We start from the raw sequence: 1,153,433 nt of genomic DNA on the forward strand, positions 1-1,153,433 counted from the left end.
TCCCCCGCACCCTGACTCCCATCCCAAACCACGTGGAGGCAGCCAGGATCAACTACCAAAAAGTAGACTCTTACTGGAGCTATCAGACAAGCCTGGGAGCCCCAATAGAGCTGGAACAGTAAGATTTGCAAACAAGTTACAAACGATATAAAGATCAATATTAGTTGTTGTAAATCGTGCTTGTAGGACAGTATCAACTGCCGCATTGCACGTATTAGCTGGAACTATGCCAGTAGACTTCTGTTATTTTTCTAGGATTATGCTACAGAAATGAAAGAAAGATACCAACTTCCTAACTAAATATACAGCTTCATTTACAGGATAATCCAAAGATAGAGGAGAAAAAAAAATGTTGGAATGAACTTTTTAATTTATGGCAGACTAGCCAGGACAGTTCCTCAACTAATAAGAAGTTTTATTAGCTAGGACAGTTCCTAATAAGAAGCTTTATACCACAAGTTACATATTAAGTCTACAACAACATGGTTTTCAATCGGAGTAGAATCGTCATGCGTTATAGCAGGACATGAGTCCCTCAATGAAAAATTATTCCAACCGGGATTACATGATGCACATTTATGTGAATATGGAACTATAAAAATATATTTTTCTAATAATTTCTATCCTAGGGGAGAAGAGAACCTTCTCTCCACCCGAGAAACTTTTCAGAAATTACAATAATTTACTATGGTAGTGTTCAAAAGAACAAGACAGATGGTTGGCTAAGATTCTTAGAGTAACGATTGGTACGGAAGTCAGTGTTGCCAATGTTTTTTTTTTTTTTTTTTCAATTTTTAACAATTTTTCGGGCTGCACCTAAACACCAGTAATTTTGAGGTGGTGATATTCTCTTTAAAACATCATCGGACAAAATTCTGTTCTCTATCCACGGAGCACAGATCCCTCTCCCAATAGTGAAAAGCCACAAAGACCTTCTGGTTATTTTCGACCCAAAACAGATTCCATAAGCATATTGAGGCGCTAGTAACAAGAATGCATAGCCTTGGTGTGCTAAACAAAACCTTCTTTATGCAAATTACTTGAGAATAACATAGAGATATATCCAGACTGCTTACCCCAAGGTGATCTAGGCAGCAGAAATTTGGGTGTCAGCAACTCCGACAGTAGAGGGAAAAAAAATCTACGCTGAAGAGTACTGGCAACTTCAGTGGGCCCTTCATAAATATCACATTCCTCCACAGGTAAGGACAATCCAAATGACGAGACAGATAGAGCTGCCAAGGCTTCAACCACAGTAAACAGAAGAAGGATCACAACTTCTAACAAGACCGCTAACAGATGTCATTTCATCCTCAAACTTCTGGAATCACTGTACCCGACACACCCTGCACAGACCCACCAACACTGCTGCCCAAGTTACGGACTCAAATTACGCGACAGATTCACACTTCCGCAGTCACTGCTAGCCATTCAAACATTGGAACCAGATGAAGTGGATGTAAATAAATTTGCAATCAAATCAAGTCCCCACTTTACTCAGTGTAAACGGCTCGTATGTATTTGATGATACTACCTGTCTGTGTGTATTGCCTTTGGATCCTAGTGCTAAAAGCTGTTGCCCGCCAAAATCAGTGCTCGTGTTTCTTCAGTCTACTTGGTGAACCGTCTAACTGGGATTTTGTATAAGCTGTGACGTAAAAAACTAATAGTGACCGCAAGATTTAAGATGGAAAATCTTGGCTATGTTGTGGAATGTGCAACTGGAAAAGGAGGTGATTGTCCCTTTATATAAGGCAATGATCAGGCCACGCTTTGAGTAATGCGTACAGGTCTGGAGGCCTCATTTATGAAGAATGTAGATTTGCTTGAGCGTGTACAGAGAAGGGCAACAACATTGGTGAGGGGAATGAAGGAATCCTCTTACCAAGAAAGACTTAAATTCTGCAAATTGTAGTTGCTGAAGACTAGGCACCTGCGAGGTGATCTGATTCGGGTGTATAAGGCCTTAAATGGATTGAGCAGGCTCAATTCTCATGGGATTCTTTCGCTTTCTCAGATTACGAACCTAAGGGGGCATAAATTCATATTAAGGAAAGGCAGCTGTAGAATAGATGTGCGGAAATTTGCCTTTAGCCAGCGGGTGGTCAATTGCTGGAACAAACTTCCATCTGTCGTTGCGCAAGTTGATAGGTTGAATAAATTTAAGGAGGAACTGAACAAACATTTAGAGGGGATTGTTTTGTAATTTTTTTTTTTTTTTTTTTTTTTTTGGCTGATGCTGCATAAGCTCATACACTTGCTTTCTTGCATCACATGCCACTACTACTTACTGTGTATTATAATTGCACGTTTTAGCAGTTGTGTCAACTAGAATTCGATTTCGTGCACATTTTTATAATTATGTATAATTTCATTTAAATATCATTGAATTTGCTTTTTAACTATAATTAACCTTCAACTCTTTTTTTTTTTGGAAATTGTTAATCTATTTTATATTTCACCTAACTTTCCATTACCGCAACTTAACATAACCTATTAATTTTCTTTATTGCTAATCTCTAATTGTATATTGACCTGTACTCAACTATTGTTAAATCCCTAGCCTTGTAGGCTGTGATGAGTATTTATTGCCCATTGTATCTAGTTATGTACAATAAAAGATTTGTTTATAATGAATTATTATTATCTGCTAATGCTCCAGAAAAGAAAAAACACTCCATACTTGTTATTGTGACTTACTTGTTATTTGACTATTAGCCTTAATTGATTGACAGCGATACGACAGGTGAGCTCGTGGGAGAGAGGGAGGGAGGGAAGGTCTGTTGGAAAGGGCCGAAACCGATTTGATTTTCGATCGTTTTCTGCTCGTATATCGACTGGGTTCTTCCATAATATCTGTGGGTGCAGAAGTAAAATGGGAGGTATGTTTAAAGGGAACCCAAAGGACAAGCAAGCACGGACAACCAACAATAGGTAAGCCAGCGGCACTGCGTGCCTTAGGTGACATGAGGGCCCCAGGTTTCCCACCCATGCTTTCTACACTGGGTTACTTACAACCGATTTGGAAAAATCGGAAATGAGGACACGGAGATGGTTATAGACATGATGAACATAACGTACAGGTTACTCCTCTGAAAAGACTTTGAGGCTGGTTCCACCTGCTGTGTATTCTGGCATATAAGACAGCTTCCATTCTGCTCCTTGAAACAGGTTTAAAAGCGAATACGCCATTAAACCCGAATTTTGCATCTTATGCATCTTGCATCGTCTCGTATTATAAAACTTGTAATAAGAACCATTGTCTATTTTTTAATTCAAATATTTCTACTCTTTCTTTTATTGTGGTATTATATTATACTGCACATTGAACCGTAAAGAAAGTTAAGCATATACAGTACTCCCTTATGTAGGTCACAAAACCTTTAGCTTTTCTTTTCACAGAGAAGTGGTAACGAAATTCCGAATTGGCCATAATATGTGGCACATTGCTGGAAAACAGAGTGGCAGCCAGTGGCATAAAGGGTCCTGAGCGCAGTCGGAACTACAAATGTCTATTTCTATCCCATAAACCTGAGCTGGGTAGATTATGGATCTGAATATGCTTCGTCGTAACAACCCGATAGTTTACATCATTGGCACGCAAACTGTGGTTCACAGACCCCAGTGCCTTCGTGGGTAGCAGAGTTGGTATGATAACCATTCTGCCCTCACCGGGTGTAAAAGACCTCAGTTCGAATCCCGTCGATAACGGGTGGAATTTTTATGGGTCTTTTTCACAACGTGGCTGAATTAGTCGGTCTCAGGCAAGGGTAGCATGGTTTTTTCTCCCGGAAACTCTGGTTTTTTATCCAGCAAACAGAAAATCGACCGCAGAACACACGCAGTCTGAACTTTCGCGTTACCCCCCCCCCCTCTGGAGGGATGAAAAAAGATGGACTCTTTATTATGTGTGCCACGAATGAGTTACATGGTAAACACATACCAGCTCCCCATCACACTTCTGAAAGAAAAGTTGTTAGAAACTTTCTTTTTTATGTAGCATTTCTGGAAGATGAGATATAAGCGATTGTGTATGAAGCAACTGCGGACAGACACAGTTTAATACTTATTTTTAAATCTATATTTGTTTGTCGATTGTAATGTTTTATTATTCTCAATAATAAAACAAAATGATATTTTGAAGGCCCACCAGTTAAGCTAAGAATCATGTTGGGTCCGGCACAGTAAAAGTCTTAGTGACACTGTTTAAGCCTGATACCGATCTAAGATTTGTTTTAAGTTAAAGGGCATCCTTATGATTATGAAATCTGGGCGTGAGATAGAAGACAACCCTAAGATTAGTAAGCTTAACAAGGAAGAGATGGTAGAAATGATAGATGGCACTGGCTTCAATGAGAAAAGCATTTGGAATGACTTAGCTTAATGCCAAATCCGAATTGTACTAGATAGATATGTGATTAAGTTTGCCGTTCATATTGAAGTTTTTTCAGATGGGCTGATGCAGTTATCAAGTTTGATATTATCTACCTAGATAATATGAGCTCTCTGAAAGACCAAAGGTGTAAAGTAGAGAAGTGAAAAAAAATCAGAAAGCACTGCACCTTATATAACCATAGTATTAACCCGACGTTTTTGCACTTGTTTACCATTTCTTAACAATACCACTCTTCTGGTCAGCGGAAACCTGGCAAGATATAGAAAGTTGTGGTCCGTCCTGATATAGCTATAGATGTGCCGAAATGCTCGCACCATCAAACTCAGATTGAAGATCTAAGCAGGAAATAATCTCAGGGCTATCCTCAAAGTTACTTAAAATACTACGTGATGACAGAGGGCGGGGTTAAGAGTGTCCTAAATCCTAAGATGGACATATTAGGCAAGATGTTTTAACTTAACCATGTATCTTTCCAATGAAGCCAGAGACAGATTTCGACCTCAGGCGGTCCTCAAGCTTGTGAACAGATGGCCACTCTACCACCACAATTGACGTATCCCAATAAGACATTCAAAAATATCGGTGGCCACCCACAGACACATCTATTCTGACTACTGATAAATTCGCTCGTGAATACAGCCTGAATTTACCATTTTACTCTTGCACGCGCATAATTCCGAATCAGTAAACCACTTCCCCTACTGCTCTAATTGGTTGTATCAACGTAATTTAACGCGCCACTTACTGAATCGGAATTATGTGCATTTATTATCCTTCTTCCTTCAAGTTATTGTTATTCGTTGTGGTATACATTTACTAGTCTTTTAGGAGCTACTCTGGGTTGACCAAAGCTAGAACAAAGCCTCGATATAGTCCAATTTTTGGTAATCTCCAGAAGCCTAGCTATGGGAAAGTCATATTGGTCAGTTAAGAAATCAAAAAGGCCTAATATCACAAATATGGAATGTACAAAGTGTAACCAAATTTTCAAACTGTGAAATTGAGACACGTGGATAAATGCTCCAACAGGTGCGATCACAAATTACGTGTAGTCATTTAGAATTTATCAAAGCCGTTGAAAACAGGAGTAAGTCATCTTGCAATATATAATTCAATTGAATTCCTTGAAAATTTGACAAACAAGCTGAAAATCGTACATGGATTAACTTATATCATTCACCTTATTTAGGATCATATTCATTATAGAATCCTAAATAAGTTAACGATAATTCACGCTTAAAAAAAAGTAGCTATAGTATAGAGAAAATACTGCTAGGTTTAGTTCTGAACACAGCTTTTAAATCTTAAATTCCGAAAACGGACGTTGCCTTCTGTGGATATGGAACCAAGGATATCCAAAATCCAAAGATTTCAGACAAACGAGGATTACAGAAATTTAAATTTATAATTAAAAATGTCTTTTTCAATAATTTGTAATTAAAATGCCTCTCTCTATTGAGTTATTCTATCAAAGAATTAAACTTTACGCTAAAATTTCTCAACATAACGAGTAAAAGAATAAGCCATCAAAAAAAACGAAGCCTATGCCTTCTCTGAGAAAAGACTTTCCAGGTTACAAAAAAAATTAAGGCATATTCGAAAATCTAGGGGACATACGTGTACCACACGCACCTTCATATGGACGCCCCTGATGCTAAATATTACTCCGAGTAACCCATCTGAATTGATCGCCTTAATTTGGTTTGTTTCCTCATGGTCTGCGTGGTTTGCATTTTCGCTACCCATTCTTTCCTTCCTTCTTGTCGTGTTCCCCCTCCCCCCACCTCCGTCTGCCACCGACACCTGCTACTTGTCTTCGCTCACCAGAAGTCGTCGGACTGCAGTTGAGCCTAGTAATGGCTTTCGTTCTTCCACGCGCGGAATGTGGTCATGCGTTTCTATTGATAATGCTGTGTGTAACCTGTCGAGACACCACCACAGTCTTTCTCTCTACCTTCCAGGTGTGGCAGCCTTAATTAGAAGCTTCGGCGGGGTCGACGTTATTCGTAGTCACTCGAGCAGTGCGAACAGACGGGAGTAAGGAACTGCAAACCCAAAGGATGTCTTGGAAACTGTTCAGGTGTACCTCTTGTGGATTATTTATATTGCCAGAGATATGTTGTGGAGGGGGTAGGGATTTCACTGCTAGAGAGACACAGAGAGAGAGAGAGGAATTAATCTTATGTCGCCAACTCTTCTCGTCAAGTGGTCATTAGATGCCATCGCTACCACAGTGAAAGTCCCGGCCACATTCCGGTTTGTACAGTGTCAAGACTCTCGCTCTCCATAAACAGCTACGACCCTGTCAGTGCCGGTTTTCGTACTTAGGTTAGGCGGAGGAAGCACAAGATTGCGCTGCCAAACCTGTTGCCTGTCGACCGTCGCAGGGATCTGCCAGGTTATCAGGTTTACATAACAAGAGCACAAATAAAAAAAAAAGTGTATCTCAGAACTTTCACCTCTTACAAGCCCCACCTCTTTTACCGTCAGGTGGCAGTGCTGTCTGGGCCTGGTTAAGGGCGGGCCTTTCCTGATGGCGAGGAAGTAGAGGGAGGCTGGGGGCGCGGTCCTAACTTTTTCGTAGTGTTATGTAAGTAAAGGTTTTTAGTGCTAAACTGAGAGCTAAAACCGCTTTCCTTGGGATCATTAGCGGGAGAAATTTTTAGTGTAGGAATGGAATCTTCCCAGTTTTAACTTTGACTGATGTGCGTAAGTGTGGCAATGGCATTGTGTCGTGCTCTGTCCGGCCATGGAATGTGAACTGCGATAAACTGCCTCGCAAAGTTTTCTTATAAAGGGCATCAGCCTAGATAACAACATCAACTTCCAGAAAACCCCTCCCAAAATGTTGGAAGATATAGCCAGAAGATAGGGACGCTGCGCCTGGGTCTTAGCGGAACAGTCGGATTCATGCTCCATAACACCTACTGGCCTGCTAAGTCCCAAGCGTTGCGTATCCGTAGGATATCGTAGAATTGATGCGAAGATATCCAAATAGTTTTGTTTTTCAGTGTAATGTGTGCCGTTTAATTGCATGGAATGGTTCGGATAGACAAATGTTTTTCTACCTCAACATCAACGACGCTCAAACTGGTAAGATTCACTTTGGTTTTATTCAAGGCCAATTAAGGGCTAAGTTACAATGAACTTTCTTTAAAAGATTATAACGGAAAGAATCTGAGGGAATTTAGTTTTCTTTTTCCTCCCTCTTACGACAGGCTTATTAAATTTTGAAATATACAGCTACATTCAGTATTACAGCTACATAAATAGCTCTAATACCGAACTATATAAAATAGCACATCAAACTGTAATTGTACACATGTTAGGAAAAATGTAGATGGTACGTTTCTGAAAAATTATGATTATTGAATGTAACATTACACAGTTCATTATTTCAATGTTACCCAGCCACATTTTTCAAAAATCCTCATTTTCGAATTAAACGAGTTCTATGACCCATGACTTATGTATCTTCAATCCAACGATCACAGTATTCTTGCTTCTCTTTTCCAATTTAATAACCACTGTTTTGTGTAGTTAGTTAAGTCTCTATCAGACGAAACCAATTATTGTAATTTGTTTAGATGTTTTCAGTATTAATCACAGTGTAATGAATAACAACGCGCATTATAAGGTATTTGATTTCAATTATGAATGCCAGCTTTTACTTATCAGCTGTTGCACACTTGGGGTTTCTATTCGGCATTTACCATGACAATTTACAATGCAATGCCCTTGGAAATCCCAAATATGCACAGCCGCATCGGCCAATGAATGGAAATTGATACTACACACCAATGAAAGTTTATTTCTACTACTATGGGTAAGTAAAGCTGTAATTCCTTTACAAAACAAAACAAAAATCCTTCCAAAATAAAATACAGTATACTCTCGTCTAACTGTGTGGTAACAAATGTTTTTCTTTCTTTTTTTTTTTGGACAACATTTTATTTTCAGACAATCAGTGCGCGAGAACCATAGCGTTAACAACAACTTAAACTCTGATTTTAATGTGCGCGTACCATTAGAGCAGCATTATATTACACAAAGAAAAAAAAAAAACGTTTCAGATATTAAAATAGTCTACCACGCAGGTTTAGAATAACAGTATACACAATTCATGAGTCTGTGCATGCTTGCATCCCCTAAACAGTGGTTTCGGTCCCCAATACTAGATACACTCTCTGGTATATCAATAAAAATGCATTGCTAAATTTCCACCCGAATTAATATCAATTTATTTCCGAAGAACTGTCCTTTTACAGCTATGCAGCTAGAGGACATGAGTTATATACAGAGAAAAAAACATAAAATACAGACATATGCATTGCATACAGAGCCAGATACAATATACGGCCTTAAACAGCCACTGGTGAAGATACAAAAACATAAAGTTATAAGAAATACAAAAACATAAAGTTACAACAAATAAAAGTGCATCCGGATACATCGAAGCGTGGATATTGCGGTATCACAGAGAGTCCACCTAGAGCTTGACTAAGGCATACATGTCTGCAAGAATGGAAGATCTGTAGGTTCTGTCCTTGCAAAGTTTCTCAGCGTCTATGGCTAATCTGTTAAATATTTGGAAGGAGTTGTGTGGAAACATGTTGTCCAAGGAGGACATGCTACGCAGCTTCGACCTGTATGGGGAGGTGTTGGACTGGCATCTTCTACTGTCGGACGGTCTGGCGATGATATCCCAAATATCGGGTGACTTCAGTTTTCCGGATAGAAGCTGAGAGAGGGTAAGAAGGTTCCTAGAGATGATGTGATACCTCCAAGGAAGCGTATTAAGATTGGTGACCAGAACAGATTTTGAGATTGTAGGCGTTAGCCCAGCAACCCTATTTAGCCATTTCAAGATCCAGAATTCCAGGGAGAGGAACCTGGCTTGGTATGATGAGGGTGCTGAGGACCATATAGTCGAGGCATATAATGGAATTGGGAAAATACAACGAAGAATGTATTTGATGATAAGGTCCGGGTTATGGAAGTTGGAGATCTCTTGTTTTACTGCCCATAAAGCCGAATATGTTTTCGTTTGAGTGGCATTAAAGTGAGGCAAGAAGGTGAGGTCTTTGTCCCAGATGATACCCAAATCTTTATGTTGGGTGACTTTTTTAACTGGAGAATTCGCAATAATGATGTCCACCTCGTTGGTATTTTTCTTCTTAGTGATAGAGAGTTGTGCAGTTTTCTCTTTATTAATGGAGAGCCCAATCGCATGAAGGTAGTTTTCCAGTTCATGTAGCTGTCGGTTGGAGCTCACAGTAATAGACTGGAGAGACTGGGGGCATTTTGTGATGACGAAGAACTTGATATCAGTCTATTGACGGTTTTAAAACAACTTACAATACAAAATGAATAATAACTAGAAAAATTAACTACTCTTGATTAGACTTTATGCAACATATTAGGTGAACAGTAGAATTAATTAAAATAAAATGAATTATTTTTAACGTGAAGAGTCAGCTTCCTAAAAGAATCTTTAGGTACAAAAATATCGACCATATATATGGTCACTTTAATATCAAAATAATAATACATAAATACAAAAATGTTATCCGGGTAAACAAAGAATTAGTTGCGAACTTTAATTAGTTTCATACCATAAAATACTGGACCAGTTTAAGAATAGTTCTTTCTAAGTAGAACGTGTATTGCAAGAGAATTTGTACCAGGAATGTTCTACCAAATAAGAGTTAGAAGAATAAATTATCAAGACTGAAAATTAAAGTATTAAACGAAACCGATTGTATTCTTTGCGATGGAACTGAATGTGTTTCTTGAAACAAAGCAAGCGAATAAATATAATTTGAATGTGTTCCATATATTGCCAGGACAGAGCCAAATAACGACGAAATATTCAACAAGTAAAATTAGTTGCCCAAAAGGAATCGAAATAACAGCCTAGCTACTGAAAGTCGAGGTAATGTGTTAATGAGACCAGAACTCGAGAAGGTTTAGAAACAGTGGCATTTAAATGACCAGACTGGTGAAAATCATATCGCATACTAAGACTTTGAACTGATTAACACTCCGATCTGTTTTTGAGCGACGTAATGATTCAACCACGTCATAATTTCAGCCTCTTTTTATTTAAAGACAATTGTAAAAGATGAGAATCGAGATAAAATTAAAAACTCTTGGACTTTACGGTCATCGGCAACCAGTTTCAATTTAAAATCGATGGGTTAAAACGCTGTTAAAAGATCACTGAAGTAGATGACGAACAGTAGAGCGCCCAGAAGATTGTTTGTTTGTTTGTTTTAGGAGCATTAGCAACTAAGGCCATATTGCTCCGGGATATGCGGTGGTCATTCCCTGACCTTTCCGCATCCTCCGTATTTGGTGGTGACGGGCTCGAACCCCGGTCTAATCAAGAAGCGTGTGCTATGCACTGCTGCTCCTTCCCACCTGGCCACGGAGGTGCCGCGCCCAGAAGAGAACCCTGAGATACTCCGAGAGGAAAAGGAAGGATGATACCCTGTGGAGGACATTTGCTGAACTGTTGAAGTAAAGGTGGAGACATTCCATAAGAAAATAACTTAGAGTGAAGCGCTGTGATGTGAAATTATAAGTAAAATATACTGATGCCTCATAGCCTTTCTGTTGCTTTGGTATCTTGCAACTTAACTGCAGGTTGAAGAGAAGGATCAGAATCAAAAGCTTTGGCGTTTTCATTATTCAGAAAACATCTACGAATAGAGAATCAATTATGTCTAAGAATATGAAATCAATCTAATGATCCTTTTTTATTAACACACATGAAGTGATAAACCAAAGCCAAACTGGAGCAGGTTGATCTATGGAGTATAAACCGAAATTGAAATTCTCAGACAAAATAATGGAAGCGTGTACTGAAATTCTTGAAGATGACAGTTTCAGAGATCCTGACTAAAACTAATAATCGAAATGGGTGGTAATTTATGGATCAGTGTCTTCATGATTTTGGAAAATGGAAACTAAATGTTAGCTTTTGAAATCACTGACATTAACATAAAAGAAATGCAAATTGAAAAATTAATAAGAATCGGCGCTAACATAATCAAGCATTTTTAAAACATTGCAACTGGTAGATCATCAGGACCTCATCGGGTAATAAGACAAAAACAAAAAGCTAAAATGCTGCTTGTCAAAGAGGTATGTAATATGTTTCGATTTAGTCAAACGCTTGATGAAATCCCAGAAATAGTTTGATGTTGGAATCATGAAAGTAGATTCCATGGATCGGAGAAATTGACTCAAATAAGAATTAGTTAATTTTTTAATCTCTCGTCTGAGATCAAAGAAAGCAGCATACGACTTCTGAGCATGATTCTTAATAAAATGTTTATGCAAGATATTCTGGAATGGGTCATATTAATGAGACTATCAGACATTCAATGGGAAAAGCCCTCCCACTTTGCATTAGATCCTCTTAATGGAACAAACAACCGATCATACAGCTTGTCATAAAAATAATCAAGGTAACAAATCAACTTAAGTGAAATCAAATCTCCCAGTTAGAACAGGAGAAAATTCGGTTACGTGATGTCTAATCTACCGATATGAATCAATGCAAGGATTTTTCTAAAACTGTATGGAACGTAACAAAAATGAAATAAAGTAAAGTACAATTAATTCTAATTGGTGAAAGAGAATAATTATATTTCTCTTTGAATCAATAAAAATGATTCCTGATGGTTCACGGACAAATCTAAGTAAAACTAATTGCTGAGCCAAATATTACTAAACTGAGTTGCAATCGATGCAGTTGGCGTGCAGGATCAAAAGCGCCGAAAACATTAAAATCACCAATAATAATGAGGATAGCATTGCTGGACTTGATTCATTAATTACCTTCTTCAAATTGACAGACTCAACTGGAGGCAGGTAGAATACCATCAAAAATTTATGTCTGGTAAGACATTAGCAGGGGAAAACTTTATAAGATTAACAAACGCTTGAAACAAATAAACTTTTCTTTATGAGGAAATTCTGTAGTTCCTCCACTCCAATATTTCTTCATAGTTTACAGATAAACGATGCAAGCAAGAGGTTGGAGACAGTTAGATTCAAAGTCCGGTAGAGCAAAGTGTGACCATGTTTCTATGAGTAAGATAATAGCAAAAGACTGCCATTCCAAAAATGAGTAAAAAGAAAGAATATCTTTGATTTAAAAAAAAAACCTCTTAAAATTAGGGTGATAAACTGATGCCTTTATGAATATGCCACTATGTGTTGCTTTGGCATATTGCAACTTAACTGCAGATAGAAGAGAGGGAATAGAATAAAAAGCTTTGGCGTTTTTATTATTCAGAAAATATCTTCGCATAGAGAATCAGTTATGTCTAAATAATAAAAGTGAATTTGAATTAGATACTCTCAAGAGCTGGATTGCATTAAGAAGCCCTCTTCTTCAAGACGAAGCAAACGGAGGACTTGATGACAATTCCCACAAGCCAAATAGATATGTCCAAAACAGAGCTGTGCTTCTGGATGCTGGTGAAATTCAAAAATGAGCCTTAAGATAGATATCATGATGTGAATTTACTAACACTGATCTCGAGCAACATCTCGCCATTCAGATACTCCTGAATGTATTTTGAAGTGGCTGAAGTCTTGACTCTAATGAACAGAAACGAATATGATTCGAAAGAATGAATGGAAACAGCATGCAACATTACGTACAACTTAATTCCATACTATCCAGAACATAATCTCGATATGGTACGGAATTCTCCCACGAAAGCAATTTCTTATTGGCGATAATCTTAGAACATAAAATGTTACAAAATATGATGTCCAGTAGACATCACGCTATCCAATAAACCACTTATTTCAACCAAAATTCTAAACTCAAATGCCAACAATCCAAAATTGAATCAATACAATTGTTTGTAGAGAACTGGAAGTATTTATTTTAGGCTAAAAATACCCTCTTTTGTACATTAGGCATAGCTAGTGTCGAAGCAACTGCTGAATGACAGACTCGACCTGTGCCTCTACAATACAAACTGGAGGAACATTCGCTCGCCAAAACATTAGATTTTTTTTACAATTGGCGAAACAGACAATTTAACGTACCGTATGCAAATATGAGTTGTCACATTGTATGCTCAGAAATTCCAAATTCGCTTCTCTGGGGCTTCTTAGTCGATCCGGTAGTGGGGAAGACAGGTGATCGTTCCGATTTTCACAAAAGTATTACTGTGGGAGTACGTTTAGCAGGAGCCAAAATTGAGAAAACAGAGAAGATCAATGATGTGTCGAAAGCAACCATCTCAAAAGTTAATGCGTGAACGACGAAAGGATAATACCATTTTAAGAGGAAGAAATGCGGCAGAAAGTCAGTACTCTAAGAACAACACTGTTCTTAGAGTACTGAGAACAACACTCCAAGAATTTAAAGTGAATTGTGTACCACAAAACAAGGTGCAGTTACAGCGAATGACTGAAAAATCCAGGAAAAAAACCGAACTGTGCGGCGGGAGTTGAATAATCTGAAATTTCATAGTGTATACCTATGTAAGAAACAATTCTTTCTGTAAAAAATCGAAAGATTCGATAGGAGTTAATGCCATCAACGCCAACACTGGACTGTGAAACAGCGGAAAAGGGCGATACTCGATTTAAATTTTTTTGTACCAAATGTGGGATGAATGCGTGGCATGAACCTCACGAAGCCATGGAACCTAACGAAAACCTTGAATACCGTCTTACAAAAACAAATACCTTAAATACAAAATCCCATTCACTCCGAACAAACACTGAGCTCGTCAAAACCGGCGCCATGGGCATGTGACTTGGAGCCCTAACAAATAAGGTACAGTTCAGTTCTCTGATGAGTCCCGCTTTAGCCTACAAACAGATTCTAGACGTTATTTCATCTAGAGACAACGCGGAATGCGATACCATCCCTCCAGCATAAGAGAAAGGGACACGAAGGGTGGAGTTGTGTGGGGCGGAAAAATGATCAACGGCCGCATCCCTCCATGTTTTTGATAGAAGTACTGTAACAGCGCAGAGGTACCGAGAACAGACCCTGGATCGCTAGGTACGACCTTTTAAGGGTGCGGTTGGCCCAGATTTTCTTCTCACGCACGAAAACGCCACTACACATAAAGCTCAAGTGGTGGAGGAATATCTTGAAACTTATGATATCCAACGACTGCCGTGGCCAGCACGATCAACAGACTTAAATCCGATCGAACATGTGTGAAACGCCCGTGGGGTCGCACTGCGCGCCGACAGCCAACTTCTCGATCACTTGGTGAGCTAAAGTCTGCGCTGACGGAAGAATGGGATTTGTTGCCTCAAAATCTTATAGACACCCTTATGTTGAGCATATATCACAACTGTCATTTAGCCATATAGGAGATCATATGCCGTATTGATGTCATGCGACTATATTTTCCAGCATCTTGTATCGACTTTTGTAATGTGATCTTTTTGGTAATTCTTATACAACCCCTATAAAATGTTCCTTATACATACCTGTCTGAAGTTTCTCACTCTCCTCATTTCATCATTATTCTATGGTACACCGCCGTACCAAAATGGAATAATGAATAATACTATTCCATTTTGGTACGGCGGTGTACCAAAATGGAATAATACTATTCTTTATCTGCAGTTCAGTGTCAATGTGTAGAACAAGTCTTTTGCAGGAATGGCAGTGGATATTTGGTCCAAAATTCGATAACTATTTCGTAGGATTCAACCTTCCAACTTATTTACCGCTAGTGCAGTTGGCCCTCTATAGTATTCATGTTCTGCGTACATATGTATGCCTCCACCATATTTGAGATGTCCTCTACCGTGGTATTTATTTTACGGGCAAATAAAGTCGCACTAAGAATGGACCCTTGCGGTATACCCTTCTCCTGAACGCGCAGAAAGGAAACCGAGCGCTGGTAACGAACCTGGAATATTCTACAATGGAAGACGTTTTGGATCAGTTGTGGATAGTATCCTCGTAAACCTATATTGTGCAAGTCTTGAAGTATGCCATATCTTTTGATACCATGTGGTATCAAAAGCTTTCTCAAATACTAGAGATACCATTACCAAATGTTTTTTTACAAAAGCATTCCGAATGTTAGTTTAGTTTCAGCTCTGATGTGGATATCTAAAGCGGATCTGTTCTCTCTGAAACCGTACTGATGATCAGTCATGATGTTTTGTGATTCTAATTTTTTCTGGTCTTGATAAGCAGAGATTGGCCTATAGTTATTTGGTTAAGAGGGATCTTTTCCTGGCTTGGAATGGATAACACAAGCGAATGACGCCAAGATAATAGATAGTCGGTTTTCCTAAACATCCGGTTATAGAAATGAAGTAGGGATTTCAACGCTTTTTCAATTAGGTGTTGCACATGGTGTAACGTATGCCATCAGGTCCTGCAGCTCTGCTAGAAGAATTACATAAGGATTCCTTTAGTTCTTCTTCTGTAAAAGCTTATTATATATGGATAGGAAGTGGTGGCAGCAAAATTGATCTTGCGCAGTTCAGCATGAGTTTTAACATTCTGAAAATATGAGAGTCATATGTAGTATAAGCTGATATTTGAGAGAAAGAATAGGTTAAGGCTTCTATTTCAGCATGGGGAGAGATAGATCACTATTGCTCCAGCGAAGGATCTACAAGAGATTACTTCGATATTTGCCAATCAAAGCCTGTATTCGTCTCCAGAATATCCGTGGATATATATCCTTGGTAACAGTGGAAGCAAATTTTTTCCAAGAATCTTGTTTAGATTTCCTTGTAACTCGTCGGGCTTCAGCTTTGAGTCTCTTGTAACTGATGAGACTGTCTATAGTGGGGCATTTAGGGAACTCATCTCAAGCTTTAACCTTCCACGATTTAGCAAGGAATCAATCTCTATACCGTCAAGGGTAGTAGTCTCGTAATATGTTAATTCGCGATTTTGGTATCAATGCAGTAGCAGCTGCTAATATCCGGTCGGCTCCTTATCATCTTCAATGGATTTGGAACAGAATTAACTATCATCAAATTTGACAAGTTCTTTGTAATTATTACAAATTGCTATAGAAAAGTTCCTGGTAATGCGACTGGATTTAGCATATGATGCAAGAAAGCAAGCTTATGCAGCATCAGCCAAAAAAAAAAAAAAAAACCGCTCCCATTTCACCCCTAGTTCCAAATACCATCCAGCTCAGCCTTAAATTTATTTAGGCTATCCACTTCCACAACAAATGATGGAAGTCTGTTCCACAAATCATCTACCCGCTGGCTAAAGGCAAACTTCCGCACATCCATCCTACATCTGTCTTTATGCCCTCTCAGGTGATTATTCTGGACAAGAGGAAGAATTCCCATCAGCATTGAGTATGTTCAAACCATTCAAGGCTTTATACACCTCTATCAGATCATCTCGCTGGTGCCTAGTCTCCAGACACTGTAATTTGCAAACTTTAAGCCTTTCTTCTTAAGAGCAACCGTTTGTTCCATTCACTAATCGTGTTGCCCTTCTCTGTACTCGTTCCTACAGCTCTACATCCTTCTTAAAATGAGGCCTCCAGACCTGTATACTACTCAAGGTGTGACCTGACCATTGCCTTATACAAGGGAATAATCACCTCCTTATACCTGCTAGAAAAATTCATGTATATCATTGACAAGACACAGAGCTACTCTTGCAGACCGTCTGCACTGCTCAGAAAACTTCATATCTGCCTGCACAATTACCCCCCATGTCCTTTTCGTTCTCTACCACTGTCAGTGTAGTACCACAGAGTTGATACGTCACTCTGGAGTTACTGCTTCCCATATGTAGTACTTTACATTTGTCAATGTTAAACTTCATTTGTCACCTCTCAACCCATCTGCTCAACTTTTCTAGATCCTATTGAAGCAGCGTACTGTCACTAGTGTCCTTAACAACCCTGCCAACCTTCGTAATGTCTGAAAACTTGGACATTAAGCTTAATATATCATCATCAATGTCATTTATAAATACAGAAAACAACAATGGACCCAACACTGAACCCTGCTTGGACTCCACTAATAACATTAGTCCACGATCAGCATTGTCCATTGATTACCACTCTGTCTTCTCCCACTCAACCATACCTTTTTCCATAGTAGCAATTTGCCTCCAATGCCACATTGCTCCAATTTGTTCCGCAGTCTTCCAAATGCAACAGTATCAAAAGCCTTTCTAAGACCCAAGTATATGATATTAAAGTTATTCCCTGCATCCAGTTCCTTTGTGACCACATCATAGTATCCAATCAAATTGGTTTGGTCAGACAAGACTTTCCCTTAACAAAATCATGCTTTGTCCGAGCTATAACTGAAGTCTTGTTTAGATGATCCTGCAGTGCTTCTTTAACCAGTGCCTCCATTAATTTACCTGGAACAGACGTTAAACTCACAAGTCTATAATTACTTGTGTCAGCCTTTGTCCTCCTTTGTGAATTGGGGTCACATTTGCAAATCTCCAGCCCATGGGTACCTCCCCTGAGTCCAAAGAAGCTATCATAATTATGGCTAAGGGTTTGTTTACTTCCTTTGCTGCCTCCTTTCATATAACTGGATAGATCCCATCCACTCCAGATGCCTTTCTTGTGTTTATCTTCAACAATTTCTCCCCCACTTTACTCTCAGTTATTACAAGATTCTCTAGCTTACTGCCAGAGTTGAATACACCTTTGGCATTCCCCTCGCTGAATATCTCCTCATGTGTAAATGTAGATGGAAAATACTCATTCAGTTTGTTAGCTACCTGAGCAGGATCATCAACAGTTGAACCATCGATATCTAGTGGACCAATCTGATTCGTCCCCTTCCTTCTAGAGTTTACATAAGTAAAGAACTCTTTGCTGTTTTTCTTTGCATCCCTTGCCAAAGATTTCTCGTAATCTGCCTTCGCCTGCCTAACCTCCTTTGTAACTTGGTTACAGATCAACTTGTATCTATCATAGGCTTCTGTGTCACGTGTTAATTTGTATGTATCCCATGCATTTTTCTTCTCTGCCATATGTCTCATTAGTTCATCTGACATCCATTTTGGCCTAAACCTTGAACAATATTTCTTAGTTGGTATGTAAAGCCTAGTAGCTTCCAAGATAAGTTCTTTGAATGCTTCCCATTTTGAATTCGCTGTTGGTAACATCATCAGTTGGTCCCACTGTATAGAATTTAAATACTGTCTCAGACAATCGTAGTCGCCTTTACGAAAGCAAAAACCCTTCCTTTTACCCCTCATGGCAGTTACCTCTCTGAATAAATCCCACTTCAGCACACTGATCACTGCCACCTAGTGGTTCCTTCATCTGCAGATTCTTAATGCATGAAGAATCACTACTGATAATCAGATCAAGAGTATTACTCCCTCTAGTTGCCTCCCGAAGATGCTGCTGCAGAAAACAATCATCCAATAAATCCACAAAAGCCTTGCTAGTGTGTGAGTGACCAAATCACAAATGTCAGTCAATATCTGGGAAATTAAAATCCCCCATTATAAGACTCTCTGATTTACTGGCCCATTCTATTTCCCAGTATAGTTCCTTATTATACTTATCAGAGTCATTAGGCCTATAGCACACTTCTACTCTCAATTTTGATCTCCCAATGCTTATGTCACACCAAACTGACTCGACACTGCACTGTCCAGCAATGTCGACTGGCTTCACTTCCTTGGATTTGATGTGCTTAACTAATAGCATAACCCCTCCTCCCTTCCTGTCCTGTCTATCCTTTCTGTACACATTGTACTCCCCAAATTCCAGTTCTGCATTCCTTATATCTGTGTGACACCACGTGTCTGATATCCCAACAATATCTGCCTTTGATGTTTTGAGCAATACCTCAAATTCATCAAATTTATTTACTAAACTCCTAGCATTGGTGTACACGCAAGTATACATGCACCTGTTCTTTTTCTTAGCCACCCTAACACAACCCATGTGTTTACTTGTACCCCAATGATTCCCAGCAGTCGCTGAAATATCCTGCATCTTGTTTTCCAGGCTTCTGCTCATTCTAATAGAAGCAGTGCAAGAATCACTTTCACCTCTGCCAGTGGCTATTGTTAATCTATTAGTCCTTGTACCCCCCCCCCAAGCTAGCAGTTTTCCGACCCACCTAACACTGCCTGGATAGCATCAGCAAATAGTCTTGCACCCTTTCTATTTAAGTGTATCCCATCCCTGTAGAAGCAGTCTCTCCTATGAACAAGTACAGCTGAAAAAAATTCTACCCCTTGAGCCTTGCACAATCCTTCCAGCGCCGAATTGATCAACAAGGCTCTCATATACTCCCTCCTATCGTGTCTGGGCAGAATTGCAGACACTTTCAAATTCAACTCTAATTCACGGCTTTTTTTCAACAGTGACCTGTACTTGCTAAGTAATTTCGCCGGTCTCCTACTCTTAATATCATTAGTGCCAACGTGTACAACTATATCACCTTTTGTACCCTTAAAAGACGATATCCGCTCTACAACGTCATCAACCTTTGCCCCTGGCAGACATACCCTGGTCCTGTTCCACCTATCCTTTTTACAAAGCATGTTTTCCGTTTCCCTGACAATAGAGTCACCAACAATTACTAGTTCCTGTGGGACCATTGCATTCTGCCTTGGTGATTGCTGCGGTGTTGCGTGAAGATCAAGTGCAAGCTCTGAGAGCTTGATGGGACCTCAATTTAGATCCTTCGAGGGCATCCACCCTGTCCTTCAAGCTCTCATAAGGCCCATAACAACGCTGAGTTGTCGCCTTGAGCCTTTTGCTTTGCAGCTCTGGTCTGAGTCATGATTTCGATTTAATTTCAATACAAAATTATAACCCTAAACTTCGATCCCGATGCAGTTGTAACACTATATATATTTTTTCAGTATCGAGTACTATCTTCGAGTTTCTTTATATAAGTTCCGTATCAAGTTATGTATTAATTAATTGTGTTACGTTTGTAAAATCTAAGTCGTTATATGTATTTAGTTTAAAAGTACAATTGAATTGACAATGAAGTTCAACAAGATTAATAAATTTTACTGATTAATTGGTAATATTATATACTATACTAGCTAACGCTATCTAGTTCGGGATATGATACTTAGAACACTTCCGTATGACACTCTCCAGAAATTAAGATGAATATAAAATTAATGCAAAATGATTACAGTAATAAAAACAAAATTAATATATTTTTTAAAAACCTGAAGCTGACGGGAATTTTCGACTACAAGACTTCATCACAGGAATAGAAATAACGCGGGTATGTGCGAGTCAGAACCTTAAATAGAGAAATTATTTGTCTTCGCGCATGTGTGTAAAAGACCACGAATCAGGTATGGATGGCAAACTTTAATGGAATTCCATTGTAATTTAATTTCGATAGTTACTGCAATTATTAATCTAGTATAACCACGTTGGACAGTTAGTATTTCGGCCTCGTTGAATAAAAATGTATACTTTTCGTTAACGGCATGAAAGGCCAATTCTGAAGCTGCTGAACAAAAAGAACGGACTAAAGATGCATGCTGCTTTACTCTCTATTCCAGCGTGCACTTGGTCGCGCCCTGGTAAGACAAGTCGTAATCACTGCAAGAAATGTATACCAGGTCATTTACTTGTGTAGCGAAAGAGGAAAGGACTGAGCGATTGTTCAGTATAGCGTTTAATTTCCGTATTGGTCTGGCCACAATCTTAAAAAAAAAAGAATCTGTTAAGCTGTTTGTGCCATTGTTCAACGTATAGGACAGAAATAAAGTATTTTTTTAATGTTACTATTGCTGGTTGGTGTAATTTTTTTATGTCTTAATCTATGCCAAAGAGTACTAGTTACTTAAATGGACCTTTCATAAACATGAGGTAAGGGACAACCCAAATGGCGAGACAGATAGAGCTGCCAAGGCTACAACCGCAAACAGCAAAAGCCTCAACTTCTACAAAACTGGTAACCGATGTCATTCCACCCATCGCCAAATTTCTGGGATCTCCGTACCGGACGCTCTCTGCACAATCCATAAGGTCAACAACGCCAATGCTGCTGTCAAAATTACGTAGATTCAAACTGAGCGATAGATTCATACTTGCGCAATCATTACCAACCATTCAAATATTAGAATCAGGTGGAGTGGATAAATTTACACATAGACGCCGGATTGCGCAGAATGTCTCCGATTTATTCAGTGTAAACGACTCGCGTGCTTTTGATGACACTCACTGTCTCACTGAGTGAGATATATTACAATGTGTGTGCTGCAACTAAAGAAATTTTCAGAAATAATTTCCACACTCTATATAACAAAGTCACACTCATTTAATTTCGAAATTTGTCTATTACGAAATCTGAGAAAGGATTGTAAGTAAACAGAAAATTACGCACACATTTGTGTAGCGTCATAAGAAGGAAATGTCCTTGAATTTGCATGTTCAACTTTTTAATGACCTGTTATCTCCTATCGTTGTATTTATATATTTCTATGTTGTTTACGGTCACCTCTCTAATACCGAGAGATCTTTGTTAGCCAATGCAGTTTGTTACTTTTTCCATCATGCTGAGTTTACTGGAGTGTTTCTGACCCTCTGATTGCTGGGCGTTCTACAATCTTAATATTAAATCGGTGAATCTTATGTGAATGTGAAAAAGATGAGTAATTTATGAATTTAAATCATCATTCCATTTAGAGCAAAACAAATCACTAATTTTATTCTGCCTAGTTACCACTGTCAGCAACTCACTGTGTTCGAATGCTGTTCTAAAATGAAAAACATCATGAAGCTCGTGGACTGAAGAGTAATCACTCAGCCAGTAAGAAGAGTACTCGGTGAGCATCTCTGTGATGCTGGAGGACGGTAAAATGTTATTCACGAATTACGCCTGCATCACTCTCATTTCATAATTGGTTAAGGAGAGCTCCTTCAATTTATTTAAAGATTTCTTCAAGAATTCTTCATGGATGTTATCAGCATCATCAGCATTTTCGTCCAGTCAAGAGAGACCATATCCTTCTGAATCTTCATTGGAAGGGAACAAATCGCTTCAGTTAGACCCGTATCCTCCCTGTTTAACGTAATTTTCCATTGCTCTTGTTCTCCTGTCCTGTCTTCTACTTCGTACTGGAAACGTGCAAGTTCAAGCACTTAAAAACGGTTTCTTGTAATGTGCTCTCAAGCATGGCTTAACCATCGAACTGAAAGTAGTGATAATGATTTGTTAAATTCTGATTATTTTATTTAAGTTTTCCACAACTGTTAACAAGGTACTGTAACATCTTTCAGTTATGCACTTTATCCTTAAATCGAACGGTTGAACTTACAATTACTTTTCTGCCGCAAATGGTCATAGCGCTGGATAATGGCTTTTGCACTTTTACGAAATGACTCGATGGGACCCCTGAAAGCCTCTGATCTATATCGCCCCATTAGGGCTAAAAATTTATAAAATTAATTTACAATTTTTTGTATAATACCTTCAACTGGTCTGTAAATACTGTAAATTTTTAATCACGGTATTTTGCAAATTTTAAAAATTGGCGTGCATGAAATGCACATGAGCTGAGGAAATGTGGATGGCGTTTGTGCATCCAATTTTATCATCGCACAAAATATCAACATTATCGAGAAAAAAAAGCCAGATTAAAAGTTCCATTGCTACATGCCAAGGAGTCTATTATGTGGACATGTGTTGTGTCTTATGTAAGGCGGCACCTAAACGTTAATTCAACTCCACTATGGTACACTGTGATGAATACAGAGCTCTGTGAAATGGCCAGATAGGAGTATGATGTTATGTCTGCTAAGTGTTCGTCTTCCTCTGTTGTTTTGTTGTATCTGGCCACTTAGGTACTAGGGAGCAGCGATCACCAGGATGGCTGCTCTCTGGTACCCATCCACGCCACGAGGAGGCGGGCTACAATATGCGTACTGTTAAACGAAAGTGAGGAAAAATCAATTCCAGTGGATGCCAGAAAATCCCGTACCACTGGGAGCCCAAACCGTTTGAAAACTATGCAAATATCGACTTGACTTGAAAACTCATGAGTTTTTGAAACTCATAAGTTTCAAAAACAACTTTGGAACCTATCGTGCTGACAACAGAGGTTTTTGCTATGAAAAAGATATGTGGTACACAGATTAAGATAAGATGCCCAAGACGCTGGCAATGTACCCAACTGTCACTCGTCGATCACGCCTCACCATATCATGCACACTGTCAACAATTTCTGGAGTACAGATGCTGCAAATCTTCTCCAGCATATGTCGTCTTCCAGGCTCTCCCTACCTCGTTTAAATTCTTCTGCCCACTTCTTAACCATGTAATTGGAAGGAACAACCTCCCCAACGTTGTAACCATATCCTCTTGAATTGCCTTTGGAGTTAGTCCCTATTTTTCCCCCAAAATATTGGATGACTGCAAGGTAACTTCGTCCATCTTTCCTCATTCACACAACTTTGCTGACATCAGGATTTGTAATATAAAAAAGACGTTATTTAAACTACTTGAAACTTGGTAGGTGACTATTTCAAGTTTTATACATTTATTTAGTTACAATTAGGTGGAACAGGACCAGGGTATGTCTGCCAGGGGCAAAGGTTGATGACGTTCTAGAGCGAATATCATCTTTTAAGGGCACAAAAGGTGATATAGTTGTACACGTTGGCACTAATAATATTAAGAGTAGGAGACCGGCAGAATTACTTAACAAGTACAGGTCACTGTTGAACAAAAGCCGAGAATTAGGGTTGAATTTGAAAGTGTCTGCAATTCTGCCCAGACACGATGGGAGGGAATATATGATGAGAGCCTTGTCGATCAATTCGGCCCTGGAAAGATTGTGCAAGGCTCAAGGGGTAGAATTTTCAGCCTGGACTGTACTTGTTAACAGGAGAGATTGCTTCTACAGGGATGGGATACACTTAAATAGAAAGGGTGCAAGAATATTTGCTGATGCTATCGAGGCAGTGTTAGGTGGGTCGGAAAACTGCTAGCTTGGGGGGAGACAAAGACCAATAGATTGACAGTAGCCACTGGCAGAGGTGAAAGAGATTCTTGCACTGCTTCTATTAGAATGAGTAGAAGCCTGAAAAACAAGATGCAGGATATTTCAGAGACTGCTGGGAGCCATTGCGGTACAAGTAAACACATGGGTTGTGTTAGGGTAGCTAAGAATAGAAACAGGTGCAGGTATAATTGCGTGTACACCAATGCTAGGAGTTTAGTAAATAAATTTGATGAATTTGAGGTATTGCTCAAAACATCGAAGGCAGATATTGTTGGGATATCAGAGACGTGGTGTGACACAGATATAAGGGATGCGGAACTGCAATTTGGGGAGTACAACGTCTACAGAAAGGATAGACAGGATAGGAAGTGGGGAGGTGTTATGCTATTAGTTAAGAAACACATAAAAACCAAGGAAGTGAAGCCAGTCGACATCGCTGGACAGTGCAGTGTGGAGTCAGTTTGGTGTGACATAAACATTGGGAGATCAAAATTGAGAGTAGGAGTGTGCTATAGGCCTAATGACTCTGATGAGTATAATAAGGAACTGTACAGGGAAATAGAGTGGGCCAGTAAATCAGAGTGTCTTATAATGGGAGATTTTAATTTCCCAGATATTGACTGGATTTTGGGGGCTGGTTACTCACACACTAGCAGGGCTTTTGTGGATTTACTGGATGATTGTTTTCTACATCAGCATGTTCGGGAGGCAACTAGAGGGAGTAATACTCTTGATTTGATTATCAGCAGTGATTCTTCATGCATTAAGAATCTGCAGATAAATGAACCACTAGGTGGCAGTGATCACAGTGTGCTGAAGTGGGATTTACTCAAAGAGGTAACTACAATTAGGGGTAAAGGGAAGGGTTATTGCTTCCGTAAAGGCGACTACGATGGACTGAGACAGTATTAAAATTCTATACAGTGGGACCAACTGATGATGTTACCAACAGCAAATTCAAAATGGGAAGCATTCAAAGAACTTATCTTGGAAGCTACTAGGCTTTACATACCAACTAAGAAATATTGTTCAAGGTTTAGGCCAAAATGGATGTCAGATGAACTAATGAGGCATATGGCAGAGAAGAAAAATGCATGGGATACTTACAAATGAACACATGACACAGAAGCCTATGATAGATACAAGTTGATATGCAACCAAGTTACAAAGGAGGTTAGGCAGGCGAAGGCAGATTACGAGAAATCCTTGGCAAGGGATGCAAAGAAAAACAGCAAAGAGTTCTTTACTTATGTAAACTCTAGAAGGAAGGGGATGAATCAGATTGGTCCACTTGATATTGATGGGTCAAGTGTTGATGATCCTGCTCAGGTGGCTAACAAACTAAATGAATATTTTGCATCGACATTCACACATGAGGAGGTATTCAGCGAGGGGAATGCCAGAGGTGTATTCAACTCTAGCAGTAAGCTACAGAATCTTGAAATAACTGGGAGTAAAGTGGAGGAGAAACTGTTGAAGATAAACACAAGAAAGGCACCCGGGGTGGATGGGATCTATCCAGTTATATTAAAGGAGGCAGCAAAGGAAGTAAGCAAACCCTTAGCCATAATTATGAGAGCTTCCTTGGACTCAGGGGAGGTACCCATAGACTTGAAATGTGCAAATGTGACCCCAATTCACAAAGGAGGATCAAAGGCTGACAAGTAATTATAGACCTGTGAGCTTAACTTCTGTTCCAGGAAAATTAATGGAGGCACTGGTTAAAGAAGCACTGCAGGATCATTTAGACAAGACTTCAGTTATAGCTCAGACACAGCATAGTTTTGTTAAGGGGAAGTCTTGCCTGACCAACTTGATTGGATACTATGATGCAGTCACAAAAGAACTGGATGCAGGGAATAACTTTGATATTATATACTTGGATCTTAGAAAGGCTTTTGATACTGTTGCACATGGAAGACTGCTACACAAATTGGAGCAGTGTGACATTGGAGGCAAATTGCTGCTATGGATAAAGGGGTGGTTGAGGGGGAGAAGACAGAGAGTGGTAATCAATGGACACTGCTCATCGTGGACTGATGTTATTAGTGGAGTCCCTCAGGGCTCAGTGTTGGATCCATTAGTTTTCTGTATTTATAAATGATATTGATGATGGTATATCGGGCTTAATGTCCAAGTTTGCAGACGATACAAAGGTTGGCAGGGTTGTCAAGGACACTACTGACACTATGCTGCTGCAACAGGATCTGGAAAGGTTGAGCAGATGGGCTGAGAGGCGGCAAGTGAAGTTTAACATTGACAAATGTAAAGTACTACACATGGGAAATAGCAACCCCAGAGCAACGTATCAACTCTGTGGTACAACACTGACAGTGGTAGAGAATGAAAGGGACTTGGGGGTGGTTGTGCAGGCAGATATGAAGTTCTCTGAGCAGTGCAGACAGGCTGCAAGAGTAGCTCATGGAGTATTGTCAATGATATACAGGAATTTTTCCAGCAGGGATAAGGAGGTGATTATTCCATTGTATAAGACGATGGTCAGGCCACACCTAGAGTACTGTATACAGGTCTGGAGGCCTCATTTCAAGAAGGATGTAGAGCTGCTGGAACGAGTACAGAGAAGGGCAACAAGATTAGTGAATGGAACAAAGGGGTGCTCTTACGAAGAAAGGCTTAAATTTTGCAAATTACAGTGTCTGGAGACTAGGCACCAGCGAGGTGATCTGATAGAGGTGTATAAAGCCTTGAATGGTTTAAGCATGCTCAATGCTGATGGGATTCTTCCTCTAGCTCAGAAAAATCACCTGAGAGGGCATAAATTCAAATTGAGGAAAGACAGATGTAGGATAGACGTGCGGAAATTTGCCTTTAGCCAGCGGGTGGTTGGTTGGTGGAACAGACTTCCATCCCTTGTGGTGGAGGTTGATAGCCTAAATAAGTTTAAGGCTCAGCTGGACAGGTATTTTGAACGAACAGAGGGGTGAAGTGGCAGTGGTTTTTTTTTTTGGCTGATGCTACATAAGCTTGCTTTCTTGCATCAAATGCCTCTACTAATGCTAATGCTAATTTGAAGTTTTATAGATATAATTAACAATGGTCCTTGAGGCTGTCACAGACATACTCTAAGCTGAGCTTGCTACCTGGGAACTGATATTCGGGTGACACACAAGTGAAGTGGACCTATTTCGGCAAATTCCGGACAGCCAAATCCTCTGCTTGCACCTTCACGATAGTGGGACTATTAGTAACTCTTATGTAACTCCCACGGGCAAGTCTTGAAATACAGGACCTAATATAACGGAGATGACCATCCAGATCCGAACCAACGTAAGCAAGGGTCGAGATGTGGCACTCATACCACACAGAGGAATGCTGCCCCTCTTTACCAGGCAATACTAGGCGGTAGATGGCGCTCATCAATAGGTGCAATACCAACACCTTGTTTATTACAAGCTTGAAGTTGTTGAACCCATGTTTAGTCTCCAGAGAAAAGCTCCGGCAAGCCCCCACTTCTTCCATCATTCTCTATGATTGATGTCTTTTGACATTATGATGGACATCCTAGCGGGCTCCAATCTTCCTTACATTATCAGGGTACACGGCATTCGCAAGCCGACCGCTAGATTGCCCACCAGACCGAACCTATTTATTTACAACTCTCTCTAGGAGACTTCCGGATCAACTAGAGTATAATCTGGCTGCCTCTACTCTGCCAGATAGTGATTAGATGAAGTCTGATTAGTGTGTAATTGCAGGTGTTCTGAGGTAGATTTTCTGTCTGTTAATTGCGAGCGTTCTGAGGTAGATTCTGTTTTTTGAGGGAAAAAAAAAGCCAAGTTTCCAGGAGAAAATCCATGTTACCCTCGCCTGAGACCTAACTCAGTCACGTTGTGAAAAAAGTACATAAAAATTCCTTCAGTCATCGGCGGGACTCTAACTCAGGTCTTTTCCACCCTAGGGGAGAACGGCGATCCTACCCACTGCGCCACGAGGGCGAAGAGGCATTATTGAGGTCACGTTATGTTAAGGAGCTGGGTACATTCTTGCCATGTGTACGCTATGTCCAAGAATTTCATTACTGCATACATGATGTGCCCACCACCACCTTTTCTTCCTACTGAATACATCATGAATTGCAAAAACTAATAGAACAAATTGGTCTGTGAAAAGACCTAAACCTCACAAATATTTCCTCCATCATTTCACAAATACACGTGGTCTCAGTTCCAGTATCAAATGGTATCGATTCCCACTTACAGTCTGCCGAACTCTATGTACTCTTTCTAACAGAAACCCAATTATCAAATGATTCAACCAATGCCCATCTCAGTTGCCCAAATTATTCGCTGTTTGATTCTTTCGCCTCAAAAGATGGTACTTGTGCTTATGTCCGCTCTGATATTTCCTATCATATACTTAGTAATTTGCAATCTCCACTTTTCGATCTTCTTCGGCTTAAAATCTCTCTCTCTCGACCCCATTCTGTCAAATTCATCTGTTGCCTCTATCGTTCTCCCAACTCCACTAATCACTTGGAACTCTGAGTTCTTCTCTTTGAAACTACTTTCTCCAGCCCAACTTTCTTAACAGTGAGGTCATTTTCCTTGGTGATTTTAATGTTCAAAACTCCAGTTGGCTTCTGTTTTCTACTCAGACGGACCCAGCTAGTCGAGATGCAGAGGCTTTTGCAATTACTAATGACCTCGCACAGATTGTTAATTTACCTACCAGAATACCAGACAATCCTAACCACACAGCGAACACTCTTGATCTTTTTCTCACAGACAATCCTTCAAAGCACACAGTCGAGGTGTATGGTCCTTTAGGCACCTCTGATCACAAGTTGGTGGCAGTGTCTCTTCTTTAATGGAGCCTTTCTCTTGTGGCTATTCTCGAGATCGAGATCTTGTTGGTAGTACAAGAATGCAAAATGGGATGATCTACGAAATTTCTTCTCTGATTACCGTTTTAAATCTTCGGATGTCAATGTTGGCTAAGATCGTGTCAGCGAAATTATTCCTGTAGGGATGAAATTCTTTATTCCACACTCCACTTTAAAATCTCGTCCTTTAGCTAAACCTTGGTTTTACAATAAATGTGCTAAGGCTGTTCAAGATAAGAATTGTTGCATATCGCAATTGACTTGTTGTTATTTGGTTTATAGGAGCATTAGCAACTAAGGCCATATTGCAATTGACTTGTGTCCAAATCTCCGGCTTCATTTTCTGCATACACCAAAACTCGCAACAATTGTAAAGCAGTTATTAATCAATCCAAACTAGATTTCAACAGACTAAGAGTAGAAAACTTGCCTCTTGTCCAAATGACAGTCGACCATTATGGTCTCTTGCCAAAGCAAGATTTGCCCATCTCTATTCCCACCTCTGTCAAAACGAGATGGTTCTATTGCCATTTTAGCCAAAGATAAAGCTGACCTGCTAGCATTCTACTTTTCTTCTAACTCATGTAATGATGATCTTGGTAAACCATCTCCTATCATTCCCAGTACACTCCATGCAATGTCTCCTGCGGTCTTCCTCAAAAGGATGTCAGAAGGATTTTGAAAAATCCTTATGCTAAGAAAGCTCCAGGTCCTGATGGTATTTCTCCACTTGTACGCCTTGTGTTCCTGGGTGTACTCCTGTTCTGTGTCGCCTCTCTCTCTCTCTCTCTCTCTCTCTCTCTCTCTCTAAACCAGTTGTAACACGTGCGGCAACCAGTCAGCATCCTTTTACTGTCCAACTTCAAACTCACAGAACCAACTTTTCTTTTCCTCATTTAATTTCCGTTTTCTGGAACAACTTCCCTTTATACGTATTTCCTGAAAATTACAATCTACAGAAATTCAAGTCTAATGTCAACAAGTACCTTCTTTCCACATTCTCAACCCATGCACGGTACTAAGTATTATAGGTTTTAATACTTCTTGTGCTTCTCATTAAAAAAAAAAAAAAGTACAGACATTTTTAACACTGTACACTGCCTTTCATACTCAGGCCACGAAATTTTCAAACGCCCCTCGTACTATATGTACTTAACACGTAAGCAATGATCATTACAATCAAGAAGTAACTCAATGTAAGAATAACATTTATTTTTTTCAATTTATTTTTCACAACTTCCATGGATGTTGTTGCTGATATAAATTCATTCATTTATAAACTTGAAGCGCAATCTCAGATTCGGAATTAATTATTCGTAATGATACCAAAATGGCGAAAGCTTGATCTAAGTAGACAAAACAAAGGTGGGCAAAAAAATGTCTTCGTATTACGCAGAGATATAATAAAGTATCATAAATGAAACTATATTTTTCATAAAGGTGATGTCGCAGTTGGATAAACAGTTGTTGACACTAAAAGTCAAGGAACGAGGGAGACGGGTCAGACATATGGAACAAGCAAACCTAGCGAATTTTATTACCTCGGAATTTCTTCCATGAATACTCCATCTCCATTTGGTGCGTAATTTAGAAACATGACAATGATTGATTGCATAGCAGTGTAGCAAGTTCGTACAGAAGCGATAAAAGGAGGAATGCAATCCGGCAGGAGGAAAGGAAGGAGGGGAAGAGACATAAGTGGCGAGTAAAAAAAAATAAATTTTCTGTTTACACTCCGGGACGACCACACGGTCAGAGGAGTTCACAGGATAGAGAGAATACAAGAAACAGCACCGTATTTTGCAGTCAAGGGCTTCAAATCCCTGTCACTCAAAGCAGATAGGCTCATGACCACTCAGCTATTGCGGTAGATTATAGCAATCCATAAAGATGCAGAATGCAACGATTCCAATTAAAGCAAAGAAAAAGCCTGATAACAGGGAAGTGATATCACAAGCAATTAATCACAAACAATTTAAACATAAAACTGAAGAGAGAATATTACTTTTCCACGTGAAAGTTTATGGGTTTTTTTTTTTTATACATTTGTTGTAATTTTGTTCTTATTATAAGGATAAAAATCTGGTGTTTAATTCTAATTAGATACAAAATATAAACTAAAATATATGCATAATAACAAAAGTACCTAGAAATTTTCACGCATTTGAAAAACTACATTAACTTTTTAAACTCAGTCCAAGTAAATTAGCATTATATATTACTTTAGCGGCATAGTATATAGGTAATATATTAAAAGAGAAAACTTGGGATCGAAATAACCTGATTCAGATGTTTCGTGGTATGTACCAATTGATCAGTGACGCAAAAACATAGAAAGATGGAATTTAATTGTTTTTTACTACAATAAATTGTTAAGTTTTACGTTGGGCTTACATAAGGCTAAAATTAGTTCAAGTTAGATTTGAATTAAATACATTTTAAGGTTAGATTTAAGATTAAATTTACATTTAAGATTTTTAATCTTTATCGTGTTGTTGTACTTCATCGTTACAAAGAACAGGACGGCCAAAGGTTTGACATCGATATTGTTCTACATAATTAGCCATTTCTACAATCTCATTACCACATGTTTGTCTAATAACCTTTTGCAGATAAAGTTGCTCTAAATCTATCGATCTCTATATAACTTTCCAACTTGATATGCATATTTATAATTGTATATCTTATGTTGGGCTCTTCTTTGTACTTGCGGCTTTTCTCAGTTAACAACATAGAAATGCTGTTAATTTAATGCATAGGAGTAGGAGTTTAAGACGTCAACTGGGGTTACGGCCCATACGAACACTACGTAAGGAGCTCCATAGCTTCAGTTTTCATGGAAGATTGGAGCATGAGACAGACGTCACCAACCGCAGTCAATGGTCTATGAAATGAGTAATCTCGCTGCACTCTATTCCAATCGTATGGGTGGGTATGAGTGTGGATGATGGAGAATGTCTGAAGTTTGGAGGGAATAGCGTTATGGTGTTGGGCTGTTTCTCAGGGTATGGCCTAGGATCTTGGGTACTTGTGCGAGGAACCATGAACGCCGACATCTATCTTAACATTTTTGGATAATTCCATGCCCTACGATGTGGCAGGTCTTTAGTGCAGATGATTGTTTCAACAGGGCAATGCTCCATGCCAAACCGCTGGTGGTTGTTGGGGAATGGTTCGTGCGCATGAATGTACAAAAGTTGGAATGACCGACACAGAGTTGCAATCTGAACACGATAGAAATAGGATGAAGTGGAATGGGTAGTGAGGGCCAGACCAACACATCCGACATCGATAGCTCAACTGGTCACTCTTTTGAAGAAGAAGAAATAAAGGGCTAAACCACAGAAAGTAAGCACAATTTATGTTTTCCCCACTATTCAAGATCTTTCCCTGTTGCAGGTTAGGCAGAGCAGTCCTTGATTCCCTTATCTTCTCTACTGCTGTGTACAATTTGCTATTATTATTTTTTTAGGCTCACTGTGCACGCTCCTAATAAAATTAATTTCATTTTATCTCTAGTTAAAAAACTTACTCGGAAGAAAAATACCCTTGTTTTTAGGAGCGTTTGTCTTGATGTCCGTCCGCCTGTAATAACTGTACTTCTAGTCGATGAATGTTCATAAAATTTTATATTTGGCTCCTTTAGAAATATTGGTTGTCATCCCAAATTTCATTAAAATCAGATAAATAGTAAATCCGGCAATTATTTATTTTTCCATATAATGTATATTTCTTTTCACTTCTATTAATAACAGAAAAAAGAAACTATATATTCATTTAATTTAAGAAAAAAAAATTGAATGCGCCTGAAGTGTAACGTACCGCGCATTACTTAACGTGTATTTCAGTTGTCATTAAAATTCGCGGGCTGATGAAAACGTACTATAAAATGGGGAGCGAATTTTTTTTTTTTTTTTTTTTTTTTAATGTAAACCACAAACACGAGAGGTATTAGAACCTATAGTACTTAGTACCGTGCTTGGGTTGGAGGTTGAGAAGACGAAAGAAGATATTTGTTGACATTGGACTTGAACTTCTGAGACTGTAATTTTCAGGAAATACGTATGAAGGAAGGTTGTTCCAGAAAACGGCAGTTGAATGAATAAATGAGGAAGATGAAAAGTTGGTTCTGTGGGTTTGAAGTTGGACAGTAAATGGATGTTGGCTGGTGGCGGCACGTGTTCGGACTGTTTTGAAAGAGAGAGCGGGAATTATAGAAGCCAATTCAGAAGAACAGTGCCCATGGAAGTATCTGTAGAAGAGGCATGCAGCAGAAACAGTGCGTCTATGAGAAAGCGAGATGAATCATTAATTAACCTAACTGCCCTCTTCTGAATGGAATCAAGAAGCCTGAGAGAGGTTTTGGGGGCACCACCCCAAATGTGGGAACAATATTCCATGGCAGGGCAGATTTGCGATTTATACAGAGTGAGCAGCTGTTTGGAAGAAAAGTAACGCCGAGAGCGAAAGAGAAAACAAAGTTTTTTAGATGCAGAGGAAGCAATATTTGTGATGTGCTTGTGCCAAGAGAGATTAGAAGTCAGAGTAATCCCCAAAAGAGATATATCATTTTGCCTAGAAATCGGAGTGTCACCAAAGATAAGCATAGGAGCAGAAAAATCCTTTTTGCGAGATATAAGACAAGACTGAGTTTTAGAAGGGTTGAAATCAACTAAGTTGTCTTTGCCCCACTGGATAATTACCTGAAGATCGGCATTTAAGGAATTGGTAGCAGATTTTCGAGAAGTTGAAGCTGATTGAACAGGGCAAGGTTTCTCAAAATGGAAAGTGGAATGCAATGTGCTATCATCGGAAAAACTATGGATAGGATTTCCGGTCAATGGAAGATGGTCATTAATATACAAGAGGAAAAGAGTGGGGGAAAGAACTGAACATTGGGGGACACCGGCATTAGGGGAGAAGTTAGAAGACAGAGAGCCATCAGAGAGAAAACTGGATAACCAATTACTAAAAGCAGTTGCTAAACCATAAGATGGAAGCTTGTTTAGAAGACCTTTATGCCAAACACGATCAAAAGCCTTTGCGATGTCAAGAGCAACTACTTGTGTTTCCCCGAAACTTTCCATTGAATTAGTCCATAAATGAATAACATAAGCCAGAATATCACCAGTGGATCGACACTGACGGAATCCATAGTGGCGATCGTTGATCAGACGGAAGGTTTCTAGGTAGTTTAAGAGTTGGCGGTTAATTGATTTCTCCATTACTTTAGAAAGAGTAGAAGTAATTGCAATGGGAAGATAATTGGATGGGAGGAATTTGTCTCCCTTTTTAGGAATTGGCTGGATATGAGCAAATTTCCAAGCAGAAGGAAAAACGCCTTTGGAATGTTGTGAGTTGTGCAGTGAGGAACAATTACGTGTATATATTTATATATTATTAGTTAATCAATCAATAATTAATTGTTAACAGGAAAATTAGTTAACTTTTCACCTCCATTAATCAGAAAAAGAAAAAAAATCAATATAAGAAACAAAACTAACGCGCTAGGCACATTAACTTTCTTTCTTCTTTTCTTAAACATATCTGTACATGTTAGAAAGGACTTTATTGAAGCTTTTCACTTCTCTAAAAGCATAAATCATATTTTTGTGTTGCATTTTTTCAATGGCTATAATTTTTCGTCTGGAGTAATATTATTGAATAGTACAGCGAGAATAAACAGCAGTCTTCGTTATGGAGAACTTCTCATCTTTACCCAAGTGGTAACAACGCGTGCTTCTGAGCAGCCAGGCGGACCGGTAATAGCCTCCAGGTACGGAAATCAAGGTTAATGACATCAGAAAAATAATTGACGAAAGAGAGAAAGAGATAAGGTAAACAGAGTCCATAGAAAAATGTATTAAATCCTCATCAATCTCTCTACTGTTGTTTATCGAATATAAAATAGTCATGAATGAGCCAAAGTGTTAATGAACGTTTATAACTACATGCAGGAAGTGATACTTGTGAATAATCCATGAGATTAACTGATGGGAAACCTTGAAATACCTGAAAATTCTAGGATACTATATATAAGACACGGTGAATTATTTAACACCAAAAGCTGCTCTAGGAATGTCGTGGTAACGTAAGTCCTCACTAATTACAATGAAGAGAACTTCACAAAATTGGTTATCAATAAAGTAGCAGCAATAAGGAAAACGGACAAGGAAGAGTCGCGTCATTAGAATGACATGCGTAATCCGATTCACAAAAAAGGTGAACATGGCTTGCAATAAAAAACATTAAATGAAATATTACATCTAACATTAATAATAGCTTACATTTGTCTATATTTATCTTCAATCTCAAAATGGGAAACTTTTCGTATACTGAAAGAAAATATTCAATCGTATTATCTGCAGATATAATTACACATACTGGTTAATACATTAAAACCACTGCCATCATCACGTTAAAAAGAGAAATACTACAGGATGTCATGTTGCAGATATGCGTACAGCACACGCACTTACTTGATAAAAGGAATGCACGAACTACAGATGAATGCAACTTTCAGCTGGCATGAAAAAAAGAGGGTTGTGGGAGAGAAAGATAAATGAATTCCTGTCTGCACAATTTCGTAAGTGTATCTTATGCCATTATCTCAGCAATGGAAAACGACTAATATATCATTCGGCTTTTGGTTTTTGTTTGGATTCGACAGACTATTGGGTAGTGGTCGCTTCTGTAAAGGTCATCAATCAATGGTTGGAAATGATACTGGAGAACAGATGGAAAGTTCTATGGTAAAGGTTCATTCTGTAGGAAGGTGAACAGGAGCCAGCGTTAAGTACAGTAAGATTGTGCTTATCAACTATTGCTTCGAGTAGTTTTCCTCGCTTATCCATTGATGTAATCCCCAAAGTGCGTGGTGTTCATTGATGTCACCTAGCAAACAGATTGGAGTTGGTAACTGCATAATGAAGTTATCTAAATCTGTTTCTGTGTATATATGATTTGGTGGGAGGTATACGAAGACAAGAGTGTGAGTAATACGTATTGCAACAGCCTCCAAGCGAGTATGTAGTACGTGTTTGGATGGAATTCTTGATTCTACCAAAATAGCAATACCTCCGTGAGCTGTGTTTATTCAATATGGCTCTTAAGTAGAGATTATAGTTATTAATAGAAGGAGACATTCAGAAGTTAAGTTGGTTACCTGGAAACATATCCTGCTGGGTTATAACGAGTGATAAGTTCGTATATATCACCAATATTGCTACGTAATCCTCTATAATTCCATTGTAAAATGTGGTCCATTATTTAATTTAATTTTAGAGTGTGGAAGGCAGACCTGTTTGGTTGTCTTTTTGCTGGCTATTTGCTTATATTGATCACTTTTTCATTTATTTTTTTTTTTTTAGAAAAGAAGAGGCGTCCTGTGTCCATGTCATTTTCGGTATATTTCTTGAAAATTTTCTTTTTCATTCGCTGTATTATCGCAATCCATCATTGTTGGGGAAGAATTTTTGTATTTCAACAGAATTCACTTCTTTTTGTTTCTATTTTGAAAAAAATAAAAATTCACTGATGTTTACTCAGAAAAGGGTGTTTCTGAATCGTTTTCTTAGGCTGATTTCGAAATTGACGTGTTTCCACCACGTCAGGTTTCATCAAAAATCACAAAAGAAAATTTGATTTTTCACAAATATTTATTAATTTTGCTAAAATTTGTGCACTAAAATTATAACAAAATGCTACTTTTACCAGAGTTTTATATTTAAATACATGTTAACACTATTAAAAAAACGGCAATATGGTAAAATTTCCTCTAAAACTAGGCCCACTTCAGGTCCACTAAGACCTGAAGCTAATCCATGCTTGTTTTTTTCTTTTATTCATAGTTCACTCAAAATCTCAGTCCCTTGTCAGTTTGCGAATTTAAGGTCCAACAAAGCTACCTTGTTTTAGCTTCTCTTGGATCATTGATGGAAATTTAGGGACCTTCCTAAAATAAAGCTTTCAAAAACTGTTTCGTGAAACAATTTGATGTGCAAGAGAGGAAGGTAGGCCGTTTTGAGGTCTACCAGTGGTTTATGAACTATGTTCTTTGATCCAAGCAACGAACTGCCCCTCTTTGACCAGACCTTGACATTCCAATCTTATTGCCCTACTGTCCACTCACACAAAAAAGCAAGGCATTTTTTGTAGCCAGATTGCTGTACAAGTAACATGCCTAACATTCACTTTTAAGTGAGCACAGACCAACCATGTTCTTCGTACTTAATATTTGTAAACAACTTCTTCGAGTTCTCATATGTTTCTTTCAAATGCGAAGTGAGTTACTGGAATTGACCCAAATTTATTTCCGTTGTGGAGCAACACACCTTTGAGACTCCTCTGATGAGTCAATAAAAAAAAAAAAAAAAAAAAAAGTCCACTGTGTAGGATTGTAGCCAATTCCTAAATACTTCATTAAGTCATTTATATTACTGCAAAAAACTATAGAATCGCAATAAAAAAGGGGGGGGGGGACTAGTTCTTGTTTTCTGTATCTTTACCATAAAAAACGTCCTATTTGCTAGAGGATTTGTGACATTAATCTAGAACCAAAAGGTGTTCTGCAGAATACTTTGGTAAATTTAAATCTCTTACCAGATCATTGCGTTCATGCTGTGATAACAGTTCAGTGCTGGACTCAATGACTCCAGGCGTGCACACTTCAGTTTCAACTTTCATCTTCAGAAGATTCACTTTCAGCACTCTGCTACATTCTCCGATATAAGTGGCGTGCATGGAATCTGCAGGTTATCTCCAGGTAGAACTGGTCTAATGGCAGATGGAATATTAGGTTACAAAATGCCCTTCTTACTCTTTGCATTGCATCCCTTTACAAACCCTTTCTTGGATGTGAATCGTCATGATCAGTGCCGGACTCATGATATGCTGAGCCCGTGGGCTCCATTAGTAGAAACGATTGGGCGTCCATTTGGCTCCTTTTAACCTGAGGATTGCTCTAACGCCCAGGTTTCTGTCTCCACCACGGAAAGGCAGGAGCAGTGCCTGGTGATTAAACGCAGGCTAGTAAGTGTTCGTGGTTAAAGTAGAAAATATAAAGAATGGTTGCTTTCGTTTTTCCCGTTTTCTTCGTGTACTTTTTGAAATGATCCTCGTGTGTAGCACAGTTGGTAGGATCGTACTAATAACATTAGTCCACGAAGAGCAGCGCCCATTGATTACCACCCTCTGTCTTCTCCCACTCAACCACCCTTTTATCCATTGCAGCAACTTACCCTTAATACCAGTCTGCTCCAATTTGTATAGTAGTCTTCCATGCGAAACAGTGTCAAAAGCTTTCCTGAAATCGAAATATATGATATCAAATTTTTTTGCATCCATTTCCTTTGTAATCACATCATAGTATCCAATGAAATTGGTCAGAAAAACACTTCCCTTTAACAAACCCATGCTCTGTCTGAATTATAGCTGCAGTCTTGTTCAGATTATCCTGCAATGCATCTTTAACCAGTGACTCAATTATTTTATCCGGAACAGAAGTTAAACTAGTCTGTAATTACTCGTATCACTCTTCGATCTGCATATAACACCCACAAAGTCTTCATCAATCCTCTTAAAGGGCTCACTCAATGTGCGGAGACCCCCCGAGATAAAAATACAAGGGATCATCGTAAAACTAACAATAGAATTCTTATACCTCGGACTTGTTTTAGACAGGAACCGTTCATTCTCCCCACACGTCGACTATTTATTAACCAAAATCAGGAAATACTCCTCCATGATCGCTAGAGTAACACGATAGGACTGGGGGTTAAAGAAGAGGACATTGGCCCTCTTCTACAGGGCGGCTTTCATCTCTGCTGCCTCACATGCTGCAGGCATCTAGTTCAATAGGGCAACCAATGCCGTAAACAGAAGAAAACTGGACACTTCAACGAACCTTCCTTCTCACAACCTCGAGAGCGTGCTGTACGGTGAGCACGCATGCGCTCCAGGTTCTGGCGGGGCTCCTCCCCATAGACCTGGAAATCATTCGCTGTGGTTTACTGTATCACTTATCAAATGAACATCTAAAACCTGCATAGTATTCACGACAGAGCCTAAAAATAGCAAAAGCATGGAGAAACAACGGCTCACAGCCCACTTACAAGCATGGCAGGCAAGATGGACAGACTCCATCAAAGGAGCTATAATGAGAAATTCCATACCCGACATTAGATTAGTATACCCGAGGCAACCATAATGGCCCACCCTGGTGGCTCACCCCACGACCCAATTTCAACTCCTACCCTCTGGACCAAGACGGGCGTCTTGTATCAGGGTCCCCTTACTGTCTCCCCTTTTAAAATCAGGCGAGTCCCTCTGTTCTCTATCTGGCTTGTTCACCACCTTCCTACTCGCAGGGCATGGCTCCTTCAATGCGAAGCTGTCCTCTTTTCGCATCGTGGACTCCCCAGCGTGCAACTGTGGGGAGGATGAGACATGGAGTCATGTTATGTACGACTGTCCGTTATATGAGGACCTCCGCTGCATCCTCATCACAAATAATCACTTCTCGCTCAAAAATGTCCGAAGACCACTACAAAGCTTTTACCCGCTTTGCACAGGAGCTCTTCGTGAGGCACAGGACTCTTCCGGTACCTCCTCTGCTGCAACCACCAGAAAAAAAAAAAAAACTCTCTCCATACAACAACGGCCTACCTATCAACCATCTTTAACTGCTACGCAGACCTCCGACCACACTGCCAGAGGAGGAAAAAAAAAAAAAAAAAAAAAAAACTACCTCTTCACCAACTCAGAGATCCAGAAACAAACTGGCACTCACCAATGACCTCCCACCGACTGCGCTCCTGCAAAACTCGCACTTAAAAGAACGTAAGTTCACACAATGGAGGACTAAGACAAAAACTCCAATACATCGGACGGACAGCAACCTTGGACGGAACCTGAAATCAACCAGACAGCTTCCCTTCCGGAGTGTCTAACTGTCCTGAGAACTGTGATATCACTAGACCTAACTCAATTATGACTCTCGCAGCTCTGCTGCAAACGCCTTTCAACCCCTGCGCATAGGATGAACGGATGAACAGCAATCTCGGACGGGATTCATTTCCATGTGTGAACCACAAATCATTCTGACTCCCTATCTTCTTGGATGTTACCTGTTCCGGGAACTGCGACGCTACTGGACTAGACATAAATACGACCTCTGCAGCCACGCTACCAACGCCACTCGGCGATCTGAATAGGGTGCTCTTACCCAATTCACCTTCAATTCCCTATCCCTGGCAGGGAGGAGGAAACTTTTTTTCTCTCCCCTCCTCCTCTCCCTGCCGCTCCTCTTTTCGCCTGGTGAGCATGGGCCTGCCTCACTGACTACCTGGAGTCGCCTTCTCTATCGTCCCCATACTTCTGCCTTTCACCCCCCAGTCTTCAGTCTTCCCCACTCTACCTATACGCCAACGTACGCCCCAAACTGCAAAATCTGACTACATCCAAATTAAATCGTTTTCTCAAATTTTTAAATATTTTTTTTTTTTTTATTTTATAATTCTAGCGTTCACCCTCATGATTTTTTTTTTTTTTCGCCCTAGCCACTGAAATCTCAGGAAACTAGGTGGCAGGACCCGCCAGAGTGAAATATAGAGCTACTGGGTACCTGGTCTGCCTCCAGGGGGCTTAGTGTGGGCAACGGTGGGTCCCATTAGGGGCCCAACGGCTAAATGGCCAGATGAACAATGGTATACAACACTACACCTCCCAAAGCCTACATACTTTTAAATCTCTGGCCTGAACAGTACTGTTTCACATGACAACGTATAATACGCAGAGATGGGGGAAACCCCTGGTGCCGTCAGACACGAACACACTATAAGTGTATAGCTGTGGCCCGCCTCCTGACGAAGTGTAAGGATACGGAAAGCAGACTTCCCTGTAGCAAAGTGGCCAGAAATAACTAAACAATACTGCACAAGCAGAGCATTACACTCACTTCCGGCCACTTCTGGCATTACTTCTCACTTATGTAGCACGGCTCCTGAACTAATGTTCAGGAGCCGTGCTACATAAAACACAACGCACGTAAGGATCTCTCTCTCTCTCTCTCTTTCTGTGATAGTATATCTCTTCACAAGCGACATCACTTCAGGAGTTTTACATATCAATACAACGCGAAGCGTGCACAGACTGTCTAAAGCTAAGAATACTGCACAGAAACCTTAATCTAGCAATCTTTCTTTACCATACAAATTGTAAGTAAAATAATAATAATTATTATTATTAGCACGCAATCGCAGTATAAGTGCAAACACACTCCTTCGGGATCATAGGTTGGACTAGCACCGAGCTGCAGGATATCATGAGAAAGACAAGGACAATGAAGACCAAGAGCCGCCAACACCACCCGAAGTCAGCCGTGGAGAGATTGGCAATAGCTCAAAAAGAGGGAAGGAGGGGGCCTAATAGACCTCATCGAACAACAGAAAACAGCGATTTCTAACTGAATGAATACTTCTAGAAAAACACAGCAGCAGCATTCTACCAGGCCATGAGAGAGAGAGACAAGCGGTATACCCCACTCAACCTAAACGAGGAGTCCCCTCCCGCCTAGACGGCACAAACGAAGCTAGAAAGATGGGCAAAGAAGACATTGCATGGTAGACACTACCGTGACCTCTATCAAAATCGCATAGATAAAATGGCTTCCAATGACTCACGAGCGGGACACCCTTCCCCGAGATTAAAAGGATTCATGCTAGCCATCTAAGAACAGGCAATCAACACCAGAAACTACATCGCCAAAGAGCCAGAAGTGTCGGATGACACGTTACAACGATGCCACCTGGCCCTAGAAACGATCCAACACATCACCGAGGGGTGCAAGGTGACCCAGACTGAGTACATTCGTAGACACGACTGGTAGCCAGGATAATACATCAGATGCTAGCAAGGAAATATCAGTTGGTCAAAGAAAGTGTACTGTGTTAAAAGTACGAACCCCAGACAGTACTAGAGAACCCCCAACCCACAAGCTGTACTGGAATTGCGCCATAATAACGGATAGGACAATCCGCACAACCGACCGGACATAACCCTTGTGGACAAGAAGGAAAAGGTTACCTGTGAGATTGATAGTGGTGCCCAACACTGGCAACCTCCAGAAATCTCATGAGGAAAAAAAAAATCAGGAAGTACACGAACCCAAGATAGGAGATCAAAGAGATGTGGCATATGCAACAAGTAACGACCATCCTGATCATCGTGTCAAGGACCATTATGGTGCCAAAGACCCTTCATAACAGCCTAGTAGCAATAGGTCTCCAAGCGAACACCTACAAGGAACTCCATAAAGTCGCATTCCTGAAAACCTGTGGGATAGTCAGAGTTCCTCTACTAACAGTAACACCAGACATAACAACTACACTGTGTACTTGGTAACAATTCCGGTCACGAGAAAGAACCCCCCCCACCCAAGTATTGAAAAGGGTAAAGTAAAATGGTAACTGTCTTGTCACTCCTTAAGCAGCAACGTTATTAGGGAAAGTTTAACTTATGTCTTCAGGCATGTTCCTGAGATAGAAGTTGATTCGGAATCTCAGTAAGGCCATTCAGATTGTTCCTCTGGCTTCTACTACTGCTGTGGTAATTCCCTTCAGTATTCTGAGAGAACTATTCCTGAAATAAGACAGTAGTGGAGGAGCTGTAAGGTAGACTTCAACTAAGAAGAGAGACTTCACCACATTCCGTGGAGGGAATCCGCAAAAAGAAACCCCACCGTGAAAGAGAAGAAACGCAAGTCTATGAACTGTTGCCTATTCTATTGTATTGAAAAGGGTGCTTATATAAAATTAGAGTATTTTAGAGTATGGTTGAAGTTGAAGAAATTAAAAGAAATATAAGCAGAATGTTGAATATTATTGGCTAAAGTCTTAAAGAAAACTGATATGGCTGATTAAGAGAAATTTAATGAGTATTAAATTGGCTTTCAATGCTGTTGTGAGAAGATACTGCTGATTAAGAGAAATATAAGGAAATGATTATGATTGAATTAGTTTAGTGATTGCAGTTGTAGAGAATCGATATTATTAATTAAGAGAATTTATGGAAATGTCAGAAAAACTGCCACCAGCAAGCGGGGAGAGTAAAACGGTAAAAATTGATTTCAAAACAAACCGTCCAGTAAAGCTTGATGACACAAACTTTATGCTGATAAGTTTACGTTCTAATTCTATGCAATTTTATTGTAAAATTTACAGAAGAAACAAAATTCCTCCCGACATCGACGGGAATCGATGAGGGGAGGAATTTTTATGGGTCTTTTTCACAACGTGGCAGAGTTAGTCTGTCTCAACCGAGGATGTCACGGTTTTTTCTCCCGGAAACTCGGGTTTTTCGTCCAGTAAACAGAAAATCGACTTCAGAACACCGGCAATTTGAAGACAATACACACGGAGCAACATGGCCTTAGTCGCCGATGCTCCTAAAATCCAACAACAACGAACCTGAGGCGACGGTATATTATGCCTCTAAACTGCATGCATTCTTTAGTCGATTTGCCCGTTTTCTGGACGAAAAACCAGAGTTTCTTAAAGAAAAACCACGCAACCCTCGCCCAAAACCGGCTATTTCAACCACCTTGCGGGAAAAAAAAAAAAAAAAAAAAAAATTCTTTGCTTCACTGACGGGATTCGAACTCGGGCCTTTTCCACGCGATGTAGCGAGAACAGTGTTATATCCACTCTGTTACCCACGAGAGCCATACATACAACGTACACAATGTCAGCTATACATCTTTTGGATATTTTCCATTGAGAAATGTTGCTCATTTGACCAGAGTGATATTCTCTTCAAGTATCGGTAACCTTAGACCAGTTTTTGGAGAATTCATTCATCAGAAGGAAGGTGTAATTAAAGAGGAAAGTGGATATACAAGTGTTACCTCTTTCGTGCTGAATATTCGATTTCTGAGAGAAGCTGTATCATTTCTCTTGAGCTGACAACATAATAATGGGACAAAGTAATTTGTATCTGCCGTACATCGACAAGGGACTTGATGCACAGCGGTAGGAATGTCATCGTTGTCACGACAACAGACAATTATCAATCCAGCGCAGTAACAACCAAGAGGCCTTATTTTGAGACATTAAAAAGGATACAGAAACAGAATAACGCTAACTTTCAATTGCCTGAAAGAAAGTAGCGGTCAGCAACTCTTTACAACAGTTTTATTTTCCAATTTCATTTAATAAAATAAGAGAACGAAAATTTACGATTTATTTTCAGTTATAAAAATTGAGTTCTTTTACTTTTCGGTTACTTTCTTATTTCTGATTAGATACTTTTAGATATTTAAAGTTTGTGGGACTCAATTAATTATATACATATACCGCAGAAATCCGGGTGCTCTTCTCGGAAGGTTATCAGACTGCGAAATAGATATGTATGAGAGTTCATTTATTTAATCACTGTCCTTCAATTTTTTTGTTGTTGTGAAAATAAGAAAAAAAAAATGGGAAAAAAAAAACTGCTGAACGTTCACAGTTCGATTTGATCGCATATACCAGTATGATAGCGTTTGAGGAGCATCAGCGACTAAGGCATGTTGTTCTGTATATACTGTCTGTAAATTGCGATGTGTTCTATAGTTCTATGATTTTCTGTTTGCTGGATGAAAAACCAGAGTTCCCGAGAGAAAAAACCATGCTCCTTCACCGGAGACCCACTACTCAGTCGTGTTGGAAAAAAGTCCATAAAAATTCTTCACGTCATCGACGGGACTCGAACTCAGGTCTTTTCAGGCGTTGTGGGAGGACAGTGATCCTACCAACTGTGCCACCCAGGAGGGAATATACCAATAAACAGCAATCGTAACTGGTAGTCCTCACGGCTAGCAGAGTGGTTAAGATTGCTGGCTTTTCACGCTCCAAAAAAAAAAAAAAAAAAAAAAAAGTCTTGTCTAGAAGAGAAACTTTATGGACTCTTTTCATACAGTGGCCAAGTTGGTTGTTCTGAGTTGAGGATTGAAAATTTTCCTTCTCCTGTAACTGAGGTTCTTCATCCGGAAAACCAACCACAGAATATATGCAATTTACAGACAGTACACTGACGCTTGGTGGCCTTAATTGCCTTCGTTCAAAAAGGAGCCAAGTCACAAATAAACAATGCCGACAAAAGGAACTCATTTTCCCACGAAAGCATGGACTACTTGTAAAATTGTCCACTTTCCCTTTTGAGTATTATAAGATCTTAGCTGTGGTCCTATGCACAAAAATCGGTAGGCAATATCATAAGAGCGAGCTCACATGATGCCAGAAAAGATAGACTGCCCTTTCTTTACAGTTGCGCTGAGATATCTGCTGCAATAAAAGCAATTCCGAAAGAGAGAAATTCAAGGACCTGCAAAAGTTCAATAAGAGTCTTACCAGATTCAAAGAAATCTGGCAGCATGATTCAGAACGGCCCACCCTTCATTTCATAAAATTGATTGCCAAAGATTCCTCACATCTCAACAATGAGGAAACAATTTCCATTCACAAGTAAAGTAACCCAAACAGTAACATTTAGTTCAATAAGCATTAAATCGTGTTTGCTGTGATAAGCAAGTTTTATTTTCTACGTAATACTTAAATTTCATGAATGTAATCTTCATGAGAAGATTATTTTAAAAATGCGATAAATAAATGATTGTTTACTTAATTATTTAATAATGAAATTGTAAACTTCTGACCGCTGTAACTGTATCATATCAAAAGGTAATTGATTTCGTCCAGATCAGGAGTGGGAAACTTTTTTTCCATGTGAAGGCCTAGTATTAATCCAAGGAATTCCCTACCAGGCCGCAAATTATATATCTCTTCTCGTATACAGAATTAATTTCTTGATATCTTCAGCTGATCTTCCTGGAGAGTGTTTGTCATCTGCGATCGCAAGTATGTCTTGATTATAGTCATATGTGAAGAAGTTCATTCACAAAAATAAGTTGTAAATAAAGAAAGAGTAAATGACGAGCATTTTGACTCAGTCATGGATATTTGAAACATTCTTCCATATTTCAATGAGATCCTTCATAATATCAAACAGAAGCACGAGAATGTTGTCTTCTGAGATGTCAATCAACTCCGCCTTCAAATATTCAGGTGTATTAGAGACGAGCTGTAGCCCAGATGTAGCTGAAAAGCTAATCTCGATATGACACATTTTTCAAAATCTTTACACTTGTCATTGCAGCCATCAATCAAGGACACCTATTTATTTCTTTACCATCACTTCATTGAAGTAGAGGTTACATTATGCCCCAGAAAGTCCGTACAGTTGTGCTCAACTGTCCTTTTTAACCATGTTATTAAAATCAAATCACAGTGTGATGTTTAAGCAACTATCGCAAAAGGCCCCATGCGGCCTTTTTTGTGATACTCGGTGCCGCTATTTTCAAACCATGAAGGTTTATATTACGATTGAATTACAATATTCTGAATAAACATTCATTATATTTTGTTTACCACTATTTTTAAACAGTTCCCATTCTGAAAAACACTTTCAGATTTCGATGTTGACAATGGACCTAACACGGAAACTGTTTTTCGCCCAGCAAATCGATCACAGAACACAAGCAATTTATACACATACACTAAGTGATCACTGAATTCCCATCCTGTGGTCTCATCCCATCACCCCGTTGATGGAATGTGACCACCTCATCCCATCACTCGAATATGCCGCATCGCTCGCAGTACAAAAAGCCGAACAGCTTCATATGGTAGAGCAGTGGTAATGGGCGTCAGGTTGTGCAAGTCAAAATGATAAAGTAGCATTTAATGAACATAGTAAAGATATCATGAATTTCAAAAGGGCATGACTGTGGGAGCTTTTGCGTCTGATGCTCCCATACTGGAAACAGCACGTCTTGGTGGTTGCTCAGGGCCAACTGTTATGTACAAAGAATGGTGTCAAACCACCTCTCGCCGACAGAACTGTGATGGATTACACAAGGTTGGCTACGTATCTTGAGGCATGGGCATCCTCAGAAATTTTTCCGGGGGGGGGGGGGGGCAAAATGTACTGGCAATATTTGCGGTGAGCGAAGGACGCAGAGCTTTGTACGGGCTCAACAGCAGGTCACTGTGCGACCGCAGACATCGCAATACAATATGGGTAATGCAAGAATAATATCCCAACAAATGAAGATGCGCCGCACTCTGAGACGCTCGTAAAATTGAAAAATCCGGGGAGGAAACACTTGACCCTTACTGAGGGCGCCCATGCCTGTAGCAACACGAGTCCATAGATCCATCGTGCATGGCGCCCACTATCCAGGCAGGTGGCGGCGGTTCCTTAATATGGGACATGTTTTTCTAGCAAGAACTGTTTGTTTGTTATTTGGTTTTTAGGAGCATTAGTAACTAAGGCCATATTGCTCCGGGATATCCGGTGCTCATTCCCTGACCTTTCCGCATCCTCCGTATTTTGTGGTGACGGGCTCGAACCCCGGTCTAATCAAGAAGCGTGTGCTACGCACTGCAGCTCCTTCCCACCTGGCTACAGAGGCGCCCAAGCAAGAACTAGGATCACTGGCATGTATAGACTAACGTTTTACTAGTGAGGTATAAGGTATGTTAGTGTCTAACGGCTCCTGGGATTTCTCCCATCTCCGCGGTTGTACATTGTATCGGGGCCAGAGATTTGAAGTGTGTGGGGGTCATGTGCTGTATATTGTGTTGTGCCCTTTGTTCCTCCGGTCTATTAGCCGCCGAGCCCCTAGTGGGACCCGACGTTACCACACCATGCCACAGGGAGGCTGACCGGGTGTACCACTGTAGCTAGAGTACTCTGGCGGGTCCTGCCACCTACTTTCCTGGGATTTCAGTGGCTAGGACCAGATTTGAGAATGAGATGATCGCTGTTTCTTGAGCAACGGTTGTAATTTTAACAGAGCGTAGGGTTGTTCGCTGATAACTTGTTCTAGGGCCAAATAGGTCGGGCAGTAATTTTGATGTTTTTAGATTTAGACCTGTGGGGAATGCGTGTGTGTGTATATATAAATATATGTATATATACACACACACGCACACACATATATATATATATATATATATAAACTAAATAAAAAAAAAAAAAAAAAAAAAAAAAACGTTGTGCAAGAGAAAAGTAAGGGAGGAAGGCAGAAGACTGGAGGGTAGGAAACAGAAGAAAGGGGCCAAAAGGGAAGATGGCCCCTGATGACAGTGTGGCATGCCCAGTGCCTCACCAGAGAGAGGAGTGGGGTGGCGGGTGGACGAAAACCACCACCCCACAAAAAAAAAAAAAAAAAATCATTCTGTAAGAGAAAAATAGGGGGGGGGGAGTAAAAGAACGGATGGCAGGAAACAGAAGAAAGAAGCCGAAAAAAAAAAAAAATAAATAAATAAATAAATAAAAAAAATAAATAAATAAATAAAAAAATAAAAAAAATAAAATAAAAAATAAAAAAAATAAAATAAAAAATGAGAGAGAGATATACTCCGCAAGTTCAGGGTAGGTACAGCTAGCACGGCCAGTCAGTTGGAGCCGACAACTTGCTGGAAATCCAGCAGTGTGAGTGCTGCTATGGTGGATGGGTCATGTTCAGTAAGGTCTAGTTCAGGTGCCGTCATTGGGGCTCCATTTGGTGAGTCTGTGTCGCATCCAGACTGAAGGCTGGTCCAGTAGTCCATCAGAACGAACAGTGGGGGTGGTCAAAACCGGGAGTCCAAGATTGATGGTCAAGTCCAGGGATCGATGCTAGGCCTCTTCTTGATGAAATGTGTCACATCTGGTCGAGAGAAGTTTGTCCAGAAATCAATGATGAGGAATTTGTCAAGGTATGTGCGGACCCTGTCTTTTATTGCACTGCTGGTCAAGTCTTGTGCAAGTTGGTCCAAGGCGTTAGCATCCATGGCTCAATGATGCGTAGCAACAATTGGCAGTCATGGTTGTTATGACCTATTGATTCGGATACTAAGGTGGTGGTAGCGCTTTCTGCCTGGTAAATAAGTCCATTGCAAATTGAGTCAGAGCTCGGTAAGTTTCTTCATTCTGTAGGGTGAGGTGTTCTTGATTTTGGTAGTTGAAGCGTAGTTTTGTTATTAGGATCCTCCTGAAGTCCTCGTAGATTTCACAGCTGTGGGCAAGGTGCTCCCACGTCTGATCCTCTCCACAGTGGCAGCGGGGTGAGTCTGAAATTCAGAAGTCATGTAGTTTTTTCTGGAAGGAGCCATGTCCAGTGAGGAGGTAGGTAGCATAGAGTCCTGGTGAAAACCAGACAGGTGTGAGGGGGTAGGAGGCCCTGACATCAGGGAGGAATCTTTTGGTGACAGCGCCTTTAGTTGATGCCTGCCATCTTTCTTGCCAGGTGTCTGTTAGATGTTCATTAAGTCTCTTCTTTTCAGCGTTTCTATTATTTGCTGGGTCAGTGGTGAAACCTGCACAAGTAACTGCTCTTCCTTTGGCTATTTGGTAGAGCAACCCATGACGAACAATCTCCAGGTCCAGTGGAAGAGATCCAGTGAGGACCTGGAGTGCATGGGTGCTGACAGTGCGACAGGCACGCGAGGACAGAAGGAGAAGAGAGCGCTGGATAGTTCCTAGGCGCGATCTGTTTACTACGGTATTGGCCTTCTTGTACCAGACTCCAGAAGCATAGGTGATAACCGGGATGAAAACTGCCTTATAGAAGAGTGACAGCGTTCTCTTCTTTAAGCCCCAGTCCTTCCGGGCAACTCTTGAGACTTGGGCAGCATACTTCCTGATCTTAATCCTGAGTTGGTCTAGATGAGGAGTGAAAGAAAGGTTTTTGTCTAAGATCAAACCTAGATATTTAAGCTCTGTTTTTAGTTTTACTGTAACACCATTGACCTTGATTTGGGGTGGTCTTCTCAAATCAAGGGTGCCTTTTAGTAGGATCGAATTGGTTTTCTCTGGGGAGATCTTTAGGTTGTTATGCTCTGCCCAAGCTTGAAGGGTAGAGATGGCCTGGTTGGCAGTTGCTTCTAGTTGGGTTCTGTTATTGGCAGAAAAGAGCATGACCAGGTCATCTGCATAGGCCTGGGTTTGTACATTGTTGAGTTTGGTGTTCAGGAAATCATCCAGCACCAGATTCCAGAGGAGAGGCCCCAGGACAGATCCCTGAGGGCATCCCCTGAAGACTGGTCTGGAGACACTGCAGTGGGGAGCAGACACGACAACTCGCCGGTCCTGGAGATAGGTCTTGATGCATCTATATAAGTTTTCTGGGACATGCGCTCTTCGGAGCCTGCCCAGGACGCTGGGCCACCAGAGGGAATCGAAGGCACCAGCAAAGTCAAAGGAGATTAGTAGAAAGTATTTGGAGTTGCAGTTGGTAGCAGCTTCAATGATTGTTTCCAGCGCATCAATCGTGGAGCGTCCTTTCCGGAAACCGTACTGCTTAGGTGAGGAGAGACCAGCGTCATTGTAGTGGGCTTCTATTCTATGGGAGATCATCCGTTCGAGAAGTTTGCTGAAGACTGGCAGCAGTGCAATGGGCCGGTAAGATTGTGGCAGATCATGTGGTTTGGTTGCATTCTTCAATATAAGTCTAAGGATTGCAGTCCTCCATTGTGTGGGGAAGAATCCATGGCGGAGACAGTGGTTTAACAGGTTGAGTATTGTAGTGGGAATAAGTTCAATGGCCTTCTGGACGATTTCTGGATCGAGCATGTCTCTGCCCGGAGCCTTCTTGTTTCTGATTCTAGATGCAGCTAAGTTGAGCTCGGTTGTGGTGAAGGGTTCTTCAATTGCAGTTGTGTGATATGTTTCATTTTCCGTGCAGAGCTGTAGCTGTTCCGGTGTGTGTGGGTCAGCAGGCTGCTGGAATGTAGCGTCTAGAATATTATTGATGGTATCTTGCCACGATCTGGTGTACAGTCCGTTCGGTAATTTTGTGGTTGATACGACCTCACCTCTGGGGAGCTTGTTAGTGGTCACTTTGTACACAATCCCCCAGGGATCGGCGTTCCCTTCAGTGCTTACCAGGGCTTCCCATGAGCGCCTTTTCCGCTGTTTTATTGTTGTGGTATACTGGTTCCTGGTCACTCGATATTGCTGCAGTAAAGCCTCTGTTTTTGTTACTAGTGAGGTCTACCGGCAGCTCTTAGGAGATCGTGTTCACTCTGCCATATTGGATTTTTTTCGAGAGAAACGGGATCTTCCAAGACGATTATGCGCCGTGCTATAAGACGGGGATCCGTGCCGTGCGCGAGTGGTTGTAGGAACACGGTAAAGATATCACTAGTCTTGATTGGTTTCCAAATTCGCCTGACCTCAATCTAATTTTTTTATAAGCTGGAACAGGTTGGAATCACTGGGAAAATCCTTAGATGGATAGCAGGATGGCTTCAGGGCAGGAGGCAGAGGGTTGTGATAAATGGCTATTCCTCAGATTGAATTGATGTAGAAAGTGGGGTTTCTCAAGGATCAGTATTACGACCACTGTTTTTATTTTCATAAACGACATCGATGAAGGGATAGAGGGCGTGATGTCTAAATTTGCAGATGATGTTAAAATTGGTAGAGTAGTTAATGATCACTGTCAAGCTGAGCTTCTTCAGAGAGACCTAGATAGACTTCAAGAATGGTCAGAAAAATGGCAGCTGTGCTTTAATCCAGCAAAGTGTAAGGTATTAACACCTGGGAAACAGTAATCCCAAAAAAACTTATTCACTTGGTGGAGTTCAACTAAACCCAGTACTGGAGGAAAGGGACTTGGGTGTTACGATACGGTCAGACATGAAATTCTCTGAGCATTGTAAACAGGTTGCAAGGAAGGCCCATGGTGTCCTATCGATGATCTATCGAACTTTTGCAAGTAGAGATAGGGACGTGATAATCCCATTATATAAGGCTTATGTTAGACCACACTTGGAATACTGCGTTCAAGTATGGAGACCGCACCTAAAGAAAGACATCGAGCTTCTTGAAAGGGTGCAAAGAAGGGTAACTCGCCTGGTGAGATCAGCAATATGTGGGTTGCAGAGTTTGGAAACTAGACACCTTAGAGGAGATTTGATTAAGGTGTTTAAGGCTCTGAGAGGCATCAGTAAAATGAATGAGGACGAAATTTTCAAGATTATAAATGATGCTAGAACTAGGGGACATAAATTCAAGTTACGGGGGGGAAATGTTTAGATTGGACTGCAGGAAGTTTTATTTTAGCCAGCGAGTTATAAATTACTGGAATAAGTTGCCTTCATGGGTGGTAGAGGCCGACAGTTTGGGGAAATTCAAAGGACCTTTGGGTCAGGGAAGCGCATAGGATGGTAGGCTTAATTTCCTTTTCTTTTACTAATCATTGTTTTATTCGTTTTTTTTTTTTTTTTTTTTTGGCCGGTGCAGCATAAGCCATAGGCTTTCTTGCACCATTCGGCCATTACTAATACTAATTGAACGCCTGAGGGATATTTGAGAACGGGAAGCGAGGCTTATGAACGCGGAACAGTCATCTATTCCAACACTGGAAAACCTTGCAGATTACTACGAACGTCTTAAGACATCTAGTGGAATCAATACCTAGGCGAATAGAGGCTGTTATCCGTGCATTCGGTGGCCCAACACGGTATTAGGCAGGTGTTCGTAAATCAGTGATTACTGAGTTATTACGATTATATACAGCACAATATGGCCTAAGTTGCTGATTCTCCTAAGAACTCCTCACAACAACCAACCAGCCACACTAAGTTTTCTGAGGCTAAAGCATGGTGCAATTCTGACATTGTGAAGAGGAGATTGTATGCAACACTAGATGTCAATTCAAAATTTATCAAATGTTTCTCAGCTTGTGCTTTGTGTGCCTGAAAATAGGGCGAGTAATATGTCGTAACTGAAATTTCCACGAACGATTTTCCCAAAGTATTTGTAATCTCATCTGGTTTTGTGACATTACAACATTTAATGCGAGCATGGTAAGGTGATACGCAGGTGTTATGAGTACATTCGTTGTATTTTGACCCATGTCGTTTGCGTTTTTGTGGTTCTTGTAATTGAGTAAGCGAAACGCCTCCATGCTTCACTTTCGCTGGTCTGCCCAGGGCCGGATTTACATATAAGCTGAACAAGCTATAGCTTAAGGCCTCATATTACAAGGGGCCTAGGTCCATCTTAAAAATTTTCTTTTAATATTGGCCAGCAATTTTTCGATAGTTCGTGCAGGATTTGATTTCCCATAGCGGATGACGATTGACTAAGGTCTCCTAGGATGCGGTAGGGTTGTGGAAGTTTTAACACTAATTCTTCCAAGTCGGCACAGTTTATGTTTTGGTTAGGGAGCAAATACAATGACACTATAGTTAAAGCAAAGTTAACGTTGGCTCGCCCTGCAATTTGATCAACTTTTGTTTTTAGTGGGATTGGTTTCGAGGGTATCAAAGTTCAGATCAATCCTACCTTTCCATTACTAGATTATTCGGAATGCGTGCAAAGAGATCTTTCTGATGAATTATGTAATTCAGGAGGGAAACAGTTATAGAAGGAGTTAAGATTGATTTCCTGTAGGTAGAAGTCAATAGGGTTATATTGTAAGATGAGATCTCGGATGTCAGTCAAATTACTAAGATAGCCTTTACAGTTCCACTTCAAAAAGGTAAGCATTGTTCTGGTTTAGGGGAACTAATTCTTTTCGAGGAGCTTAAGGTTTATATCGCTCAAATTTACCTTTCCCCGTATCAATTCGATGATGTCTGCGCGGTAGCACAGGGGAATAGTCACCGTCCTCCCCACACCGCGTGGAAAAGGTCTGGGTTCGAATCCCGTCGATGAAGCGAGGAACTTTAATGGGCTTTTTTCACTTCGTGGCTGAGTTAGTCCGTCTCAGGCGTAAATAGCAAGATTTTTCCACCAGAAACTGGAGTTTTCTCGTCCATCAAAACAGGCAACTCGACCAGAGAAGCAATTTATAAGACATAGCACATTAACAGGTATATGTATCATTTACGGGAAACGCTAATATAATAATTTTTTGTATTAATCTGCTTGTCAGGGAGTAGTTTTAGAATCTGCTCATCTTGGTGTGAGCAATCGTCTAAATCTAAATAGGCTGTTTGGTTTTCATCAGGAATAGTAGATACTGTAGTATTCTGCTTCGTGGAATGACATCTGGTTGTACATTAATCGACATATTTACAGCTTTACTTTGTACGTCGTTTGGTTATTGGTACGGCTGCCAATATACCTTGTCCAAACAGCTAGTGAATCGCTTGGTAGTATGGTCACCTCCGTTTCGCTAATAATTGATATTTGTCTTGTGGTTTCTTGTGCATAAATTGGCTTATTAGTATTTAGGGTGCCGGTAAGGTTTTTTGGCCTCTTGATAAATTACATTGTATTCAGTTTTGTATCTCTATATCTTTTTTTTTTTTTTTTTTTAACATTTCCAGAGGGAGCACTCCATGGCAGATGCCAGATGTGCTTCTTTGAAATTAAGACAACCAGGTGTTATGGCTGTGCAGTCAGCATTAGTGTGCACAGTGAATCCACATGTGGCACAGGCAGCTGCTCCTCTGCAGACTGTCTGTGACTGCCTAAACCTCTGACACTTGTAGCAGAGTAAAGGAATTGCAATGTAGGCTTTAAGGGCAGTTAGAGTAAACTTTGATTATTTTTGGTGGTTTGGAATTGTCAAAAGTAAAGATTATGTTCGAAATGGGAACTAACATACCGTCCTTCGTTGTCATAATTCGTCTACACTGATGACTCCTTGAACTCGCAGTTCTATTTTTAGTGGTTCACTGGCAGACTGATGAAGTCCCATTCAGCGATGACACCTCTTGATATATTCAAGGAAACGTGTGATATAACGGTAACCCAAAAATCAGTTTTTACAAGCGGTGACAACTTCATACCAGTACGTCTCCTGATCTTGGGGTACCTCTTGTGCTTTCTACTATAAATGGTGAGAGTTTTCCATCCGGTTCTTCTCGAGTCGAGTGGATAATTAGGAATGTTGGAGTTCGGATTTCGCCTACGTAAGACCTCTGACGTTTTGATGCGACAGAACCAGGCCCCTCTTCTTTTTGCCCTGTCAGGATTTGATCTGTGAACCCAGTGGATTTCTGGAAACTATTTGCTCCATTTCGCTATGGAAGGAGAAGAATTCTAATATGGTTAGGGAAGTATGTTACGTGGTTTATCCATTTAAAGTATAATATATCTAAATTACCACTCTTATACCACGTGGGGCTCATTTAGGTCTGAGCTTCCGGCAAGAGAAATCGGTCAGCAGCAAGGTACGATGATGGGTTTCGACAAGATACCCGAAACGTTATTCAATGTATATTAGTTTAGGTAACGCCTAAATAAAATATATTAAAACTCCACGTGGTATAAAAGGGGTAATTTAGATAAATTATAATTTAAAAGGAGAGCTTTCCTCCTCCAGGTTAACGGGCCGCCTAGTAGCGGCAGGAGCAGTTGAGGGTCTAAACGGAAGAGGATTAATAATAACATAAAAACAAAAAGAAAGAACGGTTACTTTCCCTCTTGATCTAGCAAAATTATTTCTTTACTGAAATTTATTTAACTGAGTACAAGTGTAACGCTGTAAACAAGAAAACAATTCCATTTCTTCAAGTGAGAGCGCAAATCCTCTCGCAAAGAAACTTGGTCACAATTCGCTGAGCACCTGGGACCAGAGCATACTCTGGTCCCAGATGCCAAATGGACTTCAAAATCATCACTAAAGTCCAAATATTTTCGTTCACAGAAGTCCAGGATCAAGATGAGAGAGTCAATGCTGCGTTTTATGTACAGGTGCTTTAAAGACTGCTGAAGCGCATTTCCTGGTGGGGGCCACAATTTTGGAAGAAAGGTAACTGGTTCTTGTTGCATAACAATACCCACGCCAATTTTGCATTTGTGAAGACCTTTCCGCAGAAACTTTGCATTGCACAGATCAACCGTCTACCCTACTGTCCCTATCTAGCAACAGTGGACTTCATTATCTTTCTTCTTTCTCAAAACTGCCCTCAGAGGAAAAATATTTCAAGATATTGAGGACATAAAAGAAACACTTAATGGTAATAGAGGAATGTGATGCAAGAAAGTAAGCGTATGAGCTTATGTAGCATCAGCCAAAAATAAAATAAAAATAAGCAATTTCACATATACATTCTCTCTAAACGTTTGTCCAGTTCCTTCTTGAATTTATTCAGGCTATCAACTTCCACAACGTCAAATGGAAGTTTGTTCCAGCAAATAATCACCCGCTAGTTAAAAGCAAATTTCCACACATCAATTTTCCAACTGCCTTTCCTCAATTTCAATTTATGCCTCCTCAGGTTCGCAATCTAGGCAAGCGGAAGAATCCCATCCCATCAGAATTCAGCGTGCTCAACCCATTCAAACCTTATGCACCTCCACCAGATCACCTCGCAGGTCCTTAGTCTCCAGACACGGCAATTTACAGAACGTAGGCCTTTCTTGGTAAGCGAACCCTTTGTTCCCCTCACCAATCTTATTGCCCATCTCTGTACTCTCTCTCAAGCAACCTCACATCCTTCCTAAAATGAGACCTCCAGACCTGTACGCAGTACCCTAGGTGTGGAGTGACCATTGCCTTATACAAAGGTATAATCGCTTCCTTTTCCCTACTAGAAAAATTCCTGAATATCATTGACAATACCCCATGACCTGCTCTGGCAGAATGTCTGCACTACACTGAAAACTTTATATCTGATTGCACAATTTCTCCCAGGTCCTTTTCATTTTCTACCGCCCTAAGTGTAGTACCTCACATTTGGTACGTTTCTCTGGGTTATTTCTACCCATATGCAGTACTTTGCATTTCTCAATGTTAAACCTCCATTGCCACTTCTCAGCCCATCTGCCCAAATTTTCTAGATCCTGCTGCAGTAGCACATTGCCATTACCAACCCTACCTACCTTTATATCATCTGCAAACTTCGACATTATTTCTGATATACCTTCATCAATATCATTAATAAATATACCAAACAACAGTGGGCAAACACCGAACGCTGTTGGAGTCCACTAAGAACATTAATCCACGAAGAGCAGCGTCCATTGATTACCGCTGTCTGTCTTCTCCTACTCAACCACCCTTTTATCCATTGTAGCAACTTATCCTGAATACCATACTGCTCCAATTTGTACAGTAGTCTTCCATGCGGAACAGTATCAGACGCTTACCTGAAATCCAATTATATGATATCAAAATTATTTTTGGATCCAGTTCCTTTGTAACCACATAGTATCCAATCAAATTTGTCAGACAAGACTTTCCCTTAACAAAACCATGCTCTGTCTGAATTATCACTGCAGTCTTGTCTAGATGATCTTGCAATGCTTCTTTTACCAGTGACTCCATTATTTTTCCCAGAACAGAAGTTAGACTAACAGTTCTGTAATTACTCATGTCATCCTTTGATCTCTTTATGAATTGGGGAAACATTTGCACATCTCTAGTCCATGGGGACCTCCCTTGAATCTAATGATGCTCTCATAATTATGGCTAAGGTTTGCTTACTTCCTTTGCTGTCTCTTTTAATATAAATGGATAGATCCCATCAAACCAGGGTGCCTTTCTTATTTGAACTTCAATAAATTTCTCTTCCACTTTGCTCTCAATTATTACAAAATCATTTAGCAACCTGTTATAGTCTGCTACACTTCTGGCCTCCACTTCACCACAGAATTCATTATGATGATCATCATCTATATTTGTGAATGTAGATGCAAAATACCCATTCGGTTTGTCAACTACCTGAGTAGGATCATCAACAGTCAAACCACTGATATCCAGTGGACCAATTGGATTCATCCTCTTCCTTCTAGAATTTATATTTTTTACATCCTTTTCCAAAGATTTCTCGTAATCTGCCTTTGCCTGCCTAACCTCCTTTGTGACTTGGTTACAGACCAGTTTATATCTATCATAGGCTTTTGTGTCACCTGTTAATTTATACGCATCCCATGCATTTTTCTCCTTTGCCACATGTCTTATTAGTTCATCTGACACTCATTTAGGCCTAAACCTTGAACAGTATTTCTTAGTGGGTGTGAAAACCTAGTAGCTCTCACGATTAGTTCCTTGAATGCTTCCCACTTAGAATTTGCTGTTTTTAACAAATCAGTTGATCCCACTGCATTGAATTCAAAAACTTCCTGAAACCACTGTAGTCACCTTTACGAAAACATTCCCCTTTACCCTTGATGGTAGTTACATCTTTATGTAAATCCCGCATCAGTACACTGTGATCACTGTCACCTAGTAGTTCCTTTATCGGCATATTCTTAATGTATGAATAATCATAGCTGATAACCAGATAAAGAGTATTACCCTCTCTGGTTGCCTCTCGAACATGCTGCTGTAAAAAACAGTCATCTATTTATTTGCCCATTCTATTTCTCTGTATAATTGTTCGTTGTACTCATTCGAGACATTAGGCCTATAACACACTCCTACTCTCATTTTTGCTTTCCCAATGCTTGTCATAATAAACTCATATTTGCTTTTCCAATGCTTGTCACAATAAACTGACTCAACATTGCACTGTCCATCTATGTCAACTAGATGCACTTCCTTAGATTTTACTTGTTTCTTAATTAACAGCATAACTCCTCCCTTCCTATACTGTCTGTGCACATTGTACTCCCCAAATTCCAATTCTGCAATCCTTATATCCGTATGACACCACGTCTCTAATATACCAACAATATCCATCTTTGATGTCTTGACCAGCACTTCAAATTCATTTTCTACTAGTATTGATATATATTCAGGTATACATACCCCTCTTCTTACACTTATTTACCCTAACACGGCCCATGTATTTATTTGTTTCATGACGACTCCCACCAGTCCCTGAAACCCGAGCACCCCACCCTGCTGCTCATTCTAATAGCAGTGCAAGAATCACTTTCACATTTGCCTGCGGCTACCTTTAACCTTTTAGTCTGAAAATCTCCCCCTCCAAGCTAGCAGTTTTCCGATCCACCTAACGCTGCCTCGATAGCATCAGCAAACACTCTTGCACCCCTTCAGCATTGACCTGCACTTGTTAAGTAAATCTGCAGATCTCCTACACTTAATGTCGTAATGCCAACGTGTACAACAATATCACCATTTGTGCCTTAAAAGATGATATCTGATAATAGCAGAACTGAATATAATCTCTTTGGACGCCTTTGCTGACTCTTCTGTCAGAAACTTTTATAACGGTGTAAAAAGTGTATTAAATTAAGCGGTGATTACTTTGAATAAAAGTAAAACCATTTTTGACCTTCACTTTGAGTTCTTTTTTATCGTGCTAGTCCGGGATCTTTTTCCCACACCTCGTATTTATTTTTTTAAATATTTAATGATATATATTTTTATACTAGCAATAAAAAGCAAACTGTGATGAGCTGTGGATGGATGCCGGACTTAATTAATTATGCCATTTGATTAGTGAAGAGCCCACGTTACGTAACTTTTTCGGTGGTATCAACCTAGACTGAAACAGTGTATAGTTACGCTTCAGAACTCTACTTTTAACTTTACTGATTAATCCATGTGGCCAACAACGATCATATCGAACAAGTTTACACGCTGGTTCAATTCTAATTGATTATTGGGAGTAAAGGTGGTGTCTGCACTTGTGGCAAACCTAAGCTTAAGTCTACTTCAGTTCCCATGCTTTTTCTTTTATAATATGGAAACTTCTGAAATCATTCAAAAGAGTCGAGGGCAATGGTAACTATAACTGATTCCAGTGATAGTTGTAATGATTAGTGTACGTATGTGCTCGCGGTTTGGCTTCCACTGAAATAGGAAAAACTCGTCACGTATCAAGGGAGGCGCAATCACTTCACGTCCTTCAGTTCGTGGACACTGGCTAGCAATCACGTCGCTCACTTCGACTGAACCAATCATATCATCCTCTTCGACTGTTCGTTTGCCATGCTCAGGAGTGCCAAATACTGAATTTCAGCCAAATTATCTTTAATTTATAATCTCAATTAATAATATCTGACCCGATAGCGGAATCCAGAAAAGTCATCATTTTAATTTAGTTCCGATAATAACGCTTAATAAGTTAAAATTTCGTGAAAAAACCTTAATCCTGGCTTACCAATAAATCTAGTTTAAAACTTACCACGTGGAAAACGTTTATTTAATATTTCGGTTTTAAATTGTTGTTGGGTTTAACGACACATAGGCTACTTGGGCCATACTGTGTCTTTCTAATGGTGAATATGAAATAATAACTATATTTTATGATATATTCCTATCCGGTTTAGGAAAGTAAATAGTTTTTTATTAGGATCATCTCCCAGAATCTGCATTAAATTTATTGATGACTGCGTATTAGTAATTGATTTAAAAGTGTCTAAGTGGATGTTTTGAAAGTGGGGACAGTCCACTAACAAATGGCGAATGGTCAGTTGTACTTGACATGATGTACATTGGGGAGCGCTATTATTAGAGAGAGAAAAAAAAAAATCTTTATTGTACACTAAAGATACAATAATGTGCCCGCCACAGCCAGGGGCTTGACAATGGTATAGGGTAATATAAAAATATGTACAGTATAAAGATAACATAACATTAAATTAACTTAAAAAATGTAGCATTAACCATTCAATAGATGAGTATAAAGCAGACATACACCAAGGTATGTACACGTTCATATTTACAAAGCACATATTTCAGAATATTCACACAAATCAGAATATTTCACAGTGCCAAATTGATGTTCGGTATAGCATTTTCTTGTGAAACAGTTCGTCGATTTGCCTGCGATGTGCCGTTATGCGCCTCATAGGAGATAGCAAGTGGAGATATCAGTAACAGTCGACATCAGGGGCCAAACAAAAGGGGAACAAGTTCGGCCAACGAGCGCCTGTAATTGCGATCCAAAGAGAATTTCTGGAGATTGACTCCGATCGTTAGCAGGGCTTGTATTGTAGGAAGTACTTGGCCAGGTAGGAAACTGTCACTGATCTTCAGCCTGTTCCGTTGTAGCTGAAGAAGAGGGGCAGCTGGCAAGGAAGGAAGTGGAACATGCCACTGGCATATATCCCAGAGGTCAGGGGAGTTGATGTTGCCAACCAGCATTTTGACTGCGGTCACAGTTCTCCTCATGCGGATTATTTGAGGCAGCCGTGGGATTTGAAGTTGGTCGGTCATGCTGGTGGTTCTCTGCTGGGGGGGGGGGGAGTCGATGTTTGTGGGTTGTCCACTTCAGTATCCAGTATTCACTAGCGAGGATGGGCTTCATGAGAGAAGGTACTGCGGATGCCCATATTTCAGAGGCATACAGAAAGGGAAGATACACAACGGTTTGCAGATATCTGATAGTGGTTCTTGCGTCTGTGTTATGAAAAAGATGTTGATGGGCAATCCAGCGCATTCGGCTGATCTTACGTAGAACACATTCGATGTGACAGTTGAACCTAAGGTTTGGGTCGAAGGTTACACCGAGATCTTTGTGTTTAGTTACACTTGGAATAACTGTACCCTCCAGTGAGGGTTATATAAATGTGGGACACTTCTTGAGAGAAAAAACCATAATAACGGATTTTTGGGGATTCAGTTTAAGACCGAAATAGTTGAGATGGTGGTCTGTAATAAGATCACATCCAGAAAGCTGTGATCTTATTACAGATTTCCGATGTGATCACTCCTCTGTCGGCTGATGGTGGTATTTCCGTTAGGAACTTTATATAGTCGGCGTAGGTAATAACATCATCTCTGTTACACACGCGGAGCAATATGCCCTTAGTTGCTAATGCTCCTAAAAACCACATAACAACAACTGTTACACACAAACGGAATAAGGAGGGCGGTAAAAAGTAACCCCGATAAAACGCCACCTTGCGGCACACCTGCATTGATGGATCGGGTATAGGAAATGTTGTTGTTATTTGGTTTTTAGGAGCATTAACAACTAAGGCCATATTGCTCCGGGAATATGCGGTTGTCATTCCCTGACCTTTCCACATCCTCCGTATTTGGTGGGGTATAGGAGAGGTTGCGATGAGTGAGGTACACTGTTCTATTCCAGAGGAGCAAGTGCAGAAAAGCGAAAACGTCACCTTTGATCCGAAAGAAATTGGATAGGAGATTCAGAAGGGCTGAGATGTTCAGGCTATCAAAGGCAGCTTCAATGTCGGCATAAACAACAGCCATTTCTGATCTGGCCTCAAAAGCATTTAGCATTTCCGTTTGGACTGCCAGAAGGTTGGAGACAGTTGATCTATTAGGGAGAACATAATGGAGTTGCTTTGATGGTTGTGGAAGAAGATGGCGTGTTATATGCGGAAGAAGGACTTTTTCCAATAGCTTTAGGAGCGTGGATGCAGTGGATATCGGTCTATAGTGCTTCGGCTGGCTTGGTAGTTGAACTTTAGGTAGTGGGGCGAGAGTGTATTTGCTCCAGGATGCATGAAACACTCTATAAGAGAGGATGGAGTTGAACAAGTAGAGCAGAGGATCAAGGATATATGGACTTAGGCACTTTACGATGAAATACGGAACTTTATCGACGCCAGCGGTGCATGACGGACGCAGCGAGTTGATGGCTTGAAGGAGCTGCTGTCGATTGATTTGAATGGAAAACAGCTCAACATGTGAACCAGAAATGGGGTCTGGTTGGTAATCATATGGTTGTGTGACGTTGTCTTGGAATCTGGCTACACAGTTGATCCATTCAACTGGATTGAAGTTGGAACCTGGTTCAGAGTTACGGGTATATGGCACTTTGCCTTTGGATAAGGTCTTGTCAGTATATTTTTTAATGGCATGAGATTTCAGTCTGTTAAACATTGCTCTAGCTCTAACAGTGAATGGTTACTTATATCCATGTAGGCTCCTTTTGGCCCCGGGGGTTTGTCTTTACGACCCAGGTTACCGACCCCGCCACGGGGATGCAGGAGCAGTGCCACGAGGTGACCAAGCGGCTATTAGTTGTATTAGTAGTAAAGAAAACGAAACAAAGGTTTCTTTCCTTTCTGGGCCTTTGCCTGCTTCTTGTAGAACGAAAGAACTACTTAAATATAAAATGAGGAAAACGGTATTCAGAAATAAACAGAATATATACAACGGCAAAAGCTCTTTAGATAGCTGGCTTTGAGAAACGCACTGAGATCGGTTGGCCACGGAACGCTTGGCACCCGGGGCCTCGGTTTGAAATGCGATTCATCCAAAAGAGTGAATAGTAGCTACAACAAAACCAACAAACAGAATGCTTGGGGGCAAGGAGCGAAATCTAGTACAAAAAAATTTGCTGCGTGGGAGGGAGGACAAAATTTACACCTATGTTGCTGGTTTCGAAATATAATTTTTAATTATTTTATTTTAACTTCGTCCTTTACTCTAATGTAGAGTTACTCCTGTACTCTTAAACGCCATTTGTTAAAAATATTTAAATATTTTTAACAAATGGCGTTTTTAACTCTATACAATTAAAATTTACGTAATCAAATCATTCGAGAGAGTAAACACAGCTTCGCTGGTGAACGCAACAGTGCAGCCATTTTTACACGAGATTCGTGTAAAATAATAATCAAATAATAGTAGTAGTAGTAGTAGTGGCACATGATGCAAGAAAGCAAGTGTAGGAGCTTATGCAGCATCAGCCAAAAAAAAAAAAAAAAAATCACACCATTCCCTCCAAATGCCTGTCCAGTTCCTCCTTAAATTTATTTAACCTATCAACTTCCACAACGACAGATGGAAGTTTGTTCCAGCAATTAACCACCCGCTGGCTAAAGGCAAATTTCCGCACATCTATTCTACATCTGTCCTTTCTTAATTTGAACTTATGTCCCCGTAGGTTGGTAATCTGAACAAGTGGAAGGATCCCATCAGAATTCAGCGTGCTCAACCCATTCAAGGCCTTATACACCTCAATCAGATCACCGCGCAGGTGCCTAGTCTCCAGCCACTGCAATTTGCAGAACTTAAGCCTCTCTTGGTAAGAGAATCCCTTCATTCCCCTCAACAATCGTGTTGCTCTTCTCTGTACACGCTCAAGCAAATCTACATCCTTCCTAAAATGAGGCCTCCAGACCTGTACGCAGTACTCAAGGCGTGGCCTGACCATTGCCTTATACAGAGGGACAATCACCTCCTTTTCCCTGCTAGCAAAATTCCTATATATCATTGACAAAACCCCATGACCCGCCCTAGCAGCCTGTCTGCATTGCTCAGAAAACTTCATATCTGACTGCACAATTACTCCCAGGTCTTTTTCATTTTCTACCACCTTAAGTGTAGTACCACACAGTTGGTACGTTTCTCTGGGGTTACTTCTACCCATATGCAGTACTTTGCATTTGTCAAGGTTGAACTTCAGTTGCCACTTCTTAGCCCATCTGCCCAAATTATCTAGATCCTGTTGCAGTAGCACACTGCCATTACTGTCATTAACAACCCTGCCAACCTTTGTGTCATCTGCAAACTTCGACATTAAGCCTGATATACCTTCATCACTATCATTGATAAATACACAAAACAACAGTGGACCCAACACCGAACCCTGTGGGACTCCACTAATAACATTAGTCCACGAAGAGCAGCACCCATTGATTACCACCCTCTGTCTTCTCCCACTTAACCATCCTTTTATCCATTGTAGCAACTTACCCTTAATGGCAGTTATTTGAGCAGAGACAGCTGCTAACCCCGTTTCTCGACACCACATTTCCAATTCAAGACGGTGCCGATATCAATCAAAATTACGTTGTGATATTATTCGATGGTTATTTGATAAAACTCTGCGATGCATGTTTTCTCATTTGTGTCTCCTAATAAGGACAGATATCAAACTGCAATCCGTATAGTCGTTTAAGTCAATGTAGCCCAACTCGAGAGCGGTCGGTCCTCGGCTATATACGCACTTTTGAAGTGTTATGCGCCCCCCCCCCTCCCACGCAGAGTTTAAAACTAGCGTGTCACAAAATATAGTTTCACCTTGACATTTGAAAATATCTTCTTTTAATAATATTCGATTTTTCTATTATTGCTTTCTCATGTGCTATGAGCCTTGCTCAGAATTGTGTTGGATAAAATGTTTTGACAAACGATACACTTAACAACCGAGAGGCATTGAGATTAAATTTTAAAAGTACGCTTAAAAAGAAGACAATTGCCCCCACAGGAATAAAAAAAAGCTTTACAAGGTGAATGCTAAAGTTCTATTCTTCATCTAAGTCTAAACGCGTTACTTTAAATGTGTAAGGCTTAAAAATATTTATTATTATTTTTTTTTAATTAGGCACTTACCTGAACATAACTGTATCCAAGATGGCAAATTTTAAATTCATTGGTAATAACTATCAGTGACTTATAATTTATTTGTTTTCGATGAAAACGCCACATTCAAGACAACATGCCGCGTTTCACTTATTCAGCAAATACTCTGTTTAGCGAGGTCGATTAATGTTTTAAAACTTTTTTGCGAATGGTTTTCACCACTATAATGTCCATGGCGCTAAAGAAGTTTTCAACAAAATACAGCAGGGTGGTTGTTGATTTGATGACAATGAATTAAAATAAAATCCCGTTGAAACTTACTGATGGGGGAGATGGTATGAATTATTTCGATGTGCTGACGTTTCGTCCTAATGAATATTGGTGAAATTTATTTTTGAATAACCAAATGTTTGACAAAGTTGCGCTGCACTTTTCCAAAATACAGAAATACCAATTTCCGCCTATTCTTAAATAACCGCTAAAATCAGTATTACACAAATAAAATTACAAAGTATGTGTGTTTGTAGGGGTTATTGTTTGAAAGCTTATTTTATTTTAACTACAGTATAAGAAATATAATGTCGTACAAAATTTTAATGAACCATGTATTCAGAAATAGAGTATATGAAATGAAAGTTGTCACTATTTTTATTTTTCATGCATTTAATTACTTTGATTTGTGTTTAACCTTCATCTGCTAACATGGCTTCTGACACACGCCATTCTTTTAATTTTTTTTTTCTGTTGAACGGAAATAAAATAGAATCCTGCCCTGTACCTTTGCTCCCCAATATTCTCTAACTGGTTATACAGCATTTTCTGTTTTAATTTCGATATACTGTACTGTGAATTAAATTAAATAAACCGAGATATTAAATTTTTATTTGGCATTTAGCAGACGCCAGATGAGCAAAAGCGTCTATGTCAACACGAACAGTTGACAAAATTCCAGACATTTATTGCATCTGCCAGGCACCACACGAGCGTATGAGTTTCCTACTGGAAGATCAGTGACCTTAAATTCTAAAAACATGCGATAAAAACTTTATTATGATTGGTTTATCGCAATTGTTTTCTTTTGATATTTTTTAATCGGGTTTAACAAATCATAATTAATCAATTTTCACCATATTCAATTCGGTAAAAAAGCAAAAAAATAATTCTTTATAATTAGAACAAACGGGGGGGGGGGGAGGTAACAGACTCCAAGCGAGTGTTCGTATTACAAATGAGGGTGAGAGTGAATGAAGGTTAACTTAATTTTTCGCGTATTGATACAATACGATAATTTAACCTTAACGTAAAACCAAAATGTATTTCAGAATGCGCAGAAGTTCAGTAAGATTATTAGTTCTAACACTTTTCTGTCGGACCATTCCTCCTCCCCCCCACACACACATCTGGGGTTTTTTTTATGAAAAGGTATCGGCTCGACACATCACACAATTTTAGAATCATTGGACCTGGGCATGTTCATTCAAGAATATGAAAATTGTAAACATTGATTCTTCTCGTTTATTAATATTCCTTATTAGGGTTACCGGAAAGAACTGAGTTTGTTCTATGGTCGATTCACCTATTCTGATGGACGGAAAAACCAGGAATTTAAAAAAAAAAACCTACTGTCCACGCTTGGGACCTACTAACTTAGCCACGGTGTGATAAAGGTCGAAAAACAGATCTCGCGTCATTGACTGGATTCGAATCCAGACCTTTTTCACGATACGGGAAGATGGTGATTATAACCACTGTGCTACCTGCGAGTATTCATTTTCACACATAATTAAACACTTGTATGCTTTTTAAAGCAAACTGGCGTTTCTTTGTTTCCCCTTTAGTGCATTTATAATTGGGGTACACTAACCAGAGGCAGTCTCAAGTAGGGTTTAACTTCCCCTTATAATAAAAATAATGTGGATTTTTTTTACTGTTATATGATGATTAAAGCTTAATGATTCCACGGAACACTGATTTAGCCCCGCCCTTTAGAAATTCCTAGTACTGCCTTTGCTTGACACAGTGTTCCAAGAATGAGTTTCAGACTCATAATTCAAGTCTGATGTCACCAAGTATCTTTTGTTTTCACAACCTTAACCCACGTACCGTACTATAGGTACTATCACCTTTTGAGTTTGGAATTTTATGTAAATCACAAACGTGATCTTCATTTTTAAAAAATAAAAAAAAAGCCTGTCGAAACTAAATGCAATTTTCCTTTCTTTAGCCATATACATTTTATGCATTTTCGCACACTTTGAAAAGAATTCATTGTACTGAATTTTTCGTCAGAACTTTTTCTTTCGAATGAGATTTACGAAGCACGTAAATTAAGGGAAGTTGTCCGGGAACTGGATATAATTTCAATACAGTGAAATTTTCGTTTAAACAGCATTCATTGTAACGGTATTTTTCTGTTTAAATGTAAATGCATTATACAGCAGACGAACAATGTAATGGAGAAATACATTTTTCAAAATAATTGAGGATATTTCGAGATCTACCTCATTCTGCAACAAAACTTTATTTAAAGTTTTTAAATGAAACACTCTTATGAATAATTCAAAGTTAGTTTATTATGTGTCACCTTTTATCAAATTTATCCCCAAATTTGATAAAGGGTGACATTTAAAGACCTTGTTGAATTTTTTAGATCCTGACAGTACATGAGGTGATACCACCTCTTTACGCCATGGCTGTCAAACTAAAACTGCTGCAAGTTTGACAGCCGAGGAATTGGTAGCTGGTATTAGCTCATGTATTTGTCTGATGATAGGATTCGGCAAAGGTCCTGAAAAGTCGCCTTTATATTAAATTTAAGTAATTAGATCAAGCACTCAATAAATTAACTTTGAATTATTCAGGTGGTATAGAAGTGTTTCATTACATTTTGTAACCTTGTGGATAATCGCCATATATCGTCATTCTCAAATTACATTAAGGATTTTCTTCAGATTTTAAAATAATGTCAAAGGGTATTGAAAAGTGACAAATTCAAAGCATATTCAAGAGTGACAAACCTAACGAAGATAGAATTGGTTGCCGTATCAAAGTCCTAGCAGTCCAGAATAGCCGATCTGGAAATGTCAGATAAAACAGAACTTACAATAGTACTATATCATTTGCATTTACAGTAGACATGATGGGTTATACAACGTAGACTGTCCATGGGGATTGATTGATATTTATTACTTAAAGCGGCCCCAGCCAACCAATGGCAACCCCGCTGTCAGTTACACATAATTTAGCAGTACTCTTATATACTCCCTCTCCTGTTTGCCCAAATACAGGGAGGGAAAAAACCTGCCATGACCAAAAAAGATTGATATGAACAAATTGAAAAATAATCAAATTACATAAAAAATAAAATATACATATAATTAAATTTCAGACAAAGTCCAAACTTCATTGGAAAGATCTGCATCTGTTCACAGTCTGTTGGAAAGCCAGCAGCGCTAGAAGCTGCCAAGAAGAGAAATACCAGCGCCAGGAGCTGCCAGGAGCAGAAATTCCAGCAAGGAGCCGCCGAGAACAGAAATGCCAGCACAAGGAGCTGGAGTTGCAGTGGATATAGCAGACTCAACCCTCCACGATTTCACAGAATTCTAGGTAATTCGGCATACACCATACCGTATTACAAATCCAAGGTTTCCAGATGCAGAAGAGTCTTCTGCCTAAGAAATATTGCAGTTGCAAAGGCTTGGAAAGCCAAGTAGTTCTCCTGTTTATCAACTAGAATTGTCTCGCAGCCTTCTGCTACAAGATTGAGATTACTAACCTGAGATACCAATTCAATTCGTACACCTCACAGTTGTACATAATATGTTCCCATGATTCTCTTTCGCCACAATGGCAACTAGATCTTTCATTAATTCCTAAATCATGCAACTTTGCATTAATCGAACCATGGCCACTTAATAAGAACATAGCTTGTAAGTGTGGGGCAAACCATTTGAATTTTATCGAGGCTGCATTTCTTAAATCTGGGAAAAAAATTTGTGTAATCTGTCCTTTATCACAAACACTCCAACGCTCTTGCCAAACTTTTACCAAAGCATCCCAGATTCTTGTCCTTTCCTTCCTGGAATCTGCCAAAATGCCCACCTGTATATTCAGAAAAGAACAGGGAATGCCACGGCGGATGAAGTAAGCCAATGCACAATACAATAAATGCAGATCAATAGGCAATTTTCCAGTCACAATCTGCAAAGCTGGGGTCAACACAGTTCTGCATGCCATGCACATCCTAAGTAGCATTACTCTTTGAATGGAATTGAGCTTTCTAGTAAATACTTTTCCACTTACACGTTCAAACCAAATTGGTGTACCATACGTTACCATGGGGATAAATACACATTCATATAGCAAGTTCAGCGCCTTACCTTTTATTCCCCAGCCAACTCTAGTGATTTGAGTAATCATTCCAATAAATTTCCTCACCTTTTCTGATAGATAAGTAACATGTGAGTTGAAAGTCAAAGATCCATCAAACATAATGCCTAGATATTTTAATTGCTTTGCCGATTTTAGGCTCGACCCATTCATTCTAACAATCGGGGGTTTTCTACTCGAAAATTGATCCTTAAAGACCATTGTCCTTGTTTTGGTTCCTGATGCAGTCAGTTCATGTAACCTACACCAGTTATTAAGTTCAAACAAAACTGTGACCTGGTTTCTAGTTGCATCCGTGTATTTGCCTCTGTAGCCGAGTTGTCAGGAGCGGGAGTGCAGCGGCACACGCTCTTTGAGTAGACCGGGGTTCAAGCCCCTGACTGCTAAATACGGTCGATCTGCCAACCCGTACTGGACCAGCGTGGCAGATTATGGTCCATTTCCCTCAGCATGAATTGTTGAGGAGGCTTCCATCCTGCAGTGGGTTGATAATGGCTGCAATTTACTTTTTTTTTTATTTCCTTCAATAAGCAACACAAGATCATCGGCATATGCCACCATCTCTGTATGCTCGAAGTCCCTACGCAACCAGTCCTCCCAAACTAGGGTCCACATTAGTGGTCAAAAAACCGATCCTTGTGGGCATCCCCTGGTCACCTCGCGTACAATAGAATCAACCGATGACTTAACAGTCACTGTATGGTGCGTGAAGTAGTTCTTTACCACCCTAAAGATCTTAGTTGAACAGCCTGCAAGTCTCAACATCATAAGAACGCTGCTCCATTGAATGGAGTCAAAAGCTTCCTCAAAGTCAATAAAGATTCCAAGGACATACTTGACTGTTCGAGCCTAATATATAGTTTCGCAATGCCCGAAGCGCATCTTCTGTTCTACGACCTGGAGTAAAACCATATTGTCTGCCAGACCAGCCAAAGTTTTTTTCAGTATAGTCAGTAATCCGTCTAACCAGCATCCTTTCAAACATCTTTCCTAATCCAGGCAGGAGGGCAATAGGTCGATAAGATCGTGGATCATTCTTTGGCCTAGATAGTCCCTTCAGTATCAGCTTTAATAGGGCATCCTTCCATGGTGATGGAAAGGCCCCGTCACGCAGGCAGCTATTAAAAGCTTCAAGAAGGATCCCTGGTATCAATCGATGAGCCCGTTTAATGACCTCTCCTTCAATGAGGTCCATCCCTGGGCATTTATTGTTCCTTATGCGTTGTACTGCATCACAGAGTTTAATCAGGCTAAAGGGATCCTCGTCATGTACCCCAGAGTAAGCATGATTAAGCCTTTTCGTCAACATCTGTTCCTCATCGTCTTGCTCAGAGATAGTATCTCCAATCAGATGATCCAAAATCGCAGACATACTTTCTCGCCAACTCGTACTTTCCTGGTCAACACCTCCAATAGAGTATGCTGTTCTCCATTATATATTTAGTCTTGCCAGTACATAGCTTATATACAATTCCCCATGGGTTCTAATTGCCCACTGTTCTAACCAATGTTCTCCAGGCAATTAATTTTGATTTAGATATCATACGCACGTATGCACTCCATATCCTCTGATACTCTACTTTAAGTTCATTAACTTCCTCCTCTCCATTGTTACTTCTTTGGTACCTTTTCCACGCTTTATGAACCTGCTTCCGAAGTTGGCTTAACCCACCAGACCACCATTTAACTGGAATCCTATTACAGTTCTTTTGCTTCGTAGATGTGCTGGAAGCCTCAAAGAGAGAGCGCTGAAGTAACTCCACTGCATTCTCTCCAGACATCTGACTGAATGCCCCAATACCCAGATTCCCAAGTCGGACATGAATATATTCGTCAAACCTATTCCACTTTGCATTTTCGATAGCAAATCGTCGTAATTGTTCCTGAGACGGAGCTAGTTTTGTTATGTCCCTGACCGAAAATACAATGGCCCGATGATCAGAGAAGACCCAGTCTGCTCTTAATCGCCAATCGTCCACGATACCAGCTGCCCTTACGTTACAGATTGTCGTCAATATTTTATTCTCCATTAACAGTGAGTACTATCTGAACTTGGTAGATTTTGTATAAGCAATCCACAACAAGCCAATAATTCATCTAGTTGACGACCACGATCATTTGTAATTATATCAAACCACGATGCTGATCTTGTGTTAGAATCCATCGCAAATATTACTGAATTACTACCCAAGCGATTTTGAACCAGTTCCATGTACCTGATATAGAAATTAATGTCTGTTGAGTGATGACAATAGATACGACATAGATAGAATGACGCAAGATCTGACTCCACCCCTATGCACACCATCTGTGAGGAGCACAACGAATTTATAACAGTAATAACTATGTCCTTATTAAACACTACAATTGCGGCTCTTAAGTCTGGTTCATCTGCACAGGGTACACGTGCTGAAAGTGGATATCCTGTATACCGACCTGTCACTAAATATGGTTCCGGTATGCTGGCTATATCAATATTCTCTCTGCTGCACACTAGTCTAATTTCATCAGCCACCGATTTTGATCTCTGAGCATTAATCTGTAGTATACGTAGGTTACCATTCGCTTTTGCATTGTACTGATTAAGAATTAAGTGATTATCAATATCTGCCATTAACGTTATCAAATTGCCCTGCTCTTTCTTTGACCAACTTAAGTGCATTCAAGTATTTTGGACACTGTTTACTCCTTACAGAATGATTTGCAGCTCGATTTTTTGCCTTACAATTGGAACAGATCGGTTGTTCTCGCTGATGAGTACATAATGTGTAGGAGTATCCTATACCTGCACAGTGACTGCAGACAGGTTGTGTGCGATAACATGTTCTGGCTGTATGACCAAATCCCTGACAATTGTAGCACAAAGTAACTAAATGAAAATCATTGAACTTATACGACCTGAAGTCAATGAAAATCCTACCATGCAGTAATAAATGACTTCTAATACGCCTTGACACCTGGAGGACCCAATTATTTCCTGTTTTTGCTTTATTAATACTACAAAAACGGACAAATATCTCCATCTTCACTTCCTCCCTAGAGATGTTCATTATTAGTAAATTTTTGTTGTATAAGTCTTCTAACAGGTCTTCCTTGTTGATCGTCGTTTTTTCCACATCATACAATATTATTTTTCGCCCTGGGTCTTTTGGAGTCGAGAGAATCACGCCTAATCGTTTAATGCTCTCGCATTCCTGTACCTCTTGTAGCTCCTTTTCTGTTTGCATCTCCAATACCACACCATTATCCCTAATCTTCCGAAGCCTCCTTATCCTAATTTTCTTTAAGCTGCTTTTAAGCTCTTTAGTTACTGCTAAACGCACCACATCACTATTTTTCGATCTTGATCCCTCAGCTGCTTTCACTATCAGAACATGTCCTCCTGTCCCATCCAATGACGAGGAAGACAAGCACACCTGACTTTCATTTCTGCCCTTAGTTTGCCCTCGTCCCTCGATGTTCACCTGATTCTGAAGTGTTCTATGCTGGATTACCTTAATATATAGTTCTTTTACTATATCACTATCTTTATTTTTCACTCCTTCAATTTTTTGTTTGTATTCCTCCAATTTCACCTCCATGGATGTAATGTTATCCTTTAAGCATTTATTTTCTGCTCCCAAAAAGGGAGCATTAACAGTTCCTTAGTAAGCCAGTCTTCCTTGATCTGGATCTGTCTCAGTTGTTTCTCATTCACATCTAGTACCCTCTCTAAGCCAGTGACCTTCTCCTTTAGACGATCATTTTCAATGCCAACATCATGTAGAGCACTTTCAAGTGTGTGCCATCTTGAAAGTACCCCATTTACAATCCTCATACCAACACCTTTTTTCTCCTGAAAAAGAAATTCCTCCAGGTCCTTGCGCAGGCAGAGAGAAAGCTCACTAAATGTTTTAAAAGATATTTTCTCAGCTAAACCTACAGGTTCCCTCGCACGATCCAGGTAAAAATCCCCTTGATCTAGCATACTCTGTGTTCCATCGCATGGAGACAAACCAAGGGAAACAGTTGGTGTGCATTTCATCAACTTCTCCAAATTCCTATTTGCCTTGGCTAAGTCAAGATCCTTCTGAACATTGTGCATAGTATTTTTCATTTACTTTTATAAACGAAAAATACATATTATTTGTCGTTTACTTTTGGAACTTTTCCTAGGCTCAGGGGATCTCCTGCATGACGACGTAGCCGTGCCCCGCGAGGTAGGGGTGGCCCTTAAACTGTCATCCATTCTATTAGATCTATTTCGAAGCCTAACTGCTCTAAAACAGCCGCGAGACGACTTCTGGAAGATAATGAAGTAACCATTCCCAAGTCACCAGTCATCTGCAAACCTTCACTTCTGCTTTCCTCTTCAGTATCTAGTTTAGTTAATGTTCCATCGGTTTTATTCTTAACGTTGTTTGGCCTACCCTTTCCAGAACTTCTTTGCATTGTTCCAGTGGATATTGCATCTGTTATTTTCTCATGAGTCGCCATAGATTTCACTATATTCATCCTCTCCATTATCAACTTCTTCATCCCCAAATCCAGTCATATTTCTTTCACTATTTATAACTCCACTAATTTCTTCAAGATTATTCAATTTGCCTGAATAGATTGCATCTAGAACAACCTTCATTTGAAGATCATAAGCAATCGTTACTTCCCTTCACTATGTCTTGATTATTCCCTGCTGTGAGAGAGCAAAACTCATTCATCAATGTCCCCTTGACGTCAAAATCACACTCTTTTCCACCCAACAATATTTTATTGTCCTTTGTTTCCATAACTACTGTATTTTCTCGTGTTTCCATATCTTCAACTAAACCCACATCTGTACCTTAATTTATCATCCAAATGTCTTTCTCTAATCTTACCTTTGTCCTTTGCGCCTTCTGAACCCTTAGCCATTATCCTTTGGTGAGAATCCGCAAATGTAAACTTTGAGCAAAGTAAACGGTAGTACAACGACATAAGGTCAGAGTAATTTGCGGAATAGAGATAGGTAAAGAAGACATTTAATAAGAAGGTATGTAGGGTGGAATTACACACTAATTTTTACGTCAATTAATTTACTTCAATTCTCATTTAAAGATGGAGTGATGTTATTTAAAAAAGATATCTAGTTTGGCAAGTAATTACGTCACATGTACACTTTGTCTCATAAATAATCTTATGCATAATAGTTTATTGTGTCATAGCCGCAGCAGCGAGTGGTCGCATAAGTACGCGTGCTTTGAGTGATCGTGGTTTAAGCTCATGTGACTACTAAATACGGCGCTGTTTCTTATATTCTCTCTCTCTCTCTCTCTCTCTCTCTCTGTTTTGTGAACTCCTCAACCGTGTGGTCGTCCTGGGTATAAACATAATTTTAATACAAAATGTCATTAAGCAATGCGTGAGAGCTCAGAGGATATCAAGCAGAAATTGTCATTTCAGCAACTATAGCTGAAAATCGCAGGAGCTTCCACAGGTCAGCTATCTGAGATTTATTCAAGACCCTGAAATAAAGAGTTCAAATATATTACAAGAAAAATATATAATAGTCTAACGTTTGCATGTAATCACTCAAACACCATGATGTGCCAACTGCGCTGCATTTTTGCGGTATCGATCCGTTTTACTGGGACATCACAATTAGTTGCTCGTGTTTAGCCATTATATATCTGAAAACTATACCGGATCTGGGGGTTCAGGCAGAAAGCAAAGTGGGGCATGCAGCAATGTTTGTCAGTATGGTGAAGCCACATTGACAAACATTGCTGATTGCCACCTGTGCAGGAAAGACAACTTTTGAGGGCACGCAACTTTCAGTAACTCGCCTTTTTTTTTTTTTTTTTAACATACGACTTCAATTCTGATGTCGTTATTTTTCAATAATAAGAGAAACTAGTTTTCTTATTAAAGCCCGGTGTGTTGTCCCAGAAAAATGTTTGACCAAAATAGCAAAAGAAGCTAGGAAATTTGGTATCTCCACTTTTTTCAAGAGTTCGGCTTCCATCAATAAGATCTTAAAACAACAGCCTAATAATCCCTACAACCCTAGAGGTTCTATCTATAAAATAGACTGTAGGTGTGGGGGGTTCTTACATAGGAGAATCATATAGAAGATTACACTGCAGAATCAAAGAACATAAAAAAAAATATATGGATGAGTCCAAAAGTCCGACACAGCCCTACATGCATTCCAATGTGGTGACAAATCGAATTTCGACAACACTAGAATCCTTTCTACAGACAACCAATACAGCAGAAAATTAAATTTAAAGAAGCCTTCTTCATAAAATTATTCAGCACCTCAGAAATCAACAGAAAACAGGAAGTCGAATTCAAACCGCAATATTTCCGCCTTTTCGATAAGAAAATAGAAGAGGAAATAAAAAAACCAGGAAAAGAAAATAATCCAGACATCTAGAACAACAAATACAACTCTCACCAGACCCCCAGAACCAGCCTGCACCCTGATATCCACAGTATGAAAGCAAAGGTTACCCCACGTTTCCACCATCCAAGAACTACCGGATCCAAGAGAGAAAACGACACCATTCTATTGGCTAATGGACTTAATCCCTCACCTACAAATTAACTGCCTGGATGCACATCAGGTTTCTGTCAGCATTGGCAAGTAGGAGTCTGTCAGCAGGTAAGAATTTTAATCTTTATGTATTTGTATTTACTTAAATTAATATCTGTTTTCTATTATAACGATAATTCAAACTTAATACTTTAGACTTAAAATTCACAATTAATAACTTTGTAATTGTAATTGTTATTGTAATATAGTCAAATTTGTAACTCTTTCTATTGTTCTGTTCCCCAACAGCATGGTCTGATGATGGGTATCGACAAGATGCCTGAAACGTCACCTTAATATACAGGGTGTTTCAGTTAAACGTTTCAGAACTTCTAAGAGGGGTAGGGTACATCCTGACAACTCGAAATCATATAGCAATGTGGGGTCGGAAATGCTTTCCTGAAGCGGTGTTGTACACAGAAACACCATAAAGAAAAGAGACCGTAAGTGAGAAATCGTTTTAATAATACATGAAAAGAAGCAAAAGATACATGGATTAAAGTAAGTGTTCGAAGTTTCTTCAACCTCGTATTGCTTTCGCACAGTGGTACCTTGGAAAATGTGCTACAAATCCCCTTTTTCCCGCTGAAGTGTTGTTTTCCGATGAGGCATCCTTCACAAGGGAAGGAATTTTCAACACGCATAACGACCATATCTGGGCGGTCGAGAACCCGCATGCAATACGACGTCGTGCAGCACAGATTCGATTTTCGGTCAATGTATGGGCCGGTATTATGGGAGATCACCTCATCGGACCTTACCTGTTACCGTGTCGTCTAACCGGACCTATCTACTTGATCTTTCTGCAGCAAGTATTGCCACAACTTTTGAGAGATGAACAGATTTCTGCATCGACGCAACAGACAATGTGGTTCCAACACGATGGAGCCCCTGCCCATTATAGCGGAGATGTTCGTAACTACCTGGATGTCACATTTGGTCAACAGTGGATCGGACGTGGTGGTCCCGTGCGTTGGCCTGCTCGGTCACCCGACCTATCATGTCTTGATTTTTATTTCTGGGGTCATATGAAATCGCTAGTTTATGACACCCCTGTTGACAATGCTGAGGAGCTGGTTGCAAGAATCGCAGTAGCTGCCGAAGAAATTCGAAATTCGCCTGGAGTATTCCAGAATGTTCGGATGTCCATGCGTCGGAGATGTGAGGCGCGCATTGTAGCCCGTGGAAGAAACTTCGAACACTTACTTTAATCCATGTACCTTTTGCTTCTTTTCATGTATTATTAAAACGATTTCTCACTTACGGTCTCTTTTCTTTATGGTGCTTCTGTGTACAACACCGCTTCAGGAAAGCATTTCCGACCCCACATTGCTATATGATTTTGAGTTGTCAGAATGTACCCTACCCCTCTTAGAAGTTCTGAAACGTTTAACTGAAACACCCTGTATAGTGGTTTAGGCTATTGCTTAATAAACTATATTATTAATTTCACGTGGTTGATGAGTGGTATTAAATATAATAATAATCTTATATATGATAGTTATATCAGTCGGTGGGGTGGGAATTCTCTGGAAAGCTTAAGTATAAGACAATTTCACGCAATTTCACCCGTAGTTATGCTCAATATAATCAGATTATACATTGATGATTCAAAATCACACAAAAGAGTAGGTGTTGAGGCAGTTTTACCTGCTTTCACTGTTTCTGCTTCTCTACCAACAGAGTTCAGCAATTTCTCTGCAAAACGTTTTGTCATCTACCTAACTCTTAAGCACTTATATTCTCAAATCAGCACATAGTACTTCATCTATACCGATTCTTTAAGCTCTATCACATCAATGCAGAATGAAACACACACAACTGCTATTCGCTGCTGGAACAAATCAGATCCAAACTGATCCAGCTACAAGATAAACAACGTTGTGGAATACTGGGAAACGAAAAAGCAGATCAGACAGCAAAACAACCAGTATATTCATATGTAACTGATATGAAGATCCCTTGAAGACTACAAAACCATTATATGAAAAAGCCTACTACTTAAAATGGAAAAATATATGGCAAGAACATAGCAACAATAAACTAATGAAAAGTAAGACCTGGCCATCCTTCTGGGCTTCCAGCAGCACGAAAAGAAGAAGCGTTCCTTACGAGAGCACGCATTGGACATCCTTTTATAACTCATCTTTACCTTCTCAGAAGCGAATGTCCTCCACTGTGTATTCACTAACATAATGTCCTCACAGGGAAACATATTTTACTTGACAGCTCCTATTATCAGCAGGAAAGGCTGGAAACATTCTTATCTCACATAAGTTTACAGGAGCCTATAGCAATGAAGCACATCTCGGGAAATGAAGCAAACCTAGATGATATAGTTAGGGAAGGAAGTTACGTGGTTGTTTTCCATTAAGATTACTACTATATTTAATACTACTCTTATGTATATACAGGGTGTTTCAAAAGTTATGGTCAATAATTTAAAGATGAACTGTGCAGACTACAATATACAAAAAAAAGCCTAGTAAACATGGGTCCTTAAGTGAATCGTTTTTGAGATATTGCACATTTCCAGTTGGAATCCACCACTGACAAGGTGAACTGCAGAGGGTTGGGATCCACCACTGACTTTGTTTAGGTTAGGTTATGCTCATTCTCTCCATTTCCCCTCTCTCAATGCTCTGAGACGTAGCAGGAATACTAGTACTTGTCAAAGGATAGTCAACATGGAAAGAGGTTACAGCAACGAAGAGGATGCGGACATGCATTTCATATATGGTAAAGCCAACGGCAGGGCACTTGAGGCTGCACGTTTGTACCAAGAAGCATTTCCCCGCCGTAGGCAGCCCAACAGGCGCACATTCATCTGGGTACATCAACGCCTTAGAGAACATACTTGGAGTACGAGCAGGTAGGCCCAGAAGTGTAACACCTGATGTTGAGGAAAGGTTGTTAGAAAGAATAAAAAAAAAAAAAAAAAAAAAAAACTATTATTTTTAGACCACCCGAATAATTGAATTCATCTGTCGTGCTATGTGTTTGATGTCTGTTAATTGCGTGTGTTCTATGGTCGATTTGTCTGTTTTGCTGGACGAAAAACCCCAGTTTCTGGGGAAAAGACCTTGCTATCTACGCCCGAGACCGACTAACTCAGCCACGGAGTGAAAAAAGCCCACTAAAGTTCCTCGCGTCATCGACGGGATTCGAACCCGGGCCTTTTTCACCCGGTGTGGGGAGGACGGTGACGATCGCTGTGCTACCGCGATGTTAGTAAGAACAAAACAAAATCCAGGAATTTCGACAAGAAGGGTTGCTCTGCAAGAGCGTGTACTGAGTCATAGCAGTGTGTGGCGAATTTTACATCGCCAATTACTGTACCCTACCATATCCAGAGTGTACAAGGTCTCAGTAATACAGAATATCCTCCCAGAGTGAACTTCTGCCAGTGGTTACAACAACAGTGTGTCCTGAACCCCCAATTTTTAAACAACATTTTGTTCACTGACGAAGCTGGGTTTACTCGTGATGGTATTTTTAATTTTCATAACTGTCACGTTTGGTCCGACGAAAATCCTAATGCAATTCACGAGTCACAGCAACGTTTCTTGTTGAATGTCTGGGCAGGACTACTAGGAGACCGTCTAATTGGATGACACTTTCTGCCAAACAGGCTAAACAGGAGAGCTGTACCTTCAGTTCCTGCAGAATGTTCTTCCAAACCTCCTTGATGATGATGATGATAATGTTCCACTTCAGCAACGCCAGACCATGTAGTTTATGCATGATGGTGCACGGCGGTGTGGGCAACAGGGTGTCCCACTAGGGGCCCAACGGCTAAATGGTCAGAAGAACAACATAACACGACACGACACTACACAACGCTAACACACACATTGCACTTTTTAAACCTCTGGCGTTCACAGAGTTCTGCGATACACAAACAGAGTATACGACGAGATGGGAGGAACCCCTGGGCCCGTTAGCCATCGAACAGTATACACTTTACCCACTGTAGGTAGAGCAATAGCAGTGGGTGCCAGCAATCCCGCTCGCAGGTAGCCCACTCCTGGAAGCGAGCAAAAAAAAAAAAAAAAAAAAAAAAAAAAACTTACTACTGGACAACCACTGCAAAAAAAAACCCAAAAAACTCAGGAGTCCTGAGAAAGATTTTACTTAAAGCTACTTTACTTAAATTAACTTTAGATAAAGTTAATTTAAGTAAAGCGGAAACCCAAAAAGTAAGTAGTAAATCCCCTGGAGACTGGTAACAGCAGGACTAGTAGTTAGAACCTGGTAGCATAATAAGGCTTCTTATAATTAAAATTTGTTTAGCGACAGTAAAATTTGAATAGCAAGCGGGATATATATTAAATCTATTAATGTTTACAGTCACAAAAAAAAAAAAAGAAATCGATCGTTCCTTTACAAATATGTAATTAAAAATAAATTGAACAAAGATATTACTTTATTCTATATGAAAAGGAAAGTAATGTTAAAACAATATAATCATTAAAGGACTATATTATTGGATATGCCCAGCCCAGATCAGCGAAATAACAATAAACAAAAAAATAAAAAATAAAAACATGCATTGAAGAATATGTACCCCCCCCATAACCTAAAAATTGTAATTTTATAAGGAATAATTAAATGACTTATCTCAGGAAATAACTAGTGAAAATAAATGTCCCTCCTGCAGTTATTCTATTATGCATGAAAATCGTACCCTCTTAGAAATGAACTGGTTCATGATGAGATTTTCTACAACTGTCTTTCCTCAATTTAAATTTATGCCCCTCGAGTGCGTAATTTCAGCAAGAGAAAGAATCCCATCAGCATTGAGTTTGTTCAAACAATTCAAGGCCTTATACAGCTCGATCAGATCACCTCGCAGGTGAACTGATTAAGATGTCTGCAGACACTGCAATTTGCAGCAATTAAGCCTTTCTTGGTAAGAGCAACAGTTTGTTCACCTCACCAATTTAGTTTGCCCTTCTCTGTACTCTCTCAAGCAACTCCACATCCTTTCTAAAATGAGGCCTCCAGACCTGTACGCCATACTCTAGGTGTGGGCCGACCATTGCCTTATACAAACAGAAAATCACCTCCTTATCCTTGCTAGCAAAGTTCAGGTATACCATTGATAACACCCCCATGAGATGCTCTGGCAACTTGTCAGCACTGCTCTGAAAACTGCATATCTGACTACACAATTACCCCGAGGTCTTTTTCATTCTCCACTGCCCTGAGGTGTAGCACCACACACGGTTGGTACGTTGCTATGGGGTTACTGCTACCTATATGCAGACCTTTGCATTTGTCAATGTTAAAATTCAGTTGCCACTTCTCAGTCCATTTGCCAAACTTTTCTAGATCATGTTGCCGCAGTGTACTGTCATTAAGAACTCTGCCAGCCTTTGTATCATCTGCAAACTTGGACATTAAGCCTGATATACCTTCATCAATATCGTTCATAAATATAGAAAAAAAAAATGTGCCCAGCACCGAACCCTGGGGGAACTCCACTAATAACATTGGTCCACAAAGAGCATGTCCATTTATTACCGCTTTCTGTCCTCTCCCATTCAACCATCACTTTGTCCACAGCAGCAACTTGTCCTTAATGCCATACTACTCTAATTTGTACAGCAGTCTTTTATGTGTAACAGTATCAAAAGCTTTCCTAAAATCCAAGTATATGATATCAAAATTATTGTTTTGTATCCAGTTCTTTTGCGACCACATTGCAATATCCAATCAAATTGGTCAGATTGGATTTTCCCTTAACAAACCCATTTTGTGACTAAATTTTTCTAGTATACGTGCTGCTAACTATCCTAATTTCGAACTAATTGTAGACACAGTTTATAATAGATAACACTAAAATAGCTGTGAAATTTGAAGAGAAGATTCCACTTGCCAGCTTGCTTAAAACAAAATTGTGGAATTTCTGTCGAATTCAGATTTAAAATTTGACGAAACCAAATAAAGTAAGTAATAAATAGAAGTAGAGGATATTTTTGCATCAAAAAAGTAACGTTGGAATTTATTTACAATTTTTGAAGAATTTTTAAAATTTTTCTTTCTTTTTTGACAATAATTTTACTCTAGCGTTGAGGGTGTGTGTTTTAAGTGTCAAAGCAACTAAGGCTATGAGGCGTCGGTATATTGTCTTTGTAAATTGCGTGAATTCTGTGGTCGATTTGCCTGTTTTATACGAAACACTCGAGTTTCCGGGAGAAAACATGCAGCTCTCGTGCCGAAAAAGCCAATAAAAATTCCTCGTGTCACTGACGGCATTCGAGCTAATGCCTTTTCCACTCGATGTGGGGCTTAAAGGGGAACAGGTATCCTGTGTGTTATCAGACACTCAGCCTAAAACACTGACGGATCCAATATCTCTCTATTACAGAAGATTTAGGAGAAGTCCGGTTGGCCTGCCTCCCTAAAATCCACTCATGCACACCTTCTCGATGGTAAGCCCTGTTACGTCACTTAGGTGGCAACGAACGTGTAGAGTGGTTCTCTTCAAGACGCCTGGTCAGCGTGAAGAGGAAAAGACCAAACCCTCCAGCACATGAAAGCACAACGAAACAAATGGCCCTCAGTCCCCAGCAGCTTTCACTCTCCCTCTTACGGCAGCGAGAGGATCAGAGTGGAAGCAGAGGGTGCTAAGAATCTCTGGGTACGACCAGGCTGCCATGCACGGAAACTGAACCTGGCCTGTTATAACGTAAGAACACTCATTGGTGAAGACAGGATATTAGAACTGGAAAAGGAATTAGAAAATGTGAATTGGAATATCATCGGTTTGGCTGAAACAAGAAGAAGAAATGAATCACTTATAAGTTTATCAAGTGGAAATCTGCTGTACACCAATGGAAACAGTGAAAGGAGTGAAGGTGGAGTTGGGTTTCTGGTCCATAAAGATTTTAAAAACAACATTTTGGAATTCAAAAGTACATCACCAAGGGTGTCAAGACTAATACTCAAGATTTCTAAGAGATACAAGCTAAAGATTATAATGATTTATGCACCAACATCGAGCCATGATAAAGAAGAGGTTGAAGAAATGTATACCGAAATTGAGTCTTCTAGATGAGCATAAAACCCACTACACTATTATTATGGGAGACTTCAATGCTAAGGTTGGAAAAAGACAAAACAGCTCAGAAAGGGGAACAATAGGAAATTTTGGAATTGGTGAAAGAAATGAAAGAGGCGAAAGACTTGTGGAATTTGCAGAATCTCAAGGATTGTCAGTAATGAACACTTTTTTCAAGAAAAGGGTGAACAGAAAGTGGACATGGAAGAGTCCAAATGGATTAACTACTAATGAAATCGACTTCATCTTCACTAACAGAAGATATATTGTGAATGATGTTACTGTCCTGAATAAGGTAAATGTTGGAAGTGATCACAGAATGGTAAGATGTACACTTGATATAGATGTAGGAAAAGAAAGGAAAAAACTGACTCGAGTAAATAATGCAAAGGTCTTTGAGATAACAGAAGAGGAGAAAAAGCAGTACGTACTGGAACTTAAGAACAAGTATGAGCTTCTGCAGACTGCTGAGGACCAAGATATCGACGAGGAATATTACAACTTTTTGAAAGTGATAAAGCCCAAGAAACCTATAGGGAAAAAGAAATCCAAAGAAGAAAAAATTAGTCAAGAAACACTTGTCATGATGAACCGAAGACGACAAATGAAAAGCAAGAAAAACACTGACAGGGAGAAAATTGAGTATACTGAGTTATGCAAAGCCATTAGAAAGAGACTCAGAGAGGACATAAGAAGATTTAACACAAGAAAAGTAGAACAAGCATTAAGGGAAAACAAAGGAATTAAATCAGCAGCCATGAGCAGTAATACAGAAAGACAAATGATACTGAAACTGAAGAATAACGATGGTGTACTTATAAACAGCAGAGAAGGCATAATTCAAATAGCAGAAGACTACTATAGAGAATTATACAAGGAGGAGGGGAATGATGCCAGCAGTGGGGAAGATGGATTGCAAAGTAGCAACACATACGACATACCCAATATTCTTCCTGATGAGGTAGAACATGCATTGAAGAAAATGAAGAATCGGAAAGCCCCGGGGGAAGATGAAGTTACTGTAGAGTTGTTAAAATTGGGAGGAAGAGACATAACACAAAAACTGGCAAGGCTCTTCACAAAGTGCATTAGAAAAGGTGTGACACCTAAGCAGTGGAATAATGCAATCATAGTTTTGCTGCATAAGAAAGGAGATAAATCAGAAATTGGAAATTATAGACCAATTAGCTTGCTATCCCACATCTACAAGTTGTTCACAAGGGTCATTACTAACAGATTAGAAAGAATACTTGATGAGAATCAACCGAAAGAGCAAGCTGGCTTTAGGACAGGATTCTCAACTATGGATCACCTTCATGTAATATCACAGCTAATGGAGAAAGCAAATGAATATAAAACACCATTATGCCTGGCATTTGTGGATTATGAAAAGGCATTTGACTCAATACAGCACAAGGCAATGTTTCGGGCACTGGAAAGACAAGGCATTGATACCCCATATATTATGATTTTGAAGAAAATATATAAGAGTGCTACCTCCTTTATTAGACTAGACAAAGACAGTAGGAAATTTAAAATTGAGAAAGGAGTTCGACAAGGAGACACAATATCTCCGAAGCTGTTTACTGCTGCCCTTGAGGAAGCTTTCAGAAGATTAGACTGGTCGCAGAAAGGAGTCAATGTGAACGGAGAGTACCTAAACCATTTACGATTTGCAGATGACATTGTGGTCATTAGCCACGATCCCAACGAATTACAGGAAAATCTTAATCAGTTATGCACAGCTAGTAAGGATTTTGGACTAAAGATGAATATGGCTAAAACAAAAGTAATGATGAACAAGTATGCCACAGAAAGGGAAATAATGATTGAAGGAGCAGTAATTGAAAAGGTGGAGTCATATACTTATCTGGGACAAGTTATTAGCTGTAATAATGATAAATGGCTGGAAGTAAAGAGAAGAATAAATTTTGGATGGATAGCATTCAGGAAATATAGTCACATACTGAAGAGCAATATCCCAGTTTGTCTGAAACGTAAAATAATGAATCAATGTATACTCCCCACCATGACTTATGGAAGTGAAACTTGGGCACTCACCAAAAGAATGGAAGAGAAGCTGAGAACTACACAGCGAAGAATGGAACGAATCATATTGGGAATCAGACTGTTAGATAAGAAGAGAAACACATGGATTAGGCAGCAAACTCAAGTAAAGGACATTCTTATCAAAACTGAAGAACTAAAATGGTCTTGGGCAGGACACATAGCTCGAAGACATGATGACAGATGGACTAAGAAAATAACAGAATGGTATCCAAGAGGAGCTAGAAGAAAACCTGGAAGACAAAGGCGGAGATGGATAAATGAAATTCATGAGTTTGTGGGTAGTAAATGGATGGCCAGTGCTCAAAACAGAAGGAACTGGAAAGTTGCTGGAGAGGCCTTCATCCTGCAGTGGATTGAAAATGGCTGATGATGATGATGATGATGATGATCACTGGGACACCTGCGAGGACTCAAGTTTTTTGGCAATAATAACATATTAATATTTTAAAGGATTATAAAGCCTCGGTAAGCATGAAGATGATTTCGCATGTGATGTAATGGACAGCAGCTATAATGTTGTTCTAAGCACTTGAGTTGATAGAAGAGGTAGAGTATAAAATACGTTTAATCAGAAGTGACTTTATCTTTAAGCGACATTTAGAAACGAAATTCACTGGACGTTGTTACTTAATTTGGGTTGCAGCTTTTGTTTTATTTGTTTATTTTTATTTTGAACGAAGAATAAGATGGTGACGAGGAAAAGCTCGAATTTTCTGATTCTAGGGATCAGAGAAGAGCTGCCAAAGTACCAAAATAAGGTGATCATCATTACCGAAACGGCCGTCTGAGGAATGGCACTACATTACAAAGATGTAGAATTATAGTTCTTTTTTAGGGAAGTGCTGCTTTTGTAGTGTAGCGCTGATGCGACTCCTGATGGTAATCTCACACTGCCAGAGATCAGTGCAGTAAGAAAAGTTTCGCATACGCAAACTTGTTTGCTGTCCAATGCATAAAAAAAGGAGCTGCAAGTTCATTATTGAATTCATAACGGAAGGCAAAGAGCTTGCTCAACGATACCAGCATTTGAGTATAGTATTATTATTATTATTAAATTTACTACAGTTACTATATGAGCTGTTCAGAGGTAAAGTGGTATAAGTCACTTTCTCTTAATTTCACAGGAGAAAGAGTTTTGCATTTCAGCTTATGAAAAATGAAACTTGTATTAAAAAACTCAAATAAGGATGGTTTTATATTCAAAATATAATAAATTTTTAGTCTACATAAATGTTTTATTAATTTTTTAGCCAGAAACAGGTATAAATACATAAAAACTTGGCTTTCAGTCTTTTTAAACCATGCTAAAAAAAAGTTAAACCATGAAGAATGTTTAATTCCTCTCACCCTCTTGCTCTTCTGCTTCATCATTATCATCATCTGGTATTGCTTCATCTTATCTTGAAACCAGCAGTAGCGTCATTAGGAGTAACCAAATTGCGGAAAAACACTGTGGTGGATTTGGTGGGATGTACCGAAGTAGACTCAGCATATCCTGTTTCTTTGCAACTGATACAGGAATTGGTTCCATGTACAATATTGGCTGTTCCACTTCTCCCAAGCTTCTTTCACCTTTTGGGGGTCTACCTCTACGATATGAAAGACGTGGTTCAATGTTGATAGTTTTGAATCCTTCAATTTCATTTAAAGTTTCTTTATACTGGGTAACATAAGGGGTGTTTTTTGTAAGCCTGATCCATTGAAATTTTAACCAGTCGACATTGTCGTTTTGGGTGCTAATTTTCTTTTTTGACTTCATGGTTTAATAATGGCTCAGTGGATAGAAAATCTATACTATCCATTTTATGTGCGTGAAATGGATGTTACTTCTTACCTTTTATTGTTTAATACCAATCTGCTGCAGTGAAAATCATCTTGGGCTTTGATGAGGATTCAATAATAGCAAAATCTCGATGATTCGGCAAAAAAGAATGGCCACTCACCATAAATAGGTGGTCTAGAGTCTTGATGGAGTTATCTGTACTGTGTAGTAGCTTCAGAAGGCTAAGTGTCAGTTTCCAGTTCCGATTTTGTCCTGTACACGAGTCACTAAACATAATGCAGTGATCTTTTCCATTGCCAAATTGTTTGATGTGCTTCACAAGACAGGCTGCAATTTCTTGGCTTCCTTTTTTGCCTTCGGTCTCATCCCATACATACATGTGGCCCTCTCCATTATGTAAATTGTGACAATCAAGATTATATGCGTACATATTTCTCTTGTAATAGGCAACTGAAGTGGATAACTTAGGAAAGGCCAGTGCCTTTTCAAGATCAAATGTAAAAGCTAAGATATTGTTATCGTTCTTACAATCATCGGTGGCCTTCTTCAACATTTCATGTGCTTTGTCTACTTTGCGTAAATACAATTCATTATGTGCTTGAAGTTGCCTTTTTTCTTCATCATTTTCAGATGCATCAATCTTTATTTTCATGGCATCACACGTATCCTTCTTAGGAGCAATTAAAAATAAAGTAAACTCATAGTTGAATATATGCCTATAAACATGTGCTTTTATTGCTACTTGTTGCCTGTCTTTTTACACTCTAAAACAAACAGTTCGTACACTTTTTTTTTATGTTTAAGTCTGCACTCCAATATTTTCTATTTGGGTTGTTGTATCTAGTGTAGTGGCTAACATAAGTTGAAAATTTTCGGATGTACTCTCTAACTGGTTCTTTCAACGCTTCTGAAATTTTATTAGAAGGTGGTCCTTTGCCCCTTAAATCTTCACCAGATTCGTTACCCTCTTCCTCTTGTTTTTTAACAAACGGGCCAAACGTCCATAGGATATTTGAAATGTGTCTAAGAAGAATGACTTACAAACTTGTATGGTCTTGTTTTTAATATTCAAATTCTATTTGTAAGAAAAGCGTTCTGTCTAGAACAATTGCCAGTCCTCCAAAAGTTATTAAAACTTATTTGCCTATCATCAAACGTTATTTTTTGGAGGAATTTTTGTTGACAACCACAGCCTTTGTTGGTAAAAACCTTACCTTTCACAGTTCTGTTATTTCTGGTTACATACTCTTCATCCATATTTCTCTTCTTTTTTTCTTTCTGTAGATTTATGACTCTCATGATCTCTTCTACGTTTCTTTGTTTTTTTTCAATTGTGGAGTACCACTGTCAAGGCTTTCTTTATCATTGTCTACATGTGAAAACAAACAAAAACTTTAAATTTCACGTAATGTCAACTTAATGTAGTTAATATAGTTTTCAGGATACTAATTCCGAACAGCAAACGTTTTTATAGGTTATGAAATCAAAACATAGTCGTAAGCTTATAATGTACTTACCTTGCACAGGTAATATTTCTTCTTCTTCTTCTTCACCAGCCATAATTCTTCAAGAAATATCAATAAAAGACATTCAAACAAAGTTAGTTCACGAAACACAATTGTAATCACACACGTGTCTTGACAGCTAACACTGACTTGTACCTCTGACGACGCTCTGTGATTCTGATCAGGTTCTTTGACAAGTGCTGCTGCCACACGGTCAATGTAAAAGTTAGACTTATACCACTTTGCCTGTGAACACATTTCACCTAGTAGTATCAAAGTTAAAAATCGATTTTTCTTGACTTATACCACTTTACCTCTAAATAGCTCATATATTCACAACTGCGAGCTGACAAAAGCTCGTTGTCTTTCTTTTATGAATTATTTATGAATATTTATTACCACAGGACTTGCATCTCTCTCTCTTTCTCTTTGTTGACAAGGCAGCGAACCTCAGATCAACAAAGTTCCAATATACATCTACATTAACAGAATCACGATTCCAAGCAGGCACAGCCAATTCACCTCTAAATACATCCCAGTTCTTGAAAAATATTTTTAATTTAGGAAACATCAATTAAAATGTTGTTTTCACCTTGCTCTCCACAAAATCGAGTGAATCATGTTTAATTATGCTGAAATATCAAAGGTTTAATATTTTACGCAATATCAAGGTTCCTCAATAACAGCTACAACTGGAACATTTTATTCAACCGTTTCCACTTATTAGACAAGGTAATCCTGTAAATTTCCGAATAAGAAAACGTTTTGCTGAATCACAGACACAAAAAATTTGGTCAACTGGATTCCTGCTGTTTCAATGACCCGTTCGGTGGGATAGCATCGTTATAAGTTATGCTATTATCTGACGGTCAATTGTGTCACTCTGTAAATACCAAAAGTACTCCTATGCACGTCGTAAGACGAACCCCCTCAGCATTACAGACGACAGTGCAAGTCGTCAGAAAGTTCATTTAAATTCTCAGAATTTGTAGGAAGCATGAATATTAACAGAGACTAACCACACCCTATATTTAGAGGCAATCAGTCAAGTAATTATTTACGGGCGATTTTTTAAAAAAAATCTCATTATATTATTCAAATTTCATGAGCTGGAGAGCATTATATCTCAATCTCTCCCTGTAGATAATCCTGTTTGCACTTATTTATGCATACTAGTTAAAATCGTGCAATAGGCATGATATTAATAATAATTTATTTAATCGGCGAAAAATTAATAGTAGGAATCTTTAACATAAAAGAAATACCAGTATATGCACACAGCCCATTGTAGCTGCAATCAGAATATTAATTAAAATAAAATAATATAGATTAAAGAACACGTTATTGTAATGAGGCATACAGGTCCGGCGCTCCTCATTCAACTATATTTAAAATATATATATATGTATTTCTTCTTTTTTTTTTAATGGTTCTAAGAAGAGGAAATAAACATACAGGGACACAGTTAATGCCGCATAATCGTCAGAGGAAATGATTCTTTAGCCAAAGATAAACCGAAAACGTTCTGAAAATTTTTTCGAACTGACGCTTATTCAATGAGATATTCCCTTATTGATGACTGGTTACATCTCTTTCGGGTTATTAGCATAGTGTTTAGGTTCAGGCGCCACCGGTGGTTTCCCACATCTACGCCATATGTACTCTGTGATGCAATGCAGAACTACTGCACAGCTAGAAAAAGTGTAATGTCCGGTTTATGTAGTATTGTTCTTTGTTCTGTTGTTGTTGTGTATCTGGCTGCTTGGCCGGGGGCCGTAGTGGGACCCTACATTTCCCGCTACAACCACTGGGAGGTGAGCCAGGCTGCCCATTATACTCTGGCTGGCTTCTGCCAGGATTGCCTGAGCTTCCTGACAGAGGCCATAAAAAATAATAATAATAAAATAAAATAAAAAGTTGACGCTATAAAATTTTTTTTTTTTTTTTTTTTTGAAGAGAGCATATGGGGGAGTAAGAGAGAGAGAAGAAGAAGAGGTCAGAGTGTGGGGAACAGTAGTTGGAGTGGACCAATAGGGAAGGCAGTCCACTCTAAAGAGAAGGGAGTTGAAAGTCACAGGAGCAGGTGCTCCTGTGTGAGCGCTTTGCTCTCTCTGCATATCCTGCACTCTGAGGAGTGCTAACATGAATCCTACCCTTATCGGGTTAGCAGGGCAACTTGCCTTTGAAATCCTGCACCCAGGGTGCTTGCATTATCATATCCCAGTCGGGGATCGCAGGGGTTACACGTTATTCTGTTCTGCTCTGAGTTCCACAAGTCTTGCTCTTCTAGAATTGAAAACATCCTGGGCGTAGCGTGTTAAGGCCTATTCTTGAAGTAAAGTTGACTCCTGATTGCAGGGTTTCCTTGAATCTCTGTGAGGAATTGAAGTCTGGCATTCTAGTAAGCTAGACACTCGTACATAAGGTGTTCCCAGGACTCCTCTTCACCACAGTGGCAATATGGGTTATTTTCTATTCCCGTGGCTGTTAATTTTTGCTGGAACGGTCCATGGCCTGTAAGCAGAAAGGTGACTTGCAATCCAGGCAAACCAGGGAGGAGGCTTTGGGGAAGTCCGACTTATTGAGGGAATAAACCTTTTGGTGATTGCTCCTTTCGGCGTCGTATCCCATGTTTCTTATCAGAGGTTTTGTAGGTGGTCTGCAATTTTTCTTCTTTCCTTTTTACGGTCATTTGCCTGGTCCAACTGCAGATTCAACAATTGTGTTGGGATTCCCTTCTTCAGGCGCTGAAAGAGACCCCTCTTGACAACTTCCAGATAGAAAGGGAGGTAGATATCCTGCAATGACTTGTAATGCACGGGTGCTGAGGGATTTGCCTTGCAAAGACAGTTCGAAAGCGCGTGTTAACGTAAATCGCACATGCTCAACGTGTCACAGTATTCTCGACAGCGCTAAGGTATGTTTAGAATTTAACAGGGAGCTATTTCAGTTTGTGAAAAAAACGTATACAAACTACGGAAGGTTTACCCTGACGAGGTGGAATACGCTAACGAGTATAGAGCCATGTACCTCATGTTGACAGGTATCGAGGTAAATGCACACAACTCCACTATGTACACATCCTCACGCTATAATACCCAAACCGACGGTTTCCTGATGTCATCAGGCGGCTTGGCTTGACGATCGCTCTTCAGTGATGAATCCTGCTTCTGCTTTTTGATATTTGCTTTGATACCTTTTTTTGATACCTGCTCCTGATATTTGCCACATGCACGTGTGATGTGGGGGGGGCGCAGATCCTAGAGCCACTGTTGAGTGCCATACTTGTGTTATGGTGTGAGGAGTGATCAGTTTTAATGGCTGTCATTCGTATTTATCAATGGCAATCTGATGCTCGCCGCTATGCTGCTGAGATTCTGGAAACTCTCACTCTCCCCTTTCATACTTAGGTGCGTGATGCAATTTTTCAGGACGTCTGAACACATACTTACTGCAGGGTTTTGTTGTCTTCCTTGTGCTATTGTAGTCTTGAATAACAACATCCTGGATTTCTCCCCCATTGAGCATGTGTAGGCGATAATTGGAAGCTATCTATACCAGTAGCCAGGAATGACTGCGCCTGTTTTGCAGGGCCAGGTACAAAAGGTACTGTGAGAAATACTGCAGGAGGCTATTCGACACTTATTCACTCAATGTGAAGCTGGTTAGCTCGATATATCTGAAGCGGCGGTGGATTTAAATTATATTGATCTATCAATTATAAGCATCATTTTGTATCATTAAATGTGTTCACACAGCATCCGTAACTTTTGTGTTCCTTTCACACAAAAGATCTAAATTTATGAAACACACAAGATCACCCTCCTACATTTGTTAGTCCTACTGGGCAGTCATTTATTGACCTAACACTTTCTAATCGTTCATTTGGAAAATACATTCAAAATTGGAAAGTTCATACATCACAGTCAAGTAGTGACCATAATGTAATAACTTTTGATGTAATGTATAAAACTGATTCTTGTCGTCGAAGAACGACTTATGACCTTCCACGCTTTAAGACAAGCAATGTTGATTGGAGCCAATTTGGCCAAAAAAATTTGTGCTTCTGTGTCTGATGAATTCATTATAAGTCTTGAACATTTACCTGCTTTACAGCAGGTTGAGAAAACAACAAATATAATAATTGCTATTTGTAATAAGAGTTTTACCAAAAAGAAAAGAACAGACAATGCAGTGCCTTGGTGGACGCAGCAACTGACCAATTTAAGAAATGACTCGAAATCTGCCAGGCGTGACTATCAGCATGCTAGAAGAAGCAACAGGGATGCACAGGAAATTGCACGTTTGGTAGAGTTGTATAAGGCTGCGAAAAGAGTATATTTTAACAACATCCACAAAGAAAAGCGCTTAGCTTGGGACCGTTTGGTTCAGAAAATCCACCAAACGGTCTCAAGAGCCTTAGGGAAAATGAGCTTTGAAGGTTAGCCTACAAGGTCGTCGCGGAAAAATTTCACCCTTCTGAAACCTTCTCAACAATTATTAAACCAAATCGTACGGAGACATTATCTTGGCAAGAAACTATGAATGCTATCCTCGACAAGATCACTCATCAGGATTATTCATTCCCTGAATATACAGAGCAAATGATATGTATATGCAACATTTAATGTATGCAGGTCCCGCAAATGAGGATCCATTTACTGCTTATGAAGTCTCTGATACAATATGTTCCAAGCGGGATGGAAAATGTCCGAGGTTAGATCTGGTTGAGGTTTCAGTCCTCAAAAGGATTTGGGGGTTGAGGCCACAGCTTATCACTAATATCATGAACTCCCGTCTGAACGCTGGCTGTTTCCCAGAGCCACGGAAGCTGGAAAACTTAAAAGTTTTGCTAAAATCTCCGAACAAACCTGCCGAAGCACCAACATCATATCGCCCCATCGCACTTCTCCCTGTTTTAAGGGAAGTACTAGAGAAGCTAATTGTATCAAGATTTAAAAATTATTATAAGCAGACTCTCGATTAACCGGAATCGGATTAACTGGGACACTTCAAGACTCGAAATTTAAAAAAAAAAACAAAAAAAACCAGAAATCAAAAAATTCAAGTAATAACTGGAATAGGTATAAACAGATATTTTGCAAATCGTAAATAAACAACAAGCGGCATTATAAGTCGTCATTGGGAGATTAGTGTACCTATTATCTTACAATCCCCGCTGTCTTCACACCCACCGCTCATAAAAAAAGAAAAAAAAGAGAGAGAGAGAGAGAGCAAATGTTTAGTTTGTTTTATTGCGTCGCGTCGATTTGTTGTGTTCCGTTAGAGCTCAAAAGGACAAATTTTGTTTCGTTATTTATGTCAGGGATGTCGGAATTTTTTTATAGTAATTTTTTTTTTTTTTTGCTTAGAAATCGCGAAAATTACGGGTAAACGCAAAAGAGTTGCGTTTTCAGTTAAACAAAAACTTGAAATTATTCAAAAGTTTGAAAACGGTGCATTTGTTAAATCTCTAAGGAACCATTATAATAAGGATGTATCAAAATGGCCAAACATTAACAAGTATCGCGCGGAATTCAGATTTGTCAATAATAATATGGAATAGTAGCAATATCTTATTAGTCGTTCCCGAGTTAAAAACTCGACGAAGTAAGAAGTCCTGGAACGTATCCTTACGTATGTCGGGGAGTTTTGTATTTTTGGATTAACCAGGAAATTGATTATTCGGGATTTGTTTTTTACCATCTATACCGGAAAATCGAGAGTCTACTGTACTTCCAGAAATCTATCGGTTCCTTTTCAATTTGGTTTCACTAAGGGCAGGTGTTCTACGGACGCAATCAGTGCGGCAATAAATACTGCTTCTGCTTCTATTTCCAAATACGTCCTCGATATTTTCGTGGACTTCAAAGGAGCCTTTGACACCCTATGGTGACAAAGTGTGCTGGCGAGGTTCCACCAGGCCACGGACTCAACTCCTTTATACTGGTTGGCTACAGATTATTTCAACAACAGAAACCTTGTCGTCTCCTCGGGCACGAGATCGGTTACTCGTGGCTGCCCTCAAGGATCCGTACTTGGTCCAGCACAGGGGTAACGTCACCGTCCTCCCCACACCGAGTGGAAAAGGCCCGGGTTCGAATCCAGTCGATGAAGCGAGGAACTTTAATGGGCTTTTTTCACTCCGTGGCTGAGTTAGTCGGTCTCAGGCGTAGACAGCAAGGTTTTCCCCAAGAAATGGGAGTTTTTCGTCCAGCAAAACAGAGAAATCGACCATAGAACACACGCAATTAACAGACATAAGACACAGCACGGCAGATGAATTTAATTATTCGGGTATTAAATATAATAGTTTGGTTTTTTTTTTTTTTTTGGTCCAATATGTTGGAACGTGGTCCTTGATGGGTGGCTAGTTTCTGATCATGGCAATGTCCGTAAGATTGTCTATGCCGATGACCTGGCCCTTTTGATTATGGGAACTCAAGATTAGAGCCAGAGGAATAATCAACATCTTGGATGACCTTAACTCATGGTGTATTTACAAGTTATTTACATTCCCAAAACAAAACAGTTCTTCTTAAGGGCAACTTAAATCTAAACAGACCACTTGTTGTTAAACTTAATAATCAAACTAAAAAGGATATACAAATAGCTTGGAGTAATGTTCGATCATAAACTCTCTTTCATTCAACATGTAAAGTGTTAGTGCATATAATTTCCAGGTGCATCTGCCAGCCATTCCTTCCAAGACAGTGGAAAACTTTCAGGATTACGCTGATTCCTAAGAAAGCTTGCAGAAATAACCATCCCGGCCATCGACCAATTGCTGTTTCGTCAATAATTACTAAAATTATTGAAAAAATCATGCTCCCATATCTTCAACATGCAATCTTCGCTAATGCGCCTGTCAATATGCATTTTGGTCCTAGAGGGCGCTCCATAACAACAAGCCTAGCTGACACCATTGTACGCATCCAAACTGCGTTTCAAGATAAGGCACAATGCGATGTATTTTATTTTGACATCAAAGGTGCTTTCGACAACATAGATCTCAAAAAAACTTTTAAAATACTAAAAAATCATTTTCTCGTTGACACAATGATTATTTCCTATCTTCAATACAGCCTAAATCGCAGACTTCTCCTCTTCCCCACTAGTACTGACAATATTCTCGTCACAACCTCAACAGGCATTCCCCAAGGAACCGTTCTCTCCAGTACTATATTTTCAGCATCTCTTCAACCACTTCTACAAGAAAATACAAATCTACTGGCATATGCCAATGATTTAAAGTTATTTATAATCTCCAAAGCCAGTGATGATATTCGCAAAGTTATCAATGATGCGAATTCACAGATTTGTGAAATCATCGAGTACCTGAAAGATCTCAATCTGAATATAAATGCAAGCAAATCTGCTCAAATTACTTATTCCCTTCCGAAACAACCCAACCACATAGAAATAAAAATTGCAGATGTCCCAATCCCAAATGTTTACGCTCACAAAGACCTTGGAGTTGTTTTTGATAAAAATCTCTCCTTTAATGACCACGATTTACATGTTGTTCAAAAAATTCAAAAAGCAAAATGGTTAATCAAACAAGAAACAGCAGCGATTCAAGACAGAAAAACAGTCATTAAGCATGTTCAAAGATGCATCTTTCCCATTCTTTCCTATGCTTCCGAAATCTGGTCTGGTGCTCCTCAAGTAACCGTCAAGAAATTCCTTGCTCTAGAATATTGGGTTCTTAGATGGCTCAATAGTAAGCTTCGTTTTCCCCATACTATATCCAGGCAACAGCTTTATAAAAACCTAAAAACAAAGCCTCTGCAACAGATGATCAACGAGTCTGGAGTCATGCTTCTTGCAAAGTTAATCACCTCTGCATGCGATTCACCAAACTTAGCCAATATAATAGCTATCCCCAACAGGGAAAATTCAAGAAACCAGCAATTCAAATCCAACCTCTCCAGGTTCAAACAAATGGACAGAAAGTTCCCCAATGCATCTCTTCACCTCATAATTCATCACAACATTGATTGCAACAGGTTAATCAACTCTGAAGCCTACAGGAGTCAGATCTCCGATAAAATGAAGAAAAATAATCCAACCCAGTAATTCAACTGAAAGCCAAATGTCCCGTTCTGCAATTTTTTTAAATTCATAACTGTTCTGCAATTTTTAAATTCATAACTAAAATTCCTAGGCATTGTTAACATCTATATAAAATCTGCTATGTACATATACTCGATTATTTTATGTCATTCCCGTTGTATTTTTACCTGCCCCTAGCCATGTGCTGTGATGGGCTTGCTGTATTTGCAATAAATGAATATTTATTTATTTATATTTTGAACAAGATTAAGGCTTTAACAGGAAAAATACTTAAAATGAGTAAAAACGTTTGGGGTATAAAACCAAGTACATTAAAGAGAGAGAGAGAGAGAGAGAGAGAGAGAGAGAGAGAGAGAGAGAGAGAGAGAGAGACTCTTTATTGCAACATTTGATTGTAACTGGTTACAAGGTTAAGTATTGCAACTTTCCCTTTACGACCAAAAGGCCAGGGGTTTACAAATAAATACTATAAGACATTAAAGAAACAAAAACAAGATGACATTAAATTATATAGGGATAAAACAAAATGAAAAATACATATACAGTTTAGAGTAGACTATTGTCCTCACAGTTCGTGGGAGAGAGCAGCAAGAGCACTGTCAGGCTCGTTTCCCGTTATGCTCACTAATTAATTCACAGGGATCTCCAACCGGGGCAGTTTCACTTCCGTCGATGAGTTGCAATGCCCTGTCAAGGGATGGTGACACTACGTCCAGAAGCGGATTAAGGTCGGTTGAGGCCCCGGGCGCAGAAGAAAATATTGGGCCCCTTAAAAAAAAGAGAGAGACAGGGAAAATAAAAATACATGTTAACCATTTTTTTAAATAAATAAAAAATATTATGTGCTATTAATGTTTTATTTCCAATAAAATTTGAACATAATATATGTATTATATTATATTCGCGTCTTTTTTTAATTTGTCTTTTTTCAGCCCCTGATAGATGTCGTTTCATTTTTCTAGCTACCATTGGTAGTCTACCAATGAAAAGAAAAATATAAAATTTAATAGTCTGAATGATTAGAATACTAGAGAAGAGATTTTTCGTTATAGCGCAATAAATTAACGATTAATTAAAATTCAAAAATTATTCATAAACTACGAAAATCCAGGCGCTGATGTAACAACAGGAATTAATTTTATCTTAATATAATTTCAACAACACGATATACGCGTATTTGTTAAGTCTGTACTGCAGGAGAACCTTTGTAAGTACAAAGGAGCAAATACGATTCTATTGCTCAGATGAGCCTATGCAGGGGGGGGCCTATGCAGCGTTGTATGTGTATAGTATGTAGCGTAGTAATGAAATAATGAAAATAAGCGAATATAAACATACTATCAGGTTTTACCGCCGATTGTAAACTTGTACGTAATTAAAATTGCACGTATGAAACCAAACTTGGTGTCATTAGAAAAAAGTGTAAAGTGTGGGGTTTTGTGGGGCCCTTCAGAAGTGGCGGTCCAGGGCGCCCGGCGTTAAATCCGCCTCTCCCACGTGGACTGATAGAGGACTTTTTATGTGCGGGGCTGAAGGAGGGAGATAGAGACGCTTGTCAGGTAAGAAAACTAACTAAGAATGATAAAAGTAGATTTTCAGTGAAGCATCAAAATTCGGAATTGGTGGAGGGAAGTTTCCTTGGAGTTGACACACTTCGAGGGCTGTTGAGAGTCCCCGATTCAGTAAAAAGATTTTTTTTTTCGTAAATTGTATTCTAAACTAATTTTATTTTAACTAACTTTTAAATTATTAAAAATAATTAAATTAAAATTTCATTTGATAATTAGTAAAATATTTAAAAAGTTGTTTCGTATTGGAACTTATTTTAATTATAATTAAAAATAATTAATTTAATTTAAATTACTTTTTAATTATAATAAATAAAAATGTTTACATATTTCTTTACGCCGGGCGCCCTGGACCGCCACTTCTGAAGGGCCCCACAAAACCCCACACTTTACACTTTTTTCTAATGACACCAAGTTTGGTGTTCTGTTCACAGGGAGATTCCAGTGGACCGCTGTTCATTAATCGCCGTGGCTCTGGATGGACTTTGGTCGGAATCGTGTCCTTTGGTTACAGATGTGGAGGGCCCACGTTTCCCGGAGTGTATACTAGAGTCACCTGCTACCTGAAGTGGGTAAGCGATAACACCGGCATGGAAAATGCGCTGTAAATAGGCGATGGGAAGCGAAGATCCTTCTTTTGGACCCTGCTGCACTATGAATGAGTTCAGGTTGCTCAACCAAGTCTCCAATGTCTATGCCAATTCCTTACTATCACAAGATTGGCTTTGAATTGCGAAACAGAATAATGTTAGAGGTAACGTTTCTATAAAAGTGTGCCTATAATCGGAAAAATACGGTATTTCATCTAATTGTGCAAGAACATATGGTTTGTCGAATGCAGTTTTACACCATCTTACCTTATATATGTACGTTTAATTTTATTTTGAGATTATCATACTAATTTCATGTTTATGTGTTCTGTTTATGAAGAATGTTACGTTTTTACTGTTTTTATGAACGTGATTTTTAAGTTTATGTAAATGTTTTCCATTTACTTTGCTCGTCTTCATGTATATTTACGAGTCTTTCCAAAATACTGTACACAAGTTTTGTTAAAGAGTATTCTTAAATAAAAGTGTTACTTTTTAAAATAAAAGTGTTAAATGAAATTTTCGTGTTTGTCTTACTTCAAAATACCTGCATGTTGTATAAACTAATGGCAGCCCTTTCAAGGAGCATGTGACAATGCTAAAGATGCTTTTGCTTCTTGCTTCGCGCACGCATATCATTTAAATAATCTTTCATACGACGAAAAGATAAATATGTTTCAGTTTAAAAAAGACAAACTCCTTTACAAAACTAAACCGTTATTCCGCGAATAAGATACACGATATGAATCTTAACACACTTCCAGGTGATAGAGGGTATCATCTTAATGTCCTAATTGAAGGGGAGTTGATGATTTTCCAAAAAAGACTGAGCTTCACCATCTTACTACAGCGAAGATCTTACTAGAAGAGCAGGACCAACTGTGCGGTCAACAGGACCCATTGATATGGCTCTTTTAGATTTTACTATCTGATGATTCGTGAAACTGGGATTTGTGAGGCATTTAGACTCGTTGACAGGGATATGTTTTGCTGAATATGGGAGGATTGGATTACAGGTGGGACCTTTATCACACGGGTGTGGTTGCAAGTTTGTACCGTGTGTCCCATTCGCAGAATAACGCTTTAGTTTTTGAAAGGAGGAACTGTACCAAATGGCGAAGAGATATCCTTTTAATATTAAAGTATTATTATTAGTATGTTAGTAATAATAATTATTAGCTAGTAACTAACAGGAACGAGGAATGTTTTCTCTAATGAAAAAAGCAATTACCTTCTTTGAACTGCAGGTCTCAGCATGAAGAGGAGTCAGATCTAATGTACGAATAATGAACTGGACATCGCAACAGATTCACAATAAACGCAATAATGCTTAACTGTTGCAAACTTATTTCCGGTACCCTAATATTACGAATTGAACAATTTGGATTGTTGAACTGCTATATAAAGGACTAACGAACTAAAAAGCTTGTTCCAAATTGAAACGACTTGTTCCAGTTTGGTACCAGCTGTGGAGTATTCTAGCTTGAAGGACCATTCGAATGGAAGAAAGACTGTCTGAGCGGATGGTTGATCTGGAAAGAGGTAGTAGACTGTCCTTTTTTTTTCAACCAGAACTCAGCTTAGTCGAAATCCTTTTTAATGGCCGAGTTTAGGAAGCTTTACAGAAATGGCCAACGACTGTTTGCAACTTCTTAAGTAGTCCGCAGCTGGAGGAGCATGGGGTAGGAGGCGGGCAAGGCTTATCGGTTAGGGATCTTGATAGAAACAATTGGTTTCTCCGAAGGGGACTGCTAATTTTGAAGCAGTCCTCAGATGGAGGGACATGGGGTCAATAAGGTTAGGGAACTTGATAGAAGTAAACGGCCCCATGGTTAAGGAACTTGACAGAAGTAAATGGCTGTTCTAAGAGGATTATCCGGAAGTTGGAAGCTGTCGGCAGCTGGAGGAGCATGGGGACGGTTGGAGGGAACCCCTATGGTTTGGTAATTTGATAGAATTACTGTTTTAAGAGGATTGTGTCTAATTTTATGGCTGGTAACCAACCCAGCTGAAATAATAACTACTCAAAAGTCTCAAGAAAAAACAAACTGGTCAACACGGATTATGACTTTGCCTGTAAAATGGAACTGAACGGAGAACGAAATTAAAATTTAATTATTGGAATATCGGAACAGGCCATCTGGTCTAAATCCTTGAAAGGATGGTGTCTAATTTTAAGTAAGAGATTGGAGGAGAACACATATGATTATGGAGTTACTATGAAGTTATTCCTAACCTCGTACTTTTGCACAAAATCCTTATTATGGGGTGTTTGTGCTGATAAAATTTATATCGAATTGTCCTACAAATAATTGCTCGGATAGACCTTTAGATGGTGGAAGAACCATACGGACGAGTGTGCCTTCATCTCGAGCTCGTGAAACTTATTTTTAAAAGTAGAATACATTGATTAATAACTGACTCGAAATTGACTGTTCCCGGATTTAGTATTTTTAAATAATTTCTATCCAGCAAAGCAGAGAAATCCACCATTCATTGAATCGCTTAATTGAGAGGCACAATATGGTGACGCCTCATAACCTTAGCTGTTCAAAGTATTTTTCACAATTTATTATTCAATTTATTTTTAATTTTACCCGAGGTGGTCTCGATCCTCGGTTGGTGAAACCCAAAAACAACTGCTTCTGTGATCAGGTTACTGGAAAATGTCTTTGTAGATGAATGCCCTTCCATCTGACACACTCGAAGTGATAAGTTTATATGATACATTTGAAGAAAAGGGGATGGAGAGGTGATTGTGGTTAATAGTAATCCACTTAACTAAAATGGAGGTTTTTAAAAATGGCCACGGGTAGGCTTTGTTTGCTTACAGGTGTGGGGCGTGTGACCAAAGCGGCAGCACCTGTAGCATTTGTGTGTGTAGTATGTGTATAGAGCGTAGTATGAAGCGTAGTAATGAAATAATGAAAATAAGCGAATATAAAAATACTATCAGGTTTTACCACCGATTGTAAACTTGTACGTAATTAAAATTGCACATATGAAACCAAACTTGGTGTCATTAGAAAAAAAGTGTAAAGTTGGGGTTTTGAGGGGCCCTTCAGAAGTCGGGGCCCAGGGCGCGCGCCCGGTGCGCTCGCCGTTAAATCCGCCTCTGACTACGTCCCCTGTGGTCGCCATTCCCTATTAAGGGGATTGGCAGATGCATTTGACAGTTCGCGGTCTATGGAGTGTGTTGGGCCGACTATACCACGTCTATATCGTCGGTTGACGGCAAATTTCTTAAGGTTGGCGTCGATGTCCTGGATTCGTCCGAGCATCTGGTATTGTCGGAAAGGATCTGATAGGTGGAGGCGTGTATGAAGAGGGAAAATAGTTGTGGGGGCTCTGAGCTGGGCAGGTGGAATCCTCCAGCCACAGAGATCCCAGAATGAAGGAGATGTTATCAAAGTGGTCAACATTTTTACTGTGATTATCAGTCTTTTTTCGTCAATGAGAGAGGGCAGCCTGGGGATTCCTAGGGCCTGGGCCATTTCAGTTGCATGAACACGGGGTGGTAACCTGTGCTTCTATGTTATCCATTTGAGGAGCCAACATTCCGCTACCCAGATGGGTTTTCTGATTGTGGGTGCTGCTGACGACTAGATATTTGTAAACATAAAGTTGTGGAGAGTATATAATGGTCCTGACATATTTTGTTGCTGTAACCTTGTCTGAGACGTAAGGAGGTGTTGTTTCGCTCTCCATTTCAGGTGTGCAGCACGACTGATGACTTTGTCGATGTGCTTGTTGAATCAGAGTTTTGTGTCAAAGACAACCCCCAAATCTAAATGATAAGAAACAGTTGGGATGGAAACTCCACTGATGTTGGGCGAGATGATTGTTGTTTCTTTCTTCAGGGAGTAGAGCATGCACTTAGACTTCGCTGGATTAATGTTAAGGCGAAATTGTTTAAGGTAGCCGGCTAGGGCAAGGACACTGTTAATTTCCTCTATGATGCTAGAGGGGTCGGTGTTTGCTTGGATGGTGGTCAATATTTTTAAGTCATCCGCATAAGACAATACATCTAGTCTCTGACTTATGAAAGGGGATATAATGGGAGTAAAGAGAAGACCAGAGAGGACTCCCCCCTTGTGGTACTCCTGTAGATATTTGCTTGATATAGGTTTTTTTTGAATGATGGAGTATGATAGTATGGTTGAGATGGAGTGATGAGAGGAATTGCAATGCATCCCCGCCTATAGAGTAACGGTCGTCAAGCAGTTGTAGGAGGGAAGGTACCTGAACAGCATCAGAAGTTGCTTCGATGTGGAGGTATGTTATGAGTTCTTCTTTTCTCTCAAATGCTGTAAGGATGCTGTGGGTGGTGGGAAGGATATTGGTAATGGTGGATCTATTTGGTAATGAAGAATGCATTTGTGGTGGGGCATCTGGAAGTATGTGAGTTATTAGAGTTGGAAGGAGGGCTCTTTCTAGTAGCTTCAGGAGACATGAGGAACTGGAAGTGGGTCTGAAGTGATTTTCCAATGACGGTATTCTTATTTTCGGGTGTGGCCTTACCAGCTTTACATTCCATTGATGAGGGAAGATGTGGCTAGTTAGCATTGCCTTAAAGACGCTTACAAGGGACACGATGATGTACGGTCTCAGTCATCTCAACATGAACTGCGGTATTACATCAGCACCACAGCTGTAGAGGATAATGTTGAATTTTTTCAATGCTCAAAGAATTTCATGTATGACCCTATTGTAACACCCAAGTCCCTTTCCTCCAGTACTGGGTTTAGTTGAACTCCACCAAGTGAAATCTTTCCCTGTGTCATTACTAGTTCCACTGACAATTGCAGGAATGTTGATGGTATGTGAATATGGATTTGTGCTTTTCCTCTCTGTAGGCCGAATCTCTAGACCACATATCCAAATCAATGTTGGCAGAGTTCAGTGCATCGATGATGCTGTTTGGAAAGTGCCACTTGAAGGTTGAGAGCTTCTGCAGGTCAGAACAGAGCACTGGAGAGTTTATGGGGGCTCAACCTGGGATTTTCCAGTGTACGAGTCCCCAGATGTTAATGAAGTCGAGAACTGTGGAGCACAGATTAAGCACATTGTGAGCTTTCTCGCATATTCCAAGTGCTGTGCTGGGATGTATCTGAGATTTATGCAGAGTTGCGATTTTGATGTACAGGGTAGTGGAGCCCATTGTTGGCCCACTTTAGGACCCAGAATTCTCAACCCCAGATTTCTTCAGACTGAACATAGCAGCAGCGGAGCACACTTCAATATCATAACCGATGATAGAACTAAAGTAGTAAAGGAAAAATTTTGTTTCCTTCTTGTTTGCTCTACAGATCGAGTTTCATACCCCAGAAAGCCCATAATGCTCTAGAACGCAGTTGCTGGATTTGTTCCTTACACGTTAGGTTTTTGTCCATTACCATCCCTAAGATTTTACAGAATGAGTGGCAAAGGGAACATGCCCTGCATGTTCATCTAGGTGAGATGATATATTTAGATTTTTCAGGGTTTGGTTTAAGCCCAAAATAGGCGGCATACTCACAGAAAGAAGTGATATCTGTTTAGGATAACAGAGTTCGATAATTCCTTTGCCTGGTCTGGTGAGGTATTAGCAGGGCTTCAGAGGAAACATACAATATCATCAGCGTAGGCCATAAACGCAGGTATCTCATTCATTAGTTCTTTGATATGGTGATAGTTGTCAGAGAGTTCTGTTTGTCATGATTGAATATGTGGTCGAGGTTACTGCTGAATCCCTCGACATATTCAAATCTGGTTATGAAGTCAATCCACCTCTGGGGGTCGAGTTGCTCTGGGAAACTGGTGGTTTGTTCTGTGTATGGTCCCTTACCTATTGCTAGCAAACGATCAAAATAGCTCTTGATGGCCTGGGATTTTTGCCGGTTGAAAATGGCTCTTGCTCTTGAAAAGGCTATTCTGTCATTAATTTCACCAGACTGCTTCCATTGCTTATGGAGTTGTTGCTTTAGTTGAAAGCAGTCTGCGCAGGTAGCACAGTGGTATCATCACCGTCCTCCCCACACCGGGTGGAAAAGGCCTGGGTTCGAATCCCGTCGATGACGCGAGGAACTTTAATGGGCTTTTTTCACTCAGTGGCTGAGTTAGTCGGTCTCAGGCGTAGATAGCAAGGTTTTTCTCCCAAGTAACTGGGGTTTTTTAGTACAGCAAAACAGGCATATCGACCATAGAACATACGCAATTTAGAGACACAAATACGGGTTAAGGTTTTTAATTTCAGGCAACCCTAAAATAATATATATATATATTTTTTTTTTAGTTGAAAGCTGAAATTTAGATGTGGGGATCAGCATACTCTAGAGTAGGGAATGATAGTGACTGTCTTTGAGGCAGTGTATTGAGCTACCATAATAATCCGTTGAGTTATCAGGTCGACTGCTAGTAGGGTATTGCAGGACTCAAGGACATACCGTGGGATGAGAGATGCGGCTGTAATAAATCTGGAAACATCCGTATATTTTGGACTATAGATGATGGATATATATGATTGTCCTTCATATCACTTGTCATTTTGGGTTGTAACTTAGGGTTGGTGGTTCTAGTTGTATTAGGATTGGATCATGGTGAGAGTTAAAGTAACCATCTTGAGGAGTCTCAAGCGTACAGGCAAAAGAAGCGAAAATCAGATCCAGTTGGTTTATACCCCTTGTGGGACCTTCGTGTTTTATAGTAAAGCCAGCCACTCCAAGCTGTGAGAGGGGCAATTTTTTCATGTATTCCAGACATGGAGGAGGTTGAAACCACCACAAACAATTTTCGTTGATGAGGTGTGGAGGTGGTGAAGGATCCAGTTGGTCACCTGTTACATTGTTTCTGTTTTAGGATTGGGAGGTATGTAAATAACGACTTCAATGGAAAAGTATATCATTTTCAGCAATGTATAGAGTGCCTTGTAATCATCTGAGTTACTGGAGATGCTGTTGTCAAGGGTGAGTATGGCTTGATTGTAAAATAGTGACGTTCCTCCTCCCTCCTTTTATTTCTGGATGTGAGTACAGAGCCATAGCCAGTTGGAGTCGTAGCTGCAATGAAATGCTCCCTGGGTTCTAGCCAGATCTCGGTAAGGCAAAGCATATCAAACGCTTTCGATAACAGAATTTGTCTATGGTTTCAATTTTATTTCTTAAACTGCGGATGTTCTGATACAGCAGTGTGACCATGGGGGTCAAAGGAATTGTTTTGTCTGTACTCTCGTCGATTGGTTCTTTCGAGGACTTTCCGTTTCCCTTAATGTGATCCTGTTAGCGATAAGCATCTGTTTGGTGGGTTATGTTTTGAGGTTGTCTTTCCAGAGGCCATATCGGTAGAGAACTCTGGTTAGAAGGTAGCAGGCGAGCGTGTACTGAAGCATCTAACTTTTGGATGGATTGATCGCTACTGCGGTTATGGTCGAGTCAGCTGTATGTTTCTGGGGGCCTTTGCATTTCCCAGCCTGTCATTATGGCGTGTTGCTCTCCTGTAAAAGGGGCGTATGATAGTTCCTACTGGCCACATAGATGGAATTTTGACGCTGTGATACCGTTTGGAGTCGCATTCGAGCTTGAAGGAGGCATAGCTCTGGTGCTTGGCTGGGAGTTTTTCCACTGCAACATCAAGTTGGCACTCATCTCTCAAGGCTGTTGCGATTTGATCAGTTGTGGTCTGAGGGGAGAGTCACGAGACATATATGCTGCTTTTCGCTTTTTCTGTAGTACTTACTGCTTGGACCTGAGGTGGTGGATGTTCCTATAGCATAAGATCGGCTTGCTCTACGCCTAGGCAGGGAGCTGTTTTGGCTGCTTCTTTTCTGTCGAATGCATTCCAGTTTTCGACTGTCTGAGCTCTAGTCGTAGGCTGATATTGCAAGGGTGATCTGTTGATTGGCATATTGAGAGCGTTCACATTTCTGAGACTGAAGCCCTGGTGTGGGTTGGGCAGGTGGTATGTTCCATTTGGGCTGATCAATGGATGAGTTGTGGGGAGGCTGCAATGGATGAGTTGTGTGGCATCTCTCTCTCTGAGCTGCACAAATATGCTGCATGCTTGGTGTTTTGGTTAGATGCAACTCACTAGACGTAGGCAGAGTTTCAGTGGGGATTTCTTTTCCTTCTAACTGGCGATCTGTATGACCAGAAAGGTTTGAAGAGGAACCTTGAATGCTAGTCCAGTGCACAGGTTTATATAGTGACCATTCACTAGGTATGTCCGTTGAGGAACAAAGTGTAAGCCATTCGGGGCAGCTGTTGCTGCTCTGAGAGGGACGGGAGGCGATTATCAGACAGCAGAATTCCTTCATTTTCTTTCAATAGTGTGCATTACAGATGCTTTAAAGATGTTGAGTATCGCATGTAATTGGGCTGGCTGCTCGGCATCTTGTACTTCCGGCGTTTGTGGCAGGAAGTGGGTTCATAGCCATATCGGTTTGGGACTCAGCTGTGTGTGCAGACGTTTGTGTTGCTGCATCCTTGATATCTCGTAATCTTGTCAACACTATTTTAACCCTATACTATGAAAGTTTATTCTTGCCTATCATATGCTATGCGGCAGGTGCATGGGGCTTTAAGGTGGTTAATAGCATGCTGAAAAAAAATCTTATCCAACTCAGCGTTTTTTCCTTCTTGACACCTCCAGAATGTATAACTGTTTCTCTGCAGGTTCTGAATGACCGAATACCTATTTACTGCAGTATCTATCTATTATTATTATATCACCAAAGAAGAGATCCCCCAGTAACTATACATTGAACATGGATTTATCTGAAAGGGAGGATGTTGCTAGATTAAGATCTGAGTTTGAGAAACTGGCAATTGGAATGGAATGTTCTTTGGGGCAGGGTTACATATAGTTTTATTCCTAACGTATGCTTACGCCAAGCAATTAAAATGGTTTTGTCTCGGCTTATCACATTTATGATTACAGGTCATGGGAGTGTAAACTACCAATTAAATGCAATTGGACTGTCCGCATCACCACTGTGCCCTTGTGGTGCTGTTGAGACAGTCGCTCATTTAATCCTAGAATAACCCCAGGGACTCACATCTGGTGAGTATGGGCTTGGCACACTCAGTGTCCTGGGCTGGATAGCATCATTCTTCTCTTTCTTGGTGATTCCTTTCTACTTCTGACACACACACTCACTCTCTCTCAGAGTAATTCAGGATTTTTTTTTTTTTTTTTTTTTGGCAGGTGGAGCATAAGCCTCAGGCTTCCTTGCACCATTTATGGCTAATAATAATAATGTAATCACTATTTAGATGTTAGAAATCAGCTTCAGATTTTGACAAATGTATATAGCCCTGCGATTTTCCACGGTTGGTGGAAACAAGGGAGAATTTCTTGTTTTTTTTCTGATTTTGCTGATTGTGTGTTTAGGAGACGAAAATGCATTGAAAATGTTAATCCTTAATGATTAACATTTTACACCAAAAAGTTTATCAAAGTTTACATATCTCTGAATTTCACTGTGTCTTATTGTAAGTTGTTCATGAGAACTGTTGTTGAAAATTAAATCTTGTACTTATGAGAGGTTAATGGCTATATCTTGCAGGAAAATAAGTCCTGTTAATGATATACATTATATGTATCGAATTTTAATGACTATGTACAAGACCAAAGGTATTAACTTTCAGGAAACTTCTTTCTAGAAGATAGTGTTGAAAACACTGTTTTCTTGCTGTTGACATTTATTGTAAATATATGGCTGTTAATGTTACTTCCTGTCTATAAGCTGTAGACTTGTATATAATTTTCATTGATACTGTTTGGTTGCTAGCTTTGCAGTTGTATTCAAATATGTTTAAATATCTTTAAATTAGTTTAAATGTAATAGAATACAGTTCACTATATACTATTTCTTTTTACTATTGTAAACTTTTCTCTTCTATTTCAGGGGTTGTCTATTCTTCTTCCCCTTATCTTCTATCCAACTTTCCTTTCCCTTTCCTTCCATCCCCATACTTATTCTTATCTCCACTTCCTTTCCCTAAACACATTGTGGCTCCCAGGCTTGCCTAATAGCCCAAGTAAGTGTCTCTGGTAATAAAGTTGTCCCTGGCTGCGAGGTCGCCAGGTGCCAACACTCAACACACATACTTGCACCCAATTGCTGGCCTTGGCTTTTTGCCTTTTCAGATGATAGAGCGGTATACAGGGGAAACCCCTGCAGACCGCAATAAAAACAAGCACCTTCACCTTGTGTTCCTTAACTCCTTGGCCACATGACTAGTAAATACAATCTAACTTAACTCTGACCTGGTGGTCAGAGTTAGGTTAGGTGATACTGGTGTATAAACAATAACACTGAGGTCTGATGTAGCCAAATGGTCAGGTGTACACACTCTTGGGGGAGCTTCAGTTCAAACCTGTGTGACTACTAATTACAATCAACAATTACACTGGCGTTCAAAGAAAGAGTGCATGACCCCTTAAAATTGCAATTGTCTTCTGAATAACATAAGTATATGGCAATATTTCTTACAGATTGCATCAGAAAAGATTGACACATGATGATGTAATATTGCATCAGCTGTTACTTTCAGCTATATAAGCCCGCTCTGCAAGAGTTGCAGTCATTCCTTGCTTGTCAGAATGGGGAGTTAAGTGCAGTTGACGGCATGAAGAAAGAGGGCTATTGTTGCTTTACGTGAGGAAGGATGTTCTTCCCATCATATTGCTTATAGAATGTCATGTAATCAGTTGACATGAGGAATATGGAATATTTTGAGAGCACTTGTCAAATATTACTTAGCTTTGCCTTAACTATTAATATGTTTTGCTTATATTTCTGATCGTGATGATAGTCATTAATGTGACATACCATCACGAAAAAGGGTTAGAAATGTGAAATTCCTAGGTGATGCATTTTCTTTGAACTCCAGTGTATATTAATGCTTCACTGTAAATTCCACTGACCTGGTAGCCATGCCTGAGTATAAACAAGAACATAATTTTGATAGCCCATAAGGATTTTCTGCATCCACAAATACAGTGTCCAAAACCTCCTTTACAAAACTAAAACACTGCGGCAACAGGGTACATAATACAAATCTGAAACTACTTCCAAGATCTTCAAGTATTTATTTACCATCCAGAAAAGTGTGTGATCCACAGCAGATGGCAGTGTAAATTTCAAAATTGTATTAATGGTGGATTTTACAAAGCACAAGAAAGTGCAGTGTGTACTTTGGTCCAGTGAGCTGCAGTCTTAACCCATTTTTATGTGTGAATTTCATATATAGTTTAAAGGAAGCTACCAAGTAGTTCTGCAATGGTATGGAAAATTCATAAAGAACTTGTTCGTGCAATCATCCTGGCAGAGGTGGTGGTCAAACAAGTCAATGAGGGCAGAGTAGAAACTGTTCAAGGAAGTTTTATCCAAAGCACTGGGAAATCCATATGAATGTCAGTTGTGAGCTTAACATGTTGAACATCACACTGCCACCCGAGGTTGAAACTATACAAGTTACAGTTCATACAGTATCAATGGCAAAACCAAGAGGATGGAATTTTGTTGAATTTCTTATCCACAATTGCAGTTTTGCAACTATGCTCCCATCTACTGCAACACACTGACACGTGAATAAAAACTTGAAGATATCCCCAATCACTTGGAAGTGGTTTCTGATTTGTATCATGTGCCCTATTCATTAAATTTTGATTTAGTTTTGTAAAGGAGGTGAGTGGAGACCCTGTGCATTTAATATTCCTCTATATTTGATAAAAACACTATGGGATGCTTAAAATTACTTTCATAATTGCTCTAGCAACAGCCATATCCAGCTTTTTGACTAAGAGGTGATGAAAATTTTCCTGTACTGTCACCTCTCACTTTCACTTGGCAGTGAAAAACTGTGTTTGGTTAGTTACAAAGTTTGTGTAGCAGATTTTCCCTTGGAATGTTGGATGAAATTTTCTTGGATATTAGCTTGGGCATATGATGTAAGAAAGCAAGCTTAGCGTATCAGCAAAAAAAAAAAAAAAACCTTCCCATTTCACCTATCTGGTCACTCCAAATGTTTGTCTAGGTCAGATTTAAATTTATTTAAGCTATCAACTACCACAACAACAACAGATGGAAGTCTGTTCTGGCAATCAACTACCAGCTGGCTAACGGTAACCTTCCGAACATCTATTCTACAACTGTCTTTCCTCGATTTGAATCTATGCCCCCTCAGGTTCTTAATCTCAGCAAGTGGAAGTATCCCATCGCATTAAGCCGAACCATTCAAGGCCTTGTACACCCCAATCAGATCACCTCGCAGGTGCCTAGTCTCCAGATGCTGCAACTTACAGAATTTCAGCCTCCTGGTAAGAGAACCCCGTTGTTCCTCTCACCAATCTTATTGTCTCCTCTGTACTCATTCTAGCACTCTACATCCTTCCTAAAATGAGGCATCCAGACCTGTACACAGTACTCAAGGCGTGGCCTGTCCACTGCCTTATACAAATGTATAATCACCTCCTTGTCTTTGCTAGCAAAATTCCTATATATCACTGACAAAACTCCAAAACCTGCTCTGCACTGCTCAGAGAACTTCACATTCGACTGCACAATTACCCCCTGGGTTTTTTTTTTGTTTTTTTTATGTAAACCCCAAACACGAGCGGTATTAGAAAAAGGATAGAAATAAATTAGACCTAAAGATGGCGAAGGAGAACTGCTGGTGAAAACCAATCACAATATGTCATGCAAAGAATTTTATGCATATGTACTAAAAAATGAGAAACTGTTAATGAAAATTCCCTCAAATGAAAAGTATTACTAGGTAAATATTTTCTTTTTGATAAAATAAATCAAGTTTATTGAATATGTATTGTAAACAATTATGTAAAACATTTGATGTTAATATTTATAAAAGTTTCCTTTAGTGTTTATAACTCTTGCAATAAAATTTTCTGAATTAAACAAATTAAAGCACAGGCTATAATTCGGTTAATTTTATTAAAATTTGACTAATTTTGCAATCCATGAACTTGTAAAAATCAAAAAAATATAGAAATAAAATATTTGTTATTAAAATTGTTAGTTTTTTTTTTTTTTTTTTTTAAAGATATAATGAGAGTACCCCAAACATAAGCATGAGTACCCCGAGATCAAATTTTTCATCTGGTCACCCTACATTCTAGCGTAACCAGATTCTTCTACGACTGGCTTCACAGTGACATGATGAGAGTCCCATGACGTGATAATAAAGTGTTTCCGCCTTAAAAGTATTACCCCCTCTGGTTGCCCCTCGAACATGTTGCTGTAGAAAACAATCCTCCAATAAATCCACAAAAGTCTTGCTAGCATGTGAGTAATCAACCCACAAGATCCAGTCTATATATAGAAAGTTAAAATCTCCCATTACAAGACATTCTGATTTACTGGCCCACTATTTCTCTGCACAATTTTTCGTTGTGCTCATTACGTCAAACCAAACTGACTCAACATTGCACTGTCCACCCATATCAACTAGATGTATTTCCTTAGATTTTAACTTAACAGCATAACTCCTCCTCCCTTCCTACCCTGGTTATCCTTTCTGTACACATTGTACTACCCAAATTCCAATTCTGCACTGCTTATATCTGTGTGACACCGTGTCTCTGATATCCCAACAATATCTGCCTTTATTGCCTTGATCAGCACTTCCAAATTCATCAAATTTATTTACTATACTTCTAGCATTGGTGTACATGCAAGTATACATGCACCTGTTCTTACTCTTAGCCCATGTATTTAAATGTTCCACGATGACTCCCAGCATCTCTTGAAATCCCCAGCAACTTGCTCTCTAGGCTGCTGCTCATTACAATAGAAGCAGTGCAAGAATCACTTGACACTGACTATGTGCTTATTTTTTTAATTTTTAGCTGTTTGTTCAAAGCTATATGAAGAATGGAGAAGGTATATTCTATAACATTAAAAAAAAATTCTTTAAGCCAAAACAATGAATATGGACTAAAACTTAAGTGATCTAATCATCCATAATGAAAATGAAATTGCTAAATTGAAACTAATGAATATAAATGACTCTAGACATAGCCATTTATATTCAGTTTTACTTTTGATTATGTGTTTACTAAAAGTTCTCATTTATTTAAAGTTAATTAAATGAAAAACGTATGTACCATGATAATTAATAAAAATAAAAACAAACAAAAAACTGTGAGAGACCAGTTACAGTGAATTTCATATTTCTGAAACTGACTACATGAACCTCTGCAAAGCGGACACCTCCCTATAATGGACTCTTTCTTCTGACCCCAACAGTGTCCACTTTAGAGAGGTTTCACTGTACCAACTTTTTTGTACAGTTCTTACCAACCAATCAGGTTTAAGTACATGAACTTCAGTTGCTATCAGGGCCCTCAAAGCCTGATAGCAACTGAAGACAATGTAATAGTATTGAAAAGTAAGGCAGCTTTCTATCTGTCTCTGTTTACTGCGTTTTCATATTATTTTAACCTTTATTTCAAAGTTAATGTTAGACAGTGTTCGTTTTTTTGTGATTTTCTTTAGATGTGCCCTTTATTTTATCTACAGCTGACAAGCTCTCTTTGGTGCCATCATGTAGATGTAGATCTTTAACAAAATATGTAAATCTATCCCTAAAATGAAATCAAAATAGGCTAACCAGGAAACACCTCAGCTGCACCAACACACAGTACAGTAACATTGATCTTTACACAACAGCAACTACTGAAACAGTTTGTTCTAAACAAGAAGAATTACTGCAGAAATAAATACATTTCTTGCAAGTAATGACCAAAACCACAGTGATTTACTGGGATGAAGGGATGGTGAGAGAGAAAGAGCACATGAACATATCTTGAATTGATGTATTGAATGTGATGGTGGTATGTTCCCTGCAGTGGTTTACTGAATGGAGCATTTGCCACCAGGCACTGGTTCATGGCAGTGCTGTGGGGGCACTAAATGGCACTATTTATTTATTTAGGAATGCAAATACATTGCATTTCCCCTAGATGCTATATATAACCTCACTATGCCTCTGGCTCCCTGCCCAATTCTGCTTGGATTTAGCTTGCACAGAAACAGTGTTGACTTAGTTTTATGGAAGAGGATCAAGAACAGCATTAAATCCACTTTCAGTTAACAATTTTAAAGCATTATTTCTAAGGGAACTTTTGAGGGAGACTGTTTGGAGCTTGAGTTAAAGAATTTGATTTATCAATGTTCAAGTGATGAAGTATCTATTGTATAAAATTTCATAATTATAGCTAAAGTTTGGTTGTTTTTTTTTTTTTAAAGAATTTTTCTGTGCTTTATTTTTTATTGAATTTTTCTCCATTGTGACAGGAGGTAAAAATATTGTACTACAGTCCATTCTGGTTATTTGGGACACATCAGAACTAGTGCATTTTGGCCCGATTAAGCGGCTGCCCCAATTATCCGAAGTTTCACGTAAATAGTTAAAAATACAAGGTACCCCCCCCCTTACAATTAGGTCACTTTACAATCAAATCACGTTACGACAAACTCACCATAGTAAAGTACCATTCACTATACGATGTGTAGTAAGCGCCGGTCATTGTGATCACTTTTACGAATTGAATTTTAATTTTATTAAACAGATTCTAATTAGTTTAATAGAATTAAACTAATTAGAGAAAATAGGAGGAATATTATCCACAGGCTATAAAAGTAAAGATATTAAGCACAAATTTACCCTTTAATACCTTACCAATTAAAAAAATTAAATGATACGTGAAAATCGGAATAATTAATACATAGTATTATTATTATTAGCCAAATGGTGCAAGGAAGCCTGAGGCTTATGCTGCACCTGCCAAAAAAAAAAAAACCTGAATTACTCTGTGAGAGAAAGAGAGAGAGAGAGAGAGAGAGAGAGAGAGAGAGAGAGAGAGAGAGAGAGAGAGAGAGAGAGAGAGAGAGAGAGAGAGAGAGAGAGAGTAAGTGTGTGTGTGTGTGTGTGTGTGTGTGTGTGTGTGTGTGTGTGTGTGTCAGAAGTAGAAAGGAATCACCAAGAAAGAGAAGAATGATGATATCCAGCTAAGGACCCTGGGTGTGCCAATCCCATACTCACTAGATGTGAGCCCCTGGGGTTCACTGTAATATGTACATATGAACTAGTTGACATTTCTGTTCACTGACATTTTTGGATGGGGGTTAAAATTTAAAACAGTAAAAAAGATAAGCAATCAATAATAAAGAACACAGCACACACAAATTGCAAGTAACACAATATGCGCAAGTGAGAACAGAGTAAGTAACAAGTTACAAAGCTTTAAAAATAGGAATGAAGATCTGAAAATTAATTTTTTTATATGATTGAAGATTTCATATAAGTGTAAACACATTTCACCATAATAATCCACAGAATTCCAGCTGTCGGTATTATCGCAAATTCAGTAAGATTGAGTTTACTGTCCATTTATGATAGATTTCACTAACAGAAAAGCCCAATAAACAGGTGACTGCTAATTGTTTTTATTGTTTTATGGTTGCTCCAGAATTTCGACCGAACCATGTGGTACCGTTGGAGACAATCGTAGGGTAATCTCCAGTGCTGCAGTCTCCTGGCCCAATTAAACGGCGTGCTGTCCCAATTAAGCGAAATAAACCCGGGCTATTTTCTCAATTGGTTTCTGTTTTTTAAGATTTTCCCCAAATAAACAGCTGCCCCGATTAACCGGTGGCCCAAATAACTGGAATCCACTGTATTACCAAAACAGATATGAAAATTTTTCTTACTGGTACATGGACCTCTTTGTCTGCTAGGAATGTGTTATTTCTACAAGAAATAGGATTTTGTTTTCCACATCACAGCTATTCAGGGATTAAAATAAGTAGTCTGAAAGGGTGCATTACATTAATTTACTATCATGTTGAGACTGATATCTTCTGCTCTGATGCCACTATACTAAGTCTACATGCATACAGTCCTTATAATTGATATAAAATCAAAAATTCATTATGAGCTACAGCATATTTAAAAAATTGTGATGATTTTTTTAATGTATAAACAAGTCATCATGCCTACATTTACAAGTGCATATCATGACCACAAGGCTGGTACAAATTAAAAGGACAATTCCATCTGTACATAGAAAGGAAACTTTCCAAATAATTCACAGATGAAACATGTTTGTTCAATCAGCATGTACACCAAAAAAATACAATACCCATTAAAAAAAATGCCACTGGTTTATGGCCAGTTTTCTGCCTCTTCAAATAACTGCTGTCTATTAGTTACTTTGTCATTTTCAAGTTTACTCCTCTTCTGTTTCTTAGTTTCAGGTTTATCTGAAAACAAAATAATTCCAATTATTAAGGTTTTATTATTTATTAGTAAGACAAGTTTCATAATTTCACAATAGAAATAATTAACTAGCTAAAAGACTTTCTTATTTAGTGACATATTTTTGAATATGGAAAATGTGCCATTGAAAATATAACACAATCTAGAAAACCATTCATAAAAGAAATTGCCTATAGAATGCAACTTATCCACCATCTTTTTTCATTAATTATATATTCCCTTGGAAACTGATCCTAGAGGTCAATTCTGAACCTAAAATGCCTAATGCAAGGGTCATACAATGCACTACTTTGTGTTAAATGTATGAAAAGCACACAACCCATGAACTTGGGAGGTATAAATGAAGGGAAAAGACAAAACATAGGGTCTATTGCAGTGTTCTTATTCATTTGATTTTGTCTATTACATAAAGTGTTATAAGACCTAGTTGCTCAAAGTGACCAGCAACACTATAGACAGACTGACTTATACGAGGTATATTCAAAAAGTTTCCAGAATTTTACTATAAATTTTGAGTAAATAGATGGGCTTACTAACCTAATCACCCTCAAAGAACCTTCCTTCCTTCTGCATGTGCATGCACACACGCATGCACCATTTTTCCCAAGCTTTGAAACTTTCTTTAAATTCTTGTTTTTTTTTAGCACACATAGGGCTGCTTTGGTATTTTTTTTTATGTCATCCATTATAGGAAAATAATGACTTTGACACCCCATTTTCAGTTTAAGGAACATCCAGAAGTAAGCCTACCCACTCCCCCAAGGTTGGGGGAGTGGGGAGGCTGCTGCATGACTGTGATTGGTGCAATGTCATGGTGCAGAATCCAGTCATCCATTTTTGAGTGTCTTTGCCTCACATTCTCCACAAAAACATGTCAAAACCTCAATGCCATTGGTAGCAGTAATACTTCTCCCCTAGTCACAAATTTGTGGTGCACTATGCCCTCATTATTGAAAAAACCAATCAGCACAACTTTGACATTGGATTTTGTTGCATGAAACTTCTTGGGCCTTTTCAGATTTGGGACATTTTTGAGTGCCGTTGAGAAGATTCCACCTTGGTCTCAGCGTCGTAGGAGAACACCAAACTCTCATCCCCAGTGACCACTTTTCTCAGAATTCTCAAATCCTGCATAGATATTTTGAACAAATCACCTGTGATGGCTTTTCCTGCAGGATTTCTTGCACCAGGATCGTGTACTAAGCCCAAGACAGTCCAACTCCATAAGCAATCTTGACAACAGTCATTAGCCTCTCGTTTCACTTGAGTTCCTTCACTTACGTGACATTTTCATTGTTTCATGATGTCAAAGGGTGTACTCTGCACGGTTCATTTTCCGGTGTTTCCCATCCATTTTTAAACTGATTAAAATGCTCAAAGTGCTGTTCTCTCTCTCTCTCTCTCCAAAGCATTATCTCCATAAACTTTCTGTAATGCTTTCATTGTCACTGAAAGCACGTTTTCAAAGTTTAAAGAAGAACTTCATGTTAGCAAGTTATTCAAACTGAGCCATTCCAATCAACCGGTGAAATACCACCACTTTGCTTATTGGAAGCTTGAAGTGGTGAAACCCATATTTAGTCTCTAGTACAAAGTTTCCGGCATCCCCCTTCCCCCCCCATACTTCTCCTTCAACCCATGCACGGTACTAAGTACTATAGGTCTTGATACCTTTCGTGTTTGGGGTTTTCATAAAAAAAATATATATATATATCAATCAGCTGTGACACATGAGTGAAGTAGTCGAGCCAGTTTCCACTTGGCACGCAAGTGCACGCTGAGGTCAATGCTCCATGAAACCTTATGGCCATGGTGCAAACCATTTAAATACCAGTGTGCAATTCTCGGAAAATTTTGAATATATTACATATATTTCTGAAATCATTTACTACTTTGTAGTCTGAATAAAGTAAAGGTGGGTGGGGAGGGACCAGTAAGAATTAATGAAATTTTTGAATATGGCACACACACAGCAAGAATATACCCAGCCCCTTGACATAACATAGTATCTCCTGTATACACACTATACAGACTCCCTCCAGTCACTAGCTGGCAGAGAAGAGGCAGTAAGATTATACACTAGCTCTGTGGTTCTCAACTGGGGGTACCTCAAGCAGTATCAAGGGGTACCTGGGCATTGCATTCAATAGGGTGAATTTTAAAATGCTTAGTTTTCAGTAAAGTATTTATCAGCTAACTGCAAATATTTTCTGATGCCTTAGAATTCATTATGTTTTGAGAAAACTAAATCAAAATCAAACTGTCTAGCCTATCATAGTGGAAGTGAAGTAGTGTGATTTCTCCATAAATCACTTGTCACTTCATATATTTTTGTCTAGTTAGCCCTTAGCTGTTTCTGCTTTTCGCAAGTGTAACTTTTGGTTGACAAAAGGATGTCATATATTGCTGTTTACAAAAATTTACTTTGTAACTAATGTACTGCATTTGACGAAAGAGTAGCCGTATTCCCCTGGGTGTACTACAGAGGTAAACTGGGTGTTTACAGTAAGTATTCATGGACAAGTCCTGTTTACAAAAATTACTAGACAACTTAATACTTAATATATTTAAGCGAATATACAATCAATTTTTAGCTATTTTCCCCTCTTAGAAATACAGATGTATAGTAGATACACATCCCAGAAATGCTTTGTGCTGTGAGTTTGTGCTGGAGCGATATGGTTGTTTTCTGTGCAACTATTTTTAATTTTATTTTGCACAATCCAATCGTGGATAAATTTTTAGTAAGAGGAACAAAGAGAAAGCTAGATTCTATGGAGAGAACATAAAATTCTACAAAGAGATGTAAAGTTGAATTGGGGAAACCTCAATATGCTAGACCAAGTGGTGAGTGTAATCATGACCATTCACCAAGTTTGTTGGATGCAAATCAGCTCCTAAGAACAAAAAAAAAACCCCATTATCACAATGAATATTTGAAATATGGTTTCTATTATTGTCTTGATTAGCAGAATCAAATCCCCCTTGTGTTTAATATGTGAACAAAAACTCAGCAATAACTCTATGAAATATGAAACCACCTATCTCTGTTGATGAGACATTTTGAAAGAAATCATCAAGGCTTAACGGTAAGTCCATTGCTTATTTTGAAAAGAAAAAGTATTACATAAAAAAGACTTCGTTGGTGAGATCTATATTTGTGAGTCATAAATGGTGTGGGCCTCTCCTTGTCAAGGAGAGGCCCACACCATTGGTGAAATTTTGATAATGCCAATGTGCTACTGACCTGTAACACAACATGTGCCGCTCGCTATTAGCCCTGTAAAAAGAAGAATTTTACTTTGCTTAGCCGATCTTCTCAATGAACTTAATTGTAGACTTAAGTTGTCACCTTATTTTATCTTGCAACTTGACGGGAGCACTGATGTCAGTAGCCTAACTGTGTTAGTAAAGCGTTAGTTGTCTGACGGCACCAGGGGTTTCCTCCAGTGTTGTATTCTTTGTGAGTGACACAGAACTCTGTGGAGGCCAGACATTTAAAAGTGTGTGGAGAGTGGTCTGTTGTGTAGCGTTATGTTCTGTTGTTTCTCTGACCATTTAGCCGTTGGGCCCACCGTTGCCCACACTTTGCTATAAGGAGGCAGGTCAGGCACCCAGTAGATTATTTAAGTACTCTGGCAGGCTCTACCACCTAATTTTCAAGGATTTCAGTGGCAAGCCTTAAAAAAAAAAAAAAAAAAAAAAAAAAAAGGTGGTGTACACTAGAATTTGGCCAAAAGAGATTTACAAGAAAACAGTAGAATTTAGACGTTGATTAGAATTTGGTGGCATTGTTAAGGGGTGTCTTGGTCGATTTAGTGAGAGAGACTGAAGACTGGGGGGAAAACAGTCTTCAGTCTCTCTCACTAAATCGACCAAAGAGGTCAGTGGAGATGAGCCCCACCAGGCAAAGTATTGGTATTTCTGGCGCAAGGGCTAATAGGGCCATATTGCGCCTATCAAGGGTATGGAGTTCAGACATTGTGATTATAAAATCATGTCAGATGCGATCATACAGCTGTATATCTTTGAGGAAGCAGAAAAATTCTTGAAGATTTGCATCATTGCCTGTAATATGACGAAGTGTTAAAGGTTCTTGAAGATTTCGTAGAATACTAAATGAGGCATTTCGGGCATCAGTGTATAGTGTACAATCAATGAGAATGTGCTTGATTGTGAGAAAAGAGTTGCAGTGAGTACACTTCGGAGGATCGTCTCCTGTGAGTAGATAAAGATGGGCGAGGTGACTGTGACCGATTCGCGCTCTGGACAGGAGGACTTCTTCCCTTCTGTTTACACGGAAACTGGAAGCCCATAACTGCAGTCCAGATTTTATTTGCAGGAGCTTGTTCTGCAGTTGAGCTTGCCATAGAAGTGTCCACTGTTCCTTACATACATGTCTTATATAGGATCTATAGTCAATATATGGAACGTAGTAATTTGTCGATGCTATGTTGGTTGATTGTTTTGCTGCATAATCCGCTTTTTCATTCCCTGATATCCCCATGTGGCCTGGGATCCAACAAAAGATGACTACTTGCTGGTGTTCTTGGATATGCATCAGCCGAGATTTTATTGTTGCTATTACAGGATGTGTTCCAGGCAAAGTATGGGGGTAGGCAGGGAGGAGAGGAGACAGAGGCCTGTCTCCTCCCTCCCCTGCCCGGGGATGGGGTTTTTAAAGAGAACCGGGTTAGAGTACCCGGTTCAGATCGCCAATGGCGTGTTGGCAGCAACGCCACAGAATGTCTTCATCGGTGTCATGTCCAAGTAGTGTCAAATCCAGTAGGAAGGTCAAGCTGCCCATCCCGCTCTGGGGTGGGATATTTTTTGTTGGCAGTGGTTAACCCACCAGGCGAAGCCTAACTGTATCATCAGTATTTGTATGGTACCTGTATAATGGTGAGCTGTGCAAAGGCATTCTTTTCTGTGACAATTTGAAAACCACTACAAGAGGAGGTGATATTTTTGAAAAAAATTACAGCGTTTTGTGCTCATGAACTCAAATGGAAGAAGTGTAATGACGTCTGTACTGATGGTGCCAAGGCTATGCAAGGTCCCATTTCAGGTGTTGTTACGAGAATCAAGGCAGTACCAAACTCTTCCTGTTTAAGTAGCCAGGTCATTTCTGGCAGATTTGTGACAAAATGGGCAGCGACTATGACAGCTTACTTTCTTACACCAAAGCACATTGGAGGAGTTGAGGTAAAGTGTGGATGAGATTTTCTGAATTATGTTCTGAAATTGTGATATTTCTTACTGATCGTAAAGCTGAAGACACAAGAAAAACAACTCAAGATAAACTGCAGAGATTCATCCACTTTGTCTAGCAATTTTGATTCACAACCTTGCCAAACCGAACACAAAGAATCTATTACTTCAAGGTAAAAACACAATACTTTTCATGGCTAATGATAAAATCTCTGCATTCAGAGATAAAATTATTCTTTGGAGAAAGAAGCAGGACAATATGATACCCTCAATACTTTCACAATGTTTTGTTGAAAAAAATATCTCCACAGAGTGAGACTTACAGAAAGCAATAATTGACCACCTCACACACACCTGTCAATCTCTTTTGAACAATATTTTCCTGTTATTATAGACATTGAAAATTACAGGTGGATAGCAGCCTCTTACTTGAAAAACCGAAACTCCTCTCTTATCCACAAAAGAACTGATTGATATCTCGTGACAGATCAACTCCAAGAAAATTTTTTTTATTGTTCCACTGTCTTTATTCTGGGCTAGTTTGTCGGACTCTTTCCCTAATATAGCAGGGAAAGCAGTTTGTTGACTTTACCATTTGTAATAAGAATGTAGTTTAGCCAAATATTGTGATACCAAATAAAAAAAAAAGACTGACACCTAATTTCAGCAAAATTGCTGAAAATCTGTCACAGCAGGTCTCTCATTAGATTCACCAAGTCTATTTTTTATTTCTTAATTTGGAGTATTAATGATACCTAATTTTTTTTTTTTTTAGTTTAAAATTTTAAGATTGGCGATTATTTTTTGGTTCCACTGTAATATAGTACACACAAGCAAAAAACTGAAAAACACCTTTTCTTAGTGTTCTATGCCTATGGTAATCTTAGGTAAGGGTATCTGAGGATCTTGCTGAAATTTAAACATTTAAATTTCTAAAAAATTTAAATGTTTAAATTAAACTTTGTACTAAATTAACTAATTTAACTTCATACTAAACTTTGCTTAAACATACATTTTTTAAAATGTGTTTTTTAAATTCGTTTTTATTTTGACTTGGTTTCCCATAATTAGAGTGAAATTATTTTCAAAAATTGTAAACATTCTTTAAAAAAAAAAAAAGTTGTAGACCTTTTTTTTTTGAGGCAATATTTAATACATCTATTTATAATCATTTAATTCAATTTCATCAACTTCTGAATCTAAATTCCAGAGAATTTTTGGCTTTAGTAAGCTGAAATTGGACAACAATAACTGACAGGCATGAACACTTCCTCCTCCAATTTTAAAAGCTATTTTACACTGCCATGTATTATAAACTGAGTACAATTACTGAAAAAAAAAAAAAAAAACATTGAGAAATGCAGCACTTATGGAAGATTTAAAGACAAACTCCATACAAAAATGGAAATGTTATTTGAAACATATTTGAATGTGTGTGTGCATATAAGATTATATTTACACATACATACATACGTTTACCTTCAACCTCAATATAACCAGAACTCATTATGTCCCCCCCCCCGATTTAATCATGTCTTGTTATAGTCAACTTGACCGTATTTAGACAAAAATAAATGAAACAGAAAATTTTTTTAGTAATTTAATGACAATTTTTAAAATAACACTACATAAGAAAGGATGGAAAAATACTAAAAATGAATAAAAACTAATTTTTAATAAAGTTTAAAATTTCACTAATATGACACTAAACAATGTAATAATCTGTATGCTAAAAATTTCTTTTCGGCAGAAAACAAATAAGGTACAACCTAAGGAACAATCAAAATGGTATATCAAATGACACTTAGCTACAGAACATATGTTAATTTTAAACACTAAGTGAAATATCAAAAATAGTATTTAGATTAAGCCAACCATTTAGATTAATGCCAAGCATTTAGATTAAGTCAACCATTTAGATAGCATTTAGATTAAGTCAACCATTTAGATAGCATTTAGATTAAGCCAAACATTTAGATAGCATTTAGATTTAGCCATAAAATTTTCTGAAAGTTTATTTAAAAAATGGCTTACAAAAAATGGGATAACAATAAACCATGGTAAGTAACAAAAAATATATTACATTTATTTACATAAACCACTTGAAAAGTATACTGCATTAATGGTAGAAAACAATGGATCAAACTGTAATTAATAAAGTGATTGGAAAAAATGCATCTAATTGGGAATGCAATTTATTATTATAATAAATATTTACAGGTATAATAATAGATACAGAAATAATAATTATTATTATTATTTCTGTATCTACATCTATTTTAAAAACAGCTAACCTTGGTCTCTATACTCGTCCTCCTCTGGGATAGTTTCAATACATCTGTTAACAGCAGACAACCTGAGGGAGATAAAAAAGAAAAAAAAAAAAAGTTTGTGTTCAGGTTCATTATTTATAAATAGAAGAGAAGAGTGAATATCAATCATCCTTGCATACAGCTGAGCCATCCCAATCTTAAATCCCATGATCTGGTATATTTCTGGTCTGCTCTAACCTCATAACTAATTATAATGTGTATACTGCCCAATAAAAATTAAAATTGTTTCCTCCAAAATAAAATACATTATCAGCATTACTTTGTAGTGCTGAACAGATATGTGATCCTATATGATACCATGAAGTCTGGTGTTTGAGAAAGTTAACATTCTGCTTTTACTAGTTTAGGTAACTCATTTAACAAGCATTAAGGAAATGATTTGACCCTGATTTGCACTTGTAGAAAGATTTGCAATTTTATGTCATTAAGAAAATAAGTGCAACCATCAGGAAACTTCTCCCTATTTTGAAAGAAGAGTTAAATACACTGGTGTGCAAAATTAAAGGACCAGTCAGGTTTTCACCTGTAGCTTCTCACAGCAGTGGCCTGAATATGGGAAAAGCATACCAAAGGAACCTCGTGAGGTACAGAAATGATGAAGGAAACAATGCTGACACAAGAATGGAAACAAAAATGGTACAGAGGGACTTTATTCAAAAATGGCAACATAGCACTGGCTGCCACGATACAGATGCATCACTGCCCAAGATGGAACAAAGGGAAGAAGTGGTCCTCAGTAGGAGATGCAGGCTTTGCACCACCTGTCCATACTTAGAACAATGTTGTTGATAAGTTCTTGCAGTAACATCATCCTTTCATCTGTCAGCACCATCTTCAGCTGGTGAACATTTTCTGATGGGTGTGTACGTGCTGCTAGGCATCTCCCCAGAGCGTCCCATATGTGTTCGATGGGATTTAGATCGGCAGAACGGGCAGGCCATACGAACAATGTCCTCACTTTCCAAATGCATATCAATAGCTGCAGTGCAATGGGGTGTGGCATTATCATCCATAAACACGAACTCGGAGCCAATGGCACCTCGGAAAAGATGCACATGGGGAAGGATTACCTCAGTACAGTGGCGTGCACCAGTTACAGTACCACCTTCCAGTATCTGGAGTTGTGTACATCCATCCAAGATAACACCTACCCAGACGAGAACACCTCAACCGCCATATCAAACCCTTTCAGTGACGTTTGCGGGGTGATACCGTGTGCCAACCTCTCGCCAGATTAGCTGACATCCAGAATCTCTGCTGAGACAATCTACTCTCATCAGTAAAGATTACCTTAAGTAAAGATTTTGTGGTTGTAACCTTTAGAAATAGTGTTGGTCCTTAAGTTTTGCACATCAGTGTACAAATTTGCAGCATGAATATCTTATGATGGTTTCTCATATAAATGGGCTTTTCATGGGAGAAAAGTACCAATCTAAATTGTGAATTTTGATGCACAATAGAGGGTTATTCATGAATAGATGAGCATGAACAGAAATGCCTACTGGAAAAGGCTCTTGACTCATAATAGTACATTCTGGCAGATGGCATTGGCCACATGTTTTTAATGTTTAAATCGAATACAAAGGCTGGGGATTATCATAATATAAATTTTGAAATATTCAGATGGGTAGAGCAACAACCCTTGCTGAATTTACCATCCAGTAATTAATAGACAACACATACTATCACACAGCGTGCAAGTCAATGAAAAACCTGCCAGTTTTTCATTGACTTGCATTTTGACAAGGGTAGAATCTTAGAAAACCAGTCTTTAGATATCATATAATTTCAGCTATTCAAGTGTTTAGCCTAAATATAAAATACACAAGATAATTTCAACCCATTGCCCTTATATTTTATGGATTCCACTATATCATGCTGACTTAAAACCTACTGAGCTAGTTATAGGGGTTATATTAAAGAACAGATACCTGAAAATAATGCCAATAACTGTCTCAATAACGTGCAAAATGCAATTTTCACAATAAATACCGACACACAATGGGGAGGGATAGGAAATACTGCAATAATGTAATGAAAATTGAGGATACATACTGGAACACTGATGGTTTTCTTGATGAAGCTACTAATGTTATTATTGCCCTAAATTGTCATTCAACTGACTAATACTATTATCAAAAGGGAGGAATTAGAAAATGAACTGCAATCAGAATAAAAGGATGTGTAAGGGATGTATATCCTTTACACATCCAGAGTCTATCCCACTTAATTTTAGGTTTAAGCCATGTGTTATCTGAACCTTTTTTGTTTGTCATAGTTTGACTGAAATTTCTGAATTTGATATTAACATTATACTAATTATTACAACGTAGATTTTAATATTTTAAAATTTAAATTTTGTCTACTCAACTACTTTTTTCCCCACTGAGAAAATTGCTCCCTTCCCTTGGTTTGGCCTAAAAATGTTATTGGCATACATCTCACCTCAAGAATTCTTCAGATGAGATATAATGCCAATGAATTCTTGTTTGTTGCTACAACAGCCAATGTTGGCAAGATGTTCTGAGGGTAGCAACATTTCAAATGAGCAGGATGAGAAAGATATAGGGAAACAAGCCTAAATAACTTCAAGGGGCATGTCAGGGTAGTAAACTATAAGACTATACTTAGTCTTAACTGTGTCCACAGTAATGTCAAGAGTTTTATCAATAAAATGGCTGAATCTGACCTCTTGGTTAGGACAACAAATTCTGACATAATAGGACTAACAGAAACATGGTGCCTCCCGGAAACTGGGAATGACAAGTTCCACTATGGTATGTATAATGCATTTAGGAAAGGCAGAGAAGAGAGAATTGGGGGTCGGGTTGGGGGTCATGCTTCTTATCAAAAGCAGCCTGAGTGCAAAAAGAGTTTTTGCTGAGTCTGAAATTATGTTCGCCAGCATAGAATCTGTGTGGTGTGAGTTAGCTGGAAGCATGGTATAATGAGAGCCACAACATGCAGATGGAATGGGCAAGCATTATTCTGTTGAAATATGGAGGTCATAGTCCCAGAGTATACGGCAATTGTAAGACATCGCACTTCTTGAAAGGGTCCAAAGAGGGGCAACTCTTTGGACCCTGCAAAAAGGGCGACTGTATGAGGAAAGACTGATTATGTGGGCTACAGAGCTTGGCAACGAGGCACCTCAGTGGTGACCTGATTGAGGTTTATAAAATGAATGAAGGCAGAATTTTTTCTGTTATAGAGAATTCCAGAACTGGGTGGCATAAATTCAAATTACAGGAGAAGAGGTTTACACTAGATTGTAGAATGTTTTCTTTTAGCCAGCGAGTTACTGATTGCTGGAACAGGTTACCTTCGCAGGTAGTTGAGGCTAACAGTTTGAATAAATTCAAAAGGTCAACTGGATAGTTCCCTATGTGATGAGGGAGGCAAATAATTTGTATTTTCTTGTCTACTTTTTTTTTTTTTTTTTTTTTGCCATTGCAGCAAAAGCCTGTGATTTTCTTGTACTACATGGCTATTACTATCTAAAAAGAATGTAAACCAATTTGAGGGGGGGGGGATTTAACTAACACACACACACACACACACACACACACACACACACACACACACACACACACACACACACACAGTTGTACATTATGCTCATTCTGTAGTATATGCTATGCTTGCAGATTTGGGGGAGATTCCCGGAGTTGCTTGACAAGAAACACTATCCACTATAAGCTATGCTGTGTAGAATTATTATGGTTGGGGTCAGCATTGTCCCATAGTACAACAGTTGTGGCTGTTTTGTTTTTTTTCCCTTTAAGTATCATTAAGCACCATTGTACTTTTGAATCAATTTACCGATTCAAAAGTACAATGGTGATGTTTTAAAATAAAAGGAAGGCATGGACCAACCTTCCCTTTGAGAAAAAAGCAGTCGATTATACAAAATTTAAATTTAGAAATAGTAAAATCTAAATGGCAACACTTAAATTTATAAACTAACTATAAAATATTAATTTTTGGTAGAAAGGTTTTGCTGCTTCTCCTGGCACAGCTACAGAACATCCATAAAATTTCAATGTAGCTCTGCCTCTTGTACATCTAATAGCATTAAGCAATTTATTGATGGCAACCATAGCACTGCTGATCTCCTGTTACTGATAAAAATTGCATATAATTCTTTTGGCAGATGTATATTCATATACAGTTATCACTGCATATCACTGCATGGCATGTATGTGGAGCCAGCCTCAAGGTTGACCTCGATCTCCTATTTTTCAGCCAAATTATAGATTCGAAGGCTTTTCTGATCACAGGAATGAATTACAGGAATGAAATGAATTTCATTCCTGTAATTGGGAATAAGGAGTTCAGTTAGGCTCTTACAAACATTGTTGGTCTCAAATTAGATAATTTAGTTCCACTTTAGTAATCACTTCAACAATTAAATAAGGTTGAATCTCTCTCTCTTGGCTTGGTACATATTCCTTCTCCCTGCCAGACACTTCCATTTGTTTGTCCCCTTCACAAGATGACATATCTTCAACTGAAGTTCATGTTTGAAAATGCTTAACAACTGGAATGTCACCAGAATGTGCTATTGGCCACATCTGCCTTCAGTGGCAGACTGAGATAATGAATCTTCTTACTTCCAGATGAAGTACCAAGTCTTGGTTATGCAAACGTAGCATAACCAAGCAGTCCTGAAAATGGTACCTTTTTGTTCCTGCCATATCACTGCCACAGCAAATGACACATTTAATTTTTCTATCTATCCTCAAAATATCACTGCATGGTATGTATGTGGAGCCAGCCTCAAGGTTGACCTCGATCTCCTATTTTTCAGCCAAATTATAGATTCGAAGGCTTTTCTGATCACACATAGCAGAGATTTTTTGGTGTTATTAATATATCAAAGTGACAATTCAGTTCTCACAAATTTTTTATTTGCACACAATGAATTATAGAAACATACAGAAAAACTTTTTTCAATAGAATAAAACTTTTTTCAATAAAATAAAAATTATTAACTTCACATGTAGGATCAAACACATTACTGTGCCACTTTTGATACATTACTACGTTAAATTGTACAGTCATTTCCCTATTACACATTTCACAAACTGGATGTAAACTGATTGATGAATACATGAACACTGTTTGTAGAATGCCAACTTTCACATGTGCGAGTTTGCTTTTACGTGATTTCATCCAGACACTGTGTGGAGGAACACAAATTTATGAGAACAGTTTGGGTCTCTGTGTTGAAACCACATGCTCAGTTGACTCACATACTTTGTTAATTGGTCATCTGAATTCGTGCAGAGTATACATTTTCAACTAATTTTTTTTTTTTAATAAAAAATGTTTTTATAAAAATCGAGGGTGACATCATAGAGTTTTAAGCATGAACACATCATTGTGAACTGCCAGGGGTTTCACAAAACACCAAATGGGAACTGCTGATCCAGACCAGCAAGTCCATGAAGTTGGCCCATCTTCACAAAATTTCTGGGAAACCTTGCAGATTGCTTGCAATAATGTTAACGAAGACCCTATTATAAAAATTAATTGCCAGAATGCCACGTTTGTGTAATACAGTTATAAAATCTCGCAGGTGATATATTGATGAAAAATCAGTATAGTTGTTAATATTAATCATTTCAATATTTTTTGCTGTAAATTTTTCAATGTGTTGTGTAATAAAAAATCTTAAAATACTTTGTAGTGTGTTGTTCTTTTGTATTAGGAAAATTCCTCAAAAAAAATAAAGGAAAACTGTAAGCATATGCTGTTGGATAGTCCTCAAAATATTTAAGGAAAACTGCTGGCATATGCTGTGCTTCCAACTTGAAGTGAGAGTATATATATTCAATACTATTAGTTACTTCCATTTTCAGTTTATTTCAAAATTGATTTCATATTTGGCATGCTTCACAGGGCACAAAATTTTAAATTATATATTTTGCTTCCCAGAGTAGCATTCGTCTACAGAATATCAAGTTTAATGCTATGCTATGTGAAAACAATAATAAATCTTTCAAAAACAACTAGGGTAAGACTGTAGATGTTCAATAACCTAGTGGGAGGATAAACACAAGTAATCTGACTTTAAAAACAAACACAGCATTGGCACTTGTTAGTACCACACCAGTACTGTAAAAAAAAATCACTTCGAAAAATAACGCAATTGCTTGACTATATTTAGAAAAGTAGAAAAAATTTCATTCTTTAATAGTTAACGTGGGAATGTTATTTGTGAGGGTTGCTGTCAAGGTGACCAGTGACTACTGCCAGGTTAAAGAAAGTTTTTTGATTTTTTCATAAATAAAAAAAAACTTTACTGGGTTATTTCTTTTTCATATTGTCATTCAGATGTCAATCCCCCCCACATACATTTCAAATAGCTTACTTATTATACCATTTATAACTTTGAAAAAAATTGAATGTAATTATAAAAATATATAAAAAAAATATAATTTGTATAATGTACACAAAGTAAAAATTAATAAAATAAATAAATAAAAATAACTACTTGTATACCAGAAAATGAGAGAGAGATATCCATTCTTTTGTTTCTTAGAGAAACCTGCCCTTTAGCAATATTAAATGTTGCAAGAAACAATAAAACATTAAGACTGAAATATCAGATTAACAACCAGATAAAATTATGTTCTTACTCAAGACTGCCACTATTTCGGCGTCTCTTTGCAGGTAAATTAACATCAGCTTGTGGTACTGGTGAAATTTTCCTTTCCCATGCTGGTGGAATTGAAAGTATCTTCTGCTTTTCCAGATATTCGTTGTAGGTTCTTACAGAAAATGAACTATTTGTGGTATTCACCAAACTTTTTATAGCTGAAAAATATTAGAGGATACAAGGTAAAAATCAGCCTAAAAATTATAAAATACAAATTTATAAGTTTAAATTATAAAAATGAATTTATTAAAAGAATTTATCTTATGTTTCGATAATTTTATTGTTTAAGTATAACATTTTATCTAATATTTGTGTTACAATAAAAGATGTGACCAAATTCTGCTGTTTTATAAAACAGATCCTTCAAATTCTAACTGGTAGTTCTATGAAGGTTATTTTGCATCTGAACTGCAAGGTTTTTTGGACCCAGCCTGACAGACCATAGAGGTGGCTTTGCGATTGTTAACAGTGGTTTAGCTAATGATAAACCACTTAATTATTTTAACACATTCACTGCTGGAATGCAAATTTGCATCCATTCAATTGTGGCCAATAAATGAGCACTATAAAAGGAAAACAAAGAACTGATCGATATCAGCACACTGATTGAACCATGGGGTATTTGTATTATGGCTAGGATTTTGCTTAGCACCAATCACACTGTTTAGAGAGCACTATAAAAGCTGTACACTTGGTTCACAGGGTCATATGTTCTTTGTTTATATTACAGTTATTTTACCTAGTTTAGTATTTTTCACAAAAACAAAAAGTGAAATTTTCTGAAGATTGTTTGCTGAATTTTAATCCTTTACTTTGCAAGAATCGTCCAAAGAAGCCAGTGCTTTGTTTCAACTGTTAGTGGATTATCATAATCCACTAACAGTTGAACTACAGCGAAATGATGTTGTGTGAAGTTTAGTATAATATAACTGATATAAACTAGAAATATTTTCTTTTAAAAACTGATGATTTTATCCAAAATGTTTGTGTGCTTGTTTTTTGCCCCAAAGCAATTAGGCTACAATGCATCAGAATATTGTGTCTGTAAATTTGCAAGTATTCTGTGGTCTCTTTACCTATTTTGCCAAATGAAAAAAAAGTGTTCAGCATGGGTTGCAGGGTAAAAACCACCATGCAACCCACGCCAATGGCTAAGGGTTGCATAGATTTTGCCATGCATAATTCAGACATGGTGTGAAAAAAACATAAGTCCACAAAATGTAAACCATCTTCCCAGAATTTGTGTCCAGGCCTTGATCATATGGAGTGGAAATACAAAAATTATAACTAATTGTTACTTTGTTGAATGCATATTACTGAACTTGCATTCAGCAAATTTAATTTCACAAGCCAGCAATGCAAATACGTCACACTTTCTTTTGTAGAAAAAGACACTTGATTCCTAAAAATACTTACTGAAGAATGATATCAAAATTTAGACAAAGTATTATAATTTTATTATAAAGTATCATATTTCGATGTGCCTCTACACTGAAGGCACATAGAAAGAACCCCCGCAAATATAAGTGGCAGAAAATGCATTCACTATATTTTATATACCTAAATAAATTCAATAATGACTGATAATAATTAGGATGTGGATATTCAGATATTTTGCTCAATAAAATTAACAGAACAATTTTTTTCATGAATATTTTTCATCAAAATTTTCATCAACTGGTCTGTTCAATTTGCAGTATCGACAAAAGCAAATATTTGATATAATAAACATCCTGGGATGCTAATTCCGAGTATCCAATAGAAATTGAGTTATCACATTACAGAGCTGCACATTATGCAAATTATTCATGCCTATAAAATTACTAGTTGTGACCACATCACTTCATTCATGTGTTTTGGCTTGCTCAGTGAGATAGCCACATGTCCAGTACTCAGAATGACAAGTCATTGTCATTTAGATGATTCTTTGAGATGGAAGGGCATTGGACAACTTGAAGCAGGGTAGTTACAGGTGGAGGTGGAAGGGCATTGGACAACTTGAAGCAGGGTAGTTACAGGTGGAGGTGGCACAGTAGCTTAATGTGTCATGAAGCGTCATCTCGGACTATGGAAATTGTTTTAGGAGACAGGAACCATTAAAAGAATAGCTGGCCAGGGTCACACGAGGGCTACATCAACCACTAAAACAGACCGCTATCTGTCTCTAACAGCAAGATGGAACCCTATGTCTTCTCATCAACTGTCTCTTGAGGTTGCTGCAGCCACAGGTGAAAACATTTCCAACAGGTCTATGTTAAGAAGACTCAACTGAAGTGGACTCTATGCAAAGAAGCCAGCAGTTTATATCCCATTAACCCCGAACCATGATAGAGGTGATGGAAACTGGTGCTATGAACATGTGACTTGAAGCCCCTGATAAATGAGATGCAGTTCTATTCTCTGCTGAGTCCTGTTTTAGCATACAAACAGATTCTGCATGTTATTTCTTCTGGAGACAACAAGGAATGGGGTACCATCCCTCCAACATCAGAGAAAGGATACTTATGGTGGAGGCGGTGTTCTCACGTGGGATGGAATAATTATCAATGGCTGCATCCATTTTCATGTTTTTGATAGGGGTACCGTAACTGTGCAGAGGTACTGAAAACAGATTCTGAAACCTGATGTGCAACTTTTTAGGGGTGTGGTTGACCCAGATATTACTTTCATGCACGAAAACACCAGTGCACAGAGCTGAAGTGGTGGAGGAATACCTTCAAACTGAAGATATCCAACAATTGCCATAACCAGCATGACCACCAGCCTTAAATCCAATCAAGCATGTGTGGGATGCCCTAGAGCATTGCGCTGCATGCTGAAAGCCAACTCCTCGGTCCTGAGCTAAGGTATGTGCTGGTGGAAGAATGGGATTTGCTGCATAGAATCTTATAAACACCCTTATATCGAGCATGATTCACCACTGTAAGGCCTATTTAGCCATTGAAGGGGATCATACGCTGTACTAATGTCATGTTACCATATTTTTGAGCAGCTTGTATCGACTACAACCCTTATAAATGTTCCTTATATCTGTCCGAAGTTCCTTGCTGTCTCTTCATTTCATCATTATTCTACAGTATCCGACCATACCAAATTTTGTCCCACTTCAGCAGAAGCTGCATAAGTTACATATTTTCTACCTGTTCTGTTAATTTTGTCAAGCAGTGTAGTAAAAAAAACCTTTAACTTCCAATTATGTCAATTTAATCTTGTTCAAAGACATTTTTTGAATTTTTAATATAAAAATTGGCTAGATAGAAGGTTAATATATTGTTTAGTAGAAAAATACTTGTGCCACTAAACAATTAAGCAGAATCTGCTACTAGTTTCAAGGCCAGGATTCTGGTTCAGAGGAGGAGAGGACTCCGAAGGAATTCCTTTCCCAGTGAAGATCAAGGTGGGGAGTGCTACTGGAATTGCAGGTGATTGAGAAGAGGGGCTGAAAACATGATCCATAGGCAATTTTGAATGGAGGCACTGTCTAAACAAGAATAAAAGAGACCTTTGCTCCTGTACAGATTACATAAAGACCACAGCTGAAGGCTTCTGGAAGCCCTATACAATTAGATGGTGCTGCCTGATGAACAAATAACTGAGGCCAGTGACTTTCAGATATTTAAGGCAATATCCAAGAATGATACCCATGCATGAGGAGGCTGCTGACAAGGTTGATCTCCTGGTGATAGGAGATCTTTAAGATAACAGATGATGTGCATGAGGAAATTCAGGGAAGCATGCACACAGTATGCAGATAAATCTTGTAATGATCAAAAACACCACTCTAAGGGCTACAACTGGTCTGTTCGATTTGCAGATTTTCTCCTGGATGACCTCACAAAACTGCAGCAGGTGCTCTTAAGATCTAAAGGTGAGTGCAGTAAAGGCCCATTACTATTGGATCTTTGCTCTTGTGATTGTTTTGCAAAATTCTTGGGGCGCCTCCATAGCCAGGTGGGCAGGAGCAGCAGTGCGTAGCACACGCTTCTTGATTAGACCGGGGTTCGAGCCAGTGACCACCAAATACGGAGGATGCGGAAAGGTCAGGAAATGGCCACAGGATATCCCCAGAGCAATATGGCCTTAGTTGCTAATGCTCCTAAAAACCAAATAACAAACAAACAAAATTCTTGCAACTTGACAAGGTCCTGACACTTTCAACAAGATAGAAATATTTCAAGAGGGTTAATGGCTGCAGGGAGAATACAAAGATCCTCCAGTAAGTGATCTCCTGGATTGAGCAACCCACAATGAATATAATCTTTTAAGATGTCACCAAGGCATTGTACAGTGTTGTACATGTCTGCATCATTGCCCCACATTGATATTCAAGGTGACTCCTGTATGTCAGTGTGTGCCAGTGCTTATTCTCAACTTGCATACCAACATTCTTAGGGAAGCAATTAAAGAGAATGGGACTATTCACACTACATGGGCCACTATGGCTTCATTTTCCATGGAAGTAGTTTGACACCCATTTTTCAGGTTAGTTAGTTAGTTACCAGTTAGTTACAAGGTTCACAAGGTGTTGTTGCACCAGATGAGTCATCTATCATGTAATATTACCTAGTCACACAGAGGGGGTGGCATTCCTCTTTGATGTGGATACCACACCTCCAGTATAGCAGGTACAGTGCTTCATGCCTTGCATGGGAAGTATACACAGAGTGAATAACAGTTCCACTAATGTGAAGGTGCATGCAAAAGATATGGTTGTCACAGAATGAGTGGACTTCATTGCAATACAGTCCACTTGACCTGCAAATTGAAACAAAATATCTGTTCCTTCAGCCTTTTAGACTCATTTAAATCCACAGCCAATCTTATCTGGAAGAATGGATGTAAGGAGCCACAGGGATCAACCATTCATCCTCTAATGGAGAACCTATCCTGCTAAAGGATAGGGTGGAAGGGCAAGATCTACAATGGTTGTATGCAAGTGCTTTATCTCAGAACTATGTAATACTAACATAGCTTTGACAAATTGCCAAATATGCATGAAATGATTAATAAGATCCCTCTGCTGCCATCTAAGTGGTGGGTGTTATGTGAGTGGTGGCTGGATAGCACTGACAGTGTTAATCACTGGTACACCAGCCTGCCTCTCACAAGGTTCTAAGTGGTGGGTGTTATGTGAGTGGTAGCTGGAGGCCACATTTTATGCTTATGCCACCTGGCATAAGCATAAAATGTTATGCCAGGTAGTCCTTACATAAGTTGGGTCATTCCATCTATGCTTAAATTCTTGCTGGAACTTCCAACCAGCATCACATGCAGGAAGGATTGAATAAAGGTGTTTTAAATATGTGGTAATTAAGTGAACACATTGTCCCCTGAGGGGTATTCATCCTAGAAATAACAGCATATGGCATACTTGCTTAAGCTGCCTCCAAGTGTCCCACTTAGTTTGGTTGAGCACTGTAAGCCAGTAGCCTGAAATGAAGATTCAAGGAACAAAACCTGTCTAAACCAAATATCCGTATGGAGAGAGAGAGAGAGAGAGAGAGGGGGAGAGAGGGAGAGAGAGAGAGAGAGAGAGAGAGAGAGAGAGAGAGAGAGAGAGAGAGAGAGAGAGAGCAGAATCATCCCAGTGTGATCCATACTGACAACTCTAAAACAGATAGATTTGGAAGACTTCCCCATGACATGCCCAACAATTTAATATTGAGAAGGAATTTAATAATGTTCCCTTTAACAAATAGCCTTAGCCAGAAACAAGAGTGTTCTTCCCAAAGCTCCTATTTCTGGCTAAGGTAGTTTTGTTATCTCTCCCACACTACTTGATGGGGGGGGGGTACAAAATGAAGTTATAGGGCATTCCTGAGCTTTTGCAAGTTGTATGGGAAAATTCCTTTCCCTTACAATACATATAATCTATTAAGCCATTGGGACTGCCTCCTTTTAGCACCAGCAATCTGCACGAGGAGGCTGTGCTATCCACCAATGTGATGATTACTATAAAAACACTGGAACAGCTAAGATCAAGAAGCTTGTTTGCTTTTGTTACAATAAATAAGTGCAACAATGTGATGATGATGGAGTCACATCAGACGTTTGGGTAAAGGACTGGTCCACTTAGAAGGCTAAGAACACAAGGCTGATCTGCTGTCTCCAGTTCAGGGAGGCTTCTCCATGGTCCTGCAGGCTGCTGATAGGTTGTCTCTCTGGGCTCTCTTGAGTCCCAGTTTGTTGTTCTTAGGCAGCTGCTGAAATCCATTATTAACTCTGTTGATACACAACTTGTACTGTATTCCTACTGTTATTTTTATAAGTGACTGTTTAGTTTGGTTTGGTTGGATTTCAGTGGTATAGTGACAACTTGGGCCATAATACAACAGATCTACAATTTTTATATAGAACAAAAGAATGAGGGATCATTTACTCTCGCATATATACTTGATCTAATAAATGCAATGTATGTTTTAGTAATTTGGAATTGTGCTTCATTTGATCAACTTTATTAAAACTATTTAAAAGGGGGCGATAAAGGTTATTTACTTTTAAACACATCCAACACTAATATCTTTCAAAGCTTGTCTGAGTACAATTAGTTTGGTTTAGTTTCTAAAAGCCATTATATACATTCTGTATTCAGTCTCCCACAAACTCTAGGGCTTGTTCTGAGATGTACAATCCTAAATCAACCTGTTACAAACATTCTAAGAAATTTCTTCAAGTATTTTTCTAGCAGGGATAAGGAGGTGATTATTCCCTTGTATAAGGCAATGGTCAGGCCACACCTAGAGTACTGTATACAGGTCTGGAGGCCTCATTTCAAGAAGGATGTAGAGCTGCTGGAACGAGTACAGTCGGTCCTCGTATAACACGTGTTTACATTACACGAATTCGATCATACACGATTTATAAATAGGGGAACGCTATCTTATATAGCACGAACCGAATTCGCTTATACACGATTCGCCTTTGTGTTTACAAGAAATGGCAGTCGAACGCGGAATCACCCCAACTGAACGCAACACGATAGGAATGAAGAAGATTCTAAAAATGTATTTTTTTTTTTTATTTTTTTTTTAATCAGTGAAGGGGAAACACATTTCACCATAATAACGTAAAAACCAACACAATTCCAGCTATCGATATAATCGCAAATGCAATTAGATCGAGTTTACTACCAGTTTATAACAGATTCCACTAGCAGAAACGCAACAGGAAATTGTTTTTATTGTTTTATGGTAGTAATCCCCAGAAATGTGATTTAGTAAAATGTGAGGTGTTAATAGCGTATCACGGCCTTTACGGTGTTGTTTATTCAGTTGCTACACACGCGCAGCTTTGTTTATGTGTATCAAGCGTGCCTCCTCGTTTTGTAATTGTGCTTTATTCCCTAAAAATGAGTAAAATGCTTAAAAGGTGTGAAAAGGAAGCGTCCTGGTGAAGACACTACAGATTCAGAGAGAAAAAGAAAAGCAATATCGATAAACAGAGGCGGACTGGTCAAAAATTCTTACCCGGGAAAATTTATAGTGGCCTCATACTACGGTTTATGGCCAAAATCACACCGGCCTCCGGCCCACCGGGATTTCCCGGGTAAGGCTTATGGCCAGTCCGCCTCTGTCGATAGAGGAAAAAAATATGAAATTGTGAAACGCTTTGAGCGAAATGAAAGACCGTGTGATATTGCACGTGCTACAGGCCTAAATGAGGCAACGCCGAGAATTACAAAGAATGCAGAGAAAATAAAAACAACTTTTATAGCAGGAACAACTCAAAGTGTAATTAAAATCCATTAGATTAAGACACAAGAATTGGGAGAGATGGAACGGCTGTCATCTGTTTGGATAGAAAATCAAACAAAAAACAAGTTTGCTTACGATAGAAGCAAAAGCAATATTTTATTATGTAATAAAATACGTAAGAATTTTATTATGACTATTTTATTTAATATAATAAATTTTTTACGAATAAAATACGTATTTTATTTGTAAAAATACTTTTTTATAATATAATAAAAATAAATATTTTTTATTATTTATTATATTATAATAAAAAATATATATTATAATATTTTTTATTATGTATTTTAATCATTATAAAATACGTAAGTATTTTATAACGATTAAAGTTACCCGATTATTTATTGTGTTTGGTAATGTTTTGGTTCCAAATGTGTGTTCAATCTTGGGGTCAGCACCTAACCCCACTTTTCCCATAGGGCCTGTTGTTTATATTGCACGAGGGTTTCTAGGAACACAACTATCGTGCTATACAAGGACAGACTGTACAGAGAAGGGCAACAAGATTAGTGAATGGAACAAAGGGGTGCTCTTACGAAGAAAGGCTTAAGTTTTGCAAATTACAGTGTCTGGAGACTAGGCACCAGCGAGGTGATCTGATAGAGGTGTATAAGGCCTTGAATGGTTTGAGCATGCTCAATGCTGATGGGATTCTTCCTCTCGCTCAGAATAATCACCTGAGAGGGCATAAATTCAAATTGAGGAAAGACAGATGTAGGATAGACGTGCGGAAATTTGCCTTTAGCCAGCGGGTGGTTGGTTGGTGGAACAGACTTCCATCCCTTGTCGTGGAAGTTGATAGCCTAAATAAGTTTAAGGCTCAGCTGGACAGGTATTTTGAACGAACAGAGGGGTGAAGTGGAATTGGTTTTTTTTTTTTTTTTTGGCTGATGCTGCATAAGCTTGCTTTCTTGCATCAAATGCCTCTACTAATGCTAATGCTATTAACTTACACTGGCATTTACAGAGAAAATATTGATGCAGCCCAGTGGTCAGGAGCGAGAGTGCATAGCACGTGTTCCTTGAGTGGACCGGGGTTCAAGCCCGTGACCACTAAATACGATGAATATTTGTATTGACGATTTATTGTAAACTCTACTAACTTGGTTGTCGTGCCGGAGTATAAACAGAAAATTTATTTATTTTATTTATTTACTGTTCCTTGATTTCTCAAAAATTCAAGAATTTTAAAATTTTATTCTAGCTTGCATACAATGTTTTATTGCATTTGACAGAACAAATTATGAATGGGTCCTATCTCAAGAGCTTATTCATAAATGCATTACAGAATAATCTGTAATGCATTTATGAGCACCCCTTTGTTCTGCTCAATCTTATTGCACGTTGCTGTACTCATTCCAGCAGGTCCACATCCTTCCTAAAATGAGGCCTCCAGACCTGTATGCAGTACCCAAGATGTGGCCTGATCATTGCCTTATACAATGGGATAACCTCTTTATCCCTGCTAACAAAATTATTGTATATCACCGACAAAACACCATGAGCTGTCTGCACTGTTCAGAGAACTTCATAATGAGACCTAGATAGATTTCAGGAATGGTCAGAAAAATGGCAGCTGTGCTTTAATCCAACAGTGTAAGGTATTACACCTAGGAAACAGTAATCCCAAAATAACTTATTCACTTGGTGGAGTTCAACTAAACCCAGTACTGGAGGAAAGGGACTTGGGTGTTACGATATACGGTCAGACATGAAATTCTCTGAGCATTGTAAACAGGTTGCAAGGAAGGCCCATGGTGTCCTATCGATATTTTGCAAGTAGAGATAGGGAAGTGATAATCCCATTATATAAGGCTTATGTTAGACCAAGTATGGAGACCGCACCTAAAGAAAGACATCGAGCTTCTTGAAAGGGTGCAAAGACGAGTAACTCGCCTGGTGAGATCGGCAAAAGGGCATCCTTATGAAGAAAGACTTCGGATATGTGGGTTGCAGAGTTTGGAAACTAGACACCTTAGAGGAGATTTGATTGAGGTGTTTAAGGCTCTGAGAGGCATCAGTAAAATGAATGAGGAGGAAATTTTCAAGATTATAAATGATGCTAGAACTAGGGGACATAAATTCAAGTTACGGGGGGAAATGGAAGATTGGACTGCAGGGAGTTTTATTTTAGCCAGCGAGTTATAAATTACTGGAATAAGTTGCCTTCATGGGTGGTAGAGGCCGACAGTTTGGGGAAATTCAAAGGTCATCTGGATAGTACTTTCAGGTAAGGGAAGCGCATAGGATGATAGGTTTAATTTTTTTTTTTTTTTTATTAATTATTATTATTTAGTTATTTATTTTATTTTATTTTTTGTTTTATCATTGTTTTGTTCGGGATTTTTTTTTTTTTTTTTTTTTTTGCTGGTGCAGCATAAGCCATAGGCTTTCTTGCACCATGCGGCCGTTACTAATACTAATAAATGCACAATTACCACCAGGTCTTTTTCATTTTCCACTACCCTGAGTGTAGTACCACACAGTTGGTATGTTACTCTGGGTTTACTGCTACCCATATGCAGTACTTTGCATTTATCAATGTTAAACTTCAATTGCCACTTTCAGCCCATCTGCCTAACTTTTCTAGGTCCTGTTACTTATGTTACTCATATCACTACAACTAACTTTAAGACATGTCAGTCCCATTTTGGCCACTGTCTCACATACACCACTCTCCTCAGTGGGCTTTCCACCAACAAATGATAGACTGCAGCATGTATAATATTATTTGTGGCAAATAATACAAGAAGTTAAGCTAATACAGCATCAGAGAAAAAAAAAAAAAAAAAAAATCATCTGAGGTGTTTTTCTTGGTAAGAGCATCTTTTTGTTCTCCCCTCACCAATCCTTGCTGTCCTTCACTACACCTGTTCCAGCAGATTCACATTCTTCCCAAAATTGAGCCTTCAGACTTGTATGTTTTGGCCATTCTAGCAAATTTCCTGTAAAACCACAAGAGCTGTCATTACTGATGTTCCACCAGTAAGCCCTCCCAGAAGTCAAACTTCTCCAACTTCTTATTCTCATGATCTTTAAATCGATGTGAGTACGTAGCCTTCTTTATTTCCATCACAGCGTGTTGGTAAGTACAATAAGTAATGTTTTTTACCCTCTGCTCCAACTCCTTATGTCAGCCTTTACGGTAACCTTTTACTACTTATCATTTCTCTGCCTCTGCCGGGTCAGCCACGAAATATACATCAGCATTCCATATATTAACCGCCACGCTTAACCTGGCTTCCATACATGTTCATATTATAATTTAGTTTCTTTATATCTTCCACATGCTACATATATTTCATGTTAGAAACAGAGACCTTACTTCTTGCTGCATTTTCTTTGGTTTTGACAGCTGACCATTGAGAAAGACGTTAAAATCATTGAATTTGCAGCATTACTTACTTTTAATATATTGCTATTTTATAGGTACAATTGGTCTATTATACAACTTTGATTTCCGGTTTTATTCCATGATTTCAACTTCTGGTTTTATTATACTATGCACCACTAGCCACATTCATTACCTACTCTTCTACCCCAGGTCTACAATCCTTCAAATATTCTTCTTATAAAAATGCTTGTATCAATTACAGTTATACTAGAGGCCTTACTTCTTGCTGCATTTTCTTTGGTTTTGACGGCTGACCCTTGAAAAAGATGTTAAAATCATCGAATTTGCAGAATTAGGTACTTTTAATATATTGTTTTAAATATATTGCTTTTACGTTTATTTTACAGATATAACTGGTCTATTATACAAGTTTAATTTCATTCCATGAGTTAAACTTCAAGTTTTATTATACTACTCACCACTAGCCACATTCATTACCTACTCTTACACATATATATATTTGAATAATGTTTGAAATGGTTGAAAACTGAATCTTTCATAATAAATAAAAAGGTAAAGCAAACATCAGAGGCAGCAAAAAGCATATTCCTCTACATGATGCCTGAAATATAAAAATAAATTAGAATGAAGATTAAAAAATAAAAATAATGTCAGCAGCATGGCAAGACAGAAGAGCGAAAATTGTCAAAATTAAACATAACGATCAAACCAACAGGAAAGGAAGAGAAGGGACAAGAGTAAAAATATTGCAGCAGAAACTCTCCAAGATAATTTAGAACATCTAAATGCAAAGATAATAAAATAATAATCAATTAAATTTTGAATTCCAATTAAATAGAAATTTAACGGTGCCCCCTCTGACGGGCACAAAGTCCAAATTTATATGAAAAGTCACCAACAGAGATGTAAACCAACTACAATAAAATAAAACAAAAAAATAAACCAAAATATATTGACCATTATGCCCCATCTTAACAGAGGACCACAAGGCCAATAATGGTCAGGGAATTGCTGCATTTCGATCGCTAGACAAATCGCAGAATTAAGTACTTTTAATATATTGTTTTAAATATATTGCTTTTACGTTTATTTTACAGATATAACTGGTCTATTATACAAGTTTTTTTCGCCGCAATTTTTACTCTTGTTACCCTTCTCTTCCCTCCCTTTTGGTTTGATTGTTAAGTTTAATTTTGACTATTTTTGCTCTTCTGTCTTGCCATGCTGCTGGCATTATTTTTATTTTTTAATCCTCATTCTAATTTATTTTCACACACACACACACACACACACACACACACACACACACACACACACACACACTGGTGTTCAAAGAAAGTGGATCACCTAGGAATTTCACATTTCTAACCCTTTTTGGTGATGGTATGTTACATTAATGACTGGCATCACAAATAGAAATATAAACAAAAAGATATTTATTAATAGTTGTGGCAAAGCTAAGTAATATTTGACAGGTTTTCTCAAAATATTCCAAAATGAGCATTTGCAATCTTTATACAACAGTTCTGGTAAACACGACAATTATGGCTGAAATGTTATCAGAAGCCCTCAATTTGCTTCAGTTTATCATTTTAAATGGAAAACAAAGTGAAAAGTTCACCATGTGCAAACTAATATTTAGTTGAACTGCCTCTGGCCCTGATGACAGCAGAACACCGTCAAGGCATTGATGGTGACAAGATCAATTTCTGAAAATAATCACCTGATAGTTCGTGGTTCCAAACAGGAATTATGGCTTCCTGAAGTTCACGAAGGGTCTTTGGTTTCTTTCTGGCAACTACAGATTCCACACAATGCCAACAGTTCTTTATAGGATTCGTGTCCAGGCTATTTCCTGGCCAGCTAGCAGTTGTAATGGACCATTCTTCCAACTATTTTTTCATCTGTAACAAATATAAACACATTACTGATGAACCTCTATGCAGAAATGAAGCTAAGGTAAATACAGAAGTGCCTACTTACACTTTTCACCCATTGACATGGAGCAGAGTCATCCTGAAAGATGCAGTTACTTGGCAGGTTGAAATGGTCTCTAATGGTTGGCAGCAATTTGCCTTCCAATACAGCCAGATACACATTGGCATTTACGGAACCTTTCATAAACTGCAGGTGACCTACTCCGTGATACAAAATGCATCCCCATATCATTTGGCTGGTAGGGAATTTCACTGTAGCCATCATACAGTCTGGATGGTATTCTCCACCACATCTACAGTGAATCGTTTGTCTCCCATCAGAGCCATGCAGGTTGAATTTCTTCTCATCCGAGAAAATAACTGACTTCCACTGCTTGGGAGTCCATTTGACATGCTCCTTACACCAAATTAATTGCACCTTTTTCATTTTTTTGTGTGAGGAAGGGCTTCTTCTTAGAATGATGGGCTACAAGTCCATTTTTGAAGAGGCATCTTCTGACTGTTACTGCACTTGCTACCACTTCATTCTCTTTCAGCTCAGATGAAGAAGTTTTACGGTTTTTAAGGCATAAGCGCTTCAAAATGCCGTCCTGTTTTGGCATAGAGACTCGTTTGCATCCAGTTCCTTTTTTTTCTAACAGCAGAACCAGTATTCTTCAGTTTGAAAAGAAATCCACTCACTAATTAAAAGACATTCTATAAGCAATATGACTGGAAGAACATCCTTCCTCACATAAAGCAATAGTAGCACCTTTCTTCATGCCATCAACTGCACATAACTCACCATCCTGACACAAGCAAGGAATGACTGTAACTCTTGCAGAGTGTGCTTATAAGGCGGAAAGTAAAAGCTGATGCAACAGTACATCACCTATGTGTGCTGGTGCAATCTGTAAGAAACATTGCCATATACTTACATTATTCAGACAAAAATTGCAATTTTTTATTTGCACTTTCTTTGAACACCAGTGTAATTGTTGATTGTATACAGTAGTCACACAGACTTGAACTGAAGCCCGTGTGACTACTAAATGCACTTTCTTTGAACACCTGTGTGTGTGTGTGTGTGTGTGTGTGTGTGTGTGTGTGTGTGTGTGTGTGTGTGTGTGTGTGTGTGTGTGTGTGTGTGTGTGTGTGTGTGTGAAATGTTATTTAAAGTCAAAGTAACAGTTGACGAGGGGGGAAATGAATAAACAAGATATGACACATGCACCAAAATGCGCAATGCAGCAGTAAAGGATGCAAAAGTATATAAGCATGCAAGTGTAAATAAATTTGAAAAAAGTTTGTATAGATGGAAGTGAGAATTACACAAAGTGACAGGGACTAGTAGGGTAAGGATAGTAGAAAAAAGAAATAATGGAGATATGAAAGAGGCAAAACAACGTTAATATCCTAAAATTATGATGAATTAAGAAAATTATCGGCTGAATTTGTAAAGCCAATTTGGAGTTGAAGGAACTGTAAAGTAAAATTATTAATACAATGTTTAAACAACAAAGAAAAATCAAATAAAATAAATAGTGGTGGAGTTGTCATCAGATATGGGTGGGAAATTTAGTTATAGGTTTCAATAGAGGGAAGGCAAAAATGCAAAGTCTAATGTCAGCAACAGTAAATATTGATACACGGTTAGGTAATTCATCAGGGGGACTACACCCAACCATGTATCAGGAACTGCATTTCTATACTTCTCCATAACAGTAGAAGAAATGTGAAATAAAGCCAAAAAGCAAAAAAAAAAAAAAAAAAAATCAGCACATTCTTTTACAGTATGGGCAAGGTAGTCCCAATGCAGTGTCAAAATAACAGCAGCTTTTGGGGCGAGGTGTCCCTTCTTCCGCTGGATAGTGAATGGTGGCCTATATATGTTACATGGAATAATAATATAAGCTTCGACTGGGCGTGATCATGAATTATATGTCTTGTGCTTGTAAAGCAAGGCCATGTACATGAAACAAATGGTGCATGTATATACGTTACATGGAATAAAAATAAGTCACTGGGCAAGATCAGATGTCTGTTGTCAATAATGCAAACCACGTACGTGAGACAAATGTGAGCGCTCACTACATTGGAAAATGGAAGAGTCCATAATTGGGTGCATATGTACTCCCTTATTAGGGTTCAAGACACTATTACAATTGGATATGTGTAGTGCCTCAAACCATAAGCACTAGCGCTGGCTGTAATCGCACAATTAATCGATGATTTCAACATCATGTCGGGGATCAAGGTGGTTTTGTTCAACCCAATAATGCTCAGCAAACATGGGAGCATTCGAAATTAGTGGAACGGAGAGCCCTTTCGTGTTCTGAAACACGATCGATGATTACTTTTCATTGAAAGAAAAATTAATTTTATGGTTAAACTTTTAATTTTTCTCATGTCCTTTTTTAAGATTGTTTCAATATTGATAAGTCACTGAACTTTGAACCTGGCAATTAAAGGAACTACCCACAGACATTCAAACAATATGTGATACAGGGAAGTGGATATAATACCTTTACATATTTCAGGTTAATCACTAGCAAAGAGAAAGGTACAGAGAATGAACATGAATAACATGACTTCTAGTCTATCTTGGCACAAGCAATGTGTAATGTGCTTGTGCCAAGATAGACTAGAAGTCAGGGTAATCCCCGAAAGAGATAATATTATTTTGCCTAGAAATCATAGTTTGATTTCATAGCTGAAATATGAAACTATGAAATTTTTTCATAGTTGAAAAAAAGTCATGAGTTAGCGTTGAATGTGAAAGTGTGTGTATAGGAGGGAGTATATGATGAGAGCCTTGTCAATCAATTCAGCACTGAAGAGATTGTGAAAGGCTCAAGGGGTAGAATTTATTTCAGCCTGGTCTGTGCTTGTTGACAGGAGAGACTGCTTCTACAGGCATGGGATACACTTAAATAGAAAGGTGCAAGAATATTTACTGATGCCATCGAGGCAGAGTGTTAGTTGGGTCGGAAAACTGCTAGCGTGGGGGGAATACACAGACTAACAGGCTAACAGTGGCCGCAGGCAGAGGCAAAAGTGATCCTTGTACTGCTGCTATTAGAATGGGCAGCAGGCTGGAAAGCAAGGTAATGGAGATATCCAGGACTACTGGGAGTCATAGAGGAACAAGTAAATACATGGGCTGTGTTATGGTGGGTAGGAGCAGGAACGGGTGCATGTATACTTGCATGTACACCAATGCTAGGAGTATAGTTAATAAATTTAATGAGCTTGAAGTGCTAGTCAAGACATCAAAGGCAGATATTGTTGGGATATCAGAGACGTGGTGTTACAATGATATAGGCAGTGCAGAGTTGGAATTTGGGGAGTACAATGTGTATAGGAAGGATAGACAGAATAGGAAGGGAGGAGGGGTTATGCTGTTAGTTATGAAACAGAAAATCTAAGGAAGTGCATCCAATTGATGTTGGTGGACAATGCAGTGTTGAGTCTGTTTGGTGTGAAATAAGCATTGGGAAAGGAAAAATGAGAATAGGTGTGTTATAGGCCTAATGAATCTGATGAGTATAATGAGCAATTGTGCAGAGAAATAGAGTGGGCCAGTAAATAAGAATGTCTTATAATGGGAAATTTTAACTTTCCAGATATTGACTGGAACTTTTGGGTTGGTCATTCACACACTATCAAGGATTTTCTGGATTTATTGGATGACTGTTTTCTACAGCAACATGTTCGAGAGGCAACCAGAGGAAGTAATAGTCTTGATCTGATTATCAGTAGTGATTCGTCATGCATTAAAAATCTACATATAAAGAAACCACTGGGCAACAGTGATCACAATGTATTGATGTGGGAATTATTCAAAGATGTAACTACCATCAAGGCTAAAGGGAAGGGCTTTTGCTTTCGTAAACGTGACTACAGAGGTCTCAGACAGATTTTAAATTCTGTACAGTGGGATCAAATTATGATGTTACCAACAGTGAATTCTAAATGGGAAGCCTTCAGGGACTTAATTTTGGAGGCTACTAGGCTTTTCATTCCAACTAAGGAATACTGTTCAAAGTTTAGGCCTAAATGGATGTCAGATGAATTAATGAGGCTAGTGGCAGAGACGAAGAATGTACGGGATGCATATAAAGTATCAGGTGACTATGGCAAGTATAAACTAGTCTGTAATCAAGTCACAAAGGAGGTTAGGCAGATTACGAGAAATCTTTGGCAAAGGATGCAAAGAAAAACAGCAGGGAGTTCTTTACTTATGAAAACTCTAGAAGGAAAGGGATGAATCAGATTGGACCACTTAACATAGATGGGTTGACTATTGATGATCATGCTCAGGTAGCGGATAAACTGAATGAGTATTCTGCATCTACATTCACACATGAGGAGTTATCCAACGAGAGAAGAGTGCCAGAAGTTTATCGAGTGCTGAAGGGACCTAAGTGTTTTTGTAATAACTGAGAGCAAAGTGGAGGAGAAATTGTTGAAGTTAAACATAAGGAAGGCACCTGGAGTGGACGGGATCTATCCAGTTATATTAAAGCAGGCAGCAAAGGAAGCAAGCAAACCCTTAGCCATAATTATGAGAGCTTCCTTGGACTCAGGGGAGGTCCCCATGGACTGGAGGTGTGCAAATGTATAACCAATTCACAAAGGAGGTTCAAAAGGTGACATAAGTAACTACGGACCTGTTAGTTTAACTTGTGTTCCGGGGAAAATAATGGAACCACTGGTTAAAGAAGCATTGCAGGATCATCTAGACAAGACTGCAGTAATAGTTAAGACACAGTATGGGTTTGTCAAAGGGAGGTCTTGTCTAACCAATTTGATTGCTTACTATGATGTGGTCACAAAGGAACTGAATGCCAAAAATAATTTTGATATCGTATACTTAGATTTCAGGAAAGCTTTTGATACTGTTGCACATGGAAGACTGCTGTACAAATTGAAGAGGTATAGCATCAAAGGTAAGCTGCTACAATGGATAAAGGGATAGTTGAGTGGGAGACAACAGAGAGTGGTAATCAATGGACACTGCTCTTCATGGACAAATGTTATTAGTGGAGTTCCCCAGGGTTCAGTGTTAGGCCCATTGTTGTTTTGAATATTTGTCAATGATATTGATGGAGGTATATCTGTTTTAATGTCCAAATTTGCAGATGATACAAAGTTTGGCAGGGTTGTTAACGACAGTAGTGACAGTATGCTGCTCTAACTGGATCTAGATAAGTTGGGAAAATGGGCTGAGAAGTGGCAACTGGAGTTTAACATTGACAAAGGCAAAGTACTGCACATGGGTAGCAATAACCAAAGAGAAACATACCAACTGGGTGGTACTACACTCAGGGAAGTGGAAAGTTAAAGACCTGTGGGTAATTGTGCAGCCAAATATGAAGTTCTCTGAGCAGTGCAGATGGGCTGCCAGGGCAGGTCATGGAGTCTTGTCAATGATATATAGGAATTTTGCTAGCAGGGAGGGGAGGTGATAATCCCGTTATACAAGGCAATATCCGGCTAACAGGCCGGACAAACAATGGGCACAACAAATTACATAGTACATATCCTACACACTTTTAAATCTCTGGCTTGTCCGATACAGAAAACATACGTGAAGATGGGAGAAATCCCAGATGCCGTCAGACCCCGAACATACCTAATACCTAATATACAAGGCAATGGTCAGGCCACACCTAGAGTACCATGTACAGGTCTGGAGGCCTCATTTTAGGAAGGATGTAGACTTGCTAGAACGAGTATGAATAAGGGCAACAAGATTGATGAGGGAACAAAGGGGGGTGCTCTCATCAAGAAAGGCTTAAGTTCTGCAAGTTGCAGAACTTAAGTTCTGCAAGTTGCAGCATTGGAGACTAGGCACCTGTGAGGTGTATAAGGCCTTGAATGGGTTGAGCAAGCTGAATGCCGATGGGATTCTTCGTCTTGCTCAGACTAAGAACCTGAGGGGGCACAGTTTCAAATTGAGGAAAGATAGTTGTAGAATAGTTGTGCGAAATTTTTCTTTAGCCAGTGGGTAGTTGATTGGTGGAACAGGCTTCCATCTTTTGTTGTGGAAGCTGATAGCCTAAATAAATTTAAGGCTGAGCTGGACAGGCATTTGGAACCAATGGAGGGATGAAATGGGGATTTTTTTTTTTTTTTTTGGCTGATGCTGCATAAGCTTGCTTTGTTGCATCGTATGCCTCTACTAATGCTAATAGTGTCACCAAAGATAAGCATAGGAGCAGAAGAATCCTTTTTGTGAGATATAAGACAAGACTGAGTTTTAGAAGGATTGAAATCAAGTAAGTTGTCTTTGCCCCACTGGAGAATTACCTGGAGATTGGCATTTAAGGAATTGGTAGCAGATCTTTGAGAAGTTGAAGCTGTTTGAGCAGGGCAAGGTTTCTCAAAATGGAAAGTGGAATGCAATATATTTTTTTTTTTTTTTTTTTTTGGTAGTTCTTGGCGCTTCAGCTTCTGTGGCCATAATGCACCTCCCAAGGTTTTTGCAGTACTCTGATCCAAGCCCGAGGCGGGATTCGAACCCGCAACCTTTGGGTTGCCAGGCAAGCACTTTACCCACCCGGCTAGCCCGGTCGGCGAATGCAATATGCTATCATCGACAAAACTATGAATAGGATTTCCAGTCAAGAGAAGAAGGTCAATTATATACAAGAAGAAAAGAGTAGGGGAAAGAACTGAACCTTGGGGGACGCCAGCATTAGTGGAGAAGTTAGAAGACAAAGAACTATCTACCATCGCCCTCAATAAGCGTTCAGAGAGAAAACTGGATAACCAATTACAAAAAAACAGTGGGCAAACCATAAGATGGAAGCTTGTTTAGAAGACCTTTATGCCAAACACAATCAAAAGCCTTTGAGATGTCAAGAGCAACTGCTTGTGTTTCACAGAAATTTTCCACTGAATTTATCCATAAATGGGTAACATAAGCCAGAATATCACCAATGGATTGACACTGATGGAATCCATACAGGCAATCATTGATCAGATGAAGGTTTCTAGGTAGTTTAAGAGGTGGCAGTTAATTGATTTCTTCATTACTTCACAAAGAGTAGAAGTGATTGCAATGGGATGATAATTGGATGGGAGGGATTTGTCACCCTTTTTGGTAACTCGCTGGATATGAGAAAATTTCCAAGCAGAAGGAAAAACACCTTTGGAATAAGAAAGTGAAAAACGAGGCAAAGAACAGGAGTAAGTTCAGGAGCACAGGTTTCGAGAACAAGTGGAGAAATACCATAAGGCCCTGGAGCTTTCTTAGCATCAAGATTCGTCAAAATCCTTCTAACATCCTTCTGACAGAAGACCACAGGAGGCACTGAATGGAGCGTGTTGGGAATGGTAGAGGTTTTACCAAGATCATTAATACATGAGTTGGAAGAAAAATGGGATGCTAGCAGGAAAGCTTTATCCTTGGCTGAAGTGACAACAGAACCATCTGGTTTTGACAGAGGTGGGAGCAGATATGGGCAAAAGTTGCGGCCAATAGCTCTGGCAAGAGACCAGAATGCTCAGCTACCATTAGGTTTGTGCGTCACACCTCGACCCCTGCTTACATTGGTTCACATCTGGGTGGTCATCCACAGTGTGCTTGTGCGTGGGGATTATATACCCAGGATTACTAACAGTCCCACCATCTTGAAGGTGCAAGCAGAGGATTTTGCTGTCACAGACCATCCGGACTTCGCCGAAATTGAGTCCACTTGACTTGAGTGTCACCCAAATATCAGTTCCATCAACGTTTTAGAATCCCAAGTAGCAAGTACATCTTATCTGGTATATCTGAGAATATGTCTGTGACAACCTCAAGGATCAAATTTTCCCAAAAGTGAAAATGTTTACATTATTGATTCTTGGTGAAAAAGAGACTACTGATGCAACTCGAAAGGGATTCTGCACTGTCCAGCCAGAACTATTCCAGAAATGCTACCAGTAATTGTATCAATCGTAGCAAAGGTGCATTACTGCTCAAGGAGAGTACCTTGACAGCAGCTGTCTCTCTAGATTTAGGTTTATTATGTGACAGCAACTAAACGTAGACACATAAAAGAAGAATATTTTAAACAGGGTTTATTATCTCTGATGGAGTGGAGGATTAAAGTGAAGATGTTCTGCAGTTTGGTACTTTTTTTTTTTTTTTTTTGATTGAGCACCTTTGGATAGCATCTGCCAATTGTATAGGTCTTAGAAGACCCTGAGGGCAGAGGTGGTTTAGGATTGCTCGTCTAACCTTGGAAGGGTTATTTTTCCATGTAACAGGCACTACCTTGTGGAAGAAAAAGTTGTGCTATTAGTGACAACTTAAGGTTAAAGTTCCTGGAGAGACCAAAATGGAAACAGACAAAAAAAGAAAACCCCACCTTGGTTATTATTTAAATTCCTTCTGAAGTTCTATATTTTTTTCCTTACTATGAACTAAAATAAAAAAATGTAAGCAGGGGTATTAAAATATCACTCAAAGCCACTGTTATCATTAATAAACTTGTTTTGCATATTTTGCCAATTATGCAAGGGTTAGAATTACAGCATTTTTAACATCCCGAATGTGACCACTATAGTAAGATTATGTATAAATTCATTATTGTACAGATTTGTGTTGCGACTGAACTCTATACAACTACTCATGAGTAATTACTAATACAGCCCAATATAGGAATGGTTGTCATTGAAGGTATAGTCAATAATTCATGAACACTGACGATGGTAAGTAGGGAAAAAAATTTTTTTTTTATAAAAACTCTGTTCACTTCTGCATTTAAATTTACTAAAATGGGGAGTACAACAATCACCAGAAATGAATAGTTAGGCTTCGGGAGAAGAAGAGAAAAAAAAAAAAAAAAAAAACCCCTAATAATTGAAGCACTTAAGGCAGAAAGTGCTACACTAATATAGAGAGATAATATTTTGCATTCAGTTTGGGATTCATAACGGCCTGATAAAACTGATTAAAACCAAAAATAAGGTTTCAAACAGTGCAGCCTCACATGAAGATGCTTCTAGAACCTACAACATGGCAATACATGAGTTCATATGATATGGGCAATCAAATGAATAAGGAAATCTGTCACCTAGTTGAATGTCTGTTTTATTAATTATTCAAAAAAAAACGAGAGAAGCTTCTAGAACCTACAACATGGCAATACATGAGTTCATATGATATGGGCAATCAAATGAATAAGGAAATCTGTCACCTAGTTGAATGTCTGTTTTATTAATTATTCAAAAAAAAACGAGAGAGAGAGAGAGAGAGAGAGAGAGAGAGAGAGAGAGAGAGAGAGAGAGAGAGAGAGAGAGAGATAATTAGACAAGTTTGTTAAGGCAAGGATTTTAAATAAATACTTACCACTAGGTATCTGATCTGGAATCTTTAAGGCAACTAGTGCTGATGTATCATCAAGCCATGACACAAAAACACTTCCTGAAAACAAAAAGTAAAAATTATTATATTAGTGCTGTAAACTGATAATCAAATTCAATCATTCACTTGATAACTGGTTAAATTAAACAAAGAAAAATCTTGGTATAGACAGCAAAATACAAGGAAGGCCAAATGTGAGAATACTAAGAAGAAATGCAATTTACCAATAAGTAAATTACCCCTAATGATTTTAACAATTCATTTAAATACAATAAATAAACACCATGTAAATATAATATTAACAGATTATTACAAAGTAGCTTAACAACTTTTAAACATTTGTAAGATAATAATACAGTAAACCCTCAATTTAATGGACTCCGATATAATGGATTTCGGATTTAACAGACTGGACAAATAATAATACAGTAATGTACATATTAATCTCGACCATATTATTTTTTTTAGGTTATACAAAACTTCAGTGTTATTATTAATTAAAAATTAATAATAATTACCTATTTCCATTATTGTTTTGATAACTACTTACTTTTATTTTTATAATCAAATTCAGGAAATTGTTTTTTATTCTTTCTGAAAACGTGTTTAAATAGCTGTTTTCCCAGATTGCAGATCAGGGAAGAGTTCAGCTTGCAAGCTGAACGTGACTAAATTGCAGGTCTACTGACACACTTTGTTTCAGTCTCAGTCTGCCTCATGCTATCGTGTGGTCAGGTTGTATACAGAGTGTTTCTGTGATTTCTGAATTGTGACTTAATTTATTAAATAATTTTGCAATCCATATAATTTAAAAGGGCATCAAGTGATAGAGGAGTTAAAAGAAAGCATGCAAACTTATATGTGGCACAGAAATTAGAGCTAATTGAGAAATTAGAACAAGGCGTCTCAGTAGCACGTTTGTGAAATTTACGGCGTAAAAAAACACTTTCTGATATTCATAAATCAAAGGCCAAATTGCAACATAATTTTATATTGTACAGTACTGTATATTGTATTAAAACTTTTTTTCTTACATTAAGAACAATAAAAAATGCCCCCCCCCTGCCTCCAGGTTACATTCGATTTAATGGACTTTCAGCATTAACGGACACCCCTTCTCCCCTATTAGTCCATTAAATCGTGGGTTTACCATATTAGAAACTGAGGGAAGAGAAGAGAAATACATAAAATTAAAAAAAAGTACATCTATATCTTTGATGAGCAACAGCTACATATTTTTAATATGGACACTAGCAATTATTTGAGAAACTTTCCACTGAAAATCAAGCTCTTCCCATACGTTATGCAATGTTTTGGGGATTACTTTTGCTGCGGCAGCAGAAATACTGGCTTTCAGTTCAACCACATTCCTTGGTAACAGTGATTATACAGTAAAATTTAATTAATACAAATTCATTTTATACAAACTACTCATTTATATGAAGCACATACCATTCCCCTGCAAAAGGATAGGCTTTTCTATGTAAATTTTCTTTTCTTTTATTACAAAATTCGGTTAATATGTATTACAAAGTTATTTTTCACCCCGTGGGAAATAAATATTGTCATTTTGTATGTTTAATACAAATATTGGCAGAGCTGTCCGATTATTGCCCCTATTATCGCCTCTGGCCACCAGGCTCCTTACTTCCGGAAGGATGGCACTCACTTGTTAAAAATTACTTTTGTGTACACAAAACAAAGTGCATTCTGAAAAACATCTTTCTGAAGGATGAGTTGTTAAATTAACAAAAGAATAAAAAGTTTTTCTAAGTTGTTTACATGCACTCCCTTACTCTCCACAGGAATAAGGTCAGTTGCAATTATTACCCCAGTTCAAAGAGTCTTTTGCTACCATATACAGCAATCGATTTTTTGTGCCATTTTATCTGAGCTGATGTCTTTTTTGGAACTTGTGTCTTTAAATCAATTTAAAATTTGTTTATATTAAATCTTATCTAGCAGTTGGTTGGTTGGTTGGTTCTTGGGTTTTATTGGCGCATTAGCAACTAAGGCTATAATGGGCCAAAACCAGGTGATATATAAAAATTTTAATTTTACTGACCTAATTACTTAGGTCACCATGTAAAGATATAAAATAATAAAGATATAAAATGTAAAAAAGATAAATCAATAAAGAAATAACAATAACATGTAAATTTTAAATACAAGTAAAAATCTTTATTGATTTAAAATAGCTAAAAACAGCAGACACATGGTCATTGTCGGATAAAATCTGACTGAGTGTATACGGCTCAGTCAGATGATTAAAAGCGGTAAAACGGATATTGCTAAAATCTGGACAGTCAATTAAAATGTGTCTGATTGATAAACTTGTGCCACAGGACTCACACATAGGAGGGTCATCAGCCCTCAGCAAAAACGAATGAGTCAAATGACTATATCCTATGCGGGTCTGGGCAAGAACAACTTCCTCCTTACGATTCCTGTGCAGACTAGACTGCCACGGTTCAATTACAGGCTTTATTCGATATGATTTATTAGTAGTCTGTCTATTCCATGAATCCTGCCATTGGGAGTGTATCTTTTGGTGTATTATTTGCCTGTAGTCTGTATAGGGGACTGACAGGCAGCGATTATTATTGGGAATTGCTGATTTGGCTGCAGTGTCAGCCAAATCATTTCCCCTAATCCCAATGTGGCTGGGAATCCAGCAGAAGCGGATATCATATACACGTTCATGGAGAAAGTGAATCTTCTGCTGAATGCAAGACAGAACCGGATGAGGATTATATCTCACAGCTATTAAAGCCTGTAACACGCTGAGAGAGTCAGAATATAAAATGAACCGTTGGTATTGGCATTTACTAATGTGATCCAAGGCTAACTCTATAACGTGCAGCTCTGCAGTAAATATGCTGCATTCAGAGGGAATCTGCTCTGATGTAGTGGTGTCTATAAAGACAGCAGCAGATCCTAAATATGATTCCGACTTCGAACCATCTGTGTAAACTGGAGCGAAGTCAGAATGTTTAGCTCGGTGTGCTGAATAAACCTGCAGGTACAGAGATTATGGAGTGTCCGACTTTCCCCAATTTCTAAGAGACAAGTCACATGCTGGAATATGAGCATGCCAGGGTGGAAGGGGTTGCTTTGGTGTTTGGGCAACCTTGTCTACCTTGATATTAAGTTCTTTGAGTAGCTCTTGGAGATGAATACCAAAAGGATGATTGGCAGTCTTACGGGTGTTGTACAAATTTTCCCATCGTGGCTCAAAAACGAATGGCCACGTAGGATGGTGTGGCAGGGATTTCAGTTTTAAAGCGTACATTAGAGACAACTGCTTACATCGAAGCGATAACGGCGGTTCGTTTGCTTCGACGTATAAGCTCTGGACAGGAGATGTTCGATATGCACAATGATATATAGGAATTTTTCTAGCAGGGATAAGGAGGTGATTATTCCCTTGTATAAGGCAATGGTCAGGCCACACCTAGAGTACTGTATACAGGCCTGGAGGCCTCATTTCAGGAAGGATGTAGAGCTGCTGGAACGAGTACAGAGAAGGGCAACTAGATTGGTGAATGGGACAAAGGGGTTCTCTTACGAAGAAAGGCTTAAGTTTTGCAAATTACAGTGTCTGGAAACTAGGCACCAGCGGGGTGATCTGATAGAGGTGTACAAAGCCTTGAATGGTTTGAGCATGCTCAATGCTGATGGGATTCTTCCTCTAGCTCAGAAAAATCACCTGAGAGGGCATAAATTCAAATTGAGGAAAGACAGATGTAGGATAGATGTGCGGAAATTTGCCTTTAGCCAGCGGGTGGTTGGTGGGTGGAACAGACTTCCATCCCTTGTCGTGGAAGTTGATAGCCTAAATAAGTTTAAGGCTCAGCTGGACAGGTATTTCGAACGAACAGAGGGGTGAAGTGGAAGTGGTTATTTTTATTTATTTATGTTACTTTTTTTTTTTTTTGGCTAATGCTGCATAAGCTTGCTTTCTTGCATCAAATGCCTCTACTAATGCTAATGCTAATGCTCCAATAGCAATACGGAGAGCCTGAGGATGGACAGGATCCAGCCATCAAAGTACACCGTCTCTGGCTGAACTGTATACCAGGGACCCGTAATCTAGTCTGGATTGTACAAGTGCACAGTAGATGCATAATAGGCTGCATCGATCCGCGCCCCAAGATGTAGAGGAAAGAGAGCGCAGCATATTCAGCCCTCTTGTGCACTTTGTGCGGAGTTAACGGATGTGATCCAGAAAGGTCAGCTTTTTATCAAATACGAGTCCCAAGAATTTTGTGTCCGCCGCTACTGGAATAGCATTTTGTCCGAGCCTTAATTCAGGTTCAGGATGAAGATTACACTTACGACAAAAATGTATGCAAACGGTCTTCTCCGGCGAGAACCTGAAGCCATTAGCAAGTGCCCAGGAATTAAGGCGATCAATGGCTTTTTGCAGTTGTCTTTCAATAACCCTCATGTTGCATGACTGACAAAATATGCCAAAGTCATCAACATAGAGGGCACTGTTTACAGTTGGAGGAAGTTGTTCTGTGATGGAATTTACTTTGAGGACGAAAAGCATGACACTTAAAACTGATCCTTGTGGTACTCCCTCCTCTTGGCTGAAGGAACGAGAGAGTAAGGATCCAACATGAACTTGGAAAGATCGATTGGCTAAAAAGTTTTTAATAAAATTGGGGAGATGCCCTCTAAGACCAAGGCTATGCAAATCTTTTAAGATGCCAAATCTCCAAGTTGTGTTATATGCTTTCTCCATGTCAAAGAATACAGACACTAAATGTTCACGTTTTAGGAAAGTATCCCTGATGGATGTTTCCAATCTAATAAGATGGTCCAAAGTGGACCGGTTGCTTCGAAAGCCGCACTGGATGTTGGAGAGGTCATTTGATTCTAAATACCAGATTAAATGAAAATTAACCATTCTCTCCAGGATTTTGCATAGACAGCTAGCAGCAATAGGACGATAATTAGTAGTGACTTTTGGATCCTTTCCTGGCTTAGCAAAGACAAGAACAATTGTCTTGCGACAGGAATCCGGAAACTGCCCTTCAATAAAGATTCTGTTATATAGAAAGAGCAGATAATCCATAGATTTTGGTGAAAGATGTTTAATCATTTCATAATGGATGTCATCTGGTCCAACAGCACTTGCTTTGGAAAGAGTGAGGGCTCTTTTCAGTTCCTGAATAGTGAATGCCCCATTGTAGGGATAGACGCTCTTAGACTTAAAATTAAGTGCCTGTTTTTCGAGTTTATTTTTTTTTAGGACCAGGAACTTTGGGGAATACAAAAAGATGTTGCAGAGATGTCAGAGAATGTTTCCCCAAGAGAATTAGCTATTGCAGTTGGATCTGCAATAGTGCATCCATTATAATCTAGGATTGAAGAAGGGTGGGATGTATATTTTCCCTTCATTTTCCGGATTTTATCCCAGACCAACTTAGTAATTGATGAAGTAAAATGGATCCACAATTCCATTTGACTCTGACGGTGGATGTAGCATGCTTTGGCTCGTGCGCATTTGAAGGCTATAAGGTTGGTCGTTGTAGGATATCGGCGGAATATCTTTTTTGCTGCTGTGCATTGTGAATTCCACCAAGGTTTGGGAAATGGTGGAAACCGGGCAGATGTTTTTGGAACAGCATTCGCAGCTGCTTGGACGATAATTTCTGTGGTGTATGTTACTGCATCATTGATAGGCTCCTGACTGACGGTACTGAGGTCAAAATTTGCCTGATGTTGGTAGGCATTCCAGTCAGCCTGATCAATCTTCCACCATGGTAACCTGAAAGGAAGACATGGTCTCCCACTGTATAACGAGGTTATCACAGGGAAGTGATCCTGTGATAACCTCGATATAAGTTCTCCTCCACTTCCCAAGTGAGTGAAGGGAGCAGATAGAGAGATCAATGGCATGTAGAAGAAGGTATTTGTTCCAGTATTTAGAAGGGAAAGGTCATTGTCATTTAGCATAACCTCAATGACTCGTCCCCTTTCATTGATGTTAGCACTACCCCACAGGGTGCTATGTCCATTAAAATCCCCGAGAAGTAAGAAAGGGGAAGGCAACTGCATTACAAGATCATCAAGGTCTTCCTGTGAGATATCAGTCCCAGGTGGCAAATAAATAGAGCACACAGTTAATAAAAATCCCACTGTAGGGCGAATTGCAACAGCCTCTATACTAGTTGTAATTAGCAAGGGCTGAACTGGGGTCTGGTTGCCAACAAGGATAGCCATTCCTCCATGAGCAGGACCATCTGCAATTCTGTCCTTACGAAAAAAATGTTATGTTATGCATGGTGGGGTTATCATTTGCCTTTAGATAAGTCTCCTGCAAGCAAAAGCAAACTGGCTCGTGCTTCTGCAGGAGGGCCTTGATGTCATCTGTATTTTGCCGGAATCCACGACAATTCCATTGCAGGAATTTAGCCATTATTTTGGCTTGGTGGGTCCATCAGGTGGCTTCCGAGGTGCTGAGGGCTTACTTTTGTCAGTCTTGGATTTATCTTTTTTGGGGAAGAATGGACGCTGTCCTGTGTCCATTTCTTCCTCCGCAAAGAGTTCCAAGACTAATTCGTCCGGTACCTCCTTATTCTCTACATCCATTGTTTCTGTTATTACTGGAGGCTCTTTACCACTTGGTTTTGGTAGTGGTGGAGCACTAGGAGGTACGGATATAGGAGTGGCAGCTGACTGTGTTTTTTTGGTGGGCTTTTGTGAACTCAATAAATAGCGTGCAATCAGAGTGAATGACTCTCTTGGTGGTATAGTCATCTCAGTTTGTGTCCCGATAGTGCACTTAGCAGAAACCTTCTGGGTATATGAAGGTTTCCCGCTATTTATTGGTTGGATACGTTTTCTGGCCTCTGGGTAGGAGATATTCAGCTCTGTTTTTAACTTTTGGATCTCTCTTTCATTCTTCCACCGCTGGCATGCTCTAGAGTAGGCGGGGTGCTCTTCTTGGCAATTGACACTTGCTTTGGAAAGAGTGAGGGCTCTTTTCAGTTCCTGTATAGTGAATGTCCCATTGTAGGGATAAAAGCTCTTAGACTTAAAATTAAGAGCCTGTTTTTCAATTTTATGTTTCAGGACCAGGAACTCTGGGGAATACGAAGATGTTGCAGAGATGTTAGAGAATGTTTCCCCAAGAGAATTAGCTATTGCAGCTGGATCTGCAATAGTGCATCCATTATAATCTAGGATTGAAGAAGGATGGATGTATATTTTCCCTTCACTTTCCGGATTTTATCGGATGAACATTCCTTGCTCTCGTGGTCTTTAACACCACATCGAGCACAGGCAGGGTTACCACGACAAGATGTTTGTGAGTGGCCATATTTTTGGCATCTAAAACACCGCAGTGGGTTTGGGATATAAATCCTCACTGAGCAGTTTAGACAGCCTGCCTTGATTCCCATCCTTTCTCATTGATATTCTTTTGACAGCTGTCACTCCTTGTTCTTTCAATTCAGAGCACATCTCTTCTTCAGAAACATGAAGAAGGTCCCACTCTGAAATGACACCTCGTGAAGAGTTCAAAGTTTTGTGGGGGGGTTACGATAATAGGTATTCCCCCTATTGATGTGGCTTTCAGGATTTTTTCTGCCTGTTTTATATTTATAGCTTTGACCAAAAGGTCGCCAGAACGCAGTCGTTTTACAGATTTGGGTGATCCTGCCAACCCTTCTAATCCTTTCTGGATAAAGAAGGGTGACATCTTCCCAATTGACTGCTCTCCGGTCAAATGGAGAATGAGGAAAAGTGGTGTTACAGATGGTGTTTTATCCTCAGTTCTGGCTCTTTTGACAGAGGTGTTTTCAGTGTTATCGTCACGGTTAGGTAGGGGCCTTGTTAAGGCCCCTACCTAACCACTCTTGAACTAGCAGGTACTGCGTACACAAATGGGACACCAAGTTAGCTTAGAGGCACCATACCCACGTTTCCAATAAGCCTTGATCCTGTCCCAGGACCAAAGGGAGGGAGACTTATTGGAACAGTTGACCTTAGCAGTAAGAACCACCCGCCAATTGATCCCAGTCAGGCCGATCCGGGACCACCCGTCTTGTTGAAGCAGAGGCCAAAGTGGTGTATTAAGGCTGGGCCCCTCAACCACCAGGATCCCCCTTTCCGAATTCCACGGGTCACGGTGCACGGCTGCACACGCCGGATTCAAACGATGTAACCCTGGAACCAAGGCATGGGCGTTAGATCCCAGTGATGCTAATCTGGAAGCCCAGCAGCATCACTGGGAGGTCCCCTCACCACGCACAGGTGTCCACGTCGAGGGGTATCTAGCAGTGTTTTGGCAAACATAAACAGACAGAATTAAGCCTGGAAATTAAACTAAATATTATACAAGAGGCTGATAGGATGGAAAGAAGCAAAACGGATATTGCAAAGGAATACAACATCCCTTTATCTACAATATTGAAAAACAGAAAAAGACTTGAAAAAGCGTGCGACACTTGAGCAGCGATGAAAAATAGGAAACGAATTTGTGGTGTAAAACACGAGGAGCTTGAAACAAAACTTTTCGAGTGGTACCAACAAATGCTTGCATCTAATTTGCCAATATCAGGTCCGATTTTACAAGAAAAGGCAAATTATCTAATTCAGCAACATGGAATTAGTGACTTCAAATGTAGCAGTGGCTGGTTCCAAAGATTTAAAGCCAGGAATAACTAGATTTCACGAAATGTTTGCAGCGAGTCAGGATTGTGCATTCTGATTGTGTTCTGTATAGTCCATTCTAGAAAAATATGAGGCAAAGGATATTTTTAATCTCGACGAGACAGGTTTATTTTATAATTTGCCCCTCTCACTTCTTGCCCAGTCTGAACATGTGCAGCAACCAGTCAACACCACTTACTGTCTAATCACAACCAAACTTTTCTTCTTTCTTATTTATTGCTTCAATTCTGTTTTCTGGCATCTCCCTTCACATATATTTCCTGAAAATAACAATCTTCAGAAATTCAAGTTTAAAGTCAACAACTACTTTTCACCTTCTCAACCTTCAACCCATGCAAGGCAGTTTTCATGTTTGGGATTTCCATTAAAAAAAAATAGCTCATCATCATCATCATCATCAGCCATTTTCAATCCACTGCAGGATGAAGGCCTCTCCAGCAACTTTCCAGTTCCTTCAGTTTTGTGCAATGGCCATCCATTTACTACCCACAAACTCGAATTTCATCTATCCATCTCCGTTGTTGTCTTCCAGCTTTTCTTCTAGCTCCTCTTGGGTACCATTCTGTTATTTTCTTAGTCCATCTGTCATCATGTCTTCAAGCTATGTGTTCTGCCCAAGATCATTTTAGTTCTTTAGTTTTGATAAAAATGTCCTTTACTTGAGTTTGCTGCCTAATCCATGTGTTTCTCTTCTTATCTAACAGTCTGATTCCAAATATAATTTGTTCCATTCTTCACTGTGTCGTTCTCAGCTTCTCTTCCATTCTTTTGTTGAGTGCCCAAGTTTCATGGTAGTTTCCCCTACCATAAGTCATGGTAGGGAGTACACATTGGTTCACTATTTTATGTTTCAGACAAATTGGGATATTGCTCCTCAGTATGTGACTATATTTCCTGAATGCCATACATCCAAAATTTATTCTTCTCTTGACTTCCAGCCATTTATCATTATCACAGCCAATGGCTTGTCCCAGATAAGTATATAATCCACCTTTTCAATTACTGGTCCTTCAATCATTATATCCCTTTCTGTGGCATACTTGTTCATCATTACTTTTGTTTTAGTCATATTCATCTTTAGTCCAAAATCCTTAAGATTTTTCTCTAATTCTTTGGGATCTTGGCTTATGACCACAATGTCATCTGCAAATCGTAAATGGTGTAGGTACTCTCCATTCACATTGACTCCTTTCTGCGACCAGTCTAATCTTCTAAATGCTTCCTCAAGGGCAGCTGTAAACAATTTCAGATATATTGTGTCTCCTTGTCGAACTCCTTTCTCAATTTTAAATTTACTACTATCTTTGTCTAGTCTAATAAAGGAGGTAGCATTCTCATATATTTTCTTCAAAATCAATAATATATGGGGTATCTGTGCCTTATCTTTCCAGTGCCCGAAACATTACCTTACGCTGTATGGAGTCAAATGCCTTTTCATAATCCACAAATGCCAGGCATAATGGTATTTTATATTCATTTGCTTTCTCCATTAGCTGTGATATTATGTGAAGGTGATCCATAGTTGAGAATCCTGTCCTAAAGCCAGCTTGCTCTTTCATTGATTCTCATCAAGGATTCTTTCTAATCTGTTAGTAATGACCCTTGTGAACAACTTGTAAATGTGCGATAACAAGCTAATTGGTCTATAATTTTCAATTTCTGATTTATCTCCTTTCTTATGCAGCAAAACTATGATTGCATTATTCCACTCCTTAGGCATCACACCTTTTCTAATGCATTTTGTGAAGAGTCTTGCCAGTTTTTGTGTCATGTCTCTTCCTCCCAATTTTAACAACTCTACAGTAACTTCATCTTCCCCCGGGGCTTTCTGATTCTTCATTTTCTTCAACGCATGCTCTACCTCATTGGGAAGGATATCGGGTATGTCGTATGTGTTACTAATTTGTGATCCATCTTCCCCACTGCTGGCATCATTCCCTCGCTCCTTGTATAATTCTCTATAGTAGTCTTCTGCTATTTGAATTATGCCTTCTCTGCTATTTATAAGTACACCATCGCTATTCTTCATTTTCAATATCACTTGTCTTTCTGTATGCTGATGGCTGCTGATTTAAGTCCTTTGTTTTCCCTTAATGCTTGTTCTACTTTTCTTGTTATGTCCTCTCTGAGTTTCTTTGTAATGGCTTTGCATAACTCAGTACAGCAGGCCCCCGTTATAACGCGGTTCGCTTTACGCTGATTTGCTATAATGCTGTTCTTATATTATAACCCGTATCTGACTATAACGCTGTCAGAGATCACTATAACGCTCTTTTACAGATTGCATTTTTTGCATATTTAATGAAATCATTTGATGGAGTCGATAGCTTGAAAATGAATAGCAAAACAGCATTAAAACGTTTCCCACGCCGACTTGAAAAATTTTCCCACGCTCAGTGAAATTTTCTCACACGCTAATTTAACTGCAGTACAGTGACTTGTTACGTAGTTCTGAGATCAACATTTTAAAAAATGATCAAATACAGGCATACCTCGGTTAACGTTACCTCTGATAACGAAGCCTCGATATAACGAAGTCCGCAATTTCAAGCCCCATTTAACATAAAAAAATATTCCAATTTAACGCCAACGCCTGACAATCATCCGATTGGTGACTGACGGCGATTCGTTACGTATTCCCGAGTGCTCCCGAGCTGCGGGCGTGTCATAACAGTTTTGCACGTCAATAGCTTAATTTAGTTGTTGTTTACATGATTGACGTTGTTTCAGTGTGGCGCATTGCAATAATTGACGTAGGTTCTTTGTAGCATTACATAACGTAGATTTTGTAAATTTTATTGGAAATATTTTTGTTTTAGTTAATTAAAATGTCAGAATCAAAGAAAAGAAAAGCAATTTCTTTGGAAACTAAACTAAATATCGTACGACGTGTTGAAAGCGGCGAAAGAAAATCCGATGTGGCACATTCTTTAGGATTAGCGCAATCAACTTTAACAACCATACTAAGTCAATCAGAAAAAATAAAACAGTCTGCTCAGAATTGTACAGATGTTACAGCGGCAAAATTAACTCGCTTAAGGAATCCAATTTTAGAAAAAATGGAGAAAATGTTAAGTTTGTGGATAGATGATATGTCACAACGTCATATGCCTTTAAGTCAAATGGTGATTCAAGAAAAAGCATTATTTTTGTTTAATCACCTGAAATCTAAACAAACTGAAGAAATTACGGAAACCTTTGGGGCTTCTCGTGGTTGGTTCGAGAAATTTAAAAAACGGGCCAGGATTCATAGTGTAAAATTAACAGGAGAAGCTGCAAGTGCAGATGTTGAAGCTGCAAATAAGTTTCCAGAAAAACTAAAGGAAATAATTGAACGTGAAAATTTTCCACCAAATTTGGTGTTCAATGTTGACGAAAGTGGTTTGTTCTGGAAACGGCTACCAACAAAAAGCTTCATTTCTATTGAAGAAAAATCAGCTGCTGGGTTCAAAGCAGCAAAAGACCGTTTAACGTTACTCTTTGGATCAAATGCCTCTGGCGATTATAAATTAAAATTGCTATTAGTTTACCATTCAGAAAATCCGAGGGCGTTAAAAGGTAACATAAAAATGAATTTACCTGTAATATGGAAAGCAAATAGAAAAGCGTGGGTTACCAAGGAGTTATTTACTGATTGGTTTGTTAACCACTTTTGTCCTGGAGTAAAACGGTATTGTCAAAAAAACAACTTTGAAGAAAAAGCTCTTTTGTTGTTAGACAATGCTCCGGGACATCCTACTGATCTTAACACGTTGGACACATGCATTCCTGTCAAAGTTGTGTTTCTTCCAGCAAACACAACTTCCCTGATTCAACCATTGGATCAGGGAGTAATAGCATCATTTAAAGCTTATTATCTGCGTCGAACTTTAAGCAATTTAACTGAACTAGAGGATAAAGAGGAAATGACTTTTTGGAAAAACTACACCATTAAAAACGCAATTGAAAACATTGATAGTTTTTGGAAAGAAGTCACTAAGAAATGCTTAAATGGAGTTTGGCGCAAAATATGGCCAGAAGTTGTACTAGAAGAAGAAAATAACATCCAAGAAATTAGAAATGAAGTTATCCAGATGGCTCAATCAATAGGTTTCGAAAATGTTGATGAAGAGGATGTTAGAAATTTATTGAATGCAGAAGATGATTGTTTTTCAGCGGAAGATTTAGAAAACCTTGTTAGCAACGAAGACAAAGATAATGAAGGCGAAGTTAAAGAAGTTCCTGCCGAAAAAGTGTTAACAACCAAAGATTTAAAAAGGTGCTTAAATGACATTGAAAACGTTTTAAATTTTTTTAATGAAAATGATCCTGATTTAGGAAGAAGTGTTATAGTTAAGCGATCAGTGTTAAATGCAATAACTCCGTATAGGCAATTGTTAAATGAAAGAGAAAAAAAGCATAAACAATCAACTTTAACCTCATATTTTAAAATGTGATTTCACTTTGTATGTAAGTTGACTGTTTATTTAATAAAACTTTTCTTTGTTGGAAAAAACGCTTTTCATTTTCTTTACGTAGGAACGTATCCCTATTCTGGCCATAGTATTTTTACCTCTGAAAACGAAGTTTCGCTTAACGAAGTAATTTCGTGGAACGCATCCTATTCGTTAATCGAGGTATGCCTGTATATTGCTTGTAATATTTGCGTTATACGCATTAATCCGAAGTCTGGTCATCACTCAGTACTGTATTAGACGTTCGTAATGGACAGTTTACTTGAACATTGTATCATAATTAATGCAACCAACGCAGTTACATTTTCGAAGAGTTAATAATGGCCGATAGGAATGAAAAAGCAACAATGCCTGGGCGCAGTACGAAGACTATAAATGTAAGAAAATGACTGAATTTGAAAATTAAGTTAGACGTTTCGAAGCGAATTGATTCCGGTCAATGACAAGCAGACGTATGCCATAATTTAGGACTCGCAAGTTTAACTGTAAGAACAATCATAAAAAAAAAAGAATTAATTTTAGCAGTGGGAAAGATATCTGTTCCACTGCAAGCAACTGGGGCTAGGCCAGCTATTAGGATTGAAATGGAAAGACTAACTAATTTTATTGAAGATAATATCTAATGCAGAATTCAGTTAAGTTAAATATTTAAAAAAAAAAAAAAAAAAAAAAAAAGAGAGAGAGAGAGAGAGAGTAGCCAATATGATGATCTGAAGAAAACTCACCTAAAAAAAAAAAAAAAAATGTGGAACCATTTAAAACTAGTAAAGGCTGATTGAATAGATTTAAAATCCAGGAAGAAGCCGCAAGTGCAGATCAAGGAGCCGAAACTTTCAAAAAAGAACTTGTTAAAATTATTGAAGAGGGGTATTATGTGTTATACTTCTCAACAAGTTTTTAACATAGATGAAGCAGGACTTTTGTGGAAACGAATGCCTAAAAGAAGTTTCATATTGAAAGAAGAAAAAAACGTGCCAGGTTTCAAAGCGGCGAAGGATCGGTTGACTTTATTGTTGGGTAGTAACGCTGCGAGGATTTAAAATTAATACCCTGTTTAGTTTATTTGGAAGAGGGCCAAAGTTCAATCCACAAACGACACATTTTTCATGATTAAATTCATCAATTAAATTAAATCAATTTAGATCAATTAAATTCATGATTTTAAGTTTAATTTTGATACGTAAATTGGAAGAGGGCCAAAGTTCAATTAATTATTACATAATTATATACGTATGCATTGCAGAATATTTTATATGTACAAATATTTGAATGTTAAATATTTTGACCAACATTTGTGCATCTTTTCACTACCGTTTATTATTGATTAGGAAATATCCTATGGCACCGACCACAACTCACAAATACATATGTTACCTTATGGGAATGCGGCGTTCGCTTAGCGTGGATTCACTTAGCGCTCTGTTTTTCCGGAACAAATTATCAGCATTAAGCGGAGGTCACCTGTATACTCAATTTTCTCCTTGTCAGTGTTTATCTTGCTCTTCATTTGTCATCTTCGGTTCATCATGACAAGTGTTACTTGACTAAAAAAATTAGTCAAGTAACACTTTTTTTTTTTAACCTATAGGTTTCTTGGGCTTTAAGACTTTCAGAAAGTTGTAATATTCCTCGCTGCCGACCAGGCTAGTCAGGTGGGTAAAGTGCCTGCCTGGCAACCCAAAGGTCGCGGGTTCAAATCCCACCTCAGGCTTGGATCAGAGTACAAAATGCAAAAACTTTGGGAGGTGCATTATGGCCACAGAAGCCGATGCGCCAACAACTAACAAACAAACAAAAACAAAAAAAAATTCCTCATCAATATCTTGGTCCTGAGCAGTCTGCAGAAGCTCAAACTTGTTCGTAAGTTCCAGTACATACTGCTTTTTCTCCTCTTCTGTTATCTCGAAGACCTTCATATTATTTACTTGAATCAGTTTTTTTCCTTTCTTTTCTTACATCTATATCAAGTGTGCATCTTACCATTCTGTGATTTCCAACATTCACCTTGTTTAGGACAGTAACACCATTCACGATATATCTTCTGTTAGTGAGGATGAAGTCAATTTCATTAGTTGTTAAACCATTTGGGCTCTTCCATGTCCACTTTCTGTTCACCCATTTCTTGAAAAAAAGTGTTCATTACTGACAATTCTCGAGATTCTGCAAATTCCACAAGTCTTTCACCACTTCCAAAATTTCCTATAGTTCCCCTTTCTGCACTGTTTTGTCTCTTTCCAACCTTAGCATTGAAGTCCCCCATAATAATAGTGTAGTGGGTTTTCTGCTCATCAGAAGACTCTCAATTTCCGTGTACATTTCTTCAACCTCTTCATCATCATGGCTCGATGCTGGTGCATAAATCATTATAATCTTTAGCTTGTACCTCTTAGAAATCCTGAGTAGTAGTCTTGACACCCTTGGTGGTGTACTTTTGAATTCCAAAATGTTGGTTTTTGTACCTTTATGGACCAGAAAGCCAACTCCACCTCGCTCCTTTCACCATTTCCATTGGTGTACAGCAGATTTCCATTTGATAAACTTATAAGTGAGTCATTTCTTCTTCTTGTTTCAGCCAAACCGATGACATTCCAATTCACATTTTCTAATTCCTTTTCCAGCTCTAATATCCTGTCTTCACGATGAGTGATCTTATTTTGTAACAACTGTACCAAGTTCAGTTTCCGTGCATGCAGCCTGGTCGTACCCAAAGATTCTTAGCACCCTCTGCTTCCACTCTGATCCTCTCGCTGCCATAAGATGAGGAGTGAAAGCTGCTGTGGACTGAGGGCCATTTGTTTTGTCGTGCTGTAGGGTTTGGTCTTTTCCTCTTCATGCTGACCAGGTGTCTTGAAGAGAACCACTCTACACGTTCGTTGCTACATAATTGATGTAACAAGGCTTACCATTGAGAAGGTGTGCATGATTGGATTTTAGGGATGCAGGCCAACCGGACTTCTCCTAAATCTTCTGAAATAGAAAGATATTGGCTCCGTCAGTGTTTTAGACTGAATGTCTGATAACACACACAGAATGCCTGTTCCTCTCTATGCTACTTTGTAATAACTCTGTATTATAACATAATATGGCCATGAAACTGACTTCATGTTTTAAATTATACCAATTATTTCTTGGTAAACTATGACTCATCTGTATATGCTAGATATAACGAAAAACCAGTTTAGAAAGCTGTTTCAAACATGAAGTAGTTTAAACTGTTTCAAGTGTTTCAAACATTTAAAGGCACTTTAGAAAAAGCCTTTTAAATGGACTCTATTTCACTGTTTATCTCACAAAATTCACATCATTAGAGCAGGAAAATACTTTACCTTCACAATGAGTTGCACTGGCACTGCACTACTTTTCCCGTCACCATAGTGGTTCTCAATAACGCAATAACTCAGAAAACCATAAAAATTATTTAAAAAGATATACCAAATAAAGATTTCTTTATACACTGGATTCCGGTTATTTGGGCCACCGGTTAATCGGGGCAGCCGTTTATTTGGAGCAAATCTTAAAGAACAAAACCCAATCGAGAAAATAGCCAGGGTTTACTTCGCTTAATTGGGACAACATGCTGTTTAATCAGGGCAGGAGACCGCATCACTGCAGATTACCCTACGATTGTCTCCGACCATACACGTGGTTCGGTTACATTTCTGGAAGTCACATCCATAAAACAATTAGCAGTCACCTGTTTATTGGGCTTTTCTGTTAGTGCAATCTATCATAAACGGATAGTCAAGTCGACCTTATTGAATTTGTGATAATACCGACAGCTGGAATTTTGTGGGTTATTATGGTGAAATGTGTTCGCACTTCCATGGAATCTTCAATCATATAAAAAAATTATTAATTTTCAGAATCTTCTCTTCATTCCTATTTTTATAGCTTCGTAACTCGTTACTCCGTTCTCACTTGCTCGCGTATCGTGTTACTTGCAATTTGTGTGTGCCGTGTTCTTTGTTATTGACCGCTTATCTTTTTACTGTTTTAAATTTTAAGCCCCTTCCACAAATATCAGTGAACAGAAATATCAATTAGTTAGTATGTACATATTACAGTACGTATTAATTATTCCAATTATCACATATATTCTTCCAATTTACATGAATCATTTAATTTTTTAATTGGCAAGGTGATAAAAGGTAAATTTGTGCTTAATATATCTTTACTTTTATACCCTGTGGATAAATTTCCTCTTATTTTTGCTAATTAGAATCACCATTTGAGAGAATTAAAATCCAATTCACAAACGTGATCACAATGATGGCGCTTACTACACATCGTATAGTGAACGGTACTTTGTTATAGTCAGTCCGTCGTAACGTGATTTGATTGTACAGTGAATCAAATGTAAAGCAGGGATCCATTGTATTTTTAACTATTTAAGTGAAACTTTGGATAATTGGGGCAGCGCTTAATCGGGCCAAAATGCACTAGTCTCGATGTTTCCCAAATAACCGGAATCGACCGTATTTAGTAAGGCATAGACAATTATAGATTTTTTCTTCAACCAGTTACCATGTTTGTTGTTGTTATTATTATTATTATTATTTATACTGCAGAACTTTATAAAAATGGAAGTAAATGCTATGATTTTGACATCATATTGAAGATCATCTTGCTGAGTTGGACTGCTTGGACCCACAACCATATATGTACAACAGCAAAAGTATAAATTTCTTAATTGTTCACATACTTCTGTTAACGCACAGTGTTTTTTTGTGAAGACTATAGCGAATAGAAATTAAAAGATAGTGCTTTAAACCAGGGTAGGGAAAGATTATAAACATTATTTGGCATTAGTTGGTGCAAATTATGCAAGAAAGCAACCTTACAGAGCATAAGCAAAAAAAAAAAAAAAAAAGAAAATAAATAAAAATAATAAAAAAGACACCTCCCATTTCACTTATTCATTCCTTCCAATAGTTTGTCCAATTCTTCCTTCAATTTATTTAAACTATCAATTTACACAACAATAGATAAAAGTTTGCTCCAGAAATCAACCAACCGCTGGCTAAAGGGAAAAACCTCCACACATCTGTTCTGCAATCGTCATTCCTCGATTTGAATTTGAGCCCATCTCATGTTTGTAGTTTGAGCAAGAGGAAGAACCCATCAGCATTCAGCTTGATCAATAAATTCAAAGCCTTAAGAACCCAGTCAGATCACCCCACAGATACCTAGTCTCCAAATGCTACAATTTGCAGAACTGAAACCTTTCTTGGTTAGCGCAACACTTTGTTCCCCTCACCAATCTCGTTGCTGTTCTCTGTACTTATTCCAGCAGCTCTACAACCTTCCTAAAATAAGATCTCCAGATGTTGCTTGGCTATTGCCTTATACAGTGGGATAATCACCTCCTTATCCCTGCTAGTAAAATTCCTGTTTATCATTGAGAAAACCCCCATGAGCTGTCTTGGCAACCTGACAGCATTGCTCGGAGAACTTCATATCCAACAGCACAATTACCTGCCAACCTTTCCACTAACCTGAGTGTAGTTAGTGGAAAATGGGATGTAGTAGGTACATTACTCTGGGGTTACTGCTACCCATATGCAGTACTTCGGATTTGTCAATGTTAAACTTCATTTGCCATTTCTAAGCGAATCTGCCTAACTTTTCTAGATCTTGCAGTCGCATACCATCATTCCTGTCATTGACCACCCTACCAACCTTTCTATCATCTGCAAACTTAAACAAAAAGTCTGACATGCCTTCACCAATATCATTGATAAATATAGAAAACAACAATGGGCACCACACTGCTCCAATCTGTACAGCAGTCTTTTACATGCAACAGTCTCAAAAACTTTCCTGAAATCCAAGTACATGATATCAGAAGAATCATTTTTTTGCATCCAGTTCCTTTGTGATCATGGTACCCAATCAAACTGGTCAGACAAGATTACCCCTTAATAAAACCATGCCTTGTCAGAAGTATAATTACAGCCTTGTCTAGTTGATCCTGCATTACTTCTTTTACAAGTGACTACATTATTTTCCCTGAAACAGAAGTAAAACTAACAAGTCTGTAATTACTTGTCTCCCCCTTTGTGGATTGGGATACATTCGCACTTCTCCAGTCCACGGAGATCTACCCTGAATCCACGGATGCTTTTATAATTATGGCTAGGGGTTTGCACACTTCCTTCGCTGCCTCACTCAATAAAATTGGATAGATCCCATCCACCACAGGTGCTTTATGCTTAATATTGACAATTTCTCTTCCACTTTTCCCTCACTTATTAAAAAATCATTTAGCTTTCTGTCAGAATCTGATAAAATTCTGACATCCACTTCTCTTAAGTATTCCTAATGTGTGAACAACCTGAGCAGAATCATCAACAGTCGAAACGTCAATATCAAGTGGACCGATCTAATTCATCCCTCTCCTTCTAGTGTTTACATAACTAAAGAATTCTTTGCTGTGTTTCTTTGCATCCTTTGCCAAAGATTTCTCATAATCTGCCTTCTCTTGCCTAATTTACTTTCTGACTTGATTACAGATTAGTTTATATCTACCATTTGTATGCATCCCATGCAATTTATTTTTTCTATGCCACAAGTCTCATCCATTTAGGCCTATACCTTGAAAAGTACTTTTAATTGGTATGTAAAGCCTAGTAGCTATGATTAATTCTTATTCATTAAAGCCTAGTTTTCTAGGATTAATTCCTTGATTGCTTCCCATTTATAATTTGCTGCTGGGTAACATTATCAGTTGGCCCAACTGTACAGAATTTAAAAACTGTCATAGACCACTGTAGTTGCCTTTATGAAAGCAAAAACCTTCCCTTTATCCTTGGCAGTTACATGTTTTAAGTAAATCCCAAATCAATATACTGCACTACTGCCACCCATTGTATCTTTTATCTGCAGATTCTTAATGCATAATTAATCACTGCTGATAATCAGATCAAGAGTATTACTCCCTCTTGTTGTCTCTATAACATGCTGCTGTAGAACATCATTTAACAAATCCACAAAGTATTGCTAGTCTGAGTGACAAACCCACAAGTTCCAATCAATATCTGAAAAGTTAAAACCCCCATTATAAGACATTCTTTTTTTGTTTTCCTGACAATAGTCAACGACAAGTAGATCCTGTGGGACCAGTGCATTCTGCCTTGTTGGTTGCCACTGTGCTGCCTGATGATCAAGGGTTGACAGCTTGATGGGGACACCAATTAAGTTCCTTTGATGGCACGCATCCTGTTATTCAAGCTGTGAACAAGCCTCGTAACAATGCTGTGTTGGTGCTTAATATTCTCCCATTCCTTACATTGAGCATACAGACATTACCCTGGGGATGTCATCAAACAAGCTGTACATTTCAAAAGGCTGCAATCTGGAGGATAACTGCCTCCTCTCAGTTCTCCCCAGAGCCACAGCACTCCCACTAGCTTAAGCCCTTTGTTTCTCTGGTGTGAGGCATGATTTTTGTTCAATTTCAATATAATTAAAAATACTACACTGAACAAATATACCTAATGCTGTAATAACACTATACATCAGTTATACTATGAAGTTTACATTATTAATTATATGCAATTAAAATTGAATGTTCTTAAAGATACAAAGAAAATGGCAGCAGAAGCCGGGTGTGGTTCCTTAAGCAATTATAAAAGAAAAATAACAAATAAATTCACCAAAGTAATCAGAGAATCACAAATTATAACTACACTTCTAATTCTAAATGAAAAGTTGAATGCAATAAACTACTCCAATTCACCAGTTACATAGCTGTAATACTACCAAGTTTGCATTTTATGTATTAGGCTATACTCTTATGCTTCAAAGTAATCTATAATTAATTATAATATATAACAAATTTATCTAACCAACAATAATCTAAGTAATTCAAACTTTAGAGCTACCCATTTACCACAATTAAAAAATTAGAATTCCCCTACCACTCATGTTATAATTATAACAATGGTGGCAAGATTCGAATCGTACCAAGGTTCTATGTATATTACGTAGTAACTTACAAAATCTCCAGCTAAATTAAAAAATAAACTAATGAACATGACTAGGACTACAAAGCTATTTATAGAATATGATTTACTATGACATTAGGAGAGTAAAACTAAAATTTTTCCAAAACTTTTCCGTTTCCTGGAGATAAATTCTTTGACTAGCTGTTGTTGTTATTTGGTTTTTTAGGAGCATTAGCAACTAAGGCCATATTGCTCCGTGAATATGCGGTGGTCATTACCTGACCTTTCCACATCCTCCATATTTGGTGGTGACAGGCTCGAACCCCGGTCTAATCAAGAAGCGTGTGCTACGCATTGCTGCTCCTTCCCAGCTGGCTACGGAGGCGCCTCTTTGACTAGCATGTGGAATTTGGTATGGTCAGGGCTACAATAACAACAGTCTGCATTTTAGGAAAAATTCCTTGATATTTTACTGCTGATAAGAAATCTGAACTACATTTTTAATGGAAATTTTAAAAGTTACTTGAAATTGCTCTATCACATCAGATTTTTTTAAAAATAAAAAATATTGGTGCAGGTGCTTCTTGGTTATTTTGTATTTTTAGATTTTACAATTAGGTTATTTTTATATAAAAATAACGAGTCTTAAATTTCTGGAAACATCCATCTGAACTTTTAAATTTTTCAATATCCACTCAATGTGCAAACGATTCAACCTTAGCTTTTAAAAGATTACCATCTACGGGAACATTTTCTGCATGCATCATTATTAGCCATTCCTCTTCAAGATCAGGAAACTTTGCCTCTCATGCTCGAATCCTACCCATGCAGCAGATTGCTCTAACCTTTCAATCTTTTTCTGATCTTTCAGAATAGTGAAAACAGAGTACTCTTAGGAACTGAACTGTTTGGCAATGCCAATCTTAGAATGCACACCATTATCTACAGCTTGCAAAATCCTAATTTTATCTATGAGTGACAAAACTATCCACTTCTTGGAGCTATACACTCTAATGAAATGAACTTCCAGCCAATGTTCATTTCATGTGCACTATGAGAAAAGAGCCTGGGAAATCTTAACAAATGATTTCTCATGGTCAGGTAGCAGTTACTTCAACATAATTGAAGCATTCTATCATTTTTGAATGAAAATATTGTAATAAAAAAATAAAAATTCAAATGAAGAGGTAGAAATTAATGGTTGTTATGGAAAAATCCTTTTATTTTCAAGATCGTTATACTGAATGTAAAATAGCATTAGGTTAATGGAAAATTGGCTGGGACCAATCACTTAGGATGTTATAACATATTGGGATATTAAAAGGAGGGTCACTATAGAGAGCTTCGACTGTATAGTGTATGGGCTATAGATTTCAGCTATAAAAATAGGGGAGTCATCTGATCCGACAGTAGTTTGCTTTTTTAGGTTATTTATTAGTATTAGTAATGGCCATATGGTGCAAGGAAACCTAGCCAAGCCAAAAAAAAAAAAATAATAATAATAATAATAACAAAAAAAATAAAAAATATAAAAAATAATAAATAAAACATTAAGAATAAAAACAAAAAAAAAAAGAAATTTAAATAAATAATAATAATTAATAAGAGAAAAGGAAATGGACAACCTATGCATTTCCCTCCTGTCTTAGGTAATTATCCAGCTTACATTTGAATTTCCCCAAACAGTCAGCTTTTCTACCACCCATGTAGGTAGCTTATTCCAGTAACTTATAACTCGTTGGCTAAAATAAAACTTCCTGCAATCCAGTCTAAACAACTCCCTCCGTAACTTGAAATTATGGCCCCTTGTTCTGGAATAATTTATAACCATAAAAATTCAGTCCTTATTCATTTTGCTTATAACTCTCAGACCCATAAACACCTCAATCAAGTCTCATCTAAGGTGCCTAATTTCCAAGCTCTGCAACCCACATATTCAAAGCCGTTCCTCCTATGGATGCTATTTTGCCAATCTCACCAGGCGAGTTACCCATCTTCGGACCCTTTCAAGAAGAACAATGTCTTTCTTTAGATGCGGTCTCCACACTTTTTTTTTTTTTTATGAAAACCTCAAACACGAGAGGTATTAGAAACTATAGTACTTAGTATCGTGCTTGGCTTAGAGGCTGAGAAGACGAAAGAAGATATTTGTTTACATTAGACTTGAACATCTGTAGACTGTAATTTTCGGGAAATATGTATGAAGGAAAGTTGGTTCTGTGAGTTTGAAGTTGTTCAGTTAATGGATGTTGGCTGGTGGCGGCACCTGTTCGGACTGTCTGGAAAGAGAGAGAGAGAGAGTGGGAATTATAGAAGCCAATTCAGAAGAACAGTGCCCATGGAAGTATCTGTAGAAAAGACATGCAGCAGAAGCAGTACGTCTATGAGACTGCGAGTGGAGAGACTCTGTTAGAGATGAATCATTAATTAACCTAACTGCCCTCTTCTGAATGGAATCAAAAAGCCTGAGAGAGGTTTTGGGGGCACCACCCCAGATGTGGGAACAATATTCCGTGGCAGGGTGGATTTGCGATTTATACAGAGTGAGCAGCTGTTTGTAAGAAACGTAAAGGAGAGAGCGAAAGAGAAAACCAAGTTTTTTAGATGCGGAGGAGGCAATATTTGTAAAGTGCTTGTGCCAAGAGAGATTAGAAGTCGAGGTAATCCCCAAAAGAGATATATCATTTTTCCTAGAAATCGGAATGTCACTAAAGATAAGCTTTTGTTTTTGTTTTTTGTTTTGTTTTGGTTTTATTGGCGCATTAGCTACTGAGGCTATAATGCGCCAAGACCATGTCATTTATAAAAAAATTTAAACTTTCAGTGACCTAATTTGTTAGGTCACTATGTCAAGAAGTATAAGAAAAATGTAAATTTTATAAACAAGTAAAAATATTTATCGATTTTAAATATCTAAAAATAGCAGACACATTGTCATTGTCGATAAAATCTGACTGAGTGTATAGGGCTCAGTCAGATGATTAAAAGCAGTACAACGGATATTACTAAAATCTGGACAATCAATTAAAATGCATCTCATAGTTAAAATTGTGCCACAGGACACACACATAGGAGGGTCATCAGCCCTCAGCAAAAACGAATGAGTTAAATGACTGTGTCCTATGCGGGTCCGGGCAAGAACAACTTCCTCCTTACGATTCCTGCGGAGACTAGACTGCCACGGTTCAATTACAGGCTTTATACAATATAGTTTATTTCCAGTCTGTCTATTCCACAAGTTCTGCCATTGGGAGTGTATGTTTTGGTGTATTATTTGCCTGTAGTCTGTATAGGGGACTGACAGGCAGCGGATATTATTGGGGATTGCTGATTTGGCTGCGGTGTCAGCCAAATCATTTCCCCTAATCCCAATGTGGCTGGGAATCCAGCAGAAGCGGATATCATATTCACGTCCAAGGAGGAAGTGAATCTTCTGCTGAATACTAGACAGAACTGGATGAGGATTATATCTCACAGATATTAAAGCCTGTAACATGCTGAGAGAATCGGAATATAAAATGAACCGTTGGTATTGGCATTCACTAATGTGATCCAAGGCTAACTCTATGGCATGCAGCTCTGCAGTAAATATACTGCATTCAGAGGGAATCTGCTCCGATGTAGTGCTGTCTGTAAAGACAGCAGCAGATTCCACATGATTCCGACTTCGAACCGTCTGTGTAGACTGGCGCGAAGTCGGAATGTTCAGCTAGGTGTGCTGAATAAAGCTGCAGGTAGACCAATGATGGAGTGTCCGACTTTCCCCAATTTCTGAGGGACAAGTCACATGCCGGGACATGAGAATGCCAGGGTGGAAAGGGTTGCTTTGGTGTTTGGGCAACCTTGTCTACCTTGATATTAAGTTCTTTGAGTAGCTGTTGGAGACGAATACCAAAAGGACGATTGGCAGTCTTACGTGTGTTGTACAAATTTTCCCATCGTGGCTCAAAGACGAATGGCCACGTAGGATGGTCTGGCAGGGATTTCAGTTTTAAGGCGTACTTTAGAGACAACTGCTTACGACGAAGCGATAACGGTGGTTCGTTTGCTTCGACGTATAAGCTCTGGGCAGGAGATGTTCGAAATGCTCCAGTAGCAATACGTAGGGCCTGATGATGGGCAGGGTCCAACCATCGAAGGGCACTGTCTCTGGCTGAGGAATATACCTGGGACCCATAATCTAGTTTGGATCGCACAAGTGCATGGTAAAGCCGTAGAAGGGTGCATCGGTCTGCACCCCAAGATAAGGAGGAGAGCGAGGGGTGCATATTAAGGGCTCTTGTGCACTTTGTGTGGAGTTGGCGAATATGATCCAAAAAGGTCAGTTTTTTATCGAATATGAGTCCCAAGAATTTTGTGTTCGCTGCTACTGGAATAGCATTTTGTCCGAGCCTTAATTCAGGTTCAGGATGAAGATTACGCTTGCGACAAAAGTGTATGCAAACGGTCTTCTCCGGCGAGAACTGAAGCCATTAGCAAGTGCCCAGGAATTCAGACTATCAATGGCTTTCTGCAGTTGTCTTTCAATAACCCTCATGTTGCACGACTGACAAAAAATGCTAAAGTCATCAACATAGAGGGCACTGTTTACAGTTGGAGGAAGTTGTTCTGTGATGGAATTTATTTTGATGGCAAAAAGCGTGACACTTAATACTGATCCTTGTGGTACACCCTCCTCTTGGCTAAAGGAGCGAGAGAGAGTGAGGATCCCACATGAACTTGGAACGATCGTTTGGCTAAAAAGGTTTGAATAAAAAAAGGGAGATGCCCTCTAAGGCCTAGGCTATGTAAATCTTTTAAAATGCCAAATCTCCAAGTTGTGTCGTACGCTTTTTCCGGGCGCCTCCGTAGCCAGGTGGGAAGGAGCAGCAGTGCATAGCACACGCTTCTTGATTAGACCGGGGTTCGAGCCTGTCACCACCAAATACGGAGAATGCGGAAAGGTCAGGGAATGACCACCGCATATCCCGGAGCAATATGGCCTTAGTTGCTAATGCTCCTAAAAACCAAATAACAATAACAAACAAACGCTTTTTCCATGTCAAAGAACACCGACACCAAGTGTTCGCGTTTTAGGAAAGCATCCCGGATGGATGCTTCCAATCTAATAAGATGGTCCAAAGTGGACCGGTTCCTTCGGAAGCCGCACTGGATGTTGGAGAGAAAGTCATTTGATTCTAGATACCATATTAAACGAGAATTAACCATTCTCTCCAGGATTTTGCACAGACAGCTAGTCAGAGCAATAGGACGATAGTTGGTGGTGACTTTTGGATCCTTTCCTGGCTTAGGGAAGGCAAGAACGATTGCCTTTCGCCAGGAGTCCGGAAACTGCCCTTCAGTAAAGATTCTGTTATACAGAAGGAGCAGACAATCCATAGATTTTGGTGAAAGATTTTTAATCATTTCATAATGGATGCCATCTGGTCCAACGGCACTTGCTTTGGAAAGAGCGAGGGCTCTTTCCAGTTCTGGAATAGTGAAATCCCCATTGTAGGGATAAATGCTTTAAAGATAAGTGCCTGTTTTTCGATTTTATATTTCAGGACCAGGAACTCTGGGGAGTACGAGGATGTTGCGGAGATGTTAGAGAATGTTTCCCCAAGAGCATTGGCTATTGCAGTTGGATCTGCAATAGCGCATCCATTATAATCTAGGATTGAAGAAGGGTGGGATGTATATTTTCCCTTTATTTTCCGGATTTTATCCCAGACTACCTTAGAGTTAGTAGACTGGTTAATAGATGATGTAAAACGGATCCACGATTCCTTCTGACTCTGAAGGCGGATATATCGTGCATTGGTTCGTGCACGTTTAAAGGCTATAAGGTTGGTCGTGGTAGGATATCGGCGGAATATCCCCCACGCTTTGTTTTGAGCCTTTTTTGCTGCTGTGCATTGTGAATTCCACCAAGGTTTAGGAAATGGTGGAAACCGGGCAGATGTTTTTGGAACAGCATTCGCAGCTGCTTGGACAATATTTTCTGTGATGTACTTAACTGCATCATTGATAGACTCTTGACTGACTGTGCCAAGATCAAAATTTGCCTGATGTTGGAAGGCAGTCCAGTCAGCCTGATCAATCTTCCACCGTGGTAACCTAAAAGGAAGACATGTTCTCCCACTGTGTAACAAGGTTATCACGGGGAAGTGATCGCTTCCGTATGGATTCTCCTCCACCTCCCAAGTGAGTGAAGGGAGTAGAGAAGGGGAGCAGATAGAGAGAGAGAGAGAGAGAGAGAGAGAGAGAGAGAGATCAATGGCAGAAAAAGTACGGGTAGGCATGTGGAAGAAGGTGTTTGTTCCAGTATTTAGAAGGGAAAGATCATTGTCATTGAGCATACGCTCTATGACTCGTCCCCTTCCGTTGATGTTAGCACTACCCCACAGGGTGTTATGTCCATTCATATCCCCGAGAAGTAAGAAAGAGGGAGGCAACTGCGTTAGAAGATCATCAAGGTATGCCTGGGAGATGTCAGTCCCAGGTGGCAAATAGATAGAGCACACAGTTAATAAAAATCCCACCGTAAGGCGAATTGCAACAGCCTCTATGCTAGTTGTAATTACTAAGGGCTGCACTGGGGTCTGGTTACCCACAAGGATAGCCACTCCCCCATGTACAGAGCCATCCGCAATTCTATCCTTACGAAAAATTGTGGTGTTATGCATCGTGGGATCGTCATTTGCCTTTAGGTATGTCTCCTGCAAGCAAAAGCAAACTGGCTCGTGTTTTTGCAGGAGGGCCTTGATGTCATCAATATTTCGTCGGAATCCACGACAATTCCACTGTAGGAATTTAGCCATTATTTTGGCTTGGTGGGTCCATCAGGCGGCTTCCGAGGTGCTGAGGGCTTACTTTTATCAGTCTTGGATTTATCTTTTTTGGGGAAAAATGGACGCTGTCCCATGTCCATTTCTTCCTCCGCAAAGAGTTCCAAGACTGAATCTTCGGGTACCTCCTGCTCGACATCCATCTTTTCTTGGATACTAGGGGGGACTTCCCCTTTTTTAATCTTTTCTTTCATAATTATCTTTGTTGCTTGTGGAGCATTAGGAGGTACTGATATAGGAGTGGCAGCTGATTGGTCCTTCTGTGCAGGTTTTTGTGAACTTAAGAGAGAACGCGCGATAGGAGTGAAAGACTCCTTTGGAGGAATGGTCATGTCCGTCTGAGTTCCGACGGAACATCTCCCTGCTACCTTCTGGGCGTAGGTAGGTTTGTTGATATTCAGGGGTTTCACCGATTTCCTTGCCTCCTGGTATGATATATTTAGCTCTGCCTTCAGCCGTTGAATTTCTTTTTCTTCTTTCCACCTCTGGCATGCTCATGAATAGGCCAGGTGTTCGCCTTCACAGTTAATACAGGTGGGTTTTACGGCTGAACATGCTGTTGTTTCGTGGTCCTTTTCACCGCATCGAGCGCATGCTAGGACTCCACGGCAGGCCATTTGAGAATGTCCATACTTCTGGCATTTAAAACACCGTAAAGGGTTCGGAACGTATGGACGCACTGAACAGTTGATGTATCCAGCTTTAATCTCATCAGGAGGTTTAGGAGAGTTAAAAGTCAGGATAACGCTCCTGGTTTTAACAATTTTTCCATCACTTCGTGCAGTGATTCTCTTGACAGCAATGACTCCCTGTGGTTTTAATTCGGAGCAGATTTCCTCCTCGGTTACGTCGAGAAGGTCCCACTCCGAAATGACACCTCTCGATGAATTGAGTGTTCTGTGTGGTGTCACTGTTATAGGGATTCCTCCAATTGATGTTGTTCGGAGATGTTCAGATTGCCTGTCATTTTTAGTTTCAATTAAAAAGTCTCCAGAACGGAGCCTCTTAACTGATTTGGGAGAACCTGCTAACCCATTAACCCTTTTTGAATAAAAAAGGGCGACATTTTACCAATCGGTGTCTCATTGGTAGAATGCATGATTAAGAACCTTGGGACTGGCCCTGATGGTAATTCGGTTCGCTGCCTCTTTTTAGCAATAATGCTATCTGCTTCACTGTCTAAATTTTCAGATAGGGACCGGGTTGGGGGCCCCTGAAGGAGTAAGTTTATCAGGATTCATAGAGACTTTATTTGTTCAGTGCACCGCTCCCCACTCACCACGGAGCCCAAAAGGGACGCCCACTACCCGGCATGCAATAAATGCGCTCGGGAGTGGGATGCCAGGGCTACCCAGACACTATACCCGCACCGCTGCCAGCCTGAATCCTGTCCCTCGGACCATGAGGGTAGGGGCGTGGCATTGACACGGTTGACCCTCGCAGGCGAGCGTACTAGCCGATTGATCCTAGCCGGGCCTTCCAGGACCACCCGTCTTGTCGAAGCAGGGGCCAAAGTGGTGTATTGAAGCTGGGCCCCTCAACCACCAGGATCCCCCTTTCCAAATTTCCACGGGTCGCAGCGCACGGCAAACACGCCGGATTCCATTTATGTAAGCCTGGAACCTGGGCTGTGGGTGTTGGATCCCAGTGATGCTAGTCTGGAAGTCCAGCAGCGTCACTAGGAGGTCCCCTCACCACGTACAGGTGCCCACGTCGAGGGGCACTAAAGATAAGCATAGGAGCAGAAGAATCCTTTTTGCGAGATATAAGACAAGACTGAGTTTAGAAGGGTTGAAATCAACTAAGTTGTCTTTGCCCCACTGGAGAATTACCTGAAGATCGGCATTTAAGGAATTGGTAGCAGATTTTCGAGAAATTGAAGCTGATTGAGCTGGACAAGGTTTCTCAAAATGGAAAGTGGAATGCAATGTGCTATCATCGGTAAAATTATGGATAGGATTTCCAGTCAATGGAAGAAGATCATTAATATACAAGAGGAAAAGAGTGGGGGAAAAAACTGAACCTTGGGGGACACCAGCATTAGTGGAGAAGTTAGAAGACAGAGAGCCATCTACCATCACCTTCAGTAAGCAATGAGAGAAAACTGGATAACCAATTACAAAAAACAGTTGGCATAAGATGAAAGCTTGTTCAGAAGACCTTTATGCCAAACACGAGTGAAAATCTTTGAGATGTCAACAGCAACTGCTTGCTTGTGTTTCACCGAACTTTTCCATTGAATTGGTCCATAAATGGGTAACATAAGCCAGAATATCACCAGTGGATCGACACTGACAGAATCCATACGGGCAATCGTTGATCAGACAGAAGGTTTCTAGGTAGTTTAAGAGTTGGCGGTTAATTGATTTCTCCATTACTTTAGAAAGAGTAGAAGTAATTTCAATGGGACGATAATTGGATGGGAGGGATTTGTCACCCATTTTAGGAATTGGCTGGATATGAGCAAATTTCCAAGCAGAAGGAAAAACACACCTTTAGAATAAGAAAGTGAAAAAAGGCAGCAAAGAACAGGAGTAAGTTCAGAAGCACAGGTTTTGAGAACAAGTGGAGAAATACCATCAGGACCTTGAGCTTTCTTAGCATCAAGATTCGTCAAAATCCTTCTGACAGAAGACCACAGCAGGCATTAAGTGGAGCGTGTTGGAAATGGTGGGAGGTGTTTTACTAAAATCATTAATACACGAGTTGGAAGCAGGTCAGCTTTATCCTTGGCTGACATGACAACAGAACCATCTGGTTTTGAGAGAGGTGGGAGCAGAGATGAGCAAAAGTTGTGGCCAATAGCTTTGGCAAGAGACCAGAATGCTCGGCTACCATTAGGACAAGTAGCAAGTTTTCTACTCTTAGCCTGTTCAAAATCTAGTTTGGACTGATTAATAACTGGTTTAAAATTGTTGTTGGTTTAGACAGAAAATGAAACTGAGAATTGGAAACAGGCCAATTACAATGCGCAACGTTCTTCTCTTGAACAGCCTTAGCACATTTATTGAAAAACAAAGGTTTAGATAAAGGACAAGATTTTAAAGTGGAGTGTGGGATAAAGGATTCCATTCCTACAAGAATAATTTCACTGACACAATCTGAAGAAACATTGACAACAGAAGTTTTGAAACAGTAATCCAACCAAGGAAAATAAGAAATCTCGCAGGTCATCCCATTCTGCATTCTTGTAATGCCAAAAAATACAAGGTTGGGAATAACCGTGAGATAAAGACTCCATTAGAGATGACACTCACCAAGTTGTGATCTGAGGTGCCTAAAGGACCACTCACTTCAACCATGTACTTGGGTAGTTTGTGAGAAAAAGATCAAGCATGTTGGCTGTATGGTTAGGATTGTCCTGAATTCTTGTAGGTAAATGAACAATCCGTGCAAGGTCATTAGTAATTGCAAAAGCCTTATCATCTCAACCAGCTGGGTCAGTGTGACTAGAAAACGGAAGTCAGCTGGAGGCGAGAAATTTAAATCACCAAGGAAAATTACCTCAGTGTTAGGAAAGTTGGACTGGAGAAAGTAAAGTTGCAAAGAGTTCCAAGTGATTAGTGGAGTTGAGAATGGTAGAGACAACAGATGAGTTTGACACAATGAGGTAGAGAGATTTAAGCCAGAGATGATCGAAAAGAGGAGATTCCAAATTACCAAGTCTCTGACAGGGAATATCGGAAAGGACATATGCACAAGTACCACCTTTGAGGCGAAAAGAATCATACAGCAAATAATCTGGCAACTGAGATGAGCAGTAGTTGAATCAACAGATAACTGATATTTTGTCAGAAAAAGTACATGGGGTTTGGCAGACTGCAAGTGGAAATGGACATAGTTGAGATTAGAAATGAGACCACTTATTATATTTGTGAAATGAACTAGGAAGTGTTTGGGCGGTTTAGATCTTTTTGCAGATAAGCTCAGTCTATTAGTCTGACAATTCATGGTGTATTCAATAGTAGGAAAAGTGGGGGGGGGGGGACTTGCTGTATGAAGTAACGAAATTTTTGGATATGGCGTACACATTGTAAGAATATACCCAAATCCTTGACATACCTTGGCCTCGACAATGCCCCCCGCATACACACTACTCAGACTCCCTCCAGTCACTATATGGCAGAGTAGAGGTAGCAAGATTATACACTTGTTGATCTGGAAGCCTCCTAAAGAGTTACGAATAGGTTCAGTCCACTGTACTAACTAACGGCCACCCTGTGAACACTGTTTTAGAGCTGTACCCTCGAGATGTAAGGAAGACTGGATCTTGCCATGATGTTCATTATAGCCTCAGAAGTCATCAGTCATACTGCATGATGGAAGAGATGGGGAAAGGTTGACCTGAACTTAACTCTGGAGACTAAACACAGGTTCCACCACTTCAAGCCTCCAATAAGCAAAGTTGTGGTATTGCACCGGTTGATGAGTCTTCTACCACCTATTATTGCCTAGTAACACAGAGGGGAGGTATTCCTCCATGTGGTGTGGGCATGGAGGAATGCCCCTGCTTATGCTGGTTCACACCTGGGTGGTCACCCACAGTGTGCTTGTGCATGGAGGTTATACCCAGGATTACTAACAGTTCCACCACCTTGAAGGTGCAAGCAGAGGATTTTGGCTGTCACAGACCATCCGGACTTCGCCGAAATTGGGTCCACCTGACTTGAATGTCACCCGAATATTAGTTCCATCAACGTTTTAGACTCCCATGTAACAAGTACAGCTTGTCTGGAATATCTGAGAGAATGTCTGTGACAACTTCAAGGACTTCGACACAGTATTCCAAGTGTGGTCTTATGATTCATATTAAATAATCACTATTGTTACCTTAGTAAATGGTGAAAATGGGGAAGGGGATGACATTGATTGATGAGCCAGGCACTTTATCCTTGTACTGTATTACACCCTTGTACTGTATTACACATTATGGTGAGTACACATTGTATTCACCATAATGAAAATTTTCACTCCTTATTTCTGGATGAACCATGTTTAAGTCAACCTTAGAATATCGTGGTAGTTGACCTGACTATAACTTAAATTTCTTCATTTCACTTATAACGCTCTGGTAATACAATACAATATACAAATTTCAATTAGAAAGGCAGAAACACAGCAACTTATAAGCTTTTTTTATAAGACAGAGAATGAAAATCAGATTGCTGAACTACTTAGGAGGTTACACCTACTGCTATTTCAAATATGAAATTAAATAGTAACAGCACATACAGCAATAATGACTATTTAAAAATAAATTTCATAAAACAGAAACATAAAACCTCATGAAAATTCATTCACTGGGAGTTGAGTTATTACAAGCAGATGGATGGATATGCAAAGAAATAATAATTGACAGATTTCTACTGGTCTAATTTTAGTGAAATTTGGAGGGGTGCAACAAATCTTTCTAAAAAAGCCTAAATATAAAATTTCATGAACTCCATCCATTACGATCCAAGTTATTACACACAGACAAATGGTGAAAAGAACAGATGCATTACATATATATGCTAACACACGTAAAAAATAATTGTAAAAATAAATATTTTATTAATGGTTAATTGGGATTTCTATACATGGATACTTAAGTGAAAACAATGCACCTGTTTTATGATATAAACCAGTCCAAATTTATATTTCCTTGTAAGTAGGTGAATTATGTGATTTATTTTTAAAACAGGTATTGTAAAATTTCATTTTTTACTTTAGGTAATAAAAGAAACATGGTGTGTAAAATATACCCTGCATGATGCAACTTAAATAATAAAAAGTGAATAATGCTAGAAAAGGAGAAATTTTGCCAATGGAAGGGCAGATGGAATTTGGAGAGAAAAAAAAATGAGGAAATAAATTGCCGATAAATTATGCAGATAACAAATTACTGAGATTATACTGTTATATTACAAAACCCATTATGATTATGTTATAATTTTGTCATCTGTAAATGCCCACAATAGGTCCCAATCTTAGTTTCCAGTGAAATGAGGAATGTGTGTTTACTTTATATATAGTTTTGTGATTAATCACTGCATTTTAATAAATTTAAATACTGCAATAATAAAATACATGTCAAAAAAATTTTTTTAAAAACTTACCAAAGGGTGAAAACAGCTGGTTAATGTCCGATGTTTGCCATTCTTTGGGAAAAGACACATGGAATACATTCTCTCTATTAGGCTTCACTGTGGAAAGAATTATAATTTTCACACATTTACCAATACAAATGAACTATCAGAACAACTTAAATTAATCTCAGAGCAACTTACAAGCTAAAAGACTCAGAACTAGCAAAAGGACATTCATTCACTTTTAATTTATAACAGAATTTAATAACATAGTATAACTTATAAAATGAAATTAAATAAAGTTAAAACTTCAATTAAACTCAAAAGAGATGCAGAATTTCATAACATTCTAACAATTCAAAAGTTATTAGAATGTTATGAAAACGTGCTGTAATATGAAATAAAAGAAACATTTTGTTGTTTTATGGCACATTAACATTAAGACCATAAAAAAAAAAAAAAAACATGAACCAACTGGACATTGTGTGGAGTTCAAGCACTTGAAATTTTTCCATGTCTTTCAGTGGCAGTGGAAATTCCAATTAAAACTTATTCAGAGTCTCTCAAGAACTCTTAAATACCCTTTCTGAGGATTCAGATGACTTCATAGTGATGTCTTATGCACTTGGTAGGCACATGAAAGATGATAGTGAGGAAAATTCTTATCCTTAGATATTTTCATATGTTTTCTACAACACCTGATAAAAACTATAGAAGAATATTTTAATGGTACAATTTTACACTAAACTTCTTGCTGGCAATACTGAATGAATTCCAACATTGTAAGCCAAGTTCACACTAGAGTAAAATGTCTCATAAATGAGTTTCATTCTGAATGGACATATCCTATGGTATATGAATTTAGGCTTGCCTATAGTTTCTTTATAATAGAGTTAATACAAATTAAAGTTATTTCAACAAGTTACTTCGATGGTCATAAAAAAAGAATAAAGATGCTTCAAATAGTATTCAGATTTAACTGATTACTGGGTACTGTATTAAATAAACAAAAACAAGGCCAGACATCTCATCTGCTGCAAGTTAAATTTCCTTTATTGTGAAAATATTTTAAATGATAGTAATCATAATCTGACTGAGGTAGTTATGCCACTGGGTCCCAAAGCTTACCAAATACCAAAGATTACTTAGAGAGAGAGGGAGGAAAGACTTTTCTAGTCTTTCCTGTACACATTAAAAGATTGGTTCAGTGGATAATGTCCATTATATCCAAACTCTCTTAAATTGAGGGTTTTATCACATCTGGAAATAATGAAAAACAAGAATTATGGCAGGAATTGTTGGAGCCTGATTTAGTAAGTAGATGATTATTGCACGTTTCTCTCTCTGTGGATGATGGGTGGCATTCATATGCATTCTAATGCACAGATGACGTTTGGGGGTTGACTCAGTAAGTACATAATATTAGTGATTTTTGTAATGAACTGGAACAGCCCAAGCTCCTATATATACTTGCTATACTGATGGATCATTAAAAAAATTCTTCATATAAATGTCATTTTACCAATTTTGAGAAATTAAATTAAAATCTGGAACTTCACGGAGGAGGTGGGTGTGGAGGCAAAATTAAAGGTGTGAAAAACTAATTTCCCCAACTAAAAAAGCCAAGCCTTCCGAGTTGAGAAAGATGCTACTTTAGACAGGGAGGAATTTTAAGAATCTCTACAATCCTGACCATAAAGAAACATGGTGCAACAAGGGGCAACTTCAGGGAAAAGGAACCCAATACCTCTGAACACAATTATTCAGAATTTATAGAGATTTGCGATCAGTCTATTTCTAATGATTTTAACATCATATTATTTGTGCTTTATTTTTTACTGTCATAGTATTTTTTTATTAAAATCTTATATTTTCTTATGCATTTTAATTTAGCAGACAACCAAGTTTATCGTGTGGTTATAGAATATAAGGAATTAAATTCACTATTCTCATCTATATAGATCTAAGGAAAAAATCTAAGTACATGATATTAGTGTTCAACTGCGACATTTCCAGCATCATATTTCAATTGGTTTTCAGCAACAGAATAATTTTGAAAGTGGGTCGCAACCTCAACAGGATATGACCCACTTTTAAAATTATTCTGTTGCTGAAAACCAATTTCCGCACACCCACTCTGGTCAATATGTGCACCACTGCATCCCTCACATGAAACTCGAGGCTGAAAGCTGGAGTGCAGAAAAGCAAACTGTGAAATACTTCTGAGAGTACTGTGGTTTTTCCACTTTACACTAATTTTTCGAGAGGTCTGTATTTGAGTCCTGTCAGTGACTCTAGGAATTTCTACAGGTCTCTTTAACTGGAGATGCAATTAGCCTATTTCAAAAGGAGGAGGTGGTAGGTTCCCCCTTGGCAAGTTTTTATATACAGTCGATTCTGGTTATTTGGGACACATTGGGACTAGTGCATTTTGGCCCAATTAAGCGGCTGCCCCAATTATCCAAAGTTTCACGTAAATAGTTAAAAGAATCACTACTGATAATCAAATCAACAGTATTACTCCCTCTAGTTGCCTCCCGAACATGCTGATGTAGAAAACAATCATCCAATAAATCCACAAAAGCCTTGCTAGTGTGTGAGTGACCAACCCACAAATTCCAGTCAATATCTGAGAAATTAAAATACCCATTATAAGACTCTCTGATTTACTGGCCCACTCTATTTCCCTGTACAGTTTCTTATTATACTCATCAGAGTCATTACGCCTATAGCACACTCCTACTCTCAATTTTGATCTCCCAATGCTTATGTCACACCAAACTGACTCAACACTGCACTGTCCAGCGATGTCGACTGGCTTCACTTCCTTGGATTTTGTGTGTTTCTTAACTAATAGCATAACCCCCTCCTCCCTTCCTATCTATCCTTTCTGTACACATTGTACTCCCCAAATTCCAGTTCTGCATTCCTTATATCTGTGTGACACCATGTCTCTGATATCCGTGATATCCATATCTCTGAGTATCCTTGGACTCAGGGGAGGTCCCCACGGACAGGAGATGTGAAAATGTGTCCCCACTTCACAAAGGGGGATCGAAGGGTGACATGAGCAATTATAGACCAGTTAGTTTAACTTCTGTTTCGGGTAAAATAATAGAGTCACTGGTTAAAGATGCATTGCAGGATCATTTAGCATTAGCATTACCATTAGTAGAGGCATATGATGCAAGAAAGCAAGCTTATTCAGCATCAGCCAAAAAAAAAAAAAAAAAACACACACACACACACCACTCCCATTTCACCCCTCCGTTCGTTCGAAATACCTGTCCAGTTGAGCTTTAAATTTGTTTAGGCTATCAACTTCAACAACAAGTGATGGAAGTCGGTTCCACCAACCAACCACCCGCTGGCCAAGGGCAAACTTCTGCACATCTATCCGACATCCGTCCTTCCCCAATTTGAATTTATGCCCTCTGAGGTGATTATTCTGAGCAAGATGAAGAATCCCATTGGCATTGAGCATGCTCAAACCATTCAAAGCCTTATACACCTCTATCAGATCACCTCGCCGGTGCCTAGTCTACAGACTCTGTAATTTGCAAAACATAAGCCTTTCTTCGTAAGAGCAACCCTTTGTTCCATTCACTAATCTTGTTGCCCTTCTCTGTACCCGTTCCAGCAGCTCTACATCCTTCTTGAAATGAGGTCTCCAGACCTGTATACAGTACTCAAGATGTGGCCTAACCATTGCCTTATACAAGGGAATAATCACCTCCTTATCCCTGCTAGAAAAATTCCTGTATATTATTGACAAGACACCATGAGCTACTCTTGCAGCTCATCTGCACTGCTCAGAGAACTTCATATCTGCCTGCACAATTACCCCCATGTCCTTTTCATTCTCCACCACTTTCAGTGTAGTACCACAGAGTTGATACGCTGTTCTGGGGTTACTGTTTCCCATATGTAGTACTTTACATTTGTCAATGTTAAACTTCATTTGCCACCTCTCAGCCCATCTATTCAACCTTTCCAGATCCTGTTGCAGCAGCATAGCGTCAGTAGTGTCCTTAACAACCCTGCCAACCTTTGTATCATCTGCAACCTTGGACATTAAACTTGATATCCCATCATCAAAATCATTCATAAACACCGAAAACAACAACGGACCCAATACTGAACCCTGAGGAACTCCACTAATAACATTAGTCCACGTTGAGCAGTGTCCATTGATTACCACTCTCTGTCTTCTGCCAGTCAACCATCTCCTTATCCATAGCAGCAATTTGCCTCCAATGCCACACTGCTCCAATTTGTGCAGCAGTCTTCCATGTGCAACAGTATCAAAAGCTTTTCTAAGATCCAAATATATAATATCAAAGTTATTCCCTACATCCAGTTCTTTTGTGACTAAATCATAGTATCCAATCAAATTGGTCAGGCAAGACCTGCCCTTAACAAAACCATGCTGCGTCTGAGCTATAACTGAATTCTTGTCTAGATGATCCTGCAGTGCTTCTTTAACCAGTGCCTCCATTAATTTACCTGAAACAGAAGTTAAACTAACAGGTCTATAATTACTTGTGTCAGCCTTTGATCCTCCTTTGTGTATTGGGGTTACATTTGCACATATCCAGTCTATGGGTACCTCCCCTGAGTCCAAAGAAGCTCTCATAATTATGGCTAGGGGTTTGCTTACTTCCTTTGCTGCCTCCTTTAATATAACTGGATAGATCCCATCCACCCCAGGTGCCTTTTTTATGTTTATCCTCAACAATCTCTCCTCCACTTTCCTCTCAGTCATTACAAAATCATCCAGCTCACTGCCAATGTTTACTTTACCTACATCATTCTCCTTCCTGAATAACTCCTCATGCGTGAATGTAGATGCAAAATACTCGTTTAGATTGTTAGCCACCTGAGCAGGATCCTCAACTGTTGAACCATCAATATCCAGTGGACCAATCTGATTCATCCCTTTCCTTCTTTAGTTTAAATATGTAAAGAACTCTTTTCTGTTTTTCTTTGCATCCTTTGCCAAGGATTTTTCGTAGTCTGCCTTTGCCTGCCTAATCTCCTTTGTGACCTGGTTACAGACCAACTTATATCTATCATAGGCTTCCATGTCACCCATTAATTTGTATGTATCCCATGCATTTTTCTTCTCTGCCACATGTCTCATTAGTTCATCTGACAACCATTTAGGCCTAAATCTTGAATAATATTTCTTAGTTGGTATGTAAAGCCTGGTAGCCTCCAAGATTAGTTCCTTGAATGCTTCCCATTTTGAGTTTGCTGTTGGTAACATCATCAGTTGGTCCCACTGTATAGAATTTAAATACTGTCTCAGACGCCTTTACGAAAACAAGAACCCTTCCCTTTACCTCTGATGGTAGTTACCTCCTTGAGTAAATCCCACTTCAACACACTGTGATCACTGCCACCTAGTGGTTCATTTATCTGCAGATTCTTAATGCATGAAGAATCACTACTGATAATCAGATCAAGAGTATTGCTCCCTCTTGTTGCCTCACGAACATGCTGATGTAGAAAACAATCATCCAATAAATCCACAAAAGCCTTGCTAGTGTGCGAGTGACCAACCCACAAATTCCAGTCAATATCTGGGAAATTAAAATCCCCCATTATAAGACTCTCTGATTTACTGGCCCACTCTATTTCCCTGTACAATATCTTATTATACTCATCAGAGTCATTAGGCCTATAGCACACTCCTACTCTCAATTTTGATTTCCCTATGCTTATGTCACACCAAACTGACTCGACACTGCCCTGTCCATCGATGTCGACTGGCTTCACTTCCTTGGACTTTATGTGTTTCTTAACTAATAGCATAACCCCTCCTCCCCTCCTGTCCTGTCTATCCTTTCTGTACACATTGTATTCCCCAAATTCCAGTTCCGCATTACTTATATCTGTGTGACACCACGTCTCTGATATCCCAACAATATCTGCCTTTGATGTTTTGAGCAATACCTCAAATTCATCAAATTTATTTACCAAACTCCTAGCATTGGTGTACACGCAGGTATACATGCACCTGTTTCTATTCTTAGCTACCCTAACACAACCCATGTGTTTACTTGTACCGCAATGACTCCCAGCAGTCTCTGAAATATCCTGCATCTTGTTTTTCAGGCTTCTGCTCATTTCAATAGAAGCAGTGCAAGAATCACTTCCACCTCTGCCAGTGGCTACTGTTAATCTATTAGTCCTTGTATCCCCCCCAACTAGCAGTTTTCCTACCCACCTAACACTGCCTCGACAGCATCAGCAAAAATTCTTGCACCCTTTCTATTTAAGTGTATCCCATCCCTGTAGAAGCAATCTCTCCTGTTAACAAGTACAGTCCAGGCTGAAAAAAATTCTACCCCTTAAGCCTTGCACAATCCCTCCAGGGCCGAATTGATCGACAAGGCTCTCATCATATACTCCCTCCTTTCGTGTCTGGGCAGAATTGCAGACATTTTCAAATTCAACCCTAATTCTCAGCTTTTTTTCAACAGTGACCTGTACTTGCTAAGTAATTCCGCCGGTCTGCTACTCTTAATATCATTAGTGCCAACTATATCACCTTTTGTGCCCTTAAAAGATGATATTCGCTCTACAACGTCATCAACCTTTGCCCCTGGCAGACATAGACAAGACATAGACATTTAGACAAGACTGCAGCAATAATTCAGACACAGCATGGTTAAGGGAAAGTCTTGTCTGACACATTTGATTGGTTATTATGATGTGGTTACAAAGGAACTGGATGCAAAAAATAATTTTGATATCATATATTTGGATTTCAGGAAAGCTTTTGACACTGTTGCACGCGAAACACTTTTGTACAAATTGGAGCAGAATGGTATTAAAGGTAAGTTGCTACAATGGATAAAAGGATGGTTGAGTGGGAGAAGACAGAGGGTGGTAATTAATGGGTGCTGCTCTTCTTGGAGTAATGTTATTAGTGGAGTCCGACTGTTGTTTTGTATATTTATCAATGATATTAATGAAGGTATATCAGGCTTTGTGTCGAAGTTTGCAGTTGATACAAAGGTTGGCAGGTTTGTTAATGACAGTAATGGCAGTGTGCTACTGCAACAGGATCTAGATAATTTGGGCAGATGGGCTAAGAAGTGGCAACTGAAGTTTAACCTTGACAAATGCAGAGTACTGCATATGGGTAGAAGTAACCCCAGAGAAACGTACCAACTGTGTGGTACTACACGTAAGGTGGTAGAAAATGAAAAAGACCTGGGAGTAATTGTGCAGTCAGATATGAAGTTTTCTGAGCAATGCAGACAGGCTACCTGGGCAGGTCATGGGGTTTTGTCAATGATATATAGGGATTTTGCTAGCAGGGAAAAGGAGGTGATTGTCCCTCTGTATAAGGCAATGGTCAGGCCATGCCTTGAGTACTGCGTACAGGTCTGGAGGCCTCATGTTAGGAAGGATGTAGATTTGCTTGAGTGTGTACAGAGAAGGGCAACAAGATTGGTGAGGGGAATGAAGGGATCCTCTTAACAAGAGAGGCTTAAGTTCTGCAAATTGCAGTGGCTGGAGACTAGGCACCTGCGTAGTGATCTGATTGAGGTGTATAAGGCCTTGAATGGGTTGAGCACGCTGAATTCTGATGGGATCCTTCCACTTGTTCAGATTACGAACCTAAGGGGGCATAAATTCAAATTATGAAAAGACAGATGTAGAATAGATGTGCGGAAATTTGCCTTTAACCAGCGGGTGGTTAATTGCTGGAACAAACTTCCACCTGTCATGGAAGTTGATAGGTTAAATAAATGTAAGGAGGAACTGGACAGGCATTTGGAGGGAATAGTGTGATTTATTTATTTATTTTTTTTTTTGGCTGATGCTGCATAAGCTCATACACTTGCTTTCTTGCATCACATGCCACTACTACTACTACTATCCCAACAATATCCGCCTTTGATGCTTTGAGCAATACCTCAAATTCATCAAATTTATTTCCCAAACTTCTAGCATTGTTGTACACACAAGTATACATGCACCAATTCCTATTCTTAGCTACCTTAACACAACCCATGTGTTTACTTGTACCGCAATGACTCCCAGCAGTCTCTGAAATATCTTGAATCTCGTTTTCCAGGCTTCTGCTCATTCCACTAGAAGCAGTGCAAGAATCACTTTCGCCTCTGCCTACTGTTAATCTATTAGTCCTTGTGGCTACTTTTAATCTATTAGTCCTTGTATCCCCCCAAGCTAGCAGCTTTCTTGCATCACATGTCACTACTACTACTACTACTATCCCAACAATATCCGCCTTTGATGCTTTGAGCAATACCTGAAATTCATCAAATTTATTTACCAAACTCCTAGCATTGGTGTACACGCAAGTATACATGCACCTGTTCTTTTTCTTAGCTACCCTAACACAACCCATGTGTTTACTTGTACCGCAATGACTCCCAGCAGTCTCTGAAATATCCTGAATCTCGTTTTCCAGGCTTCTACTCATTCCAATAGAAACAGTGCAAGAATCACTTTCGCCTCTGCCTACTGTTAATCTATTAGTCCTTGTGGCTACTGTTAATCTATTAGTCCTTGTATCCCCCCAAGCTAGCAGTTTTCCGACCCACCTAACACTGCCTCGATAGCATATATTCACACAAAAACACAAATAGCACAATATGGCCTAAGATGCTAATGCAATATATAAATAACAACAACAGTCAGAACTCAATGGCATATTCAAAATACAGGAACTGAAAAACTATTTAAAGAATTCTACTGGCATTCTTAACTGAACTACATTAGAAATGAATTTTATTTCTATTATCATATATGTCCAAAGAATTTTTCTATAAATGTACTATAAAAAAAACACACTAACAGTCATCAAATGTTCCATAAGAAACACTCACTCTTATCTCATTGGCTAAATATATTTTAAAGAAAGTTAGCACAAAATTAAACTAAAAACTGCAAGGAAGAAGCTAGCAAAAAAAGACAAACTCCAAGGGAGATCGCATGATACAGGGGTTGGAGGTTTACTCAGTAACTACATGATATTAGTGATTTTTGTAATGAACTGGAACAGTCCAAGCATTTGTTCAAAAGCCTGGAAGGGTGGGGGGGGATTCCTTGAATGAATTTCCACTTTGTTATGTGTCTTGCTGATCCTTACAGTTATTTGTAAGCTAGAGAGATGTCTTTGTTGCTGAGGGATCAAGTCAGGCCTTTACATTTGATGAGGCATATGTAAATGTTTGGAAACAATAAGCCTCTATATTAATTAGTATATTAGAAAGAATACTTGATGAGAATCAACCAAAAGAGCAAGTTGGCTTTAGGACAGGATTCTCAACTATGGATCACCTTCATGTAATATCACAGCTAATAGGAAAGCAAATGAATATAAAACACCATTATGAAAAGGCATTTGACTCCATACAACATAAGGCAATGGAATAACAAGGCACAGACATCCCATACATTTTGATTTTTAAGAAAATATATGAGAATGCTACCTCCTTTATTAGACTAGACAAAGACAGTAGCAAATTTAAAACTGAGAAAGAAGTTTGACAAGGAGGCACAATAGCACCGAAGTTGTTTACTGCTGCCCTTGAAGAAGCTTTCAGAAGATTGGACTGGTCATAGAAAGGAGTGAATGTGAATCGAGAGTACCTTAACAATTTATAATTTGCAGATGATATTGTGATCATAAGCAATGATCCCAAAGAATCAGAGGAAAATTTTAATCAGTTATGCAGAGTTGGTAACGATTTTGGACTAAAGATGAACATGGTTAAAACAAAAATAATGATGAACAAATATGCCACTACCTTAAGCTTGGTAGTACTCCAGTGGTATGCACTATTCTCCAAATGCAGCACATTACATTCATCAATGTTAATCTCAATTGCCATTTTTCAACCTATCTGATAAAGATCTAATGAGAAACCTTTATATGAAATAAAATTTACCTGGTTTTTCTCTAATTTATAATATGAATATGCAATAACCTAAATTTTTATTGTGAACAATTTCACTTTGGCAGGTGGGTGTGTTTTAATTTTTAAATTTCAAGATGTGCTCTCTCTCTCTCTCTCTCTCTGTGTAGAATTGCTAAGTGAGAGCAATGAGGGCATGTCATTTTATTGCCAGCAAATGTATGTAAACTCTCCATGTTAGCTATGGACTGAATATATTTGTACTTATCTCATGTTTTCACCATCAAAAAGCAATATATTTTTTGATTATTATCTATATTTGTGGCACGGGTCACTTTTTTGCTATGTCATGCCTACCATCCTCATATCTTACAATAGCCGTCAAATGTCCCAACCCAACAGGGGGATCTTACTGTAAAACAGTTAATTTGCCCTAAATTTCAATTTCAGCCATTTGAAACAAAATATCTGTTTACACGTCTTGATGCAGCTGTTCCAAGCACTGTCAACACTGTAATTGTTGACAGTGCTTGTTCTGTGGTAGTAGCACTTGTTCCTTTACTCATCTTCAAGTTTATTGGGTGGAGTAGCGATGACTAATAGACATACTGGACTCTTTTATAAAGAATGATATTCTTACTTAGCTATACTGTAGCGAGTTATTTTTGTTTAAATAGCAAACACAAATGAAACCTATCTCCCTTTTCGATATCCATTTCATACAAGTAAAAAAACTTAAACAAAGAATAAAATAAAACAACATTCAATATTGAAATTCTTTTCAGAAAGATGCAATTACTATAATTTTCTTTCAATAAACAAATTGTATGACATTAATACTAAGCAGAGTTGGATAGTAGTGCCTTCTGAATTCAGACCAATTGTGATATGAAGTTTTAGTTTTAAAAGAAAGCTGTACATGTTTCCGTTACATTTTTGCCATTCTACATATGATTTCATAGCTTTTAAAAGGATGTTGCAAGCTGCAGAAAATTTTATAACTGAATATATCGCAACAGGTGGCCCATCTCCCATTCAGGGGACAAATGTTTAATTTGTCTGAGTTTCTCATTTGCAATTACCATGTCAGTGATGTACTGTTATTTTTATTATTTATTATTATTTTTTTTCTGTATCTCTAATTGAGGTGAAATGAGTGACAAACTGAATGTTTACTATTTACTCTGGGATAAATCTTTACATAATTACTCTGGGATTATGTCTTGTTTTTTTATAAAAAGTTCATTTCCAATTAACAAATAGTTAAAATAATTTTTAACCCTTCATCAAGGAATAAAAATACATGGATTATTCAATAAATCTATATATACAGAACATCTCGTGCAATTTAAATAATCACGAAAAAATGCAATAGTAGGCCTATGAGAGTAACTTGCGCATCTAGCTAGGTTACCCCTACTGGTACATACCATTTGTTTTCTTTGTTTAAAGAATGGGACTCTAATGAATATGATGAGCAACCAAAGAGTTTCATTAATCTTTATTTATTTACTTTTTTTTTGTACAGTAAGAAAAGGTACGTTCACTATAACCAATATATACAGTACAACACAAACAATGAGAGAGAGAGAGAGAGAGAGAGAGAGAGAGATTGGGGTGGAGATGGGCTTAGGCAGACTGATGAGATGGATCGGCACGGTCAGATTCCGTTCCCTCAGATTCAGACCAGATAGGTGGGAGTGGGGGTGTTAAGCTAACCAGGGAGGTGGATGGTTCACTTGACTGCTCCCTTCGGCTCTTGAAAAAGGATTCCAGAGTTAGTTGCTTTGAACGTTGTCTCTTCTCACGCAACAACCAAGTTTTAGCGTAACTTTATATGTTGCACTTAAGAGCTTCATTCAAGATTAGGGTCTTTATCAACTAACATACTTAAGCCTTCACATATAAGATTTAATGCTTTCGATATTCTTGAATGTGATGCTGCTCCAGTGCAAACAGATCTTCATTTGACAATTCTTGATGATGCGAATCAATTAAATCATTGACATCAGTTGCCTCTACTTTAGTGAACCCTACCTTATAACGAGTTCCATGCATTTGTCTTTAGTTTGTGCATAATCTTCATCAGTATCAGAGCCTTTTGAAGGAGTTGCTAAGATCTAGTCATAACTTATGCCGTGATCTTTGAATACAGGTATGTGGAACCATGCAGCATCAATGAATTTTAAAGCATCTTTTATATTGAAGGCTCACCAATAATGCTGCACACTCATCTGTTCGAAGTTAGTCTTGCCAATTAGATTGGCCAGAATGTGCTTTAAATACTGAGCCCTAAAAGATTTAATCACATGTTTGTCCACAGGCTGGAGTATTGAGGTTGTATTTGCCAGAAGGAAAAAAAAAAAATCTTCATATTGGAACAGATGTCAACAATACTGGGTAGGTGGCTTGTGGCATCAAGAATAAGTAAGATGTTGAAAGGAATTCCTTCTGCCTTGCAATACACTTCCAATTCTGGTCATAATTGAGATCTAAGATAACTTCTGAAAATAACAGCAGTCATCCACCTTTTAGGGTTTGAGTGCCAATACACTGGCATGTGTGACCTGTCATAACCTTTAAGTGCACAAGGGTTTTGACAGTGGTAAATGCACGCAGGTTTCAGTTTAAGACCCTCCATATTAGTGCCAAACAGAAGTGTTAGCCGATATTTCAGTCTTAAAGGCAGGCACAGTCTTTTCAGCAATGGAAATAAGTGCAATTAGGAATTTTCCAATATAAACAAAACATCCCAAACAAAACAGGAGTTTTGTTTGGGATGTCAGCATTGATTGTGGAATTTCCTGTTTTGTTTGGGTATATACTCCCTCTCTCATGGTGATTACCACAAATATGGTTGCCACACGTTATTTTAAATTTACACAATTTAAACACGTGTAAAATAAGAAGTCACTGTGTATATATTTTTTTTGCTTGCTTTTCACTCTCTCTTTATTTTTTTTTTATTTATTATTATTATTTTTTAACAGCTGAATATCCACTTAGGTTGTTAGCAGAATATATTGCACAAGTAAATACAGCAGCTCAATGGCCCACATTTGGAAACCGCTGAATTAAACTGGTTTTCCCTCCATGAGGTATGGAATTTGTTGTTATCAGCATTGATTGTGAAATTTGTGTTTGCCATAAACTGCATTATTTTTTATATTCCTCTTCCAGGACATGATAACACTGGCATTATATCTAAAACTGTGATATAATGAGGTGCAGTATATCAGGGTTACACTGTATTTAATAGGGATGTTATTTGTCATAAAATTTCTCTTTCACATTTTCTGGATATCAACAGAAAAGAATTTTAAAAAATTATTTTTAACCATTTATCAAAGAATAAAAATACATGGATTATTCAATAATTTTTTTTTGCTTGCTTGCTTGCTTTTCACTTTAATTTTGTTTATTTATTATTATTTTTTTAATAGCTGGATATCCACTTGGGTTGTTAGTCAAATTTCGTCAATGTAGTGTCAGTTAAGGGAAGGTGCAGACGACTTTTTCTGTGTAAATACCCCCTTATTGAAATTAAGTGAAAAGTCACATACCAGTTTGGAAATTTTTTAAAAAGCCCAATGGGATGCTATGCTGCAGAGAGATAAATAACAATAAATGAATAGGTATCCATGTGAAAAAAATGTATTCATTCGCACATTTAGGAAATGATTGTTTAGTATTTGGACTCTATTATACACTCCCCTTGCATTAGTGTCTGCACTACCCCACTGGTATTATGTTCACTGAGATCTGATAAAAGAATAGAAAAGAGCAGTTTCTGAATGAGATCATCAAGGTCCTGGAAGATGTAAATCCCCCTGGCAAATACACAGAACAGATTGTAAAGAGAAATCTTACAGAAAGGCAAATGGCAACCATCTCTACAGTAGTAAGAAGAATTATTTAGAAAGAGTTGTCCACTAGGAGGCTGGTCCCTCATGAGCAGGACCATCCTTTGCTCTGCTTGCATATCACACTGACATGCAAAGGATACTCAGGATGATTCTCAAAATAGGGTTCTCATTTGCCTTTAGAGGCCAATTTGTCTCCTACAAGAAGAGGCAAACTGGCCTGTGCCTATGGAGCAGGGCCTTGATGTCATCAACTTGTTAGAATCCACTGTATGAATCTGGCCATTATTTAGGCTTGGTGGAGCTATCGATCAGACTTCCAAAGTGCTGTTGATTATTCTTCTAAGTCCTGGATTTATCTTTTCGATGGAAATATTGATGGTGTCCTGTGTTTATTTCTTTCTCCACAAAGAGTTCCAAGACTGAGTCCTCTGTCCTAGCTATCCCTTTTTTTTCTTGTGTTACAATAGGGAGTACTTCCATTTTTGGACATTTCCTCCCTACCTACTGGGTTTTAGTAGAGAGCTGCAGTAAGAGGTACTGATATGAGTGGCAGCTGATTGGTCTTTCTCTACAGATTTTTGCTGGCTTAACAAATAATGTGTGATGGGAGTAAATGATTCTAAATGTAATCATTTCAGTATGCATCCTGATGGAAAATCTTCCTGCAACGTTCTATGAAGATTTGTTGCTATTTACAGGTTTCACCACTTTTCTTGCCTCCTGGTATAATATACTGAGCTCTGCCTTTAAACCTTTTATCTCTTTTCATCATGCTCTTGAGTAAGTAGGGTGCTATCCTTGTCAGTTAATATACTTAGGTTTTATAGCTGAACACCTGTAATTTTGTGGTCCCTTGTAACTATTTACAGCACATGCAAGGGCACCAAGGCAGGCCATTTGCAACTGTCTGTATCTTCAGTCCTTAAAACACCTTAGTGAGTTAGGTACATATAATAGGCATTATTGGGCAGTTCAAGTACCGAATAGTAATTGAATTGGAGATATTGGCAAATGAAGAAGTAAAGATAAGGCTTCTAACAGGGACTAGGCTTCCATTCCTACATATAAATATTAGTTTTGCCACTGTCACTCCTTGTGACTTCAGCTCAGAACATATTTCCTCTTTAGACACTTCAAGAAGGTGCCATTCCAAAATGGTGTACTGGAATGAATTCAGTCCTATTCGGTTGATGGCATTCCCCCAATCTGGGGAATGCTGTGTTCTGGAGACATCTCCCCAGAACACAGCAGTTTGACAGATTTAGGAGAACATGCCAACCCTTTCAAATCCTTCTGAATAATAATAATAGTTTTAAAAAGTGACATTTTTCCTATGGGTTTTTTTGCTCATGTAATGCACTATCAGGAAAGCATGGTGTAGATCCTGATATTTCTTCCAATCTGGGCCATTTTGCTGCAGTGGTACTATGAGTATCTGAACCAATACGCTCTCAGGGAGATGCTGGGGTCCCAGAAGAAGAAATTAGACTATCAGGATTCATTAGGCTTTTATGTTGTTTCAGTGCTCCACTCACTACAGAGCTCAAAAGGATGCCCAACACCCAGGCACCATGCCCACACTGCCACCAGCCTGAATCCTGTCCTTCAGATGAGGATAGGGATATGGCATCGACATGATTGGCTCTTGCAGTCAAACCTACTAGCTGAATGATCTTAGATAAGCCATTCCAGGACCTCTCATCCTGTTGGGGAAGGAAGGCATGGTATTCTAAAACAGGTCTTCTCGACCACTAAGATCCCCTATTCCAAGCTTTTGAGAGTCATAATCATGGTAAACATGACAGATTCCTAGCTGTTAGCCTGGAACTAAGCTGTGGGCATTGGATCACACTAATCCAATGCCCAATGTGGGCACTGGATTAGTATGGTACTAATATGAATTACCTGCAGTGTTATCTGGAGGTTCCCGTCATTATGTACAGTTGTCTACAATGAAGGGTATAAAGTTGTCAGCACACATATTTATATATTTATTTCATCTAACAAAGTAAAGTTGTTTTTGCTTCAAAAACATAAAACAACTGAAAAATTTATGGAACAGCACATGAACCTAACATTTCTAGATAAAAGTGCAAAAACTGTCCTGAAAGTTATGGATTGTTTAAGAAGTTCATGAAAGGAATCTGTAGTGTTGAAGGGACAAGTTTTTGAATGTCACAAATGATTTTGTAATGAATAAGAAAATGTCCACGATGGTTCTCAATTCAGCTATCCAACAACAGTGGCAATTGATTAAAATGCTGGAGTGTGGAACTTGTTCCCACTGACTGAAAAATGACTATTGGAAGCATAGCAGAATAATTCCAATGGTTTCATTGAGTTTTTAATCATCACTCTTAAGGATGCCTTTGAAAATGGTTCCCAAAAATCTAGCTTATAACAAATGACTGAGAAAAGTTGATATTCAGGGCAAAACTTGAGCAAAAAGTAAACTTTCAGAATAATATCATCAAAGTGCACAAAACCTGGATATTTCAATATGAAGCCAAAATGAAAAGGGCAATGCAAATAGCAAACTTCATTTCTCAAAAAACTCAAGACAAAGCTCATTGGTTTTTTTTTTTTTTTTGTTTTTTTTGATAAAGATAGTAATGTCTACTCAGAATTCAAGAATTCATTCTCCAAACTTGCATTTATAGGAGGGAGTATATAATGGAAGGAGTATATGATGAGAGCCTTGTTCATCAATTCGGCCCTGGAAAGATTGTGCAAGGCTCAAGGGGTAGAGTTTTTTTCAGCCTGGTCTGTACTTGTTAACAGGAGAGACTACTTCTACAGGGATGGGATACACTTAAATAGAAAGGGTGCAAGAATATTTGCTGATGCTATCGAGGCAGTGTTAGGTGGGTCGGAAAACTGCTAGCTTGGGGGGGGGGATACAAGGACGAATAGATTAACAGTAGCCACTGGCAGAGGTGAAAGTGATTCTTGCACTGCTTCTATTGGAATGAGCAGAAGCCTGGAAAACAAGATGTAGGATATTTCAGAGACTGCTGGGAGTCATTGCGGTACAAGTAAACACATGGGTTGTGTTAGGGTAGCTAAGAAAAAGAACAGGTGCATGTACACTTGCGTGTACACCAATACTAGGAGTTTGGTAAATAAATTTGATGAATTTCAGGTATTGCTCAAAGCATCAAAGGCGGATATTGTTGGGATATCAGAGACGTCGTGTCACACAGATATAAGGAATGCAGAACTGGAATTTGGGGAGTACAACATCTACAGAAACGGAAGGAAGGGAGGAGGGGTTATGGTATTAGTTAAGAAACACAAAATCCAAGGAAGTGAAGCCAGTCGACATCGATGGACAGTGCAGTGTCGAGTCAGTTTGGTGTGACATAAGCATGGGGAGATCAAAAATTGAGAGTAGGAGTGTGCTATAGGCCTAATGACTCTGATGAGTATAATAAAAAACTGTACAGGGAAATAGAGTGGGCCAGTAAATCAGAGTCTTATAATGGGGGATTTTAATTTCCCAGATATTGACTGGAATTTGTAGGTTGGTCACTCATACACTGGCAAGGCTTTTGTGGATTTATTGGATGATTGTTTTCTACATCAGCATGTTCGGGAGGCAACTAGAAGGAGTAATACTCTTCATTTGATTATCAGTAGTGATTCTTCATGCATTAAGAATCTGCAGATAAAGGAACCACTAGGTGGCAGTGATCAGTGTGCTGAAGTGAGATTTCCTCAAAGACTGGAGATGTGCAAATGTGACCCCAATTTACAAAGGAGGATCAAAGGCTGACACAAGTAATTATAGACCTGTGAATTTAACTTCTGTTCCAGGAAAATTAATGGAGGCACTGGTTAAAGAAGCACTACAAGACCATCTAGACAAGACTTCAGTTATAGCTCAGACACAGCATGGTTTTGTTAAGGAGAAGTCTTGCCTGACCAATTTGTTTGGATACTATGATGCAGTCACAAAAGAACTGGATGCAGGGAATAACTTTGATATTATATACTTGGATCTTAGAAAGGCTTCTGATACTGTTGCACATGGAAGACTGCTGCACAAATTGAAGCAGTGTGGTACTGGAGGCAAATTGCTGCTATGATTAAAGGGGTGGTTGAGGGGGAGAAGACAGAGTGGTAATCAATGGACACTGCTCATCGTGGACTAATGTTATTAGTGGAGTTCCCCAGGATTCAGTGTTGGGTCCATTATCATTCTCTGTATTTATAAATAACACTGATGATGGTATATCAAGCTTAACGTCCAAGTTTGCAGATGATACAAACGCAGGGCTGTTAAGGACACTACTGACGGTATGCCGCTGCAACAGGATTGGAAAGGTTGAGCAGATGGGCTGAGAGGTGGCAAATGAAGTTTAACATTGACAAATGTAAAGTACTACATATGGGAAACAGCAACCCCAGAGCAGCGTATCAACTCTGTGGTCCAACACTGACAGTGGTAGAGAATGAAAAGGACCTGGGGATAATTGTGCAGGGAGATATGAAGTTCTCTGAGCAGTGCAGACGAGCTGCAAGAGTAGCTCATGGTGCCTTGTCAATGATATACAGGAATTTTTCTAGCAGGGATAAGGAGGTGATTATTCCCTTGTATAAGGCAATGGTTAGTCCACACCTTGAGTACTGTATACAGGTCTGGAGGCCTAATTTCAAGAAGGATGTAGAGCTGCTGGAACGAGTACAGAGAAGGACAACAAGATTAGTGAATGGAACAAAGGTTTTCTCTTACGAAGGAAGGCTTAAGTTTTGCAAATTACAGTGTCTGGAGACTAGGCGCCGGCGAGGTCATCTGATAGAGGTGTATAAAGCCTTGAATGGTTTGAGCTTGCTCAATGCTGATGGGATTCTTCCTCTTGCTCAGAATAATCACCTGAGAGGGCATAAATTCAAATTGAGCAAACAGATGTGCGGAAATTTGCCTTTGGCCTGCAAGTAGTTGGTTGTGGAACAGACTTTGATCCCTTGTTGTGGAAGTTGATAGCCTAAGTAAATTTAAGGCTCAGCTGGACAGGTATTTTGACCGAACGGAGGGGTGAAGTTTTTTTTTTTTTTTTTGGCTGATGCTGCATAAGCTTGCTTTCTTGCATCATATGCCTCTACTAATGCTAATGCTAAGGCTATGTTATGTCAAGGATCTGGGTATATTCTTACCCAGAATATACCCAGATGTGTATTCTGTATGTGTGCCATACCCAAAAATTTCATTACTTCATACAACACGCCGCCCCCACCACTTTCTCTCACTATTTAACGCATGATGAATTGTCAAACTAAGGGAGTAAGCTGCGAAAAGATCTAAACTTCCCAAATACTTCCTAGTTCATTTCACAAATGTAAGTGGTCTCAGTTCTAATCTCAACGACGCCCATTACAACTTGTAGTCTGCCAAACCCATGTACTTTTTCTGACAGAATCTCAATTATCAGTTGATTCAACTACTGCTCATCTCCATTGCCCAATTTTATTGACTGTATGATTCCATTCGCCTCAAAGGTGGTACTTGTGCATATGTCCATTCCAATATTCCCTGTCAGAGACTTGGTAATTTGGAATCTCCTCTTTTCGATCTTCTCTGGCTTAAAATCTCTCTACCTCATTCTGTGAAATTTATCTGTTGTCTCTACCATTCTCCCAACTCCACTAATCACTTGAAGCTCTTTGACTTCCTCTCTTTGCAACTTGACTTTCTCCAGTCCAACTTTCCTAACAGTAAGGTAATTTTTTCTTGGTAATTTTAATGTTCTCAACTCCAGCCGGCTTCCCTTTTTCTAGTCACACTGACCCAGCTGGTCAAGATGCTGAGGCTTTTGCAATCACTAATGATCTCGCTCACATTGTCCATTTACCTACCAGAATACTGGACAATCTTAACCACACAGCTTGATCTTTTTCTCACAAACAACCCTTCTAAGTACACGGTCAAAGTAAGTGACCCTTTAGGCACCTCAGATCATAACTTGGTGATTGTCTCTTCTCCAATGTAGCCTTTATCTCATGGCTATTCCCAACCTTGTATTGTTTGGCATTACAAGAATGCAAAATGGGATGACCTGTGAGATTTCGTTTCTTCTTTTCCATGGTCGGATTACTGTTTCAAAACTTCTAATGTCAATGTTTGCTCAGATAGTGTCAGTGAAATTATTCTTGTAGGAATGGAATCCTTTATCCCACACTCCACTTCAAAATCACGTCATGTATCTAAACCATAGTTTTCCAATATATGTGCCAAGGCTGTTCAAGAGAAGAACATTGCATATTGTAATTGGCTTGTTTCCAATTCTTCAATTTTATTTTCTGCCTACACCAACGCTCGCAACAATTTTAAAGCAATTATTAATCAGCCCAAACCAGATTTTGAACAGGCTAAGAGTAGAAAACTTGCTACTTGTCCTAATGGTAGCCGAGCATTCTGGTCTCTTGCCAAAGCTATTGGCCACAACTTTTACCCATCTCTGCTCCCACCTCTCTCAAAACCAGATGGTTCTGTTGTCACTTCAGCCAAGGATAAAGCTGACCTGCTAGCATCCCATTTTTCTTCCAACTCATGTATTAATGATCTTGGTAAAACACCTCCTACCATTCCCAACAAGCTCCATTCAATGCCTCCTGTGGTCTTCCGTCAGAAGGATGTTAGAAGGATTTTGGCGAATCTTGATGCTAAGAAAGCTCTAGGTCCTGATGGTATTTCTCCACTTGTTCTCGAAACCTGTGCTCCTGAACTTACTCCTGTTCTTTGCCGCTTTTTTCACTTTCTTATTCCAAAGGTGTTTTTCCTTCTGCTTGGAAATTTGCTCATATCCAGCTAGTTACCAAAAAGGTGACAAATCCCTCCCTCCAATTACCATCCCATTGCAATCTCTTCTACTCTTTGTGAAGTAATGAAGAAATCAATTAACTGCCAACTCTTAAACTACCTAGAAACCTTCCATCTGATCAAAGATTGCCAGTATGGATTCCATCAGTGTCGATCCATAGGTGATATTTTGGTGATATTACCTATTTATGGACAAATTCAATGGAAAAGTTCAGTGAAACACAAGCAGTTGCTCTTGACAACTCAAAGGCTTTCGATCGTGTTTGGCATAAAGGTCTTCTAAACAAGTTTCTGCCTTATATTTTGCCAACTGTTTTTTGTAATTAGTTTTCTCTCTGATCACTCACTGAGGGTGATAGTAGATGGTTCTCTGTCTTCTAACTTCTCCACTAATGCTGGTGTCCCCCAAAGTTCAGTACTTTTCCTCTAGTATATTAATGACCTTCTCCCATTGACTGGAAATCCTATCCATAGTTTTTGCCGATGATAGCTTATTGCATTCCACTTTCCAGTTCAAGAAACCTTGCCCTGCTCAAATAGTTTCAACTTCTTGAATTTCTGCTACTAATTCCTTAAATGCCAATGTCCAGATAATTCTTCAGTAGGGCAAAGACAACTTAGTTGATTTCAATCCTTCTAAAACTCAGTCTTGTCTTATATCACTCAAAAAGGATCCTTCTGCTCCTATGCTTATCTTTGGTGACACTCCGATCTCTAGGCAAGACAATATATCTCATTTCTGGATTACCTTAACTTCCAATCTCTCTCTCTTTTCTGGATTACCTTAACTTCCAATCTCTCTCTCTTGGCTCAAGCACATTACAAATATTGATTCCTCTGCATCTAAAAAGCTTGGTTTTCTCTTTTGCTCTCGGCGTTACTTTTCTTCCAAACAGCTGTTCAACTCTGTACAAATTGCAAATCCGCCGTATCATGGAATATCGTTCCCACATTTGGGGCGGTGCCCTCAAAACTTCTCTCAGGCTTCTAGATTACATTATTCAGAAGAGGGCAGTTAGGTTAATTAATAACTCATCTTTAACAGAGTCTCTCCACTCGCTGTCTGATAGATGTACTGTTTCTCCTGCATGCCTTTTCTACAGATACTTCCATGGGCACTGTTCTTCTGAATTGGCTTCTATAATTCCTGCTCTCTCTTTCAAAACAGTCCGAACACGTGCTGCCACCAGCCAACATCCATTTACTATCAAACTTCAAACTCACAGAACCAACTTTTCATCTTCTGGAACAGCCTTCCTTCATACGTATTTACTGGAAATTACGGTCTACAGAAGTTCAAGTCCAATGTTAACAAACATCTTCTTTCATCTTCTCAACCTCCAACTGAAGCACGGTATTAAGTACTATTGGTTCTAATGCCGACCGGGCTAGCCGGGTGGGTAAAGTGCCTGCCTGGCAACCCAAAGGTCACGGGTTCGAATCCCGCCTCGGGCTTGGATCAAAGTACTGCAAAAAAAAAAAAAAAAAAAACCTTGGGAGGTGCATTATGGCCACAGAAGCCAATGCGCCAACAGCTACCAAAAAAAAAAAAAAAAAAAAAAAGGTTCTAATACTTCTCGTGTTTGGGGTTCTCATAAAAAAAATAAATAAATAAAAAAAATATCAAATGTGCATCTCACTATTCTCTGATCACTTCCAACATTTGCCTCGTTCAGGACAATAACATCATTCACGATATATCTTCTGTTAGTGAGGATGAAGTTGATTTCATTAGTTGTTAATCCACTCTTGAAGGAGTCTTGAAGAGAACCACTCTACACCTTTGTTGCCACCTAAGTGATGTAACAGGGCTTATCATCAAGAATGGATGAGTGGATTTTAGGCAGGCAGGCCAACAGGACTTCTCCTAAATCTTCTGATTATTTTATTGTTTAATTATTATTACATTATTTTTCCTAAATTGCTTCAATTTCAGCCAAACAGATATGGACTTCATGGGCCACACAAGAAATTTCTGTGCTCATTTTGTTAATGTTTCTTAACTTGAAAATAGATGCATCAATGCAAGTAGCTACTCTCCACTGTACTAAAACAGAGGGAGCCTATTCAATAGCTTTCATGACAATTTCTCAGATGTTACTCCATGATTAATTACTTGCAGCTACGAACTGGATAAGAGGAATACATTACAGGATTCATTTATTCAAGAACTGCATGTTGCACCTCAGCGTTCAACACAGGTGTCCACAGTATTATTTTTCCCTCTCTTTTGTGCTGCTCTAATTGATTAATCTTACGTGCATTTATGTATTAATTGGTAATAATGCTGTGGAATGTGCAAGATTCAGGATTCATTGATAATTTGTGATATAAAATTTAAAAGTTTGGATCCCGCATCATTCACTTAACACTGATAAATATATGCAAAAAAAAAAAAAAAAAAAACACCCTGCTATTTTTAGATATCCTTTTTTGTAAAAAATTCCGGTACAGCAACTTTCATCAACATGTAAATAACTAAATGTTCCCGTAGCAATACTGGGAACTTCTTGTTTAGTGCCGTGTAGTTTCTACAGGGATGGGATACACTTAAATGGTATTTGGAATTTCAAGGACTGCTGGGAGTCATCTTGGAACAAGTAAATACATGGGCTGTGCTAGGGTAACTAAGAGTAAGAACAGGTGCCTGTATACATGAATGTACACCAATGGCGGGAGTATAGTAAATAAATTTGACGCATTTGAGGTGTGGGTCAAGACATCAAAGGCAGATATAAGAGATGTGGAATTGGAATTTGGGGATGTGTAGAGAAAGGAAAGACAGGAAGGAAGGATTATGATGTTAGTTAGGAAATGCATAAAATCTAAGGAAGTGTATTCTGTTGATATAGATGGACAATACAATGCCGAGTCAATTTGGTGTGACATAAGCACAAGGAAAGAAAAATTGAGTGTTGAAGTGTGTAATATGCCAAATGGCTCTGATTAGTACAATGTACAACTGTACAGAGAAGTACTGGGCCAGTAAATCAGATTGTGTTATAATGGGGGATTTTAACTTCCCAGATATAGACTGGAACTTGTGGAATGGTCACACACACACACACGCACACAAGACTTTTGTGGATTTACTGGATGATTGTTTTCTACAGCAACATGTTCAAGAGGCAACCAGAGGGAATTCTTGATCTGATTATCAGCAGTGATTATTCATGCATTAAGGATCTGCATATAAAGGAACCACTAGGTAGCAGTGATCACAGTTTACTGATGTGGGATTTACTAATATAAGTATCTACCATCAGGGGTAAAGGGAAGGGTGTTTGCTGACAGTTTTTAAATTCTATACAGTGGGACTAGCAGATGATGTTACCAACTGCAAATTCTAAATGGGAAACATTCAAGGAAGCTATCTAGGAAGCTTCTAGGCTTTTTGTTCCAAATAAGAAATACTGTTCAAGGTTTAGGCCTAAATGAATGTCAGATGAACTAATGAGACTCGTGTCAGAGAAGAAAACTGCATGGGATGCATATAAATTATCAGGAGACACAGATGCATATGGTAGATATAAGCTAGTCTGTAATCAAGTCACAAAGGAGGTTAGGTAAATGAAGGCAGATTATGAGAAATCTTTTACAAAGGATAGAAAGAAAAACAGCAAAGACTTTACTTATGAAAACTCTAGAAGGAAAGGAATGAATCACATTGATCCACTTGATATCAATGGTTCAATTGTTGATGATTCTGCTCAGGTAGCTGAAAAACTGAGTGAGTATTTTGCATCGACATTCACATGAGTTCTGTAGGGAAGTGGATGCCAGAAGCTTATCAAACTAACAGGAAGCTAAATGATTTTGTAATAACTGAAAGCAAAGTGGAGGAGAAATCATTGAAGATAAATATAAGGCTGGATGGGATCTATCCAGCTATATTAAAGGAGGTAGCAAAAGAAGTAAGCAAACCCTTAACCATGAACTGGAGATGTGCAAATGAATCCCAAATTCACAAATGGGGATCAAAAGGTGACATGAGTAATTACAGACCTGTTAGTTTAACTTCTGTTCCAGGAAAAATAATGAAGTCACTAGTTAAAGCACAGCAGAATCATCTAGACAAGACTGCAATTATAGTTCAGACACAGCAGGGGTTGGTTAGGGGGAAAGTCTTGTTTGACCAAATTTGACTGGACACTATGATGTGGACGCAAAGGAACTGTATGCAAAAAATAATTTTGATATCATATACTTGGATTTTAGGGAAGCTTTAGATACTGTTGCACATGGAAGACTACTGTACAAATTGGAGCAGTATGGTATTAAGGAACAGTAGCTGCTATGGATAAAGGGATGGTTGAGTGTGAAAAGACAGGGAGTGGTATTCAACACTGCACTGCTCTTTGTGGAACTAATGTTATTAGTGAAGTCCCCCATGTTGAGCCCATTGTTGTTTTCTGTATTAACCAATGATATTCATGAAGGTATAACAGGCTTAATGTCCAATTTTGCATATGATACAAAGGTTGGTATGGTTGTTAATGACAGTAATCACCATAAGCTACTGCAACAGGATCTAGAAAAGTTGAGCAGGTGGGCTGAGATGTGTCAACTGAAGTTTAACATTGACAAATGCAAAGTACTGCATATGGTTAGCAGTAACTTCCACGTAATGTACCAAGTGTGCAATACTACACTCAGGATAGTGTAGAATGAAAAAGACCTGGGGTAATTGTGCAGTCAGATATGAAGTTTTCTGAGCAGTGCAGTTGCGCTGCAAGAGTAGCTCATGGGGTCTTGTCAATGATATACAGCAATTTTGCTAGCAGAAATAAAAATGTGATTATCCCCTTTTATAAGGCAATGGTCAGACCAAACCTTGAGTACTGCATATAGGTCTGGAGGTCTCATTTTAGGAAAAATGTAGAGCTGCTGGAATGAATACAGAGAAGGGCAATGAGATTGGTGAGTAGAACAAAGGGTTGCTCTTACCAAGAAAGGCTTAAGTAAATTGCAGCGCCTGGAGACTAGGCACCTGCGAAATGATCTAATTGAGGTGTATAAGGTTTAGAATGGTTTTAGCAAGCTCAATGCTGATGGGATTCTTGCTCAGATTACATACCTGGGGGGGGGGGCATAAATTCAAACTGAGGAAAGACAGTTGTAGAACAAATGTGCGGAAATTTGCTTTAGCCATCCATTGGTTGATTGCTGGAACAAACTTCTATCTATAGTGGAAGTTGGAGCTTAAATAAATTCAAGGTAGAGCTAGACAAACTTTTGGAGTGAATGGCTGGGTGAAATGGGAAGGTTTTTTTTTTTTTGCCTGATGCTGTATAAACTTGCTTTCTTGCATCGTTTGCCTCTACTAATGCTAATGCCCTAGTACCTTAGCAGCTAATCCAGGTCAGATGACAGGCATTCACATAACAGTATCTAATATGGTTAAAAGGCTATTTTTATACAGTACCCAAAACAGAAACCTTCAAAGAACTAAGCAGAACGTAGACTGGCATAACCATTTACTGTAAATTCTTTCTATCTTCTTAAAATCAATGAACAAGATAGACATAGATTATACTTACAGTCCATGCCACCTATATTCATATAAGGTATATCATAGTTCCTCATCATAAATAATCTGTAAAAAATTTAAAAAAAATTGTAGGGAAATTGTCTTAAATAATTTTGAAAGTTAAAATGTTTATGAATGTCTATACTAGATGAACTTCATAAAAAACTGTTATTGGTTAATAGAATTCTATACTCAATTCTTCAGATTGTCAGTTAAATTTCTTTTATTTACAGTGATTTTCTACTGTTTTCTCACAATATCAATATATACATATACATGTCAACTAAAACAAGTTTCAGCTTAAGGCAGAAAAACAAAAAAGATGTAGAAATGAAAATGCCACATAAAAATGAAATAATTAATTCAATCATTTAAGAATTTCATATTGTTCCTCTAAGCTTGCACATAGATAACAGTACTTTTCCCCCTTTGAATCTGAGGAAATTTACTTTGACAATATGAATTGTGGATGATTAGTGGCACAACTTGGGGCAATTTGTGTTCTTATATTATTCAACAGATCTAAGAAGTTGGTCTTATTTGATATCAGAAAAGTTCATATAGTTGTACTTCTTTTAGGATAAGAAAAAAGCTTATCCAGGTTTGCAATATTTCCTATAATGCAGAAAAGCAAGGGTCTTTGCAGCTGTGATCTCATTCAGTGGAATACCTGCATGTCCAGGGATCCAGTAAAACTTGGCATGGTTATTATGATTTATAATTTTCAGAGAGGACTGAATTTCTTATATTACTTAATGTAAAGATGAGAATGTATTCTCTAATACTGAGATTGATTTGACTTTGGGGAATCTATGTGTTGAACGTTAATATTGTCCAGGGCTAACTTGATTGCATACAATTCTGCTGTACAACTACTGCAGGTTCACTTTTTTGCACCATCAGTGAATAACAGACAATTCTGATTGTCGTTATTAACATGTCTCACATGAAGGTGTTGAATGTTATGATTTTCCACCATTCATTTTCTTTACTGCCATTAAGTATCACACCACAGCAAGAATTACAACTAGGGTGAATAAGATGTATCTCAATGGCAATTCCATTGAGACTGGCACTGTTGGTTATGCAAGTTTTGAGTCAATAGCACTTTTTGCATTCCATCTACATGGACATGGATAATCCAGCTACACATCAATTCTTGGAGTCTAAAACCAATGGTCTATTTTCCAAAGGGTTTACTGTCACAGATAGTCCAGTGGGGATTAAGAGTAGAGACTGCATTGGATGGGTCTCAATAGCTATTCCACTGAGACTAACACAAAGCACACAAAACTCCTGGTTACACAAATTTTGAAACAATAAGCATTTTTTGCATTCCATCTATGGTGTACTGGTCTCTTGAAGTATATGGTCAACACGGATAATACAACTACACATTAATTCTTGCAGTCTGAAACTAATGAGTATTTTCAGAAGGGGGGATACTATCACAGAAAGTCCAGTGGGAGATTAAGAGCAGAAATTGCATCAGATGGGTTGCAACACTGTGGATTTTGCATGCATATTGAAGGAGCAGTATTCTTCCTTCTGAGATGGAGTGGAGATTATCCAAATTATATTTGGAGCATCTCCTACTCAAAGCCTTTGTATAGATTTGTTAGGATAGTGCACAGAATGCTGTGTTGCATAATGTTTATCCTTGAAATTTCACTCTTACTAGTTAGAATCATAAATGATAGTACCATAATCTGATGTCATGATAGATATGGTTCTGAGTACATTGAGTTTGGAGTCCAGTATTATACCTAAGAAATAAATATTACTGGCAAGCAGAATCAAATGACTCTAATTCAAATCAAAGAGATGTTTTACTGATGTTTTTCACAGTAATGAAAGTATTTATGTTCATGTCCACATTTCTAACACTGCCTCTCAATGGTATGAATGTGTCTATGAGTGATATGTTAGTGTAAGGTCATCAGCATGCAAATATAATTGAATAATATCTGGTATATCCTTGCTATTGTGTTCAATTTTATTGCAAGACAGAGTGGCATTAGCTATTGACCTTGTGGAGCACCTTGTGTGAAGTATCAGGAAAGTACATTTCATATAAAAATTGAAACGTTCATTTCTGAAGAAAGTTCTGGATCAATTGTAATAGAAAACCATGTAACTCCAACAAGTAAAGTTCTTGAATAAGACTAAACATCCAGGAGGAATCAAAAGCCTTTTGGTATCAAAAGGCCTTTGATTCCTCAAGGCTTATACCATTAAAGGAGCCCATTTTTGATGGAACATTAGAAATATTAGTCTCTGCTTCTATCATATTTGGCTTCTATCATCCAATGAAGATCTGTTCTTTCAGAATCCAACTATGCCAGCTGAGTATCTTGTTCTAGTGTTTACTGAACAGAACCAGTGAATATTCGTTGACAATTTTGTCAAAATGACTCCTATCTTGGTTGAGCTTGCACATTGTAATTTTAACTAGGAAAGGATGAATTAAAATAACAGAGTGATGCCATAAGGTTGGATAATATTACATTCAAGAAAGATCCAAAACCTGCTGTAAATTCAGACATTCTGCCATTTAGGTGTTGTATCATTACACAGTATATTCCAGGTGGTTCAGATGCACTGCTGATTGATCTGTTTAGAACTTCTTGGAGCTCAGTTAGATTGAAAGGCTGATTACAATAAAGGGAACAGAAATATTGAAATTTACCTTATATCTTTCTGCTAAGTTTTTGATTTGAATAGTTGCCAACTTTTGAATTTCAAAAAGCTGGAGATCAGAAAAATGTAAGCAGGAGGGAAAAAACAGGTGAAAAACAGAAGTTTTTCTGTAAAAAAAGGATTTGCTTGCAAAAAAACAGGAGGGATTCCTAAAAACAGGAGATTTTTGGAAAAAGCAGATTTTGTAACATCCACACTAAACTAAAAAAAATTTCACCAAAAAAAACCAGTTTTATATTAAGATATATACATAGGAGTGTGTGATTGCATTTTTTGAAATGCATACTAGTACAGTATGCTGTCAAACTTTAACCTACCTAGGAATTTTCAGTCTGTGGATTTCTGTTTGGATTGTTTATCTGTTAAACATCAACTGATTATGATTACTTTTGAGAAAGATACTGTTGCTGACTTCATGCCTCTTCAAATATGCCGTCAAAGTTTTGTTTATAACAATTACACTGTTATTAAGACTTGGATGCCACTAGTAGTTCAAAAGAATCACCAGAAAGAGAACACGAGAATTCAGTTTTTTTTTTTCACCTGGTTAAATATTCTTTGAAACTCAGTGCTGCTAAGAGTATTTATTAATAAGATGCCAAAAATAATTTGAGATAATTGGTTATATTTCAAGCTTCCCTGTGCAGTTGTCAGTTCCCCAACCAAGGACAAGTTTAAAACAATTCATTCTTTCTTCTCTCTTAATAGCATATAATAGGTCAGGGCTGTCCAAACCACGGCCCGCGGAACGATTTTGTGCAGCCCTCCTGTAGGTTAGGCCTTTTAATTTTCACATGCGAAAAAATAAAACTCTCATCACAAAACACTACTTGCATTTCGTTGCATCCATGCTGAATGTCTCATTTCAACATGCATGTTCCGGGGCAGGTCACCTGTTGTTAGTGTCGTTCGTCTGTTTACCAACGTTGTGTCACCAGGACTCACCAAATTACTAGATATGCATTGCAATTGATTTCCGTGTTATCTTCAATACACTTCACTTCTACTTAATAAATTACTACTTATCGTTGAACAACCATGTCTCACAAGAAAAGAAAAATTGAAGAAGAAAAATTTGAAATCAACTATTTGATTACAAACAACAAGAATAAAATTCAATGCCTTGTTTGCATGCAAGTTTTGTCAGTGCCTTAAGAGTATAAATGTGAAACAACAATACACTACATTACACAGTAAAAGAAACGATATATACTGGGAATCAAGAATCACCATTATTGCAGAATATAAGAAAAATTGATGCATCAAAACAAGGTTTTTTTTTTTGCTAAACTTAGCACTGCACAAAGTTCTAGCCTTGCTGCTTCATACAAAGTACCATTGGAGTTAACGAAAGCAAAAAAGCCTTTTAGTGACGTTGTGATTATGAAGAAATGTGCAATTGAAATGGCAAAACAATTTAATGAGCCGAAAGTAGCCGAGAAGTTCGAAACAGTGGCATTATTGTGTCTGGATGAAAGCACTCATCAAGCAGACGTAAGTCAACTTTTAATTTTTGTTCAAACTATTCAGGAGGACTTTACTATTAATGAAGAACTGCTCAGTCTTATATCTTTGCATGGGACTACTAAAGGTGCTGATATTTTCGAAGCAGTTCAAAACTCTGTTATAAACTATGGAGGATTCAATAAATGTTCCTGCATTGTCACTGATGGGGCCAAAGCTATGATGGGGACTGGAATCGGGTTTGGTGGACTATTGAAACAAAATAATATTAACTGCCCTACCATTCATTGCATCATTCATCAAGAAGCACTCTGTGGAAAATCCCTACGTCAAGTCAATACCATGAAAGTAGCAGTAAAAGTAACCAATATTATACAAAGAGGTTATAGATCTCTGGCCCATTGTAAGTTGGAGCGAAATGGATGCTGCATATGGTGATTTGCTCCTCCATTCTGATATTCGCTGGTTAAGTGCAGGAAAATGTCTAGAGCACTTTTCTGCCATTCAGAAAGAAATACCCATATTTCTTAAAAACGAAGTGAAGTCTGACAAAACAGAACTTTAAAATCAAACGCAAAATCCCGCCTTTTTTAACAGATATAACCCAACCAATTGAATGAGTTGAATTTAAAGCTGCAGGGAAAACAACAGAATATAGCCAACTTATATGGTCATTTGAATGGTTTTAAAAGTAAACTGAAGCATTTTAAATCAACGTTGGACAATAATATTTTTACTTTTTTTCCTAATTGCAAAAAACAATTTGAATAAATGAAGAATTTTGAGAGAACATCATTTTAAGCTCATGTAAAGTGCATTCAAACAATCATGGAGGACTCTGAAAATCGATTTGGCGATATTAAGGAAATTGAAGAAGATATTTCAGTTTTCATTCAACCATTGACTGTCAGCATTGAAAATGTAAGATCTGACCTCCAACTGGATTTGTGCGATTTGCAATCTGACCCTTTTTATACTGGCAGAATCGAAAAAGGAGAAGATTTTTTAAAATTATTACCAAGAGAGCACTATCCAAAACTGAGTAACTTTGGACTCACAATGTGCTCAATGCTCGTGAGCACATATCTTTGCGAAACCACTTTTTCAAAGATGGAATTCATAAAATCCAAATACAGATGTTCATTGACTGATAAATCACTTTCACATTTAATGTGATTGGCATTGATATTGATATAGCTATGTTAGTAAATGAAAACGAACAACCACAGAGCTCTCATTAAAATGAAATAATAATTATAAACAATTGTATCTTGTCTACTGTTTCAATAAAAACTTTTATAGGCAACATGACTTTCCTTTATTACGAAATTTTAGAAGTGCTCATTAAACCTAACGGTACGACTAAACCTTGCTAAACCTAATGGTAGGCCTCTCCAAATATTTTAATATCTGTACTGTATTTATTATTCTAAAAGCGGTCCTCGGATTGATCTTTTTTTTTTTTTTTTAATGTGGCCCTCGGATTACCTAAGATTGGACAGGCCTGTAATAGGTTATCGCCTGAGACTAACAGAACTGATGCTGCAAAACATTAATAACAATTAAAGCAATTTTATTGTTTCTTTTCAATGGGAACTTGTGCACCATGTAAGTCATATACAGTAATAAAGTTTTGTCACTAAACAAAAGATGAAAATCTTGTTTTAGACAATCCACGGCTTTGTAGAGTGTGTTTAGTGTCAAACGGCACCAGGGATTCCCCCCATATCCGTGTAGTATACATTGTGGGGTTGAAACAGAACACTGTCAATGCCAGAGGTTTAAAAGTGTATGAATCTTGTATATGTGTAGTGTCATATAGTAGTAGTGGCATGTGATGCAAGAAAGCATGTGTATGAGCTTATGCAGCATCAGCCAAAAAAAAAAAAAAAAAAAAAATCACACCATTCCCTCCAAATGCCTGTCCAGTTCCGTTGTTCCTCTGGTCATTTGGCAGCTGGGCCCCCTGATGGGACCCAACGTTGCCTACACTCCGCCCCGTGGAAGCAGACCAGGTATACAAGTATTATAGTTATTTACTCTGGCAGGTCCTGCCACCTAATTTCCTGAGATTTCAGTGGCTAGGACCTAAATAAAAAAAAAAAAAAAAAACCACTAGCTAGGGGTCAGCCAAAAGGAGTACTAGTTATGCGATTTGATGTCATTAAGTTTTTGGCGTAGGCTCAAGCAATTTAACAATGATTCGAATGCTAGTAGTTGTAAGTTAGAGGGAGAGGGGAGACTGAAGGCTGGGGGAAAAGACAAAGATGTGGGGTCCATAGAGAAGATGACCCCCAAATCAGTGGAGAAGGCCTGCCCCACCAGAGCGGAAAGAGGGGGGGGGACCAAAGATAACCTGCCCCTCCCGCCCTGGGAGTGCAGGTAAAGGACCACACAAGGGAGTGTGACTAGGAATACCTAAAGGCAGCAGCTGAGCTGTGCTGGTGGTTGTATCCCACCTAGGACGGCATTCCACAGCATGCTGCTGGCTAGGAACAGCCAACAGTATGGATGACCTTGTGGTCCATAAGGTTCCCATGGCCATCCGTCCATCTCGTTGAGAGGCTGGAATAAAACATGCAATTTATATCATTCGCTCACACCTTTTTTTTTTTTTTTTTTTTTGGGTGACTTATTAAACAAGCAAAGCTGACAACAAGCTGTCAATCCCGCCTGTTCTTTTAAATAATTTAATGCTTGTTTAACTATTGCTTTAAAGACAATGAAACAATTTAAACAAACAAATAATTTAAAGAAAGCTCTCACAATTTAAATGACATACAAATAATAATTAAAAAAAAACACATTTATATAACAATTATACTAATGCTAATTTTTTTTTTTTTTTTTTTCTTTTAAACAAACTTCCTGTCATACTTTTACATTCTGCTTTTGACATTTATACATTCAACACACTATTTCTCGCATTCAGTCACTCATCCAGGCACACACTTTTACACCCTTATACACCCATTTAGACTCCACAGTCATTTGCTAATTTTACCCAATTTCCACATTTACTCTTTCAGCACTCATCCCTTCTCACACGTTCATCCCTCACATACCCAGAGGTATAAATTTTCATTTACTCACATCCTTCCTAGCATTTCGTTTCATACTCTCACCTCTACATTCACTCCAGTTCTCACTCATACTAGCATACTTCAGAAACCTGCAGTTTACTAGTTTTTTCCAGCTGACGTTTAACCCTGGCTACATATCTATACCAGTCTCTTTAAAGTCCTTTCTGTGAGTGTTGTCATATTTGGGAACTCAGTCTGTTTTGGTTGGACGTATGCTATGATGAGGGCAGTACCAGCCTGCCTTTATTCCCATCAGTCACATTTGGTTAATTTCCTACCTCTATGTTCCACTGGCAATGAGCCAAAGGAGTCCCCAGGGGCAGGGCATCAACTCTGGTAAAGTCCTGAGTCAATTCAGGTATGTTCAGTCATGTAGAGATTTTGTCATTCACTGGGCATGGGGAGGGAAATGGGCTGGTTATATATTTGATCTATTGATTTGCTACAGGGACTGGTTGAAGAGCCTGTCCCTGCAAGGTTCGGCAGATTTCAAAAATGGTTTGAGCATACTTGGTGAAGGCTTTGTAAAAGACCTCCATGATAAATTGGTGTTCTTGGTCACTAGGAAGGGGTCCAATTTCTGTGATTAATTATCTACGTTGATTTTCATAGATTATATAGTCATACAGAACATGTGCCCAACCCTAACTTTCGCCACAGGTACAGTTGGAGGTCATCGGCCAGTCCCAAAGAGTGCAATCTAGTTTTAAGGGATCCACGACCTGTCAATAGAAATGTGATATAAAGTCCTGGAGCATACCACTTATGCAGTTTTGGGCTAACCATAGCCACCTGTGGAAAAAACTTTTTGGTAGTAGCACCTTTGGTCTCTTGCTCCCATTCAGTTTGTCATATCTGATGTAGTCATGTGGCAATTTGTTGTTTCTCTGCCTTGATGTCATTGGCAAGGTTTGGGATTATGCCTAGGAAACCCATGGGGATTCCTTTTTTAAGTCTATAATATAGCCCTTTTCTTACAATTTCAAGGTACAGAGGTAGGGTACCAGCCAAAACTTGCAGGGCCTGGATACTGTACAGCATCCTCTAGTTATTGTTAATAAGATTGTTCTTTGAATGCTATTTAATTTTGCTCTGTTTCTGACTATGGCTGTGCAATGGAACCATACGCCAGCACCATAGGAGATTACAGGTAAAAACACTACTCTGTAAATGAGAGCGAGGGTTCTGCACTTCAGACCCCAATCAGCTCGGCTGATTCTGGCAATCATTCCAGCATAATTTTGTACTTTTTTGGCCAAGTATGACAGGTATAGATAGAATGCTAATTTGGAGTCTAGAATTATGCCTAAGTATTTCAATTCTTGGACCATGTGAATTGAGGTATTACCTATTTTTATCACTGGTGGATGTCTTATATTTAGATTTTCTTTCAGTAAGATACACTTAGTTTTTTCTGCCGAGATTTTGAGCATGTGGGTTAGCGCCCATTCCTGCAGTTGTTTGAGTGCCACGTTTTCACTTTCTTCCACCACCCTTCTGATGTTACCTTTTACCAATAACACAAGGTCATCAGCAAAGGCGACTCCTGTCTGTAGGGCCTAAATCAGGAATTCATCAAGCATACAGGTCCAAAAGAATGGACCTAGTACTGAACCCTGTGGGCAACCTTTTGTAACTGGGCGTTTTATTTCTTGGAACTGTGTGCGAACTACTACACGTCTGTTACCAAGATACGTGTTTATACATATATATATATATATATATATATATATATAGAGTTTTTGGTATATTTGTCTGGCGGAGTCTTCTGAGGATACTTGGCCACCAGAGGGTGTCAAATGCACCAGCTAAGTCAATAGATATTGCCAGCATGTACTTTTGAACACTATTATTTACTGTTGTTAGGATATAGTGCATGGCATCCTCAGTTGAGGATCATTGCTTGAAACCAAATTGCTGTTCAGAATTTAGGTTGGCTTCAGTTGTTAGGATATAGTGCATGGCATCCTCAGTTGAGAATCCTTGCTTGAAACCAAATTGCTGTTCAGAATTTAGGTTGGCTTCAGTATAATATAAATTAAGTCTATAGAGCAGTAGGTGTTCCATTATTTTTCCTAAACAGGCAATAAAGCTATAGGTCTGTATGATTTAGGTTCAGTAGGATTTTTTTCCCGGATTATTTGAGATTAATCTAATTATAGCCAGAGTCCATGCTTGTGGGAACAAACCCTCACCCAAGCAGTGATTAAATAAGTTCAGTAGAGTATAAGGAGAAATTTCTGCTAACTTTTTAATGGTTTCTATTTCAATTAAGTCAGGTCCAGGGCACTTATTGTTTTTGGTTTTTAAGAGTACTGCTTGAAGTTTTTCCATGGTGAAGGGTAGTTCTATTGACATATTGCTATAATTTTTGTTGCTGGCCATTACATCACTCTGAGTCTGGGTTAACCCCTGGTTCTCAGACTGGAATAAATGATCTAATATGTTATTTATGGAGTCCGCCCAAGTGTGAGTTGTTCCATCTGCCTTAATTGTAGAGTTCACCACATCACCTCTTGGCAGTTTGTTGGTGACAATCCTGTAGACCACAGCCCAAGAGTTGGCATTACCAGATGTCCCCACCAAGGCCCACCAACGTTCCTTCTTTTTTGTCCTTAATAGAGCAGTATATGAGTTTCTGAGATTCCTATAGGAATCTCTCAGACAATCAACCTCATTCTGGGTCCAAGTTGCCCTTACTCTCTGGAAGTGTTTTCTGGCTTGGTGCACCCTTTGCCAAAGTATATCAAGTTCAGGGCACCACCAGGGAATAGCATTTTTCTTCAGTTTTCTTTTGGGTATTGTTAGATTGGATGCTTTTTGAAGCATAATTGTAACATTTAGGTTGTGTGTTCATCTGGGCTATAGATGTTATGGATCTGCGTCTGCTGCTGTTCTATTTGGTTTTGTATTTCATCTGAAGGTCTGCTAGTTGGTTTTCTTTAAGTTATATCTGATTATATCTTGAGGTGGCTGTATCTGGCTGTCTATTTGTCTCTTTAAGGTAAAAGTTATAGCCCTATGGTTTGAAGTGGTCCAAGCTTCTTGGACCATCCAATCTGTAATTTTGGTAGATATGGAAGCAGTGGCCAAAGTTATCCACAGCTTTGTAGGAGAAATGCCTTGTGAAAATCTTCCTCTTGGTTTAGTCTGCTATATCAATTAATCTGCTTTTCTTTGTTGACTAATCCAGACTCGCTGCAAACATTTCGCAAAACCAAGTCATTCCCATCTTTAAATCTTTGGAGCTGGCTACTGCTGCATTTGAAGACACTAATTCCATGTAGCTAATTTGCTTTTTCTCGCAAAATCAGACCTGATATTGGCAAATTAGATGCTGTTGTTGTTGTTGTTATTTGGTTTTTAGGAGCATTAGCAACTAAGGCCATATTGCTCCGGGAATATGCGGTGGTCATTCCCTGACCTTTCCGCATCCTCCGTATTTGGTGGTGACGGGCTCGAACCCCAGTCTAATCAAGAAGCATGTGCTATGCGCTGGTGCTCCTTCCCACCTGGCTATGGAGGTGCCGCAAATTAGATGCACACATTTGTTAGTATCACTCAAAAAGCTTTGTTTCAAACTCCGTGTTTTGCAAAATGAATTTTTCCTGTTTTTTATTGATGCGCCAGTGTCACACACTTCAAGTTTTTTTCAGCTTTTCAGTATTGTAAATAAAGTTGCAACTGACCTAAATCCTGTGGAGAGCAAGGGAGTATATGTGCAGTTGAGCAGCCATTACACTATCAGAGTTGCAGCCACTACACTGCTCGCATCCGACAAATGCCAGATACCATATAGTTTAGCATAATAGATGTGCAGAAATTTGCCTTTAGCCAGCGGGTGGTTAATTGCTGGAACAAACTTCCATCTGTCATTGTGGAAGTTGATATGTTAAATAAATTTAGGAAAGGAACTGGGCAAACATTTAGAGGGAATAGTTGTGTGAATTTTTTTTTTTTTTTTTTTTTGGCTGATGTTGGATAAATTTAAGGAGGAACTGGACAAACATTTAGAGGGAATGGTTGTGTGAATGTTTTTTTTTTTTTTTTTTTTTTGGCTGACGCTGCATAAGCTCATACACTTGCTTTCTTGCATCACATGCCGCCATCACTACTACAAGGCCCACCATTCTTGGCCCATAGACCAATGGCAAGCTGTACTTTGGAATGATCATTCATGGCACATGGTCTACCAGCCTGATGTTTGTGTCTGAGTGTGGTGGATGCCTGGAGAAAACTATCTGCCAGACTGTATTGCCCTGACAATGAAGTTTGTCATGATGGTATGGGGCTGTTTTCCATGGTTTGGTCTGAGACCATTCTTTGTTTCAGACAAAATCACAAATGCTGATGACTATCTAGACACCTACATTCTGACAGCATACTAGGGAAGGCTTGTACCTATATCATGGCAATGCCCCAAGTTATATTTCTTGCATTGTAATGGACTTATTTCAGGAAAAGAGTTGAAAAGCTGCACCACCAACTCAGAGCACTGATCTCAATCCTACAGGAAACTTCTGGGATGAACTGGACTGTCAGGTGCATGTGAGGAGAGACTGAACGAAAAACAGAACTGAACTAGCTGCCACTCTGAAGGCAGAATGGCAGAAAATACTGGAGGACCAGAGAGCAGTCCATGGAAAGTAGAGGCTGTCATGAAGTCATAGATATGTAGATGTCTGGATATTAATGGTAGGGAAGTGTTATTCATTACAAATGCTACATCTAGTTTTGCAATTATTTTTTTTATTTTTTTTTTTATGCATCACAGACTGCTGTTGAGCTTATTTAATTGCATATGTCTGGTTAAATCGCATTCCCACTGCTTGAAATACATAATATTAATTTGATCAAAAGAAATGCATAGCGAGTATTTTTCTCAGTCAGCTTTGAATAACTTAAATTCTATACTTCTGTGGGGAGAAGTTCCAGCTTTGATGTGGAATTTGTTTTTGTTTGAATATTATATAAAATAGAAAATGGTCATTATTAAATGGATCGTCTAAAACTGTCTGCTTTACACTTGTGTGGTCATTTTATTGGTACACCAACCTAATAGTGAGTAATTCTGACTTTAGCCCTTAGAACAGTTCAAAAGTGTGCCACAGGGATGTTGATTCATTTCGACTCACCTCCATCCCACTGTTGGAAATTTTTGAAGCTGCTAAGTATAATTTTTTGTCAGTTAAAAATAACTGATATTTGTTCTTTTTTTTTTTTTTTTTTTTGTTTTAAATTAGTAGTGCAGCTATTTGTGTTTATATGATAAAATAGGTAAAACTGTTTCTTATTTGGTGTGGAAATTTCTCAAAAATGAGTCAAAGCGAAATAGAATTCTGTGGTTATAGTTCATTCTACTAATATAAGAACAATATAAGCACTATTTAATATTCTTTTATGTAATCTCATAGGAGTATAATTAATATTATAAGTTTTTATTAAATTCATAAATTTATAACAATATGAAAGTGATTTCATAACATAAGTGTTTAACATAACACACAACATAATTTTGTAGTATGATATATTATTAGCATTAGTTGAAGCATATGATGCAAGAAAGCAAGCTTATACAGCATCAGCCAAAAAAAAAAAAAAAAAAATTCCCATTTCACCCATGTGGTCACTTAAAAATTTTGTCTAGTTCAGCCTTAAATTTATTTAAGCTATCAACTTCCACAACAAAAGATGGAAGTCTGTTCCAGCAATCAACTACCCGCTGGCTAAAGACAAACTTCCGCACAACTATTCTACAACTGTCTTTCCTCAATTTGAATCTATGCCCTTTCAGGTTCTTAATCTGAGCAAGCGGAAGCATCCCGTCAACATTCAGCTTGCTCAAACCATTCAAGGCCTTATAAACCTCGATCAGATCACCTCGCAGGTGCCTAGTCTCCAATGCTGCAACTTGCAGAACTTAAGCCTTTCTTCATAAGCACACCCCTTTGTTCCTCTCACCAATCTTGTTGTCCTTCCCTGTACTCACTCTAGCAACTCTACATCCTTCCTAAAATGAGACCTGCATACAGTACTCAAGGTGTAGCCTGACCACTGCCTTATACAAAGGGATAATCACCTTGTCTCTGCTAGCAAAATTCCCATATATCATTGACAAAACTCCATGACCTGCTCTGGCAGTCAGTCTGCACTGCTCAGAGAATTTCATATCGGACCGCATGATGACCCCCAGGTCTTTCTCATTCTTCACCTCCCTGAGTGTAGTACCACACAGTTGGTATGTTTCTCTTGGGTTACTGCTACCCATATGGAGTACTTTGCATTTGTCAATGTTAAACTTCAGTTACCACTTCTCAGCCCATCGGCCTAACTTTTCTAGATCCTGTTGCAGGCTATACTGTCATTAACAATCCTGTCAACCTGTGTAACAAACCCTGGGGGACTCCACTAATAACATTAGTCCATGTTTCTAGGTGGTAGATGACTTTCATCAACCGGTGAAATACCACCACTTTGCTTATTGGAGGCTTGAAGTGGTGAAACCCGTGTTTAGTCTCTAGAGCAAAGTTTCCGGCACCCCCCCCCCCCCATACTTCTCCTTCAACCCATGCACGGTACTAAGTACTATAGGTTTTGATACCTTTCATGTTTGAGGTTTTCATTAAAAAAAAAAAAAAGCGCAGTGTCCATTTATTACCACTCTCTGCCATTTCTCATTCAACAATACCTTTATTCATTGCATTAACTTGCTCTTAATGCCATCCCACTCCAATTTGTACAGCAGTCTTAATATATATGTTGTATATCAGACTTAATTTGCAACAGTATCAAAAGCCTTCATGAAATCCAAGTATATGATATCAAAATTATTTTTTCCATCCAGTTTCTTTGTGACAACGTAGTATGGTATCAAATTGGTCAGACAAGACTTCCTCTTAACAAACCCATGCTGTGTCTGAGCTATTACTGCTGTCTTGTCTAGGTGATCCTGTATCACCTCTTTAACCAGTGACTTCATTATTTTCCCAAGAACAGAAGTTAAACTAACAGGTCTATAATTATTTGTGTCACCCTTTGAACCCACTTTGAGTTGGGGATACATTTGCACATCTCCAATCCATGGGGACCTCCCCTGACTCTAAGGATGCTCTCATAATTATGGCTAAAGGTTTGCCTACTTACCTTGCTGCCTCCTTCATTATAACTGGATAAGATTTCATCTGCCCCAGGTGCCTTTTTTATGTTTAACTTCAACAATTTCTGCTCCACTTTGCTCTCAGTTATTACAAAATCACTTAGCTCCCTGTTAGAGCTTGATAAACTTCTGGCACTCCCCTCCTTGAATAACTCCTCGTGTGAATGTAGATGAAAAATACTCGTTCGGTTTATCAGCTACTTGAGCAGGATCATCAATAGTCAAACCATCTATGTTAAGTGGACCAATCTGATTCATCCCCTTCCTTCTAGAGTTTATATAAGGAAAGAACTCTTTGCTGTTTTTCTTTGTATCCCTTGCCAGAGAATTCTCGTAATCTGACTTCGCTTGCCTAACTTCCTTTGTGACTTGATTACAGACTAGCTTATATCTGACATGGGCTTCTGTGTCACATGATAATTTATGTGCATCCCATGCATTTTTCTTCTCTGCTATGAGCCTCATTAATTCATCTGACATCAATTTAGGCCTGAGCCTTGAACAGTATTTCTTAGTTGGTATGAAAAGCCTAGTATCCAGATCACAAAACAGGAACTCACACATGCCATCAATTCCCTTCCCACAACAGCCACTGTTACGGAGGATGGAATTCCACAATTTATGATCAAATGCTTCAGCACATTCATCATAGACCCTCTTCTCTCGATCTACAACAGATGCCTCACAGCATTATTTCCCACCCCAATGGAATAAGTACAGAGTGTACCCCATCCCTAAAAACCAATTTGCCTCAAACGTCAGCCAGGTCAGACCCATATCAGTTGTCTCTTGTCTGTTAAAAACTCTCAAAAAGGCTTTGCTACCCACAATTACTCACCAAATCCTCCAGACGAAACCACCTGAAATTCACTATGCCATTGCAAGAAAATCATCAATCACTAACTTGGCAGCCACCACAGAATGTATCCTCTCGGCATTTGAACAAAGAGCTGAGCCAGCAACCACATATCTCGACATAAGCACAGCCTTTGATGCTGTGTCGATCCCAGCCTTGCTCCTCCTACTTAAGGAGATCACATTTGAGGTGATATGCTGTGCTTTTTGGAATCTCTTCTCTGTCACAGAATACTTATTCTCCATCGGCAACAACACACCCTATCCTGCTACATTATTGCTAGAGTATCGCAGGGGGGTGTCCTATCTGGTGTCCTGTTCACGGCTATCATCGTGCCCATTATTGTCTCAATGAATGGTCTCCTATGCTACGCCGATGACCTCAAACTGCTGACTCAAATTAACCCTGGTGACAACCCCATTCAGCTCAGCAACAGGATCAATTCCCAACTCAAGGATCTTGAATTGTACCTGGCAAACTTCAATCTAAAAATCAACCCAATGAAGTCTGCTCAGGTTATATTCTCCCTTAAATCCATGCCAACAGTACTCAACGTGTCACTCACAGGGGTATGAATACCAAACGTACCCTCGCACACAGACCTTGATGTTCTGTTTAACAAAAAAATGTTCTTTGTCAACCAGATCGACAAAATCAGTACCAAATTTTCTCATTTACGGTGGATCTCAGAGCATCAGCTGCTACACATCCAACATCCTCTCACTGTTAAAAAGTTCATCACCTCTACGATCTACCCTGTCATTCTCTATGGTGTAGAAATATGGGCCTCTGCTGCACCTACAAACCTCAAGTGGGTGTACACCGCTGAATACTGGTTACTGAAATGGGCCGATAACAAGCTTCATCTACCTCCCGCTATCAAGAGCTACCTCACAAACAGATCCATCAGGATTGTTGCTCCCTATGGGACCCTCTCCAAGAATACATTTCGCGGCTGTCCACAGGGTTCGGTCCTTGGACCACTACTGTGGAACATAGTAATGGACTCCTTCCTAGCTATAGACCTTGACGAGGTAAAATCGCAGGCCTTTGCTGATGACCTCTTACTGACAGTGACAGCGGACTCAAGGACACAACTGGAGACACTGGCAAACCGGGCTCTGTCCACCCTTCAGGAATGGGCAAAGAAAAATCAACTTAGAATATCCCCTGCAAAGACAAACTCCATACTGCTCAAGGGGTGCCTCAACCTCAGGCGGCCTCCACAAATCAAGATCGACCAGAAAACAATTAAATTCTCAAAGCAGCTAAAGTACTTAGGCATGATTCTAGATCCGAATCTATCATTTCAGGACCACCTGAAATATTTGCATACAAAAATCAGACGATACACTGCATTGGTTGCCAGAGTCACTCGCAGAGACTGGGGCCTAGACAGACGGGTGCTAAGTCTTTTCTATAAAACCATCTTCACCCCAATTGTCACGTATGCATCTGGCGCATGGTATCAAAAAGCCACAACTGCTGTCAATAAACGAATCATTGACTCGATTCACCGATCAATCCTTCTGACCATTACTCGAGCTTGCAGCACAGTGAGCACGCATGCCCTGCAAGTCCTTGCTGGTATCCTTCCACTGGACTTAGAGATCATTCGACGGGGCCTCACGCACCACCTGGACAAGGGTATCCCACAGACATGTTTAGGATTCACCACCGACATCATCAATAGCAAGACTATGGAAAAGAAAAAGCTGCATGCTCACCTGCTGCAGGTGTGGCAGGATAGATGGGCCACCTCTCAAAAAGGCGAAATCACCAGAAAGTTTCTGCCCAACATTGGCCGGGTTTTTCCGAACTTCCCACCCTGGTTTTCCCCAGGGCTACAAGTCACATACCTACTGACAGGACATGGAGCTCTGAATACAAAGCTATCCCTACTCGGAATACAAGAAGATCCCACCTGCACCTGCGGGGGGGCTGGAGAGCTGGCAGCACCTCATGCATGATTGCCAGCTGTATGACGACCTCCGCAGTGCATTCATCACCAAAATACAGTATCTACCATACGGACAGGAGCACCACATCTTGGACACCAGGGAAGAATATCAGGCTTTCTCCAGCTATGCACTGGCCCTGTTCACAAGACGGAGAGCTCTTATCGCAGCGAACCGCAATCAACCACTGACACAATAAGAAAAGTACAAACCTCGAAGGAAATCATCCCGCGGAAGACGCCTGAACCCAATGGCCTCCGATCATCAGGGCACTAAACCCTGAAGTGGACCTAAAGTTGAATAAATGAGAAATGACTCTATAAACAACATTGACGCAAACACCACATGGATGAGAAATGTCACAAGAAAGACTCCACAAACGCCAACAAGCAAACCCGGACCTTTTGACGGTAAAGACTGCAGAACGGACGGGAACCACCCCATGAACGATCATGCTTCGGTCCGATCGCTCCTGGAAACGGACTAGAATCACCAGCAGCTCCGCTGCCAAATGCTATATGGCGAGCTGAATGGGGTACCCTTATCCTATTCATCTTAAATTCCCTATCCCCGGCAGAAGGGAGAGGAGACATGCTCTGTTTCCTCCCTCCCCTGCCAACCCATCTCTTCAGCTGGTGAGGCATGGGCCTGCCTCACTGACCACCTGAGGTCGCCTTCTCTATCGTCCCCATGCTTCTGCCTTTCCCCCCAGTCTTCAGTCTCTTCCCCCACTCTAACTGTATACCTTATCCATGGCAGGGGGAGTTAACTCTTCTTCGTCTCCCCCACCCGCCATCCAAACTCCCCTCTGGTGTGGCATGGGCATGCCATACTGTCTAGCAGGGGTCATCTCCTCTATCAACCCCTTACTTCTACTTCTACCCCCCCAGTCTTCAGCCTCCCCTCCCTCCCACTTTTATCTTTCATCTAGCGTATAGCCCACACGTCTAAATTTAATAACAACAAAATTCTGCCCGACCTATTAGGCCTTTCAACACATCTTTCTAGCGTTCAACCCCAACCAGCGATTTCCTAACAGCAATCTCCTTAAGAATTAAGGTCAAACGCGTGTATATATATATATATATATATATATTTTTTTTTTTTATTTTTTTTTTTTTTATTTATTTATTTTTTTTTTAACTACTATTTTATTTTATTTTTTTACTTTTATTATTATTATTTTTTTTTATTTATTTATTTATTTATTTTTTTTTTTAATAGGCCCTAGCCACTGAAATCCCAGGAAACTAGGTGGCAGGACCTGCCAGAGCAAATTGTTGTGATACTGGATACACCCGGCTAGCCTCCACGTGGCAGGGTATGGGCAACGTCGGGCCCCACTAGGGGCCTGGTGGCCAATAAGCCGGACAAACAATGGGCACAACAGATCACACTGCACAGACATGGCCCATACACTTTCAAGTCTCTGGCTTGACAGTGTACTGTCCTCGATACAGCGAACATACGCGGAGATGGGAGAAATCCCAGGCGCCGTCTGACACGAACATACCTTATACCACAACCACCATGATGGCACAAGCACTCAACATCCCGAGGATGAAGTTCCTGATCTTGGAAAAGAGGCTGGTCTTCACAGGCCAGATATCATCTCCAAATATTTGGAATGCTTGTTCTTGGAGGATTCCACAGCCAAGCCTAAGGTCAGTACCAGCAATTGTGGCTCACCACAACAGGCTTGTACTCATTGAGAGATTTCTTCCCAAGCAGCTGCTCGCTGCCCTCAACAGTGTGGACGCCAACATCGACAGCATAATAAATAACAAGGACAGACACAACTTTATCAAAGCCCTTGAACCCTGATATATTGCCAAGCAGTATTTGTGTTTAGCTCTATGTTTTTATGCTGTATTTGTATTTCTTTTGCATTTGTAATCTGTATTTTGTAGCCTTTTGTATGTGTTCACTGTATTTTGTAGCCTTCTGTATGTGTTCGCCGTATTTTGTATTTGTGCTGTACTTATTCTGCTTTTCTCTAACAACTATATGTGACCCCTAGCGCTCATCAGCATGATGGGATATTGTGCTCTAACTTTACTTCACAATAAACATTTATTTATTTATTTATTTATTTATTTAGTAGCCTCCAATATTAAGTCCCTGAAGGCTTCCCATTTAGAATTCATCATTGGTAACATTATCAGTTGATCCCACTGTACAGAATTTAAAAGCTGTCTGAGACCACTGTAGTCAACTTTAATAAAACAAAAACCCTTTCCTTTACCCTTGATGGTAGTTACATCATTAAGTAAATCTCACATCAGTACACTGTGATCACTGTCACCTAATGGTTCCTTTATCTGCAAATTCTTAAGGCATGAATAATCACAAAAGCCTTGCTAGTGTGCAAGTGACCAACCCACAAGTTCCAGTCAATTTCTGGAAAGTTAAAATCCCCCATCATAAGACATTCTGATTTACTGGCCCATTCTATTTTTCTGCGCAACTGTTCATTGTACTCATCAGGGTCATTAGGCTTATAACATACTCCTACTCTCAATTTCCCTTTCCCAGTGTTTGTCACACCAAACAGACTCAACATTGTCCTGTCCACCCATGTCAACCGGACGCACTTCCTTAGAGTTTGTGTTTCTTAACAAAGAGCATAACCCCTCCTCCCTTCCCACTCTGTCTGTCCTTTCTGTACACATTGTACTCCCCTAATTCCAATTCTGCACTGCTTATATCTGTGTGACACCATGTCTCTGATATCCCAACAATATCTTCCTTTGATGCCTTGATCAGCACTTTCAAATTCATCAAATTTATTTACTATACTTCTAGCATTGGTGTACATGCAAGTATGCATGCACCTGTTCTTACTCTTACTTACCCTAACACAGCCCATGTATTGACTTGTTCCGTAATGACTCCCAGCAGCTCTTGAACTCCCCAGCAACTTGCTCTCTAGGCTGCTGCTCATTTCAATAGAAGCAGTGCAAGAATCACTTTTGCCTCTGCCTGCAGCTACTGTTAATCTTTTAGTCAAAATATTCTTGCACCCTTTCTATTTAAGTGTATTATACTTAAGTATTGCCTAGTTTAGATTGCATTTTAAATTTAAGTTAATGTCATGTTTCAGACAAAGCAAAGACCTCAAAGTTGTGGTAATACTTTAGTTCGGGGGACAATTTCCAAGAGAATCACTGTTCCATGAATCATGATTGCATAATGTGTGCTGCTACTTGCTGCATGTTTCCAAATCCATCTGTATTGGGACGTGATACAGCCAAACAGGGGATGCCTTTGTGTGCAAGATGAGATTAAGCGCAAATACAGCATTTTGACAGATGAGCATGAGAGCTTGAAAAAGAGTTGTTTCCCTTAAAGGAATTAAAATGAGGGACACAATAAGCACTCAGTTGCCCAAAGAGTCTACATTTGTGCATCAGACAACACAGTGAATTCCCGATAGCAGGAAATAATGATCCCACAGGCAATAATTATTAACGGTGACTCCAATGTCATGGAAATGAAAAATACATTGAGCAATAAGGGTCGGTGGAAAAAGGCAAGAATGTCTGCCAGAAACCACTGTAAAAAATCATCATAAAACAGTCATATTTTAAAGGTACATAAGGTGACACTCATTAGACATCAGTATTAACGATATTAAGAATAGGAAATATGAGAAAATTACTTAACAGTATAGTTTAACGCTGAGAAACATTGAGAAAAACCTGTAAGCTAGAATTAAATCTGAAAATGTCTGGAATTTTGCCCAAACATAATAGAAGGCAGTACATCATAACAGCTCTGTCAATCAATGCAGCCCTGGAGAGAATGCAAGTTCGTGGTGATAGAATTTTTCTCAATGTAGTCTGTGCCTGTTAACAGGAGAGACTCCACTTACAGGAATGAGATAGGGCTAAATAGAAGGACTGCAATATTTGCTAATGTTATCAAATCAGATTAGGCAGGTTGGAGAATTGCCGGTTTGGGGAAAACACAGGCTAGTAGTTTAACGGCAGCTGCAAAGAGAGGTGAAATTGATTTTTGTGTTACTTCTGTTGAGTCAAAAAGCAAGGGGTAAGGATTACAAGGCTTGCTATTAGTTCTCGTGGAAAATAAAATATATGGGCTGTGTTGGAGTTGCTAAAGGAAAAAACAGGCACACATATATTTGCTTGGATATGATTCGATTTTTTATGGAGTACTGGCAACCTCGTAATGCACCACGTCAAAAATTAAATACATTCAAAGTTGTAGGCAGCCTGAAAATTGTTTACCATGTCAATGCATATAAAACAAAAAGGTATAAACAAGTGAAGAATAAAAGCATATGCTTTTATTCTTCTTTTATTTATGCTATTATGAATAATTTTTTATTTATGCTATTATGAATAAAAAGTATTAAAAATGAATTTATAACTAATGGTAGAGTTTACGGCTTGTAAAAACTGAATTTCTGACACACCATCTTTGTCAGATAAAAAAAAAAAAAAAGATAGGTGAAATGAGACTGTATAACAGCAATCTTTAAAAGGCGAAAAAGGTAATATAAATTATATATTAGAATAAGAGATCTGAGTTTTTACTGAACAGGTATAGGGCAATGGTGAAAAAATGCAGCAAGTTAGAATAAGTAAAATAAACAGTTATGTTTATACTGCAGCATGACTGCAAGGTCAGAAGCATTTACAATTAATTATTTCAACAATTAATAGAATATTAAACATACTTAACAATCATGCAGGCTTGAGCCACAGTTCACTCATATACGAAGTGTTGCTGCACTCTAGTACTTGACAAATAAGGCACAGTCACATAATTAAAAGCATTAAAACATAAACAGCATGCACACATAAAACTTGGACATTCAGTGAAAATGCCTTTAATTGTTAAAACAGTGTCACACTGATTGCACATTGGAGGGTGTTCAGCCCTCAATAGAAAAGAATGTCTGTTAACTATACCCTATGCAGAGCAAAGCTAGACAACACCCACTTTACAATTCCTGTGCAAACTAGACTGCCATAGTTGGATAATGGACATAATCTCATATTTGTTTGAAGCCTGCCCATGCCATGAATGTTTCCAATGGGAAAGCAGTTCCCAATGGAACTGGGACAGGTAACACTACAATGGGCTTAGAGAATTGGTATAAATAATGCAGTTTTGGTGGTAGCAGTGGTGAATTTGTATATGATCCTGCACTAAGCTCTACACCATGCAACTTTGATGTGCATATTCATAGGGAATCTGCAAGCCTATTTGTAATGTCTGGAGAAACGGCAATACATTCCACAGACAGTTCTGACTATGAAGAACCTCTGTTAGACTGGAAAGAAGTCAAAATGTTCAGCTCTGTGCACTGAGTAAAATTGCAGGTAGACAGAAGATGGAGTGTCAGCCTGTTCTCAGAAGTTAATTGAGAAGTTGCAAACTGATACATTAAAATCTTAGCATGAAAGGAAGGATGCTTTTGTGACAGGGCAACAAAGTCTAATTTCATATGTAAATCTGAGCATCTGTTGGATATGAATACAATGGACAGCTGTCCATAAGTCTGATGAGTGTTACAAAGGCTTTTCCGATGTGACTCAAATGTAGCTGTTCATGTGGGTTGGTCTGAAGGGATTTCAATTTTAGACCATAGTGTGGAGACAATGGCTCATTTTTCATAGCAGCAGAATAAGGTGCACTGATAGTGCACTCCAGCAGGAAAAAACTGTCATATTAGGGTCATCCAAGGGAAGAAGAAAGAGCATGGAGATTGTTCATATCTCATGTGCAGTTAGTATTGGACATTTGGTGCAAGGAAGCCTGAGGCTTTCTCTACATCAGCCAAAAAAATAAATAAGTAAAATAATAATAATAATAATAATAATAATAAATAAAGAATAAAATAAAAACTTATTTGACTCACTCTTCATCTAAGTATCTGTCCAGCTCATCTTCAAATTACCAAAAGATGTCAATCACACCAACTCATTCCAGTAATTAAGTTTGCTGGCAAAAAGAAAACTTCCTGCAGCCCAGTCTAAACCTCTTCCCCATAATTTGGATGTATAAAACCTAGCTCTGTAATCATTTATAACAGTGGAAATTTCATCCTCATTCATTTTACTTTCCCTTATATCAGTCTGCATTATACAACTCAATTAGGTTTCTTCTAAAGTGTCTCATTAACCTTGCCCTTCTGATAATCTCACCAGACACATTGCCTGGTGTCTAGTGAGATCATCAATTACAATGGCTCAGTTAAAGGAATTGAAGGCCAGAACATACAATATTCCTGCACTTTTCGGTCAGGTAAAATTACACAAGACTGGATTTCCTATTCGACCTATTGTTTCCTACAGGAACTCGGCATTTTCATCCTTAGCCACACATGTATATAGCATTATAAAACCATTTAGACAGGTAATATAATTTGGGATTAAGAACTATGATACATTATTTAATAATCTTAAAGGCTGTAGACTTGGCAACAATGACAATTTATTCTCACTAGATGTTACCTTGTTATATACGAATAAACGTTGAATACACATTAGATATTATTTGGGATATGTTAAATAAAAACTCGACACCGATTAATTATACAAAGCTACCTATTAAGGAAAATTTTCACTTAAACTGTTATTGAGGCCAACTATATCACCTTTCGAGACAAGGTGTACAAACAAATTTTTGGATTATCAATGGGTTTGAGCCTGAACAGCTTAATGTCAGCGATCTATCTCTCAACGATTGAGCATATACATTTGACACCTTTTTGACCCCGTATCACATACTATGGGAGGTATTTAGATGATGTTTTCTGGTTATTACTGATAGTAGTAGTACTGTCCAAGACATTTTACATTCGTTTAATAATATTCATTCTAGACTCAAATTTACGTTGGAAAGGGAGGATACTGATACAAAGTCATTAAACTTTCTAAATTCCACGCTTACTTGGGACTCGAATAAAATACAATTTAGCATCTATCGAAAACCTATAAACACCGATATGCTTCTACATTATAATAGCTATCACCCGTTCACCTACAAAAGATTGATTATTTTTAATCAATTACTAAATGCCTATAAATATTCAACAACGGAATGTGCTTTGGGCTCAGAAATACAAATATTAACTAGCAGGTTCTTAAACAGGGGTTATCCCTTGCCACAATAAACTGAATTAGGGTACAGGCTAAGGATAGGATACAAAATACTACACCAACCAACAATAGTAATATCAAAAAATACTTTATTTCTGTCCTGTATGTTGAACAGTGGCACAAACAGCTTAATAGGTTCTTTAAAGATACCGATTTTAAAATTGTGGCCAGGCCAATACAGAAATTACACACTATACCGAACAATCACTTGGTTCTTTCCGCGTTCGCAACACAAATTAATGACCTGGTATACAACATTTCTTGCGGTGATTGCGACTCGTCTTACCAAGGTTCGAAGCGTTTTTCTCTGAATATTCGTGTAAATCAACATGAAGCCTCAGTTCGTGCTTCTCGTTCAGCAGCATCAGAATTAGCCTTTCATACCATTAACGAAAAACATACTTTTTCATTTAACGAGGCCAAAATACTTAATTCCAACGTAATTATACGCGACTGTTAATTGCAGAAACCGTAGAAATTAAATTACACAAGAATTCTGTTAATGTTCGTCGGCCATATTTGATCTCCGATGCATGAACCTTTACGCGATTGCGCGAAGACAAATAATCACTATTTAAGTTTCATGTTCAACCCTATTTGGTAATTTTCATTCCTGTGATCACGACATACGGTCGAAAAGCATTGTAAGCTTCAGGAAGGAAAATCGTTTTGAATATTTCGTTTCAGATTCTTTTTAATAGTGTTAAATTTGTTTTTAATTATTTTTTACTCTAATGTAAATTTTTCGATTTTTTCGTTTTAATTTCTGGAGAGTATCATACAGTGTTTTTTTTTGTTTTTTTTAGTTAGTTGCTGGCACATCGGCTTCTATGGCCATAATGCACCTCCCAAGATTTTTGCAGTACTCTGATCCAAGCCCAAGGCGAGATTCAAACCCGCGACCTTTGGGTTGCCAGGCAGGCACTTTATCCACCCAGCTAGCCCGGTCGGCCAGTATCATACGGAAGTGTTCTACGTACTATATTGAGGTAAACTCCTCTTATAATTTTACAAATATTAATATCAACGTAGAACGTATTGAGCATTACAGCTCTGATTCATACTCTGATTCATACTCTAATTTGCTAAAATTAGTACATGATGTCAAAGAGTATTTCCTACAACCAGATGAGTGACTGTCAAAATAGCTAACCAGGTTGGTAAAACATAATTTTCCATTTATAAAACCTTGTTGTGTTTCCTTCCGAATTCCATTTCCATCTTAATTATCCTTGCTACACTCTTGATTGTGTTTTTCACGATAATTTCTACCACTATTGTCAGACTGCAATCAGCAGTTACCCACTTCAATCTTAGAACCATTTTTATATAGCTCACTTTGTACATAGTTAACTAATGTCTTGAAGAGGTCAACTTTTTTATTAAGTCTGGTCTCAGATATTACTTGGAAATTTATCTAAGCCTCAAATTCAGGTTCAGGATGACGATTATGCTTGTGACAAAAAATGTACTTAAATGGCTTTTGTGCTGTGAACCAATCCAAAGCCATTAACCAGTGCTCAAAAGATGAGGTGATTAAGAGCTTGTTATGAGTATGAGGAAATATGCTAAAGTCTTCCAACATAGATGGTGCTGTTTACAGTTGGAAGTTGAACTCTTTGTAATCACTTTGATTGCAAAGAGTGCAATAGTTAAGAAACTAATCCTTGGGACACAAGGTGTAGCTATTAAATAATGAGAGTATTAAATATTGGTGTAGATACACCATAGTTAGCTCTTAAACAAAAACTACAACAGTAGTGTAAAGGCATCATTTCAACTGTATCTCATATTGTGATCATCCCTCACAGTGAGTTACCATGTATTGCAATCATGACAACCCAGTTGTGAAGTTAATCCCACAATATGAGAGATGCAAAAAGGTGTAAGTGATAATACTAGAATAAATCCAAATGTAAATACACCATAGATAGATCTTAAATGTAAAGGCATCATTTCCATTGTATCTCATATTGTGATCATTCTTCACAATGAGTTACCATGTATTGCACTACCTCGAATAAGTAATACTTCACTAATAGAGAAGACTACTGTTACTTATTTTCAGTGGGCATCAACCACACAGACGGCACCATCTCAAGGCTTGTTGGCCTTTCATTGGTGGGTGGGGAGGTACCCTGCCCACCCACCAATTGTGAAGGATGATCACAATATGAGATACAGTTTAAATGATGCCTTTACACTACTATTGTAGTTTTCATTTAAGTGCTATCTATGGTGTATCTTCACCAATAGTTAATAGATAATTTTAAGATCTTATAATATTATGCCTTGTTGCATTTGGATTTATTATAGTATTAACACATACACCTTTTGGCATCTCTCATATTGTGGGATTACACTCACAATTGGATTGTCATGATTGCGATACCAGGGTATCTGCCCACCCACCGATGAAAGACCAAAAGGCCTTGAAACAGTGCCATGTGGGTGTTGGCGCCCACCGAAAATAAGTAACAACAGCTTTCTCTATTAGTGAAGTGTTACTTACTTGAGGTAGTGCAAGAGATGGTAACTCGTTGTGAAGGATGATCACAATATGAGATACAGTTGAAACGATGCCTTTACACTACTATTGTAGTTTTGTTTAATAGGTATCTATGGTGTATCTACACCAATATTTAATAGATAATTTTAAGCTCTTATAATATCGTTGTTGCATTTGGATTTATTATTGTTGTTGTATTTATCATAAATAATGAGACAGCATAAGCAGTTACTTCACACCAAGCACAACCTGTGAAACAAAGGCACAGCAGTTGACCTTTAACCTTACTCTAGTTGTCTGCTAAGTACATATTCAAACATGTTCATTCTTTTTGCAGTGAGACAGGTTTTCATTACTTCGTACTTTTGCAGTTTGCCAGAAAAATTACAAACAAAAGAATCAAACGACTCAACTTCCAAATTTTTAATAAACTAAAGAAAACACCAACTGAAAGTTATGAGTTGTTATGGAAAGGTCAAGGGAAGAAAATATGTCAAGAGTTTGCATGTTTGAATGGCATAAAAGATTTTTAGACGGCAGAGAGAATGTGGGAGACAATGAATGACCAGGCTGTCCAATATCCATGAAAACTAATGAAAATGTGGACCGAGTAAGTAAGTTGATTAGAAGTGATCGTCTTTTAAAGCATTAGAATGAAGAGTAACAATACAGCGTATCCAGTGGCAAAATTTTAATAACTAAGCATGGAGCTTTCAGGGTAAAGCTCCATAGTTAGTTTTTAAAATTTTGTCACTGGATATGCTGTATTGTTACTCTTTAATCATGGAATCAAGTACTACAGACCCATTTGCCAGCATTAGAATGGTTACATCAGATCTCAATATGGACAAAGAAACAGACAAATTTTAACAGAAGATTTGTAAAAAAAAAAGTGTGTGTGTGCCAAGATGGTACCAAAGATTTTGAACAAAGATCAAAGAATGAGGTGATTCCAAGTTTATGAAGATGTTTTTAAAAAAATTGATGATCTGCACTTTGAGTACTGTAATTACTTGGGATGAAAGTTGGCTGTTCCAGAATGACCAAGAAAGTAAAAGACAGTCAATGCAATCGAAGACAAAACAATCACACACACACATGCACACACAGAAAAGAATGTCAAATTCAAAAATTAAAACCATGCTACTTGTTTTCTTCAGTATTAAAGGAATTATTATAGCTGAATATGCCCCTCCTAATCAGACATATTATACTGAAGTCCTGACAAGGCTGTGTGAAAAAATTCAAAGGACCAGAATTATGGAAGGATGGTTGGATGCTCCAGCACACAATGCACTCTTTTTTAATAAAAAAAATAAAAAAAAAGAAGCAAATTCTTGCATGGTGAACATACACCCTACTCATCAGATCTCACCCCTGGACTTTTTTCCTCTTCCTTAAACTGAAAAGTGTACTCAAAGGAACCCATTTTCAGTCCACTGAAGACATTCAGAAAATGGTACCTCAAGAAAGATTATATTATATACAAAGAGCAAGTAACCCATTTTAATGAGAGGTTATTAATCATTTAAACACCTTTCACCAAAACACACCAATAGAACTTGCCTTCGTAAGAGTTACAGATGTTTGTAGCTCTTATACGGTAAATGGCTCATTGTAAGGGTGAAATCCTTGATTTGAAGTTGTGTTATTTTTCTGATGCATTAGCATTAGTTGAGGCATACGATGCCAGAAAGAAAACTTATACAGCATTAGTCAAAAAAAAAAAAAAAAAAAAACCTTCCCACTTCACCCATCCAGTCACTCCAAATGTTTGTCTAGTTCAGCCTTAAATTTATTTAAGTTATCAACTTCCAAAACAGATGGAAGTCTGTTCCAGCAATCAACTACCCACTGACTAAAGGCAAACTTCTGCACATCTATTCTACAACTGTCTTTCCTCAATCTGAATCTATGTCCCCTCAGGTTCTGAATCTGAGCAAGCAGAAGTATCCCGTCAGCATTGAGCTTGCTCAAACCATTCAAGGCCTTACACACCTTGATCAGATCACCTCGCAGGTGCCTAGTCTCCAGATGCTGCAACTTCCATAACTTACGTCTTTCTTCGTAAGTGTATCCCTTTGTTCCTCTCACCTTGTTGCCCTTCTCTGTACTCATTCTAGCAACTCTGCATCCTTCCTAAAATGAAGCCTCCAGAATTGTATACAGTACTCAAGGTGTGGCCTGACTTGTCTTATACAAAGGGATAATCACCTCCTTGTCTCTGCTAGCAAAATTCCTATATATCATTAACAAAACTCCATGACCTGCTCTGGCAGCCCATCTGCACTGCTCAGAGAACTTCATTCTCTGACTGCACAATTATCCCCAGGTCTTTTTCATTCTCAACATCCCTGAGTGTAGTACCACACAGCTGGTACTTCTCAACCCATCTGCCTAACTTTTCTAGATCCTGTTGCAATAGCATACTGTCTTTACTGTCATTAACAACCCTGCTAACCTTTGTATCATCTGAAAATTTGGACATTAAGCCTGATATACCTTCATTGATATCATTGATAAATACACAAAACGACAATGGGCCTGACACCAAACCCTGGGGGACTCTGCTAATAACTTTAGTCCACGTAGAGCAGTGTTCATTTGCAATAACTTGCCCTTAATGCCATACCACTCCAATTTGTACAGCAGTCTTTCATGTGCAACAGAATCAAAAGCTTTCCTGAAATCCAAGTACATGATATCAAAATTATTTTTTGCATCCAGTTCCTTTGTGACCACATCGTAATATCCAATCAAATTGGTCAGACAAGACTTCCCCTTAAGAAACCCATGCTGTGTCTGAGCTATTACTTATGTAAACTCTAGAAGGTAAGGGATGAATCAGATTGGTCCACTTAACATAGATGGTTCGACTATTGATACATGGATATAAAAATAATATATACAGTGGATTCCGGTTATTTGGGGCAGCCGTTTATTTGGGGCAAATCTTAAAAAAAACAAAAACAGAACCCATTCAAGAAAATAGCCGGTGTTTACTTCGCTTAATTTGGACAACATGCCATTTAATTGGGGCAGGAGACAAGAGCACTGGAGATTACCCTACGATTGTCTCCGACCATACCACGTGGTTCGGACGAATTTCTGGAGGTCGCAACCATAAAACAATAAAAACAGTTAGCAGTTACCTGTTTATTGGGCTTTTCTGTTTGTGCAATCTATCATAAACGGATAGTAAACTCGATCTTATTGAATTTGTGATAATACCAACAGCTGGAATTCCGTGGGTTATTATGGCAAAATGTATTTACACTTCCATGAAATCTTCAATCATATAAAAAAATTAATTTTCAGATCTTCTCTTCATTCCTATTTTTAAAGCTTTGTAACTCGTTACTCCATTCTCACTTGCACGCATTGTTTACTTGCAATTCGTGTGTGCCGTGTTCTTTGTTATTGATTGCTTATCATTTTACAGTTTTAAATTTTAACCCTCACCCACAAATGTCAGTGAACAGAAATGTCAACTAGTTCGTATGTACATATTACAGTACGTATTAATTATTCAGATTATCACGTATATTCTTCCGATTATCACATATATTCTTCCGATTTTCACGTATCATTTAATTTTTTAATTGGTAAGGTAATAAAGGGTAAATATGTTTAATATATCTTTGCTTTTATAGCCTGTGGATAATATTCCTCCTATTTTCGCTAATTAGAATCGCTGTTTAATAGAATTAAAATTCAATTCACAAATGTGATCACAATGACCGGCACTTACTGCACATCATATAGTGAATGGTACTTTACTATGTTGAGTTCGTTGTAACGTGATTTGATTGTACAGTGAACCAATTGTAAAAGGGGGGATACATTGTATTTTTAACTATTTACATGAAACTTCAGATAATTGGGGCAGCCGCTTAATTGGGCCAAAATGCACTAGTCTCGATATGTCCCAAATAACCGGAATGGACTGTGTGTATATATATATATATATTTTTTTTTTTTTTTTTTTTTTTCACTTCCTTAATATCCTGCACTATTTTATATGAATGTACAGTAGAACAAGATTGAATGGAAGTCTCTACCCTGAAAGCAATTTTGCAAGTTGCAACTAATTATAATTTGCTTTGAATATTATAACTTAGTTTTAAAATAGAATTCCATTATAACAAATACTATTTTAATAAAAATTTCACTATAATAAAAATATTTCTAAGTCTAGACTGACTTTTCCTTATTATTAGTTAATTATAAGTCTGACAAAATGGTTTGATAAAAGCTTCAGTATAATTAATTATTGCAAATCCACCTATGCCTAAAATGTACTGATTTACAATGACAGGAAAAATTTACTTAAATTATAAATGGCACTGTTTTACTCATACTGTAAATACTACTATAGAAGCATTCTATTGATAGGAGGGATTCATTACTACACAATTTGTACTATTCTAAATGATATGCTTTTTTTTTAACCACTGCAGTAAACATTAAAAAGAAAATTTATATATTACAGTAGGGCCTGGATAACAGTACTAGTAACAGTAATAGTGACAAATGATGCAAGAAAGAAAGCTTGCATTGCACCAGCCCAAGGGGGAAAAAAAAAAAAAAAAAACTTCACCCATCCATACCAATCAAGAATTTGTCTAGTTCTTCCTCAAATTTATTCAAACCAATCATTTGTACAACATGGAAGCCTATCCAAACAACCACAGGCACCTGGCTGAATGCAAACTTTCACACATTTAATCAACAATCATCCTTCCTCGACCTTATATTCACGTCCCCTCATGTGTAGTCTCAGCAAGAAGAAGAATACCATTATCATTCAGCTTACATGAGTAATTACAGACCTGTTAGTTTAATTTATGATCAGAAGAAAATAACAGTCTCGATGATCCTGCAACACTTCTTTAAAGAAATTTAAAGTATCATCTAGACAAGACTTCAGTAATAATTCAGACACAGCATGGGTTTCTTAAGGGAAAGTCATGTGTGACAAATTTGGGTGGTTACAAAGGAACTGGATGCAAAAAATAATTTTCATATCATATACTTGGATTTCAGAAAAGCTTTTGATACTGTTGTGCATGGAAGACTACTGTGCAAATTGGAGTAGTACGGTATTAAGGGCAAGTTGCCACAATGGATAAAAGGGTTTTTGAATTTGGAATTTGTGAGAAGATAGAGTAGTAATCAATGGATGCTGCTTTTCATGGACTAATGTTATTAGTGGAGTACCCCAGGGTTTGGTGTTGAGCCCACTATTGTTTTGTTTATTTATCAATGATATTGATGAAGGTATATCAGACTTAATGTCCAAGTATGCAGATGATACAAAGGTTGGCAGGGTTGTTAATGACAGTAATCATATTACGCTACTGCAACAGGATCTAGAAAAGTTGAGCAGATAGGCTGAGAGGTGGCAACTGAAGTTTATCATTGACAAATGCAAAGTGCTGCATAAGGGTAGAGGTAATCCCAAAGAAACATACCAACTGTGTGGTACTGCACTTAAGGTGGTAGGAAATGAAAAAGACCAGGGAGTAATTATGTAGTCAGATATGAAATTTTCGGAGCAGACCAAGGGGTACTGTCAATGATATTCAGGAATTTTGCTAGTAGGAAAAAAGGAGGTGATAATCCCTTTGTATAATGCAATTGTCGGTCCACACCTAGGGTACTGCATACAGGTCTGGAGGCCTCGTTTTAGGAAGGATGTGGAGTTGCTTGAGAGAATACAGAGAAGGGCAACAAGATTGGTGAGGGGAACAGATTGGTCCTCCTCCTAGGAAAGGCTTAAGTTCTGCAAATTGCAGTGTCTGGAGACAAAAGACCTGTGAGGTGTATAAGGCTTGAATGGGTTGAGCAAGCTCAATTCTGATGGGAACCTTCCTCTTGCTCAGATTACGAACCTTAGGGTGCATAAATTCAAATTGTGAAAAGACAGTTCTAGAATAGATGTGTGGAAATTTGTCTTTAGCAGGTAACTGATAACAAGTAGCCAGCAGGTAATTGATAACAAGTAGCCAGCAGGTAGTTGATTGCTGGAACAAACTTCCATCTGTCATTGTGGAACTTGATAGCTTAAATAAATTTGAGGCGGATCTGGACAAACTTATAGATGGAATGGATGTGTGAAATGGATTATTATTATATGCTACATCACATGCTTCTACTACTACTACTCAATCCATTCAAGGCTTTAAACATGTCAATCAGATCACCATGCAGGCGACTAGTCTACATCCTTCCCAAAAAGAGGCTAAGGGCAACTGCATACAATATTCAAGATGTAGCCGAACCCTGGTCTTGTACAAAGGGATAATCACATCCTTATTCTTGCCAGGAATGTTTCTGTATTCAGTGACAAAATCCCATTAGCTTTCCTGCAGCATGTCTGCACTGCTCAGAGAATTTCATATCAGACTGTTCACTTATCACAAGGCCTTTTTCATTTTCCACTACCCTGAGTGTAGTACCACAGTTGGTATGTTACTGCTACACATATTCAATACTTTGCACCTGTAAATGTTAAACTTCAATTTCCATTTCTCAGCCCAACTTTTCTAGATCCTGTTGCAGTAGTATATCATTATTACTCATTAATCACTCTGCCAACCTTAGTAACATCTGCAAACTTGGACAATAAGCCTGATATGTCTTCATCAATACCATTGATAAATGTAGAAAACAACAATTGGCACAACACTGAACCCTGAGGGACTCCACTAATAACATTAGTCCAAGAAGAGTTATGTCCATTGATTACCACTCTCTGTCTTCTCCCACTCAACCACCCTTTATCCATAGCAGCAACTTGCTTTAATGTCCCATTGTTCCACTTTTTATAGCAACCTTTTGTGTGCAATAGCATCAAAAGCATTCCTGAATCCAAGTATATGACATCAAAATTATTAACTATTTTTTGCATCCAGTTGCTCAGTCACTGCATATAGCAACCTATCATTGGAGGCAAATTGTTGCTATGGATAAAGAGATGGTTGAGTGAGAGAAGACAGAGTGGTAATCAATGGACACTGCTCTTCGTGGACTAATGTTATTAGTGGAGTCCCCCAGGGTTCAGTATTGGGTCCATTGTTGTTTTCTGTATTCATTAATGATATTAATGATAATATATCAAGCTTAATGTCCAAGTTTGCAGATGATACAAAGGTCGGCAGGGTTGTTAATATCAGTACACTGCTGCAACAAGATCTAGAAAAGTTGAGAGGTGGCAACTGCAGTTTAACATTGACAAATGTAAAGTACTGCATATGGGAAGCAGTCGTTGTTATTTGGTTTTTAGGGATCTTTTTTAATCTTTTTTTTTAGGAGCATTAGCAACTAAGGCCATATTGCTCCGAGAATATGCGGTGGTCATTCCCTGACCTTTCCGCATCCTCCGTATTTGGTGGTGACGGGCTCGAACCCCGGTCTAATCAAGAAGCGTGTGTGCTACGCACTGCTGCTCCTTCCCACCTGGCTGCGGAGGCGCCTGGGTTTTTTAGGAGCATTAGCAACTAAAGCCATATTGCTCCGGGATATGCGGTGGTCATTCCCTGACCTTTCCGCATCCTCCGTATTTGGTGGTGACAGGCTCGAACCCCGGTCTAATCAAGAAGCGTGTGCTACGCACTGCTGCTCCTTCCCACCTGGCTACGGAGGCGCCCTATGGGAAGCAGTAACCCCAGAGTAATGTATCAACTGTGTGGTACTACACTGACAGTGGTAGAGAGTGAAAAGGACCTGGGGGTAATTGTGCAGGCAGATATGAAGTTTTCTGAGCAGTGCAGGCAGTTTGCAAGAGTATCTCATTGTGTCTTGTCAATGATATACAGGAATTTTTCTAGCAGTGATAAGGAAGTAATTATCCCCCTGTATAAGACAATGGTCAGGCCACATCTTGAGTACTGTATACAGGTCTGGAGGCCACATTTTAAGAAGGATGTTGAGCTGTTGGAATGAGTACAGATAAGGGCAACAAGATTAGTAAATGGACAAAGGGTTGCTCTTATGAAGAAAGGCTTAAGTTTTGCAAATTACAGTGTCTGGAGACTAGACACCTGCGAGGTGATCTGATTGAGGTGTATAAAGCGTTGAATGGTTTGAGCATGCTCAATGCTGATGGGATTCTTCCTCTTGCTCAGAATAATCGCCTGAGCGGGCATAAATTCAAATTGAGGAAAGAAAGTTGTAGGCTAGATGTGCGGACATTTGCCTTAAGCCAGCAGGTGGTTGATTGCTGGAAAAAACTTCCATCTGTCATTGTAGAAGTTGATAGCTTAAATAGACAAACAGAACTAGACAAACATTTGGAGCAAGTGGATGAGTGAAATAAGGTGTTTTTTTTGTTTTTTTTTTTTTTTGGCTGATGCTATATAAGCTTGCTTTCTTGCATCATGTGCCTTTGCTAATGGTATCTCATCTCAGATTTTTTAGACAAGACCACCTCTTAACAAATTATGTTGTGACTGCAGTATAATTGCATTCCTGTCCAGATGGTCCTGCATTACTTCTTTAAAAAGTGACTGCATTATTTTTACTGGAACTTCTGTTAAACTAACAGTTCTGTTATTACTCGTGTCACCTTTTGATTCCCCTTTATAAAATGGAGATACATTCACACATCTCCAATCCACTGGCAGTAGCTTCAGATATCAGATCTGCCTGAAGCTACTGCCAATGAGATCCAGGTGAAAACGGTGTGTTCTAGGCTGGGTACATAGGATATCGCCTAATCTAACATCGGCGCAGAGGAGGGCACTGCAGGAGTTACAACGGGATGAGAGTATCACGGTGTTGCCAGCGGACAAAGGTAGATCAACAGTGGTATTAGACATGAATGGCTGTCGAGGAAGGTCCTTGATTTATTGAATGATATGTCCACGTACAAAGTGGTGAATAGGAATCCTTTGGTGGGGCTGGAGCAACAGACCAATAAGCTGGTACAAAAGTGGCACAAGGCGGGCAAGATATCGGAGGAAATTTCTTGGAGGTTATGTGCATCGGGTTATAAGTTACCCAGACTCTATGGTTTACCTAAAGTGCATAAAGTAGGTGGGCCGTTGAGGCCAATTGTACTGTTTGTGGGCAGCCCAACGCAAGCCCTTTCTAGATTTTTGGCAGGTTTGGTTTCTCCTGTTTTGGGCCAGACTAGCTGGACAGTGAAGAATAGCCAGCAATTTATACGGTTTGCCCAGGATCAGAACATTGAAGAAGAAGAAATTTTAATATCATTTGATGTGGTGTCATTATTTATGTGCATTCTGGTGGACCATGCTTTGGAGGGTGATAATACCTTGAGAGATAGGACCAATTTGAGTGTACAAGATATATATATGAAGGTGTTAGCTTGTGTTTGTCCGGCACCACTGTGGTATTTGCAGGTGTGATGTATCAACAGATGCAAGGCGCGGCAGTGGGTTCACCTATTAGCGCAGTCATTGCTAATTTAGCAATGGAAGCACTTGAGAAGAGGATGTTAAGCTCCTCTGGTCCGCTGCCCCTGTGGGCGTGGAAGAGGTATGTGGACAATACATTCGCTATACTACATAGGAGACGTGGGCCAGAGGTTCTTAATTGGCTTAATAGTGTTCCCCCTTTATAAAATTTACCTCAGAGGTCGAGGGGACTCTGCCATTTTTGGATGTCTGGATTTACAGGGTGGGCCAACAATTAAAAACAAGACTGTTTAGGAATGAGATGTGTTGGGCCCAGTATACTCATTTTGGTTCTGCCCAGACTGGAGGTCATAAGAAGAGTGTAGTCAGAGCTTTAATGAGCAGGGCTTGGTCACACTGCTCTACCTCGGAGGATAGAGAGGAAGAAATTAAATGGGTTACGGCCGACCTTGTGAGATGTGGATACCCCTGGAACGTGATTGAAGGTTGTTGTGGACATGATACTCAGAAGGAGGAGGTGGGTACTTGGCTCCACCGCGTACATTCCCTACTATCCGGGCGTTTCGCAACCAACAGTCCGCATCTTACGGTCGTAACAAATACGTTGTGTGCAGTTTCCAAGTCGGAAGCTGCACACGGTGATGGCGGCAGTTAAAGACCCTGTTGTGGGAGTTGACAACAGTGGGGTTGTCTACAAAATACAGTGTCCGGATTGTGGGGGATGTTATGTAGGTGAGACTAAGCACAGATTACACGATAGATTGGAGGAACATAGCAAGGGCACTTAGATTGGCTAATGTCTCGGGGTCGGCCGTGGCAGAACATGCCTGGGAAAACAGTCGAAGGAGCTGTAATTACAGATAAGGTAGAGGGTTTCTGGAACCGGAAGTGGCTGGAGAGCTTAAGGATTTGTTCCTTGGGTGATCATAGCCTGAATAGGGATAAGGGTTGTAGGATTAATGTAATGTTTGAGACCGTTATCCTGGATAGGGATAAGCGTTTTAAAGCTATACAGCCCCGAGCCACTTCCAGTGCTGATATACAGGAAACGGAGCATGCGCAGGTACCATAGTACGCCCCGGGTCTGCTGGGAAGGCTTAGTACTTTATAATGAATTGTTGAGGCAGCACTACTTATGTTGAGAAAGGCAGCAGATGCTGCCAAAAGCTTCACTTTTAGAGAGTACAGGTTTAACGCTTTTAATGTATAATATTTTTATTATTTTTTATTATTTTAATATATTCATATGATTTATTTTATTTTAAATTATATTATATTTTACAGTTCATTTTTATGTATTTTATTTGTAATTTAATTTTATCTATGTTTAAAGTTATAATTGGTCAGAGTTGGCAGCATCAATTATGGATAGATTTCCTGACCACAGAGGCCTTTTTAGTGTAGATCAAATATACATCCAAAAAACGTGCTGTACCGATATCGTTCCCGAAAAACAATTCCAATAAAGCAAATTTTTTTTTTTTATCAAATGCGCATTGTAGTGGTATCAGTTTTACACCAGTTTTTTCCATTTCCAGTGTGGCTTCCAATACGTGAATTTCCTTGATTTTGTGTTAGTAGATGCAATACACACTGAAAATGGAAGTACGGCTTTTTTTGTTTTTCAAAAACAATTGTTGCCTTCTTTCGTTATTATTGTTTCTTATGCCAAGAAACAGTTGTGTGAGTTTTTTTTTTTTTTTTTTTTTGCCTTCTCGATAACGCTTCACGAAGAACTGTGCCAGTGTGAAGTTTGGAAATCAAAGAAAACACTTCTGTTTATGTATATTGAAAGTTTCAATTTTGTACATAGAGTAGAAATTATAAAAAAAAATTAGTTAATTTCACAATGGCTATTTTCTCCTTTTGCCAAAAAAGGCTTAAAAAGGACTGGACCAAAGCATGGTTAAACATGCCAAAAATTCAACTGTATGCTAGTAAAAGAGCATTATAGTGAGATACGGGTTATAATATAAGAACAGCGTTATAGCAAATCAGCATAAAGCAAACCGCATCATGAGGGCATGCTGTATTTTGATTTACTGGTTCACTACATATATCTGTATAGTTGTTTATTACTCTCGTCATCATTAGAATTATAACACACTCCTAACATCACTTTTGTTTCTCCAGTGCTTATGTCACACCAAACTGACTCAACATCACTAGCAACTCATGTCCACAAGGAGCACTGCCTTAGATTTTATGCACTTCTTAACTAAAGCATAACTCCTCTCCTCAGCACTTCATATTCATGAAATTTATTTACTATGCTGCTAACATTAGTGTACATACAAGTACCTGCAACTATTTTTACTATTAGTAACCCTAACACATCCCGCATATTTGCATGTTCCACGAGAACCACTGCTCCCAGCAGGTCTTGAAATCGCTGATACCTTGCTTTTCACGCTGTTGAACAGGCTGCTGCTTGTTCCAATAGAACAGTGCCATATTCACTTTTGCTTCTGCATACAATTATCATTAATCTGTTAGTCTGTGTATCCCACCAAGCTAACAAGCACAGAACAATGCTGGGAAAAATTCTACTCCATTGAGCCTTTCACAGTCTCTCTAAGACCGAATTGATTGGCAAGGCCCTCATAACATGCTGCTTCCTATCGTGTCTGGGGAAGAAGTGAAGACACTTTTAATTTCAACTAGTAACTTTTTCTCAACATTGCTTTGTACTTCTTAATTAAATCTTGAGATCTCCTACCCTTAATATCAGTAATACTAATTTGTACAACAAATTAGTATAGTAGTAACTTTTCCTTAAAAGATGATAGCTGCTCTACAATATCACCTACTTTAGCCCCTGGCAGACATACCCTGGTTCTATTCCAATATATTGTGCTTTTTGCACAATATATTTCTAGTTTCCCAACAATCAAATCAACTACATAGCAGAAATTACCAACAAGGATTTCTGCTGCAGAGTATGCCTTTCTGTTGTCTTATGCTGCAACACGGGCTCAAGAGTTGGACTGGGCGGCTGAGTGCACATGGGGTCTTGCTTTTTTAATCCTTGAAGGGAATCAAGCACTCATATAATCTCATCAAAATGCTGAGTCTGCATTTTAACCTCCTCGTGCTCTTCACAACAAATGCTCATAAAGGCCTTGCCCTATGGCTGTATCATATCCTGATAGAGGTACAAAAAGAGAACAAGTAGCACACATGACATAATCCTGATTCATCAGAGAACTTCCAATGGCAGCTCTCGGATGAACCAGAGGAACTGTCATTTCTGCTACTTTGAGCCCTTGATTTTGCCCTTTAGTCTGAGGCATGATTTTAGTCTAAATGTATTTTAAAATTAACATATTGAACTAAGAGATCAAACAAACTATATGCTTTTAGATTACATTATGTACTACCTGATAAAGCCACATAATTAAGACATGTTTGTATTACAATAAATGTATAGTTATTAGGCCTCTTCTGATACTGATTACACTGCTATAAAACTACACAGACAAACCTCCAAGTATTGTCTATATCAAAGGTAGCAGAATTTGAATGTTATTATTGATACAGCATAATGGCAGCAAAATTCAACGTTCTGATCGATACAATGATCGCAGTAGTCAGCTGTGGCTTCTTAAAATCAAAAAATCCCAATAATTTTAAAGTAATAAAGTTGCACTTAGTAGTAACTGAAAAAAGCAGTGCAAATGAGTAAAACAGTGAGTTAAATCAAATTGGTGTACAAGATATTAATGAATTAACTGAATACTGTGTGTCAGCAATGACAAACTGAATGGGTATTTACATCTATATTCACACATGAGGAATAATTTAAGGATGGGGATGCTGTAAATCAAATTCTGGCAGGGAGCTGAATGATTATGTGATGACTGAGAGAAAGTGGAGGAGACACTGTTGAAGTTAAAGGTAAAAAAGACAACAACATGTACACATCAGGTAAATGGATCAAGAAGCGACCGCTGAAGTTTAATACTAACCAATGAAAGGTACTTCATATGGACAGCAGTAAACACAGATTAATGTACTGGCTGTGTGGTACCATACTTAGGCAGCAAAGAATAACAAAGACATATATTAACTGGGCAGTCAGATATGAAGTTCTCACAGCAGTGCAGGCCGGCTGCCAGGGCAGCGCATGAGATTTTGTCAATGATATACAAGAATTTTGACGGCAGAGATTAAGGAAGATTATCACTTATAGAGTAATGGTTAGGATACACCTCGAATACTGTATACGTTTTTCCCCCAATTTAGGAAAGATGCGGGATCTGTTAGAACAGGTGCAGAAGAGCAACAAAATTGATGGGAGAGCAAAAGGGTACTCTTACCAGGAAATGCTCTAATTTTGCAAATTGCAACACCTGGAGGCACCTATGAAGAGATCTGATTGAGGTCTTTAAGGCCTTGAATGGATTGAATAAGCCAATGCTGATGGAATCCTTCCTCTTTCTCAGACTACACAAATTCAAATTGAGGAAGGATGGTTGCATGTATGGAAAGTTGCCTTCAGCCAGAGGTTAGTTGTTGACGGAACAAACTCACCATAAAAAAAAGAGGACATTTGTTGTCAGAACAAACTCACCATTTGTGAAGGCGAGTTTTTTGAGAAATATTGGTTTTTTTCTGATGCTGTATAAGCTTGCTATCTTGCATCATTTCCCACTACTACTACTAATAATAATAATAATGGTACTGGAATTAATAGTCACACAGAGCATTGGGTGCACCAAACAACTCCAGCTTTTCTACGTATCTCAAGTCTCCATAATAACAATGCTGGTAAATGCACTCATTGTTTCATACAGTAGCATGAAATAATAAGCACTGAAATTAGCAGTAACAATCTAAATGTAATAAGTTTGCAAAACAGTATTTGTCCTTATTAGATGAACGGAATCCATTTGAATAGCCTTGTTTTAGAATGATCACAGAGGTAGGGATAGCTAAGAAAGAAGCATCTGTACAACATTTATATATGTAAAGAGCATGTGTTCATTGGTAAATTTTTATCTGACTATCCTGGAAACCATGCATCTATTGTCCAAGGCTGGCTAAATAAAATATGCCTTGGTTAAAGAACAAAGCAAAATCAGTTTGGGATAAAAATATGTAGCTATATAAATGTGAAGCCAGATCGAATTTTCAAGGATCCTCCTTCTTAAACCAGTTTTTTGTGGCAAGTTACAATCTCTTAAAATATTAGGAAAGATGTTATATATATGTGTGTGTGTGTGTGTGTGTGTGTGTGTGTGTTTTTTCTTTTTAATGGTACTTTGACATAAGTATTATTGTGCATACAAATCTGGTAATCAAGTTAGCCCAACTAGGTTATCTTAATTCAGCATGGCCTATACATATTAATTTTAAAAATATATTGCTATATGATAATGAATTTTTCATTACACTTTACTGATGAATTTTCATTATCTTCAGCTAAAATTATGTTTAAGTCAATACTAATTTTAAATAACAATACATTTACATATATTATAATATAGTACATTCCATCATGTGGCCGTCATTCCCCTACTTCTTCGGGGGCTTTGAGTGGATTGACAGCCCATCTGATGTAATGTCTCATACCTACCTGTTTCTGTTGTCCCTATACCAGTTTTGCCTTTTTGCTATATTAATTTAACTTTAAAATTTACATTTAAAATTTTAAATATTTCATTTACTTATTTTTATTTTAGTTTAAATTTTTATAATCATTCTCTACAGCAAACTGGGATAGGGGACACAAAGCCCAACGGGTAAGTATCCGATATTGTGAAGGCTCTTACCTACTGTTACTGTCCTGGGGAAGTTGTAGTTTAGAAAGGGGTTATTTTCCCGCCTTCTAATTGTTATATAGGTAGCGAAGCTTTTTACTGTGCAGTCGCACTTACTTTATACTGTGTCGTGTTGGTGCATTAGCCACAGGCCCCAACATCCTATGCTAATGTATGCTGTGGGGGGGATTTATTTGGTTGTTGGGTGGTTGGTTTTCTGTTAATTCCTTATGAAATATACCAATAATGGGATTTAAGTTTGTCTTATCAAATTGTATTTACATGAGTATTTACATTTACCTTTGTATTTACATATGTTTTTACTGTTATTTGTACGTTTGTTTTTGCCTTACCTCGGACTGCGCCGGTAACACTTTTCTAAGGCATAACAGCGCGTATATGTCCTAAGGTATGGCTATATACATATATACAGCCTCTTACTAGGTGATATTTTCTAATACCTTTATAATATTTTTATCTTATTTTTATCTGGGTGGAGGGGGGATTTTTGCTGAGGGTTGTAATGCGGTAAGACGACGAGCCTCGTCTGAGCACAAAAAACAGTATAAACATGGGGAATTTTATTAAATACTATGGTATTTTTAGATTATTTTCAATGAATATATGTGGGTTGACATTAGGGTGGTAGGTTCTAAGATTTGTGTTTATGGCTGCTTTTATATGATACCTACTATATTGGGTGGGTATTTTATTTATGTTGAGAGTTTTAATGAGTTTTTGAATGGCTATCTTTACGCTATTTATATTGTTGCATTTTTTAACAACCTGTTTGTTTGATTTCTGATTGTATTTCCATGTATGTGTTTTGCTATATTGCTCTCCCAGTGGGTGAATTTTATTGTATTGAAGTTAAAGTGGTCCCTCTTATTGTAATGATGTGTATATATTTTGTTATGGTTGATGGTGATTTCGCTGTCTAAGTAGACTGCTTGCTGGTTGTTATCCGGGTTTGTCCGTTCCGTGGTTAGGTCTGTTGGGTAAATATACTGTGCTACTGTTCCAAAATTGCCATGGTTGATCACAAGTACGTCATCAATAAATCTGTAAAATGTAATATTGTCTGTGGTGCTGCTTTCATAGTGGTGCAGGTAAAGGTTAACTATGGAGCATGAACTGCTAGAACCCATAGCTATCCTCCTGCACTGCATGTATATATTATCTCCCATTAGTACATAGTTGCCTTTGACACAGAGTTTGACGAGGTCATTCCAATATTGTTTGCTGCATTTTATGATATTGTGATATTTTTGGTAGTATAGCAGGAGTACTTCTATTAAATTGCCGTGTGCTATACTTATAAAGAGGTTTTTGAAGTCATATGCATATATACTTTTTATGTTATTGCTTTGTTTTGTGATATAGTCCAAATATTTTTTGTTGTCGTTGATAATTCTGGTGTTTTTTATTTCATTAGTAATGTCTTTTAATTTATCTTCCATTATCTTACTGGAGTACTTTATATAACTATTTTTGCCTGATGTAATAAATCTTTTTCCTGTTGGCACTTTGTGTTATTTTGGTATCCAATATATGTAAGGGTATTGCATCCTGTCTATTTTTATTTTAAGTTTTTTATGCACAGCAAAGATTTTTTTGCTGATGCTGTTTGGTTTGGTGTCTACATGTTTATATGTGTCATCGTGATTTAATTCTTTTTTGATAGCTTCTACGTAGTATTTTTTAAATATAATGCTCAAGTTATTATTTGCCTTGTCTGTGATCACGAATTTGTTTTGCATTTCTTTTATTTTGCTGTTGAAGTTTCTTAGTTTAATTTGTTTATCTTGTTTATCATTTTTTTGTAGTGCTATGTTTTCTTTGAAACTGTTCAATATGCTTTTGTGGTGGTGTTTATCCAGTTTTGGAATGATTCTATTGGTTCGTTGTGTTTGTATGTGGCTTTTAATGCAAATTGTAATAGATCTGTGTATACTGATTTTCGTATGTTTTTCAAATTGACTGGGGTGTTTGGTCTGAATTTTGTAGCCTTTTTCATGGGTCTCTCTCTCTAAGTGCATTATCTTCGATAATGTTGAGGTCGCCTGTAATTATATGGTTGTAATGTGTATTAATGAAGTCTTTATATTTACTTTCTTGGCAGTAACACGTTTGGTCTTCTTCATTCATTTTATCTATCATGTTTTTGTAGTTGCAGATTGTTAATCCTATAGGTTTGGTGTAGCTGTATCTAACTTTAATTTGGGTGTTTTTAATGGGTAGGTAATTCTTATTATTATTTATGATGTTACTTAAGCTTACCTTGTCATATGATCGGTTTAGGAATTTGATTAAGCGGTATTCTATTTTGGTGTGGTCGGCATAATTTATGCCTATTCTGAATTTAAATGTGTCTTCGAGGGTATTGTTGAGGTGTTTGTTCTGTGTTTATTGCTTTTGGTATACTTTATTTAGGGCTTTTAGCTTGCTTATTTTAATTGAGAATAGAGTATTGTGTATGTTTTTATTATTTATGGGATCAGTGTCCCATTCTATTAGGAGTTTTTCAAAGTTTTTGATATTTAGTGGCTTTTTATAGTTGTCTTTATTATACTCTTGTAGTATTTTACTGTTTTTATTCCCGTTGTTTTGCCAGTTTTTGCTGAGCTGAAAAATGGTGTAAGTACATTTATCAGGGCTAGTGTTTGTGAAGTTCCTACCGTTGAACCGATTGTCTAATCCATAAGGGTATAGGGATTTATATAGGAGTATGTACATGTATTCCATGATTTCTCTCGGTATTATTTGCGATAATACCAGGCTAATGCAGGCCAGGTTTGCGATAATACAGGCTAATGCACCAACGCGACACAGTATAAAGTAAGTGCGACTGTGCAGTAAAAAGCTTCGCTACCTATATAACAATTAGAAGGCGGGAAATCCCCCTTTCTAAACTAAAACTTCCCCAGGACAGTAACAGTAGGTAAGAGCCTTCACAATATCAGATACTTACCCGTTGGGCTTTGTGTCCCCTATCACAGTTTGCTGTAGAGAAAGATTATAAAATTTAAACTAAAATAAAAATAAGTAAATGAAATATTTTAAATTTAAAATGTAAATTTGAAAGTTAAATTAATATAGCAAAAAGGCAAAACTGGTATAGGGACAACAGAAACAGGTAGGTATGAGACATTACATCAGATGGGCTGTCAATTCACTCAAAGCCCCCGAAGAAGTAGGGGAACGACAGCCACGTGATGGAATGTACTATATTATAATATTATAATATATGTAAATGTATTGTTATTTAAAATTAGTATTGACTTAAACATAATTTTAGCTGAAGATAATGAAAATTCATCAGTAAAGTGTAATGAAAAATTCATTATCATATAGCAATATACTTCTTAAAATTAATATGTATAGGCCATGCTGAATTAAGATAACCTAGTTGGGCTAACTTGATTACCAGATTTGTATGCACAATAATACTTGACTAATGTCAAAGTGCCATTAAAAAGAAAAAAAACACATATACTCACATATATATACAGGCACGTATAATGTTCAATTGGCATAATTACAATGGCATTAACGTTGCACATAAGTATTCATTAAACTATAAGCTAAAATTTAACCTATTATGCATACTAATATATATATATATATATTTTTTTATTTTTTTTTATTTTTTTTTTAATTTGATTGCTTAGATTACTTAAATTTTTTTGGTATCTATTTTCTATAGGGTATTAAGGTGTATAATGAACAGGAGATTTAGTTAGCGTTTTTAGTCTAACCTATTCCTGGGGGTCTGTAATGGTATTCAAATTATATAATATATTATGAATTTAGTTTTAATTATAATTATTTTAACATTAATTAATCATCATACAATACTAACTAACTAACATTCCCTCACCGGGTCATCTACCCGCTACTTCATCGGGGGCTTTGAGCGGTCGATAGCCAGTTTTAAAGGAATGTCTCATAATTACCTGTTTCTATTATCTCCTTACCAGTTTTGCCTTAGCAGTGAGATTATTTTGCTATTTAAGTCTATTTAATTAATTGAATATGTATAGTTTTATTTCAATTTGTCTTTTAGTTTAATTTTAATTTTTGAAAGTATTTTTATCTTAACATCGGATTCGGCAAACTGGTAGAGGGGAAACAAAGCCCAATGGGTAATTATCGGAATAAGCGAGTGGAGTTATACTTATCTGTCCGGTGGTGTTCTTTCGGTAGATGAGGGGTTAGCCCTACTCATTGTTTGTTTTATCAGTGCGCAGCCGCACCTATTGTTGCTTGATATTGTTGTAGGGTGATGTTTTTGCAAGTCATCCGATGAGTGGGCTGATTCCGACGTCAGCCAGGGTGGGGCTGAGTCCGGGTTTTTTTTTTATTTCCGGTTTTTAATTGACTCCGTGGTGAAAATTAAATTCTTACATGTTTTGGTTGTTTGTTATTTACAAGCGTTGTTTTTTGTTATTTACACGAGTTGGTTTGTTATTTACATGAGTTGGTTTGTTATTTACATTAATTGTTATTTACATGAGTTGGTATTGCTATCCCTTTGGACTGGGCCGGTATAGCTTTTCTAAGGCATAACAGCCCGTATTGTCTTAGGGGATTGCTATTTACATATTTACAGCCTCCTGTAAAGTGAATGTTACCTTGCGTCTCATTGCACGCAAATTTTTATAAAAAATTGGGTGGGTTAATATAGGAAGCTGTATTATAGTGCGGTCAGAGGACGAGCCTCCTCTGAGCGTAAGAAATACGGACCTTAATTTAGGTAATTTTGATATTGCATTATGATTTAGACATTTGATTTTTGATATTCATAATTGTGGCCGCTTTTATGTGGTGTTTGCTATAATTGTAGGGTATATAGTTTATTGTGAGTGTTTTTATAAGTTTGTTAATTGCTTCTGTTGTGTTCTCTGCATTCCTGAAAACGGTTATTTAGCATGTAATGCCGCCACACCAAAAGTGAATAACATAAAACCGAGTGTATCCGATTACCATAAAAACCCACATAAAGAAAGCTACGGAGAGATCCATCAACACCAGAATAAACTAGAATTTAGTAAATGCAAAAGTAAACTATGCAAAACATGACTACAAATGCATACAGAACACCAACATAACGACGATAACGGACCGAAATTTTGCCACACCAAAAATGTAATCTACTTAATTACTTGTAAAACATGCGGAATACAATACTTTGGACAAACCAGCACAGAACTACACATAAGAATAAACCTGCACCGGTCACAAATAAAGAAATAGGGAGAAAACCCCACAAAAGCCAACACCACAGACAAATACACCAATGAAATAGAATACAAACACTTTCAAAAGCACAAATTTACCAATATAACTATTGCAATCCTAACCATAATAGAAAATACAGCCGAAAGAGAAAACATGGAGGACATGTTAATAATAATGTACAAAACCCTATACCCATACGGGCTTAATAACAGATTTAATGGAAGAAACTTCACATACACCAACCCCGGACAATGTACATATACTATCTTTCAGCTCAACAAAGACTGGCACAAAAATGGACTAAAACTTAACAAAATCAAACAAGAAATTAACGAAGATAATGAAAGCAAAACACAAAGCCTAAACGACTTCGAAAAGCTCATCACAGAATGGGATACAGAACCCATTAATGTTAAAAACATCCACAACACCCTATTTACACTTAAAATCAGCAAACTTAAAGCACTAAACAGAATTCACCAAAAACTGAAGATTAAGAACATACACCTCAACCATACCCTAGAAGATGTCTTCAAATTCAGAATCGACAATAATTACAAAGACACTACAATTAAAGAATACTGAATCATCAAATTCCTGAACCGAACGTTCGACCACGTCAACTTCCATGACATTATGGAAAACACTAAAATGTTCCTACCTATCCAAAACATTAATATTAAAAGTCAGATATAGTTTCACAAAACCGATAGGCATAACCATGAGTAACTATAAAAACACAATCAAAAATATGAATAATACGGAACAACTATGCCACTGCCATGATAACAAATATAGAAAATACATAGATCCACATCACAAACACATCATCACAGGCGACCTCAGCATTATAGAGGATCACACACTTAAAGAAATAATGGAAAAAGGAACAAAATTCAGACCCAATAGCCCAACCAATTTATTTAGCACACGTAAATCAATATACAAGGATCTACTGCAATTTGCTTTCAAAACTGCACACAAATTCAACACACCTATAGAAGCATTCCAAATATGGATAAACAATACCACAGAAAAAATCATGAATAAAATCCAAGGGGTCCTAACAATAAAGAATCCCATCAAACAATACAATCTGAAAAGCATTAACCACAAGAAGAAAGAACTACAAAAGAAATTCGTTATAACGAACACAGACAAAGCTAGCAACAATTTTAGCATAATATGCAAAAAGTTTTACATAGACACTATTAAAGAAGAAATGAACCACAGTGAAACGTACAAACAAATAGTATCCACACCTAACAGCATCAATAAGAAGATTATAGCACTACACAAAAAACTAAAACTGAAATTAGAAATTGCAAAATACCCATTCATTTACTGGATCCCAAAATTCCACAAAATACTCACCGGCAAAAGGTTCATAACAGCAAGTAAAACCAGTTATACAAAAGTTTCCAGTAATCTATTGAAAGACAAACTCAAAATTATATTCAATGAATTAACTAGCACCAGAATAATCACCAGCAACAAAACATACCTAGAATACATCCAAAACAAAAACAATAAGATAAGCATATACACCTATGACTTCCAAAACCTATTTACTAGCATATCACATGAAAATCTGATTAAAGTCCTATTAGTCTACTTTCAAAACCACCAAAATAGTTTAAAATGTAACAAACAATACTGGTACGATCTAATTAATCAAAAATTCAACGTCAAAAATAACTACGTAAAGATGGGAAACAGCATCTACCAACAGACCAGAGGGATAGCCATGGGATCGTGCTGCTCCAGCACGATTGCCAACCTATACTTACACCACTTTGAAAATAACATCACAGAAGAAATCAACATATTTAGATATATCGATGACGTCCTAGTCATCAACCACGACAGTTTTGAAACAATAGCCCAAGTAATCTACCCCACCGACCTCAGCATAGAACGGACCAACCAAAACAGCAACCTACAAGCATATTACCTCGAGAGTCAGATCACCATCAACAATAACAATATCGAAACTAAACATTATGATAAAAGAGACCACTTCAACTTCCCAGTTATAAAGCTCGTCCGCTGGGACAGCAACATTGCAAAACACATATATGGAAACGCAATTAGAAACCAAACAACCAAATAATGAAAATATGCAGTAATGCAGAGAACACAACAGAAGCAATTAACAAACTTATAAAAACACTCACAATAAACAATATACCCTACAATTATAGCAAACACCATAAAAGCGGCCACAATTATGAATATCAAAAATCAAATGTCTAAATCATAATGCAATATCAAAATTACCTAAATTAAGGTCCGTATTTCTTACGCTCAGAGGAGGCTCATCCTCTGACCGCACTATAATACAGCTTCCTATATTAACCCACCCAATTTTTTATAAAAATTTGCGCGCAATGAGACGCAAGGTAACATTCACTTTACAGGAGGCTGTAAATATGTAAATAGCAATCCCCTAAGACAATACGGGCTGTTATGCCTTAGAAAAGCTATACCGGCCCAGTCCAAAGGGATAGCAATACCAACTCATGTAAATAACAATTAATGTAAATAACAAACCAACTCATGTAAATAACAAAAAACAACACTTGTAAATAACAAACAACCAAAACATGTAAGAATTTAATTTTCACCACGGAGTCAATTAAAAACCGGAAATAAAAAAAAAACCCCGGACTCAGCCCCACTCCGGCTGACATAGGAATCAGCTCACTCATCGGATGACTTGCAAAAACATCACCCTACAACAATATCAAGCAACAATAGGCACGGCTGCGCACTCAAAAACCAAACCAGTGATAAAACAAACAATGAGTAGGGCTAACCCCTCATTTACCGAAAGACCACCACCGGACAGATAAGTATAACTCCACTCGTTTATTCCAATAATTACCCGTTGGGCTTTGTTTCCCCTCTACCAGTTTGCCGAATCCGATGTTAAGATAAAAATACTTTCAAAAATTAAAATTAAACTAAAAGACAATTTGAAATAAAACTATCCATATTCAATTAATTAAATAGACTTAAAGAGCAAAATAATCTCACTGCTAAGGCAAAACTGGTAAGAAGATAACAGAAACGGGTAATTATGAGACATTCCTTTAAAACTGGCTATCGATCCGCTCAAAGCCCCCGATGAAGTAGCGGGTAGATGACCAGGTGAGGGAATTTTAGTTAGTTAGTATTGTATGATGATTAATTAATGTTAAAATAATTATAATTAAAACTAAATTCATAATATATTATATAATTTGAATACCATTACAGACCCCCAGGAATAGGTTAGACTAAAAACGCTAACTAAATCTCTTGTTCATTATACACCTTAATACCCTATAGAAAATAGATACCAGAAAAATTTAAGTAATCTAAGCAATCAAATTAAAAACTAAATATCAAGCATGTATAATAGTCCAATTGCCACAGGGCAATGGCATTAACGTAGCAAGTGATAAATTAAAAATAATCAATTAGACATTAACAATAATAATAATAACACAAAATATATATATATATATTAGAACCCGGATAAGAAGTTTTCCAAGGAAGTGGAGGTTTAGAACTTCTTATAGGGGAAAAACTTCGTAGAAGGGAAAATGACCTAAGGGTATGAAATATAAACTACACAAATAAAAATGAAAAGATACACATACAAGATCATTTTTAAGTAATATTTCAGAACTTTAAATATTTTACTCTGCCTATGGGAAACATTTTTAAACTGAGAATTTCTAATTCCCCACTGATGGTACCTTTACCATGTCGTGGTGGTGGGTCTTGCATGTCGCAATGATCTACAGAGCTAAGCTAGTGGTAGCTTGCTACCAGTAGGGCCTCCCAAGCCAGAAAGGTTTGTAGCTAGAGACCAGACAAAAAAAAAGATACCTTGTTCCTCCAGGTTGTGGGTTGATGCAATGGGCCAGATTCCCATTCATCATAAAACATCCTTTCAATGCTAAAAGCCCTAACAGAGAAAAAAATAAGATGGACAAATGAGAATCGAACTGACAAATGGAAAACGTTTATGAATTTTGGCTGCTGGAATATACAAGGAGTTAGTACAAAACAAGATGAAATTTTACTGGAATTGGGAAAATAAAAATTGGATGTGGTGGTCTTAACTAAAACAAAGAAGAAAGGGGAGGTGACGAAATGACTGGAGAATATATTTTCCTTTGTTCTGGTGTCAAACAACAGAGCTAAGGCTGGAGTGGCTATTCTTATTCACAAGAATTTCAGAAAGTTTACTGAAAAATGGAGCTTTGTTGATAAACGAATCATGACACTTGAAACTAAAATATATGGAAGAGAAATTACTATTATTTGGGTAAAAAAAAAAAAAAAAGGCGAAGTGCAGCCATTATCAACCCACTGCAGGATGGAAGACTCCTCAACAATTCATGCTGAGGGAAATGGACCATAATCTGCCATACTGGTCCATTGCAGGTTGGCAGATCGACTGTATTCGGCAGTCAGGGGCTTGAACCCCAGTCTATTCAAAGAGCGTGTGCTACTGCACTCCCGCCCACTCGGCTATGGAGGCATATGCTCCTAATAATGAGTCTCCTACAGATATTAAAGAAAATTTCTGGGAAACCTGACAGAAGTAATAGAAACAATTCCACGTTGCAGAGAGATAGTCATAATGGGGAATTTGAACTCCAGAGTGGGAAGCATGGAGAAACTGTAAAGAATGATAATGGTGAGAGACTGATTAAACTTTGACTGATAGTAACACCTTCTTCCAACATAGAGATATTCATAAATTCACATGGTTCCAAGAAACAAAGGGACTAAAATCAATAATTGAATATGTGATCACTAAACAACAAAGCATAATTTCTGTCTGTGATGTTAGGACCCAGAGAGGAGCAAATTGTGATTCTGATCACTTTTTCGTGAAGACTATGTTTTCGTTCCCATGGGTGTGCCAAAAAAGAAAGGATAAAACAAAGAAAGATTTTGAGATGAATGAACAACTTGACACTGAAAGATTCAATGTGGACTCACTAAAAGATGAGAACACCACGTGTTTGTATCAACGAAGATTAGACCAAGAATTAGATGAAACCTATGGAGAGAGTGCAAAAAACATATATGAATACCTAAAGGAAACAGTATGTTGGAGTTTCAACATACCTCAAAAGGTAAAAATTACAATAAGACAGAGCAACAATCCACTAAGTAATTCAGAACCATCAATATTTAACCTTCACTGTGCTTTACGTGGTCGACACTATCCAATTATGGATATCAATGAAGGCTATTGCAATACAGGTGACCCCCGCTTAACGCTGATAATGCGTTCCGGAAAAACAGAGCCCTAAGTGAATCCGCAATAAGCGAGCGCCGCATTCCCACAAGGTAACATATGTATTTGTGAGTTGCGGTCGGTGTCATAGGATATTTCCTAATCAATAATAAACGGTAGTGAAAAGATGCACAAATATTGGTCAAAATATTTAATATTCAAATATTTGTACATATAAAATATTCTGCATTACATACGTATATAATTATATGGTAACTACTTATGTATCAAAATTAAACTTAAAATTCCAATTAAAATCATAAATTTAATTGATCTAAATTGATTTAATTTAATTGATGAATTTAATTATGAAAAATGTGTCGATTTTGGGTTGAACTTTGGCCCTCTTCCAAATAAACTAAAAGGGGTATTAATTTTAAATCCCCCGCAGCGTTACCACCAACAATAAAGTCAACCGATCTTTCCCCGCTTTCAAACCTGGCATGTTTTTTTTTTCTTCTTTCAATATGAAACTTCTTTTAGGCATTCGTTTCCACAAAAGTCCTGCTTCATCTATGTTAAAAACTTGTTGAGAAGTATAACACATAATACCCCTCTTCAATAATTTTAACAAGTTCTTTTTTGAAACTCTCAGCTCCTTGATCTGCACTTGCGGCTTCTCCCTGGATTTCCAATCTATTCAACCAGCCCTTACTAGTTTTAAATGGTTTCGATTTTTTTTTTTTTTTTTTAGGTGAGTTTTCTTCAGATCATCATATAGGCTAATCTCTCTCTTTTATTATTTATAATATTTAATTTAACTGAATTCTGCATTGGATATTATCTTCAATAAAATTAGTTAGTCTTTCCATTTCAATCCTAATAGCCGGCCTAGCCCCTGTTGCTTGCAGTGGAACAGCTATCTTTCCCACTGCTAAAATTAATTCTTTTATTTTTTTTTTTATAATTGTTCTTACAGTTAAACTTGCAAGTCCTAAATCTTTGACCGGAATCGATTCGTTTCAAAATGTCTAATTTAATTTTCAAATTCAGTAGTATTTTTCTTACATTTATAGTCTTCGTACTGCGCCCAAACATTGTTGCTTTTTCATTCTTATCGGCCATTATTAACTCTTCGAAAATGTAACTGCGTTGGTTGCATTAATTACGATACAATGTTCAAGTAAACTGTCCGTTATGCATGATGTCTAATACTGTACTGAGTGATGACTAGACTTCGGATAAATGCATATAACGCAAATATTACACACTTGATCATTTTTTAAAATGTTGATCTCGGAACTACATAACAAGTCACTGTACTTCAATTAAATTAGCGCGCGAGAGAATTTCACTGAGTGTGGGAATATTTCTCAAGTCTGCGTGGGAAACGTTTTAACCGTATTTTTTATATTCATTTTCAAGCTATCGACTCCATCAAATGAAACAATTTCGTTAAATATGCCAAAAATGTAATCTGTAAAAGAGCGTTATAGTGATCTGTGACAGCATTATAGTCAGATAGTGGTTATAATATAAGAACAGCGTTATAGCGAATCAGCGTAAAGCGAACCGCTTTATAACGGGGGCCTGTTGTAGGTCACTTCCGTTATATAAAAATGTTTATACTAAAAAAGGTTTAGTGCTGAAAGCCTCAGACTACAGAAGATTCACTAATCGAACAAGTTAGTGTGCAGTATCATTTTAGCACACAGTAAATCACTGAAGTAGGTGAAATGGCAAAATTTTTGTTATATCTCATATTGTGAATGCTTTCACAACAAGTTGCCCTGACATTGAACTACTTTGAATAAGCAATGCTTTGACTGTGGATTCTCGAATAGGCAACACTTCACCAGTGGATACCACAAACCCTGGCTGGTGGTATCCACCAAGAATAAGTAAAAGTCTTTTCCACTGGCGAGGAAAAGACAGTTGCTTATTCGAGGTAGTGCAACATCAGGGCAACTCGTTATGAAGGCATTCACAATATGAGACATAACAAAAATGATGCCAGGCACTAAACTGTTCAATTACCAAAATGTTTATATTGTTTAATATTATTTTAATATAAAAATAAAGAATTTCTATATTTAAAAAACGTATTAAGTGAGAAAATGTCATTATAAAAATCTGCTGTGTATTCGTTATCACATACTTTTTTTTTTTTTTTTTTATGTGGGAAAGCTTTTTACCAGGGGGAATTTCTTACCTGGGAAAATAATACATTACAATACATAGAGTTGAAATTGGGAATTAAGAAACCAAAACTAGTATGGGGGGGGGGGGACTTTCTATGTGGGAGTTTCTTATCCAGGTTCTATTGCATGTATCATAAACATTTAACTAATATTAATAATTGTAAAAATTAACCCTCTGTTAATTTTTACAATTAACAAGAGCACTCCCGGATATTGCCAGAGTAGTTTTTTTTCCTAATTTAAAGAAATTCTATACAAGTGACATCAATGTCAATTTATGAATTCCTCCGATCTGCATCATTAACTGTTGTTATTAAAAAAGTCTGGCCTTAAAAAAAGTAAAAACCAAGCATCTTAAACCGCTTAATGCATATGAATTAAATTGCATTGAAAAACAAAAATTTTAAATTAGCTCCATCATTCCAATCCAATTACTTAAGCATGCTACTATCACCTTTGATCTATGCATCTCCCAACAGAAGTGCTCACTGATTTAAGCTGCTGTTTGTCTTGGAGTGACAGACCACTAACCACACAGACATGGGTTATTCTATTTTAGTTTCTTTCAAGTTTTGCTTGCTGACAGTAAAAATAATGTTCAAATGGAAGCATTAAAAAAAAAAAATCATGTCTAAAGCATGGAAATGAGGGTTTTATTTAAAAATACATGCTTTTAATATAAAAAAAATGGATTATACACAGTTTTGTTCATAACGGATTAAAAATAAAGGGTGGCATCAAAAATTATACAATTTTCAATTTTTTCATTGCAATTTAAGGTTATAAATGGCACATCTGATCCCAGGGGCATCTGCCAGATAAAACAAATTTGCAGACCCATTAGGGAGTTAAAAATGAGGAGGCCTGTTCCAAATTTATAAAATACTTAAACTTTCATATACTATACATTGCTTCTCAATTTTGTAGCCCCAAGAAATTTGAAACTCTTCTTCATTCAGCTGTCAAATATATTTTAATCACATTGGCATTCATCACTTTTACTAGATAATTTCAAAAAAAAAAAAAAAACACAACAGAGAGAGAGAGAGAGAACATTCTGAATGTGCATATAAAAAACATGAAATTTTTACTTATTAATATATGGTTCAAGCAGAGCAGACCCAGGTAATACTCTCTTTTGGGGAGGGCCTTGAAGGAAACCTAAAAATATTTAGTAAAGAATCAATTAAAATACTACAAAATATTTTAAAAACAAACTTTAAAATTACAAAAACCCCTGCATTATCTAATTTATTAAGCCAGTGAAATAAATAATTCACACTAAAATAGTTAATCATCTAAAAAAAAATAGAGCATTTTGAAATTGTATAAAATACTTTAAAATTTTTTTATAAAACTTTTTAATGTGCCATTATTTACCACTACTGGAATAAATGATGAAACACTAGCAGGTATTTACAAACATTAAATTTATGAAGCTGATTAACCAAACTTCAATCAATCAAAATTTTCCCTCTAAATTTGATTAATTCAAAGTTATTTCAAGAAACACTTTTTTTTTTTTTTAATGTAAATTGAAGGTAATTTTTAACAATTTTATTAATTGAATTCAAATTTCACTTATGGTTTGTTTGTTTGTTGGTTTTTAGGAGCATTAGCAACTAAGGCCATATTGCTCTAAGAATATGCGCGGGGGGGCTCATTTCCTGACCTTTTCACATCCTCCGTATTTGGTGGTGACTGGCTCTAACGCCGGTCTAATCAAGAAGCGTGTGCTACGCACTGCTGCTCCTTCCCACCTGGCTACGGAGGCACCTCACTTATGGAATTCATTATCTAGATGAGTAAAACCCTAATGAAATTTTCAATATTTATTAATAATGAGCTACATCTTGGCTGCTGACTGCTGCACAAAGATTTCCTTAGCTTCAAAAGAAGGAATTTTTCATATTAACTTTTGATTGTACAGGCAGCTCCCGCTTTATGAGTTCCCGGGTTTACAAGGTTTTTTTTTTTTTTTCAAGAATCAAGATCGAAAATATGAACATTAATTGCAAAAACTGAATGATAAACATTCATAATGACCGCATTTCAAACCGCGTGTTTAGCTATAAAATACAGTGTACCCAGCTTTATGATATTAATCCATTCCATACACTATCGTATTGTGAAAATATCATAATGTGAGCCCAATAACACATTGTTTTTGGTAATTTGTTCCACAATCTCGGAAGTTGAAATTTTCGCTATATAACTCTCTAAAATAGTGCAAATTGTATTAGTTACCAATTCAAATCATTAAAATGCACTACACTTTCATTGTTATCGTATGTTCTGTTATAAGAATCAATTTTGAACGGCTTTGTGATATTTTTCTAAAACACATTTCTGGAGGTTGCGACCATAAAACAATAAAAACAATTTGCACTTTCCAGTTTTACTGGGCTTTTCTGTTACTGCAAGCAATTATTAATGGGTAGTAAACTCCATGTTATTGCATTTGCAAAAATACTGATAGCTGGAATTGTGTAGTTTTTTACATTATTATGGTGAAATGTGGTTCCCCTTTACTGAAATGTTCAATCGTTTAAAAAACAAATAAATTTTCAGAAACTTTTCTTCATTCCTTTTTTTAAAGCTTCGTAAACTTGTTACTCCACGCAAATCATATTAGTTGCAATTTGTGCGTTCTATTAAAAATGCTTTTGCATGCTACTGAAATTTATAAAGAAAAGAGAAGATTATCTTGGAAACAAAAGCCTTTTGAAGCATTTCTGAAAAAGACGACTCCTTGTGCAACAAGTGCTGAGCGAATAATGAGTGATCAACGAGTGTACATTTAGTTGATGATAATGAAGAATAACATTTGTAAGTCATAAATAATTTCTTTATTTTTATAATTTGCTTGGTTTTACAGTCTATGTTATAATTTCTTTGGATAAATCATTGTTTAAACAAACTAATTAGCTAACTAATTTCATTGTTGAGAACGTAACTCCTATTTTGAACATTATGTCTATAGGTAATAAATTCTGGCTTTACAAGCGCATGCCAGGAACAAATTAACTCATAACATCGGGAACTACCTATATTTTAATTTGGAGCATGATGCAATTCTGTGGTGATGGTCATTAGTTAGATCAAAATTCAGGACATTTTTTTGGTGATAATTTGAAGGTTTTGGCTTAATAAACATAGTGAAGGAATAGTTTTAACTGACTGAGTTATGGAGATTTGTTTAATTTTATATTTATCTAAATTCAGGAAGTTAAACAAAGTCAACTGCTGCCATCACTAAAACAGCAATATTGCTGTATTGGGAAAGTTTATAAACAGAATCGGAGGATAAGTTTGCTAAAACACATGGCTAAAACACGTGATACTTGGAGCCCACCTCCCAATGTGAAAAAATTATACATTATATTTAAGCATCAGATTAGCATCATTTTCACTCTGATTTCCTTTTCCTGCACATATTAATATAATCACCAGATTAAAATATAATTATTGATTAATAGATAAAAAATTTGACATATCTTTACGTGCTTTGTGCTTGAAGGTCAGTGAGTTCCAGACATTCTTTCTCTTTGAAATCTAATAAATGGCCTAGATAATTTCATATAGTCTAGGCCAGTGATGTGCAAACTATGGGGTGCGACCCCTAGAGGGGTTGGGCCCCATAGGATATTTTAAAGGGGTCGCGGCAATTTTTAAATAAAATTAGTCGTGTACATAAAGGCTAAAAAAACCTGTTGTTAAAATTATTTTTTCAATATGTAGGTGCAGAGACCTTACTGCTCAAACGATGTCTGAGATACGAATGACCCCTATTGCCATTCTTTATTTTTAGGGTGGTTTCATGTGCAGTTCAGGTGGCTTTCCTACTTATTGTCCTTGTAGTAATACGCCTTAATTTGCTCTCTGGCTATAGACGCACAGAAAGCAACTAACTAGTGTGATTTCTGAGCATGTATTAATACTTCTCAGTACTACTCAATTGCTGAACCATAATCTCTTTAGCTCTTAATTCGTGCTTCCTACAGGAATTTCCTAAAGGCCAGATATGCAAATATTCAGTGGCAATAGCAAGTCTGTTGCATGCACGCTTTATTGTCTCTTAATTTGGTGCTTTCACGTCAACTTGGATGTTTTTTCATTCTTCTGCTACTTTTTATATTATTGTTGTTTTTAAGAATGAAAAAATATATATTTTTATATATTTTACCATGGATAATTGGGTAATCAGAACAAAACAGTTGAGGAGTGACAACAATAATGTTGCTATAGATACTTCAGAAGCTGAAAGGGTAAGAAATGTATCATGTGAAAATTTGGACACTAATGTTTATTTCAAGTGTAGTGCAATCACCAATTTCTAGTAGAGAGCCATCATATTCCAAATCAAAAAGAATAGAAAATATCAATAAGAATTTATGAAGTACTTAGCAGTGTTGTTGATGATGAGAAATGTCCCGCGTGTCTAATATGTTACGAAAAATTGGCTAACAAAAGCATGAAACTTATTAAATGAAAAAGACACTTACATATGAAACATCCAGATATAATGAAAAATACTGAATCCTTTTTCAAAAGAGATGCTGATGCCATAAAAGGTCTGAAATCTTTCATGAAGAAACGTACTGCAGTTCCTTATAAAGCTTTAATAGAATCGTTGCAAGTTTCATATTTAACAGGAAAAAATTTGAAATCGCATACTATTGCTGAATCTCTTGTTCTCCCTGCTGCTATAAAAATGATTTCAATTATGCATGGAGAAAAGTGCAGCAACAATTTAAATACCATTTTTCTATCCAGAGCCACCACAGTCTCGCAGTGTATTACAGTTATCACGGACAACATAAAATTCAGTTTATTAAATCAATTGAGAGAAAGTCCAATTTTTGCAAGACAGTAGATGAATTCACAGATATTTAAAACCTTGTTCAACTTATTGTATATGTCAGATGAGGGAGATACTTTGGAGGATTTTCTATTTTGCAAAGCTTTGGAAGGAAGAATGATGGGCAAGAAGATTTCTGATGTTATAAATATCTTCTTTCAAACCAAAATTCTAATGTGGAACAACTGCTTTGCGATTTGTACAGATGGTGTGGCTGCATTAACAGGATAAAAATAAAGGTTTAAAAGGCAAAGTAAAGGAAATTGCTGCAAATATAGTTTTGAATCATTGCATTATACAGTAAATAGGGAAGCATTAGTAGAAAAGGAAATGCAAACTGATTTGCGCAAAGTTTTGAAAGATGTGATAAGCTTTATTCAAAAGTAGAAGCTTAAATAGCAGACTTTTCACAATGCTTTTTAATGAAATGGGATGAAGCACTTCTTTTATAAACGAAAGTGAGGTGGTTTCCAGTGGTAAAGTGTTGCTTCGCCTTTTTGATCTCAAATGTGAAGTTTTACTGTTTTTATCAGATAAAAATAAGAACCTTGTTCAACTGTTTACAAATCAAAAATGGCTTGGAAAACCTAGTTCCCTTGTTGATATATTTGAAAAACTTAATTTAAATTTAAGTCTTCAAGGACAGGGAACAAATATATTAATACTCAGTGACAAAACAGAAACTTTCAAAGGGAAGCTTAATCTTTAGAAAATTGAATTTAAGCGTTATAATACTGAAATGTTCCCATGCTTTTCTGATTTTGTTATCTATCTATGTTCGATTTAATATGGCAGATCGCCGCCTTGTCATTCCCATTTTCCAAAGTCACCAGACGTGGGCATCTTCAGCTTTCAAATTTCTCTTTCTCATGCCTGATAGTGCAACTTCCTTCCATATTTTTCTAGGACATTCTTGCCTTCTCTTCCCTTGTGGTATCCACTCATATATTATTTTAGGCCATCTCAACTTCATTCATGTGCAGCAGATGTCCAAACCATCTCAACCTCCTATTTTCTTATTCGTTCTATAATATCTGATTTTGTTATAATATTGACATTTTACAATTTAAGGATATCATTTCCACCCACCTAACAATGCTAATTAAGAATTTTTCCAAATGATTTAATGTATCTCCAGAAAAAAAAAAGTAGTATTGGATTCATGATCCCTTTGCTTTTGAAATTTCTTCATGTCCCGAAATTACATTGAGCAAAAGGAAGATCTTATCGACCTGTCATCTGATGAAGCAATAAGTGCTTGTTTCAAGACTACAACTTGTGAAAATTTTTGGCTTTCTCTTTAAGATGAATATCCAGAATTATCGAAAATGGCGATACAAACATTGCTACCTTTTGGGTCTGTATATTTATGTGAGGTTGGCTTCTCAAAATTAACAGCTATATAAACAAAAAAGTGTTCCAGACTTGATCCAGAAGGTGACATGAGATTTGTAATTTCAAACACTGCGCCAAAATATGAACCAAATATTATCGGTTATCCAGGCTCATCCTTCTCATTAATTGTTTTGTTATTGTTCATTTTTTATTGTTTTGTAATCTTAATTGAAGAATAAGAATTTGATTTGATGTTTTTGCTGTATTGAATTAAAATATTAAACAAATTTTTTTATTCCTCTCTCAGTACTCGAATAAAATTTTCTACTATATAATTTATAAAATGCCATTTTTCTTCTCTAAAAATCCTCGGGGTTAACATTGAGGGGTCGTGTCAATTTTATATTTAATAAAGGAGGCTGCAAGTTAAATAAGTTTGTGTGCCAGTGGTTCCCAAACTACTGAGATCTATGGACCCCTTCAAAAATGAAAAAAAGTTTGCGGACCTCCTAAATATATATATATACACACAGGCACTCCCCGACTTACATAATACTCGACTTACGGAAATTTGACTTTATGTAAGTTTTTGCCAGCCAGTGCAAACTTAAAAAAATCATGGAAACATATTTTGCATCCGTAAGAATAAATGTAGGTATCGTGAAAATATCGTAATGTGAATCCATTGGCACATTAGGGGTTTTTTTTTTTTGGTAATTCATTCCAAGATCTCGGAAGTTAAAATTTTCGCTATAATAACTAAACTATTTATCTCTCTAAAACAGTGGTTCTCAAACTTTCTGAGCCCATGCCTCCCTTGACCTGTAAAATTTTCCCGGTGCCTCCCTTAAAGTAAAGCATCTATAATTGCGCAATTTCTTATTTTTAATACGTTAATACAATAATTATTAATATTCATGAAATAATAAGCATCTGTTGTTCTAAATTACATTAGTAATTTAGAACTACAACTTCTAAATTACTAACAATTATTATCAGTAAGTAATCAAGCCAAAACACAATCGCACAATATAATTGCACAATTTCTTATTTTTAATATGTTAATACAATAATTATTAATACTACATGAAATAATAAGCATCTGTAGTTCTAAATTACGTTAGTAATTTAGAACTACAGATGCTAAATTAGTAATTTAGAACTACAACTTCTAAATTACTAACAATTATTATCAGTAAGTAATCACGCCAAAAACACATTCGCACACCGTTGAAACCATATTTTCAACCATGCAGCTAATGCTGTACTATGCAATCTACCTATATATGGCATACATAGTACGCACTAAATTATATATGTATATATATATATATATATATATATATATTACATTACATCATATCAATCATAATTCATTAATCCATTTCAGCAAAATATAATATTTTTTTCCAAATGTTTATCTCATGTTTATATCGAAGTAAGAGTGAGATAGGTGGTGGTAAATGCTTTAAAAAATAGGTTATAAAATTTAATGTTATGTTATAAAAGTTTATTTATATGTATATATTTTTTTATTTATATATGTTATGAAAATTACATTTCTGTTAAACTTTTTGCGCCTCCTTTTGCACTAGTCCGCGCCTCCCCAGGGAGATGCAGACTAGTGCAAAACTGAGATTGAAGATTTCAGTGAAGGGGAAGAACATTTTTGGAGGTCACTACCATAAAACAATAAAAACAATTTGCATTTTCAGGTTCATCGAGATTTTCTGTTAGTGCATCTAATTATAAACAGAAAATAAAATGCAATCTTATTGCATTTGCGATAATCCCAATAACTGGAATTGTTTGGGTTTTTATGTTATTATGGTGAAATGTGTTTCCCCCTTCACTGAAATCTTCAATCTTATAAAAAACAAATTTTCAGAAACTTCTCTTCATTCCTATTTACATATTATAATGATGAAGGGAAAGTGACCAAGAGAAGTGCAAGTGGTGGTAGTGCCAGGAAACCAAACAAAATTAATTTAGAAATGAAGATGAAATGATTAAGAAGTAAGAAACAGGACAAAGTTTGTCATGTATTGCATGGGAATTAGGTCTCACTGCTTCAACAGTGAATGCTATTTCAAAGGACAGTGCACGTATAAAAGAACATGGATCAATGCATTTAAGATCAACAGTGATCAAAGCAGCATTCAGGTGCTATATTGAAGATGGAAAAGCTAATATGGATAGAAAATCAGATTCAGAAGTGAGTGCCCCTGAATCTAATAACTATTCAAGCAAAAGCAAGAAGTATTTATGAAGATATTAAGAATAAGTAAGGCGAACCCAAAGTCAAGTTCATGGCAAGCAAAGGATGGTTTAATAGGTTCAAAGAGGCATTTCATGCTTCCAAGTATTTGTTGTTTGGTTTTTAGGAGCATTAGCAACGTGAATATGCTACGGGAATATGCGGTGGTCATTCCCTGACCTTTCTGCATCCTCCGTATTTGGTGGTGATGGGCTCGAACCCCGGTCTAATCAAGAAGCGTGTGCTACGCACTGCTGCTTGGCTACGGAGGTGCCATGCTTCCCAGTAAAAGAAGCATTTCATGCTTCCAAGTAAACTAAAATGCCACTTAGAGACCAATCATCCTAACATGGCTAGTAAATCCTGTTATTTTACCAGAAAATTAAAAGAATTGAAAGCACAAAAAGGTACATTTTTTAAACAAGCATCAATACAAAGAAATGCTTTGCTAGTATCCTAAAAGGTGGCATATAGAGTCGCAAAGTGTAAAACACCTCACACCATCACAGAACTGCCGACCGGGCTAACCGAGTGGGTAAATTACCTGCCCGGCAACCCAAAGGTCGCGGGTTCGATTCCCGCCTCGGGCTTGGATCAAAGTACTGCAAAAACCTTGGGAGGTGCACTATGGCCACAGAAGCCGATGCGCCAACAACTACCAAATCAAAAAAAAAAAAAAAAAAAAAAATCACAGAACTGATTTTACTGGCTGCAGTGGATAGGGTAAACATTATGGTTGGTGAAGCTGCAGGAAGACTGCTTTCAAAGGCACTGTCATCCAACAAAACTATCAGTCACAGAATCCAACACATGACCGAAGACCTCAACGATCAGCTAATTTAAAAAATGAAAGGGAAGGAATTCGGGTTACAGATAGCTGAGGTGGTGGTCAGCAACAAGGATGGTAGTTTGATTTGCTACACAGGGTTTGTAGATGGCAACAAAATTGTAGAAGACCTTCTCTTTTGTAACAGTATCACTGAAGGTATAAAGGCACAAGACTTGTGTGAAAACAACTTAGACTGGACTAAGTGCAATTGTGTCTATACTTATAGTGGCCACTCTATATCTGGCTGTTATGGAGGATTGCAGGCACTCATACGAAGCAAAGCTGTTAATGCACTGTAGACCCACTGCATAATCCACAGAGAAGTATCCTTGCATCAAAGCAACTGAGTCCTCCACTGAACCTAGTCATGGAAAGTGTGTTGCAAGTGAACTTTATAAAAACTCTGCCACAGAAGGCAAGGTTTTTTTAAAAAAACTGTGTGGGGATATGGATCTGATATCTTTGCACATATCTTTGTTGTACTACTGTAACTCACGATGGCTCTCCTATGTGTCTAAATTACACAGGAACTCTACTCTTGTCGAAGAAGAACAAGTGGGTCAAAATTAGCACACCTGTGCGATTTCTTCTAAAAATTTAATGTGCTGAATCTCTCGCTGCAGGGAAGTAACACGTACATTCTGAAACTCACAGAGGTTTCAGAAAAAAGTTACTACTATGGAGAAGAAAATTAAATGATGATGATTGCAAAGACTGTTGACCCCGTTGCAGCAGTTTATTACACCCAATGATCTTTATTTGACCCATATAATTATATCTGTTTTTGAGGAGCACCTAACACAGCTCAGTGACTGGTTTCAAAAATACTTTTCAGAAGATATGGAGACATTTGCATGGATCAAAGACCCAATCAAGGATAAGGCCCCATCTGAATTTACCTCTGCAGAAGAAGAAGAAAATCTTATTGAGATGTCTTGTGACAAGACTTTAAAAACAAAATTTGGCAGCATGGAACTAACTGAGTTTTGGATATCAACAAAAGATGAATATCCACTGTTAAGTGCTAAAGCTCAGAAATCCTAATTCCATTTGTGATGTCATATTTTTGCGAAGCTGGGTTTTTGGCAGTTGCTATGATAAAAAGCAAGTATCATGTGAAAATCAATGTGGAACAAGAAATGAGGGTGGCAGTGTCCAATTTGATTCCAATGTTTGAGAAGTTGTGCAGTGCCCAACAGGTGCACACATCTCATTAGAAACTAATTGTGGTTATTTAAGAATGAAATAAAAATATAATTTTTTCTTTCAATTTATGTGTATTATTTTTTTCAAATGACTACTAAGTTGTTAGGACATAAATACTCAATAAATGGAACTGTTAGGTATTTCTTTTGAGGGTTGCAGAAAAATTACTGAGACACTAAGGGTGCCGTGAACTGAAAAAGTTTGGGAACCTCTGCTATAAGAAAATGTTAGCCACTGCTGTTTTATGCAGGCATGTGAAATATGGCCGGTGTATGTCTGCCAGGGTAATAATAGGAACAATTATCACCTTTTAAGGCACAAAAGTAATATAATTATACATGTGGTACTAATGGTGCATAAGTATGATGATGCATATATGATGCATAATGCATATATGATGCATAAGCATTCTAAGGTTTTACTTAAGTAAAGTGATGTTGAAAAAAAAGTTCACAATTCAAAGCTGAATTTGAAAGTGTCTGGAATCTTGTCATGCTTGCCTCCTATTGTATTAATAATGAGAGCCATGAAATCAGTTTGACCCCAGACAGTATGAGGCTCACGCATGGAGCAGAATTTTTCTCATCATGGCTGGTGCTCACTAACAGATGGGACTGTTTTACATGGATGGAATACACTTAGACAGAGTGCAACATGTTTTCTAAGACAATGTTAGGTGGGTCAAAAAATTGCCAGTTTGGATAATTTCTTATAGCATTGTTATAAGAAATTATTAAAATGCCACAAAGGAATTAGGATAATTTTTTAAATATTCATGCTTTCTTGTGCTTGTTTGTTATTTGGTTTTTAGGAGCATTAGCAACTAAGGCCATACTGCTCCCGAGGGTATGCGGTGGTCATTCACTGACCTTTCCGCATCCTCCGTATTTGGTGGTCACAGGCTCAAATCCCTGTCTAATCAAGAAGCGTGTGCTCCGCACTGCTGCTCCTGTGCACTTGCAGTCCCCTGACCAAGGACTGCTGTACCTCAATTCTTTCTTTCTTCTTTCATAATAGCATCTCATCAGTTCTCTCAGTTTCAGTGTGAGAACCTATTTTCAGTGTGGAAATTTAACCACAAATAATTTCCAATGAGAAAATAATGCTCTGCCAGTTCATGAAATTTGTGCTACCTTGACATTTATAAGAACATTTTCAATAGGAAGTTGTGCAACATGCAGTCACATGCAACAGTAAAGTATTTCCTCTTTAAACAAAAGAACAGAATCCTTCCTTCCTTCTTGTTTTAGACTCTACAAAACCTTGGCAGTGGAAATGGTTATGACTAAGCCAGAATCATCCTTCGGGTTTAGGCTATTGTGGTAACCTAAACCCATTGGTTAAAGCCCAGGAACTAAGGTGATTGACTGCTTGTTGCAACTGTCGTTCAATAACTCTCATGCTACAGGAGTGACAAAAAAATACTAAAATCATCAACGTACAAGGCACTATTTACTGAAGGAGGAAGCTGTTTTGTAATGGAGTTAACTTTGATTGCAAACAGCATAACACTGAGGACAGAACCTTGGGGAACTTCTTCCTCTTGACAAAAAAGGCGGGATACACTGGATTTCAAACAAACCTGGAAGAGTTGTTTAGATAAAAAATTTCTGATAAAAACAGGAAGGTGGCCTCTCAGACCAAAAGAATAGAGGTCTTTTAAAACACCATACCTCCAGGTTGTGTCATAAGCTTTTTCCATGTCAAATAAGACTGATACCAAGTGCTCACACTTTATAAATGCATTGCGAATCGCTGTTTCCAGTCGGATTAAATGGTCCAAAGTGGACCAATTCCTTCGTAAGTCGCACTGAATCTTGTTCAAATGGTCGTTTGCCTCAAGGTAAGTATAGTTATGTAAGACGGCACCCGAATGTCAGTTCAATTCCGCCTTTGTACACTGTGATAATTACAGAAAGCACTGTAAAAGGCCAGAAATGTGTGTAATATTATGTTCATGCAGTGTGTGTGTGTGTGTGTTGTTTAGTTGTTTCTGGCTGTTTTGTCACAAGGCAGGCGATTAGCTGGAAAGCCTACCCAGTGTACGTCTACACCACAGGGAAGTAGGCCACAACTATGCATGTATCGCAGCGGCCCTCCAAACCCTCTGGTTTACCAGCTCTTACTGCCTTAATATCAGAGCAAAAAAAAAAAAAAAAAAAAAATTTAAAAAAAATATGTAAGTAAATAATAATAAAATCCGGTCCCTCAGGCAGCCCAAACCCAGGGTACCAGCAAAAATAAATAAGTAAATAAATAAAAAGTGAAATAAAAAAATGAAAATAAAAAAATTAATAAAAAAGATTTTTTTTAAATAAATAAAAATAAAAAAAATCTAAAAAAAGAAGAGAAAACAGAAAGAGAGAGAAAAAAAAAAAAAAAAAAAATATATATATATATATCTGATCCCACACTGGCCAAAGGCCAGTGCCAGCAGGAGTCTCCACTAGGAAGGGTATGGGTATGGTATGGGTGTTTTTTGGCGCATCAGCTGCTATGGCTATAGTGCGCCTATTCGTAGTTATATCAGAAAATAATAAAGAACGTAACAATTCAAATTCATTTCAGTACTGAGAGCTATTCATAAAAGATTATATACTCTAATTTGTTTCAGAAAGCAGAAAAGTTCCTTAATATTTGCCTCCTCTCCTATGATATGATGTAGTGTCAGCGGTTCATGAAGATTAGCCAGATTTTGAAGTGTTGAGGTACGATGTGGTTGATAGTGTGGACAGTCAATCAAAATATGTTTGACTGTTAGATGTTCAGAGCAGTGTGAACACTGTGGAGGATCATTGCCGGTGAGTAAATGGAGGTGAGTCAGATGGGTGTGCCCTATTCTTATCCGTGTGAGTACCACTTCTTCTCGTCGAACTTTCTGAGTGCATGAGTGCCATAATTTTGGGTCCCGTTTCAATTGAAAAAGTTTGTTATTTGTTTCTTTATGCCACAGCGCTGTCCACTGTGCATGGTATGCTGTTTGAATTATGATATTATAATCCGATGCTGGAATGAAGGCAGAGGTTAAGTCTAAGGTTGATGGATTTTTAGCAGATATATCAGCTATTTCATTTCCTTTTATGCCTGAATGTGCCGGAATCCAGCAAAACTTCACTAGTTGTTGACGGTGGTCAATTTGCGATAGCAAACTCCTGATTTTAACTAAAATATGGTGATTCTTTTGAAAGGGATTCTGCATTGCTCTAATTGAGCTGAGAGAGTCAGTGTAAACTATATATTTTGCAGATGGGTGTAGAGTCAAATTTTCTAGAGCTAATTGTATTGCATACAGTTCTGCTGAAAAGTTGGTATACTCAGGTGGAAGAGAAGCTGATATGATAGCAGAGGGAAACACTGCTGCTGCTCCAACAGTTGAAAGAGATTTGGAACCATCCGTATATACCGGCAAGAAGTCAGCACAGCTTTGAAGATGGCTAGCATGGAGTTGTTGCACATTCAGTGTCGGTAGGCGATTCTTTCCCCATTGTAGAAAATAAGTATCACAGGTTAGTTGAGGAAACGAGGTCCATGGAGGATGAGAGTAATTCTCTATCTGTTGCCTATTGTGGAGAGGAACATTCCAGTTCTGTGATATTTCAAGAAGCCGTAGGCCAGCTGGTCGGATTTTACTTGGTTTATTTCTATAGAGATTAATTAGTGGTTGATTAAAAAGGTAGGGCTGAATAGGATGCAAAGAGCAAGTCTGTATTTTGGCTGCATATTTAAGTAACAGCATTTTTCTGCGGAGATGCAGAGGGGGCTCATGAGCTTCAATGTATAGACTATGAGTTGGAGATGTCCTATACGCACCAATTGCAATCCGCAGTGCATTATGTTGAATAGGATCCAGCCAGCGTAGTACACTCTTTCGGGCAGAATCATAAACTGGAGCACCATAATCTAAACGGGATCTGATCAATGCTCTATATAAGAGCAGCAGAGTTGTACGGTCTGCTCCCCAAGAATGGGCAGATAAAGCTCTTAGCATGTTGATCTTTTTGAGACAGGTAGTACGTAACAATTTAACATGCTCAAAGAAATTCAGCTTACTGTCCAGGATTAGTCCCAAGAATCTGATATTGCTGGCGATCGGAATGGTGGTATTTGATATCCGAAGTTCAGGATCCGTATGCAGTTTGCGTTGATTGCAAAAGTGGATCGCAACTGTTTTTTGTTGGGAAAGACGATATCCATTGCGCTCAGCCCACTTTTGTACTTTATTGAGAGATATCTGCAATTGCCTTTCAATAGATCTCATATTCTGTGAATGGCAAGAAAGAGAGAGATCGTCAGCGTAAAGGTACGCCTCTACAGTATTTGGAAGTTCTTTTGTGATAGAATCAATTCTGAGGGCAAACAGGGTTGCACTCAAAACTGACCCTTGTGGAACTCCTTCTTCTTGCAAGAATGTAGTAGAAAGGGAATTTTGATATCGCACCTGGAAGGATCTGCTCTTGAGGAAGTTCTTAATAAATATAGGCAGGTTGCCACGGAGACCATGATTATGGAGGTCACGAAGAATTCCATAACGCCAGGTAGTATCGAATGCCTTCTCTATATCTATGGAGACCATAACTAGGTGTTCGTTTTTAACAAAGGCATTGCGAATTTCGGATTCAGCCTTGATCATCAGATCAAAGGAGGACCTGTTTTGGCGAAAGCCATGCTGACTATTACTTAGTAGATGTTCGCTTTCAATGATCCAAGCGAGTCGACTGTGGATCATTTTTTCAAGAATTTTACCGAGGCAACTGGACAGAGATATTGGTCTGTAACTATTAGGATTGGAGGGGTCTTTTCCAGGTTTCAAAAAGGCCAGAACTGTAGCATGGTGCCAAGAAGTGGGATAAACATTTCCCAGGAAGATTCGGTTAAAAAAGGCTAGCAGCATTTGTAAGTTTTCTTCATCAAGGTGCTGTAACATAACATAATATATCCCATCTGGCCCAGCGGCACTGTTGCGTGTTGTTCTGATGGCTTGCATAAGTTCACATTTTTGGAGTGGCTGGTTATATGGAAGTAGCAGTGAAGTTCGAAAGTTGATGTGTCTCTGTTCTGCGGTGCTCTTAGTTTTCTGAAATTCCGGAGAGTAGGTGGAAGCAGCTGAGACGTCAGCAAACGTTTTGCCTAAGGCATTTGCTATATCCAGAGGAGCAGAAACGTTTAGACCATTGCAGGAGAGAATTGGGGAAGGAACAGTTGGAAACTTCCCGGAAAGCTGCCTAATTTTCTTCCATATTAATCGTGGGTTCGTGTTTCTATTGATAGTGGATGCAAACCGAGTCCAAGAATCTTTCTTGGCTTGTCTTTGAATGAGACGAGCTTTTGCCTTTAGTTTCTTGTATTGAATAAGATTAACTGTAGTTGGAGTTCGCCGAAATAAATTCCATGCTTTATTTTGTTCTTTCTTCGCTTTTGTGCATTCCTCATTCCACCAACAGTTGAAATGGCGTCGAGTCTTTGAATTTGATATTGGAATTGAGCTTTTAGCTGCAAATAAAAGGCAAGAAGTGATATAGTCGGTAACTTCATCTATGGGATGTAGTTGTATAATTTTTTTGTCCAATGTGATTGCTGACTGAAATTTGTCCCAATTAGCTTTAGAAAATTTCCATTTCCTGCAGGGTTCGTCTAATGGTGGTTGTGTAGTCATCAGATTACAAACAATTGGAAAATGGTCGCTGCCCATGGGATTATCCAGAGCGGACCATTGCATGACTGAAAACAGTATTGGGGAGCAAATCGATAGGTCAATGGCAGAAGTCTGTCCATTAGGTAACTGTATATGGGTGTGCGAACCACTGTTAAGAAGAGTGAGGTTTTCTTTATCCAGCAAAGTTTCGATCAGTCGGCCGCGTGGGTCTAATTTAGTTGATCCCCATAAAGGGTGGTGGCCATTGAAATCCCCTAGCAGGCAGATAGGGGAGGGGAGCTGTAATAAAAGTTCTTTAAGATCAGTATAAGAGTAAGTATGATTTGGTGGGAGATAAACTGAGACTAGAGTTAAAGCAGTCTGACTAATCAGACGCACAGCGACAGCTTCGATTTGGGTTTGGAGAGTGATTTGCCTAGCTGGAATCCTTGTGTTAATTAAGATAGCTACACCACCTCGAGCAGAATTGGATGTGTTCCGATCTAGTCGATAGATTGAGTAGTTTTTTATGGAAATGGAAATTTGAGGAGTTAAATAGGTTTCTTGCAGGCAGAAACCAACTGGAGAGTAGCGGTTAATTAAGTAATGAATGTCGTCAATGTTGCCACGAAAGCCTCTGCAATTCCATTGTAAGATGTTAGGCATTACTTGAATTTAGAAGAAGAAGCTGTACCTGACGTGGCTGTCTTATGGCGTTCTGGCTTTGGTTTGTCTCTTTTTGGAAATGTAGGGCGACCTGTGTCCATATCTTCTTCTTCTACAAATATTTCCAGAACTGGATCTTCCTGTTTGGGTGAATACTCTGAATGCATTGATGTGTCCTGAATAATCTTTTTTGTGGATGAATTAAGATTATTTGAAGTAGTAGCAATCACTGGTGGAGGAGGAGATTTTGCTGGAATTTTAAGAGGCGTATTACTGGCTTGGTCTGAGTGCTTCAGGGTATTGGACTCTTGCTGAGAGAGGACAGCTCGAGCCCAGTCGGAGATTGATATGTTATGTGGAATGGTAACATCAGTTTGCGTGGCTATTGTCTGATATTTTTTTGCGATACTGGCATAGGTACGGTTATGTATAATGGGTGCAACTAATTTTCTTGCTTCCTGATAACTAACTTTATTTTCGACTTTATATTGCATAATTTTTTTCTCTGTTTTCCATCTCTCACATGTCTTAGAGTAGGCCGGATGGTTGCCTTTGCAGTTGGGACAGATCATTTCTTTCACTGAACAATCACTTTGAATGTGATCAGAGGATCCACAGTTGGGACAAACTGGGTTGCTTCTGCATGTCGTTTGAGAGTGGCCATACTTTTGGCATTTATAACATCTCAACGGATTTGGTATAAAAGGACGAGTGCGGCAAAGAAGATATCCTGCTTTTATTGATGAGGGCAGATTTGGGCTGTTAAAGGTGAGAATTATATTTCTGGTAGGTATCAGTATATTGTCTCTTTTGACCATAATTCTTTTTACAGCGATGACATTTTGTTCCTTAAGTTCTTCTTTAATTTCTTCCTCCGTCACATTCATCAGGTCCCAGCTAGATATTACACCCTTTGATGTATTTAGGGTTGCATGTGGAGTTACGTTAACTGGAATACCAGCAAATGTTGTCATTTTTAGTAGGTTTTCAGAATGCCTGTGGTTTTGAGTTTCAACAAGTAAGTCCCCTGATTGCAGTCTCTTAACCGTCTTGGGAGACCCTGCAATACTTTCCAGATGTTTTTGGATTAGAAAAGGGGATAGCTTACTGAGAGGCTGTTCTGATAGTGAGTGCATTATTAAAAATGCTGGTAAGTCTGTCACCGAGGGATTTGTTTTCAACCTCTTTGCTTGTGACGAGTCATGTTTATTTTCGGTATCTGGTCGACAGCTTGTCGACTCTATAGTTGGAAACATATTTTTTTCCATGTTGGCTCCTCTTAGCCCCTGGCAGATGGACTTTTCTGCCAAGGTTACCGGCCCCGCCACGGGGAGGCAGGAGCAGTGCCTGGTGTGACCAAGCGAAGTTAGTAGTGATTAGTCTATTAAATATGAAAAAAGAAAGGTTACTTTCCTTTCTTGCTCTCGATCAGTACTTTTGAAAAAAGAGCTGCTATTAAATAAAAGGATTTATTAAGGAGAAGAACGTAAAAGAGAACTAGAATTCACCTTTTGAGAATCGCAGTGAAAGCACAGAGAAATCGCTTAGTCACAATCGCTTGGCACCCGGGGCCCCACTAGGAAGGCTAGGAAGTATTTTATAGTTGAATGAGAAGGCATCTCCGGCAATCAAAAGCATGCCAAGCAAATTCTTGCAGGGACTGGAAATTTTCTCTGGTGCTCAGGAAGTCCAGCTCATTTTCGGGGACAGTGATACTAGTGGAGGGAAGAAGGTTCTGTCGAAGATCTAGGTATTGATGGCACTGGTATAAAATATGTTCCCAGCCTTCTGGTGCCACAAGAACAGAGAAGCGATTCAGTAAGGTTGAAAGTTGCTAGTTTGGCATTAAGGGAACCATGAACAGAGAGTAAGTAGAGAATGTAAAGACCAGGGTGAACCCATTTCTGAGTGGACTCTAACATGGCAAAGGTGACGTTAGGGATGAACTTTAAAGTAACAAGACCCTTAGAGGTGGCGGACCATCTGTCTTGCCAACTCTGCATCAAAATATTCCAACAACATCTTTTCTCTGCCTTGGGATCCACAGTGAGATCGATAGTAACACCAAGGCAAGTAACAGGGACAGAGTGCCTAATGTAGAAGCACAGGCCTCGGTACAGGAGAAAGAGATCGATGGGCAGACAGCCATTAAGGACCTGCAAAGCAGGTGTAGACACAGTCCTACAGGCCCTGCACATTGCTAAAAGCATTTTACATTAAATGCTATGAAGTTTAGTCTGGACCGAAACCTTCTTAACATGCCAGAACCAGGTGGCTGCACCATAGGAACAAATTGTTAGAAACACAGCTTTGTAATATAACCATAGAGAGTGAGAATTAAGACCCCAAGGTTATTTAGACAGACGCAGAAGTGAGAAGGTAAGGTGTTTGACTTTCCGTGAGAGATCTTCCAAGTGTTTAGTAAACTTAAGTTTACTATCAATGATCAGACTAAAAAATTTTAGAGAAGAAACCATGGAAAGTGATTTGTTTTGAAGTTTTACAACAGGTGGCCGTGAAATATTAAGCGAACCCTTAACCAGCATCATTTTGGTTTTCATGGAGGATATGGATAATTTACGGTGGACCATTGAGAGAGATCTGACATGACTAAATTGGTAGTACTTTAAAGAGAGGCATGGGAATTGCCCTGGATCAGCAGAGTGAGATCATCTGCATAAGCCAATTTGGAAGTATAAGGAATGGTTTTAAGAAGCCATTCATCAAGAACCATGTTCCAGACGAGTGGTCCAAGAACAGAGCCCTGGGGGCAGCCCCTAGTGACAGAGCGGAAGACTGAGTTAGATCCAGAAATAACAGAAATTGTACAATTTTCAAAATAACTTCTTAGAAAGTTATAAAGAGGACAATCAGCAGCACGTAAGCGAGCAAACAAACTAGACCACCATAACAGATCAAACTCTGCAGAGATATCAACAAAAATAGCAAGAACGTATTTAGAGCTTGCAGAGTTGACTCGAGAAAGGAATTCAATGACTACTTCTTCAGTTCCTTGTCCAATTCGGGAACCATATTGATCATCTGATACAAGAGAGGTGTTAGTGAAAAGAGAAGCAAATCTTATAGCAATCAATCTTTCAAGTGTTTTGGCCAAATGCAATAACAGAGCAATAGAATGGAAGGACTTGCCACTCAGGGTGTTTGAAGGTTTAGGAATTAGTTTAAGAAGAGCTGTCTTCCAGACAACAGGGAAAGTGCTTTCATTCAGATATTTGTTGAACAGAGTTGGAAGAACTGTTGGACATAGCTTATGGAATTGTTTGATAAAGATGTCCTCATGAAGGTCGAGGCCTGGACAACTAGAGTTGTTAATTTTTAGGACAGCTGTATCCACCTCCAGCTGCGTAAATGGCTGAGATTCATAAGTATTACTGTAGGAGTAATTGAGCTGTCTTATTTGTTGATGAGTAGTCAAGTCATCCTCTGGGCGATCAGAAGGAAGTAGATTGTCCAAGATAGTGTTGATGGTGTCCTTTCAGGTGAGAGTTTCGGTGCTGTTTGCAGGTACCAACCAATAAACAGCAGGGGAATAGGATTTGTTCCTGGTAAGGTGATAAACAAGGCCCCGTGGGTCCCGATTGCCAGTAGAAGTAACCAAGTTCTGCCAAGATTTTATTTTACAGGTGGTGATGGTTTTGATGTATTGTCTTTTGAGAACCTGATATTCTGTTTTAAGACTTTCAACGTCAGGAGGTGGCCAGCTCCTGCGATGTCATTGGTAAGTACGCCTAGCCCAATACACTTGCTGACGAAGCAAAGTAAGTTCTCGGTTCCACCATGGAGTGGGATGGGAAAGACTGAATTTTTCTTTTTGGATGCTTTATAAGCTAATTCAGAAGCTATAAAGTGATTGAATGATGTTTATGGTTTCAATTGGGAAATTAGTGTAGATTGAGTCATTGAACACGTTCCACATGTGTCGAAGAAAATCTTTTAAGGTCCTGTAGTGGAGGATTATACGATTGTGCAGAGCAAGTCATAGAGAAGGTGATTGCACAATGGTCACTTGAGCAAATGTTAGTATTCTATCCAGTCATTAATGTTTGAAGAAACGGTGTAAGAAGTAACAGTGATGTCTATATTTAATCTGACATTTAGAGAGCTGAAGGTATAAGGTGAGCCGGGTTTATTTAGAACCGTCAGCTCATGTGAACGGTCACATGAGCTGCCAGTTCATGTCAGCTCATAGGTGTTCTATGAGTGAACCCTTGTTATCAGTATGGAGTGCCACTGACTGGATTTGGCATTAACATCTGAAATTATGAGTTTGGCGGTACCTACCAAAGAAATAACTTGATTGAGGTAGGAAAGTAGGTGGGCAGTATAGCGAAACTAAAAAGTAAGAGCCATGAGGAGTAGACACACTTATGCAGACAGCGTGTTGATCAGTAAAACTAATTATCTTTACATCCAATTTAGGATTGACTATGACGAAGGCTGTACGTGGTTCAGCATGTTCCGGCTGAATAACCCTAAAAAAGATATGGTATCCAGTCATTTTACCGTGAAAATGGTATGGTTCTTGTAAGGCTATAATATCATATTTAATTTCGTTGGTTACCTTTCGGACTTCATCAGCCACCAATCGGGACCGCTGAGCATTCAGTTGAAGCAGGCTAAGTTCAGAGACTGATTCATCTGCAGATGAAGAACTGGTAAAAGACAATGTATCCATAGTTGGTCCGTTGTCTTATGAGATCCATGGTACACAAAAGTTCTGGGCATTTGGAGTCACAATTTGCCTCATTCATCAGTGGTCCTTAATTGTGCAATCTCTAGAGCTTTTTTATATTCGTGGCAATTAGGATTACGGATGGAGTGCTGAAAGTCTCTTTTACACCTCTTGCAATTTATGCAGCAGGCAGGCTCGTCCTTATGAGGGCATTCTGCATGCATATAACTACTACAGGTTGTTGTTGTTGTTCGGTTTAACGACACAAGGGCTACTACGGCCAAATTGTGTCTCTTCATCGTTAAATCACAAAAGCGTATTGTTAGAGAGATTAAATTATATGCTTCTGTACAAACCAATATGTTTTAGATATAATAAAAGTTCTTCAATATTTGCTTCATTTCCTAAGATGCGAGATAAATCAGGTGATATATTCAATGTAGAGAGTGACTGAAAAGTGTTTGACCGGATGGTTGAATGTAAGGGACAATCAACCAGGAAATGACGGACTGTAAGTTGCGTCTGACAGGATGAGCACTGCGGTGGACTTTCCCCCAATAATAGGAAGAGATGAGTATAGTGAGTGTGTCCAATTCTGAGTCTTGCCAGTACCACTTCCTCTCGTCTATTTCTTCGGAAGCCAGACAGCCACAGCTTTGGATCTTCTTTTATCTGATAAAGTTTATTGTTATGGTCACTTTTCCAGGTCTGTGACCATTTATCATAGCAGGCTTTGCGTATGACTGACTTAAAATCAGAGAAAGGAACCTGAGGATGTTGTGAGAGAGCGGGTTGGGGATGTTTAGCGGCAAAGTCAGCACTTTCATTTCCCGGAATGCCTGAATGGCCAGGGATCCAGCAAAAACTGATTGACTGATTGGACACACTGCAAGCGAATAGCTGGGAATGAATCTGTTTCAATGTAGGGTGAGAAATGGAGGAATTCTTCCTTATGGCAGAGACAGCACTAAGAGAATCTGTGTAAATTATGGCAGATGAGATGGAAAGCTCAATTATCTTACTAAGCGCTAACTTAATGGCATATAATTCAGCTGTGAAGACGCTGCAAGCAAGCGGTAGTGTGGCTGAACTTGTAAATAAAGGAAAAACTGCCGCAGCACCTACCATACTCTCAGTTTTTGAACCATCCGTATAAATTTTACAGGCATGGTTGTCCGTAGCATGAGCTGAATGTAACTGTCTGATATTGCAGGAAGGTATATTTTTCCCCCACTGGAGAAAGTATGTATCTTGAAAGACAGACACATATGTCCAAGGAGCAACAGGTGTAGTTGTGTCTTGGAAAATGTCATTTAAATTGATATTCCAAGTCTGAACAAGTTCTTTGATCCTGAGAGAGGCGGGTCTATTTTCATTTGGTTTGCTCTCGTAGAAGGCATCCCAACGAGTATTATAGAGATACAACCAACTTGGGTGCGATGGTAGACTCTGGATCTTAGCAGCGTAGTGAAGCAGTAGTGTTTTTCTACGCAGGTGTAATGGGGGATCATGCGCTTCAATATATAGACTTTGGATCGGAGAAGTCCTGAAAGCTCCCAGCGCAGTTCTCAGAGCACTGTGGTGGATCATATTTAGCTGTTTTAAAGTAGTGCTCCTGGCAGAGTCATACACTGGACAACCATAATCTAGTCGTGAACGGATTAAACTTCTATAGAGATGCAGCAAAGTACACCGATCAGCTCCCCATGACATAGATGAGACAGAACGAAGTATATTCAAATGCCTTAAACAAGTAGTTCTCAAATAAGTGATGTGAGCTTGTAAATTTAGTTTGCTGTCTAATAGTAGTCCAAGAAATTTAACGGTATTAACAAGCGGGATTGGAGTATTGTTTATTTGCAGTTCAGGTTCGGGATGGAGAGTTCGCTTCTTGCAAAAGTGACAGTGCATTTCTTTTCTGACAGTCTGTAACCGTTCAGTGAAGTCCAGGTTTCTATTTTGGTTATGGCAAGTTGTAGCTGCCGTTCAATGGTATTCATACTTTGAGATTGACAGGAAATGGTAAGGTCATCTGCATACATATACGTTTGTACAGTTTTTGGGATATCTCGTGTCATGCTGCTAACTCTGATTGAAAACAGTGTTGGACTGAGTATTGATCCCTGTGGGACTCCCTCTTCCTGAATGTGAGATGTAGAGAGGATGTTTTTGTACCGGACTTGAAAAGAGCGCAATTGCAGGAAATTTTGAATTATTTCCGGCAAATGGCCCCGAAGCCCCAGATGGTAAAGGTCCCTAATAATACCATGGCGCCATGTTGTATCAAATGCCTTTTCAAGATCTAAATTGACCATGACTAGATGTTGTTTCATGACAAAGGCATTGCGGATATGAGATTCGGCTTTGATAAGCACGTCCAGTGTTGATCTGTTTTTCCGAAAGCCATATTGTTGTTCTGGAAGAAGATTCTGACTCCAGGATGTAGGCGAGTCTAGTATGAACCATCCTTTCGAAAATTTTTCCCATGCAGCTCGTAAGAGATATTGGCCTGTAATTTTCAACACAGGAAGGATCTTTTCCTGGTTTTGGTAAGGCAATAACGAACGAATGGCGCCATGAAGAAGGATAGGCATTTTCAGTGAAGATCCGATTATAAAAAATTAATAGAGTTCTCAAGTCTTCATCAAGTAAATGCTTTAGCATAACGTAGTGAACTCCATCTGGTCCTGCAGCGCTATTGGAAGATCTGTTTAATGATTCTTGCAGTTCTATTAATGTAAATGGTTGGTTGTACGACAGTGAGCGGCGCGTGAAGAAGTTGATTTTATACCGTTCTGCACCTGCTTTGATGTTCTGAAAGGCGGACGCATAGGTGGCAGAAGCTGAGATTTTTGCAAATGATTCTGCTAATGCATTTCCAACTTCTTCAGGAGTAGAAATGTCTTTCCCTCTCCAATGAAGTATCGGAGAGGGCAGCCGAGAAAATTTGCCATTTAATGCCTGTATTCTTTTCCAGATGACCCGTGTATCCGTGTCTTTGGTAATGGTTGAGGCAAAAGCAATCCAAGAATCCCGTTTCGCTTTCCGCCTAACTTGTCTAGCTTTTGCTTTGAGTCTTTTATAAGAAATTAGGTTACTAGTGGTGGGATACTTGCGGAAATTATTCCAAGCACGGTTTTTTTCCTGTTTGGCAATTAAACAATCTGTATTCCACCAGTTATTTCTGTGTTTGTGATAAGGCGTGGATTTTGGAATGGAAGCATTAGCTGCAGTGAGAATCTGATTGGTTATATAAGTATTTACTTCATCAATATGTTGTCTTTGAACATAACATCTGTCTAACAGTATTTGGGCAGAATATCCTTCCCAATTTGCCTTTTTAAACTGCCAGTTGGATCGTTGAACAGGATTCGGAGTTACTCTTGTTTGTAGTGAGCAAATAATTGGAAAGTGATCACTGTTAAAGGGATCAGTTAATACTGACCATGTCATGATTGGAAAGACAGAGGGTGAACAAATTGATAAGTCTATTGCAGAAACAGATCCTGTTGCTAGGTGTATGTAAGTAGGAGATCCAGAATTTAATAAATTAAGACCATTATTGTTCATGAATTCCTCCACCAATTTGCCTCTTCTATCCATTGTAGCAGACCCCCACAATGGATGATGTCCATTAAAGTCACCAAAGAGACAAATTGGAGTTGGGAGTTGTGAAATCAGGCTGTCAAGTTCTGAATGAGGAAGTGGTAGAGAGGGTGAAATGTAGATGGAAACAATGGTAACTGAAATACCAACTGCAATACGAGCTGCGACAACTTCTAGAGTGGTTCTCAATTGGATCGGCCTGGATGGAATGCCAGAGTTAACAAGAATAGCTACTCCGCCACGAGCAGCAGAGTTTGAACTCCTGTCTCGTCTATATATCACATAATTTGAGAATTTTGGTGAAATTTGGGGTGACAAGAAAGTTTCCTGTAGGCATACACCTATGGGATTGAATTGAGCTAGTAAATCCCTTAAGTCATCAGAATGACTACTTAGTCCTCTGCAGTTCCATTGTATGATGTTATACATTATTTAGATTTAGCTGAGGATGATTTGTCTGACTGTTTTTTGTTCGTGGGACATTTTTTCCGGTCTTTTTTTGGGAATGTGGGGCGTCCAATATCCATGGTGTCATCTGCATGGAGTTCTAGAATGGGCTCCTCATTACGTAGCAGCTCATCTACATCCATATTATTGGTAGGCGCTTCCATTTTTTTTGAGACTGAGTGAGATTTTAATTGTTCTTTTTCAATCGAGACCAATGGGGTATGAGTAGGGATACTGATTGGAGTATTTGTGGCTTCGCTAGTTTTTTTTGGAGGATTATGAGAATTATCTTTTTTAGAGGTTGAAAGTGTAACTTTAAGCCAATTCGCTAGAGAGGTGTTAGGCGGAACTGATACATCCGTTTGAGCTGCAGAAAAAACAAAGTTTCTAGTTCGAGCTGCATAAGAACGACCACTAGGCATGGTCGACATAACTTGTCTACGTGCCTCAGGAAACGTGACTTTATTTTCAATTTTGTATTTTTGTATTTTCTTTCCTGTTATCCATAGCTCACAAGTTTTGGAAAAGGCTGGATGGCTTCCTTTGCAGTTTGGACAAACAGGAGTTTTGACTGAACAATCCGCTTGGGTGTGATCTTTAGAGCCACAGATGGGACATGTGGCTTCCCCGCGACAAGCCTGCTGGGAATGGCCGTATTTCTGACATTTAAAGCAACGAACAGGATTTGGGATGTATGGTCGAATCCGGCAGTTTAAATAACCAGCTTTAATACAGGATGGTAAGTCTGGAGTGCTAAATGTCAGAATGATGGATCTTGTTGGAGTAAGATTTCCATCTTTGTCATGATCCGTTTTACATTTACTACTTTCTGACTGCTGAGTTCTTGGAGTAGTTCTTCTTCGGAGACTGTAATTAGGTCCCACTTGCTGATGACACCTTTTGATGAATTTAGAGTTTTGTGGGGAGTAATTTCTACTGTCAACCCACCAAATGTTGTTGTTTTTAACAGCCGCTCAGAATGTTTAGAGGTGGCTGTTTCTATCAGAAGGTCTCCGGATTGCAGTCTTTTAACCATTTTTGGTGATCCTGCAATTGACTCCAAGATTTTCTGAATTAAGAATGGTGACAACTTACCCACAGGTTGGGCGGCCAGGGAATGAATCACCAGGAAGTTTGGGCAATCGTCATGACATTCTGCTTCTCTTCGCAGTCTTTTAGGTTGACTTGAGTCATGGTCAGGGTTGGAATCTTCCGCTCTTGAGCTCAAAGGCTCTAAGTTTGGATAATGATTTTTATCCATGCTTGCTCCTTTTTGCCCTGGGGGTTTGCCTTTACCACCCAGGTTACCGGCCCCGCCACGGGGAGGCAGGAGCAGTGCCGCTTGGTGGCCAAGCGTAGAGTTAGTAAGTTAGTACGGCTAGCTAAATTAAAGAAAAAGGTACTTGCCTTCTTCTGGGCTCTCTTCTTAGTGTTTTTAAGTAAGTAGAGCTACTTAACAGAAAATTTTAATTCTAAGAGAAAAACAAGGAAAACTCTGTCACTTGGAGGAAAAACGCTTCATACACATGCAAGAATCGCTTGGCCACGGAAACGCTTGGCACCCGGGGCCAACTACTACAGGCACAATGTCACAGGATGAGGAGTTATGGGTACATCATTGTATTGTGTGCCCATATCCCAAGCACAAAAAGCACTTAGTAACTATTGTAAATGGCCCATGTGAGCTACAAGCAAGAAATATTCTGTCTATTGACAAAATACACCTATAAATTTTTGGGGGAAAACTGATTACCCAGTGTACCAATGACAAGGACCTTGACTTAGTTGTGAATCTGAATGAAGTTTCTTTCTTAATCTCCTCCATTGTAAAGTTGTAGTCAGCTAGATTTTTATTATACAGTTCTTCTATTATGCCCTCCTTACGTAGATCCTTGGGCACGTCGTAGATAATTATGGAAGGGTTACTTTTTTTTTAGGAACTCCCGTAGAGATTCCTGCAGAAGACAAGGAATCAGATGTTAGATACTAATTAAGTCCGACTTAGAGGCCGTTTCCAAAATTACACTTTTGTTGCGTGCTAATTTGATTGATTTTATTTTGACTGTTTGAAATTCTGTCTTCAGAGTATTGGTTACCAAGGTTTTTACATCAGCGCTGGTTTTAACATTGATGTTCTCTAAGGCTCTAAGTACCATTACATTCCCACTAGGTTTAGCTATTTGTTCCTTCAGCGTGGGTCTATTTTGGGCTACATCAGCATAAGATCTAACAGAAGGGGCTCCCTGTAACAGGAGGTCCTCATGTTGCACTTTCCTATCAGCAGGGGCCTGAACTTCTGGCTCTTTTACATAATCTGTTTTATTTGGAGTCATTGTGGAAAAGGTTTGTATTATTTTGTCTAAAAGATTAGCTCGCATATTTATTTCATGATTAGTGGCCTTCAATTTTTCATTTTCTATCAGGAGGGCTGTTGTTACTTTCTCAAGTTTGGACCATTTGTCCATAATAGCATCTCCTGCCTTTTTAGTTAAGTTGGTCTCTCCCAAAACAAAGCTCCTCATATCTTTACACATTTTTGAAATCACCTCATAGACCGAAGATGCGTCCTGAGTAATATCTAATTCTTCAATTGTTTTGTTATCTTCAGAATTTGTGGTTGTCCCAGCTTTTTGATCAGTAGATAAACCACCAGCAATATCTTTCTCAGGAGACGATTGTAGCATTTTGGGAAGCAATAAAGGGGAGCTGTCGTTTCCTCCCTTAGACATATCTGTAGGTTTTCTGACACCAGTATTCTTTCCATCGAATATTGATTGATTCCCTATCCCATGCTATCCAACACAAATTCAATATTAAAGTAGGATATGCTGTCCTGAGAAAAGAAACTATGTAACTAGACACAAGTTACAGTAAAGGTGACAATTTGGTGTAGTGATCACCAGTAAGGGATTAGACAAGGAAATCTGTCAACCTCATTTGTTTATTTTCATAGCGTGTATGTCAGACAAAAGGCTAGCTCAAGTTTCACTTGCTATTATCCTACGATGTGCGGGGGTGAGGATAAATGGGATGCTTTAGCAGACTATGGACGTCCTGTCCAGGTCACACAGCCTGTTCTGGGACATGCGTGTGGAGAACTGTTGGGACAATGGCCGAACACGCTGGTAAAGCAATTATAGCGAAGAGCATGCAGAAATTTAAACAGTACTTATCTTTTGTCCATGCTTAAAACTAAATGGTCGCATCTGGCATTTGCACAAGTCCTTCTTGAAGTAGTAGCACTGAAAAGTAACTAAATACTGCTTCCTTAATAAACAAAACTAAAAACACATAGTGCTGTTAGGAAACTACGGATGCAGAATATTATTATTAACCATGTGGTGCAAGGAAGCCTGAGGCTTGTGCTGCACCAGCCAAAAAAAAAAAATTCCCGAGTTACCCTGAGAGAGAGAGTCATAAGAAGAAAGGAATCACCAAAAAAGATGATGATGATATCCAGCTGAGGACCCTGAGTTTGCCAAGCCCATACTCACCAGATGTGAGACCCTGAGGTTAATGAATATGGTGATTATAATGCAAACAGAGAGGAAAGACACGAGAAGAGGTGATGGGGAAGGGGGTTGGAGACATGCTTTTAAGAAAAAATATTCAAACAGTACAACTACTACACACAAGTTGCAAGTGTAATATTGATACAGCCTGGTTTGACATATATACTGAGAAAACAAAAGTGAGAGTCTTTTACAGGCCAAATTATTCTGATAAGTATAATGAAAATTATACAGAAAAGAGTAGGCAAGCAAAATCAGAATGTTTTATCAAGCGTCACGTTACTTTCTGGATATCAGTGGAAGCTTGTGGGTTGTCAGCTCATTCAGTAGCAAAAAATTTCTCGATTTGTTGAATTGGTTTGGGTTTTATTGACACACCAGCAATTAAGGCTATAAGTGCCAAAACCAGGTAATGGAAAAGATAACCATTAAAAGATTTCAGTAACCTAACAAATTAGATCACTATGTCAAAAAGGTATAATGATAAAAGTATGTCTGTAAGGTATAAAAGGTACACTTTTAAATAAGATGTAAAAAAAGATTTATAGCTTTTAAATAATTAAAAATGGCTGACGTGTTCATTTCTAGATAAAAGCTCATTCAGATGGCTAAAAGCAGTAAAATATAAAACATGTATTTTAAACATCTGACATATTTTAACTACGAATATCCATGTCTATGACATGGATATTCGTGGTTAAAATATATCAGATGGTTAAAAGATTGTTACAATTCTCACACAGAGGGGAGTTATCAGCCCTCAGCAGGAATGAATGCATAAGATGATAATGTCTTATGTGGAGGCATGCAAGAACTTCCTCTTTCTGGTTCCTGCAGATACAACTTAATCTGATACAACTTGTTTGTGACCTGTACATGCCATGATTGTTGCCATTGGGAGTGTAGTGCATTTCTTACCACTTGCCTATAGTCTGTATAGGGGACCAGCAGGTTTGATTGCTTTTGGATTGTGCTGATTTGGTTGCAGCATCTGCCAGATCTCTACCCCTGATCCCATTATGGCTTGTTTGGGATCCAGCGGAAGCAGTTATCAACTGTAGCTTTCATATCAAATATCAAATGTAGTTTCCGTCTTTGACAAAGCCCGTAATGCACCCAGAGAATCTGTGTAAACCACAAACTGTTGAAATTATTAGTTTTAATCTGGTCCAAAGCAATCTCTGTAGCATGCCACTCTGCAGTGTATATACTGCACTTGTGGGGAATCTCCTCAGATACCATGTTATCTGGGAAAACTGCAATGGATCCCATAGATAACTGATTTTGAGCCATTAGTGAAGAAAGGCTAGAAATCAGAGTAAGCAGATCAATGGGAAGCATAGAGTTGTAAGTAGACATAGTGAAGTGCTAGTCTTCTCCACCATCCATCATTAATGGAGAAGTTGCATGGCAGAAAGTAAGCATGCCAGGATGGAAAGGGTTGTCTTGGTGACTGGGTAACATTGTCCACCATGATGCTAAGCTCTCTGAACAGCACACCAGAAAAAAAGTTTTCAAATAACATCACCAGGGGGAGTGGTGACACCATTGCACTGTATGAACTATAGCTGAGTTCATACAGTTAAGCAGCATCTTGTATGCAAAGGAATTTAACAAAGTGGGCAGAAAGCAAGAATGCACTGATACACAACTTATATGTGAACCTCAAACTGTATGCAAAGGAAAAGCACATGAAAGAAGGAATTTGTGAATGCAGTCAGTGTGCTGAGGAGTGGCACTTCATCTTTGAAAGATAAAGCAATACTTGTAAACTGTTTCACTAGAACAATAGAACTACACCATCAGTACTAAGGGAATTTCCTGATGAAAGTGAGAAGCCGCTGTACAAAATGCTTCATGCACAACAGCTCTTCACTAATGATGAAAGTGTATGGATGACATCCGCTCTGCAGATCCCTGCACACATTGAACTCTATGATGGAATATCTTATGAATGGATGCACCACATTTTTATTTACAATGATGTGAATACACCCAACCGAAAATGTGGGCAAAGGAAAATCCTCCCACAGTACATGAAGCAACATTTATGCAACATCATGGCATACATATGCCATGATGTTGATATAAGTGTTGAAAATGCTATCTGTTGCTATCATCATATTACTGAAAATAACTTCAATGACTTGTATAATGCTGGAACCACATTTTCTCATGTTGGTGTCATTAGGGAGTTACTTTTGCATTTTGTTTGCATTTTGCATTTTCCATTTTTATGTAATTTCAGTTCCATATTTAAATAGTGCATTTTAAAGGTAAGTCAGTGCTCTATTTGAATATAATTATTTTAATATAATCAAATGTTACATTTTCATAACTTAAAGAAGTAATGCAGGGCATATAATGTGATTTTTTTTTACTTTCACAATGATTAACCCAAAGTTGGGCATACAGGGGGCTTGAAAATCTTGTGTAACTTTCAGCAACATACTGCAGTTGCCATGATTGCAACACTGGGGTACCTACAAGCCCACCGATGATAGGCCAACTAGTCTTGAAATGGTGCCGTCTGGGTAGTGGTATCCCCCTGAGAATAAGTAACAATAGTCTTCTCTATTGATGAAGTGTTACTTATTCGAAGTAGTGCAATACGTAGTAAATTGTTGTGAAGAAATAGTCACAATATGAGATACAATAAAATCAATGTCATTCATACTACTTTTGCAGTTTTTATTATGGATAAATTATGCTGATTTCACTGCTATTTTTAGTGTATTACTAATCTGTAACATATTATGCCTTGTAGCATTTAGTTTATTAGTATAGCAATGGTATGGAGTGCTGAAAGTAGATTTTGCCCAGGGGCTTCACTTTAACCTTGAGCCAATGCAGTAAGAAACCATAATGTTCTGAAAATTGTAACATATACTTATTAATTACTTAAAGTGTCTAAATTATGCTTTCACAATGCAGCATTGTGAAATTAGTTGTCCCTGCATGTCCTTCAGCTCTCTGATTTTGAATGTCTACGAACTGTGTATTCTATGATTGGGCTGCTAGTTTTTGGAATAAAAAAAAATTATTTGCTTTTGTGGGGAAGGAAAGCAATCATTTGAGATCAGCATGGCCAGTGTTAAAAAAGAAGCCAACAACAGTTCTTCCCATCCCACTGGGAATTAAATTTAAGCCTTTTCCACACAATGTGGGAGAGGGGCAAATCTATCCACCTGCAAGAGTGCTGCTGCTGGCTGGTTGCTTGCTGGGTAACAATTTCTTCTTAGCCAGCAAGCAAGTTACAGGAGAGTTGTAGCACAAGATGTAATGCATAAACATTCCACAACTTCAGACAGTTTGCAACTATTATGATAATTAAGGTACACACTATGGCAATCAAAATGAGCATGCTGTATTTTTGAATGGTAGCATATTAAAATCCTTTATAAGGTGATCCAAAAGCAAACTGGATAAAGAAATTACGTATTGACATCACTCCACTCACTCAGAGAGTAGAGTGATGCCAATATGTAACTTTAAACTACTATTCACACAAATACTTAAAGTTATTATTTGTATTTTTTTATTTATTTTTTTTTATTTTTTTGAAATTTATATATTTATTTCATTATAAAAAAGTGTACGGTATCCATTGTACCATATCTTTTTAATTTTGTGGTGATCTATAATTTATCTTTATTTAGTACTTCTAAATAAAGAATAAAATTATTATATAGGTATACATTAAAAGGTCAAAAACCGCTGTGTTAGGTATTTCTTTTGGCCTAGGGGCAGCGTGAAAAAATTACAGGGACACTAAGGGCGCCGTGAACCGAGAAAGTTTGGGAACCTCTGAGCTAAGCTAACAAGAATGACAATTATTGTTGCTAACCTAGTCTTGTTAATAGCATAAGACTACTCAAATCAACAGTCCTTTCCTGGTTCAACTATATGAAAATTGGCTAATTCTCTGACTGGAAAAATGTCTACTCTCATTTTTATAAAATTATAAATAAATGTCATAGAATTAAAATTCTCACCTAGACGATTAGCCAAGCCAACAAAACAAACTCCTGTAATAAAAGCATCATATCCTGCTTCATGCAGCTGTTCACTATCTACACAATAGCCTTTGAATCCATCACTTGGTTCTGTAAAGAGTTACAAAAACACAAACACATTAAAAACTTTTGAAAACACATGTATACAGTATGTTAATCTTTAACTGGTGGGCTATAAAGGTCATTCCATTTTTTTCTTTTCATGCCTTCCCTCCATTGCCTCTACACTTTCAAATCAGATGGTCCCTTGTTTACCATCAACTTGGGAAACATGAATATTGAGGATATGTTTTTGTATCCTAAATGTGCATTGTTACATTCAGATGAATTCTGAAAACATGACACTGAGTAAAAAACCCATGGCAATCAAACACTCTTCGACACTCTTGTACCATGCTTATGGTACAAGAGTGTTGAAACAGCTAGTGTTTGAAGTAGTTACAGATTATTTGCTCACATTCTTCATGTGGTATTTTCTGTCTATGATTATGTGGTGTTGAGGTTGACTTGACTGCACTATCACTTTGCTACGAATTTTAATATGACCTGGTACTCAACAGAAACATATTTCCTTTCTGCAGTGAATATAAATATGGAACCAATGATTTGCAAGAAGTCAGGGTGAGGAGGCACTAAAGGGTTTCTTAGTGAATGAAATGATCTTTGGAAATCTGTGCATATTATTCATTTCTTATGTTCTACAGCTAAATATATTGCTGTTAATTCTAACAGTTTTCTGCTGTGTTCAGTAGGTAATTAATTTTGATAAAATTATATCAGCAAAGACTGTACCTATTCCTACTTGGGATTTTCTCTTAGATCCATCTGTATACATAGTAATGAAGTAGAAGTAATGGTCATTAAAGGTGGCATGCAGATGTAAAATACACTTTGGGTAGAATACACTTTTGGCAGTGTATTTTTGCTCTACTTCTGAAATATAGAGTGCAATATGGTGGAGTCGAGTCCAAGGTGGATGCTGGAACTTAGGAGGGGGGTTGCAATGCTGCCTACTAGTGCTTGCTGACGTGATATTCTTTAAAGGTCTATCGAAGAAAGACTAGTTTTGATATGAAGTTTCCCAGTGTGGCATGAATAATATTGCCCAATTTGAGTGCTGAGGTAAGATCATATTTTAGATACATACCGCAACTTTAGTTGTCTCCTAATCAAGAGTGAAGGTTTGTATGCTTCAGTGTCTATACAGACTATGAATTGGTGAAGTATGAAAAGCTCCAATGAGATATGTAAAGCACTGCGATAGACCAGATCAAGCCAGCAAAGAACACCGTGTCTAGCGAACTAGTGCCAGACATATGCAAAGCATAACATTTATTGGAGGCAATAAGATGATACTGAGCTCAGTAATCATTTATGACAAACAAACAAATAAACAACATATGATGGGATGGGGAAAATTCGAAATGAATGCAGTTTGCGCAATATAGTCTTGGGCTTTTACATCGATATAATGAAGCCTAATGGTATTGCTAAGCCCATTCCTCAAGGTCTTGTAGATGTAGTGATGGTGTAGCATATGTCCTGGTTTTCACACAGTTACAAAGAAAAAGGTCAAAAGGCATAGAGACTAGTGCTACAGCTGGTTATGGTATGGGACTGACAGGTGAAATCCACTATTGTTTAAAGTTTATGTTATGAATGGTCATACTGAATGCATAGTAATTTCAGATTTCTTCTAAATTCTGATGTTCTTCCAAGTGTCATTTTTAATACAGTGCATTCCGGTTAATTGGGCCACCGGTTAATCGGGGCAGCCGCTTATTTGGGGCAAATTATGAAGAACAGAAACAAAACAAACATTTAGCCTGAATTTGTTCCGCTTATTTGGGCCAACTCGCCACTTAATTGGGGCAATGAAGGTCTTGATTGAACAATAAACTATATTTAGATGGCGCGCACAAACATCTAAATATAGTTTATTAGGCCTGACGTAGCCCAGTGGTCAGGAGCGAGAGTGCATCACACGCGTTCTTTGAGTGGACCGGGGTTCAAGCCCGTGACTACTAAATACGATAATTGGCGATTTATTGTAAACTCTACTGACTTGGTTGTCGTGCCGGAGTATAAACAGAAAATTTTTTTATTGAACAATAAACTAATTTAGATGGTTCATAACAAAGAGATCATTTGGGCAGCAGCGGAATAAGTTATTGCGAAGTCGTGCTGTGCAGTGGTTGTTTTATGTTTGTTCTGTGTTGTGGTAATCGGATTCTGAAGAAAGTTTGCTTGCAGTTGTTTACGATCACACTCGGTACATATGTATACATCTTGTGGGTTAGAATAGATTAAAAACTGTACCAAACAGTGCACTGATTTTGGTTTCCCCCCTCCCCTTTTTTTCAGTACATTTAAGACCGCTATCAAGATGCCACGTAAAGATTTGTCACTTTCAGAAAAAAACGCTATTCTTGACAAGATAAAAAGTCAACCTCCTAACATCAGTCATCGTCAGCTAGCGGAGATAATAAAGGTCCCAAAATCTACAATTTCACGACTGCTACAGCAACAAGAAAAACTTAGAGAGAAGTGGACATTGCGCGTGGATTTAAAGAAAACATCTCATAAGCGAAAGAGGGAAGGCAAAGATCCAGACGTCAAAGATGCTTTGAATCAATGGTTTTCCACTGTATCTAAACGAGAGGTGCGTGTAAGCGGCCCTATGCTAAAAAAAAAAATCAGAAGAGTTGGCCAAAAAGCTAGGTCACGTAAATTTCAAAGCGACGGATGGTTGGTTGACTCAATGGAAGTGTAGACATGACATTAGTTACAAAAAAGCACATGGCGAGAAGGACAGTGCTGATGCTACGAGTGCTGAGCAATGGAAATGTGAAAAACTGCCAGAGTTGCTTAAAAAATTTAGTGGGGATGACATTTACATTTACAATGTCGATGAAACAGGTCTATATTATCGTGCTACGCCGGATGGTTCCCTCAGCTATCAACACATAACATTGTCTGGTTCAAAGAAAGCAATGGATCGTGTAACAGTGTTGTGCTGCTCAAACATGTCAGGAAATAATAAACTCAAACTTTTGATTATTGGTAAAAGTGCCAAACCTCGTTGTTTCAAGGGGCTTACAATAGGCAGTTTGCCAGTTTCGTATTATGCCAATAAGAAGGCGTGGATGACCACATATATTTTTGCGCAATGGCTAATGAACTGGGACACGGAACTGCAACGGAAGTCCAGAAAAATTCTGTTGGTATTGGACAACTGCACCGCACACTCTAATGTAGCTGGTTTAAAAAATATTGAACTGGAATTTTTACCCCCTAACACCACATCCCGATACAGCCTATGGACGCGGGAATTATAAAAAATTTGAAGACCTATTATCGCAGAAAGCTGGTTAATCACATCCTTGAAGCAATTGAGGAAAATCTGCTGACATCATCTTCGAAATCAATAGAGGTTATTGCAAAAGTTTCAATGTTAAAAGCTGTACAATTTATTGCCGATAATTGGCGAGTAATAACCAGTAAAACAATTCCGAATTGTTTTGCTAAATGTGGTTTCACGACTAATTGTGATTCAGACACGATAAGCTGTACAGAAAATGAAATGGCTTTGGAACTGCAACAGGTCCAAAATTGTGAAGAATTTTTAACGATTGACGATAACCTTCAATGCCACGATGAAAATGAAGATTATGAGGAAACGATTATTGAACAAATTGCGGCAAAACACTCAGAGACACCAAAAGACCAAGAAAATGATGACGATGATATACCTAAGCGAGTGACTAACCAGAATGCCAGGAAATGTATCGCTAAATTGAGATGTTATTTCATGCAGGAAGGCAATGAAGGCAGTCCTTTATCAGCATTAGATACCTGCGCCGACTTTGTTCAATTGCAGTCCATAAAGAGGACACGTCAGGGTACACTTCATAATTTTTCAAAGTAAGAACCCTTAAGTAATGTGTAACCTCTGCCTGACACAGACATTATTCTGTACTGTATCTTCATTTTACACATGTACATACGTACACATTTTGTTTGCTTTTAGCTTTAGTTATTTTTAAATAAATGTTTGTACCAATATAACTTAAATACAGTGTGCTTTCTTTAAATACCACATTCCCTTTATTTTATTCATACCTTTTTTGCCTCCGTTAAAATGTGCTTTTCAGCTCATTAAAATTTCGCTTAATTGGGCCAAAGTGATCTCTCCTGATGAGTCCCAATTAACCGGAATCGACTGTACCATAATAAATTTCCTTTTATACATATACTCTGTAAGGACACTAGCCTGAGGAGTTTGACTTTGCCATAACTGTTTTATTAAAGCTGACATTACAGTGCAACAGTTCAAAACAGACAGAGTATATTTTAGGTCAGAATACAGGCTCTGTAGAAGCTTAGTTGCCACAAGCATCTAATTGGTCCACTTGACATCGATGGTTCAACTGTTGATGATCCTGCTCAGATAGCAAACAAACTGAATGAGTATTTTGCATCTACATTCACACGTGAGGAATTATTAAGGTTTGAAAATGGCAGAAGGTTATCAAATTGTAGCAAGATACTTATTGATTTTGTAATAACTGAGCAAAGTGGAAGAGAAATTGTTGAAGTTAAACGTAAGAAAAGCACCTGGGGTGGATGGGATTTATCCAGTTATATTAAAGGAGGCGGCAAAGCAACTAAGCAAACCCTTAGCCATAATTATGAGAGCATCCTTGGACTCAGGGGAGCTTCCCACGGACTGGAGATGTGCAAATGTATCCCCAATTCACAAAGGGGGATACGAGTAATTACAGACTAGTTAGTTTAACTTCTGTTCCGGGTAAAATAATGGAGTCGCTGGTTAAAGATGCATTGCAGGATCATCTAGACAATTTTTTTTTTTTCATTTGGTAGTTGTTGGCGCATCGGCTTCTGTGGCCATATTGCACTTCACAAGGTTTTTGCAGTACATTGATCCAAGCCCGAGGCGGGAATCGAACCCGCGACCTTTGGGTTGCCGGGCAGGTACTTTACCCACTCGGCTAGCCTGGTCGGCACATCATCATCTAGACAAGACTGCAGCAATAATTCAGACACAGCATGGGTTTGTTAAGTTAAAGTCTTGTCTGACAAATTTGATAGGATATTATGATGTGGTTACAAAGGAACTGGATGCAAAAAATAATTTTGATATCATATATTTGGATTTCAGGAAAGCTTTTGACACTGTTGCGCATGGAAGACTATTGTACAAACTGGAGCAGAATGGTATTACGGGTAAGTTGCTACAATGGATAAAAGGATGGTTAAGTGCCAGAAGACAGAGGGTGGTAATCAATGGGTGCTGCTCTTCTTGGACTAATGTTATTAGCGGAGTCCCACAGGGTTCGGTGTTAGGTCCACTGTTGTTTTGTATATTTATCAATGATATTGATGAAGGTATATCAGGATTAATGTCAAAGTTTGCAGATGATACAAAGGTTGGCAGGGTTGTTAATGACAGTAATGGCAGTGTGCTACTGCAACAGGATCTAGATAATTTGGGCAGATGGGCAAGTGGCAACTGAACTTTAAACCTTGACAAATGCAAAGTACTGCATATGGGTAGAAGTAACCCCAGAGAAACGTACCAACTGTGTGGTACTACACTTAAGGTGGTAGAAAATGAAAAAGACCTTGGAGTAATTGTGCAGGCAGATATGAAGTTTTCTGAGCAATGCAGACAGGCTGCCAGTGCAGATCATGGAGTTTTATCAATGATATATAGGAATTTTGCTAGCAGGGAAAAGGAGGTGATTATCCCTCTGTATAAGGCAATGGTCAGGCCACGCCTTGAGTACTGCGTACAGGTCTGGAGGCCTCATTTTAGGAAGGATGTAGATTTACTTGAGCGTGTACAGAGAAGGGCAACAAGATTGGTGACGGGAATGAAGGGATCCTCTTACCAAGAGAGGCTTAAGTTCTGCAAATTGCAGTGGCTGGAGACTAGGCACCTGTGCGGCAATCTGATTGAGGTATATAAGGCATTGAATGGGTTGAGCACGCTGAATTCTGATGGGATCCTTCCACTTGTTCAGATTACGAACCTAAGGGGGCATAAATTCAAATTAAGAAAAGACAGATGTAGAACAGATGTGCGGAAATTTGCCTTTAGCCAGCGGGTGGTTAATTGCTGGAACAAACTTCCATCTGTCGTTGTGGAAGTTGATAGGTTGAATAAATTTAAGGAGTAACAGGACAGGCATTTGGAGGGAATAGTGTGATTTTTTTTTTTTTTTTTTTTTTGTTGGCTGATGCTGCATAAGCTCATACATTTGCTTTCTTGCATCACATGCCACTACTACTACTACAGTACATTGCTACCTGTCACTCCTTTGGTGAGGTCTGGATTTAATTACTGTCAATGACTGTAGGAATTTCTAAAGTTCTTTTCAATCAAGGTTCTAGTTAGTTGATTTCAGGCAGAGGGGAACAGGTTCCCCTACGAGTTATTCTAGGTTTCTTCAGTCCACACAATATGGAAAATGCCTGCACCCACACACGAATATAAACTATGTGGATATGAGCAACAAGCTCCAGTGTCATAAAAATAATAATCTGAATTTCTTTCAGCACACAGGCTCAATCTTGCATGTATGTTACTACAAGATGGAGTTATTTTTGCTAAGTTTCAAGATACACTATCACATGTGCTGCAATCTAGCTTATTAGTAACTTCACATGCCCTCTTATATAAACATCTAAGTATTGTGCATACCTCCCATAAAATCATTAGTATCGCTATATAAATGTTTGTAACTCAGAAGAAAATACAATGAACATACTTGAGCCTATGTGAAAAGATCCAATTCACAACATAAGGTAAAAATATTTTGGCAAAATTGTACATAACTGGATATAAAGATCCAAATCTGGGTAAACATGCTGCATGAACTCTAAACTATTATGACCAACAAGAGTGCCAGACTTAATTCCTTCAGATGTCATGTGAAGATACTGAAGGATAAAGTATTCAGAAATATGCCTTATGATCACAACAATACAGGATACAGAAACCTCGGAGCTAATCCAAATGAGTATGCCTCTGAATAAAAATACTGGTTGAAAAAAAAAAAAACAGCATTTGAAGTTTTTAAATGGCTTTGTAAATAAATTATTTTTATTGAGCAGCTTTTATCTCAATTATGTTGAATTAAAATGGTTGATTAGTTGGTTTGAATTTTTATGGTGCAAAAACAACTATGGTTATAATGTGCCACGTCACAAATTGAAATGATGCCACAGACTAATTCAGCAAAGCAACAGGCTCAAAGCAGAAGGAGTGCTGTGGCTTGGACAGCACTCCTTCTGCTTTGCCGAACCAAACACACATCCAGTGCTCTTGGACAGCACTGGATGTGTGTTCGGTGGAGAGCATGAAGAAATTAGACACAAACTCACTTTTCTGATGGATGTTTATGAGAGCTGAAGAGTAGAGTGGATGCCCAACTCAATGCCAGAGCCCACACTTGTGCATCAGGCAACACAGCAACAATTGCAAAGGCAGAAGGTGCTGGTCCCATATAGTTACTGTCAGTGACTAGCATCTATTGTCAGCTAATTGAAAATATATTATACAAGAAGAATAAGTGGAATAAAACCAGAGTACGTCAGACAGTAGCAAAGACAAATGTGAAGAGCAAATATCCTTTAAGAACATTGAGAGATATCATTGTACATGTTGACACTAATGACAAAGAGTAGGAGATCTGTGGACTTACTTACAGGCAAATGATGAGAAAATGCTATGAGATAGGGTTAAATTTAAGTGTCTGCAATTCTGCCCAGACACAATAGAAGGGAATAAATGACGAGAGCTTGTCAATCGATCTGGCCCTGGAGAGACTGTACACAGCTCATGGGTTAGAATTTTTCTCAGTGTAGTCTCTGCTTGTTAACAGGAGAGACTGCTTCTACAGGGATGAGATATACTTAAACAGAAATGGTGCAAGAATATTTGTTGATGCTATCGATGCAGGGTTAGTTGGTTCAGGAAATTGCTAGCTTAGGGGATACACAGACTAATAGATTAACAATAGCTGCAGGCAGAAGTGAAAGTGATTCTTGCACTGTACTGGAACATGCAGCAGCCTGGTTGGTAGGATTTTGAATCTATTGGCACAAAAGTGAATAAGGCTATGGTGCACCACTACTTACAGCAGCCTGGAAAGCGCTGCAGGTGACGAATCTGCATGACTGGGAGCCTCAGAGATACGAGATGTTCCATTACCAAATATAGTTTCAGCAAGTTTGTTGTTGTTTGTTATTTTGTTTTTAGGAGCATTAGCAACTAAGGCCATATTGTCCGGGGATATGCGGTGGTCATTCCCTGACCTTTCCGCATTCTCCGTATTTGGTGGGCACGGGCTTGAACCCTGGTCTAATCAAGAAGCATGTGCTACGACACTGCTGCTCCTTTTGATTTTGATTTGGTAGTTGTTGGCGCATCGGCTTCTGTGGCCATATTGCACCTCCCAAGGTTTTTGCAGTACTTTGATCCAAGCCCGAGGCGGGAATCGAACCCGCGACCTTTTGGGTTGCCGGGCAGGTACTTTACCCACTCGGCTAGCCCGGTCGGCACTGCTGCTCCTGCCCACCTGGCTACGGAGGCACCATACTAAGAAATACTGTTCAAGATTTAGGCATAAATGGATGTCAGATGAACTAATGAGGGCTCGTGGCAGAGAAGAAAAATGTATGGGATGCATATAAATTATCAGGAGACAGAGAAGCCTATGGCAGATATAAACTAGTCTGTAATCAAGTCACAAAGGAGGTTAGGCAGGCGAAGGCAGAGAACGAGAAATCTTTGGCAAAGGATGCAAATAGTTCATTACATATGTAAACTCTAGAAGGAAAGGGATGAATCAAATTGGACCACTTAACATAGATGGGTTGACTATTGATGATCATGCTCAGGTAGCTGATAAGCTGAATGAGTATTATTCATCAACATTCACACATGAGGAGTTATTCAATGAGGAGAGTGCCAGATGTTTATCAAACTCTAACAGGGAGCCAAATGATTTTGTAATAACTGAGAGCAAAGTAGAGAAGAAATTGTTGAAGTTTAACACAAAAAAGGCACATGAGGTGGATGGGCTCTATCCAGTTATATTAAAGGTGGCAGCAAAGGAAGTAAGCAAAACCTTAGCCATAATTATGAGAGCTTCCTCTGACTGGGGGAGGGGGGGAACTGGAAGTGTGCAAATGTTTCACCGATTCACAAAGGAGGTTCAAAAGGTGACACAAGTAACTATGGACCTGTTAGTTTAACTTGTGTTCCAGGGAAAATGATGGAATCACTGGTTAAAGAAGCATTGCAGGATCATCTAGACAAGACTGGAGTAATAGTTAAGACACAGCATGGGTTTGTCAAAGGGAGGTCTTGTCTGACCAATTTGATTGCTTACTATGATGTGGTCACAAAGGAACTGAATGCCAAAAATAATTTTGATATCATAAAAGATTTCAGGAAAGCTTTTGATACTGTTGCACATGGAAGACTGCTATGCAAATTGGAGAGGCATTACATCAAGGGTAAGCTGCTACAATGGATAAAGGGATGGTTGAGTGGTAATCAATGGACACTGCTCTTCATGGACTAATCTTATTAGTAGAGTTCTCGGGGTTCAGTGTTGGGCATATTGTCGTTTTGTATATTTATAAATGATATTGATGAAGGTATATCAGGTTTAATGTCCAAGTTTGCAGATGATACAAAGGTTGGCAGGGTTGTTAAAGACAGTATGCTACTCCAATTGGATCTAGATAAGTTGGGCAAATGGCTGAAAAGTGGCAACGGAAGTTTAACATTGACAAATGCAAAGTACTGCATATGGGTAACAATAACCAAAGAGAAACGTACAAACTGTGTGGCCCTACACTCAGGGAAGTGGAAAGTGAAAAGTACCTGGTAGTAATTGTGCAGTCAAATATGAAGTTTGCTGAGCAGTGCAGAGGGGCTGCCAGGGCAGGTCATGGAGTCTTGTCAATGATATATAGGAATTTTGCTAGCAAGTACAGGGAGGTGATTATTCCATTATACAAGGCAATGGTCAGGCCACACCTAGAGTACTGTGTACAGGTCTGGAGGCCTCATTTTAGGAAAGGTGTACAGTTGCTAGAACGAGTACAAAGAAGGGCAACAAGATTGGTGAGGGGAACGAAGTTGCTCTTACCAAGAAAGGCTTAAGTTCTGCAAATTGCAGCACCTGGAGAGTAGGCACCGCGAAGTGATTTGATTGAGGGGTATAAAGCCTTGAATGGGTTGAGCAAACTGAATGCTGATGGGATTCTTCTTCTCGCTCAGATTAAGAACCTGAGGGGGCACAGATTCAAATTCAGGAAAGACAGTTGTAGAATAGATGTGCGGAAATTTGCCTTTAGCCAGCGGATAATTGATGGGTGGAATAGACTTCCATCTCTTGTTGTGGAAGTTGATAGCCTAAATAAATTTAAGGTTAAGCTGGGCAGGCATTTGGAACAAATGGAAGGGGTTTTTTTTTTTTTTTTTCGCTGCATAAAGCTTGCTTTCTTATATCATATGCCTTTACTAATTCTGATGCTTACAACACTCACTATTAGTCTTCGACTTGTTGAATTATAAGTTTTTTCCGTCAAAATTTTTTATTAAATACGGTGGAGAACAACGAAAGAAATAGCATGATGCATATCAGTAGGGGTACTCATTGTGTTATGCGTCACTTGTGACTGGTACGGAGTGGTACAATGGGTGTGAGTGGGGGGATGATTCATTTTGTATCGCATTACCTTGGCGATTTTTGTCAAACCATGGATGCATTGCACGTATACGTGCTCTATACGTCTTACAATGCTCGCTACAGTGGACCCCTGCTTTACGATTGGGTCACTGTACAATCTAATCACTTTACAATGGACACTCCATAGCAAAATACAATTCGCTATACAATATGTAGTAAGCGCCAGACACTGTGATCACGTTTACGAATTTAATTTTAATTCTATTAATGACGATTCTAATAAGCGAAAATAGGAGGAATATTATCCACAGGCCATAAAAGTAAAGATAAAGTGCAGATTTACACTTTATTACCTTACCAATTAACAAGAAAGGAAGGCAAAAAGTCAACTACATTATTCCCAGGTGGTCACCCTCCCAATTACTAACTGAGCCAATACTGCTTAACTTCGGTAATTGAACGAGAACAGTGCATTCAACCTATTATGATAGTTGGCTGTTCAGAGCGCCTCGAATGCATTTACTTATGGCTTAGTTTGTTCTGTCACACTTTCGTTGCATTTTTTGTCGATCCACGAAAGCAAGTCACTCCCACTGGAGAATGCCTAAAGAAGTTTCACTTCAAAACAGGTGCATGCATGCTTGCATTTATGCTAGGAGCATAATAAATAAATATGATGAATTTGAAGTGGGGATATCTTAGACATGTATCAGTCAGATACCATGTCTAAGATATACAGAATGTGAATACAGGGAAGAAAGGATAGTTTATATGTTGCAGGTCTTGCAGCCTGGGGGTTCCCAACTCCATGATGATCTTTTGTGAGGCAATACAGACTCTGTAAAGGCCAGAAAAGTGTAGGTAATAGTGTGGTCTGTGTAGCATAGTGTTGTGGTGTGTTGGTCTGTTGTTCATCTGGTCTCTTTGTCATTGGGCTTTGGAAGGCCAAGATCTCATTGTTGCTCATCCTTCATGACATAGAGGTCGGCCATGCAGTAGGGTCGTGTATGTTTCTGGCAGGGCAAACACTAGCAATTCCCAGGCTTGCCAGGCTGGACCCCTGGGGGGGTGACAATTTGAGGGGAAAGCGGGAAGAAAAGTGGTGGATGATAGGGAGGCTTCCACCAGAAAACAAGAATAGAGGATAGAGGCATCCCTGCAGAGGCAGCTCACCTTCCACTGGGTTGGAGGAAGATTGGGTGAGAGAATGGGGGAATGAAAATCATAGAGCAATTGTGCCTTATATGGAGTGGTTACTGTCTAACTATCAGTAAATCTGTGTACGCTGGCCAGAGGGCTTCCATGGTAGGTTGCCTCTGCTTTAGTCAGTATGGGGGGGATGCATCTGTCCATCAAAAGGTCGCAACACACTCATGCCAACCTATCATACACCTAACATATCAACATGCAGAAAGTTATTTTATTTATTTATTTATTTTTTTTTTTTTTTTTGCACCAATTCAGGTGCACAAACATGAAACAGTACATTTAGCATCTGCCCATCATTTGCACATCGGACCCTCAACTTTGCAACAGTGTAAAGGCAACTATGTAAAGGCCAACGCTTTTTTTTTTTTTAAACATTGCACACAGCATTCGTTTGCCATCACAAGGTTTGCACACATGGCACCTCATTTACCCTATAGATACACATCTTAGCCTATCATATACTATTTGTACATTTATTTATTTTATTTTTTTACAATTGAACCGTGTATTGAGAAGGAACATTATGCACATGAGACATTCACATTTGCCCACATTCATTCAATTCTCACTTATGACAGCCCTCTAAATAATAATGGGGAGAGGACACTTTTACCCCCTCTCCCAGGGTAATGATACAATTATGGGTGCCCTTGACTGGGGTGAGGGTCTCTCCAACCACATATACCGACACAAACAGGAGTGGAGAGGAGAATCATGTTTAAAAATTTGTTCAGTCTACTGGAGGTCCAGAATTGACCAGAATCAATTCGCTTGAAAACATCAAATTTAATTTTCAAATTCAATCTTTTTCTTACCTTTGTAGTATTCATATAGTGTGGCCAGATGTTGCTTTTTCATTCTTATTCGCCATTAACTCTTCAAAAATTTTACTGTATTGCATTAATTATGACAATGTTCGGGAAAACTGTCCTGAGTGATGTCTAACACTGTACTGAGTGATGAATAGACTTCAGATAAATACATATAATGCAAATATTACAAGCAGCAATTCATATTCCTTAACTTGATCATTTTTTTAAAAACGATTTCAGAATTACGTAACAAGTCACTGAACTGCAATTAAATTAGCGTGGGAGAAAATTGCACTGAGCATAGGAAAATTTCTCGAGGCTGTGTGGGAAACATTTTAATGCAACAGCATATTCGAGAAGCAACCAGACAGAGTAAAACTCTTGATCTGGTTATCAGCAGTCATTATTTGTGCATTAAAAATTTGCAGATAAAGGAAACACTAGGTGGCAGTGCTCACAGTATACTGATTACTGATGTGGCATTTACTTAAACATATAGTTACCATCAGGGGTAAAGAGAAGAGATTTTGTTTTCATAAAGGTGACTAGATTTGTCTCAGACAGTTTTTGAATTCTATACAGTGGGACCAACTGAAGATGTCTTCAACAGCAAATTCTAAATGGGAAGCATTCAAGGAATCAGTTGCAGAAGCTCTAGGCTTCTCATACCAATTAAGAAATACTGTTCAGGGTTTAAACCTAAAAAGAAAAATGCATGGGATGCATATAAATTATCAGGAAACACAGACGCCTACAGTAGACTTAAGCTAGTCTGTAATCAAGTCACAAAGGAGGTTAGGCAAGCGAAGGCAAATGAGAAATCTTTGGCAAAGGTTGCTAAAAAAAAACAGAAAGGATTCTTTACTTATATAAACTCTAGAAGGAAGGGGATGAATCAGATTGGTCCACTTGATATCGATGGTTTGACTGTTGATAATCCTGCTCATATAGCTGACAAACTGAATGAGCATTTTGCATCTATATTCACACATGAGGAATTCTTGAGAGAAGTGGAGGACAGAAACATATTACACTCTAACAGGGAGCTTAATGATTTTGTAATAACCTGAAGACTAGGCACCTTGCAGGTTCCTAGAAAAAGGGCACCAATCTTGTTTCCCTTCTCTGTACTCATTCTAGCAACTCAGCATCCCTCCTAAAATGAAGCCTCTGGACCTGTATGCAGTACTCAAGGTGTGGCCTGACCATTGCCTTATACAAAGGGTTATATTTGTTATTTGTTATTTGGTTTTTTTTAGGAGCATTAGCAACTAAGGCCATATTACTCCGGGATATGCGGTGGCCATTCCCCGACCTTTCCGCATCCTCCGTATTTGGTGGTGACAGGCTCGAACCCTGGTCTAATCAAGAAGCGTGTGCTACGCACTGCTGCTCCTTCCCACCTGGCTACGGAGGCGCCTCCTTATACAAAGGGATAATTCACCTCCTTATTATCCCTTCAAGGATAATAAGCAAAATTCTGTATATCATTGACAAGACCCCGTGATCTGCTCTGTCAGCCTGTCTGCACTGTCAGAAAAATTCATATCTGACTGCACAATTACCACCAAGTCTTTTTCATTCTCCACCACCCTGAGTGGAGTACCGCACTGTTGGTATGTTACTCTGGGATTACTGCTACCCATATGCAGTACTTTGCATTTGTCAATGTTAAAGTTCAACTGCCACCTCTCAGTCCATCTGCTCAACTTTTCTAGATCCTGTTCCAGTAGCGTACTGTCATTAATAACCCTGATAACCTTCATATTGTCTGCAAACTTGGACATTATGCCTGATATACCTCCATCAATATAATTCGTAAATACAGAAAACAACAATGGGCCCAATATGGAACCCTGGGGGACTCCACTAATAATACAAGTCCATGAAGAGCAGTGTCCATTGATTACCACCCACTGTCTTCTTCCACTCAACCATCCCTTTATCGATAACAGCAACTTTTCCTTAATGCCATAAGGTAAGGTAAGCAGCAGCCATTATCAATCCACCGCAGGAATGGAAGCCTCAACAATTCATGTTGAAAGAAAAGGACCATAATCTGCCGTGCCAGTCCAGTGCGGGTTGGCAGATTGACCGTATTTAGCAGTCAGGAGCTTGAACCTGGTCTACTCAAAGAGCATATACTACTGCACTCTTTCTCCTGACCACTCGGCTATGGAAGCTACTGCTCCAATTTGTACAATAGTCTTCCATGTGCAACAGTATCACACGCTCTCCTGAAATCCAAGTATATGATATCAAAATAATTTTTTGCATCCAGTTCCTTTGTGATCAGATCACATAGTAACAAATCAAATTGGTCAGACAAGAATTCCCCTTAACAAACCCATGCTGTGTGTGAACTACAATTGCAGATTTGACTAGGTGATGCTGCAATGCTTCTTTTACCATGACTCCATTATTTTCCCCAGAACAGAAGTTGGACTAAGGACGGAAACACACTATTATCACGTTACGTGAATTTCATCCTAAAAGTAGTACTCTATGCTCCCTGTTTAATGTAAATTGCGAAGTCAGTCAGAGAAAAAACTGTAACGTAGGGTGGCCAGATTAAAAATTTGATCTTCAGGTACTTGTGCTTATGTTTGGAGTATTCATTCCTCGTTTAGGGGTACTTGCATTATATCTTAAGAAAACCGAACAATTTTAATAACAACCATTTTATTTCTATATTTTGTTTATTTTTACAAGTTCGTGGAATACAAAATTAGTCAAATTTAAATAAAATTAACCGAATTATAGTCGGTGCTTTAATTTGAAAAATTTTATTGCAAAAGTAATAAACACTAAAGGAAACTTTTCTAAATATTAACATCAAATGTTTTACATAATTGTTTACAATACACATTCAATAAACCTGATTTATTTTATCAAAAAGAAAATATTTACCTAGCAATACTTTTCATTTGAGCAAATTTTCTTTAACAATTTTTCATTTTTTAGTACATAATGCGTAAAATTCTTTGCATGACATTGTGATTGGTTTTCTGCAACAGTTCTCCTTCAGCATTCTTTAGGTCTAATTTATTTCTATCCTTTTTCCATGTATTAAACATTGAGCTAAACACTCGTTCACTCACTGCATTTGAGTGAGACAAAGCAAAAACAAAATTAATATTTTTTTCTGTATTACATACTTCATACACATTTAAAATTTTTATCGAAACATCTGCGGTATTTTTGAGGTCTTTTGTCTCAATATTTCTATGGAATGATTTCAACAGAACACATTCTTCATACAGCAAATCGATATTGATATTGGGAATTTTAAATTAAAAAAAAGTTTGTTGCCTGAGCCTTAAACCATTACAACAAAATAAAAAAGAAGTCAAGTAGAATGTAAAAGGTTACAAAGTTAGCATAATATAAATATTCTGTAACCCCCTTTTGTAAATAGGATAAAATGTTGTTTTTCGAGTCTTTAAGGGTGCATTTCAACAACAACTTTATCGTCAGTTAATTCTTTCTTCCTAAATAATCATTTCAACAGGTTGTTTTATAATTTCTGCTTTTTTCAAATTCCCATTTCAAATGTTAAAAAAGGGGGTATCTTGGAAATTTTATTATAATTCTAAAAGGGGTATGTCTGGCAACCTGTAACGTTGTATATGTGCCATTCACTCTGAGGAAAGCTGAAGCGAAATGAATTGCCACAGTTCATCCTCTTCAGATTTTGAAAATGCATGCCCTTTTCCTATAGCCAAGAAAACAAAAGAGAGTAAGCAATGGATACACAACATAAACTGGAAGAGAACAGAAAAGAGCAATTTCCATTGTTTACTGCAAGACTTAGAAGAAGATGAAAATCATTTCAAGATGTACTTACGGATGGATAAATAAGAATTTAATTTCCTATATAATCCAATTAAGGATGACATTCAAGGGCAAAATACGCAATTTCAAAATTCAATCAGCGCTAAGGAAAAATTAGTTGTGTGTTTAAGGAAAGTTGAAATACTGCAAGTTTAATTTTGAATAAGGATTTATTCTGTCAAAATACGAAACAAAAAATTTTAATGAAATTTAATTACAACGAAAAACTTCTTCTCAACCCTCAAAATTGAACTTGTAAGAAATTATGTATGGATTGTTCAAATTGAAATGATCGACTTGTTCATCCTCTCAATTTGTTAATTGGAATTCTGTTGATCTATTTTCCTCCTTTGGCCAATTTTGAGTATCCCTGTGACTGGACATTTGCTGTAAGTATGCCGAGTAGCTGGTCAAAGTGGAGGTTCTTCGGAATAGGCACAGGTGCAACGTCCTTGTCCTTGATGTCGTTGTTATTTGATTTTGGATATTCTTACTTGTGCGCTCAAAACAGATTATTTACTTCAAATTTAATTTTATATTAGCATTTCCTCCATTTTACTCTTGTCACGTGGTCGCACCTAACGAAATTTCTGTTCGAACAGAAAAATCTGACTTCCTGACAATGTCATTCGGCCCTGAAGCCTGACGTGTTATCTTGTGAATACAGCCAATGACAAAGGTGCTCTCCACCATTGTGATTAGCAATACACTAATTGTTAAATATAGCTACCCCACATTTGACGCTAGACATGTATACAATTGAAGTCTCGTGAAGTAATAATAGTGTGTTTCCACCCTAACAGTTCTGTAATTACTCATGTCACCCTTTGATCTCTCTTTGTGAATTGGGGAAACATTTGCACATCTCCAGTCTGTGGGGACCTCCCCTGAATCTAAGGATGCTCTGATAATTATGGCTAAGGGTTTGCTTACTTCCTTTGCTGTCTTCTTTAATATAACTGGATAGATCCCATCAAACTAGGGTGCCTTTCTTATTTTAACTTCAATAATTTCTCTTCCACTTTGCTCTTGGTTATTACAAAATCATTTGCCTCCCTGTTATAGTTTGATAAACTTCTGGCCTCCACTTCCCCACAGAATTCATCATGATCATCATCTATATTTGTGAATGTAGATGCAAAATACACATTCAGTTTGTCTTCTACCTGAGTAGGATCATCAAAAGTCAAACCACTGATATTCAGTGGACCAATTGGTCCACTGAATATCAGTGGATTTTACATAAATAAAGAAGTCTTTGTTGTTTTTCTTTGCATCCTTTGCCAAAGATTTCTCATAATCTGCCTTCGCTTGCCCATCTTGATTTTTGACTAGCTTATATCTACCATAGGCTTCTGTTTTGCCTGATAATTTATATGCATCCCGTGCATTTTTCTTCTGACATCGATTTAGGCCTAACAAAATTTCTGTTCAAACAGAAAAATCTGACTTCCTGACAATGTCATTGTCACCTTGAAGAGTATTTCTTAGTTGGTAGGAAAAGGCTGGTCACACTTTATTGAATTTAAAAACTGTGAGACCACTACGGTCACCATTACAAAAGCAAAAACCCTTCCCTTTACCCTGATGGTAGTTACATTATTAAGAAAATCCCACATTGGTACACTGTGATCACTGCCAACAAGTGGTTCCTTTATCTACAGGTTCTTAATGCAAGAATAATCACTGCTGATAATCAGGTCAAGGGTATTTGCTCCCTCTGATTGCCTCTCGAACATGCTGCTGTAGAAAACAATCATTCAATAAATCCACAAAAGTCTTGCTAGTGTGCAAGTGACCAACCCACAAGTTCCAGTCCAATATCTGGGAAGTTAAAATCCCACGATTTAAGACACATTGATTTACTTGCCCACACTATTTCTCTGTACAATTATTCACTGTACTCATCAGAGTCATTAAGCCTATAACACACTCTTACTCTCATTTTTGTTTTCCCAGTGCTTATGTCACACAAAACTGACTCAACAACCCATGTGAACTGGATGCATTGCCTTAGATTTTGTTTCTTAACTAAGAGCATACCCCCCCCCCCACTACTATCCAGTCTGTCCTTTCTGTACACATTGTATTTATCATATTCAAATTCTGCAACCCCCTATATCTGGTGACACCATGTCTTCAATATCCCAATGACACCCACATTTGATGTCTTGACCAGCATTTCAAATTCAACCAATTTACCCACTATGCTCCTAGGATTGGTGTTATAAGTGAGCTTACACAGTTTGTGTATAATATGGATTTCAAGCAGTCGAGGACTGCTTGAAATCCATGAAATCCCCAACACCTTGCTTTCCAGGCTGCTGCTTATTCCAATAGTAGCAATGCAAGAATCACTTTCACTTCTGTCTGCGGCAATTGTTATGTTAATCTATTTGTCTGTTTATCCCTCCCCCCCCCCCCCCAAGCTAGCAGTTTTTCAACCCATCTAACACTTCGATAGTATCATTTAACAGTTTTTTACCCTTTCTATTTTATGAGTGTATTCCATCCCTGCAGATGCAGTCTCTCCTGTAGTACATGCAGTGGCTGCTTATGCTGTACTTCCAGTGGTGTGTTGGTAAATTTTTAACAACCAGCTTATTAAAAATAAATAAAATAAAATAAGACCAAGAATATGTTTGCATATATATATTGTAAGTTTTGCTGATTTACAATTTGAAGAAAAAAAATTTCAAACAATAATAAAATAAAACAATTTTTGTACTCAAGTACAGTTTATCTGGATGAATCGACCAACTGTTCAAATATCTCATCGAAAAATGCAATGTCACTTTTGACGTTCAATACTTTCCCACCTACAGTAGGACTCTCGATTTTCCGGGATAGATGGTAAAAAAAAAAAATTCTTGGATACTTGATTTCCCAGTTAATCCAAAAATACAGCAAGTTCCCGACATACGTTCACGGACTTCTTACGTAAGTTGAGTTTTATGTAACTCAGTAATGACAAAAAAAATATATTGCTACTACATATATCCCTGATATGCCAAAATTACAAAAACTACATAATATCCTCAGAAGAATGAAGAAAATAGTTATATATTTTTAATTAGTTCAATTAAAAACTTTATCTGGGGACAGCGGTAAAGTATCTAACCGGAGTGGCACATAAGAAAAAACATAAAAGTATACTGTAAAAAGTGATTTGTATTTCGTAGCCTTGGTTATTATATTTGACTTCATTGGCGCCGATCGCTTCACCGCTTCTCGTATTCGTTCTCCATTATTGTGTTCACCGTTGCCACTGACAAATCTGAATTCCGCACAATACTTGTTAATGTTTGGCCATTTTCATATATCATTATTTTAATTTTCTGATCCAACTCAACCGCTTTACTTTTCTTGATAGATTTACTAGTAATGCTGTCACTCATTCTCTTGGTCAGCACCATGATAACAGTCAAAATTAAATTTCTGTAAAGAACTTCACAGGGTTAAGACGAAAACTCACTATTATCACCCCACCAGCTCACATTTTACTAAAACACATTTCTGGAGGTCACTGCCATAAAACAATAAAAATAATTTGCACTTTCCGGCTTACTGCACCTTTCTGTTAGTTAGTTAGTTATTTTGGTTTTTAGGAGCATTAGCAACTAAGGCCATATTGCTCCAGGAATATGCGGCGGTCATTCCCTGACCTTTCCGCATTTTCCGTATTTGGTGGTGACGGGCTCGAACCCCGATTTCTGTTAGTGCATCTGATTATAAACGGGTAGTAAACTCGATCTTATTGCATTTTCGATAATACCAATAGCTGGAATTCTGTGGATTTTTAAGTTATTATAGTGAAATGTGTGTCCCCTTCACTGAAATCTTCAGTCATAAAAAAATATAAATAACGTAACATAAGTACGAACTCCATAGGGGGGATTTGCTGTATTGAAAAATGTTCAGCAACCTACGTTAAAAAGTATGGCAATAGATAAAAAAACAAAAACTTACCACATACTACTCGCGAGTAGTATGTGGTAAGTTTTCGTTTTTCCCTTTATTTTTTATGATGTTACTTTTCGTAAGTTTTCGTTTTTCCCTTTATTTTTTATGATGTCGATTTTAAATCTAATAGCTTCCCTTTATTTTTTAAAATGACGTGTATGGTTTGGTCACCAACATTATAATGATTTTTTCAGAGATTTAACGGATGCACAGTTTTCAAACGTTTGAATAATTTCAAGTTTTTGTTTAATTCTCTTGCATTTGCCAATTTTCGCAATTTCTAAACAAAAAAAAAAATATATATATATAGTTATTGTAAAAAAAATTCTGACATTCCTGACAAAAATAATGAAACAAAATTTGTCCTTTTGCAGTGCAATGGAACACAACACACTAAAACAAACTAAACATTTGGTCTCTTTTTTTTTTTTTTTTTTTTGAGGGACGCATGTGAAGACAGCAGGGGTTGCAAGTTAATAGGTAATAATAAATAATAATATTTACAATGCTGCTTCTTGTCGATTATTTACGACAGGCAAAACATACTTATTCTAGTTATTACTTGAATTTTATGATTTCTGTTTTTTTTTTGTTTTTTTTTTAATTTGGAGTCTTCAAGTGTTCTGGTTAATCTGATCCCAGTAAATCAAGAGTCTGCTGTATCTACAATTTCAATGTGACAGTCCTAACATCATAGTCTTGATAATGTTCAGAAGCTCACAACTCAATCATATGTGAACTCCTACCATATTACATCCTACCGCTTATCTCCATTCAAACTCATAGGCTCGCTGGCATATCTGTACATGTATGGGCTCTGGGGAGTATGTATGTCAATTTACATTTTCTAAGGCAGTTTGATAAAAGATTCAAATAAATTGTCTGTTAATGGCTATTTTGAAATCTTCTGAAGCCATTTGTTTCCAACTAAGAGTAAAAAAAAGTTTTAATACTCTCTTTTCATTTTCAAAAATGGCTTTGAAAATGAAAGTAGGATATTACACCTGTCAGCCATTGTAGTCTGATTTGGGTTTAAAAAAGTTAAAAATCTCTAGAATTCAAATGTCAAAACAAATTAAATAAAATAATAAGCAACTACTTATAAATTATGTCACTACATTAAAAATAATAACTGATTTTTTTTAGTGTTTTTTTTTTACAAATTTATTTCACAACATTCTCAGAATTTTTAAAAAATTTGTTTGATTTTTGGCTGTAATATCATTTTTAAATAGGCAATCAGATTTTTCATTTTGACATTTTTTTTTTAAATTCCAAGAAAAAAATTAATTCTACAGATCTGGCTGTCGTGAAAACTGTGACCTCATGTGTGGGATCTGGGGAGTAAGTATGTCAATTTACATTTTTCAAGGCAGTTTGATGTATGATTCAAATAAATTGTCTGTTAACACATTGACTGCCAAGGATTATTTGAGTAAACTGGTCTCCGACACAAATTTGAGTTAGGCATGTTAAATTATTCAAAACCCAAATTATAATATATATTCACCACCAAAACTCATAAAAAAATCTTATTGTTGTAAAAAACGCCTCGTGAATTATCTCATAGTTGGCGTATGTAATAGAAAATTCTTCGCAGCAGCCAACTACGAGTTAACTCAATTAAATCAGATGTGTTGTAACTTGCAGAATTCTCTATATATTAATCTGTGCTGTGCGTAAATCTGCTGTAGTGAAACAGACTTTGCCATGTACGTTGTATTTAGTACTTTGTTACGTACTAAAAAGAACCTAAAACATGGATAAGAAGAGGCCACTGACCGAAGAAGAGCTTGAACTCTATGCTAATATGAGTGACTAGGAATTTGAAGAGCTTTTTGATGAGTCATGCGGTCCTAGTTCATAGATCGATCGGATCAAATGCTCTCGTATTATTCAACGCTAAGAAAAACCATCAGATGTCCGAAAAAACTGCATTACATATTATAGAAATACATACGCATAACACATACAGTCTTTTCCATCAAGTTACAGGTTTCTCTGAATTTCAGAGAAACCTGGAACCCGTAACTTGACGGAAAAGTTACATTGAATCTTTGATTGGAGAAAAAATTCTAAACTTTCCAAACAAGATTAGGTCTGAACGTAAAATTCGTTATTTAGGATTTCAGTTGGCCATACCACCAACCGTAAAAAAACCACGCCTGACTAAGCCATGTCGAGTATTGAGGTTGTCACAGACATTTTCTCAGATATGCCAGACAAGCTGTACTTGCTACCTGGGAGTCTAAAACGCTGATGAAACTGATATTCGGGTGACACTCAAGTCAAGTGGACCCAATTTCGGCGAAGTCCGGACGGTCTGTGACAGCCAAATCCTCTGCTTGCACCTTCACGATGGTGGGACTGTTAGTAATCCTGGGTATAACCCCCATGCACAAGTACATGGTGGGTGACCACCCAGGTGTGAACCAACGTAAGCAGGGGTCGAGGTTTGGCGCCCACACCACATGGAGGAACGCCGCCCCTCTATGTTACCAGGCAGTACTAAGTGGAAGATGACTCTCATCAACCGGTGAAATACCACCACTTTGCTTATTGGAGGCTTGAAGTGGTGGAACCCATGTTTAGTCTCTAGAGCTAAGTTCCGGTCAGCCCTTCCCTATCTCTTCCATCATGCAGTATGATTGATGACTTTTGAGGTTATGATGAACATCGTGGCGAAATCCAATATTCCTTACATTTCGAGGGTACAGCTCTAAAACGGTTTTCGCAGGCCGGCCGCTAGTTAGTACACCGGACCGGACCTATTGGTAACTCTCTAGGAGGCTTCCGGATCAGCTAGTGTATAATCTTGCTACCTCTACTCTGCCAGATAGTGACTGGAGGGAGTCCGAGTAGTGTGTATGCGGGGAGCATTGTCGAGGCCACGTTATGTCAAGGATCTGGGTATATTCTTACCACATGCACGCCATATCCAAAAATTTCATTACTTCATACAGCATGTCCCACCCACTTTTTCTTACTATTGAATACACCATGAATTGTCAAACTAATAGAGCAAGCTTATCTGCAAAAAGATCTAAACCTCCCAAGGACTTCCTAATTCATTTCACAAATATACGTGGTCTCAATTCTAATCTCAACGATGTCCATTTCCACATGCAGTCTGCCAAACCTCATGTACTTTTTCTGACAGAATCTCAGTTATCGGTTGATTCAACTACTGCTCATCTCAGATGCCCAAATTATTCGCTGTATGATTCCTTTCGCCTCAAAGGTGATACTTGTGCGTATGTCCGTTCTGATATTCCCTGTCAGAGACTTGGCAATTTGGAATCTCCTCTCTTTGATCTTCTCTGGCTTAAAATCTCTCTACCTCATTGTGTCAAATTCATCTGTTGTCTCTACCATTCTCCCAACTACACTAATCACTTGGAGCTCTTTGACTTCCTCTCTTTGCAACTTGACTTTCTCCAGTCCAACTTTCCTAAAAGTGAGGTAATTTTCCTTGGTGATTTTAATGTTCACAACCCCAGCTGGCCTCCGTTTTCTAGTCACACCGACCCAGCAGGTCGAGATGCTGAGGCTTTTGCAATTACTAATGACCTAGCACAGATTGTTCATTTACCTACAAGAATACCGGACAATCCTAATCACACAGCCAATACGCTTGATCTTTTTCTCACAAACAGCCCTTCTAAGTACACGGTTGAAGTGAAAGCTCCTTTAGGCACTTCAGATCACAACTTGGTGATTGTCTCTTCTCCAATGGAACCTTTATCTCATGGCTATTCCCAACCTCGTGTTGTTTGGCATTAGAAGAATGCAAAATGGGATGCCCTGCGAGACTTCTTTTCTTCTTTTCCTTGGTCAGATTACTGTTCCAAAAGTTCTGATGTCGATGTTTGCTCAGATCGTGTCAGCGAAATTATTCTTGCAAGAATGGAATCCTTTATCCCACACTCCACTTTAAAATCTCGTCCTTTATCTAAACCTTGGTTTTCCAATAAATGTGCTAAGGCTCTCCAAGAGAAGAATGTTGCATATCGTAATTGGCTTGTCTCTAATTCTTCAGTTTCATTTTCTGCCTACACCAAAGCTCGCAACAATTGTAAAGCAGTTATTAATTAGTCCAAACTAGAGTTTGAACAGGCTAAGAGTAGAAAACTTGCTTCTTGCCCTAATGGTAGCCAAGCATTCTGGTCTCTTGCCAAAGCTATTGGCCGCAACTTTTGCCCATCTCTGCTCCCACCTCTGTCCAAACCAGATGGTTCTGTTGTCACTTCAGCCAAGGATAAAGCTGACCTGCTAGCATCCCATTTTTCTTTGAGCTCATGTATTAATGATCTTGGTAAAACACCTTCCCCCATTCCTAACACGCTCCATTCAATGCCTCCTGTGGTCTTCCGTCAAAAGGATATCAGAAGGATTTTGATGAATCTTGATGCTAAGAAAGCTCCAGGTCCTGATGGTATTTCTCCACTTGTTCTCAAAACCTGTGCTCCTGAACTTACTCCTATTCTTTGCCGCCTTTTTTCACTTTCTTATTCTAAAGGTGTTTTTCCTTCTGTTTGGAAATTTGCTCATATCCAGCCAGTTCCTAAAAAGGGTGACAAATCCCTCCCTTCCAATTATCGTCCCATTGCAATTACTTCTATTCTTTCTAAAGTAATGGAGAAATCAATTAACCGCCAACTCTTAAACTACCTAGAAACCTTCCATCTGATCAACGATCACAAGTATGGATTCCGTCAGTGTCGATCCACTGGTGATATTCTGGCTTATGTTACCAATTTGTGGACTAATTCAATGGAAAGGTTCGGTGAAACACAAGTAGTTGCTCTTGACATCTCAAAGGCTTTTGATCGTGTTTGGCATAAATGTCTTCTAAACAAGCTTCCATCTTATGGTTTGCCAACTGTTTTTAGTAATTGGTTATCCAGTTTTCTCTCTGATCGCTCACTGAGGGTGATGGTTGATGGCTCTCTGTCTTCTAACTTCTCCACTAATGCCGGTGTTCCCCAAGGTTCAGTTCTTTCCCCCACTCTTTTCCTCTTGTATATCAATGACGTTCTTCCATTGACTGGAAATCCTATCCATAGTTCTGCCGATGATAGCACATTGCATTCAACTTTCCATTTTGAGAAACCTTGTCCTGCTCAATCAGCTTCAACTTCTCGAAAATCTGCTCCCAATTCCTTAAATGCCGATCTTCAGGTAATTCTCCAGTGGGGCAAAGACAACTTAGTTGATTTCAACCCTTCTAAAACTCAGTCTTGTCTTATATCTCGCAAAAAGGATTCTTCTGCTCCTATGCTTATCTTAAGTGACACTCCAATTTCTAGGCAAAATGATATATCTCTTTTGGGGATTACCCTGACTTCTAATCTCTCTTGGCACAAGCACATTACAAATATTGCTTCCTCTGCATCTAAAAAACTTGGTTTTCTCTTTCGCTCTCGGCATTACTTTTCTTCCAAACAGCTGCTCACTCTGTATAAATCGCAAATCCGCCCTGCCATGGAATATTGTTCCCACATCTGGGGTTGTGCCCCCAAAACCTCTCTCAGGCTTCTTGATTCCATTCAGAAGAGGGCAGTTAGGTTAATCAATGATTCATCTCTAACAGAGTCTCTCCACTCGCTGTTTCATAGACGCACTGTTTCTGCTGCATGCCTCTTCTACAGATACTTCCATGGGCACTGTTCTTCTGAATTAGCTTCTATAATTCCCGCTCTCTCTTTCAAAACAGTCCGAACACGTGCCGCCACCAGCGAACATTCATTTAGTGTCCAACTTCAAACCCACAGAACCAACTTTTCATCTTCCTCATTTATTCATTCAACTGCCGTTTTCTGGAACAACCTTCCTTCATACATATTTCCTGAAAATTACAATCTACAGAAGTTCAAGTCCAATGTCAACAAATATCTTCTTTCGTCTTCTCAATCTCCAACCCAAGCACAGTACTAAGTACTATAGGTTCTAATACCTCTCGTGTTTGGGGTTCACATAAAAAAATAAATAAATAAAAAACTACAGAACATGTTATTATTGTCTAGTGCGGCAAGAGAAGCTAGCTCTTTGAAGAAGAAAATATTTCTTTTTGTGAATCAACTCTGTTTTCTGATGCCGTGGTTGATTTTTCATTCTTATCCCAGAAGCCAACTATCCATCAGTTGCACACATTTGCACGAATATACACATAGCTGTGCCTGAAAAGCAAGTCATACCAGTCTGAGTTAACTCTAAGTCTGCATCCTGGGCCAGATTGTCCAGTATGAATTAACTCGTAGTCAGCATTCAACATGTTAATTACTATTCTAAAATCTTCTGTTACTGTTATCTCTTATTTGTTTCCAACTAAGAGTAAAACAAATTTTAATATTCTTTTCATTTTCAAAGCCATTTTTGAAAATAAAAGGAGGATATTTCACCTGTCAGCCGTTGTAGTCTAATTTGGGTTTAAAAAAGTTAAAATTCTCGGGAATTCAAATGTCAAAACAAATGAAATTAAATTAAATAAACAACTACTTATAAATGATGTCACTTCATTAAAAATAAAAACTGATTTTTCTGCGTGTTTTTTTACAAAATTATTTCACAATATTCTCAGAATTTTTAAAAAATTAGTTTGATTTTTGGCTGTAATAGGCATTTTTAAATAGGCAATCAGATTTTTCATTTTGACATTTTTTTTTAAAAATTCCAAGAAAAAATTTATTCTGCAGAGCTGACTGTAATGAAAATTGTGACCTCACACTCAATTAACAAACTCACTAATGAAAGAATGAAATGGTGCTCCTAACTTAACCAGTTCAATTTATATTTCTGTGTTGTTACACTAGCCTCTACAATATTTTCATACCAACGATTTATATATAAAATATAATTATTTGTTTACATTGTAGGCTTTGTTTTGATTTTTTTGGCGCATTAGCTACTAAGGCTATAATGCACCCACACATTGTAGGCTTATGCACGCACGCACGCACGCACGCACAGAGAGGACTTTCTGTTGTCTCATTACTGTTGCAAACAACTGCAGTATCATAAAATAGTCTACTTACTGATGTAAATGAAAAATGTATGCCATTTGTTCTTGTAGGTGGTAAAACATTCAGTCTCTCAAAGTACATTTTATGGCCATTTGCTAAGAAAAATTTGACATCTCCAAAAAGAATATTCAACTAAAGGCACACAAAAAGCATGTCAGATGATGAAATATACATTTGGATTTTGGCCAGCAAATGGAGAATTTTTCATAGACCTCGACATAAATATTGAATTTTATGATGGCATTGTTAGGGCCTGCCATGTTCTCTATAACTATATTCGAATGAAGGATGGAAATTATGGATGGAATTATAGTTGTGGATACACTGTATGAACACCCATTGGAAGATGTAACTCTATCCAGTACATGAGGATGGATATTAGAAATTATTTCACCTCGAGGACCTGCTCCTTGGCAGTATGATAAAGCGTGAATACTATGCATTGTGTAAATACGAATATACATTTGTAATAAAACAAATGTCTAATAAAATAAATATAATACCTGCTTTGTTTTTTTCCTCAGGTATTATTTCAGACCATTTTTCCTACCAGAACTGCACAAACCTCTTCCCACTACTTCTTTTTAACATTGCCTGAATATTGTTGTAATGTTTTTGAAAATAATGCCAGTCTCTTCTCCACTTTATCAATCAACTTTTCAATACTTTCTTATCATTCATGTAGGCTGAACACTGAAAATGTTGAAGAGTTAATTTTATAATTTTCAACAGCGCAGCACGTTGAGGGGAATAAAAAACGATGATGGGAAGCAGAGTGGGAGCTCTGTTTAGGGAAATTTGAGAGGGAATAAAGAAAACGCAGAGTGTGTGTGTGTGTGTGTGTGTGTGTGTGTGTGTGTGTGTGTGTGTGTGTGTGTGTGTGTGTGTGTGTGTGCGTGCGTGCGTGCGTGCGTGCGTGCGTGCGCGCGTGTGTGTGTGTGTGCGCGTGTGTGGATTCAATAGTTTTGTTGTCTGTCGACACACCTGCATTAGAAGCTCTCTACCTAGATGTTGTATGACTCTTTAGTTGTCAAGAATTTGGAACTTGGTGGCAACACTTTTGTCCTGTTACAGGCCTGTCAAATATGTGAGTGCAGCCCTATATAATGTAATGGATTTCACCCATACGACTAAACAACTGTGTGACAAAATGTCCTATGTGTGTGGGTAGCCTTAATGTTTTTATAACTACCAAATGCAGTCGCCACTTATTGTGATCATAGATAATGTTATAGTTTTTATCAAGTTCCGGTCGGATGTATACTAATACATAAAAAAAACAATGTTTATTGTAATCAGGCCTTAATGCAGTTTATGCAAATGCATAAACACATGAAGTAGGCATACACTGTATTAAAAAATTTCAAATAATCTAACAAACTTTCACCAAATTATATAACACAATTAAAATAAAATAAATATAATTAAAAATAAGAGACAAATAAGCAGATGGTATACTGACCTATTTTGGGAAGGTGAAAAACATTTTCTTTTATTTGCTTTAAGAGCTCATTTAAAACTGTGCTTGTAAAATATTCCTATAAATATGAACACCATAAATTATTTGCTCAAATATAACAAGGTTTTAGAAGGCATTTAAATATTTAAGAACATAGATGAAACAACATTGCAACTTGTAAATTCATTGATTAGATCATAAATATAAAAAAATAAAAAACAATCAACATTTATATAAGTGTTGCCAGAAAAGGGTCAAACAGTGACAAGTATTAACCATTTCATCCTAAACTGGAGAAATGAAGTATACCCACCAATTATTTCTTTGATTTTGTCCATTCTTTAAATTTTGAAATAAAAATAACCTGAATGAAAGCTAATAGTGTTTAGGGAATAAGTACAGGATATCAGTTATCTCATATATGAGATAGAATATGAAACTGAATTACCTTAGGGTCATTAAAAAAAAAAAAAAAAAAAAAACTGGCTTTTACTGCATTACATGTAATGGCCTTTGTGAGCGACAGTTGATTAAAAAAAAAAAAAAAAGTCAAAATTTTATTGTAAAATAACTTTAATGACAGAGCTATATCAGAATAAGTTCTACGTTATATATCATTAACTATGAATTGAGGAATTACCACCATGATATTCTGCAGAACACTTCAATACTTATTCTCTCCATAGTTAAAATGAATATAAAATATATTAAATGAATTCTAACCACTCAAAGACAAAACTAATGAACCAATGCACCAAGAATCACTGCCCAAGAATCTCAAACATGTGAAACCATTAACCAAAATTATCAAATGAAAAGCCTGTACATTTAGTCCGTACTTAAAAAAAAAAAACGAGTGCTAAATTAATTTTTTAAAAATTTTAAAATTTTTCTTAATTTTTTAAATTATTTTAGCACTCGTTTTTTAAGTACGGCTTAAGTCTTCTTTCACTCGATTATTTTGGTTGATGGTCTGATGTATCTGGGGTCAGGTCGGGAATTCTTAAGCGGTGATTCCTGGTGCATTGGATCATTAGTTTTGCCTTCAAGTGATTAGAAATCATTTAATAATAAGTATTGAAGTGTTCTATATTGAAGTGTATAATAATAAGTATTGAAGAGAAAACAAAGGAATTAAATCAGCAGCCATGAGCAGTAATACAGGAAGACAAATGATACTGAAGACTAGCGATGGTGTACTTATAAATAGCAAGGAAGGCATAATTCAAATAGCAGAAGACTACTACAGAGAATTATACAAAGAGCGAGGGAATGATGCCAGCAGTGGGAAAGATGGATCGCAAATTAGCAATACATACGACATACCCGATATTCTTCCTGATGAGGTAGAACATGCATTGAAGAATCAGAAAGCCCCGGGAGAAGATGAAGTTACTATACAGTTGTTAAAATTGGGAGGAAGAGACATAACACAAAAACTGGCAAGGCTCTTCACAAAGTGCATTAGAAAAGGTGTGACGCCTAAGCAGTGGAATAATGCAATCATAGTTTTGCTGCATAAGAAAGGAGATAAATCAGAAATTGGAAATTATAGACCAATTAGCTTATTATCCCACATCTACAAGTTGTTCACAAGGGTCATTACTAACAGATTAGAAAGAATACTGGATGAGAATCAAGTATTCTTTCTAACAGTGCAGCACTTTGAAGGGAATAAAAAACGATGATGGGAAGCGAAAGAGCAAGCTGGCTTTAGGACAGGATTCTAAACTATGGATCACCTTCACGTAATATCACAGCTAATGGAAAAAGCAAATGAATATAAAACACCATTATGCCTGGCATTTGTGGATTATGAAAAGGCATTTGACTCCATACAGCATAAGGCAATGTTTCGGGCACTGGAAAGACAAGGCATAGATACCTCATATATTATGATTTTTGAAGAAAATATATGAGCATGCTACCTCCTTTATTAGACTAGACAAAGACAGTAGCAATTTAAAATCGAGAAAGGAGTTCAACAAGGAGACACAATATCTCCGAAGCTGTTTACTGCTGCTCTTGAAGAAGCTTTCAGTATATTAGACTGGTCGCAGAAAGGAATCAATGTGAATGGAGAGTACCTAAACCATTTATGATTTGCAGATGACACTGTGATCATAAGCCACGATCCCAAAGAATTAGAGGAAAATCTTAATCAGTTATGCACAGTTAGTAAGGATTTTGGATTAAAGATGAATATGGCTAAAACAAAAGTAATGATGAACAAGTATGCCACAGAAAGGAACATAATGATTGAAGGAGCAGTAATTGAAAAAGTGAAGTCATATACTTATCTGGGACAAGTTATTAGCTGTAATAATGATAAATGGCTGGAAGTCAAGAAAAGAATAAATTTTGGATGGACAGCATTCAGGAAATATAGTCACATACTGAAGAGCAATATCTCAGTTTGTCTGAAACGTAAAATAATGAACCAATGTATACTCCCCACCATGACTTATGGAAGTGAAACTTGGGCACTCACAAAAAAAAATGGAAGAGAAGCTGAGAACTACACAGTGAAAAATGGAACGAATTATACTGGGAATCAGACTGTTAGATAAGTAGAGAAACACATGGATTAGGCAGCAAACTCAAGTAAAGGACATTCTTATCAAAACTAAAGAACTAAAATGGTCTTGGGCAGGAGGACACAGCTCGAAGACATGATGACAGATGGACTAAGAAAATAACAGAATGGTACCAAGAGGAGCTAGAAGAAAACCTGGAAGACAACAGCGGAGATGGATAGATGAATTTCACAAGTTTGTGGGTAGCAAATGGATGGCCACTGCACAAAACAGAAGGAACTGGAAAGTTGCTGGAGAGGCCTTCATCCTGCAGTGGACTGAAAATGGCTCATGACGACGATGATGATTGAAGTGTTCTGCAGAATATCAGAGAGGTAATTCCTCATTTCATAGTTAATTGTAAAATAAAGTAGCATTAAAGCAGGATGTGTTAAAATACCAAGATCGTTCAACAGGTTTTACAAATTATTTATATGTATGGGTCACTGCATGCAGATGTGCAGGCTGTGCGCAGCACAAAGGTGCCAAATCATGGAGCCATATGGAGTTCAGTAGTCTACAAATTTTAAAAATTAAAATTGGGAAATGATTACTCTCGCTTTTGTTTGTAGGTAGTGTAATATTACATTGCATTATCTTGTAAAATTTGTTAATTTAAAGTGAAACAAACAGCCATAACTTATAAGAATACAACAGTGAATAGCTAATAGCCAGGCGTGCATACACCAGCTCAATCTACCGCTTCGTGTTACTCTTTGTTGTGTGTCTAGCTATCTTGGTGACCTGCAACTTATAGTTCCTCAACATGAAAAATACAGCAGATATTCATTGTGAGCTGAAATACAGAGTGATCATTGAATTATGACCATCTACCTAATACCAAACTAATACCTACCTAATAATTGTAGTATTAGGTAGGAGCAAGCAAAGCATAACTGCTATGTTTACCTTTAACTTCATGAATTGGGCTGCATTTGACCTACTACACTATAATACTATAAGACTGCAGGCGCAGTAGACACAGTAGTTAGTTAAATTTTTAATTGGATGTTAAAATATCCAATTAAAAACTTGTCATGATTAATTAATACCAGCACATTCTGATCCTGTACTGATATTTAGAACCCATTTAAATTGAAGCAGACATACTTCGGAGCCTTGAACTTCTAATTAACAAGGTTTTATTGTACCAAGGATTCTCAAAGTACCAATAATAAAAATAATAATAAAATAAATAATTAGAGAACTGGTAATAAAATCTGACAACAAATGTGAAAAATCAAAGAGTGAACTTTTCTGCCCTGGTGTCTATAAATAAGTCAGTTCCTGCCTTCCAACCCTCAGCTCATCCTTTAGTAGTGTAGGCTTTGACAGTGTCCTATTTAAAAAAAAATTGGCAGCCATTTAAGTTCTTAACTGCTGTTCTACTTGTCAATGTCTGCTGGTAATATTAGCATTGGCATTAAAAGCATATGATGCAAGATTCCATTCAAAAAAAAAAAAAAATTATTTACTTTCTCTGCCTTTAGGGACTGCATTTTGTTGAATGCACATGCACACAGGGCAGAATAATATCCCACCTGGCTACGGAGGCGCCTCTTAGTTACTTGATCAATCCTGATAAAGAGTGTAACTTAAAGTAGAACCCTGGGGAACTACTTCTTGCATATACAGGGTGATTCACTACCAGTGCGACAAACTTGCAGGAGGTATAGGGGGCACAAAGACAAATCGGAATCACATAGCATTGCAGGGTCGGAAATGCCTTCGTCATGCAGTAGAGGACGTTGAACGGGAGGTCGCGTGAACAGCGATCCCGCTGGAAGTCAGCATTTGCGAACCGGTTCCCAAGGCAGTAGGATGGACGAGTATTCAAACGTTGAACTGGCCGACATGCACCTCGCGTATGGAGCTGCAGACTGTAATGGGCGCGCCGCTCTGCACTTGTACCAGGAACGATTCCCGCACAGGCGTGCTCCTCTTCATACGATTTTCGCATGTGTGCACAGAAGGTTACGTGAGACTGGTTGTTTCACAAGAGGTACCATGAATCGAGAGCGAACGACGAGGATGCCAGACAATGAGGAGAATGTCCTACGTCTTGCAGAAGGCAATCCGAGTACTCGAGCGATAGGCCAACGATTGGGTATTTCCCAATCCACTGTATGGAGGATACTGTCAACAAACCAAATGAGTTCATACCATCTGCAATGTGTCCAATCATTGGAGCCTGCGGATTATCCACTCCGGAGGACGTTTGCTACTTGGTTTCTTCAACAGAAACAGTTCGCAAATGCTGACTTCCAGTGGGATCGCTGTTCATGCGACCTCCCATTCAACGTCCTCTACCACATGACGAAGGCATTTCGGACCCTGCAATGCTATGTGATTCCAATTCGTCTTTGTGCCCCCTACACCTCCTGCAAGTTTGTCGCACTGGTAGTGAATCACCCTGTATATTTGGGCGAAAACAAAATAAAATCATATTTGAAAAGAACTGTTACTCAGAAATTTATGAATACATTTTTGAAAGTGGAGTTGAAATTGGCATTCATATAGATGACGAAGAATCCCACATCACCATGCTGAATCAGTCATTTTCAATGATCATGCCAGTGACAAGACACACAAGGAGACAAATTTAAATTGAAAATGGATTGTTGCAGAATAGATGAGAGGAAATTTGCATTCAGCTAGAGAGTAATCAATTGTCAAAATAATCTTCCATCTGGTGTTGTTGGAAGTGAGAGTCTAAATCAATTAAAGGACTGGAAAAATTATTAGAAGGAATGGAAAAATGAAGTGAGCAGTTTTTGGGTGGTGCTGTACAAGCTCTGCTTACTTGTATCACATGTTTGCTAATGACTAAATGTTGCTGTTGTTGTTGTTTTGGGTTTTTTGGCACAAGGGCCTCCTGGGCCATATTGTGCCTTTTCTTTATTAACTTATGACTGAGTTATTAATATAATTGTTGTCAGAGGCCATTATATACATTTATGCTCTTCAAGTATCTAAACAGTGCTTCAAAATGTGCATTATTTCCCAGTATGTGTAGTAAATTTAAAGGTTCCAGCAGATTGGATGCAGAATAAAAAGTGGATTTCCGGTTACTTCAATAATTAGGGCATTCTATTAGAATATGTTTGATTGTTAGCTGAGTCTGACAGAATGAACATTGAGGTGGGTTTTCTCCCATAAGCAAGAACAAATGAGTTGTATATGAGTGTCCAATACGGAGTCTTGCCAAAATCACTTCTTCACGTCTGCTTTTCCTGAAACTAGAAGTCCAGAACTGAGGTTCTTTTTTAATCTGAAACAGTTTATTATTTACTTGTGTTTGCCACAGATTAGTCCATTGAAGCCTACATGCTGTTTTAATAGTGTATTTATAATCAATGTGTGGGACTTTCAGATGATAGAGTGATCTATTTGTAGGATGTTTAGCTGCATGATCTGCACTTTCATTACCTGGGATGCCGACATGCCCAGGTATCCAGCAGAAGGTAACCAACTGTTTGGATGTTTGATATTGGTATAATTGAGACCGTATCTGTTTAAGAATGGGATGTTGGGAAGAAGTAGTAGATTGAATTGCAGTGACGGCACTTAAGGAGTCGGTGTATATAAGAGCTTTTTTGATTTGCTGTTTGGTTATATTATCTAGAGCTAGTTTTATTGCATACAGTTCTGCGGTATAGATACTGCATTCTACAGGAAGAGACACAGCTATTGAAAAAGCAGAAGAGATTGCTGCAGCACCTACAGCTTCATCTGTTTTGGAGCCGTCTGTATATATGTGAAATTTCTCTGCGTTTTCTAAGGCGTGGGCTTTATGCAGCTGCTGGAAGTTGTTGTTTGGCAGGGAGCCTTTTCTCCATCTCAGAAAGTAATTATCACAGAGCAGTGAGTAATGAGACCAGGGATGTTCAGGAGGAGCTACGTCTTCAAGGATATGCTGGAAGTTAATATTCCAACTGAGCATCAGTTCTTGCAATCTAATACACGCAGGGCGGTTTTCATTAGGTTTATTACGATATAGCATTTCATACTGAGGGTTAAACAGGTATTCCCAGCAAGGATGAGATGGAATACTTTTTATTTTTGCAGCATAGCTACATAGTAAGAATTTTCGTCTAAGGTGTAATGGCGGTTCATTTGCGTCAATATACAGGCTATGGACTGGAGATGTCCTGAAGGCACCTGTGGCTATCCTTAGGGCACTATGTTGAACAGTATTTAGACTGTAGCAAGGAATTGTTTCTTGCCGAGTCATAGACAGGTGACCCTTAATCTAAGCGGGACCGGATAAAACTTTTATAAAGATGTGTGAGGGAGTGTCTGTCAGCACCCCAGGAGTTAGATGACACAGCTCTTAAGATGTTTAATTTCTTTTGACAGGCCGTTCTAAGGTAGGCTACGTGATTAGAAAAATTAAGTTTACTGTCTAGATATAAACCCAATAAACGAAAATTGTTGGTAAGAGGAATCCGATTGTTTTTTAAATATATTTCAGGATCTGGATGTAATTTTCGTATTTTACAGAAATGAATTGCAGTCGATTTATTTTCTGCTAATGAATAGCCATTCCGTTGCGCCCACAATTCTATTCTGGCTATGGACATTTGAAGTTGCCTTTCAATGGAAATCATGGTTTGTGACTGGCAAGAGATAATCAGGTCATCGGCAAACATGTATGATTCAACTGTTTTTGGTATGTCTTGTGTTATATTTGTAATTCTTATTGTGAATAGTGTTGCACTCAGGATGGAACCCTGCGGTACACCCTCCTCTTGTTCAAATGATTCGGATATAGCGTTCCTATATCTGACCTGAAAAGATCTGTAGTGTAGGAAATTTTGTATAAACTGTGGTAACTGCCCCCTCAGACCGAATGATCGAAGATCCTGAAGGATACCATATCGCCAAGTGGTATCAAACGCTTTCTCAATATCGAGATTGACCATAACCAGATGTTGTCTCTTAATGAAAGCATTGCGGATATTTGTTTCTGCTTTAATCATCACATCTAAGGTTGAGTGATTTTTCCGAAAACCATACTGATTTCGGTTTAGCAGATTGTTTGTTTCCAGAAGCCACGTTAACCGCCTGTGCACCATTTTTTCTAAGACTTTGCCTAAACAGCTAGTCAGCGATATCGGCCTGTAATTATTCGGTATGGTATGATCCTTACCTGGCTTAGGAAAGGCTAGTACAATTGAGTGACGCCATGAGTGTGGATAAGTATTTTCTAAATAAATTCGATTGTAGAATTTCAATAGGGAACTTATTGCTTTATTATTTAACTTTTTTAACATTATATAGCATACTCCGTCCGGGCCGGCAGCAGTACTTGACGTTTTGTTTAGAGACTCAAAAAGTTCCTTTAACGTGAATGGCTGATTGTACGGCTGAGGTGCCTTAGTATAAAAATTTATTTTATGTTGTTCTGCAGATGCCTTAATTTTTTGGAAGGTTTGACTGTATGTGGACACTGCTGATATACTGGCGAAAGACTCAGCTAATGCGTTTGCTATTTCTTTTGGATCAGACAATTCTTGCCATTTCCAGTTCAGGATTGAGGCTGGAGACTGCACAAATTTACCGTTAAGTGCTTGAATTTTCTTCCAGACAAGTCTGCTGTCCGTATCCTTGTTTATGGTGGAAGCAAAATCTATCCAGGCATCTTTCTTTGCTTTTCTTCTTTTTTGGCGGAAATTGGCCTTGAGTTTTTTAAAGTTAAGAAAATTAGCAGTTGTAGGAAATTTTCTAAAGAGATTCCAAGCTCGATTTTTTGTCTGTTTAGCATTTGTGCATTCCTGATTTCACCAGTAATGTCTCTGTCTGCGTTTCCCAGGTAAAGATTTTGGTATTGCAGAATTCGCAGCTTGTAATATTTGATTTGTTATATGATCGTTGACACTATCTATGGGCTGAGACTGGACTATCTCATCATCAAACTGGATTAGGGAGGAAAATTTATGCCAGTTTGCCCTATAGAATTTCCACGTGGATCGCTGCAATGGAGATAAGTTTACTTTTGTTTGAATACTGCAAAGAATCGGTAAGTGATCACTGTTTAGCGGGTTATCGAGAACTGACCACCCCATATTGGCATAAATGGAGGGAGAGCAGATTGAAAGGTCTATTGCAGTCATGGATCCTGTAGTAAAATGGACATATGTGGGTTCACCAGTGTTTAACAGAGTAAGGTTGTGAGTATCAAGCAGCAATTCTATTATTTTACCCCTTTTGTCAATTTTTGGCGATCCCCATAGAGGATGATGAGCATTAAAGTCACCCAGTAAGCAGAAAGGAGATGGCAGCTGATCTACTAGCTTTTCTAAATCATCTGAGGAGAAAGCAAAATTAGGAGGGAGATATATAGAGGCTATTGTAATGGTGATACCAATTTCAATGCGCACTGCCACTACTTCAAAAGGAGTCTGGAGGGATACATGCTTGGATGGAATGTTATTTCTGACAATGATAGCCACCCCTCCATGAGCTGGCGTGTCAATGCTCCTATCTCGTCTAAAAATGGTATAATTTTTTAAGGAAGGGCACACTCGTGAATTTAGAAGGGTTTCCTGTAAGGCTATGCCAGCTGGTTCATACCGATCGATTAGATCCTGCAAATCATCTTTTGAATTTCGAAATCCTCTGCAATTCCACTGAAGGATTTTTTCCATTATGTGGTTTTTTGTGTTGTTTTCGATTCTGACTGTTTTTTAGTTGCAGCTTGCTTGTATCGATCAATTTTTGCTTTGTCTTTCCTGGGAAAAACGGGTCGGGTCACATCCATCTCTTCACTTGCATGTAGTTCTAAAAATGTATCTTCTGCTTCGTGATGTTCATCAATGTCCATTCCGGTGGTGGATGTTTGCGGTTTTTTGGTTTCTATTACTTTTGGTTTTATTGTTGAGGAGGCCTCCGTTGGTATGGTGATTGGGGTATTATTGGACTGTTCACTTGTTTTTTGTGTAGGACATTGTTTTGAAACAGAAAGCAACGAACGTGCCCAGTTCGCGATTGATATATTTGGAGGAATCGATACTTCAGTTTGGATCCCTACAGACTGTGAAGATTGAGTTGCTGCGGCATATGTTTGCTTTGTCTCTGTTTTGATTATCTGTCTTCTTGCCTCTGAGTATGTCACTTTGTTCTCTACTTTATATTTTTGAATTTTTTTTCCTTGCTTCCATAATTCACATGTTTTTGAGAAAGCTGGGTGGTTACCCTTACAATTTGGACAATGCGGAGTGGTAGTGGCACAATCAGCTTGGTTATGATCTTTTGACCCGCAGATGGGACATACTGCCTCACCTCGACATGCAGTCTGGGAGTGTCCATATTTTTGGCATTTGTAGCACCTGATGGGATTCGGAATGTATGGTCGGACACGGCAATGCAGGTAGCCTGCTTTCACAGATGTTGGCAAGTTAGGAGTGCTAAAGGTAAGAATTATGCTTCTTGTTGGAACGAGTGTACCGTCTTTTCGGGTCATTATTCTCCTTGCTTGGATGACTTTTTGATCGTGTAATTCTTGGACAATTTCCTCCTCTGGTACAAGTAATAAGTCCCATTCTGTTATTACTCCCTTTGAGGAGTTTAAGGTGGCATGGGGAGTAACTTTTATTTGGTGTGCTCCAAAAGTTGTGAGCTTTAATAGCTTTACAGAATGTTGAGCTTGAGTTGTTTCTATTAGAAGATCACCTGATTGAAGTCGCCGTACTGATTTAGGTGAACCAGCAGCAGACTCAATGCATTTCTGCACTAGAAAAGGTGATAATTTGCTCAGGGGCTGATCTGATAGAGAGTGCAAGATGAGGAAGGCTGGTATCTCCTCTTTAGGTGTTGTTTTCAACCTCTTTGCTTGAGAATAGTCATTTTCATTGTCACTTTTATTTGCTAGTCTTGAGCTCGATGGCTCTAAAGGTGGAAATGAACTGTTTTCCATCTTTGCTCCTTTCAGCCCTGGGAGAGTGGATTTCTTCTCCCAGGTTACCGGCCCCGCCACGGGGAGGCAGGAGCAGTGCCGCTAGAGTGACCAAGCGGTATAAGGGTTAGTACGTTAGTTTAAAAAGAAAAAAGAAAGGTGGATTTCCTTTCTTAAAACTTGCTTACAATTTGTAAGACTAAGTTATTAATTAAAGACAATGTAAAAAACTTTTTAAACTAAATAAGAACTTTGGCTCTGAGTAAACGCTTTATGAATCACTCTGAAATTCGCTTGATCACTATAACGCTTGGCACCCGAGGCCACTAAATGTTGCTAAGAAATATATTTTGAATTTTTGCATCAACTTTCACCATGATATTCAACACTAACTTAGCTCTTTGAAAGATGTTTAGAGTATCTAGTAACTGTCATGTAATTATTAATAATTAATAGTTAATTATAATTCATTGTTTTAATGGAATTAATTTTTAATTACTTAAAATTAAAATAATTAAAAATTAATTATTTTTTCCAATGTTTTTCCTAAACAACTAGTCAGTGCAACAGTTCAGTAATTTGTTAGATTAGCGTGGAACTTCCCTCACTTTGAAAAAGCTAACACAATAAAACAACTCTGGCCAGCAGAGTGGTGGTGGTCTTTAGCAAAAATTCTACTAAATAACTGTAAAAGATTAGGAATCTTTACTCAAATAATCAACCAGCAAATAATAAATTCCATCAGGGCCTGCAGCACTATTGTGCACTGCAATTCAGTCATGGTGAAAAGTATGTTGGTATGTAACACTGAAATTCAAATTACAGAAACTCCCCGACTTACGCAAATTCAACTTTACCTAAGTTTTTGCCAGCCGGTGCAAACTGAAAAAAAATATGGAACCGTATTTTTCATCTGTACGGATAAATGGAGGCATTGTGAAAATATTGTAATGTGAACCCAATAACATTGGTTTTTTTTTTTTTTTTTTTTTTGTAATTTGTTCCCAATCCTTGGGAATTGAAAATTTCACTATATTACTAAGCTATTTATCTTAATAAATATGACTTAAAATGTGACCTTTTAGGTCATATTTATAAAGGAATTTGCACTACACTTTCATCATTATCATATGTTCCCATTATAAGAATCGATTTTGAATGCCTTTGTGATATTTTTCTAAAGCATGCTTCTGGAGATCACGACCAAAAAACAATTTGCGCTTTCCGGTTTATTGGGTAGCACAATCTATTAATAAACAGATAGTAAACTCAATCTTATTGCATTTGCAATAATCCCAATAACTGAAGTGAGCAGCTTTTGGGTGTGAGTTTCTGTTAGCGCAATCTATTATAAATGGGTAGTAAACTCGATCTCATTGCATTTGCGATGATCCCGATAAATGGAATTCTGAGGGTTTTTACGTTACGGTGAAATCTTTAATCATACAAAAAAACAAATTTTCAGAAACTTCTATTCATTCCTATTTATGTATTACAATGATGAAGGGAAAGGGACAACGGAGAGTACAAATGCCGGCAGTGCCAGGAAACAAAACAAAATTGATTTAGAAATGAAGATGATTAAGAAAGACAAAGCAGGACAAAGTTTGTCATCTATTGCAAGGGAATTAGGTCTCGCTGCTTCAACAGTAAATACTATTTAAAAGTAACATGCCAAAGGATCAACGCACTTAAGATCAACAGTGATTACAAAAGAGTGTTCAGGTGCTATATTGAAGATGGAACAGCTATTAATAATATGGATGGAAAATCTGATTCAGAAGCAAGTGCCCCTGAGTCCAATGGCCATTCAAACAAAAGCAAGAAGTATTTATGAAGATATTAAGGATAAGTACGGCAAACCCCAATCCAAGTTCATGGCAAGCAACGGGTGGTTTAATAGGTTCAAGCATCGCACTGGTTTCCAAGCCATTAAAGTATGCAGTGAAGTCGCCAGTGCCAATTCTGCAGGTGCAGAGAAATTGTGATGCATTGTTAGAAAAAGAAGAGTAAGATTCTTAGTTGAGCTTTTCAGTCTCTTTGCATCAGATGCATTTCATAATTTCAGCTTCTCTGTTTGATCGACCTGAACTGAAAGATCCATAAGAGGGATCTTTCAGTTCAGGTCGAAGAGGGATTACCTCTTCGACCTGAACCTCAGGGAGAAGAGGGATTACCTTCCCAGTTTGGTACAGTTGTTGGTATAGTTGTTAGTAAAGTTAATAATAATAAATGCACTAAAAATAGATCAATTTCCTTTCTGTGTTTCTATACAGGCAACTCGCGGTTTATGAACGAGTTCCGTTCCAAGACGTTCATTATGCATTTTGTTCGTTATGTGTACCTTGCATTCCTGAGCTTTTAGAAAACATATTGTATACACTAGCAACCACTTTAGAGCATTAAAACCATGTACTAAATATCAAATGGTCTAAAAAATACATTTTATTACAATGTAAGTATGCATTATGGTTTATGGTATATGATACGTAACGTAAAATAAAATGTGAAGAATTTAAAAAAAAACGAGATATCGTACTTGTTAATTTTATTTAAATAAAAACAAAGAGTTACAAAACAGAAATAAAAAAAATGAGTACTAACATAATATATATACTGTACATACAACTTTTCAACTTTTACTCGTCAAAATTTTCATCAGAGTTCAACATTTTCCACATAAGTGACACTAGGTGCGGATGTGGTAGATCGAAGGGCACCTGATAATGAAGAAACAGCTGGGTTTTCCACTTTTTTAAAATGTTTTTATAGAAGGCTGCATGATTAGTTTCTTTTTTTCCTTCAAAAATCTCACTATAGCATACGAGACAGTCATAAACGCCTCTTTTCACTTTTGAAATTCTTTCCATATCTGCATCATCTTCTTCAAAGATTGCCAACCCTTCAGAAAATGATTTAAAAGCTGCAGCCATTTTCTCCCATCACAAAACATTTCACATGCCATAGCAAGTAAACCAACATTTTTTTTTTACTAGCTAGATTAGTTTTATTAACCAAGAACAGTTCAGTATAATTATCATACAATAATTTGTTGTTAATTATTGTAATAAATATATTTTTTTAAATGTTTATTTATTTAAATCTTACATTTGGCATTTTGTTTTATAAGAAACTATCTATTGGCAAATATAAGAAATTTTGAATGAATTATAACATTCATTATAGCAAATGTTCATAAATCGAACATTCGTAAACTGAGAGTTGCCTGTATAACTTTAAGTACAGAAGTATTTAAAATAAGCTAAAGAGAGAAAAACAAGGAAAGTTTCATATCTAAAAGTTTCATACCTATTAAGAAATATTGTTCAAGGTTTAGGCCTAAATGGTTATGAAATGAACTAATAAGACTTGAGACAGAGAAGAAAAATGCAAGGGATGCACATAAATTATCAAGCAACTCAGAAGCCTATGGCAGATATAGGCTAGTCTGTAATCAGGTCCCAAACAAGGTAAGGCAGGCGAAGGCAGATTACGAGAAATCTTTGGCAAAAGATGCAAAGAAAAACAGCAAGGATTTCTTTACTTATATAAACTCTAAAGGGAAGGGGATGAATCTGATTGGTCCACTTGATATCGATGATTCGACAGTTGATGATCTTGCTCAGATAGCAAACAAACTGAATGAGTATTTTGAATCTACATTCGCACATGAGTTATTAAGGTTTGAAAACGGCAGAAGGTTATCAAATTGTAGCAGGGTGCTTAATGATTTCATAACAACTGAGAGCAAAGTGGAGGTGAAATTGTTGAAGTTAAATATAAGCAAGGCACCTGGGGTGGATGGGATATATCCAGTTATATTAAAAGAGGTGGCAAAGCAACTAAGCAAACCCTTAGCCATAATTATGAGAGGATCCTTGGATTCAGGGGAGCTCCCCACGGACTGGAGATGAGCAAATGTATCCCCAATTCACAAAGGGGGATCGAAGGGGGCCACAAGTAATAACAGGCCAGTTAGTTTAACTTCTGTTCTGGGTAAAATAATGGAGTCACTGGTTAAAGATGCATTGCAGGATCATCTAGACAAGACTGCAGCAATAGTTCAGACAGCATGGGTTTTTAAGGGAAAATCTTGTCTGACAAATTTGATAGAATATAATGATGTTGTTACAAAGGAACTGGATTCCAAAATAATTTTGATATCATATATTTAGATTTCAGGAAAGCTTTTGACACTGTTGTGCATGGAAGAATATTGTACAAATTGAAGCAGAATGGTATTAAGGGTAAGTGCTACAATGAATAATAGGATGGTTGAGTGGGAGAAGACAGAGGGTGGTAATCAATAGGTGCTGCTCTTCGTGGACTAATGTTATTAGTGGAGTCCCACAGGGTTCGGTGTTGGGTCCACAGTTGTTTTGTATATTTAGCATTAGCATTAGTAGAGGCATATGATGCAAGAAAGCAACTTATGCAGCATCAGCAAAAAAAAAAAAAAAACTTCCACTTCACCCCCTCCGTTCATTCGAAATACCTGTCCAGCTGAGTCTTAAATTTATTTTGGCTATCAACTTCCACAACAAGGGATGGAAGTCTGTTCCACCAACCATCCGCTGGCTAAAGGCAAATTTCCGCACATCTATCCTGCATCCATCTTTTCTCAATTTGAATTTATGCCTTCTCAGGTAATTATTCTGAGCAAGAGGAAGAATCCCATCAGCATTGAGCATGCTCAAACCATTCACTTTATTCACCTCTATCAGATCACCTCACCGGTGTCTAGTCTCCAGACACTGCAATTTGCAAAACTTAAGCCTTTCTTCGTAAGAGCAACCCTTTGTTCCATTCACTAATTTTGTTGCCCTTCTCTGTACTCATTCCAGCACCTCTACATCCTTCTTGAAAAGAGGCCTCAAGACCTGTATACAGTACTCAAGGTGTGGCCTGACCATTGCCTTATACAAGGGAATAATCACCTCCTTATCCCTGCTAGAAAAATTCCAGTATATCATTGACAAGACACCATGAGCTACTCTTGCAGCCCATCTGCACTGCTCAGAGAACTTCATATTTGCCTGCACAACCACCCCCAGGTCCCTTTCATTCTCTACCACTGTCAGTGTAGTACCACAGAGTTGATACGTTGCTCTAGGGTTGCTGTTTCCCATATGTAGTACTTTCATTTGTCAATGTTAAACTTCATTTGCCACCTCTCAGCCCATCTGCTCAACCCTTCCAGATTCTGTTGCAGCAACATAGCATCAGTAGTGCCCTTAACAACCCTGCCAACCTTTGTATCGTCTGCAAACTTGGAAATTAAGCTTGATATACCATCATCAATATTATTTATAAATACAGAAAACAATAATGGACCCAACACTGAACCCTGAGGGACTCCACTAATAACATTAGTCCACGATGAGCACTGTCTATTGATTACCACTCTGTCTTCTTCCCCTTAACCACCCCTTTATCCCTAACAGAAATTTGCCTCCAATGCCACACTGCTCCAATTTGTGCAGCAGTCTTCCATGTGCAACAGTATCAAAAGCCTTTCTAAGATCCAGGTATATAATAACAAAATTATTTCCTGCACCCAGTTCTTTTGTGACTGCATCATAGTATCCAATCAAATTGGTCAGGCATGACTTCCTCTTAACAAAACCATGCTGTGTCCGAGCTATAACTGAAGTCTTATCTAAATGTTCCTGCAGTGCTTCTTTAACCAGTGTCTCCATTAATTTTCCTGGAACAGAAGTTAAACTCACAGGTCTATAATTACTTGTGTCAGCCTTGGATCCTCCTTTGTGAATTGGGGTCACATTTGCACATCTCCAGTCTATGGGTACCTCCCCTGAGTCCAAGGAAGCACTCATAATTATGGCTAAGGGTTTGCTTATTTCCTTTGCTGCCTCCTTTAATATAACTGGATAGATCCCATCCACCCCGGGTGCCTTTCTTGTGTTTATCTTCAACAGTTTCTCCTCCACTTTACTCCCAGTTATTTCAAGATTCTGTAGCTTACTGCTAGAGTTGAATACACCTCTGGCATTCCCCTTGCTGAATAACTCCTCATGTGTGAATGTCGATGCAAAATATTCATTTAGTTTGTTAGCTACCTGAGCAGGATCATCAACAGTTGACCCATCAATATCAAGTGGACCAATCTGATTCATCCCCTTCCTTCTAGAGTTTACATAAGTAAAGAACTCTTTGCTGTTTTTCTTTGCATGCCTTGCCAAAGATTTCTCGTAATCGGCCTTCGCCTGCCTAACCTCTTTTGTAACTTGGTTACAGATCAACTTGTATCTATCATAGGCTTCTGTGTCACGTGTTAATTTGTATGTATCCCATGCATTTTTCTTCTCTACCATATGTCTCATTAGTTCATCTGACATCCATTTAGGATTAAACCTTGAACAATATTTCTTAGTTAGTATGTAAAGCCTAGTAGGTTACAAGATAAGTTCTTTGAATGCTTCCCATTTTGAATTTGCTGTTGGTAACATCATCAGTTGGTCCCACTGTATAGAATTTAAATATTGTCTCAGACCATCATAGTCACCTTTACGAAAGCAATAACCCTTCCTTTACCCCTGATGGTAGTTACCTCTTTGAGTAAATCCCATTTCAGCACACTGTGATCACTGCCACCTAGTGGTTCCTTTATCTGCAGATTCTTAATGCATGAAGAATCACTACTGATCATGAGTATTAAACCCTCTATTTGCCTCCCAAACATGCTGATGTAGAAAACAATCATCCAATAAATCTACAAAAGCCTAGCTAGTGTGTGAGTGACTAATCCACAAATTCCAGTCAATATCTGGGAAATTAAAATCCCCCATTATAAGACTCTCTGATTTACTGGCCCACTCTATTTCCCTATACAGTTTCTTATTATACTCATCAGAGTCATTAGACCTATAGCACACTCCTACTCTCAATTTTGATCTCCCAATGCTTATGTCACACCAAACTGACTCGACACCGTACTGTCCAGCAATGTCGACTGGCTTCACTTCATTGGATTTTATGTGTTTCTTAACTAATAGCATAACCGCTCATTACTTTCTATCTTGTCTATCATTTCTGTACACATTGTACTCCCTAAATTCCAGCTTTGCATTTCTTATAGCTGTGTGATACCACGTCTCTGATATCCCAACAATATCCACCTTTGATGCTTTGAGCAATACCCCAAATTCATCAAATTTATTTACCAAACTCCTAGCATTGGTGAACACGCAAGTATACACGCACCTGTTCCTATTCTTAGCTACCCTAACACAACCCATGTGTTTACTTGTACCGTAATGGCTCCCAACGGTCTCTGAAATATCCTGCATCTCCTTTTCCAGGCTTCTGCTCATTCCAATAGAAGCATTGCAAGAATCACTTTCACCTCTGCCAGTGGCTACTGTTAATCTATTAGTCCTTGTATCCCCCCCAAGCTAGCAGTTTTCCGACCCACCTAACACTGCCTCGATAGCATCAGCAAATATTCTTGCACCCTTTCTATTTAAGTGTATCCCATCCGTGTAGAAGCAGTCTCTCCTGTTAACAAGTACAGACCAGGCTGAAAAAAACTCTACCCCTTGAGCCTTGCACAATCTTCCCAGGGCCGAATTGATCGACAAGGCTCTAATCATATACTCCCTCCTATCGTGTCTGGGCAGAATTGCAGACACTTTCAAATTCAACCCTAATTCACGGTTTTTTTTTAAACAGTGACCTGTACTTGTTAAGTAATTCTGATGGTCTCCTACTATTAATATCATTAGTGCCAACATGTACAACTATATCACCTTTTGTGCCCTTAAAAGATGATATCCGCTCTACAACGTCATCAACCTTTGCCCCTGGCAGACATGCCTTGTACCTATTCCACCTATCCTTTTATGTTTTATGTGGAACAGGACCTATCCTGGTCCTGTCCCACCTATCATTTATCAGTGATATTGATGAAGGTATATCAGGCTTAGTGTCGAAGTTTGCAGATGATACAAAGGTTGGCAGGGTTCTTAATGACAGTAATGGCAGTGTGCTACTGCAACAGAATCTAGAAAATTTGTGCAGATGAGCTGAGAAGTGGCAACTGAAGTTTAACCTTGACAAATGCAAAGTACTGCATATGGGTAGAAGTAACCCCAGAGAAACATACCAACTGTGTGGTACTACACTTTAGGTGGTAGAAAATGAAAAAGACCTGGGAGTAATTGTGCAGTCAGATATGAAGTTTTCTGAGCAATGCAGACAGGCTGCAAGGGCAGGTCATGGGGTTTTGTCAATGATATGTAGGAATTTTGCTAGCAGGGAAAAGGATGTGATTGTCCCTCTGTATAAGGCAATTGTCAAGCCATGTCTTGAGTACAGGTCTGGAGGCCTCATTTTCGGAAGGATGTAGACTTGCTTGAGCATGTACAGAGAAGGGCAACAAGATTGGTGAGGGGAATGAAGGGATACTCTTACCAAGAGAGGCTTAAGTTCTGCAAATTGCAGTGGCTGAAGACTAGGCACCTGCATGGTGATCTGATTGAGGTGTATAAGGCCTTGAATTGGTTGAGCACGCTGAATTCTGATGGGATCCTTCCACTTGTTCAGATTACGAATCTAAGGGGGCATAAATTCAAATTAAGAAAAGACAGATGTAGAATAGATGTGCGGAAATATGCCTTTAGCCAGTGGGTGGTTAATTGCTGGAACAAACTTCCATCTGTTGTTGTGGAAGTTGATAGGTTAAATAAATTTAAGGAGGAATTGGACAGGCATTTGGAGGGAATGGTGTGATTTTTTTTTTTTTTTTTTTTTGGCTGATGCTGCACAAGCTCATACACTTGCTTTCTTGCATCACATGCCACTACTACTACGACAGGCTACAAGTCTATTTTTGAAGAGCAGTCTTCTGATTGTTACTGCACTTGCTACCTCTCTTGTATGTTCCTCCCATTTTCTTTTCACTCAGACGAAGAAGCTTTACGGTGTTTAAGACATAAATGCTTCAAAACACGGTCCTGTTTTGGTGTAGAGACTTATGTGTCCGGTTCCGTTTTCCTATCGGCAGAACCAGTATTCTTGAGGTTGTAAAGACATCTTCTCGCTGTCGACTGATTTCACGACACTCTATAAGCAATGTGGCGGGAAGAACATCCTTCCTCACGTAAAGCAACAATAGCACTCTTTCTTCGTGGCATCAACTACACATAACTCGCCATCCTGACACAAGCAAAGAATGGCTGCAACTCTTACAGAGCATACTTATATAGCTGGAAGTGACAGCTGATGCAATATTACATCATTGCATACACGTGTCAATCTTATCTGATGCAATCTGTAAGAAATATTGCCATATACTTATGTTATTTGGACAACAATTACAATTTTAAGGGGTGATGCACTTCCTTTGAACACCCGTGTATATTCTAAGTCTTTTCACATAAGGACCTCCTTTTGCCAATCTCACCAGTCGAGTTACCTGTCTCTGGGACCTTTCAAGAAGCTGTCTTTTTTTAGGCACAGTCTCAACACTTGAACATAGTATTCCAAGTGTGGTCTAATAATAGCCTTATATAATGGGATTATGACATCCTTGTCGCTACTAGCAGTAGTTCGATACATCATCGATAGGACATCATGGACCTTCCTTGCAACCTGTCTACAATGCTCAGAGAACTTAAGTCTGACCATACTGTAACATCCAAGTCTCTTTCCTCCACTACCGGCTTTAGTTCAACTCCGCCAAGTGTACGAGTTATTTTGGGTTATGTTCCCCAGGTACAATACCTTACAATTTTGCAGGATTAAAGCATAGCTGCCATTTTTCTGACCATCCCTGAAATCTATCTAGGTCATTCTGAAGAAACTCTGCTTGGTGGTGATCATTAACTACTCTACCAATCTTTACATCATCTGCAAATTTAGACATCACACCCTCTATCCCTTCATCGATGTCATTTATAAAAATCAAAATCAACAGTGGTCCTAATACTGATCCTTGAGGAACCCCACTTCTTACAACAACCCAATCTGACAAATAACCATTTATCACAACCCTCTACCTCCTGCCCTGAAACTATACAGCTATTCATCTATGGATTTTCTCTGTGATTCCAACCTGTTCCAGCTTATAAAGTAATCGCTCATGTGGCATATTACAGATCAATTTGTAGCTGTTATAGGCTTCAGTACTTTTTCTTGCTCTAACTTTTCCACACCGTCTTTTTCTGCTCAAATAATCTGGCAATTTCAGTATTCATCCAACTTGGAATCCTTCCTCCTCATGGAGTATTTTTTAATGGTATTAATTAATGTTTTAAAGGTATACCATAATTCAATTGTATTCACTCTCTGTGAGATATCTATCCAATTAATAGACCATGTAGCATGTTAAGCTGTCAATTTCCTTTCTTGAAATTTTAACCAATTCCTTTGCCTTTAACTACTGCTACCTCTCTATTCATCATCCACTGTGATTCATAAACTCTGTGATCACTTCCTTCTACTGGGTCCTGGACTGTCAGCCCTATTAGGTCATCTGGTTCATGGATGATGATCAGGTCTAGAATATTCTTTTCCCTAGTACTTCCCCTGACATGTTGATACAAATAACAATCATCTAGTTGATTTAAAAATTTTGTCCCCCATGTGGAATTTCCTTCCCATTTGTTCCAATCAATTAGAGGCAAATTAAAATCACCCATAACAAGACATCCATGCTTACTTGCCCATTCCATTTGCATGTAGAGGCTCTCATCATAATCTTCACAATCACCTAGCCTGTAGATTACTCCCACTTTCATTACACCTTTGCTTCCAACTATCTCACACCATACAGATTCTGTACTAGAATGCAAAATGTCTGAATCCGGGAAAGCTTTCGTGGCTGCTTTTGATAAGAAACATGACCCTCATCACCCCTTCTATCTGCCCTATCCTTCCTAAATACATTATACATATCGTACTGAAACTCATCATCCTTTATCTCTGGGTGGCACCACGTTTCCTTAAGCCCTGCTTTGTCAGCGTTACTTGTTACCAGCAGTTCAAATTCACTCATTTTATTGAAAACAATTAAGACTTAGTGTTCTTGTATAGTTAACTACCCTGACAATTCCTTGAAGTTCTTTGGTTACCCTCTCATTTGAAATGTTTCAGAACATCTTGCTAATTTGATCTGTTGCGGTAACAAACACGAACTCTTGAGATATGTGTAATACCTACTTTTGCCACTGATGATCTCTTGGCCTTGGGGAATGCAAACATGGTAGCAGTGATGTCACTGCTGGTGGGAAAATGGATGCCAGTCAGGTATTTTTTTCAAATTAGGATACAGATAAAAGTCCAATGGCGCTAGATCTGATGAATAAAGGGATGGCCCAAGATTTCAAAGCTTCACTCATGCATTTCAGCATAGCAATGACAGACTTGAAGGTGAGCACGTTGTCCTGGTGGAATAAGACTCCTTTGCTAAGTTTTCCTCAGTGTTTGTCTTTGATGTTTTCACACAAATACCTCAAGGTCTGCAAAATATTCCCTTGTAACTATCTGGCCTTTTTGAAGGCAATCCATTAGCCACACTCCCTCACTATCCCAAAAAACAATGCCATCACCTTTCCAGCAGAATAATCAAACTTGGCTTAGAAGTGGACAAATAGCTGCGTTTTCACTGTTTGGACTACTCCATTGTCTCTGGCTGATAGTGATGAACCCATATCTCATCCACAGTAACAAATCTTGCAAGGAAATTTGCTGTATCTGCTTGAAAATGATGCGAATGTTGACTCTACTTGACAATTCTTGTGTTTTTGATCTGCTGTAAACTTTGAAACCCACTGTGCTGACAACTCTTTTCACAGCAAGAACCACTGTTATTATGTGGTACACACACATTCAGATGAGATGTCCAAGAAGCTGGCAATGTAGCAAACTGTCACTCATCCCCAGATCATGAACAGCATCAACTAACTTTTGGAGTGAATGGACATTTCAGATCTTCCATAGCATGGGTATCTCCCACTTCCAGGTTTAAATTCTGCTTCCCACTTGCAGGTTTAAATTCTGCTTCCCACTTCTTAACCATGGAATAGGAAGGAACATCGTTTCCCAACATTGTAGCCATATCCTTACCAACTGCCTTTTGCATGTCTCATTTTTCTCAAATATTGGATGACTGCATGGTAACTGATTTTGTCCATCTTTCCTTATTCACACAAATTTGTTACTTCGAGACCCATAATTGAAAAAAAAAAAAAGACTAATGAAACTGCATGAAACTTGGAAGATTACTATTTGAAGTGTTATATATTGAGTACAGAAATTTTTAACACTGTACCTACCCTTTCATACTTAGGCCACAAATTTTTCAAATATTCCTCATAAATCACACAGGAACTGTTTGACAATGAGAACTCTTGATAGATGGGGCCACTTATCTTCACCATGCAACCGGTATTCCTCTGAAGAAACTGCTATTCTGACAATGTTTAACACTTTAAACCTCATTTAAGTGACCCTATTCATAAACAAATGTTTAATAACAAATGAAAATGGAAGAAAATAAAAACTAATGTGTATATAGTAGCCTCTTTTTAAAATAATCTAGAGGTGTATTAAAAGTTTCACGAATGATTAGGTTATGGAAAATCACAGACGTAGCAGAGATTAATTTCTACAAATTATAAATTAACATTGCTGTGCAATATAAGGAATTGCTTTTGGTGGAGGAGGGGGCATTTATAATGAAATTATTAGTCCCACATTGAATAAAACTGATTTAATTAAATTATATTTAAATGATATACCAGCATAATCAGAACTTATTTGAACCATGTGCTATGTGTTTTGTGGTACATGGCTTGGAGGTGGTAACTTGCCCCACAGTGGAGCCAGGTGGATCAATAAATAGTTTAAAACTGATTATACTGTAGCTTTAGCATACAGCAAACTTCTTGTTTAGGAATTCCTGATTTAAAAACCCATATCTTACAAACTTCTTAACTTCATGACCATCACCATTTGAAAGTAAAATGGTAAAAATGGAATTTTAAGTACCACATTAACAAACTGATCAATTTAACATATACGTACTATATATATATGCAAATAAATAATGTGCATTATTTAAAGGGGTGTTTTTTCTTTTTTTTTTTTTTTTTTTTTGCTAGGCCAGCCATTTGCATGAGCATGTATGGTCAGCTTTACATATAAAAAAAAAAAAAAAAAGTACCAATTTCTGTTCAGATAGCTTATAATTTATTGACTGGCAACAATTTGCTATTCTTTCCAAAGTAACATTATCTTACCAGTGAATAAATGAGCAGTTCTGATAATTTCATGCAGTTCTGTGAGGTACAGAGTTCCCATTAGGCTAGACACAGTGAAATTTGACTTACAGAAAGAGCTGGGATTAGTCAATTGTAAGCATCAGCTATAAAAGCTACCCCACACACCATAAGGAATTATTACTTTTGCAGTTATTTATTTCTATTTAAATTAAACAGTAATAAACATTCTCCACATACAATTCTGGTGTGCTAAACTGCAATGCTGTATTCAAGGCTGGATTTACTAGAGTGGTGCTTTTGCTCCAGGTTTCCAAAGTCATGCTGGGGAAGAGGAGGCTCCAATGCAATTGCTGTTGGTTCAGTCCCCTTAATTTGGACTGCCTAAATCTGTCCTTGGCTACAGTGGCTTTTTATAATCAAAAATATTCTTATGGATTTGTATACTTCATAACTACTGCTCATCATATGCAACAGTTGTTATACCTCTACTATACATTTCAATAAAAAATATTTCAGTAAACCTCATTAATTCAAAGTTCACTAGACAAAAATATGCTGATTTCAGTTGAAACTGGTTTTGAAGTATCTGGACAAGAAAAGGACTTCAGTTTTAAGAGACATGTTTAATGAGTTTAAGAGATATGTTTTATGCTTATTAACACTGTACCAAATTTTCCAAATTCTCTTTTAAAATGTTAAGAATCTTTTAGTGGTAGAGATCTGTGAATATATAATTAAAGCACTAATTTAATCAATATGATAGAGAGAGAGTTGTACCATGGAGAAATTAAATCAATTTCAATCAATGTATATTTATTTATTTATATACATGTTTCTCACACACACACACACACAGTGCACAGACCCTAAATAAAGGTGAGAATGCTAGGAGTTACAGAAAATACAAAACAGAAATAATCAATACAGAACTAGAATTAAAATATATACAAAATTTACATTAAGAAACCAGAGTAAGGAATAAATTCTTATAGATAGATGGATTAAGAGTAAAATCAATATTGTCGTTATTCATTACCTGAAGGAAACGAAACAGAGGACTACCAAGTAAGTGATATTCACAGAGTACGAGGAACAGGCAATGAGAAATTAATTTTATAACAAGAATTCGAACGGGGTATAGCGAAAGGTATTTGTTCAAGAAGAGACAGAGATTCGATAACAGAGTTTATGATATTGTAGACAAAAAGAGACTCATGGAGTTGTCGTCTAGAGTGAAGGGGAATGATTCTGAAGCAACCACAAAGAGCTCCATAATTTCAATGGTGAAAGGTAATGTGATTTCAATAGCACAAGAATTTAATAAATTTAATTTGAATTCTCTCAAGTCTGTGAGAAAGATATTCCTGTTGTGGGGGACCAGATAATATCACAATAATCAAAAATGGGAAGTATAAGCTGCTTGTAGAGAAGAATAAAAACTTTGTCACTCTTGAAAACAGAGGAAGCACACTTGATTAATCCAAGAAGTTTAGAAAAGTGAGATATTACGTGATCGACGTGGGAAGAGGGATGAAGGTCAGATATGGGCTTATGTTAAAATAAATGCCATGTTGTTTATCATGTATGATCATCCATGCCTTTAAAGGGAGAGTGTTCACAATTTTGGATGTTTGTGTAATTTGCTTGTAATCCATGCAAAAAGGTGGCATGAATAATTTTTTTGGAATGTCACTCATTCAGTGAAATATGTAACATCAGGCAGACTGCTCTTGCACATTACAGTTACACGTGTTGGCTATATAGCATTTGTGTGAGCCAGTGACCAATTTGATGTAACTTTATAACAGTTAGAAAAAAGTGAGTAGTTTAACCTTCACTATACGAAATCAAATCTGCTTTTTGTGCATAATAAGTCAGACTGTTAACTTTCCAGATACTGACTGGAACTTCTATGCTGGTCACTTAGCATAAAAGCTCAAGTAGCAATACCTTTCTGTATTTACTAGATGGCTGCTTTCTACACCAGCACATTAGAGAGGTAACATGGGGAAAGCAATACTACTGATTTCATTATTGCTCTTCAGGCATTAAGATCTGTAGATAAATTAATTGCTAGATAGCAGCAATCGCAATGTGTTGATGTGGAACTACTGTTGATGGTGACAAATAATATCTTGATTCATGCATGAAGAAATGTTTAGGGATAGACATATCAAATTATAACCACAAGAGAAGGATTTTGTGGTAACTAAGAAGAAAGTATGAGAGAAACTTTGAGGATAAAAGTAAATATGGCACCTGCAGCTAATGGTATCTTTCAAATTATATTTAGGTGACCTCAACATACTTATAAATGCTCCTGCAATTAATACTGGTTACGTAGTGTGGCATCTTTGTACTGTTACCAGAGATAGAGTAATTCATATTGTACTAGCTTTAATTCAATACTTTAGTGTGTTAATTATTATGTTTGATTGTAATAGGTATGTATGAGTGTAATTTTATTTCATAATTCCCAGTAAGACTATTAGATTTTCCTGGTTTTCCTGTAATGGGAATTGGGTCCTGTACAATTTTTTTGTGAATAAATAATGTTATTATTATTATTAATGCAGGATCATCTTGATAGGAATGCTGTTATACAGCAATCATTGTGGTTGGGGTGATTCCACTGCCAGGATCATTTCCACCACCAAGTTGTTACACCACCACGATTAAACTCACAGCCAATAAACAAAACTGAGTGACATCACCTGTGCAGTTTCTGCGAAGAACCTCTTTATTACTAACAGAGATGAAAAATCATAAGTTTTGTGGATGTTTTCTCATGATTTTATTCTTTAATCTAAACAAAAGTAATTAGACATAAATTAAATTAAAAGTAAAGAGTTTCCCCTGGTGCTGTTTTTAAATTGGAAAACAATTTCAAACCAGCAGGGGAGGGGGAATTCATTTCACAATTTTAAACCAGTACTGAGGGTGGAAGAAACTCATTTTCAAATTTTAAATCTGTGCCAAGATGGCATTCACTCTCTCTGCATTCATTTGAACCTTCAGAAAAGGGTACCCAGTGTTTCTGCACACTAATGCAAACCTGCCGGCTTTAGTCAGCAGAAAGACAGCATTCACTCTAATGTACCAACCACTAATTAGCAGCCTGTCAGAGCAATAAGTTGAAGAGGCTACACTTGTCTATCATTGCTTGTCACAAAGATCCATAGAAGGGTACCTGCTTGCAAAGATTAACCAATCTTATGTTCAGCTGTGTTATAAAGAATTGCTGAGGCATCTTAAATTTAATTAAAATCAGACTAATACAGAGTTTGCAATTACAATTTTTTTGCCCATCCATCTGTATGTAATAACTCAACTTTCACTGGATGGATTTACATGACCTTTAATATTTGGCTCTTTTAGAATGATTTGTCAAGCCTTCCCAAAAATTTCATTAAAATTTACTAATCACTTCTTTTTTCAAAAAAAAAAATCACATGGGCTATTCACATGCTGTTTTATTGCAGCTTCTCTCATTATTGTTCACATGTGCTTTACATGTGCTAATTTTGAGTAATGAATGGGCAATTTGGCATAAAACAAATCCTCTCAGTTCATGCATAAAATTCATTGTGTTTTTCTTTACTTTTAGTTTATTTTTTTATTAATTATGTATTATTTACTTTGAATTTTAATTAATTCAAAGGTAATTTTATTTATTGTGAAAGGAAAGAGATGGAGGAAAACTGAGATTTTGCAAAAAGATAGAGATAATTTCTCTATCACCAACTATTAATAAAACACTTAATCCCAACTTACATAAGCCTGAGTTACCTAACTTCGGACATGCGTAAAATTTTTTTGTTAAAATTTTCTTCCTGTTCATCACTGCTAACCACAATCAAAGAGAACGTTGTCTCTGTTGCAGAATATATTCATCTTCTGAACTTTCTCCTGCAGCATCTAGATTTCATGTATCTTCTGCTCTATTTAAAAAACAGTAATCTGGGTTTATTTGCTTTTGGTTGATAGATCTTTGTAAATTTCGTGGTATGGAGCTAAGCATGTTTGAAGCTCCCTGTTGAACTTTGTGTCCTTTTAGTCAAAGGATCTGCATTAAAAAAATAAGATTATAATTGCTTCGCTGAGTTTTTTCACTTCTTTTTTCAAAAAAATCACAGCCTTTTCATATGCTTTTTAGTGTAAAATTTGGAACTTCAGAATTTTAATCTGCTCTATCATCCTGCGAATTAATTGCACGAGGATTAGAGGATCTCTAAATTAGCATAGGTTTTATCATGTAATCTCCTGATGCATTACTGCACATAAGTAATGTTACATGATCTTTTGATGCCTTATAACCTGGTGCAGCTTTCTCTTTTTTTGAAATAAATGATGTTCTGTTGGGCATTTTTTTTCCACCAAATACCTGTCTCATCAGCATTGAAAACTTGATGTGGTGGGTATCTGTGCTCTTCAATAATTTTTTGAAATTCCTCTGCATATTTCTTGGCAGCTTCATTATCAGCCAATGCACTTTCCCCTTGAATTCTTATGTTATGTAATGAGAAGGGGGTTTTTAAATCACTCAAACCAACCATTATTGGCAACAAACTCCAGGTTAACGAAGATTCTCCATTTTCTTTTAAATGGTTATAAATTTTTAGCACCCTTTATTTAATTACATTGCTGTCTAATGGGATCCATTTTTTGCTGCTATCATCAAACCAAATACTGAGTGCTTTTTCCATCTTCTCAATTATTGGTGCTCAGCAACAAGCTGTCGTGAAGTTGAAAAAATGTAATTAATGATGTTGAAATTTCATATGTTTATTTAATGAAAAAACTTTTGAGCCTACAATCCAGTAAGGCTCCTGGGGTCGATGGCATTTACCCATTAACCTTAAGGGAGGAGGCAAGTGAGTGCACTGAACCATCGAGGCTAATTATGAGTGCATCACTGGACTCAGGAGTGATTCCATTGGATTGGAAAAGTGCAAATATATCTCCAATACATAAGGGCAGTTCTAAGAGTAAAATGGGAAATTACTGGCCGGTTAGTCTAACTTCATTAGTAGGGAAAATCATGGAGACTATGATCAAGGGTGGAATTCAAGATCACTTAGATAGAAATAGAATTCTGAAAGATACTCAGCATGGTTTTGTAAAGGAAAAATCATATTTAACTAATCTGGTTAGCCATTTTGACAGGGTCACTCGAGAACTGGACCTAGGGAATAATTTCAATGTTGTTTATTTGGATTTCAGTAACGCATTTGACACAGTCCCACATGAGCGGTTACTTTATAAGCTGGAACAGGTTGGAATCACAGGGAAAATCCTTAGATGGATAGCTGGATGGCTTCAGGGCAGGAGGCAGAGGATTGTGATAAATGGTTATTTCTCAGATTGGATTGATGTAACAAGTGGGGTCCCCCAAGGATCAGTATTAGGACCACTATTGTTTTTGATTTTAATAAATGACATCAATGAAGGGATATAGGGTGTAATGTCTAAATTTGCAGATGATGTAACGATTGGTAGAGTAATTAATGATTGCCACCAAGTAGAGCTTCTTCAGAATGACCTAGATAGACTTCAGGGATGGTCAAAAAATGGCAGCTATGCTTTAATCCACCAAAGTGTAAGGAATGGCAACCGGGGAACAGTAACCCCAAAATAACTTATACACTTGGCAGAGTTGAACTAAAGCTGGTAGTGGAGGAAAAGGACTTGGGTATTATGATATTGTCAGATATGAATGTTCTCTGAGCATTGTAGTCTGGTTGCAAGGAGGGCTCACGGTGTCCTATCGATGATTTATCGAACAATTGCTAGTAGAGATAAGGACGTCATAATTCCATTATACAGGGTGTCTCAAAAATATTGGTACAAACATTTAGGGGAGGTAGGTAACATCTAAAGGAGTGTGAATCGCATAGGAACCCATAACCAGAAATTCATGTGAAAGTAGTAGCAGAGGCACAAGAAGCAGAAATGACACAAGACAGTAATTAGTGGCAAACATTTATTTGACATAATATTAACAATGGAGTATGAGATGGATGCATTTCATGATGTTACAACAGATGCTCGAAGGTTCCACCATGAGACGTGATGCATGTGTGACACTGACACAGCATGGATTGATGGACACGCCTGGAGTTTCGTTGACAGTAGCAGCAGTGCAGACGTCTCACCACGAGATCCATTTCCATCTCCACAGGCGATTCATACACAACAGATTTGAGGGCCCCACAGAAAGAAATCAAGGCTCGATAAATCAGGTGAGCCTGGGGGCCAGGCAACGGGTCCACCACAGCCAATCCATCGACGCCCAAAACGCCTGTTCAAATGGTCACGAACACACCTTCCATAATGAGCAGGCACCCCATCATGTTTAAACCAAATGTTGCGTCTCATATTTGCTGGAACATCATCAAGTAACCCTGGTAGAACTTGTTCAAGAAAGATCTGATATTTAGCAGAGTTCATGCAGGATGGTAACAGGTATGGGCCAACTAAGCAGTCACCGACCATACCTGCCCACACATTTATTGAGAAGCGATGTTGTGCCGCATGGAGGCGCACACCGTATGGGTTGTCAAGAGCCCACACATGAGCATTGTGCTGATTGAATAAGCCTTCCCGAGTGAAATAAGCCTCATCCGTGACCAAAACATAGGCTGGAAAATTTAAGTCTTGAACACTTTCTTGGAGAAACCGCTGCGCAAAAGCCACACGTGCAGGTTGATCTTGGGGGAGCAGTAACTGAACCCTTTGGAGATGAAAGGGGCGTAAGGAATCGTCGTGGCAGACACGCTGTACACTGCAACGAGATGCTCCTAAGGCAGAGACAATGGCATGTGTGCTGGCAGTAGGATTATTCTGGACGGCATTCAACACACTTTCTTTCATGGCAGGAGTTCGCGTCGAACGTGGTCTGCCCGCACTACTCCTGTTACCTCTAAATGATCCATAATCGCACAAATTTTGATGCACATGCGTTGAACTAAAGTCGGTAATGGAGGAAAGGGACTTGGGTGGTCTGGTACATGTCTGTCTGGGAAGCGTTCACCATAAATTCGTTGAGCGGCTCGTCCATTGCTCTCTGCTAATCCATACACTAGGTGCATGTCTGCCAGCTCACAGTTCGTATATCGATGCATGCTCTTCATGCAGCGACCACTGCTTGAATGAATAAACCAGAAATTTTCCCTCTCGCGAAAAGATGAACAGCACCGTGTACCGGCTTACGGTGACTTTCCGGTTATGGGTTCCTATGCGATTCACGTTCCTTTAGATGTTACCTACCTCCTCTAAACGTTTGTACCAATATTTTTGAGACACCCTGTATAAGGCTATTGTTAAACCACACTTGGAATACTATGTGTTCAAGTATGGAGACTGCACTTAAATTCTTCTTCTTGAAAGGATCCAAAGATGGGTAACTCACCTGGTGCATTATTCTTGCATTATTCTTCTTGAAAGGATCCAAAGATGGGTAACTCACCTGGTGAGATCGGCAAAAGGGCGTCTATATGAGAAAAGAATGTGGGTTGCAGAGCTTGGAAAATAGGAAGAGACTTAGAAGAGACTTGATTGAGGTGTTTAAGGCTCTGAGAGGCATAAGCAAAATGAATAAGGACGAAATTTTCACAGTTATAAATGATTCTAGAACAAGGGGCCAAAAATTCAAGTTATGGGGAGAGATGTTTAGACTGGATTGCAGGAAGTTTTATTTTAGCCAGCGAGTTATAAATTACTGGAATAAGTTACCTACATGGGTGGTAGAGGCTGACAGTTTGGGGAAATTCAAAGGTCAGCTGGATATGAGAGGAGGGAAATGCATAGGTTGTCCATTTCCTTTTCTCTTATTAATTATTATTATTATTATTTAAATTTTATTCTTATTTGGTTTTAATTTTCTTCTTATTTTTTTATTATTATTAATGTTTTTATTCTATTATTCGATTTTATTTATTTTTTTGTTATCTTTTGGCTGGTGCAGCATAAGCCATAAGCTTCCTTGCATCATCTGGCCATTATTAATACTAATTTTCTGTCCATTTCTCTTTATGATCTGCATTGTTGCTTCATTTAAATTTAAACTTTTTGCAACATATATGTAGATATGTTGCAAAAAGATGTGATACCTTTTTTCTCCCTTTTTAAGATGATCCAAAATTTTTATCTTTGATTTCAGAGAAATTAAGTTTCTTTTGAGTAGTGTTTTTTTACTTTCCTTAGACATAATTTAGGGCTGGAATTTAATTCACAACAAAGAAATTATTCCAATACAATTCTTAAGAACAAAGTTTAGTAATACATACCTGAAAAAAAATATATAAATGATCAAAGAGAAACCAATATAAATGCTTCGAATGCACAATTTTTTATGATCTCAAACAAGCACAAGTTCAATAGCACAGAACCTATCACAGGGATTTTCCAACAAAATAAAATACAGGGATTTCCCCCTTTTTTTTTTTTTTTTTTTTGCATAATGACTAGCAAGCCAACAGCGAGGATTCACAAAAAATAATGGAAATGTTGAAAAATTACATCCAACATAATAGCAGGGTTTTCCCCACACAAAAGCTCAAAAATACCATGTCATGTCATGTTCCCCACAATTCTCTAACCGTGTTGAAGTGAAACTGAGTACAGTGTTGTGCGAGGATTGCTGCAATTTATCAATCATGTTCGAGTAAGTGTTATAGAATTATTGTATTATATGATACTTCTATAACACCTGTACTTTGGTTTCAGTAGTGTGAACAAAATGGATTACATGTGCACTTATGGAATTGTGTGTGGGGGGGGGGTGCACTTGGAATGAAAGTATCCAAGTATGGAGACCAATACCTAAAAAAGACAACTTGAAAGAGTCCAAAGATGGGCAACCTCACTTCAGAAATATTTTGAATATGTAGGCTACAGAGATTGGCAAGCTAGGCACCTCATAGGGGACCCGATTAAGGTTTATAATGTTCAGAGAGGAGTTAGTAAAGTGAATGAAGGTAAAAGTTACACTGTTATGATTACAGGGATAAAAATGCAAAATTTAAAGGTGACCATTCATAATACACATTAGTGAATTTTTATTATAGTTCCATTCAATTTCATTACAAATGATCTTTGACTATTGATTTTGGTAAAATCTTTTAAATTAGACAAACTATTCACAAGTTGCAGAACAAATTTAGTCTTCAAATTTCATCCTAGACCATTTTAAATTATCGCTACTAAAATGCATATAAAACTATCTCGTTTTATAAAACTATTAATTTTATATCAGATTATCTGAAATGCAACATACATTGTATTTCAGATAATCTGATATAAAATTAATGAGGATATACGGTATTTTAAAATATTATTGCTAAAAGTTTCAAATATCATTGTTAGGACCCTATATAAATCTTGTGGTTATCCCACTTATGTATTTTTTGGAACACATCTTCTCATTATACCACTATATATCTTTGGATAATCACTCCTGATTATGAATGTTACAAATTAGTTTTCAGGTACACAAAGTGTTCATAAATTGGGAAGTTATTATATACAATAGCTGCATGCTTCCCTGATTTTCATCAAGTGTAAATGAACACTGGCACAACCATTCTTCATGTGTATGACACGACACTATAATTTGAAATTAATGTAATTAATAAGTAATACAATGGATGGGAAAAAGTGAGTATAGAAGGGATTGTTTCAATGTTTTGCATTTTTTTTCTGGCATTTACATACTTTTAAACTAAACTGGATATAACAAGAATATATCATAATGAATACAGTTTTAATTTATTTATGAATGTAGCTTTTGGGAATTGAACTTAAAAATGAAAAACACTACCACTTACTTTAAAAATTCCTGTACTAGCCAACAGCTTTGTATCTATCAAGTGAGGAAATAAACAACTTGCCATTTCTTTGAATTCTTCATAACTCTGAAAGGTTTTGAATTAAAAAAAAAAAAAAAACCCTTTTCATTTAGAGCATTATTAATAAAACAGTTGCCTGCTGAAAATAAATTCCAACATTAGTATAAGTCAAGTACTTTTATTAACTGCCTGGAAAATTCATAAACAAAAAATGAAAATAATAATAAGATTGCCTACTTGAAATGAGATGTTTTACAGAAAAACAATTTAAGATCTTAAGCATTATCACTTTCAAAATACTCATCATCTATAAAAATAGGAAAAAATAAGTTTTTCTCTACTTCAGCTTCTGTTACTTTATTTAATATAATTACAGTAAGCAAACAATTACTACCTTTCCACCATTCAGCAGTACATATGCAAATATACATTTTGAAGGTCATTTCAAATAATTTGTTTTTTAATGTATTAAAATTGTTCCAAAACTTCTAGTGTATACTGCTATATCTTATCTGTGTTTCCAATAGCAGAACCAATTTTAACAGATGGCAGTGGAAAAACAGCTTTGAAATTCAGAGGAGAAGGAGTTCACAAATGCTAGCCTCTGTAGTATGATTTCGGCCAAGGTTGAAGCTCTGGAATTCAGATCCAGCAGTTGGCAAAAAGTGACATATATTTATTTATCATATGATAAATAAATAGATGTGAATATTAAACTTTTTTTTTTTTTACAATGTTTTTCAAAAAATTTTTTTTAAAAATCCAATTTGGCTTTTGACAATAATTTCAATCTAATGTTGAACAAAATAAGAACTTAATACTGCAATCATACTGTATAAAGTTTACAATTCTGAAAGGCTTCGAAACTCCACAAAGTTAGCCACTAGCAAAAAACCCACTGCTGAAACAGTTAACACAAACACATTTGACTTTCAGAAATAATATCATAGCATATAACCCAGTTCTGCTTAAAGACTTCAGAGATGAGGACAGTTATTCATATGGCTTGATAATATAATACACAAGCTGCATAGCAACTCTAAGGCAGCACTAATCCATACAAACTTCAACTTGGAACCATGGTAGAACATCACCCAAAAAATGCAACCAAATATGCTTGATGAAACTATACACCAATGTTGAATTCTGTAAAAAACAGCAGACTTCATATCAATATCAGAGCTAGAAATTCCTGCAAAAAACAGTAAGTAAAATTTAAAAAAAAAAAAAGTAAAATTAAAAAAAAAAAAAAAGGAGAATAAGTGTTGCCTCATAAATAATTGAAACAAGACCACATTCGCTTCATTATATGATGCAAGGTTGAGAATTTTTGTCCATGAAATCAGTATCACGAATTTTTGTCCATTAAATTAGTATATGTCGATATGGTTCCTGATGTTCTGTAGTATAACAGCTACGATGGGGGTGATAATTTAATTTGCAGACTGGTGCATGATTTTGTTTGAGCACGAACTTTCTATAACTGCTACCAGAGGCACTCTCCCTGATCACTACTGAGCAGCAGACTGTGTGTGCGCATGCCAGTACTTGTCGAGCTAGTGTTGCGTGAAGTTTTTTTAGCTTTGTGTCACTGACAATTGTTTTGCAACAAGTATCGCATTGGACATAGAGACTGAACAGTGATATGTGATTTGTTATTGGTTATTGTGTTAGATGGGGCTTAAATGCATCGAAAACAGTTAGAATGAAGCATACGATAATAAGTGTCTTGGTAGGGCGGCCATATTCCAGTGTGACCAAACTTTCCGGTGTGAAGTTAATGTTATTTTGGTTTTTAGGAGCGTTAGCAACTAAGGCCATATTGTTCCGGGGATATGCAATGGTCATTCCCTGACCTTTCTGCATCCTCTGTATTTGGTGGTCATGAGCTCGACCCGTGTGAAGTGGTTTCTCCATCAAGACAATGCCAGACCCTATACAGTTAATATTGTGAGCCAGTGATCACTGCCATATGTGCAGGTTGTGCCACATCCCCCCCCCCAATCATCAAACTTATAGCTCCATGTGATTTCTTCCTGTTTCCATATCTGAAGAAAGCTCTGAAAGACAAGCATTTCGTGTCCGACACAACGATGCTCACAGAGCCACAACAGAAACACTTCGCAGTCTTTCGAAAAATGGTTTGCAAGAAGCATTTAATGCATGGTACAATGGTGGCAAAAGTGTATAAAGTTCAAGGGAGAGTATTTCAAGAAGAAGAAATCCACAGAAGATTCAAATGATAACAATTAAGATAAGACCTAGCAGCAGTCCATAGATTAAATGCCACCCCTTCCCCCGTATATTCAACTGAAAGAGATACATAAATAGCATTTTATTATTATTATTATATCAGTACAAAAGGTATAAATATCTATAGCACTAAACAGAAAGTTGTTCCAAACCAGTCATGCTGACTGGTTGCTGCACATGTTTTCAATGGTTTAGGAAGAGAGTTGAGTGGATTAAAGATGACAAATACAGATATGGAAGTATCATCTATAGAAAAGCAAGCAGCAAAAAAGTGAATGTCCATGAGATAAAGAGTGGAGCAATGGCACAAAGAGATTAGTCATTAATTGATTTGACTACCCTTTTCTGGCTATAGACTATAGACTTTCAAGCCCTTTTCTATAGGCTTGAAAGACCTCAGTGAAAAAGAAAATCCAGTTCTTTTCAATGCAAAGGAGCAGTATTTGTGACATTTATGCCAAGAGAACTGTATTAATAAAGCAAAACAATGCAAGGAAGTGAACTGCATGAGCTGAAAATGAGTAGATAAAACAGAATCTTCATATCAATCCCACAAAGTAACCATCCAACTGTGCTTTAAACTTAGCTAAACACTGCCTCTACTATGCTGGGAGGCAACTTATTCCAATGTTGATAACCCACTGCCCATATGAAATATAAATTAGAGATTAGAAGTCAGGACAAACTCTAATAAAGATATGTAATCTTAATGTTATGTATATAACAATGATGATTATGATTACATCATTATTATTATGTGAATACTACATTTTTCACATCTATAGAGTATTACTCAATAAATATATATTTAGTTTAATAAAATCTTTTTAAACATTTTCACTCTTTACGCAAGGAAAAAAAAAAGGTTGAAGGTGCTGAAAAAGCAAGGAAAGTACATTAAGTGTGCAGGTTACCAACTTAATATCAACATATTAAGAAAAATATGTTTTACCTAATATATTTACATTAAAATATCTATAAACATATGTTTACATCAGGTAAAACAATCTAGTAAAATTTTAATAAGTGATACTGTTAAATGCATAAGCAAGTTAGCTTCCCATTAATTGCTCATTAGAAAGTCACCTGTCAATAAAATCATAATTAACTGACAAAAAAAAATTTTGTATAATTTTACATGTTAGTATACTAGATTCCATAAATGAAATTTCTTTTTATTTACTAAAGGCATACCTACTACAATCAATCAGCAAATGTGCAAATTTCTGAATGGAACTGAATTTCATTTGCTGTCAGAAATCTTTCTCCTATTGCATCTATTATGGTCGTGTTTCATGACAGCCCACATCGGCAATGACAAAATTATATCAATTTTCTATCAACAGCATAAGATATGTAGTTTTTAACACTTGTTTCTGTATGTGGTGTCACTGTTAAATGATTTCCAAAAAGTACATGACTTTTTAATTTTCCATTGGAGCTGTTTTATGTGTGAATGTTAGTTACAGTTCATTCTTGTTAGCAGAGCCAATTTCTCCCTCCTTGTGTTTATACTGAGCTTCCCTGTATTTACTTGATTTGTACATTTTTTACCAATAGCACAGGTGCATACCTAGCTTTTAGCATTTGTTTCTCTATACTGTTCGTCATTGTTACAAAATTTCAAAACAGTAAAATTTCAGAGCTGCTTTGCTAAAGTCGAGCATGCTTCATTCTTGCTATTGGAGCTGGCTTTCCTTCACATGGGTTACATCCTTGTTTCACAGTAAAATTTTGAAGCCCACTGTGCACAATAGTAACACCAAATCAAAGTGTGAAAATTTTTATCACATATATGACTTATGAGGGTAACTAACTTTTAACCTTTGTTCCTCTGTGGGGTATCCCCTTTGGCTGTTATCAAAAATTAACAAGTAATAAGCAACTTTTTTTTTTTTTTTATCAGAGCTGTATTATTTTATATAAGAGAAAGTCAGGTTGGTTTAGATTCTGCACATATTACTGCTGCATCTCGTGGAAAATTTTTGCAGCCCACTACACTTGTCAGCTTTGGTAAAGTGATTACAATTAACAGTGTTGAATATATACCAGTCACTTAGAGGAAACCTAACATTCAATTTTTGTTCCTCTGTGTGGGATATCTTCCTGGGCCATTGTAAAAACACACACAAGTTATCCTATAATGTTACAGTAAAAATTTGACACAGTCTGCCATTAAAGTTGAGCACAATGGGATGGCATGTGCTAGAAAACATGGCCATAACACATGCAGAGGGAAAGCCAGCTCCAATATGAAACATGAAGCATGCCTTTCACATGTGAAAGGCTGCTTCAGGCAAAACAAAAAAATTAAAATAAAATAAAATAAAACAAACCAAAAAGTTGTGTATCATTTGCAAAATTTTTAACGACAACCCCTACATACAGAAACAAATGCTAAACGTTAAGTATCCTCTTGAAAATTGCTCAAATTAAGTAAACAGTGAAAACAAAACCTCAAATGATAAAACGGAATGAAAGCTGGGCCACAACAATGAAAGCCATAGTGACAGATAGCAATGCTAACTAACTTGCCGACACATTTAGTGGCATCACTTAATCAGATTTTAACAACTTTCCTTCATTTTGCATACCTGGAAAAAAAAAAAAAAAAAAAAAGGAGAGCTAAAGAAATCAATATCATCTACCAAAATATTGATGAAAATGAAAAACAGTGTCCAAAATGGCAAGTCCTGCTTGTAGTCCTCTTTGGGGCTAGTCCAATCAAAAGCTCTAAACAAGAGTTCACTATAATAAGAATGTTTTTAAGGTCATGTGTTTACTTTTACCAGATATATTAAAAAAATTTATAAAATACAGTTTATATATATATATATATATATATATATATATATATATATATATATCTGTTTGGTGGGGGGAAGGAGGTATCATATTCAAGACATACAAAACTGTATATTGAGTTTTCACTGTATTAACAAAGTGGTGTTTTAAGTATTTATAACAGAGATCTAATTATAAGTCAATTATTTTCATTCAAGTTGTCTTTATTGCTAAATGAAAATATATTTTACATTATTTAAACAATAAAGAACTGAACAATTTTAACTTACTTCAGGTAAAGGTGAAGAGAATATACTTAATGCATGAAGCAAATCTAAAATCATGTTATGGCCAACTATACACTTATTTGATTGGGATATTAATTCCAAAATTCTTCTAAATCCAACTGCTTCTTCTAACTCAATCTAATGGAAACAATGTAAAAAGTTCTTAATATTAGAGTGAACAGATATCTAAGTAATGTGAAAAATTACATGAAATTTTTATTATTAAAAATGAAATAGCAATAGAGAAAAAAAAAAAAAAAACTGTGAAAACTGATACAAGTAGAATGCCCAAAATGTGGCTGCTTAAAAGCAAGACAATGTTAAGGTTCAAGGTTCTCTTCTCCCCAAGTATGAAATTTGTTCTCTAAGTATCACTTGGATGGAAAATGGGTTCAAGTAGCACTGTTGGATGGCAAATAGGTTCAATAAGATTGTCAAGTTAAACAATACACAACTTAATGCTTTTGAAAATTCATCTGGCAGCTGACCACATTCCATGTTTAGCAGACTTTCAACTGCTAAGTAAACACAATGAACTTAGGAATTCACAATGAAGTCTACTGATCACCAAACCTAAAATGTTTCCATTCGTGCACTGAGCATAACTGTTACTCCTGTGATTATGTTACAAACACACTAATTCACCCTAAGAAACATAAATGCACTTTACATTTAAAAGCATTAAAACTTCAGTTGCCATTCAGAAGCAAAATGTACTGGTTCTAGTTGTTAACTACTACTGTTCTTACTTTTAAATAATCAGAAAATCTTGACAACTTCCCTCAACTCCCTTCGTCAAAGTATAAACGAATCACAAACAGGAGGAGTTCACAGCACTCTATGCGTGTTCATATGGGGATCCTATATGCAGAGATCAGAAATGCATACACACATTGATCCACCCTGATTGATGTCCATTTATGACTACTCTGTCTCCTAGCCTATTCTCTATCTCCCAATTAGGATTTGGCTAACAGCTAAATCCTAATTCAATAAAGTAGCTTGCTAATAATAGACTTTTATATTATAGCTTAATACATAATAGCCTTTCATCTTTCTGTCTCCTATAAAATAATCCCACCTACTTTGGATTGGCTTTTTGAGTCCTACACCATTCCTTTCTACCCTGGGTGAAGATCCTTCTTTCCTATTCCGTGTCCCCTTTCCATGACCTCCACCATGTCCTCTTAGGTCAACACTCACCCCCACAACTCCTCCTTACTGGTTTATCTCTACAATTCTCTTGCTATGTCTAAACCACCTCAGTCTCTCTTGTTTTATTGTATCCACACCTGCCTTCCTCTAACTTCTCACTTTATCCCTTCTAGTAATTGCCCTCGTTAATTTTAACATGGCAGTGGTGGCACCACATCTGTAGCAAAAACAATGAGAGTTAAGATTTTGGAACTTTTTAAAAAAGAGGAGCATTCTTAATTTATATAAATTATAAGTTCTAAGAAATATTAAAATTTTTAAAACACTATGTTTTTCACATTTTATTTTAAAAAAAATCTTCAAAGTTTATTAGAAACTATCAAAACAAATTGCCAAAAATTTAAAAAAAAATCTCTTAATTTATTAATTATAAGAAAAAAAAAAATCAGATAAAAACAAACATCAGTTTCTTAGTTTTATTTTATCCAATTTTCTATTTTATATTTGTTAAAAATAGAAATGTAATACACAGTATCGATATTGGAGCATTTTACAAGAAATTACCAAGGTTAATTTCTTGTAAAATGCCCTAATTACTTATTAATTTTCTATTTGTAGATGCCAGAATGGATGTGATTGTGTGTAAAGTTGTGTTTAGGTTATGTTTTTCTTCTGGCCACTTAGCAAAGTCCCACCCACTGCCCATTGAACCACAAGGAGGTGGATCAGGTAGTAGGTGTATGAGCTCTGGTTGGGCCCCACCAGAGTCACCTCAGCTTCCTGAATAGTGCATGCAAAAAAAATTAAAATATTTAAAATTTTTTTTTTTTGTTTAGACGGGGAGTGCAAGGGGATAGTCAAATAGGCAGAAAAGAGGGTGAGAAAGGGGTAGTTGTAGTGAAGGCAGCCACTGGAAAGAATAGGCCAGGGCCAAGTGAAAAAGGAAAGTAGGTTACTGAGGGGAAGGAGGCCCAAAGTACAACAGGAGCAGAATGCCCCACGAGATTGCCAAATGGCCATCCTGTATTAGACAAGGCACTAATTGGTTCTCACTGACAGAGTCGATTCGGAAGAAGTCAAGGTGATAAGTCATGTCTGGATGAAGCCAAGATAACTGTTGAAGATACCCTTAATAGCTGTTCTAGCAAATCCAGGTACAAGTTGTGACAATGAGTGTAAAAGTTGAGTGACGTCACGTCCACAGAGCAATCAAGGAGACAGTTGTAGGCAGCTTGAGTAGGCGCCTCCGTAGCCAGGTGGGAAGGAGCAGCAGTGCGTAGCACACGCTTCTTGATTAGACCGGGGTTCGAGCCCGTCACCACCAAATACGGAGGATGTGGAAAGGTCAGGGAATGACCACCGCATATCCCGGAGCAATATGGCCTTAGTTGCTAATGCTCCTAAAAACCAAATAACAAAACAAACAAAACAACTTGAGTTTAAGTTGAAATGGGGGGGGGAGATGACAGCTGCTTTGGAATAGAATGATAGATAGATTCTGTAGTTGACAGCTGAGTTTTAGTAAAGTCCCATGAAAGAGAGAAAGATTAGCAATGTGGTTTAAAATGTGTGTAAATCAGGTTTCATTCACTAGAGGCTAGGAGTTACCAGGTACATCAGAAATAGTCCAAAGATAGTTTGTGGTGAGTGAAGGTTCTTAGGCAAATATCAATAAAGTACTTTTACTATCCTGTACTTTTTACTATACTTTTACTTTACTAACATTTCAATAATAAAGAAATGTTCCATTCTGGAAGTAAAAGCACAGATGGAGGTAATGAACCTTGCTCTAACGTCCTCATAGAGCAGAGAGTGGTACAGGATGTGGTCCCAGCCCTCTAGGGACCCACAGTAGTACTGGAGATTGTCACACTAGCCGGTTTAGAAATAAGAGATCTATGGCCAATGAAGGAGACCAACAGTCCTGGTGCATATGAGGAAAGAAGCTTTGGGCTTGTGATAGACTTGAGTAATAAATTTTTTGGTACAATTCCCAATGTAATAGTAATCGCCATATAATGCAAGGAAACCATAGGCTTTTGCTAGACTGGGGGGGAAAAAACAGCACACAGGTAAGTATCCGGTTGAACTTTGAATTTATTTAAACTGTCAGCCTCAACTACCTGTGAGAGAAACTTGTTCCAGCTATCAAAAAGTGGCAGCTAAAAGAAAACTTTGTACAATCTAATCTAAACCTCAAGCCCTGTAATTTGAATTTATAATCCCTAGTTCTGAAATTCTTTAGAAAGTAAGGATTTCACCTTCATTCATTTTACCAATCTCTCTCAGAGACTTATAAATCTCGATCAGGTCACCTCGGAGATGCTTGGTTGCCAAGCTCTATAGCACACATAATCAGTCTTTCCTCATATAGCCATCCTTCTGCCAATCTCAACCATTTGAGTCGCCCATCCTTGGACCCTTTCAAGAAGCTCTATGTATTTTTTTCAGATGAGGTCACCATACTTGAATACAGTATTCAAAATGTGGTCTTACAATTGCCTTAGTGGGATTATGACCTCCTTATCTCTACAGGATAAGGTTCGATATCATCAATAGGACACTATGGGCTTTCCTGGCTGCCTGTTTACAGTTAAGAACACTTCATATCTGCCCATACTGTAACTCTCAGACCCCTTTTCTTCTTCGCTGTTTTTAATTCAGCCCCACCAAGTGTATAATTTATTTGTGAGCTGCTATTAACCAAGAGTAAAACTGCATTTAGCAGCATTAACACATAGCTGCCACTTCTGTGACCATCTCTGAACTCTGTTCAAGTCATCCTGAAGGAACGCTGCTTGGCACTGATCATTAACAACTCTGCCAATCTTTACGTCATCTGCAAATTTTCACATCATGCCTTCTATCTGTTGATGTCATTTATGAAAATGAGAAACAATAGTAGTCTAAGAACCAATTCCTCAAGGATCAGTTCTTGGTCCCTCAAGGATCTGACACTACATAAACTGAAGAATATCCATTAATCACAACCCTCTACCTTCTGCCTTGCAGCCACCCGGTATCTTAGAATCTTACAAGTAATCCCAAGCTGTTCAAGCTTATACAGCAACCTCTCATGAGGAACAGAGTCAAATGTTTTGCTAAAATCCAAATAAACTATATCAAAATTATTCCCTAAATCCAGCTCATGAGTAAATGTGTCAAAATAGCCTACTAAGTTAGTTAAGCTTCATTTACCCTTAACAAAGCCATGCTATGTGTATCCTTCAGAATGCCATATCTATCTAAATGTCCCCTGGACTGCACTCTTAATCACTGCCTCTGAGATTTTTCTATCCCCTGAAGTCAGACTAAATGATCTATAGTCACCAAATTCATTCCTAGAATGGTTTTTATGTATTGGCGATACATTGGCACATCTCCAATCCAAAGGAATCTCCCGAGTCATAAGATGCCCTCATAATTAACTTATAATGGTTCAATACATTCCCTCATGCTCTCCCTCAAAACTACAGGGTATATGCCATCAACTCCAGGAGCCTTACTTGCCTTTATGCTCAAAAGTTTTTCTAATAAACAGTCATCTGTAATTCACTAATCACAGATGGTTCAGTGATTTCATATGGTTCAGCCTTACTTGCACAGCCTCTTCTCAGCATGAAGGGTCTGTGAGATCTGTCGGTAAAGCGATATGCAAAGTACCTGTTCATTTCAGATGATGCTGGTTGATCTTCCTCTTCTCTTGATTGAAGTCATTTGCTAGATCAAAGGCATAGTCGAGAACAGTTGTAGGAATGGTTTTCTGGTGTCTGTAGTTGAGGTCAATATGGATGACTTCCAAGTTCAGGGGAGGGGTGTCTGTCAGGACCTGGAGGGCTTAGATGCTAATCATGCGGCACACACACATGACCATAAGCAGTGTGATACGCTGAATGGAGTGAACCTTCTGGATGTTCTTAGCAAGTCAGGGCCTGACTTGCTAAGAACATTCATATTGTTTCATATGGTGCTGGTGCCTGGTGCACCTGCACCATATGAAACAATGGCCACAAAAACTGCCTTGTAGAGTATCACGAGAGTTCTGCCTCAGAGGGGCCAATCAGCCCTAGTGATGTGTCTGATAAGAGCAGTGAACTTCCTGAATTTTGTACTTTATTATTGGAGGTGTGGTTGCATTATTGGAGGTGTGGTTGCAGTCCATTATTATTCCAAGATAGAACTTTAGGCACCAGCCCAACAGATGTTGAGTCAATTTTAATGATGGAAAGTCTCCGTATATTAAACTTGGCCTTGAGCAGGATGGCCTTCATCTTGTCTGTGGAGATCTTGAGCATGCATTAGCATTAGCAGAGACATATGATGCAAGAAAGCAAGCTTATGCAGCATCAGCCAAAAAATAAAAAATACACTTCACCCCTCCGTTCGTTCGAAATACCTGTCCAGTTGAGCCTTAATTCCATTTAGGTTCAGCTGGACAGGTATTTCGAACATTATACATTTCTGACCCAACAAGTTAGCAGGGTAATGGCAGTGTTTGCCCTATCCTCTAGGAGGGCTTGCATGCTAGCAGGAAACATCAAGACAAAATCATCAGCAAAGCCAACAGAACCTCTCCACCTAGCCCAAATCCATGTAGAGGAACTCAAAGAGGACAACAGCCCACAGGAACAGTCCAAGGACAGATCATGTGGGCATCTCATGGAGATAGTTCATGACTTTCTGGAAGGCTGTTACTACCCTGATGTTTCTATTGCAGAGGTAGCTATTATGGCATGAGAAAGATTTCCAGGTAGCTCTGCATGATGTAAATGTTTGTCTGAGGATAGAAGGCCACCAGAGATTGTCAATGCCCCACAGAAGTCAATAGTAATGGCAAGAAGATACTTCTCTGGTCTTGTGGCAGCAGTTTGAAGTAGCCGATGAACAACATCAGTTGTAGTGTATCATCCTATTGCTCTTCTCTCTGTCTTGGAGCAGCTCTTCAAACAACTTCTTCAAAAGAAAAGATGTTTGAAAAATTTCCCCAAGACAGAGAGAGAGAAGAGCAATGGGACAATAGGATCTGGGCTGGTGGGGAAGCTTCTGTGGATTATTCAAAAGTAATTTAATATCATCTAATCTAATAGCAGTCTACCAGGCATTAGAGGAATCCTTCCTGAAGCCATTATTGTAGAGGGCCAGCACTAAGTTAGGGCAAATGGTTATTAGTTTTTGAAAGACCTCAGCCTCTACAAGATCAGGTCTGGGGCATTTGTCTCTCATTTTATCCAATGCAGTGTTGAGTTCCTCAATGGTGAAGGGAAGTTCAATGTTAAAATTATGATATTGCTCATTCAGAAGGCAGTTTTGGATTTGTGCATTGAGTTAGGTTAAGTGTCTCCCCAGGAACGAGGAGTCCAGTATAATAGAGACTAAGTCAGAGTAGGTAGGGGTCACTGTGTCATTGGAAGTGAGAGTAACGTCAAGTATTTCACCTCTGGGGAGCTTGTCAGTCACAATGTATTAAACAAGTCCCCAAGAATCAGAATTTCGAGTGGTGGAGACCAGGAGCACCAGGATTCCTTTTTCCTATTTCTGATTAGTCTGGTGTATCTATTGTGGAAATATATATAGGTTTCCCAGTAGGTATCTATAGCAGGCTGTGAAAGGGCTAAATGTTCACCCTGCATAGTACGATAATCAGAGTCCTGATTATCCTCAGGGAGGTGAAAAGTAATGGCAGTGGTAAATAGTTCCCAACTGGCAGTTTTAATACTGTAGTGAAAAATGTTATGGTATGCTGGTGGCTCTGGGCCACCAGCATACCATAATTTCCAGTGAGGTGAGGTGATTCCCTGTAGTATAAGGTAGTTCCAGGCTTTGCATACATGTCAATGCTGGAAGAAACATGAGATGGCAGAAGGCACCAAAGTTATGCCTACTGAGCTTTCCCAGAGCATGCTACTGCAAATAGGGAGGTTTTGAGCTGTCAGGGGTGGTGCTGTGTCACAGGGCAGAATGGCAAATGGTGCATCCATGCCAACGAGCAGTTTTGCCATGGAGATAAAAGTTAAGACAGTTTCTATGCATTGTATTGAGGTATCAATGTCCTCATGTGGTAGTGTGTAGAGCGACATGAAGTGGAATGAACAAAGCTCTGAGGACATGTGTGTGTGCATACACCAAGTGAAGAGCATAGGGAGTTTAACTTGGTGACTATAAGATGGATGTTGCAGACAATGATGACAGCCTAGGGAGTATTCACAGAGCATTCAATCACTCTACAGCTCCTGCTGGAACCCTACACCCACTTTGCAAAAGTACAGGGGTAACCATATACATTAGCAGAGTGGACATAGGGTTCTTGGATTAAGATGATATCTATGTCTTGCTCCTCAGCAATTAGCTTGATTTGATCTGCTACAGCTATCTCTGGGCACTTATTTGTAGGAATTTAAGTGTTGGATAATTCTTCTATTTATGGTATACTGCTATAGTTGGTTTTCTGTTAGCGAAGATGCTTTGCTTTCAGATATACTGAGAATATGAAATCCCTGATGAATTCCTGCGCAATAGGTTCTTGGATGCGATTTGAGCACTTTATATTCATGCCCCTCTGAGCACAGTGACCACAGGTGGAGACAGTCCGAGCATGGGTGTATATGTGTGTGTGCTGTGCAAAAACTTTAAGCACTAAAAGCTGTTGTTGTTATTTGGTTTTTAGGCGCATTAGCAACTAAGGCCATATTGATCCAGGGATATGCGGTAGTCATTCCCTGACCTTTCTGCACCCTCCGTATTTGGTGGTCACAGGCTCGAACCCCAGTCTAATCAAGAAGCTTGGGTTTTTTTTTTTTTTTTTTGTTTTTAGGAGCATTAGCAACTAAGGCCATATTGCTCCAGGATATGCGGTGGTCATTCCCTGACCTTTCCGCATCCTCCGTATTTGGTGGTGACGGGCTTGAACCCTGGTCTAATCAAGAAGCATGTGCTATGTACTGCTACTCCTTCCCACCTGGCTATGGAGGCGCCAACAGCACTAAAAGCACTGTAGGACTGGGAAGTGGTTCCTAGTTTATACTTCAGTGATTACATTGTTGATAGGTTGATTACTTTAGTGATACATTCTGGGGCAGGCCCTCAGGGGTTGATATGGTCTTGAAGGTTATGCTGGTGAAACTCTTCTGGGAGCTCATCAGGAGTAAGCATCTTGTTGTGTCAAAAATGATGGAGAGGACTTTGAGTTTAGGGTCCTCCTCTCTGAGTCTGATCTTTGCGACTTCAGGTTTGCTGAGGATATCTTGAGCCTCCTTCCTGGCAGATGTTTCTATAATAATTTCTGGATTCCTCATTTTGTGGATGCGTTGATCCATGGTGTTTTCATTTGGGCTTTAAGTTTGGTGGTAATGGCCTCTTTATTTATTTATATTTTTTTTGATTTGGTAGTTGTTGGCGCATCGGCTTCTGTGGCCATATTGCACCTCCCAAGGTTTTTGCAGTACTTTGATCCAAGCCCGAGGCGGGAATCGAACCCGCGACCTTTGGGTTGCCGGGCAGGTACTTTACCCACTCGGCTAGCCCGGTCGGCTTGGCCTCTTTAACCACCTCGCTAGTTTCAATGGGTGAAACCAGATGATAACCATTTGATGCAATGTGTGGCTTTGCCATTAGCAGGGTATATGGTTTTGCTGTTGAGGTCCTCATCACCTCAGTGAATGAGTGCGATGCTGTGGCATTTGATTTGTTTTCTGCTCATCCATTAGAACATCAATTTGGGCCCTGTATCACTCATTATCAATGTGCAGATTGAGCACCACCACCACCACCTCCACTTTGGTCCATACATTAATAAACTTGCTTCACATAGCAGAGATGATTCGTTGGTCTGTTGGGCTATGAACTTTGGTTCTTATCTGCATCATTTGAGAGACAGTGGTACCTTCAGGGATGGCAAGGTCATAGAGCTTGTCATTATTGGGGTCATTGTTATTCAAGCAGATCCCTTCTGTAATGGTAGTCAAAGTTGGAAGTGTTTCAGTTGGCTGCAGCCTTGTGTGCAGTTTGGTGGAATGTCCAGGTATGGAGGAACAATGCATGATTGATAGCATGAAATAGTTTGGTATCCATGGTTTCTATATTATTTTCAGACACTACAAAGTTATTTCAGCAGAAATCCAGATAATTGGGATTTTCAGAATTAGCAGAAATTTTTAGGCTGTGTAGACGTTTTGTCTACACAGCCTGAAAGGAGCACATAAGAAAAGGAATAATGGTAAGAATGCCACTGTCTGAACGATTAGCTGCTGAAAAGCAAGCAGGCAAAAGTGTGGGCGATATTCTGCATGGGGGAAAGTTGGCTGGCAAAAATGGTCCTACAAGTCCTGGGACACTTTTGCCTGCAGATTTTCAGGGACATAGAAGACAACAGTGTTGCCCATTTTTCTGTCGAAGGCACAGTTTCCAAGATGGTACTTTACCACTCTACTCTATATAGTATGGGGGGGGGGGGTCTTGTGTTTTGGCATGCAGTGCTAAAAACACAAGAATGAGGCACAGTTTTTGAATCTAATGGTTGGAAACATGCCCATCCAGTCCCACACACACATCCAGTCAGTGGGGTGAGAGGATCCCAACTCCAATCAAATTAGCAACAATCAAACCATGGTGGTTGACCCAAGTTTTTGACCAGGTCTCCAATGCTATGTCTGTGGCACCTATGCAGTGTAATAACAGACAATAGTGACGAACAGAAAATGGTAAGATTCTCATTGGAGAGGCCTAAAAAGAAAACAACTTTTCTTACCAACAGATAATCCACCTGGAGAATATTCTGTTGATATATATATATATCCTATACATTTATCACAATCAGATCTTAAGATATAAATGAAAAATATACAAAGTTTAATCACACACATACTGGTGAAGAAGGACAAAATAGTGATCATTATCCACATGAACAGTGCACTGGACATTAATTTGTACAGACTATGGCAACTGACAACCATCACGAGTACCTTGCTCACTGTGAGAGAAGAAACTGCACCCTGCATGGGCATGTCAGCACCAACACTGGACCAAATAACATGTGATCTGTTATTTGGTCTGACGAATCCTGTGGGCATATCTATATTCGTCATCATCATCAGCCATTTTAAATCCACTGCAGGATGAAGGCTTCTCCAGCAACTTTCCACTTCCTTCTGTTTTGTGCAATGGCCATCCATTTACTTCCCACAAACTCGTGAATTTCATCTGTCCATCTATGTTGTCTTCCAGGTTTTCGTTTAGCTCCTCTTGGGTAATATTCTGCATTTTCTTAGTCCATCTGTTATCATATCTTCGAGCGATGTGTCCTGCCCAAGTCCATTTTAGTTCTTTAGTTTTGATAAGAATGTCCTTTATTTGTGTTTGCTGCCCAATCCATGTGTTTATTTTCTTATCTAACAGTCTGATTCCTAATATAATTTTTCGTTTCTTTGCAGTGTAGTTTTAAGTTTCTCTTCCATCCACTCTTTTGGTGAGGGTTTCACTTCCATAAGTCATGGTAGGGAGTATATATTGGTTCATTATTTTATGTTTCAAACAAATTTGGATATTGCTCCTCAAGTATGTGACTATATTTCTTGAATGCTATCCCTCCAAAATTTATTCTTCTCTTGACTTCCAACCATTTATTTATTATTACAGCTAATGATTGTCCCAAATAACTATCCGAATTCACCTTTTCAATTACTGCTCATTCAATGATTAAATCCCTTTCTGTGGTATAATTGTTCATTACTTTTGTTTTAGCCATATTCTCTTTAGTCCGAAATCCTTACTAACTCTGCATAACTGATTAAGATTATCCTCTAATTCTTTGGAATCATGGCTTATGATCACAATGTCATCTGCAAATTTTAAATGGTTTAGTTATGCCCCATTGACATTGACTGCTTTCTGCAACAGTCCAATCTTCTGAAAGCTTCCTAAATTGCAGCTGTAAACAACTTCGGAGATATGTCTCCTTGTCGAACTCCTCAATTATATATTTGCTACTGTCTTTGACTAGTCTAATAAAGGAGGTAGTGTTCTCATATATTTTCTTCAAAATCATAATACATGGGGTATCTATGCCTTGTCTTTCCAGTGCCCGAAACATTGCCTTATGCTGTATGGAGTCAAATGCCCTTTCATAATCCGCAAATGCCAGGCATAATGGTGTTTTATATTCATTTGCTTTCTCCATTAGCTGTGATATTACATAAAGGTGATCCATAGTTGAGAATCCCGTCCTAGAGCCAACTTGCTCTTTCGGCTGATTCCCAAAGTATTCTTTCTAATCTGTTGGTAATAACCCTTGTGAACAACTTGTAGATGTGGGATAATAAGCTAAATGGAATAAATTTTGAAGCTTAAGGCAGTTTAAAATAAGTTAAAATTGTGATGTTTGTATGAACACGGAATTAAAATATGCTCAAGGAAGTAGAAGTGCACAACTTCGTCCCTGGTTGTCATTGAAGAATTAATTTAAACTTTAAAAATATGAGACCGGTGAAGCCAAAAGTCACGAATGACCAACTTTCGTATAAATGTCATCAGTTGGCAATACTAAAGTAAGAAGAAAACGCGTGTTTTATACTTCTAAGTTCCCATAATGCACTTTGTAACATGTGGGAATCTCAAGTGCGGGAGATTCCAGACCGGGGAGAGGTTGGTGGGTAGTTTCGTATTTATGACATCAAGCTTGGTATTACGGTGGCACCATTCTATAATAAGAGCTTCGTATTGAAAGATTTTGTAACTGGATTTTAATTTTACAATTGTAATGGCCAAATCTACTAAAGGGTTTTGGTTGTGAGAATGTACGTGTTGTGTGAGTTCGGTACTGGATTGACTAGTCCTGAAGCTATTATAATGGTAGTAAGCCCGTGTGTTGGAAGTTTTTGTGGAACCATACTTTGTGGTAGTGCTCCCAATGTAGCATGCGTTGCAACCTTGCTGACAATTAAATATACAATATTGTTCATGTCATTTATTGGGTATTTGTGTGTTTCTTTATAGATATTAAAAAGTGACCCTAACTTATTGTATGAAGAAAAAATAAGTGTGATATCAGTGCCTGCAAACACTTGACGGGACTGTCTGGCGAGACTGCTATGATAGGGAAGAATAATGCACGTGTTCCCTTTTGTGTTGTGTTTGGATAAGCTAGTGACATTATTCTCTGCAATGGAAATTATGTGTTGGATTAATTGAAATGGATATTTCCTGGTTGTGAACTTTTTTGTGAGATATTGTAATTCGGTAGATAAATCATCTTGTGAAGAACTGTATTTTATAGCGTTGTGAATTTGATTATAAAGGATGGCTTTTTTTGTACTAAGTGGGTGATGTGATTCGAAATGTAAATATTTCCCTGTGTGTGTATTTTTCCTGTAGATCCTGGTTCCTAGTTTGGTGCCTGTTTTGTATATTATAAGGTTAAGGAAATTGATTTTGTTGTCGACTTCTGTTTAGAGTGTGTATTTTAATCTGTCATGTATTGTGTTGAATTTAATAAAGAGATTATCAATTGTAGTTCTGTTTCCTATTAGAAGTATGTCATCTGCATGATGCATATAAAGTTTAATCCCTGAAGAGTAAGGTTGTAGTACTTGGTTTTTGATAGTTGCTAAATAAAAATGGAACATCCTCTCCGACCAAGACACTTATAAAATCGATAACACATATAACGTCTCCAAACTAAAAAATAAACTTGACGTTATCTTAAGGAGATTAAGATCCAATAAAGAAATTAACTTACACACGATACAAAAAATCGGTATACACAATAACATCCTCTCACATATGTTCAGCATTACCAAATTACATAAACCTGGCCACCCTCTAAGACCAATAGCTTCTTTTAAGAAGTCTGCTTTAGCAACCTATCTACCTTTTTAGTAAAAATCATATCACCCCTCACAAGATTTTCAAAATTTAAAGTTAGCAATACAAATCAAGCATTTGAACAAATAAATTCTGCTATAATTTCCAGCAGATACATCTTAGCCTCCTTCAATGTTGTTTTTTTATATACAAACGTACATTTACCTTTCACACTACAAGCTTTACACAAATTCCTAATGATTTACAACATTTTAGCCAACCGCACCTCCCTTTCCATTAATAATATCTTAGAACTTACTTCATTTTTACTTGAAGCTAGACACTTTTGGTTTCAAAACAAAATATTTGAACATATATTTGGCCTCCCCATGGGTCTAGGAATTTCAGTCCCCTTAGAGATTTATTTAGCAACTATCGAAAACCAAGTACTACAACCTTACCCTTCAGGGATTAAACTTTATATGCGTTATGCAGATGACATACTTCTAATAGGAAACAGAACTACAATTGATAATCTCTTTATTAAATTCAACACAATACATGACAGATTAAAATACACATTCGAAACAGAAGTCGATAACAAAATCAATTTCCTTAACCTTACAAAATACACAACAGGCACCAAACTAGGAACACGGATCTACAGGAAAAATACACACACAGGGAAATATTCACATTTCAAATCATCCTTTATAATCAAATTCACAACGCTATAAAATACAGTTCTTCACAAGATGATTTATCTACCAAATTACAATATCTCACAAAAAAGTTCACAACCAGGAAATATCCATTTCAATTAATCCAACACATAATTTCCATTGCAAAGAATAATGTCACTAGCTTATCCAAACACAACACAAAAGGGAACACGTGCATTATTCTTCCTATCACAGCAGTCTCGCCAGACAGTCCCTCAAGTGTTCGCAGGCACTGATATCACACTTATTTTTATTTCATACAATAAGTTAGGGTCACTTTTTAATACCTATAAAGAAACACACAAATACCCAATAAATGACATGAACAATATTGTATATTTAATTAAGTGTCAGAAAGGTTGCAATGCATGCTACATTGGGAGCACTACCACAAAGTATGGTTCCACAAAAACTTCCAACACACGGGCTTACTACCATTATAATAGCTTCAGGACTAGTCAATCCAGTACCGAACTCACACAACACGTACATTCTCACAACCACAACTCTTTAGTAGATTCGACCATTACAATCGTAAAATTAAAATCTAGTTACAAAATCTTTCAATACGAAGCTCTCTTTATAGAATGGTGCCGCCGTAATACCAAGCTTGATGTCATAAATACGAAACTACCCACCAACCTCTCCCCGGTCTGGAATCTCCCGCACTTGAGATTCCCACATGTTACAAAGTGCATTATGGGAACTTAGAAGTCTTTAAAACACGCGTTTTCTTCTTACTTTAGTATTGCCAACTGATGACATTTATACAAAAGTTGGTCGTTCGTGACTTTTGGCTTCACCGGTCTCATATTTTTAAAGTTTAAATTAATTCTTCATTGACAACCAGGGACGAAGTTATGCACTTCTACTTCCTTGAGCATGTTTTAATTCCGTATTTTAATTCTGCGTTCATACAAACATCACAAATTTAACTTATTTTAAACTGCCTTAAGCCTCAAAATTTATTCTTATACCCTACTCCATGTAATGTAGCAGATTATCTAAGGTGAGTACTGCTCATTAAGCTTGATAAACCTTCATCAATATCAATGATAAATATGCAAAACAACAATGGGTCCAATGCCGAACCCGGAGGGACCACTAATAACATTAGTCCACGTAGAGCAGTACCCATTGATCACCACTCTGTCTTCTCCCACTCAACCATCCTTTTATCCATTGTAGCAACTTGCCCTTAGTGCCATACTGCTCCAATTTATACAGTTGTCTTCCATGTGCAACAGTATCAAAAGCTTTCCTGAAATCCAAGTAAAAAAAAAAAAAAAAAAAAAGTCCAGTATATGACATTATCTTTTAAAGGAACTAGATGCAAAAAATGCATCCAGTTCCTTTGTGACTACATCATAGTAGTCCAATCAAATTGTTCAGACAAGACTTCCCCTTGACAAACACATGCTGTGTCAGAATTATTACTGCTGTCTTGTCTAGATGATCCTGCAATGCTTCTTTAACAAGTGACTCCATTATTTTCCCTGGAACAGAAGTCAAACTATCAGGTCTGTAATTACTTGTGCCACCCTTTGTGAATTGGAGATACACTTGCACATCTCCAGTCCTTTGTTGTTGTTTAAGAGTTTTAAATCACAAGGGCATCAAAGGCCAAGATGTGTCTTTCCAGGTTTTTTTTTTTTTTTTTTTATAAATCAATTTTTTTCAGATTTGTCTGTCAAATTGGATTTGCTGAATAAAATTAAACAGTTCATTTAGATTTGCAGAGTTGTCTAATATCTGTTGAAGGATAAGTGGATTCTGATTATTGCATATAAACTCTGGAAGCAGAGGAATCTGGATTTTCTGAAGCGTGGGCATACCAATAAGGATGTGTTTTACTGTAAAGGTGAACTTGGCATTGAAAACAGAGGGGGATTTTTATTAGCTAGTAAATGATAATGTGTAAGATGGGTGTGGCCAATTCTTAGTCTGGCAAGCATTACTTCTTCTCTGCGACTTTTTCTGATGCTTGAGTTCCATGTTTGTGGATTTGGTTTTATTTCCTGCAGTTTATTGTTCATTTGATTTATCCATATCTGGGTCCATTCATCTTCACGTACTCTAATAATAATTGGTCTAAAATCAGAGTATGGAACTATCTTTGTATTGTTCAGCAGTTCAGAAGATGACTTTGCTGCATTATCTGCTTTTTCGTTGCCTTTTATTCCAGAGTGTCCTGGGATCCAGCAGAGAGTTATTTTAGAGTGGTTTTTTTTTTTTTTGACAGAAGTTGATTAGAGAGTCAATTTCTAGTAGGACAGGATGACAAGAATGATGTTTATCCTGTACGGTTGATATAGCACTGAGCAAGTCAGAATACATTCGGGCAGAAAGTGATGAATGTTGACATATTTCACTTAATGCTAGTTGGATGGCATATAATTCTGCAGAAAGTATGCTGTACTCAAGTGGAAGAGATTTTGAAACTACATATGAAGGGAAGACAGCTGCTGCATCTACATCAGAGTGCGACTCAGAGCCATCCGTATAGATTACGAGTTTCCCAATGTGTTTCAAAGTATGGTTGGCATGTAGCTGTTGGATGTTAAAGGAGGATATGGTGTTTTCTGACCATTGAGCGAAGTACAGATCAATGTCCACATCATGTCTCTCCCATGGAGGTAAACGCATATCTGAACTTTCCTCAATTTTGTTGAGATCAATTTCCCATTTCTGTATTATTTCTTGGATGTGCATCCCAGCAGGCCTGGGTTCAGTTCATTAGGCTTGGATTTGTAGTTCCTTGTTGGGATGAGATGGAAAACTTCTTATTTTTGGAGCGTATTGGCAGAGTGGGCTTTGTCTTCTAATATACAGAGAGGGTTCGTGTGCTTCCACATACAAGCTCTGAATTGGTGAGGTTCTGTAGGCACCTAGTGCAGATCAAAGAACACTGTGTTGGATAGTATTCAGGGATCGTAAGATGCTGTTTTTAGCTGAATCATATACTATAGCTCCATAATCTAATTGTGACCACATAAATATAAAAAACTTGATAGCATAATATAAATTCAGCAACGACTGCCGGGCAACATCCCAAGATGTTGACGATACTGCACAAAGGATGTTTAACTTCTGAAGGTACGTAGTTCGTGGATAGGTTACATGTTTATGAAAATTTAATTTGTTATCAAAAATCAAACCCAATAGTCTTGTGGCGTCTGTCATTGGTATTTCTCTGCCTTTCAATTTTAATACAGGTTCTGGATGAAGCAATCACAATTTACAAAAGTGTATTGCTGCTGTTTTCTTTTCCCCTCAGTTAATTGATAGCCGTTGCATTTTGTCCAAGTTTCAATTTTATTTATTGCTAATTGTAGTTGTCTTTCAATGGTAGCCATGCTCGATGATTGACAGGAGATAGCAAGATCATCTGCATACATATAAGTTTCCACTGTAGCTGGGATGTCTCAAGTAATGCCACTGGTACGAAATGCAAAAAGGTGTGGCACTTAAGGTCGATCCTTGAGGTACTCCTCCTTCTTGCATGTGAATTGTGGACAGCTCAATCTGGAATCGCACTTGAAAGGTCCTGAGATGGACAAAATTCTGCATGAATCGAGGCAGGTTACCTCTCAGTCCAAGATTGTTTAAGTCTTGCAGGATTCCATATCTCCAGGTTGTATCGAATGCTTTGGTAATATCAAAAGTTATCATGACCATGTGTTGTTTTTTTAATAAAAGCATTTCAAGTGTGAGCTTCAAATGTGATGTGGACATCAGTTGTAGACCTGTTACGGCGGAAGCCAAACTGGTGTCGCGTTATAGCATCTTGATCTTCAATAATTCAGGTAAGTCTCCTGTGAACCATCTTTTCTAGTAATTTTCATAAACAACTGGTCATAATTTTCAACAACTGGGAGAAAAAGCATCTTTCCCAGGTTCTGCTATGGCTACTGAATGATGCCATGTATCAGGGTAAACATTCTCTTCAAATATTCTGTTGTAAAATTTTATTAGGGCAAATTTGGAGTTGAGATGGCGAAGCATTATATAGTAAGTGCCATCTGGTCCAGCATAACTATTTCGAGAATTCTGGAGAGCTTCATTAAATTCAGTAATAGTGAATGGAAGGTTATAGGAAAAAGATTGGTTCTTACTGAAGTTAATTTTATATTTTTCCATAGCTGTTTTTTGCTTCTAAATGAGCCTTCATAAGACTCAGAGGATGAAGTAGCAGCGAATGTTTCAGCTAATGCCTCTGCAATATTAGTCGGAGATTAAATATCCCTTCCTTTCCAAGACAGGATTGGGGCAAAAGTTTGTTGATACTTTCCACTGAGGATTCGGATCTTTCTTCAGATTATTCTGGAGTCAGTGTTTCTGCAGATGGCAGAAGTAAATCGAATCCACGCGTCCTGTTTTGCTTTCCTACGAATTCGGCGTGCTTCAGCTTTGAGTTGTTTCACTGAAGCATTTCGGCAAAAGATATTCCAAGCTTTTTTTTTTTCTTTTGGCAAGGAAGCAATCCCCTGTCCATTATATCTTCGTTTGGTAATACAGTGGATTCTGGTTATTTGGGACACCAGTTAATCAGGGCAGCCGTTTATTTGGGGCAAATCTTAAAAAACAGAAACCAATTGCAAAAATAGCCAGGGTTTACTTCACTTAATTGGGACAGCATGCCGTTTAATCGGGGCAGGAGACCGCAGCACTGGAAATTACCCTACGCAGCACTCGAAATTCTGGAGGTCGCAACCATAAAACAATAAAAACAATTAGCAGTCACCTGTTTATTGGGCTTTTCTGTTAGTGAAATCTATCATAAATGGATAGTAAACTCGATCTTACTGAATTTGCGATAATACTGACAGTTGGAATTCTGTGGGTTATTATGGTGAAATGAGTTTACATTTCCATGAAATCTTCAATCATATAAAAAAATTAATTTTCAGATCTGTTCATTCCTATTTTTAAAGCTTTGTAACTTGTTACTTACTCTGTTCTCACTTGCGCATATTGTGTTACCTGCAATTTGTGTGTGCCATGTTCTTTGTTATTGATTACTTATCTTTTTACTGTTTTAAATTTTAAACCAACCCCACACACCTGCCCACAAATGTCAGTGAACAGAAATATCAACTAGTTCGTATGTACATATTACAGTACGTATTAATTATTCTGATTATCACGTATATTCTTCCGATTTTCACGTATCATTTAATTTTTTAATTGGTAAGGTAATAAAGGGTAAATTTCTGCTTAATATATCTTTACTTTTATAGCCTGTGGATAACATTACTCATATTTTCTCTAATTAGAATCGCTGTTTAATAGAATTAAAATTCAATTCACAAACGTCATCACAATGACCAGCGCTTACTACACATCGTATAGTGAACAGTACTTTACAATGGTGAGTTCGTCATAACGTGATTTGATTGTACAGTGAACTAATTGTATGGGGGGGGTACATTGTATTTTTAACTATTTATGTGAAACTTCGGATAATTGGGGCAGCCGCTTAATCAGGCCAAAATGCACTAGTCCCAATGTGTCCCAAATAACCGGAATGGACTGTATTTGATTTCGGTATTGCGCTGGCAGAAGCTCCAAGTAGTTCTTCTATTATATACCTAGTGGCATTATTAACAGATGCAGTAAGAATCAAATGACTATCAAAATGGATTGTAATAGAAAAATTTTCCCAGTTTGCTCGGTGAAAATTTCACGAAATTTGTTGGTTGGAGGCATAGTTTGTATCCATCTATATTTTGCAAATCATAGAAAAGTGATCACTGTTGTGAAGGTCAGTTAATACCGTCCAATCAAGACTAGGATAAATGGACGAGGAACATATGGACAGGTCCACAGCAGGGCTTGATCCTGTAGGCAGGTGGATATAATGTACACCGGTATTCAGTAATGTTAAGTGATGGTTCTCAAGTACAGTTTTGATCATCCTCCCTCTACGATCTATGTTCGGAGAACCCCACAAAGGATGATGTGCATTTAGATACCCTAGAAAGCATACAGGGTGGGGCAGTTGATTTAGTAAACTGTCAATTTCTGCAGTGGAACATGAAAAGTTTGGTGGAATATAAATGGAGACAAGAGTGAGAGAAATGCCAACAACAATACGAATGGCTACTGCTTCTAGATTGATGCATAGCTGGATAGGTTTGGATCGTACATTACTACGAACTAAAATTGCTGCTACTCCTCTTGCCAGAGATTCGGAACATCTGTCATGTCTGTATAGTGTATACCGTGAGAAGTGTGGAGCATAATTTGATGATAAATATGTTTCCTGTAGACAAAGGTTTGCAGAATCGTGCTGGTGCATTAAATATTTTATTTCATTGAGACTGCTTCTTAGACCTCTACAATTCCATTGAATTATTTTCTGCATTACTTAGGTTTAGGTTAGGAAGATTGATCTGATAATTGTTTTCCCTCAATCCTGTTTATATTTTTCTTGTTTTGGAAAAAGTGGATGAGTAACATCCATCTCGTCATCAGCATGTAGCAGGAGAACTGCATCTTCATTATCTGACTTCTCATGAATTTCCATAGTTCGATCAGTTGGTTTATTCTGTGTAAGGTGTGCCTCTTTCTCCTCTGTTAACATTACTGACTTGGTGGCATCTTCCTGTGGCTTGGATGGTTTTGTATTAGTAGAATTTGTTATACTCTTGGTCTTTGTTGCTGTCAGCATCTCCCCATCCATCAGGATGGATCTAGCCCATTGAGCAAGAGATAACATAGGGGGAATTGTAATGTAAGTCTGTGTTGAAAACTCTTTAGTGTTTTTGACTGCACTGGAATATGATTTGGAAGGTATCACGTTTAATATCTGTTTACGTGCTTCCTGGTATGATACATTTTTCTCTACCTTGTACTTCAATATTTTTTTTCCTATTTTCCATAATTAGCAAGTTCTAGAATATGCAGGGTGAGCACCCTGACAATTGGAACATTTTGGTGTTGCTGCTGTACATTCAGTTTGGGAGTGGTCTGGTGAGCCACACATGGGACAAATAGCCTTACCCTGACATGCTGTTTGAGAATGACCATATTTCTGACACTTAAATCATCTAAGTGGATTTGGAATATATGGTTGGATTTTACAGGAAAGGTAGCCAGCTTTAATTGATGGCGGGAGATTCGGTGTATTCAAGGTAAGGATAACGTTTCTCATGGGCGTAAGGACACTATCCTGTTTGGTCATTACTCTTATGGCAATGATTATGCATTGTGCTTAAGTTGATCAGCAATTTCTTCCCCGGGAACATTAAGGAGGTCCCATTCTGAAATGACCCCTTTTGAGGTGTTTAATGTTCTATGTGGTGTTACAGAAATGGGAAGGCCTCCAAAGGTCATTGCCTAGAATAAGTAGGATTAGATATTTCTATGAGATCTCCTGAGTGAAGTCGTTTGACTATTTTTGGAGTGCCTGCTAGAGCCTCTATGCTATTCTGCACCAAAAATGGAGATAAGCTGCTAAGAGGTTTCGTAGACAAGGAATGTAAAATTAGGAAAGCAGGCAGATCAGGTGAAGAATCATTATTTTATTTATTTTATTTTTTTTGATTCTTTTTGCTTGAGATGACTCAAGTTCACATCAGCATGTAGGCTCTACAGTCAGTGATATCAAGGGATCACTGTTTGCTCCTTCTCGCCCTGAGTACTAAATTTATACTCAGGTTACCAGACCCACCATGTGGAGGCAGGGAGCAGTCCCACCAGTGACCAAGCGATAAAAGGGTAGTGGTTACTGTGTTAGAGAAGTTTGTTATATAAACACAAAAGAAAGGTGCATTTCATTTCTTAGTATGAAGCTTGCCTCTTTATTTAAAAGGAGTCAAAAATAAATAACTTTGAAAGAAAAGACTAGAAATCTCCTAAACTACTTGTTTATAGAAAGGACCCTTTTAAATCGCTTTGGAAAATTGCTAGATCACTCTGCTTGGCACTCGGGCCCTCCAGTCCGTGGGAAGTTCCCCGAGTCCAAGAATGCTCTCATAATTATGGCTAAGGGTTTGCTTACTTCCTTTGCTGCTTCCTTTAATATCACTGGATAGATCCCATCCACCCCCCAGGTAGCTTTCTTATGTTTAACTTCAACAATTTCCCCTCTACTTTGCTCTCAGTTATTACAAAATCATTTATTACAAAATTTCTTGAGTCAGTTTTTGGCTTTCTTTTCTTACATCTATATCAAGTGTGCATCTTACCACCAATATTTACATCACTTCCAACATTTTGTCTTGTTCAGGACAGTAACATTATTCACAATATATGTGTTAGTGAGGATGAAGTCGACTTTGTTAGATGTTAATCCATTTGGGCTCTTCCATGTCCGCTTTCTGTTCACCCTTTTCTTGAAGTGTTCTTACTGACATTCCTCAAGGTTCTGCAAATTCCACAAGTCTTTCACCAATTCCAAAATTTCCTGTAGTTTCCCTATCTGCATTGATTTGTCTCTTTCCAACCTTAGCATTGAAGTGCAGAAAGGGAAACTACAGGAAATTTTGAAATTGATGAAAGACGTGTGGAATAACACAAGGCCATGGCACCTGAATGCACTGATATTAGATAGTCGGAAGGTGGTGTTATGGTTTGGGGCCTCTTTTTTGTGGCACATCCTGCCTCCTCTGACTGATAATCAACAGCTTAACAAGAATACTTACCTTTCTATGGTCACCGACCAAGTACACTCCTTCGCTATGACAGTGTACCCAAGTGCCATGGCACAAGGCCCAGAGGTTGCTACCTGGTTTCAGGAACATGACAATGAATTTTCCATCCTCCCATGGCAGTCCAACTCACCCAATCTCAACCCAACGGAACATGTCTGGGACCATTTCTTTAATGTTAACAGGGAGACCAAGAAACCCTTCAAGGTTGCTGTTGCTAATTACTAATCAGTTGCTAATCTTGCTCACAAACAGCAATGCAATGGAATAACTACAGTGATGATAAACCACTGTAGTTATTCCAAGTCTTTTGTACTTAATGGACTGCCCAGATACCAGTATGAATTCTATTTATATTATTATATTGGCAAGTAAAGATTATCTTTAAAGTTTCATTTTATTTTGAAACAAATTTTATTGAAAGTACACCACCACTGTATAGTTTATGTGAAATTCATTAAAAGGAAATGAAATTCATTAATTGGGCTGATTGAGAATTGTGAAATTTGTAAATTTCACAATTCTCAATCAGCCCAAAAATGTACTCTCGTGAAAACAGATGATAGGGTATATAACATTAGATGTGAGCACTAATCTCTTTGTCATAATCTTCTTTACTTGGGATAGGTTTTGGTCCTGGTGAAAGAAATTATCTCCTTTTCTGAGATGTGCAAAAGGTCCAACTCTGTAATTACTGCTGAGGACTTCAACACGTTATGCGAGAGCAAGTTTAATGAGTTCCACTTATTGTAGTCAGTTTCAATATTACTTCCTAAGTGTTGTGTAATGTTTATGTATATGTTTATTGTTGTTTATGTATATTTGTAAAAGAATAAGAGGAAGCTTACTTCAATACGATACATAGGACACTTCCTTATGATACTCTCCAGAAATTAAAAAAATCAAAAATCTTATATTACAGTAAAAAATAATTAAACAATTGAACACAATTAAAAATTAAGTAATAAATTAATTAACAAAAAAAACTGCAAAACGATTTTCCTTCCTGAAGCATTGTCAGCTTCAGGAAGGAAAGAATTAATTTTTCGTTTTGCAATTTTTTCAGTTAATTAATTTTTTACTTAATTTTTAATTGCGCTAAACTGATTTTTAATTGTGTTCTACTATAGTGTAAGAATTTTGATTTTTTAATTGTTTTCATTTTAATTTCTGGAGAGTACCATGTGAAAGTCTTCTACATATCATATTGAGGTAAACTTCTCTTATTCTTTTACAAATATTGATATCAACGTAGAAAGAATTGAGCATTAGAGCTCTGGTTCACACTATCAAATTTATGCATATTGTACATTGTTAAATGTACAAAGTTGCTGCCATTAAGTCTATTAATTGAAGGTATTTAACAATTTCAGGAGTTATGCTCATCTTTCAGACAATTCTATATAATAAATACTTACTGGTTGAACTGATAATGGGCAAATTATCAAAAATATTGGTTGTTTCATCTCTCTCTCTCTCTCTCTCTCTCTCTCTCTAGGTAGAGAAGTCTCATATTCATCAATGACCTTGAAACACACAGATAAATGTTTAAAGCTTCACATGAAGGAAGCTATCAATCCAATTTTATTCCTTTTGGTCCGGGAGGACAGTTTTTCCTTGGTGGCAGTAGTACTGCTCCTGCTTCCCCATGGTTAGAAAATGTTCTCTTCCAATGAGTGCAGACAACATGGGTCTAAAATCTCAGCATTGAAACAAATGTTAATATTTTTACATGCTGATCCATACAATAATGCTCAGCAACAGCAGAATATTCAAAATTAGTATAGTTTGGCAGATAGTTTGTGTGAACAGTTAGTTATGAGCAACAAGATTTGTTTATAATATGCTTATAATACAGGATCGTCGAAAAGGTGTCCGTGAGTTCCCTTTTAATTATCTTTGGAAATATTTGATAGATTGCTGTTATCATAGCAGCAAACAGTGTGGTAACTCACTAAGTTTTATTTGACACATCAACAATGACCTTGGCTGTGCTGTGAGTGTGCACAGAATGACTCCTATGTGCACTGCTTCAGTGTCAGTAAGATGGCAACCGTGCAACAGAAAGCACAGTGTGTGTTGTGGTATGCTGAAATTAAATTTGTCACAACAGATTTAAATTCAGTCAGCAACGTCAATACCAACGTACCTACAGACTTAAACTGATTAAACTACGTTGGTTTAATCAGTTTAAGGAAACTGGCAGTGCAGACATTAAGAAATCTCCAAACCGATCACCAAAGTCTGCAGAAAATGTGGAGTGCTTGAGACAGTCTTGCTTACGTAGTCTGAAGAAATCCCTCCCTCGTTGCAGCCTGGAGCTTGGCATTCCAAAGACCACCATTCAGAATGTGCTTCGTAAACGACTGAGACTTCATGCATACAAGATTCAACTCAAACACAAAATCATATCTGAAGATCATTCCAGATATACTCAATTTGCTAGTGCCATGTTAAATGAGAATGACAAAGATGAAAGTTATTTAAAACACATTTTGTTTAGTGATGAAGCAACCTTCCACATAAATGAGTATTAATCATCACAACTGTAGAATTTGGGGGTCACAGCAACCAAATGAAGTTCACCAGTATGTATGAGATACAGTTGAACTTCCCTATAACGATGATAAATACAGCGAATATCTTTATTAGAAATTGTTATCTTATTAGAAAATGAATCTTCATTTATTTCTAATGTATTTTATTTCAAAAACACATATTCAAATTACGCTTACACAATTTTTGACGGTAAGTGTCGCAAATTTAAAAAAAAATCTGTAATTTTTGTTTGCACAGTACAATTAAAAAATGTCTGATTCTCAATGAAAGTCTCACATTTGTTCAGAGCATTAAAAACATTATCAGGAACATTTTCACAAAACTGTAGACCCATACAAACCATTTTAAAAGCATGAATCATTTCTTGGCGAGTTGGCTTTTCAACGGGTTGTTCTGATGCGTCTTCAGTGTCATCGTTAATTTATTCGTAATCATGGTCGCGTCTAACACTGTTCGGCAGTATTTCATCTTCATTTGGATATTCTGTTGTAGTCAGATCTTGATCTACATAAATATAACTATCCAGTGTTGTTTCATTTTCGATGTTTCCAGACGATTCTAATAATGTCCAAAAGCTTTTCAGTTGTGAAAGGAGCAGTTCATCTTGTTTGTCCAGCTGTGGTTCGACTTCTGTATTCAATGCAAATCCAGCTTTCGAAAAACAATTCTGAATAGTATTCAGTGACATTGTTTGTCCAAACTTTTGCCAGTTCAAAGATGTAATCTCTAAGGTTAATTGTACCCTCCAAGTTTCTATTTTCTGATAACGCATTGACAATCTTCATTATTATTCTCTTTCAATAATGAAATTTAAAATTTTTAATAATGCCTTGGTCCACTGGCTGGAGTTTTGACGTTGTGTTTGGTGGTAAAAACAATAACTTCAAACTTTTAAGTTTGGCAGAAATACAGGCAGGATGTGCTGGACAGTTGTCAGTTACCAACATGATTTTTCTTTTGTTATACACTTGCCTAGTTTTAATATCCAGTCTTCAAAGATATCACTTGTCATCCATGCTTTTTTATTAAAGGTATAGTCAACTTTCAAAGATTTTGTTCCTCTAAAACACCTTGGGTTTTTTGATTTTCCAATGACTAAAAGTCTTAATTTTTCATTTCCTGTCATATTTGCTCCAACTAGCAGCACAGTGATTCTTTCTTTGCTGTTTTCCGCCAAAACATTTATCATCCTTAAAAGCAGGTGTTCCATTCGATAAACATTTAAAGAATAAACCCATTTCGTCAGCATTAAAAACATCCTTAGGTTCTTATTCTTCCAAAATCTTCTTTAAGGTATTGTTCCTCCAACTGTTGCAATCTTCTTCGCTTACATTAACACTTTCTCCACAAATAACCTTTTCCACAATTCTGTGGCGCTTCTTAAATTTATCTAGCCACCTAGTGCTCGCATTAAATTCTCTATGTCCAAGGGCTGTGCAAATTTCAGAGCTTGTTGCTTAATTATTGGATCCAATATTGGTATATTTTTTTCACATATCATTTGCACCCATTTTAGAACAGCTTTATCAACATCTTCTTATATACAAAACTTAATTCGCTTCTTGTCTGCTCCTCCTTCAATTGCATTTAAAATTGATTCTCGATTTTTTAAAATCGTAGATAAACTGCTTGCAGGTATGCCATATTTCTCCGCAATATCTTTTTTCTTAAAACCCTGGTAAATGTTATGAAGAATCTTTGCTTTATCATTAATACTTAAACACTTTCTCTTTGACATTGTTTCCGCTGTTGTTGTTGTTTGGTTTTTAGGAGCATTAGCAACTTAGGCCATATTGCTCCGGAGATATGCGGTGGTCATTCCCTGACCTTTCTGCATCCTCCGTATTTGGTGGTGACGGGCTCGAACCTCGGTCTAATCAAGAAGCGTGTGCTATGCACTGCTGCTCCTACCCACCTGGCTATGAAAGTGCGCTGGCCATATAGTGAATTGTTAGTACTGCCTACTCAATGACGTTCACTTGCCAATTCAACAGTATCACATGACCTTTCCTATCGATCACTTTGAAGAAATATACGACATTGTGAATTTCTTTTATTCTGCTTTCATTCATATATAAACAAAACAAAATTTATGGTTAATGTATGCTGTATGTTACTTTTCAGAAAAAAAAAAATACAAGAGCATATAGCCTATGCAAATGATGACAAATTGTTCTAAAAGAACGAAATTAAAAAAAAAAAAAAAAAATTTCACGAAACCATCTAGTGGGAGTCCAGTTAGATGAGAATGGATATATAATGATTGACAGGAAGGTCACATGGTATGGTTGAGGTGAGAAGCAAATGTCACTCAATAGGTGTTACTAAAAACAGACTATGGTAGCATTCTATGTATTGCCGCCGCTGCACGCTAAAGGTTTACCGCAGCGAATTTCATTTTCCCCTTAGCCAACATCAATTTAAAAATCTACCCTATTTATTGTAAAGTTTATGACCACTTTTAAGAAAACCCATTTGGTTTTATAACTGTAACAAAAATGAAACAAAGACCCCTCCCACAGGTGTCAATGGCCACAAGTGTTCACTAAAAGGATCATTAATTCCAGATGCTAATGCGCAATTTCCGAGGGAAGGAAGCCGTATATTTGAGCAGCTGTTTAGCAGTAAATGCTTGAAAATCTTCAAAAATGCTTTTACTCATTTTTTTAAAAACTTGTTATAGAGAGACTAACACTTCGCTATATGGGGTTAATTTTACATGTAATTTCATTTCAAGGTGCAATGTTTTGGGAAAAAATTCTTAATATAGAGAAATTCGTTAAATAGAAGTTAGTAATAGAGAAGCTCCACTGTACTCATAAAATAAACGTGTGGTGTGGACTAATGCACGATTGCTTACTAGGCCCATTTATGTTTGCTGAAAGAACAATAACTGGTAATATTTATTTGGATATGCTTCAAGCTTTATATTTTCCCTCAAGTTGAAGACACAGAAAGAGAGAAAGTAGTTTCTATGATTTTTCAGCATGATGGTGCACCGCCTCATTTCAGCCATAATTGTGCAGAATGCCCTGAATGACAGATTTGCTGATCATTGGATCGGAAGAGGTGGGCCTGTGCCTTGGACAGCAAGAAGTCCTGACCTGACATCATTAGACTTTTTTTGTGAGGCTACATAAAGAACTTCATCTATGTGGAAAAGATTTGCGATCTGCACCGTTTAAGAAGGGTGGGAGCATGGCTGCAATAGCAACCATTATGCCGGAAATAATTGAGTGCCTGTGGACACAGATTGACTTGGATGTTTGCTGAGCAATGAACAGTGCTCACACTGAAACATACTAAGGTATGAAGTAAAACTTGAGATATTCCTGTAGATATTAACAAATAAATCAAGTGATTGATGTATTTGCATTGTTATTTTATCAATGACCCTGTATATGCAAATGCCTTATAGAAACCTAATAACCATTCTCTATGTTATTTGAAACAAAGTGCAAAGTTGCATTTGTCCACACAAAGATAAAGGAGGATTAAGATTACATGCCCTTTGTAACAGCCCATAGTGGTGAGATTTAAATTCACAGGATTATATAAATGGACTTTCTCAACAAAATAAAAACTAGCAAAGCAACTTCGTACAAAAATTTAAGACACTGCTAATGTAATTCGCTTTAAAACAGCTTCTATTTTGCAAGACTTCCATATTAAGGTGTTGGAGAAATTGGAATTCAAAGTTAATAAACTTGTGCAGTCCTGGTTTTTAGCTAACAAGATTACCAAGAACATCTGCTGGAAGCTTCAGGCAACAGGTTGTTGACTCTCGCAGTTTTATGGGCTTCCAACGATCCATAAAACTGATATTTCTTTATGGCCTATTGTCTCTTGTTGCAACATACCTACATATGAAGTTTCTAAATATGCTGAAAAGTTATTAGCACCTCTTGTTGCAAAAACTGTTTCTAGTAGTATGCATTTTTTGCGTATTATTAAAGATTTTACTATTTCTGAGAGAGAGAGAGAGGTTATGGTTTCCTTTGATGTGGTTTCCCTGTTCACTTCTGTTCCAGTACAACAGGCCATTGCCTGTGCAAGATGTCTTTTGAATGGGGATACCACATTAACAGACAGAACCTTGCTCTTACAGCCAATATTTGTACCACTCTCAATCTGTGTTTAATGGGGGGGGGCATGATCATGTTCAATGACTTGCTATTTCGCCAAATACAGAGCACTGCCCTTGTTAGCCCTATCATGGCCAATATTGCCATGGAAGAACTTGAGTCTCTTGAACTTACCTTGTTTTCTTTGATATTAAGCGATTATTATTATTATTATTAGCCATATGGTGCAAGGAAGCCTGTGGCTTATGCTGCACCAGCCAAAAAAAACATTTCTGAGTTACCCTGAGAGAGAGAGAGAGAGAGAGAGAGAGAGAGAAAGTAGAAGGAAACCACCAAGAAAGAGAAGAATGATGATATCCAGCTCAAGATCCTGGGTGTGCCTAGCCCATACTCACCAGATGTGAGCCCTGTGGTATGGCTGAAAATGTTCCACTAAATCAGACAGATCAATCAAACATACTATATTGAAGTTCTGACAAGGCCATATGAAAAAAATTGAAGGAAGAGACTTGATTTGTGGAAAGATGGTTGAATTCTCTGTTAGTACTATGCTGAGGCACAACACATTCTATAATTCCAAAAAACAAATTCTTGTGTGAGACCATTAGCATTAGCATTAGTAGAGGCATTTGATGCAAGAAAGAAAGCTTATGCAGCATCAGCCAAAAAAAAAAAAAAAAAAACCACTTCCACTTCACCCCTCTGTTCGTTCAAAATACCTGTCCAGCTGAGCCTTAAACTTATTTAGGCTATCAACCTCCACCACAAGGGATGGCAGTCTGTTCCACCAACCAACCACCCGCTGGCTAAAGGCAAATTTCCGCACGTCTATACTACATCTGTCTTTCCTCAATTTGAATTTATGCCCTCTCAGGTGATTTTTCTGAGCTAGAGGAAGAATCCCATCAGCATTGAGCATGCTTAAACCATTCAAGGCTTTATACACCTCTATCAGATCACCTCGCTGGTGCCTAGTCTCCAGACACTGTAATTTGCAAAACTTAAGCCTTTCTTCGTAAGAGCACCCCTTTGTTCCATTCACTAATCTTGTTGCCCTTCTCTGTACTCGTTCCAGCAGCTCTACATCCTTCTTGAAATGGGGCCTCCAGACCTGTATACAGTACTCTAGGTATGGCCTGACCATTGCCTTGTACAATGGAATAATCACCTCCTTATCCCTGCTGGAAAAATTCCTGTATATCATTGACAAGACACCACGAGCTTTTCTTATAGCCTGTCTGCACTGCTCAGAGAACTTCATATCTGCCTGCACAATTACCCCCAGGTCCTTTCATTCTCTACAACTGACAGTGTAGTACCACAGAGTTGATACGTTGCTCTGGGGTTGCTGTTTCCCATGTGTAGTACTTTACATTTGTCAATGTTAAACTTCATTTGCCACCTCTCAGCCCATCTGCTCAACCTTTCCAGATCCTGTTGCAGCAGTGTAGTGTCAGTAGTGTCCTTGACAACCCTGCCAACCTTTGTATCATCTGCAAACTTGGACATTAAGCTTGATATACCATCATCAATATCATTTATAAATACAGAAAACAATAATGGACCCAACACTGAGCCCTGAGGGACTCCACTAATAACATTAGTCCACGATGAGCAGTGTCCATTGATTACCACTCTCTGTCTTCTCCCACTCAACCACCCCTTTATCCATAGCAGCAATTTGCCTCCAATGTCACACTGCTCCAATTTGTGTAGCAGTCTTCCATGTGCAACAGTATCAAAAGCCTTTCTAAGATCCAAGTATATAATATCAAAGTTATTCCCTGCATCCAGTTCTTTTGTGACTGCATCATAGTATCCAATCAAGTTGGTCAGGCAAGACTTCCCCCTTAACAAAACCATGCTGTGTCTGAGCTATAACTGAAGTCTTGTCTAAATGATCCTGCAGTGCTTCTTTAACCAGTGCCTCCATTAATTTTCCTGGAACAGAAGTTAAGCTCACAGGTCTATAGTTACTTGTGTCAGCCTTTGATCCTCCTTTGTGAATTGGGGTCACATTTGCACATTTCCAGTCTATGGGTACCTCCCCTGAGTCCAAGGAAGCTCTCATAATTATGGCTAAGGGTTTGCTTACTTCCTTTGCTGCCTCCTTTAATATAACTGGATAGATCCCATCCACCCCGGGTGCCTTTCTTGTGTTTATCTTCAACAGTTTCTCCTCCACTTTACTCCCAGTTATTTCAAGATTCTGTAGCTTACTGCTAGAGTTGAATACACCTCTGGCATTCCCCTTGCTGAATAACTCCTCATGTGTGAATGTCGATGCAAAATATTCATTTAGTTTGTTAGCTACCTGAGCAGGATCATCAACAGTTGACCCATCAATATCAAGTGGACCAATCTGATTCATCCCCTTCCTTCTAGAGTTTACATAAGTAAAGAACTCTTTGCTGTTTTTCTTTGCATCCCTTGCCAAGGATTTCTCGTAATCTGCCTTCGCCTGCCTAACCTCCTTTGTAACTTGGTTGCATATCAACTTGTATCTATCATAGGCTTCTGTGTCATGTGTTAATTTGTAAGTATCCCATGCATTTTTCTTCTCTGCCATATGCCTCATTAGTTCATCTGACATCCATTTTGGCCTAAACCTTGAACAATATTTCTTAGTTGGTATGTAAAGCCTGGTAGCCTCCAAGATTAGTTCCTTGAATGCTTCCCATTTTGAGTTTGCTGTTGGTAACATCATCAGTTGGTCCCACTGTATAGAATTTAAATACTGTCTCAGTCCATCGTAGTCGCCTTCACGGAAGCAATAACCCTTCCCTTTACCCCTAATGGTAGTTACCTCTTTCAGTAAATCCCACTTCAGCACACTGTGATCACTGCCACCTAGTGGTTCATTTATCTGCAGATTCTTAATGCATGAAGAATCACTGCTGATAATCAAATCAAGAGTATTACTCCCTCTAGTTGCCTCCTGAACATGCTGATGTAGAAAACAATCATCCAATAAATCCACAAAAGCCCTGCTAGTGTGTGAGTAACCAGCCCCCAAATTCCAGTCAATATCTGGGAAATTAAAATCTCCCATTATAAGACTCTCTGATTTACTAGCCCACTCTATTTCCCTGTACAGTTCCTTATTATACTCATCAGAGTCATTAGGCCTATAGCACACTCCTACTCTCAATTTTGATCTCCCAATGCTTATGTCACACCAAACTGACTCAACACTGCACTGTCCAGCGATGTCGACTGGCTTCACTTCCTTGGTTTTTATGTGTTTCTTAACTAATAGCATAACCCCTCCCCCCTTCCTATCCTGTCTATCCTTTCTGTAGACGTTGTACACCCAAATTGCAGTTCTGCATCCCTTATATCTGTGTGACACCACGTCTCTGATATCCCAACAATATCTGCCTTTGATGTTTTGAGCAATACCTCAAATTCATCAAATTTATTTACTAAACTCCTAGTATTGGTGTACACGCAAGTATACCTGCACCTGTTTCTATTCTTAGCTACCCTAACACAACCCATGTGTTTATTTGTACCGCAATGGCTTCCAGCAGTCTCTGAAATACCATGCATCTTGTTTTTCAGGCTTCTGCTCATTCTAATAGAAGCAGTGCAAGAATCTCTTTCACCTCTGCCAGTGGCTACTGTCAATCTATTGGTCTTTGTCTCCCCCCAAGCTAGCAGTTTTCCAACCCACCTAACACTGCCTCGATAGCATCAGCAAATATTCTTGCACCCTTTCTATTTAAGTGTATCCCATCCCTGTAGAAGCAATCTCTCCTGTTAACAAGTACAGTCCAGGCTGAAAAAAATTCTACCCCTTGAGCCTTGCACAATCTTTCCAGGGCCGAATTGATCGACAAGGCTCTCATCATATACTCCCTCCTATCGTGTCTGGGCAGAATTGCAGACACTTTCAAATTCAACCCTAATTCTCGGCTTTTGTTCAACAGTGACCTGTACTTGTTAAGTAATTCTGCCGGTCTCCTACTCTTAATATTATTAGTGCCAACGTGTACAACTATATCACCTTTTGTGCCCTTAAAAGATGATATTCGCTCTACAACTTCATCAACCTTTGCCCCTGGCAGACATACCCTGGTCCTGTTCCACCTATCTTTTTTACAAAGCATGTTCCCCGTTTCCCTGACAATAGAGTCACCAACAACTACTAGTTCCTTCGGGACCAGCGCATTCTGCCTTGGGGGTTGTCTCTGTGTCACGCGATGCCCAAGTGCAAGCTCTGGCGTTGATGTGGGCAGCTGAGAGCTTGATGGGCCCCTCAATTTAGTTTCTTCGAGGGCATCCACCCTGTCCTTCAAGCTCTCATATAGGCCCACAAGAACGCCGAGTTGTTGCCTGATATCGATACACTCCTTGCATCGCGCACACACAAAGACATCCCCCTTGGCAGTATCATGTCCCGTACCCGATTGCTCTGCAAACATCAAGCAAACAGTGCATTTTATAAGGCTGTGAGTCAGAGGACAACTGCCCCCCTCAGTTCTGCTCTGAGCCACAGCGCTTCCATTAGCTTGAGCCTTTTGCTTTGCTGCTCTGGTCTGAGTCATGATTCTATTAATTTATTAATTCATTATAATTAATTATGTTATGTTATTAATTATATTACGTTTGTAATCTAAGTCGTTATATGTATTTATTTAAACGTACAATTTAACTGCTAACGAAGTTCAACTAACGCTATCTAGTACGGCATACAACTATCGTATCACAATGGCGGGAAAATTACGAACGCTAGCGGAGTTGAAACACGTGGAAACCTTTACCGATACTTTTATGCAATTACAAGGCCGAGTAAAGAATAAATACACCAAGTTAATCAGAAAATCACAAAATAATGTTATACTACTAAATTTAAATCAAAAGTTTTAGAAAAACAATAATTTCAAATCAATAAATAAGAAAAATCCACTTAGCGGCTTGGAACACGACCGTCTCTAGTAGCCTCGTCAGCAGACGAGGTTCCTAGACCTGTTCCTATCACTCTCTGGTGTTGTTATGTTGACGATATCTTTGCCATTGTCCCTCGTGGATCAGAAACTCGACTGCTGCAATATCTCAATTCCCTATCACTTTTCATTCAATTTACGATTGAACTGGAGATCAATAATACTCTTCCTTTTTTGGATGTTTTAGTCCAACGTGGTTCGCGTTTTGTAACTTCCGTTTTCTGGAAACTAATGTGTGCAGGCCAATTTACCAACTATGAGTCTGCCCACTCCCCTGGTCATTTGCACAGCACTGCTCCTGCATTTATTCTCCCATGCTTGGATGCACTCTAGTTCGACTGGTGACAGGCAATTGGAGTAGGGCTGAGCTTTCAAATTGCAGTTATCCACTTCAGGTTCTAGATAGATGTGAGCTCCAGGCTCATGAATGTTTCACAATCTAACCATCCTTGCGTCAATGAATTTATTTATATCGCCTACATCTCCTATTATCCGGGCGTGTCGGAAATTCTTGCTAGGATTTTGTGTCACCACCATATACGATGTGTGCAACTTCTGAGGAGGAAATTACATTCTATTATTTCTAAGGTGAAAACACCCATTCCTCTTCTTTTATGGAGTGGTTCCGTATACCACGCATAGAAGAAGTTATGTAGTGTTATGTAGGTAAGTCCACCAGGAGATTGAAAGATCGGGTTACTGAACATGAGGTGGCTCTTCGAACCAGTAATTTTGAATGCTCTGTGGTCACAGAGCATTAAAGGATTCAGCAGCATAATCTTGATCCTTGAAGGGATATTTTAATCATTGACTATTCACGTGATTACTGCAGTGCTCATGGCTAGAGGCACTGCACATAGCTAGCAGTAATAGTACCATGAATCACAAGAGGGGAGTGCACTTGCACCCCATTATGGAATCTACTGTTTTGCAGTGCAGTGAGCACTGCTGATCGTCACGTATACGTAATTCTGTTCTACTGACACCAGACTCGTGATGCATGATTGTGCTCAGTTGACTTTTGCTGCTTTAACATATACTGCAATACACCATTCACCGATTAAGCTGATAAAGAGGCATTTCATCAGCTTAATCTATATTTTATTAGTTTTGTCCATTTTTATTGTATTTTAATGCTTTTATCTTATTATATTTTACCACTTATTTTATTTTATATCTGTTTTACAGTTTTATTATTTTATGTGGATATTTATTTATTTTAGAAAATTTATTTTAAATTTATGTTAATTCAGTTTGTTGGTCATTGCTAGAAAGTTTTGTATTAGTACAAAAAATCACAATCACATTAAGTACAAAAGATTTCAAATATGAAATCTTAAAGCACATTTACCTTGATTAACAACTAGAAATTGTATTAAAAACATAAAATGCAGCTAAGGCATTTTTTTTAGCCTCACTAAAAAAAAAAAAAGAAAAAAGAAAAGGTTCTTCACTGTTGCCACTAAAAGTAAAAAACATGCAAATGGTATTAATGCATTACAAATTTGGCTACAATTATGTAAGATCTGAAAAAGAAAGACAGGAAGTATAGAAAAACTTTTCTAGGTACAATTATTTTACACAAAGTCTCATTTACAAGTCTTGTTCTGTGACCCAACTCCTCATGGTGTATATGGGCACAGGGCAAGCTTTCCAGGTGATCACCTTCCTCGTGGCAAGATGGCCAGAAACAACTAAACAACAGAAGCCACACACACTATATAAACATAACATTACACATCTCTGGCCTTTTACAGAAATCTATATTCATCACAGTGTACTAATGCAGAGTTGAACTAATGTTCTGGAGCTGCTGTACGTAAGATGCTATACATGTCCGCAAGTCTCGTTCACGTAAAGAAGAACAGTGTTCATTCATTCACATTTTACCTCTTGAATTTTACAAGGAATTATTACACCAGAGTTTAAATAAATGAACTATTGGTACCAGAGAAATAAGAGATATCTTGAATCTTTTAACTTTCAACGTTCTCCTCACACAGAATATGCTAGCAAAACCTACTTAGCATCCCCTACAGTGAAAAGTTACACTGTTAGCATATTGTTTCACAGATTATCAACACATATAACATTGACTGGTTTTTTGTTGTAATAATATTAATCATGAGACCTAAAATTGTTTCATAAATATATTGATTCAATTTAATGAATGGTTTTATTACCTCTCATATCTCTCATACAAATGTGCACTCGTGTAACACATGAAAACTTTCTGATTAATAAAAGAATATAAAAATGAAGTTACAAACTGACTTGGAAAATTCATTTTATGTGGGAATTCTTTTAGTCTTCCAAATCACAGTGTGCTGCATATTTCATACCATTAATTATAAGTGCTTTATCATTAAAAGTAAACCAATTTTTCTAAACCACAACCATGTTGAGTAAGAAAGATTTAAAATAAGCCACTTTTCCACGTGAGGTATTTAATTCATTTATTGGCATGCAAAGGACAATTGGTACAATTTGATCCCAAACAATCGAAACAACTAAATAAATCAGTGATGTTTGAGATTAAGATCAAAATCTGGCTTCGGACTTAGGTTTTTGTGTTCTATAAAATTATGTACAAAGAAATTAACAAAGGTTAACAATACATGATTAATATTTATCTTTGCAGCACTGTAAAAATGATCTAGATTTATAGTTAACTTCTTTTATACTAACGGGTTCTAACTTTTTCATTAAACAGAAAATTTTCCATATCTAATCTTAAACTCACAAGGAGTACTGGTAATTAAGAAAGATTTAAAAGATTTAAAGTATTTAATTAGTTTGTTTTATTAGGTTTTTTTTATGCAAAGGATGATTGGTATAATTACACTCCAAACAATTCCACCAACTAAATAAATTAGCTATATTTCAGATTTCAATAACAAAATCAGTCTTCAGGCATGGCATTTTGGGTCCTATAAAATTATGAGGATATACTGGGGTGTCTAAGTTTAATCAGATACATGTTATTTTATTCTTGTATTATTCTACACCTGCATCATGATTTTCAAAAGAAACAATCAGAAAATATTTCTAGCATTATGTCTATACTTCAAAACAAAGGAATATACTCATACTTCATTAAAATAAAAATTCATATCTCCCACCTGTTGAGATATCATGGTTTAGCAACAAACTCACCATTTCTTGTTCCTGGCGTGCTATTAACCTAGAGTTTTTCTCTTCATCTGTTGCTTTACTGATAACAATATACCTTTCTTTCTTGTCATTAGTCTGTGTAGACATATCAAGACCACTAGGATGTCTTTCCTTTACTGACTGGTATACTAATTTTCGTAGAAATGCATTACAGGGCATCAAATGTATGATGTCCTTATCACTAGACAGAAGACTTTCTATCTGCTTACTAGGAGAAAAGAAACAAAACGAATTTTATATAAATAATAAAAACCATATAAAAAAACCTAGAGGAAATTTTTATAGACAAATATAGTAAAAAAAATTGTTTGATCAAATGAAAAGGCTTGAAATTAATTACATAGTGCTCTAGTAGAACTTGTATCCATTTTTTTTTTATAGTGTACAGATACAAAAAAAAAAAAAAGTCAAATGAAAGGCACTGATCTCTCAAACTGTAAGACTACACCATAAGTTAATATCAGTAAGGGCAACACATGATGCAAGGAAACAAACACCAGCCAAAATAATAACAACAAAAAATAACCTATTTAACTTCCCTTCTAATAATTTGTCTAAATATTCTTTAAATTTATTCAAAGCTCACTTCCACAAGTCTAGGTAGAAGTTTACTTCAATAACTGATTAATGTCTAGCTAGGGTGCGGGCAAAGTTTTTACAGCTCCAGTTAATACAGAAGTTTTTCTTAAATTTTTACCATTTTACTGACTTAACTGGCATATTACTTTATTTTCTAGAAGTAGCTTTATATTCCTAGTTACAATACTTAGTTTATTTTGAACTTAGATAGAGAATTTGTGGGTTTTTACTTAGTATCGGTAAAACTTGTACCATTTGAAACTTGCCACCATTGTGTAGTATCGATACAGAATAATATTACATATATCTCGAACTTGATAGCATAAGATATAACGCAAAACTAAATATCGTAATACATAGCACTGTAATAGTAATCTGTTAGCATAGTATAGTATTGGCAATTGATAAATAAAAATTAATAAATAATTTTAATTTTTATTGTAAATTAAATTGTATTTAAATGGAAATCATACCAAATGTTGCAGCAAAGCAACGTGTGCAAAGTAGCGAAAATGCTGTGGTTCGCAAAAGAATCAAAGGGAGCAATTCTCTAACTCACCACAGTCTAAAAAAATGTGCAAAATGCAACATATTTGTGGTTCCACTCTCAAACAGGACATGATCTAGCCATGGAGAATGTCTTTGTGTGTACTAGGTGCAAAGTTGTGAAGAAATTAGGTGCCAACTGAACGTTCTGAAGGGTGTCTATGAGAGCTTTAAGAGTCAAGTAGATGCCCTCAAAGGAATTAAATTGGAAGGGCCCATCAAGCTCTCAACTGTACAACTCAACACCAGAGCTTACTCTTATGTACCAGGCAACACAGCAGCAACATTCAGGGCAGAATGCGCTGATCCCACAGGAGCTAGTTATTGTTGGTGACTCAATTGTCAGGGAAACATGAAATATACTGTGCAAAATATAGGTGGAAGAGGACCAGACTATGTCCACCAGGGTCAAAAGTTGATGACGTAGTAGAGCAGATATCATCTTTAAGGGCACGAAAGGTGATATCGGTGTACATGTTGGCACTAATGACATTAACTGTAGGAGATCTGCAGATTTACTTAGCAAGTACAGGTCAATATTGAAAAAAGATTGTGAGTTAGAGTTAAATTTAAAAGTGTCTGCAATCCTGCCTACACACGACAGGAGGGAGTATATGATGAGAACCTTGTCAATCAATTCAGCCTAGGAGAGATTGTGCAGGGCTCATGGGGTAACATTTTTCTCAGCATGGTCTCTGCTTGTTAACAGAAGAGATTGCTTCTACAGGGATGAGGTACACTTAAATAGAAAGGATGCAAGAATATTTGCTGATGTTATCGAGGCAATGTTAGGTGGGTCAGAAAACTGCTAGCTTGGGGAGGGATTCACAGACTAATAGATTAACAGCAGATGCAGTCAGAGTTGGAAATGATTCTTGCACCGCTTCTATTGGAATGAGCAGCAGCCCGAAAAGCAAGTTGCTGGAGTCATTAAACAAGTAAATACATGGGCTGTGTTCGAGTAATTAAGAGTAAGAACTGGTGCATTATACTTGCATGTACACCAATGCTAGGCGTATAGTAAATAAATTTGATAGATTTGAAGTGCTGGTTAAGATATACAAGGCAAATATTGTTGGGATATCAGAGACATGGTGTCACTAAGATATAAGTGATGCAGAAGTGGAATTTGGGGAGTACAATGTGTACAGAAAGGATAGGAAGGGAGGAGAGGTTATGCTTTAAGTTAAGAAACACACAAAATCTAAGGAAGTGCATCCAGTTGACATAGATGGACAGTGCAATGTTGAGTTAGGTTGGTGTAACATAAGCATTGGGAAAGCAAAAATGAGAGTAGGAGTTTGTTATAGGCCTAATGACTCTAATGAGTACAATGAGCATTGGGAAAGCAAAAATGTAGGAGTTTGTTATAGGCCTAATGACTAATGAGTACAATGAACAATTATAAGAGAAACAGAGTGGGCCAGTAAATCAGAGTGACATAATCGTGGATTTTAGCTTCCCAGATATAGACTGGAACTTGTGGAATGGTCACTCGCACACTATCAAGACTTTTATGGAATTATTGGATGAATTTCCTACAGAAGCATGCTAGATAGACAACAAAGAGTAACAATCTTGATCTGATTATCAGCAGTGATTATTTATGCATTAAAAATTTACAGATAAAGGAACACTAGGAGGCAGTGACCACAGTGTGCTAATGCAGAATTTACTTAGATTTTTTAAGTTCTATACAGTGGGACCAACTTGATGTTACCAACAGCAAATTCTAAATGGGAAGCATTCAAGGAAGTAATTTTGGAAGCTACTAGGCTTTTGGTTCCAACTAAGAAATACTGCTCTAGGTTTAGGCCAAAATGGATGTCAGATGAACTAATGAGACTCGTGGCAGAGAAGAAAAATGCATGGGATGCGCATAAATTGTCAGGTGATACAGAAGCTTATGGTAGATACAAGATAGTCTGTAATCAAGTCCCAAAGGAGGTTAGGCAACTGAAGAGATTATGAAATATCTTTGGCAAAGGATGCAAAGAAAAACAGCATATACTTCTTTACTTGTATAAACTCTAAAAGGAAGGGGATTAATCAGATTGGTCCTCGTGATATATATAGTCTGACTGTAGATGATCATTCTCAGATAGCTGCCGAACTAAATGAGTATTTTGCATCTATGCCTCCGTAGCCGAGTGGGCAGGAGCGGGAGTGCAGTAGCACATGCTCTTTGAGTAGACCGGGGTTCAAGCCCCTGACTGCTGAATACGGTCAATCTGCCAACCCGCACTGGACCAGCGTGGCAGATTATGGTCCATTTCCCTCAACATGAATTGTTGAGGAGGCTTCCATCCTGCAGTGGGTTGATAATGGCTGCAATTTACTTTTTACTTTATTCACACATGACGAGTTATTCAAGGAGTAGAGGGCCAGATGTTTATCAAACTCTAACAGTGAGTTATATGATTTTGTAATAACTGAGAGCAAAGTAGAGGAGAAATTGAAGTTAAACGTAAGAAAGGCACCTGGAGTAGATGGAATCTATCCAGTTATATTAGAGGAGGTAGTAAAGGAAGTAAGCAAACCCTTAGCTATAATTATAAGAGCATCCTTGGACAGAGGAGGTCCCAATGGACAGGAGATGTGCAAATGTATCTCCAATTCACAAAGGGTGGCATGAGTAATTACAAATCTGTTAGTTTGACTTCTGTACCAGGGAAAATAATGGAGCCACTTGTGAAAGAAGCATTGCAGGATCATCTGTACAAGACAGCAGTGATAATTCAGACACAGCATGGGTTTGTCAAGGAGAAGACTTGTTTGACCAATATGACTGAATACGATGATGTGGTCACAAAGGAACTGGATGCAAAAATAATTTTGATATCATATACTTGGATTTCAGGAAAGCTTTTGATACTGTTACACAGGGAAAACAACTGTACAAATTGGAGCAGTATGACATTAAGGGCAAATTGTTACAATGGATAAAAGGATGGTTGAGTGGAAGAAGACAGAGCGGGAACCAATGGATACTGCTCTATGTGGGCAAATGTTATTAGTGGTGTCCCTCGGGGCTCAGTGTTGGGCCCATCACTGTCTTGTATATTCATCAACGACAGTGCTTTTTTTGTAAAAAAAAATAGGTGCCGGTACTCATTCTTTGCTATCAAGAAAAATTCTGTGCCGGCACGCAGTGGGTGTCAGCCATGCCAGCTGTTTCCGTCTGTTAAGGAGATCACGTGACACTGGGTGGAGTCAGCACCCGTCAATCACGGCCGTATCGCTAGCAGTTGGAACGCTGTACCCAATACTGAATCTCTACCACACTGAAAATTAAAAGGATATGAAAAGTAAACTAAAAACTTATTTCCTGATATTGTTACTTCAGTAGTAATGTTTTTGGAATAAGAACAACAAATTAATTTTATTAAGCATAAATTTATTATACAAGTATATAAAAAATAAGTCAAAGGTGAATCTTATTTAATAAATAAAAAATAAGTAAAATGTAAAAATAAGTACCAAGTAAAAAAAATAAGTAAAAATAATTTCATAATGAAGTTTTATAAAATATTCCAAATTTTTATTAAGTTCTCATCCGACCCAATGTGCCGAGTTCTTTTCTTACTGTTTGTGTCTGTTGCTAGATGATGTTTCCGAAGCAGCCACGAATCAACGTATTTTGCTGGATCGAAGCGTATCAGCGGTGCCTACAATTTTAAGAAACTGTTTTTGTCATCATCGAAGCTCTGGTTGGGCTGACAATCAGATTCAATTGTGAAAATCCTTGTTCACATTCACTTGATGAAACTGGTATCGTACTCGGAGCATTCATTAAATTCTTCAATTCTTCCGAAATCGTCTTTTCAATTAGGTATTCCCGAAACTCACGAATTGTATCTCTTTCATTTAACTGAAACCTAATTGATAATTTTCTAATTTCATTCTCACCAAATGTCACTTGAGAGTTAGTATCTTCAGGCCAATGTTTCCTATCAAGTACTCAGACCGACGCTGCGAAATCAGCACTTTTACTATCAAGCAGCCTGCTCTCCACTGATTGTTTCAGTCCTATAGAAAGCCCCTGGATCGATTGGAGAATAATTTCTGTAGTCTGTCCCATGAAGTGAAACTCCTTGAAATCGTAGATTTTCGGCAGCTTTGGCGGCATTTCTGTAATACTGTCCCAGAACTGTTTGTCTTTCAAGAAAAAGTTGTACGACAATTTCAATTTTTTTATTCGCACTGTGCAAATCTATATTGTGCTCCTGCAAATCCAAGCTCAAGTCTGATAATTCTTGAAGAGCATCACACATTAAACCTAAGTCTAATATAAAGTTTGTAGTCATAATTTTCTTCTGGAATCTTTCATATGTACATCTTTCTTTTTGGTCCCGCATCGAGTCATTCTTTGCTTCTTGAACATGATTAACATCTCATAGTTATTCCAAACAGCTGTAACAGACCGGAAGCTCGATGCCACCCATCGTGTGCTTAAAATTCTGCCAATTTTTAATAGTTCAATATCCAGCAATTTGGCACACACCTTCAATTCTCTGGCATTTTTTGGCGACGGGTTATACATGACAAAGTTTATCAATAAATGCTTTAAATCTATCGATACCTGCAATGGATTTCACAGTATCACCAACTGATAGTTCTAATCGGTGATTAGTGCAATGCCACACTATTAAAGGAGGGAATTTTTGTTTCATTAGTTTCGTAACGCCACTTTTACTACCCATCATAACAGCTGCATCATCACATGTGACACAAACTAAGTGAGTTCTTAAACAGTTTTCTGTCATATGACTGAAGACAATCGAGCAGAGAATGAAATATCCCTTTTGCAGTAACACTTTCGAGTTCAATCAAGTCCAGAAACAAATTTACAGGAGATCTCATTCCACAGTCAAATATACAAAGTTCGAACGTAAATTATCAAAGCGGATTTCCTACTCACCGTGGTCGATTCGTCAATTATCAGTGAAATTTTACTGTTCAACATAACGATTTTATTAACCAAATTTTTTCTCATTTCATCACTAATGTGGTTCAAGATGTTAATGCAAGCGTTTGTTGAATGAAGAATACAACCCATGCCAATCACATTTAATTCCTGTAAGTCAATCCCTGATTCAAAATTATGAAAAGACTGATTTTCTTTGGCCACCTTATATGAGGTGCGAAAAATTTTTGCTGTTATTAATTTTTCGTGCGATAAACTCTTTAAACACAGATTTTCAAGGGGGCCCTTTCTCAGCTTCCACAAGCAGTTTTATATCAGCTTTATGTCCCGCTGTTTCCTTGTAATCGAAAATTTTCTTTCTTAAAGACAATAGCTGTTGCTGTCTGCTTTCGCCAAAATAGGTAACTTCATTATTTGCCCATTCCTTAGAAATCTTCATGCCCATCTTCCTTTCCACTCCAAGAGTTCCAATTTGTTTACATAATGCACAGCCAAGTCTCTTATTTTGATAATTTAGCCAATTATACTTCGCACAGAAATCGTTTTTTTGATCAACAGTCCAGTAACTTGGCCAGTCACTTATGTCAGTCATCCTTTGCTGTTGGACGCAGATACCATCAGGAACAAAAGCAGTGTTTGACACAGTTTCTGTAATTAGGTCTTCACTCACATTTTCACTTGTTTTTAATTTCTGAAATATTGAGGGTGAGAAGAAACTAGTAATTCTTTTCATTTTGTACTTTACAGTTCAAGATAGCTTTTTTTAATACTAATTCACTTACAATCTCGTTACCGCATGGGCAAATAAATAAAACTATTGCGTCTGAATTGAAAATGCACAAATACAAAGTTGTGTTGAACAAACTTTTACATTGTAAAAAAAGCCACAGAAACATTAGTGGCGAACCAATAGGAGCCCCTACGAAATGGCATTTCCAAAGGAGGGGAAGTCAAGAAAGAGGTACATAAGTTTCCCAAAGTGGGTGGTACTTCTTAGATGAACAGAACACCTGCAAAAGTGAGATAATCCCCAATAAAGTAAATCTACAGTCGGAACTTCTATATAACTAAGTCGATTGTTCCTTGCAAAAATTTGTTAAACAAAAATTTTGTTATAAAGAAATATGACCTTTTCCACAATGAAAAATAATTCAACATTCAGAAATACAGTAAAAGATGTTTTCTAACATTTCCAAACAATTTATTAATACATAACAAATTAAGATACGATTTTTTTTTTCCATACAACATGATGCACACAATATTAGTACACTTAAGAATTATTTTTCAAAATATTTGGTTATCTTTTGTTGTACACTGTATTTACTGTACATCAATCATTTAAAATTTTTTTGCATTTGTTTTAAAGATACCTTTTGTATTCTCGGGAACATCTTCACACTGCAGGCCACGATGAAGTTTCAAACATGAAATGCCAACATTTCATGTTTAGAAGGATTAATACCTTCGTTATCCTCATTTTTCTGTTCTTGTCATCGATATTGTCATTAGCTCTTTGAACTAGTTCTTAAATTTGAATTTTTTTTTTTTTTTTTTTGTGAAACTGTCCAAAATGTGGAAGTCATTGAGGTACTGTAACCATGTAAATAGAGATATGAAAAATTTACAGGAACATTTAAGGAAAAAAACACACTTCTGCAAAACAACAGTTGATTATTTGCAAAGAAATCCACTCTCTCCTAATTCCCTAAGAGGGCGCTTACAGTAGAAAGTTGACCAGAGCCCATTGTTCACATTGGGAATACCCCTCAACCAGTGCAAGTTCTCGGTATGTGGGACAGGTGGTCAGATAGGATTTACGAGTATCACTAAGTGGAATAATCCCTTTAGCTCTCTTAATTTGTGCAGCAGCACTAATTGCCTAAATTGCCTGAAGGCCAGAAGTGTGAACAGTATCCAAGTCTCCCTAATCTGTTCGTTATATGAAATTTTTTTTTGCTCAACCAAAACTATTTTACGTTTGTTAAACAGAGGTCCGACTGAGTAATGGTTATAAAGTTTTACATAGAAAATATCTTAACAATAGACAGTGAAAAATGCAAATTTAGTTAAATAACTTTAAGCGTATGTATCTGAATAATGGTTAAACATGTGAAAAAAAAATTAATGAATATTTCAAATTTCGAAATGTACTGCACGCAAATGTCACACGCTGTTAAAAAAGGTGTCGATACGACATACTGTTGTGTACTGTCACAAAAAAGCCCTGATCAACAATATTGATGAAGGTATATCAAGCTTAATGTCAAAGTTTGCAGATGATACAAAGGTTGGCAGGGTTGTTAATAACAGTATGCTGCTGCAACAAGATCTGGAAAAGTTGGGCAGATGGACTGAGAAGTGGCAATTGAAGTTTAACATTGACAAATGCAAAGTACTACAAATAGGTAGTAGTAATCCCAAAGAAATGTACCAACTGGGTGGTGTTACATTTGGGGTAGTGGAGAATGAAAGATTTGGTGGTAACTGTGGCATTAGATATGGAGTTTTCTGAGCAGTGCAGAGAGGCTGTCAGTGTAGATCATGGGGTCTTGTCAATGATATAGAGGAATTGTGCAGGCAGGGATAAGGAGGTGATTATCCCCTTGATTATTCCTGATAAGGCAATGGTCAGGCCACATCTTGAGTACTGTGTATATATCTGGAAGCCTCATTTTAGGAAGGATGTAGAGTGCTAGAACGAATACAGAGAATGGCAACAAGATTGGTGAAAGGAACAAAGTGGGGCTCTTATGTAGAAAGGCTTAAGTTCTGCAAATTGCAACTTCTGCAGACTAAGCACCTGTGAGGTGATCTGATTGAGGTGTATAAGGCCTTAAATGGATTGAGTAGGCTCCATGCTGATCAAATTCTTCCTCTTGCTCAAATTACAAATAGATGTGCGGATAGTTGATTGCTGGAACAAACTTCCATCTCTTGTTGTGGAAGTTGATAGCTTAAATAAATTCAAGGCAGAACTAGAGAAACATTTGGAACGAATGGATCAGTTAAATGGGAAGGTTTTTTTTTTTTTTTTTTTTGTGGCTGATGCTGTATAAGCTTGCTTTCTTCCATCATTGGAAGAAATCAAGTGCTTTAGAAAAATATCACAGAAACACTCAAAGTTGATTCTGATAACAGAAGATGTGATTCTAATAAACGATAAAAATGTAGTGTATTTTATTGATTTGAATCGGTTCTTTGAAACTTGATTCTCTAGAGCGGCTGATTCTAATAACGGTGATCACTATAACTGGCGCTGATTGTATATAATACAAAATTATTTTTTGCATCCGATTCGTTTGTGACTACATCATAGCATTCAATCAAATTAGTCAGACAAGATTTCCCCATGCTGTCTGAAGTATAACTGCAGCCATGCCTAGATGATCCTGCATTATTTCTTTTACCAGTGACTCCATTATTTTCCTTGGAACAGAAGTTAAACTAACGGGTCTGCAATTACTCGTGCCACCCTTTGATCCTCTTTTTGTGGGGGATACATTCACACATCAAGTCGGCAGAGCCTCCCCTGAATCCACAGATGCTCTCATAATTATGTCTAAGGGTTTGCCTACTTCTTTTACTGTCTCCCTTAATATAATTAGACAGATCCCATCCACTCCGGGTGCCTTTCTTAGGTTTAACTTCAACAATTTCCCTTCCACTTTCCCCTCAGTTATTACAAAAGCATTTAGCTCTCTCTGTTAGAGTTTGATAAACTACTGGCATCCCCTTTCCTAAAGAATTCTCATGTGTGAATGGAGATGCAAATGGTCCATGAATTTAGCTGACAGGTGTTTGATCATTTCATTATGGATGAGATCTGGTCCAGAAGCACTTGGGTAAGAGTTAGAACTGTTTTTAACTCTTCTACGGTGAAGGGTCCATTATAAGAACGAGAATCCTTACATTTGAAGTTAATAGGCAGCTTTTCCTGTTTATCTTTCAGGACCAAGAAATCTGGGGAGTAAGAGGGTGTTGAAGAGATGGTAGCAAGTCTCCGCAACAATTAGTTATTGTAAATAGGTCTGCAATTACACATCCGGAGGATGGAAATAGGGCTTACAATACAGAGATTCCAAATACAAGGATCCCAGTCATTTTTTTCCGGTATTGATACAAAAATACCGGTCTTTCAGTACTAATTTAAAAAATAATTATCCATGATTTATTCACATAAAGGTTATAAAATCAACAACAATAAATCATTAATTGCTGAATTTGCAAATGAGGGATTGTTATACACAGTTCAAATGCAGCAGAAACCTGTAAACATCATGAAACTATAAGACAAAATCTTACAAATATATTTCTCTTAGTAAGTATAGTGTGTGTGTGTGTGTGTGTGTGTGTGTGTGTGTGTGTGTGTGTGTGTGTGTGTGTGTGTGTGTGTGTGTGTAGAAGTAAAGCACTTAAGGAATAATGAAAACATCATTATGGAAATATTTCCATTAGTGGCAGTAGGCCTGGTAGTGCAATTAAAGAATATGGTGAACAATGGTATGGCAAGTGCGGAAGGGTTAAAATTAAAAGCTTCTGAACAATAGTTTAATCCCTCTATTACACCTCTTGCAACATTTAGTGCATTTTGGGAAAGGGTGCCGGTATGGAACAGTTCAAAGGTATTGTGAACAGGTGATCTAGAGGTAAAAGATGAAAGCGTTTCATTGTGTGGGGGAAATATTCTGTTTTTCCCACAAGGAAGAACAGTGAGTTTAAAGAATAATGCCACGATTGGGTCAGTTTTAAATTAGATAGGGGAAAATACGTAAATGCGTGCAAACCCCAGAGGAGTTTGCAAGCATTTACGTATTTATTACGTGCAAACCCCTCTGGGGTTTGCACATAAGCTTGCGTATAAAAAAGCAGTACAAGGGACGATTGTAACTTGCAATCAATTCAATAAATAAATAAATGAGAAGGAAATATATAAGGTGCTCGCACCACGAGGGTGTTTTGGTGGTTGTTGTTCGGAGGGGTTGCAGACTTCCAGTGGTAGTTCTGGGTTCAGTTCTGGGAATGTCCAGCTATATAGTGAAGGGTTTTGGCAGGCATTTTCCTGCTAGAAGTTAATCCAGAATTTGAATAACAAGCCAGTCAGATAGTGCCCTAGCGTCTACTACTGTTGTGGTAATTTCCTTCAGTATTAACAGAGAACTGTTCTCGCAATTCCGAAATAAGACAGTACTGGAAGAGCTATACAGCAAAGATGCAGAGTTCAACTAGTGGGGGGGAGAGATCACCGCACTCTGTGGAAGGAACCCGCACAAAGGAATCCCACCGTGAAAGAAGGAAGGTAAGTCCTCTGAACTGTGTTGTTTTGGAAATGGTACTTAAATAAAGTGGGAGATTATTTTAGAGCAAGGTTGAAGAAACACGAGAAATAAGGAAGTTTAGTACTGAGTTGGTTTATTGGTTGAAGTTGTAAAGAAAATTGATATTGCTAAATTAAGAGAGATTACATGGAATTGTTAGTATTAAGTTAGCAACTTATGAATTGCTGTTGTGAAGAGAATTGATATTGGTGATTTAGAGAAATATGAGGAATTTATTAAGATTGAATTAGTTTAGTGTTTGAAGCTGTAGAGAGAGTTGAGATTGTTAATTGAGAGAAATTTTATGGAAATGATAGCATGTATTAACAGATTAAATGGGAAAAATAATAGATTAGATGTAAATGAACACCAGTTTGAATAACAAGCCAGTCAGATAGTGCCCTGGCTTCTACTACTGTTGTGGTAATTTCCTTCAGTATTAACAGAGTACTGTTCTCTGTTAATAGAACAGTTAATATTGTTAATAGTTCTCTGTTAATATTGTAAGTAGATTTGTATGACAAATGACTTTTGTTTTATATTTGTGTCATTGCTCTTGAGAAACTGACACCTCACATATAATATATACTCATTTGGGGGGGGGGGGGGAATATCCCTCAGCTCCTGGAAATTCTCATTTTTTTTTAATGCAGTCTGGTAGCTTGTGGGGCTTAGTGCTTGAGGGGAGCTGCTAAACAAAATTCATAACAATGGCCACTGACGGCGATACTAAGGTACAGGGAAATAAAAATTAATAAATAAATAAATAACCCCCCACCACCACCACTTAGATTTGGTTTCCTCACCAAGCTTAACCAGCAGTCCCTTTCTTTCATTAATATGGATATAGTGCCATAAAAAGTCAAAAAGGAAATAAGATTTTTTGAAGATGAGGGAATAAGGGGGGTTAAACTGCAACTAGTTTACGACTATCTCAGTATAAAGCTACAACCACCACAGAATCCAAAAGGACGTTTTTTGCCACTAGTTAAATATGTACCAAAATTAGATCCAGTTTAAACGATAATGCTATTGAGTTTCTTAAGAGCTCACTTTATTCAGACAGGTGGATGCTTATTTTTTTTGTTTTTAGAATAACTGTATGTTTAATCATTTTTGCTAGAATATTTATTATTGTAATAAAAGTTTGAGTCTAGAGTGAATATTATTAAACGAATGTAAAATGTCTTGGATAGTACTACTATCAGTAATAACTAGAACATTGTCTAAATACCTCGCCTAGTATGTGATATGGGGTATAAAAGGCTTCAAATGTATACGTTCAATCGTTGAGAGATATACCTCCGATATTAAGCAGCTCAAGCTCAATCCCATCAGCAAACCAAAAATTTGTTTGTATACTTTGTCTCGAAAGGTGATATAGTTGGCCTCAACTAAGAGTTTAATTAAGTGAAAAATTTCTTTAATAGTAAGCTTCATATAATTAATCGGTATAGAATCATTATTTAACATATCCCAAATAATATCTAATGTGTATTCAATATTTACATTCATATATAAAGAGGTAACATCTAGTGAGTTAGATTGATTTCAATTTTTTCATACGTAGAACATCATACAGAAGTGTTCTACGTATTATATTGAGGTAAACTTCTATTATTTTATAAATATTATATCATACTTTGGCATTAAACTGAAGGATATTGTTAATTAGCTTCACAACACACAAAAAAAAAAAAAAAAATTTTAAGCTAATGTAAGACATTACATGTAATTGCTTTGTATGTTTTACATATTTAAGCAAGCAATGTATACTATTACACCTGATGGCCAATTCATTAACTGCCCAGTGTCAGCAAATTCATTAACTACCCAATATAATTATTATTTTTATTTATTTATTTTTTTATTATTATTTATTTTATTTTATTTTTTTTTGTTTTACAAATTATTTTTGGGAATGCATGATGCGAAGTTCATAAAATGCGAAGTTAGTGTGCTGCATTCACAGGAAATCTCATTATTTATAGCATTTCTTGGGGAAATGCAAACGGATACCAGAAACATTTTAGACTTTGAAGCTGGCAAGAAGTAGAAATAGAATATTCAGCTCTGAGTCCCATAGACTTGCTCATAATTAAGAGGAAGATGCTAACTTTCAGTTAATTCCTAGAAGTAAAGTCACAAGATATAAAGTACTACCCAAATTAGAAGGATCTGCCTGGCTGGTGTGGATACATCATCCAACACAAAGCTAGCTACTGGATCTGAACACCAAAGAAACAATATGACTGGCTATTGTGTGCAATACAGATTTTCCCATCATGGTATAAAAATGGATGTTTGTGTGGAACAGTCTGACAGATTTTATTTTTATGGAATAACAACTGCTGAAGTCAGAGCAGCAATGACAGCTTGACAAACTCTACATTAAAGCAGTGCACGAGAGAAATATGAAATGCTCCAGTTGCAAACTGAATGTGTTTATTAGCAGTTTAGATTGAAATACCTAAAAATGGAATTTCTAGCAGAGGAATGACTTGGAAACCACAGCTGAGACTGGACAAATGCATGATAAAGATGTAATGACATAATCCTATCTGCTCCCCAAGAAGAGGACATAGCACAGACCTCTTGTATTTTACCTGATATTTACCTTTATTCTTATATGTCAATTATGCTGGAGGAAAGTCTGTTTTTGATCAAAAATCAGTAGGAGAAATTGTTTCCATCACTACTATAGAATAGCATTTTGCCCATTTTGTTCCAGGTCTCGGTGAAGATTCCATTTGCAACAAAAGGCACAATGCTGTCATGTGTACCAATACAAACAGTTCTTAAAATATATAATCAATGTTTATGCAAAATTACTATTATATAAAAACATTACACCATTTTTTTCATTGAAGATTTTGTGTGTTAAGTGTAATATATTTAGACTAAGGCGCTAAGCTTATGTATTATGATGCTAAGCACTTTATGATGCTAAGCACTTTATATACATAGTGTAATATATTTCAAAAGAAAATCTATACAAAATCATTTTTCAATAATCTCAATAACACATATTTCATTTCTCAATAACACACTGCATTTCATTTAATTAATATTTCAACTATAATAAGAGCTGGATAATACTGGCAACGAAGTGCTTACTGAACATCATTGATAAATGGCCGACATTCTTCTGGAACATCAATTGGAGTGGTTACTGAAGTCCCATTTCCATTTTTCTTTTTACTGTTAGATCGTGGTGGTGGTGGTGTAGCGTTTTGTCTTTGCTCATTATGTTTCTCTTTCAAGCGTTCTCTAATCCTTTGTTCTTCAGATGGCGTAAGGTAAGATATACCTACAGCAAACAGAAGAGCCAATATGAGAAATTCATGACTTGATGAAAACTCAAAATCGTATCAGGGTTAGCCATATGATATAAGAAAGCCTTAATCTTTTGTTTGAAGCCACCCAAAAATAAATATAACTTTTTTAAGAATAAATAAAATAACTGTGTTTCACTCCTCACATAAATATCAATTCAGCTGACCTTAGAATTAATTTCTCAAGCTCTAGGGAGATAACCTATTCCAGTAGTTAAAAATGCACTGGCTAAAAGTAAACTATTTACAATCCAGTTTACACTGATGCAAAATAAAACTGTAATTTGAATTTATGATCTCTAGTTCTAGTATCATTCATATCCACAAAATTTTCGCTCTCATTCCCCTCTCAGAGCACTATAAACCCTATAAACTCTGATTCCCCTCTCAGAGCCTTAGTTACAAAGCTCTGCAGCCCACATATTTGCAATCACTCCTTTGCATGTGTGTAGTAGTGGCAAATGATGCAAGAAAGCAAAGCTTATATAGTATCAGCAAAAAAAAAAAAAAAAAAAAAAAAGACTAAGCTACCCACAGCAAACTCTAAATGGGAAATATTCAGGGAAGTAATCAAAAAATCTACTAGGCTTTTCATACCAATGAAGAAATACTGTTCAAAGCTCAGACCTAAATGGATGTCAGATGACCTACTCAGACACGTGGCAGAGAAGGAAAGCGCACAGGATGCATATATATCAGATGATACAGAAGTCTATGGCAGATATACATTAGTCTGTAATCAAGTCACAAAGGAGGTTAGGTGAGCTAAAGCAGATTATAAGTAGTCTCTGGCAAAGCAAAAACTTTTCTATGCTTACAATAACAGTAGAAGAAAGGTCTTGAATCACATTGAGTCACTTCATATCTATGACTTAACTGTTGATAACCCTACTCAGGTAGCAGACAAATTGAATAGGTATTTTGCATCTACATTCACTTTGTGATACCTGAAAGGAAAGTAGAAGAGAAACTGTTGAAGTAAAACATAAGAAAAACACCTGGATTGGATGGGATCTATCCGGTTATATTAAGGGACAGTAAAGGAAGTAAGCAAACCCTTAACCATAATTATGAGAGCACCATTGGATTCGGGGGAGGTCCGTGTGGACTGCAGATGTGCGAATATAATTCTGATTCATAAAGTAGTGGGGGGGTTAAAAGGTGATGTGAGAAACTACAGACCTGTAAGCTTAATGCCTGTTCCAGGGAATAATGAATTCACTGGTTAAAGAAGTAACACAGAACCATCTGGACAAACATGCAATTAAACTGCAATTGCAGCATGGATTTGTTAAGTAGCAGCCTTGTCTAACCATTCTGATAGGTTAATATGATGCAGTGACCAAGAAACTGGACGCAAAAAATTTTGGCATCATATACTTGGATTTCGGGAAGGCTTCTGATACTGTTGCACATAAAAGACTGCTGTACAAATTGGAGCAAGGTCGCATTAAGAGCAAGTTACTGTTATGGATAAAAGGATGGTTAAGTAGAAGAAGTCAGATAGTAGTTATCAATGGGCGCTGCTCTTTGTGGACTAATATTATTAGTGAAGTTCCCTGAAGTTCAAGTGCTGGGCCCATTGTTTTTTTCAATATTTATCAATGATATTGATGAAAGTATATCACACTTAAATTCTAAGTTTGCAGATGATACAAAGGTTGGCAGGGTGGTTAACAACAGTCATCAGGGTGAGCTACTGCAACAAGATCTAAGAAAATTGGGTCGATGGGCTGAGAAATGGCAGTTGAAGTTTAACATTGACAAATGCAAAGTACTGCACATGGATAGCAGTAACCCCAGGGTAACTTATCAACTGCATGATACATTATTCAGGGTAGTAGAGAACAAAAAAGACCTGGGGGAAATTGTGCAGTCAGACATAAAATTCTCTGAGTAGTGCAGACATGCTGCCAGGACAGCTCATGGGGTTTTGTCAATGATATACAGAAACTTTGCTAGCAAGGATAAGGAGGTGATTATCCCTTTGTATACAGCCATGGGAAATGGCAGTATGCATCTTGAGTACTGTATACAGGTCTGGAATGTATACTCAGCAAGATGCACTTTAGGAAGGATGTAGATCTGCTGGAATGGGTGCAGATAAGGGGAAACTAAACTAGTGAGGGGAATAAAAAGGTGCTCTTACGTAGAAAGGCTTCAGTTCTGCAAATTGCAGCATCTCGAGCCTTGGTGATACAAAGAGAAAATTTGGTAAAAATCAGCAATATTAATAACAAATTGGTCAACTGAGTGTCGGGCACTCAGAATGAAGGGTTCATAGTCATGAATGGTTGTTAGTGTAGTATTTCAAATAGAGAGCTTTATGGTAACTGAAAAACGTTTCTAGTACCCCGGCTTGGCCTAAAACTGAGGAACTAAGGAAAACTGTCTATTTGAGCCTTTCCAGTTGTGAATGACAAGGGTGGGAGAAGCAACTCAGACTTCTTCCTGGAGAAGTGATTAAAGTCTTGGGGGAGAAGCAACTGGCAGGTGAGAACCATGCAAGACTCCACCACTGCCGCTAACCACCACTCACCACCGCCGCCGCCTCAGCACTGGCTCTCTGAGTACCTCCTTGCTGGGACAACTCCAACTTTGAAAATTGTTAAAAAATACTTCTCGTTGCAAAATTTATAAATGACCTTGATAGAATTATTAACTAACTATTTATAAACCTTTTTGTCACCAAAAGGAGAGTTACTTAGTACAGAGAAGCACGCCATTGAAGTGCAATAAAATATTGTTTTTTTAATTTTAACACAAAAAGTAAATGACAGATTTCAATTGGAATAGTTTTCCCTTGATAAGCATTAAATAACGCATAGCTAATGTGATTTTTAAATATTTAGCTCCATTAGCGACAGAAATAGGGGGGACACAAAAATTACTCACATTTTCCCGACTGGCACCGCCGTTTTTAATTTTAAAATTATATTTTAAACGTACTCATTGAGCTCTTTCCAACGGTGTATAAAAAGCTATAGGTTGTTGACAACATTTTGTCACCCCCTCCCCATTTCTCAGACAAATTTTTGTCAACAATGATCAATATGGCGTTATGTTGGCCCACATAATTTTTTTTTTTTTTATGAGAACCCCAAACACGAGACGTATTATAACCTATAGTACTTAGTACCGTGCTTGGGTTGGAGGTCGAGAACACGAAAGAAGATATTTGTTGATATTGGACTTGAACTTCTGTAGATTGTAATTTTCAGGAAATACGTATGAAGGAAGTTTGTTCCACAAAACGGCAGTTGAATGAATAAATGAGGAAGATGAAAAGTTGGTTCTGTGGGTTTGAAGTTGGACAGTAAATGGATGTTGGCTGGTGGCGGCACGTGTTCGGACTGTTTTGAAAGAGAGAGAGGAAATTATAGAAGCCAATTCAGAAGAACAGTGCCCATGGAAGTATCTGTAGAAGAGGCATGAAGCAGAAACAGTGCGTCTATGAGAAAGCGAGTGGAGAGACTCTGTTAGAGATGAATCATTAATTAACCTAACTGCCCTCTTCTGAATGGAATCAAGAAGCCTGAGAGAGGTTTTGGGGGCACCACCCCAGATGTGGGAACAATATTCCTTTGTAAAAAGGATAGGTGGAACAGGACCAGGGTATGTCTGCCAGGGGCAAAGGTTGATGACGTAGACCGGATATCATCTTTCAAGGGCACAAAAGGTGATATAGTTGTACACATTGGCACTAATGATATTAAGAGTAGGAGACCGGCGGAATTACTCAACAAGTACAGGTCACTGTTGAAAAAAAGCCGTGAAATAGGGTTGAATTTGAAAGTGTCTGCAATTCTGCCCAGACACGATAGGAGGGAGTACATGATGAGAGCCTTGTCGATCAATTCGGCCCTGGAAAGATTGTGCAAGGCTCAAGGGGTAGAATTTTTTTCAGCCTGGACTGTACTTGTTAACAGGAGAGATTGCTTCTACAGGGATGGGATACACTTAAATAGAAAGGGTGCAAGAATATTTGCTGATGCTATCGAGGCAGTGTTAGGTGGGTCGAAAAACTGCTAGTTTGGGGGGATACAAAACTAATAGTTTAACAGTGACCACAGGCAGAGGTGAAGGTGATTCTTGCACAACTTCTATTAGAATAAGTAGCGACCTGGAGCGAGGGGTGTTGGGGGTTTCAGGGACGGATGGCAGTCATCATGGAATAGTTGGGTATATGGGATGTGTTAGGGTAACAAGGAATAGGCATAGGAGCATGTATGCTTGCATGTATACCAATGCTAGAAGTATAGTAAATAAATTTGATGAATTTGAAGTGTTGGTCAAGACATCAAAGGCGGATATTGTTGGGATAGCAGAGACGTGGTGTCACAAAGATATGAGGAATGCAGAACTGGAATTTGGGGAGTACAATGTGTACAGAAAGGATAGACAGGACAGAAAGGGAGGGGGTGTTATGTTGTTAATTAAGAAAAACATAAAATCAAAGGAAGTGCACCCAGTTAATATAGATGAACAGTGCTCTGTTGAGTCAGTTTGGTGTGAGATAAGCACTGCGAAAGGAAAAATAAGAGTAGGAGTGTGTTATAGGCCTAATGACTTGAATGAGTACAATGAACAATTGTACAGAGAAATAGAGTGGGCCAGTAAATCAGAATGTCTTATAATGGGGGATTTTAACTTCCCAGATATTGACTGGAACTTGTGGGTTGGTCACTCACACACTAGTCAGACTTTTGTGGATTTATTGGATGATTGTTTTCTGCAGCAGCATGTTCGAGAGGCAACCAGATAAAGTAACACTCTTGATCTGGTTATCAGCAGTGATCATTCGTGTATTAAGAATTTGCAGATAAAGGAACCACTAGGTGGCAGTGATCACAGTGTGCTGAAGTGGGATTTACTCAAAGAGGTAACTACCGTCAGGGGTAAAGGAAAGGGTTTTTGCTTCCGTAAAGGGGAGTACAGTGGTCTCAGACAGTTTTTAAATTCTGTACAGTGGGATCAACTGACGATGTTACAAACAGTAAATTCTAAGTGGGAAGCATTCAAAGAATTAATCGTGGAAGCTACTAGACTTTATATACCGATTAAGAAATATCGTTCAAGATTTAGGCCTAAATGGTTATCAAATGAACTAATGAGACTCGTAACAGAGAAGAAAAATGCATGGGATGCATATAAATTATCAGGTGACGCAGAAGCCTGTGGCAGATATAAGCTAGTCTGTAATCAGGTCACAAAGGAGGTTCGGCAGGCGAAGGCGGATTACGAGAAATCTTTGGCAAAAGATGCTAAGAAAAACAGCAAGGATTTCTTTACTTATATAAACTCTAAAAGGAAGGGGATAAATATGATTGGTCCACTTGACATCGATGGTTCGACTGTTGATGATCCTGCTCAGATAGCAAACAAACTGAATGAGTATTTTGCATCTACATTCACACGTGAGGAATTATTACAATTTGAAAATGGAAGAAGGTTATCAAATTGTAGCAGTGTGCTTAATGATTTTGTAATAACTGAGAGCAAAGTGGAGGAGAAATTGTTGAAGTTAAACATAAGAAAGGCACCTGGGGTGGATGGGATCTATCCAGTTATTTTAAAGGAGGCGGCAAAGCAACTAAGCAAACCCTTAGCCATAATTATGAGAGCATCCTTGGACTCAGGGGAGGTTCCCACGGACTGGAGATGTGCAAATGTGTCCCCAATTCACAAAGGTGGATCGAAGGGTGACACGAGTAATTACAGACCAGTTAGCTTAACTTCTGTTCCGGGTAAAATAATGGAGTCGCTGGTTAAAGATGCATTGCAGGATCATCTAGACAAGACTGCAGCAATAATTCAAACACAGCATGGGTTTGTTAAGGGAAAGTCTTGTCTGACAAATTTGATTGGTTATTATGATATGGTCACAAAGGAACTGGATGCAAAAAATAATTTTGATATCATATACTTGGATTTCAGGAAAGCTTTTGACACTGTTGCGCATGGAAGACTACTGTACAAATTGGAGCAGAATGGTATTAAGGGTAAGCTGCTACAATGGATAAAAGGATGGTTAAGTGGGAGAAGACAGAGGGTGGTAATCAATGGGTGCTGCTCTTCGTGGACTAATGTTATTAGTGGAGTCCCACAGGGTTCGGTGTTGGGTCCACTGTTGTTTTCTGTATTTATCAATGATATTGATGAAGGTATATCAGGCTTAATGTCGAAGTTTGCAGATGACACAAAGGTTGGCAGGGTTGTTAATGACAGTAATGGCAGTGTGCTACTGCAACAGGATCTAGATAATTTGGGCAGATGGGCTAAGAAGTGGCAACTGAAGTTTAACTTTCACAAATGCAAAGTACTGCATATGGGTAGAAGTAACCCCAGAGAAACGTACCAACTGTGTGGTACTACACTTAAGGTGGTAGAAAATGAAAAAGACCTGGGAGTAATTGTGCAGTCAGATATGAAGTTTTCTGAGCAGTGCAGACAGGCTGCCAGGGCGGGTCATGGGGTTTTGTCAATGATATATAGGAATTTTGCTAGCAGGGAAAAGGAGGTGATTGTCCCTCTGTATAAGGCAATGGTCAGGAAACGCCTTGAGTACTGCGTACAGGTCTGGAGGCCTCATTTTAGGAAGGATGTAGATTTGCTTGAGCGTGTACAGAGAAGAGCAACACGATTGGTGAGGGGAATGAAGGGATCCTCTTACCAAGAGAGGCTTAAGTTCTGCAAATTGCAGTGGCTGGAGACTAGGCACCTGCGCGGTGATCTGATTGAGGTCTATAAGGCCTTGAATGGGTTGAGCACGCTGAATTCTGATGGGATCCTTCCACTTCTTCAGATTACCAACCTACGGGGACATAAGTTCAAATTAAGAAAGGACAGATGTAGAATAGATGTGCGGAAATTTGCCTTTAGCCAGCGGGTGGTTAATTGCTGGAACAAACTTCCATCTGTCGTTGTGGAAGTTGATAGGTTAAATAAATTTAAGGAGGAACTGGACAGGCATTTGGAGGGAATGGTGTGATTTTTTTTTTTTTTTTGGCTGATGCTGCATAAGCTCCTACACTTGCTTTCTTGCATCATGTGCCACTACTACTACTACTACTATTCCATGGCAGGGCGGATTTGCGATTTATACAGAGTGAGCAGCTGTTTGGGAGAAAAGTAACGCCGTGAGCGAAAGAGAAAACCAAGTTTTTTAGATGCAGAGGAAGCAATATTTGTAATGTGCTTGTGCCAAGAGAGATTAGAAGTCAGGGTAATCCCCAAAAGAGATATATCATTTTGCCTAGAAATCGGAGTGTCACTAAAGATAAGCATAGGAGCAGAAGAATCCTTTTTGCGAGATATAAGACAAGATTGAGTTTTAGAAGGGTTGAAATCAACTAAGTTGTCTTTGCCCCACTGGAGAATTACCTGAAGATCGGCATTTAAGGAATTGGCAGCAGATTTTCGAGACCTTGAAGCTGATTGAGCTGGACAAGGTTTCTCAAAATGGAAAGTTGAATGCAATGTGCTATCATCGGCAAAACTATGGACAGGATTTCCAGTCAATGGAAGAAGGTCATTGATATACAAGAGGAAAAGAGTGGGGGAAAGAACTGAACCTTGGGGGACACCGGCATTAGTGGAGAAGTTAGAAGACAGAGAGCCATCTACCATCACCCTCAGTGAGCGATCAGAGAGAAAACTGGATAACCAATTACTAAAAACAGTTGGCAAACCATAAGATGGAAGCTTGTTTAGAAGACCTTTATGCCAAACACGATCAAAAGCCTTTGAGATGTCAAGAGCAACTACTTGTGTTTCACCGAACCTTTCCATTGAATTAGTCCATAAATGGGTAACATAAGCGAGAATATCACCAGTGGATCGACACTGACGGAATCCATACTGGCGATCGTTGATCAGACGGAAGGTTTCTAAGTAGTTTAAGAGTTGGCGGTTAATTGATTTCTCCATTACTTTAGAAAGAGTAATTGTAAAGAGTAATTTAAAAAGTAATTGCAATGGGACGATAATTGGATGGGCGGGATTTGTTACCCTTTTTAGGAACTGGCTGGATATGAGCAAATTTCCAAGCAGAAGGAAAAACACCTTTGGAATAAGAATGTGAAAAAAGGCGGCAAATAATAGGAGAAAGTTCAGGAGCACAGGTTTTGAGAACAAGTGGAGAAATACCATCAGGACCTGGAGCTTTCTTAGCATCAAGATTCATCAAAATCCTTCTGATATCCTTTTGACGGAAGACCACAGGAGGCATTGAATGGAGCGTGTTAGGAATGGTGGAAGGTGTTTTACCAAGATCATTAATACATGAGCTCAAAGAAAAATGGGATGCTAGCAGGTCAGCTTTATCCTTGGCTGAAGTGACAACAAAACCATCTGGTTTGGACAGAGGTGGGAGCAGAGATGGGCAAAAGTTGCGGCCAATAGCTTTGGCAAGAGACCAGAATGCTCGGCTACCATTAGGGCAAGAAGCAAGTTTTCTACTCTTAGCCTGTTCAAACTCTAGTTTGGACTGATTAATAACTGCTTTACAATTGTTGCGAGCTTTGGTGTAGGCAGAAAATGGAACTGAAGAATTAGAAACAAGCCAATTACGATATGCAACGTTCTTCTCTTGGACAGCCTTAGCACATTTATTGGAAAACCAAGGTTTAGATAAAGGACGAGATTTTAAAGTGGAGTGTGGGATAAAGGATTCCATTCCTGAAAGAATAATTTCACTGACAGGATCTGAGCAAACGTTGACATCAGAAGTTTTGAAACAGTAATCTGACCAAGGAAAAGAAGAAAAGAAGTCTCGCAGGTCATCCCATTTTGCATTCTTGTAATGCCAAACAATACGAGGTTGGGAATAGCCATGAGATAAAGGTTCCATTGGAGAAGAGGCAATCACCAAGTTGTGATCTGAAGTGCCTAAAGGACCTCTCACTTCAACCTTGTACTTAGAAGGGTTGTTTGTGAGAAAAAGATCAAGCGTATTGGCTGTATGATTAGGATTGTCCGGTATTCTTGTAGGTAAATGAACAATCTGTGCTAGGTCATTAGTAATTGCAAAAGCCTCAGCATCTCGACCTGCTGGGTCGGTGTGACTAGAAAACGGAAGCCAGCTGGAGTTGTGAAGTTAAAATCACCAAGGAAAATTACCTCACTGTTAGGAAAGTTGGACTGGAGAAAGTCAAGTTGCAAAGAGAGGAAGTCAAAGAGCTCCAAGTGATTAGTGGAGTTGGGAGAACGGTAGAGACAACAGATGAATTTTACACAATGAGGTAGAGAGATTTTAAGCCAGAGAAGATCAAAGAGAGGAGATTCCAAATTGCCAAGTCTCTGACAGGGAATATCAGAACGGACATATGCACAAGTACCACCTTTGAGGCGAAAGGAATCATACAGCAAATAATTTGGACATCTGAGATGAGCAGTAGTTGAATCAACTGATAACTGAGATTCAGTCAGAAAAAGTACATGGGGTTTGGAAGACTGCATGTGGAAATGGACATCGTTGAGATTAGAACTGAGACCACGTATATTTGTGAAATGAATTAGGAAGTCCTTGGGAGGTTTAGATCTTTTCGCAGATAAGCTTGCTCTATTATTTTGACAATTCATGGTGTATTGAATAGTAAGAAAAAGTGGGTGGGACATGCTGTATGAAGTAATGAAATTTTTGGATACGGCGTACATGTGATAAGAATATACCCAGATCCTTGACATAACGTGGCCTCGACAATGTTCCCCGCATACACACTACTCGGACTCCCTCCAGTCACTATCTGGCAGAGTAGAGGTAGCAAGATTATACACTAGCTGATCCGGAAGCTTCCTAGAGAGTTACCAATAGGTTCAGTCCGGTGTACTAACTAGCGGCCGGCCTGCGAACACCGTTTTATAGCTGTACCCTTGAAATGTAAGGAATATTGGATCTCGCCACGACATTCATCATAACCTCAAAAATCATCAATCATACTGCATGATGGAAGAGATAGGGAAGGGTTGGCCGGAACTTAGCTCTAGAGACTAAACATGGGTTCCACCACTTCAAGCCTCCAATAAGCAAAGTGGTGGTATTTCACCTGTTGATGAGAGTCATCTACCACCTAGTACTGCCTGGTAACATAGAGGGGCGGCGTTCCTCCATGTGGTGTGGGTGCCACACCTCGACCCCTGCTTACGTTGGTTCACACCTGGGTGGTCACCCACCATGTACTTGTGCATGAAGGTTATACCCAGGATTACTAACAGTCCCACCATCGTGAAGGTGCAAGCAGAGGATTTGGCTGTCATAGACTGTCCGGACTTCGCCGAAATTTGGTCCACTTTGACTTGAGTGTCACCTGAATATCAGTTCCATCAGCGTTTTAGACTCCCACGTAGCAAGAACAGCTTGTCTGGCATATCTGAGAGAATGTCTATGACAACCTCAAGGACCAAATAATGCACAAAAATAATGCACAAACCCAAGCAAAATTTCAAGTAAATAGGTTGAATGGTTCCAGAGATACAATGCTGTGACAGATGGAGGATGGATAGACAGATAGGCAACCGCGTGACATAAGGGTCCTTCGTTAGACTACTGACCCTAAAAAGGAAGTCAAGAATTTGATTATCACACGTAGGAGACAGAGAACAATTTGAGCCAACCTCAAGACACGAAGCAGTTTAATAACTTGATTATGTAGCTCTGGGGAGGTAGGAATCAAGAGGTTAAAGTCGCAAAAAATGATCATTGATACTTTTAATTTAGCATTAAAGTTAATCCAAGAGAGAAACTGTACATAAGATTCCTCAATGGAGGCAGGGAAAGTAAATGTTAATTATAAACCCCCATAGATATCTGAACATCATCAACAATTAGCAAACTTTTGTTGAATTCCAGCACATTCAGGGATAAAGGGAATGAACTGGTGGATATACAGCCACTCCCTGACTTATGTAAGGGTTGCATTCCACAATCATAGCTTCAAATTTGTGAGAGTGACGTTCTGATTAATGTTTTTTTATTATTTGAAATGAGTTTCTCAGCAAAATCAAGAACCTTCTCCTTTCATTTTTGCAATAATTTAAAAACTGAATATCCTACAGTATTGGTATTAACCAATTTTTGGTTATTTCATTAAGCCAAATCTTTGTTAAGCAGTCAATTGTCTGAGCAAACAGCAGTTGTTCACATTCACTAATTTTCAAACGTCTGATATTTTGACCAAAATTGCATTTGTGTAAACAATGCACAATCAATTGTAACTAAGTTCAAAATAGTGTGAGGTTCATCTCAAACAAATTTTTGTTGGTGATTTCTCTGAGAATAATAATGATAATAATAATAAATAATTTAATTTCTTTTCTTCCATGATATGTACCACACTTTGGGAACAACTGTAGAGGAGAAAGGAATATAGAGGTTAGGATATGAAGTTCATTGTGCAGTGTAAGCAGGCAGCAAGGAAGGCACAAGCATATCATTTTTGAACTATTTATCAAACATCTGATAGAGATCATAATCCAACTGTATAAGGCAATTGCGATGTTGCACTCTGAGTACTCTGTCGCAGTATGCAGAGAACACCTAAAAAACCTCTTGACAAAATCCAAAGATAGGAAACATGCCTGGTCCCAACTGCAAAGAGGACGCTGGAAAAAAACTCTTCTAAATCTCCACAGCCCTCAACGTCTGCAGCAGCATGCTTATCAGCTGGAGAGTTAATTTTGGCAACGATGCTCGAAAGGTAAAACTTGCTGGCGTTATGCCTGTCTCCTCTCTCTCTTTTTGTAATTTTATAGTTCTGAAATTTTTGTAATTGCACACTTTTGTCATTTTTCCTACACATGAGATTTAAAAAAAAAAAAATCAATAAATAATGCTATTTACATGTTCATCAAACATTTCTTTTTTGCTTCAATCAAATTCAGTGCGCATAGCTGCGAGCGCTGCATAAGCATTTAGGGAAATTCCGACTTACGTAGAGTTCCGTAGAATGCAACCCTTACATAAGTCAGGGAGTGGCTGTATATCCACCAGTTCATTCCCTTTATCCCTGAATGGGCTGGAATTCAACAAAAGTTTGCTAATTGTTGATGATGTTCAATTTTCAAAAGAGCAACCTCCTAATTTGGTTTAAAATAGAGTGATTCATATAAGAGGGATTTTGCATTACTCAAATTGAGCTGAGAGAGAGTCAGTGTAAATTATATATTTTGGAAATGGGTGAAGATTCAGATTTTCTAGAGCTAATTTTATTCCATGTAGTTCTGCTGAAAAGTTGCTATACTCAGGTGGCAGGGAAGCTGAAATGATAGTAGAGAGAAACACTGCTGCTGTTCCAACGATTGATCAAGATTTGTACCCAATAGTATATATTGGCAGGAAATCAATATAGCTCTGTATATGGCTTGCATGGAGTTGTTTCATGTAGGTAGAACATTCTTACCCATTGAAGAAAATAGCTATCACAGTTCAGTTAAGGAAGGAGAGTCCAAGGTGGGTGAGAGTAATTCATTACCTGTTGACTATTGTGAAGAGGAACTTTCCAACTCTATGATATTTAAAGAAGTCGTATGCCTGCCGGTCTTATTTTACTAGGTTTATTTCTGTAGAGATTAGGTAACTGTGGATTGAAGAGGTATGGGTGAATAGGATGCAGACAGCAACTTTTTATTTTGGCTGCATACTTAAGTAGTAACATTTTTCTGCAGAGGTGCAAAGGGGGTTCATGAGCTTCAATACACAGACTATGAGTTGGAGATGTCCTGAAGGCTCCAAGTGCAATCCATAATGCATTGTGTTGTATAGAGTCTAGTCCAAGGGTTGGCAACCTTTTTTGAGAGAAGAGCCAATTTCTGATCTAATTAAAAAAAAAAAAAAAAAAATCTCTGCTCAAGCTGGGAGGGGGTGGGGAGTTTTTTAAGAAATGGAATAGAGTGGGAAGGTGTTTTATTAAAAATATACATATTTTGAAATATTATTTATCAATACTGAAAACACATAACAAACATCCAATTATGTATGGATTGATGTGACTTTTACTGCTGAACTTCTCGAGCGGGTGTCTCAATAACAAGTTAGAGTGCCGTAATTTTCATCTTTAAACGTACTGAGAGACTCACATTGTTCAGACGGTTTCTTCATTTATTTTTAATATAGTTCATGTTCGAAAATATTTGCCCACAGAAATTCATCGAACAAAAAACTGAGAGAAGTCCAAACAGAAATATTTTCAAATTTATATATGTGTCCGGTAAACTACTCCACGGATCTAACACAATTTGGTCTTGCTTTTTTCAACTCATCTATCTCCGCCCATTTGTGTAGAAGTGCAAGGGCAGCCTTTATTACCTCTCCAAATCCTCAATTTCAGTTTTAAAGCATGCACTCAACTTGTCCTTGATTTTTTAGTCGTCTTAACATCACTTCAAATTGTGCTTCATGTGGGCTAAAAGTTAAAGAGCTGCAGTTACATGCTCAAAGAACCTCATGCAGCTCGCGAGCCACAGGTTGCTGACTCCTGGTCTAGTCAGTATAGTAGCATTAGTAGAGGCATATGATGCAAGATGATGCAAGATTTTTATATGATGCTATATAGCATCATATAAAAAAAAAAAAAAAAACCTTCCCATTTCACCCATCCATTCACTACAAATGTTTGTAATTTTGCTGACCCCCACTACAACAGATGTAAGTTTGTTCCAACTATCAACCACCCGCTGGCTAAAGGTGAATTTAGACATCTATTCTATAATTGTCTTTCCTCAATTTGAATTTATGCCCACTCAGGTGAGTAATCTGAGCAAGAGAAAGAATCCCACTAGCATTGAGCTTCCTCAATCCATTCAAGGCCTTATACACCTCAATTAGATCACCTCACAGATACTTAGTCTACAGAAGCTGCAATTTGCAGAACTTAAGTCTTTCTTGGTAACACCAACCCTTTGTTCCACTCACCAATATTGTTGCCCTTCTCTGCTCATTCCAGCAGCTCTACATATTTCCTAAAATGAGGCCTCCAGACCTGTATACAGTACTCAAGGTGTGGACCTGACCATTGCCTTATACAAGGGGACAATCACCCCCTTATCCCTGCTAGCAAAATTCTTGTATATCATTGACAAGACATCATGAGCTACTCTTACAGCCTTTTTGCACTGCTCAGAAAATGTCATATCTGACTGCACAATTACCCCCAGGTCCTTTTCAATCTCCACTATCCTGAGTGTAGTACCACCCAGTTGATATGTTACTCTGGGGTTACTGCTACCCTTATGCAGTACTTTACATTAGTACCAAGGTGACATTAGTCCAAGAAGAGCAGTGTCCATTGATACATTCTGTCTTCTCCCACTCAACCATCCTTTTATCCATTGTAGCAACTTGCCCGTAATACCATACTGCTCCAATTTGTACAGTAGTCTTCCGTGTGCCACAGTAACAAAAGCTTTCCTAAAATCTAAGTATATGATATCAAAATGATTCTTTGCATCCAGTTCCTTTGTTACCACATCATAGTATCCAATTAAATTTGTCAGAGAAGACTTCCCCCTTAACAAGCCCACGCTGTGTCTGAACTATAACTGCAGTCTTGTCTAGATGAGACTACATCGCTTCCTTAACCAGTGGCTCCATCATTTTCCCTTCAACAGAAGTTAGACTAACAGGTCTGTAATTATCCGTGTCACCCTTTGATTCCCCTTCATGAATTAGGGACACATTTGCATATCTCCAGTCCATCGGGACCTCCCCTGAGTCCAAGGAAGCTTTCATAATTATGGCTAAGGGTTTGCTTACTTACTTTAATATAACTGGTTAGATTCCATGCACCCCAGGTGCCTTTCTTATGTTCACTTTCAACAATTTCTCCTCTACTTTGCTCTCAGTTATTACAAAATCATTTAGCTCCCTGCCAGAGTTTGATGAGCTTCTGGCCTCCACTTTCCTAAAGACCTCCTCACGTGTGAATGTAGATGCAGAATACTTATTCAGTTTGTCAGATACCTCAGCAGGTTCATCAACAATCGAACACTCTCTCGGGCAGAATTATAGACTAGAGCCCCATGATCCAAAATGGATCTAATCTGTGGCTTATAAAATTGAAGCAAAAAAGTACAATCTGCTCCCCAACAATCGAACACTCTCTCAGGCAGAATTATAGACTGGAGCCTCATGATCCAAAATGGATCTAATCTGTGGCTTATAAAATTGAAGCAAAAAAAGTACAATCTGCTCCCCAAGACAGGGCAGATAAAGCTCTTAGTAAGTTCATCTTTTTGAGACAGGTATCACGTAGAAATTTAATATGTTCAAAGAAGTTTAACTTGTTTTCAATGGTTAATCCCAAGAATCTGATGTTGTTGGCAATTGGAATGGTAAGGTTTGACATGTGAAGTTCAGGATCTGAATGCAATTTCCGTTGATTGCAAAAATGTATAGCAAAAGTTTTCTGTTGTGAATGATGATGATAGCCATTGATCACTGCCCACTTTTGACTTTATTCACAGATATCTGTAACTGACATTCAATAGATCACATGTTCTGAGAATGGCAAGAAAGAGAGAGACCAACAGCATAGAAGTAAGTCTTGACAGTATTTGGAAGTTCTTTTGTAATAGTCAATTCTAAGAGCAAAAAGGATTGCACTCAGTACAAACCCCTTGCAGAACTTCTTCCTGCAAGAATGTCGTAAAAAGGGAGTCAAAATATTGGATTCCGTAAAAAGTTCTTAATAAATATAGGCAGGTTGCCTCGCAGACCAAGAGCATGCGGGTCTCCAAAAATGCCATGACACCAGGTAGTATCAAATGCCTTCTTCTATGTCTATGGAGACCATAACAAGATATTCATTTTTCACAAAGGAATTGGAAATTGCTGACTCTGTCTGTATCTGTTCTGGCAAAAAGCCATGCTGACTATCATTCATTCATTAGATGTTGGTCTTCAATGATCCAAATGAGTCATCTGTGGATAATTTTCTCAAGGATTTTAGTAAGGCAACTGGAGAGGGAAATTGGCCAGTAACTATAAGGACTGCAAGGATCTTTTCCAGGTTTAAAAAAGGCGAGAACTGTGGTGTGGTGCCAAGACATGGCGTAGCTACCGTGTAGGCAGGCAAGGCAATTACCTCCGTGCCCGGGCCCCTAAAGGGCCCAGCATCTTTGGCTGTCTTCTCTTTTTGCAATTTTTGATTAATTAAGTAGGGGCCTGAACATGTTCTCTGCCTCTAGGCCCGAAAAAGGGTAGCTATGCTACTGTGCCAAGATGTAGGATAAATGTTTTCCAGATTCGATTATGATATAAAAGCAGCAGTTGCAAATGTTTGTCATCAAGGTGCTATAGCATGAGGTAATATATTCCATCTGGTCCTGCAGCACTGTTGGGTGTTTAGCATTAGTTGAGGCATACGATGCAAGAAAGCAAGCTTATAAAGTGTCAGCCAAAAAAAAAAAAAAAAAAAAAAAACACTCCCATTTCACCCATCCGGTCATTCCAACCTTAAATTTATTTAAACTATCAACTTCCACAACAACAGATGGAAGTCTGTTCCAGCAATCAACTACCCGCTGGCTAAATGCAAATTTCCTGAATCTTCAAAAAAAAAAAAAAAAAAAAGTGTTATTCTAATGACTTGTAGAAGTTCTGCATACGAAGTGGCTGGTTGTTATGTGGCAAGATTAGAGAGATGCGAAAGTTGATTGGTCACTGTTCAGTGATGTTCTTAATTTTCTGAAATTCTGGAGAATAGCTTGATGCTGCTGAGACTTAGGCAAAGATTTTGCCCATGGCATTTGCTATAACCAGAGGAGCAGAGAATTCTTGCCCATTCTAGGAAATGATTTGGAAGGGATAGTTAGCACTTTCCAGAAAGCTGTCTAATTTTCTTCTATATTAATTTGGAGTCGGTGTTTCTATTTACAGTGGACACAAACCGAGTCCAGAAATCCTTCTTGGCTTGTCTTTGAATGAGACAACTTTTGCCCTTAGTTTCTTAAAGTTAATGAGATTAGCTGTGGTTGGGGATCGTCGAAATAAATTCCATGCTTTATTTTTTTCCCTCTTCGCTTTTGTGCATTCGTCATTCCATCAATAGTTAAAATGCCACTGGGCTGGAGAATTCGATAATGGAATAAAGCTTTTAGCTGCTGATACCAAGTGGAGTGGGATGTGATATATTCTGTCACTTCATCTATGGGTTGTAATCACATAATTTCCTCATCCAGGTTAATAGCTGACTGAAATTTGACCCAGTTTGCTTGAGAGTATTTCAATTTCCATCAGGGTTGGGCTTACGATGGTTGTGTAATGAGCATATTACAAATAATTGGGAAATGATTACTGCACATGCGATCATTCATAACAGACCATTCCATGACTGGAAACTGTATCGGGGAGCATTTGATTGTTTGTTATTTGGATTTTAGGAGCATTAGCAACTAAGGCCATATTGCTCTGGGGATACGCGGTGGTCATTCCCTGACCTTTCCGCATCCTCCGTATTTGGTGGGCACGGGCTGGAACCCCGGTCTAATCAAGAAGCGTGTGCTACGAACTGTTGCTCCTGCCCACCTGGCTACGGAGGTGCTGGGAGCATTAGATAGATAGATCAATTGCAGAAGTTTGTTCAGTTGGCAATTATATGAGTAGGTTCACCTGTATTAAGAATGGTAAGGTTTTGCTTATCCAGAAAGGTTTCAATCAGTCGGCCATGTCTATCTAATTTGAAATCCCCCAAAAGACAGACACATAGACAGACAAGGGGAGGTAACTGTATTATGTTTTCCAGATCTTGGTAAGAGAAATTATGATTTGGTGGACAATAGATTGAAATTAGCATTGTCGCAATCTGAGTAATGAAATGTACAACAATGGCTTCAATTTCTGTTTGAAGAACTATTTGCTTGATCGGGATCTGTGAGTTGATCAAGATGGTTATACTACCACAGGCAGCATTCGATGTATTGCGATCTTTTTTGATATATAAAGTAGTTCTTTATGGAAGTGGAAATTTGTGAAATTAAATAGGTTTCCTGTAAGAAGAAACAAACTGGAGAGTAGCAATGAATTAGGTCAAGGATATCTTTGATACGGTTACAAAGTCCTCTGCAATTCCACTGTAAAATATAAGGCATTACTTGAGATGAGTACAAGGAGTGCTGTACCTGACTGCTTTTTGAGTATGGCAGTTTTATGGTGTTCAGACTTTCGTTTGTCTTTGCATTGTACATTAGTATTATAATGAGTGACAAATGCACCTTCCCTTTACTCATTATTAACTGTAGATAAAAAGGCTGTATGAAGCATTGCATAATGTGAACCCAATAACACTTTTTTTTTTTTTTTTTTTGTAATGCATTCCAAAACCTCAGAAATTGAAATTTTCGCTATATAACTAAGCTATTTAACTCTCTAAAAGGGTCATTATTATAATGGCAATTGTAATGGTTTTATATAAATGCCATAATTATGAAAACTTCTCTGGACTCAGGGGAGCTTCCTGTGGACTGGAGATGTGCAAATGTGTCCCCAATTCACAAAGGGGGATCAAAGGGCGACACAGGTAATAACAGCCCTGTTAGTCTAACTTCTGTTGCAGGGAAAATAATGGAGTCACTGGTTAAGGAAGCATTGCAGAATCATCTAGAGAAGACTGCAGTTATAGTTCAGACACAGCATGGGTTTGAAAGAATTATTTTGATATCATATACTTGGATTTTAGGAAAGCTTTTGATACTGTGGCACATGGAAGACAACTGTACAAATTTGGAGCAGTATGGCATTAAGGGCAAGTTGCTACAATAGATAAAAGGATGGTTGAGTGGGAGAAGATAGAGAATGGTTATCAATGGACACTGATCTTTGTGGTCTAATGTTATTAGTGGAGTCCCGAAGGGTTCCATGTTGGGACCGTTGTTTTCGGTATTTATCAATGATACTAATGAAGGTATATCAGGGTTGACATCTAAGTTTGCAGACAATACGAAGGTTGGCAGGGTTGTTAATGACAATAATGATAGTACGATACTGCAACAGGATCTGAAAAAGTTGAGCAGATGGGCTGAGATGTGGCAAACTGTAGTTTAACATGCTAAATTAATGTCAAATAAGCACAACACAAAAACTGCTTTTAACTAAAGGATGTGGCCAACACATGTATAAACACTACTACTGGCTGAGAGTAAGGGCTATGCAGTCCAGCCAGAGAATGCACTACACTTTCATTGTTATCATATGTTCCATTACAAGAATCAATTTTGAATGTCTTTGTGATATTTTACTAAAACACATTTCTGGAGGTCATGCCATAAAACAATAAAAACAATTTGCACTTTCAAGTTTATTGGGCTTTTCTGTTAGTGAAATCTATTATAAATGGGTAGTAAACTTGATCTTATTGCATTTGCAATAATATTAATAACTGGAATTGTGTGAGTATTATGGTGAAATGTGTTTTCCCTTCACTGAAATCTTCAATCATATAAAAAGTTTCCCTTCATCATTGAAGGAAAAGAGACCAACGAAAAGTGCAATTGGTGGCAGTGCTAGGCAATGAAACAAAATTGATTTAAAAATGAAGATGAAAATGATTAAGAAGTATGAAGCAGGACAAAGTTTGTCATCTATTGTACAGGAATTAGGTCTCGCTGCTTCAAAAGTGCATACTATTTTAAAGGACAGTGCACATGTATAAAAGAACATGTTAAAGGATCACGCATTTAAGATCAACAGGGAAACAAAAACAGTATTTGGGTGCTATATCAAAGATGGTAAAGCTATTAACAATATTGATGAAAAATCAGATTCAGAAGCAAATGCACCTGAGTCTAATGGCCATTCAAGCAAAATCAAAAAATATTTATGAAGATATTAAGGATAAGTACAGCAAACCCCAAGTGAAGTTCATGGCAAGCAATGGGTGGTTAAATAGGTTCAAGCATTGTGCTGGTTTCCACAACGTTAAAGTAAAATTTTTATAATTGCATACTTTTGTAATTTTGTACACTTCTGAAATTTTTCCTGCACACGAGATAAAAAAATTGAATAAATAATTCAATTTACATGTTCGTCGAACATTTTTTTGCTTCAATCAAATTCAGTGCACATAGTTACGAGTGCAGCATAGGCCTTTAGGAAAATTCTGACACACAAAATTCTACTTACGTGAGTTCCGCAGAACGCAACCCTTACGTTAGGTGGGGAGTGGCTGTATAAGCAATGAACTTTATGAACTAAAGTAACGAAAGCTTTCACTTGTTTTCTGAAGAATCATTCTGTGAATAGTTAATTGCATAATTTATATTTCTCTGAGTCATATCTTATTCCATTAATATTTGTCATTTATAAAGATATTTGTTTATCTTACATATTTATCAATATATATCCACACTTCATTCAGCCACACTGTTGTGAAAATGTATCTCAGCTAAAAAGCATGTTTCGTGTTTAATGACCATTTCATTTTTATGCCATTGGATCTGTTGATAGCACATGAACTGCAAACACAGATCACATAGCAAGTGGAAGAATGGGACTTAGAAAAAAAAAAAAAAAAAAAAGATGTCCAACAATATATAGCTTTATAGAAATACTGACATATGATTACATGCAGTTTTAATGTTTAAATGTCATAAGAATAAGTTTCTGCATGTTTGCAAAGGTTTTTCTGCTTTCAATCAAGGATGATATATAAAATAAATTTATAAGCAGTATTTCATAAGCCTAAAGAGACTACAGTATTTGATGCTTGATCATTGCACAAGTTTGAAAGGCATCATTCATTAGCATTCTGTCTTCTGTAGAAGGAGAAAAGTTATATTAATTTAATAGTCATCTTGTTTTAATAAAATCACTCAAAATGCTAAAGGTGTTTTGCTTTTCCACTGACTTTATATTTGGAAGAAATCATGCTTTTTCCAATATATGCATCTGAAGAATCCCATTCATTTAAGAGTTAGAGAACAGAAATGGAAGTTATTAAAAAAATTGACACTTAAGGATAAATGAAAATCTATTTTTAGACTTATTGAAATATTCGTTTATCATAGTGATGAAAGAACCGAGCAAAACTATATCGTACTATACAGAGCAGCACAATATATTTTGTTTCAGCAGATATGTGAAGCAATAAGTTTGGTTTTTTGAGATTTTTCATCTGTTAACTAATTTGTTAACATCGGCACCAATATTAATATTAAGCAACAGATTTTAAAGAATATTTACAAACAAAACTTTCTAAAAGACTGTTTAAACCTTGCATGGTTATATTTTGTTTTGAATCCTTTTCAGATAACCTGCTAAACTAACTAATTTAAAGTCAATGTATGGTGTCAATTCTTTTGAACATAACCTACAAAAGGCACTTTTTAAACTTGCACACCTACACTGACTAAGCAACCACATTTCAACTCCACGTGAGAACAGCAAAGTTAATATCTCATGCTAAAAAAATCCTTGTTTTTACATATTAATAAGGGATAGTCTTAACTCACTCAGTTATCCGTTGTCATTCCAGATTCTTGCTGGGTCAGAAAGAAACACAGTCTTCTCCACTCTTATCTTCCCACCATTTCTCTCTCCAGATCCTCTGCAAATGCCTCTTCTCTCTCCACATCTCTTTTCATCTCTTCTTGTCAGCCTTCCTCTTCATCTTTTACCCTCCATTTTCATTTCTAATATCCTCTTGGCAATCTTTTATCCCCCATTCTCTTTACATGACCAAATCATCTCAGTCTATTCCTCTCAATCATTTCTTCTAATAATCATTCTTCTCCTACATTCTCCTGAATGGCTGCATTTCTCTCTCTCTCTCTCTCTCTCTCTCTCTCCATGCACATCTCTCAGAAACTTCATTTCCATTGCTTGCATTCTGATAATATCCTGCATTACCCTTGATTCCGATCCATAGGTTATTATTGGTACATAATAAGCTCTATAGAGACCCATCTTACACTTCTCAGGTACCTACTTGCAAATTAGATCTTTTACACGGTTATAACTTTTACATGGTTAACATTCTTCCTTGGTCTGCTCTTCTACATATCTCCTTATCAAATCTCCCTTCTTTATCTACTGTACTCTGTAAACATAGGAAACTGTTAATCTTTCATTCTCATTGCATTACTCTTAGCATCACTAAACTTTAAACTGTATCTCTTTGCCTTCTCCACCCAGCTTTCTACCTGCTCCTGTACCTCCTCCTCATTCATCCCCATAAATCAACAAATCATCAGCGAACATCACTTTCATTTTTTCTGTCCCAATCCTTTTTTCCATAGCATTTTGCTATATCATCCATTACTAGTATAAACATTAGAGGTCAGAGTGCACTACTCTCTCACTCCATTATTAATTTAAAACCACCCAGCGTTTCCAACCATTGGTTTCACATGGCTTTCAGTCACTCTCTATAGATTTTTAATACTCTCCATTGACAACTTTCCTCTCCTTGTCTAACAATTCCCATACCCTTCTCTCTAATACATTATCATACACTTTTTCAATATCCAAAAAAAAGTCATGCACAGATCCCTTCCATACTTATGTTTTTCCATCATTTGTCTCACAGTAAAAATTGGATCCGTGGTTGATCTCCCTTTTTTGCTATTCCTTCCCTCATCCCACTTTCAACGTTTTCATGTACTCTCCTCTCTACTAATTTTTCACACAATTCTCTATGTGACTAGTCGGAGCAATCACTCTGTAATTCTCACACTGTTTCCTATCACCCTTTTATATAGAGACACACACAATCAATACTCTTTTCCAGTCTTTCAGTATCTTTTTACTCCTCCCACACTACTTTCCTTACTCTGTGCATCCACAGCAGTCCTGCTTGGCCAGCACATCTTACCATTTCTACAGTCACTTCATCGCACCCTGTCTATTTACCCCTTTCATCTTTTTCATTGCTGTCACCACTTCATATAACCCTCACTCCCCCTCCTCTCTTTCTCCTACCTCTTCTTCCATTGTATCTCCTTTTCCTCTGATATTCAGTATCTTCCTAAAATAGTCTTTCCACCTCCTTATTCTATCTTCATTTGTAATCATTCTTCCAATCCCATTATACAGATAATATTGTTCCTACCTATCCTTTCTCTAGTTCACTAATCCATATAACAACCAACAGATTGGAGAGTTGGTCAACTTCTTGTGACCAACTCTCCAACCAATTCTTCTCTTCTTTGACTAATCACTGCATCCCTTTTTACTTCTTTATATTCTTTCTCTCTCTCTCTCTCTCTCTCTCTCTCATCTGTTGGGTTTTTGCATCTCTTTCTAGAGGCCCTATTCTTCCTTAGAGTAGACTATTGCTCTCTCTCATTTCACCACTATGTCTTTTTCCATCTCCTCACATTTCCTCCACAGTTGCAACCAAAGCCTTTTTAAATGCTTCCCATTCCTCCTCGCATTTCATTCTCAGGCTTCAGTTTCATTATATTTTCTCTATATTTTTCCTCATTTTCAGCCCCATATCTTAATCCTCCTCTCATTGTCATCTTTTATTTTTCTCTTTCATTAACACTAGCACCCCTATAAGTAGTGTATGATCACTATTCCTGGTAATACCTTAATATCCTTCACTCTCTCCCACAGCTCACTGCTAATCAAAATGTAGTCAATTATTTGACTACATTTTGATTAGCAGTGACTTTGTTTCCTGTCCCAGCTATATCCTTAATAACGGCTCACATAATCATGGCTATCCTACTTCTGGAACCAACCATTCCCAATTCTTAGTCCATTTCAAAGGCAGAGGCCCAACATTCTTTTGCCCTCTTCATTTCTTTCCTCCTATTCAAAACTTGCCCAAAACCATTTCATATCTTCTTCTTCTTTTTTTTTTTTTTTTTTTTTCGTTAGTTGTTGACGCATCGGCTTCTGTGGCCATATTGCACCTCCCAAGGTTTTTGCATTTTCTATTCTGATCCAAGCCCGAGGCGGGATTCGAACCCGAGACCTATGGGTTGCCTGCCAGGCACTTTACATACCCGGCTAGCCCGGTCGGCTATATTTTCTTCTATCAATACCAACTTGAATAATTAAAATCTCCATAAAATTTAGTTTCCTTTAAATACTCTTCCATCTCTTCCTCAAACATAACCTTTCCCATACTTCCACATTTGTTTGTGGTGCATACACCGTGCAGATCCCTACATTGATCCCTATCATCCTTTCACTTATCTGGTTAACCTCGACAGCTTTCTCCCTCCATTCTGGGCTCAATACTGAGAACCTTCAGTCGTCACTAAACACAAACTTATTTATGGTTACTGTTTGCTGCATATTTCTCTGTTACTCTACACATAATTACTGTTTCAGAGAACAATATGAATGCATATATGTGATATAAGTGTATGCAAGTTACATGGAAGTTCGAGTAAGCGGTAGGTGTTCAAAAGGTATTCTCACACACACTTTACTGCTATGCTGAAACTTTATTAAAGTAAGCAATAAAAAATACATATCTGAAACACAACTTACACCAGTAAAGGTAAAGCATGCACAGTATGTATGTGCCATATGCTCTGTATATTATGTTAAGAACTGTTGTAAACCCTTTTGGTCTTTGGAATTCTGGGTATATATGCCCAAATATCATGTTAATTTATTCATACAAATAAATGGATATTTATTATTATTAATTTATCTGTTGTCAGCTAAATTGTCACATAAAGAAACATTGAGGTTCCAATTTTTGTTAAAATGGCACTGGACATTACAGAGATTACAACTACATATAGTTGTAATCTCTACGATGTCCAGTGCCATTATTTCTGTATGTGACACTTTCACGTGACAAAGAATTTGTCAAGGAACAGACATCAAATAAGCTGCCAACTATACTTGCACCACAAGGGAAATGTGCATAATTCAGAGGAAAAATATACTTGTGTCAATAGTTCCCACAAGAAATTTACAGGTAGAAGAAGAATTTACTTGCAATGGTCCTCTGATTGATTTTAAATGGCATTTACTGAGTAAAAGTGGCAATATCCAGGGTCTACAACTTCCCCGTAGTCTGAGACTTTCAGCTCTAAACCCCCCTTTTTTTTTTTTTTTACTTTTTTTTTTTTAATCTTTATTATTGCACACTGTCTGGGATCTCTCATATCATGGAGTTATGCTTCTTAACTGGGTTGTCACTCATTGTATTACCAGGGTACCTACCCGCCCACCTATGAGAAACCAACAAGCTTTGAAACACTGCCTTCTGGGTGGTGGGGTACATGCCGAGAATAAGTAACATTAGCCTTCTCTACTGGCAAAGTGTTACTTATTCGAGGTAATGCAATATCACAGCAACTCATTGTGAAGACATTCACAATATGAGATGTAACAAAAATTATGCCATTTCACCTACTGTTAATTGTGCATAAGTTTTTTTTATTTATTAGACATGATTACAGCATGAAACAATTAAAACCTAAAACACCTGTCCAATAACAAACAAACAATACCATTATTATTTTTCCTGTAGTCTATATAGCGGACTGACAAGCCAAGATTATTCATGGGGGCTGCAGTTTCAGCCAAATTGTTTCTGCTAATCTCAATGTGACTGGGGATCCAGCAAAAGCAGATATTAGCAGAAACAATGGAATAAACTACTCATTCAACATGGTTTTTTTTTTTTTTTGGTAGTTGTTGGCGCATCAGCTTCTGTGGCCATAATGCACCTACCAAGGTTTTTGCAGTTATTTGATCCAAGCCCGAGGCGGGATTCGAACCCGCGACCTTTGGGTTGCCAGGCAGGCACTTTACCCACCTGGCTAACCCGGTCAGCACCCCCAACATGGGTTGGATGAGTGGTGTATCTCATTGCTGATAAAGTCTGTAGTGCACTCAAAGAATCAGTACCCATAATAAGTCATTGATTTATTATAGATATTATAGGTTTATTATATATATATAAAGAATGGACAAGGATTCAAGAGAAAATGATTGGAGAGGGAAAAGAAAAACAAATATTAGGTATTATAAATATAATACCTAACATTTCTTACCAGGGACACTGCTCAGGCAAACGAACCCTACGAACATAATGTTTAAATAGTGATGTATTGAAAGAGTGAAGGAGAAAGCTGTTACTACTGAATTTACAGCACACAACTGGATTGTCACTCATTGCTTATTCACCAGTATTCCATAGCTTATTCTCCAGTATCAATCAAATGAAATTAAAAACTGTGCTAAATGATCTATACAAAAAATACAGATAGATAATAGTTTGTAATACCACTTACTGGAACAACTTGGTTAACCTATGTGTCTCCAATAACTTTGTGTATGATGGCAATACTGTCTATCAACAAATTAATGGAACACCTATGAGGAGTCCTGCTTCGTGTGTAATAGCCAACCTATATTTACAGTGGCAGACAAAAAAAAAAACTGCATCACCTTAAAAAAAAGTAACATTTGTAGTGAAACGTATAAGATATTGTTTGATTATAGTAATTTTTTTTGTTGAAAAGCAAATGTATTGCACCAGATAATGCTTCTATTGCACAGTAACTGCAGAGAACTGCATCAGCCACTTCGCTCATTAGTATCCTGTTTTGCATAGGTGTAAGCATGGCTCCATATGTTCAGTTGACACCAAGGGAAAAAAAGTGTAGCTGTTGCTCTGTCCCAGGAAGGGCTTTCTTTTTTTTGTGTGCTATCACTGATAAAACAGGCTGACACCAGTCAACAGCATCCCGGGTGTTGAAATTAAAGCGTGAAACCATTTATGTGAAGGGTAGACGTGGGTCAGGCCGTAAGACAGTGCCTACACCTTCCCAGGATCAATATTTAAAACAACTTTGGCTTCGTAATTGCCATGCTAGTGTTCCTGATCCAAAACTGGACTTTGAGATGGCCTCTGGTGTTGAAACAAGTGCACAAATTATCCAAAGACGGCTTTCAGAATGTGGTCTGCATGCCTATCGGCCCAAGAAGAAGCCTTTGTTGACCCAACAAATGAGGAAGAAGCGACTTGCTTGTGCTAAAACGCATGTTTCGTGGACAAAAGAGCAATAGGACACCATCTTTTCTGATGAATCGAAATTCAACCTGCATGGCTCGGATGGGAAGTGATACGTCAGAAGATGAAAATCAGAGGTATACCATCCCGACTGCATAACACCAACTGTCAAGTTCCCCGCCAGTCAGATGGTCTGGGGATGCATAACAAGCAAAGGGGTGGGGCGAATTAAGTTTATTCACAGAATGGTGAATGCAGAAACTTACACTGCTATCTTGGAGGAGTGCCTGAAACCCGTTATTAGGAATCACCACAAAGACGTCCAAAGCTGCATTTTTCAACAGGATTCGGAACTTTGCCACACAGTAAAATTGGTAAGTTTTATGCTATTTAGATTTAATGATTTGTCTTCTTGTCTCAAGTTTTAAAACATATTTACACCAACGTTTTCCCTCATTTTTCTCCCTTAAGGTGCAGTCCTACCTCAGAAATGCTGACATTATAGTGTTGGATGGCCCGGCAACAGACCACATTTGAACTCTATTGAAAATTGCTGGTACATAATGTTGTCTAAAATTGAATCTTCAGAAGAAGCCAACAAGTAAGATTCAGCTACAGGAGAGCATTGTAAGAGGTGTGGTACCACGAAACTGGGCAACTGTATATCCAGAAGTTGATTAACTCTATGCCAGATCGGTGCAAGGCTGTAATTGCAGCTCAAGGAGGAACAACAAAATACTGAAGACTTATTTTTCTGATTTACAGTACATAATACTATTATGTTAATTTGTCATTTCCATTTGCACATGTAAATGCAATAAAATGTATGTTTGGTTGTCATGATTGCCATTTGCACAATTTCTCATATTTCCATTAATTATACATTTTATCCTTTGGGAAGATATTAATTGCAATTAGGTATATCAGGTGGAGTCTTTTTATTGGATTTCACTCTCAGAGATATATTTCCAATCTAATAAATGCATTTCGAACATTTTTGCAACCCACAATCCAGTGCAAAACATTATTTGCAAAACTCACAAGTGATACAGTTTTTTTGTCCGACACTGTATGTTGGTCTGAAACCTCCTTGCCACAGGAACTTAGCATTTACAGGTATATAGATAACCTCATAGTAATGAACTGCCCAAATTTTCTCAAAGGAAGTTTGGGCAGTTCATTACTACAAGATCTATAAAGCAACCACTGGGTGACAGTGATCACAATGTACTGATATGGGAATTACTTAAAGATGTAACTACCATTAAGGCTAAAGGGAAGGGCTTTTGATTTCATAAAGGTGACTACAGGGGTCTTAGACAGTTTTTAAATTCTGTACAGTGGGATCAACTGATGATGTTACCAATGTTGAATTCTAAATGGGAAGCCTTCAGGGACTTAATCTTGAAAGCTACTAGGCTTTTCATTCCAACTAAGAAATACTGTTAAGGTTCAGGTCTAATTGGAGGTCAGACGAATTAATGAGGCTCGTGGCATAGAACAAAAATGTATGGGATGCATATAAATTATCAGGTGACACAGAAGCCTACGGCAGATATAAGATTGTCTGTAATCAAGTCACAAAAGACGTTAGGCAGGCAAAGGCAAATCTTTGGCAGAGGATGCAAAGAAAAACAGCAAAGAGTTCTTTACTAATGTAAACTTTAGAAGGAAGGGGATGAACCAGATTGGACCACTTAACCTAGGTGGGTTGACTATTGATGATCATGCTCAGGTAGCTGATAAACAATGAGTATTTTGCATCTACATTCATACATGAGGAGTTATTCAATGAGGGGAATGCCAGAGGTGAATTAAACTCTGGCAGTTAGCTAGATGATTTTGTAATAACTGAAAGCAAAGTGGAAGAGAATTTGTTGAAGTTAAACGTAAGGATGGCACCTGCGGTGGATGGGATCTATCCAGTTATATTAAAGGCAGCAGCAAAGTAAGCAAACCCTTAGTCATAATTATGAGAACTTCCTTGGACTCTTGGGGGGGGGACCCATGGACTGGAGGTCTGCAAATGTATCACCAATTCACAAAGGGGGTTCAAAAGGTGATAGAAGTAACTATAGACCTGTTAGTTTAACTTGTGTTCTGGGGAAAATAATGGAGTCACTGGTTAAAGAAGCATTGCAGCATCATCTAGACAAGGCTGCAGTAACAGTTAAGACACAGCATGGGTTTGTTAAAGGGAGGTTTTGTCTAACCAATTTAATTGGATACTATGATGTGGTCACAAAGGAACTGAATGTAAAAAATAATTTTTATATCATATACTTGGATTTCAAGAAAGCTTTTGATACTGTTGCACATTGAAGAATGCTGTACAAATTGGAGAGGTATGGCATTAGGTGTAAGTTGCTAGAATGGATAAAGGGATGGTTGAGTGGGAGAGACAGAGAGTGGTAATCAATGGACACTGCTCTTTGTGGACAAATGTTATTAGTAGAGTTCCCTAGGATTTGGTGCTGGGCACATTGTTGTTTTCTGTATTTCTGATATACTTTCATGATATTAATGAAAGTATATCAGGATTAATGTCCAAGTTTGCAGATGATACAAAGGTTGGCAGGGTTGTTGATGACAATAAATACAGTATGCTACCCCAACAGGATCTAGATAAGTTGGGCAAATGGGCTGAGAAGCGAAAACTGAAATTTAACTTTGACAAATGCAAAGTACTGCATATGGGTAGCAATAACCGAAGGGAAACATACCAACTGGGTGGTAACTCAGGAAAGTGGAAAGTGAAAAGGACCTGGGGATAATTGTGCAGTCAAATATGAAGTTTTCTGAGCAGATGGACTGTCAGGGCAGGTCATGGAGCCTTGTCAATGATATATAGGAATTTTGCTAGCAGGGAAGGGAGGTGATTATCCCGTTGTACAAGGCAATGGTGAGGCCACACCAAGAGTACTGTGAATAGGTCTGGAGGCCTCATTTTAGGAAGAATGTAGAGTTGCTAGAACGAGTACAAAGAAGGGCAACAAGATTGGTGAGTTGAACAAAGGGGTGCTCTTACCAAGAAAGGCTAAGTTCTGCAAATTGCAGCGCCTGGAGAGTAGGCCCCTGTGAGGTGATCTGATTGAGGTGTATAAGGCCTTGAATGGGTTAAGAAAGCTGAAATTTAACTTTGACAAATGCAAAGTACTGCATATGGGTAGCAATAACCGAAGGGAAACATACCAACTGGGTGGTAACTCAGGAAAGTGGAAAGTGAAAAGGACCTGGGGATAATTGTGCAGTCAAATATGAAGTTTTCTGAGCAGATGGACTGCCAGGGCAGGTCATGGAGCCTTGTCAATGATATATAGGAATTTTGCTAGCAGGGAAGGGAGGTGATTATCCCGTTGTACAAGGCAATGGTGAGGCCACACCAAGAGTACTGTGAATAGGTCTGGAGGCCTCATTTTAGGAAGAATGTAGAGTTGCTAGAACGAGTTTGTTTTGTTTGTTATTTGGTTTTTAGGAGCATTAGCAACTAAGGCCATATTGCTCCGGGAATATGCGGTGATCATTCCCTGATCTTTCCGCATCCCCGTATTTGGTGGTGACGGGATCGAACCCCGGTCTAATCAAGAAGCGTGCGTTACACACTGCTGCTTCTTCCCACCTGGCTACGGAGGCGCCGCTAGAACGAGTACAAAGAAGGGCAACAAGATTGGTGAGTTGAACAAAGGGGTGCTCTTACCAAGAAAGGCTAAGTTCTGCAAATTGCAGCGCCTGGAGAGTAGGCCCCTGTGAGGTGATCTGATTGAGGTGTATAAGGCCTTGAATGGGTTAAGAAAGCTGAATGCTTATGGGATTCTTCCTCTTGCTCAGATTAAGAACATTAGGGGGCATAGATTCAAATTGAGGAAAGACAGTTGTAGAATGGATGTGCGGAAGTTTGCTTTTAGCCAGCGGATGGTTGATTGGTGGAACAGACTTCCATCTTTTGTTGTGGAAGTTGATAGCCTAAATAAATTTAAGGCTGAGCTGGATAGGCATTTGGAACAAATGGAGGGGTGAAATGGGAGGGTCTTTTTTTTTTTTTGGCTAATGCTGCATAAGCTTGCTTTTTTGCATCATATGCCTCTACTAATGCTAAAAGAATATGGACACATATCCCAATGAACTCGCAGTAGGAAAAACAAACAGCAATGATACTGCAGCCAATTTTCTGGATCTCAGTATGACAACTGCAATGCAATTATTAACCTGTCCAATAAACATGATGCATTTAATTTTAATGTAGTCAATCTCACACAGTGGCAATCCAACATATCTAAAGGAGTTCGTGCCAATGTTATCCTAGCGCAACGCAGTAGGATAGCAACTATCTGTAGCAATATGGACATAACTATCAATAACATCAGAATGTTAAACTGATCAATAACCATTTTCCTCCAGTATATCTCTACTACCACTTTAGCAGAACCCTCAATATTATAAAATTTAAAATATAATTGCCAACCATATAAATAATATAATCAGCTAGGTATAATTGAAGATATTCTCCCTCAAGTACCAGGTCTGTACATAGAGTATATATAACACACTGGGTCCCTGTGGTGTCTTACAACTTAGAAAACTTGTATGCACCAATTGGCCAATAAAGTGTATTAGCTCCGTATATAATTGTATATATTTCAATAATGCTGTTATTGTTGTTGTGCAGGTTTAATGGTGCATAAGCTGCTTTGGCTATAATGCACCTATTCATTTATTACATAAATAAATCAGATATTCTCATACGGTCATAAAAATCTGTAATCAAAAACTCCAGTTTTCTTGAGGAAATTAAAAAATTCGAAAAGATTTTCTTTGTCACCAATCAGATTCTCTAGATTTATTGGTTTACAAAGATTAACCAGTGATAGCAGGATTGAAGTTCTGTTTTGTTTATGGTAGGGGCAGTCAATAAGAATATGTTTAACAGTCAGATTTAAAGAACAATGTGGACACTGTGGTAGATCATTTCCTGTGAGTAAATGAAGGTGGGTCAGATGGATATGACCTATTCTTGCCAGTGAAAGGACTACTCTTTCTCATCTTGATATGCGGACACTGGAGTGCCAAATTTTCGGATCCTGTTTAAATTGAAAGAGTTTATTATTAGTTTGAGAGTGCCATAGTTCTGTCCATTTTGATAGGCAAGCAGCATTTATGATTGGTGCATAGTCTGATTGTGGAGCAGGGATATTTGTTAAATCTAAGGCAGTTGGATTTTTTGCAGCTCTATCGGCTAGTTCATTACCCAAAATACCGGAATCCAACAGAAGGTGACCAATTGGTAGCATTCTTCAATTTGCAGTAATAAGTTTCTAATTTCAAGAACAGGAGGAACCTTGTCTGAGGAATTACATAATGCTATGATTGAGCTGAGGGAATCAGTGTAAATAACAGATTTTAACAAAGATTTTCTAAAGCTAGTTTAATTGCATATAATTCAGCTGAGAATATAGTGAATTCAGATGGAAAGGATGCTGAAATAGTGGTATTCAGAAACACTGCAGCTGCTTCAACTTTTAAATTAGTTTTAGAGCCATCTGTATAAATTTGGAAAAAATTAATGTCTTTGAGTGTGAACTGCATGAAGTTGTTTGACATTTGATGTTTTCAAAATATTCTTTCCCCACTGGCAGAGGTAAGTGTCACAGATCGGTATAGGAGGAGGAGGAATCCATGGTGGTTGAGCGTAGGTTGCTATCTGTTGTAAGGAATAGATGGAAACATTCCAAACCTGCATAAGTTCAAGAAGTCGAAGACCAGCTGGTTTTACTATGCTAGGTTTATTTCTATAGAGGATTTCTAATGGCGGGTTGAATAGGTATGACTGAATGGGATGCGTGGCACAACTTTTTATCTTGACAGCATACTTCAGTAACAGTATTTTCCTTCTAAAAGTAAGTGGGGGCTCATAGCATCAATGTAGAGACCGTATACTGGCAATGTACTGAATGCACCAAGTGCAACCCTCAAAGCACTATGTTAAATTGGATCAAGCGAGTGTAATGCACTCATTCTGACAGAATCGTAGATGGGAGCTCCATAATCAAGACAAAATCTGATTAATGTCCTGTATAACCGAAGCAGGGAGGTACGATCTGCACCCCATGTTTGTGCAGATAAAACTCTGAGTATATGTTCAGCTTTTTCAGACAGGGAGTACGTACCATTTTAATATGATCTAAGAAATTTATTTTTTGTCAAGGATTAAACCTAGAAATCTGATGTTATTAGTGACTGGGATGGAAATATTATAGATAGTAAGTTCAGGGTGCAGATGGAGCTTGCACTGTCTACAAAAATGGATAGCTACTGTTTTGTGCAGTGAGAGTTGATAAATGTTGAGACTGGCCCACTGCTGTATTTTAGTAAGTGATATCTGAAGCTGTCATTCAATAGATCTCATCTTTGGCAAAGAATGCTAAGAAAAACAGCAAGGATTTCTTTACTTATATAAACTCTAAAAGGAAGAGGATGAATCTGATTGGTCCACTTGATATCAATGGTTCGACTGTTGATGATCCTGCTCAGACAGCAAACAAACTGAATGAATATTTTGCATCTACATTCACAGATGAGGAGTTCAGGATTGAAAATGCCAGAAGATTATCAAATTGTAGCAGGGTGCTTAATGATTTTGTAATAACTGAGAGCAAAGTGGAGGAGAAATTGTTGAAGTTACACATAAGAAATGCACCTGGGGTGGATGGGATCTAGCCAGTTATATTAAAGGAGGTGGCAAAGCAACTAAGCAAGCCCTTAGCCATAATTATGAGAGCATCCTTGGACTCAGGGGAGGCCCACACGGACTGGAGATGTGCAAATGTATCCCCAATTCACAAAGGGGGATCGAAGGGTGACACGAGTAATTACAGACCAGTTAGTTTAACTTCTGTCCGGGGTAAAATAATGGAGTCACTGGTTAAAGATGCATTGCAGGATCATCTAGACAAGACTGCAGCAATAATTCAGACACAGCATGGGTTTGTTAAGGAAAGTCTTGTCTGACAAATTTGATAGGATATTATGATGTGGTTACAAAGGAACTGGATGCAAAAAATAATTTTAACATCATATATTTGGATTTCAGGAAAGCTTTTGACACTGTTGTGCATGGAAGACTAGTGTACAAATTGGAGCAGAATGGTATTAAGGGTAAGTTGCTACAATCGATAAAAGGATGGTTGAGTGGGAGAGGACAGAGGGTGGTAATCAATGGGTGCTGCTCTTCGTGGAATAATGTTATTAGTGGAGTCCCACAGGGTTCGGTGTTGGGTCCACTGTTGTTTTGTATTTTTATCAATGATACTGATGAAGGTATATCAGGCTTAGTGTTGAAGTTTGCAGATGATACAAAGGTTGGCAGGGTTCTTAATGACAGTAATGGCAGTGTGCTACTGCAACAGGATCTAGCAAATTTGGGCAGAAGGGCTAAGAAGTGGCAACTGAAGTTTAACCTTGACAAATGCAAAGTACTGCATATGGGTAGAAGTAACTCCAGAGAAACTATTACTACACTTAAGGTGGTAGAAAATGAAAAAACCTTGGGAGTAATTGTGCAGTCAGATATGAAGTTTTCTGAGCAATGCAGACAGGCTGCAAGGGCAGATCATGGGGTTTTGTCAATGATATACAGGGAAAAAGGAGGTGATTGTCCCTCTGTATAAGGCAATGGTCATGCTTGAGTACTGCATACAGGCCTGGAGGCCTCATTTTAGGGAGGATGTAGATTTGCTTGAGCGTGTACAGAGAAGGGCAACAAGATTGGTGAGGGGAATGAAGGATCCTCTTACTAAGAGAGGCTTAAGTTCTGCAAATTGTAGTGGCTGGAGACTAGGCACCTGCACGGTGATCTGATTGAGGTGTATAATGCCTTGAATGGGTTGAGCACTCTGTATTCTGATGGGATCCTTCCACTTGTTCAGATTACGAACCTAAGAGGATATAAATTCAAATTAAGAAAAGACAGATGTAGAATAGATGTGCGGAAATTTGCCTTTAGCCAGCGGGTGTTTAATTGTTGGAAAAGATAGGTTAAGTTGATAGGTTAAGTTAATTTAAGGAGGAACTGGACAGGCATTTGGAAGGAATGGTGTGATTTGTTGGCATCAAACTTGAAACTATCTAGTATATAGAAATTTTTCACAAACATAAGAAGGTTGCCCTGTAGACCAAGAAAGTAAAGATCATTAAGTATGCCATGTCGCCAGGTGGTGTCAAAAGCCTTCTCTATATCTATGGAAACTATTACTCGAGGTTAGTGTTTCACAAAGGCATCACAAATGGCAAATTCAGCCTTGACCATGAGATCCAAGCATGACCTGTTTTGTCGAAAGCCATGTTGACTATGGCTCATTAGATTTTCTGACTCAGTGCGACAAAAGAGTCTACTGTGTATAATTTTTTCAGGGATTTTACTGAGGCAGCTTGAAAGAGAGATTGGTCTATAGTTATGGGGGCTAGCTGGTTCTTTTCCAGGTTTAATAATGCCAAAACAATAGAATGATGCCAAGAGGCTGGATATACATTTTCTAAAAAATATACGGTTGCAATATACCAGAAGGAGGTGCAAAACTTTGTCATCAAGATGTTGTAGCAAGACATAAATCCTATCAGGCCCAGCAGCACCATCGTGGGCTATTCTGATGGCTTTGAAAAGTTCAGAATAATGCAGAGGTTTGTTATATGGAAAGTGAGCAGTTTGAAAGTTAGAATGTTCTCTAGTGTTTTTAATTCTTTGGAATGATTTAGTGTAAGCTGATGCTGCTGAGATTTCAGCAAAAGTATTACCCAAAGCATTAGCTATATCTGAGGGATTAGATAAATCTTGATCATTCCAGGAGAGTATTGGAGAAGGTATGGTAGGAAACTTAGCAGAAAGCTGTCTAATTTTTTTCCATATTATTTTGTGATCAGTGTTTCTATTGATGCTAGATGCAAAACGGGTCCAGGATTCTTTCTTGGCTTGCTTTCGTATGAAACGTGCCTTTGCCCTTAATTTCTTAAAATTGATCAGATTGGCTGTGGTTGGACTTTGCTGAAATAAATTCCAGGCTTTATTTTTTGCTTTCTTTGCTTTTGTGCAGTCCTCCTTCCACCATTAATTATAATTCTTTCGGTTCGGGGAATTTGATAATGGTATTAAGTCTTTTGCCACTTTTAGGACATGCTCTGTGATGTAATCTGTCACATTATCAATGATAAATGAAATTTTGCCCAGTTTGCACAGACAAATTTCCATTTTATGAAGGGTTGATTTGACAGAGTCCGTGCTATAGAAAATTTGCATACAATTGGGAAGTGGTCACTGCCCATGGGATCATTTGTAATGCACCACTCTATGGTCAGGACCAGTATTTGAGATCAAATTGAGAGATCTATTGCTGAGGTGTGTCCAGTTGGGAGCTGTACATGTGTGGGTGCACCGGTATTCAGTATGGTAAGGATTTGGTCTAGAAAGCTTGCAATAAGTCGACCCCGTCTATCTAGTTTGAGTTCCCCATAAGGGGTGGTGTCATTAAAATCCCCTAATATACAGAGAGGTGAAGGTATCTGTATGATGAGATCTTCAAGAACTTTTAAACAGTAAGCATGGTTTAGCGGTAAGTAGATTAAGACAAGTGTTATGGTAATATGGAGAGTTATACAAACAGTAACAGCTAATTCAGTTTTAAGTGGGATATGTTTAGCTGGGACCTTTGAATTTACTAGGATTGTCACACCACCATGGACAGCATTAGCTGTATTTCGATCTCTTCGATAAAGGCAATAGTTGTTTATCGAAGGAGAAATTTGTGAGATTAGGTAAGTTTCCTGTAAACAAAGGACAAATGGAGAATGTCGGTTAATTAGGTATTGAATATCTTCAGTGTTGCAATGAAAGCCTCTGCAATTCCATTGTAGGATGCTGTGGTTCATTTAGGTTTAACTGAGGATGATTCATCTGATTGTTTTTTGTTTGAGGAGCATTTCTTTCAGTCTTTTTTTTTTTTTTTGGGAACATGGGGCATCCGGTGTCCATAGTGTCATTTGTGTGAAGTTCTAGTATGGGTTCCTCATGATCTTAGTGTACATCTACTTTCATACTATTGGTGGATGATTCAGGTTTCTTGATGTGTTTAGTAGTTTTTAATTTTTCTTTGTCGTGCGGGAAGGTCCTAGTATCAGTTGGAATGCTGATTGGATTGTTGGTCGGTTCACTGGTTTTAGTTTGATGTGTGTCTTTTCCAGAGTTTGATAATGTACTTTTAACCCAGTTAGCTAGAGATGTGCTGTAAGGTATTGATACATCTGTTTGAGCTGCTGTTGAATGAAAGCTTCAAGTGTGAGATGCCCAAGAACAACTGTTCAACTCTTAAGCGTGAGATGCATAAGAACAACCTGTCTGTGTGGTGTGCCTCAGGGTATGTAACTTTGTGCTCTATTTTATATTTTTGGATTTTCTTTCCTGTTTTCCACATTTCACATAATTTGGAAAAGGCTGGGTGACTTTCTTTGCAGTTAGGGCAAACGGGACTTGAGGCTGAACAGTCTGCTTGTGTATGCTCCTTGGAACCACAAATGGCATCACCTCTACATGCTTGTTGAGAGTGTCCATATTTTTGGCATTTAAAACAACGAATGGGATTAGGGATATAAGACCAAATTCAGCAGTTTAAGTAGCCAGCTTTCACTGAGGATGGCAAATCTGGGGTGCTGAAAGTTAAAATTATGGATCGAGTTGGAACGAGATTTCCATCTTTTTTGGTCATATACATTTTGCACTAATTGCTTTTTGATTGCTCAGTTCCTGTGCTAATTCCTCTTCAGATACTGTAAATCAGATCCCACTCTGCAATGACACCTTTGGACAAATTTAACATTGTGGGGAGTGATGGATACTGGCACCCCAGCAAATGCTGTTTTGAGCAGCCACTCAATGTTTTTAGGTAGCTGTTTCAATCAGGTCTCCATATTGCAGTCATTTAATCATTTTTGGTATTCCTGAAATGAATTTCAAATATCTTTGGATAACAAATGGTGATAACTTTCCGACAGGCTGGGTGGGGAGGAGGAGGGGAAGAGAGAGAGAGAGAGAGAGAGAGAGAGAGAGAGAGAGAGAGAGAGAGAGAGAGAGAGCGAGAATCTCCAGAAAGTTTGGCATCTCATTGCACTGCACTTCTCTTCAGAACCTTTTCGGTTGGTTTAAGTCCTCATCCTTCTCCTGCCTCCCCATGGTTGGGCCGGTAACCCCCCCCCAGGTTACCGGCCCAACCATGGGGAGGCAGGAGAAGTGCCGCTCAGAGGTCAAGCGGTTGAAGTGTTAGTTAATTAGTGCAAACAGAAATACAGAAAAATGTAAAGAAAAGTGTATTTCCTATCTGTGTTCTAACTTGTGGCTTTTCAAGTATAGAACTGTTTTTAAAGTAAGACTGTTGAAAGAAATGTAGAAAAATATAATTTCAATTGCTTATCAAGAGCACTTTATGAATCACAAGAATATCACTTGGCCTCGAAAAACGCTTGGCACCCGGCGCCTATTTCAATAATTTAATTCTTCATTCCTTTATTTTCTTATCCACACAACTGATCTTAAATACATGAGATACACACTCCCAGACATTCGTTCAGGGTCCTAATTACAGGAACAGGATTTGCAAACCCGAACTATCCGAGCCCATCTATTTCCACTTCATTTATCTTTCTGCTTTCCTTTGTCCCTACATCTTATTTCCCATGAGCCATTAGTTTTACGAATGCAACAGTGAGATGCTACTTCCTTTCTTTACCCAATCTATACTTAGCCTTAACAAAGTTTTAGCCACTGTTCACTGTTACTTTGTAAGCTATGATATGTACATCATGTATTTAATTGCATTCATCATCACACATTGTATCAATTCTATACATACTTATGCATCCAGCTAGTATTACCTACATAAAATCTTTCAACAATGTCCTCAATTTTTACTTATTTTTTTTACTACCGCCTTTTTCTAACACTAGGAACTGCTAGTGCACCATACATGAATGGCCAATATGGTGTCGAATACTTACGACACCATATTGGCCATTTTCAGTTCTACAAGGTAACAGTAAATTCCTTACTTGTTCATTCCTACAGTCTGTTTAAACTAAACTCATTTTTCATCATCACTTCAATTTTTCTGTTCGTTTCTTGCCTCTGTAAGGTCAACCATGACCTATATGCTCTACAAATAATCACCGGCATACCTTATTCGGCCCTATTCTTTCCCGCTAAATTCAAACTTATTTCACACCACGTGATCATGAGCAACAGACTATGGCGGAAACAGAGGCCTACATATTGCCCTCTTTCTCATAATTTTGGTGAATGACCTCTAACAAAGACACTGAAATTGTGAGTAATACGGCAATGTGTTATCTTATCTCATTTGATTTTATATTATTTTACCTCATTTCCTATTCTTTTCGTCTTGTCCTTTATAATAGTGTTAATTCATCTCTTTTTAACTTCACGTGAGTACCGTAAATTCAATAGTAACAGCTTTCTCCTTCACTCTTTCAAATATATATATGGGGGGGGGGTCCTCATCATCCGAGGATAATTGGTTCCAGAAAATTCCACTTAAAACACCAAGCAAATTTTTGTAATGTATATTAAGTACTTGTACATAGTAAAAAATGGATTGAAGTAACTGAAAAGTGAGGCAATTTTATTAGACATTTTTTATTATAATATGTCGAACAACGTAAGGTTAAGTAAAATTTATTGAAATTACACTATTTTTCAGTTTTACGAATAAGGAACGAATCTAGAGTTGTTTAGGTCTTTTTTTGTTTTTGTCGTATTTATTTTTTTCAGATAAAGTCTTTAACTTCACACTTAACTTTTGCTGCACGATCATGAAGAGGGTTGTTCTCACAAAAATATAAGTGATTGGTCAATTTTCTCAAGGACTTCTTTTAATCCACTGCATGATTACTATTATCTATGTAACAGGCTACACAAGGATGAATGTGTAGCCTATTTTCACCAGCAAATCTGTCAAATCTGTCAAATGAATATTATAAAATCATTCATTCAACTAATCTGAAGGAATAACTTTCTGAAAAATTGAATATGACTAAGGATTCATACCATCATGCATCTTTGATTATTTTAAGTTGCATTGGAAAGCTGTTTACTGTGCTGTTATGAAAGAATGCATTGCAATGATCTCTGTTTTTGAAAAGAGCATATAGGAATATATTCAACAATTAAGTTATACTTTCAAATGATATTCAAGTGAACGATAGTGAATTCAAGCGATTCAAGAGGATAATTTCAAATGAATGACAGTCAATGGATAATCCCTTTTTGTAGGCAATATTATCAAATGCATTTCTTTACAGCAGATCTTTAATATGATTTTTGAGTGATGGTGAACTAAAACAGTAATCATATCACCAACATAACATGCTGGTGATGCAATTACTGTGATTTGAAATTTTGATGAATGCTACACATACAAACACTATGGGTACCATTAGTACCAGCAAGAATGCAATATTAGGAGTAAAGTGCAGCAAATTCTGAGAAACCAATGCACACAATTGGGGTGCTTGAAATAGTGATTTTTTTTTTCTTCAAATTATGTAATACATGCATCTTTTGAACATGCTTCTTAATTGACTGAACTACTTCTTGTTTCAGTGTCCTCAGTGGTTTGGAATTTAGCATTAGTAGTGGCAAATGATGCAATAAAGCAAGCTTATACAGTAACATTAAAAAAAAAACCTCTCAATTCACCTATTCATTCCCTTCAACAGTTTGGTTCTTCCTTGAATTTATTTAAGCTATTAACTTCCACGACAAATGGAAGTTTGTTCCAGAAATCAACCACACACTGGCTGAATGCAAATTTTAGTACATCTATCCTGCAACCGTCATTCCTCAATTTGAGTTTGTGCTCCCTCGTGTGTGTAGTCTGAGCAAGAGGAAGAATCCCATCAGCACTGAGTTTGCTCAAACCATTCAGAGCCTTAAACATCAATCAAATCACCTCGCAGGTGCCTAGTCTCCAGACACTGCAATAAGCAGAAATCAAGCCTTTCTTGATAAGAGCATCCCTTTGTTTCCCTCACCAATCTCGTTGCCCTTCTCCGTACTCATTCCAGCAGTTCTACATCCTTCCTAAAATGAAGCCTCCAGAACCTGCATGCAGTACTCATGATGTGGCCTGTATATTGACTTATTCCATTGTATATTGACTTATACAATGGAATAATCACCTCCTTATCCCTGCTGGCAAAATTACTATATACACTGACCAAATCCCAATTACAGAGGATAAAATTCCTTTCTCTCTGACAAGCAATTTCAACATCCTAGTTTGTTTGGAAATTTTGTAAACATTTCATAATTTTTGTAAAGTCCAACTTACTGGCATATCAGTCAGAATTTGCAATTTTTGGCTGCCTTAGTTTCATTATTTTATTTATTTTTTTTTTTCTTTTAGCTGAGCAGTTATTTCTAATTCTGGGTCAGAGGACAAGGTTGGCAATAATTCAGTTTCCTTTACTTATGACAGACTAGTGGCTAAGAGGAATGTATACATAACATAAGTACTAAAAGAATGTGGAGCAGCAACCATGAAACTTCAATTATTTGATATAAATAATGCCTTAAATTTTAAATAAATAAGGTGTGCAAAGCTAGTGCTAATGTTTTTATGAAATAATAATGAAAAACAGAATGTTAATAATTTAAAATTCAGAGCCTAGGCATGCAACATATTTTTTAGACATTTTGCAGTGTTGTTAATTATATTTCAGGGCATTTGACTGAGGTGAATTCCATACTTCAGTTTTAAATTACTAAAGCTCTCATTGTTCCAAGTTATTTGGTACCTGTGCTGGAGTCTTCAAAGGTGGTTTGCGATTTTTTTTTTAATTTTCAAAGCAGTGTTTCAAAATTATCAGTTACTTCAGTGACCTTGAAAAATTAATTTTTTTTTTCCAAAATAATTTTTTTTTTATTTCATTTTAATTATATCATGTTGACCATGTCAATGACCTTGCAAAATAAAAATCCCTGTATCAAGGTCATCTCAGGAGCTTCAAATTGAAATTTTGAAAACATTCAACTTCAATTACAGATTGAGATATGAAAATATTAAACTTCCAGATATTCACTTTTTTCCTGAAATTTTAAATTCCAAAGAACTCTAGGCCTGTCTGACCCAAGGAGCTATAATTTGGTATATAAGTCTTGATGTCTAACAAATTTAAGTTTTCATGAAAATGAGAAAGAAATCAGGTTGGTTGTTTGTTGTTTTGGTTTTTAGGAGCATTAGCAACTAAGGCCATATTGCTCCGGGATATGCGGTGGTCATTCCCTGACCTTTCCGCATCCTCCGTATTTGGTGGTGACGGGCTCGAACCCTGGTCTAATTAAGAAGCGTGCTATGCACTACTGCTCCTTCCCACCTGGCTACAGAGTCACCAAATCAGGTTGGAAAACATCCTGATTTCCTTCTCATTTTGATCCCTTCTCGTGATCCCCATTAATTGAAATCAATCATTTTATTGGTTAATTTCATGTGTTTTTAATTTCAATTGTTTTTATTCTTAAAAACAATTTAGACAGGAGCAGCTGAACAAACAATGAATAAAAATACATAAATTCATGAAACTTAATATAGAAGAAATATACACACACTTATAATTATTTTAAAATAATAGAAATGAGATTAGACTGAACTCACCTTCTCGTATTAACTTATTGAAATCAAATCCTTGTGAAACAAGGAATTCCAAACTTGAAGCCTATGAATAATATAAAAGTCACACTAGTTACCTAATTAATTAACTTTTCTTTTTAAAATAAAATGCATGATGCTCACTTTCTTTTTACTGTGGTGATATATTTATATCACCACATTATTATATTATATGTTTTATCAAGTCCCCACCAAAAGGATGATCTCAGTGATTATCCTTGTGGTGGGAGACAACAGAATAATACATGTCAGTCTAATATAACAGAAGATGCAATTTTCACTTATATTAGGCTGCTAGAGCTAAACCATGGTTATTGCTATTGTATTCCTTGTGCAATACAATAGGAATAATCATGACTCTTCTGTAATATGACAGAAAAATAATCATTTGTATAATAAAAGAAAAAAAAAAATCCAAAAAATGCTGCAGGAAGCTCACACAGAATTAGAAAGTTTACTAACAACAACACATTTATAGCAGTCATGTGGGATCAAATTCCAATCAACTTCAAACAAGCATACTACTATCCCTCCACATTTACAACTTAGCTATATCACACAATGCACTGCTTTTATATTCATAAATGAAAGTCAACATAGAGCCATTTAATGTTAGCATTTTGGTTGCATATTCTAAAATTTAGGGGGTTCATAATCATAAATAACAGAAAAAAAATAACCTATTTCAATATTTAAAAAAACAAAAAAAACCAGAAGAAAACTAAACTAATTGAGAAACTGGAAGATGCCTGATTATCAGAAAATCTTCTGAATAAAGTCGAAGAGATGGCAGGTAGCTTGCGATCTCTTCCAGTATTTGTGGATTACCACACCATACCATTACCTGCCTGTAGTATGACAATCCACTTTTTTTTTCCTTTTTTTTTAAAGCATCACAGTTCAAAAAGGACTTCATCCATTGACATGACAAGAATGTTGGTAATGTGACATTAAAGAAAATCATTCTTCTCACCTACAAAAATGATTCTTTTCTCTCTTGTAGTTTCTTCCATAACAGTATTTTCTTTCTTACTTAGTAGTTCTTTGTTATTTGGTTTTTAGGAGCATTTAGCAACTAAGGCTATTAGCAACATTTAGCAGGGATATGTGGTGATCATTCCCTGACCTTTCCGCATCTTCCGTATTTTTGAATTTTTGCTGATGCTGTCGAGGCAGTGTTAGGTGGGTCAGATGCATCAGTATTTCTGCTGATGCTGTCAAGGCAGTGTTAGGTGGGTCGGAAAAACTGCTAGTTGGGGGGGATACAAGGACTAATAGATTAACAGTAGCCACTGGCAGAGGTGGAAGTGATTCATGCACTGCTTTTATTGAAATGAGCAGAAGCCTGAAAAACAAGATGCAGGATATTTCAGAGACTGCTGGGAGTCATTGCGGTACAAGTAAACACATGGGTTGTGTTAGGGTAGCTAAGAATAGAAACAGGTGCATGCATACTTGCGTGTACACCAATGCTAGGAGTTTGGTAAATAAATTTGATGAATTTGAGGTATTGCTCAAAACATCAAAGGCAGATATTGTTGGGATATCAGAGACGTGGTGTCACAGACATAAGGAATGCGGAACTGGAATTTGGGGAATACAATGTGTATAGAAAGGATAGACAGGACAGGAGGGGAGGAGGGGTTATGCTATTAGTTAAGAAACACATAAAATACAAGGAAGTGAAGCCAGTCGACATCGATGGACAGGGCAGTGTCGAGTCAGTTTGGTGTGACATAAGCATAGGGAAATCAAAACTGAGAGTAGGAGTGTGCTATAGGCCTAATGACTCTGATGAGTATAATAAGATATTGTACAGGGAAATAGAGTGGGCCAGTAAATCAGAGAGTCTTATAAATGGGGGATTTTAATCTCCCAGATACTGACTGGAATTTGTGGGTTGGTCACTCACACACTAGCCAGGCTTTTGTGGATTTATTGGATGATTGTTTTCTACATCACCATTTTCATGAGGCAACAAGAGGGAGCAATACTCTTGATCTGATTATCAGTAGTGATTCTTCATGCATTAAGAATCTGCAGATAAATGAACCAAAAGGTGGCAGTGATCACAGTGTGTTGAAGTGAGATTTACTCAAGGAGGTAACTACCATCAGAGGTAAAGGGAAGGGTTTTTATTTTCGTAAAGGTGACTATGATGGTCTGAGACAGTATTTAAATTCTATACAGTGGGACCAACTAATGATGTTACCAACAGCAAACTCAAAATGGGAAGCATTCAAGGAACTAATCTTGGAAGCTACCAGGCTTTACATACCAACTAAGAAATATTGTTCAAGGTTTAGGCCTAAATGGTTGTCAGATGAACTAATGAGACTTGTGGCAGAGAAGAAAAATGCATGGAATACATACAAAGTAATGGGCGACATGGAAGCCTATGATAGATTAAGTTGGCCTGTAACCAAGTCACAAAGGAGATTAGGCAGGCAAAGGCAGACTACGAAAAATCTTTGGCAAAGGATGCAAAGAAAAACAGAAAAGAGTTCTTTACCTATTTAAACTCAAGAAGGAAAGGGATGAATCAGATTGGTCCACTGGATATTGATGGTTCAACAGTTGAGGATCCTGCTCAGGTGGCTAACAATCTAAACGAGTATTTTGCATCTACATTCACGCATGAGGAGTTATTCAGGAAGGAGAATGACATAGGTAAAGTAAACATTGGCAGTGAGCTAGATGATTTTGTAATAACTGAGAGGAAAGTGGAGGAGAGATTGTTGAGGATAAACATAAAAAAGGCACCTGGGGTGGATGGGATCTATCCAGTTATATTAAAGGATGCAGCAAAGGAAGTAAGCAAACCCCTAGCCATAATTATGAGAGCTTCTTTGGACTCAGGGGAGGTACCCATAGACTGGAGATGTGCAAATGTAACCCCAATTCACAAAGGAGAAGCAAAGGCTGACACAAGTAATTATAGACCTGTTAGTTTAACTTCTGTTCCAGGAAAATTAATGGAGGTACTGGTTAAAGAAGCATTGCAGGATCATCTAGACAAGAATTCAGTTATAGCTCAGATGCAGCATGGTTTTGTTAAGGGCAGGTCTTGCCTGACCAATTTGATTGGATACTATGATGTAGTCACAAAAGAACTGGATGCAGGGAATAACTTTGATATTATATATTTGGATCTTAGAAAGGCTTTTGCACATGGAAGACTGCTGCACAAATTGGAGCAGTGTGGCATTGGAGGCAAATTGCTGCTATGGATAAGGGGATGGTTGAGTGGCAGAAGACAGAGAGTGGTAATCAATGGACACTGCTCAATGTGGACTAATGTTATTAGTGGAGTTCCTCAGGGTTCAGCGTTGGGTCCGTTGTTGTTTTCGGTGTTTATGAATGATATTGATGATGGTATATGAAGTTTAATGTCCAAGTTTGCAGATGATACAAAGGTTGGCAGGGTTGTTAAGGACACTACTGACGCTATGCTGCTGCAACAGGAACTGGAAAGGTCGAACAGATGGGCTGAGAGGTGGCAAATGAAGTTTAACATTGACAAATGTAAAGCACTACATATGGGAAACAGTATCCCCAGAGCAACGTATCAACTCTGCGGTGCTACACTGACAGTGGTGGAGAATGAAAAGGACCTGGGGGTAATTGTGCAGGCAGATATGAAGTTCTCTGAGCAGTGCAGACGAGCTGCAAGAGATGCTCATGGTGTCTTGTCAATGATATACAGGAACTTTTCTAGCAGGGATAAAGAGGTGATTATTCCCTTGTATAAGGCAATAGTTAGGCCACATCTTGAGTACTGTATACAGGTCTGGAAGCCTCATTTCAAGAAGGATGTAGAGCTGCTGGAACGAGTACAGAGAAGGGCAACAAGATTAGTGAATGGAACAAAGGGTTGCTCTTACAAAAAAAGGCTTAAGTTTTGCAAATTACAGAGTCTGGAGACTAGGCACCGGCGAGGTGATCTGATAGAGGTGTATAAGGCTTTGAATGGTTTGAGCATGCTCAATGCCAATGGGATTCTTCCTCTTGCTCAGAATAATCACCTCAGAGGGCATAAATTCAAATTGAGGAAGGACAGATGTCGGATAGATGTGTGGAAATTTGCCTTTGGCCAGCGGGTGGTTGATTGGTGGAACCGACTTCCATCATTTGTTGTTGAAGTTGATAGCCTAAACAAATTTAACGGAGGGGTGAAATGGGAGTGGTGTTTTTTTTTTTTTTTTTTTTTTGGCTGATTCTGAATAAGCTTGCTTTCTTGCATCATATGCCTCTACTAATGCTAATTTGGTGGGCATGGGCTCGAACCCCCAGTCTAATCAAGAAGCGTGTGCTACGCACTGCTGCTCCTGCCCACCTGGCTTAGTAGTTAGAACTGATTTACTTCATATCAATTTTCCTGTGAATTTTTCCAAAAGCTCATGAGTTTCCCATTATCCAGTTTGTTTAGTGGAATGTTTGCCGAAACAAATGCTTCACAAATTTCTTCTTAAAATGGTGAATATTTTTAGTATGCACTGTGCTATCCAAGGAACATCTGCTGCAACTTTTCTTGATTCCCATTCTTTCATGGGCACAACTGTTTTTCTCTCTCTCTCTCTCTCTCTCTCTCTTCAAAAGTTTCTTAACAATTAATTTCTTTTCAGTTTTAGCATTCATATCACAAATTTTTGCAGTACTGTAATACTCCCATCAGCATTTTCTGTTTTCAATTGAAAACAGAAAAAAAACCAAAAAAAACAGATTCTCCCTTTCATGATATGGTGAAATGTAATGTCTTAATGTATCAGACTGCTTTTTACTTAAAGCATGTTAAAAACAACTCTTGCAAAGTACTACACACTTCTACTAATTGGAGCTTTCTGGGTGCGAGGTTAGCCTGTGCAGACGTTGCTCCTTAAAGCTCTTCAGACAGAAGTTTTTCCTGATTTATTTTCTGCTTTATTAGTTTAAATTGTCATATTAACTTATTTTCTAGAGTAGCTTTATATTCCTAGTTACGATACTTAGTTTAAAGCTTAACTTAGCCAGAGATTTTGTAGATATTACTTAGTATCGGTAACGGTATCAAATCCACGTGTCACAAATTGAACGAGAAGTCTTTTTTTTTTTTTAACCAAATTTAGTCGATTTATTAACCAATTGTTATATCAAATTATCTTCTATAAGTAGATTATAGACCTAATCAGGATACTTAGTTTATTCTAAATTGAGATAGCGAGATTTGGAAGCTAATCAATACTTACGAGTCCGTAGAAATACCGTTCGTGAATTCCCGCCATTTTTACACGATAGCATAAGCTTAGTGTAGTACAGTGCATAATATAATACTGTCAATTAATCAGTAAATCTATTAATCTTGATAAACTTTATTGTCAATTAAATTGTATTTTTAACTCTATATATATATAACGACTTAATCGTAACAAATAATTAATACATAACTATAGTGGTACACGTGATACGGAAGTTGTATAAAGGGAACTCGTAGAAAACACTAGATACCGAAAAAAATATATATATAACATAACTGTTTTGGGATATAACTTAAGGATTTAATTTTTGTTTTGTTTATTGAATTAAATCGGAATCATGACTCTGACCAGAGCAGCAAAGCAAAAGGCTCAAGCTAATGGGAGTGCTGTGGTTCAGGGGAGAACTGAGGGGGGCAGTTGCCCTCTGAATCAGAGTCTATTAAAATGCACTGTTTGCTTGATGTTTGCGGAGCAGTCGGGTACGGGACATGATACTGCCAAGGGGGATGTCTTTGTGTGTGCACGTTGTAAGGAGTGCAAGGAAATCAGGCGACAACTCAGCGTTGTTATGGGCCTTTATGAGAGCTTGAAGGACAGGGTGGATGCCCTCGAAGGAAATAAATTGAGGGGCCCATCAAGCTCTCAGCTGCCCACATCAACGCCAGAGCTTGCACTTGGTCATCAGGCAACACAGAAGCAGCCCCCTAGGCAGAATGCGCTGGTCCCACAGGAACTAGTAGTTGTTGGTGACTCTATTGTCAGGGAAACGGGGAACATGCTTTGTAAAAAGGATAGGTGGAATAGGACCAGGGTATGTCTGCCAGGGGCAAAGGTTGATGACGTTGTAGAGCGGATATCATCTTTTAAGAGCACAAAAGGTGATATAGTTGTACACGTTGGCACCAATGATATTAAGAGTAGGAGACCGGCAGAATTACTTAGCAAGTACAGATCACTGTTGAAAAAAAGCCGTGAATTAGGGATGAACTTGAAAGTGTCTGCAATTCTGCCCAGACACGATAGGAGGGAGTATATGATGAGAGCCTTGTCGATCAATTCGGCCCTGGAGGGATTGTGCAAGGCTCAAGGGGTAGAATTTTTTTCAGCCTGGACTGTACTTGTTAACAGGAGAGATTGCTTCTACAGGGATGGGATACACTTAAATAGAAAGGGTGCAAGAATTTTTGCTGATGCTGTCGAGGCAGTGTTAGGTGGGTCGGAAAACTGCTAGTTGGGGGGGATACAAGGACTAATAGATTAACAGTAGCCACTGGCAGAGGTGGAAGTGATTCTTGCACTGCTTCTATTGAAATGAGCAGAAGTCTGAAAAACAAGATGCAGGATATTTCAGAGACTGCTGGTAGTCATTGCGGTACAAGTAAACACATGGGTTGTGTTAGGGTAGCTAAGAATAGAAACAGGTGCATGTATACCTGCGTGTACACCAATGCTAGGAGTTTGGTAAATAAATTTGATGAATTTGAGGTATTGCTCAAAACATCAAAGGCAGATATTGTTGGGATATCAGAGACGTGGTGTCACACAGATATAAGTAATGCGGAACTGGAATTTGGGGAATACAATGTGTATAGAAAGGATAGACAGGACAGGAGGGGAGGGGAGGAGGGGTTATACTATTAATTAACCGTATCCCTATCTCCTCGGGTTTGTTGGACCCGGTTCAAAGGTGAACTAATAAATTCTATAATTTTTACTCTATGGACACAGCTGAAATTCGCTATACGTGAAGCCAGAACTGTTTTCTTCGATTTTCCCACTTCAATTTTCAAAAATTTCTATTGAATTTCGCGCAAATGAGAAAAATGTGACATCAAGTGTGTATTTTTTTAGGCCTTTTTCTGTTATTTTTCTAACCCCACCCGAATTAACCTATGGCTTATGAAACCCGATATCTGATTCGTTTGTTTGTTTTGGAGCGGGAGTTTCTGTTTACAGAGCGAAATTGTTTTCGTGGTGCGAGGTGTGAGAATGAAGCTGGCGGTTACGTCACCTATCCTCGATACAGCTACATCGAGAGAGGGTCAAACGCGTTTTATGTCTCCGCGCGGCTACCTGACGCTAAGAAAATAAACAAAACACGGGCGAGCTACTGTTAGTCGATAAAGCGAAACAGTAGCAACAACTATTTATTTATTGAAGGGCGAACAGATCGTATTTCCTTTCTTCAACGTGTATTACTCTTACGAACAGAAATTCATGTTGGAAACGGGACAAACTAGGGTAAAACTGATAAGCATTAGATAAAAAAAAAAGTTTGCTTTATTGTAATTGATTTCAGTAAACAATATCGGAACAGCAATTTCCTGGGTTTGATCTTCTAACGAAATTTCGAGAAAATATTTCTATTTATAGCTGCGTTATGAACTTCGAAAACTGGTGCATCGAAGGAAAGAAAAAAAACTCATATGCTACGAATAACGGGTTATTTCTTGAAATATGTATTCTTCACAAAAATGCAAGATTTCAAACAACACAAAACCAACAGATTGCGGCTAACGGATGCTCAAAAAGTATTGTTAGAAAATATTTGCTTGTTACGCTTTGTGATGTCATCGCAAAGGGAGAAATTCTGTTTTAGTACAGAAGCTGAATAAATCCACGGTCACCTGCTGTTCAGAGCTGTAATAAAAAGAAAAACCCCGCTGAAAAATAGATTTTCTCCCCATCACTTCTTTTGTTTTGCTATGGTTTATGGCGAGCAATTTCACACAATCAAATCCGTGACTGCTAAATGCGGTGCGGTTTCTTGTATTCTCTCTCTCTATTTCGGGATCTCATGACCAAGTGGTCATCCCGGAGTATAAACAGAAATTTGTTCATCAGAATGCTGCCCACCAATGGCACCAATTATCAACTCTTTTACTGCCCTTCTAATTTTCAATATATGCAGAAAATCGACTTGGGCAAAATTCGAAAGTGCTACTTCAATTAGGAGCAAAAACGGTTTCCCCCAACAAAACGAATTACTTTCAGAACAATAAAAGGACAGCTACTGATAAGTTCCTGACTGGAAGGAAGGAAGGAACTTCGGCATCTTTGATGAAACATTTATTGCGACTTCAGCATCTGTGATGAAACTAATTAGAAAAGTTGCCAAAATTATTATGTTCTTGAGAATTCATAATATATTTTTTTTAAATTCAAACTATGAAAATATCATGATACAAATAAAAATAATTATTTGAACTTCCTTTGGCTTTACTGGGTTAAAAATATGACAACCGAAATTTACTTTTTTTTTTTTTTTTTTTCTTATTTGCATAAAATATCAAAAAATTACAGCTGTTATAATTTCATAAACAAGAGACAAATTGAGTACTACAATAAAAAAGTGAACACAATCAGATCTTGGAAAGCCTTGCTTTTTTCAGTTCAAACTCAGTAAGGCGAAACAGGAAACAACCAAACCTGCAGAACAAGACTTTCACTTGCAATATCGAAATTCAATTGCACAGGACAAGAATACACTGCATACAAACCTTATTCGTGAAAGATTATTTATTGATAAATTGCTTGGATATCATAATAACATAATATATTGTTTACTTAGAAATAATAATTACACAAGATCAGGATTTCATTCATAATAACATTGCCAAGTTAGGGACTGTAACCACTTCAAAGTAGTTACAGCTGTGGACCTTTGACAATCTACCCTAAGGGTTTTTTTTCCAAAAGTGAATGAAAGGAACTGGAAATTTCAGGAAAATGAACCCTGTTTTCCTTCTTTTGGCAAACAGCTACTCTGTCAGCGCAAGAGAAGTGAAATTACATTTGCAACTCAGAATGAAATTCAGGCATCCAAACACATGACACTTTATGGTGAATTTTTCCCGGCGTGTGTGTGATAATGAAAATTCAATTTTTCCCTCGAAATTTTTTGATGGTATCAAATACATATCAAGGAAATATCGAAGTATTCAATAACAATTACTTACAATTTCCTAACCCGTTACTACGAGACGAGTAACGGATTGTGAAAACAATGCGTTATTCGTAGCGTATTTTTTTTTGTTTGCAGACCAGGTAAGATGCATGCGAAGTTCCTTCGACATCAGTTTAAAAGTTTATAACGCAGCTATGAATAGAAAATTTTTTTTGAAATTTCGTAAGAAGATCAAATATACATCCATGAAATTGCTGTTCTGATTTAGTCCTCTAAAAACAATTACAATAAAGCGAACTTCTTTTTTTATGAAATGCGCATTGTGGTGATCAGTTTTACGACAGTTTCTTTTTTCCTTCCGTTTCCAGTGTAGCTTCCAATAGATGAATTTCCTTGATTTTTTGTTAGTAGATACAATACATACTGAAGAAAAGAAAGAAGGCATTTTTGTTCTTCAAAACCAATTCGTTGCAATTCTTTCGTACAGCAATTACGAAAAGCAGTAAAGCAACTGTTGTGAGAGAGCCATGCAAATTAGTGTTCGCAAGTAATGATGCTCAACTGTTTGTTTTCCACGAAAATTGTTTACAGTTTTATTTTCTCCTTGGATCACCTTGGTAACGCTAATGACGTAAGCTTGACCAGTCAATTATCTCTCTGCGTGCGTTGATTCGTTTTAGCCAGAGGCGCCGAGCTGACGCGCGAATTTTTGAACTAATGCTGTAACGCGTTTTATTTTCAAAGCTTGGATCTTGTTTTGCCGACATCAAAATTTAATAAATTGAAATGTGATCGTACATTTTTGCTGTTTTAGAGTGAATTAATAGTTTTTGCTGAGCGCTAAAGGTAGGAAATCAAAGAATATACTTCTGTTTATGTATATTGAGAGTTTCAATTTTGTAAATTGAGTAGAAATTATGGAAATTATTAGTTTCTCTCGGTGGGGGGGCAATTTTCAAGTGAGATTAAAAATTAGGGTTATGGGGGAGGCGAGTGGAACAGGGTTAAGAAACACAAAGTCCAAGGAAGTGAAGCCAGTCGACATCGATGGACAGGGCAGTGTCGAGTCAGTTTGGTGTGACATAAGCATAGGGAAATCAAAATTGAGAGTAGGAGTGTGTTATAGGCCTAATGATTCTGATGAGTATAATAAGATATTGTACAGGGAAATAGAGTGGGTCAGTAAATCAGAGAGTCTTATAATGGGGGATTTTAATTTCCCAGATATTGACTGGAATTTGTGGGTTGGTCACTCGCACACTAGCAAGGCTTTTGTGGATTTATTGTATGATTGTTTTCTACATCAGCATGTTCGTGAGGCAACAAGAGGGAGCAATACTCTTGATCTGATTATCAGTAGTGATTCTTCATGCATTAAGAACCTGCAGATAAATGAACCACTAGGTGGCAGTGATCACAGTGTGTTGAAGTGGGATTTACTCAAGGAGGTAACTACCATCAGAGGTAAAGGGAAGGGTTTTTGTTTTCGTAAAGGAGACTATGATGGTCTGAGACAGTATTTAAATTCTGTGCAGTGGGACCAACTGATGATGTTACCAACAGCAAACTCAAAATGGGAAGCATTCAAGGAACTAATCTTGGAGGCTACCAGGCTTTACATACCAACTAAGAAATATTGTTCAAGGTTTAGGCCTAAATGGTTGTCAGATGAACTAATGAGACATGTGGCAGAGAAGAAAAATGCATGGGATACATACAAATTAATGGGTGACATGGAAGCCTATGATAGATATAAGTTGGTCTATAACCAAGTCACAAAGGAGATTAGGCAGGCAAAGGCAGACTACGAAAAATCATTGGCAAAGGATGCAAAGAAAAACAGAAAAGAGTTCTTTACATACTTGAACTTGAGAAGGAAAGGGATGAATCAGATTGGTCCACTGGATATTGATGGTTCAACAGTTGAGGATCCTGCTCAGGTGGCTAACAATCTAAACGAGTATTTTGCATCTGCATTCACGCATGAGGAGTTATTCAGGAAGGAGAATGATGTAGGTAAAATAAACATTGGCAGTGAGCTGGATGATTTTGTAATAACTGAGAGGAAAGTGGAGGAGAGATTGTTGAGGATAAACATAAAAAAGGCACCTGGGGTGGATGGGATCTATCCAGTTATATTAAAGGAGGCAGCAAAGGAAGTATGCAAACCCCTAGCCATAATTATGAGAGCTTCTTTGGACTCAGGGGAGGTACCCATAGACTGGAGATGTGCAAATGTAACCCCAATTCACAAAGGAGGATCAAAGGCTGACACAAGTAATTATAGACCTGTTAGTTTAACTTCTGTTCCAGGTAAATTAATGGAGGCACTGGTTAAAGAAGCACTGCAGGATCATCTAGACAAGAATTCCGTTATAGCTCAGACGCAGCATGGTTTTGTTAAGGGCAGGTCTTGCCTGACCAATTTGATTGGATACTATGATGTAGTCACAAAAGAACTGGATGCAGGGAATAACTTTGATATTATATATTTGGATCTTAGAAAGGCTTTCGATACTGTTGCACATGGAAGACTGCTGCACAAATTGGAGCAGTGTGGCATTGGAGGCAAATTGCTGCTATGGATAAGGGGATGGTTGAGTGGCAGAAGACAGAGAGTGGTAATCAATGGACACTGCTCAACGTGGACTAATGTTATTAGTGGAGTTCCTCAAGGTTCAGTGTTGGGTCCGTTGTTGTTTTCGGTGTTTATGAATGATATTGATGATGGGATATCAAGTTTAATGTCCAAGTTTGCAGATGATACAAAGGTTGGCAGGGTCGTTAAGGACACTACTGACGCTATGCTGCTGCAACAGGATCTGGAAAGGTTGAACAGATGGGCTGAGAGGTGGCAAATGAAGTTTAACATTGACAAATGTAAAGTACTACATATGGGATACAGTAACACCAGAGCAACGTATCAACTCTGCGGTACTACACTGACAGTGGTGGAGAATGAAAAGGACCTGGGGGTAATTGTGCAGGCAGATATGAAGTTCTCTGAGCAGTGCAGACGAGCTGCAAGAGTAGCTCATGGTGTCTTGTCAATGATATACAGGAATTTTTCCAGCAGGGATAAGGAGGTGATTATTCCCTTGTATAAGGCAATGGTCAGGCCACACCTAGAGTACTGTATACAGGTCTGGAGGCCTCATTTCAAGAAGGATGTAGAGCTGCTGGAACGAGTACAAAGAAGGGCAACAAGATTAGCGAATGGAACAAAGGGTTGCTCTTACAAAGAAAGGCTTAAGTTTTGCAAATTACAGTGTCTGGAGACTAGGCACCTGCGAGGTGATCTGATTGAGGTGTATAAAGCCTTGAATGGTTTGAGAATGCTCAATGCTGATGGGATTCTTCCTCTTGCTTAGAATAATCACCTGAGAGGGCATAAATTCAAATTGAGGAAGGACGGATGTCGGATAGATGTGCGGAAATTTGCCTTTGGCCAGCGGGTGGTTGGTTGGTGGAACCGACTTCCATCACTTGTTGTTGAAGTTGATAGTCTAAACAAATTTAAAGCTCAACTGGACAGGTATTTCGAACGAACGGAGGGGTGAAATGGGAATGGGTTTTTTTTTTTTTTTTTTTTTTTGGCTGATGCTGAATAAGCTTGCTTTCTTGCATCATATGCCTCTACTAATGCTAATGCAACAGTTTCATTTCATGCTCAGCATATGCTTGTATCCACTGACAGCAAAAGTAAAAAGCAATTGAAATGTAATGGAGGGAAAGTGAAAAGAGGACATCAAAAGTCCTCTTTCCACCTTTTGTTGGTTTCTGGCAAGGATATGGGTTTTTTTTTTTTTTTTTTTGCTATTGTTGAGAGGGAGAGTTGATTCAGGATACCAAAAAAATAAAGCTAACTTGACTAACTTCAGAAAGTGACTATCAAGACCAGATTGCAATATCACAGTGCTACTATAAACAGGTCAAGACATTCCCTCAAGGGTGTCAGTCTGTGCAATTCTTTTCTCTCCTGCTGGCTCTCAACAAAGGAGAATCAGCACACAAAATGCTTTAAAAATATTGCTGTCAAAATATTTTAATGCTTAACCCAGCAGCAGGCGTACCTTGGATAGTAATAAAAGACTGTCGGGACTTCACAAGGACCCCAACTTTGCATCTTATTTCTGGAAAAAATTTTGGCTTCATTTTTAAAATTCTGCTTGCAATATGCCACTGCTTTACATTTCATGAATGGGTTGCATTAATTAAAATACATATTTTTGCAATGTTCTCCCCAGGATCTATCGAATGGGTGCACCGCCCGGTGAAATTAACTGACCACCCAGCTAAAATTTAAGCAATTCTTGCAGTACCATATGGTACTGCTTACTGATCTCGATCAATATTAATTCGAACATACTATGCAATTGAGGTCGATGCAACAGGAGTATATAATGTTAAATTATGAAATAAATTTTTGCTCTGGATTGCTTAAGTCCCATTTATAAATAAAGTTTTATAATATTGCAAAGTATTACACTTCCCCACCCGGCTACTTCATAATGTCACCTGGCTCCCAAAATTTTCTGGGGAGAACACTACCTTTGTAATTAAATTTTTTTAAATTTAAAAAAAAATTGCTTTTTTTTTTAAACATTGTTTACACTGAAACAATACTGATCAGTTCTGCTCAAAATAAGAAAAACCTCATAAACACAAAGTACGCATGGAAGTATTAGTTACTTCCATTTTATAAAATTGATAAGGGTATGAAATTTAGAAATTAAATTTTGCACCCTTATTTCTGCTGAAAAGAAATATAAAATATAAACATGAAACCATTAGCTACTTCCATTTTTGAGTTGACAAAATTGGTGTGCGCAATAAATTTCAATATCATGCATATGCATTGCTTTCTGTTATATACTCGTGCCTTAAAGAATCAAGTTTACTAATTTTTCTTAATTTACAAAGTTTATATTAAAATAGGACCAACTTGTTTATTGCTTTTATTAAATATTTTAAGTATAAAAATCAAAAAACTTCATATCTAAGAAATATTTAAGAAAATTCTAGATTATCTGAAAACATTCCAGAAAGGTGTAAAGATTCCTGCATATGGAAGAACACTGTAGATGATTCCAGAATATTCAAGAGAGTACTATTTCATTACAGAAGATTATAGATGATTCTAGGTTTTGCAATAACATAAGTTGGGGAGTAAGAGATTTAACTTATAAAATCGGACACCCCTCATTCAGTAAGAGTTTGGTGTAAACTTTGTATTTTGTGATACACATGGCAAGAAATAAGGAACGAAGCATTAAAAAAAAGAAGTGCTATTATAATTATGTATAAAGAAAATTATTCCATGAAAAGTACTGGCAAAAAACTAGATGTTTCATATAAAGGAGTACAAAACACCATTTGGCAAGTTAAATGCTATGTCTGTGTAAGGCAGTGATAAAATCTTGTGGAGGATATTTCTGATTAAAGTAACATAGAATTCCATAATTGGTTGCTTATTCAACATCAGTACAGCAAATCTTATCCTTTAATTCAGTGGTGCCCAACCTGCAGCCCGTGGGCTGGACATGGCTGGAAATAATTTTTATACAGCTCATGTGCAAAGCGAGCAAAACAGCATTTTAAAGAATCATGCCATTGTGTGTACAGGCATGGAAGCATCGAGCTCGACTGTATCAAATATGTACCTGTAGTCCAGTGCAGTCATACGGGTATGTATGCTAAATGCAGTCATGTATGTATCAATCTTTTCATATTGTGAAATTCTACTATTTTGATGTACTGTAACTCGTTCATTGCACTGAATTATTAATTTGTGCGGAATTAAAAAATTGTTGTTAAAATTGTCCCAAAAGCAAAAGTCAATTTAGAGTGTCATGTTTTAATTAAAGGTGGACAGAAGACTACTTCTTTATTGAGTACGTTGAAAAAGCAGTTTATTTTGTGTGTTAAGAGACTGTGTCAGTTTTTAAAGAATATACAGGAACTCCCAGACTTATGTAAGGGTTGCATTCTGCGGAACACTACGCAAGTCGAAAGTTCCCTAAATAAGCATTTAGGGAAATTCCACACTTACATTTATGTGCGCTGAATTTGATAGAAGCAAAAAAGAAATGTTCAACAAACATGTAAATAGAAATATTAAATTTTTTTATCTCATGCACAGGAAAAATTACAAAAGTGTACAAATTACAAACATTTCAAAATTATAAAATTACAAAAAGAGAGAGGAGACAGGCATAACGTCAACAAGTTTTATCATTCAAGCATTGTCGCCAGAATTAACTTTCCAACTGATAAGCACGCCGCTGCAGTAGTTGAGGGCAGTGGAGATTTAGAAGGGGGTTTTTTCCAACACATCACTAAATTTCTCTGCAGCTGCAGATTTGGCACTGGCAACTTCACCGCATACTTTAATGTTTTGGAAACCAGCATGATGCTTGACCACCCGTTGCTTGCCATGAACTTGGCTTGGGGTTTGCCATAATTGTTATCTTCATAAATACTTCTTGCTTGAATGGCTATTAGATTCAAGGGCACTTGCTTCTGAATCAGATTTTCCAACCATATTATTAATAGCTTTTCCATCTTCGATATAGCACCTGAATGCTGTTTTGTGATCATTGGTGGGGTGGACTGGCCCTGGTGTGAAATACATTGATGCTTGAATACGTTCTTTTATATATGCACCCTCCCTTAAAATAGTATTCACTGTTAAAGCAGTGAGACCTAATTCCGTGCAATAGATGACAAACTTTGTCCTGCTTTGTACTTCTTAATTAATCACCTTCATTTCTAGATCAATTTTGTTTCGTTTCCTAGCACTGCCAGAACGTGCACTTTCTGTTGGTCCCTTTCCCTTCACCATTGTAATAAGTAAATAGGAATGAAGAGAAGATTCTGAAAATTTATTTTGTTTTTTATATGACTGAAGATTTCAGTGAAGGGGTGAATGCATTTCACCATAATAACGTAAAAACCCACACAATTCCAGTTATCGGGATTATTGCAAATGCAATAAGATCGAGGTTACTACCTGTTTATAATAGATTGTGCTAACAGAAAAGCCCAATAAACACAAAAGTGCAAATTGTTTTTATTGCTTTTGATAATGACCTCCATAAACGTGTTTTAGAAAAATACCACAAAGGCATTCAAAATTGATTCTTAGCATTAGCATTAGTAGAGGCATTTGATGCAAGAAAGCAAGCTTATGCAGCATCAGCCAAAAAAAAAAAAAAAAAAAAAACCCCACTTCCATTTCACCCCTCTGTTCGTTCAAAATACCTGTCCAGCTGAGCCTTAAACTTATTTAGGCTATCAACCTCCACCACAAGGGATGGCAGTCTGTTCCACCAACCAACCACCCGCTGGCTAAAGGCAAATTTCTGCACGTCTATCCTACATCTGTCTTTCCTCAATTTGAATTTATGCCCTCTCAGGTGATTTTTCTGAGCTAGAGGAAGAATCCCATCAGCATTGGGCATGCTTAAACCATTCAAGGCTTTATACACCTCTATCAGATCACCTCGCTGGTGCCTAGTCTCCAGACACTGTAATTTGCAAAACTTAAGCCTTTCTTCGTAAGAGCACCCCTTTGTTCCATTCACTAATCTTGTTGCCCTTCTCTGTACTCGTTCCAGCAGCTCTACATCCTTCTTGAAATGAGGCCTCCAGACCTGTATACAGTACTCTAGGTGTGGTTTGACCATTGCCTTATACAATGGAATAATCACCTCCTTATCCCTGCTGGAAAAATTCCTGTATATCATTGACAATACTCCATGAGCTACTCTTGCAGCCCGTCTGCACTGCTCAGAGAACTTCATATCTGCCTGCACAATCACCCCCAAAGTCCCTTTCATTCTCTACCACTGTCAGTGTAGTACCACAGAGTTGATACGTTGCTCTGGGGTTGTTGTTTCCCATGTGTAGTACTTTACATTTGTCAATGTTAAACTTCATTTGCCACCTCTCAGCCCATCTGCTCAACCTTTCCAGATCCTGTTGCAGCAGCATAGTGTCAGTAGTGTCCTTGACAACCCTGCCAACCTTTGTATCATCTGCAAACTTGGACATTAAGCTTGATATACCATCATCAATATCATTTATAAATACAGAAAACAATAATGGACCCAACACTAAGCCCTGAGGGACTCCACTAATAACATTAGTCCACGATGAGCAGTGTCCATTGATTACCACTCTCTGTCTTCTCCCCCTCAACCACCCCTTTATCCATAGCAGCAATTTGCCTCCAATGTCACACTGCTCCAATTTGTGTAGCAGTCTTCCATGTGCAACAGTATCAAAAGCCTTTCTAAGATCCAAGTATATAATATCAAAGTTATTCCCTGCATCCAGTTCTTTTGTGACTGCATCGTAGTATCCAATCAAGTTGGTCAGGCAAGACTTCCCCTTAACAAAACCATGCTGTGTCTGAGCTATAACTGAAGTCTTGTCTAAATGATCCTGCAGTGCTTCTTTAACCAGTGCCTCCATTAATTTTCCTGGAACAGAAGTTAAGCTCACAGGTCTATAATTACTTGTGTCAGCCTTTGATCCTCCTTTGTGAATTGGGGTCACATTTGCACATTTCCAGTCTATGGGTACCTCCCCTGAGTCCAAGGAAGCTCTCATAATTATGGCTAAGGGTTTGCTTACTTCCTTTGCTGCCTCCTTTAATATAACTGGATAGATCCCATCCACCCCGGGTGCCTTTCTTGTGTTTATCTTCAACAGTTTCTCCTCCACTTTACTCCCAGTTATTTCAAGATTCTGTAGCTTACTGCTAAAGTTGAATACACCTCTGGCATTCCCCTTGCTGAATAACTCCTCATGTGTGAATGTCGATGCAAAATATTCATTTAGTTTGTTAGCTACCTGAGCAGGATCATCAACAGTTGACCCATCAATATCAAGTGGACCAATCTGATTCATCCCCTTCCTTCTAGAGTTTACATAAGTAAAGAACTCTTTGCTGTTTTTCTTTGCATCCCTTGCCAAGGATTTCTCGTAATCTGCCTTCGGCTGCCTAACCTCCTTTGTAACTTGGTTGCATATCAACTTGTATCTATCATAGGCTTCTGTGTCATGTGTTAATTTGTAAGTATCCCATGCATTTTTATTCTCTGCCATATGCCTCATTAGTTCATCTGACATCCATTTTGGCCTAAACCTTGAACAATATTTCTTAGTTGGTATGTAAAGCCTAGTAGCTTCCAAGATAAGTTCTTTGAATGCTTCCCATTTTGAATTTGCTGTTGGTAACATCATCAGTTGGTCCCACTGTATAGAATTTAAATACTGTCTCAGTCCATCGTAGTCGCCTTTACGGAAGCAATAACCCTTCCCTTTACCCCTAATGGTAGTTACCTCTTTCAGTAAATCCCACTTCAGCACACTGTGATCACTGCCACCTAGTGGTTCATTTATCTGCAGATTCTTAATGCATGAAGAATCACTGCTGATAATCAAATCAAGAGTATTACTCCCTCTAGTTGCCTCCCGAACATGCTGATGTAGAAAACAATCATCCAATAAATCCACAAAAGCCCTGCTAGTGTGTGAGTAACCAGCCCCCAAATTCCAGTCAATATCTGGGAAATTAAAATCTCCCATTATAAGACTCTCTGATTTACTGGCCCACTCTATTTCCCTGTACAGTTCCTTATTATACTCATCAGAGTCATTAGGCCTATAGCACACTCCTACTCTCAATTTTGATCTCCCAATGCTTATGTCACACCAAACTGACTCAACACTGCACTGTCCAGCGATGTTGACTGGCTTCACTTCCTTGGTTTTTATGTGTTTCTTAACTAATAGCATAACCCCTCCCCCCTTCCTATCCTGTCTATCCTTTCTGTAGACGTTGTACTCCCCAAATTGCATTTCTGCATCCCTTATATCTGTGTGACACCACGTCTCTGATATCCCAACAATATCTGCCTTTGATGTTTTGAGCAATACCTCAAATTCATCAAATTTATTTACTAAACTCCTAGCATTGGTGTACACGCAAGTATACCTGCACCTGTTTCTATTCTTAGCTACCCTAACACAACCCATGTGTTTACTTGTACCGCAATGACTCCCAGCAGTCTCTGAAATACCATGCATCTTGTTTTTCAGGCTTCTGCTCATTCTAACAGAAGCAGTGCAAGAATCTCTTTCACCTCTGCCAGTGGCTACTGTCAATCTATTGGTCTTTGTCTCCCCCCAAGCTAGCAGTTTTCCGACCCACCTAACACTGCCTCGATAGCATCAGCAAACATTCTTGCATTCTTTCTATTTAAGTGTATCCCATCCCTGTAGAAGCATTCTCTCCTGTTAACAAGTACAGACCAGGCTGAAAAAAATTCTACCTCTTGAGCCTTGCACAATCTTTCCAGGGCCGAATTGATCGACAAGGCTCTCATCATATACTCCCTCCTATCGTGTCTGGGCAGAATTGCAGACACTTTCAAATTCAACCCTAATTCTCGGCTTTTGTTCAACAGTGACCTGTACTTGTTAAGTAATTCTGCCGGTCTCCTACTCTTAATATCGTTAGTGCCAACGTGTACAACTATATCACCTTTTGTGCCCTTAAAAGATGATATTCGCTCTACAACGTCATCAACCTTTGCCCCTGGCAGACATACCCTGGTCCTGTTCCACCTATCTTTTTTACAAAGCATGTTCCCCGTTTCCCTGACAATAGAGTCACCAACAACTACTAGTTCCTTCGGGACCAGCAACAGAGCATATGATAACAGAGCATATGATAACGATGAAAGTTTAGTGCAATTTTCATTATAAAAATGACCTTTTGGAGAGATAAATAGCTTAGTTATATAGCGAAAATTTCAACTTCCAAGGTCTTGGAACGAATTACCAAAAAAATGTGTTATTGGGTTCACATTACGATATTTTCACAATACTTCCATTTATTCCTACAGGATGCAAAATACGTTTCACACAATATTTTTTAAGTTTCCACCAGCCAGCAAAAACTTACGTAAAGTCGAATTTGCGTAAGTCGGGGAGTTCCTGTAATTTAAAACGGCACTATGATTCCAAACATAAATCTTATGATCAATATAAAGGAGTGTTGCAAAAAAAAGTGTTAAACGTTGCAAAGCAAATTCAGAAAACAACAAAACACATGTGAAAATGTATCAGTCAGAAAATTTATCTGTTGTAAGTGCCAGTTATAAGTTGCACATTTCATCGCTTTTGAAAGAAAACCATTCAGTGATTGTGAATTTGTTAAACATTTTTTTGTTAAAAATTGTGGAAATTTGTCCGGAAAAATGAACAACGATACAACACATTATTAGTTTGCCTTGACAAACAATTATGTGAAGAGTAGAAGATACTGGAAAGAAGTTTTTCAAACAACTTTTGGAAAACTTAAATTAAATATTTTAGTATGGCAGTGGGTTACAGTACTGATGTAAATGACACAGCCCAACTCTTTATCTTCATACATGGAATTAATGATAATTTTGTACCAATTGAAGATTTAGCTGATCTAGAGAGTATGCACAGAACAACTACAGGTGAAAATCTTTGCCAATCTATTGAAAAGTTAGGATTAACCTGGTAGGAGTCACAATTGACGGGGCAAAAAATGATTGGTAAAAACATTGGGATTACGAGTAGAATAACCAAGAAAATTATAGATATCAGAGCTGAACCTCTAATTGGAATTCACTGCACTGTCATCAAGAAGCTCTCTGTGGGGAAGTATTGGAGATCCAATACTTCCCCACAGAGAACTGTAAACTTTATAACTGTAAACTGTAAATTTTATAAGATCACATGACCTTAATCACCGTATTTTTCGACAGTTTCTTTCAGAAATTGAAGTTGAATATGAAGATGTAATTTTACATAGTTCAGTGACATGGCTTAGCCATGGCAAAGCGTTTCTTTAAACTGTGTCAAAATTGATATTTTTATGACATAAAAAAGAAAAACCAATAAAACAACTATCAAATACAAAGTGGATGTTTGATCTTGCAATTCTTACAGAATTTCTAGTCATTTAAACGCTCTTAATTTAAAACTACAAGGGAACGGAAAATTGATTTGAAATCAGAGTGGCCTCTGAATTTGAATGGTAACATCAAATCATTTCAGAATAAGTTATTATTTAAATCCCAAATTGAGCAAAACAATTTAGTTCACTTTGAGTGCTGTACTGAGCTAAAAAAGAAACAATTCCATAGAATCGTTTCCTCTTGTTATAACAATTACTTTTTGACAAGTTTGAAAAGTTGATTTGCTGATATAAGATCCCATGAAAAAGACATAAGCTTGTTTGCGAATCCATTTACTTCTATGGCTGAAAACTACAATTCCAGCTTGATATTATCTTCAAGCCAAAATATGGTTCAAAAAGAAGTATATGAACTTCGAAAATAAACTACTTGAATTCTACAAGGCTCTCCTATCTGAAGATTTTCTGCTAATTAAAGAAAATGCAACAAAAATGGCTACTTTGTTCGGATCAACATGTTTGCGAGCAAGGTTTTTCACGCATGAAATCAAGTAAATATTGTACTTAACCCTCCTATTGTGTTCGGGTCAATATGACGTGGTCACCTTCTTTTAATGCCCATAAATCCTATATTTATTTAAATATTTTGTTGCTGCTCTATGACTTTTACTAATTTACCCTAATAATGATGTACCTGGATTGACAAAAAAATTTTACAGTTAGTTATTTTTATAAATGTAATTGTTACACTTATTGTGCTCGGGTCAATATGACCTGACGATCAGTTTTGTTAAAATTTAAGGAACGAAACGTGAATTATTATCATAAATTATTGTATTTTATTGGTTTTGTTTTATTTTCATAGAAATAACTTGCATTACCATGTTTCTTGAATAAGTTTCAACTGTAAATTTTATAAGATCACATGACCTTAATCACCGTATGTTTAGGTCCGTAATGTGTGTATGGTGGACAAAACGTTGATACTGTTGACGAGAAGGGGTTGCCTTCTTTATCGTTCCCATACCTCTGTCTTTTCCCCCCCAGCCTTCAGCTCCCCCTATTCTGTCTATCTTGAGTGTACACCTCACAACTTATCAATAACGTCCAGATTTAAACCATGCTTACATTACTCTTGGCCTTTTATATTCTAGCGTTAATCCCTTTATTTTATTTATTTTTATTTATTACTATTTTTTTTTTCACATAGACCCTTGCCACTGAAATCTTTGGAATCTAGGTGGCAGGGCCTGCCAGAGTACAAAAATCTACTGGGTACCTGACCTGCCTCCCCGGGGCCAAGTGCAGTAACAGTGGATCCCAACAGGAGCCCAAAGGCTAAATGGTCAGAAGAACAACAGTACACAATGATACGCATCCATCCACTCCCCACAAACTTTTTAAATCTCTTGCCTTCACAGAGTTCTGTGCTACACAAACAGAGTACACAATGCAGAGAGTGGGGAAACCGCTGGTGCCATCAGACAACTAACAAACTTGGCACTTGCACTTTGTATCATAGTGGGCACTCTGTTGCCCACTATGATGGCAACTCCACCGTGAACAGGTCCATCCTTACATATTATGCTGACATTATGTAAGGTAGGGTCTTCATTTGCCTTCAAATATGTCTCCTGCAAACAAAGGCACACTGGCTTGTGCTTATGGAGGAGTAATGTCATCAACATTCCATCAGAATCCATGGCAATACCATTGTATAAATCTGGCCATTATTTCAGCTTTGTGGATCTTTCAGATTGCTTCTGAAATGCTGAGGACTTATTTTTTTTCAGTCCTCAATTTCTTTTTTGGGGAAATATGGGTGCTGTCCTATGTGTTTCTTCCTTAGCAAAGAGTTCCAAGACTGTACAGTCTGGTAGCTCCTTTACCTCGATATCCATGTTTTCCTGTATTACTGGGGTACTCCAGCTTTTTGAATCATCTCTTTCACTTTTTGTGACTGGGGAGTATTAGGAAGCACAGCTAATTGGTGCTTCGGGCTTTTGCAGACTTAACAAAAAGTGAGCAATGGGAGTAAATGACTCTGGTGGTGGTATGGTCATATCCATTTGTATCCCAATGCTACACTTCCCAGAAACCTTCTGGGCATATGAGGACCTGCCACTATTTACTGGATGGATGCATTTCTTGGCCTCTTGGTAGGAAATGTTCAGTTTTTTTCTGGTCTGGTACCTTTTCTAGAAATTGCTGTCCTCATCTGATAATATTAAATGCTTGAAGATAGTGTTCTGATGCATTCAGAAGTCTGTTTCATTTTCTTTCTTCCTCGTCTCCACCAAAATCATTAGTTTTACTTATGCTGTTAAAAAAACTAATATATAATTTTTTTTTTCTTAAGAGCATTCTCATTTTTAGTAACATATACCAACATTACTTTAATTTGCACAATGGAAAATCATCTCCTTCTTCCAATCCTCCCCTTTTCTCCACCCCCTCTTGTTCCTTCATTTCCTCTTTCTCTCTCTCTCTCTCTCTCTCTCTCTCTCTCTCTCTCTCTCTCTCTCTCTCTCTCTCTCTCTCTGCTTCATTTCTTCTTTGTTTTGCATCATGACATCAGTTGTGTTAGCACATGACATGTGACTACCCTTAATGTTTAAGATAACAAAGAGCCATATGGCAGTACAACCCTTGCATGACAAACTCAGCCACTGTATGAAAAATGCCTATGAAAATTCCTTTTGATCTTGACAGGATTCCACACAATGTGGAAGTATTGCATTCAAAACCACTGTACTACCCACAAGAACAACAGAGGTAGAGTCATGGATGGATATGAGTTATGGATATGGCTTTGGTAAGAGATCTACAAGTACAATTGTCATCTGAACAAGAAGCAAATTTTCTACCCTTGGATGACTTTTCAAATTTAGATTTTGATTTATTGATGACTTCTTTACAACCATAGAAGCTTTACCACAGGCAGAAATTGAATAAAAATATATTTATAGGAGCCAACTGTGATATGCTTTACTCTTATCTTAAACAGCCGTAGCATATTCATTTTTAGAATATCATGATGAATAAGAGTTTTGGGTGGGGGGGGTGCAGAATATAGGATTTCATTTCTACAACAATAATTTCAATATAATGATCAGAACAAGTATTATAAGATGTATATTCAAATCAGCAGTCAAATCAAGGAAAAGATGAATAGAACTTATGCAAGTTGACTCTACACTTATGAAATGCTGTCTCATGTTCCTTCAGACCATGAGATGCAGGGGAATTATCCTAGATGCATGCACTGGCATTTATTTTTTTTTTCTGGCCTATATATTATTCTTGCCTAATATATCTGCATGAAGCCTCATGCATGTCTCTAGAATATGCCCTTTCTTACTAAGATTAAAATCAATAAAACCATACTAATTTCTATAAACTTCCAAGTGTTTTAAGAAACATAGCATCAGCAATGGCTTTGATGATAATGAAGATGACACACTCTTTAGTAAAGTGAAAGTTCAGACCATGTTATTAGTAATGATGAGTGACAGTAGTGATAAGTTCTTGGGAATCTATAAGTAAATTCATTCCAGATTGATATTTTGTTTATTAAACACTTGTAATTTTGTGTTTCATATATACAATAAAATATTTTTTCCCCACAGTTCAGCTTATAAAAACTTAGGGTAGCTCATGGCCCGGAAAATATAGTATATAAGTCAACAACATGAAACAGCATGCTGCACTAAAGTTTTTTTTCACTGCATATGCATCACAAATGATTCATGTATATGCAGAGAATGCTTTACAACTCTCCTCTCTACCATCCAAATGACAGATAATATGCTATAACACTGGCTTGGCCAGTTCTGTTACTGTCATGGAAGTTATTGAAAATATCAAAAATACTTAGCTAAAATCTATAATAACACAAGTTTGTGTGAAGCTCATATCCTGAAAACAGATTATCAAAACAAAATTTAAGATATCCTCACAGAAACTTCATCTTACCTGACAAAGGAAGTGATGATCAGGTGCTATATTGCAATACGGCCTTGGAAAAACATAGAAATTATAATCCTTATGAAGATATCTAAGAGATAAAAACAATCACAGCAGAGGTGAAAAATAAAACGTGGTATAAATGTAAGCAGCTTAAGTCAAAATTTTATTTAATTTTAATATTAATTAAATACTAAGTAACTTACGGAATATACAGTCAATTTAATATAACAGACAGACAGAGAGAGAGAGAGAGAGAGAGAGAGAGAGAGAGAGAGAGAGACAGATTTAACACATTGAGTCATAATGCTTTTAACACATTCCTCTTATTTTTGCTTTCACAGTGCTTATGTCACACAAAACTGACTCAACAGTGCACTGTCCATCTATATCAACTGGATGCACTTCTTCTGATTTTATGTTTTTCTTAATTAACAGCATAACTCCTCCTCCCTTCCTATCCTTTCTGTACACATTGTACTCCCCAAATTCCAATTCTACATTCCTAATATCTGTGTGACACCACATCTCTGATTGCTCAGAATAATCACCTGAGAGGGCATAAATTCAAATTGAGAAAAGACGGATGTAGGATAGACGAGAGGAAATTTGCCTTTAGCCAGCGGGTGGTTGGTTGGTGGAATAAACTTCCATCCCTTGTCGTGGAAGTTGATAGCCTAAATAAGTTTAAGGCTCAGCTGGACAGGTATTTCGAACGAACAGAGGGGTGAAGTGGAAGTGGTTATTTTTTATTTATTTATTTTTTTTTTATTATTTTTTTTTTTATTATTATTTTTTTGCCTGATGCTGCATAAGCTTGCTTTCTTGCATCAAATGCCTCTTACTAATGCTAATCCCAACAATATCCACCTTTGATGTCTTGACCAACACTTCAAATTCATTAAATTTATTTACTATACTTCTAGCATTGGTGTACATGCAAGTATACATGCACCTATTCTTATTCTTAGTTACCCTAACACATCCCATATACCTACCTGTTTCACAATGACAGTTATCCGTCCCTGAAACCGCCAGCACCCCTCACTCTAGGCCATTGCTTATTCTAATAGAAGCAGTGCAAGAATCACCTTCACCTCTGCCTGCGGCTACTTTTAACCGTTTAGTCTGTGGATCTCCCCAAGCTAGCAGTTTTCAGACACACCTAACACTGCCTCGATACCATCAGCAAATATTCTTGCACCCTTTCTATTTAAGTGTGTCCAATCCCTGTAGAACTAGTCTCTCCTGTTAGAGACTACTTCTACAAGCACAGACCACACTGAAAAAAATTCTACCCATGAGCCTTGCACATTCGCTCCAGGGCCGAATTGATTGACAAGGCTCTCATCATATACTCCCTCCTATCATGTCTGGGCAGAATTGCAGACACTTTCAAATTTAACCCTAACTCATGACTTTTTTTGCAGTATTGACCTGTACTTGTTAAGTAAATCTGCAGATCTATTCTTAATGTCATTTATGCCAACGGGTACAACAATATCACCCTTTGTGCCTTAAAAGATGATATATGCTTCACAACGTCATCAACTTTTGCCCCTGGCAGACATACCCTGGTCCTATTCCATCTATCCTTTTTAGACAATATATTACCCATCTCCCTGACAATAGATTCAGCGACAATAACTAGTTCCTTTGGGACCAGCACAATCTGCCTTGAAGATTGCCGCTGCGTTGCCTGATGCACAGGAGTGAGCTCTGGCGTTGAGTTGGGCAGCTGAGCTTGATGGGCCCTCATATTAATTTCTTCGAAAGAGTCACTGACAATAACTAGTTCCTTTGGGACCAGCACAATCTGCCTTGAAGATTGCCACTGTGTTGCCTGATGCACAGGAGTGAGCTCTGGCATTGAGCTGGGCAGCTGAGCTTGATGGGCCCCTCATTAATTTCTTCGAAAGAGTCACCGACAATAACTAGTTCCTTTGGGACCAGCACAATCTGCCCTGAAGATTGCCACTGTGTTGTCTGATGCACAGGAGTGAGCTCTGGCGTTGAGTTGGGCAGCTGAGCTTGATGGGCCCCTCATTAATTTCTTCGAGGGCATCTACCCTACACCTCAAGCTCTTGTAGATGACCATTAGAGTGCTGAGTTGACGCCTAATTTCTAGACACTCTCTGCACCTGGAACACACAAAGACATCCTCTTTGGCTAGAGAGTTCGGCAAACATTTCACAAGTAGCACTTTTTTAGGCTGTGATGCATTGGAGAACTGCCCTCCTCAGTTCTCCTGAGTCACAGCACTCCTGCCACTTTGTGCACGTTGCTTTGCTGCTCTAGTCTGAGGCATGATATTTTAAATTAATAAGATCAATAAATTTTAATAACTAATTGTCAATACTACACTATCTAACAGAATCCTAAATGCAATGATGCGTATTACGCTATATAATTTTACGTTAGAGCTACCTAGTTACCACAATTAAAAATTTGAATTCCCTACGACTCTCTATACAAAAACAATGGCTGCAAGATTCAAACGAAACAACGGTTTTACGTATATTAAGTAGTAATCCATAAACACTCTTATCTAAATCAAAAATAAAAATAACTAGCGTAACTAGAACTATAAGGCTACTTATGAAGTTCAATATAAAATAAGAACACATCGCTTTTCGGAGCCTGTAATTCATGGCTGTAATTTTTAAAGAGTCAGCGCCCTCTCAAGCATGACAGTAAATGTATGTCAAGCATGACAGTAAATGGTATTCTTAACCTGCAAAAAAAAAAAAAAAAAAGTGCATAAGATGTCTATATTCAGAGTGCTGTAATAACTGAATGTGTGTTTGTCAGTGAGATAGTACATGAAACTGTCCTAATTACCTGTTTTGACTATTGCACTCTGAATACGTGTACATAATAAAAAATAATAAATAAATAAAAATAATAAAAATAAATTTCTTTAAATACTCCTTTTAGTATTAGTATTGGCTGCACATGGTGCAAAAAAGCCTATGGCTTATGCTGCACCAGCCAAAAAAAAAAAAAACAATGATAAAAATAAATAAATAAATAATGATAATAAATAAAAGAAAAGGAAATTAAACCTATCATCCTATGCGCTTCCCTGGCCCGAAGGTACTATCCAGATGACCTTTGAATTATCCCAAACTGTCAGCCTCTACCACCCATGTAGGCAACTTATTCCAATAATTTATAACTCGCTGGCTAAAATAAAACTTCCTGCAGTCTATCTAAACATTTCCCCCCGTAACTTGAATTTATGTCCCCTAGTTCTAGCATCATTTATAAGTTTGAAAATTTCATCCTCATTCATTTTACTGATGCCTCTCAAAGCCTTAAACACCTCAATCAAATCTCCTCTAAGGTGTCTAGTTTCCAAACTCTGCAACCCACATATTCGAAGTCTTTCTTCATAAGGACGCCCTTTTGCCAATCTCACCAGGTGAGTTATCTGTCTTTGCACCCTTTCAAGAAGCTCGATGTCTTTCTTTAGGTGCGGTTTCCATACTTGAACACAGTATTCCAAGTGTGATCTAACAAAAGCCTTATATAATGGAATTATCACCTCCCTATCTCTACTTGCAAAAGTTCGATACATTATCGATAGGACACCATGGGCCTTCCTTGCAACCTGTTTACAATGCTCAGAGAACTTCATGTCTGACCATATCGTAACACCCAAGTCCCTTTCCTCCAGTACTGGGTTTAGTTGAACTCCACCAAGTGAATAAGTTATTTTGGGATTACTGTTTCCCAGATGTAATACCTTACACTTTGTTGGATTAAAACATAGCTGCCATTTTTCTGACCATTCCTGAAGTCTATCTAGGTCTCTCTGAAGAAGCTCAGCTTGACAGTGATCATTAACTACTCTACCAATTTTAACATCTGCAAATTTAGACATCACACCCTTCATCGATGTCGTTTATGAAAATTAAAAACAACAGTGGTCCTAATACTGATCCTTGAGGAACCCCACTTCTTACATCAACCCAATCTGAGGAATAGCCATTTATCACAACCCCCTGCCTCCTGCCCTAAAGCCATCCTGTTATCCATCTAACGATTTTCCCGGTGATTCCAACCTGTTCCAGCTTATAAAGCAACCCCTCATGTGGGACTGAGTCAAAAGCTTTGCTGAAATCTAAATAAACAATGTCGAAATTATTCCCTAAATCCAGCTCGTGGTGACCCTTTCAAAATAGCGAACCAGATTTGCTAAACATGATTTTCTCTTTACAAAACCATGCTGAATATCCTTGAGAATTTCAATTCGATCCAAATGATCCTGAATTCCACCCTTTTTCATTGCCTCCATGATTTTCCATACCCCTGAAGTCAGACGGACAGGTCGATAATTTTCCACTTCACTCTTAGAGCCACCCTTATGTATGGGAGATACATTGGCACTTTTCCAATCCAAGGGAATCTCGCTAGAATCAAGTGATGCTCGCATAATTAGCCTCAATGGTTCAATGCACTCACTTGCCGCCTCCCTTAAGATTATAGGGTATATTCCATCAACTCCAGGAGCCTTACTGGCCCGTAGGCTAGAAAGTTTTTTCATTAAATAATCTTCCGAAATTTCAATATCATTAATTACATATTTTTCAACTTCGCTCCCACAATTTCCCATTGCCACAAAAGGTTTTTCATTTGTAAATATCGATCCAAAATAACTGTTGAGTTCTTCTGCAACGGCAACTGGTGTATTTAATACTATCCCCTTTCCCTTACGTAAAGGTCCCATCTGGTTTGTTCTGCTCTTCTTGGCATTTATATATGTGAAGAATTCTTTATCCCCCATCTTTGCTCTGTTTGCTAGTGATTTCTCATAAACTGCCTTTGCCTGTCGAACCTTTTCTGTGTAACCTTTCCGTGCCACCTTTTTCTGCTCAAGTAATGTGGCAACTTCACTATTCATCCAACTTGGAACCTTCCTCGTGGAGTATTTTTTTAATGGTAAATACATATTCAAGGCATCTGTGATTAATGTTTTAAAAGCATACCACAGTTCAATTGTATTCATTCTCTGTGCGATATCTCCCCAGTTAATATAGGCCATGTAGCACCTTAAGGTATCGTAATTTCCTTTTCTGAAAATAAAACCCATTCCTTTGCTTTTACTACTGCTACCTCTCTCATCATCATCCACCGTAGAATGCCGTGATCACTTCCTGCTACTGGTTCCTCTACTGTCAGCCCTGTTATATCAACTGATTCATGGGTGATGAGGTCTAGGATATTCTTTACTCTAGTACTTTCCCTGACATGTTGAGATTTGAAAGTGTCCGCAATTCTGCCCAGACATGATAGGAGGGAGTATATGATGAGAACCTTGTTGATCAATTCGGCCCTGGAAGGATTGTGCAAGGCTCAAGGGGTAGAATTTTTTTCAGCCTGGACTGTACTTGTTAACAGGAGAGATTGCTTCTACAGGGATGGGATACACTTAAATAGAAAGGGTGCAAGAATTTTTGCTGATGCTGTCGAGGCAGTGTTAGGTGGGTCGGAAAACTGCTAGTTGGGGGGAGATACAAGGACTAATAGATTAACAGTAGCCACTGGCAGAGGTGGAAGTGATTCTTGCACTGCTTCTATTGAAATGAGCAGAAGCCTGAAAAACAAGATGCAGGATATTTCAGAGACTGGTGGGAGTCATTGAGGTACAAGTAAACACATGGGTTGTGTTAGGGTAGCTAAGAATAGAAACAGGTGCATGTATACCTGCGTGTGTACACCAATGCTAGGAGTTTGGTAAATAAATTTGATGAATTTCAGGTATTGCTCAAAACATCAAAGGCAGATATTGTTGGGATACCAGAGACGTGGTGTCACACAGATATAAGTAATGCGGAACTGGAATTTGGGGAATACAATGTGTATAGAAAGGGTAGACAGGACAGGAGGGGAGGAGGGGTTATGCTATTAGTTAAGAAACACATAAAGTCCAAGGAAGTGAAGCCAGTCGACATCAATGGACAGGGCAGTGTCGAGTCAGTTTGGTGTGACATAAGCATAGGGAAATCAAAATTGAAAGTAGGAGTGTGCTATAGGCCTAATGACTCTGATGAGTATAATAAGATATTGTACAGGGAAATAGAGTGGACCAGTAAATCAGAGTCTTATAATGGGGGATTTTAATTTCCCAGATACTGACTGGAATTTGTGGGTTGGTCACTCGCACACTAGCAAGGCTTTTGTGGATTTATTGGATGATTGTTTTCTACATCAGCATGTTCGTGAGGCAACAAGAGGGAGCAATACTCTTGATCTGATTATCAGTAGTGATTCTTCATGCATTAAGAATCTGCAGATAAATGAACCACTAGGTGGCAGTGATCACAGTGTGTTGAAGTGGGATTTACTCAAGGAGGTAACTACCATCAGAGGTAAAGGGAAGGGTTTTTGTTTTCGTGAAGGCGACTATGATGGTCTGAGACAGTATTTCAATTCTATACAGTGGGACCAACTGATGATGTTACCAACAGCAAACTCAAAATGGGAAGCATTCAAGGAACTAATCTTGGAAGCTACCAGGCTTTACATACCAACTAAGAAATATTGTTCAAGGTTTAGGCCTAAATGGTTGTCAGATGAACTAATGAGACATGTGGCAGAGAAGAAAAATGCATGGGATACATACAAATTAATGAGTGACATGGAAGCCTATGATAGATATAAGTTGCTCTGTAACCAAGTCACAAAGGAGATTAGGCAGGCAAAGGCAGACTACGAAAAATCCTTGGCAAAGGATGCAAAGAAAAACAGAAAAGAGTTCTTTACATATTTAAACTCAAGAAGGAAAGGGATGAATCAGATTGGTCCACTGGATATTGATGGTTCAACAGTTGAGGATCCTGCTCAGGTGGCTAACAATCTAAACGAGTATTTTGCATCTACATTCACGCATGAGGAGTTATTCAGGAAGGAGAATGACATAGGTAAAGTAAACATTGGCAGTGAGCTAGATGATTTTGTAATAACTGGGAGGAAAGTGGAGGAGAGATTGTTGAGGATAAACATAAAAAAGGCACCTGGGGTGGATGGGATCTATCCAGTTATATTAAAGGAGGCAGCAAAGGAAGTAAGCAAAACCCTAGCCATAATTATGAGAGCTTCTTTGGACTCAGGGGAGGTACCCATAGACTGGAGATGTGCAAATGTAACCCCAATTCACAAAGGAGAAGCAAAGGCTGACACAAGTAATTATAGACCTGTTAGTTTAACTTCTGTTCCAGGAAAATTAATGGAGGTACTGGTTAAAGAAGCATTGCAGGATCATCTAGACAAGAATTCAGTTATAGCTCAGACGCAGCATGGTTTTGTTAAGGGCAGGTCTTGACTGACCAATTTGATTGGATACTATGATGTAGTCACAAAAGAACTGGATGCAGGGAATAACTTTGATATTATATATTTGGATCTTAGAAAGGCTTTTGCACATGGAAGACTGCTGCACAAATTGGAGCAGTGTGGCATTGGAGGCAAATTGCTGCTATGGATAAGGGGATGGTTGAGTAGCAGAAGACAGAGAGTGGTAATCAATGGACACTGCTCAACGTGGACTAATGTTATTAGTGGAGTTCCTCAGGGTTCAGTGTTGGGTCCGTTGTTGTTTTCGGTGTTTATGAATGATATTGATGATGGGATATCAAGTTTAATGTCCAAGTTTGCAGATGATACAAAGGTTGGCAGGGTTGTTAAGGACACTACTGACGCTATGCTGCTGCAACAGGATCTGGAAAGGTTGAACAGATGGGCTGAGAGGTGGCAAATGAAGTTTAACATTGACAAATGTAAAGTACTACATATGGGAAACAGTAACCCCAGAGCAACGTATCAACTCTGCGGTACTACACTGACAGTGGTGGAGAATGAAAAGGACCTGGGGGTAATTGTGCAGGCAGATATGAAGTTCTCTGAGCAGTGCAGACGAGCTGCAAGAGTAGCTCATGGTGTCTTGTCAATGATATACAGGAATTTTTCTAGCAGGGATTAGGAGGTGATTATTCCCTTGTATAAGGCAATGGTTAGGCCACATCTTGAGTACTTTATACAGGTCTGGAGGCCTCATTTCAAGAAGGATGTAGAGCTGCTGGAACGGGTACAGAGAAGGGCAACAAGATTAGTGAATGGAACAAAGGGTTGCTCTTACAAAGAAAGGCTTAAGTTTTGCAAATTACAGAGTCTGGAGACTAGGCACTGGCGAGGTGATCTGATAGAGGTGTATAAGGCTTTGAATGGTTTGAGCATGCTCAATGCCAATGGGATTCTTCATCTTGCTCAGAATAATCACCTCAGAGGGCATAAATTCAAATTGAGGAAGGACGGATGTCGGATAGATGTGCGGAAATTTGCCTTTGGCCAGCGGGTGGTTGGTTAGTGGAACCGACTTCCATCACTTGTTGTTGAAGTTGATAGCCTAAACAAATTTAAAGCTCAACTGGACAGGTATTTCAAACGAACAGAGGGGTGAAATGGGAGTGGTGTGTGGTTTTTTTTTTTTTTTTTTTTTTTTTTGGCTGATGCTGAATAAGCTTGCTTTCTTGCATCATATGCCTCTACTAATGCTAATGCTAACGTTGATACAAATAACAGTCATCTAGTTGATTTAAAACTTTTGTTCCACATGTCGAGTTTCCTTCCCATTTATACTCCAATCAATTAGAGGCAAATTGAAATCACCCATAATAAGCCATTGATGCTTACTTGCCCATTCCATTTGCATGTAGAGGCTTTCATCATAATCTTCACAATCACCTAATCTGTAGATTACTCCTACTCGCATTATGCCTTTGTTTCCAACTATCTCACACCATACACATTCTATATTAGCATTTGAAACATCTGAATCCCGGAAAGCTATCGTCGCACTCAGGCTGCTTCTGATGAGAATCATTATCCCACCACTCCTTCTATCTACCCTATCCTTCCGAAATACATTATACAAGCCGTACTGAAACTCATCATCCCCAATTTCTGGGTGGCACCACGTCTCCGTAAGCCCTATTATGTCCGTGTTTGTTTTAACCAGCTGTTCGAATTCGCTCATTTTATTGACGAATAATTACACAACTTAACCTTTGCAGATTAAGATGTGTAATTGTAGTATGAATGTTTCGGTCATGTATGTAAACTGTGCGATGCCAAATCAGTGCTTCTGATCTGTGACGATAAAAAAAAATTGTGTTTTTCATATTTAGGGCTGCTGTAATCCTGTCAGTGTACAAGATAGTTGAGTGAAAGTAACTTCCCTTTGTTTTCTTTGCTGCCCCCCTGAATATACATATGCATATATAAAAAGGAAAAAGATGTAAAGCTTCCTGTGTACTCACATAATGATAGGTGTGTGACTTAAGTGCAAATTATGTACTTGTCTTGTTGATAGCCACCTGCCCCCAAACATGGCTACAGTAGTGGTACACACCCAAACTGGATGTTCCCCCCCCCTGCTTGTGCTGATGCCATGATGAGCACCTGGATGCATTGGCTGCAGTTAGTCTGGCCAGGATGTGGAATTATTTAACACAAAACTGCCTGATAGTGATCACCCCTCCCACATAGGACACCCTGACCTAATGACTAACTCCCATAACAACCAGGACATTGCCCCCCCCTCTCTCTCTCTTCCCACCTTCCATCCAAATACTTTGCCTGGTGGGCTCTACCACCCTAAATGCTTTTGCTGCTCTTAACAGCATCCTCCCTACTGATGGTTGGTTCCTCCACAAGGATGTACCTCTATCCCTTTAACTTTCAAATTCTTGGTGGAAGCCTCTCTATCAAACAATGGGGAGGAATTTTTTTTTTTTTTTTCTAAGGGCCCCAACAGCTGAGGCTACATGAACAACAGACTAACAGAACACTATGCAGACCATGCAAAATAACACACACACTATCTGGCCCTGACAGAGTTTGTTCTGCAACACAAAATACACAACACAGAGTTGGGGGAAATCCTGATGCCATTTGATCTGTAACATTAAACACTATGGAATAACACTCAGAGGAGAGAGAGGTTAAAAACAAAACCTTACTCTTGAGACAAGTGAACTTAAAGCTGGTTGAAAGGTCAACAACTGCTACTTACCTGAGGATTTAGGTATGTTTTAATGTGTGTGTGTTCAGGTCATTTTGCACTGGGAAAGTAAAACTTCCAGAGTAACTCTCAGAGAAAAACCCATACTACCTCTTGAAACCAGCTAACTCAAACTGAGATAAAAGGTCTGATTTTTGATGACAGGTCATTATAAATTCCTTTGGTCTATGATGGTATTCAAACCCAGATCTTTCCAAGTGACTAAGCCACTACAGAGAGAGAGAGAGAGAGAGATTACAGCATAGATTAGTGTAGTTTGCAGAATTCGAAAAATTCCTTTAAGTTTTGGTTGAGAGTCGATCACAGATTTGTGTTAACTTAAAATACACTGCATATTTCAAAAAGCTTTCCTAAAATAAAATTTGCATGTACATGAAAACTGATATCTCAAACTTGCATTTAACTCATTCAACTCAAGAAATACCTACATTCTCTTTGTTACATTAACCAACCATAATTACTATAATTTTGAAATTGAAAGATATATAAAAGGGAATCTGATTACTACATAATTTTAATATGTATTTGCTTCTAATATTCAACATTTTTAATCACAGTGCAAAGAAATATTCAACTTCTCTCTTCAAGCATTAAATTTGCAAGATCACTAAGCCATAATAAAAAAAAAAAATTTATGAACTGCACAACCTTGAACCAGGAGACGAGTGGCAAGACAAAAAATAATGAATTAACAGCCCTATTTTCAAAAATTTTAAGCAAAATTTAAATTTCAAAAATTAAAAGTGAGCAGAAGGAAGGCAGCAATGATACAGATCATCATGTTGTTAATATGGTGGCAAAATAAATAAAGCATGTATGCCCGTGCAAATTCCAGTACTTAGCAAAAGACATACTGGGGAAAATCCATCACCAGTCATAGTGAAGTGAAGATCAAGGAGGAAAATAAGATTAAAAGAAATTAAAGGTAGAGTTAGGATATATCTTGTGCAGACACAATATCATGTCGATCCTCCATACATGCAACAATGCTACAGGAATGCAAAAACTGAGATGGCCAGTAGGAACTGATTTAAAGTATTAGACCATTAAGATTAAGTTTTAATTGAAAGAAGTTAATTTTAATAATGCCTGCTTCTTGCAATCTAAAGTAATGTTTCAATGGCCATGAATGCACAGTGAACTCCATTAATAAGTGAGAAGTTCCTGTATAAATGAGGAACAACCTTAGGTAACATGTATAAATATAAAAGGCAATAAACACGGAATGATTGTTTTTCTTTTTGTTTTTTGTGACCAGATACATTGCATTTCATGAAGTATACTGCTCATACATTCCATGAAATTCAACAATGCTTTTAATTTTTATATTTAGCATTAGCAGAGGCATTTGATGCAAGAAAGCAAGCTTATGCAGCATCAGCCAAAAAAAAAAAATAAATAAATAAAAAATAACCACTTCCACTTCAATCCTCTGTATATGATGTATATGATGAGAGCCTTGTCGATCAATTCAGCCCTGAAAAGATTGTGCAAGGCTCAAGGGGTAGAAATTTTTTTCATTCTGGTCTGTACTTGATAACAGGAGAGACTGCTTCTACAGGGATGGGATACACTTAAATAGAAAGGGTACAAGAATATTTGCTGATGCTATCGAGGCAGTGTTAGGTGGGTCAGAAAACTGCTAGCTTGGGGGGATACAAAGACTAATAGATTAACAGTATCCACTGGCAGAGGTGAAAGTGATTCTTGCACTGCTTCTATTGAAATGAGCAGAAACCTGGAAAACAAGATGCAGGATAGTTCAGAGACTGCTGGGAGTCATTGCAGTACATGTAAACACGTGGGTTGTGTTAGGGTAGCTAAGAATAGGAACAGGTTGTTGTTTTTTATTAGAGCATTAGCAAGTAAGGCCATATTGCTTCGGGAATATGCGGTGGTCATTCCCTGACCTTTCCGCATCCTCAGTATTTGGTGGTAACAGGTTCGAACCCCGGTCTAATCAAGAAGGGTGTGCTACGCTCTGTTGCTCCTTCTCACCTGGCTATGGAGCCGCCGATAGGAACAGGTGCATGTATACTTGCGTGCACACTAATGCTAGGAGTTTGGAAATAAATTTGATGAATTTGAGGTATTGCTCAAAGCATCAAAGGTGGATATTGTTGGGATTTCAGAGACGTGGTGTCACACAGATATAAGGAATGCAGAACTGGAATTTGGGGAGTACAATGTCTACAGAAAGGATAGACAGGATAGGAAGGGAGGAGGGGTTATGCTATTAGTTAAGAAACACAAAATCCAAGAAGGTGAAGCCAGTCGACATCGCTGGACAGTGCAGTGTCGAGTCAGTTTGGTGTGACATAAGCATTGGGAGGTCAAAATTGAGGGTAGGAGTGTGCTATAGGCCTAATGACTCTGATGGGTATAATAAGAAACTGTACAGAGAAATAGAGTGGGCCAGTAAATCAGAGAGTCTTATAATGGGGGATTTTAATTTCCCAGATATTGACTGGAATTTGGGGGCTGGTCACTCACACACTAACAAGGCTTTTGTGGATTTATTGGATGATTGTTTTCTACATCAGCATGTTCGGGAAGCAACTAGAGGGAGTAATACTCTTGATTTGATTATCAGTAGTGATTCTTCATGCATTAAGAATCTGCAGATAAATGAACCACTAGGTGGCAGTGATCACAGTGTGCTGAAGTGGGATTTACTCAAAGAGGTAACTACCATCAGGGGTAAAGGGAAGGGTTGTTGCTTTCGTAAAGGCGACTACGATGGTCTGAGACTGTATTTAAATTCTAAACAGTGGGACCAACTGATGATGTTACCAACAGCAAATTCAAAATGGGAAGCATTCAAAGAACTTATCTTGGAAGCTACTAGGCTTTACATACCAACTAAGAAATACTGTTCAAGGTTTAGGCCTAACTGGATGTCAGATGAACTAATGAGACATATGACAGAGAAGAAAAATGCATGGGATACATACAAATTAATGGGTGACATGGAAGCCTATGATAGATATAAGTTGATCTGTAACCAAGTTACATAGAAGGTTAGGCAGGCGAAGGCAGATTACAAGAAATCTTTGGCAAATAATCGAAATAAAAACAGCAAAGAATTCTTTACTTATGTAAACTCTAGAAGGAAAGGGATGAATCAGATTGGTCCACTTGATATCGATGGTTCAACTGTTGATGATCCTGCTCAGGTAGCTAACAAACTAAATGAATATTTTGCATCGACATTCACACATGAAGAGTTATTCAGCGAGCGGAATTCCATAGATGAATTCAACTCTGACAGTAAGCTAGATAATCATGTAATAACTGAGAGTAAAGTGAAGGAGAAATTGTTGAAGATAAACACAAGAAAGGTACCTGGGGTGGATGGGATCTATCCCGTTATATTAAAGGAAGCAGCAAAGGAAGTAAGCAAACCCTTAGCCATAATTATGAGAGCTTCCTTGGACTCAGGGGAGGTACCCATAGACTGGATATGTGCAAATGTGACCCCAATTCACAAAGGAGGATCAAAGGCTGACAAGTAATTATAGACCTGTGAGTTTAACTTCTGTTCCAGGAAAATTAATGGAGGCACTGGTTAAAGAAGCACTGCAGGATCATCTAGACAAGACTTCAGTTATAGCTCAGACACAGCATGGTTTTGTTAAGGGAAAGTCTTGCCTGACCAATTTGATTGAATATTATGATGCAGTCACAAAAGAACGAACTGGATGCAGGGAATAACTTTGGTATTATATACTTGGATCTTAGAAAAGCTTTTGATACTGTTGCACATGGAAGACTGCTGCACATATTGGAGCAGTGTGGCATTGGAGGCAAATTGCTGCTATTGATAAAGGGGTGGTTGAGGGGGAGAAGACAGAGTGGTAATCAATGGACACTGCTCATCGTGGACTAATGTTATTAGTGGAGTCCCTCAGTGTTCAGTGTTGGGTCCATTATTGTTTTCTGTATTTATAAATAATATTGATGATGGTATATCAAGCTTAATGTCCAAGTTTGCAGACAATACAAAGTTTGGCAGGGTTGTTAAGGACACTACTGGCACTATGCTGCTGCAACAGGATCTGGAAAGGTTGAGCAGATGGGCTGAGAGGTGGCAAATGAAGTTTAACATTGACAAATGTAAAGTACTACATATGGGAAACAGCAACACCAGAACAACATATCAGCTCTGTGGTACTACACTGTCAGTTGTAGAGAATGAAAGGACCTGGGGGTAATTGTGCAGGCAGATATGAAGTTCTCTGAGCAGTGCAGACAGGCTATAAGAAAAGCTCGTGGTGTCTTGTCAATGATATACAGGAATTTTTCCAGCAGGGATAAGGAGGTGATTATTCCCTTGTATAAGGCAATGGTCAGGCCACACCTAGAGTACTGTATACAGGTCTGGAGGCCTCATTTCAAGAAGGATGTAGAGCTGCTGGAACGAGTACAAAGAAGGGCAACAAGATTAGCGAATGGAACAAAGGGTTGCTCTTACAAAGAAAGGCTTAAGTTTTGCAAATTACAGTGTCTGGAGACTAGGCACCTGCAAGGTGATCTGATTGAGGTGTATAAAGCCTTGAATGGTTTGAGAATGCTCAATGCTGATGGGATTCTTCCTCTTGCTCAGAATAATCACCTGAGAGGGCATAAATTCAAATTGAGGAAAGACAGATGTAGAATAGATGTGCGGAAATCTGCCTTTAGCCAGCGGGTAGTTGGTTGGTGGAACAGACTTCCATCCCTTGTTGTGGAAGTTGATAGCCTAAATAAATTTAAGGCTCAGCTGGACAGGTATTTCGAACCAACGGAGAGGTGAAGTGGAAGTGTGTTTTTTTTTTTTTTTTTTTGGCAGATGCTGCATAAACTTGCTTTGTTGCATCATATGCCTCTACTAATGCTAATGCAAACAGACTCATCACTGCATTGTCCATCAACATCAATTGGATGCACTTCCTTAGATTTTGTTTCTTAACTAATAGCATAACTCCTCCTCCCTTCCTGTCTATCCTTTCTGTACACATTGTACTCCCCAAATTCCAATTCTGCACTGCTTATACCTGTGTGACACCACATCTATGATATCCCAACAATATCTGCCTTTGATGCTTGACTAGCACTTCAAGCTCATCAAATTTATTAACTATATTCCTAGCATTGGTGTACATGCAAGTATACATGCACCTGTTTCTACTCTTAGTTGCCCTAACATAGCCCATGTATTTATTTGTTCCACTATGACTTCCAACATTCCTGGAAATCTCCACTACCTTGCTTTACATGCTTCCGGTCATTCTAATAGAAGTGCAAGAATCACTTCTGCCTCTGCCTGTGGCTACTGTTAACCTTTTAGTCTGTATCCCCACCAAGCTAGCAGTTTTCTGACCCACCTAACACTGCCTCGATAGCATCAGCAAATATTTTTGCTCCCTTTCTATTTAAGTATACCCCATCCCTGTAGAAGCAGTTTCTCGTGTCAACAAACACACACCAGGCAGAAAAAAAAATTCTGCCCCTTGAGCCTTGCACAATCTCTCCATGGCCAAATTGATCGACAAGGCTCTCATCATATACTCCCTTCTATCATGTCTGGGCAGAATTGCAGACACTTTCACATTCAACCCTAACTCGTGACTTTTTTTTTTTTTTTCAACATTGACCTGTACTTGAGTAAATCTGCAGATCTCTTACTCTTAATGTCATTAGTTCCAACAGGTAAAACAATATCACCTTTTGTGCCCTTAAAAGATGATATCTGCTCTATGTCAACTTTTGCCCCTGGCAGACATACCCTAGTCCTGTTCCACCTATCCTTCTTGCATAGTATATTCCCTGTCTCCCTGACAATAGAGTCACTAACAATAACCAGTTCCTGTGGGACCAGAGCATTCTGCCTTGGAGATTGCCTCTGTGTTGCCTGGTGCACAGGAGTGAACTCTGCCGTTGAGCTGGGTAGCTGACAGCTTGATGGGCCCCCTCATATTAATTTCTTCGAGGGCATTTACCCTACACCTCAAGCTTTCATAGACACCCATCAGAATGCTGAGTTGGCACCTAATTTCTTGACACTCACGGCATCTAGCACACACAAAGACATCATCCTTTGCTAGATCATGGTCTGTTTTGAAAGTTCAGCAAACATTTCACACATTTGAGACTGTGATGGGCTAGAGAACTGCCTCCATTTCTCCCCCGAGTTACAGCACTCTCGCTAGTCTGTGATCTTTGCTTCGGAGCTCTAGTCTGTGTCATGATTTCCATTTAAATACAGTTTAATTAAAAATGGAATTTAATAAGATTAATAAATATTTTAAATTGATAATACTGTACTAAGCTAACAGGTTCCTAATACAGTGCTTCGTATTACGTTATTTAGTTTTACATTATACTTTAAGCTATCAGTTCGAGATATATACATTTCTTGTCGATTACAATATGGCAGCTAGTTCCACAATATTGGCACCAACACCAGGAGTTGTGACTTCCAAAAATCACTAGTTTAATTCAAAATAAGAAGCTAACAAATGCTACTAAATCAATTTAATATCTTTGAAAAACACAATGTAGTGTTTGCCAAAAATCCACTGACTGTTCTCTTCCGCGATCAGAGAAACCCTCTACGGTCTGGTTGGGTATACATTTGGATACATTATTTATTCTCATTGCAAATAAGGTAGAACTGAGAACTGATCCTTGTGGGACTCCTCCCTCCTGTATATAGATTTGTGAGAGGAGACTTGCCGATAGTGGACTTGAAAAATTCTATGCTGAAGGAAGTTTTGTATGAAATATGGTAAGTGGCCTCTCAGGTCAAGGGAATGAAGATCTTTTCATTGATTAATGAAAACATTAATATCAAAAAAGAGCTACAAAGGTTTTTCAATCAAACTAATAGAGAATGAAAATAAATGACTAATTTAATAATAACAACAATAATAATACTATAAAGATAGGTATACTTAGCTTTAACAAAAAAAAAAAAAAAAAAAAAAAAAAAATTTTTTTTCTTCAATGAACTAAGATAAGAAATAACAATTAGAAAAAAAAAAAAAAAAAAAAAAAATTGGGATAACAATAAGCATAACAACACAAAGCAATTAATGCAACTACTTAATGTGAACTATCAAGAAAAGAAAACAGCAAAATGCTTAGAAATACTAATTTCTCTGTTACCACAGTTTTGCTAAAAATGCAAATCGCTTGTAACGCATGATATGCATTGTATATGTTGTAAATTGACCTTGTATATTTGAAATTGTATATCGACGATACCTGACATTGTGTACAGATTGTAAATAGAAGGATTACTATATTTCTATTGTCAAATTCCTCCTCTGTAAGGCTTCGGCTGTTTTGGAGTAATAAATAAAAAAAATAAATAAATAAAAAAAAAAAAAATGCCATAACGTCAAGTGGTGTCAAAGGCCTTCTCTATGTCAAGGCATGCCATAACAAGATGCTCGTTTCAGATAAATGCATTCCTGATGTTTGTTTCAGCTTTGACCATGAGATCCAGGGATGATTGATTTTTTCTCAAACAAAATTGGTTATCGGAGATTAGATTTTGTGAATCGAGATACCAGGTCAGTCGGTGGTATATCATTTTTTCCAGAGTTTTACTCAAGCAGCTGTTAAGAGAAATAGATCTGAAATTGAGGGATAGTGATCTTTCCCTGGTTTGGGAATTGCCAGTACATAGGAGTGATGCCAGCATGTGAGGAATGAATGTTCAATGAAAATATGATTCCAGAAAGTCAGCAGCAAGAATAATGATTTGTTATCTAAGTTTTTAAGCATTATATAATATAATCTATCAGGACCAGCAGCACTGTTCTTTGTGATATATATGGCTTCTTGAAGTTCAAGCATAGTAAGTGGCCAATTGTATGGTAAAGATGTGGTTTTGAAGTTCAACTGAGATTTTTCAGCTTTAATCTTCTGAAATGACAGGTCGTATGCGGTCGAGGCAGACAACTGTGAGAATACAGACCCTAGGGCATTTGCAATTTTTGCTGTCCATTCCAGTTGAAAATTGGAGAGGGTAAAGGAGGAAATTTGCCATTTAATTGTTCTATTTTTCTCCATATTTATTTTAGAAATTGTGTTTTTATTAATTGAATTTGCAAATTGGACCCAGGAGTCTCTTTTTGCTTTCTTCCTGATGTGACGAGCCTTGGTTCTGAGTTTCTTATAATTTAAGAGATTATTGGTAGTAGGATGCTTGTGGAATATGTTCCACACTTGGTTTTTTATTTTTTGGCTCTTTTACAATCCTCGTTCCACCAATAATTTATGGATCTGCAGAGGTGTGACTGTGGGATGGGAATAGATACGGCTGCTAGGATTTGTTTGGTATTATGGTTCGTGAAAATGTCAATTGGATGAGATTCGATGATCTGATTATCAAAGGATACATGATAAGTGTACTTTGCCAAATCTGTCTTGGAAAAATTTCCATTTTATGCGGTTTTCTGAAATTACAGAGCATGAAGTTTCAATTTTACAGATTAGTGGATAGTGGTCATTTTTGAGTGGATCATCAAGAGCTGTCCAATCAATAGAAGGAAAGAGGATCGGAGAGCAGACAGATCTATTGAAGAGACTATTCCTGTTGGGAGATGGATGTAAGTTGGTGAACCAGTATTTAGGATGGTTAAATTTTGCTTGTCAATGAGCATTTCAATGAGTTGTCCTTGTCCATCTGCATTGGGAGAGCCCCCACAATGGATAGTGTCCATTAAAGTTGCCCAATAAACAGAAAGGGGTTGGTAACTGCAGAATTAAATCTTCAAGTTCATGAATGGTACAAGGCTGACTGGACAGTAGATAGGTTGAAACAATTGCTATTCGCGTAGCGATGCTTCAATAGAAATTTGCAAAGGAATACGCCTGCAAGGGACTCGTGAATCTATAAGAATGGCTACCCCACTATGAGCATTATTTGTAAGCAGTCTATCTTGTCAGAAAAGAGTATAGTTTTTATCAAGAGAGAGATACCCAAGGAGTTAAATATGTCTCCTGTAAACAGATGCCGACCGGATTATGACACTTAATTATTTCGTGGATGTCATCAATATTGCTACAAAAGCCTCTGCAAGTCCATTGAACTTCATTGTTTAGATTTAGATGAGAGAGCCGAGTCTGTCTGTATTTTAAATCTGTTTGACGTGGTCAATTTCAATTTTATCTCTTTTTTGGAAAATAGGTCTCGTGTCTATTTCATCCTCTGGATGAATCTCCAGAATGGTTTCAGTTTCATCTTGATTGAAAATTTCATTGGTATCCATAAGGAAGGAGTTAACTGGCTGTTTGCTAATGGAATCTGGCTTCTCTGCTTGAACGAGTCTTATAGAAGCTGCATGGGCAGCAGGTGGTATAGTGACTGGTGCATTGTTAACTCTGCTTGAAATCTGTTGCTTTGAGGATTGTGGTACAGAAGACAGCAAGGATTGAGCCATTCAGAAATGGAGATGTTTGGTGGAACTGATGTATCAGTTTGGACTGATACTGAAAGAATGTTTTTATAGAGGCTTCAACATACGTACGTCTAGGCATCTGCAGTTGTATTTGCTTTTGTGCTTCTGGGAATGAGACTTTTTTTTCTATTTTATATTTCTGAAATTTTTTTTCTCATATTTCCGCTGTTCACAATTCTTAGAGAAGGCTGGATGGTTACCTTACAATTGGAAAAAACAAAGACTGGGCATTACAGTCAGCTTGGGAATGCTCTTTTGATCCACAGTTGGGACATACTGCGTCACCACGACAGACTGTTTGTGAGTGTCCAAAAGGATAATGCGGAACCTCTGTTAAACAAGTCTCGGTTAATCGGGACTCTACTGTACTTCGATATTTTTCAATTTGTCTACATAAAGTAACCCAGTGTTTAGCCAATTTCCACAATAGAACTCTGAATATTTTTTAACATGAAGTGGATAGTATTCAGAGTACTTCATCTACCCAAGTTCAAAGATACTGCTGTTTGTTTAAGTCTTTTCCAGAATACAAATACTTCGATATTTTTCGATTTGCCCATAAAGTAACCTAGTCTAATTAATTTCACAGTACAACTCTGAATACTATTTACTTCATGTATCAATATTATCTACAACAGCTAATCTTCGATTCAATAATCACTGAGATCACAGGCTACTGATATATTAAAGTAAAAGTCTGATGGTATTACATTTTCAAAATTTTTCAAAAATGTGTAAAATAATTAAATCAAAAGACAGGAAATATAGCACTGCAAATTAATGCCATTACTTACATATCCTGTTTAGCATCATAACAGAATGTACTAAGACCAAACTGAATAAGCTGAAATTTTGTGGCACCCTGAAAAAAACAGTGAAATATAACGATGAAACCTATTGATATAGAGAGTTTAAAAATTGGTAAATTAAAATACCTGTCTGTTATAAATTGTTAAAAATTAATACAAGGAACAAAATGTCCAGTGACATTTTAAATTTAAATTGCAACTAATCCAGTCAGCTGAAGAATTTTTCCCTCCATAATCAGTTTTGAAATTAAAATTGCCAATTTTTTGTGCATGAGAGAATCACACACTTTTCCAACCCAATTTTAACCTCAGTACAGAATAAAAATCCTACATTCTACCAAAAACTATTTCCTTAGTATGTGAGTTTGCACTGTTAATAGTACTAATAGTAAAATGATTCGTTTTTGTGGTGGATGCATATATTAAATCAAGAATGGCCAACTTATGTATGTTCAACAGTTACTTAATGCCATCATGATGTAAAGAATATGCCTTAATGAAACAAGCACACTGAAAAAAAAATTATCTTAAAAAAAGAAAGGGAAAAAAAAAAACAAGATAAAGAAAATAAAGACAGATAGTGAATTACCTGAAATTATAATGTATTAAAGTTCAGTTTATTTGTATGCTAATGGAGAAGGAAAATGGTTACATTTGGAATTCTCATTTGAAATTTTGTCATTAGGCCAAACATTGGAATTAGTCTAAGGTAGTCATAGAGCTATGTATATATAATGTGTTTTTACATATGAAGGCTCAAATGGATACATGAATGCACATTTCAAAGGACGTTTCAAAACAGCAGTAGCAACAAATTAGCAACAAAACCGTGTAAAATAATTAAATCAAAAGGCAAGAAATATTGCACTGTGAATTAATGTCATTACTTACACATTCTGTTTAGCATCGTAGCAGAATGTACTCAGACCAAAATGAATAAGATGGAATTTTGTGGCACTCTGAAAAAAAGGTGAAATATTAAGTGAAACCTATTAATACAAAGTAATACAAAATAAAAAAAAAAAGCAAAATCCGTAAAAAAAAATTAAGATAAGCTGTATATGTACAGATTTTATTGAAACTGTATTGTGTTTACAAGAAATAAGCAGTTTTTATGTTTATGATAGTTCTAAAAATCAGCATAGGAGGGTAGTAGTTTTTTAACAATATTCAAGATAAACTTAAATAAGCCAAAATTGAAGAAATTCTCTTAAATTTAGATCCAGAAACTGATGAAACTAAATCAAATAACACACACACACACACACACACACACACACACACACACACACACACACACACACACACACACACACACACACACACACACTCCACCCATGCTAGGATCCAAGCTCACCAAAACCTGATCACCAGAAAATGTGTAGCAAAGAGAATTCTCCCTAACTCACATATGGATAGCCTACTCGATATATTAACCACTTCTTAACTAGGCTAGTTTCACCTTTCAGAGTGCTGATGCAGTTCCAACTGCTAAATGATGTCACTTTCTCTTCAACTAACAGCAGGCCCAATATGTTCTATATTACTCTCTCAAAACAAGATTAATCAGTGCTATCAACAAGCTATACAACAGAGCAACTGTAGAACCTGAAGCATTTCCACTGTTCATTCTCAAAATTTGCAGGCCCATTTTAACTGACCTACTCCTCCAAACCTTCAACAGAATTCTGCAGTCAGCTTGCATCCCCACCATATGATAACAGTATATCACTAGGCCTATACCTAAAAATAACCATTTTCAACCTTGAGGGGGGGGGGTAGATCAATGATTATCAATCTGCTCAATACCTCTGGTAGGATGTGAAACACTAAACAGCAGAGGCCAAATTGACATTTGTTCTTCTTCAAGATTAAAGCAGCATTTTATAGGCTTTTCATGCATTCGACATCCTGGAGAATCATTTTTGCACCTCTGCTCATCTCAATATTTTCAGAGACTTGCTGAACCAGGAAATCCACTTGTGATGGAGGCCCTACAACTTCACCCTAAACAGAGTGACCAGAGAGAGTTGTTTTTGCCATTCTCTTTGTGCTCACCCTTTCTATCTGTACACAAGGATTTCATCTCCTATGTAGATGACTGAAGATGTTCATCACCACATAGGATGCTCAGGGTGCCTTGATATCCTCCAAGAATGCCCATGCACAGATCTCAAAGCTAAAATCACATTTAAAAGCCATTGCTTTGAAACTCAACATTCAAGTTTGTGAAAATAAACAACTAATAAAAGACAGATCAACATCATTACCCTCCAAGATAGCCAACCTATCAACAGAGTTCAGTTATGATGATTTTAGGATGGTTTGGGATAAGCCTTCCTTCATCAAACACTTTACCAGTTCCAAGAGAAAAACCAATGCTACTCTATGCAGGGCTAATATTAGACACACTGACTGGTGTCCATCTAATCGCTTAATACATGGTAAGGTGCATGTCCCCAGTGGTCCTCCATGCTTCAGTCATTTGAACTCTGCTGCACAGTCACAGCTTAGAATTGAACTGAGCATTGAATATTGGATTGTGCAGTGGCTCAACCATATTCTGGGAAACCTTTTACCATCTCCAGGAGCATCTGTCATATCTCCCCAGGATGGACTCCTTGACTGAAAGTTTCTCTTGATCAAAACAAACATTTTCACTCTTGCTAAGCTATTCTCATACAGGACTGAAGTCCCAAGCATGACAGAGATGCTATCACACCCAGTGTCTTAGATCACTCAAAAGCAATAACTCCACTCTTCAGTCCCAAGCAACCAGCCTGAAGTGTCTTCAAAGGACATTCTCCTCAAAATCTGTGGAATTTTCCAGCAACCTGGACATTGGATGGATGTGCGAATACAAGGCCCACAGTTATTCAAGAAACATATCCCTTTGTTCCTGGTTGCTCCTGCTTCCCGTTCCTGGTTGCTCCTAGATGGTCTTGCATTGAATCATGATCGGGAACAGACTGTTGAAAAGATCTAGTATGTCTCTAGTGTGCCTTTGTCTAACATCCTGCCTAGTCCTCTAATCAACATGCTAATTCTTAATGTGATCACAGTGTCCTTTTTAAAAAAAAAAAAAAAAATCCAAAAATCTGTACCCCATAGTACAGGCATTTTTGGAGAAGTGTCTACTGCAGAGTGATTTAAATAAAATTAAAAAAAAAAAAAAAAAACTGAATGAAGCCTATAACATTTGTACTTGGATTATCCAGGAGTTCAATTTCCCATTTGCGCTAATGATGGCCCTGAATACTGCAATTATATTGATCAGTAAACAGCTGTAACTATTTCAAAAGTATAATATGTCAGTCATTAAGTTTAACTGCTTATTAAAGTAAATTATAATATAAATAATATGCATACCTGTAACGTTAATTTAAAAAAATTATAACACATTATCTTAACATAAGAAAATTATTATAATTAAAAAATAACACATTAATATATGTTATAATTATTAATTTTATCTAATAAATATTATTATAATTACAGATAACAGCTGATATATATGGGAAATGGTACTCTTTAGGATGCTGCATCATTTCCTATTTCAGTAACATATATACTGAAATAGTCCATACACAGCCTTAACATTTCAATATTTTTTTGTACATATACTCACATGTTGAATTACAAATAAAAATATAGTAGGACTCTGTTTATGCTGGGGTTAGCTTCCTGAGATTTCTGGCATAAAATGAAGCGGCATAAATTGAAGCAAAAATATAATGGGAACATATGTAAATACATTAGGTTGCGTTCCAAGATTTTTCAGTAATCAACACAAAATATGTACTTGAAAAATGTTTTATTTTATGAAATTTATGTATTGAAAATTGTATAATGTTTAAAAAAAAAGAAAGAAAATTTACTGCTTTTAAAAACGATAGAATAGATGTCTATTTGGTTTTCTTCTTTTCTGATAATAAGTTATAGTATGGCTGTAGAACTGTCTCAATTCCTCTCTTAACGGTTGAGCTCCGCTCTCAGTTGGGGTCTTACTATAGAAAATCTCACATCTCTTACTGCATTGATCTCACTGTTAGTGTCCTAACCGGCATTGCAGAATCAGCTTCACTTTCCTGTGTCTTCTTTGGACAGTTGTTCAGCTAACTGTTCTAAATCTTCCACTGAAAGCTCTTCACCATGACTCAAGAAGCTCATTTATGTCACCAACTTCTACATCATCTAGTCCTATTTCCTTTGCTATCTCTGTCACATTCTCTGTTATTGAAGCAAGGACAGTGTCATGCTCTTGAGAATCTGGAATGCAGTAAGGCCAAAGCTTATGCCAGATGCCATTCATACATGATTTTGAAACTTCACTCCATGCCACTGAAATGTTGGAGATCCCTTTCATGATGTTGTATGACTTCCAGTAGTCTCTCAACGTGACATTATCGAACACTTGAACAGCCTCAAATTCCCTTGAGTGTTCTACATTAGTAATAAGCCTTGAAGGTGGATATTGCTCCTTGATCCATGGGTTGTAAAAGTGAGGTTGTGTTTGGTGGAAGTAAGACATCTTGATATCTAGGCCACTGGTATTCAAATCACTGAAATCTGGAGGGTGACCAGAGGCATTGTCCAGCAGCAGCAAACTCTTATGAGGAAATCTATTTTTCGTACAGAACTTCTTTACTGCGGGGCAAAAATATGATGTGTACCAGTCACTAAAAATTGTCTGCATAACCCAGGCCTTTTTGTTGGAACACCAGCAGACAGGAAGCTGTTTTCGCGATATTTCATGTCTTTATAGCATGTGGTGTTTCTGAATGGTAAACTAACATAGGTTTTAATCTGAAAGTTCCTGAAGCATTGCCACCCAATGACAAAGTCAAACAGTCTTTGGCTGCCTTGAACCCAGGGGCAGAACATTCTTCACAAGCAATGAAGGTACGGTTGGGCAGCTTTTTCCAGCAGAGTCCCATTTCCTCAGGGGTAAGCCATTCTTCATCAACAAGTTTTTGAAAATAAATTGGAAATTCATTTGCAGCTGTAATATCAGCACTAACTGCTTCTCCTGACATTTTAACATTAGGGTTTTTTGTTCTGTTCTTTAACCTAAAAAACCATCCTCTACTAGCAGTAAAATCATTAGAACCATCCTCTTCACCACTTAACTCATCAAACAAAGATTTTGCTTTATACCTGATAAATGATTCCGTTAGAGGAAGATGACACTGGGTCATGTTGTCAATCCACAGGACAAGCAGCTTTTCCATTTTTTTGACTGTTTTATTCCAGGAATAGGTGTAGTAAGAGGGTCCCACACCAATACTGACTGCTGATTGGGAAGACTGCTTTGTGGTCTCAGCATTTTTCATTATAGTTGTTACAGTTGATGGTGCTAAATTGAAGGCACAGCACACATCTGACCAGGTTTCACTTTTCTCCATTCGCCGAATAAATCCCATTTTTTCTTCGAGTGTCAATGATTTACATTATTTTTTAGTCTCTTGTCCAGATGCACTTGATAACACAAATTTTGGGGGCATGGTTGTAGATATGTACAGTATCTGTATGTAAAAATACATATTAATAAAAAGAATCCTATACTCTAGACACCAGTGCACGTTTGTCAGTTCACTTGCAGTTCTTAGTCCGTGGTTAACGTAATTTGCTTTTTCTCGTCACATTTTATATTTTGTTTTTTTGTTTAATTATATTAAATTTGAGGCAGTACTTTATCATTTAGTATTATAATTTTATTACAATGTTGGTACCATCTGTGTCTAGGAAATCAGGCAGGGTCATGACTCATCACTCCCTCCAACCATGATCTGAGAGGTGCTGTTGTTGATATGGGGGTTTGATGGCGCATAAGCTACTTTGGCTATAATGCGCCTATTCATTTATAATAATAAAAAATGAAAAAGTTTCATAAATTCAGAATTGATTAAAAAGTACAGTTTGCTTTAAGAAGTTGAAAAATTCGGAAATATCTGCGTCATCTCCAATGAGATTCTCTAAAGTTATTGGTCTATGAAGGTTAACCAGTGATAGCAGGGTTGAAGTTCTGTCTTGTTCATAGTAAGGGCAGTCAATGAGAATGTGTTTAATACTCAGATTTATATTACAAAGTGGACACTGTGGTGGGTCATTCCCTGTGAGTAAATAAAGGTGGGTCAGGTAAGTATGTCCTATTCTTACCCTTGAAAGGACTACCTCTTCTCGTCTTGATGTGCGGACACTGGAGCGCCAAATTTTTGGATCATGTTTAAATTGAAATAGTTTATTATTAATTTGAGAGTGCCATATTGCTATCCATTTTGACAGGCATGCAGCCTGAATGGTTAATGCATAGTCTGATGGCGGAACAGGGATATCAGTTAAGTTGAAGCTAGTTGGATTTTTTGCAGCTTTATCAGCCAGTTCATTGCCCAAAATGCCAGAATGAGCTGGAATCCACAGAAGGTGACCAGTTGATGGCGTTCTTCAATTTTTAGTATGCTTTTTATTTCGTCTAGAACAGGGTGTACTTTATCTAAGGGGTTACATAAACCAAGATTGAGCTGAGGGAATCAGTGTAAATAACAGATTTTAAAGCACAGTGAGAAGAGAGATTCTGAAAGCTAGTTTGATTGCATATAATTCAGCTGAGAAGATACTGAATTCAGATGGCAAGGATGCTGAAATAACAGTATTTGGAAACACTGCAGCTGCTCCAATGTTTGAATTAGATTTAGAGCGGTCTGTATAAATTGGAGAAAAGTCAAGATATCTTTCAGTGTGAGCTTCATGAAGTTGTTTGATATTTGTAAAATGTTCTTTCCCCATCGAGACAGGTAAGTGTCACAGGTCGGTATAGGAGGTGGAACCCATGGTGGTTGAGTACAAGTTGTTACCTGTTGTACAGAAAGGATGGAAACATTCCAAATTTGCATCAGTTCAAGAAGGCGAAGACCAGCTGGCTTTACTATGCTTGGTTTATTTCTGAAAAGGTTTTCTAATGGTGGATTGAACAGGTATGACTGAGTCGGATGCATGGCACAGCTTTGTATCTTGACAGCATACTTCAATAACAGTGTTTTCCTACGTAAAGTTAGTGGGGGTTCATGGGCATCAATGTAGAGACTATGTGCTGGTGACGTTCTGAAAGCACCGAGTGAAAGTCTCAAGGCACTGTGTTGAATTGGATCAAGCCAGCGCAATGCACTCAATCTGGCTGAATCATAGATGGGAGCTCCATAATCAAGACGGGATCTGATTAATGCTCGATATAGCTGAAGCAGAGATGTACGATCTGCACCCCATGTTTGGGAGGATAAAGCTCTGAGCATATTTAACTTTTTTAGACAGGAAGTACGTACATTTTTTATGTGGTCTATAAAATTTAACTTATTATCAAGTGTTAATCCTAGAAATCTGATGCTATTAGTGACCGGGATGGAGACATTATAAATTTGAAGTTCAGGATCCGGATGAAGTTTGCGCTGTCTACAAAAATGGATGGCAACTGTTTTCTGCTGCGAGAGTCGATAGCCATTGAGGCTGACCCACTGTTGTATTTTATTAAGTGATATATGGAGCTGCCATTCAATAGACCTCATGTTTTGGGAATGGCAGGAGATGGAAAGATCATCTGCATAAAGGTAGGTCTCAACTGTATTTGGAAGCTGATTGGTAATGGAATCTATTCTAAGAGCAAACAAAGTGGCACTCAGTACTGATCCCTGTGGTACTCCTTCCTGCATAAACGTTTTGGAGAGGGCATGTTGGTACTGAACTTGAAACGATCTAGTACGTAGAAAGTTCTGAACAAATATAGGAAGGTTGCCTCGCAGACCAAGAGAGTAAAGATCACTTAGTATGCCATGTCGCCAGGTAGTGTCAAAAGCCTTCTCGATATCTATTGAAACCATTACAAGATGTTCACGTTTAACAAAGGCATTTCGAATGGCGAATTCAGCCTTGACCTTAAGATCTAAGCACGTTTGTTTGTTTGTTATTTGGTTTTTAGGAGCATTAGCAACTAAGACCATATTGCTCCGGGGATATGCAGTGGTCATTCCCTAACCTTTCCGCATCCTCCGTATTTGGTGGTGACAGGCTCGAACCCCGGTCTAATCAAGAAGCGTGTGCTACGCACTACTGCTCCTTCCCACCTGGCTAGGGAGACGCCGATCTAAGCACGACCTATTTTTATGAAAGCCATATTGGCTATGGCTCATTAGATGTTGTTACTCAATGATCCATTACGAGTCTTCTGTGGACAATTTTTTCAAGGATTTTTGCTCAGGCAACTTGAGAGAGAGATCGGTCTATAGCTATAGGGGTTAGTTGGATCTTTCCCAGGTTTTAGGAATGCCAAAACAGTAGAGTGATGCCAAGAAGTTGGAAAAACGTTTTCTAAAAATATACGATTGTAAAAAACCAGAAGCAGGCTTAAAGCTTTGTCATCGAGCTGTTGAAGCATGACATAATAAATCCCATCTGGCCCGGCAGCACCACTGTGGGCTGTTCTAATGGCATGCAGAAGTTCAGAGTGTTGCAGAGGTTTGTTATATGGCAGAGTACGTGCGGTTTGAAATTTTATGGCATGCTTTTCTCTAATGTTTTTAATTCGTTGGAATGATGTAGAATATGCTGATGCCGCTGATATTTCAGCAAAAGTATTGCCCAAAGCATTAGCAATATCTAAGGAACTGGATATATCTTGCCCTTTCCAGGAGAGGATTGGAGAAGGTATAGTAGGAAACTTACCAGATAACTGTCTAATTTTTTTCCATATAGTTTTTGGATCAGTGTTTCTGTTAAAGGTCGATGCAAAACAGGTCCAGGATTCTTTCTTGGCTTGCCTTTGTACAAATCGTGCTTTTGCTGTTAGCTTCTTATAATTAATGAAATTGTTTGTGGTTGGACATTGCCGAAATAAATTCCAGGCTTTGGTTTTTGCTTTTGTGCATTCGTCATTCCACCAGTAATTATAATGCTTGCGACCAGGGGGATTTGATAATGGTATTGTGTCCTTGGCCACTTTTAGGAGATGTGATGTGATGTAATCTGTTACATTGTCAATATTCTGGAGCTGGATTTTTTCCTCGTCAAGAGAGATTGATGATCGAAATTTTGCCCAGTTTGCACGAACAAATTTCCATTTCCTGCGGAGTTTGTTTGAAGGAGACTGTGATATCAAAAAATTGCATATGATTGGAAAGTGGTCACTGCCCATAGGATCATTTAAAACATACCACTCTATGGTTGGGAGGAGTATTGGAGAACAAATTGAGAGATCTATTCCTGAGGTGTGTCCAGTTGGGAGTTGTATGTGAGTGTGCGCACCAGTATTGAGTAAGGTGAGGTTTTGTGACTCTAGAAAGCTTTCAACGAGTCGACCACATGTGTCTAGTTTAGGACCGCCCCATAAGGGGTGGTGTCCATTAAAATCCCCTAATATATAGAGAGGTGGAGGTATCTGTATGAGGAGATCTTCAAGATCTTTTAAACAGTAAGTATGGTTTGGTGGTAGGTATATTGAGACAAGTGTTATTGAAATATGAAGAGTTATATGAACAGCAACAGCTTCCATTTCAGTTTGAAGTGGAATATGTTTAGTTGGGATATTTGAATTTATTAGGATTGCTACACCACCATGGGCAGCATTTGCTGTATTACGATCTCTTCGATAAAGACAATAGTTCTTTATTGAAGGAGAAATTTGCGAGGTTAGGTAAGTTTCCTGAAGACAAAGGGCAACTGGAGAATATCAGTTAATTAGATCACAGATGTCATCTGTGTTGCAACGAAAGCCTCTGCAATTCCATTGTAAAATACAAGGCATTATTTGTGTTTAATTGATGGAGATGTATCTGACTGCTTTTTGAAGGTTACTGGCTTATGACGTTCTAATTTAGATTTATCTTTTTTGGAGAAAACTGGCCGACCTGTGTCCATTTCTTCTTCTGCATGGATTTCTAGAAGGGGATCTTCCTGTATGGATGTGCCATCTGTATCCATGGTTGTATCTTGAAAATTTTTCACTACATTTGTGTTTAAACTATGAGATATGGTATCTATGACTGGAGCAGGATATGCCACTGGTATTGTCAGAGGAGTATTATTTGCCTGGTCAGAGAACTTGGATTGTTGCTTAGAAAGAACATTTCTAGCCCAGTCAGAAATTGATTTGTTAGTGGGAACTGTTACATCAGTTTGAGTGGAGACTGTCTGAAATTTTTTTACAGCATTGGCATAGGTCATATTTTTGGTTATAGTAGGAGCAACTAATTTTCTCGATTCTGGGTAACTTACTTTGTTCTCAACCTTGTATTTTACTATTTTTTTCTCGGTTTTCCACTTTTCACATGTCTTCGAATATGCAGGATGGTCACCTTTGCAATTTGGGCAGGTCATTTTTGTAGCTGTACAGTTACTTTGTATGTAATCTGAGGATCCACAATTAGGGCAGACAGGAACTCCTCCGCATACAGTTTGTGAGTGGCCATACTTTTGGCATTTGTAACACCTTAAAGGGTTTGGAATGTAAGGTCGGATGCGGCAAAATAAATAACCTGCTTTTACAGAGGAGGGTAAGTTGGGTGTATTGAAGGTGAGAATAATATTTCTTGTACGTGTCAGTTGATTATCTTTTTTAGTCATTATTCTTTTTGCTTCAATTACATTGTCCCTGCAGTTTTTGGGTTATTTCTTCATCGGTGACATTCAGTAAGTCCCAACTGGATATCACACCCTTAGATTAATTTAGGGTTGTGTGTGGAGATATTTTAACTGGAATGCCAGCAAAGCTTGTAAGTTGTAACAGCTTCTCGGAATGTCTGTGGTTGGTGGTTTCTACTAGTAAGTCTCCTGATTGCAGTCTCTTCACCGTCTTGGGAGATCCTGCAATACCCTCCAGATGTTTTTGTATGACAAATGGAGACAATTTATTCATGGGCTGACTAGTAAGGGAGTGGATGATTAAGAACGACGGGCATGGTTGCTCCATCCGATCAGTCTTTTGTCTCTTTGGATTATCATTCTCAATATCCTTATGGTCTGTGTTATCCATGATTGCTCCTTTTAGCCCTTGGCAAGTGGACTTACTTGCCAAGATTTCCGGCCCCGCCACAGGCAGGTTTTAAAAAAATAAGGCTTTAGATAAATGTATAAACTTAAAAATAACTTTAATCGCCTTTGAAGAGCACTTTATAATCTCACAAATATCGCTTGGCCTCAAAATACGCTTGGCACCCGGGGCCACAGAGGTGCAAAGGTCAAGTGGCGTAAATTGAAGCAGTGTAAACAGAGTCCTACCTGTATCTATAAACGTAGAGGATTAAAAAAAAAAAAAAACTAATAGTAATTTTTATTTTTTTAAGTTACTAAATTTTCATCTTTATTTTATTTTTGACAACAGTCTTGTTCTAATAATCAGCTATGAAATTAAACAATGAAAAATTAATAATTGAAAGAATTTATGTGCACAATTTTTAAATTTTTATAAACTTACAAATTCATCACATAAACACCAATAATTGGCCTGATATAATTCCAAATGAAAATTCAAACATGTAGCTAACTGGATTAGTAACTTCAATTGTTCTGGGTTTGAAATTTACATTTTTCTTTCTCCACTAACATATCAACAACTTAAATGATAATATCTTATTTCAACTATTTATGTTATTCACATGCCAATTAAAACCAATTTAATCGATCAAAATATAACATCAGAAAAAAAAATAATAATAAATAAATAAAATGGCTGCTGTTTATTATCCTTTTAACCTTTCTTGGAAAAAGTAAAACTCCAGCTATGAATTGTGTTAAGCTGAGACTATCTAATTTGGCTCTGAAAAGTGACACTTTAGTTAGAGTCAAGTGAGACACTTCACTGTGGTGCTGCACATAACTGACACCATTTGTTTTACAATCCAAAGGAATTTGTGTTAAAATTAATGATAAATTACTGGGAAAACAGGATAGTATATTGAGTTTTACAATACGAAGAACAGTGCTTCTCTTTCAGCTACCTTCCCCGCTAATAGAGATCACTGAATGACAAGTTCCACGGGAGTCCATGGAAGGTGGACTTGCTGATTTATGTACATCACAAAAATGAATTACACAACAAAAAACAGATAAAATCACAATTGCCACACTAATTCTGAAATACAATTTGATGAGACTTATTTTCTCTAGAATTTCTGCAAGCCAAGATAACAAAATATAACAGTGATTGTGTATCAAATGATATGTAGCTAAAGACATTTTTTTAAACTTTATTTTTTGAATCTGCATAATTTAAAAATCAAAGAGCAAATTTTGGCGGTGTCAGAAATATTTTTATTTGTTAATCATGATGTTTTATTACTGAGAACAATAAAACAAAATAATTTAATTTGGGAGCCTATCGGTGATGCTAAGAACCAAAAAAAAAAAAAAACCCACTTTCACAACACCAGGTGGAAGATGGAAGTTTGTTTCAATAATTAATCATCACTCACAAATTTTCACATGTCAATTCTGCAACTACCCTTTTTCAATTTAAGTATGTCCCCTTAGAAGTGTTGTCCAAGTTAGTTTACTCAATCCATTTAAAGCCTTAAACTTCAATCAGGTCTCCTCTTTCATGATATGAGTGTCCTCAAATCCATTATGTGCATCACCACATAATGGAAGTCAACTTGACTTTTACTTTTGTATCCTTGAGTCCTCTGCACTTGTTTTAAGCGATTCACATCCTTCTTAAAATGAAGCTACCAGATCTGTGTATTCAGTACTCATGTATAGCTCCATATAGCTCTGAATAATGGTATTCAATTACTGTAATTCATTCTTCAGTGGATATAGATTCAAAGTATAACAAAATCTTGTCAAGTTATTTAAATAACTGTAAAAGTATAATGAAATCTAAATAATTCTTTCTCCAGTTAGGAATCCAAAAATAAATATGTATACACAGTTTCTTACCCACTTCATTTGCTTCTAACAATCTGTTGAATCATAAATTTTTCCAACTACCTGAAACAACACCATGTGGAAGTTCATTCCAATAATGAATTACTCTTTGGATAAGGCTCGGAGAAATCTAAAGATTAGCCAATTAGTCATTACAATGCTTTCCTACCTTAATAGTCAGCAGCCAACTGAAAAAGCCACCCACTGCTAATTATAGTACAGTACACTGAAAGGACAGAATTCATGGGATACCTGGTTGCTGGGTAACACAATGCTGTCACCCCTCTCGCTAGTGGATGAACCCACCGATTGGCAGGTATATAGGCACACTGCATCACTGCATTCACATAGACAGTAATTCGATGTCAGTATGGATAAATGTCTTGAGTTAACCAACTTTGAAAAAGGGATGATAGTGGGTGCCCGATGCATGGGTCACTATCGTGGGGGTGGTAGAGAAATTGCACAATCCCCGTTCAACAGTATCAAGAGTATATCTGTACACCATCAATGTGGACAGAGCTGTGGGTGAGAAAGGTGGTGGATGAACGTGGCTGTTGAATCTCTGTCTCACATTGTTTCAGCCAACAGGAGAGCGACAGTGGCACAAATCACTTCCGATTTCAACAAGGGAGCCACCAGAAACATCTCCACCAACCAAGACCATCAAGTGATCATTAGTGGCAATAGGTTATGGGAGCCCCCGACCCACCAAAGTCCCACTGCTAACACCATGACGCAGGACTCTACGCCTCAACTAGGCGAAAGAACATTGGCACTGAATCTTGGATGATTGGCGACAGGTCTCCTGGTCTGATCAGTCCCATTTCCAGTTATTTCAAGTGGACGGGAGGGTGCATATCTGGCAGAAACCACACAAAGCTAAACGTCCATCATGTCAACAAGGAACTGTTCAGGCAGGTGGACGGTCGGTAATGGTCTGAGGGAGTGTTCAACTGGCACATGTTGGGACCTCTGTTTGTTATTTGGTTTTTAGGAGCATTAGCAACTAAGGCCATATTGCTCCGGGGATATGCGGTGGTCATTCCCTGACCTTTCCGCATCCTCCATATTTGGTGGTCATGGGCTCGAACCCCAGTCTAATCAAGAAGTGTGTGCTACGCACTGCTGCTCCTGCCCACCTGGCTATGAAGGTGCCATTGGGACCTCTGGTACACTAGGTACATCTCTGAACAGTCCAGGTTACGTGTCCATCCTTGCAGACCATCTGCATTCCTTCATGGTCATCGGGCACCCACAGGGCAATGGGCTCTTCCAGCAGGACAGTGCGCCCCCCCCACCGAGCTGTGGTGACTAGAACATGGTTCAAAGAGCATTCTGCAGATTCTACAACTATGGAATGGTCTCCCCATTCATCAGACATGAACCTTATGAAGCATCTTTGGTATGCTGGGAAAGGTCCGTTCAAGCTTTGGATCCTCCATCCAGGAATGCAACTGAATTATAAACAGTGGTGCAGCAAGCACAGATGGAAATAACTGTGGAATGCTTTTGTGAACTAGTGGACTCAATAGCTCACCGTGACTGCCCTTATCTGGGCAAAAGGTAGGCCTACCCATTACTAGGTAGGTATCCCATGATTTCTGTCCACTCAGTGTACATATAGTCAAATATCAACTAAATAATACTAATATAAGGAATATTACAATAATTCATTCTAAGTGTTCAGTTACAGAATTAGTTATATATCTCTAACTAGTTCTTTTAGACCATCTTCCAGCGGGCATTTTTTGCATCCCAGTGACACCGATACAGCATTTGCATCTCAGAAGCACTTCCCTGATATACATAGACAGTTAAATGCCAGTCATGTGACTCCTACTTCGACAGTCTGCCCATTCTCACTTGAACCTATTAAGAATTGCAACTTGTGAATGAAAAAAAAATTTTTTTTTTCTTCTTAAGTCTTTCTACGTTGCTACCATTCTTGACTTTTGGCAGCACTGGGGACTTCGACCATTTTACTCAATGCCAATGAGTTTAACAATTTTTAATGGTTTTATTGGAAAATTGAAATGATATTTTGTTATTTGCAGTATTAATAATGGTGTTAGAATACATATAGATGGTTATTTTTCTCAAACGGACTTGAAAAAGTCGTTTACGAGGGGGATGCTGGAAATTTGGAAGCCAACAGGAGAACCATGGCAAATTATGGGAAACTAACCCGATAAACTGCTTTGCCTCTACCACAGTTTCTTGCTGCATTCTCAGTAAACAGATGATGCATGCTATTGGTTAGTCTCCAGTGGTTCTCGTGTCGGCTTTCTTTACATTTGCTCCATGTATTCAGTTTGTTTATACACCTTATTAATCCATGTGTTCTAATCCTCTTAACATTTTTCATATTAAATTTTATTAAGATTTAAGCAGTACTGTAGTCATAAAATTAGCAGAAGGTATACTCTATGAATGTTATGAAAAGTAGAGTATACTGTGCATATCAGGCTTATTAATTGAATTCACTTTGGATGCATAGAAGTAGCATAAAATTATAAGTACAGTATTGCCTAAGAATCAAAGTCTAATAAATTTATTTTTAGACTTTTAGTAAATATTTTAATTTGTTTTTTCGAGTCTTTCAAACACCAGAAGGTATATGCTATTCGCTTTAAAAAATTAGGGTTGTAGTGGCGTATACCCTCCACTACAACCCTGAATTTAGGTAATTGTCAAGGTGACCATGATGGCACCATGATGTACAGGTGACCCCTGCTTAAAGCTAATAATTCGTTCTGGAAAAACAGAGCGATAAGTGAATCTGCGCTAAGCGAGTGCCATAGGATATTTCCTAATCAATAGATAATAAACAATCAAGAATAAACAGAAGTAAAAAGATGCACAAATGTCGGTCAAAATATTTAATATTCAAATATTTGTATACAGGTTGATTCACTACCAGTGCGACAAACTTGCAGGAGGTATAGGGGGCACAAAGACGAATCGGAATCACATAGCATTGCAGGATCCGAAATGCCTTCGTCATGCAGTAGAGGACGTTGAATGGGAGGTCGCATGAACAGCGATCCCGCTGGAAGTCAGCATTTGCGAACCAGTTCCCGAGGCAGTAGGATGGACGAGTATTCAAACTTTGAACTGGCCGACATGCACCTCACGTACGGAGCTGCGGACTGTAATGGGTGTGCCGCTCTGCGCTTGTACCAGGAATGTTTCACGCACAGGCGTGCGTGAGGTACCATGAATCGAGAGGTACCATGAATCGAGAGTGAACGACGAGGTCGCCAGACAATGAGGAGAATGTCCTACGTCTTGCAGAAGGCAATCCGAGTACGAGTACTTGAGCGATAGGCCAACGATTGGGTATTTCCCAATCCACTATATGGAGGATACTGTCAACAAACCAAATGAGGTCATACCATCTGCAACGCGTCCAATCATTGGGGCCTGCAGATTATCCACTCCGGAGGACTTTTGCTACTTGGTTTCTTCAACAGAAACGGTTAGCAAATGCTGACTTCCAGCGGGATCGCTGTTCACGCGACCTCCCATTCAACGTCCTCTACTGCATGACGAAGGCATTTCGGACCCTGCAATGCTATGTGATTCCGATTTGTCTTTGTGCCCCCTACACCTCCTGCAAGTTTGTCACACTGGTAGTGTATCACCCTGTATATAAAATATTCTGCATTACATATGTATATAATTATGTGGTAACTGTTTACGTATCAAAATTAAACTTAAAATTACAATTAAAATCATGAATTTAATTGATGAATTTAATCATGAAAAATGCGTCAATTTTAGATTGTACTTGGGCCTTCTTCCTGGTAATCTGAAAGGGGTTTTAATTTAAAATCCCCCGCAATGTTAACGTCCAACAATAAAGTCAACCGATCCTTCGCCACTTTGAAACCTGGCATGTGTTTTTTGTTCTTTTAATATGAAACTTCTTTTAGGCATTCGTTTCCAAAAAAAAGTCCTGCTTCATCTATGTTAAAAACTTGTTGAGAAGTATAGCACCCCTCTTAAATAATTTTAACAAGTTCTTTTTTTAAAGTTTCAGCTCCTTGATCTGCACTTGCGGCTTCTCTCTGGATTTTAAATCTATTCAACCAGCCCTTACTAGCTTTAAATGGTTCCATTTTTCTTTTTTTTTAGGTGAGCTTTCTTCAGATCATCATATAGGGTAATCTATCTTTTTTTTTTTTTTTAATAATATTTAACTTAACTGAATTCTGCATTGGATATTATCTTCAATAAAATTAGCTAAAGTTTCTCCATTTGAATCCTAATAGCCGGCCTAGCCCTAGTTGCTTGCAGTGGAACAGCTGTCTTTCCCACTGCTAAAATTAATTCTTTATTTTTTATAATTTTTCTTACAGTCAAACAACTTGCCAGTTCTAAATTATGGCACACATCCGCTTGTCATTGACAGGAATTGATTCACTTCAAAACGTCTAATTTAATTTTCAAATTCAGTCTTTTTCTTACATTTGTAGTCTTCTTACTGCGTCCAGACACTGTCGCTTTTTCATTCTTATCTGCCATTAACTCTTCAAAAATGTATTGAAAGAATGAAATCTTATTAGTTAAGATTTTAATCTTATCTGCCATTAACTCTTCAAAACTGTTGCATTAATTATGATTCAATGTTCGAGTAAACTGTCCGTTACACACAATTTCTAATATTGTACTGAGCGATGACTAGACTTCGGATAAATGCATATAATGCAAATATTAAAAGCATTATACTTGATCATTTTTTAAAATGTTGATCTTGGAACTATGTAACAAGTGACTGTACTGCAATTAAATTAACGTGCGAGAAAATTTCACTGAGTGTGGGAAAATTTCTCAAGTCGCCATTGGAAACATTTTAATGCTGGTTTGCTATTCATTTTCAAGCTATCAAACTCCATCAGATGAAACGTTTTTGTTAAATATTCCAAAAAGGCAATCTGTACGCTGGTAAAAGAGTATTACAGTGATTTGTAACAGCATTATAGTCAGATACGGCTTTATAATATAAGAACAACGTTATAGTGAATCAGCATAAAGCGAACCGCATTATAACAAGGGCCTGCTGTATTGTATAGAAGTATTTTACGATAAATCCAAAGAACAAAACTCTTTGCATATGTAATTTTGTGATATCACTATCAAGGGGTGGTAAAACAGCCAAAACATTTACAACCATAAATATGATGAATCATCTCAAAAAGTTCCATCCAGAAGAAATGTCAAAAGAAACAGAAGCTTCACATAAGTTGAAAAGGACATATGCTGAATGTTCAGGAAGTAGCAGCACCACTGAACCTTCTGCTAAAGTGACTATACAAGCAGTATTAACAAAGAAGCTTTGGGATATTAATGATCACAAGGCCAAAGAGATGCATTATTTAATTAGAGAAATGATAGCTATTGACCTTCAACCATATTCTGTAACATACAATATTGGATTCCAAAGGTTATTAAAAATATTTGACAAATTACAATATTCCAAGTAGAAAATATATCACTGATAAAATCACTCCAGATTTATTTTAGAAGGTAAAACTTCAAACATCCCTTGATAAAGCCACCAACATTTCTTTAACCACTGATATTTAGACAGCTACTACAAATAATTCTCCATTTCTGAGTATTGCAAGCCACTGGCTTTCAAATAAGTTTGAACAACTCTCTCCTAAGGATTCTTCCTTTTTCAGGGTCTCCTACAGGGATACACAGATCAGTGAAGAGTTTAACAATGTGCTAGAAGAATATAAGATCTCAAAAGGCAAAGTCTTCCTTGTACGCGAGATTCTGGAGCAAATATGGTAGCTAGTGTCATTGGTAGTGGTTTACGGTCACAATTATGTGTCATACACACATTACAAATTTCAATAAATGACTCCATATTTGTCCAGGAGGCTGTAAGGACTGCTGTTACTATCAATAGGAATACTGTAAAATACTTCAGTCATTTTGCTTCAGCAGTTATATTAATGGAAATACAGGAGCAGCTAAATTTAAAGAAGCATAAATTAATTCGAGATTGATGAATCATCAATTGTGAAAAGATTTTCCACTTAGAAGGAAAATAAATCTTTGTGTTTATCTACTTTTATAGATCCTAGATTTAAGATGAAATTTCAAAGAAATGATATAAAAAACAAAATAAAAGAATGGATTTTAGAAGCTCTGGAGCAGGATCAAATGGAGGTAAGAGGGAATTCTCTTGATATTTCAGTAGGATATGCTTCAATCAGTTCTACTGAAGATCAAGATAACCCAAGCTTTACTATGACTTTTTCAAATTTGTTTGATGAATTAGCAGATAGTGTTCAAAACGAAGGAACAGAAGAAATGTTACACAGAATACGTTCAAAAGAGAAGAAATCCTCAAAAAAAAAAAAAAAAGCATTATTCAGTGCTGCTCTCAAGAATTGAATCAGTATTTAAATTTTCCATTACTGCTTAGAAATAATAGCCCATTTCTGTGGTGGAAAAACATGAGAGATAAACTACCTCTTCTGAGCAAACTGGCTTCGAAATATTTAAGTGCACCAGCTTCAGCAGTTGAAAGAGAAAGAATATTTAGTACTAGTGGTAATTTGTATGAACCTGCAATAGGCTATGTCCTGAAAATGGGAAACTTTGATGTCTTTGCATTACAATTTAAGGGTATTCAATTTTGATTACTCAGTGTAAAACTACTTTTAATTTGTTTTTCCTTTATACTTTGTTAAAAAGGTGATAAATTTGATTAAAATACCTGTTATTTTTTATTTTTATTTTATTTTGCATTTATTTTTTATTGTATTCTCTGTGTTAATAAAAATAAATTGGCTATAACAGCAGCCAAACTCAAAAAATGTTTACTTAATCCATTTCAGTATATCAAAGCTATCCGATGAATTTCTTAGCAGTGATTAACTGGCTTAAATTTAGCAGGAAATGGACGATTAATAAAACCGATTAATCAACAAAAATGCTGATTAACAATTAATCAGCCAAGGAGCCAATTACCGATTATGTACCAATTAATTGGTGTATCCTTACACTGATATTTAGTTTTCTTAGCCCTTTTGGTACACTAAACATTTCACAATTGAGTCTTAATGTGGGTGATTAGTTTTCAGAAAGTAAAATTTACACAACTGTCTTTCTTGTACTAGTGGTAATTTGTCACTCTTCTCTGTACCCTTTCAAACAGATCTACATCCTTCCTAAAATGAAGTTTAGAAAACTAGTATACAATATATAGCCTATCAACTGCTTCACATAATATAATTATTTCTTTATTCCTGCTGTCAAAGTTCCTGTAAGTTAGTCATAGAAAAACCATGAGCTGTCCTAGCATTTTGTCTACACTGCTCAGAGAACTTTTAACAAATTGACTGTACAGTTATCTGCAAGTCTTTTTCTTGATTAATTACTGAGCTTGGTACTACCAAAATATTATGTTATCTTGGAATTTCTTCTCCCCAAATGCAGTACTTTATATTTATTAATATTGTGCTTTAAATGCCATTTTTCAGCTCATCAATTATTGAGATAATCTAATTAGGTTACTGTTGAAGAAGCATATCTCCATGTCATCATTAAGCATCAGCAAATTTACAATAAAACTGAAATATATACATCAATATCACTAATAAATATTACAAACAGTAAGAGCTTCAGTTTTGAACTCTACTGGATTCTACTCAATTTAAAGGGCAGTGTCCAGTTACAAACACTCTGTCTCATACAACTTAATCTCTTTATGTCACATTTCTTCAATTCATATGAAAAAACATTCAGGTGGAACTGTATCAAAATTATTCTTTGCATTAAATTCCTCTGACAATCTAACAACAGCTAATCAGATTGGTCAGGCATAACCTTTTCTTAAAAAGCCATTCTGTAATTATCTTATGGCTAAATTACTTTTCAAATGATCCTTGTATTGCATCACTTAACTAGTGCTCCATAATTTTCCCTGTACAGATATCAATGTTACAGGTCTGTAGTTACCCACATCACACTGAATCCCTTTTGTGAATAGGAAAGACATTTGCGCATTTTCAACCTGTAAAGACTTTCTCTGAATAAAATTGTTATTATTGATAAAGATTTGATTACCTCTTTTTGCTGCTTTTTTTTAATACAGTTTGAGGCCTTTATCAGCCCCAGATCTCTTACCTTCGGCTGCTATAATCTCTTCTGGCTTCCTTTCCATTGTCATAAAATCATTTCACTCTGAGTTAGTGCCACAATAGGTTTCTGTTTTCCCCATCTGTAAAAAATTGTTCACATGTGACTGTAAATGCAAAATGCTTATTCATTTTGTCAGCAACTGTACATGATCATCAACAAGTATGCTATTCATATTAACTGGCCCAATGTGGTTCATCATTTTCCTTCTAATATTAACACACAAAACTCTTTGCTGCTTCAGTTTGTCCTCTTAATCTAAACCATTGGTCTCCAAAGTTGGGTGCAAGCACCCCTAGGGGATCGCGAGATGTTCCATGGGGTGTGTGAGATAATCGGCAATAAATCAATATGTATTAATTATGAAGACTTTAGTTTTTCAAAACATAATTGAAAATAAAAATTATAAATACATTTTTTTTAATACTTCAATATGCAGCTTTGTTTGATCCTGCCATCGATCATACACCTTCAAGTACATGCATTTTGTACTTGAACTCCAATTTAATTTTATTTTGTATTTTTTTATTTGTAATCTTTTAAAATTATATGTGATTTTAGATATACAGCAGGCCCAAGTTATAACGCGGTTTTCTTTACGCTGTTCTTATATTATAAAACTGTATCTGACTATAACGCTGTCACAAATCACTGTAATGCTCTTTTACCAGCGTACAGATTGCATTTTTGGCATATTTAATGAAAATGTGTCATCTGATGGAGTCGATAGCTTGAAAATGAATAGCAAACCAGCATTAAAATGTTTCCAATGGCGACTTGAGAAATTTTCCCACACTCAGTGAAATTTTCTCGCACGCTAATTTAATTGCAGTAGTCACTTGTTACATAGTTCCAAGATCAACATTTTAAAAAATGATCAAGTATAATGCTTTTAATATTTGCATTATATGCATTTATCCGAAGTCTAGTCATCGCTCAGTACAGTATTAGACATTGTGCGTAACGGACAGTTTACTCGAACATTGAATCATAATTAATGCAACCAATGCAGTTACATTTTCGAAGAGTTAATGGCAGATAAGAATGAAAAAGCAACAGTGTCTGGATGCAGTACAAAGACTACAAATGTAAGAAAAAGACTGAATTTGAAAATTAAATTAGACGTTTTTGAAGAAAATAGATTCTGGTCAACGACAAGTGAGTGTGTGCCATAATTTAGGACTGGCAGGTTTAACTGTAAGAACAATTATAAAAATAAAGAATTAATTTTAGCAGTGGGAAAGACAGCTGTTCCACTGCAAGCAACTAGGATTAGGCCAGCTATTAGGATTGAAATGGAGAGATTAACTAATTTTATTGAAGATATTATCCAACGCAGAATTCAGTTAAGTTAAATATTATAAAAAAAAAAGAGATTAGCCTATATGATGATCTGAAGGAAGTTCACCTAATTGCCTTTGCAAAAAAAAATCTCTTTCCTTTACCCTTAGCAATAGTTATCATCTTTGAATAAATCACATCAATACAATATGATCACTGCTATCTCTACTGTGGTTTCTTTACTTCAAGATTCTTTATACATTATAAACTGCTGTTGATAATCAAATTAAGAATATTGCTTTGTCTTGTAACCTGTTGATAGGGAAAGAACTCATTCAGAAATATTCTGCTACTGAGTGAAGTACCAACTCACAGTCCTAGACAATACAATATATGGAAAGTTGAATCCCACAATAAGATATTAGAGGCATAGCAAGATAATAGGGCACCTAAGGCAATGCAATATATATATATATATATATATATATATATATATGCCCTTAAATAAACAAGCAGTGAATCCTCATGGTTTCCACATTAAGAAACAGAATAGAATAGAATTTGCCACCAGTGCCGGTGGCAAATACCTCCACTGTATAGCTGTTAAGAATACTTATCACAGTAATCTAGCCTATAACACACTTCTCTCATTTTGTTGAGTAGAAATGTATTCTGGTAGTTCTATTTCTTAACAAAATGAATAAAGTCCACTTTGACAATAGATTTTAAATCTAGAAATTACATTACCAAAATATCAGCTATAAAGAGTACATTAAGAATACTGAGAAAGTCAGCAAGAAAATAAAGAAGCTCTTCAAAAAATTCCACTGATAAAAAAACAGAAGGCACTATAGTGTCTTTTCAAATTCCTGAATCCATACAAGTGCATATATGTCTTCAGTTGTAGTTGTGTGAACAACATATAACTGTTGACATATATATCAGAAGCTTAAGAAAAGATGACAGCACACACTACGTGCACGTAGTCACTCATAAGTTTTTTTTTTTTTTTTTTTTTTGTTAGTACATCAAAATAACTAATTCTGTGGCCATAATGCACCTCCCAAGGTTTTTGCATTTTACTCTGATCCAAGCCCGAGGCAGGATTCAAACCCGCGACCTTTTGGTTGCCAGGCAGGCACTTTACCCACCTGGCTAGCCCAGTTGGCCACTCATAAGTACACAAATCACTTCCTTAGTAAGTCACAGAATCAACAATATAACTGGGGTGCTTTATTATGAAGGCAGGCAATATTTCAATGTGCGTGCACACGCACACACCTAAGTCCACTACATGGCATTCACTTTAAAATTTTTACATCCATGGGCCTGAGTTAACTGACAAACTACATTGCAACTGGTCCATATTGTTGGATGCTGTGATTACAGACATCCAGAAACAACTACCTTGTAAGAATGAAATAGTCATTTCCTAGAGTGCCTGCAAAGACTGGCTCCATAGTTGGCCCATACTCATGGATCTATATTATGGATGAGTTGCTACAAGAATGAACTGATGGTGTAGAGTTTATTGTTTAAAATAACTAAATGCACAAGGCATAATACATTAAGAGTTTAATATCTATATAATATCAGTGTGTAGATACACCATAGACAACTCTTAAGAAACTACAAAGTAGTTGTTGTAGGCATCATTTGCTCTTTCTCATATTGTGCTCTGCCTTCACGACGAGTTGCCATGATATTGCACTACCTCGAATAAGTAACGCTTCACTAATAGAGAAGACTATTGTTACTTATTCTCAGTGAGTACCACCACCCAGACATGTTTCAAGGCTATTGGCCTATCATCAGTGGGTGGGCAGGTACCCTGGTATTGCAGACATGACGACCCAGTTGTGAAGATAATCACACAATATAAGATATGCCAAAAGGTGTATATGACAATATTCAAAATAACTAAATGCACAAGGCATAATACATTAAGAGTTTAATATCTATATAATATCGGTGTGTAGATACACCATAGACAACTCTTAAGAAACTATAAAGTAGTTGTTGTAGGCATCATTTATGTTGTAGGCATCATTTATGTTGTAGGCATCATCATATACACCTTTTGGCATCTCTCATATTGTGTGATTATCTTCACAACTGGGTCGTCATGTCTGCAATACCAGGGTACCTGCCCACCCACTGATGATAGACCAATAGCCTTGAAACATGTCTGGGTGGTGGTACTCAATGAGAATAAGTAACAATAGTCTTCTCTATTAGAGAAGCGTTACTTATTCGAGTTAGTGCAATATCATGGCAACTCGTCGTGAAGGCAGAGCACAATATGAGAAAGAGCAAATGATGCCTACAACAACTACTTTGTAGTTTAAGAGTTGTCTATGGTGTATCTACACACCAATATTATATAGAGTTTATTGTGTATGATTTAGTTTTTAGTTCTGCTTGTGCATGGATGATAGGGCCATGGGTACATTGGCTGCTATGGAACCCTAGGTTAAGTAACAAAAATACAAATCTCTTAGAGACTAAAAAAATGTGAACTGGAATATCATTGGCTTGGCTGAAACAAGAAGAAGAAATTAATCACTTATAAGTTTATCAAGTGGAAATCTGCTGTACACCAATGGAAACACTGAAAAGAGCAAAGGTACAGTTGGCTTTCTGGTCCATAAAAATATGTAAAACAACACTTTAGAATTCAAAAGTACATCACCAAGGATGTCAAGACTCCTTCTCAGCATTTCTAAGTGGTTCAAACTAAAGGTTATAATGATCTTTGCACCAACATTGAGCCATGATCCATGGCTCAAAGTAAACAGGTTGAAAAAACATACATCGAAATTTAGAGACTTCTAGATGAGCAGAAAATCTACTACACTACAATGGGGAACTTCAATGATAAGGTTGGAAAGAGACCAAATAGTGCAGAAAATGAAACTACAGGAAATTTTGGATTTGGTGAGAGAAATGAAAGAATTCTAAATTAAGCGTATGAGCTTATGCAGCATCAGCCAAAAAAAAAAAAAATTCACACAACCATTCCCTCTAAATGTTTGTCCAGTTCCTCCTTAAATTCATTTGCCCTATCAACTCCACAACAACAGATAGAAGCTTGTTCCAGAAATTAACCACCCACTGGCTAAAGGCAAATTTCTGCACATCTATTCTACATCTGTCTTTCCTCAATTTGAATTTATGCCCCCCTTAGGTTCATAATCTGAACAAGTGGAAGAATCCAACATGCTCAACCTATTCAAAGCCTTATACACCTCAATCAGATCACTTCGCAGGTGCCTAGTCTCCTGCTGCTGCAATTTCCAGAACTTAAGCCTCTCTTGGTAAGAGGATCCCCTTATTCCCCTTACCAATCTTGTTGCCCTTCTCTGTACATGCTCAAGTAAATCTACATCCTTGCTAAAATGAGGCCTCCAGACTTGTATGCAGTACTCAAGGTGTGGCCTGACCATTGCCTTATACAGAGGGACAATCACCTCCTTTTCCATGCTAGAAAAATTCCTGTATACCATTGACAAAACTCCATGACCTGCCCAGGCAGCTTGTCTGCACTGCTCAGAAAACTTCATATCTGACTGCAAAATTATCCCCAGGTATTTTTCATTCTCCAATCTCCCTGAGTAAAGTACCACACAATTGGTACGTTCCTCTAGGGTTACTTCTACCCATATGCAGTACTTTACATTTGTCAATGTTAAACTTCAGTTGCCACTTCTCAGCCCATCTTCCCAAATTTTCTAGATCCTGTTGCAGTAGCTTGTTTGTTAGGTTTTATTGGCGCATTAGGAACTAAGGCTATAATGCGCCAAAACTAGATCATATTTAAAATTTTAATTTTACTGACCTAATTATTAAGGTCACCAAGTCAGGGTATAAAATAACAACGGTATAAAATGTAAAAATGATAAATCAATAAAGAAATTACATCAACATGTTGATTGATTGATTGACTTGGATTTTATTGGCGCATTAGCATCTAAGGCTATAATGCGCCAAGGCCAGGTAATATATAAAAATTTATTCTCTCAGTGACCTAAGTAGTTAGGCCACCATGTCCAGATATATAATAAAAAGTATATCAAAAAAAGAAATAACAATAACGTATAAATTTTAAATACGATGAAAACCTTTATTGATTTAAAAAAGCTAAAAACAGACACATTGTCATTGTTGGATAAAATATGACTGAGTGTATACGGCTCAGTCAGATGATTAAAAGCGGTAAAACGGGTGCGGCTAAAATCTGGACAGTCAATTAAAAGGTGTCTGATCGTTAAGATTGTGCCACAGGACACACACACATAGGAGGATCATCAGCCCTCAGCAGAAACGAATGAGTTAAATGACTGTGTCCTATGTGGGTCCGGGCAAGAACAACTTCCTCCTTACGATTCCTGCGCAGACTAGACTACCACGGTTCAATTACAGGCTTTATATGATATAATTTATTCCCAGTCTGTCTATTCCACGAATCCTGCCATTGGGAGTGTATCTTCTCGTGTATTATTTGCCTGTAGTCTGTATAGGGGACTGACAGGCAGCGGTTATTATTGGGAATTGCTGATTTGGCTGCGGCGTCAGCCAAATCATTTCCCCTAATCCCAGTGTGGCTGGGAATCCAGCAGAAGCGGATATCATATTCACGTCCACGGAGGAAGTGAATCTTCTGCTGGATACTAGACAGAACTGGATGAGGATTATATCTCACAGATATTAAAGCCTGTAACATGCTGAGCGAGTCGGAATATAAAATGAACCGTTGGTATTGGCATTCACTAATGTGATCCAAGGTTAACTCTATAGCATGCAGCTCTGCAGTAAATATGCTGCATTCAGAGGGAATCTGCTCGGATGGAGTTGTGTCTGTAAAGACAGCAGCAGATCCCACATATGATTCCGACTTCGAACCGTCTGTGTAGACTGGCGCGAAGTCGGAATATTCAGTTCAGTGTGCTGAATGAAGCTGGAGTTAGACAGATGATGGAGTGTCCAACGTTCCCCAATTTCTAAGAGACAAGTCACATGCCAGGACATGAGCATGCCAGGGTGGAAAGGGTTGCTTTGATGTTTGGGCAACCTTGTCTACCTTGATATTAAGTTCTTTGAGTAGCTCTTGGAGACGAATACCAAAAGGACGATTGGCAGTCTTACGGGTATTATATAAATCTTCCCATCGTGGCTCAAAAACGAATGGCCACGCAGGATGGTCTGGCAGGGATTTCAGTTGTAAAGCGTACTTTAAAGACAACTGCTTATGTCAAAGCGATAACAGTGGTTCGTTTGCTTCGACATATAAGCTCTGGACAGGAGATGTGCGATATGCTCCAGTAGCAATACATAGGGCCTGATGATGGACGGGGTCCAGCCATCGAAGGACACTGTCTCTGGCTGAGGAATATACCTGGGACCCATAATCTAGTTTGGATCGCACAAGTGCACGGTAAAGCCGAAGAAGGGTCCATCGGTCTGCTCCGCAAGATGTAGAGGAGAGCGAGCTGAGAATATTAAGCCCACATGTACACTTTGTGCCGAGTTGACGAATATGATCCAAAAAGGTCAGTTTTTTATCGAATATGAGTCCCAAGAATTTTGTGTTCGCTGCTACTGGAATAGCATTTTGTCCGAGCCTTAATTCAGGTTCAGGATGAAGATTACACTTACAACAAAAGTGTACGCAAACGGTCCTCTCCGGTGAGAACCTGAAGCCATTAGCAAGTGGCCAGGAATTCAGACTATCAATGGCTTTCTGTAGTTGTCTTTCAATAACCCTCATGTTGCACGACTGTCAAAAAATGCTAAAGTCATCAACATAGAGGGCACTGTTTACAGTTGGAGGAAGTTGTTCTGTGATGGAATTTATTTTGATGGCAAAAAGCGTGACACTTAATACTGATCCTTGTGGTACTCCTTCCTCTTGGCTAAAGGAGTGAGAGAGTGAGGATCCCACACGAACTTGGAACGATCAATTGGCTAAAAAGTTTTGAATAAAAAAGGGGGAGTGCCCTCTAAGGCCTAGGCTATGTAAATCTTTTAAAATGCCAAATCTCCAAGTTGTGTCATACGCTTTCTCCATGTCAAAGAACACTGACACCAAGTGTTCGCGTTTTAGGAAAGCATCCCGGATGGGTGTTTCCAGTCTAATAAGATTGTCCAAGGTGGACCGGTTCCTTCGGAAGCCGCACTGCATGTTGGAGAGAAGGTCATTTGATTCTAAGTACCATATTAAACGAGAATTAACCATTCTCTCCAGGATTTTGCACCGACAGCTAGTCAGAGCAATAGGACGATAATTGGTAGTGACGGCTTGGGTAAAGAAAGCCTGACGAGAACGACGACAAACGTCGGATAACTTACGCGGTAAATTAGTTTGCCGATACGGCACTCTAGCGCTGCTCACTCGGTAAACAGACGGTAGGTGTTATCGGACTGGAGCAAAGTCGAGAACGATATACTGATTGACAGGTAGGCGTGGCAAACAATGAAATGATTGGTGGTGGGCGCGACAGACGACAAGCTATTAAGGTGCTGATTGACGTTATGATACGTGTGTATCCGCATGAGTGTCTTTAAAAATAAAAGTACATTAATAAAAAAATTAATATTTTATTAATAAACAATTTATGTGCTAGTCCACTCATGATTCTAAAGAAAAAAGGTTAGGTTACCCCCTCCATTTCGGGAGAGGTTCAAGCTCCCATGGGATTCAAGTGGAGGTAACCTGACCTATTTTCACCATTAGGGCATATTATTGAACAAGAAAATAAAAATACGGCTTAAAAAATGTATTTTTTTATGAATGTATTTCTAAATATGACTGATTCTAAAGAAAAAAGGTTAGGTTACCCCCTCCACTTCGGGAGGGGTTCAAGCTCCCATGGGATTCAAGTCGAGGTAACCTGATCTTTTTTCACCGTTACAGTAAATGTTAGGCATGTACGATTAGGACAAGTCACCATTAGTGCTGCTACAGTGATACTAAACCGATGTTATCGTGTGTTGTGTTCGCGCACCAATCAGCACGTCATTTGCCACGCCTACCTGTCAATCAGTATATCGTTCTCGACTTTGCTCCAGACCGTTAACACCTACCGTCTGTTTACCGAGTGAGCAGCGCTAGAGTGCCGTATCGGCAAACTAATTTTCCGCGTAAGTTATCCGACGTTTCTCATCGTTCTCGTGCAGGCTTTCTTTACCTTCGCCGTAGTGACTTTTGGATCCTTTCCTGGCTTAGCAAAGGCAAGAACGATTGACTTGCGCCAGGAGTCCGGAAACTGCCCTTCAATAAAGATTCTGTTATATAGAAAGAGCAGATAATCCATAGATTTTGGTGAAAGATGTTTAATCATTTTATAATGGATGCCATCTGGTCCAACAGCACTTGCTTTGAAAAGAGCAAGGGCTCTTTTCAGTTCCTGAATAGTGAAATCCCCCGTTGTAGGGATAAATGCTCTTAGATTTAAAGTTAAGTGCCTGTTGTTCGATTTTATATTTCAGGACCAGGAACTCTGGGGAATAAGAAGATGTTGCAGAGATGTTAGAGAATGTTTCCCCAAGAGAATTGGCTATTGCAGTTGGATCTGCAATAGCGCATCCATTATAATCTAGGATTGAAGAAGGGTGGGATGTATATTTTCCCTTCATTTTCCGGATTTTATCCCAGACTACCTTAGAGTTGGTAGACTGATTAATAGATGATGTAAAACGGATCCACGATTCCTTTTGACTCTGACGGCGGATATATCGCTTTGGCTCGTGCACGTTTAAAGGCTATAAGGTTGGTCGTGGTAGGATATCGGCGGAATATCCCCCACGCTTTGTTTTGAGCCTTTTTTGCTGCTGTGCATTGTGAATTCCACCAAGGTTTGGGAAATGGTGGAAACCGGGCAGATGTTTTTGGAACAGCATTCGCACCTGCTTGGACAATATTTTCTGTGATGTACTTAACTGCATCATTGATAGGCTCTTGACTGACTGTGCTAAGATCAAATTTTGCCTGATATTGGAAGGCAGTCCAGTCAGCCTGATCAATCTTCCACCGTGGTAACCTGAAGGGAAGACATGGTCTCCCACTGTGTAACGAGGATATCACAGGGAAGTGATCACTTCTGTATGGATTCTCCTCCACTTCCCAAGTGAGTGAAGGGAGTAGAGAAGGGGGCAGATAGAGAGATCAATGGCAGAAAAAGTAAGGGTAGGCATGTGGAAGAAGGTATTTGTTCCAGTATTTAGAAGGGAAAGATCATTGTCATTTAGCATATGCTCTATGACTCGTCCCCTTCCATTGATGTTAGCACTACCCCACACGGTGTTATGTCCATTAAAATCCCCAAGAAGTAAGAAAGGGGGAGGCAACTGCGTTACAAGATCATCAAGGTCTTCCTGGGAGGTGTCAGTCCCAGGTGGCAAATAGATAGAGCAGACCGTTAATAAAACTCTCACCGTAAGACGAATTGCAACAGCTTCTGTGCTAGTTGTAATTAGTAAGGGCTGCACTGGGGGTCTGGTTACCCACAAGGATAGCCACTCCCCCATGAGCAGGCCCATCCGCAATTCTATCCTTACGAAAAATTGTGATGTTATGCATTGTAGGATCATCATTTGCTTTTAGATAAGTCTCCTGCAAGCAAAAGCAAACTGGCTCGTGCTTTTGCAGGAGGGCCTTGATGTCATCAGTATTTCGCCGGAATCCAAGACAATTCCATTGTAGGAATTTAGCCATTATTTTGGCTTGGTGGGTCCATCAGGCGGCTTCCGAGATGCTGAGGGCTTACTTTTATCAGTCTTGAGTTTATCTTTTTTGGGGAAGAATGGACACTGTCCCGTGTCCATTTCTTCCTCCGCAAAGACTTCCAAGACTGAATCTTCAGGTACCTCCTTCTGCTCAACATCCATGTTTTCTTGGGTACTAGGGTGGACTTCCCCTTTCTTATTCTTTTCTTTCATAATTACCTTTGTTACTTGTGGAGCATTATGAGGTACTGATATAGGAGTGGCAGCTGATTGGTTTTTCTGTGCAGGTTTTTGAGAACTTAAGAGATAACGCGCGATAGGAGTGAAAGACTCCTTTGGAGGAATGGTCATGTCCGTCTGAGTTCCGACGGAACATCTCCCTGCTACCTTCTGGGCGTAGGTAGGTTTGTTGATATTCAGGGGTTTCACCGATTTCCTGGCACGATATATTTAGCTCTGCCTTCAGCCGTTGAATTTCTTTTTCTTCTTTACACCTCTGGCATGCTCGTGAGTAGGCCGAGTGTTCGCCTTCACAGTTAATACAGGTGGGTTTTGCGGCTGAACATGCTGTTGTTTCGTGGTCCTTTGCACTGCATCGAGCGCATGCAAGGACTCCACGGCAGGCCATCTGAGAATGTCCACACTTCTGGCATTTAAAACACCGTAAAGGGTGCGGAACGTATGGACGCACTGAACAATTGATGTATCCAGCTTTAATCTTATCAGGAGGTTTAGGAGAGTTAAAAGTCAGGATGACGCTCCTGGTTTTAACAATTTTTCCATCCCTTCGCGCAGTAATTCTCTTGACGGCAATAACTCCCTGTGGTTTTAATTCGGAGCAGATTTCCTCCTCGGTTACGTCGAGAAGGTCCCACTCCGAAATGACACCTCTCGATGAATTGAGTGTTCTGTGTGGTGTCACTGTTATGGGTACTCCTCCGATTGATGTTACTCGGAGTAGATGTTCAGACTGCCTGTCATTTTTTGTTTCAATCAAGAGGTCCCCAGAACGGAGCCTCTTAACTGACTTGGGTGAACCTGCTAACCCATCCAACCCTTTTTGTATAAAAAAGGGTGACATTTTACCAATCGGTGTTTCATTCGTGGAATGCATAATTAAGAACCTTGGGACAGGCCCTGATGGTAGTTCGGTTCGCTGCCTCTTTGTAGCAATAATGCTATCTGTCTCTCTGTCTCTGTTTTCAGACAGGGATCGGGTTAGGGCCACTGAAGAAGTATATTTATCAGGATTCATGAAGTTTTGAAGTGGTTCAGTGCCCGGGCTCCCCACCCACCACGGAGCCCAAAGGGATGCCCACTACCCAGCAGCAATAAATGCGCTCGGGGAGTGGGACGCCAGGGCTACCCAGACACCATACCCGCACCGCCGCCAGCCTGAATCCTGTCCCTCGGACCATGAGGGTAGGGGCATGGCATTGACACGGCTGACCTTCGCAGGCGAGCCTACTAGCTGATTGATCCTAGCCGGGCCTTCCAGGACCTCCCGTCTTGTCGAAGCAGGGGCCAAAGTGGTGTATTGAAGCTGGGGCCCTCAACCACCAGGATCCCCCTTTCCGAATTTCCACGGGTCGCAGCGCACGGCAAACACGCCGGATTCCATTGATGTAAGCCTGGAACCTGGGCTGTGGGCATTGGATCCCAGTGATGCTGCTGGACTTCCAGACTAGCATCACTGGGAGGTCCCCTCACCACGTACAGGTGCCCACGTCGAGGGGTTTCAGTAGCACACTGCCAACCTTTGTATCATCTGCAAACTTCGACACTTAGCCTGATATACCTTCATCTATAACATTGATAAATACACAAAACAGAGGACCCAACACTGAACCCTGTGGGACTCCACTAATAACATTAGTCCATGAAGAGCAGCGCCCACTGATTACCACCCTCTGTCTTCTCCCACTCAACCATCCTTTTATCCATTGTAACAACTTATCCTTAATACCATTCTGCTCCAATTTGTACAGTAGTCTTCCATGCGCAACAGTGTTAAAAGCTTTCCTGAAATCCAAGTAAATGATATCAAAATTATTTTTTACATCCACTTCCTTTCTAACCACATCATAATATCCAATCAAATTTGTCAGACAAGACTTCTTTTTCACTGTTGAAAAAGGAGGCGGATGCCTCTGAAAGCTACGGTGTTTTAGCGCTTTTATCATCCTGTGTTTTATCTACATTTGTTTTATTGTAAATATATATATTTGCAGTTTAAAATTTCATATTTTATTATACAGACTATCAGTTTTAGCCGGTGGAATTTTATCATTCTATTTATTTCATTTATCTATATCATTATTTTAATATAACATAACACTATTTATATTTTTAATAACGGTTGGTGTATGATTGTGCAGTTATTATGAATATGAATTTTCCCAACCCCAGAGGCTTATTTGAAGATTATTAGTGCAATCTTTTCTAGGTGATCCTGCAATGCATCTTTAACCGGTGACTCCATTATTTTACCTGGAACAGAAGTTAAACTAACTGGTCTGTAATTACTAGTGTCACCCTTCGAATCCCCTTTGCGAATTGGGGATATATTTGCACATCTCCAGCCTGTGGGGACCTCCCTTGAGTCCAAGGATACTTTCATAATAATGGCAAAGGGTTTCCTTACTTCCTTTGCCACCTTCTTTAATATAACTGGATGGATAGATCCCATCCACCCAAGGTGCCTTTTTTAAGTTTAACTTCAACAATTTCTCTTCCACTTTGTTCTCAGTTAATACAAAATCATTAAGCACCCTGCTACAATTTGATAACCTTCTGGCATTTTCAAACCTTAACTCCTCTTGTGTGAATGTAGATGCAAAATATTCATTCAGTTTGTTTGCTATCTGAGCAGGATCATCAACAGTCAAACCATCGATATCATGTGTACTAATCAGATAGATTCATCCCCTTCCTTTTAGAGCTTATATAAGTAAAGAAATTCTTGCTGTTTTTCTTAGCGTCCTTTGCCAAAGATTTCACGTAATCTGCCTTCACCTGCCTAACCTCCTTTGTGACTTGATTACAGACTAACTTATATCTGCCATAGGCTTCTTCTGTGTTGTCTGATAATTTATATGCATCCCATGCATTTTTCTTTTCTGCCACGAGTCTCATTAGTTCATTTGACAACCATTTAGGCCTAAGCTTTGAACAATACTTATTAATAGGTATGAAACTTTTAGTAGCTTCCACGATTAGTTCCTTGAATGCTTCCCACTTAAAATTTGCTGTTGGTAACATCATCAGTTGATCCCACTGTACAGAATTTAAAAACTGTCTGAGACCACTGTAGTCACCTTTACAGAAGCAAAAACCCTTTCCTTTACACCTGATGGTAATTATATCTTTAAGTAAATCCCACATCAGTACATTATGATCACTGCCACCTAGTGGTTCCTGTATCTGCAAATTCTTAATACACGAATGTTCACTGCTGATAACCAGTAATGAACACGAATGTTCATTACTGACAACTGTGTCAGTAATGAAAACTTTTTTCAAGAAAAGGGTGAACAGAAAGTAGACAGAGCCCAAATGGATTAACAAGTAATGAAATCGACTTCATCCTCACTAACAGAAGATATATTGTGAATGATGTTACTGTGCTGAACAAGGTAAATGCAGGAAGTGAACACAGAATGGTAAGATGCCCACTTTATATTGATGAAAAAAAGAAAGGAAAAAAACTGACTCATGTAAATAATATGAAGGTCTTTGAGATAACAGAAGAGGAGAAAAAGCAGAGTGTACTAGAACTTAAGAACAAGTTTCAGCTTCTGCAGACTGCTCTGGACCAAGATATCAATGAGGAATACTATAACTTTCAGAAAGTGATAAAGTCCAAGAAACCTATAGGTAAACAGAAATCCAAAGATGAAAAAATTAATCAAGAAACACTTGCCATGATGAACCGAAGACGACAAATGAAGAGCAAGATAAATACTGACAAGGACAAAATTCAGTATGCTGAGTTATGCAAAGCCATTAGAAAGAGACTCAGAGAGGACATAAGATTTAACACAAGAAAAGTAGAATGGGCATTAAGGGAAAACAAAGGACTGAAATCAGCAGTCATGAGCAGTAATACAGAAAGACAAATGATAATGAAACTGAAGAATAGCGATGGTGTACTTATAAATAGCAGAGAAGGCGTAATTCAAATAGCAAAAGACTGCTATAAAGAATTATATAAGGAGCAAGGGAATGATGCCAGCAGCGGGGAAGATGGATCACAAATTAGTAACACATATGACATACCCGATATCATTCCTGATGAGGAAGAGTAATGAAAGAAGAAAATGAAGAAGAAAATGAAAAATCAGAAAGCCCTGGGTGAAGATGAAGTTACTGTAGAGCAGTGTTTCCCAACGTGGGTCCCACGCCCCACATGGGGGCAATTTGATTGTTCAGGGGGGCAATTCAAAAATTGCTCGTCTAGAGTTTAAAACAACCGCCTACTATGATTTAACTTGTACAAAAGAAGAATTGTTGGTATCTCAATTTTAAATAAGCATTCGTTAAATGTTGTACTTTCTATAGAGCTGCACTTGAAAGTTTGGAGTAATATCAACTACAGTTTGCTCGGAGAGTATTGCTTACTATGCCTAGTGAAGGAATAGTACATACTGTATTGGACGATTGCTTATGGCATATGCAATGTGCAAGCAAAGTGGTTGTCTACTGTAGCCTACCGCAAACTCAGCATGTTATATGAAATAGGTAATTCCTTTCATACAAACGCTCGTTTGGGCATCGTGACTGTACATTTGGATAGGTTTGACGATCTCAGATTAAAATAAAAATTACTTTGTCCACGCACAGAATTATTATTAATGAAGAACCGTGATATACAATGGTATGTATTTGTCATATATGTATTTCTGTGGTCTCAGTAAATAAGCAAATAAGTCCAAAAACTCGAATTTGCAGGAGAGAAAAAATAAACTTCACACTCTCATATAAACACGCATATATTCGAATATACAAATATTTATTACTCACGCTAAAACTACAATAACGAAGATAGCTGCGTGTCACATAATAGTAAATAATAAATACTTTATTATAGTGCACTTATCTCATTTTTGACAAATTAGACTTATCTGCTTGTTCACAAAGACCACAGATTTAATAGCCCGAATTCAGTAATTCGTGTGATTTATTCATTCAAAAAGCGTACTAATAATTAATTTTGATATATTAAAATAAAATTAAATTAACTTTAATGCATAGTTTATTTTTAGTTTTTGATTTATCTTATATTTATTTCTTTCAGTTGCGCAGTAAAATGAGTAGTGCAAGTAAAAAAAAAGTTCGTCAGTATTCAGAGGAATACTTAAAATTTGGTTTCATACCCGCTATCCACGATCAAAGGTCACCTTTTTGTCTTTTATGCCAACAATGCTTGACCAACGAATCAATGAAGCGAGGTCGTCTTGAGGCGCATTTGAAGGCGAAACATAATGCTCATGTAAATTCAGATTTAGATTACTTTCAAACTTTAAAGAAGAATTTTGAAAAAAGAGCAACATTAAAGTCTCTGTTTATTGCTCATACTGCAACTGTCAATCGTACTCTTGAGGCTAGTTATGAAATTTCTTTACTCATTGCTAAATCTGGGAAAAATCATACTATAGGAGGGAATTTAATCAAACCATCAATATCAGCATTTCTTAAAACAGTTCTGAAAAAAGATGACAAAGACGTGAAAGCTATGCCACTCAATAACAATACTGTTAGCAGAAGAATAGATGAAATGAGTGAAGATATTGAAATACAACTTGTTGGAAAGCTGAAAACAAGAAAATTCTCAGTGCAAATGGATGAATCAACTTTGAGAGACAGTGAAGCCGTACTGATAACTTATGTGAGATATATTGATAAAGGTAATTTTGCTGAAGAAATGTTATTCTGTAAATCATTAGAGAGCACCACTACCTCCAAAGATATATATAATAAGCTAAAAAATTACTTAGATGACAATAATATACCAATGAAAAATATAACATCTTGCGCTTCAGATGGTGCTCCTAATATGATGGGCAAGAAAAATGGCTGCTTAAAACTGATGAAAGATGAGAATCCAGAAATGCTTCTTGTGCATTGTGTTATTCATAGGGAAAACTTGGTAGCTAAAAATATTTCGCCTGTTCTTCATGAAGTACTAAAATCAGTTATAAAATGTGTCAATGCTATTAAAGCTAATGCCAAATGTGAGCGTCTCTTCAAGCTTTTTTGTGAAGAACAAAATGGAGACCATGTGAGACTTTTACTTCACACTGAAGTAAGGTGGCTCTCGAAAGGAAACTGCTTGAAAAGATTCATGGAACTATTTGATACTATTAGTGACTTTTTAAGTGACAAACCTGAAATGAAGCATCTGTTAACGGTCGATGGTAAAGCATTTGTGAGTTATTTAGCCGATATCTTTGAAAAACTAAATATATTAAATAAACAACTTCAAGGAACAAATAAAACTCTCGTCGATGCAAAAGCGAAGATATTTGGTTTCATTACATTTATTGAATTATGTCAAAAATATATTTGTAACAAAAATTTTTGAACAGTTTCGTTGGCTGCAAAAATGTGAAGTGACTGATACCGCTGTACTTGTTATTGTCGATCATCTGAAAATTCTGTCCGCTGATTTAAAAGAAAGGTTTTCTGATTTAAAACAAATTGATTTTCCAACCTGGATGATGCAACCAATGTTAGTGGATTTGTCTGATGTATCAATGCAGTACCAAGAAGAACTCTCAGAAATGCAAAATGATGAGTCAGTTAAAACTTTATTCAATATAAAAGGAGCGATGGCATGGCCTTGTGATGAAACAGAAATTAAATACCCAAATTCAACCAACTTTGCAAGAGAGCTATTGTTACCGTTTCCATCTTCATATTTAGCTGAATGTGGATTTAGTGCCATAAATGATTTGTTCCTAAAGAAAAGAAATCGACTGGATATCACAAAACGGGGAGACTTGAGACTGAAGCTGACTAAATTGGAGCCCAATATAAAATCTCTCTGCGGCAAGCATCAAGCACAAGGGTCTCACTAAATTTAGTGCACTCATCTAGAAGTGACTTCACATGGAATGTTGAAATTATTAAACAATTAAATAATAATTACTAAAAATTAAAATATTATAAAAAAATCTTTCATATAAATTATTTTGTACTTGAATTTTAGTTGTCCATTATATGTTTTGAAAATTTACTTACTGTTTTTTTCTTAATAATTTCCTAATGATTTCTTCCTAAAACCTAAGTTTTGTGTCCTGAACAAGTTGTAATTAGGCTTCATTTAGGGAATAATTCAATTTTTGAATATAAAAAATATGTATATCGGTGTTTCCCAACGTTACATAGGGGGCATCAGAATTTTAGAAAGACTTAGGTGGGGCATGGTAAAAAAAAGGTTGGGAAACACTGCTGTAGAGTTTTGTGTAGTAACACAAAAACTGGCAAGGCTCTTCACAAAGTGCATTAGAAAAGGCATGATGCCTAAGCAGTGGAATAATGTAATCATAGTTTTGCTGCATAAGAAAGGAGATAAATCAGAAATTGGAAATTATAGACCAATTACCTTGTCCCACATCTACGAGTTGTTCACAACGTCGTTACTAACAGATTACAAAGAATACTTGATGAGAATCAACCAAACAAGCAAGCTGGCTTTATGACAGGATTCTCAACTAGGGATCACCTTCACATAATATCACAGCATGTGGAGAAAACAAATGAATATAAAACACCATTATGCCTGGAATTTGTGGATTATGAAAAGACATTTGACCCCATACAGCATAAGACAATGTTTCAGGCACTGGAAAACAAGGCATAGATACATTTTGATTTTGAAAAATATATATGAGAACACTACCTACTTTATTAGACTAGACAAAGACAGTAGCAAATTTAAAATTGAGAAAGGGGTTTAACAAGGAGACAATATTTCTCCAAAGTTGTTTACTGCTGCCCTTGAGGAAGCTTTCAAAAGACTAGAGTGGTGGCAGAAAGGAGTCAATGTGAATGAGGAGTACCTAACCCACTTATGATTTGCAGATGACATTGTGATCTTAAGCCATGATTCCAAAGAATTAGAGGACCTTCTTAATCAGTTATGCAGAATTAGTAAGGATTTTGGACTAAAGATGAATATGGCTAAAACAAAAGTAAAGATTAACAAGTATGCCACAGAAAGGGATATAATCATTGAAGGAGCAGCAATTGAAAAGGTGGATTCATAAACTTATCTGGGACAAGTCATTAGCTGTAATCATGATAAATGACTGGAAGTTAAGAGAAAAATAAATTTTGGATGGATAGCATTCAGGAAATATCATACTGAGGAGCAATATCCCAAATTGACTGAAACTGAAATGACTTATGGAAGTGAAACTTGAGCACTCACCAAAAGAATAGAAGAGAAGCTGAGAACTACAAAGCGAAAAATAGAACAAATGATTTTAGGAATCAGACTGATAACTGATTTTAGATAAGAAGAGAAACACATGGATTAGACAGCAAACTCAAGTAAAGGACATTCTTATCAAAACTAAAGAACTAAAAATGTCTTTGGCAAAGACATTTTTAGACATGACAGATGAACTAAGAAAATATTAGAATCGTACACAAGAGGAGCTAGAAGAAAGCCTGGAAGACAACGATGGAGATGGACATATGAAATTCGCAAATTCTTGGGTAGTAACTGGATGGCCATTGCACAAAACAAAAGGAACTGGAAAGTTGCTGGAGAGGCCTTCATCCTGCAGTGGATTGAAAATGGCTGATAATGATGTCCCACTGTGTTATCAATACATTAGTTTACCTGAAATTCAAATTGTTCTTATCTCGGGTTTTTTCTTGACATTTCACACAACTCGATGTTGCATTACTGTAACAAATACTTTGTTGACTACAGATTCCAAATATAAAAAATATGACCATCATCTCAAAAATATTATCCAAAAGATTATTCTCAATAATTACCCAACACTGATAGTCATGCCACTGTTGACTCTATTAATGTTGGCTAATGCCAAATTTAGAACAGAGGATAATCCAGTTGTTTTGCAATAAGATAAAGGTTGTTCATCAGATTTCTGAGCCAAAAAGTGTTGGTCGTATTATAAAACCACAACCAACACACTAAAGAAAAAGGACTTCATTAAAATCACGAGGGGAGCTCTGCCTCCAATTGCTTAACTACTGGTTCCACAAAATAGTCAATGTAATGAATCTTAATGAATGATTTACAGCAAATTCTGTATTCAACAGATCAATTGAATAATAATGAAAAGAATTTGAAAAGGGAAAATTGTATATAAATCTATTTCTTAACCTGTAGATATATTTCTTAAAATTTCTTTATAAACAATATTGCAAATTATATCAGTCCCCACAAAACCTTTGGTATCTAAAATTTAAATTTTAATATTTGCCTTAGTTCTACATTAGGAGAGAGCCACACAGTCAACCAACCATGCCCAAAGATCAGCTTATCTTAATCTATGTGTGGATTAACGCAAGTGAATATTTGTTCCTCACATTTTCTGACTGTAATAGTGAAAGTCAACCATATGGGGAAACTGTTTTCTATTGACAACAAAATGTAAATTATGGCGGTCTTTCACATTCAGTATTATATAACAAACAGCGATAATGTTCACCTGTTTCACCGGTTATGATCAAACAGTATGTGATGATGATGTAGATGAGATAGTTATTGCTAAGCATTAGTTAGTTACTAATGCACTAAAATTATAACAGAATAACAATATCCTTATTTTTTTCTAAAACATATTAGCATTAGTATAGGCATATGAAAGCTTATTTAGCATCAGCCAAAAAAAAATATATATATAAAGTCGATTCCAGTTATTTGGGACACATCAGGACTAGTGCATTTTGGCTGGACCCCGACTTTACAACTGGTTCACTGTACAATCAAATCATGTTACAATGGAGTCACCATAGTAAAGTACCATTCACTATACGACATGTAGTAAGCGCCAGTCACTGTGATCACGTTTGTGAATTGAATTTTAATTCTATTAAACAGTGATTCTAATTAGCGAAAATAGTAGGAATATTATCCACAGGCTATAAAAGTAAAGATATATTAAGCACAAATTTACCTTTTATTACCTTACCAATTAAAAAATTAAATGATACATGAAAATCAGAAGAATATAAGTGATAATCGGAATAATTAATACATACTGTAATATGTACATACTAACTAGTTGACATTTTTGTTCGACATTTGTGGGTGGGGGTTAAAATTTAAAACAGTAAAAAGATAAGTAATCAATAACAAAGAACAGGGCACACACAAATTGCAAGTAACACGATATGTGCAAGTGATAACAGAGTACAAGTTACGAAGCTTTAAAAATAGGAATGAAGAGAAGATTCTGAAAATTAATTTTTTTATATGATTGAAGATTCCATGGAAGTGTAAACACATTTCAACCATAACAACCCACAGAATTCCAGCTATTGGTATTATCACAAATTCAATAAGATCGAGTTTACTATCCATTTATGATAGATTGCACAAACAAAAAAGCCCAATAAACAGGTGACTGCTAACTGTTTTATGGTTGTGACCTCCAGAAATCCGTCCGAACCACGTAGTATGGTCAGAGACAATCGTAGGGTAATCTCCAGTGCTGTGGTCTCCTGCCCCAGTTAAATGACATGTTGTCCCAATTAAGCGAAGTAAACCCTGGCTATTTTCTCGAATGGGTTCTGTTTTTGTTTTTTTTAACATTTGCCCCAAATAAACTGCTGCCCTGATTAACCGGTGGCCCATTTAACCGGAATCCACTGTGTGTGTGTGTGTGTGTGTGTGTGTGTGTGTGTGTGTGTGTGTGTGTGTGTGTGTGTGTGTGTGTGTGTGTGTGTGTGTCATAATAATATACAGGAACTCCCCGACTTACGTAAAAGTTCCATTCCTCAGAACTCTACATAAGTCGGAATTTCCCCCATGCTTGTGCAGCACTCGCAACTGTGCTCGCTGAATTGATTAAATCAAAAAAGAAATGTTCAAAGAACATGTGAATAGAATTATTTATTGTATTTACCAAATTTTTTATCTCGTGCACAGGAAAAATTACAAATGCGTGCAATTTAAAAAAATTTCAAAATTATAAAATTATAAAAAAGAGAGGAGACAGGCATAACGTCGGTAAGTTTTACCTCTCGAGCATTGTTGCCAGAATCGATGTCTTCAGCTGATAAGTAAGGCACTGCAGAGATTGAGGGCTGTGGAGATTTAGAAGGGGTCGGCCACTCAACCTTACAAAAGAACATATTAATGGATGACTGGGTGGTGGTTTTTTTCTTTTCATCGTAGATTTCTTTGTAGCAAGCAACCATTCCATGTTTTCCATCTTATAACATTGCAACACCAGGGTGCTCACCCACCGATGATAGGCCAACAGCTTTGAAATTGTGCTGTCTGGGTGGTGGTATTCACCCCTTGTTAACTTTTAAGAATCATTTGCTGTCAGGATCCATCTTCTCAAACCTCGCCATTCCTGATGCAATTTCACGAAATGCCATTGCCATCTCTCTGGTGATGAAGCATCTCAGTGCCTCATTTGGTTCAACTTGAACATCATCAGCATTTTCTTCTTTCACTATCGCTGCCTGCAAGTCAATAAGTCATTCATTATATAATTCCTTCTCTTCTTCCTCTATTAACTCCTCCACGTCTTTGGCATCAACCTCCAACTGAAGCAGTTCTGAAACCTTTAAATCTTATTTGTAACCTCTTCATATGATTCATCTTTTTCAAATCCTTCGAAGCCTTTTACGGGATGTGGGCATATTTTCTTCCATACGCCATTTAAACAACTTTTAGTATTTCTGCCCAGGCTTTATTAATGTTTAAGATGGCATGGTAAATATTGTAAGATTTCCAAAAGTCTCTTAAGGTAAAATTTTTATCATTGTGTAGTGCAGACAATGCCTCAGCAAATGTGTGTAAATAGTATGCTTTTAAATTCAAAATAACACCATGATCTATATGTTGGATGAGTGAAGTCGTGTTTGGCGGTACAAATATGACTCTCACATTCGAACTGAAATCATCTAGATGCGTAGGATGTCCAGGAGCGTTATCTAATAGAAGAAAATCTTGAAAGGAACATCATTATCATTACAATATTTTTCAACCTCAGCAATGAAGCCGCATTTAAATCAATCCACAAAGAGAGATATTGTTATCCATGCTCTCTGGTTCAATCAGAAATGCATGGGTAGGGTGGCTTTATTAATGCCCTTAAATGCACGAGGATTTCCAGAATGATACATAAGCAGCATCCCCCCCCACACACACACACAAACATACTTCACCTTCAACCCATGCATCGTACTAAGTGCTATAGGTTTTGATACCTTTCATGTTTGGGGTTTTCACTAAAAAAAAAAAAAAAAAAAAGTGGTTTTAATCTGTAATCTCCCAATGCATTATCCCCAAGCAAGAGCATGGCCCAATCTTTTGATGCCTTGAAATCTGCATTGTATTTTCCTCTTTGGCAATGCATGTTCGATCCAGCATTTTTTTCCAATACAGAGCGCAGGCTTGTCAAAGTTAAAAATTTGCTGCGTTGAATAGCTGCCTTCATCAATCATTTTTTACAACACATCACAAGATTTCTCTGCAGCTGCAGAATCGGCACTAACTACTTCACCGTATTCTTTAATGTTGTGAAAACCAGAGCAATACTTGAACCTGTTAAACCACCCACTGCTTGACACGAACTTGGGTTGGGGTTCACCGTACTTATTCTTAATATCTTTATAAATACTTGTTGCTTTTGCTTGGATAGTCATTAGACTCAAGGGCACTCGCTTCTGAATCTGATTTTCCATCCGTATTATTAACAGCTGTTCCATCTTCGCCATAGCACCTAAGCGCTGTTTTGTGATCACTGTTGATCTTAAGTGCATTGATCCTTTGGCATGTTCCTTTATACGCACGCTGTCCTTTAAAATAGTATTCACTGTTGAAGCAGCGAGACCTAATTCTCTTGCAACAGATGACAACCTTTGTCCTGCTTTGTACTTCTTAATCATTTTCAAATCAATTTTGTTTCATTTCCTGGCACTACCACCACTTGCACTTTTCGTTGGTCACTTTCCTTTCATCATTGTAATACGTAAATAGGAATAAAGAGAAGTTTCTGAAACTTTGTTTTTTATTTGATTGAAGATTTCAGTGAAGGGGAACACATTTCACCATAATAGTGTAAAAACCCACACAATTGCAGTTATTGGTATTATCGCAAATGCAATAAGATTGAGTTTACTACCCGTTTATAATTAGATGCACTAACAGAAAAGCCCAATAAACCAGAAAGTGCAAATTGTTTTTTTGTTTTATGGTCGTGACCTCCAGAAACGTTCTTTAGAAAATATCACAAAGGTGTGTTCAAAATTGATTCTTATAAGGTGAACATATGATAACAATGAAAGGGTAGTGCAATTTCCATTATAAATATGACGTTTAGAGAGATAAATAGCTTAGTAATATAGCGAAATTTTTAACTTCCAAGGATTTGGAACAAATTACAAAAAAAAAAAAAAGTATTATTGGGTTCACATTATGTTATTTTCACGATACCTCCATTTATTCCTATGGGATGCAAAATACATTTCCACAATTTAAGTTTGCACCTGTCAGCAAAAACTTATGTAAAGTCGAATTTCCGTAAGTTGAGTATTGCGTAAGTCGGGGGGAGTTCCTGTATACATTTTACTTATCTACAATACATGTATACATTTTCATTTGTATGTTTTTAAAAGGTGTGCATTTCTCAATGCACACCTTTTTTCAAAAGTGGTAGTCAGATGCCAATTTAATTATAATTCCATCTTTGGCTTTTATTTATTTATTTACTGCAATTAAAAAGGCAAAAGACTGTTCAGAACAGAACACAGTGAACAGCTTTATCATTTTTAATGATATAACACTAGATATATATCTAATATTATATTTTCATTTCAAGTCTATATTCTTTTAAGTTTTTTTTTTTTTATGCAACAAATTCTAGCGATATAAAAATCTTTAGCATCTTTTTCTTTGTTTTAGAAAAAGGATATTCTTACTTTGCTTCTCATTCTTCAGCATTTCTGACATATTCACATCATCTCCTAAATATTCTAGTAGTAAGCACTCTAGTTTCAAGAACTGATGCATTTTCTCATATCTCATATTTGTAGACCAGTAGTTTCAGCACACTGAAAATAGTTAAGAGTGCTTCCAATGATGGATATTCCAGTGTATGTGAATATTTATTGCTAGATATTCCAATGAAGATTATGTCTGTTGGTTGGTTGGTTGATTGATATGTTGTTTAATGGCACAAGGACTGATTCTATTCCGTAGTGCAATTATCAGTTAAAATCTTAAATAATCCTGTCTGCTTCAAGAAAAAGAACTCTGCTAGATTTGCATCCATCGTCTCCAATCAGATGAGGTAATGTTAAAGTTTCTTGCAGATGTGAAAGCAATGTGAAAATTGAGTTTCGGTAATTATTATAACGGTTTCAATTTATCAGAATATGCTTCACCATAAGTGTAGACTGACAATATGTACAAATAGGCAGATCTTCCCCCATGAGTAAATAAATATGGGTTAGATGCGTGTGCCTAATACGTGTCCTAGTCAGGATCACCTCCTCTTGCCTATTTGATCACATGCTTGATGCCTACAACTTAGGTTTCTGTTTAAATTGCAGCAGCTTATTGCCGCCCTGAGCAAGATTTGCAACTACTGCTCTTCACACACGCTTTTTATGACTGATTTGTAGTCTGTATACAGCACTTGGTAGTTAGGAGAGCTTGCAGTGATTGGATGTAGTAGTGGCATGTGATGCAAGAAAGCAAGTGTATGAACTTATGCAGCATCAGCCAAAAAAAAAAATCACACCATTCCCTCCAAATGCCTGCCCAGTTCTTCCTTAAATTTATTTAACCTGTAAACTTCCACAACGACAGATGGAAGTTTGTTCCAGCAATTAACCACCCGCTGGCTAAAGGCAAATTTCCAAACATCTATTCTACATCTGTCTTTTCTTAATTTGAATTTATGCCCCCTTAGGTTCGTAATCTGAACAAGTGGAAGAATCCCATCAGAATTCAGCGTGCTCAACCCATTCAAGGCCTTATACACCTCAATCAGATCACTGTGCAGGTGCCTAGATTGCAGTGCAAATTGCAGTGCCTCCAGCCACTGCAATTTGCAGAACTTAAGCCTCTCTTGTTAAGAGAATCCTTCATTCCCCTCACCAATCTTGTTGTCCTTCTCTGTACACGCTCAAGTAAATCTATATCCTTCTTAAAATGAGGCCTCCAGACCTGTACGCAGTACTCAAGGCGTGTCCTGACCATTGCCTTATACAGAGGAACAATCATCTCCTTCTCCCTGCTAGCAAAATTCCTATATATCATTGACAAAATCCCATGACCTGCCCTGGAAGCTGTCTGCATTGCTCAGAAAACTTCATACCTGACTGCACAATTACTCCCAGGTCTTTTTCATTTTCTACCACCTTAAGTGTAGTACCACAAAGTTGGTACGTTTCTCTGGGGTTACTAACTGTGTGATACTACGTTTATGTTTAGCGGCTTGGTCTGCATATTCATTTCTTTGATCCCTGCATGATCTGGTATCCAACAAAAAGTAACTGATTGGTTAACAGCTTGTAATGCAATTATCTGTGATCTGATTTGCTTCAAGACAGGGTGGATTGACTTGGATGGATTTTTCAATGATGTTACTGCACTCAGAGTAGATCATTGCTTACTGGACAGATTAATCACGTGATCCAGAGCTATTTTAATTGCCCACAGTTCGGCAGAACAGACGCAGCATTCCATCGGAAGGGATGCAGAACTACAAAAGATAGAAGAAACTGTCACTGCGACCACTGTCATACTTGTTTTTGAGCCATTGGTATATATATTTGTAAACACCAAGAATTTTTAATTACATGTGCAGCATGAAGTTTCCTGATGGTGAGATCTGCTGCTTGCTTTTTTCCCCACATCGTTGGAATGAGAAATCACAGACTGGTATATAATCAGACGATGGAAGGTCGTGTGTGCTTGTTTCCAGAAAGATATTACCCATGTCTAAATTTCAGCATTGTGTTAACTGTTAACAACCTTATCCCAATTGGCTTGTTTTCATTAGGTTTGTTGTGATAAAAGGTGGTCCAATGGAGTTCAAATACGTATGGTGAGATAGGATGAAAGGGAAGGCTCTATATTTTTGCTGCACAGCTGAGTAGCAACATTTTCCTCCGAAGATGGAGCAGAGGTTCGTGTGCCTCTATATATATATAGACTCTGTACAGGGGATGTTCTGAATGCTCCTAAAGCAGTTCTTAGAGCATGTGATGGATAGTGTCTAGCTGAATTGGTGCACTTTTCCTGGCAGAGTCATAGATTGGAGCTCTGTAATCCAAGCGAGATCAGATTAATACCCAATATAGCCGAAACAAAGTGCAATGGTCAGCACCAGACACTGATGAAGATAGTACTCTGAGGATATTTAATTTTTTCATGCAAATGGTTCTCAGGTATGTGATTTGCTGTAAGAAGTTGAATCTATTGTCAAGGATTAGGCCAAGAAATCTGATATTATTGGATTGGATGGTCAGATTTTTAATTTGTAATTCAGGCTCAGGATGGATCTTAAGTTTTTTACAGAAATGTATACAGTTGGATTTTTGTGTTGATAAGTGGTAGCCATTGTGAGACATCCACAAATCAATTTTGTTAATTGAGATCCGAAGCTGTCTCTGAATAGAATTCATATTTTTTCCTTGGCATGAAATCATGAGGCACCTGCATAGTAATGTAATTCTACTGTGCTTGGAATATCATAGATAATATTGTTTATTCTTATTAAAAACGGATCCCTGAGGAACCCCCCCTCCTCCTGTATATGGATTCTAGAAAGAACATTTAGATGGCTAACTTGAAAGGTTCTGCCCTGGAGAAAGCTCTAAATAAACAAGGAAAACTGCCTCGTAATCCAAAAGTGGTAATATCTCGTAGAATACCGAAATGACATTGTATCAAAGGCCTTTTCTAAATCCAGACTTACCATAACTAGGCGGTTGTTTCTGACAAAAGCATTTCTGATGTTTAATTCTGCTTTGGTCATCATATTTAATGCAGATCTATTCTGCCGAAAGCCATACTGATTTTTATGTAAGATGTTATGTGACTCTAGAAACCAGGTGAGGCACCTGAGAACCATTATCTCCGGTATTTACCCCAAACAACTAGTTAAAGAAATTGGACAATAATTAACTGGATTGGAGGGGTCTTTTCCTGGTTTAGGGATGGCTAATACAAATGAATGTCTTCAAGAGTAAGGATAAACATGTTCCTCAAAAATTCTGTTAAAAAATATTAGAAGAGTTTGTAAAGCTGTATCATTCAAGTGTTTTAACATAATATAAAATATACCATCAGGGCCAGCTGCACTATCGGGTGCTCTATCAAGAGATTCTTTTAACTCAGATATTGTAAAAGGCTGATTATATGGAAGACAAAGACTGGTGGTGAATTTAACTTCTGCTTTTCTGCTACCTCTTTAATTCGTTGGAATGGAGCATCATATGAATTTGCTGCTGATATTTTTGTAAAAGCTTCTTTGGGGGAAGAGAGTTCCTGTCCATTATATAGAAGAAGATGACAGTGGATTCAGATGTTGGATTTTCCTCCAGATTAATCTGGTATCCTTTGTGATAGTGGAAGCAAACTGTATCCAGGAATTTTCTTTGCTTTTCTTATTTGTCGTGCTATAGCATTAAGTTTCTTGTAATTTATAAGGTTAATAGTAGTAGGATGCTTGCAGAAAATATTCCAATCTTTATTCTTTTCTTTTTTGCACTATTACAGTCCTCATTCCACCAGCAGTTTCTGCACCTGTGTGGATGAGTCAATGACTGAGGAATAGCTTTATCAGCTCTGCTAGTATCTGTTTAGTGATATGGTCAGTAGCTTCATCTATTGACTAATTCTGAATGAAGTTTTTATCTAAAACTGCACTTAAGAAAAATTTATCTAGTTTGCCTTTGTAAATTTCCATCTTTGGCATGTTTCCATATAGGGGGAGGTGGTTTGGAATTTACAAGTAATTTCAAGATGATCGGTGTTGTGGGGATTATCCAATACTGCCCAATGTATACTTAGATACAGAGCCGGGGAGTAGAAGATAGATCTATGGCAGAAGTATTTCCTGTGGGAGAATGCACATGAGTATGTGCACCAGTGTTCAGCAGAGTTAGATTGTGTGTTTCTGTCAGCTGCCCTCTTTTATCCATATGTAGACTTCCCCATAATGGGTGTGTGTCCATTAAAATCATATCCAACATATAGGAGGTGATATCTAGGCAGGAGCTCATCAGAGTCTGAGTATATACATTTGGTTTGGTGGAAGATAAATAGAAACAAGAGATAAAACTATTCCAAGTTCTATTCTTACAGCAGCAACTTCTAAATTAGTTTTTAAGGAGATTAAGACCGCTACACCTCTATGGGGCGGCAGTTACCGCATTCCTGTCACGCCTGTACAAAGTATATTTCTTTATTGAGGGAGTCACTTGTGGAGTTAAATGTTTCCTGTAAACAAATGCCTTCTGGATTGAAATCTTGGATTAGGTCATAAAGTTCATCTGTATTAGTACATAGTCCTCGACAATTCCATTTTAAAATGCACTGCATTATTTAGTTTTAGTGGTAAGTTGATCCGGTTGCTTTTTTAAAGGCAGTAGGCTCATGGCAATCTTATTTTAGGAAAGGTAGGAAGTCCAGTGTCCGTATCTTCTTCAACATAAATTTATAATATATCTTCTTGAGTTTTGTCATCTATGTCCATTTCTGCAGTATTAATTTGATTATAAGAGGATTCTGCTTTTGCCATCCTGGTCTCACTTTAGGACTTGGTGCCACTAGTAGAGGGGATGGAAATTGGAGTATTACAAGTCTAGTCTCTGTTGTTTTGCTTTAAAGCTGGCTGAGGAACTGAAATCTGAGCTCTAGCCCACTCAGCAAGATTTGTCAGACAGAATTGATTCAATGGTTTGAGTAGCAATGGAATGATAATTCTTAGTAGCATTTGCATATGTACATGCTGGAGTATCTTTCAATATTTGTCGTCTCACTTCCTGATAAGTCACTTTCTGCTCAACTTTAAACTTCTGTATTTTTTTTTCCCAGCTTACATAAATCGCAATTTTTGGAATATGCAGGATGATCCCCTTACAGTGAGAGCAAACTGGAGATGTTGCATTACAATCTGTTTGAAAGTGATCTTAGGATCCACATTTTGAACATACATTGTTTCCTCGATTCGTTGACTTGTTTGAAAGTGTCTGAATTTCTGGCATTTATAACAGTGAATTAGATTTGGAATACAGAGGTGGATATGAAAATTTAGATAACTGCCTTTAACAGTATTTGGTAAATTTGGAGTATTTAAAGTGAGTATTATACTACAGGTTGGAATGAGATTGCCATCCCTACTAGTCAGAATTCTCTTAGCTTGTATTACCTTTTGATCTTCCATTTTTTGCACAAGCTCCTCTTCTGTCACATTCAATAGATCCCATTCAGAGATAACACTTTTGGAACTATTTAGGATTGTGTGGGAATATATTTTAACAGGAATTCCCCCAAACGTAAGCTTTAACAACAGTTCTGGGTGTTTAGACTGTGTCATCTCAACTAGTAAATCCCCAGACTAACTTTTTGACCATTTTAGGTGATCCAGCAGCATTTTCTAGACATTTCTATAGCATAAATGGAGAGAGTTTGCTCACTGGTTGACTAGTTAACAAATGGATAATAATAAAAGTTGGATACTCTGGTTGATAACTGTCTTTTTTTAAGCACTTACTTTGTGCATTAGTAGTAGTAGTAGTGGCATGTGATGCAAGAAAGCAAGTGTATGAGCTTATGCAGCATCAGCCAAAAAAAAAAAAAAAAAAAATCACACCATTCCCTCCACCAAATGCCTGTCCAGTTCCTCCTTAAATTTGATCTGTCAACTTCCACAACGACAGATGGAAGTTCGTTCCAGCAATTAACCACCCGCTGGCTAAAGGCAAATTTCCGCACATCTATCCTACATCTGTCTTTTCTTAATTTGAATTTGTGGCCCCTTAGGTTCATAATCTGAACAAGTGGAAGGATCCCATCAGAATTCAGCGTGCTCAACCCATTCAAGGCTTTATACACCTCAATCAGATCACCGCGCAGGTGCCTAGTCTCCAGCCATTGCAATTTGCAGAACTTAAACCTCTCTTGTTAAGAGGATCCTTCATTCCCCTCACCAATCTTGTTGCCCTTCTCTGTACACGCTCAAGTAAATCTATATCCTTCTTAAAATGAGGCCTCCAGACCTGTATGCAGTACTCAAGGCGTGTCTTGACCACTGCCTTATACAGAGGGACAATCACCTCCTTCTCCCTGCTAGCAAAATTCCTATATATCATTGACAAAACCCCATGACCTGCCCTGGCAGCCTGTCTGCATTGCTCAGAAAACTTCATATCTGACTGCACAATTACTCCCAGGTCTTTTTCATTTTCTACCACCTTAAGTGTAGCACCACACAGTTGGTACGTTTCTCTGGGGTTACTTCTACCAATATGCAGTACTTTGCATTTGTCAAGGTTAAACTTTAGTTGCCAAAAATTATCTAGATCCTGTTGCAGTAGCACAATGCCATTACTGTCATTAACAACCCTGCCAACCTTTGTATCATCTGCAAACTTCAACATTAAGCCTGATATACCTTCATCAATATCTTTGATAAATATACAAAACAACAGTGGACCTAACACCGAACCCTGTGGGACTCCACTAATAACATTAGTCCACGAAGAGCAGAACCCATTGATTATCACCCTCTGTCTTCTCCCACGTGACCTTCCTTTTATCCATTGTAGCAACTTACCCTTAATACCATTCTGCTCCAATTTGTACAAGAGTCTTCCATGCGCAACAGTGTCAAAAGCTTTCCTGAAATCCAAATATATGATATCGAAATTATTTTTTGCATCCAGTTCCTTTGTAATCACATCATAATATCCTATTAAATTTGTCAGACAAGACTTTCCCTTAACAAACCCATGCTGTGTCTGAATTATTGCTGCAGTCTTGTCTAGATGATCCTGCAATGCATCTTTAACCAGTGACTCCATTATTTTACCTGGAACAGAAGTTAAACTAACTGGGCTGTAATTACTCGTGTCACCCTTCGATCCCCCTTTGTGAATTGGGGATACATTTGCACATCTTCAGTCCGTGGGAACCTCCCCTGAGTCCAAGGATGCTCTCATAATTATGGCTAAGGGTTTGCTTAGTTGCTTTGCCACCTCCTTTAATATAACTGGATAGATCCCATTCACCCCAGGTGCTTTTCTTATGTTTAACTTCAACAATTTCTCCTCCACTTTGCTTTCAGTTATTACAAAATCATTAAGTATCCTGCTACAATTTGATAACCTTCTGCCATTTTCAAACCTTAATAATTCCTCATGTGTGAATGTAGAGGCAAAATACTCATTCAGTTTGTTTGCTATCTGAGCAGGATCATCAACAGTCGAACCATCGATGTCAAGTGGACCAATAAGATTCATCCCCTTCCTTTTAGAGTTTATATAAGTAAAGAAATCCTTGCTGTTTTTCTTAGCATCTTTTGCCAAGGATTTCTCGTAATCTGCCTTTGCCTGCCTAGCCTCCTTTGTGACCTGATTACAGACTAGCTTATATCTGCCATAGGCTTCTGAGTCGCTTGATAATTTATATGCATCCCATGCATTTTTCTTCTCTGTTACGAGTCTCATTAGTTCATTAGATAACCATTTAGGCCTAAACCTTGAACAATATTTCTTAATAGGTATGAAACTTTTAGTAGCATCCACGATTAATTCCTTGAATGCTTCCCACTTAGAATTTACTGTTGGTAACATCGTCAGTTGATCCCACTGTACAGAATTTAAAAACTGTCAGAGACCACTGTACTCACCTTTACGGAAGCAAAAACCCTTTCCTTTACCCCTGGTGGCAATTAAATCTTTAAGTAAATCCCACATCAGTACACTGATCACTGCCACCTAGTGGTTCCTTTATCTGCAAATTCTTAATACACGAATGATCACTGCTGATAACCAGATCAAGAGTATTACTTTCTCTGGTTGCCTCTCGAACATGCTGCTGCAGAAAACAATCATCCAATAAATCCAAAAAAGTCTGACTAGTGTGTGAGTGACCAACCCACAAGTTCCAGTCAATATCTGGAAGTTAAAATTCCCCATTATAAGACATTCCGATTTACTAGACCACTCTATTTCTCTGTACAATTGTTCACTGTACTCATTCGAGTCATTAGGCCTATAACACACTCCTACTCTTATTTTTGCTTTACTATTTTGCTTTATCATTACTTAATCAGAACTGTACCAATCTTTGGTATTTGAGCTCGAAGGTTCTAATGCTGGATAATTTACTTTATCCATTACTGCTCCTTTTCGCCCTGAGGGATTAGCTTTTCCACCCAGGTTACCGGCCCCGCCACGGGGAGGCAGGAGCAGTGCCACTTGTGGCCAAGCATAGGAGTTAGTACGGTTAATAAACTAATAAAGAGTAAAGAAAAGGGTACTTTCCTTTTTCTGGCTCTCTTTTTATACTTTTAAAAAGTAGAGCTAAATTAATAAAAGGACTTATAAAACGAAATAAAACAAGGAAAAATTCAAATCAATCACTCTAGAAATATCACTCTAGGAAAATCACACTAGGAAGTCGCAGATCGCTTGGCCACAGAAATGCTTGGCACCTGGGGCCATTGTCTATTGCAATTAATAAACCCACGCATGGAAAACAAAATAAGTCAAACACCAAATGGGGCAATTGTTTGTTCCCATACCATTTGGGCCTGCTTGCAGGTTAAAATCACCACATTCACTGGAATATTAGTTTTCAGTACATGATAATTTTTTTAAATGATTAAGTGGGCCACTAAAGTCTTTTGCATCACCTATAGCTATGAGAGATAAATTTATTCACTCATACCAAGGACTGCAGTTTTTTTCATAATACTGATTAGAACAATGCTTAACATCGTACCTTTCACTCAGTAATAAATCTTCTGATCATCATGTATGGTGGTAAACAAGATGCAAACTGAAATTTACACTGAAGAAGTTCATTTAAAAAATGACTGCTAGTGCTCATGAAAGGTTACTTTTAAGTCAGAAATCAAAAAGAACAAAATTTACCAAATATACTTAAATAGGCTTAACTCATTTTCAAACCCCTACTCTGCATGTCTCAAAAATTCCCATCCTATTTTTTGATAAAATTAAACATAAAAGCAATAGCAAAAATTGTTATCATACCTCTTTCAGTTTCTTATATCTCTCTTCTGGAGTATCAAAAGCATTGATGTTCCGCAGTACATTTAGCCCTGTATACAAAAAAAAAGCAAAATATAAATTTTGTGAAACACGTACAGTACAACATATTTCACAACAAGGTGAATTAAGGGGGTAGGGAAGAGAGGGTGAAAGAGAATTGCAAAGGTAAAAATTAATCTTCAAATGTAATTTAATTTTCAAAGTTAATTGCATTTGAATATTCTAGAACATAAAACAAATCAATGTGAAGCACTAGTATAAAAACTAAAACTTTTGAAAGCTATTTACATATCATGCTTTTATTAATACTAGCAACATACAGTATGTTTGGATAAAAGTGCAAAGAAAAGTAGCAAGGAATTGCTGCTGTCCACTGGATATGAATGGCATAACTACTGGTGATCCTGTAAAACCTGCTAAAAAACAAATATTCTGCATCATGTTTCACGCAAAGTTTTTAGAGGCAAAGTTAGAAGATGGCTATCTAATACTGATTGGGAGTTATATGGTTTTATAAGAAAAAAGCAAAGGGAAAATGGAAGAGAAACTGCTGCAGCTAGAAGCACCTAGAGATGATGGAACCTATTTAATTATATTAAAGACAGCAGCAAAAGAGATTGTCAAACCTTTTGCATAATAATGACAGCATCCTTAGATTCAGGGGAAGTCCCTAGAGACTGAAGACAAACAAATGTCTCATATTCACAGGTACAGTAAAAATGGGTGAAAGGTAACTACAGACCTGTAAGTTTAACCCCTGTGGCAAACAAGATAATGAAGTCAATAGTTGTAATGCAAAGAATCCTTGTAGGAGTGGATTTAAGTAACAAGTAATAATAGCCCTGTTTATTAATTATAGTTGTCTTATATTTTATTACTGAATATACTTCTGTTATTTTTAAGCAGAGCATTTTTATCGCTTCCCTTGTGGCGCATTATCCTGCTGAAAGATGGCACCACCAGAGAGGAAGACTGTTGCCATGAAAGGGTGTACCTGGTCAGCAATGATGTTTAGGTAGGTTGTGGACGTCAGAGTGCCCGGCACATGGATGACTGGATCACTTCCCTTGTCTGTATATAGTATAGGCAGATGTGCCAATCAAAAAATTGCCTAGATGTGCACCACATATTCAACATCTTGGTTTGGTTTTGATTGGAGCTTAACAACACAAGGGCAGCTAAGGCCTGAATCAATCTCTCTCTCTCTCTCTCTCTCTCTCTCTCTCTCTCTCTCTCTCTGCAACAATTCACTTGTAAATCAAATTAAAAGCAGGCATAAAGTTTGATCTATCTAAGGAATAGAAAGTTCTGTAAAACTTTTGGTATTTTCTAGAAATGTTGCAGTGTTGAAGGGCTCTGTATGTTTGAGAGAACCTGAAAAGTGCTAGACCTAATACCTGAGTAACAGGGACAATCAATTAAAATATGCTTGATGGTGAGCTGGGTTTTACATGGAGTGCAATGAGGAGGACATTTGCCAGTAAGTAGATGTACATTAGTAGGGTAAGTGTGCCCAATGCATAAAAATGCTAATACAACTTTCTCTCATCTGTTTTGGCAGGAGGTATAAATCATTTTTGCTGTTCAATTTTAAATTTTATGGAGTTTGTTACAAGTCTTCTCTCCATATCTGGGCCCAATCAAGGTTGCATACTTTTTGGATTATGCTCTTAAAACCCATGTAGGGAACTTAGAAAAGAAAAGAAAACAGAGATAAATGGTCCATTTGTTTAGCTGCATTGTCTGCTGTTTCATTTCCTTGAATACCAGAATGTCCTGGTATCCAGCAGTTATTTCTTCAATGTGTTCTTGACAAGTATTAAAGCCAACTGCTGATGTCTTTCAAAACTGGATGAGAAGAGAACAGATTATTTCAAATAGCTGATACAGCACGGAGAAAATTTGCATAAATTGTGACAGGACATAAGGAAAAACTGCAGATTTTGATCAAGGCTATCTAGATTGCATACAGCTCAGCTGTCAGTATGCTACATTCCAGGGGTATTGAAATTCTGTAAAGGAAGGAAAAATGGCTGTTGCACCCACATGGTCATTGGATTTTACCAACCGTGGATACTGTGCATTTATGGAATATTCTGAAGTATGGGCAGCATACAGTTGTTGGAACTATGGGCAGCATACAGTTGTTGGAACTATGGGCAGCATACAGTTGTTGGAACTATGGGCAGCATACAGTTGTTGGAACTATGGGCTACCAAACTGTTCTTACCCACTGTATGAAGGAGTAAGTGGAATCAGGAATAAGAATCCTCCATGACAGATCAGTCAAGTACGTATCCTGATGGATGTTACTGGAATTCAAATTCCAGTTACACAGCTGTTCTTTCGGGTGAAGTACTGCAGGTCAAGGTCTCTCTAGGCTTTGCCTCATAGAAATGAAACAATGGAAATCAAAGAGATAGTTCCAACTTGGATGAGTAGGAAAGCTTTGTATTTTGGCAGCATATAGACATGAGGGTTTGTCTTCTAAGAGATAATGGGGGTTCATTAGCTTAAATATACAACCTGTGCACTGAGGAAGTTCTAAAGGCCTCAATAACTCTAAAGGCATAGAACTCTTTGGACAGCCCAAGAGCTGTCCACAGTTCTATGCTGAATGGTATTAAGTCGTTGCAAAACACTTTCTAGCTGAAGAATATACCACAGATCAATAATCAAGCAGCAATCTAATTAACGCCTTACAGAGATGAATGATTTATAACAATCAAAGAATTTAATTTTTGTAGGCAATTAGTTCAAAAACATGTTATACGATCCTGAAAGTTAAGTTTGTTATCCATTATTAAGCCCAGAAAACTGTTATTAGAAAATGGGATCAGATCATTTTTTATTTGTAATTCAGGGTGTAAGGCATGTCATTTGCAGGAGTGAATTTCAGAAGATTTTTGCTGAGATATTTTCTAACATTCTAGTTTATTTATCGCCAAATGGAGCTGTCTTTCTATGGTATCCATATTTTAAGAGTGGAGATAATAGTGAGATCATCTGCAAACATATGCTTCAACTGTTTTTGGAATGTCTCAGATCATGTTGTTTACTCTGATTATAAATAATGTTTTGCTGGAAATGGACCCTTGTAGTATATATTCTTCTTGAATATGTATGGAGGGTAACCAAGTCCGGTAACAAACCTGAGAAGTCCTGAGGTTGAGGAAGTTCTGTTTCAGTCGGGGCAAGTAACCTCTTAGGCTGAAATTATATAGCTCTTTGGGAATAACATAACTCCATATGATAAAGGCTTTTTCATTTAGTGATACCATTACCAAAGGGTGTCTCTCTTGACAGATGCACTGTAGATGTTAGCTTCGGGTTTGATATGCACATTTAAGGTAGATAAGTCTTTCAAAAGCTACAGCAGACTCTCGATTAACCGGGACACTTCAAGACTCCAGATTGAAAAAATAATAATAATAATCAACCAGAAATCCAAAAATTCAAGTAATAAATAGAATCAAAATAAATATCTGTTTATAGATATTTTGCAAGTCGAAATAAGCGACAAGCAGCATTATAAGTCGTTAATCTCCGCTGTCTTCACAACCAACGCTCAAAAAAAAAAAAAAAAAAAAAAAAAAGAGAGAGAGAGACCAAATGTTTTAGGGCGTCGCATCAATTGTTGTGTTCTGTTGCAGCACAAAAGGTCAAATTTTGTTTCGTTATTTATGTCAGGGATGTCAGAATTTTTTTTATAGTAAAAAAAAAAAATTCTTTTTTTTTTTTTTTTTTTTTTTTGTTTAGAAATCGCGAAAATGGGCAAACGCAAAAGAGTTGTGTTTTCAGTTAAACAAAAACTTGAAAACAGTGCATCTGTTAAATCTCTAAGGAATCATTATAATAAGGATGTTTCAAAATTGCCAAACATTAATAAGTATATCAGGTACATCAGTGTTGGCATTCGAGGTGAGCGGACGCACTTGGTCAGGGCTCCTCAGTTAAGTGGTTTACTTTTGGATAGTGCTCTTAAATATTTGATTTATTCAGATATTTTTGGATTATTTTGTTATAGGTTTTCCTGTAACAGTTTCATTTTAATAATATTATAGATATAATTTTTTAAAGTTAACTTTCATTGATATTTATTTTATTTTATAATGGTAGTTACGAGATCTCCCTTAAACACGTCACAGGGTATCGTGACTCACACGGAAATAGCCGTTGGCGATTTACGGGTGAGTAATGATTTAATCCGTTGTGGAACCTGTGGAATGTTTTCCAAGGTCGACTTGGTGACTAATCTTACCTCACCTAGGGATTATTTTCTTTGTGATCGATGTAAGGAGTGCACCGATCTTAAATTACAATTTTGTGCACTGATGGAACAATTTGAGTACCTGAAAAAACGGGTGCTTGCCCTCGAGAATAATGCATCTGGGAGCTCGTCAGGGACTCAAGACTCCAGCAATCTACCAAGTGATGCACACCCGATTCGAGCCTCAAAACAGAAAAACCAAGTGCAAACTACTCTGGTTAAAAAGGACATTGTTTTATTAGGAGACTCCATTGTCAGGGAAACGGGGAATATTTTTTGTAATAAGGATACGTGGAGTAGAACCAGGGTATGTCTGCTGGGAGCAACTATTGATGGTGTCACCAACAGATTGTCAGATTTTAAAGGGGGTAAAGAGAATATTATTATTCATGTGGGGACTAATGATATTAAATGTACACAATCTGACGATTTGTTGGAAAAATACAGGAACATGCTGAGGAAATGCCGTGAGCTAGGCCACAATGTCTATGTGTCTGCAATTCTGCCCAGACACGATAGGAGGGATTATATGTTAAGAGCCTTGTGGATTAACTCAAGACTTGAAGGAATCTGCAAGGCTTTAGGGGGGAAATTTCTATCTGCAGGGCCCACACTTGTAGGTAGAAGGAATTTGTTTTGTAGAAACGGGATACACTTAAACAAAGGTGGTGCAAAAGTTTTTGCCAGTATTATTGAGGATACCTTAAAGGTTCAGGGAAACTGCTAGTTAGGGGGGGGATGTGGGTAATACTGACACGCGTTTATCTGATAATATTGGTCAATGTAACTCTTACATATACCTTAAGAGTTCTTATCTGTTACCCCAACTGGACGTATTATCTAGATGTTCTGGGGGCAAAGACGTTTCACGTGAGCGGGTAGCTAATATCAGGGAAGAGAGCCTAAAAAATTTCAAGGGTTGTGTTAGGTTCTTGTTTTTTTTGGTTTTCAAGAGCATTAGCAACTAAGGCCATATTGCTCCGGGATATGCGGTGGTCATTCCTTGACCTTTCCGCATCCTCCGTATTTGGTGGTGATGGGCTCGAACCCTAGTCTAATCAAGAAGCGTGTGCTACGCACTGCTGCTCCTTCCCACCTGGCTACGGAGGCGCCTGGTTGGTTGTGTTAGGGTTGTTAAATATACAAGAACAGTAAATCTTAATTGTTTATACAGTAACGTTAGAAGTGTCGTCAATAAAATGAGCGAATTCGAACTGCTGGTTAAAACAAGTAACGCGGACATAATAGGGCTTACAGAGACGTGGTGCCACCGGGAAATTGGGGATGACGAGTTTCAGTACGGCTTGTATAATGTATTTAGGAAGGATAGGTTAGAGAGAAGGGGTGGTGGGGTAATGCTTCTTATCAGAAGCAGCCTGAGTGCGACGATAGCTTTCCCCGATTCAGACATTTCACATGCTAGTATAGAGTCTGTATGGTGTGAGATAGTTGGAAACAAAGGTATAATGCGAGTAGCAGTAATCTACAGACCAGGTGATTGTGAAGATTATGACAAAAGCCTCTACATGCAAATGGAATGGGCAAGTAAGCGTCAATGCCTTATTATGGGTGATTTCAATTTGCCTCTAATTGATTGGAGTAAATGGGAAGGAAACTCGACGTGGGGAACAAAATTTTTAATTCAACTAGATGACTGTTATTTGTATCAACATGTCAGGGAAAGTACCAGAGAAAAGAATATCCCAGACTTTTTCATCACACATGAATCAGATGACATAACAGGGCTGACAGTAGAGGAACCAGTAGCAGAAAGTGATCACGGAGTTCTACGGTGGATGATGACGAGAGAGGTAGCAGAAGTAAAAGGCAAAGGAATGGGTTTTAATTTCAGAAAAGGAAATTACGAGGCCTTAAGGTACTACATGGCCTCTATTAACTGGGTAGATATCGCACAGAGAATGAATACAATTGAACTGTGGTACGCTTTTAAAACATTAATCACAGATGCCTTGAATGTGTATATACCTTTAAAAAAATACTCCACGAGGAGGGTTCCAAGTTGGATGAATAGTGAAGTTGCCACATTACTTTAGCAGAAAAAGGTGGCATGGAAAGGTTACAGAGCAATAAAAAGTACTGAAGCCTATAACAGCTACAAGGTGATGTGTAATAGAGCATTAGCATTAGTACAGGCATTTGATGCAAGAAATCAAGCTTATGCAGCATCAGCCAAAAAAAAATAATAAATAAATAAAAATTAACCACTTCCACTTCACTCCTCTGTTCGTTCGAATTACCTGTCCAGCTGAGCCTTAAACTTATTTAGACTATAAACTTCCACGACAAGGGATGGAAGTCTGTTCCACCAACTAACCACCCGCTGGCTAAAGGTAAATTTCCGCACGTCTATCCTACATCTGTCTTTCCTCAATTTGAATTTATGCCCTCTCAGGTGATTATTCTGAGCGAGAGGAAGAATCCCATCAGCATTGAGCATGCTCAAACCATTCAACGCTTTATACACCTCTATCAGATCACCTCGCTGGTGCCTTGTCTCCAGACACTGTAATTTGCAAAACTTTAGCCTTTTTTCATAAGAGCACCCCCTTTGTTCCATTCACTAATCTTGTTGCCCTTCCCTGCACTCATTCCAGCAGCTCTACATCCTTCTTGAATTGAGGCTTCCAGGCCTGTATACAGTACTCTAGGTGTGGCCTGACCATTGCCTTATACAAGGGAATAATCACCTCGTTATCCCTGCTAGAAAAATTCCTATATATCACTGACAATACACCATGAGCTACTCTTGCAGCATCTGCACTGCTCACAGAACTTCATATCTGCCTGCGCAACCAACCCCAGGTCCCTTTCATACTCAACCACTGCCAGTGTAGTACCACAGAGTTGATACGTTGCTCTGGGGTTGCTGTTTCCCTATATGCACTACTTTACATTTGTCAATGTTAAACTTCATTTGCCACCTCTCAGCCCATCTGCTCAACCATTCCTGATCCTGTTGCAGCAGCATAGTGTCAGTGGTGTCCTTGACAACCCTGCCAACATTCATATCGTCTGCAAACTCTGACATTAAGCTTGACATACCATCATCAATATCATTTATAAATACAGAAAACAATAATGGACCCAATAATGAACCCTGAGGGACTCCACTAATAACAGTAGTCCACGATGAACAGTGTCCATTGATTACCACTCTCTGTCTTCTCCCCCTCAACAACCCCTTTATCCATAGCAGCAATTTGCCTCCAATGCCACACTGCTCCAATTTGTGCAGCAGTCTTCCATGTGCAACAGTATCAAAAGCCTTTCTAAGATCCAAATACATAATATCAAAGTTATTCCCTCCATCCAGTTCTTTTGTGACTGCATCATAGTATCCAATCAAATTGGTCAGGCAAGACTTCCCCTTAACAAAACCATGCTGTGTCCGAGCTATAACTGAAGTCTTGTCTAGATGATCCTGCAGTGCTTCTTTAACCAGTGCCTCGATTAATTTTCCGGGAACAAAAGTTAAACTCACAGGTCTATAATTACTTGTGTCAGCTTTTGATCCTCCTTTGTGAATTGGGGTCACATTTGCACATCTCCAATCCATGGGTACCTCCCCTGAGTCCAAGGAAGCTCTCGTAATTATGGCTAAGGGCTTGCTTACTTCCTTTGCTGCCTCCTTTAGTATAAGTGGATAGATCCCATTCACCCCCAGGTGCCTTCTTGTGTTTATCTTCAACAATTTCTCCTCCACTTTACTCTCAGTTATTACAAGATTCTCTAGCTTACTGCCAGAGTTGAATACACCTCTGGCATTCCCCTTGCTGAATAACTCCTCATGTCTGAATGTCGATGCAAAATATTCATTTAGTTTGTTAGCTACCTGAGCAGGATCATCAAAAGTTGACCCATCGATATCAAGTGGACCAATCTGATTCATCCCCTTCCTTCTAGAGTTTACATAAGTAAAGAACTCTTTGGTGTTTTTCTTTGCATCCCTTGCCAAGGATCTCTCGTAATCTGCCTTCGCCTGCCTAACCTCCTTTGCAACTTGGTTACAGATCAACTTGTATCTATCATAGGCTTCTGAGTCACGTGTTAATTTGTATGAATCCCATGCATTTTTCTTCTCTGCCTATATCTATATGTCTCATTAGTTCATCTGACATCCATTTAGGCCTAAACCTTGAACAATATTTCTTAGTTGGTATGTAAAGCCTAGTAGCTTCCAAGATAAGTTCTTTGAATGCTTCCTATTTTGAATTTGCTGTTGGTAACATCATCAGTTGGTCCCACTGTATAGAATTTAAATACTGTCTCAGTCCATCGTAGTCGCCTTTACGAAAGCAATAACCCTTCCCTTTACCACTAATGGTAGTTACCTCTTTGAGTAAATCCCACTTCAGCACACTGTGATCACTGCCACCTAGTGGTTCATTTATCTGCAGATTCTTAATGCATGAAGAATCACTACTGATAATCAAATCAAGAGTATTACTCCCTCTAGTTGCCTCCTGAACATGCTGATGTAGAAAACAATCATCCAATAAATCCACAAAAGCTTTGCTAGTGTGTGAGTGACCAACCCACAAATTCCAGTCAATATGTGGAAAATTAAAATCCCCCATTATAAGAGACTCTGATTTACTGGACCACTCTATTTCCCTGTACAGTTTCTTATTATACTCATCAGAGTCATTAGGCCTATAGCACATTCCTACTCTCAATTTTGATCTCCCAATTCTTATGTCACACCAAACTGACTTGACACTGTACTGTCCAGCGATGTCGACTGGCTTTACTTCCTTGGATTTTATGTATTTCTTAACTAATAGCATAACCCCTCCTCCCTTCCTATCCTGTCTATCCTTTCTGTAGACATTGTACTCCCCAAATTCCAGTTCTGCATTCCTTATATCTGCATGACCCCACGTCTCTGAAATCCTAACAATATCTGCCTTTGACGTTTTGAGCAATACCTCAAATTCATCTAATTTATTTACTAAACTCCGAGCATTGGTGTACACGCAAGTATACATGCACCTGTTCTTTTTCTTGGCTACACTAACACAACCCATGTGTTTACCTTTACCCCAATGATTCCCAGCAGTCTCTTAAATATCCTGCATGTTATTTTTCAGGCTGCTGCTCATTCCAATAGAAGCAGTGCAAGAATCACTTTCACCTCTGCCAGTGGCTACTGTTAATCTATTAGTCCTTGTATCCCCCCAATCTAGCAGTTTTCCGACCCACCTAACACTGCCTCGATAGCATCAGCAAACATTCTTGCACCCTTTCTATTTAAGTGTATCCCATCCCTGTAGAAGCAGTCTCTCCTGTTAACAAGTACAGTCCAAGGCTGAAAAAAATTCTACCCCTTGATTTTTTTTTTTTTTTTTTTTTTTGATTTGGTAGTTGTTGGCGCATCGGCTTCTGTGGCCATATTGCACCTCCCTCCCAAGGTTTTTGCAGTACTTTGATCCAAGCCCGAGGCGGGAATCGAACCCGCGACCTTTGGGTTGCCGGGCAGGTACTTTACCCACTCGGCTAGCCCGGTCGGCCTCTACCCCTTGAGCCTTGCACAATCTTTCCAGGGTCACAGAAAAGGTTCGACAGGCAAAGGCAGTTTATGAGAAATCACTAGCAAACAGAGCAAAGATGGGGGATAAAGAATTCTTCACATATATAAATGCCAAGAAGAACAGAACAAACCAGATGGGACCTTTACGTAAGGGAAAGGGGATAGTATTAAATACACCAGTTGCCGTTGCAGAAGAACTCAACAGTTATTTTGGATCGATATTTACAAATGAAAAACCTTTTGTGGCAATGGGAAATTGTGGGAGCGAAGTTGAAAAATATGTAATTAATGATATTGAAATTTCGGAAGATTATTTAATGAAAAAACTTTCTAGCCTACAGACCAGTAAGGCTCCTGGAGTTGATGGAATATACCCTATAATCTTAAGGGAGGCGGCAAGCGAGTGCATTGAACCATTGAGGCTAATTATGCGAGCATCACTAGACTCTGGGGAGATTCCATTGGATTGGAAAAGTGCAAATGTATCTCCCATACATAAGGGTGGGTCTAAAAGTGAAGTTGGAAATTATCGACCTGTCAGTCTGACTTCAGTAGAATGGAAAATCATGGAGGCAATGATCAAGGGTGGAATTCAGGGTCATTTGGATCGAATTGAAATTCTCAAGGATACTCAGCATGGTTTTGTAAAGGGAAAATCATGTTTAACAAATCTGGTTCGCTATTTCGAAAGGGTCAGGATTTAGGGAATAATTTCGACATTGTTTGTTTAGATTTCAGCAAAGATTTTGACTCAGTCCCACATGAGCGGTTGCTTTATAAGCTGGAACAGGTTGGAATCACTGGGAAAATCCTTAGATGGATAGAAGGATGGCTTCAGGGCAGGAGGCAGAGGGTTGTGATAAATGGCTATTCCTCAGATTGGGTTGATGTAAAAAGTGGGGTTCCCCAAGGATCAGTATTAGGACCACTGTTGTTTTTAATTTTCATAAACGACATTGATGACGGGATCGAGGGCGTGATGTCTAAATTTGCAGATGATGTTAAAATTGGTAGAGTAGTTAATGATCACTGTCAAGCTGAGCTTCTTCAGCGAGACCTAGATAGACTTCAGGAATGGTCAGAAAAATGGCAGCTATGCTTTAATCCAACAAAGTGTAAGGTAATACACCTGGGAAACAGTAATCCCAAAATAACTTATTCACTTGGTGGAGTTCAACTAAACCCAGTACTGGAGGAAAGGGACTTGGGTGTTACGATATACGGTCAGACATGAAATTCTCTGAGCATTGTAAACAGGTTGCAAGGAAGGCCCATGGTGTCCTATCGATATTTTGCAAGTAGAGATAGGGAAGTGATAATCCCATTATATAAGGCTTATGTTAGACCACACTTGGAATACTGTGTTCAAGTACGGAGACCGCACCTAAAGAAAGACATCGAGCTTCTTGAAAGGGTGCAAAGACGGGTAACTCGCCTGGTGAGATCGGCAAAAGGGCATCCTTATGAAGAAAGACTTCGAATATGTGGGTTGCAGAGTTTGGAAACTAGACACCTTAGAGGAGATTTGATTGAAGTGTTTAAGGCTCTGAGAGGCATCAGTAAAATGAATGAGGACAAAATTTTCAAGATTATAAATGATGCTAGAACTAGAGGAAATAAATTCAAGTTACGGGGGGAAATGTTTAGATTGGACTGCAGGAAGTTTTATTTTAGCCAGCGAGTTATAAATTACTGGAATAAGTTGCTTTCATGGGTGGTAGGCCATCTGGATAGTACTTTCGGGTAAGGGAAGCGCATACGATGATAGTTAATTTCCTGGTTTTTTTTATTAATTATTATTTTTTTTTTTTTTTTTTATCATTGTTTTGTTTGGATTTTTTTTTTTTTTTTTTTTTTTTGGCTGGTGCAGCATAAGCCATAGGCTTTCTTGCACCATGCGGCCATTACTAATACTAAAGTATCGTGAGGAATTCAGATTTGTCAATAATAATATGCAATAGCAGAAATATATATTATTAGTCATTCCTGAGTTACGTAAAACTCAGGAATGACTAATACGAAGTAAGAAGTCCTGGAACGTATCTCTTATGTATGTTGGGGACTTTTGTATTTTTGGGTTAACTGGGAAATCGATTATTCGCGATTTGTTTTTTACCATCTATCCCGGAAAATCGAGAGTCTACTGTATAATGATGGTCAATCAAGATGTTCTGCATTGCTAAGATCCACATTAGTCTACAATGTATACCAACTTTCCATTTTTTCCAATACCTTGCCTAAGAAGTAAGGGACACTAGTCTGTAATTATTTGGTAAGGAGTGATCCTTCCTAATTTCAGGAGGGCTAACACAATTGAATGACACCAAGATAATGGATATGTATTTTCTCTAAAGATCTGGTAAAAATAAAAGATCAATAGGGGGGAGGTTGTGGCTTTCTCACTCAGATACTGCAGCATGATTTAGCATATACTATCTGGGCTGCATCATTGTTAGAAAAGCTATTCAAGGATTGTTTAAGTTCTACTAACATAAAAGGTTGATTACATGGGGAGGAAGCTATACTAGCAAAATTGATCTTGTACTGCTCAGCATTTAATATATTTAAAATGTGAATCATAGGCAGTAGCAGTTGAAACTGCAGAGAAAACTTCAGCAAGTGCTTCTGCTATCTCAGCAGGGGAAAGCATATCGTAACCCCCCCCAGTAGCGGATTAAGTAAGTTCGGGTTGAGGCCCCGGGTGCAGAAGAAAATATTGGGCCCCTTAAAAAAAAGAGAGACAGGGAAAATAAAAATACATGTTAACCATTTTTTTAAATAAATAAAAAATATTATGTACTATCAATGTTTTATTTCCAATAAAATTTGAATATAATATGTATAATATAATTAATAATAGCATAATAATAATCACAAAGTTTTGAACTAATAGTTGAACATATTAGTTCAACTAATTTGTTGGGGTTTTGTGTGGGCCCTTCAGAAGTCGAGGCCCAGGGCACGCGCCGGTGTGCCCGCCGTTAAATCCTCCAACCCCCCTCCAGCAAAAGATGAAGGAAAAACTTGTTGATATTTATTATTCAGAGCCTGAATTCTTTTCAAAATGAACCTTGAATCAATGTCTCTGTTAAAAGTGCTAGAAAATTTAATCAAAGTTTATATGTATTTTCATTTGGCCTTCCATCTAATTCATTGTGCTTCTGCTTTGGGATTCTTGTAATTAATGAAGTTAGAAATCATAGGGATTTATGGAACTGGTTCCAGGCTGTAATCTTCCTCAATTTCACAAGGGCACAATCCCTATTTCACCATTGATTACACAGTCTTGTTTATCTGCTTGTGATTTTAGTATTAACATACTGGTGGCAGTTGATATTTGGTTTGTGATATGTGTGGTTACATCTTCAATAGGAGAGGACTGAATCAGTGAATCATCAAAATGGATGTGTTTAGAGTAATTATTCCAGTCTGCCTTATGGAAGTTCCACATGATGTGACTCAAAAACTGAGGGATCAACTGAGATAATGGACAATTTTAGAGATAATTGTCCTTGAGGATGTCACAGATATTCTCTCAGATACGCCAGGCAAGCTGTACTGGCCACCTGGGAGTCTAAAACACTGATGGAACTGATATTCGGGTGACATTCAAGTCAAGCAGACCTAACTTCTGCGAAGTCCAGACAGTCTGTGACAGCCAACTCCTCTGCTTGCACCTTCACGACGGTGCGACTGTTAGTAATCCTGGATATAACCTCCATGCACAAGCACACTGTGGGTGACCACCCAGGTGTGAAACAATGTAAGCAGGGGTCGACGTGTGGTGCCCATACCACATGGAGGAATGTCAACCCTCTGTGTTACCAGGAAATACTAGGTGGTAGATGATTTTCATCAACCGGTAAAATACCACCACTTTGCTTATTGGAGGCTTGAAGTGGTGAAATCCATGTTTAGTCTCCAGAGCTAAGTTCCAGTCAACCCTTCCCCATCTCTTCCATCATGCAGTATGACTGATGACTTTTGAGGTTATGATGAACATCATGGCAAGATCCAATCACACTTACATTTTGAAGGTACAGCTCTAAAACGGTGTTCACAGGCCGGCCGCTAGTTAGTACACTGGACCGAACCTATTGGTAACTCTCTAGGAGGCTTCCGGATCAGCTAGTGTATAATCTTGCTACCTCTACTCTACCAGATAGTGACTGGAGGGAGTCCGAGTAGTGTGTATGTGGGAGGCACTGTCAAGGCCACATTATATCAAGGATCTGGGTATATTCTTACCATGTGTATGCCATATCCAAAAATATCATTACTTCATACAGCATGTCCCCCCCACACTTTTTCTTACTATTGAATACACCATGAATTGTCAACCTAATAGAGTAAGTTTATCTGCAAAAAGATCTAAACCTGCCAAACACTTCCTAGTTCATTTCACAAATATACGTGGTCTCAATTCTAATCTCAACAATGTCCATTTCCACTTGCAGTCTTTCAAACCGCATGTACTTTTTCTAACAAAATCTCAGTTATCAGTTAATTCAACTACTGCTCATCTCAGTTGCCCAAATTATTCACTGTATGATTCCTTTCGCCTCAAAGGTAGTACTTGTGCATATGTCAGTTCCGATATTCCCTGTCAGAGAATTGGTAATTTTGAATCTCCTCTCTTCAATCTTCTCTAGCTTAAAATCTCTCTGCCTCACTGTGCCAAATTCATCTCTACTGTTCTCCCAACTCCACTAATCACTTGGAGCTCTTTGCAACTAGACTTTCTCCAGTCCAACTTTCCTAACAGTCACGTAATTTTCCTTGGTGATTTTAATATGCACAACTCCAGCAGGCTTCTGTTTTCTAGTCACACCGACCCAGCTGGTCGAGATGCTGAGGCTTTTGCAGTTTCTAATGACCTTGCACAGATTGTAAATTTACCTACAAGAATACCGGACAATCGTAACCATACAGCCAACACGCTTGATCTTTTTCTCACAAACAACCCTTCTAAGTACACGGTCGAAGTGAGTGGTCCTTTAGATACCTCATATCACAACTTGGTGATTGTCTCTTCTCCAATGGAGCCTTTATCTCATGGCTCTTCCCAACCTCATATTGTTTGGCATTGCAAGAATGCAGAATAGGATGACCTGCAAGATTTCTTTTCTTCTTTTCCTTGGTCGGACTACTGTTTCAAAACTTCTGATGTCAACATTTGCTCAGATCGTGTCAGTGAAATTATTCTTGTAGGAATGGAATCCTTTATTCCACACTCCACTCTAAAATCTCGTCCTTTATCTAAACCTCGATTTACCAAGAAATGTACTAAGGCTGTTCAAGAGAAGAACGTTGCATATTGTAATTGGCTTGTTTCCAATTCTTCAAGTTTCATTTTCTGCCTACACCAAAACTCGCAACAATTGTAAAGCAATCATTAATCAGTCCAAACTAGATTTTGAACAGATTAAGAGTAGAAAACTTGCTTCTTGCCCTAATAGTAGCTGAGCATTCTGGTCTCTTTCCAAAGCTATTGGCCGCAACTTTTGTCCATCTCTGTTCCCACCTCTGTCAAAACCAGATGGTTTTGTTGTCACATCAGCCAAGGATAAAGCTGACCTGCCGGCATCCCATTTTTCTTCCAACTCATGTAGTAACGATCTTGGTAAAACACCTCCCACCATTCTGAACACACTCCATTCAATGCCTCCTATGGACTTCCATCAAAAGAATGTCAGAAGGATTTTGACGAATCTCTATGGTAAGAAAGCTCCAGGTCCTGATGGTATTTCTGCAACTGTTCTCAAAACCTGGGCTCCTGAACTTACTCCTGTTCTTTGCCACCTCTTTTTTCACTTTCTTATTCCAAAGGTGTTTTTCCTTCTGATTGGAAATTTGCTCATATCCAGCCAGTTTCTAAAAAGAGTTACAAGTCCCTCCCATCCAATTATCGTCCCACTCAATTACTTCTACTCTTTCTAAAGTAATGGAGAAATCAATTAACCGCCAACTCTTAAACTACCTAGAAACCTTCCATCTGATCAACGATTGCCAGTATGGGTCATCAGTGTCGATCCACTGGTGATATTCTGGCTTATGTAACCCATTTATGGACAAATTCAATGGAAAAGTTCGGTGAAACATAAGCGGTTGCTCTAGACATCTCAAAGGCATTCAATCATGTTTGGCAAAAAGGTCTTCTAAAGAAGCTTCCATCTTATGGTTTGCCAACTGTAATTGGTTATCAGTTTTCTCTCTGATCGCTCACTGAGGGTGATGGTAAATGTCTCTCTGTCTTCTAACCTCCACTAATGCTGGTGTCCCCCAAGGTTCAGTTCTTTCCCCCACTCTTTTCCTCTTGTATATTAATGACCTTCTTCCTTTGACTGGAAATCCCATCCATAGTTTTGCCGATGATAGCACATTGCTTTCACTTTCTGTTTTGAAAAACCCTGCCCTGCTCAATCAGCTTCAACTTCTCGAATATCCACTACCAATTCCTTAAATACCGATCTCCAGGTAATTCTCCAGTGGGGCAGAGACAACTTAGTTGATTTCAACCCTTCTAAAACTCAGTCTTGTCTTATATCTCACAAAAAGGATTCTTCTGCTCCTATGCTTATCTTTTGTGACACTCTGATTTCTAGACAAAATGATATATCTCTTCTGGGGATTACCCTGACTTCTAATCTCTCTCTTGGCACAAGCACACATTACAAATATTGCTTCCTCTGCATCTAAAAAACTTGGTTTTCTCTTTCGGCCCCGGCATTACTTTTCTTCCAAACAGCTGTTCACTCTATACAAATCGCAAATCCACCCTACCATGGAATATTGTTCACACATCTGGGGTGGTGCCCCCAAAACCTCTCTCAAGCTTCTAGATTCCATTCAGAAGAGGGCAGTTAGGTTAATTAATGACTCATCTCTAACAGAATCTCTCCACCCGCTGTCTCATAGATGTACTGTTTCTGCTGCACGCCTTTTCTATAGATACTTCCATGGGCACTGTTCTTCTGAATTGGCTTCTATAATTCACGCTCTCTCTCTTTCAAAACAGTCCAAACACGTACTGCCACCAGCCAACATCCATTTACTGCCCAACTTCAAACTCACCAACTTTTCATCTTCCTCGTTTATTCATTCAACTGCCGTTTTCTGGAACAACCTTCCTTCATATGTATTTCCTGAAAATTACAGTCTACAGAAGTTCAAGTCTAATGTCAACAAATATCTTCTTTCGTCTTCTCACCTTCCATCCCAAGCACAGTACTAAGTACTATAGTTTCTAATACCTCTTGTGTTTGGGGTTTTCATAAAAAAAAAGTGATCACTGCTGTGTGAACCATCGTCAATGACCATTCAATACTCGGATAGAAGGAAAATACATTGAAAGATCTAAAGCAGTTGGAGCATCTGTAGGAAGATGGATATAGGTATGAGACCCAGCATTCAGTAAAGTGAGTTAGTAGTCATCCAGTAAAGATTCTATTAGCTTACCTCTAAGTAAGAAGCTAAGTAAGAAAGCAATAACATCTAGCAGCTTGTAAGAAGATTCTCATAATGGAGTGTGGCCATTCAGATCGCCTAAAACACAAACTAGAGATAGAAGCTGAAATACTATATTCTCAAGGTATATTATTATCGGCATATGATGCAAGAAAGCAAGCTTATAAATCATCAGCCAAAAAAAAAAAAAAAAAAAAAAACCTCGATCACTTGTCTGCCCTCTCCAATAATCTGTTTAGTTCTTCCTTGAATTTATATAAAAATTCAAGTTTGTTCTAACAGTAAACTAGATTGCATTCAGCCATCAACCACAAGATGGCTGAAGGCAAAAATCCTCACATCTATCCTGCAACCATTTCAATTTATGTCCCTTGTGCAAAGTCTAAGCAAGGGAAAGAATGGCATTGGCATTGAGGTTGCTGAATCCATTCAAAGCCTTAAAACATCAATCAGATCACCTCACAGGTGCCTAGTCTCAAGATGGTGCAATTGCAAAACTGAAGCCTGTCTTGGAAGACTACAATTTTAATTCCTTTCACAATTCTCGTTGCCCTTCTCTACACCCATTACAGCAGATCTACATCCTCCTAAAATGAGGACTCCAGACCTATATATAGTACTCAAGATGCAGTCTAACCATGCCTTATACCAACTTTTCCCAAACGTTTTTAGTCGTGGAACATTATTCATCTCACAATATATTTATGGAACACTTATGAAACACAAGTTTAGTGGAAGCCAAAGAACTGTTTGCTGATATTTTATTACATACAACGCACTATGCATCAGGAGCACCTTTATTTCCAACATGTGTAAAGCCAAAATTCAAATAACTGTCTTCATACTTCATTTTGGTCTTTTATTAGTTGGTTCCTGTTTTTTCACTGGAATTATGGGGAACAAAAGGCTGTGATTGTTCATCCTCACTTTGAAGTGTGACAATATTGTTTGTTTTCATCGAGCACAGTTGATGAGTATGGTGAGTGTGTCCAATTCTGAGTCTTGCCAATACCACTTCCTCTCGTCTGTTTTGTTGAAAGCCTGAGAGCCACAGCTTTGCTTCTTGCTTTATCTGGTAAAGTTTATTGTTGGTGTTACTTTTCCAGATCTGTGACCAGTTGTCGTAACTTGCTTTGCAAATAACAGGCTTATAATCAAATCAGTGTAAGGAACCTGAGGATGTTCTGGGACAGCTAGCTGAGGATGTTTAGCTGCGAGGTCCGCTCTTTCATTTCCCGGAATACCAGAATGGCCAGGGATCCAGCAAAAACTGATTGGACACACTACAGGAAAATAGCTGAGAATGAACGTGTTTCAAGGTAGGATGAGAAGATGAGAAATTCTTCCTTATGGCAGAAACAGAACTAGCAAATAATTATAAATTATGGCAGGTGAGATGGAAAGTTCAATAATTTTACTAAGTGCTAATTTGATGGCATATAATTCGGCTGTGAAGACTATAACACAAACTGAATTCGCTTATGCACGATTCGCCTTTGTGTTTACAAGAAATGGCAGTTGAACACGGAATCATCCCAACTGAACGCAATACGATAGGAATGAAGAGAAGATTCTGAAATTGTATTTATGTTTTTTATATCAGTGAAGGTGAAACACATTTCACCATAATAACGTAAAAATCCACACAATTCCAGTTATTGATACTATCGCAAATGCAATTAGATCGAGTTTACTACCAGTTTATAACAGATTCGACTAACAGGAACGCAACTGGAAATTGTTTCTATTGTTTTATGGTAGTAACTCCTAGAAACATGCTTTAGTAAAATGTGAGGTGTTAATATCGGCCTTTATAGTGTTGTTTATTCAGTTGCTACACGTGCGCAGCTTTGTTTATGTGTATCAAGCGTGCTTCCTCGTTTTGTAATTGTGCCTTATTCCCTAAAAATGAGCAAAATACTTAAAAGGTGTGAAAAGGAAGCATGCTGGTGAAGACACTACAGATTCAGAGAGAAAAAGAAAAGCAATATCGATAAACAGAGGCGGACTGGGTCAAAAATTCTTACCCGGGAAAATTTGTAGTGGCCTCATAGCGTTTATGGCCAAAATCACACCGGCCTCCGGTCCACCGGGGTTTCCCCGGTAAGGCTTATGGCCAGTCCACCTCTGTCGATAGAGAAAAAATATGAAATTGTGAAACGCTTTGAGCGAAATGAAAGACCATGTGATATTGCAATGCTACAGGCCTGAATGAGGCAACGCCAAGAATTACAAAGAATGCAGAGAAAATAAAAACAACTTTCATAGCAGGAACAACTCAAAGTGTAATTAAAATCCATTAGATTAAGACACAAAGAATTGGAAGAGATGGAACGGCTGTCATCTGTTTGAATAGAAAAATCAAACAAAAATCAAATTTTTCTTACGATAGAAGCAAAAGCATTAGCAATATTTTATTACGTAAAAAAATACATAAGTATTTTATTACAATAATTTATTGTTTTTGGTAATGTTTTGGTTACAAATGTGTGTTCAATCATGGGTGGTCGGCACCTAACCCTATTTTTCCCATAGGGCCTGTTGTTTATATTGCACGAGGGTTTCTAGGAACACAACTATCGTGCTATACGAGGACTGACTGTACCTACCTAGTAACGGGTAGGCCAGCCTTTCATCCGGATAAGGCAGTCACATGGCGAGGCATTGAGTCCACTAGTTATGAAAGTGTTACACAGGTATTTCCATCCATGCTTGCTGCACCGCTGTCCATAATTCTGTAGCATTCCTGGGTGGAAGATCCAAAGCTCAAACAGACCTTTCCACAGCACCCCAAAGATGCTCCACAGGATTCATGTCTGGTGAACGGGTAGGCCATTCTATGGTGATAAAATCTGTGGAAAGCTCTTTAAACCATGTTCGAGTTGCCACAGCTCTGTGGGGAGAGGCACTGTCCTGCTGGAAGAGTCCACTCCCCTGTAGGTGCCTGATGACCATGAAGGGTTTTTTTTTTTTTTAGGAGCATTAGCAACTAAGGCCATATTGCTCCGGGATATGCGGTGGTCATTCCCTGGCCTTTCCGCATCCTCCGTATTTGGTGGTGACGGGCTCGAATCCCGGTCTAATCAAAAAGCGTGTGCTACGCACTGCTGCTCCTTCCCACCTGCCTATTGAGGCACCTACCATGAAGGGATGCAGATGAACTGCAAGGATGAACATGTAACCTGAACCATCATCCAGTTCAGAGACGCATCTAGCAGCGGTCCCAACATGTGCCAGTAGAACACACCCCAGACCATTACAGACCATCCACTTGCCTGAACAGTTCCTTGTTGACATGACAGGTGCATAGCTTCATGCAGTTTCCGCTAACATAAGCCCCCCTCCTGTCTGCTCAAAATAACTGCAAATGGGACTCATCGGACCAGGAGACCCATTTCCAATCATCCAAGGTCCAGTGCCGATGTTCTTTGGCCTATTTGAGGGGTAGTCTTGTCTCGTGGTGTTAGCAATGGGACTCTGATGGATGGGTGGCTCCTATTAGCCTATTGCAGCTAATGATCGCCTGATGGTTTTGGTGGAGACATTTCTGGCACTTCCCCCATTATAGTCGACGGTGATTTGTGCCACTGTCACTCTCCGATTGGCTGAAACAATGCGAGACAGATGTTGATGGCCATGTTCAACCACCACCTTTCTCTGCTCACAGTGCTGTCCATGATGGGATGTTATTCCGGAAATGCATTTTCCCGATACACACTTGATACTGTAGAGCAGGGATAGTACAATTTCTGTATCACCTCCATGCATCGGACACCATCATCCCTCTTTCAAAGTCGGTTATCTCGCAACATTTATCCATAATGACATCGAATTACCATCTACATACCTGGATCACCTCAATATACCTGCCAAGCAGTGGGTTCATCCACTAGTGAGAGGGGTGACAGTGCTGTGTTGCCCAGGAACCAGATATCCCATGAATTCTGTCCTTTCAGTGTATATTCAACTGTTTTAGACAATCCATTCATAGATGAGTGACACAGACTTGAAAATTTAGCTTTCTGTCTAATATCAATCAGGCCCAGGAATCTGATGCCATTAACCAGTGGGATCGGACTGATGTAGTTCTGAATCAGGATGGAGAGCACATCGCTTACAAAAGTGAGTGGTGGTAGATTTCAGCTCTGCTAGTCGATATCCACTGCATGAGGTCCAGAATTCAATTTTGTTTATGGCAAGTTGCAATTGATATTCTATAGTGTTCAAGCTTTGTGGCTGACAGGAGATGGTGAGGTGATCCCCTTACATGTAAGCTGTGTTAACTCAAATTGCAAATAAGGTTGCATTGAGTACGTATCCCTGTGAAAATCCTTCTTTCTGAATGAGATACGGACAGTATATTTTGATTGAAAAGAGAGCAGACGAAGAAAATTCTGGAGTAATTATGCCAGTTTGCCTTCTTAAACTTCCAAGTAGATCGTTTCTGAGGAGATGGAAGTGTTCATGTTTGTAACAAGCAAATTATTGGAAAATGATCACTGTGTATAGGGTGGTTTATCACTGACTATGTCGTACTTGGAAAGACTGATGGTGAGCAGATTGATAACTCTATTGCAGAGGTAGATCCTCTAAGTAGGTGAATATAAGTGGGAGATCCAGAGTTTAGTATAGTTCATTAGAATTGCTGCTTAGATCTCTTCAGTTCCACTGTATGATATTGGACATTATTTAGGTTTAGTTGTGGCAGATTGATCTGATTTTTTTGTAGGTGGCACATTTCTGTCCGTCTTGTTTTGTTTTTTTTCTTTTTTAGGGAAAAAAAGAACTCCATTCGCATGGAGTTCTAAAATAGGCTCCTCATTATTTGAAAGCTCATCTACATTGGAGGAAGATTCCATTTTTCTGAGCGGGTGTCAGATTTTTTGACTGTTCTGTGTCATATCACTAGGAGTAGCACTAGGGATGCTGATTGGAGTATTTGTGGTTTCGCAAGTTTTTCTTGGCGGAATACCTTTTTTAAAGGTTGTTAATGTAGATTTGACCCAGTTAGCTAGAGAGGTATTAGGCAGAAATGACACATCTGTTTGTGCTGCAGTAGAAACAGTTTCCACTGCAAGCAGCATAGAAATGACTACTAGGCATGCTCAACATAACTTGCCTAGGTGCCTCAGGAAACAACTTTATTTTCTATTTTATACTTTTGAATTTTTTTCCCTGTTATCCATAATTCACAAGCTTTGGAAAAGGCTGGGTGCCTTCATTTGCAGTTTGGACAGGCAGGGTTGTGATTGAGCAGTCAGCTTGAGTATGCTCCTTGGACATGCAGATGGGACAGATGGCATCCCCTCGACATGCCTGCTAGGAATGACCATATTTCTGGCATTTGAAGCAATGGACCGGATTCAGAATGTAGGGTTGGATCCGACAGTTTAAACAGCCAGCTTTAATTGAGGATGGTAAGTCTGGAGTGCTGAATGTTAAAATGATAGATCTAGTTGGCATGAGATTTCCGTCCTTTTTTTAAGTCATGATCTGTTTCACATTTATTACTTTTCTGACTACTGAGTTCTTGGAGTTGTCCTTCGGAGACCATAATTGTCCCACTCACTGATGACACCTTTTAATGAATTTATGGTTTTGTGGGGAGTAACTGATAATATCAGCTCACCAAATGTCATCTTTAATAGCTGCTCAATGTTTTGAGATGACTGTTTTAATCAGGTCTCCAGATTGTAGTCTTTTCACCATTTTTAATGATCCAGCAATGGATTCCAAAGTTTTTTCGATTAAGAATAGTGATAACTTGCCCACAGGTTGGGGGATACAGAATGCATTACCAGGAAATTTGGTATGTCATTATGACACTGTGCTTTCCTTTGAAGCCTTCTGGGTCAATTGGATTCATGGATTATGTCTGAAGGTTCTGATCTTGAGCTCAAAGGCTCTACAGTTGGATAATTATTTGTATCCATGTTGGCTCCTTTTGACACTGGGGGTTTTTATCTTTACCACCCAGGTTACCAGCCCAGCCATGGGGAGGCAGAAGCAGTACCGCTTGGTAATCAAGCATGGGGGGGGGGGGGTTAGAAAAATTAGTAAAAGTAATAAAAATTAAAGAAAAAGGTAACTTCTTTTTCTGGGCTCTTCTTAAGATAGTAGAGTTATTTAACAGAAAAATGAAATAAACAGAGAGGAAACCAAGAAAAACTGAGTCGCAGTGTAGAAAACGCTCTTTAATTGCACAAGATACACTTGGACATGGAAACACTTGGCATTTGGGGCCACAATGGGATAATCACCTAACAAAGTTGTTGGCGCCTCCATAGCCAGGTGTGCAGGAGCAGCAGTGCGTAGCACACGCTTCTTGATTAAACCGTGGTTTGAGCCCGTGACCACCAAATACGGAGGATGCGGAAAGATCAGGGAATGACCACCGCATATCCCCAGAGCAATATGGCCTTAGTTGCTAATGTTCCTAAAAACCAAATAACAACAACAACAACAAAGTTCTTATATATGGGCTTTATGGCACAATGGCAGCAAGGCCATAATGCGTCTTATATATATCAGCATGTTCGGGATGCTGATCAGCACATCAGCATGCTCGGGAGGCAACTAGAGGGAGTAATACTCTTGATTTGATTATCAGTAGTGATTCTTCATGCATTAAGAATCTGCAGATAAAGGAACCACTAGGTGGCAGTGATCACAATGTGCTGAAGTGGGATTTACTCAAAGAGGTAACTACCACCAGGGGTAAAGGGAAGGGTTATTGCTTTCGTAAAGGCGACTAACAATGGTCTGAGACAGTATTTAAATTCTATACAGTGGGACCAACTGATGATATTACCAACAGCAAATTCAAAATGGGAAGTATTCAAAGAACTTATCTTGGAAGCTACTAGGCTTTACATACCAACTAAGAGGCCTCCGTAGCCAAGTGGGCAGGAGCGGGAGTGCAGTAGCATACGCTCTTTGAGTAGACCGGGGTTCAAGCCCCTGACTGCTGAATACGGTCGACCTGCCAACTTGCACTGGACCAGCGTGGCAGATTATGGTCCATTTTCCCTCAGCATGAATTGTTGAGGAGGCTTCCATCCTGCAGTGGGTTGATAATGGCTGCACTTTACTTTTTACCAACTAAGAAATATTGTTCAAGGTTTAAGCCTAAATGGATGTCAGATGAACTAATGAGACATATGGCAGAGAAGAAAAATGCAGGGATACATATAAATTAACATGTGACACAGAAGCCTATGATAGATATAAGTTGATCTGTAACCAAGTTACAAAGGTGGTTAGGCAGGTTAAGGCAGATTACGAGAAATCTTTAGCAAAGGATGCAAAGTAAAACAGCAAAGAGTTCTTTACTTATGTAAACTCTAGAAGGAAGGGGATGAATCAGATTGTCCACTTGATATCGATGGTTCAACTGTTGATGAGCCTGCTCAGGTAGCTAACAAACTAAATGAATATTTTGCATTGACATTCATACATGAGGAGATATTCAGCGAGGGGAATGCCAGAGATGTTTTCAATTCTGACAGTAAGCTAGTTAATCTTGTAATAACTGAGAGTAAAGTGGAGGAGAAATTGTTGAAGATAAACACAAGAAAGGCACCTGGGGTGGATGAGATCTATCCAATTATATTAAAGGAGGCAGCAGAGGAAGTAAGTAAACCCTTAGCAATAATTATGAGAGCTTCCTTGGACTCAGGGGAGGTACCCATAGACTGGAGATGTGCAAATGTGACCCCAATTCACAAAGGAGGATCAAAGGCTGACACAAGTAATTATAGACCTGTGAGTTTAACTTCTGTTCCAGGAAAATTAATGAAGGCACTGGTTAAAGAAGCACTGCAGGATCATCTAGACAAGACTTCAATTATAGCTCAAACACAGCTATAATTGAAGGTCTGTTAAGGGAAAGTCTTGCCTGAACAATTTGATTGGATACTATGATGCAGTCACAAAAGAACTGGATGTAAGAAATAACTTTGATATCATGTATTTGGATCTTAGAAAGGCTTTTGATACTGTTGCACATGGAAGACTGCTGCACAAATTGGAGCAGTGTGGCATTGGATGCAAATTGCTGCTATGGATAAAGGGATGGTTGAAGGGGAGAAGACAGAGTGGTAATCAATGGACACTGCTCATCGTGGACTAATGTTATTAGTAGAGTCCCTCAGGGTTCAGTGTTGTGTCCATTATTGTTTTCTGTATTTATAAATGATATTAATGATGGTATATCAAGCTTAATGTCCAAGTCTGCAGATGAAGCAAAGGTTGGCAGGGTTGTTAAGGACACTACTGACGCTATGCTGCTGCTGCAACGGGATCTGGAAAGGTTCAGCAGATGGGCTGAGAGGTGGCTTATGTTATGTTATGTTTGTTATTTAGGAGCATTAGGAACTAAGGCCATATTGCTCCAGGGATATGCGGTGGTCATTCCCTGACCTTTCCACATCCTCCGTATTTGGTGGTGACGGGCTCGAACCCCGGTCTAATCAAGAAGCGTATACTAAGCACTGATGCTCCTTCCCACCTGGCTACGGAGGTGCCTGGCTGAGAGGTGGCAAATGAAGTTTAATATTGACAAATGTAAAGTACTACATATGGGAAACAGCAACCCCAGAGCAATGTATCAACTCTGTGGTACTACACTGACAGTGTAGTAACACGCAGTGTAGTACCACAGAATGAAAAGGACCTGGGGGTAATTGTGCAGGCATATATGAAGTTCTCTGAGCAGTGCAGATGGGCTGCAAGAGTAGCTCATGGTGTCTTGTCAATGATATACAGGAATTTTTCTACCAGGGATAAGGAGGTGATAATTCCCTTGTATAAGGCAATGGTCAGGCCACACCTTGAGTACTGTATACATGTCTAGAGACCTCATTTCAAGAAGGATGTAGAGCTGCTGGAACGAGTAGAGAGAAGGGCAACAAGATTAGTGAATGGAACAAAGGGTTGCTCTTACGAAGAAAGGCTTAAGTTTTGCAACACAGTGTCTGGAGACTAGGCACCGGCGAGGTGATCTGATAGAGGTGTATAAAGCCTTGAATGGTTTGATCATGCTCAATGCTGATGGGATTCTTCCTCTTGCTCAGAATAATCACCTGAGAGAGCATAAATTCAAATTGAGAAAGACAGATGTAGGATAGATGTGTGGAAGTTTGCCTTTAGCCAGCGGGTAGTTGTTTGGTGGAACAGACTTCCATCCCTTGTTGTGGAAGTTGATAGCCTAAATAAATTTAAGGCTCAGCTGGACAGGTATTTCGAACTAATGGAGGGGTGAAATGAAAGTGGGTTTTTTTTTTGTTTTTTTTTGGCTGATGCTGCATAAGCTTGCTTTCTTGCATCATATGCCTCTACTAATGCTAATGCTATCATTGACAAACCTCATAAACTGTCCTGACAACCTGTCAGCACTGACTGAATGCATGATGTTTGTATATGTGAGGAGGTTATTGTACTATACAAGCTTATGGCTATTTCAAATAAACATTATAGGTAACTGAGAAAAATGCAAACTGTACTTAATGCAAAATTAAAAGAAATAATAATAGAATCATTAGATATCATTTAACAGTACCTTGTTTTCCATATACCAGGTTACTCTTTTTCTAATGTTAGTGTCTCACAAGAAACACAATAGACTACATAATATATTACCAACATAATGGTTAGTGTTGCTAAATTCCTGGTTTGCAGGTATGCATACAGTGGGATTCATTTTGGCCTTTTCCATCAGCAGATTCTTGAATTTTTAACACAAAAACTGGGGCAGTTGGGTGTAGGGAACTGTACCTTCAAAGGTAATGTGGGAATAAAAGTAAAAGGAGTGGTTTTAGTGTGTAATATAGCTAGGGAAAAAATGGGGTCCAAACAATCTCAGAAGCCTGCGAGCAGGTTGACTGTTTGGCTAATAAAATAAGGGGGCATGGAAGGAAGTTCACCTTAGTTTTAGTACATATATCACCATATTATATCATTGTATTCAACACACTAAAAAATTTTTTTAATGTTTGAGGCTGTTTTTGACAAAATAATTAGTACTTGTATGACAAAGCAAATTATATTTTTAAAGATAATTAACATAATATTAATTCAAAATAAAAGATATACTACAGTGAACTTTGTAAACATTTGCTAATACCTGTGAGTTCTGCATCAATAGCAATGAAATCTGCTTCATTAATGGCATCTTTTACAATAATTACAGCCTCTTTAAAATCTGTTAAATAAACAAATTAGCATATTTAACAGCATACTATAACATTCCTCATACAATTTTTAATTTCAAATAAACCATAAATGTAAATAGGAAAAATTCACTCCCAGAAAAATTCATTCCTTTAGTAATAATAGCAAATCGTACAATGTAAAAATTAACCCAACAAAGTGTCAACAGTCAAATAAGCATTTCTTGTGTTTCATACAATAGAGACATTCCTGTCAGATTCCACAATTATTAGGTCATACCAACAGGGTACCACCCAACTGGTATGTTATTCTAGGATTACTTATACAAAAATGAATAATACCAAAAATTTTAATTTTAATACAGGGGCTCTCTGGAGCCATAAAAGTGTTATATATATATATATCTTTTCTAAGGTTCATATGAACACATGTCCAGTGATGCTTCACAAGAGTAAAGCAGAAGAATAAGTAAACAGGGTTCATGATATAAATCTGGAGCCACTTCCAGGTGATAGAGGATATCTTACGTGTAAATTCTGAATATGGTTTAAAGTGAAGCCACCAAACAGAACTAGAGTTCTGTAATGGTATAGACAATTCATAAAGGTCACCTACTTCTTGGAGGTCTCACTTTAGGAAGTAAGTATGTAGATCTTCTGGAATGGGTGCAGTGAAGAGCAGCCAGATTGATGAAGGGAACAAAAAGATACTCTTAACTAGAAAGGCTTCAGTTCTTCAAATTGCAACATCTGGAGACTAGGCACCTGTACTAACCGAGGTGTTTAAGGCCTTGAATGGAATGAGCAAGATCAATGTTAATAGCATTCTTCCTCTTGTTGAGACTACACAAGAGGCATAAATTCAAGTTGAGGAAGGATGGTTGCAAGTTAGATGTGCAGAAGTTTGCCTTCAGACAGCAGGTGGTTGATTGTTGGAACAGGTTTCCATCTGTTGTTGTGAAAGTGGATGGTCTGAATAAATTAAAGGAAAAACTAGATAAATTCTTGAAGGGTATGGATGGGTGAAGTGTAGAGTGTGTTTAGTGTCAAACGGCACCAGGGGTTTCCCCCATCTCCGCGTGCTATACATTGTGGGTGTGAAACAGAACACTGTCAATGCCAGAGGTTTAAAAGTGTATGGATTTTGTACATGTGTAGTGTCATGTACCATTGTTCCTCTGGTCATTTAGCCACTGGGCCCCTAATGGGACCCAACTTTGTCCACACTCTGCCTCATGGAGGCAGACCAGGTACACCAGTATTATAGTTATTTACTCTGGCAGGTCCTGCCACCTAATTTCCTGAGATTTCAGTGGCAAGGACCTTAAAAAAATATAATAAAATAAATAAATAAAAAAAATAAAAATAAAATAAATAAATATTAAAAAAATATAATAATAAATAAATAATAAAAAAAACAAAAAAAAAACACGTTATAGTTATGGGTCAGCCAAAAAGAAGTACTATTTATGCAAATAAATGTTATTTTTTTTTTTGCTGATGCTATGTAAGTTTGTTTTCTTGCATCATTTGCTAACATTGCTACTACTTGTGCAATCATCCTGGCCAAAACCTAGAACAAAAGTCAATGACGGTGCAGTGAAGCTGGTTTGAGAAAGTTTTACACAAAGCCCAAGGAAATCTAAATGAAGTGCCAGTCATGGGCTTCACATGCAAGGTCAATGGTATGAAATGTGTAATGGCACCAGAGGATAAAACCATGCAGGTAACACCTCATACAAAAGTTGTCAATCGACAATAAAACCAAGAGTATAGAATTTTTATGATACATTTTGCCATGATTTATAGTTTTCAGATTATGCTGCAATCTATAGCACCCTGCACATATTCTGACTACTGAATAAAGATTTGAAGACATCTTCTATCATCTGGAAGTGATAGGGTTTTCACTATCAGATTTGTATCATGTACCCTATTTATAGAATATATTACTATGCACCAGAGGTTTGTGAACAAACTGTACAAACATGAACAAAATGTATACAATATATAAAAGTTTTTTGTAATGTTTTTGTCATATTATTGTTTCTTTAATAGTAAATAAAAATAAAGTTTGGTGGTGATATTTTTATTTTCTTGAAACTTCTTGAAAAAATGAAAAGAAAAAAACTAAATAAAACTCCAGCAAGCACAAATTTTTACATAATGCAGAGTTTTCAGGAATGAATCCCTTACATTAAGCAGAAGCTACCTATAATATGAAATAACAAGGAATAAATCACCTCACATCACAACTTGGTCCCTTCCCCAGGGGTGCCTCCAATGGCAATTATCAGCCTTGTTTTGTTTGGCATTACAAGCATTTAAGGTGGGATGATCCACTTGATTTATGTTTCTCTTTTCTTGGTCATGTCAGTGAAATTATTCCTGTAATGATGTAATGCTTTATTCCACACCCATAATAATATCTCTTCCTTTATCTAAACTTTGGTTTTCCAATAAATGTGCTAAAGCTGTTCAAGAACGCCATACATTGAACTGGCTTGTATCCAAACCTCCATCTTCATTTTATGTCTACACTACAGCTCACAACTGTAAAATAGTTATTAATCAACCCAAACTCAAATCTGAAAAGGCAATGAGTATAAAACTGGTTTCTTGTCCAAATAGCTGAACATTCTCGACTCTTGCCAAGGCTAGTGGCTGCAACTTCTGTCCATTGATAGGTGGAACAGGACCAGGGTATGTCTGCCAGAGGCAAAGTATGATGACGTTGTAGAGCGGATATCACCTTTTAAGGGCACAAAAGGTGATATAGTTGTACACGTTGGCACTAATGATATTAAGAGTAGGAGACCGGCGGAATTACTTAACAAGTACAGGTCACTGTTGAAAAAAAGCCGTGAATTAGGGTTGAATTTTAAAGTGTCTGCAATTCTGCCCAGACACGATAGGAGGCAGTATATGATGAGCCCTGTCGATCAATTCGGCCCTGGAAAGATTGTGCAAGGCTCAAGAGGTAGAATTTTTTTCAGCCTGGTCTGTACTTGTTAACAGGAGAGAATGCTTCTACAGGGATGGGATACACTTAAATAGAAAGAATGCAAGAATGTTTGCTGATGCTATCGAGGCAGTGTTAGGTGGGTCAGAAAACTGCTAGACTGTGGGGATGCAAGGACTAATAGATTAACAGTAGCCACTGGCAGAGGTAAAAGTGATTCTTGTACTCCTTCCATTGGAATGAGCCGCCGCCTGGAAAATAAGATGCACAATATTTCAGAGACTGCAGGGAATCATTGGGGTACAAGTAAATACATGGGTTGTGTTAGAGTAGCTAAGAAAAAGATCAGGTGCATGTATACTTGCGTGTACACCAATGCTAGGAGTTTAGTAAATAAATTTGATGAATTTGAGGTATTGCTCAAAACATCACATCAAAGGCAGATACTGCGGGGATTTCCGAGACGTGGTGTCACACAGATATAAGGAATGCAGAACTGGAATTTGGGGAGTACAATGTCCACAGAAGGGATAGACATGATAGGAAGGGAGAAGGGGTTATGCTATTAGTTAAGAAATACATAAAATCCAAGGAAGTGGAGCCAGTCGACATTGCTGGACAGTGCAGTGTCGAGTCAGTTTGGTGTGACATAAGCATTGGGAGATCAAAATTGAGAGTAGGAGTGTGCTATAGGCCTAATGACTCTGATGAGTATAATAAGAAACTGTACAGGGAAATAGAGTGGGCCAGTAAATCAGAGTGTCTTATAATGGGAGATTTTAATTTCCCAGATATTGACTGGAATTTGGGGGCTGGTCACTCACACACTAGCAAGGCTTTTGTGGATTTATTGGATGCGCAACTCCCTCTAGTTGCCTCGGAAGGCAACTAGAGGGAGTAATACTCTTGATTTGATTATCAGTAGTGATTCTTCATGCATTAAGAATCTGCAGGTAAATGAACCACTAGGTGGCAGTGATCACAGAGTACTGAAGTGGGATTTACTCAAAAAGGTAACTACCATTAGGGGGAAAAGGGAAGGGTTATTGCTTTCGTAAAGGCGACTACGATGGACTGAGACAGTATTTAAATTCTATACAGTGGGACCAACTGATGATGTTACCAACAGCAAATTCAAAATGGGAAGCATTCAAAGAACTTATCTTGGAAGCTACTAGGCTTTACATACCAACTAAGAAATATTGTTCAAGGTTTAGGCCTAAGTGGATGTCAGATGAACTAATGAGACATATGGCAGAGAAGAAAAATGCATGAGATACATACAAATTAACACGTGACAGAGAAGCCTATGATAGATACAAGTTGATCTGTAACCAAGTTACAAAGAAGGTTAGGCAGGCGAAGGCAGATTACGAGAAATCTTTGGCAAGGGATGCAAAGAAAAACAGCAAAGAATTCTTTACTTATGTAACCTCTAGAAGGAAGGGGATGAATCACATTGGTCCACTTGATATCAATGGGTCAACTGTTGATGATCCTGCTCAGGTAGCTAACAAACTAAATGAATATTTTGCATCGACATTCACACATGAGGAGTTATTCAGCGAGGGGAATTCCAGAGGTTTGGTTTGGTTTGTTTTGATTTTATTGGCGCATTAGCTACTAAGGCTATAATGCGCCAAGAACAGATTCCAGAGGTGTATTCAACTCTGGCAGTAAGCTAGAGAATCTTGTAATAACTGAGAGTAAAGTGGAGGAGAAATTGTTGAAGATATATACAAGAAAGGCACCTGGGGTGGATGGGATCTATCCAGTTATATTAAAGGAGGCAGCAAAGGAAGTAAGCAAACCCTTAGCCATAATTATGAATTTGAATTTGATGAATTTGAGTTATTGCTCAAAACATCAAAGGCAGATATTGTTGGGATTTCAGAGACGTGGTGTCACACAGATATAAGGAATGCAGAACTGGAATTTGGGGAGTACAATATCTACAGAAAGGATAGACAGGATAGGAAGGGACGAGGGGTTATGCTATTAGTTAAGAAATACATAAAATCCAAGGAAGTGAAGCCAGTCGACATCGCTGGACAGTGCAGTGTCGAGTCAGTTTGGTGTGACATAAGCATCGGGAGATCAAAGTTGAGAGTAGGAGTGTGCTATAGGCCTAATGACTCTGATGAGTATAATAAGAAACTGTACAGAGAAATAGAGTGGGCCAGTAAATCAGAGAGTCTTATAATGGGGGATTTTAATTTCCCAGATATTGACTGGAATTTGGGGGCTGGTCACTCACACACTAGCAAGGCTTTTGTGGATTTATTGGATGATTGTTTTCTACATCAGCATGTTCAGGAGGCAACTAGAGGGAGTAATACTCTTGATTTGATTATCAGTAGTGATTCTTCATACATTAAGAATCTACAGATAAATGAACCACTAGGTGGCAGTGATCACAGTGTTCTGAAGTGGGAGTTCCTCAAAGAAGTAACTACCATTAGGGGTAAAGGGAAGGGGTATTGCTTTCGTAAAGGTGACTACGATGGACTGAGACAGTATTTAAATTCTATACAGTGGGATCAACTGATGATGTTACCAACAGCAAATTCAAAATGGGAAGAATTCAAAGAACTTATCTTGCAAGCTACTAGGCTTTACAGACCAACTAAGAAATATTGTTCAAGGTTTAGGCCTAAATGGATGTCAGATGAACTAATGAGGCATATGGCAGAGAAGAAAAATGCATGGGATACATACAAATTAACACGTGACACAGAAGCCTATGATAGATACAAGTTGATCTGTAACCAAGTTACAAAGGAGGTTAGGCAGGCGAAGGCAGATTACGAGAGATCCTTGGCAAGGGATGCAAAGAAAAACAGCAAAGAGTTCTTTACTTATGTAAACTCTAGAAGGAAGGGGATGAATTAGATTGGTCCACTTGATATCGATGGGTCAACTGTTGATGACCCTGCTCAGGTAGCTAACAAACTAAATGAATATTTTGCATCAACATTCACACATGAGGAGTTATTCAGCGAGGGGAATGCCAGAGGTGTATTCAACTCTAACAGTAAGCTAGAGAATCTTGTAATAACTGAGAGTAAAGTGGAGGAGAAAATGTTGAAGATGAACACAAGAAAGGCACCTGGGGTGGATGGGATCTATCCAGTTATATTAAAGGAGGCAGCAAAGGAAGTAAGCAAACCCTTAGCCATAATTATAAGAGCTTCCTTGGACTCAGGGGAGGTACTCATGGACTGGAGATGTGCAAATGTGACCCCAATTCACAAAGGAAGATCAAAGGGCGACACAAGTAATTATAGACCTGTTAGTTTAACTTCTGTTCCCGGAAAATTAATGGAGGCACTGGTTAAAGAAGCACTGCAGGATCATCTAGACAAGACTTCAGTTATAGCTCAGACACAGCATGGTTTTGTTAAGGGGAAGTCTTGCCTGACCAATTTGATTGGATACTATGATGCAGTCACAAAAGAACTGGATGCAGGGAATAAGTTTGATATTATATACTTGGATCTTAGAAAGGCTTTTGATATTGTTGCACATGGAAGACTGCTGCACAAATTGGAGCAGTGTGGCACTGGAGGCAAATTGCTACTATGGATAAAGGGATGGTTGAGGGGGAGAAGACCGAGTGGTAATCAATGGACACTGCTCATTGTGGACTAATGTTATTAGTGGAGTTCCTCAGGGTTCAGTATTGGGTCCATTATTGTTTTCTGTATTTATAAATGATACTGATGATGGTATACCAAGCTTAATGTCCAAGTTTGCAGACGATACGAAGGTTGGCAGGGTTGTCAAGGACACTACTGTGACACTATGCTACTGCAACAGGATCTGGAAAGGTTAAGCAGATGGGCTGAGAGGCGGCAAATGAAGTTTAACATTGGCAAATGTAAAGTACTACATATGGGAAACAGCAACCCCAGAGCAATGTATCAACTCTGTGGTACTACACTGACAGTGGTAGAGAATGAAAGGGACCTGGGGGTGGTTGTGTAGGCAGATATGAAGTTTTCTGAGCAGTGCAGACGGGCTGCAAGAGTAGCTCATGGTGTATTGTCGATGATATATAGGAATTTTTCTACCAGGGATAAGGAGGTGATTATTCCCTTGTATAAGGCAATGGTCAGGCCACACCTAGAGTACTGTATACAGGTCTGGAGGCCTCATTTCAAGAAGTATGTAGAGATGCTGGAACGAGTACAGAGAAGGGCAACAAGATTGGTGAATGGAACAAAGGAGTGCTCTTACGAAGAAAGGCTTAAATTTTGCAAATTACAGTGTCTGGAGACTAGGTACCAGCGAGGTGATCTGATAGATGTGTATAAAGCCTTGAATGGTTTGAGCATGCTCAATGCTGATGGGATTCTTCCTCTTGCTCAGAATAATCACCTGAGAGGGCATAAATTCAAATTGAGGAAAGACAGATATAGGATAGACGTGAGGAAATTTGCCTTTAGCCAGCGGGTGGTTGGTTGGTGGAACAGACTTCCATCCCTTGTCGTGGAAGTTGATAGCCTAAATAAGTTTAAGGCTCAGCTGGACAGGTATTTCAAACGAACAGAGGGGTGAAGGGGAAGTGGTTTTTTTTTTTTTTTTTGGCTGATGCTGCATAAGCTTGCTTTCTTGCATCAAATGCCTCTACTAATGCTAACGCTAATTTATATTCCCATCTCATTACAACCTAATGGTTTTATTGTATTCTCGGCTAAAGATAATGCCAACTTACTAGCATCATACTTTTTTTTCTAATTGTTATATCAACTATATTGGTAACTACCTCTGACCACACCCAGTACACCACTCAATGCATCCCGTGGTCTTCCATAGGAAGGATGTTACAATCCAGTTGCCACAAAAGCTTCAGGTCCTGATAGCATTTCTCCACTTGTTCTCAAAACCTATACTCCTGTTGTGTCGCCTCTTTACCCTCTTATTCTACTTGTGTTTTTCCTTCTGCTTGGAAATTTTCTCATGTCAGCCGGTCCCTTAAAAGGGTAACAAACACCTTACCAATTATCACAGCATTTTACTTACCTCTATTCTATACAACATAATGGAAAAATTCATCGACTGCCAACTATATCTTAAACTATCTTGAAACCTTCCATCTGATGAATGACCACTAATATGTATTCTATCACTGTCAATCTACTGGTACTAATAGATGGACTATACAGTGGTTTATGTCACTCTCTTTAGGCAAATTCAACAGAAAAGTTTGACGAACTCAAGCAGTTGCTCTCGACACTCCTAGGGCTTTTGATCAAATTTACTATAAAGGTCCTCTGGCACCTGTTTTTTACAAATGATGTCCTTCCACTAACTGGAAATCCCATCTCCACTCTTATGATAGCACATACTACATTCCACCTTCCAGTTTGAGAAACCTTGTTCTGCACAAACAGCTTCAACTACACAAATATCCACCACCATTTTCTTAAATGGCAATCTCCAGCTAATTCTCCAATGAGACAAAGAAAATTTAGTTAACTTCAATCCTCCTAAAATTCAGTCCTGTCTTATTTCTCTACTCCTATGCTAAGTTTTGTGTTATTTCTCTACTCCTAGTCATTTCCAAGAAAATGGATTTCTAGATAAGATTACATATTTCTACTGAAGATTATCCTGACCTAATCTCTCTTGTCATAGGAAGCAAACATATTACTTCCTATGCATCAAAAACACTGGGTTTTCTTTTTTGCTTTTAGCATTACTTTTCTTTTAAGCAACTATGTAGAAATCTCAAATCTGCTCTTCCATGGAATGCCATTCCCACATTTGGGATGATGCCCACATACTTCTCTCAAGCTTCCAGACTCATTCAAAAGAAGGCAGTCAGATTAATTAATGATCCATCTCTTACAAAGCCTGTACACACTGTCCAAGAAGTCCAGTTTCTGCTACTTTTCTAGAGATACTTCCATGGGCACTTTTCTGAATTGGCATCTAATTCTACCACTGTTTTCCAAACCAGTGCAAATATGTGCCTCAACCAGTCAGCATCCATTCATTGTGCATCTTCAAATTCCCAAAACTAATGTTTCCTCTTCCTCATTTATCCCTTTATTTCTGTACTTTGAAACGAAACCCTTTTCTTTCACATGTATTTCTCAAAAATTATAATCTCCATAAATTTAAGCTTAATGTCAACAAGCATTTTGTCTTCTCAGCCTTCAACTTGTGCACAGTACTAAGTACTGTAGGTTCTAATACCTTTCACGTCTGGAGTTTTCCTAAACTAAATAATAATAGGGGGGGGGGTACAATGGCATAGTGGTTATGACACTGGGCTACCAGCCTGATGCACCCGTTCTCAACTCCTGCCTTGGCAGAAGCATTGCCATCACACTGGGAGGCCGGTATAATAATAATAAATAAAATAAACATCATGAAAGTTGCTTTAGCGGAGTCACCTTCCTCAAGGTCAAAGTGACAGCTAAGGCAGATAATGGCACCATCTGGTGCCACTCCCAAGAACGAACAATACCACTAGACATAAGCCAAAGCTAACAGGTCCATCTCCATAGATGGACGAAGATGGATGATGATGAAGAGAAATAATCATACTGCATCAAGTGTGGCGCAGGATAAAGTCACTTGTGTTCAGGCCTTAGGCAGAGGGGTCAGCTCAAAAAGTCAGAGACAGTCTTCCAAGGAAGACAATGGAGCAAGTGGTGCTGTAGCCCGAATGGTTATCGCAAGAGGACAAGACCATCCAGCCCAACCAACTGAAAGTGCTTCCTATATGCAAATGTGCCAGTGACCACCCAGAAAGGAAGAAAACACCAATGCATGAAGTGGAGCATCAAAATGAATACATTCATCATGCAAGCACACGACATAACCAAGCTAGAGACCGATATGACACTGTACGGGTCAAGACTACATACCAAGTGGTTGGAACGATTCCCGGATATTCAGGTCACCGAAAAGCAAATAGCAGACCAGAGGGCCATCGTCGTGATGAACCTGATAGCTCCTGCAAACTTGGAAAAAAAATCAAGCAGGACATGAGCAATCAACTAGAAAGAACAACGAATAGGGACAACACGGAACCAGAGGAGGAAAAGCAAGAAGAAATACAACCCAGAGCAGCTGAAGTGGAAATAAACGACGTCATAATATTCAGAATGGAAGACAAGTGGAAGGCCCTAACAGAATTCAAAGGAATGGACCCCACAAAGACCCACGTGAGACTGAAGCAGAGACCCAATTAGAATCCTATGGAGAGTCACAGACCATCTCAATCGATAAATACCACAACACTACCTCAACAACAATGGTGCAACACTGGAGGCCATCCACACAGCCGTATACTGTGCTGTCATAGCAGTCACAATATTAATGGAAGAGAAACGAGAGACCAGCAGCAGACGAACCGAAAAAAGAAGGAACCACCAGCTTGGGAGAGAAGACTTCAGCAGAAGATAGAAGATGTGAGAGCCAAGATAGGCCAATTGACCCAGTACGAATGGGGTAATGGGAGTAAGAAAATGATTGGAAAAGTGAAGAGCATCCTCAAGAGAGATAAGAGTCCACAACACAAGAACAAAAATCAAAGAACAGAAAAATACTTGGAAACTGAAGCAGAACCTACTCGCACTCAGAAAGAGACTATGCCGATACAAAGAGATCTCCAGAGGAAAATAAACATCCGAATCTTCAACAAAAGCCACAGAGCCCACTACGGGAGTCTCGGAGAAGATGGGAAAGAAGGAAACGGACCACCCAAGCAGAAGACGATTGATGAGTTCTGGGGCACGTATGGAGCAGTGCAGTAAGACATAACAGCCAAGCTCCCTGGATAGAAGTAGAACAGAAAAAAAAACAAGGACATATAAGAGATGAGAGAGTGGGAGATTCGGGAGGAAGAAGTAAAACAGTTGATCAGGAATTCCCACAACTCATGAACTCCCAGGAAAAGATAACATCCACAACTACTGGTACAAGAAGCTCACTTGCACACAAAAGCACCTAGCAGAGCAGTTCACCCAAATGATAAGGCACCCAGAGATAATCCCAGAATTTCTCACTCAAGGAATCACACATCTGAAGGTTGAAGACCAAAATACAAGAAACCCAGTGAAATACAGGCCAATCACCTGTCTCCCAATGATGTATAAGATCATTGGGAGACCAGCTGCATAACAAAGAAGATACTAGACCACTTGGACAGCCAGAACATAATGGGCGAACAGCAAAAAGGATGCAAGCGAATGAGCAAAGGATGCAAGGAACAATTAACCACGATGCCGCAGTTAGAGCAGTCTGACAAGAAGTGTCAACCTGTACATGGTCTATGTCGATTACAGCAAGACCTCTGACTCTGTGCCCCACAGCTGGCTAACAGACGCTGAAGACTTACAAAGTCAATTCAACAGTGACAAACTCCCTAGAAGCACCCATGGCAAACTGGAGTACCACCAATAAAGTCGAGAACATCACAACCAGACTGATCCTCATCAGGAGAGGGATCTTTCAGGGAGGTGCCCTGAGCTCACTATGGTTCTGTCTAGCACTCAACCCACTATCCACCATACTCAACAGCAGCAACTGAGAAGTATCTATCCCCAGAAACTACTCCAAATCACCGAAGAATTCAGCAATGATATCAAGATGGAATTTGGCCTAGACAAATCTAGACCCACAGATTGCATCAGGGTAAATGAGCTGGCCAAAACTACGAGCTGCAGCCTAGTAAAGAGATCAAAGCCACGACACACAAAGATACCTACAAATACCTGGAGATGATGCCAGCTTAGCAATTAGAACACAAGGAAATCAAGGCTTGCCTGACCAAATTTTACCATCAGAGACACAGAAGCCTGCTCAAAGAAAAGCTGAATTGAAGGAAAACAGTTAAAGCCATAAAAACCTATGCAGTCACAGTGCTAACATATTCCTTGGGGATCATAGATTGAACTAACACAGAGCTGGACGATATCATGAGAAAGACAGGGGCAATGATGACCAAGAGCCAGCAACACCACCCAAGGTCAGCCGTGGAGAGAATGACAACAGCTCAGAAAGAGGTAAAAAGGGGCCTGATAGATCTCATTGAGCAACAGAAAACAGTGATAGCTAATCTGAAGGATTACTTCCAGAAAAACTTCCATGCTAAGAACAATTCTACCCCATGAGCCTTGCACAATCTGTCCAAATTGATTAACAAGGCTCTTATCATTAACACTCTCTCTCTCTCTCTCTCTCTCTCTCTCTCTCTCTCTCTCTCTCTCTCTCTCTCTCATCTTGTGTGGGCAGAATTGCATACACTTTCATATTTAACCCTAACTCAACTTTTTTTCAAAATGTCCTGTCCTATCCTTAATTAAGTCTGCAGATCTCCTACTCCTATTAGTGCCAACATATATAACAATATCACATCTTGCACCCTTTAAAGATGACATCTGTTCCACATCAACTTTTGTCCCCAGCAGACATACCTTGGTCCTATTCCAATTATCCTTTTTGCACAACATATTTCCCATTTCCCTGACAAGAGAGTAGCCAACAATAACCACCTCAAAGTTATGAATTGATGGTGCTCTTCATAGAGTAATGTTATTAGGGGAGCCCCAGGTTCAGTGATGGGCCCATTCTCTTGTTTACTTTATTTATTATTATTATTAATAGCCATATGGTGCAAGGAAGCTTGAGGCTTATGCTGCACCAGGAAAAAAAAAAAAAAAAAAAAATTCCTGAGTTACCCTGAGAGAGAGTCAAAAGTAGAAGGGAATCACCAAGAAAGAGAAGAATGATGATATCCAGCTCAGAACCCTGGGTGTGCCAAGCCCATACTCACCAGATGTGAGCCCCTGGGGATTAATTAGACCAGTGTTTCTCAATCTTTTTTTAATTATCACCACCTAAAGGGCTTCTTTAGACTTTTTTTCTAATTGCCCCCATGAAATTTTAAACAAGAAAATACTTTACACTTATTCTTTTTATTCAATGGGATCCCTGAGCCTGATGCTTCTTAGCTAAAAGTTCAATGTTTGGTATGATGTTAGTAAGTTTAATTCCAATGTCTCCTCTTGAAAGTATATCAATTCTGTGTCTTTCCTTTGTAAATATTTTATTTATGAACTAAAACCACTTTAAACCATATAAGACATTGGAAAACAAACAAGTACTTTGGCCATTTCAAACCACATTACTGGATAAAGAAGTTTAGTTATTTTTGATCCACACAACTTAGCCATCCCACCTTTTTCGAATTTATATTTGCATTCTTTGTTACATTTTAATTCAATAAGTTCTTGAAAATCTTCACTAGCAGACCTGGCATTGCATCTAGTTGGATCGAACTTCCATGGCTTCACTTCAAAAGAAAATAAATCTGAAAATTTCACCTTTTAAAGAACACAGGTGATTTGAATAATTCTTAAGATCATTCTCAGTGAGAGATTCATTGATTTCAGCTAACTCTTGCATACCATGAAACTGTTTTCTCATTAAATTGCTTTCAAATATTTCCAGTTTTTCAGTGAAGGCTTTTAATGCACGTTTGCAGTATATCACTGTAATTAATTTCCCTTGAAGTTGAAGTGATACTTCATTAAGTTTTTTAAAAATTCAAGCCTTATAGTATATGTTGTTTTTATGTTTGCTGATCTCCTTTGCTAAATCTGTCTAACCTTTTCTTTCTAAAAAACTAATTATCATATCAAAAAGGTTTACAAATCTTGTTAGAAAGTTTCCTTTAGAAAGCCATCTGACTTCTGTATCTAAAAGAAGCCTCACATACTGTTCTTCATTATCAATAAAAAAAATTTCTGAAAAAATTTATTTTATTGAAGGTTTTAATAACTATACTGAGAAACTGATAAAGAACACAACTAATATTTTTTGTAACCAGATAATGGCAGTGCACATTGCAGTGTATTGCAAGAACTTTGGGACACACTTACTTTAGGTGGGATATAAAACCTTTGTCTTCCAACTATGGAAGTAACGCCATCAAAGGGAGATTTTAATTTCCCAGATATTGACTGGAATTTGGGGGCTGGTTACTCACACACTAGCAGGACTTTTGTGGATTTATTGGATGATTGTTTTCTACATCAGCATGTTCGGGAGGCAACTAGAGGGAGTAATACTCTTGATTTGATTATCAGCAGTGATTCTTCATGCATTAAGAATCTGCAGATAAATGAACCACTAGGTGGCAGTGATCACAGTGTGCTGAAGTGGGATTTACTCAAAGAGGTAACTACCATTAGGGGTAAAGGGAAGGGTTATTGCTTCCGTAAAGGCGACTACGATGGACTGAGACAGTATTTAAATTCTATACAGTGGGACCAACTGATGATGTTACCAACAGCAAATTCAAAATGGGAAGCATTCAAAGAACTTATCTTGGAAGCTACTAGGCTTTACATACCAACTAAGAAATATTGTTCTAGGTTTAGGCCAAAATGGATGTCAGATGAACTAATGAGGCATATGGCAGAGAAGAAAAATGCATGGGATACATACAAATTAACACATGACACAGAAGCCTATGATAGATACAAGTTGATATGCAACCAAGTTACAAAGGAGGTTAGGCAGGCGAAGGCAGATTACGAGAAATCCTTGGCAAGGGATGCAAAGAAAAACAGCAAAGAGTTCTTTACTTATGTAAACTCTAGAAGGAAGGGGATGAATCAGATTGGTCCACTTGATATTAATGGGTCAAGTGTTGATGATCCTGCTCAGGTAGCTAACAAACTAAATGAATATTTTGCATCGAGATTCACACATGAGGAGTTATTCACCGAGGGGAATGCCAGAGGTGTATTCAACTCTAGCAGTAAACTACAGAATCTTGAAATAACTGGGAGTAAAGTGGAGGAGAAACTGTTGAAGATAAACACAAGAAAGGCACCCGGGGTGGATGGGATCTATCCAGTTATATTAAAGGAGGCAGCAAAGGAAGTAAGCAAACCCTTAGCCATAATTATGAGAGCTTCCTTGGACTCAGGGGAGGTACCCATAGACTGGAAATGTGCAAATGTGACCCCAATTCACAAAGGAGGATCAAAGGCTGACACAAGTAATTATAGACCTGTGAGCTTAACTTCTGTTCCAGGAAAATTAATGGAGGCACTGGTTAAAGAAGCACTGCAGGATCATTTAGACAAGACTTCAGTTATAGCTCAGACACAGCATGGTTTTGTTAAGGGGAAGTCTTGCCTGACCAACTTGATTGGATACTATGATGCAGTCACAAAAGAACTGGATGCAGGGAATAACTTTGATATTATATACTTGGATCTTAGAAAGGCTTTTGATACTGTTGCACATGGAAGACTGCTACACAAATTGGAGCAGTGTGACATTGGAGGCAAATTGCTGCTATGGATAAAGGGGTGGTTGAGGGGGAGAAGACAGAGAGTGGTAATCAAGGACACTGCTCATCGTGGACTGATGTTATTAGTGGAGTCCCTCAGGGCTCAGTGTTGGGTCCATTATTGTTTTCTGTATTTATAAATGATATTGATGATGGTATATCGGGCTTAATGTCCAAGTTTGCAGACGATACAAAGGTTGGCAGGGTTGTCAAGGACACTACTGACACTATGCTGCTGCAACAGGATCTGGAAAGGTTGAGCAGATGGGCTGAGAGGTGGCAAATGAAGTTTAACATTGACAAATGTAAAGTACTACACATGGGAAACAGCAACCCCAGAGCAACGTATCAACTCTGTGGTACTACACTGACAGTGGAAGAGAATGAAAGGGACTTGGGGGTGGTTGTGCAGGCAGATATGAAGTTCTCTGAGCAGTGCAGACGGGCTGAAAGAGTAGCTCATGGAGTATTGTCAATGATATACAGGAATTTTTCCAGCAGGAATAAGGAGGTGATTATTCTATTGTATAAGGCGATGGTCAGGCCACACCTAGAGTACTGTATACAGGTCTGGAAGCCTCATTTCAAGAAGGATGTAGAGCTGCTGGAACGAGTACAGAGAAGGGCAACAAGATTAGTGAATGGAACAAAGGGGTGCTCTTACGAAGAAAGGCTTAAGTTTTGCAAATTACAGTGTCTGGAGACTAGGCACCAGCGAGGTTATCTGATAGAGGTGTATAAAGCCTTGAATGGTTTAAGCATGCTCAATGCTGATGGGATTCTTCCTCTAGCTCAGGAAAATCACCTGAGAGGGCATAAATTCAAATTGAGGAAAGACAGATGTAGGATAGACGTGCGGAAATTTGCCTTTAGCCAGCGGGTGGTTGGTTGGTGGAACAGACTTCCATCCCTTGTGGTGGAGGTTGATGGCCTAAATAAGTTTAAGGCTCAGCTGGACAGGTATTTTGAACGAATAGAGGGGTGAAGTGGAAGTGGGTTTTTTTTTTTTTTTTTTTTTTTGGGCTGATGCTGCATAAGCTTGCTTTCTTGCATCAAATGCCTCTACTAATGCTAATGGCACAGGACACCAAATTTTCCAATGGTACTTGTTTTTCATCAAACCATGTTTTTACAGCAGCAAAAATGGATGCTCCACCACAGTCTATAGATTTTATAAACAATATCTCTTCTTGCAATTTACAATCATCATAGAAATAATGAATATATGCCATTAAAAGGGACTTATTGTCAGTAACTGTGGATTCATCCAACTAAATAGAAAATTTTCTCATTTTTAGTTTGCCAATTAGTTGGTCTTCAATGTTAATTGACATTTCATCGATTCATCTTCGAATTAAATCGTTGCTCAATGGTAAAGGTTTTAAAATACTTTTAGGATTTTGATGCATCACTGTTGAAATTAGTCTCTAATGTGGGTCATATAAGTTTCAACTGTTGAGCACTACCAGTTTTTGTAATGATTTCTGCAATTTTGTCGGGTGCAATCATTCCACTGTCATTTGTTTGTGTGTTCTTAAATAAGGAGGCAGTGTTATGTTGCTCAAAATTCTGTTCTAAATTTTTTAAATATTTGATATGTTTACCAACTTTATCAGGATGTTTCCTTTTTAGGTGATCTAAAAGTCTTGATGGCTTCTTAGCCTCATTTGAAAAAGAACTATTACACATAAGAAACAGACTGTTGAGTCGAATGGGCTTTCAATAAAACCATAAGCTAGATATTCATCCAAATACTGTAGACACTTTTTATTTTCAGTACTTTACATGATTGATGACGGGTTAAATAACTAGAAAGAATTAAATAATAAAATATAAACTATTATTATTTAACTCAAATAGCCCATGTCACTCACAAAAGTACTGTGGATCAAAAATAAAACTTCCACAAGGAAACAATAAATCAATACTAATTGCTACTTAGAACGTAGAAACAATAGACTGAAACATTTCCTCATCCCATCCATGCCTCACATATTGACCGATGAAACAAAAGCATAAATAAATAAACACCACTGACAAGGTAGCAGCTGTCAAAAAGTCACAAACGCCAAGGATTATGGAGAGATTATCTCTGAAAGCACTTAGGCATTTAATGCCTATGAAAAGCAAAGGTGGTTGAATTAAATCACACCCACTATCTTCCTTTTATCAAAATTTCTCATTCACTCCTAATATAATATACCTATGTTAAAAAGCAGTTGTCTCAGGGGAAAAGAAAACCCAATGAGAGAAATTAAATATTAAGTAATAAGATGTCGTCGGGTAGGGTTGAACTTTGGAGAGCCACTAACCATTGTAATACCCATGTTTTTGCCCCATTGAGAATCCCTGTATCAGAAGAACACTTTATTGTATACAGAAGGCACATTGCTATACACAACTTCCTTCATGGCTACATGCCAGGAGTTAACTGATGGTGTCAAGCTTAATGTCTAGGTTTACAGATGACAAAGGTTAGCAAGGTGGTTAATGACAGTAATCAAGGTATGCTGCTGAAACCAGATCTAGAAAAATTAAGCAGATGGGCTGAGAAATGGCAATTGAAGGTTATTTATCAATGACAAATGCAAGGTACTGCAAATGGGTAGCAGTAATCCCAGAGACTGTAGTACTTAGGTTAGCAAAAAACGAAGGTTAGGTTAGTGAAAAATGAACTGAAGGTAATTATGCAGTTGGATATGAAGCTCTCTGAGCAGTGCACACAATATGCCAGGCCAGCTCATTGGGTTTTGTCAATGATATACAGGAATTTTTCCAGAAAGGATAAGGTGATTATCCCATTTTATAAGGCAATGGCTAAGCCACATCTTAAGTACTGCATACAGGTCAGGAGGCCACATTTTACAAAGGAGGTAGAACTGATAGAACAGGTACAGAGAATGTCAAAAAGATTGATGAGGGGAACAAAAGCGTGCTCCTACAAAGAGGGTCCACATGCAGCATATGGGAGGATGTTGTTATTTGGTTTTTAGGAGCATTAGCAACTAAGGCCATATTGCTCCCGGTGATTAGCGGTGATCATTCCCTGACCTTTCCGCATCCTCCATATTTGGTGGTCATGGGCTCAAACCCCGTTCCAATCAAGAAGCATGTGCTACGCACTGCTGCTCCTCCCCACCTGACTACAGAGGCGCTGCATCTGGGAGGGATAAATTCAAAGTGCCAAAGGATGATCGCATGACAACTGCATGGAAGTCTCAGCTAATGGGAATGGGGGTAGTTGATTGTTATTACAAACTTCCATCAGTTTTTGTGGAAATGAATTCATGGGGAAAACCAGTCAAACTATTGGAGGGGATGGGCAGGTGACATTGTATTTTTATTTTTTTTTGCTAGTGCTGCATAAGATGCTTTCTTAAAACTACTGATGCTAATCTCCTTACTCCTGTTGGCACCAAAAGAACAACCTTCTTAAAATTTTACGGAGGAGCCCACATTTTAGGCCACAATTACGGAGGCCACCGGCAGAATTACTTAACAAGTACAGGTCACTGTTCAACAAAAGCCGAGAATTAGGGTTGAATTTGAAAGTGTCTGCAATTCTGCCCAGACACGATAGGAGGGAGTATATGATGAGAGCCTTGTCGATCAATTCGGCCCTGGAAAGATTGTGCAAGGCTCAAAGGGTAGAATTTTTTTCAGCCTGGACTGTACTTGTTAACAGGAGAGATTGCTTCTACAGGGATGGGATGCACTTAAATAGAAAGGGTGCAAGAATATTTGCTGATGCTATCGAGGCAGTGTTAGGTGGGTTGGAAAACTGCTAGCTTGGGGGGGAGACAAAGACCAATAGATTGACAGTAGCCACTGGCAAAGGTGAAAGAGATTCTTGCACTGCTTCTATTAGAATGAGCAGAAGCCTGAAAAACACGATGCATGATATTTCAGAGACTGCTGGGAGCCATTGCGGTACAAGTAAACACATGGGTTGTGTTAGGGTAGCTAAGAATAGAAACAGGTGCAGGTATACTTGCGTGTACACCAATGCTAGGAGTTTAGTAAATAAATTTGATGAATTTGAGGTATTGCTCAAAACATCAAAGGCAGATATTGTTGGGATATCAGAGACATGGTGTCACACAGATATAAGGGATGCAGAACTGCAATTTGGGGAGTACGTCTACAGAAAGGATAGACAAGATAGGAAGGGGGGAGGGGTTATGCTATTAGTGAAGAAACACATAAACACCAAGGAAGTGAAGCCAGTAAACATCGCTGGACAGTGCAATGTTGAGTCAGTTTGGTGTGACATAAGCATTGGGAGATCAAAATTGAGAGTAGGAGTGTGCTATAGCCCTAATGACTCTGACGAGTATAATAAGAAATTGTACAGGGAAATAGAGTGGGCCAGTAAATCAGCAAGTCTTATAATGGGGGATTTTAATTTCCCAGATATTGACTGGAATTTGGGGGCTGGTCACTCACACACTAGCAGGGCTTTTGTGGATTTATTGGATGATTGTTTTCTACATCAGCATGTTCGGGAGGCAACTAGAGGGAGTAATACTCTTGATTTGATTATCAGAAGTGATTCTTCATGCATTAAGAATCTGCAGATAAATGAACCACTAGGTGGCAGTGATCACAGTGTGCTGAAGTGGGATTTACTCAGAGAGGTAACTACCATTAGGGGTAAAGGGAACGGTTATTGCTTCCGTAAAGGCGACTACGATGGACTGGGACAGTATTTAAAATCTATACAGTGGGACCAACTGATGTTACCAACAGCAAATTCAAAATGGGAAGCATTCAAAGAACTTATCTTGGAAGCTACTAGGCTTTACATACCAACTAAGAAATATTGTTCAAGGTTTAGGCCAAAATGGATGTCAGATGAAATAATGAGGCATATGGCAGAGAAGAAAAATGCATGGGATACTTACAAATTAACACATGACACAGAAGCCTATGATAGATACAAGTTGATATGCAACCAAGTTACAAAGGAGGTTAGGCAGGCGAAGGCAGATTACAAGAAATCCTTGGCAAGGGATGCAAAGAAAAACAGCAAAGAGTTCTTTACTTATGTAAACTCTAGAAGGAAGGGGATGAATCAGATTGGTCCACTTGATATTGATGGGTCAACTGTTGATGATCCCGCTCAGGTAGCTAACAAACTAAATGAATATTTTGCATCGACATTCACACATGAGGAGTTATTCAGCGAGGGGAATGCCAGAGGTGTATTCAACTCTAGCAGTAAGCTACAGAATCTTGAAATAACTGAGAGTAAGGTGGAGGAGAGGTTGTTGAAGATAAACACAAGAAAGGCACCCGGGGTGGAAGGGATCTATCCAGTTATATTAACGGAGGCAGCAAAGGAAGTAAGCAAACCCTTAGCCATAATTATGAGAACTTCCTTCGACTCAGGGGAGGTACCCATAGACTGGAAATGTGCAAATGTGACCCCAATTCACAAAGGAGGATCAAAGACAGACACAAGTAATTATAGACCTGTGAGCTTAACTTCTGTTCCAGGAAAATTAATGGAGGCACTGGTTAAAGAAGCACTGCAGGATCATTTAGACAAGACTTCAGTTATAGCTCGGACACAGCATGGTTTTGTTAAGGGGAAGTCTTGCCTGACCAATTTGATTGGATACTATGATGCAGTCACAAAAGAACTGGATGCAGGGAATAAGTTTGATATTATATACTTGGATCTTAGAAAGGCTTTTGATACTGTTGCACATGGAAGACTACTACACAAATTGGAGCAGTGTGACATTGGAGGCAAATTGCTGCTATGGATAAAGGGGTGGTTGAGGGGGAGAAGACAGAGTGGTAATCAATGGACACTGCTCATCGTGGTCTAATGTTATTAGTGGAGTTCCTCAGGGCTCAGTGTTGGGTCCATTATTGTTTTCTGTATTTATAAATGATATTGATGATGGTATATCAAGTTTAATGTCCAAGTTTGCAGACGATACAAAGGTAGGCAGGGTTGTCAAGGGCACTACTGACACTATGCTGCTGCAACAGGATCTGGAAAGGTTGAGCAGATGGGTTGAGAGGTGGCAAATGAAGTTTAACATTGACAAATGTAAAGTACTACACATGGGAAACAGCAACCCCAGAGCAACGTATCAACTCTGTGGTACTACACTGACAGTGGTAGAGAATGAAAGGGACTTGGGGGTGGTGGTAGTAGTAGTAGTAGTATTGGCACATGATGCAAGAAAGCAAGTGTAGGAGCTTATGCACCATCAGCCAAAAAAAAAAAAAAAAAAAAATCACACCATTCCCTCCAAATGCCTGTCCAGTTCCTCCTTAAATTTATTTAACCTATCAACTTCTACGACAGATGGAAGTTTGTTCCAGCAATTAACCACCCGCTGGCTAAAGGCAAATTTCCGCACATCTATTCTACATCTGTCCTTTCTTAATTTGAACTTATGTCCCCGTAGGTTGGTAATCTGAACAAGTGGAAGGATCCCATCAGAATTCAGCGTGCTCAACCCATTCAAGGCCTTATAGACCTCAATCAGATCACCGCGCAGGTGCCTAGTCTCCAGCCACTGCAATTTGCAGAACTTAAGCCTCTCTTGGTAAGAGAATCGCTTCATTCCCCTCACCAATCGTGTTGCTCTTCTCTGTACACGCTCAAGCAAATCTACATCCTTCCTAAAATGAGGCCTCCAGACCTGTACGCAGTACTCAAGGCGTGGCCTGACCATTGCCTTATACAGAGGGACAATCACCTCCTTTTCCCTGCTAGCAAAATTCCTATATATCATTGACAAAACCCCATGACCCGCCCTAGCAGCCTGTCTGCACTGCTCAGAAAACTTCATATCTGACTGCACAATTACTCCCAGGTCTTTTTCATTTTCTACCACCTTAAGTGTAGTACCACACAGTTGGTACGTTTCTCTGGGGTTATTTCTACCCATATGCAGTACTTTGCATTTGTCAAGGTTGAACTTCAGTTGCCACTTCTTAGCCCATCTGCCCAAATTATCTAGATCCTATTGCAGTAGCACACTGCCATTACTGTCATTAACAACCCTGCCAACCTTTGTGTCATCTGCAAACTTCGACATTAAGCCTGATATACCTTCATCAATATCATTGATAAATACACAAAACAACAGTGGACCCAACACCGAACCCTGTGGGACTCCACTAATAACATTAGTCCACGAAGAGCAGCACCCATTGATTACCACCCTCTGTCTTCTCCCACTTAACCATCCTTTTATCCATTGTAGCAACTTACCCTTAATACCATTCTGCTCCAATTTGTACAGTAGTCTTCCATGCGCAACAGTGTCAAAAGCTTTCCTGAAATCCAAGTATATGATATCAAAATTATTTTTTGCATCCAGTTCCTTTGTGACCACATCATAATAACCAATCAAATTTGTCAGACAAGACTTTCCCTTAACAAACCCATGCTGTGTTTGAGTTATCGCTGCAGTCTTGTCTAGATGATCCTGCAATGCATCTTTAACCAGCGACTCCATTATTTTACCCGGAACAGAAGTTAAACTAACTGGTCTGTAATTACTCGTGTCACCCTTCGATCCACCTTTGTGAATTGGGGACACATTTGCACATCTCCAGTCCGTGGGAACCTCCCCTGAGTCCAAGGATGCTCTCATAATTATGGCTAAGGGTTTGCTTAGTTGCTTTGCCGCCTCCTTTAAAATAACTGGATAGATCCCATCCACCCCAGGTGCCCTTCTTATGTTTAACTTCAACAATTTCTCCTCCACTTTGCTCTCAGTTATTACAAAATCATTAAGCACACTGCTACAATTTGATAACCTTCTTCCATTTTCAAATTGTAATAATTCCTCACGTGTGAATGTAGATGCAAAATACTCATTCAGTTTGTTTGCTATCTGAGCAGGATCATCAACAGTCAAACCAGCGATGTCAAGTGGTCCAATCATATTCATCCCCTTCCTTTTAGAGTTTATATAAGTAAAGAAATCCTTGCTGTTTTTCTTAGCATCTTTTGCCAAAGATTTCTCGTAATCCGCCTTCGCCTGCCGAACCTCCTTTGTGACCTGATTACAGACTAGCTTATATCTGCCACAGGCTTCTGCGTCACCTGATAATTTATATGCATCCCATGCATTTTTCTTCTCTGTCACGAGTCTCATTAGTTCATTTGATAACCATTTAGGCCTAAACCTTGAACGATATTTCTTAATCGGTATATAAAGTCTAGTAGCTTCCACGATTAATTCTTTGAATGCTTCCCACTTAGAATTTACTGTTTGTAACATCGTCAGTTGATCCCACTGTACAGAATTTAAAAACTGTCTGAGACCACTGTACTCCCCTTTACGGAAGCAAAAACCCTTTCCTTTACCCCTGACGGTAGTTACCTCTTTGAGTAAATCCCACTTCAGCACACTGTGATCACTGCCACCTAGTGGTTCCTTTATCTGCAAATTCTTAATGTGGTTGTGCAGGCAGATATGAAGTTCTCTGGGCAGTGCAGACGGGCTGCAAGAGTAGCTCATGGAGTATTGTCAATGATATACACGAATTTTTCCAGCAGGGATAAGGAGGTGATTATTCCCTTGTATAAGGCAATGGTCAGGCCACACCTAGAGTACTGTATACAGGTCTGGAGGCCTCATTTCAAGAAGGATGTAGAGCTGCTGGAACAAGTACAGAGAAGGGCAACAAGATCAGTGAATGGAACAAAGGGGTGCTCTTACGAAGAAAGGCTTAAGTTTTGCAAATTACAGTGTCTGGAGACTAGGCACCAGCGAGGTGATCTGATAGAGGTGTATAAAGCATTGAATGGTTTGAGAATGCTCAATGCTGATGGGATTCTTCCTCTAGCTCAGAATAATCACCTGAGAGGACATAAATTCAAATTGAGGAAAGACAGATGTAGGATAGACGTGCGGAAATTTGCCTTTAGCCAGCGGGTGGTTGGTTGGTGGAACAGACTTCCATCCCTTGTCGTGGAGGTTGATAGCCTAAATAGGTTTAAGGCTCAGCTGGACAGGTATTTTGAACGAACAGAGGGGTGAAGTGGAAGTGGGTTTTTTTTTTTTTTTTTTGGCTGATGCTGCATAAGCTTGCTTTCTTGCATCAAATGCCTCTACTAATGCTAATGCTAAATAAGGCTTACAGACATGTACACAATGATCAAGATATGGCCTTACCACTGCCTTATACAAGAGAATAATTATCTCCTAATTAAAGCTGGAAAAATTCCTGTACATCACTGAAACAATCCCACAAGCTGTAGTAGCAGTCTCAGCACTGTTTAGGAAATTTTTTTTAGTACACAATTATTCCCAGCTTTTCACGTTTTCTTACTACCATGAACATGCTGCCACAGTTTATTCTGAGAATACTACTGCCACACGCAGTACCTTGCATTTGTCAAAGTTAAACTTCAAACTGTTGCTTCCATAGAGCTGCCTAATTTTTCTAGTTCTTGTTGCTGTAGAATACCCAGAAAACTGTCATTAACCAATAATTGTGCTATACTACATTACACATTTGAAAATTTACACAGTAAGCCTGATATATGCCTTCATCAACATCATAAATAATGAAAACAAGGCCCAGCAATGAACTATGGGGAGTCCACTAATAACATTACTGCAAGAAGTGCTGTGCCTGTTGATCACCACACACTGATTTATCTCCCATTCAACAATCCCTTTATCCATAGCAACTGCTTGTCTTTAATTCCACAACCAACAAATTCAACGTATGCAGCAGTCTTTCAAATGGAACAATATCAAAAGCTTTTCTAAAAATCTAAGTATATGAGATCAAAATTATTTTTTGCTCCAGTTCCATTGTTCTGCAGTATAGTACCCAATCAGATTGGTCAGACAAGGTCGATCGCCCCTTTACAAATCCAGGCTGCAACTGCTGTGTAACTGCATTTCTTTCTAAACGGGCCTGTATTTTTTAACAAGTACTCCATTATTTTCTCTAGAAAATAATGGAGTACTTTTTTTTTCCCCCTTAATGAATTTCCACTCTCAACCATTTGCACATTTCCGTATCCATAAGGAACTCCTGTGAATTCTAGAATGTTCTCATAATTCAGGCTAAAGGTTTATTTTCTTCTTTTGCTGCTTGTTTCAATACAATTTAATAGATTCAGCAGCCCAGGTTCTTAATTTACTTTTAGATTCAACAATTTGTCTTTCCCTTTCTTCTCAGTTATAACCATCATTTAGCTCCCAGTTATAATTGGCGTACTCTCAGTAATCCTAACTTTCAAAACTTCATTGCAGGTGAATGTAAATGCAAAATATTTGTTTAACTTGTAAACAATATGAACAAGAGCATTAATAGTTATGCCAGTAATATACAGTAGCCAATTTAGTTTGTCCCTTCCCTCTTGTGTTAACACAAGCAAAGAATAGAATTTTTTGATACTTTTCTTGCATTCTAAGCCAAAGACATCTCATAAGCATGCTTAATCACTTTAGTGATTTCACTGCAGAAAAATGCAATCATGCATTTCTCTCCTCTGCCACTATTCCTAATCAGTTCATTTGATATCCATTTTGGTCTAAACACTGAACAGTGTTTAGATCCATTTAGGTCTAAACACAGTATCTCTTAGTTAGAATAACTTAATACATACTATGAACACTTTCCTGAATACTTGCCATTTCAAATTTGTAGGTAGTCCTAATAAAGGAAATGTAGTCCTAAAATAGGAAAGTCAATAATTGTATATAACCGCTGTCACCTTCACCCTCTCATACCCCTTGACAGTAGCTCTTGCAAGCAGTAACCTTTAAGTAGCTGCCACATCAATATAACTGCCACTAGTGGTTCCTATATCTGGATATTCTTAATACATGAGGCTTTACTGCCACACCTTGAAGTTTTGAATACGGACTTTTCAGAGCAGTGCAGACATTGTACCAGATCAGTTCATGGGTTCTTGTCAATGATATACAGGAACTTTGCTAGCAGGGATAAGGAGGCAATTATCCCCTTGTATAATGCAAGGGTCAGGCCACACCTTGAGTACTGCATACAGGTCTAGAGACCTAATTTTAGGAAGGATGCAGAGCTGCTAGAATGGGTACAGACAAGAGCAAAGAGATTGGTGGGAGAAAAAAAGGGGTGCTCTTACCAAGAAAGGCTTCAGTTCTGCAAATTGCAGCTTCTGAAGATTAGGCACCTGCAAAGTGATCTGACTGAGATGTATAAGGCTTTAAATGGTTTGAGGAAGTTCAATGCTGATAGGATTCTTCCTCTTGCTCACATTACGCAATTTAGGGGACATAAATTCAAATTGAGGAAAGACAGTTGTACAATAGATATGCAGAAATTTATGTTTAGCCAGAAAGTGGTTGATTGCTGGAACAACTTCCATCTGTTGTTATGGAAGTTGATAGCTTAAATAAATTCAAGGAAGAACTGGACAAACTTCTGGAGCAGATGGAGAGGTGAATGGGAAGTGGGTTTTTAATTTTTTCCTTTTTTTTTTGCTGATGCTGTATAAGCTTGCTTTCTTGCATCATAAGCCACTACTAATGCTAAGAGTATTGCTTTCTCTAATAGTCTCTCTTAGCATGCTGGTGTAGAAAACAATCATCCAGTAAATTCAGAAAAGTCTTGCTATTCTGTTAGCAACCAACCCACAAGTTCCAGTCAATATCTGGAAAATTAAAATCCCATATAATAAAACATTCCAATTTAATGGTCCACTCCATTTGCTTGTACAGCTGTTTGTTTTACACATCACAGTCACTGCCAACCGGGCTAGCCTGGCAACCGAAAGGTCGCGGGTTCGAATCCCGCCTCGGGCCTGGATATTACGATGGTGCCGTACTCTCCGGTTGGACCTCACGGCCACAATACACGAAGGAAGCAGGAAAAAACTAGTTCCTTCATGTATTGCTCACATCACACGATAAAAAAAAATCAGTCACTTAACCTCTAACACACTTCTACTCTCTCTAGTTTTCCCTGGACTTATATCATACCAAGCTGAGTAAACATTGTACTGCCGTTGGTTCTAACTGGTTCTTAACCAAGAGAATAACCAAGCATAACCTTCTTAACCAAGAGCTCTGTCCCTCCCTCAGTTTTGTATCTGTCCTTTCTGTACTCACCATATTCAAATTCTGCATCCCTTACGTCTAAAAGGTACTGTCTTCAATATCCCTACAATGTCCATGTTTGATGATCTAACCAGTACTTCAAATTCATCATATTTGTTTACTGTAGTAGTAGTACAGTCAGTCCTCGTATAGCACGATAGTTGTGTTCCTAGAAACCCTCGTGCAATGCAAAATCGTGCAATATAAACAACAGGCCCTATGGGGAAAACAGGGTTAGATGCCGACCACCCAAAATTGAACACACATTTGCAACCAAAACATTACCAAACACAATAAATTATCGTAAGAAAATACTTACGTATTTTATTTACGACTATTATGTAATAAAATATTGCTACTGCTTTTGCTTCTATCGTAAGCAAACTTGTTTTTTGTTTCATTTTCTATCCAAACAGATGACAGCCATTCCATCTCTTCCAATTCTTTGTGTCTTAATCTAATGGATTTAAATTACACTTTGGGTTGTTCCTGCTATGAAAGTTGTTTTTATTTTCTCTGCATTCTTTGTAATTTTCTGCATTGCCTCATTTAGGTCTATAGCATGTGCAATATCACATGGTCTTTCATTTCGCTCAAAGCGTTTCCCAATTTCATATTTTTTCTCTATCGACAGAGGCGGACTGCCTTAACGGGAAAACCCCAGTGGGCCAGAGGTCAGTGTGATTTTGGCCATAAACCATAGTATGAGGCCACTATAAATTTTTCCGGGTAAGAATTTTTGACCCAGTCCGCCTCTGTTTATCGATATTGCTTTTCTTTTTCTCTCTGAATCTGCAGTGTCTTCACCAGGACGCTTCCTTTTCACACCTTTTAAGTATTTTACTCATTTATAAGGAATAAAGCACAATTACAAAACGAGGAGGCACGCTTGATACACAATCAAAGCTGCACGCGCGTGTAGCAACTGAATAAACAACACCGTAAAGGCAGAGATACACTATTAACACCTCACATTTTACTAAAGCACATTTCTGGGGGTTACTACCATAAAACAATAAAAACAATTTCCAGTTGCATTTCTGCTAATGGAATCTGTTATAAACTGGTAGTAAAGTCAATCTAATTGCATTTGCGATTATACCGATAGCTGGAATTGTGTTGGTTTTTACGTTATTATGGTGAAATGTGTTTCCCCTTCACTGATATAAAAAAGATAAATACATTTTCAGAATCTTCTCTTCATTCCTATCGTGTTGCGTTCGGTTGGGGTGATTCTGCGTTGACTACCATTTCTTGTAAACACAAAGGCGAATCATGCATAAGCGAATTCAGTTCATGTTATATAAGATATCGTTCCCCTATTTATAAATCGTGTATGATCGAATTTGTGTAGTGTAAACACGTGTTATACGAGGACTGACTGTAGTGGCATGTGATGCAAGAAAGCAAGTGTATGAGCTTATGCAGCATCAGCCAAAAAAAAAAAAAAAAATCACACCATTCCCTCCAAATGCCTGTCCAGTTCCTCCTTAAATTTATTCAACCTATCAACTTCCACGACAGATGGAAGTTTGTTCCAGCAATTAACCACCCGCTGGCTAAAGGCAAATTTACGCACATCTATTCTACATCTGTCTTTTCTTAATTTGAATTTATGCCCCCTTAGGTTCCTAATCTGAACAAGTGGAAGGATCCCATCAAAATTCAGTGTGCTCAACCCATTGTATCCTAACATTAGTGCAAGTGCAAGTATACATGCACCTGTTTCTGTTCTTAGTAATCTAAACACAACTCATACACTTCTTGTGCCACTCCCCTGCCAGCAAGGCCTTTAATCTGGACACCTTGCTTGATTTTGCAATATAAACATTGCAAGAATCACTTTCGCTTCTGTCTGATGCTGCGATATCCTGTATCATTTAACCTTAATCATAATTATATTATATTATTAACATGCCGCATAGGTTATACGTTAATAACATATATTATTATTAACAAATTAAATTTAAGCCCGCTCTAAGCAAGAGGAAGGATGCCATCAGTGTTTAGCTCATTCAATCATCATTTCTCCGTGAAGGTGCCTATTTTCCAGACACTGCATATTATTTAATATAAAATATTCTAGTAAGCGAAACTAATCTTAAGTAACAAAACTCCTATTCTAAGTTTTTAGATTAGTATAACTAACTGGACATCTACAAACGAATTAAATGGTAACAAACGTACTGTCTCTTGTAACATCCATCCTTCTCACAAGCTTTAATGCATGGTTTCGTGGAAAAAAAGTCACGACACAACACCAGGCAAGAATCCAATGCCCGCCAGAGGGAAAACGTGACTGAAACTACCAACTCTTCGCATTTTGGGCTTGGAAGAACTATAAAAATTAATTGAAATAGCTGTTGGGGTATATGCTTCTCTTTTACACACCGGAATCAATAATGCAAGGCAAGAAGGAAGAGGGCAAGTCGGTAATAAAGAGGAATTCCGACAGGAACGATACGTTTAATAGCAATCTGCTAAAGAGTATTAAAAATGGAAGTGTTCAGAAATGTCGATCAGGTTCTCAAAAAAATACGTCAATTTGAATTATATCCTGTGAGAACAAAATCGGAGACGTTGATGATGGATGCAAATAAAAACACACCAGTGATAATTTTTTTTTTTTTTAATTTAGCTAGTGACGTTGTAAGTTACAACTAACATTTATCCCTAGGGGCTCACATCTGGTGAGCCCCTAGGGATAAATGGGATAAAAAAGGGCTTGGCACACCCAGGCTGCTGAGCTCGATATCGCCATTCTTCTCTTTCTTGGTGATTCCTTCTACTTTTGTCTCTCTCTCTCCCTCTCTCAGGGTAACTCGGGAATTTTTTTTTTTTTTTTTTTTTGCCTTGTGCAGCATAAGCCTCAAGCTTCCTTCCAACATACAGATAATAATAATAATAATAGAATATCAGGATTTGGCGAGAATATCGTAGCATAACAAGTAGCGCAAAAGAATTGTAGGGTTTTAGTTGTAATAAATATGTATTTTGAAGATTTTAATCATTTTTTGGGCATATATCTTTTGTATCTTTTCCCATAGACTGGAGAGGTGTAAATGTGACCCCAATTCACAAAGGAGGATCAAAGGGCGACACAAGTAATTATAGACCTGTTAGTTTAACTTCTGTTCCTGGAAAATTAATGGAGGCACTGGTTAAAGAAGCACTGCAGGATCATCTAGACAAGACTTCAATTATAACTCAAACACAGCTATAATTGAAGGTCTGTTAAGGGAAAGTCTTACCTGAACAATTTGATTTTATAATATGATGCAGTCACAAAAGAACTGTATGCAGGGAATAACTTTGATATTATATATTTGGATCTTAGAAAGGCTCATGATACTGTTGCACATGGAAGACTGCTGCACAAATTGGAGCAGTGTGACATTGGAGGTAAATTGCTGCTATGCATAAAGGGGTGGTTCAGGGGGAGAAGACAGAGAGTGGTAATCAATGGGCACTGTTCATCGTGGTCTAATGTTATTAGTGGAGTCCCTCAGGTTCAGTGTTGGGTTCATTGTTGTTTTCTGTATTTATAAATGATATTGATGATGGTATACATCAAGCTTAATGTCCAAGTTTGCAGACGATACAAAAGTTGGCAGGGTTGTTAAGGACACTACTGACGCTATGCTACTGCAACAGGATCTGGTAAGGTTGAACAGATGGGCTGAGAGGTGGCAAATGAAGTTTCACATTGACAAATGTAAAGTACTTCATATGGGAAACAGAAACCCCAGACCAACGTATCAACTCTATGGTACTACACTGACAGTGGTAGAGAATGAAAAGACGTGGGGGTAATGTTGCAGGCAGAAATGAAGTTCTCTGATCAGTGCAGACGGGCTGCAAAAGTAGCTCATGGTGTCTTGTCAATGATATACAGGAATTTTTCTAGCAGGGATAAGATAATAATTCCCTATGTAAGGCAATTGTCAGGCCACACCTTGAGTACTGTATACAGGTCTGGAGGCCTCATTTCAAGAAGGATGTAGAGCTGCTGGAACGAGTACAGAGAAGGGCAACAAGATTAGTGAATGGAACAAAGGGTTGCTCTTACGAAGGAAGGCTTACGTTTTGCAAATTACAGTGTCTGTAATTTTGGGAGAGGATACACTTAAATAAAATAGAAAGGGTGCAAAATTAAATTTACTTATGCTATCGAGGCAGAAAGCGGTGGGTCAAAAACTCGAAGGAAAAATTTTACAGACTAAAAGATTAAGCCACAGTGAGATTTGAAAATGATTCTTCTGTTCCGCAGGTGTTTCTGTTGTAGCGTGTGCTTTGATTCCACCCATAGACCCCCGACCTGTGTATTTTCAGCCAACTAGAACTGCACCTATTCCAGAACCTTTAACGACGCCTCCAAATGAGAGCCGGAATAGGCCATCCGTGATAAAACAGTCTGAGGAATCAATTGAGTCCACCCATAGGCCAGTACAGACACATGACTATAATTTGCGCAGTCGTAGTCGGGTGACTCATACCCCACATGTGGTAACCCTTATTCCTTCATCACAAAATGAAGTGGTAATTCCCGAATCAGTTCCGGTTAGAAGAGAGGAGGTAGAACAAAATTATCCCACCATACGAACGGAGATTCAGAGGAGTGAACCTCCAGATCAAAATAGTGAAGACCAAAGAAGTGCAGATCCAGTCGAAGAGCCGGGTAGAATGGATAGGACTATTCAGTGGATGCTGGGAGGTCCACTTGCCGCGAGGTTTGATGCACCAAATAATGACAAAGGCTTTGATTTGGCAGGTCTTTTCAGAGATGCGTGGAGAAATTGAAAAGGAAAAAAAAGGGTGAAATCGTAAGGTTGAAAATTCGAAGAAGGAGAAAACAGTATGAAGGGAAATTTCATTAATGTGTTTCCTCTGTCTTGAAGGAAAAAGACTTTTTTTTTGGAACAGGAGAGGCACATGAGAGTGACATTTTGTTTTTCTGCATTTAAACTGAGTGTAATCAGCGGTAGTGTAAATGGATGGCTAAACGAGTGCAGGTTATGAAATGGCAGAGGTAGGAAAATAGAAATTAATTCATCTTATCTTTATAAATCTCATGCAGAAGCACGAATCACTTTAATGAATCTGAAAAAAAAAAAAAAAAAAAACAGATTTAGTACCAGAATCCTCTTCAAATATGACCGATGAGAAATTATTTTTTATGGAACCTATATTATCACCCTCCTCTCACAAAACATGTTTCAATTATATAGGCCAATATAGAGAGGAAGGATGCAGATGGGACTAGGGCCTCATGGGTGCACCCCTAGTTTCTTTTTGTTTTCTCTCTCGCTCATTGCATGGCTAAAATTTAAGTTCAAGAAAAAGGATCCTAAGCGAGAATAGAAAAAAATATATATTTATGCTTTTTCTTTTGAAGATCGGATAAAATAAGTAGCCTGAGGACGGCTGGTTCCGCCCAGTCACTGCTTGTTTTATCGTTTCTCCGAAGAGAAGAGTAGAGTGAAAGAAGTAGTAACACACGTATTTCAAGATGAAGATAAGAGGATCTTTTCTTGTGCCATTTTTGTGCCATTTTTGAAAAGAAAACTCAGCCTCATCCTGAGTTAAGGTTCTGAAACAATGCAAATCAGAATTTGATTCCATAAATAATTTTTTTGAAAAGAAGTTTATCTATTAATTATAACTTTATCGTGTATGAAAGTAGAGGAGTGAGTGATAATGCTTTAATGTAAAGAAGGTTTAGACTGTACAAATACATTGTTCATATCAACTGTAATGAAAACAAAACTGCTGAAGTTTCCCACTTGTGCTCATGCCTTCGAAAATCCAGACAGCTGATAATTAAAGCAGTGCGCTGATCAAAAAAAAAAAAAAAAAAAGCAGAGCTCATTTCCAGATTAAGAAAATGGTTTCCAATTCCTTTTGGTGGGAATCTTATTAATCTTCCATGCGTGACTTGTGTATTTCTTTTTCGCAAATAAATTGAGAAATCCATTTTTGAAAAGAAATGAAAGGAAATCAAGAAAGTGACAGTTTTGAATGTGAGCGAGAACAAGAAGAGTGAGTGGAAAGTGTAAATGTGAAGTGTAAATGACATGAGACCTCATCCCCTCTCCTTTAATTTAAAATAAAAAGCGAAAAGATGAGTTAATGTTACAAATCTGTCAGTTGAACATGTTGAATGGAAAGAAAAGGAAAAAAAAGAGTGAGCAAATGAGATCATTTTCTCCGCTTAACGTTTTACCCTCTTTTTTGCTCACAGTTGCTTCGACGAGATTTTTGCTGGATATCTTAGGTTTTTTTTTCACGGCTGTTGACTTTCTTCTGGACATCATTGCATTGGATGCAAGGCACTGAGCATCCAAGGACTACCCCTTTGGAGACTCAAGAGATCCCAGTGTCCAGTCAGCCCTAAATTAAGTTGGGCAAGAATAGTTTTTGTGATTGTATTTGCCTATTTTTGCTCTTTTGAGAGTGATTTTGTCCAGCGCGATCGCTACAGCTTCAGCGGTAGCGAGCCCACTGGCATAGCCACTGATTTGAATACGTCTCAAAAGTCGAGAAATTTGAATATATTATACTTGAAACGGCTCGTGATAAGGTTATTTTGTATGGAAAATATAAAACTCCTGACAGAATTAACTTATACTTAGCTTATAAAATAGTTTTCTTTGTCTACAGGCGTTTCCCGCCAAAACCTGAAAATCGCGATTTCTGATTTCTAGTGGGCCTACACTGGAAATAAGTACCCCAAACCACTACTTAAAACGTCAGAAAATTGCTAAAAGTGAATTTAATGCAGAAATTATGGCTGAAAAATCAAATAATGACAAAATTCTGGACAATGACCTAAAAGACTCCTCTGAAAATGAAGCTAGACTGCTTAGGGAGAAAGCCCCTGTTAATGAGGAAAATGGTAACGAACTGGATAGCTGGCCTCCTGGCCCCCTCAGTATTAAGAAGGGCAGGAAAGGAAAAAATCAAGAAACTATAGAAATTCCAGAGATGCAACAAAAGACAGAAGAAGAACTAAAACTAGACTACCTAACAAATTTGACTGACCCTATCAAACAGGCAAAGGAAACCAGAGTGTATCTAGAAGAATATATGCACAAGCAAACCAACAGGATTACTTCTGCAATTAGGCTGCAGATAGTGAACTGTTGGTCACTGCTTGAGCAGCGCCTGATTGAATTAAACACAGAGAACCAAGTGTTAAAATCAAAATTAGAGGTTACAACTGAGGAGAAGAACAACTATAAAACAATGAACACACTAACCTATGCCCAATGTGCAAAGGCTAATAGCAAACAGGACATAACTAAAGCAAAACAAATAGCTACTAAGCAACCTAATATAAACAAGGAAAGCAACATTGTTATTCTGAAAGCAAAAAGTGACTCAACCCATAAAACCAGTGAGGCAGTTAAGGACACAGTGGTAACAAATCTGAGGCCTCATCTGAGAGAAATAAAGATAAACAACATGCGGAAAATCAGGAATAATGGAGTCCTGATTGAGGTAGCAAGCAAAGAAGATCTAAGAAAAATAGAAAACCATCCTGAAATTGAAAAACTGGGCTTGCTCCCTGAAAAACCAAAAGGGAAAAACCCTAATATTATAATCTTTGATGTACCTGTGTCAGTAATAGAAAAAGAATTCATGATGGATATCTACTTCAAAAACTTTAACAATGAAATGACAATAGATGAATTTGCTGCTGAATTCCTGCTGAAAAGAGCAACAAAAAACAAAAGGAATGGACAACTCAACATAATTGCAGAAATTACACCAAAAATTTGGAAGGTATTGCAGGGACAACAGAGAATCTATGCTGGCTGGACCAGTCATAGATTTAGAGAACATTTCCCTATCCAAAGTTTGCTTTAACTGCCATAAATATGGTCACATTGCCAGAGACTGCACTCAGAAAGAACCTGTCTGTGGTCACTGTGCAGTCACTGGCCACGATTACAAAAATTGCAAAAATAAGTCTCAGCAGCCAAAATGTGCTACCTGCAAGGCAGCACGGCTGACTGACTATACAAATAGTATCAGGGATGATAAATGCCCCAGTTATAAAAAAATGGCAAAACGTATACAATCTAGGACCAACTATGGGCCAGATTGAAAACATAAATGTGACTAGAGCTCTAAATCTTGTCCAATTGAATGCTCTAAGAGCAAGAGCCGTTGTAGATCAGATCAAACTCAAATTGGAAGAAAATAATATAGATATCTTGGTACTCCAGGAGCCCTACGCACATATGGGTAGAGTTCAGGGATACCCATGAGACTATAAAATAATAGAATACACCTCAGGTGTCCCTTCCACAGCAATAGTAGTTAAAAATACTGACCTTACAGTCACAAAGGTGGGTCACCTCTGCTCCCCAGTGGGAGTGTGTGCCCATATTACCAGTGCTGTAGGACAGTTTTACATTATTTCACTTTATTCCAGACCAGGTGAAGATATAAATCCAACTATTGAATACCTACAAGTAGTCACAAACTTGCTACCTACTGCAAATATCATAGTGTGTGCTGATGTCAACTGCCGGTCAGCCTTATGGCATAGCCGTACAGAAGACAGAGCAGGCACACACAACGGCCAGATACTTTCAGACTATATAGCCACCTCACCCTTTCAAGTGATAAGCCAACCAAATAACCTCCCAACTTTTAGCAGTACCATGTCGGAGAGTGACATTGATATCACTCTTGCCACCAATTCAATAGCTTATAAAATCACAGACTGGTGTGTCCAGCCAGCCTGGACCACATCAGATCACAGAGCCATTTCCTTCAAACTAAACAGGCAATTACAAACAACCCAACACTCTCTGTTGGATATCAAAAGGTATAACCTTAAAAAGGCAAACTGGCAGATTTTTGCAGAACATACAGCAGCTGAGCTGCAAAAACAGGAAAATGAGTGGTCTAGATCAGGCAACTGTAGCCCGGACAAGCAAGCACTGACTATGACAAACATTTTAACAAAAACAGCAACCCTGTCTATCCCACGGAAAAAACCGAGGAAGCAGACAGTTCCCTGGTGGTGCCCCGAACTGACTGTACTCAGAAGTTGGGTACACCAGGCACGGAGACATTTTCAAAGAGCCAGAACATCTTGGTCACAAAATGAGGTGGATGCACTGAGAGATTCTTATAAAACTCACAGAAATCAGTATACAGCCCTCATAAGAGATAAGAAAAAGGAATGCTGGAAGCACTTAGTGGGAACTACTGGAAACAATAACCCTTGGAGAGTTGTCTACAGAATAGTGACCAACAAGCTGCCAAGAGGAGATGTCTTAGAAACTACTGTCAAATCAGATGGAACCCCAACCCTGTGTTGGGTGGATTCTGTAAATAACATCCTAGACAGTATCATTCAGACTGAAACTGGAAATCATTCCCCCACCCAGCTCGACATTATAAAAGAAAACACTGAATATGACAATGCCAATATTGAACCTCTGTTCACTATACAAGACTTAGAAATAGCACTATCTAAAACCAAAAACAATAAATGCCCAGGTTTTGACCTCTTAGAGGTTGAGATTATCAAAAAATTAGCAGAAATAGCACCAGATAAATTAATAGCACTATATAATAACTGTATGACAGAAGGTATATTCCCAAAAATATGGAAACAAGCTGTGTTAAGGTTAATCCTGAAAAACCCTGAAACACTCCCTACTGATCCCAAATCATATAGACCAATAGCCCTACTCCCTGTACTAGGGAAAATATACGAAAGATTAATATACAGCAGATTAGCTCAATATTACACAGAAGCAGGCTTGCATTCCAACAATCAGTATGGTTTTAAGCAGGGCAATTCTACGGAGGATGCCATGCACCACCTACTGACAACAGTTAAAAACACAGAGGAGAAATATATGCTGGCAATCTCCATTGACTTTGCTGGGGCATTTGACTCACTGTGGTGGCCTAGTGTCCTTAGGAGACTTCGCCAGGCAAATGCCCCACAAAACCTCTATAAGGTAATAAACAGCTACCTTACAGACAGAAGTGTCTCAGTACGCACAAGGTTCCAGGAATTGACAGGCCCTGTGAATAAAGGCTGCCCGCAGGGATCAATCCTTGGCCCTTTCTTTTGGAACATTGTTCTGGATGAATTTCTGGCCTTGGATCTGGGCCCGTGGAAAGCCTGGCCTTTGCAGATGATATGATTTTCCTTGTAAAAGGCAACTCACGAGTGGTTGTAGAGCAAAGATCAAATGCCGGTCTCTTGCAGCTGCAGGAGTGGGCACAAATGCACATGCTCAAAATATCGCCTGAAAAAACCAAAGTGGTCTTGGTTGTGGAGTGGTCTTTGATTCAAAATTAACTTTTTACCCCCATTTGATCTACTTGGCGAAGAAAGGGCGAAATTATGCAGGTATGATTGCCAGGATCAGTCGAGCAGACTGGGGACTCAAAAGAAAGACCTTGGCAATCATATACCGTGCAATGTTCCTGCCTGTTATCACCTATGGAGCCGGTGCGTGGTTCATCCGCTCGGCCATAGTAAGAAATAGGAATAAATTAGAATCGATACAAAGGACAATACTACTCACTATTACCAGAGCATGTCGCACAGTAAGCACACCTGCACTACAGTTGCTGGCCGGAACTCTCCCACTTTACCTGGAAGTAGCCAAAAGAGGCTTATATTATAGATTTAAAAAGGGCATACCCACAGAATTTCTGGGGATAGCCCTTGATACAACCAATACCTTCAATGATGAAAGAAAAAGAATAGCCACAAAGCTCCACGAGCTATGGCAAACAAAGTGGGAGCAGGAAACCAGAGGTCTGGTCACCAAACGGTTTCTGCCACTGGTGTCAATGGTTAGCCCAAAGCCACCTAAGTGGTATGCCCCTGGACTTTTTACAACATTTATATTGACTGGGCACGGCTCCCTAAAGGCGAAACTAACCTCCTTAGGCCTGACCGATGACCCAAACTGCACCTGTGGCGAAAGTGAAGACTGGGCACACATTCTCTATGAAATGTATAATATATGACATCCCCAGAACAGAGCTAATAGCACAGATTGGTCCCCTTCCCAGGGGAGAAAAACATCTCTTCATCATAGAAGAGCAAAATTATAAAGCTTTTACATCTTTCACACAGAAAGTTTTCGAAATGCGCAGAGCAATTTCAGCCCCCCAGCAATTAAACAATAATCAATAGTAAAATTGCCCAAGTTTCCCACCACGCCCAGATGATGACTTAAAAACTGTTAGGATAGCAGTATTCTGCACCCTGACAGAAACCTGACATAACAAAACTCCCCATGACTACCATGCCATGTGTAGGAACCTGGGGCCCCAAACCAATGTAGGGGAGGGGGATGGGAATGCATGCAGAGAAAGTGAATGGGAGTGAGCAGAAGAGCAAATGTAATTGGCCGAAAGAATACAAAGTTAAAAATAACTTACATTACTTTATATATACTGTACCAACAAACATTTACAAACCACATAAACACTATCACTGCATTCTCCCCTGGTCTGCAAAAAAAAAAAACCTTGCAGCTAGGCCTGCACCACAACTGAAGAATAACAGTAAGTTGCGGTGCCCAGAGAGTGCAGTGCAGAAAGAAAGAGTCGAATAAATGAGATGATAACTAGAAGAATGAATAAAAGTGCAAGCGTGAGAGAAAAGAACACAAATGCTAAGTTAAGTACACACTAACCCTGGTTTTAATTAGTATTTAAATTTACGCTACCCATCATTGCATCCCCTCCTGGTGTGTGAGAAAAAGATGAATGAGTTGAGTGAAAAAGAAAAAAAAAAAAAGAAAAAAAAAATTATAAAATAAGAAAAAAGTATAAAAAAAAATAAAATAAATAAATAAAATTATAAAATAAGAAAAAAGTATAAAAAAAAAAATAAAATAAATAAATAAATAAAAAAAATTATAAAATAAGAAAAAAGTATATAAAAAAAAATAAATAAATAAATAAAAAAAATTATAAAATAAGAAAAAAGTATAAAAAAAAAATAAAATAAATAAATAAATAAATAAAATTATAAAATAAGAAAGTATAAAAAAAAATAAATAAAAAAAAATTATAAAATAAGAAACAAGTATAAAAAAAAAAAAAAAAGAATGCAAGTAGAGTGAGAATGCACATTCCGAATGAAGTAAATGTGTGCGTCTCCCCCCCTTCACCTGGAAGGTTCCCCACTGCCAGCTAACATATCCCACCCCCAGAGCAGGATGGGCAGCTGGACCTTCATACCGGATTCGACACTCCTTGGACAAGACACCGACGAAGACATTCTGCGGCTTTGCTGCCAACACGCCATTGGCGATCCGAACTGGGTACTCTAACCTGGTTCCCTTTAAAACCCCATCCCCAGGCAGGGAATGGAGGAGATGAACCTCTGTCTCCTCTCCTCCCTGCCTACCCCCCATATTTCGCCTGGTGGGCTCGTCTCCACTGACCTCTTTGGGGATGCCTACTCTATCCGTCCCTATTCTTCTATCTGTTTCCTCCCCAGTCTTCAATCCCCCCCCCTCTCTCTCACTAAATCGACCGAGTACACCCCTTAACAATGCCGCCAAATTATAACCAACGTCTAAATTCTACCGGTTTTGTGCAAATCTCTAAGATATCTAACACTATCAGCTTTATCTAGCGTTACATGTCTAAATTTAATAACATCAAAATTTTGCCTGACCTATTTGGCCTTTAACACATCTCTTTAGTGTTCAACCCTAACCAGCGATTTCCTAACAGCAATCCCATCAAGCATTAATGTCAAATGCATAAACTTTTATTTTATTTTATTTTATTTATTTATTATTTTTTTTATTTATTTTTTTTTTTAAATAGGCCCTAGCCACTGAAATCCTAGGAAACTAGGTGGCAGGACCTGCCAGAGCAAAGTGTTGTGATACTGGATACACCCGGCTAGCCTCCACGTGGCAGGGTATGGGCAACTTCGGGCCCCACTAGGGGCCTGGCGGCCAATAAGCCGGATAAACAATGGGCACAACATATCACACTGCACAGACACGACCCACACACTTTCAAGTCTCTGGCTTGACAGTGTACTGTCCTCGATACATGTTCGTGTCAGACGGCACCTGGGATTTCTCCCATCTCCGCTGTCCTCGATACATTTACATTTATTTATACACACAATTCTATATACATTCTCAAGATTTATATATATCCATTTATATATACATTCTCAAGATTTATATACATCCATTTATATATACATGATACAAGATTTATATACAATTTATATACATTCTCACATATATATCCATTCGCGACATGTATACAGATAAAGTGTATTTGTAAGTTATTAGCGGCTTCCAGGGTTTCCCCTATATCCGCCATTTGTTAGGCTTTTTGCCAAGTTGCCGGCTTAGAAAAGAACTTAAAAGAGCATCAAAATTTCACGTATATAATGTCCTCGATGCAGCGAAACACACGCGGAGATGGGAGAAATCCCAGGTGCCGTCTGACACGAACATTCCTTATGTCCAGTCAGCCCGTGAAAATTCGCCATGAGACACCCAGAGCGGAGTTGATTTTAACTCCCCAGCGTTTGTTTAGACCCGGCGATAGCAAAAGGGAATAAGACAAATTCAGTCCCCTGAATGTGAAGTCAAAACGGAGAGCTTTCAAGACATACGATTTTCCCGTGACACATCAAGTGAGGGCGGACGAGATTTCCTAATCTGGAAGGGGGAAGTGCAAATCTCCTCAACCCACCTGGGTAAATCTCAGCGCCCCTGTCAACCAACCTGGACCGGTTCCCCACAGATGCCGTCTTCACGATGCACCTATCAGCCATCTCCTGTACCAGTCAACAATTGGCTGTTTGTTGATTTCGTCTTTTCCAACAGTGTCGAAGGTATACTCTCCATAGAAGAAGTTGCTTGTCTCACTTGGGACAGTCAGTTTGTTGTCTCTCTCCCAAAGTCCGATGCACTCTCCTTACCACGCTTTGGGGTATGGTTTAGCCGGACCACCGAACCGTACCACACAATCCTGACCAAGGGAAAAAGTAATGTACAATGTGTAGAAGCAGTTCTCCCATTCAGAACTGTAGTGAACATTGAATCTTTCTCCTGCCCCGACATGACGTTCATGCCCGCTGTGAAAGACTTTCCCCATGAATGTCCATGGAATCACCTAAAGGAACGTTCTGCTGTCTTCACAGCTGACAAGTGTACGCAGTAGCTCGAACGCAAAGGACTTGTGAAGCCGAGAACTCTCTCTATCCGGAGGTAGTGAGATACCTCGCAGATGACTGATAGCATCTCCAAAAGGTGTTGAACAGTTAAACTATTCAATTGGTCAGTTGATACAACTGCCGAGAATTTTTTTAAAAGTTGTATGTGTAGTCTTAGAACATTGCAAGTTAGGTCATATGTAGAAACTTGCAACCATATTTACTCAAATAAATTCATTGGTTTTGTTTTTTCCAAATAGCGTGTACAATTTGCAATTATATATTTGAGAATTTATATTAAATAATCACTTAGTGTTTGATGCTTGCTAAAGTTTCCTTTAAAAAAAAAAAAAAAAAAAAAGAACTGGTCATGTGTTGTAAAAATGATCTTTACTAGATACATACATAAATACATTCACCATAAAAGAATGTCATGTGTATTGTATACTTGTGTTGGCTCAGTTGTTAACTGTCAAAATGAATAGTATGTCTAGTGTTATGTATACTGATTATGTTACATTATGTTAACGAGAACAGATATTGATTCTTTGATTTTCCTGTTGTATGTAATGCTGCTGTGTCGAGTTAAAAGTTCGACAAAGGAGATGTGTCCAGAGAATTCTTTGAAAAGAGAGTTCCAGTATTTCCCCAGACCAACAATGGACAGTCTCATCAGTATTCCAGTGCTTCAAATTTCCAGTCTCGACATTTCCAGCCAGGAGAACATACAGTGCAATGATACCAAAACAACATGTGTTAATCCATTGAAAAAAAAAAAAAAAGCACTGCTACATTATAGACATTGGACATGTGATAAACAGGACATCACACCTCTTAACTCATGTTAAAATATACTTTCTTGTATGTGATTTTTGTTTAAGGTCTGAGAGAGACCAGTTTGTCTGTTCAACCAAGTTAAGATTGTTGGATGTCAAAATTTACACAAAAATTATCATTGTTTGTTATCAGATGACTAAGGAGATACAAAAATTATTAGGTCAACACCTATTATTTTCTTTTGATACTATGTGTCTAGTTAAGAACCACTTAGTAATGTAAGAGAAGAGATGTTTGTATCTACCTCCCCCCCAGCGTAAGACTTCATGTTTCCACAGTAAAATTCAAAAAAATAAATATAAATTTTGAGCTTGTGAAAATTTCTTTTCCCCCTTGCTCAACATTTATGGCCGCAAACGGGAGGAATGTTAAAAAATGCTATCATTTTTTAGAAGCATTTATTTCTCATAGTGCCCTATACTTTTTCCGCGGCCTGTATAATTAAGTAGCGTCTACATTAGGTATTAGGTAAGTTCGGGGTCTGATGGCACCTGGGATTTCTCCCATCTCGGCTTATGTTCTCTATATCGGACAAGCCAAATATTTAAAAGTGTGTGGGATATGTACTATGTAGTTTTTAGTGCCCATTGTTCGTCTGGCCTGTTAGCCACCGGGTCCCTAGTGCGACCCGACGATACCAATACCCGCCACAGGGAGGCCGGCCGGGTGTTACCAATATTACCAGTAGCGTCTACATCGGAATTAATTCCGTTTTACTTTCGCTTTGGCATGCGCAACCAGTCGCCGCCTCAGGGGATGCGGCCAGTGAAACAATATACCGCCGTTAAGTGCTCAGTCAATTAATTACGTCAGTCCCCTCTCCCAACAGCAATGGGCAGGCAGCGAACTACTAATTGTCCCACGTATGACAAGAGGAGAACGCGACTTTTGACAGAAAAGGTGAGAAATCAGAACAAGAGACATGAGTTCTTACGCAATCAAATCTGATAAACACATCGACTGTCATTTCAAAATTCCGTTCGGAAAAGTGTATCTATTTATGTTCGATGACCGCAATTGTAAAACCAAAGAAACTGCCCTACACAAATATGAGATTTCCTTTCTCAATATAGCATATCATTTTTAGTAGTGTCAAATCCCAAAGGTTGACAGTCTCCAAGTGTAATTCTTTGCCCCACATTATTGACCCGTGAGATCCGAACAGGTTATGGAAAAATCAGATAGGGGATGCAGAGGTATATATCTTTTGGCAGTCTTACTGTAGATTTTGGAGGATTTGGAGTTGTAAGAGACAGAGAGCGGATCCGAGAAACTTAGAGAGCAGTTGAAGATATCCAAGAGGTTTTCCAGTATTTGTAGAGTTTTTCTAGAGCTGAAAGTAGTGAAGAGAGAGGTAAAGATCAGCAGATAAAGAAAAATCGAGGAAGATAACGGATACTGTTGACTGAACAGATACCCCGCCCAAAAGTCGTACTTATGAATCAAAAAGTAGAATCAAGAAGTGCCGAGGAAGAAGGACAATTTGTCGGTAAGTTGACCAGCCTTTTCTAAAACAATTCAAACCAACTATTCGAAGTTAATCTTACTTTCCCCCTCCTATAATTGATCCATACCCACTGACCTCTCTTCTCATAAAACCATTCTGACAATTGTGTATCTACTTTTCATAATTAGAATTTAACAGTTAACGTGACCTGTCAAGTTAATTGTTATAATACTCATTGTAATTGGAAATTGATCTATATCCCTATTCTAATAGTAGAACAATTGTATGGCATGACTGCCACCAGTGATTGTGAATACTCGCGAGAGAAATAGTGGAAGAGCCCACATGAAGAACACTCCAAAATTGTAATACTATTAGCAGCAAGATTACGCTTGCTATTCAGTTAGTTTTCCAAACAACCATATCCCAATTAACCTAAAGCTTTCACCAGTTCTATTGCACTCATTTGTATGACTAATATGTTTAATAAACCTTGTTTTGTTGATCATTTTGCATCCTGACAATTCTCTATTACACATAACTTACTGAGTAGAATATGAACCATAGTTAAGCGGGGGCTCAAAGGTCGAATTAAGAAGGACTTTTGAGTTTAATCACAATGCAATCTTTGATGCTGCGAGTTTGCTCTTAGTTAATTTTGAGTGAGTCTTGAGGGTGCAAGATTTTGTCCTAATCCAAACTACTGGACTAACATATGAAACCCAGGTATTTCTGGATACACATATTTGCGTGTAGCCTTGCCGGAAGCCGAGTGATTTACAGGGAACGTCGTTAGGCAAGCACACGCTACAACAGAAACACCTGCGGAACACTTCCAATACTTATATTAGAATAAGCACCAGCCTCGAAAGCGTGCAGTGAGAATTTCAAGGGGAGATATCAAGGAACAAGAAAATACATGGGTTGTGTTAGGATAACTAAGTTAAGGAACAGGTGCATGTATACTTGCATGTATACGAATTTTAGGAGAATAGCAAAATAAATTTGATGAATTTGAGATGCTGATGATGACATCAAAGGCTGATGTTGGAATGACAGAGGCATGGTGTTACACAGAAATAAGGAATGTGGAATAGAAATTTGGGTAGAACAATATATACAGAAAGGATGGAGGGGAGAGAACGGCAGAACTGCTGATGCTGCTAGTTAAGAAACACATAAATTCTAAGGAAGTGCAATCCAGTTCAAATGTGCGGAAACTCCAGTGTTGAGTCAGTTTGGGTTCACATAAGCACTAGGAAAACCAAGTTGAGAGTAGGAGTTTGTTATAGGTCTAATGAATCTGATGAGTACAATGAACAAATGTACAGAGAAATAGAGAAGGTAAGTAAATCAGATTGTCTGATAATGAGGGATTTTGACTTCCCAGATATAAATTTGAACTTGTGGGTTGGTCACTCACACAATAGCAACACTTTTGTAAATTTATTGGATAATTGTTTTCTACATCAATGAGTTCGACAGGCAATATGCCTGTAATTACTCTTCGTGGACTAATGTTATTAGTGGAGTCCCACAGGGTCTTGGGTCCACTGTTGTTTTGTATAGTTATCAATGATATTGATGAAGGTATATCAGGCTTAATGTTGAAGTTTGCAGATGATATAAAGGTTCGCAGGGTTGTTAATGACAGTAATGGCAGTGTGCTACTGCAACAGGATCTAGATAATTTGGGCAGATGAGCTAAGAAGTGGCAAATGAAGGCTTTAGCCAGCGTGTGGATAATTGCTGGAACAAACTTCCATCTGTCGTTGTGGAAGTTGATACGTTAAATAAATTTAAGGAGGAACTAGACAGGCATTTGGAGGGAATGGTGTGATTTTTTTTGGCAGATGCTTCATAAGCTCATACACATGCTTTCTTGCATCACATGCCACTACTACTAATCAAGTCACAAAGGAGGTTGGACAGATGCAGGCAGATTAGGAGAAATCTTTCGCAAAGGATGCTAAGAAAAACAGCAAGGATTTCTTTACTTATATAAGCTCTAAAAGGAGGAGGATGAATCTGATTGGTCCACTTGATTGTTTGTTTGTTTGTTTGTTTCGGAATTTATTGGGCGCATCGGCAACTATGGCCATAGTGCGCCAAAGGTCCACTTGATATAGCTGGTTCGACTGTTGACGATTCTGCTCAGATAACAAACAAACAAATTGAGCATTTTGCAATTACTTTCAAACATGAGGAGTTATTAAGGTTTGAAAATGCCAGAAGGTTATCAAATTGTAGCAGGGTGCTTGATGATTTTCTATTAACTGAGAACAAAGTGGAGGAGAAATTGTTTAAGTTACACATATGGAAGGCAACTGGGTTGGATTGGATCGATCCGGTTATATTAATGGAGGTGGCAAAGGAAGCAAGCAAAGGCCTTAGCCATAATTATGAGAGCATCCTTGAATTCAGGGGAGCTCACCACGGACTGGAGTTGTGCAAATGTATCCCCAATTCACAAACGGGGATGGAAGGGGGACTCGAATAATTACAGACCAGTTAGTTTAACTTTTGTTCCGGGGAAAATAATGGAGTCACTAGTTAAAGGAGCATTGCAGTGTCATCTAGACAAGACTGTAGTAGTACTTCAGACACAGCATGGGTTTGTTAAGGGAAAGTCTTGTCTGACAAATTTCATTGGATACTTTGATGTGGTCGCAAATAATAATTTTGTTATCAAATACTTGGATTTTAGGAAAGCTTCTGATACAGTTGCGCATGAAATACTGCTGTACAAATTGGAGCATAATGGTATTAAGGGTAAGTTGCTGCAATCGATAAAAGGATGTTGAGTGGGAGAAGACAGAGGGTGGTAATCAATGGGTGCTGCTCTTCGTGGACTAATCTTAAAGATGGAGTCCCACAGGGTTCGGTGATGGGTCCACTGTTGTTTTTGTATATTTATCAATGATATTGATCAAGGTATATCAGGCTTAGTGTCGAAGTTTGCAGATGATACAAAGGAAGCAAGAGATAGTAGTAAAGGTTGTCAGGGTTGTTAATGACAGCAATGGCAGTGTGTTACTGCAACAGGATCTAGATAATTTGGGCAGATGGGCTAAGAAATGGCAACTGAAGTTTAATCTTGAAAAATGCAAAGTACTGCATATGGGTAGAAGTAATCCGAGAGAAAAGTACAAACTGTGTGGTACTACACTTAAGATGGTAGAAAATGAAAAAGACCTGGGAGTAATTGTGCAGTCAGATATGAAGTTTTCTGAGCAATGCAGACAGGCTGCCAGGGCAGGTCATGGGGTTTTGTCAATGATATATAGGAATTTTGCTAGCAGGGAAAAGGAGATGATTGTTCCTCTGTATAAGGCAATGGTCAGGCCACCCACGCCTTGAGTACTGCATATAGGTCTGGAGGCCTCATTTTAAGAAGGATGTAGATTTGCTTGAGTGTGTACAGAGAAGGGCAACAAAATTGGTGAGGGGAATGAAGTGATCCTCTTACCAAGAGAGGCATAAGTTCTGCAATTGCAGTGGCTGGAGACCAGGCTCCTGTGCGGTGATCTGATTGAGGTGTATAAGGCCTTGAATGGGTTGAGCACGCTGAATTCTGATGCGATCCTTCCACTTAAGAAAGGACAGATGTAGAATAGATGTGCGGAAATTTGTCTTTAGCCAGCGGGTGGTTAATTGCTGGAACAAACTTCCATCTTTCATTGTGGAAGTTGATAGGTTGAATAAATTTAAGGAGGAACTGGACAGGCATATGGAGGGAATGGTGTGATTTATTTTTTTTTTTTTTTGGCTGATGCTGCATAAGCTCATACACTTGCTTTCTTGCATCACATGCCACTACTTCTACCTCAAGTCTGAAGAAAACTCTGAAAGGCATTTCCTATCTGACCACAATGCTCAGAGAACCAGAACGGAAGTACTTTGCAGTCTTTTTTAAAAATGGCACGAAAGAAGGCTTTAATGTGAAGCCGTTAATGGCGAAAGCATGTAAAGCTCAAAGAAGGGGATTTCGAGAAGAATAAATCCACAGAAGATTCAGATGGTGAGAGTTAAGATAAGCTCTTGTATCAGTATGCAATGTCTGCGCAAGTAGCAGAGTGGTATCATCACTGTCCTCCATACCGCTGGTAAAAAAGGCCTGCGTTCGAATCCTCTCGACGAAGCGAGGAACTTTAGTGGTTTTTTTTTTACTCCGTGGCTGAGTTAGTCGGTCTCAGGCATAGATAGCAAGGTATTTTTCCGCAGAAACTGCAGTTTTTTTCGTTCGGCAAAACAGGCAAACCGACCAGAGAACACATGCAATTTAAAGACACGAATACAGGTAAATGTAATCATTTAGGTAACCCTAATATAATAATAATTGTACCAGTCCGCAAATTAAATGAGCGCCCTTCGTAATAAGAATAATACATTTTCTCTGTGAATATTTTAAAATGATTAATTTGGTTTATCGGAATAATATAATTCATTTCGATAAACTGAATTCCTTTGTACCGAATCAGCACATTGGTAGCGATGGTTCGCTACCAAGCCGATATTTCAGGCAGAGGTGTATAATTTCTGGAAAATTTTGATTACATTGAAGCTATAAAGCTGAGGCTGGCAAGAGTACAGGTCAATGTTGAAAAAAAAAAAAAAAAGTCACAAGTTGTGGGTTAAATTTGAAAGTGTCTGCAATTCTGGACAGACACAATAGGAGGGAGCATGTGATCAGACTACATTCCTTCCTTAAGTCGGAAGGAATGTAGAGAACAATCCCCCCCCCCCCCCAAATCCATTAAACTTTTTTAGATCCCTAAATTTAACTCTAATGTCAAGCTACTGGACCGAAGAAAATAATCGGTCCATATTTATTAAGCGGTTTAGACCTCCAAAATTTAATTTTATGTCAGTCCTCTTAATGGTTTCCTTGCTACAAAAGGTATGGTGTTTGAAGACAGAAGGGAAGATGTCCCACATGTTTTGTAAAATTGATATCTCCTTCCCAAAGAATTATTAGTGCATTGGACCAGGAGAGTTGGTTGGAAAAGATGCTTCCTATATCTAAAATAAAGGTAATCCCTGTTGTTTCATAGTATATAAAATGTATAGCAAAATAATAAATAATAGAATTAAAATTATCTCTGATGAAATATTAAAAGAACAGGCAGGATTCAGAAAAGGAAGATCATATACAGATAATATATTTATACTAAAACAAATAATAGAAAAACGAAAAGAGTTTAATTTAGAAACGCATTTAGCATTTATATATTATGAAAAAGCATTTGACCGAGTAAACAGACGAAAACTATGGGACATATTGAGTAATAAAGGATACCCAAAGCATCTTACAAAAATAATACAGAGTTTATATCAAGGAACAAAAATAGTAATTGATACAGGTAGTAAATTAACAGTAGAAAGTATAATATATCAAGGAGTTAGACAGGGATGTAGCTTGTCACCAAATGTTTAACATATATATCGAGGATATGATATGTAAATGGAAAGAAGAAATTAATACAGGTATGTATTTAAATACAAAGAATAGGATTAATACACTGTTATTTGCAGATGATCAAGTAATTATTCAAGATAGTGAAGATAATTTACAAAGAGCAGTATTTAAATTAAATCAAATAACAGAAGAATATAAAGTTAAAATATCAACAATGAAAACTAGAACAATGGCTTTAAAAGCCATTGTTCTAGTTTTGCTGCGCCAGCCAAAAAAAAATTCTGAATTACCTCGAGAGAGAGAGAGAGAGAAGGGAATCACCAAGAAAGAAGGATGATATCCAGCTCAGGACCCTGGGGATAATAACCAGGATTGTACAGTCTGCTTTGACCAATAGCATTTATTATTATTATTATTATTATTAGCCATCTTGTACAAGGAAGCCTGAGGCTTATGCTGCACCAGCCAAAAAAAAAAAAAAAAATTCACGAGCTACCCAGAGAGAGAGAGAGAGAGAGAGAGAGAGAGAGAGAGAGAGAGAGAGAGAGAGAGAGAGAGAGAGAGAGAGAGAGAGAGAGAGAGAGGAATCACCAAGAAAGAGAAGAATGATGATATCCAGCTCAGAACCCTGGGTTTGCCCAAGCCCATACTCACCAGATGTGAGTCCCTGGGGTTTCTTTTATTATTCGTAATTTACTAAATGATCTTTCGGCAGAAGCAGCTGACACGGCAGGGTAAAAAATAACAGAAATAAACTAAAAATTTCTGAAAAGTCATTTTTCTAGAGCACAACATTTTGAAATTAACAAATAAAAAAAAATTGTCTGATAGATAAATCTTGTTTAATAAGTGTGATGAAATTACAATATTGAATCGGCAGTTGGGGAGAGAGTAGAGATGAATACTTTTTGAGGTTTTCACACTCACTTAACAGCATTTGACATATTATTTTTTTCAGTTCTAGTACTGCAAAATAATTTTTTACTAACTTCATACTTTTGAAACGATTTTTAATTTGCATTATAATTTCGTCTAAAACAGTAAAAACACTGATCTCTTTAAAAAATCTGAAGCTAATTCATCGTGCTGTCTTTTAGTTCTGAGTTGTCTTCAAATTTAGGATATACCCCGAACTCCGTCGCAGTTTGCTCAGATTCGTATTTAATTTGTTCGTATGAATTTCGAATGTTTTGTAAATTTTTACTGACTCAATCTAATGAAGTACATTCATCGAGGTCATGCTTCTGTAGCGTTTTGAAGCAAAATTAATTTCGCACATCACGTTATTCAAAAATATGCAAATGAAATCAAATGTCATCATTTGCTTCATTATTCTACGCGCTTCGTCGCGGCCTGCTTTTTTAGTTGATTTAAGATTAATTTCTATCAAAGACTTTATATCTGCAAAACGAACTTTCACAGCTGTTAAAGATGTATCTACCATCAAGTGTAAAGGGAAGTGATGATGTTAAAAACAGCGAATTCTAAATGGGAAGCCTTCAAGGAATTAGTCTTGGAATGTACCAAGCTTTTTATACCAACAAAGAAATACTGTTCAAGATTTATTACTATTATTATTACTAGCCATATAGTGCAAGGAAGCCCGAATCTTATGCTGTACCAGCTAAAAAAAAATTTCTGAGGTACCCTGAGAGAGAGAGAGAAGTAGAAGGGAATCACCAAGAAAGAGAAGAATGATGATATCCAGCACAGGACCCTGGGTGTGCCAAGACCATACTCATCAGATGTAAGCCCCTAAATGAATGTCAGATGACTAATGAGGCTTGCGGCAGAGAAGAAAATTGCATGGGATGCATATAAATTCTCAGGCGACACAGAAGTCTATGGTAGATATAAGCTACTTTGTAATCAAATCACAAAAAAAGGTTAGGCAAGCAAAGGCTGATTATGAGAAATCCTTGGCAAAAGAATGGAAGAAAAACAACAAAGACTTCTTATGCAAACTCTAAAAGGAAGGGGATGAATCAGATTGGTACACTTGATATTGATGGTTTTCAGTTTTTGCAGCTCAGATAGCTGACGAACTCAATGAGTAGTTTGCATCTACATTCACACGAGGAATCTGCAAGGAAGGGATGGACATAAGTTTAATAAACTCTAGGAGGCAGCTAAATGACTTTGTAATAATGGAGAGCAAAGTGGAGATATTGTTGAAATTAAACATAAAAAAGGCACTTAGAGAGGATGGAATCTATCCAGTTATATTAAAGGAGGCAGCAAGGAAAGTAAGTAAACCTTTAGCAATAATTATTAGAGCATCCTTAGATTCAGGGGAAGGCCCCATGTACCGGAGATGTGCAAAGAAAATAATTATAGAGCTGTTTAACTTCTGTTCCGGGGACAATAATGGAGTCAATTATTAATGAAGCATTGCAGCATCATCTAGATAAGACTGCATTAATTGTTCAGACACAGCATGGTCTGTTAAGGGGTGGTCTTGTTTCACCAATTTGATTGGAAACTACGATGTGTTTAGAAAGGAACTGGATGCAAAAAATAATTTTGATATCATATACTTGGATTTCAGGAAAGCTTTTGATACCATTACATATGGAAGACTGCTGTACAAATTGGAGTAGTATGGTATTAAGGACAAGTTGTTACAATGGATAAAGGGATGGTTGAGTGGGAGATGACAGAGAGCGATAATAAATGGACACTGCTCTTCATGGACTGTTATTAGTGGGATCTCTCGGGGTTCGGTGCTGGGCTCATTGTTGTTTTGTGTATTTATCAATGATATCGATGAAGGTATATTAGGCTTATTCTCCAAGTTTGCAGATGATACAAAGGTTGGCAGGGTTGTTAATGACAGTAAAAACAGTATGCTAAAGCAACAGGATCTAGATGGCCTAACTATCTAGATCTAGATCGTTCGGTAGATAGTTGACACTTCTCAGTCCATCTGCCTAATTATCTAGATCTAGATAGTTAGGCAGATGGACTGAGAAGTGTCAACTGAAGCTTAATATTGACAAATGCAAACTACTGCATATGGGTAGCAGTAACCGAAGAGAAACATACCAATTGTGTGTTACAACACTCAGGGAAGCAGAGAATGAAAAAGTCTTGGGGGTAATTGTGCAGTCAGGCATGAAGTTCTCTGACATTGCAGACAGGCTGCCAGAGCAGGTCATGGAGTATTGTCAATGATATATATATATATATATATGGCGCCTCTGTAGCCAGGTGGGAAGGAACAGCAGTGCGTAGCACATACTTCTTGATTAGACCGGGGTTCGAGACCGTCACCACCAAATATGGAGGATGCGGAAAGGTCAGGGAATGACCACAGCATATCCCGGAGCAATATGGCCTTAGTTGCTAATGCTCCTAAAAACCAAACAACAACAACGATATATAGGAATTTTGCTTGCAGAGATTGCAAGCAAAATAGATTGAAATTAAGGAAAAGACAGTTGCAGAATAGATGTGAGGAAGTTTGCCTTTAGTCAGAGTGTAGTTGATTTCTGGAACAGTCTTCCAGCTGTTGTTGTGGAAGTTGATATATTTATTTAATCAGCGTAAATAAATATAAGGCTGAACTAGACAAACATTTGGAGTGACCGGATGGGTGAAATTGGGAAGGTTTTTTGTTTTTTTTTTGCTGATGCTATATAAGTTTGCTTTCTCGTATGATATGCTTCAATTACTGCTAATGCTATTATTACACTTGCTTCAGGTTTGACTTCGTGTGATATATAAATGCCTTTCCTAAAGAACAATGCATTTCCTACTGAAATTTCAAGTATCACCTGTGATTTTACAGACGATATTGAAAGGAAAAAAGGACATCTGGAATGGACTATTAAACATCTATTAATTCACCAGACAATGAATAATGCTTGCATTTCCTATTGAAATTTGAAGCATCAGCTGTGATTGTAATAGTAATAGTAATCGTGGAATTTGATGCAAGAAACCAAGCGTATGAGCTTATTTTGCACCAGCCAAAAAATTAAAAAAAAAAAAATCCCACCACCATTCTCTCTGAATATTTGTCCAGTTCCTCCTTAAATTTATTTAACGTATCAACTTTCACGACAGATGGAAGTTTTTTCCAGCAATTAACCACCTGCTGGCTAAAGGCAAATTTCCGGACATCTATTCTACAGCTGTCTTTCCTCAATTTGAATTTATGGCCCCTTAGGTTTCTCTTTCCACTCAATAGGTAAAAAAAAAAAAAAAAATCTGAACAAGTGGAAGAATCCCATCACAATTCAGCATGCTCAACCCATTCAAGGCCTTATACATCTCAATCAGATCACCGCGCAGGTGTCTAGTCACCAGCCACTACAATTTGCAGAACTTAAGCCTCTCTTGGTAAGAGGATCCCTTCATTCCCCTCACCAATCTTGTTGCCCCTCTCTGTACACGCTCAAGCAAATCGACATCCTTCCTAAAATGCAGACCTGTATGCAGTACTCAAGGCATGGCCTGCCCATTGCCTTATACAGAGGGACAATCACCTCTTTTTCCCTGCTAGCAAAATTAGTATGGGCGTTTAATGGCGCATAAGCTACTATGGCTATAATGCAAAAATTAGTATTAGTATTAGTAACGGCCGCATGGTGCAAGAAAGCCTATGGCTTATGTTGCACCAGCCATAAAAAAAAAAAAAAAAATTCGAACAAAACAATGATAAAAAAAAAAAAATAAAAAATAAAAAAAAATAAATAAAATAAATAACTAAATAATAATAATTCATAAATAAAAAATTAATAAAATAAAATAAAAAATAAATAAAAAGGAAATTAAACCTATCATCCTATGCACTTCCCTTACCCCGAAAGTACTATCCAGATGACCTTTGAATTTCCCCAAACTGTCGGCCTCTACCACCCATGAAGGCAACTTATTCCTGTAATTTATAAGTCGCTGGCTAAAATAAAAACTTCCTGCAGTCCAATCTAAACATTTCCACCCGTAACTTGAATTTATGTCCCCTAGTTCTAGCATCATTTATAATCTTGAAAATTTTGTCCTCATTCATTTTACTGATGCCTCTCAGAGCCTTAAACACCTCAATCAAATCTGCTCTAAGGTGTCTAGTTTCCAAACTCTGCAACCCACATATTCGAAGTCTTTCTTCATAAGGACGCCCTTTTGCCGATCTCACCAGGCGAGTTACCCTTCTTTGCACCCTTTCAAGAAGCTCGATGTCTTTCTTTAGGTGCAGTCTCCATACTTGAACACAGTATTCCAAGTGTGGTCTAACATAAGCCTTATATAATGGGATTATCACGTCCCTATCTCTACTTGCAAAAGTTCGATAGATCATCGATAGGACACCATGGGCCTTCCTTGCAACCTGTTTACAATGCTCAGAGAATTTCATGTCTGACCGTATCGTAACACCCAAGTCCCTTTCCTCCAGTACTGGGTTTAGTTGAACTCCACCAAGTGAATAAGTTTTTTTGGGATTACTGTTTCCCAGGTGTAATACCTTACACTTTGTTGGATTAAAGCACAGCTGCCATTTTTCTGACCATTCCTGAAGTCTATCTAGGTCTCTCTGAAGAAGCTCAGCTTGACAGTGATCATTAACTACTCTACCAATTTTAACATCATCTGCAAATTTAGACATCACGCCTTCTATCCTTTCATCAATGTTTATGAAAATTAAAAACAGAAGTGGTCCTAATACTGATCCTTGGGGAACCCCACTTTTTACATCAACCCAATCTGAGGAATAGCCATTTATCACAACCCTCTGCCTCCTGCCCTGAAGCCATCCTTCTATCCATCTAAGGATTTTCCCAGTGATTCCAACCTGTTCCAACTTATAAAGCAACCGCTCATGTGGGACTGAGTCAAAAGCTTTGCTGAAATCTAAATAAACAATGTCGAAATTATTCCCTAAATCCAACTCGTGAGTGACCCTTTCAAAATAGCGAACAAGATTTGTTAAACATGATTTTCTCTTTACAAAACCATGCTGAGTATCCTTGAGAATTTCAATTCGATCCAAATGATCCTGAATTCCACCCTTGATCATTGCCTCCATGATTTTCCCTACTACTGAAGTCAGACTGACAGGTCGATAATTTCCAACTTCACTTTTAGAGCCACCCTTATGTATGGAAGATACATTTGCACTTGTCCAATCCAAGGGAATCTCCCCATAGTCTAGTGATGCTCACATAATTAGCCTCAATGGTTCAATGCACTCGCTTGCCGCCCCTCTTAAGATTATATAGTATATTCCATCAACTCCAGGAGCCTTACTGGTCTGTAGGCTCGAAAGTTTTTTCATTAAATAATCTTGCGAAATTTCAATATCATTAATTAGATATTTTTTAACTTCGCTCCCACAATTTCCTCTTGCCACAAAACGCTTTTCATTTGTAAATATCGATGCAAAATAACTGTTGAGTTCATCTGCAACGGCAGCTGGTGTATTTATTACTATCCCCTTTCCCTTACGTAAAGGTCCGATCTGGTTTGTCCTGCTCTTGGCATTTATATATGTGAAGAATTCTTTATCCCCCCTCTTTGCTAGTGATTTCTCATAAACTGCCTTTGCCTGTCCACCCTTTTCTGTGGCTCTATTACACATCACCTTGTAGCTGTTATAGGCTAGAGTACTTTTTATTGCTCTGTAACCTTTCCATGCCACCTTTTTCTGCTCAAGTAATGTGGCAACTTCACTATTCATCCAACTTAGAACCCTTCTCGTGGAGTATTTTTTTTAATGGTATATACGCATTCAAGGCATCTGTGATTAATGTTTTAAAAGCGTACCACAGTTCAATTGTATTCATTCTCTGCGCGATATCTACCCAGTTAATAGAGGCCATGTAGTACCTTAAGGCATCGTAATTTCCTTTTCTGAAATTAAAACCCATTCCTTTGCCTTTTACTTCTGCTACCTCTCTCGTCATCATCCACCGTAGAACTCCGTGATCACTTCCTGCTACTGGTTCCTCTACTGTCAGCCCTGTTATGTCATCTGATTCATGTGTGATGATGAGGTCTAGAATATTCTTTTCTCTAGTACTTTCCCTGACATGTTGATACAAATAACAGTCATCTAGTTGATTTAAAAATTTTGTTCGCTCACTCAGTCGGGAGGGCTCGGCGAGGTCCCACACAAGGGACCGTTCGACCACGGTCGGGCTTCACGCCCCAGGCAGGCCGGATAACAACCGGCAACACCAAAGCGCCACCGGCCACTTTCCATCGCCCGCCCTTATGGGTGACGATTTCCTTTCTGGAACCCAACCGGTTGCGGCATCCTACTAGCAGAGGGAAGTGCGTCAGCGACCGGGAGGACTCTGATCCTCGTCCGGCCTGGCGCGGTCCGTCATTCAGACGGGCACCAGCCACCCTTCCACTGACTGAATCCCCCCGCTTTCGGCTTTCGAGGGCCCACCCGTTTGCCTCTGAGCGGTTTCACGTACTCTTGAACTCTCTCTTCAAAGTTCTTTGCAACTTTCCCTCACGGTACTTGTTTGCTATTGGTCTCATGGCCGATAATAGATAATAGATTTGTTTATATGCAAATTTTTAAATTGACCCCCCACCCCCCCTCAGCTGGAACTATTTAGCTCTCAAGCTCATATCTTTTTGTTACACTGGTACAGAGGCAGACTGGCCCATAATGCTTATTGGGGAAACCCCCAGCAGGCCAGAGTGATTTCGGCCGTAAGCACTAGTATGAAGATGCTACACGTTTTCCCCAGTAATAATTTTTGACCCAGTCTACCTCTGCACTGGTACTATTAATACTTTTCTTTAATTTTTGAAATACTGTATATCAGAATTTCAAAAATTGTGCCTGATAGATACTCCTACATTCACATTTCTTAAAGTTTTGCATGCAATGTCATGGGCATAGCAAGGTGATCAAATTCAGAGAGTTTTTCTTTGGTTCCCCAGTTTCAATATAATTTTAAACAACTTTAAAAGGAACAAAATTTGCACTTCATAAATATCTCTATTCTTGGTTACTATTGTGAATTGAATGAATTATTGTTAAGTTCCCATGACATTTTTGTCATCAACAAGCAGGGGAAGTCACAGGTAGTGGCTAAAGGGGATAAAGCTCTGCCATGATCAAAATGTAAATTTTTTTTTTACTGCAGCATTGACTAAAGGTTAATGATTTCACCAAAACATTGCTTTAGTCCTCCCTCCAAATAAAGAAAGTCTTGGGAATTTCTTTATTTGGGGGGGGGGGACTAAAGGGACTGCCCCTGTCAAAAAGCACACTGCCATCCTATTAGAGAAATTAAAGTCTAAGCAAGTTATATATACTGTACATATTTACAGAAACTGAAAATGTGATTTAGTAGAACGGTATTACAAAAACAATTAAGTCTGGTCTTTAAAAAGAATAAAAATACTTTATATTTGGGTTTTGCTACTTAAAAATTGTTAAACAAAAGCAACTTTATTTTACTTTTAATTTATTTTACTCTTAAAATAATCTATTTTATGTAAAATAAACTGATAAATGCACATCACCCATGGGCAGTGCTTCCTGTTAGTTCCTTGATTAATTTGGATAACTGCTGTTTCAGATGAATGACTTCCAATTTAAATAATAATGTTATGATAAAGGAAATACAGTGCTAGTAACATCAATGATTCAATGGATAATCAAACTGTTCTGCATTTAGGGAAATAACTGACTCCCACAAATGAAATTTCTTCAGTTTATTCTTCTCATAACAGATACTTAGGAAATTTGATAATATAAACAGATTGCTTATATCAATGAAAATAAAAGCACTTTTACTGAATAGTTTCAATATCATCCTTGTCTTGCAGAAAATCAATCTAAAAATATTCAAGCCATTTTTGACAAAAATTTATTACAATTGTTGAAAGTACATAAACAGCATTTTTAGCAGCTACAGGAAAAAAAGCATAAAAAGGAGACAGTGATTTCTGCAAACATTCCAAAGCATTCGCATTAAATACTTCCATTCTTTGCCAATTATAATCTTAAAATTTTCTTATGTAGCACATCAGCAACATGTATAAACATATTTTTCATTAAAACCATTCTTTAAATATATTCAACACCATACATTCACAATTCTTACAGATGCAAACGAGATTAAAAATGAAGAAGAAAAAAAAAAAAAAAGATAATAACAGCAACTGAATATGGTTTATAAAGGACAATTTCTAGAGAATTAGATAAAAATGAAATAATTCTATATTTATTCCACACAAACAAAATAAAATTAAAGGTTCATAAGTTTGTAAATCATTCAGTACAGTTATGCAGCTTAATATGCCAAAATAAAAAAAAAGATTTTTAAGTTTTCCCTCCATTCTCACTTTTTTAAAAAAATTTAATGTTATAATTTTGAAGATATCCCTATTTAACTATACAGACATACCAGTGCTGTAAAATATTCCTTCTCTCCATATTAGTATGCCTTTGTGTGGGCTAATGCATGCATGCATGCATGCACACACACATCAGAATGCAATTAAATATATTTTTCAATAAGATTTGCATTTTGAATAACTTGATAACCAAACATTTGTTTCCAGTAGTTTTCTAATAATGTATTTCTATTTTACCCTTCCACTAGTTCAAGTCATAGTTATAAAAAGATATTTGTTTTAACTCATGGAAAGACAGCACTTAGTAGTTTTGCTTCTCCTTGTAATACTGTACTTTTTTTTTTTCAATCCTTGAATTCAGTGTACAGTTAGAAGTAGCGTTTTCTTCTCATGACATTGATTTTCATTCCAGTCAACACGAAAAACAAACTAATGCAATTTTTGCCTTTCTCTTGACAATTTAATAAATTTTGTAATATACATAATGAAATCAGATCCTCATCAAATAAGAGCTGAATGAAAAGTTATTAGAACAGTTTTGCATGTTTATGTAAAAAACACTTACCAAATAACTAAATTTTCATACTCATAGCATGGCTATTGAAAAAAAAAAAAAAAAAAAAATTCATATAGCATATCAAATTGAAAAAGCATAATGTATACATCATTGATGAAAAACCTAAGTACATTTAGATGGCACAAAAAAAAAAAAAAAAAAAAAAAAACCCCTAAGAGACAAAAATAAGATGAGGCTCCAAAAGTTTGTTCACAATCAGGAGGGGGGGGGGGAGAAGCAGCCTATTTTATCCATCCGACATATCTTTATGCCTGAATGGAATGTATAATTTTTAAAATATATTCTCACATGTATTTAAAAAAAAATTATATATTTTAAAATTAAAAAAAAAAAAAAAAAAAAAAATTGTTATAAACAAAAATGAATGTCAGGACTGGAGACTTCCTTCTTTTCAAGAACCTCATCTTGAATACCAAGTTGTTGCAGTGTGGTATTCACACACTTAGCCCCCCTTTTCTGCCATGGCTACCCTCACACTTGGAGCGAAGGTGGGGCGCAGGAGGGTTGCTGGCTGTGTTGTGCAGATGCACCTGCACCTGATGTGCTCTTCTGTTGATGATGGCAGAGTGGTGGCAGGACAAAATGACAATAACAAGCACCCTCAATCATCAGGGAATGATGGCATGCAGATGTTTCTGCCCATCTGTTAGCTGTTATGTCAAGCAAACCATCCACTCAATACGTAGATAAAGCTGCAGCCTCTCGCAGGAGGCATTTTGTAAATTTCACACCCAGGGTGTCCACCCTTCATACAATACTGCCAAGTTTTCCAGATTTGTTGCCTCCTTAATAACAAAATCAACCTGTAAAATAAGAATAGAAGTGTTAGTATATACTATATGATAACTATAACTTCTAATACTTTGTTTATAACTACAAAAAATCAGTTATCATAATTTAAAGTCAATCTTTAAATTATAGAACCATTTCACATCATATAATAGATATAATCCTCACTTCTGCTATAGCATATCTATTTTATACTTTAAATGCCAATCCCAGCAGGGTAAATAAAAGGAAGAAACTCTATCATGTGAATGGCATGGAATTAATAGTAAGGAACACAAATCATGCCACATTGTTACAAAGCAATAATATGAATTTTATGAGTTTATCAATTGCATTTGCCCAGCCATTAAGTTTAAACTTGAGAGAGTCCAACTGTCAGTTACTTTCTTGGATATCTTAATTACTAGGCACAACGTTCTTGGAAAGGTCCTTATATAAGACACCCAAAAGTGTAGCAAAGGCAGAACTTGAAATTTCCATCAAAATGAAAGGTGTCATCTGCTCCTATGTTAGATCAGTTTTTCAGTATTAATGGTAAGAAGTCTAAAGGAGAAGATCTGCAGAAATTTGTGGACCTATTCAAGAAGAATACATATCCTCAATGCATAGATTACTGCAAGTGCCACAACAACTGTTTTTAATCAGGTCCATGAACATCGGGTCAAGAGCCCCATACATGGTTCTTCCATACCTGGTATAGTTTTAGAGAAACTTCACAGATTGATGGAAAATTTGGTATAATAACTTAATTTGAATCAGCCTCTTCTCTGAGGGTTAAATTTAATTCTGTGTCCTCTAATCCCTCCAACACCATATACTGCATCCCATACAATACCAAAAGGTATATGCTGGACAAACAAAATGCCTCCTCAGATGTCTCTGAGTGGGACATGAAATGGATTGTGTTGGGAGGACCCACCAAATTGAGCTGGTAGCCCACTCCAGTGAAGCCAGCTACACTCCCTTTCTTAAAACAGTATCTCCATCAATCTAAATAGACACGATATGAATTTTAGACTGCCAACTCATTCACAGTAAACAAAAATACAGGTTCCTATTTTGTCTTAAGATCTTTGGAAGACATCTTTAGTGTAGATTTGTTCAGAGGAATTGCATATTCCTAGGGCCTGACAGGCTGAGTAGATATTCCGGGTACAGCTTTTGCCAAGGTGTTCCTGTTCTTTCTCCCCTCCTCTAAGTCCACACACTGGCAGTCTGCATTATTATCTGCTGGTGTCAGCATTCAGAGGAACCTCATTTGGTGCCAAAAGTATAGGTACTCTACCAGGTTCTCTAACAAGACACACAGTTAACCTTAAACAACCTCTAATGATCCTGATGTTAATTTAACACCCTCTGTGTTAGGTTGACTAATTAATTTTCTATTTTCCATATACAATAATATAGACAAAAGGACATTTTTTTTTCTCTGCTGAAGGAGTAACTTTAGCTATTAGTTTAAAGAATGTTATATTGTTCTTAATCAAATTAATTGCACAGTTCCTTATTTATATTACTGACTTGCTTTGTTATTATTCATGTATTACTGTTAACACTTAATTCACTGATTCAAATTTAACGATAAGCACTTATTTCATTTAGTCATCATTTTAAAACATATTTTAATATCTCTTACTATTTTCCCTCCTCATCCGCAAAACTGTTTTCTTTTAACTAATTAATTAATTTTATTTCATTATTGATTTTTTTAAAGTAGAGACAAATGTTTTCATATGTCAAATTCTTAATTCTCATTTTAAGAGTTACCTTTTCAATTTGGCATTTAATTATATTCTTCTAGATAGCAGTAGCCCTTGTGATTACTGTAGGTGCTGATATTAGTTAAGGGGAAAATTTATTGATTGGTAGGTATATATATATTAATTTCCCTGTTAAACCCTCTGTTACTTGTGCTCTAAATGGAATCAATCTCCTTGCATGGTATTTTAATTTATAATTAAAACAAAAAAGTAGGGCTAAAAAATTAATTTTTAGCTTTTTTACTGAATTGAAAATGGTGTTTTTATTAATTATGATTTGCTAAACTCAATTTCAAAATACTGAGCAAAAAAAAAAAAAAAACAAAGGAGAGCAACTGCGATAGTAATAATGAAGAATGGCTTTTATCATATTTTTTGTAATTTTCAGGGTCAGATACAGGACCGCTGCAAGTGAGTAGGCAAGGTAAGGGTTGCTTACGGGTGACAGTTCAAGAGGATGCCGAAATTTTTTTGATATTATTTTCTGATTAGTTAACGCTTATCAGTATTCAACATTTAGGGTGGCAAAATTTATTTTGCTTACTGGCTACACATAGGACTGCAGCACTACTGGTCAGATGATTGCATGGCATTTGTCCATGTTTTTTGTCAGCAGTTCACATGCAGTTTCTGTGAAACTGGGGAAACCAAAGCTGTATAACAAGATTAAACAGCCTCACTAGAAGGCTGTTTAATCTCACCACAGCTGTCATGTATGGGACAACTACTAGTTCCCAAAGGAACTAGTAGTTGTTGGTGACTCTATTGTCAGGGAAATGGGGAACATGCTTTGTAAAAAGGATAGGTGGAACAGGACCAGGGTATGTCTGCCAGGGGCAAAGGTTGATGACGTTGTAGAGCAGATATCATTTCAAAAGGTGACATAGTTGTACAAGTTGGCACTAATGATATCAAGAGTAGGAGACTGCCAGAATTGCTTAAAAAGTACAGGTCACTGTTGAAAAAAAGCCGTGAAATAGGGTTGAATTTGAAAGTGTCTGCAATTCTGCCCAGACACGATAAGAGGGAGTATATGATGAGAGCCTTGTTGATCAATTCGGCCCTGGAAAGATTGTGCAAGGCTCAAGGGGTAGAATTTTTTTCAGCCTGGACCGTACTTGTTAACAGGAGAGATTGCTTCTACAGGGATGGGATACACTAAAATAGAAAGGGTGCAAGAATATTTGCTGATGCTATCGAGGCAGTGTTAGGTGGGTCGGAAAACTGCTAGATTGGGGGGAGACAAAGATGAATAGATTAACAGTAGCCACTGGCAGAGGTGAAAGAGATTCTTGCACTGCTTCTATTGGAATGAGCAGAAGCCTGAAAAACAAGATGCAGGATATTTCAGAGATTGCTGGGAGTCATTGCGATACAAGTAAACACATGGGTTGTGTTAGGGTAGCTAACAATAGAAATAGGTGCATGTATACTTGCGTGTACACCAATGCTAGGAGTTTAGTAAATAAATTTGATGAATTTGAGGTATTGCTCAAGACATCAAAGGCAGATATTGTTGGGATATCAGAGACGTGGAGTCATACAGATATAAGGAATGCAGAACTGGAATTTGGGGAGTACAACGTCTACAGAAAGGATAGACTGGATAGGAAGGGAGGAGGGGTTATGCTATTAGTTAAGAAATACATAAAATCCAAGGAAGTGAAGCCAGTGGACATTGCTGGACAGTGCAGTGTCGAGTCAGTTTGGTGTGACATAAGCATTGGGAGATCAAAATTGAGAGTAGGAGTGTGCTATAGGCCTAATGACTCTGATGAGTATAATAAGAAACTGTACAGGGAAATAGAGTGGGCCAGTAAATCAGAGAGTCTTATAATGGGAGATTTTAATTTCCCAGATATTGACTGGAATTTGGGGGCTGGTCACTCACACACTAACAAGGCTTTTGTGGATTTACTGGATGATTGTTTTCTACATCAGCATGTTCGGGAGGCAACTAGAGGGAGTAATACTCTTGATTTGATTATCAGCAGTGATTCTTCATGCATTAAGAATCTGCAGATAAATGAACCACTAGGTGGCAGTGATCACAGTGTGCTGAAGTGGGATTTACTCAAAGAGGTAACTACCATTAGGGGTAAAGGGAAGGGTTATTGCTTTCGTAGAGGCGACTACGATATACTGAGACAGTATTTAAATTCTATACAGTGGGACCAACTGATGATGTTACCAACAGCAAATTCAAAATGGGAAGCATTCAAAGAACTTATCTTGGAAGCTACTAGGCTTTACATACCAACTAAGAAATATTGTTCAAGGTTTAGGCCTAAATGGATGTCAGATGAACTAATGAGGCATATGGCAGAGAAGAAACATGCGTGGGATACATACAAATTAACACATGACACGAAGCCTATGATAGATACAAGTTGATCTGTAACCAAGTTACAAAGGAGGTTAGGCAGGCGAAAGCAGATTATGAGAAATCATTGGCAAGGGATGCAAAGAAAAACAGCAAAGAGTTCTTTACTTATATAAACTCTAGAAGGAAGGGGATGAATCAGATTGGTCCACTTGATATCGATGGGTCAACTGTTGATGATCCTGCTCAGGTAGCTAACAAACTAAATGAATATTTTGCATCGACATTCACACATGAGGAGTTATTCAGCGAGGGGAATGCCAGAGGTGTATTCAACTATGGCAGTAAGCTAGAGAATCTTGTAATCTCTGATAGTAAAGTGGATGAGAAATTGTTGAAGATAAACACAAGAAAGGCACCTGGGGTGGATGGGATCTATCCAGTTATATTAAAATGAGGCAGCAAAGAAAGTAAGCATACCCTTAGCCATAATTATGAGAGCTTCCTTGGACTCAGGGGAGGTACCCATGGACTGGAGATGTGCAAATGTGACCCCAATTCACAAAGGAGGATCAAAGGCTGACACAAGTAATTATAGACCTGTGAGTTTAACTTCTGTTCCAGGAAAATTAATGGAGGCACTAGTTAAAGAAGCACTGCAGGATCATTTAGACAAGACTTCAGTTATAGCTCGGACACAGCATGGTTTTGTTAAGGGGAAGTCTTGCCTGACCAATTTGATTGGATACTATGATGCAGTCACAAAGGAACTGGATGCAGGGAATAACTTTGATATTATATACTTGGATCTTAGAAAGGCTTTTGATACTGTTGCACATGGAAGACTGCTGCACAAATTGGAGCAGTGTGACATTGGAGGCAAATTGCTGCTGTGGATAAAGGGGTGGCTGAGGGGGAGAAGACAGAGAGTGGTAATCAATGGACACTGCTCGTTGTGGACTAATGTTATTAGTGGAGTCCCTCAGGGCTCAGTGTTGGGTCCATTATTGTTTTCTGTATTTATAAATGATATTGATGATGGTATATCAAGCTTAATGTCGAAGTTTGCAGACGATACAAAGGTAGGCAGGGTTGTCAAGGGCACTACTGACACTATGCTGCTGCAACAGGATCTGGAAAGGTTGAGCAGATGGGTTGAGAGGTGGCAAATGAGGTTTAACATTGACAAATGTAAAGTACTACACATGGGAAACAGCAACCCCAGAGCAACGTATCAACTCTGTGGTACTACACTGACAGTGGTAGAGAATGAAAGGGACCTGGAGGTGGATGTGCAGGCAGATATGAAGTTTTCTGAGCAGTGCAGACGGGCTGCAAGAGTAGCTCATGGTGTATTGTCGATGATATACAGGAATTTTTCTAGCAGGGATAAGGAGGTGATTATTCCCTTGTATAAGGGAATGGTCAGGCCACACCTAGAGTACTGTATACAGGTCTGGAGGCCTCATTTCAAGAAGGATGTAGAGCTGCTGGAACGAGTACAGAGAAGGGCAACAAGATTAGTAAATGGAACAAAGGGGTAGTCTTACGAAGAAAGGCTTAAGTTTTGCAAATTACAGTGTCTGGAGACTAGGCACCAGCAAGGTGATCTGATAGAGGTGTATAAAGCCTTGAATGGTTTGAGCATGCTCAATGCTGATGGGATTCTTCCTCTCGCTTAGAATAATCACCTGAGAGGGCATAAATTCAAATTGAGGAAAGACAGATGTAGGATAGATGTGCGGAAATTTGCCTTTAGCCAGCGGGTGGTTGGTTGGTGGAACAGACTTCCATCCCTTGTCGTGGAAGTTGATAGCCTAAATAAGTTTAAGGCTCAGCTGGACAGGTATTTCAAACGAACAGAGGGGTGAAGGGGAAGTGGTTTTTTTTTTTTTTTTGGCTGATGCTGCATTAGCTTGCTTTCTTGCATCAAATGCCTCTACTAATGCTAATGCTAATGCTAAAGAGCAAGGAAGAAAAAGCACTTTGGCTCACCTAGAATGTGTGTTAAATGCCAAAACAAAAAAACTGATTTTTTGTAATTCATAGTACAACAAAATGAAAACAGAAAATATTAACATCATTTAGAGCATACTGGTGGGGAAAGGTACATGGGAAGATGTGATTTAATTTACAAATTAAAAAAAAAAAAAAAAAAAAAAAAATTTTAAAAGTTAAAAATTAAAAAAAAAAAAAAAAATATTGCATGCCACATTAGCAATGGAGAGTTTTTATTTTTAGTTTGATTATATAGTAGGTGTCATTATTATCATGTTCAGAAGTTAATTTGCTAATTCAATCCTAAGAAGTGGAAAAGTGAAGAAAAAAAACAAAACATATATATATATATGACATGTGGCAATAAAATTCCTGGACTGGTACTATAAACAAACACAAAGTGAAGGAGCTCAAAAATGGTTTTATTTTATTCAAAGTAATCACCACCTTATTAAGTGCACTTATTACACCATTCTAAAAGTTTCTTAAATGAGTCAGCAAAGGTGTCCAAAGAGATGATATTCAGTTCAGCAGTAACGGTTTTCTTTATGTCCTCAACATCCTGAAAATTCTTTCCTTTAAGGGCAGTTCCCCCCTTGGGAAAGAGGAAGAAGTCTGCTGGTGCTAGAGGGAGTAGGGTGAATGGTTGATTTGCAGTGACATGTTTTTCTTCATAACAAGTGCAGAAAGAGCAGGGGCATTATTGTGCAACAAGAAAAAGCATAGTAATGCTTTACCCTCAATATATAAGAGAATAATAGCCCCTCAACAGCCCTGCTTCTTTCTACTGAGTCTACATGTTCTACAATCATTCTCAATTGCTGGTATTAGTAATCATTGGATTTGATTTGATTGATTTGGTAGTTGTTGGCGCATCGGCTTCTGTGGCCATATTGCACCTCCCAAGGTTTTTGCAGTACTTTGATCCAAGCCCGAGGCGGGAATCGAACCCGCGACCTTTGGGTTGCCGGGCAGGTACTTTACCCACTCGGCTAGCCCGGTCGGCGTAATCATTGGATTGACCTTTTCTATGACCTTTGAGAAATATGTCCCTTCTATAAATCAATGAGTGATCAGTAGAGAGATAAAATGATTCTTTAGTAGCTCACATTGCTGTGTTTCATGCAGTACAGTATTTTTGTACAATGTTTGCTTCATATATAGGGTGGCCATAATTAAAGTATCCCTATTCAGAGCTCTCTGTACCTCTAGGTAATAAGCAGAATGCCACCAAAATCAGTAAGTAAACTATTCAAGGCACAGAGAGAAGGAGCCTGTGAAAAAAAAAATTTCAAAATCTGCCGACAGGGGATAATATGGCACTGTACTAGAGGAAAGACATGACAAAGTACCAACAAATAAGTAACTCAGACAAACCTTAATGAAATAATAAATTTTTATTTGTGCTCTTTGCAAAAAAAAAAAGAAAGAAACCGAATTGCACTAAAGTTTTAAATCCAAACTAAAAAATAAGGTAGCTAAGAGAGCAGAAATTTTGCATAAATCTGAGTTAATTTAATTTTCCCAGCAGCAGAGAGCTATAAAGGCACAATGCAAACATTGCAAGTGTATTTTGTAAGTTTACTGTTAACAATTCATCTCACTCTGCTTGATCGCACTTTAATTGTGAAGTTCTACGTTAATGGATACAATGCAGCAGCTGCTCTGCGTAAATTTAGGCTATTCCTTTTAAAATGCACTACTTGCTTGATGTTTGTGGAGCAGTCGGGTATGGGCCATGATACTGCCATGGGGGATGTCTTTGTTTGGGTGCAATGCAAGGAGTGTAAGGAAATGAAACGACAACAACTCAGCGTTGATATGGGCCTATATGAGAGCTTGAAGGACAGGGTGGATGCCCTCGAAGGATTAAAAGTGAGGGGCCCATCAAGCTCTCAGCTGCCCACACCAATGCCAGAGCTTGCACTTAGTCATTGTGCAACACAGCGGCAGCCCCCCAAGGCAGAATGCGCTGGTCCCAAAGGAACTAGTAGTTGTTGGTGACTCTATTGTCAGGGAAACGGGAAAAATGCTTTGTAAAAAGGATAGGTGGAACAGGACCAGGGTATGTCTGCCAGGGGCAAAGGTTGATGCCGTTGTACACGTTGGCACTAATGATATTAAGAGTAGGAGACTGGCGGAATTACTTAAAAAGTACAGGTCACTGTTGAAAAAAGCCGTGAATTAGGGTTGAATTTGAAAGTGTCTGCAATTCTGCACAGACACGATAGGAGGGAGTATATGATGGGAGCCCTGTCGATCAATTCGGCCCTGGAAAGATTGTAAAAGGCTCAAGGGGTAGAATTTTTTCAGCCTGGTCTGTACTTGTTAACAGGAGAGATTGCTTCTACAGGGATGGGATACACTTAAATAGAAAGGGTGCAAGAATGTTTGCTGATGCTATCGAGGCAGTGTTAGATGGGTTGGAAAACTGCTAGATTGGGGGGATACAAGGACTAATAGATTAACAGTAGCCACTGCAAGAGGTGAAAGTGATTCTTGCACTGCTTCTATTGGAATGAGCAGCAGCCTGGAAAATAAGATGCAGGATATTTCAGAGACTGCTGGGAATCATTGGGGTACAAGTAAACACATGGGTTGTGTTAGGGTAGCTAAGAAAAAGAACAGGTGCATGTATACTTGCGTGTACACCAATGCTAGGAGTTTAGTAAATAAATTTGATGAATTTGAGGTATTGCTCAAAACATCAAAGGCAGATATTGTTGGGATTTCAGAGACGTGTTACACAGATATAAGGAATGCAGAACTGGAATTTGCGGAGTACAATGTCTACAGAAAGGACAGACAGGATAGGAAGGGAGGAGGGGTTATGCTATTAGTTAAGAAATACATAAAATCCAAGGAAGTGAAGCCAGTCGGCATCGCTGGACAGTGCAGTATCGAGTCAGATTGGTGTGACATAAGCATTGGGAGATCAAAATTGAGAGTAGGAGTGTGCTATAGGCCTAATGACTCTGATGAGTATAATAAGAAGCTGTACAGGGAAATAGAGTGGGCCAGTAAATCAGCAAGTCTTATAATGGGGGATTTTAATTTCCCAGATATTGACTGGAATTTGGGGGCTGGTCACTCACACACTAGCAAGGCTTTGGTGGATTTATTGGATGATTGTTTTTTCTTCAGCAGCATGTTTGGGAGGCAACTAGAGGGAGTAATACTCTTGATTTGATTATCAGTAGTGATTCTTCATGCATTAAGAATCTGCAGATAAATGTACCACTAGGTGGCAGTGATCACAGTGTGCTGAAGTGGGATTTACTCAAAGAGGTAACTACCATTAGGGGTAAAGGGAAGGGTTATTGCTTTCGTAAAGGCGACTACGATGGACTGAGACAGTATTTAAATTCTATACATTGGGACCAACCGATGATGTTACCAACAGCAAATTGAAAATGGGAAGCATTCAAAGAACTTATCTTGTAAGCTACTAGGCTTTACATACCAACTAAGAAATATTGTTCAAGGTTTAGGCCTAAATGGATGTCACAGAAGAAAAATGCATGGGATACATACAAATTAACACGTGACACAGAAGCCTATGATAGATACAAGTTGATCTGTAACCAAGTTACAAAGGAGGTCAGGCAGGCGAAGGCAGATTACGAGATATCTTTGGCAAGGGATGCAAAGAAAAACAACAAAGAGTTCTTTACTTATGTAAACTCTAGAAGGAAGGGGATGAATCAGATTGGTCCACTTGATATCGATGGGTCAACTGTTGATGATCCTGCTCAGGTAGCTAACAAACTAAATGAATATTTTGCATCAAAATTCACACATGAGGAGTTATTCAGCGAGGGGAATGCCAGAGGTGTATTCAACTCTGGCAGTAAGCTAGATAACCTTGTAATAACTGAGAGTAAAGTGGAGGAGAAATTGTTGAAGATAAACACAAGAAAGGCACCTGGGGTGGATGGGATCTAGCCAGTTATATCAAAGGAGGCAGCAAAGGAAGTAACCATGGACTGGAAATATGACCCCAATTCACAAAGGAGGATCAAAGGCTGACACGAGGAATTATAGACCTGTGAGTTTAACTTCTGTTCCAGGAAAATTAATGGAGGCACTGGTTAAAGAAGCACTGCAGGATCATCTAGACAACACTTCAGTTATAGCTCGGACACAGCATGGTTTTGTTATGGGGAAGTCTTGCCTGACCAATTTGATTGGATACTATGATGCAGTCACAAAAGAACTGGATGCAGGGAATAACTTTGATATTATATACTTGGATCTTAGAAAGGCTTTTGATACCGTTGCACATGGAAGACTGCTGCACAAATTGGAGCAGTGTGACATTGGAGGCAAATTGCTGCTATGGATAAAGGGGTGGTTGAGGGGGAGAAGACAGATAGTGGTAATCAATGGATACTGCTCATCGTGGACTAATGTTATTAGTGGAGTCCCTCAGGGTTCAGTATTGGGTCCATTATTGTTTTCTGTATTTATAAATGATATTGATGATGGTATACCAAGCTTAATGTCCAAGTTTGCAGACGATACGAAGGTTGGCAGGGTTGTCAAGGACACTACTGACACTATGCTGCTGCTGCTGCTGCAACAGGATCTGGAAAGGTTGAGCATATGGGCTGAGAGGTGGCAAATGAAGTTTAACGTTGACAAATGTAAAGTACTACGTATGGGAAACAGCAACCCCAGAGCAACATATCAACTCTGTGGTACTACACAGACAGTGGTAGAGAATGAATAGGACCTGGGGTGGTTGTGCAGGCAGATATGAAGTTCTCTGAACAGTGCAGACGGGCTGCAAGAGTAGCTCATGATGTATTATCAATGATATATAGGAATTTTTCTAGCAGGGATAAGGAGGTGATTATTCCCTTGTATAAGGCAATGGTCAGACCACACCTAGAGTACTGTATACAGGCCTGGAGGCCTCATTTCAAGAAAGATGTAGAGCTGCTGGAATGAGTACAGAGAAGGTCAACAAGAGTAGTGAATGGAACAAAGGGGTGCTCTTATGAAGAAAGGCTTAAGTTTTGCAAATTACAGTCTCTGGAGACTAGGCACCAGCGAGGTGATCTGTTAGAGGTGTATAAAGCCTTGAATGGTTTGAGCATGCTCAATGCTGATGGGATTCTTCCTCTTGCTCAGAATAATCACCTGAGAGGGCATAAATTCAAATTGAGGAAAGACAGATGTAGAATAGACTTGCGGAAATTTGCCTTTAGCCAGCGGGTGGTTGGTTGGTGGAACAGACTTCCATTCCTTGTCGTGGAAGTTGATAGCCTAAATAAGTTTAAGGCTCAGCTGGACAGGTATTTCGAACGAACAGAGGGGTGAAGTGGTTATTTTTTTTTTTTTATTTATTTATTTATTTTTTATTTTTTGGCTGATGCTGCATAAGCTTGCTTTCTTGCATCAAATGCCTCTACTAATGCTAATGCTAATGTAAGAACTTACGTCAAGGTCCTTTATCAGCTGTGGCAGTTGGAACAATGATTAACAAATTGAAGGAAACTAGGTCCTTTGTTGTTAAGCCTGGAAGAGGAAGGAAGCCTGTTTCACCTCAGATAACAGAGGAAGTTGCAATGGCTATCGTCGACTGATCGTAGGATACAGCTGCTGGAACTAGTAGCAGAGCAGCACATGGGGAGTAGCGAGGCAATTGGATGTCCCATATTCCACTGTGTGGAAAATTCTTTGGAAACTAATCCACTATTATCCATACAAGATTAGACAGCAGCTGCAAAGAGATGATTCTGAAAAACGAATGGCATTTGCGCAGTTGTGGGAAACCACCGGTGGCGCCCTCTCCCAAAACAATATGTACACTATGCACAAAACATTTTTGGACAGAATGGAAGTGAACGATGCCTGGCCATGGAACATTCTTTGAGGAGATGAGGTCCATTTTTATCTCGATGGGACTGTAAACACTCAAAACTGCGGAATATGGGCTTTAGAAGCACCGCATGCTATTCAGCAAATCCCACTGCACTCACCGAAAATTAGTCTGGTGTGGTGTGACCTCAAATTTCATCCTAGGGCCATACTTTTTCAAGGAATTGCAATCAGCAGGAGAAGCCATCTGTTCCATTACAGCACAAAGATATCATCACATGCTGAGCAGTTTTATTATTCCTCAACTGCAGCAAAGAGAATGCCTGGATGAGAATTTTTATGCAAGATAGGGCTTCTCATATTGCACGACCAGTACAGCAGTTTCTCCGTCATCGCTTTACTGCAGAAAGAGTCATTAGTTGTTTGTTTCCCATTATATGGCCACCATGTTCGCCTCACTTTACACTGTGTGAATTTTGGCTGTGGGGTCACCTGAAGGCCAATGTGTGTCGAGGAAATGTCGCTAACCTGGCTATCTTAAAGGCCAATGTAATGCAGCATGTGCAGAACATTACTCGAGATGTTGCATTCTGCAGTTGAGCACACTGTGCATTGAATGCAGTTTCTGGTGCAGAACAATGGTAATCACATCGAAAACCAACTCCACCATCAGTGACGTCATTGCCCATCAGGAGTAAACTGTGAGTGAGTTTGGAGCTGTTAAACCATTTCCTCTGGCAGTTTAGTCCAGTTTCTTTCTGTTTTTTGCAAAGAGCACAAATAAAAATTTGTAATTTCATTAAGGTTTGTGTTAGTTTTTTATTTGTTGGTACTTTGTCATGTCTTTCCTCTTGTACAGCACCATATTACCCCTGTCGGCAGATTCTGGAACTTTTTTTTTTTTTTTTTCACAGGCTCCTTCTCTCAATGCCTTGGTACAGTAAACCTTGATTTAATGGACTAATAGGAAAGAAGGGGTGTCCTCCATTAATGCCGACAGTCTGTTAAATCGAATGTAACCCGAGGGTCATTTTTTATTGTTCTTAATGTAAAAAAAAAAAAAAAAAAGCTTTAATACAATATACAGTACTGTACAATATAAAATTATGTTGTAATTTGGCCTCTGATTTACGGATATCAGAAACAGTTTGTTTTTTTACGCTGTAAATTTCACAAACACGTGCTACTGAGACGCCTTGTTCTAATTTCTGTGCCACATTTAAGTTCACAAGCTTTCTTTTAACCCCTCTATCACTTGATGCCATTTTAAACTGTACGGATTGCAAAATTATTTAATAAATAAAGTCAAAATTCAGAAATCACAGAAACACTCTGTATACAACCTGACAGCACGATAGTTTGAGGCAGACTGAGAACAAAACAAAGCAAGTCGGTAGACCTGCAATTTAGTGTCCAGAGTCATGTTCAGCTCACAAATCTGGTCATGTTCTATCTGGGAAAACAACTATTTGAACATGTTTTCAAAAAGAATAAAAAACAATTTCCTGAATTTGATTATAAAAATAAAAGTAGATTATTATCAAAACAATAATGGAAATAGGTAATTATTATTAATTTTTAATTAATAATAACACTGAAGTTTTGTATAACCTAAAAAAAATAATATGGTCGAGATTAATATATACATTACTGTATTATTATTTGTTCAGTCCGTTATATCTGAAATCCGTTATATCGGGGTCCGTTAAATCAAGGATTTACTGTATGTATGTCAAAGAACATGGAAACAGCAGCTGAAAGATATTTCTGCCCTCCTCCAACTAAGAAAACAATACTTTTACTTGTGAATTTGGTAAAATATTTTTTCTAAAATGTTCCTTCTAAAACCTGGGCATAACTTATATTCTGGTGTATCTTATCATCTGTTAAATGTGTTAGATTCTGTCAGTCCCAGTGATTTACAGTTTTAAAAGTTCTTTACTACTTTTCTTTGCACTCTCAGCCAAAGACTTTGTATAATCTGCCTTGTCTAATTCCTGCCCCCACCCACTTAGTGATTTCATTGACTTCTGTTTAAATTGAATTTAAACAGAATTATGCCCATCACTGACAGAAACCTATCACAAGTTTAAACTTATCATAGGTTTTTGTCAGTGATGGGCATAATTGAAATAATTGATTGATTACGACATTCATAATGCTGACTAGTGATATGTATGTATGCCTAGGGGGCACAATTTGGTAGAAACATATTTGTCTGTGTTTAATTTAATGCTAATACTAATGTTACCAATCCATTCATCCACATGGACATTTCCTTTGCTACTGATCAGGAGCTTTCAGCAGAGAAATGACCAAAAGAAATGGTAATTTCTCTGCTGAAAAGAAATAAAGAAATGGGTATGCATGAGCCATACCCATTTCTGTTGTCTTAATAACAGTTTTACCAATAACATACTTGTATTTTATTATATTTTAGTTTTTTGTTAGTAAGACTAATTTTTTTTTTTATATCTGAAATTAGCTTATGAAATATTGATTAAATTGAATAAAATTTACCATTAAAGGAGATAATAGAAAACTGGGATTGGAACTGAAAGTCCTATGGGTATGCATGAGATAAAACAATATTTGTTAGCTAAGATAATTAAACTAATAGATAAGTTTATCATCTATTATAATTAATTCATAGCTTTATTAACATAATATGTTAATAAAGTTACACACACAACCCCAGGGGCTGACATCTGGTGAGTATGGGCTTGGCACACCCAGGATCCTGAGCTGGATATCTCATCATTCTTCTCTTTCTTGGTGATTAGCTTCTACATCTCTCTCGGGGTAATTCAGAATTTTTTTTTTTTTCTTTTGGCTGGTGCAGCATAAGCTTCAGGCTTCCTTGCACCATATGGCTAATAATAATAATAAGATCCTGACTAGCTGCATAACCAGGAAGATACTTGCCAGAAAATAATGGCTGAACAGCAGAAAGGATGCAAGCGGCTGAGCAAAGGAGCAATTAACCATAGATGCCACGGTTATGGAGCAAGCCTACAAGAAGCGGCACAACACATACGGCGCCTCCGTAGCCAGGTGGGCAGGAGCAGCAGTGCGTAGCACATGCTTCTTGATTAGCCGGCGTTCGAGCCCATGAGCCACCAAATACGGAGGATGCGGAAAGGTCAGGGAATGACCACCGCACATCTCCGGAGCAATATGGCCTTAGTTGCTAATGCTCCTAAAAAAAAAACAAAAAAACAACACGTACACAGCCTACATCAATTACCGCAAGGCCTTTGACTCCATGCCTCTTAGCTGGCTAATAGAGACGCTGAACAAGTACAAAGCCAATCCGATAGTGACAAACTTCCTAGGAGAAATGATGGCGAAATGGAGTACCACCATTAAGGTCGAAAACATCACAACCAGGCTAATCACCATCAGGAGAGGAATCTTTCAGGGAGATGCCCTGAGCCCATTGTGGTTCTGTCTAGCACTTAACCTGCTATCCACCATGCTCAACAGTAGCAAGTACGGATATAACCTCAAAGAAGGAAGGAAGAACCTGTACACCCTCACCGACCTGATGTACATGGATGACATCAAGCTCTACGCAGGAACTGAGAAGCATGTTCAGCAAATACTCCAGATTACCGAAGAATTCAGCAATGATATTAGGATGGAATTTAGTCTAGACAAATGCAAGACCCACAGATTGCAGCAGGAAAAATTAGTCAACTGAAACTACCAGCTGCAGACTGGTAAAGAGATCGAAGCCATGGCAGAGAGAGAGAGGCCTACAAATACCTGGGGATGATGCAGTTACAGCACAAGGAAATTAAGGCCTGCCTGACCAAAAAATACCATCAGAGACTCAGAAGTCTGCTGAAAGCAAAGATGAATGGAGGGAACACAGTTAAAGCCATAAACACCTATGCAGTCCCAGTGCTAACATACTCCTTCGGGGTCATAGATTGGACTAACACCAAGCTACAGGATATCATGAGAAAGACAAGGACAATGATGACCAAGAGCCGCCAACACCACCCGAAATCTGCCATGGAGAGACTGAAAATTGCCTGGGAAGGAGGAGGAAGGGGGCCTGATGACCACATTGAGCAACAGAAGACAGCAATAGTTAACCTGAAGGATTACTTCCAGAAACACACAGCAGCACTCCACCAGGCCATAAGGAAGATAGACAAGAGGTATACCCCACTCAACCTAAGCAAGGAGTCCCCCCCCCCCCAAACCAGGAGGTACAAACGAAGCTAGAAAGATGGGCAGAGAAGACACTCCATGGCAGACACTACAATGATCTCCATCAAGATCACATAGATAAAATTGCGTCCAATGCATGGCTCACAAGTGGGACACTCTTCCCCGAGACTGAAGGATTCATGCTTGCCATCCAAGACTAGGTAATCAACACCAGGAACTATAGCAAATACATCGCCAAGGAGCCCGGAGTGTTCAACGACACATGTCGACGATGCCACCTGGCCTCAGAAACGATCCAACACATCACTGCGGGATGCAAGGTGTTCACCCAGACTGCGTGTTCAGTAGCCAAGATAATACATCAGAAGTTAGCAAGGAAATACCAGTTGATCGAAGAAAGTGTACCGTACTACAAGTACAAACCCCAAGCAGTACTAGAGTCCCCAACCCACAAACTGTACTGGGACCGTGCCATAAAAATGGCACCTATCTGATTGATATAGTGGTACCCAACACTGGCAACCTGCAGAAAACCCATGGGGAAAAAATCAGGAAATACATGAACTTAAAACAGGAGATCAAAGAGATGTGGCATATGCAACAAGTAACGACCACCCCGATCATCGTGCCAACCACAGGCACGGTGCCAAAGACCCTACATAACAGTCTAGCAGCAATAGGTCTCCCAGCAAACACCTACAAGGAACTTCAGAAAGTCGCAATCCTGAACACCTGTAGGATAGTCAGAGAGTTCTTCGACCAACAGTAACACCAGACATAACAACAACCACCACCCTGTGTACTTGGTAACAATCCCTGTCATGAGGTGGAAACCCCAATCAGGGAGAAATAATAATAATAATAATATATTAAATTGCTAGCATAACATGTATTATTAAGGTGTCTATTAGTTTAGTATGTTTTCTCAAATTAAATGGAATTTAAACAGAAAGTGGTAGGAGTGATGTGGCTGAGCAAAGAACTGAAAACTTAATTAATACATCAATTTATTATCTATTATAATAATTTATAACCTTATGAAAGCAACAGTAAAAGCGTAGTACACATAACGTAACCTTGATAGTGTAATATATACATATATAATAACATAAATTTGTTAGCGTAATTCATATTATTCCTGCATAACCATTGAATAGAGTAATGCTTTTACTGCATTTAGGTATCGATTAGTTTAGTGTAGTTTAATCAAATAAAATTGAATTTAAATAGAAATCACACAGCTAGCTGTGGCTCGGAGGAGAACCACAGCACTCCTGCTTGCTGTGGGATTTGACAATTTGCTACTTGTTTGATTTTTGCAGCTCTATCTGGGATGGGATATAATACAGCCAAAGATGGGGACAGGGGAGTCTTTGTGTGTGTTTGGTGGAAAGAATGTGAGGAAATTAGGTGTGAAACAGCATTGTGATGGAATTTATGAAAGCTTGAAGAACAGAGTGGATGCCCTTGAAGGAATTAAACTGGGGGCCCATCAAGCTCCCAGCTGCCCCACCTCAACACCAGAGATTACAGAGATCAGGCAACACAGCAACAGTCCTCAAGGCAGAATGTGTTGGTCTGATAGGAGGTAGTGATTGCTGGTGACTCTATTTTCAGGGAAATGGGAAATATATTATGCAAAAAGGATATGTTCAATAGGAGCAGGGTATGTCTGGCAGGGAAAAAAAGTTGAAGTTGCACACATTGGCACTAATGATATTATAGAATAGATTTAAGTACTTACTAAACAAGCACAGGGCAATGTTGAGAAAACGTTACGTCAAGATTAATTTTGAAAGTGTCTGCAATACTGTTCAGGCACAATAGGAGAGCCTTAACAATCAATTTGGGTCAACTGATTGTCAAGAGACTGTGCAAAGCTTATGGAGTACAATTTTTCTCAGCATGGTCTGTGCTTGTTAATAGGAGAGACTGTTTCTAAAGGGATGGAGCACACTTAAATAGAAGGGGTGTAAGAATATTTACTGATGCTATTTAGGCAGTGTTAGGTGGGTCAGAAAACTGTTAGCCAGGAGCAATACACAGACTAATAGATTAAAAATAGCTGTGAGCAGAGGTGAAAGTGATTCTTGCACTGCTTCTATAGGAACATGCAGCAACTTGTTGGGAATTTCAAGGCACCTGGGAGTGAGGGGGGGGAGGTCCTCATGGAAAATGTAATACATGGGCTGTAGAAGAGTAATAGTGAATAAGAACAGATGTATGTATACGTGCATGTACACTAATGCTATGAGCATAGTAAATAAATTCAATAAACCTGAAGTACTGGTTAAGGCATCAAATGTGGACATTGTAGGGATATCACTAGAATGTTGTGTTACTACAGATGTCACTACACATGTAGTGTCACTCAGACATAACAGATGCAGAATTTAATATGGTGGTTATTATTTCATTTAGGAATATATTAGCTTGGTGGAGTATTTTCAAATTAAACTGAATTTAAATGGAAATTATGCCCCAGACCAGAGCAGAAAAGCAACAGGCCCAAAGAAGCAGGAGTGCTGTGGCTCGTGGGAGAATTCAAGTGGATGATTCTCTTATGAACCAAAACCTAATGAAATATGCTGCTTGTTTGTGGATCTTTCTGGAACAGGATATGACACAAATAAGGGGTGGGGGATGTCTTTGTGTATGTTTGGTGTAGAGTGTGTGAAGAAATTAGGTGGCAACTTAGTGTTCTAATGAGTGTTTATGAGAGGCCCATCAAGCTCACTCTCAGCTGCCCAACTCAATGCCAGAGCTAATACTTGTGCATCAAGCAACACAGTGGCAATCTTCAAAGCAGAATGCACTGGTCTCACAGAAGATGGTTATTGTCAGAGAAATGGGAAATATGTTGTGCAAGGAGGTTGAATAGGCCCAGGGTATGTACAAATATCATCTTTTAAGGGCAAAAAGAGTGATATTGTTGTACACTTTGGCACTTGCCCAGACACGACTGGAGGGAGTACATGATGTCAATCATTTTGGCCCTGGGGATATTGTGAACTCATGGGGTAGAATTTTTCTTAGCATGGTTTGTGCTTGTTAACAGGAGAGACTGCTTCTACAGTGATAGGATCCACTTTTATAGAAAGGGTACAAGAATATTTGCTGATGCTGTCGAGGCAGCGTTAAGTGGTTTGTAAAACTGCTGGTTGGATGAGGGGGGATACACAGACATAGATTAACAATAGCTGCAGGCAGAGGTGAAGGTGATTCTTTAACTGCTTCTATCGGAATGTGCAGCAGCCAGCAAAGCAAGGTGTCAAGGATTTTAAGGCCTGCTGTGAGTCATCACGGAACAAGTAAACACATGGGCTGTATTTACTTGCAGGGTAACTAAGAGTAAGAACGAGTGCATGTATACTTGCACATAGACCAATGCTAGGAGCATAGCAATTAAATTTGATGAATTTTAAGTGCTGGTCAAGTCATTAAATGCAGACATTGTGGGGGTATCAGAGATGTGGCATCACTCAGATATAAGATATGCAGAATTTGAATGTGAAGATTACAATGTGTAAAGAAAGATTATGCGTATATGCATGTATGAGTGTAAATTGTACTTGGCACCCATGGTTTCCTCCATGGCTGCTATATCTTCTATGCTGTGGTCTTAAGGCAAAGCCAGTCATTTGTGTGTCAATGCTAGTCTGTGCAGCGTAGTGTCAAGTCCTGTTGTTGTATTGTCAACTGGCCTATTAGCCACTGGAGTAGTAATCATGTGTACAATCCAGCACCCCCATCCTTTCCAAGAGGAGATGGGCCATTTACATTGGGACGCTCCCAGTGGCAATTTGTCACTGAAGAAATTCATAAATGAAAATTAATTCAGAAAGATTGTTATTTGGTTATTTTAAGGAGCATTAGCAACTAAAGCCATATTGCTCTGGGGATATGCGGTGGTCATTCCCAGACCTTTCCGCATCCTCCGTATTTGGTGGTCACGGGCTCGAACCCCGGTCTAATCAAGAAGCGTGCTATGCACTGCTGCTCCTGCCTACCTGGCTACAGAGGTGCCAATTCAGAAAGAAAGGAGTAGGATATAGTGTACATACAGGTGGGAGAAAGGGGATAGACATCATGGAATTCAAGGAAGCCTTTTCTATTAAAAAGGAGGTAGTAAGAGTGAGGTAAGTTTTTGGCAGTACAGTGTGATATATCCCACTTGCTGGCAAGAGAGCCAGGTCAGCAGTCATCCTGCCTCAGGTTAGCGTGTAATCGTACCCTGGTAGCATCTTGTATTACATCCTGTCTTAGTTTTGCACTAAGGCCAGACGTCTTATTATTCCTGTTGTGGTCCTTGTCACTAATAATTCAGTAGTTGGCATTAGTTTCTTTCTGTTATCTCTTCTTGGGTGAAGTGGTCTTTTCTTCTCTTTAAGTATGTTTTTGGTAGCCTTGGTAGGTAGACATTAATGTGGACTTACCACTTGTGATGGAGACTCTGGGAAAGGCGTCATTGCAGTAGTAAGTCAGGTGATATAGTTTTCCTTGTTACTTTTTCTTATGCACTTCTTTTGGTTTTGTCATTATTCTTGCGTCCTATTCATTTCCTGGGTTCATAGTTTCTTCTTTTGTCTTCTTTGGTTCTGCTGGTGCTGTGCCTTTCCTTGAAGTTTAGTTTTTTGCTTTCTGCCTAAACTCAGTTTTCTTGATTGTGGTGCCTTCATTTTTGATAAGATAATCATTTCTCATAGTCATGAGTAATGTATCATTGTGTGGTCACTGTCAGTTTCTGCATTGTTTAATTTACTTTCCTTCCATGTTGTGTTTGTCTGTCCTCTATCATAGGTTTGGAATCATTTGTAGCTGCAGCCTTGGGGGACTTATCACAGGACTGTACATTATATCTGGCGGGCACATCTAGCTTGGTGCCCTGCTTCATACTGATTGGATGATCTATTCCTGTGTGTAATTTTAAACCAGTGGTAAAAGGGAAAAAATCGTTTCCTGATTTAAACCAGTCCCAATAGGGGGGGGGGGTAAAGAAAACCCCTAAACCGTTTATTGGGAAATAAACGGTTTAGGGGTTTTCTTCCCCTTATCACTAGTTTTAAAAAAGGAAACAAAATTATGTGAAGGAATAAATTATCCAATCACTGTGAAGCAGTAGGAGAAGCTAAGCCTCTCCATTGCTCCATGTTGCAAAGATCCATGGGTAAGAGTTCTTTGTTATTGTTTGTTTGTTATTTGGTTTTTAGGAGCATTAGCAACTAAGGCCATATCGCTCCAGGATATGCGGTGGTCATTCCCTGACCTTTCCGCATCCTCCATATTTGGTGGTGACGGGCTCGAACCCCGGTCTAATCAAGAAGCGTGTGCTACGCACTGCTGCTCCTTCCCACCTGGCTACGGAGACGCCAGGTAAGGTAAGAGTTCTGAAGTTTAACCATTTTTTATTTCCTTCCTGTGTTGGTATCCTACTCTGTTCTTGCATTACACTAGTTTTCTTTAAGGGTTCTGTTCACTTTTACGACCATGTCAGGAGTGACTTCCTTTTTTTGAAGTCTGCTGTGGCAAAATTTTCAAAGGCTGTATAATGGGATTTGGTATCGATTAATCCTGTTTCCATTCCTCTTCTTAGTTCTCCTATTTCCAATTCCATGTTTTCCAATTCCTCTGATGTCTGTGCAGATGCAGTAGTCAAAGAGAATATGGTCCCTCACACACACAATGTAAGTGCAGGGAGTTGGAAATTGTGTGAAGGTGGAGATGTGGGACCATAAGACTCTCATGTCCTGTTAGGCTGCTTGCCTCCAAACTTGGGATTTTCCATGTTTGTGTTTTTGTAATTTTTCTAGCCTATAGTACAAAATTGTAAGTCACTTTGTCAAGTGTGGTTTCCAGTACAGCAAGAGGGAAGGATTATGCTCTTATTTAAGAAGCATATAAAATCTAAAGTTGTGCTTTCAGTAGGTATGAGTGGCCAGTGCAATGTTGAGTCAGTTTGGTGGGACATAAGCACTGGGAAAGCAAAAATGAGAATAAAAGTGTGTTATAAACCTAATGATTGTGATCAGTACAATAAACAACTGTACAGAGAAGAAAAAAAAACTGGGCCAATAAGCCAGAATGTCTTATGATGGAGGATTTTTAACATTCCAGATACTGGAACGAATGAACGCACGCACGCACACGATTTACTGTATCACTGTTTTCTACAGAAGTATACTGGAGAGGCAAAAGGAGAGGGCAATACTTTTGATCTGATTATCAGTGATTCCTCAGACATTAAGAATCTGCAGATAAAGCGGCAGTGATCACAGTGTTTTGATGTGGGATTTATTTAAAGATGTAACCACTATCAAGGGTAAAGGAAAGGGTTTTTGCTTTTGTTAAGGTTTCTACAGTGGTCTCAGACAGTTTTAAAATCCAATACAGTGGGACCAATGGACGATGTCACCTTCAGTAAATTCTACATGTGAAGCATGCAAGGAAATAATCATACAAGCTATTAGACTTGTCGTACTAATTAAGAAATACTGTTCAAGACCTAAGTGGATGTCAGAAGCATTTATGAGACTTGTGGCAGGGAAGAAAAATGCATGGGATACATATAAATTAACAGGCAACACAGAAGCCTATGGTAGATATAAGCTGGTCTGTATTCAAGTCACAAAAGATGTTAGACAGGCGAAGGCAGATTATGAGACATCTTTGGCAGAGGATGCAATGAAAAACAGCAACGGCTTCATTACTTAAGTAAACACTAGAAGGAAGGCAATGAATCACATTGGTTCACTTGATATTGATGGTTTAACTGTTAATTATCTTGTTCAGGTTGCTGACAAAATGAATAGGTATTTTGCATTTACATTCACACATGATTAGTTCTTTAAGGAAGGTTTGATTTGTTTTGATTTTATTGGAGCATTGGCTACTAAGGCTATAATGTGCCAAGACCAGGTCATTTATAAAAAAAAATTTTAACTTTCAGTGACCTGATTAGTTATGTCACTATGTCAAAAGGTATAACAAATGTATAAAAGGTATAAAAGAAAAATGTAATTTTTATACACGAGCAAAAATATTTATTGATTTTAAAAAGCTAAAAACAGCAGACACATTGTCATTATCGGATAAAATCTGACTGAGTGTATACGGCTCAGTCAGATGATTAAAAGCGGTAAAACGGATATTACTAAAATCTGGACAATCAATTAAAATGTGTCTCATGGATAAAATTGGGCCGCAGGACTCACACATAGAAGGGTCATCAGCCTTCAGCAAAAACGAATGAGTCAAATGACTATGTCCTATGCGGGTCCGGGCAAGAACAACTTCCTCCTTACGATTCCTGCGCAGACTAGACTGCCACGGTTCGATTACAGGCTTTATATGATACAATTTATTTGCAGTCTGTCTATTCCACGAATCCTTCCATTGGGAGTGTATCTTTTTGTGTATTAATTGCCTGTAGTCTGTATAGGGGACTGACAGGCAGCGATTATTATTGGGAATTGCTGATTTGGCTGCGGTGTCAGCCAAATCATTTCCCTTAATCCCAGCGTGGCTAGGAATCCAGCAGAAGCGGATGTCATATTCACGTTCACGGAGGAAGTGAATCTTCTGCTGAATGCTAGACAGAACTGGATGAGAATTATATCTCACAGTTATTAAAGCCTGTAAAACGCTGAGAGAGTCAGAATATAAAATGAACCGTTGGTATTGGCATTTACTAATGTGATCCAAGGCTAACTCTATAGCGTGCAGCTCTGCAGTAAATATGCTGCATTCAGAGAGAATCTGCTCTGATGTAGTGCTGTCTGTAAAGACAGCAGCAGATCCCACATATGATTCCAACCTCGAACTGTCTGTGTAAACTGGCGCGAAGTCAGAATGTTCAGCTTGGTGTGTTGAATAAAGCTGCAGGTAGATAGATGATAGAGTGTCTGACTTTCCTCAATTTCTAAGGGACAAGTCACATGCCGGGCCATGAGCAAGCCAGGGTGGAAGGGGTTGCTTTGGTGTTTGGGCAACCTTATCTACCTTGATATTAAGTTCTTTGAGTAGCTCTTGGAGACGAATACCAAAAGGACGATTGGCTGTCTTACGGGTGTTATACAAATTTTCCCATCGTGGCTCAAAAATGAATGGCCACGTAGGGTGGTCTGGCAGGGATTTCAGGTTTAAGGCGTACTTTAGAGACAACAGCTTACGTCGAAGTGATAATGGTGGTTCGTTTGCTTCGACGTATAAGCTCTGGACAGGAGATGTTCGAAATGCTCCAGTAGCGATACGGAGTGCCTGATGATGGACAGGATCCAGCCATCGAAGTACACCGTCTCTGGCCGAATTGTATACCAGGGACCTGTAATCTAGTCTGGATCGTACAAGTGCACGGTAGATGCGTAGTAGGGTGCATCGATCCGCACCCGAAGATATTGAGGAAAGAGAGCGCAGGATATTCAGCCCTCTTGTGCACTTTGTGCGGAGTTCATGGATGTGATCCAAAAAGGTCAGCTTTTTATCGAATACGAGTCCCAAGAATTTTGTGTCCACTGCTATTGGAATAGCATTTTGTCCGAGCCTTAATTCAGGTTCAGGATGATTACGCTTACGACAAAAGTGTACGCAAACGGTCCTCTCCGGTGAGAACCTGAAGCCATTAGCAAGTGCCCAGGAGTTGAGGCGATCAATGGCTTTCTGCAGTTGTCTTTCAATAACCCTCATGTTGCATGACTGACAAAATATGCTAAAGTCATCAACATAGAGGGCACTGTTTACAGTTGGAGGAAGTTGTTCTGTGATGGAATTTACTTTGATGGCAAAAGCGTGACACTTAATACAGATCCTTGTGGTACTCCCTCCTCTTGGCTGAAGGAACGAGAGAGTGAGGATCCCACACGAACTTGGAAAGATCGATTGGCTAAAAAGTTTTTAATAAAAATGGGGAGCTGCCCTCTAAGACCAAGACTATGCAGATCTTTTAAGATGCCAAATCTCCAAGTTGTGTCATACGCTTTCTCCATGTCAAAGAACACTGACACCAAGTGTTAACGTTTTAGGAAAGCATCCTGGAATGGATGTTTCCAGTCTAATAAGATGGTCCAAAGTGGACCATCTTATTAGACTGGAAACTAATAAGATGGTCCAAAGCCGCACTGGATGTTGGAGAGAAGGTCATTTGATTCTAAGTACCATATTAAACGAGAATTAACCATTCTCTCTCCAGGATTTTGCACAGACAGCTAGTCAGAGCAATAGGACGATAATTGGTAGTGACTTTTGGATCCTTTCCTGGCTTAGCAAAGGCAAGAACAATTGTCTTGCACCAGGAATCCGGAAACTGCCCTTCAATAAAGATTCTGTTATATAGAAAGAGCAGATAATCCATAGATTTTGGTGAAAGATGTTTAATCATTTCATAATGGATGCCATCTGGTCCAACAGCACTTGCTTTGGAAAGAGTGAGGGCTCTTTTCAGTTCCTGCATAGTGAATGCCCCATTGTAGGGATAGACGCTCTTAGACTTAAAATTAAGTGCCTGTTTTTCGAATTTATGTTTCAGGACCAGGAACTCTGGGGAATAAGAAGATGTTGCAGAGATGTTAGAGAATGTTTCCCCAAGAGAATTGGCTATTGCAGTTGGATCTGCAATAGTGCATCCATTATAATCTAGGATTGAAGAAGGGTGGGATGTATATTTTCCCTTCATTTTCCGGATTTTATCCCAGACTACTTTAGAGTTGGTAGACTGGTTAATGGATGATGTAAAACGGATCCACGATTCCTTTTGACTCTGACGGCGGATATAGCGTGCTTTGGCTCGTAAGCATTTAAAGGCTATAAGGTTGGTCGTGGTAGGATATCGGCGGAATATCCCCCATGCTTTGTTTTGAGCCTTTTTTGCTGCTGTGCATTGTGAATTCTACCAAGGTTTGGGAAATGGTGGAAACCGGGCAATGTTTTTGGAACAGCATTTGCAGCTGCTTGGACGATGATTTCTGTGATGTACATTACTGCATCATTGATAGGCTCTTGACTGATGGTGCTGAGATCAAAATTTGCCTGATGTTGGAAGGCAGACCAGTCAGCCATCGTGGTAACCTGGAAGGAAGACACGGTCTCCCACTGTATAACGAGGTTATCACAGGGAAGTGATCACTTCCGTAAGGATTCTCCTCCACTTTCCAAGTGAGTGAAGGGAGTAGAGAAGGGGAGCAGATAGAGATCAATGGCAGAAAAAGTACAGGTAGGCATGTGGAAGAAGGTGTTTGTTCCAATATTTAGAATGGAAAGGTCATTGTCATTTAGCATACGCTCTATGACTCGTCCCCTTCCATTGATGTTAGCACTACCCCACAGGGTGTTATGTCCATTAAAATCCCTGACAAGTAAGAAAGGGAGAGGCAACTGCGTTACAAGATCATCAAAAGTCTTCCTGGGAGCTGTCAGTCCCAGGTGGCAAATAAATAGAGCACACAGTTAATAAAAATCCCACTGAAAGGCGAATTGCAACAGCCTCTATGCTGGTTGTAACTAGCAATGGCTTAACTGGGGGTCTGGTTGTCCACAAGGATAGCCACTCCTCCATGAGCAGGACCATCCGCAATTCTATCCTTCGAAAAAATGTGATGTTATGCATGGTGGGATCGTCATTTGCCTTTAGATAAGTCTCCTGCAAGCAAAAGCAAACTGGCTCGTGCTTTTGCAGGAGGGCCTTGATGTCATCAGTATTTCGCCGGAATCCACGACAATTCCATTGTAGGAATTTAGCCTTTATTTTGGCTTGGTGGGTCCATCAGGCGGCTTCTGAGGTGCTGAGGGCTTTATTTTGTCAGTCTTGGATTTATCTTTTTTGGGGAAGAATGGACGCTGTCCCGTGTCCATTTCTTCCTCCGCAAAGAGTTCCAAGACTGATTCATCCAGTACCTCCTTGTTCTCTACATCCATTGTTTCTGGGATCACGGATGACTCTTCTGAAGTTTTTGGCTTTTCTTTACCACTTGGTTTTGGTAATTGTGGAGCACTAGGAGGTACGGATATAGGAGTGGCAACTGATTGTGTTTTTTTGGTGGGGTTTTGCAAACTCAATAAATAGTGTGCAATCGGGGTGAATGACTCGCTTGGTGGTATAGTCATCTCAGTTTGTGTCCCGATAGTGCGCTTTGCAGAAACCTTTTGGGTATATGAAGGTTTCCCGCTTTTTATTGGTTGGATACGTTTTCTGGCCTCTGGGTAGGAGATATTCAGCTGTTTTCAGTTTTTGTATTTCTTTTTCATCCTTCCACCGCTGGCATGCTCTAGAGTAGGCGGGGTGCTCTCCTTGGTAATTGACACAGATCGGTTTTGGAGCTGAACATTCCTTGCTCTCGTGGTTTTTAACACCACATCGAGCACAGGCAGGGTTACCACGACAAGATGTTTGTGAGTGGCCGTATTTTTGGCATCTAAAACACCGCAGTGGGTTTGGGATATAGACCCTCACTGGGCAGTTTAGATAGCCTGCCTTGATGGAACTAGGAGGCCGTGGGGTGTTAAATGTGAGGATAAGAATTCGGGTAGGGACGAGATTCCCATCCTTGCATATCGATATTCTCTTAACAGCTGTCACTCCTTGGTCTTTTAATTCAGAGCAGATCTCTTCTTCAGAAACATGAAGGTCCCACTCTGAAATGACGCCTCTAGAAGAATTCAAAGTTTTGTGGGGGGTTACGATGATAGGTATTCCCCCTATTGATGTGGCATTCAGGATTTTTTCCGCCTGTTTAATATTTGTAGCTTCTACCAAAAGGTCGCCAGAATGCAGTCTTTTTACAGATTTAGGTAAACCTGCCAACCCCTCTAATCCTTTCTGGATAAAGAAGGGTGACATCTTTCCAATTGACTGCTCTCCGGTGGAATGGAGAATGAGGAAAAGTGGTGTCACTGATGGTGGTGGTGTTTCCTCAATCCTGGCTCTTTTTTGCAGAGGTGTTATCTGCGTCATGATCTCGATTAGGTAGGGCCTTGTTGGGGCCCCAGAAGAAATTGGATTTAAATTACTCATAGGAGTAAAGTAAAAATTTCCGATGCCCTAAGTACCTCACCCACCACGGAGCCCTACGAGGGGACGCCCACTCGTGAACTAGCAGGTACTGCATACACGAATGGGACGCCAAGTTAGCTTAGAGGCACCATACCCACGTTTCGAATAAGCCTTGATCCCGTCCCAGGACCAAAGGGAGGGAGACTTATTGGAACGTAGTTGACCCTAGCAGTAAGAACCACCCGCCGATTGATCCCAGTCGGGCCGGTCCGGGACCACCCGTCTTGTCGAAGCAGGGGCCAAAGTGGTGTATTAAGGCTGGGCCCCTCAACCACCAGGATCCCCCTTTCTGAAATCCACGGGTTGTGGCGAATGGCTGCACACGCCGGATTCCACAGATGTAACCCTGGAACCAAGGTATGGGCGTTAGATCCCAGTGATGCTAATCTGGAAAACCAGCAGCATCACTGGGAGGTCCCCTCACCACGTACAGGTGCCCACGTCGAGGGGCTTTAAGGAAGGAGATGCCAGGAGTTTATCAAACTCTAACAGGGAGCTAAATGATTTTGTAACAGCTGAGAGGAAAGTGGAACAGAACGTGTTGAAGTTAAACATAAGAAAGGCACCTGGGGTGGATGGGATCTATTCAATTAAAGTAACAGAGTCGGCAAAGAACGTAAGCAAAGCCTTAGCCATAATTATGAGAGCATCCTTGGGGCAGTTCCCACTGGCGCCTCTATAGCCAGGTGTGAAGGAGCACACGCTTTTGATTAGACTGGGGTTCGAGCCCGTCACCACCAAATACGGATGATACGGAAAGGTCAAGGGAACGACCACCGCATATTCCCGGAGCAATATGGCCTTAGTTGCTAATGCTCCTAAATAACAAACAACAACAGCAGTCCCCACTGGAGGTGTACAAAAGCACCCCCAATTCAAAAAAGGGGATCAAAGAATGACATGAGTAATTACAGACCTGTTAACTTCTGTTGCAAGGAAAATAACAGAGTCACTGGTTAAAGAAGTAATGCAGAACCATCTAGACAGGACTGCAGTAATTTTTCAGTCACAGCATGGGTTTATCAAGGAGGTGATTTTGTCTTACCAATTTGACTGGATACTATAATGCAGTCACAAAGAAACTGGATACAAAAAATAATTTTGATATCATATAGCTGGATTTCAGGAAAGCTTTTGATACTGCTGCACAAATTCGAGCAGAGTGGAATCAAGGGAAAGTTACTACTATAGATAAAGGGATGGTTGAGAGGGAGGGGAGTGGGAGTTGTTATTAATGGATGCTGCCGTTCAATAACTAATGTTATTAGTGGAGTGCCCTGTGGTTTGGTGCTGGGCCCATTATTGTTTTTGATATTTATTAATGATATGGATGAAGGTATATCAGGCTTAATGTCTAAGTCTGCAGATGATACAAAGGGTGGAAGGGCAGTTAATTACAGTAATCAAGACAAGCTACTGCAACAAGATCTAAAAAAATTAGGCCAATCAGCTAACAAATGGCAGTTGGACTTTAACATTGTCAAATGTATTTTTTTTTTTTTTTTTTTAGGAGCATTAGCAACTAAGGCCATATTGCTCCAGGGATATGCGGTGGTCATTCCCTGACCTTTCCGCATCCTTTGTATTTGGTGATCACGGGCTTGAACCCCGGTCTAATCAAGAAGCGTGTGCTATGCACTGCTGCTCCTGCTCACCTGGCTACGGAGGTGCCGTTGTCAAATGTAAGGTACTGCAATGTAATATGGGTAGCAGTAATACCAAATTAAGACACTAACTGTTTGGTACTACACTCAGTGTAGTGGAAAATGAAAAAGACCTTGGGTAATCGTGCAATCAGGTGTGAAGTTCTATAAGCAGTGCAAACAGGCTCATGGGGTTTTGTCAGTGATATACAAGAAATTTGCCAGCAGGGGTAAGGAGGGGATTATCCTTTAGTGTAAGGCCATGGTTAGGCTGCAGCTTGATTACTGTATACAGGTTTGGAGGCCTCATTTTAGGAAGGATGTAGATCTGCTGGAACAGGAGGAGAGAAGTGACAAAGGTAACGAGATTGGTGAAGGAAGAAAAGGGTGCTTTTATCATGGAAGACTTCAGTTTCTGGAGACTAGGAATGTGTGGAAGTTTGATTGAGATGTTTAAGGCTTTGAATGGATTGAGTAGGCTCAATGTTGACGGCATCCTTCCTCTGAGAGGCATAAATTCAACTTGAGGAGGTAGGCTGTTTGGTGTTTTATGGCACATTGGCAACTAATGCCATAATGCATCAAGTCAAAAACAGGAAGGATGTTCGATGGCTGCAGGACTGATGCCCTCTGCCAGAAGTGATTGATTGTTCACACAAACTTCTATCTGTTGTTGTTGTTGTAGAAGTTCATAGTTCGAAAAACTTTATGGAAGAAATAGACAAATTCTTGGAGTGGAGAGATGGGTGAGATGAGTAGTTTTAAATTTTTTTTTTTTTGCTTATGTTCTATAAGCTTATTTTCTTGCATCATTTGCCAATACTAATACCACCAACACATGTAGAGAAAGAGCCCATGGGTGGATACTGTGGAACAAAAGGCTATACATTTAAAGAATGTTAAAAAAAAAAAAAAAAAACCTTAATGTGCCAACTGAAACTAGAAGTTGGACCACAACACACTATAAGCAGCTTTAAGTGCCCTGTATATCTAAAGTCCTCAAAACTGATAAACCCAAAATAAATTATGAATACTGAATTTTAAATAGAAACTCCTGTCATTTGCTAAAATTTCTCCAGCTTAAGATCAAAATGGATGGGGAGAATATTGACCTTCTAACTGTCCATGGGCTCTAGACTCATGGAGATAGGGTATAGGGTTGTTTGATAAACCTCTGACATAACCCGAGCAGCTATAGTGAGTGGTCCAATGTTTATTTGTTGTAGGCTTTACAGCGCAAGGGCAACATGACCATAATGCTCCTACCTATGGTAGAGTTCAGTGCAACTCTGACATTGCGAAGGGAAGATTGTATGCTGATTCAAAATTGATTGAGCATTGTGTGCCTGGAAATGTGGTGAGTATGATGTCACAGCTGAGATTTCCATGAATGATCTACCTAGAGTGTTTGCAATCTCTTCTGGTTTTGTAATATCAGTGCCATTCACAGTGAGCTTGGGTGTTTTGCGTGCATATGCTGTATTTTGGCCCAGATTGTTTGGGTTTTTGTCGTTTTTGTAAATGTGGAAGCAAAATGCCTCCATGCCTCCCTTTTGCTGGTCTACCTAACTCGTTTTACCTTTGACCTTGCCTGTTTAAAGCAGATGAGGTTTTCTATCGTTGGGAAATTTCTGAAGATGTTCCATGCTCTATTCTTTTCTTTTTTAGCAGCACTACATTCATCATTCTACCATACTTTAGAGTGGGCTGATATTTTGTGGATTGTTTTGGAATTGCTTTGTCAGCTACCTGCAGTATTTGGTTGGATATATATTTTACTGCCAGGCTTATGGGTATTTGTTGGACCTGTTTTTCTTCTAGCGTAGCTAGCTGCTTGTACACGTCCCATTCAGCTTTCAAAAAGTTCCATTTGGCAATTTTATAAGAAAGATGGGGAACACTTGTATTAATACAGCATATTACAGGGTAGTGATCACTGCCCATTGGATTGCTGTGAATAGTCCATCCAAATAGAGGGTATATGGTTGCTGAGCATAAAGGGACATCGATAGACACTGTAGGAAGACGTGTATAAGTCTGCGCTCCTTTATTCAGAGTTATCAGATTGTGTTGATCAAGTAATCAAGAATGAAGAAATAATCAAGAAAGTTGGAGTTTGGATTCTGTCAGTCTTTTGAAGTTTTGCTGCGACAGAACCAGACTCCTCTTTTTGTTGTTTTGTTAGGGTTTCATCAGTGCACCCAGTGGTTTTCTGAGATTTGGGAACTGCCTGCTCCATTTTGCCCTGGAAGGGAGACCTGCCATGTGGAGGCAGGAGTAGTGCCACCTTTGTGACAAAGCAGTAGTGGGTTAGTAATAATATGCAAATAAAAGGAAAAAAGAAAGAAGGTTACTTTCCCTTCTGATCAAGTAAAGTGATTTCGTTACTGAAGCTTATTTAATTGATTGTTAGTGTAATGCTGTAAATAAAGAAGATGATTTTATTTATTCAAGAGAGAGTGCAAATTCACTGGCAAAAACACTTGATCACAAAATCGCTTGGAACTTGGGGCCGAGTGGCCTGAAATCACAAATTCAAAGTGACTGAAGTGAATGCACTGCACACTCTTCTGGCAGCGTGTACACATATTGCTAGTTGGCTTGTCAGCTTTCACAATCTCTCTCTACAACAGACCAGGGGAGAGTATCTGGCACAGCAGAACTGATGACCGTAGAGGCACAGACAATGGCTAGTAGATGGAAGATTTTTTAGCAACAATAACTTTGTAGTGCTAAATGACACACATAATTTGCCAGCATTTAGTAGCACCTTGTGGGACAGCAACATTGATGTTATACTACTGTCCATTGGTAAATTTTTGAAAAATTCTCTGACAACTGGGGCTAAAATGTTTAGCCTGGTGCATCAAGTAATGCCATGCCGCCAATGCATGACATCACAAGATACAACATTAAAAAAGGCCAACTTGAAACCTTTCAGGAATCCCTGAGATCTAGTCTGCTGGGTGTTCCTCCCAATGCTTGTGATCATCTCCCACCTGAAATAAGATAACTGACATAATAATTACAGCCTTTCTCTATAAGGAAAAAATGGCATACAAAATTTGCTATTCCCTAGTGGCACCCTGTGCTTGAGACTCTCAAACGCAGGGTCCACCGGAAAAGCTTTCCAATGTTCACACTATAATTGGCCTCAACAGGAAATACATGCATTCAGGTGGCTGACAAGCTGAATAATTGTTTTGCATTTACATTCACAGATGAGAAATTGCTGAAGTTAAACATAAGAAAGTCACCGGCTGTGGATGGGATCTATCCAATTATATTAAGAGAGGCAGCAAAGACGGTGAGCAAAACCTTAGTCATAATTATGAGAGCATCTTTGGATTCAGGAGAAATCCCAGTGGACTGGAGATGTGTGAATGTGTATTCCCAATTAAAAAAAAAAGAGGGCGGGGATCAAAGAGTGACAAGAGTAATAACACAACTGTTAGCTTAACTTCTATTTTCGGTAAAATAAGGTATTCACTTGCTAAAGAAATAATGCAGGCCCATTTAAACAAGAATGAGGTTATACTTCAGTAACAACATAGTTAGTTTTCTCAAAGGGCAATTTTGTCTGATCAGTATGATTGGATACTATAATGCAGTCACATAGGAACTGGATGCAAAAAAATAAGTTCGATATAATGTATTTGGATTTCAGAAAAACTATAGTTACTGTTGCAAATAAAAGCCTGTTGTAGAAAGTAGAGCAGTGCAGCATTAAGGACAAGTTATTGCTATGGATAAAGGGATGGTTGAGTGGGAGAAAACAGAGTTGTTATTAATGAACACTAATCTTCGTGAACTAATGTTATTAGTGGAGTCCCCCAAGGTGCTAAGCCCATTTTTGTTTTCTGTATTTATTAATTGTATTGATAAAGATATATCAGGCTTAGACATTAAGATGACACCAAGTAATGATGGTATACTGCTGCAACAAGGTCTGGAAAAATTAGGCAGTTGGGCTGATAAATAGCAATTGAAGTTTACACTGACAAATGCAAAATACAGGCAGTTCTCGCTTTAAGAGTTTTCACTTTACAAGTTCCCAGGTTTATGTTTTTTTTTTTTTTTTTTTTTTTCAAGTATCAACAAAATCGAAAATATGAACATTAATTGCAAAACACGAATGTTAAACATTCATAAAACCGGCATTTCAAACCACACGCATAGCTATACAATACAGTGTACCCCTCTTTACGATATTAATCCATTACCATCGTATCGTGAAAATATCAAAATGTGAATCCAATAACATTGTTTTTTAGTAATTCATTCCACGACCTAGGCAGTTCAAATTTTTGCTACTCCCTAAAATGTCATTTTTATAGTGTAAATTGTATTAGTTACCAATTCAAATCATTAAATGCACTACACTTTCATTATTATCATATGTTAAAAGAACCAATTTTTAACGGCTTTGTGATATTTTCTAAAGCACATTTCTGGAAATCACGACCATAAAACAATAAAATCAAATTTGCACTTTCCAGTTTATTGGGCTTTCATGTTACTGCAAGCAATTATAAACAGGTAGTAAACTCGATGTTATTGCATTTGTGAAATTACCAATAGCAGAAATTGTGTTGGTTTTTACGTTATTATGGTGAAATGTGTTTACCCTTTTCTGAAATCTTCAATCGTATAAAAAATATAAATAAATTTTCAGAATCTTGTCTTCATTATTTTTTTTTTAAGCTTCATAAACTTGTTACTCCACGCAAATTGTGTTAGTTGCAATTTGTGTGTTCCGTTAAAAAATGCTTATGAAATTCATGCTATTGAAATTTATAAAGAAAAGAGAAGATTATCTTGGAAATAAATGCCTCTTGAAACATTTCTGAAGAAGTCGACTCCTTGTGCAACAAACCAACGAGTGCCGAGCCAATAATGGGTGATCAACGAGTGTGCATTTAGTCGACGATAATGATGAAGAATAAACATTCTTTAACATTTGTAATTTCTCTATTATTATAATTTGCTTGATTTTACAGGCTAAGTTTTCATTTCTTTGGATAAATAAATCATTGTTTAAACATGAACTAATTAGCTAACTAATTTCATTGTTGATAACGTAACTCCTATTTTTAACATTTAGGTCTATGGGAAATAAATTCCAGCTTTACAAGCGCGTGCTAGGAATGAATTAACTTGTAAAGTCGAGAACTGCCTGTACTGCATATGCATGGGAGTAATTCCAGATTAACATGTACCAACTGTGTGGTACTACACTCAGGGTAGTAGAGAATGAAAAAGAACTGGAAGTAATTGTGCAGTCAGTTATGAAGTTTTCTGAGCAGTGCAGACAGGGTGATTGAACAGCACATGGGGTTTTTCAATGATATACAGCAATTTTGCTAGCAGGAATAAGGAGGCGATTATTCCATTGTATAAGACAATGGTCAGGGTGCATTTTAGGAAGTACGTAGAGCTGCTGGAGCAGGTAAAGAGAAGGGCAACGAGATTGGTGAGGGGAACAAAGGGATGCTCTTACCCAGAAAGGCATCATTTCTGCAAATTGTAGCATCTGGAGACTAGGCACCTGTGAGATGATCTGGCTGGCTGAGGTATCTTTTTGAATGGATTGAGCAAGCTCTTGCTCAATCCATTGCGAGTTCTTGCTACTGCTCAGACTATGCATATTAGCATTAGTAGAGGCATATGATGCAAGAAAGCAGCAAGCTTATGCAGCATCAGCAAAAAAAAAAAAAAAAAAAACACTTCCACTTCAACCCTGTGTTCGTTCGAAATACCTGGCCAGCTGAGCCTTAAATTTATTTAGGCTATCAACTTCTACAACTAGGGATGGAATTCTGTTCCACCAAGTCTTGTCTAGATGATCCTGCAATGCTTCTTTAACCAGTGCCTCCATTAATTTTCCTGGAACAGAAGTTAAACTCACAGGTCTATAATTACTTGTGTCAGCCTTTGATCCTCCTTTGTGAACTGGGGTCACATTTGCACATCTCCAGTCTATGGGTACCTCCCCTGAGTCCAAGGAAGCTCTCATAATTATAGCTAAGGTTTTGCTTACTTTCTTAGCTGCCTCCTTTAATATAACTGGATAGATCCCATCCACCCCAGGTGCCTTTCTTGTGTTTATCTTCAACAATTTCTCCTCCACTTTACTCTGAGTTATTACAAGATTATCTAGCTTACTGCCAGAGTTGAATACGTCTCTGGCATTCCCCTCGCTGAATAACTCATATGTGAATGTCGATGCAAAATATTCATTTAGTTTGTTAGCTACCTGAGCAGGATCATCAACAGTTGAACCATCGATATCAAGTGGACCAATCTGATTCATCCCCTTCCTTCTAGAGTTTACATAAGTAAAGAACACTTTGATGTTTTTCTTTGCATTCCTTGCCAAAGATTTCTCGTAATCGGCCTTCGCCTGCCTAACCTCCTTTGTAACTTGATTACAGATCAATTTGTATCTATCATAGGCTTCTGTGTCACATGTTAATTTATATATATCCCATGCATTTTTCTTCTCTGCCATATGTTTCGTTAGTTCATCTGATATCCATTTAGGCTTAAACCTTGAACAATGTTTCTTAGTTGGTATGTAAAGCCTATTAGCTTCCAAGATAAGTTCTTTTGCCGACCGGGCTAGCCGAGTGGGTAAAGTACCTGCCCGGCAACCCAAAGGTCGCAGGTTCGATTCCCGCCTCGGGCTTGGATCAAAGTACTGCAAAAACCTTGTGAGGTGCAATATGGCCACAGAAGTCGCTGCGCCAACAACTACTAAATAAAAAAAAAAAAAATAATAAGTTCTTTGAATGCTTCCCATTTTGAATTTGCTGTTGGTAACGTCATCAGTTGGTCCCACTGTACAGAATTTAAATACTGTCTCAGACCATCGTAGTCGCCTTTACAAAAGCAATAACCCTTCCCTTTACCCCTGATGGTAGTTACCTATTTGAGTAAATCCCACTTCAGCACACTGTGATCACTGCCACCTAGTGGTTCATTTATCTGCAGATTCTTAATGCATGAAGAATCACTAGTTATAATCAAATCAAGAGTATTACTCCCTCTAGTTGCCTCCCGAACATGCTGATGTAGAAAACAATCATCCAATAAATCCACAAAAGCCTTGCTAGTCTGTGAGTGACCAACCCACAAATTCCAGTCAATATCTGGGAAATTAAAATCCCCCATTTACTGGCCCACTCTATTTCCCTGTACAGTTTCCTATTATACTCATCAGAATCATTAGGCCTATAGCATACTTCTACTCTCAATTTTGATCTCCCAATGCTTATGTCACACCAAACTGACTCGACACTGCGCTGTCGACTGGCTTCACTTCCTTGGATTTTATGTGTTTCTTAACTAATAGCATAACCCCTCCTCCCTTCCTATCCTGTCTATCTTTTCTGCAGACATTGTACTCCCCAAATTCCAGTTCTGCATTACTTATACCTGTGTGACACCATAACTCTGATATCCCAACAATATCCGCCTTTGATGCTTTGAGCAATACCTCTAATTCATCAAATTTATTTACCAAACTCCTAGCATTGGTGTACACGCAAGTATACGTGCACCTGTTTCTATTCTTAGCTACCCTAACACAACCTATGTGTTTACTTGTACCGCAATGACTCCCAGCAGTCTCTGAAATATCCTGCATTTGGTTTTCCAGGCTTCTGCTCATTCCAATAGAAGCAGTGCAAGAATCACTTTCACCTCTGCCAGTGGCTACTGTTAATCTATTAGTCCTTGTATCCCCCCAAGCTAGCAGTTTTCCGACCCACCTAACATCAGCAAATATTCTTGCACCCTTTCTATTTAAGTGTATCCCATCCCTGAAGAAGCAGTCTCTCCTGTTAAGAAGTACAGACCAGGCTGAAAAAATTCTACCCCTTGAGCCTTGCACAATCTTTCCAGGGCCGAATTGATCGACAAGGCTCTCATCCTATACTCCCTCCTATCGTGTCTGGGCAGAATTTTAGACACTTTCAAATTCAACCCTAATCCACAGCTTTTTTTCAACAGTGACCTCTACTTGTTAAGTAATTCTGCCGGTCTCCTACTCTTATATAACGATACATATATTCAAATTGAGGAAGGACAGGTTGCAGGATAAATGTGTGGCCTTTAGCCAGTGGGTAGCTGATTGCTGGAACCAACTTCTGTCTTTGTTGTTGTTGTGGAAGGGATAGTTTGAATAAATACAAGGAAGAATTATACAAAGTATCTTTTCTTTTTTTTTTTGGCTGATGCTGTATAAGGCTTGCTTTCTTGCATAATTTACTACTATTAATACTAATATAATGTGCAGAGAAAGGACAGACAATATAGGAGGGGGGGGAGTTGTGCTCTTAGTTAAGAAGCATATTAATCTATGGCAGTGTATTCAGTTAAATGGGTGGATGAAATGTTGAGTGCTTTAAGATGACTATAATAAACAACTATACAGAGAAATTGAGTAGGCCAGTAAATCAGAATGTCTTATAATGGGGGATTTTAAATTTCTAGATAATGACTGGTACTTATGAAATGGTCACTCACACATTAGGAGACTGTGCATTTATTGGACAACTCTTTTCTACAGCAGTATGTTAGAGGGACAACAGGAGAAAGCAATGGCATTAGCAGCGGCAAATGATGCTGAAAAGATTGTTCATAAGCAGATAACATCTGAGATTTGTGCAAAATTTTCTTCTAGAGCATTGATTATTTCTACTGGATATTATAAATCTTGCCCATTCTATCTTAGTATTGGAGAGGTGGAAATCTACCATTCAGTTTTTTTATTTTGTTCCAGATTATTCTTCTTTTCATATTTTTTGTTATAGTAGAATCCAAGAATGCAGGCTGAATCCAAGAATCTTTTTTCCTTACAAACCATGCCTTTTCTTTAAGTTTTTTGTAATTTATAATGTTCTCAGTTGTTGGATGCTTAAGAAACAGGTTCCATGACCCATCTATCTCTTTTATTGACATGCACCACTGATTAGCATGTTTAAAAGGACCAGTACAGGTTTTTGGTATGGCAGTGGTTGTGGTAGCCAGAATCTCATTGTGATGTGTTGTTTGGCATCATAAATGGTTTGATATTTGATGATTGATCATCAAATGAGATGTTCAAAGCAAAAGGGTTCCAGTAAGCCTTAAAAAAATTCCATTTTAAGCAGGTATTTGATTAAGGGATACTAGTTGTTTGAATTTCGCAAATTATTGGGTAATGGTCAATGCTTAATTGGTTGTCCAGAGTTGACCAGTGGATGAGTGGAAACAATGTTGGAGAGCAGTTGTCAGGTCTATAGCTGTAGTTGTTCTAGTGGAGAAATGAAATTAAGTATCAGCACCATGGTTCAATCATGTTAGATTATGTTTGTCAAGCCGATTTCAGAAGTTTTCCTCCTCTGTCACCCACACCACCCACTCTGGTCAGCCCCAGAGTGGGTGATGTGCATTAAGCCCCTAATAAACAAAAGGGAGGAGGAAGCAGTAGAAGTTTAACCCCAGGGGCTCACATCTGGTGAGTATGGGCTTGGCACACCCAGGGTCCTGAGCTGGATTTCATCATTCTTCTCTTTCTTGGTGATTCCCTTTTACTTTTGACTCTCTCTCTCTCTCAGCGTAACTAGGGGAATTTTTTTTTTTTTTTTTTTTTTTTTGGCTGGTGCAGAATAAGCCTCAGGCTTCCTTGCACCATATAGCTAATAATAATAAGTTCTTCCAGGTCATTATAAGTATATTCTTTGTTTGGTGATAGGTAGAGTGAAACTACTGTTAACATGATTCCTAAGGACACATATATTGCTACTACTTCTAAGGATGTCTGCAGTGGAATGTGTAGTGGGAATTCTTGAATTTACAAGAATAGCTACAGCTTCATGCTGCTGTTGTTGTTATTCAGTTTAAAGACACAAGAGCTACTAAGGCCAAATTGTGTCTGTTCATCGTTAATTCACAAACAGCATATTGTAAGAGAGGTTAAATTATATGCTTCTGTACAAGCCAATATGGCACCTCCATAGCCAGGTGAGAAGGAGCAGCAGTGCGTAGCACACACTTCTTGATTAGACCGGGGTTCGAGCCCGTCACCACCGAATACGGAGGATGCGGAAAGGTCAGGGAATGACCACAGCATTTCCCGGAGCAATATGGCCTTAGTTGCTAATGCTCCTAAAAACCAAATAACAAAAAACAACATAACAAACAAGCCAATATATTTTAGATATAATAAAAGTTCTTCAATATTTGCTTCATTTTCTAAGAAATGAGATAAATCAGGTGATATATTCAACGTGGAGAGTGATGAAAAGTGTCTGACCGGATGGTTGAATGTAAAGGACAATCAATCAGAAAATGACAGACCGTAAGTTGCATCTGACAGGATGAGCACTGTGGTGGGTTTTCTCCCAATAATAGAAAGAGATGAGTATTATGGGTGTATCCAATTCTGAGTCTTGCCAGTACCACTTCCTCTCGTCTGTTTTTTTTTTTTTTTTGTTAGTTGTTGGTGCATCGGCTTCTTGACGTTTCTCATGAATGGCACAGCGAAGTTTGACTCTGAGAACCTCAGAATATGCTTCCTTAATCGTAGCTGTTTTACGAGGCAAAAATGTGCAACAAGAATGCCCTTTATGTCAAAAAAACACTAGAACCACTTGTTTCTCAGCCGAATGAAAAGCTCGAAATTTCTTAGGCTTTGGTGAATCAGAATGCTTCTGCTCACTTGACTGCTGTTTTGTCTATGGATTATAGTGAAAAATCCAAGTTTCATCACAAGTCACTATTCAATTTAGAAGTTTTCATCTGTGTTTCATTTTGTCTACTCTTTCCTGTTTTTGTTCTGGAGTCAAATTGTGTGAAATTCAGTGGGCACAGATTTATGACATTTTCAGGTGATCTTTCACAATATTGTGAGAGCTACCCGTACGAAATGGACATTCGAACAGCTAATTCATGAAGTGTAATTTGCCTGTCCTCATCCCAGATTTCCTGTGCTACTGCAATTTGCTTGGGAGTTGTTGAGGAGGAAGGCTGGCTAGGTTTTCGGTCATCTACAACAGACTCATGGCCTTTACTGAATTGCTTGTGCCATTTAAATATGGCTGTCCTACCAAGACACTCATTACTATACACTTCATTCATCTCTTTAACTGTTTCCAATGCATTTAAACCCAGTCTGACACAATAAAAAATCACATATCGCTGTTCAATTTGTATATCCGACATGATACTTGCTTCAAAATGATCATCAGTGACATGCAGCTAAAAGTATTCTTTTCATGCAATGCTAGGTCAACAAGTACTGGCACGCACACACAGAATGCACAGTAGCAATCAGGGAGAGTGCCTCTAGAAGCAGTTATAGAAAGTTCGTGAAGTAAACAAAGTCTTGCACCTGTCTGCAAATAAAATCCCCAGTACATATAATTCTGCAGAGAGATTACTGTATTTAACTGGCAGTGAGATCGAAGATGGAAAGGAGTGATATATAACAGTTGCTCCAACTTCAGCATCTTTTATAGAGCCATCTGTATACATTTGTGAAAAATTTGCATAAATTTTTCACTAATGTGAAACATTAACAGCTACATGAATGTGCTTCACGTAGCTGTCTAATATTAATTTTCAGTAAACACTCTTTCCCCCACTGGCAGAAATACTAATCGAAATTTATTAGAGTGGAAACATATGGAGGATCTAGCATCTCACTTTCTTGGTGGAATTTATTTAATTAAAGGTTCCACTTTTCTGTAACTTCACTTAGTTGAAGTACTGTTGGTTTGTTCACATGTTGTTTGTTCCTGTCTAGTATAACCAACCTGTGGTGTAAAGAGGTACGGCTAGCTGAGATGTGCAGGTAGGTTCCATGTGTTTTAGCTTCCTAGTTTAAAAGTAGTTATTTTCTTTGGAAATTTTGTAGAGGAGGTTTGTGAGTATTGACAAAAAGACTGCGCAATGGAGAGGTTTAGAATGTTCTGAAGGCTGTTCTGAATGTGCTGTTGATATACAGGTTCAAGATGTTTTAATACACTTTACCTAACTGAGTCATATACTGGAGTACTATGATATATGTGGAATCTAATTAGAGATCAGTACAGATGCAATGATGTAGCTCTGTCTGTTCCCTATGCCATGTCAAAAATCATGGTTTTGTTAAGGGGAAGTCTTGCCCGACCAATCTGATTGGATACTATGATGCAGTCACAAAAGAACTGGATGCAGGGAATAACTTTGATATTATATACTTGGATCTTAGAAAGGCTTTTGATACTGTTGCACATGGAAGACTGCTGCACAAATTGGAGCAGTGTGGCATTGGAGGCAAATTGCTGCTATGAATAAAGGGGTGGTTGAGGGGGAGAAGACAGAGAGTGGAAATCAATGGACACTGCTCATCGTGGACTAATGTTATTAGTGGAGTCCCTCAGGGTTCAGTATTGGGTCCATTATTGTTTTCTGTATTTATAAATGATATTGATGATGGTATATCAAGCTTAATGTCCAAGTTTGCAGACGATACGAAGGTTGGCAGGGTTGTCAAGGACACTACCGACACTATGCTACTGCAACAGGATCTGGAAAGGTTGAGCAGATGGGCTGAGAGATGGCAAATGAAGTTTAACATTGACAAATGTAAAGTACTACATATGGGAAACAGCAACCCCAGAGCAACGTATCAACTCTGTGGTACTACACTGACAGTGGTAGAGAATGAAAGGGACCTGGGGGTGGTTGTGCAAGCAGATATGAAGTTTTCTGAGCAGTGCAGACGGGCTGCAAGAGTAGCTCATGGTGTATTGTCGATGATATATAGGAATTTTTCTAGCAGAGATAAGGAGGTGATTATTCCCTTGTATAAGGCAATGGTCAGGCCACACCTAGAGTACTGTATACAGGCCTGGAGGCCTCATTTCAAGAAGGATGTAGAGCTGCTGGAATGAGTACAGAGAAGGGCAACAAGAGTAGTGAATGGAACAAAGGGGTGCTCTTATGAAAAAAGGCTTAAGTTTAGCAAATTACAGTGTCTGGCGACTAGGCACCAGCGAGGTGATCTGATAGAGGTGTATAAAGCCTTGAATGGTTTGAGCATGCTCAATGCTGATGGGATTCTTCCTCTTGCTCAGAATAATCACCTGAGAGGGCATAAATTCGAATTGAGGAAAGACAGATGTAGGATAGACATGCGGAAATTTGCCTTTAGCCAGCGGGTGGTTGGTTGGTGGAACAGACTTCCATCCCTTGTCGTGGAAGTTGATAGTCTAAGTAAGTTTAAGGCTCAGCTGGACAGGTATTTCGAGCGAACAGAGGGGTGAAGTGGAAGTGGTTATTTTTTATTTATTTATTTTTTTGCCTGATGCTGTAAGCTTGCTTTCTTGCATCAAATGCCTCTACTAATGCTAATGCTAATGATCCAGAGGATGTTTATTTTCTTCAAATATGTAATTTTTTTTTGTTTTACATGTTCCTGGAAATCTAGCTTTTTGTCCAGAATCAATCCCAGGAAGTGAATGTTATTTGCCATAGTTACACTGTGGTGGCCAAGGTGTAGTTCAGGATGTAGCCAGAATTTTCTACAGAAATGGACTGCAATTATTTTTTGTTCAGATAGATGATAACTGTAACTGTCTCTCAATGTAAGGCATGCTCAGTGAGTGGCATGATAGTGATACATCATTTGCATATAGATGTGTTTGGACAGATGTGGGAATTCAAATGTTACAACCATAACCATATGATCATTTTTGATGTAGGCATTATTTGAGAGCTTTTGCTTTTACTGTAAAGTCTAAGGCAGATCTGTTTCTGTGAAGACTAAACTGATCACTGCTTAATGTGTGTTGACATTCAATATACTGTGTGAGATGAGGGTGTACATTCTTTCAAGGGTTTTACGTAAGCAACTGGAAAAGACTGGTTGTCAAATGCATGGATCCAAGTGGTCCCTCCTGCATTTTGGGAATGCTAACATCACTCAGTGGCTCCAAAGGTTTGGATAAGTGCTTCTAGAAAAATTTCCATTTGGGCTAGCAGCCTTACTGCGGAGCTTGCTGAGTTCACTCATCTGAAATGGACTGTTGTAGGGATATGAGGTAGCGTATAAAAGTTAAGTTTATGTTTTTCAGCCACATTTTTCATTTGCTTAAAAGTGGAGCAGAGGGATGTGTTTGCCGACATCTGTACAAAGTCCTCTCCCAGTGCATTTGAAATTTCTTTGAAAGAAGATATGTATATTTTTTTTTATCAAAACCCCAAACACGAGAAGTATTAGAACCTATAGTACTTAGTACCGTGCTTGGGTTGGAGGTTAAGAAGATGAAAGAAGATATATGTTGACATTAGACTTGAACTTCTGTAGACTGTAATTTTCAGGAAATACGTATGAAGGAAGGTTGTTCCAGAAAACGGCAGTTAAATGAATAAACGAGGAAGATAGGAAGATGAAAAGTTGGTTCTGTGAATTTGAAGTTGGACAGTAAATGGATGTTGGCTGGTGGCGGCACGTGTTCGGACTGTTTTGAAAGAGAGAGAGCGGGAATTATAGAAGCCAATTCAGAAAAACAGTGCCCATGGAAGTATCCATAGAAAAGGCATGCAGCAGAAACAGTACATCTATGAGACAGCTGTTTGTTTGTTTGTTATTTGGTTTTTAGGAGCATTGGCAACTAAGGCCATATTGCTCTGGGATATGCGGTGGTCATTCCCTGACCTTTCTGCATCCTCCGTATTTGGTGGTGACGGGCTCGAACCCTGGTCTAATCAAGAAGAGTGTGCTACGCACTGCTGCTCCTTCCCACCTGGCTACGGAGGCGCCTATAAGACAGTGAGTGGAGAGACACTGTTAGAGATGAGTCATTAATTGAAGCCTAAGAGAGGTTTTGGGGACACCACCCCAGATGTGGGAACAAAATTCCATGGTAGAGTGGATTTGCGATTTGTACAGAGTGAACAGCTGTTTGGAAGAAAAGTAACAATGAGAGCAAAAGAGAAAACCAAGTTTTTTAGATGCAGAGGAAGCAATATTTGTAATGTGCTTGTGCCAAGAGAGATCAGAAGCCAGGTTAATCCCCAAAAGAGATATATCATTTTGCCTAGAAATCGGAGTGTCACCAAAGATAAGCATAGGGGAAGAAGAATCCTTTTTGCGAGATATAAGACAGGACTCAGTTTTAGAAGGATTGAAATCAACTAAGTTGTCTTTATCCCACTGGAGATTGGCATTTAAGGAATTGGTAGCAGATAATTGAGAAGTTGAAGCTGATTGAGCAGGGCAAGGTTTCTCAAAATGGAAAGTGGAATGCAATGTGCTATCATTGGCAAAACTATGGATAGGATTTCCAGTCAATGGAAGAAGGTCATTAATATACAAGAGGAAAAGAGAGGGAGAAGAACTGAACCTTGGGGGACACCAGCATTAGTGGAGAAGTTAGAAGACAGAGAGCCATCTACCATCACCCTCAGTGAGCGATCAGAGAGAAAACTGGATAACCAATTACAAAAAACAGTTGGCAAACTATAAGATGGAAGCTTGTTTAGAAGACCTTTATGCCAAATATCGAAAGCCTTTGAGATGTGAAGAGCAACTGCTTGTGTTTCACTGAAGTTTTCCATAGAATTTGTCCATAAATGGGTAACATAAGGCAGAATATCACCAGTGGATCGATACTGACAGAATCCATACTGGCGATCGTTGATCAGATGGACGGCTTCTCGACAGTTTAAGATTTGGCAGTTAATTGGTTTCTCCATTATTTTAGAAAGATTAGAAGTAATTGCAATGGGACAATAATTGGATGGGAGGGATTTGTCACACTTTTTAGGAACTGGCTGGATATGGGCAAATTTCCAAGCAGAAGGAAAAACACCTTTGGAATAAGAAAGTGAAAAAAGGCGGCAAAGAACAGGAGTAAGTTAAGCAGCACAGGTTTTGAGAACAAGTGGAGAAATACCATCTGGACTTGGAGCTTTCTTAGCATCAAGATTCGTCAAAATCCTTCTGACATCCTTTTGACGAAAGACAACAGGAGGCATTGAATGGAGCATGTTGCGAATGGATGGAGGTGTTTTACCAAGATCATTAATACATGAGTTGGAAGAAAAATGGGATGCCAGCAGGTCAGCTTTATCCTTGTCTGAAGTGACAACAGAACCATCTGGTTTTAACATAGGTGGGAGTAGAGATGGGCAAAAGTTGCGGCCAATAGCTTTGGCAAGAGACCAGAATGCTTGGCTACCATTAGGGCAAGAAGCAAGTTTTCTACTCTTAGCCTGTTCAAAATCTAATTTGGACTGATTAATAACTGCTTTACAATTGTTGCGAGCTTTGGTGCAAGCAGAAAATGAAACTGAAGAATTGGAAACAAGAAAATTAAGATATGCAATGTTCTTCTCTTGAACAGCATTAGCACATTTATTGGAAAACCAAGGTTTAGATAAAGGACGAGATTTTAAAGTGGAGTGTGGAATAAAGGATTCCATTCTTACAAGCGGATTTCATTTACAGAAGATACTGACATTAATTTATTTTTTTAAGATAATTCCAAGAATGAGAGGTATTAGAAACTACATACTTAGTACTGCACATGGGTTGAAGGCTAAGAAGATGAAAGAAGATACTTGTTGACATTAGACTTGTGTGTAGATCACAATTTTGAGGAAATATGTATGAAGGGAGGTTTTTCCAGAAAATAGAAGTTGAAGGAATAAATGAGGAACAAGAAAAGTTGGCTTTGTGAGCTTGAAGTTGGAGAGTAAAAGGATGCTGACTGGCTGTGGCATGTGTTCAGACTGTTTACGAAGAAAGAGCAGGAATTAATCTAACTGTCTCTTCTGAATGGAGTCTAGAAACCTTGAACAATATTTCTTGATCAATGTCTAAACCTTGAACAATATTTCTTAGTTGGTATGAAAAGCCTAGTAGCTTCCAATTCTTTGAATGCCTCCCATTTAGAATTTGCTGTTGGTAACATCATCAGTTGGTCCCACTGTATAGAATTAAAAAACTTTCTCAGACCAACGTAGTCACCTTTGCGAAAGGAAAAACCCTTCTCTTTAACCCTGATGGTAGTTCTCTTTGTACACATTTAGCAAGTCACATTCACAGAGATACCTTTTGATATGTTTTGTGGCATGAAGTGTAATCTTTACAGGAATAACTGCAAATTTCTTAAGTTTCAGTAAAGATTCAAAATGTGTACAATTTGTGGTTTCTTTAAGAAGATCTGTATGGAATGGAGACTTTTCACCATATTTGGTGATTTGCAACATTTTCAAGATCAGAGAGAGAGAGAGAGAGAGAGAGAGAGAATGAGTGCTTATAGATTGGCTAGTTTGAGAATGAAAAAAAAAAAAAAAAAAAAAAAAAAAAAGGAATTTTTTTGGAATACTTCAGTTCTCTGTGGTTTTGCATGTAATGTGTCATGGTTGCTTCAGAGCAAGCTCCTGGAGCCTTGAGCGTTAGAAAACTTTCATGATTCATTTCAGCTCCTTTTAGCTGTGGGAGAGTGAATTACTTTTCTAAGGTTTCAAGGTAATCCAGATGGAATGCAGAACATAAATCCACCTTACATTTCTTTATATATAAATATATATAATAAAATATAAAATAAATAAATCTGCAGCCACTGTCTGGATTACTTGAAACCTTTTATGTAAAGAATCACTTGAAACAAAATTGGGAGAAAAGTACTAGAAATATAATTCCCTTATAAATCGTGCAAGAAAACTCCTTCGTGATTGGCACTTGGGACCAAATAATTACTGTGGATCATTTTTGAAATTATTTATTATTTTTTATAATATAAATTTGTTTTTGTGTTACAAAACAACCTTGTTTTAATGTGTTACAAAACAAAATATATATATGAAAACATATTGTTGTATGCAAATTCCCCAGTTTTCTACTGTACAGAATGTTCCAAAATTCTTTCCATAGATCTATAAACATACTTTGTTTATATTGAATTCTTGGTGTTCTGTATCATCACTCTTTCTCTAGAGAAACTTTGATATCACTCTGATTATGTTAACAATATAAATGTAGGGTGCAGCCCTGAATATCCTCCAGTCACTCTGAGGATAGAAATGTGCAACTGTTTTCGAAACTGTCATATGATTAAATTATTGCATTTTTTAACAATATAGTATAATTTGTGTTCCTTACTATTAATGCCAAATTTGTGCCTGTGTCAGATCTGGATAGCATTCTTCAGTTACAATTAATTTTACTCAATTAGTTTTTGTCACTCAATTATTAAAAAATATATTTAGGGCTTCATGTATCATAAGATTAAAATGTCAGGTTCTCCTTTGCTAGTGTGAACTTGTAAAAAAAAAAAAAAATATCTGGGCAAAATACAAGGGTTCAGGAGTGGGGGGGAGGAAACAAAACAAGACAGTAATATAAATTCTTGAAACACCCTGAATGAACACTTTCCTTTATTAAAAGGACACACTGAACACAGTATTAAGGATCAAGTGGCATCGGTGGTATAACTCGACTATCAGTCACCTTGTGTTGATTATAGCCAAAGCAGCTTATATGCCATCAAATCCACCCCCCCAACAGTTTGCTGCAAAGGCCAAAAATCTGTGGTGTTGTGTAGTATTCTGTTGTTCATTTTGCCTCTTATAGCCTAGATGCCTGTGGAGCACCACTGACCCTTAGTTTCCGTCCATGGCATGGGAAGACACTGAAATCGCAATAAACAATGAGAAAGATATGCAAATGTCAAACTTTAAATTTCAAAAAAAATGAAGAAAAAAAAAACAGTTACAAAAAAAAAAAAACCATGTTTGCTTGAAATATACAAACCCCATGAACCTTATCAGCCTAAAATATGGATTAAAAAAATATGTTCCCAAATGAAGCACGTAAACAGTTTTTTTCAAATGGTTTTCCATAAATGTTCCACCAGAAATTAACATTTGTCTATATACAATATAGATCTGTAACATAGCTTAAGGTTTATCTTAAAAGCTATGCTAATCATATAATTTGTAATCACTTGTTGCTATTTCAATATTTTGAAACGCAAAAAACAAAAATATATCCTAGCCATGAAGACAAACCCTTTTTTGTACTGGAAGTAAATGAATGAAATAAAGTTTATATAGATTTGATGTTCTGCATTTTTTAAAACATTTTAAAGTATTCTGTTACTCAAAAAAGGGATGAAAAATCCTGGCCTAAGATGAAACAAATAATACTTTAAACCTCTAACATCAAGATTAGAATTGAGATTGCAAGATCCGGTTTCATGAAATATAAATCACTGGTTTTGGAAAAAACTTTAGACTGGCAACTTGCAAGAAGTTTGTTAGGTGCTATGTGTGGCCACTACTTCTGTATGGAGTGGAAACTTGGACACTCAGGGCTTCAGTGGCGAAGAGAATGGAGTCCTTTGAGATGTGGGTATATAGAAGAATGCTGAGGATTCCCTGGATGAAGCAGAGACAAATGAACGAGTGCTACAAATTTTAAGACATAATTGGCAACTGATGAGCATCATGAAAAGACGGAAGGTAAAATACCTGGGACATATTACGAGAGGAAGGAAGTAGGGCTTACAATACCGAGATTCTGAATACCGGGATCCCGGTAATTTTTTTCCAGTATTGATACAAAAATACTGGTTTTTCGGTACTAATTTAAAAAATAATTATCAAGATTTATTCACATAAAGGTTATAGAATTGACAACAATAAATCATTAATACTGCTGAATTTGCTGCTGCTGTTGTTGTTGTTGTTATTATTTGGTTTTTAGGAGCATTAGCAACTAAGGCCATATTGCTCCAGGAATATGCGGTGGTCATTCCCTTGACCTTTCCGCATCCTCCGTATTTGGTGTCTGAATTTGCAAATGAGGGATTGTTATACACAGTACAGATGCAACGGAAACCTGAAAACATCATGAAACTGTAAGACAAAATCTTACAAATATATTTCTCTTAGTAAGTATAGTGTGTGTGTGTGTGTGTGTGTGTGTGTGTGTGTGTGTGTGTGTGTGTGTGTGTGTGTGTGTGTGTGTGTGTGTGTGTGTGTGTGGGGAAGTAAAGCACTTAAGGAATAAGGAAATATTTCCATTAGTGGCAATAGGCCTGGTAGTGCAATTAGGGATGCGGTGAACAGTGATATGGCAGGTGCGGAAGGGTTAAAATTAAAAGCTTCTGAACAATAGTTTAATCCCTCTATTACACCACTACTTGAGGATGTGACATTTCTGCATTTTGGGAAAGGGTGTCGTATGGAGCAGTTCAAAGGTATTGTGAACAGATGATCTTGAGGTAAAAGATGAAAGTGTTTCGTTGTGTGGGAAAAATATTCTGTTTTCCCACCAAAGGAAGAAGAGCGAGTTTAAAGAATAACACTGTGATTGGGTCAGGTTTAAATTACTTTTTTATACGCAAGCTTATTGTGCAAACCTTGTACATAAAAAAGTAGTACAAAGGGCGATTGTAAATTTAATGTAAATAACAAATAAGGTGCTCGCACTAAAAGAGGGGTTTGTGGTTGTTGTTCAGAGGTGTTGCAGACTTCCAGTGGTAGTTCTGGGTTCAGTTCGAGTCCGGTTCTGGGAGTGTCCAGCTATATAGTGAAGTTCTTGTGCTAGAAGTTAATCCGGAAGCCAGTCAGATAGTGCCCTGGCTTTTACTACTGCTATGGTAATATCCTTCAGTATTAACAGAGAACTGTTCTCAAAATCCCGAAATAAGATAGTACTGGAAGAGCTATACAGCAGAGATCAACTAAGAAGAGAGAGAGGGAGATATCACCGCACTCCGTGGAAGGAACCCGCACAAAGGAATCCCACCATGAAAGAGAAGGAAGGCAAGTCTTCTGAATTGTGTTGTTTTGGAAATGGTACTTAGATAAAGTGGGAGATTATATTAGAGTAAGGTTGAAGTTGTAAAGAAAATTGATATTGCTAAACTAAGAGAGATTACACGAAATTGTTAACATTAAGTTAATGACTTATGGATTGCTGTTGTGAAGAAAATTGATATTGGTGACTAAGAGAAACACTAAACTAATTCAATCTTAAATTATTGAATTAATTGAATTAGTTTAGTGTTTGAAGCTGTATATTATACATATATAATATGTATACTTGTGTGTGGGGAGGGGATATCCATCAGCACCTGGAAATTCTCATTTTTTTAATGAAGTCAGCTTGTGGGCTTGGTGCTTGAGGGGAGCTGCTGTACAAATATCATAACAATGGCCACTGACGGCGATACTAAAGTACAGGGAAATAAAAATTAATAAATAAATAAATACCCCCCCCATGATTTGGTTTCCTCACCAAGCTTAACTGTCAGTCCCTTTCTTTCGTTAATATGGATATAGTGGCACAAAAAGTCAAAAAGGAAATAAGATTTTTTGAAGTTGAGGGAATAGGGGGGGTTAAAATGCAACTCATCTATGACTATTTCAATACAAAGCACCAACCAGCACAGAATCCAAACGGTCGTTTTCTGCCGCTAATTAAATTAGATCCAGTTTAAACGATAACACTATTTAATTTCTTAAAAAAAAGCTTACTTTATTTGGACAGCTAGTGTGGGTGTTTATTTTTTTGTTTTTAGAATAACTGTATATTTAATCATTTTTGCTAGAATATTTATTATTGTAATAAAAGTTTGATTTAAAATGTGAATTCAAGTAATTACTTGTTTTTTCCTTACTTTATTGCACCTAACTGTCATCAAAATTTATTGCAAAAAATGTTTTTTTGGAATACCAGTATTAATACTGGTATCCCGGTTTCATAAATTAAAAATACTGAAATACCGGTATTATGATTTTGACTGGTATTGTGAGCCCTAGAAGGAAGTACAAGTTATTGCAGGTGATTCTGGAGGGAAAGATGGAAGGGGGGGGGGGTTGTTATTAGAAGCTGGAAGGGGGGGGGTTGTTATTAGAAGCATTAGCAACTAAGGCCATATTGCTCCGGGGATATGCGGTGGTCATTCTCTGACCTTTCCGCATCCTCCGTATTTGGTGGTCATGGGCTTGAACCCCAGTCTAATCAAGAAGCGTGGGCTATGCACTGCTGCTCCTGCCCACCTGGCTATGGAGGCGCCCCATCAAGAGACGGACAGGACTGGTGTTTAAAGAGCTGTCAGACAGGCTGAAGATAGAAAGGAGTTCAAAAAAGTGATTCGGTGCCATCAGAACCCAGAAATGGCACCGAAAGAAGAAGAAAACCTCTAATACTTAGATGTGGTGATTAAGAAGTTATAAAATCCATTTTAGTTTTGGCAGCCTTTCAATTATAATTAACTACAGTTTCTATCTTGAGAGTTCACCAGTACCAGAAGGAATTAACATTCTGATGTATATAATTTAGATTAAGTGTCTGAGAAAATTAAATTAGGAGGAGTTGCCTAAAAAAAGAAGGCAATAATGTAACAAGACTGTAATTGTTAAAGAAATGGAGAATGTATTGTATAAAAAGAAGAGGTGAAACAGTAAATGTGCCATTAGCAAAAGTTAATGATATGGCAGAGTATATCATCTTGTAACAGTAAAAAATAAAAAAATAAAATAATAAAATAAATAAAGGAGTCATCACTTTAGCTATCCGGGCATATATATACAGGAGTTGCAAGTAAAATATGTGTAGTAGCAGTTGTTCTAGGACAACCTGGATGACAGCTTTCTACATCAATTGTTATAGATAGCACTAGGGAATCAATATTTCTGAGTTGTTTATTACTAAAAATTCACATGCTATTAAAAATCATCTTTGAGTTCAGGTGGGCAGAGACCATATTTTGATATAAAACATATTTTAGAAAATTTAGAAAGAAAGGGTTTTTATTTTCTGAAGGAGGCCTATGTTGGCTAACACACAACATCTCAGTTCAGTTCAGTGGGAGCAGCTGAAATTATTAAGTATGCAAAACGGGTTGGTTGATTTCTATTTTACTGGCACAAAAGTGATTGAGGCAATAGTGATGCAAACTGGGAAGTGTTTGAGCAAATTATTCTAAATGCTACACACCATTTCATACCTTTAAAAACATATGGTTCAAGGGGATTAATAAAAGTGGTATAAGAAAAAGAAGGCTGCTTGTATATCTACAGTTTATTAAGAAACTTTTTTAATATAGAACATATAATGTGGTTGTAATCAAGTTATAGGACCATGCTGAAAAAAGCAGAGAGTTATGTCAGAATACGTATGTTTTTGCAATTCTGCAAGGCTCTAGGGGGAAATTTTCATCAGCGTGTACTTGTAGGTAGAAGAAATAAATTTTTTTTTTTTTTTTGTTATAGAGACAGTATTTATTTTAATAAAGGTACCGCAAGGATTTTTGCCAATATCATTGCAGATGCCTTGAGGGGGGGGGGAAGAAGGGTAATATAGATCTGCTTTTATCTGATATGGATCATAGTAATGTTTGCTTTCTTGCCACAACAGCCAATGTTGGCAAGATGTTCTGAGAGTAGCACTGTTTCAAACGAGCAGGAAGATAAAGCTAGGGAAACAAGCCTAAATAACTTCGAGGGGTATTTCAGGGTATTAACAATAAAAGAATACTTGGTCTTAACTGTGTCTATAGTAATGTCAGGAACAATGTCAATAAAATTGCTGAATTTGAATTCTTGGTTAGGACAACTAGAAAGGCTAATGTAGATAATAATAATATTAAGGATTTGGAAATGAGAAAGACAGTAAATAGTAAACAGCTCTCTCTCTCTCTCTCTCTCTCTTTCTCTCTGCTGTACTGATCATTTTCCTGATCAGTACAGCAGTTTTAGCTGAATGATGTTCAGTATGGCATGGTAGTAGGTGCAAGCTGTGATGGACAAAGCATCTCTGAAATGGCAGTTCTCCTGAACTTTTTTGCACACCACAGTTTCAAGGGTGTATTGAGAATGGTACAATGAACAGAAAACATTCTCTCAATGGCACTCCTGTGGAAGAAAATCTCGCTTGTTGATGAGAGAGGCCAGAGGAGGATGGCTAGAATTGCGCAAGCAAAAGACGGGCCACAATGTCGCACATCACGTCAGAATACAACCTTGGTGCGCAGAACAAAATATTGCAACGGACCATTAGTCGCACTTTGTCACGAATGGGCTACAAGAGCCGATGGCCACATCACGTACCTTTGTTATCAATGAAGAACAAGAGAGCACGCATCCTGTGGGCACAGCAACACTAGCACTGGACTATCGAGGATTGGAAAACAGTTGCTTGGTCTGACAAGTTGAAGTTCCTGGTGTATCATGTTGATGGAAGGCTCAGAATTTGGTGAAAACAACATGAATCCATGGACCCATCATGTCTGACTACTACTGTGCAAGGTGGCGGGAACAGTGTTATGGTGTGGGGAATGTTTTCCTGGCACACATTGGGTCTATTGATACCCACAGGTTCACGTAAGAATGCCACATTGTAACTAAACATCGTTGCTGACCAAGTGCATCCATTTATGTTACCGTTTATCCTCAATCAGATGGTTACTTCCAGCAGGATAATGCACCAGTGCACAAAGCCTGAACCACTATGGAATGGTTCCAGGAACACGACAATGACTTTTCTTTGCTGCAGTGGCCCGTTCAGTCCTTAGATCTCAATCCTATTGAACATCTTTGGGATGAGCTGGAAAGGGTTGTTTGCTGCAGGCCTACACCTCTGTTTAATCTCAAGGAACTGCATGACACACTCAAGTCTGCATGGTATTCCATTCCTGCACAACGTTTTCAGCATCTTGTTCAATCTATGCAAAGACGAATTCAGGCTGTTTTGAAGGCTAAAGGAGGCTCAACATGCTACTAGGTAGTGTACCTAATAAAGTGGCAGCACAGTGTAGATGTTAGTAATAAAGAAATGTGGCTTTCCTTTCTTGCTCTGTACAAGTACTTTTTTAACAAGAGCTGTTATTAAATAAATTATTTTTTTAAGGACAGGAACGTAAAAGAACTATGAATCACTTTTTGAAAAATCACACTTTAAGTAGAGAGAAATCGCTCAATCACAATTGCTTGGCACCCAGGGCCTTTACTGTTTGTAACCACCTGCAATGAGTCAAAGGCAGATTAGACCTCTGTGACTAGACACTATGCCCCAGAATAAAAGCAGTAATCAAATGTTTTTGGAAACACAAAAACTTGCTGCCAAGAAATTTTGCACTGGCCCATTGATTGGAAAAGTGATGTTGGTATTATCTTTTGACTTGAACTGTGAATGGTGAATATTATTAAAGGCCATTTCAAACTTCTTTGCAGGACAAAATTCAGAAAAAAAAAAGACCAGAGTTCTTACCAAAACAGTGGTTTTTGTTTTCAGACAATGCACAGCTTCGTATGGCACCTCTGGCAAAGAGAATACTGGTCACTGTCACGGCAACACCAGCTGAAACACCATCCAACAGTTCCAACCATGCCCGGTGTAATTTTTAAGCATTTCCATTGCTTAAACATGAGCCACGATGACTCAAATTTGCCTTTTACGCAGCAACAAAGAAACGTTACTGTTGCCTCCTTATGCAAAGTGTCTGAAAACTGTCTACTGCATGTTCTTTCAGAAATGGGTGACAAGCTGCAAAGAAGAGTACAAGCGAAGGATGTTACTTTGGAAAGGAAACCATTCCTCAGCTTGGGAGATGGCTGATATACCAAATAATGTGGGTAATCTCATTACTTTTCAAACACCTCTTATAAACACATCTTAACCAATGCAAAGAAGAAGAAGTTCTTAGCAAGAAAGGCATTAACTTTAAATTCATTTTCATAACTACAGATGTTTATTATAAATGAGCCAGTTTTACTGTTAGTTTAATCTGAACTGACATTTTAGAAATCCACACCTTCTCTGTACCTTAATCACTATTTGCATTAGAAATAAATATTGTTGAGGAAATTTACTTAATTTTATTGACGTTTTAATTTCACAAAAGATTTTCAGGCAAAACAGCATAACCAGTTTTTAAAAACATGCATGCATGCATGCATTAAAACTTGCATTAACCATAAAGTTGCCCACACAGATCATCAGCTAATAAACACAAATATTTGGATATAACTAATAATGGCCACAATGTGATATTAAGGTATGAACTAAATTAGAGATTTCAAAATAAGAATAAACTGATAAGGAGATAAGGACATAAATTAAAATTATACTAAATAGGCATTTTTCAGCTGGAATGGGAAGCCTTCATGAAAAACAACAACAACCAAACAATTCCCATATAACAGGACATAATTTTAAGACACAAAAGAAAATGGTGTGCACTCACAAGGGGTAGGAGGAAAAACTGAAGGGCCGACCACGTTGGTGGTAAACTTGTCCTCTAAGAAGTTCTCACAACAAGAGTTAGCTGTTTTGGATTGAGGCTTTAAATTTGCTGTCAGGCAAAATATTTTATTCCACTAAACAGTATTGCAGAAATTCAGCCAAACTGAATAATCATCCTGTACGTAAGGTTAATATAAAAATTTAGATATTAATACTGTGCAACAAGTATTACTAGTATTACTGTATAACAAGCTGATAAGGGAGATAAAACTCTTTAATCTTAATTAAATGGATTATAATCAGAAGATTTGAGATATCATCAGACAGATTATGTAGCTCATGTCACAGTTTATTAAAATAATTAGGAAAAATACACATGCATATGAGTATAGCTTAAGGCTGGTAATAAACTGATAAAAATATATAAATAAACATGCTAAAACTAGGAAGCTTTTGAAAATAGCCTGTTTTCTTCATAAATTTAAAGGTTTAACAATGGTCAGTAACCTAATATATAGGTTTCTTACCTTAGATATAGGTTTCTTTATCAACGTTTTTTGTGACGCAATGGCTGCTTATAAAACTCAGAATAAAATGTGAAGTACCAATAAATGAGTGCACATGAAACTGGTACAAATGTAAAATGGGGAGAACAAAAAATAGAAGCAAGGGGAAGGAGAGAAGTTAAAAGAGGGAGGGGAAAGGATAAAAAAAATATAATAAAAAATAACAGAACTAATAAAACAATGATGAAAGAAGATGGTGGAAAGAAATGATGAAAAAGTACTCACCCATCCACGGATTATGTTACAGTTGATATTACATCAATTCAAATATAATTTCACAGACTCCAGATATGGGTAAATATCCATGTACTGATTATGGTTTATGCTATTTGGTTTATTTTTAAATGGAAAGCATCTAACCTGTATTTGTGAAAATTACTATTAAAGGAATCAATAATCTTAACATCTTCAGGATATATTTAATGTTGCAGAAAAATGACAGAAATATGATGATGGGAAATGCGATGTTCCTTCTACAAGTAATGCTGAACATTTCAAGTTGGCTGTATGTAATGTGGTATTATGTACTGCAATCCTATCAGATAACTGATTTTTTTTTGTATTGTTGTTGTTGAATTAGGTATTTTCTGACACAGGGACAACTGAGCCAAATTTTTCCTATCATAGTAATTATTTGGATTCTGTCATTCATTCATTCTGAGTATGAATTATGTTAAAAATATTAATAAAAATATGAGTGTCCAGCCCATGGGCTGAGTGTGGCCCACTCTTCATTGTGCAGCCTATGGCCATGTAAGTAGTCCAATGTGGTATGTGTTTCCAAGTTTAAAACTAGCACCACAAATTATAGCTGATATGAACAATATAAAATATTATGTTCCTGAAGTGTTATGAGATATTTTCTGAATTTACACAAGAAATATTTTTTTCAGTAAATGCATGTTATATGGAATCAATGATGTGATAGAGCCAATTCACTAAACATCAGCAAAATTGTAAATATGATTCCTTGAAAGTGACAATTTTACAATCTTGCATTTGTAAAATTTTACAACTAACTTTCAACTTTTATGGCTGTAAATGCAGCTGTAGGAGATCTTATCATTCATTCTCCAAGATGTTATATCAGGCTTATCATTCTCCAAGGTGTTATATCTCTTTATCCTAGCAGAGATATAACACTCCAGTGTGCAGTACAGTACAATTCCATTAAGCTACTAAAGCCCTACAAATATAAAATATCATAAATAATAAGAGCAGAAGTGATAAAAAAATAATTTTAATAATTTTTTTTTTAGAAGCTGATAACCAGGCCAAGAATTTCTATTCACATTAAAGTATTTTTCCAAATCGACAATACATCAGCACTGTAAAAATAAAGTATGCTCATAATAAGGGCATCAGTTTAATATAGTTCAGGATGGATGTTATGTGGTTGATTTTCATGAAAATTGATTGTAGTAATAATGATAGGCAGCGGTAAGTTGCCTGAAACGTCACCCTTAAATGTATAGTGGTTTGGGCTATAAGCTTAAAAACTATATTATTAATCTCACATGGTAGAAGAGTGGCTACAATCAGTTTTCAAGGGCATCAGCTATTAAATTGTAAACTGGGGAATAAGCGGAAAATTTTACAAAATGGAATGCTCATTAATAAAATCGTATTTTTACTAATCAAGTATGTGCATGACATTGGTGTGTGATAAACCAGGTTGGTGTACCATTGCACTCCAGTCCAATTTGAGTCCTGGTTGCAAATTCTTCTCACTTATTGTTCATCTGGGAGTACAAACAGAACATTTATTATTAGGTTTGAAACTTTACTTCATATATCAAGAGCATTATAAGACAGATGGGAGAGGATCTATTCTGGAATGAATTCCGATATAATTATCATCATTATAAGTTTTAATTGCAGACTATTTGAGAGATTTATTCATGTTTTTAACTAAGTACTGATGACAGTGACTGTACAGTTATGGTATTTGAGCCTGTTTCCAGTGGTAGTAATAAATTAAAAAAAAAACCTCTGAGGTAATCATTATGTACTGTTTATATGTAATTCATATAAATTTGTTGTCTTCCACCAACTGGCTGATATGTTGAAACCAGATGTGTTAGTGTGTTTAAATACACAGTTTTTATTAATTTATGATAGCTCTCCCATACTTCCCTGGTAGACATATTGAAGCAGTTGTTAAAACTTTTTCCATCATACCACTGCAGGAATCATAAACAATTAGTCCCTCTCAATTGACTTCAGGGACATTTAAAACATTTGAAAGAAAAACAAAAATGGCACAAAAGTGGATGCAAATAAAATTAAAGATCTTTCACACTTTTACACTCTCCCTGTCCTATTAGAAATCACATGATGCAGCAGTGGAGTATCATAGTGATGGTAATTGTTTAAAGTACTTTTTTGTATTGCCAAATTATGACAAGGCATAGTACAAAATCTTGCAAAAGGGTGAAAGGTGTTTAGTTTTATTAGTTACTAGCATAAATGCATCTGCTTCCTTGCTGCTTTTGCTTTTTTTTTTTTTTTACTGTTTGGAATGGTCTTCACTTTTGGTGAACTGTTCCCACATGCTGTTCCACTGGCAATCACTTGACATTCCAAGTCCAATTGTTGTTAGTGTTATTTCATTTTTAGAACATTGTCGATTTAAAAGTATTACTTCCCAACTTGTTGTTCAGTTTTATTTTTGTATACTTACATGAAATCACGGTGTGAGTTATATTAAAGTACAAGTATTATATTAAAAGTATTACTTCCCAACTTGTTGTTCAGTTTTATTTTTGTATACTTACATGAAATCACGGTGTGAGTTATATTAAAGTACACAAAACTAACAAAAATAATAACTTCAGTTTCTGGTAAGAAAAGAAAACTTGTTGATGAACAGAGAATATTTCAGGTTTGGTTTGGTTTGTAGTTTATTCGTGCATTGCAACATGGGCTATCATGTGCCAAGTATGATAAATGAATAAAAAAAAAAAAAAAACAGTTATAAAAATGGTAAAAGATAAAATGGCAATAAAACATTACAGTGATCCTCGAAAATTGGTCACTATGTCAAGAAAAGAATTAAGCTATATAAGAGAAGAAACTCTCAAAAAATGTATAAATGATATATAAGTAAGTATTAAAAGTATAAGTAATATATTTTAAATAGCACTGAACAAATGAACTAATTTTAAATAGTTAAAAACAGCTGACATGTGGTCATTGTCAGATGGCATCTGTTTGTTATTGGTTTTTAGGAGCATTAGCAACTAAGGCCATATTGCTCGGGGGATATGCAGTGGTCATTTTCTGACCTTTCCGCATCCTCCGTATTTGGTGGTCACGGGCTCGAACCCCGGTCTAATCAAGAAGCGTGTGCTACGCACTGCTGCTCATGCCCACCTGGCTACGGAGACGCCTAGACGGCATCTCAATGATTGCATAGTGCTCAATGAGATGGCTATTCAGCTCAAATGGCAGCACAGAGTTGTAAGGTAGACAGGTAGTGAATTGCTGGCCTTTCACCAATTTTTAATAGAGAAGTTAATAAAGGTACTCAAGCATGCCAGAGTGGAAGCGGTTGCCTTACGACTCAGCAACATTGTCTACTGTGATATTCAATTCTCTTGGTAGCTTGAACACAACTGTAAGACTACTATCCATCCAAAAGGATGGTTGGCAGTCTTAAGGGTCTGAAGAGGTTTACCCAATGTGGCTCAATATATATGGAATATCAGCCTCAGGAATTTTTTTTAAGGTACTACTGGAATCATGTTTTGTCTGAGCTTTAGTTCTGGTTCAATGTGAAGGTTCCATTTTTAACAAAAATGGATGCAAAATGATCTTCTGGGATGAAAACATTTGACTTTAACAGCTATTGGGCATTTTCCATTGCCCAATAGCTGTTACAGTCAAATGGCATGCTGCAATTGCCTCTCAAGGACCCTCATGTTGCTCTGAAAAGATGCTAAAATCATCAACAACGAGGGTGCTGTTTATGGCTGGAGGAAGTTGTTCGATAACAGAATTAACTTTGATAGCAAAAAAGCATAATACTTAAAACTGATCCTCGGGAATTTCTTCCTGAAAAAAATCAGGAACTTCTTCCTCGGGGGAAGAGAGAGAGAGATCTCCTATATGACCAGTTTGAGAGGAAATTTTTAACAAAAAATGGTAATGTGACCCCTAAGACTAAAGTGTCTTTTAAAATACCAAATCTTCAAGCTGTGTCATATGCTTGGAGAAAACTGACAGTGTTCTCGTTTCAGGAAATCATCATGAATGGATGAAATGGCTGAATGTCGACCTCTTCCTTTGGAAGACACTGAGTTCTGGAAAAGAGGTTGTTACCTTCTAAAATCCACATAAGGTGAGTTGATCATTAGTTCCAATCAGCAGCTGGCAGAGCAATGGGATGGCAACTGTTTGGTATTTTTGGATCTTTTCCTGGTTTGGAGAAGGTAAGGACAACAGCCTTATGCCAGGAGACAGAGCAAGAGATCAATAGATTCTAAGGAAAGATGTTTAATCATCTCATAATGGATGTTGTTTGGCTGAATGGCACTCACCTGGGATAGAGAGTGCTGCTTTTGTTTCCCATTGTGTAAAAGGCTGGTTATAGGTGTTTCCCAGCCATTGCTGTTTTTAAGATTTTTGTTAGAGGGCCAGGAACTCAGGGGAAAAGGCCTGACATAGCCGAGTGGTCAAGAGCATGAGTGCAGTAGCACACGCCCTTTGAGTGAACTGGGGTTCAAGCCCATGACTGCTAAATACGATTAACATCTGTGTTGATTGACTTATTGTGAACTCCACTGACCTGGTGGTCGTGCCTGGTGGTCGAGTATAAACAAGAATTTTTTTTTTTTCCTCGCAGACACTTCAGCAAATGTCTCCCTTAGAGTGTTTTAAATGGCAGTAAGGTATGCAATTGAATGTCCATTATGTTTGAGAATTGATTAAGGATGTAACGTGTATTTGCCCTTCATTTTTCGAATTTGGTGCCACATGCACGTGCACTTTTGAAGGCTATTAAATTGCCTGTAGTATGATAACGAGAAAATCCTACCACAGATAATCAATGAAAACCAGGTGCTCGTGTTGGATGCTTACAAAACAGGTTCCATGGGTGTTTTTTTTTTTTTTTTTTGCTTTTGGTAAGTCATCGCATGCCATTCCATTAGCATGTTTAAAAGGACCAGTACGGATTTTGGGCATGGCATCGGTCAGAATCTGCGTCATTTTGTGTGACATAATTAATGGATTGGTATTTCATGTGATCATCAAATGAGATGCTTGAAGTAAGTAAGTTCCAAATAACCTTCGAAAATTTTGGTTTTAAGCAGGTATCTGCTTGAGGGATACTAACTGTTTGAATTTCACAAATTATTGGGTGATGGTCACTGCTAAGTTAATGGTTTGTGCAAAGTTGACCAGCAGATGAGTGGAAACAATACTGGAGAGTAGATTGTAAGGTCTATAGCTGTAGTTGTTCTTGTGGAGAAATGAATTTAAGTATTGGTACCAGTGTTCAATAAGGTTAGATTATGTTTGTCAAGCAGCGATTCTCCTTGCCTGTCTGTGAGTGGAGCCCCAAAGTGGGCGATCTGTATTAAACTCCCCTAAAAACAAAATGGAGGAGGAGGAATCTATAGAAAAAGTTCTCCCAGGTTGTTATAAGTATATTCGTTGATGATAGGCAGATTTAAATTATTGTTAACATGATTCCTAAGGAAACACATATTGCCACTACTTCTAAGGATGTTTGCAGTGGAATGTGGTTAGTGGGAATTCTTGATACAAGAATAGCTACAACTTCATGCACTATACATTACTGTCATTTCTGTTGGTTTGAGAGATAGTGTAGTTCTTGATTGTTAGTGTTAACCTGTTGAGATAGATTAACGTTAAAAGTTTTAGTTTCTTGTAGACATATGCTTGCTGGACTATACTGTTTGATTAGGTCATAGATATCAACAATATGGTTATGTAGGTCTCTAAAATTCCACTGTATGATGTAATCCGTTATTTAACCCCCAGGGGCTCACATCTAGTGAGTATGGGCTTGGCACACTCAGGGTCCTGAGCTGGATATCATCAGAAAGGAATCACCAAAGGATATGGTGATTCCTTTCTACTTCTGATCTCTCTCTCTCTCTCTCAGGATAACTCAGAAATTTTTTTTTGGCTGGTGCAGCATAAGCCTCAGGCTTCCTTGCATCATATGGCTGCTAATAATAATAATAATAACAGAAGAAACCGCCAGCTTGGGAAAGAAGACTTCAGCAGAAGATAGAAGAATTAAGAGTCAAGATAAGTCAGTTGACCCAGTACCAACAGGGTAACAGAAGTAAGAAATTGATTGGAAAGGTGAAGAGCATCCTCAAGAGAGACAGCGTCCAGAGCAAACATGAGACCAGAAATAGGAGAATACTTGGACACACTGAAGCAGAACCTCCTCGCACTCAGCAAGAGACTACACCGATACAAAGAGAGCTCCCAGAGGAAAATAAACAACCGAATCTTCGATGAGGACCAAAGAGCCTACTAAAGGAAACTGGGTGAACATGAGAAAGCAGGAAACAGACCACCCAAGAAGAAAATGATCGAAGAGTTCTGGGGAAATATCTGGAGCAGTGAAGTAAGACATAACAGAAGAAAACGAAGGACATACAAGAGATGAGAGAGTGGGAGATTCGAGAAGAAGTAAAACAGTCGAACAGGAACACCCACAACTGGTGAACCCCGGGAGTTGATAACATCCACAACTACTGGTACAAGAAGCTCACCTGCACACACAAGCACCTAGCAGAGCAGTTCACTCGAAAGATAAGGCACCTGGAGACAATCCCGAAGTTTCACACTGAAGGAGTCACATATCTGAAGCCTAAAGATGAAGATACAAGAAATCTGGAGAAATACAGGCCAATCACATGCCTCCCAATGATGTACAAGGTCCTGACCAGCTGCATAACTAAGAAGATATCAGACCAATTAGAGAGTCAGAATATAATGGCCGAACAGTAGAAAGGATGCAAGGAGCAATTAACCATAGATGCCGCAGTTATGGAGCAAGCCTTCAAGAAGCACTGCAGCCTATACACGGCCTACATCGATTACTGCAAGGCATTCGACTCCGTACCTCACAGCTGGCTAATAGAGACCCTTGCCCACCTGATGTACTGGATGACATCAATCTTTACATGGCAACCGAGAAGAAACTCCAGCAACTACTCCGGATTACCGAAGAATTCAGCAAGGACATCAGGATGGAATTTGGTCTAGAAAAATGCAAGACCCACACACTGCACCAGGGAAAATTAGTTGGCCGAAACTACCAGCTGCTGACTGGTAAAGAGATCGAAGCTATGACAGAAGGAGAGACCTACAAATACCTAGGGATGATGCAGGCTGAGCAGTTAGAACACAAGGAAATCAAGAAGTGACTGACTGAAAAATATCATTAGAGACTAAGAAGCCTGCTGAAAGCAAAATTGAACGGAGGGAATACAGTTAAAGCCATAAACACCTATGCAGCTCCAGTACTAACATACACGTTCGGGGTCATAGATTGGACTAACACCAAGCTAGAAGATATCATGCAAAAGACATTAATTTTCAGAATTTCTTCCAGACCTTGGTACTCCTGAACCTCCCTGGACTGAATTCGTACCTCTCTGTGACAATTTCTTTTTAAGATGGGGGAAGACATCCCTCGCTAATACAAATTTTCAACAGCTCCATAAATCGCATTCCTTGGAAAACTCAGGAAAAGTACATATCTATACTGATGGTTCCAAAACAGATACAGCTGTAGGTGCTGCAGCAGTTTCTTCTACCTTCTCAGTAGCTGTGTCTCTTTCCATTAAATGCAGTATCTATACTGCAGAATTATTCGCAATAAAACTTGCTCTAGATAATATAAACAACTACCATATCAAGGAATCTTTGATATATACAGACTCCTTAAGTGCAATCACTGCCATTCAATCTACCTTTTCTCCCTCTCACCCCATTCTTAAAGAGATCCGATCTAAGCTATTTCACTATCAAACAGTCAATAAGAAGGTTACCTTCTGCTGGATCCCTGATTATGTTGGCATCTCAGGTAATGAACATGCAGATGCTGCTGCTGCAAAACATCCCGACTCTGGATCTTCCAGACAACTAAAAGTTCCCTACACTGATTACAAATCTGTCATTAAAACAACATGCAGGAAACAATGGTCTCTCCTTCGGAAAACTCAAACCAATAAGGAAGAAAAAACTCAAACCAATAAGGAAGAAAAAACTCAAACCAATAAGGAAGAAAAAACTCAAACCAATAAGCAGGAAATATTGCTTCTTAGACCTCTACAGTTCAATTGTATAATGTTCTGCATTATTTAGTTTTAGAGGTTGTGCATGGTTCTGTCTGCTTTTTTGTATCCAGCCTGTTTGAATCGATCTAGTTTCGTCATTTCTTTTTTTTGGAAGTTAGGGCACCCAATGCCCATGTCATCTTTTGTGAGTAAATCTAAAATTGGCTCTTCTTTCAAGTGCCAAAAGGATCTTCTTGAGGTGCCTAAAGGACCTCAAGAAGTGAGGAAGATCACTTCTTGAGGTGACTAAATGTACGTCCAAGGTAGAACAGGTGCATTTGTGTCCTGAAAAATATCGCTTAAATTGATATTCCAACTCTCAGAAAGCTCTTTAATCCTGAGTGAAGCAGGTCTGTTTTCATTTGGCTTGCTGTCATATAACAAATCCCACCGAGTATTATAAAGATACTCTCAACTGGGGTGAGATGGAATACTCTGGATCTTAGCAGCGTAGTGGAGCAGTAATGATTTCCTACAAAGATGTATTGGAGGATCATGTGCTTCGATATAAAGACTCTGGATTGGAGAAGTCCTAAAAGTGCCCAATGCAGTCCTGAGAGCACTGTGCTGGACAATATTTAGACATTGTAAAGTAGTGCTCCTAGCAGAGTCATAGACTGGACAACAATAATCTAGCCGTGAACGGATTAAAGTTCTATAAAGATGCAGTAGAGTATACTGATCAGTGCCCCATGACATGGCCGAGACTGATCACAGTATATTCAGATGCTTTAGACATGTATTTCTTAAAGGAGAGATGTGAGCTTGGAAGTTCAGCTTGCTATCTAATATCACTCCAAGAAATTTAACAGTACTTACAAGTAGGATTGGAATATTGTTTATTTGTAATTCTGGATCGGGATGGAGAGCTCGTTTCTTGGAAAAGTGAGTGACAGTGTATTTCTTTTCTGATAGTCTGTAGCCATTCCATGAAGTCCACAATTGTATTTTGGTAATGGCAAGTTGGAGCTGCCGTTCGATGGTGTTCATACTTTGAGACTGACAAGAAATTGTAAGGTCATCTGCGTATATGTAAGTTTCAACGGTTTTTTGGGATATCTCGTGTTATGCTGCTAACTCGGATTTAAAATAGTATTGGACTAAGTATCGATCCCCGCGGGACTCCTTCTTCCTGAATGTGAGATGCAGAGAGTACATTTTTATATCGGACCTGAAAAGAACGGAATTGCAGAAAATTTTTTTGGCAAATGGCCCCTAAGCCCCAAGTGTTACAGGTCCATAATAATCCCATGACACCATGTAGTGTCAAATGCCTTTTCAAGATCAAGGTTGAAGCACGTTCAGTATTGATTTATTCTTCCGAAAGCCATACTGATGATCTGGAAGGAGATTCTGTGACTCTAAGATGTAAGTAAGCCTAATATAAACCATCCTTTTGAAAATTTTACCCAGGTAGCTCGTAAGAGATATTGGCCTATAATTTTCAATACAGGAAAGGCAAGAATGAAAGAATGATGCCAGGAAGAAGGATAGGCATTTTCGGAGAATATCCAATTATAAAAGATTAACATGGTACTCAAATCTTCTTCGATTAAATGCTTCAGCATAACATAATGAACTCCATCTGTGTCTACGGCACTATTTGAAGATCTGTTTAACGATTCTTGAAGTTCTATGAATGTAAAGGGTTGGTTGTACGTGAAAGAGCGGTGCATGAAAAAGTTGATTTTATATCGTTCTGCACTAACTTTGATGTTCTGAAATGTGGGCCCCCATAGGAGACAGAAGCAGAGATTGTAGCAAATGATTCAGCAAGTGCATTAGCAACTTCTTCTTCAGCTGTAGATAGGTCTTTCCCTTTCCAATGAAGTACTGGAGAGGGCATACGAGCGAATTTCCCATTTAGTGGCTGTATTCTTTTCCTGATGAGGCGTGTGTCGGTGTCTTTTGTGATTGTTGAGGCAAAAGCGATCCACGAGTCTTGTTTCGCTTTCCGTCTAATTTGCCTTGCTTTTGCTTTAAGCCTTTTATAAGCAATGAGGTTATCAGTGGTGGGATTCTTATGGAAATTATTCCAAGCTCGGTTTTTTTCCTGTTTGGCAGTGAAGCAATCTGCATTCCATCAGTGATTTCGGTGATTGCGATATGTCTTGGATTTTGGAATATAGGTATTTGCTGCAGTCAGAATCTGATTGGTGATGTTGACATCATCAATAGGTTTTTTTTTTTTTTTTAATATAAAGTCTGCCTAGAAGTATTTGGGCAGAATAGCCATCCCAGTTCGCCTTTTAAACTTAGAAGAGGATCGTTGATCAAGATTTGGTGTTACCCCTGTTTGTAAGGAGCAAATGATTGGAAAGTGATCACTGTTAAAAGGATCAGTTAATACAGACCATAGGCGCCTCCGTAGCCAGGTGGGCAGGAGCAGCAGTGCATAGCACACGCTTCTTGATTAGACCGGGGTTCGAGCCAGTGAGCACCAAATACGGAGGATGCGGAAAGGTCAGGGAATGACCACCGCATATCCCTGGAGCAACATGGCCTTAGTTGCTAATGCTCCAAATAACAAACAAGCAACAGATAATATAGACCATGTCATGATTGGAAAGATGGAACGTGAGCAAACTCACAAGTCAATTTGAGAAGTAGATCCTGTAGGTAGGAGATCCAGAGTTTAATAAATTTAGATCATTATTATTTATAAATTCCTCAATCAACTTTCCACTTCTGTCCATTGTAGCTGATCCCCACAATGGATGGTGTCCATTAAACTCACCAAAAAGACAAATTGGAGTTGGAAGTTGTGCAATGAGGTTGTCAAGTTCTGATAGGGCAAGTGGTAGAGATGGTGGAATATAAATCGAAACAATGGTAACTGAAATACCAACTGCAATCTGAGCTGCCTGCTTCTAGGGTGGTTTTTAATTGGATCGGTCTGGATGGTATGTTAGAATTTACAAGAATGGCTACTCCTCCACAGGCAGGAGACTCTGGGCTTCTATCTCGTCTGTATATCATATAATTTGAGAATTTCGGCAAAACTTGGGGTGACAAGAATGTTTCCTGTAGGCATATACCTATGGGATTAAACAGAGATTAAATCCCTTAAGTCATCAGAATGGCTGCTTAGTCCTTTACAATTCCACTGTATGATGTTAGGCATTATTTTGGTTTGACTGATGATGATTCATCTGACTGTTTTTTGTATGCAGGGCATTTTTTCTGGTCTTTTTTTGAGAATAAGGGGCATCCGGTATCCATAGTGTCATTGGCATGGAGTTCTAGGATAGGTTCTTCATAATTTGGATGTATATCCACTTCCATAGTGTTGGTTGGGGGATCAGTTTCTTACATTCTTTATTAGGTTTCAATTTTTCTGTGTCATTTGAGACTGTCACAATATCAGTTGGAATACTAATTGGGGTGTTGGTGGCATTGCTGGTTTTAGTTTTAGAATTTCCTTTTCCAGTGGTTGATAAGGTTGCTTTAACCCAATTAGCTAGCGAGACTTTGGGTGGTATTGACACATCTGTTTGAATTGCAGTTGCATGAAAACTTCGGGTTCAAGTGGCATAAGATGGACTTGGCATGGTCAACATTATTTGTCTGCGTGCCTCAGGATATGTGACTTTATGTTTTACTTTGTATTTTTGGATTTTCCTACCTGTTTTCCACATTTCTCATGATTTAGAAAAGGCGGGGTGATTGCCTTTGCAGTTGGGGCAAATGGGAATTGCGGCTGGACAATCTGCCTATGTATGATCTTTTGCTCCAAAAATAGGACAGATGGCATCACCTCTGCATGCCTGCTGTGAACGGCCATATTTCTGGCATTTAAAACAGCGAAGAGGATTCGGGATGTATGGACGAATTCAGCAGTTTAAATATCCAGCTTTTACTGAGGATGGCAAATCAGGAGTACTAAAAGTTAAAAAATGATGGAACGAGTTGGAATGAGATTTCCATCTTTTTTTGTCATTATTCTTTTAGCACTGATTACCTTTTGATTGCTAAGTTTTTGTACTAATTCCTCCTCAGACACTGTAATTAAGTCCCATTCTGTGATGACACCTTTTGATGAATTTAAGATATTGTGGGGAGTAACAGATACTGGCAACCCACCAAATGTTGTCTTTAATAGCCACTCCGAATGTTTAGTGGTGGCTGTTTCAATCAGGAGATCTCCAGATTGTAGTCGCTTTACCATTTTTGTTGATCCTGCAATAGATTCTAGATGTCTTTGAATCATGAATGGAGATAAATAACCCACAGGCTGGGTAGACAGAGAGTGTATCACCAAAAAATAAGGAATGTCTGAACATTGTGCTTCTGTTCGAAGCCTTTTAGGTTGACTATTTTCCTTTTCTTCATGACAGGATTCTTGCCTTGAGTTTGAAGGCTCTAAGGGTGGAAAATTTGTAGAATCCATGATGGCTCCTTTTGGCCCTGGGAGTTTATCTTTTCCACCCAGGTTAATGGCCCTGCCACGGGGAGGCAGGAGCAGTGCCACGAGGTGACTAAGTGGCTGAGTTAGTAATTAATATTTATAGAAAAAAGAAACAGAAAGGTGGATTTCCTTTCTGGGCCTTTGCCTACTTCTTGTAGAGCAAAAGTGCTACACTGATATACAAATAAAATCAATTCAAATACTGCAAAGTACTCTTACTTTTGTTTGAAAAGCAGTGGAAAATAAGGAATGATGGGCACTCCTGCTGCTTTATGTCAGTATGCACTCCTTTTGACTATGATGTGTTATGATCAGTTTCATTTAATTAAGAGTATGATGAGCATCAGGCTCAATTGGAGGGCAGCTGTTGAAATCCATGGTTTGGTGCTTTTAGCTCTGGGGGAAGTACCTCTTTTCACCCAGGTTTCCAACCTTACAACCCTACCATGTGGAGGCAGGAGTAGAGTCAACCAGTGACCAAGTGATTAGAAGAGTAGGAGAGCAGTATGGTGCTAAAGGGAGGTAGTAGTAGCATTGTGAGCAGAGGGAAAAAGTGAAGAAAAGCTAGTATTTGCCCAAAAAAAACACCGTAAAATTATTTGGAAACTATCACTTGATGCTCAGGCCATTTAAGGTGGCAGCATGCAAAGCTACTGTGACAGGAATACTTGCAAAGATGAAGAGTCTAAATAGGGTTACAGAGTGTCTGTAATTCGGTCTCTATAATAAGTCTCCAGAGAGAAATCTTTTTACCACTTAGGTGAAAAATAGTATTCCCAATGGCATTTCTTTGTAAGAAATGGTGAAAGTGTGACGATAGAGTGGCGCTGGCATGAGAATGTATTATTAGGAACAATGCTAATTACTTTCGGAATACTTCTATTCTCTGTCTCATAGGGTGAGATGTGTCAAAGTTAGTTTTGTGTTGTTCTTAAGCTGAGCCTAGAGGCTCAAGCAATGGATAACTTTCTTTATGATTCATGTTAGCTCTTTTTACCCATAGAGGTGTGTGTGTGTGTGTGTGTGTGAGTGAGTGAGTGAGGCCGACCCGGCTAGCCGAGTGGGTAAAGTACCTGCCCGGTAACCCAAAGGTCGCGGGTTCGATTCCCGCCTCGGGCTTGGATCAAAGTACTGCAAAAACCTTGGGAGGTGCAATATGGCCACAGAAGCCGCTGCGCCAACAACTACCAAATCAAAAAGAGTGAGTGAGTGAGTGAGTTTGGGGGAGGGGGCTGTTTTTATAATTCAGTTTTCCAGTAATCCTACCATGTGGGGTACTGGAAAAAGCACAAGAAATTGCTCAATCAATTGTTTGGAACCTGGGGCAACTTTTTTCATTTCACAAATATAATCTGCACCAAAGTGCCATTCAGAGCACTGCACAGTACAGTACCTTGCTCCTAGAAATGTCATAAATGGGTATCTTCACATCAGTTCACATCAGTGATTACAGTCAGTAATTTTCTGCTGATTACCGTTATCATATTCACTGAAACTGATAACTGAACTTATTTTACGAGATGCTTCAACACTTTATCGTAATATTACACTGCTGGTATTCATTACTAATTTTAGGCTTCCCCTTCAAATGAGGATACATCTATAGGAAAAAACCAAACCAAACCCTTTCCCTAATGTTTAAAAACATTAGGGAAAGGGTTTGGTTTGGTTTTTTTATAGTGCAAAAATGACTGGGTTATAATGCAACATGACAGAATTAAAATGACACCCCAAAAATGTGGTAAAAATAAATTGGATATTTCATGTAAGTGTATAGATATTTATTGCTTTTAAATATTTAAAAGCTGCTGACACATTGTCATTGTCGATAAAAACCTAACCAAGTGTATATGGCTTAGCCAGATGGTTAAAAGTGTTAAAACAAATATTTCTAAAGTAGTCGGATAAAATGTTTAATGGATAAAATGCTGTCGCACTGCCCATACAGAGGAGGATCACCAGCCCTCAGCAGAAAGGAGTGTATCAGATGAATGTGTCCTATGTGGAGCCGAGGATTAATCTGATACAGTTTGTCTGTAACCTGCCGATGTCTTGAATCTTGCCAATGCGAATGTAACTTACTATGGATTACTTGCTTGTAGTCTGCATAGGGGACTGACAGGCTAAGATTATTTGTCAGGGCTACTGATTTAGCTGATATTGCAGCCAAATCTGAGGGCTGATTTGACTGTAATATCAGCTAAATCATTTCCTCTAATCCCAATGTGGCTGGGGATCCAGCAGAAGCAGATGTCTAACCCACCTTTATAGAGAGAGAGAGAGAGAGAGAGTCCATCATCTGCTGAATCAGGGACAGGGTTGGGTGAGTAGTGTGTATCAATGCTGATAAAGCCTGTAGTGCTCAGTTAATTGGTGTATATAACAAACCATTGATATTGGCGATTTCCTATGTGATCCAAAGCTAACTCTATAGTGTGCAGCTCTGCAGTATATGCTGCATTCTGCTCAGATATAGTATTATCTGAAAAAACAGCAGCAGATCCCACATATGATTTTGACTTTGAGCTGTTTGTGTAAAATGGCAAAAAGTCAGAACATTCTGCTCAGACTTCATCCAGTTCTAAAGATAGGAGTCACATGCTGGTATTTGAGGACTCCAGGGTGGAAGGGGCTGCTTTAGTGATTGAGCAACCTTGTCTACCATGATGTTAAACTCTCTGAGTAGCTCTTGGACATGAATACCGAATGGACGGTTGGCAGTCCGATGTGTGTTATAAAGATTTTCCTATCATAGCTCAAAAACAGATGTTCATGCCGGATAGTCTGACAGGGAGTTCAGCTTAATGGCATACTGTAGAAATGACTGCATTCACTGAGACGAAAAAGATGGTTCATTTACTTTGCCATATAGACTTTGGACAGGTGATGATCTGAATGCACTAATAGCAATAGAGATGGCTTGATGGTGAATGGGGTCAAGCTACAGAAGGGCACTATTTCTGGTGGACACACATACTTGACACTCAAATTCTAATTTTGACCATATAAGCTCACAATACAGACAGGGTAACGTGCACTGGTCAGCACCCCAAAAAGCAGAAGAGAGAGGATGGAGAATGTTCAGCCCTCTCATGTACTTTGTGCATAGCTGACAAATATGTTGGAGGAATGTAAGCTTTTTGTCAAATATGAGCCCCAAGAATGTTGTTTGTGCTGCTACTGGAATGGTGCTTTGTCCAATCTTAATTCAGGTTCTGGGTATTACACTTGCGGAAAAAATGGATGCGAGCGGTTTTCTCTGTTGAGAACCTGAAATCATTGGCCATGGCCTAGGTGTTACGACTGTCAATAGCTTTCTGCAGCTGTCTCTCAATAGCATTAGCATTAGTAGAGGCATTTGATGCAAGAAAGCAAGCTTATGCAGCATCAGCCAAAAAAAAAAATAAAATAAAAAATAAATAAATAAATAAATAAAAAATAACCACTTCCACTTCACCCCTCTGTTTGTTCGAAATACCTGTCCAGCTCCTAGCAGAGTCATAGACTGGACAACAATAATCTAGCCGTGAACGGATTAAAGTTCTATAAAGATGCAGTAGAGTATACTGATCAGTGCCCCATGACATGGCCGAGACTGATCACAGTATATTCAGATGCTTTAGACATGTATTTCTTAAAGGAGAGATGTGAGCTTGGAAGTTCAGCTTGCTATCTAATATCACTCCAAGAAATTTAACAGTACTTACAAGTAGGAATATTGTTTATTTGTAATTCTGGAATATTGGAATATTGTTTATTTGTAATTCTGGAATATTGGAATATTGTTTATTTGTAATTCTGGATCGGGATGGAGAGCTCGTTTCTTGGAAAAGTGAGTGACAGTGTATTTCTTTTCTGATAGTCTGTAGCCATTCCATGAAGTCCACAATTGTATTTTGGTAATGGCAAGGTGGAGCTGCCGTTCGATAGTGTTCATACTTTGAGACTGACAAGAAATTGTAAGGTCATCTGCGTATATGTAAGTTTCAACGGTTTTTTGGGATATCTCGTGTTATGCTGCTAACTCGGATTTAAAATAGTATTGGACTAAGTATCGATCCCCGCGGGACTCCTTCTTCCTGAATGTGCGGTTGGCAGTCCGATGTGTGTTATAAAGATTTTCCTATCATAGCTCAAAAACAGATGTTCATGCCGGATAGTCTGACAGGGAGTTCAGCTTAATGGCATACTGTAGAAATGACTGCATTCACTGAGGCGAAAAAGATGGTTCATTTACTTTGCCATATAGACTTTGGACAGGTGATGATCTGAATGCACTAATAGCAATAGAGATGGCTTGATGGTGAATGGGGTCAAGCTACAGAAGGGCACTATTTCTGGTGGACACACATACTTGACACTCAAATTCTAATTTTGACCATATAAGCTCACAATACAGACAGGGTAACGTGCACTGGTCAGCACCCCAAAAAGCAGAAGAGAGAGGATGGAGAATGTTCAGCCTTCTCATGTACTTTGTGCATAGCTGACAAATATGTTGGAGGAATGTAAGCTTTTTGTCAAATATGAGCCCCAAGAATTTTGTTTGTGCTGTACTGGAATGGTGCTTTGTCCAATCTTAATTCAGGTTCTGGGTATTACACTTGCGGAAAAAATGGATGCGAGCGGTTTTCTCTGGTGAGAACCTGAAATCATTGGCCATGGCCTAGGTGTTACGACTGTCAATAGCTTTCTGCAGCTGTCTCTCAATAGCATTAGCATTAGTAGAGGCATTTGATGCAAGAAAGCAAGCTTATCAGCCAAAAAAAAAAAAAATAAATAAAAAAAAAAAAATAAATAAATAAAAAATAACCACTTCCACTTCACCCCTCTGTTTGTTCGAAATACCTGTCCAGCTGAGCCTTAAACTTATTTAGGCTATCAACCTCCACGACAAGGGATGGAAGTCTGTTCCACCAGCCAACCACCCGCTGGCTAAAGGCAAATTTCCTCACGTCTATCCTACATCTGTCCTTCCTCAATTTGAATTTATGCCCTCTCAGGTAATTATTCTGAGCAAGAGGAAGAATCCCATCAGCACTGAGCATGCTCAAACCATTCAAGGCTTTATACACCTCTATCAGATCACCTCGCTGGTGCCTAGTCTCCAGACACTGTAATTTGCAAAACTTAAGCCTTTCTTCGTAAGAGCACCCCTTTGTTCCATTCACTAATCTTGTTGCCCTTCTCTGTACTCGTTCCAGCATCTCTACATCCTTCTTGAATAACCCTCATATTGTATGATTGAGAAAAAAAAAAAAAGTTATCGACATAGAGTGCACTCTTTATGGTTGGAGGAAGTTGTTCTGTAATGGAGTTTACTTTAATGGCAAAAAGTCTAACACTTAAGACAGACACTGGTAGTACTTCCTCCTCTTGGAAAAATGTCCAAGAGAGGGTGGATCCTAACGAACTTGGAAAAAACAAAGGGATAAGAAGTTTTTAATAAAAATGAGAAGGTGACCTCTTAGACCGAGACTATAAAAAACGAGCACTAACCATGTCAAAGAAGATGGACACCATCTTCTTTGACATGGAAAGTGCTCTCTTTTTAGCAACACATCACACATTGAGTAGACATTTACATTCCAATTAAGTGGTCCAGAGTGGACCTGTTCGTTCGGAAGCTGCACTGAAAGCAGGAGAGAAGGGCATTTGATTCTAAGTACTGTAAAAGATGAGCACTAACCATTCTCTCCAACATTTTTCAAAACACTTAGTCAGAGCAATTGGATGGTAATTTTCTGGAAATTTGGGATCCTTTCCCAGTTTTTATAGTCAGCATTAATCTTCCACCCCTGTAACCTAAAAGGAAGACAGTCTCCCATCAATCAGGGTGGTTATCACAGGAAAGTGATCATTTCCATAAAGGTTATCCTCCACCTCCCAAGTAAATGAAGGGAGCAGAGAAAGGCAGCAGATGGAAAGATCAATGGTAGAAACACCTTCTTTCATGGATGTGAAAGACAGTGTTTTCCCCCCACATTTACGAGAGAGAGAGAGAGAGAGAGAGAGAGAGAGGTCATCGTCAGTGAGCACGTACTCAATGACTCATCTCCATCCACTGATATTACCACTATACCAGAGAGTTTTAAGCCCATTAAAATCCCCAAATAGGAGGAAAGCCAATTGAAAAAAGAGCTTATCAAGGTCTTTCTGGGGGGGGGGGGCAAATAAATAGAGCAGACATCTAGGTGGCAAATAAATAGAGCAGACTGTTAATAAAAATTCCTCTATAAGGTGAATTGCAACAGCTTCTGTGCTGTTGCTGTTGTTATTTGGTTTTTAGGAGCATTAGCAACTAGGGCCATATTGCTCCAGGAATATGCGGTGGTCATTCCCTGACCTTTCCACATCCTCTGTATTTGGTGGTGACGGGCTCAAACCTCGGTCTAATCAAGAAGCGTGTGCTATGCACTGCTGCTCCTTCCCACCTGGATACGGAGGCACCTCGTGTGCTGTTGCAATTCGCATTCCACTGCAGAGCACATTTCTGCTTGCCAGGTGGTGGGCATCCCATTTCAGCTCAGCAGTGAGCGAAGAGCTCAGGCACTGAACCAAAACTGTTATGAATCCTGATAATCTTAACTTTTCTTCTGGAGGGCCTCAACACTGTCCCTACCAGACATTAATAATGTAGATACAGACACCACACTTCAGCTAAAAGGTCCAGGATTGAAGCTATATCAGGTCTAAATCCTAGATTCCTGATACTCCATTACATAGTCTGAAAAGGGATCTGGTTGGCCACAAGGATAGCGACTCCTCCATGGATAGAACCATCTGCAATTCTATCCTTATGAATAATAGTAAAGTTATGAATGGTTGGGGGGCTCATCAGTTGCTTTAGATGTCTCCTGTAAGCAAAAGCACGTTGGTTCGTGCTTATACAAGAGGGCCTTGTATAAGCACGAACCTCCAGAATCCTTGACAATTCCACTGTAGGGATTTAGCCATTACTTGGGCTCAGTGGATCCATTAGCTGGCTTCTGAAGTGTTGAGGGTCTAGTATTCTCCATCTTGGACTTACCTTTTTTTGGGATTGTCTGGACATTGCCCTGTATCCATTTCTTTCTCCGCAAGGAATTCCAAGACTGTTTCATCAGGTACCTTCTTGGCTTCAACATCCATTTCTTCTTGTGCTGGTATTGGTGGTTGAGTTTCCATTACTGTTACTTTAGTGCTCGATATTTGGTAATGCTCGAGCAGAAGGAGGTACCGATAGAGGCAGCTTTCTGTGCTGATTTTTTTGAGCTCAGTAAATAGCAGGTAATGGGCATAAATGACTTTCTTGGCAACCTTTTCAGCTTATGTTGCTTTGTTGCTATTTACTGATTTAATTGCTTTTCTGGCCTCTTGGTATGAGATATTTAGCTTTGCTTTACATCTTTGTATTTCTTATTCTTCCTTCCACCTCTGGCATGCTTGGGATTATAGAGGTTCTCTCCTTGACAATTAATGTAGGTGGAATTTACATGATGTAATTTCATAGTCCTTTGAAACACAGTGAGTGCAGGCAAGAACATCACGGCAAGCCATTTGTGGCTTGCCTTGGTGTTCTTGCCTGCACTCACTGTGTTTCATGTTTCTGGCACTTAACAGATTTGGAACATATGGATGTATTATGCAGTTCAGATAAGTGGCTTTAATCTCATTAGGGGACATTGGCATATTAAAAAGATGATGTTCCTAGTTGGAATTAGATCCCTATGTACAAACATTCATTTCACAGCTGCTACTCCTTGAGATTTTAGTTCTGAACAGATCTCCTCTTCAGACACTTCCATAAGATCCCATTCAGAGATCACACCTCAGGACGAGTTCAGTGTCTTGTGGGAGTGTAGACTTAATTGGTATTCCCCAATAAAGGTGGCTTGAAGGAGCTGTTCTGGCTGTTCGTCACTTTGTTTCAATGAGCATATCTACAGAATGCATACAGATTTATGGGAGATTGCCAACCCTTCCAAACAGTTCTGAACAAAGAAGGGTGACATTTTCCTTATAGTGATGGAATGGAATATCAGGAATCTAGGATTTAGACCTGATATAGTTTTAGTCCTGGACCTTATAGCTGAATGTTAATGTCTGGTAGGGACAGTATTGAGGCCCCCAGAAGAAGAGTTAAGATTATCAGGATTTATATTAGTTTTGGTTCAGTGCCTGAGCTCTCCACTCACTGCTGAGCTGAAATGGGATGCCTACTACCTGGCAAGCAGTAAATGTGCTCTGGAATGGGATGCTTGGGATAATCAGATACCATACCCACACCTCTGACAGCCTGAATCCTGTCTCTTGGACCATGAGAGTAGGGCATGGCATTGAGATGGTTGAGCTGAGCCATCCCGGACCAGCCATCTTGTTGAAGCAGGGGTCAAAACAGTGTGTTGAAGCTTAGCCCTTCAACCACCCCACCCTTCTGTATTTCCACAGGTCGCAGCACACAGAAAACATGCTGGATTCCTATGGTGTTAGCCTGGAACTTAGGCTGTGGTCAGTGGGTCCCAGTGATGCAAATCTGGAGGATCAGCAGTCTCACTGGGAGGTCTCCTCACCACATACAGGTGCCCATGTGGTGGGGTCAGGGAAAGGGACTGTATAGAGAAGGTGGTGGTTGTGTTTCGTGCAGTCGTGATTGGTAGGTGCCTACCATCATCATAACTGCTTTGATCCAGTTGATGAATTAAGGTATCTTCCTGGCATGGAAAAGGTTCTATTTCAAGACGTTTCTTGGAGAAGTAACAGCAGTTTTCGAGGATAAGCAAGACAAAGTGGAAGATACCAGAGAGCAAAGTATGTGCAGAATATTTTATTTTCACTATAATGGTTTATTTTCACTATAATCTGAAGCCCATATATTCAACTGAGATTCCTCTTTGAAGGAGATGAAGATCTGTGCTTTTGCAGATACATGGAAAAAAATCCTCTATGACAGGCATGTGACTTTGACTTTAAGGGAATCCAAGGCCAGTGACTTCCACAAGACCTTGTTCTTGTTGGTGAGTCTGATCTTACTGCGGCTGCATTGCTGAATAATTAGCAAACCTCTCTCTCTCTCTCTCTCTCTCTCTCTCTCTCTCTGGATTTATGACGGATTAACAACTCTCTAGATTTAAGATGGAGAATCCATTTTTTTTGACCCCTTCTCTGTCTTGCTATCACATAGTTTTTCTCAGTCTTTTTGCATAAAAATAAAACTATTTAATGAAATTTTTAAAAAAAATTCTGCTAATTTTGGTTAATTTTCATTAAAGAATTGGCATCAGGTGTGTGTGTGTGTGTGCATGCGCGCGCTAGTCTGCAGTTTATAATGTGTATGAAAGTTGGAATGCAGGAAACTTTGTTCTCTATAATGTGCAACTGCAGCATTTCATTGTACTTGTGTGCTGGTAAGGTACTTCACAAAGTACTTTACAAAGATGCCAGAGAAAAATGAGGATATGTATGCAAATATGTATGCAACATATATGCATCCAGTCCAAATCACCATTTGCACTTAGCATTTTTCAACATATCTAGAAGTAATAATCATTTCATGGATGTGAGGTGTGCTATATTGAAGAGCTGTGTTCGGATTTTCAGACATTGGCATAACATTTAAAAGAAATGAGCAAATTGCTTTATTCAAGCCAGGAAGAGAGAGAAACATAAAACAGACTTAATGCACAAGAGGGAGGATAACTTGCATAAAATTATCAGCTTGCTTGGCCTGTTTAGAATTGTTTTTACCAGAAGTTCTTTTTCTTGGGTTTGCAATTTGTCCTCCTGTCAAAACTTTTGGATCATAAACTGGATTTCAACATGAGTCAGTATCAATTATTAGCGATCACTTGTTGTATTTTTCAATTTTGTAACTTTGAAAAGTGCTCATATCGCCTTTCTTTTGCCATGGCTAATTACTTTTTTAAACAGACTAGGTCAAAGTTAGCCACTATTCTACCAGTCTAGTTCCACATTTAATCAAAGATAGGCAACGTGTACACATGCTTCAAAATATTTTCTGCTTCAGTGGCATGCACCAATTGAAACTGTTTAAATCTGTCTTTCCTTTTAGCACTTCTTTCTAGATAGTAATAAATTTCCATCAAGTATTCATCCACTTTCACAGCAAGGCTTTCAGCTTTCTTTCCAGCACAGAGATTAATAAGGTAACAAGAACAGCCTCTTACCAATAAGTGCTTAAAGTTCACTTTTATTACCTTTCCTATTACACTTTTTAAGCCACCTGTAAGTGACCATAAAATGGAACGTCTATTTTTGCATTTATTTCTATGCACAATATGCTGTTCTTATGCTAATATGCTGGAAAATGTCTGATTCCATTTTCTGCCACTCGAAATTGAAATGTCACAACTACATATGGCACAAAAGTATTTTGAGTATTAATACCTTTTTCTATTTTACAGTTTATGGAAAATTTTGCATATGTCTCTTTTGAAATTTTTTTGTCTTCTTGAAGGACATTATTAATTAGCTTTGAACTACACAAATATTATGAAATGACTGCACATAACAGAGAATAGTGCTATTATCATGTGTTTCTATTTTGCAACATAGGCCACCAGAGTTCACGTGAAACCATAAAAACAACAAATAATTTGTAGTAGCAGCAGGCAAGTCACAGTATCATAAATTTTCTAAAACTTACCTGTTCTGCAATGGTGGATCTTTTATTAGGATCAGGGTCCCTTCCATCTAATTTCATCTTTACTCTCTTCCAAACACTTGTGGCATATGAATTGCGTTCTTGGATGACTAAAATAAAAAAAAAAAAAAAAAAATATATATATATATATATATTAAATACATTGTTTCTAAATAAAAGCATATAGAAGGTGAACATAGAAAAACTGGCACGTCAAAACCTTGGTAATGGGTTACCCAGAAATCATTCTGATATAATGTACCATCTTATGATGTACATTTCAGTTTATGCACTTATTTATTTATTTTTATTTTTTTATTTTATTTATTTAGTAGTACTAGTACTAGTAGTAGTGGCACATGATGCAAGAAAGCAAGTGTAGGAGCTTATGCAGCATCAGCCAAAAAAAAAAAAAAAAATCACACCATTCCCTCCAAATGCCTGTCCAGTTCCTCCTTAAATTTATTTAACCTATCAACTTCCACAACGACAGATGGAAGTTTGTTCCAGCAATTAACCACCCGCTGGCTAAAGGCAAATTTCCGCACATCTATTCTACATCTATCCTTTCTTAATTTGAACATATGTCCCCGTAGGTTGGTAATCTGAACAAGTGGAAGGATCCCATCAGAATTCAGCGTGCTCAACCCATTCAAGGCCTTATAGACCTCAATCAGATCACTGCGCAGGTGCCTAGTCTCCAGCCACTGCAATTTGCAGAACTTAAGCCTCTCTTGGTAAGAGAATCCCTTCAATCCCCTCACCAATCGTGTTGCTCTTCTCTGTACACGCTCAAGCAAATCTACATCCTTCCTAAAATGAGGCCTCCAGACCTGTACGCAGTACTCAAGGCGTGGCCTGACCATTGCCTTATACAGAGGGACAATCACCTCCTTTTCCCTGCTAGCAAAATTCCTATATATCATTGACAAAACCCCATGACCCGCCCTAGCAGCCTGTCTGCACTGCTCAGAAAACTTCATATCTGACTGCACAATTACTCCCAGGTCTTTTTCATTTTCTACCACCTTAAGTGTAGTACCACACAGTTGGTACGTTTCTCTGGGGTTACTTCTACCCATATGCAGTACTTTGCATTTGTCAAGGTTGAACTTCAGTTGCCACTTCTTAGCCCATCTGCCCAAATTATCTAGATCCTGTTGCAGTAGCACACTACCATTACTGTCATTAACAACCCTGCCAACTTTTTTGTGTCATCTGCAAACTTCGACATTAAGCCTGATATACCTTCATCAATATCATTGATAAATACACAAAACAACAGTGGACCCAACACCGAACCCTGTGGGATTCCACTAATAACATTAGTCCACGAAGAGCAGCACCCATTGATTACCACCCTCTGTCTTCTCCCACTTAACCATCCTTTTATCCATTGTAGCAACTTACCCTTAATACCATTCTGCTCCAATTTGTACAGTAGTCTTCCATGCGCAACAGTGTCAAAAGCTTTCCTGAAATCCAAGTATATGATATCAAAATTATTTTTTGCATCCAGTTCCTTTGTGACCACATCATAATAACCAATCAAATTTGTCAGACAAGACTTTCCCTTAACAAACCCATGCTGTGTTTGAATTATTGCTGCAGTCTTGTCTAGATGACCCTGCAATGCATCTTTAACCAGCGACTCCATTATTTAACCCGGAACAGAAGTTAAACTAACTGGTCTGTAATTACTCGTGTCACCCTTCGATCCACCTTTGTGAATTGGGGACACATTTGCACATCTCCAGTCCGTGAGAACCTCCCCTGAGTCCAAGGATGCTCTCATAATTATGGCTAAGGGTTTGCTTAGTTGCTTTGCCGCCTCCTTTAAAATAACTGGATAGATCCCATCCACCCCAGGTGCCTTTCTTATGTTTAACTTCAACAATTTCTCCTCTACTTTGCTCTCAGTTATTACAAAATCATTAAGCACACTGCTACAATTTGATAACCTTCTTCCATTTTCAAATTGTAATAATTCCTCACGTGTGAATGTAGATGCAAAATACTCATTCAGTTTGTTTGCTATCTGAGCAGGATCATCAACAGTCGGACCATCGATGTCAAGTGGACCAATCATATTCATCCCCTTCCTTTTAGAGTTTATATAAGTAAAGAAATCCTTGCTGTTTTTCTTAGCATCTTTTGCCAAAGATTTCTCGTAATCCGCCTTCGCCTGCCGAACCTCCTTTGTGACCTGATTACAGACTAGCTTATATCTGCCATAGGCTTCTGCGTCACCTGATAATTTATATGCATCCCATGCATTTTTTTTCTCTGTCACGAGTCTCATTAGTTCATTTCATAACCATTTAGGCCTAAACCTTGAACGATATTTCTTAATCGGTATATAAAGTCTAGTAGCTTCCACGATTAATTCTTTGAATACTTCCCACTTAGAATTTACTGTTTGTAACATCGTCAGTTGATCCCACTGTACAGAATTTAAAAACTGTCTGAGACCACTGTACTCCCCTTTACGGAAGCAAAAACCCTTTCCTTTACCCCTGACGGTAGTTACCTCTTTGAGTAAATCCCACTTCAGTACACTGTGATCACTGCCACCTAGTGGTTCCTTTATCTGCAAATTCTTAATACACGAATGATCACTGCTGATAACCAGATCAAGAGTGTTACTTTCTCTGGTTGCCTCTCGAACATGCTGCTGCAGAAAACAATCATCCAATAAATCCACAAAAGTCTGACTAGTGTGTGAGTGACCAACCCACAAGTTCCAATCAATATCTGGGAAGTTAAAATCCCCCATTATAAGACATTCTGATTTACTGGCCCACTCTATTTCTCTGTACAATTGTTCATTGTACTCATTCAAGTCATTAGGCCTATAACACACTCCTACTCTTATTTTTCCTTTCGCAGTGCTTATCTCACACCAAACTGACTCAACTGAGCACTGTTCATCTATATTAACTGGGTGCACTTCCTTTGATTTTATGTTTTTCTTAATTAACAGCATAACACCCCCTCCCTTTCTGTCCTGTCTATCCTTTCTGTACACATTGTACTCCCCAAATTCCAGTTCTGCATTCCTTATATCTGTGTGACACCACGTCTCTGCTATCCCAACAATATCCGCCTTTAATGTCTTGACCAACACTTCAAATTCATCAAATTTATTTACTATACTTCTAGCATTGGTATACATGCAAGCATACATGCTCCTATGCCTATTCCTTGTTACCCTAACACATCCCATATACCCAACTATTCCATGATGACTGCCATCCGTCCCTGAAACCCCCAACACCCCTCGCTCCAGGTCACTTCTTATTCTAATAGAAGTTGTGCAAGAATCACCTTCACCTCTGCCTGCGGTTACTGTTAAACTATTAGTCTTTGTATCCCCCCAAACTAGCAGTTTTCCGACCCACCTAACACTGCCTCGATAGCATCAGCAAATATTCTTGCACCCTTTCTATTTAAGTGTATCCCATCCCTGTAGAAGCAATCTCTCCTGTTAACAAGTACAGTCCAGGCTGAAAAAAATTCTACCCCTTGAGCCTTGCACAATCTTTCCAGGGCCGAATTGATCGACAAGGCTCTCATCATGTATTCCCTCCTATTGTGTCTAGGCAGGATTGCAGACACTTTCAAATTCAACCCTATTTCACGGGTTTTTTTCAACAGTGACCTGTATTGTTGAGTAATTCCGCCGGTCTCCTACTCTTAATATCATTAGTGCCAACGTGTACAACTATATCACCTTTTGTACCCTTAAAAGATGATATTCGCTCTACAACGTCATCAACCTTTGCCCCTGGCAGACATACCCTGGTCCTGTTCCACCTATCCTTTTTACAAAGGATGTTCCCCGTTTCCCTGACAATAGAGTCACCAACAACTACTAGTTCCTGTGGGACCAGCGCATTCTGCCTTAGGGGTTGCCGCTGTGTTGCGTGATGACCAAGTGCAAGCTCTGGCGTTGATGTGGGCAGCTGAGAGCCTGATGGGCCCCTCAATTTAGATCTTTCGAGGGCATCCACCCTGTCCTTCAAACTCTCATATAGGCCCATAACAACGCTGAGTTGTCGCCTGATTTCCTTACACTCCTTACATCGCGCGCACACAAAGACATCTCCCATGGCAATATCATGTTCCGTTCCAGAGAGTTCGGCAAACATTTCACAAGTTGCACATTTTTTTAGGCTGTGATGCATTGGAGAATTGCCCCCCTCAGTTCTCCCCCCGAGTCACAGCACTCCTGCCACTTTGTGCCCGTTGCTTTGCTGCTCTAGTCTGGGGCATGGTAGTTTAAATTAATAAAATCAATAAATTAAATGTTAATAGTATTTGAATAGAAACTATTAAATAGAAACAGTGAAGCGTATTACTATATAATTATGCGTTAGAGCTACCTAGCTACCTCAATTAAAAAAATTTGAATTCCCTACCACAATGGAACGAAATAACGGTTTTACCTATCGTAAGTAAAATCCACAAAAACTCTTTATCTAAATTAAAAATAAAAAATAACCAGCGTAACTATAACTATATGACTACATATTAAGTACAATATAAAATAACAATCATGTAAATAAAAGGCAAACACTTATCGTTTTTGCGGAGCCTGTAACTGACAGCTGTAACTTTTAAAGAGATTCAGCGCATGAAAATCACACGCACATACAGTTCCTATCAGCTCCTGTTAATACCTATTCTGACTAAGCTTACTGTAAACAATAAGTGCAAAAACAAAGTGTGTTTTCTTTTTTTGTCAAAAAAAGGAAAACATTAAATATTGATATAAAAAATGGAAGTTAAAGTTTATTCAAAAATGGTCAGCAACCATTTTTGAATCCATATATCAAACGAAGCTGCATGTTCAAAAGAAAACTGGATAACCTGATAAGCTTTTATCCAACTCATCAAGTTATCCGGGGAGCAAATCTAGGCAATTAAACTTGCATTGGCTTTTTAAAAAATACTGGCTCAATACACGGCAATTGTCCCCCTCATCTTTCCTCTAACTGAAAAATTAGCCACCTAAAACAAAACTTTTGCTAGTGTTTTATTTCAAATATTTTTCTTTTTAATAACTTTTGAATATTAATATGTTGTTTACTAATCGTAATACCATAATATGCAGTGATAAAAATGAATACCAAAAATGGGGTAAGTACTGACAGTTCATATTAGGGCTTGCAAACCGGTTTTATGAACCGGTTTTCATATTGAGTTGTTAAAACCGAAACCGAGCTTTTAAAACCGGATTCGAATATTTTTTTAGTTAGCACTCGAATATAGTTTTTTGTTACGCACATTTTCTTTTGTTTGTTCGTTTGTCTGGATTGTTCAACTGCTTTATGTTTTAAACATGTTTTTTATTTTATTTTATTTTATGTTTAAGTACGAATCTCATGGGCAAGTGGCCTAAATCTAGGAGGGGTACCTTTTATCTTCTCACCTGTATCATGGCACAATGCAGGGGTACTCATTTACAACTGAGTGAGTCGGAGCGATAGCTTAAAAGAAAATGCTCAACATTTCTCCGTTCCCTCTATCTTGTTTGCCAGGCAAGTTATGGAACGCGCCTTATTGATGGTTACCCACTAGAAACAGATTCGCTGAATATTGCATCAAATTTCGATCGTAGAAAGTTTTATGCTTCTTTATTCCAATTAAATTTGCGATCAAATGTTCTCCAAAAAGCAGCTTCACCAAATTTAACTTTTATGTAATTTTGAAAATACAATAGATTTAATTGGGGAAAAAAAAATTGCGAGTAAATAAATAAAAAATTTCTTTCGTGAAAATTTTGAAACTTACCTCGTTTAGACTCTTCATTCAGTGCTTGCAGGAATGATGCATAGTATTGTGCCTTTGTTATCTTCAATATTTTTATTTAAAATTGTCGGTGATATAAATTCCTACTAATTAATATTTATTACTCTTAATATGTCTAAGATGAAATCAATTGTATGGAATTATTTTGCTCGAAAAAGCAAAGATGAAGCACAATATTCGAAATGTCAGAAGATAATGAAGTCGTCTGGAGGATCTACATCATCTTTGATGTTGCATTTAAAGAAAATGCATCAGATTAACATTAAACAAGATAACAGTGAACCTCCTGTAAAAATGGTAAGAACATTAGAAAACTTTATCGTTAAAAAATATATGGAAGAAGTGATTTCAAAATTAGCTGCTTTAGATGGATTTTCTTTTAATTCAATTGCCAAGAGTGAGTTTATACAATCAAGCCTTCACCTTCAAAGAAATAAATACGATAAATTACCACCAGCCTCAGTGAATGGAATTAAATATATGGTTCTGAATTATTATAAAAGTAAGAAAGAAGAACTCATTCAGCATTTCAAAAATTCGTTGGTTTTGGGTGCACGGTATTCATTGACTCTAGACGAATATACGTCTATACAAAATAAAAGGTATATGAATATAAATGTGCATTCAAAAGACAATCATTGGTCCTTAGGTCTTATTGAGATTAATGGTTCACTTGATAGCAGAAGAACTGAGCAAATTGTGAATGGACACTTGAAGGAATTTGGTTAGAACTTGGATGAGGATATTGTTGCTTGCACCACTGATGGAGCAGCAATGATGATTAAGTTTGCCAAGTAAATTACGCCTAATAATCAACAATCTATAGCTCATTGTCAGTTATAGATGTACTTTATGAAAAAGCAATCAATTATTGCTTTTTCATAAAGATTATGGTGCCACAGTCTCTGAGTCTCCCAAAGACAATGAAGAAAATGAAAATAATGAAGAAAGTAGTGTTGATGAAGAAGTTGTAGAAAGACAGCAAGGCATGCTTTATCAAACCGACTTTACCGATGAGCTCATTTATTTCTTCAATCCAATGGCCAATATTGCACAAACTATTAACAAAGTCAGAAAAATTTGCAAGCTTTTTCGAAAATCGCCTACCAAAAATGACATATTACAAAATTTTGTTAAAGCAAAATTTAATAAGAAAGAATATAAACTTATATTAGATTGCAAGACTAGATGGGATAGCACATTCTATATGATTGAGAGATTTTTGAAATTGAAAAATTGCATTCCAAATGCTCTATGTGCAGTACTGTCAACTGAAGCCGTGTCTGACGATGACTGGAAAACACTTGAACTGCATTGCTGAAACTTTGCGACCAGTTGAAATGATTCTGAAGGCTATAACCTCAGAAGATACAGACTTACTTAAAGCAGAGTCGTCAATAGAATTTTTGCTTGCTAAGCTTGATACAGCAGAAAACCCATTGGCTTTAAAGTTTCACCAAAGCCTTTTGCAGCGTTACAATGCAAGACGAAATTGCCCAACTGTGGCTTTGCTGAGCTATCTACACAACCCCAAAAAGTTTAGGAAAGAAGATTCAGGTTCCAGAACTTTTGATTTTCCAAGTAAGCAAGTTTGGAAAAAGCACGCTGAAGAGATTTAGCAAAGATTATTTGCAAAACATTCCGAAGGAGTCTTAGCGTTGAATGAAGAAACTGAAAATAAACGAACTGTTCTTTTAGAAGAAAACAAAGACTCGTCTAGTTCCGATGTTGGAGATACACTCATGCGAGAGTATGATAGTGTAATAAAGAGATTAACTGAAGAGCTTTCAAAATATCCAAGTGAATTGGAAATCAGCAAAGAATTTAAAATTTTGGAGGCAACTAGCAGTAGAAGTGAAAAGCTGGAGAAAGTTTATAGAGCACTGCTGACCATTAAACCAACAAGTGTCCAATCTGAGAGAGTGTTTTCGATCACTGGTCTCTTTAACACATAAATAAGGTCAAGTCTATCAGGAAAATGCTTAATATACTGTGTTTTTTTTTAAGGATCATTTTCAGAAAAAAGCTGAGCAATAAATAGTAAAGTATTTATTTTTGAATACTTTACTATTTGTAAATATTTTACAAATACTTTAAGCTGTTTTTTTCACATTATTTTTATTTATTTATTTATTATTATTTTTTTTGGTTACTATACGAGAAGATAGTTTTTATTCAAAGGATTTAACTACAATTTGTAATTTTGTATAATCTCAAGCCGGTTACTTTTTTGGAGCAGTTTAATTTTTTTATTTTTTTTACTATAAGAGGTGATAGATTTCGTTTAAAAGATTTGATTACGAGTTGTACAATCTACCCAAGATAAAATAAATACCTGTGTTATAGCTTTTACTTATTTTCCCTAAGTCTGAGAAAATCGGTTTTAAAACCGGTTTTAAGAGTAAACTTCGGTTAAACTCGGTTTTGAAATTTCTCGGTTTTATGCAAGCCCTAGTTCATATGGACCTATCACTGCCTAAAACACATGTGTATATGAAAAGGGAATGCTGAAGCTCACATTTCTACTATATGCTGTTTCTTTTTTTTGGAACGTATGTCACATATTGTAATAGGATGAAATGTATCTCACAACAAAAGGCATTACCATTATTCACTTTGCTAATGCCTGATGATTACTACAGGTATTATGCCAGACCAGAATTATACTATTAAAAGAAAAATAAATAACATAAATAACTGGTACAGGAATTTAATAGTACAGGGACTGCAAAAATTAAACTCTGTGTTTTCTTATATTACTGCCTGTAATTGCTTTTTGAATTTGGGTGAAAAAAAAAACCAAAAAAACAGTCACATACCACTGGGAAAAATGTTAAGTAACTATAAGGGAAACATTAGGGTTGCAAAAAGCCAAAGGACACAAACTTAACTTGTCTGTATAGTAATATTAGGAGTACTGTAACAAGTTAAATAAATTTACACTTTTTATTAGGTCAACCAATGCTGATATAATAGGACTAACAGAGAGACATGTTACCAACCAGAGATAAAGGATGTAGAATTTCATTATGGTGAGTATAGCTTTCAGGAAGAATTTGTTATTTGGTTGTTTAGGAGCATTAGCAACTAAGGCCATATTGCTCCGGGTATATGCGGTGGTCATTCCCTGACCTTTCCACATCCTCCGTATTTGGTGGTCACGGGTTCGAACCCCAGTCTAATCAAGAAGTGTGTGCTACGCACTGCTGCTCCTGCCCACCTGGCTACGAAGGCGCCCTTTCAGGAAGGAGAAGGCCAAAGGGGAAGGGAAGTCATGCTTCTTATCAAAAACTCTCTGAACACAATCAGACTTTACTCTCACAATCAGATCAAGTTCTGACAGATATTGAATATGTGTAGTGCAAGATGATGTGCAGTAAAGAAAAGATAACTGGGGTGTGTTAGGGATGAAACAATTGTGAGGAGTAAGACAGAATCTCTATTGACAACTTGAATATATATTGGTGAAATATATAGCATCATTATTAGCATTAGCAGAAGCATATGATGCAAAAAAGCAAGCTTATACAGCATCAGCCAAAAAAAAAAGAGAAACTTCACATTTCACCCATTCATTCGCTCCAAACATTTGTCCACTTCTTCCTTGAATTTATTTAAGCTATCAACTTCCATAAGGACAAATGGAAGTTTGTTACACTAATCAACCACCTTTTGGCTAAAGGCAATCCACACATCTATTTGCAACTGCCTTTCCTCAATTTGAGTTTATGCCTCTCCAGGTTTGTAATCTGAGCAAGAAGACATAAACCATCAGCATTTTAGCAGCTCAAACCATTCAAGGCCTCATACATCTCAATCAGATCACCTCGCAGGTGTCTAGTCTCCAGAGACTGCAATTTGCAGAACTTAAGCCTTTGGTAACGAGCACCTCTTTGTCCCCTCACCATTCTCTGTACTTTGTCCAACAACTCTACATCCTTCATAAACTGAGGCCTCCAGACCTTTATGCAGTACTCAAGATGTGGCCTGACCATTGCCTTATAGAAAGGAATAATCACTTCCTTATCACAGCTAGAAAATTCCTGTAAACTTTTCTGAGCATTCTTGCTCAGAAAACTTCATATCTGACTGCACAATTACCACAGGTATTTTTCATTCTCCACTAATCTGAGTGTAGTACCACACAATTGGTATTTTTCTCTGGGGTTACTGCTACCCATATGCAGTACTTGGAATTTATCAATGTTAAACTTCAGTTGCCACTTCTGAGCCCATCTACCTAACTTTTCCAAATCCTGTTGCAGTAGCATACTGTTTTTACTGTCATTAACAACCCTGCCAACCTTTGTATTATCTGCAAACTTGGACGTTAAGCCTGATATATCTTCATCGATATCACTGATAAATACACAAAACAACAATGGGCCCAGTCCCGAACCTTGGGGCACTCTACTAATAACATTAGTCCATGTAGGGTAGTGTCCATTTATTACCACGATTTGCCATCTCCTGCTCAACCATCCCTTTATCTGTTGTAGCAACTTGCCCTTAATGCCATACTGCCCCAATTTGTACAGCAGTCTTCCATGTGCAACAGTATCAAAAGTTTTCCTGAAATCCAAGTATATGATATCAAAATTACTTTTTGCATCCAGTTCATTTGTGACCACATTGTAGTTTCCAATGAAATTGGTCAAATAAAACCACCCCTTAACAAACCCTATGCTGTATCTGAATTATTACTGCAGTCTTGTCTAGGTCAGAGGTGTCCAACCTTTTCCTGTGCAGGGGCCATGTTCAAAGTTAGATTTGTTTTGTGGGCGGCACTGAGTGTTTTGAGAAAAAATTGCGTGTTACATTTTCCATACCTTGTTATCGTAAATGGAAGTCTGTTTTTATGTTACTGTTCTTTATATTTCAGGTTATATATAAAAAATTAAAATTCCCAACACTTTTATGTGCAACAAATCCAGGTCTGATTTTTTTTTTTTTTAGATTTTATTAAAATTATAAAAATATGACTTACTTCCTTTTTAATAAAAAAAAAAAAAAAAAACCTTACTTTTGCTTTTAAATGCTTACTTTAGAAAATTTACAATTTGAAAAAGGGTCACCGGTTTCAATATTAAGGTGAATGACTAAATATAATGATATGACTAAAATTGAAATATTCAAAAATTTTATTATGTACAATACACAATAATATTTATGGAACAAAACATTTAATGAGAAAACTTGTTCTTTTGATAATTAACAAAATTTAAAATGCTGTTTTAGTTTACTTTCTGCATGGGCCATATAAAAATAATTGGCAGGCCATATCTGGCCCACAGGCTGTAGGTTGGATGCCACTAGTCTAGATGATCCTGCAGTGCTTCTTTATCCAGTGACTCCGTTATTTAGCCCAGAACAGAAGTAAAACTAACAGGTCTGTAATTACTCGTCACCCTTTGTTTCCCCTTTTTGAATTGGGGATACATTTGCACATCTCCAGTGTATAGGGACCTCCTGTGAGTCCAAGGATGCTCTCATAATTATGGCTAAGGGTTTGCTTACTTCCTTTGCTGCTTCTGTAACTGGATAGATTCCATCTACACCGGGTGACTTTTTTATGTTTAACTTCAACAATTTCTCCTCCACTTTGCTCTCAGTTATTACAAAACCATTAATACCCTGTTACAGTTTAATAAGCTTCTATCATCCACTTCCCTACAGAATGCCCCATGTGTGAATGTAGATGCAAAATACTCATTGAGTTTCTCAGCTATCTAAGCAGGATCATCAACAGTCGAACCATCGATATCAAGTGGACAATCTGATTCATCGCCTTTCTTCCAGAGTTTATAAAGTAAAGTCTTTGCTGTTTTTCTTTGCATCCTTTGCCAAAGATTTCTCATAATCTGTCTTCACTTGCCTAATCTCCTTCGTGACTCGATTATAGACTAGCTTATATGATAATTTGTCACATGATAATTTATATGCATCCTACACATTTTTCTTCTCTGCCACGAGTCTGATTAGTTCATCTGACAACCATTTGAGACTAAACCTTGAACAATATTTTTTAGTTGGTATGAAAAGCCTAGTAGTTTTCAAGCTTAATGTTTTCTTAAAGGTTCCCATTTAGAATTTGCTGTTGGTAACATCATCAGTTGGTTCCATTGTATAGAATTTAAAATAAATTCTATACAATGGAACCAACTAAAATTTAGTCTGAGATCACTGTAGTCACCATTATGAAAGCAAAAACTCTTCCCTTTACTCCTGATGTTAGTTATGCCTTTAAGTAAATCCCACATCAGTACACTGTGATCCCCGACACCTAGTGGTTCCTTTATATGTAAATTCTTAATGCATGAATAATCACTGCTGATAATCAGATCAAGAGTATTACTCCCTCTTGTTGCCTCTCAAAAATGCTGCTGTCGAAAACAGTCATCCAGTTTTCTGAATGACGTTTTCCACAAAAGTCTTCCTAGTGTGCGAGTGACGAACCCACAAGTTCCAGTCAATATCTGGTAAATTAAAATTCTGATTTACTGGCCAACTCTATTTCTCTGTATAGTTGTTCACTGTACTCATCAGAATCAGTCCTTTAACACACTCCTACCCTCATTTTTGCTTTCCCAGTGCTTATTTCACACCAAACTGACTCAAAAATGCACTGCCCATCAATGTCAACTGGATGCACTGCCTTAGATTTTGTGTTTCTTAACTAACAGCATAACCCCTCCTCCCTTCCTATCCTGTCTAATCCTTTCTGTACATATTGTACTCTGAAAATTCCAATTCTACATTCCTTATATCTCTTTGACACACAACTCTGATATCCCAAGAATATCCGCCTTTGATGCCTTGACCAGCACTTCAAATTTATCAAATTTATTTACTATACTCTTAGAATTGGTGTACCTGCAAGTATACATGCACCTGTTCTTACTCTTAGTTAACCTAACACAGCCCATGTATTTACTTGTTTCATGATGACTTCCAGCAGTTCTTGAAATCCCCAGCACCTTGTTTTCCATGCTGCTGCTCATACCAATAGAAGCAGAGCAAGAATCACTTCAAGCTCTGCCTGTGATACTGTTAATCTATTAGTCTGTGTATCCCCCCCAAAGCTAGCAGTTTTCTGACCCACCTAACACTGCCTCAAAATATTCTTGCATCCTTTCTATTTAAGTGTATCCCATCCCTGTAGCATTCTCTCTTTCCCATTAACAAGCACAAACCACGCTGAGAAAAATTCTACCCTATTATCCTTGTATAATTTCGACAGGGCCGAATTGATTGACAAGGCTTTCATCATATACTTCCTCCTATCATGTCTGGGCGGAATTGCAGACACTTTCAAATTTAACACTAACTCGCAACTTTTTTCCAACATTAACCTGTACTTGTTTAGTAGTTCAGAGATCTCCTGCACATATTATCATTAGTGCCAACATGTACAACAATATCACCTTTTGTGTTCTTAAAATATATCTGCTCTACAACGTCATTGATTTTTTCCTCTGGAAAACATACCCTGGTCCTATTTCACCTATCCTTTTTGGACAATATATTTCCCATTTCCCTGACAATTGAGACAACGACAATAACTAGCACCTGTGGGACCAGCGCACTCTGCCCTGAAGATTGCCACTGTGTTTCCTGATGCACAAGAGTGAGCTCTGGCATTGAGATGGGCAGTTGAGAGCTTGATGGGCCCGCCATTTTAATTCTTTCGAGGGCATCTACTCTACTCTTCAGACTCTCATAGATGCCCCTCATAATGCTGAGTTGGTGCCTAATTTATTGACACCCTCTGCACTTTACATACACAAAAACATCCTCCTTGGCTATATCATGTTCTGTTCCAGAAAGGTTTGCAAACATTTCACATTTTGCACATTTTTTTAGACTGTGATGCATTGGAGAATTGCCCCCTTCAGTTCACCCCCTGAGCCACAGCACTCCTGCTACTCTATGCTGGTTGCTTTCCTGCTCTAGTCTGGGGCATGATTTTCATTTAAATATAACTTAATTAACTTAATTTTGTCTGGGGGGATAGCTATGTACATATTTACAGCCTCCTTCAATGTGAATTTTCACCCTGTGTCACTAGGTTTTATACTGTATTAAAATGAAGGGATATAAACATTTTGTGTATAGTATATCTTACGCACAATTATTTTGTTGTTGGGAGTTTGTTTCCGGTGGTAATTTCCCATTATTTAGATTGTCTGATTTAGGAAGGGGGGGGAAAGTGTTTGGTAGGAAGTTTTTATCTAATTTGATAATGGACACAGATATTTTTAGACAACCTAGTAGTGGTAAGCTACGGGCCATTTATAGTTCTAAACTGCTTCAGTGTATTCTCAATAAGTGTATAGGGGTTGGCGTTAGGGTGGTGTATGTTGAGGTTTGTAAGTATGGCCACTTTAATATGGTGTGTATATTATTCTTGATGAGAGTTTCTATGAGTTTTTAATTGCTTCTGTTGTGTTATCTAGATTATTGCAGATGTGTATTAACCTGTTTGTTTGATTTCTAATAGTGTTGCCATGGATATGCTTGGCTAGATTGCTCTCCCAGTTGATAAGCTTTATAGCTGGTAAACTGAAATGGTCTCTCTTATCATAGTGTTGAGTGTAGACAGTGTCGGCGCCTCCGTAGCCAGGTGGGCAGGAGCAGCAGTGCGTAGCACACACACTTCTTGATTAGACCGGGGTTCGAGCCCGTGACCACTAAATACGGATAATGCGGAAAGATCAGGGAATGACCACCACATATCCCCCGAGCAATATGGCCTTAGTTGCTAATGCTCCTAAAAACCAAACAAATAACAAAGTAGACAGTGTGTTTGGTGATGGTGATTTCGCTGTCGAGATAGTAAGCTCGACAGCAAAATCACCATTACCAAAGACAATGTCTACACTCAACACTATGATAAGAGAGACCATTTCAGTTTCCCAGCTATAAAGCTTATCAACTGGGAGAGCACTCACTGTTATTTGGTTTGTTTTAGGAGCATCAGCAACTAAGGCCATATTGCTCCGGGAATATGCGGTGGTCATTCCCTTGACCTTTCCGCATCCTCCGTATTTGGTGGTGACGGGCTCGAACCCCGGTCTAATCAAGAAGCGTGTACTACGCACTGCTGCTCCTTCCCACCTGGCTACGGAGGCGCCCACTGGGAGAGCAATCTAGCTAAGCATATCCATGGCAACACTATTAGAAATCAAACAAACAGGTTAATACACATCTGCAATAATCTAGATAACACAACGGAAGCAATTAAAAAACATAGAAACTCTCATCAAGAATAACATACCCACGAACTACAGCAGACACCATATTAAAGTGCCAATACTTACGAACCTCAACATACACCACCCTAACACCAACCCCTATACACTTATTGAAAATACACTGAAACAGTTTAGAACTATAAATGGCCCGTAGCTTACCACTACTAGGTTGTCTAAAAATATCTGTGTCCATTATCAAATAAGATAAAAACTTCCCAATTTTGATACCCGGGTTTACTGCGCTCAGAAGAGGCTCATCGTCTGACCGCACTGTAACCCGGCCTACCAAACACTCTCCCCCTTCCTAAATTAAACAATCTAAATAATGGGAAATTATCACTGGAAACAAACTCCAAACAACAAAATAATTGTGCCTAAGATATACTATACACATAACGTTTATATCCCTTCATTTTAATACAGTATAAAACCTAGTGACACAGGGTGAAAATTCACATTGAAGGAGGCTGTAAATACGTACATAGCTATCCCGCCGGACAAACTCGGGTCGTTATGCCTTAGAAAAGCTATACCGGCCCTGTCCAGGGGATAGCAACACATTTTTATTAACATACTTCTTGTTCCAACACATATTGTACTGATATAAACACATCATTTCATTTATACAGGTTTCTTCCGACATCAGAAGCAACCCCCCCCCCAACAAGCACAAATATAAAACCTCTCATGACTTTCAAAACATTCGCATTGACACAGGATATATTGCCTACAGCAATTTCGCCATCATACCATAATCTACAAAAGGCGTGTCTGCGCAGTATAATCTTATCAACATATAAAACAACCAGAAGGTGGCAATTGACCCCCTTTTCAGTCTAACCACCACGGAACAAGAAGGAAGTAAGAACCTTTCTCATTTATTCTGATACATACCCATTGGGCTTTGTTACCTATCCCAGTTTGCTGTTTTTGACACTATGTTGGCAAAATTTAAAATTAAAATTTCAATTTATAAAATTTTAAAATTTTACGAAAATTAAACTAAACATATCCTTTCTCATTGAATTTCTATTAATTTTAAGTTTAATACTATCACTTAAAAATTAATAACTGGCAAAACTGGTATGGGGACAACAGAAACGGGTAGGTATGAGACATTCCTTTAGTCTGGCTATCATTCTGCTCAAAGCCCCCGAGGAAGTAGCAGACAGACGGCCAAGTGAGGGAATGTTATTTGCAATTTACATTGTTTATTATCATTTTTATTGTTATTTTCATTATTTAGCATCATATCATTTTTAATACCATTTCATTGATATAATGTTTATAGGCCTCCCAGGCTAAAGCTAGTTTACATTTGCTAACTTGGTAGCCTGGTCCATATACACCTAATTCCCTACAGATAAATACCATTTAATTAAATAAAATCGACCAATATAATTTCATGCACGTATAATGTCTAATTTCCCTATGTACAATAGCATTAACGTTGCACAACTGACAAATACCTAATACTGTAAACTTTACCAGATATCATTATCATAATATTCAATAAGAACACAATATACAGTAGATTCCGGTTATTTGGGCCGCCGGTTAATCGGGGCAGCTGTTTATTTGGGACAAATCTTAAAAAACAGAATCCAATCGAGAAAATAGCCAGGGTTTACTTTGCTTAATTGGGACAAAATTACGTTTAATCGGGGCAGGAGACCGCAGCACTGGAGATTACCCTACGATTGTCTCTGACTGTACCACGTAGTTCGGTCGGATTTATGGAGGTCACAACCATAAAACAATAAAAACAATTAGCAGTCACCTGTTTACTGGGCTTTTCTTTTAGTGCAGTCTTTCATAAATGGATAGTAAACTCGATCTTATTGAATTTGCGATAATACTGACAGCTGGAAATCTGTGGGTTATTATGGTAAAATGTTTTTACACTTCCATGGAATCTTCAATCATATAAAAAAAAATAATTTTCAGAATCTTCTCTTCATTCCTATTTTTAAAGCTTTGTAACTCGTTACTCTGTTCTCACTTGTGTGTATTGTGTTACTTGCAATTTGTGTGTGCCGTGTTCTTTGTTATTGATTGCTTATCTTTTTACTGTTTTAAATTTTAACCCCCACCCACAAATGTCAGTGAACAGAAATGTCAACTAGTTTAGTTAGTATGTACATATTACAGTATGTATTAATTATTCCGATCATCACGCATATTCTCCCGAATTTCACATATCATTTAATTTTTTAATTTGTAAGGTAATAAAGAGTAAATTTGTGCTTAATATATCTTTGTTTTTATAGCCCGTGGATAATATTCCTCCTATTCTTGCTAATTAGAATCGCTGTTTAATAGAATTAAAATTCACTTCACAAACGTGATCACAATGACCGGCACTTACTACACATCGTATAGTGAATGGTACTTTACTATGGTGAGTTCGTCGTAACGTGATTTGATTGTACAGTGAATCAATTGTAAAGGGGGGTACATTGTATTTTTAACTATTTATGTTAAAATTTGGATAATTGGGGCAGCTGCTTAATCTGGCCAAAATGCACTAGTCCCGATGTGTCACAAATAACCGGAATGGACTGTGTATATACATACACATATATATGTGTATATATATATATATATTCCAAATATACTAGTGTTAAATTGTAAGATATATATATATATAAAAAATTATTAAGTGTTACAATTCTATAAAATAAAAACAAAATGTTACAATAGAACGAACCGATTAATGCCATCAAAAGATATAACATTACATCGGACGTTAGGTATGTCCAAATTATATAAGTTAACGTAATGCAAGTACCTCATCGTTTGAAAATTGATGTAACCATTCTCCAACCGTACCTCCAGCTTATATGAAAAATATGCAAAGTTACATAAAAATATATCAAATATTAGATAAATAACATAATAAGCCCAACTTGGGAACCCATTTTGCAGGAGACTTTGTCGAGGGCTAAACCCCTACAAAATAAAAACCCAAGTTAGACTGAGCCATCGGTTTCTGTTATCATCTGCCTGTATACCAATTCCAATATCCATAATAATGGATAATACAATTAATTTAGCATAGGGTTATATTAATTTAGCATTGGGTTATATTAAATACTATAAATCAGTATAAAACTGTCCGTCCAAAAAGTTGCAACTTAGACAAATTTTACAAGGAGGCTATCTGCCACTGCCACTTGCCACAATACCAAGATTATGTAGATATGCATCATATGCATGTTATTACTGGTGATATCAACTTAGTGCCGCACCAGGATCTGAGAACAGTACTTTCCCATGGTTTTAAATACAGACCGAATACTAGTCCCATGGCTAAATATATTAACAAACAATTACACTCCGACCTTATGCAATTTTGCCTTAAACTTGCATACAAATATAATTTACCACTAGAGGCCTTCTATAATTGGCTGGTACTTACTAGCAGTGAACTTAAGCAACATTTAAGTAAGAAGCTTTTGCATAGTAAGCAACTTACCAATAGCGATAGCAATAGAGATAGCAAAAGATATAACACACAATTAATCAAAAGACAATTAAAGGAGTTACAAGATATATTTATCATAACTACGATAGACAAGGCCGCTAATAATTATAGTTTTATCTGTAAAAAATTCTACGCCTCACTATTATACAATGAGCTGCATAGCAGCGCTACATACGCCAGATCAAACGGTAATCTTGGTACTATCACCAAAAAGCTACTAGCGATGCTAAAAAAGTTAAAACTTAAGAACGGCAACACTAACTTTCCTTTTTTGTATGGGATACCTAAATTTCATAAATCACCTACCAGTTTCAGATTTATAACTTCATGTAGAAATAGTTACTCAAAAGTCCCGCATGGTAAGCTAGTTGATCTGCTTAAGATTATCTTCAATAACATAAATTGCACTAGGATTATTAATAATAATAGACCCATCTTAACTTTTATAAAGAATAATAAGCATAATATCAAACACATAAATACATATGATTTCAAAAACGTATTCACTAGCATTCCGCATGTTAGTTTAAAATTGGTTTTAAATAATTATTTCACAGAATATAGCGACCTTTTACCCTGCCAACGTAATTACTGGGATAACCTACTTAACCTATGTATTTCCAACAGCTACATTTATAATGGTAGCAATATTTTTGTACAGCATACCGGCATAGCTATGGGGGCAAGTAGCTCATGTCTTATGGCTAATCTATATCTACACCATTTCGAAAATAACTTCACTAAAGATATAAATATGTTCAGATATATAGATGACTTAATTGTATTCAACTATAATGACTTTCATACTGAAGCTGTTAAACACTACCCGCAGGAATTGGTGCTAGAAGTCACTAACAAGAGTGACTCGGGTAAAGCTACATATCTAGATATAGACATTCATAATAAGAATAACAACCTAGCTACCAAGATTTTTGACAAACGCAAAGAATTTAATTTCAAAACTATAAACCTAACCAATTGGGGTACTAATATTTCTATACGTATACATAAAAATATAATAGTGACGCAAGTTATCAGAAGATTATACATCTGTAATAATAAAAGTGATGTTATAGATGCACTGATGGATCTTAAACATAATTTATTAGATAACGGTTTCCCACAAAATTTCATTATGAAACATATGAGTACGGCTTTGTCTATAGCACTAAATCAATACCACGAAGATATAAACAAATTGGATACTATGGAAGTTATCAGGCATAATAATACATATTGATGTATTCGCGGTTGAAGATAATTATCATCTGGTATAAATTCTCTGGTATAATCTCACTTTTTTAAATAACAACTATTGTCGGTGGTATTCATCAGGATCTTTGGAACGAGTTTTTTACTGGTTAGCCTTTGTATATTCATGTATATACTAGGTACTGCTGTATAAACACGCTATATATAGCTTACGCCTTAGAAAAGTGGTACCTATATGTGTTTTTACAGTAGAAATTAATTCATTTTTACTAAGATTTCTCTTCGACATCTGAAAAATATTGGTTTTGTTTTTCTTTACGATAGAGGGCTCTGTCATACTTTTGGTTCATCATATACTTGGCTATTATTGGAGCGTAGAATACGCGGCAGATATAAACGTTCTGTGCGTTTGCTGCTGGCGTTTAGTTTTTTCCCGCCCTGGGCTACGGTAAGGAATATAATGTATTCCCGCCATTGTTGTTTTATGGCATTCCTTTGTTTTAAACCTCACGCAATGTTTGCCACTATTTAATGGTTGATGTTTGGTTTTATAGTAAATTATAGTAAATTTTCTTAGGAACTAGCCATTCCGTTTCTTTTTGCTTTTTTCTGTTGCCTTTTTTTGGCATACTATTTATATATTATTACCAGCTCTTACTATTAACCAGGATCCCTACTATTAGGGTCGGGATTTTACACTCCCGGTTAAAATCCGATGTAATATTGATAAAATGCTTTTCCTTTTCTGTTTTACTTTTATCTATCCTCTTGCCTTAATTTTTCATATCTCACGAACTATTAGAGTAATTCGAGGGGGAGTGAGATACTATTGCTGTAACTACTCTGACTTCCGTTCGCCTTTAGTTAGCTTTTTAGCCTATTTTCTGCATATGGTTCAACAAATTTTGCTGCATATTTTTCAACATTTATTAATATTTCTCAGTTGTGCTTGTAATTTTGTAGCGATCGGTCGGGCTAAATATCATCCAGTCTGTATTCGTACAAATTATGATTAGACATAACCCACTTTTTGGACGGACAGTTTTATACTGATTTATAGTATTTAATATAACCCAATGCTAAATTAATATAACCCTATGCTAAATTAATTGTATTATCCATTATTATGGATATTGGAATTGGTATACAGGCAGATGATAACAGAAACCGATGGCTCAGTCTAACTTGGGTTTTTATTTTGTAGGGGTTTAGCCCTCGACAAAGTCTCCTGCAAAATGGGTTCCCAAGTTGGGCTTATTATGTTATTTATCTAATATTTGATATATTTTTATGTAACTTTGCATATTTTTCATATAAGCTGGAGGTACGGTTGGAGAATGGTTACATCAATTTTCAAACGATGAAGTACTTGCATTACGTTAACTTATATAATTTGTATATATATATATATATATATATATATATATATATATATATATATATATATAAAATATAGAAAATTAATAAATATCTTATGTCAAGTAAACTAAACAAGCACTAATTAATGCCATCTATACATATCTAAACAGAACATCAGTCTTATTATATACATTTTTTTTTGTATAGTTTAAGTACAATTAGTAAAATAGGTAAGATATAGAATAAATATATTTCATATTGGATAAGCTGGTAGCTACTTAACCCTATAATAGCCATAACTGGTTCACGAGGCCAAACCTAGTAAAGGATGATCATTGGTAAAAGTAAAAGCAAAAATAAAACAATTAATAAACATAATAATAATAATATATATCAAGTCAATTATAGGTCATGGGACACATTGAAAGGTTGATTGTTGATTGTTATTTGGTTTTTAGGAGCATTAGCAACTAAGGCCATATTGCTCCGGGATATGCGGTGGTCATTCCCTGACCTTTCCGCATCCTTCGTATTTGGTGGTGACGGGCTCGAACCCCGGTCTAATCAAGAAGCGTGTGCTACACACTGCTGCTGCTGCTCCTTCCCACCTGGCTACGGAGGCGCCGACACACACATTGAAAGGGACTTTTTCAAGGGCTAACCCTTTCAATATGTCCCCCTACAATTAACCCAGCTATCAGTTTCTACATCATCTGCCTGTTTAACATGGTCAAAAGGTAATTTATGAGATAAATGGATAAGTATATATATATATATATATATTTTTTTGATTTGGTAGTTGTTGGCGCATCGGCTTCTGTGGCCATATTGCACCTCCCAAGGTTTTTTGCAGTACTTTGATCCAAGCCCGAGGCGGGAATTGAACCCGCGACCTTTGGGTTGCCGGGCAGGTACTTTACCCTCTCGGCTAGCCCGGTCGGCCGGATAAGTATAATTAAAGTTAGAAAATAATTTAGTTGTTAACAGGCTGGATGACTTTAGCCCGACCGATAGCTAAGACACACAGAAAAACTAGCAAAAGCAAATATTAAGGAAGAAGAGTAATAAAAGAGAACCAATATCCTTCAATTAATATCATATTAATAAGTACCAAAGGAGAACAGATTCAAGGTTTAAGAATAGTAATAGTACCTCAATCCCCCTCGAATTACTCTAATAGTTCATGAGGTAAGAAAAATAGAATATGATAGTAAAAAGTTAAAAGTAAAGGAACAGCTATAATGCAATTGTACGTCGGATTTAACCGGGAGCATAACTTCCCGTCCCTTATAGAAAGAGATCCTGGTATATCATAAGTATAATGAAGCAAAATAGAATAATATAATGGATAATATATAATGTATATTATGGAAAAGAAGCGGACGGTGGAAAGGCTAATTCTTACATGCTTAAATCGTGGTTTAACGGTACGTTAACACTTTTCTTCTTTTTGCCTCTTAACATAATACTGAAGTTTTAGTGCCATACGCCTAATTATGCTATTGGGCACTTTTTGCTATTAGGCTTACTTTATTTAATTATTTCTCTCTCTCTTTTTTTTTTTTTTTTTTTTTTAAGGAGCATTAGCAACTAAGGCCATATTGCTCCGGGATGTGCGGTGGTCATTCCCTGACCTTTCCGCATCCTCCGTATTTGGTGGTGACGGGCTCAAACCCCGGTCTAATCAAGAAGCGTGTGCTACGCACTGCTCCTCCTTCCCACCTGGCTATGGAGGCGCCTAGTTATTTCTCAACTAATTACATGTCAGAACTGAGAGAGCGCTGGCATCTACTAACATTGGATATAAAATAACGTGCTCTGCAACGTGGTCATTCTTATATTTCATTTTTGTGATAAGTTTGATTTTGCCTAACTAGTTTGTTATTCTTAACGTACCGTTAAACCACGATTTAAGCATGTAGGAATTAGCCTTTCCACCGTCCGCTTCTTTTCCATAATATACATTATATATTATCCATTATATTATTCTATTTTGCTTCATTATACTTATGATATACCAGGATCTCTTTCTATAAGGGACGGGAAGTTATGCTCCCGATTAAATCCGACGTACAATTGCATTATAGCTTTTCCTTTACTTTTAACTTTTTACTATCATATTCTATTTTTCTTACCTCATGAACTATTAGAGTAATTCGAGGGGGATTGAGGTACTATTACTATTCTTAAACCTTGAATCCATTCTCCTTTGGTACTTATTAATATGATATTAATTGAAGGATATTGGTTCTCTTTTATTACTCTTCTTCCTTAATATTTGCTTTTGCTAGTTTTTCTATGTGTCTTAGCTATCGGTCAGGCTAAAGTCATCCAGCCTGTTAACAACTAAATTATTTTCTAACTTTAATTATACTTATCCATTTATCTCATAAATTACCTTTTAACCGTGTTAAAAAGGCAGATGATATAGAAACTGATAGCTGGGTTAATTGTAGGGGGACATATTGAAAGGGTTAGCCCTTGAAAACGTCCCTTTCAATGAGTCCCATGACCTATAATTGACTTGATATATATTATTATTATGTTTATTAATTGTTTTATTTTTACTTTTACCAATGATCATCCTTTACTAGGTTTGGCCTCGTGGACCAGTTATGGCTATTATAGGGTTAAGTAGCTACCAGCTTATCCAACATGAAATATATTTATTCTATATCTTACCTATTTTACTAATTGTATTTAAACTATACAAAAAAAAAAAAAAAAATATATATATATATATACAGGGTGTCTCAAAAATATGGGTACAAACGTTTAGGGGAGGTAGGTAACATCTAAAGGAATGTGAAGCGCATAGGAACCCATAACCGGAAACGTCACGGGGAAATTAGTAGCAGAGGCACAAGAAGCAGAAATTAGACAAGACAGTAATTAGTGGCAAACATTTATTTGACATAATATTAACAATGGAGATGGATGCATTTCATGATGTTACAACAGATGCTCGAAGGTTCCACCATGAGACGCGATGCATGCGTGACACTGACGCAGCATGGATTGGCAGACACTGTCGAACACACCTGGAGTTTCTTTGACAGTAGCAGCAGCACAGACGAGATCCATTTCCATCTCCACAGGCGATTCATACACGATAGATTTGAGGGTCCCCCAGTGAAAGAAATCAAGGCTCGATAAATCAGGTGAGCATGGGGGCCAGGCCAGGTAACAGGTCCACCACGGCCAATCCATCGACGCCCAAAATGCCTGTTCAAATGGTCACGAACACACCATAATGGGCAGGTGCCCCGTCAAGTTGAAACCAAATGTTGCGTCTCACATTTGCTGGAACATCATCAAGTAACCCTGGTAGAACTTGATCAAGAAAGATCTGATATTTAGCAGAATTCAATGCAGAGGGCATTGTTCACGATGGGTGGAAGTCATTCTGCGATAGAGTTTATTTTGATTGTGAAAAGCATGACACTTAGAACGGATCTTTGCGGGATTTCATCTTCCTGAGAGAACACTCGAGAGAGGGTGGATCCTAAACGGACTTGAAATCGGCAATTCGAAAGAAAGTTTTCAATAAAAAGAGGGAGGTTACCCCCGAGACCAAAGTTATAGAGGTCTTGTAACATGCCAAATCGTCAGACTGTGTCATATGTTTTCTCAATATCAAAGAAAACTGCTACCAGATTCTCGGATTTAATAATAAAAGCAATGAGTCCTGGAAAGCTGACTATTTGTTTCCAAATACCATAACAAAGCATGCATTAACCACTTTCCAGGACCTGCACATACAGCTTGTCAGAACGATAGTTACTTGGATTTCTAGGATCCTTTCCTGGTTTTGGGAAAGCAAGAATGATAGCCTTTTGCCAGGAATCCAGATCTTATTTGTTAAGAAAAATTTTGGTAAACAAAATTAAATGGTGATCCTTCGATTGTGGTAAGAGGTGTTTTAGCATTTCGTAGTGGATGTCGTCTGGTCCCACAGCACTTGCATGCATGAGAAAGAGTGCTGCATTTAACTTGTTATATGGTTCAAGTAATTTTGAATAGAAGTTCAGTGGGTTTTACCCACTTTTCTTTTTTCAGGGCCAAAAACTCTGGTGGTAATGATGTTACTGCCAAGATTTTTGCAAATGTTTCCCCTAGAGTATTTGTAACTGCAGTTCGATCTGCAATTGGACATTCATTGTGCATCGAGGATCACTGAAGGGCATGGTGGATATTTTCCCTTCATTTTCCAGAACTTATCCCAGACTACTTTTGAGCTAGCAGCCTGAGTTACGGACGATGTAAAACAGATCTAAGATTTCTTTGGCTCTAATGTTGGACATAATGTGCTTTAGAACATGAACGTTTAAATAATAGTAAATTTTCAGTTGTGGGATATTGGCAAAATATCCCTCAAGCTTTGTTTTATGCTTTTTTCACTGCTGTGCATTCTGAATTCCACCAAGGTTTTGGAAATAGTGGGAACCAGCTTGACGTTTTTGGGATTCCAGTTGCAGTTGCAGACTGCAACTGCAACTGGAAGACTGTTAGATGTACTGAGCAGTGTGGACACTGAGGAGGATCATCACCTGTGAGTAGATGGAGGTGGGTCAGATGAGTAGGTCCTATTCTTGCCTGTGCAAGTACCATTTCTTCCCTTCTAGTTGTTTGGATGCTTGAGTGCCAAAATTTTGGTTCCTGTTTCAACTGAAAAATGTTTGTTATTAGTCTGGGTGTGCCATAGCTATTTCCACGCTACTTTTATGATGATATCATGGTCAGAGGCTGGAATATGGACAGAGGTCAAATCTAATGTGGAGGGATTTTTTGCAGATATATCTGCCAGTTCATTCCCCTTTATCCCTGAATGTGCTGGAATCCAACAAAAGTTCACTAATTGTTCACGTTGTGCAATTTTCAAGAGCAAGTTCCTGATTTAGTTTAAAATAGGATGATTCATATAGGAGGGATTTTCCATTGCTCTAATTGAGCTAAGAGAGTCTGTAAATTAAATATTTTGAAGATGAGTAAAGATTCAAATTTTCTAGAGCTAATTTTATTCTATGTAGTTCTGCAGAAAAGTTGCTATACTCAGGTGGAAGGGAAACACTATTGCTGCTCCAATGGCTGATTGAGATTTGGACCCATCGGTACATATTAGCAGGAAATCAACATAGCTCTGAATATGACTTGCATGGAGTTGTTTCAGGTTGAGAGTTGGTAGAAGATTCTTACTCCATTGAAGAAAATAAGTATCAAAGTTCAGTTGAGGAGTCCAAGGTGGATGAAAGTAATTCATCCACCAACTTTTTATTTTGGCTTCATACTTCAGTAGTAACATTTTTCTGCAGAGGTGCAAAGGGAGTTTGTGAGCTTCAATATATAGACTGTGAATTGGAGATGTCCTGAAGACTCCAAGTGCAATCCGTAATTCACTGTACTGAATAGGATCCAGCCAGAATAGTACACTCTTTCGGGCAGAATCGTAGATTGGAGCAGCATAATCCAAACGAGATCTAATCAATGCTCTATATAGTCGAAGCAACAAGGTACGATCTGCTCCCCAAGACAGGGCGAATAAAGCTCTTAGTATGTTGAGCTTTTTGAGACAGGTATTACGTACAAATTTAATATGTTCAAGGAAGTTTAATTTCTTGTCAAGGGTTAATCCCAAGCATCTGATGTTGTTGGCAATCAGAATGGTAAAGTCTGACATGTGAAGTTTTGGATTTGTATGTAAGTTGCGTTGATTGCAAAAGTGTATAGCGACAGTTTTCTGTTGTGAAAGACGATAACCACTGAACACTGCCCGCTCTTGTATTTTTTTTAGTGATATCTGCAATTGACATTCAATAGATCTCATGTTCTGAGAATGGCAAGAAAGAGAGAGAGAGAGGGAGATCGTCAGCATAAAGGTAAGTCTCAACAGTATTTGGAAGTTCTTTTGTAATGGAGTCAATTCTAAGGGCAAAATGTGTTGCACTCAGTACAAACCCTTGCGGAACTCCTTCCTGCAAGAATGTCATAGAAAGGGAGTTAAAATATTGTACTTAAGAAAGACTCCATAAAAAGTTCTTAATGAATATAGGCACATTGCCTCAGACTAAGGGTATGCAGATCTCTAAGAATGCCGTGACACCAGGTAGAATCAAATGCCTTCTCTATGTCGATGGAGACCATAACAAAGTGTTCATTTCTCACAAAGGCACTGCAAACTACGGACACAGCCTTGATCATAAGATCTAAGGCAGACCTGTTTTGGCAAAAGCCATGTTGACTATTACTCATTAGATTTTGGTCTTCAATTATCTAAATGAGTCGTCTGTGGATAATTTTCTCAAGGATTTTACCAAGGCAACTGTAAAGGGAAATTGGCCAGTAATTAAAAGGACTGGAGGGATCTTTACCGGGTTTCAAAAAGGCCAAAAATGTGGCATGGTATCAAGACGAAGGATAGATGTTTTCCCGAAATATTCGATTATAAAATAACAGCAGTAGCTGCAAATATTTGTCATCAAGGTGCTGTAACATGGTGTAATATATTCCATCGGGCCTTGCTGCACTGTTGTGTGTTTTTCTAATGGCTTGAAAAGTTCCAGATACCGAAGAGGCTGGTTATATGGTAAGATTAGAGAGTTGTGAAAGTTGATGGGTTGCGGTACAGTGATGTTCTTAATTTTCTGGAATTCTGGTGAATAGATTGATGCCGATGAGACTGTGAATTGGGCAAAGGTTTTTCCCAAGGCAAGGCATTTGCTACATCTAGAGGAGCAGAGAGTTCTTGCCCATTCTGCAAAAGAAATTGTGGTAGGGATGGTTGGAAACTTGCCAGAAAGCTGCCTAATTTTATTCCATATTAATCTGGAATCAGTGTTTCTATTTACAGTGGATGCAAACTGAGTCCAGGAATCTTACTTGGCTTGTTTTTGTATGAAACGAGCTTTTGCCCTTCATTTCTTATAGTTGATGAGATTAGCTGTGGTTGGGGATTGTATAAATAAATTCCACGCTTTATTTTTTTCCCTCTTTGTTTTCGTGCATTCTTTATTCCACCAGTAGTAAAAATGCCACCTGGCCGGGGGATTCGTCAATGGAATTGAGTTTTTAGCAGCTGATAACAATTGGGATGTGATATATTCTGTCACTTCATCTATGGTTTGTAATCGTATAATTTTCTCATTCAGTGTAATTGCTGACTGAAATTTTACCCAGTTGGCTCGAGAGAATTTCCATTTCCTGTAAGGTTTGTAAAGGTGATTGTGTAGTGAGGAGATTAAATATAATTGGAAAATGGTCACTGCCCATAGGATCATCCATAACAGACCATTCCATGACTGGAAACAGTATCGGGGAGCAAATCGAGAAATCAATTGCAGAAATTTGTCCAGTTGGCAATTTTATATAAGTAGGTCCACCAGTAGTAAGGATGGTAAGGTTTTGCTTATCCAGAAGGGTTTCAATTAGTCAGCCATATCTATCTAATTTAGAAGATCCCCATAAGGGGGTGGTGGCTATTGAAATCTCCGAATAGACAGAAAGGTAATTGTATTGGAAGATCTTCAAGATCTTTGTAAGAAGAGGCATGATTTGTAAGAAGAGGCATAGATGGAAACAAGCGTTACTGCAATCTGTGTAATGAAACGTACAGCAACAGCTTCAATTTCTGTTTGTAGAACAATTTGTTTGGCTGGGATCTGTGAGTTGATCAAGATGGCTACACCAGCACAGGCAGTATTCAATGTAATGCGATCTTTTTCGAAAGATAGAGTAGTTCTTTATGGAGGTGGAAATTTGAGAATTTAAACAGGTTTCCTGTAAGCAGAAACAACTGGAGAGTAGTGATGGTAACAAATATCGTCAATATTGGCTATGAAGTCCTCTGCAGTTCCATTGTAAAATGTAAGGCATTATTTGAGATGATTACAAGAAGCTGTATCTGACTGCTTTTTCAGTATGGCAGTTTTATGGTGGTCGGTCTTCTGTTTGTCTTTTTTTGGAAATGTAGGCGGTCCAAAGTCCATATCTTCTTCAACATGTATTTCTAGAATTGGATCATCCTGGTTGTAAGAATAATCAGCATCCATGAATGATTCTTGGATATTCTTTCTTGAATTGAAACTTTGACTATATGATGTACTAGCAATCACCGGAGGAGGATGAGATGTCACTAGTATTGCAAGAGGAGTGTTACTTGCCTGGTCTGAGTGCTTAGGAATGCAACTGGACTGTTGCTGAGAGAGGACAGCTCGAGCTCAGTCAGAGATTAATATGTTTGAGGGGATGGTAACATCAGTTTGGGTGGACACTTTGTTGTTTTTGTGTAACATTTGCATAGTAGGAGCAATTATTTTCCTTGCTTCTTGAAAGCTTACCTTGTTCTCAACCTTATACAAATTTTGTATAAGGTTGTATTTAACAATTTTTTTCTCAGTTTTCCATCTCTCACAAGTTTTAGAATATGCAGGAGGTTACCTTTACAGTTGGGACAAGACTTTTCTGTCGCCAAACATTCAGACTGAGTATGATTGGAAGATCCACAGTTGGGACAAACTGGGTTTCCTCTACATGTTGTCTGAGAGTGACCATACTTTTGGCACTTGTAGCATCTTAAGGGATTGGGAATATACGGGTGAACATGGCAAAGTAGATTGCCAGCTTTCACTGTTGATGGTAGGTTTGGGGAATTAAATGTAAGAATATTATTCCAGGTAGGTGAAAGGTTATTGTCTTTTTTTATCATGATTCTTTTTGATGTAATAACATTCTGATCGTGAAGCTCTTGAGTTATTTCATCCTCTGTCACGTTCAACAGATCCCAGCTAGAAATCACACCTTTGGATGTATTTAAGATAGCATGGGGAGATACTTTATAATTGGTATCCCAGCATAATTTGAAAGTTGTAAGAGTTTCTCTGAATGTCTACTCTTTGTTGCTTCTAAACGTAGGTCTCCCGATTGCAGCCTCTTCACAGTCTTAGAAGATCCTTCAGTACTCTCCAGGTGGTTCTGGATGAGGAAAAGAGATAATTTGCTGAGAGGTTGTTCTGAAAGTGAATGTAAAATTAGAAAGGAAGAAAACTCTTTTGTTGTTGAATTTGTTTTCAGCCTCTTGGGTTGTGAACTGTCATAATCAGTTTCAGTCTGTGGCCAAGAGCTTGTCGGCTCTAAAGTTGGATAAACATTTTGCTCCATCTTTGCTCCTTTTGGCCCTTGGCAGATGAGCTTTTCTGCCAAGGTTTCCAACCCTGCCACGGGGAAGCAGGAGCAGTGCCTGGTGTGACCAAGCGAGAAGTAGTAGGGTTAGTAATAAAACTATGAGAAAAAAGAAAGGTGGCTTTTCTTTCTTGCTCTGTACAAGTACTTTTGTAGCAAGAACAGTTATAAAATAAATAGATTGCTTAACGAGAGGAACATAAAAGAAATATATATCGCTTTTTGGAAATTGCACTGAAAGGCACAGAGAAATCGCTCAGTCACAAACGCTTGGCACCTGGGGCCAAGGCAGCAAGTGAGTGCATTGAACCATTGAGACTAATTATGAGAGCATCACTAGAGTCAGGAGAGATTCCGTTGGATTGGAAAAGTGTCAACATATCTCCCTCCAATACATAAAGACTCTTCTAAGAGTGAAGTGGGAAATTACCGACCTGTCAGTAACTTCAGTAGTAGTGAAAATCAAGGAGGCAATGATCAAGGGTAGAATTCAGGATCATTTAGATAGAAATGGAACTCTGAAGGATACGCAGCATGGCTTTGTAAAGGGAAAATCATGTTTAAGTAATCTGGTTAGCTAGTTTGACAGGGTCAATCAAGAGAAGGAATTTGGGAATAATTTTGACATTATTTGGATTTCAGCAGAGCATTTGACTCAGTCCCACATGAGCGGTTACTTTATAAGCTGGAACAGGTTGGAATCACAAGGAAAATCCTTAGATGGATAGCAGGATGCTTCAGGGCAGGAGGCAGTGGGTTGTGATAAATGGTTATTCCTCAGGTTCAGTTAATGTAAGAAGTGGGGTTCCCCAAGGATCAGTCGTGGGACCACTGCTGTCTTTGATTTTCACAAATGACATTGATGAGGGGGTAGAGGGCGTGATGTCTAAATTTGCAGATGATGTAAAGATTGGTAGAGTAGTTAATGATCACCACCAAGCAGAGCTTCTTCAGAGCGACCTAGATAGACTTCAGGGATGGTCAGAAAAGTGGCAGCTATGCTTTAATCCAGCAAAGTGCAAGGTCTTAACACCTGGGGAACAGTAACCCCAAAATAACTTATACACTTGGTGGAGCTGAACTAAAGTCAGTAGTGGAAGAAAGGGACTTGGGAGTTACGATACAGTCAGACATGAAGTTCACTAAGCATTATAGACAGGTTGCAAGGAAGGCCTATGGTATCCTATTGATGATTTAGCGAACATTTTCATAGCAGAGATAAGGACGTCATAATTTTATTACACAAGTTACACAAGGGGGTATCAGAAAGTTCGTACCATGACCTAGATAAAACATCAGTAGAAAGATGCTGTTTTTAATATAAGTTGTCTACATATTCAATAACTAACATGTAAAATTTCATTCCCATAGGTGATCATACACCAGAAGTGGAGCCCAGAATCTGAGGAAGGACGCTATGGTTGACAAAGTTGAGTATTGAGCAGTGATCAAGTTCCAGCATTTGCTGGGCAAGAAAGCTCAAGAAATTGATAAAGAAATGAAAGCTGTGTATGGGCAGAATTGTCCATCCTATGACACTGTAAAAAATTGGAAAGGGGAGTTCCAGTGCGGTCGTACAAGTGTCTTTGATGAGCCAAGAGAAGGAAGGCCATTAAACATCCACAGACAGTGAGATGGTTGCAATGGTTGAGCAGCTGGTGCTGAGTGACAGATGTGTGATAATTCATTTCATCGCAAATGCAGTGGGAATTAGTTAAGGGTCTGCCCACAGCATTATATGACCATCTGCACGTGTCTAAGGTCTCTGCACAATGGGTTCCAAGATTACTGATGCCGGTACGGAAGCAATGTCGAATGCAATGTTCTTGCCAACCTGTCAGAATTCTGTAATGCGGATGTTGAGAATTTTGCTGATCGGTCAGTAACAAATGACGAATGCTGGGTGTATGATCCGGAGACTAAAGACATGTCAAAGCGGTGGAAGCACTCCTCCTCCTCCCCACCTCCCAATGAAGTGGAATCGTGGTTTCAGACAAAAAGTGTGGACTTCTATGATCAAGGCATTAAACAATTGATCAATAGATGTGAGAAATGTGTTACTATATATGGCGAGTACATAGAAAAGGATTAAAGTTCTTGTGAAGTTTCACCTTTCTAGAGCTATTATTTCTAGGTAAGGGTATGGACTTTTCAATACCCACGTTGTTTAAGGCCATTGTAAGACCACACTTGGAATACTGTGTTCAAGTATGGAGACTGCACCTAAAGAAAGACATCAAGTATCTTGAAAGGGTCCAAAGATGGGTACCTTGCCTGGTGAGATCAGCAAAGAGGGTGTCCATATGAGGAAAGACTTAAAATATGTGGGTTGCATTGTTTGGAAACTAGGCACCTTAGAGGACACTTGATTGAGGTGTTTAAGGATCTGAGAGGCATAAGTAAAATGAATGAGGGCAATATTTTCACGGTTATAAATATTTCAAGAACTAAGGGCCATAAATTCAAGTTATGGGGGGGAGGATGTTTAGACTGGATTGCAGGAAGTTTTATTTTAGCCAATGAGTTATAGATTACTGGAAAAAGTTACCTACATGGGTGGTAGAGGCTGACAGTTTGGGGAAATTCAAAGGCCAGCTGGATAATTACCGACGGGAGGAGTGAAACATATAGGTTGTCTATTTCCTTTTCCTTTATTATTTATTAATTATTTATTTTATTTAATTTTTTAATAATATTATTTTATTTTTTTTGGCTGATGCAGCATAAGCCTTAGGTTTCCTTGCACCAATATGGCCATTACTAATACTATTGATTTTTGCATCCAGTTCCTTTGTTACTTCATCACAGTATCCAATCAGACTGGCCAGAGAAGAGATTGCCCATTAATAAGTGCATGCTGTGACTGCCGTGTAACTGCATTCCTGTCTACATAGTCCTGCATTATTTTTTAATTATTTTCTCTGTAAATGATTCAATTATTTTTCCTGTAAGAAAAGGCAAACCTCCAGGTCTTTATTCACTTCACCACTTTGTGAACTGTCACTGTACATCTCCACTCCGTAGGAATCTCCCCTGAATTTAAGGATGCTTGCATAATTATGGCTAAAGATTTGTTTACCTCTTTTTTTTACTGCTTCTTTTAATATAACAGAATACATTAAAAAGTGAATAACGTGCCTTACTTACTTTCAGCTTAAATAATTTTTCTTCCACTTCCATCTTGGTTATCATAGAATCATTTAGTTTGACTTCAGCAAAGCTTCTGATAAGTTTCCTACAAAAGGCTGTTATATAAATTAGAGAAATTTGGAAGTACTGGTAAGATCCTTTGTTGGATCAAAGATTGGCTAACAGATAGGAGACAAAGTAGACATAAATGGCCATTTCTCAAAATGGACAAGTTTAGGAAGCGGAAGCCCTCAAGGATCAGTACTGGGAAACAGACCAATTCTATTTCTCATCTTCCATAATGGCACTGATATGGGAGTATACAGGGTATGTTATTAGAATCTGCTGCTGACTTCTATAAAGAGTTTAGAGACAGGCAACCAGATTGGTGTGTGTGCGCGAAGCTAATTGATGCCCATATGAAGACTGGCTTAGAAGTTAAGAGTGCAGGGTTTGGCCATATCCTCATGAATAACATCAAAGGCAATTCATGAGGATATGGTTACAATATTGGGGAAGATGCCCCATTCCATGGTTCAGAAGTGAGCAACAGAATTTAAATGAGAGAGGGAGAGCCTGGAAGACTTGCAACATCCATTACTCCAGACGTTGTTGACAGTGTGCATGATCTGGTGATGTGTGATTAATGAGTGACAGTTTGGTACACTGCCAGCACCTTGGACATCCTATTTGAATGTGTACCACATAATAACAGTTATGAAAACAGTGTCAGCATGATGGATCACAAAGTTCTTGACATCAGATCAAAAACTCATAAGGTTTGTCAAGTCAAGTGAACTTGACTTGCCAGGCATCCATTTGCATTGTTTTCAGCAGATTCAGCAAATTTCCTTGCAAGGTTTGTGACCAAAGACAAGACATGGGTCCATCACTTTCAGCCAGAGACAAGGAGTAGTTCAAATAGTGAAAACACAGCTCTTTTCCCTTCTAAAGAAAACCAAGTCGATTCCTTTTGCTTGCATTGATTTTTTGGCATGCTGATAGTGTTTCTAGTGGATGACTATCAGAAAGGCCACACAGTCAATAGGGGCATATTTTGCAGATCTTGTGAGGAATTTGCAGGAAAAAATCAAAGACAAATAACAAGGAAAACTCAGAAAAGGAGTTTTGTTCTACCAGGACAAGAAACCTACTCACAAGCCCTCAAGTATGCCATGGCTATACTGCATGAGTACAGCTTTGAATCTTGGACCACTGATTCACCAAATCTAGCACCACTACTGAACTTTCACATACTTCCTAATTTGAAAAAATTAGGAAGTATGTAGTGGGAAAATGGATGCCAGCCAGGCATCCATTTTCCCACCAACAGTGACATCATTGCTGCAGCAGATGCACTTGTGGAGGACCAAGAGAAAACTTTCTTTGCAATTGGAATCAATGCATTTCAGCATCAGTGGAAAAAAGTGTATCAAACACCAAAGGGGAATATGTTGAAAAGCAACGTTACCAGACTCGTAAAATAAACCCTTCAAATAAATATACTAAGGCCACCAACTTTTCAAACACCTCTCACATGTGTATGTATGGTCCATCATTTTGTTCTTTTTTTTTTTCCCCCTTTCTTCTATTGCCCACCTTATCATTAATTTTATGTTATATAAATGTAAATTGAGGAATAAACTTCTCTTTTTCCTTTCATACTTTTGTTTTTTATTTCCACTTTAATGGCATTTTTGTTGTAAGTTCATGAGCTCTATCCCTCTCCAACTGTGGATTTAAGCTTATGCAGTTTACATTTATAAACAATAACATTACAACTCCCCCCCCACTACATATACATAGATCAGTCTAGTCTCCTTAAACAAAAGAACATGACAATTACTGTTCTACTTTGAATGGTGTGATTTTTTTTTTTTTTTTTTGGCTGATGCTACATAAGCTCATACACTTGCTTTCTTGCATCACATGCCACTACTACTACTATTTCACACTTGGAGTTAGAGGATACCTGAAGGCATACCTGAAGTAGGTGCACCACAAAGTCAGTTTTGTGCAACCAACATGGGAACCACTGTAGCTTACCCTCTCAATGTTTCACTAGTCAGTATTGTATATATACAATACATAACATCCACACATTCTTGTGTGTGGATGTTATCACATCATTATTAGCCATATGGTGCAAGGAAGCCTGAGGCTTTTGCTGCACCAGGTAAAAATAAATTTCTGCGTTACTGATGAGAGAGAGAGAGAGAGAGAGAGAGAGAGAGAGAGAGAGAGAGAGAGAGAGAGAGAGAGAGAGAGAGAGAGAGAGAGAGAGAGAAGGAAATCACCAAGAAATAGAAGAATGATGATATCCAGCTCAGGACCCTGGGTGTACTCACTAGATGTGAGCATGTTTTGCTGGTTCTTTCTCAATTTTCATGATTTTGGCTAATAGTTACATTTTTCCCTGGATATATCTAGACTTTTTTCATAGCACTTTGAGGGTTATCACGTTTCAACATCACCATAAGGATTAGGTAAAGTTATTTCTAAGATGCCTATTCATATCAAGACACCAAATACATGGAAAGATTACAGAACTTACTAAATGAGTAACAACAGGCAGGAATGATTAAGCCATCTACATCCACTTGGATTAATCTCTTTGTTACTGTGAAAAAATCAAGTGGGGTTCTGAGGTTTTTGTTAGACCTAAGGGCTATGAATAAGGCAACAGCTTCTATTATTTCCCTCTTAACAAAGAAAACTTACTGCATTGTGTGTATGATGATAAGATTTTCTGAAAATTGGATCTAAATTCTGGTTATTATCAGATGTTGTAAGGACCAGAAGATAGGAAATATTTCTCTTTCTCAACTTTCTGTTACTAGTGTGGTTTCCTATGGGGTGTTTCAACCCTGGATTTGCCACATGTGATACTTTTCAGGAATGTTTATATTACTGTACAGAAAGAATTGTGTATGTATATACACATACCAAATGAACAGAAACTTGTAAGAAAGAAAGGCAGTGTCTAAGGTGTTCACCTAAGCAGGGGCATACAGAATGATTATTATACAAGGACATTGGCTATGCTGTTTTTAAAATAAACTTAATTAAGGACAAAAAAAAAATTACTTTTCATGGATTATTTCACTGATCCATCTCATTAGAAATATTCAAAATACAGTCCATTCCGGTTATTTGGGACATTTCGAGACTAGTGCATTTTGGCCAGATTAAGCGGCTACCCCAATTATCCAAAGTTTAACATAAATAGTTAAAAATACAATGTACCCCCCTTTACAATTGATTCACTGTACAATCAAATCATGTTACGACGAACTCACCATAGTAAAGTACCATTCACAATACGATGTGTAGTAAGTGCCGGTCATTGTGATCACGTTTGTGAATTGAATTTTAATTCTATTAAACAGCGATTCTAATTAGCAAGAATAGGAGGAATATTATCCACAGGCTATAAAAACAAAGATATATTAAGCACAAATTTACCCTTTATTACCTTACCAATTAAAAAATTAAATGATATCTGAAAATCGAAAGAATATACGTGATAATCGGAATAATTAATACGTACTGTAATATATACATACGAACTAGTTGATATTTCTGTTCACTGACAATTGTGGGTGGGGAGGTTTAAAATTTAAAACAGTAAAAAGATAAGTAATCAATAACAAAGAACACGGCACACACAAATTGCAAGTAACACGATATGCACAAGTGAGAATGGAGTAATGCGTTACAAAGCTTTAAAAATAGGATTGAAGAGAAGATCTGAAAATTAATTTTTTTATATGATTGAAGATTTCATGGAAGTGTAAACACATTTCACCATAATAACCCACAGAATTCCAGCTGTCGGTATTATCGCAAATTCAGTAAGATCGTGTTTACTATCCGTTTATGATAGATTTCACTAACAGAAAAGCCCAATAAACAGGTGAATGCTAATTGTTTTTATTGTTTTATGGTTGTGATCTCCAGAATTTGGACCGAACCACGTGGTGCCGTCGGAGACAATCGTAGGGTAATCTCCAGTGCTGCGGTCTCCTGCCCCAATTAAACGGCATGCTGTCCCAATTAAGTGAAGTAAACCCTGGCTATTTTCTCCATTGGTTTCTGTTTTTTAAGATTTGCCCCAAATAAATGGCTGCCCCGATTAACCGATGGCCCAAATAACCGAAATTCACTGTATATACATGTGGAAAAAACATTGTATCTACCTACTTAAATAACTACACCTCACACACAGCTAAAGAATATCTGCCTCTGCCTTTCTCCCATATTTTACAGCTCTATGTTATGTTATTCAGATCGCACATCAAATATGAACTTATTACACAAACATTTACCTTTTCCAGTGCGTGGATCCCTAGTGACAGCATCCCTTTTATGGCTACCACTGACTGGTTTCTGAGCAGCTCCTTGGCTAACAGGAGATGCCACACAGAATAATTCTTGTGTATGTATAGAGAGGGTTGAAGGTTTTTTGATATGCTCTTTTAATTTATTTTCATTTTCGACATGCACATTTTGCTGTGGAACTGAAGTTTTTTCTGAAGTGATAATTTAAATAAAACAGAATTAACACAAAAATAATATGCTATATATATATTATTATTATATTATATAATATATATTATACACAAGAAGTGATCATTTAATTTGCAGGTTTATGCAAAGGTTACACTGTAACCTTTGCATAACTGCTGCTAGAGGCACTCTCCCTGATCTATTGAGCAGACTCTGTGTGTGCATGCCAGTACATGTCAAACTAGTGTTGCATAAAGAGAGTTCTTTTAGCTGCATCACCGACGATTGTTCTGAAGCAAGTATCAGGTTGGACATACCGACTGAACAGCGACATGTGATTCGTTATTGTGTAAGACCGGGCTTAAATGCATCGGAAACAGTTAAAGAGATGAACGAAGCGTATGGTATTGAATGTCTTGGTAGGACAGCCATATTTAAATAGCATAAATGGCACAATCGATTCAGTGAAGGCCGTGAGTCTATTGCAGATGATCCAAGACCTGGTCAACCTTCCTTCTCAACAACTCCTGAGCCAATTGCAATAGCCCAGGAAATCTTGGATGAAGATAGGTGAATTACACTTCGTGAATTAGCTGTTAGAATGTCCACTTCGTATGGGTAGTACTCATAATATTGTGAAAGATCACTTGAAAATGTCGCAAATCTGTGCCTGCTGGATTCCATACAATTTGACTCCAGAACAAAAACAGCAAAGAGCAGACATGCAAAAAAATGCTTGATCATTTTGAAACACAGGGTCAAAAGTTCCAAAATCGAACTGCAACTTGTGATGGAACTTGGATTTTTCACTATGATCCAGACACAAAATAACACTCAAGTGAGTGGAAGCATTCTGATTCACCAAGACCTAAGAAATTTCAAGCTTCTTGTTTGGCTGACGAACAAATGGTTCTTGTGTTTTTTGACATAAAAGGCATTCTTGTTACACATTTTGTGCCTCTTGGAACAACTATGAATAAGGAAGCATACTCTGAGGTTCTCAGAGTCAAATTTCAGCATGCCATTTGTAAGAAATGTAAAGAATTTCTGATATGAAGTGGTTTCTCCATCAAGACAATACCAGGCCCCATACGGCTAATATTGTGTAGCCAGTGGTCCATGCCGTAGGTGCAGAGGTTCTGCCACATTCCCCTTATTCACCAGACTTAGACCCACATGATTTCTTCCTGTTTCCCATATGCAGAAAGCTCTGAAAGGTAAGCGTTTCACGTTAAAAAATAAAGTTCACAGTCTTTTGAAAAAAGACTGTGAAAAAAGGCTTGCAAGAAGCATTTAATGTGTGGATGCAATGGTGGCAAACGTGTGTAAAGTTCAAGGGAGAGTATTTTGAAGAGAAATCTACAGAAAATTCAGATGATGACAATAAAAATAAGATCTTGCACCAGTCTGAGAATTAAATGATCACCAATTGCTATAAATATATATACATAATAAGCATAAGATTAAAGTACATAAAATGCAATAGATTTAAAGATTCTGAATAAAAATACTTGTAAAAACTTTGTAAATTAGTCTACAACTAGAAAGGTTTTACGAAGAGCTAGCTATGGGTTTAGTATTAGCAGTGGCAGGAAAGAAAACTTATACAGCCTCAGCTAAAAAAATAAATAAATTCCCGTATCACTTGTACATCATATCAATACTTTGTCTAGTTCTTCCTTGAATTTATTGAAATTACCCACTTTCACAACAACAGATGAAAGTTTGTTCCAGCGGTCAACCACCTGTGGAGCTGAAAGCAAACTTCTGCCTCTCTACCCTACAGCCACCTTTCCTCAGTTTAAATTTATGCCCCTTCATGTGCGAGTCTGTGTAACAAGAGTCTGTGAGCTTGCTCTATGCTGATGAAGAGCTAGAATGAAGATCCAGAAGCCTTTAGTCTCTAAAGGCTTCTAGCTCTTCTTACCTAGAAAGGCTACAGTTAGAAGCCTTTCTAGGTAAGATCACTTACCAAGAAAGTGTTTCAGTTATCCCCTCCAACTTACCTCGTTCTTTGCACCTATTAGAGCAGAGAAGAGCAACATCCTTCCTAAAATTACGCTTCCTGACCTGTATGCATACTCAAGATGTTGCGAGACCATTGCCTTGTACAATGGGATAATCACTTTCTAATCTCCGATAAAAAAATTCCCATATATCATTGACAAAACCTCATGAGTTGTCCTGGCAGCTAGTTGCACCACTCAAAGAATTTCCAATCAGATTGCACAACAACCTCTAGGTCTTTTCCATTACCCTGAGTATAATATCACACAGTTGGTGTTATTCTGGGATTACCTCTACCCATAAGCAGCCTTTTTTTAGGTGTGGTCCCATACTTGAAACAGTATTCTGAGTAGATAATGAAATTCATTCAGTATGTATATTCTCAGTAGGTAATGAAATTCATTAATTTGTTAATGAAATGGAGCAGAAATTTGCAATTTTTTTAAAAACTTTCCAATTTTAACAGTTTTATTATTTTTTTACAAAAAAGTAAGAGGGAGAGAAGTTTTTGTAGAATGACAGAGAAACGCTTTATCAACAACTATATTATGATGGAAGCTATGAATACTGTACAATGGTTTGTACAACTCATTTTGGGAAAGAGATGTGGATTTGCATGAAAGAGTAAAAAGGAAAGCAAAGGTCTATTATTATTATTATTATTATTAGCCATATAGTACCTGAGGCTTATGCTGTACCAGGCGGGCGAGTGAGTGAGAGAGAGAGAGAGAGAGAGAGAGAGTTGGAAGTAAAAGGGAATCACCAAGAAAGAGAAGAATGATGATATCCAGCTCAGGACCCTGGGTATGCCAAGCCCAAACTCACCAGATGTCAGCACTGGGGTTAATAGTTGTATATGCAAAAGGATATTCATATGAGAAGAGACTCCTATTCTGCACGCTGCCAAGTCTGAAAACCAGATTTCAGAGGAGGTCTTTGATGATCTGCTGAAGGTCTTATAAGGGTTCAGCATATTTAATGTTGAGATTAGGGATTGCAAATTTACTGGGTTCTCTCAATACTGTAATTCGGTAATTGTATTTAAATTTACTGGATTGCCAGGAATTTACAAAATGCAAAAATTTTACAATAAAACTAAATTATTGAAAGAATGAATGAGTAATCAGTTAATTTTAAAGGTTATACATAGTAATGTGAAAAAAGCATTAAATGAGAATTTCCAAAATACAAATTTTACAATAAAGCTAACTTACTGATACAGAGAATGAGCAAACATTTATTTTTTTTAAAGCTATACATAGAAATGTCTAAGGAGCATTATATGAAAATTATTGCAAAATATCACAACTAAATTTAATAAATACTTAGAATGAATTACTAATTTTTTATTATTAAGAAAATAGCCTCTCAAAAAGCATAGTGTATAAAAACTGCCATCATCTAACCTCGATCTAATTTTTGCGCAAATAGTACCTGCATTAGAAAATGCTTATTCTGATTCAATGCTGGTTGGACGAATTGTTATTAATGCATCGAAAACATTTTTTCAGAAATTTTCCTTTCAGTTTTATCTCTGAGAAGTAATTTATTTCCTTTTTCACTACGTCTTTTCTACATATCATTTTCTTTCCATTAGTGATTAAAATCTAAGCTGGTTTTATGTTTAACGAATAAATTCAATTTCTCTTTCATTGTTAAAAGTGTATTTGTAGGGTCTGTGGTTGAATCAGTTGATGGTGTTGTTCTGAGCAAGCAGCTAACAATATGATCTTCCCTTAATTCTTTATCATTGTCAGATATGTGCTTGAGTAGTTCTACAATTTCATTCAACAGTAAACTTTTACTTACAGTATCAGCCAGTTACTTATCCCCGAGGTTTAATGTTTCTGGGTTATGTAAAAAGCGTAAACGATCAGAGTAAATGGTACGTCTTTCTTTCACTTGCAAGATAATTTCTTGCTTTAGTTTATTACTTAAAAAGAAACTTTACTTGGATAGTTCATCTAACATGAATTCTATTGTTATACCTGCAACATACAAAGTCATATTTTCAGAACACAATGATTCTACTGCTACCTTTATAGGCTGTAATGTCAATATTGTGTTTGAGAGCAGCACAAGTTAATTTTCAGTAAAGGTCACATCTGAATTAATGTCAATGAGACTCTTTCAAACAGAATTTTTTACTTCCGAAAAACACTCCAACATGGCCAACAAACTGCTCCAACGTGTTTTAGAGTCCAATATCAAAGACAATTCTTTACCCAATTCCTCTGTAATATGCTTCTGAAGAATATAATTTTTTAGGGGTGACTTGCGAAACATTTTGACAACATTTCGTAATTAAAAATTTCAAATGTTCATCTTGTAAAACATTCATATCATAATCACCATCAATAAAATGTTCTTGTGTCACTTCTAAGCTATTGAACTCATTCGCAAAGACTTCTGAATCTACATCCTCATTATCAGGCTCAGAATCTATTTGTTCCTCCCTTTCTTGAGAATCACTTTTGTTGTAAAGTATTTTCACTACTTCCAACTGAATTCCATGAACCATACACAATTGGTTGTTCGCATTAATAATTTTTGCAACTTTCTTCATTAATGCAGCCCCATCAGTTATTACAGAAACGATATTGTTGAAATTAACATTAATTTCATTTAATTTTATTTCTAACGATTCAACACAGTTTTCAGCACACAGAGATACATATATGCGAATCAAAACGAGATTGCAAAATTTATCACTTGCAGGCAGAATAACATTCATATAACAACGTTTTTTTAGCGATGTCCATTCACCACATGTTACACTGAATGGTTCTCCATGAAGTTTGTGCTCGGATATTTCTTTTACTACCTCTTCGTGAATTTTTTGTGCATATTCTTTGACGACATTTTTAATCGAGTTTGGTGACTTTGGAATATTTACGTAACCACTTACAGACAAGAGTCTTTTCAAATCTTCGCATGTACAAAATTTTGAGAATGGAAATCCATCTAGTGCAGTCATAAGAGATATTACAGCTGGAAGAGAGTCATCATGCATTTTCTTGAAAAAAGTAGTAATTTTTTGATGAGATTCAATGGATGTAGTTGTACTAGCATTACTTTCAATTGTTTCTTCTGCTTTTTGTTTCAATAAATTGATGTTATGATGTTGCTGGAGGTGATTATGCAGTCCAAGAGTACTCCCACCTACTGCTCTGATAGTTTTTGAGTATTGCATACAGACACCCGTGTCTCTTCCTTGTGTGCGATTGAAGTAATGCCATGGCGAATTTTTATTCATCACTAAAAATAAAAATGTTTTTTATTTTATTTATCAGTTAGGCAAATTATTTTTATGAATAAAACAGAAACTTGTCCTAATGCAACTCTAGGTAGAGTTGCATTAGGAACTGCTACATTCGCGTGAGGCGCGCTCATGCCATCGTCGCTTCCGGGAATAACTTTGATAAGCTTAATGTTACTTGTGTTGGGTAGTACACAATCTAGTCCCTATGAGGTTCAAAGAGTAAAATATTTTTGGCATAGGAAGTCTTTCGATTACTCATTTGGATGTAACGCTGAAAATTTTGTACTGAAATACTGATAAAAAGTAAAGAATTACCAGTAATTTTATTGAGGTGTGTTTTCCACCATTTACTGGTTCACCGGTTACCAGTAATGCAATCCCTAGTTGAGATCATGTTTTTTGATTCTAGGAAGGTACTAGAGGAGAGGAGGAGGATACAGATTCAAATTAACGAAACATAACTCTTACTGGTATACAAAATTTTGTTTTTATTCAAAAGGTTATCAGCTACTGGAACAAATGACTACTTCCATATAAAGTTAGAACGCATATCCAGATTAAAAGTGGGACTGGATAAATACTTGGAACTAAAGAAAATAAAAAAACAGAGAGACATTCTTGTATCTTTCTGCCATTTTAAAACTAATACTAATCCATTAAAAATTTCTCTTGCATTTTCACTAAATTGACATCACATTTATGTATTAAGAGAAGCACTGTGTTGAAAGCTTCGAGAACATTCAATAGGGGTTAAACTGAATCTCAAACAGTAAAAGAGAAAGGATAATTTTTTTTGCTATATCCATTTAATTGCAATTTAATTATCAAGATTAATGCTGAATATAAGGAGGAAATAAAAAAAAAAAAAACAAAAAAAAAACATACCAATTTCATTACTACACTTTAATTGTCTTCCTCCTAATGGTCCAGCTAAACTAATTAATCTGTTATACACATCTTCCGTTAATGTCATTAAGGGTTTTACTTCATCTGTAATCTTCTCTACACGAGTAGTCTCAATATCCAATCCTTCTGTCAGTACCTCTCGTACTACAGCAGAAAGATGTTCTGAGAAAGCTTTATACATCAAAAAATAGGAATGAACTTTGCCTTCAATTTTACAATCTAGTCCCAAGTCTTGTTCTTCATGCTAATTGAAATAAAGATATAAAAAATTATTAAAGAACTTGCAAAATTAAAAGCACAATTTGAACCGTAGAAATGATGGCTAATATAATTTTTATTTCAACTAATATGTTAACTGTTTGCAGTGAATTTTCATGTCATGCTATAAGTTCTATATACACAGGTATTTATGTTTACCTATTTTGGTTGTTGTTGTTGTTATTTGGTTTTAGGAGCATTAGCAACTAAGGCCGTATTGCTCCGGGAATATGTGGTCGTCATTCCCTGACCTTTCCGCATTCTCCGTATTTGGTGGTGATGGGCTCGAACCCCAGTCTAATCAAGAAGCGTGTGCTACGCACTGTTGCTCCTTCCCACCTGGCTACGGAGGCGCCTTATCTGTTTTGGAGACACATATCTTACTACAATTTAGGGAAGCAGAAATGGTACTGATATGTTATATTACTTGCAAATAATAATTTGGGCTCACAGATGGCAGTAAAGTTGGGTTAACATGTTTAATTTTGTTTTCTGTCTCCCACCTCTCTTTTTCATAACAGTAAGAGAGTTGTAGTGTAAGTATATATATAGTTTATTTGCATATCTACTGCATATGGATATGGGAACGAGGCTAAGCACATGTGAGAGAAGATTTTTCAGCTCCAGAAAACAGATAAGCTTTTAATAATTTTTTGCCGTTTTATTGACTAAATTGCCATATTAATTTATTTTCCATAAGTAGCTTTATAGTTATAGTCATACTCCTTAGTTTATTTTAAATTTAGTTAGAGATTTTGTAGATTACTACTTAATATATGTAAAATCCTTATCTGTTTGAAACGTATAGCCATTGTTAAAGTACATTAGATCATATGGTATAGATAGCGTAATACATATCACTACATTAAGGAATCTGGTAGCTTAGTGTAGTGTAGTGTTGTCAATTGATCAATTAAATTTATTAATCTTATTAAGTTTCATGGTCAATCAATTAAACTGAATTTAAACAGAAATCATGGCCCTGACCAGAGCAGTAAAGCAATGGACACAAAGCAGGAGAGCTGTAGCTTGGGGGGGAGATATGAAGTGGTGATTCTTTAAAGCATCAGAGTCTAAAAAAATGTGCAACATGTGAAATGTATGCAAATCTTTCTGGAACAGGACATGTAAATACTTTGGAGTACATGTGGATAAGAAAATGTGCTTTTTGCTGTTGTTGTTGAAGTGGGGTTTAATGACGCAAGGGCTACTATGGCCAAATTGTGCCGAATTATTACTTTAGTCTAGAAGTGACTGTGTACGTTACAAGAAATAGATCTAGAAGTGACCATTTTAGATAAGTAAAAAATTCTGAGAAATTGCTATCATCTCCAAGTATATGGGTTAGTTGCAGAGGTTTATGCAAGTTAAGCTGTGATTTGACACATGCAATTCTTGCAGAATGGTAATGTGCACACTCAATTAGAATATGCTTAACAGTAAGTAGGGAGCTACAGTGTAAGCAAAGTGGAGGATCTTCTCCTCCACTTTGCTTACACTTGGAGGATCTTCTCCTCCAGTAGAAAGAGGTGTGTTAGATGTGTATGGCAAATTCGTGCTCTTGCAAGCATGACCTCTTTATGCCTATTTAACCTGAAACTGAATCTCCACAACTGTGGATTCTGTTTTATCTCAAGCAGTTTGTTTCCTGTCTGGGTATGCCACATTTCAGACCACATCTCAGTACATATCCATCGTATGATTCGTTTGAAATCAGAATAAGGAACTGGGATGGAATCAAAGCAAGTAGGTCACTTTGCTACTTCGTCTGCATGCTCTTCCTAGGATTTCAATGTGGCTGGGTATCCAGTAAAATTTGACAGTCAACTTGTTTTTGTCAAGATTACATAACTGTGATCTGATTTGTGTGAGAAGTGGATGGTAATTTTGTGATTTATTCTGTAAGGCACCCACTGCACTTAAAGAGTCTGTATATATTATGACCAGGATATTTAAAAAAATTATTAAGGAGATTCAAAGCCATTTTGACTGCATTGAGCTCAGCTGTAAAAACACTGCATTCAACTGGTAACTGGACAGAGACAGTAGATATAGGAAGGATCACTGCAGCTCCTACGGATATATCAGTTTTTTAGCTGTCCATATATATACACAAAGACTGTGAGCATTGGCCAATGCATGAGCCTCATGCAACTGTCTCAGATTTTGATTTGATAGGGAGTATTTTCCCCACAGAAGAAAGGAGTTGTTGCAAAGAGGTATATACATTGCCCATGGTGCTTGCACTGCATCTACAGCATGAGATATTTTTCCAAGATAGATGTTTCAGCATTGCATTAGCTGGATTCCCACAGGTTTGTTTCATTGGGTTTATTTATATATAAGTTTTTCCCATTGAGGTTCAAAGAGATATGTCCAGATGGAGTGAAAAGGGATGCTACGTATTATTTGTATATAATACTTTTCTCCTAAGATGTAGTGGAGGTTCATTGGCATCTATATACAGACATTGCACTGGGGATGTCTTAAAGGCTCCTAAAGCAATCCTAAGGGCTTGTTTGTTTGTTTGTTTTAGGATTTTATGGTGCATCAGCATCTAAGGCTATAATTCGCCAAGTCAAAAAGATGTAAAATATAAAACTATAATATTACAATTGTATGTATATTATTGTAAGAGTATACAATATAGAATGTTCATAAAACATAAAATGATAAAAACATTCTAGATAGAGTTATTTAGATTAGTAAGTCTTAAAAACTTAAAATTAGCTGACACGTTTTCATTATCCGATAAAATCTGTCTGAGTGTATAAAGCTCAGACAGATGGCTAAAACATAAACGACGGTCATTATAAAAAGACGAATATTCAATTAAAATATGACCGACTGTTAAAATGATGTCACAATTTCTACAAATAGGATGATTGTCTGTCTCAGCAGATAACAATGTGTCAAGTGAATGTCCTATGTGGAGCCGAGATAGAACAACTTCCTCTTTTTGGTTCCTGTGCAGACTAGACTGCCAATGTTCAATTACAGGCTTAATCTCATATAACTTGTTTGTAGCCTGTCCATGCCATGAGTGTCGCCATTGGGATACTAGTTTCTTTCGAATTACTGGCCTGTAATTACTAGACTGCCAATGTTCAATTACAGGCTTAATCTCATATAACTTGTTTGTAGCCTGTCCATGCCATGAGTGTTGCCATTGGGATACCAGTTTCTTTCGAATTACTGGCCTGTAGTCTGTATAGGGAACTAACAGGCAAGAGTTAAATAGGTTCGCTGATTTGGCTGTAGTGTCAGCCAAATAATTTCCTGAGATCCCAATGTGGCCTGGGATCCAGCAGAAACAAACATCAAATTCGGATTGTGCAAGGAAGTGCAGCTTCTGCTGTATCCGGGTCAGGACAAGATGAGGGTTGAACCTCATCGATGATGAAGCCTGCAATGAACTCAGAGAATCGGTATATATAAAATATTTTTTGTGGTGGGTGGTTCGTATATGATCTAAGGCTAGCTCAACTGCATGCAGCTCTGCAGTGAACATACTGCATTCGTGGGAGATCTGCTCAGATACTGCGGTGTCTGGGAAAACAGCTGCAGATCCGACAGACATTTCTGACCTCGAGCCAACTGTATAGACGGGCAAGAAGTCAGCATGTTCCGAGCGCTCTGCTAAAAAGAGCTGCAGGTAGACGGTGGATGGAGTACTGTCCTTCCTCCTATTGTTAAGGGAGAAGTTGAAGTTTGGGACACGAGCATGTCAGGGTGGAGAAGGTTGCCCTGGTGATGGGGCAACATTGTCTAATGTGATATTCAAATCATTGAGTAGCCTTTGGATACGAATACCGAATGGCTGATTGGCAGTCTGGCGAATGTTGTACAGATTTTCCCAACGTGGCTCAAAAAAATGGTGTCCACGTCGGATGGTCTGGAAGGGATTTCAGTTTCAAAGCATACTGTAGAGACAACTGCTTCCTGCGAAGCGATAACGAGGGCTCATTCACTTCAACATATAGGCTATGGGCAGGAGAAGTTCGAAATGCTCCAGTGGCAATACGGATCACCTGATGGTGGATGGGATCCAACCATTGGAGTACGCTGAGGCTAGAGGATGCGTATACCTGGCACCCGTAATCTAACTTAGATCGTACGAGTGTGCACGATAGAGGCGCAAAAGGGTGCATTGGTCAGCGCCCCAAGAATGTGAGGAGATTGCATGTAAGATATTCAAGCCTCTCATGAACTTCGCACGTAGTTGACGAATGTGTTGTAGAAAGGTCAACTTTCTGTCAAATATAAGCCCCAAAAATCTAGTCTCTGGTACTACTGGAATAGCATTTTCTCCAAGCCTCAGTTGAGGTTCAGGGTGAAGATTGCGCTTTCTGCAAAAATGCATGCAAACAGTCTTTTGTGGAGAGAATCTGAATCCGTTATTCGTTGCCCATGAGTTCAGATGGTCTATGGCATGTTGCAGTTGCCTCTCAATTACCCTCATGTTGCAGGAATGACAGAAAATGCTAAAATCGTCAACATAGAGGGCACAGTTTACAGTTGGAGGAAGTTGTTCTGTGATGGAATTCACTTTGATGGCAAAAAGCGTAACATTTAAAATGGATCCTTGAGGTACTCCCCTTCTCTTGGCTAAAAGAGCGAGAGAGAGTAGATCCTACACGGACTTGGAAAGAACGATGACATAAAAAGTTTTTAATAAAATTGGGGAGATTACCTCTAAGGCCGATGCTGTAGAGGTCTTTTACAATTTCAAATCTCCAAGTTGTGTCATATGCTTTTTCCATATCGAAGAACACGGTCACCAGGTGTTCTTATTTTAAAAAGGCATCTCGAATGGAAGTTTCGAGCCTGATTAAATGGTCCAAAGTTGACCTATTCCTACAGAAGCCGCACTGCAATCTGGAGAGGAACCCATTTGCCTCCAAATACCAGATAAGGCGGGCACTGACCATTCTCTCCAGAATTTTGCACAGACAGCTAGTCAGACCAATAGGACGGTAATTCTTTGGGATTTTAGGATCCTTTCCTGGCTTAGGAAAGGCAAGGAAGATTGCCTTATGCCAGTAATCCGGAAACTGCTCTTCTTGAAATATTCTGTTATATAGAAAGAGCAGTTGGTCCATGGATTTTGCAGACAGATGTTTGATCATATCATAATGGATAAGATCTAGTCCAGCAGCACATGCCTTGGTAAGAGTTAGAGCTGTTTCTAACTCTTCAGTGGTAAAGGGCCTGTTATAGGGATGAGATTTTTTAGATTTAAAGTTAATTGGCTGCTTTTCAAGTTTATCTTTCCAGACCAGAAATTCTGGGGAGTAAGCAGATGTTGACGAGATGGCAGAAAAGGTCTGCCCAAGTACATTGGCTATTGCAGTTGGGTCTGCAATAACGCATCCATTATACTCCAGGACCGATGAAGGGTGCGATGTATATTTACCCTTCATTTTCCGGATTTTGTCCCAGACAGCTTTACTGCTGGTTGCCTGGGTAGTAATAGTGGATGTAAAGCGGATCCACGATTCCTTTTGGCTCTGACGATGAATATATCAATCCTAAGAGCACTATGCTGCACTGGATTGAGCCAAGCCAATGCTGTCTTACATGCAGAGTCATAAACTGGGGCTCCATACTCTAGACAGGATCTTATCAAGGTTCGATATAGGTGTAAAAATGTGAAGCACTCGGCTCCCCATGTCATGGATAAGATAACTTTGAGGATATTCATCTTTTTTATGCACTGAGTTCACATTTGCATTATATGGTCCTGAAAGTTAAGTTTAGGCCCAAGAACTAGATATTTTTGCTAAGTGATATTGGTTGAGTTCCTAACATTAGCTCAGGATCCGGATGAAGCTGACATTTTTTGCAAAAGTGGATTGCAGTTGTTTTTGTTGCAGAGAGGCGATAGCCATTGTGGGATGCCCATGATTCTATTTTATTTATTGAGAGCTGCAATTGACGCTCGATGAAGCCCATATTTTGTGAGTGGCAGGATATTGTAAGGTTATCTCCGTACAGATAGGTGTCAACATTAACTGGAATATTCTCTGTTGCATTGTTTAGCTTAACTGCAAAGAGCATCGTACTAAGAACTGATCCTTATGGAACCCCTTCTTCTTGGACAAATGAATGGGATAGAGAATTGCAATAATGCACTTGAAAGGTTCTGTTTTGGTGAAAGCTCTGTATTATTAGTGGTAGCTGACCCCGGAGTCCTGTGGCATACAGATTTTGAAGAATGCCGTAGCGCCAGGTGGTATCAAAGGCTTTTTCGATATCCAGGCAGACCATGACAAGATGTTCTTTACGGATAAAAGCATTCCATATGTTGGATTCTGCTTTGATCATAAGGTCTAGAGTTGACAGTTTTTTCCTAAAGCCATATTGATTCTTGTTCATTATCAAATGAGATTCTATGTACCATACTAAACGAGAGTGAATAATTTTTTCTGTCTTACCAAGGCAACTGCAAAGAGATATTGGCTTATAGTTTTGTGGATCTAATTGATCCTTTCCAGGTTTGGGAAAGGATAAAACTATTGAGTGGCACCAAGGAAGAAGGTAATAGCCTTCTGAGAATATACGGTTAAAGTAGATCAGTAATGAATTCAGAGCTCTTTTGTTTAGGTGTTTAAGCATCAAATAGTTTATTCCATTAGGCCCACTAATGGTGCACTATTAGCTGTCCGGTTTAGGGAGCTCTCTAGTTCAAAAAATGTAAACGGTTGATTATATGGAAGAAATGCTACTGTATTGAAATTCAACTTACATTTTTCTGCATTGGCTTTTACCTGCTTAAAGGCTGGCTCATATGCTGAAGTGGCAGAGATTTCAGAAAAGCATTCTGACAGGACACTTGTGATTTTCACTGAGAGGAGAAGTCTTTACCCTTCCAACTTATAATGGGCGTTGATTTCGGGAGGAATTTACCATTCAGTTTTTTGATTTTGTCCCAGATTTTTCTACCATCTATATTTTTAGTAGTGGTAGAAGCAAACCGGCTCCAAGAGTCTTTTTCACCCTTTTCTGCATGTAACGTGCCTTAGCCTTTAAGTTTCTTAAACTTAATTAGGTTGTTAGTTGTTGGACACTTCTGAAACAGATTCCAAACTTTATTCTGTTCCTTTTTGGCATCACATATTGCATCATTCCACCAGATGTTGGCATGTCTGTGAGGACCAACTGTGATTTTGGGTATAGCATAGGTTGCAGCTGTTAATATCTGTGTAATAGTGTGGTGAGTAACATCATCTATAGGCTAGCTTTTGATGACTTGATCATCAAAGGAATTTGCATTGGTGAACTTGTTCCAATCTGCCTTGTTAAATTTCCATTTTATGTGGGTGGATATATGTGAGGTTCTATTTCTTTGCAATTTGCAAATGATCGGATAATGATCACTATTCAGTGGATTACTTAAAAATAATCACTGAATAATTGGGAACAGTTTTGGAGAACACATTGATAGGTCTTTGGTAGTAGATACTTTGGTGGGAAAGTGAATATAAGTTTTAGTACCAGTATTTAATAATGTGAGATTCCAATTATCAAGTACTTTTTTTTTTTTTTTTTTTTTTTATGAAAACCACAAACACGAAAGGTATTAGAAAACCTATAGTACTTAGTACCGTGCTTGGGTTGGAAGTTGACAAGACGAAATAAGATAGTTGTTAATATTAGACTTGAACTTCTGTAGACTGTAATTTTCAGGAAATACATATTTGTAAAATAACAAGAGGAGTATACCTCAATATAGTACGTAGAACACTTCCGTACTATACCCTCCAGAAATTAAAATGGAAAAAATCGACAACTTACCGGTACATTAGAGTAAAATATAAATAATTAATTAATTAAAAAACCAATTTAACAAAATTCAAATCAATTTAAAACAAAAAATCAAATTAACGCAATTAAAAGAATCTAACGAAAATATTCAAAACGATTTTTCTTCCTGAAGCTGACAACGCTTTTCGACCGTATGTCGTGATCACGGGAATGAAAATTACCGAATAGGGTTAAACCTGAAACTTACATAGCGATTATTTGTCTTCGAGCATGCGTGTAAAGGTCCACGCATCGGAGATCAAATATGGCCGCCGAACATTAATAACAGAATTCTCGTGTAATTTAATTTCTACGGTTTCTGCAATTAACAGTCACGTATAATTACGTTGAACATTAAGTATTTTGGCCTCGTTAAACAAAAAAGTATGTTTTTTGTTAATGGCACAAAAGGCTAATTCTGACGCTGCTGAACGAGAAGCACGAACTGAGGCTTCATGTTGATTTACACGAATATTAAGAGAAAATCGCGTCGAACCTTGGTAAGACGAGTCACAATCACTGCAAGAAATGTTGTATACCAGATCATTCATTTGTGTTGCGAACGCGGAAAGAACCAAGCGATTGTTCAGTACAGTGTGTAACTTCCGTATTAGCCTGGCCACAATTTTAAACTCGGTATCTTTAAAGAATCTATTAAGTTGTTTGTGCCACTGTTCAACATATGGGACAGAAATAAAGTATTTTTTGATATTACTATTGTTGGATGGTGTAGTATTTTGTATCCTATCCTTAGCCTGTACCCTAATTCGGTTTATTGTGGCAATGGAATAACCCCTGTTTAAGAACCTGCTGGTTAATATTTGTATTTCTGAGTCCAAAGAAGATTCCGTCGTTGAATATTTATAGGCATTTAGAAATTGATTAAAGATAATCAATCTTTTGTAGGTGAACGGGTGATAGCTATTATAACGTAGAAGCATACCGGTGTTTGTAGGTTTTCGATAGATGCTAAATTGTATATTTTTCGAGTCCCGGGTAAGAGTGAAATTTAGAAAGTTTAATGACTTTGTATCCGTATTCTCCCTTTCCAATGTAAATTTGAGTCTAGAATGAATATTATTAAACGAATGTAAAATGTCTTGGATAGTACTACTATCAGTAATAACTAAAACATCGTCTAAATACCTCCCATAGTATGTGATACGGGGTCGAAAAGGTGTCAAATGTATATGCTCAATCGTTGAGAGATAGATCTCTGATATTAAGCCACTCAGGCTCAAACCCATTGGTAATCCAAAAATTTGTTTGTACACCTTGTCTCGAAAGGTGATGTAGTTGGCCTCAACTAAAAGTTTAATTAAGTGAAAAATTTCCTTAATAGGTAGCTTCGAATAATTAATCGGTGTCGAGTTTTTATTTAACATATCCCAAATAATATCTAATGTGTATTCAACGTTTACATTCATATATAACAAAGTAACATCTAGTGAGAATAAATTGTCATTGTCGCCGAGTCTACAGTCTTTAAGATTATTAAATAATGTATCGTAGTTCTTAATCCCAAATTGTATTACCTGTCTAAAGGGTTTTATAATGTTATATACATGTGTGGCTAAGGATGAGAATGCCGAGTTCCTGTAGGAAACAATAGGTCGAATAGGAAATCCAGTCTTGTGTAATTTTACCTGACCGAAAAGTGCAGGAATATTGTATGTTCTGGCCTTCAATTCCTTTAACTGGGCCATAGTAATGTAGTCATTTTTTCGATACGTGGTTAACATTTTATTGTATTGACTGACCAAATTGGTAAACAGTGCCGGGTCTACTTCAAGATAAGTGGAGGTATCTGAAAGATACCTCCACTAATATTTGTAAAATAATAATATTACATTAACTTTAAATCTAAAAAATCTCTTCCCTATAACGGGCCCTTTACCACGGAGGTATCTGAAACAACTGTGTTTCAGATACCTCCACTTGTAATGTGCTTGTGCCAAGAGAGATTAGAAGTCAGGGTAATCCCCAAAAGAGATATATCGTTTTACCTAGAAATCAGAGTGTCACCAAAAATAAGCATAGAAGCAGAAGAAACATTTTTGCAAGATATAAGATAACACTAAGTTTTGTAGGATTGAAATCAACTAAGTTGTCTTTGCCCCACTGGAGAATTACCTGGAGATCGGCATTTAAGGAATTGGTAGCGGATATTTGAGAAGTTGAAGCTGATTGAGCAGGGCAAGGTTTCCCAAAATGGAAAGTGGAATGCAATGTGCTATCATCGATAGGATTTCCAGTGGATAGGATTTCCAGTCAATGAAAGAAGGTCATTAATATACAAGAGGAAAAGAGTGGGGGAAAGAACTGAACCTTGGGGGACACCGGCATTAGTGGAGAAGTTAGAAGACAGAGAGAAAACTGGATAACCAATTACAAAAAACAGTTGGCAAACCATAAGATGGAAGCTTGTTTAGAAGACCTTTATGCCAAACACGATCAACAGCCTTTGAGATGTCAAGAGCAACTGCTCGTGTTTCACTGAACTTTTCCATTGAATTTGTCTATAAATGGCTAACATAAGTCAGAATATCACCAGTGGATCGACACTGACGGAATCTATACTGGCGATCGTTGATCAGACAGAAGGTTTCTAGATAGTTTAAGAGTAGGCGGTTAATTGATTTCTTCATTATTTTAGAAAGAATAAAAGTAATTGCAATGGGACAATAATTGGATGGGACGGATTTGTCACCCTTTATTTAGGAACTGGCTGGATATGAGCAAACATCCAAGCAGAAAGGAAAACACCAGTGGAATAAGAAAGTAAAAAAAGGCAACACAGAACAGGAGTAAGTTCAGGAGCACAGGTTTTGAGAACAAGTGGAGAAATACCATCAGGACCTGGAGCTTTCTTAGCATCAAGATTCGTAAAAATCCTTCTGACACCCTTTTGATGGAAGACCACAGGAGGCAATGAATGGAGCGTGTTGGGAATGGTGGGAGGTGTTTTACCAAGATCATTAATACATGAGTTGGAAGAAAAATGGGATGCCAGCAGGTCAGCTTTATCCTTGGCTGAAGTGATAACAGAACCATCTGGTTTTGACATAGGTGAGAGCAGAGATGGGCAAAAGTTGTGGCCCATCTCTGCTCTCACCTATGTCAAAACCAGAGCAGAGCAGAGCAGAGCAGAGATGGGCAAAAGTTGTGGCCAATAGCTTTGGCAAGAGATCAGAATGCTCGGCTACCATTAGGGCAAGAAGCAAGTTTTCTACTCTTAGCCTGTTCGAAATGTAGTTTGGGCTGATTAATAACTGCTTTACAATTGCGGCAGGCAGAAAATGAAACTGAAGAATTGGAAACAAGCCAATTACGGTATGCAACATTCTTCTCTTGAACAGCCTTAGCACATTTATTGGAAAACCAAGGTTTAGAAAAAAGAACGAGATTTTAAAGTGCAGTGTGGAATAAAGGATTCCATTCCTACAAGAATAATTTCACTGACACGATCTGAGCAAACGGTGACATCAGAAATTTTGAAACAGTAATCCGACCAAGCAAAAGAAGAAAAGAAATCTCGCAGGTCATCTCATTTTGCATTCTTGTAATGCCAAACAATACGAGGTTTGGAATGGGCATGAGATAAAGGCTCCATTGGAGAAGACAATCACCAAGTTGTGATCTGAGGTGCCTAAAGGCCCACTCAATTCGAGCGTGTACTTAGAAGGGTGGTTTATGAGAAAAAGATCAAGCGTGTTGGTTGTATGGTTAGGATTGTCCTATATTCTTGTAGGGAAATGAACAATCTGTGCAAGGTCATCAGTAATTGCAAAAGCCTCAGCAAACTGTTTCAATGAGTTTCCTCGTTGTCCATCTTGGGAGATTCCCACATAAGATGATGCCCATTGAAATCTCCTAGCAGAATGAAAGGAGATGAAAGCTGCTTTATAAGATCCTCCAGCTCTTTTACAGTAAATTCTTTGTTTGGAGAGAGGTACACAGAGATTATGGTTAATATAAAACTCAAAACAATACATAACGGTACAGTTTCTAATGTAGTCTGCAAAGGGATCTGTTTTGTAGGAATCTTGTCAACAATTATGGCTACGCCTCCTCTTGTTGAGTTAGTATTGCTTCTTGTTGACAGATACTATAGTTTTTAATCACTGGAGTCACCTGTGGGGTTAGATTGGTTTCTTGCAGGCAAAGGATAATTGGACTATGTTGTTTGACTAGATCATAAATATTAAAAACATTGCTTCGTACACCTCTACAGTTCCATTGTATAATGTTCTGCCTTATTTAGTTTTAGAGGTTGCAGATGGTTCTGTCTGTTTTCTGTATCCAGCCTGTTTGAATCGATCTAGTTTCATCCTTTCCTTTTTTTCCGAAGTTAAGGCACCCAATGTCCATGTTATCTTTTGTGTGTAAATCTAAAATTGGTCTTCTTTCAGGGTACCTGAATCAATATCCATATCTCCTTAGCATGGTTGGTCTGCAGTATTTGAGGCTGATGCTTTCAATTTTGCAGTTTCTGGCATAATATCAGCTGCAGTTGGTGGGATTGTTAGCAGAGTTGTTTGTTTGTTTGTTTTTTTCGGGATTTATTGGGCACATCAGCAACTATGACCATAGTGCGCCATACATATGATAATTATGCATGCCATTTCTTCTCAAATAGAGAAAATGGAAAAAAGGAACCAGAAAGTAATTTTTTTTTTTAGATAACTGAAGGAGGTGATATACTTTAATCATCTTGAGAAAGTTATATATGCTTGAGATATTTGTTTCATTGTTTAAAAGTGAGGTAAGTGTAGGATATTTTGTTGTGGCTGAAGTGCAAAGATTCTGGCGTTCTCTTGCATATTTTGTGCATTCAACCAGAATGTGTTTCACTGAGAGCATTGTATTACAGTGATGACATTGAGGAGGTATCTCTCCTCTTAAAAGATAACCATGAGTGATATTTGTGTGACCTATCCGCTGATGAGCCAATATTACCTAAAGCTGGAAGGCCATCGCTCAAGGTTTGGCTTGATACTTCGAAGTTCATTATTAGGTTGATATTACCATGATAACTGGCATTGGCACATGCATTTTTCCTGGATTATTGGTCGATAGTCTTGATGAGGCACTTTCCACTTGTTCTCGGGTGGTAGGTGAGCTAATTTGGCAGCATTGTCTGCTAGTTCATTTCCAGGAATTGCCATATGTCCTGGGACCCAGCAGAAGTGTATGTTTTTTCCAAGTTCTGATAAGGTATGTAAAGAGCTCACTATTCTTTTCACGACCGGGTTGGTGATGTTCATGGTGTTTTTTAGTGCTTGAAGTGCACTTAAAGAATCTGTGAAAATTATGCTGTTGTTAATATCAGAGGACTCAATATGATTCAGTGCAACCTGAATTGCTATTAGTTCGGCGGAAAATATACTGAACTCACATGATAACTGATAAGCTAATGTGATGTATGGGAAAAACTGCGGTCATTCAAACGTGGACATCATTCTCTGATCCATCAGTATGTACTACGGAAAAGCTGGTCCACTACTGCTGTTGTTTGGTTTTTAGGAGCATTAGCAACTAAGGCCATATTGCTCTGGGAATATGCAGTGGTCATTCCATGACCTTTCCGCATCCTCTGTATTTGGTGGTGATGGGCTCGAACCCCGGTCTAATCAAGAAGCGTGTGCTACACACTGCTGCTCCTTCCCACCTGGCTACGGAGGTGCCTCACCACTACTGCATGGTATAGTTGCAAGAAGTTTTCTCTATGCAATGTAGATTTATTCCATTCATGCAGATGTAAGTCACATGAGGGTGGAATGATATTCCAAGGAGCAAGAGAGGATTGGAGGCTAGGTGCCACATTATCTAAGGTTAAATTTAGTTCTTCTAAGAGGTGTTTTATTCTCATACCCAAAGGACGATTAGCATTAGGGCGGTTTTGGTATAACCTGCTGTGCTGTGATGTGAAAAGTATGGGCCAGTTTGGGTGTTCTGGCATAGATCTAATTTTATAGGCATAACGTAGTATCAGTTGTCGCCTGATTGAGAGAGGGGGTTCGTGTGCTTCAGCATATAAGCTATATGTTGGAGACGTGCGATATGCCCCTAAAGCAACGCATATTCCACTATGATTGATAGGATCAAGCCAGCGAAGGGCATTAGGTCTTGCCGAACTATAGACTGGTGCTCAGTAGTCAAGTTTCGATCTTATTAATGCTCTATATAACCGTAATAAAGTAAGGCGATCAGCTCCCCAATTAGTTGCAGAGAGAACCCGGATGATATTTAGTTTTTGTTGACATGATGTTCTTAGTCTTTTGATATGCTCAACGAAAGTGAGTTTATGGTCTAAAGTGATTCCTAAGAACTGTATGCTGGGATGAACTGCTATTGGTTGGCGATTCAGTTGTAGCTCCAGATTGGGATGGAGTTTGCATTGGCGGCAAAAATGGATGCAAAATGTTTTTTCCGGACAAAGTTGAAATCCATTAGTCTGAGCCCATGAACAGATCTTAGTTATTGCCTTTTGCAACTGTCTCTCAATAGTATTCATGTTTTTAGCATGACACCAAATACTACGGTCGTCTACAAACAGTGCTTTATCAATAGTGTTTGGAATTTGTCCGGCAATGGTGTTTATTGCAATTATAAAAAGTGAAGCACTGAGTACAGAGCCTCGAGGAACTCCTTCTTCTTGTGAAAATACTTGGGACAGTGAGGTTTTAAATCGAACCTGGAATGTACGCTTGCATAGGAAATTCTGTATGAAAATCGGGAGGTGATCCCGAAGTCCATGGCGATGTAATTCACGGAGTATTCCATACTTCCACGTGGAATCATAGGCCTTACTGATATCAAAGCAGACTAACACATGATGTTCCGATCTGAGGAATGCATTCCGAATGGAATTCTCTAGTCTGACTAGTATATCTAGTGTAGATCTGTTTTGTCGAACACCCAATTGTGCAGAATGTAGTAGATTGAAATTTTCAAGGTACCAGATCAGTTGGCGGTTCACCATCTTTTCGAGAATTTTGCAAATGCAACTGGTCAAGGCGATTGGTCTATAATGAGTGGGATTTGTAGGGTCTTTACCTGGTTTAGGGAAGGCAAGGACTGTAGCATGATGCCATTGATTAGGGAATTTGTCTTCCAGGAAGAGTTTATTGAATAGATGAAGAAGTGACTGTAATGATTCGGTACTTAGTTTCTGTATCATGGAATAATGAATATTATCTGGTCCTACAGCACTGCGTCTAGATGTTGACAAGGCTCTATGTAATTCGTGGATGGTAAAAGGTAAGTTGTATTGTTCATCTCCTTTTGAAGAGAAGTTTAATTTTTGTTTTTCTAAACTTGTTTTTAATCTTCTGAGGGTCGGTGTATAACTTTCTATTGCTGATGTTTTTGCAAAGGTTTCACCTAGTACATTGGCAATTCCAGCAGGATCATTTACATTCTGCCCTCTCCATTCCATGATGGGTAGAGGTATCATTTTATATTTACCACTCATATTTCTGATTGCTTTCCAAATTTTATGTGTAGGAGTTGCTGGATTGATAGTCGAAGTGAAGCGGATCCAAGCAGCCTTTTTATTGCAGCGTCTAACGTATCTCGCTCTTGCTCCAGCGCACTTATATTGAATGAGATTGGTTGTAGTTAGACTCCGGCGAAAAGAATTCCAAGCTTTGCTTTGCTCTTTTTTAGCCACAAGGCATTCATCACTCCACCAGGTTTTTGAATGAATCAGTAATTTTGAAGAGGATTTCAGCACGGTTTTTTCTGCTGCATGTAATATCGTTTTTGTGACATAGTCAACTGCTTCATCAGTTGTGGAATTTTGGATTATTTCGGGATCAAGCTTAGTTAATTTTTTATAGGATTGCCGATCTGCTTTATCAGTGAGCCAATGTGGAATTTTAGTAGGATGATGAGAGGGCTTATTAAGTAATTCAATTATTATGGGGAAATGATCGCTATGTAGTGGATCGTTGTTTATTGTCCACTTTAGAGTAGGATATAAGGTTGCTGAACAGATAGACAAGTCTATTGCAATACTTGTTCCTGAAGGAAGGTGAACGTATGTAGGTGAACCGTCATTTAGAAGAAGGAGGTTGTTATTATCTAGACACTGTTTAATTAGTTTTCCTCTTTGATCGATGTTGTTGTTACCCCATAGAGTGTGATGCCCATTTAAGTCTCCCAGAATGAGGAAAGGTGTTGGGAGTTGAGCTATAAGATTGAGATCATTTTGTTGGAAGGTATAGCTTGGTGGGATGTATAAGGAGCAGACTGTCATATGGATGTCAGCAGCTAATTGGACTGCTATTGCCTCGAGGGGGAGTTCAGTAAGACCTGTTTGGTAGGAATATGTGGGTTTGTTTAAATAGCTACACCACCATGTGCAATATTCTGATTGGTTCTGTCTCTTCCAATACTGTTATAACGAGACAGTTTTGGTGTATTTTGGGGTTTTAAATACGTCTTTTGAAGGCAGAGACTTATTGGTGAGTATTTACAGGAAAGATCGTATAGGTCATTGATATTGGCACGGAATCCACGACAATTCCACTGTATCATTCTGTTCATTATTTATCTCTTTTTAGACTTTCTGACCATTCTCAGGTTGCTGAGGTTTTCTGTTTTTCACTTTTGTTTTTGTCTTTTTTTGGGAAGGAAGACCTTTCGTTGTCTTTTTTGGGAAGGAAGACCTTTCGGTGTCCATGTCTTCTTCAACAAAAATTTGAAGGACAGGGTCATCTTCTGATTTTTCTTTAGTGTCCATTTGTTGTTGGTGACTATAAGTTAGGATATGTTTTTCTTTGAGTCCTTGATCCGGAGTGTGGAGATTTTCTTGTAGTATGGAAATTGGTGTATTGTCTGCTTGAGTTTGAGCTGCACTGTACAAAGATTTTACGTAATTCGAGGAAGACTCTTTTGGGTGTACCGGCCTCCGTAGCCGAGTGGTCAGGAGCGGGAGTGCAGTAGCACACGCTCTTTGAGTAGACCGGGGTTCAAGCCCCTGACTGCTGAATACGGTCGATCTGCCAACCCGCACTGGACCAGCGTGGCAGATTATGGTCCATTTCCCTCAGCATGAATTGTTGAGGAGGCTTCCATCCTGCAGTGGGTTGATAATGGCTGCACTTTACTTTTTTTTTTTTTTTTATTAGTTCAGTTTGCGATGCGGTGGATTGAAATTTTTTGGTGGCTTGGGCATAAGTAGGTCTGTTTGCATGAGTTGGTGGTGAGATGATTCTTTTTGCTTCTTGGTAAGAAACATTATGCTCGGTTTTATATTTCTGGATAGGTTTCTCACTTTTCCAGCGCTCACATGTTCTAGCATAAGTGGGATGATCTTCTTTGCAGTTTGGACATACTGATTGAGGAGCATTACAGTTTTCGCAATCGTGTTCAACTGAACCACACTTGCGCAAGTAGGGGTTCCCCAGCAAGCTGTCTGGGAATGTCCATACTTCTGACATCGGAAACACCGTAGTGGGTTTGGGACATATCGTCTGACATTACATACCAGATATCCGGCCTTAATGGATGATGGACGATTTGATGTATTAAAGGTCAAGATCAGATTGCCATCTTTTCTAGTGGAGATTCTCTTGACATGAATAACTCCTTGTTCTTTCAGTTCTTCTAGCATTTCTTCTTCAGATACATCTAGTAAGTCCCAGTCTGAGATCACTCCTTTAGAGGTGTTCAGTGATCTGTGGGGCGTTACAGTTACTGGGAGTCCTGTAAAGAAATTAGTTTTCAGAAGTCGCTCAGAATGTTTGGCATTAGATGTCTCAATGAGAATATCTCCTAATCTGAGTCTTTTCATGGATTTCGAAGATCCTGCTCTACTTTCCAATTCCTTTTGAACTCTAAATGGAGAAAGTTTGCCAACTGCATTCTCACCAGTTGAATGAATGATCAGATAGATTGGAATTGGATAGGTCTCTGGCTCAGTTTTTTGGCGCTTTGCAGTTCCTGCTGTGGAACTATATTTCTTTTTTGATATCTGGGTTGCGTCTGGCAGCCCAGATAAGTCTGAGTTTGAGTTACTCGTGATATGCTCTTTTTGGCCCGGGAGATTGTCTTTTTCTCCCAGGTTACCAGCCCCACCACGTGGAGGCAAGAGCGGTGCCACCTAGTGACCAAAGCGAAGAAAAGGGTTAGTATTAACTAAAAGTAAAAGAGGGATTAAAGAAAGGTGGCTTTCCTTTCTAGGTTATAATATTTGAATATATCTATTTAATTATAATATGCATGAGTTATCGGACTTTCGAAACTCAGGAGAAACGTATTTACAGTTAAGCGTACTAGATAATCACTCTGGAAAGGCGCTGTGGTCACTAATATCGCTTGGCACTCGGGGCCGTTAGCAGAATATTCCTGGCCAAGTTATTTTACATTGTTCTGTAGATGGCGGTTGTGAGGATGAAAGCACTGATCAAGCCAAATTGGCAATTGAAATGGATGGGGATACTGTGACTGCCATTTGTGTTGCAGTGACTGATATTTTTTGGTTGCTACAGCCTAGGTAACTTTTGGCATGTTGAGCATAACTTGCTTTCTTAGCTTCTTGGTAGGTGACCTTTTGTTCAACTTTGTATTTTTGGATCTTTTTTTTCTACCTCCCAGAGTTCACATACTTTTGAATACACTGGATGCTGGCCTTTACAATTTGGGCATAGTGGCATTTCTGCAATGCAATCCGTCTGTGAAAGGGCTTTGGATTTGCAGTTCAGGCAGATTAGCATTAGTAGAGGCATTTGATGCAAGAAAGCAAGCTTATGCAGCATCAGCCAAAAAAAAAAAAAAAAAAAAAAAAAAACAACACACCCCCACTTCCACTTCACCCCTCTGTTCATTCGAAATACCTGTCCAGCTGAGCCTTAAACTTATTTAGGCTATCAACTTCCACGACAAGGGATGGAAGTCTGTTCCACAAACCAACAACCCGCTGGCTAAAGGCAAATTTCCGCTCGTCTATCCTACATCTGTCTTTCCTCAATTTGAATTTATGCCCTCTCAGGTGATTATTCTGAGCAAGAGGGAAAATCCCATCAGCATTGAGCATGCTCAAACCATTAAAGGCTTTATACACCTCTATCAGATCACCTCGCTGGTGCCTAGTCTCCAGACACTGTAATTTGCAAAACTTAAGCCTTTCTTCGTAAGAGCACACTTTGTTCCATTCACTAATCTTGTTGCCCTTCTCTGTACTCGTTTCAGCAGCTCTACATCCTTCTTGAAATGAGGCCTCCAGACCTGTATACAGTACTCTAGGTGTGGCCTGACTATTGCCTTATACAAGGGAATCATCACCTCCTTATCCCTGATAGAAAAATTCCTATATATCATTGACAATGCACCATGAGCTACTCTTGCCGCCTGTCTGCACTGCTCAGAGAACTTCATATCTGCCTGTACAACCACCTCCAGGTCCAGGTCCCTTTCCTTCTCTACCACTGTCAGTGTAGTAGAGAAGTACCACAGAGCTGATACATTGCTCTGGGGTTGCTGTTTCCAATATGCAGTACTTTATATTTGTCAATGTTAAACTTCATTTGCCACCTCTCAGCCCATCTGCTCAACCTTTCCAGATAATATTGCAGCAGCACAGTGTCAGTAGTGTCCTTGACAACCCTGCCAACCTACGTCTGCAAACTTGGACATTAAGCTTGATATACCATCATCAATATCATTTATAAATACAGAAAATAATAATGGACCCAACACTGAACCCTGAGGGACTCCACTGATAACATTAGTCCACGATGAGCAGTGTCCATTGATTACCACTCTCTGTCTTCTCCCCTCAACCACCCCTTTATCCATAGAAGCAATTTGCCTCCAATGCCACACTGCTCCAATTTGTGCAGCAGTCATCCCCGTGCAACGGTATCAAAAGCCTTTCTAAGATCCAAGTATATAATATCAAAGTTATTCACTGCATCCAGTTCTTTTGTGACTGCATCATAGTATCCAATCAAATTGGTCAGGCAAGACTTCCCCTTAACAAAACCATGCTGTGTCTGAGCTATAACTGAAGTCTTCTCTAGATGATTCTGCAGTGCTTCTTTAACCAGTGCCTCCATTAATTTTCCAGGAACAGAAGTTAAACTAACAGGTCTATAATTACTTGGGTCGCCCTTTGATCCTCCTTTGTGAATTGGGGTCACATTTGTACATCTCCAGTCTGTGGATACCTCCCCTGAATCCAAGGAAGCTCTCATAATTATGGCTAAGGGTATGCTTACTTTCTTTGCTGCCTCATTTTAATATAACTGGATAGATCCCATCCACCCCAGGTGCCTTTCTTGTGTTTATCTTCAACAATTTCTCCTCCAATTTATTCTCAGTTATTACAAGATTCTCTAGCTTACTGCCAGAGTTGAATACACCTCTGGCATTCCCCTTGCTGAAATAATTCCTCATGTGTTAACGTCGATGCAAAATATTCATTTAGTTTGTTAGCTACCTGAGCAGGATCATTAGCAGTTGGCCCATCGATATCAAGTGGAACAATCTGATTCATCCCCTTCCTTTTACAGTTTACATAAGTAAAGAACTCTTTGCTGTTTTTCTTTGCATCCCTTAGCAAAGATATCTCGTAATCTGCCTTCACCTGCCTGACCTCCTTTGTAACTTGGTTACAGATCAACTTGCATCTATCATAGGCTTCTGTGTCACGTGTTAATTTGTATGTATCCCATGCATTTTTCTTCTCTGCCATATGTCTCATTAGTTCATCTGACATCTATTTAGGCCTAAACCTTGAACAATATTTCTTAGTTGGTATGTACAGCCTAGTAGCTTCCAAGATAAGTTCTTTGAATGCTTCCCATTTTGAATTTGCTGTTGGTAACATCATCAGTTGGTCCCACTGTATAGAATTTAAATACTGTTGCAGTCCATCGCAGTAGCCTTTACGAAAGCAATAATACTTCCCTTTACACCTAATGGTAGTTACCTCTTTGAGTAAATCCCACTTCAGCACACTGCGATCACTGCCACCTAGTGGTTCATTTATCTGCAGATTCTTAATGTATGAAGAATCACTACTGATAATCAAATCAAGAGTATTACTCCCTCTAGTTGCCTCCCGAACATGCTGATGTAGAAAACAATCATCCAATAAATCCACAAAAGCCTTGCTAGTGTGTGAGTGACCAGCCCCCAAATTCCAGTCAATATCTGGGAAATTAAAATCCCCCCATTATAAGAGACTCTGATTTACTGGTCCACTCTATTTCCCTGTACAGTTTCTTTTTATACTCATCAGAGTCATTAGGCCTATAGCACTCCTACTCTCAATTTTGACCTCCCAATGCTTATGTCACACCAAACTGACTCGACACTGCACTGTCCAGCGATGTCGACTGGCTTCACTTCCTTCGATTTTATGTATTTCTTAACTAATAGCATAACCCCTCCTCCCTTCCTATCCTGTGTATCCTTTCTGTAGACATTGTACTCCCCAAATTCCAGTTCTGCATTCCTCATATCTGCGTGACACCACGTCTCTGAAATCCCAACAATATCTGTCTTTGATGTTTTGAGCAATACTTCAAATTCATCAAATTTATTTACTAAACTCCTGGCATTGGTGTACACGCAAGTATACATGCACCTATTTCTATTCTTAGCTACCCTAACACAACCCATATGTTTACTTGTACCGCAATGACTCCCAGCAGTCTCTGAAATATCCTGCATCTTGTTTTTCAGGCTTCTGCTCATTCCAATAGAAGCAGTGCAAGAATCTCTTTCACCTCTGCCAGTGGCTACTGTTAATCTATTCATCTTTGTCTCCCCCCAATCTAGCAGTTTTCTGTCCCATCTAACACTGCCTCGATAGCATCAGCAAACATTCTTGCACCCTTTCTATTTAAGTGTATCCCATCCCTGTAGAAGCAGTCTCTCCTGTTAACAAGTACAGTCCAAGGCTGAAAAAAATTCTACCCCTTGAGCCTTGCACAATCTTTCCAGGGCTGAATTGATCGACAGGGCTCTCATCATATACCCCCTCATATCGTGTCTGGGCAGAATTGCAGACACTTTCAAATTCAACCCTAATTCACGGCTTTTTTTCAACAGTGACCTGTACTTGTTAAATTAATTCTGCCGGTCTCCTACTCTTGATATCATTAGTGCCAATGTGTACAACTATATCACCTTTTGTGACCTTAAAAGATGATATCCGCTCTACGTCATCAACTTTTGCTCCTGGCAGACATACCCTGGTCCTGTTCCACCTATCCTTTTTAGAAAGCATGTTCCCCGTTTCCCTGACAATAGAGTCACCAACAACTACTAGTTCCTGTGGGACTAGCGCATTCTGCCTTGGGGGTTGCCGCTGTGTTGCGTGATGATCAAGTGCAAGCTATGGTGTTGATGTGGGCAGTTGGGAGCTTGATGGGCCCCTCAATTTAGTTCCTTTGAGTGCATCCACCCTGTCCTTCAAGCTCTCATATAGGCCCATAACAACGCTGAGTTGTTGCCTGATTTCGATACACTCCTTGCATCGCGCACACACAAAGACATCCCCCATGGCAATATCATGTTCCGTACCTGAATGTTCCACAAACATCATGCAAGCAGTGCATTTTAAAAGGCTGTGATTCAGAAGGCAACTGCCCCCCCTCAGTTCTCCTCTGAGCCGCAGCACTTACATTAGCTTGAGCCTTTTGCTTTGCTGCTCTGGTCTGAGTCATGATTTCTATTAATTTCAATAAAATTTCGATTTCAGTTCAAAATTATAACCCTAAACTTGTATCGCAACACAGTTACAACGGCATATATATTTTTCAGTGTCAAGTATTAATTATCTACGAGTTCCCTTTACATAACTTCTGTATCAGTTATGTATTAATTAATTATGTTACGTTTGTAATCTAAGTCGTTATATGTATTTAGTTAAAAGTGCAATTTAATTGACAACGAAGTTCAACAAGTTTAATAGATTCTACTGATCAACTGACAATATTATAACCTATACTATACTAACGCTATCTAGTTCGGTATATAACGTATTGTATGACAAAGGCGGCAAAGTTACGAACGGTGAATCTACAGACACTTAAGTATTAATTAACTTTCAAATCTCGCTGTCTCAATTCAGAATAACTAATGATCCTTACTAGGTCTATAAGCTACTTACAGAAAATAATTTGATGTAAAAAATATTCAATAAAGCGGCTAAATATGGCTAAAAAACTTCTTGTTCAGCAGAGTTACAACTGGTAACACGTGGATTTGATACCCTTACCGATACTTTTATGCAATTACAAGGCCCAGTAAAGAATAAATACACCAGATTAATCAGAAAATCACAAAATAATGCTATACTACTAAATTTAATTCAAAAGTTTTAGAAAACCAATAATTTCAAATCAAAAAATAAGAAAAATCCACTTAGCGGCTTTGAACACGTCTAGCTCCTACTAGCCTTGTCAGATGGTGTCCCTTCAACATACTTTTTGCAAGTGTCCAAATTTTTGACACTTGAAACATCTGATTGCATTGGGAATGTAGGGACGTACTCGGCAATTAAGGTATCTGGCTTTCACCCACGATGGTAAAGTTGGTGTACTAAATGTTAGAATAATGTGCCTAGTAGGAAAAAGTTCACCATCTTTTTTTGAACATTATTCGTTTAGCTTGAATGACTTTTTGCTCTTGTAATTCTTCTACTATCTCATCTTCGGCGGCATTCATCAGATCCCACTCTGCTATCATTCCTTTGGAACTATTTAATGCAGCATGGGGGGGGGGTGGAATACCTGTACAGGTATTCCACCAAAAGTTGACAATTTCAGTAGAGCCCGAGAATGCTGATGTTTAGCTGTTTCAACTAGTAGATCTCCAGATTGGAGTCTTTTCACCATTTTCGATGAACCAGCCACACTTTCTGCCCTTTCACCATTTCTGAATTAGAAATGGTGAAAGGGCACTCATAGGTTTGGGTGAAAGAGAATTTAATATGAGTGATGTTGGATATTCCTGCTGATTCTGATTTTTGAATAGTCTCTTAGATTGTGTCACGTTCGGTTTCATTCATGTCCTGATATGAGTGTCTGGGCTCAAGTGTTGGGTAGTTGTAACAATCCATGGTTGCTCCTTTTAGCCCTGGAGGATAACTTTTCCCCCAGATTACTGGCCCCACCGCACGGAGGTAGGAGGTGCCACCAGTGACCAAGCGAGAAGAGATTAATAATAAATAAATAAATTTTCTGTTTATACTCCGGGATGACCAAACGGTCAGAGGAGTTCACAAGATAGATAGAATACAAGAAACAGCACCGTATTCAGTAGTCACTGGCTTGAACCCCGGTCACTCAAGGCACGTGTACGTATGCACCTGCGCGCCTGACCACTAGGCTACGGTGGCGATTAGTGTTTTATGTACAGGTTAGTTCTATATACAGGAAGAAGAAAGGTACCTTTCCTTTTTTTTTGGAAAGCTTACTTCTTTATTGAGAAGAGCAGAAAAGAAATAACTTGGTAAATAGACACTTGAAAATTCTCTGAACACTGCTAATTCTAGAGAAGGCACTTTGATCACTTGCTTAGCACTCAGGGCCATCCTTTTTGCCTTGCGTGTAGAAGTTGAAAGAAAAAGTGCAGGTTATATACTCTAAAATAAGTTTGTAGAGTAGAATGAGGGGTGAAAGGGAAATCCCTGGATCTTCTCTATAAATGTATTTTTGTGCCCATTGTGACATGCATGTGGGCATAGGGGGACTAATAGCATGTAAAAAGGAGCTTAATTTCTGCTCAGAGATTTGCCCTTTTGGCTGTGACGCGGTCGGATAAATGGTTTCAAATGATGCATTACAAGTAGTATCAGGAAAAGAACTAATTGATTTGGTTGTGATTAAATGAGTAATGGAGTATGCAATCAAGAAAAATAAGAGGACAGAAATACTGGGGATTAAATCTTGCACTGAGGAAAATAAGGTATATGGGAAGCAGGATTTAAAGAGAGAGAGAAAACGATTGCAACAAGAAATCGATTGTATTTGGCAGGAAAGGTGGAACCGTTCCGACAAGGGCCGTGTCACATATGCCTTCCTGCCTGGAGTGAAAGTAGTAAGAGAAATGAAGGGATGGCTGGGCTTGGGTCTAATGGCTACAATGACAGCAACTGGGCATGGAATGAGGAAAAGGTTGGTGGGGCTGGGAGTAGAAAATGATTCGAGGTGTGTATGTGGACATACTGAAGATACGGATCATGTGTTGGAAAATTGTACAAGCTAAACTGAACAGAGAGAAATATTTTTCTCTAAGATTGGCTCTGACTCGTACACCCGCCGTGAATTATTTAAGAACAGAGGTTGGTACGAATCTTTTTCGGATTATGCTAAGGGAGTTAATGAAATAAGAAATATAAGATTGCGAAATTAATGGATTGTATATAGGGTAAATATGTACATATGTAAATACATTTTTAAGAGTTTAATTTGCACTGATGAGTTTATATTTATATTTACATTTTTTTTTTTTTTAGCTATTTTATTTATATTTTGAGCTATTTACATCAGAGCTAATTTGCATTGATGAAATTTTATTTTTATTAGCAATTGCTGAGTTCAGAGTTTAAAGTTTTATGTGAGTTTACAGTTTGTAAGGAAGAAGAAAGGTGAAAAAAAAAAAAAAAAAAAAAGGGAAGGGAAAGAAGAAGGGTGGAGGGGGGAAAGAAAAAAATATTAAAGAATTAGAAAATTAGAAAATACAAAAATATTTTTAGTTGTGTTTGCTAACAAGAATCACAACTGTTTGCAGTTAAATGCTTTTACGTTTGCCATTAAACAAGAGTTTACTGATAGCTAGTAGAGATCAGCCTCCCCAGGACAGGGGGGTGACATGTCCCAGGAATTTGACTTGTTAGGTGGGGGCATGGCAAAGGATCAATTAAGGATAAAATTATAAATTATAGATTTTAAGTGCGGATGAGCTGTTGCTCAGGTGGCACCTTATATAAGTAGTCTAGGTGTTAGTGATGATGATGATGATAATCATCATCATGGAACAGGACAAGTTGGAGCCAAGGAGAATATCTTAGGTGCAGAGTGTGTGAAGAAATTAGGTGCCAACTGAGCATTCTGATGGGTGTCTCTGAGACTTTGAGTAGTGTAGATGCCTTTGAAAGAATTAAAGTTGGGGACACATCAGGCTCTCAGCTACCCAACTCAATGGCAGGGCTCACTCTTGCGAACAGGCAACACAGTAGCAGCAATCTTCAAGGCTGAATGTGCTGGTCCCACAGGAGCGTTATTGTCGGTGACTCAACTGTAGAGATGGGAAATATATAATGTTGTAGAAAAGATATAATCTTTTAAGAGCACAAAAGGCGATATTGTTGTACACATTGGCACTAATGACATTGAGTAGTAGATGTGCAGACTTACTTAAGAAGTACAGGTCAATGTTGAAAAAAAGTTGAGAGTTAGGGTAAAAATTGAGTGTCTGCAATTCTGCCCAGACAGGATTAGGAGGAGAACATGATGACAGCCTTGTCAATCAATTTCACACTGAAGAGATTGTGAAGGGCTCATGGGGCAGAATTTTTCTCAGCGTGGTATGTGCTTGTTAACAGGAGACTGTTTCTACAGAGATGAGATACACTTAAACAGATAGTGTGCAAGAATCTTTGCAGATGCAATCGAGGCAGTGTCAGGTGGGTCGGAAAACTATTAGCTTAGGGGGGGATTCACAGATTAACAGAAGCTGCAGGCAGAGATGAAAGTGATTCTTGAACTGCTATTGGAATGAGCAGCAGCCTAGAAAGCAAGTTGTTGGGGATTTCAGAAACTGCTGGGAGTCATCTTGAAACAAGTAAATACATGGGCTGTGTTAGTGTAAATAAGAGTAAGAACAGGTGCATGTATACTTGCATGTACATCGATACTAGGAGTATAGTAAATAAATCTGGTCAAGACATCAAAGGCAGATATTCCAGGGATATCAGAGATGTGGTGTCACACAGATATAAGGAATGCAGAATGAATTTGGGGAGTACAATGTGTACAAAAAAGGATAGGAAGGAGGAAGGGGTTATGCTGCTAGTCAAGAAACATAAAATCCAAGGCAGCGCATCCAGCTGACACCGATGGACAGGCAATGTTGAGTAAGTTTGGTGGATAATAAGCATTAGGAAAGCCAAAATGAGGTTAGGAGTGTGTTATAGGCCTAATGGCTCTGATGAGTACAATGAAGAACTGTACAGAGAAATAGAGTGGGCCAGTAAATCAGATTGTCTTATAATAGGGGATTTTAACTTTCCAGATATTGACTGGAACTTGTAGTTTGGTCACTTGCACACTAGCAAGACTTTTGTGGATTTATTAGATGATTGTCTTGTACAGCAACATGTTCCACATGCAACTAAACGGATTAATACTCTTGAACTGATTATCAGCAGTGATTCTTCATGCATTAAGAATCTGCAGATAAAGGAACCACTAGGTTGCAGTGATTACAGTGTGCTGATCTGGGATTAACTTAATGATGTAACTAGCATCAGAGGTAAAGGGATGGATTTTTGTTTCTGCAAAGGTGATTACAGTTGTCTCATGATGTTACCAACAGAAAATTCTAAATGGTAGCATTTAAGGAAGTAATCTTGGAAGCTACTAGGCTTTTTGTTCCAAATAAGAAATACTGTACATGGTTTAGGCCTAAATGTATGTCAGATAAACTAATTAGACTAGTGGAAGGGAAGAAAAATGCATGGGATGCAATCTGCAGATAAAGGAACCACTAGGTGGCAGTGATGACAGTGTGTTGATGTGGGATTTACTTAAAGGTCTAAGTACCATCAGAGGTAAAGGGAAAGGTTTTTGCTTTTGTAAAGTTGACTACAGTGGTCTTGGTCAATTTTTAAATTCTATACAATGGCACGAACGTATGATCTTACCAACAAAAAATTTTATATGGGAAGCATTCAAAGAAGTAATCTTGGGAGCTACTAGGCTTTTTGTTCCTAATAACAAAAAATGTTCATGGTTTAGGCCTAAATGGATGTCAGATGAACTAATGAGACTCATGGAAGAGAAGATAAATGCATGGGATGCATACAAATTATCAGGAGACACAGAAGCCTATGCTAAATATAAGCTAGTCTGTAATCATGTCACAAAGGAGGTTAGGCAACTGAAGGCAGATTACGAGAAATCTTTGACAAAAGATGCAAAGAAAATTGTTGAAGTTAAACATAAAAAAAGGCACCCACAGTGGATGGAATCTATCCAGTTATATTGAAGGAGACAGTGATAGAAGTCAGCAAACCCTTAGCCATAATTATGAGAGCATTCTTGGATTCAGGGGCATCTCGCCAGGCTAGAGATGTGAAAATGTTTTCCTAATTCACAAAGGAGATGAAAGGGTGACACGAATAATTACAGACGTGTTAGTTTGACTTCTGTTCCAGAGAAAATAATGGAGTCACTGGTTAAAGAAGCACTGCATGATCATCTAGAAAAGACTGCAGTAATAATTCAGACACAGCATAGATTTGTTAAGGGGAAGTCTTGTCTGACCAATCTGATGTAGTCAGGAAGGAACTTTATGCAAAAAAAAATTATTTTTTGCATACAGATATCACATATCTGGATTTTAGGAAAGCTTTTGATACAGTTGTAATGGAAGGCTACTGTAGAAGTATGGCATTAAAAGCAAGTTGATGGTAGGGATAAAAGGACGGTTGAGTGGGAGAAGACAGAGAGTGGTAATCAATGGACACTGCTCTTTGTGGACTAATGTTACTTTTGGAGTCCCCCAGGTTTCGGTGTTGGGCTATTTGGTGTTTTCTGTATTTATAAATGACATTGATGAAGGTACATCAGGGTTAATGTTCAAGTTTGCAGATGATACGAAGGTTAGCATGGGTGTTAACGAAGTACACTACTGCAATAGGATCTAGAAAAGTTGAGCAGATGTGTTGAGAAGTTGCAACTGAATGTAAAGTACTACATATGGATAGCAGTAACCCCAGAGTAGGCATCACCTGTGTGTTACTACACTCAGGATAGTGGAGATTGAAAAGGACCTGGGGTTATTGTGCACTCAGATATGAAGTTTTCTGAGCAGTGCAGATAGGTTGCAAGAGTAGCTCATGGTTTCTTGTCAATGATATACAGGAATTTTGCTAGCAGAGATAAGGAGGTGATTATTCCCCTTGAATAAGGCAATGGTCAGGCCACACCTTGAGTACTGCATACAGGGTTGCAGGCCTCATTTCAAGAAGAATGTAGAGCTGCTGGAACGAGTACAGAGAAGGGCAACAATATTAGTGAATGGAACAAAGGGTTGCTCTTATGAAGAAAGGCTTAAGTTTTGAACAAGCTTAATGCTGATGGGATTCTTACTCTTGATCATATTACTCATCTGAGGGGACATAAATTCAAATTCAGGAAAGATAATTGTAGAATAGATGTGTGGAAATTTGCCTTTAGCCAGCAGGTGGTTGACAGTTGGAACAGACTTACATCTATCGTAGTGGAGGTTGACAACTGAAATAAGTTAAGAGCAGAACTAGCCAAGCATCTGGAGTGAATGGATGGGTGAAATGGGAAGGTTTTTTATTCATTTATTTTTTTTAATTTGGTTGATGCTATATAAACTTGCTTTCTTGCATCATATGCCTTTACTAATGCCAATGCCTCTCCTCATTCAATTACTATCCCATTGTAATCACTTGTACCTCTTTCGTTATTACTGTTATTGTTGGCGTAAGGGCTGCTCAGGCCAATTGCTCTTATCAGTGATGTGGAAGTTACCCATGATGACTGTTATTGAAACAGTCAGAGATGATCATATAAGTTTATCCATTTAAGAAAGGAGAAAAATTCTGTGTGGTTGGCATCGTTACCTACGATATGACAGAGCTTCAAAGATTATTTAAGATTGGGAAGAAAACTTAATGAGAGTTGCTGGGTATGCGAGTACAAGGTGCATTCAACAAGAATGTGCTTCACTGTGAACTGAGAGTTGCAGTGTGTACACTGTGGAGGATCAGTGCCTGTGAGGAGAAATATGAGTAATGCGACTGTGACCAATTTTTGCTCTGGCTAGGATTACTTCCTCCTTTCTGTTTTCCCAGAAGCTAGAGGCCCATAGCGGTGCATCTGGTTTTATTTGAAAGAGCTTATTATCTGTTTTAACTTTCCACAGACGTATTCATTGTTCCTTACATATATTTTGTATATTATATTTGTAGTCAACTTATGAAGTTGACTACAACTTCATCATAAGTGATATCCCAGTATGGCCTAGGATGAAGCAAAAGATGACTACTAGCTGGCATTCCTGAGTATGTAACAACCTACTTCTAATAGTTTTTATTAAAGGATGGGTTGGTGAGGCGGTGTTTTGTAAGACTAAAAGTGTACTCTGCGAGTACATATATATTATACATACAAAAAAAGTAAATATTATACATTTTTTGATGGACTGATAGAGAATATTTTCAAGGGCAAGCTTTAAGGCCAATAACTCAGCTGTATAACTGCTGCATTCGGTGGGAAGTGATAGAGAGATGGTGTTAAAAGGGAAAACAGACTTTGATCCATCAGTATATATTTTTGTGTAAAGAGGATAATTCTCTCTGTGAGCAGTATGGAGTTGTATGTTGATATTTGCAAGGGAATATTTCCCCACTTTAGGAAATAATTGTCGCAGGATAGTATAACATAGGACCATGGGGAGACTGAACAGTTTGGATCTTGGAGGACTTTTTCGAGGTGTAGTAGTATTGGCATGTGATGTAAGAAAGCAAGTGTATGAACTTATGCAGCATCAGCCAAAAAAAAAACAAGAAAAAAAAAAAATCACACCATTCCCTCCAAATGCCTGTCCAGTTCCTCCTTAAATTTATTCAACCTATCAACTTCCACAACGACAGATGGAAGTTTGTTCCAGCAATTAACCACCCGCTGGCTAAAGGCAAATTTACGCACATCTATTCTACATCTGTCCTTTCTTAATTTGAATTTATGTCCCGTTAGGTTCGTAATCTGAACAAGTGGAAGGATCCCATCAGAATTCAGCGTACTCAACCCATTCAAGGCTTTATACACGTCAATCAGATCACCGCACAGGTGCCTAGTCTCCAGCCACTGCAATTTGCAGAACTTAAGCCTCTCTTGGTAAGAGGATCCCTTCATTCCCCTCACCAATCTTGTTGCCCTTCTCTGTACAGGCTCAAGCAAATCGACATCCTTCCTAAAATGAGGCCTCCAGACCTGTACGCAATACTCAAGGCCTGGCCTGCCCATTGCCTTATACAGAGGGACAATCACCTCCTTTTCCCTGCTAGCAAAATTCCTATATATCATTGACAAAACCCCATGACCCGCCCTAGCAGCCTGTCTGCATTGCTCAGAAAACTTCATATCTGACTGCACAATTACTCCCAGGTCTTTTTCATTTTCTACCACCTTAAGTGTAGTACCACACAGTTGGTACGTTTCTCTGGGGTTACTTCTACCCATATGCAGTACTTTGCATTTTTCAAGGTTAAACTTCAGTTGCCACTTCTTAGCCCATCTGCCCAAATTTTCTAGATCCTGTTGCAGTAGCACACTGCCATTACTGTCATTAACAACCCTGCCAATCATTGTATCATCTGCAAACTTCGACACTAAGCCTGATATACCTTCATCAATATCATTGATAAATATACAAAACAACAGTAGACCCAACACCGAACCCTGTTGGACTCCACTAATAACATTAGTCCACGAAGAGCAGCACCCATTGATTACCACCCTCTGTCTTCTCCCACTCAACCATCCTTTTATCCATTGTAGTAACTTACTCTTAATGCCATTCTGCTCCAATTTGTGCAGTAGTCTTCCATGTGCAACAGTGTCAAAAGCTTTCCTGAAATCCAAATATATGATATCAAAATTATTTTTTGCATCCAGTTCGTTTGTAAACACATCATAATATCCTATCAAATTTGTCAGACAAGACTTTCCCTTAACAAACCCATGCTGTGTCTGAATTATTGCTGCAGTCTTGTCTAGATGATCCTGCAATGCATCTTTAACCAGTGATTCCATTATTTTACCCGGAACAGAAGTTAAACTAACTGGTCTGAAATTACTCCTGTCACCCTTCGTTCCCCCTTTGTGAATTGGGGATACATTTGCACATCTCCAGCCCTTGGGAACCTCTCCTGAGTCCAAGGATGTTCTCATAATTATGGCTAAGGGTTTGCTTAGTTGCTTTGCCGCCTCCTTTAATATAGCTGGATAGATCCCGTCCACTCCGGGTGCTTTTCTTATGTTTAACTTCAACAATTTCTCCTCCACTTTGCTCTCAGTTATTACAAATTCATTAAGTATCCTGTTACAATTTGATAACCTTCTGCCATTTTCAAACCTTAATAATTCCTCATGTGTGAATGTAGATGCAAAATACTTAATTTGTTTGCTATCTGAGCAGGATCATCAACAGTCAAACCATCGATGTCAAGTGGACCAATCAGATTCATCCCCTTCCTTTTAGAGTTTATATAAGTAGAGAAATCCTTGCTGTTTTTCTTAGCATCTTTTGCCAAGGATTTTTCGTAATCTGCCTTCTGAGTCGCTTGATAATTTATATGCATCCCATGCATATTTCTTCTCTGTTATGAGTCTCATTAGTTCATTAGATAACCATTTAGGCCTAAACCTTGAACAAAATTTCTTAATAGTTATGAAACTTATAGTAGCATCCACGATTAATTCCTGAATGCTTCCCACCTAGAATTTACTGTTAGTAACATCGTCAATTGAACCCACTGTACAGAATTTTAAAACATTCTGAGACCACTGTACTCACCTCTACGGAAGCAAAAATCCTTTCCTTTACCCCTGATGGTAATTAAATCTTTAAGTATATCCCACATCAGTACACTGTGATCACTGCCACCTAGTGGTTACTATATCTGCAAATTCTTAATACACGAATGATCACTGCTGATAACCAGATCAAGAGTATTACTCTCTCTGGTTGCCTCTCGAACATGCTGCTGCAGAAAACAGTTCATCCAATAAATCCACAAAAGTTTGACTAGTGTGTGAGTGACCAATCCACAAGTTCCAGTCAATATCTGGGAAGTTAAAATTCGCCATTATAAGACATTCTGATTTACTAGCCCACTCTATTTTTCTGTACAATTGTTCACTGTACTCATTGAGTCATTAGGCCTATAACACATTATTTTTGCTTTCGCAGTGCTTATGTCACACCAAAATGACCCAACAGTGCACTGTTCATCTATATCAACTGGGTGCACTTCTTTTGATTTTATGTTTTTCTTAATTAACAGCATAATACCTCCTCCCTTTCTATCCTGTCTATCTTTTCTGTACACATTATACTCCCCAAATTCCAGTTCTGCATTCCTTATATCTGTGTGACATCATGTCACTGCTATCCCAAAAATATATACCTTTGATGGCTTGACCAACACTTCAAATTCATCAAATTTATTTACTATACTTCTAGCATTGGTATACATGCAAGCATACATGCTCCTATTCCTAGTTACCCTAAACATCCCATATACCCACCTATTTCACGATGACTGCCATCTGTTCCTGAAACCCCCAACACCCCTTGCTCCAGGTCGCTACTTATTCTAATAGAAGTTGTGCAAGAATCACCTTCACCTCTGTCTGCGGCTACTGTTAAATTATTAGTCCTTGTATCCCCCCCAGCTAGCAGTTTTCCGACCCACCTAACACTGCCTCGATAGCATCAGCAAATATTCTTGCACCCTTTCTATTTAAGTGTATCCCATGCCTGTAGAAGCAGTCTCTCCTGTTAACAACTAAAGACCAGGCTGAAAAAAATTCTATCCCTTGAACCTTGCACAATCTTTCCAGGGCCGAATTGATCGACAAGGCTCTCATCATATACTCCCTTCTATTGTGTCTGGACAGAATTGCAGACACTTTCAAATTCAACCCTAATTCCCAGCTTTTTTTCAACAGTGACCTGTACTCATTAAGTAATTCTGACAGTCTCCTACTCTTAATATCATTAGTGCCAATGTGTACAATTATATCACGTTTTGTGCCCTTAAAAGATGATATCCGCTCTACGTCATCATCTTTTGCCCGTGGCAGAGATACCCTGGTCCTGTTCCACCTATCCTTTTTAGAAAGCATGTGACAATAGAGTCACCAACAACTACTAGTTCCTGTGTGACTAGCGCATTCTGCCTTGTGGGTTGCCGCTGTGTTGAATGATTAGTATTAGTAATGGCCGCATGGTGCAAGAAAGCCTATGGCTTATTATGCTGCATCAGCCAAAAAAAAAATAAAATAAAATAAAAAAAATAAAAAAAATTCAAACAAAACAATGATAAAAACAAAAAATAAATAAATAATAATATGTAATAAAAAAACGGAAATTAAACCTATCATCCCATGCGCTTCCCTTACCTGAAGGTACTATCCAGATGACCTTTGAATTTCCCCAAACTGTCAGCCTCTACCACCCATGAAGGCAACTTATTCCAGTAATTTATAACTCGCTGGCTAAAATAAAACTTCCTGCAGTCCAATCGAAACATTTCCTCCCGTAACTTGAATTTATGTCCCCTAGTTCTAGCGTCATTTATAATCTTGAAAATTTCGTCCTCATTCATTTTACTGATGCCTCTCAGAGCCTTAAACACCTCAATCAAATCTCCTCTAAGGTGTCTAGTTTCCAAACTCTGCAGCCCACAAATTCGAAGTTTTCTTCATAATGACGCCCTTCTGCCGATCTCACCATGCGAGTTACCCGTCTTTGCACCCTTTCAAGAAGCTCGATGTCTTTCTTTAGGTGCAGTCTCCATACATGAACACAGTATTCCAAGTGTGGTCTAACATAAGCCTTATATAATGGGACTATCACATCCCAATCTCTACTTGCAAAAGTTCGATAGATCATCGATAGGACATCGTGGGCCTTCCTTGCAACCTGTTTACAATGCACAGAGAATTTCATGTCTGACCGTATCGTAACACCTAAGTCCCTTTCCTCAAGTACTGGGTTTAGTTGAACTCCACCAAGTGAATAAGTTTTTTTGGGATTACTGTTTCCCAGGTGTAATACCTTACTATTTGTTGGATTAAAGCATAGCTGCCATTTTTCTGACCATTCCTGAAGTCTATCTAGGTCTCTCTGAAGAAGCTCAGCTTGACAGTGATCATTAACTACTCTACCAATTTTAACATCATCTGCAAATTTAGAAATCACGCCTTCTATCCCTTCATCAATGTCGTTTATGAAAATTAAAAACAACAGTGGCCCTAATACTGATCCTTGGGGAACCCCACTTCTTATATCAACCCAATCTGAGGAATAGCCATGAGGAAGGGCCTCCTGCCCTGAAGCCATCCTTCTATCCATCTAAGGATTTTCCCAGTGATTCCAACCTGTTCCAGATTATAAAGCAACCACTCATGTGGGACTGAGTCAAAAGCTTTGCTGAAATCTAAATAAACAATGTCGAAATTATTCCCTAAATCCAGCTTGTGAGTGACACTCTTGAAATAGCGAACCACATTTGTTAAACATGATCTTCCCTTTACAAAACCATGCTGAGTATCCTTGAGAATTTCAATTTGATCCAAATGATCCTGAATTCCACCCTTGATCATTACCTTCATGATTTTCCCTACTACTGAAGTCAGACTGACAGGTCGATAATTTCCAACTTCACTTTTAGAGCCACCCTTATGTATGGGAGATACATTTGCACTTTTCCAATCGAAGGGAATCTCCCCAGAGTCTAGTGATGCTCACATAATTAGCCTCAATGGTTCAATGCACTCGCTTGCCACCTCCCTTAAGATTATAGGGTACATTCCATCAACTCCAGGAGCCTTACTGGTCTGTAGGCTCGAAAGTTTTTTCATTAAATAATCTTGCGAAATTTGAATATCATTAATATCATATTTTTTAACTTCGCTCCCACAATTTCCCATTGCCACAAAACGTTTTTCATTTGTAAATATCGATGCAAAATAACTGTTGAGTTCATCTGCAACGGCAGCTGGTGTATTTACTACTATCCCTTTTCCCTTACGTAAAGGTCCGATCTGGTTTGTCCTGCTCTTCTTGGCATTTATATATGTGAGGAATTCTTTATCCCCCCCTCTTTGCTCTGTTTGCTAGTGATTTCTCATAAACTGCCTTTGCCTGTCAAACCTTTTCTGTGGCTCTATTACACATCACCTTGTAGCTGTTATAGGCTTCAGTACTTTTAATTGCTCTGTAACCTTTCCATGCCACCTTTTTCTGCTAAAGTAATGTGGCAACTTCACTATTCATCCAACTTAGAACCCTCCTCGTGGAGTATTTTTTTAATGGTATATTCGCATTCAAGGCATCTGTGATTAATGTTTTAAAAGCGTACCACAGTTCAAATGTATTTATTCTCTGCGCGATATCTACCCAGTTAATAGAGGCCATGTAGTACCTTAAGGCATCATAATTTCCTTTCCTGAAATTAAAACCCATTCCTTTGCCTTTTACTTCTGCTACCTCTCTTGTCATCATCCACCCTAGAACTCCGTGATCACTTCCTGCTACTGGTTCCTCTACTGTCAGCCCTGTTATGTCATCTGATTCATGTGTGATGAAAAAGTCTGGGATATTCTTTTCTCTGGTACTTTTCCTGACATGTTGATACAAATAACAGTCATCTAGTTGATTTAAAAATTTTGTTCCCCACGTCGAGTTTCCTTCCCATTTACTCCAATCAATTAGAGGCAAATTGAAATCGCCCATAATAAGACATTGACGCTTATTTGCCAATTCCATTTACATGTAGAGGCTTTTGTCATAATCTTCACAATCACCTGGTCTGTAGATTACTCCTACTTGCATTATACCCTTGTTTCCAACTATCTCACACCATACAGACTCTATACTAGCATGTGAAATGTCTGAATCCGGGAAAGCTATCGTCGCACTTAGGCTGCTTCTGATAAGAAGCATTACCCCACTACCCCTTCTATCTTCTCTATCCTTCCTAAATACATTATACAAGCCGTATTTAAACTCATCATCCCCAATTTCCAGGTGGCACCACATCTCTGTAAGCCACATCTCTGTTATGTCTGCATTACTTGTTTCAACCAGCATTTCGAATTCGCTCATTTTATGGACGACACTTCTAACGTTACTGTATAAACAATTAAGATTTACAGTTCTTGTATTTAATAACCCTAACACAACCCTTGAAGTTATTTAGGCTCTCTTCCCTGATATTAGCTACCCGCTCACGTGAAACGCTTCTGTCCCCAAAACATCTAGATAATACGTCCAGTTGGGGTTGCAGATAAGAACTCTTAAGGTATGCGCAAGAGTTACTTTGACCGATATTATCAGATAAACGCGTGTCAGTATTACCCACATCCCCCCCCTAGCTAGCAGTTTCCCCGAACCTTTAAGGTATCCTCAATAATACTGGGAAAAACTTTTGCACCACCTTTGTTTAAGTGTATGCCGTCTCTACAAAACAAATTCCTTCTACCTACAAGTGTGGGCCATGCTGATAGAATTTTCCCCCTAAAGCCTTGCAGATTCCTTCAAGTCTTGAGTTAATCCACAAGGCTCTTAACATATAATCCCTCCTATCGTGTCTGGGCAGAATTGCAGACACATAGGCATTATGGCCTAGCTCGTGGCATTTCCTCAGCATGGTCCTGTATTTTTCCAAAAAATCGTCAGATCGTGTACGTTTAATATCATTAGTCCCCACATGAATAATAAGCTCTGAACTGGTGATATACAGTACGCTGCCAATGCAAGACAAAGAGCACAATGGTGTACAAGATAAAGCGAACATAAAGCACTTGGTCTAGCAGAGCTAAACACAACAGAACAGTAGTCCAATGTGACCATATTAATGCATGGTACTCTTACGAGTACTAAGATGTAAAGCTTTTTAAGACAGGTAATCTGGAGCATTTTTATATGTTCAAGGAAGGTGAGTTTTTGATTGAATATCACACCAAGAAGCACTGGTGTGACTTGGTTTTCTAGTTGAAGTTCTGGGTCTGGGTGCAGGTTACGCTTCCTATAGAAGTGTATCCAGACAGTGTTTTGGTGCGAGAGATGAAATCTATTGTTTTGGGATCATTTAAGGCAACTGTATTATTATCATTTGCATATTAGGCAAATGGCAGGCTATATTGAAGTCATTAGCATATGGCATAGTGGATACTGTTTGTGCTAAGTCATGTGTTATTGAGTTCATTATTACAGCCACTCCCCAACTTATGTAAGGGTTGCGTTCTGCGGAACTCTACGTAAGTCAGAATTTCCCTATATGCTTATGCAGCACTTGCAAATTTGATTGAAGCAAAAAAGAAATGTTCAATGAACATGTAAATAGAATTATTTATTCAATTTTTTTATCTCATGTGCAGGAAAAATTACAAAAGTGTACAAAATTACAAAAGTATAAAATTACAAAAAGAGACTGGTATAATGTCAGTAAGTTTTACCTTTTCAGCAAGTTTTTTCCAACACATCACAAAATTTCTCTGCAGCTGCAGAATCAGCACAGGCGACTTCACCGCATACTTTAATGTTTTGGAAACCAGTGCAATACTTGCACATATTAAAATCGCCCTTTGTTTGCCATGAACCTGGCTTGGGTTTTGCTGTATTTATCCTTAATATCTTCATAAATACTTTTTGCTTTTGCTTGAATGGCCATCGAACTCAGGGGCACTTGCTTCTGAATCTGATTTTCCATCCATATTATTAATAGCTTTTCCATCTTCGATATAGCACCTGAATGCTGTTTTGTGATTACGGTTGATCTTAAATGTGTTGATCCATGTTCTTTTATATGCACATTGTCCTGCTTAGTACTTCTTAATTAATCATCATTTCTAAATCAATTTTGTTTCATTTCCTAGCACTGCCAGCACTTGCACTTTTGTCCATTTCCCTTCACCATTATAATAAGTAAATAGGAATGAAGAGAGGATTCTGAAAATTTATTTATGAGTTTTATATGATTTACGATTTTTCAGTGAAGGGGAACTCATTTCATCATAATACAGAATTCCAATTATTAGTATTATTGCAAATGCAATAAAATTGAATTTAATACACATTTATAATAGATTGCACTAACAGAAAAGTCCAATAAAACGGAAAGTGCAAATTGTTTTTATTGTTTTATGGTGGTGATCTCCAGAAATGTGCTTCAGAAAAATATCACAAAGGCATTCAAAATTGATTATTATAATGGAACATATGATAATGCTGAAAGTGTGGTGCAATTTCCATTATAAAAATGACCTTTTAGTATGAACCTATCAGTATGAATGACCTTGGAGTAATAGTGTCTTGAGGGCCGGTTCAGTAAGTTTTGATATCATGATGTAATGTATTCCATCTGGGCCTGCTGCACTGAGTTTAGTAGAGGTTAGCGCATGGTGCTACTCTGACATTGTGAAGGGGAGATTGTACACAGCACTGGATGCTGATCCAAAATCGACTGAGCCTGTTTCAGCTTGTGCATTGTGTTCCTGAAAATGTGGTGAGTGTGATGTCGTAGCTGAGGTTTCCATGAAGGATCTACCAAGAGTGTTTGCAATCTCCTCTGGTTTTATTATATATTAGCCGTTGACAGTGAACATGGGATAGTTGATGCATGGGTGTTTTGCCTACACTCACTGTATTTTGACCCATAATCTTTGGGTTTTTGTTGTTCTTGTAATTGTGGAAGCAAAACGCCTCCATGCTTCCCTTTTGCTAGTTTGCCTCACACGTTTTGCCCTTGCCTGTTTAAAGTGGATGAGGTTTACTGTTGTGGGAACTTCCTGAAGTTGTTCCATGCTCTTCAGGAGTGCTGTTCTTCTGTTTTTTAGCTGCACTACATTCATCACTGCACCCACTTTTGAACAGGCTCATATTTTTGTGGATTGTTTTGGGATGGTTTTGTGGGCTGCCTGCAGTATTTTGTTTGATATATATTCTACTGCCAGGTTTATGAGTTTTGTTAGACCTGCTCTGCTAGTGTTGCTAGCTGCTTGTACACGTTCCATTCAACTTTGGAAAATGTCCATTTGACAATTCAGTAGGATAAGTGGGGAATGCTTGTATCAATGTAGCATATCACATGGTAATGATTACTGCCCAGTGAATTGTCCATCAAAATAATGGATATGTGGTTGCTGAGCATTGAGGTAACTGGCTTTGAGTTACAGCTGGCAGGGATAACAGGGAATGTCCATCAGTGGATTAGCAGTTGGCTGAAGGAGAGGACACAGAGGATGGTCATAAATGGCTATTGCTCAGAGAGGACTGGAGCAGCAAGCAATGTTCATTATTGGTGGTTTAGAATTGTCAAATGTAAAGATTATATTCTGAGTAGGAACTAGTACCTCATCCTTCTTTGTCAGAATCTGCTTTATATTGATGACTACCTCAGCTCGTTTTCAAACGCCTTTCGACATTTTGCTGCAACAGAACCAGACTCCTCTTGTTATTGCCTTGTCAAGGTTTCGTCTGTGCACCCAGTGGTTTTCTCGGTTTTAGGAACTGCTTGCCCCATCTCACCCTGGAAGGGAGACCTTTCTTCCTCCATGTTACCGGCCCTGCCATAGACACAAGAGCAGTGCTACCTTTGTGACCAAGCATGGATTAGTAGTAATATGAAGATAAAAGAAAAAAGAAAGAAGGCTACTTTTCCTCTTGATAAAGTAAAGTGATTTCTTTACTGAGGGTTATTTAATTGATTGTTAGTGTAATGCTGAAAAAAAGAAGCGATTCTATTTATTCAAGAGAGAGTGCAAATTCACTAGCAAAGACACTTGATCACAAAATTGCTTTGCATCTGGGGCATTTATCTGTTGAAAAGTTAAAAAACTCCAGCAAATTAGTATAGAGTGTCAAGGGTTCTTTAAGGTTTGGCAGAAAGCTAAATGAGACTGGGTGGGCAGTGGTGTACAAAGTACAATCAACAAGAATTTGCTTCATTGTAAGTGGAGAGTTGCATTGTGTGCATTGCGGAGGATCATTACCTGTGAGGTGATTTGTGCTCTGGTTAAGATTACTTCCTTTCTGCTGTTTACACGGAAGCTCAAGGTCCATAACGGCAGTTCAGGTTTTATTTGAGAGTTTATTAGGCATTTGGACTTGCCACTGATTTTTCCATTGTTCCCTACATATTCTTCATATATTACATTTGTAGTCAAGACATGGAACATAATATTGTGATAATTCTGTGTCGGATGGATGTTTAGCAGCATAGTCTGCACATTCATTTCCTGGTATCACTTTGAAGCAAGTATCATGTCACACATTGCTGTTCAAACTGTATGTCTGACATGATACTTGCTTCAAAGTGATCGTCTGTGGTACACGGCTAAAAACTCTCTTCACGCAACACTAGCTGAACAACTAGTGGCTTGCACACACAGAGTCTGCTCGGTAGCGATCAGGGAGAGCCCTCTAGTGGCAGTTATGGAAAGTCCGTGCAGTAAACATAAAATCTTGCACCAGTCTGTGAATTAAATGATCACAACTTATGTGTGTGTGTAAATGGGTATTCAATGTAACCCCTTAAAGGTAATGTTTACGTTACAAATGAAAAGAGGTATACAGTTGATTAAATGGTTTCAGTGAATGCAAGATTAATAAATCAGGTATGACATATGCACCTAAAAGTGCAAAGCAGCATTAAAGGATGCAAGAGTATATATATGTTATATTAATATATTGAATTAAGTGAATTATTTATTCATTTAATTAATAATATTAATTAATATAGTGCATTAATTGAATAAATGGATGTGAAAGTTACACAAAGTGCCAGTAACTAAAAGGGTGAGGAAAGTACGAAAAAAAGTGTAGTAGATTTGTGAAAGGTGAAAGAATGTTAATATCCTAGAGGTTATGATGAATGAAGAAAATTATGGGCTGAATTGCCAAGCCAATATAAAGTGGGGGAACTGTAAAGTAAAATGAATACATCAAAATATTAATAAAATGCAAATGAAAATGGTATAGCTCTCATCAGATATGGGGGGAAACATTTATATGTAATGCAAAAATGGTTGATCTGATGGCGCCTGAAATAAATATTGATATGTCATCAGGTATACTCTCAGGAGGCCTTATATATACAGGCTGATTCACTACAAGTGCGACAAACTTGCAGGTGTAGGGGGCACAAAGACGAATCGGAATCACATAGCATTGCAGGGTCCGAAATGCCATCGTCATGCGGTAGAGGACATTGAACGGGAGGTCACGTGAACAGCGATCCCGCTGGAAGTCAGCATTTGCGAACGGTTCCTGTTGAAGAAACCAAGTAGCAAAAGTCCTCCGGAGTGGATAAACCGCAGGCTCCAGGCTCCAGTGATTGGACGCGTCGCAGATAGAATGAACTCATTTGGTTTGTTGACAGTATCCTCCACAGTGGATTGGGAAATACCCAATCGCTGGCCTATCGCTCAAGTACTCATACTTGGATTGCCTTCTGCAAGACGTAGGACATTCTCCTGATTGTCTGCCGTCCTCGTCGTTCGCTCTCGATTCATGGTACCTCTCGTGAAACAACCAGTCTCACGTAACCTTCTGTGCACACATGTGAAAATGAGGACCACGCCTGTGCGGGAAATGTTCCTGGTACAAGTGCAGAGTGGCGTGCCTGTAACAGTCCGCAGCTCCATACGCGAGGTGCGTGTCGGCCAGTTCAACATTTGAATACTCGTCCATTCTACTGCCTCGGGAACCGATTCGCAAATGCTGACTTCCAGCGGGATCGCTGTTCACGTGACCTCCCGTTCAACGTCCTCTACCGCATGACGAAGCCATTTCGGACCCTGCAATGCTATGTGATTCTGATTTGTCTTTGTGCCCCCTACACCTCCTGCAAGTTTGCCACACTGGTAGTGAATCACCCTATATACATAAGGCCTGCCTGCTCTCTCTCTCTCTCTCTCTCTCTCTCTATATATATATACTGCCTTGACATCCTATATATAGTAAACCCCTGCTGTTTGCGGCCTGAGAAATGTCGTGAATACCGAAAACGTGAATACTGAGTTATGGCTCCCATAGTAATAAAGGGGTTCCGTTCCAAAGTGTGAAATATATAAGAAAACTAGTCTAAAATTTTGTCTATGTATGTATTACATGTACCTTCATAATATGACTATGTATATAGACAGTACATAGTGAAATGCAAGATCGAAATGAAAATAAGAAACAATTTAATATTAAATGTAATATTTATTAGAAATTTCAAACAAATCTTTCAAACCAGCACCTTTGATAGCAAAAAAACTTATCCCACCAGTGCTATCACCAGTTTCGCTAAAGTGTTGATAAAGGAGTTTTGCCTTTTCACAAATGATGAGTGAACTTAACGGAATTTTATTCTGAGTTCGGTCTTCTATCCACAGATTTAAAGCCTTTTCCATTTTTTCTAATTTAACATCACGAGTTACAGAGCAAATTTTTGAAGCAATTAGTGCGTTTCATGGACACTACGGTGGATTTTTTCTTTCGATTTTTTGATTGATCGTACCGTTGACTCATTGATTTTATAATGTTTTGCCACTGAGGAGACACTTTCACCATTAGAAATTTTATCTAATAACTCAATTTTATTCGCTAATGTCATCACCTTCTTTGATATTTTCACATTTCTCTTGTTATTCGTAGCCATATTTTTGTAGGGGTTAGAAAGAACGTGTCTACAATAAAGTCACTTTCTTCCGTTAACACACTCGAAAAAGTCTGTTTTACACTGCAAAACGGTAGATTTATCATTTTTGTAAGCATATCAATTTATAAATTGATAAATTTATTCAATTTATAAGCATATAAATTAAAAGCAAACGACAAAACCTTCTATGACAAGCGCATAACACATACTGAACAAGGATTAGCGAGAAACATCCATGCTCCCGATTTTTTCACCCCACTCCCCCCACCCACTGAGCACTGTTTTGACCGGGAAAGATAATTTTAGCCATGCCCATGTTTTTTTATGGCAGAAAATATTCACGGCGCTTTAAAATTCACATTTTTTTAGGTTTCATTTTATATTAAATTGGCGATCGCGTATACAGATACTGCGAATAGCAGGGGTTTACTGTATATATGGGGGAGAGTAAACCGAACAACACTGCATTTCAGATGAATCAAAATAAAACATCTCCTGATGATGTTCACTCTCATTCTTTCCCCAGCACTCCACAAAACCTTAAACTTAAAGTTCTTCAAATCAATGGACATAGGTCGCGAATCGTCGCGGATGAGATTCGGCTGGCTGCAGAGCAAAACGCCGTGGATGTGATCTCTATCCAGGAGCCATACTTCTCAAAGGGTCAGTTTGGGCATATTTCCAAGATTATGGGCTATTCCATTTATGCTCGAGTGGTACAACCTGTGCCCCAAGACCCTAAAACATGCATCATCATTTTAAACAGAGATTTGGATGTTGTTGTTGTTGTTCATGGTCTCTGTAACAAACTGGCAACTTGTGTGCAAATCACATTCTCATCTCTCTCCTTCTATCTTCTGTCAATCTACTGTCCCCCTTCTGCAGACTTCAACGATTCATTAAACTTCTTGGAGTTTGCGCTCAACTTCCTTGGCTCTAGGAACATCCTGATCACTTCGGATGTCAATGCAAAGTCCCATTTCTGGTTCAGTGCTGTTTCTGACGCCCGAGGTCTTCTTCTTGAGGACTTTATTATAAGTCACAACCTAGCAGTCCATAATCAACCAGGCCAGCTCTCCACCTATTGCAGCTCAACTGGGGAGTCGAACGTTGACGTTACACTCACCACCAGTGACTTAAATTCACGCATCAGTGACTGGGTTACAATTCCAGATTGGACACTCAGTGATCACAGAGCCATTGTGTTCCACATCTCTGTCGATGTGCCTAACAGCCGCAACTCACCTAGAACACCAGACTTCGTCAAATTCTGCACAAAAACTGTTGACTGGGACTCTTTTGATGCCTCCATCACTAATGACTTTCCATCAAACCCTCCAGACAGCTTCAGCTTTACTTCTGCAGAAAATCTAGCCCAACTTATCCAACAATCTCTTATAAAAGCCTCCTATAAATCAGCAAAGAAGAAGACCATCCGCTCTAAAGTCCGCTCCTGGTGGTCCCAGGACCTTACTACTCTTCGCAAATCAGTTCACCAAGCTCGACGGTTATATCAGCGACACCGTAACTGGCCTGCTGATGATGTTATGCTATTACATAATGACTACATTTTAAAAAAAAATGCCTTCTGTAAAGCTTGTTTGTTATTTGATTTTTAGGAGCATTAGCAACTGAGACCATATTGCTCCGGGATATGCGGTGGTCATTTCGTGACCTTTCCGCATCCTTCGTATTTGGTGGTGACGGGCTCAAACCCCGGTCTAATCAAGAAGCGTATGCTACGCACTGCTGCTCCTTCCCACCTGGCTACGGAGGCGCCTTCTGTAAAGCAATTGCAACGAGAAAAAGAGAAACCTGGACCACCTTTGTAAAAGAATCCAACAGCAAAAACCCATGGGGCCTCATGTACAAGATAGCTCGGGAGAGAACATTTACCTCTGATGTCCTTGGTACTGTTACCACTGAGACTCATGAAACCTCTGGCTGGACAGACTCTATCAACCAAATTCTTGATAACTTATTCCCTATGGATAATCCTTCTGAAGATTCTCCAGAACATATGGCAATTCGTGAGGCAAATAACAAGTACACCATTGAGGAACGTACCGAGCCATTTACTTTAGAGGAACTTACCTCAGTGGTCAAGACGATCAATGTGAAGAAGTGTCCGGGAATGGATATGATTGAGTATGTGTTCATTCTCTGGCTGTTAAAATTAAGACCTCTCTACTTGCTCTTGCTCTTCAATAAATGCCTCATGGAAGGCATCTTTCCTTCTGTTTGGAAGGTTTCTTTGCTCCGTCTTATCAAAAAGCCAGATAAGCCTGCCTCAAATCCACGTGCCTACAGACCAATTGCGCTGCTTGCTAATCTAGGGAAGATCTTGGAGCGGCTTATGGCTCTTCGACTAACAGCTCTGTTTCAACAACAAAATCTCTTTTCTCCCTGTCAATATGGCTTCACCCCAGGTCATTCTTGCGAGGAGGCCTTGTCTGACTTTGTCTGGCACATTATAAATTCTAAATCCAAGTTTGAACTAGCTATTATGGTCGACTTCGAGGGTGCCTTTGACACTGTCTGGTGGGACAGCGCCCTTGAACGTCTCCGGTCTGCCAGATGCTCCTTTCATATGTACAAATTATTTCAAAACTATTTCTCTGACCGCTCAATAATTGTCAAATCCAAATTCCTCCAAGTCTCTAGGAAGGTTTTTCGAGGGTGTCCCCAAGGTTCAGTCCTGGGGCCCCTTATCTGAAACATTGTGCTTCAAGACTGGCTGGGCCACTCTCTCCAGAATTGCAAAATTTTTGCTTTCGCCGATGATCTGACAATTGTGGTCTCAGGCAGTTCTCGTGCAGTGTTGGAGGTGAATGCAAACCAGATTTTAACTGACCTTTCCACCTGGTCATTGGCTAACAAACTTAAAATTAATCCATCGAAAACAAAAATGATGCTTTTTAAATCCAAATTAGTTCTCAGGCAGCCTCCCCAAGTCAAAATTTTTGGCAAGCGGCTTCCTATAGTCACTGAAGCAAAACTTCTTGGGGTCATTATTGACCATAAGCTTTCCTTCTATCCTCATCTGATTCATATATGTACCAAAATCAAAAAGTTCACAGGGTCAATTATTCGAATTTCCAGAGGGGGAGTGGAGTCTCTCTAGGAAGTCACTCTTTCTCTACTATAATGCTGTTTTCCTGCCCATAGTCACTTATGCAGCAGGAGCTTGGGTTCATCGGGCCACTAATTCCAAAATGAGGTTAAAACTGAATTCCATCCAGCGGAGCATGCTCCTCTCTATTCTCAGAGTCTGTAGAACAGTTTCCACCGCTGCAGTGCAAGTTATTGCGGGGTCTCTCCCATTGGATCTATTTGTCATCTATCGTGGCCTCTGCTTTCGACACAAAAACAAATACCTTCAGAATTACTTGGAATCCAGCTAAATTTAAATGAAGATCCTAAAAAAGAGAAATCCAGATGGTTTAACGAGCTGATTAGCATCTGGCAGACCAGATGGGACACCACCGCACTTGGAGCGACGACAAGAAAATTTCTGCCTGATGTGACCTTCTTACTCTCTAAATCAGTTAAAACCTGGTGCTCTTTAACTATGCAAACTTCCTTTCTGATAACAGGACATGGCTCTCTCAATCAAAAACTCTTTCAGTTTCGCTTGCATCACACTGATCTCTGCAGCTGCGGGAATACAGAAGATTGGAGTCACCTGCTCTATAACTGTGCAAACTACGACGATCTTAGGGTGAAGCTCCGAACTGACGTTCCAGATCTCTCTCCGGGGAATGAGGAAATGCTTCTGCATAATAAGAATAATCTCTCAGCACTTCAGAACTTTGCCTCCGAGGTGTTTGCTCCAGAAAAAAATCAACGCCAGATTAGCGCACCAGAACAATCCACCAAATACAACTGTGTAAGCAAGCGGGACAATAGTTTTCTTCTATGGTTCATGTCTGCATGAATTGTCACTGCACTGATCCTAAAGGTCATCATTCCACATCTGAATTATTCTGGATACATGAGTATTTATTGAAGACTACTTTTTTTTTTTTTTTTCCCACCAGCACCAGTCTGTGTGTGTGTGTTTTGTTTTTTTTTTTTTTTTACTATTAGTTTATTATTATTTTATTTTATTCTTTTATTTATTTATTATTATTATTATTTTTTATTATCACGTGTCTTTTTTTTTTTTTTTTTTTTTTACCAGCACCACGGGTTGTGTTTACTTTATTATTATCATTTATTTTCTTTTTCTTTTTTTTTCTTCTTTTTTCTTTCTTCTTTCTTCTCTTTTTTTTTTTTTCTCCTTCTTTATTACTATTATAATTTTTTTTATTTTTTTTTATTTTATTATTATTATTATTTTTTTTTTTTTCCCTCTCTCGCTCCTTTCTTTTTCCTCTGGAATGGGCCCCCGGAGGAATCTGGCCCACCTTTTGGCAACATCAGGTGGGTCAGAGTCTCTTTTGAGGCGTTACGTGCTCTACTGGAACTGGCCCACCTTCCCGTGGTGTGGACGAGTACCCAGAATCATCTGTCCAGGTGACTGATGCTTCTGGGTAGCCAAGTGGCCAGAACATAACAACAGAACACACACATAAAACACACAAACGTACGTCACACACATATCTGGCCCATTTGTAGTGATACTGTTCTTCACATAGACACGAGGCGGAGTTGAACAGACGTTCTAGGTGCCGCCCATTACATATACACATGTCCACATGTATATATGGGGGAGGAATAATCACTTGGCCACAAAATATGATTAACACCCATGGACATGTGCCATGTCCTTTCATTACAAATTATACTAATAATGTGTACTGAGGAAATGCCACCTCATGTGTGCATAGATTCAAACTGAGGAAGGATGGCCACAGAATAGATTGTGTGAACAAGCTTCTATTCAATGTTGTGGAAGTAGATAAATGGCTGAATTGGAAAATAGATGGCTACAGAATTTATTGCAGGAATAAGCTTCCATTTGTTGTTGTGGATGTGGATAGTCTGAATAAATTCAAGAAAGAACTATACAAACTATTGGAGCGGTCGATAGGTGAAATGGGATTTTTTTGTTTGTTGATGCTGTATAAGCTTGCTTTCTTGTATCATTTTCTACTATTAATACTAATACAAATGTAACCACATTCAAATTCCGCATCCTTTATGTATGAGGGTTTCCAATATCCCTACAATTTATAGTAGTAATATCAGCATTCAGCTAAGGTAAAGAAAGCCCACATGGGAAGCATGCAAAAGTTCGATGAAATTTACCAGTAAAAGTACTTTGCCGTAACGGCATTTGTATTGTTGCTCGCTTAGAAAACAAACGGTGGGTGTTATCGGTCAGGAATAGAAATTGAATCCCATGGGAGATTGAAACCCTCCCGAGGAGGAGGGAGTAACCTAACCTTTTTTCTTTAGAATCACTGGTGGACTAGTGGATAAATTGTTTATTAAGAAAAAAAAAAAAAAAAAAAGCAAAGGTAAAGGAAGCCCGCACGGCAAACTTCGAAAAAGTTTACCGGTGAAACTACGCTACGAACATTTTTTACGACGCCAAAACTTCCAATATGACTCTGTTCGTGATTCGGTTAGTTTAATTCAATTAGTGATTCTAAAGGAAAAAAAGTCAGGTTACCCCCCCTCCACTTCAGGAGGGTTTCAAGCTCCCATGGGATTCAATTTCTATTCCTGACTGATAACACCCACCGTATGTTTACTGAGCGAGCAACAATACAAATGCTGTTACGGCAAAGCACTTTAACCGGTAAATTTCATTGAACTTTTGCGTGCTTCTCGTGTGGGCTTTCTTTACCTTTGCCCAGCATTTTAATGCCATATTTCATAACCTAACGAAAACCTGAAATTTATCAAATACTGTTTACTATACTCCTAGGACTGATGTACAAGCATATGTATGTGTACCTGACTTTTCTCTTAGTAATCCTAACAGCCTAGGTATTTGCTTATCCCACAAGGACTCTCAAGCAGGCGTTTAATCTTTGACACTTTGCTTTCGGGAGCTGCATGTTCCAACAGAAACAATGCAAGAATCACTTTCTTATGTTACCTGCCTGCCTCTATTTGCAGCTATTGTTAATCTATTAGTCTATGTATCATCCCTCCCCCAAAGCTAAGAGTTTACTGACTGACCTAACACTGCCTTGATAGCATCAGCAAATATTCTTGCCCCATTCCTGTAAAAACAGTCTCTGCTGTTAACAAGCACAAAACATGCCAAGAAATATTCTACCTCTCTAGGGCCGAATTGACTGATAAGGCTAAATGGCAGAATTGCGCTCACTTTAAAATTTAATTCTAACTTGCAACTTTTTCTCAACAACATCCTATATAATAAGTAATTCCTGTGGTTCAGGCCAACAAAGAGAAAATTCATGTAAATTTAATTTCAAGTTAATAACCACTTTAATCCAAACTGAACTGCAGTTAATAAGAAAACAAATAACATTGTTTTATTGTATAACAATGGCTGAACTTCATTCTTTAACTTTGGTTAATATGATATTTAGTAACCAAACACTGCATACAAAAATGCTTACCTTAGCTAGTGTTCTCAGGATATGCCTAACATCTGACATCAATCGATGATGAGTAGATAAAAGGCTTCTTATAGAAAGAACATGATTTTTTGTGACATCCTAACAGAGAAAAAATAAATGTAGTAATTTGCAGAAAACTGTAAACAAAAAAATCAAATCTGTAAACCAGATTCTGATATAATATCTAACTGATATAACACTCTCACCAGATGTATAAAGGTAGTGAAATGAAAGTTAATACTTTGCATGTTTAGAATTCTGAACATGTCCACATGTATACAATAGAGCTAACAGAGTTAGCTCTATTGAATATATAGTCAACAGTCACAATTACTGCGTCTGTGTGTGTGTTTTACATCATTACATCACCAAAGTGTAGTTTTATCTGGATATCATCACTAATGACTAAAGCTGTGATGTTTAAAACCTAAAAAGCTATAAAAAGGGTCACTAAATAGCTATGTGTGTATGATTTAGTGAATGATACAATTCAGCATTTCTATGAGAAAATTTTATTTATGACAGCGTTAGCCCAAAAATGAGAACTTTTAGCATGCCACATTATAAAATTAATTTAGTGAACACGGTGTGGTGGTGATGCTAGTGGTGGTTTTTGATTTGTTCAGTGGATTATCTCCATTTATTTTATGGTTGAAGACTGGAAAACAGGAACAAGTATATACAGAAATTAAAACTTCTGTACTTTGAAATTTTCAGGAAGCCCAAATGGAAGAGGGTTATTTTAGGAATCAAGATTAGAGAGAAATAATGAGGAATAACAAATGTTAGATTAATGAATTTGGAGTAAAACTGATTGTGGATGCTCATTGGTTTTTCACATATGTTTAAGACATTATTCATTTATTCATTCATTCATTTAGCAGCTGACACTGTAGTTTTTATGAAAGCTGAAATGCTAGTGCATTCTAATGCCATGGATAAGTTAAAGATTAAAGAGTAAAAGAAACTTGTTGACACAGAAATTGGTAATAAAATAAATGAAAAATGATAATGTTTTTATGGAAGGCTCTGCTCAACTCAAACCTCAATCCATTAGAGTAGTGCAGGCTTCAAAAGCCACCAGTACACAACAACCATTAATTTACTTTATTTATTTTGGTTCCAGTTGTAAACCAAGTTTGGTCTGGCTTACTAACCTTCAATCCATCCATGACATTAGTACACTGACAGGTTTAACAGCTTTCCATAAAAAAGTAATCATCTTTACTTACTTTCTTTACATCTAGTGTCAGCCATACATTAGATGTAAAGAAAGTAAGTTCTGGCTTCCTAACTCTCAAATCATGGATGATATTAAACAGTGCAGGCTTAAACAGCATCTCATAAAAAAACATGATTATTCTCTATTTGAAAGTATTTATTATGGGCAATACGACAGTTACACCTGCTTTTTAACAGCATTCTAAATTAGTCATTCTAAATGGGGGGGGGATTTCATGCTGGGAATGCGTGGTCTCTCTCTCTCTTTCAGAAACTGGGTTTTTTCAGCCTGCAAAACAGACCAACCAATACAGATGGAAACTTAAAGACATAACATACTCTTTAAGTATGTTATGTCTTTTACTCTTTCAGTATATTATCAGTATATAAATGATATAGACATAACATACTCTTTAAGTATGTTATGTCTATATCATTTATATACTGAAATCTCATGACTATGCTTGCCATAGACAATTTTAAATAATATAATTTTCCTCCAAAACTTAATTGATTATACTGGTGACTATAGGCTTCAACAATCATAAAAAAAAGAAAATAAATAAATAAACAAGTGTCATCTTTCATGACATTTGGGGTTCTTCTGCTGCATTTTAACTGACCCATTTTGTGAAAAGCAAACAAAATTTACTGTTGAAATTTTGTTCAATCCATGTACACAATATATAAGTTGAACTGTGTATCGCAATTCAATTTATACACTGAACTGTCATTAATATCAGGGATTAACCCCAGAAGCTCACATCTGGTGAGTATGGGCTCTACCTCTACCTCTTATATTCAACCCAGGGTCCTGAGTTGAATATCATCATTCTTCTCTTCCACTTCTCTCTCTTTCTCTTAGGGTAACTTAGAAATTTTTTTTTTTTGGCTGGTGCAGCAAAAGCCTTAGGCTTCATTGCACCATATGACTAATGATAATAATGATCAAAACATTTTGTCACTTTCTTTGTTTCTTGTAACTGCAGCATAGTGTGCTATGAATTGCTTCAATGTGTTTGGTAACTCATATACATAGTAATGTAAGAATCAGCAGTCAATTTGAATTAGTGTGCACACTGAACTGAAGGTATCAGTAAATATGAATTAGTGTGCATTGAACAGAAGGCAATCAGCCTGAATTAGGGAGCACTGAACAGAAGTCAGTAAGTGAATTGTCACCCTTTGATTCCCTTTGTGAATTGGGGATACTTTGCACATCTCCAGTCAGTGGCGGACCTCCCCTCAATCTATGGATGCTCTCATAATAATGGCTAAGGATTCCTTTGCTGCTCCCCTTAAAATAACTGGATAGATCCCATCCATCCCAGGTGCCTTTCTTATGTTTAACTTCAACAATTTCTCCTTTAATTTCCTCTCAGTTATTACAAAATCATTTATTTTTCCGTTAGAGTTAGAGTGGAGGCCAGATAAACTTCTGGCCTCCACTTCCTTCAAACAATTCCTCATGAGTGAATGTAGATACAAAGTACTCATTAAGTTTGTCAGCTACCTGAGCAAGATCATCAACAGTCAAACTATCAATATCAAGTGGACCAATCTGATTCACCCACTTCCTTCTGGAGTTTACATAAGTAAAGAAGGCTTTGCTGTTTTTCTTTGCATCCTTTGCGAAACATTTCTCTAATTTAGCTTTGCTTGCCCAAACTCCTTTGTGACTTGATTACAGACTAGCTTATGTCTACCGTGGGCTTCTGTGTCGCCTGATAATTTATATACATCCCTGCATTTTTCTTCCCTGCCATGAGTCCCATTAGTTCATCTGACATCCACTTAGGCCTAAACCTTGAACAATATTTCTTAGTTGGTATAAAAATCTTAACAGTATTAAACATTAATTCCCTGAATGTTTCCCATTTAGAATTTGCTGTTGGTAGCATCCATCAGCTGGTCCCACTGTATAGAATTTAAGAACTGTCTCAGACCACCACAGTCACCTTTTTGAAAACAAAAACCCTTCCCTTTACCCCTTATATGATAGTTACATCTTTTTAAGTAAATCCCACATAATCACTGCCACTAATTCCTTTATCTATGGATTCTTAATGCATGAATACTCACTGCTGATAATCACATCAAAAGTATTACTCCCTCTGGTTACCTCCAGAATATGCTACTGTAGAAAACAGTCATCCAATAAATCCACAAAAGTCTAGATAGTGTGTGAGTGACCAATCCTAAGTTCCAGTCAATATCTGGAAAGTTAAATTTCCTCATTATAAGACATTCTGATTTACTGGTCTGCTCTATTTCTCTGTACAGTTGTTCACTGTACTGATCAGAGTCATTAGGCCCATAACACACTTTTACTTTCATTTTTGATTTTTCCAGTGACCATGGAACACCAAACTGACTTAACACTGCACTGGCCACCCATGTCAACTCAACTGGATGCACTTCCTTGGATTTTATATGCTTTTTAACTTAGAGCATAATTCCTCTCCCTATATTCAAATTCCGCATCTCTTGTATCACAGTGACATCACTTCTGCCTTTGATGTCTTGACCATTGCTTCAAATTCATAAAATTTATTTACTATGCTCCTAGCATTGTTGTACATGCAATTATATATGCACCTGTTCTTACTTTTGGTTACCCGAATCCAACCCGTGTATTCATTTGTCCATGATGGCTCCCAGCAGTTCTTGAAATCCCCAGCACCTTGCTTTCCAGGCTGCTTCTCATTCTAATAAAAGCAGTGCAAGAATCACTTTCACCTCTGCCCAAGACTTTTGTTAATCTATTAGTTGGTCAGCAGCAGTAGCACACATTCTTTGAGTAGACCGGGATTCAAGCCTCAGATTGCTAAATATGGGTCGATCTGCCAACCCGCACTGGATCAGCGTGGCAGATTATGGTCCATTTCCCTTAAAATGAATCATTGAGGAGGTTTCTATTCTGCAGTGGATTGATAATGGCTGCAGTTTACTTTATTTTACATCTCCCTAAGCTAGCAGTTTTCCGACCCACTTAACATTGCCTCAATAGCATCAGCAAATCATCTTGCACCTTTTCTATTTAAGTGTATCCCATCTCTGTAGAAGCAGTCTCTCCTATTAAGAAGCACAGACCACATTGAGAAAAATTTTACCCCATGAGCCTTCCACAATCTCTGTAGGCTGAACTGATTGACAAAATATCAGAGCGGACATATGAAAAAGTACCCTGTGAAATGAAAGGAGTTATGGTGTCAATAACACTAGCCAACATGATTTTTACTTTCAAGAACTTAAATTCTGTTTTTAACCAATTTTTATGAGTAGATTTCAGAAATCACCATAATAGTTTCGCATCATATCACGGTTATTAAATATAGAGGAAAGTACATTTTACCAAAATATGCCAATTTAGCATAATCCTAAAAACCAAATAACAACAACATGTAATACATTACATGTTGTTGTTATTTGGTTTTTAGGAGCATTAGCAACTAAGGCCATATTGTTCCGGGGATATGCGGTGGTCATTCCCTGACCTTTCCCCATCCTCCGTATTTGGTGGTCACGGGCTTGAACCCCGATCTAATCAAAAGCGTGTGCTATGCACTGCTGCTGCTCCTGCCCATCTGGCTATGGAGGTGTCAATGTATGACATACTGATTTATTTTAACAGATATAAGCTAATTCTCTTAATTTTAGCAATCAATTCTGGCCTTGGTTTTCTTGTGATTAACATAATCAGACTTCTGACTATGGTTCTTAGGTTCAAATTCCAATGCAACAATTTAAAATTTGAAGAGAGCACACAGCATTTTTGGTGAGGATTTCTGTGGGCTGTGCCAAGGTTTTCCAAGTATTAAATGATTGTGACATGTTCTCAGGGTTGTAAATCTATCCTCCAAACATAAACAGCCCCTCTAGAGTAGGAGGACCACACCCTCCTACCACTTCAAAAGATGTCGATTATCAGCCAGTACATTCGGGTAGTGAGGTACATTTAATCAAACAAGATGAGTTGAATGATTTGGTTCGAGACTTAAATTTGCTGAAAGAACAAGCTGAACTGCTAGGTTTTAGGTTACAGCAGTGTAATATACTCATAGCAGGAACAAAGATTTCAGTGTTTCAAAAAAGATATGAAAAGTTTTCGAAATATTTTGCTACAGAGGACAGCATGTGTTTTTGCAAAGACATTATTGGAACTCTGAAAGACTAGGTGTCATGCATAAGTCAGATGAATGGTGTTTATTCATCGAGACTTCAAGCAGTTTTGCTTTATAATGGCAACAAATTTCCATCAGTTCCTCTGTTTCATTCAGTTGGATTTAAAGAAAGTCATGAAAGATAAGGTTCTACATGCTATAAAATACAAGGATTATGGTTGGAACATAAGCAGTGATCTTAAGGTAATTGGTTAGCAGGGGGTTCATACCAGGACAATGTAATGTAAAATATATTCCTTTAGCGCAAGCAGCAGTGCGTAGCACATGCTTCTTGATTAGACCGGGGTTCGAGCCCGTCACCACCAAATACGGAGGATGCGGAAAGGTCAGGGAATGACCACTGCACCGGAGCAATATGGCCTTAGTTGCTAATGCTCCTAAAAACCAAATAACAACAACCTTTAGTGTAATCAAACAAGAACCTTCATTCACCCCTGCACATAAAACTTGGAATGATTAAAAATTTCGCGAAGGAACTAGATAAAGAAGGTAACGGATTTGCATACTTGAGAAGCGTGTTTCCTAATTTATCAATGCCAAACTTAAGGAAGGAATTTTCGTGAGACCTCAAATTAGGAAACTCCTGAAAGACCTTTTGGTACCTTGACAATCATTTAAGGTGGTAGTAGTACATGGTTTTTCAAGTAATAGGAAAGAAGGAAACTATGAAATGTTGGTGTCTAATTTACTCAAGTGCTAAAAAAAAATGGGCTGTCAAATGTCATTGAAAATTCATTTTTTTCATTCCCATCTTGAATTTTTACCCAAAAAATCTGGGAGATGTGAGTGATGAACAAGGGGAGCGGTTTCATCAAGATATTTCAATGATGGAAAAGCGGTACCAAGGTCGCTGGGATCCTGTAATGATGGGGGATTACTGTTGGTTCCTTGTGAGGGAGAGTAAGCAGGAATACAAGAGAAAATCCCTTAGTAGCAAACATTTTTAAGGACAATTACAGGTATGCTGATTATATATTATTGAAATATAATTACTTCACAATGATTTATGATATTTTTTCACACTTGTATTACAAACTTGAATTATATATATAAATATCCCTTTATTTTAACACTGGTACATCTTTTGATGTAGACGTGATAGAGACTTTTTATGGTGATTTTTGGAATCAGGGCGTTTATTTACTCCAGAGTCTCATATTTTCATTTGAGGAGGTATGAAAAAAATATTTTTTGTTGGCTAGTGTAATTAGAGCAAATGAGTTGAGTAGTAGTTGAGCAAATGAGTGAGTAGTTGAGCAAATGAGGCTTGGCAGATTGTAGGTGCAAACGGACATCACTGAGGTTGAAACCGAGACCACGTATATTTTTAAAACGAATGAGGAAATTTTTGGGAGGTCGGATCTTTTTGTTAGTTTGACTATTCATGATGCATTCAGTAGATAAAGTAAAAGTAATTGGGGGGGGGGGCGGAGAAAAAACATAAATTAATGATATTTTTGTATACGACGTATACACAGCAAGAATATACCTAGTTTCTTGACATAATATGGCATCAATGATGTCACCTGCATACACACTACTTGTCCTCCTCACTGGTAGTATAATCTCACTACCTCTACTCTGCCAAGTAGAGGTAGTGAGATTATACACCAGCCAATAAAGATGCCACCCTAGACAGGTACCAATGAATTCGGTCCAGTGAGCTATCTAACAACTGGCCTGCAAAACCCTTTTTAATTAAACATATTATGGAGAGACTACATGCCTATTAAATATTGGTGAGTTTCTGATAAGATTTTAACTTATGGTGAGATTAATAAGAATTATATAGCTGTAGTTTGCAGATAAGCTGAAAAACTTTGAATTTGATGAGTACTAAATTGTAAGACATTTGCTGCTGTGGAGAGACATTTTGGTATTATTCTGAAACTGTTGAGTAACTAAAATGGTTGAGAAGATTTCGATGAACTGTAAATTTGCTGTTTAAGTATCACCTAGCAAAAGTAATAGAAGCTTGTTAACCCATAAATATTTTCTATTTCACAGAAGTCCTATTGTCTACATGCAAGAAACGTTGCCATAAGATATGAATAGATGCAGAAATGTTAGCTGTGGCTTACTTTACAATGTACATGTGATTCAAAAATTCTCAGCTAAGTTCTGATTAGAGATGAACAATTTTTTACAATAAGTGGAATTCTCATCTCTCAAAGCACTCATACCTGAGATGAAGAAAATCCGCATAGGATTGTCAACATTCATTATCAGCAGACTTTTCCTTAAATATTTGGTGTGGTGTTCCTGGGGAGAGTCTTACTGTTCCTTAGTTTTTACCAGAAAAGTATTAATGAATGGATCCCTATATTTTCTGCAGAACAGTTTGTGGGAACTAGCGGCACATAAACTGCTTGAAAACTAGCAGAGGATGTGGTTTATGCATGAGAGAGAGAACTAATTCAGATACAGTATTCATTTGAACAAAGGTGATGCAAGGATTTTGTCCAGTATTATTGAGGATACCTTAAGGGTTCAGGGAATCTGTTAGTTTTGGGGTGGGGGAGGAAGAGAAGAGTAATATAGATCTGTGTTTATCTGATGATATGGGCCAAAGTAATTCTTGCACTCACCTCAAGAATTCCTGTTTGTTACTTCAACAGCCGATGTTATTGGCAAGATGTTCTGAGGGTGATATATTTCAAATGAGCTGGAAGATAATATAATGCTAGGGAAACATGCCTAAATAGTTTTAAGGGGTGTGTGTCATTGTAGAAACTATAGAAAAATACTTAGTCTTAACTTTGTCTACAGTATTATCAGGAGTGCTGTCAAAAATGGCTGAATTCGAACTCCTGGTTAGGAAAAGTAATGCTGACATAATAGGGCTAACAGAAATATGGTACCACCCAGAAACTGGGGATGATCAATTCTACTATTATTATGTATAATGCATTTAAGAAAGATATGGAAGATAGAAGGGGTGGTGGGGTTTTGCTTCTTATCAAAAGCAAGCTTGAGCATGAAAGGTTTTGGTTTTTTTTTTTTAGGAGCATTAGCAACTAAGGCCATATTGCTCGAGAATATGCGGTGGTCATTCCCTGACCTTTCCGCATCCTCCGTATTTGGTGGTGACGGGCTCGAACCCCGGTCTAATCAAGAAGAGCGTGTTATACACTGCTGCTGCTCCTCCTTCCCACCTGCCTACGGAGGCGCCTGAGCATGAAAGGGACTTTTGCTGAGTCAGAAGTGATGTCTGCCTGTATACCATTTGTGTGATGTGTGGTGTAAGTTAGTTGGAAGTAACAGTATAATGAGAGTGGAATTATTATTATTATTATTATTAGCTATATGGTGCAAGGAAGCCTGAGGCTTATGCTGCACCAGCAAAAAAAAAAAAAAAAAAATTCCTGAGCCACCCTGAGAGAGAGAGAGAGAGAGAGAGAGAGAGAGAGAGAGAGAGAGAGAGAGAAAAGGGAATCACTAAGAAGAGAAGAATGATGATATCCAGCTCAGGACTCTGGGTGTGCCATGCCCATACTCACCAGATGTGAGTCCCTGGGGTGAATTTCACATAAATTTGGATCTGGTGCCCATCAGAGGGGGGGGGGAGCACCGTTAAATTTCTATTTAATTGGCTTTTAAATTTCAAAGAATTATTATTCGTACATTTAGATTTTCTAAATTATTTTTGAGTTTCTGCTGCAATATTTTTACTCTTGTTACCCCTCTCTGCTTTATTTGAATTTAGGTTTGATTTTGTTTCTTCGCCCTTGTCTTGCCGTACTACTGGCATTATTATATTTTTAACCTTATTCTAATTTATATGATTATATTTCAAGCATCATGTAGTATGCTTTTTGTTGCCCCTGATGTATGCTGTACCCTCCTTTTCATTTTTATTATGAAATATTCCATTTTTCAATTAGTTCAACATTATTTAAATATATATATATATATATATATATAAGAAATAGAAATAATTGATAAAGGACACAGTAAGATGGGAAAGTTATTAACAACAACGTGCCAGGCCTAATGGAAGAAGATATGAGAAGAAAAGAATGTTAAGAACCTAATAAATTAAGTGGAAATAATGGCTGAATTAATAAGCCAAATCATATTTACATAAGATAGAAAGGAAGTGGTAATGAAAGCATATTAAAAAATAGTAATAAATGAAAATAAAAATGAGAATAATAATGAAAATAAATTGGTACATAGATCAGGTATTTCATCAGGGGACTACACCCGATTCATGTACCAAAACACTGTTTCTATACAAATCCATGCTGATGGAGGTAGAATTAAAGAATAATATTATTGAATAATGTTAGAAAAAAAAAAAAAAAAATTATTGAAACCTCCAGAAACATGAGTGAGGTAGCCCCAACAGTGTGTATATTTTAAGTAAAACTGTTAAATTGTTAAATTAAAAAAGTGTAACAGGCAGCAGCATTGAAATGGGAAGTAATACAAGGTATGGGGGGAAAAGTAGTAAAAAAAAAAGAGAGGCGAAGACAGCGAGAATAAGAAAAGAAGGAATGTCCGAATTGCCCTCGTATTACACTAATAGTTCATCGGACGGAAAAAGCAGAATAGAAAGTAGAAAGACGTAAAGAGAAGGAAAAGATTTTAAAGATACTAGGCAAGCTAGGTTTGTAAGTGCCCAACCTCTTAGAGAGGGCCTTGGCTGTGAAGGTGTTAGTAGAAGAGGAAAATTAATACCGCTAGCCTGTGAGATGTAAAAAAACTAGTATAAAGAAGAATAAAATTAAATACCGTTAAAATTATGTAGCATCAATTAGTAAAATGCATAATAAACATGATTAATAAACAGAATACAAACAGTGAGAGCTATGATGACGGTGAAGTTCCTTAGTAGAAAAAAAACAATGGAAGCCCTCTACAGTTAAAAGTGAGGAAAAGGTCCGAATAATAATAATTAAAAATAATTAAAATAAAATAAGAATGGAAATAAAAAGGTAATAAAAAGGTAACTTAGAAAGTGAAAAGACATGAGCATCGTTCAGAATAGAAGTCATACGATGTGATCACTTTCAAAGTGGTGGGAATACCACCATTTAAATATACAACTATACACCTGTTATAAAGAAGTAACAGTATTTTAAGGGCCGGTTCAGTAAGTTGTTCTATCATGATGTAGTGTATTCCATCTGGTCCTGCTGCACTGAGTTTAGTGGTGGCTAACGAATTGTGCAATTCCGACATTGTGAAGGGAAGATCGTATGCAGCACTAGATGCTGACTCGAAGTTGATGATATGTTTCTCAGCCTGTGCCTCGTGTACCTGAAAAGGAGGTGTGTAAGATGTCATGGCTGAGATTTCACGAATGATTTGACCAACGAATTTGCAATTTTCACTGGTGTAGTAACATCACAACCATTTACAGTGAGTATGGGAAGGCTGATGCATGGATGTTTAGAGTACATACGTTGTATTTTGGCCCATATTGTTTGCGTTTTTGTAGTTCTTGTAATTGTGGAGGCGGAATGAATACATGCTTCCCTTTTGCTAGTCTGCCTAATACATTTTGCTTTTGCCCGAGTCTGTTTGAAGCGGATGAGATTTGCTGTTGTTGGAAACTTCCTGAATATGTTCCATGCTCTGTTCTTTTCTTTTCTTTTTTAGCCTCGCTGCATTCATTATTCCACCACAATTTTGAGTGCACAGATATTTTGTTGGATTGCTTTGAAATCGCTTGGTCTGCTGCTTGTAGTATTTGGTTTGATATATATTCTGTGGCTAAGTTTATGGATGTTTGCTGGACCTGCTTTTCTTCCAGTATTGCTAGTTGCTTGTATATATATATATATATATATATATATATATATATATATCCCATTTTTCTTTGAAAAAGTTCCATTTGGCAATTCTGTTAGAAAAGTGGGGAATGTTTCTATCAATCTGGCATATCACTGGGTAAGGGTCACTACCCAGTGGATTGCTAAGGGTAGTCCATCCAAATAGAGGATATATGGATGCTGAGCATAGAGACATCAATAGCTGAAGCAGATCCTGTAGGTAAATGCATATGAGTGTGCGTGCCATTATTAAGAATAATCAAATCATGCTGGTCAAGTAATTTGTCTATAATTTGTTCATGTTTGTCCATGTTCTGATTTCCTCATATTGGATGATGACTATTGAGGTCCCCTAGGATGAAGTTGGTGTGTGTATTATGGAGGTTTAATGGTGCATAAGCTTCTGGGACTGTAGTGTGCCTATTCATAGTGAAATGCTAAAAAACAAAATTCAGCTGTAATGACTTCATTTTTATTACGGAGATCTTTCAGAATTTATGATACAGTCCAATTTTTTTCAGAAAAGAGACAACATTAAAGCATATTCATTGATATTTGCTTCATCGCCAATAATAATATGCTTTAATGTAATCGGTTCTTACAGATTAGCTAGGGAAGACAGAACGGATGTTCTGTTCTGTTAATATTGTGGGCAGTCAATTAGGATATATTTCAATGATAAATGTGCTGAACAGTGTGGACACTGAGGAGTATCCTCTCCTGTGAGTAGAAGGAGGTGAGTCAGATATGCCGACCGGGCTAGCTGGGTGGGTGGGTAAAGTGCCTGCCTGGCAACCCAAAGGTCGCGGGTTCGATTCCCGCCTCAGGCTTGGATCAAAGTACTGCAAAAACCTTGGGAGGTGCATTATGGCCACAGAAGCCTATGCGCCAACAACTACCAAAAAAAAAAAAAAAAAAAGAGTCAGATACATATGTCCTATTCGTGCCTGTGCAAGTACCACTTCTTCTCTTCACACTGTTTTGGTGCTATAGTGCCAGTGCTTTGAGTCCTGTTTCAATTGGTGAGTTATTATTGGTTTGGGTGTGCCATAGATCTTTCCACTCTGTGAGACATGCTGTTTGTACGATGTGATTGTAGTCAGAAGCTGGAACATGGACGGAGGTTAAATCAAAAGTTGATGGATTTTTAGCAGATTTGTCAGCAAGTTCGTTCCCCTTTATCCCTGAATGTGCTGGGATCCAGCAAAAGGTCACTGATTGGTGACATTCTTCAATTTGCAATAGAAGACTTCTGATTTCATTTAACACAGGGTGAACCTCGTAGGAGGAATTTTGCATTGCTGTAATTGAGCTGAGCAAGTCCGTGTATACTAAGTATTTTACAGAAGGGTAGTGATCCAGGTTTTCTAAGGCTAATTTTATTGCATGGAGTTCTGCTTGTTTGTTTGTTATTTGGTTTTTAGGAGCATTAGCAACTAAGGCCATATTGCTCTGGGATATGCGGTGGTCATTTCGTGACCTTTCCGCATCCTCCGTCATTCGAGCCCGTCACCACATATTTGGCGGTGACGGGCTCGAACCCCGGTCTAATCAAGAAGTGTGTGCTACGCACTGCTGCTCCTTCCCACCTGGCTACGGAGGTGCCTATGGAGTTCTGCTGAAAAGCTGCTATACTGAGGTGGAAGGGCAGCAGAAATAATTGTAGAGGGAAACGTTGCTCCAACGGCTGGATGTGATTTGGAGCCATCAGTATATATTGGCAAAAAATCAGCATATTTTTGAATATGGCTTACATGGAGTTGTTTCACATTGATTATCAGTAGGTGATTCTTTTCCTACTTGTGAAGATAAGTATCGCAGGTTAGTTTTGGAGGGGGATTCCACGGTGGCTGAGAGTAATTCATTACTTGTTGTCTACTGACAATAGGAACATTCCAACTCTATAAACAGATTTCTTAAGGAGTGGAACGTAAAAGAGAATTAGAATTCACCTTTTAGAAAATCACAGTGAAAGCACAGAGAAATCGTTCAGTCAAATCACTTGGCACCTGGGGCCAGAGGAAGAAGTTCACTGGTGCTTGATCAGTAGTGAACGGCAGATCGCTGATATGAACAATGCCACTTTTCATCACAAATGTGTTTGCAACAAGTGTGGAATGGGTGGAGGCATTGTTGTCTTGCAACAAAAACCAGCTGTCTTTCTCTCAAAATTGCAGCCTCCCCCAAGAAATGCACTTCAATAGTCTTTGACACACATGTATGTAGAATGCAGCATTGACACTCTCCCCTTCAAGAACAAATTCCTTGTGAATTACACCTATTTGTCGAAATACATGATCAGCATTATCTTGATCAAGGACTTTTGTAAAAAAAAATTTTTTGGGCCTTGGTTATGATTTTGAAGTCCACTGCATGATCTGATGTTTTGTCTCTGGGTTGTACTGAAACGTCCAACACTAATCTCTAGTTGGGGAAATTAGGATTATCTTGACAAGTCTGGATGGAGTCTTCGCATAATGACACTCCTTGTTGCTTCTGCTCCATGTGGCTATGCAACTCAAATTTTTCTTTTTCCCTAAATCTTCATGCAGAATTTCATGAATTGTCTCGTTATTCTTATTCAACTCATCAGCCATTATTCTGAAGTTCAAACTATGATCTTTCCTGCTGCAATTTCCCACTTTTGCAACGCTGTCCTTATTCCAAGAGGTTGATGGATGCCCACTTCTTGGGTCATCAAAAACATCCTCATGTCCATCTCAGACACTTATACTATTCAAATGCACTGGTATAACACAGTTTCATCACCATAAACAGTTTTTAACATTTCATAAGTTTCAGTTGCTGATTTTTTCATGGACCTTCTTTTTTCAAACAATACTTGATATTCGTTTATTGCTCCACTGCAAAATCATGACACAGAACATTGATGCTACTAATGAAAATGGTTGTTACTTGCAACCTATCAATCTCTGTACCATCTCTGTACCACCATCTGTTGGAGCACGTTTGAATTACAACATACCACTTTTGCTTATTTTGAAACTCATTACTGAATATTATACTGCAACAGCAACAGTCAGAGTTACTTGTATATTCTATATATATATATTATATTAGTGGTGCAAAAAAATAATATAGTGAAGCAAATGTATATATGTATATTATATATATGTTTGCTGCACTGGCCAAAAAAATAATTAATAATTAATTAAAAATAAAAACAATAATGTATAAATAAAAAAATAATAAAATGAAATACCTATTTGACTGCCTCCTGAAACAGTTGTGAATTTCCCCAAACTCTCAGCCTCAAACCCATGGAGGTAACTTATTTCAGTAACTAACAACTCGCTGGCTAAAAGAAAACTTCCTGCAGTCTAATCTAAACTTCTTTCCACATACTTTCAATTTATGGCCCTTATTCTGGAGTCATTCATAACAGTGAAAATTTCACTCTCATTCATTTTACTTTTTTCCTCAGAGTCCTGTAAACACAATAGAATCTCCTCTAAGGTTTCTAGCTTCTAAGCTCTGCAACCCACATATCTGAAGTGTTTCATCATATGGATGTCCCTTTGCTGAACTCACCAGGAGCATTGCCCATCTTTGGACCTTTCAAGAATCTCAATATCATACTTTAGGCACAGTGTCCATATTAGAACACAATATTCCAAGTTTGGCCTTAAATTGCCTTATATAGTGGGATTATGACATCCTAATCTCTATAAGAAAATGTTTTATAAATCACTGATAGACCTGATAGGACACATGTTTTCTTGCCATTTGGCTACACTGCTTGCAGAATGTCATGTCTGATTGGATCATAACTCCTGGATTCTTTTCTTCCTCTAATGTTTTTAGCAAGTGCATTTTGCATTGAAACATATCTGCCAATTTTGTGGCTATCCCTGAAGTTTATCTAAGTCATCCTGAAGACACACTGTTTGGTGATAATCATTAACTACTTTTCTGATCTTGACATCATGCCCTTTTCCGATGTCATTTAGGAAAATCAAAAACAGTCATGGTCCAAGTAATAATCCTTGGGGAACTTTGCTTCATATGTTAGCCCAATCTGAAGAATAACCATTAATCATAATCCTCTTCTTGGCCTACACTCATCCTGCAATCTATCTAAGGATTTTCCCATGATTCCAACACATTCCAGCTTGTACAGTAATCTTTAACAATAACCTTCTGAAACCTTTAAGATCTGCTCTCAGGCAGTCCTGCATTTGATCATTTCCAAAACTACAAAAGAAAACTGCATTTATATCTATGAAGGTACAGAATGTTACAGGCATTAACCCTGAACCTACAGTAATGCAGAATGAATATTTTAGGAAAGCATCTATCATGCCCTACATAACCACTGCCAGATTAAAATCTACTAAGTGATATATATATATATATATATATATATATATATATATATATACAGGAACTCCCTGACTTACATAATACTTGACTTACGGAAATTCGACTTTACGTAAGTTTTTGCTGGCTGGTGCAAACTTAAAAAAATCATGGAAATGTATTTTGCATCGCGTAAGAATAAATGGAGGTATTGTGAAATTATATCTTAATGTGAACCCAATAACACATTGTGTTTTTTTTTTTTTTACAATTCATTCCAAGTCCTTGGAGGTTAAAAATTTTGCTATATTACTAAGCTATTTATCTCTCTAAAAGGTCATATTTATAATGGAAATTGTTATCATCGTTATCATATGTTCCCATTATAAGAATCAATTTTGAACGCCTTTGTGATATTTTTCTAAAGCACGTTTCTGGAGGTCACCACCATAAAACAATTTGCACTTTCCAGTTTAAACTTTCCATTATAAACGGGTATTAAACACAATCTTATTGCATTTGCAATAATCCCAATAACTGTGTGGGTTTTTATGCTATTATGGTGAAATGTGTAGCCCTTCACTGAAATCTTCAATCATATAAAAAAAAAACAAAATTTAAGAAACTTCTCTTCATTCCTATTTACGTATTACAATGATGAAGGGAAAGCGACCAATGAAAAGTGAAAGTGCTGGTAGTGCCAGGAAACAAAACAAAATTGATTTAGAAATGAAGATGAAAATGATTAAGAAGTAAGAAGCAGGACAAAGTTTGTCATCTATTGCTCGGAATTAAGTCTCACTGCTTTAACAGTGAATACTATTTTAAAGGACAGTACACGTATAAAAGAATATTATTGAAGGATCAATGCACTTAAGATCAACAGTGATCACAAAACAGCGTTCAGGTGCTATGGCGAAGATGGAACAGCTGTTAATAATATGGATCAAAAATTAGATTCAGAAGCGAGTGCCCCTGAGTCTAATGATCATCAGGGCTGGATTTACATATAAGCTAAACAAGCTACAGCTTAGGGGTTCACATTACAAGGGGCCTTGCTCTGTCTTAAAAAATCCTTTTTTTCATATTGTCACATGTGAACAGTAAGGGCCTCATACATGTTAAAGCAACGGGTTATTTAATAGATCCAAGCATCGCACTAGTTTCCAAAACATTAAAGCATATGGTGAAGTTGCCAGTGCCGATTCTACAGCTGCAGAGAAATTTTGTGATGTGTTGGAAAAAATTATTGATGAAGGCGGCTATTCAACGCAGCAAATTTTTAATGTTGACGAAACTGCTCTGTATTGGAAAAAAAATGCTGGAACGAACATACATTGCCAATGAGGAAAATACAATGCCAGGTTTCCAAGCGCCAAAAGATAGGGCCACGCTCTTGCTTGGGGCTAATGCAGCGATTACAGATTAAAACCACTGCTTGTGTACCATTCTGGAAATCCCGTGCATTTAAGGACATCAATAAAGCCACCCTACCCATGCATTTCTGATCGAACCAGAGAGAGCATGGATAACAATATCTCTCTTGATGATTGGTTTAAATGCTGCTTCATTCCCAAGGTTGAAAAATATCATAAAGATAACGTCGCTCCTTTTAAGATTTTTGCTTCTATTAGAAAATGCTCCTGACCTCCCTACGCATCTAGTTGATTTCAATTCGAATGTGAGAGTCATATTTCTACCGCCAAACATGACTTCACTCATCCAACCTATGGATCAGGGTGTTATTTCGAATTTAAAAGCATACTATTTAAGCAAAACTCAGTCTTTGTCTGCAGTAGACGGTGAGAAAAATTTTACGTTAAGAGACTTTTGGAAATCTTACAATATTTACCACGCCATCTTAAACATTAATAAGGCCTGGGCAGAAAATATGCCCACGGCACTTAAAAGGCGTTGAAGGGTTTGAAAAAGACGAATCATATGAAGAGATTACAGATAAGCTTGTAAAGGTTGCAGAGCTACTTCAGTTGGAGGTGTTGCCAAAGATGGGGAGGAGTTAATAGAGGAAAAAGAGAAGGAATTATCTAACAAAACTTATTGACTTGCAGGCAGCAATAGTGAAAGAAGAAAATGCTGACAAAGCTCAAGATGAACATGGATCCTTAGAGTGAATGATTCTTAAAAGTTAAGAGAAGGGTGAATGATATGCTTGCTACAAAGAAATCTACGATGAAAAGGAAAAAACCATCGTCCAGTTATCCATTAATATGTTCTTTCGTAAGGTTAAGCGGCCAACTCCTAAATTTCCACAGCCCACAACCTCCGCAGCATCATAGTTATCAGCTGAAGACGTTGATTCTGGCAACGATGCGCAAGAGGTAAAACTTACGTTATGCCTGTCTCCTCTCTTTTTTTGTAATTTTATAATTTTTTTAAATTGCACGCTGTTTGTAATTTTTCCTGCACATGAGATAAACAATTGCACATGAGATAAACAAACAACATGAGATATACAATAAATAATTATATTTACATGTTTGTCGAACATTTCTTTTTTGATTCAATCAATTCAGTGAGCACAGTTGCGAGTGCTGCACAAGCATGGGGAAAATTCCGACTTATGTAAAATCCAACTTACATAGCATTCCGTGGAACACAACCCTTACGTAAGTCGGGGAGTTCCTGTATATACATAATAGTATGATCTTTTGTTATTTGAAAAAAATGCTAATGACTGATTTAAAATTTGAGACTAGCAGATAAATATATCTAGTAGATAAATTTATATGTCGATTAATCAAGAAATAAAAAAAAAAAAAAAAAAAAAACTTACCCATTCAACATAAATGTTTTTCTTTTTTTCATCTAGCTTCTCTTTACAAGAGCCTAATGATTGTGACACTTTCTCCATTACACATACAATCCATTCCTGAGTGACTCCACCTCTTTCTGGTAAAGGCTAAAGAAAAATAATTGCAATAAAAATTGAGTAACCATCATTAAAGTAACAAGAAATTCAATAATTAAATATTGATGCAGAAAAGAACATACTGGCAATGAAAGAAACTGCATAACTTTCCAGGAATCAGTTGTCTACATTATCCAAATAAATGCAAAAGTAAAAATAATCCCTGCATTTTGCTAATTACTGTTTCATTTATTTATTCCACTCTACCTTGTTTCATTATAATATTATATTTAAAATGATTTGAAAACTTTTTATATGTGGAGATTTAAATTAAACTCGAAACAGATGCCAATTGAGATAAATGCAGCTGCCAACTTTTAACTTTCAAAAACCTGAAGAATTAGATAATTGTAAACAAGGAGAAAATGGAATTTCTAGCCCAAATAGATAAAAAACAAAACCATTTTTGCAAAATGCAGGAGGATTTTTAAAATCTACATTACTAGAAATTAAAGTTCACTGACAACACACATTTTATATTAAAATAGGATTCTGTCTATGGATGTGTGGTATGTTTGTTTATTGGCACATTAGCTGCTATAGCTATGTGAGCCTATTCATAGGAATATCAGAAAATAATTAAGAATGAAGCAGTTCAATTTCATTTCAGTTCTGAAGCCTATTCATAAAAGACTATATACTCCAATTTGTTTCAAAAAGCAGAAAAGTTCATTAATATTTGCCTCCTCTCCAATGAGATGATGTAATGTCAACGGTCCTTGAAGATTAGCTAGATTTTGAAGTACGATGTTGTTGATAATGTGGACAGTCAATCAAAATATGTTTAACTGTTAGATGTTCTGAGCAGTGTGGAAACTGAGGAGGATCATCACCTGTGAGTAGATTGAGGTGAGTCAGATGGGTATGTCCTATTCTTATCCTTGCGAGTACCACTTCTTCCCGCCTCACTGTCTGAATACTTGAGTGCCAGAACTTTGGGTCTTGTTTCAACTGGAAAAGTTTGTTATTCGGTTGGTTATGCCATAGCTCTGTACACTATGCATGGCATGCTGCTTAAATTAAGATATTATAATCAGGCCCTGGAATAGGGATAGAGGTTAGGACTAAAGTTGATGGATTTTTGGCAGATTTATCAGCTAGGTCATTTCCTTTTATGCCTGAATGTGCTGGAATCCAGCATAACTTCACTAGTTGATGTTAATAATCAATTTGCAATAGCAAACTCCTGATTTTCATTAAAATATGGTGATTCTTTTAAGAGGGATTCTGTATTGCTCTAATTGAGCTGAGAGAGTCAGTGTAAACTATATATTTTGAAGATGGTTGTAGAGTCAAATTTTCTAGAGCTAATTATATTGCATACTGTTTTGCTGAAAAGTTGCTATACTCAGGTGGAAGAGAAGCTGATATGATAGCAGAGGGAAACGCTGCTGCTGCTCTAACAGTTGAATGAGATTTGGAAACATCTGTATACAGGGTGAGTCACTACCAGTGCGAAAAACTTGCAGGAGGTGTAGGGGGCACAAAGACGAATCGGAATCACATAGCATTGCAGGGTTCGAAATGTCGTCGTCATGTGGTAGAGGACGTTGAACGGGAGGTCGCGTGAACAGCGATCCCGTTGGAAGTCAGCATTTGCGAACCGTTTCTGTTGAAGAAATCAAGTAAAAAAAGTCCTCCGGAGTGGATAATCCGCAGGCGCCAATGATTGGACGGGTTGCAGATGGTATGAACTCATTTGGTTTGTTGACAGTATCCTCCATACAGTGGACTGGGAAATACTCAATCAAGGCCTATCGCTCGAGTACTCGTACTCGGATTGCCTTCTGCAAGACGTAGGACATTTTCCTCATTGTCTGGTGTCCTCATCGTTCGCTCTCGATTCATGGTATCTCTCATGAAACAACCAGTCTCACATAATCTTCTGTGCACACGTGTGAAAATGAGGAGCACGTCTGTGCGGGAAATGTTCCTGGTACAATCGCAGAGTGGCGTGCCCATTACAGTCTGCATCTCCATACGCGAGGTGCATGTCGGCCAGTTCAATGTTTGAATACTCGTCCATCCTACTGCCTCGGGGGAACCGGTTCGCAAATGCTGACTTCCAGCATGATCGCTGTTAACGCGACCTCTCGTTCAACGTCCTCTACTGCATGACGAAGGCATTTCGGACCCTGCAATGCTATGTGATTCTGATTCACCTTTGTCCCCCAACACCTCCTGCAAGTTTGTTGCACTGGTAGTGAATTGCCTTGTATATATCGGCAAGAAGTCAGCACAGCTTTGAATATGGATAGCATGGAGCTGTTGCACAATCAGTATCGGTAGACAATCCTTTCCACAGTGAAGAAAATAAGTATCACAGGTCAGTTGAGGAAAGGGGGTCCATGGCGGATGAGTGTAATTCATTATTGTTGTTATTTGGTTTTTAGGAGCATTCAGTCATATCTTTTTAATCAACCATTACTTAATCTCTATAGAAATAAACCAAGTAAAATTTGACCAGCTGGCCTACAGCTCCTTGAAATATCACAGAACTGGAATGTTCCTCTCCACAATAGGCAACAGATAAAGAATTACGTGGGTGTCTCCGTAGCCGGGTGGGCAGGAGTAGCAGTGCGTAGCACACGCTTCTTGATTAGACCAGGGTTCGAGCCCGTGACACCAAATATGGAGGATGCGGAAAGGTCAGGGAATGACCACCGCATATCCCTGGAAAAATATGGCCTTAGTTGCTAATGCTCCTAAAAACCAAATAACAACAATAAAGAATTACACTCATCCGCCATGGACCCCCTTTCCTCAACTGACCTGTGATACTTATTTTCTTCACTGAGGAAAGAATCGTCTACTGACACTGATTGTGCAACAGCTCCATGCTATCCATATTCAAAGCTGTGCTGACTTCTTGCCGATATATACAGGGCAATTCACTACCAGTGCGACAAACTTGCAGGAGGTGTAGGGGCACAAAGATGAATCGGAATCACATAGCATTGCAGGGTCCGAAATGCCTTTGTCACGCAGTAGAGGACGTTGAACGGGAGGTCACGTGAATAGCGATCACGCTGGAAGTCAGCATTTGCGAACCAGTTCCCCGAAGCAGTAGATGGACGAGTATTGAAACGTTGAACTGGTGGACATGCACCTTGCGTATGGAGCTGCGGACTGTAACAGGCACACCACTCTGCGCTTGTACCAGAAACATTTCCCGCACAGGCGTGGTCCTCATTTTCACACATGTGCACAGAAGGTTACATGAGACTGGTTGTTTCACGAGAGGTACCATGAATCGAGAGCGAACGACGAGGACACCAGACAATGAGGAATATGTCCTACGTCTTGCAGAAGGCAATCCGAGTACGAGTACGAGTACTCGAGTGATAGGCCAACGATTGGGTATTTCCCAATCCACTGTATGGAGGATACTGTCAACAAACCAAATGAGTTCATACCATCTGCAACCCGTCCAATCATTGGAGCCTGCGGATTATCCACTCCGGAGGACTTTTGCTACTTGGTTTCTTCAACAGAAACAGTTCACAAATTCCGATTCGTCTTTGTGCCCCCTACACCTCCTACAAGTTTGTCGCACTGGTAGTGAATCACCCTGCATACAGATGGTTCCAAATCTCATTCAACTGTTAGAGCAGCAGCAGTGTTTCCCTCTGCTATCATATCAGCTTCTCTTCCACCTGAGTATAGCAACTTTTCAGCAGAACAGTATGCAATATAATAGCTCTAGAAAATTTGACTCTACAACCATATTCAAAATATATAGTTTACACTGACTCTCTCAGCTCAATTAGAGCAATGCAGAATCCCTCTTAAAAGAATCACCATATTTTAAGTCTGTATTTTGGCTGCATATTTAAGTAATAGCATTTTTCTGTGGAGAATGCAGAGGGGGAGGTTCATGAGCTTCAATGACTATGAGTTGAAGATGTCCTATATGCACCAATTGCAATCCGCTGTGCATTATGTTGAATAGGATTTAGCCAGAGTAGTACACTCCTTCGGGCAGAATTATAAACTGGAGTACCATAATCTAAATGGGATCTAATCAGTGCTCTATATAAGAGCAGCAAAGTCATACGATCTGCTCCCCAAGACAGGACAGCTAAAGTTCTTAGCATGTTAATATTTTTAAGACAGGTAGTACATAATAACTGAACATGATCAAAGAAGTTTAGATTACTGTCCAAGGTTAGTCCTAAGAATCTGATATTGCTGGCAATCGGAATGGTGGAATTTGATATCCGAAGTTCAGGATCTGTATGCATTGATTGCAAAAGTGGATTGCAACTATTTTCTGTTGGGAAAGCCAATATCCATTGAGCTCAGCCAACTTTTGTAATTTATTGAGAGACATCTGTAATTGCCTTTCGACAGATCTCATATTCTGAGAATGGCAAGAAAGAAAGAGATCGTCAGTGTATAGGTACACCTCTACAGTGTTTGCCCTCAATTCTGAGGGCAAACAGGGTTGCACTCAAAACTGACCTTTGTGGTACTCCTTCCTGCGAAAATGTAGTAGCAAAGGGAATTTTGATATCGGACCTGGAGAGAGCGGCTCTTGAGGAAGTTCCTAATAAATATAGGCAGGTTGCCACTTAGACCATGATTATGGAGGTCATGGAGAATGCCATAACACCAGGTAGTATCAAATGCCCTCTCTATATCTATGGAGACCATAACTAGGTGTTTGTTTTTCACAAAGGCATTGCGAATTTCAGATTCAGCCTTGATCATCAGATCAAAGGAGGACTTGTTTAGGTGAAAGCCATGCTGACTATTACTTAGTAGATGTTCGCTTTCAATTATTATTATTATTATTATTACTAGCCATATAGTGCAAGGAAGCCTGAGGCTTATGCTGCACCAGCTAAAAAAAAAAAATTTCCAAGTTACCCAGAGAGAGAGAGAGAGAGAAAGTAGAAGGGAATCACCAAGTAGAGAAGAATGATGTATCCAGCTCAGAACCCTGGGTGTGCCAAGCCCATACTCACCAGATGTGAGCCCCTCAAAGTGAGTCAACTGCGGATCATTTTTTCAAGAATTTTATCGAGGCAACTTGACAAAGATATTGGTATGTAACTATTAGGACTGGAGGGATCTTTTCCAGGTTTCAAAAAGGCCAAAACTGTAGCATGGTGCCAAGAAGTTGGATAAACATTTTCCAGGAAGATTCGGTTAAAGAAGGCTAGCAGCAATTGTAAGTTTTTCTCATCAAGATGCTGTAACGTAACATAACATAACATAACATAATATATCCCATCTGGCCCAGTGGCACTGTTACATGTTGTTCACAGTATTGAAGCAGCTGGTTATATGGAAGTAACAGTGAGGTTCAAAAGTTGATGCATCTCTGTTCTGTGGTGGTCTTAGTTTTCTGAAATTCCAGAGTGTAGGTGGAAGCAGCTGACACTTGAGCAAAATGTTTGCCCAAGGCATTTGCTATATCCAGAGGAGCAGAGAGTTCTTGACCAGTGCAGGAAAGAATTTGGGAAGGAACAGTTGGAAACTTCCCAGAAAGCTGGCTAATTTTATTCCATATTAATCATGGGTTAGGGTTTCTATTGATAGTTGATGCAAACCGAGTCCAAGAATCTTTCTTGGCTTGTCTTTGAATGAGACCCGCACTTTTGCCTTTAGTTTCTTGTAGTTAATAAGATTAAGTTGGAGTTTGATGAAATAAATTTCATTTATTTTTTTCTTTCTTCGCTTTTGTGCATTCTTCATTCCACCAATAGTTGAAATGGCGTTGAGTCTGGGAATTTGATAATGGAATTGAGCTTTTAGCTACAAATAAAAGGCAGGATGTGATATAATCAGTAACTTCATCTATAGGCTGTAGCTGTATAATTTTTTTGTCCAGAGCGATTGCTGACTGAAATTTGTCCCAATTAGCTTTAGAGAATTTCCATTTCCTGCAGGGTTGGTCTAATGGTGGTTATGTAGTCATCAGATAACAAACAATTGGAAAATGATCACTGCCCATGGAGATTATCCAGAGCAGACCATTGCACGACTGAAAACAGTATCGGCAAGGAAATCGATAGGTCAATTGCAGAAGTCTGTCCAGTATGTAACTGTGTATGGGTGTACAAGCCAGTATTAAGAAGAGTGAGGTTTTGTTTTCTGGTAAAGTTTCAATCAGTCTGCCATGTCTGTCAAATTTATATGATCTCCATAAAGGGTGGTGGCCATTGAAATCCCCTAGCAGGCAGATAGGGGACAGTAGGTGTATTAAAAGTTCTTTAAGGTAATTATAAGAGTAAGTATGATTTGGTGGGAGATAAACTGAGATTGGTGTCAAAGCAATCTGACTAATGAGATGCACAGCAACTGCTTCGATTTGTAGAGTGATTTGCCTAGCCAGAATATTTGAGCTAATCAAAATAGCTAAACCACCATGAGCAGAATCGGATGTATTCCGATCTCGTTTATAGATTGAATAATTTTTTATGGAAACAGAGATTTGAGGAGTTAAATAGGTTTCTATCAGGCAGAAATCAACTGATAGTGAGAGTAGCGGTTAATTAAGTATTGAATGTCGTCAATGTTGTCAAGAAAGCCTTTGCAATTCCACTGCAAAATATAAGGCATTATTTGAATTTAGAAGACGCTGTACCTGACATGGCTGTCTTATGGCATTCAGGCTTCAGTTTGTCTCTTTTTGGAAAGGTACGGCGACCGGTGTCCATCTCTTCTTCTGAAAATATTTCCAGAATCGGATCTTCCTGTTTGTATGAGTACTCTGCATCCATCGATGTGTCCTGAATAATCTTTTTTGAAGTCGAACTAGGATTATTTGACGTAGCAGCATTCACTGGTGGAGGTGGAGATTTCACTGGTATTGTGAGAGGCATATTACTTGCTTGGTCTGAGTGCTTAAAGGGATTGGATTGGAATGTTGCTGAGAAAGGACAGCTGAAGCCCAGTAGGAGATTGATATGTTTGATGGAACCGTAACATCAGTTCGAGGGGCTATTGTTTGATTTTTTTTTTTGCAATATTTGCATAGGTAGGTTTAGGTATAGTGGCACAATTAACTTTCTTGCTTCTTGAAAACTAACTTTGTTTTCAACTTTATATTTCACAATTTTTTTCTCCATTTTCCATCTCTCACATGTCTTGGAGTAGGCAGTTGCCTTTGCAGTTGGAACACATCATTTCTTTCGCCGAACAATCACTTTGAATGTGATGGGAGGATCCACAGTTGGGACGAACTGGGTTCCCTCTGCATGTCGTTTGAGATTGGGCATACTTTTGGCACATAACATCTCAGTGGATTAAGTATGTAGGGTTGAATGTGGCAAAAAGAAAACCTGCTTTTATGGACAAAGGTAGGTTTGGGGTATTAAAAGTGAGTATAATATTCCTTGTAGGTGTGGGTATACTGTCCTTTTTAATCATGATTCTTTTTACTGCAATTACATTTTTCTCCTGAAGCTCTTGACTTATCTCCTCCTCCAAGATATTCAAAAGGTCCCAACTAGATATTACACCCTTTGATGTATTTAGGGTTGCATGTGGAATTACTCTCACTGGAATACCAGCAAAATTTATCATTTTTAGCAGCTTTTCAGAATGCCTGCGGTTTAGAGTTTCAACAAGTAAGTCCCCTGATTGCAGTCTCTTAACCATCTTGGGAGACCCTGCAATACTTTCCAGGTACTTTTTACCTGATCTGAAGTCAGCAATTCCTCCCTCCCCCCCAATTGACTGAATATTCTCTCACATTTAGCATTGCTATGAGGAATTATTAACATTCCTCATGAAGTAAAATAGACTTCTCTGAAGCCTATTTTTTTGCTGTCTTTTCTAAATGGCATCATGCAATAAGCACACAATTCTTTTGCAGTGTTCTTGATTTGCTTTTTGACTATGTAGGACAAATTCGTAATGAACAATGCCATGTGAATCAAGAATTATGATAAGCAAGATCCTCGCATTTGATTGAAATTATCTGGAATTTTGGGTCTTGAAGAAGACAGCCTTTCACTGAGGGGGGAGTAGGTCTTAATTTCTGGATTATCGCCATGCCACCATAATTCATGACCAGTAATGGCAGAAAAAAAACAAAGCATGGGTCAGAAGTGTCAGAACTTGCAGCCTTCTGTGATCATCAGTGAGAATGCAAGGCAGAAATTTGGCTAAAAACACATCATATGCCAACATCCTGAGTAAAAATTGAACGACATGTTCCACAGGAAATATCGGTTTTTCACAAGAAACTTTGAGGATAGTAATATGCACTTTAATTATACTATAATTTTAGTATAATTAAAATATTTGTGACCACTGAACACGAGTGAACGAATTACTACTTTTTGAAATGGCAGATAAGTGGCCCTCTTAAACTTTGCAAACCACTGAAGTCTTCAGACAACATTTAAAATCAGGTTTTGTCAAAAAAAAAAAAAAAAGAAGAGATAACACCAGCTTTTGGATAATATCACCAAAAGATAATTTTAATATTTTTTGGCTTCTTATTGAAATTTGCATCAAAATTTGATGCAAATTTTCTGCTCAAGTAAAACCACTCATTTCAAAATGTAATGAAATATAAAAAAGACCAACTGAACAAAGCACTAATTCTGAGTGATCATGCATTGCTATGTCTAGATGATCACCTGGCATGTTGAGACAAGTCAATTCTGAGATACAATCAGTCCCCTAAAAATTATGATGGTCACACCTAAATCTTGAGCAGTGGCAGTTGGCAAAATTGATCTTGGTATGCTACTGCAACCCATGCATTGACAAATCCATTGTAAAAATGTCTTAATTTTTACTTCATGTTTGCCTTTGAGGACTGTTACTTTGCCAAGTCACCTTATACTTTTTATCACTACTATACTTGTGGTGTGATATTCACTCCGTGTATAAGGCTGTTTCTTTTTTTTTTTTTGAGCGTACGCCTGTTGGCACACAGAGAATAGGAACAAACAGCGGTTGAAATACTGCTGTTTGAGATTGTTACTCGATCAGATCTGACAAATATCGTGGATGTAATATTTATAAAACAATGAGAGAGTAAAATGACTTTCGTCAGAGGAAAGAGAGTAATGACAATTAAGAAATATACTTTAGGGTGAAATCTGAACCTTATAACTATGGGGTGATTGTTGTCAGGAAATTCCTTGTGTTGGGGAACGGACTTTAGATCTAGTGAGTACCGCTGGGCGGTCTGGAAATTTCACCCCATGCATGTGTGAGGTTCCTCTTTCTCCTCATAAGTTCCTTTTTCACTGTGTCATGTCTCCAAAATAACAGTCCCTGGGATTTTCATTTCCCCAAGAAATTAGCCAATAGAAGAATTGGAAACTCTAAAAGGGGGGGGGGGACATATACATATTCAGATCAGAGACAAAAAAACAATGGAGAGAGAGACACACAGAAGGAGACAAAGAGACGAAGAGGATCTTGTCCTGTGCGAAGTACTTCTCTTTTCTTCAGGCTATCTCGTCAAAAACATCTTGAGAATCTTTTGCTGCTGGCTCCTTATAGTTTTTAGACGTCTGTTCCTGAATATAGCAAAGAATATTCTGGTAAGTCTCACCCTGTATTTACGACACGATAGTTTAAGAGAATGAAAGTGTCGGACGTTCATACCTGACTCTTAATTTAATAGAGTCTACTGAGAAACATCCCTCCTCATAGGAACAATCACTAAGGTAGCATCTATCACAACACCCAGAAATTAGAGTATAAGATTCGGAGAGATCCATTCGGAGAGATCCATTAATATAATACCATAAGTTACGACTGTTAAGTCTGTATAGTACATATACACCCAGATACTCAAACTGAAGGATGAGCGTTGGCTCAGAGAGTACGGGCAGTGCCAACTAAATACCACATGAAGAACACTGACATGTTTGTATATCGTTTATCGTCTTTGTATATCGTTTTATCATCTTTGATAAGAAATAGAGCTCTTGTATAATCAGAATTTTACACTAGTTTTTATATGCTAGAATTAATAAACCATGTTTTGTTTAATCATCCTTGCCTCTTAGCCATTCTCTTGCTACACGTTGTACATAGCACGAGTTTTATAGTAAAAGAACCATAGTTTTGTGGCATTCTGAGGTCTAACTTATAGGAGGATTTCAGAATGAAAAACACAACGCCCAATTCGATGTTGCGAGAATAGGTCTCAAGACCTATTCTGCAACGGGGAGAATAGGTCTTGAGAACACGAGATTGCTGTCCTAGTATATAAACCACTAGTCGATCATATAAGTCATAAGTGTTTTCTGGAACATCAATATTAATGATTAAACTTGCCCGGAAATCTTGTTATACGCATTGCATCTTGAATAATATTAAGAATTGAATGTCTTAATCTCCATTTGAAGAATTATGACCAGAAAAATCTCTGTGGAACACCATATTCAGTAACTTGACAAATTCGAGGTAATTAATTTTCATAGCAGTAATCCCAGAAGAATAAAAAAAATGTGAGGTACCACACACTCAGGGTAGTGGAGAATGAAAAAGACCTAGAAGTAATTTGGCAATCAAACATGAAGTTCTCTGAGCAGTACAGATGGGCTACTAGAACATCTCATAGGGTTTTGTCAGTGCTATATATAGGAATTTTGCCAGCAGTGGTAAGGAAGTGATTATGGCATTGTAAAAGACAATGGTATGACCACATCTTGAGTACTGTGTACAGGTTGGAAAGCCTCATTTTTGGAAGGGTGTGGATCAATTGGAATGAGTGCACAGAAGAGCAATGAGATCAGTGAGGGGAACAAAAGGATACTGCTACTAAGGAAGACTTCAGTTCTGCAAAGTACATGGAGACTAGGCACCTGCGAGGTGATCTGATTGAGGTTTTTAAGGCTTTGAATGGATTGAGAAAACCCAATGCTGATGGCATTCTTAAATTGTTTGCAATTGAAGAAGGTTGCATAAATTATAATTGAGGAAGGTTGCAAGACAGATGTGCGGAAATTTGCTTTCAGCTAGTGGTTAGTTGATTGTTGGAGCAAACTTTCATCCGTTGTGGAAAGTTAAAATGTAAGGAAGAATTAGACAAATTGTTAGAATTGGGCAGGTGATGAGGAAATTCTTTTTTTTTTTTTTTTTTTTTTTTTGATGATGTTATATAAGCTTGCTTCCTTGCATCTTTTGACAGTATTGATATTAACATTAATCATTATTTTAACCACCCCCATAAACATCCTTACCTGATCCTGGATTATGCTTGAACTATTGACATTTTTATGTTTTATTTTATGATTAAATGCACTTTTACAATACTACTGTAGACTTAAAAGTTATAGTATGTCTAAAAGTACTGTTTTATTGGACTAAATTCAAAAAATAACAAGGGCTTAATTTTTCAGTACTCACCTTGATCGATCTGCAATTATGGTTTGAATGGCAAGAGGTGATTAGCTTTAAGGTGATTGGTTCTTAAATTAAGGGGTGGGTAAATAGTAATTATGATGGAAACGGGATTAAAATATGCGCAAGGAAGTAGAAGTGCACTAACTCTATCCTCAGTTGTCATTAAATTGGGTTAAATTGGGAATCTCTAAATAGTGGATAAGCCAAAAGTTGTAACGAAGGACTTTTGTTAAAAAACGTCTTCAGTTGACAAGTTAAATGAAAAGGGAATGCGTACTGTATTTAAGAAGAATTTTGTAATCCCGTGATGCACTTTGTTACTTGTGGGAATCTCAGATTGGTGGGATTCCAAACCGGAGAAAGATTGAAGGGAAGTTTTGCATTTATAATATTTAGATCGGAGTGGTGACAAAACCAATCTATAATGAGGGCTTTGAATTGTAAAATTTTGTAACTGTTTTTTTAATTTTAATATGGTAATAGCTGAGTCAACTAAGGGAGTATGGTTGTTGGAGTGGGCATGTAAAGTAAGTTCAGTGCTAGATTGTCCAGTTCTGAAGCTATTGTAGTGATAGTATGTTCTGGTATTGGATGACTGGGTTGAACCGAATTTGGTTGTGGTACTACCAATGTAACAGGCGTTACAATTGTGTTGACATTTTATTAAATAAATAATATTATTCATTTTGCTTGTTGGATATTTATGTGTTTCTTTATATTTATTGAAAAGTGATCCGAGTTTGTTATATTTTCTCAAGCCTCTGAGAAAATTAAAACCACCATATTCGCTGACGATGATATTCTAGCATCGTTTGATGTCGTATCACTATACACCAATGTACATTACATATACCTTTCACCTTACAAGCCCTTTGTGGATATTTAACTTCCGACAATAGTCTCATTAATCGCACCTCCCTTTCTATAAACAATATTTTAGAACTCACCTCTCTACTATTAGACGCCAGGCATTTCAGATTTCACAATCAGATCTTCCAACAAATATTCGGGTTACCCATGGGCTTGGGCATCTCTGTCCCCTTTCCGAAATTTACTTAGCCACAGTTGAAAATAAAATCCTACAACCTTACCCTTCCGAGATAAAGTTATACATGCGATATGCCAATGATGTACTTTTAATAGGAAACAAAACTATAATTGATAACCTTTTTACAAAATTCAATTCAATTCACGACTGACTTAAATACACACTCGAAATAGAAACCATAAACAAATTAATTTTCTCAATCTCACCATATATAAAACAGGTACTAAACTAGGAACTAAGATCTATAGAAAATATACATACACACACAGGGAAATTCCTACATTTCACATCACACCACCCTTTCAACATAAAAAAATCCATTCTTTATAACCAAATCTACAACGGCACTAAATTCAGCACCTCACAACACGACCTATCCAATGAGTTACAATATCTCACAAAAAAATTCATAGCCAGAAATTACCCTGCAAAATTAATCCAACATACCATTTCCATCACAAAAAATAATATCAATAACCCCATAAAACACATCATAAATAGTAAAACACGTCTTGTCCTTCCTTATCATAGTAATCTTGCAGGACAATTTTGGCAAATATTTGCAGGTACAGACATCACTCTTATTTTTTCCACTTATAACAAACTCGGATCACTTTTCAATAAATATAAAGAAACACATAAATATCCAACAAGCAAAATGAATAATATTATTTATTTAATAAAATGTCAACACAATTGTAACGCCTGTTACATTGGTAGTACCACAACCAAATTCGGTTCAACCCAATCATCCAATACCAGAGCATACTATCACTACAATAGCTTCAGAACTGGACACTCTAGCACTGAACTTACTTTACATGCCCACTCCAACAATCATACTCCCTTAGTTGACTCAGCTTTTACCATATTAAAATTAAAAAAAGTTACAAAATTTTACAATTCGAAGCCCTCATTATAGAATGGTTTCGTCACCACTCCGATCTAAATATTATAAATGCGAAACTCCCCTTCAATCTTTCTCCGGTTTGGAATCTCACCAATCCGAGATTCCCGCAAGTAACAAAGTGCATCATGGGATTACAAAATTCTTCTTAAATACAGTACGTGTTCCCTTTTCATTTAAGTTGTCAACTGAAGATGTTTTTTAATGAAAGTCCTTCGTTACGACTTTTGGCTTATCCACTATTTAGAGATTCCCAATTTAACCCAATTTAATGACAACTGAGGATAGAGTTAGTGCACTTCTACTTCCTTGCGCATATTTTAATCCCGTTTCCATCATAATTACAATTTACCCACCCCTTAATTTAAGAACCAATCACCTTAAAGCTAGTCACCTCTTGCCATTCAAACCATAACAATTGCAGATCGATCAAGGTGAGTACTGAAAAATTAAGCCCTTGCTATTTTTTGAATTTAATACTATTGTAGTTGATATTTAAATTATTATTATTATTATTATTACTATCAGTTCATTAATCCTACAGGATTCACACATGGACAGCCACAGGATAACTAGGAGGGTGATAACTACATAATAGCTGCCACATGCATAAGTTGTTATACTGCAGTACATGTTCCCCAAGTGCTGATATATTTACATGAATCTTATTTATATGAGTCTTCTATACAACAACATATATTATTAGTATCTTTAGCTTTACTAATGAGAGATATTTAATTCAAAGGGAAACAGTCTTAGGGAGCTAGCAGGATCAACATGATGACTTAGATACAAGACTATCAACATTATACAAGAGTCTCAGTCGATACAGACATTGTTAGACTTGAGTGAGACCTGCTCTCTGTTATTCCTAAATTTTAGACTTGGGGATAAGATCGAAATAACCTGCAGACATATAAAGCCTTTTGTACTTGCATGCATAGAAAAAAAAAAAAAAAGAATGGTGATTATCAATTTGGAGGTATTTTTTACAAATGAGTAAGGGAAAAAACGAGTCTTTTAAAATCCTAAATATGCAGCATCTTTGAAAAACCTTTTAGTGTTAATCTTCACAGTGTGTTAAATATCTTGAGTGTGTTTGCTGGGGAAACATTGCTGAATACTGTCAAGCATGTTGAGCGAAGAGTGGAGAGATATGCTCAGGCCAGTGGCGAGAGGGTTGCATTGGGCTGAGGGAGTGAAAATTATGTTGTCAATCTTTAGTGCATCTAGCTTGAGAAGTTGAGCAAGCATCAGAAAATTCCTTGTGATAACTTGCAGCCTCCAAGGTTTGATATCTGAGGTTAGAGTACAGCGTGGCTCGTGAAATGAAGGGATTCGTTACTCTACTGAATCGTTTGAGAAACCAATATTTGAGTCCAAAAATGGCTTTAAGATGACAACTAGGAGTTCAGGACCAAATCTGTGAAGCGTATAAGGATAGAGGAATGACGCATTGCATGATATAATTCATTGCAAATGTTGGATTTCGGATTCTTACTAGCTCCTGCCTGGTGTGTCCACAGAACAGAATGTATATTCGCTTTCATGCGGGAAGCGAAAGTGGTATACAAAAGTTAGATCCTCATCAAACATTATCACTAGATGCAAATGGGAGGTCACCTTCAAAACTGAAGCATCCTTACTTTAATTGGAATGTTACTTTTGATTTTTCCGTTAGAGATTGTGATCTGGGCTGAGTTTCTTGGGTTAAGATGTAATCTAGTGTGCACTTTGGTTCTGTAATATCTTATTGGCTTGTTGATATATTTCTTCTGCAGTTCAACATCTGCTGGAATTGATAAAAACAAATTTAAGTTGTCTGCATATGTTGTAAAATTGTTGTTATTAGCTAAGGAAGCTTCCAGGATAGCAGTTAAGTTGGTGGCACAGAGCATGCTACCTTGCAGAACACTCTTTGACATTGTTAAAGAGGCTTATAAGTCCTGATGTCCAGCAGTAATTTTTTTCTTGTTTATCATAAGGCAGAGTATCTTGTAAATCCTGTTTGTATTTCAATTTAAAGTAACTAGCAGGAACAGATTTAAAAAGGAATAAATAGGTAAATACCTTTAGTGCTAAAAGATGTTCTTCAACAGTGCTAACCTGGCTGCTACAATTTTTGGCAAGCACACAACTTTCTTGACATCTGAAAAAACAATCACAAATAACCCACTTTTAAACCATGCTTAAAAAAATTAATATGTAATACCGCTTTAAAAATAAATAAATATAAATACTTTGAAAAGACAAGAAATGAGGAAAATTGGATACAATGATGATTAAAAGAAATAAGAAGAAAAATAAAGAAGTGGATGCAATGTTAACTGACATAAATATGATGCTAATGCCAGATTTAGGTAGTCCGGGACCCTGATGAACATGTTTGTAGCTGTTCATTTCTAATGTTTGCCATATGCACAGGCTAATAGAGTATTTTAATATAAATGTGATATAAATGAGTGGAGAGAGATAAATAGATTTAAATGCAATAACAAAGAGTCATAATGATGTTAAAAAATCGTTAAAATTTAAAAAAAAAAAAAAAAAAAAAATTCACTTCCCATGCATTGGTCCAGGAATCTCCATGGTATTGGAGGAGCTGGAGCAAATGCAACACTGCACCCCCTTCCAATAAATCTGGCACTGTGTGATATTAAAGAGAAATTTTCTTTTAATGTATATAGCGAAAACTAAAGTTTTTGTCATGGTAATAACTAATTTTATATTTCAATTGTTACAGCATGGCGTAACGTATATCTTAAACTTGATAGAGTAAGGCATAACGTAAAACTAGATAGCATAATACATATTACTGCATTTAGGAATCTATTAGCTTGGCATTGTACTGTCTAATCAATTAAATTGTATTTAAATGGAAATCACGCCCCAGACTAGAGCAATGCAATTATACTGTAATCACAGCATGGAAGTATATGATGTAAAAATTATCTTTTCCATCCAATTACAGATTGGTATGACAAGGAGCAATCTTGTCAAAAAAATATGATATGTTACTATGATGCAGTGACCAAGGAATTGGGTGGAAAAAATAATTTTGACATCATATACTTAGATTTCAGAAAGGCTTTTGATACTGTTGCAAAAAAGACTGCTGTAAAAACTGGAGAAATGTGGCAGTAAGGGCAAGTTACTGTTATGAATAAAGGGATGGTTAAGTGGAAGAAGACAGAGAGTGGTTATGAATGGCACTTCTCTTCGTGGACTAATGTTATAAGTGGAGTTTCCCAGGGTTCAGTGCTGGGTCCCTTGTTGTTTTCAATATTTATCAATGATATTGATGAAGATATATCAGACAATGTCTAAGTTTGCAGACAATACAAAAGTTGACAGGGTAGTTGATGGCATGCTACTACAACAAGATCTGGGAAAATTGGGTCGATGGGCTGAGAAATGGCAGTTGAAGTTTAATATTGATAAATGCAAAGTACTGCACATGGGTAGCAATAACCTCAGAGTAACTTACCAACCGTGTGGTACTACACTCAGGGTAGTAGAGAATGAAAAAAGACTTGTGAGGTAATTGTGTATTCAGACATGAAATTCCCTCAGCAATGCAGACATGCTGCCAGGACAGCTCATGGGTTTTGCCAATGATATACAGAAACTTTGCTAGCAGGAATAAAGAGGCAATTATCTCTTGTATAAGGCCATGGTTACGCTGCAACTTGGGTACTGTATACATGTCTGGAGGCCTCACTTTAGGAAGGATGTAGATCTGCTGGAGCAGTGCAGGGAAGAGTAACCAGATTGGTGATGGGAACAAAAGGGTGCTCTTATCTAGAAAGGCTTCAGTTCTGCAAATTGCAGCATCTCACGACCAGGCACCTGTGTGGAGATCTGATTGAGTAAGCTGAATGTTAATGGTAGTCTTACATTTGCTGAGGCTACACACAAGGGGGTATAATAAATTTAAGTTGAGGGAGGATGGTTGCAGGATAGATGTGCAGAAGTTTGCCTTCAGCTGGTGGGTGGTTGATTGCTGGAACAGGCTTCCATCTGTTGTTGTGGAAGTGGATGGAATGAATAAATTCAAGGGAGAACTAGACAATTCTTGGAGGATATTGATGGGTGAACTGTTTTTTTTTTTTTTTTTTTTTTGCTGATGCTATATAAGCTTGCTTTCTTGCATCATTTGTCATTACTACTACCACTACGTATACAGATAATGTAGCCACCTGAAAATGCCTTAATAAGTATCTTGTATCAGTAATGGGATTTGCACTGGATCTTTTCAAATGAAGAAATTCAGTCATTAGCCTATCATTCATTAGACTGGGTTATTTGGGGAAAGTACAAATGGAACTAATGCCACAATGAATCAGTATATTATATATATATAAATTGTGTGTCAAAATGAATCAGTATATTATATATATAAAAAGAACCTATTAAAATTGTGACAGAGTAACTAACTAACTATTAAAAATTTAAAAGTTTAATCAACTCAACCACTATTAAAATAGCTCGTTACAAGATCCTGCTGCCAATGGAAACCAGTTATTTTGGCAATGGAAACTGAATTCAAACCATTCCAAATTGGAAGAATTGGACAAATTAAATAGGTATTTTGTATCTATCATATATCAGGAATCTTTTAGGAATGGGGAAGCCAAAAGTGAATCAAATTCTAATAAGGTAGCTGGTGTGAAGGGAATCTATCCAATTATATTAGAGGAGGAGTAAAAGAGGTCAAAAAACATTTTGCCATAATTATGAGACTATCCTTAGATTACAGGTGGTCCCTATGGACTGGAGATGAGCATATTTGTCCCCAATTCACAAAGGAAGAGGGATCAAAGGGTGTCATGAGTAATTACAGATCTATTACCTTGATTTCTGTTTCAGGGAAAATATGGAGTCACTGGTTAAAGAAGTATTGCAGGTAGACTGCAGTCATATCAAGGATTAGTTAACTTGTCTGACATTCTGATTGGACAATGCATAAAAAGGAACTGGATACAAAAAAATAATAATTTCAACATCATATATTTGGATGGGAAATGCGGGAAAAGGATATTACAGAATGCAAGCAATGGAAATGAAATTTCTGACAGATGTGTGTGTGTGTGTGGAAAGACCAGGAGTGATAAGAACAATTACAAGAAATGAGAGAGAGAGAGAGAGAGAGAGAGAGAGAGAGAGAGAGAGAGAGAGAGAGAGAGAGAGAGAGATGGTATAGGTATATTTGGGTCTAACAGCTCCTGGGATTTCTCCCATCTCCGCATATATACACTGTATCAGACAAGCCAGGGATTTAAAAGTATATGGGTCATGTGGTATTTAGCATGTTGTACCCTTGTTCATCCAGCCTGTTAGCCGCCGGGCCCCTAATGGGACCCAATACTTTGCCAGGGGGAGGCCAGCCGGGTGCTACCTATATAGTACTCTGGCAGGTCCTGCCACCTACTTTCCTGGGATTTCAGTGGCTAGAATCTTAAAAAAAAAAAAAAGTGCTGTTCGCGGTTAGTTATTAGCATTTGTTAGAATAATTTAGATGCTTGTGAGGGGCCATATGCTGAAATAATATTTTCTCTATGCCTAAATGGGTCTGGCAGAAAATTTTGATGTAGTTAAATTTGGACGCGTAGGGCTGAAAATGCTGTGAAAGTCAACAGTAAAGGGGGTGTGAAGACTGGAGGGAAGAAAAGGAAGTAAGGGACCGATAGAGAGGATGACCCCGCGATTGCAGTGGAGCAGGCTCGTGCTCCACCAGAGGGAAGAGATTTGGGGAAGGGAAGGAGTTGGGGCAAAGCCTCCTCTCCCCATGGGAAGGGAAAGAAAGCACTGTTCAAGAGAGAAACAGTGTATGTTGAGTTATATGACAACCTTGGATGTCCTTTAGTCCAGGTGCCCAACAGGGCAAGATGAAGTTCTTCTGGTCTTCTATGGTGTCTTTGAACAAGTTCAGTCAGAGTCTTAGTTGTGTTTCCATTACTCTGGGCCATTGAGGGATGGCTGTTGTCTAGTGATTTGTGAACTTTTGGAATACCTCCACTCAAGGGGAGGGCAGGGTCCGTTGTCATGTGAACAGATTTTGCGCAAAAAGTGTGAATGCTGTGTAGGTCTCTTCCTCTTGTAGAATGATGTCCTCCTGGTTTCGAAGAAGCGAGTGAATCTTGGTGTATAGTTGACATCTGAGGTCCTCGTATTGGTCACACTCGTATACCAGGTGCTCCCAGGACTCCTCCTGTCCACAGGAGCACCGCGGAGTAGCTGAGATTCCAAAATCATATATCCTCTTTCTAAATGAGCCATGTCCGGTCAATAGGTAGGTAGTTTTGAGTCCAGGCGAAAACCAAGCTGGGGAGAGTGGATAAACTTGTCCTACATCCGGTATAAACTTCTTAGTAATGGAGCCTTTGTTAGTGAGGTTCCAGCAATTTTGCCATAGTGATTTTACGTGTTGCAATCATGTAAAGAGAATGGAGGATAACAGACTGCCAGAGAGGATGTTAAAAATTAAAACAAGGACATAAGACCAAGAGGAAAGCCAAGAAGATGGCCAAGAGAAACATGGTGGTTGTTGTTTTTTGGTGCAAGGGCAACTTTGGCCATATTGCACTAATCAATGTTATGAATGTTATACATGCATAGTGACTGTTATGATATCAGTCAAAAATGGTGATATAATTTTATCAGTTTAATAAATTGGAAAAATTCCAGCAGATTAGCATGGTTGCCTATGATATGGAAGTGTCTCAGGGGTTCTTTAAGATTTGGAAGAAAGCTAATTAAAAGACTTGGTGGGCAGTGGTGTATAAAGTACACTCAACAAGAATATGTTTCATTGTAAAAGAGGTTGCACTGTGTGCATTGCGGAGCTTTTCTTGGTGCAGTATAACTGTAGTCGTTTTTGCACCAATAAAATCAAAATCAATCAATCAATCAATCATTGCAGAGGATCATTACCTGTGAGGAGATAAAGGTGAACCTGTGAGGAGATAAAGGTGAGCAAGTTGACTGTGGCCAATTCACGCACTAGTTAAGATTTCTTCCTCCCTTCTGTTTACGTGGAAGTTGGAGGACCATAACTGTGGTACAGGTTTTATTTGGAGGAGTTTATTATGCGTTTGGGCTTGCCATTGAATTGTCCATTGTTCCTTACATATTCTTCATATATTACTCTTGTCATTTTCTGCTGGATCCCAGGCCATGCTGGGATCCAGCAGAAAATGACCACTCGCTGCAGTTCTTAGATATGCATCAGTTTGGATTTAATGAATTTTATTAAAGGATGTGTTTGAGAAGAAATGTTCTGAAAAGCTATAAGCACACTCTGGGAGTCCATATATATCATGCTTTTATGGTTGGACAGATGGAGAATATTTTCTATTGAAAGTCTGATGGTGTACAATTCAGCTGTATAGCTGCGGCATTCATTGGGAAGCGATACAGAGAAGGTTTTATGAGGGAAGATGGCTGCAGCATCTGCTCTACTCTCAGATTTTGACCCATCGGTATATATTTTTGTATAATACAGATGATTTGGTGTAGGGGCAATGTGTAGTTGTTGTATGTTGACATATGCAAGAGAGTGCTTTCTCCAGTTTAGGAAATAACTGTCACAGGATGGTTTAATATAATACCATGAGGGATCCGGACTTTGGATGTTGAAGAACTTTGTCAAAATCTATATTCCAAGTTTGTAATAATGCCTGAAATCTGAGAGCAGTAGGCTGAACTGCTCTGGGTTTATTTCTAAAGTACATTGTGAACTGGGGGTCATTAATTATCGGTCTTATGGGATGGGTAGGTAGACTTTGGACTTTAGTTTTATAGTTGAGTAGTAACATCTTTCTCCTGAGGTTTGGGGTCATGAGCTTCAATGAAAAGACTTTGAATTGGTGATGTTCTATAAGTGCCTATAGCTATCCTCAGGGCAGAATGTTGGATATGGTCAAGCTGTACTAGCATGCTCTCCCTATCAGAGTCATATACCTGTGCACCGTAATCAAGGCGAGATCTGATTAGGGCTGTATACAAATGAAGTAACGTGTATTGATCTGAACCCCATGATGTTGAAGAAATAATTCTGAGTATATTCATTTTTTTCTGGCAAGATGTAATAATGCCTGATATTTAACGTATTTCACCAAGTTCAATTTGCTATCGAAAATCAGACCAAGGAGACTAATGCTGTTCACAACTGATATAGGCTGATTTGTTAAGTGTAGCTCTGGATCTAGGTGCAGCTTGCTTTTTTTACAAAAGTGAATTACTTTAGATTTTGAGCAAGAGAGTCGATACCCATTCTGTGCCATCCATATCTGAATGTTATTAATTGAAATTTTGAGCTGCCGCTCAAGGAAGGTCATGTTTTGTGAATTGCAAGAAATATTGATATCATCGGCATAGAGGTATGAATTTATAGTGTTGGGAATAGTTTTGGTCATGTGATTTATTCTTGTTGCGAATAAGGTGGCACTGAGCAGAGAGCCTTGTGCGGACAGGAATTGTAGGTATCAAACGTGAAAGGACCTGTGCTGAAGGAATTTCTGTATGAAATATGGTAAGTGGCCTCTCAAGTCAAGGAAATACAGGTCCCTCTGCTTGGGGGGGGGATACAAGGACTAATAGATTAACAGTAGCCACTGGCAGAGGTGAAAGTGATTCTTGCACTGCTTCTATTGGAAGGAGCAGCAGCCTGGAAAACAAGATGCAGGGTATTTTAGAGACTGCTGGGAGTCATTGCGGTACAAGTAAACACATGGGTTGTGTTAGGATAGCTAAGAATAGGAACAGGTGCATGTATACTTGCATATACAGTAAACCCCCGCTTGGGGGGTTACGTTCCTGAGAAATGCCACGAATATCGAAAACGCGAATACTGAGTTATGGCTCCCATAGTAATAAAGGGGTTCTTTTCTAAAGTATGAAATATATAAGAAAAACTAGTTTAAAATTTTGTCTATGTATGGTATGTATTATATGTACCTTCATAATGTGACTATGTACATAGACAGTACATAGTGAAATGCAAGCATATGGCATTGAAATGAAAATAAGAAACAATTTAATATTAAATGTAATATTTATTAGAAATTTCAAACCAGTGCCTTTGCTAGCTAAAAAACTTATCCTGGCAGTGCTATCACCAGTTTCACTAAAGTGTTAATAAAGGAGTTTTGCCTTTTCACGAACGATGAGTGAACTTAACGGAATTTTATTTTGAGTTCAGTCTTCTATGCACAGATTTAAAGCCTTTTCCATTTTTTTAAATTTAACATCACAAGTTACAGAGAAAATTTTTGAAGCAATTAGTGCGTTTTCACGGACACTACGGAAGATTTTTTCTCCCGATTTCTTGATTGATCGTACTGTTGACTCATTGATTTTATAATGTTTTGCCACTGAGGAGACATTTTTACCATTAGAAATTTTATCTAATAACTCAATTTTATTCGCTAATGTCATCACCTTCTTTGATCTTTTCACATTTCCCTTGTTATTCATAGCCATATTTTTTGTGCAGGTTAGAAATAGAACTTGTCCACAATAAAGTCACTTTCTTCCATTAACACACTCAAAAAAGTCTGTTTTACACTGCAAAACGGTAGATTTATCACTTTTGTAAGCATATCAATTTATAAATTGATAAATTTATTCAATTTATAAGCATATAAATTAAAAGCAAACAACGAAACCTTCCATGACAAGCGCATAACACATACTGAACAAGGATCGGTGAGAAACATCCACGTTCGTGATTTTGCCACCCCCCCCACTGAGCTCTGTTTTGACCGGGAAAGATAATTTTAGCCACTCCCATGTTTTTTTATGGCGGACAATTTTCACGGCGCTTTAAAATTCACATTTTTTTAGGTTTCATTTTATATTAAAAAATCAGCGACCGCAAATACAGATACCGCGAATAGCGGGGGGGTTTACTGTACACCAATGCTAGGAGTTTGGTAAATAAATTTGATGAATTTGAGGTATTGCTCAAAACATCAAAGGCAGATATTGTTGGGATATCAGAGATGTAGGATAGACGTGAGGAAATTTGCCTTTAGCCAGCGGGTGGTTGGTTGGTGGAACAGACTTCCATCCCTTGTCGTGGAAGTTGATAGCCTAAATAAGTTTAAGGTCAGCTGGACAGGTATTTCGAACGAACAGAGGGGTGAAGTGGAAGTGGTTATTTTTTATTTATTTATATTTTTGGCTGATGCTGCATAAGCTTGCTTTCTTGCATCAAATGCTCTACTAATGCTAATGTGGCGTCACACAAATATAAGGAATACAGAACTGGAATTTGGGGAGTACAATGTGTACAGCAAGGATAGACAGGATAGGAAGGAAGGAGGGGGTTATGTTATTAGTTAAGAAACACTAAAATCCAAGGAAGTGAAGCCAGTCGACACTGCTGGACAGTGCAGTGTCAAGTCAGTTTGGTGGGACGTAAGCAGTGGAAGATCAAAATTGAGAGTAGGAGTGTGTTATAGGCCTAATGATTCTGATGAGCATAATAAGAAACTGTACAGGGAAATAGAGTGGGCCTGTAAATCTGAGAGTCTTATAATGGGGGATTTTAATTTCCCAGATATTGACTGGAATTTGTGGGTTGGTCACACACACACACTAGCAAAGCTTATGTGAATTTATTGGATGATTGTTTTCTTCATCAGCATATTCCAGAGGCAACTACAGAGAGTAATGCTCTTTATCTCTTTATCAGTAGTGATTATTCATGCATTAAGAATCTGCAGATAACGGAACCACTAGGTGGCAGTGATCACAGTGTGCTGAAGTGAGATTTATCAAAGTAGTGGTAGTGGCATGTGATGCAAGAAAGCAAGTGTATGAGCTTATGCAGCATCAGCCAAAAAAAAAAAAAAAACCACACCATTCCCTCCAAATGCCTGTCCAATTCCTCCTTAATTTTATGTAACCTATCAACTTCCACAACGACAGATGGCAGTTTGTTCCAGCAATTAACCACCCGCTCGCTAAAGGCAAATTTCTGTCTTTTCTACATTCTACATGTCTTTTCTTAATTAGAATTTATGTCCCCTTAGGTTCGTAATCTAAACAAGTGGAAGAATCCCATCAGAATTCAGCATGCTCAACCCATTCAAGGCTTTATACATCTCAATCAGATCACCGTGCAGGAGTCTAGTCTCCAGCCATTGCAATTTGCAGAACTTAAGCCTCTCTTCATTCCCCTCACCAATCTTGTTGTCCTTCTCTGTACACACTCAAGCAAATCTACATCCTTCCTAAAATGAGGCCTCCAGACCTGTACGCAGTACTCAAGGTGTGGCCTGACCATTGCCTTATACAGAGGGACAATCACCTCCTTTTCCTTGCTAGCAAAATTCCTATATAGCATTGACAAAACCCCATGACCTGCCCTGGCAGCCTGTCTGCATTGCTCAGAAAACTTCATATCTGACTGCACAATTACTCGCAGGTCTTTTTTCATTTTCTACCACCTTAAGTGTAGTACTACACAGTTGGTATGTTTCTCTGGGGTTACGTCTACCCATAGGCAGTACTTTGCATTTGTCAAGGTTAAACTTTAGTTGCCACTTCTTAGCCCATCTGCCCAAATTATCTAGATCCTGTTGAAGTAGCACACTGCCATTACTGTCATTAACAACCCTGTCAACCTTTGTATTATCTGCAAACTTCGACACTAAGCCTGATATATCTTCATCAATATCATTGATAAATATACAAAACAACAGAGAACCCAACACCGAACCCTGTGGGACTCCACTAATAACATTAGTCCACGAAGAGCAGCACCCATTAATTACCACCCTCTGTCTTCTCCCACTCAACCATCCTTTTATCTATTGTAGCAACTTACCCTTGAGCTGACCGGGCTAGCCAGGTAGGTAAAGTGCATGCCTGGCAACCCATAGGTCGCGGGTTCGATTTCCGCCTCGGGCTTGGATCACAGTAAAATGCAAAAACTTTGGGAGGTGCATTATGGCCATAGAAGCTGATGCGCCAACAACTAACAAGAAAAAAAAAAAAAAAAAAACTTACCCTTAATACCATTCTGCCCCAATTTGTACAATAGTCTTCCATGCACGACAGTGCCAAAAGCTTTCCTGAAATCCAAATATATGATATCAAAATTATTTTTTGCATCCAGTTCCTTTGTAACCACATCATGTAGGATATTAAATGTGCAGGGGTTTGTTAGTTTGTTTTTTAGAGGCTGCAGAGGTGTTGCTATTTTAGTAAAATCTAGAGTATAATGTGGATACAGAATGGTGTGTCTTCTTTGGGAAAGACACATTGTTCTGTATACACATTATCTTTGGAATATATTCTAGTGGTTCATCTTGATCAACTGAATCAATTAGTATCTTGATCAAATGCATTAAGGGCTTATGCCTCAAGCTGCGAAAGAGTTAAGACTATGTATATATCTTAGTGCACTTGCATCATTTATACACAGCCAATTATATATCGAAGAAGGGCCAAATACCCTTAAACCGTGCCGTCTGGGTGGTGGTATCCACTGAGAATAAGTAACAACAGTCTTCTCCTTCAGGTGAAGCGTTACTTATTCAAAGTAGTGCAATGCCATGGCAACTCGTCATGAAGGTATTTACAATATGAGATGTAACTTAAATGATGCCGCTATTGCAAATTTGCTAATCAATAATTGGCTGTGTATAAATGATGCAAGTGCACTAAGATATACATAGCATCTTGATCAGTTATTAATGTTCATCTGTGTAGAAGGAGTTTTCTTTGTTTTAACAGAATTTTAGTTCCTTCTATTTTTGTACTTTTTGAGATGTAGAAGAATGAGTATATGGAAATGGGTTTTAGAAGTTGTTAACCTAATCAGCATCCCTTGTGAATCTGTTAACAAAACTTTTGCTCACTCAGCAAGTGACATTTTCAGCAGAATTGTTGTCTCAGCCTGTGTTGCTATTGTTTGATGTTTTTGGGTAACAGATAAGTAGCTATACTTTGTCATACCTAGAAGTTGTTTTCTTGCCTCCTGGTAGGTAACTTTGTTCTCCATTTTCTTTTCTAATTTTGACAAGTCACAAGCATTTAAATACACTAGATGTGACAGCCTTTATAACTTGCAAAACACAGTGATTGAGTAGTATAATCTTGCTCTTTCAACCCACAGTTAGGGCATACCGAATCATCCCTACATGTTGCTCTGGCCAAATGTTTGATACTTATATAACATTGTATGAGGTTTGGTATATATACCAAATTCTACTAATTCTTTTTGATACATTTACGAAGTCCCAGTTTGCTGTAACTCTTTAGAGGTATTTAACATCGCATAGAGAGTGAAAGGCACCTCCGTAGCCGAGTGGGCAGGAGCGGGAGTGCGGTAGCACACGCTCTTTGAGTAGACCGGGGTTCAAGCCCCTGACTGCTGAATATGGTCGATCTGCCAACCCGCACTGGACCAGCGTGGCAGATTATGGTCCATTTTCCTTCAGCATGAATTGTTGAGGAGGCTTCCATCCTGCAGTGGGTTGATAATGGCTGCACTTTACTTTACTTTTTTTTTTTAGAGAGTGAATTTGATAAAGATGTCATGGAAGGATAACATTTAAGCAGGGCATCTGTGCGTCTCTGAGTTGATGTCTCCATGAGAAGGTCTTGTGATCAAAGCATCTTTACATTCTTATGTGAGATCTTGTATTTGCATTTTACTTCTCATTCTTTTGGGATTTGAAGTGTCATGACCATTTTGAGTATCATGATATAATGAGCTGTGGGCACCAACAGTGGAAAGTTTCACAGATCAATTTGGCTCCTTTTAGACAAGGGGGGGGGGAGAATGGTTCTTCTGCCCATGTTTTTGCTCTGCCATGGGGAAGCAGGAGCAGTGCCTGGTGTAACCAAGTGAAGGTTAGTGAGCATTAGCAATCAAACTATGAATAAATTAAAGAGAGGTAGCTTTTCTTTCTTGCTCTCTTCAAATACTTTTGAAATAAGAGCTGCTATCAAATAAGGAGATTTATAAATTATAGGAACGTAAAACAATGAAACTGCTTTGGAAAATCACACTGGAAGCTCAGAGAAATTGCTCAGTTACAAATTGCGTGGCGCCAGGGGAATCCATTTATTATTTGTGTTTCCAACTAATTGTAAACACAATTTATAATTGCTGGCAGCACAAAAAAAAGCTTTGAAACTTTGAGAAGGAGATTGCACCTATTAACCTCAGTTAGCATTAGTAGAGGTATTTGATGTAAGAAAGCAAGCTTATGCAGCATCAGGCCAAAAAAAAAAAAAAAAAAAAAAAACAAATAAATAAATAAATAAAAAATAACCACTTCCACTTCACCCCTCTGTTCGTTCGAAATACCTGTCCAGCTGAGCCTTAAACTTATTTAGGCTATCAACTTCCACGACAAGGGATGGAAGTCTATTCCAGCAACCAACCACCCGCTGGCTAAAGGCAAATTTCCTCACGTCTATCCTACATCTGTCTTTCCTCAATTTGAATTTATGCCCTTTCAGGTGATTATTCTGAGCAAGAGGAAGAATCCCATCAATACTGAGCATGCTCAAACCATTCAAGGTTTATACACCTCTATCAGATCACCTCGCCGGTGCTTAGTCTCCAGGCATTGTAATTTGCAAAACGTAAGCCTTTCTTCATAAGAGCACCCCTTTGTTCCATTCACTAATCTTGTTGCCCTTCTCTGTACTCGTTCCAGCATCTCTACATCCTTCTTGAAATGAGGCCTCCAGACCTGTATACATTACTCTAGGTGTGGTCTGACCATTGCTTTATACAAGGGAACAATCACATCCTTATCCCTGCTAGAAAACTTCCTATATATCATCGACAATACACCATGAGCTATTCTTGCAGCCCGTCTGCAATGCTCAGAAAACTTCATATCTGCCTGCACAACCACCCCCAGGTCCCTTTCATTCTCTACCACTGCCAGTGTAGTACCACAGAGTTGATACGTTGCTCTAGGGTTGCTGTTTCCCATATGTAGTACTTTACATTTGTCAATGTTAAACTTAATTCGCCACCTCTCAGCCCATCTGCTCAACCTTTCCAGATCCAGTTGCAGTAGCACAGTGTCAGTAGTGTCCTTGACAACCTTCGTATCATCTGCAAACTTGGACATTAAGCTTGATATACCATCATCAATATCATTTATAAATACAGAAAACAATAATGGACCCAATACTTAACCCTGAAGGACTCCACTAATAACATTAGTCCACGATGAGCAGTGTCCATTGATTACCACTCTCTGTCTTCTCCCCCTCAACCACCCCTTTATCCATAGCAGCAATTTGCCTCCAATGCCACACTGCTCCAATTTGTGCAGCAGTATCAAAAGCCTTTCTAAGATCCAAGTATATAATATCAAAGTTATTCCCTGCATCCAGTTCTTTTCTGACTGAATCATAGTATCCAATCAAATTGGTCAGGCAAGACTTCCCCTTAACAAAACCATGCTGTGTCTGAGCTATAACTGAAGTCTTGTCTAGATGATTCTGCAGTGCTTCTTTAACCAGTGCCTCCATTAATTTTCCAGGAACAGAAGTTAAACTAACAGGTCTATAATTACTTGTGTTGCCCTTTGATCCTCCTTTGTGAATTGGGGTCACATTTGCACATCTCCAGTCCATGGGTACTTCCCCTGAGTCCAAGGAAGCTCTCATAACTATGGCTAAGGGTTTGCTTACTTCCTTTGCTGCTTCCCTTAATATAACTGGATAGATCCCATCCACCCCAGGTGCCTTTCTTGTATTTATCTTCAACAATTTCTCCTCCACTTTACTCTCAGTTATTACAAGATTCTCTAGCTTACTGCCAGAGATGAATACACCTCTGGCATTCCCCTCGCTGAATAACTCCTCATGTGTGAATCTCGATGCAAAATATTCATTCAGTTTGTTAGCTAACCTGAGCAGGATCATCAACAGTTGACCCATCGATATCAAGTGGACCAATCTGATTCATCCCCTTCCTTCTAGAGTTTACATAAGTAAAGAACTCTTTGCTGTTTTTCTTTGCATCCCTTGCCAAAGATTTCTCGTAATCTGCCTTCGCCTGCCTAACCTCCTTTGTAACTTGGTTACAGATCAACTTGTATCTATCATAGGCTTCTGTGTCACGTGTTAATTTGTATGTATCCCATGCATTTTTCTTCTCTGCCATATGTCTCATTAGTTCATCTGACATCCACTTAGGCTTAAACCTTGAACAATATTTCTTAGTTGGTATGTAAAGCCTAGTAGCTTCCAAGATAAGTTCTTTGAATGCTTCCAATTTTGAATTTGCTGTTGGTAACATCATCAGTTGGTCCCACTGTATAGAATTTAAATACTGTCTCAGTCCATCGTAGTCGCCTTTACGAAAGCAATAACCCTTCCCTTTACCCCCAATGGTAGTTACCTCTTTGAGTAAATCCCACTTCAGCACACTGTGATCACTGCCACCTAGTGGTTCATTTACCTGCAGATTCTTAATGCAAGAAGAATCACTACTGATAATCAAATCAAAAGTATTACTGCCTCTAGTTGCCTCCTGAACATGCTGATGTAGAAAACAATCATCCAATAAATTCACCAAAGCCTTGCTAGTGTGTGAGTGACCAGCCCCCAAATTCCAGTCAATATCTGGGAAATTAAAATCCCCCATTATAAGACTCTCTGATTTACTGGCCCACTCTATTTCCCCATACAGTTTCTTATTATACTCATCAGAGTCATTAGGCCTACAGCACACTCCTACTTTCAATTTTGATCTCCCAATGCTCATGTCACACCAAACTGACTCGACACTGCATTGTCCAGCAATGTCGACTGGCTTCACTTCCTTGGATTTTATGTGTTTCTTAACTAATAGCATAACCCCTCCTGCCTTCCTATTCTGTCTATCCTTTCTGTAGACATTGTACTCCCAAAATTCCAGTTCTGCATTCCTTATATCTGTGTGACACCACGTCTCTGAAATCCCCACAATATCTGCCTTTGATGTTTTGAGCAATACCTCAAATTCATCAAATTTATTTACTAAACTCCTAGCATTGGTGTACACGCAAGTATACATGCACCTGTTCTTTTTCTTAGCTACCCTAACACAACCTATGTGCTTATTGGTACCCCAATGATTCCCAGCAGTCTTTGAAATATCCTGCATCTTATTTTCCAGGCTGCGGCTCATTCCAATAGAAGCAGTGCAAGAATCACTTTCACTTCTGCCAGTGGCTACTGTTAATCTATTAGTCCTTGTATCCCCCTAATCTAGCAGTTTTCCGACCCACCTAACACTGCCTCGATAGCATCAGCAAACATTCTTGCACCATTTCTATTTAAGTGTATCCCATCCCTGTAGAAGCAGTCTCTCAGCTTTTGTGTTTACAAAAGCTGAAAATGAAGAATCCTAAGGAATTCAGTGAGATAAGATAATAAAATCTAATCAAGTAATTGTTAAACAGATGTAGAGGATATTATTATGCTAAAAACAATTAATGGTGAGTTTCTCAAAATTTCAATCAGATGCTGAGCAATAAAGTTAAAAGGAAAAAACACACAAAAAAAACACATTAATATTTAAAAGTGCTTATATATAAAATTTTCATTTTTGCCAAGTTTCACAGTTCTACAAAAAAAAAAAAAAAAAAAAAAAAAACACTCCATATAGTCTGCTGTTATTGGAAACAACTTGAACCCCATATAGGGAGCTCACTTATAAAATGGTTAGAATGTAACTATGAAAAATAATATCAGCATTGATCTTGAGGAGAAATTAAACTAAAGATCTTATAACATTTTTATGTTTAGTTAAAAGATTTTAACAGAAAAAAAGCAAAGAAAAACAAAACTAATTAATATTAGAACTAAACTTCTAAATTCACTCTGATTTAAAAAAAAACAAAAAAACGTGGTGGTGGAAGGAAAAGGGGGAGAGAATAGTGAAAAAAAAAAAAGAGATGGTGAGAACAGAAAAGAAAAGGAAAACTACACCCACCGATTAATTAAAGAGAGAAATGTACTATCTGAAGACAGTGCTTCCGATGTTCGAGTTCTTAAAGCTTCAAAGTGCAATACAGCATTGCAAACATTCATCAACTCTCTGCATAGTTGGTTCACCTTCTGCAAGATGAAAATAATAATAATTAAAAAAAAAAAAAATATATATATATATATATACACACACTAAGTGATCACTGAATTATGACTACCTACCTAATCCTTCGTAGGTCCTCCTTTTGCCCTCAGTACAGCAGCTATCCACCGTGGTATTGATGCAACAAGATGTTGGAAGTGTTCCGGAGGTATGGCCAAACAAGCTGTGTGTAATGCAGTCAGCAATGCAGGTATGGAGGTGATTGGTATATCCAGATGCCTGATATGCCTTTCCTTAGTGTCCCACATTCACAAGTGCTCTATGGGATTGATATTGGTAGAGTTCAGAGGTCAATCGATATGCTGAAAATCAGAACTGTGTTCCTCAAACCATTCCTGCTAAACAAGTGCCCAATGGCTCGGTGCATTGTCATCTTGGAAGACACCATCGCCATTCGGGAAAAGGTGTAACATAGCAGGGTGTACACAGTCAGCAAGCAGTCAATGATAGCGGAGACCACTGATATGTTGTTCCACAGGCAACAGGGGTCCAAGTTTCTGCCAGTGGAACATGCCCCACACCATACAACCACGTCCGCCAGCCTGCACTTTTGATACCATGCATGATGGATGAAGAGCCTCATGTTGTTGATGCCAAATCCGTACATGACCATCCACGGTGTGGAGTAAATAACGTGACTCATCCCACCAGCACACCTTCTTCCAGTCTTCTAACGTCCCAACTTGCATGCTCTTTGCATCAGGCAAGTCTTTTATGCCGATGAAAAATGTTCAGGGATATTGTTCTGGGTTGGCCCATGTTGTATTGGGTAGTCAACTCTTTAACAGTGCTAAGCCTGTTCGCCTGTACGAGTCGCTGGACCTGGTGCTCACCTCTAACATCAACCTTTCGCTGACCTTTGCACTTTTACTGTTGGGTTGTTGTTTGACCATTTTGATGCCAGTCCTGGTACACTTTAACTATGGCGGATCTCGAACACACCACCAGTTCACCTGTTTGGGAAATAGAGGCAACAGCTCGTCGAGCACCCACAATCTGTCCTTTATGAAGGTCCGATAAATCCTTCCTTTTACCCATCATGCTCGGAATTTTACTACTTGCTGAATCACTGACACCTTATCTATGCTACATAGGTCGACTAACTCTGCACTCTCTTACCTCATGTGGTTAACGGGTCCCATTCAGTTTTCATAGGGGGTGGTCATAATTCAGTGATCACTCAGTATATATATATGCACATGAAATTTGATATTATGTACAAATTTAGATGAATCCATATTGTGGCAGAGGACTGGAAATTATTTGATATCAGATGAAATGTTCAGTTGCAATACAGATGGATTTAAGCCTACAAGATGCTGATAATTGAACAATTCATCTGACCTCACATAATATGATTAATCTAAATTATCTAGATTAACCTGACCCCATAATATGCATTAATCTAAATTTACACATGAAGAGACAAATATTTTACTCAAGAATAAAAAGCAATTCAAATGCTAAAGAATCTATCTGATACAAAGTAGAATCAGAGTAATTAGTAGTTCTGCTAAAAGTTTTAAGATTTTTTAGAATAAAATGATATGGGGAAAACTGACTTAAAATTCATATGAAATTTGCAAAGAGCAATAATAAATTAAGTAACAAAAAGTTTTCTCATTTTATTCTTGACTGGTCGGCTTTTGTATTCCTTCTTATTAGCCAGTGAACTCAAATCAACATCATCCATAATATTTTACTATTTTCAAAATATTTACATTTATTTAAAACAAATTAAGTACAAAAAAAACCCCAAACAATATTGCTAATTTTTTTTATTTTAATATAGCAAAAGCTATATGGTCTATCACATAAAAAAAATATAATAATAAATTGAGGATTGCTTTATCCTTCTATGTATTTTAAAGCCAGCAGGATTTTAACTATCACTATTAAATGGTATGGTCCTGATAATCAAAACAGAATAAGCCTCTTTTATTACAAGTCAACATGAGAAGCACTACCTTTACATAAAACACTGAAAAGATATTATCATTTGTTTAGAATACAATGTTATTAGATTGTTTCAGAATTACTAGTGTATAAAAAGATAATTCTTTTTTACAAAACAGGCAAAAAAAAGAGGAACATTTTTTCAAAGAGCAGGAGGCAAACAGGGGAACTGCATGAGGTTTTTTTTTTTTTTTTTTTTAAGTCCATGTATATGATGTGTATGTTGTCAACAAATTATACACATCATATTAAAATAAAATGGGGGGGGGGGGGGCTTACCATTCAGTATGCTTTCAAACGTGAGCCTTAGGAGTTTTCTGCTTGTGGATTTTTGTTTGGATGTTCAGTTAGACCAACTGATTACCACTGCTTCAAGAAAGGTAATGTTACAGACTTTGCCTCTTCAGATATGTTGGGCAAGTTTAGCTTATACTTGTAACTATGACATTGTTAAATGCAACAAGATAAAATCCAAACTCAGTTTATTTTTATTTTTTTTATTCTCTCATGTTAATAACTATGAGAAATTGCTAAAATGCCAAGCTTGGCTTGGGATAGCTTGTTGTATTTCAAGCTTTCTTGTGTACTTGTCAATCAGCTTCCCAAACAAGAATATAAAAGAAGAACCGGCAGAACTGATATTACAAAATATTCATTTCTTCATCTTCAATTATTGTGAGAAATGGCAGTTGGGGTTTAATATTGAAAAATGCAAGGTACTCCATATGGGTTGCAGTAATCCCAGATAACATTCCAACTGTGTGGTATGGCATTCATGGTAGTGGAAAATGAAAATAAAAAGCGAAGAATGAAAAAAATGGGGTTATTGTGCAGTCAGATATGAAGTTTTGTGAGCAGTGCAGACAGGCTGCCAGGAAAGCTCATGGAATTTTCTCAACAATATACAGGAACTTTGCTAGTAGATATAAGGAGGTGATTTTCCCATTGTACAAGGCAATGGTTAGGCTGCATCTTGAGTACTGCACACAGCTCTGAAGGCCTCACCAAGAAAGGCTTCAGTTTTGTAAATTTCTTAAGTTCTGTAAAATTCAGAATGCAACAGCAAAGATAATGATTTATTATCTAAGTGTTGGAGCATTATGTAAAATATTCTGTCAGGGCCAGCAGCACTGTTCTTTGAAGTAGATATGGCTTCTTGAAATTTATGCAATTTGGTTGATTGTAGGGTAAAGAAGAAGAAGTTCTGAAGTTCAGTTGGGACTTTTCTTGAATGATGGATCATACACAGTGGAGGCAGATAACAGGGGTTATAGTGTCCCTAGGGCATTCACAATCTCTGTAGAGCTAGAAAACTCCTGCCCATTTCAGATGAAAAGTGAAGAGAATAATGGAGGAAATTCGCCATTTAGTTGCTTTATTTTCATACATATTACTCTTACATCAGTAGTTCGTTAACAGAGCTTGCAAAATCGAATTCAGAAAAAATCTTGAAAAATCAAAATCGAATTTTAACCTCCTTCCTCATGTTGCAGGCCTTGGCTTTAAATCTCTCAAAACTTATAAGATTAGTGGTGGCAAAGTGCTTGCAGAATAAATTCCATGCTCATTTTTTTTAATTTTTGTTTCAATCTTACAGCCTTCATTCCATGAATAATTTATAGTTCATGGTTGCTTTATTGTGAATGTGGGATGACATTACACGCAGCTGCAATTATTTTTTTTGTAATGTGATTGGTGACTGTGTCAATGGTACAAAATTTGGTATTCTGAAGTACACATCTTAGTATTCAATCAAATTGGTCAGACAAGAATTCCCCTTAACAAACCCATGCTGTGTCTAAACTATTACTGCAGTCTTGTCTAGGTGATCCTGCATCACTTCTTTAAACAGGGACTCCATTATTTTCCCCGGAACAGAAGTTAAACTAACAGGTCTATAATTATTTGTGTCACCCTTTGAACCTTCTTTATAAATTGGGGATACATTTGCACATCTCCAGTCCATGGGGACCTCCCCTGAATCTAAGGATGCTCTCATAATTATGGCTAAGGGTTTGCTTACATTCCTCGCTGCCTTCTTCAATATAACTGGATAGATTTCATCTGCCACAGGAGCCTTTTTTTATGTTTAACCTCGACAATTTCTCCTCCACTTTGCTCTCCGTCATTACAATATCATTTAGCTCCCTTTTAGAATTTAACAAACTTCTGTCCTCCCTTCCTTACAGAATTCCTCATGTGTGAATGTAGGTGCAAAATACTCATTCAGTTTGTCAGCTACTTGAGCAGGATCATCAACAGTAGAACCACCAACATCATGTGGACCAATCTGGTTCATCCTCTTCCTTCTAGACTTTACATAAGTAAAGAAGTCTTTGTTGTTTTTCTTTGTATCTTTTGCTAAATATTTCACATAATCTGCCTTTTCTTGCCTAACCTCCTTTGTGACTTGATTGCAGACTAGCTTATATCTACCATCGGTTTTGTGTCGCTTGATAATTTATATGCATCCCATGCATTTTTCTTCTCTGCCACGAGTCTCATTAGTATAGATGCTATCCATTTGGACCTAAACCTAAAACAGTATTTCTTAGTTGGAACAAAAAGCCTAGTAGCTTCCAAGATTACTTCCTTGACTGTTTCCCATATTTTTGTCATGCAGAAATGGCAATCATCAGTGTGGTAGAATAGTTCTCACAGTACCATAGGAACAACGACAGGCATACTTTTAATTTTCTCAGTTAGCCATATCTCCAGATTTATGGCATAGGCAATACAGCAAATCTGTGGGGTTCCCAGAAAAATAAACAATATGCAAAAGATATGTGATAAACTATACACAAATTCACAATACAACTGTCTTTCTATTACTGAGAGAGAGATGCAAAGGCAGACAGATAAGATTGAACATGTTCAGATCAATGTCACATCTCCCTATATTGTAGTAAGGTATACACATAAAAACCTGTACATGTATAAACTTGGGATGCGATGTGAAATTTTAAGAATTATTTTCGAAATCTATGCGTGAAAATTGACTGCAACGGTTGCTATATTTGTGGAATTAAAATTATGTTGGCCAGGCCTTATTAGTCTCAGAGTCTTATTAGACTTGTGAATTTTAAGATGCACAAGATTTCTCGTGATCGTTTTCTGTGGGATATTATATATCAACAAAGTTCTGGTGGCATTTTAATTTCCTCCTTTACACTTCATTTTTCCTTTTTAAGCATAAGATTTACTCTTAAAAATTGGTGGAAACTAGTGGCAACGGCAAATACCCAAGAAGTAGTGTTCTCCCCAGAAAATTTTTCCAGCTGGGCGGCATTATGAAGCAGCTTTGTGGGGAAGTGTAATACTTTGCATAGTATGTTCAAATTAATATTGATCGAGATCAGTGAGCAGTATCATATGGTACTGTTAGAATCGCTTAAATTTTAACCGGGCAGTCAGTTCAATTCACTGGCCGGTGCATCCATTCGACAGGTCCTGGGGAGAACACTGGGAAGCCTATATTAAGATAAAGGTACATTGATTAATACAGTGGAATAATAACAACATTCAATTTCCAGACATTATAATCACATCTGATGGATCCTTAACAACTATCAAAAATACTGCTTATAAGGAATGTAATAGTCAAAGCACTTATCTAGGCAATTTGGGTATACATTGCTAATTGGGTAAAAATTAGCAATGTATTTTTACTTATTGGGTAAAAAAAAATAATAAAATGATTAACCACCAGTTTATCATTTTGCCTTTATTTTTCTTTACTGTACTTTATTTATTTTTGCAAGCTTAATTTTCATTAAGCTTTGAAAAGCATGTCTTCCATAACAAGGCATTTTCATTTGCTTGTCTACTCCATTTCTCTGAAAATGATCATACCTATCACAATTGCTTGGTTTTTAATATATTCCTATTATCTTAAAGATCTAAGATTTTTAAAAACCAAGATATCTAAGGTCTTTAATATACTTCTGTGTAATTTTCATATAATTTGGTATGTGAAGAGGCCTATTATGTGAAGTTATATTCAGTCAGTCCTCGTATAACATGTGTTTACACGAATTCGAACATACGGGAACGATATCGTATATAACATAAACCGAATTCGCTTATGCACGATTCGCCTTGGTGTTTACAAGAAATGGCAGTCGAACGCGGAATCACCCCAACTGAACGCAACACGATAGGAATGAAGAGAAGATTCTTAAAATGTATTTATGTTTTTTTATATCAGTGAAGGGAAAACACATTTTACCATAATAACGTAAAAACCCACACAATTCCAGCTATCGGTATTATCGTAAATGCAATTAGAGTTTACTACCAGTTTATAACAGATTCTAGAAACACAACTGGAAATTGTTTTTATTGTTTTATGGTAGTAACTCCCAGAAATGTGCTTTACTAAAATGTGAGCTAGTGAGGAGTTCATAGTGTGTCTCTGCCTTTACAGTGTTTTTATTCAGTTGCTACACGTGCGCAGCTTTGTTTATGTGTATCAAGCATGCCTCCTCATTTTGTAATTGTGCTTTATTCCATAAAAATGAGTAAAATACTTAAAAAGTGTGAAAAGGAAGTGTCCTAGTGAAGACACTACAGATTCAGAGAGAAAAAGAAAAGCAATATCGATAAACAGAGGCAGACTGGGTTAAAAATTCTTACCCAGGAAAAATTGTAGTGGCCTCCTACTAGCGTTTATGGCAAAAATCACACCGGCCTCCGGCCACTACAAATTTTCACAGCGTTTCACAATTTCATATTTTTTCTCTATCGACAGAGGTGGACTGGAGAAAAAATATGAAATTGTGAAACGCTTTGAGCGAAATGAAAGACCATGTGATACTGCACATGCCACAGGCCTAAATGAGGCAACACCGAGAATCACAAAGAATGCAGAGAAAATAAAAACAACTTTCATAGCAGGAACAACTCAAAGTGTAATTAAAATCCATTAGATTAAGACACAAAGAACTGGAAGAGATGGAACAGCTGTCATCTGTTTGGATGGAAAATCAACCAAAAAACAAGTTTGCTTATGATAGAAGCAAAAGCATTAGCAATATTTTACTACGTAATAGTCGTAATAAAATATGTAAATATTTCATTACGATTATTTATTGTGTTTGGTAATGTTTTGGTTAAAAATGTGTGTTCAATCTTGGGTGGTCGGCAGCTAACCCTATTTTTCCCACAGGGCCTGTTGTTTATATTGCATGAGAGTTTCTAGGAACACAACTATCGTGCTATACGAGGACTGACTGTATATTTATTTTATTGAGGCTAATATGAGTATAATATTACATAGGATAAGTATGAGATTTTTATAGCTTCATTATGACATTGTATGTGTTCACTTTTTATTGAAAATCAGCAGAGTCATCATACTTTTTTTGGACAGGTATACTATCACTTACAGAACCAGCACTGAAAGACCAAGGAAAATGCCCCCCTGCCCCAATCAACTAGCAGATACTTTCATGACTGTGTTGATAATGCAAGGACATGGACAAGTACCACTAAAACTTAAAATATAGTTGGAATTACATGGATAATATTTTTATTATTTGATCTCCTGGCCCGAAAACCTCCTTTCATAGTATGCGGAGCAGTCTTCATCGAGATATAAAATTATTAAATTAGAAATTGCAGAAAGTGACAGTAAATCCCACTTCTCTGAACCAGGATATTTTTCTATATGGGATCCAGTGAAGTAAATCTCTCATGGTATTTACCACCAGTTTTTTCAGTTTTTTTTAATCCTTTTGTGAGTGAGAAATCATGTTTTGTTTTTCCAGAATTTATGTGAGCTTCTTGTAATAAGTTTTCTGTGGGGAGAAGGGCCTCTGCAGAACAATTTCCTGTGAAATGAAGAAGTTTGTGAAAATGAAAACTTTGCATATAAATGAGTTTATATATTAATTTATTTTTGTTTCAACTTCATTTCCAGTCATTAAAGTAAACATTGCTGTCAAAAATTAACACCAGAATTAAAAAAAATAATAAAATAAACATTTTATTTAAAAAAATTTCAAAAAAAGCTTTAAAAATGTAAAAAATTTATTATTTTATTCATGCATTACTTAATTTCATATATTACTTAGTAATACATTTATTCAGGTTTTACTTATTCAATTTCATCAACTTCTGAAGCTGAATTCCAGATAATTTTGGCTTTTGTAATCCAGTATTGGATAAGGGCTGACAGCAGTAATGTCCTTGTCGGATTTTCAAAGCTATTTTCATGCTGCCATCAATTAAAATCATGCCTACTACTATTAATTGGAAATACAGATAAGAGATCACAGCATGTACTAAAAAATTTCAAGACAACATATCATTTTACATACAAACTTAAAATGATATGTTAATTGAGTAAGCTACAAAAACATAGATCTATACATATGTACTCCCCATAGAGCCCATATTAAAAATAGATAATTTGTTCCTCCTGAAACAGTTAATTAGCAATGACGCAAATTACTTGCAACTCGCAGATAATGAGAAGGCTGGCTGTACTTTTTTTTTTTTTTTTTTTTTTTTTTTTTTGATTACACCACAGCATGGTTTTTGATGTTTGTAAATTAATAGCTGTTTTCGACTCAGTATTTTATGCTGATTTCAGAAAAGTTATTCATTTTTTTTCTATTATGTACCGTTTTTTCACAATTCACTTAAGTAGTATTATTGAATGTATTAAATTAAGAGTAAATGCTGGGAATTTGTAAACTAAATCTTCACATGTTGGCAACACCACCTCCAGTCATTTGTTTCTTGACCTCGCAAACTCCATGCAGCAGTGTTTATCAGTGTGAGCTCAGTTTATTGTTGAGGTTATCATGTAAAACTTGTGCTGAAAAGTGAGTAAAATGTCTCTGTGCAAGTTTTTTGAACAATCCCGACTTTTGTTATATTTGTGAAAGTTATGTAACCTCAAGCAAAGATAATATATTACAAAATTTGTAAAAAAAAAGTGTATTATGCTTATTTTGGGGTGAAACTTGGTGACCAAGATAAACAATGGGCTCCACATAAAGTTTGCCAAACCTATATTTAAGAACTGAGATTGTGGAAAAATGAATTCCCATGATTTGGAAGGAGGCCTAACTAAGCAAAAGTAACAGTCAATGTAGAGGGATAAAATGCAAAGAGTAAGAAGGGTATCATGTATCCTAATATTCCATCTGCTATCACACATGTCCCATATGGAAATAACTGGTCGATTCCATGCCTTCCCTTATATTAGAGAATGTAGCAGCAAAGAGTGCTGAAAGTGATGCTTCTGAAGATGAAACTAAAGTCTGCATGTCTGCATACATTGAGTCCTTTAGGACGTTAAAGTTTGGCCAAAGAGGGGCAGTTTGTTGCCTGGATCAACAAACTAATGGTTCAAAAACCATTAGTACAACCTCAAAACTGTCGTCATTTCACCCTTGAACATCAAACTGGGTTTGATGAAACAGATTGTGATAGGTTTAGCTCAGGAAGGTCCCTGCCTACTAAATTCCCATCGATCACTCAAGAGAAGCTAAACAAGATATTTTTGTTGGACTTCAATTTGCAAACTGATGAGGAACCAGGATTTTGAGGGTATTATGAATAAAAGAGAAAAACAGGCATGGGTTAATTTCAAGTCTGTTGTTGACAAGGATCCAGCCTACAAGAATATAGTTAAAAATATGTTGACAAACTTCAAGAAGGAGAGTTGCAGGGTGAGTGGTTTAACTAGGAAATTAAAGATATGGAGATGCAGTATCAGGGGAGGTGGAATATCAACACGATGGCTGACCATTGCTGGATGCTGAAGAGGGACTATAAAGTAGAAAGATATGCAGGAAAATCAAAGAAACAAACACCTCATTCATCATTGATCAGTTTTTAAAATGAGAGGTGAGTGTTTATTAAAATTTTTACCACCTTGCCTGCCTATTTTTAATGATTTTTTCAATATGCATTTAAATATAAGTCTCGTAAAAGTAGTGATTTTTTAAAAATTTTAATCCTGTAATTTTTGTTTTTTTTAAACAGACTGTAACATAATAAACACAAGATTTTACTGCATGCAAGCTGACATACTATTGGTATTATTGTTAATTCACTTACACTAACACTAGTTGTCTTTTCTGCTATAGCTGTCTCAAATTCTTCCTGCGTAGATGTTAACGAGGGATTTGCACCTGCTGCCCACTTCAATCGTTGCTCAATACTGGCTGTTAAACTAAGATACCGTTCCTGACTTACTGCAACTGCTGTTTCTAAAGATATCAGTGTTTGAACAATCTGAAAGAAAATAAAAGAAGGCTTGATTTAAAAAAAAAATTAATTAATATAATTTTTCCATACGGTCTGAAATTTTGTATGTTCTTAAGATAATATTATTAAGATAATAATAAAAACTTTCTGTAAAATAAAAATAAGCAACTATTTACACTAATAAAATTTTAGGGCAGAACATTCAATGCTACATACAAACTTCACTTTGTATATAGTATTGAGTTATGTATGAAATGAGGCATTCTCTACATCAGGGGTGGGGAACCTCTTGCTCGCGGGCAAAATTTCATCCCAGTCTAATTTGAAACCATCCGCTGCCAAAGTCCTCTAAAATGCCATATGAAAAAATGGCATAAGCCTTAGGGGTAAACAGTCATTTAATATAAGTTGTTTTAAGCACTCCATAAATAAATTTCTGTTAGCTGTGACCGGAGGCAGACTGGGTCAAAAATTCTCATTGGGGAAAACTTGTAGCAGCCTCATACTAGTGTTTATGGCCATATTGTGAGGAAGTGTGTGTGGGGAGGATAACAAATAACTAGAGTAATTATCGATCCTTAATTTTTTAATGAATTTTAAACATAAATCACAATTAATTATTTTATAAAAAAAATAAAATATTTTTTTCATTTATCGAACAATGCTTAACATAAATAAATGGTGACAGCTTCACAATCTTAAAGATAAAGCTTTATTGTGAATTGGAGAATGTTAATCCCTTTAACTGTTAATTCATGGGTGGTACAATTGACACAAATTACGAGCTAAAGGGATAAAAATTCTACAATTCAGTGGTGTCCATAAAACCTATACACCGCCTCTCCAACATACTATACCGAGAAGCCACGCTTGTCATAACCACACCACAGCGGCCACAGTCAAACTACCTTGTATCAATATGTAGGGTAGCCACTAGCCGCAATGGCAACTGGTGGTGTTGCTTTTTATTATTTTTATTAAGCCATATGGTGCAATTAAGCCTGAAGCTTTTGCTGCACCAGTCAAAAGAAAAAAAAAAAAAAAAAATGTATAGTTACCCTGAGAGAGAGAGGAGAGAGGAGAGAGGAGAGAGAGAGAGAGAGAGAGAGAGAGAGAGAGAGAGAGAGAGAGAGAGAGAGAGAGAGAGAGAGAGAACAAGAGTCAGAAATAGAAAGAATCACAAGAAAGAGAAGAATGATGATATCCAGCTCAGGACCCTGGGTGTTGTTATTGTTATTTGGTTTTTAGGAGCATTAGCAACTAAGGCCATATTGCTCTGGGAATATGCGGTGGTCATTCCCTGACCTTTCCGCATCCTCCATATTTGGTGGTCACGGGCTCAAACCCCGGTCTAATCAAGAAGCGTGTGCTACGCACTGCTGCTCCTGCCCACCTGGCTATGGAGGTGCCGACACTGGGTGTGCCAAGTCCATACTCACCAGACGAGAGCCCCTGGTTTTATCAAACAAACTCTAACAACACTGATGCGACTACTATACAGGGAAACAAAACATTTCCAAATGACTTGACTCATATATTAGTCAACAAATAGAAGGTATCGGAGGTCCCAGTGCAATACTGAAATCTTATCAACCTCCATCGGGCTCTGGCCCACCAGGGTTTCCCCCGGTAAGACTTATGGCCAGTCCACTTTTGGTCATAATGTTTGTCTTGTGACATTAATAATGAGTTGGAATACATATGAATTGATATTACACCATTATTACGCCAATTAGTATTTAGCATTTGTTTCTCTCCAAAAACCGTGCTTGCACACATTAGTTCTATCTTATTAGGTCTTGTTATTGGTGATGGATAGTCAGTGTTGATTTAAGTGTTTTGTCTTGGTTGGGTGTCGGTTCCATCATTGCAAATTAAGTGCAATAATTTTAAATGCTGGCAACGTTTATGGTTCTTTTGCTTAGTTCTATTTAAGTCAATATTGTAAAGTGCATAAAAATTCTTTCTGCAATTAGCATTAGTAGAGGCATTTGATGCAAGAAAGCAAGCTTATGCAGCATCAGCCGAAAAAAAATAAAAAAATAAAAAAAACCACTTCCACTTCACTCCTCTGTTCGTTCAAAATACCTGTCCAGCTGAGCCTTAAACTTATTTAGGCTATCAACTTCCACGATAAGGGATGGAAGTCTGTTCCACCAACCAACCACCCGCTGGCTAAAGGCAAATTTCCGCACGTCTATCCTACATCTGTCTTTCATCAATTTGAATTTATGCCCTCTCAGGTGATTATTCTGAGCGAGAGGAAGAATCTCATCAGCACTGAGCATGCTCAAACCATTCAAGGCTTTATACACCTCTATCAGATCACCTCGCTGGTGCCTATTCTCCAGACACTGTAATTTGCAAAACTTAAGCCTTTCTTCGTAAGAGCACCCCTTTGTTCCATTCACTAATCTTGTTGCCTTTCTCTGTACTTGTTCCAGCAGCTCTATATTCTTCTTGAAATGAGGCCTCCGGACCTGTATACAGTACTCTAGGTGTGGCCAGACCATTGCCTTATACAAGGGAATAATCACCTCCTTATCCCTGTAGAAAAATTCCTATATATCATTGACAATACACCATGAGCTACTCTTGCAGCCCGTCTGCACTGCTCGGAGAACTTCATATCTGCCTGCACAACCACCCCCAGGTCCCTTTCATTCTCTACCACTGTCAGTGTAGTACCACAGAGTTGATACGTTGCTCTGGGGTTGCTGTTTCCCATGTGTAGTACTTTACATTTGTCAATGTTAAACTTCATTTGCCACCTCTCAGCCCATCTGCTCAACCTTTTCAGATCCTGTTGCAGCAGCATAGTGTCAGTAGTGTCCTTGACAACCCTGCCTACCTTTGTATCGTCTGCAAACTTCGACATTAAGCTTGATATACCATCATCAATATCATTTATGAATACAGAAAACAGTAATGGACCCAACACTGAGCCCTGAGGGACTCCACTAATAACATTAATCCACGACGAGCAGTGTCCATTGATTACCACTCTCTGTCTTCTCCCCCTCAGCCACCCCTTCATCCACAGCAGCAATATGCCTCCAATGCCACACTGCTCCAATTTGTGCAGCAGTCTTCCATGTGCAACAGTATCAAAAGCCTTTCTAAGATCCAAGTATATAATATCAAAGTTATTCCCTGCAACCAGTTCCTTTGTGACTGCATCATAGTATCCAATCAAATTGGTCAGGCAAGACTTCCCCTTAACAAAACCATGCTGTGTCTGAGCTATAACTGAAGTCTTGTCTAGATGATTCTGCAGTGCTTCTTTAACCAGTGCCTCCATTAATTTTCCTGGAACAGAAGTTAAACTCACAGGTCTATAATTACTTGTCAGCCTTTGATCCTCCTTTGTGAATTGGGGGTCACATTTGCACATCTCCAGTCTGTGGGTACCTTCCCTGAGTCCAAGGAAGCTCTCATAACTATGGTTAAGGGTTTGCTTACTTCCTCTGCTGCCTCCTTTAATATAACTGGATAGATCCCATCCACCTCGGGTGCCTTTCTTGTGTTTATCTTCAACAATTTCTCCTCCACTTTACTTTCTGTTATTACAAGATTCTCTAGCTTACTGCTAGAGTTGAATACACCTCTGGTTTTCCCCTCGCTAAATAACTCCTCATGTGTGAATGTTCATGCAAAATATTCATTTAGTTTGTTAGCTACCTGAGCAGGATCATCAACAGTTGACCCATCGATATCAAGTGGACCAATCTGATTCATCCCCTTCCTTCTAGAGTTTACATAAGTAAAGAACTCTTTGCTGTTTTTCTTTGCATCCCTTGCAAAAGATTTCTCGTAATCTGCCTTCGCCTGCCTAACCTCCTTTGTAACTTGGTTACAGATCAACTTGTATCTATCATAGGCTTCTATGTCATGTGTTAATTTGTATGTATCCCATGCATGTTTCTTCTCTGTCATATGCCTCATTAGTTCATCTGACATCCATTTAGGCCAAAACCTTGAACAATATTTCTTAGTTGGTATGTAAAGCCTAGTAGCTTCCAAGATAAGTTCTTTGAATGCTTCCCATTTTGCATTTGCTGTTGGTAACATCATCAGTTGGTCCCACTGTATAGAATTTAAATACTGTCTCAGTCCATCGTAGTCGCCTTTACGAAAGCAATAACCCTTCCCTTTACCCCTAATGGTAGTTACCTCTTTGAGTAAATCCCACTTCAGCACACTGTGATCACTGCCACCTAGTGGTTCATTTATCTGCAGATTCTTAATGCATGAAGAATCCCTGCTGATAATCAATTCAAGAGTATTCCTGCCTCTAGTTGCCTCCCGAATATGCTAATGTAGAAAACAATCATCCAATAAATCCACAAAATCCTTGCTAGTGTGTGTGAGTGACCAGCCCCCTAATTCAAGTCAATATCTGGGAAATTAAAATCTCCCATTATAAGACTCTCTGATTTACTGGCCCCCTCTATTTCCCTGTACAGTTTTTTATTATACTCATCAGAGTCATTAGGGCTATAGCACACTCCTACTCTCAATTTTGATCTCCCAATGCTTATGTCACACTAAACTGACTCGACACTGCACTGTCAAGTGATGTCCACTGGGTTCACTTCCTTGGATTTTATGTATTTCTTAACTAATAGCATAACCCCTCCTCCCTTCCTATCCAGCCTATCCTTTCTATAGACGTTGTACTCCCCAAATTCCAGTTCTGCATTCCTTATATCTGTGTGACACCACATCTCTGATATCCCAACAATATCTGCCTTTGATGTCTTGAGCAATACCTCAAATTCATCAAACTTATTTACTAAACTCCTGGCATGTGTACACGCAAGTATACATGCACCTATTTCTATTCTTAGCTACCCTAACACAACCCATATGTTTACTTGTACCGCAATGACTCCCAGCAGTCTCTGAAATATCCTGCATCTTGTTTTTCAGGCTTCTGCTCATTCCAATAGAAGCAGTGCAAGAATCTCTTTCACCTCTGCCAGTGGCTACTGTTAATCTACTCGTCTTTGTCTCCCCCAAGCTAGCAGTTTTCCGACCCACCTAACACTGCCTCGATAGCATCAGCAAATATTCTTGCACCCTTTCTATTTAAGTGTATCCCATCCCTGTAGAAGCAATCTCTCCTGTTAACATGTACAGTCCAGGCTGAAAAAAATTCTACCCCTTGAGCCTTGCACAATCTTTGCAGGGCCGAATTGATCGACAAGGCTCTCATCATATACTCCCTCCTATCGTGTCTGGGCAGAATTGCCCAGACACGATAGGAGGGAGTATATGATGAGACACTTTCAAATTCACCCTATTTCACAGCTTTTTTTCAACAGTGACCTGTACTTGTTATGACTAGCAATAATAAAAGAAGAAGAGCTGCCGGTGAACGTTTTTTGTTTGATGAAAAATAAGTGAATTAACATGTACAGTCCAGGCTGAAAAAAATTCTACCCCTTGAGCCTTGCACAATCTTTCCAGGGCCGAATTGATCGACAAGGCTCTCAAGATATACTCCCTCCTATCGTGTCTGGGCAGAATTGCAGACACTTTCAAATTCAACCCTATTTCACGATATGAGAAGATATTCAACCCTTTACGATATGAGAAGATTTACTTGCTTTAAAATCAATGCACGGGACTACCACAGGTGAAGATCTCTTTTCTGAAGTCAAATCAGCAATAAGTGATTTTTATTTACCCTACGAAAAACTGAGCAGTGCAGTTAAGGACATTGTGCCATCTATGGTAGGATCTCAAAAACTTGTTGCTTTAATTAAGAAAGAATTGGAGAGCCGTCAACTGGAATCTAATGTGTTAACAGTGTGTCACTGTCTTATTCACCAACAAAATTTATGTGCACATTCTCTAAGAATGAACAATGTGATGATAGTGGTAACAAAATGTATTAACTTCATAAAAAAATAATAAGGGATTGGAGAACAGAGTTAAAGAAATTTTAAAGGACCTTGAAGCAGAATATGGTGATTTTTTGTACCATTGTGAGGTTCGCTGGCTAAGTAAAGGCTGCATGCTCAAGTGCTTCTATGAAGTGAAACTCTTCATGGAAAACCCTTCCCCCATTATGGAATTAGAGGACCAAAGTGGTTATGTGATTTGGCATTTTTGGTGGATATCACTAGCCACTTAAATGATCTAAATTTGAAATTACAAGGGCTAAATCAGTTTATTACCTCTCTTCTTGTCAATATCAAGAGCTTTGAACCAATGCTGCAATCATTTGTGAAAAAACACTGCATGTTACATTTTCCAACACTGAAAGAACTGAAACCAGAATCGACAGTGGAGTATAGTGGAGTGTTCCAATCTTTTGAATCAATTTCAAAAGATGTTTCAAGATTTACGAAATCATGAACTCAAACTAAGACTATGCGAAACTCCTTTTGATGTGATGCTAGATGAAGCTCCTGATTTCTTGGAACTAAAGTTAATTCATTTACAATCGGATAATACTTTGAAATCGAAATTTAATAGTGTATCTATTTTGGAATTTTATAAATCCTATGTAGATACAGAAAAGTATCCACTTCTGAGGAATCATGCATTGAAAATTGCATCACTGTTTTTTACCACGTACCGATCTGAACAGTTGGTCTGTGATGACTAAAGAGTGTGTGTGTGTGGTATGGGTGCACAAGTTGATGTGGCTATAGTGCGCCTATTCACAGGAATATTAAAAAATAATTATTATGAAGCCAGTTCAATTTCGTTTCAGCTCAAACTAATCATATTTGTTCATAAATTCCAATTTGTTTCAAAAAACAGAAAAGTTCATTAATATTTGCCTCCTCTCCAATGATATGATTTAATCATCGGTTCTCGGATGTTAGCCAGAGAGTGAAATATTAAAGTTCAATGTTGTTAATAGTGTGGACACTGAGCAGGATCATCGCCTGTGAGTAAATGAAGGTGAGTCAGATGAGTATAGCCTATTCTAATCCGTGAGAGTACCACTTCTTCTCGCTGAACTGCTTGAATGCCAAAATTTTGGATCTTGCTTCAATTGGAAAAGTTTATTATTTGTTTGGTTATGTCAGAGGCTCTGTCCACTGTGCATGGTATGCTGCTTGAATTATGATATTATAATCAGATGCTGGAATAAAAACAGAGGTTATGAGTCTAAAGTTGCTGGATTTTTAGCAGAAATATAAGCCAGTTCAGTTTGTTTCCTTTAATGCCTGAATGTGCTGGTGTACAGCAAAAGTTTATTAGTTATTGGTGATCTTCAATTTTCGACAGCAAATTCCTGATATGATTTAAAATAGGGTGATCCTTATGAGAGGGGTTCTGAATTGCTCTAATTGAGCCGAGAGAGTCGGTATAAACTGGCATAGGTATGGTTAGGTATACTGGGTGCAATTAATTTTCTTGCTTCCTGATAACTAACTTTGTTTTCAGCTTTATATTTTACAATTTTTTTATCCATTTTCCACCTCTCACATGTCTTAGAATAAGCAGGATGGTTACCTTTGCAGTTGGGACAGGTCATTTCTTTCGCTGAAAAATCATTTTGATTGTGATTGGAGAACCCACAGTTGGGACAAGCTGGGTTCCCTCTACATGCCATTTGAGAGTGGCCATACTTTTGGCATTTAGAGCATCTCAACGGATTAAGAATATAAGGACAAATGCAAAAAAGTAGATATCCTGCTTTTACTGATGAGGATAAATTTGGACTGTTAAAAGTGAGAATGATATTTCTGGTGGGTGTAAGTATATTGTCCTGGTGGGTGTATGTCATAATTCTTTTGACAGCAATTACATTTTGTTCCTGAAGCTCTTCTTTAATTTCTTCCTCTGTGACATTCAAAAGGTCCCAACTAGATATAACACCCTTAGATGTATTTAGGGTTGCATGGGAAGTTACTTTCACTGGAATTACAAAAGTTTGTCATTTGTAAGAGTTTTTCAGAATGCCTACAGTTGATAGTTTCTACAAGTAAGTCCCCTGATTGCAGTCTCTTAACCGTCCTGGGAGACCCTGCAATACTTTCCAAGTGTTTTTGGATTAGAAAGGGGAATAGTTTACTAAGAGGCTGTTCTGATAATGAGTGCATTATTAAGAATGCCGGAAACTCAGTCAGAGAGGAAATGGTTTTTAACCTCTTTGGTTGAGACGAGTCATGCTCATATTCTGTCTCTGCCCGACAGCTTGTGGGTTCTAAAGAGGGTAACATATTGGCTCCTTTTAGTCCTTGGCAGATGAACTTTTCTGCCAAGGTTACTGGCCCCACCACGGGAAGGCAGGAGTAGTGCCTGGTGTGACCAAGTGAAATTAGTAGCAGTTAGTCTATTAGATAAGAAAAATAAAGAAAATTTACTTTACTTCCTTGCTCTCTACCAGTACTTTTGATACAGGAGCTACTATTAAATAAAATTATTTCTTAAAGAGAGGAACGTAAAAAAGAACTAGAATTCACCTTTCAGAAAATCGCAGCGAAAGCACAAAGAGAAATTGCTCAGTCACAATCGCTTGGCACCCGGGACCGATGACTCAAGTAGGATATATAATTTTTACATTGAAGAGATTTTAGTTCAAGACTAAATACACCATCTATAGTTGATCCATTACATGTAGTATCGAAAGATCTGATGACATGTCCAAGTTGAACAATGTTTTCATAAATGGGCAAAACTCTTTTACAGTCTCATAGTTTAATTGTAAAGAAAATAATTACATTCAATCTGAAAACACCAGGTGATTTGAAACCAGATGCATTTCTCAGTTTCTGAAAGTTTTTTGTATATTAAAACCTTAATATTTCTGTTTCTAAATTCCTTAGCTTTTCAACGATATGTGGATCTATAGCATAGATCCACATGTTCATATTTTCCACTATCCTGGAAAAACTACTGCAATTTTCAGAGGTTTGAAAGCCTTTCTTCTTAGTATAGAGCTCAGATGAAGCTCCGTGCAAAATTTCATTAAATTTGGTCCAGTAGAAGATAAATTAAATTGGAATAAATTTTTTTAATGCTTTTTGCATGACAGTTTTCATTACAAATTTTTTGGAAAATGCCAGTAAAGACGTTTTTAACGTAAAAAAAAAGTTGAAAGTGTATACTCTATGTGAATCCAGATTAGTCAGCATTATTAAAGACAATAATGTAATGCATGCCGATGATAAATTTTGAATCAGACATCTCAAAATTTACATAAATTTAGATATAGATGGCACTGTGTGCAGACTCTCTACTTACATAACCCTTAATATTTTAACTTGCATACTTTATTGATATAGTAAGCATATTAAAATTTTGAAAGGTTATGTAAGTAGGATTCCCCCCATTTTTTTAAGTGATGTATGTCAATAGTTAAATGTTTAGTAAGAAATCGTAAGTCAGTGACTTCAGTAAAATATAAGAAAATAAATATAGAAAATTTTAAAAAAGTAAATTTTATATAATACAAATATCTTTAAATTATAACCGCTATAATGGATCACTGGTTGAAGACTGTAAATATAAGGAAAAATAATGTTGACAAACATTAATGAGAAGCACCAAAATCTTCTTGCAAATTCAATTCAAGATGACCAAGAAATTAGTAAAACACATTCAACTAATGGTTCTCAAACAGGGCACAAAAATGTATTCAATATATCAGTATAAAGATGAACATTAAGAAGAGGAAATATTATGATGATCACATTAAATCTGGTTTTTCATTTCTTGCAGATGATGAGTATCCACACCCACAATGAATTTGTGGAGAAGTACTCATAAATAGTAGCCTGAAACTTTCTCTTTTGTCTGACCATTTATAATCAAAACATGGAAGCATGCTGATGAGCCTACTGACATTTTTAAACCTAAATTGCAGAAATTAAAAACACAATATTGATTCATATATTTCTCTCAGTAATCATGAGAGCAAAAAGGCGATTGAAACTTCATATTTAGTAGTTACTAAATTGCAAAGGATGGGGTAGAATTACAGAAGAAATACTATTGTGGAAGAATTGATTTTGCCATCTGCAAAAGCAACTGTCAAGTGTATATTCTTTTCTAATAACACAGTGTCTTGCTGAATACATGATACGTCTAATAATATTGAATCAGTAATTGTAGAAAGAGTTTGAAAAGGTGCAATTTATCCTTTTCAGTTAGATGAGATCACTGACATTTTTCTTATAGCAATTTTAATTATAGTTATAAGATACTAAGATGATAGTAAAGAGGAAAATATGCTATTTTGTCACCTTTTTAACAGAACGTACAACCAGTGATGATATTTTTAATTTAATTAATTCATATTCTGAAGAAAAACAAATTGGTCCTTTTGTTGTGGGATTTAAAAAGATGGAGCAAAACTGATGAAATAAAATTTGTAAGCTTAGTCACTTGCATAAAAAAATATTAATGCAAATATACTATGAACAATTGAAGCATACATAGGCAAGCTTTGGCACAGAGATGAATGCCACAACTTAAAAGTGCATTGGATGATGTTATTTACTACATTATGTAAAGAAATGAGCAGTGAGCATGTTACAATTTTAACACACATAGATGGCAAGTACTCATTACTCATTTATTCAAGCTGAGACATGAGTTGTTATTTTTCTTTCTAAGATCCAAATATATGATATCAAAGTTATTCCTTGCATCTAGTTCCTTTGTGACCACATCATAGTATCCAATGAAATTGGTCAGGCAAGACTTTCCCTTAACAAAACCATGCTGTGTCCGAGCTATAACTGAAGTCTTGTCTGGATGATCCTGCAGTGCCTCCATTGATTTCCCTGGAACAGAAGTTAAACACCAGGTCTGTAATCGCTTGTGTGTTGCCCTTAGATCCTCCGTTGTGAATTGGGGTCACATTTGCACATCTCCAGTCCATGGGTACCTTCCCTGAGTCCAAGAAAGCGCTCATAATTATGGCTAAGGATTTGCTTATTTCCTTTGCTGCCTCCTTTAATATAACTGGGTAGATCCCATCCACCTCAGGTGCCTTTCTTATGTTTATCTTCAACAATTTCTCCTCCACTTTGCTCTCAGTTATTACAAAATCATCTAACTCACTGCTAGAGTTGAATACACCTCTGGTTTTCCCCTCGCTAAATAACTCCTCATGTGTGAATGTTCATGCAAAATATTCATTTAGTTTGTTAGCTACCTGAGCAGGATCATCAACAGTTGACCCATCAATATCAAGTGGACCAATTTGATTCATCCCCTTCCTTCTAGAGTTTACATAAGTAAAGAAGTCTTTGCTATTTTTCTTTGCATTCTTTGCCAAAGATTTCTCGTAATCTGTCTTTGTCTGCCTAACCTCCTTTGTGAGTTGGTTACAGACCAGCTTATATCTGTCATAGAATTCCGTGTCACCCATTAATTTATATGTATCCCATGCATTTTTCTTCTCTGCCACATGTCTCATTAGTTCATCTGACATCCATTTAGGCCTAAATCTTGAACAATAATTCTTTGAATGCTTCCCATTTTGAATTTGCTGTTGGTAACATCATCAGTTGGTCCCACTGTATAAAATTTAACCTCTTTGTTTGTTTGTTTGTTTGGGGATTTATTAGGCACATTGGCAATAGTTGCCAATGTGCCTAATAAATAAGCGGCCATGTGCGCCACACAAAAATAACAATCACCATGTTTTGGCTCCATCCATATTGTGGGTATTGCAAACAGCACTGATTTCTTCTCAATAAGTCATGTAATCTAGACTAAGGCGCATTTAGGGCTAGAGCCTCAAGCTGCGAACAAATTTAGACTATGTATATAAAGTGCTTAGCATCATAATACACAGCCATTTCTGAATAAACAGAAAATTTTTAAGGTGGCATCGTTTTAGGTTATATCTCATATTGTGAATACCTTCACAACGAGTTGCCATGATATTGCACTACTTCGAATAAGTAACGCTTCACCTAAGGAGAAGACTAGTGTTACTTATTCTCAGATAGGTACCACCACCCAGACAGCACTGTTTCAGGGCTATTTATGTATGTAATGTGAATATCTACTCGAATATCCACTTGTCCCTATTAGACTTAGAAAAGCAAAAAAGGTAGAGGGAAAGTTATAGTAGGAGTGGAAGAGGAAAAGAAACAGTGTAGAAGAATGAAAGGGACAGTAACTCCTTCAACTCACACCACTCAAAAACTCATAAACTCCTCGAATAGGCAACGCTTCCCCAGTGGAGAAGGCTGTTGTTACCTATTCTTGGAAACTCCGGACATCATCAAGCTCCCCCTAGCAGCACTGTTTCAGGGCTATTTGGCCCTTCGTCAGTGAGTTGGTAGGTAACCAAGTGATGCAATGATGGCAAAAACAGTTATGAAGTATAACTCCACAATATGAGAGATGCCTGATGGTGTATGATGTATTTAGACTAAGGCGCATTTAGGGCTAGAGCCTCAAGCTGCGAACAAATTTAGACTATGTATATAAAGTGCTTAGCATCATAATACACAGCCATTTCTGAATAAACAGAAAATTTTTAAGGTGGCATCGTTTTAGGTTATATCTCATATTGTGAATACCTTCACAACGAGTTGCCATGATATTGCACTACTTCGAATAAGTAACGCTTCACCTAAGGAGAACCCTGAAACAGTGCTGTCTGGGTGGTGGTACCTATCTGAGAATAAGTAACACTAGTCTTCTCCTTAGGTGAAGCGTTACTTATTCGAAGTAGTGCAATATCATGGCAACTCGTTGTGAAGGTATTCACAATATGAGATATAACCTAAAACGATGCCACCTTAAAAATTTTCTGTTTATTCAGAAATGGCTGTGTATTATGATGCTAAGCACTTTATATACATAGTCTAAATTTGTTCGCAGCTTGAGGCTCTAGTCCTAAATGCGCCTTAGTCTAAATACATCATACACCATCAGGCATCTCTCATATTGTGGAGTGATACTTCATAACTGTTTTTGCCATCATTGCATCACTTGGGTACCTACCCACTCACTGACGAAGGGCCAAATAGCCCTGAAACAGTGCTGTCTGGGTGGTGGTACCTATCTGAGAATAAGTAACACTAGTCTTCTCCTTAGGTGAAGCGTTACTTATTCGAAGTAGTGCAATATCATGGCAACTCGTTGTGAAGGTATTCACAATATGAGATATAACTTAAAACGATGCCACCTTAAAAATTTTCTGTTTATTCAGAAATGGCTGTGTATTATGATGCTAAGCACTTTATATACATAGTCTAAATTTGTTCGCAGCTTGAGGCTCTAGCCCTAAATGCGCCTTAGTCTAAATACATCATACACCATCAGGCATCTCTCATATTGTGGAGTTATACTTCATAACTGTTTTTGCCATCATTGCATCACTTGGGTACCTACCCACTCACTGACGAAGGGCCAAATAGCCCTGAAACAGTGCTGTCTGGGTGGTGGTACCTATCTGAGAATAAGTAACACTAGTCTTCTCCTTAGGTGAAGCGTTACTTATTCGAAGTAGTGCAATATCATGGCAACTCGTTGTGAAGGTATTCACAATATGAGATATAACCTAAAACGATGCCACCTTAAAAATTTTCTGTTTATTCAGAAATGGCTGTGTATTATGATGCTAAGCACTTTATATACATAGTCATGTAATCTATTCAAAGATGAAGTACAGATAACAGGTAGAAAATATGCCTTATTTTGGTCATTGGATAGTCAAAGTAAAAAAAAAAAAAATGGTTCATTTTCTGAAATTTCATAATTGTATGCTGTTATCATTGATTTAGGAAAGAACTACACGCACCCTCCAAAAATTTATGGTGATGATTTTTCCATTTTTCAAAGCCCTACAATGAATGATAACTCACTGAATTTTACTTGAAACATTTATAATCAGTATTAGTAGTGAAAATAATGCAATGAAGGAAGTTTATACAGCATCAAAAAAAAAAAAAAGAAAATAAAAACCCTACTCATCTTATCTGCACATCCCCTCTAATAATTTGCCACCTCCTTTCTTAATAATTCTTCTAATAGATAATACTTCCTTAAATATGTTCAATTACCCAAACGACAGTAGTTTTGGTAATTTGCCTCTACAACACATGGCAGTTTTTGTGCCAACAATCATTCTCTGGCTGAAAGCTAATTTTTACACATCATCCTACAACCATTTTTTTTCAATTTATGTCATGTCATATATATATTATCTAAGCAATGGTTAGGATGCCATCTGCATTTAATTTACTTGATCCTTAAACACATCAGTTAGGTCTTGTTGCATGTGCCTAGTTCACAGATGCAGCAATTTCCAGAATCGAACTCTTTCATAGTTCTCTTACCCTTTTGTGTCCTTGACTATTGTGTTGCTTTTCTTTGGATCTGTTCTAACATATCCACATCCTTTTTAAAATGAAGCTTCCAAACTGATACACATAACTCAAGGTGTGGTCTAAACATTGCTTTATGCAACAGAACAATTACTTCCTCCATGCTACCACAAAGTTGGTACATTACTCTGGAATTACTGCTACCATATCCACTACCTTGAATCTACCAATGTTATACTTCAATTGACACTTCTCAGCCCATTTGCTTAATTTTTATAGATCTTGTTGCTGTAGCATACAATGAATACTATCATTAACCAACCTTAATATCATTTGCAAACTTAATATCTAAGTTTTCAGATGATACTAAGAATGATGAGTTCCATAATGGATTTGGAAAGGATAAGCAAGCTTGCTTTGCTGCAGGAGCCTTACTTGCCAATAGGCTTGAAAGTTTATGAAAAAACTTTCAAGCCTAAAGGCTCCTAGAATTGAGGGCATATACCCAGTAATCTTGAAGGAGATGAATGGTGAGAGAATGCACTATACTATTATTGTTAATTACAAGGATGTCATTCAGGAGAGAGAGAGAGAGAGAGAGAGAGAGAGAGAGAGAGAGAGAGAGAGAGAGAGAGAGATTGCTTTGGATTGGAGAACTAGCAATGTATCACCAATATGTTGTTGTTAGATTTGCTGATGCATCAGCAACCGAGGCTATAATGCCCTGATTAACGAGGAAGATATACTGTCTTATATCTTCCTCGTTTGTCTTACAAGTGACAGAAGTTCAGATAAGGTGATATTTATTAATCAATTTTAGGAAAAGAAAAATGTCATGCATGTCCTCTTGATCATCTAGAAGAGACTGTACTGTTAACGAAAGCAGTTTTCCATTCTTTTAGATATAACAGGCATTCTATGATGATGTGCTTTAGTGTGAGTCGGTGTGCACAGTTACTGTATTGTGCAGCATCATCATTTGCGAGTTGGTAACTGTGAGGGATGTATGTATGACCAATGCGTAACCTGGTTTCTTCTTTTGTTTCTTCTCAGGCTGGATTGCCACTGTTTGGGTTTTCTCTTGATTTCAAGATGTTTATTGCTCTTTCCACATGTGTATCCACTCTTCTTTATAGGTCTGCTTGATAATGGATTTATGTTCAATCTAAGGTATCCCGAAATTAGGTAAGATTGCATTTGAAGTACTTTTATCAGCTAAATCTGCCTGCTCGCTTCCTGGGATGCCAACATGTCCAGGGATCCAACTAAATATTATGCACTCTCTATGTCTGTGAAGTAACTTTGGCCATATTTTCTGTAGCAGAGCATGAGGATTTACACTGTAGAGCATTAATAGCACTTAACACGTGCATATATATGATGGATTGAGTATGAGGGCTTCTCTTATATTCTCTAGCCCTAGTAGGATATGATATTACTATGAGATATAAGTGCTGCTTTGTGAAGGAAGCTGTTTGTGCATCATGGTATTTGGAAGGACTGCAGCTGTACTAACTTTATTGCCAGTCTTCGATCCATCTGTATATAGCTGAACAAAACTTCTAGCCTGAGCGGAGTGGGCAAGATATAATTGCCTAATGTTGATATCTGGAAGATTATTATTTCCTCATTGCTTAAAATGTCTACCAATATGTATCAGGAGCATTTCCTATGGCTGAGTTTCAGTGCTAGTATCCCAAAGTGTGTTAGTCATGTTCAAGCCCCAGCTTGTGTTCAGAGTTTGAAGCCTAATGCCTGACTTTTATTGAGTTGTGGTTTAGTTTGATAGAGGTTCCTCCATTTTGGCAAGAAGACATATTGCCACATGGGGTGATGTGGAAGGTTGCTGATTCTGTATGCATAATTTAGTAGCAGATCTTGTCATTGCAGGTTAAGCAGCAGTTCTGTAGAGAGAGAGAGATTTAAAATTGGTGATGTGCAAAAGGCCCCCAGAACAACTCATAATGCACTATGAAGTGTGGGATCAAGCCATTTCAGTATACTTGGCCTCGCTGAGGCATGTGCAAGAAATCCATAGTCTAAACAGGATCTGATTAGGGAACGGTCTAGATGTAGCAAGGTATAATGATCTGCACCCCCATGACATAGAAGAAATTACAATGAGAAGATTTAGTTTCCTAAGACACTTAATATGAATATATTTTATATGTACTAGAAAATTTAATTTTTTTATCAAGTAATAAACCAAGATATCTAATACTAGTCTGGAATTTAATATGATGAGAATTTAACTGAAGGTCTGGATCAGAACATAAAGTATGTTTATGGCAGAAATGTAGTGCAGTTCTGTTTGGTTTAGAAATTCGGTATCCATTGTTTTTGGCCCAAGAGACTACTCTGTTAATGGTGCCTTGTAGTTGTCTTTTGATTAATCACATATTTTGAGAATGACACAAGAAGGCAAGGTCGTTGGTATACTGATATGCATCAACTGTTACAGGTACACACTTGGTTGTACAGAGTTGATCCTGATGGCAAAGATTGTGACACTCAGCAATGAGCCTTGGGGACTTCCTTTTCTTGTACATACGTTCAAGAGTGTGAAGAATGGAATCAGACTTGGAAGGATATCTTACCCAGAAAGTTCTGAATAAATTTTGGGAGGTAACCCTGAAGACCAGATTTATGTAAGTCATGAAGAATCTCATATTTCCAAGTTTTATCAAATTGAATGCCAACACATCATAACTTAAGTGCTCATTTCTGAAAAATGTGTTCCAGATATTGCTTCAGCTCGATAATGAGATCAAGTAGTAGTAGTAATGGAGGCATGTGATGCCAGCGAGCAAGCGTATGAGCTTATGTAGTATCAGCAAAAAAAAAAAAAAAAAAAACAATTCCATTCTCTCTAAAAGTTTGTCCAGTTTCTCCTTGAATTTACTTAAGCTATCAACTTTCACAACGGCAGAGGGAGGTTTGTTCCAACAATTAACCACCTGCGACTAAAGGCAAATTTCTGCACATCTATTCTACAACCGTCTTTCCTCAATTTGAATTTATGTCCCCTCAGGTTCATAATCTGAGCAAACAGAAGAAGCCCATCAGAATTCAGCATGCTCAACCCATTCAAGGCCTTACACAACTCAATTGGATCACCTCAAAGGTGCCTAGTCTCCAGCTGCTGCAATTTGCAGAACTTAAGCCTTTCTTGGTAAGAGGACCCATTTGTTCTCCTTATCAATCTTGTTACCCTTCTCTGTACACGCTCAAGCAATTCTACATCCTTCCTAAAATGAGGCCTCCAGACCTGTATGCAGTACTCAAGACGTGGCCTGACCATTGCCTTATACAATGGTCAGGTGTCGGTCTACTTCTCCGAAAACCATACTGATTGGACTCAGAATGTTTTGAGTCTCCAGGAACCATGTTAGTCTGGAATTTACTATTTTTTCCAATGTTTTTCTCAGACAACTGTTTAGAGAAACTGGGTAGTAAGTGGTTGGTTTGGGAAGGCTAGAACATAAGAATAGCAACATCTAGTACGGTAACCAAAAAAATTCCTCTATGAAAATTCTGTTATATAGTTTCAAATGAGCAGTTAGTTAACAATTCCTCACTTAAATGATAAATCATTATGTAACGAATTCCATGAGGGCCTGGAGCACTGTTCTATCAACAATATGCAAAATTAGTACTAAGAGTACTGTAGATAACTAGACTCAGTTGACTTCGTAGTAGGGGAAATCATGGAAGCAGCAATAAAGAGGTCTAGACAGAATACAGGGATCTAGACAGAAATCGAATTCTGAAGGACAGACAATATCATTTTCTTAATTAGAAATCACGTTTATTTACTCTAGTTACTCATTTTGACATTGTTTCTCATGAGTTGGATGTAGGAAATAATTTTGGTAATATTTATTTTGATTTAGCACAACATGTTATCCAGTTCTTCATGACAGGTTACTGTATAAGCTGGAAAATGTTGGAACCACAATTAAGATAGATTACAGGGTTGCTGCAAGGCAGGAATGATAGGGTTATGATTAATGGTTACCAGAGGTGTATTGCTAAAAAAAAATAGAACAGGAATGCGCATCGATTAATTGCAAATACAGTAATACCCCGAAGTTACGCGATAGGTGGGTCCGACGAAAATCGCGTAAGTCGAATTCGCGTAAGTCGGGGTACAACTTTGCATATAAATACATATAAATTTTGCTTAATTGGGACCAAGGACTAACAAAAACACTAGTTTAGAAGAAAAATATTAATAAAATTGCAGTTATTTATACATATTAATACAAAATATGTATTAAAAAAAACAAATGACTTACGTAAAAAAGTTATTTCGATGTCGATGGCTTCATAAAATCTAACAAATTCGTCTGACGACACAGCGCGTTCTTTTTTTCACGCAGAATTTCTTCGTAGCAAGCTAATAATTTTTTTTATTCCTTGCTTTGTAGCTATAACGCGTTCTTCGTTGGAGGCTATGTTTTCTAAAATTTTTAAGCCCTTTACAATTGAGCCCTTTTCAATTTTCAACTGTCAAGTTTGCAATTGTCATGTGTTTTTCGCCGTTGCTTCATTTAGGCCTGTAGCACGTGCAATATCACATGGTCTTTCATTTCGCTCAAAGCGTTTCACAATTTCATATTTTTTCTCCATCGACAGAGGTGGACTGGCCATAAGCCTTACCGGGGAAACCCCGGTGGGCCAGTGTGATTTTGGCCATAAACCATAGTATGAGGCCACTATAAATTTTCCCGGGTAAGAATCTTTGACCCAGACCGCCTCTGTTTATTGCTTTATAATTGCTTTTCTTTTTCTCTCTGATTCTGCAGTGTCTTCACCAGGACGCTTCCTTTTCACACCTTTTAATTAAGTATTTTACTCATTTTTAGGGAATAAAGCACAATTACAAAACGAGGAGGCACGCTGGATACGCATAAACAAAGCTGCGCACATGTAGCAACTGAATAAACAACACCATAAAGGCAGAGATACACTATTAATACCTCACATTTCTAGGGGTTACTACCATAAAACAATAAAAATCCAGTTGCGTTTCTGCTAGTGAAATCTGTTATAAACTGGTAGTAAACTCGATCTAATTGCATTTGCGATTATACCGATAGCTGGAATTGTGTTGGTTTTTACGTTATTATGGTGAAATGTGTTTCCCCTTCACTGATATAAAAAACATAAAAGCAATAAAGTTGAATTTTGTTCATCTTTCACTCTCATTCTCCGCCGTCGCACCGTATATGGATAACATATGAAAAACGACCTTGAAGATAGTGGGCGGCAGTGTTGCCAAACGAAAAAAATCAAGAACCGCGTAACTCCGAGTTCGCATAAGTCGGGGTAGCGTAAGTCGGGGTATTACTGTAGTTACCTATGTTTTTTTCATTTGCAAAAATAAATAAGTCAAAGATTAAAATATTTGTTCAGTATTTATTTATAACTATTAAATAAAAATTTCAAAAGTAAAAACCAAAGATAAAAAATTTAAAAAATCAGAAAAGAAAAAAACGAAAACAAAAACTCCAAAATAATATAAAAAGTACCGTTCAGAAGAATCATAGAAATTCCCATATAGGATCGATTACGTATTCTTGTGTGACTACCCTTTTTGTTTGTTGGTCAACAACAGAACAATGAGACCGCAACCAAGTTTGGACATAAAAATTTGGATTCCACAATTCTAATGGTAGACCGTGTAGTTTAATAAACAAACTTGCCACATGTTTAGATTACTATTAATATATATTTTTAGTAGCAATGGGTAAAATAGATATTATTTCTCCCTCCCCTTTGATTATGCCATTGTTTCATAATATTAGGAGTATAAATTTAATGACTTTCTATTATGACATTTAGAAAAAAGTACCAGAACGTTGTTCCGGTGCGTTCTGGCCCAAATACATCACTGATGGTTACTGTTCAGATTGGTTATTAGACATGGGGTTTCCCAAGGATCAGTACTGGGACTACTGCTGTTTCTGATTTTCATAAATTATATTGACAAAGGCACTGAGGGTGTGATATCAAAATTTGCAGATGTAAAGATTAGGAGTGCTTAATTATTAGCACTATGCAGCACTCCTTCACAAGGACTTAGAGAGACTTTAATGATAGTCGGAAAAGTGGAAACTGTTTTTAATGCAGAAGAAAGCAAGATCTTCTATTTGAGTAATAATAACCCTAAAATAACTTATATACTTGGTCGGGATAAATTAAAAACAGTAGAAGAAGAAAAGGATTTGGAAGTTATGATAATAGCCAGACATGAAGTACTCCAGCAACTAGAAGAGAGGCAGAAAGAAAATCTCACAGTAGCTAATCAATGATTTATTGAATATTTATTTGGGGAGATAAGGAGATCATAATGGCACTGAATAAGATTAATACTGCATTTGTATCCAAGCATGAAGAGATATCAAGATTCTTGAAAGGCTCCAAATAACAACCCTCAAAGATTTGAGTTTACATTCAACTGTAAATATTGTTAAAAAGTATCTGTTCAACTAATCTGCAATTTCTATTGGGCTTTATAAGGACATTCTGCAACCCATTAAGACACCTATTTGATTTATTCTCTTCTTTTCAGTATTCACATATAGGGATTCCTATTCCAACTGTTAGCTCTCTCATAGCTTTCAATAATCTTGCCCTATTAGTGGTTTTGTTACATATTCCCTTATAGTGCTCATACAAATCAGAATCACAATAATAAGAGATAATGATCATTGCTGAACAGATGAACAAGAGCTGTCCTATCCATACTTGCAAAAAAGGATTAGAGAACAAATGGGGAGGTTTAATGCATGTTTTAATCCTGTAAGGAGAGAGAGGGATATAAGTATTTATGCAAAGCATTCAATAATATTAGATTGTTGGCTGTCCACAATTTATGGCTTTATAAATTCTGGAAAGAACATAATGTATTTTCCATAATGCATTTTCTTCTCCTGTCAACATTTTACAGGTCCTTCTCCAGAGAAGGTCTTTTGCATAAAATAAAGAATCTGAATCTATTTGCTTTTGAAGGCATTTTTCTTTCTTTCTTTTTTTTTTTAATGAAAAACCCCAAACATGAAAGATATTAGAACCTATGGCTGTGTGTGGGTTGAGAGTTGAGATGACAGAAGATGCCCAATGACATTAGACTTGAATTCTGTAGATTCTAATTTTCAGGAAATACGTGTGAAGAGATGTTGTTCCAGAAACAGAAGTTGAAGGAATAAATGATTCTGTGAGCTTGAAGTTGGGCAATAAAATGATGCTGGCTGGTTGTGGCACCAGTTTGGATTGGTTTAAAAGAGGGGGGGGATTATAGAAGCCAATTCAGAAGAATTGGCTTCTATGGCCATGGAAGCATCTACAGAAAATGCATGCAGCAGAAACAAAAGTCTGTGAGACAGAGAGTGCAGAGACTTGTAAGATATGGGTCATTAATTAATTAATTGCCCTCATTTGAATGGAGACAATATTTCATGGTATTGTGGATTTGACATTTGTACAGATTGAATAGTTGTTTAGAAGAAAAGTAATGCAAAGGGCAAAAGAGCAAACCAGTTATTTAGTTGCAGAGAAAGCATATTTGTGATATGCTTATGCCAAGAAAGATTAAAAGTCAGGATAATTTCTAATAGAGATATTCATCTAGATTCTCTAGAAATCTGAGTATCGTTGAAGATAGGTATAGGAGCAGAATTTTTTTTTTTTTTTTTGTTAGATATATGACATGACTGAATTTTTTAAGGATGGAAATTAACTAAGTTATCTTTGTCCCACTGGAGAATTACCTGTAGATTAGCATTTAAGGAATTGGTAGTGGATATTTAAGAAGTTGAGGCTCTTTGTGCAATCATCAACAAAATTATGGACAGGATTTCCTGTCAGAAGGCCACTAATGTGGAAGAGGTAAAGATTGAGGAGAAAGAACTGAACCTTGGGGACACCAGAATTAGTAGAAAAGTTAGAAGATGAAGAGCCATCTACCATCACCCACAGTGAGTAGTCAGAGAGAAAAGTGGATACCCAATTACAAAAAGTAGTTATCAAGCTATGAGATTTTATTTAGAAGACCTATATACTAAATACAATGCAAAGCCCTTGAAATGTAAAGCGCAAGTGCTTGAATTTCACCAAACTTTTCATTGAATTTTTTCACAAATAGGTAACATAAACCAGTATATCACCGATGAATTGACACTGATGGAATCCATATTGGCAACCACTGATCAGATAGATTTTTAGATGGTTTAGGAGTTGGTGGTTAATGGATTTCTCCATTACTTCAGAAAGGGTAGAAGCAGCACAATGAGACAATAAATGGATGGGAGGGATTTATCACCCTTTTTAGTAATTGGCTGGATATGAGCAAATTTCCAAGCAGAAAGAAAAAAACAAGTGGGATAAGAAAGCAAAAATGCAAACAAACAGGAGTAAGCTTAGAAGCAAAAGTTTTGAGGACAAGTATGGAAATGCCATCAGAACCTGGAGCTTTCTTGGAATCAATATTGTTCAAAATTCTTTTGTCATCCTTATGATGAAGACAACAGGGGGGTAATGAATAGAGTATGTAAATAGTAAGAAGTGGCATAATAAGATCATCATTACAATAGTTAGAAGACAAGTTGAATGCTAGCAGATCAGCTTTATTTTTAGCTTAGAGCCTAAGACAGAACTATTAAGTGGGCAATAGAACCATTGAGTTTTAAAGGTGGGAGTAGAGATTGGCAAAAGTTGTGGCCAAAGTTGTAGCTTTGGCAAAAGACCAGAATGCTCGACTACCGTTTGGACAAGTAGCAAGTTTTCTACAGTTAAGACTGTTCAGAATTTAGTTTGAACTGATTAATAACTACTTTACAATTATTTTGAGTTTTGGTGTAAGCAGAAAATGAACCCAGAGATTGGGATGCAAGCCAATTGTGATATGCAATATTTTTATTTTGAACAGCATTAGCACATTTATTGGAAAACCAAAGTTTAGATAATGGATGTGATTTTTACATGGATTGTGGAATAAAGGATTTCATCCTTATAAGAATAATTTCATTGACATGATCTGAGCAAACAATGACATCAGAAGATTTTTAAAAAATCCAACCAAGGAAAAGAAGTACTGAAATCTCACAGATCATCCCATTTTGAATTCTTGAAATGGGAAACAATATGAGGCTGGAATGTCAGTTTGTTTGTTTTGGAATTTTTTAGGCACATTGGCATCTATGGACATAGTGAGCCACTGGAATGTCCATCACTCAAGAAAGGTTCCATTGGAGAAGAGACCATCACCAAGTTGTGATCTCAGGTGCATACAGGACCACTTACCTCAACTATTTACTCGAAAGGGTTAATCGTGAAAAAAAGACCACGAGTGTTGGTTGTGTGACTAGGATCATACGATATTTTGTGGATAAATGAACAATCTGTGAAAGGTCATTAGTAATTGGAAAAAACCTCAGCAACTCATCCAGCTGGGTCTGAGTGACTAGAAAACAGAGTCTGGCTGAAGTTGTGAACACTAAAATCACCAAGAAAAATTAATTCACTGTTGAGAAAGCTGGGCTGGATTAAATGAAGTTTCAAAATAAAAGGGAGTCAAAGAGTTCCAAGTGATTAGTTGAATTGGGAGATAACAGATGAATTTGACAGAATGGAGTAGAGAGACTATAAGTCAGAGAAGATCAAAGAGGAGATTTCAAATTTATCTCTGACATCAAAAATCAGTGCAGACATATACACAAGTATTACCTTTGAAGCAAAAGGAATTGTAGAGTGAATAATTAGGACAACTGCGATGAAAGTTGAATCACCCAATAATTGGGATTATGTCAGAAAAATTAAGTCGGGCTTGGCAGACTGTAAATGCACATCACTGAGATTGGAACTCAGATCATGTATATTTGTGAAATGAACAAGGAAGTGTTTATTAGGATTAAATCTTTTCCCAGACAAGTTTGTTCTAGTTTGCCTATTCATAATGCTTTCAGTAGTTAGAGATAAAGTGGGGAGGACATGATGTAAAAAGTAATGTGGCCTTGACAATGCACCCAAATGTATGCACACACGCACTCCAGTCACTATCCGCCAAAGTAGAGGCTGCAAGATTATACACTAACTGATCCTAGTGACTCTTACTGAGGTTCAGTCTGGTGGACTATCTAGTGGCTGACCTGTGTATACCACTTTAGAGCTGTATCCTTGAAATGTAAGGAAGATTCAATCTCACCATGATGCCCATCATAACCTCAAAAAGACATTTAATCATATTGCATGATGGAAGAAATGAGGGGAGGTTTCTGCTTTTGATAATCAATTTTTCACATTTTCTTTTTTCAAGAAGACGGGTATCCATATTCTGCATATATCTCCTGAGGAGTTTTATCAAGACTAGAATTATCAGTAGTGTCCATAATGGAGGATTTGGTTAATTTCTTCCTCACACATCTGATCTTTCCATTTGGGTTGATTGTGCAGATGATGTCGAGATCGGATATCTGTTCTGTGATGTTTGCTAGAGCAGTGAATAGTTGAAAGAGCAATGATGTAGCCCATTCAAAATCAAAATATTTGGTGGAATTGATTGAGCTAATACTGAGAGAAATCTTGGGGAGGTTTCTGCATATGGGACTTCTTGAGACAAATTAAGCACTCAGCAATACATTCAGCTTGAGCATGTTCCTTGGATCCCCAGAATAGGCACACTGATTCTCCTTGGCAGAACATGGCAACATCACATGGGGTCTGGTATGTAAGGCCTGATGCAACAGCTTAATTTAATTTTCTCAAATTAATTTTTTTTTGTTGGTGTCATTATCTACTCATGATGCTCTTACACAATTTCCACATCTGGGACATTCTTTAGATCCCACCCTGAAATGATACATTTGGATGTATTGAGCAGAGTAAGATGGGATATCTTTACAGGAATTTCACCTAAGAGCAAAGTTTCAGCAGAGACTCAATATTTGTAATTGGTGTGTCAGGCTAGCAGATCATGAAGTTTCAAACCATTTTTGGGGAAACAGCTACACTCCGTACCTATGGGCCGGTTTGATAATGAGTGCAAAATAATGAAATGAATGATGAATGTTCCATTTGTGGAGCATCTGTCTTTAGCGTCTTTGGATTGAAGTGATTGCTATCAGGATGAGGCTAAAAGTTGCAATATTCCATAATAAACATTCTGTAATTAAGATACATAGAATGAAGCCAGGGTATGCCTCCCAAGATGAAAAAATTAATGATATTACTAACCCAGTATCAGTTCAAAAGGAATATGGAATATCAGTTCAAAAGAAGTAAGGTTATCATTGTGGGAATTAATATTTAAGTCATGACAAAGTCAAAAAAAAAAAACCATGAAAAATCAGTAACCAACAAATAGGTCTACGTAAAAAAAAAAGGGGGGGGGGGATAAAAGCAGTAAGAGGTCTGAAAACAAGTAAAGAATCATAAATGTATATATATATATTTTTTTTCCTCTCTCTTAAAATGAATTTATAAATATTTATGTAAGTTTGAACATTTAAAAACTGAAAAATTTCAGACATTGCTTTATTATTATTATATTATTTCTCCCCGATTGGGGGTTCCATCTCATGACTGCTATTGCTACCATGTACACAGGGTGGTTTGTTGTTATGTCTGGTGTTACTGTTGGTCGAGGAACTCTCTGACTATCCTACAGGTATTCAGGATTGCGACTTTCTGGAGATCCTTGTAGGTGTTCGCTGGGAGACCTATAGCTGCTAGGCTATTATGTAAGGTCTTTGCCACCATACCTGTGGTTTACACGATGATTGGGATAGTCGTTACTTGTTGCCTATGCCACATCTCTTTGATCTTCTGTCTCAGGTTTGTGTACTTCCTGATTTTTTCCCCATGGGTTTTCTGCAGGTTGCTAGTGTTGGGTACTGCTATGTCAATCAGATAGGTAGCCTTTTCCTTCTTGTCCACAAGGGTTCAGTCCGGTCTGTTGTGCAGGATTGTCCTATCCGTTATTATGGCTCAGTCCCAGTACAGCTTGTGGGATGGGGTCTCTAGTACTGCCTGGGATTCGTACTTATAGTATGGTACACTTTCTTCGATCAACTGGTATTTCCGTGCTAGCTTCTGATGTATTATCCTTGCTACCTGGTCGTGGTCTATGAGTGTACTCAGTCTGGGTGATTGCCTTGCACCCCGCGGTGATGTGTTGGATTGTTTCCGAGGCCAGGTGGCATCGTAGACATGTGTCATCGGACACTCCGGGCTCCTTGGTGATGTATTTTCTATAGTTGATTACCTGGTCTTGGATGGCGAGCATGAAAAGACTTGGGGAAAAGTGTCCCACTCGTGAGCCATGCATTGGAAGCAATTTTATCTATGTGATCTTGATGGAGATCATTGTAGTCTCTGTCATGGAGTGTCTTCTCTGCCCATCTTTCTAGCTTCGTTTGTACCTCCTGGTTGGGGAAGGGACTCCTCGCTTAGGTTGAGTGGGGTATACTGCTTGTCTATTAGCATTAGCATTAGTAGAGGCATTTGATGCAAGAAAGCAAGCTTATGCAGCATCAGCCAAAAAAATTAAAGTAAAATAAATAAATAAAAAATAACCACTTCCACTTCACCCCTCTGTTCGTTCGAAATATCTGTCCAGCCGAGCCTTAAACTTATTTAGGCTATCAACTTCCACGACAAGGGATGGAAGTCTGTTCCACCTACCAACCACCCGCTGGCTAAAGGCAAATTTCCGCACATCTATCCTACATCTGTCTTTCCTCAATTTGAATTTATGCCCTCTCAGGTGATTATTCTGAGCAAGAGGAAGAATCCCATCAGCATTGAGCATGCTCAAACCATTCAAGGCTTTGTACACCTCTATCAGATCACCTCGCTGCTGCCTAGTCTCCAGACACTGTAATTCGCAAAACTTAAGCCTTTCTTCGTAAGAGCACCCCTTTCTTATGGTCTGGTGGAGTGCTGCTGTGTATTCCTAGAAGTAATCCTTCAGGTTAACTATCACTGTCTTCTGTTCTCCGTCAAGGCCCTTCCTCCTTTCCGGGCAATTGTCAGTCTCTCTGACGATATCCTCCAGCTTGGAGTTAGTTCAATATATGACTTCGAAGGAGTATGTTAGCACTGGGACTGCATAGGTGTTTATGGCTTTAACTGTGTTCCCTCCATTCAGCTTTGCTTTCAGCAGGCTTCCTGAAAGATTCCTCTCCTGATGGGGATTGGCCTGGTTGTGATGTTTTTGACCTTAATGGTGGTACTCCATTTCGCCATTGTTTCTCCTAGAAAGTGTGTCACTATCAGATTGACTTTGTAGTGTTCAGTGCCTCTATTAGCCAGCCATGAGGCATGGAGTTGAAGGCCTTGCGGTAATCGATATAGGCTGTGTACATGTTGCGGCACTTCTTGTATAGATGCTCCGGTTATGGAGCAAGCCTTGCATCCTTGCATCCTTTGCTCAGCTGCCTGCATCCTTTCTGCTGTTCGACCATTACGTTCTGGCTCTTCAAGTGGTCTGATATCTTCCTGGTTATGCAACTGGACAGGATCTTGTACACTGTTGGGAGCCAGTTGATTGGCCTATATTTCGCCGGGTTTCTTGTATCTTCATCTATAGGCTTCAGATATGTGATTCCTTGCCTGAGAAACTTCGGGATTGTCTCTGGGTGCCTTATCATTCGGGTGAACTGCTCTGCCAGTTGCTTGTGTGTGCCAGTGAGCTTCTTGTACCAGTAGTTATGGACGTTATCTATTCCTGGAGTTCACCAGTTTTACTTCTTCTTCTTCTTCCCGAATCTCCCACCCTCTCATTTCTTATTTGTCCTTGGTTTTCTTGCGTTCGAGTTCTATCCAGGTGGCTCCGCTTGCTCCATATGTTTCCCCAGAACTCCTCAATCGTATTCTACTCGGGTGGTCCTCTCCCTCCTTTCCCGTCTTCTCAGAGACTCCTGTAGAAGCCTCTTTGTTTCTCATCAAAGATTCGGTTGTTTAATTTCCTCTGGGAGCTCTCTCTTTGTATAGGTGTAGTCTCTTGTTGAGTTCAAGGAGGTTCTGCTTCAATGTGTACAAGTACTCTCCTATTCTATGATTTTTTGTCTCTTGTTTGCTGTGGACGCTGTCTTCCCTGAAGATGCTCTTCACTTTTCCCATTAATTTCTTACTCCTATTGCCCCATTGGTTCTGGGTCAATTGGCCTATCTTGACTCTTAATTGTTCTATCTTCTGCTGAAGTCTTCTTTCCCAAGTTGGTGGTTCCTTCTGTTTTCGGTTCTTCTGCTGCTGGTTTCTTGCTTCTCTTCCATTAATCCTCATGGCTGCTATCGCAGCACAATACACGACTGTGTTGATGGCCTCCAGTGTTGCACCATTGCTGTCAAGGTAATGAGGTATTATGTGCCTCTCCACAAGGTTCTATTCGGCCTCTGCTTCAGTATCACGTGAGTCTTTGTGGGGTCCATTCCTTCGAATTCTGTTAGCGCCTTCTTCCACTCGTCCTTATTATTATTATTTTCTCTCTAAAAATGAATTTATAATTATTTATGTAACTTTATTATTATTATTAGCTATATGGTGCAATGAAGCCTGAGGCTTAGGCTGCACCGGCTAAAAAAAAAAAAAAAAAAAATTCTGTATTACCCTGAGAGAGAGAACAAGGGTCAGAAGTAGAAGGGGAATCACCTTCTACTTCTAATCACCTTCAGAGAGAGAGAGATGAGAGAGAGAGAGAGAGAGAGAGAGAGAGAGAGAGAGAGAGAGAGAGAGAGAGATGTATCACCAAGAAAAAGAAGAATGATGATATCTCAGGACCCTGGGTGTGCCAAGCCTATACTCACCAGATGAGTCTCTGGGGTTTTTTTTTTGTCTGAATGACCCTTATACTGACTCAGTATAAGGGTCATTTAGATTTTATGTACAGTGAAACTTCCCTTTAACGGACAGCCATGGGGAACGAGAATGTGTCCGTTAGAGAGAAGTGTCCGCTAACAAGAAGTCTGAGGGAGAAAAAAAAAAGAAAGAAAAATCGTTAAATGTTTAATGTAAAATTAAATTAAATTATATACAGCTTTTGCACAATATTTTTGTAAATAATATACATACAATTGTGCTATGCATGTTATGACTTTATCTTAAGAAAAATACATACAGTAATCACGTATTTTCTTCTGCACCTTCTTCCAGCTGATAATTTTGTTTTCAACATTTGTTTGGAGTGAAGAAACCATCGAAAGTCCTTCAGTATCTTCTTCAGCGGCGAAAAACATTTTTAAACGATTGATTTGTATGAGGGCTTCTTCTGTTTTCATCGGTGGTTCGTCGTTAATATGTTCTTCGACAGAATGACCTCCTTCCATTTCTTCATCCTAATGAGGAACTTCTTGAAAAATATCGATGATAATGTCGTTGATATCTAGAGCACCATCTTCTGTAGTGAGGTTCGAGTCTATATCTTTGTAGCCAGGGTCACTTGTAGCGGAAGTATCGTACATTATCAATAGACGTTGAAGTTCTTGTTCTTCTTGGTGCTCCACACTGCTGTTCACAACTTCAATTTTTGCATTTGAGAAGCCAGACTTTATAAAACAGTTCACGACAGTTTGTTTTCTAATTGCGTTTACTGAAGAAGAAATCCATTGAATCGCATCTAGGATGCTGAGTTTCTTTGCAAGGTCACTCGCACATGTTACATCGTTCATGTTTGCAATGAGATGTCTTAAAACACGTTTTCTGTAGTGAAGTTTAAAATTTTTTATTATCCCTTGATCCAAGGGCTGACACTCTGCAGATGTGTTTGGTGGCAGAAAAACGATTTGAATGTTGGACAATTCAATGTGTGGGTGAGATGCAGCATTATCCATGAAAAGAATAATTTTTCTGTTTTGACGAATCATGTTTTGGTTAAAGTGACTTATCCATTCGCTCATGATATCTCGTGCCATTTAAGGAGGGTGGGGGAATCTGCTTGGATATCATTGTGTCTGGGAAGACGGTGGCAAATCCCACAGACACTGTTGACTTCAAACCATTTATATAGACGGGCAAGAAGTCATAGCATTCAGCTCAATGCACTGACTAGCGGTTGTTGTTGTTGTTATTGTTGTGATGCAGTTTAATGACACATAAGCTGCCAGGGTCATATTGTCTGACTAGAGGTGTAGGTAGACTGCAGATGGAGCATCAGCCTTTCCCAACTATTAAGGGAGAAGTTGTAGGGTAGAATAGAGTCATGCTAAGATGAAGAAAGTTGCCTTGACAACAGAGCAACCTTGTCTATTGTGATATGTGAATCTCTGAATAGGTCTTGGATAGAAATACCAAATGGAAGGTTGTGTCTGATGGGTGTTATACAGTTTTCCAGCATGGCTCAAAAATGGATGTCCACATGGGGTGGTATGTAATGGATTTCAGCATGCATACTGTAGAGACAGCTGTTTCCAACAAAGTGATAGCGATTGTTCAATTGCTTTGAGACACAGGTTCTACAGGATAGAAGATATCAGCAAAGTTCTATTAGCAACACGAATTTCCTGATGGCTGATCCCATCCACTTGGGGAGCCATAGAGAAATGCATCAGTCGCCATCCCAAGAAGCAGGGGGAATTGAACAGAGCATATTCAAGGTTCTTGTGCACTTTGCACATATGTAATTGACAGATATTTTGTAGAAAATCAAACATAAGCCCCAAAAATCTGGTCTCAGGTACTACCAGAGTGGCAATTTGTCTGGGCCTCAATTCAGTTCAGGATTGAATAAATGCAAGTGATTTTTTGTGGCAAGACCCCAAAGTCATTAATCAGGAGTTGAAATGATGAATGGTATGCTGCAGCTATTTCTCGATAACGCCCATGTTGCAGGGCTGGGAAAATATGCTAAAGTTATCAACATGCAGGGACTACTGGAACTTGTGTTCCTTAGTGGGTTGGGGGGGGGAGGAGAAGAGAGAAGGAATGTGGATCCTACATAGACTTCGCAAGACTGATGGCATAAAAATTTATTTATAAAAATGGACAGGTGAACTGTAAGACACATGGTATAAAAGTCCTTTAAAATATCAAGTCAAATATCATGTAAAATAAAATATCATGTTGTATGCTTTTTCATATCATTTTGAGGAAAGCACCTTGATAGATGTTTCGAATCTCAGGAAACAGTCTGAAGTGAACCCGTTCCTTTGGAGGCTGGACTGAATGCTATAAAAAAGATCATTTGCTTCTAAAAATCTATAAGACAAGCATTAACCATGCCTCCCAGAATTTTGGAGTAACACCTATTTGGAGGAATAGAAAGATAGTTGCTAGGAACTTTGGGATCCTTTCCTGGCTCTAGAAAGGCAAGGATGATTGCTTGATGCCACGAGTCAGGAAATTGCTCTCCAAAAAAGATTCTGTTAAATAGAAGAATTAAAGTGATCCATAGATTTTGGTGAAAGGAGCTTAATCAGTTCATGATGGATTCCATCTGGTCTTACAGCACTTGCCTTAGTAAGAGTTATAGCAGTTTTTAACTTTTCTATAGCAGTGAATGGCTCATCACAATGATAAAAATCCTTAGATTTGAAGTTAATTGCCATATTTTAATATTTATCTTTCAGGACCAGAACTCTGGGGAGTAAGATGATGTTTCAGAGATGACAGAAAATTTCTCCACAAGAGTATTGACTATTTTAGGTGAATATGCAATGGTACACGTGTTAATTTCCAAGACCAACGAAGGTTGCAATATGTATTTTCTCTTCATTTTCCTGATTTTGTCCTAGACAGACGTAGTGATGGTCAACTGTAACAAAGAATGTAAAGCTGATCCATGATTCCTTTTGCTGTCATACAAGTTTAAAGGCTAAAAGATTAGTTGTGGTAGGACATCTTCAAAATATTTTCCTAAGATGCCCTCTAATAATTTGTAATCATAACACACATTTTTCTTCTCTGCTACTAGTCTCATCAGTTCATCTGACATCCATTTAGGTCTGAACCATCTCAGGTAGTACAAAAAGCTTAGCAGCTTCTATGATTACTTCCATGAATATCTCCCATTTAGAATTTTTAATTGGTAACATCTTCAGTTGGTCCCACTGAAAGGAATTCAAAACTGTCTAAAACCACTTTAGTTCCTCTGTTGGATGGCATTCCAGTTAGCCTGATTGATCTACTAATTAAGGAGGTTATCACAGGAAGGTAATAACTTTTATACAGATTCTCCTCAACCTTCCAAATAAGTGAAGAAAGTAAGTTAGAGGAACAAATAGAAAGCATGACAGAAAATGTATGAGTAGGCATGTGAAAGAAGGTGTTTGTTCCCACATTCTGCAAGCTTAATAAGAAGCTTGCAGAAATCAGCACTGAAGTGCGTGTGTGAATAGGAGTAAATGGCTCTTTAGATGAGATTGACATTTCAGTTTCAGTCTGATGGAAGATCTCCCTCCTACCTTTTGAGCACATAAAGGTAGTAGTAGTAGTAGTAGTAGTGGCACATGATGCAAGAAAGCAAGTGTAGGAGCTTATGCAGCATCAGCCAAAAAAAAAAAAAAAAAAAATCACACCATTCCCTCCAAATGCCTGTCCAGTTCCTCCTTAAATTTATTTAACCTATCAACTTCCACAACGACAGATGGAAGTTTGTTCCAGCAATTAACCACCCGCTGGCTAAAGGCAAATTTCCGCACATCTATTCTACATCTGTCCTTTCTTAATTTGAACTTATGTCCCCGTAGGTTGGTAATCTGAACAAGTGGAAGGATCCCATCAGAATTCAGCGTGCTCAACCCATTCAAGGCCTTATAGACCTCAATCAGATCACCGCGCAGGTGCCTAGTCTCCAGCCACTGCAATTTGCAGAACTTAAGCCTCTCTTGGTAAGAGAATCCCTTCATTCCCCTCACCAATCGTGTTGCTCTTCTCTGTACACGCTCAAGCAAATCTACATCCTTCCTAAAATGAGGCCTCCAGACCTGTACGCAGTACTCAAGGCGTGGCCTGACCATTGCCTTATACAGAGGGACAATCACATTCTTCTCCCTGCTAGCAAAATTCCTATATATCATTGACAAAACCCCATGACCTGCCCTGGCACCTTGTCTGCATTGCTCAGAAAACTTCATATCTGCCTGCACAATTACTCCCAGGTCTTTTTCATTTTCTACCACCTTAAGTGTAGTACCACACAGTTGGTATGTTTCTCTGGGGTTACTTCTACCCATATGCAGTACTTTGCATTTGTCAAGGTTAAACTTCAGTTGCCACTTCTTAGCCCATCTGCCCAAATTATCTAGATCCTGTTGCAGTAGCACACTGCCATTACTGTCATTAACAACGCTGCCAACCTTTGTGTCATCTGCAAACTTCGACATTAAGCCTGATATACCTTCATCAATATCATTGATAAATACACAAAACAACAGTGGACCCAACACCGAACCCTGTGGGACTCCACTAATAACATTAGTCCACGAAGAGCAGCACCCATTGATTACCACCCTCTGTCTTCTCAAACTTAACCATCCTTTTATCCATTGTAGCAACTTACCCTTAATACCATTCTGGTCCAATTTGTACAATAGTCTTCCATGCGCAACAGTGTCAAAAGCTTTCCTGAAATCCAAGTATATGATATCAAAATTATTTTTTGCATCCAGTTCCTCTGTGACCACATCATAATAACCAATCAAATTTGTCAGACAAGACTTTCCCTTAACAAACCCATGCTGTGTTTGAATTATTGCTGCAGTCTTGTCTAGATGATCCTGCAATGCATCTTTAACCAGTGACTCCATTATTTTACCCGGAACAGAAGTTAAACTAACTGGTTTGTAATTACTCGTGTCACCCTTCGATCCACCTTTGTGAATTGAGGACACATTTGCACATCTCCAGTCCGTGGGAACCTCCCCTGAGTCCAAGGATGCTCTCATAATTATGGCTAAGGGTTTGCTTAGTTGCTTTGCCGCCTCCTTTAAAATAACTGGATAGATCCCATCCACCCCAGGTGCCTTTCTTGTGTTTAACTTCAACAATTTCTCCTCCACTTTGCTCTCAGTTATTACAAAATCATTAAGCACACTGCTACAATTTGATAACCTTCTTCCATTTTCAAATTGTAATAATTCCTCACGTGTGAATGTAGATGCAAAATACTCATTCAGATTGTTTGCTATCTGAGCAGGATCCTCAACAGTCGAACCATCGATGTCAAGTGGACCAATCATATTCTTCCCCTTCCTTTTAGCGTTTATATAAGTAAAGAAATCCTTGCTGTTTTTCTTAGCATCTTTTGCCAAAGATTTCTCGTAATCCGCCTTCGCCTGCCGAACCTCCTTTGTGACCTGATTACAGACTAGCTTATATCTGCCACAGGCTTCTGCGTCACCTGATAATTTATATGCATCCCATGCATTTTTCTTCTCTGTCACGAGTCTCATTAGTTCATTTGATAACCATTTAGGCCTAAACCTTGAACGATATTTCTTAATCGGTATATAAAGTCTAGTAACTTCCACGATTAATTCTTTGAATGCTTCCCACTTAGAATTTACTGTTTGTAACATCGTCAGTTGATCCCACTGTACAGAACTTAAAAACTGTCTGAGACCACTGTACTCCCCTTTACGGAAGCAAAAACCCTTTCCTTTACCCCTGACGGTAGTTACCTCTTTGAGTAAATCCCACTTCAGCACACTGTGATCACTGCCACCTAGTGGTTCCTTTATCTGCAAATACACGAATTTAATACACGAATTTAGATCTTTCGAGGGCATCCACCCTGTCCTTCAAACTCTCATATAGGCCCATAACAATGCTGAGTTGTTGCCTGATTTCCTTACACTCCTTACATCGCGCACACACAAAGACATCCCCCATGGCAATATCATGTTCCGTTCCAGAGAGTTTGGCAAACATTTCGATATTTAGAGGTTTATCGATATTTAGAGGTTTCAGAACTTTTCTTGTTCAGTAGACTTCAGTTAAAGTCCAATGTCAACAAATATCTTCTCTAATTTCAAGCCACAAATGGAATATTAGAATACTTCAAGTTCAAGTAATTTTGTGACTGGGAGTTTACCATAAAAAATCATGTACAAAAATAAAAATAAAAAAGATTCTAACTATCTTTTATTAGTATACAATTAATATTCATGCTAATTTGTTCAACTATGTTAATTTTTTTACTTACAAAAACATTGTATAAAACTGTATAGCTAACAGATTAAAACTGTATAGCTAACCTATCCTCACTTCAGAAGTTTTAACTTCTGAAGTGAGAATATATCCTGTAGGTATAAATCTGTTAGCTATACAGTTTATCTTTTATTACCTTTAAATGTCTAATAAACAACAAGGATGATATAAGCTGTAGGACCAATTGTACCAAAAATGTCAGAGCATTATATAGTCATGGGTATATATTTCTTGTAATGGAGTGTATATGTGGCATCATGAGGAACTCATGATGCCACATATACTTCAAAATTACACTTACACTTCAAAATACTGTTCAATGAGAAGGACACAAGGTCACACACAGTGAATGTTCAAAAACTTGCTGTCATAAAAAAAATGATCACTTGGCCTTTTGGCTAAGATAAAAGTGTAAAGTGTCATAAAATTGAATCTACTCAACAGAAAGATGGCTAATCTTGGGAAAACTATGCAGTTAACAAGTCATGCTTATATTATAATCAACTGAAAGCAAAAACATATTTTTACATAGTGTTAAGAGAAAGCTGTAGTAAGTCTCACAAATAGAAAGAATATACACTTATTAATATTAGTAAAATATTGGCCAGAAACTACTAGTGTTGTGAAGGAATGGAATTATAAATGAACACACAAACAATAACATTTCTATCCTTTTGAGAGATGGAGAAAATAACTTATTATCTAAAAAGTGGTTTACCTTTCTCATCTCTGACATTACAGAAGCTCGTGCAGGAACTGCTAAATTTTGTAGAGGACCAACATTTCCTTGAATAAGAAGATCTTCATTAAGCCACTGGTAACGAGCAAGCTGAAGCTGTGCCCTCTGCACACTAGCTTTTAATAGCATCACAGTTTGGTCAAGGCGTCTAAAAAAAAAAATGAAGATTAATAACAATTAGCAGTCCATACATATCTTAAAGAATTATAATTTACATAAGATATTCTTAAGTGAAGAGACTTTACGTATATCATACATCATGTATGCAAAAAATCAGGATTCAGTGAAACTTTAATTTTAATTTTTGGAGAAATTTTACAGACATACAGATTTTTCAAAGAAAAGGAGACTACAGCTCAAATGTTTATGGATAGCAGGCTTTATTACTAGTAATCTCCAGCCATCCCTTTATCCATAGCAGCAATCTGCCCTTAATGTCACATGCTCCAATTTGTGCAGTAGTCTTTTATGAGCAATGGTATCAAACGTTTTACTGAAATACAAGTATATGATATCAAAATTATTTTTTAAATCCAGTTCCTTTGTGACCACATCATAGCATCTAATAAAAATTGATCAGACAAGATTTCATCTTAACAAACCCCATGCTGCATCTGAAGTATAACTGCCGTCTTATCTAGATGATCCTGCATTACTTCTTTAACCAGTGAATCTATTAATTTCCTTTGAACAGAAGCTAAAGTAACAGGTCTGTAATTACTTGTGTCGCCCTTTGATCCCCCTTTGTGAATTGGGGTTATATTTGCACATCTTCAGTCTTCGGTGACCCCCGCCAATCCAAGAATGCTCTCATAATTATGGCTAAGAGTTTGCTTACTTCCTTCATTGCTTCCCTTAATATAATTGGATAGATCCCATCCACCCTAGATGCCTTTCTTATGTTTAACTTGAACAATTTCTTTTATACTTTTCTCTCAGTTATTACAAAATTATTTAGCTTCCTGTTAGATGTTGATAAACTTCTAGTCACCACTTCCCTAAAGAATAGTGTGTGAATATATAGGCAAAATACACATTCAGTTTGTCAGCAAACTGAGCAGGATCACCAACAGTCGAACGATTGATATGAAGTGGACCAATTTGATTTGTCCCCTTCCTTCTAGCTTTTAAATAAGTAAAGAAATCTTTGCTATTTTTCCTTGCATCCTCTGCCAAAGATTTCTCGTAATCTGCCTTTGCTTGTTTAACCTCTTTTGCGACTTCATTACAGACTAGTTTATATCTACCATAGGCTTTTGTGTCACCCAATAATTTATATGCATCCCATGCATTTTTCTTCTCTGCTACTTATTGGTGCCCTTTTGCAGATCATACCAAGAGGGTTGTCTCTTGTTGGACTTTTTAAAGAAGCTCAATATATTTTAAGTGTTCCATTGATAAATCATTGATAGGCACCTGTTTACACTGCTCAGTGAATTTTCTGTCCAACTATATCATAGCTTTCAAAACCTTTTCTTCTGTTACTATTTTAAATTTAGTGCCACCAAGGGTATACATTATTTTTAGATTTCTATTCTGCGACTATAAGACCTTGCATATTGCTGCCACTTTTTTTTGGACCATCCTTGAAGTCTATTCAAGTCATTCTGAGGGAACACTACTTAGTGCTGTTCCCAATCTTCACATTATCTGCAAAATTTGATATCACACCCTCTATCATTGATGTCACTTACGAAAATCAGCAACGACAGTGGAATTCCCATGCCGCCACTTCCAACATTAAACCAAATGAGTAACTGTGTCAAAATGTTCTGTAAATAGCCAAGTTAATTAGTGATTCCCTTTTAATGTAATTGTGCTGTGGAAGCCTTCGATAACTCCATTTCTAGCTAAATATTCCTGTACTGCACTCTTTATCACTGACTCCATGATTTTCCCACTGAATTCATAATGCCTGGCCTGTAGTTGCTCACTCTGCTCTTAGAACATATTAGTGCATGTAATCTAGAGGAATCTCTGCTGACTTCAATGATGTTGACATAATGAAACAATAGAACAATGCACTTATGTGATGCTTCCTTCAAGATTACCAGTTATATGCCACCAACTCCAAAAATCTTACTTACAAGATCAAAACTTTTTTTAAATAAACAATTACATGTAATTTCAACATCACTAAATCAGTTTAGCCTCTCTCTCCTCATTATGAAGGACCTTCTTTGTCTATAAAGATTAATGTAAAGTATTTAATTCAGGTTTATGTAAGATCTTTCCACACCCATTATGCAAGGTAAGGTCTGATTCAGTTTCTTTGTATTCCCATACATGAAAATCTCCTTGTCTCTGTTCTTTGCTCTTTTAGCTCAATTTATCATATTCAGCCTTTGTCAACCTAACTTTTTTCTGTGGTATATGGCCATCATAGGCTTTGGCACTTTTTTCTGCTCTATAACTGTCCCATGCTTTCATTTTCGCCTCTATTAGAATAGCCAAGTCTGCATTTGTTCATTTCAGCATCCTCTATGCACTATATTTTCTCATGGCTTCTGTGATTATTGCTTTAAAGATATTCCATAATTCTAATGTCTGAGCCCTCCCTTGTTATCTGCCAAGTTCATACAGGTTCTCTTTCCTGAAAATTAAAACATCTTTCTTTTACCTTTAGCAACTGCAACCTTTTTCTTCTTCTTCTTCTTTTTTTTTTTTTATTCTTGTTAGTTGTTGGCGCATCAGCTTCTATGGCCATAATGCACCTCCCAAAGTTTTTGCATTTTACTGTGATCCAAGCCCGAGGTGGGATTCGAACCTGCGACCTTTAGGTTGCCAGGCAGGCAACCTAAAGGTCGCAGGTTCGAATTGTTAGAGACCACATGGAATACTGTGTTAGTGTATGGAGGCAGCACAAGAAACATCGTTTCTTAGAAAGGTCAACTATGGGAAAGCTTCTGATGAGATTGGCTGAAGATCCTCATATGAGGAGGGACTGATATATGGCTGATATATTTACCCATCTGGCTAGCCCGGTCGGCTCCTTTTTTTTCATCTTCCAACTAAGGATTGTGTGGTCACTTCCTGTTAATGGCTCTTGTACTGTGAGTGCTACAATGTCCTCTGGTTTGGGGCAATGAAGAGATTTAGAATATTCTTAGAATATTCTTTGGCAAGCTGATACAAATAATAACACCACTCTGCATGGTTTTCGATGTTTGGTTTTTCAACTTTGAAGGCCAAATAAAGAACAAATTCTTCACTTAACTTAATCAGATAAACATAAATATCGACCACATTATTAATTTTAAACAAAGTAACAAAATTTTTTTTTTAAACAATAAGGTTTCAGTTAGCAGCTCTCAAAAATCAAAAAGCAATCTTACACCACACGTGGATTTTTTAATGTAAGTGGAAATATTTTAGTGTGATTTTTTAATTCAAGTGGAAAAGTGTGGGTGTCAGTGACAACTGACTTCTCATATCAACTCAACTCATATTATAAAACTGCTGGCAATATTCTATTTTTCTCTGTATAGCAAGAAGAAACAATATGTTTTAAGGCTTTATATCTTGGTATAACCCCTTTCCACTTTAACTGCAAAATTTTTAAGGGGAGATTTTTTTTTTCTCGCCTCTTTTTTTTATTCTCTAAATATTATTAAAAAATAAAGCAAATGAAAAAAAAAATAAATAAAACAAATTGCAATACATGACAATGTGTTTGTTTTGCTAACTTTTTTTTTTTTTACCTTGAAAAATCATCTTTTCTCCAGCTATTATCAAAGCTGCTTGTTAATGTGCTGGCTTGGGTCAGCTGCCCAGGAAGAAATTTTTCATGCTTTATGCACACATCAACTGCTTTCTTGCTTAGTTCTTCTAATGATACTTTGCTCTCTGCTCCTATGTCACGCAGCTCAATTTCTGCATTAATATTTACTCCCAAAGTGGAAATGATTGTGCATAATACATATGCTACTGTCTGGGATGGCAGACCAAGGACCTACAGAGATAAAAATTGAAAAATAATAAAAATAAATAAAGCTTCATATGATTAATATTTATTGATTGTGTAAACAATTTAAAAAATTGCGAGTTGGCAATCATATTTTAATGTGAACAAATTTTTAAAATTTCTCTTAAAGTGTAAAGATGATCAGCTAATCTATAAAATTTAATTAGTGTGCTGTTGACCATACACTGCAAGGAAGCCAGACTTCTATTGCATCAGCAAAAAAAAAAAAAAAAAACAAGTGGAGTGGAAACACTGCCCAGTGTGTTGACCTCTTCTCATAAGTACCAATCAAGAAAGCATTTGAATTTTCCTCTAAGATGTCTGTCCCAACTATTCATGGAGACAATTACCCCAAGCGTTAACAAATCACTGACTGAAAGAAAACTTCCTACAATCCAGTCTCTCATCCTTTTCACTTAGTTTTAATTTATGCCTTCTGTTTATAGCCTCGCTTAACTACGTGAAAATTTTGCCATCATTAATTTTACTATTCCTAACAAGAATCAGATCAAAGTTTATATGAACCTTATACACTTTGATCTGATCACTTCTAAGGAATCTAGTTATCAAGATCTTTAGCCCATATATCAGTCCCTCCTCATATGAGGATCTTCAGCCAATCTTATCAGAAGCTTTCCCATAGTTGACCTTTCTAAGAAACGATGTTTCTTGTGCTGCCTCCATACACTAACACAGTATTCCATGTGGTCTCTAACAATTGCCTTATACACAGAAATTATATAACCTCTGTATGTCTACAAGCAACTGTTCAATAAATCACCGAAAGAATTTATCGATTAGCATTTCAGCTGCACTGCATGGAGAAACTGCATGTCTGGTTTTTATCGTAATTTGCATATTCCTTTCTTCCTCTATTGCCATTTTCAATTTGGATTCACGTCAATTCATTGCACGACAATTATTTGCATGACAGTTCATTTCAAGACAATTCACTGTATAACAGTTTGGTGCATGACAACTTGCTATTTGTGGCAATTCAGCGAATGACAGTTGTGTACAAATTGTCTTGTACACCTTCTCTGTCATTCGTTGAATTGCCACAAATAGCAAGTTGTCATGCACCGAATGACATCTTGCTGTATGACAATTGGGTGAAAGACAATTAGTAGCTATAATTTGGAGTATCACACAGAGATCAGAAATTCTGCTAGGGCTTCCTTCCACTCTACTGTTATGGATATCATGACCTGTCTGATATCCATAACACTTCAGCTGCTCTGGATTATAGTTCTTGTACTTGCTATTTCTCCTCCAGTTCTGGTTCCATTGTGTCCATATTCATTGTTGTTTGTAGAGTTGGTTATTCACATCCTGCTTAATTTTTTTCAAGATTGCAGGAAATAAAAGGAAGTAAAAGGTTTAGGGGAAAAAAAAAATACATATTTTGGTTAATTAGAAAGAAGGAATTCAGAAATTAAAAAAAAAAAGGGGGGAAAAAATATTTTTATCCATTTATTTTGTATAAAGGGATAAAAGGATTCAGGTTGATACTTCCCATAGGGTAGTTGGAGAGTGAGTAGGTGCCTTTTTCAGCAAGACTCCATCCATATTGTAACATCTTTAATCCAGATAAGATTATTTATTAATGTGTTTTTTACCTCACTTACTCTGTTGAATTCCATGCTTTCCCAGGAACATGAATTGGTTGAAGGTTGGAAAGCTACAAAAAATTATAGGAATAGAAAGCAGATGAAAGAAACAGAAATTAGCATTAGCATTAGTTGAGGCAAATGATGCAAGAAAGCAAGCTTACAGAACATCCTCCCATTCCCATTTTTCACTCATCCGGTCACTCCAAAGGTTTGTCTAGTTCAGCCTTAAATTTATTTAAGCTATCAACTTCCATAACAACAGATGGAAGTCTGTGCCAGCAATCAAGAACCTGAGGGGCTAAAGGCAAACTTCTGCACATCAATTCTAAAACTGTCTTTGCTCAATTTGAATCAATGCCCCCTCAGGTTCTTAATCTCAGCAAGTGGAAGTATCCCATCAGCACTGGGTCTGAGCAAACTATTCAAGGCCTTGTACACCTCAATCAGATCACCTCGCAGGCCCAGTCTCCAGATGCTGCAAATGACAGAATTTAGGCCTCTCCTGATAAGAGAACAACTTTGTTCCTCTCACCAATCTTGTTGCCCTTCTCTGCACTCATTCTAACAACTTTACATCCTTCCTAAAATGAGACCTACAGACTTGTATGCAATATTCAAGGTATGGCTAGACCATTGCCTTATACAAAGGTATAATCACCTCCTTGTCTCTGCTAACAAAATTCCTATATATCATTGACAAAACTCCATGACCTGCTCTGGCAGCCTGTGTGAACTGATCAGAAAACTTCATATCCGACTGCACAATTAACCCCAGGTCTTTTTCATTCTCCACCTCCCTGAGTGTAGTACCACACAGTTGGTACGTTTCTCTTGGGTTTACTGCTACCCATATGCAGTACTCTGCATTTTTCAATATTAAACTTCAGTTGCCACTTAGCCTATCTACCTCACTTTCCTAGAGCCTGTTGCAGTAGCATACTGTTTTTAATATCATTAGCATTAGTAAAGGCACATGATGCAAGAAAGCAAGCTTATATAGCATTAGCCAAAAAAACCCATCTCATTTCACCCATCCACTCGTTACAAATGTTTGTCAAGCTCTGCTTTGAATCTATTTAAGCTATCAACTTCTACGAAAGATGGAAGTCCATTCCAGCGATCAACCACCTGCTGGATGAAGGCAAACTTCTGCACATTTATTATTATTATTAGCTACATGGTGGAAGGAAGCCTGAGACTTATGCTGCACAAGTCAAAAAAGAAAATTCCACCAGTTACCCTGAGAGAGAGAGAGAGAGAGAGAGAGAGAGAGAGAGAGAGAGAGAGAGAGAGAGAGAGAGAGAGAGAGAGAGAGAGAGAGAGTGTGTCAAAGGTAGAAGGGAATCACCAAGAAAGAAAAGAATGATGATATCCAGCTCAGGACCCTGGGTGTGCCAAGCCCATACTCATCAGATGTGACCCCCCGGTATTCTACAACTGTGTTTCCTCAATTTGAATTTATGCCCTCTCAGACGATTATTCAGAGCAAGAGGAAGAATCCCATCAGCATTGAGCATGCTCAAACCATTCAAGACTTTATACAACTCAATCAGATCACCTCACACGTGCCTAGTCTCCAGAGACTCTAATTTGCAAAACTTAAGCCTTTCTTCATAAGAGCAACCTTTTGTTCCATTCATTCACTAATCTTGTTGCCCTTCTCTGCACTCATTCCAGCAGATCTACATCCTTCTTAAAATGAGGCCTCCAGACCTGTATACAGTACTCAAGGTGTGGACTGATTATCAGGTGATTATCCCCTTATATAAGGGGATAATCACCTGCTTATCCCTGCTAGACAAATTCCTGTATATCATTTACAAGACACCATGAACTTCTCTTGCAGACTATCTGCACTGCTCAAAAAACTTCATATCTGCCTGCACAAGGTCGTTTTCAGGGGGACCCTGCCTGCACAGGATACCCCAGGTCCTTTCATTCTCTACCACTATCAGTGTAGTACCACACAGTTGATATGTTTACTCTGGGGTTACTGCTTCCTGCAGTACTTTACATTTGTCAATGTTCAACTTCAGTTTCCACCTCTCAGCCCATCCGCTCAACTTTTCTAGATCCTGTTGCAGCAGCGTACTGTGATTAGTGTCATTAACAACCCTGCTGACCTACATATCATATGAAAACTTGGACATTAAGAGTGATATACTATCATCAATATTATTAATAAATACAGAAAACAACAATGGACCCAACACTGAGCCCTGGGGTACTCCCCTAATACATTTATTCAATGAAGAGCAGCGTCCATTGATAACCACTCTCTGTCTTTTCCCACTCAACCATCCTTTTATCCATTGTAGCAACTTGCCCTTAATGCAATGCGACTCCAATTTGTGCAGCAGTCTTCTATGTGTAACAGTATCAAAATTATTCTTTGCATCCAGTTCCTTTGTGACCACAAACAGTATCCAATCAAACTGGTCAGACAATACTTCCACTTAACAAACCTATGCTGTGTCTGAGCTATAATTGAAGTCTTGTCAAGATGATCCTGCAGTGCTTCTTTAACCAGTGCCTCCATTAATTTCCCTTGCACAGAAGTTAAACTAACAGGTCTGTAATTACTTGTGTCACTCTTTGATTCCCCTTTGTGAATTTGGGTTACATTTGCACATCTTCAGTCTTTGGGGACACCCTCCCCCTGCAAATCTAAGGATGCTCTCATAATTATGACTAAGGGTTTTCTGCCTTCCTTTGCTGCCTCCTTTAATATAACTGGATAGAACCCAACACCCCATGTGCCTTTCTTATGTTTATCTTCAATAATTTCTCCTCCTCCACTTTGCTCTCAGTTATTACAAAATCATCTAGCTCCCTGCCAGAGTTTAATTCACCTCTGGCATTCCCCTCCCTGAATAACTCCTCATGTCTGAACGTAAATGCAAAATATTCATTTAGTTTGTTAGCTACCTGAGCAGGATCATCAACAGCTGAACCATCAATTGGTCCACTTGATTCAACCACAGTTGAATCAAGTGGACCAATGTGATTCAACCCCTTCCTTCTAGAGTTTAATAAATAATAAACTCTTTGCTGTTTTTCTCTGCATCCTTTGCCTGCTTAATCTTCTTTGTGACTTGGTTACAGACCAGCTTATATCTATCTTAGGCTTCTGTGTCACCTGTTAATTTACATGTATCCTATGCACTTTTCTTCTCTGCCACATGTCTCATTAGTTCATCTGTCATCCATTTAGGTCTAAAACTTGAACAATATTTCTTAGTTGGTATGAAAAGCCTATTAGCTTCCAAGATTTATTCTTTGAATGCTTACCATTTTGAATTTGCTGTTGGTTTGTTTGTTTGTTTATTTATTGTTTGTTTATTTGGTTTTTAGGAGCATTAGCAACTAAGGCCATATTGCTCCGGGGATATGCGGTGGTCATTCCCTGACCTTTCGCATCCTCCGTATTTGGTGATCAAGGGCTCGAACCCCGGTCTAATCAAGAAGTATGTGCTACGCACTGCTGCTCCTGCCCACCTGGCTACAGAGGCGCCTTGCTGTTGGTAACATCATCAGTTGGCCCCACCATATAGAATTTAAATACTGTCTCAGACCACCGTAGTCACCTTTACGAAAGCAAAAACCCTTCCCTTTACCCCTGATGGTAGTGATCTCTTTGAGTAAATTGCACTTCAGCACTTGTGTGACCACTGCCACTAGCGGTTCCTTTATTAATAACCTCAGTGGTTCCTCATTAACAACCCTGCCAACCTTTGTATTATTTGCAATCTTGGACATTAAGCTTGATATACCTTCATCGATATCATTAATAAATACACAAAACAATGGGCCCCAGCACCGAACCCTAATGTACTCCACTAATAACATTCGTCCACGTAGGGCAGTGTCCATTGATTACCAATCTCTGCCGTTTCCCACTCAACCATGCCTTTATCCATTGCAGCAACTTGCCCTTAATGCCATATCCTCCAATTTGCACAGTAGTCTTCCATGTGCAAAAGTATCAATGAAGATTAATGCTGTGAAAGTTGCTACTAAAGCCATATGCTGTTTTAGTAAATGGACTGGTTGAGAGTTATGAAGCCAGAAGGAATTTGTTTACACAGAAACCACAAGAAAGAAAAGTTTAAGAACGTAGGTTAATTTTTCTTTTATGGAGGATGCTGAAGCCTAATCTATTCTAGCACGATGGTACTAGCCTAATACTAATTTTATTCAATAAAAATTATAGTGCAGGTTGCAAATCAAACAATAGGAGTGCAGCTCAGTTTAGCTGACATCCATTAATGATCTCTACTTTTGGCCTCTGGAACAGGCCCCACCCACATGTGCATTTTCTAAAAATGCAACTTACAAAAGTGAAAATAAAGTGCGAACAATTTTCTTGAATCCCAATCTTTAACTTACCTGACATTTCTAATTTCCTAAAAAAAAAAAAAAAGTAGAATGTGCATTAAAAAATAAAGATGGATAGTATGCCTTGAATAGTATGCTACATAAAAAATATAAAATATTAAGAATGCTATCATATCATTAAATTTACCATTTACAGCATGGCATGTTAAAAGTTTGCATTTTCTGTCTTGCTTTGCTGTACATCGAATTCCTCCAAAAAATTCACCAACTCATCAAACTGAATTGTCATATACAGAGAAATGTCATTCACCAAATTGTCATATACAGAGAAATGTTATTCACCAAATTGTCTTGTACATGAAACTGCAATAAATTGGCTTGTACATCAAACTGCAATGAATTGGCATGGAGGAACTGTCATATAATGAATTGTCTTTCAACAAATTGAAGTGATCCTTTTAATTTAACCTCTCTGCATGTAAAATCTTGTATTTTTGCAGGATAAAAACTTAGCAACAATTATATGACCATCTCTGAAGCTTAACTAAGGTGACACTTGGTCAAGGACCTGATCATTAACACTTTTCCAACCCTTCATTCCATTCACTAATCTTGTTGCCCTTCTCTGTACTTGTTCCAACAGCTCTACATCCTTCTTAAAATGAAGCCACCATACCTGTATACGGTACTCAAGGTGTGGCCTAACCATTGCCTTATACAGTGGTCAGACCACACCTTGAGTACCGTATACAGGTATGGTGGCCTCATTTCAAGAAGGATGTAGAGCTGCTGGAACGAGTACAGAGAAGGGCAACAAGATTAGTGAATGGAACAAAGGGTTGCTCTTACGAAGAAAGGCTTAAGTTTTGCAAATTACAGTGTCTGGAGACTAGGCACTGGCGAGGTGATCTGATAGAGGTGTATAAAGCCTTGAATGGTTTGAGCATGCTCAATGCTGATGGGATTCTGCCTCTTGCTCAGAATAATCACCTGAGAGGGCATAAATTCAAATTGAGGAAAGACAGTTGTAGGATAGATGTGCAGAAGTTTGCCTTAAGCGAGCGGGTAGTTGGTTGGTGGAATAGACTTCCATCAATTGTTGTGGAAGTTGATAGCCTAAATAAATTTAAGGCTGAGCTGGACAGGTATTTTGAATGAAGAGAGGGGTGAAGTGGAAGTGGTTTTTTTTTTTTTTTTTTTTTTTTTGGCTATTTGGAAAAATAGGCTATCAGCCTATTTTTTTTTTTTGGCTGATAGCCTATTTGGAACGAATGGAGGGGTGAAATGGGAGCAGTTAATTTTTTTTTGGCTGATGCTGCATAAGATTGCTTTTTTTCATCATATGCCTCTGCTAATGCTAATATCCCATTGTCAATGAAATTTAAGAAAATCAGAGAAAAGAGTGGGCCAAGAACTAATTCCCAAAATATCTAACCCCAGGGGCTCACATCTCGTAAGTATGGGCTTGGCACACCCAGAGTCCTGAGCTGGATATCATCATTCTTCTCTTTCTTGGTGATTCCTTTCTATTTCTCTCTCTCTCTCTCTCTCTCTCTCTCTCTCTCTCTCTCTCTCTCTCTCTCTCTCTCTCTCTCTCTCTCTCTCTCTCTCTCTCTCTCTCAGGGTAACTCAAAATTTTTTTGGCCTGCACAGAATAAGCCTTAGGTTTCCTTGCACTATACGGCTCATAATAATATCCATCAAAGATTATTACCCATGATCCCAATACATTTCTATTTATTTACCAATCTCTTGTGGAGGAAATCAAATGCTTTACTGAAGTCCAGATAAAGAGTATCAAAATAATTTCTTGCATCCAACTGATGTGACACTATCATAAAAATTTGAAGATTTGTTAAACAAGATATTTTCTTTTACAAATTTGGTGCCTCCGTAGCCAGGCGGGAAGGAGCAGCAGTGAGTAGCACACGCTTCTTGATTAGACCAGGGTTCGAGCCCACCACCACCACCAAATACGGAGGATGCGGAAAGGTCGGGGAATGACCACCGCATATTCCAGAGCAATATGGCCTTAGTTGCTAATGCTCCTAAAAAAAAAAAAAAAAAAAAAAAACACAAATAACAAATCCATTCACAGTTCCTTTATGAAAACTATTGCTAGCTATATGACTCAACTCACTAAGACTGTAATGCAGTCTTATACATGACCTCCACTACTACTACTGAAGCCAGACTGATGGGTCTATAGTAACTGATATAATTTTGGCACTTCTCCAACTCATGGAAACAGCCTTTCTATCTGTTGATGTCCTTATGATTAAGCATTTCTTTGGAGCCTGAAGGCCAAATGCACACCTGCCACAATTTTCATATCTTGTCATAGGCATTCTTTGTGAGCAAAGATCAAGGTGTTGCAAACACAACACAGAAAGAATGTGTCCCCTCCAACATCATCAGGCAATACTAGGTGGTAGATGATTCAGCTCAATGAGCAAAATGGTGCCCCACCACTTTGCTCATTGGAGGCTAAAATTGATGAGACCCATGTCTAGACTCCAAAGTAAAGCTCTGGCAACCCCTATCTCTTCCATCGTGCAGTATGAGTGACATGTTTTGAGGCTATGATGGGCAAAATGGTGGGTCCAATAAATAAAACTAATTGTTAAATCATCAGAATCAACTAGTTTATAATCTTGTAGCCTCTGTCTGCTAGCTAATGACTAGAAGGACTCTTAGCAGATATACACAGGGGACATCATTGAGGCTACATTATGTTGAGCTCGGTATACTGTTGGGTGTATATATACCTGTTTTGTGAACACCATATCCAAATATTTCATTAATTCATACATGTTTTACACCTCTACTTTTATTTTATTTAATGAATGCAACAAGGATAATCAAACTAATAAAACAAACTTATCTATGAAATGATTTAAACTTCCTCATTCATTGATTTCATAAACATATGTGGTCTCAGTGTGGCTTCTCAGATCAAGGGAATGCAGATCTCTCAGGATACCAAAACGTCATATGGTGTTGAAGGCTTTCTCTACATCAAGGCATACCATGATGAGATGCTAATTTGTGATGAATGTTTGTTTCAAAACAAAAATTCCTGATGTTTGTTTCGGCTTTGACCATGAGATCTAGAGCTGATTGATTTTTTCTGAAACCAAATTGATTATCAGATATTAGATTTTTGGAGTCGAGATATCATGTGAGTCGACAGTGAATTATTTTTTCTAGGGTTTTACTTAAGCAACTGGTGAGAGAAATGGGTCTATAGTTTTGAGGAATAGAATGATTTTTGATCTTTCCCTAGTTTGGAAATTGCTATTATATAGAAGTGATGCCAGGAACTGAGGAAAGAACGTTCAAGGAAGATGTGATTGAAAAAGGTCAGCAGTAAACAGACATTTTTTTATCTAAGTGTTGGAGCATTATGTAATATATTCCATTGAGACCTGCAGCACTGTTTTTTGAGGTAGATATGGCTTCTTGAAGTTCAAGCACTGTAAGTTGTTGATTGTAGGGTAAAGAACATGTAGGTCTGAAGTTCAGTTTGGACGTTTTGTCTAATACTTTGATCTTATGGAATGATGTATCATATACTGTTGAGGCAGACAACTGTGAAAACACAGTCCCTAAGGCATCCACTATATCTGTGGGAGAAGAAAGCTTCTGCCCATTCCAGTTGAGAAGTGGCGAGGATAATGGGGGAAGTTTGCCATTTAGCTGTTTTATTTTTTTCCATGTTATTCTTGTATCAGTATTTTTATTAATCAAGCTTACAAATCAAATCCAAGATTCTCTTTTAGCTTTTTTCCTAATGTGACAGGCCTTAGCTCTGAGTCTCTTGTAGTTTATAAGATTAGTGGTGGTAGGCTGTTTTTGAAACAGATTCCATGCTCACTTTTTTTTATTTTTTTGCACCCTTACACTCTTCGTTCCACCAATAATTTATGATTCTATGGATTGTTGACTGTGACTGTGGAATCGCAGTACATGCAGTAGCCAGTATTTGTCTAGTAATATGATCGGTAACTGTGTTGATAGGACAGTTTTCGAATGATTTGTTCATCAAAGGACACTCGGGTAGTGAATTTTTCCCAATCTGCTTTGGAAAATTTCCATTTTATGTATTTTTCTGAAATTATGGAATGTGCTATTTGAATCTTGCATATTAATGGAAAGTGATCACTAGTGAGCGGGTTGTCGAGGGCCATCCATTCAATCCTAGGAAAGAGGGAAGGAGAGAAGATGGAGATATCTATTGTAGAAGTTCTACCTGTGTAGAGAGATGAGCTAGTATTTAGTATAGTCAGGTTTTGTCTACCAGCGAGCTGTTCAATGAGTTGTCCTCGTCCATCAGCATTGGGAGAACCCCACAATGGATGGTATCCACTGAAGTTGCCCAAAAGACAGATAGGGGTTGGCAACTGCAGAACAAGATCTTCGAGTTCATGGATGATATAGGAGTGATTGGGGGATAGGTATATAAAGACAAGTGTCAAGTAATATCAATCACTATATGTGTTGTAACAGATTCGATGGAGGTTTGTAAAGAAATGAGTCTGCAAGATACTCATGAGTGTAGGAGTACGGCTATCCCTCCATGAGCATTATTTGTAGCAGTTCTGTCTTTCCTAAAATGTGCATAATTCGTAACTGAGAGAGACACATGCCGTGTTAAATATGTCTCGTGCAGCTGCATATGGGATGGTAACAATCGATTAACTCATGTATACGATCAATGTTACTGCGAATTCCTATACAGTTCCATTGTATGATTTGGTGCATTATTTGGTTTTGTTAAATGAGGATGATTCAGATTCTTTTTTATTCCCAGGCTGTTTGTGGCAACTGAGTTTCATTTTCTCTCTTCTTGGAAAGATTTGATGTCCAGTGTTCATGTCATCTTCTGTGTGAAGGCCTAGGATAGGTTCATTTGGGACAGTGTTATTATCAGTGTCCATATTTACTGAAGTGATATTGTTTTTCTTCCTATTTGGAGGTGAGTCGGTTTTCAATTTTGAAATATCTGATGGCCTATGTGGTGTAGTTGGTGGGACTGTGACTGGGTTGTTGGCTTTATCTACTACTTTTTGCTCCTTGAGAGTCTGTTTCATCAATGGTGACAGTATAGATCGGGCCCAATCTGCAATCAATATGGTTGGGGGAACTGATATTCAGTTTGTGTTGCCATTGATTGATATTTTTGCATTGCTGCTGCATATGTGTTCTTGGGTGCATTGAGCATAATTTACTTTTTTTTTTTTGCCTCTTGGTATGTAACTTTTTTGTTCTACCCTGTACTTCTGGATTTTTTTTCCCTGTTTTCCTTGTGTTTGCATGATGTAAAAGCCAGCTATCTCAACTGTCAAGTACAACCTTTCATTCCGAATCCTATAAGATGCTACAAGTGACAAAATTTTGGTCATGCGCAAATGGCTTGTCGATTAGATCCAGTCTGTCCAAACTGTGGGTCAAAAGAACATTCGCAAACAGACTGTGATTCCAAAACACTGCACTATCCGAATTGCAAAGCGCACATCCAGCCCACTCCAAATCATGGAGTAGGCTGGTTTTTTTTTTTTTAGGACATCTAATTAGGGTGCCATAGTCAAATATATTCGTTCATTTATCAAAAATAAAAGAATTTTTTCAGAAAAAAATCAAACAACACATATAAGTATTGCAGTACATTAATACAAGGTTAAGTAATGGTATACTCCATGAAAAATTAAAAGGCTATAAATTTTTACAGAAATTAAGAAAATTTGAGGTCTGGAAGGCCCTGTGCTATCATTATTATTACGATTGGTGGTGCCCTCACTGCCAGGTTAAAGCCATCTAATATTTCTTTTTGTATCAGATAAACTAAACCATAACACATTATATACACAGTCATTTATGCTCTTTTCAATGGGAATATTTTCATTCACATTGTTATGTGTGTGGACAATGTCAGTGTCACACTAAAAGAGAGGGGGGGGGGGAAAACATACTTGACTTTACCAAAATCACCTTCAAATGAGACTTTTACCATGGATTCTCTAATAAATTCCTCGTTATAGATTCCAGTTTTCAAATTCCACTTACCCAAACAGGGTACTGTCAAGATAATTTGTGAGTGCATGGGTTTATTTAAATTTAATTAAAGATATAGCACAGTTTTAAAATAAAATGCACATAGTTTCTCAACCTTTCCTGTTGAATACAGTTTCCTTCAAATAACTGACAACTGAATTTGTACGTAAAGGACTTATGAAAAAAAGTGGTTGAGACTACTGGAAAATTGTTTGATTAAAACTGAACAAGCAAGATAAAAATAATTACTATAAAATGAGTTACGGATAACCATATGAGTTACGGATGTAATTTTTCAGCACTTCCATTCTTTTTGTGAATCTCCACTGTTGCCTTGCTAGTTGTTATGCAAAAAAATTATTGGGGAATCCCCGTATTTTATTTTGTTGGGGAATCCCAGTGTCACGTTCTGTGCTATTGAACTAATGCTTGTTTGAGACTAAAAATTTGGGACTTTGAATTGTGCAATTTGTGACTTTTAAGGTTTTTATAAGGCAATTTTTTGGTTTTTATTTGATCGCTTATAAACTTTTCTGAGGTTTTTTTTTTTTTTTTTTTTTGGTAGTTGTTGGCGCATAGGCTTCTGTGGCCTTATGCACCTCCCACGGTTTTTGCAGTACTTTGATCCAAGCCCGAGGCGGGAATCAAACCCGCGACCTTTGGGTTGCCAGGCAGGCACTTTACCCACCCGGCTAGCCCGGTCGGCCTTTTCTGAGGTATGTGTTACTAAACTTAGTTCTTAAGAACAGCATTGGAATAATTTCTTTGTTGTGAATTAAATTGCAGCCCTAAATTATGTTTAAGGAAAGTTAAAAAAAAAAAAAAAAAAACACCACTCAAAAGAAACTTTAATTCTCTAGAATCAAAGGATAAAAAATTTGGAATGTCTTAAAAAGGGGGAAGGTATCATACATTGCAAAAAGTTTAAATTTAAATGAAGCAACAATCCAGACCACAAAGAAAAATAAACAGAAAATTCGAACTGCTGTTGCTGCAGGATCTTTCATTTCCACAAATATGACAGCTCATCCCGGAGCACTAATAATTGAGAAAATGGAAGCAGCACTCAGTATTTGGATATTACTATTTTTTAATAAAAATTAAGTTTCCGATAGTTATTAAAAAAAAAAAGGGGTATACTTTTGTTAGCTTCTGGAACAAACCCCCCCCCTTTTGTACTGATTCTTAGTCCTGTTTAACACAGTTTCGGCCGTACACAAGATTTTATAAGAACCTAACTACCGTGTTATACAATGGTTACCTGTATGTATACATGTATATATATAGACAAATGTTTATTTTCAGTGTATTGGGTGTATTAAACATTTGTCTCTTTTTCATTGTGGTCGCTGGGTATCTCTACCATAACTAGTACTGCCAAGGATCCATAACCCAGTTTAATAATTTAATACTTTTTCTTGCTTGCTTAGTCGTTCAGTAATGTGATTATATCCTATTATTTTTATCAATATTATATATATATATATATATATATAAGCTCCTTTCAAACTATTAGTCTAACTTCTGTTCTGCTACATTAAATAAACAGAGATTCCAGTATCTTCCTTAATTGTTTGTAAATATATTGAAAAAATAAATCGTATATTATGTTGCTATATACAATAGCAGACAAAAAAACTGCACCACTTTAAAAAAAAAAAAAAGAAAAAAAAAGTAACATTTGTAGTGAAATGCATAAGATATTGTTTGATTACAGTCATTTTGTTTGTTGCAAAGCAAAGGTATTGCATCATATAACACTTCTTTTGCATCAGACAGTAATTGCAAGGTATTGCATCAGCCGTTTCTATAAATACGGCATCAGAAGGGTATACACACTCATTAGCATCCTGTTTTGCAGAGGTGTAAGCATGCCTCCATATGTTCAGTTGACACCAAGAAAAAAAAACTGTAGCTATTGCTCTGTCCCAGGAAGGACTTTCTACGTATATATATGTATATATATAGACAAATGTTTATTTTCAGTGTATTGGGTGTATTAAACATTTGTCTCTTTTTCAATGTGGTCGCTGGGTATCTCTACCATAACTAGTACTGCCAAGGATCCATAACCCAGTTTAATAATTTAATACTTTTCTTGCTTGCTTAGTCGTTCAGTAATGTGATTATATCCTATTATTTTTATCAATATTATATATATATATATAAGCTCCTTTCAAACTATTAGTCTAACTTCTGTTCTGCTACATTAAATAAACAGAGATTCCAGTATCTTCCTTAATCGTTTGTAAATATATTGAAAAAATAAATCGTATATTATGTTGCTATATACAATAGCAGACAAAAAAACTGCACCACTTTAAAAAAAAAAAAGAAAAAAAAAGTAACATTTGTAGTGAAATGCATAAGATATTGTTTGATTACAGTCATTTTGTTTGTTGCAAAGCAAAGGTATTGCATCATATAACACTTCTTTTGCTTCAGACAGTAATTGCAAGGTATTGCATCAGCCGTTTCTATAAATACGGCATCAGAAGGGTATACACACTCATTAGCATCCTGTTTTGCAGAGGTGTAAGCATGCCTCCATATGTTCAGTTGACACCAAGAAAAAAAAACTGTAGCTATTGCTCTGTCCCAGGAAGGACTTTCTACGTATATATATGTATATATATAGACAAATGTTTATTTTCAGTGTATTGGGTGTATTAAACATTTGTCTCTTTTTCAATGTGGTCGCTGGGTATCTCTACCATAACTAGTACTGCCAAGGATCCATAACCCAGTTTAATAATTTAATACTTTTCTTGCTTGCTTAGTCGTTCAGTAATGTGATTATATCCTATTATTTTTATCAATATTATATATATATATATAAGCTCCTTTCAAACTATTAGTCTAACTTCTGTTCTGCTACATTAAATAAACAGAGATTCCAGTATCTTCCTTAATCGTTTGTAAATATATTGAAAAAATAAATCGTATATTATGTTGCTATATACAATAGCAGACAAAAAAACTGCACCACTTTAAAAAAAAAAAAGAAAAAAAAAGTAACATTTGTAGTGAAATGCATAAGATATTGTTTGATTACAGTCATTTTGTTTGTTGCAAAGCAAAGGTATTGCATCATATAACACTTCTTTTGCTTCAGACAGTAATTGCAAGGTATTGCATCAGCCGTTTCTATAAATACGGCATCAGAAGGGTATACACACTCATTAGCATCCTGTTTTGCAGAGGTGTAAGCATGCCTCCATATGTTCAGTTGACACCAAGAAAAAAAAAGTGTAGCTATTGCTCTGCCCCAGGAAGGACTTTCTACGCATTCTATCATTGAATAAATAGGTTGCCACCAGTCAAAGTATCCCAGGTGCTGAAATTAAAGCGTGAAACCGGTGATGCAAACAGAAGACCTGGATCAGGCCATAAGAGAGTGACTATGCCTTCCCAAGATTGATATTTGAAATGGCTATGCCTTCGTAATCGGAATGCTAGTGCTCCTGATCTAAAACTGGACGTGAAGATGGCCTCTGGCATTGAAATGTCCACAAACTATCGAAAGACGACTTTCGGAATGCGGACTGCATGCTATCAGTCCAAGAAGAAGCCTTTGTTGACCCAACAAATGAGAAGGAAGCGACTCGTTTCATGGACAAAAGAGCAATGGGACACTGTCATCTTTTTTAACGAATCGAAATTCAACCTGCATGGCTCGGATGGGAAGCGATATGTCAGAAGATGAAAATCGGAGGCATCCTGACTGCATAACACCGACTGTAAAGTTCTTCGCTGATCAGATGGTCTGGGGATGCATAACAAGCAAAGAGGTGGGGTGAATTAAGTTTATTAACGGAAAGGTGAATGCAGTAACCTACATTGCTATCTTGGAGGAGTGCCTGAAACCCATTATTAGCGGTCACTACACGGATATCCAAAACTGCATTTTTTAACAGGAGTCAGCATCTTGCCACACAGCAAAATTGGTAAGTTTTAGGCTGTTTAGATTTAATGATGAGTTTGTCTTCTTGTCTCACAAGGCTTCAACCATACTTACACCAAAGTTTTCCTTGGTTTTTTTCCCTTAAGGTGCAATCATACCTCAGAAATACTGGCATTACAGTGTTGGACTGGCCTGGCAACAGTCCACATTTGAACCCTATTGAAAATTGCTGGTACATAATGTTGTCTAAAATTGCTCAGAAGAAGCCAAAAAGAAAGATTTAGCTGCAGGAAAGCATTGTAAGGGTGTGGTACCATGAAATTGCGTAACAGTATATCCAGAAGTTGATTAATTCTATGCCAGATCATTGAAAGGCTGTAACTGCAGCTCGAGAAGGATCAACAAAATATCGAGGACTTATTTTGCTGATTTACAGTACATAATACTATTACATTAACTTGTCATTTCAGTTTGTACACATAAATGCAATAAAATGTATGTTTGGTTGTCATAATTTCCATTTGAATGATTTCTCATATTTCCATTAATTATGCATTTTACCCTTTGGGAAGATATTTATGGAAATTAGGTTTTTCAGGTGGTCTTTTTATTGGATTTCATTCACAGAGATATACAGGGAGATTCATTACCAGTGTGACAAACTTGCAGGAGGTGTAGGGGACACAAAGACAAATTGAAATCACATAGCATTGCAGGGTCCGAAATGCTTTCGTCATGCGATAGAGGACGTTGAATGGGAGGTTGCATGAACAGCGATCCCGCTAGAAGTCAGCATTTGCGAAACGGTTCCCGAGGCAGTAGGATGAACGAGTATTCAAACGTTGAACTGGCCGACATTCACCTCATGTATGGAGCTGCGGACTGTAACGGGCGTGCCGCTCTGCGCTTGTACCAGGAACGTTTCCCTGCACAGGTGTGCTCCTCATCATATGATTTTCGCACGTGTGCACAGAAGGTTACGTGAGACTGGTTGTTTCACAAAAGGTACCATGAATCGAGAGCGACCGACTAGGACGCCAGACAATGAGGAGAATGTCCTACGTCTTGCAGAAGGCAATCCGTGTACGAGTACTCGAGCGATAGGCCAACGATTGGGTATTTCCCAATCCACTGTATGGAGGATACTGTCAACAAACCAAATGAGTTCATACCATCTGCAATGCATCCAATCATTGGAGCCTGCGGGTTATCCACTCCGGAGGACTTTTGCTACTTGGTTTCTTCAACAGAGTGCGGCAGACAGCGCATTTGCTGCGTCCGTATTGTTCACGGATGAGGCAAGTTTCACAAGAGAGGGAACCTTCAATCAACATAACGCCCATTTGTGGGCTTTGGAGAACCCCCCATGGCACACAAACACGTGCAACTCAACGCCGCTTCTCTGTCAATGTTTGGGCTGGCATTGTTGGAGACCACCTCATTGGACTGTACCTTCTGCCTCCTCATCTGGACGGTAGGGCATACTTGATCTTTTTACAGCAAGTCCTGCCCAAACTTATTGAAGAAGCACATGTTCCTCAGTCGTTGCGCCGCACAATGTGGTTCCAGCATGATGGGGCTCCCCCACATTACACCAATGACGTCCGTCAACACCTAAACGTTACATTTGGACAGCATTGGATAGGTCGTGGTGGTCTGGTTCATTGGCCTACTAGATCGCTGGACCTATCATGCCTGGGCTTCTTCTGCTGGGGTCAAATGAAGACATTGGTGTACGAGACCCCCGTTGATTCATTGAAGACCTCGTCGCTCGCATCTCTGTAGCTGCCGGAGAGATTCGAGACACGCCAGGAATCTTCCAGAACATTAGGGATTCCATGCGGCGGCACTGTGAAGCCTGTGTGACTGCTTCTGGTCGAACGTTCGAACACCTTCTGCAGCATGGCTTTTTGCCAATTTAAAACTTGTCATTAAAATGATTTCTGTTACACTAACGAGTTGCTGTTTCTGTTCTTTTTCTTTGCTTCTTTGTTCACGCGACCTCCCGCATGACGAAGGCATTTCGGACCCTGCAATGCTATGTGATTCCGATTCGTCTTTGTGCCCCCTACACCTCCTGCAAGTTTGTCACACTGGTAGTGAATCACCCTGTATATTCCATCTAACAAATGCATTTCAAACATTTCTGAAACCCACAATGCAGCGCAAAACGCATTATTTGCAAAATTCACAATTGATGTAGTTTTTTTTGCTGCCACTATATATATGAATTCATATTATTTTGTATTAATTCATATTATTAACACACATTAATTTCATTTAGTTGTCTCCAACATTTTTAGTTAACACACATCTAGTACTTTAAAGTACTCTAAAAGAAGCATTTATTAAAATTAAATGTAATTTCAGTTGTGAAATTACATTTAATTACTTTCAAAGTCAACATCTTTTTTTCACTTCACAAATAATATTTTAACTCTGTGGAACTGTTTTGCTTTATTTAAACTAATATTAATAATGTAACAATAATTTTATTTCATATTTCTGATCTTTTTTTTTACTCTTCAGTTACTACTGGAGCCATGCAACAGCTAATGTCAAATTCACATCAGTGACAGTTAAACACATGTATCAAATGGGCAACAAGTGATTCAGACTAGTGGAAAATTGTTTGATGAAAGTGAACAAGCAAGCTAAAACTGATTATTATAAAATATTATAAACTGATTATTATAAAATATTATAAACTGATTATTATAAATGAGTTACAGATAAGCAAACTTTCAATTCCTTTGTTTTTAATTCTTCCTTTTTCGAAAGTTGATGAACAGTTCATATAGGGTAGATAATTTCTCTGACATCAAACGACAGGCGCAAACGTAAATGGAATATATTCATAGATTTAAAAGCTTATCCATGTAACATAACACACATGGTAATTAAATTATATTACATGGATGATGTGCGCAATGAAAAATTAATTACTATAACACATGGTGATTAAATTATATTACACGGATGATGTGTGCAATGAAAAATTAATTACTACAATGACAAGCATAACATTTTAAAACTAAATGTCAATGAACAATATTTAATGGCTGTTTCTCAAACAATGATACAGAGATTATTAGTTTATAAAAGTAATGTAATGACCATTAGGTCAGTTTATCCAATTAAAAATTCCCATAAAGAAAAAAGTTAATATTTAACTCGCCTGTTTTCTGACATATTCAGCAATGAACATCTTCACGGGTTTAAACAACTGTTCATCATGGAAGAAAGATCCTTCTCGATCTACTTTCCTTGATAGAGCAGGCACTTGCAAATGGTCAGTAAAATCTCTGCACAAGTTAAAAAACTGTTGCATAGTCTGCAATCTTTTTAAGAAGAATATATCATTTAGAATTCCTCTAGTTGAAGAAAGGTGAACAGGTGGCTGAAAATAAAGTATATAAAGCATACTAAGAACTTTAAATACAAACCATGGTTAAACTGGTAATTTTTTAAATGGTTTTTGATTTTATGAACATCTGAGCACTGAATCTAGAAAATTCCCTATTTATCAAAGGTAATTTAAGTTCATGATGCATTTTGTGTATGCATGTTTTTCATTAGGTGGTTTTTCTGTGTGGGATGAGCAATAGATTTTCATTAGAAACAACTCTTTACTGCTGCCTGGCTAATTAATAAAAAAACTATAGTAAAAATATTTGTCCAGTTGAGGGATAGAATTCAAATCTAAATTATGCTAATCAACTTCAAGTTAATTATGCTAATCAACTTTTATAATAACATGATCCAAACACTACAGAACAATGACTTTTTTTTTTTTTTTTTTTTTTTTGTAAAAAGGAAAATTGAAAAGAAAAGAATTTTCACATTCTTTTTCTTTTTTTTTAATTAGTGCCATCAAAGAATTATACCACCTATGAAAAGCAAAGATGCACAATTCTTAATAACTACATGACTGAAAATTGTTAATAAAAGCATAAAGCTTTATTAACAATTTTGATCGTTATCAGGCTTAGTGACCAGCAAGACCTAAATTAGTATGGTTGATGAAATCAAATAATTCTACATCAAAAATATAATGCAAATGACCAAGTGGGGTCATTAAGTGACCCCGGCAATAAATATTTTCTATTTACTAAGTATATGAAGTAACATGACAGCTTTGTCAATCAATTTGGCCCTGGAGGTATTATGTATGGCTCATGGGGTAGAATTTTTTTCAACATGGTCTGTGCTTGTTAACAGGAGAGACAGCTTCTACAGGGATGGGACACACTTAAATAGAAGAGGTGCAAGAGTGTTTGCTGATGCTATTAAGGCAACATTAGGTGGGTCGGAAAACTGCTAACTTGGGGGATCCACAGACTAAAAGTAGCCACAGGCAGAGGTGAAACACCATACAAAGCTGCATAAATGTTAAACATAAAAAGCAACACAAAGCTACATAAACGTTTATTAGTAGAAATAACACACAAAAAATTAAATCAAACACAGTTGCTAAGTTAAATACTGGTAACGAAATAGTTCTGTAACATTAACTAGTTTCAGTAGATGCATATCCACTGAATATGCATTTGGTAGATATGCATCCACTGAATTGAAATAAGTTTTTCTGGTTATTGCATGATTAGCATATTGTTGACTTTATTACAGTGGCATGGTTCCTGCAAACAAACCGATTACACTTAAATTTTTTCATGGTTTTCTTATCAAAGTTCCTGGGGCATGCAGTACAACGAACAAATAATTGCATTCTATAATGGTTAACAATGTTATAACATTGATGGCCATGTGGGATCAACTAGGTGACTCCAATGAAGAAATAATTTTTTTAAGTTAGGTATTTAAATTTTTTAAGCAATTACCCCATAGAAATCTGGAAAAAGGGGAAAAACTCGATTAAAAAAATATCAAACTAAGACATCGAGAAAAAGATTGTAAAAAAAGTAGCGTTGGGGTCACACAGTGACCCTATCTAATCATTGGAAGGTTAAATTACTTTATTAGGAAGATTTATCAATATTTTGGAATTGGAATTTAAAGCAATTTTAAAGTACCCTTCTGTTAGGTTACAACAGATCATTCGAGAATGGTTCTTCAAAATTAATATATGTGATATAGTGCAATGGGAAAATTTTGCATGTTGTTATGAAATGAAAATAATGGTCCTTGAGGCTGTCACAGATATTCCCTCAGGCACGTCAAGCCGGACATGCTACTTGGGAGTCTGAAATGCTGATGAAACTGATATTCAGGTAACACTGAAGTGAAATGACCAGATTTCAGTGAAGTCTAGTCATTCTGTGACAACCAAATCCTCTGCTTGCACCTTCACAATGGTGGGACTGTAGCAACCCTGGGTATAAACCCCATATTAAAGTCAAGTAATATGGCACCTAGTACACTGGAAGTGACCACCGAAGTGCGAACCAATGTAAGCAGTGGTCCAGATGTGTTGTCCACACCACACAGAGTATTGCAGCCCCCTCTGTGTTACCAGGCAAATGCTAGATGGTAAACGATTGTCATCAACTGGTGCAATACCTCCACTTTGCTTATTGGAACCTTAAAGTGGTGGAACCCATGTTTAGTACTTCAGAGCAAAGCTCCAGCAACCCTCCCTCATCTCTTCCATCATGCAGTATGATTGATGTCTTCTGAGGTTATGATGAACATAATGGCAGGAACCAATGTTCCTTACAGTTCGAGGGTAGAGCTCTAAAATGGTGTTTGCAGGATGGCCACTAGAGAGTCCATTGGACTGAACTATCAGTAACTCTCTAGGAGGCTTCCAGATCAGCTAGTGTATAATCATCTTGTCTCAAAACCTGTGCTCCTGAGTTTACTCTTGTTCTGTGTCACCTTTTCACACCTTCTTATTCCACCGAAGTTTTCCCTTCTGCTTGGAAATTTGCTCCTATACAGCCAGTTCCTAAAAAAGGATAAGAGATACCATGCATCTAATTATCGTCCCACTTCATTTACTTCTACTCTTTCCAATGTAATGGATAAATCTAATAATTGCCAAATTCTAAACTATCTAAAACCATTCCATCTGGTCAATGATCACCAATATGAATTCTGTCAATGTCAATCCACTAGGAAATACTGGCTTATGTTATCCATCTATATAATATCAGTGTAGATACACCATAGTTTACCAATAAATAAGTCTACATATGTAATGTAAAGGCATCGTTTAATTTTATCGCATATTGTCACTGCCTTCCCAACGAGATACCAGGTATTGCACTTCTTCGAATAAATAATGCTCCTCTAATAGAGGAGACCACTGTTATTTATTCTCAGTAGGCACTACCACCAAGATGGTCGTTTCGAAGCTAGTTGGTTTCATCACCGGTGGACAGGCAGATACCCTAATAATGCAAATATGCCATCACGGTTGCAAAGTCGTTCCACAATATGAGAGATGCATGGTGTATAGAATGATACAGTATTTGAAGATTTAAATGTGCAAGGCATAATATGATATGGGTTTGAATTAACTATATAATATTGGTCTAGATATACCATAGTTTACACATAAATTTAACTACATACTATACCATATTATCCTTGTCATATTATCATATTGTACTATATCATATTACCCATATCATATTATGTCTTGTGCATTTAATCTTCAAATATTGTATGATTCTGTCCACCATTTGGCATCTCTCATATTGTGGAATGACTTTGCAACTGTGATGGCATGTTTGAATTATCAGGGTATCTGCACGCACACCGATGATGAAGCCAACTAGCTTCAAAATGGCTGTCTGGGTGGTGCCCACTGAGAATAAATAATACTAGTCTCCTCTACTAGAAGAGCATTATTTATTCGAAGTAGTGCAATACGTGGTATCTCATTGTGAACGCAGCTACAATATGAGATAAAATTAAATGATGTACGTATGTAGTAAAATTTATATTCGCTTTTATCCAGAGGGTAGTTGGTTGTTTGAACAAATTTCCTTCTGGTTTTGTGGAAGCAGAAAGTTTGAATAAACTTATACAAGAATTATATTCGAAGCTAGTTGGCTTCCAATGAAGCCAACTAGCTTCGAAATGGCCGTCCGGGTGATTGTGCTCACTGAGAATAAATAACAGAAGTCTCCTAGAGGAGCATTATTTATTCGAAGTAGTACAAAACCTGGTATCTCATTGTGAAGGCAGCCACAATATGAGATAAAATTAAACAATGCCTTTACACTATGCATGTAGTTAAATTTATGGTAAATTATGGTGTATCTACATTGATATTATATAGTTAATTTAAACCTATATCATATTATGCCTTGCATTTAATCTTCAAATACGTTATCCATCTATAGACAAAATCAATGGAAATGTTTGGAGACTCAAGCAGTTCCTCTTGACATTTCAAAAGCCTTTGAAATGTCAAGAGGAACTGCATGAGAGTGTTTCAACTGTGTTTGGCATAAAGTTCTCCTAAATTTCGATCTTATGGTCTGCTGACTGTTTTTTGTAATTGGATATCTAGTTTTCTCTTTGACCACTCACTGCAAGTGAGGGCAGACAGCTGTCTAACTTCTTCACAAATGCAGGTGTTCCCCAAGGTTCAGTTCTTTCTTCAACTCTTTTCCTCTTGTATATTAATGACCTTCCACTGACTGAAAATTCTATCCATAGTTTTGCTGATGACAGCATGTTGCATTCCACCTTCCAGTTTAAGAAACCTTGCCCTACACAAACAGCTTTAACTTCTCGAATATCCAATTCCCTAAATGCTGATCTCTAGTTAATTCTCAGTGAGGCAAGAATAACTAAGTTAATTTTAATCTTTCTAAAAGTCATTCCTGTCATATCTTATGAAAAGGTTCCTTCTGTTCCTATACTTGTCTTCGATGACACTCAGATTTCTAGACAAGTTAACACAGGGAGTATCTTGACTTCTAATCTCTCTTGACATATAGATGTCACAAATCCTCTGCACCTAAACTGGGTTTTCTCTTTTGCTCTCAACATTACTTTTCTTCAAAACAGCTGCCCACTCCGTACAAATTGCAAATTTGCTCTACCATGGAATATTGTTCACACATCTGGGGCAATACTCCTAAAACTAAATTCCTCTTCTCAGGCTTCTAAATTCTATTCAAAGGAGGGTAGTTATGTTAATTAATGACCATCTTTAATAAAGTCTCCCCCCCCTCTCTCATAGATGTTGTTTCTGCTGCATGCATTTTGTATAGAATTGGCTTCTATAATTCCCACACTCTCTTTGAAACCAGTCCGAACATGTGCCACAACTTGTCAGAATCATTGTACTGTCTAACTTCTTACATAATTTACATATTTCCTGAAAATTACAACCTACAGAAATTCTAATTTCAACAAGTATCTTCTTTCACCTTCTCAATGTTAAACCCATGCACCATACTAAGTTGTTTGTTTGTTTGGTTGGTTGGTTTTTGGGAGCATTAGCAACTAAGGCCATATTGCTCCAGGATATGCAGTGGTCATTCCCTGACCTTTCCGCATCCTCCGTATTTGGTGGTGACGGGCTCGAACCCTGGTCTAATCAAGAAGCGTGTGCTACGCACTGCTGCTCCTTCCCACCTGGCTACAGAGGCGCCATCGTATTAAGTAATATTGGTTCTAATACCTCTTGTGATTGGGGTCTTCATAAAAAAAGAAAAAAAAAAGGGGAAAAAAAGCACTTTCATAGTCATTTAAAAGTCACTGATTCACTTATATATTCTAAAAGTACTCTTTAATTCTCTGTCTACTTCTGTTTTAGTAATGCTATTGGTACTAAAATGACAGAGTGATACAAGAAAGTATTGCTTATGTTGGTTCTCTGCTGTAAAAAAAAAAAAAAAAAAATGGATTTTTAAAATTTTGTTTAAACAACCAACTACCCTCTGAATAAAATCAAATATTCATATATATAGCCTACAACCATCCTTTCTAATCCCTTATGTGCATTGTCTGACTACAATAAGAATGTCACAACATTTAGTTTACTCAATCTATTCAGAGCCTTGCACCTTAATCAGATTGCCTCGAAGGTTCTGGCTTCCAGACATTTCAATCTGTAGACCTGAAGTCTTTCTTGTTAAGAGTACCTCCATTTGTTCTCCGCCTCACTGCCTTCTCTGACCCACTCTAACAGATCAATCTTTCCTAAAATGGAGCATGCAGAATTTTATGCAGTAGTCGAGTTGTAGACTTATCATCTTGAGTACTGAATAATTACCTCCTTATCCCTGTTGGCAAAGTTTCCATATGTCACTGACAAAATCCCATTAGCTGTCCTAGCAGCCTTCTGTACTATTCAGAAAAATTCATGTCTGATTGAACAATTACCCCTAAATTTGTTTTGTTCTCTAGTACTTTCAGTGTGGTATACCACACAGTTGATATGTTAATCAGGGATTATTGCTACTTGTATGCAGTGCCTTGCATTTGTCAATGTTAAACCTCAGCTGCCAATTCTCAGCTCATATGTCCAATTTTTCTAGATCTTTAGCAGTAGCATACACTGATTACTGTCACTAACCAGCCCATAAACCATTGTATCATCTGAAAAACTTCAATACTACGTTATGCCTTCATTAAGAAATACTGAAAACAGCAATGGGCCCAGCACTGAACCACAACAGACTCCACTAATAACAAGAACAACATTGTGCATTGATAATCACTGTTTTCTCCCACTCAATTATTCCTTCATTTATAGCAGAAATATGAACCTAATGCCACAATACTCCAATCTGTACAGGAATCTTTCATGTAAAATGATATCAAAATTATTTTTAGAATACAGTTCTTTGTGCAACTTAATAAAAATGCATGCTGTAACAAAACCCTTAGCCAAAATCATATCTGTCTGCACAATTACCCCCAGGTCCTTTTCATTCTCTACCACTGTCAGTGTAGTACCACAGAGTTGATACGTAACTCTGGGGTTATGTAATACTTTACGTTTGTCAATGTTAAACTTCATTTGCCACCTCTCAGCCCATCTGCTCAACTTTTCTAGATCCTGTTGCAGCAGCAGCATATTGTCATTAGTGTCCTTAACAACCCTGCCAACCTACATGTGGTAGCTTGTTCCCATATTCCCTCTTAGCAGGGAAGGTGTAACTTATCCTAGATTCTGAGAGAGCACCATACTGCCAGGGTGGCAAGTACATAATGCATTTTTGGTGGTGATGGATTTGTATGTGTTCCAAGGCTAGCTCTATAGCATGCAACACTCCATTAAATATGCTGTCTTCAGGAAGAATCTGCTGGGATACCAAGTGTCTAGGAAGTCAGTGGCAGATCCATGGACAGTTCTGACTTTGAACAATCTGTGTAGACGGGCAAGAAGTCAAAATGTTCAGCTCGGTGTACAGAGTAGAGCTGCAGGACAGAAGATGGAGCATCAGCCTTCCCTCAGTTAACTGTTAAGAGAAAAGTCATAGGTTGGAGAATAACCATGCCAGGGTGGAAGGAGTTGCCTTGCAATGGGCAGTTGGCAGTTTGACAGATGTTATAAAGATTTTCATAGTGTGACTTGAAAACAGATGTAAACGTGGGATTAAGATTATAAATGGGGTAACTTTTTCTGAGTGCACATGTGATCGTCAAAACCACTAGCATGCCTGGTTAGAGATGTATCCAAACACATGATATTATTCTCAAAATGTAGTCCAATTCAATAAAAAGTGCCCAGATGCATTGCTACATGAGAATACTAAAGACTGAAGAATAAATTTCTGCCTAAACAGCAAAATTCATAAAAAAAAAAAAACCTCATGAAAACAATTTTATAGCAGTAAAAGCTGAATGTAAATAAAGTAAATTAAAAACCTTATATAATTATAATAAAACTTAAAAAAAATTATAAAATAGTGGATATTTATCTCTGCAATTTTCTCAATTTGCTTACCAGAAAGAGAAAAGTAAAAAAGTCAGACTCTATGAGTCAAAAAAAGACACTTGGCAACAGTGTAAGTGGATAAGCTGCAACAGTAATTCAAACAGTCCAACCTTTTTTGTCATCTAATTTTTGAATGACAGGGTTTTTTTATTATTATTTTTTTTATATTTATAACTAATCCTTGGCATGTTTTTCAAAGATAACAAAACTATGATCATGATTAAAATTTTGTTTCTGAATGGGAAATGATTTTATAATGAGTAGTAGTTTTATATCTTGCATTTACTACTAAATTAAACAGTAATTAGTGGTCTTCCTTTTAGAAACTTATTTCTTTACTTGTTTTTTATAAGGCAGCATTTTATTAGGCAATGTCCACTTCAAATATATGAAATGTTAAAAATAATTACAAGTAATGATGAAGCTTCTCGAACAATGTCCACTTTTTTCCAAGTTACAGGTGAATTCAATCCATCCAGTGCTGAAAGAAGTGCTGCTACATCACATTCTAATTTCACAAATAACCCATTAAATCCCATCAAGAGCATTTGGCCAGGAGTTAAATCTGTAAAATAAAACAACTATGAATTAGACCTATTAACATAAGCAAAAATAGTGACATAATGTAACGAAACTTTTAATATAAAATATATAATATTAAAAATTCAAAAGAAATTATTACAAGAACTGTAACATAGAAAAAAATTTATGTGGACATTTTGGAGTACAAATGCATTGAAATAGAAGAGAGCAGAATATATATGAAATATTTCAAGTCTAAGTAAAGAACACTGTACATTATCACTTGTCTTAAATTAAGCCAACACTGGAGGTGCTTCATTTTACTGAATGGTATGTTTAGTATTTATCATATAAATACTAAACATACCCCATACTTATCATATAAATATGGTAAGAGAATGAATTAAAGGAAAGTCTTGTTTGTTATCCTTTCTCATTCTCTTATTTTGAGTAGTGTCATGATTAGGTTGGTATCTTATCAAGTAAGATGTGTTCAGTGGATCTACAGGAGGAAAAGTGTCACAGTCCATGTTTGTTCCTTTCAGCTGAGGGAGAGTGGATTTCTTCTCCCATGTTTCTGGCCAAGCCACAGAGAGGCAAGAGCAGTGCAACTTGGTGGCTAAGTGGAGAGTAAGTTTAGTAGCAAAAAAAAAAAAAAAAAAAAAAAAAAAAAAAGATAAAAAGAGAGTCTTTCTTTTCTGGATGACTCTTCTTACAATTTGTAAGATGAATGTCTACTTTAGAAACTTAAGAAAATGGATGTAAACTATATAACTATTTAAGCTAACAAGTTCACTTTGTTATCATATCAATAGCACAGAGAATCACTTTGCCATGTGAACACATGCCACTTGGCAAAAGAGTCAAGAAACATTTAACACAACGTGCAGTTCAATGCATTATAGGATTGATAATTTTATACTGATTAAACATGTTAATTACACAATCAACTCAAAAAGAATTGCACTTATTACGTTAACATTAGTAAAGGTGAATATTACTCTCTACAAAATCCACAAATCATATACCATGATTTATGAATCAGGTTGCTGTGATGTTTGTGTGATGCAACTCTTTCATAAAATGTGACTGCTAAGCTAGTTTCTTTTCATCAATTACTACAGAGTACATCATGGCTGTAGCAGCATCATGTGGTCCTATTTGCTGATCATGTAACCTACTGTTGATTTAGGGCACTGCATTTTTCCTGCAATGGCATGAGCTGAGGGACTGTGTGAAAGAAATGCACAACTTTTAATATTTTATAAATACTGACACATATTATAATGACTGCAATTTCTTCTACAAGTATGAAAATGGTTACATAACAATATGTGATATTATACAGTAATGTAAGACCAAATTGTTAAGCTGAAAAATTTTTGAAATTTATACACTACAGAGAATTAAACTGTAATGGTAAGAGGAAAGTAATATCTGTAAGAGGTGTGTTCAAGTTATAAAGTCTCCAAATTGAATTAAAAAAAAAAAAAAATTGTGCAGTAAAAAATATTTGACTGCATAATTACCCCCAGGTCTTTTTCGCTTTCCACTTCCCTGAGTGTAATACCTCACAGTTAGTAGGTTTCTCTTCAGTTATTGCTACCCACATGCAGTACTTTACATTTTTCAATGTTAAACTTCAGTTGCCACTTCTCAGGCCATTTGCCCAACTTATCTAGATCCAGTTAGAGTAGCATACTGTCTTTACTGTCATTAACAACCCTGCCGGCACCTCTGTAGCCAGGTGGGCAGGAGCAGCAGTGCGCAGCACATGACCACCAAATACGGAGGATGTGGTAAGGTCAGGGAATGACCACCGCATATCCCCGGAGCAATATGGCCTTAGTTGCTAATGCTCCTTAAAAACCAAACAACAACCACCCTACCAACCTTTGTATCATCTGCAAACTTGGACATTTAAACCTGACATACCTTCATCAATATCATTGATAAATATACAAAACAACAATGGGCCCAACACCGAACCCTGAGGAACTCCACTAATAACGTTTGTCCATGAAGAGCAGTGGACACTGCTCTTCGTGGACAAAGAGCAGTGTCCATTGATTACCACTCTCTGTCGTCTCCCACTAAACCATCCCTTTATTCATTGTAGCAACCTCTCCATACCTCTCCAATTTGTACAGCAGTCTTCCATGTGCAACAGTATCAAAAGCTTTTCTGAAATCCAATTATATGATATCAAAATTATTTTTGGCATTCAGTTCCTTTGTGACCACATCATAGTATCCAATCAAATTCGTCACACAAGACCTCCTTTTAAAAAACCCATGCTGTGTCTGAACTTTTATTGCAATCTTGTCTAGATGATCCTGAAATGCTTCTTTAACCAGTGATTTCATTATTTTCCATGGAACACAAGTTAATCTAACAGGTCTATAGTTACTTGTGTTACCTTTTGAACCCACTTTGTGAATTGGTGATACATTTTCACACCTCCAGTCCATGGGGACCTCTGCTGAGTCCAAGGAAGCTCTCATAATTAAGGCTAAGGGGTTGCTTACTTCCTTTGCTGCTACCTTTAATATAATTGGATAGATCCCATCCACCCCAGGTGCCTTTTTTATGTTTAACTTCAACAATTTCTCCTCCACATTGCTCTCAGTTATTACAAAATCACTTAGCTCCCTGTCAGAGTTTGATAAAGTTCTGGTACTCTCCTCACGTGTGAATGTAGATGCAAAATACTTGTTCAGTTTATCAGCTACCTGAGCATGATCATCAATAGTCAACCCATCTATGTTAAGTGGTCAATCTGGTTCATCCCTTTCCTAGTAATCTGCCTTTACCTGCCTAACCTCCTTTGTTGTTGCTATTTGGTTTTTAGGAGCATTGGCAACTAAGGCCATATTGCTCCGGTAATATGCGGTGGTCATTCCCTGACCTTTCCGCATCCTCTGTATTTGGTGGCGTCGGGCTCGAACCCCGGTCTAATCAAGAAGCGTGTGCTACGCACTGCTGCTCCTTCCCACCTGGTTACGGAGGCGCCAACCTCCTTTGTGACTTTATTACAGACTAGTTTATATCTCCCATACGCTTCTGTGTCACCTGATACTTTATATTCATCCCATATATTTTTCTTCTCTGCCACAAGCATTAGTTCATCTAACATCCATTTAGGCCTCAACTTTGAACAATGTTTCTTAGTTGGAATGAAAAGCCTAGTAGCCTCCAAAATTAAGTCCATGAAGGCTTTCCATTTAAAATTAGATGTTGGTAACATCATCATCAGTTGGTCTCACTGTACAGAATTTAAAAACTGTCTGAGATCCCTCTAGTCACCTTTACTAAAGCAATAGCCCTTCCCTTTTGCCTTGATGGTAGTTATATCTTTAAATAATTCCCACATCAGTACATTGTGATCACTGTCACCCAGTGGTTCCTTTATCTGCAAATTCTTAATGCATGAATAATTTAACCCTGGTGAGTATGGGCTTGGCACACCCAGGGTCCTGAGCTGGATATAATCATATTTCTCTTTCTTGATGATTCCTTTCTACTGCTCTCTCTCTCTCAGGGTAACTCGGAAATTTTTTTTGGCCGGTGCAGCATAAGCCTCATGCTATCTCGTAATATATGGCTAATAATAATAATAATAATCACTCCTGACAATCAGATCAAGAGTATTACTCCCTCTGGTTGCCTCTCGAACACGTTGCTGTAGAAAACAATCAACGAATAAATTCACAAAAGTCTTGCTAGTGTGTGAGTGACCAATCCACATCTGTAAAGTTAAAATTCCCCATTATAACACATTTTGATTTACTGGCCCACTCTATTTCTCTGCACAATTGCTCATTATACTCATCAGATTCATTAGGCCCATAACACACACCTACTCTCATTTTTCCTTTCCCAGTGCTTAAGTCACACCAAACAGACTCAACATTGCATTGTCCACCAACATCAATTGGATGCACTTCCTTCAATTTTTTTGTCTTTCTTAACTATCAGCATAACCCTTCCTCCCTTCCTATCTATCCTTTCTGTACACATTGTACTCCCCAAATTCCAATCCTGCACTGCTTATGTCTGTGTGACACCATGTCTCTGATATCCCAACAATATCTGCCTTTGATGTCTTGACTAGCACTTCAAACTTATCAAATTTATTAACTATCTTCCTAGCATTGGTGTACATGCAAGTATACATGTACCTGTTTCTACTCTTAGTTACCCTAACACAGCCCATGTATTTATTTGTTCCACTACGACTGCTAGCAGTCCTGGAAATCTCCATTGCCTTGCTTTTCAGGCTGCTGCTCATTCTAATAGAAGCAGTGATAGAATCACTTTTGCCTCTGCCTGCGGCCACTGTTAACATTTTAGTCTGTGTATTCTCCCAAGCTAGGAGTTTTCTGACCCACTTAACACTGCCTTGATAGCATCAGCAAATATTCTTGCACCCTTTCTATTTAAATTACCCTATCCCTGTAGATGCAGCCTCTCCTGTCAACAAGCACAGACCAGGCTGAAAAAAATTCTACCCTTTGAGCCTTGCACAATCTTTCCAGGGCCAAATTGATCGACAAGGCTAGATCATGTCTTGTTTTAGAAAGGCTGGCAAACATTTCACACTTCTCACATTTTTTGAGACTGATGTATTAGAGAACTGCCCCCTTTGTTTCTCCCCCTGAGTCTGATCTTTGCTTCGCAGCTCTAGTCTGGGTCATGATTTCAGTTTAGACACAATTTAATTGACAATGAAATTTAATAAGATTAATAATATTTTTGATTAATTGAACAGATTCCTAATTGAGTGCTTCATATTACGCTATCTAATATGAACATGTTGCTGTAGAAAACAATTTTAGTTTTACTTTATACCTTACGCTATCAGTTCGAGAGATATATATGTTACGCTATTTCTTATTGACTATAATATGGCGGCTAGTTCAACAATATTCTTCAACTTCTGGGTACGAGGTTTTTACCGTGTTGGCCAAGGTTTTTGCATGCTAAGTTTTTATATATATTTAGTTGTTTTATTGACTTAATTGTTATACTAAATTATTTTCTATAAGCACCTTTATAGTCCTAGTCAAGCTCCTTGGTTTATTTGAATTTAGATAGCGATTTTGAAAGTTAATACTTAGTGTCCGTAGATCTTACAGTTCGTAACTTGATGGCATTACTTAGTATCGGTAAGGGTATCAAATCCAAGTTGCAGCTCCGCTGAACGAGAAGTATTTTAGCCATATTTAGCCATTTTATTGACCAACTGCTGTATTAAATTATTTTCTATAAGTAGCTTATAGACCTAGTCAGGATCCTCAGTTTCTTCTGAATCGAGACAGCGAGATTTGGGAGTTAATTAATACTTAAGTGTCCGTAGATTTACCGTTCGTAACTTGCCACCATTGTTATAGGATACAAAGGTTATATCTCGAACTAGATAGCGTAAGCTTAATATTGTATAGTATATAATATAATATTGTCAATTAGTCAGTAAAATCTATTAATCTTGCTAAACTTCATTGTCAATAAATTGTACTTTTTAACTATATACATATAACGGCTTCGAATACAAACGTAACATAAATAATTAATACATAATTGGATACAGAAATTATATAAACGGAACTCGTAGACAATACTCGATACTGAAAAATATATATAGCGTTATAACTGTGTTAGGATACAAAGTTTAGGGTTTTAATTTTGTACAAAATTGAAATTTTATTGAAATTAAATCGAAATCATGACTGAGACCAAAGCAGCAAAGCAAAAGGCTCAAGCTAATGGGAGTGCTGTGGCTCAGGGGAGAACTGAGTGGGCGGGGGGGGGGGCATTTGACCTCTGAAACACAGCCTATTAAAATGCACTGCTTCCTTGATGTTTGTGGAGCAATCAGGTACGGGACATGATATTGCCACGGGCGATGTCTTTATGTGTGCGCGATATAAGGAGTGTAAGGAAATCAAGTGACAACTCAGCATTGTTATGGGCCTATATGAGAGCTTGAAGGACAGGGTGGATGCCCTCGAAGGATCTAAATTGAGGGGGCCCATCAAGCTCTCAGCTGCCCACATCAACGCCAGAGCTGGCACTTGGTCATCACCCAACACAGCGGCAACCTCCAAGGCAGAATGCGCTGGTCCCACAGGAACTAGTAGTTGTCGGTGACTCCATTGTCAGGGAAACGGGGAACATGCTTTGTAAAAAGGATAGGTGGAACAGGACCAGGGTATGTCTGCCAGTGGCAAAGTTGATGATGTTGTAAAGCGGATATCATCTTTTAAGGGCACAAAAGGTGATAGTGTTGTACACGTTGGCACAAATGATATTAAGAGTAGGAGACTGGCGGAATTACTTAACAAGTACAGGTCACTGTTGGAAAAAAGCCGTGAATTAGGGTTGAATTTGAAAGTGTCTGCAATTCTGCCCAGACACGATAGGAGGGAGTATATGATGAGAGCCCTGTCGATCAGTTCGGCCCTGGAGGGATTGTGCAAGGCTCAAGGGGTAGAATTTTTTTCAGCCTGGTTAGTACTTGTTAACAGGAGAGACTGCTTCTACAGGGATGGAATACACTTAAATAGAAAGGGTGCAAGAATATTGTTGATGGTATCGAGGCAGTGTTAGGTGGGTCAGAAAACTGCTAGCTTGGGTTTTTTTTTTTTTTTTAGGAGCATTAGCAACTAAGACCATATTGCTCCGGGATATGCGGGGGTCATTCCCTGACCTTTCTGCATACTCCGTATTTGGTGGTGATGGGCTTGAACTAGCTTGGGGGGGATACAAGGACTAACAGATTAACAGTAGCCACTGGCAGAGGTGAAAGTGATTCTTGCACTGCTTTTATTGGAATGAGCAGCAGCCTGGAAAACAAGATGCACGATATTTCAGAGCCTGCTGGGAGTCATTGCAGTACAAGTAAACACATGGGATGTGTTAGGGTAGCTAAGAATAGGAACAGGTGTATGTATACTTGCGTGTACACCAATGCTAGGAGTTTGGTAAATAAATTTCATGAATTTGAGGTATTGCTCAAAACATCAAAGGCAGATATTGTTGGGATATCAGAGACGTGGTTTCACACAGATATAAGGAATGCAAAACTGGAATTTGGGGAGTACAATGTCTACAGAAAAGATAGACAGGATAGGAAGGGAGAAGGGGTTATGCTATTAGTTAAGAAACACAAAATCCAAGGAAGTGAAGCCAGTCGATATCGCTGAACAGTGCAGTGTCGAGTCAGTTTGGTGTGACATAAGCATTGGGAGATCAAATTGAAAGTAGGAGTGTGCTATAGGCATAATGACTCTGATGAGTATAATAAAAAACTGTACAGGGAAATAGAGTGGGCCAGTAAATCCGAGAGTCTTATAATGGGGGATTTTAATTTTCCAGATATTGACTGGAATTTGTGGGTTGGTCACTCACACACTAGCAAGGCTTTTGTAGATTTATTGGATGATTGTTTTCTACATCAGCATGTTCGGGAGGCAACTAGAGGGAGTAATACTCTCGATTTGATTATCAGTAGTGATTTTTCATGCATTAAGAATCTGCAGATAAAGGAACCACTAGGTGGCAGTGATCACAGTGTGCTGAAGTGGGATTTACTCAACGAGGTAACTACCATCAGGGGTAGAGGGAAGGGTTTTTGCTTTCGTAAAGGCGACTACGATGGTCTGAGACAGTATTTAAATTCTATACAGGGGGACCAACTGATGATGTTACCAACAGCAAAATAAAAATGGGAAGCATTCAAAGAACTTCTCTTGGAAGCTACTAGGCTTTACATACCAACTAAGAAATATCGTTCAAGGTTTTGGCCTAAATAGATGTGAGATGAACTAATGAGACATATGGTAGAGAAGAAAAATGCATGGGATACATATAAATTAACACGTGACACAGAAGCCTATGATAGATATAAGTTGATCTGTAACCAAGTTATAAAGGCGATTAGGCAGGCAAAGGCAGATTACGAGAAGTCTTTGGCAAAGGATGCAAAGAAAAACAGCAAAGAGTTCTTTACTTATGTAAACTCTAGAATGAAGGGGATGAATCAGATTGGTCCACTTGATATCGATGGTTCAATCAACTGTTGATGATCCTGCTCAGGTAGCTAACAAATTAAATGAATATTTTGCATCGACATTCACACATGAGGAGTTATTCAGCGAGGGGAATGCCAGAGGTGTATTCAACTCTGGCAGTGAGCTAGATAATCTTGTAATAACTGAGAGTAAAGTGGAGGAGAAATTGTTGAAGATAAACACAAGAAAGGCACCTGGGGTGAATGGGATCTATCCAGTTATATTAAAGGAGGCAGCAAGGAAGTAAGCAAGCCCTTAGCCATAATTATGAGAGCTTCCTTGGACTCAGGGGAGGTACCCATAGACTGGAGAGGTGCAAATGTGACCCCAATTCACAAAGGAGGATCAAAGGCTGACACAAGTAATTATAGACCTGTCAGTTTAACTTCTGTTCCAGGAAAATTAATGGAGCACTGGTTAAAGAAGCACTGCAGGATCATCTAGACAAGACTTCAGTTATAGCTCGGACACAGCATGGGTCTGTTAAGGGAAAGTCTTGCCTGACCAATTTCATTGGATACTATGATGTGGTCACAAAGGAACTAGATGGAAGGAATAACTTTGATATCATATTGTTGGATCTTAGAAAGGCTTTTGATACTGTTGCACATGGAAGACTGCTGCACAAATTGGAGTAGTGCGGCACTGGAGGCAAATTGCTGCTATGGATAAAGGAGTGGTTGAGGGGCAGAAGACAGACAGTGGTAATCAATGGACACTGCTCATTGTGAACTAATGTTATTAGTGGAGTCCCTCAGGGTTCAGTGTTGGGTCCATTGTTGTTTTTTGTATTTATAAATGATACTGATGATGGTATATCAAGCTTAATGTCGAAGTTTGCAGACGATACAAAGGTTGGTAGGGTTGTTAAGGACAGTACTGACGCTATGCTGCTGCAACAGGATCTGGAAAGGTTGAGCAGATGGGCTGAGAGGTGGCAAAAGAAGTTTAACATTGACAAATGTAATATACTACATATGGGAAACAGCAACCGCAGAGCAACGTATCAACTCTGTGGTACAGACTGAAAAGGACCTGGGGGGGAGAGTAATTGTTCAGGCAGATATGAAGTTCTCTGAGCAGTGCAGATGGGCTGCAAGAGTAGCTCGTGGTATTTTGTGAATGATATACAGGAATTTTTCTAGCAGGGATAAGTAGGTGATTATTCCCTTGTATAAGGCAATGGTCAGGGCACACCTTGAGTACTGTATACAGGTCTGGAGGCCTCATTTCAAGAAGGATGTAGAGCTGCTGGAACAAGTACAGAGAAGGGCAACAAGATTAGTGAATGGAACAAAGGGTTGCTCTTAAGAAGAAAGGCTTAAGTTTTGCAAATTACAGTGTCTGGAGACTAGGCACCTGCGAGGTGATCTGACTGAGGTGTATAAAGCCTTAAATGGTTTGAGCATGCTCACCGCCGATGGGCTTCTTCCTCTTGCTCGGAATAATCACCTGAGAGGGCATAAATTCAGATTGAGGAAAGACAGATGTAGGATAGATATGAGGAAATTTGTCTTTAGCCAGCAAGCGGGTAGTTGGTTGGTGGAACCGACTTCCATCCCTTGTTGTGGAAGTTGATAGCTTTAATAAATTTATCTAAGGCTCAGCTGGACAGGTATTTCGAATGAACGAAGGGGTGAAGTGGAAGTGTGTTTTTTTTTTTTTTTTTTTTTTTTGGCTCATGCTGCATAAGCTTGCTTTCTTGCATCATATGCCTCTACTAAATGCTAATATTTGCACCAACACTGGGAGTCGTAACTTCTAAAAATAACCCTACTAAATCTACTTAATACCTCTGTAAAACACAATGTAGTACATTAATTAACAAAGAATACGGTAAATATTAAAAATAATTATCCCTTTACAGCAGCCAAAAATCCACAGACTGTCCTCTTTTGCGACTAGAGCGCCCAAATTAATACAAATATGTAGAATTTAGTGCAAGATTTAATTATGTATAAATCGGATTTAAATGATTCAATAAATAAATTAGTAACGCTGTTCCTGATACATGGTCAGACATAGTCCCCTGATGAAATACCTGATCATATATCAATATTTATTTATTTTAGCTGACATCAGATCAAGCATATTTTCCTTACCTATATTCAACCATTTTCTAAATATGTTCCCCCTCCCATATCTGATGACAGCTATAATACTATCATTTTATTTTCATTTTCTATTTATTAGAAAAGAATAGCGAAAGCTTAAAAAGCGGTACTCACCTTGAAATTAATCTGCGATGGTTTACTTAGGTAGCGTGGTTAATGTTTAAGTTGAATTGTTAAATTGAAAAATTAAAAGGGAGGGAAGTAGGTAAAAGTTGACTGAGTTAAATAGGCGCAAGGAAATAGAAGTGTACAAATCCAATCCTTGGTTGTCATCGAAATAAAAGAAAAGAAAAGAAAAGAATAGTTAAAAACTGTAAGTGAATCTGGTGAAGCCAATAGTCTTTACGAGGACTTTCGTTAGTTAAAGAACATCTTCAGTTGGCAATGTGTGGGGAGAGAACGCGCATAGTATTTTAAGAATAAAAAATTATGCTCTCGTGATGCCGTTTTTGACATGTGGGAACTTTAATCTCGAGAGGTTCCAAATTGGGGAAAGATTGAAGGGGAGTTTAGAATTTAGAATTTTGAGGTTAGAGTGGTGCTTGTACCATTCAATAACTAGGGCTTCATATTGAAGTATTCTGTAGCTGGATTTTAGTTTAATGATGGAAATGGCAGAGTCGATGAGTGGGTTGTGGTTGTGAGTCTGGGCATGAGTTGTAAGTTCTGTGACAGATTGGTTAGACATGAGACTATGGAAATAGTAGTAGGCACGGGTGTTGGATGTTTTTGATGAGCCAAATTTAGTAGTGGTACTTCCGATATAACATGTGTTGCAGTTTTGTTGACAATTAATGAGGTATATAATATTATTAAGGTCGTTTGTAGGATATTTGTATGTGTCTTTATAGGTGCTGAAGAAGGATCCTAATTTGTTGTAGGTGGAAAAAACAAGGGAGATATCAGTGTTGTTAAATAGGCGTCGGAACTGTCCTGTTAGTTCATTGTGGTAAGGGAGGACTATGCAGATGTTTGTTTTATTTTTGTCTTTAGTTGGGGTGTTAGATTTAATTTTATTTTTAGCATTAAGGATTGTATTTAAAATAAGTTGGTGGGGTAACCTCTGGATATAAATTTGTCAGTAATATACTGTATTTCATTGTGAAGGTCAGTGGGTAAGGAACTATACTTTAGTGCATTGTGAATTTGGTTATATAAACCTGCCTTTTTAGTGTTTAGAGGGTGATGAGAAGCAAAATGTATTTGCCGGTGTTTGTATTTTTCCTGAAAATTTTCGTATTTAATTTTGTGCCTGTTATATAGATAGTAAGATTAAGGAAATTTATCTGATTATTTTGTCCAATTTCAAGGGTGAATTTAAGTCTATCGTGTACAGAGTTAAGTTTTACGAAGAGGTTATCAATAATGGATCTGTTGCCTATTACAAGAATGTCGTCGGCATAGCGCATGTATAGTTTTAGTTCAGGGGAAAGGGGTGTAGAATTTGGCCTTCAATGGCGGCTAGGTAGATTTCGGATAATGGGGCCGAAATCCCCAGTCCCATTGGTAAGCCAAATATTTGTTGGAAGATTTTTCCGTTGAATCTAAAAAATCTTGCTTCTAATAGAAGGGTGGTGAGTTCAAGGATATGGTCTATAGAAAGGGAGGTACGTTTTGTTAAGGTATCGTCTGTTTCTAAGAGTTTGCGTAAAGCTTGTAAAGTAAATGGAATATGGACATTTGTGTAAAGAGAAGTAACGTCATAGGAAGCTAGGATGTCTGTATCGGATATTATGATATTATGAATTTTTTTGAAAAGCTTGATTGGTGTTATTGATCTTGAATGTGGAAAATTTAGTAAGGGGGGTTATAATTTCGACCAGGAAGGCCAAATTAACATTCTACCTCTTGACCATATATCTGCTATTTCCTCAGGGGCTTTTAGAAGACAGCCAAACTAGAAGAATGTTTCATACACACCCTTTTCTGTAATCTCTATACCAGTTTTGCTAGATTAACTTTAGGTCTTAACTTGGTGGAAACATTTTTTGGAATAAAGTCAGTAAATTATATGTACTTAAATTTTTAATTAAACAGAGTGGTTTACAAAAAAAAGACAGCAAACTGTGATAGGAGACTCAAAGCCATATGGTATGTATCAGATTAAAATACCATTGTACTCACCTCCATATCTTGTGGTGGTCATTACCATATACCATATACCATTACCATTTTTCCCACCTGCTTTTGGTTTTATGTGTGTAGTTCTATTTGTTGTGCAGTCGTACTAGGTTTTTTTGTGGTGTGGTAGTTAACTTGCCGTAGGCAAATACAGTGGATTCCGGTTATTTGGGCCACCGTTTATTTGGGGCAAATCTTAAAAACAGAAACCAATCGAGAAAATAGCCAAGGTTTACTTTGCTTAACTGGACAAAATGCCGTTCAATCGGGGCAGGAGACCTCAGCACTGGAGATTACACTGCAATTGTCTCCGACCATACCACATAGTTCGGTCAGATTTCTGGAGATCACAACCATAAAACAATTAGCAGTCACCTGTTTATTGGGCTTTTCTGTTAGTGCAATCTATCATAAACGGATCGATCTTATTGAATTTGTGATAATACCGACAGATGGAATTCTGTGGGTTATTATGGTAAAATGTGTTTACTCTTCCATGGAATCTTCAATCATATAAAAAAAATAATTTTCAGAATCTTCTCTTCATTCCTATTTTTAAAGCTTTGTAACTCGTTACTCCGTTCTCACTTGCAGCGCATATTGTGTTACTTGCAATTTTTGTGTGCCGTGTTTTTTGTTATTGATTTCTTATCTTTTTACTGTTTTAAATTTTAACCCCCACCCACAAACGTCAGCGAACAGAAATGTCAACCAGCTTTGTTAGTATGTACATATTACAGTGCATATTAATTATTCCGATTTTCACGTATATTCTTCCGAATTTCACGTATAATTTAATTTTTTAATTGGTAAGGTAATAAAGAGTAAATTTGTGCTTAATATCCTATTTTCACAAATTAGAATCGCTGTTTAATTGAATTAAAATTCAATTCATGAACGTGATCATGATGACCGGCGCTTACTACACATCGTATAGTGAACGGTACTTTACTATGGTTTGTTTGTTTGTTATTTGGTTTTTAGGAGCATTAGCAACTAAGACCATATTGCTCCGGGATATGCGGGGGTCATTCCCTGACCTTTCTGCATACTCCGTATTTGGTGGTGATGGGCTTGAACTAGCTTGGGGGGGATACAAGGACTAACAGATTAACAGTAGCCACTGGCAGAGGTGAAAGTGATTCTTGCACTGCTTTTATTGGAATGAGCAGCAGCCTGGAAAACAAGATGCACGATATTTCAGAGCCTGCTGGGAGTCATTGCAGTACAAGTAAACACATGGGATGTGTTAGGGTAGCTAAGAATAGGAACAGGTGTATGTATACTTGCGTGTACACCAATGCTAGGAGTTTGGTAAATAAATTTCATGAATTTGAGGTATTGCTCAAAACATCAAAGGCAGATATTGTTGGGATATCAGAGACGTGGTTTCACACAGATATAAGGAATGCAAAACTGGAATTTGGGGAGTACAATGTCTACAGAAAAGATAGACAGGATAGGAAGGGAGAAGGGGTTATGCTATTAGTTAAGAAACACAAAATCCAAGGAAGTGAAGCCAGTCGATATCGCTGAACAGTGCAGTGTCGAGTCAGTTTGGTGTGACATAAGCATTGGGAGATCAAATTGAAAGTAGGAGTGTGCTATAGGCATAATGACTCTGATGAGTATAATAAAAAACTGTACAGGGAAATAGAGTGGGCCAGTAAATCCGAGAGTCTTATAATGGGGGATTTTAATTTTCCAGATATTGACTGGAATTTGTGGGTTGGTCACTCACACACTAGCAAGGCTTTTGTAGATTTATTGGATGATTGTTTTCTACATCAGCATGTTCGGGAGGCAACTAGAGGGAGTAATACTCTCGATTTGATTATCAGTAGTGATTTTTCATGCATTAAGAATCTGCAGATAAAGGAACCACTAGGTGGCAGTGATCACAGTGTGCTGAAGTGGGATTTACTCAACGAGGTAACTACCATCAGGGGTAGAGGGAAGGGTTTTTGCTTTCGTAAAGGCGACTACGATGGTCTGAGACAGTATTTAAATTCTATACAGGGGGACCAACTGATGATGTTACCAACAGCAAAATAAAAATGGGAAGCATTCAAAGAACTTCTCTTGGAAGCTACTAGGCTTTACATACCAACTAAGAAATATCGTTCAAGGTTTTGGCCTAAATAGATGTGAGATGAACTAATGAGACATATGGTAGAGAAGAAAAATGCATGGGATACATATAAATTAACACGTGACACAGAAGCCTATGATAGATATAAGTTGATCTGTAACCAAGTTATAAAGGCGATTAGGCAGGCAAAGGCAGATTACGAGAAGTCTTTGGCAAAGGATGCAAAGAAAAACAGCAAAGAGTTCTTTACTTATGTAAACTCTAGAATGAAGGGGATGAATCAGATTGGTCCACTTGATATCGATGGTTCAATCAACTGTTGATGATCCTGCTCAGGTAGCTAACAAATTAAATGAATATTTTGCATCGACATTCACACATGAGGAGTTATTCAGCGAGGGGAATGCCAGAGGTGTATTCAACTCTGGCAGTGAGCTAGATAATCTTGTAATAACTGAGAGTAAAGTGGAGGAGAAATTGTTGAAGATAAACACAAGAAAGGCACCTGGGGTGAATGGGATCTATCCAGTTATATTAAAGGAGGCAGCAAGGAAGTAAGCAAGCCCTTAGCCATAATTATGAGAGCTTCCTTGGACTCAGGGGAGGTACCCATAGACTGGAGAGGTGCAAATGTGACCCCAATTCACAAAGGAGGATCAAAGGCTGACACAAGTAATTATAGACCTGTCAGTTTAACTTCTGTTCCAGGAAAATTAATGGAGCACTGGTTAAAGAAGCACTGCAGGATCATCTAGACAAGACTTCAGTTATAGCTCGGACACAGCATGGGTCTGTTAAGGGAAAGTCTTGCCTGACCAATTTCATTGGATACTATGATGTGGTCACAAAGGAACTAGATGGAAGGAATAACTTTGATATCATATTGTTGGATCTTAGAAAGGCTTTTGATACTGTTGCACATGGAAGACTGCTGCACAAATTGGAGTAGTGCGGCACTGGAGGCAAATTGCTGCTATGGATAAAGGAGTGGTTGAGGGGCAGAAGACAGACAGTGGTAATCAATGGACACTGCTCATTGTGAACTAATGTTATTAGTGGAGTCCCTCAGGGTTCAGTGTTGGGTCCATTGTTGTTTTTTGTATTTATAAATGATACTGATGATGGTATATCAAGCTTAATGTCGAAGTTTGCAGACGATACAAAGGTTGGTAGGGTTGTTAAGGACAGTACTGACGCTATGCTGCTGCAACAGGATCTGGAAAGGTTGAGCAGATGGGCTGAGAGGTGGCAAAAGAAGTTTAACATTGACAAATGTAATATACTACATATGGGAAACAGCAACCGCAGAGCAACGTATCAACTCTGTGGTACAGACTGAAAAGGACCTGGGGGGGAGAGTAATTGTTCAGGCAGATATGAAGTTCTCTGAGCAGTGCAGATGGGCTGCAAGAGTAGCTCGTGGTATTTTGTGAATGATATACAGGAATTTTTCTAGCAGGGATAAGTAGGTGATTATTCCCTTGTATAAGGCAATGGTCAGGGCACACCTTGAGTACTGTATACAGGTCTGGAGGCCTCATTTCAAGAAGGATGTAGAGCTGCTGGAACAAGTACAGAGAAGGGCAACAAGATTAGTGAATGGAACAAAGGGTTGCTCTTAAGAAGAAAGGCTTAAGTTTTGCAAATTACAGTGTCTGGAGACTAGGCACCTGCGAGGTGATCTGACTGAGGTGTATAAAGCCTTAAATGGTTTGAGCATGCTCACCGCCGATGGGCTTCTTCCTCTTGCTCGGAATAATCACCTGAGAGGGCATAAATTCAGATTGAGGAAAGACAGATGTAGGATAGATATGAGGAAATTTGTCTTTAGCCAGCAAGCGGGTAGTTGGTTGGTGGAACCGACTTCCATCCCTTGTTGTGGAAGTTGATAGCTTTAATAAATTTATCTAAGGCTCAGCTGGACAGGTATTTCGAATGAACGAAGGGGTGAAGTGGAAGTGTGTTTTTTTTTTTTTTTTTTTTTTTTGGCTCATGCTGCATAAGCTTGCTTTCTTGCATCATATGCCTCTACTAAATGCTAATATTTGCACCAACACTGGGAGTCGTAACTTCTAAAAATAACCCTACTAAATCTACTTAATACCTCTGTAAAACACAATGTAGTACATTAATTAACAAAGAATACGGTAAATATTAAAAATAATTATCCCTTTACAGCAGCCAAAAATCCACAGACTGTCCTCTTTTGCGACTAGAGCGCCCAAATTAATACAAATATGTAGAATTTAGTGCAAGATTTAATTATGTATAAATCGGATTTAAATGATTCAATAAATAAATTAGTAACGCTGTTCCTGATACATGGTCAGACATAGTCCCCTGATGAAATACCTGATCATATATCAATATTTATTTATTTTAGCTGACATCAGATCAAGCATATTTTCCTTACCTATATTCAACCATTTTCTAAATATGTTCCCCCTCCCATATCTGATGACAGCTATAATACTATCATTTTATTTTCATTTTCTATTTATTAGAAAAGAATAGCGAAAGCTTAAAAAGCGGTACTCACCTTGAAATTAATCTGCGATGGTTTACTTAGGTAGCGTGGTTAATGTTTAAGTTGAATTGTTAAATTGAAAAATTAAAAGGGAGGGAAGTAGGTAAAAGTTGACTGAGTTAAATAGGCGCAAGGAAATAGAAGTGTACAAATCCAATCCTTGGTTGTCATCGAAATAAAAGAAAAGAAAAGAAAAGAATAGTTAAAAACTGTAAGTGAATCTGGTGAAGCCAATAGTCTTTACGAGGACTTTCGTTAGTTAAAGAACATCTTCAGTTGGCAATGTGTGGGGAGAGAACGCGCATAGTATTTTAAGAATAAAAAATTATGCTCTCGTGATGCCGTTTTTGACATGTGGGAACTTTAATCTCGAGAGGTTCCAAATTGGGGAAAGATTGAAGGGGAGTTTAGAATTTAGAATTTTGAGGTTAGAGTGGTGCTTGTACCATTCAATAACTAGGGCTTCATATTGAAGTATTCTGTAGCTGGATTTTAGTTTAATGATGGAAATGGCAGAGTCGATGAGTGGGTTGTGGTTGTGAGTCTGGGCATGAGTTGTAAGTTCTGTGACAGATTGGTTAGACATGAGACTATGGAAATAGTAGTAGGCACGGGTGTTGGATGTTTTTGATGAGCCAAATTTAGTAGTGGTACTTCCGATATAACATGTGTTGCAGTTTTGTTGACAATTAATGAGGTATATAATATTATTAAGGTCGTTTGTAGGATATTTGTATGTGTCTTTATAGGTGCTGAAGAAGGATCCTAATTTGTTGTAGGTGGAAAAAACAAGGGAGATATCAGTGTTGTTAAATAGGCGTCGGAACTGTCCTGTTAGTTCATTGTGGTAAGGGAGGACTATGCAGATGTTTGTTTTATTTTTGTCTTTAGTTGGGGTGTTAGATTTAATTTTATTTTTAGCATTAAGGATTGTATTTAAAATAAGTTGGTGGGGGTAACCTCTGGATATAAATTTGTCAGTAATATACTGTATTTCATTGTGAAGGTCAGTGGGTAAGGAACTATACTTTAGTGCATTGTGAATTTGGTTATATAAACCTGCCTTTTTAGTGTTTAGAGGGTGATGAGAAGCAAAATGTATTTGCCGGTGTTTGTATTTTTCCTGAAAATTTTCGTATTTAATTTTGTGCCTGTTATATAGATAGTAAGATTAAGGAAATTTATCTGATTATTTTGTCCAATTTCAAGGGTGAATTTAAGTCTATCGTGTACAGAGTTAAGTTTTACGAAGAGGTTATCAATAATGGATCTGTTGCCTATTACAAGAATGTCGTCGGCATAGCGCATGTATAGTTTTAGTTCAGGGGGAAAGGGGTGTAGAATTTGGCCTTCAATGGCGGCTAGGTAGATTTCGGATAATGGGGCCGAAATCCCCAGTCCCATTGGTAAGCCAAATATTTGTTGGAAGATTTTTCCGTTGAATCTAAAAAATCTTGCTTCTAATAGAAGGGTGGTGAGTTCAAGGATATGGTCTATAGAAAGGGAGGTACGTTTTGTTAAGGTATCGTCTGTTTCTAAGAGTTTGCGTAAAGCTTGTAAAGTAAATGGAATATGGACATTTGTGTAAAGAGAAGTAACGTCATAGGAAGCTAGGATGTCTGTATCGGATATTATGATATTATGAATTTTTTTGAAAAGCTTGATTGGTGTTATTGATCTTGAATGTGGAAAATTTAGTAAGGGGGGTTATAATTTCGACCAGGAAGGCCAAATTAACATTCTACCTCTTGACCATATATCTGCTATTTCCTCAGGGGCTTTTAGAAGACAGCCAAACTAGAAGAATGTTTCATACACACCCTTTTCTGTAATCTCTATACCAGTTTTGCTAGATTAACTTTAGGTCTTAACTTGGTGGAAACATTTTTTGGAATAAAGTCAGTAAATTATATGTACTTAAATTTTTAATTAAACAGAGTGGTTTACAAAAAAAAGACAGCAAACTGTGATAGGAGACTCAAAGCCATATGGTATGTATCAGATTAAAATACCATTGTACTCACCTCCATATCTTGTGGTGGTCATTACCATATACCATATACCATTACCATTTTTCCCACCTGCTTTTGGTTTTATGTGTGTAGTTCTATTTGTTGTGCAGTCGTACTAGGTTTTTTTGTGGTGTGGTAGTTAACTTGCCGTAGGCAAATACAGTGGATTCCGGTTATTTGGGCCACCGTTTATTTGGGGCAAATCTTAAAAACAGAAACCAATCGAGAAAATAGCCAAGGTTTACTTTGCTTAACTGGGACAAAATGCCGTTCAATCGGGGCAGGAGACCTCAGCACTGGAGATTACACTGCAATTGTCTCCGACCATACCACATAGTTCGGTCAGATTTCTGGAGATCACAACCATAAAACAATTAGCAGTCACCTGTTTATTGGGCTTTTCTGTTAGTGCAATCTATCATAAACGGATCGATCTTATTGAATTTGTGATAATACCGACAGATGGAATTCTGTGGGTTATTATGGTAAAATGTGTTTACTCTTCCATGGAATCTTCAATCATATAAAAAAAATAATTTTCAGAATCTTCTCTTCATTCCTATTTTTAAAGCTTTGTAACTCGTTACTCCGTTCTCACTTGCAGCGCATATTGTGTTACTTGCAATTTTTGTGTGCCGTGTTTTTTGTTATTGATTTCTTATCTTTTTACTGTTTTAAATTTTAACCCCCACCCACAAACGTCAGCGAACAGAAATGTCAACCAGCTTTGTTAGTATGTACATATTACAGTGCATATTAATTATTCCGATTTTCACGTATATTCTTCCGAATTTCACGTATAATTTAATTTTTTAATTGGTAAGGTAATAAAGAGTAAATTTGTGCTTAATATCCTATTTTCACAAATTAGAATCGCTGTTTAATTGAATTAAAATTCAATTCATGAACGTGATCATGATGACCGGCGCTTACTACACATCGTATAGTGAACGGTACTTTACTATGGTTTGTTTGTTTGTTATTTGGTTTTTAGGAGCATTAGCAACTAAGGCCATATTGCTCCGGGATATGCGGTGGTCATTCCCTGACCTTTCCGCATTTGGAGGTGACGGGCTCGAACCCCGGTCTAATCAAGAAGCGTGTGCTACACACTGCTGCTGCTGCTGCTCCTTCCCAACTGGTTACGGAGGCGCCTCTTAACTTTACTATGGTGAATTCGTCGTAACGTGATTTGATTGTACAGTGAATTGTAAAGGGGGGGGGGTACATTGTATTTTTAATTATTTACATGAAACTTCGGATAATTGGGGCAGCCGCTTAATCGGGCCAAAATGCACTAGTCCCAATGTGTCCCAAATAACCGGAATCGACTGTATTAATCTTCTGCTTTCATGTGAATGGTCTGGATGTTACTAATATTTTATAGTTTGGAAAAGGTATATTATGTATACTTGTTTTTAGGTAGAATGAAGATACAATATTATTTTAATTGAACTAATTACTTTAATAACGAGAAATAAGATATATTATATAGGATTTAAAATTAAAATTAAATTAAAATTAATCATGCTATCCATAAAGCATGGACCTGCAACACTTTTCTAAGGCATGAAGGCCCAGTATGTGCCCTTTGGGGATAATTATATACATATATACAGCCTCCTTCATCTGAATCTGTGAAACTTAAACCTGTGGATTCTCGTTAAATTCCGTGTTTGGTATAATACTGAAATAATTAATAAATTAATTAATTCTTGTGGAAAGTAATATTCTTGCATAGTGATAATGGTAGGTTTGATTGATTTTGAAATTCTTGGAGCAAGAGCTACTGCGGCTAAAATGCAACAGGAAGGTTTTTTACAACAGTTTTGTCTGTATTAGTATTTTGTTGCGAATAGTTTCCACGAGTCACGGAGTGACTATAGCTTATTGTGAAGATTATGATTGGTTTCATATTAGATTGTAGAAATTTATTTTCCTGAGGAACTCAAAAACGTCTGCTATGTTTTTTCTATCTTCCATTATGGTTTTGAGAGTGAGAAAGTGATGTTTGGTTATCAACTCTTTGAAGAAACTTTGGCACTCATCTGTAAAAGCTGGACATATAATTAGTACATGTTCTAATGTTTGTTGTGTGTGACATATAGGACATAGAGGGGGGAGCTTCTCCTCGCAAAAGATGACTGGCTGAAATGAGTGTGTCCTATTCTTAATCTTGCGAGTATCACTTCGTCACAATTGTTTTGTTGTTTGCTAGATTTCCATGGTTGCAGTAAACTTTTAATTTGGTGCAATTTGTTATTGTTTAGACCTTGCCATTGCTTTTGCCAATGGTGTATCCCGCTGTTATGAATAAGTTTTTTGTAATCTGTGGAAGGCATGGATTTGGGTGCGAGAATGTTGCTGTTGGCTTCCTTAGCAGCTTTGTCTGCTTGTTCATTACCATATATTCCGACATGACTTGGAATCCAGCAAAATCATAAATTATGACCTTGTTCAAGAAGCTTTGATATTCGGCATTGAATTTGTTGTTGCAGTGGGTGTTTATTAGAGTTGACATTTTGTATAGCCATCATGGAGCTAAGGGAGTTGGTAAAAATGATGCTGTTTGGTGAGCTTGAGTGTTCGATTTGGTTTAGCACTAAAATTATGGCTTGCAGTTCTGCAATATAAATGTTGCAGTCTTTTTTGGAGTTTTTGGGATGTGGTAGCATTAGATGTGTAAACTGCTGCTCCCACATGATTATCAGTTTTTGAACCATCTGTATATAGGAAGCGATGATCTAAAAATTGCGACTTGTAAGCAGCACGCAGATGCTGATAGTTGATATGTGGAAGTGCTTGTTTGTCCCAAATGTGGAAGGAGAAATCATATGTAGGCCGTTTTATGATCCATGGTGGTTTAGACTGCTTCGTCAGCGGAGTTATATTATCGAGGTTAACATTTCTACTTAGGAGAAGGTTTATTAGTCTCATGCTTGCAGGTTTATTAATTCTTTGTTGTTGTTGGTATTGTTGTTCTCATTTTGGTGTAAAGAGAATTTCCTGTATGGGGTGACCCAGTAGGGATTTTATTTTAGTTGCGTAGGAAAGTTTGGTTTTTGTTGTTTGGAGCATTAGCAACTAAGGACATATTGCTCCGGGATATGCGGTGGTCATTCCCTGACCTTTCCGCATCCTCCGTATTTGGTGGTGACGGGCTCGAAAACCGGTCCAATCAAGAAGCGTGTACTACGCACTGCTGCTCCTTCCCACCTGGCTACGGAGGCACCGCGCGTAAGAAAGTAATTGATCATGTCTTCTGATTTATAGTGGAGGTTTTTTGGCTTCTGCATACAGGCTCAGCACAGGCGAAGTACAGAAAGCTCCAAGAGCAATTCGGAGTGCGCAGTGATGTATTGGGTCAAGCCATCCCAGGATACTAGGTCTCGCCGAGTCATAGACTGGGGCACCATAGTCTAACTTGGAACAAACGAGTAGGCGATATAATCGTAATAGTATTGTTCTATCTGCTTCCCAGGACACAGCAGACAGGACCTTCAAGATATTCATTTTCTTTATGCACTTGACTCTTAAGTGAATAATGTGCTCCAAAAAAGGTTAATTTCCTGTCAAAAACAAGCTCTAGAAAATGGACACTATTTTAAACTGGGATTATTTGCCCTTTCAGCCTGAGTTCGGGATCAAGGTGGAGACCCATTTTCCTGCAAAAATGTATACATACGGTCTTTTGTGCAAAAATTCTGTATCCATTTCTTTTTGCCCATTTTATCACTTTGTTTATGGCTACTTGCAATTGTCGTTCCATTGTTCTCATATGCTGCGCTTGATAAGAGATGCTGAAGTCATCTGCATAAAGAGTTGTGCTGATGTTGGCTGGTATTTGTTCTGTTATTGTGCTAAAGTGTACTGCAAAAAGTGTGGCACTTAGTACTTGGGCAAGATCTTGCCCAAGCAGCTGGGTCTGAATGGCCTTTTTCTTTTTTCTTTTTTTTTCTTTTTGTGTGGTGCCATTGGCCTGGAAATGTATTCTCAAGGTATATTTCATTAAATAAATTAACAGGGGCTAATTGAGATTGTTCATCTAATTGTTGTATCATTGTTGGTTTTGTGGGTCTGAATGGTCTTTTTCCTGCTTCGGGAAAGACAGTATTATTGTGTGGTGCCATTGGTCTGGAAATGTATTCACAAGTTAACAGGGGCTAATTGAGATTGTTCATCTAATTGTTGTATCATTGCATAATGTATTTCATCGGGACCAACTGCGCTGTGTTTCGTCTGTAGCAGGGTTTGTTTTAATTCTGCAACAGTGAGTGGCAAGTTGTATTGTTCATAGTGATTGGCGGAAAATTTTAGGTTTATTTTTTCGGCTTCCTTCTTGTAAGTTTTGAAAGCAGTTGGGTATGCGCAAATGGCAGATGTATTGGAAAGTTTTTGCCGAGCACATTGACGATATCTGAGGTATTTGTGACTAACTATCATTTCCAATTTAGTAGTGGCGATGGATTTATTTGGGAATTGTTTGTCATCTTTCTGATCTCCTCCTTCCAGATAAGTGTAGCAGGTGTGGAACTGGTTACAGAGGATGCAAATTTGATCCAACTCGCTTTTTTGCTGATTTTGTGCACTCTCCTGACCTTAGCTCTGGCTCTTTTGAATTGTATCAGATTGTCCATTGTTGGATTTTTGCAGAAGTGATTCCAGGCTTTATTTCTCTCTTTTTTAGCTTTCTGACACTTGCTGTTCCACCAACGGATTTGGATATATTCTAATGTAAGCAGACGTTTTCGGTATTGTCTTTTCCATTGCTTGAAGAATGGTATTTGTGACATAGTCCACTGCTCTTTGTACTGATTCTCGTTTAATGACATTTCAGTCTAGTTTTGCTAATATTCTGAAGGTTTCCCAGTCAGCATCATATATTTTCTATCTAGGATGCGGTTTAGCATGGGGTTTTATTCGTAATTTTCAAAATTTTGGGGTAGTGGTCGCTACTCGATGGGTTCTCATGCACAATCCACTGGTATTGGGTAACAGATTGATAGATCTATTGCGAAGCTGCTTTTTGATGGTAGGTGGAAATATGTGGGTGTGTACCATCATTCAAAATCATGAGGTTGTTTTCGTTTATTATTTTCTCAATTTGTTTATCCATCTATTTTGGGATTGCCCCATAGTGGATGATGTCCATTTAGGTCACCTAAAATGCAAAACTGAGATGGTAGTTGAGCAATAAGCTCTTCGAACTCTTGAATAGGAGGTATATATATATTGATGTTATGGTAATGTTGAAGCTTATTGCTAGTTGGACTGCGATTGCTTCTGTGGGTGTGTTCAACGGTGTTCAATTGTTTGAGATGGCACGTGTCTGTTAACTAATGTTGCGACTCCTCGCATTGTTGTATCTGATATGCGGTCTTTTATATATACTGTATAATTTTTGATTGCATTGTGGTCCTGTAATTTTAAATATATTTCTTGTAGGCAGAGATTTATTGGATGATACTGGGTAATGAGGTCTATTATATCATTAATGTTTGAGCGAAACCCTCGACAGTTCCACTGGATAATCATCTCTGTCATTTAGGGTTAGATAATCCCTTGGATTGTTTCCTTGGGGCTGTTTTCACTTTGTCCTGCCTTGGTTTTAACTTTTTTTTGGAAACTTGGGTCTTCCCATATCCATTTCTTCTTCGAAAAAAAGTTTGAGTACGGGGATCCTCTCTGAGGTTTATTACCTCTGTATCCATTTGTTCATAAAACCATTTTTCTTTTAGTATTACTTTTGCTTTCTTTGATTACTTTCCTTCGTACACTTTCTGCATTTTCCAGTGGAAAAGACAGAGGTGTATTGACCATTTTTCCTTGTTGCTTTTGTGGTGATGTTTTATATAGAATTTGTGGGCCCATTCTGAGATTGATTCTCTTGGAGGAATTGTCACATTTGTTTGTGTTCCAACAGATACTGAATTAGGAAATCTCCTTTCTGGAGTCCTTTTGATTGTACTACTAACTTCAGCATAACTCAGTTTGTTTCCTGTGTCTATTATTATTATTGCTTTTTTAGCTTCTTGATATGAAACGCCATTTTCCGCTTTGTACTTTTGGATTCTTTTTTTTCTTTCTTCCAGATGTCACACTCTGGAAAAAGCACAATGGCCTTCTTTACAATTTGCACATTTATGGTTGTCTGTTGTACTAGAAGTGATGTGCTCTTACGAACCACAGTTTGCACACATCGATCGCCTTACCTCTACATAGTCTGTGAGTGGCCAAACTTCTGACAATTAAAGCAGCGGAGAGGATTCAGGATGTATGGTCTAATATTGCAATGTAAATATCCAGCTTTTACTGATCTGGGTGGTTTTGGTGTGTTAAAAGTGAGTATCAGGTTCCTAATGGAGTGATTTTCCCTTCTTTTTTAATTGTTATTCTTTTAACATTTATGACTCCTTGTTCCTGAAGTTCGTTTTGAATTTCCTCCTCAGGGTACATTTAGAAGGTCCCATTCCATAATGGCACCTTTTCAGGTATTTGAAGGGATACCATTACTGGTATTCCTGCAAAGATTGTCATTTGTAACAATTTTTCAGAATGTTTAGAGTGGACCGTTTCTACTAAAATATCGCCCAATTTTAATCTCTTAACATTTTTTGGTGGGCCAACATAACTCTCAAGGGAAACTGAGAAAGTGTGACAATTAGCCTACTGATTTCTCAGTGTTTGAGTGTATAATAAGGTAAGTTGGGGCATTTAAAGCTTTTATATTTGTTTTCGGTCTCTTTGTGGAGACAATCATTTATTTCACCTTTTCTAATCGTTTTAATTGTATCTCTGGGAGGACTAGATTCCTCATATCTTAGATCAGTTATATTCGGATCTATGTACTCAGTAAATTCCTGGGCACTGGAGTCAGTTCGCTCCATTTCGCCCTGGCAGGGAGGACTTTTCCCTACCAGGTTACTGGCCCGCCACGTGAAGGCAGGAGCAGTGCCACTCTGTGACCAAGCACTAGAGGGTTAATAGTTAATATGTACAAGAAAAGAAAAGAGAAGGTTGCTTTCCTTCCTAGTTTAGTAAAGTTAATTTCTTTACTACAGCTTAGTTTAGTTAATATTAATAGTGTGTTAATGATACTTTAAATAAGGAAAACGATTTCTATTTCACAGATCACAGAATCGCTTGGCACCTGGGGCCGATAATGATTGGTGTCTTTACTTTTTGTGGTTTTTATAATCCAGCAAGTAGGGATTTGAATTTGGACATCTAGGTACCTTGCGAATAGGCGACGAGCCTCGCCTGTGCGCGATTAGGGGGGCATTCCCGTATTTCTTTATTTGTGATCGGTGCAAATTTAATCTTATGTGTAGTTCAGTGCTGGTTTGTCCTATGAATTGGATGTCACATTTTTTGCATGTGATTAGGTATATTACTCCTAATCACATTTGTGTGGCAGAATATCAGTGAATTTCCTGTGTTAAGGCTGTGTCGGTTATGCATGTATGGACATGTTTTGCATAATTTACTGTTACATTTATTAAATTTTTGTAGACTTTGTAGGTGTAGACTGTCAATATATTCTTCAACGTATGGGATGTGTTTTATGTTTCCTTTGAGTTATAACGTATTCACCAGAGGTGTGGCGGCATTGCATGGTATGTGACCGCATTCAGGAAAATTTGGGTCCTGCGTGGTCATATCAAGGCCCGGGGTGGAATTTATGCTGTGGTACCCATACAGCATTTTACTCTGTTTCTTTGTAATATTCATGGTGTTGACTTAATTATATGAATTTAGGCTATGACCCTTACTGTTGCCTGATGTATCCATAGTAGTCGTTAATATTAATTTGAGTATAAATTTATAATTTTTATACAATTTTTATTATTATATTAATTTAGATGTTTTATAATTATATATTAATATGTATCTATGGTACATTAGGCTACCCATTCCAGGGTTAGTTTATATATAACTAGTGGGTGGATTGGGGTCACCACAAATCTGTTGCATCCATGTAGGACCAAATTTAATAATAAGAAATATAAGTTTAGTACATATAAAAACAATGCACGTATAATAGCTAATTGTCCCTATACAATAACACATAATAACTCCATTAATACTACTTAATTATTTAAAGTCTTCAGACACAACTCCATGATTTGATTTGATTTGGTAGTTGTTGGCGCATCGGCTTCTGTGGCCATATTGCACCTCCCAAGGTTTTTGCAGTACTTTGATCCAAGCCCGAGGCGGGAATCGAACCCGCGACCTTTGGGTTGCCGGGCAGGTACTTTACCCACTCGGCTAGCCCGGTCGGCTGACACAACTCCAAAACACAGAGAGAGCGAGAGAGAGAGAGAGAGAGAGAGAGAGAGAGAGAGAGAGAGAGAGAGAGAGAGAGAGAGAGAGAGAGAGAGAGCAGTATAAGAGTAAAAATTTTATATACATCAACATATATTGATAGCACTTAAAAAATTAAAAAAAACTGCTGACACATGGTCCTTGTGAGATAAAACCTGGATGGGTGAGAGCAGTGAAACAATCATTTCTAAATTTGGTATACAGCCACTCCCCAACTTACGTAAGGGTTGTATTCTGCAGAACTCTACATAAGTCGCAATTTCCGTAAATGCTTACGCAGCACTTGCAACTATGTGAGCTGAATCTGATTGAAGCAGAAAAGAAATGTTCGACGAACATCTAAATAAAATTATTTATTCAATTTTTTATCTCATGTGCAGGAAAAATTACAAAAGTGCACAAAATTATAAAATTACAAAAAGAAAGAGGAGACAGGCATAACAGCAGCAAGTTTTACCTTTAGAGTATCACTGCAAGAATTAACTCTCCAGCTGATAAGCACGCCGATGTGGAAGTTGAGGCATATGTAAATTTATAAGGGGTTTTTCCCAACACATCACAAAATTTCTCTGCAGCTGCAAAACCGGCACTGGCGACTTCAATGCATATAATGTTTTGAAAACCAGCATGATGCTCGAACCTATTAAACCACCCATTGCTTGCCACGAATTTGGATTAGGATTCGCCGTACTTATCCTTAATATCTTCATAAATACTTCTTGCTTTTGCTTGAATGGCCACAGAACTCAGGGGCACTTGCTTCTGAATCTGATTTTCTATCCATATTATTAATAGCTTTTCCATCTTCGATATATCACCTGAACGCTGTTGATCTTAAATCTGTTGATCCCTTAACATGTTCTTTTATACGCGCACTCTCCTTTAAAATAGTATTCATTGTTGAAGCAGCGAGACCTAACTCCCTGCAAAAGATCAAACTTTGTCCTGCTTCATACTTCTTAATTAATCATCTTCATTTATAAATCAATTTTGTTTCATTTCCTAGCACTGTCAGCATTTGCACTTTCTGTTGGTCCCTTTTCCTTCACCATTGTAATAAGTAAATAGAAATGAAGAAAAGATTCTGAAAATTTATTTATGTTTTTTATATGTATGATCGAAGATTTCAGTGCAGGGGAACTCATTTCACCATAATACTGTAACGTAAAAACCTGCAGAATTCCAGGTATCGGTATTATCGCAAATGCAATAAGATCAAGTTTACTACCCATTTATAATAGATTGCACTAACAGAAAAACCCAATAAACCAGAAAGTGCAAGTTGGTTTTATTGTTTTATGGTATAAGTCGCACAAGTGCATGATACAGATGGCATTATAAAGATCTTAGATTGAAGTTATAAAGATCTTTTAAAATCTCAAATCAGTTGTGTCATATGCTTTTTTCAGATCAAAGATGGACCCCATCTTCTTTGGGGTACATAGGAGAATAGAACACGTGGCGATGAAACATGTGATTTAGATCGTAAACCTGCTGGTACTTAAGATGCACCGCAGTACAAGGAAGCTACCGCTGAGGAAGAAGGCAGGAGCCTTCGAAAGCTACGGTTGGTTTTATCGCTCTTAACTCGGTATTTTAATGTATTTTATTTGATGTATATATATATATTTTATGTATTTTATTCTTTTTAGTTGTAAAGTTATTTTAATTGTAAATATATAGTAGTAAACACAGTTTTCAAAATTCCAGTTTCCGTGTTTTATTTTATAAGTGGTTGGTGAGAAACATTTAAAATCACAAGATGGACCCCAGGTGCTCTCTTTTTAAGGAAGCATCTTAAATCGATGTTCCCATTTTAATTAGATGATCTAGAGTGGACCTGTTCTTTTGGAAGCTAGAATGAATGTGGGAGACAAAATCATTTGATTCCAAGTACTAAAAAAAAAAAAAAATTGAGTGTTAACCATTTTCTTTCCAATAATTTGGAAAGGGTGGTAATTTGTTTGAAGTTTAGGATCCTTGCCTGGCTTAGCAAAAGCAAGAATTGCTTTGCATCAGGTGTTTGGAAACAACTGCTCTTCAAGGAAGATTCTAATGTATAGGAAGAGCAGGTAGTTAAAACCTTTGGATGTAAATTGAGGACCTCTCTTTCAGTTTTGTGTTTAAGGAACAGAAATTCTGGGAAGTAAGATGCTGCTGCTGCTCAGATCTTAGATAATGTTTGCCCAAGAGCATTAACTATTGCAGTTGAGTCTGCAATAGTACATCCATTACATTCCAGGACCAATAAGGGGGATGTGTGCTGTGTATTTTCCCTTCATTTACTGGGTTTTATCCAGGATCACCTTAGAGCTTGGTCATCTGGTTGACAGAAGTAAAATAAAATGGATCCAAGATTCCTTTTGGCTCTGATGTCGGATATAACATGCTTTAGTGCATGCACATTTAAAACCTATGAGATTAGCTGTGGTGGGATATGTTCGGAATATCCCCAAAAATCCTGGGGATTTTTTTTACTGCTGTACATTCTGAATTCCACCGTGGTTTTGGGAAATGGTGGAAACCGGGTGGATATTTTTGGAACTGCAATTGCAGCTGCATGGACAATATTTTCTGTGATGTACATAACTGCATCACTGATAAGCCCCTGACTAACTGTAGTAATGTCAAACTCTGCCAGATGAATCTTCTACCATGGTAAACTATAAAGAAAACACTATTTCTCACTATGTAAGCAGGTTTTCACAGGGAAGTGATCACTTTCATATGAGTTTTCCTCCACCTGCCAGGTAAGTGAAGAGAGAAAAGAAGGGGAACAGATTAGCATTAGTAGAGGCATTTGATGCAAGAAAGCAAGCTTATGCAGCATCAGCCAAAAAAAAAAAAAAAAAACCCACTTCCACTTCACCCCTCTGTTCATTCAAAATACCTGTCCAGCTGAGCCTTAAACTTATTTAGGCTATCAACCTCCACTACAAGGGATGGAAGTCTGTTCCACCAACCAACCACCCGCTGGCTAAAGGCAAATTTCCGCACGTCTATCCTACATCTGTCTTTCCTCAATTTGAATTTATGCCCTCTCAGGTGATTTTTCTGAGCTAGAGGAAGAATCCCATCAGCATTGAGCATGTTCAAACCATTCAAGGCTTTATACACCTCTATCAGATCACCTCGCTGGTGCCTAGTATCCACACACTGTAATTTGCAAAACTTAAGCCTTTCTTCTTAAGAGCACCCCCCTTTGTTCCATTCACTAATCTTGTTGCCCTTCTCTGAACTCGTTCCAGCAGCTCTACATCCGTCTTGAAATGAGGCCTCCAGACCTGTATACAGTACTCTAGGTGTGGCCTGACCATTGTCTTATACAAGGGAATAATCACTTCCTTATCCCTGCTGGAAAAATTCCTGTATATCATTGACAATACTCCATGAGCTACTCTTGCAGCCCGTCTGCACTGCTCGGAGAACTTCATATCTGCCTGCACAACCACCCCCAGGTCCCTTTCATTCTCTACCACTGTCAGTGTAGTACCACAGAGTTGATACGTTGCTCTGGGGTTGCTGTTTCCCATGTGTAGTACTTTACATTTGTCAATGTTAAACTTCATTTGCCACCTCTCAGCCCATCTGCTCAACCTTTCCAGATCCTGTTGCAGAAGCAGCATAGTGTCAGTAGTGTCCTTAACAACCCTGCAAACCTTTGTATCGTCTGAAAACTTGGATATTAAGCTTGATATACCATCATCAATATCATTTATAAATACAGAAAACAACAATGGATCCAACACTGAACCCTGAGGGACTCTACTAATAACATTAGTCCACGATGAGCAGTGTCCATTGATTACCACTCTTTGTCTTCTCCCACTCAACCATCCCTTTATCCATAGCAGCAATTTGCCTGCAATGCCACACTGCTCCAATTTGTGCAGCAGTCTTCCCTGTGCAACAGTATCAAAAGCCTTTCTAAGATCTAAATATATAATATCAAAGTTATTCCCTGCATCCAGTTCTTTTGTGACTACATCATAGTATCCAATCAAACTGGTCAGGCAAGACTTTCCCTTAACAAAACCATGCTATGTCTGAGCTATAACTGAACTCTTGTCTAGATGATCCAGCAGTGCTTCTTTAACCAGTGCCTCCATTAATTTTCCTGGAACAGAAGTTAAACTGACAGTTCTATAATTACTTGGGTCAGCCTTTGATCCTCCTTTGTGAATTGGGGTCACATCTGCACATCTCCAGTTTATGGGTACCTCCCTTAGTCCAAAGAAGCTCTCTTAATTATGGCTAAGGGTTTGCTTACTTCCTTTGCTACCTCCTTTAATATAACTGGATAGATCCCATCCACCCTGGGAGCCTTTTTAATGTTTATCCTCAACAATTTCTCCTCCACTTTCCTCTTAGTTATTACAAAATCATCTAGCTCACTGCCAGAGTTTACTTCACCTCTGGAATTCCCCTTCCTGAATAATTCCTCATGTGTGAATGTAGATGCAAAATAGTCGTTTTGTTTGTTAGCCACCTGAGCAGGATCCTCAACTGTTGGCCCATCAATATCAAGTGGACCAATCTCATTCATTCCTTTCCTCCTAGAGTTTACATAGGTAAAGAACACTTTTCTGTTTTTCTTTGCATCCTCTGTCAAGGATTTCTCATAATCTGCATTTGCCTGCCTAATCTCCTTTGTGACTTGGTTACAGACCAGCTTATATCTATCATAGGCTTCCATGTCACCCATTAATTTATATGTATCCCATGCATTTGTCTTCTCTGCATATGTCTCATTAGTTCATCTAACATCCATTTAGGCTTAAAACTGGAACAATATTTCTTAGTTGGTAAGTAAAGCCTAGTAGCTTCCAAGATAAGTTCTTTGAATGCTTCTCACTGAATTCGCTGTTGGTAAAATCATCAGTTGGTCCCACTGTATAGAATTTAAATACTGTCTCAGACCATTGTAATCGCCTTTACGAAAGCAAAAACCCCTCCCTTTACCCCTGATGGTAGTTACCTCTTTGAGTAAATCCCACTTCAGCACACTGTGATCACTGCCACCTAGTGGTTCATTTATCTGCAGATTCTTAATGCATGAAGAATCACTACTGATAACCAGATCAAGAGTATTACCCCTCTAGTTGCACCCCCCGAACATGCTGATGTAGAAAACAATCATCCAATAAAACCAATGTGTGTGAGTGACCAACCACAAATTCCATTCAATATTTGGGAAATTAAAATCCCACATTATAAGAGACTCTGATTTACTGGCCCACTCTATTTCCCTGTACAATTTCTTATTATATTCATCAAAGTAATTAGGCCTATAGCACACTCCGACTCTCAATTTTGATCTCCCAATGCTTATGTCACACCAAACTGACTCGACACTGCACTGTCCAGTGCAGTGTCGATAGTCCCTTCCTATCCTGTTTATCCTTTCTGTACACACTGTACTCCCCAAATTCCACTTCTGAATTCCTTATATCTGTGTGACACCATGTCTCTGATATCCGAACAAAATCTGCATTTGCTGTTTTGAGCAATACCTCAAATTTATTTACCAAACTCTTAGCATTGGTGTACACACAAATATACATGCATCCGGTTCCTGTTCTTAGCTACCCTAACACAACCCATGTGTTTACTTGTACCGCAATGACTCCCAACAGTCTCTGAAATATCATGCATCTTGTTTTCCAGGCTGCTGCTCATTCCAATGAAAGCAGTGCAAGAATCACTTTCACCTCTGCCTGCGGCTACTGTTAAACTATTAGTCCTTGTATCTCCCCAAGCTAGCAGTTTTCCGACCCACCTAACACTGCCACGATAGCATCATGGTTGCACCAAATATTGTTGCACCCTTTCTATTTAAGTGTATCCCATTCCTGCCTGTGGAAGCAGTCTCTCCTGTTAACAAGTACAGACCGGGCTGAAAAAAATTCTACCCGTTGAGCCTTGCACAATCTTTCCAGGGCTGAATTGATCGACAAGGCTCTCATCATATACTCCCTCCTATCGTGTCTGGGCAGAATTGCAGACACTTTCAAATTGAACCCTAATTCACGTCTTTTTTTCAACAGTGACTTGTACTTGTTAAGTAATTCCGCCCGTCTCTTACTCTTAATATCATTAGTGCCAATGTGTTCAACTATATCACCTTTTGTGCCCTTAAAAGATAGGGGGTATCTCCAAAATTTGTTCCAGGCTTTGTTTTGCTCTTTTTTGCATTCTGTTGTTTTGTATATTTATCTATGATATTGATGAAGGTATATCAGGCTTAGTGTCGAAGTTTGCAGATGATACAAAGGTTGGCAGGGTTGTTAATGGCAGTATGCTACTGCAACAGGATCTGGAAAAGTTAAACAGATGGGCTGAGAAGTGGTAACTGATGTTTAACAATGACAAATGCAAAGTACTGCATATGGCTAGAAGTAACCCCAGAGGAACGTACTAACTAGGGCTTACAATACCGGGATCCTGGTCATTTTTTCCTGGTACTGATACAAAAAATACCGGTTTTTCAGTTTATTTGTTTGTTATTTGGTTTTTATGAGCATTAGCAACTAAGGCCATATTGCTCAGGGGATATGCGGTGGCCATTTCCTGACCTTTCCGCATCCTCCATTTTTGGTGGTCATGGGCTCCAATTCCGGTCTAATCAAGAAGCCTGTGCCACGCACTGCTGGTTCTGCCCACCTGGCTACGGAGGCGCTCGGTTTTTCGGTACTAATTTAAAAAAAATAATTTTTTTATAATTTAATCACATAAAGGTTATAAAATCACCTGTATGTGATTATGACGTTGTTATTTCTACTATCAAATGTTCGATAAATCGTCGATAGGACACCATGCAACATTGCAACCTGTCCACAATTCTCGGACAACTTTATGTCTGACCGTATCGTAACTCCCAAGTCCCATTCCTCCTCTACTTGCTTTAGTTCAGCTCCACCAAGTGTATAAGTTATTTTGGGGTTGCTGTTCCCCAGGTGTAAGACTTTGCATTTTGCTGAATTAAAGCATAGCTGTCACTTTTCTGATCTCCCGGAAGTCTATCTGGGTCACTCTGAAGAAGCTCTGCTTGGCAGCGATCATTAACTACTCAACTGATCTTTACATCATCTGCAAGTTTAGACCTAACGCCCTCCACACATGTCATTTAAGATAATCAAAAACAACAGTGGTCCCAATACTGATCCTTGGGGAACCCCACTACTTACTTTAACCCAATCTGAGGAATAATCATTTATCACAACCCTCTGCCTGGTGCCCTCAAGCCATCATGCTATCCATCTAAGGATTTTCCCTATGATTCCAGCCTGCTCCAACTTATAAAGTAGCCACTCATGTGGGACTAAGTCAAATGCTTTGCTGAAATCCAAATAAACAATGTCGAAATTATTCCCTAAATCCAGCTCACAATTGTGACCTGTCAAAATGGCTAACCAGATTTGTTAAACATGATTTTCCCTTTACAAAACCATGCTGTTTATCCTACAGAATTCCATTTCCATCTAAATGATCCTGAATTCCACCCTTGATCATTGCCTCCATGATTTTCCCTACTACTGAAGTTAGACTGGCTGGTCGGTAACTTCCCGTTACACTCCTAAAACTGCCTTTATGTTCCAATTTACACCAATCCAACGGAATCTCTCCTGGCCAGTGATGCTCTCATAACTAGCCTTAATGGTTCAATGCACTCACTTGCCGCTTCCTTTACGATTATAGGGTATATGCCATCAATCACAGGAGCCTTACCCGACTGTAGGCACGAAAGTTCTTATTAAATAACCATTTGAAATTTCAACATCATTAATTACATTTTTTTTTAACTTCACTTCCATAATATCTCATCGACACAAAGGGTTTTTTTAATGTAAATATCAATGCAAAGTAACTGTTGAGTTCATCTGCAACTTCAGGTATGTTATCTAATACTATCCCACATCCATTACATAAGGGTGCAATCTGATTTGTCCTTCTGTTCTTTGCATTTATATATGTGAAGAATTCCTTAACTGCACTCTTTGCTTTCTTCTTTATTCCTTATCCCCACTCTTTGTTCTCTCCCAGACTCAGTAAAGAAACTATAGTGAAAATTATACTTCGCTTAATAAAATGTCTTTCTCCTTCAGAAAATGATGAACATATTTCAACCATGGAAGACCAACATGGAACAGAACATCAGTGTTCTGCAAATTCTTTCCAAATAAGAAATTGCCCGATTCCAATGAGATTTTAAAAGATGAACGAGTCTGAAATTAATGAAATACTTTTAACTATTTCTGCTAAAAAAGTTCAAAGCCTAGAAAATATGGACTGAGATCGTCTATGATTATCTCAATACAACAGTACCAGAATAGAATCCGAAAGGGCGTTTTCTGCCACTAATCTAATACTGTATGTACCAAAATTAGATCCATTTTAGGCGATCATACTACTGATTGCTTATGTTTCTTAAGAGCTCGCTTTATTCAGACAGGTAGTGTGGATGCTTAAACATAATTAAACTTTGCAGTAACAATATGTATTTTTTTTTGCTTTTAGAATCATTAGAAATATTTAATGATTTTTTTCAGAATATTTATTATTGCAATAAAAGTTTATTTAAAACATGAATTCAAGTAATTACAGTACTTGTTTTTAACTTAATTTATTGCACCTAATTGTCTTCAAAATTTATTGAGAAAAATGTTTGTTTTTGAAATACCGGTATTCCAGTTTCATAAATTAATAATATCGAAATACTGGTATTAAGATTTTGACCGGTACTGTAAGTCCTAGTACCAACTGTGTGGTACTACACTTAGGGTGTTAGAAAAATTAAAAGACCTAGGAGTAACTGTGCAGTCATATATGAAGTTTTCCGAGCAATGCAGACAGGCTGCAAGAGCAGATCATGAGGTTTTGTCAATGATATACAGGAATTTTGCTAGCAGGGAAAAGGAGGTGATTGTCCCTCTGTATAAGGCAGTGGTCAGGCCACACCTTGAGTATTGCATAAAGCTCTGGAGCAAATCTACATCCTCATTTTAGGATGTAGATTTGCTTGAGTGTGTACAGAGAAAGGCAACAATTTGGTGAGGGGAATGAAGGGATCCTCTTACCAAGAGAGGCTTAAGTTCTGCAAATTGCAGCGGCGAGGTGATCTGATTGAGATGTAAGGCCTTGAATGGGTTGAGCACGATGAATTCTGATGGGATTCTTCTGCTTGCTCAGATTATGAACCTAAGGGGGCATAAATTCAAATTGAGGAAAGACAGCTGTAGAACAGATGGAGAAATTTGCCTTTGGCCAGCGGGTGGTTAATTGCTGGAACAAACTTCCATCTGTCATTGTTGAAGTTGATAGCTTAAATAAATTCCAAGAGGAATTGGACAAATTTTAGAGGGAATGGTTGAGTGAATTTGTTTTTTGGCTGATGCTACATAAGCTCGTACGCTTGCTTTCTTGCATCAGATGCCTCTATTACTAATATCACCCTTTGTGCTTTTAAAAGATGATATTTGGTCTACAATGTCATCAACTTTTGGTCCTAGCAGACATACCACGGTCTTATTCCACCTAACCTTTTTGCACAATATATTTCCTGTCTCCCTGACAATAACTAACTCCTGTGGGACCAGTGCATTCTGCCCAGGAGGTTGCCACTGTGTTGTTGGATGATCAAGTGCAAGCTCTGGCATTGATGTGGGCAGTGAGAATTTTGATTGTGTGAATTTTTTTTTTTTTTTGGCTGATGCTACATAAGCTCATACGCTTGCTTTCTTGCATCACATGCTTTTATTACTATTATTAGGGTTTTGCGTATATTGGAAATCGTGTTGGCTCTTTGGGAATTGTTTGCTCTGCCACATGCAATAACTTGTCTATGATATATATGTAACAAGTGTTTACATATGTCAGAAGTGGTTTGAACAAGCAATGGATCTAATGTTAGCATTTTTCTATATTTCGCTCAGTTTGCCTCCTCAATCTCCACATTGGTATCCTATTGGGATAACAGATGATATTTTTCTTATCATGGTGTTTATCACAGGGAAATAGTTACTTTAAAGGATCTTTGAGTACTTCCCAACTTTCACTTGTGAAGGGGTGCAGGGGAGCATACTGGGAGTCAATCAGAATGCTGGTTATTTGTTGTTGTTATTTGGTTTTTTTAGGAGCATTAGCAACTAAGGCCATATTGCTCCGGGATATGAGGTGGTCATTCCCTGACCTTTCCGCATCCTCCGTATTTGGTGGTCATGGGCTCGAACCCCGGTCTAATCAAGAAGCGTGTGCTACGCACTGCTGCTCCTTCCCACCTGGCTACGGAGGCGCCGAGAATGCAGGTGTAAGCAGTAGCATGAGTAAGTGTTCCATCATTTAGCAATGTTAGATTGTTGTGGTCTAAAAACATTTCGATACTCTTATCTGTTTATGTCAGAATTTCTGCAAATTGGGTTACACCTATTCAGGTTCCCAAATAAACAAAGTGGTTAGGACAGTTGTGTAAGGAGATCATCCAAATCATACATCTTGGTTTGGTGGTAAATACATAGTGCATGTCGTCACATAGATATCAATGACTATACAGACTGCTGTTGCTTTTAAGGGCTACTGAGATGAATGGAACTATACAGAAAATGTGAATTTACTAATATAGCAACCCTTCCATCTGTTGTATTTTCACCTATTCTGTCTTTCCTATAGACTGTATAGTTTGTTTTTTTACTAATGGATTGTCTTTTGTTTTGATGCATGTCTTTGTGGACAGAGACAAATGAAAGCATACTTAATTTGGGAGTAACAGATTTTTTTAAAATTTTTTTTTTATAAAAATTCCAAACATAAAAGGTATTAGAACCTAAAGTATTTAGTACCATGCATGGGTTGAAGGTTGAGAAGGTCGAAGAAGATACTTCCTGATATTAATTTTAGAATTTCTGCAGATTATAATTTTCAGGAAATACATACAAAGGAAGATTGTTCCAGAAAGGTGTAAATGAGGAAGAAAATAGTTGGCTCTATGAGTTTGAAGTTGGACAATAAATGGATGCTGACTGATTGTTGCATGTGTTCAGGCTTTGGGGGGGAGAGAAGGGGGGAATTATAGAATGCAACCTGAGGGAATATCACACACACACACACACACACACACACACACACACACACACACACACACACACACACACACACACACACACACACACACACACACACACACACACTTGTGAAGCACATTCGGAATGGTGGTCTTTGGAATGCCAAGCTCCAGGCTGCAATGAGTGATGGATTTCTTTCAGACTATGTATGCAAGACTGTCTTGAGCGCTCCACATACTCTTCAGATGTTGGTGGTCGGAATTGGAGATTTCTTAAAAAAACCAATGTATTATAGTTTTGTCTGTTGGTGCTTCTTGTCAGTATTGATGTTGCACCATTATGACATTTAAATTCAGCATACCACAACACACACTGTGCCTTCTGTTGCACAGTTGGCATCTTACTGACACTGACTGAGGCGGTGCACATAGGAGTCATTCAGCGCACACTCATGGCACAGCCAAGGTCATTGTTGAGGTGTCAAATAAAACTCAGTGGGTTACCACACTGTTCGCTGCTATGATCACAGCAATTGATCAAATATATCCAAAGATAATTAAAAGGGAAATCAACACACACACACACACTTTGGAAATATTTGATCAATTGCTGTGATTGTAGCAGCAAACAGTGTGGTAACTCACTAAGTTTTATTTGATACCTCAACAATGACCTTGGGTGCACCATGAGTGTGCGCTGAATGACTCCTACATGCACCACCTCAGTCAGTGTTAGTAAGATGCCAACTGTGCAAGAGAAAGCGCAGTGTGCATTGTGGTATGCTGAATTTAAATCTGTCATAACAGTGTAACATCAATACCGATGTACTTACAGATAAGGCGCAGCAACAGAGAAGACTATAATACATTGGTTTAATCAGTTTAAGGAAACTGGCAGTGTAGATATTAAGAAATCTCTAGGCCAACCACCAACATATGAAGAGTATGTGGAGCGCACGAGACAGTCTTGCTTACATAGCCCGAAGAAATCCATCGCTCATTGCAGCCTGGAGCTTGGCATTCCAAAGACCACCATTCCAAATGTGCTTTATAAATGACTGAGACTACACGTATGCAAGATTCAACTCAAACATGAAGTTAAACATGAAACTTGAAGACCATCCCAGATGTACTGAATTTGTTAAATGAGATTGACAAGGATGAAAGTTATTCAAAACACATTTTTTTAGCGACAAAGCAATGTTCCACATAAATGGGTGTGTTAATCGTCACAACTGAAGAATTTGGGGGTCACAGCAACCAAATGAAGTTCACCAGTATGTATGTGATACTCTTAAAATAAACGTGTGGTGTGGACTAATGCATGATCGCTTGCTAGGCTCATTTATGTTTGCTGAAAGCACAATAACTGGCAACATTTATTTGGATATGCTTCAGCTTTATGTTTTCCCTCAAGTTGAAGACACAGAAAGAGAGAAAGGAGTTTCTGTGATTTTTCAGCAAGATGATGCACTGCCTCATTTCAGCCGTAATGTGCAGAATGCCTTAAATGACAGGTTTGCTGATTGTTGGATTGGAAGAGGTGGACCTGTGCCTTGGCCACAAGAAGTCCCGACCTGACACCATTAGACTTTTTCTTGTGGAGCTACCTAAAGAACATCGTCTACACAGAAAAGATTTGCAATCTGCACCATTTAAGAGAGAGAATCACAGCTGCAATAGCAACCATTATGCCAGAAATGACTGAGTGCACATGGACAGAGATTGACCTCTTGGATGTTTGCTGAGCAATGAAGGGTGCTCATATTGAAACATACTAAGGTATGAAGTAAAACTTGAGATATTCCTGTAGATATTATGAAATAAATAAATTCATTGATTGATGTATTTGCATTGTTAATTTATCATGAAACCATGGACACCTTTTTCGGTGACCCTGTATATATATAGACAAATAAGTTAGATAAGTGTATAGGTAAAGGTGCTGACCTGTCAGGTGTAGCTACAATGGAAAAAATTAAATTAAAATAAAAAGTGCTTGAAAAATAAAAGCAGATTACATAACTTTTCCTTATCATATTCTTTTGTCTTGAAATTACTCTTTCTTTGTTAAAATTCAAGTAGGGCTGTTTGCTATTCATTCAATTTTTCTTTAATTGGAATTACTTGGTTTTAATTTTAGTGCAATTTAGCATTTCAATTTTTCTTTATCTAGAATTAATTGGTTTAAAATTGTAGTAATAAATATACACAGCAAGCATAATGAAATATATACACTTGACAGATCAGCACCACTACCTATACACTTATATAACCTATTTGTCTATATTTCATTATGGTTGCTGGGTATTTTTACTATTACTAGTAGTTTCCTGGATCCATAAACCATTATAATATATTTGTTCATTCTTTTAAACATTCCATTTTATCACTACAACCTATTATTTTTATTATATATATATATATCTACATACCTGAAATTTCTGGTTCCGTTCCCTTCATCAACAATTCAAAACTAGTTCTCAATTGGTGTACTAACTTTAAAGTTTGACATTCTGGAGCCTGAAAATAAATTAGCATAAGCGCTAGCTAAAGCATATATATATACACAGGTTATTCGAGAGAGGCCTACACTATTATATTTTTACAACAACAAAATATAAATAGAATTATAAATCAGAATTTTTTAAAACAAGTAGCATCATTATGTTCCATCGAGAACTTCTTAGGCAATGCTTGTTTTACAATTAGATTGCTAAAGCCCAAGCAACAGGTTTCCATGTAACTGTAATTTGGCATGAAGTTCTTACAGCAATATTTGATGCACATTTGGTATTTCAATATTTGAAACTATATAATATGAACCTGTACTTAAATTATAACCAGGTTACTCAGGTTTAAGCATGTTGTACACAGACTAATTATCATTTCTATGTCTGCTCAAATTTATCATTTTCATAGGTGTCTGTTCACAGGTAGTGAAAATTAATCATACATATATTGCCATATATTAATACAGTGTTAGCAATAGTAAAATAATAAAAGGAATCAAATAGATACAGCAAAAGTTAGGGGGGGGGGGGAACAACACAGAAACAAGGCCCTTTTGTGATAACATTACCCGCTTCATTTGTCCATCCATTTTTCCAATCAGTCTTTAAATTTTGCCTTTAGCCAGCAGGTGGTTCATAGTTGGAATAAGATGTAGTGGAGGTCGAAAACTGAAATAAGTTATAAGTTCAAGGCAGAACTAGGAAAGCCATTTGGAGTGAAAGTATGGATGAAATGGGAAGGTTTTTTTTTTGGTTGATGCTATAAAAGCTTGTTTTCTTACATCATATGCCTCTAGATGGTATGTATAGCTTAGCTTAATTTTCAGCACTCACCTCATAGTAATCTGCTTAGCTAGTGGAGAGATTTACCACATACATAGTGGTTATAGGATTCTAATAAATTACAGGGATAATGGGTTTAAAACTAAGTTGCGGGCCACAAAACTTTTAAGAAAGGAAAGTGCACCTTCCATTCTATGGTTGCCTAATTAAATTAAATGAAGAAAAAATAAAGAAAATTAGAAGCTAATAGTCGCGCACGAGCAACTTTCGAGATTCCTCGTCTTCAGTTAGCTATAGTGAGGGGGAAAAAAGAGAGCGCGCTTGTGTTATATACGGGTTGGGTTCCCGAAATGCATTTCAGTGCACGTGGAAACTTAATGCGTGCTAAATTCCAAATGGGGGAGAAATTGGCGGGAATCTTTTTGTTTAACACGTTGAGTGATGTATGGCGCTTAAACCATTCGATGATGAGGGCTTCGTTTTCAAGGATTTTGTAGCTAGAATTTAATTTAATTACTGTGATGGCTGAATCGATGAGTGGGTTGTAATTTTGAGATTGGACGTGTTGTGTTAGTTCTGTACTTGCTGAATTAGTTTTGAAGCTATTAAAGTGGTAGTATGCAAGCGTGTTGGAAATTTTTGATGTCCCGAATTTTGCTGTTGTACTGTCTATGTAACATGCTTGGCAGTCTGATTGGCATTTGATCAAATATATAATGTTGTTGTAATCTTGTGTCTCGTACTCGTGTGTTGTCTTGTATGAATTGAATATGGAACTTAACTTGTTATAAGATGTGAATATTAATTTGATATCGGTATTTTTAAAAATCTGTTGAAGTCTTCTAGAGTATTGTTGATGATATGGGAGCGCGATAAGAGGTTTATGTATCTTATTCTTGTTCATGTGGTTAATAATTTTGTTTGGGTTATTAGAGTTATTATGAACTTTGGTGATGGTTTCTTTTATTAGTTGTGATGGGTATTTTTCTGTCGATGAATTTTTTGGTGAGGTATTCCAATTCTACAGATATAACCACACACAAACAGACCTATCTGTAGAATTGGAATACCTCACCAAAAAATTCATCAGATATGAGAAAAGAACGACGAATGTTAATAGAGGGTTTTTTTTGTATTTTAATTTCTAAATTCTTGGCAATCAATAACATAGTATAATTATGTAGAATAATTAAAATTTTGCCTTCATTAAACAGGAATGTGTGGTTTTCATTTATCACATGGAATGCTACTTAACTCTTGAGTTTAAAATACATCTGGTAGATCCAATGTAAGAAGAATCACAATCCTTACAAGAAATGTGGTAGATGATATTACGTGTTTGTTCGGAAGTCGATAGCACCGTGTGATTTTTGAGTATAGCATATAATTTACATCCGGTTTTGCAACTATTTGCATTTCTGTAATTCCAAAAAGGTTGTTAATTTGTCTATACCAGGGTTCAGCACACAGCATTGAAATAAAATATTTTTTATTAATCCTGTCATTATGTTTGTTATTGATTATTTTGTCTTTAGCTTCTAATTTAATGCTATTGATAGAGGTAATTGGGTATCCTCTATTTAGGAACCTATTCATCGTGAGTCAGGGTTAAATTTGAAAGTGTCCGCAATTCTGCCCAGACGCGGTAGGAGGGAGTACATGATGAGAGCAGTGTCAATCAATTTGGCCCTGGAGGGAATGTGCAAGGCTCAAGGGGTAGAATTTTTTTCAGCGTGGTCTGTGCTTGTTAACAGAAGAGACTGCTTCTACAGGGATGTTTGTTTGTTTGTTATTTGGTTTTAAGGAGCATTAGCAACTAAGGCCATACTGCTCTGGGGATATGCGGGGGTCATTTCCTGACCTTTCCGCATCCTCCGTATTTGGTGGTCACGGGCTAGAACCCTGGTCTAATCAAGAAGCGTGTGCTACGCACTGCTGCTCCTGCACACCTGGCTACGGAGGTGCCTTCTACAGGGATGGGATACACTTAAATAGAAAGGGTGCAAGAATATTTGCTGATGCTATCGAGGCAGTGTTAGGTGGGTCGGAAAACTGCTAGCTTGGGGGAATTCACAGACTAAAAGGTTAAAAGTAGCTGCAGGCAGAGGTGAAGGTGATTCTTGCACAACTTCTATTACAATAAGTAGCGACCTGGACCGAAGGATGCCGGGGGTTTCAGGGACTGTTGGCAATCATCGTGAAACAGATGGGTATATGGGATGTGTCAGGGTAATTAGGAATAGGTGCATGTATATTAATGCTAGAAGTAGAGTAAATAAATTTGATGAATTTGAAGTGTTGGTCAAGACATCAAAGGCAGATATTATTGGGATATCAGAGCCGTGGTGTCACACTGATATTAGGAATGCAGAATTGGAATTTGTGGAGTAAAATGTGTACAGAAAGGATAGACATGATAGGAAGGGAGTAGGTGTTATGCTGTTAATTAAGAAAAACATAAAATCAAAAGAAGTGCATCCAGTTCATATAGATGAACAGTGCACTGTTCAGTCAGTTTGGTGACTCAACAGTAAAAGCAAAAATAAGAGTAGGAGTGTGTTATAGGCCTAATGACTCGAATGAGTATAGTGAACAATTGTACAGAGAAACAGAGTGGGCTAGTAAATCAGAATGTCTTATAATGGGGGATTTTAACTTCCCAGATATTGACTGGAACTTGTGGATTGGTCACTCACACACTAGTAAGACTTTTGTGGATTTATTCGATGATTGTTTTCTGCAGCAGCATGTTCGAGAGGCAACCAGAGAGGGTAATACTCTTGATCTGGTTATCATCAGTGATCATTCGTGTATTAACAATTTGCAGATAAAGGAACCACTAGGTGGCAGTGATCACAGTGTACTGATGTGGAATTTACTTAAAGATATAATTACCATCAGGGGTAAAGGAAAGGGTTTTTGTTTCCGTAAAGGTGGGTACAGTGGTCTCAGACAGTTTCTAAATTCTGTACAGTGGGAAGCATTCAAGGAATTAATCGTGGATGCTACTAAAATTTTCATACCTATTAAGAAATATTGTTCAAGGTTTAGGCCTAAATGGTTATCAAATGAACTAATTAGACTCGTGACAGAGAAGAAAAAAGCATGGGATGCATATAAATTATCAAGCGACACAGAAGCCTATGGCAGATATAAGCTAGTCTGTAATCAGGTCACAAAGGAGGTTCGGCAGGCGAAGGCAGATTACGAGAAATACTTGGCAAAAGATGCTACGAAAAACAGCAGGGATTTCTTTACTTATATAAACTCTAAAAGGAAGGGGATGAATCTGATTGGTCCACTTGACATCGATGGTTCGACTGTTGATGATGCTGCTCAGATAGCAAACAAACTGAATGAGTATTTTGCATCTACATTCACACACATGAGGAATTATTAAGGTTTGAAAATGGCAGAAGGTTATCAAATTGTAGTAGGATACGTAATGATTTTGAAATAACTGAAAGCAAAGTGGAGGAGAAATTGTTGAAGTTAAACATAAGAAAGGCACCTGGGGTGGATGGGATCTATCCAGTTATATTAAAGGAGGCGGCAAAGGAACTAAGCAAACCCTTAGCCATAATTATGAGAGCATCCTTGGACTCAGGGTAGGTTCCCACGCACTGGAGATGTGCAAATGTATTCCCAATTCACAAAGGGGGGAATCGAAGGGTGACACGAGCAATTCCAGACCAGTTTGTTTAACTTCTGTTCTGGGTAAAATAGTGGGGTCACTGGTTAAAGATGCATTGCAGAATCATCTAGACAAGACTGCAGCAATAATTCAGACACAGCATGGGATTGTTAAGGAAAAGTCTTGTCTGACAAATTTGATTGGGTATTATGAGGGGGTTACAAAGGAACTGGATGCAAAAAATAATTTTGACATCATATACTTGGATTTCAGGAAAGCTTTTGACACTGTTGCGCATGGTCTACTGCACAAAATGGAGCAGAATGGGATTAAGGGTAAGTTACTACAACGGATAAAAGGATGGTTGAGTGGGAGAAGACAGAGGGTGGTAATCAATGGGTGCTGCTCTTCGTGGACTAATGTTATTAGTGGAGTCCAACAGGGTTCGGTGTTGGGTCCACTGTTGTTTTGTATATTTATCAATGATATTGATGAAGGTATATCAGGCTTAGTGTTGAAGTTTGCAGATGATACAAAGTTTGACAGGGTTGTTAATGACAGTAATGGCCGTGTGCTATTGCAACAGGATCTAGAAAATTTGGGCAGATGGGCTAAGAAGTGGCAACTGAAGTTTAACCTTGACAAATGCAAAGTGCTGCATATGGGTAGAAGTAACCCGAGAGAAAAGTACCAACTGTGTGACACTACACTTAAGGTGGTAGAAAATGAAAAAGGCCTGGGAGTAATTGTGCAGTCAGATATGAAGTTTTCTGAGCAATGCAGACAGGCTGCCAGGGCAGGTCATGGGGTTTTGTCAATGATATATAGGAATTTTGCTAGCAGGGAAAAGGAGGTGATTGTCCCTCTGTATAAGGCAATGGTCAGGAGTGGCCTTGAGTACTGTGTACAGGTCTGGAGGCCTCATTTTAGGAAGGACGTAGATTTGCTTGAGCATATACAGAGAAGGCCAACAAGATTGGTGAGGGGAATGAAGGGATCCTCTTATCAAGAGAGGCTTAAGTTCTGCAAATTGCAGTGGGTGGAGACTAGGCACCTGTGAGGTGATCTGATTGAGGTGTATAAGGCCTTAAATGGGTTGAGTATGCTGAATTCTGATGTGATTCTTCCACTTGTTCGGATTATGAACCTTAGGGGACATAAATTCAAATTGAGGAAAGACAGAGGTAGAATAGATGTGCGGAAATTTGCCTTTAGCCAGTGGGTGGTTAATTGCTGGAACAAACTTCCATCTGTCTTTGTGAAAGTTGATAGGTTAAATAAATTTAAGGGGGAACTGGACAAACATTTAGAGGGAATTGCTTTGTAATTTTTTTTTTTTTTTTTTTTTGGCTGATGCTGCATAAGCTCATACACTTGCTTTGTTGCATCACATGCCACTGCATAAGCAAATTAAATAAGCAAACAATTTTTTTTTTAGACGTCTGTTTAATAACTTAGTTTTAATTGTTTAGTAGCAGGTAATAGTGACTGAAGTATTTCTTCTTATTGCAGTTAACAGCAATTTCACACATAGTATAAGATTGATTTAATTTAGACAATACTGACTGATCGTAACATATTTAATTCATATTCTAATGTTGTAATTTTCTTTATGTTATTTATTTCTTTATTTTTTTTTAAATCACCACATGGAAAATTAAATACAAACAGAATAAAGAGGTGAGCTATCTTCAGAGAAGTTTCTAAATAATTATTATTGTAAATTTGATAAACAACTTAAGTTATAATTGTAAACAGAAATTTATAACTCAATTTTCTATAAGAAGAATTATAACTCAACTAGAATTATAACGTTTCTTATTAAAATCCTTGAACTATATCTCTTCACATTTTTTAGCTTAAATAAAAAACCTATTATTCACACCTGAATTTCCATAATTATGTTTCTTGTAATTGCTTCTAAATCAGTCATCAGCTTTTCTAATGGAATTCCAATTTCATTAATAATATTATCAAGTTTTGTAATCATGTCCAGCACACTTATTTCTTCAGCTTGAACAGTTTTTAGGGCTTCGGGAAGGATGATATTCTGGAAGTTGAGACTTAAATCCTGTATATGGGGGGAAAAAAGCAATATTATGCAGATTATATAATTATATATTATGCATAAAATAAACACACTACATACACACTGAAAATGATGAATATTTAGGACTATTAGGAATTGAGAAAAATCATTGTTTCAGCTAAAATATTACCTCTAATGCAGTGAACACACCATATACACAATTTGCAGCATGAAAGGCTTCTTTAAGCTCACTTTTCAACTCCTATCAAAATGCAATGGAAAAAAAAAAAAACCAACAATAAAAAAAACATTCTGCAATAAAGTATTAATACTAATCAATTTATGAAATGAAACAAAGAATTGATAACTATCTTAAACTAAACTATAGACAGCATATACAATGAATTTCTCATTAAATTTCTTTTTAAAAAGAGATATGAATTAGCAGAGTGCAAATTTTAACCTATACTATCATATTCATAGCTGCCAACTTTTAACTTTCAAAAAGATGGGGATCAGGCAATTGAAAGGAGAAGGAAAACAGTAGTTTTAAGTAAAAAAAAATAAATTTAAAATTTAGGCCATTTAGAAATTAAATTTCACCAACAAAATACACATTTTATATTAAAATATACCGAGGCTGCATACCAGTAGAGCATGCTTTCAAACATTAACCTACCTAGGATATTTTTGTCTTTAAATTGTCTGTTAGATATAGATCAATTAGGATTGCTTTGAGAAGATATTGCTATGACTTTGCACTTCTTTTGAAATGTTGAATCAAAGTTTTTTTTTGTATATAATATGAGCACTACTGTTCAGACTTGGCTCTCCAGAGAATTCTCAAAGCTTCACTAAAAAGAAAAGATCTGAATTCAATTTTTCCTCCCAACTTGTCAGGTCCCTGACAAAGCTAATGGAATGGGAAGGGGGAAGGAGAGACTAGGCTCACAATGAGCCACCTGATGATATATGGAGTCAACATTCCAATTCTTGCAATTATTATTCTCTCCACGGATACTCTGTCCAATGACCGTTGAATAGAAATGTTTAAATTAGTTTGATGTGTTATTAAGTATGAGAGTTTTAAATAGCCACACTGAAGCAGAACCTCCTTGCACTCAGCAAGAGACTACACCGATACAAAGAGAGCTCCCAGAGGAAAATAAACTGAATCTTCGATGAGGACTAAAAAGCCTTCTACAGGAAACTGGATGAAGATGAGAAAGCAGGAAACGGACCACCCGAGAAGAAGACGATCGAAGAGTTCTGGGAAAATATCTGGAGCAGTGAAGTAAGACAACAGCAAAGCACCCTGGATAGAAGTAGAACGGAAGAAAACGAAGGACATACAAGAGATGAGAGAGTGGGAGATTCGAGAAGAAGTAGAACAGTCGAACAGGAACACCCACAACTGGTGAAACCCGGGAGTTGATAACATCTAAAACTACTGGTACAAGAAGCTCGCCTGCACACACAATCACCTAGCAGAAAAGTTCACTCAAAAGATAAGTCATCCGGAGACAATCCCGAAGTTTCACACTGAAGGAGTCACAGTTTAATTTAATTTCTAAATTCAATTTCTAAATGTCCTAAATTTTAAATTTAATTTTCTTCATCGTTAGGCTTCATATCTGAAGCCTAAAGATGAAGATACAAGAAACCTGGCGAAATACAGGCCAATCACATGCCTTCCAATGATGTACAAGATCATGACCATACCAAATTGGATTTGAATATAATCATTCAAAAAAGTGAAAAACTAAGAGGGAGTGAGACTGAACTTTTTTGCCACATCTTTTAAAACTTTTTCTTCTTCCACCATTTCCTTGTGGCCATATTTACATTATGAGGGTCATTTCATAATTTTCACATATGAAAAACCAACACATTTCATGTAGTGGCTGATTTTGAAAATAATTTTCTGTATGAATTTTAATACAAAGCATTAATAACAAGGGAATTCAACCATGACATGAAACGATTTTTGTTATAGTGAAATTTTCATTGTAATGCTCCCAACCTATGACTTTTGGAAAGGAGATTGTGAAACTGTTGTTAAAGGAAAAGGCAAGAAATATATATATATATATTTTTTTTCATCTAGGCTTTGACCATGTTGTTGTTATTTGGTTTTTAGGAGCATTAGCAACTAAGGCCATATTGGTCAGGGGATATGCGGTAGTCAATCCCTGACCTTCCCGCATCCTCCATATTTGGTGGTGACGGGCTCGAACCCCGGTCTAATCAAGAAGCGTGTGCTATGCACTTTTGCTCCTTCCCACCTGGCTACGGAGGCGCCCTTTGACCATGAAATTACATTTCACTAGCAGCATAATTTTATGTATTTTACGTAAAAATACAGCCATAAGAATGTTTATCAGAGCAATACGCTTTTAAACATTAGAGCAACCACGATTTTATTGTGTGTTAGACACCATAAAGTGGTTACTACTGGTTCTGGAAGATATCATTGTAGACTTTTTGTTTTGCTTGCAACAATAGTCCTGCTGCCAAGACTTAACTGTTCAAGAACACTTCCAAAAGTTTAATCAAAAAGCAGTGTCTACTGAATTTCTGTCCTTTCACTCATACTAACTGCAATAGAATATACTAGCTGTATATGACCAAAATTCTATTAAAAAAAAATAGCATTAAGCATTAGTAGAGGCATATGATGCGAGAAAGCAAGCTTATACAGCATCAGCAAAAAAAAAACCTTCCCATTTCACTGATCCATTCATTCCAAATGTTTGTCTAGTTCTGCCTTGAATTTATTTAAACTTCCAACTTCCACAACAACAACAAATGGAAGTTTGTTCCAGAAATCAACTACCTGCTGGCTAAAGGCAAACTTCCACACATCTATTCTACAACTGTCTTTCCTCAGTTTGAATCTACGCCCCCTCAGGTTTGCAATCTGAGGAAGAGGAAGAATCCCATCAGCATTGGGCCTGCTCAATCCATTCAAGACTTTATACATCTCAATCAGATCGTTCGCACATGCCTAGTCTCCAAAAGCTGAAATTTGCAGAATTTAAGCCTTTCTTCATAAGAGCACCCCTTTGTTCCCTTCACCAGTCTTGTTGCCCTTCCCTGTACTCGTTCTAGCAACTCAACATCCTTCCTAAAATGAGACTCCAGACCTGTACGCAGTACTCAAGGTGTGGCCTGACCACTGCCTTATTCAAGCAGATAATCACCTCCTTATCCTTGCTCACAAAATTCAAAATACAAAATTCAAAATTCTAAAGGCAAATTTCGGCACATGTATTCTACATCTGTCTTTCCTCAATTTGAATTTATGTCCCCTTAGGTTCATAAACCGAACAAGTGGAAGAATCACATCAGAATTCAGCATGCTCAACCCATTCAAGGCCTTACACACCTCAATCAGATCACCTCACAGGTGCCTAGTCTCCAGCAACTGCAATTTGCAGAACTTAAGCCTCTCTTGGTAAGAGGATCCCTTTATTCCCCTCACCAATCTTGTTGCCCTTCTCTGTACACGCTCAAGTAAATCTACATCCTTCCTAAAATGAGGCCTCCAGACCTGTACGCAGTACTCAAGGCGTGGCCTGACCATTGCCTTATACAGAGGGACAATCACCTCCTTCTCCCTGCTAGCAAAATTCCTATATATCATAGACAAAACCCAATGACCAACTCTGACAGCCTGTTGGCATTTATCACAAAACTTCATATTGGACTGCACAATTACCCCGAGGTCTCTTTCATTCTCCACTACCCAGTCGGTACATTTCTCTGGGGTTACTGCTACCCATATGCAGTTCTACATCCCTTATATCTGAGTGGTACCACATCTCTGATATCCCAACAATATCTGCCTTGGATATCTTAACCAGCACTTCAAATTCATAAAATTTATTTACCATACTCCTTGCATTGGTGTACGTGCACCTGTTCTTACTCTTAGTTACTCTAACACAACCCATGTATTTACTTGTTCCATAATGACTCCCAGTAGCCCTTGAAATCCCCAGTACCACACTTTGCAGGCTACTAGGGATTTCAAGCCAAGAACCTGTACTTGCTTATTAAATCCGTAGATCTCCTACACTTAATGTTATCAGTGCCAATGTGTACAACAATATCACCTTTTGTGCCCTGAAGAGATGATATCTGCTCTAAAACGTCAACTTTTGCCCCTACAGACATACCCTAGTCCTATTCCACATATCCTTTTTGCACAATATATTTCCCGTTTCCCTGACAACTGAGTCACCAACAATAACTACCTCCTGTGGGACCAGCACATTCCGCCCTGAAGGTTGCTGTTGTGTTGCCTGGTGCATAAGAGTGAGCTCTAGTCTTGAGCCGGGCAGCTGAGAACTTGATGGGCCCCCCTTTTAATTCGTTCGAGGGCATCCACCCGACTCTTCAAGCTCCAAAGATGCCAATCAAAACGCTGAGTTGGCGCCTAATTTCTTCACATTCTCTCCAACTAGCACACACAAAGACATTCTCCATGGCTAGATCATGTCCTGTTCTAGAGAGATCCGCAAACATGTCGATTTTGCACATTTTTTTAGACAGTGATTTGTTGGAGAATCGCCCCCTTCGGTTCTCCCACAAACCACAGCCCTTTTGCTTCTCTCTAGTCTGGGGCATGATTTCCATTTAAATACAATTTAATTAATAAAAATTAAAAGGATTTATAAACTAATTGATTATTTTCCAATACTATATACTAAGCTAACAGATTCCTACTACAGTGCTACATAGTACGCTATCTGGGGCACCTCCGTAGCCAGGTGGGCAGGAGCAGCAGGGCGTAGCACATGCTTTTTGATTATACCGGGGTTTAAGCCCGTGACCACCAAATACGGAGGATGTGGAAATGTCAGGGAATGACCACCGCATATCCCCGGAGCAATACGACCTTAGTTGCAAATGCTCCTAAAAACTAAATAACAAACAAACAAACGCTATCTGGTTTTATGTTATGCCTTACGCTATCAAGTTCGAGATATACATAATGCTATTCCATATCGATACTACACAATGGCGGCAAGTTTCGAATGGTACAAGTTTTACTGATACTAAGTAATAACCCACAAAATCTCTATCTAAGTTCAAATTAAACTAATTATCATAACTAGGAATATAAAGCTACGTCTAGAAATTGTTGGAACTACATACATCCTATGTTTCAAGATGGCATGGAGCTTACTCATGGGTTGTGCAACAATCTTAAATTCAGTGTTCTTAAATAGTCTATACCAATGCTGTATATACGGAACGTTAATAAAATGTTTGTGATCCGCCCCGTCATTTGTTGTACCTGTCTTCAATTTATATTTTGCCTGTTGACTAACCTGCATAATGGTACATAAAAAATAACCCCTGTTTAAAAATCTTTTTGTCAATTCCGTGAGCTCATCCAATAAGGATTTTACATATAAAAGGGGCATTATTTTTAATCAATTTCATAATGCATATAGCTACAACTCTATTCAAGAATCCTTATTGGATGAGCTCACGGAACTCACAAAAGGATTTTTGCAGATCACAGGGCGGATCACAAACATTTTATTAAAGTTCCGTATACAGGGTGATTCACTACCAGTGCGAAAAACTTGCAGGAGGTGTAGGGGGCACAAAGATGAATCGGAATCACATAGCATTGCAGGGTCCGAAATGCCTTCGTCATGCAGGAGGTTGCGTGAAAGAAGCAAAGAAAAAGAACAGAAACAGCAACTCGTTAGTGTAACAGAAATCATTTTAATGACATGTTTTACACTGGCAAAAAGCCATGCTACAGAAGGTGTTCGAAAGTTCGACCAGAAGCAGTCACACAGGCTTCACAGCGCCGTCGCATGGAATCCCTAACGTTCTGGAAGATTCCTGGAGTGTCACGAATCTCCTAGGCAGCTACAGAGATGCAAGCGACGAGGTCTTCAACTGAATCAAAGGGGGTCTCGTACACCAATGTCTTCATTTGACCCCAGCAGAAGTAGTCCAGGCATGATAGGTCCGGCCATCTAGCAGGCCAATGAACCGGACCACCACGACCTATCCAATGCTGTCCAAATGTAACGTTTAGGTGTTGGCGGACGTCATTGGTGTAATGCGGGGGAGCCCCATCATGCTGGAACCACGTTGAGCGGCGCAACGACTGAGGAACATGTGCTTCTTCAATAAGTTTGGGCAGGACTTGCTGTAGAAAGATCAAGTATGCCCTACAGTCCAGACGAGGGGGCAGAAGGTACAGTCCAATGATGTGGTCTCCAACAATGCCAGCCCAAACATTGACAGAGAAACGGTGTTGAGTTGCACGTGTTCGCGTACCATGGGGGTTCTCCAAAGCCCACAAATGGGCGTTATGTTGATTGAAGGTTCCCTCTCTTGTGAAACTTGCCTCATCCATGAACAACACGGACGCAGCAAATGCGCTGTCCGCAGCACTCTGTTGAAGAAATCAAGTAGCAAAAGTCCTCCAGGAGTGGATAATCCACAGGCTCCAATGATTGGACGCGTTGCAGATGGTATGAACTCATTTGGTTTTGTTGACAGTATCCTCCATATAGTGGATTGGGAAATACCCAATCGTTGGCCTATCGCTCGAATACTCGTACTCAGATTGCCTTCTGCAAGACGTAGGACATTCTGCTCATTGTCTGGTGTCCTCGTTGTTCGCTCTCGATTCATGGTACCTCTCGTGAAACAACCAGTCTCACGTAACCTTCTGTGCACACGTGCAAAAATCGTATGTTGAGGAGAACGCCTGTGCGGGAAACGTTCCTGGTACAAGCACAGAGCGGCGCACCCGTTATTACAGTCGGCAGCTCCACACGCGAGGTGCATGTCGGCCAGTTCAACGTTTGAATACTTGTCCATCCTGCTACCTTGGGAACCGGTTCGCAAATGCTGACTTCCAGTGGGATCGCTGTTCACGCGACCTCCCGTTCAACATCCTCTACCGCATGATGTAGGCATTTCGGACCCTGCAATGCTATGTGATTCTGATTCGTCTTTGTGCCCCCCTACACCTCCTGCAAGTTTGTCGCACTGGTAGTGAATCACCCTGTATGCAGCATTGGTATAGACAATTTATTAACATATTTAAGAACATTGAATTTAAGATTGTTGCACAACCCACGAGTAAGCTCCATGCCATCTTGAAACATAGGGCATATGTAGTTCCTATTATGGAAGCACACAATATTGTTTACAATATTTCTTGTGGTGGGTTCAATTCTACTTATATTTGCTTGACCCAAAATTTACTTTCAGTAAGGATACAGCAGGTGGCATCAGTTAGTGCAGGTAGGACGGGTGCCTCTGAGCTTGTGTTTCATGCAATTAGTGATGTTCCTTTTTTAATGAATTGAAAGTTCTTAATAAACACCAGAAATATTTTAAATTATTAATTTCCGAAACATTAGAAATGAGATTAAATGTTGACTATTAATATATGCAGACCTTATAATATTTTGGACTCGTGGATGCTTACGTGCATGCACGAATAGTAATTCATACATTGGTCTATATAAATAATGTCGTGTCAGGTGTCGTTAATTTTACATAAAACAGGGGAGGATATCATTCGCGAATCACTTTTGTACTTCTTGTGAACACAGTAACAAACCGAATAAGGTGGTCTCTTAAAAGAAGTTATAAAACGGTTTTAAAGTTTAATTTATGTGTGAATTAATGGATATTTATTTGTTTCGTCGTTTTTAAGTTTTTGCGACAATTGTTTTTCAGTTCTCATGGGGGCATGTGATGTTGGTTGGTTTTTTGGAGGTTGGTGGCCGCTGTCTTTCAGTAATTCTTTTCAATTCGCTTGACGTGATATGAGAGTTGAAGGCATGATGATTTTAATTAATAGCTATTTTAATTTGATTTATTTATGACTATGCACAAGGGGTAAGTTCATATTATAATCATTCGCAATTGAGTATTGAGAGATTAACAGTCCTACTAAAAAGGTATGAGATTTTCTCCTATAATTTAAAAAATTAATTAATCAAGTAAGCTTAATATGCATTCATAGGAATCAAAACAGTTATAGTTCAATTTAACTATTACACGACACTTACATCTGAGTGATCTTGAAGGATATGGAAATATTGTGCAATGTTATTGCTCATACTGTATATTTCATCTAAAAACCAATCTCCACCCCAAGAAGTCATATTCACAAGACAATCACCTGCAGCTAAAAATACAAAAATACAGCAGCTTTCATTGAATGCTTATAACAATTAAAAAGCATTTGTTTTTAATTGAAACTAGATTTCCTGAAATAATACTATTTCATAATAATGTATTCTTTATTACTATCAATTATATACAATGCTAATCAGTTATAGAAGAAGAATTCTTTATTGCATACAAAACGCACATGTCGTACGCAATACCCTTCACGGCTACAAGCCAGAAAAGGTCAGGGAATTAAGAAAATCAAATTCCATTACATGATTTTATTAAGATGATTTTATGTTTTTTGATAATAAAAAAGTATTATTCCCTAAGTGGATATAAGCAATTTAATAATTTCCCAAACAACTCACTAAGAAAAATGGACATTTTGCAAATATTACAAAACCATATTATTATTATTATTAACCGTATGGTGCAAGGAAGCCTGAGGCGTTTGCTGCACCAGCCAAAAAAAAAAAAAAAAAAAAATCTGAGTTACCCTTGAGAGAGAGAGAGAGAGAGAGAGAGAGAGAGAGAGAGAGAGAGAGAGAGAGAGAGAGAGAGAGAGAGAGAGAGAGAGAGTCAGAAATAGAAGGGAATCACCAAAAAAGAGAAGAATGATGATATCCAGTTCAGGACCCTGGGTGTGCCAAGCCCATACTAACCAAATGTGAGCCCCTGGGGGTATGTAAATAAATAAATTTAAAAACAATGTTGTTTTTGCTTTTATTATGATTTAATAAAAGTAAAAAAGCAGTATAAAAGCAGTAATTTTATACTGCTTGCACATACCTAGCATTTCTGAAAATGTCAGATGATCCATGTGTGTGCGTGATAGATTCAAAGAGAACAGGGTATTGTAGCAAAAATTCAGTATTCTTGTGGATGAGAGTGAGTGAGTGATAGAGGGAAAAGTATTGATGCCCTAGAGCTGTGGTCTTCAAACTTTCAACATCTACAGAACCCATGTCGGTTCCAATTAAGGGTCCCGGTAATACTTAATTTATATAGAAAACAAATAGCTCTTTAAAATTGTTGCGAAAATTTTTGTTGTTAAGATATGCTAAATTTTTTTCTTAAGCGTAAGTGCTATTTTAATAAATTTTTTAAATAATATAATTATATAAAAAAAAACAAATTATAATTTTTGTGAAAATTCAGAAAATGTCTCGTGAAACCCCGGGGTTCTGCGGAACCCAGTTTGAATATCACTGCCCAAGAAGGAATTAAATAAGCACTCTTATCAGGCACTCACGGATGATGATGGCTGAATTCGATTACATTTTAGAAACGTGGTTACGCAATAATAGACAACTAAACATTCTTGCTAATCTGGATATAACTGTGTTGGCACTGACAGAAAAATGGGGTGGAGGAACCATGATCCTGTATAAAGAAACGAAAAGAATATCAGTCTATAAAGGTCCAAATCAGATAATTCTGAACCACCTGTGCTACAGTTTTCAATGAGAAAATAAAATTACAAATCTGTCTTTATATATCTGCCTCCTGAGCACACCAGGAATTTGAGAAATGATCTCTTTACATGGCTTACCATTATTCTGAATCCAGCTGTAGATACGATCCTGTTAGGAGACTTTGACATGCCAATTCCAAAACATACCGATGCAAAAAGAAATCTTGACTCTCTTTCACAACTTAATCTGAAACAGCTAGTTACTCCAGCAACTAGAGGGAATCAATGTTTGGATGTTGCCTATTACATTACACTTAGGATTAGATTAGCAGACAGTTTGTTTCACTTTAAGTCAGAGCACAATCCCATAGCTGTAGAGACCACACTCAATGTTGCTGGAGCCAATCAGAGGGAATGGTGGAAATTTTAACGGCATGCACACAAAAACCTTTTCTGTAAAATATATGAAACCAAACATCATCCTCAAAAAAACTTCGAGAATACAAATAGCAAGAATTAAACATGAATCTGGCAGAGAAAGCTCTCCAGCTACTGGCCCTAAACTCACAAAAATCGCCTGCAAAGGAGCATCGAGGGTGATAAGGATAACTGGGAAACCCAAAAACTGGTTTACTTCAGAGATAAAATATGCCTTTCATAAAAAGCAAAGAGTTTACAGGAAGTGGCAGGCGCCTCCATAGCCAGGTGGGAAGGAGCAGCAGTGCATAGCACACACTTCTTGATTAGACCGGGGTTCGAGCCCGTCACCACCAAATACGGAGGATGCGGAAAGGTCAGGGAATGACCACTGCATATTCCCGGAGCAATATGGCCTTAGTTGCTAATGCTCCTAAAAACCAAATAATAAACAAAAAATAAACAGGAAGTGGCTGAAGACAGGCCATCCTAATGAACACATTCAGTACAAAAAAGAATGTGCTCACTTCATAAAGCTGAAAAGACAAGCACATTATGCAGCTATATTTTCAAAGCTCAAACAGGGAAAAAAGGATTGTTGGTAATAAGAGATGAAAGGGTCTCGTGACTGCTGAGGTTTTTAGCAAATGGTCCAAGTTGACATTTGGACAACTCTTGAGCCCAACCAATCAGCAACCGAAGAAACCAGGAAGAGAATAACTGACCTCCTTCACTGAATCGCAGAAAATGAAGAACCCATCTCAAACTTACCAAGAAAGACACCTCTAAAATCATCACAATTACAAAAGAAAACCTCATGAAAGCCATAAATCAACTTTATAATAAATCGTTAGCCCTGACACCTCTCTTTTCATGGCAAAAATCAGCAGCCCTTAGAAAAAATGTCAAAGACTACAGACCCATAGCCATAAGGTGCACCCTCTTGAAGATTTTTGAGAAGGCCCTTCTCTCAGCCCCTCACCTAACACTGCTTTCAGCATCATCTTTGCACCTGCGCTCCATTTTATCTGGAAGATCAACTGTCACAAATCTCCTTGATACCCTTTTCCAGATGCAGAAAGTTTTCAACAATAAGGAACAGCTAGATATTATCTTCCTTGATATATCCACAGCTTTTGACAATATCTCGATAATGGCTCAACAACAAATTCTATCTTATGATTTTTGACAAGGCAATCCCCTGAAGATTTTATATAACATTCTGAAGAAAAGATGCCTCATAATCCCACAATTAAATTAAGTAATTAAATCTTACTTAAAGATTTAATTACCATCAGGGGTAAAGGAAAGGGTTTTTGCTTCCATAAAGGTGAGAACAGTGGTCTCAGACAGTTTTTGAATTCTGTACAGTGGGATCAACTGACGATGTTACCAACAGTAAATTCTAAGTGGGAAGCATGCAAGGAATTAATCGTGGATGCTACTAAAAGTTTCATACCTATTAAGAAATATTGTTCAAGATTTAGGTCTAAATGGTTATCTAATGAACTAATGAGACTCGTAACAGGGAAGAAAAATGCATGGGATGCATATAAGTTATGAAGCGACTCAGAAGCCTATGGCAGATATAAGCTAGTCTGTAATCAGGTCACAAAGGAGGTTAGGCAGGCGAAGGCAGTTTACGAGAAATCTTTGGCAAAAGATGCTAAGAAAAACAGCAAGGATTTCTTTACTTATATAAACTCTAAAAGGAAGGGGTTGAATATGATTGGTCCACTTGACATAGATGGTTCGAATGTTGACGATCCTGCTCAGAGTGCAAACAAAGTGAATGAGTATTTTGCATCTACATTCACACGCGAGGAATTATTAAGGTTTGAAAATGACAGAAGGTTATCAAATTGTAGCAGGATACTTAATGATTTTGTAATAACTGAAAGCAAAGTGGAGGAGAAATTGTTGAAGTTACACATAAGAAAAGCACCTGGGTTGGATGGGATCTATCCAGTTATATTAAAGGAGGCAGCAAAGGAACTAAGCAAACCCTTAGCCATAATTATGAGAGCATCCTTGGACTCAGAGTAGGTTCCCACACACTGGAGATGTGCAAATGTATCCCCAATTCACAAAGGGGGGGGGATTGAAGAGTGACACGAGTAATTACAGACCAGTTAGTTTAACTTCTGTTCCTGGTAAAATAATGCACCTGCACTCCATTAAGATGCATTAAAGATTAAAGATGCATTGCAGGATCATCTAGACAAGACTGCAGCAATAATTCAGACACAGCATGGGTTTGTTAAGGGAAAGTCTTGTTTGACAAATCTGATTGGTTATTATGATGTGGTTACAAAGGAACTGGATGCAAAAAATAATTTTGATATCATATATTTGGATTTCAGGAAAGCTTTTGACACTGTTGCGCATGGAAGACTATTGTACAAATTGGACCAGAATGGTATTAAGGGTAAGTTGCTACAATGGATAAAAGGATGGTTAAGTTTGAGAAGACAGAGGGTGGTAATCAATGGGTGCTGCTCTTCGTGGACTAATGTTATTAGTGGAGTCCCACAGGGTTCGGTGTTGGGTCCACTGTTGTTTTGTATATTTATCATTGATATTGATGAAGGTATATCAGGTTTAGTTTCGAAGTTTGCAGATGATACAAAGGTTGGCAGGGGTGTTAATGACAGTAATGGTAGTGTGCTACTGCAACAGGATCTAGATAATTTGGGCAGTGGGCTAAGAAGTGGCAACTGAAGTTTAACCTTGACAAATGCAAAGTACTGCATGTGGGTAGAAGTAACCCGAGAGAAAAGTACCAACTGTGTGATACTACACTTAAGGTGGTAGAAAATGAAAAAGACCTGGGAGTAATTGTGCAGTCAGATATGAAGTTTTCTGAGCAGTGCAGACATGCTGCTAGGGCGGGTCATGGGGTTTTGTCAATGATATATAGGAATTTTGCTAGCAGGGAAAAGGAGGTGATTGTCCCTCTGTATAAGGCAATGGTTAGGCCTTGAGTACTGCATACAGGTCTGGAGGCCTCATTTTAGGAAGGATGTCGATTTGCTTGAGTGTGTACAGAGAAGGGCAACTAGACTGGTGAGGGGGAATGAAGGGATCCTCTTACCAAGAGAGGCTTAAGTTCTGCAAATTGCAGTGGCTGGAGACTAGGCACCTGCGCAGTGATCTGATTGAGGTGTATAAGGCCTTGAATGGGTTGAGCATGCTGAATTCTGATGGGATCCTTCCACTTGTTGAGATTACGAACCTAACGGGGCATAAATTCAAATTAAGAAAAGACGGATGTAGAATAGTTGTGCGGAAATTTGCCTTTAGCCAGCGGGTGGTTAATTGCTGGAACAAACTTCCATCTGTTGTTGTGGAAGTTGATAGGTTGAATAAATTTAAGGAGGAACTGGACAGGCATTTGGAGGGAATGGTGTGATTTTTTTTTTGGCTGATGCTGCATAAGCTCATGCACTTGCTTTCTTGCATCACATGCCACTACTACTACTACAACAACAATTTTATTGCCCATTACTCCATTTTGCAGTGAGTGCCACAGGGAGGTGTTCTCTCCTCACTTTTATTAGCTGCAGCTCTGGAACCATTTTTTGAATCCCATAAAGACAACTTTATAACATATGCTGATGGCCTAAAATTCTTCATCAAATCTAAAGATCTAAAAGTTAAGCAAACAAATCAACAAGCCAATAATACAATAAATCTGCCCAGATGACAATTACAAAGAAAAAGAGCAGGAACAATATCTCTACATTGATAAGTGGATGAGAAGTTCGAAAGGTTAAATCTCATGTAGGCCTTGGCCTAAAATGGGACGAGGGACTAACATTCTCTGAACGCTTTGATTACATCAAAGCAAAAACATAAGATGCACTCTGGACTGCCCAACAGGAGTTAATCGGCATTAGAAACCCAGATTTTGTTAAAACGTTATCTTGAAATGTATACTTCCCATCCCACTGTATGAGTCACAGGTTTGGTCCTCTGCCCCACTGAGCAACCTGAAAGCTTTTCTCAGTATTGAATACCGGCTCTTGAGATGGCTGAACAGGATCTCGAATCACCCATTTACTATCATTAGAGTCATCCTACTTTCCAATCTCAGTATTCCTCCCTGGAAACAGATTATTAACACAAGAAACACTTTCACATTATCCCAACTGCTAACAGGAAGATTAGACACTCTCAGCATTAACGGTTTATTTCACTATCAAGAAGCCCCCAGGAATACCGAAACAAGACATCCTCTTCAAAGCAACTTAAAATACCTGGACAGCCAAAGTCACTTTTTTCCAGCAAAAATGATAGAACTCTTCAATCAACTAAGTACTGAACCAGAAAATCTCTGTAACAACAATGCCTACAGGTTGCAGGTCTTTACCAACTCCTATCATCTCGTGCAACTTTAGTGCACAGCCACTTGGGTCGAAACTGCATTTAATTTTGATCCCTTTCAACTGTATCTTCTTATTATTCTAAATGTCAACCTAAGATGTCAAAATTTTAAATATTCTAATATAAAATCATAATTACATATGTATTTCAAAATTTTGTATTCAACCTTTCAGGGTGAATGTCCCACAGACTTTGTGACCTTTTGCTTATGGGGTCTGCTTTACACCTTAGAATATAATCCACACCCTTCTAGCCAATGGCTGTCCCAGGGGTGTCTCTTCAACAGAGAAATAAACTGATGATAATAATAATATAACATATTGATAAATGTTAGGTACATAAATAAGTTTTTTTATATATACTTTTAATACATAGTATACTTCTTTTTTAGTTTTTAATCCCCAGTTATGTGAATTAGAAATTAAAAGTTTGAATAAATACATATTTATTCAAATGTAAATTAAAAAAAAACAATCAACACCTGTTAATGTATTTTTGTAAATTTACATTTACACAACATTCCAGCTTCTATAAACTACAAAATTTCATTAACTGGTAGAAATTTGGTGCCACGTTTGCTGGAACTGGGGATGCTCTACTATAACAATATTTTGTTTATATAGTAATAATTTTCTAAACTATAAGAAAAATTTCAATTTAGGAAAAATAATTTTTCTTTTGATGCAAATGCCAAAAGAAGATGAAGGAAAAATCACAATACCTGCTGAGGCACTTTCCATTACCAAGAGTCTTTTATTCAAGGCACATAAAGCAGTAACAATTACACAAACCATGCTCATGTATCCCTGTTCTTTATTTTCTGAAAAAAAAAAAAAAAAAAAAAAAAAAAAAAAAATTAAGAAAATGATTATTAGTATTAGCAGAGGCATATGATGCAAGAAAGCAAGCTTATACAACATCAGCCAAAAAAAAAAAAAAAAAAAAAACCCCTTCCTGTTTCATTCATTCCAAAAGTTTGTCTAGTTCAGCCTTCAATTTAAGCTGTCAACTTCCACAATTCCCGATGGAAGTTTGTTCCAGCAATCAACCACCTGCTGGCTAAAAATCATATTATCTTTTTGGAAATTAAAATTAATCACAAATTCCATATGGCCTGGGACAAATCTACACTTGCACACTTTCTGAGAGAGAGAGAGAGAGAGAGAGAGAGAGAGAGAGAGAGAGAGAGAGAGAGAGAGAGAGAGAGAGAGAGCGAGCGAGCTTGTGTGCAACCCTTAATTACCATATAAACTGAAAGAGAATTTGCAATAGGAGTAAAATCCACCTGCACTCCTGGACCATATGGAGTGTTGGTTGTACAATGATGCCTTGATATTCATTCCTTATAGTTAAGTAAGTGCTAGGAGTACTGTCAACAAGTTAAATGAATTGGAGCTTTTGATCAAGTCAACTAATGCTGATGTAGTTAGGCTAACTGAGACACACTGTCACTCAGAGCTATGATATAAAATACTTCATTTCAGTGAATATTACGTGTTCAGGAGAGATAGGAAGTGATGATTCTCACCAAAACACGAAGATGGAAAGTATTGTGCAAGATATGAATATAACGTGGATGTGGAGTCAGTGTGGTATGAAATGACGTGTGGTAAAGGGAAAATGATATTTGGGGTGTGTTAGGCCAAATAACTCCGAGGAAACAAAAATCCATTTATGCCTGAATGGGTTAGTAAGTACAACTGTCTCATTATGGGTTTCAACCCACTTCTTACAGACTGGAATAGCCTACATAGGAAAAGATTTTGAATTAGATGATTACTGATATCTAGGCGTGCGTGTGTGTGTGTGTGTGTGTGTGAGAGAGAGAGAGAGAGAGAGAGAGAGAGAGAGAGAGAGAGAGAGAGAGAGAGAGAGAGAGAGAGAGAGAGAGAGAGAGAGAGAGAGAGAGAGAGAGAGAGAGAGATCAAGGGGGTGTAATATCCTAGATCAGTGGTTTTAAAACGGGGTGCCGCAACAACATTCTTGAGGTGCCATGTAATTTTTGGGTTTAAGTTACTTAAAATTATTATTTTTTTTCTTTGAAATTTATATATTTATTTCATTATAAAAATGGTACAATATAAAGGGTATGGTATAATATCCATTGTACTGTATCTTTTTAATTATGTAGTGATCTATAATTGATCTTTATTCAGCACCTCTATATAAAGAATAAAATTTTGATATATTGGTATATATTAAAAGGTCGAAAACCACTGTGTTAGGTATTTCTTTTGGCCTAGGGGTGCTGTGAAAAAATTACTGGGACACTAAGGGTGCTGTGAACCGAGAAAGTTTGGGAACCTCTGTCCTAGATCTAAGGAGCCTAACTGTATCTAAAACTTCACATGGGGGGGGGAACCAATATCAGAACCACTATATAAAATAAAATGAATTGCATTTAAAGAAACCTATATGGTCGAGGGTAAAAACTTCAATTTCAAGAGAGAGAGGACTAGCCTATAATTTGACAACTAAAGTTTAATGAAATGCGACATTTCTTGGGCTCAGTTGACAGGGGAGACTTCTATGGTGTCAGATATAAATATGCTATTGGAAATATCCAACAAATTTACCCTCAAAGCCACAAGTGTATTCTCATCAGTGGTCTAGTTCCATAAACATAAGATGCCAAAATGGATGACTGGTAGGGTTAAGAGTTTAACTGAGCAAAAAAAACAAACATGGAACAGTTACAGAATATCATATAAGTATGAGGTGTATGGGAATTATAACATATTATGTAATAAAGCCACTGATCGAATAAGATTGGCAAAAGCTGATTATGAGAAATCACTAGCAGAGATCTCTAAGAATGGGAACAGGGAGTTCTTATAAGTGAATACAAAAAAGAAGAAAGTACATCAGGATTCTCCAACTGGTCACAGAGTAAGAAGATAAAATAAGTGATATGCTGTAAAATAAGTTATATAATAATCACAGAGAATAATTTTGTCTGTTAAAAAGGTATTTGGGTTAAAGGTTCCAGGGAAAGATGGTCTATATATATATATATGTTGAACAGAATAACAAGTGGAAACAAGACGGCAAAAAAATGGGAAAAAAGGGGAAGTAGAGTAGCGCAGTCAAAGGCAGGATATGCTAAACCAATGCAGAGCATGGACAATAAAGCAAAAACAAAAATTAAAAAATAAGGGAGTTAGATAAGGGGAAAAGAGGTTAAAAAAAAAATATATATATATATATATATATAAAGAGATTAAATAATTACAAAAATGATAAAATAAATTACAAAACTGACAATTACTTTTTTGATGGTTTCCAGATCTATCAACAAATCAAGGATACTCTTATGGGTAGCAATGCCTCTTGTATTCTTGCAAATTCATATCTTTACTGGTCCAAAAGTTCTCTTCCTCAAAATATCCTGTTATTTAGGTATATTGAAGATCTTTGTGTAACCAATTATCCTAACTTTATTAAGGATTTTGGCCATTTATATCCTCTTAAACTTACTCGAGAAAAAAAAAATACTCCTGTAATAATACCACTAATTATTTGGCCTTTAATATTAGTATATATGATCACACTTCAGTTGACCTTTACAATAAAACAGACTTTGTAGCTGTTGATTTTTCCCACTGGTTTTACAATATTTCTAATAGTGTCCACTCATATCATTACTTCTCAATGTGTTAGAATTGCTACCATATGTAGTAACTAGAATACTGCTATTTTCAGCCTTAAAAAATTTTTTTCTTACACTTACTGGCAATTCTTTTCCTTTATTTTATTAAAATTATCATTTTCATGTCTTTAATCTAATATAATCAACAGTAAAAAAAATATTTTTTTTCAAAATCCATTAACTTAATCTCAAATTATAACAAGTACTTGAGTCGCTGAAGAAACGAGAGCATGCCCTATAAACAAATGTAACTGGGAGCTCATCAGGGACTCAAATATCTCCTGACCTTCCAAGTGATATGCACCCCCTGATTCAGCTCCCAGAAAAGAATAGCCATGTGTAGACTACTCTGGTTGACAGTGATCTAGTTTTACTGGGGGGGAGACTATTGTCAAGGATATCGGTAACATTTTTTGTAAGAGAGATGTAGTCCAGAACCAGCATTTGTTTGCTAGGAGCAACAATTGACATTGTTACCAACAACCCTGTTGTTGGTAAAATCTGACAATCTGACCAACAGATTGTCAGATTATAAGGGGTTAAAGAGAGAATTAATATTCACGTGGGGGACTAACAATATTAAATGTACATGACCTGACCATCTGTTAGATGGTCAGGTCATGTACATTTAATATTTTTCAGCATAGGACTATGCTGAAAAAATGCAGCGAGTAAGATCAGAATGTGTATGTGTCTGCAATTCTGCCCAGACACAATAGGAGGGAGTATGTGCAGAAATAAGTATCTGACAGTATATAACAGACCTATGATGCTCAATATGTTCTACATTAATATCAATATTTGTAGAAGAATAAGAGAAGTTTACTTCAATATGATACATAGAACGCTTCCGTATGATACTCTCCAGAAATTAAAATGAATAAAAGATTAAAATGATGACTGTAAACTTAAAATGATGACTGTAAACAAAATGATTACTGTAAAAAATCAATTGAAAACAATATAAAAATTAATTAAAAAAAGCAACGTAAATTTTGAAAAATGATTTTCCTTCCTGAAGCAGACAGTGCTTTTCAACCATACGTCATGATCACAGGAACGGAAATTACAGAGCATGTGAGCTTGAATCTTAAAATAGAGAGACTGTTTGTCCTCGTACATGCACTTGAAAGGCCAAGATTTGCCTTTGCACATGCGCACAAAAGACCACAAATTGGAGATTAGATATGGACGGCAAACATTAACAGAATTCTCATGTAATTTAATTTCAATGGTTTCTGCAATTAATAGTCTTGTAGAATTACATTGGACACTAAGTATTTTGGCCTCGTTAAATAAAAATGTATGGTTTTAGTTAATGGCATGGATGGCTAATTCTGATGCTGCTGAACGAGAAGCACACAATGAGGATGCATGCTGTTTTACATGAATATTCAGTGGGAATAGATCCTTGGTAACACGAGTCGCAATCACTGCAAGAAATATTGTATACTAAGTCATTTATTTGTGTTCAAAAGAGGAAAGGACTGAGCGATTATTCAGTATAGCATGTAATTTCCGTATCAGTCTGGCACAATCTTAAATTTGGTATCTTTCAAGAATCTGTTAAGCTGCTTGTGCCATTGTTCAATGTATGGGACAGAAATAAAGTATTTTTTGATGTTACTATTGTTGGTTGGTGTAGTTTTTTGTATCCTATCCTTAGCTTGTACCCTAATTTGGTTTATTGAAGCAAGAAGGTAACCAATGTTTATGAATCTGCTGGTTAATATATAGCATTTTCTCTTCTCAATATAAAATTAAGTGGTAGGATGAGTATTAAACGAATGTAAAATGTCTTGAATAGTGCTACTATCAATAATAACCAGAACATCGCCTAAATACCTCCCATAGTATGTGACTCGGAGTAGATAAGGCATCAAGTGTAAACACTCAATCGTTGAGAGATAGACCTTCAATATTAAGCCATTTAGACTCAATCCCATTGGCAAACCAAATATTTGTTTGTATACTACCCACATACAAAATTTGTTTATATATGGGTAGAAGTAATCCCAGAGAAACATACCAACTTAGTGGTACTACTCTTAGGGTGGTAGAAAATGAAAAAGACCTGGGAGTAATTGTGCAGTCAGATATGAAATTTTCTGAGCAGTGCAAACAGGCTTCCAGAGCAAGTCATGGTGTATTGTCAATGATATACAGGAATTTTGTTAGTAGGAAAAAAGGAGGTGATTATCCCTATGTATAAGGAAATGGTCAGGCCATGCCTTGAGTACTGCGTACCGGTCTGAAGGCTTCATTTTAAAAGGATCTTGCTTGAGCGAATACAGAGAAGGGTAACAAGATTGGTGAGGGCAATGAAAGGGTGGCCTTACCAAGAAAGGCTTAAGTTCTGCAAATTGCAGCGTCTGGAGACTAGGCACCTGCGAGGTGTTCTGATCGAGGTGTATAAGGCCTTGAATGGGTTGAGCATGCTGAATTCTGATGGGATTCTTCCACTTGCTCAGATTACGAACCTAAGGAGGCATAAATTCAAATTGAGGAAAGACAGTTGTAGGACAGATGTGCAGAAATTTGCCTTTAGCCAGAGGGTGGTTAATTGCTGGAACAAACTTCCATCTGTCGTTGTGGAAGTTGATAGTTTAAATAAATTAAAGGAGGAACTGGACAAACGTTTAGAGGGAGTGAATGTGTGAAATGTTTTTTTTTTTTTTTTTTTTTTGGCTGATGCTACATAATTGCTTGCATCACAAGCCTCAACTACTTTGTCTTGAAAGCTGATATAGTTGGCCTCAAATAAAAGTGAAAAATTTCCTTAATAGGAAGCATCATATAATTAATCAGTATTGCGTTATTATTTAACATACCCCAAAGAATAATGTGTATTCATTCGCATATAATGAAGTAACGTCAAGTGAGAATAAATTATCCGAGTCTACAATCCTTAAGGATATTAAATAATGTATCGCAGTTTTTTATCCCAAATTATATTGCCTGTCTAAAGGGTTTTATACATGTGTGGCTAATGATGAAAATGCTGAGTTTCTGTAAGAAACAATGGGCCGAATAGGAAATCCGGTCTTATGCAGTTTTATCTGACCGAAAAGTGCAGGGATGTTGTATGTTCTGACCTTCAATTCCATTAATTGAGACATGGTAATGTAGTCATTTTTTCGATACATGGTTAACACTTTTTTGTACTGATTGATCAAATTGGTAAATAGTCCCGGGTCTAGTTCAAGATAAGTGGAGGTATCTGATATAATTGAATCTAACTTATTTATATAATCAGTTTTTTTTGTCGAGTATTTTCAGTTTTGTAAAGATAAAGGGGATACAACTGTATCCTCTTTATCTGCTCTCTGAATAATAATGTCTTTATTTCCCCGAAGTTCACATAAAGCTGAACTTTTATGTCTATCAGTTTAGGAAGTCATGTGTCTTTTATGTTTTTCACCATTTGGTTAACTTGTTGAATAAATAAATCTTTTTGGGAAGCATTACGAAGACCAAATTCAATATCTATTATGAACTATTTTTTAGGTAGTTGCGAGGTGGCAAATTATAATTTAATCCTTTGGATAAAAGTGAAATTTGGTCCTGTGATAGCATATAGCAGAAATAAGTGAAGGGGTACCTCCACTTACCAAAAGCAGCCTGAGCATGAAAAGAACTTTTGCTGAGTCTGAAGTTATTTCTGCCAGCATAGGATCTGTGTGGTATGATTTTGTTGGTAGCAAGGGAACAATGAGAATAATCCACAGACCAGAAGATTCTGCACAAGGATCCACAATGCTGAGACCCTTTACATGCAGATGGAATGGGCAAGCAAGTGTGAATATCTTATTATGGGTGACTTTAATTGCCACAAGTGGGAGGGAAACTCAAGATGGGGAAAACTTTTTTAAAATAAACTAGATGATTATTATTTGTACTAGAATGTTAGGGAAATTACTAGGTGTGAGAATATTCTTGATTTCATCATTACTAATGAATCAGATGACATCACAGTGCAGGAACCATTGTCAGGAATTGACCATGCAATTGTCAGTTGGAAGATGAAGAAACATGTTGCAGTAGTTAAAGGAAAAGTCACAGGTTTTAACTTCAGAAGAGGGGAATTGAATTTTTAAGATGCTATAAGGAATCTGGGAATTGGACGGATTGCCGAGCAAATATGTGAACATATTTGAATTATGGAATACTTTTAAAGCAAAAATCACAGATTCCACGAATGCTTACATAATTTTATGAAAATATTGCAGGAGATGGATGCTGAACTGGATGACTGCAGAGCTGGTTGGTCAAATAGAGAAAGATAGCATGGGACAGTTACAGAGTGATGAAAGGTACTGAAGCCAACAAAAGATATAAATTGATCTGTAATAGTACCACAAATAAGGTGGCAAATTATAATTTAATCTTCTGGCCTTCAATCCCAATTAACTGAGACATGGTCTCTTAGTCAGTGCTTTATCATACGCACTGGCTAAGAGAGCAAGGATTGGGGACAAGGAATTTTTCACATATGCTAATACAACAAAGAAGAAAGCCAATCAGATTGGACACTTGTGCACTGGGGGAGGGATGTAGAAAAGTCTTAGATACCAAGATGATGTTGTAGATGAATTGAATAGGTACTTTGCATTGGTCTTTACTGAAGAAATATCCTTCATGCTGAGAAAGAGGCTGTACAAGTGAGGCTGAGAAATTAGTGATGTCATAATTACAGATGACTGCTTATTAGAAAAACTTTCAAGCATAAAGGCAAGTAAGGCTCCTGGAGTTGATAGCATATACCCTGTAGTTTTGAGGGAAAGCACAAGGAAGTGTATTGTACCACTGAGGTTAATTATGTGGGCATCTTTGGACTCAAGAGAGATTCTTTGGATTGGGGAAGTGACAGTGTATTGCCAACACCTAAAAGAGGTTCTATGTGTGAAGTTGGTAACTACAGACCAGTTAGTGTGACTTCAGTGGTATGAAAAAATCTTAGAGACAATGATTAAGAATGCAATCCAGGTTATTTAGATAGATATTGAATTCTTAAGGACACATAACATTGATTTTGTTTAGGGTAAATCATTTTCAACTAGCTTAGTAGGCTATTTTGACAAGGTTATTCATGAGATGGATTTAGGGAACAATTTTGACACAGTTTGTTTGGAATTTAGCAAAGCCTTTGACTTGGTCCTTTATGAGAAGTTACAGTATAAACTTGAACAGGGTGGGATTACTGGTTAGATTTTAAGTGCTGGGTGGCTGCAGGGCAGAAGGCAGAGAGTTCTGATTAATTGATATTCTTCAGATTGGTGTAACAACAGGAGTATGGTCCCTCGAGAATCAATTTTTGGACCATTGTTGATTCTTATTTTCATAAATGACATCGACGAAGGGATAGTAGGCACGAGTAAAAATTTGCAAATGAAAAAGATTGGCAGGGTCATTAATGATCAGTGCCAAAGAGAAACATACAAACTAGGTGGTACTACACTCAAGGAAGTGGAAAGTGAAAAAGACCTGGGGGTAATTGTGCAGCCAAATGTGAAGTTCGCTGAGCAGTGCAGACGGGCTGCCAGAGCAGGTCATGGAGTCTTGTCAATGATATATAGGAATTTTGCTAGCAGGGACAGAGAGGTGATAATCACGTTATACAAGGCAATGGTCAGGCCACACCTAGAGTACTGTGTACAGGTCTGGAGGCCTCATTTTAGGAAAAAAGTAGAGTTGCTGAATGAGTACAAAGGAGTACAAAGAATTGCAATGCCTGGAGAGTAGGCACCTGTGAGGTGATCTGATTGAGGTGTATAAGATCTTGAATGGGTTGAGCAAGCTGAATGCTGATGAGATTCTTCATCTTCCTCAGACTAAGAACCTGAAGGGGCACAGTTTCAAATTGAGGAAAGATATTTGTAGAATAGATGTGTGGAAATTTGCCTTTAGTCAACGGGTAGTTGATTGGTGGAACAGGCTTCCATCTTTTGTTGTGGAAGCCTATTCCACCAATAATAGCTTAATAAATTTAAGGCTGAGATGGACAGATATTTGGAATGAATGGAGGGATGAAATGGGAGGTTTTTTTTTTTGGCTGATGCTGCATAAGCTTGCATAGTATGCCTCTACCAATGCTAATGCTAATAGCAATAAGGTTATTAGTGGTGGGATTGTTACGGAAATTATTCCAAGCTCGGTTTTTTTCCTGTTTGGCAATGAAGCAATCTGCATTTCACCAGTGAATTCGGTGATTGCGATATATCTTGGATTTTGGAATATAGGTATTAGCGGCAGTCAGAATCTGATTGGTGATGTAAGTATTTACATCATCAATAGATTCTTTTTGATCATAAAGTCTGTCTAGAAATATGTGAGCAGAATAGCCATTCCAATTCGCCCTTTTAAACTTCCAAGTGGATCTTTAATTAGGATTTGGAGTTACGCATTTGTAAGGAGCAAATAATCGGAAAGTGATCACTGTTAAAAGGATCTGTTAATACAGACCATGTCATGGTTGGAAATATGGATGGTGAGCAGATTGACAAGTCAATTTCAGAAATAGATCCTGTAGGTAGGAGATCCAGAGTTTAATATATTCAGATCATTATTATTTATAAATTCCTCAATCAACTTGCCTCTTCTGTCCATTGCAGCTGATCCTCACAGTGGATGGTGTCCTTTAAAGTCACTGCAAAGACAAACTGGAGTTTGGAGTTGTGTAACGAGGTTGTCAAGTTCTGAAAGGGCAAGTGGTAGAGATGGTGGAATATAAATCGAAACAATGGTAACTGAACCAACAGCAATCCGAGCTGCCACAGCTTCTAGGGTGGTTCTTATTTGGAGGTGCCTCCGTAGCCAGGTGGGCAGGAGTAGCAGTTTATAGCACACGCTTCTTGATTAGACCGGGGTTCGAGTCCATGACCATCAAAATACGGAGGATGCGGAATGGTCAGGGAATGACTATCGCATACCCCCAGAGCAATATGGCCTTAGTTGCTAATACAGTTAGTCCTCGTATAACACGTGTTTACACTACACGAATTCAATCGTACACGATTTATAAATAAGGGAACGATTTCGTATATAACATGAACTGAATTCGCTTAAGCATGATTCACCTTTGTGTTTACAAGAAATGGCAGTCGAACGCGGAAACACCACAACTGAAAGCAACACGATATGAATGAAGAGAAGATTCTGAAAATATATTTATGCTTTTTATATCAGTGAAGGGGAAACACATTTCACCATAATAACGTAAAATTCCAGCTATCGGTATTATCGCAAATGCAATTAGATCAATTGTTGAATTTGAAGTACTAATTAAGTCAATGAATGCAGGCATTGTAGGAATAGTGGAGACTTGGTATCACTCAGACATAAGTGATACTGAATTTAAATATGGGGAGGGTAAAATGTATACAGGAAGGACAGACAGACAGACAGGGCAGGAGAGGTGGAGGGGTTATGCTATTAATTAAGAATATTAAATCTAAGGAAGTGCATCCACTTGAATTGGATGACGAATGCAGTGTTGAGTCAGTTTGATGTGATATAAGCAACAAAATTGAGAGTAGGAGTGTTCTCATTTAAATATGGGGAGGGTAAAATGTATACAGGAAGGACAGACAGACAGACAGGGCAAGAGAGGTGGAGGGGTTATGCTATTAATTAAAAATATTAAATCTAAGGAAGTGCATCCACTTGAATTGGATGACGAATGCAGTGTTGAGTCAGTTTGATGTGATATAAGCAACAAAATTGGGAGTAGGAGGCGACCGCGATGAGAATACCAAACGGCTATACAAGGAAAGAGATTTGGCCAGCAAATCAGAATGCTCGATAATGGGGGATTTTAACTTTCCAGAAGTTGACTGTAATTTGTGGGTTGAACACTCACACACTAGCAAGGCTTTTGTGGATTTCTTGGATGACTGTGTTCCTAGCGCAGCATGATAGAGAGGCAACAACAGGAAGCAATACTCTTGATCTGGCTATCAGCAGTGATTCTTCATTCATTAAGAATCTGCAGGTAAAAGAGCCACTGGATGGCAGCAATCAGTGTACTAATGTGTAATTTAATTAAAGACATAACTACTGTCAAGGGTAAAGGGAAAGGCTTCTGCTTTCATATGGATGAATACAGAGGTTTCAGGCCAGGTGGGCAGGAGCAGCAGTGGGTAGCACATGCTTCTTGATTAGACCGGGGTTCAAGCCCGTGTCCACCGCATATCTCCGGAGCAGTATGGCCTTAGTTGCTAATGCTCCCAAAAACCAAATAACAACAACAGAGGTTTCAGGCAATTTTAAATTTTGTGCAGTGGGACCAACTGATTATGTTACCAACAGCAAATTCTAAATGGGTATTCAGGGAAGTAATCAAAGTAGCTACTAGGCTTTTCATACCAACAAAGAAATACTGTTTAAGGCTTAGACTTAATGGATGTCAGTTGAATTATTGAGATAAGTTGCAGAAAAGAAAAATGTATGGGATGCATACAAATTATCAGCTGATACAGAAGCCTATGGTAGATATAAATTAGTCTGTAATCAAGTAACAAGGAAGGTTGGACAAGCTAAGACAGATTAGAAGTTTGGCAAAGAAAAAAAAAAAATACAAAGATTTCTATATTTATATAAACAGTAGAAGGAAGGGGTTGAATCATATTTGGCCACTTGATGTTTACGAGTTAACTGTTGATGACTCTGCTGAGGTTTCAGACAAATTGAATGGATATTTTGTATCTAAATTCACACATGAAGAATTCTTTAAGGTAGGGGATGTTAGAAGTTTATCAAACTGTAATGAGGAGCTAAATAATTTTGCGATAAAGAAAGTGGAAAAGAAATTCTTGAGAACAGACATAAAAAAGGCACCCGGGGCAGATGGAATCTATCTAATTAACCAAACAAGGTAAGCAAACCCTTAGCCATAATTATGAGAGAATCCTTGGATTCAGGGGATTCCTTATAGACTGGAGAGGTGTGAATATATCCCTAATTCATAAAGGGGATCAAAAGGCAACATGAGTAATTACAGACCTGTGAGCTTAATGTTTGTTTGAGGGAAAATAATGGAATCAATTGCTAAAGAAGCAGTGCAGGACTAATTGAACAGGTATGCAATTCTACTGGAATCATAGCAGGGATTTGTCAAGGGGCAGTCTTGACTAACCAATCTGACAGGTTACCATGATGCAGTGACCAAAGAACTGGATGCAAAAAATAATTTTTACATCATATATTTACATTTCGGGAAGGCTTTTGATACTGTTGTTCATAAAAGGCTGCTGGACAAACTGGAACAATGTGACATTAAGGGCAAGTCACTGCAATGTATAAAGGGATTATTAAGTGGAAGAAGACAGAGAGTGGTCATCCATGGGAACTGGTCTTCATGGACTAATGTTATCAGTGGAGTTCCTCAGAATTCAGTGCTGGGTCCTTGTTTTCAATATTTATCAATGATATTGATGAAGGTATATCAGGCTTAATGTATAAGTTTTCAGAAGATACAAAGGTTGGCAGGGTGGTTAACGACAGTCATCATTTTCAGTTACTGGAACAAGATCTAGGAAAATTGGGTTAACAGACTGGGATATGGCAGCTGAAGTTTAACATTAACAAATGCAAGGTACTGCACATGGTAGTAGTAATCTCAGAGTAACTTATCAATTGTGTGGTACCACACTCAGAGTAGTAGAGAATGAACAAAACTGGGGATAATTGTGCAGTCAGACATGTAATTCTCTGAGCAGTGCAGATATACTGTTGGGACAGCCCATGGGGTTTTGTCAATGATATATAGAAACTTTGCTAGCAAGGATACAGAGGTGATTATTCCTTTGTATAAGGTTAGGATGCATTTTGAATACTTTATACAGGTCTGGAGGCCTCACTTTAGGAACTGATGTAAATCTTCTGCAACAGGTGTAGAGAAGGGCACGCAGATTGGTGAAGGGAACAAATGGGTGCTCTTACCTAGAAAGACTTCAGTTCTCAAAATTGCAGCATCTCAACACTAAGTACCTTTGAATGGACTGACTAAGCTAGCTGAATGTCAATGGCATTTTTTCATATGCTGAGACTTCAATGAGGGGGCATAAATTCAAGCTGAAGAAAGATGGTTATAAGATAGATGTGTGGAATTTTGCTTTCAGCCAGTGGGTTGTTGATTGTTGGAAAAGGTTTCCATCTGTTGTTGTGGAAGGAAATGGATGGATTGAATAAATTCAAGGGAGAACTAGAGAAATTTTTGGAGGGTACGGATGGATGACCTTTTTTTTTTTTTTTTTGGATGATGCTCTATAAGCTTGCTTTCTTGCATCATTTGCCTTTACTACCACTACTACTATTTTGGGTTGCACCACATTCTGAATAGCACTATTTCAGTGATAATTTGCTATTAATACAATAGCCGGATGTACTGCTTTGCATGTTTTTCATTTATTCTATTCTTATAGGATAATAATATGATTGTATCTGCAGTAGTAATTGCATTATATAAAAAAAAAAAAAAAAAACTAACCTTGGATAAACTGGTTTATGTTCAATTTTGCCTCATTAACGAAGGAGGCCAGTGAATTACTGTCATGCAATGCTTCCATCTGTCGACGTTCAAGGACCTGGGAATGAGAGTAAAATGTAGTAAACATTAAAATGTAAAGAATAAAAAAAAAAAAAAAAAAAACCAACAGTAAATGAGAGTAATTAGTGATTAAATTTTCAAAACAATCATATAATGCCAATACAAAATATTTTAGTATATCAGCAAAATAATGTAGATACTAGTATATAACTGATAGTAAGCAATTTTTTTTTTTTTTTTTAAATTTCACAGCATAAGTAAAGGTACTACAATATCCATCATCTCTGTGCATCCTACATTAATATTACAGTGACTTCAGACCTCTCCAATGAAGGAAAAGTGTTACTTGTTTGGAAGACCCTTGGGTTCAAATACTTTCAGTGAAAGGAATTCAAAAATCTTATTTTCAATTGTGACTCCAATTAGGCAGAATGCATAGGTTTCCCCCCTTTCAGTTATACCAAGATTGTCAGCACAATACAATATGCAAACTGATTTAAGCATAGAGGTCAATTTGCATATTTAATGCATGGGCACTGCAGAAGTCAGTAGTGATCCTAAAAAATAGTAAAAACTAAAATATAAACATTTGCAATAGAAATAGAATAGAATTAAATGTATACTTTTTTCAAAAGTTTTTGATACATGCAAATAAAGGGTATCATGGGCATTGAGGATACTACATATTGCTGCAGAAAATTTCCAGTATAAAAACAGAAAAGTTTTTGAAAAATTTTTACTTATTTAAATTAATTATCATACTAAATTGTATTTAATAAATAGTTTTAATTGTCCTAATTACTTACATTAATTATTTCTGAATTTAGCTAGAGAGTTCAAAGTTATGACTAAATATTCATTTAGGCTTTGTTATGAATACAGTGAACATCAGATTGTAACTAGTAAATGTAGTGTCAGACATCACAGTAGATAATTACAGCAGTATTAAAAAATTGTATTAAAATAAGTAGTCTGAAGGTTTTAATCACGTAGGATAGCTTATTTTTGTATTTAGTTAAGCTTTTAAAAAATCAACAGAATTAATAGAAATTGAATAGCATGGTGCATGACAACGTTGCTGGAACAGTATAACGTTATTATACTATCTCTTAGTACACGTGGTATTTTAAATTACATTAAATTAAATTAGACAAAATCATGCCACAGACATTAGCAAAAAGTTCAAAGTACTAGGAATGCTTTTGCAGGGGAGAAAACCAGCAATGGCAGTTCTCTTGTAAATCAAAGCTACTTACAGTGTGCTTGTTTCCATTTTTTTTGTAGGGTTAACTCTAGTGGGATGTCTTGATTGTGCAGTCAGATATGAAGGTTTCTAAGCAATGCAGACAGGCTGCCAGAGCAGGTCATGGGGTTTTGTCAATGATATACACGAATTTTGCTAGCAGGGAAAATGAGGTGATTGTCCCTCTGTATAAGGCAATGGTCAGGAGTGGCCTTGAGTACTGTGTACTGGTCTGGAGGCCTCATTTTAGGAAGAATGTAGATTTGCTTGAGTGTGTACAGAGAAGGGTAACAAGATTGGTGAGGGGAATGAAGGGATCCTCTTACCAAGAGAGGTGTAAGTTCTGCAAATTGCAGCAGCTGGAGACTAGGCATCTGAATTCTGATGGGAATCTTCCACTTGTTCAGATTATGAACCAAGGGGGCATAAATTCAAATTGGGGAAAGACAGCTGTAGAATAGAGTGCGGAAATTTTCCTTTAACCAGCTGGTGGTTAATTGCTGGAACAAAATTCCATGTGTTGTTGTGGAAGTTGATAGGTTAAATAAATTTAAGGAGGAACTGGACAAACATTTAGAGGGAATGGTTGTGTGAATTTTTTTTTTTGGCTGATGCTATATAAGTTCATACGCTTGCTTTCTTGCACCACATGCCACGATTACTATTACTATTCTCTGGAATTCCATATATTTTGTCTTTGCTTCATTTCTTGGCTTTATTTATCCTAAGTCCTCTTCTTTGTGCTTCACTATCCAGCCTAGCCACTGTTTTCTCAAGTGCTTCTTAGTCCTACTGATAATAGCGACATTGTCAGCATATGCACAGACCTGCACTGCGTGCATATGTGTCCAGTCACGGTCACTTCTAATTTTCTGACAGCCGCCTCTAAAACTGAGTTGAATAACACAGTAGAGACTGCATTGCATTGTCTAACACTAGCATTAATGTCAAAGGGAGTCATCAACTCACTGTTTTCCAGTGAAGGAGCCAATACTCATCAAATGAGATGGATTTTAGCGTGGTTTTTGTTGGCAATATACTAGAATTCTTAAAGTTGCTACTTACGATCAGGATCCTTCACCTAACTGTGAATAAAAATCATTCACAAGAATGTTTGTGTAGGTGTCTCCAGGGCAGAGTTCTTTCTGGGCTGCTCTTTACAGGTGCCATCCACCCATTCCTGTGCCAGCAAATGGAATTTATCAATTATGCAGACGAATTGAAGCTCCTCTATCGGATCCATGGAACCAACCGACCTAATTCTGCTTCCGAAAACATTAATAACAGCCTTAAGAATCTCATTTCACTTAGCACAGTTCTCCCTTAAGTTAAAACCAAATAAATATGCTCAAATGGTGTTTTCACTTAATTCATATTCAGCGCAACCAAACCTGGAAATCCATGGAACCCTCATCTCTCCAGTAATCAAGCACAGAGATGTCAGTGTTATCTTTGACCCTAAACTCAGCTTCAAACATCATGTTGCACATATTCACAATGAGGTCTGTAGAACCAGACGGCTTGCCAAACACCTCCACGTCACAGAGCTTAAGTACACGCTCCAATACCTATACTGTTTCTGCAGCCAGTCATCACCTATGGATCCTAAATCTGGGTGTCGGCAACGAAAACCACACTAAAAAAAATCTCATCTGATGAGTACTGGCTCCTTCGCTAGGTCTTCTTCAAGCACAAACTTCCACCCCTACACACACTTCAGATATTACAAAACTACTTAAATATAGAAGTCTCCAAACAGATATACAACCTCTGCTTACTTGTTTCAATAAAAATAATAGCGGGCAAAATCAATACCCTAAGTTTTTGGCAGATGTGTAACTGGAGGATCGCACCCCTGGACACCCTTAAGAGCCCTGCTCTCTCTCTTTCTCTTTCTCTTCACAGTCTGTGGTGTGGAGGCTCAGAATAGGTGACAGATTTCTGCCTATGGAGATGGATGTCAACTATAAGAAGTTTAGAGAGAACAAATTCTACACATCATCATCATTAGTAATAGAGTTGGGCACAGCCTTCTTCTTCAGCTGTGTGGCTACCATTGTTTTTCTTCGTGCTGCGCGTAGCATGGGAAAAAAAAAATGTTTTTCATTTCCAGTGTTAATAATTTGTTTTATGTAATTTTTCCTGTTTTGATTCCTTTTATGTTAAACATTGGGTTTAACATAAAAGTTATGGGTATTGCATCAGGCATTCATGTAAACTAGTCACTGATTGCAATAAAGACATATATATATATATATATATATATATATACACAGTAAACCCCCACTATTTGCGGGGGGGGGGGGGTTACGTTCCTGAGAAATGCTGCGAATACCGAAAACGCGAATACTGAGTTATGGCTCCCATAGTAATAAAGGGGTTCCGTTCCAAAGTATGAAATATATAAGAAAAACTAGTCTAAAATTTTGTCTATGTATGTATTATATGTACCTTCATAATGTGACCATTAGAAATGCAAGCATAAGGCATCAAAATGAAAATAAGATACAATTTAATATTAAATTGTATCTTATTTTGGGATACACTTAAATAGAAAGGGTGCAAGAATGTTTGCTGATGCTATCGAGGCAATGTTAGGTGGGTCGGAAAACTGCTAGATTGGGGGGATACAAGGACTAATAGATTAACAGTAGCCACTGGCAGAGGTGAAAGTGATTCTTGCACTGCTTCTATTGGAATGAGCCGCAGCCTGGAAAATAAGATGCAGGATATTTCAGAGACTGCTGGGAATCATTGGGGTACAAGTAAACACATGGGTTGTGTTAGGGTAGCTAAGAAAAAGAACAGGTGCATGTATACTTGTGTGTACACCAATGCTAGGAGTTTAGTAAATAAATTTGATGAATTTGAGGTATTGCTCAAAACATCAAAGGCAGATATTGTGGGGATTTCAGAGACGTGGTGTCACACAGATATAAGAAATGCAGAACTGGAATTTGGGGAGTACAATGTGTACAGAAAGGATAGACAGGATAGGAAGGGAGGAGGGGTTATGCTATTAATTAAGAAACACATAAAATCCAAGGAAGTGAAGCCAGTCGACATCGCTGGACAGTGCAGTGTCGAGTCAGTTTGGTGTGACATAAGCATTGGGAGATCAAAATTGAGAGTAGGAGTGTGCTATAGGCCTAATGACTCTGATGAGTATAATAAGAAACTGTTCGGAGAAATAGAGTGGGCCAGTAAATCAGAGAGTCTTATAATGGGGGATTTTAATTTCCCAGATATTGACTGGAATTTGGGGGCTGGTCACTCACACAGTAGCAAGGCTTTTGTGGATTTATTGGATGATTGTTTTCTACATCAGCATGTTCGGGAGGCAACTAGAGGGAGTAATACTCTTGATTTCATTATCAGTAGTGATTCTTCATGCATTAAGAATCTGCAGATAAATGAACCACTTGGTGGCAGTGATCACAGTGTGCTGAAGTGGGAGTTACTCAAAGAGGTAACTACCATTAGGGGTAAAGGGAAGGGGTATTGCTTTCGTAAAGGCGACTACAATGGACTGAGACAGTATTTAAATTCTATACAGTGGGATCAACTGATGATATTGCCAACAGCAAATTCAAAATGGGAAGCATTCAAAGAACTTATCGTGGAAGCTACTAGGCTTTACATACCAACTAAGAAATATTGTTCAAGGTTTAGGCCTAAATGGTTGTCAGATGAACTAATGAGGCATATGGCAGAGAAGAAAAATGCATGGGATACATACAAATTAACACGTGACACGGACGCCTATGATAGATACAAGTTGATCTGTAACCAAGTTACAAAGGAGGTTAGGCAGGCGAAGGCAGATTACGAGAGATCCTTGGCAAGGGATGCGAAGAAAAACAGCAAAGAGTTCTTTACTTATGTAAGCTCTAGAAGGAAGGGGATGAATCAGATTGGTCCACTTGAGATCGATGGGTCAACTGTTGATGACCCTGCTCGGGTAGCTAACAAACTAAATGAATATTTTGCATCGACATTCACACATGAGGAGTTATTCAGCGAGGGGAATGCCAGAGGTGTATTCAACTCTAGCAGTAAGCTAGAGAATCTTGTAATAACTGAGAGCAAAGTGGAGGAGAAATTGTTGAAGATAAACACAAGAAAGGCACCTGGGGTGGATGGGATCTATCCAGTTATATTAAAGGAGGCAGCAAAGGAGGTAAGCAAACCCTTAGCCATAATTATGAGAGCTTCCTTGGACTCAGGGGAGGTACCCATTGACTGGAGATGTGCAAATGTGACCCCAATTCACAAAGGGGGATCAAAGGCTGACACAAGTAATTATAGACCTGTGAGTTTAACTTCTGTTCCCGGAAAATTAATGGAGGCACTGGTGAAAGAAGCACTGCAGGATCATCTAGACAAGACTTCAGTTATAGCTAGGACACAGCATGGTTTTGTTAAGGGGAAGTCTTGCCTGACCAATTTGATTGGATACTATGATGCAGTCACAAAAGAACTGGATGCAGGGAATAACTTTGATATTATATACTTGGATCTTAGAAAGGCTTTTGATACTGTTGCACATGGAAGACTGCTGCACAAATTGGAGCAGTGTGGCATTGGAGGCAAGTTGCTGCTATGGATAAAGGGGTGGTTGAGGGGGAGAAGACAGAGAGTGGTAATCAATGGACACTGCTCATCGTGGACTAATGTTATTAGTGGAGTCCCTCAGGGTTCAGTATTGGGGCCTTTATTGTTTTCTGTATTTATAAATGATATTGATGATGGTATATCAGGCTTAATGTCCAAGTTTGCAGACGATACGAAGGTTGGCAGGGTTGTCAAGGACACTACTGACACTATGCTGCTGCAACAGGATTTGGAAAGGTTGAGCAGATGGGCTTCGAGGTGGCAAATGAAGTTTAACATTGACAAATGTAAAGTACTACATATGGGAAACAGCAACCCCAGAGCAACGTATCAACTCTGTGGTACTACACTGACAGTGGTAGAGAATGAAAGGGACCTGGGGGTGGTGGTGCAGGCAGATATGAAGTTCTCTGAGCAGTGCAGACGAGCTGCAAGAGTAGCTCATGGTGTATTGTCAATGATATATAGGAATTTTTCTAGCAGGGATAAGGAGGTGATTATTCCCTTGTATAAGGCAATGGTCAGGCCACACCTAGAGTACTGTATACAGGCCTGGAGGCCTCATTTCAGGAAGGATGTAGAGCTGCTGGAACGAGTACAGAGAAGGGCAACTAGATTGGTGAATGGGACAAAGGGGTTCTCTTACGAAGAAAGGCTTAAGTTTTGCAAATTACAGTGTCTGGAAACTAGGCACCAGCGGGGTGATCTGATAGAGGTGTACAAAGCCTTGAATGGTTTGAGCATGCTCAATGCTGATGGGATTCTTCCTCTAGCTCAGAAAAATCACCTGAGAGGGCATAAATTCAAATTGAGGAAAGACAGATGTAGGATAGATGTGCGGAAATTTGCCTTTAGCCAGCGGGTGGTTGGTGGGTGGAACAGACTTCCATCCCTTGTCGTGGAAGTTGATAGCCTAAATAAGTTTAAGGCTCAGCTGGACAGGTATTTCGAACGAACAGAGGGGTGAAGTGGAAGTGGTTATTTTTATCTATGTATGTTACTTTTTTTTTTTTTTTTTTTTTTTTTTTGGCTGATGCTGCATAAGCTTGCTTTCTTGCATCAAATGCCTCTACTAATGCTAATGCTAATGCTAAATGTAATCGTTATTAGAAATTTCAAACAAATCTTTCAAACCAGCACCTTTGCTAACTAAAAAACTTATCCCGGCAGTGCTATCACCAGTTTCACTAAAGTGTTGATAAACGAGTTTTGCCTTTTCACGAATGATGAGTGAACGGAATTTTATTTTGAGTACGGTCTTCTATCTACAGATTTAAAGCCTTTTCCATTTTTTCCAATTTAACATCACGAGTTACAGAGCAAATTTTTGAAGAAATTAGCACGTTTTCACGGACACTATGGTAGATTTTTTCTTCCGAATTTTTGGTTGATTGTACTGCTGACTCATTGATTTTATAATGTTTTGCCACTGAGGAGACACTTTCACCATTAGAAATTTTGTCTAATAACTCAATTTTATTTGCTAATGTCATTACCTTCTTTGATCTTTTCATATTTCCCTTGTTATTCGTAGCCATATTTTTGTACGGGTTAGAAAGAACTTGTCCACAATAAAGTCACTTTTTTCCGTTAACACGCTCGAAAAAGTCTATTTTACACTGCAAAACGGTAGATTTATCACTTTTGTAAATTTATAAGTTGATAAATTTATTCAATTTATAAGCATATAAATTAAAAGCAAATGACGAAACCTTCCATGACAAGCGCATAACACGTACTGAACAAGAATTAGCGAGAAACATCCATGCTCTTGATTTTGTCACCCCTCTCTCCCCACACACTGAGTGCTGTTTTGACCGGGAAAGATAATTTTAGCCACGCCCACGTTTTTTTTTTTTTTTTTTAATGGCGGAAAATGTTCACGGCGCTTTAAAATTCACATTTTTTTTAGATTTCATTTTATATTAAATCAGCGACCAGGAATACAGATACCGCAAATAGCGGGGGTTTACTGTGTATGTATGTGGCACCCACCGGTATTGCACTATCTCCGGTGGGTGCGGGATTTGTGCCCAAGGCACTAAAGGTAATAGTAGACCCAGGCAGGCTGCTTGTGCCTGGGGGCAGGCAGCGGCTGCATAGGTGTTGGCTGCTCCCTGGTGGCAAGGTGGACGTACACAAGCGATAAAAAGCTTTGCAGAGTTTCTGCACCAACACAGACGTGCAAGGTGGAGATGGGCTAAGGCCTAGGAGCCACCCTTGATACAGGTAAAACACACACACACACACACACACACACACACACACACACACACACACACACACACACACACACACACACACACACACACACACACACACACACACACGTGTTCGTATATAATACAGTATATATATATATATATATATATTTTTTTTTTTATATGTATAATGAGAATGCTAATGTATATAAAATGTATATATATCTTCTCTGTAAGTTTTTGTATATAATCTGTAAAGAATTGTGTGTATAAATAAATGGAAAAAAAAATGTGTATGTATGTATATATATATATATATACAGTCAGTCCTCGTATAACACGTGTTTACATTACACGAATTCGATCATACACGATTTATAAATAGGGGAACGATATCTTATATAACACGAACCAATTTTCGCTTATGCATGATTCGCCTTTGTGTTTACAAGAAATGGCAGTCGAACGCAGACTCACCCCAACCGAACGCAACACAATAGGAATTAAGAGAAGATTCTGAAAATGTATTTATGTTTCTTATATCAGTGAAGGGGAAACACATTTAACCATAATAACATAAAAACCCACACAATTCCAGCTATCGGTATTATCGCAAATGCAATTAGATCGAGTTTACTACCAGTTTATAACAGATTCCACTAGCAGAAACGCAACTGGAAATTGCTTTTATTGTTTTATGGTAGTAACCCCTAGAAATGTGCTTTAGTAAAATGTGAGGTGTTAATAGTGTATCTCTGCCTTTACGGTGTTGTTTATTCAGTTGCTACACACGCGCAGCTTTGTTTATGTGTATCAAGTGTGCCTCCTCACCATTAGAAAAATTGTGCTTTATTCCCTAAAAATTAGGGAATAAAGGAAGCATCCTGGTGAAGACACTACAGATTCAGAGAGAAAAAAAAAAAAGCAATATCGATAAACAGAGGTGGACTGGGTCAAAAATTCTTACCCGGGAAAATTTATAGTGGCCTCACACTAGCGTTTATGGCCAAAATCACACCAGCCTCTGGCCAACCGGGGTTTCCCCAGTAAGGCTTATGGCCAGTCCGCCTCTGTCGATAGAGAAAAAATATGAAATTGTGAAATGCTTTGAGCGAAATGAAAGACCATGTGATACTGCACGTGCCACAGGCCTAAACGAGGCAACACCGAGAATCACAAAGAATGCAGAGAAAATAAAAACAACTTTCATAGCGGGAACAACTCAAAGTGTAATTAAAATCCATTAGATTAAGACACAAGAATTGGAAGAGATGGAACGGCTGTCATCTGTTTGGATAGAAAATCAAACAAAGAACAAGCTTACGATAGAAGCAAAAGCATTAGCAATATTTTATTACGTAATAGTCGTAATAAAATACGTAAGTATTTTATTACGATTATTTATTGTGTTTGTTAATGTTTTGGTTACAAATGTGTGTTCAATCTTGGGTGGTCGGCACCTAACCCTATTTTTCCCATAGGGCCTGTTGTTCATATTGCATGATTTTGCATTGCACGAGGGTTTCTAGGAACACAACTATCGTGCTATACGAGGACTGACTGTACAGTCCAAAATCCACACAGAGAAAAATGTTAAATAATCCAAAATCCAAAATTTACACAGCGAAAAATGGTTAGTTAACGTTTTTCTGTCTATGGATTTCAGGATCATGCTTTTGCATAATTTGATTTGGACCACTTTAAAAAGGATAGCAGATTTTTATATATCTTCAGAATCGAAGGGTCAAATGTTTTGCAAATAACATTAGCACTGTTTTCTGAATGTATTCTGATTTGGGGGAAGAAAACAAGGTATGTAATAGGCATATTGAGCATGTTCACAGACACACACACACATCTGGAAGTGAACAAAGATGTATGTCTGTTTTATAGATTTGGAGAAGGTAAAGAGGGTTAAATTATCAAATATATTAGAACAGACAGGAATGGATTGAAATGATTAGTAGAGTATAATGGGGACAAAAAAGTAATTAGGGCAGGACAAAGTGATACTGAAAGTATAGAGATAGGCAGTGTTGAAGACAAGAGTGCTGTTTGCATAGCACTGGTGGCAGATTCTGAGGAAGGAATGCAGATATTGGATAATGTCTTTAACCTAGTAAGTAAATAATTTATTTGTGGGTTGCTATTTCCCAAATGTAAGGTCTTGCCTTTAGCAGCATTAAAACAAAGCTGCCACTTCACTGACCATCTTCGAAGTCTGTTGAAGTCATCCAGAAGGAATGCTGCTCGGCAATGATCATTAATGACTCTGCCAATTTTGACCCATATCTCTTCGTCAACGGCATTTATGAAAATGAAAAACAATAGTGGTCCAAGAATGGATCCTTGAAAGACAACACTCCTGATGTTACACCAATCTGAAGAATATCCATTAATCAAAACTCTCTGCTTTATGCTCTGCAGCCCCATCTTAAAATCTTACCAGTAATCCCAACTTGTTCAAACTTGTACAGTAACCGGTCATGAGGAACCAAGTCAAATGATTTGCTAAAATCCAAATAAACCGTGTCAAAATTTTTCCCTAAATCTAAGTCATGAGTAACTGTGTCAAAATAGCCTATTAAGTCAGTTAAGCATGATATAGAATTAACAAAGCCACGTTGTTTAGTTAGATATGGCATTCTTGAGAATGCCATATCTAACTAAATGTCTCTTAATCACTGCCTCTAAGATTTTTCCTACCATTGAAGTTAGACTAATTGTGTGTAGTACCAACTTCACTGTTAGACCCTCTTTTAGATATTAACAATACATCGGCACTTTCACAATCCAAAGGAATCTCGCTCGAGTCCAAAGATGCCCTCATAATTAACATCAATGGTTCAATACATTACCTCACAGTTTCCCACAAAACTGGTGTGTATATTCCATCAACTCCAGGAGCCTTACTTGCCTTTATGCTTGAAAGTTATTGTAATAAAAAATCATCTATACATTACAACATCACTAATTTCATATGGCTCAGTCTCACTCGTTAGCCTCTTCTTAGAATGAAGGGTCTTTTGTCAGTAAAGACTGATCCAAAGTACCTATTCAATTCATCAGCTGGGTTATCTAAGACTTTCTCACACCCAGTGCACAAGTTTCCGATCTGATTGTTTTTTTTTCTTCTTTTTTTGTATTCACATACATGAAAAATTTCTTGTCCCCATTCCTTGCAATCTTAGACAATGCTTTCTCACATGCAGTCGTGGCCCTGACATTATTTGTGGTACTATTACAGATCAACTTGTACCTGTTGTAAGCTTCATTACTTTTCATTTCACTGTAACTGTCCCATGCTATCTTTTTCTGCTCTATTTGAACAGCCAACTCCACAATCATCCATTTCAGCATCCTCCTCCTCCTCCTCCTGCAATATTTTCTTAAAGGCATGATGCATTCATGGCTTCTGTGATTTTCTCTTTAAAAGTATTCCATAATTCAAATGTATTCGCCATTCCTCAGCAATGTGCCCAAATCGCAGATGCCACGTAACACCTTAAACTCTCAAAGTCCCCTATTCTGAAGATAAAATCTGTGCCTTTACCTTTAACTATGCAACACATTTCTTCACCTTCCAACTGATGATTGCATGATCACTTAATGACAGTGGTTCCGGTACTTTAAGCACTGTGATGACATTGATTCGTTAGTAATTATGAGGTTAACAATATTCTTGCCCCAAGTGCTTTCTCTAACATGCTGGCACAAATAATAATCATCGAATTTACTGTGAAGAATATATGGAAATTTTTCCACATATTCTTCACAATCTTGTGGCTTGTAGATTACTCTCACTCTCATAGTTCCTTTATTTCCAACTAACTTGCACCACACAGATTCTATTCTGGAAGATGTAACTTCAAACTCAGCAAAAGCTCTTCACGTTGAGACTGCTTTTGATAAGAAGTATGAGTTCTCTTCGCTTCTATCATCCCTATCTTTCCTAAATTCATTATACATACCATAGCAGAACTAGTCATCACTAATTTCCAGGTGGCACCACATTTCGGTTATACCTATTATATCAGCATTAGCTGTCTTAATGGGAGTTCAAATTCAGCCATTTTATTGACAAAATTCCTGACATTACTGATGATACAGTTGAGACTAATAATCTGCTACAGTTTACTATCCTGACCATCTGCTACCTTGAAGTTATTTACCTTTGTATCCCAAACTTTATTTTCTCTCTGATTTGAAATATTTATACCCTCAGAACATCTTATCAATATCTATTGATAGGATAGCAAGAAACAAGAATTCAAAAGGTGAGTGCAAATATTACTTTGCCCCATATCATTAGATAAATGCAGTACTAAATTAGCATGCTCTCCCACCCCCCAACTAGCAGTTACCCCGAACCTTTACGGTATCCTCAATGATACTAGCAAATATCCTCGCTCCACCTTTCCTTCTACCCACGCTAATAAAAATCCCCCCCCCCCAGAGCCTTGCAGAGATAATCCACAAGACTTTCAGTATATAATCTTTCCTATTGTATCTGGGCAGAATTGTAGACATGTAAACACTGATCTAACTTGCCGCATTTTTTCAGCATAGTCCTATATTTATATAACAGATGGTCAGGTCATGTACATTTAATATTGTTAGTCTCCACATGAATAATAATTCTCTCTCTCTATACCTCTCTTAAAATCTAACAATCCATTGATAATATCATCAATTTTCACTCTTGGCAACCACACATTGGTTCTGGAACATATATCTTTATTACAAAAAAATGTTACTTGCTTCCCTGACAATAGAGTCTCCCAATAAAAAAAAAACTTTTTTTAACATAAAATAATAGTCAAGTGCAAATAGGCTGCACTTGATTATTCTTTTCTGAGACCTGAATTGAAGGTGCATCACTTGGCAAGTCAGGAGATACTTGAGTCACTAACGAGCTCCCAGTTGCATTTGTTTTCAAGGCAAGCACCCATTTCTTCAGTGACTCAAATTCTTTTCATAACACACCAAGTTGTAATATGAGATCAGTACACTGCTTACCTCGGTTGCAAAGAAAATTATTGCCAGATGACCTAGGTCTGTCTACCAGACCAACATTAGAATACATGCCAGAGGCTATAAAAACGAAGCTGTGACTCACAACGGAAACGGCTGCAGGCATTTCCATTTGAGTCCGATGTCTCTCTGGACTTTGTATTGGAAGTGGATCTTGTAGCAGCCTTTACAAAGATTAAGAAATTTAAATTTACAATATATCAGAGAATTTATGCTAACAAAATATTGCAGAAATTAAACTGTCAACAAAACTAAAATCACTAAAGAAGTTAAATTTAAGCTAAAGAACAACAGTTACAAAAGTCCGGCAAAAATATCGATAACAAAGGTTATCTGAATATTAAGCTGTAGCTTTCCCAATACTTTACAAACTTAAATTCACAATATACTATGGAATTTAAATTAACAGAGTATTATACAAAAATTATACTGCTGACAACATTTTTATCCACTAGTGAAATTAAATTTAAGCTACCCAACGAAAGCTAGGAAGTTCCCGGCAAAATATCGATAGCAAAAGCTATCCGAATATTAGGCTACAGCTTTCCAAATACTTATGAAAATATCATTATTGTATAAATTAAACACCCAGTTGGTAAAGGATTACTGCGTCAATCTGTTTTAATGTTTAACCTATACTGTCTCCACACTTGTCTCTCATTCGTATTTTGCACTTCAAATGCAACATATCAGTTGATTTGAAGCGAAAATGTTTTTTTTTTTTTTCCCTTCTTTTTAATAGATAAAAGAACAATTCTGGCAAACTATTCTCAGGTATTTATCATGGCCATATTCATTAATGAAATAAAGAAACAATTAGCAGATTTTTTTTTCTTTTTAACAGCTAACAGAGCAATTCTGGCAAACTATTCTCAGGTATTTATCATGGCCATATTCATAAATGAAATTAAGAAAAAAATTATCAGATTTTTTTTTTAAATTCTGATTTTAACCTAGTTCTAGTAGTTTTTTGCAAAAAAAAAAAAAAAAAGGAGAAAAATTATTGTAGTAGTTACATGTGATGCAAGAAAGCAAGTGTATGAGCTTATGTAGCATCAGCCAAAAAAACCCCTTTCTTTTCCACACATTCATTCCCTCTAAAAGTTTCTCCAGTTCTTCCTTGAATTCATTTAAGCTATCAACTTTCACAATGCATCAACTAGCTTCCACTAGCTAAAGACAAATTTCCACACTTCTATCCTGCAACTGTCTTTCTCAATTAGAATTTATGCCCCCCACCCAGATTCGCAATCTGAGAAAGTGGAAGAATCCCATCAGAATTCAGCGTGCTCAACCCATTCAAGGCCTTATACACCTCAATCAGATCACCTTGCAGGTACCAAGACTCCAACTGCTGCAATTTGCAGAACTTGAGCCTTTCTTGGTACTTCGTACTTGCTCAAGCAACTCTACATCCTTCCTAAAATGAGGCCTCCAGACCTGTACACAGTACTCAAGGCATAGCCTGATCATTGCCTTATACAAAGGGATAATCATCTCCTTTTCCCTACTAGCAAAATTTCTGTATATCATTGACAATACCCAATGACCTACTCTGACAGCCTGTTTGCATTTCTCAGAAAGCTTCCTATCTGACTGCACAAATACACCCAGGTCTTTTTCATTTTCTACCACCCTAACTGTAGTACCAAACAGTTGGTACATTTCTTTGGGGTTACTTCTACCAACATGCAGTAATTTGCATTTGTCAATGTTAAACTTCAGTTGCCACTTCTCAGCCCATCTGCCCAACTTTAACTTCACTTTACATTACTGTCATTAACAACCCTGCCAACCTTTGTATCATCTGCATACTTCGACATTAAGCCTGATATACCTTCACCAACATTATTGATAAACATACAAAACAACAGGGGGCCCAACACCGAACCCTGGGGGATTCCACTAATAACATTAATCCACGCAGAGTAGCGTCCATTGATTACCACTCACTGCCTTCTCCCACCTAACCATCCTTTTATTCATTGTAGCAACTTGCCCTTAATACCATACTGCTTCAAATTGTACAATAGTCTTCTGAGCAACAGTATCAACAGTATTGTTTTTGCTATAAGATGGAGAAACTATTGGAATGCTGGTGTGATGGTGAGACAGATTGGGTCAAGTTAAGTTAAAAAAATGAGTTAAGAAAACCTTTTGCATCTTTTTTCATAGCCTTGACAAAGACTGTTTAATTATCAAGCTCTTACCATATACATGCATACTGGACGATAACTATTTTTAAGTTTTAATAATAGCAGAACCTGAATAATAATATAAGAAATCAATAAATAAGAAGAAAAAAAAAAAGAAGTATATCAACACAATAATTTCCAAACATGCAATTAATTAAAAACAGCACTGGCCTGTTTTATTATGTGAAGATAATACTTACATTCATCAATTTAGTATTTATTTCTCCAATCTGAGAATGGAGCTGAAAGTGCAATCCACAGGCTGTTTGGATTGAATTAACATCCATACTTTCAATACCATATATATTGTGAAAGTCTGTTGATATTTCCTGACATCTGCAAAACAATTTTCAAATGTTGAAAAACTGTTTGAAGAAATAAACTGTCATTAAAAAATCCTCTAAAAGATAGCGGGTATAGACTTTGGGTAAAAGAAAATTAACTTAGTAGAAATACTAATTAAAATATAAAACACTACTATGTTTGAGAGAAATGCAGTAAAATATAACACACAACTATGTTTGTCATAAAGGAATCTGGTATATTCCTTTGTGACAAACAATATTTGGGTTTTAGGAAAACTTTTGTTACTGCTGTACATGGAAGACTACTTTTCAAATTGGAGCAGTGTGGCATTAAGGGCAAGCTGCAGCTATGGTTAAAGGATGATTGAATGGGAGAAGACAGAGTGGTAATCAATGGACACTGCTATTCGTGGACTAATGTTATTAGTAGAGTCCCTCAGGTTCAGCAATGGGCCCATTGTTGTTTTCTCTATTTATCACTGATATTGACAAAGGTATATCAGAGTTAATGTCCAAGTTTGCAGACAATACGAAGGTTGGAAGGATTGTTAATGACAGTACACTAATGCAACAAGATCTAGAAAAGTTGAGCAGATGGGCTGAGAGGGTGGCAACTGAAGTTTAACATTGACAAATGTAAAGTACTGCATCTGGGTAGCAGTAACCCCAGAATAACGTATCAACTGGGTGGTACTGCACTAAGGGTAGTGCAGAATGAAAAGGACGTGGGGTAATTGTGCAGTAAGATATGAAGTTTTCTGAGCAGTGCAAAAAGGCTGCAAGAGTAGCTCATGGTGTCTTGTCAATAATATACAAGAATTTTGCTAGAAGGGATAAGGAGGTGATTATCCCCTTGTATAAGGTAATAGTCAGCCCACACCTTGAGTACTGCATAGGTCTGGAGGTCTCATTTTAGGAAGGATGTAGAGCTGCTGGAACGAGTACAGAGAAGGGCAACAAGATTAGTGAATGGAAAAAAGGGTTGCTGTTACCAAGGAAGGCTTAAGTTCTGCAAATTGCAGCATCTGGAGAATAGGCACCTGTGATGTGATGTGATCCCATTGAGGTGTATAAGGTTTTGAATGGTTTGGGCAAGCTCAATGCTGATAGGATTCTTCCTCTTGCTCAGATTACTCACCTGAGGGGACTGTTGTTGTTATTTGGTTTTTAGGAGCATTAGCAACTAAGGCCACATTGCTCCAGGGATATGAGGTGGTCATTCCGTGACCTTTCCACATCCTCTGTATTTGGTGGTCACGGGCTCAAATCCTGGTCTAATCAAGAAGCGTGTACTACGCACTGCTGCTCCTGCCCACCTGGCTACGGAGGTGCCCCTGAGGAGGCATAAACTCAAATTGAGGAAAGACTGTTGTAGAATAGATGTGTAGAACTTTCCCTCTAGCCAATGGGTAGTTGATTGCTGGAACAAACTTCCATCTGTCATAGTAGAGGTCGACAACTTAAATAATTTCAAGGCAGAACTAGAGACATATTGCGGTGAATTGATGGGTGAAATGGGAAGGTTTTTTTTTTTTTTTTTTTTTTTTGGCTGATGCTATATAAGCTTGCTCTTTTGCATCATTTGCCTCTACTAATGCTAATGGAATACATGTTTGGTTTGGTTTTGGTTTTTATGGTGCATATGGAATATAGGGGTTTCACAGTAAAATGTGAAATATAAATAGCAGACAAAAGTAGTCTGCATAATAACTAAAAGTTCTATATATTTATCTGTCAAATTTTCATCATAGTATCACACAAAAATATCACAATATTATTCTTTCTGCATACATAATATTTTCAAACATGTAAATATTTAAGGTTGCAAGGCTGTTCACAAATATTATTTACAGTTTATTTCATATTATAAACCACAATCTGAAAAGAGACAAAATGATTAAACTTGGATAATATACAAATTAAAACTGTTTTGAGTGCATTTTAAATTTGAAATAAACTTTTATTTTATGTCTATGAAGAGTAGTAGGATTGTTCCCAGAAACAGGAAAGTGCAGTTGGATGCACATTACAGGTTATAAAGCCAACACCGAACCCTGGGGGATTCGATGTTGGCAGAGCACAAGTTACACGTTAGATACACATTTGTTTTCATCAATTTTTTGATTAGATTTATTTTATTTAAGAGGGAAAAAATGCAATGTATTATTTCTGAACTAACTTAACATGAAATATCTTGCTTTTACAAAATTGTTACTTAGGTTTCTGGGTAAAATAAGTAACCCATTACTACAGACGTCTTTTGACATTATGCTTCCTGGTGATAAAGGTAACATACCTCTGGATGTTAGATGAACTGACGAGATGTATGGCTTAGAAAAATGCATGGGATACATATAAATTAACTGGGATACAGAAGCCTATGACAGATAAAAAGTAGTCCATAATCAAGTCATAAAGGAGTTTATGCTAGCTAAAGCAGATTACGAGACGTCTCTGGCAAAAAATACAAGAAATGTAGCAATGATCTCTTTACTTATATTAACAGTAGAAGAAGTTAAATCACGTTCATCCACTTGATAATGACCTGCCCAAGTTGCTGACAAATTGAATAGGTATTTTGCATCTACAATCATGCACGACGAATTCTTTATTGAGGAGAATTCCAAAAGTTCATCAGAAAAAAAAAAAAAAAAAAAAAAACAGAAGCAAAATGATTTTAGCTCTGTTGTGATAAGAGAGAGGAAAGTGGAAAAAGGAATAGTTGAAGCCCAATGTAAAAAAGCCACATGGGGTGGATGGGATTGTTGTTGTATTGGGGTTTTTTGGCACAAGGGCCTCTTGGGCCATATCGTGCCTCTTCAGGATTTGTTTGTCACTTTGATCACAGTCTATTATACAGATTTATGTGCTTCAAATAATTAAAAAGTTCCTCGAAATTTGCTTCATTGCCAAGAATATGAGATAAGTTTAAGGGTTCCTTTATGTTGGACAGGGAGCTAAAGCTTGATTTTCTGACTGTTGAAAGTTGGGGACATTCTATGAGGATGTGTTTTATTGTTAGCTGCGACTGACAAAAGAAACACTGAGGAGGATTCTCTCCCATAAGCAAAAACAGGTGAGTTGGGTGTGAATGGCCGATGCGGAGCCTTGCTAGAATCACTTCTTGTCGCCTGCTTCTCCTGGAACTAGATGTCCACAGTTGTGGCTCGTTTTTTATCTGCAGTAGTTTATTATTGGTTTGAGTTTTCCAAAGGAGAGACCATTGTTTCCTGCATGTTGTTTTAATGACAGATTTGTGATCGATGTAAGGAACTTTTATTTGTCTGGAAGATCCAGGGTCGGGATGCTTAGCAGCAGAATCCGCATGTTCATTGCCTGAGATGCCAACATGACCAGGGATCCAGCAGAAGGTAACAAACAGCTGCTCTCTCTGTATAAATCGCAAATCCGCCCTGCCATGGAATATTGTTCCCACATCTGGGGTGGTGGCCCCAAAACCTCTCTCAGGCTTCTTGATTCCATTCAGAAGAGGGCAGTTAGGTTAATTAATGATTCATCTCTAACAGAGTCTCTCCACTCGCTGTTTCATAGACGTATTGTTTCTGCTGCATGTCTCTTCTACAGATACTTCCATGGGCACTGTTCTTTTAAATTGGCGTCTATAATTCCCGTTCTCTCTTTCAAAACAGTCCGAACACGTGCTGCCACCAGCCAACATCCATTTACTGTCCAACTTCGAACTCACAGAACCAACCTTTCATCTTCCTCGTTTATTCATTCAACTGCCGTTTTCTGGAACAACCTTCCTTCATACGTATTTCCTGAAAATTACAGCCTACAGAAGTTCAAGTCCAATGTCAACAAATACTTTCTTTCGTCTCCTCAACCTCCAACCCAAGCACGGTACTAAGTACTATAGGTTATAATACTTCTCATGTTTGGGGTTTACATAAAAAAAAAAAAAAAAAAAAATCTACTCACAGATTATACTGGGACCGTGCTATAATGATGGACAAGGCAATCCTGCAAAACAGTCCAGACACAACCTTCAACGACAAGAAGGAAATGTGTAGCAGTGCCCAACTTCCAGAAAACGTATGATGAAAAGATCAGGAAGTACTTAGACCTAAGACAGGAAGTGAAAGATATGTGAGGCATATGGAAGAAGTAATGACCATCCAATCATTGTGTCAACCACTGGTATGGTGCCAAAAAACTTTCATAAGACCTTAGCAACACTAGGCCTTCAAGAGAACATTTACATGGAACTCCAGAAAGCCACAATCCTGAACACTTGTTGGATAGTACGAGAGTTTCTTGACCAACAGTAACAATAATAATAGTAACCAGACACAACCAACCCCCCCATGCACTTGGTATCAGTACTTGTCACTGGGCGAAAAAAATCCCATAAACAAGAAAGGCTTTTTTATAATAATAATAAAAAAATTGAAAAAAATCGGTTCAGCAGACCTATCTTTTCCCAGGGTTGAAATGATGGCTGAGGCAGATAGTAGTGCCATCAGGTGTCATTCCCAAGAAATAACACTACTACTAGTCATATGCTGTAGGTCCACATCCATAGATGGATGATGTCAAAAGGAAGTAATAGTCATACTGCAAGTGTGATGCAGAATAAAGTCACTCATATTCAGACCTTAGGCAGAGGGGCCAGTTCAAAAAATTCCGACAGTCTCCCGAGGAAGACAGTAGAGAAAGTAACATTATTCCTTGTATGGTTACAAGGGAAGGAAAAGACCATCGAACAAACTGGAAGTGCTTCCTGTGGAACTACGATAGTGACTATACAGGAAGGAGGAAACCGCCAATGCATGAAGTGCAGCATCAAATTAATATGTTCATCATGCAAATATACTATGAAATAAGCAAGCTAGAGATCACTTCCACTTGTCCGAAGCACCAAATTTTTAGGAGTCATCATCGACGATCGCTTTTCCTTTACTGAGCATATTCAACATCTGTCTGTCAAAGTTAAGAGTTTTACCGCAATGCTGCTCCAAATTACCAGACAAGACTGGGGACTGAACACTAAAACCCTACATCTATTTTATAATGCTGCCATAATCCCAATTACAACCTATGCTGCCAGCCTTTGGTTTAGACGTACTGCACTCAAAACAGTACAAACCAAGTTATCCACTATTCAACGTTGCTTTCTCCTCAGCCTACTTCACGTTTGCCGAACAGTATCAACTCCAGCTTTACAGACTCTTGCAGGCACCATACCACTTGACTTGCATGTTGTGTTTAGAGGGCTTTGCTTTTACATCCGCAAAGGCATTTCTGTGGAATTTCAGGGAATCATTGTTAACCCTCAGATTGATCCCAAAACTGAGCGAACCAGATGCTGGAATTTGTTAGTGAATACCTGGCAGAACAGATGGACTTCTACCGAAAAAGGAGCTATCACCAAAAACTTCGTTCCCGACGTAACTGCACTACTCTCATCATCCACCCTCACTGTTTACCTCCTACATACTAACTGGGCATGGTTCGCTTAACGCAAAACTCTACCAATTCAGACTTTCCAATACAGTCTCCTGTCGATGTGGGCTACCGGAAGACTCTCCTCACGTACTTTTTGAATGCTCCATTTACGAGGATCTAAGATTGGCTCTTAAGGCAACAGTACCAAACTTGTGTCCCGGAGGTGAGAAGATACTCATTTCTGTCAACAATTTCCAGGCCCTTCAAACCTTCTGCAATGCTGCTTTTAATCGCAGGAAGGCTCTCAACCTCAATGTTAATTCAAGAAATGAAACTGAAAATGCATCATAAATCATAATACAACTGTGCGCTGCCTCGTCGTCCTGATGACGTCATATACAAAATTGTTGTGGCTTTCAAGAACACGCAAAGATTTTAACAGATGCTGCACTTCTCTGACTCATCCTTTATCAAGACTCTCTTCAACTAAACCTCTGCTCAGAGATACCGTCATCTACCAGAGACTTCTGACACCACTCCAGTTTAACAGAATTCAGAATTATATCTAGAACTTGTTCCTGCCGATCATGATTGAATGACATTACAACTTCTGTTTGACAATACACCTTTTCTCTTTGTGGACCACTTTGGGCAGCACTGCATACAGATGTGGGCAAGAAATGGATAAAGATTTTATTTTACTTTTTTTTTTTTTTTACTTTATGCTATTCTCATCCTTATTTCTTCGTCTTCTGCTGTCCTGTCTCCTGTGTGTGTGTGTGTGTGTGTGTGTGTGTGTGTGTGTGCGTGCGCTGTTGCCGGCTTGCTGGCGCGGGGTTCTTTTGAATGGCTCCAAACCCTCTTTGGACATTCAGTACGTGACTGTTGAGGTTGGCCATGGTTCTTGCGCAGTTGTGGCCTACCTCCCCGTGGTGTAGACGGACACTGGGCAGGCTTTCCAGGTGATCGCCTGCCTGGTGACAAAACGGCCAGAAACAACTAAACAACACAACAACACACACACTGCACGAACATAACGTTACACACATTTCTGGCCTGTTACAGTGCTTTCTGTAACCATCACAGTGTACAAAGACGGAGTTGAACTTTCGTTCAGGTGCCGTCCTACATAAGATACTATACATGTCTACATACCAAGTGGTTGGAACGATTCCTGGATATTCAGGTCACCAAACAGCGAACAGCAGACCAGAGAAGGGCCATTGTCAAGAAGAAGAACCTGACATCTTCAGGAAACTTGGAAAAGACATGAGTGGCCGACTCCAAAGAACATGGACAGCATGGAACAAACAAGGAAGAGCAAGAAGAAACATGACCCAGAGCAGCTGCAATGGAAAGAGACAAGAGGTCATGACATCCAGAATAGAAGACAAATGAAAGAAGGTCCTAACAGAATTCGAAGGAATGGATCCCACAAAACTCCACGTGATACTGAAGAAGAGAACTGACTCCTGTGGAGAGTCACAGACCACCTCAATCAGCAAATATTACCATATTACTTCAACAACAACAGTGCAACACTAGAGGCCATCCACACAGAATTTTTACTGTGTACCATAGCAGCCACTAGGTATTGTATTGTATTGGTATTTAAGTGCACAAGGGCAGCTGAGGCCAAAATGTGCCAGGTCCTATATTATTAGCCTAAAGTAATATAATTTGTTCCATTTTGGCATCAGAGGAATTCATATATATGTATTTGTTTCAGAAAGGTATAGAGTTCAGCTAGGTTATCACTATTTCCCACCATGTTGGTAAGCGATAATGGTTCTTGCAGTTGTGATTGAGAGTGGAAAGTACTTCTTCTGGAATGGGAATAGTGAAGACAATCTAAAAGTATATGCTTGACTGTAAGTGGTAATGAACAATACATGCATCGAGGTGGGTCATCTCATGTTGTCATCATGAGTAGAAACATATGGGTTAGGTGCATAGGTGTCCTTAGCTAGTACAACTTGTTCCTGTCTATTTTGTCTGAAGTTGGAAATCCATAATACTGGTTCTTCTTTGATTTGGAGCAATTTGTTATTCCTTTGTGACTTCCATATTTGTTGTACTGTTTGGTTTTTTGTCTGCCTGATCTGCTCTCTCATTACCTATGATATCAAAATGCCCTGGAATCCAGTCGAATTTCATGGAATGATTCCTATTTTGTAGATGGTTTAAACAGGAAATAATTTGTTTTTTGATTGGATGTGATATTGAAAATTGATTGCTCAATGCAGACACTGCACTCATGGAATCTGTGTATATTACACTGCTAGCATTATGGAAAGAGTTAATATTCTGTAAGGCTAATTTGATTGCCTACAACTCAGCATAGTGATATGGAGATTGTAAAAGCAGGAAAGACAGCCGTAATACCAATGGCAGAACCTGTTTTTGAGCCATCTGTATATATTTGACAGCTTTGTGCATTGTTAAGGGCATGTTCTTTATGTAGTTTGATATTTTCATCTGCCAGGGATTTCTTTTTGAACTGCTGAAAGTGGGTATCACAGTGAGGGAGATTTACAGACTAGGGTGGATCAGGAATATCGTTCTCTTGAAGTATGTTATCAAAATCAATATTCCAGGTGTGAAGCAAATCTTTCAGCCTAATGCCAGTAGGTCTATTTTCATTCGGTTTACTGTTATAGAATGCTGTCCATCAAGGTTGGAAAGCAACGGTTGAACAGGATGGATTGAAAGGCTTTCAATTTTAGCTGCATAATTAAGAAGCAGCATTTTCCTTCTAAGGTGAAGTGGAGGTTTGTGTGCCTCTACATACAGACTGTGGACAGGGGATGTTCTAAATGTGCCCAGAGCAGTACGAAGGGCATTGTGTTGGATGGTATTAAGTTTGATTAATGCACTTTTCCTAGCTGAGTCATATACAATAACACCATAATCTAATCGAGACCTTATAATAGCATGATACAAATGTAATAGAGTGTGTCTATCAGCACCCCATGTCATAGCAGAAATGGACCTAAGTATATTAAGTTTCTTTAAATAAACAGTTTGGAGGTATGTGATATGTGAAACAAAGTTAAATTTGGTGTCCTAGGAAACTAAGACTACTGGTGAGAGGGATCAAATGGTTTTTTTAATCCGAGTTCCAGTTCTGGGTGTAGCTTACATTTTTTGCAGAAGTGAACTGCAATTGTTTTTTGTTCTGATAAATGATATCCATTCTGCAGTGCCCATGTCTCCAACTTATTTATGGAAAATTGCAGCTGTCTTTCAATGGTATGAATATTTTGTGAACAGCAAAATATATACGATCGTCAGCATACATATATAGTTCTACGGTATTGGGGATGTTCTGTTATGGTGTTGAGTGTAAGTGAAAAAAGGGTAGAGAAAATTACTGATCCTTGTGAGACACCTTCTTGAGTGTAGGACCGAGAAAGTACAGATTGATAGCGGACCTGAAATGTTCTGTGTTGAAGAAAATTTCTAATGAATTCTGTTAAGTGCCCTTGCAAATCTATGGAATAAAGTCCTCGTAATATGCCATACCTCCAGGTAGTGTTGAAAGCCTTTTCTATATCAAGACTTACCATTACAAGATGTTCATTTTTGATGTAAGCATTATGGATGTTAGTCTTGGCTTTCACCATTAGTTCCAAAGAGGCTCTAATGGTGTAATTAGATCTAGTGGATCTAATTTTGATGTAAGCATTATGGATGTTAGTCTCGGCTATCACCATTAGATCCAAAGTGGGTCTATTTTGTCGGAATCCAAACTAACTGTTGTTCATCAGTGCTTTAGTTTCAAGAACCCAAGTAAGCCATCTGTGTATCATTCTTTCTACGATTTTACTTAGGCAGCTGGTTAGAGAGATAGGTCCGTAATTTTCTGGAAGTGAGTGATCTTTTCCTGGTTTAGGAAAGGCTAAAATAATGGAGTGATGCCAGGAAGATGGATATGTACCTACAAGAAAAATCCGGTTATAGAACATCAATAGTAAATTCAAGGCCGTACTGTTTATATGTTTCGGCATAACATAATATATTCCACCAGGTCCAGCTGCACTGTTGGGTGATCTACTTAATGCTGTTTGCAGTTCAAATAGGTTAAATGGTTGATTATAGCTATTTCTTCAGAAGAAGATATTTCCTGTCTATTTTTGGTTAAGATGGGAGAAGGAAGAGGTAGATATTTGCCATTTAATTGCCAATCTTTTTCCAGATGAGTCGATTGCTAGTATCGTTTATAATAGTGGAGGCAAACTGTATCCACGATTCCTTTTTTGGTTTTTCTTCTAATTTGTCTAGCTTCTGACTTGAACCTTTTATATTGAATTAGGTTGTTGGTAGTTGGGAATTTCCAGAACAGGTTCCAAGTTTTATTTTATTCCTTTCTGGCATTGGTATAAATTTCATTCCACCAGTGTTTTAAGGTTTTTGTGTTTACATGTGGAGGCTTGAGGTATTGCTTCGGAAGCTATGGGCAGTATTTGCCTGGTAATGGGTTGTAATCTGATCAATTTGCTATCAAAAGAAAGGCAGGTTGAATACTTTTTCCAATCTGTGTTGGAGAATTTCCATTTTAAATGATTGTCAGAGTATGGTTTTTGAAGCGTTTGGATTCTGCATATGATTGGGAAGTGATCACTATTGTGTGGATTGTTTAAACTGTTCATTCTATACTGGGATAAAATATGGGGGAACAGAGAGTTAAATCAATTGCTGACATAGATCCAGTAGGTTTGTTATTTGGTTTTTAGGAGCATTAGCAACCAGGGCCATATTGCTCCGGGGATATGTGGTCATTCCCTGACCTTTCCGCATTGTCCGCATTTGGTGGTCACGGGCTCAAACTCCGGTCTAATCAAGAAGTGTGTGCTATGCACTGCTGCTCCTGCCCACCTAGCTATGGAGGCACCAGATCCAGTAGGAAGGTGAATATAAGTATTTTCACTAGTGTTCAGTAATGTTAGATTCAGTTGGTCTAGTATTATCTCTATCAAGTGTCCTCTATTATCCATGTGGTCTGATCCTCACAATGGATGATGTGCATTGAAGCCACCAAAGATACAAAAAGGTGGTGGTATTTGTCTTATGAGGACTTCTAGTTCTTTGAATGTGCACATCTTGTTAGGTGGAAGGCACAGAGATATTAGAGTTAGAATTTGCCCAACTGATACATGTACTGCAACAGCTAAGTGGGTCTGAAGCGGAAAGTTTCTAGAAGGTATTTTACGGTCAACTAGAATTGCAACGCCTCCATGTGTGGATAATGAAGAGATTCTATCCTATCTGTAAAATGTAAAAGTTTTGATTTATGGAGTTTCTTGTGGAGTTAGATTAGTCTCTTGTAAGGAAACGACTACAGAACCACATCGGGAGATTAAATCATAGATGTCATCAGTATTGCTGTGTAAACCTCTACAATTCCATTGTACAATGTGTTGCATTATCCAGGTTTGAGGAGAGAAGGCAAGTCTGTCTGTTTCTTGTGAGTGAATTGCTTTTGATGGTCATATTTGATTTTATCTTTTCTAGGAAAATTGGGATGTCTGGAACCTGTACTCTCTTCTACATTATTAGTTTGACCTGGTGAAAATACAGTCTCCATATCATCTTCTGCATGAAGATCAAGGACTATTTTATCGTGTGTAGTTATATCTTCAGAGTCCATTCTATTTGAGTTTGGCTCAGTGGCTTGTTGCCTTCGTGATTTATTAGATATTTTATCACATAATGAGATTTTAGGCAGAACTGAGATAGGGGTATTACTTATTTTATCAACTAGAACAGGTTTGGTGGTAGGTTTATGTGTTGATAGTATAGATCGTGCCCATTCTGCAAAGGATGTATTGGGCGGAACTGATACCTCAGTTTGGCACTTACGTGTAGCAGAAGTGTATGTGTGTATTGGGATTTTGGCTTTATTTGCTTTCTTGATTCTTGATATGCGACCTTATTCTCAATACTTTTGTATTCTTTTTTCAATTTTCCAGAGAACGCATGATTTTGAATATGCTGGATGGTTGCTCTTGCAATTTGGACATTCCAGAGCCTTTGCAGTACAATCTGTTTGTGAATGATTTTTTGACCCACAGTTAGGACAAGTAGTTTTGCCTCTGCATGTTGTCTAGGAGTGACCAAACTTTTGGCACTTTAAACATCTTAAAGGGTTTGGAATGTAAGGTCGGATATGGCACTTTAACTTTAACTGAGGTTGGCAAATTTGGTGTATTAAAGGTCAATATAATATTATGTGTTGGGACAAGCTTATCGTCCTTCCAATCCATAATTCACCTTGTTTGAGCTACTTTCTGTTCTTGTAATTCCATGACTATCTCCTCTTTGGTGATGTTCAATAAATCCCACTCGCTTATCACTCCTTATAAGGATTTCATTGTGTTATGTGGTGTGACTTTGACTGGGATTCTGCTTACAGAGGACATTATTAATAATAATTCAGAATGCCGAGCTTGCAAGGTCTCAATTAAAAGATCTCCTGACTGGAGCCCCTTCTCAACATTTTTGGTGTACCTGCTGCATTCTGGAGACATCTCTGGATGACAAAGGGAGAGAGTTTTCTTACCGGCTGAGTCAATAGCGAATGCATTATCAGAAAAGCTGGTTCCCATTTGTTAGAGTCCTTTTTCATTCAAAAAATGTTTCCCATTTGTTAGAGTCCTTTTTCATTATTTCCAAAAGATTGAGACCATCTTCATTTCTACAGGTCTCACTATGTTGAGAGCATGTTGGCTGTAGTGGTTGACATGAAATGCAGTCTACTGCTGCTCCTATTAGCCCTGGGAGTAAGAGCTTTTCCTACCAGGTTTCCGGCCCCACCACAGGGAGGCAGGAGCGGTGCCAACTAGTGACCAAGCAGCTGGAGAAGTTAGTTTTTAGTGTAAAAATTATTTTATTTTATTTATTATTATTATTTTTTTGTTAGTTGTTGGCGCATCGGCTTCTTGTGGCCATAATTCACCTCCCAAAGTGTTTGCATTTTACTCTGATCCAAGCCTGAGGTGGGATTCGAACCTCGTCCTTTGGATAGCTAGGAAGGCATTATACCCACCTGGCTAGTCCGGTCGGCAGTGTAGAAATTAATAAATATACTAGGAAAAGGAAGGTGATTTTCATTTCTGGGTTGTTACTCAAGGTCTATTAAGTACAGAACCACTTACAAAGAACTGAGGATGAGAAAAGCACTGGAAAGAAAACAGAATTAAATCACTTAGAAAGATCACTACATATCACTTTGGAAAATTGCTTGGACACTATTGCTTGGCACTCAGGGCCGCAGCCACTAGGATCAATGGAAGAGAAATGAGAGACTAACAGCAGAAAAAACAAGGAACTACATGTTTGGGAAAGAAGACTACAGCAGAAAATAGAGAAATTCAAAATCAAGAGAGGCTAATTGACCTAGGACCAATGGGGTAACAGGAGTAAGAAATTGATTGGAAAAGAGAAGAGCATCCTCAAGAGAGAAAGCAGAACCTGATCCCACTCAGCAAGTGTGGGATTAGGTTCATGTATTAATGTATTAGCAATTGCCACATGGTGCAAGGAAGCCAATGGCTTATTCTGCACGAGTCAAAAAAAAAAAAAAATAATAATAATAAAAAAAATTAAATAAATAATAAATAAATAAAATAATAACAATAAGAAGAAACTTAAAAAAAATAATAATAATTAATAAGGGAAAAAGAAATAGACAACCTATGCATTTCCCTCCTCCCATAGGTAATTCTCCAGCTGACATGTGAATTTCCCCAAACTGTCAGCCTCTACCACCTACGTAAGTAACTTACTCCATTAATGATTTTTAACTCGCTAAAATAACGCTTCCTTCAACCCAGTTTAAACATCTCTTCCCCCACCATAACTTGAATTTATGGCCCCTAGTTTTAGAATCATTTATAACCGTGAAAATTTCGTTCTCATTCATTTTACTTATGCTTCTCTGAGCCTTAAACACCTCAATCAAGTCTCCTCTAAGGTGTCTAGTTTCCAAGCTCTGCAACCCACATTCAAACTCTTTCCTCATATGGATATACTTTTGCCAATCTCACCAGGCGAGTTATCCATCTTTGGGGGAGCACCTCTGTAGCCAGGTGGGCAGGAGTAGCAGTGCGTAGCATACACTTCTTGATTAGACCAGGGTTCGAGCCCGTGACCATCAAATACGGAGGATGCGGAAAGGTCAGGGAATGACCACTGCATATCCCCGGAGCAATATGGCATTAGTTGCTAATGCTACTAAGAAAAAGCAAATAAAAATAATAACCGCCTTTGGACCCTTCAAAGAAGCACGGTGTGGTAAGGTAGGTGCGGTCTCAGTACTTGAACACATTATTCCAAGTGTGGTCTAACTCTTGGTTCTGGGGCAACACATGCAGTAGTGAAGTAAGACAAAACAGCCGAGACTCCAGGACAGAACTAGAAGTACTACAGTTAATTAGGATGTCCCACAACTGGCAAATCCTAGGGATAGATAATGACCACAATTATACAAGAAGCTTATTTGCATACACAAGCACCTAGCACAGAAATTCACCTGAATGATTAGTGCCCAGGGACAATCCAAGAGTTTCTTACTCAAGGCATCACACATATCTGAAGAATAAAGACCAAGATACAAGAAACCCCGGTGAAATACAAGTCAATCTCCTGTCTTCCAACAATGTACAAGATCCTAACTAGCTGCATAACCAAAATGATATCAGATCACTTGAAGAACCAGAACATCATGGCTGTACAGCAGAACGGATGCAAGCAGATGAGTAAAGGATTCAAGGAGTAATTAACCATTGATGCCGCAGTAATAGAGCAAGCCTACAAGAAGCAGAACAACCTGTACACGGCCTACATTGATTACTGCAAGGCATTTGACTTTGTGCCTCATTGCTGGCCAATAACCGATGCTGAAGATCTACGAAGTCAATACCAAAAAGTGGAAAACTTCTGTTGCACCCCTAGTGGGACCTACCATTGTCCACACTTAGCCACAATTAGGGAGGTCAGGTACACTTAGTAGATAGATTATTTTGGTACTCTGGCAGGCTCTGCCACCCAGTTTCCGAAGATTTCAGTGGCAAGGGCCTAAAAAAAAAAAAAAACACAGGAAGTATGGATATAACCTCTTTGATTTGATTCGTTGTTTTTTTATGGCACAAAACCATTAAAGGTTATATAATGCACCAGGAATAATTTAAATTTAGAAAAAAGATTAAGATCTTGCTAACACACGAAAAAGGTTACCTCGTCAAAAGTTGTATATATGTATAAATAAATATAAGGGCAAAAATATACTTCCAATTTTATATACATCTATATATATATATTTACAGCAAGTAAAAAGTTAAAAACTACTGAGACACAGTCATTGTCAGATAAAATTTGACTGAGATAAAAACTGGTTAAAAGTAATAAGCCGTTCCCAAATTTGGACAGTCTGTTAAAACATGCGTGATAGATAAAACGGTGTCATGTGTGCTCACACACAGGAGTGTCATCAGCCTTCAGCAGAAAAGAATGTGTCAGATGACTATGTCCTGTGCGAAGCTGAACAAGAACAATTTCCTCTTTACGATCCCTGTGCAGACTAAGCCTGTAATCAAACCATGACACATGGTTTGATTACAGGCTTAATTTGATACAGTTTGTTTGTTATCTGCCCATGCCACAAGTCTTGCCACTGAGAATAAATCTTGTTACGGAGTATTTGCCTGCAGTCCGTATAGGGGACTGTTATTCACCGATTTGGCTGCGTTATCAGTCAAATCATTTCCAATAATGCTGATGTGGCTGGGGATCCAGCAGAAGCAGATGTCGAATCAGCCTTCACAGAGAGAGCAAATCATCTGCTTAATCTGGGACAGGATTGGATAACTGTTGTGTCTCATTGCTGTTAGAGCCTGTAGTCCGTTCAACGAATCAGTATATATAATAACCCAATGATGCTGGCAGGTTATGTGGTCCAAGGCTAACTCTATAGCATGCAGTTCTGCAGTGTGTATGCTGCATTCAGAGGGAAACTGCTCAGATATACTATAGTCAGAAAAGATAGCAGCAGATCCCGCATATGTTTGTTACTCCGAGCTATCTGTATAGACAGGCAAGAAGTCAGAATGTTCAGCTCGGTGTTGTGAGTAGAGCTGATGGTAGACATCAGGCATGTATCTGATTTCATTCAGTTTTTAAAGGAGAAGTCACATGATGGAGTTAGAGCAATTAGAGACAAGGTGGAAGAGGCTGCTTTGGATATCTAATGACCAAAGCCATTTTACTGATTTAGCAGAGCATGCCAACTGTTCCAAACCATTTTGGATAATTTCTCACTTGTAGAGTGCATTATCAGCAGGGTCAAAATCTAATTTTTCGGATAGGGAAAAAATAATTTTATCAGGATTCATGGAGTTTTTATTTGTTCAGTGTCTGGACTTCCCATCCACTATTATTATTATTAGCCATATGGTGGCAAGGAAGCCTGAGGCTTATGCTGTACCAGCCTAAAAAAATTTTTCTGAATTACCTTGGAAGGGAGAGAGAGAGATAAGGGAACACCAAGAAAGAGAAGAATGATGATATCCAGCTCAGGACCCAGAGTGTGCCAAGCCAATACTCACCGGTTGTGAGCCCCTGGGTTATAGAGCCGAAAGGGTGACCCACTACCCAGCAAGCAATAAATGAGCTCGGGATGGGATGTCAGGGCTATCCAAACACTATACCCACACTGCTGCCAGCCTGAATCCTGTGCCTCGAACTACGAGGGTAGGGGAATGGCATTGCCATGGTTAACCCTTGCAGGTGAACCAACTAGCCGATTGATCCTTGCTGGGTCATCCAGTATCACCTGTCTTTCAAAGCAGAGGCCAAAGTGGTGTGTTGAAGCTGAGTCATGGATTCCTCCTTTCCGAATTTCCAGGTTGCAGCGCACGGTAAACATGACAGATTCCATTGATGTTAGAATTGAACCAAGGCTATGGCTGTTGGATCCCAGTGATGCTAATCTGTAGGACCACCAACATCACTGGTAAGTCCCCTCACCACGAATGTTGCTGATGTATTATCCTGGTTACCTGGTCGTGTCTACAAGTGAACTTAGTCTAAGTGATCACCTTGCATCCCTCGGTGATATGTTGGATTGTTTCTGAAGTCAGGTGGTATCGTTGACAAATGTAATTGTTCACTCAGGGCTCCTTGGCAATGTATTTTCTATAGATTCTGTTGTTGATTACCTGGTCTTTGATGGCAAGCATGAATCCTTCAGTCTTGGGCAAGGGCATCCCACTCATGAGCCAAGCATTAGAAGCAATTTTATCTATGTGATCTTGATGGAAGTCATTGTAGTGTCGACCATGGAGTGTCTTCTTTGCCCATCTTTCTAGCTTCGATTGTTGTTGTTGTTTTGGTTTTTCTAGGAGAATTAGCAGCTTAGGCCATATTGCTCCGGGATATGCGGTGGCCATTTCCTGACCTTTCCGCATCATCAGTATTTGGTGGTGACGGGCTCGAACCCCGGTCTAATCAAGAAGCGTGTGCTACGCACTGCTGCTCCTTCCCACCTGGTTACGTAGGCGCCAGCTTCGATTGTGCTGTATGGGTGGGAGGGGGACAACTTGCTTAGGTTGAGTGGGGTATACCACTTGTCTATCTTCCTTATGGCCTGGTGGAGTGCTGCTGTGTGTTTCTGGAAATAATCCTTCAGGTTAGAAATCGCTGTTTTCTGTTGTTCAATGAAGTCTATCAGGGCCCCTTCCTCGTCCTTTCCAAGCAATTGTCAGTCTCTCCATGGCTGATTTTTGGAGGTGTTGGCGACTCTTGGTCTTCTTTTTTCTTGTCTTTCTCATGATACCCTCCAACTCGGTGTTAGTCCAATCTATGACCCTGAAGGAGTATGTTAGCACTGGGACTGCATAGGCGTTTATGGCTTTAACTGTGTTCTTCCCTCTGTTCAGCTTTGCTTTCAGCAGATTTCTCAGTCTCTGATAGTATTTTTCAGTCTGCTGTAACTGCTGAGCCTGCATAATCCCCAGATATCTGTAGGCCTCTCCCTCTGTCATGGCTTCGAGCTCTTTACCAATCTGCAGCCGGTAGTTTCAGTTGACTAATTTTCCCTGGTGCAATCTATGGGTTTTGCATTTGCATAGACCAAATTCCATCCTAATATCATTGCTGAATTCTCCGGTGATCTGGAGTAGTTGCTTCTCGGCTGCCACGTAGAACTTGACGTCATCCACGTACATCAGATGGGTGAGGATGTACAGGTTCATCGTTCCTTCTTAGAGGTTATATCCGTACTTTCTGCTGCTGAGCCTGGTGGATAGCGGGTTAAGTGCTAAACAGAACCACAGTGAGCTCAGGGTATCTCCCTAAAAGATTCCTCTCATGATGGGGACTGGCCTGGTTGTGATGTTCTCGACCTTAATGGTGGTACTCCATTTCACCGTCGTTTCTCCTAGGAAGTTTGTCACTATCAGATTGACTTTGTAGATGTTCAGCACCTCTATTAGCCAGCTATGAGGCACGGATCAAAGGCCTTGCATTAATCGATGTAGACTGTGTATACGTTATGGTGCTTCTTATAGGCTTGTCTATAACTGCGACATCTATGGTAAATTGCTCCTTTCATCCTTTCCGCTGTTTGGCCATTATGTTCTGGCTCTCCAAGTGGTCTGATATCTTCTTGGTTATGCAGCTGGTCAGGACCTTGTACATCGTTGGGAGGCAGGTGACTGGCCTGTATTTCGCTGGGTTCCTTGTATCTTCATCTTTAGGCTTCAGATATGTGATTCCTCGAATGAGAAACTTTGGAGTTGTCTCTGGGAGCCTTATCATTTGGATTAACTGCTCTACCAGGTGCTTGTGTGTGTGTGCAAGTGAGCTTCTTGTACCAGTAGTTGTGGACGTTATCTATTCCTGGAGTTTGCCAGTTGTGAGAGTTCCTGATCATCTATTCTACTTCTTTCCCCCTGAATCTCCCATTCTCGCATCTCTTGTACGTCTTTGGTTGTCTTTCACTGTAGTTCTATCCAGGGTCTCGGCTGTTATGTCTCGCCTGCTCCATATATTGGCCCACAACTCCTCGATCATCTTCTGCTCGGGTGTCCATTTCCTTCTTTCCTGTTTTCATCGAGACTCCTGTAAACGGCTCTTTGGTCTTCATCGAAGATTCGGTTGTTTATTTTCCTCTTTGTATCAGCGTAGTCTCTTGTTTGCTGTGAACGTTGTCTCTGTTGAGGATGCTCTTCACTTTTTAAATCAATTTCTTATTCCTATTACCCCGTTGGCACTAGATCAATTGGCCTATCTTGATTCTTAATTGTTCTATCTTCTGGTGAAGTCTTCTTTCCCAAGCTGGCAGTACCTTCTGTTTTTGGTTCTTCTGCTGCTGGTCTCTCGTTTCTCTTCCATTAATCCCAGTGGCTGCTGCTGCTGTGTGCATGCCTCCAGTGTTGCATTGTTGTTGAGGAAATGTGGTTTTATTATTATTATCATCAGCCATTTTCAATCCACTGCAGGATGAAGGCCTCTCCAGCAACTTTCCAGTTCCTTCTGTTTTGAGCACTGGCCATCCATTTACTACCCAAAAACTCATGAATTTCATCTATCCCTCTCTGCCTTTGTCTTCCAGGTTTTCTTCTAACTCCTCTTGGGTACCATTCTGCGACCTATGTCCTGCCCAAGACCATTTTAGTTCTTTAGTTTTGATAAGAATGTCCTTTACTTGAGTTTGCTGCCTAATCCATGTGTTTCTCTTCTTATCTAACAGTCTGATTCCCAATATAATTCATTCCATTCTTCGCTGTGTAGTTCTCAGCTTCTCTTCCATTCTTTTTGTGAGTGCCCAAGTTTCACTTCCATAAGTCATGGTGGGAAGTATACATTGGTTCGTTATTTTACGTTTCAGACAAACTGGGATATTGCTTTTCAGTATGTGACTATATTTCCTGAATGCTATCCATCCAAAATTTATTCTTCTCTTGACTTCCAGCCATTTATCATTATTACAGCTAATAACTTGTCCCAGATAAGTATATGACTCCACCTTTTCAATTACTGCTCCTTCAATCATTATTTCCCTTTCCGTGGCATACTTGTTCATCATTACTTTTGTTTTAGCCATATTCATCTTTAGTCCAAAATCCTTACTAACTGTGCATAACTGATTAAGATTTTCCTCTAATTCTTTGGGATCGTGGCTTATGACCACAATGTCATCTGCAAATCGTAAATGGTTTAGGTACTCTCCGTTCACATTGACTCCTTTCTGCGACCAGTCTAATCTTCTGAAAGCTTCCTCAAGGGCAGCAGTAAACAGCTTTGAAGATATTGTGTCTCCTTGTTGAACTCCTTTCTCGATTTTAAATTTGCTACTGTCTTTGTCTAGTCTAATAAAGGTGGTAGCACTCTCATATATTTTCTTCAAAATCATAATATATGGGGTATCTATGCCTTGTCTTTCCAGTGCCCGAAACATTGCCTTATGCTGTATGGAGTCAAATGCCTTTTCATAATCTACAAATGCCAGGCATAATGGTGTTTTATATTCATTTGCTTTCTCCATTAGCTGTGATATTACGTGAAGGTGATCCATAGTTGAGAATCCTGTCCTAAAGCCAGCTTGCTCTTTCGGTTGATTCTCATCAAGTATTCTTTCTAATCTGTTAGTAATGACCCTTGTGAACAACTTGTAGATGTGGGATAACAAGCTAATTGGTCTATAATTTCCAATTTCTGATTTATCTCCTTTCTTATGCAGCAAAACTATGATTGCATTATTCCACTGCTTAGGCGTCACACCTTTTCTAATGCACTTTGTGAGGAAATGTGGTATTATTTACCAATTGAAGTGGGCTGTGACTCTCCAAAAGGTTCTATTGGGCTCTGCTTCGGTATCATGTGGGTCAGGGATCCATTCCTTTGAATTCTGTTAGGGCCTTCTTCCACTCGTCTTCTATTCTGGATCATGACCTCGTCGCTTTAACCTTCAGCTGCTGTGGATTGTATTTCTTCTTGCTCTGGTTCGGTAGTAGTATGTTCTTCCTCTTCTGGTTCCGTATTGACCATATTCTTTATTCTTTGTAGCAGATCACTCATGTCTTGTTTGATTTTTTTCAAGATTGCAGGAGCTATCAGGTTCTTCGTGACGATGGTCCTTCTCTTGTCTGCTATTCGCTGTTCAGTAACCTGAATATCTGGGAATTGTTCCAACCAATTGGTATTTAGTCTCGCCCTGTACGTTGTCATATCGGTCTCTAGCTTCGTTATTTCATAGTATGCTTGCATGATGCACGTATTAATTTCTATGCTCCACTTCATGTGTTGGCATTTTATTCCTTCCTTATTATTTACTTAGTATTGTTAGCATTATTAATATAGCAATGAAAGCAGAAGTCACTGACTACATGGCAGTCAGGAATTTGTCATTGTAAAACTCTGCTATAGGTCATAGAAGAGAATTACTGAAATATAAAGCTGCACGTGTGTGTGTGTGTGTGCGCGCGCGCGCGTGTGTGTGTGCGCGCGTGTGTGTGTGTGTGTGTGTGTGTGCGCGCGCGCGCGCGCGCGCGCGTGTGTGTGTGTGTGTTTGTTTGTTATTTGGTTTTTAGGAGCATTAGCAACTAAGGCCATATTGCTCCAGGGATATGTGGTGGTCATTCCCTGACCTTTCCGCATCCTCCGTATTTGGTGGTCATGGGCTTGAACCCCGGTCTAATCAAGAAGCACGTGCTATGCATTGCTGCTCCTGCCCACCTGGCTACAGAGGCAAATTCGGCACTTTACCTTCCAAGATATTCTCTAGTAACTTTATGATTTATGAAGGATATACAAAAAGAAAAACATGGTTTGAGAATAAATCCAAAAATTGAACTATATACCATTCTACATTTTTTTTTTATCTTATTTTAAAAGGTTATATGAACTTCATATGATAATTCATGCTTAGTTCTATTAGCTTAGTGTGATTTATGATTTCAAAACTGGAAAAATTGCTTAACTGGCAATCTCCAAGGATGGTTTAGGCTTTTTACCTGAGTCATGTTGTGTTATGTGTAATTAAATCTGTATTAAAACTTCTTATGCTGTCATAAATCAAGAGGTCCCCGGTTCAGTCCCAAGTGCCCCCTCTCCTTATTTTACCCCAGGGGCTCATATCTGGTGAGTATGGGCTTAGCAAATCCAGGGTCCTCAGCTGGATATGATTATTCCTATCTCTCTCTCTCTCTCTCTCAGGGTAATTCAGAAATTTTTTTTTTTTGGCTCGTGAAGAATAAGCCTCAGGCTTCCTTATACCATATGACTAATAATAATAAAAAAAATTTACATAATGGACAAAACCCCACTGTGTATCCATTTTAACTTAAATGCTTAAGAAAATTACTTCTTTAAATCATTTTTTTATCATTGGCTAGAAACAATGATTCAATTGCTTGTATTTGGAATCTCATCAAGATTACTGAAATTTTAACTGTGTATGAAGTCAAAAGCAAAACTTATTTCTTATGGGACATGTCAATCAATTTTAACAAGATTTGGTAATGTGATGCGTTTTAGCTAAGTTTGTGCCTTGCAGCCTCAGAACCGATCACAGCGAGTATAAAGTGCTCACATGCAAGGATCTTCATCAAGTCACTACTGATGACAAACCATTGATGTATGGGTACAACCTGAAAATGGCCCAGTCCTCCAAATGGAAGACTCCGTCTTCTCCGATGCCCCCAAAAAAGCAAGACAATCTTGATGAAATGTGAAGATCATGCTTATCATTTTATTCATCTCACATGGCATTGTTCATTATGAATACTACATAAAAGTTCTATGGTAACTGCATGATACAGTTCCAAAAATAAATATGCTTGGAAAATTGGGCTTCAAGGAACTGATGCTCGCATCTTGACAATGTCCCTGCACACTTAGTACTTTTCATTGTCTTGCGAAGCTCTCATTCAACAGGGTTCCCTAGCTACCACACACTATGGATTTAGCTCCTTGTTTTTTTTTTTGTTTTGTTTCCAAAGCTTAAAGAACAACTGCAGGGTCATATATTAGCAACAAATGAGTATATTAAATATGGCACAGGAACTGCTGGCAACACACACACAAAAAAAAAAGAAGAAGAAGGAACTTATTGGGTATGCTTCGAGAAGTTGCAGAGTTGGAAGACCATTTCAAAGCAGATCCATCTGAATAGCTGGTAAGGTTAGGATTTATAAAATGACAATTTTCACAATGGACAGCAAACAGCGGCATCTAGTCAGGAGAGAAATACTAAAGTGTTTAAGACTGTAAATGTATTGAGAAAACTAAATGCTGATGAATCCTTACTCTTTCTTGGACAAAATACATGAAGGGATATAAACTTAAATTGAAAAAGGATGGCTGCAGATAGATATGTAAAAATATGCTTTCATCCAGAGAATAATTGAGTTTTAGAAGAAACTCCAGCTTGGTGTTATGGAAACAAATGGGTTTAATAAAAGTAAAGATTCAGACAAATCATTAGAGGGGATGGACAAATGATGTGGTTAGGTTTTTTTTTTTTTTTTTTTGGCTGATGCTGTATAAGTTTGCATCATATATCAATACTAATAATAAGTTTCATCATTTACCAAAGTTGTGGTAAATGGCAAATCTTATTAAATGAAGTGTATTCAAGTTATAAAATCACCAAATTTATTTTTCACAAAATAATCAAAGTATATGTATGGGACTGCTTTTTGTCTAGCTGCCAAATTTTGAATGTTTTTAGAAGATGGCAGTATGTCACATTGGTTGCAGCACCCTAAACAGTATACTATGTTTATAATACTTAAAATGGCATCCTTCACTTATCAAGAGCATATCATTATCTGATTTTTGTGTCACACCAGGAAAAGTCCAATTGAAATCCATCAGAAGAAATGTCAGAAGTGTGCCCCATAGGCCTTACAATGTGAAAAATGTTCATAGCTGGGTATGTAAGTTTTGTGAAGGACTGGAGTCCTGTGAGAATGAAGCACGTGAACCAAGACATTAAACCACTCATTCTGAAGCCAACATCCACAAGGTTGAGGAAATGGTTTTGGGTGACAGAAGATCAAAAATGGATGTAACTGAAAACCCACATCCATTGTTGTTGGATCCATGCATACCATGCTCCACGAAGATCTCAGAGCGAGCAAGGTGTCAGCTTGGTTGGTTCCAACACAGCTTTCTCAGGAAAAAAAAAAAAAAAAAAAGAGTCGTTTCAACTTGAAGCAATGATCACTTGAGATGCCACAGTGAATGGATCTTCCTTTTCCTTGATTGTCACGATGAATGAGACATGGGTTCCACTCTTCAATCCAGAAACGAAATGTCATTCTGCCCAATGGAAGCACACTGATTCACCACTGCCTAAAAAAAAGTTTTGTGTTGCTGCAAGTGCAGAAAAAACAATGGTTGTTATTTTCTGGGTTATTGATGAATCCTTACACCTACTCAATCCTTACACATGCCCTTACTCAAGGGTACTTTCGTGACATTCATATGAAGTTCTGAAGAAAAAGTTCCTCAAGGCACTCCAAAAAAGAAAAGGGAAAAAAAACCCCATAGACTGAATCACATTCATTTCCATTAGGATAATGCTTCACCTCATTGTTCTGGAAATATGCAAAATTATTTTTAGAAGAAAACAACATTCAGCAAACCCCATACTCACCTGACTTTGTACTTAGTGACTTTTGGTTGTTCCCACTGATGAAGGATGCTCTTCATGGCAGAAGATTTCCTAGCTGACAGGCAGCTGTTTCTGCCATTTACAAGTGGGTCAGATATACCTCCAAAGAAAACTTTGCTCGAGCCTTCACAGCTTAGGAAGAACAGGAATGAAAAATGTGTGGTGCAGCTTCTAGGAAACTACGTTGAAAAGTGAGGCAAGTGCCAACTCTGTACCTTGTGTACTTTATAAGAAATAAATTTGTAGACCTGTTAACTCGAATGCCCCTTGTATTAGTTCAATCTTTGAAATTTCTGATTACACCTTGAATAGCATGACATTATTTTTTAATATGAAATATATTTTTAAATTTCGTAAAAAAATTATAAATTACACTCCAAGACAATTCTGCTAGGTTAATTCCATTTAAGTTTAGCAAACAGACATATGCATTCTGTACATTATGGCAGATCATCACTTACATAAATGCCAATGATTTTGTTTACATTATCATCCTGCTAAGCGTGAAGGCCTTAAATTTTCTTAAGCATGAACTTTTAATTTATTTTGAAATCTGATTTACTTTGGAAAATTTCAAAGTAATAAGCAAATCAAATAATGAAAGAATAAACTTTCTAATTGGACGGGATGTTGACAAATTACAAAATTCTTCATGGGGTATGGAATTATTTTTAGCACATACACAGTGTGCCATCATCAAAAAAGGTTGTTGTTCTTATGTGTCTGGTTATTTTTTCACTGGTTCCTATTCTCAGTTAAAATGGAAATAATGTTATCTCTTTAAGTAGACAAAAATGCAATGTGATTGGAAAAGTACACAGATTGGTAGTTGGATGGAGTTTAATACTCTTTGATTTATATATATATATATATATATATATTAAAATCAAAGATAATTTCAGATATTTCTTATAAATAACTGAAATTTTTTAGAAGTTTTTTTCACTTTCATCACCTCTCTCTATTCCTGTCATCTTTGCTATTTCATCTATAACCACAATGAGGATAGGAGTTTAAAGCACAAATGCACCTTTATATTTACTTTATATTTTTAAAAGTTAAAGTTAAAAGTATAAAGTTCACTTTATACATTTACACTTTATTTGGGAACTATTGAAAGGCACTGCTAACTCAACTTTTAGACCCTTTCGAAGAGCAATAAATAAATTCAATTTTATAACCATTACCAAGCTAAAGCTATATACTTACTTTTCAATGGTAAAATCCACCAATAGATGTTCCAGCCAATACTGCCATTTGAAACTTCGATTCTGTTCTTTAAATGATGGAGGATACTAAATGAAAGGGGGGAAAAAACCCACGTTCCAATAAATCAGGAAGTTTAATGTTTGCAATGAATATAATGCATTTTAAGACAGTTACTGATTTTCATCCAATCAGCTGTTCTCATGTATTACTGCAAATATAAGAATAGCAAAAAAGTCACTTCAACGAATCACCTTGATTAGAAGTAGAAATCATTTTCAAAGATTTCCAATACAAGGAAAAGAGGGCATTTTGAATGCAGATTAAAGTACAGTAAACAGACATTTCTCTAAGTTCGGTTAATAATTTGAAATTTAGTTACAAATTTTTGGATAAATTTTTTATTAGGATTTCTCAGAATGTTGCAGATAACAAAAAAAAAAAAAAAAAAAACCCCTATGGTTTATAAAATAACCATATATTTAATTTGAAAGGTGCACGCAAACGATCCTAAAAGTCAGAAATGTTAGATGGCAGCTTTACAAAGTGGTCAAAACTGTATGGCGAAGGATAACCAAAACACTTCCACCCATTCCCAATGCACTTGAATACCCCTGTGAGCCCTGACGATTGCACTAATGTTACTTGCAGCACGTTTAAAAAGGACATACTGGCCTGCCAGTCCATTTTCAACTAATATGAACAATTCTCAGAGGTTGGTTGCCTCTGTAAAATAATGAGAAATGACCATTCACCGTCAAGCAAGAAAGCCATCGGCTGTGTAAGAGATCTGTTGCACAGATATTTTAATAGAAATTATAAATAAATATAAATTTCTGTTTATACTCTGGATGGCCAATGCCATAACAGCTTATAACTTCACTGTAACTGTTTTTATTGTTGCCAATTTACCATTGCAACAGTTATGTTGTGTTTTGTGGTTATGTGCAATTTGTGTCCACATTACCCCAGAACTACAATCTTAAATACCCTTAATCCTTAGTGGTGAGTTTTCTGCATGTCAGCAGGATCCCCTGCAATAAATTTTTGATATCTAAGGAATAAGTTTTTTTGGTGAATTTTAAAATTTTACATAAATGCTTTAAAATATTAATATGATCTTATAACTCTATTCTTCATAATATGGAGTTAATTATTCTATATATTATAAAATTAAAATTAAAATTAAACCAGAATGAAAAAAATTATTAAAAAAAAAAATGAAATAAAACCCATCATCATTACTTGCTTTATGTAACATCATGTACATTTGTTTAGGCATTACTTTGTTCAGTTTTATAAATTCTAGATTATGGAAACAACCATATATTTATGGAAATTATTTAATGGTTATCTGACATCTACAGAATTTTTCAATTCTGACTTTTGTGAATCCATATAAGGCAATGTTCAATGGGTGCAATCCTCTGATTCTCAAAGGAAGGAGTCTTTTTTCAAAATTTGCACTGAACTTGTTTTAATTTTTAAGTGCTTTTTTTAAAATTAATTTTATTACTGTAATCATTTGTGTTAATTTTATATTTGCTTATTGCTCTCCAGCAATAAGCAAATATAATATAATAAGAAAATATATAATACAAATATAAAAAAATAAGCAAATATAAAATTTCTCTTATTCTTCTACAAATGAAAAATGTAGTTCTTCTTATGTACTACTGAAAGTGTTCAATGCTATAACTGCAGCATTTAAAAATGGCTTATAAAGATGAAACCATACAATTTGCACCTATCAACATTTTATCAAACTTTGCAAGTAAGGAGAAGGACAACATTATTTTTCTAAAGAGCACATCTGGAATATTCAAGTCTCTTACTGTAATTTCACCATGCTGATTTCAAACCTGATCTTTTTTTTTTTTTTTTTAATCACATAAGGATTTTATACATAATGGGAAAAAATGGGGACGTTTTCCTTATTTTAAAAATTTTATTTAATTTTCCCAACTGACAGCCTGCATACTTTCATAATCGATGAAATGATTAAACACCTTCCATCTGGTCCAACAGCAGTTGCATTAGTAATAGTTAGAACCACACTAAAAAGTACACGGCAAGGTTTTCCTTTTTCTGTTTCAGCACCAGGAAATTTGGAAATAAGATGTTGCAGGGATGTTTCCCCCAAGAGCACTGGCTATTGTAGTTGAATCTGCACAGCACATTTATTATATTCCATGATGAATATGTATTTTTCCTTCATTGTCTGGACTTCCCAGACCACCTTAAAGCTGGTTAACTGGATAATAAAGGATACACAAATGGATTCATGATTCTTTTTTGCTCAAAGCATAATGACCTTTGTACCATGCATGCTTAAAGGCTAGGAGATTGGTAGTTGTGGGATATCACTGGAATATCCCCAAGTTGTGTGCTGTACTTTTTTACTGTCGTGCATTCTACATTCCACAATGGTTTGGGAATAGTGAAAATTGGGTAGATGTTTTTGAAATTGCGATTGCAGCGGAATGAACAACATTTCTGGTGCTGTACATTAGTGCATCACTGAGAGGATCCTGACACTGACTGTAATGATGTCAAATTCTGCCAGACATTGGAAGGCATTCCAGCCAGCCTGATCAATCTAACACTGCAATAACCTAAAAGGGGGTGAAATGGTATGCCCCTAAATAGAGTGGCTATCATAGAGGAGTGATCACTTCCATATATATTCCCCGGTTCTCATCCACACCCAAGAAAATGAAGGTAGAAGAGAAGAGGACAGCTAAATAGATAAATAGCAGAAAATGCATGGGCAAGTGTATAGAAGGCATTACTTCTCACATATAAAAGGGAGAGATCACTGTTAGTGTGCATAAGCTAATTAATATCAGGAGTATCTGACAGAACGTTGTCTATTGAATCCTCTTATAATAATAATAATAATAATACGGGAGAAGGCAATTACATAATAATAGGATCATCGAGGACTGCTTTGGGAATAATAGTATTAAGTAGAAAATAGATGGAGCTATCAGTTAGTAAAAACCTGACTACAAGTTTCACTGCTACTGCCTCTATTGCTTTTTTCAAGTAGGAAAGTCTGGAATAAGGTCTGGTTTGCCATGAGGACAGCAACTCCTCCACAAACCCCATCCCCAAATCTATCCTTCCAAATGACAGTAATGATATCATGCAAGCAAGGATATTCATTTAGTTTTAGGTATATCTCCGAGAAGAAAAGAAACCTGGCTCATGCTTTTGCAGGAGGTACTTGACAGATATCTATGTGACACAAAATAATCTTGGGGCTGAAGAGTATGAACACACTGGAAGCAATATTAGTATTAGTAGTCACAAAAGATGGAGAAAACAAGCAATGCTATATTTAGCTGATGAAAATACAGCATCAGCCAAAAAAAAAAAAAAAAAAAAACACACACTTCTGATATCACCTGTCCATCCCTGCTAAAATCGGTCTGGTTCCTCCTAGAATTTATTCAAAGTACCCATCTCTAAACACCAAATGGAAGTCTATTCCAATAATCAACCACCTACTGGCTAAGCCAAACTTCATCACATCTATCCTGTAACCATCCTTCTACAATTTGAATTTATGGCCCCCCCACTCGTGTGTAGTCTGAACAAGAGAAAAAGATTATCAGCATTGAGCTTAATAAATCTATTCAAAGACTTAAACACCTCAATCAGATTGTCACATAAGTGCATAGTCTCCAGATGCTGCAATTTGCAGGTTTTATGGTTAAGAACACCCTTTTACTTCTTTCAATAAAGTGGGTGTTCTTACCAGGAAAAGAATACTTTTGTTTTTCTCAATTATCTAGTTGATCTTCTCTGTACCCATTCCAACAGGTCCATATGTTTCCAAATAAGAGCATTCCTAACCTGTATAGTACTCAAGATGCAGCCTAACCAACACCTTATAAGAATGAGATAATCACCTCCTTATCACTAATATCACTTTTAATATCATTTGCACTAATGATATTAAAATTAGGAGACCGGCGGAATTACTTAACAAGTACAGGTTACTGTTGAAAAAAAGCCGTGAATTAGGGTTGAATTTGAAAGTGTTTGCAATTCTGCCCAGACACGATAGGAGGGAGTATATGATGAGAGACCTGTTGATCAATTCGGCCCTGGAAAGATTGTGCAAGGCTCAAGGGGTAGAATTTTTTTCAGCCTGGTCTGTACTTGTTAACAGGAGAGACTGCTTCTACAGGGATGGGATACACTTAAATAGAAAGGGTGCAAGAATGTTTGCTGATGCTATCGAGGCAGTGTTAGGTGGGTCGGAAAACTGCTAGATTGGGGGGATACAAGGACTAATAGATTAACAGTAGCCACTGGTGAAAGTGAGTAGCCAGAGGTGAAAGTGATTCTTGCACTGCTTCTATTGGAATGAGCAGCGGCCTTGAAAATAAGATGCAGGATATTTCAGAGACTGCTGGGAATCATTGGAGTACAAGTAAACACATGGGTTGTGTTAGGGTAGCTAAGAAAAAGAACAGGTGCATGTATACTTGCGTGTACACCAATGCTAGGAGTTTAGTAAATAAATTTGATGAATTTGAGGTATTGCTCAAAACATTAAAGGCAGATATTGTTGGGATTTCAGAGACGTGGTGTCACGCAGATATAAGGAATGCAGAACTGGAATTTGGGGAGTACAATGTCTACAGAAAGGACAGACAGGATAGGAAGGGAGGAGGGTTATGCTATTAGTTAAGAAATACATAAAATCCAAGGAAGTGAAGCCAGTCGACGTCGCGGGACAGTGCAGTGTCGAGTCAGTTTGGTGTGACATAAGCATTGGGAGATCAAAATTGAGAGTAGGAGTGTGCTATAGGCGTAATGACTCTGATGAGTATAATAAGAAACTGTACAGGGAAATGGAGTGGGCCAGTAAATCAGTCTCTCTTATAATGGGGGATTTTAATTTCACAGAAATTCACTGGAATTTGGATGCTGGTCACTCACACACTAGCAAGGCTTTTGTGGATTTATTGGATGATTGTTTTCTACATCAGCATGTTTGGGAGGCAACTAGAGGGAGTAATACTCTTGATTTGATTATCAGTAGTGATTCTTCATGTATTAAGAATCTGCAGATAAATGAACCACTAGGTGGCAGTGATCACAGTGTGCTGAAGTGGGATTTACTCAAAGAGGTAACTACCATTAGGGGTAAAGGTAAGGGTTATTACTTTTGTAACGGTGACTACGATGGACTGAGACAGTATTTAAATTCTATACAGTGGGACCAACTGATGATGTTCCCAATAGCAAATTCAAAATGGGAAGCATTCAAAGAACTTATCTTGGAAGCTACTTGGCTTTACATACCAACTAAGAAATATTGTTCAAGGTTTAGGCCTAAATGGATGTAAGATGAACTAATGAGACATATAGCAGAGAAGAAAAATGCATGGGATTCATACAAATTAACACGTGACACAGAAGCCTATGATAGTTACAAGTTGATCTGTAACCAAGTTACAAAGGAGGTTAGGCAGGTGAAGGAAGATTACGAGAAATCTTTGGCAAGGGATGCAAAGAAAAACAGCAAAGAGTTCTTTACTTATGTAAACTCTAGAAGGAAGGGGGATGAATCAGATTGGTCCACTTGATATCGATGGGTCAACTGTTGATGATCCTGCTCAGGTAGCTAACAAACTAAATGAATATTTTGCATCAAAATTCACACATGAGGAGTTATTCAGCGAGGGGAATGCCAGAGGTGTATTCAACTCTGGCAGTAAGCTAGAGAAATTGTTGAAGATAAACACAAGAAAGGCACCTGGGGTGGATGGGATCTAGCCAGTTATATCAAAGGAGGCAGCAAAGGAAGTAACCATGGACTGGAGATGTGCAAATATGACCCCAATTCACAAAGGAGGATCAAAGGCTGACACGAGGAATTATAGACCTGTGAGTTTAACTTCTGTTCCAGGAAAATTAATGGAGGCACTGGTTAAAGAAGCACTGCAGGATCATCTAGACAACACTTCAGTTATAGCTCGGACACAGCATGGTTTTGTTAAGGGGAAGTCTTGCCTGATCAATTTGATTGGATACTATGATGCAGTCACAAAAGAACTGGATGCAGGGAATAACTTTGATATTATATACTTGGATCTTAGAAAGGCTTTTGATAATTTTGCACATGGAAGACTGCTGCACAAATTGGAGCAGGTGGCATTGGAGGCAAATTGTTGCTATGGATAAAGGGGATAAAGGTTGAGGGGGAGAAGACAGAGAGTGGTAATCAATGCACACTGCTCATCGTGGACTAATGTTTTAGTGGAGTCCCTCAGGGTTCAGTATTGGGTCCATTATTGTTTTCTGTATTTATAAATAATATTGATGATGGTATATCAAACTTAATGTCCAAGTTTGCAGATGATACGAAGGTTGGCTGGGTTGTCAAGAACACTACTGACACTATGCTGCTGCAACATTATCTGCAAAGGTTGAGCAGATGGGCTGAGAGGTGGCAAATGAAGTTTAACATTGACAAATGTAAAGTACTACACATGGGAAACAGCAACCCCAGAGCAACGTATCAACTCTGTGGTACTACACTGGCAGAGAATGAAAGGGACCTGGGGGTGGTTGTGCAGGCAGATATGAAGTTCTCTGAGCGGTGCAGACGGGCTGCAACAGTAGCTCATGGTGTATTGTCAATGATATATAGGAACTTTTCTAGCAGGGATAAGGAGGTGATTATTCCCTTGTATAAGGCAATGGTCAGGCCACACCTAGAGTACTGTATACAGGCCTGGAGGCCTCATTTCAAGAAGGATGTAGAGCTGCTGGAACAAGTACAGAGAAGGGCAACAAGATTAGTGAATGGAACAAAGGGGTGCTCTTATGAAGAAAGGCTTAAGTTTTGCAAATTACAGTGTCTGGAGACTAGGCACCAGCGAGGTGATCTGATAGAGGTGTATAAAGCCTTGAATGGTTTGAGCATGCTCAATGCTGATGGGATTCTTCCTCTTGCTCAGAATAATCACCTGAGAGGGCATAAATTCGAATTGAGGAAAGACAGATGTAGGATAGACGTGCGGAAATTTGCCTTTAGCCAGCGGGTGGTTGGTTGGTGGAACAGACTTCCATCCCTTGTCGTGGAAGTTGATAGCCTAAATAAGTTGAAGGCTCAGCTGGACAGGTATTTTGAACGAACAGAGGGGTGAAGTGGAAGTGGTTATTTTTTATTTATTTTTTTGGCTGATGCTGCACAAGCTTGCTTTCTTGCATCAAATGCCTCTACTAATGCTAAATGCTAAAAAAATGCTATCCCTGATGGCAAAATTTCTGTATATTACTGAAAAACTCCCTATGAGCTGACCTGGAAACATCTGTACTGCCCAGAAAACTATATACCTTACTGTGCAATTAATGACTGCTTTTTCATTCTCCATTACCCAGAGTGTGTATCATACAGGGCAAAATCCCATTTGATAGAGGTTCGCCAGACTTGGACTTAGGGTGTACCACTTTGGTGGGAAATTATTTTGATTTTCTTCTTGCACTATGTTCTCCACGTGCAGTATGTTTCCTTTATCGGTCTTATAAAGGATGTTCAAGCGCAGATGTGTTTGAAAACCCAGTTTTTTTTTTTTTTTACTAGCTTCTCTTTATATTCTACTGAATATCTGTCTGTTTAGAGCAGTTGGTTAAAATATTGCTCCCAACATTCTGTTCTTCAAACTGTTCTGGTGTATTTCTATTCAAGATTCCAATAAAGGAAAATGAAAATATGCATATTCTTAAATTTCAAATGCTATGTTCATAGTTATTCATATAATGGCCTATCACAAGATTTTAACAAATAACTACACACAGCTATACAGGAAGCAGACCTGGGCATTGCATGTGTCATAACTCACCAAACAGGTGCCTCCGTAGCCAGGTGGGCAGGAGCGGCAGTGCATAGCACACACTTCTTGACTACACCGGGGTTCGAGCCCGTGACCACCAAATACGGAGGATGTGGAAAGGTCAGGGAATGACCACCGCATATCCCCGGAGCAATATGGCTTTAGTTGTTAATGCTCCTAAAAACCAAATAACAACAACAACAACTCACCAAACAGAGAGACAGATATTATGTTTACGTAGTGTAGGGGAAAGAAATTCTACATTTGAAAAACTTGAAACATTCATAGATCTGCAATATTTCAGAATGGTATACATATTCATATAAAATTTTCTACTTGAAATCATCACTGAAATAACAATCTCACAAATTTTGGCTAATGGTAACATTATACATATTGTTTTTTTAATATTAAAAAAAAAAGAACTGTGAACTTTAGTTAAAATATAGAATCCAAAGGAATAGCCAATAAGCCAAGAATAAATTAGGTAAAAAATGTAAAAATTGAGCTACTGAAGGACAAACTTATACAATTTGAAATATCACAAAACTGAATGTGATATTAGCATTAGTAGAGGTGTATGATGCAAGAAAGCAAGCTAGCATTAGCATTAGTAGAGGCATACAATGTAAGAAAGCAAGCTTATGCACCATCTGCCAAAGAAAACGCTCCGATTTCACCCCTCTGTTCATTCCAAATACCTGTCCAGCTCAGCCTTAAATTTATTTAGGCTATCAACTTCCACAACAAAAGATGGAAGTCTGTTCCACCAATCAACTACCCGCTGGCTAAAGGTAAACTTCCGCACATCTATCCTACAACTGTCTTTCCTCAATTTAAATTTATGCCCTCTCAGGTGATTATTCTGAGCAAGAGGAAGAATCCCATCAGCAATGAGCATGCTCAAATCATTCAAGGCTTTATACACCTCAATTAGATCACCTCACAGGTGCCTAGTTTCCAAACACTGTAATCTGCAAAACTTAAGCCTTTCTTCGTAAGAGCAACCCTTTGTTAAATTCATTAACCTTGTTGCCCTTCTCTGTACTCGTTCCAACAGCTCTACACCCTTCTTAAAATGAGGCCTCCAGACCTGTATACAGTACTCACGATGTGGCCTGACCATCGCCTCATACAAGGGGATAATCACCTCTTTTATCCCTGCTAGAAAAATTCCTGTATATCATTGACAAGACACCATTCAAGGCTAAACTTTGTCTAGTTTAGCCTTGAATTTATTTAAGCTGTCAACTTCCACAATGACAGGTGAAAGCTTGTTCCAGCAATCAACCACCAGCTGGCTAAAGGCAAATTTCTGCAAAATCACCTTGCAGGTGACTAGTCTCCAGATTCTGCAATTTGCAGAACTTAACCCTATCTTGGTAACAGTAACCCTTTGTTCCACTCACCAATCTCATTACCCTTCTCTGTACTTCTTCTAGTAGCTCAACATCTTTCCTATAATGAAGCCTCCAGACCTGTATGCAGTATTCAAGGTGTGGCCTGACCACTGCCTTATACAAGGGGATAATCACATCGTTACCCCTTCTAGTAAAATTCCTAATTATCATTGACAAGACCCCATGAGCTACTGTTGGAACCTATCTGCACTGCTCAGAAAACTTCATATCTGACTGTACCATTACCCCCAGGTCCTTTTCATTCTCCACTACTCTGATTGTAGTACCGCACAGTTGGTATGTTACTCTGGGAATACTGCTACCCATATGCAGTACTTTGCAATTGTCAATGTTAAACTTCAGTTGCCACTTCTCAGCCCATCTACCCAACTTTTTCAGATCTTATTGCAGCAGTATACTGTTATTAACAACCCTGCCAACCTTTGTATTATCTGCAAACTTTGACATTAAGCTTGATATACCTTCATCAATATCATTGATAAATATACAAAACAACAATAGGCCCAAAACCGAACCCTGAGGGATACCACTAATAACATTATTCCACGTAGAGCAGTACCCATTGACCACCACTATCTGTCTTCTCCCATTCAACCATCCTTTTATCCATTGTAGCAACTTCCTCTTAATTCCATACTGCTCCAATTTGTACAGTAGTCTTCCATGCGCAACAGTATCAAAAGCTTTCCTGAAATCCAAGTATTTGGTATCAAAACTATTTTTTGCATCTAGTTCCTTTGTGACCACATCATAGTATCCAATCAAATTGGTCAGACAAGACTTCCCCTTGACAAACCCTTGTTGTGGCTGAATTATTGCTGCAGTCTTGTCTAAATGATCCTGCAATGCTTCTTTAATCACTGACTCCATTATTTTCCCTGGAACAGAAGTCAAACTAACAAGTCTGTAATTACTTGTGTCACCCCCTTTTGTGAATTGGAGATACATTTGCATATCTCCAGTCCATGGGAACTTGTCTAAGTCCAAGGATGGTCTCATAATTATGGCTAAGGGTTTGCTTACTTCCTTTGCTGCCTCCTTTAACAGAACTAAATCGATCTCATCTACCACAGTTGCCTTTCTTATGTTTAACTTCAACAATTTCTCCATCACTTTGCTCTCAGTTTTTACAAAATCATTTAACTCGCTGTTAGAGTTTGATAAAATATCTGGCCCTCTCCTCCTTGAATAACTCCTCATGTGTGAATGTAGATGCAAAATACTCATTTTGTTCGGCAGCTATCTGAGAATGATCATCTACAAACCATTGATATCAAATTGACCATTCTGATTCATCCCATTCCTTTTAGAGTTTATATAAGTAAAGAAGTCTGCTATTTTTCTTTGCATCCTTTGCCAAAGATTTTTCATAATCTGCCTTCACTTCCCTAACCTCTGTGATTTGATTACAGACTAGCTTGTATCTACCATAGGCTTCTGTGTCACCTGACAATTTATTTTCATCCCATGCATTTTTCTTCTCTGCCACGAGTGTCATTAGTTTATCTGACATACATTTGGGCCTGAACCTACAGCAGTATTTCTTAGTTGGAATAAAAAGCCTACTAGCTTCCAAGATTACTTCCTTGAATGCTTCTCATTTAGAATTTGCTGTTGGTAACATCATCAGTTTGTCTCACTTTATAGAACCTAAAAAATCTCTGAGACCACTGTAGTCGCCTTTACGAAAGCAAAAATCCTTCTCTTTACCCCTGATGGTAGTTACATTTTTAAGTAAATCCCACATCAGTACACTGTGATCACTCATATTATACGTCAACAGCATTGGAATCCTAATAAGTAAAAATAAAAATGGCAAATATATTAAAATTAATTAACAACACAGAAGGAAAATAACAGTATCATCTATCATGCCTAAAACTTAAACATAATTAAGTATATATCACTGACTACAGAGATGTCAGGCCCACCAGAACCATCGAAGTAAGCCGAAGTCTAAACTGTGAAATATCATATGTACAATAAACAGAAAAATGAAAGTAAAGAAGAAAAGATATGTTGGACATTATTATTATTATTAGCCATATGGTGCAAGGAAGCCTGAGGCTTATACTGTACCAGCTAAAAAAAAATTTGATTTATTCTGGGACCCAGAGAGAAAGAAGGAAATCACCAAGAAAGAGAAGAATGATGATATCCAGCTCAGGACCCTGGGTGTGCCAACAAATAGAATTTATACTTGTAACTAAAGCAAAATATGTTCTCTTCACAGTAGTTTCATTTTAAATAAATTCCACATCAATAGACTGTGATCACTGCCAACCTAGTGTTTTTTTTTATTTGCACATTGTTAATTCATTAAGAGTCACTTCTGATAATTACCAGCAGACATGAATTCCATATTCTTCACATTGCACTGCAGAGGTATCATGAGAGAGAGAGAGAGAGAGAGAGAGAGAGAGAGAGAGAGAGAGAGAGAGAGAGAGAGAGAGAGAGAGAGAGAGAAATGACACTTTGTAAGCAGTCAAATAAGCATTCAAATGAATCAAATGCATAGGTATATGTTTATATACACTGAGTTTGCTTTGCATTATATTCTCCCTTGCTATTTGCCCTTGTGTAGGAATGGAGTGGGCTATTATGCCGGTGAAGGAAAGTCTGGATTGTAGTTTGCACACGTGGCATCGGTTTCTGAGTGTCTGCTTGAAAAATGGATTGGCATTGAGATCATTCTGACTTTAAATATGGAATGATTGCAGGTGCCAATATCGTGACAAATGGTTAAGTGCTACCAAAGGTTGATGGCCATCAAGTGCCATAACCTATATGAGCTAATGTCTGGTGCATAGCCAGTATGGATAGCAGATCTGGGGGAGACCCCAGTGCCACCTGACAAGAAACATTATAAAAATACATGTAGGTTCACCTTACCAGAGGAAATAGCAAACCAACTTCCTACAATTCAAAATTGGCCACTGACTGCAATAGTGAGGCACAACAAATTGTGCCTTGCAGGGCAGCACTAACATTGGACCACTAACATGTGGAAATATGTAGCCTGGTGTGATGAATCCCATTTCCCATTTCTATCATGCTGATGGGCATATCTGCATTTGGGAAACCAACTCAACGTCATGGTACCTAGATGTACTGTTGGTGTTTGGCAAGCTGGAGATGAGGGTGTTATAGTTTTGGAAGTTTTTGTGGCATGCACTGGGTCCTCTGATCACCATTAATCAATGGCACAATATGGCTTTATCTTTCTATCATCGCCGACCAATTACACCCCTATTGAACAAAATGTATCCAGACAACTTTGGCATCTAAAAGACAATGTGCGATGCCACAAACCCAGCAGGTTGAAAATTAATTTCTGGAACATGACAATTAATTCTCGTTCCTCCTGTGGCTGCCCAACTCAAATGATCTCAACCCAACTGAGCATGTTTGGGACCTACTATAAAAGGAGATTCGATTCTACAACCATCCACTTAACAACATCCAGTCATCACTGGACAGACTGTGCAATGCATGGTAGTACTACCACAGGAATGCCTTGAGGAGTCCATGCCAAGAAACATAAATACTTTATTACAGGCAAAAGGTGGCCTTCGGAGATATTAGGTAGGTATCGTTAATGCAAAGCTAACTTGGTATGTATGCATGTATGCATATGTGATGTGGGTGTGTACATATACCAATAAAAATAAATAACATACCTGAACTACAACTGTAGCATAAGTATTTAGAAGTTCAACACAACTTCTTAACTGGGTTTGTTGTTGCATAAGAAGAGCTCCTAAATCAGATTCAGCATGTTCACACTATTTTAAAAATTTAACAGTGGTTACTAATTCTGCTGTGTATATGCATGCTTTACACAAAAATGTTCATTATCTATAAGTCATACAATTTTACAAAATAACCATTAAACTATAGGAAAATATATTAAAATGAAAGGCATCATAACATTTATGTATTTCAATAGGTAAAAGTTAACAACCTAATAATGATATATCTGAAAACTTTTCACTAATATCTTTTTAAAAAAAAATAAGATTATTTAGAGAATGCTATTTAAAAATGTATTTTCAAGATGCAGATAAAACTGCACACAGAAAATTCTGAATGGCAAGCTATCATATGTAGGTAACATGTTTATTGTGCAGCAGCTGCTGTATGAGGTGCCGATAGAGAGTTGTACATATTAAGATATAATGAGGTAAATAATCTTTTTGAGAATAGAGCAAAGTAGGTGGAAAGAAACTGAAAATAAACATAATAAAAACTATGAAGAGTAGTCAAAATAATCCTATATAGTGGGGGCGTACAACAGTGGATTTATAGATGTTAAATGGTATACTGAAGGTAAGAGAAGAAGATTAACCGATGGAAGAGACTTTCTACAAGAATGAAAGACACTTAACTAGAAGGGGTGTAAGGATATCTGCTGATACTATTGAGGCAGTGTTAGGCAGATTGGAAAACTGCTAGTAAGGATGGATATATAGACTAATACATTACCAGTAGCTGCAGGCAGAAAGCAGGCATTTCTTCTATTGAAACATGCAGTAGTACGGAAAGGAAGATGCTGAGGAGTTCAAGACCTACTGTGTTTTTCAAGAAAAAACTAATACATAGGCTGTGCAGGTATATTTGTACGTACATTAATGCTAGGAACATGGTAAATAAATTTGAGGTGCTAAACAACATGAAATGAAGACACTGTGGGAATATTTGAGATATGATATTAATCAGATATAAGGGATTCAAAATTTGAATATGGGGAACACTGTGTATAGAGAGAACAGGTGGGAAGGAGGGAGTTATGCTCTTAGTTAAGAAGCAGATAAAATCTAATGCAGTGCATCCAGTGGACACGGGTGGCTAGTGCAAAGTTGAATCAGTTTGGTGTGACATAAGCACTGTGAAAACAAAAATTATAATACAAGTATGTAATCGGTAGGCTTAATGATTGTGATGGGTATAACGAACAACTGTATAAACATATATAGAATTAGCCAGTAAATCAGAATGTCTTATAATGGGGGAAATTTAAACTTTTAAGATTTTTACTGGATCATTTGGATTGGTTGCTCACACAGTAGCAAGACTATTGTGGATTTAATGGATGGTCGTTTTCTATACCACCATGTAAGAGAGGCAACAAGAGAAATATTCCTGATCTGATTATCAGCAATGACCCTTCATGCATTAAGAATCTGCAGATAAAAGAACCATTAGATGGCAGTGAATACCATGTATTCCTGTAAAATTTACTTAAAGATGAATTAGTGTCAAAGGTAAGGGAAAGGGCATTCGCTTTTGTAAATTTGACTGCAGTAGTGTCAGGCAGTTTTTGAATTCCATGCGATGGGACCAACTAATGAAGTTACCAACTGCAAATTCTTCATTGGAAGCATTCGGGGAACTAATTGTAGAAGCTACTAGGCTTTTTATATCAACTAAGAAATACTATTCAAGGATATTATCACCTAAATGGATGTCACCTAAATGGATGTCAGATGAATTCATGAGACAGAGAATAAACATATATGGAATGCATAGAAATTATCAGGTGATACACAGGTCTATAGTAGAATATATAAAGTAGTCTGGAATCAAGGAGGTTAAGTGAGCTAAGGGTGATTGTGGGAAGTCCTTGGCAAAAAATGAAAAGAAAAGCAGCAAAGACTTCTTTACTTATGTAAACAATAGAAGGAAGGTATTGAATTTACACTGGTCCACTAGGTGCGAATAGATATTTTGTATCTACATTCACACAGGAGGAATGTTTTAGGGATGGGGGATTTCAGAAGTGTATCAAATGCTAACAATGGACTTGATTGATTTTAATATAACAGAAGAAAATGGAAGCAAACCTTCAACTACAGAAGTGCCTACTTCCACTTTTCGCCCGATTGACAAGGAGCAGAGCCTTCCTGAAAGATAAGAAACAGTTAATTGGCAGGTTGAAATGGTCTCTAATGGTTGGCAGCAATTTGCCTTCCAATATAGCCAGGTATCCATTGGCATTTATGGAACCGTTTATAAACTGCAGGTGGCCTACTCCGTAATACAAAATGCACCCCCATATCATTTGGCTGGTAGAGAATTTCATGTAGATACCATACAGTCTGGATGGTATTCTTCACCATGTTTATGGCAAATTGTTTCTTTCCCATCCAATTCCAATTTTGGCAAATTCTTTCCCATCAGAGCCATGCAGGTTGAATTTCTTCTCATCCGAGAAAATAACTGACTTTCACTGCTCGGGGGGTCCATTTGACATGCTCCTTACACCAAATTAATCATGTCCTTTTCATTTTTTGTGTGAGGAGAGTCTTCTTCTTAGGACAACGGTCTACAAGTCCATTTCTGAAGAGGCATCTTCTGACTGTTACTGCACTTGCTACCACTCCTGTATGTTCTTCCCATTCTCTTTTCAGATCAGACGAAGAAGCTTTACAATTTTTAAGGCATAAGCACTTCAAAACGCAGTCCTGTTTTGGCATAGAGACTCCTTTGCATCTGGTTCCTTTTTCCCTATCAGCAGAACCAGTATTCTTGAGTTTGCAATATGATGGGAAGAACAGCCTTCATCACATAAAGCAACAATAGCACTCTTTCTTTGCGTGCTTATATAGCTGAAAGTAACAGCTGATGCAATATTACATCATCACCCACACGTGTCAATCTTATCTGATGCAATCTGTAAGAAATATTGCCATACAATTACGTTATTTGGACGACGATTACAATTTTAAGAGGTGATGCACTTTCTTTGAACACCAGTGTATATATATATAAAATACATTGTATATAGCAATTAATATTGAAGACAATATAAATTAAAATATACACACAAAACTTATTGCTATTTACCCACAATCTAGGTGACTTCATCTGGGGCCAACCACCCACAAGTGTATATATTTTAATTTATATTCCCTTCTTTCCTTTTTTTTGGTTTTTTTTTTGTATATATAACTGATAATTCATATAAAAATAAAACATAAGCCAGCAGTATGGCAAAAAACAGTACAGCTAAAGCTAAATAAAAATAAATCAACCGGGAGGGGGAAGTAAAGGTAAATTAACAAGACAGAAACCGTAGCCGAAAGTACCCAAATAATTTAGATTTGTATAGCAATTGAAATGCAGCGATTCCATGACCATTATTGGCCTCGTGGTCCTCTGTTGACATGGGGCATAATGGTCAGTCTATATTTTGTTATATTTTAGTAGTTCTTTTTAGTTCCTTTTTGGTGATATTTCACCTTTTTTGGAACTGGTACCTTACAGGGGGGTACCGCTAAATTATTATATAATTGGCATTATTTTAAATTTAAATTGGATTTATTATTATTATTAATTGGATTTAAAGCTCTAAATTATTTGGGGACTTTCGGCTACTGTTTCTGTCTTGTTACCTTTACTTCCTCCTCCTGGTTTTTTGCCATACTACTGGCTTATGTTTTATTTTTATAGAAATTATTGATTATATCTGGGCATCATAGGGAGGATGTGCATTTTGCTGCCTCTAATGATAGCTTAATATTTATTGATTTTCTTATTTTATTTTATGTTATTACATTCTAACTTTTAAGCCATTATTTAAATATAACTCAGTGGCAGTAGTGGGTTGATATGCAAAAAAGCACCACCTGTGCTGCCATCTATTTTCTTTTTCTGTTTATATAAGCTGGCTAAGCTTACATTATGTCAGTGGTGTGGCTCTGCTCTAAAGTGCTGTCTATTCTATAGTTATTTCTCGCTGCATAAGGACCATTGCTATGCAAATTCTCTGCATTTGTGGATCATGTCTAAAAAATATATAAATTCATACACCGACCATTGAATAAAATTTAAAATTTAATATGATTATCTTTACACAAAAATATTTACAATAAACTATTGCGGAATGCTAAAAACTGTAATAAAAGATTGTTTACAATAAAATTTGCTAAAATATAAAACATTAAAAGCGCTAAAAACCTGAAGCTTTTGGGAGCGTCAGCTCCCTTCTTCAACAGTGATATGACTTCCTGCAACATCTCCTTAAGTAGCAGGCTCACGGTACCTCCACACGTGGTATTTCTCCACGTGGTTCAATCGGCACATGGTCAGAACTGGAAGGGGAAATGTCTCGGGAATGTGGCAAAGAAAATCGTTCATCCGACCTTAATATAATTGTTTCAAATATAGGATTAATACGTATACCTCTATCTCTATTCATGGTATTCCTACTGGATGAACTAATCCGTAAACCCTCGAGCCATTTACGTTCCCAGTATCCATGTGCACGATCCAAAATAATAGCGTCCTCCGGGGAGATTTGATGCTGCTTCTCCCAAAAATGTTCGGCCACAGCAGACTTGTTGTATTCAGCGGTTCTTATGGCATTTAAATGTTCCCCCAGACGATCCCCGAGCCGTCGTTTTGTTTCCCCCACATAACACTCCCCACAATCCGGGCATTCTATTCTATAAACCACTCCACTACTAAGATCTTTTGGTATGCGGTCTTTGACCTGAGACACAGCTGTGCACAGCCTCCGCCCAGGAAGCTGTACACAGCGTGTCCCATAACCCCGTAAAATTCTTGCTAAGGCAGTGTCAATGATATGAAAATTGTTAAGGTAAAAATAAGGATAAGACTAAAAAATATACATATACATATAAATAAGTGTTTTCAGAGTGGGAAAGAGGTATTTTGAAATATATGTAGAATTTTGAGTAAATTCATGAAAAAAATATTTTAGTGTCAGAATTTTGTGAAGATAAGAAGAATTAAAATAATTTATGGTTGGAATTTAAAATAAATAGTAACAAACACATGGTATAGGGAGAGGTATTAAATTGAGGTTACAGTAGGGATAAAGGACTAATTAAATAAAGATGAAAAAAGCAATAGAAAAAGGATAGTTGGATCATTCATATCACCCTTGTATTGCACTAACAGCTCTACAAACGGGAAGAAAGGTAGAATAAGAAAACTTATTGAGCTTGGTGGAGTTGTAAAGTCCACCCATTCAGTAAGGGCTTCTCTGGCTTTGCAAGAGTTAGAGTAGCATTAGAAAACGCTAGAGAAAAAAAAAAAAAAAAAAAAAAAGAGTACAAATAAGAAAAAAGTACACTTGATCTACTTTCTATTCATTTTATTATGGCTATGTTCAATACTTTTTATTCAAAACACATTTCTACGTTATAGATATAAGCTCTCTTTTCTAATGCTACTCTTGTGTATCTCTATACTCTCTTACTTATTCAAAATTAGACTATAGAGTCACTATGAAGTCCCTCATGCTGCTATAAATTGCTTTATCCAGTTGCAAAGTCTCTTATGTATTACTGCTCATGTCTGCTGATTTAAGTCCTTAGTTTTCCACTAATGCTTGTTCTATTTTTCTTGTGTTAAATCTTCTTATGTCCTTTGAGTCTCCTTCTAATGGCATTGCATAACTCAGTATACTCAATTTTGTCCTTGTTTATCTTCTTCTTCATTTGTTGTCTTCAATTCATCATGAAAAGTGTTTCTTGACTTATTTTTACTTCTTTGGATTTCTTTTTACCTATAGCTTTCTTGGACTTTATCACTTTCAGAAAGTTGTATTCCTCATCGATACCTTGGTCCTGAATAGTCTGCAGATGCTCAAACTTGTTCTTTAGTTCCCGTACATACTGCTTTTTCTCCTATTATGTTAATAATAGCTTCGTATTATTTACTAGAGTCAGTTGTTTCCTTTCTTTTCTTACATCTATATCAAGTGTGCATCTTACCATTCTGTGATCACTTCCAACATTTACCTTGTTCAGGATGGTAACACCATTCACAATATATCTTCTGTTAGTGAGGATGAAGGTTCTGTTAGTGAGGAGAATATTAAAAATAATAAAACTATAATTACTGCTTATGAATCAAATTCTATTAAATTTATTTTTTAATTTTCAGTAAATATTTTAATAATATTTGTGTTTTTCAAGTCTTTCAAAAACCAAAAGGTATATACTATTCACCTAAAAAAAAATCCAGAGGATGTGTAGTGTACATCCTCCGCTACAGCCCTGCCGCCAATCCTTCCAGACCCTTTTCTTTCTTTCTTTTTTTGGCTGATGCTGCATAAGCTCATAAACTTGCTTTCTTGCATACATGCCACTACCACTACTACTACTATACTACTTTGAATAAAGAAGGGCGATATCTTCCCAATGGGCTTTTCAGTGGAATAAATTACATGAAGCGTGGTGTAGGTCCTGGTGTTTCTACTGTTCTGGGCTGTTTAGCTGCACTGTTGATATTACTTTCATAGATATTAGCACATGGTAGGGGACTGTGTTGGGGTTCCTAAAGAAAAGTTTTGATTATCAGAATCCATCAATGTTTGTTTTTGGTTCAGTGGCTGGGCTCCCCACCCAGCAGGTAACCCAAATGGGATGCCCTCTATCCAGCAAGCAATAAATGCACTTGGTAGTGGGCTGCCAGGGATACTCAGATGATGCTCCTACACCAGCTTGATTCCTGTCTCTCAGACCATGAGAGTAGGGGCATGATATTAACACATTTGGCTCTTGGGGGCAAACCCACTAGCCGACTGATCCTGATCAAAGCAGGGAGCAAAGTGGTGAGTGAAGTAGGGCTACCTCAACAACAATCCCTCTTTCTGAGTTTCCATGGGTCGCAGTGCTCGGCAAAGCCACTGGATTCCTATGGCGTTTGCCTAGACTGTGAGCACTGGATTCCGGTGATGCTAATCTTGAGGGCCATCGTCACTGTGAGGTCCCCACCACACCAGGGGGGGGAATCAAAGGGTGACATAAATAATTAGACCTATTAGCTTGACTTCTGTTAGTGGGAAAATAATGGAGTCACTGGTTAAAGGAGTAATGCCGTATAGATGGAAATAGAGTTATATTCCAGTTACAGCATTGATTTTTAAGGAGTGATCTTGTATCTGCAATGTGATTGGATACTATGACACAGTAAAAAAGGAAATGGATTCAAATAATAATTTTGATATCATCTAGTTTCAGTTCAATAAAGCTCTTGACACTGTTCTACACAAATGATTGCTGTACAAATTGAAACAATGTAACATTAGGGGCAAGTTACTGCTATGGTTAAAGAGGTGATGGAGTGGCAGAACACAGATGGTGGTTATAAATGGGAAATTCCCTCCTTGGAATAATGTTATTAGTGAAGTCCCTCAGAGTTCAGTGCTGTGTCCCTTACTGGTTACAATATTTTTACTAATACTGATGAAGACAAATCACAGGTCATCACCTTTAAATATAACAACAGACTGCCTTTGGACAAAACAGTCAAAAATAAATCGGTCAACTACTGAGTGCCGGGCACTCAGAATGAAAGGGTCCGTAGTCACAAATGGTTGTTAGTGTAGTATCTCAAATAGAGAGCTTTACGGTAACTGAAAAAAAGTTTTTAATACCCTGGCTTGGTCTAAAACTGAGGAGCTAACAAAAAGTTGTCTGAGTCTTTCCAGTTCTTGTGAATCACTAGGGTGGGAGAAGCGATTAAAGTCTTGGGGAAGAAGTGACTGGTAGGTGAGAGCTGTGCAAGACTCCACACAGGCACCTCCCCACCACTGTCGCCTCAATGTTGGCTCCTTGAGTGCCTCCTTGCCGGGACAACTCCAGCTTTGAAAATTGTTAAAAAATACTTCTCATTGCAAAATTTATAAATGACCCTTATAGAATTATTAACTAACTATTTAGCAAACTTTTTGTCACTAAAAGGAGAGTTACTTAGTACAAAGAAGTATGCTATTGAAGTGCAATATAAAATTGGTTTTTTAATTTTACCACAAAAAGTAAATGATAGATTTCAATCTGATGATTTTCCCTTGATAAGCATTGAATAATGCATAGCTAATGTGATTTTTAAATTTTGAGCTCCATTAGCAATGGATATGGGAGGGGACACGAAAATTACTGATATTTTCCAGTCTGGAAGGCACCACCATTTTTAATTTTAAAAATATTTAAAAATTATATTTTAAACCTACTTGTTGAGCTCTTTCCAATGGTGCATAACAAGCTATAGGTTGTCGACAATGTTTTGCCCCTCCTACAAAGTCCACCCCCCATTTCTCAGACACATTTTTGTCAATAACGATCAATATGGTGTTATTTTGGCCCATATGATGTACAAACCCATGCAAAATTTCAGGTCAATAGGTTGAATGGCTCCAGAGATACAATGCTGTGACAGACAAACAGACAGACAATCAAGTGACATTATAAGGGTACTCTGTTAGACTATGGACCCTAAAAATGTACAAATTTCCAATATTCTTTTTGTAAAAGATGAAACACGTTTTTTTTAACCTCATTTACAACAGTGCTTTCCTTTGTTAATAGTGATCCAAATGGATTACCTTTACCTTCTTTAAAAAAACTAAGATCTTTGGTATGTACATGTTGTCTGTGTAACTGTTTATTATCCAAACCTTGTTATTCCATGCTCAGCTTTGTTTATAAGAAAATCAGCTTTGTTTATAAGAAAATCATCCTTGCTTATGATACTAAATCCTTCTGTTACATTGCCTTATAAAAGTTCTATAAAAACATAATGATCTGATAAAAATTCGTAACTACTGTTCAGAGTCAGTTTCAGCAAAAAAACACATTAATTAAATCATATATGATTTTATTTACACTTCATGAAATTAGCTAATGCTTAGAATATGCTTTATCAGGCTACTTTAAATCAACTGGAACAATAATAATAATAAAACATTATGTTTAAAGGATCACCATAATGTAGAGCTTATTTAATGAGACATTCTAGCATTCCAATCTAATCTTGCTTGTGATCCTTAACATCTGGAAACCATGCTAATATTCTCAATTATGTAATCAAACAGATATGTTTGTAGTGAGTTGCAACATGTACGTTTATGTTTCCACTCATGCCAGTAGCCATTTTTTTATACTGATTTATTCATTCACAACATGTAATGAAACTATCCAGATATACAAGAGTTATTTATTTATTAATTTTTATTTATTTATTTTATTCTTTTACAATAGTATGAATCAGAGCTGTAATACTCAATATGTTCTACGTTGATAATATTAGTAAATTAATAAGAGGAGTTTACCTCAATATAGTACGTGGAACACTTCCGTATGATACCCTCCAGAAATTAAAACGGAAAAAACGAAAAAATCGACAACTTACCAATATATTAAAGTGAAATATAAATAATTAAATAATCAATTTAACTCAATTCAAAATCAATTCAAAACAATTAAAATTCAAATTAACGCAATTAAAAGAATCTAACGAAAAAATCGTTTTGAATATTTTCGTTAGATTCTTTTAATTGCGTTAATTTGAATTTTAATTGTTTTGAATTGATTTTGAATTGAGTTAAATTGATTATTTAATTATTTATATTTCACTTTAATATATTGGTAAGTTGTCGATTTTTTCGTTTTTTCCGTTTTAATTTCTGGAGGGTATCATACGGAAGTGTTCCACGTACTATATTGAGGTAAACTCCTCTTATTAATTTACTAATTCTTTTACAATGGAATAATCCTAGCAAATATTTATAAAGTGCCCCCTTCAATAATATTTAGCACTGGACAAAAACAAGATAAATACAATTAACATGTCCACTGCCATCTGTATTCGAAGGAGCCCATTCAGTGTGCCATAATTTTTGGAACGTTGAGAAATATTCTGAAAATTCATAAATAATGGTTGAAAAGTAAAAGTCAGGAATTCATAACTAAAAGCAAACACTTTTTGACTGGGCTCTAAATCAGTACAAAACTCAAAATTTTTATTGAAAATTTTGTTAATTTATGTATGTATTCTACATATATAAATTAACCTCAACACACACAAAATAAAAATAAATAAATAAAAATGTGCACCGAACTAGAAACAGAAATGAATCGTTAATGCTAATAGCCCAGAGTTCTATCAGCGTGCTAACAGAATTGAGCAGTTCACTTTATGAGCCCTTACTTCTGCACTACTTGTATACTGACTACTTAAGAATGAACACTATACGCAATAAAGCACAGTAGGGTAGCATTTAATGCTTATATACATCGATGCAGCAAATGTGTTAGATAAAAACAAGTACAATATTAGTATATTATTTTTTTAAGATTTTTATGTTCAAATTTTTATGTTAAGTTAAGGCTAGATATTTTGTAGTTCCCAAAATATAAATTACTAAAAAAAAAAAAAAAAAAAAAAAAAAATTCATAATTATCTTCTAAATGTCATAGATTAAGTTAATAAATGTGCTGGTATTCCAAAGCATCAAATCAAACACAATACTCTTTTTCATATAGACAGCACAAGTACTTTCCTGAAAGTTTATCTTCTTTGATAAACAATACATAACAATTTACTTGAACAATCAGCACTTTCTAGACTAATCATACAATCCTTAAATTAAATGCCTGCTTTATCTAGCAGAATCTTCATCTAACAAAAAAAAAAAAAAAAAAAACTAGATTTATCTTTGGAATGGATAAAACTTTGTAAATTCATTTTTTGTTATAAGACACATTTAAAAAATGGGTTAAGGCGCTAATTAAATCTGTTTCTGTAAGAAATTATGGTTTCTAATTATTTCTAATTATGGTTTCTAAGTATGCCCATAATATTGTTCTGTTATCAGTTAAAATCAAATTTCAAACTAGACAAATTATATTTACACTTAGCTTTGATCCTCTTGCCTTACTTTACTGGCTAGAAGTCATTAAGTAGAATAATGCTTCTCCCCCTCTCCCATCGACAACCTTTGCTGTTTCTTGGCTAATAAACAAAATGTGCACTTTTGAATTTAGTGCTCTAACATAAAATTGAAGTGGCCACAACAGCCCCTTAGGAAGCTATATGACTGGAAGAACATAAGTTTACTTCTCCCTTATAATTTAGACTGTTGGGCCACACAACAAACAGTGTCATAGTAGATTACTGTTAGGCTTGTGATGGGCAATAATGTATTTTTCAACAATGGGTTGGTGGAAGTTTGCTTGATGAAATCAAACAGAACATATTTATATTCAGATGCTAAAGTCAGAGTTTATATCCTCTGATATAAATTGGTGTTATAATGACAACAAGTATCAAAGTAAAAATCTGATATATATATATATATATATAAAAAGAATTACTTAGTTTACCTAACAGTAAAATCCTAAGATATTAAATCTTAATACAATATAATAGCATTGTATTATTAAGAAATGCTGTAACACTCATTTATTTCCACATATAAACACTGGCTGCTAAAATAGCTACCTGTTGAACTAATTGGCCTTGACCTGCACTCTGAAGAAATTCAATTACTGGAGTTATTGAAAGATCATCAACATAATGATTTGAAGCAACTTCATTACACCACTTTCTCAGATCTGGACCACAGATTGACTTCAAAGCTCCCTAAAAATTTAAAATGCAAAATCAGGCATTAAGTCCTCTACCAAATTCTCTCTGACATATTCAACAGAACAATATTTGATTCCAAGAAAAGAATGAGAACTACATTAAAGATAATTTACATTTGGGTTAATAAGCATTAGCATTGCAATACTAGTTTATTACTTTAATGCTAATACTGAAATAAATTTTTTTCCACTACATTTTTTTCGTTAAACCAGCAGCAAGAATGCAGAACCTGTCAGGTACCTTGTGAGAAAAGGTTTTGCACATTAATTGTTGGTTCAAGGTTAATTTCTGAAACTTTCACTAGCTTCCAAAATATATATCTAATTTTATAAAAGTTGTTTTTGAAGTTTTATGTTTTTTATAAAGCAGTGAAAGAACTACCTGACAGGTGCAGTGTGCCTCTTGTTGTAAATTTTGTGCTTCACAGCCATCGTTCAATGTAAAATTTAAATGTAAATATTTCAATTTTACATTGAGAAAATGCAGTTCTAGCTCAAGGTTACACATGATATATGCCTGTTAACTTTGCAAATATAGCAATCTCAGTCTTAAATAGAATATTCCAGGGCTTTTTAAGAATAACTAACTGAAAACACGTGATTCTCAATAATATTTTATCCTGCACTTCCTCTTGTAATAATTTTTGTGTAGAGTACTTTGAAGTGTATAGTACTTCAATTTTTCAGATTTTTTTTTTAAAATTTTGTTGGAATCCGTCTGTTTGTCGACTTCTTCAATCACTATACAAAAAAGAATTCTCAGCAGAGAAAACTGCAAAAACATATTTTTGAATTTTTTTGTTCTTTAATAGTTTTCCAATTTTAAAAAATCGTGCTCTCAGATAATCCGAGCTCCAATGTTATATCCTTCAGTCATATAATGTTCACTTTCCTGAAACTACCATTTTTCCATGCTATGAGCTAGCAGTGTAATACTTAATTTTGTCCCCTATTAGCTAAACTGCTATAGTATTGCTTATAAACACTATAATAAAAATAAAATAAAATAGGTTTTATATGTATTTCCACCATTAGTTTTTGTCTACTCTCAATAATGGTTTTCGCTTTAATGTTATTGTTCATTTATGCTTATAACAATTTTCGGGTCCTCTGTTCTGTCAACTTTAAATCACATGTCGGCAGTCTATATGTCCTCCCTTATAGGTTTAATTTTACATTATTTCATATAATCCCTCCCCCATACTATATTTTGATGTAATTCTATTTTTCCATGGTGCATACTTTATGTTAGAAACAGAGGACACTATATTGTCATCTTGTCAGGCAATTCTTGTGGTTGACACTTGAAAATGAAACCAAGATTATGTAGTATATGACAATATAATCATGTATATATCTTGTATAATAATATTGACTTATTTCTTTTTATATGTATTAATTTTTTTCCTGCCCTTCTTTTCTCTTTTATTTCTTTTTTCACTCTTTTTACTTAATTTTCTTATTTCTACAACTTTTGTTTACTTACTTCTTTTATTTATCTCTACTATTTTTATTTACTTACTTATTATATACATATTTTTATAATATTTATATACATTATATATGAGCTGAATTACAAAATGCGAATTGGAATATCATCAGTTTGGCAGAAACAACAAGAAGAAATGAATCACTTATAAGTTTACCAATGAAAACAGTGAAAGGAGTGGTGTTGGCTTTCTGGTTCATAAAGATATAAAAAACAACATTTTGGAATTCAAAAGTACAGGGTTGTTAAAATTAAAATATCAAACAGGTACAATAAAGAACGTGCACATTATTTATTGGAAAAAAAAAAAAAAAAAAAAATTAGTTAAAATTTGTCACTATATGGCACTGTGGCAATACAAATCACTTGAACAGTGCTATTGTTCTATGTGTCCTCCATTTTGATCAACAACAGTTTCCATTCGAAGAACAGCATTTTCTACAGCAGAACGTAACATGTCAACTGGAATAGCCAGCACATGACATCTAATGCTGTCCTTCAGATCTGCCAGAGTTTGACATCCTTCCCGATACACCTGGTTCAAAAAACCCCACAACCAGAAGTCGCATGGGTGAAGTTCCAGTGATCGGGGTGGCCAAGATGTTTGGAAACAATGGCTGATGACCCATTTGTCTGTAAAGTGTTGCCTTAGCAATCTTTGGACACAACGGTGTATGTGGGGTGGTGCAGCATCTTGCATGAATATGGTATCCTGAAGGCACCCACATTGTTGCAGCTCTGGTATTGCAAAATTTGCCAACATTTCATAATATCGCTGTCCAGTGACGGAGCAGGTGTGGGGTCCAGTCGGTGTTACCTGTTCAACAAAATATGGTCCAATCATGAATGTGGCCATAAATCCACACTACACTGTCACTTTTGGAGAATTCAACGGGACCTCTTGGATAACTCGAGGGTTTTCTGTTGCCCAAATGCAACAGTTGTGCATATTCACTTGTACATTTAAGCAGAAGTGGGCTTCATCACTCCAAAAGGATGTTCCATGGCCCACTGTCATTCGCGCCAGAAACTGAAGTGTGTATGTGAAACAAATATCTACATCACTATGCTTTAGCTGCTGTAGCATGCATGTGCATCTTGTAAGGATATTACGGCAACAACTGACACATTGCTAGCCTTATAGTGGAATATGGCATGTCCACTTCATGAGAAACAGCTGGCACACTTGCACTACCACATGGAGATTGACTTGATGATAAATCCACTACTGCCACATCTTCAATATGAGAGGATGTCCACTCGTTTTCAACCTCTACCTGGTTGAACACCAAGATGTCCTGTCGCTTCAAATTTCACAATCATTTTGCGGACAGCACAAACATGCATAGGTCCACGCCTTATGCGCTTCGGATGCCGGAATTCTCTGACAGCCACAGCTGCATTGTTGCTGTTCTGATAGTACAGCTTCATTAATAGCACCTTTTCCTGCAACGTTGTTGCCATTGTTGCTGTAGTGCAGGCAAACATCTACTATATGATTTTGAAGAGACTACTTTGCTTTTATACAGTACAGTAGAGCTGAGTAGTGGCGCTGTGGAAATAACTTACGTTATTTGCATAATCGTAACTAAGATAATTACGCACCATATAGTGACAAATTTTGTAACTAATTTTTTTTCCCAATAAATGGCGAGCGCATTCTTTATTGTACCTGTTGTCCAAATTTCTCTTCAGTACGAGCCTTAGAACTCGCTCCAGAGCCCTCTACATAGGGATACTTTAATTTTAACAACCCTGAATATCACCAAGGATGTCAACGCTACTACTCAGGATTTCTAAGAGATACAAGCTTATAATGATTTATGCACCAATAGAGCCATGATGATGAAGAGGTTGAAGAAATGCACACTGAGTTTGAGTCTTCTAGATGAGCAGAAAACCCACTACACTATCATTATGGGGAACTTCAATGCTAAGGTTGGAAAGAGACAAAACAGCACAGAAAGGGGGAACTATAGGAAATTTTGGAATTGGTGAAAGAAATGTGTCTGTGTGTGTGTTATGGGGGTTTATCGGCGCATAAGCTGCTGTGGCTATAATGCGCCTGGTAAAAGAAAAAGAGGTGAAAGACTTGTGGAATTTGCAGAATCTCAAGGAATGTCAGTAATGAACACTTTTTCCAAGAAAAAGGTGAACAGAAAGTGGACATAGAAGAGCCCAAATGGTTTAACAACTAATGAAATTGACTTCATCCTCACTAACAGAAGATATATCGTGAATGTTGTTACTGTTCTGAACAAGGTAAATGTTGGATGTGATCACAGAATGGTAAGATGCACACTTTTTTTTTTTTTTTTTTTATGAGAACCCCAAACACGAGAAGTATTATAACCTATAGTACTTAGTACCGTGCTTGGGTTGGAGGTTGAGAAGACGAAAGAAGATATTTGTTGATACTGGACTTGAACTTCTGTAGATTGTAATTTTCAGGAAATACGTATGAAGGAAGGTTGTTCCAGAAAATGGCAGTTGAATGAATAAATGAGGAAGATGAAAAGTTGGTTCTGTGGGTTTGAAGTTGGACAGTAAATGGATGTTGGCTGGTGGCGGCACGTGTTCGGACTGTTTTGAAAGAGAGAGCGGGAATTATAGAAGCCAATTCAGAAGAACAGTGCCCATGGAAGTATCTGTAGAAGAGGCATGCAGCAGAAACAGTGCGTCTATGAGAAAGCGAGTGGAGAGACTCTGTTAGAGATGAATCATTAATTAACCTAACTGCCCTCTTCTGAATGGAATCAAGAAGCCTGAGAGAGGTTTTGGGGGCACCACCCCAGATGTGGGAACAATATTCCATGGCAGGGCGGATTTGCGATTTATACAGAGTGAGCAGCTGTTTGGGAGAAAAGTAACACCGAGAGCGAAAGAGAAAACCAAGTTTTTTAGATGCAGAGGAAGCAATATTTGTAATGTGCTTGTGCCAAGAGAGATTAGAAATCAGGGTAATCCACAAAAGAGATATATCATTTTGCCTAGAAATCGGAGTGTCACTAAAGATAAGCATAGGAGCAGAAGAATCCTTTTTGCGAGATATAAGACAAGATTGAGTTTTAGAAGGGTTGAAATCAACTAAGTTGTCTTTGCCCCACTGGAGAATTACCTGAAGATCGGCATTTAAGGAATTGGCAGCAGATTTTCGAGAACTTGAAGCTGATTGAGCTGGACAAGGTTTCTCAAAATGGAAAGTTGAATGCAATGTGCTATCATCGGCAAAACTATGGATAGGATTTCCAGTCAATGGAAGAAGGTCATTGATATACAAGAGGAAAAGAGTGGGGGAAATAACTGAACCTTGGGGGACACCGGCATTAGTGGAGAAGTTAGAAGACAGAGAGCCATCTACCATCACCCTCAGTGAGCGATCAGAGAGAAAACTGGATAACCAATTACTAAAAACAGTTGGCAAACCATAAGATGGAAGCTTGTTTAGAAGACCTTTATGCCAAACACGATCAAAAGCCTTTGAGATGTCAAGAGCAACTACTTGTGTTTCACTGAACCTTTCCATTGAATTAGTCCATAAATGGGTAACATAAGCCAGAATATCACCAGTGGATCGACACTGACGGAATCCATACTGGCGATCGTTGATCAGACAGAAGGTTTCTAGGTAGTTTAAGAGTTGGCGGTTAATTGATTTCTCCATTACTTTAGAAAGAGTAGAAGTAATTACAATGGGACGATAATTGGATGGGAGGGATTTGTCACCCTTTTTAGGAACTGGCTGGATATGAGCAAATTTCCAAGCAGAAGGAAAAACACCTTTGGAATAAGAAAGTGAAAAAAGGTGGCAAAGAATAGGAGTAAGTTCAGGAGCACAGGTTTTGAGAACAAGTGGAGAAATACCATCAGGACCTGGAGCTTTCTTAGCATCAAGATTCATCAAAATCCTTCTGATATCCTTTTGACGGAAGACCACAGGAGGCATTGAATGGAGCGTGTTAGGAATGGTGGAAGGTTTACCAAGATCATTAATACATGAGCTCAAAGAAAAACGGGATGCTAGCAGGTCAGCTTTATCCTTGGCTGAAGTGACAACAGAACTATCTGGTTTGGACAGATGTGGGAGCAGAGATGGGCAAAAGTTGCGGCCAATAGCTTTGGCAAGAGACCAGAATGCTCGGCTACCATTAGGGCAAGAAGCAAGTTTTCTACTCTTAGCCTGTTCAAACTCTAGTTTGGACTGATTAATAACTGCTTTACAATTGTTGCGAGCTTTGGTGTAGGCAGAAAATGAAACTGAAGAATTAGAGACAAGCCAATTACGATATGCAACGTTCTTCTCTTGGACAGCCTTAGCACATTTATAGGAAAACCAAGGTTTAGATAAAGGACGAGATTTTAAAGTGGAGTGTGGGATAAAGGATTCCATTCCTGCAAGAATAATTTCACTGACACGATCTGAGCAAACGTTGACATCAGAAGTTTTGAAACAGTAATCAGACCAAGGAAAAGAAGAAAAGAAGTCTCGCAGGTCATCCCATTTTGCATTCTTGTAATGCCAAACAATACGAGGTTGGGAATAGCCATAAGATAAAGGTTCCATTGGAGAAGAGACAATCACCAAGTTGTGATCTGAAGTGCCTAAAGGACCTCTCACTTCAACCTTGTACTTAGAAGGGTTGTTTGTGAGAAAAAGATCAAGCGTATTGGCTGTATGATTAGGATTGTCCGGTATTCTTGTAGGTAAATGAACAATCTGTGCTAGGTCATTAGTAATTGCAAAAGCCTCAGCATCTCGACCTGCTGGGTCGGTGTGACTAGAAAACGGAAGCCAGCTGGAGTTGTGAACGTTAAAATCACCAAGGAAAATTACCTCACTGTTAGGAAAGTTGGACTGGAGAAAGTCAAGTTGCAAAGAGAGGAAGTCAAAGAGCTCCAAGTGATTAGTGGAGTTGGGAGAACGGTAGAGACAACAGATGAATTTTACACAATGAGGTAGAGAGATTTTAAGCCAGAGAAGATCAAAGAGAGGAGATTCCAAATTGCCAAGTCTCTGACAGGGAATATCAGAACAGACATATGCACAAGTACCACCTTTGAGGCGAAAGGAATCATACAGCAAATAATTTGGACATCTGAGATGAGCAGTAGTTGAATCAACTGATAACTGAGATTCAGTCAGAAAAAGTACATGGGGTTTGGAAGACTGCAAGTGGAAATGGACATCGTTGAGATTAGAATTGAGACCACGTATATTTGTGAAATGAATTAGGAAGTCCTTGGGAGGTTTAGATCTTTTCGCAGATAAGCTTGCTCTATTATTTTTACAATTCATGGTGTATTCAATAGTAAGAAAATGTGGGTGGGACATGCTGTATGAAGTAATGGAATTTTTGGATATGGCGTACATGTGGTAAGAATATACCCAGATCCTTGACATAACGTGGCCTCGACAATGCTCCCCGCATACACACTACTCGGACTCCCTCCAGTCACTATCTGGCAGAGTAGAGGTAGCAAGATTATACACTAGCTGATCCGGAAGCTTCCTAGAGAGTTACCAATAGGTTCAGTCCGGTGTACTAACTAGCGGCCGGCCTGCGAACACCGTTTTAGAGCTGTACCCTCGAAATATAAGGAATATTGGATCTCACCACGACATTCATCATAACCTCAAAAATCATCAATCATACTGCATGATGGAAGAGATAGGGAAGGGTTGGCCGGAACTTAGCTCTAGAGACTAAACATGGGTTCCACCACTTCAAGCCTCCAATAAGCAAAGTGGTGGTATTTCACCGGTTGATGAGAGTCATCTACCACCTAGTACTGCCTGGTAACATAGAGGGGCAGCGTTCCTCCATGTGGCGTGGGCGCTACACCTCGACCCCTGCTTACGTTGGTTCACGCCTGGGTGGTCACCCACCATGTACTTGTGCATGAAGGTTATACCCAGGATTACTAACAGTCCCACCATCGTGAAGGTGCAAGCAGAGAATTTGGCTGTCATAGACCGTCCGGACTTCGCCGAAATTGGGTCCACTTTGACTTGAGTGTCACCCGAATATCAGTTCCATCAGCGTTTTAGACTCCCAGGTAGCAAGAACAGCTTGTCTGGCATATCTGAGAGAATGTCTGTGACAACCTCAAGGACCAAGGACACTTGATATAGATGTAAGAAAAGAAAGGAAAAAACTGACTTGAGTAAATAACACGAAGGTATTTGAGATAACAGAAGAAGAGAAAAGCAGTATGTATTGGAACTTAAGAACAAGTTTGAACTCTTGCAACCTGCTAAGGCCAAGATATAGATGAGGAATATTACAACTTTTTGAAAGTGATAAAGCCCAAGAAACGTATAGGTAAAAAAAAAAAAATCCAAAAAAGAAAGAATTAGTCAAGAAACTTGTCACGATGAACTGAAGACGACAAATGAAAAGCAAGGTAAACCCTGACAAGGAGAAAATTGAGTATACTGAGTTATGCAAAGCCATTAGAAAGAGACCCAGAGAGGACATAAGATTTAACACAAGAAAAGTAGAACAAGCATTAAGGGAAAACAAGACTTAAATCAGTAGCCATGAGCAGTAATACAGAAAGACAAATGATACTGAAACTGAAGAATAGCTGTTATTGTTATTTGGTTTTTAGGAGCATTAGCAACTAAGGCCATATTGCTCCGGGAATATGCGGTGGTCATTCCCTGACCTTTCCGCATCCTCCGTATTTGGTGGTGATGGGCTCGTTTGTTATGTTTGTTATTTGGTTTTTAGGAGCATTAGCAACCAAGGCCATATTGCTCCGGGATATGCGGTGGTAATTCCCTGACCTTTCCGCATCCTCTGTATTTGGTGGTGACGGGCTCGAACCCCGGTCTAATCAAGAAGCGTGTGCTACGCACTGCTGCTCCTTCCCACCTGGCTACGGAGGCGCCGGTGATGGGCTCAAACCCCGGTCTAATCAACAAGCGTGTGCTACGCACTGCTGCTCCTTCCCACCTGGCTACGGAGGCACCTGAAGAATAGCGATGGTGTACTTATAAATAGCAGAGAAGGCACAATTCAAATAGTAGAAGACTACTATAGAGAATTATACAAGGAACAAGGGAATGATGCCAGCAGTGGGGAAGATGGATCACAAATTAGTAACACATATGACATATCTGATGAGATAGAACATGCATTGAAGAAAAATGAAGAATCAGAAAGCCCCGGGGGAAGATAAACTTACTGTAAAGCTGTTAAAATTGAGAGGAAGAGACATGACACAAAAACTGGCAAAACTCTTCACAAAATGCATTAGAAAACATGTGACGCCTAAGGAGTGGAATAATGCAATCATAGTTTTGCTACATAAGAAAGGAGAGAAATTAAAAATTGGAAATTATAGACCAATTAGCTTGTTATCCCACATCTACAAATTGTTCACAAGGGTCATTGCTAACAGATTAGAAAGAATACTTGATGAGAATCAACCGAAAGAGCAAGCTGGCTTTAGGACAAGATTCTCAACTATGGATTACCTTTACGTAATATCAGGAAAGACAAGGCATAGATACTCCATATATTAAGATTTTGAAGAAAATATGAGAATGCTACCTCCCTTTTGTACCCTTCACTAAACTGGTTGTGCTGCTCTACACCAGTTCTAGCAGTAGCTTGCCATCATTACTGTCATTAGCTCATCTGACATTCATTTAAGTGTACACCTTAAGCAGTATTTCTTAGCGGCACGAAAAGTCTAGTATCCTCTATGATTACTTCCTTGAATGCTTCCCATTTAGAATTTGCTGCTGGTAACATCATTAGTGGATCCCACTGTAATTACCCTTACAAAAGCAAATGCCTTTCCCTCTACCCTTGGCAGTAACTACACCTTTCATTAAATTCCACATTTGTACACTGATCGCCACCACCCAGTGGGTCATTTACCTGCAGATTCTTAATGCATGAAGAATCACTGGAAGTAATGCACTTGATAACTAGATCAAGTGCATTACTTCCTCTTGTTGCCTCTCTAACATAGTACTGTACAAAATAGCAATTGAAGAAATCTACAAAAATCTTGCTGATGTGTGTGTGTGACCAACCCACAAATTCCAGTCAACATCTTGAAAGTTAAAATATCACATTATAAGATATTTGATTTACTGGTTCACTCTATTTCTCTACATAGCTTTTTGGTAAACTCATCACAGTCATTAGGCCTATAGTATATTCCTACTATCAATTTTGCTTTCCCAATGCTTATATCATGCCAAACTGACTCAACATTGCACTGGTCACCCATGTTGATTCAATGCATTGTCTTAGATTTAATATGTTTTTTAACTAAGAGCATAATCCCTCCACCTCTCTTGCCCTGTCTGTCCATCCTTTTTGCATACATTTTACTCCTCATATTCAAATTCAGCATCGCTTATGTCTGAGAGACACCATGTCTCCACTACCCCATACAATATCTGCATTTCATGGCTTAATCAGTTAAATGAATATTAATGTATTTATCCAGTAAATCATATATTTATTTAACTATAAATACATAGGAGCTTTCGAAACGTTCGTGTTTCTTTATCAACTAAAATTTTGAACATAATGTATACAAGCCTTGAATGGGTTCAGCACGCTGAATTCTGATGGGATCCTTCCACTTGTTCAGATTACGAACCTAAGGGGGCATAAATTCAAATTAAGAAAAGACAGATGTAGATTAGATGTGCGGAAATTTGCCTTTAGCCAGCGGGTGGTTAATTGCTGGAACAAACTTCCATCTGTCATTGTGGAAGTTGATAGGTTGAATAAATTTAAGGAGGAACTGGACAGGCATTTGGAGGGAATGGTGTGATTTTTTTTTTTTTTTTTGGCTGATGCTGCATAAGCTCATACATTTGCTTTCTTGCATCACATGCCACTACTACTACAGTTATGCATGCAATGAGCGAGCAAAGGCACGTTATTCATTAAACTGGTTTCTATTGTTGCCGCACGGACTTGTGCTGTTTTACTCCAGCGTTTGTCGAGACTTAAAATGGTTGTCTCTAAGATGTGGGTGCAATCAGTACTTCAAATTCATCAAATTTATTTAAAATGCTCCTAGTATTATTATACATGCACTTTTTCTTACTCTTAATTACCCTGATACAGCCCAAATATTTACTTATTCGATGATGACCCACAGAGCAGAGCTCGAAATCCAGGAATACCTTAATTATTTTCAGGCTGCTGTATGTTCCAATAGAAGAGAGCAAGAATCACTTTCACCTCTGCCTGTGGCTCTAGTTAATCTATTAGTCTGTGTATCCTCCAGCTAGCAGTTTTCAACCCCCCAATCACTGCTTCAATAGCATAAGAAAATATTCTTGCACCCCTTCCACCATTTAAGTATATCCCATCCCTGTAAAAACAGTCTCTCCTGTTAACAAGCACAGACCATGTTGGCAAAAAATATATCTCATGAGCCTTTCACATTCTCTCAAGGGCAGAACTGACTGATAAGGCTCACAATGTGCACTCCCTCCTAGTGTCTGGGCAGAATCACAGATGCTTTCAAATTCAACTCTAACTCAGGACTTTTTCCCAACATTGTCCTGTACTTGATAAGTAAGTCCTCAGAAGTCCTACTCTTAGTGTCAACTTGTATACAATATCCCCTTTTGCACTTATAATATCACTTAAAGTGATTTAATTTTGAAATTTAATACTCTTCTTGATGTTGTATACAAGAAAATGAATGCTACTAATACTTTTATGGTTATATTTTATGTTTGTGAGGTTTTGTTTCTATTTTTAAGCAGAACTAATAAAAATTTTGTCAGTGCAAATGACATAAAAAAAAAGAAAAACAAGATTTTTAAATTTTGTCACTAATGGGGGCTTAGTTTGGTTTTTTTTTTTTTTTTTTTTTAAGGAGCATTAGCAACTAAAGCCATATTGCTCCGGGATATGCAGTGGCCATTCCCTGACCTTTCTGCATCCTCCGTATTTGGTGGTCATGGGCTTGAACCCCGGTCTAATCAAGAAGCATGTGCTACGCACTGCTGCTCCTGCCCACCTGGCACTAATGGGGGCATGCCTACTGCTCAGTTAATATCCTCACTGACATAATTTCCAAGAACATAGAAGAAGAATGTTTTGCCTGTAACAACCCTAATTGTTATATTCCCAAAAAATTATCTTACACCACACAGACTCAATATTCATTGGAATCTGACCTGACTCAGGGTCAATGAAGACAGCTTCTGATAAGCCTTCTTATCACAATCCTTCGTATCTTTCCCGAGATAAAATTCTTAGAGTGAAATTGCACAAGAGACCTTACAAGATTCAAGTATATCAAATGTTGAACATGCTGTATTCATATATATATTTTACAGACATGGGAGTTAAGATTAGCATGAGCTGAGTGCAACTGTCTGATGTTGTAGGGAGATATGACATTCTTCCCCCACTGGAGAAAAGGTATATCATGGGAGGCAGAAACATACATCCAAGGTGGAACAGGTGCAGCTGTGTTCTGAAAAATATCAACTAAATTGATATTCCAACCGTGAATAAGATCTTTGATTCTGAGTGAGGCAGGTCGATTTTCATGTGGCTTATTCTCATAGAAAGAATCCACCAAGTGTGATAAAGATACTCCCAACTGGGGTGCGGTGGAAGACTCTGCATCTTAGAAGTGTAGAAAAGCAATAATGTTTTCTACCGAAGATGTAATGGAGGATTGTGGGCGTCAATATAAAGACTGTGCATTGGGGAAGTCCTGAATGCTCCCAGCATAGTCCTCAGAGCATTGTGCTTGATGACATTTAGCCATTCTAATGTACTTTTCCTAGCTGAATCATATATGGGATAACCATAATCGTGAACGGATCAAAGACTTGTAGAAGTGAAGTAAGGAGTACCGATCAGCTCTCCATGACATAGATCAGACTGACCGAAGCATGTTCAACTGTTTTAGACAAGTAGTTCGTAGATATATGATATGAGCTTGGAAGTTAAGTTTACTATCTAATATCAGGCCCAGAAATTTGATGCTGTTTACTACTGGCATCAGACTATTGTTTAGCTGTAGTTCAGGATGGGGTGGACGTTGGAGAGGAAATTGCTTACAAAAGTGAGTGGTGGTAGACTTCTGTTCAGCTAGTTGATATCCGTTGCGTGACATCCGGGATTCAACTCTGTTAACGGCAAGTTGGAGTTGACGTTCAATCATGTTCATGCTTTGTGACTGGCAGGAGATGGCGAGGTCATCTGCATACGTATGCCTCCATAGTTTTGGGGATATCTCTGGTTATGCTGTTGACTCAAATTGCAAATAACATTGCACCGAGTATAGATCCCTGTGGTACTCTTCCTTCCTGAATATGGGATGTAGACAGTGCGTTCTGATAGCGGACCTGAAAAGAGTGGTGGCATAGGAAATTCAGAATTATCTGAGAGAGATGACCCCTTAGTCCTAGATGATAAAGGTCCATAATAATACCATATCATCAGGTAGTATCAAATGCCTTTTCAACATCTTTACAACGTCTGGTCATAGTCAATGACCATGACCAGATGTTGCTTCATGAAAAATGCATTGCGAATATTCGATTCAGCTTTGATAAGGATATCAAGAGTAGATCTGTTCTTACGAAAGCCACTCTGATGATCTGTTAAAAGGTTCTCTGCTTCTAAGATCCAGGTAAGCCTCGTATGTACCATTCTTTCAAAAATTTTCCCCATGCAAATTCTTTCAAAAATTTTCCCCATGCAGCTTGTGAGAGATATTAGCCTATAATTTTTAACCAAAGAAGGGTCTCTGCCTGGTTTTGGTAAGGCAAGTATGAAAGAATGACACCAGGAAAGTGGATAAGCATTTTCTGAAAAGATCCGGTTATAGAAGATCAGTAGAATGCGTAAGTCCTCTTCAAGTAATTGCTTTAGCATGATGTAATGTATGTCATCTGGGGCGGCAGCACTATTTGAGGATTTATTTAAGGATTCCTTGAGTTCTTTTAAATTAAATAGTTTGTATGGAAGTGAGAGCTGTGTGGAGAAGTTAATTTTGCAGTGTTCTGCATCTGTCTTGATGCACTGAAATGAGCTGGAGTAGGAAGCAGAAGCAGATATTGTAGAGAATGATTCTGCTAGTGCATTGGTGATTTCCTTATGCAGATAGATCTTTCCCATTCCAACAAATTATTGGAGGGGGTGACTCAGAAAATTTTCCACTTGGCACTTTTATTCTTCTCCAAATGAATTGGGGTCAGTCTTTGGTGATAGTTGAGACAAATGAGATCCAGGAGGCACGTTTGGCTTTTCGCCAAATCTGCATTGCTTTGGCTTTAAGTATTTTGTATTCGATTAGATTACTGGTAGTAGGAAACTTACAGAATTTGTTCCAAGCATGGTTTTTCTCAAGCTTGGTATGAGAGCAATCTGTATTCCACCAGTTGTTATGGTGAGAGCACTTGTGAGGTCGTAACTTCGGAATTGAATATTTTGCTGCTGTTAGTATTTGATTGGTAATGTAGGTAGTCACGTCTTGAACAGGACGTTGCCGAACATAACTCCTGTCTAACTGGACCTGGGTGGAGTAGCTCTCCCAGTTTGCTTTATTGAACTTCCAGGAGAATCGGTGCTTAAGAGTTGCAGTTACCTGTGTTTGTAAGGAGTAAATGATTGTAAAGTGATCACTGTGTAGAGGATTGTTTATCAGTGACCATGTCATGTTTGGAAGAACTGATGGTGAGCAGACTGACAAGTCTATTGCAGAAGTAGATCCTGTAGGTAGGTGAATATAAGTGGGAGATCCAGAGTTTAGTATAGTTAGGTTGTTATTATTCGTGTATGTTTTGATTAATTTGCTTTTGTGTCAATCGCAGGCGACCCCCATAATGGATGGTGGCCATTGAAGTCACCAAAAAGGCAGATTGGAGATGGTAGTTGCATAACCAGATTATCAAGTTCTGTATTTGAAAATGGATGAAAAGGGGAAATATATATAAATCAGGGTTATTGATATACCGACTGAAATACGTGCTGCCACAGCTTCTAGAATAGTTTGTAACTGAATTTGCCTGGACGATATGTTTGATTTTACAAGCACAGCTACTCCTCCACGAGCAGGAGACTCTGAGATCCTGTCTTTTCTATACATTGTATAGTTTGTAAATTTTGGTGAAGCTTGAGATGGTAAGAAAATTTCCTGTAGACATACTCATTCAGATTGTATTGAATTAGTAAATCTCTTAGATCATCAGAATTGCTTCTAAGTCCTCTGCAGTTCCATTGTATGATATTAGACATTATTTAAGTTTAGTTGTGGCGGATTGGTCTGACTGTTTTTTTGAAGTGGAGCATTTCGGTCTGTCTTTTGATTATGCCCATCAATAGCAACTACCATAGCAGAAATGATGTGCCCACTTTTCTTTTGATCTCCAATTCAAAACTAGGTTCCATTTGCATGCCAAAATTTGGTAGCAACATGTCTGGAGATGCTGTAACCATCTACAACCATCATTTGGTTGGCACAGAAAATTGCTAAAAAAATAATAATAATAAATAAATATACAGTAGAACCCGGATAAGAAGTTTTCCAAGGGACCGGTGGTATAGAACTTCTTACGAGGGAAAATGACTGAAGAGTACGAAATATTAACTATACAAATAAAAAGATACACATACATGTGAATGATCATGTGAATTGTAAGAAAACTATCAATAATAAAAATTACCATTTAATGTAAAACAATATTTATTATTTATGATTTAATAAGATTTCAAAATCATAACAAGGATGCAATGGGAAGAAAGGTAATGAGAATGATAAAAATCAATTTCAATAATTTAGAAGTAGTAAAAAAGAAAAAAAAAAAAAAAAAAAAAAAAACTGCATATAATTTTTTCAATCAGGTATCCACAGAAGACTGCTCAAAATATTTCGGGGAGAGCTTCATACGGAATAAATCAATTTCCCTAATAAATCAACACTGACTTAGAAACATTGGGCACACTATGAATGAATTGCTGCAGTGAACAGAAGCCAATCATTATATCTTGGAATGTTGGTACATCAGTCATGTTTTGATCTTCATTGCCAATATCTTCAATACTTTGCAATTCACATGCAATAACATCAATGCCTACATCAACATAATCATAAAAATTTACTATAAATCCCAAACTACTCTGTAGGAAATTCCATTCGTCAAAAGGAATCCCTCCCTGTTCACCACTTTCAACAGTATCAACGTTTTTTTCTATATCATTATAGAACCCAGCCTTTTTAAAGGAATTAATTATAACAGTAGGGCTCAGTGTATCTTAAATAATGCATTGCATCTAACAAAGAAATTCTGAACTTTTCAGTTATTCCATTCAGTTTTACAAGGTTAAGCAATTTCTGTACAAGGTACTCACAGAAATGCAGCTTTAAAACTTTGTCCATCCCTGATCCATTGTTTGCACAACCGACGTGCAATTCCCAGGGAAGAACTCCACACGGACATTGTTTAAGTGATTGTTTTTCAGATGAGCAGGGCAGTTATCGACAAATAAGAGAGTTTTTCTATTCTCTCCTGTCCTAGAGCTCTTAAATACTCATCAAAAAGTGCACAGGTCATCCATTCTGTTTTATTGTTCCAGTATTTACATGGAAGTGTTTTCACATTCTTGAAATAGAATGGTTTCTTGGGTTTTCCTAGCAATGGTAGTTTCTCTGAGCCATCCATATTAGCCTCCACTAGCACTGTAATTCTCTCCTTACTCAGTTTACCACCATGACAATTCTCTTCTTTGAAGGCATAAGTCTTATTAGGAAGTAGGTTATAAAAGAGTCCTAATTCGTAAACATTAAAAATACCACACTTTCTATATTGTTTGATCAAAACATGTAGTTTCCTTTTTCTCCACTCATCAACTAGTAACATATTAACACTAGAAGATTCTCCTCAAATTATTTTGTAACCTAAACCATATTTATTCTTAAATCTATCAATACACTCATTTCAAGGAATGAAATTCACTCCAAGCCTATCAGCAATTTCGATGCCCTTCTCTCTCAAAACAAATTGCCATTAACTGGAACATTTTCAGCAGATATCTGCTTGAACCAAACAACTAATTCCTTCTACACATCTCCATATTTTCCAGTTCATTTCCTTTGAACTTTACATGAAACATTAAGGGGGTTTGAGTTCAATACTTCTTTTTGTAACATAATTCCATTTATTATAGAAACTGTCATACTAAGTTTTTTGGCCACCTCAACTTGTGTGCAAAGTGGGATTTGATCCCACCATTTTTATAACATTAAGTTTTTCTTTTAATGTCACAGACTTTCTTTTTATTCCTTTGGAGTTCATCCTTTCAAATTAGAAAATTATAATATAGTATAATTAACAATTAATATTTGTAGTGTTAAAATAAAACTGCCAAGGAGGGATGAATAATTAGAGCCAATAAGGTAGATGGACAATATGGTTATTATTTAATTAAACACTAATTGTAACCTTCAGAAATTACCAAAAATACTAATGGTAACCTTCAAAAATAAAATTAATAAAGCAGTATTATAAGTTCAACTTTCAACATACCTTAAAATACGTTTTCCCACATAATACACCGTATATTCTTTATCACAAACTTTTTATGTGGGAAAACGTTTTACCCGGGAAACTTCTTATGCAGGAAAATAATACAATACAATGTATAGAGTTAAAATTGGGTCTTAAGAAACCAAACCTAGTATAGGGGAAAATTTCTTATGCAGGAATTTCTTATTTGGGTTCTACTGTATATACACTAAAAAGGCCTCTGTGGTCAGGAAATCTATCCATAATTGATGCCACCAACTCTGACCAATTATAACTTTATAAAATTACAAATAAAATACATAAAATAGACTGTAAAATATAATATAATTTAAAATACAATAATTCATATGAATATATTAAAAATATAAATAATAAAAATATTATACATTAAAAGCCTAAACTGAAACATTCAGTTTTATAACTTGAATAGAGATAAGGGTTGTAGGATTAATGTAATGTTTGAGACCGTTATCCTGGATAGGGATGAGCGTTTTAAGGTCGTACAGCCCTGAGCCTGCTGGGAAGGCTTAGTACTTTATAATGAATTGTTGTTGCAGCACTACTATGTTGAGGAAGGCAGCAGATGCTGCCGAAAGCTTCAGTTTTACAGTAGTACGGTTTTAACGCTTTTAATGTATAATATTTTTATTTATATTTTTAATATATTCATATAAATTATTGTATTTTAAAAATTATATTATATTTTACAGTCGATTTTATGTATTTTATTTATTTATTTTATTTTTATAAAGTTATAATTGGTCAGAGTTGGCAGCATCAATTATGGATCTACTGTATATAAAAAAAAAACTTATACAAATATTACAGGCATTATATCAGACAACTGGTATGTACTTATATGTACATAAATGTTGAAAAAAACATAAAACCTTCAAATGCTGTAAAGACATTAATTCTAGTGAAAAATGAACCCATTTGATTCAAAACAAAATATGTATAGGCAACAGTTTTTTTGTTTTTTTTTTTAATATATAGTGATATGCAGTTTGAAGGGAAAAGAAGGTCTGATGACTTTCATTTGGGGGGGGGGAACTATACAGTGCAGATTATGTCATATTGGTAAAAGAATATAAAATCAAAACTTACGCTGTGAAGATTATTCCATTTCTTGCATTCAGCCAGTTTTTCTTTAACTGCTTCTTTAGCAGATTTCACTGTTCCTTTAACAACTGCACAATCTTCAAATCTAAGTACAAAATAATAATAATAAAATAAATAATATAACAATAATAAATCACATTTAGGCTTTAAGCAAAAGGGTTGGTTCATAAAGTCAGAGGCGCCTCCGTAGCCAGGTGGGCAGGAGTGGCAGTGCGTAGCACACGCTTCTTGATTAGACCGGGGTTCGATCCCATCACCACCAAATACGGAGGATGTGGAAAGGTCAGGGAATGACCACCGCATATTCCCGCAGCAATATGGCCTTAGTTGCTAATGCTCCTAAAAACCAAATAACAATAACAATAAAGTTAGAGACAGTCTCCCACAGTGGACTGCGGAGCAAATACCGCTGTCTCCCATACGGTTACCATAACTGAATAGCTCCAATTTGTTGGATTGGAAGACCACCCAATCCAACCCAACCAACTGGAAGTGCTTAGCTTCTTCTTCCTTTCTACTAGTGACTAGCAGAAAGGAAGAAGAAGAAGAAGCCAATGTATGAAGTAGAGAATTGAAATGAATATATTCATCAAGTGAACATACTATGCCAAGTGGTTGGAACAGTTCCTGACTGTTCAGGTCACTGAACAGCAAACGGCAGACCAGAGATAGACAATCATCATGAAGCTCCTGATAGCCCCTGCAATTTTGGAAAATATCAAGCAGGATGTGCTGGACCAAATACAAAGAACAACGAATGCAGCAGACAGAAATGAACCAGAACAGGAGCAGGAACACCAATTAAAAAAACTACAACCTAGAGCAGCTGAAGTAGAAACAGACAAGATCACAATATCTGGAATAGAAGAAGAGCTCGAATTTTGCTAGAATTCGAACCCTTGAATTCTAGCAGAATTCGAGGGAATAAACTCCACAAAGAACCACACTATACCAAAGTATGGAGACCCAACGGAATCCTGGGGCAAGTCACACACCACCTCAATCAGTGAATAACACTGGATTACCTCAATAACAAAGAAGCAACAATAGACACCATCTGCACAGCCATTTACAGTAGCATCCACCAGAAGGAATAGCAAAGAAACCAGAGACCAACAGAAAACAAAACAGAAACACAAAGAACCACACCAGACTGAAAAGAAACAGAAGAGATAAGAGTGAAGACAGGCCAACTGACCCAGTACCAGAAGTAAAAAAGAAAGTAATCAGAGGATCAAAGAATACCTTGACATTCTCAGATAGGAACTCATGGCACTCAGAAAGAGACTTCACTGTTACAGGGAGAATACACAGAGGAAAACAGACAATGGGATATTTGATGAAACCCAGTCTTATACAGGCAGGAAAACTAGACAGAAAGACAAGGAAAGCAATGGAACCCCCCCCCCTCACAATAAGTTCTGGGGCAAGCTGTAGAGCAGCACAGTTAGCCGCTACAGCTGTGCCCCTTGGATAGATCTAGAATGGAAGAAAAGTAAGCAGTAGAACCCCGTTAATCCGGACTTTCTGTTAATCAGGACCAGATTTTCCGTCAGGGGAAAAATTCAAACTATCGAAAAAAATACAAGAATACCTCGCATAGCGCGGTTAATTCGTGCCAAAAAACATACCGTGCTATGCGAAACCACGCTGATAGAGGTATTATTAGTATGCATTTTAATGTAATGCGTTCTGACAACTTAATTACATGGGTTGAGTTGCAAAAATATCATGCACACGAAAAAAGAAACAAATGATAAAAATGAAAAATACTAGTAAGTACAGTAGAAATGATTTTTATTGCAGTACGTACATACCAAAAGAATATTGTGAAAAGAATATAAGTGAAGTATATATTGTATTTTTATTTTGAAAAATAACTGATCAGCTTAGTCTGCACAATTTTTTTCTTCTTTTTATCTGCATACATCTCTTCATAACATCGAATGTTATTTTGCAACACTTGCCTTACTTTCATACCTCCTTCGATGTTTGGATCTAGAAGAACACTCAGCGTCATTACATTTCTTCTTTCCACTCATACTTGTGTATAAAGGTGTAACGTTTTTAAAAAAATTATCTTTATTAAAAATACACAAAGAAAAATATTTGTACAGCTTATGCACCATCAACGACCTCACCGCTCGGAATCTAGTGTTTACTAATGTATAAATGCTAGCAGAGTCCATATATAATGGGAGTTTCGAGAACAGTCAGAATGGCCTTGAATCCATAAAGCATTGGCCTACGTGCTGGTATTATAATACATGCATACATACATATCAAATGTATTGGTGCGTAACGCAGTTAATTTTTTCAATTTGTAAACTGGGCTATAGCGAAACCCGTGCTATATGAGGTATTCCTGTATATATGAGAGGAATTATAAAAATAAGTAACTTATGAGTGGTTTTCTACAAACTGTACGATATATTTACAAGAGTAAGCTTGCCTAGCTAAGTTTATATTAACGACGTCATTGTAAACAAGAAGAACATGGATGAAGGGACTACAACTAGTCCATGTATACTAAACGGTAACTGCTCGCTGCACTGGATAAGAGTGAATGTGAAGGTGTGCTGTAGCACGTGATCAGTGATAGGGAGGGGGATGAATCCTGCATTCTTGGAAATGGTTTGCAAATCAGTCACTCAGCTATTGTATTCGGTTGACAGCTGCTGCTAGCATTGTCCACACGTACACCTTAGGCACCTCCATAGCCAGGTGGGAAGGAGCAGTAGTGCGTAGCACACACTTCTTGATTAGACCGGGGCCGTCACCACCAAATAGGGAGGATGCGGAAAGGTCAGGGAATGACCACCGCATATCTCGGAGCAATATGGCCTTAGTTGCTAATGCTCCTAAAAACCAAATAACAATAACTCCTTTTTTGTATGATTTTTCAGTCCAAAGGTGAGAATTATGATGTAATCAGACAATGCAAACATATTAGCTGAAGAATATCTGTAATGGATAAAAAGAAATCAAAATTTAAATATAGCATTTCGAAAATAAGATGACATTATCATACATGAAATCAAGTGATGCTTATATGCATCGTTTATTGCAGAACATAATCTTCCTGTGAGCTGTACTGATCAAAAAAGTGTGAAAGTATCATATTTAGCATGTTCACTGAATGTTTTCCAATAATGAAATAGGGGGAAAACAAACTGCTGGAGAAAGAACAAAATCAGGTATTTTAAGTGAAAGTAAGGAAAAGAGGAGGTGAGAGGAAAGGAAAGGAGGAGAAGGCTTTAAAAATGAGTCATTTTTTATTGCAAAAGATGGAAATGATCAAAGTAATTCCAAGCTATATCCAGTGTGGTGAACCTTCCCAACAAAAACATCATAAAACTGAATGCACCTTACTCTCAGTTCCATGTTGAAAGGTGACTGTATAGGGTACAATATTTACCATTCTTTTTCTGATGAACTGAAAGCATGTGGATTCTTTTACCAAACTCTCACACACTTGTGTTCAAATGGCCATTATGGTAGGCCTAAACAGTGGCGTAGCAAAGGATATTAAAAGGGGTTAAGCACTTGGTTTTAAGAAGCAGTCTTTATCATTGGATTAATTTCTGTGTTGAATGCATTAACTGAAATGAATGAATATTTGATGGACATTTACTAATATCCAGAAAGAATTGCAAAAAGGTAAAATACATTGAATTTATTTAAATTTAATGCATGCAACTCAATAAAGAAGATTTTAAAGAGCATGTGTGATTGAAAAGAAGGGGGAAAAATAAGTTAATGAACTCCTCAAAGCAAAGAAAAAAAGCTCCTGAAGCAGACTTTTTGGGGGCAAGCAAAGCAAAAAATCCAAACAAGCTGATAGGAATGTTATTCACACACATGTTGAAAGTCTGCTCGTGTTACCATCTATTGGCATGAACAAAACATTCTGCTTTTTCCCTTGTAAATGATATGCCAGTGTATGAAAATTCAAACATAGTTCTTCTATCAAAATATGTCATACATCTGTTTATTAAGGTCACTACTCCTTGATATGCTGAAGAAAGAGATACATAAATTTGATGGGCCAATGGTTGTTACTTCTACTTTTGCTTTGGAAGTTGATCAGCAGAGCAGAGTAAAACAAAATGACGATGATGTTAATTTACTCTACTGTGATAATAATAGACTTCCATCAAGCAACAGACATTGTTTAGTTTATCATGGAGTAGAGAAAAACAGAGGAATAGGATGCATATGCACATTGACTGAAGAAGTATTTTAAAGGACAGCATGGTGCACAAGTTCCATCAACTAGAAGTGCATCATTTTCAAACTGGAAAATTTTTGGAGAACTTTAAATACTTCTCTTCTATTCTTTATAACTGATGATGAAGAAATGGATGAAACAATCCTCACTTCATGTGTAATCTGTTATGAAAGAAGAAAAAAAGAACTGATGCAGAAGGTCCTTCGATGAGGAAACATAAGTGTCCAGAAAGAAATTTTAAATATGACAAATAATATCAATCGTAATTGGTTTTATAAATTCTTTATAGCAATGCTGAGAAAATTAAAAAATTCAACAATGTGGAGAGAAAAAAAAAGTTCAGATCTATTCCTTCTAATGAAACTTTGTTAAAGTGCTTGGCAACCAAGACAAGATAGCAGGATCATTATTATAAATAAAACTTTGACTAAATAATTCTGAAGGGGGGAATGTCAGCAACAGTTTTCTGTGAAGCAGTGATAACATGGTTCAATAAATTTTTAGCTTTTGATTTTGCACTCCCAAAATAAGATATGTCTCATATATTCTAACGAACTAATGCAGAAAAACTTGGTGTTTTTCAATGAGATATTTAATTTTTTGGAAAGGTGGGCTGTATACTGTTAATGCTGATCCTTGAAAGAAACCTGTATCTAGTAACTTGTGGGGATGTTAATTTCTGTCCATTATGATTGAGAATCAGAGAGAAAGTTTAAGGGAATTTGCTATTAAGCATTCCAATCAAAAAAAAAAAAAAAAAAATATATATATATATATATATATATATATATATATATATTAATAATATAAAATAAAAAATATTCACCCTAATTTCTATTCCTATGAGGCAGCCATTCAATTGCCTTCAACCATGTTGGCAAATTATTTCAGTGTTCGATGACCTGTTGCCCATAAGCAAACTTTGTGAAATATAGGCTTCTGCTTTTTTCCTGAAAATTTAATGTTTTTGTTCACTTGGTTCTTGTCTCACTTAAAAGGAGGAAGACCTTCTTCATTCATTTTACTTAGCCACTTCAGAACTTTATACACCACAAACAGGTCTCCCCCTTCTAAGGCATTCTTCATGTGTGTATCAATGTGCACTCAATCAATGTCCTTCTTTGAACCATCTCTAGAAGATATGTTTTTTTTTTTTTTTTTTTTTTCATGTGGCTTCCATACCTGAATACTATATTTCAAATGCAGTCTAACAACCATCTTGCATAGGGTAAGAATGACATCCTTCTCCACACTGGAAACGATTCCATAAATCGTGAATAGAAACTATGCCTTGCTAGTCATCAGTCTATACCGAAAAAAAATTTCATGTCAGGTTGAACTGTAACATCTGAGTCTTTATCATCACTTTTAGCTCCTACCTGCCTAACTTATATGTGACTCCAGAATTTCTCTTCTCCAAACCTTATATTTAGAACTATTAAACTTTGGCTGCCATTTTTTGGATCATATGTGCAACCAATCCAAGTCTTTCTGAAATACTGTGGCCTGGTTTGAAATGATAATCATTTTTCCTACCCTAAAATCATTAGCAAACTTTGGCAGGTTCCCTTGGATACCTTCATCAATATCATTTATGAAAATTAAAAAAAGGACAGGACCTAACATCAAGCCCTGAGGGAACCCACATTTTACTCTAGTTCAGGCTAGACATTTAGGACAACACTCTGTCTGCCATCTTTTAGCCAGCCCTTGATCCAATGTAGGATTCTTACCAGTAACCGAAGGTTTTATAGTTTACATAGTGGCCTTCCAAGAAGGAACGGTATTGAAAGCTTTACTAAAGAAAAGCTTTCAATAACAATTGAATGCAGGATATTACCTGCATGCAATGACTACATCACAGTAATTAATGAGAATGGTCAGGCCAGACCACCTTAATGAATCCTGATGGGATTTATTCAAGATAAAATTCTTCCACAATAAACTCCATAATCTTCCCTATCACATAAGTCAGGCGTTTTTTCCTTCTGATATTGATATCCTATTGATATCATGATATCTTGTATAGGGGAAAACACAAAGGTGGTGAGATGCTAACACTTCTCCAGCCCATTTTCAGAGTATAAGGTTTCCATTAATATTCCCAACAGCATGACACACTCACATACAGCCTTTTTAATTATAAATATATATATATACAAAGGGTACAAGGAAAGTTTTGCAATACAGCTTTGTTTATTTAATTTTTTCAAAGTAATTTCCTCTACATTCAATACACCTCTCCATCCTCCGAAACCAATCTTTAAACCAGTTCTGCCAAGTTTCACTAGGGAGTAAAGCACACTCGTTGTCCCAAGCCCGTAGAAGGTCCTCATCACTGGAAAACCGCCTCCCTTTTAGCTTCATTTTCACATGCGGGAACAGTGTAAAGTCGCAGGGAGCAAGGTCTGACTGTAGGGAGGGTGCTCGAGAAGTTTCAGTCCTGTCGTGGTCAAATATTCGGTGCAGGCTTTGGCGCGGTGAGCTGGAGCATTTTCGTGATGGAGGTACCAGGTATCCATTCTTGACTTTGGCCGCAGGTTCTTCATAGATCCAATGACTTTAGGCAGGCATTGTTCAGTATACCACTTAGCTGTGACTGTCTTCTGCGTGTCCAAAACGACACGTTCCACAATTCCACTCGATTTGAAAAACATAGCTATCATTTTCTTCTTTACAGATCGGGATTTTCTGACAATTACGGGTGTGTCGTCATCATCAAAGACCCAAACTTTGTTTTGAGCCTTGGTCGGCAGATCGTAATAGTACAGCGAAGTCTCGTCACCTGTCACGATGTTGTTCACATACTGAGATTGTCCCTTATCAAACTTTTTTAACATCTCCCGGCACCAAGTCACACGTCGTGTCATCTGCTCTTCAGTCAGTTGATGCGGCACCCAGAGAGAACAAAGTTTCTTCACGTGCAAATGATCTTGCAGAATCGAACGAATTGCTGGTGCATTTAGGCCCAAAGTATCCTCTATCTGTTGGTAGGTCACTCGCCTGTTTTCGTCAAGCATTTTCCTCACAGCAGTAACGTTTTCCTCCGTAACTGACGTTCGTGGCCTTCCCGGCCTCTCAGAATCCTCCAGAGTGAAATTTCCCCTTTGGAATTCTCTATACCACCTGAATATCGTTGTACGATGTGGACAATCATCATCTAGTGCAAGAGTCATTTCTTCTAAGCACTGGTCTATGGTTAAACCACGCACGAAATTATACCGCAAAACTGTGCTTATCTCATTTCGTGACCACGATGCCATCGCAAGCACTTTACACTCTCACTACTAATGAATAACTGAGCCCATCGACTTGGCGCGGCGGCTACTATGCACGTATGAACATGTCTCAACATGCAGCTTCCTGTGATTCATTGTTGCGTCATATTGCAAAACTTTCCTAGTACCCTTTGTATATATACGCGCGCGTATGTGTGTGTGTCCCCCACGGAACCTTGCCCTCCTTTAACTTTGGTAGCTTCCTAACAAACGCTTGTCTGAGATCACTATATCACTTATTTTACAGCAGTCTGATATTTAGCAGTCTTTTGAGTTTAAAGCTTAGTTTTGACTATAAATATCAATGAGAAGAATCTGTTAAACTCACCAGCAATTTCTGCTGGACTTCTCTGGACCATACACCGTGAACAGTTAAGAGACATATGCAATTCACTCTCATCTTTTTTTATGAAAAGAATTTCCTGTCCCTTTTCTTAGCTCCTTTTGCTAGTGCTTTTTCATAAAGCTTTTGCCTGTCTTACCCAATCAATGCCTTTGTTACATATTCTGTTATAATACTCATACAATGCAGAATCATGTAACTGTCCATTCTCGTTTCTTTTTCTTAATGAAACTCATACCCTTACCAGCCATCCATTTTGGCATCTTCAGTTAACAGAACTTGACCATTCTAATCTTATTCCATATCAATTTTGAGTCAGAGTATTTAGTGATTGTCAAGGTAAAATGTATCTAGGAATTGAGTTTAGCTTGCATTCTAATGCAGCATTCCTTGGCTCTGGGCTTCTTGTAATTAATTATAGTGACAGTAATAGGAAACCTACAAAGAAGATTCTACATTTTTTCCTCTCTCTTTTGATGGTTGATGAATAATTTTTTTATTTAATGAAATGCATGATTTGTATTTTGTGCAATATGTCTTAGAAAACTCCCATTTTTGTTAGAGTCCACATGTACAGAGCTAGTTGTTTGAAACTTGTATATTATCATAAAATGATCACTGTTAAGTGGAATCTTTATTAATGTACATTCAACAGTGGGATATTAGGGAACATATGAAAAGATCAATCATCAATGCTGAGTCAGGGGGAAAATGTACAGTGGCAGACAAAAAAACTATCACCAAAAAAAAAAAAAAAAAAAGTAACATTTGTAGTGAAATGCATGAGATATTGTTTTTATTATTATTAATAAAACAGAAGATATTGTTTTGATTACAGTAATTTTGTTTGTTGCAAAGCAAAGGTATTGCATCAGATAATGCTTCTATTGAATCAGACAGCAATTGCAAGGTATTGCATCAGCCATTTCTATAAATACGGTGTTGGAAGGGTATACATACTCATTCGTGTCCTGTTTTGCGAAGGTGTAAGCATGGCTCCATATGTACAGTTGACACCAAGAAAAAAAAAACAAAAGTATCTGTCCCAGGAAGGCTTTCTACACATGCTATCGCTGATAAAATAGGTTGCCACCAGTCAACAGTATCCTGGATACTGTTAACTGGTGATGTGAAGAGAAGACCTGGATCAGGCCATAAGAGAGTGACTAAGCCTTCCCATGATCGATATTTGAAATGGCTATGCCTTCATAATCGCCATGCAGTTCTCCTGATCTAAAAACTGGACTTTGAGATGGCTTCTCATGTTAAAACAAATGCACGAACTATCCAAAGATGGCTTTCAGAATGTGGTCTGCATGCCTATCGGCCCAAGCAGAAGCCTTTGTTGACCCAACAAATGAGGAAGAAGCAACTTGCTTGGGCTAAAATGCATGTTTCATGGACAAAAGAGCAATGGGACACAGTCATCTTTTCTGACGAATTGAAATTCAACATGCATGGCTTCGATGGGAAGCGATATGTCAGAAGACAAAAATCAGAGGCATACCATCCTGACTGCATAACAACGACTGTAAAGTTCCCTGCCAGGCAAATGGTCTGGTGATGCATAACAAGCAAAGGGGTGGGGTGAATTAAGTTTATTAATGGAACGGTGAATGCAGAAACCTACACTGCTATCTCAGAGGAGTGCCTGAAACTCATTATTAGGGGTGATCCCTAATAATGGGACAGACGTCCAAAAGTGCATTTTTCAACAGGACAGCACCTTACCACACAGCAAAATTGGTAAGTTTTATGCTATTTAGATTTAATGATAGTTTGTCTTGTCTCACAATGTTCAAAATATACTTACACCAATATTTTCCCTCATTTTTCTCCCTTAAGGTGCAGTCATACGTCAGAAATGCCAGCATTGCTGAGGTATGACTGCACCCTAAGTTGGACTGGCACAGCAACAGTACACATCTGAAAATTACTGGTACATAATGTCATCTTAAATTGCTCAGAAGAAGCCAACGAATAAGATTCAGCTCCAGGAGAGCATTGTAGGGGTGTGGTACCATGAAATTGGGCAACTGTATATCCAGAAGTTGATTAAGTCTATGCCAGATTGTTGCAAGGCTGTAATTGCAGCTCGAGGAGGAACAACAAAATATTAAGGACTTATTTTGCTGATTTACAGTACATAATACTATTACGTTAACTTGTCATTTCAGTTTGTACACATAAATGCAATAAAATGTATGTTTGATTGTTATGATTGCCATTTGCATGATTTCACATATTTCCATTAATTATGCATTTTACCCTTTGGGAAGATAAATATCTTCTCTAATGCATTTCGAACAACAAATGCATTTCGAATATTTCTGCAACCCACAATGCAGCGCAAAACACATTATTTGCAAAATTCATAAGTGATAAAGTTTTTTTTGCCTGCCACTGTATATATGAATGAATTACAGTGAACGGAGTGAGATTTTGGGTGTCTATAACATATTCAATTAGCTGATCTCGTTCGCTTAGTAAAGATGATCCTCATAAATGGTGTTGCAAATTAAACTCAGTTAACAGCAGTTGAAGGCAGTTATACAAGACAGATCCACAAAGTCTTTTGCAGTGTAAAGAAGATTCAATGGTACTATGCAATTGCTTAACTGTGTCTAAGGAATATGTTATAAAAGTATTCTAGAATCTACAAGGCTATGCCACACAACAAGGGCAGCAGTTGCAGTATTTTTGTTCCATCACTAAATAGTGTAGCTGATGTAGTTCTTTTGGAATTTGGTTTGCTCCTTGTAAACAGATAGTTGATGGGTTATTATGTTTAATTGTATCATAAATGACCACTGAATTGCTATGAAACCCCTCTTATGGACTATGCCAGTTTTTCCCAAAACTTTTTTAGTCACAAAACACTTTTCATCTCACAATATATTGATGGAACACTTACAAAACACAAGTTTAGCGGGAGCCAAAGAACTGTTTGTAATATTTTATTACATATGATGCACTATGCATCAGGGGCATCTTTATTTCCAACACATGTAAATCCGAAATTCAAATAACTGTCATTATGCTTTCGTTTTGGTCTTTTATTAGTTGGTTCAAGTTGTTTCACTTCGCATTTTTTGGGGAACAAAAGGCTGTGATTGTTCATCCTCAATAAAGTGTGACGATATTGTGTTCGTTTTCAATGGCCACAGTTGCACTACCAGAAGTACATTTCTTCTCATTTTAAAGTTACTTTTTTCAACCACAAATCCATGGTCATTTATTTTGATAATGGCATTTCGAAATACTGATAACACATGTAAAGCCGAAATTCAAATAACTGTCATCATACTTTTATTTTGGTCTTTTATCAGATGGTTCCAGTTGTTTCACTTTGGATTTTTTGGGAACAAAAGGCTGCCATTGGTCATTCTCACTTTGAAGGGTGACAATATTGTGTTCGTTTTCATCGACCACAGTTGCAATATAGACATAAAGAACAAAATATAACTTTAATGAACACCACTGGATCACTCTGAACTGCTTGATTACTTGAGAAAATGCTTGGTAGTTGGGAACGCACAGTATTAGCATTAGTAGAGTCATATTATGTAAGAAAGCAAGCTTATACAGAATCAGCCAAAAAAAAAAAACACATCCCATTTCACCCATCCATTCACTCCAAAGGTTTGTCCAGTCCTTCCTTGAATCTATTTAAGTTTTCTACTTCCTATGCTTCCCTCAGGTGCATAAATTCAAATGACCATATTTGCATCAGTATGATAATTTTCCATATAATAAAGCATGGTCAATACAATGGTGGTTTAAAGGAGAATAACATGGTAAAACTTATACCTGACCAGAACCAAAATCTCAATTCAACCAAATTCCTATGGGATGGTCAATTGAATTCAGTTGTTTGGTTGAACGAATCAGAACAGGATATCCTAGCTGCACAATTATGGGAACAATGGAGTAAGATTCAGACAATGCATGCTAAACTTCTTGAAAGTTTTCTCTCTCATGCTGTTGATATCATTAAGGCCAATGAAGGTTATACTCAATAAAATGCCTTTTCTCTAAACAGATGCTTTTTCATTTAGTGTTACTAAACATCATGGAGAACAAGCATATTTATTTACTGCTACCACTGGCACAACTTTTCACTTGCAATTAAAATTAAAACTGACAGAGCTATAATCTAAAGTTTACTGGAAGGAAAAGAGGTAAGCACAATCAATAACATTTCTAAAGTTTGCAATAAAGATGCTCTGCAAAGATCATGATTTGTATATAATGATGACAAATACAATAAAACCACTGCATAACAGGATTAACTTTTTTTAACAATGCATCAGTATCTCCCACACTGATGAAGGCTAATAAGGAAAATAAGCTTTTCATATATCTTTGCTAACTATTATTGTAGAGTTATGTTCAATAAAAAATAAATAAATAAAAAAAAATTCAGAACAAAAATGAATACTTTTCTGGTTGAGAGTTTGTATCGCATAGTATTAGATATGCCATAATAACAAGAGTATACAAAAACATTAAAAAAAAAATACCTCTTTGGCAAAGTATAAAGGGAATGAGTAAGGTTCAATTGGGCTTCCTCTAGCAGAGCCTTTTCCTGACATGCTTCCTGAAGAAGTGTTTCAGTAGACTGCAGATCAAGTTGAGCATCAAGCCATGATTTTAAAAAAGTTTCTAGTTTTGGAAGTGTAGAAAGGAGATCATCCCTATTAACCCATTGAAAAAAAAAAAATAACAGGCATTCACAATTTGCAATTGGCAATGAATTTTAATTTTATTAACTATTTTAATGAAGATATTTAAGACTTGAACTACTTATCCAAAAATGTAAAAATGTAATATAGGAAATAAAAAAAACATTACAAAATTAGACTATTACTAAATATATTACCACTCTTATACCATGTGAAATTAATAATATAGTTTATAAAGTTATTCGCCTAAACCAGTGGACACCACTGGTTTAGGCAAATGTCGTTCAGTTCAGTCCTATGTATGGCTTAATACAGTTATGTATTAAGCCATACATATGATGTACCATATGTAGGTAACAATCTTTTCATATTGTGAAATTCTACTATTTTGATATAACTGGTTCATTGTATTGAATTATTATTAATTTGTATTCAATTAAAAAAACAGCTTTAAAAATGTTCTGAAAGAGGAACATCGATTTGGATTGTTGTGTTTTTAATCGAAGGTGGACTGAAGACTATTTCTTCATTGAGTACATCAAAAAAAGCAGTGTGTTTTGTGCAAAAGGAGACTTTCAGTTTTTAAAAAAACATAATTTAAAATGACACTGTGATTCCAAGCATAAATCTTATGAGCAATATAAAGGAGTATTGCAAAACAAAAAGTGTTCAAAGTTACAAAACGAATTAAGAGAACAACAAAACATGCCGAAACGGCATCAGTCAAGAAATACATCTGATGTAAGTGCCATTTATCAAGTTGCACATTTAATTGCTTTTGAAAGTAAACAGTTCAATGATGGTGGATTTGTTAAACATTATTTGTTAAAAGTTATGGAAGAAATATCTCCGGAAAAACGAAGAATGTTACAAGCATTGTTGCTAATGTAATAGGATTTCAGGAGCACCAGCAAGCAAGGCCATATTTCTCTATGTTTACTGTCTGAAAATTGCATGTGTTCTCAGGTTGATTTTCTGTTTGTTGAACGTGTTGTTTGTTGTTGAAAAAACCTGCTAACCTCACCTGAGGCTGACTAACTTAGCCATGTTGTGAAAAAGTCACACATAAATTCCTCACATCATCAACGTGACTCAAACTTGGGTCTTTTCTTGTGGGGGGAGGATGGTGATACTGTGAACTGTGCTACCTGCGAGGGCTATTGTTGTTATTGTTGTTATTTTTGGTTTTTTAGGAGCACTGGCAACTAAAGCCATATTGCTCTGGGGATATGCGGTGGTCATTCCCTGACCTTTCCGCATCCTCTGTATTTGGTGGCTCATGGGCTCGAACTCCGGTCTAATCAAGAAGTATGTGCTAAGCACTACTGCTCCTGCCCACCGAGGCACCCCTGCGAGGGCATACAAGACATTAGTTTGTCTCGAAAAACAATTTTTGTAAAACAAAACAAACAAAATATTTTAGCGTGGCACTGGATAACAGTACTGATGTAAATGACACAGCCCAACTCCTTATCTTCGTACCCGGAATTAATGATAATTTTGTGCCAGTTGAAGATTCAGCTGATCTTCAGAGTATGCACGGAACAATTACAGGTGAAAATCTTTTGAAAATTTTTGCCAATCTGTTGAAAAGTTAGGATTAAATATTAAAAACCTGGTAGGAGTCACAACTGATGGTGCAAAAAATATGATTAGTAAAAACATTGGGCTTGTGGGTAGAATAACCAAGAAAATACCGGAACCGAATTCTGCATCAAGGAGCTCTCTGTAGGAAAGAAAGTATTGGATATCCAACATGTTATGAATGTGGTTATATCAAATGTAAATTTTATAAGATCAAATGGCCTTAATCACTGTATGTTTCAAAAGTTTTTTCAGGTGCAGTGAGATGGCTTAGTTGTACAAAGTGTTATATCATTTCTTTTAACTGCATCATGAAATTGATATTTTTATGACAGGAAAAGGGAAGGGAAGGGAAACAAATAGAACAATTATCAAATGCAGAGTGGCTGTTTCATTTTGCAATTTTAGAGACATTTCTAGTCATTTAAATGCTCTTAATTTAAAAATGCAAAGGAAAGGAAAATTAGTCTCTGATTTGTATGGTGATATCAAATCGTTTCAGAATATATTGTTATTATTTAAATCCCAAATTGAGCAAGACAATTTAGTTCACTTTGAATGATGTACCAAGCTAAAAGAAAAACATTTGCAAAGAACCAATGCCTCTCATTATTACAATTACTGTTTGATGAATTTGAAAGCTGATTTGCTGATCTAAGATCCACGAAAAAGACATAGGCTTGTTTGAGAATACATTTACTTCTATGGCTGAAAACTACAGTCCCAGCTTGCAACTTGAAATTAGTGATCTTCAAGCTTCAAGATCACAGGGTTCAAAATTAAGTATATGGACTACGAAATTAAACTAATTGCATTCTACAAGGCTCTCCCATCTGAAAATTTCCACTAATAAAAGAAAATGCCATGAAAATGGCAACTTTGTTTTGAGAGCAAATTTTTTCGCTCATGAAATAAAATAAATATTTAAAAAAAATAAAATAAAATAACAGATGTGTATCTTAATTCCGTATTGACAACTGGTGTCACCAATTTTCAACAATTACCTAAAAATATTCAGCCTCAATCATCTCATTAAATAAAATAGAAGAAGCCTGTGGCACCGAGTTTCATAACTAAGAAATAAATTCAGTTTGTCCAGTAAAAGCGGTAGCTAATATATGTACGACAGTAGCTTTCGAGATAACAAATCTCTTAATTGGCTGTAGAAGTATATACATACATGAATATATAAATAAATATAACTTAAAACATTGGGAATGGAATGAGCAGGGCGTGCTCATGTTGAGTGAGAGAGCGTGCACGCAGATGCAAGAATGCTGAATCACTTACTATGTAGAATCAGCTGATTCTACATAGTAAGTTGGTACAGGGCATGTATATGGGCTGACTGCCAGTTTATCATGTTGTAACACTATAGACTCCAAAATTGGGTGTAGTCGTACACCTCTATTGTGGCTTAAAACATTGCGATAACTAGATATGCATAGTGCCTCTAACCACAGACAGTGATAGTAGTGATGGCATTGGTTGCATCAACCAAAAATGCTCTGTGACTGCAGAGTGCATAGAGTCACCTAGGAAAATGGCCCTATCATGTTCTGTGAGGCGGTCTTGGAGCCTCTTGGAGCTTTCCCCCACATAGCAGCTGCCACAATCAAGGCATGTGATCCGGTATATTGTGAGCTCTTGTCTTGAGGGTGAAAACACCTGACCCCCTATTTTACGTAGCGGTACTATATACTGGATCACATGTCATGATCATAGCAGCTTCAAGATGACAGGGTTCAAAATTAAGTATATGGACTACGAAATTAAACTACTTCTACAAGGCTCTCCCATCTGGAAATTTCCACTAATAAAATATGTGAGGGAAAGCTCCAGGACCGCCTCACGGAACATGATAGGGCCATTTGCCTAGGTGACTCTGCGACTGCGCAGAGCAAAAATGCTCTGCGCAGTCGCAGAGCATTTTTGGTCATTGCAACACGATCTCCATCCCAGTTGCGATATCAAAGTAGTTGACCAAATCCATCACTAGCATCACCGTCTGTGGTTAGAGTCACTATACATATCTAGTTGTCGCAACGTTTTAAACTGCTATAGAGGTGTATGACTACACCCAATTTTGGAGTCTGTAGTGTTACCACATGACAAACGCTGGCAGTCAGCCCATATATGTACCCTGTACCAATAACAATCACCTAATTTTACGTAGTAAGTGATTCAGCATTCTTGCATCTGAATGCAAGCTCTCTCACTCAATGTGGGCACGCCCTGCTGATTGCATTCCCAAAATTTTTAGATTATATTTCTTTATATATATTCATGTATGTATGTACTTTTACAGCCGATGAAGAGATTCGTTATCTTGAAAGCTATTGTCATTAAATATACTTAGCTACCGCTTTGACTGGACAAAGTGAATTTATTTCTTAATCTCATTAAATGTTAAGTTTTGTTCAGTAAATGTTATTATGTATTGTACTTAATAAAATTTTCAAATATTTTCAATTTTAGGAGTACCATTATATTTATTTATTCACCTTAATATTTAAAAATCGGTGATCCTTTTCAGTTGTAAAGTTTCTAAAGTGAGCATTTAAAAGCAAAAGTAAAGTATTAAAAAAAAAACATGTACACTGTTTTTTTAAAAAAACAAAAGTAAGTCATATTTTTTATAATTTTAATGAAATCTGAAAAGAAATCACTGACATAGATTTGTTGCACATAAAAGTATTAGGAATTTATATATATTTTGTGTATAGCTCGAAAACAAAAACGGTATCATGAAAATAGAAACTTCTTTTACATGTAACAAGATAGGGAAAATGTCTTGAATTTTCTTGAATCACTCAGTGTAGCCCGTGAAACAAATCTAACTTTGAATATGGCTCCTGTATAGGAAAACATTGGACACCACTGGCCTAAACTACATTATTAATTTCACATGGTATAAGAGTGGTAATATATTTAGTAATAGTCTTCATGGAAAACAACCACGTAATGTCCTTCCCTAACTATATTACAAAAGAAGGTAAAAAAAAAAAAAAAAAACACCAGTACAGGCAGTCCTCGACTGAGGTCAGTTCAAATGCACTCACATCACCAGTGAATCGCCACCAAATTACTTATGGCAGTTTGAATTGTATTTACGGCACTGTACTGTAAACAGCACATTTATTTATTTTTTTAATATTTGAAAAAAAAAAGTCAATGGTGAAATTATTTAGCTTTAATCTACGTACTATGAAAAAGTATTTAGTGGAATAAAAATACAGGACATTAACAGTTTTTGAAATCCTGAACAGGAAGTAATTTTTTCTATTGTAATGTGTGGGAAACTATAACGTCAATAATTGGAAATTAATTCCTGTGGAAACTTGAATTGCACATCCAAATTGCACTGATACCTATGTGGTACTGAACGCTATTTAGTCAATGCAGATCTCAATCCTGCCATGCGGCCTTTCTTGAAGGCAAGTTTAGTTCTAGTGCTAAAAGGTTTGTGAATTTTTTACTTAATATTTCATCCTTAAGAATGTTGGATAACAGGAAAGGTCAATGCTAAAGGAATGCTTTGTATAGAAATGTAGCTTGTTATTTGGTTTTTAGGAGCATTAGCAACTAAGAGCATATTGCTCCGGGATATGCGGTGGTCATTCCCTGACCTTTCCGAATCCTCCGTATTTGGTGGTGACGGGCTCGAACCCCGGTCTAATCAAGAAGTGTGTGCTGTGCACTGCTGCTCCTTCCCACCTGGCTAAGGAGGTGCCTAGAAATGTAGCAGAAAGACCATTAAATTAAAAGTTAAGCCTAAATTGATAATACTTAAGAAGTCTGAAATGGGAGGCAAGGAGATCCTGCTTGTATAACTGTGCAAACAATTCTTAAAGAAAGGAGCAGAATCAGTGAAATTGAAACTGCAGCCAAACTGAAATCAACAATTATAAGAAAATGTGTGAGAGAGAGAGACTTGATTTTTTGGATTTAAGAATATGGTGCCAGGTTCCATTAAACCTTGTCACCATTAAGTCTAAGGTTTTGAGTCTTTTTGAGACCAGAATGGAGAGGGATCCAAACACGAACATTTCAGTACACATTAGGAATGGTTTATATTTTTCAAAGTCAGATTTGGTTTTGCACAAAATCAGGCAAGGCAAAGCTACTCATTCTGATGAAGAACCAAACAAAGATTTTGCAAAGACTGACAGAAATTACTGAAGAAAAAGTGTTCAATGTTGATGGAACTAGGGAACCTACCTCAGCCAGGAAAACAAAACAATGTATGGCTTTAAACCAGATGAGAACAGACTAACATTTTCACTTGGTTCAGATGATTTCAAGCTGAAATTCATGCAACGGGATCTAGAAAAGTTGAGCAGATGGGCTGAGAAGTGGCAACTGAAGTTTAACATTGACAAATGTAAAGTACTGCATATGGGAAGCAGTAACCCCAGAGTAATATATCAACTGTGTGGTACTACACTGACAGTGGTAGAGAGTGAAAAGGACCTGGGGATAATTGTGCAGGCAGATATGAAGTTTTCTGAGCAGTGCAGACAGTCTGCAAGAGTTTCTCATGGTGTCTTGTCAATGATATACAGGAATTTTTCTAGCAGTGATAAGGAAGTAATTATCCCCCTGTATAAGACAATGGTCAGGCCACATCTTGAGTACTGTATACAGGTCTGGAGGCCACATTTTAAGAAGGATGTTGAGCTGTTGGAACGAGTACAGAGAAGGGCAACAAGATTAGTGAATGGAACAAAGGGTTGCTCTTATGAAGAAAAGCTTAAGTTTTGCAAATTACAGTTTCTGGGGACTAGGCACCTGCAGGGTAATCTGACTGAGGTGTATAAAGTCTTGAATGGTTTGAGAATGCTCAATGATGATGGGATTCTTCCTCTTGCTCAGAATAATCACCTGAGAGGGCATAAATTCAAATTGAGGAAAGACAGTTGTAGGATAGATGTGAGGAAGTTTGCCTTTAGCCAGCGGGTGGTTAATTGCTGGAACAAACTTCCATCTGTCATTGTAGAAGTTGACAGCTTAAACAGATTCAAGGCAGAACTGGACAAACATTTGGAGCGAGTGAATGGGTGAAATGAGAAGGGTGTGTTTTTTTTTTTTTTTTTTTGGCTGATGCTATATAAGCTTGCTTTCTTGCATCATGTGCCCTTGCTAATGTTAATGTCTTCACAACAAGTGTGGAATGGGTGGGGCATTGTTGTGGAACAAGAGCCAGCTGCATTCCTCTCAAAATTGTGGTCCCACTGAGGAAATGCACTGCAAGTCTTTGAAGCACCTATCTGTAGAATGCAGAACCGATTCTCCTCTCCCTTCAGGTACAATTTCTTGTGAATCACACACTGTTTGTCACAAAACATGATCAGTATTGTCTTCACCATGGACTTCTGTAAAAAAAAAAAAAATTTTTTAAACATTGGCGATGATTTAAGTATTTAAATTCAGTGCATATTCTGACACGTCGTCTCTGGGCCATAGCAAAACACCAACATTCATCTCCAGTGACAATATAGTCAAAAAAATTGACAAGTCTGTCTTAAAGTCTTCGCATGATGACACCCATCATGCGAAGACTTAATTCTGCTCATCCATAAGGCTGTGGGCAAAAACATTGAACAGACGTTCCCTTTCCCTAAATCTTCATGCAAAATTTGAGAAATCATTCTTTATTCATATCCAACTCATCATCCATAGCTATTTTTAACGTTTAGTTCACTACACCACCATTAGCATAGCCTTGGAGAGAGCAACACATGAACATTTCTGTTGCCACGCCCATACCTTGCTACCTAGACTTAAGAGGGGAGTTCCCTTTAGTGTAATCTTGGGCACTCTAAATGTTCCCACTGTTTATTTCCACTCGTAATCTTGGTAAAAGCTCCAACTGTTCTGTAAAAGCTCCAACTGTTTATTTCCTCCTTAGCGAACTCTGTTTGGTTGCCCTATACTGCCTTTGGCAGTAGTTTCCCATCTGCAATCACTTGTTTTTACTCCAAACATTACTGTTCTCCCATAAACTCTACCAACGTGTACCTAGACTGCAGAATAGTAAACCAATGAATGCGCAATTTGGCATTTGCTGCTGCTGCTGCTATAGCTCTGCGTAATGGCTGAAGAAGAAAATGCACTTTAGCATTAGCATTAGTAGAGGCATATGATGCAAGAAAGCAAGCTTATTCAGCATCAGCCAAAAAAAAAAAACCACTACTCCCATTTCACCACTCCGTTCGTTCGAAATACCTGTCCAGCTGAGCCTTAAATTTATTTAGGCTATCAACTTCAACAACAAGCGATGGGAGTCTATTCCACAAACCAACTGCCTGCTGGCTAAAGGCAAATTTCCGCACATCTATCCGACATCCGTCCTTCCTCAATTTGAATTTATGCCCTCTCAGGTGATTATTCTGAGCAAGAGGAAGAATCCCATCGGCATTGAGCATGCTCAAGCCATTCAAAGCCTTATACACCTCTATCAGATCACCTCGCCGATGCCTAGTCTCCAGGCTCTGTAATTTGCAAAACTTTAGCCTTTCTTCGTAAGAGCAACCCTTTGTTCCATTCACTAATCTTGTTGCCCTTCTCTGTACTCGTTCGAGCAGCTCTACATCCTTCTTGAAATGAGGCCTCCAGACCTGTATACAGTACTCAAGGTGTGGCCTGACCATTGCCTTATACAAGGGAATAATCACATCCTTATCCCTGCTAGAAAAAAATTCCTGTATATCATTGACAATACTCCATGAGCTACTCTTGCAGCTCGTCTGCACTGCTCAGAGAACTTCATATCTGCCTGCACAATCACCCCCAGGTCCTTTTCATTCTCTACCACTGTCAGCGTAGTACCACAGAGTTGATACGTTGATCTGGGGTTACTGTTTCCCATATGTAGTACTTTACATTTGTCAATGTTAAACTTCATTTGCCACCTCTCAGCCCATCTGCTCAACCTTTCCAGATCCTGTTGCAGCAGCATAGTATCAGTAGTGTCCTTAACAACCCTGCCAACCTTGGTATCGTCTGCAAACTTGGACATTAAGCCTGATACACCATCATCAATATCATTTATAAATACAGAAAACAACAATGGACCCAACACTGAACCCTGAGGAACTCCACTAATAACATTAGTCCACGTTAAGCAGTGTCCATTGATTACCTCTCTCTGTCTTCTGCCACTCAACCATCCCTTTATCCATAGCAGCAATTTGCCTCCAATGCCACACTTCTCCAATTTGTGCAGCAGTCTTCCATGCGCAACAGCATCAAAAGCCTTTCTAAGATCCAAATATATAATATCAAAGTTATTCCCTGCATCCAGTTCTTTTGTGACTACATCATAGTATCCAATCAAATTGGTCAGACAAGACCTGCCCTTAACAAAACCATGCTGTGTCTGAGCTATAACTGAATTCTTGTCCAGATGATCCTGCAGTGCTTCTTTAACCAGTGTCTCCATTAATTTTCCTGGAACCGAAGTTAAACTAACAGGTCTATAATTACTTGTGTCAGCCTTTGATCCTCCTTTGTGAATTGGGGTTACATTTGCACATCTCCAGTCCATGTGTACCTCCCCTGAGTTCAAAGAAGTTCTCATAATTATGGCTAGGGGTTTGCTTACTTCCTTTGCTGCCTCCTTTAATATAACTGGATAGATCCCATCCATCCCTGGTGCCTTTTTTATGTTTATCCTCAGCAATTTCTCCTCCACTTTCCTCTCAGTTATTAGAAAATAATCTAGCTCACTGCCAATGTTTACTTCACCTACGACATTCCCCTTCCTGAATAACTCCTCATGTGTGAATGTAGATGCAAAATACTCGTTTAGATTGTTAGCCACCTGAGCAGGATCCTCAACTGTTGAACCATCAACATCCAGTGGACCAATCTGATTCATCCCTTTCCTTCTTGAGTTTAAATAGGTAAAGAACTCTTTTCTGTTTTTCTTTGCGTCCTTTGCCAAGGATTTCTCATAATCAGCCTTTGCCTGCCTAATCTCCTTTGTGACTTGGTTACAGACCAACTTATATCTATCATAGGCTTCCATGTCACCCATTAATTTGTATGTATCCCATGCATTTTTCTTCTCTGCCATATGTCTCATTAGTTCATCTGACAACCATTTAGGCCTGAACCTTGAACAATATTTCTTGGTTGGTATGTAAAGCCTGGTAGCTTCCAAGATTAGTTCCTTGAATGCTTCCCATTTTGAATTTGCTGTTGGTAACATCATCAGTTGGTCCCACTGTATAGAATTTAAATACTGTCTCAGACCATCATAGTCGCCTTTACGAAAGCAAAAACCCTTCCCTTTGCCTCTGATGGTAGTTACCTCCTTGAGTAAATCCCACTTCAGCACACTGTGATCACTGCCACCCAGTGGTTCCTTTATCTGCAGATTCCTAATGCATGAAGAATCACTACTGATAATCAGATCAAGAGTATTACTCCCTCTAGTTGCCTCCCGAACATGCTGGTGTAGAAAACAATCATCCAATAAATCCACAAAAGCCCTGCTAGTGTGTGAGTGACCAACCCACAAATTCCAGTCAATATCTGGGAAATTAAAATCCCCCTTTATAAGACTCTCTGATTTACTGGCCCATTCTATTTCCCTGTACAGTATCTTATTATACTCATCAGAGTCATTAGGCCTATAGCACACTCCTACTCTCAATTTTGATTTACCTATGCTTATGTCACACCAAACTGACTCAACACTGCCCTGTCCATCAATGTCGACTGGCTTCACTTCCTTGGATTTTATGTGTTTTTTAACTAATAGCATAACCCCTCCTCCCCTCCTGTCCTGTCTATCCTTTCTATACACATTGTACTCCCCAAATTCCAGTTCTGCATTCCTTATATCTGTGTGACACCACGTCTCTGATATCCCAACAATATCTGCCTTTGATGTTTTGAGCAATACCTCAAATTCATCAAATTTATTTACTAAACTCCTAGCATTGGTGTACACGTAAGTATACCTGCACTTGTTTCTATTCTTAGCTACCCTAACACAACCCATGTGTTTACTTGTATCACAATGACTTCCAGCAGTCTCTGAATTATCCTGCATCTTGTTTTTCAGGCTTCTGCTCATTCCAATAGAAGCAGTGCAAGAATCTCTTTCACCTCTGCCAGTGGCTACTGTTAATCCATTAGTCTTTGTCTCCCCCCAAGCTAGCAGTTTTCCGACCCACCTAACACTGCCTCGATAGCATCAGCAAATATTCTTGCACCCTTTCTATTTAAGTGTATCCCATCCCTGTAGAAGCAATCTCTCCTGTTAACAAGTACATTCCAGGCTGAAAAAAATTCTACCCCTTGAGCCTTGCACAATCTTTCCAGGGCCGAATTGATCGACAAGGCTCTCATCATATACTCCCTCCTATCGTGTCTGGGCAGAATTGCAGACACTTTCAAATTTAACCCTACTTCACGGCTTTTTTTCAACAGTGACCTGTACTTGTTAAGTAATTCCGCTGGTCTCCTACTCTTAATGTCATTAGTGCCAACGTGTACAACTATATCACCTTTTGTGCCCTTAAAAGATGATATCTTCTCTACAACGTCATCAACCCTTGCCCCTGGCAGACATACCCTGGTCCTGTTCCAAGGGTTTCACTTCACTCCTGCAGGCAACAGTACCAGTCTTGGGGGAGGGGAAGAAAATGACATATCTGCCACAGACAACTCTCCCAGTGGTGACAATTCTGATTGCAATGGAGGAGACAGCAAATGCGCTCCCCCCACTCGCATTCTATTAGAGATCCAAAATGGCCAACCTTTGTAAAAACAAAAAAACTTTTACCAGTCTAGAACCAACTATGGCTATATGAGCTAAAAGGTATAACACAACAAGGTTACTAATATTTCAACAGAATGTGCAGCAGGCCAATGCAGTGCCTGAACAAATCAGAAGAAAGGCTGATGAAGAAAATGCTGATATCTTAATCATACAGGTGCCATAAACCCACACAATATAGGTGAAGGGATATCCCGGGATGTACAAAATAGTGCAAACTGAGGAGGAGAACCTGTGGGCTGCAATACTAGTACGAAATGCCAACCTGACTGTCACAAAAATAACCCAACTATGCATGGCCTGGGCTGCTTGTGCGCACATCATTTCACCACTAGGCGCCTTTTACATTTTCTCCTTGCACTGCAGACACTGCTGAATACACTTCCCAACCAGAAGATCATTATTGGGACAGACATCAAATGTCGATCCCCGGCCTGGCAGAGTCAAACACCAGATAGGAGAGGGACACATAACGGACGGCGACTCAAGGAGTTCCTGATAAATTCTCCTATGGTAGTATTAAATCAACTATGCCACTTACCGACTTTCTGTAACACTATGTGGGAAGCCACAATAGATTGATTTTTTTGATTTGGTAGTTGTCGGCGCATCGGCTTCTGTGGCCATATTGCACCTCCCAAGGTTTTTGCAGTACTTTGATCCAAGCCCGAGGCGGGAATCGAACCCGCGACCTTTGGGTTGCCGGGCAGGTACTTTACCCACTCGGCTAGCCCGGTCGGCCCCCACCATAGATGTCTCCTCGGCAACCACCAATGTAGCAGACAGGGCAGTCCAAGACTCCTGGACGACGTCAGACCACAGAGTGCTTACCTACCAAGTCAACAGGGCAAGTAGCAGAACTCCAGTAGTCAAATACATGATGAACCATTTTGCAGACAAGGCTGACTGGTAACTCTTTGGGAGGCTGCTGTACCAGGCAGCGGGGCATTGGATGGAGGCTGACCAATGACTTGACCCAAATGAGAACCAGAGGAGGGTCACAAAAATTATTACTAATGCTAGCGAAACAGCAATGAAGAGGAAGATTCCAACCCTGAGCACGGTCCCCTGGTGGACATGAGAAATTGAAACATTAAGAAAGCAGGTCATAAAGGGAAGAAAAGAGTTTCAAAGGGCGAGACGTATCTGGCCAGAGCTGGAAGTAAGACTGTTAAGAGAAAGATACAATATTGTTAGAAACAGCTACACAGACCTGATACGCAAAAGCAAGAGGAAGGCCTGGGAGCATCTGGCCAAAACAGCTGGAAACGCCGAACCCTGAGGAGTAGTCTACAAAGTTGTTACTCGCAAACTCCCCAGAGGAGAAATCATAAATGCGACTCGAACCCCACAGGGCACACTAGCCACCACCTGGAAACAGTCTATCAATAACATACTCAATTTTGACGGAACTCACCAACACAATACGGATTCAAGGAAGGAACTTCGACCACTGAAGCTCTGAGTGGCATTTTGAGGGCAGCAGTGGGGTGGACAAAAAATTTCCTTGCCATCTCAGCCGATTTCGTTGGGGCATTCGACACATTTGGTGGCCAAGCGTCCTAGCTAGACTGAGAATGGCAAACACACCTATGAATTTGTACAAAGTTATGGAATCCTACTTAACCAACCGAGAAATCCAGGTAATAGCACCACAGAATAAGTTGACAAGATCCCTCTACAGGGGCTGCCCCCAGGGTTCAGTTCTAGGGCCACTGATCTGGAATATGATCCTAGACGAATTCCTGGACCTGGGGTAAGTAAACTCCCAGGCCTTCGCAGATGATCTAATACTGACAGTCGCTGCTGAAAACCGAGCACAAATGGAAGTCCAAGCAAACCAAGAACTTAAACTCCTTCAAGATTGGGCCATTGTCCATTTCTTAAAAATATCAACTACAAAAACTAAATCTGTACTGTTGAAAGGCAGCTTAAACTTAAGAAGACCACCACAAATTAAAATCCATAGCCAGACAATCAAACTAGTTGCCGAACTGAAGCATCTAGGTATCATTCTAGACACCAACCTGTCCTTCCACCCTCATCTCAAATATTTGAGAGAAAAAATAAGAAGATATGCCAGATCAATAGCCAGAATAACAAGAAAGGACTGGGGACTCAAAAAACGCATGCTTCCCTCGTGTGGTTCCATAGAGCCACAACGGTGGTTATCAAAAAGATATTGGGCACCATACAACGCTCAGTTCTCCTGGTCATCACCCGTGCCTGCCGTACTGTTAGGACACATGCCCTCCAAGTCCTGGCGGGGGTCCTGGACTTGGAGGGCATGCCCCTCTACCTAGAAGTTATACGCTGCAGAATGATGTACCACCTGACCAAAGGATTACCCTACACTCTGGGGGAATACACCATCAACCTAGCAGGGAATAGAAGAGAAGAAAGGACCAAATTTAAGAATCACATGCAGCAGGCAGGGCAGGAAAGATGTCTGCTTCAACAAAATGGAAAATTACCATGAAGTTTCTGCCTACAGTCAGATGCGTGTATCCTAGAGTCCCCTCTTGGTTCCATCCAAGTCTATTTACATTTCTTCTGATGGGATATAGTGCCTTCAATGCACATGTGGAGAGACAGAAACATGGTCCCACATTATGTACAGATGCGATCATCATTAGGACCTCCGCTGTCGAATTTTGACGGAACTCACATATCTACCAGCAGGACTGGAGCACCACCTTCTAGACTCGAGGGAGGAATTCCTAGCCTTCACAAATTTTGCGCAAGAGGTGTTTTCTAGGTGGAGGACACTTATTGATATTTATCACAAATAAAGCCAGTAACTAAATGAAACAACTCAACCTAATTGAACAGAAACTTTCAAATGGAAAGACTGAGCTACCCACTAAGGACCTTTTGCAACAGGACCAGGACCGGACATGGAACTGATGCAGTCCACTGCTCACCTGTCTCGAGATCCCTCCATGCCGGAAGACACCAGTGATCACCGTCAGACTTGACTCAACTCATCTCCTGAACCAGTGGCTGTGACCTCTGAGACAAACTCAGCGGACATGACTATTGCTGCAGCTTACAGCAATGATGTCATTATTAAAACTTAATTCCCTTTTAAATGAGTAAGAATTATAACCATTTAAATTAAGAATAATTACTGGAATAAAATCGGGAATTTGATACTTCAAATTACAATAATCATGAGTTGCACCTCTAAACTTTCCTGCTAAACAATCATGATCCATTTCCATAATAACTTCTTTTAATTTTCATTTTCAAATTCATTAGGAATTTCTTTTCCACAAATATCACATATTGTTGCATTATCATATTCTCCTTGCTCTTCATCCGAAAGGATTAACATATCTTGTTTTATATTGCAGATTTTGAATATTGTTTTTACATCTGCAACATTATTTTATAAATATTTGTGATGCATCTAAACCTCAATATAATCTAGGTTCTTTATATTCATTTCCATTAACATATTTCATGTAATAATAGAAAGTCATTGGTTTATATGATTTAGATAATTTACTGTATAGGAATCATTATGATATGGTCTGGTAGTATGTAGTTTTTTCAGCATTACATTCAAAATCTGCATAAATAACAAATGGACGTTTTAATAATACTTATAATTTTTAAATACCACAGTATCAATTTCAGGCATCTTAAGTTTTACAGGTCATGTTCCCCACAATCTTTTTCATGTATTTCTGTATACAATTGTATTTTAAATGTACTTTAGTATACCAAATTCCTATTTTATATACTACTGACCATTTTCAGAAACCTTTAGAAAACTGGAAAAGTTGGTTGGGATACACTACCAGATAAAATATTCTCATGTTGTACTAATCACCAGTGACAAATTAAGGACTAATGACCAATTTGTAAATAAATATATACATATATGGTGTGTGTGCGTGTGTGTGTGTGTGTGTGTGCGCGTGCGCGCGTGTGTCATTAAAGTTAATTATGGACGCTCCTCGACGTACATACTTAATCGGGTTTTTTTTCATGTACATAAGTCCAACTTCTGTCTTGTAGATAAAAAATACATATACAGTACAACACATTGCAAGAAATTATAACCCCCGACAAACTTCAGCGTGTATAGCATTTTACGATTTGTAACTGAGTTAAATGAGGCTGAAAAAACATACAATGAATAATAATGTATAGTACAGTATTTATTCAAAACTAATTTAATCTAAATATGATATGTAATTTAATTTAATATACAATCAAATCACTTTACGATGGACTCTTCAAAATAAAATACTGTTTATCATATGATATACGGTCATTGTGATTACGTTTGCGAACTGAATTTTAATTCTATTAAATGGCTATTTAATAAGTGAAAATAGGAAAAATATCCATAGGCTATAAAATTTAAGAGATAGAACACAAATTTACACTTTACTCCCTCCAATTAATAAAATTAAATGACGCGTGAAAATCGGAAGAATATTTCTCAACAGTAAGAAAAAAGCAATCAATAGCAAAGAACACGGCATGCACAAATTGCAACTAACACAATACGTGCAAGTGAGATCAACAACTTTATGAAGCTCAAAAAATAGGAATGAAGAGAAGATTCTGAAATTTATTTATTTTTTCATATGATTGATATATATATGATAGAATTTCACCATAATAACATAAAATTCCACCTCTCAGTATCATTGCAAAAGCAATAAGATCGAGTTTACTACTTGTTTGTAACTACATTGCACTAATAGAAAAGCCCAATAAATCAGAAAGTGAAAATTATTTTTATTATTTTATGGTAGTGATCTCCAGAAATCTGCTTTAGAAAAATATCACGAAGGTGTTCAAAATTGATTCTTATAACCGAACATAGCAACAACTTTGTGCTTTGTATGTATCTGCGAGTTGTACGTAAGTAGAGGAGTGCCTGTACTGAGGAAATATAGCCAATTGTTCCCAATACACTTTTACATGTTTAGTTAACTTATGACACAATATAAAAGAGCTGGTGATGCATGGTCTCCACAACTGCACACATTACACTGTGATTGATGGTTACAATCATTTTAATAACTTAAATTAAATATGTTAAAACTCCCTCATTACAGAATGGTGGCAAAGAACATAAGAATAATTTAAAATAGAGATTACAAATAAATTCACATCTATTAGTTTAATGAATATAAAGAAAGTGAGAATAACTTATAATCAGTGGCGTAACCAGGATTTTTTGTCAGCAGGTACACTCACAAAAAAAGGTGCCAACAGCAATTCACAAAAAAAGGCACCATTTTTTTAGAAAGAGCCACAATCTGGTATTGTGGCTCTTTATAAAAAAGAGCCACAATACCAGATTTCAGCATCAGGGGCTACAATGTACCTGCTGACCCTACCCTGGTTATGTCACTGTTTATAATTAATAAGTTTTCACCTGTTCTTTAACCAGTCTCCTTTCATTTCTGCCACACGTATAGCAAACATTGAACATGCAATATCTCTTTCCATTTCTTGCTTGGTATGTTTTGATTCCATTGCCCATGCTTGTCTTCCACCATACACTGCTCCTGTATAGCCTCCTTCACTACCAGGAGTCCAGTCTACTAATGGATCATATACAAATGCCTCTAATAGAGTAAGTAGAGTTTCACGACCTTTCCTTAAAACTTTGAGCACATGTTCACAAGAAACACGAAATGTACCCTAAAATGAAAATAAATATTTTATAATCACTGTTGCCTGTTTAAGGCAAATTATTTTTATTTTATTTACTTTATTTAACCAAATGGCTTTGCCCTTTAACAGCAGTCTACTAGCAGGGCTTACATTCTATTATAGCAACAGAATTACAATAAATTATAATAAAAATAAAATAATGGTAAACATATAAATATAGATAGGTAAAATTAAAATAATGTGGCTGGTTTGGATCATTTAAATTTACACATATATTTAAAAATTGTGCTTGTAGATAGAACCATATTATATAAAAAAAACAACTGAAAAGAAAAGTCCTCTGGATAGTCTTGCAGTCAGTTCAAATGCTCATTAAGGCTGGGAGAATTCCAATTTATTCAATGGCCTTGAAGTCCAAAGCATATTTAAATATGTTTTCCAGAATTTCTCTTCAACATTTCTTGTCCATTGTATACATATAGTTTGTTGTTTGTTTGTTATTTGGAGCATTAGCAACTCAGATATTGCTCCCAGATATGCGGTGGTCATTCCCTGACCTTTCCGCATCCTCCGTATTTGGTGGTGACGGGCTCGAACCCCGGTCTAATCAAGAAGCGTGTGCTATGCACTGCTGCTCCTTCCCACCTGGCTACAGAGGCGCCTGTATACATATAGAGCAGTGGTCGTTAACCTGGTCCCTACCACCCACTAGTGGGCGATTCAAGCTTTCATGGTGGAGGTTTTTGTCCATTGTTACAAATTTTGTTCTTCCTCCATATATCAAATACATTGCTAACAACTTTGCGAGTTTGACTTTTTAAAATATGCTTTTGCAATTTACTTTTGAATTCCATCTCTAAACTTTGAATAAAGATAATAATTCACCAGACACTTCTTGAAGTATACTCGTGGACGAGGGAGCAACGAATGAGCTCCGTAGCCAAAGACATGAGTTTAGTGCCCATAACGAGAGCGGGGCTTACCACCGGCCATCATTCAGTCTTTGAGCTGTACCTCTTTCATGGTGGGGGCAGTACGTGGTTAGATTTGTGAGAGTAAGCACATGTCCACGGCTTGGAACGAGTTTATAAATTGTGCAACAAATTGTGAATCCATGTCTGAAAAAAAGAAATACGCTCGTGGCTATTTACCAGAGTATCTGAAGATGGGTTTCATCGAATATGTTACAAATAAACAGTTCCAATGTGTTTACTGTGCCACAACAGATTATCCAATGAAGCCATGTCAATTGCGAGAACATCTTGCTACAAAGCATTCAAAAAATAAAGATAAGCCCATTGAATATTTTCAAGAAATGTATAAAATATTTCAAAATTGTTCAACAATAACTGCATCATTTAAGTGCAAGAAACAACATGCAAAGAACAAATATGGATTAACTGCAGCTTATCGTATATCACAATTAATTGCAAAAGGTGGTAAAAGCCATAATATTGGAGAAACTTTGATAATACCCTCTAATCAAAGAATTTATCTCAACAGTAATGCATCAGGATATACCTAAAGTTTTAAAAACATTGCCCCTTAGGGATAACACAGTAAAGTGACGCATTGACAAAATGGCAGTTAATGTTGAAAATAAACTTATAAGTATTCTCCAAAACTCTTAATTTTCCATACAGTTGGACGGGTCTACCATTGCAGATAATAATGCTCTATTGATGACACATGTACGGTACCTTGATGAAAACAATACATTGCAAGAAGAAATGCTATTCACTGTAAATCTTATTACAGATACAAAAGGATTATCAATATTTAATGCTGTGAAATCATACTTTGCAAAAAATGATATACCGTTGAACAATATTGTTGCATGTGCTACTGATGGAGCACCATCAATGGTAGCACCGGGGATTTGTTGCTTATTTGAAGGAAGAAGTGCCAAACGTTTTGTGTATTTATTTTGTGGTGCACAGACAACATTTTGTAGGAAAACATTTAAGTACAAGTCTCCATTAAGTATAATAATTAGGGCTGTAAATAAGATCAAATCTAATGCCAAAGATGATAGAATGTTTCGACAGCTGTGCCAGGACAATAATGAGCAATTTATTAGGTTACTTTTACACACAGAAGTTCATTGGCTCTCAAAGGGTACATGCTTGTCTCATTTTGTAGCATTATATGATAGTGTCATACAGTTTTTTGAAAGTAATAAGGAGGCTGATCACTGTCAACAATTAAAAACAGTAAAGAATGATGCCTTTTATTTGGAAGATATTTTCAAGAGCTTTAATGAAATTAATTTGCAGCTTCAAGGAGCCAATATAACTCATATCAGCTGCAAAAATATTGTCATTATTTATCGAAAAACTTTATCTTCTCCGTCATAATCTTTTGAAGAGAGAATTTCGTCAGTTTCCCGAATTGTCATCTATAAAAGATGATGTAACTTCAGAGGAGATTGAAAGGTTCAGTAGTCACCTCAACGAACTTAAATTGGATATGGAAAAATGATTTAAAGATATTTTGAGCTTGAAGGTGTATGACTGGATGATAAATCCTTTTACTACAAATTTTGCTGAGGTTGATATAACTTTCCAAGAAGAACTATTAGAACTTAAATATGATGAAGAGAGCAAATATAATTTTGATAGTGGTGGATACCAAAAACTCTGGCAAAATAAAAAAAATGCCTGTGTTGTATCCAAATATGTGGAAAATATATTTAATTTATTGATACCTTTTCCTACCTCATATCTTGTAGAATCAGGCTTTAGTGCTGTTAATCATATTATCACCAAACAGAGAAACCATCTGAATATCACTGAAAGAGGAGCCTTTCATTTGTTCTTTACGAAAATCGAACCAGATATCAAATATTTAGTCTTGCAGCATCAGAATCAAGGATCTCATTAATTAAAGGTAATTTCAATAAACTTTATTGTTTAAACATTTAACTTTCTTTTTCTTCAATTTAAGAAGTTCCCACACTAGTAGGCGCTGTATTGATGGATATGCAGAAATTCATTAAATTTAAATTATCTACGTATAAACATACATAATGTATAAAAAAACAAGGATAAATTTAAGTACATATTTTTTACAAACCCTCCCATCTAAAAATTACTTCACACTTGCGCTAAATTGAGTTACTGTGGCACCAGTGGGCAGCAAGGAAATTTTACTATCAACAAAGATACAAAAGTGGGCAGTAGGTATTAAAAGGTTGACAACTCCTGATATAGAGATTGGGCCCCATATCATTGCCATCTAATAGCATGATATGGGGGAGGTCAATCATGCAGCTATCCAACAGTACGAGCCCTGATATTATTATTATTATTATCAGCTGTATGGTGTAAGGAAGCCTGTGGCTTATGCTGCACCAGCCAAAAAAAAAAAAAAAAAAAAAATTCTGAATTACCGAGAGAGAGAGAGAGAGAGAGAGAGAGAGAGAGAGAGTGAAACAGAAAAATTAAATACACGCACAAAATACAACTTTTATACACTAAATGACACAATATCAAAAGCTACTACCATTCAATATAACTAAACAATAATTTAGCTGTGAATATCAGTTCTTCCTCGCTATCTGCCAATTATAGCAGTTATAGAGTTTCATTACATTGATGGCTGGCTTTAGGAGTATATTTTATTTACAATAATTTAGCAGTTTACTGGTAGAATAACAACTAGCCCAAATGATAGCAGGTTTTAAAAATATATACGGACAAGAGCCAACCATTGTCTATGGTTGGGGGAGAGAAATAATGGGAATGAGCAAATGCTAACGATGGAAATGTATGTAGAAATAGGATAGCAATAGCACCCCCCTTCACACTGAGTAATCAAACAGATCATGGAATATAAAAATTAGAAAGACAAAAATCATTAAAGGCAAGAGATGATTACTACTGTCAGTTGGATGAGTACTAAAGTTAGTTACTGCTAATAGCACAGGTGTACCAAAAACATAACTGCCATCCAATAGCATAAGCCCTGATATTTCAGAGTTTTGATCCTTGGATTATAGAGGTTGATATTACAGTAAGGTTATGGTTCAATTAACAGTTAACAAAACCCACATATGATGCGACAGCGCTACTAGCGGCAACAGCAGTAAACTTAACTCACTGGGCTTAAAACTTTATAATTGTATTGATAAAAACTTTTAATATTAGCATACAATTTGGTTAAATTTTGTTAACCTCCCAATAGTAATAAAATTTTTGTAACAAAATGTAATCAGGGTAATCATTTGTGGATACCCTGTATAACTTGCAGTACTGTCTGGATGTGACCCATTGCATTGAAGCTGCTTATTCTTTGGGTTGTGCCTATTCATCTTGAAAGTACTTTTGGCAATAGGCTAATTGGCCAGTAGTTATTTAAATATGCCTGTCACCTTTTGTGTGCAGTAGGATGGCTTCTACATTTTTTCATGCTAAAGGCATTTTGAAAATAGTTTGGCTAGAGCTTTGCATACCAGCTGGTGTCCAGCTTTCGACATTTCAACAGTGATTTTATCGGATCATGCTGCTTTGCCATTTTTCATTGATTTTACAGTCTTCTACTTTTACCAAAATTTCTGGTAGCACAGTTTCTGCATCTGGTGTTGGATCCAGTTGTGTCCTTTATCCTTATAAAGATTTGAATAAAATTCTTCCACTCGTTTTAGTATTTGTTATTCAGTTTTTGTTGTTATGCCATCCTCAAGCTTCAAAGGAAACATATGGCTCCTGTGTGTAACCATTTTACTTACATTTTGCTTTCTTTAGCCCTTGATTTTCTAGTTTTCTTCTGACAGGATCAATGTTGAACTTGTGCATTTCTTCATTTATGTGCTTTCTTATGGTCTTGCACATTTCTACAAATTCTACTTTGTTTCTTATGTTACCACTTTGTTTCATTTCTTGTTACCTTTTCATCATGGCAGTTGTTTATTTTGATATTCTGGTTGGTTTTTCTTGTTTTTCAGTAGATGCAAGGGCATATGCAGTGTTGTCCACAACCTCAACGAATTTCTCATTATTGGTTGAAATTTCTGTGTTCACACTGGATGGTTCTAGTTCAAAGTTTTGACTATTTTTCAATAGTTGGTAGTGGTAATCTTCTTCATTTTAGTTGAATTGGCCAATTTCTTTTGATTTTTAATCTCAGTAACCAAAGGAAACATGGAAACATCTATTTACTCATAAATGAAATAACTGTGGCTACACAGCACAGTGCAGGAATGTTGGACTCTAGAAAAGAAACAAATACAAAAATAATAACAAAACTGGTAAAAAATAACTGTTTGTTTTATAAAACAATACTGCAGTCTGAAATTGAAACTGGAATTGTAATGAGATTAGCCATGTGGAACACTGTCATTCACATAATCAAATAAAAGCTTAAATCAAGAACTGGAAACTTGTCCATGAAAAATTTCAAATTTGAAAATAACGAACATCATTTTTCAGTAAGAACTTGTGTACCATGTAGTCACAAGCAACCATAAAAAACCTTCTCATTGAGAAAGTAGTAGTAGTAGTAGTAGTGGCACATGATGCAAGAAAGCAAGTGTAGGAGCTTATGCAGCATCAGCCAAAAAAAAAAAAAAAAAAAATCACACCATTCCCTCCAAATGCCTGTCCAGTTCCTCCTTAAATTTATTTAACCTATCAACTTCCACAACGACAGATGGAAGTTTGTTCCAGCAATTAACCACCCGCTGGCTAAAGGCAAATTTCCGCACATCTATTCTACATCTGTCCTTTCTTAATTTGAACTTATGTCCCCGTAGGTTGGTAATCTGAACAAGTGGAAGGATCCCATCAGAATTCAGCGTGCTCAACCCATTCAAGGCCTTATAGACCTCAATCAGATCACCGCACAGGTGCCTAGTCTCCAGCCACTGCAATTTGCAAAACTTAAGCCTCTCTTGGTAAGAGAATCCCTTCATTCCCCTCACCAATCGTGTTGCTCTTCTCTGTACACGCTCAAGCAAATCTACATCCTTCCTAAAATGAGGCCTCCAGACCTGTATGCAGTACTCAAGGCGTGGCCTGACCATTGCCTTATACAGAGGGACAATCACCTCCTTTTCCCTGCTAGCAAAATTCCTATATATCATTGACAAAACCCCATGACCTGCCCTAGCAGCCTGTCTGCACTGCTCAGAAAACTTCATATCTGACTGCACAATTACTCCCAGGTCTTTTTCATTTTCTACCACCTTAAGTGTAGTACCACACAGTTGGTACATTTCTCTGGGGTTACTTCTACCCATATGCAGTACTTTGCATTTGTCAAGGTTGAACTTCAGTTGCCACTTCTTAGCCCATCTGCCCAAATTATCTAGATCCTGTTGCAGTAGCACACTGCCATTACTGTCATTAACAACCCTGCCAACCTTTGTGTCATCTGCAAACTTCGACATTAAGCCTGATATACCTTCATCAATATCATTGATAAATACACAAAACAACAGTGGACCCAACACCGAACCCTGTGGGACTCCACTAATAACATTAGTCCATGAAGAGCAGCACCCATTGATTACCACCCTCTGTCTTCTCCCACTTAACCATCCTTTTATCCATTGTAGCAACTTACCCTTAATACCATTCTGCTCCAATTTGTACAGTAGTCTTCCATGCGCAACAGTGTCAAAAGCTTTCCTGAAATCCAAGTATATGATATCAAAATTATTTTTTGCATCCAGTTCCTTTGTGACCACATCATAATAACCAATCAAATTTGTCAGACAAGACTTTCCCTTAACAAACCCATGCTGTGTTTGAATTATTGCTGCAGTCTTGTCTAGATGATCCTGCAATGCATCTTTAACCAGCGACTCCATTATTTTACCCGGAACAGAAGTTAATGTACTTAATCTAAAAGAAACTACTTCCTCACTGAACAAAAGAACTGAATATTCTTTCCATGTTTAATATTCTCCATTTTTCTGTGGAAACACCTATGACTATCAGAACCATCTTTCTGGTTTAGTCAGTTTTGGGAATTAATTTCCAAACTCGAAGTGAAAACTGTAAAACCATTGATAAAATAAATTTAGACAAAACATTCTTTAATAAATCCAGGAACATAGAATGTGATTTCAAGAACATTCGATTGAAGTACTACATTCGGATTTGCTAACATTGGCATAACATTCTAAAGAAAGAAACAAGCAAATTGATTTTTTCAATCCAGAAGAGAGAAACATGAACATACTTTCTGCATGGGTAGGGATAACATGCCTAGAATTATCAGCTTTCCTGGCCTGTTTAGGAATACTTTCAACAGAGGTATTCAATTCAGAATTTTTTTTCTGTAGTTCATCAATTTATCTTCTTTTGAAACTTCTCTTTGGATGATGAACTGAATTTTAACACAAGTCATTGTTACTCACTAGTGATCGTCCGTTGCACTTTTCAATTTGATAACTCTGAAAACTGAGCATATGGCTTTATTCACCACTTCTAACTTGCCAATGTTCTTCTAGTCTAGTTGCACATTTAACCAAAAACTACCAATGTGTACATACACATCAAAATCTTTTTCTTTCTTCCTTTTTTTTTAACTATAGCAGCATGCATCAGCTGAACTTGCTTAAATCTATCTTTCCTTTTAGCACTTCTTTCTGTGCTCAATCTTCTCTTCTAATGCACTTGTTACTCCAGTCGTCCCCCACCATCACTACCTCTTCTTTTCCTATCTGTGCAATTTCATTAAAAATGCCTGTTGTTCTTGTTCTCTCACAACCGTTTTTTTCCTCCTATTTTGGTATTTAAAAACATATAATAGTGCACCTGTGTGATCAGCATAACAAAGATTAAGGTGCCGTTTATGACAAAAGGTGCAAATAAACAGCTGGCATGTGGCAAATAAACAGCTGGCATTTCATCTATGGTGATGTGTCACATCACCATAGATGAAATGCAACATCAACGTGTTACCTTTACAGATTTTACGATATATGGGAAAATCATGCATACATATGCATGATTTCAGAAGATATATGTCTTCTGAAATTTTATATCATATTTCTTTGGCATTTTACTGAAAGACATTGTTAATTTTTTTTGTACTACACAAGTACTATGAAATGACTGCATAGAACAGAGAATAACACTATTATCTTGCAGCTTAATTAGCTGAATGCTGCAATATAGATTACCACAGCACACCTGATGGCTAATTTGTTAACAAAAATAAGTAAAATTTAATGAATTTTTTTTTTTTTTTTTTTTTAAATCCAATTTTATTGCACTTTTATTATTTTCTTTTTGTGAAAAGAAAATGGAGAAATATGACTTTTTCCCAAAAACAAAGACAGTGAAACCTTTTATCATCAACTATATCAACGACGGTGAAACAAGCGTAAAATTGATTAAAAAAAAAAAAAAATGGATTCTCCATTGTAATTCTAGAGTGTTGGCAGCTATAATTTCACACACCCACCCACCCTAGAGACTGGTGTCACACAAGATAGCCACTGTAGGGAGTAATTCCCCAGCCAATGAAATTCCTTAGAGAGAGAGAGAGAGATATTAAAAGAAAAATGAAAGTTTTTTTTTCCATTTAATGAAATGAAGTACTGTAATGCTTTTAAACTTTTATAGTGCATGAAGGGCATTATGCTTCTCCACAAGAATAATTATGATTGCTATATTCTTACCTTGTTTTCTTATTAATTTATACATAGTCAATTGCTAGCTGTAATATAATTTGTAAACCTCTCTCTCTCCCACCCCCCCAATAACATGTGAAACAATGTACATGCTAATTATGGAAATATTTCCAAAGGAATTAAAAACTTTAAGTTCATTGGTCATTGTAAATTAGTATTTAAAGGTATACAAGGTTTAAACTTAAAAAAACAGAACTTTTGTTGAAAGAAGCCTGGGGGCTCACATCTGGTGAGTATGGGCTTGGCACACCCAAGGTCCTGAGCTGGATATCATCATTCTTCTCTTTCTTGGTGATTCTCTCTCTCTCTCTCTCTCTCTCTCTCTCTCTCTCTCTCTCTGTCTCTCTCTCTCTCTCTCTCTCTCTCTCTCTCTCTCTCTCTCTCTCTCTCTCTCTCTCTCTCGCTCTCTCTCTCAGGGTTACTTGGGAACTTTTTTTTTTTCCTGGTGCAGCATAAGCCTCAGGCTTTCTTGCATCATATGGATATTAATAATAATAATAATAAAAAAGCAGACAACTGATCCAGTTGATCTGGATAATGAATTTTTGTTTGCATTGAATAACAGGTATTTGTGGATGAACTGAAACAATGAAGCATATCAATTTTAAAGATTAATAATTAATAACAATTAAAGCTTAAGCAAAGCTTTAATTTTTTTGCGAGAGAGAGAGAGAGAGAGAGAGAGAGAGAGAGAGAGAGAGAGAGAGAGAGAGAGGAATAATAATAATAATAAAAAAGCAGACAACTGGTCCAGTTGATCTGGATAACGAATTTTTGTTTGCATTGAATAACAGGTATTTGTGGATGAACTGAAACAATGAAGAATATCAATTTTAAAGATTAATAATAACAATTAAAGCTTAAGCAAAGCTTTAATTTTTTTTTTTTTTTTTTTTTTTTTTTTTTGAGAGAGAGAGAAATCCGATTTTTGGGATGCTCTCTTTAAACAGCTATTGGAAATTAAAATAAGAACAGCAGACTCAGTTTCACTGAAAGAAAATCATCTGCAAGGATAAAAGTGGAACAGTGTTTGAAAGAAAATAAGTTATTGTGACAAGGGAGGCAATTTTGCTTGTAAATGCAGTGTGGAAAATTCATTGTTTATGTATGTGTTCAATGTGTTCACTCACATTGTTAAGCATACTGTGGCCACTCCTGGATACACCGATTTAGGTATGAAGTCTGATTGTTATAAATAGTTGCATGTAGAGTGTTAAAGGAGAAAGAGTATATCTGCTTTTCTGTTGTAAATTTTTGCATACTGAACTTTCAAATATAAAACTATTTGATCCTTTCATCACAGGTGTTTGGTAACTCATTTGTGCATTTTAATTGTCTAAACAGTCAAGAGAGTTGGGAGAAACAAAATATTTCTAGACCTGTGTAAATTGTCTGACGCCAAAAGGGGGTTCCTACGTCTCCACATTGTATTCTTTGTACATGCACATAGAACTCTGTGAAGCCAAGAAATTTAAAGGAGTATGGGGGTGTTCAATGTTGTGTACCATTGTAACTTTGGCCATTTAGCCATTGGGCCCCAATGTTGTCGACACTTTGCCACAGGGAGGCAGGTCAGGCACCCAGTAGATTTTTAATAGTACTCTGGCAGGCACTGCCACATAGTTTCCTAAGATATCAGTGGCTGGGAACTATATAAAAAAAGAAAGAAAAAAAAAATTAAGCACTGGAAATTAGGTTAAGGCCAAATTGGAGCTTAAAGTTAGGGTAAAGTTAAATTTAGATGTTTAATTAAGTTTAATTTAGATTAAGAGCTTTATGGGTAAGCTAGAGTAGGGAAGAAGACTGAGGGGAATAGATAGGGAAGCCAGCACCAGAAATATCAGCGTGATAAGCCCCACCAGGGAAAAGAGGGGGGGGCATTCCTGTCTCCCACCCCTCCATGACAAAACCCCATGACCTGCTCTAGCAGCCTGTTTCATTGCTCAGAAAACTTCATATCTCACTGCACAATTACTCCCAAGTCTTTTTCATTTTCTACCACCATTAAGGGAAGTACGATTCAGTTGGTACATTTCTCTGGGGTTTCTTCTACCCATATGAAGTACTGTGCATTTGTTAAGGTTAAACTTCAGTTGCCACTTCTCAGCCCATCTGCCCAAATATTCAAGATCGTGTTGCCATAACTGTCATTAACAACTCTGCTAACCTTTGTTTATTATTATTAATGCTAATCTGCTTATTATTATTATTAGCCGTATGGTGCAAGGAAGCCTGAGGCTTATGCTGCACCAGCGGGGAAAAAAAAAAAAAAAAAAAAAAAATCCAAATTACCCTGAGAGAGAGAGAGAGAAGCAGAAAGGAATCACGAAGAAAGAGAAGAATGATGATATCCATCTTAGAACCCTGGGTTTGCAGAGCACATACTCGATAGATGTGAGCCCCCTGGGGTTTACTTGGATATTAAGTCTGATACACTTTCATCAATATCATTGATAAATATAAAAAACAACAACAACAATGGGCACAAAATGAACCCCAGGGGACTCCACTAATAACATTAGTCCACAAAGAGTAGTGTCCATTGATTACCAATCTCCATCATTTCCCACTCAACCATCCTTTTATCCATTGAAACAACTTGCCCTTAATACCATACTGCTCCAATTTGTACATAAGCTACTGAATCAAATGTTTTCCTGAAATCCAACTACATGAAATCAAAATTATTTTTTACATTCAGTTCCTTTGTAACCACATCATAGCATCCAATCAAATTTGTTAGACAAGAGTTTCCCTTAACAGACCCATGCTATGTCTGAATTGTTATTGCAGTCTTGTTTAAATGATTCAGCAATGTTTCTTTAACCACTGATTCTATTATTTTCCTCAGAACAGAAGTTAAACTAACAGGTCTGTAATTACTCATGTCACTTTTTGATTCCCCTTTGTGAATTAGGGATACATTTGCACATCTCAAGTTTGTAAGTACTTCCCCTGAGTCCAAGGATGCTCTCATAATTATGGCTAAGGATTTGCTTACTTCCTTTGTTGCCTCCTTTAATATAACTGGATACATCCCAGCCACCCCAGGTGCCTTTCTTATGTTTAACTTCAATAATTTCGCCTCCACTTTGTTCTCTGTCATTACAAAATCATTAAGCTCCCTGTTAGAGTTTAATAAGTTTTTGTCCTTCAATTCCCTAAAGAATTCCTCATGTGTGAATGTAGATGCAAAATACTCATTCAGTTGTCAGCTATCTCAGCAAGATCATCAACAATCGACCCACCAATATAAATTGGGCCAATCTGATTCATCCTTCTAGAGTATAAGTAAAGCAGTTCTTAATGTTTTTTTTTTTTTTAGCATCCTTTGCCAAAGATTTCTTGAAATCCGCTTTTTGCTTGCTTAATGTCCTTTGTGTGTTGATTATAAACTCTCTTATATCTACCATAGGACAC

General features: G+C 38.0%; 2 protein-coding genes across 2 annotated transcripts in view; both read right to left on the bottom strand.

The window, feature by feature from the left end:
- Window positions 1-116,016: 116,016 nt before the first annotated feature.
- LOC150083034 (poly(A)-specific ribonuclease PARN-like) lies at window positions 116,017-620,144 on the bottom strand. Its single transcript, XM_090376989.1, has 19 exons — window positions 620,056-620,144; window positions 590,456-590,533; window positions 563,027-563,094; window positions 508,478-508,545; window positions 488,156-488,237; window positions 463,060-463,120; window positions 420,214-420,406; window positions 405,709-405,934; window positions 368,639-368,773; window positions 363,291-363,377; window positions 329,750-329,825; window positions 300,694-300,804; window positions 268,746-268,815; window positions 212,974-213,029; window positions 186,876-186,962; window positions 152,845-152,919; window positions 130,457-130,634; window positions 123,774-123,835; window positions 116,017-116,252 (listed from the first exon to the last, which is right to left on the bottom strand). The coding sequence occupies exons 1-19, from the start codon at window positions 620,072-620,074 to the stop codon at window positions 116,155-116,157; spliced, it is 1,830 nt and encodes a 609-aa protein (XP_090233115.1). The 5' UTR covers window positions 620,075-620,144; the 3' UTR covers window positions 116,017-116,154.
- Window positions 620,145-649,880: 29,736 nt separating this feature from the next.
- nonC (serine/threonine-protein kinase Smg1) overlaps window positions 649,881-1,153,433 on the bottom strand; it is a 1,411,261-nt gene continuing 907,708 nt past the window's right edge. The window contains exons 49-74 of the mRNA XM_090378365.1: window positions 1,141,128-1,141,396; window positions 1,124,185-1,124,358; window positions 1,111,795-1,111,894; window positions 1,093,515-1,093,655; window positions 1,081,940-1,082,044; window positions 1,068,983-1,069,068; window positions 1,043,581-1,043,716; window positions 1,028,034-1,028,130; window positions 1,014,620-1,014,718; window positions 1,007,576-1,007,694; window positions 999,700-999,771; window positions 999,366-999,551; window positions 992,986-993,073; window positions 952,117-952,271; window positions 944,015-944,236; window positions 924,665-924,915; window positions 920,943-921,111; window positions 884,667-884,843; window positions 874,479-874,603; window positions 858,581-858,659; window positions 843,090-843,215; window positions 824,791-824,889; window positions 774,505-774,769; window positions 768,170-768,373; window positions 730,416-730,522; window positions 649,881-650,472 (exon numbers count right to left, since the gene is read on the bottom strand). Coding sequence (XP_090234491.1) covers window positions 650,395-650,472; window positions 730,416-730,522; window positions 768,170-768,373; window positions 774,505-774,769; window positions 824,791-824,889; window positions 843,090-843,215; window positions 858,581-858,659; window positions 874,479-874,603; window positions 884,667-884,843; window positions 920,943-921,111; window positions 924,665-924,915; window positions 944,015-944,236; window positions 952,117-952,271; window positions 992,986-993,073; window positions 999,366-999,551; window positions 999,700-999,771; window positions 1,007,576-1,007,694; window positions 1,014,620-1,014,718; window positions 1,028,034-1,028,130; window positions 1,043,581-1,043,716; window positions 1,068,983-1,069,068; window positions 1,081,940-1,082,044; window positions 1,093,515-1,093,655; window positions 1,111,795-1,111,894; window positions 1,124,185-1,124,358; window positions 1,141,128-1,141,396 — 3,729 coding nt within the window. The 3' untranslated portion in view covers window positions 649,881-650,394. The remainder of the gene's footprint in view (window positions 650,473-730,415; window positions 730,523-768,169; window positions 768,374-774,504; window positions 774,770-824,790; window positions 824,890-843,089; window positions 843,216-858,580; window positions 858,660-874,478; window positions 874,604-884,666; window positions 884,844-920,942; window positions 921,112-924,664; window positions 924,916-944,014; window positions 944,237-952,116; window positions 952,272-992,985; window positions 993,074-999,365; window positions 999,552-999,699; window positions 999,772-1,007,575; window positions 1,007,695-1,014,619; window positions 1,014,719-1,028,033; window positions 1,028,131-1,043,580; window positions 1,043,717-1,068,982; window positions 1,069,069-1,081,939; window positions 1,082,045-1,093,514; window positions 1,093,656-1,111,794; window positions 1,111,895-1,124,184; window positions 1,124,359-1,141,127; window positions 1,141,397-1,153,433) is intronic.

This window comes from Mastigoproctus giganteus, chromosome 7 (genome assembly GCF_048544385.1).
Source record: "Mastigoproctus giganteus isolate SK-2022 chromosome 7, ASM4854438v1, whole genome shotgun sequence".
Classification (NCBI taxonomy): Eukaryota; Metazoa; Arthropoda; class Arachnida; order Uropygi; family Thelyphonidae; genus Mastigoproctus; species Mastigoproctus giganteus.

Coding starts and splice junctions, on each gene's coding strand:
- LOC150083034 (XM_090376989.1), bottom strand. Junction 563,095..590,455: donor TATTGATGCAGAACTCACAG/GTATTAGCAAAT, acceptor TTTTGTATACAG/GGCTAAATGTACTGCGGAAC. Junction 405,935..420,213: donor CCATTTATCAATGATGTTCA/GTAAGCACTTCG, acceptor CTTTTCTCCTAG/TAAGCAGATAGAAAGTCTTC.